General features: G+C 41.8%; 5 protein-coding genes across 20 annotated transcripts; 2 read left to right on the plus strand and 3 right to left on the minus strand.

Moving 5' to 3' along the window:
• Positions 1 to 36,888: 36,888 nt before the first annotated feature.
• On the minus strand, positions 36,889 to 775,321 carry anks1b (ankyrin repeat and sterile alpha motif domain containing 1B). 12 transcript variants are annotated; one of them, XM_068004841.1, is made up of 28 exons: positions 774,917 to 775,320; positions 657,602 to 657,637; positions 557,241 to 557,321; positions 525,287 to 525,443; positions 414,884 to 415,180; positions 413,295 to 413,370; positions 395,789 to 395,890; positions 366,426 to 366,545; positions 341,587 to 341,762; positions 309,687 to 309,830; positions 234,928 to 235,093; positions 217,183 to 217,316; positions 176,384 to 176,552; positions 139,376 to 140,040; positions 136,627 to 136,699; positions 134,622 to 134,728; positions 108,828 to 108,926; positions 101,781 to 101,933; positions 68,537 to 68,644; positions 66,744 to 66,806; positions 62,874 to 63,053; positions 58,831 to 58,959; positions 58,176 to 58,247; positions 55,903 to 55,989; positions 51,992 to 52,129; positions 49,063 to 49,233; positions 39,099 to 39,190; positions 36,889 to 37,764 (listed from the first exon to the last, which is right to left on the minus strand). In XM_068004841.1, the coding sequence occupies exons 1-28, from the start codon at positions 775,045 to 775,047 to the stop codon at positions 37,719 to 37,721; spliced, it is 3,972 nt and encodes a 1,323-aa protein (XP_067860942.1). In that variant the 5' UTR covers positions 775,048 to 775,320; the 3' UTR covers positions 36,889 to 37,718. The 12 variants fall into 12 exon arrangements, with proteins under 12 accessions (XP_067860942.1, XP_067860943.1, XP_067860944.1 ...); XM_068004842.1 differs by having other exon boundaries at positions 55,903 to 55,986; positions 774,917 to 775,319; XM_068004845.1 differs by lacking the exon at positions 36,889 to 37,764 and adding an exon at positions 40,635 to 40,724 and having other exon boundaries at positions 39,098 to 39,190; positions 774,917 to 775,321.
• Positions 775,322 to 802,350: 27,029 nt separating this feature from the next.
• On the minus strand, positions 802,351 to 927,130 carry bltp3b (bridge-like lipid transfer protein family member 3B). 3 transcript variants are annotated; one of them, XM_068004856.1, is made up of 22 exons: positions 926,967 to 927,130; positions 890,996 to 891,158; positions 876,246 to 876,284; positions 874,234 to 874,325; positions 873,709 to 873,898; positions 871,517 to 871,657; positions 870,082 to 870,252; positions 866,792 to 866,972; positions 864,999 to 865,082; positions 862,821 to 862,985; positions 861,767 to 861,924; positions 854,725 to 854,866; positions 852,363 to 852,437; positions 846,524 to 846,714; positions 844,042 to 845,579; positions 840,499 to 840,674; positions 831,808 to 831,974; positions 830,474 to 830,624; positions 818,571 to 818,830; positions 816,211 to 816,319; positions 806,289 to 806,491; positions 802,351 to 803,273 (listed from the first exon to the last, which is right to left on the minus strand). In XM_068004856.1, exons 1-22 carry the CDS (start codon positions 927,008 to 927,010, stop codon positions 803,142 to 803,144), a joined length of 4,572 nt encoding a protein of 1,523 aa, XP_067860957.1. In that variant the 5' UTR covers positions 927,011 to 927,130; the 3' UTR covers positions 802,351 to 803,141. The 3 variants fall into 3 exon arrangements, with proteins under 3 accessions (XP_067860957.1, XP_067860955.1, XP_067860956.1); XM_068004854.1 differs by lacking the exons at positions 870,082 to 870,252; positions 871,517 to 871,657; positions 873,709 to 873,898; ... (2 more) ...; positions 890,996 to 891,158; positions 926,967 to 927,130 and adding an exon at positions 869,609 to 869,774; XM_068004855.1 differs by lacking the exons at positions 852,363 to 852,437; positions 870,082 to 870,252; positions 871,517 to 871,657; ... (3 more) ...; positions 890,996 to 891,158; positions 926,967 to 927,130 and adding an exon at positions 869,609 to 869,774.
• Positions 927,131 to 934,404: 7,274 nt separating this feature from the next.
• On the plus strand, positions 934,405 to 946,263 carry ckap4 (cytoskeleton associated protein 4). The gene is made up of 2 exons (XM_068005344.1): positions 934,405 to 934,959; positions 944,858 to 946,263. Exons 1-2 carry the CDS (start codon positions 934,666 to 934,668, stop codon positions 946,088 to 946,090), a joined length of 1,527 nt encoding a protein of 508 aa, XP_067861445.1. The 5' UTR covers positions 934,405 to 934,665; the 3' UTR covers positions 946,091 to 946,263.
• A 9,000-nt stretch (positions 946,264 to 955,263) lies between these two features.
• Positions 955,264 to 985,370, minus strand: ikbip (IKBKB interacting protein). 3 transcript variants are annotated; one of them, XM_068004857.1, is made up of 4 exons: positions 985,028 to 985,339; positions 981,361 to 981,478; positions 959,020 to 959,154; positions 955,264 to 956,985 (listed from the first exon to the last, which is right to left on the minus strand). In XM_068004857.1, exons 1-4 carry the CDS (start codon positions 985,237 to 985,239, stop codon positions 956,257 to 956,259), a joined length of 1,194 nt encoding a protein of 397 aa, XP_067860958.1. In that variant the 5' UTR covers positions 985,240 to 985,339; the 3' UTR covers positions 955,264 to 956,256. The 3 variants fall into 3 exon arrangements, with proteins under 3 accessions (XP_067860958.1, XP_067860959.1, XP_067860960.1); XM_068004858.1 differs by lacking the exon at positions 959,020 to 959,154 and having other exon boundaries at positions 955,266 to 956,985; XM_068004859.1 differs by lacking the exons at positions 955,264 to 956,985; positions 959,020 to 959,154 and adding an exon at positions 967,065 to 970,326 and having other exon boundaries at positions 985,028 to 985,370.
• A 52,080-nt stretch (positions 985,371 to 1,037,450) lies between these two features.
• Positions 1,037,451 to 1,041,608, plus strand: LOC137341839 (coiled-coil domain-containing protein 71L-like). Its single transcript, XM_068005345.1, has one exon. It carries the CDS (start codon positions 1,037,678 to 1,037,680, stop codon positions 1,038,251 to 1,038,253), a length of 576 nt encoding a protein of 191 aa, XP_067861446.1. The 5' UTR covers positions 1,037,451 to 1,037,677; the 3' UTR covers positions 1,038,254 to 1,041,608.
• Positions 1,041,609 to 1,081,802: the final 40,194 nt, after the last annotated feature.

A 1,081,802-nucleotide genomic window follows, 5' to 3' on the forward strand; every position in this document is an offset into this window, starting at 1 on the left:
CAAGCAGGTCACATGGTGCGTTGTTCAACTGCACAGCCAACTTCATCATTTTTCCTCTGGAAACTTGGCAGCAGAATGAGAGTACCCTGCAATTTTATCACATCACAGGATTCTCCAAGTTCCAGAGCATTATTGATGGCACCTGTGTGTCCATTCGGGCCCCTACATACAATCTCGTGGGTGGCCTGACCCAGAAGGGGTTCCACTCCATCAATGTACAGATGGCTCCTAACATCTTAGAGGCAGACATGAATGAAGCAATGATACAAAATCCACATAGCCAGCAGGATCTTTATCAAATAGTGGTAGAGAGTGGTTGCACTCTCGCTTGAGTCAGAAGGCTGTGTCAGAAGGTCCAGATATCTGAAGCACTGCTTCAAGATGCTTATAATAAGGTAAGAAAGAACATGCTTTTTATATAGTACCTTTCAGGACCTCAGGATTTCCCAAAGCGTTTCACAGGCAATTAATTACTTTTTGAAGTGTAGTTGCCATTGTAATTTAGGAAATGGGCCAGTCACTAAAATTCCAGCCAAAAAGACAACAAACATAAATGTAACAAAACACTTCAGCAATCACAAATCTAGCTCCCAAACTTAAATTCCACAATCAAAAATGCTGCGGTGTAAAATCCAGCAGGTCACTCTTTAAATCATTTGTTGAATGACCACAATGTACCTGACCTTCATCGCCCATTTAATGTAGGCAAAATGAGCACATAGCACATTCTCCACAAGAAAATTGGGCAATTACTCTTGTGCTGATTAACATTGATTTTATTATTTAAATTAAGCTCTCACCAGACGATCACTTACCGCATTAATTGGGCAGAGATAAAGCAAAAGCCTTATTTCTCAGTCCCTGCTTGCACATTCTATACAGGCTGGACCAATCACGTTGACAGGAAAATGTACTCTATAACACATTACTGTCACATTCCTGTTTCTATGTTTTACAAACCCAAGCCACCAACCCTTTGTCTATTAATCACTATGCTAATAATTTGCATTTCTGTACTGTCATCATTTCTCAAAAATTCCATTGCCATGGCGATGGTTTAGGGAGCCATTTCTAATACCAGCAGCCAATTGAATTCCCCTCAAAACTATAGATTTGTTCTCCCTCTATGTCTTTGTTTACCTGTCCTCTGATACTATTACGTGCTGCTGTGTAGTTCACAAGCTTATTCACCGAAAGTAATCTGAACCTCTCAATTCACATGAGCTGGTATCCCTTAACCTGGGCAAATCTACAGAGCCCTCGGAATACATAGACGGGTCCTGCAATCCAAGGGGCAGGATAAATTGGAACGCTCCATACATCTTAACATTATTTGAAATATTACAGGTCTTATCATCTATTATGAATTCAGGTCTGCCGTAGATACCTTCTTGGGTTCAGTGGTGTCAGTTGTTTCTGTAAACTGTCTGTGTGTTTTGTTTTTATGGGTCTTGGCAGTAATGGGTCTCAGGGGTGTAATAATCATAACCTTGTTGTTGTTTTCATATCTTTTCCCATGGAGGGTAGGGTGAAATAGTGGAAGGCTTCACAGTCTGATAAGCTGCGATGTGAACACTCCTTCCATGGCCGTAACCATCTTTATACCAGTCAATAGTATAGTCCTATACAGCAGGAGGGTTTAATTGGCTCCCACAACCCACACCTACCAGACATGTGTATCCCACCTCCACTCGCTGGGACTGTTTGGAGCGGAGTTTGCACCCGGCACCTTCTGACTCAGAGGCAGGAATGCTACCATTAAGCCAAAGCTCACCCCAGACCCAGCTGTGACCCGAACCTTATATCTGTGCTACCGTTCATGTATTTCGTCAATCTGTCCAAAGGTGGATTGAGTTAACATTTGATGAGGCAAGACTTGATGAAAATTGTTAAGCTGTATTGATTTGAACTTAAAGTGAACTTCCTGGGGTGCATTTATAATTTGGACCCATTCAAGAGTATATTTTCTGGTAGCTAAGGCAGGAGCAGAACTGCACTTGGGAACCAGAAAATCTTGGCCAGACCTTCGCCACTTCTGTGCTAAGTATGGTCTTCCAGCAGAACTTTTATCCTGGCCCAAAGTCTTCTTGCCAAGAAGCAGTCTTGGTTTCATTTAAATATTATAATACATTGAAATTAGGCCTAGCTTGATTTCTGTCTATTTAGGAACATATTTTGCTGGACACTCCCTATGCCTATCCAAATGAGATTAAGGGAAGCTTGACAAACAATACAGCTTGCATAAGAATAGTGGTCTGCAAATGGGAAATCAATATCCCTTATGCAAAGCATTACTTTGAGCGCAGCAAAATTCATGACTGAATGTCCAAACTACTAAAGAGATTGATATGCAGGCAAATTAAACCGACCTTCTGTAAAGCACACAAAATGGCCTCCTCAATATGGTATCTATCTCAGGGATACCTTCGTGCAGCTCCCGCCACCATTTATATAGTGGCCATAATTATTTGGGGTGAGTTTGGAGCGGATATTGGAGGAACTGGGTGGGAGGGGTTAGCCACACCCCTTTGATTCCATTTACATGAGGTAGATCAGGCACCTGGCTGGCCGTAAAGGGGACTGGAGCTTTTTTGGGAGCATAATTCAGGTACAGATTTCTTGCGATGTATTTGAGGCAATAGCCGCTAATAACCCATTTGTTTACCGCTCCAAATGCACCCCAAAATAGGTGCTAATTTGAGGAAAGTCCAAGCCTTGTACTGTGCTCCCAGCTTTTGTAAATCTGGGAAAAAGTACAAAACTGAGGGCTCCGATCTGCTGTATGTTCACATTGCTTTATGACAAAATCAAGCACAATCATTTTAAATGTTTATAGAAAGGCCTACATGGCAAAAATAATCTTATCATAATCTTCATAAAATATTCCTTTAGGAGGCTTCACCTTATAAGCAGAACAGGAGAACTGACAATGACAACGCCTTACACTAACTGCAGACAAATTCAAGATGTTCTTTCTGATATTGATCAACCTGTTGTGCATTTCTAGAATTTTTGGTTTCTACTTGAGAAATAATTATTGCAAAGACATTGGTTATTTTCTGCACACGGAGGAAGATGAGTAAAAAAGTTGGCATATTTATGTTGGTAAAATCTTTTACTGTGTCAGAAAAGGGAGAAATCAGTCTAACCAAGATATTGATGTCTTACAAAATGAAGGGGTACAAATTGTACTTACACTGCTTGCAGGAAATGGGAATTGTCCACAAAAGAGACATTTGCAGATCAGCAGAGTTGACTGACCAGAGCAAATATTCTCAGTTGTGGATCTGAATTGCTATTTGAATTCATGCTGTCAGTGTTCAGCTAAATTTTCAGCCCCATACCTCCTTTCTAATTCAGCAAACTCACAGCAGTCATGTACTATCTGCAATTTGTCAATTTCTCACCAATTTAAATTTGCAACTCACTATTTCTGGAAATGGTATTTAAAAAGTGGCTTATACAGCACAAAGTCACAGTAATCAATAAGAGTTTGCCCCAACCCAGAGCCATCATTTTTAGTCATTTAGAAAATGTTACTGGAAGATTAAAATGCTTCACATTGAGAAATCTAGCAAAACAAAGATAAATTAATAATGCAACACCAAATAGCATAAGAGAAAATGAAATATTTCCCAAGGTGTTATTTTCTGGACTTCTATTTTCCATGAGGATCTTTACAAGATAAGAACTTGTGAAATGTATTTTCCTCTGATGCTTTTTGGTGTTTCATTTAAAAGTGGGATGTTCACACTCCAAATTCTTTTTAGACACTGATAACTCAGCTCTGCTATGTACACATGAGCTTGTTAAAGCAGATGAAAAGGTGCAAATTACAATATTGTGGATGTTTCTTAGGGGAAACAAATCTAAAAATAAATCCAACGAAATTAGATTTATTGGCCTTATTACAGTCAAAGAAGTTCCCTCTGTCATCAATGCAAATGACATTAATTGTGAGAACATCAGGGAATTGTGTGTTCATTGTACAGGATCACAATGGGGATGGGGGGGGGGTGAGAAGAATGGGTGAACAGTCCTTCATCAAGTCCTGTACTTGGACTGGAGGCTATCAATGCAAGCGATCAAGTGTCCCATTAAGCCTCCAAAATGATCTATAGGGAGTAGATCTGGGATTTGCCAAGGATTGCCTGGGAAATGTATAGGCATCACTGAAGGCCCACCACAACAGCTGGAGTAGAAGTCCCTTCCTGCCATTTTATTTTTCTATCTTTAAGCTCTGCTGGTTGGGAATACATTTGGGAATAATTGTACTTTTGAATTTTTTCTTTTTTGGGGTTTTGCATTTTGTTTGAACATTCATTTGGTTTTTTTTGTTGGATTTTTTAGTTTACATGTTTTTTCATATTCTAACATTTCAGGGAGCTTAAAATTCATTTTAAACATCCTAATCTGTGATGATAGGTATTCCTCTAGGAATTTTTCATGCCCTCTGGGAACTAGAGGAGGAATTGCAGAGGAATGAGCAAAGGCAGAAGAGCCAACTGCTGCTCCAAAGTTGCAGCCAAGAAGAATTCTTCAACTAAAGTCCACCAGACACTTTCATTAAATGTTGCATGATGTCCATGCACAAACAGTCCTGATCACATGCCCAAGGAACTGGCCCAACTCAGTGTACATGATTGCCCTCTACCCAATGTCCATCCATTCATCTAGTCCTGCTTAAAACTAACCCATTACAGGTGAAATTACTGCCCACAATGAAAATTTTAATTAATCTTTTTATAGACATTAAAATGCTTTATTTATGTGTGTTTACCCTGGTGCTTCCCTTTGGCAATTGCTCAATGAGTGTCTTACACTATCTAATCTAGTTCTCCTCCTAGGGTACCCCTAAGGGAGATGGAAATGAGGTGGCTGGCTGTTGGATGTCACTAAGTGGCTCCTGAGATGGAGGAGCACCTGTATCTCCTTGTGCTAGATCATGAGTTGGTCCTAGAATTGCTGGGACCACATCCGATGCTGTGATGGTTAGCCTGCGCCTGTCTATTTCATAACTCAGCCTTTGTTATTTCAGTGGGGCAGCCGGTGGCACGATGGCACCACAAGGCTGCAATAAATTGTTGAAGTTAGCATCAGGGTACTGTCCAACTGATTCTCCATCATAAGAAGTCCAGACAGAAAAGACTGAAGGACAATGCAGCCGGGCATTCTATAGAATCAGTTAGAGAATTTCCAAGAGAACACACAGCTAAGCTTTGTATCTATGTTAAAGGGAGCTCTACTGCAGATTGGCCTTGGAGTTTCAACATGCTTCAGGGTGGATTAAGGGTATGTGAAATGGTCAAACACCACTACAAAGATGTAGCAATTAGCTGTCATACTTTGCATTCTCAAATGAGGGCACTTTCAGTAAAGTGCTGCAGTACTCCCTCTTCCCTGGGCCCTTGCACTCCCCTCAGCCAACTCTTGCACTCAAGTCAGTGGAGTTCCTGCAGCTGACTTCCAACTGCAAAAAAGTATGGGTGCCCCTCTAAAGCACAGCAGCTGCTTATTAGATCTGCTGCTGGACAAGATTCACTATCCCTGTGACCTACACATTCCCTGTGAGGTCCATTCAGTGACTTTGGGACACAGGATGAACTTGCCTCCTTCTGGTCCCATGCCACTGCTCTAGAAATTGGAAATTGGCCCCATTATTCCTAAGGTAGTCTAGTGGTGCTTCAACTTGTACCACAGGACGGGTGTGCAGTTTGAGTTCCACATGTGGTGAGTTCCTGATCTTGGTTCATGCCATTTGGCATACAGTTACCAGAGGAATGGCATTTGCCTACAAAGGGGGAGAGTGAACCAGAGTCACCCTGTGTAACTTTGACACATCTCCCAGCTGTCTAGACAGCTGTCTCTCACCATCCTGAAATGCCAGAACTGGGGTGAGCCTCTCTGTTAGGGGGAGGCCAAGTGCCCAGCAAAACTTGCCCTTTTCCTGCCACCTGCGATCTTAACCTTCAGGGTTCTGAAGGTGGCTGAGGTGCCCATCTAAAACAGGCACGGGCCTCATAATTTATGCAAATCCGAGTCCTATTACACCAATAAGACCCCAATTGCATTTTAACCCAGGCTTGAGCGGGGGAAACAGCTGCTGCTTTCCAGTCAGTTGAAAGCAGGTCAGCAGCTGTCAGGAAGGGCGAAGAGGCCCAAAAGTTAAGTCAGAAACATTCCTTTGTGAGGTCAGGTGGAGAAGAAGTGGTCCTTCGGGCCCCGCAAGGAAATTTGCAGCCTCTCCTGCCTTGGACTAACCCCCCACCACCCCCAACCAGCCCTCCGATGAGATCCTCACGAGACCCCCTTCCTGCCACCTACCTCCCAGCCAACAGCAGGCCGAGGTCCACTCAATCTTCAGCAGCGGCAGGGCACCCTCTTCCCACCTGGAACGGGCAAGAAGTGGATCAGCAGCATTTAAATGAGGCACGGTGGTTAAAATCATCAAAGGCCTCTTGCTGCCCCTGGTTGGGGGGAACTTAATGTGCCAGAGCAGTTTCCCTCCGGAAACCCGCTCTGAATTAAAATCACCACCTGTGTTTTTGTTAATGAGATTCACAGACCACATCAACACTGCTTACGTTTACAGTGAATGAAACTTTCTAGATTAAGTGTGTTGTGAACTCTTGCTGATCTCATCCTGGTGTAAATATTCAGTTCTTGGGGCATTTAATATCAGTATGAAGACTCAAGAAACTAAGTTTAATATCCTTTGTGAAGTTACAGGTCCTGAATGAACTCCAAATGATTGTACACATTAAGGGGAGTTTCATCAGTTCTCAGTGCAGTGGTGCAGCAGTGAGACACTTCACCGTAGGATATGGAAAATCGTGCAGCTGTCCAATTCAATCATTATTGAAGATTTCACCCTGGCATTGAAAGAAAAGCAAAAAAAAATACTGTTGGCCGAATGTGTCACTTCATGGTGCAAGAATCCAAGGAGAGTAATTTCCTTGCTGAGGCTATTGGGAGCAGTAGGACAAATTAATGGTTCAATATTTGATGCTTCGTGCATGAATCTATTATTAAAAACAGTGTTCAGGATTGAATAAGATTAGGGAATTGGAGAAAGCACCAAGCATGAGCACTAGAGGGAATACAACAAGTGAAGCTTAATGGTCATGAATTGTGATGAACTGTATTCATGGCAAAACAGTGGATTTTACGAATCCCAGGGAGATGTGGAAAAAGGAAAATCTGTAGATCACCAGGCCCCTAATCCTGGGGCTAAGGATTGGACAAAGGTAACAGCATTTTAGTGTCTCTGTGGGAAATCATTCTGTGCACGTTAAAGCTCTTGTGGAGCTAAACAAGCAAACTGCGTATATTTATGGCTAAACTAGAAGAATAATATTCCAGCACTGAGTTACTGCCAGCAGTAATTTAATCCATCCAGTGGTGAATTTACTGTGGTCATGTGATTTAACAGTTTAACAAATGGTAATGAACCCTCCGATCTTTGTTAATAAATATAACTCTGCTGGTTGACAAGTCACAGAATGTAGCATTTAAACCTTGTCATCACAAACAATGTTGCAGAGAACAAGAATTACATCTTTTTGTTTAAAGAATTTATAAAATGCCACGGGTATGTTATTAACACCGTATGTAATCTCTATTTTAGTCTATTTGTACACTGTTAACTCTTTATTTTAAGGGAGTGAGCTAACTTATATAATTTTGCATGACATGAAATCTAAAGACTTTGAGCTGAATCACCTGTAATGACGCAAATTATCACATTGTGTTTGCAAAAATGTTTTGGGGAAGTTACAGTTTGAGGATTGTAGTGTTTGATGCTGTATTTTGAATTATTTAGCAAAAGGAGGCAGATTGAAAGTACTCTGACAGAAAATTCAACAACAACTCAATAAGAAAACATGTTTCCCTTCCTCTTCCCCACTTCCCTCAAATCTACAGGCCAGAAATCGTGCAGAGCAGCAAGGCAACGCTCACCTCAGCTCCTGCGAATTAAATTAACGAAAATACTTACAGCGGGCTCTATGGCGTCGAACTGCTAAATTTGAACTTTATTAAACAAAATGTGCGCTATTAACCCAGCGTCTGAGCATCCTGAGTTGCGGCTTAGCTGGAAAAGTCTGTGAGGAGAAGACACGCCCACAAAATCTATCAGGAAGAGAAGTCACGCCCACAGATTCAGGCTGCATTGCTCAAGCAGGCAAGCAGACTTCATTCATTTAAAGTTAGTATTCTGTGTGTCATTGTAAATAAAAATTTTAATTATTTTTTATTAAAACCAAAGAAATAATTGAATAAAATTAAAGAGACAGAAGGGAAAAGTAAAAAAAATGTGAATCTTTTAATTTTTAAATTTTTTTTTAATGATCAAAAATTTAAAATAAGGAGTAATATGAGACTCCACATTTTTAAAAATTAATTTTTAGTTGTTTGGTAGCCATTAAAACTTAGTTTAGACCTGGTATTTTTAAGCGTACCTGTTTGGTGGCGTAATTAGTTACTTTCCAGCTGGGCAGATAAGCAAGTTGGTGCTTTTTCAATGATTGCTCTGATTGCAGTGTGCGATGGCCCTTTAATTCGAAGCTGTCATATCGCCAGCGAACCACTAGGAATAAGTTCCGGATTTCCGGATTTTACTGCGCATGTGCAAACGCGGGAACTTGCTCCTTCAATTCATCACTAAAAACTGAGAGTGGTGTTGAGCTCCTCCGTTATTTCGACAGCAATTTCTGGCCCCACATCTCCATGAAGGAAAAGCTTCACTGTATAATTAGGCCTGAAAACTGTGGGAGTTGAGGGGCAAATTAAGGAGAGACCCTGTGCCACCGTCAGGGTCTTGAACATAGCAGGCGGCTTATTGGAAAATCTCAGCCAATGCGCCCATAAATTTCTGATAAGTTGCCTGTTGTGCGCAAGTCCAAGACAGTGACGTGGGGCCTCAGAAAATTTTGCTCGAGATCTTTATCACAATCTTTTCTCACTCTGTTGTTTCTGTGTCTTTTCTCTGAGCAATGCAGAAGCAAGAGTGCCGAGGAAACATTAAACGACCTTTCTCTTTCAAGACTAACTGACCTTCAGTGTGTCGCATCATTCTCTCCCTTTATCTCAGATTTCCAGCTTTTCTTTTTATCTTTCAACAAGAAGTTAAAAATGAGGAATTTAGGAGTAAGAAGGGAAGTCAGGTGGAACTGTTTCACTTGAAGGATACTAAGAGTGGTGGAATATTTTAGCAGGGAAAGGCCATTGACGTGGACATAAATAGATTCAAGAGACAATTGGATGCATTTCTGAAATCAGAAGAATATGTTGAGAAGGTGCTTACGTTGGGTTGATCTCTGAAAAGGGATGTGTTTGTTGAGCCTAATGAGCTTTCATTCTGGTGACCTCCTGCCACAAGTTATGCCAGTCTCAGCATCACCTCAGCTTAAATGACCCAAAAAGGTAACGAATTATATAACTTGTAATATTCCTTATGACCCGAGATTCCTTATGTCCCCACATGGACACAGGATTCAACCCCGACCAGAATGCAATGGTTTACCACAAACTGCACTTAATATGAGTAAATGTGGCCATACTAAAGGCTACAGAAAAGGACAGGGATGGTGCTCTAAGACCAAGGAGAAAGAAGAGTGACTTATAGCTTCATAATAATACCTGTATTTCTATTGTGCTTTATACATCAAAACATTGAAATGTTTCCAAGCACTGCACACACAATGAATTAATTTTCAAGTGCAGTTACTGTTATAGTCCATAATAAGTGCCCCCAAAGTGCAGATATTAGGAGTATCGGTTATTCTAGTAGACCTGTCCACTAATTGGCTGAATTGATGGTCAAATTACTTTGGGTTAAATTATATGTGAAAAATGGAAATTAAGGTAAGCATTGCACAAATCTGTGGTAAGTGGGCTGTAAGATCATTACTGCACGGACTGTCTTTTTAATGGAGGTAACCTATAGTTGGAAGGATTTAATGAGGAAGTTAAAACTGAGACAAAGTTTGCAATATGTATTGCTGTGCCTAGCTACTTAATGAGCACTGTATGCATATCTTCACATTTCCAGCAGAGGTAGAAGCATTCTAGAATGAACAATGAACAGTCAGTCATCAGTCAGGTTGCTCATACCTAAAAGGTTAGAGGGATATTACTCATCACAGGGAATGTGACTTGACCAGAGTGCTGGAGCCCAGAGGAAGGAGGAAGATATTGCAGAGTGCCTGGTGTGTGAGTTTTCATGTGGTGCTGTAAGTTTTTGCAAAATACTGAGGAGGGAGAGCCAGGCTCTGTTATGTTCCAGGAGAATTCATCTTTTGCAAGATATGATTGGAATCTGTTACAACTTTCACACTCTCTGTATCAGGGAGCTACAAATCTAAGCCAGCTGTGTTGTGTTGCAATAAGGTCAACAGAAGGTGAGAAGATAATGTTAAATATTGTAACCATAATTAATACAAAGAACGCCAATGATAAATGGGGGAGATTAAGGGTTGATGTTGGGTAAACACTGTAACCACAGTTTGTGACCATTGTATTTTGGTTAGGGGTCACTCCTGTGTTGCCTCCCTCACACACCTACCTTTCCTTTAAATACTTCCCACATATTCTGATCGTGTTAATTGTTTTATTTTTTACTGAGAATTTGAAATAGAGACATGTATGTGGCAATGGTCATAGAGGCAGAGTTTACCAGAGTATGCAGGATCATGGAGGTACCATGTGAGCGGGAAAGTGCAGCACAAAAGGAGAGGAGCTGCAGACAGCCAGCATACTTTCTACAATAACAATACAACAATTTACATTTATATAGTGCCTTTATCAAAGTGAAATGTTCCAAGGCACTTCATAGACGTAGAACGATGCAGGACAACAGTACGAACAGGTAGAGGAGGTGACCAAAGGTATAGTCAAAAAAGCAGGTTTTGAGGAGGTTTTTGAAGGTGAGTAGGCAAGGTGGAAGGGTTTAAGGAGATTGTTCCTCAACATGGGGCCAAAACAGCTGAAGTTGTTGGGCTTTGCAGATAAAAAGCTGATCATTGGAGATAAATTAATTTCAAAATAACACCTTGACTTTAGGTAGAGATTGGAATGTGATTGCTGATTCAGTCCTAGACATTCCTGTTAGGGTATTAGTCTTCAGTGCATTGACTTTGTGGGGATTAATAGGAGAGACAGGCTTGACTGACACTTGGTGCATTCCTTGAAGGCTATGATTTCTCATGATATTTAGCCGACTACACCAAATGATCTCAGATAAATTCACTATTGAGTGCTGTTAAGTTGCATTTTGATGTGCCTTAATTTTTCTAGATGGAATATGACTGTTTTTATTGCAAAATGAGGCAATAGTGAAGCAGATTAGAAGGAAATTGAAGACTAATAATTAGAATTAAGAATTTCAAGATGTGAGACCTTGGCAGGTAGAGAATGTTGTATGGAAAGGGAGTATAATTGTGTGCAATACAGAAAAGGAAAGAAAAATAAATTGAAAACCTAGAGATATTAAAGTTTGAAGAAGAAATACAAGGCCTTTCCTGTCAGAAAAAGTGGATTTTGCGAGAACATAAAATGCAGATTTGCAATGCCTGTTTTTTTTGTGGAAAAAATGTAACCTATTTCAGTGTGTCGCACTGTAAGATAAGCCTGGCTCTCTCAATTTCAATGAGGTTACAATCTTGTGTTTGCTAAAAAAAACCTCATCGTCTTTAATGGCCTACCCGAGGCAATACTGAAAACATACCAGTGAAAAATTGAGGTTTGCTCATAGGACAGGTGCCATTTTATATTTCAGACAGAGGAGTTGCCAATCATTTAATAGATAATTTAGCCGAAGTGTGGGGATTAATACAGAGAGAGAGATACTAATACATCTGATTGTTATTAATTTAAAATTTAAAAGGTATTGTGAAATGTTTAAAAGAAAACAATACGTATGATCAGAATAATCAGTGTAAAGGTCTCCCAAGACTGAGACACTACTATGAAGTCTTGAAGTGTGTAAGTAGGTTGCAAATGCTGATCCTTTCATTCTTGAGTTTTATTACTTTAATGCCTCTGAGCCACAGTTAACTAAAGATTATATAGCTAATGTAAAAGTCATACTTCATGGCTTACATCAACCAGCTCTTTATAGATTTGCAGCCATTACGACTTTGTCATGCCAATTTTCTAACTGGGTGATATAGTGCTGGCTGCTTCAGTTTACTGTCAGTGCAGCAACTGTTGGATTGTAGCAGTGTTGTACATCTCAGTGTTGGGAATGCTGTCACACAATCATTCATTGTAAGAAATAGATGTTACAGTCGGAAGGAAGGATCCACGATAAAATAGTCCAGATGTCAGATAAATACGTAGCAAAATAAAGAAAATAATAAATTGAGAGAAGGAACATATACTAAAATAATAAATAAAAACTATGAGGCAAGATAAGACAAAAGTAAAAAAAAATAAAGGGTCTGCAGCAAGTTGCTGACAAGAAGAAACAACATTCAAGACAATAACTGACAGCTGGAAAGTGTGAAGATATTTAGCATGCATCCAATAAAAATGTTCTTTAATATGAAATTGTTCACAGAAGCAGTAACTTCCTCAAGATCATCAATCATGGTTACAGAAGATTTAATGGTAATGGGATTCACAGAACAGACAACTAAGAAAATATTTTTAACAAGATAGGCATAGACAAATTGTAGAAGCAGCAAAAGGAACCCAAAACAGTTTTACAAACATGTTAATCGAAGTAGAGTCAAGGAACGGGTAGGTCCATTAAAGGATAAAATTGATCAGGATATGGCAGATATATTAAAAGAATTCTCCACATCAGGTTTCAATTAGGAGGATTATAGAGAAAGTCCAGTCACAGTAAGCAGAGCTAATTAAAGAATGTGCTATGCAGAAACTTGAGGGATAAATATCCTTAAGGCTTCTGGGCCAGATGGGATACATAGTACCATTAATAGCAAGTAGAGTATTAAGATGTATTGCCATTATGATCCAATCTAAAACATAAATCATTTTACTGATCTTGCACCAGACCTTGGTTAGGCCCCATCAAGAATACTGTGTCCAGAGATGATGCCCTCACGTGCTGGATGACGTAGAGGCCCTGGAAAAGATTCAAAGGAGGGCCTTTCAAACCTATCAAAGGAGGGCCTTTCAAACCTATCAGAATTCTTTGGAGAAGGTAAGTAAACTAGTGGATGTGGGTAATCAAGTAATCATGTAGTTTACTTGGATTTTCCAAAGTTTCTCATGTGAGATTAGAATCAGAGTTTGGGGAAGGCCCAGATGTCAACTGAAGTAGTGACTAGCTTGAAATAGGATTTGTATACTAAAGTCAGGAACTTCTTTTCATGCCTGAAGCTCAAAGTGAATGATTTACATGATACTTTCAATCAGAGGAGTGGGCAAACTATGAGGGAAGCTGGGAATTCTACCACAATTTTGCAAAGGTTTCTCATTTTGTGATAACTAAAGATGTCAAGTAAATTAAACCTGTAGAAATTCATGCCTGGACCACTCCTTTCACTCCTGATTTAGGACAGTGGACTCTCACGAGACAAGAGTGCAAAGTGAACCACAGCAGATTCTGGTGAGTCAGTAAAGACCATCTGTTTTTGTTTGTAGTGGAGTTGAGTGGATGGTCAGTTTTTGTATGTATTGGAGTTGAGTGGATGGTCTGTTTTTGTATGTATTGGAGTTGAGTGGATGGTCTGTTTTTGTATGTAGTGGAGTTGAGTGGATGGTCTGTTTTTGTATGTATTGGAGTTGAGTGGATGGTCTGTTTTTGTATGTATTGGAGTTGAGTGGATGGTCTGTTTTTGTATGTATTGGAGTTGAGTGGATGGTCTGTTTTTGTATGTATTGGAGTTGAGTGGATGGTCTGTTTTTGTATGTAGTGGAGTTGAGTGGATGGTCTGTTTTTGTATGTAGTGGAGTTGAGTGGATGGTCTGTTTTTGTATGTAGTGGAGTTGAGTGGATGGTCTGTTTTTGTATGTAGTGGAGTTGAGTGGATGGTCTGTTTTTGAAGGTACTGGAGTTGAGTGGAAGCTATATTACTATATTTAACCCAAGGACCAAGAATTGACTGAGTTTGTCAAGTGCAGTCAAGGTAAAGGAAGTAGGACTCATTATGGCACCCATCTTTCCCAGGTGCAGCCAAAATCTGTACATCAAAATGTATGATACATGAAGATTGAAGGGATCAAATGTACTGACCTATAATATGATTTTAGTGGTCAGTCAGTTCTTCTGTGGACAGACAACACTCACATCTTCTAAAGCTTCATTAAGAAAAACATGCAGTGGTCCTAATTTAGACTTTGTCTGCTCTGTATAACAAATAGCCCTGAATACCTAAAAGAAACACATGTTGGCCAGTGTTTAGGATTAAGGTTCTCATTATATCTTGAAGTGATCGTTTTCTGTTTTCAATTTTGCATATACAACAACAATAACAACTTGCATTTATATAGAGTCTTGAACATTGTAAAATGTCCTAAGGCGCTTCACCGGAGCGTTATCAGACAAATTTGACAGCGAGCCACATAAGGAGATATTAGGACAGATGACCAAAAAGGTCAAAGTAGTAGGTTTTAAGGAGCGTCTTAAAGGAGAAGAGAGAGGTAGAGAGGCAGAGAGGTTTAGGAAGGGAATTCTAGACCTTATGGACTAGACAGCTGAAGGCACAGCCACTAATGGAGGAGCGAGAAAATCAGGGATGCACAAGAGGGCAGAATTGGAGGAACTCAGAGTCCTCGGAGGGTTGTACAGCTGGAGGAGGTTACAGAGATAGGGAGGGACAAGGCCATAGAGGGATTTTGAACACAAGGATGAGAATCTTAAACTTGAGATGTTGCAAATGAATTAAGTCAATAAATGGTCTCAAGTCTGCATAAAATTCTTCGCTCTGTCTAGTTATTGCAAACAGGACAAATATCCAATACAAACTTCGGTAGTGTTTTTTTTTACAGATTTTACTAGTGTGTTCTGGAGTCCCAATATACATAATAATGCAGACTCCTGAGTAGTATGGACACTAAATAGAAGGTTTTGAAGTTCCCCAACACTTCCCATTATTGATTGTGCCTTGATCCATCCTGAAAGCTGCTACATAGTGTGAGGTTATACAGACCATCCTGTGGAATTATATGAAGGAGCTTTATAGCTGGGTGAGAGAATTCCATCCCATCAGACTGACCTCGGTGCAAACATGGGTGTCTGAGGTGGAATGGCATTTGCTGATTTTTACAGCATCATCAATTTTCTAGAAGCAACAACGGTAAAAAGGAAAATTGAATGAAACCCTATCAGAGTTCCATTCTATTCAAAATATTTTTCCTGAAGATAAGAGTGTGGGGTTGAGGAAAGGACATTCAGTTTGATGCATCAATTTAAATGTTTTATCAGGGCCCACAATGAACACTTTTTATTTCTCTCCTACCATTGCCACATGGGACTATCATAGAATCATAGAATAGTTATGGCACAGAAGGAGGCCATATGGCCCATCGAGCCTGTGCTGGCTCATTGTAAGAGCAATCCAGTTAGTCCCATTCCCCCACTCTTTCCCCGTAGCCCTGCAAATTTTTTCCCTTCAAGTATTTATCCAATTCCTTTTTGAAAGCCACAATTGAATCTGCTTCAGGCAGCGCATCCCAGATCATAACCACTCACTGCGTAAAAAAGTTTTTCCTCATGTCACCTTTGGTTCTTTTGCCAATCACCTTAAATCTGTGTCCTCTGGTTCTCGACCCTTCCTCCAATGGGAACAATTTTTCTTTATTTACTTTGTCTAAACCCTTCATGATTTTGAACACTTCTATCAAATTTCCTCTTAACTTTGTCTGCTTGTAAGGAGAACAACACCAGCTTCTCCAATCTATCCATGTAACTGAAGTCCCTCATCCCTGGAACCATTCTGGTAAGTTTTTTCTGCACCCTCTCTAAGGCCTTCACATCCTTCCTAGAATGCGGTGCCCAGAATTGGACCCAATACTCCAGTTGTGGCCAAACCAGTGGTTTATAAAGGTTCAACATAACTTCCTTGCTTTTGTACTCTATGCCTCTTTTTATAAAGCCCAGGATCCCGTTTGCTTTTTTAACCGCTTTCTCAACCTGTCATAAGAACATAAGAAATAGGAGCAGGAGTGGGCCATACGTCCCCTCGAGCCTGCTCCGCCATTCAATAAGATCATCGCTGGTCTTCGACTTCAACTCCACTTTCCTGCCTGATCCTCAAATCCCTTGATTCCCTTAGAGTCCAAAAATCTATCGCTCTCAGTCTTGAATATATTCAATGACTTAGCATCCACAGCCATCTGGGGTAGAGAATTCCAAAGATTCACAACCCTCTGAGTGAAAAAATTCCTCCTCATCTTGGTCCTAAATGGCTGACCCCTTATCCTGAGACTATGACCCCTAATTCTGGACTCTCCAGTCAGGGTAAACAGCCTCTCAGCATCCACCCTGTCAAGCCCTCTAAGAATTTTATATGTTTCAATGAGATCACCTCTCGTTCTTCTAAACTCCAGAGAATATAGGCCCATTTTACTCAGCCTCTCCTCATTGGACAACCCTCCTATCCCAGGTCCTGCCATCTTCAAAGATTTATGCACATATACCCCCAGGCCTCTCTGATCCTGCACCCACTTTAGAATTGTACCATTTATTGTCTCTCCTCATTCTTCCTGCCAAATGTATCACTTCGCATTTCTCTGCGTTATTTTTCATCTGCCATGTGTCCGCCCATTCCACCAGCCTGTCTATGTCCTCTTGAAGTCTATCACTATCCTCCTCACTGAATACTACACTTCCAAGTTTTGTGTCATCTGCAAATTTGGAAATTGTGCCCTGTACACCCAAGTCCAAAACATTAATATATCAAAAAAAGCAGTGGTCCTAGTACCGACCCCTAGGGAACATCACTGTACACCTCCCTCCAGTCCGAAAAACAACCGTTCATCACTACTCTCTGTTTCCTGTCACTTAGTCAATTTCATATTCGTGCTGCATAAGCAGTGTTGATGCACAATTTATACATTCAAAGTGCAAAAGAGGCCCACACCATTATACCAAGTGATACCTCCCCTGGGGAAGGGGCAGAGAATTGCCATCCAATCATCTTTCACAATGTCCCAGTTATAGAACAAAAACATTGCTTCTGAACAGAATGAGGTTTGTCAGAATCGAATGAGCTCAAGTGCAAAATTGTGATAACATCGCAACAAACACAATCTGTGCAGTGAAAAAATAGTCAGAGGTCAGAAAATCCTAAATAAATAATAGGAATAGCAGAGTCATTAGGAAGGCTATGAGAGCCCAGAGGCACTTATAGGTAAACAATCTTTTTATTCTGAGGTAATATTTTGCTCCATTAAGAACCTTAGCCAAAGACATAGCTTATATCAGTAGCAAATGGACAAGGATACAATACAGTCATAGCAAAAGGAACTGGGAGATGTCGCAAAATGATTGGGTATGTTGCTAATTCGATGTATGTAAATAATGGCTTGTTACGCAATGTTTACACCATATTCAAACTGTTAATATGGCAGGTAGCATGAAAATTCCAGCATTGAGACATTGATTTGAGATATTGTCTCTAATTTGAGATATTGTCTCTAATTATCACTTCCCACCCAATGATGATGTCTGGCACTGGATTAGATTTGTCATCTCCAGTATAACATGAGCTAATTCACATCATCATGATGTGCTTAATTTCTGTGATTTACAGTTACCAGAGGTGCAAGTCTGACTCTGGGAAATGGGTAAGTATAATATGACTGACCAAGTTATGCCATCCACACACCATGGGTATTCTTGCTTCTTCTGAACCTTTGAGCATCATAGTCCAGGCAAGACATAGTATGTGTGTTCCTGTGCCTGTGCGATGATGTCTTATGTTTTGTAGTAAGCTGAGGTCTCAGTGTGGTAAATAATTGCAGTATGTTGAATAAGGACTTGCACTGACCAGCTGGTATAATGGCACTACTAGCTGTTTAATTAGGAATAATGCAGTATTTAGACTATTAGTCAGCATGTTAAGACATTGAGTGATATTGTCTATTAGTTTTTAACTATAGCTAAGCATAAATACATGTTAATAATTTTCTGAAAATAACACTACCAATTTAACTAAAATCTTAAGTTATTCAAATGTTCAACAGTGGTTCATATCAATAATTTCATTTATGAAATTTCACTTGCAGATTGTGATGGAAAATACATACATTGAGTGATACTAATGGATTATGACACCAGTGCCCCAGCCAATGTATTTGATATTCACACAAAAGAAATACTACTTCTCACCTTTTCCAACATGACAGAAACTGAATATAAGACCCAATCTGATGAAACTAACTTGTAAATAAGGGAATAGAGAAATGGGAAAGCCCTCTTCATATCATGCAGCCTATTTCAGAAAGGAGGACAGTGAGCCTTGGCAGTGAGTTCTTCATATCTGGTGCCAATAGTTCTTTGTGAATGACCAGATGGCAGTGAAGTGAGAGTAATACCTGGAACAGGCAGGGCAGTGGATTCAAAAATTCTGGAGTCATTCAAGAGGCAATTGGATGCTTTATGTGTAAAGGGAGTGTAGGTTTCTATGGAAGGATGAACTAGATGGGCCGAATGGCCTCCACTATCTGTACTTTGTGAAGTAAAGTAGGACCCAAAATAGGACAATCTGCTTTAGCTTGGTGCTGAACCACAGTGGGTAAGAATTGGAAAAATTCATCTTGGCTTTCACAGATGGATTGTAGAAATAGGTGGTTAAGGGGTTTGTGGCCATGATCATATGGCTGTAAAATATTCTAATTTAAATTATCTGATGCACAAAATGCCAATTTTTTTGAATAGCCAATAGGTACAAGTTTATTCAAATAATTGAGAAAAATTACTCCATGATAAACAAGTTAACTCAATTTGGGATCTTGATTGGAGACTACTGGCAGAAAAATTGAATTGCTGTTGGAACTGTGTTCTGTTGCTGTCCGGATGATTTGATTGGACATAAACAGGATAGTAGGTTGGGCAGATAGATGTTGGATGAAATTTAATGTGGAGAAATGCGATGTGTTACATTTTGCAGGAATGAAAAGGAGAGGACATATGCACTAAATGGCAAAACGTTAAATGGAGTAGATGAATAAAGAGACTTAAGGGTTCAGATATGCAAGGGCTAATTTTAACTGAACCCACCCACCAGGAAACCGAAGGGATTGGGTCAGCTGCCTGATGTACACCCCGTCTGATTTTACTCTCCATTGACTTCCATGGAAAGGAAAATCGAACGGGTTGTAAAACAGGAGGCCAACTCGCTATTGCCCTGGGATAAAAGTTCAAACTACCCGCCATGAATTTTTACTCTCTACTTGACTGCATCTAGTGGCCTTGCTGAGAACAGGGCAAACACTCCCGACTGAGAGAAATTGAGTTCAGTGATGACTGAACACCACAAATTGGGAGCTCAATGAAATACGATTTGAGCATCAGGACACCTTGACCATTTAGTTCTGTGACATTGCAGCATTACCTCTGATGGAACTGAAATACTGCATTCTTCCTGCGTCAGATAGTGGCAGGCAAAAAGCTTTACAAGATCACATCTTAGAAATGGCTATGAAATTCAAGATGAAATATTCCAGTCATAACTTTTATGACACTGACCTCTAAATCTGAAATATGGTGAGCTCTTATCTGTTCAGTATATCAAAAACAAAAGACACACACTGAAGGCTTTGATTGTTGCAAACTGGTTCTGTCACCACTTTGACAGTTTCACTATATTCCCATGGATCAAACATTATGACCTTTTGCTACTGAGGCAATGTGTCTGTCAAAATGCTGACACTAAAACAATGGCTTCAAATGTGTACTACCTTTCGCTATATTTTAAGTAATACCATACAGCAGTGCTGGCTTTATCTTCACACAAGTCCTTCTTCGGCACTGATTTGTTTTGTAACTAAAGATTTTTTTAAACGGCAGCTGACTGCAAAAAGTAAGCAAATTGTTAGGTAGTTTGTAGAGAAGTATGATGCCATAAGTTCTCACAGAGCGTGTTTGCAACCTCAACATGATCATCAGTGAGGCAGGAAAAATAGAACGGCAAACTAACCCATGACACTCTCACACACCTACCACTGGTTACACAGCAATGGATGGGGTACAAAACTACAATATGGGAGGGGGAATTCTAATTTAGGATCAGGGGATATAAATGAGATAGAGAATTTTGAACAATCTTACTCAGTGTAGGTAACCTGATAAGCATGTGATAACTGCATCTTGCTGTATTTATTCAAGCACTTGTGCAGAATTCATTGAAAATGTAAAAAATATTTTTTGTTTTCTTTCATTTACATGGGAGTAGAAGTTATCATTCAAAGCATCCTGCTTGAAACAAACTTTCCTGCTCCACTTAAGCATTCTTTGATGTAACAGGGTTGCCATTATTTTTAAATGCTAAACACGCTGTGTTTGTACCGTGGCCTGACCTACTGGAGGTTGATTTGCCTTTAGAAGTGGCAGCACAACATATCAAATATTAATATAGCATATCTGAATAGGTCAGCACAACATTCCACAGTATTCTAGAGTTTCAGTTTCACCAAGTACCTGGTCTTTGCATCTGAATCTTGCAAAGGTATCGGAAGTATCTGCCATTCATCTCTAGTTGACGGGCAATATCGTCAAGATCTAATAGAGCACTGAACTTTCAGCAAGTCCTAGCTTTAATTCCCAGTTCTCCATTGTCTTTCTTGTATTCAATGTCCTTAAATCCTGTCATACCTCATTGTATTTCCTTTATTTTGCTGCTAACTTGGCTTTTGCTTTCATGGTGGCCACTACTGGTTTAGATTAAGTGTTTGTGAGACAGCCAAAGAGACAGAAAGCAGAGAACAGTGATGAACGGTTGTTTTTCAGACTGGAGGGAAGTATACAGAGGTGTTCCCTAGGGGTATTAGGACCATTGCTCTTTTTGATATTTATTAGTGACCTGGATTTGGGAATACAGGGCATAATTTCAAAGATTGCAGATGACACGAAACTCAGAAATGTAGTAAACAATGTGGAGGATAGTAACATAGACGGACTGGTGAAATGGGCAGACATGGCAGATGAAATTTAACGCAGAGAAATGCGAAGTGATTCATTTTGGTAGGAAGAATGAGGAGAGGTAATATAAACTAAATGATACAATTTTAAAGGAGGTGCAGGAACAGTGAGACCTGGGGGTGTACGTACACAAATCTTTGATGGTGGCAGGACAAGTTGAGAATGCTGTTAAAAATTACACGGGATCCTGGGCTTTATAAACAGAGGCATAGAGTACAAAAGCAAAGAAGTTATGCTGAACTTTTATAAAACACTGGTTAGGCCCCAGCTGAAGTACTGGGGGTAATTTTAACTCCCCAGGGCAGGTGGGGGGTTAAAAATAAAAAAACAGGAAACTCGACCCCCAACTAGCCCACTTCCGCTTTTAACGGAGGCAGGTCGGAGGATGGGCAACCAACCCCCTCTCATAAGAACATAAGAAATAGGAGCAGGAGTGGGCCATGCGGCCCCTCGAGCCTGCTCCGCCATTCAATAAGATCATGGCTGATCCCTCAGGGGGCGGGTCAGTTACTAAACTATTTTAAGGAGACCGCGTACCTCTATTTTAACTAATGTTTGATTTTTAACTTCTGTAGGCAACCCGGCAGATGAAAGTAGGTGAGAAGGGCTGGATCCTTGAGGTAAGTGTCTATATGCACTGCTAGTGGGCCAGGAGGAACAGGAGTGCTTCCCCCCGGCACACGGAGCTTACCTTTAAACACCCCGCGATCGGACCCCATGATCAACTGACCCCCCTCCCCCAACCACAATTGCGATCGGCTGAACCCCCCCCGACCCCAAACAATGTTCAATCCCTGCGATGTTCAATCCACACCCCCTCCCGGATTTCTGGGCTTCCCGTCCGCAAATCTCCCCTCCCCTCCCCCACCCCGGCTCTGAGTTATTATCAATTCTGGGCATTACACTTTAGAAAGGATGTCAAGTCCTTAGAGAGGGTGCAGATGAGATTTACTGGAATGGTACCAGGGCTGCAGGACTTTGGTTACATAGAGAGACTAGAGAAACTGGGGTTGATTTCCTTAGAGCAGAGAAGGTTAAGGGGAGATTTGATAGAGGTGTTCAAAATCATGAAGGGGTTTTGATGGAGTAAATAAGGTGAAACTGTTTCTGCGTAAAAAAATGTTTCCTCATGTTGCCTCTGGCTCTTTTGCCGATCACCTTAAATCTGTGTCCTCTGGTTACCAACCCTTCTCCCAATGGAAACAGTTTCTCCTTACTTACTCTGTCAAAACAGTTCATGATTTTGAACACCTCTATCAAATCTCCTCTTAACCTTCTCTGTTCTAAGGAGAACAAGTCCAGCTTCTCCAGTCTCTCCACCTAATTGAAACCCCTCAACCCTGGTACCATCCTAGTAAATCTCTTCTGCACCCTCTCTAAGGCCTTGACATCCTTCCTAAAGAGTGTTGCCCAGAATTGAACTCAATACTCCAGCTGAGGCCTAACCACTGATTTATTAAGGTTCAGCATAATTTCCTTGCTTTTACTCTATGCCTCTAGTTATAAAGCCCAGTCTTCTCAACTTGTCCTGCCACTTCAAAGATTTGTGTACATACACCCCCAGGTCTCTCTGTTCCTGCACCCCCTTCAAAATTGTACTATTTAGTTTATATTGCCTCTCCTCAATCTTCCTACCAAAATGAATCACTTCACACTTCCCAGCATTAAATTTCATCCACCAGGTGTCTGCCCATTTCACCAGTCTGCCTAAGTCCTCCTGAAGTCTATTACTATCCTCCTCACTGTTTACTACATTTCCGAGTTTTGTGTCATCTAGCTCTTTCAAAGAGGCATGACATACCAAATAGCCTCCCTCTGTGCTGTATCATTCTATGATTCTATAACTACCAAGGTATGATTCACAGTGGAAGATGTAGACAAGGGAATGGATTCTTCCGTAACAAGCGGAGTAGGAGGAGGAGAGGAAACATCTGCCTGCCCCTCCAATCCTGCTGTATCCCTGACCCATTTTCTTCACTCAAGGATCATTTGGTATGCAGGGTCGGCTCCTGGCAAGATTTCCAGCACCAAGCGGGAGCCCAGTGCTGCCAAAGAAAAACCCCTGAAGAAGCAGAAGAAGATTTTAAAGGGCAAAAGACCCATGAGAAAGAATTCAGCTATAGCTCTCTTCATAATGCAGCCAAGATCGAGACCTACAAAAGTAAGTCTTTGGGGCTGAATTTGAAGGGTTCTCAAAACTCCCACAGTTTTTTCATATCATCAACAAGGATATAACTTTTGGACTTTTATGACATGCCCGGGCTTGTTGGGTGCAGTGTGGATTGTTGCCTGAAAACCAGACAATGAGAGAAGACAGAATACGCATTCTTCCCTTTAAAACAATCAACCCAGAGAAAGACTTCATCTTACACGAAACTAAAGCCCATCAAAACCTTGCATAAATTCTCGCTACTAACTACTAAAGCAGGAAGGTAGCAATCAATGCAATTATGCAAACCCATCAATACTTCACATATACAATGGCTTTCAGTTCAAGACTAGTTACGGGGACAGGAAGCCAACAATCACCTGAAGAAGCCCACCATAATCGGACAAAGTATTAACCTTGATTTGGATTCAGATAAGAAATTCGAAAAAAAACAATTTAACTGGGCCACCAGTTACGAAGAAAAAAGGTTTTTGTTTTGGAGCAGGTTCTGGGCAGTTTTGTTTTTGGAACAGCAGTTTTGGAGCAGGTTTTAAGTTGGTTTTGGAACAGGTTTTAAACAGCAGTTTTGGAGCAGCAACAAGGCGCAACCGCAGCCCTCCACGAAGATCGCCCACCCACAACTGCGCCTTACCGCACCAACAGACTATATCCAACTGAAGAACCTTCGCAGATTCCACGGACCAGGACCACGTGGGGATGGCAGGGCCCAGAGGACACAAAGAGCGTACCCCAAAACTGCAACCGGCTTACCTGGCTGGATTTCGAACTGTCAAGGAACCCTGGTTGGTGAGCATGATCCCGAACCTCTCCTAGTTCAATTTAGTTAGGTTTTGGGGGTGGGACAAGGGTAAGGGGATTAGTCGGGTGATTTTCCCTCGTTATGCCGTGTGTTCCCCATTCTTAACTAAGTGTACTTTGTATGTCTGTATAATCTCAGTGTTATCCTAATGTTATAAGTTCATTTGTGACTTCAATAAACCCAGTTTTTTTTTCTTGCACCAAAACCAGTTGTCTGCTGCACTTTGTCACAACCCCCAAATAAGTCCAAGGTCTAGAACCCAGGGAGTGGGAGCGATTCGGACCGCTCAGAAGTCAGAGGTGAAGCTGACACACACCAACCACCCCCTACAAATTTGATGGAGGGGAGGCCACTACCAGATCCCTTCCCTCTGTCCTGACACTTGCAGCATTCCCGTCCTAGCCCAGGAACTACCGCCAAGCTTCTACTGGCAGTACCAGAAACAGGTGGCAGGAAAATCTGCCAGAAACCTGGACTCTCTCTCTCCACCAGTATTTGCATGTGGCAAGCAGGGAAGAGGCTGCCAGTGGTGATCCCGGGAGAGGGAAGTTAAGGACAGGATTTTGCCCCCTTTTATATTGCTATCCTCCCCAATTTCAGGTGGTATCCTGGAAGAAAACTCAACCCAAGATGTCAGGCAGTGTGCTTCTTTATGGGGACTGAACTTGGTCTGCCCTCTTTATCTTTATAGAGTCAGTATATATACAACCCTTTATTTACAGCAAGGAGACTATCAGAAATAACTGAAATCATGCATGTGAAGGGAACTGAATCCCAAATTAGTTCCAGGCTAAATAAATGGTATGTCTCTTTGAAAGATGTAAATAGATGAAATTTGGCTTGGAGATTTGATTAGCTGCTCATCCTGACCATATATTTTGCATGACAAATGTTGGAAAAGCTGGGACCGTAGAAAATAGAAATGTGTGACTAAGTCCCATTGTCCTCATTTAATTATGATTTTTGATACAAATGCCAGGTTTGCTATAATTCCAGCCTTTCTAATATTTGCCGTTGGCATCACAGCTTTTGCAAAAGAAACAGATCTTGAACTTTACACTAACCCATCTGGAATATTCACTGCTAAATTCTGTCTCGAATATCCTAAATTATGAAGAGCAGGTTGTTTTATGGATTACACTGAAAAAAATATTCCAGTAACTACTTGTCCATTTTTTTTTCTGTACAAAACTCCTCTATCATGCACAAAACTCCTCTATCGTGCTAATAACTTCCCAAGTATTTGGACTTAATTTTGTGCCATTATTTGCACTTTGGCATTGAAGTGATCTAGTAACGGTCTTGATGCTACCTGTGGCTCATTAATATATGTAATGGTGCAAATTCATTTTCAGCTTCTAATATATCGGGATGAAATTTCCAGCATTGGCAATTTATACCGATAATTACACTGGTCTCTGCGCCGATCCAGCCAACTGCAACTTACAATGAAGTTTCCTGGAAATCTCATTAGCACACGCTGCAATTTAGAAACTTGCGTGAAACCACAATCTTCGAAATGGTGAAAGTAACAACTGGCCTGGGGAACCTCAGCTCCAGTACAAAAGGGTGAAAACAAATGTCATTTCTCAGAGTGAGGTTCAGGTGTGGCAGGTAAGTGCAGCATGGTTTTCTTTCCTCAGTTTTTTCCAGTATCTCAGCAACATCTCCATTTTCACAAAGGTGACGTCCACAGAAGAGGGCCAGCAATTTCCTGGAGGGAGACGTACAGGCCCTTTTGGAAAGAACGACTTGCATTTATATAGTGCCTTGGGGATCAGGCAGGAAAGTGGAGTTGAGGTTGAAGATCAGCATTGATCTGATTGAATAGCATAGCAGGCTCTAAGGGGCCACATGACCTACTCCTGCTCCTATTTCTTATGGGATCTTTTCGGGCCACATGAGAGGTAGACATAGCCTCAGTTTAACATCGTATCTGAAAGATGGCACCATCTGACAGTGCAGCACTCCCTCAGTATTGCACTGAAATATCAGCCATAGAATATGTGTTCAAGTCTCTGGAGTGGGACTATGAACCCACAATCTTCTGACCCAGAGGCAAGAGTGCTACCACTGAGCCACAGCTCAAGCTGAGCAGAAACAGTTTGCTTGGGAACAGGAAGGCCAAGACACCCCATCAAGTTACCCAAGGTACGTGGAGGGAGGTGGCACTGGCCTCAGTGAGACCTCTGTGATCCACAGACCCCAGAGCAGTGTCGCAAGAAATTTATGGACCTGACCAGGGTTGGCAAGGCAAGACACTCACCATTCTCTCCCTTTCTTCAGCTGGGCAGACTAGAACATTTTGGCAAGTTTAAAATTTTCTGTGAGCAACAGCTGTCTAAAAGTTGTGAGCCTTTAAGGACCATCTCGTGCTGAGCTGCAGCTGCAGAGGCAGGTGACGGGTCTTTAAGGAGCAGTATGGGCAGTTGCTCACACAGAATGCAAACCATGGAGAGAATGTGTTAGCTGTGACTGTTTACTCAGGACACCCAGCACTGAGGAGAAGGCATGATCGAGCTCCTGGGCTGCAGTGGAGTCTTGCCCGTGACGCAAGCCTAGGTCAGCGGGGTCCAGTCACAGCAAGTTCCTACTCACCTAGAGTCGCTCCATGGCAGCACTAAGCGGACTGAAACAGTCATTCTTACCCACTTGTAAAATGTTTTTTCTGCCAAGAATCTTTAATCTATGCATTCAGAAGAAATAAAGCTTTTAGCTGTATTAGAAACATAGAAAACAGGAGCATGAGTAGGCCATTCGGCCCTTCGAGCCTGCACCGCCATTCAATATGATCATGGCTGATTCTCTATCTCAATATTCCCGCTCTCTCCCCATGCCCCTTGATGCCTTTTGTGTCTAGAAATCTATTTAGCTCCTTCTTGAATATATTCAGTGACTTGGCTTCCACAGCCTTCTGTGGTAGAGAATTCCACAGGTTCACCACCCTCTGAGTGAAGAAATTTCTCCTCATCTCAGTCCTAACTCTCCTACCCCATATCCTGAGACTGTTACCCCTCGTTCTGGACCCCCCCCCCCCACACACCCAGAGCGCTGACTGCTATCTTGGAATAATACACATCCATGGGGGAGAAACTCCTCCAGTTATACTTATCTCATGAATGATTTGAACATTAACGTGAAAGGATTAGTGGAGTTCACATTAATGCAGCCATTGTTCACTTTCAGCTCCTCCAAAACTCCTTTTTTTGACTTTGTCAAGAATAATAACAGAGAATCCATAAGCAAATGCTGTCAAGACTTGTCAAAGGCCAATTGAGGGGAAAATTCTGGAGTCTTGGCATTACAAATTTTGCGTCTTCCTAGATATTCTCTTGGGTTCAGCATTACTGGTCAGTCCTATAAGCGGACCCTGCTTATGGAATGGAGTATACGATTACTGCCCAAAATCTACATAAAACAATAATGTGATCTGGGGGCCATGACTGTAAGACCCCTCATGTCTGTATTGAATACTATGATCTTGCACATGTTGCAATATTCATGTCTCCTATCTTTTGGAAGTTGGACTGAGAAGCACTTCAGTGAGACAAAGCAAGATTGTAAACCAACAATCTGGCTTTTTTAACACAAAATAAATGAACAGAATGCAGTCCTCTAGTGAAATACATTGATTTCAAATCACTACTTGTAACGTGGAAAGTAATAAAATGCACCACTCTATCCCTGTAATGTGCTAAACTCACTTTGCAGGCCAGCAATCTCTGAACTAGGCGGCACTGAGCTTTCCTATTGTAGGTCATTCCTAATTGCACAGTCTCTCATAGTGTTCCTCTGGCTGGAGAGAAAGCAAGACCCTTCTGCCTCTCTTACTGTTCCAGATCCCAAACATGTAAGGGTATGGTAGCATAGTGGTTATGTTACTGGACTAGTAATCCAGAGTCATGAGTTCAAATCCTACTACAGCAACTGGGGAATTTAAATTCAATTAATTAAATAAAATCTGGAATTAAAATACTAATATCAGTAAAGGTGGCCATGAAACGACCAGATTGTTGTAAAAACCCATCTGGTTCACTAATGCCCTTTAATGGAAGGAAACCTGCTGTCCTTACCCGGTCTGGCCGATATGTAACTCCAGACCCACAGCAATGTGGTTGATTCTGAAATGGCCTAGCAAGCCACTCAGTTGTAAAATCTCGCTTAAAAAAAAAGGCACAATAAGAATAAAACCAGACGAACCACACAGCACCGGACACGACAAAGGCAAACCAAGCCCAGTCAACCCTGCAAAGTCCTCCTCACTAACATCTGGGGACTTGTGCCAAAATTGGGAGAGCTGTCCCACAGACTAGTCAAGCAACAGCCTGACATAGCCATACTCACAGAATCATACCTTTCAGCCAACGTCCCAGACTCTTACATCACCATCCCTGGGTATGTCCTAACCCACCAGAGGTGGCTGTACAGTGATATACAGACAGGAGGGAGTGGCCCTGGAAGCCCTCAACATTGACTATGGACATCAGGTCAAACATGGTCAAGGAAGCCTCCTGCTGATGAATCAGTCCTCCTACGATGTTGAACACCACTTGGAGGAAGCACTGAGGGTAGCAAGGGCACAGAATGTACTCTGGGTGGGGGATGTCAATGTCCATCACCAAGAGTGGCTCGGTAGCACCACTGCTGGCCGAGTCCGAAAGGACATAGACTGCTAGATTGGGTCTGCGGCCTCATCTGTCCATGACAGTATTGGTGGGAGTGACCACCGCACGTTCCTTGTGGAGACCAAGTCTCGTCTTCGCACGGAGGACACCATCCAACGTGTTGTGTGGCACTATCACTATGCTAAATGGGATAGATTCAGAACAGATTCTAGCAGCTCAAAAGTGGGCATCTGTGGGCCATCAGCAGGAGTAGAATTATATTCCAGCACAATCTGTAACCTCATGGCCTGGCATATTCCTCACATCTACCATTACCAACAAGCCAGGGGATCAACCCTGGTTCAAGGAGGAGTGTAGAAGAGCATGCCAGGAGCAACACCAGGCATACCTCAAAATGAGGTTGGCACCCTGGTGAAGCTACAATTCAGGACTACATGCATGCTAAACAGCGGAAGCAACATGCTATAGACAAAGCTAAGCGATTCCACAACCAACGGATCAGATCAAAGCTCTGCAGTCCTGCCACATCCAGTCGTGAATGGTGGTGGACAATTAAACAACTAACGGGAGGAGGAGGCTCTGTAAACATCCCCATCCTCAATGATGGCGGAGACCAGCACGTGAGTGCAAAAGACAAGGCTGAAGTGTTTGCAACCATCTCCAGCCAGAAGTGCCGAGTGGAAGATCTATCTCGGCCTCCTCCCGAAATCCCCACCATCACAGAAGCCAGTCTTCAGCCAATTCGATTCACTCCACGTGATATCAAGAAACGGCTGAGTGCACTGGATACAGCAAAGGCTATGGGCCCCGACAACATCCCAGCTGTAGTGCTGAAGACTTGTGCTCCAGAATTAGCTGCGCCTCAAGCCAAGCTGTTCCAGTACAGCTACAACACTGGCATCTACCAGACAATGTGGAAAATTGCCCAGGTATAGTCCAGTGCACAAAATGCAGGACAAATCTAATCCGGCCAATTACCGCCCCATCAGTCTACTCTCAATCATCAGCAAAGTGATGGAAGGTGTCATCGACAGTGCTATCAAGTGGCACTCACTCACCAATAACCTGCTCACCGATGCTCAGTTTGGGTTCCGCCAGGACCACTCGGCTCATTACAGCCTTGGTTCAAACATGGATAAAAGAGCTGAATTCCAGAGGTGAGGTGAGAGTGACTGCCCTTGACATCAAGGCAGCATTTGACCGAGTGTGGCACCAAGGAGCCCGAGTAAAATTGAAGTCAATGGGAATCAGGGGGAAAACTCTCCAGTGGCTGGAGTCATACCTAGCACAAAGGAAGATGGTAGTGGTTATTGGAGGCCAATCATCTCAGCCCCAGGACATTGCTGCAGGAGTTCCTCAGGGCAGTGTCCTAGGCCTAACCATCTTCAGCTGCTTCATCAATGACCTTCCCTCCATCATAAGGTCAGAAATGGGGCTGTTCGCTGATGATTGCACAGTGTTCAGTTCCATTCGCAACCCCTCAGATAATGAAGCAGTCCGAGCCCGCATGCAGCAAGACCTAGACAACATCCAGGCTTGGGCTCATAAGTGGCAAGTAACATTCGCGCCAGACAAGTGCCAGGCAATTACCATCTCCAACAAGAGAGAGTCTAACCACCTCCCCTTGACATTCAACGGCATTATCATCGCCGAATCCCCCACCATCAACATCCTGAGGGTCACCATTGACCAGAAACTTAACTGGACCAGCGATATAAATACTGTGGCTACAAGAGCAGGTCAGAGGCTGGGTATTCTGCAACGAGTGACTCACCTCCTGACTCCCCAAAGTCTTTCCACCATCTACAAGGCACAAGTCAGGAGTGTGATGGAATACTCTCCACTTGCCTGGATGAGTGCAGTTCCAACAACACTCAAGAAGCTCGACACCATCCAGGACAAAGCAGCCCGCTTGATTGGCACCCCATCCACCACCCTAAACATTCACTCCATTCACCACCGGCGCACAGTGGCTGCAGTGTGTACCATCCACAGGATGCACTGCAGCAACTCCCCAAGGTTTCTTCGACAGCACCTCCCAAACCCGCGCCCTTTACCACCTGGAAGGACAAGGGCAACAGGCACATGGGAACAACACCACCTGCACCTTCCCCTCCAAGTCACACACCATCCCGACTTGGAAATATATCGCCGTTCCTTCATCGTTGCTGGGTCAAAATCCGGGAACTCCCTTCCTAACAGCACTATGGGAGAACCTTCAACACATGGACTGCAGCGGTTCAAGACGGCGGCTCACCACCACATTCTCAAGGGCAATTAGGGATGGGCAATAAATGCCGGCCTTGCCATCGACGCCCACATCCCATGAACGAATAAAAAAACTTGAAGACTGTCTTTCCTGACACAGAGAGGGGAATCCTAAAGCTTAACCTCGATCTCTACCTATTTAGAGGATTGGCTTATCAAGCTGCCAATCAGAATCACCGCTTTGAATAAGGACCTCCCCTCCTTGGTGTGAGAGCCATAGCATCTACATTACCTGTTTAACTCGGACCCCTGCCATGTTCAATAAATGGAAGCTATTCTAACATCACAAGTGCAAGTATCTCTAAGATGTGATGGACATTATCTCAAACTAATCTAATATGCAAGAAACACAATTTTGAGATGGCTGGTATCCCAGCAATTTTGTCCAAAACAACTTCACAGATAGCTTGTGTGTTTCTGGGAGTTAACCAGTTGTAAACTGAATTTAATTTCATGGCAACATCACAATATAAATTAACCCAACAATCTGTTCTAGGCCAAATAGGTAAAATTCTCAAAATGACACTTGGACTTCCCATGGCAAAAGTGATTTTTCTTCAGTACGCACTCTGCACACACCATTGGCGTGAACCAGCACGAGGTCACATTCCTGGGGAGGGAATTACATGAGGGACCATCTCCCATCTGAGATATGTGATGTCACAGCACACAGAGGTGACCCCAGGTGACTGCTCTTGCTTACGCTTCATTTAAGGCAATCCTTTCCCCTAAAGTTTCAGTTTGCTTTTTTTCAGCTTTAAAAGAAAAGATTTGCATTTATATAGCATCTTTCACAACCTCAGGACATCCCAAAGTGCTTTATAGCTAATTGAGTGCTTTAAAAGTGTAGTCACTGTTGCAATGTAATGTTGCAATTAAGTGATATGTTGCATATGCTGTCACCTTTTAGATTACATATCTGCAGAAAAAACAGATATTTTGTCAGATTAGTGTAGTTATGTAGTTTACCAATTCCTTGAAAAAAATTGGTTGTTCTTCTTGACATTGTTAGGTGTATAATCAAAGGGGCAAAAGATAGTCTGGGCCCGCTTTCTATCATTCATGCCACCTGGAGGAAGGTGGCACTAGCTTTGAATGCCAACTCTCTTACCCCCGGGACTGCTGATTAGTGCTGCAAAAAGTTTAATGACCTCACCAGGGCAGGCAAGGTCACGCACAGGTCATTCTCCCTTTCCCTCCTTATCTACCTTAACCACCAGCACATTCTTCACCCTCTTAAAGCAACACTTTCACAACTAATCCTTCACAATGTAAGCTGGTAAGGGAGGCTGCAACTTAGCATCTTGCACTATGGCTACCCATCTTCCCTAACTACAATTATTTACTTGCACAACTCAACAGGCCAGTACCCCCACATCTCTCAATTCAGCCCACCCATGCCACATGGCACACACTCAACTACTAGCCTTCCCCTCATGTACTCAGGAAAAATTAGTGCACAATACCCACAAACGAGGCAAACCACCAAAGGGAGTATCCCTACCTTTAAACTCTTCATGCCTTACAAGGAAAAGGCCATCGTGCTCATGAGGGGCACTCAGCTCTTGCCAAGGCCAGTAGCATATTGCCAACACCAGGTTAGTGACTGAAAAGCTACACTGACGCCCTGCCATCCCTGTGAAGCACCACATAGATGCAAGCTTCTACTCCCTTTTCTGTCTCAATCCCAAGGGGGTGATGCTCATCCATTCTTAGCTTCTACCCTCCTCTTCTGAAGATCCATCACAGCAACGAGTGACAGAGGAGGAGGAGGAAGAACAGAGACTACGATGATGGAGAGGGAGATGATGGCGGACTGCAGCCCATCTGTGAACTTCTGCACAGACCTCTTGGCCCCCAGCTATCTCCAGCTCACCTCCTGCATCACTTGCTTTGTCAATCGCAGCTACTAGCTCAGATATTTTCCCCCGGGGGCAATGAGGTAATGTTAGTAAGGATGTGGCATTTGGCGATTCGCAGAGCACAAGGTCTAAGAAGTGGGTGAAGATGTGCCACCTTCCGTGCAGATGCAAAGGAGAAGGCCTTTGTTCTACATAATGTGTGCACAAAAATCTTAAGTTTTAAGGTTTTAAATAAATATTCTTGACTACTTGTCTTTCGCTGTATGCTAGCTATTCGGTGGTAACGACACACAGATCAGTAAAAGAATAAAGAACCTCAGATTACAATGGCAGTTTATAGAGCAACAAAGGTATTTTATTATTTTTGTGCATATCCTATTATACTTGTTTCATGTGATTGGGTAAGATATTGGGAAAAAGGGAAACCAAAGCTCTAATTATCATTTTGTGCATAATCAATTCAAGTACAGCAATACTTGCATGTTTTGTTTATTTTATTCTGTAAGAATTAAAGTGAGAAATGTTTACAAATATCAGAAGTCTTTTTTGTACAAGATAAAGACTGGCTTGCAGCAGAATCTGAGGAAATGGTTCCAGTCATTGAAACAAAACGCACAGCATTTATCTCCACCACAGAATGAATCCCTTTCCTGAGACACGTGATGAATCTTAGAGTGGCTAAAAGCAAGTTGCAATGAACATCAAGGAAATGTGCTCAATCATATTAGCTAGATCTACACCAGAAGATCAAACGTCCATTGAAAATGGAGACCTAAGAAGTATGATGGAATAAAGAAAGCAAGAAGATTGCATCACTCAAATTCGTCAATGGAAAAATGAACACTGACAGAGATACACAGATATAACACGAGGTAGAATACTATCAGGGTCTTGATTCACATGAAACTACTGTTTCTGAAGCAGCATTAAATGTAATCCACAGACTTCAGACAATCGAAGAGCTTGATATACAGCCATTTATAAATGAGCTTGAAAAGGAAATCATCTCCCTAGCATCAGGAAAGGCTTCAGGAAAAGATGGAATTCCAGCTGCGGTATTGAACCAAGGAGGACAGGTTGTGCTTAAATGTCTTGCTTGCCTACTGGAGGGAGGGAGGGGTACCACAAGACATGAAGGATGCTAACATCATTCTGTTGTACAAAAACAAAGGAGATCGTATTGATTGCAACAACTGCAGGGGAATTTCTCTCCTTAGTGTTGCTGTTGAGGCATTTGCACGGGTCAAGGTTGCAAGTACTTGCTGAACATGTTTATCCAGAGAGTTAGTGCGGCTTCTGTGCCATTGGATCAACTATTGACATGACCTTTGCACTAAGGCAAAAATGTCCGGAGTAGGGAAAGCCTCTTTACATGGAATATAGAGATCCTTCAAAGACTTTTGATCTGGTCAGCAGAAATTACCTTTTTCAGTTGCTGGAGAGAGTTGGTGTCTCTCCAGTCCTCCTTAGTCAGATTTGATCCTTCCATGATATTTTTTAAAAATCAAAGTGGTACATTAGATTGAGTACAGTATATTCAAAATATGTGCCTTTGCAAATTTACAATCCAGTACAATGAAAATCAGTCTGGCAGCTTTGAAATCAGTAGTGGTGTTAAACAGGATGTGTTTGGGCAACAACATTCTTTGGTATATTCGTCTCTCTGCTGCTTAGTTCTGCTTTCTCATCTAGTGCTGAAGGTGCATTACTCAATATAAGATCAGATGGAAAACTCTAATATTGTTCGTCGCACACAGTGAAGTGGAGCTTAAACAACGTTGCAAAAGGTTTTCGCTAGCTTGCGATGAATTTGGATGAACCATCACTCTAAAGAAGACAGTGATCATGGCAGAAGGTTGTGTTGACTGCACCAGAAGTTTCAATAGCTAACACCACGCTGGAAGTTGTACAAAAATTCAGTTACCTGGGATCAACTGTATCGGGTAATTTATCTCGAGATGTCGAACTGAATTCTTGCATTGAAAAGCAGCAACTCCCTTCCTCATATCCACCGACACATTGGCAGGCGGCCATGGAGAGTAAATATCAGACCACTATTTATTCAGCAAGGCTGTGAGAATAAATGGCGAATGAGTATTTTCATCTGTCATCTCATGCCTTCTCAATTCAGTTCCCGGCCCAATGTTACTTAGGCCAGCAGCCACTTCCCACCTAGAATAGGCGAGAAGTGGACTGGCAGTATGGTAATGAGGTCTGGGAGGTTAAAATTGCCGTGGCGCCGTGCTGTTGCTTGGCAGGTGGGAAATTAACTCGCCGGCGGGGTTTCCCACTGGAAACCTGCTGCGAGTTAAAATCCAGCCCCGGGTTTTTATGTGCAACAAACAAAAGGGTTGTAATTATACGGTTCAGTGAATGCAGGGATTCCTGGGTACAATGTGTCTCCCACAAATTCAGGTTGAAGGCCAATAGGCCACAGCAGTATTAGTAAAGGTTAGTCAGATTTCAGCTCCTGCTCTGCCTCATTAGCAGCTTAACAAGGGTCTCAGCAGCGTTATTGCAAGTGCATTCTGACTGGCTGGTTAATTGCTGGCGCATTCCAACAAATCCAATCTTGCAGGAATCTCGTGGTTCAAAATTGAGCATTCCTGCAATGTTATGTCAAGAAAAAGGGTAATGCAACTTTAATGAATTTAGTGCATAGAGAGGAATTTCATCCCCTGGTTATCCATTAAAGGAAATCCCAAGGGAGCAATCATGCATTGAAGTAGCGTTGATAACGTTTAGTGGAACACTAAATTTGGAATATCAGTGGGATATTTTTGCTCCTTCATTCTGATTGTTTCGCAGTTGATCTAACAGAGCCATATTGATTTTATATAACCAAATGAAACATTCAATACTGTTGGTATTATGCTAAATATATCAGTATGCTGATCACTAGGAGAGTAAACATCAAACTATTATATATTCAGCAAAGCTGTGTGAATAAATGGCGAATGAGTATTTTCATCTGACATCTCATGCCTTCTCGATTCAGTTCCCTGTCCATCCTATGTCCTGTACACAACAATGAAAACATTGAGAGAGTTTGTCAAATAATGCAGATAGACCAAAAAGACAGCTTGGATGAAGTGTTACTAGCAGAGGCTGAACATAAGGCCTGTAGGTCTGGGACAATCAGGCTTTCTTACAAGGAATAGAAAAACTCAGGCACCATAGTTTATTATGCTTTATAGATGATGCTTATTTCTTCAGTCAGAGAATAACTGTTTTGAAGAGATCAGAATTAATTATCCTCATACATGTGGTTTAGCAACTTTCTTAAAAGAGATCTAGCACTGCAGATTTACTCATTCATTTTATTGATATCATTTTGACACCACATCAACATGGCCACAGGAAGCACTCGATTGTGTTTATGCCTAGTGATTAACATATCTTCCATTAGAAGTGCAGTTAGCTCGAATTTCCAACCACTTTAGTATATTTCTCCTGTGAATAATAGGATTTTCATCTCTTCAACGGAGGATATTAAAAATGGAGCAAGATATAAGAAACTAAGGCTTTTTAAATTACAAATGTGGTCATAAATTTAACTCAAATTTTGAATTACTGTTTAAACTCAAAATTGCTGTAAAAAAACACGTGGGTCTCAAGACAGAAAAGGAAGGTTTATATTTCACACTTCCTTTGAATAGAACATTTGTTAAAGTTGCCTTCAGGGAATCATTACACAATTATCTAATGAAGAATCGAAATATCAACAAGGCAATATTGGCTGTGATGGAATCTTTGTTGATCTAATATGCTCCCAATCGGGCTGAATAATAGAATCCGGTGGAATTAAAACTAGCGATCAATTGAGTTTTAAATGCCAACACTATGATCTGTAAACTTTGTAACCGTAAATAATTCAAGAGGTACATCTCCCGATGTAAACTAATGGAATTTGATCCGATAAGTTACTGTGAATAGGGAAAGTGATTCAGACCAATCCACAATCAGATTAAAGCACAGGCTTTGGGTTTTAACCGACGTGAGGTGATAATTTTACAATGTAACAAGGCAGTGAAACAAATTTAAAACATTCATATTTTTATACATCCTGTTTATTTAATGTGCTTTTGCAGGATATAAATAATGACAAAATTACAAAATTTGTAACTGGAAGCCCAAGCATATGTACAATTATTAGTTGCAGCGAGGCCACTATTTTATCCCCATACATTTTCATTTTGGTACCATGTTTACAGTGTTTTTTTTAAACTGCCAAATTACTACATACATGTATCAACAGTGAATAGGCAAAATATGTACAAGGAAACCGCATTGTTCAAGTACTGTAATACCGTATTAAAAGATTAACACTGAATTGAACTAAAATTCAGTCCAACCATACAATATACATTTGATTATCAATTACAACCCAAGCTCTAATAGTCATCCCTTAATTTATATTTGGGTGACCTTTATCATTAAGCCCAGCTTAGTTTCTATATCATATAAAAATAATGTAACATTGAAACAACTTAAGACCATTATTACACAAGTTCAATAAGGATTCTAAAATAAACATTAAATTGATTCACAATAAGTTTTTTTTAAACAGATGGTGTCATATAACTGTTATCGTCACCATCCTTTATAATGCTGCCTGTGCACACCACAGTTAAACTCTGGCTCAACGTGGTTTCAATAGGCAATGCAGCATAGGCGTATTATATGCTGCTACATCTTTTATTTTTTTTTTGCAAACAAATGAGAAACATGATGATTCTCGTATTCAATAAACATTAATCGCTCCAGGTAGTAAATCAGTTGATTGTGGTTTCACAGGTTTAGTTCAAAAAACGTCGTGTGCTGCATTGTTTTGAAAGAAATCAGTCACAGATCTTAGTCTTTGCCTCAAGCGGAAGATGCTTCACACTGCCGAGCAAGTCACTATTCGTGAAATTTTGTGTTTTGTACTATAGAACAAAAATATATTCATTGTGCCATGTTTCATTTAAATTCGACAATCACATGTGCAGACAACATATTTTCTGAGATAGCTATTATTTCTCATCTGAATGGCAACCTCTTCTGCACCCAGCACTGTTACTTGGACTGCTAACATATCCGGTTCACGGTATGAATAGGCAGTGTGCCTCCATCTGTAGCACAATGCTGTTGGCTTATAGACATTAACACCTTCTGTAATCCACAAGGGACCTCACCCACACTGCGATCAGCTACATTGGAATGATGGATTTTTTTTTCCAGAGAAAATTATTTTTAGAAACTAAGAATTTAGTTCTTTTGAGCCCCTCAATTGCTGTTGGACAAGCTGTTTTAAAATTAGATCATTAATCTGAACACTGTTTAGAAATAAGACTGAAAACTGGCATCTATGTGCAAAACTCCTGATTTTTTTTTTCTACTTCAAAACATTCTTCATTCTTTCACATTTTAGGAGCAAGATGTCATAAAAATCACTACTGCTTACACAAAAAATAATAAATAACAATATTTTCATACCAGCTTTTGCAGTACCACATTACTAAAGAAAAAAAATGTACAAAATTATTTTCAGTGCAGATCAGTGCTTAAAACAAGGGCTAGAAACTCTGAAGAAATTGCTCTGAGTAAATGTGGATGTGTTGTGAAATTTCCAGTAAAACAACAGTGAAATTCACAACGCTTGCCTAAAGCAGTCAGCAAACCACTAAAACAATGCAGTCATTTCAAAACTGAAGCAGTTGTTGAAAGATATAAGCTTAGCCATTTTTAATATTATCCCAAGGCTGCAATACATAAATCACAGCTTTTTGTTAAAAAGTGTTAGTCCAAAAGGGATAAAAAAAAATGCTTAGACTTGTTATCAGCTTTTAGCAGCATTCAAGTTATCACATGGGCAGAAGAGATCTTCAGAGTTAGAGAGTCCACTGATTCCTTCTAAATCCGTGATGACCCGGAAAAGGTTGAAGAAAAATGTTACATCGAGACCAAGAGAAAAATCTTGAAACTGCATCAGCTTAGGTCCTTCTGATGGACTGGTTTTAAATAAGTCTAAAGACAGTTGTCGTGTGTCAGTGTCATTCCTGTTGCTACAGTGGAAGGAATGTCAATGAAAAAGAGCAGCTTCATGCAGTGATGACAGTAACTGTGTAAAGGTCACTCAGCGAGTGCAGTTTTCCTCTCCACTGGGTCAGAGGTCACCAGAGGAGACAAAATGTGCTGCTTGCAGTGATTGCTCAAAAGAGTGCGAAGGCACAGACAGAGGAGAATGAGACATAGCGTTTAGAATATTGTGGTCTCATACTTAGTGTTCATCGCCCTTTTTGATTCTTGCACAGGTTCCACAATCCAAGGTACATTAGTATGCGTCTTTTGTTCCAGAAGAGGTTGATCGATCTGTAGGCAAACAAAACAAACAGACTTCATTAGCAACTGGGGACTTCATTTATTCATGAATAAAATATGACAAATAAAAATTTATAAATGTACTAGAGTTTTACTGTCTCCACAAACTATCATGTTCAAATTCTCTTTGACATGAAGTAAGGATACATTACATTTCAATTCTACTGAAACAACCAGTAGTTGTGTTTTAATAACAACAAAGCATAGCAGCCCCATAACATGACTTCCTCAGCCATACGAATGTTAAACCTGGCTTCCGTACGTACTGAACATCTCAGGTATACCGGATGCCGGGAGGATGAGGGGAACATTCCACAAGTACAGCCTGCGCACACACACATCAAAATTCAGTCATCTGAAATAAGCTTATTAATTATTGATAATAATTAGCTTTGTGTCCACTAAAAACAATTAACATAAAGGTTAAAACTAAGGTATAATCCCATCCTTTTGGGAGAATATCTAATTGATTTTGGATTGAGGTGCTCCTTCACAGCAATTGAATTCAAAATAGATTTTTTATTGTACTGTGAATAAATATGAAAACTTTTACAGTAATACATTACAATTTGAGAGAGAAGCAGTTGATCAGCATTGTAAATATTACTGGTTATGTTTGCTAAAATGGCAATAACATGACTTTATAGAAATTATGTTTTATGACTATTTTAATGTATTAAATAAACTGCCAAGTCTCTTTCAACTTATGGTTGAAGTTTCACTAGCTAGGTAAATAAATTTACCACACTATAAAGGTTTGAAGTGACAGTTCAAATGAACGCATTGAAATGTCTGTACTGAATACTGAGCAACAAAATAATGCTAATGAAAGGCCCTCAATGGCCTTTATGTAATGTGGACTTTTCACAATTGGGAATCTGCGCTAATTAAGCAGATGACTTACTGTTTTTAAGTTTGAATCATAGAACAAACAGTAACCCTGGAATGTACCTTTAACATGTATAAAATAAAAAGTAAAACCTACTGGCCACGGAGCAGCATAGTGTGCAGCAGGTGCAACAATGCACTGTGCCATGGAGCGGTAGGTTGCAGGTTTGGATCTGCGACTTCCCATGTGGGGACATCCTGATCTCAGTTGGTCCATCAGGAAAGGCACTGAGTGGAGGCCAGGTGTTTCCGCACAGGGAAAAAAAGAGGCAGTTTCACCCTAGGCCACTTTCACACACCACCACCTACAGCCTCATTTCAGAGAGGCATCAGATTACTCTGGGAGTAGGTCAGGTGTCCGTCCACTTGGGTGAAGAGGAAAATACATTTTAATAAAGGGGGCAAAAAGAAATAAAAATAGAACTGGACATTTTTCCCCCACTGCTGCACGATGCTTGGAATTTTAGAAACGTGAATTGTTTTGTGTTCATTTTAAATTACACTATTTAGACGATTACAGCATAGGCCAGCTGCAAAAGACACGTACCTAGTGTTTTACAGAAACTGGTCTTTGATGAAATCATGTAAAAAAAGACCATTCGTTGTTGGTATCCGGCTTATTACCATTCTGCATCTCCTAGAGACGGTGCGATTAAAACTGTTAAAGGGGAAATCTCACCACAGCACAATTCATTGTTATTGTGCGTAAACAATACATCATTAAAAAACACTGATAAACTATAGTGCAACTTGTACGTTAAGGCATTTTATCTATAACCTAAGTAAAACAGAAATATATTGAAGCACCTTCCATGAAGTCTGTGTGGAACCGAAGTACAGTAATCATAGCAACCAACAAAACTCAAAAGTCGCTAAGTTGCTCCATTGTATTTCTTTCAACTATTTATTAACATATATATTACTATAAAACCTATCAGCTGACCCACAGTTTCATGGAGGTTTTTAAGATCTGAAAACCTGGAAGGTGCGACTTAGAGATTTTACTGCCAGGTAGGTTAAAAAAAAACAACCTTTTACACTGGTGTGACCACAGGATTCTGAAATAATACATCAAACAGATTCTTTAAATTTGAAATCTAATGTATATTTGATGTACTAGATATTCTGTTTATAAAGTAAGCCTATATGCCACAAAATCTGAGTTGTCCAGTTACTGGAAACATATACTCAAGCCATCATTTTATTTTTACCAGCAGAACAGCAAGTGGCAGATTTAACATGGTTAACACTAATGGCACTGGTTGTACATTTGCTATGCTAACTGCATGGAGTTGTTTATTATTATATAGGAAAGCATTTTTTAAAATCTCAAGTGGCTACAACTTGGGTCTGCTTGAAAAATGCCCAATTAAAATGCTAATTTTCATTATACTGTTAGTAAGCTTCCTGTCTGGCCCAATGACACGAATGCAATGTCTAGCCCGAATGCATTCAATTTTCAAAATGATAAAGAAAATATAAAGAAAATCATGCTTAAAGTGCTGCACATGGTCAGAAAGGTTACATGTCCAAATGGACTATATTTTAGAATCATTTTAAATGATGAAATTGACTGCCACCGTTTAAGCTCTAATCAATACAGCAGCTCAAAATTCCACAAGAATCCAAATTGGAATGGATATCCCTGATCCATTGTATCAGGAATGGGTATCCCTGATCCATACAGAAACCCTTTATCCGGCGGTATTTTCTAGTGTGTCAAACATCACAGTTTCCCCCCAAGTAGATGGTGCCTCATTACTGATAACTGATTTTAATGCCATCGGCTTCAGACCAACAGATTGTTCCTTTTAGTTTATATATAACATGAGAATGCTGGGCCTTCCAAGATGTCACAGAGGCAATATTGCAATAACAAGTAATAGTTCTACATGCTTTCACACTGCACTCTGTTCAGTAAATTAGCTTTTTTAAAAAAAATATATAGAATAGTTTGAAATGTTTGCAATGAAGTAAAGGTTTGTAGGTGTTAAGATTGAACAATGAATGCAGCACTGTCTAGGCTAAAATTCAAGGTGTACCCAATAGGGCTCCAGCAGTCCAGCTGCCTTTTCAGTTTTCCATTCTTAATTAAGATCTTTGAAAAACAGAATATTGAAGTTGTGGTGTCATTATGGAGATGTTGGAATAATGTTTCACTTATGAATAATTAAAAATGCATCAGAAAACCTATGAAGTATGGTCGCTTTCAATTCTGGCTCATATCTCATTATTATGTATTTATATATGAACTTAAAATACGCTCGTCTGGAGTAGTAGCAACAGAAGTGTACACACTATGCTGTGCTGGTACTCCATAAGGAATGATGGGCATCAGCAGCTGAACAAGTATAGTATTCCATTTTAATTCACAGAATGATTTTATCCTGATCATTTTTCAAATAAAATGCATTTGATTTATTTATTTCTGACATAATCTAGCTTCTGAGGGTCCACTTAAATTAACCAAGTACAGAGTGCTCACTGAAAAGTCAATTGCAAATTTGAGATTAAAATTAAAACTGACAATTTGTTCACTGGAAAGAAAGTGCAAGCAGCTTTTAAATGTGGGAATAGCTGGTCACATTGTTGATTGGCCTGTTCTTCTCCCTAAATCTGAGCCCATTAAAACCTTGCAATTCTTGGATGTTCTAACTGTGAGCTGTAAATAAGATTTATATGAAACCAATCACAAAGCATTTCTTGAAATGTGCTGTATTGAGACATCACACATGAATTTTAGCCTTGTACAGTTAATAACAGACGATACTGGAAGGGGGGAAACTCATAGGGACAGACAAGGCAATGCACACAAAGGAAAAATAAGACCTGAAACTTGTGCGGCAGAGAATGATGAAACTTGGAAGAAAGAGGAGGAGGAGGATGGGGAGGCCTGTGAGGGGTGTAAATATGATCTAAGGACCATCTGTTATTTGGATGTTTCACCTGAAAAAAAAAGTGTAAATAACAACAAAGCTGTACATATGCATCATTTTAAAAAGTGCAGAGGCATTTCCAAGTAAATAAGACACTTTCAAGAGCTGTTTTTTTAAAATAAGAAAATAATCCTACCCTTTTCCGGGGTTCATCATCTCCCCGTCCCATGACCTATCCCATTTTCTGGCCAACAGGGCACAGGTGACTTGTTCTGACCCGCTCCCAGTGTCAGTGTGGAATTGGCTGCTAGGAGGGAGGTGTATGAGAGTAGCCAATGATCACATGCCCGTTGATTTTTCACCTCCCCCCACCCCCCCTCCCATGTTGCATCAGAGCCTGATTTCTATTCCATGGCTCTCCGAGGCCTACTGAAGTTGGAAACATGCCACAAGTAAAAGCACAGGGCATACCTATGGCCCACCACATTGTCTTTAATGCATTGGCATTCTGAGCATATCATATTATTTAGTTTTAAGTCAAATCTTTTAACTATAGTGAAACCCACTTATGACGCCTCGAGTAAGATTTATTCAGATGCTACTTTTTTCTACTGAAGTGGAATTTTCACAGCATTACATTTTGCTTATATGGTACAAATTTAGGTCTAGAGGAAATAAAAATCCATATTTTTTAACTGAAGAAACTAAATTGATGCATACAGGTGCTTATTAGTTTAAAAGGTGCCAATTTTCCACAAGAAGCTGAACTTGAATTTATATTTGGTCCAAGACAAAAGCATTAACATTTTAATTGTTTTAAAAAAACGTTAGGTTTACTTTTGCCTACAAACATGTACTGCTCAAAAAACACCTTAACCTACTGTGCAAATGCTGGTTTCCTTTCAAGTAGCCTTTGTTGAGATTGGAGAAGCTGGGATTATTCTTTTTAGAGCAGTGAAGGTTAAAGGGATACCTAATAGAGGTATTCAAAATTATGAGAGGTTTTGGTAGAGGAGATAGGGAGAAACTGTTTACTCTGGCAAGTGGGTTGGTAACCAGAAGTCATAGATTTAAAATAATTGGCAAAAGAACTAGAGGGGAAATGAGGAGAAATTTCTTCACAGAGGGTTGTTAAGATCTGGAACACACTACCTGTGGTGTAATTGGACATGTACTCAAAGAGGACTAATCTGAAGGGTTATGGGGGAAAAACCTGAGGTGTGGGACTGAATTGGATAGCTCTTTCAAAGAGCCAGCACAGGCACAACGGGCTGAATGGCCTCCTTCTGTGCTGTAAGATTCTATGATTCTATGTCAGCGCTGCAAAGTTGTCCGTCACCGCCATAAGGTATCCCATCACTGCCGTAAAGATCCCTGTCAGCACCGTAAGGTATTTAAAAGCCAGACTGCAATTTACATTGACTTGCAACCGGACAATTTGATTTTCTTTGCATGCTTTTAGGGGTGAATAGTCTGTCTGGGATTCTCCATCTTGTTCACCTTGGCTTTGGCGGAAGAGCCAGGGAAACCCTGGAAAAATGGTGTAAACTGTAGCATCACGTTCAGTTATGGGGCAGATTAGTAATACAATTTTATGCTGTAACCATTGCAGAAATAGAAATATCTTCCCACCTGATAATCAGTTATCAGCTGCACTAAGCGTTCGGGGTCTTGGGTGGGGTAGAATGGGACATTAGATTACCTAGACCATGATTAAGCACAGCCATCAGACTGACTTCACCCAGCGGCACAACACCATTATTTTCTGTAATGAACCATAAAACTGCTAGATGCTAGAGGGTGACTGGGGAACCGCACCCCAGGCTAGAATCAACACCTTCAGGAGAGGAGGGAGAAGAAAACAACAAGGTGAAAAAGAATGATTATGGACTTGATATTAACCCCCCCCCCACCCCCCGACCCCCATGATGGGCGCAAGAGAGTGGGGGGTGAGGTGGCAGTTAAAAAGTGAAACGTGTGTAACCTGACCCCAGTACGTTGCGCACGCCAAATGGTGGCAGATATCGGGGCGTCTGAATGCTTATTAACATATTTAAATCAGGCTCCTACAGTGCAATTGGGAGCCTGAATTGAAATTTACTGCTGCACGGGTTTCCCGGAGGTCGGAAACTCAGCAGTGAAAGGGAGGCGGGAGCTGCCAGCTCCCCAAGGTAAGTGGCTCTTTCAGCCGACATGGGCCAGGAGGAGGAGTGCTCCCTCCAGGCCCCTCAGGAAGCTTTCAGCCTCCCCCAGCCCCGATCTCCACCCTCCCCCTCTCCAGCCGATAACAGACCTCCCCCTCCTCCCGATTGCCGACCGGAGCTTCCTCCCCCCTTTCCTGCTTGCCTCACCTCCGCCACACGCGATTGCCGACCTCCCTCACCCTCCGCTTGCCTGCACCCCCCCCCCCCCCCGATTGCCGACCTCCTCCCCCACCACCTGATTGCCGACCTCTCTTCCCCCACCCCCGATTGCCGGGGACCGTACTCTCCCGCCTGCCAGCCAGGCTGTGCATTTGGCTGGCTGCCAGGCAGGAGGCGGAACTACACAATGCAAATGATGCCACACCATTAAGATCGGCAGGACCTCCGTGTCCCTGGCCTTGTCAGGTTCTTTGGACGTTTTCGGCCTCACTCGCACCCTCCCTGCAAATATCGGGGCCTATGTCTCCAGATGCTTTGGGAATAAGCGTACTATAAATATATGTGAATAAATTGCACACAATGTGCACGGCAGCACATTGTCTCCTAATAGAGCACTGATTTTGCATTGCAGTGCTCTGAATTACGACACTGATGCTATGCTATTACCAATGATAACAGCAAATAGAAATTATGCTCAGTGTCTCCTATTCACATTTCCAAATTCATATTTCAGGTTCACCAGCTGTCCAGGGCTTCTGCTACCTATCAGTAATGTGCACACTGGCAGAATAATAGCACCCCGCTCCTGCTAATATGTCTTCTCTTGCTCCACTAGCCTGTCAAGGAGAGGCAGAGAAACAATTTCTTGGCATCCCTTCCTGGAATACTGAAAGGCACATCCTAGCAACTTCCCAGAGGGTCAAGGTTGACAGCCCAATACCTATCCTGCCTTCCCCACTGACTGGGATATTGCAAATGTTAAGTGCTGATTGGGAGAGAACAGGGTTAAAATTAAAACAAAAAAAAGTAAATCTCAATACAATTCCAAATGTTTTTATTTCACACCTTTCTCCAACATATCCCATTCTGCAACTCAACATACATTATTCTACAGTGTTTGCCAAAACTGAAAATCCCTGCTGAGTTAAGAGATTTTTTCAGATTCCTTTTTTAAAAAAAAATAGCAGACATAACAGCTTTGAAGTTCACCAGGGAAATGCAAACTCAGATTAGCTTCTACACACCTGGAAACCAACATGGCAGCTTTTGCTTTCGAGAACCCCAAGAGGCACATGTACCTCCTCACCCAGCCTAGAACAATGTTCCAAGATCAGTGAACAAGGTACAGATGGATTTCTAGTGGAATCCATCCCAATAGAAGAGAAATTCATTCTACTCTTCACTGTTACTAATCTTTGCCCATTGTACAAAAACCTTTCAGAATGGTTCACAGTCATCAGTTGAATGCGTAATCCTCGGCTGGTAATGTTAGTGGGGCTGTTCAATTTATGATGAGCATTTAGGACATTTTTAACCACCTTTAACATCAGTTACTCACAGGCGGAGTGGTTTACTGAGGCTTTTTAATCAGTGCTAATAAAATATGCTGCTATTTTCAATGGGATAATGCTAAGCTGTCATACTGAGAATTTATGGGAAAGCAGCAACTCTCTGCCTGCAGCATGCGAGCGCTATTAATAGCCAGCAGAGCTGTGAACGAGGCCAGAACAGACAATTCACAAGCAAAATCCAAAAACCATCCTCTCATTAATCATCCATTTCCGGAGCTGCCTGAATATGACGATTGAGCAAGTGATTCAGAAAGGATACATGAACCCATGACTATTAAAAGAAATTATTGCTCGCACAGCAGTGAGAGAAAGCAAAGAGGGTGGGACACGATACAAAGAGATGGAGCAGACAACGACAGAGATACTGACATTAAAAATACAACTGCTGTATTGAGAAATATCGTTGTAAAATGTTTCTATTAGATGATGTCAGTGCATATAGTAGCAGATTTCAAAAATTTTATAATAATTCAGTATCCATTCAGCTAATCTTAAATGCATTTATTCTTCAAATTCAGGGCCATCAAAAATATGTTTGGTGCAGATTTCTGTCAGAAAATACAGATTTTTTTCATATTTCTAAGTATTTAAGAGGTTTTTTTTCAAATCCTATGTGTATCAGAAATTTTGTGGCCAGCATACTAAACTGCAGTTTTTTTCCTTGCTACTGCAGGTCTGGACATTCACAACTTAGACCGTTTTAACCAGGTATTTGGTGCGATTTTAGTTCATTTAATTTTTTTTTGTACAATTAGTTACATTAGTCCACCCTATATGGTGTGAGGTATTCACCAGTCCTTCCACTGAACTGTGGGGTGGTTAAGACATTGTTGCCAAAGTTGATTGCCTGTCACCAGCTGGCTGGGAGCAACTGAATGGATCAGTGGCTGGAGAGGGGCGGCGAGTTTTTGATGAACATGGGCAATAAGAGAGAGACTCGGACTGTGTGTAAAGAGACCAAACTGTTGCCATCCATCAGAGTTTGAGAGGCCATGCTAAGGTTCGTCACACTTTGCTCCTGTGACCCTGTCACAGTGTGAGAGATAAAAGAACTTGAGGCCCTGTTGTTATGATGGGCAGGGGGGAGGGGGAGGAAAGTGGAAGGTTGTGGAAATTATTAATAAATTTATTTACTCCCCCCTCTATTTTTCTTATTTTAACTAGGATGTGGGCAGAGGGAAAATTCCGGATCCTTTCTGATTAATGTTTCAAAATTGAAGTGAACAGGAAACCAAAAGTAACAAACTCAAAAAAAAAATCTGAATTAACGCCCTCACATCTTACGCAAGAGGCCGCTGCAGTAGCTCTGACACTTAATCACTGTGAGTCATATCTTGCTTGAAGTAAAACTACATGCAATTTATGGACTCCCCCACCCCCCCAGCATCTCTGTAGCTGAAGAACTCCTGCAGATTTTGGGACAAAACCCGAAATTTGTGATAGCATCTGCATCTTTGGTCACAAGGATTTTTCTAACCAGTTATTAAATATACGATTAGTTTTTGATGTTCATTTCAAGCACTGTCTTCGGTTAGCTGAAATCATCCAATATGTAAAATATTTTGAGAACCAGAAGACGGATTGCATTCAAGCAGAAATATGTTTGAGCTGGTGTATTTTTTCATGCTGCACATTTTTAAGAATGATCTATTCTATATACACTGCGTGGTTGTTCCGTTCAGTCATGTTTTAATTGTGTCCTGGTTACCATTCCTGGGCTAAGAGGATGGGCCAGTAGTCTGCTGCCAGGCTTCTGTCACTTTCAACCTTACAACTGGGCACCAGGAGGTAAGGAGAGCGTCTCCGCTTAATCACCCTCCCAAAATGGCATCGGATATCTAGCAGCAAAGAGATAAAGTGGGCTCAATTAATTCATATTTAAGTATTTCAATTAGTGATTACCAGACTAGGTTACAAATATGTTTGTCATTTTCACTGCTCGCACATTGCTAAACAGAAGAGGTTAGAAAGCCCAAATGATTAATGATTAACATGGAGAGTCAGAGACTGTATTTCTTGGACTCATTATTGCTCCTTTGCTGGTGACAAAGGCAAGCTTTGGCTTGCCACAGGTCCCTATGGAGAAATTTCTGTCTCGATTTACTGTTTGTAACAACTCACTAGCAGCACATATAACCACGTACATTTCAGATAGCAATTCATTTATATAATTACTATTGAAAGGTCACTGTTAACTGATTTCCTTCTGTTTACTGCATGTTAAACAATCCCGCATCCAATTTATATCAACAGACACCTTGTCTCTAATGTATGAGATCTTCAAGTAGCAATGTTCATGAGAAAAATGAATTTCTTAGTGCCAATAACAAGCAGAAAAGAATCCATCTTGCTGCTATGCATCTATCTGCTTATTGGGCTCTTACCACAGATTTCCGGATACTTGCTCGCGGCTTTGGGATGGGCTTGCCAGCTTTATTTTCAAGGCTATCTTGCATTGTTGGTGGGCCGTGGCCACCTTTCCTGGCTTGTAGGGCCAACTGATAAGCCACTTCGAAAGCTTGTCCCAGCGTTAAAATGATCTCATAGGCTAAATTCTGGTGTAAAAAAAATATTGGATTTGTAAGAGCCATTTGAATATAACTTGAGAAAAATAATATGAAAGATATTGTGTGCATCATCTATAACAGAAACACCTTTTCTAACTTCAGCGGGTAACACCTTTAGAGGTCAGAAATAGTGAGCTCTGAAGTATGTTTATTATTCTAATCCATATCCTTATTTAAGAAAGGACATACTTGCTTTGGAGGCGGTTCAGAGAAGGTTCACTCGACTGATTCCTGGGATGACAGGGTTATGAGGAAAGGTTGGACAATTGGGCCTGTATACACTGGAGTTCAGAAGAATGAGAGGTGATCTTATTGAAACATATAAGATCCTGAGGGGACTAGAAGGGATAGATGCTGAGAGGATGTTTCCCCTTGTGGGAGAGACTAGAAGTAGGGGCCAGAGTTTAAAAATAAGGGGTCTCCCATTTAAGACGGAGATGAGGAGAATTTTTTTCTCTCAGAGGGTCGTGTGTCTGTGGAACTCCATTCCCCAGAGAGCGGTGGAGGCAGGGTCATTCAATATTTTTAAGGCTGAGTTAGACAGATTCCGGATTAACAAGGGAGTCAAAGGTTATAGTAGGTAGATCGGAGAGTAGGGTTGAGGTCACAATCAGATCAGCCATGATCTTATCAAATGGCAGAGCAAGCTCCAGGGGCCGAATAGCCTACTCCCGCTCTTAATTCATATATTCATATATTATTAAAATAAGAATGATCAATGCCATGTCTGATTACATTATCTTTTTTGATATAGCTTATTAAAGCACCAGCATATCACCTTAAAAGTGGCATGTTTCATAATTAAAGCCAAGTCTAACCCATCATATGGAATTTAAGCTCATGTCAAAAGCAGCTTACTAATATTCAACCTTGAAATTATTTTTCTTCTTGATGCATTCCACCAACTGACATGTTTTTGATTTGATATCAGCAGCATCAATATCCAAATAAATAACCCAGAAATGTTTGCTTTTGACAGATTATTCATACTACCTAATTGTACATTGCTCTCTGAGGCTGTGTAGCATAAAGGTTGTATTGTATCAGCATTTTTTTTAAACTGATAGATTTCTAATGTCTAAGGCGCTTACTCCCAACAATTTTAACTGCAACACTGTGGATCTCCATGGAAACAACAGGATCTTTTCCACTGCAGCTGTGTCGCTGATTCTAACTGGAGACTTCTGCAGCACGGGGGTTCATTTTATAGTAATTTATGTTTGAACTAGTTCCAGCATCCATATTTGTTCTAACTCTCGCTGTTTTAGAAAAGGGTGAAAACAATTTGCTGCCCCAATAAAAATGGATGTAACCTTGGCTGAAAAACAGAAATATTTAGGGTTCAGGAATGTAGGACTGTGATGTACTGGACTTATTGCAAATTTTAGGATCACCCCCCAATCAAAATGACTTTGTGTAATCTAATTATGTTGTATTCACTTAAAACAGAACAACATGGCGTGTTTAGGAGGGCATTGAATATTTCTAATTTATATAAGCCATTTGTCAAGATTTTATAATATACTAACATTTTACCAACATTTTATAATATACTAAATAATATTTTATGGAAACATGTTGTACTGTAGAATTTAGTGGATATTAGATAGTGGCAGCTTTATTTTGTAACTGTACAACAACAGCTTCACTTAGCCAACTCTGCAGAGTGTAAAGATTCATGTCTACAATGCGCTCCTCGATTAATCTGGAAGCCAACTGTGGTACACAATGGACTCGAACACTGGGAGAAAATATACTTTGCTCATCTCTAAAAATTTAACATTGTGAGAACTATGAACAACATTATGGGAAATTGTTCAAGTCAGAACACTAGCTGTTCCTAAGAATATTTGCATGAGCATTCTAATGGTAATATAGGAGTAGTGTTTGGCATTATATATTATGTATACACAAATACCCAATAAAAGGAATGGCATCCAATCAAATTCTCCGATCCTGCCAGCTATGAGCAATTGTCAAGGCCCTAAGTTTTTCCATTGGAAAAGCAATGTAAGTAATTATAAATATTGTCATTCATCAAACTGTTTTTAGAAAAATGAAAAGTGTCTGGAAGATCTGTCTTTTAAATATAAAATCTGATTTATGTGCACGTCAGGGCTGATTTTAACGATCATTCATTGAATAATGTGTGACCTATCTTTAAAGCAAAGGTCTGGTTGCTTCCTACAATTCTAAAGCAATCCATGTGGCCACCAATAGCAGAATGTGATGCATATAAACCATCTTTAAAAAAATGTCTGGACATGCAATATAATAAATTTGCTCACTTATATCTTTTTCTTAGTTTCAAATGCAATCTTCAAAAAAGTTCCACACTTTCAAAGGACAATTTATTAACTACATTTTTAATTTTACTCTAATGAAAATAATGAAATTGAACGTCCTTAATGAACAATGTGGAGGGAGCGCACACATCAGCGCTTGTTTTGGTTGTGGGCCAATATCAAGACAGTAGTCTTTAAGTATTAGGGCTTAGAAGATATGCTGTGCATTTATTGTTAACTTTTGCACAGCTCTCAGACAATGGCTCAAAGTAATCCAATTATGCAGCAATCATCCGAAACAGAAAACACTACTAGTTGTTTGTAGTCAGAAGTGAGTGTAACCCAGCTCCTGAAATCGGTCTCCTACCAGTGAATAAGAATCCAACCAGGAAAGGGAAAAAAATACACATCAGAACCTCGTCAGCAGTTCAGAGAAAGATGAAAAATGTCAAGAGACTGACCACATCAAATGCGCTGAATACATGACAGTAGTGGTGACTTGACTTTAAGTCTTTAGTGATGTAGGCAAAGGTGGAAAGATCTTCAGGGTCTTGAGCAGCGCAAGAAATGTTCCTAATTTCATGTTCTGTGATGATATTCTGTAGATGGTAAAAAAGAGAGCTAAAATTAGCAGGTTTACAAATATTAGGAAAAAAAAGCATTTGCAGGGGTGAACACAAAAATATATGAAACTTATTGCATATAATTAGCAAAGCTCATTACTATGTAGGGACACATGGAATTGCTTTTAGGTGCTTTGTTTGAGATATACAAAAGTTGCAGTGGTTTGCCTGATTTAGCAAGTCTAACTTTTGTTAGACTTGCTAAATCAGGCAAACAACTGCAACTCACTCATTGCCTGTTTAAGTTATGTTATAGTGCTTCACAACATAGTTGTTGCACATTACATTGTTAGCTGCATGGATATGTACGTTTGTATAAAACTTTCTGACTGCATCAATTTAGGTGAACAGGTGACAAACGCTCACTCACTCTGACTTCAACACAGGAGAATAAAAAGATAGTAAGAACGCCAAAGCAGCAATCATTACACAATCATACTACGACTAACGGTACCCTTTACAAAACCAACAAAAAATGTTACTCAAAATTATTCCTGCATGGTAATATATTTATACAAGCTGCTGTTTGGTTTCTGTCAATTGTGAACAATCATTGATATTAAGTTTGCAACATAAAAAGTAAAATCACTAATTAATCAGTTGGAGGAAAAGCTCCTGACAATATCAAAAATTTCGCTGGCAACAGTTTTGGATCACACAAACCGAATCTGCTTCTCTATAGTCAGGAGGCAGTTCTATTAAACTGAATGGAATGGGAGATAACTTCTCAAGTCAAATGCTTCAAGCTAAAGTGTAAAAGCATGTTTAAGTAAGACCTCTGGCAGACTTTCAGTTATAAATAGAGGGAGAACAGATTTTCTGAAATGATAACCTATATCTGAATCTCAGCTGCCACAGGTCAATTCTCTGCGGTTTTTGGAATTGTACTGAGGCAACATTTGGCCTTTAAGAGCTAAATAACTTGCAGCCATTTTTAAACAGCATTTCAATGTCAGTGTAACTTGGTTATATATTTTGATGAAACTATACCATCACAAAATTTACAGTGCGGGAGAATCTAATGCTGTTAGTTTGATGGTAGTGTGGTCTTCCATCCTGGAAAAAGCTGATAACTCTACTTGCATGGGTCATGGGAGTTTGTCTATTTGGTGTTGAATTAAATATTTTATGCTTTGTAACTTTTTTTTGAATGCTCAGCTCTAATAAAGAATAAGTTCTGATCAGGTCTCCTCTACATTGTATGTACGACAACGTTTTAAAAAAATTGTGGATCCATGAAATTAGGCCAGTCTAGCTCCCAGGACAACTAGAGCAATTTGCTCTTTTTTCCACTCCAAACCAATGAAACATTAGGATGGTATTATGTAAAATTTAATTTCTTATTATATCTTTTAATGAACTAGTACACTCCCTACATTGATCTCCTACTTATTTAATTTATATTATAGTCTTTCACAATTATTGCACTTTACATTGCTGGTATAATATTGTATAATATTTTAAAATGTTCTGAGTGCATCAATCTCTGTGACCAAATGACAAACACAGCAGAGATTAATGGTATGCAAAGGGATCTGGACCCATTAAGGAAATAGGGTAAGGAATCACACATAGATATGAATGTGATTACGTAATTCAGTGTGTACACGATAAAGCGATCCTATTTTAAAGTAGGCTGGTAGAATTGTGGAATTCACTGAAGCCCAATCCCACCAGGGTACAACAACTTTGTCCATTACCATACATGGAAAAGGAATTGGTGTGAAAATATCCAGTCAATGCGAAGCTATTATTGACAAGGTCATTCACGTAACTACGAATCATCTGAAAGCCATTTGGCTATAACAAAAGGAAATGTTTAACTTCGTATATACAATTGATGAAGCCACATCTGGGTTATTAGGGATTTTTTTTTGACTTTGCACTACTGGCAGGAAGCCAATTGGAAATTCAAGTGCTGGTGTCCAGGATTTTCTGACCATTAAGTTAAATTGGCAAGCCTTATTTCTAAAAAGCTGACAGGAATGGATAATATTGATGAAAGAGGGTTACCTAAATGAACTGTGAATACAGAACTAGCAGACACAAGGACAAAATTAACAACTCTCAAGAAAGACTTGAGATTACAAGGAATTTTCCCTTCCTTATAGTAGATAAGTGCTCTGCTTGGACCAAGGAACGAAACTGGTGACGGATGAACAATGTAGAATTTAAGGTTCGATAGATATTCTCCAGCTGGGCTTAATTTATCTTCTTTCGTAGGTCGCAGTGGGAATCTTTAAAGAACCTGTCCTCAGAAGATTAAATGAGTTGGTTAACACCCATGATATAGCTGATGGTATCTGGTCTCTGGAAAGAACAGTCTTTAAAAGCTGAATTTTTTTTCGTTCTATGCTTTATGTTCTTGGAAGATTCATTTCAAAACTCCCCCCTTTATTCATTGTTGTACATTTGCCTGTAAAAATGTTGCTTTATGGCACCGAATTGTTTTCCCCAATGAGTTTTGAAGAAAGAAAGTGTTTTGAAGGAAGAAAGAGTTTTGAAGAAAGAAATATGTTTAAATGTATTGTAAATAGATTTGTTATATATTGATGAAGACAGAACACTTTCCCATAATGTGCCTCAAATCTATTTGGCCACACCAATGTGACATTGTGTCAGGAGGGCAAACAAGGCAAGGGAGTACATAATAAATGGGAGGATACTGAGAGGTGTAGAGGAACAAGGGACCTTGGAGTGCATGTCCACAGATCCCTGAAGGTAGCTGGACAGGTAGATAAGATGGTTAAAAAGGCATACGAGATACTTTCCTTTATTAGCCGAGGCACAGAATATAAGAGCAGGGAGGTTATGCTAGAACTGTATAAAATATTGGTTAGGCCACAGCTTCAATCGTGCGTACAGTTCTGGTCACATTACAGGAAAGATGTGATTGCACGAGAGAGGGTACAAAGGAGATTTACAAGGATGTTGCCAGGACTGGAGAATTTTAGCTATGAGAAAAGATTGGCTAGGCTGGGGTTGTTTTCTTTGGAACAAAGGAGGCTGAGGGGAGATTTAATTGAGGTATATAAAATTATGATGGGACTAGATAGAGTGGATAGGGAGGACCTATTTCCCTTAGCAGAGGGGTCTGTGACCAGGGGGCATAGATTTAAAGTAATTGGTAGAAGGATTAGAGGGGAGCTGAGGAGAATTTTTTTCACCCAGAGGGTGGTGGGGTTCTGGAACTCACTGCCTGAAAGGGTGGCAGAGGCAGAAACCCTCAACTCATTTAAAAAGTACTTGGATGTGCACTTGAAGTGCCGTAACCTACAGGGCTACGGACCAAGTGCTGGAAAGTGCGATTAAGCTGGATAGCTCTTTTTCGGCCGGCATGGACATGATGGGCTGAATGGCCTCCTTCTGTGCCGTAACTTTCTATGATTCTATGACAATTCCATTACACGCAGCAGTCTTTCTTGTAGCCTCACAGTGCCAATTTAGGACCAAGGTAGCGAGCAGACAGTTTTGTGATGTGGACCTGTGCCCACCAAAAACTGGGCTGAGCCCAAACTCATATGACTTTGAAACATTAGAGCTGGCAGGAAAAGATTTTCATCCCATCAGTCTCAATTAAATCTGAACTTGGCTCCAAATGTACCCACAATCTCTATAACTCCCTTTATTTTCAAGACTAATAGAAATGCAATTTATTGCAATACAAGATCAGAATCTCCAAATTATTGGAATTGGTGCAGTGCCCAGTTGCATTAAGAAAAATCTCACTTCCTATGGGTTTCACTTACCTTGTTTGCAGCATCGATGAACTTTACCCCTTTGTACGAGATTGAAAGTACAATTGTAGGAATCTTCTTCATTTGTTCTGAAGACTTCTGGGAAACAGGACAGTGACTTACTTTTTCAAAAATAATGATTTTAGGAACATAAAACATTCTCAACAAATTGAGTGAGCACTACTGCAGCTCTCCTCTGAATGCATATTTGAAAATCAATCTTTTTGATTCTTTGAACAAACTGACTGTAGTTTTAGTTCTTGCTGACAGCAGATATCTTTTTGTGACAATCTTGTTTACTTATAATATTAATGCTGGTAATTCAATTAACAGAAGAGTCTAACTGCTAATTAGAAAATTTCCAAAAGAATAAAATCACAGACACTAAGTCTACAGTGGAGAACATTATGCATCCACTGACAGGAGGATTATTTTAAAACAGCTTCTAGAAAGGTGTAGAAGAGTAAAACAGGTATGCAAATCAGGTACACTACAGAACACTTGGACAAGTTAAATTGCTAGAACTTTACAGCAGAGGATGCCGCCATTCGGCCTATAATGTCTGTGCTGCCTTTCTGAAAGAGCTATCCACTTAGTCCCATGCCCTTTACCCAAACCCTTCAAAATGTTTCATATTCAAACATCTAACCACTTCCTTTTGAAAAGATAACTGGTATTGTGCTGAGATGGCAATACAACACAGGGCAACATGGCTAGAGCCTCATATTGTTCCGGAGCAGGAGTTAATTAATCTATATTCTGCAGGTTGTAATAAAGCTTCTGCACACTCAGGCACCAAAGCAACCAGAACAGGAATTTCTCCCCAACATACTGGCAAAAAGGGGTGGTTATTTACGCATTACACACATTTTTCAAGTGCTCCAACCACTTCAAAAACGTAATTCTTCATTCTTCACCTCCCACCGCCAAAAAAAATCTTTGAATGTCCTGAAACACATCTGTGTAATGGCACTTTTTTGCAGCGACTAAAAGATTTAAGATTCATAAAACTTGCAGAATGGTTGTATAATTGGCAAATTCATTCATGTGGGGTGGTGCATTTTGGTAGGAAGAATAAGGAGGCCACTTACTCCTTTGGAAAATAAGAGTCTAAATGGGGTAGAGGAGCAAAGGGTATCAAAAGTAGCAACGCAGGTTAATAAGGCCATTAATAAAAGCAAACCGAGCACTAGGGTTCAATTCTAGAGGGATAGAATTGAAAAGCAGAGAAGTTATGTTAAACTTGTATGGAACCTTGGATAGACCACACAGAATACTGTGCACAAATCTGGTCTCCAGATTATAAAAAGGATTACAAGGGTGATACTAGGACTGAGAGGCTATACCTATCAGGAAAGATTGACCAGGCTGGGGCTCTTTTTTCTAGAAGAGGTTGCCTGATGGAGGTCTTTAAGATTATGAATGGGTTTGATAGGCATAGAGACGATGTTTCCACTTGTGGGGGTGACGAAAACTAGGGGCTATTAAGAAAAGATAGTCACTAATAAATCCAACAGAGAATTCAGGAGAAACTTATTTACCCAAAGAGTGGTTATAATGTGGAACTCACTACCACAAGGAGTAGCTGAAGTGAATAGCATTGATGCATTTAAGGGGAAGTTAGATAAACACATGAAGGAGAAAGGAATTGAAAGTTATGTTGATAGGGTTAGATGAAGAGGGATGGGAGGAAGCTCATGTGCAGCATAAACACCAGCATAGATCAGTTGGGCCAAATGGCCTGTTTCTGTGCTGTACATTATATGTAATGGCCTGTTTCCGTGCTGTACATTCTATGTAATTCTATGTAATATAACAGTTATGTTGGTAGCATAGTTGAGTTGTGTACTGGAGCATAGGGAATGGTGTAATGGAATTGAGCAGCATAGGTAGAGATGTTCCTGATCTCAGCCTTATTGAACAGGAAGCATAAAGCAATAACCAGCCATTAATTTTTTGGTTGAGGAGTTTGTGTCACCCAGTTCCTTATTATATATATTAATAAGCACATAATTCAACCCCTGAATGTGTAGATAATTATGGGGGTTAATTTCAACAACACAATGGGTGTAGCAACATTATAAACCCATTGCTTTTTAAGAATGTTTACAATTTCTCTACATCTTGTACACAAAGGAGATTTTCCCTCTATTCTGCCAGGGTTTTAAGTCAATCTCTGCTTAACATCACCACTGATGTGAATTCCCCACGAGTATCTCAGTTCCACTGACACAATTTTGTACTGCCCAGCTATCACACTGAAAATCTTACAATAGACAACGTACCCGCATCTTAGAACATGCATCCTGTGTTGACTCTGTTCCTCGCAATTCCTTAACCAACATAGAACCTAAATACTAAATATAAGAGAAAAGAAAATTACATTTTGTCCTAATTCCTGTATAGCAGAATGCTGAAAATATGTAATAAATACTTTCGAAAGTGTGTTTCGGCAATCAAAATTAACATTTTGAATATTAATATTAAATATGTAAGACAAGCATATATCAGAGAACAAATTAGCTGCTGAACATACAGACCCCAAAATGGATGAATAGGGCAATTAAAGTGGCAGTAAGAAAGAAAAACAACCTATACAAAGCCTACTGGGAACAGGCATGGTATAGGAAAAAGCTAGAGCAGACTAAAATAGGTATTAGTAGCGCAAAGAAAGCATTAGAGGTGACAATAGTAAAAGACATTAACAAATAATGGTGGATAAATGGTGTAACACTTCCATTAAATAGTGGGGGGGAAATTTGGTACAAGCTTGTTAAGTGTTTGTACGATAGTATCACTGACTGTCTCAAATTACTTCTTGTTCCAAGTGTAATACAGAAGCTATAAAACAGTACGAGAAGCGAATGCACATAAATCACTGTACAGCATGCTAACCCCAACTTACCCTCCCCCTGTGCCTATTATCTAACAGGTACTTACATATGCTTCATAGTCACAGGACTGGAAGATCAGTTTCTCAGGATGATGTTGCCAGTACTGTACAGGAGTAGATGACGTGGCTTCATTTGGAGGCCGAAGAGTAATGGAAGGCTCACTCCATTCTGCCTGCTGAATATGTAAGTAAAATTAAACCACAGCAATACTGAACCCGCAGCAGCTTTGATAACAACATTTATTTTAAAAAGTGACCTGACTATTAAGATGTTATTAATGACATTTGTTTTCAATGGAGCCTCTTCGAGTGGAGGGCACTTAAGCCCAACCGTGATTAGACTCCATCCAGCTCAAGATAAGACATGCTGAAAGTGTGCATTGATAATTATAAATAATTAGGGCATATATCAAATCCTGGTAGCCGTGCTGTCCTCTTCTTTGTGTCTATGCCACCTTCAACATAACATTCCAGTGATGCAAAGGAGAATTTTTTTAGAAAACAAATTATGTTGTTTTTTTTCCCACAACAGTAACATCATTGGTTCCAAGTCACAGAAGTATCAATAAAGAAAATCAAGTCCTAAGCCTTAAAGTTGCACAGCGAGTGGCTATTACATTATTGAAGTTAGATCTTCTGGCAACCAGTGCCAGTGAGGACTAGGACGGAAATACGATTTCAGTAAGGCAAACTTCTACGGAATGAAAGATCAACCAAAATAAATTAAATGGGATGCATTCCTCAGAGATAAATCAGATGAGGAAAAATGGAAAACTTTTAAAACTAACATTAAATATGTAAGATAAGTATATATCAAAGAAAATATTAGTATGCTGAAGAAGCAGTCCCCAAAATAGATGAATAGGGCAATTAATGTGGAAGAAAAAAGAAAAATAATCCATACAAAGCTTACTGGGAAAAAGACAGGGGACAGATTTGGGAGAGTATAGGAAAAAGCTAAAACAGACTAAAATATTATCAACGGTGCAAAGAAAGCAATAGAGATGAATATAGTAAAAGACATTAACAAATAATAAAACAAATATTCAGCTAACAAGAGACTAGTTAGGAAGGAAGTTGGGACTCCAAAGATTAAAAGTGACGGGGTAATTCAGAATGAAAGGAAAATAGAATTATTTAATGATTATTTTCTCAGAAATATTCACTAGGCAAAAAAATACTATCCAATTATTATAGTACAACGAATATCTCAGAGGTTTCTGAAATATTGTGGAGAAGGTACTTAACCAGTTAAATGAACTAAAGGACTAACATATCCCTGGAGATGGTTGTCAAATGCCCTGCAATGCTACAGGCAACTAGGGAACTGTGGGATATTGGCTATAATTATGAAAGAGTCACTGGGTGCTGGGGACGTTTCACAGGAAGCAAATGTAGTATCTTAAATGTAGTATTTTAAAAGGGAGGAAAATATCTGACCCAGATAACTACAGGGCCTTGGCCAAACATCAACAGTGGATAACATAATGGAGGCTGGGGTAGTATCTATAAGCAACAGCTTAAAAAGAAACAGCTAGTATGGATTTAGAATGGGTTTTCTTGTCAATTTCTTTAAGGAATAAATAACACAGATAGTGGAAATCCTTTTGATATTGTTTATTTGGATTTTCAGAACACCTTCGGTAAGATTCCTCATAAGAAACTACTAATAAAGGCCATGGGAATCCAGAGTAGATCGTGGACTGGATAAAAAAATTGGAAAAAAGGTACTCATGAGAAGTGCAGAATAAGAAGAAGGGAAGCTGAAGTGGAGTACTGCAAGAATCTATGCTTAAAACACAATTGCTTCTTTCCTACGCAAGATTCAGACCAATTGTAAGTTTAAGTTTAAAGAAAACACTAAAATAAGTAAGGGTAGATGATGCAGGCAACAACCTACAATGGATTCAGATCAATTATGCTATTAGGCAATCCCAAATGACAAATTAAATTTAATATTAACAAAGTTAAAGCATTGCATATTGAGTGGAAAAAAATAAGTGACATAGGTATACAATGAAGGTAATAGAATTAGCAAAGGGAGACTTAGAAAGGGGCCAGAGAGTAACAGTAGACTTGTCACTTTCAACAGCAAGACAATATGGGGAAGCAACTAAAAACCAAATCAAATGTTAGTAAGATGCTGAGATACACAGCCACAACATAGATTATGCTGAGGCTTTATAATGCACTGGTCAGACCACACTTAGCATATTGTGTACACTTTTTGTCATCATCCTTCAAAACACAAAGTAGATGTATTGGAGAGGCTGCAGAGTAGTGCCCAAGTGTAAAGGAAGCATTAGAGAAGCTTAAGCTCAACAGTCCAGAGAGAAACTATTTAAGGAGGGATCTGATTCGATATATAAAGTATTAAATGGTATAGATAAAGTAAATCAGAATATTACTTCAAGATAAGTCAGGCCAGACAGACAATAGGGCTCTTTTGAATTGGTGAAAAGTAAGTTTAAAATAGACATTAGAGAAAAAAATATTTTCTCCAAGGGTGAGAAAACATTTGGAATGATCCACCACGTATGATAATTGAGTCAAAGATATCACAGGATGTTCAATGTGCAGCTGGATATTAGGCTGGATCAATTGGAGTACGAAAGGATGACATTTAATGGACCAAATGTCCATTTCTTATCCATGATATTTTCTTACATTCTTAATTTCCTTGTCCCATGTTAATGGGGGTCTGACTCTAAGTGTGCACGTCTCCATTTATTTTTATACTGATTAGTACTACACCTCTCCCATTAGACGTATGCATGTCTTCACCATCTGCATCCTGAAAGTTAAGCTGTCAACTTCTTATTCACAGGGATTTGAAAAGGTTAGCTCCAAATCTCTTTAACAAGCTTCAAAATGTTATAAATACAACAGGAACTGGCACTATGCAGTTTCAGAAAGGAGATTCCACACCAGCTTTTTTTCCTTATTACAGCAAAAATTTAGGACGATCCATCATGCTCAAATTTGACTTGTGCCAAGGTTTTTTAAACTGCTAAATAAGATTTTATCTAAAGAAGCCTCCACTATACATTTTACATTTATTCATTTTGAATTTTACTCATTCACACAACAATACCTGCATTCATTTGGCACCTTAACCAACTAGAATATCCTCTGGGGAGGGGGAGGGGGGGAAAGAGAGGTAAGCAGAGTCTTTTTGGCTCCACGATCACCTGGTGATGGAAGTTTGGAACCAAATCAAACCTCTGTGGATGACTTGGTAATCGGATACCCGAAATAGGTAGGCCTGCAATACTCCAGAGCACTGTTACCGATTGACCTGCAATCTGGCTGACTAATGGAACCTGGAGGGGAAGATCTGCCATTAGGGGTTGGAATTCCTCGCATTTGACTCCAACCAGCTCTGCAAACCAATACCCTAATGATTAGGGTGGTCCTGGCTGGACAAGCAGCAAGAAGTTTACCATTGCTCTGCATTGTGCAATTTTGATATATTAATAAGAACTGCGCTTAAGGTCTCTCGATTAGGTAAGTGGAGTATGTCCCTACGGGGAGAGACTATACACTCTTATCAGCACAATGGAAATTCTACAAGTAAAAATTTTGCAATAGCTTGGTTCAGAGACTCTTAAACAATGTCAAGGATGTCCATGTGTGTCAGACACCCGGCTGATCAAAACTAATATACACAGCACCTTAATGTCTTAAGTGCTATATATAGAATTACAATGAAATGCAGTGACTGTTTTTATGCAGACAGAGACATATTTCCCATTTCATTTAGGCTCAGAGTCCTAAATTGGCACAAACTCCCACAATTATATAAATACCAGAAGATCTCTCAAACCATGAAGCTGAAAATCTCTACAACTCACTAAAATAAAACATTTTTCTATCCCAGTGAGAATCTGAATGATAAAGGTTTTATTATTGATGATGATTTATTAATATTATTTTACCAAGCTATAACAGAGTCAGAACTGATAGATTATCAGGTAGTGCTGGAATATAGTATGACAAACAAACTTACAATTATGAGGAAAGTAAGCCAAACTAGTGCAAAGGGAACCCAAGGTTAACAACCTATTGCATGTTATTCAATGCAATTTACCTGAGCCATTTGTCTTTCCAGTTTTGACCTAGGCATATCCTCAAAGTAGCTGTCATTGATTCGCCTTCTTGCGTCCCCTTGCATCATTAAATGGGAAGAGGGGATATCAAGAGAGCCACCAGTGTAAGTGCTTTGGCTAAGGGATGGGGAAAGTTGAGGAGGAGTGTTGTTCCCAGGGTCCTGTTCCAGAAGCAAATAGCAACGCATTAATTAATGTTATGATTTATGTTACTGAATCTCTCCCAGTCCTAATGGTTTAGCTCCTCTGTGTTGTTCATCAGTGTGAAATCTAAGCATTTCAAATTGTTGAAACATTCAGAACACATATTTACAGCCCTCACACCTAAATAATCTATCTCAAATGAATGGAACTCTCAGGTAGTTTTAATCTTGGCGTATCACCAGTAACCTAGCAAGAGCTATTTGGTATAGATTATTAAACAACTGCTTTAGGTCATTAATTTCAGCATTAACACAAAAAACGGTATAAAAATGTGACTCTGGAGATAGAAATCAAAAGTATATGAAACAAATTTGTGTAACATGCTCCTTAATGAGACAGACAAACTGGGCTCACTAGGCTCCTTCAGGTTAAATATTTATGAAACTAAGGCTCATGATTCCCATAATGGGCAATAAAGATTCTTTTTCTCTTCCAACCTGCCTGTTTCATGAAAATCCTCTTGCCAACTTGCCCCCCTGGCTATAACCCCCACCATTCAACTAACAAACATGCGACAGTGGCCCAGGATGACTCCCCTCTTTGACTTTTCCTCCCCTTTGCGAGGTAGTGTCTGGTCTCAGCTCTATGCCTCCCCACAACAATGTAGCTGAGGTCAGAAATTTAAGCTGGGTAATGGAGGGGAGGGGAAAGGTGGAGAAAATCAATCCTTCCCCTTGACTCTATTGGCACTCCAACCAACTGATGCCACATTTGACCATCTTTATAAGACATTGGTTGAATAAATTATAAAGGGATACTTTTCCCAAGATTTTGTGTTTGAAAGAGTCACAAAAGTTGAGCTAGGCAAACACCCCATCTATCATTACTTTTGACAAAGTTCTTTCAGGGTTTGTTTTTTAGTTTTATGCTTTGATGAAATGTAGAAAACCCAGGGGAAAGCTGTTGTTACATTACGCTTTGTCCCTCATAGATATTGACTGCAGTTAACTGTTTAATCAGACTGTACACAGGTCCTGGAAAGGATGGACTTTAGATGGTTGTTTTGGTATCTTCTACCCTTGTGTAATCAGCAAAATGTTACATCTATGTTGTGTTCTTTGACTGAAGTACACTCTGAACTGATGTATTGTAACTACTGAATATTCTGTTTTTTCAAATGAAGACTTCTATACCTTGTAAATTCAGATGTGCAAAATGCTGGTTTTTAATTTACCTCTCCACTACCATCAATAACACAGCAGACAAATCAAAGGTCTTTATTTCAGTAAAGAATAAGTAATCCATTTGTTGTCAAGTGCCTTGGGATGTCTTAAGAATACGATAAGGTATTATAGAAATGCAAGTTATTTCCTTGTATAGAATACAACAACTTACAGTTTAATACCACCTTTCATGTAACTCTCGTGTGACCCAAACGAGAAGGAAGTGGGGATGGCAGGGTATTAAGGGATGTAGCTAAGACACAGTCACAAGTGCTAGAATTTGATGAGGCTTTTGAAGGTGGGGGGAAAGAGAGGTAGCAATGCTGGAGAGTTTGGGAAGAGAATTTCAGAGTGTGCAACCTGATGGCTGAAGGTTCTACCACCAAAGATGGAATGGAGGGGTAGAAAAGTGGCGGGCACTTGCTGGGGCATGGAGCTGTAGATTGCAAAGGTGGGACCAGCAAAACCATGGAGGGATTTGAAAAGAAGGCCAAGGATTTTAAAGTCAATGCACTTGGGGAATGGACAAGAATGAAGCTAGGTGAAGATATGGATGATAGGAGTGTAGGATTGGATAAGAGTAGAAGAGTTGTTGATGAGTTGTAGATTACATAAACAGCAAGGACAGTGTTGGAGAAATCCTGCAAGGAAATAACAGGATGATGGATTCAGTGGTAGTGTGAGGGGCTGAGAAGTGAGGGGTGAGGTAGGGGCTTAGGCCAGCTACATTGTGAAGGTAAGAGGAGGAACTCTAGATGACAGACTTGATGTGGAACGTGAAGTCCAATTCAGGATCGCAGAGCCTGTGTAAGCAGCCAGGAGGGGTACTGAATCAGTCCATGAGGCATACACTTTCTGGCAGAAGCCGACCATTCTTGCCCTTGTTGAGCTAGAGAAGGTTCTGGCTCACCCATGGCTTGATATCAGACAGGCAGATGGAAAGCATTGTGACAGACCTGGGGTCATGGGTGGCAATGAAGAGGGAGGACTGGACTAAGCTGTCTCTGTGCTTGCAAATAATGTCATAGAAGGGCAGCATGTAAATGATGAACAAGATTTATTTATCCATTACAATAAACAATATTGTTTTCTGATGTCAATTGTGCTGGCTAATTGTGCAGAAGTCTCCTCCTGAATAATGTAACCATTGTGCATATGAATCACCTACGGTACTGCACACCAATCTTTATCTAATCCTTTCAGAGACCTTGGTACATCTTTTCCAACAGGTTAACAAGACTAAAATGGCAAAACAGGGTACAGCACTGTCCCAAACAGTAGAAGTATCAACAGCATTATATTTCCACAACTAGACCTGCTACTCCAGTCATATCTACTCCAGTCCAACCAATGGGGAGAAAAGAAATACTTGGTATGCTCTTCTCCACTGCTGGCCAGGTAATGTGAATCATGGGAGATCAGAATGATCATCACAGAATGATGATAGCCAAGTAACTGCTTAAATCCTATTTCCTTCTAAATGGAAGGTCTATACACTAAACATAGTGTAAAAGAAATAGTTCATGACAGAAGGTGTGAAACTGCTTGGATTTGAATGAAAGCTCCAATAAAAACCCTGATTTATTAACTGCCTCCCTGACCCAGATATCTAGAAACAATTTGCATCACTTTTTTTTCCATAAAAACTATTTTAGGGTAACACGTCTTCAGTTATTTCTTTCTGGTTTCCCTTTGCACCCTGAGGCCATCTGAGATGAATTCAGTGACAGATAGTATGAAAAAAAACCACCAATGACATTCAACTTATTTCCTGAGTCACATCCATACCTCACCCATCTAAGGACTATAATATTGTGTACATGCTCATTATGGGAATGGGGTGGTGAGGGAGCAGGGTGTCCTAACTGAAGTGACAGCATCTCTCAAATCTCTGTAGTTAGGTTATTTTTATTTGTCAGATTAGCCTTTGCATATTACAAGCTGCAGAAGATCTAGAAATGCAGTAACTATAACACAAACTGTTCCCTTAAAAAGGGCCTGCATTTGGAATTCATAGACATTGCTTCTGCTACTTACAATATGTGCTCACTTTCTGTTGGCAGGTGGTTATTGCACAGCAGAGAAAGGAATAGGCAAAATACATTGCAAAGAAAGACAGATGGCAGCAAAATTGCTTTAAATTACAAATAATGATCTCAGGGATTTAAAAATGATTAAAACAACTGTTTCCATAACTTTTCCTACAATATGTACATGAAATGATTTTTTTCAGGACAACATATAAAAGAGTGACAGAACTTGGACAGTCCGTTTCATTTCAAGCTAGGCAGGAACGAAGGACAGACCATCTGCCCTGCACTAGAGTTTTGAGTTAACTGTTCCTTGGGCAAAGTATGGTGTAGAAGTAATTACAACCTGCAGTGGAGGCAGGTATCAGAAATTAAGTAGTGTACACGCACTCTATTGGGGGTAGAAGGCCTCAAGTCCATGTTGCTCAGCTTATTTCAGAGTGAGGTGACTTACCATCCAAGATACGATATATACATCATCTTGCAAGATGGCATTGCGGGATTCAGGACAACTGACCTATTGATATAAAAAGAGATCCAATCTGAATAGCACCTAATACGAGTGGCTTTTCCTTCCACCACTCTTGTCAGTTGTTCCCTCCTTCCAAGATGGAGGGTCCCATCATAGCATAGTGCTTCATCTAGCGGTCTGCATGAGAATTAACAACATTCGCTCCCAGCAGTGGGAGGCAGGTTCGAATGTACAAACAGTTCAATGTAAATTGCACGGATCTGTGGGCACATTTCTATGAGTCCCCAAACAGTGGCCTGGAAACAGTTATTTTTTCTGCTGATTTTAAGAACAGAAAGCCCTTTAAAACAATGTAAAATGGTGGAAATGTAGAGCAGTATCTGAGAAAAGAAAAGATGGGCTAATGTTTCCTGAAACTGGAAGATGAGCATTTCCAGCACTCCCTGTTTTTCTTTCAGCACTTTTAAATAATTCCAGTTGAAGACTATGCATCTGTGGTAAAACACAGCTTTAGAGAGCTGTAAAGACTTGTTACTTTTGTTTGAGAGCTGAATGTAAATTATGGGAAAAATATATTCTGAAATATGCATTAAAATTATTACTTTTTAAAAAACAGTTAAATTAAAACCTTTTGGCAACTATTAAAGAATACGGAACGGCCCCAGGCTCATTTCTGCCATGCTGTATGTATTTGTGAACATGACAACTGCATGTTTCCTTTCTTAACTGAATAATGAATTATTTGAAAAGCATGCTCCTTGAAAGGATTCCCTTTTCTTTCACGTGAGCAGAACTAAGGAACACCTTTCCATGAATGCTTCAGTGACATTTTAGGTTGAACGTGAAAAAAAACATTTGAACAGCCAAAATGTGAACCTGTCTTCGCAACTCCAAAAATTGAGATTAACGTTTTGCTTTCACACAGCCATCAAAAGCGTGCAGAAGAGCCTGGCTGGAATCTTAATGTGTCAGATTCCACAAACTACAGCAATCCATTACCGTCTGCAAAAATCCTTCCTTTGGATTCAATGGTTCGCTTCCTGCGTAGGAAATGAACCACTCACTAAGGATTTCCTTTAGCAGAGCACAACCGTTTAGCGTACTCCGTCCTGTACAATCAGGCAAAAAAAAGTGGTTGAATAGGATGAAGATAAAGAACAAGATGAACAGCAAATAATTACAAAATTTCTGGTACAAAAATGTTCCGAATGATTTAAGAAGTAAAAAAAAAACAACTCCTTTCCTGAAAAGGCTACAAAAAGCAGCCAGTTAATAAATGTTGAAAAGATTTGAAATGCTGTAAGTTCTGATGAGGAATCATTAATGTGGTGCAGACTAAAGCCAAGATTGACTCAGTGACTACCTGAATCCCAGTACCGTAGCTGAAGGGCTTTGACATTTGTGATAAATAGAGTTTGCTTTTTAATGAGAATAGTTATTGATTTTTTTTTCTTTTAACACCCACTGAAAGATTTGATAGATTTTTTTTTCAGGCTGCATTTGAACAAAAGGTCACAATAATAAAAATCTGAAATGAGTTTTTTCCACATCTTAATTTCACAGTATTGCTTGGAAGATCTTCAGGGAATATTCTCACATACAAAACAAAGAATGTTGGTGGTGGTCATGGAACAGGAAAGATTACTAAGGCAAGCAGCTAATAATGATACATGCCAGTGCTGAAGATTGGCCTAAGATAAGCTAATTAAAATTATACTGTGCTACGTTTCATGCGAATAGCAATATTAATTCAACATTGTATGAACATGGCTTACCCTCAGAGTAATGGTTCGAGGAGGCTTCTGAGGAGGCTCGTCGTGAAGTCTGTCTCCAAGTGATGCTAAGATTCGTTTTCTGTGACCCAGAAGGTTAATTTTCAACACCTGAAAGATTCACCAATGCAAATAAGAGTCCTCACAGAATGCAGAAGACAAAAAAATCTCCCAAAAAAATCTCCAAAACTAGTAAACGACCTTGCAGTGGGAGGTAATCCTACAGGGATGATGTACTGCGACGTGGTTACAGAATTAGCAGGATAATTATGGTCCGTCCTAATGTGTCATCATAAGTAGACAAGGCGCAATTCTAAAAAATCATTTTACTGGATAAAAGACACAAGCCTCTCATCTATTCCTTGTAGATTTAAATGCCAATCACTGCTCACAATGTAGCCCGAGCCTTCTTCTGACAGCTCACTGCAGTGTTTCTAGATGAAATGCCAAGAAGCATCCCTACAACTGAAGATTTAATTCCTTAGCTTTAGACCTTCACTACTTCTGTAGCTGTGCGAGACTGGTGAAGAAGCTATGCATCTTTTATGTACATCACAGGAAGGCCGTGTCAGGAAGGTGCTACAAAATGAATTGCCACGTCTGTAGTCATCCATATTTTTAATTATACAGTTGACAGCATTCTACTCATTACATAATAAGAGGAAAGCAAGCAACGGCTACGCATACCTGCTAAAAGAAAAACCCCAGGACAATGGATCCATGTTCTAACACCATTTAAATAAAGCAGTGTGTGTTTAACTGTACGAACAACAAACGCACACACTATGAGAATATATCACCCAAAGCAAATCAACAGCAACCTGCCTCAAGCTGGCTGTTAAAACACCATAACTGTTACACTGTTAGCTACGTTATATTCTCTAATGTTATTTTAATACATTTTTAGATTGTCATTAGTCTTTTGGCTCAACGTGAACACCCAAACCAAACACAAATGTGCAAAAGTGACCTTGCTTAGCTCATCCAGTAAATCTATGAATACATGGGACTGCTTCACTCACAGTATAGGGCAGTTTCCATGACTTATAACTTACCCAATGCCTTGGAGAATATTTCTCTACATTCCCCGATGGATTTTATTTGTGTTCAGCCAAGCGTTATGCTTTCTTTCACCATGTTTGTGATAGTCAGTAATTAGATGAGGACATTTTCACTCATTAGATTGGCATGAGGATATAATTGTATTGAGGACCAGAGAGTAATCAATGTTCATCTAAATGCTTTATCTGGTCAAAAAAGCACATCCTAATTGACAACTGAATGAAGCAGAGTCAAACCTCAGCTTCTCGTTTCTAAGCTGATTTTCTATTATACCTTAATTTGAATAATAGTTTCAGCGAATATGGAACATGCTTCTTCATTAAATGTTTACATTAGTTCTAGAATCTCATATAGTGTGATGGAAATTGTATTCATATGCTACAAATAGACTGCATAAATGGTAAATTAAGCTGACCCTGTTATTTTGTTCAGACTGAAGCTTTACGGATGTGGCCTTGTGAAATAGTTTTATCTATAATGAGTATCTTAAACTTAAAACACTTGCTAGTCACAGGTATGTGCAGTTGACAATACACTATCAACACATTTAATACAAATTAACTAAACTGAGCACTCAAGATTTTACTTGATCTCAAAAAGAATTAAGAACTGCATTCATGCATCAGTTGAACTCAATTATTTTCTCAACACAATCCTCTCCTGAACTTACACACGCGCGGCTCAGTGCCCAATCACTCGTCACGTTTTGTTGATTCTGCAGAACTTTCCAGATGTTCTAACAGTTGGAGTACTAAATTGGACCGTGTAGCATCCGTTGTTTCGGCACTACATGGCCTCCCGAAGTGCCAAGTTGGCGTCTTGGATGCGCACGCGCGTTTCCAGCATGACGTGCGCCAGACGCCATCTTGGTATAGGAGTTAGTGCAGGTGCAGATAACGAACGCTGAAAGCATGTAAAATAGGGAGAAAATGGCTTCAATCAGTGTGCAATGCTGAATTGAAGTGATAGACATCATTTTGGGACTTAACGCTCGAATCAGCGCACAATCTTAACCCCGACCATCTGAACGTGTCTTAGAGAGCCTGGAGGACACCCCACTGGCGCTATTTGAAGGGACCATGCAGGATTTACAGGTTAGTGGCTGGATTATTACTTCTGGCTGCCCAGACATTTGTAACCGTTTTTGGAGGTCTTCTATACTTGAATACTAGGACAGGGAGGCATAGACTAGCATTTAGAGCCAGGACGTGCAGGAGTGAAGTTAGGAAATGCTTCTACATGCAAAGGTTTGGAGAAGTTTGGGAAGCTCTTCTGCCAACGGCAGTTGATGCTAGCTCAATTGTGAATTCTAAATCCGAGATTGATAGATTTCTGTGAACCAAGGGTATTAAGGGATATGGGGCTAAGGTGGGTATATGGAGTTAGGTCACAGGTCCACCATGATCCCATTGAATGGCGGAACAGGCTCGAGAGGCTGAATGCCATTGCCACTTGATGCTTACTGATATGCGCTACCTTCTCCTGCAAGAAACCGGGACGTGTGTCTGGGCAATGAGCCTGTCATGTATGAATAGCTGCCAGTGTGTGTGGCGTCTGAGTTGTGGGTCGGCAGCTTGCAACAGTGGTAATGTGTGAGGGTGAGAGGAAGCATCTGATTGGAAGAGTTGAGTAGTGATGGAAAGAGTTTGTTGGGGGGTTTAGTGCATGGAGGTGTGGTGTGCAACCTTTATTCAATGTTTTAACATAACTCATCAGTATGTAAAAATAGGGATGGAACCTGCATCTGTGCTATACATGTGCGATGTCTGATCTCTGTTCAGACTCTGTGCAGACAGCAGGCTGTTATATTCAGCAAATAACAAGTACCAGCTACCTTTAAGAGATTTCTAACAGATAGCCTGCCTTTAAGAGATTGGAGATCCCCCTGCTGGTGGAAAGTGCAAACTGTATGGAATCCTTGTTCACGCTGATTTCCAACGCAGATTGCAGGTAAGTCCTCAGGCCTGACGAAAATCTCGTCCTGCCTGCGCAGGGACCATTGGGCGCATAATAATAGCTGAATCTGATACCCCCGCCCAGAAACAGGCCCTATCCAATTTTTCCCCTTTAGTGGCTTACTGAGCACTGAGCATTGAAACTAATGACAGGATAATTCATATAGTTACAGAATTCATAACGGTTCAAGTTTCAAAATTATATTTTAACCATTCTCAGAACATAAAAGCATCAACTGTTACAAGAATTCACTCATAATGAAACCTAATAAAATTAAACATCAACAAATGTCAATGCTGGGCTTATGTGCTTCTTACGCAAAGATTTCAATTGATCACATTTTGCATGTTTTAATACTCTTAGCATGCAAAAGCAAAGCATAAGCCAGTTTTACTATCAATCCTAGGTACACAAAACAGGTATTTATTATCACCACGAAAATTTATAAACTCCTGCCCCATTCAGAAATGGTACAGCTACACGGTACCAAAAAATCAGAAAGATTCACTTGTTCCATTTCTTGTGTAACAGAGGAGTTTGTTTTAATAAACAGGGCCAGGATTGGAAGTATTTCATTGCAATTTTCTTCTGGGCAATTCTGATTTTTGATCTCTGATGGAAAAGTTGTACCTGTCCCAAGTTTCTTCTGGTGCAGGTGTGACTGCACGACCATATTCTCAAATGATGTAGTATGTGTGATGGGGGAATGGTTGTGTCCTTATTCCTTGGTGCTTTAGGGAGCCTTATGCACTAACGTATGGGATTGGCATTTGAATTTTAGTTATGCAAGTACTGCAAAAATGATCAGGTAATTGTGTTGAAATTACAGTATGTAGAGGACACAGTTGGAATTACAGTGGACATGGAATTACATGGATAATTATTTTTGAATTACAATATATTGATGAAACTGTATAGTCATTGTATTCTAAAGTCTTTGTGAAATTAAGTACATAGGAGTTTTAAAGTCCACTTTTCACTTAGGCTGGGTTGTCACATTGGCTGCCATAATATCTCTACATTTGTGCACTGTTACAGGTCCCAAAGCTTCCTAATACTGACACACCAACCAAATGTTGCTTTACCTTGTTGCTGTTTTCTTGATTGTAATGTTGCTGAAGGATATCAGAATGTTTCTTAAAGCAGTTGGCTACAAATGTCCCAGATTTTTCTGTCAATGACTGCCTGTGATATCAACCTACATGGAAAATGACAATCATAGGGGAATAGCCTTCAATGAGGTCCCAGTATTTGAATGCTATGACCACAGGGAGGGACAAGAGAACATGTCATAAGAACAAAAGCTGAAGAGGAATGGGAAGACTGGTCTGGAGGACTGGCTTAAACCCTATAGGTTTACTTGCCTTATGAAGTAAGTAATAACACAAATTCAAATGCTTCCGGTTTTGTTTTAAGGGTATAAATTTTGTAATGTTGACAGGATAATGTAAAAAAGAGAATGAAGCATGATTTAATTTCATGTACACAGTCTTTTTGAGTAAAGGAGTATTATCCTGTATATGCTTCTATAAGCATATATACACTGAGAAAAAAACAAACTAATATGAATCAACTTTCTTTGAAGTGCACTTTTGAAACATTTTGCCAGGTGATTAATATTACACCACTTCCTCTGTTCCCAGGGTGTCTCTGGCAGATCATCGACACGAGAGGACACCACCCACCAGGTGCATGGTTCATACTCCTGTGACTCGGCCAACGTTGTCTACCTCATACGTTGCAGGAAAGGATGCCCCAGAGCATGGTACATTGGCGAGACCATGCAGACGCTGCGACAACGGATGAACGGACACCGCGCAACAATCGCCAAACAGGAGGGTTCCCTCCCAGTCGGGGAACACTTCAGCAGTCATGGACATTCATCCACCGACCTTCGGGTAAGCGTACTCCAAGGCGGCCTTCGAGACACACGACAACGCAAAATCGTCGAGCAGAAATTGATAGCCAAGTTCCGCACCCATGAGGACGGCCTCAACCGGGATCTTGGGTTCATGTCACGCTACACGTTACCCCACCAGCGAACAAATGTTATCTGTTTTTAATATAATGGGTCATTTGCTGGCTTTCTCTGCCTTCCGGATGTTTCTGCCTCTCTCTGTTTTTTTTTGTTTTTTTTTTTTTGTTTTTTTTTTCCTGTTTGTTTTTTTGTTGAATGTGTATTCGGGGGTTCTGCAGGTGACACCTCTCTGTCTGAACACGGTGATTGCCTTGGCAACGGGCAGTTGCAGGGGCAGTCTGTAAACACCATGTATTGTTCTGTGATGTATAAATGCGTAGGCTTCAAGGAGCTCCTGAACATTTACCTGACGAAGGAGGAAGCCTCCGAAAGCTTGTGAATTTAAAATAAAATTGCTGGACTATAACTTGGTGTTGTAAAATTGTTTACAAAAGTTGTATAGAACCTTGGTTAGACCGCACTTGGAGTACTGTGCACTGTTCTGGTTTCCATATTATAAAAAGGATATAGAGGCACTGGAGAAGGTGCAAAAAACATTTACTAGGATGATATCAGAACTGAGAGGTTATACATATCAGGAAAGATTGAGCAGGCTGGGACTCTTGTCTCTAGAAAAAAGACTGAGGGGTGATCTAATAGAGGTCTTTAAGAATATGAAAGGATTTGATAGGGTAGACGTAGAGAAGGTTATTCCACTTGTGGGGGCACCAGAACTAGGGGCCATAAATATAAGATAGTCACTAATAAATCCAATAGAGAATTCAGGAGAAACTTCTTCACCCAGAGAGTGATTGGAATGTGGAACTTGCTACCACAAGGAGAAGTTGAAGTGACTAACATAGATGCATTTAAGGGGAAGCTAGAGAACACATGAGGGAGAAAGAAATAGGAGGATATGCTGATAGGGTTAGATGAAGTAGGGAGGGAGGAAGCTCGCGGTGGAGCATAAACACCGGCATGGAGCTGTTGGGCTGAATGGCCTGTTTCTGTGCTGTACATTCTATGTAATTCGATGTAATTCTATGTACGGTCTCTAGGGTGCGGAGTTATTAGAACCGAATAGGCCTGATGGGTCTAATGTGCATAAAGCTGCTATACAACTAATCAATTCACCTTTGTAAACTGAATTTGTCTGGTTATTCTGTTCCTGTGTAAAGTGCAAAAGTTGATTCTCAATTGTGCTTCACAATTCAGGCTGTTTTTTTGTTATTTTCTCTGAAAATGAATTAAAACTGACACATTATTACCCCCCATGGATATAAAAGGAATAAATGGAGTAAATAATGATGAGCAGCAAGAACTAAAATGTGAGTGTATAGCCAGATTTTTAAACGGGCCCGTGTCTAACTCAGTCTAAAAAAGATCTAGGGGTGGAATTTACTGTTTATTTGCACCCAGAGACAAGTGTAATTGGGGCGTGAAGCAAATACCTGGCTTAAAAGACTAAAGAAACTCGGATGCATATGTGTTATGCATGTAATTACGCTATGCCCACATTTCCTTGCTCTTTTACACCTGTCTATCGATTCCTGCCCCCAAATGCATTTTGACTCATTGTAACAGCTCCGCCGCCAGGCTAACGAGCCGTACATGTGTTCAAAACAAGTGTAAAATTAAGCCCAGAATTTTAGGTGCAGCAGGAAACATTCTTCTGGTGTTTTATTGCGATTTTTTTTTTACTTATCCTCACTAAGACCTGCACTGTATTTTCTGTCTCCTTGAATGCATTTTTATGGCATCAGTATAAGTCACATTAAAAATTGAAAAGTTTCCATGATTGCATGTTCTTAAACATGCTGTGTCTAATATGAATGAATGATAGTTAGGTGGCTTGAAACTTTAATTTTTGTACTTAAAGAAGGAATATATAGTGTGAGTTCGACACTTTCCTTGGGCCCTGATTGTTTATGCTGATTTTCACTTGTTTACGCCCATTTTTATGTTCCTGTGTATGTTAGAGATTGGCAGGAAATTTGGGTGCCATTAGACATCAGTGCATGAATGAGCAAAATCTTAGGTGTAACTTTCTGATTGCACCCCGACAGGAAATTCCAACCCCTATAATTTTATTTTATTTTGGAACAAAAAAATGTAATTCCTACCCAAAGGCCTTTTGACTGATTTTTCAAGTAGATTTTAAAAAGTGCTTTTTAAAAAAAAGTAATCAGTATGGGGATGGACATTCCACTGACTGGACTCATCCAACTCTTTGGTCCTCCAGATCCAAGGACACATCTAACTTAAGAAATAGGATTCGAACATCAGGTGGTGCGAATGCAGAGCTATAACTCTCCATACTTAATTCCAAGATGGCAGGCCTCTAGTAGAGCTAAGAACAGCTCTGTTCATATACATCAATTCTATTTTTTGGCAGGACAACACCTTCATTTTCCGCAAAGGTTGGGCAGTCATTGTATTTCTTATTTCATCCTCATCCTATGTAACTGTGTCTGACACCATGAAATAAAAATTAAGATACACCCTCCACATACTGAAGGGGGGCATTGAGTCGAGGCCAGGTGCTTCTCCACAGAATGAGAAGGAAAATCTTGGGTATTTTGTTCAGCATAAGTAGCTGTTCTTTTTAAGTTGTCGTATGATTTCTCTCACAATTTATTCACTGTGACCACAAGTGGCAGCTCAACAGCAAAGCACAGGTAACATAGAAACTTAAATGTATTACATTACAAACTTAACCCTGGGTGCTGGGATCAGCTGGAGCTTCAGCTCCAGTGTGGAGTGCTGCTCCAACAAATGATCATCCCGATGGGCTGCACCTCATCCTGGTGCTGAAATCCCAAACTGATTACTTCCAAACTGAATCGATCAATGGCTGCTAACCATTGAAAATGGCATTAGTGTTTGCTGTAATCGTTAGATTTACTATTGAACTTTAAGGGTTTGATGTGCGATTCAAGGGTTTGTCGGTTGTAAGTGGCCGTCTGCAATATCTAGGTTTAATATAAGTGGAGTTGATTGTATCTTAAATTTAACAACACAGAATGGGACCCTTAGCAAGAAGCCTCCCTAATTAATTGAACATAGCACAAGCTGTTTCACTTTTTTTTAAAAAAGCACAGGAGCTGAATATTATGTTGCCATCAAGGCGAGGAATGTCAGTGCTGGGAAATTGAACTTGGTCTACTTTTATCGTCCAGTGTCAGTACTAAGCTCACCAAGTTCAGGTACAATGCAAAGCAAGTGCAGAATAAAACTTCAGCTACCTTATGCCAACAATGTACCTTAATTTAAACCTCAGAAGAACGCTTCCTTCTGCACCAGTGTGAATTTATCCATTTCTCACACTATCCATTCTCTGCCTTTTTTGAGTAAGTTGCCAAAATGGTACCAATTAGCGCTGAATTGTGGGCAACTTTGTGCTGTGAGCCCTAGAAACTAGGTTGAGACTGTTAAAAACACATTTCATGCATGGTCCTCAAGTCAGCAGAGAAAGGAGACTCAAAAGCAAAATACTGCGGATGCTGGAAATCTGAAATAAAAACAGAAAATGCTGGAGAAGCTCAGCAATTCAGGCAGCACCTGTGGAGAAAGCAACAGAGTTAACGTTTCAGATCAAAGACCTTTCGTCAGAACTGGAAGATGTTAAAGAGTGAACAGTTTTTAAGCAAGTACGGAGCCAGGGAAAGGGGGGAGGGGAGGAAAGAACAAAAGGGAAGGTCTGTGATAGGGTGAAGGGCAAAAGTGATTAAATGATAAATGGGATGATGGTGCGAGGCAAGGAGGGTGGAATGGGACAAGTTAAGAAACAAAAGATGGGTCTAGAGGAGCTGTAAATGGCAACAGCAGAACCATTACCAGCAGCTGCAGTGCCACAAAAAAAAGGGGAGCAGTGATTATGATCTGAAATTATTGACATCGGTGTTGAGTCAGAAAGGTTGTAAAGTGCCTAAAGGAAAGATGAGGTGCTGTTTCTCGAGCTTCCATTGAGCTTTTTTGGAACAGTGTAAGAGACACCGAGGAATGAGAGGTCAGAGTGAGAGTGGGACGGGGAATTAAAATGGCAAGCGACCGGCAGGTCAGGATCATGCTTCCGGACTCAGCAGAGGTGTTCAGCAAAATGATCACCCAATCTGCGTAATCTCCTACCTCCCCCGGACCATGATCCCACCATCGAACATCAAGCCATAGTTTCCCAGACTGTCAATGACCTCATCTCCTCTGGAGATCTTCCCCCCACAGCTTCCAACCTCATAGTCCCCCATCCCCACACAGCCCACTCTATCTCCTTCCTAAGATCCACAAACAGTACTTCTCCAGGTGACCCATCGTTTCAGCCTGTTCTTGCCCCATGGAACTTATTTCCTCCTATCTTGACTATTTTTTCTCCCCTTGTCCAGTCTCTTCCAACACCCTCCGCCACTTTAACTGTTTCCAGTTCCCCGGCCCTAACCGTCTTCTTTTCACTGTGGATGTCCAGTCCTTCTACACCTGCATCCCCTATCAGGACAACCTGTGGGCCCTCTGCTCCTTCCTTGAACAGAGGCCCAACCAGTCCCCATCCACCACTGCCCTCCTCTGCCTGGCTGAACTTGTTCTTACATTGAACAACTTCTCCTTTGTCTCCACTCACTTCCTCCAAATAAAAGGTGTCGCTATGGGAACCCGTATGGGTCCTAGCTATGCCTGCCTTTTTATGGGATACGTGGAACATTCCTTGTTCCAGTCCTACTCAGGTCCCTTCCCTTGCCTCTTTTTCCAGTACATTGATGACTGTATCGTGGCCATCTCCTGCTCTCAGCTGAACTGGAAAATTTCATCAACTTTGCTTCCAATTTCCATCCTTCCCTCGCCTTCACATGGTCCATCTGCGATTCTCCCCTTCCCTTCCTCGACTTCTCTGTCTCCATTTCTAGGGATAGGCTGTCAACCAATATCTATTATAAGCCCACCGAGTCCCACAGCTACCTTGATTACACTTCTTCCCACCCTGCTTCCTGTAAGGACTTTATTCAATTCTTCCAGTTTCTCCATCTCTATTGCATCTGTTCTGACGATGTCACCTTCCTCACCAGTGCTTCAGAAAATGTCTTTCTTTTTCCTCAGCCAAAGATTCCCCTCCAATGAAGTTGACAGGGCCCTCAACCGTGTCCATCCCATTTCCCATACCTCTTCTCTCACCCCTTCCCCTCCCTCCCAAAACCAAGATAGGGTCTTCGCTTGTCCTCACCTTCCACCGCATCAGCCTCCACGTGCAATGTATCATCCTCCGTCACCTCAAACACAATGCCACCACCAAACAGATCATCCCCTCCCCTTTCAGCATTCTGCAGGGACGATTTCCTCCATGACACCCTGGTCCACTCTTCCATCACCCCCAACACCCGCTCTCCTTCCCATGGCAACTTCCCGTGCAATCGCAGGAGATGCAACACCTGCCCTTTCACCTCCTCCCTTCCCACCATCCAGGTCCCCAAACACTCCTTCCAAGTGGAACAGTGATTTACTTGTACTTCTTTCAATTTAGTATACTGTATTTGCTGCTCACGATGCGGTCTCCTCTAAAATGGGGAGACCAAAAACAGACTGGGTAATCGCTTTGCTAAACATCTCCGCTCAGTCCGCAAGTGTGACCCTGACCTGCCGGTCGTTTGCCATTTTAATTCTCCGTCCCACTTCCACTCTGACCTCTCTGTCCTTGGCTTCCTACACTGTTCCAATGAAGCTCTACGGAAGCTTGAGGAACAGCACCTCATCTTTCGATTAGGCACTTTACAACCTTCCAGACTCAACATTGATTTCAATAACTTCAGATCATAACCCATGCTCCCATTTTTTTTTGTGCGACAGCAAGTGCTGGTAATGGTTCTGCTGTTGCCATTTACAGCTCCTCTAGACCCATCTTTTGTTTCTTAACTTGTCCCATTCCCATTCTCCTTGCCTTGTACCATCATCCCTTTAGTCATTTCATCGCTCCTGCCCTCCACCCTTTTGTTCTTTCCTCCCCTCCCCTCTCTTCCCCCCCACCTCCTTTCCATGGCTCTGTACTTGCTTAAAAACTGTTCACTCTTCAATGTCTTCCACTTCCGATGCATGGTCTTCGACCTGAAACGTTAACTCTGTTTCTTTCCCCACAAATGCTGCCTGGCTTGCTGAGTATTTCTAGCATTTTTTGTTTTTATACCATATCAGTTAGTTAATTCTCACTGGCCCAGAATTTGCTGAAAAAATAACGGCGTGTTAACGACGCACGCCGTTGTTAAAGTACAAATCAGCCAGCAACTTGTGGCGAGGGAGATATATCCCATGAACAGCGAATTGCCACAAGTTGCTGGGCAATTTGCACTGTTCCGTTGTTAGCTTCGCAAAAATGGCATCTTGCCCTTAGCCGCCCCGTGATTTTCATGAAGTTGCTGCATTTGCACATTCATTGCCCATTAGACGCACCACAGAAAGTTAAATCTAGTAATTAACAGCACACGTACCCTTTTAACAATGTGATAATTGCTAACAATTGCTAATCAACCTCTCTTGTCCAGAAAGCAAACAATTAAAAGTATGGCGTCTCATTCCTTCATGTTGTGAATTGTTGGTGGAGATTTTAAAAATGTAAAATATTAAATTTTTACATTCTTTTTCTTACTTTTCCTTTCCGTCCCTTTTTTCTCTCCCTCTTAATTCAATCTTTCTTTCCCACTCTATTTCTCTTTCTGTACCCGATTTGACATTGAATTGACCCTCCTTCTCAGTCCTTCCTCTGTTTATTTCTCAAACCTTTAATCTCACTGGTTAAGGAGATACACTGTTTGTCCCATTGTTCAGCAAGGCCCCTGATGCCCTGTTGGCCTTGCACTTCCAGCAACTCTGTGGGCAAAAAATTTACAAATCTAAGCATGCATGAACAAATCGAACAGGGCACTCCACGAGATGCCCTGCTCCAGCAAAATCTGGGCCATTATCTCCCAATGTAAGTGTACAGCAAAGGTGACCAGAGTTCAGAAGAAAAATGAATTGTCAATCACAGATTTAACTAGTATCAAAATGCTATGCTGGTTCAGTACTTTTGCATACAAATAAAAAAAAATCATTTAGACACATAAATGCATAGCAGAAAAAAATGCAAATAATGGAAATCTGAAATTAAAATTAGAAAATGCTGGAAGTACACATCAAGTATCTCAGTATCTGGAAAGAAAAAAGACAGGTTAGTGTTTTAGGTAGACACCCTTCATTAGAACTGCAAAAAGGAGTACATAAGAGCCCCCTTACGAGATTGATCAAAACAAATACAGATAGGAACAAAAGACAAGAGTCTGATATGCTAACTCCATTTCAAAGCAGCAGCTGATGAATTTAATAGTCTGTCAACTGATACTTTAAAAGAATGGGAGAGACTGGAAGCAAAATGAAGTAATTAGCTGAAGTCTGAGATTGTTTATATCAATTCAAATCTGAGGGCTGCAGCATTTCCAGGATGATGATAGGGTGCTGCACCTGAAGTGCCTGGGGAGCTGTGGTTAGAAGTGGAATTAATGAAGGAATGAACTAGAGTGTAGCAGAAGGAAAAGTCCCTCTATAGAGATGTTGGTGCTTAGATCTTGTAGTAGATAACAGAAATGGTGAAAGAAGATCTTGAGGATGCAGAGGCTGCTGGATTAGAAGACGACTACAGAATTGCTGCAAGAGGGAGGAGAGAGTGAAGACACAGGAAATGGGTCAGATATATCCATGTGCCTAGTCCAACACCAGACCAGTATACTGTATTCACTGCTTACACTGCAGTCTCTCCTCTATATATGGGAGAGATGCGGGGTTCAACCCAGACGTGAAAGGATAATGTTTTATTGCACAGATGAAACCAATCCCTTGGATTTGGTGCTGTGTGTACACTAATAACTTTTGAGGTCTGGGAATGCAACTCAAATAAGCCAACAGTCAACGAAGGAATGAAAGAATGCAGATAAAGATAAAGATAGGATCAGCTGCTTTTCTCTAACTGCAACTAAAGCTATTAGTCACAGCTATCATCTTATTTTGATGACTTGGGATAATGAAGCTAGACTATGTTTTTCAATTATGTTAAAGCAATTATGGCAATGCTCTATTGTATCGTGTCCACTGGTGGAAAGGAACCTCTGATGCAAGTATTTCTTCCTCTTATCCTTGCCAGTTTTCTCTCTTCCTCCTCCTGAGGCATTGATTTCTTGCTAAAGTACTGTTCCATGGGCACTGTTACTCTCTGGTGCAGCTGCCAAGTGGGTATTATTCAAAAGTGAGCCTCAACAGTGATTGTTTGTAGGTTATTGTGTATTGTGTACAGTTTTGGTCTCCTTATCTAAGGAAGGATATACTTACCTTGGAGGCAGTGCAACAAGATTCACTAAATTGATTCCTGGGATGAAAGGGTTGTCCTATGAGGAGAGATTGAGTAGAATGGGCCTATAGTCTCTGGAGTTTAGAAGAATGAGAGGTGATCTCATTGAAACATATAAGATTCTGAGAGGGCTTGACAGGGTAGATGCTGAGAGGTTGTTTCCCATGGCTGGAGTGTCCAGAACTAGGGGCATAGTAGCAGGATAAAGGGTTGGCCATTTAGGACTGAGATGAGGAGGAATTTCTTCACTCAGAGGGTTGTGAATCTTTGGAATTCTCTACCCCAGAGGGCTGTGGATGCTGAGTCGTTGAGTATATTCAAGGCTGAGATAGATAGATTTTTGGATTCTAGGGGAATCAAGAGATATGGGAATCAAGCAGGAAAGTGGAGTTGAGGTCGAAGATTAGCTATGATCTTATTGAATGGTGGAGCAGGCTTACTCCTGCTCCTATTTCTTATGTTCTTATTTAAACACAGGGCATCACAGCCATGTCCGACTGATCTCACTTATGCAGTCACTGAATTGTGACCAAGGGTGAAAACCCAGACAGACTTTCCTCTCCCTATTCCAGGGGCACTGACGCCAATTGTCGCACCCCAATTCCTTCCGTGGCCAAGATGAATTAACTCAACACACAGCAGATTGAACCTGGAACCATCCTAGTGCATATGGCTCACTGAATAAAGTTATAGCCATTGAAGGAACTATTCCACAGCTTTTATTAATAAACGTTATTTACACATATTTAAGTCCTCATTTTTGTTTATTCATTCATGGGAAGTGGGTGTCGCTGGCAAGGCCAGCATTTATTGCCCATCCCCAATTGTCCTTGAGAAGGTGGTTTTGAGCCACCTTTTTGAACTGAGTGGCTTGCTAGGCCATTTCAGAGGGCAGTTAAAAATCAATCACATCATTTCCCCAGTTTTAAGCTTCATGTGCTTCTACAAGGCAAAAATATTGGTGGGAGTAAGGATGGGCAAAAATAAATTGCTGCATCATCATTTCTTAAGAAAAAAATTTATCATATTTGGTGTAATTCTTAAATCTTTAACATTTATTTTGAGGCCTTGCATGCAAATAGGGCTTTTATAAGTTCAGGCTTTCTTTAAATAAACCAAGGCTGATAAAGTTAGTTTTTAGTGAATAATTCACTATATCATCTTTTAGACTATACAAATAAAACAGAAACCATAAAGATGAGCATCTTATATACAGGTTTTCTCCTTTGATTTTTCTCCTCCTTACTCCTCCCTCTTGTGAAGGTGGAGAATGATGCTGAGGTACAGTTTTTGAGGTACTGGCTGCCCTCCGGTACCTCACCCAAGTGGCAGAAGCCTGGACAGTTACATCGAAACTATAGCACCGAAACAGGCCATTCGGCCCAACTGGTCTATGCCGGCATTTATGCTCCACACGAGCCTCCTCCCTCCCTACTTCATCTAACCCGATCAGCATGCCCTTCTATTCCTTTCTCCCTCGTGCTTATCTAGCTTCCCTTTAAATGCATCTATGCTATTTGCTTCAACTACTCCTTGTGGTAGCGCGTTCCACATTTTTACCACTCTTTGGGTAAAGAAGTTTCTCCTGAATCCCCTGAATTTATTATTGACTATTTTATATTTATGACTTCCAGTTTTGGACTCCCCCACAAGTGGAAACATTTTCTCTACGTCTACCCTATCAAATCCGTCCATTATCATAAAGATCTCTATCAGGTCACCCCTCAGCCTTCTTTTTTCTAGAAAGAAGAGTCCGAGCATGTTCAGTCTTTCAAGATAAGTATATCCTATCAGTTCTGGTATCATCCATGTGAACCTTTTTTGCACCCTCTTCACTGCTTCTATATCCTTTCTATAATATGGAGGCCAGAACTGTGCCCAGTACTCCAAGTGTGATCTAACCAAGGTTCTGTACAAGTTTAGCATAACTTCCCTGCTTTTCAATTCTATCCCTCGAGAAATGAACCCCAGTTTAATGGCCTTATTGACCTGAATTAGGTAGACAGTGAATTAGGTAGACAATTTGACCATGCAGGTCAGCACAACCGTGACCACTCCTGTTCTCAAACAATGTTCATAAATCTAACTTTACAGTGGGCGATATTGGATATTGAATAGGAGAAGAAACTGTAACTGATTTTTCCTCTTCACTATCCTAGGGACACTGATGTCAATTATAGTGCCTCATCTCCTGATGTCACCAGGGCCTAGATCAGCTAACTGAGCAGAGAGCTAGAGCTAACCCTGGACTTACTTCATCTATATAGCACAATACCACACCTCAAAGGCCATTTACCCACTGAATGACAGGGTGAGTTCATGAAACTATTTTTAAACAAATCAATTGCAAATCATAGTATTATATGCAAGGGTAACTTATACAGTAGATTTTTTACAAGAATATTACTATCATGTAACCATTACAATAAAATACATGCAAATGTAGAGACTTTTAGCTCCACTCAGTTAAACACAGTCAAAAATAAACTGAAATGACAGGCCTTTGAGGCAAGATTAAAGTTTTATCAATTGTCTACTTAGTACTTCTAAAGCTAGTTTGATTTCAATAATGAGTTAATTTGCTTTTATATCTTGGAAGAATGATACCATGCAACTTCCAATTGAGGACAAAGAATGCACAGGAAACAGGGAGACAATTTTTTCATGACATGATTAATATTGCAGCAATTAGACGATTTGTGCCTGGTTGGCTTCATGCTGCAATAGAGCTTTACATTTCAATACTGATGGTTCTAAAATGATTGATTTATATTTGTATGAAGAGGTATCATTATTTATTTTTGCAATGTAATAGAAAATTCTTAATAAATGATAAATCCAAATTTTAATCAACATATAGAATAATAACTGAGTTGGAGTGTGCTGCCAGGTTGCAACAAGATGAATTTTGATAGGAAAAGTGGCCTTTTCCTGTCCCTGGCTCCATATGTCCTTTCTCATGCAATAGAATCAAAGATACCATTGTAAAACAGAGAAGTGAAGTTCAAGCAGTTTATAAAAAAATCACAAACTCAAGGACCGTGTTACAGTTCGTAAATCCCTATCCAGCTTTGTCATTTGGGTTGGTTTCATTTGTTACCGTCACCCAATACCCCCTACAGCTGCCACAGTAACTGTGGCATAAATACTACCAAAGGACTGACAGACAGGGTGAGATGTAGGTTATATATTTTTTCAGTGTTTAACATGCATATTCAATGTCTTGTAGATATTACAATTACATTCCATTGGAATTAAATAATCATACATCAGTACGTACCAGCGATCAATGGGATTAATCATTGTCCTTTCAGTGTTGGCTGGGATTCTGTTCCTTGGGCTGATTAGTACCTTAAGCCCTCCCTCTCTAAAAGCAAAGCTTAGGAACTTATACCTTATACATTCACTAATCATGGATTTTGCTCTATCTTTCCTCTCAATGTTTTCTTATTTTTCCTTTGGTTTCACTACTGCGATCCTGCATGGCTTTTTCCTTGAGCTGTGAGGATAGAACGTCTCCCTCTAGCAGCTGCGAATGCTGCTTTCCGATCGGCTGACAGTTGGTAATGCTTTCTCCCCTTCAGACACGGTGCTGTGTATGTGTGCAGTGCTCCATGGACCAGCTGAGAACTGGCAAGTCTCACCCAGTGCGTACAGGCGAGCTTAATTGACAGCCACGGCTGGGATTTAAACTCACCATCCCCCACATTGGAGTTTTCCTTTCCTAAATAATTGCTAAGAACCTTTTAGATATGGTCTGCTTTCCTTTACATTTTGAATATTTCCATCAGTAAGCTACTGTGTGTAAACACGAAGGGTCACTAAGTAATTTGGGATGTCCTGAGGATACGAAAGGCACTTTATAAATGCAAGTTCTTTCTTTTCTTTAAAATTGTAGCATTATTGTGAAACAAAATTGCTTTGCATCAACACTATAGTTGTAGTGTGAATGCAGCTAAACTTTCTTTAACTCACTGACTATTTAAGCCTTTGACTTCCAACTGTGACCCAGAAGTGGTCATTTTTCTATTTTACCAATTAGTTTAATTTAGTTTTTCTCTCTCTCTCTCTCTCTCTCTCTCCCTCACAGAAACTGACAGCTTAGGGCCAAAGAGGAATTGCCCAAATAGCATCACCAAAGGAATAGGCAGGGTGCATTTTCAATCTTTAACTGTGGTCTAAAGCATACAAGATGCACAGAATGAATGCTTCTCCAATGGTAGCCATCTGTCCTGAGGAGAGGACGTTTCAGAATTCCTCTGTTAGTACATAAGTGGCACAAGGGAACGCGGTACTAAACATTCCATTAAATTAAGAGATAAATCTTCACATTTCAATACATTTTCTTGTGAGCTAGATACTACTGACTTCAGTAATTTTCTCTTAGAAGACACAGACCTATAAAAATACTATTAGTTTGTTTTTTGTGAATAGAACCAGCTGATGCTCCAGTTCAATCAAATGGCATTTAGAGTTTTCCACTTACTTCGACACAAATTTTGTAAGTAATCTATTTTAACGTACAGTTCACTTCGTGAGAGAATGATGATTTTTACAGGCATTTTGTACAAAATGCAAAAAAAATCTGCTAATATCTGAAACTTTAATTAGGTCATTAAGACCAATGGCTGGGACTAATGTATTTTCATAAGAACATGACTTAATTTTACGTATTAAAAGTCTTAGTATTCATGAATATTCTAAAACCAATATAATAATGATAAAATAACTTATTTAATTAAAGGATTTATTCTAACACATCAGAGATGATCACACTTTTCCTTTTTAATTACCTCAACCAAAAAGTTCTTTTAAATGTCCATTCCTTTAATTGCTGACTATGGTAGAATAATCATCAGTCCCTCTTTACACAGGAATCATCTCTTCATAAAAATCTTTTATGTTATGAAACCACAGACGATGGCAAATGCATGGCTCCTTCACCATCAACTGCACTTGGAAATATAAACTGCCCAACTTACCTTGCACTGGTGATAGCAGAGACCCACTGTGAGCTACCACCTGATTCACTGGCCTCACTTCTGCTTGGCGTCTTACGCAGAGCAGCACTGGTTAGAACATAATGGAAAGCAGCACCTGGATGATTGCATAGTTGTGCTCTCCCTATACTAGCTGCAACATAAAAACCTCTTCTAGATATTCTGCCACATGTCCGAACAATTGGGTTGAGGATTTGTTCCTTAATGCATCATCTACCGGGCACTGGAGGAAGGGCTGAGTGTTACAGCGAGAGCTCAGAACAGCAGGTTTAGAATGGTGCTAGAACAACAATCTGCTCTGATCTCTTCACCAATGCTATTTTGCCATAGTCCAAATGAAGAATGCCTGAATGAAACTTTTTAAAAGCACTGCTTGCAACAGTCTCACAGTCTGTCTTTGTTCCGGATATGGCCAAAAAGGTTTATTTACCCAAAGAGTTTATTCTGGAGTACAGCATCCTTTAAATCCTAGCTTATCCAGATTACTAAATGCATCACATCCAGTGGCTGATGAAAAGCATAACAGTGATACATAGTAAATTGAAAAATTCAAAACAATAACTTGCTTAAAAAGGGACTTATTTCTACCTAATGATTACAACAATTTTGTATGTTATATATACCATACAAGTCCAAAACTTAAAGTTTTAAATCTAAAAGGCTCTCTTAGAATCATAGAACTTTATAGTATAGGTGGTCGTAATTTGGTCCATCGCACCTGTACTGGCTTTCAGAAAGTGCTATCCTATTAGTCCCATTCCCCAGACATTTTAATTTTTTCTTTTTCAAATATTTATCCATCTCCCTTTTAAATGCTATTACATATTCTGCTTCCACCATTATTTCTGATATCATGTTCTATTGTATTGGTTTAGTATTACCTCTTTTCTTTTGTACTATAGGCCCCAATTGATAAAACTAAGGATCTCACATGCTTTGTTTTATAGCTTTATCAACTTGCCACCCCCACCCCACCACCTCTATTATTTAGAATCACTTAATGTACAATTACTTTTCTGGAACTATGGCAAATAAACTGATTCCAAATAAATTTAATCAAATTTACATATTTTCTAATAGACAGAGGATAGCCCCTAGATACTTGTGTGTTCATCCATATGCTTTTATGAGTGGACCCAGGAAACATTACAAGTGATAAAAATCAGAAAAGTGCGTAGCAACACTGGGCTGAAATGTTTATTAATATGTATCACAATGCTATCTGTGAAGTATTATAGTATTTAATGCACGGAAAGTTGTGAAAAATCTCACCTATTTCATTTTAACTAAGGAATCTTTTTTCTTTAACTCTCATATATAATTTCAGTTTTACTAATTTCTACCAAAATGTAGGGTTACCAGTTAGAGTATGACATACACTGGTCCTAAAGTAAATTGCCATCCATCACTGACAATAAGTGTTGCTAAACTATTTGACCATGGGAACCATCGCAATCAAGCCTAATCCTGGCCTTCTAAGACATCCAAATAAATGTAGCAGTGACAATGGATATTTATCAGGACAAGGAACCCTGGCTGATTTTTCCCCTCCCTAGCCCAGGCACCAATTATTGTATCTCTATCGTCACTCAATCATCTTAGCATAGACTAGGAATTGAACCTGGGACCTTCCTAATCTGTTTGGCTCAGTTCTGCAACAGGAAGTCTATTTAACCCTTTCTACTAGAGGCTGGAAGAACTTTTAAATTCTGTACTGAATAAATTGTTACATCGAGTTGCATTGAAACTACAGCACAGAAATAGGCCCAACATTTGGCCCAACTGGTCTATGCCAGAGTTTGTGCTCCACATGAGCCTCCTCCCTCCCTACTTCATCTAGCCCAATCAGCATACCCTTCTGTTCCTTCTCTCTCATGTGCTTATCTAGCTTCCCCTTAAATGCATTTATGCTATTTGCCTCAATTACTCCTTGTTGTAGTGCGTTCCACATTCTAACCATTTTTTGGATAAAGTAGTTTCTCCTGAATTCCCTATTGGATTTATTAGCAACTATTTTATATTTATGACCTCTAGTTTTGGACTCTCACACATTTTCTCTACATCTAACCTATCAAATGCATCTTAAAGATCTCTTTCAGATCATCCCTCAGCCTTCTCTTTTCTAGAGAGAAGAGCCCCAGCCTGTTTAGCCTTTCCTGATAAGTATATCCGCTCAGTTCTGGTATCATCCTTGTGAATCTTCTTTGCACCCTCACCAATGCCTCTATATCCTTTCTATAATATGGAGACCAGAACTGTGCACAGTACTTAAAGTGTGATTTATCCAAGGTTCTATACAAGTTTAACATTACTTCTCTGCTTTTCAATTCTATGCCTTTAGAAATGAACCCTAGTGCTTGATTTGCCTTTATAGCCTTATTAACCTGCGACACTATTTTTAGTGATTTGTGTATCACTAAACCAATATTAAACAGGCCAAACTTTTTTTTTTTAAAGTTGTTCCTTCTTTAACTAACTCTTAAACGATACTGAAGACACCCAGCTCTAACCTCATCACCACCTCTTTGGACCCCTCCACTGCCTATGATTTGTCACGCTGCTTGTTTGATATCCAGTATTGGATGAGCAGCAATTTCTTCCGATTAAATATTCCTTTCCTTGTTCCACTTTCTTCTCACTTTTGATCTCCCCTGGCATTATAGGTCCTGTGGCTGAGAATATGGGCAGGGCTCTCTCGCTTCTATGAATGCTTCAAGGAATGGAGCCTCCAGGAGATACTTGTGGGAAGGTGTCCAACCTTGCACTAAGGCGCCTGACCTCCACTCATCACATCCCCAAAGTGACATGACCAAGATCACCAACTCAGCTGAGCGGAAGATCGAAGGGAAATCAGGATGATGCACATTGCTGATCTAAATACATTATACACCTAATCTATTCCACCATACTACAGCATAGCCAATCAATTATAGTACATTATATTATTTCATATTTTAGCACAGTCTGTGCAATAGTTGACAAGTTACAATATTCATTGATAGCAAATTCAAAACATAAATTTGCCATGTTTTATCATTTGTAGAGAATGAGGCAAATAATAAATGACCAAACTGATTATTCATAACATGATTTAATGCATAAAAAAGTGAATAAGTTACCCTACCATTATCTTTAAAATGTAATATACTTGTGCAAACAATTGATGTGTAGACAATTGGCATATTTATTCGAAAAAGCTAGGATGTAAAAAAAACTTAGCTAAATAAACTTTGGTTAATGAGCTTAAAAATTGCAGCCCTCTTTTAAAAAAGCCTTTATTCCCAATCTGTGTTGATACGAAGCTTAGTTAGAACATTCACACAGCTTCCCAGGCCAACCTATCAAACACCACAATGTTACTTCAACAATTTATGAGCACCAGCTGGTAACCAATAGTTCTAGCTTCATACTTAAACTGATTTATGCTCACTCATTCAATGTTTTATTCAATAACAGATAAAACAAAATGTGTTTACGTTCAATCACCACTTCAATTAAGAATTTAATAAACAGTGTTACAGCCACAACTCAGTGCCTGTCCAGTTCTTAAGACATAACGTTCCACAATTCCTTTTTGCTTTATTGACAGGGAGAGGCATCAACGCAGAGAACTATAGAATGGTTATTCTCTGAACTATGTTCAACATTTGAAGTAAAATCATGCTAAGGTCTAAGCAATAGAAAGTATGACCTTGTACATATGCTTATTATTCGAGAAATTAATATCGTAGTGGCACTGAAGGCAAAACTGCTCATCAAATAGCTGCTTTTTCAGTGTTATTTATCTGCTGTACTATTTATTTGCTCTTGAAATATGCTGAATGATCTTACTACATATGACAGTAGAATGTGAAGTGTTAGCTAGCTCGCTTCCTATGTAAAAGCTTTATACAATGACATTACTAGGGTACTGTTCCTTCTAGCAGAAAACTTAATAGCAATGATGCGTTGTTTACGTACACTCTATGGATAAATACAGCTCTGAGATATTCACATTGCCTTTCTTAAATTGGAAGTGTACAAAGAAGCAAGTAATGTAAAATATTCAAGAAATAAAGAGAGAGAGGAAAAGAGACTACAGGGTCCAAATCTCTCATCTGCTGTCGTTAGCTAAAACATTTTTTCCTGCTCATACTATTATTTCACGGCTGAAAATCTGGCTTCTTTTTCTCCTTCCATTTTATAGACCATTATCTGAAATTAAGCATAAACAGCTTCTAAAGTGAACGGTTAATCTGACTCACCTGGCCCCAAAGCACTAGTGGAATTATGCAGAATTCCCAATCCTCTCACAGACAGCAAAAATCTGCAGTCGAATTCTGGCTTTCTGAGCACCTTGCCCCCTTCTCATGCGTCATACTACACCGAAAAGCATCAGAGGAAAATCAGATTTGCATTGTGTTTTTTTTATTCTGACAAAGGCTTAAGACATAAATACTGCTGTTCTGGCTAAGGTCAACAGTGACCCAGCCCTGCATCAGTTTTACTGCCGTAACAAGTCTATCAATTCTCCATCACCACAGACTTTCTCGACTGCATCGGCATTTTTTTTTAGTCACGATATTATGGATATTCTGTCACATTAGGAGTCAAGTTGCTGCACTCTGATTCACAACCCAAATTACTGGATAACTTTGCTCACACCGATAGTAAGAATGAAATGTATTCATTATAGTTTATTTTGGCTTCCAGCCACAACTATATTTAGTGCTTTAAAAGCTTGATTAGTTAAATGGAACAAGAGATGCTACTTCCCCATCTACCATAAAAGAAAATCCCATATCATCTGAAAGATATACTGTGACTAACCTGAAATAAGGGCCATCAATTGTACAGCTGCCAAAAGCAACTTCCCGCAAACATCCCTCAAACGGTGACCAATTAAAGTGCTTCCAGAGACAACGTGAGGACAAACGAACAGCAGATTGCTGCAAGGCTGAAATAGCTTGCCTCCTACAGCCAATAAGACACCCTAAAGCATTGCATTAGTTTAACAGATGCATGCATGAAAGGCTGACAATAATTCCCAGTGACCTTTTCATAAGATTATACAAAAGAGAGAGAGAAGCAGCAGCATATTGTACAGAGAAGAAATGCGCTATTTTGTTTAAAGAAAGACAGAGGCTGGTTCAAACACTTTCATTTTCGCAAACCTAGCCAAGTCAGGAGATAAACCTTTTTATTTTGTGCAGTGAATAAATGTGAAAGACTAGACTGTTAAATGCTGTAAATTGGGAATAGAATTTGCGAATGAAAGTCTGTTCTTTGCTATGCTACAATTACCATAGCAACTTCCAGCTGTCATAGCAACCATTTAAAGATTCTCCATTTTAAAATAAGCCTACTAACATGACATCTGATAACTGCTGCCATGCTAAGCGCCATTGATTTTAACTCTGGATAATGCTCTTCTTTCAAATACATGAGATACTGACTGAACTGCATTTTTAACTATAAATTTGCTATACCTTGTGATCCATCACATAGCATTGTTGATGCTATTCACACTTTTGTGGATTCAACATCACATATAAACGTATGGAACAAGTTAGCAGGGGAAGATATTGAAGGTAATAGTTTTTAAATAGGATCAAGAGATAACTAGATTTGTTTCTGGAAATGGAGGGATATGGTAGGGTTGATAATAACAAAAAGGGGTGGGAATGTTAAGCTAAAACATTTTTAGCTGCTCCTGAAAGTTCATTTGTTCTTCTCTGCTTATTTGTGTCCAGTTTTCTTTTTAAGATTGGAATTTTTTTGAATAATTTCACAAATTTAAAGAAATGCTCTTGTTTGATTTTGCTGAAGACAGAGAACCCATTTCCTATTGTGGTGTTATCAACCATCTACAGTAATTTAGAAGAATTTTAATCACTTTGTAACCTCTCTGGAACTGAACAAAGAGGCCGGCTATATGTTTTACAAGGAACATGAGCTGTGCAAAATTTTATTAAGTATAATTTTGAGGCCTGCCGAGGGCCTTACTTGAGTCCAGGAGCAGGAAAGCAATCGACACATGTGCTCCTCCTGGATCCACATTCAGTAAAGTTTTTTTTAAAAAAACCATACCTTTTTGGTGGTAGCCTCCAGCAGTCTCTTTAAGGACCGCTGGTTAGGCCGCATGTAGACCAGGTAACCTGCTACGTTCAGGGTAAATCAATTTCCAGTTTAGGTCCCTCAGGTGTTAGGCACCTTATTAGCAAACTCAAGGGCCTTACACCTGTTTTAGGCATCCTCCAGGGGCACCTCTACAGCACCCCAACCAATATGGCGATAGACATGTTTCCGACGATATTCGAGGGTGGGGGCGGGGAGATTGGCCCCCTAAATTGGATCGCGATGCAGCCATTTTCCACCTGGAACATGGGTGCACCAAGGTCCAATCTCACCCCCATAATTTTTTACCCAATGGTGAGACTGTACCAGCTAAGCTAAGCTAACACACGATGCATACATCTTAGGAACTGCAACAATTCACTTGTTCTGTTAGTTTCAATAAGTATTTCATACTTAGTACATTTTGCCTTTTATATCTGGTAGCAAACCATTAATTTTACACATTTTTTTCAAATTCTATCACATATCTGCTAAAGCAAAGATTCAAATTTGCAAGATCCCTTGAGTTATTCACAGATATTTACAATTTAGTGTCCCCATTAAAATGATTTGAAAGATATTTATGAAGAAATGCAATTGTTGCCTGCAATCTGTAATTTCTTTAAGAACAATCTTAATTCACTTTAATTCTGCATCATATTTTTGTGTTGTATGACAGAGACACAATTATGAGCGACCTATTTGCTCACACCAGCATATATAGAGTGCATGAAGGAGTATCACATACATTAAAAAACAAAATGACCAAAGTACAGACCCTCCTCTACCAGCCCCAGGCCAATGTCACTTTTTGCTGTGAGAAAAAGAAACAACCCATGTATTCGGCTAATAATTTGATATGATCTGACACATGAACATGGTTGGGGCAGAGATGTGTGTAAATTCAGTTTAAATCATGTGAATACAAATTGAATGCAATCCCCAGTGAAAAAAGGGCATTGAACTTAAAGAACTAAAAATACACAGGTGATAACTTCAATTTTTTTCTAGCATTGATCACAAATTCCATCCTTTTGTATACAAAATGGCTCCATTATTTCACATCACTGAGCCAATCAGTTGTATTTCCTATTAGCCTTGCAGTTACTTGGGCAACTGCACCACCAAGTGCTCAAATAAGATAATATCATGTTAATTCAAAGACATTGGTCTCACAAAAACTGAATATGCTGCATACCTGACTATACACCTGGTAAACAACATTCATCAATTTGTAGTTAGTATGGATTAACAAATGTCAATGGAGGATGCCGTTTACATTTGATACTTAAACTCGTCTGTGTAGGATCAACACACAAATAAAATTGACTATGTAATGCTGACAACGTGCAGGATGTTCACCTCAGACAAAACTGGTTAGAGAAATAACCAAGATCATTTTGGCAAGATCATAGCTTTGTTGATGAACTATTCCTGGTTGGTATTTGACAAACAATGAAACAAAAGTTCCCTTTGAAGTACAAGTTGATTTACATTGTCTGGTATACTGGCAGTTGTTATAGTCACACGGGGCTTGATTTTAAAAGGGCGGCGGGATGGCAGCAGGGGCAAACCCGAATAATAAAAACTTACCGTTCCCCATGCGATTGTAACTTAATTGGTGCCACTCAACCTTGTTTCTGGGTTTGTCTTCCGAAAGCTGCTCAGTGAGCGGACTGTACATCCGCATGACAGGCTGTCAGCTGGAGCGTCTGGATTTAAAGGGCCATTGCTCCAATGGATTTTGCTGGAGCAAAGAGCAAGACGACCCAATGGAGCAGCACAGGGGTGAGGCTGCTCCAAGATTCAGCGATGCCTCACTTCAGCTACTGGCCAGGGTGAGGAGGAGGAGGGAACTATTTTACCCGGCCGACAGGAGGAAGCAGCCTGCCTCTGCCACCATGAAGGCCTGGCTCGAGGTGGCAGAGGAGGTCACCAGCAGGATCAACATCTGCCCCACTTGGGTCCAGTGCAGGAAGCATTTCAATGATCTAATTAGGTCAGCAAAAGTGAGTACACATCACCACGCACACCCCTGCCCCGACTCATTCTGCACTGCCAAGGCTACTTCATCACATCACTCCTCACACCCACTTAAGGCTCATCTACAACATACCTTCACTTCCTGAGCACTTCCTCACCTCCCCATTTGTCACCCCACCACGACCACTCACCCCAATCCTGATCCAATGTGATCTCTCTGTCTGATACTCACCCTCTGATGCACGTCTTTCACATTCAGCCTCACCCAAAGCAATGCATTCATTGACTGACCACTTCACCATCACTCACTCACACGTCTGTACTTTCTTCCCTTCTAGAAGAGAGCGCAAAATACACTTGAGAGGGCGAGGACCGGAGGGGGGCCACAACAAATAGTGGTCCTCACAGAGGCGGAGGAGGAGGTCCTGCAGATCAGCTGCACCCTCGAGTGCCTGTCTGTCAGGGATGTCGACACTGGCACCCCACAAACGTCTGGTGACACATCCTTAACATTCATCACACACAACATGATTTGATGTTAACAATGCTTGGCATGTTGAACACCTCAGTATGTTCAGCGCAACATGACACATCTGTGATGATGCTTAATATTGCCTTCTGTTCTCTTATAGGCCCTTCAACGACCGCAGTGACAGGAGAGGGTGATTCTTCATAGGAGCTCCAGGCCTCTAAGGGCGCACCGTCACATCATAGCGAGCCATTCACCAGCGCAGGTACTCACACCTCGGTGGGTCCTAGTAGTCAGTTAGTTGGGTTGGCACCTGGTGAGTCACCACACACAAGTGAGCACGAGCAGACACTGGTGGCAGGGGCAGCTATGGAGAGTCCGCATCGGTGGGCGCACTCCTCTCCGTGCTCTGCTCAGCTGGATGCAGATGCTGAACCCCGGGGGCCATCCTTTCGAAGGAGAATGATTGAGGGACAGCAGCACATTTGCGAGGTACTGGAACAGGTGCCACACGCACTCTCCACAATAGCACAGAGGATGGAGGAGTCCAACTCCTGCATTTGTGGAATGGTGGCACAGGTATGTGAGGGAATCTCAGATAGTGTCACAGGGATGTGAGGGAATCTCTGAGATAGTGTCACAGGGATGTGAGCAACTGTTTGAGATAGTGTCACACATAACTGCTGAAATGTCTGAGACAGTGTCGTAGGCAACTGCGGAAATGTCTGAGATAAAGTCGCAGGTAAGTGCGGCAATGTCTGCAATGGAAAGAAGGCTAGCCTCCGTTAAGCTTCAAGCATGGCTTGACAACGGCCATTCGGACTCACGGTGAACAACATTCTGCCGCCTTAAAAAGGCAGACGGAAACTTTACAACTGGGCTTCCAAGGCATCATACATGTCCTCCAAACTGTTCTCCAGCAGGGTGGTAGGAGTGATGTGGGCCTGGTCCAGGAGAGGGATGATGGCAAAAGGGGGCATGGAAGTGGAGATGCCACTGAAAGTGTTCCCACATCTCACCCGTTGCCCCCCTCTCAACCACTACTCGCAATGCTGCCTCCTCTCCAGGTGGCCAAGTCTGCCCCTGCACAGGTGCAGGTGGAGCAGTCTTTGGAGGGGTCCTCACGGGCTCCAAAACCCAGAGGGCAAAGGCTGAAAGCATCTAAGCAGTCTGGCCATGGACATGAGCAACCTGCCACTTCCTCTGCTGCAGCCACAGGGGATGCACCACGTAGGAAGAGAAAGGCTAAGGATTTGTGATCACAAAGGGTATGCACAAGGGTGTCTGATAGACTGTCATGTTTTTCATTTATTTGTTTTTTGTTAAAGTCACATTAAATGTTATCATTCTCACCACTACTGCTACATCTTGCCAATTCTTGACTGGCTTTTGTGATAGTGCCCTTTCATGTGCTTCATCATGAACGGCGACACTTGATGCCACCCAGTGGGTCACTTGACGGTGGGTGTGTGTGTAGTTGCAGGACTGTTTTGTGCGGGGGGGGAGGTGCTGGTGTTGGCGCTGGTCTTTCCAGGTGGTGTGAGGCCGGGACTCTTCTCACTTTCTGATCTTACAAGAACCATTCACGTATGAGTGACTCCCAGGCCTCATGAGCAGCCAGGTGAGCTGCTGCTCTGCCCATAGTTTTGTCCTCCTCAATGTGGATGGTGGATGAGGCCATGGGGCCTCATCTTCCGGTACCCCTCTCTGTTGCACCATCATGTGATCCACTCTCGCTGGTGCGTATTGAAACGCTCCCTCACAACGATTGAGGCACCGAAATCGCATCTTCAGCAGCCCTATCTCATCTTCAATTACAGACCTGGTGGTGATGTGGCTGTCGTTGTGTCGACGCTGTTGCTTGCTGATGGGGTTCCTCAGAAGTATCATGAGCCATGTGTGCATGGGGTATCCCTTGTCCCCGACGAGCCAGCCTTCAAGGGTGTTTGGTGCGTTGAAGAGGCCCGGGATGTTGGATTCCCTCAGAATAAAGGACTCGTGGCAGCTGCCAGGGAATCTGGCGCACACATGAAGAAATCTTTTGCGGTGGTCACAAACGAGCTGGGCGTTGATGGTGTGATATACCCGCTCCTGGAAATTCTGATTTTCTTCGCCCCCACCCCCAACGCACCCGCACTTTCGTTTCAAAATCGAGCCCACAGCGTTTACGGATTCCCTATTAATTTAAAACTATAAGTATCTTCCGTGTCATGCACATTGGGCATGCTACTCCACTGCAAAATGCAGCAAAATAAATCAATGGAAATGAAAATCGTGTGGGTTCTATAACAGGCAGGCAATACACTCTGCCATTGTATTTGCCATGTCCTGAAGGTGAAAATTACCCCCTAGGATGATCAGTTCTACTTTCATTATCACTTATTTGGAATACTTTGTGGCAGGTACATTTTGGTCTCAAGATATTCTGCTCCAATACTCTGAGGTGCAATAAGAATAAGCACTACATGAAATGATATAGCAGTGGAGACATAGGGCTCGATTTTCGCACCCGCGATCGGGTGCGTTCGTGGCGGGGGGCGGGGGGGGCTGCTAAAATCGGGGATTCCCGGGGCGGGTCTGGAGCCCAACTCCAACCCGCCTACTTCCAGGTTCCCCAGTGACGCGCTGACATGCGCGCACAGCCCCCGCATGTGGGACTCCCACCGGCAATTATTTATTTAGTTATTTCAGGTCGTTTAGAGACCTGATTAACATGATATGTTAGGAGGGGTGGGATTTTACAAACAACTGGGTCTGTTTCCCGTACTGGGGGAAACACTCTCAGTTCAAATGGACGTGTTGCAGCCATCAGCCTGTGGCAGCTGCAAAGGTCCATTTGACAGTGGGGGGGGGATGGGGGGAGACCCTCGCTCATTGCAGGAGGCTACTCTGTCTCTTTGTACAAAGTTTGGCCTCCACCACCCTCCTCCTAACAACAAAATTCACCAACCTGCACACTTACCCCGGTGTCCAGACACATGTACCTACCTTGCCGACCCCCTCAAATGTACATCTTACGGATGGGGGCCGCCGTAGCTGCAGTCATGACCTCCTCGGAGGACGAACAGCATCACCAGCCTCGCCGGCCACTTCTGACATGTGGAGCTCCACAACACAGTGCTGTGACACATCCACCTGCACAGCAGGAGGGAGGGCAACGACAGAGAGAGATGCGTCGCAGAAGGCACTACCCTCGCCACAGGGTCCACAGACCTAGGCTCAGCTTTCCTGGACCTCTCTGAGCAGCAGTGCACACGGAGGCTCAGAGTCACTCGACATGTAGTCGTGGACATCTGCAGCCTCCTTCATGCCGAGCTGCTCCCGGCTGGCCCGAGCACCATCTTCTTACCTGTCGCTGTCAAAGTCACCACTGCCCTCAACAACTTCTCCTCCGCATCCTTCCAGGGTGCAACCGGGGACATCGCCGACGTCTCTCTGTCGTCTGCACAAAAGAGCCCTGCAAATACACCTACACCCACTCTGCAGTGACACAATGGGTGGCATCAGTTGTGGGTCTTCATTGTGATCCTCAGGAAAGGGCATTATTGCACAAACCAGACAAGATTCGCAAAGACGTGGCAGTAGTGGTGACAATATAATGTTATGTGAGTTGCTCAGAAATTAAATATAGGTAAAAACCATGACAAACCCTCAAACACCCTTGTGCATCCCCTTCATGCTCACGACACGTTTGCCTTACACTTCCTACTGCACATGTGATGCATGCCATGTGGCTGCAGCACAGTTAGTGGCAGGTTGAGTGAGGCTGACCGAGAAAGAGATGCATGAGAGGGTGAGTATGAGATAGAGCCATGAGATTGTATGAGGATTGGGTTGAGTGGTAGTGGCAGAATGAATACTGGCGAGGTGAGTAAGTGCAGGTAAGATGAGGATGAGCTTTGAGTGGGTGTGAGGAGTGATGTGATAGAGTAGTGTTGGCAGTGCAGAAGGAGATGTGGGGTGGGGGCGGTGATGTGGCAGACGGAGTGTAGGGGAATGAGTAAGTGTACTCACTTCGGCTGACCTACTTAGGTCATTGAAGCGCCTCCTGCACTGTATGCAGGTGCGCGATATGTTGGTGGTGCAGGTGGCCTCCTCTGCCACCTCGAGCCAGGCCTTCTTGGTGGCAGAGGCAGGCCGTTTCCTCCCGCCCGCCAGGAGGAAAATGTCTGTCCTCCCCCTCCTCCTCACCCCATCCAATAAGATCTGGAGTGAGGCATCATTAAACCTGGGAGCAGCCTGCCCCCTGGGCTGCTCCATGCTGTACTTCTGCCTATTTTCTGCAGCATCAGTCAGTGGAGGACTGCCCCTTTAAATAGGGCTCCTCCAGCTGACAGCCTATGCTGCGCACGCGCAGTCCGCCCGCTGCGCAGCTTACCAGCGGGAAACCCGGAAGCACAGGTAAGTGGCTCCAATTAGCCTGCGTTTCCGTGCGGAGCACCCCGATTTCATTGGGCCCGTATAGACAGAATTTGTATAATCACCTAGTTTTGCTTCCTATTAATAACTTTTAGAGAAAGCACAGAGCTACAAATTCCAGATTTTAATTCAAGTAAAGACGTTGTGCATGTGCCTGACAACCTAACTTTGTTTTCATAAAATTCCAGAATAAATATAAATTAGGTGGCTCTTTGGCATATCTAAGCCCTTCCATATAGAAAAGCCTAGACTCAACATCACAGCATTCAACTATCTCTTAATTGACTCCAAGATATGTGCTTTCACTGCCTTACTAGAAGTTCATTCCAAGTGTGTTAATCAGTTTCCGTGAAAGAATTTCCTGGCATCAGTTCTAAACATGTCTTTCACCAATTTAAACCCGTGCCCAACTAGTCCTATTTTCACCGCATATCCTGAAATGGTGCTCTGCACTTACCTTTGCCTGTATCCTAACTCACACCAAGTCCCGTTCACCCATCACCCCTACGCTCGCTGACCTACGGCAATGCCTCGATTTTTAAAATTCTCATTCTTGTTTTCAAATCTCTCCATGGTCTCGCCCTTACCTATCTCCATAACCTCCTCCAGCCCTACAACCCTCCAATTCTGGCCTCTTGCGCATCCCCGATTTTCATCGCTCCACCATTGGTGGCCGTACCATCAGCTGCCTAGGCCCTAAGCTCTGGAATTCCTTCTATAAACCTCCCTGCCTCTCTCTCCTCCTTTAAGATGCTCCTTAAAACCTACCTCTTTGACCAAGCTTTTGGTCACCTAATATCTCATGTTGTGGCTCGGTATCAAATTTTGTTTGATAACACTTCTGTGAAGCGCCTTGGGATGTTTTACTACGTTAAAGGCGCTTTATATAAATGCAAGTTGTTGTTGTTTCTAGATCGCTTAATATCTTATCCACCTCCTGTGTAATTTGCCTCCTTTTCAGTTTCCTCCATCTTTCCGCATAATTCAATCCACTAGGGACACTAATAGCACTAGGGATCAGTCTTGTGGTTCGTTTCTCTTTGTGTCACCTCCAGGGATTGAATGTATCTCTTGTGTCTCAGTGTACATCCCCTTTGGATTCAATATCGCCACTGATTGATGATCACGCCATCGCAAAACATCTGGCAGATTCATTCAGAACGCTAATTTTAGAACTTGAAACATGTCCTCCAACTACCCCTGCATAAACATTCCGCCAATGGGACAGTCTAACTTTTAACCCTAACCACGAAGCTGATTTTGTGAAGCATTTTGATGTTATTCTCATTCAAAAACTAAAGAAAATTATAATAATAAACTAAGATAAACTATAAAATTCAAATTAGAAGTGAGTTTTGTGGAAGCAATGCTGCGTTACAGTTTCTAATAACCCTGATTATTGAAAGGCCTAATCGCAAATCATTTTTGTTAAAAGATACTGTACATCTATCAAAAAAATTATGAATTTTCTTTTCATCCTTGAAAATGAAAAAAAAGAAAGATCCCACTGACTTAAGAGAGATGACGATACAAAAAAGCTGTATGTTTCACATATGTGCTAACAATACTATTACCCAATGCCTAAACATATATCATTCATGACAAGATCTGATTATTTAATAATTGCTCAGCAGAAACTTCTGCATGTTCCAGAAAATACACCATCTTCTAAATAATGTGACAATTTCAGTCACAGGATGAAGGCCGAGGCAAATGTGTAGCAGCAGAGAAATTGATGAGTTCATCTAATTCAAGTGTAATAGCCACCAAGACTGACACTGCATAGAGATAAGGTGCATTCAAGATAAGTGATTTATAGGGGCTTGCTTTTCTATCTCATTTCTATTTCCTCAGTAAGCCACTAGGTTATGTTACAACACAACCCTTCAGAATTTAAATCTCTTCAGCACTAATAGTTTATTTTCAAGGCATCACACGAATCATGAACTTACATTAATGAGTTCAATTTCCCACAGCTTTTTCACAAGGTCCATTGATGTATAACCATTTGCCAGAAAGGTCTTGATGTAATCATTTAGCTCTAAGGAATCTAACCAGTCTGCCACAGACGTTGGACTGTTCCCATCGTATCCAATAACTTTCACCTGAAATAAAGGAGAAAAATACATGTGTAAAAGATGCTGAAAATTATGTACCAAGAGTTTATTCTTTATCATGGGACCCTGCCCTGAGTACCAGTTGTCATCTCTGATACATTCCAAAACTTTAGAAAAAGTACCATGTTAAGATTATAGCTACCAGGTGGATTCCTGCAGAATAGCCACATACTAATACTGTCAGTTATTATAGCTTATGTTTTTCCACTAAATAACATTTGCTAAATCTAGGCATTGGAGGTAATTGTGCAGTTATTATAGTGTCTAAGAACATATTATTATTCCTATTAAGCATTGTGACAGAATTAATCATAATATAGAAATATTTTGTGGGATGTGCAGTTGACAGATTTGGGAATTTGATAGAATTCTGCAGTTCAGTACAGTTGTGTTTAGGACACTTCCATATGCATTCTGATAATACAGTTGGGCACAATTCAGCCAGCATTACTTTTAAGGAAATGTTTGTCATAAAAATTTGAATCTTCAGGGTAGTAAGTAAATGTACTCAAGCCTTAACAAATTGGAATGCACATTATAAAATTAGTTCTATTGTCCAGCCTCAGATGTAGGGGGCCCCATAATGTATCAATTGAAAATGGTAAATAGAATGTTATAAGTGTAGAAGAATGTGTTAATATTGCAAGTTCATAAGAACATAAGAACATAAGAAATTGGAGCAGGAGTAGGCCAATCGGCCCCTCGAGCCTGCTCCGCCATTCAATAAGATCATGGCTGATCTGATCCCAACCACAAATCTAAAGAACACAAGAAGTCGGAGCAGGACCCGGCCACATAGCCCCTGGGCCCTCTCCGCCACCCACAGGGCATTGACCGATCCGAACTCAGCTTCATGTCCAATTTCCTGCCCGCTCCCCATAACCCCTAATTCCCTTTACTTCTAGGAAACTGTCTATTTCTGTTTTAAATTTATCTAATGATGTAGCTTCCACAGCTTCCTGGGGCAGCAAATTCCACAGACCTACCACCCTCTGAGTGAAGAAGTTTCTCCTCATCTCAGTTTTGAAAGAGCAGCCCCTTATTCTAAGATTATGCCCCCTAGTTCTAGTTTCACCCATCTTTGGGAACATCCTTACTGCATCCACCCGATCAAGACCCTTCACAATCTTATATGTTTCAATAAGATCGCCTCTCATTCTTCTGAACTCCAATGAGTAGAGTCCCAATCTACTCAACCTCTCCTCATATGTCCGCCCCCTCATCCCCGGGATTAACCGAGTGAACCTTCTTTGTACTGCCTCGAGAGCAAGTATGTCTTTTCTTAAGTATGGAGACCAAAACTGTATGCAGTATTCCAGGTGCGGTCTCACCAATACCTTATATAACTGCAGCAATACCTCCTTGTTTTTATATTCTATCCCCCTAGCAATAAAAGCCAACATTCCGTTGGCTTTCTTGATCACCTGCTGCACCTGCATACCAACTTTTTGATTTTCTTGCACTAGGACCCCCAGATCCCTTTGTACTGCAGTACTTTCCAGTCTCTCGCCATTAAGAAAATAACTTGCTCTCTGATTTTTCCTGCCAAAGTGCATAACCTCACATTTTCCAATATTATATTGCATCTGCCAAATCTCCGCCCACTCACCCAGCCTGTCTATATCCCCTTGCAGGTTTTTTATGTCCTCCTCACTCTCTACTTTCCCTCCCATCTTTGTATCATCTGCAAATTTTGATATGTTGCACTCGGTCCCCTCCTCCAAATCGTTAATATAGATTGTAAAGAGTTGGGGACCCAGCACCGACCCCTGTGGAACACCACTGGTTACTGGTTGCCAGTCCGAAAATGAACCATTTATCCCAACTCTCTGCTTCCTGTTCGATAACCAATCCTCCACCCATGCCAGAATATTACCCCCAATCCTGTGATTTTTTATCTTAAGTAATAATCTTTTATGTGGCACCTTGTCGAATGCCTTCTGGAAGTCTAAATAGACTACGTCCACTGGTTCCCCTTTATCCACCCTATACGTTATATCCTCGAAGAACTCAAGCAAATTTGTCAGACATGACTTCCCCTTCATAAAGCCATGCTGACTTTGTCCTATTAAATTATGCTTATCTAAATGTTCCGTTACTGTCTCCTTAATAATAGACTCCAAAATTTTACCCACCACAGATGTTAAGCTAACTGGCCTATAATTTCCAGCCTTCTGCCTACTACCCTTTTTAAATAACGGTGTTACATTAGCAGTTTTCCAATCTGCCGGGACCTCTCCTGAGTCCAGGGAATTTTGGAAAACTATCACCAAAGCATCCACAATCCCTACTGCCACTTCCCTCAAGACCCTAGGATGGAAGCCATCAGGTCCAGGGGATTTATCCGCCTTGAGTCCCATTATTTTACTGAGTACCATCTCTTGAGTGATTTTAATCGTATTTAGCTCCTCCCCCCCGAGAGTCCCCTGTTTGTCCAGTGTTGGGATATTCTTAGTGTCCTCTACTGTAAAGACTGAAACAAAATATTTGTTCAGCATTTTTGCCATCTCCATGTTTCCCACCATTAATTTCCCGGTCTCATCCTCTAAGGGACCTATGTTTGCCTTAGCCACCCTTTTTCTTTTTATATAACTATAGAAACTCTTGCTATCTGTTTTTATATTTTTTGCTAATTTCTTTTCATAATCTAACTTCCCTTTCTTAATCAATCCTTTAGTTACTTTTTGCTGTCTTTTGAAGAATTCCCAATCTTCTATCCTCCCACTAAGTTTGGCTACCTTATAGGTCCTTGTTTTTAGTCGGATACTATCCTTGATTTCTTTACTTAGCCACGGATGGCTGTCATTTCTTTTACACCCTTTTTTCCTCAGTGGAATATATTTATTTTGAAAGTTGTAAAATAACTCCCTAAATGAACACCACTGCTCATGTACCGTCTTACCCTTTAATCTATTTTCCCAGTCCACTTTAATCAATTCCGCTCTCATACCATCATAGTCTCCTTTATTCAAGCTCAGTACGCTTGTTTGAGAATCAACCTTCTCACCCTCTAATTGGATATGGAATTCAACCATGTTGTGGTCGCTCGTTCCAAGGGGATCCGTAACTAGGACATTATTAATTAATCCTGACTCATTACACAGGACCAGGTCCAAGGTTGCCTGCCCCCTTGTAGGATCAGTTACATACTGCTCAAGAAATCCATCCCTGATGCACTCAATGAACTCGTCCTCAAGGCTGCTCTGCCCAATTTGATTTGTCCAGTTAATATGATAATTAAAATCCCCCATAATTATGGCTGTTCCCTTATTACATGCCCCGACTATCTCCTGATTAATACTTCTTCCAGCAGAGTTGCAACTATTAGGAGGCCTATATACTACGCCCACTAATGTTTTTTTTTCCTTATTATTCCTTATCTCCACCCAAACTGTTTCATTATCTTGATGCTTTGTCCCAATATAATTTCTCTGTATTACAGTGATTCCTTCCTTTATTAACATAGCCACCCCACCTCCCCTTCCTTCCTGCCTGTCCTTCCTGATTGTTAAATACCCTGGCATATTTAATTCCCAGTCGTTGTCACCCTGCAGCCATGTTTCTGTAATGGCCACAAGATCATACCCATACGTAGTTATTTGTGCCGTTAACTCGTCCATTTTATTACGAATGCTACGTGCATTCAGATAAAGAACTTTCAAATCTGTTTTGTGACGCTTAGTTCCTGCTTTTTCCTTTTTTAACACTTTACCTATTACTCCATACCTTCTGTCCCTTCCTGTTACGCTTTCCTCTCTCTCCCTGCTCAGGTTCCCAACCCCCTGCCACTTTAGTTTAAACCCTCCCCAACAGCACTAGCAAACACTCCTCCTAGGACAGCGGTCCCGGCCCTGCCCAGGTGCAGACCGTCCGGTTTGTACTGGTCCCACCTCCCCCAGAACCGTTTCCAGTGTCCCAGGAATTTGAATCCCTCCCCCTTGCACCATTCCTCTAGCCACGTATTCATTTGAAATATCCTCCTATTTCTACTCTGACTAGCACGTGGCACTGGCAGCAATCCTGAGATTACTACCTTTGAGGTCCTATTTTTTAATTTACCTCCTAACTCCCTATATTCTGCTTTTAGGACCTCATCCCCTTTTTTACCTATATCGTTGGTGCCTATGTGCACCACGACAGCTGGCTGTTCGCCCTCCCCCTCCAAAATGTTCTGTAGCCGCTCCGAGACATCCTTGATCCTTGCACCAGGGAGGCAACACACCATCCTGGAGTCTCGGTTGCGGCCGCAGAAACGCCTGTCTATTCCCCTTACAATTGAGTCCCCTATCACTATAGCTCTGCCACTCTTTTTCCTCCCAGCCTGTGCAGCAGAGCTACCCGTGGTGCCAGGAAGTTGGCTGCTGCTGCCTTCCCCTGATAAGTCATCCCCCCCAACAGCATCCAAAGTGGCATATCTGTTTGAGAGGGGGATGGACACAGGGGACCCCTGCACTACCTGCCTGCATCTCTTACTCTTCCTGGTGGTCACCCATTCACTTCCTGCCTGTATACCCTTTACCTGCGGTGTGACCAACTCGCTAAACGTGCTATCCACGAGTTTCTCTGCATCGCGGATGCTCCACAGTGAGTCCACCCGCAGCTCCAGCTCCGAGATACGATCGGTCAGTAGCTGCAGGTGGACACACTTCCCGCACACATGGTCGGCAGGGACACTGGTAGTGTCCATGACTTCCCACATCTTGCAGGAGGAGCATATCACGGGTGCGAGGTCTGCTGCCATGACTTGCCTAATTCAACTAAGTAATCGTTTCTCTCTAGCCTAAGCTCTTGCACATAACAAGAATCCACTGGGTTTTGCTAACACATTTGGTAGCAAATAAGAACCAGCACCTAACTTGATAAAATGAAGTACTGTTGGTTAAAAGACAAACTGAGTATCTCAATGAAACAGTTCACTGAGTTTCTGGAAAGTAAAAACATGGATGGAAACTATTTTAAAATTATTTGTTTTCTTACAACTTTTAATCACACAATATGATAACTAGAGAGAAAAAATGTTTTGCCAGTTTGAATTTGTAAGTGCTTAAATGTACTTTTGGGTATTTCTCCACACAGATGTATGTGAAAAATAACACTAGCTGATAAATTCAGGTTATATTCAAAATTAAATGTTAGCACTGCTTTATTAGGCAATACTACTAATCTAATGTTACAGCTGAAGAATTATCAGCTAATTATTAGTCTTTTGTACAAATGTTACCATAGCAAGTAAACTAATTGCCCATGTTGAATTTATTTTATGAAATGCTATTAACCTTTAGATTGCCAGAAGATGTTGTAAAATGATAGATTACCTGGGCCAGCAGATTTTAAACTTTTTATTTTACAAACCATGGCAGTGACACAAATACTAACATTATAGTAATAAATTTACTCAAGTGTCAGATTAGTTTATTACTGCATTAATAATCCTATATTACAAAATAAATACTTAAAATAATATTTAAAATAATTAAACACTGCTGCTTCTTTTTCAATTACCTCCAAATTTTGCTATTTCTCTTATTCTCCATTTTCTCTCTTCTATTTTTATATATTTGGCTGTACTCTTACTGTATTTTTCCTACCTGTTCTCTCTATTCTAAACCTTTTCTTGAAAAATTAGCTTTAAAACCATACACTCTTCCTATAGGTTCTCACCATCCATTCTGGAGATGGAACAATCAGAAAAATGTTTTTAATTGGCTAACAGACTTTAAAGGCTCATGTTATATCCAAACAAATGCTAAAAACATAAAAATTGACTGTTTGCATCACCATAGATGTGACAAACCCAATATTTAAGTAGGTGCAATCCAGTATCCAGTAAGAGCTGACAGCACAATTAAAACAATTTGAAAGGTTGGCACTTTCACCTTCATACGGATAACTGGTGGGAGATGTGGAAATGTCACACTGATGAAACAGAATAGACATTATTGTGGCACCAGAAGAGGAGCCAACCCGACATCTCTTTTTGATAGCTCATTTACTTGTCATAATTTAACAAATTTCACCATTAGTCAACAAGTTACAATTTGTCTCAGGTTCCATGAGTCAGCATATTTGATCTAATTTGGTCATTACTGCAATTGTAATTATTTTGGTTTCAGACTACTTTATACAAGCTCATCACCTTAATACAAACAAACTCATCACTGGATCCACATCATTAGCATTTCCAGATTACTGATTTATATACAGAACAAACTCTTCTAGTGCCACAAACACTGCTGTGAGGAACTGGCTTAACATAAGCAAGGAACCTCCCATTAATAAATTAGAAATATATACCTCTTGACAGAGGATATTAAATGACTAGTGTCTCCTAATTATACAGCACAAGTGCATTTCGATACAGATTGGTATATCAAATTGAACCATAATCATTGGGAAATGGATTGGTTCTATTATGTAGTACAAGCAATTTTAAAACAGCACTTTACAGAAAAGAAATGTTATCAATTGTGTCTTTATTAAAACTAAACTAAAAAGGCAAAATAAACTGGTAATGCCAGCAGGACTTGCTTTAATCCTTACAGGTGTTCCATAAATTGTTATTCCATTTCCACCAAAAATGAATTTACACTCGACGTGCTTGTTATGGAGTTAGTATAATGGGAAAAGTTGTTTCCCACTAAGTGAATTGGGGCTTGGGGCAAATTTTCAGTTGTTTGAATTTTGGTGTTAACAAAAAAGTTTTGTTCATACATGTTCCACATGATTAGACCACAGAGATGGGAATTTCACAGAAGCTATATAATAAACACTAAAGCACCGTACTCAACTTTATTGGATATTTCCTAAGTGGATTATTTCTCTACATGATTTAATATAACTGCAGCAGGTATCTTTATTAAAACCAAGCATATTTCAACTTACCCGAGGAAGGCCACGAACTGCCTGCAGGATTCGTTGTCTATGTGATGAGTTAAGGATGCCTATCTCCAACAAATCTTGGTCTTCTACTACATTGCTTCCCTAGAAAGGGAGAGAAAAAAGATGATGTCATTCTCAACAGTCCCATTGTGATTGCAATGATCTGAAAAACACCTTCACTGTATTCACAGCAGTAGAATTCTACAGTAAACAGCAGGTGGACAGTGACTAGCAAATAGCCACGCTGTGCCATGAAATATCTCTGTGCTTGCTGAAAGTTCTTTGAAGTTGATTTGCTGAGATATCAATGGGATGGGATAGAAGAATGAAAACTATTGTAAACAAAATAAAGGAAGTAGAAACAGCAAACCAGCTTTCCACAGACCTTATTGATTCTATGCACAGAAAAGAAGGCACTTTCTTTTACCCTGGAACATCAGTTCCACAAAGTTTACAACTGTGGTCAATAGTACGCAGCATGACATAACCATCTAGTGGCACAGCTGTTGTGCCATTCTGTTAACATATGTTTCTTTTATTAAGATGCAATCTGCCTCAGAAGGGGCCTTGAACCATGTTTTGTTTCCAGGAATGAAATGCTATATAACTGCCAAATAATTCAAAAGAAAAGATAATTCTGCAGGTTCATCTTTTCATTCCATGGTGTCATTACCATGCATTTTCACAGCTTACAACAAGACATGATTTCCAATGTTTTCACCAAGTATCATTGGGAAGATAATCCTGAATATTCCAAGGATGTTATTTTGTGCAACAAAATTAAAATCTTAAAACCTTCAGAAATTTAAGAGAACAAGTAAAATAGTAAGACAAATGTGAATTGTATTTTAAAAGTCAAATAATGAGCCTGATCGCTCACTCACTGCTTTACATGCCATTGGATGAAATGTGTGATTTAAAGCAACACAGTCTATTAATTAGATCAGTAAGATCATACCTTGGGTCTGAACAGGATCGATTTTTATGATCCAATATGGTGGATGGTTCTCATTTTGCTGTGATTTTTTCCATCAGTGTTAAATGTAAACAATATAATCTCCAATTAGTAATATTATTGGGGTGTAAATTCATGTTCGGGGGTAGTGCAAAACGGGTGATAGCAAATTGGCAGCCCACTTTACACACCAGAATGGAAAAGAAAATCGTGCAGAGTATAAAATAGTCTGCTGATTCGCTATCGCCCATTTTACACTATCGCCCAAGGAGAATTTATACTGCGTTGACTGTAATGTTAGATTGATATTTGGAATTTACCTTTGATTACTATCAGAGGTCAGGAAGAAATTTTGGATAATCTTTTATCATGAAATTTTCACCTGTGATGATTTATTTCCCTCAGCACATTATATAAGTTGGGGATAGTTCATGAAAATGCAAAGTGAACATGTTGTATTGAAAGGAACAGATTTAGAGTGCCAAATAGTAATTTCTAGTTTCATACTTCTAAGTTATGTTTTAATATACCTTTAAAAAAACAATAAACTCTCAACACTCCTGACTCTTGTGCCACTGTCCACACATGCAGTAGTTCATGTGAAACTGAAACATTAAAATTCCCATATGTGAAGGAGGTAACACCATTCAGCACTCCAGAATTCAACTAGAAACACACTGAATACTTCACCATAGAGTATCTTGCCAGTGAAATTCACTTCTGTAAAAGATCATCATAACTCATTGTTCTTGAGTTATGGATCTTTCACAATTATGAAGTAACTGTCATAACTCAGATTCAACTGACAACTATTTATTATCTGGAATGTTTGATATCAGGAGACTCTAATGCTTTTTGATGGTAGTTTCAAAGGAAGCACAGGCAGCTCCAATGCATCTATATGAAAATAATTGTTAGTTTGGCTCAGTGGTACTTCTCGTGCTTCTGAGTGAGGCCTGTAGGTTCCAACTCTAAAGACTCCAGCATTTAAACTAGGTTGATATTTCAGTACCGTATTGAGTGAGTGCTGCATTGTCAGAGGTGCCTTTTTTCTAATGAGATGTTAAATTGAGACCCTGTGTGCCTGTTCAGGTGAATATAAAGGATCCCGTGGCACTATTTGAAGAGGAGGAGGGGAGTTCTCCTGGTTTGTGGCCAAAATTTATCCCTCAACCAACACCACCAAAAAACAGGTTGACTGGCCATTTACCTCATTGCAGTTTGTGGGATTTTGCAGTGTACAAATTGACTGCTGTAGATCCCTACAAAACAGTTGTGAATACCTGTCAAAATAATTCATTGGCCATGAAGCGCATTGGTAAAAGGTGCTATATAAATGCAATTTATTTCTTCTCGCAATTGCCATACCTCTACTATTGACCAATTGGAAAGTATACACCTGCGTAGCATAAGATACCATTGCCAGTTGCTGCGGCTTTCACTGTTGTTCTACTTCTGTATATGATTGTGCTATATTTTGATTTCGTCATGAACATCAGGCAGTGAGTCAGACATCATGTGTTAAACCTCAAACAATATTGAAACCTATGGAGCTAAGTAGCAGTGAAAGCCAGATCATTATTTGTTGTGCCTCAAAATATTTCAATTTGTGTATAATTTGTTTTGGAAAGTGCTTTGTTCTGCCTAATACCTTTGCTAATTGTTAGCTTTTAACACAGTCAGTCACTAAATAATCACAAGTTGGATTTTTCCAAATCTGGACATGATTGAATAAACCTATTATACAAATGATCTGATGGAACAATATTTCCTAAAGAGAATAGATGAAATCAGAGCCCACATGGTACAGATGCACTCAACCAAAAAAAAGACCGATTAGAACTACACAGGTTGGATTTAATTAAAACAGACAGTTAATGGGCAGCTGTTCAACAGATAACTAGAATATTGATTTTAGTAGTCAGTCTTACTTCCAAGAAACTAGAACTCATGACTTTGGACATGCCAAGCATACTGTAGATAAACAGGCCTTTTTGGAATTAAGAACATTAATTGACAAGGTGTATCTTTACTTAAACAAAATGGATTTTAAATATTTTCATGACTTCTGATATGGCTATGCCGCCCTCCTTTGCTTTGAAGCAAAATAGAGATAAAGTATTATTAAAAAGGTGTTTTTCACCATTGATTACAGCTGTCATTCACATTAGAGTTCAAAAGCATCAGGCTGGTTTTCCAGAAAGTGGTTTCCAGCCAATTCCACCATCACATTCAGGACCAGGTCAAATTTTAAGAGCCTTGTTTGCAGAACCCCAATGGGACAAACCGCACAACTGAGTTCCCCCTCTCTTCTCACAGCCAGATACATAATATTAAGTGCCTCTGTCATTTATAAGGACTTAGCAATTAATGCTTGTTAAGTAGTTGAACTATATAGAGGCTTTTCTCCACCCTCCTGTCGAAGTGACAGTAACATGTTTGGTAAAAACTTATTCTAGGTATTCTCCCAGCCAGCAGTAAACAAATTAAAGTGATCACAGCTACAAGCTCCCATCAATAAATATTAATATAAAAGTTGTTTTTAGGAAATGAGACATCAAGGGCACAATTTTAATATGCTGGTGGGAACAGTCTTGTAGGGGGGGGGGGGGGGTGATTTGCAGGCACCAAACCCAGAAGGGAAGTAGGCAATTGCGATCGCAACCCTGATGAGGCCGATCAAAGCTTCTTCCGGGATCGCGCCTGGCAGCCAGCCTGATTGACAGGAGCTGCACATCCAGGGGGAGGTGGGAGAGAGAGAGAGAGAGAGAGAGAGAGAGACTTCATCAGCAGTTAGGATAGAGATGGGGTGGAGGGGAACAAAGATTAGATTGGAGACATCGGACATCAGGATCAGAGGGGAGGGGAGGGGAGGGGAGGGGAGGGGTCCAGGCAACATCATTTTTAAGGTATGTTTATTTAATTTGTTTACAATGGGAAATGTACTTTTATTTAATTTATTTAGTTCATTTTTCACTGATCCAGCCATTCCCGCCCGGTTTCACCAGGCATGAATGGGAAGCCATGGGAAAGCCGTCCAGGTAACGTTAAAATCTTTTTAACTATCTAATACATAAAAATAAACTACATTAAGTACCTCAATGAGGTACATTTGCTCCTTTAATTATCAGCCTGCCGGATTTAAGTGGGGGCTGGACTTCCTGGTGACTGCTGTACGCACGCACACAGATTTGCCTGAGTCTCATTCAAAAATGTGCGGATTCCAGCCAGGGTGTCTGCCCGCTCCCAAAAACAGCGATTTTGATTGCCCCTCCACCCCCAAACCACCCGTTTTTCCCTTTTAAGATCGTGCCCCATATGTAGGTTATGTTCGAAAAATCTAAAAGATAATCAAAATATTAAGAAAGCTGAAAAGTAGAAAGTTTGTCTTCTATGTTTTAAAAAGGTTAGACAAAATGTCAAATTGCAGACATGCATGCATTACCTCGATTGTGGCAAAATTACTTGAAACTATGATGAAGGACAGTATAACGGGTCACCTTGAGGGATGGAGCTAATTAGACAAAGCCAGCCCAGTTTTAGGAGGAGTGGGTCGTGCTTAGCCAACCAACTGAATTTCTTTGAGAGATTATGTACCTGGTGGATAGAGGTGAGACAATGGATGTTATATATCTGGATTTCAGAAAGACATTTGACACTGTCCCACATATTAGACTACTGCACAATGTTCAGATCCATGGGAGTGATGTCAGAAAAATGGTAGAGGCAACTTAATATGGTGACGTGTAAAACTATGAGGTTCGACAGAAAAGTCAGTGTGGATAATGTTCTAAATGTAAATGTACTTGTGATGTTGCAGCAGCATAAAGGTGTTGGCGTTTTAGTGGACAGGTCTCTAATACCACTGCTTACATGCAGTTAGAAAAGCAAACGGAATGTTGGGATGTATAACGAGGGGTGTAACTTATATGTCAAGAGACATCTAGCCTCAGTGAGACCACATCTGGGGTACTACTTGCAATTTTGGTCTTCTTATTTTAAAAAGGATATTAAGTTATTGTAGGCAGTGAAAAGGAGGCGTACTAGATAAATTCCAGAACTGATAGGACAGAGCTAACAGAAGAGGTTAGTTACCCTGAGATTTTTCACTCTGGAAACTACAAGACTGAGTGATTTGTTGGATGTAATTAAGATTATGAGGGGTTTAGAGAATGTGGAATCAGGTAAGTTTTTTTGTGTTGTATCTAAAATTCAAGAATTAGGCATCATAGTTTTGAATTAAAGATAGCAAAAGAAAATGGTAAATGCAAGATTTTTTTTCCAGTTAAAGGGTGATATATGGAATAGACTGCCAGCAAGGTGGACTATATATGGTCCTATCACCAAATATGATTTAAGCTTATTAGATTTATAAATGCCTCAAGGTCATTTGTGGGAAGTTAAATAAGTAACCCAGATACACCAATGGTTAGGAACATAGGAACTTAAATAGGCCATTTAGCCCCTCGAGCCTGTTCTGGAATTTAGTGAGATCAGAGCTGATCTGTGACCTAACTCCATATTCCCGCCTTAACCAAAGGTATTAAGGGATATGGGGCTAACAAAAATATATCCATCAATCTCAGATTTACAATTATAATTGAGCTAGCATCAACTGTTGTCTGCAGAAGAGAGTTCCAAACTTCTACCACCCTTGTGTGCAGAAGTGTTTCCTAACTTCACTCCTGAAAGTCCTGGCTCTAATTTTTAGGCTATGTCCCCCAGTCCTAGACTCCCCAACCAGCGGAAATAGTTTCTCTCTATCTACCCTATCATTCCCCTTAATATCTTGAAAATATCAATCAAATCATCCCTTAATCTTCTAAATTCCAGCGAATAAAACCCTAGTTTGTGTAATCTCTCTTTGCAACTTAACCCTTGGAGTCCAGGTTTCATTCTAGTAAACCAACGCTGCACTCCCTCCAAGGCCAATATATCCTTCCAAAGTGCGGTGTCCAGAAATGAACATAATTTCTGTCTGAAAATTGTTATATTAAATTACTAAGACTGAAATGGAAATTGTTTGAGACATGTCCAGGGTTCCAGGGAGTTCAAATGTGAAAGGAATCAAGAATCTGATAACAGTAAGTTCCTCAACAAGTTTGTTGAGAACCCAATCAAATGTCCTTAATACTCATGCTGTGCAGTAAATACAAACTTTAAATAGTTAGCTCACCAAATGCTGTGATAAGCACTTTAATTCAATTGACAGCTTCTTCTACAAGGGGACTACTTCACAGATGCATGGCTGAACGTACAGATGATTCCCTGCATGCTTAGTTTTTTTCCCCTTTTGTCAAGGATCCAAAAGGCTGATGAGCAAATAATCATTTTAAGTCTAATGAAAATCCATTAAGAGTTTTAAAGTTTATAATGTCACATTTTTGGCTCGAAGACACTTAAAAGTACAAATGGATAATTTCCAGCCCGATCATTCCTGAAAATAACGACGTTAGATGAGGGCAAATCCGAATGTCTTGGTATACCATCAAGTTTTATAATGAAAGGCCGGAACTTGCTCCGACTGGTGTGGCAAGGCTGTTCGCACATCCTGCGAACAAACACTATGAGAAAACTTAACTCGTGGTCCCCGACGTCCACTTGCTCCCTTTTCAATTTTTCTTAAGTTTAGCGCTGTGAAGTCAGCGCAGGTTCATTCGGAACCGGTACAGACTGTGGGAATGGAAGCCACACCCACAGAAGAGAACGTCACAAAGAGAAGTCACGTCCACAAGCAGGCAACTAGAAATCAATCCTTCACAGTTAACGTCTGTATGTTAGTTTAAATAAAAATTTAACATACCTTATTCTAAAAAGCCAAGCAAATAATTTAATATAATGAAACTTACAGAAGTTAAAAGTAAAAGATGTTTAATTTTAAATTTTTTTTTAATGATCAAAAAATATTAAAGTTAGAGTAAGATGACAGTCCACATTTTTAATATTTACTTTTTTGTTGTTTCGCAGTCATTAACAGTCATCGCGCTTTTAAAAAGTAGTGTAGCGTTGGTATTTTCCAGCGTACCTTTTGGTGGCGTAAGTATCGTTCCAGTTGGGCAGATGGGTAAGTTTATGAACGTTTAATGATTTTATTGATTGTAGCGTAGGTAGCCCTTTAATTCGGACCTGTCAAACCGCTGGCGAACCAATGGGAGCAAGTTCGCGATTTCCTGGTTTTAATGCACACTCGCAAACTTGCTCCCTGTCTTCGCAGGCAGTTTGAGAGGACGCCATTGATGAACGGCTTCCTCGGGTGAGCAATTTATGCCCCGATATTTCTTACCACACTATGAAGTATTTGCATTGCACTTCAAAGCAGGTTTTCGTTGCCATAGCCACAACTTTAGTGCTGAAAATTTTGTCTTGGGAACAATTCAAAAATAGATCCCTGTCTTTGACAAAATTATAGACTTTTTACAATCAGAGTCTTTTCAGCAAGAACATTGTGGGGGGGGGGGGGAGAGGAATAACCTCTTCACTCACTCAGGACACAGGGGGAAGGGAGACAGAATAACCTCTTTACTCAGGACACAGTGGAAAGGGAAAGGGAAAAATGTCTTTACCCACTAAGGTCACAGGGGAAGGGAGAGGGAATAACTTCATTACTCAGGTTGCAGGAGGAAGGGAGAGGGAATAACCTCTTTACTCAGGACACAGGAGGAAGGGAGAGGGAATAACCTCTTTACCCACTAAGGACACAGGAGGAAGAGAGAGGGAATAACCTCTTTACCCACTAAGGTCACAGGGGGAATGGAGAGGGAATAACCGCTCTACTCAATAAGATCACAGGGGGAATGGAGAGGGAATACCCTCTTTACTCACTAAGTTCACGGGGGGAGGGAGAGGGAAAATCTTATATTAGAGGACAAATTGGCACAGGCAACAAGTAACATTTCACTTAAATAGAAACTTTCAGGCAACTGTGCCACACTGGCATTAGCAGTGAAACAATTTCTCACTGTGCCAGACTTCATGGCAATTCGAAACATAAAACAAAATTGGGACCATCATCTCTTTCAAATGTTCCTCACGATTCAGTTTGCTTCTGAATTTGTTAAACGGATATTGTTCTGGCTGATGCAGGAAATCATTATTATTAGGACCAAGAATGAGCTTCATCCTTCCAAGTTTTGTGGAGTCTATTGACTTGGCATGTTCCATGTGTAATTGTTAATCCTTCATGATATATTCACCAGATGCTGATGTCACATTGTTTCACTCTTGGTCTTCTGTTGTATGGATGCCCACATACCAAATCATAAGCCTTTTTTATGGGAGGGGGTTAAACTAAAATTTAGTATAATCAAGTGATTATGGGAGCCAAAAGCCTGTAATAGTCTTATCCCAAACCAACAGTCTAAAACATAATTATTGGCACTCTCTTTTATAGAATCGCAAATTGCTCAACAGATTTTCTATAATTTCCCCATGATTACAGAACACTTCCACATGTTTGTAATCATGTCAAAATTACAAGTACCACTACAGTTAACAACATCTTAAAAGATGAACAAATACCATTTTTGTGTGCATAATTCCCTGGAGACCACATCTTTGCATTAAAGTTTCAATGTTTCTTCAAGCACAGATGAAAGATTTATATTCTGCCTGGTTTAAAATCACATTACCGTCATTTGTTTACAATGTATTTTTGGGATATGGGTGTTGCTGGCATGGGGAGGTAGTTGGAATCTGTTGTTGGAGTTGGACTTGGCTTGGCACTTGTGTGGCGCAAATGTTACCGCCACCTATCAGCCCAAGCCTGGATGTTGTCCAGGTCTTGCTGCATGCGGGCATGGAATGCTTCATTATCTGAGGAATTGCGAATGGAGCTGAATAATAATCAGTGCAATAATCAGCGAACAGCCCCACTTCTGACCTTATGATGCAGGAAAGGTCACTGATAAAGCAGCTGAAGATAGTTAGGCCTAGGATGCTGCCCTGAGGAATTCCTGCAGCGAGGTCCTGGGGCTGAGATGATTGGCCTCCAACATCTTCCTTTGTGCTAGATATGACTCCAGCCACTGGACAGTTTTCCCCCTGATTCCCATTGACTTCAGTTTTACCCGGGGCTCCTTGGTGCCACACTCGGTCAAATGCTGCCTTGATGTCAAGGGCAGACACACTTACCTCACCTAGGAATTCAGCTCTTGTGTCCATGTTGGGACCAAGACCGTAATGATGTTTGGAGCCGAGTGGTCCTGGTGGAACTCAAACTGAACATCAATGAGTGGGTTATTGGTGAGTAAGTGCCACTTGATAGCACTATTGATGACTCTTTCCATCACTTTACTGATGATTAAGAGTAGGCTGATAGGATGGTAATTGGCAAGGATGGATTTGTCCTGCTTTTTATGGTCAAAACATACCTGGGCAATTTTCCACATTGTCAGGTAGCTGCCAGTGTTTTAGCTGTACTGGAACAGCTTGGCTCGAGGTGCAGCTAGTTCTGGAGCACAGGTCTTCAGCACTACACTGGGATGTTGTCCGGACCCGTAGCCTTTGTTGTGTCCAGTGCAGTCAGCCATTTCTTGGTATCACTTGGAGTGAATTGAATTGGCTAAAGATTGGCATCCGCGACTGGATGTGGCAGGACTACAGAACTTTGACCTGATCCGTTGGTTGTGGGATTGTTTGCTCTGTCTATAGCATGCAGCTTCTGCTGTTTAGCATGCATGTACTCCTGTGGTGTAGCTTCACCGGGTTGGCACCTCACTTTCAGGTACAACTGGTGCTGCTCCTGGCATGCTCTGCTACACTTCTCATTGAACCAGGGTTGGTCATCTGGTTTGATGGTGATGGAGGAGTGAATGATATGCCGGGCCATGAGATTACCGATTGTGGTGGAATACAATTCTGCTGCTGGGGATGGCCCACAGCACCTCATGGATGCCTGGTTTTGATCTGTTCTTAATCTATCCCACTTAGCACGGTGGTAGTGCCACACAATGCAATGGAGGGTGCACTCAGTGTGAAGATGGGATTTGGTCTCCACAAGAACTGTGTGGTGGTCACTCCTATCAATACTGTCATGGATCGATGCATCTGCGACAGGTAAATTGTTGAGGAGGAGGTCAAGTAAGTTATGCCCTGGTATAGGTTGTGAGACTTCAACTGTTGGCTTGCAGGTAAGCAGGCCTGAATGTTTTGTGTGTAGTGAATGGACTCACCATTTCATAAATGATATGCATTCTCAGCAAGCATGTAGGATTAATGATATATTCATCCCCATTTTCTGATAAAAATGACTTGCTGAACATACCTCATCCTGACTACTGAGAAGAACTGTTGCTAAGGTAACAGTAGATAAAGAACTTAAATAAAACAAAAACAAAAGGAGTGACCTTGAAATGAGCTAGCTGCATTTTGCTTCAACAACATGATTCCATTTCTCTCTCAAAAAAAGAAAATAAACCCTTTAAATAAAGGTAATTTTTAATACCTCTCTACCACAATTTCTGATGTGGTACTATTTTGTTTGTGACAAAAATCAGTTTGTAATGTATTTTTTTCATATTTTTCTTTACAGGCAATAAAAATTCTTATTCTTCCTCAAGTGGCAGCAAAGCTAACCTGACTCAGTAGTTAGATTTCAAGTATAAATCCTACAATCTGTTTATTGGGATAGCATTTGGCAATTGAATTTCGTACTTTTTATTTCTTTAAAATTGTGAAGCTTTCAGTATCTAGTTCCAAGCACTGCAGAAAGAAGGAATTGCAGAGTGAAAGACTGGTGCATTAGAATTTAAGAGACGAGAGATGAGAAAAGGCCATTTGGTTCATCAAGAAAACTTTGTACATTCACTGTAAATTTTCCTTATCGTGGACTCTACACAAATCCTTCAATCTCCTGAGGGAGGAGATGATGAACCACTTGAAGAAGCTCCAAGATGGTAAAGCTCAATGAACTGCACCCTTGACCTCCAAAGGTTTATCATGCAAGACTCCAAAATATTATTCAAACCTTATAACTCATACTCCCAATGCTTAATAGTTGCTTGCCACAAATGATACTCAATAGAACCAAATGTTTCCTGCGTCAAATGGTCCATCAGTATCACATCCTGATCTGAAACAGATATTAATCCAGCTCCTTTCTTGAAGAATTAAATCAACATAGCATTACCTACTTTTTTAGTGCATGCATTCAACATTTCCATTAGTGTGTGGGGAAAATTCTTCAAGTTTCTAGGCTGGTTAATTTTGTCCTTGTGTTTTTCTAGTTCTGCAGGTTACAGTTGTGGAGTCTACAGAATGATGCACTTATACAGTAAAAGCAGAAGATGACAGAATTTTTTTCTGTGAGAATAAACTACTGAATTTCGCAATTTCAAATATTAAACACTTATGCTCTTTAAGCACGGGGACATTCATTATATTATTTAAAAGAAAAGCAGCAGCAATTCAAATGCTAGCAGCATTATGGATTATTGTTTTATTATTCAGAAAATTAGTCTTTTTATATCTTATGAATTGCTTTTTGTAGCTAAACATAAGTGATACAAATGCATGGAATACAGGATCATATTCCTGAGAGAGAATAATCAAAAATATTACAAACATAATTCCGATTGAATATAGCAATACAAAGATATAAATCAAAAGGAAGAGAAAAGTAACAAGGGCTGACTTGTGCCAACTGGTTTCATACCTGGAATTGCACACCAATGAGGCATTTTATTTCGTAGTTAAATGGTTGAGTGGAGCAGCAGGCAAGTCTCTGTGTTATTACAGCACAGCTGACTACTATTGTAGGCATTATCTCTCATTCTACATTTTTGTAGCATGTGCATTATCAAATATGGTGCGCTTTCTGAATAGCACAATAATGACATGCGCATTGTTCCTGCAAAGGAACTAAAATCATGTGGAATGATCCTTTTGTAGTGCTTGTACCATAGTTGTCCAAATTCAAGTATTTCTGGGCAGTGAGTCACACAGCAATGATATGTAGCAATGAACAAGGACCATGCAATAAGGTCAGATAAATGGACAATCATAGAAAATGACAGTATAAAATCCTGATTTACAACATCAGGGTAAAGCAAACTTTCTTGATCAACAATGGATAATACTGTCTTGCATAAATAATGTTGATGTAGACAACAAAGTTAGAGTCTGGGAGATAAATGGTCATTACTGTATTAGAACGGTGTTCTTCACAAAACAGTGATTATATGGATGAGATTTGGCTCCATAAAGAGGGGAGGTCCAATTAATTATATCTTCTTGGCTTTTGTTCAAAAGCTTAACCAGAGATCTTAGCAAGTCTCATCTGATAAAATCCTACAAGAGTGAAGGCTTGGAGTTTCCATTCTAACTCACCCAAGGGATTCCAACGACTTACGCAATTGCTTGAATTTTGGCTCTTCATACTTAGAATTCCTTCAGCTGACACACAGAACATAGCAATACTTCCTCTCTGTACAATCATTACAAGATTCACTATCTTTTACCCAAAGGCTTTTACTTACTGGGGTCAAGGGCCAATGAACACTTCTCTCTGCTTACACCCTGTAACTTTCATCAAGTAACAAAAAATAACCTGTATGTTTGATAAAAATACACCAAAAACATCACTAAAGGAATCACATCATCTATTCCCCCTGAAAGTTACTAATCTAATTCAACCTCATCCTTAGTTCCTAGTTTATATATCTATTTGTCCAATAGGTTAAATGACTGAAAACAAAAATTTGTCTAATGCTACTTCCTAGAACTTCTTATTTCTTAAAATGGGACTGAAATGGATATTTGCACTTCCAACTGGAATAAAGTAGCTTAATAAGGTAAGCAGTGTTATCTTGATGCTATTTGTCTGATGTTTTCCTCAGTGTGTTAGATTTCAAAAATATGTAAGCACATTGACAACCAATATGTCTACGGATCATTAAAATAAGTGCACAGAGGAAAACATCTGGATTGATCAGTGCAGTTACCAAACTCAGATAATGCACGTCCTTCAGACCCAAATGTTTACGAGTGGCAGCGATCCATTCAAGTAACAACGGGTGAGGTTTTCTCTCAGCAGCACCCTGACTATTGATATCTTAAGGAGTGAAATATGCAGGTGTGAAATAGAAATTTATGGTCAATAATCATGGAAAGCAAAGAGAGGGCATGAAAAAATATTAGCAGGTAAAATCAAAGAAAACCCAAAGATGTTTTATAAATACATTAAGAGCAAGAGGATAACTAATGAAAGAGTAGGACCTATGGAGACCAAAAGGGTAAACTATGTGTGGAGGCAGAAGATTTGGGTATGGTTCTTAATGAATACTTTGCATCTGTCTTCAAAAAGGAGAGGGATGATACAGGGATTGAAGTTAAGGAGGAGGAGTGTGAAATATTGGATGGGATAAACATAGTGAGAGAGGAAGTATTAAGAGGATTAGCATCTTTGAAAGTGGATAAATCACCAGGGCCGGATGAAATGTATCCCAGGCTGTTAAAAGAAGCCAGGGAGGAAATAGCGGAGGCTTTAAAAATCATTTTCCAAACTTCATTGGATACAGGCATAGTGCCGAAGGATTGGAGGACTGCTAACGTTGCACTGTTGTTTAAAAAGGGAGCGGAGGTTAGACTGAGTCATTACAGGCCAGTCAGCCTAACCTTGGTGGTGGGCAAATTATTGGAATCAATTCTGAGGGACAGGATAAACTGTCACTTAGAACGGCATGGACTAATCAAGGACAGTCAGCACAGATTTGTTAAGGGGAGATCGTGTCTGACTAACTTGATTGAATTTTTCGAGGAGGTGACAAGGAGGATCAATGAGGGTTGCACAATTGATGTAGTCTACAGGGTCCCACATGGCAGATTGGTCAAAAAAGTAAAGGCCCATGGGATCCAAGGGAATGTGGCAAATTGGATCCAAAATTGGCTCAGTGGCAGGAAGCAAAGGGTAATGGTCGACAGGTGTTTTTGCGACAGGAAGGCTGTTTCCAGTGGGGTGCCGCAGGGCTTGGTACTGGGTCCTTTGCCTTTTGTGGTATACATTAACAATTTGGACTTAAACATAGGGGGCATGATTAAGAAATTTGCGGATGATACAAAGATAGGCCATGTGGTTGATAGTGAGGAGGAAAGCTGTAGACTGCAGGAAGATATCAATGGATTGGTCAGATGGGCAGAAAAGTGGCAAATGGAGTTCAATTCAGAGAAGTGTGAGGTAATGCATTTGGGGAGAGCAAACAAGTCAAGGGAATACACAATAAATGGGAGGATACTGAGAGGTGTAGAGGAAGTGAGGGACCTTGGAGTGTATGTCTATAGATCCCTGAAGGTGGCAGGACAGGTTAATAAGGTGGTTAAGAAGCCATATGGAATGCTTTCCTTTATTAGCTGAGGCATAGAATATAAAAGCACGGATGTTATGCTGGAACTGTATAAACATAGAAACATAGAAAACAGGAGCAAGAGTAAGCCATTCGGCCCTTCGGGTCTGCTCCGCCATTCAAAATGATCATGGCTGATCGTCTAACTCAGTACCCTGCTCTCGCTTTTTCCTCATATCCCTTGATCCCTTTAGTTAGGCCACAGCTTGAGTACTGCGCACAGTTCTGGTCACCACATTACAGGAAGGATGTAATTGCACTAGAGAGGGTGCAGAGGAGATTTACGAGGATGTTGCCAGGACTGGAGAATTTTAGCTATGATGACAGATTGGATAGGCTGGGTTTGTTTTCCTTGGAACAGAGGAGGCTGAGGGGTGATTTGATTGAGATGTGCAAAATTATGAGAGGCCTAGATAGAGTGGATAGGAAGGACCTATTTCCCTTAGCAGTGGGGTCAATAACCAGGGGGCATAGGTTTAAAGTGATTGGTAGAAGGATTAGAGTGGAAATGAGGAAACTTTTTTTCACTCAGAGGGTGGTGGGGGTCTGGAACTCACTGCCTCAGAGGGTGGTAGAGGCAGAAACCCTCAATTCATTTAAAAAAATACCTGGATGTGCACCTGAAGAGCCGTGACCTGCAGGGCAACGGACCAAATGCAGGAAAGTGGGATTAGGGTGGGGGCTCGTTTCTTAGCTGGCGTGGACACGGTGGGCTGAATGGCCTCCTTCTGTGCCGTAAATTTTCTATGATTATACTTAGACCTGGCTGTCTTGTGATGCAGACAGGGGCAAGGATGAGGACAGCAGGTTTTTCCAATTCTGGACACAACGGGGTCAATTTTAGGTTGGCTGAGCGGGTGCGTTCGTGGTGGGGGGGTTCCTAAAATTGGGGAATCCCGGAGCGGGTCCGGAGTCCGACTCCAACCCGCCCACTTCTGGGTTCTCCAATGACGCGAATCGGTGCGCGTGCCGCCCCCGCATGTGGGACTCCCACCGGCAATTAAAGTCAGAGGGATGACAGTTCAGATAGTTAGGGAGGTTCTTGAGGTCCTTGACAGAACTCATTGGGAAGAGATTTTAGCAGGGATGTGATTTTGGACTCTCCTCAGTGTGTTTCCCATGCTGTAGGAAACACTCCCTGTTGTTGCAGACGTGTTTCAGTCAGCAGCCATTGGGAGATGCAGAGGATTCCTTGACAGTTGCGGGGAATACCTCATTCATTGCAGCGGAACACTGTCACCTCAGACACAGTTTTGCCTGCCACACCGTTGTCTCCACACTCAAAATTATTACATCATACCCTAAACTCTACTGTCCAAGCACATTTACCTACTTTGCGGACCCCCTCACACTCACACCGTCAGGATTGGGGGGGGGGTGGGGGGATCCATAGCTGCATTCATCACTCCAATGGAGGATGAGCATCCTCTTCATGCTCACGACACGTTTGCCTTACGCTTCCTACTGCACATATGTGATGCATGCCCTGTGGCTGCAGCACAGGTAGCGGCAGGTGGGGTGAGGCTGACCGTGAAAGAGATGCATGAGAGGGTGAGTATGAGACAGAGCCATGAGATTGTATGAGGATTGGGTTGAGTGGTAGTGGTGGGATGAGTACTGGCGAGGTGAGTAAGTGCAGGTAAGATGAGGATGTGGGTTCAGTGGGTGTGAGGAGTGATGTGATAGAGTAGTGTTGGTCGTGCAGAAGGAGATGTGGGGTGGGGACGGTGATGTGGCAGACGGAATGTAGGGGAATGAGTAAGAATACTCACTTCGGCTGACCTGTTTAGGTCATTGAAGCGCCTCCTGCACTATATGCAGGTGCGTGATATGTTAGTGGTGCTGGTGACCTCCTGTGCCACCTCGAGCCAGGCCTTCGTGGAGGCAGAGGCAGGCCACTTCCTCCCGTCCGCCGGGTGGAAGATCTCCCTCCTCCTCCTCCTCACCCCATCGAATAAGACCTGGAGTGAGGCATCATTAAACCTGGGAGCAGCCTTCCCCCTGGGCTCCTCCATGCTGTAATTTTGCCTATCTTCTGCAGCATCAGTCAGCGGAGGACTGCCCCTTTAAATAGGGCTCCTCCAGCTGACAGCCTATGATGCGGGTGCGCAGTCCACCCGCTGTGCAGCTTTTCAGCGCGAAACCCGGAAGTCAAGGTAAGTGGCTTCAATTTACTTACGATCGCATATGGAACCCACCGATTTTACTGGGCGCGTTACCCACCTTAGGTTAGAAAACCTACCGCATTTCTCACTTATCATAGAAAGGTTACAGCAAGGAAGGAGGCCACTTGGCCCATTGAGTCCGTGTCGGCTCGATGCAAGAGCAATCCAGCTAGTCCCACTCCCCCGCCCTATCCCTGTAGCCATGATTGAATCTGCTTCCACCACCCCCTCAGGCAGTGCATTCCAGATCCTAACCACTCGCTGTGTAAAAAGGTTTTTCCTCATGTCACCTTTGGTTCTTTTGCCAATCACCTTAAATCTATGTCTTCTGGTTCTTGAACCTTCTGCCAATGGGAACAGTTTCTTTCTATCTACTCTGTCTAGACCCGTCATGATTCTGAATATCTCCATCAAATCACCTCGCAACCTTCTCTTTCCAAGAACAACAACCCCAGCTTCTCCAGTCTATCCACGTAACTGAAGTCCCTCATCCCTGGAATCATTCTAGTAAATCTCTTCTGCACTCAAGGGCCTTCACATCTTTTCTAAAGTGCGGTGCCCAGAACTGGATACAATACTCCAGCTGTGGCCGAACCAGTGTTTCATAACCAGTGGCTCATCATGACTTCCTTGCTTTTGTACTCTATGCCTCTATTTATAAAGCCCAGGATCCCGTATGCTTTTTTAACCGCTTTCTGAACGTGCCCTACCACCTTCGAAGAATTGTGCACATATACCCCCAGATCTCTCTGTTCCTGTACCCCTTTTGGAATTGTGCCCTTTAGTTTATATTGCCTCTCCTCATTCTTCCTACCAAAATCTATCACCTTTCATTTTTCTGTGTTAAATTTCATCTGCCACGTGTCTGCCCATGCTACCAGCCTATCTTTATCCTCTTGAAGTCTATCACTATCTTCCTCACTGTTCCCTACACTTGCAAGTTTTGTGTCATCTGCAAATTTGGAAATTGTGCCCTGTACACCCAAGTCCAAATCATTAATATATATCAAGAAAAGCAGTGGTCCTAGTACCGACCCCTGGGGAACGCCACTGTACACCTCCCTCCAGTCCGAAAAACAACTGTTCACCACTACTCTCTGTTTTCTGTTACTTAGCCAATTCTATATCCATGTTGCTACTGCCCCTTTTATTCCATGGGCTTCGATCTTGATGACAAGCCTATTATGTGGCACTTTATCAAACACCTTTTTGAAGTCCATATACACATCAACTGCATTGCCCTCATCTACCCTTTCTGTTACCTCATCAAAAAACTATATCAAGTTAGTTATACACGATTTGCTTTTAACAAATTAGGCTTTCCCTCATCAATCCACACTTGTCCAAGTGACTGCTAATTCTGTCCCGGATTATCGTTTCTATGCGTTTCCCCACCACCGAGGTTAAACTGACTGGCCTGTAGTTGCTGGGATTATCCTTACACCCTTTTTTGAACAAGGTTGTAACATTCGCAATTCTCCAGTCCACTGGCACCACCCCCGTATCTAAGGATGTTTGGAAGATTATTGTCAGTACCTCCGCAATTTCCACCCTTACTTCCCTCAGCAACCTAGGATGCATCCCATCCGGACCGGGTGATTTGTCTACTTTGGGTACAGCTAGCCTTTCCAGTACCTCTCCTTTATCAATTTTTAGTTCATCCAGTATCTCAACTACATCTTCCTTTACTGAGACTCTTGCAGCATCTTCTTCCTTGGTAAAGACAGATGCAAAGTACTCATTTAGTACCTCGGCCATGCCCTCTGCCTCCATGAGTAAATCTCTTTTATGGTCCCTAATCGGCCCCACTCCTCCTCTTACTACCCGTTTACTGTTTACATGCCTATAGAAGACTTTTGGATTCCCTTTTATGTTGGTTGCCTGTCTATTCTCATACTCTCTCTTTACCCCTCTTATTTCCTTTATCATTTCCCCTCTGAACTTCCTGTATTCAGCCTGGTTCTCACTTGTGTTATCAATCTGACATCTGTCATACACCCCTTTTTTCTGCTTCATCTTATTCTCTATCTCTTTTGTCATCCAGGGAGCTCTGGTTTTAGTTGCCCTACCTTTCTCCCTCGTGGGAATATACCTCGACTGTTCCCAAACCATCTCCTCCTTAAAGGCCACCCATTGTTTAATTAAAGTTTTGCCTGCCAATCTTTGATCCCAATTTACCCGGGCCTGATCTGTTCTCATCCCACTGAAACTGGCCCTCCTTCAACTGAGTATTTTTATTTTAGAGTGGTCCATGTCCTTTCCCATAGCTATTCTAAACCTTACAATACCATGATCGCTGTTCCCTAAATGTTCCCCCAATGACACTTGCTCCACTTGGCCCGCCTCACTCCACAAAACCAAATCCAGCAATGCCTCCTTCCTTGTTGGGCTAGAAACGTACTGGTCAAGAAAGTTCTCCTGAACACACTTCAGAAATTCCTCCCCCTCTTTGCCCCATATACTATTACTTACCGATCTCTTTAAGATTTTAGAGCACACTTTTCAGAATATATCTTTATCTTTAGTGTGCAGTTTCAAGGAGTAACTTGGTTCAGTGGTAGCATTCCTGCCTCTGAGTTAGAGGCTATGGGTTTGTGCTCCACTTCAGACAGCCCCGGCAAGCGGAGATAAGAGTTGGTATTTAGCGGTTTCGAGGTCACTGAATGCTGAATTGACTTTTGGCCATCCAGCGGGCTACTTGCATCCAATGGGAGCAGAGTTGCCACCCCCGCCCCCACCATTGTTGCTCTGGCGAGGAGACCAGTGATCCAACCTCTGAATACTAGGTTGACATCAGCAGGGTACTCGCGTCCAACGGGAGTGAAGTGATAACCCTCCATCGCATTTAGCCTGTCAGGCTAATGATCTGGCCACATAAAAAATGAGCCTTCATTACAGAAACAACCCAGAGCATGATATACTGCACGTAAAACCAGTGGAAGAAATGGGTTGCCTCATGCGCACATGGCACGAAAGAGCAGAGATGATAATTTAGCCGTTGTAACATATAGTTATCATGACCTTCCATGAATTCTTCTATAGATTAACTTGATTCCTAAACTAATTTGTTTGTGTTAAATAAAAAGAAACTTAAAGCCAAGCTATAAAGAATATTACCAGTTTGCTGGAACTACCATGCCTTTGCTGTCTGGGTGAACATTTTAGGAGTACAAGTGACTAAAATGGTGGCACATTCGTGACACTTTGGGCAAATAGTTTTCACTAACTATGGATGGAAGAAAATAGCAGCTTTTGTTTTTCCACACAGATCAGATGAACAGCTGATATGGTTAAAGATTTTTATAACTGGTATAACTGTACTCATCATGTGTTGCAAATAGATATGGGTGATTGGTAGTGGGTTTCAAGCCAACAGTTCAATCAAGCTGATCTGATGACATTGTGAAACTTAAAAATGTACATTGAACATTTTACGAACATTAGCCAACTCCCCACGACTTATGCAACTTTTTCCATACTGACCTCAACCGTGATTACAGGTGGCAAAGTGCCAAACAGATTACGATAGTCATGGGTACATTTAAAGTAAGTCCCTAGTCCAGGTACTACGTGGTCTTAATGTGTACTCTATTTATAATGTTTTACAATTTATGTTAAAATTATTTGGTTTGCTATCACTGATTTTATATAAGGAGCTCAAGTAACATGAGTTTCCTGTTGAGATTTAAGTGAGAAATAGTCCCATCATAATGCTGATATATACAGTGTGGGAGTTCCACCAGCTGGCACACAGTAAAAATGGAACGACTGTTCTCATACAAGTCGTCACAACTTGATATCCAATTATTGCAGCTTGTGGGAGTCACCTGCTGGATGAATTCCATGTGCCATAAATTCCTTCCATGCATCCTTGCTGTAAGCAGGAAGACTTATGAAACAAGTGGCAACATACTGGTGACTTGGAGGACACCAATCCAAAGAAGGAGATATTAGGAGAGGTGACTAAAAGTTTGGTCGAAGAGGCGGGTTTTAAGGAAGGTTTAAAGAAGGATAGGGCTTGGAGAGGCAGAGAGGTTTGGGGAGGAAAGTCCAGAGTGTAAGGCCTCAATGATTGAAGGCATTGCAACCAATGGTGGGACGAAGGGAATGGGGGATGTACAAGTGGCCGGAATTAGAGGAACGCAGACTTCTCGGAGGATTGTAAGACTGGAAGAAGTTACAGAGATGGGGAGGAGAGAGGCTATGAAGGGATTTAAACATGAGGATGAGAATTAAGTTATAAGATGGGTACTTGATGATCATATTATATGCTGAAACTTTTCCAATCAGTATATATTTAACAGTATAAAACATATAAAGGTTGGGATTTGTTTCTTCCTTAAATTCAGAATATTTTCGTTTGTTCGGAAAGTTAATAGTGCTATTGTCAGTGGCTATATTTTTGTAAATAGCTGCTGCTCATTAAAAATTTTAATGTATTAATTTTGTCCCCTCTGGCACTTTGGAATGATTATTGACTTCAGCATACTGCATCATTGAAATGCCAAGTCTAGAGAAAAGGCTTATTAAAACCTGACCCTAATCATTATAGTGCGCCTGATACAATGCATGCAGAATGAAAAACAAAACTGCAGAGGGCTCTTTCTCTTCTCTGTAATGCCTTGGCAAACATGAATGGTAAAGCACAAGGGCTGGAAGTCATAGCTGAGGAGAACATGTGACCCTGAACAAAGCAATTTAAAACGTACAACAGTTTGGTCATTAGTGGCCCTACCCCAATCTGATGATGGACAGCCACTCATTCTCCTACTTCTATGCATTGCACTAAAACTGTAATGGATTTGGTATTATGCAATGAATCACTAATTCTGCCAATATTTACTGTATCAGTACCATTGACAGTGAGACAAGAACAACTTTGTTTTCACCACATTGACAGGTTCACTCTGTGGTCTGCAGGAATTGCTCACTTGTAACGTGGACATTCAGCCTCTTCAGTGCTGATAATGACTACACTGTTGTATTAGACAGACAACTTAAAGACGGAATTCCACTACACCATTAATCTCTACTAGCACTTAAGATACAATAAAGGAAACTGCTGAACTGATCACCTGTGTCCAAAGTGCGAAGGTCCACTAGCTAGCTGCCAGTAGCTTGTGTTCAGTCGTAATTTATTGAGTCAGTAAGCAGTCTAAAGTGAAGATATACTTCCTAAAATATGCACTTTGAGCTGCCAATATTTATCTCAGTTGTTTTCAATATGTGCTGCACTGCTATCTCTTATAAATGACAGAGACTAGTCTCAACTCCTTTTAACAGCTGAAGGGAAACGGGTATTTATTTTAACAGAAAGGGCTGAAAATATTGAAGTGTGCAAGAGAAGAAGTGAATAAATGCAGGCTAGTGACATCCAAAAAGGGACATGAATTGAGTTTTCATTGACCTTTCAATCATCCAGGCGAGCTTCACTCTTAAAGAGATTATACGAGAAGCTCAGCAATTAGAAGAGGGGGTGATGCTCACAAACAAAAGGAAATGCTTATTAACCAAGAAGGGTGAAAGCATTCAAAATATTTTGAAGAAAGATAAAGACAGGCAAATGTTGCTTAAAATTCTGACCCCTTTATTTGTACAAAATATTCCCATTCCTCTGATTTCCCCAGCAAATGAAAGTTATCAGTCAGGTATTTCGTGAAAAAAACATTTAAAAAAGAAAGAATATTCTGAACTCAACTAGTGCTCTCCCCAAAGATTGCTGGAAGCACTGGAACAACTGATTATTTTTTCTTCAGTTGTTTAAAATGCTTGTAAATTTTTTTCAAAGTTAGCGGTGTTGAGAGAAGCACTGAATGGATTCTCCTGTCCCACACACACACCACTATCTTCCAGAAAACAATCTCAATCAAATATTCCAAACAGCAAAAGTCTTTTTAAACAAGACGTCAAAATCAACTTTTACTTAAAAAAAATCCTAAGCTTTAATTATAACGTGATTAGTCTGTTTTCTTTTAAAGCAGGAAGAACGGAAGAAATTACATGTCAGAATCATTTTGGAAATTTGATTTAAAGCAATGCTCTCGGAGCCAACTTGTTCTTCTCTTAATCTAATTCGTATTGCACAGTGGATGGAGTATGAAATGCTTCTCAGTAGGTCCAAGGACTTTTAAAACCATGGATTAGTAAATGCATGAGGGTATAGTCCCTTATTTAATTTGGCAATTAATAAAAGATAAATAAAAAGTAATTGCTGAAGCATATAATATTTACAGGTACACATGTGAATACAATGATGCAGGTGGAAGGAAGTCCCTCAGTTTACTTTTACAATGTTATGTCTGTTGCATATAACAATTAGATTGCATTAGGATATAAAAAAAGGATAAACTCAGAAGCTGGTCAGAATACTGATTCTTCAGGTAAGGGGTTACTTGAATAGAATTCCAAAGCAAAGATGGAAAGAAAACATTGCAAATGCTGGAAATTTGGAATAAAAACAGAAGTGCTGGAAACATACAGCAGGTCCATCATTACCTGAAAAGAGAAAAGTTAGGTTGTTTCTGATCGAAACCCTTCATTAAACCCTATTTTTTCTTCTTATTTGTGATTTACAAATGCAAAGAGCCTGTCCCCAGTGCTCCAACTTTTGAAAAAAGTATCTGATGATACCTCTGATGGTAAGTCTATTTAAAGTCATTTTTTAAAGAGATACTAAACATGCTGCAAGCTAAACTTCTTCAATGTGATCTCCTTTATTTGTAACTATGGGTGAAGTATCAATGCACATCACCATGAAATTACCCCACCTTCAAGCTATTGAGGTGAGAACCTGATGTACATGGATGGATGGATGGATGGAAGAAAAGCAGCTTAACAGAAATAGTGTTCATCCCTAGCAGCACAAGGGAAGGGGAATTAAAAAAACATTTTTAAAATCAACGGTTAGGAAATACTCTAATGTTGATACAATCCTGATGTAATTTTTAAATTGCTGATATATTAATAAACATTGTATAAACAATAAACTGAGGGATTTATTTCCACCTGTTTCAGGTCAGTAATTTTTTTCCACTTTTTTCTTCCAGAATAAAAAGTGCATCAACACTTCCTCTGGATTAATTAAGCCCTTTGAAATTAGTCTCTGCACTCATTCCCCCAAATCCTAACTTTTTCTGTCAGCTACAAAATGACTCATTTCAAGCAGGTGGAAAGAAATCAAGGGATATGGAACAAAGGCAGAAAAATGGAGTTGAGGAACAGATCAGCCATGTTCTGATTGAAATACGGAACAGACTTGAGAGGCTGAATGGCCTACTCCTGTTCCTATGTTTATTGGATTACACAATGTATGTTCTATCTCAAAATATATTACATTAAGATATATGAACATTACAGTAAGGATTTCTGAAATGTGTTCTTTGTTAAAAATATTTTTAATTACTCCCCTTCCCCTGCTACTTCTGTTTTTGTATTTTGTGTGAAATCGTTTTGACAATAAGAAATTTGAATTATCATATTGTAAAGAAGAACCTCATAGAGTTAGAGTTATACAGCACGGATAGAGGCCCTTCGGCCCATCGTGTCCGCGCCGGCCATCAGCCCTGTCTACTCTAATCCCATATTCCAGCATTTGGTCTGTAGCCTTGTATCCTATGAATGAAGTTCCAGTATTGTCTTTAGGGAATTTTATGTTGTGTTTTTATTGAGTCAAACCTGATAGTTTTAGTCAGCTACCCCTAATTTAAAAAAGATATCTGTCTTCAAGTTAAAAAGTTAAAAGTGCAACATATTTGTGTAACATAATGAACATACCGTTTTCCAAATTGACAAAACTTATCTTGACAGAAACACTGCAAATTATTGTTAAATACACCAGCTATGAGTAACCTGAAAGAAATGGGTGACCTTCCTAGGCTGGAGTACAACTCATTGTCCAAAATCTCAACAGTTTATCGTCAGCATTTATACCAACCCAACAGCAAAATTGGGACAATATTCGTTCATCATTTAAATACAATTAACACATAATTCTCTGCTGAGCTCTGAGCAGAGGTTAGTGTGTAAAGGGGAGATTTTTTTCTGGTCAGACTTAAGGATTTTGAAAGAATTAATAACGGATCAAGAAATTAGACAACTTCCAAAATGACACCAAGTGCATTGTAGACAGGAAAAACAACCACTGTTTGAGAACCAACAATAAATGTCCTTCCACTGTAATCACATAAATAAACTGTAGAATTCTAATTCTAATTTATCAACAAGATAAATACATGAAAACCAACATTCAATTCTGCATTAATCCAATTTATCTACATCCATTTTAAAAATCAATCCTTGTTATAGCTTAGTGTGGGTAGGAAAGGTTATAATGTAGGCATTCTTTCAGTGATTGGCACTCCCTGTAAGAAACAGCTAATTATAGCAGGTCTCCTAGTAACTACAATAATTGCTTTTCTCTCTAACTGAAAGTTGCCACATATTTCTATGAGCTGTATACAGTGAAAATAAATTACAAAATTGACTTTTGCAAAGCAGGAAAGAGAGAAATTAGTGCCCCTCTACACGCACTTAGACAAAGATACCTTCCTGTGTGGCTCAGACATGCTACTTCAACTCTGTTTTAATCACAAATCCTAATGATCAGAATTGGTTTTTCGTCATCAAAGTTCCATTTTGAAATAAACTTTTATTTTGACTGAGAATTTATAACAGTAATTCTAAAATGTTACAACAATCTTTAAAATCTAAGAATTTCTGGCCATTGAAAATCTCTCATGTCTTACTATTTTATCACTGTAGCATTCAAGCACAGCAAAACTTTTAAGTGCACACATTTGCACGGAATTCAACTCTCCCATAGCTAATAAACTACCTTAACTATAGCATTCACATATGTATATTTACAAAAGAATTTCTTTTCAGAAACTAAACTCTAAATATTTTCTAACCCTACGGAGTGCAAGACATGATACATAGTTACAAAATAAACACACACACAAACACACACACACACCACACACACAGAAAAAGCTTCAAGATCCAACCAAAGCTTTCATGTTCTACTGCACAGGCACATCAGTTATGCCGCAAAGGAAACTGATAAATCCATCAGGGTTAATTATAGCCAAACTAATGCTTCCTTCTGTCCTTTTTGAATGGTTATTTAGAGCTTTACAATATTAAATTAATGGGCCACACAGGTCCACAGTTGCTGAGGCAACAGTACAACAGATGCAGGTCACAATATAGTTGGACAGAGAAAAAAAGAAAGGTGGGGGGGGGGGGGGGGGGGGGGGGGGGGGGAGGGTGATAAGAAGTAGCATGGTTTTGAGAAAACATCAACTGTTCATGCGCAAAAATAAAACAGAAGGTAGCTTACCATGAATTGGATGTTGTCAAATCCATTTGCCAGCAGGTGGTTCTCATACTGGGGGAGTCCTATGCTCTCCAGCCACCGTCCCACAGTCTGAAATACAACTCTGGGTCCTGTAAGAGGTTGAAGAGGAAGCCGCTTCAGTAGTGACATGCCATCAATCCGGTAGTAGGGGCATTCCGAGGTTGAGAGGTGGCATTGCCACATCGTATTCCTCGGTATGTGACTGTCGAATGAGCCCGCCAGCTTGATAGCTTTTGTGGTGCACAACTCTATTGTCAATATTATTCTCTGTAGCTTGACTAAATGCTGGAACGCTTCTCACAGCCAGCAGGTATTAGAACAAGATGTGGGTCCAGCATGCCATGGTGTCTATCTATATATATAGATTTACACATATATATAGTACTCTGTCTAAAGAGCACATCAGAGAGAGAATATTAAGAGCAGGCTGGTCCCTGAATGTGTGAATGTCGCAGTTCTCCACAGTAAGCACTGCTCTGCCAGCAGCTAGGATTCTTTTTATCAAGTACTCCCACACTCATCAGTATGCTGTACTATGCTTCATGCTCCCCCCACAACCCCCCCCTTCCTGTTCATTGCCCAGCCCAGGCTACACCTCACAGTCTCTATAAAGGCCATCAGAAAGCCAGATTTCTTTGTCTGCTAGCTGTAAATCTGCTGCTGATGCAGATGCTGATGCTGTTCCCTCCTACACACACACACACACACGCCAACCTTGAATGATGAGTTCACTTAAAACAAATGCAGGAAATACCACTGTTCAAATTTTTTTCATCTGCTTGCTGTAAGTGCTATTGCTTCCTCCTACATGCACACTGAAACACCAGTCCTGAAAATCATGTTCAAACAACATCACAGTTCAATACACGTTCAGGAAAAATACTAAAACTTTTAAAAGCAATAAACATTTTCAAGTGTTTTATGGATGAAGTAGCAGAACAAATAATTTGCATTTACACCAAGAGAGCTTTGAAGCACCTTTTTAATGGTTAATTCAAACTAATATTTATGGCCTCAAATAAATCTTCACAAACCTAAGTTCAGATCTGTTTTAACTGTCACAAAATACATAACATTGCATCAGAACTAACTTTCTACATGTCCATGACTACGTATCAAATTGAACTATGACCTCATTTACTTTTCATAGATTCTCTCACTTTTCTGTACCATTAAAGGGTGGGGACAGGTTGAAGCTATTTTGGGGAGGGCAGGTGAATGCAGCAGCTGTAAAGAATATGATGTGCAAGAATGTTTGCTTGATGCAATGGCAAACAATATTATGGCACAATGAAAAGAGAGCTTCATCATCTAATAACAATTTCTTGTATTTATGTAGCACCTTTAATGTGCAAAAACGTCCCCAAGCAATTCATGAAGGCGTTATCGACAAAAAAAGGACACCTAGTCAAAGAAGGTGATATTAGGAGGAATGGCTATAAGTTTTTAAGGAGGGTTGTTGACAGAGAAGAGGGAGGTGGAAAGGTTGAGGGGTTTAGGGAGGGAATTACTGAGCATCAGGCCTCGGCGCAAAGCATGGCCACTAATAATAGGGCGACAGGAGAGAGGAATGCATAAGAGGCCAGAGTCACGGAACGGAGAGGTTGGGGAGGGGTCTGTAGGACCAGAGGTGGTTACGGAGATAGGCAGGGGTGAGGTCATGATGGGATTTAAACACAAGAAAGACGTTTCAATTTGAAGTATTGGGAACCAGGAGCCAATGCAGGTCAACGAGGACAAGGGTGATGGCAAGTGGGACTTGGTGCAGGTTAGGTTATGGACAGCAGGCTTTTAATACTATTGATGCACACTCTTAATAAAGGCCAAGGAGGAAAACACATTTACTAAACTGAGTTAGCAAGACTATTTAAATAGCAACACACTGACAAGTGTCTTGAAGAATCTTATTATTCATCAGCCACAAATACTTTTTTTCAATGAATTTAATGCAAAGGTGATTGTGTGGACTTAAGATTGTGTTCCTTACCTGAAGCATCATCATGCTTCCCTTTCAGACCAGTATTGATTCCAGCTCCTATGGAGCTCATGATCTTATCAATCTGCAAAGAACATAGTAAGAACCATTAATCACTAAACAGCTGCTTCACAGGCTCATTCTTTCCAGATGTTTGCCTTTGTGGAAACAAAGGCTGTGCTCTGTTCTGATTAAGTTCATCATGGGATCCATTACAACTGTTTGGACTGTTTTAGTCTTAGTTACACTCCTGTTCTCAAAAAATCCAGAAAGCAATTATATCTCGATCCGTAGAAAGGGAAGGTTGCATTAATAAATGGAAAATGATTAATGGCCGAAATCCTCATTACTTGACTATTTCTATAATCCATTTACAATATAAAAATATCATTCTTCCCATAGTGCTACCTATGTGCCAATTTATTCCTGGAAGTCATGAAGACTACTTGTGTTTGAAATGCAGTGATCTATTCAGAAGTAAGTATACCTGCTTCCATTACGGTTGAAAATAACCCTTTGGTCGCAGCACAGTAGTTCAAGTGACTGAGGGCATTACTCAAGCCAGAAGGTTGCAAGAATGGACTCCAAACCAAAGCTAGTTGGCACTAAAGCTCACTTATCTTCTGTTGGGTAACCTTCTTGAGCTTATCGACAAACTACTAGATGTGGCAACTGAGGGACGGGGAGAAAGAGAGAGCGAGGGAAAAACAGGCTCACTAATCTCAAATTCCTGCATCAACAGGCTGCTAATGAAGAAGCTGTGGGCAGACAGGTAGCAGATGCAATTTAATACGAAGAAGTGTGAGGTCATTCATTTTGTGAGGAAAAATAAGGAATGTGAATTTAACCTCAATGGAAAAACATAGAGGGTGTGGATGAACAGAGACACCTAGGGGTTCAATTATATAATTCCCTGAAAGTGCAAATGCATAGAAAAAGCAATTGGCATTTTAGGTTATATAAATAGGGACATAGAGTACAAGAGCAACAAAATAACTATAAATTTATACAAAGCTTTGGCTAGGCAATAGTTGAAGTAACTACATGCAGCTTTGGGCACCCCATTACAGAAAGGACATTCGGGCCAACCTCGATTCACTGGGATGATGCCAGGGATGGGAAACTATAGTGGTGAGGAGAGACTTGGGATTCTGAGACTGTTTACACTGAAGGCTAAGAGGAGATTTAAGGGTTTTTTAGATTATGAAGAGGTTTTATAGGTTGAAGAAGGGAAGATTATTTCCTCTGGTTGGGGTATCAGTGATGAGTGTTCATCAATTTAAATTTGTCACTAAGAGAGGGAGGAGAGAGGTTTGACAACATTTCTTTACTCAATGAATTATTGGAACATGAAAAGCTTTCCCACAGGGAATAGTTAAGATCATTGCATCTTTTAAGGGAGACCTGGATATATATTTGAAGAAAAGGATGATACAAGGCTATGAGAAAACAGGACTGTGGGATTCGTTTTTGAATTCTTCCAAAGAGCCAGCACGGGTACTATGGGCGAAATGGTCTCCTCCTTTGCTGTAAACTTCTATGGTTCAGTTGGGAGAAGTCCACAACATAGATTCTCATGTCTTTTTGGATGGAAGAGAATGCAATATTTTCAGTAACCACCTGAGGTACTCTGGTTAGGGTAATGGGAATTATACTGAAATCACCACTATAGAAAACACAAGAGTCAACAGAGTCTCAAACTCATCATAACAGCAACTATTTTAAAAACGTGTTTGCTCATTGTTCCACATTTCGTTCAAGTTATCAAAACATCTGAAATCTTCTTTTCGACAATGGTTGGAAATAAATTAACATTAAAACTGAATGAGTAATAGGTGCAGTTACTCAAAAACAGTAATTTATTAAATACATTAACTGAACAGCTTGCAGTGAGGCTGCCAAGGTTGGGGGTATTTTTCCATTTTTTGTCATCCAGTGAGGGCACAAAGTGTTAACCAGGTACCGGTTTGGTGTACCACCAAATGCAGAGTAAAGTTCCCTCAACTCTGCCCCACTAATGTGCCCTAACCTCAATTTCAGAATAGTACTTACCACACCAGTGTGATTCCCCCACAATCTGGTGACTTTTCTCAATCAAACTGACATGCCATATGCTGTTGAAATATGAGCAGTTTTGTATCCACAAAGAACTGGATCGATATTACCCAAACCAATGTCTAATAGGAAAACACTTTTCACAGTCAGCAGTTAGGAGACTTTCAGCCCATCAGTCTGAGCTGGAGCAGAATCCAGGTCCCAGGGGTGAAAAGATAAGTGTACTAACCCAGTCCACAACGCAGTCCCTCACAAAATGTTTAAAGTTTCTTTAGGAAAAATTGCTATTCCTAAAAATTATTTAGGAATTATTTTTTTAGTTTCAGGATAAAATTAAATAAATATTTTGTGAGGATCTGGATTATTAAATGAATAACTTCCTAAAATATAGGTGCTTAAGCTGGTATACAATGGACTCTGCATATTATGTCCTGTCAAGCTGGTTTATACAGTACCATTACTAATGAAGGAGCAAGTGTGGTTCATTTGGTGAACAGTGCACTATAGGCTTCAGTTTACTGCATTAGTTGTATGACATGCTACAAGGAACTAGACATCACTCACTTATCTATTTGATGATTTTATTTGTCATTGCTTTAATAATCTCACGGTTTCCCCAATACAAATCACGATTTAAACACCATGCAATCTTGAAACTTCTACAATCGACATTTGGAGCAGATGGCACTTTTATAATAACTCTTACCTCTTCCCATTCAGCTGTGAAAGAAGGTGTTCGTTCCAGACATTTTCCGGTGCATTGTTTGTTTTCTTTAAAGTAGTTTGATACAGACTCACAGCGACTGCTCCTTGATTCTTCCTCAATAGGTGAACAAGTAATAAGGTTGGAATCCGACTTTGAAATGTTTCTGGCTAATTGTAATTCAAGAAGAGTCTTTCCTCCTGATCTTACCCTTCCTAAAGTGCATGCCCTATCCTCAAAGCCAAGCTTCTCTCCTGTGCTGCTTGTCCAGTGATCGTTATTCCGAAAAGTTCTGGTGCTGACAAATGTGTCACTGTCATTCTGGTTCACTTTTGTGTGGAAAATGGTCTTATAGACAACTTGTGGTTTGCTTTCTCTGTTTAATATTGATGCATCACCAATAGTTTGCAGCCTTTGTGCCTCATTTGTTTCATCTGTACATTGTAGTGAATTTGCTTTAATTAAATTTGGCTCCCGGGTTGGCTCTTTGATTCTCAAGGCGTCGTCATTGCTGAACTCCTTATTTGCTTTAGTGTACAAATGATAAGGGTTCTCTGGAGATTCACAGGCTGGGGAAGAGCCATGCAGTAGACCAGCAAACTGCTCAGGGATGTGTCCATCATGGAGTTCTTCTTCCGCAGAGGCTTCACGTTGACAAAGACTCTCCTCTGGCAAAGACAAGACAAGACGTTAGTTATTATAGCTTAAATACAAAGAATGAATAAAGGGCAAGTTGTGTTTAATTAAAATGGAGGTGTTCATGCTGAATGCTTCCTACAGTAATAAAAAAAAAGAACAATTTACCAATCTCTCCCTCACTCTACTGGATGACATGATTTTTTTTTAGCAGCCGTGGAACTGATAATGCTGGTGAACATTTCATTTTCATTGCATCAGTCACAGTGAAGAATTTCTGAAGCAGGCTTTGCAGAGCCACACTGCACTGAAAGATTTCACTTTTTCTTTTGAGCTCCATAACATATTGAATTTATACATTTGAAATGCTCCCACTTTATTTTAACAGACCGCTTATAATGTTTTTGATTAGGATGAGGATATATGAAAGAATCCTATACTTTACGCTTCACCAACATAATCTTCTCATATTAAGAACAGATCAAGAATGTTTATATCAGGTGCTAACATTAAATGAAACAAAGAAAGAATCTGTTGAGTTGGAGTACGATGATTATACTAATAAAAGTCCTGCAGAAACTTCTGAGCTGAACTGGATCAATCAATAATTGCAACAAGTTGCTTGTATGATGCAAGCCCTATCCCAACACTCTATTCATGCTTGTTGCAAATGACAGCTTCCATAGACAAGCTTGTGCACCTGTGAGAAGAAATTTAAACCTTATATGTGTAGTGAATGAAATGTAGTATCTCTCAGGGCTAATGGTTTCCCTTTCACCATTGGGTTATACTGGAGATGGTATGGATTGCCCAGCTTACACTCCTGAACTCTCTGCATTTATATAATGACTGTAACATAAAGAAATGTCCCAAGGTGTTTCACAAATAGACATAAGGAAATAGATAGTAAATCAGAAAGGAAGAGGGATGACTGTAAGCTTGGTTGAAGAGATGGATTTTAAGAAGGCTTTTAAAAGTGAAGGGAGAGGTGGAGAGACAGAGAAGTTTTAGGAGGGAATTCCAGAGAGTAGGACCAAGGTGTCTAAATGCTCTGCCACCAATGATGGGTGAAGGCAAAGAAATAGAGTGTTCAGGAGGAAATATGGGGCTAAAGGAGATTGCAGAAATAGTGGGGTGAGGCAGTGGAGGGATGTAACTCTACCTCTCGACCACTTCTCTCAACCCCTTGACTACTTCCATGCGGTCAGACTATTTGCCCAATATCAAGTTTTGGATGAGTCACAACTTCCTCCAGCTCAACATCAGGAAAATTTTGTTTTGAACAAGTTGGAGTTTCTGGTTGGTGGAGGGAGGCCAGCAAGGAAGGTGAGTCTGGAGGTGACAGAAGCAGGATATGAGCATTATGACAGTGGAGAAACAAAGGCGGTAAATGTTTTAGGGGTGAAAGTAAGCGGTTTTGATGATGGATGGGATATGGGTTGAACAGGATGCCAAGGTTGCAAATTACTGGCCTAGTCTGAGAGTGGTCAAGGAGAAGGGTGAATTCAGTAGCAAGGAGATTATAGCATGGGTAAAGATGATGGCTTCAATTTTCCTGATGTTGAGCTGAAGGAAGTTGTGACTCATCCAAAACTTGATATTGGGCAAATAGTCTGACCGCATGGAAGTAGTCAAGGGGTTGAGAGAAGTGGTCGAGAGGTAGAGTTACATATCAGAAAGCTGACTCTGTGGATGATGTTGCCAAGGGGCAGCATGTAGACAGGGAAGAGGTCAGGGCCAATGATAGATCCATGAGGGATACTGGAGGTGACAGTGCAGAGGAGGGAAGAGAACCCATTGCTAGAGGTGCACTGGCTACGTTTGGGTAGATATGAATGTAATCATGCAAATTCAGTTTAATTGAATTGGATGATGGAGGAGAGGCATTGGAGGAGAATGATATGTCAACCACATAAAATGTTGCAGAAAATTTGTTGAGGAAAAGGTTGGATAATGCATCATGATCATAGTCACACAGGACTGGGCTATTTTGGTGCGGTGAGAAGAGCAGAAGCCGCGCTGGAGGGATTTTAAACAGAGATTTCGGAGAGATGGGCAGAGAGCTGGGAAGCATTGACACATGTGAGGACCTTAAAGAGGAAAAGCAAGTTGGAGATAGGACAGTAATTGGAAAGGACAGATGGGTCAAAGGCGGGTTGTTGAGGAGGGGGTGATGGCAGCACTATTGAAGGTGAGAGAGACAATACATGAGGACTCATGGATGTTGTTAGCTACTAAAGGGGTCAGGAAGAGGAGTTGAGCAGTCAGAAATTGAATGGGGAGAGGTCGAAGGAAGAAGCAGGAAGTTGGTCTGATGGATAAGATGAGCTTGAAGAGGGTAGGTGGGGAGATGGGATAAATTGCAAAAATACAAGGGTTCAGGGCTAGCATGGTTAGGAGATGGGAAAGGTTAGGGGTTGGGGACAGGAAGGGAAGAAAGTGAAGAAGGCTGCTGCATGGATATCTCTAAAGTTGAGTCCAAAAAAACCAAGAGCTCCTTGCATTTGGAATTTCAGAAGGGTAGAGGGTAGGGGAAAAGGGTTTATGGAAGTGGTTGGTTGTGTGGAAAATGGAGCCTAGGGTTGCCCTTGCCTTTGAGGATGATCCTGGGGTAGCAGGTGATTTTGGCTGAGGAGAAGGTAGCATGGTGATGCTTGACGTGGGTAAGCCGGATCTGGTGATTGGTCATTAGGGTCGCTGTGCACCATTTACACTTAAGATGGTGCCCCTCTGACTCGAGGGAGTGAATTTGGATGGAGGAACAAGAGGGGTAGGAGACAATGATTGATTTGTTGAGAACAATGGTGTTGAGGACTGAGGCGAAGGAGCATGTTGAAAGGCGATAACGGTGCTGGGACAATCAGAGTGCCAAAAGCTAGAGTTGGGAATTCGTGGGAGGATGTTTTATTTTCCATAGGAAGATGAATGGAGAATGGTAGGGTGAAGTGGATGGTAAGGAAGATGAGGAAGTGGTCAGAGATAGCCTTGTTGATGAGTGAGACTACAGACCGAAGGGGTGGCCAAGGACATGGTTTGGTGAGTTTATATGAAGGGTGTGGACTGAGAGGAGGAGAGTGACATCAGAAAAGAGGGAGCTGGGGAATTGAGGTGCAGGTTGAAATCACAGAGGATGAGGAATTGCCTGGTGAAGTGGTTAAGTGAGGGATGAAGGGAAGACATCTCAGTTACAAAGTTAGGGTACAGCTTGGGAGGGACGTAAATGACAATGATTTCAAATTAGATGCGTGTGGGATGGTAGATGGTGAAGTGAGAAAAGGAAGAGAAAATGCTAGAGGAGTAGAGTGAAAGGCCAAGGTATGACTTGGTGATGAGGGCCCTGCTGCTGCTATGGCAGTTTGGGCCTGGCAAGTGGTAGAAAGTATAGCCAAGTGGAAAGGCTTCTGTAATGAGGTAGGAGTAGCTGCTGTGAGGCATCTTTCTGTCGGTGTCAGGATATCAGTAGAATCATCCATACTCAATGGCAAGGACCTTGTTAGCGAGTGAGTGAATGTTCTGGAGGGATACATGGATAGGGCACTGAATGTTGATTTTCTGATTGGATCAGCAGTGTAAGAAATAAGTGGGATGGGGAGGAAGTTGGATAGATTAACCCTTGAGCAGAACGCCAGGCGAGATGGTCACTGAGAGCAATTGGTCTGGGGAATCTAGTGATGGTGCCATAATTAGTGCAGTGAAAAGTCCTGAGGCAGGCATACAAGCAAAGCATCTCCAGAGGACCTCACGGATGGAGAGAATGTAGACTGTTGAGTAGTGATGAGTATGAGGAAGGATCAAGGGAAGCAGGGTGCTGGAAAAGGTGGGAGATGAAAGGTAGCATATGGCTGATGAGAGGAAGAAGAGGAGAGGAAAATGAGCTCTGGTATGGGCTGTAGAGGAAAATCAGAGTAGTAGGCTTGGGTATGGATTGATAGCCAATATGTGCATGTGAATGTATATTGTGGGAACCTAAGTTACATAGACGTAAGAGAGATCTAGGTGAGGCAGAGAGGGGTCATAGGTTAAGGACAGAGAGGAGAGAAGATAATCAGTCCAAAATCGAAGAATCAGAACAGAGTGGTGGAATGATGTCCAGTTTTAGACAAATGAAGGTGGGTGAGCAGTGAGCAGCCGCCAGCCAGTTAAGAAGATAGGCCTAGTTCCAACCCAATAACGGAGAAGAGGTATATCCAAGAGCTTGCGGAGGAATTGAGTGCTAACAAAAGTTGATCCAAAAAATCCACTGAATTTAGGGAGACAAAGTAGGAGCAGAAAATCGACCATGTGAAGGTTGACCCACGGGTTCAGTGAAAGTACAGAAGTAAGTTCAGGATAACAGAACCATATAGCTCAGGCTAAAACTACAAATCAAATCTATTGTAAGAAATACAATTAAGCAGAAACAAAAATAAATCAACGGATAAAATAGTAATACACTATTTAACTTTCTCTGATACTTTCAACTTTTTAATGAGACCAAACATACCTTAAAACATTCACCCCTCCACCACCGGCGTGCTGTGGTTGCAGAGTGTACCATCTACAAGATGCACTGCAGCAACTCGCCAAGGCTTTTTCGACAGCACCTCCCAAACACGTGACTTCTACCACCTAGAAGGACAAGGGCTTCAGGCACACCACCATCTGTTCCCCTTCAAGTCACACACCTTCCTGACTTAGAAATATACTGCCATTCCTTCATCGTCGCTGGGTCAAAATTCTGGAACTCCCTACCTAACAGCACTGTGGGAGAACCTTTATTTCAGCGGTTCAAGAAGGCGGCTCACCACCTCCTTCTCAAGGGCAATTAGGGGTGGGCAATAAATGCTGGCCTTGCCAGCGACACCCACACTTCATGAATGAATAAAAAAAAACACTGTTTGGAAAATTTTACAGTCCTGTTTCAGCATCCTTATAACTGTGTCCTGTTAGGGCAATCTCAAAGACATAATGAGGCATCTTGAACATGACACAATTTGGAGTGCAAAGGTTTACATCCTCTCCAAAGCCTCGCAATCCCAGGAACTGCTAAATGATGTAGCCAATGCATCATCTGTCCCTTACAATGACTAATTACCAGAACAAACAATGGGCCATAACTTGCTGTATCAGGTCATCTAACGTTGTCTGCTGTTTGATAGGCTGGCCCTTCCATGTTTAGGCTTGTAAATTTTTTGTGTGGCAAGTTGCTGAAAGTGCGAGCTGGTAACAGCTCAGTGAGGGAAACAGGGCATCTGGGACCTGAGTGAACAGGGCAAGCAACAGGGTGTATCCTTAACCAATCAGATTGAAGGATTGTGAAATTAACAGCGTAAGGACTGGGAAGGAAGTATAAATGAGAGTGAGTGAATTCAATGTCAAATCAGGTACAGGAAACAAAATAAAGTGAGGGAAAGAAAGATTGGATTAATAGGTAGAAAAAGGAGACAGAAAGGAAAAGTAAAAAAAAAATTAAAATTTGACATTTTTAAAATCTCTAATAACAATTAAAACCTGAAGCAATGAGACCCCACACATGTAATAGTTAATTTTCAGTGCCAGAGAGGTTGTTAGGCAGTAATTAACACTTATCACATCATTAAAAGGGTACTTAGACTGAAATGGACAAGACTTAACATTCTGTGGTGAGTTTAGTCCGCGAAAATTGAGCAACTTCACGCCATTCAATGCATTTCAATGGTGAGGCCGACAGCGAGATGCCTTTTCTGCGAAGCTAACGGTGGAGTGGCGCATCTTGGACAACAACTTTTGGATATTCGCGTTTAACCACGCATCTGCCCCTCGCCTGAAGTAGTGCTAACATTTACGCTTAAATAATGGAGAGCGCCACTAGCCTCACTGCAAATTCTAGGCCTATGTGGTCTGCTTTCTCATTAAAAGCTGACCTTATTCTCAGCTTGTGGTCTCGAATGGAAAGACAGTTTACATTTTAGCCCTAGTTAGTTCAAAATCTTTCACATGGTCTTGTACATACACATATAGTTATGAAAGGAAAAAGTACCACGATTTTATAATTTGCTGCAGGATGGAGCTTAGGTTTTTCACATAAGTCGCTTGTACATTTGCAATTTAAGATGAGTAAATCTGTTACATGGTATGTACTTGGGTGTCTCAAATTTCAAGGTGGCTGGCATGGTGGCATCATGCTTAAAGCAGATATCTACTGTGCAGCCAGCACAGAAATCAGACTTGGGAAGACAGTTGCTGGAAGACAGTGTCTGTTGGCTGGGTAAAGAACATGTGCTCATATATCCAGGGTTCAGTGCCTACTAGGATTATGTTGCAGAGAGGCAAGCAGCTGCTACTTAAGTTCTGCATCTCCAACTGGTGGAAGTACTGCTCAATGGGATATGGTGTCTGTCCATGTATGGTGAGGAGGATGGTGGCAATGCATTCACACATTTTGTAGTGAGCTGTACTGCTCATCATGCTGCTGATGAGAAGCTTCTGGTACCTGCTGTCCCAGCAAGACTCAAACCTCACTCGTCAGTTGTCAGACAAACAATTAATGACTATCCTCCTTGGGGGGTTGGGGGGGAAGAGGTAGTTAGGTTGTCTTTGGGATTGACGTCACTCCAAGATAATATATCTGACAATAAAAATTCGGAATCAGGCAGGAACAGAAAGCAAAGGCAGCCAACATTTGCACCTGTTCACACTGCGCAAATGGATGTGTGCTGTATTGAAAGTTTTTAAATTGAAAAGAAAAACTCATTGTAGAGTGGGGAGGAGAGTGAGAGGGTGGGGGAGACAGAGAGGGTGGGGGAGACAGAGAGGGTGGGGGAGACAGAGAGGGTGGGGGAGACAGAGAGGGTGGGGGAGACAGAGAGGGTGGGGGAGACAGAGAGGGTGGGGGAGACAGAGAGGGTGGGGGAGACAGAGAGGGGGGGAGACAGAGAGGGGGGGAGACAGAGAGGGGGGGAGACAGAGAGGGGGGTGAGAGAGAGGGGGGGGAGAGGGAGGGGGGGAGAGGGAGGGGGAAGAGGGAGGGGGGGGAAGAGGGAGGGGGGGAGAGAGGGAGGAGAGTGAGAGGGTGGGGGAGACAGAGGATGGGGAAGAGAGAGTTAGTGGGGGATAGAGAGAGGAGAGGAAGAGAGGAGAGGGGGGAGATAAGAGGATAGAAAAGAGGGAGACAGAGGGGGGGAGAGAGGGGGGGGGAGAGAGAGGGGGGGAGAGAGAGGGGGGGAGAGAGAGGGGGGGGAGAGAGAGGGGGGGAGAGAGAGGGGGGGAGAGAGAGGGGGGGAGAGAGAGGGGGGGAGAGAGAGGGGGGGAGAGAGAGGGGGGGAGAGAGAGGGGGGGAAAGAGAGAGGGGGAGAGAGAGGGGGGGGAGAGAGAGGGGGGGGGAGAGAGAGGGGGGGGGAGAGAGAGGGGGGGAGAGAGAGCGGGGGGAGAGAGAGGGGGGGAGAGAGAGTGGGGGGGAGAGAGAGTGGGGGGGGAGAGAGGGGGAGAGAGAGAGGGAGAGAGGGGGAGACAGAAAGAGAGAAGAAGAAAGAGAGGGGAAAGAGGGGGAGACAGAAAGAGAGAAGAAGAAAGAGAGGGGAAGAGGGAGAGAGGAGACGGGAGAGAGGGGGGAAATGGGGAAGAGAGAGGGGGTAGAGAGAGGGGAGAGGGGGGAGGGAAGGGGAGGGACAAGGGAGAGGAACAGGGAGAGGGGAGAAAGAGAGAGGAGGAGAAAGAGAGAGGGAGAGAGAAATAGAGGCAGAAAAGTGAGTGGGGAAGAGAGGAGAGGGGTGAGAGGGGAGAAAGATAGAGAGAGGGGGAGAGGAACAGAAACACACAGTGGCAGTCCAAAGGAGATACCTGTGGCCTTGGTCGGTGAGTGGAACTGGGAGTAGGTCTGGGAAGACGAGGCATGTGTGGTTACCATTACAGGAAAGAACATATTCCCAAGGGCCAATCAGCTCATTACAAGAATAATGGGGCCACAGGTCATGTCATTCCCCTGAATCCTTGCTGGAAGGTGCTATGGATTGAATAAGCCTATCAGATGTGGCAAAAGCTTAATATTTTTAGTAATACATATATATGTATTACTAAAAGTGCAAAAAATAGCACAGTGCCGGCGACTGGGAGAGATACAAAGAACAGCAAAGGGTGACAAAACAGATAGTAAGAGCTGCAAAAAGGGAGTATGAAATGAAACTTGCAAAGGATATCAAAATCAACACAAAAATAATTTACAATTAATAAAATACAATTTTAGGAGAAAGAAGGTGGTCAACAGCAATGTGGGCCCCTTAAAAACTAACAATGGTGAAATGAAAATAAGGAAATGGCGGACATGTTAAATAATTACTTTGTGTCAGTATTTACAGTAGAGGAAGAGGATAGCATGCCGGACACCCCAAGGAAACTAATTTTGAATCAGGGACGGGGACTCATCGTAATTAATGTAAGCAAATTAACAGTAACGAAGAAAATAATGGTACTAAAGAGTGACAAATCCCCAGGACCAGACAGTTTCCATCCCAGGGTTTAAAGGAAGTAGGTGAAAACATTGAGGAAGCCCTAACTATAATATTCCAAAATGGGGTCTCAACAATTCACTGTATTTATTAACAACTTAGATGACAGGATAAAGAGCCACATATCCAAGTTTGTTAATGACACAAAGATAGGCAGTATTGTAAGCAGTTTCGATGGAAGCATAAAATTACAGAGCGATATTAATAGATTAAGAGAATGGCCAAACCTATGGCAAATGGATTTCAATGTAGACAAGTTTGAGGTCATCCACTTTGGACCTAAAAAAGGTAGATCAGAGTACTTTCTAAATGGTGAAAAGCTTGAAACAGTGGAGGTTCAAAGACACTTAGGGGTCCATGACATAGATCATTAAAATGTCATGGACAGATACAGAAAATAATCAAATAGGCTAATGGGACACTAGCCTTTATATCTATAGGACTAGAATATAAGGGAGTAGAAGTTATGCTACAGCTTTACAAAGGCCTGGTTAGACCACACCTGGAGTACTGTGTTCTGTTCTGGGCACCGCACCTTAGGAAAGATATATCGGCCTTGGAGGGAGTGCAGCGTAGATTTACTAGTATGATACCTGGACTCCAAGGGTTAAATTACGAGGAGAGGTTACACAAACCAGGGTTGTATTCCCTGGAATTTAGAAGATTAAGGGGTGATTTGATCAACGTTTTCAAGATATTAAGGGGAACTGATAGGGGAGATAGAGAGAAACTTTTCTCACTGGTTGGGGAGTCTAGGACTAGCGGACATAGCCTAAAAATTAGAGCAGGACTTTAACGAGTGAAGCTAGGAAACACTTCTACACACAAAGGGTGGTAGAAGTTTGGAACTCTCTTCCGCAAACACGCTAGCTCAATTGTTAATCTTAAATCAGAGACTGATAGATTTTTGTTAACCAAAGGTATCAAGGGATATGAGGCTAAGGCGGGTATATGAAGCTAGGTCACAAATCAGCCATGATCTCAATGAATGGCGGAACGGGCTTGAGGGGCTAAATAGCCTACTCCTGTTCCTATGTTCCGAGGTAGATTGTTCGGTCTTCTCAGGCTAACCTTAATTGGTTTGCATAATAAACTATAAACTTAAAAGCTATATTTCTTTTCATTTCAAATAAATTTTGTCAAATATATTTTGGTAAGATCTTCTAATTTCTCAAGGACAATATTTTCTGAAATATGTAACGAACGGCACTGATGCAGGGAGAAATATCACATTTAGGGTATAATGTATCATGTTCTCATTAAACTATCTATAGATGCTGTCTTCTGTAAAAGGGCTGATGGAAATTTTAGATTGATTACATTCTTGACCTTGTTCTATGTTCCTAAACGACTGAATGGAAGTTTTGCAAGAGGTAGTTTAGTATATTTCCAATGATCTCGGAAATGCAGACACACAAATTATAAAGCCAGCAAACACTGCCAGCAATAACAGAAAACAAACACTTAACATATTCACGTGCTATCGTGCGCTATTCTATGTGCTATTTTAATGGCGGTGTTAACACACAAGTCTAGTCTGTTTTGTTTTAAATTTTAAAAAGGTGAAGGCAAAGCAAGGCAGTGCTTATTGTTTTATTCACTATTGTCACAGATTGCTCATTTGCCATATTTTGTAACAGCAAATGATTGTGCCCTACACACAAACTTAGTGATTAGACTCAAATTCTATGTTACTCTTGTGCAGGTCCTATATTTAAAGATCAATGTACCACTCCCAGGGGTAAATTTTGACAGTCTCAGCACATCTCTGGTTGTTCAGTCAATGAAAAGCACTGAATACGGTCCTGAAAATAACTGTCATCCTTCCAACTGAATAGAACAGTACCATTATATTTATGCGTGTGCGTGTGTGTGTGTGTGTTTGTTTGTTTGTTTTGGGGGGGAGGGATAGTAATTATTGGGGGGAAAAAAATCACTGTAATAAGGATGCTTTTGTTAAATTTTCACCACAAATTACCAATTTGATAACTGGCATTCCTGTATTAGAGCAGTTTCATTAGTCGAATAGTGTTGGTGATATAAAACATGACCGATTTGTTACACTGCTGTAGAGATCTCCATTATGACTAAGTGTACCAATTATAATTGCATTATGAACAGATAGCCAGCAAGTGAGCTTGAATAATGTTAATTTGGGGTTTCTGGTGTCTCATTGCTTCTGCATCTTATATCAGTCTGAACTGACATCTTCATTTTGAAGGTAAAAATTACTGCTTTCTAGTTACTCCAGCTGACTTGGCCTGGTGCCCCATCAGCTACAGATGGCTTCTTGGATACATTTGCATTTATCCATAAAGACAGTCTGATCATGCTTAATTTTACTTTTTAATGTTAACCACTAGTGCACTGGGAAGGAGTTTAGTCATCCAGGCATGCTCTTCATTCCGAGGCCATTGAGCTTACCAGACCATCGGCAACCCTCTCCTGTTTGACGTGGTAAGACAGGCCAAAGATTAACAGGGTTGTTTCAATGGCATGGCATGGTCAATCTTTAGGTCTTTTTGAAGCCAAGCAAGTGGATTAAAAAAATACTGGCAGTGAAAGCATGGAGGCAGAAATGTAACTTAAAAATGTTGGCCTAGAAATTCCATACCATTTTCAACATAATTTCAGTGTATAAGCAGAAAAATAACTTTTTTTGGCAGCAAGGTGAAGCAGAAGTCAATTATGCCATTTGCCAATGGCACTGCAGCTCCAAGTTTCCTGCTTTTACACTCGCAGTGTACTCAGGGTGTTAGACTGGAAATTACAAGGCACATGAAGTAATAGAGAGATATGATGAGGGTAGTGCCGTTGAAGTGTATATTGACTTTCAAAAAGCATTTGATAAAGTACCACATAATAGACTTGTTAGCAAAATTAAAGTCCATGGGATTAAAGGGGCAATGGCAGCATGGATACAAAATTGGCTAGGAGACTGAAAGCAGAGGGTAGTGGTGAACGGTTGTTTTTCAGACTGGAGGGAAGTATACAGTGGTGTTACCTAGGGGTCAGTATTAGGACCACTGCTCTTTTTGATATATATTAATGACCTGGACTTGGGTACAGAGGGTATAATTTCAAAGTTTGCAGATGACACGAAACTCGGAAATGTAGTAAACATCATGGACGATAGTAACAGAATTCAGGAGGACACAGACAGACTGGTGAAATGGGCAGACACATGGCAGATGAAATGTAATGCAGAGAAGTGTGAAGTGATGCATTTTGGTAGGAAGAATGAAGAGAGCCAATATAAACTGAATGGTACAATTTTGAAGGAGGTGCAGGATCAGAGAGACCTGGGGGTGCACATACACAAATCTTTGAAGGTGGCAGGACAAGTTGAGAAGGCTGTTAAAAAAACATATGGGATCCTGGGCTTTATTAATAGAAGCGGGAGTACAAAAGCAAGTAAATTATGCTAAACCTTTATAAAACACTGGTTAGGCCTCAGCCGGAGTATTGTGTTCAATTCTGGGCACCACACTTTAGGAAGGATGTCAAAGCCTTAGAGAGGGTGTAGAAGAGATTTACTAGAATAGTACCAGGAACGAGGGACTTCAGTTATGTGGAGATACTGGAGAAGCTGGGGATGTTCTCCTTAGATCAGAGAAGGTTAAGGGGAGATTTGATAGAGGTGTTCAAAATCGTGAACAGTTTTAACAGAGTAAACTAGGAGAAACTGTTTCCAGTGGCAGACGGGTCAGTGACCAGAGGACACAGATTTAAAGTGATCGGCAAAAGAGCCAGAGACAACATGAGGAAACATTTTTTTTTATGCAGAGTGTTGTAATGGTCTGGAATGCACTGCCTGAAAGGGTGGTAGAAGCAGATTCAATGGTAACTTTCAAAAGGGAATTGAATAAATACTTGAACGGAAAAAATTTACAGGGCTATGGGGAAAGAGCAGGGGAATGAGACCAACTCCATAGTTCTTTCAAAGAGTCGGCACAGGCACAATGGGCCGAATGGCCTCCTCCTGTGCTGTACCTACTATGATCTGTTGTCAAGATCAGCTGAGACTGATGGAAGTGAAGAGTTTGTGAGCCTGATGAGTGTGAAGAGTTTCAATGGTGATTTCTTCAGCTGGAAATGACATTTTGCAGTGATTGTTTTTCAGTATACTGACTACACAGACCTAGACTTGTTTCTCACTGCTTCTGAGAGTGCGAGACCACCGGAAGATTTCAACCCTCCCCCCTTCCCCCTCAACCCACAGTGGGGGCTTCTTGGGAGAGGGTACGGCATCCCTACGGCCATGCCTTGTATGTTGTTATCATGGAGGAGGAGAAGCACAGATTGAAGCACACAGAAAGTCAGGGTGGACCCCATCAGATATTACCCCACTAATAGAATATTCAAGCAACACAGGTCAGATGAGGACCTTAGTGAGGAGATGTGGAGGACATGAGTACGTTTCACCAAAGTGGCAAAAGGGGAGCTCTGCCACCTACTGCTGAAGGACCTGCACCATTGGTTATCTTCTCACATTGCTCTCTCTGAGGCTATGAAGGTGATGACCGCACTCAACATTCATGGTCATTACATGCCGCCATGTTGGGTGACCGTGATATCAGCCAGAGTTGCATTCATCAAGTGACAGATGTGCTTTACAGAAGCGCTGGGGAATTCATCACCTCGTGTATCATAGGAAGGCAGCAGCAAGATAAGGCCATCCTGTTTTACAGGCTGTTGGCTTTCCTAAGGTCCAGCGTGCAATCACCGGCACCCACATTGGTTTCCTACAGAAAACCCATCAACTTCCTCAACAGGAAGTGCTTCTACTCTTGTAAAGTGCTACAAAAGCAGTCACGAGATCTCCAGCCTAGCCAGCTGACAGTTAACTCACTGAGCCGAGCACTGTTTCTTACTTACTTGCTGCTTCAATCTTCAGGCAGAACTGGTGCTAATTTCAGTGTACCCTAGCACATTATTCCTGTTTTACACAGGTTTTACACTACTCCAGTGAAAATACAGATGAGCTGACCCACAAAATTCTGGTGTCAATATCTCCCCAGACCTTCAGCAGACACAATTCATTTCCAATTGGCGTAAAAGCGATGCAACTAACCATGTGGAATTTCTAGCCCTTTAAATTTAGAAAATGTTAAACTTAAAATATGTTTTAAAAACTTTAGAAGGTGTGGAGTATACAAGAAAAGAGTAAAAAATTAAAGTTAAAAACAAGATAATTGCGGCTGTGGAGGTTAATTTTAATGTATCCCGATTATTCTAAGCTGCCATTGATGGCATCCGCTACTTCAGTCGGTCTTCGGTCTGCCTGAGCATAAAACAGTTCACAGAAAACTTGGTTGCCTAGGGAACACTTCCATCACTCTACATCGTTTCTGAAGTGCATGTTTCCTCTTTTACATCTAGTTCATGCTTTCTAGACCTTTATGAAGAAGCCAAAGTTTATCATAGATCAACGACACTCCCCCTCCACGTTATCAAAATAGTAGCTGGGCTCCAACATGTTGAATGTTAGAAGATTGGGGGCTGTCTATTGTTTTTTTAGATGTAAAGATTACCCTCCAATTCCCACAAATACAAATCTACCATGATTTACTTTCCACTAAGCCAGTGACTGGACTAATGGCCTGATAACTCAGGTCACATAATTATTGTCAAGCTGCCAAATTTGATGGGTAGGCAGCCAACCAGACACCAAATAAAAATAACTAAACTTCTATAACTGCCTTCCTGTCTACCCAACAACGCATGTTAACATGATACGGGACACCAGCCATATCAAATTATGCGCTAGGAATAACCTAACTTGAATAACCTAAATTGCACATGAATAGCTTGCCTGGAGACCTTAGCCAAGAGCACAATTAGATGGAATATGACAGAAGCTTTTAAAGGGCTGCGGCTCACCATTAAACAGGAAGTTATAACAGAAAAGTCACTAATTATTCACAATGGCACAGTGTAGACATCGCTCTCTTCGATGTTGAATAATTGGAAGAACACCAGGTAGTGCACCAAAGGTAGGTGGTATTACTTGGAATGAAGACCACCTTCCATTAAAAGTACAAATGCAAGATGCATTGAGAGACATCGTTGACTGGGTCAATGCCGTCATCCAGGTCCCTTGTACCAGGCCACAAATGCTGTTTGTTGATATCAGGAGGAAGGCCAAGGAAAGTGTGTTTTTCACTTTTGCACAAATTTCTTGAAGAGCCCATCAAGCATGGCACAAACCTAAGTGGGTAACTCGTACACCCTATGCAAAGTCTCATTTAAAGCACTTTTTGCACATTTAAATAACACACTTCCATTGTACCAAAGCTGGATGACACACTTTCCTTATGGTGGAGGTGGCAGCTGAAGAACAGCAAACTGATGTTCAGGCTTAGCCTGAAGCACTGCTCTGCTATGGGGGGGGGGGGGGGGGGGGGAGGGGAATCTCAGTGGGATCAACAATCATGGATGCAGAGGTTAGCCCTCGTCTCCCAAGAGCCATTCTCCCAGTGTTTCATCTCCTTCCAAAAATGAGGACACCATGGACCTGATACAGTGATGGCATCATGGCTGCTTCTTGGATAATGATCACTGATGCGCATAATAACGTTTCTGTGGTCAGATATCACTGACCACAGAATAATTGAGTGCAAGCCCTTGTTGTTCACGTTGGTCATCGGGTTGATTTAAGGTGCCATAATGCTCACATGGGCAATTTCTATGATGCCTTGCACTCAAGGGGACCCTGCGACTCAGGGAAATTTCTGCACCCTGTCCAACTAATGCTTTCTTTCAACAAGGAAAGTGACAAAGGTGTTGCCTCTTACAAACAGAGTTTGTCACTTGTTTAATTTATGTGCACACTGCAGACTATCTGATATGACAGATGTCTCCTTCTTGCTGTGGTAACCTTCGCTTCTATGCGAAGAACTGTGTATGTTACAGATGTTGTCTGCAAGTCATCCTGCAGCAGATGGTGCAACTTTGACTGCTTGTCATACGAAGTGGAAACAGTGGAGCGAGATCTCCTCTGACATGTCCTGGTATGTGTGGAGGGATCCACGAACTTGGATCCCAGGATAGTGATGGATGTGAACAAAATACCTGCATTTGCTGGTCCCTCATGAACTCCTTTTCCTTATTTAAATCATGCACTGTGTTCGGAACCTCCAAACCAATGCCCAGCCTCAGCATGTCATACGGTGCCAGCGGCAACCAAGAAGAATAAAGGAAAGTATTGGCAGGAAAATAACCCAAAATGGCAGGTTACCCAACAAAACACACGGTGCAAAATAGAATTGAAAGAAACAAAACATACACTTTTACCAGCAACCACCTTCCTTTAGGAGCCTTGGTCCCAGGACTCCTCATGCACCCATTTTATATGGTCAAGGTGCATGCTGTGCGTGTAGCCTCACCAAATGTCAGGAGATTCAGCGTAAAACCTAATTTTAATGGTTATACTATTTAAATGAGGCCCACGCATGCCTGTATTGTAGCCTAATTTTCTCTCCCCCAAACCTGTGAATCAGGTGAGTGATCTTGTGCACCCGATTTTACGATCCATGCACATGCAATGCAAGACTCCGCCAGTGGCGTGGAACCTCGTAAAATTGGCCCCAAGGTGTTTGTTGGATGAATTGGTGGTGATGCACTTGCGCATTGACACTACAGCTCTAAGATTACAGGCTACAATCTGATCAGAAGCTAACACTCCAAACTAGCAGGCAAGTGAAGTTTTCCCAGTTTGATGGAGAACTATTCATTAAAATGGGAGAGCTGCTTCAATCAGGGAGAACTACAGCAGCATAGGTCACTTCTATTTACCTTTGGGCTGACAGCTCATGTTTAATCAGTCAATTCAGAGTGTAGCGCAAGAATACGAGCTACAGGGAGTCTATAATTCCACTAACTATAATAAAAGATTTTCTCAGTGTGCATTTATAAGTAAGAGGTTTATAATGTTTCTACACCCAATTTACAGAGGCAATCTCCCCCCCACCATTCCCTTCTGGCATGAATGGGGAAATTAAAATCATATTTATTAATTTGCATTTATTCTGGGGGAATTTTGTGCTCATCAAGGTGAAGAATGTCAATGCTGTGGAATGGGAACACTTCCATTTTTAGCATTCAGTACCAGCAACAAGCACTCCTAGGGACAGGTATATTACTAGCTGGCTGCAGAACAGAGCTGCTTCTTTACACCAATTCAGGAAAATAATCTTAAAGGGAGTACAGTGGAGCAGCAGACTCCATTTGTGTAGGGAGAGGGGAGGGCAGCGAGTGCAGGAGACAACCAGTATATTTATAATTTTATAGACGTGTCCATAAGATTAGAAAGGAGACAGGGTAGCAGAATGGTTGATTTCAAAAAACGTAACATACTTGATTATGAAATTTAATAAATAATAATTTGCAGTCTTATTTAACCTAAACAACAGCTATCAAATAAACTGTTAAAACTGTCAAAATATATCTTCAAGTATTAAATTCAGTAAAGAATCAAATGGATACTTAACAGTCAATTAGAGGAAGTTATAAATTAATCAGGTTTCTTTCAGGAGGGGAGTAATAATGTAAAAGGGCCACAACTGAGGAAATCGTAGCACCTTCAAAAATCATGTGGACTTTTTAAACAAGGTAAGGTGTTAGTCACACAATTTCAATGCAGAACTTTTTTTTTGTAAGGTCAATGTAATTATTTCCCAAATACAGAACTGCAAAGTTGCTCTTTCTGACCTGAACACTGCAGCTGAATGTCCACCCACCCAGGCACACCACCCCCTCAACCACCAGGGAGAAAAGAAGGAAAGCACAAGCTACCCGGAGAGCTATGTGCTCACAGAGTGAGGCTCCCTTAATCTGTAGCTTTTGTATCTTAAATGCAATCATAAATACTGGTTAGCAAATTCAACTCTCAGAAGTACAAATTTTGGAAGCAAAACTGAAAGGTGACTGCAAATCAAAATGAAAATGAAATTCTTACTGCACCAAACTTAACTTTTATTCCAAGCTTCTTATTGCTCTGTATTATAAATATGGTTTGCTTATATCTGATTACATTGGCTCCTCTTTACAATAAGAAATTATGACTGATTACAGTTCAGTAGCAGCAGAATATACATTCCAGTATTACATCAGTAAGAAATATTTGCCTGCTGATGTCTTTACAGTGGTGACAGTCAGTATTATACTACTCTACCTTGGATGATTGTACAGCACCAAATGCGATAGCTAGTACATGCAAAATATAAATAATGTATAGCTGTAATCAATAACATTGCTACATTTCAATCTTCATTTGAACTAGCATTCTATCATATCTTAATCAGAAATCAAAAGTAGAAAACACAAATAATCTTGCAGATAAAAATATTTTGAGGGTAAGACTGGAATTTGGTATAATGCAAAAAAGTTATCCATAAATAATTAAGGAAATTGTTTTGGTTTTTGAAATTTTGAAAGGGCTCAAATTTTAAATGGAAAAGTGTTTTGCCAACCTTTATTTTGTGCACAAACTCATGATGTGATGTAAATTGTGCCGTAACGTGTTACTGGCAGGTGACGTTATTATGATAAAATGTCACATGATTCATATGGCTATTTGCAAACACGTTTCATGAAGACACCGTGGGCCCGATTTTACCAGGGGTGCGGGTTCCCGGCGGATGGGCAAGTGGGCGCGTTGGTAACGCGCCCGGTGAAATTAGTGGGTTTCCCGCGCGATCGCTGCAGGCAACGCACTAATTGGATCCACTTACCTGCTCCTCCGGGTTCCCCGCTGCTGATCTGCGCGTCAGGTGGGCTGCGCATGCGCAGTAAGATCTGTCAGCTGGAGGCGCTCTATTTAAAGGGGCAGTCCTCCACTGACAGATGCTGCAACCAATAGCAAAGATGACTGCATGGAGCAGCCCAGGGGGACGGCTGCTCCCAGTTAAATGATGCCTCACCCCAGGTATCAATACATGGGGTGAGGAGGAGGGGGAGGACAGAGATCTTCCACCCGGCGGGCGGGAGGAAGCGGCCTGCCTCTGCCACCAGGAAGGCCTGGCTCGATGTGGCAGAGGGGGTCACCTGCGCCACCAACATATCGCCCACCTGCATACAGTGCAGGAGGCGGTCCAATGACCTCAGTAGGTCAGCCACAGTGAGTACACGTAGTCTTTCCCCTACACTCCGTCTGCCACATCACTGCCCCCACCCCACATCTCCTTCGGCACTGCCAACACTACTCTGTCACGTCACCCCTCATACCCACTCAAAACCCATCCTTATCTTACCTGCACCTACTCACCTCACCAGTACTCACCCCGCCACTACCACGCAACCCAATCCTCATACAATCTCATGGCTCTATCCCATACTCACCCTCTCGTGTATCTCTCTCACGGCCAGCCTCACTCAACCTGCCACCACCTGTGCTGCAGCCACAGGGCATGCATCACATATGTGCAGTAGGCAGCGTAAGGCAAACGTGTCGTGAGCATGAAGGGGATGCACAAGGGTGTTTGAGGGTTTGTCATGGTTCTTACTTCTATGAATTTCAGAACAACTCACATCACACATTCTGTTGGCACCACTACTGCCATGTCTTCGCGAATCCTGTCCGGTTTGTGCAATAATGCCCGCTCCTGGGTATCACTATGAGGACCCACCACTGATGCCACACATTGTGTCACTGCAGAGTGGGTGCAGGTGTATTTGCAGGGCTCTTCTGCGCAGATGACTGAGAGACATCGGCGATGTCCCCGGTTGCACCCTGGAAGGCTGTGGAGGAGAAGTTCGGGAGGGCAGTGGTGACTTTGACAGCGACAGGTAGGAAGATGGTGCACGGGCCAGCCAGGAGCAGCTCAGCATGAAAGAGGCTGCAGATGTCCACGGCTACATGTCGAGTGACTCTGAGCCTCCGTGTGCACTGCTGCTCAGAGAGGTCCAGGAGGCTGAGCCTCGGTCTGTGGAACCTGTGGCAAGGGTAGTGCCCTCTGCGACGTATCTCTCTCTGCGGTAGCCCTCCCTCCTGCTGTACAGGTGGATGTGTCACAGCACTCTGTTGTGGAGCTCCACGTGTCAGAGGTGGACGGCGTGGATGACGAGGCTGGTGATGCTGTTCGCCCTCCGAGGAGGTCATGACTGCAGCTACAGCGGCCCCCATCCGCAAGATGTACATCTGAGGGGGTCCGCAAGGTAGGTACATGTCTCCGGACCCCGGGGTAAGTGTGCAGGTTGGTGACTTTTCTTGTCAGGAGGAGGGTGGTGGAGGCCAAACTTTGTCCCAAGTGACAGAGTGGCCTCCTGCAATGGGTGAGGGTCTCCCCCCACCACCTGTCAAATGGACCTTTGCAGCTGCCACAGGCTGACAGCTGCAATACGTCCATTCGATCTGGGAGTGTTTCCCCCAGTGTGGGAAACAGTCCCATGTCGATCCAAAATCCCACATAGTCCCTTAATCAGGTCAGTTAATGACCTGAAATAGCTAAGTAAATACACTCAAGTTGCATCCCGCTGGCTTTAATTGCCTGCGGGATTCCCACCAGCGGGGGCTGCGCGCGCATGCCAGCGGGTCAGCGGGGAACCCGGAAGTGGACGGGATCGAGGCGGGATCCATGCGGGTTCCTGGATTTCGCTATTTTCGAGGCCCCCCCGCCGAGAACGCACCCGATAGCGGGTGCTAAAATCGGGCCCCGTGTCTTTAATCTTTCTATATTATTCACAGAAAAAAAATGTTGTTGGCACAGTTAATGTCTGTTCAGGTGCAAGCTGGCTGTAATGATGCAGAACTAACCTTATGTTAATTACTGTAATAGACCCAAAGAGTAAATCTGATACAGATATTAATTCAGTTTGCATCATGGAAAATTTTTTGTAACACACAGCATTAAATATGAAGTCAATGGATAGCACAGATAGCAAAGGGGTGCCGCCCAAAAAGATGTATAATTAATTTGAGTCCCTGGTTTAGCTGCTACCTGATCTGACCAGTCACTGTTGGGAGGAGACACCATTAGGTTGTCACAAGACTGCTACGTGGAGTGCCAAGCTGCAGCAGAATGTTTCCAATTTTGGGAACTGACATTAGTGACTTATGCTACCACAAAACATGCCTCTGGTCAGCTGATTATGGAGCTGTTTTTACATAGCACATGTAGAGGTTTGAAGCTAAGTCTGTTTATCTTCTGATCTAGAGCAGTTGGTGTAGCGATGAACAGATCCTTCATGGAGATACTTGGGGCAAGGGCTGGATATGGAGAAGTAAGAATAAAGTAGACAGTTATGGTATATCACTGAGCTATATGACCAAGTAGAAAGACATGCAGCAGCACCCTTGATTCCCCACATACTAAGCTCTTGATCTTGGCTGGACCACTGGTAGAAGTTCCAAAGGATAAGTTCTTGCCCACACATAGGAAAGTAAATTAAGAACACAAACAAATGATCTTGCATTTACATAGTACCTCAGGCCATCCCATATTGCGTTACAACAATGAATTATTTTTTGAAGTGTAGTTGCTGATATGTAGACAAACGCAGCAGTCAACTTGTACGCAACAAGATCTCACAAACAGAAAGTGAATGAATGACCAAATAATGTGTTTTTGGTGGTGTTGGTTTTAGGAAGAATGTTCGCTCGACACTGGGAGAACTCCTCTCACTTCTTTGGACCTGCTCCATCGCATCAATATCTTCCACAGCACAAACTAACCTGAACATCTCAAATAAATATTCAGAAATTTTACTAAGAGAAAGCATCTTGAACTAAGAAGTGTTTATTTAAGGCTCCATATTAAACTACTATTAATGTGGGTAAAGCTCCATCTTGCATCTGAAGTATGCTGTACCTGACCCCAGACTGCTTACTGCTGCCACTGGAAACAACAAACCATTGCATTGCAATGCTAAAAAATAGATTTGCAAATACCCTGATGTGAGGTCATTACTTTGGCTTGTGTGCATGACCAAAAACATGTCTTTCTCTACTAAACTGGGCAGTTTTTGTTTGTTTCCTTGTATGAGTAATACCCATCAGTTACAAAACTATTGGGCCGGAAATTGCTTTCAAAATAACGGCGAGCCCAACAGCGCTCACCGTTATTGGTGGCAAAATCGAAGAGCAAGTTGCGGCGACTGCACACGTGCAGTCAAATGGGGAAATCCGGAACTTACTATTCCTGGTTCGCCAGCAATCTGACAGCTTTGCCTTAAAGGGACCTTACCGGCTGCAATCAATAGAATCAATGAACCAGTGGCAACTTGCTTTCTTGCCCAACTGGAAACTAACTAATCTTGCCACAAAACAGGGTATGCTCAGTTTTTAAAATCTAAACTAAGTTTTAACAACGTGGTAAATCTTAATGACTGCCAAACAACTTCTCTGGCACTAAAAATTAACGTTTAAAAATGTGCAATCTCATTATTCCTGATTTTAATAGTTTTTGGATATTCAAAAAAAAGTAATTTTTAATTAAAAAATGTAAAAAATGTTTTTAAAAACTTTTTCCTTCTGTCTCTTTCATCTCAGTATTTTAATCTTATCCTCTCTTTATTTTGCTTTCTCTATGTCATTTTATAATAACTTATCGGGCACATCCGGGTTTTTAGTCTGCGCTGTCAGTCTATGAACTGCACTTCCTGGTTCTCATAGCCTGGCTTGCTTCAAGCTGATTGGTTGAAGCCCCTCAGCGATCCTTTCACCACTCACACAGCCCGAGACAGAACGCTGATGTTATTTGAACTCACAGTTCAAGGAAGTTGCCGCTAAAAACAACAGGGTAACTTAGTGGGTGAATTTAAATCTAATGAGCGCCAACCACTGTTGGTTCGCTGCTCAGAGCAATTTACGGACCAATTTATTTTTGAAGGGAAATGTAACACAATGAGGCCAAAAATACAATCCCAGCTGCACAGTGCTGGGACCACCATCTCTGTGGTTGTGGCAGTGCCATAACACGGGGGTCAGCTAATTTACATAGCCCATGATGCGTTGGAAGTGCTACATGGACTGAAAGTTGGGGAACCAACAGCACGTGAAGGACTGCTGACTGCTCATGGGGTGCTGTCAGATTTTTTGACATCTTTCCTGCAACCCCTTTCTTTGCGTGGACCTCCTGGAAGCAGAAGCCTACTTGACAGTTCTAAAAAGTTTTTTGCTTTTGGCCTGCCCTTCAGTGTCCACTCTAAACTGGCACAGTACGGGAGTCACATTATGGGGAGACCATTGCACTTCGGGTCTTAACGAGCCTTGTACATAATTTGTGCACCGGCTCCCAGGCACATTGCACATCAGATGCAGTGGACCTCAGCTCCTGATAACATGGGGCACCAGCATCACATATTGGACCCTGTGAGCATCACCTTTCTTTTTAAGTAATTTTTTAAAAAAAATTATCTTCTTTGCAAACATCATTTCAGGGAGTCTGTGTGTTGTAGATCAGCTGGGATGATGTCAACAGGGGAATGCCAGCTACTCTTTGTTGCTGTTGTAGTAAACCTTCCCATTTAAAAAAAAATCTTCATATAATTGTTTAAAACTTTGTTATATATACTAGTCATTCTCCTGTAGTCTTGCACACGAAAAGTTAAGACCAGTTGTAGTTTTTAGGTGAAGTGTAGTTAGAGGGTTGGGCATATTTGAACCAGGATATGTCGACATAATTCAGTTCCCATTTTAATGTAATACATTCTGTCTTTATTTTTGTATTCCACCATAAATTCCTCTGCCCATAGCTGCCGCACCTCCACTAAGGGAGGGAGTAATTACATCATTACAAGTTTAAATAGACAGTTTCTATTATAAATGTAGACATAGGAATTCATAATGGAAAAAGCTGACAGGAAGTGTGCACAGATGTAAGATTTTTTAATATAATAATAGTTCTGAATTAATGTGCTGAACTTTTTTATCCTTTGGAGTCCAAACCATTAATCCACTCCTCATCAAGGAAAGGCTCCGGTTTGAGAAGAGCATTGCTGTTTGCAGTACAAACAACAAAGATGGCTGCTGCCAATGCAGTCACTCATCCTTGTTGGCTTAAGTATAATTTGCACTGAACTACACCAATTTAATCTTTCTCTGTCCCATTGCAGGAAGGAAGGTAGCTACTGACAGGAAATGCTTTTTCTCTCTTTCGTATGCTGGAGTGCCAGCCATCTTTGAGCAACACTGGGCTCGAGTTACTGCTGTGCAATTAATATAAGAGTTATAGGTGCTGTAACATAACAGTTGCAATTGGAAACACGCTGGCCTAGGCCGCAAAATGACATGAGCTTGAGATATATTTGTGATATTGCTGTTCCACATCAAATCGAAACACAACAACACCCATTAGCAGTATTTTAAGGGTACTGGATGTCAATTATTAACATTAACAGTTCTGATAATTAGCACTTTTACATCTAATGGGTTTCAAATACAAGTAGATTACAGGTGAAAGTGATAATGACATTTCACAGCTGCTGGAAGATTAAGACATAATTAATTTTGCTGACATTTTTTGTCAATTCTTTCATCACTACAAAGACTTTCTCTATACATATTTTATAGATGTTATTGTTCCTACATAACTGCTCTTGTGAAATTATCTGTGCTGATAACTGTTCTTGTAAAATGGTTATGTCAGGGCTGGTATGTGAGCTTGCTTTTTTTTTAAAGAATTTCATGTGTTAACAGGCAGCAAAGAATAAAATCATTTCTGTTGACTATTCTTTAAACCCTTCAAATTCTTGATTAAGCCGTGCCAATACTTTGAAATATGTTCTGGGGCATTTGACATTGAAATTCATCTTTGTGTTGAAGTTCTGAAAAAAAATGTAATTTTTCTTTTAATTTCTCGGCATAAATGGATGATTTTTAATATTCACTGTGCTGTTACTTATCTCTACTTGAGTATTTTCTCAGGATTCCCTTCCAAACGCTCGAATGTACATCATGTGCTCTACTGTAGGTAAAAGTCATTCCAGACTGACCAAGAGTGATCCTATGATTTTTCTAACATTCTTTACAGTGTTTGATAGAACCAGTACTTTTACACAACACATGTAGATTGTATACCAACAATATGCCCCAACAACTGGAACTACTTTTAATACAATTACATCAAACTAGGGGCGCTAAATTGGGCCGTGTAGCGCCTGTTGTTTCGGCACTACGCAGCCTTCCGAAGTGCCAAGATGGCATCTTGGCTGCACATGCACCGGACGCCATCTTGGTATAGGAGTTAGCGCAGGCGCAGATAACGAATGCCAGAAGCATGTAAAGTAAGGAGAAAATGGATACAATCAGTGTGCAAAGCTGATTTAAAGTGATAGACACCATTTAGAGACTGAACACTCAGCTCAATGCACAGTCTTAACCCCAACCATCTGAACATGTCTTAGAGAGCCTGGAGGACACCACACACCACCCCCCAACCCCAGCGGGACCATGAGGGATTTACAGGTTAGTGGCTGGATTACCACTTCTGGCTGCCGAGACATTTGCAACTGTTTTTGGTGGTCTCCTATACTTGAATACTAGGATGCGGGGACATAGCCTAACATTTAGAGCCAGGACAAACAGCAGTGAAGTTAGGAAATGCTTCTACACGCAAAGGGTGGGAGAAGTTTGGAATGCTCTTCTGCAAACGTGATGCAAGCTCAATTGTAAATTCTAAATCTGAGACTGATAGATTTCTGTGAACCAAGAGTATGAAGGGATATGGGGCTGAGGCGGGTATATGGAGTTAGGTTGCAGATCAACCATGATCACAATGAATGGTGGGGCAGGCTCGAGGGGCTAAATGCCACTGCCATTTGCTGCCTCCTGATATGCGCCACCTTCTCCTGCAAGAAAGTGGGACGTGTGTCTGGGTGATGTGCCTGTCATGGTTGAATAGCTAATGTGCCAGTGTGTGTGGTTGGTGAGTTGTGGGTGGGCAGCTTGCAACAGTGGTAATGTGTAAGGGTGAGAGGAAGCATCTGATTGGAAGAGTTGAGTACTGATGGAGTTTGTTGGTAGGTGAGTGATGGGGGGGTGTAGTGCATGGAGCAGTGGATGCGGCTAGTGGTGCAGTTGGTAGGAGACGCCACTTGACGGTTGACCTCACTCACCTTGGCCACTCATGTCAAAGCACTGAACTTTTTCCTGCGCTGCATCCACATTCGTGGTGCTGTGCGCCTGGCATTGACTTTGTCCCCCGCTGCCTCCCACTGCCTTTTGAGCATATGTCTGGAGGTCCACTTGTCGCCCCCTCCTACGTGGATACAGGATGTCCCTCCTTCTGTCCACCTCTTGCATCAAGGCCTCTAGTGCAGATTGGTGAGGTCTGGCATGCAGATTGGAGGATGTGGGATTTAGGTGCACAACCTTTATTCAATGTTTTAACATAACTCATCAGTTTGTAAACATAGGGACGGGACCTGCATCTGTGTTTTACGTATGCGATGTCGGATCTCCATTTAGACTCCGTTCAGACAGCAGACTGTTTTTTTTAGCAAATAACAGGTACAAGCTACCTTTAAGAGAGTTCTAAGAGATACCCTGCCTTTAAGGGATTGGAGCTCCCCCTGCTGGTGGAAAGTGCGAATTGCGTGGAATCCTCGTTCAACATTGATTTTCAACACAGATTGCAGGTAAGTCCTCTGGCCTGATGAAAGTCTCGTCCTGCCTGCGCAGGGGCCATTGGGTGCGGGGTAACAGCGGTTCACGCTACCCCTGCCCAAAAACGGGCCCTATCCGATTTTTTCCCCCATTATGTCCCAACTTGTGACATATTCTAAATCTTTAAATATCAAAGTGACTGTGCAACTAGATTCAAGTTTGTGAATAATATATCTCACCCATAACAAGCAAATAATCAGCCACGCACAGTAAAAATAGAGCGCATGTCAACAACTTATTCAGGAATGTCTAACTCAAAACCCAGCTTCATTATAACACCCCAAGCTATACTTCTACTCTGTCAGAAGTGCATGAAATCCTGTCAGCAACAGCAACACTAAACAATTATAGCACCAACTCTCAAACTTGGATAACTCCATCCATAATACGACTTCACAGGAGCAACTGCACCCAGCAAGTTCTCTTAACATTGCTGTGAATACACCACAGAAATGTGATAAAAAGTGTAGTCCATCACATAACTCAAGTCCATAGGTTGCTGCAATCTCCAGCCTCAACCACAGCTGCGATAAGTTTTGTTAGATCTTTGTTAGGCCACAAGGTGAAATGAGAGAGAGAGAAAAAGAAAGAAAGACAGCAGAAAGAAAGACAGCAGAAAGAAAGACAGCAAGACAGCAAGAAAGAAAGACAGACAGACAGACAGACAGACACAGAAAGACAGAAAGACAGAAAGACAGACTTGTACTTATATAACGCCTTTCACGACTGCAGGACGCCCCAAAGTGATTTGCAGCCAATTAAGCATTTTTGAAGTGTCGTCACTGTTGTAATGTAGGAAACGCTGCGGCCAATTGGTTCACAGCAAGCTCCCACAAACAACAATGAAATAATGATCAGATAATATGTTCTAATGACGTTGGTAGAGGGATAAATATTGGCCAAGACACATAAGAACATAAGAAATAGGAGCAGGAGTAGGCCATACGGCCCCTTGAGCCTGCTCCGCCATTCAATTAGATCATGGTTGATCTTCGACCTCAACTCCAATTTTACGCCCAATCCCCATATCCCTTGGTTCCCTAGAGTCCAAAAATCTATCCATCTCAGCCTTGAATATATTCAATGACTGAGCATCCACAGCCCTCGGGTAGAGAATTCCAAAGATTCACAACCCTTTGCATGAAGAGATTCCTCCTCATCTCAGTCTTGAATAGCCAACCCCTTATCCTGCGACTATGCCCCCTAGTTCTACCCTGTCAAGCCCCCTCATAATCCTATATGTTTCAATAAGATTACCTCTCATTCTTCTAAACTCCAGAGAGTATAGGCCCATTCTTCTCAACCTCTCTTCATAGGACAACCCTCTCATCCCAGGAATTAATCTAGTGAACCTTCATTGCACTGCCTCCAAGGCAAATATACCCTTCCTTAGATAAGGAGACCAAAACTGTATGCAGTACTTCGGGTGAGGTCTCACCAAAGCCCTGTACAACTGTAGTAAGACTTCCTTACTCTTGTACTCCAATCCCCTTGCATTAAAGGCCAACATGCCATTTGCTTTCCTAATTGCCTGCTGCACCTGAATACTAACATTTTGTGTTTCTTGTACCAGGACACCCAAGTCTCTCTGGACACCAACATTCAATAGTTTTTCACCATTTAAAAAATATTCTGTTTTTCTATTCTTCCTACCAAAGTGAATGACCTCACATTTCCCCACATTATACTCCATCTGCCACCTTCTTGCCCACTCACTTAACCTGTCTATATCCCTTTGCAGACTCTCTGTGTCCTCCTCACAGCTTACTTTCCCACCTAGCTTTGTATCATCAGCAAACTTGGATACATTACATTCGGTCCTTTCATCTAAATCATTAATATAGATTGTAAATAGCCGAGGCCCAAGCACCGACCCTTGTGGCACCTCATTAGTTACAACCTGCCAACCTGAAAATGACCCATTTATCCCTACTCTCTGTTTTCTGTCCTTTAACCAATCCTCTATCCATGCTAATATATTACCCCCAACCCCATGAGCCCTTACCTTGTGTAATAACCTTTTATGTGGCATCTTATCGAATGCCTTTTGAAAATCCAAATATACTACATCCACTAGTTTATCTACCCTGCTAGTTACATCCTCAAAACGCTCTAATAAATTTGTCAAACATGATTTCCCTTTCATAAAATCATGTTGACTTTGCCTAATCATATTATGATTTTCTAAGTGTCTTGTTACCACTTCCTTAATAATGGATTTCAGCATTTTCCCGACGACCGATGTCAAGCTAACTGGCCTGTAGTTCCTGTTTTCTCTCTCCCTCCCTTCTAGAATAGCGGGGCAACATTTGCTACCTTCCAATTCACTGGGGCCGTTCCAGAATCTAGAGAATTTTGGAAGATCATAACCAATGCATCCACTATCTCTTTCACCTCTTTTAGAACCCCAGGATGTAAGCCATCAGGTCCAGAGGATTTGTCGGCTTTTAGTTCCATTAGTTTGTCCAGTACTTTTTCTCTAGTGATATTAATTGTTTTAAGTTCCTCACTCTCATTTACCCCTTGGTTCCCCACTATTTCTGGTATGCTTTTTGTTTCTTCTAATGTGAAGACAGATATAAAATATTTGTTTAACGCATCTGCCTTTTCTAGTTTCCCCATTATAATTTCTCCTGTCTCAGCCTCTAAGGGACCAACGTTTACTTTTGCTACTCTTCCTTTTTACTTACTTGTAGACGCTCTTACAATCTGTTTTTATATTTCTTGCTAGTTTACTTTCATATTCTATTTTCTCTCTTTTTATCAATTTTTTGGTCATCCTTTGTTGGTTTCTAAAACTCTCCCAATCCCCAAGTTTATTACTCTTCTTGGCAACATTATAGGCCTCTTCTTTCAATCTAATACTTCCTTAACTTCTTTAGTTAGCCACGGGTGGATCACTTTTCCCGTGGAGTTTTTTTTTCTCAATGAAATGTATACCTGTTGAGAATATTGAAATATTTCTTTAAATGTTTGCCATTGTTTTTCAACTGTCAAACCCTTTAATTTAATTTCCCAATCTATCTTTGACAACTCGCCCCTCATACCTATTTAATTGGCTTTATTTAAGTTTAAGACTCTAGTTTCTGACTTAAGTATGTTCCTTTCAAACTCAATGTGAAATTCTATCATATTATTATCACTCTTCCCCATAGGTTCTTTTACCGTGAGATTACCAATTAACCCTAACACGGGGAGAGCTCCCCTGATCTTCTTCAAGAAGTGCCGTGGGATAATTTGTGTCCACCTGAGGGGGCAGACGGAGCCTCATTCGAAAGGTGGCACCTCCAACAGTGCAACACTCCCTCAGTACTGCGCAGAGGTACCAGCCTAGATTCTGTGCTCAATTCTCTGGAGTGAGGCTTGAATCCACAACCCTTTGTCTCAAAGGTGAGAGTGCTACCACTGAGCTGATACCTAAAACCAATAAGTCAGAAGCTAAAAATGATGGTACATTTGAAAACAAATCTTGCTGCATAATGATTGTGGTTTCGAATCCCAATTGGGGAAATTCAATTTGTGTCATATGCACCCCCATGCAACATCAATGAGGGCATCATCCTTCAGCTGAGATATTGTCAATGTACCATCTGTCTGCCTGACTTGTTGGGTGTCATAGAATTGCTAGCACTAATTTCTAGTGAGGGATAACCCAAGATAGATTTATGTACTAGAGGAAAAGCTAAGTGAGATGCATTTGGTTAATTTCCTTCACAACGGCACTCTATTATTATTAATAATGTATATTATTTTGTGCACTTGTGTGTATGTGAAATATATATATATATATATATACACACAGAACAGTTGGTCCTACATCGCAAGACCTAAAGATGAATTAACTATGGAATTATGTTTGTCGCACTTTATAAGTTATCTCACTTTATTACAGACTGTTTAAAGCCTCCTTTTCCACTTTCCTTACAGATAAATGCAAAGTAATACGCACATTGCTTGCACAGTGCCCGTTTCCTTGGAAACAGTACAGCTGGTGTCATAAAATTAATAATACAGAACACAAAAAAAATCCAATCCTGTGGAAAAATAGTACTCTACTTTTGTGCTCACTGCTGACAGATTACCATTCTAGCACTTCCAATAAAGAACACAATATCACTTCATTAGTTCTGTACTAAGCAGGATTTTAAAATAAGCCAGCAGTTGAAGTGGACCTGGCATTCTTAGTAATCAGTACTCTCCATGGAAAGTAAGCCTTTCAGGTGTGGTAGTGCCAGACTGAACAGAGCTGCAAAACGTCTCCCGAGTGCGTCAGCTGCAGAAGCAATCTGACTCACACTGTCATATTATTCGTGCAGCTTCACTGTAACAGCAGAGAGCTCATAATGGAACTCTTCCAGCATCATTCAACGCCTACTAACATCACACTGAGCCTTTCAACAGAACAAGATGGGCTACAACGGCAGGAATAAATGCCACAGTCTGAGCTCACCTCAAACATACATGGCATTTGGATCTCAATATTTTTGGACTGGATGGTACACTCTACAAACAAAAAGGATTATTAAACATAATTAAAATGAGTTTATTGCTTACTGTTCCAATATCATAAACAGCTGCAGACATTTATCTCTATGTTGGTTTTATAAATCATTACTTACATTTTCATTAAAACTGTATCATTCACATTATTACCATATTAGCAAAGTATTTTCCTACTAAGGATAGAAAGGCTTATACTATTGAGAATACAGATTTACTAGAACCATGTGGCCAGTGTGCCACATTCCTCAATTGCAATCTGAAAATTTTTAAATTGCTCATAGCTTTAAAAAATAGATCTATCAAAAACAATTATTTTGCAAACTTTTTTATTTTTAGCCCCAAAACAATCCTAACAAAGAAAAAGTAATTTGCACTAGCATTTGTGCAAATGTGGTTAGAAGAGTTTATGGGCTGTAGATTGTCTGTAATTTTATTGGCAAATAGAAAATGGCACTTTGAGTAGTAAAGTTGAATGTGGTGATTCTAATGACCCGCTATGGATTTTACATCGGGGTAAAATGCTTGGCATTAGTAGACGGAAAATACCAATTTACTAAATTATTGGAGAGGGGAATCCATTTTCTGTTGTTAGAAAAGCCTAATGTTATGTACTTTTTAAGTATTAGGGGAACCAGTGACAGGTTCGGATTTTCACCTGCTTTCCTGAACAGGTGGCAAGTACTTTCGGCCAAAGCTGGCGGGGTCCTCGTTAACATATGGATGTCAGGTCCTGACTGCAATTATTACTAGGAGGCCTGAGCAGGAAGTGGCAGTGAGTTTCCCGCCAGGCCAACCTAGCGGTGAAAAGGATTGGAGCCAGAAGAGCCCAAAAAAGGTAAGTTTTTACGTTTATTTGTTTTACTTTCCTTGTGGGGCCAGGAGGAGCAAGAGCAGCCTGGCAGCTGATCCCACTACTTCTCAGCTGTCGGCCATGCAATTTTCCGCCGCATCCCACAGACTTCCCACTCGGAATGGGATTTAAATGAGGCCCTGGAATTAACATACACCAGGGTTCATTACAGGAGCAGTGGTTCATCTCACGCGCTGAAAACTGGCCTGGATTTAAAATTGGGGCCTCGGTGTCAGCAATTTATTCAACTGTGGAGGGCTTCACAACCAAACCCAATCATGTCCTCACGAGATGGCTACCCATGTGTACTTATCAGAGGAGTCACTGGATAACAATCTGCAGCAGAAACCCTGGCTAATTTTTTTTTAACCTATCTCAGAGGGTGCTAGGGGCAAATGTAGCACCCCTACTGCTTCTCCAGCTGAAATCAGTTAATTCAGCACAGACTGGGAATGAATTCTGGTACCTTCTGGCCTGTATGACTCAATGGCACATTACTTTAACAAGGTTGTATGGGTGTCACTAGCAAGGTCAGCATTTATTGCCTATCCCTAGTTGCCCTGAAGGAGGTGGTGGTGGGTCTTCTTTTTGAATCACTGCAGTCCGTGTGATGAAGGTTCTCACACAGTGCTGTTAGGTAGGGAGTTCCAGGAGTTTGACCCAGCGACGGTGAAGGAATGGCGATATATGTCCACGTTAGGATGGTGTGTGACTTGGAAGGGAACTTGGAGGTGGTGGTGTTCCCATGCACCTGCTGCCCTTGTCCTTCTAGATGGTGGAGGCACAGGTTTGGGAGGTGCTGTCGAAGAAGCCTTGGCAACTTGCTGAAGTGCAACCTATAGGTAGTACACACTGCAGGCATGGTGTGCAGGTGGTGGAAGGAGTGGAGGCTAAGCTGATGGATGAGGTGCCGATCAAACGGATTGCTTTGTCCTGGGTGGTGTCGAGCTTCTTGAGTGTTGCTGCAGCTGCACCCATCCAGACAAGTAGAGAGTATTCCATCCTGAATTGTGGCTCTCGGTGGTGGAGAGGCTTTGGGGTTTCAGAAAGTAAGCCACTTGCTGCAGAATACCCAACCTCTGACCTGCTCTAGTAGCCACAGCATTTATGTGGCTGGTCCAGTTGAGCTTCTAGTCAATGGTGATCCCTGGGATGTTGACAGTGAGGGATTTGTTGATGGTAATGCCGTTGAATGTCAAGAGGCCGTTAGGCTCTCCCTTGTTGCAAATAGTCATTGCCGGGTACTTATGTGGCGCGAGCTGGGAAGCCAGTTTTTGAAACTACTATAGGACTAAAAGCAATGTGCTGAAAGAAACAAAAATTGCTCTGACTTCTGTTAGAAGCAGTTACTGTATCATCCATGAAGGACCAGTTGGGGAGTCTCACTCCTGGGAAAGGATATGCCAGCCACAGATCAATTTCTAGGTATATCAGAAAAGTAGTGCAGTCGTAGATTTGGATTTAGGCTCATTTGGGAAGTCATATTGCAGCTTTACCAAATTGTATCCCTTGAGTCCTCAATAATTCCAGCTGCTTTGCCTGTCTGAATTGCTTTAGTGGCCACAGGATCATTGCAAGCAATCGAAAGTGATTGTTGTGGAATTAGTCAGGGCACCATGTCCACCTCCATTCAGAGGTGACGGGAGGATTGGTCTCGAGGGCTATTTGATTTATTAATTCCTTCCAAAGTATACAAGAAGCAGCTGGACATTCAGCAGAACTTGTGTGTTATTACTGATTTTGCCAGTTGACTATATCCAGATGGAGGTTTAGTTACCATCAGCCAATATAATGGCATATGTAAACCATAAGAGCTTCCACTCCCTCAGAAAGCATGTAGTGTACTAACGTCCAGAAAAAAAGATTTCCCTGAGGTCTGCCAAACTATCGGAGTCAACGTAACATTTATCCTGAACCAGTTATGTTTTCCCAGTTTATTTCAGTTGGACAACCAACTGCCGTGCTGGCTTTTGAGTTATGCCCCATGACCTTACTGAAGCACTCTTAAATGACAGCTGAGTAATGGAATAATCAAGCACATAAGTCCATTCAGTCCATTATAATAATTCAAATATTTAGTCCACCGAAGCAGAAATTTAGGTGCCTTTTTTAATTCTGTGTGTTGTGTTGTGCTGCATTCTGCAAAATCCTTGGCATTGTGTGAACATGACAGAAGATTGCATCCATGCTTGGGCTATTGATAAGGAGGAGCTCGAAAAGCCTGAGCTGTAAGGGATGTTCTCACATTGGCTAGAGAGATTAGAGGCAAAATTATTGAACAACATTTTAATTGAGAAAATATCTCTTGCCAATGATTAATTAATTTTGCATTTTTATTTTACTAAAATCAACACACTTATTTGTCGTAGTATCATGTATGATCATTTCACTATCAGTGTGTAGTCAAATAAGGGTGAATCAGTACATAGATACCTCTTTTCATGCTATGTATTATGAGCCACAACTTCATTTCATAGTAAGAGAGATTCTTGAAGGACACAAATATACAAATCTGTCAAATCATTTGCAATTTTTGCAATTATGTTCCTTATTGTATTTAATGGGGTGTTTTACTCGTGTATACTGGTTGTAATTCTCTCACATAATGTCTACATGACCCAGCTCAAGGCACTTGTGGTTCCAATTGTAATAGCAGAATCAAAGACTGAAGAAGTCATATTCTATGTTTAGTTGTGGTGGGAGGTGGCAATTGATAGAGTCAAATGGAAGGCCTGGATTTCAACTGCCAGTGGGTTTCTGGTGGGAAACTGCGCTGGTGAGTTAATTTCCTGCTGGTGACATTAGGAGCCTGCTGAATAAATGGCAATGGACCTGATCCCGAAAAACTTGCCAGGGTCAGTGCTGACTAGCTCAGGGAGATGAATATTCCACCCTACCACGCTACCTCACTATATTTATTAATGACTTAGATAACACAATAAAGAGCCATATATCCAAGTTTGCCGATGACACAAAGATTGGTGGCACACTAAGTAGCGTAGACGGGAGCATAAAATTACAAAGAGACATAGATAGATTAAGATAGAGGGTGAAACTGCGGCAGATTTCAAAGCAGGTAAGTGTGAGTTCATCCATTTTGGACAAAAAAAGGATAGACCCGAGTGTTTTTTAAATGGTGAACAGCTAGGAACAGTGGAGGTCCAAGGGTATTTAGGAGTCCACGTACACAGATCACCAAAATGTAGCAGTCAGGAACAAAAAATAAACAAAAAGGCTAATAGAATGTTAGCCTTTATAACTAGAGGGCTGGAATATAAAGGGGAGGAAGTTTTGCTGCAGCTATATAAAGCCCTGGTTAGATCACATCAGGAATACTGTGTACAGTTCAGGACACCGCACCCTCAGGATATACTGACCTTGGAAGGGGTGCAGCACAGATTCACCAGAATGTTACCAGGACTCCAAGGGTTAAATTATGAAGAAAAATTACATAAACTAGACTTGTATTCCCTGGAATATAGAAGGTTGTGGGGTGATTTCTTTCAGGTTTTTAGGATTTTGAAAGGAATTGATAGGGTAGATAGAGAGAAACTTTTCCCGCTGGTGGGGGAGTCTAGGACAAGGGGACATAACCTTAAAATCAGAGCCTGGCCATTCAGGAGAAAAGTTAGGAAACACTTCTTAATGCAAAGGGTGATAGAAGTGTGGAACTCTCTCCCACAAAATGCAGTGGATACAAGCTCAATTAATAATTTTAAATCCGAGATCGATAGATTTTTGCTAACCAAGGATATTAAGGGATACGGAGCCAAGGCGGATGAATGGAGTTAGGATACAGATCAGCCATGATTTCACTGAATGCTGGAACAAGCTCGAGGGACTGAGCGGCCTACTCATGTTCCTATGTTCCTCCGGGGATTGGACTGGAAAGAAAAGTCCTGATTTACATGTCTTGCAGATTTTTAAAAATAAAAGTAACGTTTCCAGTTTCTTCCACTTTCTGTGCCATTAGCTCATATTAGACAACAGTGAGTTTCATTGTAGCCCTTACGCTAAATGGAATGAATAAAGACAGAAAGAACTTGGGTTTATATAGCCTCTGTCACAGCCTCAGGATATCGCAAAGCATTTTACAGCCAATGAAGTACTTTTCCAAGTGTAGTTACTGTTGTAATGTTGAAACGCGGCAGCCAATTTGCGCACAGCAAGGTCCCACAAGCAGCAGTGAGATAAATGACCACATAATTTGTTTCAATGACGTTGGTTGAGGGACAGTGCAACCAGGACACCAGGAGAACTCCCCTGCTCTTCTCCAAAAAGTGCCGTGGAAAGGTTTATGTCCACTTGAGATGGCGGACTGGGCCTCGGTTTATCGTCTCATCCGATAGACGGCACCTCTGACATTGCAGCACTCCTCAGTACTGCAATGAAGTGCCAGCTTTCATTATGTGCTGACGTTTCTGGAGCAGGACTTGAACCCACAAACTTTTGACTCAGAGGCGAGAGTGCTACCACTGAGCCACAGCTGACACCTAACAATATAAATAAAAGCTGCTGTGTGACTGCTTTAGTGATGGCTCAGTGATGTTAGGAGTTTTGTTTTACTACAATCTATGAAGAATATACCTTATCCAGTTGGTAGAGGTTGTTTAACTTCTACAAACCAGATGGTATAATTTCCCTTTCAGACTCCACAGTGCATTTTATATTGGCTGGTTGTTTTGAAGTTGCGTAGGTCCTTATTGTGCAGTTATGATTTATCAACCACTTTATCATGCTGTTAAAAGAATGTACCATATATTTTGGAATTTGCTGGGAAAAAAAGTAAAACTGTGGTTAACTATACAACATGTAAGAGATGCAAATGCAATAATCAACAACAATTTGCATTTATATAGTACCCTTAAAGCAGAAAAACATCCCAAGGTACTTTGTAGAGGTGCAAGGAAAAAAAAAATCTATAATCTTTTACTCATTCCTAACCATTGTCTTACCTATTAAGTCACTGCCCTCCATCGATCCAATGGAGTAGTTGGCGGGGCTAATAGGAGGTGTGGTATTAACGCTGGCATAGCCTGCAGATGAACTGACCTCTGACTGATCATGCACATGACTTGGCCTGTATACCTCCTGCGAGGAAATCAGTGAAGTTCGCTGCTTGGGCTGAAATTAAAAAAAAGTTAAAACTGTCAGCACAAGGTCTTCAAACTTTTTACATTGCATTCTCTTTTTTATTAATCTGTGGAGAAATTTGAATTTCAAGCGAGAGGCCCCAAAAAATGCTGTACAGAACCATTACTCTTTGTACATTTTTTTAGGGTGTTTACCGTCCTATGAGAGCACGTAGCCTTTATTCTTTGCCATCTTTATCCCTAGCAGTAAGGAGATGAGGGGAGGCACCCTCTGAATGCTATCCTTGGTTGTTTGCCAGGAAGCTCAACAGTGGCCTGGTGGAGGCTCCTCATTTAGTCCCCTCTCTCTCCCATGGAGAGATGTCTGGCCTGCCTACACTAATGTAGCCGAGATCAGGAACTAAATGGGCAAGGGCGAAATGAACTTGTGTCTCTACTCTCTGTGGTAATGTGTGTTAGTTCTCTTAACATACTGCACCACTAAATGCTGCACTTTTGCCTAAGCTAATTCAGATTTGTGTAATATTTTATGAAGCATCTTGTATTATTTCAACCATTATTTTCGTTACATTATCTAGCTGGTTTGGACATGATTTTTTTGTTGCATAGCTGCCGTGGGGATTTTGTAATTGAAACAACTGGTTCATTCTATGCTGATTAAATGTCAAATTATAATGCAAATGATTATCCATCAATTTCTCAATTAAAATAAAACTTAATCCTCACAAATATGTAAATGTTGCTGCAATATTGAAATATAGAGGCAGCAAACGGCACTAACTGGCATGTTCACCACGAATGTCTGAACTGCAATGCTTGCGATTAACTATCAAAGCAAATAACAAAGAATAAATCAGAGGAGGCAAAAAAAATCCTTGAACCTAGTTCAAGCAGTACTGAAGCATAATTCCTTTTGGTAGGACTATTATACAACATTTTACAATTCACAAAAGATTTGAAGCCTCAGAGGTGTGCTTGCGAAATTGGTTCATTCAAAAGGAAGCATTGAAAAAAATAATTAACGCTATACATTTTCTTTCGGTTTTCATAATGGTTGGAGAGAACACTCCAAGAATTGGGAGAAAAACCATTGTAATTATAGCTCTTGTAATTTCCAACAGGGATTACTAAACAATGTGTAACCTTTACAGTGAGAACATATGGCCATTAAATTTAACTAGCTGGACTAGTGCCAGACCATAGCGAGCAAGGTCTGTCACGAGCTGATAGTGCTCTAACAGGCATTACCTGTTGCTAAGCAAATGGTGCCTTTAAGGATGCCTCTTTAAATTTGCCATTGATATTATATGTGTGGTGAATCAGTGGAAGTAAATGACAATCAGGGTAGACATCGTGGAGTGGTAGTTTATGCCAAATAACATACCAAGCTGCATTAGTGAGTGAGTTATGGTGGCAACAACATGAGTGGGTTATTTTGTGTTAACACTCTTCCTTGCATCTTCTATCGATATAATAGAGTGTCATTTATTTCAGTTAGCATTTTTTACTTAGTTTCCAGGCATTTTCAATGGGACTTACTAGGATTTGAATAGTCCAAAACCACTGCCTACGTAGTTTGTGACATCGCATCATATGGATACTGTACCGTCAGTTTGAGGCTGGAGCCCAATGTCGGACATCATACAGAAAGTTTTATAGAACAGTCAACGATGATTTTAATTTGGTCTTTTTTTAATGGGAAGTTACATGTTTAAAGATAACGTAAATGAACCAAGAAAATGAAAATAAAACATGTTTTCCAAGAAGAAGAATTGACTGTATTTTGTGTGATGGGATTGATGCTTATGTGTACACAAATGAGGACACAAGCTAGAGGAGGTACAAAACACTAAGTTTTAAACACACTTTTATATATTTGTATAAAAACTTGACTATTCCTGAACTCAGAATTTTGTGAAATTTGAAATTCATTTTTATTTATATGTACCATTTCATCTAACTACGACCATGTTCCTACATCTACAGAAAACCAATAATAAATGGGAATCGCGATTCAGATCTAAGGAAACAGGAAAAGGGCAAACCCCACCAATTTATGGGATTTTGCATTAATGCAGTTCTATTCTGACCTTGATGTAGCTGAGCTTCCACAGTGATTGTTAAGGTTCTGTCAGAGTGAAGGGGAATGGGAAGATATTGAAAGCAGGGACATACAGAAGAAAAGCAAATGAAAACACAATGAAAGAGAGGGAGGGGAATGAGGCAAAGAAGTTATAATGCCATACCTACATTTTTTCTGCACAAAGTATTCATTGCTTTTACATTTTACATTGTGAACTGTGCATAAAGGGAAAACTGCAGAAGAACCGGCAACAGGATAGAGGGAGAAGGGCCATACAGAGGGAAAGTGATCATGATTTGAGCACTGTGACAGGACATTCCTGTTAGTATAAGACCTCAACAAAAAGGATTATATTACAGAAATCAAATATTTTCATACAGAATTATGTTATCAACTGATCAAGAATGTTAGTGAAAAGGATCTCTCTCCCCAGTCACACATGCACAGCCCTAAAAACACCCAGGTATTGGCATCAATTTCTAAGTCAGAAATAAAAAGTATATACACGTGTATGTTTTTTCTTTTTTGCCTAGAAATTCTCCTTGACCTCTCTGCTACCTTTGACACCACTGACTACTCCGTCCCCCCCCAACATCTTTCCTCTACAGTCCTTCTTCACAGTATTGCTCACTCCTGGCTCTGCTCTTACATGACTTAACACAGGTATTAGATTGCTGCCAATTGCTTCTCCTTCTCTGCTCGCCTTGTCACCTCATGTATACACCAGCGTGCACCCTTGGACCCCTCCTCTTCACCATCTACATGCTACCCCTTAATGACATTAACCAAAAACTTTGGGCTAGCTTCCACATGTATGCCTATGACAACTAACTGTACTTCACTGCCTCCTTCATTGACCGAAAAGTCGCTATTACCAGTCTCAAATTGCTTGTCTGTTATCAAGACCTCAATGAGCCAAAATCTTCTTCAGCTGAATGTTGGCAAGGCTGAGGCCATCCTGTTTGGCATCCAATACCACCTCTATGCCTCTGGCCTTGATTCCATCAAACTCCCTGGATGTCATATCAAATTGAATAAGAAAGTGCATAATCTTGAAGCTCTATCCAAACCCCAGCTCAGCTTTGTCCTTCACGTCCACGAGATTACTAAAACCACCGTCTTCCAACCCTGCAATATTGCCAGCCTCCACTCTTACCTCTCCCCTACTGCTGCAAAAACCTTTGCTTGACTTCTCTTCAAGATCCAACGGCTCCCCATGCCCCAGTGCGTTGAGTTCAAAGTTCTCTTCCTTGTTTCAAATCTCTCCGTGGCCTTGCCCCACCCTACCAGAGTGATCTTCTCCTGCCTTATGTCCCTGCATGAACCCTCCGTTCCTGTGACACTGGATTCCTACTATTTTCTTACTCTTTCTGCTCCACCATTGGCTGTTCATTCTGCCACTAAGTTCCTGTCTCTATTCAATCCCCTCTGTTTTGCTTCCTCCTTCCCTGCTTTAAAACATCTCCTCTTCAACCATGCCATGGCTTCCATGTCCCAGCCTCTCCATACCTTTTCCTTTCCCCATTTCCAGTGTCCACTGTATCCCTTTCCTACATATGAGAAATGCTATGTAATTTCAAGCTATTATCATTCAGGACGGTAATTGAGCACCTCCTAATGCAAATGGATGACTCAACCAGAATCCTTTTAAATCCCCACCCCAAAGGCAAACCAATCAAATCAATAAAATAGCCAGCTCAAGGAGCATGCCCCATTTCCAGAATAAAAACAAATTAAAAGATCCATACCTAATACAGCTACTTCAAGTGGCACCTGCATTTGTGGGTCTCAGTGCATGCCACGCTACCTATGATGGCACCAGTTCACATCTGCAGAATTCACAATATATTGCCTCCTAGATCATAAGATTCTGTACAATAATGGTACAGATCAAATTATTCAAAATAAAGATAAAATGACAATATAACCAACTAGGTATTTCCATTAGTGAAAAGGCTGCACAAAAGCAAAATCCACACTAAGTTTCCTGCTTGTAAGAATACTGATTAAGTTTAATGCACCATTTATGTGACAGTTTGCAGAATTTGTACATTCAACTCTTCCAGTGCTAAATGTTATCATCTTTGGACTATGAATGCATGTCAAGGAGAAGCTGACAGTTCTGAAAAATGAAACATGTTACCACTTTATACCGAACTATCATTCTAGTATCAAATAGTCTTTACTCAAGAAATAAAAACAGAAAATGCTGGAAATACTCAGGTCAGGCAGCATCTGATGAAAGATCATCGACCTGAAACGTTAACTGTTTCTCTCTCCACAGATGCTGCCTGACCTGCTGAGTATTTCTAACATTTTCTGTTTTTATTTCAGGTTTCTAGCACCCGCAGTATATTGCTTTTGTCTTTACTCAAGAAGGATCAAAAGCTTCTTCTACATTATCCCAGTTTAACCTCCATGTCAACGGAGCACCGTTCTTTATTGATGGCACAGTTCAGTTTATCATTGCTTATATTTTACTGACACTCTCCATCTTTCAGATTACCATATTAATACTAATTAGTGCTAAACCCGAGAATGGTTTTGTTGCGAGAGTCAATGTTCACTGGGACTGCTCAGATTCATTTTGATTAAAAACCACTAAAACTGTTGGAAAGACAACCTGTCAGATAAAATTCAAACCCAGGACACTGAGGCAAACACATTTTCGGTAGAGCAGAGGGGTTTCCTATAACACTGGAGAAAAGACTTTTTTTCACAGATTGAAAGGACTGCAATTTTTGGGAGGGGGAGTTAAGCACTTTATTTACTAATTTTACCATTGTTATTCTCCCTTTTCTAGTTTTACTAGACCATGTAGCTGTTGCATGTGAAAAGGCACACAAGCTGCTTCCCCGCCCAATGCAAGTTGTCATTGCTGCTGTCATCGTAACAATGTTCTGTACCAGCTACAAGGCAACACTTGAGGGTGGTTTAGTGATGATTCCCTATTTAATTCTTCTTCCTCCTATGGAGGCACAACTGGCTTTTACTTCCCAGAGCAGCACAACTGAGATCATGAACTAACGTATGGGATTGAACTTATTGTTTGAGAACTCCATGGCACCATGCCCTGGTGCTTCAATATAATATGACACTCAAATTGCATTTATAAATTACAGTAAAAGAAATGTAAAATCACTGAACAGTCCTTATTTAGTGCCTTCTCTAAATAAGAATGTGCCATCTTGTTAAACTTCTGGAGCAGTACAGCTGCCATAGACCTCAAAGGGTTAAATGATGAAAAGAAACCTATGATCTGCACATCACAGACATGACACTTATATTGTTAAAGCGCAAACAGTTAATTTTGTTAGATCTTACCATAGTAATTGTAGAACAATGGGACACTTGCAGCTAGTCTTACAAATGAATGAAAATGCAGTCTTATTTATATTTTGAAGAAATATAACTGCTGTAAACAAATACAGATGACAAGAGCAATTGTCTAAGCAAAATTTATTCCATAATGCCAAATATCAGTGAATACCACAGAGTGTTGAAACTAACAGATGTGTTTGAAAGTCTTGAATCAGAAGAGAGAGTTACAGCATTCGACCATTGAACCATTGGTCACTTTGTACAATGCCCTAGTTGTGTTTTTAATGTCAAATATTGGGGGCTGACTGTTTCCCAACTTGTGTGGAATCCTCTCTTCAGATTGTACGACAAGAAAAAGATCATCAAAGTATTGCAATGAAAGTACTCAACCACATATCATCAAGACATAGGAAGGACAGTGCTACAAGGACATATTCTCCATGGTTGGAATGCTGTGATTGTCAGAAGAAAGTGATGGGCAAAGTGTGACAGAAAGTAAGTGTTATACTTACACCAAGTGTACACTATATGCAAAATATTTAACATATTATAGGCATTTTATTTATGTTGCTACTAAGCATCATTTATAAAGCACAAATCCCATCAGATTTTTTTCAGGGAAAGAATGACTCCAGAGACAATGAGAATTCAAATTGAACCAACTCTATTAAAAAAAAGCCTTGAGAATTTTCAAAGCTTGCATATGCTACAAAATTTACAAGATATCCTGACTACTGCAGAGAGAAATGAGCACCTCCTGCTCCCTCGACCCTATTCCCACCAAACTGCTGACCACCCAACTTACCTTCCTGGCCCCCATGTTAGCTGATATTGTTAATGGCTCCCTCTCCTCAAGTACTGTCCCCCTCCCCTTCAAATCTGTCATCATCATCCCCCTCCTCAAAAAACCCACCCTTGACCCCTCTATCTTTGCAAACTAATGCCCCATCTCCAACCTCCTTTTCCTCTCCAAAGTCCTTGAATGTGTTGTCCCCTCCTAAATCCATGCCCATCTTCCCTGCAACTCCGTGTTTGAATCCCTCCAAACAGGTTTCCGCCCTGCCACAGTACTGAAACGCCCTTTTCAAAGTCACAAATCATATCCTATGTGACTGTGACCGTGGTGAACTATCCCTCCTCATCCTTCTCGACCTGTCTGCAGCCTTTGATACAGATGACCACACCATCCTCCTCCAACGCCTCTCCCCCGTCATCCAGTTGGGTGGCACTGCGCTCACCTAGTTCCATTCTTATCAATCCAGTCGTAGCCAGAGAATCATCTGCACTGGCTTCTCTTCCTGCTCCATTACCTCTGGAGTTCCTCAAGGATCTATCCTTGGCCCCCCTCCTATTTCTCATCTACACGCTGCCCCTCGACAATATCATCTGAAAACACAACATCAGGTTCCACGTGTACGCTAACGACACCCAGCTCCAGGTGTGCGGACAACACAGTGTGAACTGCTGAGAGTTTGGTAAGTGTGGGAGTTCGGTGAAGTGGGGGAAGGAGGTGCTGCTTTGCCTTGCTTTTCCTAACTTTTTCCCCAGAGCGGCAGTGGTCCTGAGAGTAGAAGACTGAGATTGGGGAATAAAAGCAGCAGCAGACCTGCAACAAGAGACAACTACTGTGCGACATCACAGGTGAGGCAGGAGAGTCCGAGAGGTGAGCACAGAATAAAAGGAGAGACCTGGAGCGGGAGGAGAATCTGAGAGTCTAAGGCAAGTCATGGCAGCACAGCTCGCACCCGTGATATGCTCCTCCTGCACTATGTGGGAAGTCATTGACACTACCAGTGTCCCTGGCGACCATGTGTGCAGGAAGTGTGTCCAGCTGCAGCTACTGGCTAACCGTCTTTCGGAGCTGGAGCTGCGGGTGGATTCACTGTGGAGCATCCACGATGCTGAGACTATCGTGGATAGCACATTCAGTGAGGTGGTCACACCGCAGGTAAAGATTACGCAGGCAGAAAGGAAATGGGTGACCGCCAGGCAGAGTAAAAGGACGAGGCAGGTAAAGCAGGAGTCCCCTGGGGCCATCTCCCTCTCAAACAGATATTCTGCTTTAGATACTGTTGGGGGAGATGGCTTATCAGGGGAAAGCAGCAAGAGCCAGGTTCCGGGCACCACGGGTGGCTCTGCTTCACAGGAGGGGAGGAAGAAGAGTGGCAGGGCTAGAGTGATAGGGGATTCAATTGTAAGGGGAACAGATAGGCGTTTCTGCGGCCGCAAATGTGACTCCAGGATGGTATGTTGCCTCCCTGGTGCTAGGGTCAAGGATGTCACGGAGCGGCTGCAGGGCATTCTGGAGGGGGAGGGTGAACAGCCAGTAGTCGTGGTCCATATTGGTACCAATGACATAGGTTTAAAAAAAGGGATGAGGTCCTGCAAGGTGAATTTAAGGAGTTAGGAGATAAATTAAAAAGCAGGACTTCAAAGGTAGTGATCTCAGGATTACTACCGGTGCCACGTGCTAGTGAGTATAGGAACAGGAGAATAGACCAGATGAATGCATGGCTGCAGGGATGGTGTAGGAGGGAGGGATTTAGATTCCTGGGACATTGGGACCGGTTCTGGGGAAGGTGGGACCTGTACAAGCGGGACGGGTTACACCCGAGCAGGACCGGGACCAATGTCCTCGCGGGGGTGTTTGCTAGTGCTGTTGGGGAAGGTTTAAACTAGAGTGGCAGGGGGATGAGAACCTGAGCGGGGAGTCAGAAGAGAATAAAGTTGAGAGCAGCAAGAGAGGGCAAGACCCAGGGGAAATCTACAATACAAATAGTACAAACAGTTGTTCAAGAACAAATGAAAGGGAAAAGCGTAGAGCAGCGGAAAGAAAGTGTACTTTAGGCACGACAGATAAAATAAAAACTAGAAGGCGTAAGGCGACTAACCCAGCATCAAAGCTGTGGCAGGGGGTTGGGAACCTGAGCAGGGAGACAGAGGAAAGCGTGTCAGGAAGGGACAGAAGGTATGGAGTAAAAGGTAAAGTGTTAAAAAAGGAAAAAGCAGGAACTAAGTGTCACAAAACATATTTGAAAGTTCTTTATCTGAATGCACGTAGCATTCGTAACAAAATGGACGAGTTAACGGCACAAATAACTACATATGGGTATGATCTTGTGGCCATTACAGAAACATGGCTGCAGGGTGACAACGACTGGGAATTAAATATGCCAGGGTATTTAACAATCAGGAAGGACAGGCAGGAAGGAAGGGGAGGTGGGGTGGCTATGTTAATAAAGGAAGGAATCACTGTAATACAGAGAAATTATATTGGGACAAAGCATCAAGATAATGAAACAGTTTGGGTGGAGATAAGGAATAATAAGGGAAAAAAAACATTAGTGGGCGTAGTATATAGGCCTCCTAATAGTTGCAACTCTGCTGGAAGAAGTATTAATCAGGAGATAGTCGGGGCATGTAATAAGGGAACAGCCATAATTATGGGGGATTTTAATTATCATATTAACTGGACAAATCAAATTGGGCAGGGCAGCCTTGAGGAAGAGTTTATTGAGTGTATTAGGGATGGATTTCTTGAGCAGTATGTAACTGATCCGACAAGGGAGCAGGCAACCTTGGACCTGGTCCTGTGTAATGAGCCAGGATTAATTAATAATGTCCTAGTTAAGGATCCCCTTGGAATGAGTGACCATAACATGGTTACATTCCATATCCAATTAGAGGGTGAGAAGGCTGGTTCTCAAACAAGCGTACTGAGCTTGAATATAGGAGACGATGATGGTATGAGAGCGGAATTGATTAAAGTAGACTGGGAAAATAGATTAAAGCGTAAGACGGTACATGAACAGTGGTGTTCATTTAAGAAGTTATTTTACAACTTTCAAAAAAAATAATTCCACTGAGGAAAAAAGGGTGTAAAAGAAATGACAGCCATCCGTGGCTAAGTAAAGAAATTAAGGATAGTATCTGACTAAAAACAAGGACATATAAGGTAGCCAAACTTAGTGGGAGGATAGAAGATTGGGAATTCTTCAAAAGACAGCAAAAAGTACCTAAAGGATTGATTGAGAAAGGGAAGATAGATTATGAAAATAAATTAGCAAAAAATATAAAAACAGATAGCAAGAGTTTCTATAGTTATATAAAAAGAAAAAGGGTGGCTAAGGCAAACGTAGGTCCCTTAGAGGATGAGATCGGGAAATTAATGGTGGGAAACATGGAGATGGCAAAAATGCTGAACAAATATTTTGTTTCAGTCTTTACGGTAGAGGACACTAAGAATATCCCAACACTGGACAAACAGGGGGCTCTGGGGGGGAGGAGCTAAATACGACTAAAATCACTAAGGAATTAGTACTCAATAAATTAATGGGACTCAAGGTGGATAAATCCCCTGGACCTGATGGCTTACATCCTAGGGTCTTGAGGGAAGTGGCAGTAGGGATTGTGGATGCTTTGGTAATAATTTTCCAAAATTCTCTGGACTCGGCAAAGGTCCCGGCAGATTGGAAAACTGCTAATGTAACACCCTTATTTAAAAAGGGTAGTAGGCAGTAGGCTGGAAATTATAGACCAGTTAGCCTAACATCTGTGGTGGGTAAAATTTTGGAGTCTATTATTAAGGAGACAGTAGCGGAACATTTGAATAAACATAATTTAGTAGGACAAAGTCAGCATGGCTTTACGAAGGGGAAGTCATGTCTGACAAATTTGCTTGAGTTCTTTGAGGACATAACGAACTGGGTGGATAAAAGGGAACCAGTGGACGTAGTGTATTTAGACTTCCAGAAGGCATTCGACAAGGTGACACATAAAAGATTATTGCTCAAGATAAAGAATCATTGGATTGGGGGTAATATTCTGGCATGGGTAGAGGATTGGTTATCTAACAAGAAGCAGAGAGTTGGGATAAATGGTTGATTCTCGGACTGGCAACCAGTAGCCAGTGGTGTTCCGCAGGGGTCGGTGCTGGGTCCCCAACTCTTTACAATCTATATTAACGATTTGGAGGAGGGGACCGAGTGTAACATATCAAAGTTTGCAGAAGATACAAAGATGGGAAGGAAAGTAGAGAGTGAGGAGGACATAAAAAACCTACAGGGGGATATAGACAGGCTGGGTGAGTGGGCGGAGATTTGGCAGATGCAATACAATATTGGAAAATGTGAGATTATGCACTTTGGCAGGAAAAATCAGAGAGCAAGTTATTATCTTAATGGCGAGAAACTGGAAAGTACTGCAGTACAAAGGGATCTGGGGGTCCTAGTGCAAGAAAATCAAAAAGTTAGTACGCAGGTGCAGCAGGTGATCAAGAAGGCCAACCGAATGTTGGCTTTTATTGCTGGGGGGATAGAATATAAAAACAGGGAGGTATTGCTGCAGTTATATAAGGTATTGGTGAGACCCCACCTGGAATACTGCATACAGTTTTGGTCTCCATACTTAAGAAAAGACATACTTGCTATCGAGGCAGTACAAAGAAGGTTCACTCGGTTAATCCCACGGATGAGGGGGTGGACATATGAGGAGAGGTTGAGTAGATTGGGACTCTACTCATTGGAGTTCAGAAGAATGAGAGGCGATCTTATTGAAACATATAAGATTGTGAAGGGGCTTGATCGGGTGGATGCGGTAAGGATGTTCCCAAGGATGGGTGAAACTAGAACTAGGGGGCATAATCTTAGAATAAGGGGATGCTCTTTCAAAACTCAGATGAGGAGAAACTTCTTCACTCAGAGGGTGGTAGGTCTGTGGAATTTGCTGCCCCAGGAAGCTGTGGAAGCTACATCATTAAATAAATTTAAAATAGAAATAGACAGTTTCCTAGAAGTAAAGGGAATTAGGGGTTACGGGGAGAGGGCAGGAAATTGGACATGAATTTAGATTTGAGGTTAGGATCAGATCAGCCATGATCTTATTGAATGACGGAGCAGGCTCGAGGGGCCGATTGGCCTACTCCTGCTCCTATTTCTTATGTTCTTATGTTCGATATCACCACCACCTCCCTCGACCCCCACCCACTGTCTCTGATTTGTCACACTGCTTGTCCGACATCCACTACTGGATGAGCAAAAATTTCCTCCAACTAAATATTGGGAAGACCAAAGCTATTGTTGTTGTTGTAATCTCATAGGCCGGAAATTGCACAGAAAATAATGGTGAGCGTAACAGCGCTCACCACTATTAATGGTCAAAATAATGAGCAAGTGCCGGTGACCGCACATGCACAGTCAAACGCGAAAATCCGGATCTTGCTCTTCCTGATTCACTGGTGATCTGAAAGCTTTGCACTAAAGTGACCTCGTCGGCTGCAATCAAAGTACCAGCGCCAACTTGCTCTCCCGCCCAGCTGGAAACTAACCTCGCCACAAAAAAAGGTACATTGAGTTTTTTTTTAGATCTAAACTAACTTTTAACGGCATGGTAAGTATTCATGACTGCCAAACAACCTCCCTGGCACTGAAAATTAACTTTTAAAAATGTGGAGTCTCATTATTCCTGATTTTAATAGTTTTTGCACATTTATAAAAATGTTTTAAATCAAAAAATGTTTAGTTTTTTTAACTTTTTCTTTCTGTCTCTTTTATCTCAGTCTTTTAATCCTACCCTCTCTTTATTTCGATTTCTCTACCTCATTTTATAGTACATTTACTAACCTTATCGGGCACTTCCTGGTTTTTAGTCTGCATGTTTGTCAATGACTTTCACTCCCTGGTTCTCACAATGTGGCTTGCTCCAAGCTGGTTGGTTGAGGGGACATAGAGATTTCTTGCCCGCTCACACAGGAAAGAACACTGCTGTTTTTTGAACTTGCATTTCAAGGAAGTTGCCACCAAAAAGAACGCAGTAACGTACTGGGTGAATTTAAATCTAATGAGCGGCAACCACTGTTGGTTCACTGCTCAGAGCAATTTACAGCCTATTGTGTCTAGTACTACAAATTATGCTTGTGCCTCACATCTGATCCTGCAGTCTTGTACTGCAGTCTTCCATATTGTCACAATAATTAAATTCTTTTTCCAAGTGGCTATAGTAGAGTTTTTTTTTAATGTATTAAAGATAATCACTGTCTCTGGCAAAACTAGAAACAGGAAGCCTGACAGAAAATTCTCCATGGCATTTCCTGCTGAAATTCAATAGATTGGTGCACACAGTGACAAGCATCAGAGTATTTTGTGGTTGAAGTGTTTGTTTTTTTAAGCACAACCAACAATTCTTCACAGTCATCAGTGTCTTATTTTTCTCCTCTACAACAATAACTTACATTCGTATAGCCCCTTTAATGTAAAGTACATACAAAGGCGCTCCACAGATAGGCATAAGGGAAATGGCGCCAAGCCAGGAAGGGAGAGGTTAGGAGGGTGGTCAAAGGCTTGCTCCAAGAGATGGATTTTGAGAAGGTTTTTATAAGAAAGAAAGGGGATGAAGAGGCAGGCAGCTTTAGTGAGCATGGGATCTAGGTGACTGAAGGCTCTTCCATTGATGAAGGGACAAAGGGAGGTTGGATACAAAAAAGGCCAGTCAGATGAACGACTGGAGCAGTTTGCAAATATAGGGTGGGGCAAGGCCATGGAGGGATTTAAAAATGAGCATAATTATTTAAAATCTAATGCATTGCGGGACAGGAAATCAATGTAGATCAGCAAGAACAGGGGTAATGAGCAAGTTGGACTTAGTGCAGGACAGGTTACATACGGCAGATTTTTGCATATGTTGAAGTTTGTGGAGTGTGGAAGATGGAAGGCCAGCAAGAAAAGCATTAGCATAGCTGAGTCTGGAGGTGGCCAAGGCATGTATGAGGGTTTCAGCAGAAGAGTTAGGGCAGAAGTGGGCAATGCTGCAGAATGGAAGTAAGCGGTCTTGTTAGTGGAGAAGGTACGAGGAGTAATTTTCACCTTCACTGTCTGAACGGTAAACTGGTGGAGTGGATCGCCTGCCCATTGTAGAACCTGCCCAATTTCACATGCCGTTGAGTGGAACCCAAGAGGCAGGAGTCGGCAGTATCAGCACAATGAAATGGCACCTTATAATGGTTTGTCTGTCTGTCTGTACACATCACGCATGTGTATGCGGCTACACTGGAGACAAGTAACACCCATAATGCCTCATCTGCAAATAAAGAGCTAAGCCCCAGTTCAGAAGTTTGTGATTTCAGTAATGGTTAATCCAAGAGAGGATTCAGCTGAATATAAACCTCCCACATATACAATCGCCATCCAGTCAGGCAGTCAGTATCTTACTCACACAGTCACTTGTTTATTCAGTAACCCACAGTCTCACATTCATCCCACGCAGACACCCACACAATCACTAACCTACAGCCATCCAATTTTTACTGACACCTAACCATCTATGTTTCTACACTGATATGCAAACCGGTAAAAAAAACTTACGTGCAAATATATTAGTCCATTTACTGGTGTCTTTCTTGTATGTGAAAAAACAGGGTAATTGTGGAAACACTCACTCATAGCTCATTTTATGCATGAAAAAATTATAATTGATTTAAATAAGAGTGGGATTTAGTAAAACAGATTTTTAAAAAAGTGGTCGAGGAGGCGTGTCATGCTATATGATGTACCTAATCAGCATTATGGTGGTGTGACTTGTTGGTGCACTGACAGTGATGTCATGGAGTGGAGACATAGGTTCACTCCATCGTTCTGCTCTGTCAACTATCTCAGCTGCTCCACAGGTGGGAAAGCGCCTCACTGGCAGAGAAGGGGGAAAGAATTGCAGGATAATCATTCTTTGGCCGCTCTCGGACATCGAGTCCAGATCAGGACTCGAAGACAGGCCGGAGGTGATCATACGAAAAAAAATAGCCGATCATCTATATAAGGGTTCTGATCCAGATGCCTACTTAGTACCCCTGCTGGAGAGTGTGAACATTCGGAGGTTAGACGAGGACAGATCAAATTTTCCCACAACTCCCTGACTTCCACTGAGGAGCTCCCTACTGTGCTGCAGCTAAAACAGGAAGCACAGCTGGATAGCACTACGACACTTCAGCCCAACCCGCATTCCCTTCGAGCCAAGCTCAAAGCTGGGAGCATTGTAGCCCTGAATTTACCCTTTACTGTCCTGGCTCATACAAGAATAGTCACTTGGGTAACAAGGACAAGCTGGTTATTGGAACTGATTGAAGTGCACCCCAGATGACATCACCTTACTCAGCAGAGTGGAGGCAAGAATTTTTTTTAGAAAAAACACAGGAAGACTGAACCAATATTGACGCACCAGTTATAATGGGGGTCATTTTCATCTTCACCGTCTGGGCAGTACACTGGCGGAATGGATCATCTGCCTTTTATAGAACCCGCCTGATCTTCGTTCTATTGATTACCCTCCTTAGTTACTTAGCATAACCTGGGTGTACAGGGGAAGATGATCGAGTGGGGAGCATTGCTGGTGTCCAACGTTGCTATGGGCGATGGAAGGAGGGGAGGCGGGCGGGGAGTTCAATTGTAAATGGCTACTTTTACTAAGGCAATTGATCAGAGAGATTGATCACATTAGTTATGGCAGCAAATATAAAATCCAAGGACAAAGAATTATTGTAATGATCTTCAGTCAGCATCATTGGTCACACTACACTGTGGCAAAGCTCCACAGCAATTTTCCTCCCCCAGCTCTGCAGTAATTGGCCCCAGTGCCCTCCCTAAATATTTAAATTACCCTGACCCTGGGGTCAGGTGCACAGGCAGGGAGCAGGTGCAAGTCCAGCCTGCCAAACATCCACCACCATTGCAGCAAAGATGAAAATCTGTCCCCTTGCATTTTATCGAGGAGGAAGACTTCAAGGCCTCACTAATGTTTCAAGCAATGCTTTCTTCCACAATCACCTTCCAGCATTTTGACCATTCGCAATGAGTCCTGCCACATAGTCTAGAGCAGGCTGTACACATCAGACAATTGTATTATGTTGGAGATGATGCAAGTGATGAATGTGGCACTGGAAAGAAACTATGCCAAGATGTTCAATTCTTGAATCTTGGCCATGGCATCGACCAAAGCCAACAACAATCTGGCAGAAGGAGGTTTTCCACAGATGTGACACAATGCAAATCAACTCTTGACCAATGAACTTAATGTGAAAATAAAACGTGTTCAGAAACCTGAAGCCAATATGGCGGATTGCATAAAGGTAAAATTTGGTTGAAATTTTTGGACAAACTTTTGGAAAGACCATGCAAAAGAATTATACACAATATTACATGACCCAACAAAGCAATAATCAAATTAAGAGATATGTATTCCCTGTTGTGTAATGCCAGAATGAACTACTACCAACACAGAACCGAAGTGCAATACCAGACGATGCCTTACACGCAGCAGGGCAAGTGAGGACTATGTGATGCATAGCTCCCATTTGGCTCCGAACTCTTAAATGGAAACTAACCAAAGCTTTTCCTTCTTTTCCATCCGCCCAAAGGCAGCGTGATCAAAGTCGGGTCATGACGACATCATCGGGACCTGATTGCAATTTTTTTAACTGGTGGCCTAACGAGAGAAGCCACTGTGGCTTTTCCCCCAGGTGAAGACAGCGGGAGGAGGAGCCGGGATGAGAAGAGGCCCAAACAGGTTAGTGTTTTTTTTTACTTTCCTTGTGGGCCAAGAGAGGTAGGAGTACATCTTTCAAGAGAAAATTGGATAAATATTTGAAACGGAAGAAGATACAAGGTTATGGGGAGATAGCAGAGCAGTGGGATTAATTTTGATTTGCTCTAGCAAAGTGTTAGCACAGAGAAGTAGGGCCATATGATCTCTTCCTGTGCTGTAACCCTCTATGGTTCTGGGACTGTGAATGATTGTGAATATTTCGTAGTAGAAACATTTCACTGACTTATTTCTGCCATTGGGTTAATTTCTGGAGTAACATTATTGTTGAAGTGTACAGCTCTAAAAGGCCTGCTTGTATGAGGCATAAAATTAGGCACTGTATGGTGTTTAACAAGCTGATCTAGTGCCAGTTATGGCAAGAACTATTGCTAAAAGCTTTATGTAATGAGTAATTTTCACTCAAGTATACACTTTTGGAGTCCATACACAAAATTATACACACAATAGTAGCATGTTAATTGCTTCACTGTAACCTAAACAGATCCCATTCTATTTGCTGTTCAGCTTACATCCTGTACATATGGCCAGCTCCATAAATCATTTTCAGTTTCTCAATCAAATGAGTGAGACTCCTCCAGGTAAATGCTAAGGCTGCCTCGCACCCCACCACTCCTCCCCAGTTGATTTGTATGATGTGCGCACAGATTTCCAAGATTAAGTCTGGTCAGAGATAATGTGAATTTACATTTATTGTAAACAGATCAGTCTAAAGAACATCTTGAGGATCAGGAGTCAATAGTGAATTTTTATTTCACAGTTATCTCTTCCAGTTTATACTTAAGATAACTCTGTTAAAATAAGTCTTTCAAAGTCTGCACACATGCTGGCTCAAAATGCCATTCCCATGGTCCCAACAAAACTTCTGGCAGTAAATGCAGAATTTTTTGACTATTAAATAAAGTAAATTCCTCATCATGTCCTATTGGCACTGAGCTCATTAACATTAGTATTTATGTGGACTTCATAACCATTTGGGATATAGTGCATGGTTGATATAAGTATTTGATGAACTCAAGAGGTTATGTTAATTCCTTTAAGTCCGTATTTTTCTCCTCCAGATATAACTTGATGGCCTCCTGTATTGATGCAGCCTTATTCCTTCTTTTTAAGCAAGTTACTTTGTATTTCATCCTCAATTTTTTTTCAGGTCTCCTTCTGCCATGTATCATTCACCAATCAAGATGCCTGGGCAGATGACTTTTTTTTTTACATTCGTTCATGGGATGTGGGCGTCGCCGGCGAGGCTGGCATTTATTGCCCATCCCTAATTGCCCTCGAGAAGGTGGTGGTGAGCCGCCTTGAACCGCTGCAGTCCGTGTGGTGAAGGTTCTCCCACAGTGCTGTTAGGAAGGGAGTTCCAGGATTTTGACCCAGTGACGATGAAGGAACGGCGATATATTTCCAAGTCGGGATGGTGTGTGACTTGGAGGGGAACGTGCAGGTGGTGTTGTTCCCATGTACCTGCTGCTCTTGTCCTTCTAGGTGGTAGAGGTTGCGGGTTTGGGAGGTGCTGTCGAAGAAGCCTTGGCGAGTTGCTGCAGTGCATCCTGTGGATGGTACACACTGCAGCCACTGTGCACCGGTGGTGGATGGGGTACCAATCAAGCGGGCTGCTTTGTCCTGGATGGTGTCAAGCTTCTTGAGTGTTGTTGGAGCTGCACTCATCCAGGCAAGTGGAGAGTATTCCATCACACTCCTGACTTGTGCCTTGTAAATGGTGGAAAGGCTTTGGGGAGTCAGGAGGTGAGTCACTCGCCGCAGAATACCCAGCCTCTGATCTGCTCTTGTAGCCACAGTATTTATATGGCTGGTCTAGTTAAGTTTCTGGTCAATAGTGACCCCCAGGATGTTGATGGTGGGGGATTCGGCGATGGTAATGCCGTTGAATGTCAAGGGGAGGTGGTTAGACTCTCTCTTGTTGGAGATGGTCATTGCCTGGCACTTGTCTGGCGCGAATGTTATTTGCCAATTATCAGCCCAAGCCTGGATGTTGTCGAGGTCTTGCTGCATGTGGGCTCAGACTGCTTCATTATTTGAGGGGTTGCGAATGGAACTGAACACTGTGCAATCATCAGCGAATGTCCCCATTTCTGACCTTATGATGGAGGGAAGGTCATTGATGAAGCAGCTGAAGATGGTTGGGCCTAGGACACTGCCCTGAGGAATTCCTGCAGCAATGCCCTGGGGCTGAGATGATTGGCCTCCAACAACCACTACCATCTTCCTTTATGCTGGGCATGACTCCAGCCACCGGAGAGTTTTCCCCCTGATTCCCATTGACTTCAATTTTACTTGGGCTCCTAGGTGCCACATTCGGTCAAATGCTGCCTTAATGTCAAGGGCAGTCACTCTCACCGCACCTCTGGAATTCAGCTCTTATGTCCATGTTTGGACCAAGGCTGTAATGAGGTCTGGAGCCGAGTGGTCCTGGCGGAACCCACAAACTGAGCATCAGTGAGCAGGTTATTGAGTAAGTGCCGCTTGATAGCACTGTCGACGACACCTTCCATCACTTTGCTGATGATTGAGAGTAGACTGATGGGGCGGTAATTGGCTGGATTGGATTTGTCCTGCTTTTTGTGGACAGGACATACCTGGGCAATTTTCCAACTTGTTCTCAAGTCTCTAGTAATACTGCTCTGAAGCAGTAAGAAGTCCAGAAGAGCATTTCTCCCTCTCTCCTTGTTGGAAAGTACCTGGATTCACCTGTAATATTTTCCTGACATGTGGTTAAAACTGAGGTTTTATTGGAAAGTTGCAAGCTTGAACCCACATTCTTCTTTGCTTTATTTTTTCCTCATCATGTGCATAGATCAAATTTATGAAGCTTTGCTTTAAAGCAAAGGAAGGTTAAGCTAGATATCTCAACCTCATTATTTCAGAGGCTTCTTTATTGGGGGATTAATGTATCTTAGAAATACACCATAGAAGTCTCTCAATCTATTTGGGACAGTTCCCTCGAATGGTCCTAACTCTTGATGTTGCAGACGGGCCTTCCTACTACATTGCCATCTCTGGAGCAGTCCAGTTGGCAGATTCACTTGCAACATTGGGGGAACAGGTGATCTGAGATATTCTGGGATGATTTCATAGGTTCTAAAGTGAGAAGAGCAATATTTTTTTTTAAATTATTTTATCTTTACCAAATCCACATGTATGAACTTACAAGAGGGGATTATAACTATCGGGTAACTAGCCACTGGAGCAGCCACTCAACCTTTCCGGCAGGAGGCCCGGTCTTTTTCGAGGGCAGGGCCTCACTAATATGCCGCCAGCAAGCTGCACTCCCTGGACAGGTGTCATGCTGCAGCTTGCTGGCTCTGGGCTGGCCCAACATCGGGCAGCCTAGCGGTCGACAGGAAGATACATCCAGAAGGCGGGGGGGGGGGGGGGGGGGGGGTGAGGGCTCAAGTTGGCAGTGGACCACATTATTCTTGTGGAGCGCAGAGGAGCACTCCTCCTCTTCATGGCCTCATAAAAGTAATTTTTGGCTTACATTTTTGGGGCCTCTTCCTCTTGATTGTCAGGTTTTACTCAGCAGAGTCTCTGTGGTCCATGCTAAACCCAGTAAAAACTGCATCAGGGTCCTACACACATGGTAGGACCCCGATTCATTTAGATTAATGAGGCTTCCACTTAATTCAGGGGAGTCAACTTAAGGATCAATTTAAGAAAATGCTTCTGATTGGAGTAGAATATTTTTCAGTTATCATGAACCACAAACACAGGAAAAACATATCAAAACTGTAATACTGCAGTCACAAATCTGATGGATGACATGCCAAAGACTTAATGACGCTCAGTAAATAAATACATTAATCTTGCCACTACATTCCATAGATGGAAAGCAAAACAAAATCTTTACAAATGTACCTACCACAGGTGATTCATCAGGTGTGTTCTAATGTGGTATCAGGGGTAATCTGTAAATCTAAACATCTTCTTGAAATAAGTGTGCCTGACATGAAACAATATTGGCAAGACAAACTGTAGTAAAGAATCAATTCTATATTTCTAAAATAAAACCTTTCTTGCTATGTGTGTTCAAGGCGAAAAAACTTTCAGCAAGAAGAGAGAGAGTGAAAACCATTGAGATATGAAACCCACTTTCCACATGAAGGGAGAGAGACATGAAACTTGACTTCCATTGTGCAGCAACATATACACTTTTCCCCTTGTAGTCAGTTAAGTCAGCTAATTCCAAACTTCCTTGCTCCAGGGAGTCAACCTTTTTTTTTATTCGTTCACGGGATGTGGGCGTCGCTGGCAAGGCCGGCATTTATTGCCCATCCCTAATTGCCCTTGAGAAGGTGGTGGTGAGCCGCCTTCTTGAACCGCTGCAGTCCGTGTGGTGACGGTTCTCCCACAGTGCTGTTAGGAAGGGAGTTCCAGGATTTTGACCCAGCGACAATGAAGGAACGGCGATATATTTCCAAGTCGGGATGGTGTGTGACTTGGAGGGGAACGTGCAGGTGGTGTTGTTCCCATGGGCCTGCTGCCCTTGTCCTTCTAGGTGGTAGAGGTCACGGGTTTGGGAGGTGCTGTCGAAGAAGCCTTGGCGAGTTGCTGCAGTGCATCCTGTGGATGGTGCACACTGCAGCCACAGTGCACCGGTGGTGAAGGGAGTGAATGTTTAGGGTGGTGGATGGGGTGCCAATCAAGCGGGCTGCTTTATCTTGGATGGTGTCGAGCTTCTTGAGTGTTGTTGGAGCTGCACTCATCCAGGCAAGTGGAGAGTATTCCATCACACTCCTGACTTGTGCCTTGTAGATGGTGGAAAGGCTTTGGGGAGTCAGGAGGTGAGTCACTCGCCGCAGAATACCCAGCATCTGACCTACTCTCGTAGCCACAGTATTTATATGGCTGGTCCAGTTAAGTTTCTGGTCAATTGTTGTAGCTCCCTGGAGCATGGGGAATTTGGATTGACTGAATTAGCTGGCAGGCAGCCAGCCAGCAATTTCCCTTCATTGAGCCTACCCTGACCAAAGCAAAGGCAATTGGGGCAGGCTGGTTGCATGAGAGATTTCCACAATTGTGGAGATGGGGAATCCAATGATCACGCATCACAAAGGCAGACACAGCACTGGGAATTAGCGCCAGTTGAAGATTAACAATAGCTTAGGCACAATGAGCCAAATGATCATCTTCTGTGCTGTAATTTCTATGATTCTATGAATTGTAGAGAGGGGTAGGCAGGTCATTGGGTAGGGAGATGCAGGCGTTGCTGCTCAATGTTTTATTCAAATCAGTGTTTATGTTCAGTGTGGCTTCAGTAATCTTTCTAAAATCCTGCACCTCTGGACTTTTCACTCTATATTAAGATTGAAAAGCAACCTCTCACGTTAGTACAATTTAACATATACATTTGCTATAGGTTTCTAAAGTCTAGCAATCGTAAGAATATAAGACAGAGCTCTGTGCAATTTCTCACTGACCACATATGTTCATTCAGAGAAACTACAAGATATTAATCTATTTACATAATCCTAATTAGCTGTATCTTACAAATGACATTTCCACGACCCCAGAAGCATAGGGAATAGTGCTCAATAAAGTATTTAATCATCTATGTCTATGTTTATCATGATGTGGAGATGCCGGTGATGGACTGGGGTGTACAAATGTAAGGAATCTTACAACACCAGGTTATAGTCCAACAGTTTTATTTGAAAACAAATAAAACTGTTGGACTATAACCTGGTGTTGTAAGATTCCTTACATATGTTTATCACTATAACCTTCAATCCTATTCTTAACCAGATCTGTTTAAAGGAGTTAAATAATGCAGCATTTACTACTTTCAATTTATCTACAACTGAATGAGAAAACAATTCTTCTAGTTTCTAATCTTGTTCAAGGCTTACCAATGTTGTACTTGTATCTTCCAGCTTTACAATTACAGTCTGAGTTAAATATCTTGGTTATACCCACATTATCTTTACCTCTCTACATTTTGATGATGGATCATGATGCTTCTGGATTTTCCTTACTCAAATCAAGGTTGTGTGATTCCTTCTTTATAATTCAGAGCTCCAACGACAAGAAGTATTCTTAATGCTGTCCTCTGCACTCTCACCAATACATCAAAGCCATAACATTCCAAATGTGACCTCACCAATTAGTTATACAAGGTTAAAACAATCTGTTTATAATTAAACGTCCTTGAGATGACACAATGCTTTTAGCGAATGATCAATAAACAGACCCAAATCCTTCTCTTTTTACATGTTTGCTGATGGATATCCTTTCTCAGGACACACTTTGTATGTTTCTATATTTTTCATCTTTTCAAAGTGCATAATTTGCATTTATTCACATTAATATATTTTTCTTTCATGCATAGGCCCATTCATGTCATGTGCTCAAATCATTCTGTCACTATCGCTTGCACTAGTCATCTGGGCAAGTCGCTTGATGTCATCAGCAAATTTTAAGTTACTAGAAATGCTCTTTTCCAAATCATTTATGAATAGCATAACTCCCAGGGTACCCAGAACAGTTCCCTACAGAACTCTACCATTCATTGTCCCCCAACCAGAGCTTTTTCCCATTTATCATTGTTGTCAGCTTTTTATTGCTAAGTCAATTTTCAATGCAGCAAGTTGAATTTGTTTTAATTATATATAATTTAATTTTTTTTAAAAGACTTACATATGGAACTATATCAAATGTCTTCTGAAAATCCAAGTAAATTATATCCAAGTAAAGAATTTGCCCGCTAATTTAGTAACCTCCTTGAAGAATTCCAGTGCGCTTATCAGACATGTTACGTATTGTTTCTAAAACAATGCTGATTACTCCTTATTGCTGGCACATTCTTTACATGGACATTGATAGTATCCAGTAAAGTGTTCTCAAGCATTTCACTTAAAACTAGTGTGAGAATAACTGTTCTTTAATTACCCAGTTTATGTCTTATACCTTTCTTGAATGTCAGAATAATAATCACTATCGTCCAGTCTTAGTTGCAGCTGATATAATAGTGGAGCTCCTAAAATATATGGTATTAACAAGGCCATGGATTTTAAAATTCAAGGTAATCACAACAGCTTTTATATTTACACCCCCTTTACAATTTTTCTACTTTTAGAATATGTGATACAATAGTAATAAAGCTGGAAACCCCCAAGTATACTCAGCAAAAAACATTTTTGCACACTAATAAACACCTCAGTTGGTGGTCTTTGCACTTATTCAACAAGCACATGCTGCTTATTGCCTAGTGTACACTGGGACTCCTACATTTATCTTTTATCAGATAACTGCAACATCCTGCAACAGGACCTACTACCCACTGGACCTGGAGCCATGCTTTGCCAGTGGCACTCAAAGTTGCAACAGCCCTTTAACTTCTTTGCCACTGGCTCCTTCCAGTCTACTACAGGGGACATCACCCGCATCTCCCAGTCTGCAGTACACAGCTGTATTAAGCAGGTCACCAATGCTCTGTTCGCCAGGGCTAACCAGTACATCATCTTCCCCATTGACCTCAACAGTCAACACAAGAGAGCTCAGTGTTTGCAATAGTGGCTGGCGTCTCTTGCTTCCAGAGCATCAGTGATTGCACGCATGTTACAATCAGGGCACCGGAACACGAGCTGGCAGCATTTGTGAATAGGAAGCGCTACCACTTCATTCATGTCCAGCTAGTCTCCAATCACGGAAACAGGATCATGCAAGTTTAGTGCAAGGTACCCAGTCAGCTATCAAAACGCATTTATCCTAAAACATTCAACCATCCCCCCCAAGATTCGACACTTCCACCAACGTGACAGGATGGCTGACGGGGTACAAGGGATACCCCCTACACAGGTAGGTCATGATACCCCTCCGCAACCCCACCACACCTGAGCAACATAGGTATAATCACTTGTAAATAGTGCCTCCGCTACCTTCTCCCCAACCTTCTTCAGTATTTTGGATGCATACCATCCAGGCTTGATTCCTGTTTTATTTTTAGTTTCATTAGGTTTTTTAATACAACGCCCTTTTGAATAGTGCCCTTTTGTAGTGGCTCTCGTTTGGACCTCTGTCCCCTTGTTCTACTTTCATGACACAGCTTCAGATTTACCTTTTCCATACTGTTTTAATATCTTACACACCCCTATAAAGGTGCCTCCTTTCAAGATTGAGGACCTCTAAGTTCTCAAGTCTTTCCTCGTAACTCCTTTGAAATTAGGGATCAAGTTTATGGCTCTTCTTAGTACCATCTCCAGGGCTTGAGAGTTTTCCTCGTGTCTTACAAATACTTCAGGAATCAGTATCAGTACTAATTGGCTATCAGACAATTGCTAAACCTCTGGCACATTCACTCAGCATAAACAACTACCCGCTGCCATTCTGATAATCATTCTAATTTTAATTGTCAATTACAGACCTTTTTGTTAAAAAAAAAGTTTCAGATAATTTTAAAACTTAATTGATTTTACTTAAAGATCAGTGAATGGGGGGGTATCGAAAGGTAATAGTGAAGTTGAACACATGTATACATCAAGGTTTAATCCGTGCCATTTATCATTTTAGCCCTGCGCTTTATCTCTTTCTGTGATAGACTACCAATATACAAACACCTTTCTTTCATTATTGTTTAATCAATGCATATTAAACCAAGGTGAAACAATGGGTCTGTATCATTTTGGTAAAATGTCATATGAAAGATATTTATCTTAAGTCAGCACAGACACTACGGCACTTAAGGTTTCAATAATCACATTAATAACAACAGTGCGCCTGAACTCAGCCATGCCAACATACAGAGGTAAGGCATCACATGGGAAAAGTCGCCATTGTTCATCATCTGGCAGCTGGTTTCAGAGTGAAGTTTCATCACTGCTGGTGGCTTAGGGGCAGTTTGCACACCTGTGCTCTAAAACAAAGGGCAAGGGAGAAACAAATAAAAAGGGAAGCAGGCAGTGTTGTGCAACTCATTTTAACATTTTAAAGTAATGCCATATGCCACTGCTTAGTCTGCCTACTTATTAATGCAAATTTGTCAGTAATAAGATCTGTTTATCTTCTCCCCATATAAATTGAAGATGGACTTATCATGATTCCAGCATGCAGAACTGGTGATTGAGTGCTAGTGGGTAAAATGTGGCATAATTATATGCTTTTATATTCCCAAGCATTCAGTGAAATTCAGTTCCAACTCCATAAATTATGTTTGTGCTAAGTTTTTATGTTATCTTCAGTTTATGTGACATGAATATATTATCACACAGTGCACTGCAATTACAATTTTAACAAACCTTCCTCTATGCAGAAAATATAGTTAAGTAAACATTTTTAATAGAAATTACATGGAGGTTACACTACTAAAAATACATCGACGATCATTTTGCCTTAATGCAATAATAAAATATGCAAAATGCATTGTACAGTGTGCAGTGAATTATGTAACAATGGTTCAATTTAATTCATATTACAAATGTCTCCTTCATTGTAGCAATGAGGTTCATTGTTAATCTGAAACAGGGAAGAGAAACAACAGAACTTGCAAAATGAGACATTCTATACATTGTCACCACCTTTTAAGAAACATTGTTAGAACAAAGGCACAATTAGAATGAACTCAATTCTTGCCCCCAACATAGTGGTGATGCTATGGCTCAGTGCTTAGCTCCAACTCACTCCTTGTTCATCTAATGTACTTGTTGACTGTTCTTTTGATACTGTGGCAAATAGAGTACTCAATCTGAACTCAAAATGTAGTGGTCAGCGGCCAAACGTAGAACTATACCAACGTAACCACAGTTGGCAAGTATAATATAGTTAATACTAATGAACACTGGGGTATTATGAACACAGTTGATGTCTTCCAACCTGTTGGTTATAGTGAGGTTAATACAGTAGCTGTAATGTCAGTTAATGTCCATTACTCTTGGTAAACTCATGTAATTAAAAAGTTGAGTGAAAATTATGAACTGCTAAAGAATAATGTCAGTTTATAATAAATCAGCTAAGACCCTAACTTTCTAAAGAGAGCAAGTTCATCCCATCCATTCTGATGGTTATAATTAAAACAAATGCAACTAAAACCTAGGTGTACAGGAGTTAATAATTTATAAATGGCATAAAAGAGGCAACATAATGGGCTCGATATTACCAGGGCGGTGGGGGCGATTGAGTGCGTGGGTAACGCGCCCGGTGAAATCAGTCTGCCCCGTGCGCAATCGCAGGCTGATTGGATCCACTTACCTGGTCTTCCGGGTTCCCCGCTGCTGAGCTGCGCGTCGGGCGGGCTGCGCATGCGCAGTAAGGTCTGTCAGCTGGAGGAGCTCTATTTAAAGGGGCAGTCCTCCACTGACTGATGCTGCAAGAAATAGGAAAAATTACAGCATGGAGCAGCCCAGGGGGAAGGCTGCTCCCAGATTTAATGATGCCTCACTCCAGGTATCATTGGATGGGGTGAGGAGGAGGGGGAGGACAGAGATCTTCCCCCCAGCGGGCGGGAAGAAGCGGCCTGCCTTTGCCACCAAGAAGGCCTGGCTCGAGGTGGCAGAGGAGGTCAACTGCACCACCAACTTATCGCGCACCTGCATACAGTGCAGGAGACGCTGCAATGACCTAAATAGGTCAGCCAAAGTGAGTACACTTACTCATTCCTCTATACTCCGTCTGCCACATCACCGCCCCCACCCCATATCTCCTTCTGCACTGCCAACACTACTCTGTCACATCACCCCTCACACCCACTCAAAGCTCATCCTCATCTTACCTGCACTTACTCACCTCGCCAGTACTCATCCCGCCACTACCACTCAACCCAATCTTCATACAATCTCATGGCTCTATCTCATACTCACCCTCTCATGCATCTCTTTCACAGTCAGCCTCACTCAACCTGCCACTACCTGTGCTGCAGCCACAGGGCATACATCACATATGTGCAGTAGGCAGCGTAAGGCAAACGTGTCGTGAGCATGAAGGGGATGCACAAGGGTGTTTGAGGGTTTGTCATGGTTTTTACTTCTATTTATTTTCTGAGCAACTCACATCACATATTATATTGGCACCACTATTGCCACGTCTTTGCGAATCTTGTCTGGTTTGTGCAATAATGCCCTTTCCTGAGGATCACAATGAAGACCCACACCTGATGCCACCCATTGTGTCACTGCAGAGTGGGTGTAGGTGTATTTGCAGGGCTCTTTTGTGCAGACGACAGAGAGACGTCGGCGATATCCCTGGTGGCACCCTGGAAGGATGCGGAGGAGAAGTTGTTGAGGGCAGTGGTGACTTTGACAACGACAGGTAAGAAGATGGTGCTTGGGCCAGCCGGGAGCAGCTCGGCATGAAGGAGGCTGCAGATGTCCACGACTACATGTCGAGTGACTCTGAGCCTCCGTGTGCACTGCTGCTCAGAGAGGTCCAGGAAGCTGAGCCTCGGTCTATGGAGCCTGTGGCGAGGGTAGTGCCCTCTGCGACGTATCTCTCTCTGCGGTTGCCCTCCCTCCTGCTGTGCAGGCGGATGTGTCACAGCACTGGGTTTTGGAGCTCCACGTGTCAGAGGTGGACTGCGTGGCCGGCAAGGCTGGTGATGCTGCTCGCCCTCCGAGGAGGTTATGACTGCAGCTACGGCGGCCCCCATCCGGAAGATGTACATCTGAGGGGGTCCGCAAGGTAGGTACATGTGTCTGGACACCGGGGCAAGTGTGCAAGTTCGTGTATTTTATTGTTAGGAGGAGGGCGGTGGAGGCCAAACTTTATCCAAAGTGACAGAATGGCCTCCTGCAATGAGCGAGGGCCTCCCCCCACCCCCACCTGTCAAATGGACCTTTGCAGCTGCCACAGGCTGACAGCTGCAACACGTCCATTTGAACAGGGAGTGTTTCCCCCAGTACGGGAAACAGTCCCAGTTGTTTGTAAAATCCCAACCCTCCTAAAATATCTCCTTAATCAGGTCTGTAAACGACCTGAAATACCTAAATAAATACTTTAAGTTGCACCGGCGGGAGTCCCACATGCGGGGGCTGCGCGCGTATGTCAGCGCGTCTGTGGGAAACCCGGAAGTGGGCGGGTTGAAGCCGGGCTCCGGACCCGCCCTGGGAATCCCCGATTTTTGGAGCCCCCCGCCAGGAACGCACCTGATAGCGGGTGCTAATATCGAGCCCAATATTTCTGCAGTGTTCTTTATTAATAATTTTTACACACGAAACCCTTAGCATTCCCTTCCATTGACTGTTTTCTGAGAGAATACTAATCACAGTATTTTTTCCCCTTTAGTAGGTATACAAACTCTTCTTTGCATTATTTCTTATCCCCCTAATTTGGCTGTGATCAATAGAATAACTCTGGATAAGCTGTGTGTAGTAGCTCATTGATTATTCTTCTTTGATTTTCCTTTCCCATGTAGTGTACTTATTGTTTGATTTATTAAGAAATCCACGACCCAAAGTGTAAGACCACCAAAAAAGGTAAAGGAGAAGATGAGGTAAATCTGAAAGTAGTGATTAGATGACATTAAGCTTAGATTTCAAAATCTTGAAGGTTGTAAGAAGGAAAGACTGAGGGTGGTAAGTTTCAAGGTTCCAGGATAGAATGTGGGGAGGAGGAAGAATAAGTTAGACAGTATCTTTGCAGTTTCTGAAGGACGAGAAAAGAAAGTTCAAAGGAGTACTGACCATTATGGTATCAAGAAAATAGATAAGAGATGAGACATGTTGAAATGGAGTGAAAAGGTGGAGGCTAGAAGTGAGAGAGGGATCCCCTATCAGATGATAAGGCTTTTCTGTATCCTGTTGAAGTATGTAAGAGATATTGGAAGAGATTCCCCAGATATGGGAGCAATATTCAAATCTTGGACAGAATTGGGCTTTATAAGCAGAGTGGTTAAGAGAAAAGTGTTTCATGGAGAAATCTTTAGCACAGCTGTGAGATCTGGGAGCAATTATTGATGCAAACACATGTCGCATCACTCAATGACGCAGTACATTGATCCTCCAATGTAAAACGGTATCAAAAAAAAAGCAAGAACCATGGCAAGGTTTTACCTCCATGCATATCAACATTATACTGTCAATCTGTAAATAGTCAAAAAGCCACAGTACACAGCATTCCAATTGTTCTTAGTTTGGTTGACCAACGCTCTTAGTTGTAAAAGCAAATGTGCAGCCATCATAACAGAGTTCAATGTTGCTAAACTAATGCTTTCAGAATTATCTGTGATATGGGCATAAATTTGGATTAAAAAGTAACACAAGCAAAGAAAGCATTACTTGAAAATTAACCTCCTTCACACTGTGGCTTCTTTATTAGCTGAACCAGATGTTTGGTAGACTACATCCCATCCAATTTGCTCTATGATGCTGTGTGATCCGACCTTTGTTCTATCAAATGTCATAACCTCTTCTTACAATTTACTTTTGTTCCTTTGTCCTTTGAGACTCATTAGGTGGTTTATATTCTCAGTTGGAGTAGCTATCAAGGACTGTAATAAAAAGTGATACCTCTGTCTAGTTAAGACCCCGCCACTTGTTGCAATTCATTTAAATAAAATATAGCAACAGGTTCAGATTACATTACTAACAGATTTCTTTGCTTCAATAAAACTAATGCAGGTATAGAGCTATCAACAGTGAGAATCACAGTGCTCTCTTGACATGATGCTGCATTGAGTGAGAACAATTATTTTTTTTTATTTGCAGCAGTTCCTTGATCTCTGAAGCCTGAATGCTTCTCCCCACACATGTTATTATTTTGTCCTAGCTCATGGAGTCCTTAGAACCACATCTCATAGAATGGGTAGGTGACCCAGTTGTCATGCCTCTCCCAATCTCAACCAGCCTCTAGTAAGTGTGGGACAATGGTCAGGATTGGCTCACCTGTGCTTCCCTCAGATGGCTGAGACCAAGAACATGCCATGTGGGTGAATCATGGGGTACAAACTGCATTCCAATATTGTGTGGAACAGTGCACTTGTTGCAGCTCAAGAAAAGACCTATTTTCTTTGAGTTAAGGGTCTGAAAGGGTTTATGTGATACTTTTCATAGAAATTTTTGACATCAAGGGAGTGGGACTAATTGGATAGCTCTTTCAAAGAGCCGGCACAGACACGATGGGCCGAATGGCCTCCTCCTGTGCTGTGTGTTTCTATGATTTCAGATTTTGTACTGAAATTTGTTTTACTGTTCCCTAAGATGTTTAGGCCTGACTTTTTTTTTTGAAGAGCAATATTCAAGGTTTAGTTTAACTTGTATTTATCGGAAATATTAACATTGTTTAATTTTTCTCCACAGCTGTTTTCACCTCCAGCTAGAGGGTTGGTTAGCCTGGATGGAAGTACGTGGTCACCACAAATGCATTTTTGGATGGAGAAAATAATGTTGATTGAGAGCAAAGTGAGTCTTTACTAAAATATAAACAGATTCATAAGTGGTCTCTGGGTAAAACGATTTAGGCAGATTTCATCAAGAACAGTTTAATTTTCTTGGTTGGCACACATACAAAATATTTCAATTTGTTAACCTTGTGGTAGGTTTAGATTATTCTCTGATGTATAATGAATGACCTTTCCAGAAAGTTTCACATGTATTAATTGTGCTGAGAGATGAGTTAAAATAAGTTATTTGTCAAAGTTTAAAAAATATTCTCAGCAAAATCTCAGATAAATTCTGTAAAAGACAAAAGCAACGTCTTGTATTATGGGATGCATATTAACTCTTGCCACCAAAAAATAAAGCTTAACTATCCGCAAGTCCACACTAGGCAGCACTGAAAAACATGATATGCAGGTCAAATCACAAGAGGGTACTGTTGATATGCCTCTGGGTTACACAATCATATGATTAGATATTGAGCAGTGCAGGAGCATTTCTGAACGCAAGTCACGAGGTTCGCCATTAGAAGTAACCAGTGCTGCTGTGGGAATATCTGAGACAGGCCCGAAATTTGTAACATCCAGATTTGGGTATAGAGAATTAAGCCCACATCCCAGATGTGTGCTTAGCTCAACAGGTTAGATGACTAACACTGGAACGCTGTTAAATCCTACAAGCGACTTTGTAGAGAGCAGCCAATAAGCCGTCTAAATGTTGGAATCTTTTCTTTCGTATTTCTAGTGGGATAAACAATAAGCATACGGCCTATTTTTCTATTCCTGTTTTAAAAAATATTCATGTCCAGCTGAATGTATCACCATTGCTGTAACCTCAAGTACTCTTTCCTCCTTTCTAAAGTGATTTCATCAATTTTAAAAAAGTCTTTGAATAAAATTAGTCGAATGGAAATTATTCTTCAAAGGAAAGGAACAAGGAAAAGGGTATTTTCTAGCTATTTATCAAGCGTAGTGGATTGCGAGAGAAGCCTTGAAAGCTTTGAGAGTTGTTGGGTCAGATGTCAGCTTGTTTTTTTTAGAAAAGATGTAAAAAGAACATACTTTGGGTTGGAACAATACATATTTATATAGGCCTTCTGGCACCTCATTAGAACTAACATTAAGCCTGCGACAGAGAAGTTGAGTTTTATGGCTTCAATAAAAGATGCCTCGAGGATTAACCGAACAGGATGGAAAACTTAGATCTAATTGAGCAACTTCTACTCAAATATTATCTGTGCTGTACAGCTAACCTGCGGGGATGGTTTGGAAAAATGTTTACTACTGGCGTGTTTTAAACAGCTCATCTGGCTAAAAATAGAAAATATAGCCACAAAACACTTTCAGTGTTTCTGGTCATCTTTTGGATGAGGAAGACATTCACCAGCATCATATTTAAATTCTCAACAGGAAATAAAATTTAAAAAGTAGCCATTTAAAAGCCATAGCAGTCAAAAAATAGATGTTGCTCTGGTGATATTCTGAAAACGTATTACATAGTCATTAATAGCAACCAAAAATTGCACAGAATTAAATGAACACATTTTGAAAAATGTGGCAGTCATTTGTGTTTCACTTCAAATTTAAAGCAAATTCCCTATTGAATCCCTAATTTGAGTATAATTTCAGTGAAATGAATTAAAAATAAAAAGCAGAGCTTTCATTTTTACCACTGTGTATGTCCTTAGCTTCAGCCCTTCCCCAAAAAGGAGATGTTGAAAAGGCAGTAATTACTCCTAGCAGGAAGCATCCCTGCCGTTAATATTCATGTACTGTGGTGGAGCTGTGAACTCTCAGTGACACAGCTGCAATTGGAGCAGATTTAAGAAAGTTTACAATCAGGTTGCTGCTCAAAGTTTGTGTACCAATGTAATGGAACAAATTCCCAAAGCACAGTACAAACTGGGGATATACACTGGGGACTGGCAGTGAATGGAAAATAAAAGAGAGTGGATGATTCACAAGAGCAACAGCACAGTGGTTAATTTTCCATAAACCAGCAACTCGACGAATTCTATTTATACAACACATGAACTTGGAAAGTGGGATTAGGCTGGGTAGCTCTTTTTCGACTGGCACAGATATGATGGGCCGAATGGCCTCTTTCTGTGCCATAAATTTTTCTATGATTCTATGTATATCGAGAATTTTTTTCTGATGAATGTTTTTGCTCATGAAAGCGAGGTATCTCAGTGCTGGGGAATGGAATGTTTTGCCATTTCAAGCACAAGTAAGTCAGATGCAGCTTGATCAGATAAAGAGTAATGCTCTTTTGACTCTGAACTAAACTACGGGGGCAAAATGTGGTTTTTGGCGAAAGTGCGAAATGATAGCAAAGGGTCAGCCTGTTTTACACCACTGCCTGATTTTCTTTTCTAAAGCAGTCAAAGACCAATTTCATCATCAATATACCGTAACTCCAATTTTAGAAGAGCACCTCCTATTGCACAAGTGAGGACTTTTCCATTTCCTACACCAGTCATCAGTATCGACTCTCTAAAGTGTTCAATTGTCTCTGGTAGTACGCTCATCAACATGTTCAAGTAACCTTTGTGCTATTTTAATGCAATTGTTAACCCATTGTGAGGAAATTAACTTTCTCTTGAGAAGAGCATAATGTACCCTGCTAGGCCGCAGAGTTTCCTGGACTCGAAGTACAACCTCACTGGCTGTACTTCAGACTCTTTGAAACCAGCTGGCTCCCCATATCTGGGGACCTGATGCATTCAGACGATTCACTCTCCAGTGTAAACTAGTGCAATTTGGGACTGCATAAGAGTCAGTACAACATCCTCCGCCAACCTTCTGCCTCAAAGTAACTTTGGAAGAATGTGCAACACGCTGCTTTAGTTTTAACGTCACTGGCAATATTTTACAATGTTGTTCAATATGGGGGAGCTTCAACATTGTAAACTGAGATTGAATTACGAACATTTATACGGTCATTTTTTGTAAATTTATGTTCATCACTGATGGATTTACCCAGTAGAGCTCATAATTACTTAGCTTTAGCACTAAAGTCACTCAGTTATGCTGTCAAGTTATTTTTTCGAGTAAAGAAATATCTGCCCAGCAAAAAAAGATTTCTGTCTTTAATGTGGAAAAAGGTCCTAGGGCGCATCCAGTTTTCCAATTGTTCTGTAAGGAAAGGAATTGCATTTATACAGCACCTTATCATGGCTTCGGGACATCCCAAAGTGCTTTATAGCCAGTGAATTACCCTTGAAATCCGGTCATTGTTATCCAGGCAAAATATCTTTTAACCCCAATAGAAAAAGAAAGACTTGTATTTATATAGCGCCTTTCACAACCTCGTGATGTCCCAAAGCGCTTTACTGCAAATTAAGTACTTTTGAAGTGTAGTCACTGTTGTAACGTAGGAAATGTGACAGCCAATTTGCGCACAGCAAGTTCCAACAAACAGCAATATGATAATGACCAGGTAATCTGTTTTAATGATGTTGGTTGAGGGATAAATATTGGTTAGGACACCGGGACGAATTCCACTGCTTTTCTTTGAATAGTGCCGTGGGATCTTTTACGTCCACCTGAGAAGGCAGATGGGGCCTCGAATTAATGTCTCACCCGAAAGACAGCACCTCCGACAGTGCAGCACTCCCTCAGTATTGCACGAGAGCGTCAGCCTAGATTATGTGCTCAAGTCTCTGGAGTGGGACTTGAACCCACAACCTGACTCAGGGGCGAGAGTGCTACCACTGAGTCACAGCTGACACCTAGCTCAGTTGGTTAAGTACATTCTAGGTTCGATGTCTAGTCTATGCTGTTAGCTGATCTCAGCTGCATTATCAGTAAGGGAATGACAGTCGGCCCCCTGTGTTAGGGAAAGGGAAATTGGCCAGGATTCTTGCTCTAATCACTGTCCAGCAAACCTTTCTGGGATGATGGACAATGACATGGTTGATGCCTCTTGCAGTTAAATAACCTTTCAACACTCACTGTCTAGGCTCACGTGTGACAAATTGCCACTTGGGTGAGGTAATATGGAGCCACCAGCAGTTGTGAAATCATATAAGGAGTCAATTCTTTTAGGAGAGGAGGAGGGTGAAAACTGGCAGAAGAAAAAAAATTACAATACACTCTTGAGGACAGGAATCCCGAGGATAACGATGTGACTGGAGCTATTGTGATCAAGTGCGCTTTCTATTATTGCAAAGCTAACAAATTGGTTTCATTCAGATTTCCCATCTAGATGATACTAAATTTAGACCAATCCCTTGAAATGAAAATGACAGCCAATCCAGATGTTTTTTTTTACGAAAGGTGAATGTTAATATAAGAACTTTGTCCAATTTTTCCCCATATATATGAGTGTATAGACTGTTAGTTGCAGTCTCCTCTACATTGGGGAAACCAAACGCAGATCGGGTGATCACTTTGTTGAATACCTCTGATCAGTTTGCAAGCGTGACCCTGACCTGCCGCGTGCTTGCCATTTTAATTCTCTGTCCCACTCCCACTCTGACCTCTCTGTCCTCATCCTTCTACATTGTTCCAATGAAGCTCAATGGAAGCTCAAGGAATAGCACCTCATCTTTCGAATAGGCACTTTACAACCTTCTGGCCTCAACACTGATTTCAATAACTTCAGATCATAACCACTGCTCCCATTTTTTCAGACAGCAAGTGCTGCAAATGGTTTTGCTGTTGCCATTTACAGCTCCTCTAGGCCAATCTTTTGTTTTTAACTTGTCCCGTTACCACCCTCCTTACCTTGCACCATCATCCCTTTTGTCATTTAATCACTCCTGCCCTCCATCCTATCAGAGACCTTCCCTATTGTTCTTTCCTCCCCTTCCCTTCCTCCTCCCCATTTTCCCTGGCTCTGCACTTGCTTAAAAACTCTTAAATCTTCAACTTCCTCCAATTCTGACCTGAAACGTTAACTCTGTTTCTTTCTCCACAGATGCTGCCTGACTTGCTGAGTATTTCCAGCATTTTCAGTTTTTATTTCAGATTTCCAGCATCCGCAGTATTTTGCTTTTGACTGTTACTTAAAGCTTAGCCTGCAAAATATAATGTCAAGTGTAAAGAGGACTTTCAGGATACTGTCAAATAGATACAGCACCATAATTATTTAGAAGGAAAAAAGCCCGTTCTCCATATGTCAATCATAAGTTCATTTTTTGTAATCTTTTAACAGAATGTTAATTAAGTAAATGATGGTCATCTGTAGTTTTGAAACCACTAAGTTTTCAGTCCTGTTTTAATTAAACAAAGAAAAGTGCAGTAGCAGGGAAAGCCCTCTACATCAAACCACAATTTGATGCATTTAATCCCATCCATATGAAAAAAAGCTCACTCTCACTGATTAGGGGAAAATACTGAGTAGGTAGAATAACGAACTGTGATAACAGAACATGTACTTCAACAAATACAGAGTGCATATCATTTGTGATGAATGCAATGGACATTCAGCAAAGTAGAAACTATTGTTTACCCTGCCCCAGGCTTTCCCTCTTCCTTGATAACTTACCTTACTGCCAGGGACTGTTCCTCGGATTCCTGGCAGCGTGCCTGAAATTGCACTCCCGCCCGCAAGCCTTCTCATCAATGCCACTGGGTTCAGGGCAGGAGTCCATCTTAGAATATGGTGATGAGGCCCAGAGGTCGATTTATCCTCGCTCCATGCTGCCCTCGCACCCCAGGTTAAAATCAGGGCTCCAATACTCAACTCACAATTCTGTTTAATATGGTACTACATTATATTGTAATAAATCTGTGAATGATATTCTCTACAGATTGATGATCGAAGTAGCAACTTAAACTATTCAGAATCTTTTTGTTTGCAAGAATAAATGTCTAGCCCAAATTAGGACAAAATAATTTTCAGTCAAAAATATAAACCTTTGCACACTAGCAACGATGGTACAGGATAAAGCTCAACTATTCAGTGTGGCTCTTGAAATACTGGTTTGATCTTAGATTAGGCAGACTGAAATACTGGTCCTCACTAAAACCAGAAATACAGAGCATTCGATTCATTATGGTAGAGACAATTCTGAGCATTGCTGTGGAGCACTATTGCATTGCTTTACTCTTCCTGACAATGAAAAGCTATAAACTGCACACTTAAATCTTTAGTTGCACTAAATGTATAATTTATATTACAAATTATGCATATGCTGGACTAGTCAAGTGAAACTGTGTTATGCATAATTTAAACATAAATGAATATTAAATTGGAGTTTTGTGCCACAGCAAGATGCAACGTCCAATTACCCTGATATTGCACAACACAATGCAAAAATAACAACTCAGGGTATTGTCCAGTTTGTGTATATCTTCTGCTCCAAAGTGTGTTTCAATTACTTCTTAAGCAAGTTGATGACTTCATTATGGATTGGACAACATAAGCTAATCACAGCAATAATATTAGATCATGAAAATTTAGTCATTACTTTCCCGACATGCTTTAATTAAAGACCAGACTGCATTAATTCATTCAATGACAAATGATGCATTTTTGTCAAGGGGAATAAGAAATTAGGATTCTAAATAAAAAACTGTAACATATGTGAGACCTAATATAATAATTGCTGAATTAATAGATACGTTTATATATTTACAATGAAATGTTGAGACTGTTACATTAACTAAGGAAAGCAGCCAGATACAAAAAAAACTCAACACGGATGCAGAATAATGCTGCCTAGATTATAAAGAAGCTTCATTTCTCAATAAATCACCATTGTTAGATGATTTACACCACAAAATATATGGCTGTCAAATGGAAATATTTCAAAATAATTTTAAATAAAACTCCTTTTGCCAAGGAAGGGAGAAGTGTGAAGTTATGCAGGGCCAATGTCCAGTGCAGCAACTGTACAAAATAGTACTTGAGATCAGACCGTAACTTTGCATTAGCAGCTGAGGACAGATCCAGAGAAAGATGGAAATAGGCAGCTTAATAAAATGGAATTTGTAGAGCCAGAAGGAGAGACTATTGACAGAAAGAAGTCTAGTGAGAATTGGCAGGGACAGGAGATGAAGACAGGCAAGAGATATTGCCACAATACAAACAGGATATGGGGATTTGAACCAGCGTAAAAGGCAGGAACAAACAGCGTGAGATGAATTTGAAGAAAGGGGGCAAAATAGTTTTTTTTTAAAACCTGTGTTAATAGTGGACAGGTTGGGTCATTCAAATGATAAACTGGGCCAAAATACCATTAAAAAAACCAGGAATTAGCAAATGTCTTAAATTAATTCTTCATATTAGTCTTCATAGATGAAGACTGGGGGCAAATTCCAGATCCACTCCATTTTGAATTAGGGACCTAGGACAGAAGTAGTCATCAGTAGAGCATGAGCTATGCAGAAAATCAAAGAATTCAATGTTTACAAGGCACCTGGGCCACGTAGGATACATCCTAAAATCTTCAAGCAAATGAGGTAGGAAATAGACATAAATGGCTCTGGTTAATATTTTCCTGTACCATAAATACTGATGCTGTATCCAATGACTGCAGAACAATGAATGTGGATAAGACATGAACCTGAAAAATATAGAGCCACTGCCCTAATAATATTAATTGAAAAAAAAATTGGGAAAATCATCTAAATTCATTTGACGAGCCCGAGGTTGTAAGAAGTAGTCAGTATGGATTCAGAAGCAACAAGTCATCCCTATTGGAGTCCTTTGAGGAATTAACTGATTTAGTGGATGAGAGTTATCCAGTGGATACCATTTACTTGGATTTATAAGATGTTTATTAATGTTCCACATGTGAGACTTTTAAAGAAGATTAAGGCTTATGAAATGAATGACAAATTAGATAGCAGGATTGAAAAAGGGCCTATAACAGTCTAGGAAGCAGACCGTGATGATGGGAGGGCAGGGCAATAACTAGTAGTGTTCCACGGGGGTGTGCCTGCTGTTCGTGCCAATTATGAACGAAATGAAAGAGAATAATTTTAGATTCAACTTACTGATGATACCAAGTTATGTGTTGTCAGACTGCTTGTCTGATACCCAGTCATGGATAAGTCACAATATCCACTGTCTCAGGCTGAATCAGACTGCACGCACTCTCAGTATCTATTCAACCCCAAGTTGAGGTCCCGATCCCTATCCCCTCCATCACAAGGCAGCCAACTTCCACCTCCGTAACATCACCTGCCTCGGTCCATCTGCCCTTTTGTCACCTCGACTACTCCAATGCTCTCCTGACCGACCTCCCATCCTCCATCCTCTAAATTTCAGCTCATCCAAAACTCTGTTGCCCATATCCTATCCCAAACCAGGTCCTGCTAACCTATCACCGCTCTCCTTGCTCACCTACATTGGCTCCCAGTCCCCTTGTACGTCCATTTAAAAATTCTCACTCTTGTGTTTAAATTGCTTCATAGCCTCACCCCTCCCTATCTTTATAGCCTCCTTCAGTTTTACAACCAACCAATCCCCCCACTCTCTCCATTCCTTTGGGTTTGGTCTTTTGTGCATCCTAACTCTCGCTGCCTCATCATTGGTGGCTAGGCCCCACACTCTGGAATTCCCTCCTTAAACCCCTCTGCCTCTCCAACTCCATCTCCTCCTTTAAGATCCTTCTTAAAGTCTACCTCCTTGGCCACCCTTCCTAATAGCTCCTTCTTTGGCTTAGTGTCCATTTCCATCTGATAATGCCTCTAAAGTGCCTTTGGATGCTTTTCTATGTTAAAGATGCTATATAAATGCAAATTGACGTTGTTGTGTTTGCCTACAAAACAACAGTAACTATATTTCAAAAGTCATTTGTTGAGGTACTTTGAGGTGTCCTGAGGACGTGAAAAGTGCTACATAAATGAAAGTTCATTCTTTCTTTCTGAAAAGCTGATGCTTTCTATAATTCATAAGACATTAATAAATCTGTATGGTCTCCCTCAGTATGCCACTGACCATGCATGACAGTTTTAAAATGGGTTGAGCTGCATATGGAATAAAACATTGTGGCCATCTGCATCTGTGACTCTTCACTTTGGCATTACTGCAGCATGCCAACAGCACATATCAGGAAATTGTATCCCTCCAGCCTGTGATTTTCCATCCAGTTTACAAAATGTGAAATCGTGGGATAAGGGTGTGCTCCTGGCATGTGCTGGAGGTGCCAAAGCAGAAAATTTTATCTATAATCTGTCAACAGTGAGATGTCATATTAGCGTCATATTCATAATCTTAGCTTTGCTCATTTGAAGTTATCACTATCTGGCCTAATATAATATCTTTTCAATTAAGAAACAAATCATTGCAAGACAAATGTTGAAGCAACATGGTCTTATGCAAATATATACACTATTACAAATTAATTCACCACTTATTGCACAAAGTGAAAGAAGAAAGCCTACATTTTTGATTACTAATGAGAATTAGCTGTCACCCAATCTATTCTGGCAAACAGAGGTCAGAACAGACTCAAAATGTGCAACAGTCTGATTCCTGACTAATAGTATGAGTACTACAAATGCTGGATTCCACATTTGAAGCAAGACACTTCTGGTGTAAGAATCATACAAGGACCAATTCGGAGGCCACTCCGTGGCAGTGGTTATCCACTTTATAGACATATATGGCCCTGCCTTTACTCCATCCATTTTGCATGTATCTCTGCCTATGTTGACTAAGGTGCTATTCCTATTTCTTAGTTCCACCCATCCCCATACCATCAGTCCTCCCATTTTCGCCAGCATATGACACAAATGAAAACTAACATTTTATTTTTCTGTATGCTAAGTATGTGACGCACACCACGTGTATGTGTGAAAAGAAAATGAATAGTTACAGCACAGAGATGCTCCACTGAGAGATGGTGCTACAAAGTGAGCCAGCAATACAACTGGGACAGTTCAAGCCAGCCTATCCACGTGGAGTGCATACACTGAACAAGGAATAGTTCTGATGTGGAGATGCCGGTGATGGACTGGGGTTGACAATTGTAAACAATTTTACAACACCAAGTTATAGTCCAGCAATTTAAAATAAAATTGCTGGACTATAACTTGGTGTTGTAAAATTGTTTACAAAAGGAATAGTTCAGCGTTCAATGACCTGAACCCAGTGTAGACACAACACTCGTAACAAACAGCAAGGAATCAATATGCCGCCTGCAGTGTAGTACACATGGACTGAAATAACAAAGTGAAAAAAACCCGCTATATTCCTTTTATTAAAAAAAAATCAAATCTTAGTGATTTCTGCTTCAAATATTTCAGCAAGATTAACACCAACTAAACAAACCCAGGAGTTTCATACGATCAGCACAACATTATCTGGTGATTTGTGTTAGTGACACTTTAGACTACTATTTGCAACATTCAATGGTAACAGTATTCAACACAATAAATCATTCCAATTCCACTCACCTGGGGTCGGATCACCTTCTCAATGTTTTTCAGTGCTGTATCTGGGGATGGAGGTGAGCAGTCCGGGGTAGGGCCTGTACTTTTCCCCTGGTGATTACCCTCTGGTGCAGTAATAGTTACTTGTGGTGCTACTTCTGCAGATAAAATAAATTGTTTGAATATATTTCAATCACATTTTCATCATCTTTGATTACTGTTACATGTCTTTTTATTTTGTTAATAAAAATGCTACAAAAAAGGTTAGAAAGTGATTTATCGCCAAGTGTTAAGTACTCATTGACTTTGCAAAATATGTCTCTACTCCAGAATTGAAAGGCTTGAAAATCATTCATCACTTTGATTTCTCTAATTTATGACTGAACATTTATCTTCCAGTCTATGATCCCATAGTCATCTTAGCTGCTATAATGTTTCTTCCTTTATTAAATAAATAAATTTTTGTTAAGATCCCAAATACTCACTCTGTTCAAAAACAGAACATTAATGGAACATGTGATTTATGTAAGAATAAACTGCACAGCACATCCTGAAGGCAGAACATTCCTGGAAGGACTTGGACTGTAACATTGATCTTCAAATTATTTTTCTAGTGTTAGCATAGCATTAACGTCAATAACACTAATAAAACAATACAAAGAGTACAGGGTATAACAGGGAAAAAGAGTGTTCAGCCCACCCAGCTCACTTGATTGCTAAGCATGTGTACAGGACCTGCTCAGATTATTTTTGGCTGCCTCATGTCAGCACCCTCTACTCTTTGACAAAATAAGAATTTGTCCATTTACCTTTAGAACGCTGAGTTTGTATTCACCATGCTAACAGTCGACACCAATAATGTACTATGCCAGGTGCCAATTCAAATGAATAGGATGAATAACTGATGTTGAACTGCATAACTGGTTATAGCGATTGCTGTAATCTTAGATGACCAAACATTCAATGGGACATAATGTTGTGGCTGGGGTGGGGGGCAGGGGGAGGGGGTGGTGGGAGGGAAATCTGTCTGTGGAGGGCAGCAATCCAAAGTTCCAAAGTTGAATAATGAAAATGTAAGGATGGATGAATGTTCTGGAGTTTTGTTTGATTAAGTTGAGGATCAGAGGATATTTAGGAAGACCTCTCTCAACTAGATTTGATAAAGTCTATGATAGACTAGATGTTTTTGGAAGGAGCACTCTTGGTGGGCTAAATATCCTTTTCTTGTTACATGCTTTCTTACATTCTTCAAATTAATTCTCTAAACCTATCAGTCTACATGCAACAACTTACATGTTATCGTCAGTAATAATTAACAATAACCTCCTTAGAATTAATTTTAATCATTTGACAGATCACTAAATTTTTGTTACATGAACACTTTCCATTAATCTCAAAGCAAAAGTACATCACATTTTTCCATCTCTGGGGCCCCAACAGGATTTGCAACTGTTTGTCTAAACTGAACATGACCCCTGTATAATTAATTAATTAAGAAAGAAAGAAAGATGTGCACTGTCATTCTAACACAGAGGAATAATTCCTGTCACACAATACCTTGGTAATTTCCAACAGGTTGAGAATACGGTTTAGATTTCAACAATGTCTATGCATCACTCATACAGTCTTTGATGTTATTTGGTATCTCCAGAATACACATCCCCTTCTTTACCCACTCTCTTCAGTAAAGTGAAGCATTACTTTAGCTCATTTCACAATGACTACTGAGTAACCAGTGTGACAAAAATTTTGCTATCATCCGTTAAAGTCCAAAACTTGACCACTTTTGTGCTGAATCAACGCAATTAATCACCACTGAGACAAACATTTCTTTTATTGCCTAGTCCTGTCAAGACTCAATGTCCTCTTCTAACGCTCAAGAGAATGTGTTTTATAGCTACATCCAAAAAAAACACAATTGAAATTCCCCCATTCTCAAAGCAATTTTGTCTGTATTCTACTGCATTAAAATGTCAACTTCTCATTTTGGATTTTCAATATATTGTATCTGTCAATAAAGAAAATTCTGGCACAGAATATAAAAATGGAAATGCAAGCAGAAAAAAAAGATGCCTATGAAATCACTTTTCAACAGCAGTTTCAACTTTTACTGGAAATCCATTCTAGATTGTTCTTTGGAATAATGGCTGCATAATTTCATAGTGACACCACAAGTCCCGGCCAGAATGGAGATGATTGGGTAATTCCCCCGTCAATCATGCCTGAAGTGCTATAAGTAACTGGGATTGATTATACCCAGATAATTTGTATTATGTAACGATCCTCCACTCACTGCATTTTGCTGGAGAAATAATCCTGCTGTATTCGGGAGACTCGGTTCGCTGTACTTTCAGTCATGAGTTCAGAGACTGCTTGCTGTACTTCATGAGCTTGCTGTAGAGACTGTTTGCTGTAGTTTGAGAGTAAATTAAAACCACAAGTCCTGCCCCGCCTCCAACTCTTGGGCGACATAGTGGTGTCAAGATTCACTTCATAATCTTTAGTTTGACCTGAAGAATGGAACCGTGGCCGACAGTGGTAACAATGTGGGGATCCATACGCCTGCTAGGAGTCGTTTCCAATATTTCTGTGGGGTTTTCCAATTGCTCTAAGTTCTATGTCTTTCTCTATATAAGATCTATTTCTTGTATAATGTTACTGACTGGACATTATTTAATGCCAAGTATATCGAAACCCATCTATCACTTTTGTCATATTTATTCAGTACTCCCGCTCTATTTTTTTTTGTCACTGATGCCAGTGTCTCCACAAACTGAGTTAGCACTAAAGATCTCCATGCTAAAGCATGGGAATCAGCTGATATTAAACATTTTAATCTGCCACTGTGATACAAAGGATGAGAATTGAACAAAAATATTATTTAAAATATTCAGTAGTACTGAGGTAACTTGTAGATAAACGCAAATCAAGGTTGCTTTCATAAAAAAAACTGCTTCCAAATATTGTAAATAAGTAGGTTCATTTTATCAGAGCTGATCCTGTTCCCAATAGTGTTGTTTCAAATCAGTGATAACACATCTCCATCAGCACATTCAAATCTTGATTTTTCCAAGTAAAAATGGAAATTCCCAAATGAATTTTAAATGATTATTTGAATGATGTAAAACTGATGAATGTGGTTGATTGGTCGGCTACACTGCTTTTCAGATTGACACGGGGCAGCTCTGTGGAAATAAACGCAGGTACAAGGTATACGTTCTGACCAATTTGATTGGTTGAATGAGGTATCCGTTATCCTGTGCTTGGAAACCAGCCTATGACCATGCCTGTACTGTTAAATGTCACCATGTTCAGCATAAACTATGACAATCAAGGCTAACATATCCATTTGTGATTTAAAAATGACCACCTGTGGTAAGAAACAGAGGCACAGTTTAGAATAACAACTGATTTGTAGTTTAGTAGAACACAGCCCACTTAGCAATGGTCTTTTTGTTACTTCTTATTTGTTAAGTTTTTTCAATGTTCTAATGCTTTTCAATAGATGTTCATTAATTGCCAATTCTATAATGTGCCATCCATTGTCAAATCCTACTTAATTTTTTTTTTAAATGCCATGCTAAGGTTATATGACCACTTTACATCAATGGATATTTTTCTGCACAATTGTGTTTGCCTGACAAAAATGCAATTTTTTTAATAAGGTAATGGAGGTAATCATCTTTTTAGTAGAGAGAGGGAGACTGTTCAGATTTTCAGCTATTTTTGAGAAAATAATTATTCTTCACTATTATCCAGCATGATAACATAAGAACATAAGAAATAGGAGCAGGAGTAGGCCATACAGCTCCTCGAGCCTGCTCTTCCATTCAATCAGATCATGGCTGATCTTCAACCTCAACTCCACTTTCCTGCCTGATCGTCATATCCCTTGATTCCCTTAGATTCCAAAAATCTATCTATCTCAGCCTTGAATATACTCCAGGACTTGGCATCCACAGCCCTCTGGGGTAGAGAATTCCAAAGATTCAAACCCTCTGAGTGAAGAAATTCCTCCTCATCTCAGTCATAAATGGCCGACCCCTTATCCTGTGACTATGCCCTTTAGTTCTAGACTTTCCAGCCAGGGGAAACAACCTCTCAGCATCTACCCTGTCAAACCCCCTCATAATCGTATATGTTTCAATGAGATCACCTCTCATTCTCCTAAACTCCAGAGAGTATAGGTCCATTCTACTCAACCTCTCCTCATAGGTCAACCCTCTCATCCCAGGAATTAATCATTGTTGCACCGCCTCGAAGGCAAATATATCCTTCCTTAGATAAGGAGACCAAAGCTGTACGCGACACTCCAGGTGAGGTCTCACCAAAGCCCTATACAATTGTAGTAAGACTTCCTTACCCTTGTACTCCAACCCCCTTGAATAAAGGCCAACATGTCTTTTGCTTTCCTAAATGCCTGCTGTACCTGCATGCTAACTTTTTGTGTTTCTTGTACGAGGACATCCATGTCTCTCTGGACACCATCATTTTATAGTTTCTCACCATTTAAAATTATTCTGTTTCTCTATTCTTCCCACCAAAGCGAACAACCTTGCATTTCCCCACATTATACTCCATCTGCCACTTTCTCGCCCACTCACTTAATCTGTCTACATTCCTTTGAAGACTCTTTGTGTCCTCCTCACAGCTTACTTTGCCACCTAGCTGTGTATTGTCAGCAAACTTGGATACATTACACCATACACTCGGTCCCTTCATCCAAGTCATTAACATAGATTGTAAATAGCTGAAGCCCAAGCACCGATCCTTGAGGTACCCAACGAGTTACAGCCTGCCAACCTGAAAATGACCCGTTTATCCGCACTCTCTGTTTTCTGTCCATTAACCAATCCTCTATCCATGCTAATATGTTACCTCCAACCCCATGAGCCCTTATCTTGCTAACAACCTTTTACATGACACCTTATCGAATGCCTTTTGAAAACCCAGTGGATCATTGTTCCCACTGGTGAAAAAGACATTTGATCAGAGTATTACTTATTCACTTGTGAATACAACTAGATTAACTGGTGAAATAAGAAATAGGAGCAGGAGTAGGCCATACAGAAATAGGAGCTCTCCGCAATCTTTTGGATTCTACTCTTTTTACAAAGCATTAAGTGATGGATTTGGCCTATGCAATAGTACTTTCCCCACTTCACACAGACAGCAAGCAGCAGAAAATTGTATCGCGCATAGGCACACAGTGGAGGTTTTCCAATGTCTTAATGAACTCTTGTAAACAATTTTACAACACCAAGTTATAGTCCAGCAATTTTATTTTAAATTCACAAGCTTTCGGAGATTTTCTCCTTCCTCAGGCAAATGTTTCAAGAGCTCCTTGAAGCCTACGCATTTATACATATTGAACAATACATGGTGTTTACAGACTGCCCCTGCAACTGCCCGTTGCCAAGGCAATCACCGTGTTCAGACAGAGAGGTGTCACCTGCAGAACCCCCGAATACACATTCAACAAAAAAACAAACAGGGAAAAAAAACAGAGAAAAAAAAACAGAGAGAGGCAGAAACATCCGGAAGGCAGAGAGAGCCAGCAAATGACCCATTATATTAAAAACAGATAACATTTGTTCGCTGGTGGGGTAACGTGTAGCGTGACATGAACCCAAGATCCCGGTTGAGGCCGTCCTCATGGGTGCGGAACTTGGCTATCAATTTCTGCTCGACGATTTTGCGTTGTCGTGTGTCTCGAAGGCCGCCTTGGAGTACGCTTACCCGAAGGTCGGTGGATGAATGTCCATGACTGCTGAAGTGTTCCCCGACTGGGAGGGAACCCTCCTGTTTGGCGATTGTTGCGCGGTGTCCGTTCATCCGTTGTCGCAGCGTCTGCATGGTCTCGCCAATGTACCATGCTCTGGGGCATCCTTTCCTGCAACGTATGAGGTAGACAACGTTGGCCGAGTCACAGGAGTATGAACCATGCACCTGGTGGGTGGTGTCATCTCGTGTGATGGTGGTATCTGTGTCGATGATCTGGCATGTCTTGCAGAGGTTACCGTGGCAGGGTTGTGTGGCGTCGTGGACGCTGTTCTCTTGAAAGCTAGGTAGTTTGCTGCGAACGATGGTCTGTTTGAGGTTTTTTACCCCGTTTGTTTTTTTGTTGAATGTGTATTCGGGGGTTCTGCAGGTGACACCTCTCTGTCTGAACACGGTGATTGCCTTGGCAACGGGCAGTTGCAGGGGCAGTCTGTAAACACCATGTATTGTTCAATATGTATAAATGCGTAGGCTTCAAGGAGCTCTTGAAACATTTGCCTGAGGAAGGAGAAAATCTCCGAAAGCTTGTGAATTTAAAATAAAATTGCTGGACTATAACTTGGTGTTGTAAAATTGTTTACAATTGTCAACCCCAGTCCATCACCGGCATCTCCACATCATGACTACCATCGACACCACAAACTGCCGGCTCACAGTGGAAAGGATATCCAAGAAGATCGCGCATTTAGACACAGACATCAAGTTTTTACAGAGCTGCAAGAAAGCAGACAAGATCCCGAAAGGACTCCAGATCACGAACCCACTCAAGTCCACATACAACTCGGATTACGCTGAGAGACTCTGCCGCCGTACCTCTCGCACACTCCGCAACCATCTCATACACCAACTCTACAGCAGACGCCACAACCTCGAAACCAAGATAGAGTCCATACTCTCAACCTGTACTCAGGACACAGCAGACCAGCTACGTTATACCGCCAAACAGACGAGGCAACGGAACTACGCTGCCTACATGAAAACCAAGAGCAGGAAGCTTGAGAAACTCGGCATCACCACCAGCAACGACCGAGCTTCCCCTGGTACCACAGTTGCAACCACAGGGAAGTCTATTGTCAATTTATCCGACCACACCCTTCAACCAGACGAAATCGAAGTTCTCAGCCGAGGGCTCAATTTCTGCCCCACTACCAAAATGGACCCCACTAGTCTCGCGGCGGACACAGAGGAATTCATCAGGAGAATGAGGCTCCGGGAATTCTACCACAAACCCCAAGATTTCAGCAGCGAACCCAATGAGACAATCGACGATCCGGAACAGCAGACAGAGGGATCCGCGGTACAGCAACCGAAGAGGAAAGAGTCAAACTGGACTCCTCCGGAGGGTCGCTGCCCTCAGCTGGACATGTATGCTCAAGCTGTCAGGAAATGCGTCAATGCCAGATTCATCAGCCGCACTCAGAAGACAGTCCAGAATGTCACCCGAGCACAACGCAACGCCATCAACGCTCTCAAGACCAACCGCAACATCGTCATCAAACCAGCGGACAAAGGAGGAGCCATAGTCATACAGAACAGAACAGACTATTGCAAAGAAGCATACCGACAACTGGACAACCAGGAACACTACAGACGGTTACCCGCAGATCCGACCAAAGAACACACCCACCAGCTCAACAAACTGATCAAGACCTTCGATCCAGACCTTCAAAGCATCCTACGCATTCTCATCCCACGTAATCCCCGCGTGGGAGACTTCTACTGCCTCCCAAAGATACACAAAGCCAACACACCCGGACGTCCCATCGTATCAGGCAACGGAACCCTGTGTGAGAACCTCTCTGGATACATCGAGGGCATCCTGAAACCCATCGTACAGGGAACCCCCAGCTTCTGTCGTGACACTACAGACTTCCTACAAAAACTCAGTACCCACGGACCAGTTGAACCAGGAACACTTCTCACCACGATGGACGTCTCGGCACTATACACCAGTATCCCCCACGATGACGGCATCGCTGCGACAGCATCAATACTCAACACCAACAACAGCCAATCTCCGGAAGCCATCCTACAACTCATCCGCTTCATCCTGGATCACAATGTCTTCACCTTCGATAACCAGTTCTTTACCCAAACACACGGAACAGCCATGGGGACCAAATTCGCACCCCAATACGCCAACATTTTCATGCACAAGTTCGAGCAGGACTTCTTCACTGCACAAGACCTCCAACCAACACTATACACCAGATACATCGACGACATTTTCTTTCTATGGACCCACGGCAAGGAATCACTAAAGAGACTACACGATAACATCAACAAGTTCCATCCCACCATCAAGCTCACCATGGACTACTCCTCAGAATCAGTTTCTTTCTAGGACACACGAATCTCCATCAAAGACGGGCACCTCAGCACCTCACTCTACCGCAAGCCCACGGACAACCTCACGATGCTCCACTTTTCCAGCTTCCACCCTAACCACGTCAAAGAGGCCATCCCCTATGGACAGGCCCTGCGAATACACAGGGTCTGCTCAGACGAGGAGGAACGCGATGGACACCTACAGACGCTGAAAGACGCCCTAGTAAGAACGGGATATGACGCTCGACTCATCGATCGACAGTTCCGACGGGCCACAGCAAAAAATCGCATAGACCTCCTCAGGAGACTAACACGGGACGCAACCAACAGAGTACCCTTTGTCGTCCAGTACTTCCCCGGAGCGGAGAAACTACGCCATGTTCTCCGCAGCCTTCAACATGTCATCAATGAGGACAAACACCTCGCTATGGCCATCCCCACACCTCCACTACTCGCCTTTAAACAGCCACCCAACCTCAAACAGACCATCGTTCGCAGCAAACTACCTAGCTTTCAAGAGAACAGCGTCCACGACGCCACACAACCCTGCCACGGTAACCTCTGCAAGACATGCCAGATCATCGACACAGATACCACCATCACACGAGATGACACCACCCACCAGGTGCATGGTTCATACTCCTGTGACTCGGCCAACGTTGTCTACCTCATACGTTGCAGGAAAGGATGCCCCAGAGCATGGTACATTGGCGAGACCATGCAGACGCTGCGACAACGGATGAACGGACACCGCGCAACAATCGCCAAACAGGAGGGTTCCCTCCCAGTCGGGGAACACTTCAGCAGTCATGGACATTCATCCACCGACCTTCGGGTAAGCGTACTCCAAGGCGGCCTTCGAGACACACGACAACGCAAAATTGTCGAGCAGAAATTGATAGCCAAGTTCCGCACCCATGAGGACGGCCTCAACCGGGATCTTGGGTTCATGTCACGCTACACGTTACCCCACCAGCGAACAAATGTTATCTGTTTTTAATATAATGGGTCATTTGCTGGCTCTCTCTGCCTTCCGGATGTTTCTGCCTCTCTCTGTTTTTTTTTCTCTGTTTTTTTTCCCTGTTTGTTTTTTTGTTGAATGTGTATTCGGGGGTTCTGCAGGTGACACCTCTCTGTCTGAACACGGTGATTGCCTTGGCAACGGGCAGTTGCAGGGGCAGTCTGTAAACACCATGTATTGTTCAATATGTATAAATGCGTAGGCTTCAAGGAGCTCTTGAAACATTTGCCTGAGGAAGGAGAAAATCTCCGAAAGCTTGTGAATTTAAAATAAAATTGCTGGACTATAACTTGGTGTTGTAAAATTGTTTACAATTGTCAACCCCAGTCCATCACCGGCATCTCCACATTAATGAACTCTGTTCACAAGTATTTTCAATAAGTGCCAAGATTTATTTCTGGTGACAAAATTCCAACCACCTATATGTGAAACCCATTAATGAGCTTTGTAAAAAGAGTAGAATCCAAAAGATTGCGGAGAGCTCATCAACTGATTGAATGGCCAATGAAATAATGAATTTAACAACAAAAGATTTACTTTGAAAGATCTAAACATGCTCAAAGAGAAAAAAATAACAGGAGAACAGACGGTGGTCCAACTATTTCATTTCGCAGAACAAGGATCAGACCCATCTTCTGACTCTACTGGTTTTGGTAAATTTACTGTTTTTATATCTCTAATTATTCACATATTCAACCTCCCATCTGTCATCTAATGTACAATGTAATTTCTTTAAATGCTCTTAGTCAGTTGCTTTTTAATAAGTTCAATATAATCAACTTTGGTGATTTAAACATCTACCAGGTTAATTTTCATTCTGCTCATAATTGCTTTTCAAATAAAGCCTTCAGTTAATGTCAATCATGAATGAAACAAAACCTTGTTCTGCTTATAATTCCACAGATGAACCATTCACGTCTTTGTTATTAAGGTAAAAACAGCAACAAACCACTATAATCTCAGAGGTTGGTGAACTTGTCCACTTTGGCAGGAGGAATACAAAAGCAGTAAATTATTTAAATGGAGTGAGATTGCAGAACTCTGAGGTATAGAGGGATCTGGGTGTCCGAGTACATTAATCACAAAAAGTTAGTATGCAGGTACAGCAAGTGATTAGGAAGGCAAATGGAATGTTGCCATTTATTGCAAGGGGAATGGAATATAAAAGTAGAGATGTTTTGCTACAGTTGTACAGAGCATTGGTGAGACCACATCTAGAATAGTGTATGCAGTTTTGGTCACATTATTTAAGAAAGGACATAATTGCTTTGGAGGCAGTTCAGAGAAGGTTCACTTGACTGATTCCTGAGATGAGAGGGGGTTATCTTATGAGGAAAGGTTGGACAAGTTGGGCCTGTATACATTGGAGTTTAGGAGAATGAGAGGTGATCTTATTGAAACATATAAGATCCTGAAGTGACTAGAAGGGGTAGATGCTGAGGGGATGTTTCCCCTTGTGGGAGAGACTAGAACAGGGGCCACAGTTTAAAAATACGGGGTCTCCCATTTAAGACGGAGATGAGGAGAAATTTTTTCTCAGAGGGCCGTGAGTCTGTGGAACTCCCTTCCCCAGAGAGCGGTGGAGGCAGGGTCATTGAATATTTTTAAGGTTGAGTTAGATAGATCCCTGATTAACAAGGGAGTCAAAGGTTATAGTAGGTAGACGGGAAAGTAGGGCTGAGGTCATAATCAAATCAGCCATGATCTTATCAAACAGCAGAGCAGGCTTGAGGGGCTGAATGGCCTACTCCTGCTCTTAATTTGTATGTTCGTATGTAAGAGGAATCTCGTGTGGCTGAGAAACGTTTTTAAATAGGTAGACGAAAGTGGTCCTGATAATGGACCAGATGTGGGACAAATATAATGAAAAAGAGTCACAACCATAATAGTATAAAAATCACCATATGATCGATGTACATATACACTACCTCCTTTTCATAACACTTCAAATTAATGACATTTCACGTTGCCTGGACAATTGAAAGGAAGGTTTTTACTATCATTAGTTGAAGTCATTGTTTAAGGATTATTGTGTACTATTGATGGCTCCCAGAATTAATGGCATTACATATGTTACATTATCAAAACAGTACATCTGATCTGCATTTCTTCAAGTCAAATTTTAATTGGTGTACATTCTAATACAATTGTGCATTTCCTTTGATGTTTGGATCCCTGCTGTTTAACAAGCGTTGTGTACAAAAGGAGAAGGTACACTCTCAGAGGAGTAGTGTTCCTTTTAAATTTGCAACATAGTCAAAATGCCTATTATGCTGCAGGATCATGCGATGAAAAATAGAGAAATAATTATTGTACAATCTTTATATGGCAACACAAGTGTTCTGTGAGCATTTCCCTAAGGAAACGTCCATACTTTGGAGTGACAATCATATTAGAGTGCAGTCCATCTGTTTGGCACTTTTTTGGCTGGCAAATAGAAAATAACAATAAATAGAAGACTCGCATTGGGGGCTTGCTGGTTACAATATTTATCCAATAGATTTGCGTGAATAATGTAACAGCGAAGATTTCAGATGAATTAATTGGTAAAATATCACATCCAAAGGGATCCTGGTGCATTTTCTGTTTATAAAATGGATTTAAAGGTTATATTTGTAACCAAGTTTAAAAGTGATGGAGATGATGTTGGGTGACATGACATCATGATGTTATACAGCATGACTTTCTGTAACATGTGCAAGTCTTAAAATATACATTCTGTTTAACTCTTACATGTCCCCTAAAACTTCTCTTCAAAATCATACACATTGGCTGTTCTTACAATCAGTAGTTCTTACAATCAGTACCAAGCAACCCAGGGCATATTATGCCTTTGACACACAGACTATAATCTGACTTCTGTAATTCTCAGAATATTTTAATTCAAATTTGCATCCCCTTTTCTCCCTTCCTCTCCCGAAGCTACTGACTCATACTCGGGTACAGATAGGGGCAACCTCTCTGGTAGCTCATTCAGCTGGCCACTTTGATATGCATGCCTATCCCGTGAGTGTTGGCAAGCTATTTGACTATAGTAGGGGTAATAGTTGAGCCCAATCTTGTATTCACATAATAGCCACATATGTACAGTTCCTAGGAAGGGTCAATGGACATCATTCAGTGACAGGAAAACTGGCTACTTCCTTGACTGAGGTTATGCTATGCCCAACACTGTCACAGATTAAATTCAGCTAAGCACAGATCAAATCTGGTTGATATTGATGGATCAGTACTTCAACTCCGACTGTATTTATCCACTTATTTTTTTTAGGTGAGATCCACACATTTGTCTATATAACATGAATGTCAGGAATCAGCTTCACTCAGATGGTAGAACACTTGCCTCTAAGTCATGTATTTTAAGAATAGCAGTGTGTCCTGGTCAACATAATTCCTTAACCATCACCACTAAAAACAAATGTACTGTTTGTAGGAGCTTGTTTTGCACAAATTAACTGGCGCATTTGCTTACATAAGAACAGTGACTGCACTTCAAAAATAATTTATTGCTTTTGAAGCGCTTTGGTAGATCCTGAGGACATGATAAGGCACTGTATAAATGCAAGTTCATTTTTTGTTTCTTAATATCTTGTGAACAAAAACAAACTATTGTTAGATGGCAAGATGATCCTTTTGCTGTTAGTCCAGGGTGGAATCACATAGAAATTCTGGGAGAGGGAAATATGGGGATTAGTCGAGCAATTGAAAAAAAATTTGGTAGAATAGTTAATATTTTTTGGACCTAACTAAGCACACGTGTTGGTGGCAGAATATCAATGTAGTTGACTTCAGTTTTTGGACACCGATGCCAGTTTGTGTTTCTGCTTCTGATGCTGTGACAGGAAATTGCAGAGATCGAAAATGTCATTGGCAATATTTCTCCCGATTATTTCACTATTAGAGGTCAAAGTTGGTGGTGCATTGGTGCTTGGCATTAGAGCAACAGTATGCATCATCATGGAGGCAAGTTTGATCTCCACGCTCTGTATTCCAATCTCAGCCTCACAGCTTTAGGATTCAAAGGAGCAGCAGTTATGCTTCGCCTCACAAAGTGGAATGGAAAACCAAAGGGATAATTATCCTCACCTACGTGCATGATACTGGGTAATTTGGAAGGGAATTGATAGAGCCCTGAGAATAGGTTGCCTGTCCACATTCTTGGTTTGCAGGAGATATATAAAGTAGACCTCTACCTCTCAGTCAAAATATCACTTAGATTACACATGCTCAGAATCTGGGTAGAAGAGTACAAGTATTACAAAATCATCATTATAATAAATTGAGTTATAAGAACACAAAAAACCTTGAATGGAAATCATTACAGTCATAATGATTTATAAATCCTTCATAAGGATTCTTTCAATAGAACTCTTCCATCCAATATCTCCTTCTGCCACATTATAAATAGTACAGAATATAATCCTTGTAGTAATTAAATCTTTATTAAAATGATTAAAAATGTTAAGAATATAAATTGTCCACAGAAAACCAAAGGCTGGCTGAGAGAAATTCTGAACCTGTTCCAAAAATGCATAAATTAATCAGTATTAATTAATAAAACAACATTAAATAATAATGGATTTGATTGTGTCATGGTAAATTGTAGTTAGAGAGAATGAATGTTACTTTTTCAACTGACATGCAATTTGCAAGATGACTAATTGAATACCATTAATAGCAATCAATCACCCTTTACTGATGAATAGCCACTTATACAAACTACTTTTGGAGGAAAGCAAATTGTTCGACTAGTTGATTGGCAACCTGCCCACCAACCATACTATTGGTAAGAGACTTACTGAAGCACAACTTCAGGAGATAGGCCCTGATTTCAACTCCGGGACAGCCTTCGGTGGATGGGCAGTGGTGTGAGTTAGAAACTCACCCATGGATCCAGAAATACAGCCTGAGCTATTTTAACTCCTGGCCCACGTTTAAATCCCACTTCCCATCTGTTCTTGGCATTGCTTGGCCCACTGACAGAAGGTAAGTGTCGGGAACTGTTGCCAAGCTGTCCCGCGGACATCTCGTGATCGGGAGTGGAGGTGTGGGGGAGTTTGCGGTGTAGGGGAAGCCTAAGCTTTCCTTTTGGGCCCCAGAGGAGCACTCTGCCCCTCCTGGTCCCACAAAGTAAGTAAAAAATAAAATTAAAAATTTACCTTTTTGGGCCTTTTCTGGCCCAGTTCCTCTTCGCGTTGGGATGGCCTGGCGGGAAACACACAGCTGCGTCTCACTCAAGCCACCTACCAAAAATTGGAGTCAGGTCCTGATGACATCATCAGGATCCATATATTAAAAAGGATGCCGCAGACCTTGCTGCCTGCTGAGGAGAGCAGGTGGAAATCAGAACCCGTCACAGCCATATAAATACTGTGGCTACAAGAGCAGGTCAGAGGCTGGGTATTCTGCGGTGAGTGACTCACCTCATGACTCCCCAAAGCCTTTCCACCATCTACAAGGCACAAGTCAGGAGTGTGATGGAGTACTCTCCACTTGCCTGGATGAGTGCAGCTCCAACAACACTCAAGAAGCTCGACACCATCCAGGACAAAGCAGCCCGCTTGATTGGCACTCCATCCACCACCCTAAATGTTCACTCCTTTCACCACCGGCACACAGCGGCTGCAGTGTGTACCATCCACAGGATGCACTGCAGCAACTCGCCAAGGCTTCTTCGACATCACCTCCCAAACCCGCAACCTCTATCACCTAGAAGGACAAGGGCAGCAGGCATATGGGAACAACACCACCTGCAGTTCCCCTCCAAGTCATACACCATCCCGAATTGGAAATATATCGCCGTTCCTTCATTGTCGCTGGGTCAAAATCCTGGAACTCCCTTCCTAACAGCACTGTGGGAGAACCTTCACCACACGGACTGCAGCGGTTCAAGAAGGAGGCTCACCACCACCTTCTCAAGGGCAATTAGGGACGGACAATAAATGCCGGCCTCGCCAGCGACGCCCACATCCCATGAACGAATTTTTAAAAATCCAATCCGGCCAATTACCGCCCCATCAGTCTACTCTCAATCATCAGCAAAGTGATGGAAGGTGTTGTCGACAGTGCCATCAAGCAGCACTTACCCACCAATAACCTGTTCACCGATGCTCAGTTTGGGTTCCGCCAGGATCACTCGGCTCCAGACCTCATTACAACCTTGGTCCAAACATGGACAAAGAGCTGAATTCCAGAGGTGAGGTGAGAGTGACTGCCCTTGACATCAAGGCAGCATTTGACCGAGTGTGGCACCAAGGAGCCCCAGTAAAATTGAAGTCAATGGGAATCAGGGGGAAAACTCTCCAGTGGAGTCATACCTAGCACAAAGGAAGGGGGTAGTGGTTGTTGGAGGCCAATCATCTCAGCCCCAGGGCATTGCTGCAGGTGTTTCTCAGGGCAGTGTCCTACTCCCAACCATCTTCAGCTGCTTCATCAATGACCTTCCCTCCACCATAAGGTCAGAAATGGGGTGTTTGCTGATGATTGCACAGTGTTCAGTTCCATTCGCAACCCCACAAATAATGAAGCAGTCCGAGCCTGCATGCAGCAAGACCTGGACAACATCCAGGCTTGGGCTGATAAGTGGCAAGTAACATTCGTGCCAGACAAATGCCAGGCAAAGACCATCTCCAACAAGAGAGAGTCTAACTACCACCCCATGACATTCAACGGCATTACCATCACCGAATCCCCCACCATCAACATCCTGGGGTCAACATTGACCAGAAACTTAACTGGACCAGCCATATAAATACTGTGGCTACAAGAGCAGGTCAGAGGCTGGGTGTTCTGCGGTGAGTGACGCACCTCCTGACTCCCCAAAGCCTTTCCACCATCTACAAGTCACAAGTCAGGAGTGTGATGGAATACTCTCCACTTGCCTGGATGAGTGCAGCTCCAACAACACTCAAGAAGCTCGACACCATCCAGGACAAAGCAGCCCGCTTGATTGGCACCCCATCCACCACCCTAAACATTCACTCCCTTCACCACCGGTGCACAGTCGCTGCAGTGTGTACCATCCACAGGATGCACTACAGCAACTCGCTAAAGCTTCTTCGACAGCACCTCCTAAATCCGTGACCTCTATCACCTAGAAGGACAAGAGCGGCAGGTACATGGGACCACTACCACCTGCACGTTCCCCTCCAAGTCACACACCATCCCGACTTGGAAATATATCGCCATTCCTTCATCGTCACGGGATCAAAATCCTGGAACTCCCTTCCTAACCGCACTGTGGGAGAACCTTCACCACACGGACTGCAGTGGTTCAAGAAGGCGGCTCACCACCACCTTCTCAAGGACAATTAGGGATGGGCAATAAATGCCGGCCTCACCAGCAACGCCCACATCCCATGAACGAATAAAAAAAAAGAATAATTACAGTCAAGTGGAAAGCTAGATTTAAGTGGATGGTCCATTTGGTACTTATTAATCTTAGTTTTTTAAATACTTTTAATGTTCACAGATAATTTACGATCCTGCTAGCTCTTTGCAAACATTAAAATTTAATCACTGTTGAGTGGAGTTCGATGGATGCACGTTAGTGCACAAGCACACAGTCACCCTGTTGCTGGGCACGGTGTGATGCAGGAGCCAGCAGTATAACTCAGATCTTCTGGGTCTGCATCACAGGTAAAAAAAAAATCTTTCTTTTTATATCTCTCGACATGTAGGCACTGTTGCAATGGAACTGATCTTTCTAGGATTGATTGCCATTTGCCTTCTCAACTTTAGGCCCCAATGTAGGCCCACACTGAACCAACGGCTGCTCTCGGCAAATGTAGGGCCCATAGGGCCCATCACAGCAGCTTCTGGTAGGATTTCTGAGGAAGCCCAGGAACACGCCCATTGTGCAGCATGCTATAAGGGAGATGGTGCAATTTGATGGGCAGCCAAACTTTGACAAAATGAAATAATATAAAACAAAATAAAATTTACCTGTTAATTTCACTTAAAGCTCTATTAAAGCTGATATGATGTCATGTGCTTTTAGCACCTCAATGCTTCACACTAGAAGCCCTGTATTATCCGGTGTGGAGAATCAAGGTCTACTATGCACACAGGCAGTACGTAGCACGCTGGGAGCCTGCGCATAGACTGTGTGCTAGGATTAAGGCCCAATTTTAATCCTAATTAGGGACTCCCCCTTCCCATAATATGGCTAGAGTGGTCAGCAATTGTTTGGAACAGGTGCTTCAGGGGAGACGTTTTCCTCCTGGGTCAATAGAGCCATATTTTGTTCCTCTACCTTGCCTTTTTGGCCTCCAAGGGTCAATCTATCAAAGGGGTCTTCATGCCGCAAATGGATTTTCAATTGGATAAGCAGCGTCGTTCTGAGGTAAGCCAACAATAGCTACTGTCATCTGACATTCTGGCCACAGTGGTGCTCCCAACCCATCATGCACTAAGCGCCAGAAATCTCTCAGAAATATTTGAATGAACTAACCCTGCATTATCGGGTGAGATCAGATTAGTGGGGCACAGATACATGCAGTGCTCGATGAGCAGATATCCCAGTGGCGTTGCACCAGTACCATCTCATTCGCCCTCACGTGTATCTCAGCTACATTTGAACCCAAGCCCTGGAGATGAAAGGACAATGCAAAAGCCCATTGCATTCTAAGTTCTAATACCTGTTATTCCTGAAGACACTCTGGATATTTCTAATGAACGGGGTTTCTTGGTGACTGCTGTAGCCAAGAATTCGTAAGGATTGTCCTCCTCTTCTGGAGGGAAACTGTCCAGTGATGGAGACAGCCTTATGTCCAGGGTTTGGTCATCTTTCTTTGTTTCTGATTCCTGCAAAATATCACAAAGGTGATTTAAATATTTTTGTCTGAATACTTTGTACCGTCACAAATAAACATTCAAAGTAATTTTCTCTGCTCTGCCAAAATAAATATTTTGTCATCTGTGGTAAATTTGTGCAATATTTCAAAAAATACATCATAAATCGGATTTATTTCCAGTTTATTTACTGAATGCAATTCTTTGTGTTGCATTTATCGTTGCTGTACCTTTGAAGACCATTGCCATCATACAGAATAACACAGTACTATTAGGTAATGATAACCAAGTTCACATGTCCACAAAGTTCTAGACAAATTAATAAGTTCCACGATACCTAACAACCACGGTCCCAATCCTACTCTGGGCTGCATCCCTAACTTTACAAATATTTCACGCAAGTCCCACCCATTACCTTTCAACATGAGCTTGATTACTGATTGATACAAATGAATGGAATGATATTACACCTGCTCCAGTCTGTGCTCATCAGTAGTGCTGGAACAATAGGCTTCTGCATGTCACAACTTAAGAAACAAAGTAATGGCAAAAGTTGATATCACAAGCCATGCTTGGACAAGATTGCTTTCCAATATCCCAATGGCTTACAATTGCAGTGTAATATTAGTAATGAACACACTTACTCTAAAATAAAAACAGAAAATTCTGGAAAAGCTCAGCAAGTAAGGCAGCATCTGTGGAGAAAGAATCAGAGTTAACAACATTAACTCTGTTTCTTTGTCCATAGATGCTACTTCACTTGCTCAGCTTTCCAAGCATTTTCTGTTTTTATTTCTGATTTCCAGCATCTGCAGTATTTTGCTTTTGACACTTATTCTAAATATGTTCATGTCTTTGTTAAAATGATGACAGTGGAATTTCACCTGAATTTTTGAATGCATTCATTACCATCACACACTGCATATCAACTCCAAAGTTTCAGTAGCAAGCCTGGTCTAAACAGACATTGGAAGTCCTATGCTTTAGTGTAAATCAATTTCCAGAAAGCCTTCAATAAGTTCCATATGAAGGGTGACTACACAAGGCAATAAGTATCCTAGGTAAACCTTGAACGTGGCTAAGGAATTGTCTGAAAGAGAGAAAGCAGCAGGTCCAAGTTAAAGGATAATATTGGGCTAGGGAGATGTACTGGGTAGAATGCCTCAGGGATCAGTAGTGGGGGGGACTCTTCTGCTTTTGATCTGCACAAATGATCTGGATGCAGAAACACAAAACGAAATTGGCAAAATCACAGATAGTTGGTAATCTATAGCTGTAACCAATTAATAATTTATTCAGTTCTATTTTTAACCTTTCCCCTTCTGTTGTGAAATTTGACTTTTCTATAGCCGTTACATCGTTGATTAATAATAGTACAGCTACTCTACCTCTCTTCATAGGTCTATTCTTGCAAACCATTCTATGTCCTCTCAGCTCCAACTCTTGGCTATTCTCTGCATTAACAGAAATTGACAGACCATTAAACTGAACAAAATGTCACTGTTTTTAAAATGCTTAATTTATGCAGCTGTTACAAAGATATGTTCAGACACGGGAGACAATCTAGCTCATCCTTCCATAACATCCACTGACTCTTGAATTACTTCAGCGATTTTGCCCCCATCATCCTACCTAGAAGGCATTCCAATATTAATCACTTTTGTTTGAAGAAGTGTTGCCTGGCATTAGTCTTGAACTGAGCTTTTACCAGTTTGTACCTCTGTCCCCTTGTTCTGCAGTTCGGCTTTAACTTGAACTTGTGCTCAGGATTAACCTTTCTTATTCCATTTTATTTCATGTACCTTTACAAGGTCCTCTCTTCTTTCACTTCCTTTCAAGGTTGATGAGTTCAGGTCTTTCGAACCTTTCATCATAATGCCGTCCTCTGACACTTGGGTTGAGCCTCGTGGCCCCTCACTGCATTACTTTGAGGATTTAGATGTTTCCATTGTGCCTCAGTAATCAGAACTGAATACAGTATTCAAGGTGCAGTCTGATCAGAGCACTATATAGCTGCGATATGAATATGCCAGACTTAAACTCTACTGACTTAGCAATAAGTCCCGCATTCTTTTTGCTTCATTATTCGCTGCTCTGCAATAACTGGATAATGGCCAGTGTTAAATCTTCTATAACCCCCAAATCTCTTTCAACCTTGCCCTAGCCAGTTCATCACCATTCATTCATTATTGCCCCATTTTTTTCTTCCAATTTTTAAGACCTTAGTGCAGTATATAAACTCAAACAAATTACAGAAACCACAATAGTGGGGGAAAAAAATCAACTGGGCAGTGGAATAGTAATGCTTCAAAATCACACTCAAAGAAATTGTGGATTTTATATATTAGATACTGCCATGCTGCTTAGGGTTTTACTAGTCTCATTTACAGGTTATAACGGGGTAGGAAATAATAAAAGTCACACTTTTGGCCAATACAAGTCAGCAACATAGCATTTTTAATTAAGTGAATTTCAATAAACCAGTGTTAGTGGGTTTAGAAAAGGAGTCTTCTAAGATCCAAAGTAGGCAGTATTGTAGCAGATGGAATTGAAGCTCTAATTCACAGCACTAAGAAGTGTTGGCAATTAGCCAAACAGAGGTCTGGTGCTTTCACAAGTGGTAAGCGATGGGAAGGAAACGCAAGAACAGTCCATCAGCTGCTTTCCTAGCACGCAAGAGGATGATTGGGAGCCAGATCACATGTCCATCATCTCAGTTGCAGTTAGCATGTGGCCTGAGTGGCCAGGAAAAGGGGAGCGAGTCCAAGCAGAAGAAAATAACTAAAAACTCAAGGTCTATAAATCTGAACCAAAAAAAATGAAATATGAGCCCACCTCCAGACCTATTGACAGACTTGCCCTTTCTTATCTACGTGGAAAGATTCCCTTGAACTCTGCTGATATTTTTCTGTAAATAAAATTGAGATGTACATGGAACCTCAGCACTACACAATAAAGAGGCTGATCCAGTCCAAGCCCATTCAGACAACACTGTATGTCCTATTCCTGGATGGTGGTAAAAAGGGCCCTCCAAGTGCAGTTCTTCCAACGCGCATGAAATCTCAGTGCCACCGCGAGCTGCCCTCGAGGCTGTGGCGGGGAGGAAACTATCGTCCACCTCCTGATGGACTACCCCTTCACGCAGAGAGATGCGTTAGTATCCGTCCCAGTTCATCCCCAACAGCTCGGTAATACAGGATGCTGTGCTCTACGGGTTGTTCCCCGGGACGCAGACCGAGATAGATATCAACTGCTGCTGGAAGACCATCAACTCGATGAAGGAGGCCCTTTGGTCTGCCCAAAACCTGTTGGTCTTCCAGCTGAAGGAACTGTCCATGACCAAGTGTTGCCAACTGGCAAACTCCAAGGTCCAGGAGTACATGCTGCGGGACGCACTGAAGCAAGGAGCAGCCTACGCAAAGGCTCTATGGGGGAAGGTCACCGTGTAAGGCCACCCCACTTTGTATTGTACAGAACGTATTAGAAGATATGTACTGCGTTTTGAATTGTAAAAATGAGATCATAGTGTGTACGATTGGTTCGAACTATATTGCTTGAAATCGTGTCTTTTTACATTGAACTGTATATCTTAAAATTTTATGAAATAAAGTATAATTTGAAATATTTAAAAAAATTACAGGAATAGGAGTATCTTCATTCTGCACCTATTATATCAAAAACCAGCAGATAGAAGGGGAATAAAAACAGAAAGTGCTGGAAATATTCAGCAAGTCAGGCAGTATCTGTAGGGAAAGAAACAGAGTTAACATTTCAGGTGGAAGACCTTTCATCAGAACCAGTACTAGAGGGTTCTGACGAATTGTCTTTGACCTGATACGTTAACTCTGTTTCTTTCCCTACTGATGTTGCGTGACATGCTGAATATTTCCAGCATTTTCTGTTTTTATTTCAGATTTCCAGCGTCTGCAGTGTACTGCTTCTGAGATAGAAGGGAGATTTCCCTGGGTCTTTGTCCAGATGCATTGGATCACGTGGGCACAATGAACGTCTGGGTTGGAATATAGGAATCTGCGCAGTTGTCTTATATTCATTGCTCCTGGATGGAGAATCAAAAAATGAGTTTGTGGGGATAATTGGTGAAGCTCCATTGCATGAATGACTCCATGTCATCAGAATCATGAAGCAATGCTACAGCGGGGTGTGGTTTGGTCAAACAAGGCCTCCGCCCAGCAGCAACCAGTTTGTCTTTAGTCATCAAAACTCTGCCCCTTTCAAACCCATGAGGCGTGACACATATTATGCTTCCTCCTCTAATTCATGGAAAGCACCTGATGTGTATATGTGAGCTGGCCCCTGCTTCAAATTGTGACGCACAATGCAATATATTCTCAAATGTTCAGCTTGCTTCTTATGGCATGGTAATATTTCTATGAAAAAAAGTGGTACATGATGTGCACGAGTGTAGTTAGTCATGTTGTTGCTGCACTGATAGTACATGCAATTTTTTGCTGCATAGAATAACCACGTCACATAGCTAATGTATGTAAATAGAATTGGCCAAACCAGGAGTGTTATCATTTGTTCCAGGTTGTGCAGTACTCAAGCCCTCTACAGCCTCCCAAGGCTATGATTTTCAATATGGCCTCCTCAAACCACACAAGAGATTTTTTTTCTCTGCTGTGTGCCACCACCTGTACTCAGACACTCTCACTTATTGCAGGCCACCTTATGCCGAGTACTTTGGATGTTGGTCTTAGCTAGCCTGTTCTAGTACTTCTCAACAATCTTCATTAGTTTCCTTTGAGCTGCACTTCTACTATGTTAAATTCAGGTTAAGTGTCCTATTTGTACAGCTGGTCAAATAAACCTATTTGATACCTGCAATATACATTAATACCCATATGTGGCAGACTCAGATTATTAACATTCGTCCTTATTGTTCACTTCTGTTTTTTTCATGTCAGAAAGGATAGGGAAGAAGGGAGGATGGAACAGCTGTACTAATTAGGGATAACATAATGGCAGTAGAAAAAAAGGACACAACTAATAGAAGGATAGAAACAGAATCCATATGGATTGAAATAAAATATAAGGGATCAATCACACTAATACAGATATACTACAGACCACCTAATAGTGGTAAGGAGACAGAGGAAGAAATATGTAAGCAAATATGTGAAATGAGTAAAGGGCTTAGAATAATAATCATGGGAGATTTTAACTACCCCCAAATAAACTGGCAAGAAGAGGTAGGTAATGGGGTACAAGGAATGGAGTTTTTACAATGTGTGCAGGACTCATTTCTCACCCAGCAAGTAAAAAGCCCAAGGAGAGGAAGGTCTGCTGGATCTAGTATTGGGAAATGAACCAGTACAGATAAGAGAAGTAAACGTAGGGGAACATCTAGGTAATAGCAATCACAACATAATAAGATTTAAGATAAAGATTGAGAAGGACATAGGTAAGACAAAGACCAAAGTAATAAATTGGAAAAAAGCTGATTTGAAGAGGATGAGAAAGGAACTAGGGAAAATAAACTGGAAAAATTTACTGACAAACAAAGAAATAGTACAGCAGTGAGAAACATTTAAAACGATGATCAAGAGAGTCCAGGAGAAATACATCCCATTAAAAAGCAAGAAGAAACTAGCCAGTAATGACACACCATGGATAAATAAAGAAATAAGGGCAAAATTGAAACTGAAGAGAAAGGCATACACTAAGCACATAGACAACAAAGGAGAGGATGACAAAAGGGAATACGAAAAGGATAGGAAAGAAATAAAAAAAACAATTATGAAAGCAAAAAGAAACCACAAAATTAAATTATCAAGGAATATCAAAAAAAGTAGTAAAGTAGTAAAGTTCTAAATAAAATTCTAAATACGCAAATAAGAAAAGAAAAATCAGGAAAGGGATAGGGCCATTAAGGGATATAATGATAAACTCACAGGTAATGACAGTGAAATGGCAGAAATATTAAATAATTACTTTTCTCCAGTATTTACCAGGGAGTCTATCATGGTGGGCATGACATTAGAAGAAAAGATCAAAAAAGATATAAATACATTTAAGATAGAAAGGGAGGAGATAATTGATAAATTAATGAAACTTAGAGAGGATAAAACCCCAGGTACAGATGGATTGCATTTGTGCAGATTAAAAGAAGTTAGGGAAGAGATAGCAGAGGCACTATTTATATATATATATATATCACAGCCAATGTGATTCTTATATTTAAAAAGAGAGATAGAACAAGTCCAGGGGACTATAGACCAATTAGCTTAATGTCGGTGGTAGGGAAGATAGTGGAATCCATACTCAAAGATGTAATAGAGAAACATCTAGAAACCGAAAATATAATAAAGAATAGTCAGCACAGATTTTAAAAGGAAAGGTTATGCTTGACCAACCTTATTGAATTCTTTGAAGGAGTAACAGAAAGTGTACACAAGGGCAATGCAGTAGATGTGACATATTTGGATTTTCAAAAGGCCTTCGATAAGATAACGCATGACTAAGGTCAGAGCATGTGGAGTCAGAGGACAAATGGCAGAATGGATAGCAAGCTGGCTACAAAACAGAAAGCAAAGGGTAGGGGTTAAAGGTAGTTACTCAGACTGGCAAAAGATGGGAAATGGTGTTCCACAAGGTTCGGTGCTGGGACCATTGTTGTCCACTGCATACATAAACAATTTGGACTCGGGAATTGGAAGTACAATTTCAAAATTTGCAGACACCACCAAATTGAAGGGTATAGTTAATACTCTGGAGGACTGAGACAAAATACACGAAGACATTAATAAACTTGTAGAATGGGCACATAATTGGCAAACAAATTTCAATATAGATAAGTGTGAAGTGGTACATTTAGACAGGAATAATAAAGGGGCCACATATTGCTTAGATAATAAGTCTAAATGGGATAGAGGAGCAGAGGGATCTGGGGGTACAGAAACACAAATCATTAAAAGTAGCTATGCAGGTTAATAAGACCATAAAAAAAAAACCAAGCACTGGGGTTCATTTCTAGAATTTAAAAGCAGAGAAGTTATATTAAAGTTGTATAGACCTTAGTTAGACCACACTTGGAGTATGCAAGCAGTTCTGGTCTCCACACTATAAAAAGGGTCTAGAGGCACTGGAGAAGGTGCAAAAAAGATTTACAAGGTTGATACCAGAAATGAGAGGTTATACCTAACAGGAAAGATTGAACAGGCTGGAGCTATTTTCTCTAGAAAAAAAACTGAAGGGCGACTTGATAGAGATCTTGAAGATTATGAAAGGGTTTGATAGGGTAGACGTAGAGAAGATGTTTCCATTTGTGGGGGAGACCAGAACTAGGGGCCATACATATAAGATAGTCACTAATAAATCCATAGGGAATTCAGGAGAAACTTCTTCACCCAGAGAGTGGTAAGAATGTGGAACTCACTACCACAAGGAGTAGTTGAAGCGACTAGCATAGATGCATTTAAAGGGGAAGCTAGAAAAGCACATGAGGGAGAAGGGAATAGAAGGATATGTTGATAGGATTAGATGAAGGGTGGGAGGAGGCTTTTGTGCAGCATAAATACCGGCATGGACCTGTTGGGCCGACTGGCCTGTTTGTGCTATACATTCTTTGTAATTCTTGCTCACACTTTCCCATGTGTGGCAGTTTGGAGAAACCAAGTCCACTGCCTCCTATGTATGGTGAAACTTTGTACTCTTCCATCATTTACTGTGTCCTCACATCATTTACAATGGGCCAGAATTTATTGTCAAAGTAATGGTGAGGCTAATGATGCTCACTGTTATTTATAAGCAAATCGCATAGCAACTTCAAGCGAGGGCAGATGCACGGTTAAATGTGAAAATCTGGAAGTTGCTGTCCGAAATGCGCCACTCCACCAATAGCTTCCCGAAAACGGCAACTTGCTGTCTGACTCACAATTTAAATGCATTGAACGATGTGAAGTTCCTGTATTTGCGCGGTAGATACGAACTAAACTCGCCACCGAAAGTTACGGCTTGTCCATTCCAGTCCAAGTACCCTTTTTAATGGCATGATACGTCTTAATTGCTTCCAAAAAGACCCTTTGGCACTGAAAATTAAATATTACAAGTGTGGCGTCTCATTCCTTCAGCTTTTAATTGTTGTTGGAGATTTAAAAATAATATTAATTAATTTTTTAAAAAACTTTTACTTTGTCCCTTTTTTCCCCCTCTCTTAATCCAATTTTTCTTTCCCTCTCTTTATTTTGCTTTGTGTACCTGATTTGACATTCAATTCAATATTCTAGCTTACATTTCATAATTCAGACTCTGTGTTGCTCATTAACAATGCTTCAATCTGATTGGTTAAAGAGATACACAGTTGCTTGCCCTGTTCACACAGGTTCCAGATGCCCTGTAGAGGGTGCCATTTCACCCTCTCATTTACAACAATTTGCTGTGCAAAAGCTCATGGAAATTAAATGGGCAAGGACAAGTCTAATGAACTTCTGGCCCATTAACATGTAGAGCCTTCTCAGTAAACTGGACTTTGTGTAGTCTGGGTTCTCACTCCATGACCACTCTAAAGCATGATTCACAGCTGAACTATCCCACTTTGCCCTATTTACACTGGTAAAGTGGCTATTTGCTAGTTATAGGTAATTCTGCACCATTATTGCAGTTGCATTCTGGTTGATTACTCAGTTGTGTGTTAGTCTTAATGGACTCAATCTTGCAGAAAGCGTACATAGTAAGGTTGTGATTGCCAGAAATTACATTTAAAAAATGCAAGAAAGATGAATGCACATTTAACACATTCTCAATGCACTAAGGGTAATTTCACCCCTTTAAAGCAATACAATCTAATTTCCTGCATCAAAGTAGCCCTTTATACGGGTATGTAGGAAGAGATCGATGTCACCTCCAGCTTAGCAGAATGAAATGTACAGTGATTTGTAGAATATCAAAGGAGCAAGACTGACTGAAGCTGGTTATTTAATAAGAGGTACGAGGCCGATATTCTCAGGAGCTGGTTGAGGTGAGTACTGGGACGGTTAAAAGTTAAGTTACAAGGTTATGTTGGTAATTCAAAATAAGTAGGTTAATGCCAAATTTAAAAGGTAAAAATAAAATCAGTTTTAGCTATCTTATTGTGAGTTGCTGTGCAGCAGAAAGGATAACTCTCTGGAGGTGGGCAGGTATGAAAGGAGATGTGTTATACCTATGTATACCACACTAGTTTGTGAAATGTATATCCTGGGAGTTTTGAGGCATAGCTCAGGAGCAGATTTTGAAAGCACTGTGCAGAATTAAATACAATTTCCATACATTATTATTTTGTTCTAAATTCTTTTTCCAGGGTTTACAACCTAATGGCTGATTACACAGGTTGTGTTTTCCTTAGTAGTCATAGCAACCAGACTTATTTTGAGTCTGCAAACTATTCTTGATTGTAAGGCATATGGTGGATACTTCGGATCTTTCACCACTGGAAGACTGTTGTCTCAATTTAGTTGAAATTGCAGGACAGTCTGCATATACCTTTGGTATAGTACAATGGCGAGTTCAAATACCACAATGGCAAGTTGTAAAATTTGATCCATAAATCTGGTAGTTTGTGGGATAGCATTAGAAAAAAATGACCATGAAAGCTGATGGATTATTGTAAAAACCCAACTTGTTGAGGGAAGGGTACCTGACTTTTCTACCTGGTCTGGCCTACATGTGACTCTCATCCATACAACGTGGTTAAAACCAGGTATCTGTTCGTGACGGATATTGGGTGACTTTGTGTCAGACTAATAATGCTATGCTTTATAAACAGAAACATTAATTAAATCAAAGCATGGAAAACCTTGCCTATAAACTAAACTATGGTAGATATGTCAAACTATTTATGCACCACAGGGAAGTAATTTTTTTTTAGCTTTACTGATCAAAATCCTGCATTATGCTAAATTATGTTTACAAAGCAGATCAGTTTAAAATGGTTAAATAATATGTTTTTTTCCCCCAATATTTTGTGGATCTGAACCGAGATGCACAAGTTTATCAAGATTCAGGAAAAAAAGATCAGAATATTAATTTATAATTCAATAGAGTCATAAAAATACACCACATAGTAGCTTTTTCCTATGTTTGAAAGCACCAATGGATAAATAAAGGGGGCCAAATCTTCCTGGAAAAATCACGGCGTGTTAACGACGCACGCCGTTATTAATGAGCAAATCAGCCAGCAAGTTCAGGGGATGAAGAGGTATGCCGTGAATTACGAATCTCCAGAACTTGTTGGTCGATTTACACCGTTCCACAGTTTGTCTTCCACAAATCTGTAACCTCATGGCCCGACATATTCCTCACTCTACCATTACCAATGCCAGGGGATCAACCCTGGTTCAATAAGGAGTGTAGAAGAGCATGCCAGGAGCAGCACCAGGCACACCTAAAAATGAGGTGCCAACCTGGTGAAGCTACAAATCAGGACTACATGCATGCTAAACAGTGGAAGCAAAATGCTATAGACAGAGCCAAGCGATTCCACAACCAACGGATCAGATTAAAACTCTGCCGTCCTGCCACATCCAGTCGTGAATGGTGGTGGACAATTAAACAACTAACGGGAGGAGGAGGCTCTGCAAACATCCCCATCCTCAATGATGGCAGAGTCCAGCATGAGTGCAAAAGACAAGGCTGAAGTGTTTGCAACCATCTTCAGCCAGAAGTGCCGAGTGGATGATCCATCTCGGCCTCCTCCTGATATCCCCACCATCACAGAAGCCAGTTTTCAGCCAATTCAATTCACTCCACGTGGTATTAAGAAATTGCTGAGTGCACTGGATACAGCAAAGGCTATGGGCCCCGACAGCATCCCGGCTGCAGTGCTGAAGACTTGTGCTCCAGAACTAGCTGCGCCTCTAGCCAAACTGTTCCAGTACAGCTACGACACTGGCATTTACCCGACAATGTGGAAAATTGCTCAGGTATGTCCTGTCCACAAAAAGCAGGACAAATCCAATCCAGCCAATTACCGCCCCATCAGCCTACTCTCAATCATCAGCAAAGTGATGGAAGGTGTTGTCGACGATGCTATCAAGCAGCACTTATTCACCAATAACCTGCTCACCGATGCTCAGTTTGGGTTCCGCCAGGACCACTCGGCTCCAGACTTCATTACAACCTTGGTCCAAACATGGACAAAAGAGCTGAATTCCAGAGGTGAGGTGAGAGTGACTGCCCTTGACATCAAGGCAGCATTTGACCGAGTGTGGCACCAAGGAGCCCTAGTAAAATTGAAGTCAATGGGAATCAGGGGGAAAACTCTCCAGTGGCTGGAGTCATACCTAGCACAAAGGAAGATGGTAGTGGTTGTTGGAGGCCAATCATCTCAGCCCCAGGACATTGCTGCAGGAGTTCCTCAGGGCAGTGTCCTAGGCCCAGCCATCTTCAGCTGCTTCATCAATGACCTTCCCTCCATCATAAGGTCAGAAATGGTGATGTTCGCTGATGATTGCAGAGTGTTCAGAAACCCCTCAGATAATGAAGCAGTCCGTGCCAGCATGCAGCAAGACCTGGACAACACCCCAGCTTGGGCTGATAAGTGGAAAGTAACATTCGTGCCAGGCAATGACCATCTCCAACAAGAGAGCGCCTAACCACCTCCCCTCGACATTCAATGTCATTACCACTGACAAATCCCCCACCATCAACATCCTGGGGGTCAATATTGACCAGAAACTTAACTGGATCAGCCACATAAATACAGTGGCTACAAGAGCAGGTCAGAGGCTGGGTATTCTGCGGTGAGTGACTCACCTACTGACTTCCCAAAGCCTTTCTACCATCTATAAAACAAAAGTCAGGAGTGTGATGGAATACTCTCCACTTGCCTGGATGAGTCCAACAACACTCAAGAAGCTTGACACCATCCAGGACAAAGCAGCCCGCTTGATTGGCACCCCATTCACCACCCTAAACATTCACTCCCTTCACCACCGGCGCACAGTGGCTGCAGTGTTTACCATCCACAGGATGCACTGCAGCAACTCACCAAGGCTTCTTCGACAGCAGCTCCCAAACCCGCAACCTCTACCACCTAGAAGGACAAGGGCAGCAGGCACATGGGAACAACACGACCTGCACATTCCCCTCCAAGTCACACATCATCCTGACTTGGAAATATATCGCCGTTCCTTCATCGTCGCTGCGTCACAACTCCCTTCCTAACAGCACTGTGGGAGAACCTTCACCACATGGACTGCAGCGGTTCAAAAAGGCAGCTCACCACCACCTTCTCAAGGGCAATTAGGGATGGGCAATAAATGCTGGCCTCGCCAGTGACACCCACATCCCATGAACGAATAAAAAAAATGGCATCGAACTCCTAGCCTCCCATTTTATTTTTAAGAACTCGCTGGATTTGCACATTAATTGCCCATTAAACTCACCGCGGAAAGTTAGACCTCATAATTAATAACGTAAGTACCCTTTTAATGACATGATAATTGTTAATGCAATGCCAATCATCCTCTCCGGCCCATAAAGGCAACCATTTAAATGGTTCAATCTCATTCCAGCGTATAGTAAATTGTTGTTAGTCATTTTAAATTTTAATTTTTTTTCTTACTTTTCCTTTGTCTCTCTTTTTTCTCTGTCTTAATCCAATCTTTCTCTCCCTCTCTTTCCGTACCTGATTTGATGCTAATTCATCCACTCTAATTCACCCTCCTTCTCCGTTGTTCCTGTTTCTTTCTCGATCCTTAAATTCGCATTAGTTAAGGAGATGTACTGTTGGTCCCGCAGTTGACTAAGATCCCAGATGCTTTGTTGCCCTTGCCGTACTGTTATCAGCTCGCACTTCCAGCAAGTTACAGTGCAAAACATTTGAGCTGTAGGATGCAGGAAAAAGTCTAACTAACGGCGCACGTTCCAGCAAGATTTGGCCCAGGATCTTTATGACCAACCTTTAAATCATCCTGTCACATTTCATCTTGACTGCAGCACAGAGAAGGCAGTATTATACCAATTGCTAAAGAAGCTGTTAAGTGACTATGACCCTTATCAAAGCACAGGAGTATGATGCTCAAATGAGATTGTTCCATTAATTGGCTTAAGGGAAAACATTTTTGAGGTAACTTCCAAGTATTCACTTCATTATAAAGTGACATTGATAACAATTAACACATCATAAAATGTATTTGAAACACCAGTCTGGTACAGCTCAGAAGAGTAGAATGATAGATGAAGCAGCTGGGTATTGATTGGGGCTGGTAACTTCAGAAAAATAAAAGGTTTCCGTTAGTCATGAGTTCAGAAATTGAGGTCATGGTCTATAATAAAAGGAATAGTTCCATGACAATCACCCGACCAATTTTGAGCTCCAATCAATTTTCTTTTTTTCCCTTCGTGTAGCTGTACCTTTGTAGCTTTCTATGCTTCCTGAGCTTAGTGACTGGCTTATCCATCTTATTCAACAGATCTTACACAGACCAATCTCCAGACAAACCTTCCTAGTACTAAATTGGTGACCTTATCACTGTGAGATCTATCTTGACATATGCTCAACAGCTTTGAAGTCGCTGAGGTCACTTCATCTATAAAGTAATAATCTTTTTCAGTAAGTACAATGGAGCACAATTTCTGATTGTTGATGTTCATGGCCAAATGTCACATCTCAGAAGATCAAATGTGCCTGATGAATGTAACTTACTGACATTTTTATATTTTTCACACTGAGTTGCCGATCATAATTTTAAACACGCTGCTAATATCACTGATAACTCATGCTTCAAGTCCCAGGCTAATTCTTCTCCTAAAAAGTAATGAATTTTATCAGATAAAGTCAGTAGACTCATAGAGGCTGAAAATTACATAAGTTACTGTATGCAAAATGCTTCAAGCCAAAGCTACTTTGACGTAGTTACTGCACACATTTATTATAGAATGTTGAAGCTTAATTCTACTTAGATATCTTCCCTGTTTTAGATGCAATGTTTGGGAGCCAAACAAAATGTGGATATTGGTAAATTTGCAAAGAAGCACCTCAGCCAACTGGATCCTGCTTAAAAAATCGTACACCTTAAAATTCAACCATCATGACTAGAATTTGACTCACATTAAAAATAAACCTGATCATTTAATAACCACAGAATTTTAGTAATATTATTTTATTTAAATATGAATCCTATACTAGAGATTTGGGAATACTGAATTTGCTATTACTTCTATATCTGGAATAGCCTTCTATATCTCTCAAATTTGGACACCAGATTGTTTTTAAATAGGCTAGAATGTCATTAAAATGAGGGAGGCAAAACAAGGACTTTTTAAAAAAGAAACTTCACTACATAAATTAGACTGTGCTAACATTTGCAGAACTTAGAAAATCGCTGTGAAGCGCTTTGGGATGTCCTGAGATCGTGAAAGATGTTATATAAATGCAAGTCTTTCTTTCTTTTATTCAGTAGTCCCTGATGGAAAGCGCAGATGGACATTGGGTGAAGACAGATCAGGCTCAGCTGTAATGTTTGTCATGGTTAAAAAAAAGCCAACATGATGAATGGTCATTTTGGCAAGATAATCTTTTTCAGCAAGTACAATGGAGCACAGGGGAGGGGCAGTGTCCATAGACTCATAACCCAGTAAATGTTGGTTGCTCTCAGGAGAGGATGGGGTGAAAAGAACATTGGAAATCGGGTTGATGGATCATTGGAATGTTGGTTTATTGATGTACTGACTGAAACCTGTCAATTAGCCCAGAAGCTATGAGTAATAACATTACACTTTACTAGTACTGTACAATAGAGGCTAAATTTTCCCCACTACCACAACAGCATTATGACTGAGGAAAAAGATGAATGGCGACTGACATCATAGTGCTTTGAGTGAGCAAAAAGCTAGCATTGGTAACAACCAAAACTCTAACCCAAAGTGAGGTAATAAAGAGAATGGTCCTGAAATTATTGGCGGAACTCGTGCCCATCAGTCTGCCCTGGCATTGACCCCATCCCACATCCCGGGGATGGGGTCATTTGCATAAAGGGACTGCACACCATTTATGGCACTTCCAGGGGGGGGGATGATAGAATTTTGGAGCGGATCCTTGTATAGGATCAGTCCTACGGTGAGGTTACAGTTGGGCTCCAGTAACAGATAGTCAGAAGGACACTGGGAGAGGGAGGAGAGGAGGCAGGAGAAATAATTTTTTGAAAAAAAATAATACAAAATAGTAGAAAATAACGTTGGTGGCAGAGAAAAAAATCTTTAAAATAACTAGAAACAGATATAAATACAACATTGCTGCATCTGATTGGTCCAGGTGACCAATTAATGTAAGGTTAACGTGGAACATTTATGATTCCTACAATTACATGAATTCTTACAGAAACAAAAGTTTTAATTTTGATATACGTATAATACATTAAAGCCTTGCGTAAAGCACACGATTCCTCTAAGTGTCACATATACTGTTGGTAAAATTTTCCTTAGTCACACATATACTACCTATACACACATGCATAATTATTTTGTGCTGCTGCTATCTGTTTCTGCCAGTGCATCAAATGGGAAATTTAGACCAGAAAGCAAGGTGTCACAAAGTCACAGTGGTGCAGTGGAAACTCAGATTGCAAATGAAGATAATCTGGCGATTAGCTTGACATCGCATCTGATTTGTGTTGCATATCATCTAGTCATGTTTGATGCTGTCACTAGATACAAATTACAATTTTCTGAATTAAATGAAGATTAGCAATGTTGATTTAATCCCATTCACTGGGGACTAAATTAAGAGAGCAGTCAAGTGCTGGGAGATGTGGATTAGAAGTCAGACGAAGTGTCTACCCAGAATGGCGCTCAGGTATACGACTCCAAATTGAGACAAAGAAGTCATTTCGCCATTCTCTGGAAATTCCGTACCTATTACGTTGGGATGGCCTGTGATCGGAGAACAGCAAGGATAGTTATTGGGAACACTTGCCTGGGGTGGGTGAGGTGGGGGGGAAAGAGAGGGGGCAGAGAGGTTTAATTAGTTGCTTAACTGGCCAGTCCCCCAGACATGGAGAGTTGGGAGGGGGGTCAGAAATCAAGCCCTGGGCTTCCTCTCTAGCTAAGATACAAAAGGACAAATGAATGCATGACTTCGGTCAGATTGGAAGAACCGGTAAAGAAGACAGGCACAGGGATTGAGAGTGCCCTCCTTATGAGAGTACCAACCAGGTTCAAAGGAATTACCGGTCAGAAAAGTTATATTTAGCCTGCTAACAGGGATAGTGTGACAGATTTCATGTTTTATTTTCTTTGTTACAAGGAGTGTTACAAAATTAACTATAATTTGTTGTAATGGTTATTCTATTCATTTCATTTATAGAATAAACCAGGTTGTCAATTCACATTTGGCCTCGAATTGCTAAAGTTTTAGTCAGTTCCACCTTTAGCAATATTGGAAAAGTGCATCTGGCAGCACATATGGAATTACAGAATCCAGTTCATATTGCAAATGGTTTAAGTGTTATGGCATCATTATCATATGTCTAGATATTGGGCAGTAAAGGTAAACTCCTGATCATTAGGGATGCAGGGTCTGCTTACAGGGGACTAAATCTGGGGCAGGCTCAACATTTGTAACTTTTTTTTGCTGTTTTTGCATTCTCTCTGATACACATCAATAAAAATATTTTCAACAGCCCTTAACCACTTAGAACATATTACAAAATAAACAAGCAATGCAAAATCTTAAATGCTAAGTTTCAATTGTCGCACGGGTAGGCCACATGCTTTAAGTCCATTCAACTTCAATAATGTTCCAATCCACAATTGGGGCCCTAAACCTTGACTCTGTAAACTTGCACCGAACCTATGTGGATTTAGGTAGGTGTGATGTATCCCTACAGGTGAGAGTGTGCCCTCTGCATCAGGAAAACAAAATAACTACCTGTGTGTATTTCTCAGTAGCTTGGTTTGTAGATGCTTAAAAATGGTGATGGGTTTGCCATATTTTTAAAATCTGGCTGATTAACAAAAAAAGTGTCATATAAAAAAAGTGAATTATGTGCTAGACCATATTCCCATGTTAATAGAGGAAAACATTTATTGCATGCTCTCGATTATTTGACAAAACTTTCATGGGACAAAGCCTTGTGTGAGACATATCACTGCACATTCCACTAACACCAATCGCTTCCAGTCTGACAAAAATCAATCTCACTGCACAACAAAGATTAAACTTAGTTTATGTTGTTTGTATTGTACTTGTCTGCATTCCCATGTCATGAGTACATGTGCGAGTCCAAAATTTGGGGACTCAGAGTTATCCACAAATGGTTCCCTCCAAAATGGCAGAAATTGGAGATTCCACTGTAAACTGATTTTACTTTCCAGATTACATAGCATTTACAGCACAGAAACAGGCCATTCGGCCAACCAGTTTAGGCCGGTGTTTATGCACCATACAAGTTTCTTCCCACTCTATGTATTTCAGCTCACCCTATCACCATATCCTTCTATTCCTTTCTCCCTCATGTATTTATCTAGCTTCCTTGTATATGCATCAATGCTTTTCACCTCAACCACTCCATGTGGTAGGGAGTTGGGCAACTTCAGAAAGATTGCCATGGTAAGAGTAAACAGCATTTGTCTACACAAAGTATATAGCCACAAGATGCATGGCACAAAGAGTTCACTTTCAAACTGGTACTGGCTCACTAGGCAGCATGCAAAGCATGCAAAAAATCTCTTAATTCTATCACATATACATCTGTACGTCCATGTTGCTGCAGGGAAAACTTTGTATTTGGCAATGAAATATGCAACAATTGCCACACACAAATTTTGGAAAGCTGGATTCTGAGAAAAAATAGGTGCACGTTCATTCACTCATACACAAGTGGGGATGTAAGGTAGGCACTTGGATGTAATTGACTCTGTTTTTCAAAATTCCAACATTTCTCCACTCTGTTTCTGCTTGCATCAGATGATGGCAGACCTAAAGCAATGGTGTCAGCAGAGAGGGAGGGGAGCTCACATTTTTTTCCCTGAAGTCATTCAAAGAGAGTGCACTTAAAATTCTGGGGCTGCAATCCAGAGAGCCAGCGGGTAAGGGGAGGTCGAAGATTACCACTAATACCATCCTTTGCTTATTATCCTTTCTTCCTCTTCTCACTCAACAGCTACATGAACATATTGGACTCCGAAGCATATCTAGCTATGTTATCACTGTTTGAAGGTGTATCTTACTAACATATGTTCCTCTTCTGTATCTACAGGAATCTAGGAAGACCCAGAAGAAGATGGCAGTTGCAGCGATGAGCCCAGCACCTCATAACATCCTGCATCACTCACTAACTGCCACAAGCACCAGCACGGGTACACCTTCATAGAATCATAGAAAATTTAAGGCACAGAAGGAGGCCATTTGGCCCATCGTGTCAGCACCAGCTGAGAAACAAGCCACCCAGCCTAATCCCACTTTCACGCATTTGGTTCGTAGCCCTGCAGGTCACGGCTCTTCAGGTGCACATCCAGGTATTTTTAAAATGAGTTGAGGGTTTCTGCCTCTACCACCCTCTCAGGCAGTGAGTTCTAGACCCCCACCACCCTCTGGGTAAAAAATGTTTTCCACATTTCCGCTCTAATCCTTCTACCAATCACTTTAAATCTATGCTCCCTGGTTAATGTCCACACCGCTAAGGGAAATAGATCCTTCCTATCCACTCTATCTAGGCCCCTCATAATTTTGTACACCTCAATCAAATCACCCCTCAGCCTCCTCTGTTCCAAGGAAAACAACCCCAGCCTATCCAATCTGTCGTCATAGCTAAAATTCTCCAGTCCTGGCAACATCCTCGTAAATCTCCTCTGCACCCTCTCTAGTGCAATTACATCATTCCTGTAATGTGGTGACCAGATCTGAGCACAGTACTCAAGCTGTGGCCTAACTGACATTTTATACAGTTCCAGCTTAACATCCCTGCTTTTATATTCTATGATGTGGAGATGCCGGTGATGGACTGGGGTTGACAATTGTAAACAATTTTACAACACCAAGTTATAGTCCAACAAATTTATTTTTAATTCCACAAGCTTTCGGAGGCTTCCTCCTTCGTCAGGTGAACGGTATGGAAATGACATTTTCGAATCCTTCGCATTTTAAAATCACAGAACAATGCCTGGTGATTACTGCCCGTTGCCAAGGCAATCACAGTGAGCAGACAGAAAGGTGTCACCTAAAAAGGCCACCGAATATACAAACCCCCAAAAAAAGAGAGAGAAGGAAGACAATCAATGACCCGTTATATTAAAAACAGATAACATTTGTTCGCTGGTGGGGTTACGTGTAGTGTGACATGAACCCAAGATCCCGGTTGAGGCCGTCCTCATGGGTGTGGAACTTGGCTATCAATTTCGGCTCGACGATTTTGCGTTGTCGTGTGTCTCGAAGGCCGCCTTGGAGTATGCTTACCCGAAGGTCGGTGGCTGAATGTCCATGACTGCTGAAGTGTTCCCCGACAGGGAGAGAACCCTCCTGTTTGGCAATTGTTGCGTGGTGTCCGTTCATCCGTTGTCGCAGCGTCTGCATGGTCTCGCCAATGTACCATGCTCTGGGGCATCCTTTCCTGCAACGTATGAGGTAGACAACGTTGGCCGAGTCACAGGAGTATGAACCGTGCACCTGGTGGGTGGTGTCCTCTCGTGTGATGGTGGTATCTGTGTCGATGATCTGGCATGTCTTGCAGAGGTTACCGTGGCAGGGTTGTGTGGTGTCGTGGACGCTGTTCTCCTGAAGGCTGGGTAATTTGCTGCGAACGATGGTCTGTTTGAGGTTGGGTGGCTGTTTAAAGGCGAGTAGTGGAGGTGTGGGGATGGCCATAGCGAGGTGTTTGTCCTCATTGATGACATGTTGAAGGCTGCGGAGAACATGGCGTAGTTTCTCCGCTCCGGGGAAGTACTGGACGACGAAGGGTACTCTGTTGGTTGCGTCCCGTGTTAGTCTTCTGAGGAGGTCGACGCGATTTTTCGCTGTGGCCCGTCGGAACTGTCGATCGATGAGTCGAGCATCATATCCCGTTCTTACTAGGGCGTCTTTCAGCGTCTGTAGGTGTCCATCGCGTTCCTCCTCGTCTGAGCAGACCCTGTGTATTCGCAGGGCCTGTCCATAGGGGATGGCCTCTTTGACGTGGTTAGGGTGGAAGCTGGAAAAGTGGAGCATCGTGAGGTTGTCCGTGGGCTTGCGGTAGAGTGAGGTGCTGAGGTGCCCGTCTTTGATGGAGATTCATGTGTCCAAGAAAGAAACTGATTCTGAGGAGTAGTCCATGGTGAGCTTGATGGTGGGATGGAACTTGTTGATGTTATCGTGTAGTCTCTTTAGTGATTCCTCACCGTGGGTCCATAGAAAGAAAATGTCGTCGATGTATCTGGTGTATAGTGTTGGTTGGAGGTCCTGTGCAGTGAAGAAGTCCCGCTCGAACTTGTGCATGAAAATGTTGGCGTATTGGGGTGCGAATTTGGTCCCCATGGCTGTTCCATGTGTTTGGGTAAAGAACTGGTTATTGAAGGTGAAGACATTGTGATCCAGGATGAAGCGGATGAGTTGTAGGATGGCGTCTGGAGATTGGCTGTTGTTGGTTTTGAGTATTGATGCTGTCGCAGCGATGCCGTCATCGTGGGGGATACTGGTGTTGAGTGCCGAGACGTCCATCGTGGTGAGAAGTGTTCCTGGTTCAACAGGTCCGTGGGTACTGAGTTTTTGTAGAAAGTCTGTAGTGTCGCGACAGAAGCTGTGGGTTCCCTGCACGATGGGTTTCAGGATGCCCTCGATGTATCCAGAGAGGTTCTCACACAGGGTTCCATTGCCTGATACGATAGGACGTCCGGGCGTGTTGGCTTTGTGTATCTTTGGGAGGCAGTAGAAGTCTCCCACGCGGGGAGTACGTGGGATGAGAGCGCGTAGGATGTTTTGAAGGTCTGGATTGAAGGTCTTGATCAGTTTGTTGAGCTGATGGGTGTGTTCTTTGGTCGAGTCTGTGGGTAACCGTCTGTAGTGTTCCTGGTTGTCCAGTTGTCGGTATGCTTCTTTGCAATAGTCCGTTCTGTTCTGTATGACGATGGCTCCTCCTTTGTCCGCTGGTTTGATGACGATGTTGCGGTTGGTCTTGAGAGCTTTGATGGCGTTGCGTTGTGCTCGGGTGACATTCTGGACTGTCTTCCGAGTGCGGCTGATGAATCTGGCATAGGCGCATTTCCTGACAGCTTGAGCATACATGTCAAGCTGAGGGCAGCGACCCTCTGGAGGAGTCCAATGAGACTCTTTTCTCTTCGGTTGCTGTACCGCGGATCCCTCTGTCTGCTGTTCCGGATCGTTGATTGTCTCATTGGGTTCGCTGCTGAAATTTTGTGGTTTGTGGTAGAATTCCCGGAGCCTCATTCTCCTGATGAATTCCTCTGTGTCTGCCACGAGACTAGTGGGGTCCATTTTGGTAGTGGGGCAGAAATTGAGCCCTCGGCTGAGAACTTCGATTTCGTCTGGTTGAAGGGTGTGGTCCGACAAATTGACGATAGACTTCCCTGTGGTTGCAACCGTGGTACCAGGGATTCGAAATGCGAAGGATTCGAAAATGTCATTTCCATACCGTTCACCTGACGAAGGAGGAAGCCTCCGAAAGCTTGTGGAATTAAAAATAAATTTGTTGGACTATAACTTGGTGTTGTAAAATTGTTTACAATTTATATTCTATGCCTCGGCTAATAAAAGAAAGTATTCCATATACCTTCTTAACCACCTTATCTACCTGTCCTGTTACCTTCAGGGATCTGTGGACATGCACTCCAAGGTCCCTCACTTCCTCTACACCTCTCAGTATCCTCCCATTTATTGTGTACTCCCTTGCCTTGTTTGCTCTCCCCAAATGCATTACCTCACACTTCACCGGATTGAACTATATTTGCCACTTTTCTGCCGATCTGACCAGTCCATTGATCTCTTCCTGCAGTCTATAGCTTTCCTCCTCACTATCAACCACATGGCCTATCTTTGTGTCATCCGCAAATTTCTTAATCATGCCCCCTACGTTTAAGTCCAAATCGTTAATGTATACCACAAAAAGCAAAGGACCTAGTACCGAGCCCTGCGGCACCTCACTGGAAACAGCCTTCCAGTCGCAAAAACACCTGAGGACCATTACCACTGCCACTGAGCCAATTTTGGATCCAATTTGCAACATTTCATTGGATCCCATGGGCTTTTACTTTTTTGACCAATCTGCCATGTGGGACCTCGTCAAAAGCCTTGCTAAAATCCATGTAGACTACATCAATTGTGCGACCCTCATCGATCCTCCTTGTCAACTCCTCGAAAAATTCAATCAAATTGGTCAGACATGACCTCCCCTTAACAAATCCGTGCTGACTGTCCTTGATTAGTCTGTGCCTTTCTCCAATGGATATAGGTCGTGAGTTTCAGGAAGTAACATTAGGTGAAGTTCTGAATGTGAATGACTTTCCATAGGAAAAGTTATGAAATTGCAGCTCTTAGAGATCCAAAGATGGAAAAACTGACAAAAATGGAAAAAAAATACCAAAATAAAGGCAACGAAAATGCAGAAAAGCTAATGCATAAAGCACAATTCCAAGAAGCAAATTCCAGGAAGAAAAACTCCAATCTCTAAAAGGCCAGTTTGTGTATTCCCAGCATAAAAATCTCAGAAATATCACCATCGGGAAATATGAATTCATTTCAATAAATTTCAGCCGCTTAATGGAGCTCTAGCCACATTTCATGCAAGAATACTCCAGTGCACGTTGATCCAGGCAGGAATCAAGCTCAGAGTGAAACAGACAGGGAAGGGACGAAAAGGATTTATACATCACGTCCCAGCCCATGAATGCATGTTCTGTGCTGCCAGACCTCAGACCATGGGAAATGTGGTGTTACTGTAGCAAATAGTTTAGCATCTTTGTTGTTGATTTGACTTCAGCTCAGCGGGTGAGCTCATTTAAATCCAGTCATTGTAATTTCCCTCCAACCCCCACCCCTCCCCCTCCCCAATTGAAAACCGGGGAGTACCTTTTTCTGAAAGCTCATTCACAATGCTTCAACAAGCAATCATAGATTTTTCAACTTGTTTTTTTTAAAAACCAATTTCAATCCTTTTTTCGAGTGCAGAAGTTGGGGAAAAAAATTATGGTTTCAGCTCATCTCCTGGTTTTCGATTAGTATTAATTTTTATCTGTATGGTTGCTGCCATCAAACAACATTAGAAAACAGGCCACACAACAAAGTGAAAGTGATATTTTTGGATTTTCACAAAACCTGACCAATGGCACAAATTTATCAACCTTTGGATTCCTTAAAAATACATGCAAATTTTGTGATCCATAAATTTTCTTCATTTGAATATTAAATTGAAGAAAAGCATGTATTATTTAGATTCTTCGGTTTTCAGTGTTAGGTCAGTTGGAAACTACAACTGCTTCTGTTTAACTATCTGTAAACACTGGCACTGGGTAATGGAGTTTGAACTAGTCTAGTGACAAAGACAAAGTTATGGGGAAGGAAGCAGGTAGTTGTTGGGAGCAAAGACTTAGTTATAAAACAAGAATTTCAAATCCCTACTGCTGGTGACATTAAGCTCCTATATAGTTTTGTGTGCGTGTGCATGTGTTGTAAACAGTATTTTCATGAGTGGGTAGCTGGATGACTCACAAAAGATCTCTTGAGCTACAAACAATACCATAAAGGAAAATATTTTTCAGATACCACTCCTGCCATACAGTATTTGGTTTGCTCCATTAAATTTACTGTTATTTCTAAATCTTTTTTTATTCATTATAATGGAGACAAGTATTGGAGCAAAGGGCTATTATGAGTGCCTCCTTGAAAATCCATTCTCTGGAGTCTAAATTGAAAGTGTACAACCAAACAATATTAAATATTATTTATTTGTCACAGAACTATGTACAAAGTTTCTAACGTGGACTATTACCCAATTTTTAATATGATAAAAGTTAAAGATTGATGGACTGCATTTTTATTGCTGTTGTTTGCCCAAGCTTTGTCTCAGAGTTCATGCAGTCCTCTCATCACATATATATTTCACTGCCCACTGAGCAGAATTCACTGAGCTGTAAAATACAGTGCACGAATTGTGAATGTTATAAGATTGTGAACACTTGATATTCAGTTTTATCATGTTTAATAATAATATTTTGTTGGACTGTTCGTTACCGAGCTAGAAATTTGAATTAGCCTTTTGACTAAATGTAATATTGGGGATGGGATTGCAGTTGGTCACTGAGAGTAGGAAAGAATTAGAACTCCCAGCCCTGAAACTGCTATTGCAACTATGAGTGCCACTTTCACTGTTGCAACAACTTATTTCATAACAAATACAAATTATAATACGAACATGTGTAATCACTCAATCACTGCCCTGCAATATACCATTAAATGTATCCCACAAATAACTGGCCTTAATATGGAGCCTCCCTCCATGCAATTGCATCACAAGACAAAAACTGACATTGACACCAAGTACCCACCCTGCATCCCAGCTTGTGAATGAGTAAATAAACAGGCATCATGAACCTAGATTTGGTTGGAAGCTTAGTTTTTACACACAAGTGGCTCGATTTTCCCGGGAAATTGCAGGTGCTTTGGGGGCGGGGGTCTCCAAAAATCGTGGAAATCCCTTTCGGGTTTGGAAGCCGGCTCCAACCCGCCGATTTCAGAGCTCCCCATGGACACACCTGTGTGCGTATGGGTGTCCCGAATCCGGAAGTCCCGGCAGCAATTAAAGCCGGCGGGATGATAGTTAAAGACCCAAACGTACCTCATTGAGGTGCTTAAGGCACTTTACTTGTGACATATTAGGTAGTTGGAACGATTTTTAACTTTCCTGGGCAGCTTTCCCACGGTTTCTGATTCACACCTGGTGAAACCCGGTGTGAAGGGCCAGATCAGGCAAAAAGAAACTAAATAAATTAAATAAAAAACCATTGCACGGTTAAAACACAAAATCAACCTACCTTTCCAACCTGCTCCGATGTCTCCCTCTCCGATCTCCCCACCCCTGTACCCCCCATCTTCCCCTCTCCCCCACCCCCCTCCTGATCTTCCGTTCCAGAGCCGGATGATGTCTAACTCGCTCTCTTTCTCTCCCCCACCTCGTGTTGTAGCTCCTGATGGCAGCCAGCTGCCAACCCGTCACCATTTCAAAATTGAGCCCAAGGTCACAGCGGACAATGTACACTATTATTAAAGCATGATTGAAGTTTGCTCTTTGGAGGTAATTTTAACCTAACCCACCTGGTGGGAAATGGACAGGATCGGATCAGATGCTTGTTTTACACCCCGGCCGATTTTACTCTCCATTGATTTAGAGATCAATAGTTCTGGAGATCGGCCGAACCGATCCAGTCAGTTTCCCGCCGGACAGGTCAGATTAAAATGAGCGCCTCTGTTTTCCACATCCCTGTCTACGACTTGACCAATTAAGCTACTTGAAAAGTTGCAAAATTGGTATTATTGCAGGTGAGTCCTGATTGGCCACATTTCTGTCAATAATGCTAACAAACTCCTGCTAAACAAACTTCATACTTCTATTCACTACTGCTAACATACAAAAAAAATGCTTAAAGCAGAAAATGTACCTGAGATGCCACATTACTTCTTACAACATTAAACGGAGCATTAGGAAAATTCTAAGCCTGACTGTTTCTAAAAAGCAACCAGAACCGATTAGGAGAGGACTTGTCAAATTATAGTTAAAATGTGACAAACCTGCTCCCCTGATGACCTAATAAGTAATGAGAGGGAAAATTGAAAAGGAGAGCCAATTAAATACTAAAAGCATCGTATGATCAATCCAATTTGCTATATAAGTGAGATTATGCAGGAAACCACCAGAAGCTACACACCGAACAGTAACTAGTGCAATAGAAATCTGGATTCTGGCCAAACACAGTATAGCTGAGTCGATTTTCACTCTTCAAAAGATATCAAAAATATACTTGGAAAAAAACAAAGGGTGTAACTACTGATCTCCAAAAAACATCTAACCATGTCTAGAATGGAGCTGTATGGAGTGTACAAGTTCATTTTGCACTGTTGAAGATTTATACCATAAGCTAGAGGGTAGTATAACCTAGCAAGACATTATCGTGATTGATATGTACCTCCTCTTCTCTAGTGCATTATACTTGTTCTCCTCCACACTAGGAAGACTAGGTGCATTTCAGGAAATCACTTTACCACTCCGTTCCAATGTATGTTCCTGGCTACTTGCCAGTTCAACTCCCCTTCCCATTTTCATTTGACCTCCTACACTGCTGAATTAAACATCACTCAAACTTCAGGAACAGCATCTCATCATCTTCCTGTGGACTTCAACTCACTGACCTAAACACTCACTTCAACAACTTCAAACTTTAACAATCTACCCAGCTTTCCTGCTGGATTCCCCTATCCACATGACATCACTTTTTCTTATAACTGGAGCTGAGATTAGTTAATCCATTGTCTTTCTAAATGCCTTTTCACATGACTGAGTTGATTTATGTACAGCACACAACCTTTTATACCCTCTTTCCTGCATTTTAATATTTATTTGCAAGTTGATAATTTGATTAGCTCCGTCTTTGCAAAAGCATTTACAGTCTATGTACTCAAGAGCTCTCTTCTGGTAAGTTGTATAATGAGGCTTTCCCTTTACCATGTCACTTCTGGTGAAGAATCTCACCCAAAGTATTAACTTGTATTTCTCTTTCGGATGGTGATTCAACTGCTGTCTATTGTGGATTTTTCTGTTTTTGTTTCACATTTTGAGCATTTATATTATTATCTTGGAACATCACAAAAATGATTCTCTACCACATGTAGAGCATGTTGTGAATGCTTCTTATGAGCCCTATTCAGCCTGCATCTGGAACGTGTAATAAGAGATGCTATATAAGAGAAGGTCATTCCAACAGTTGGGCTGAAACCTGCAGGCCAAAGTTTAACAATATCTGCTTTGCTAATAAGGAAGTGAATAACAGGAACTGTTGATTAGGTGCAAATCCTGCTTGACTGCATAGATAATAAACCTGGACAGAGGATCAGTACTGATAATATTAAATTGTTCTAAATGAATATATCAATTGGACTAGCTAATCAGAGCTTGGATATAATGTTAGAGTGTTCAACAAATTGACTACCTTTCAGGCATTTAGGATTGATGTTGAATTACAGTGAGATTTCCAAATACATCACAGTTAAAAAATATATATAGTTCTCAACACACAATTCATGGTGAGGCTGTGAAAGAGTGAGTGATCTACAAATTTTGAACACTGTAGAAGGAAGAATAAAAGCTTCTGGGATACAAAATTATGCAATTAAGAATATTTATTTACTATCATATAGCAAGCTCAAATAATAAACGAGATGGTCTGAGGAAAGTAAATGCAAAGAAACTAGAATAGGGTTCGTCCCTGAGATTCCTCTCAGGGGAGTGAGGGGAAGAGGGGAGGTTTCCTCTGTGTGTCATGTGTAACAAAGTCATAAATCAGTTTGTGAAGAACAGGTTTATGATTTTACTGTACAGAGCACAGAGAAAAGAAAAAGAATGTCCTCAGGGCATCCCAAGATGTTCCAGAGCCAATGAATTACTTATGTAACTGGTATGTAGGCAAAGGCAACAACAGAAGAAAATTAGATAAATGGCCAGCTAATCTGTTTTGATGATGTTGGTTAAAGGATAAATATTTCTCAGGACACAGAGAACTCCCCTCCTGTTTTTCAAATGGTGCTATGGGATCTTTTATGTCCATCTAAACAGACAAATGTTTAATGCCTCAACTAAAAAACATCACCTCGGACAAAGTGGCACTACTTGAGTATACACAGAACATCAGCTGAGATTATCAGCTCATATCCTGGAGTGAGGGTTGAACCCATACCTTGTGACTCAGAGGTGAGAATGCTACCACTGACACTTTACCGCTCTTGAAATATTCCCTTACAGCGAGTTAAAGCCATACCATCTCGGGGAACTGGAAATTGGAGGAGATGTGCTTCCCAGCAGGGTTGCGCTGCTATTGTAGCGCCATCATTTATAGAGCACCATTATGAAAGGACTGGGTGCTGTTTGGTGTGAGGAAAGAAATAATATGTACCAGATGACTAAGGAAAGAAATGTTACTATGGACTGATAGTAAGGCTAGACAATGGGTCAGGTAAAAGAGCAATAGACCAGCCACAAATTGCCAATGAATGATGCGAAAAGACCAATTAAAGGTTGCTGGACAAGGACAATTATATATTGGATAGATGTAGGATTGAATGGAACGGTAATGACTGTAGGTCACAATGAAATCCATAATGGGGTTCCTCCCCCAAGAAGATTTTGAAATGTAGCACCTCAATTTTTACAGAATTTTATGAAATCTTTTCATTAGGTAATTCTACAGATAACTGGACTTTGGCCTCCCCACATTTTTTATAATGAAGCACTCTTGTGGTGGCATCCCGTGGAGTCTCATAGAAATTTATGGCAAAGTAGGCCATTCGGCCCATCGTGTATGTGCCGGCCAAAAAAGAGCCATCCAGCCTAATCTCACTTTCCAGCTCTTGGTCCGTAGCCTTGTAGGTTACAGCACTTCAAGTGCATATCCAAGTACTTTTTCAATGCAATGAGGATTTCTGCCTCTACTACCCTCTCAGGCAGTGAGTTCCAGATCTCCACCACCCGCTGGGTGAAAATATTTTTCCTCAACTCCCCTCTAATCCTTCCACCAATTACGTTAAATCTATCCCGCCGCCCCCCCCCCCCCCCCGCCCCGTTACTGACCCCTCTGCTAAAGGAAATAGGTCACTTCTATGCATTCTATCTAGGCCCCTCATAATTTTATACACCTCAATTAAATCTCCCCTCAGCCTCCTCTGTTCCAAAGAAAACAACCCTAGCCTATCCAATCTTTCCTCATAGCTAAAATTCTCCAGTCCTGGCCACACCCTCGTAAATCTCCTCTGTACCCTCTCTAGTGCAATCACATCTTTCCTGTAACATGGTGACCTGAACTGTACACAGTACTCTAGCTGTGACATAACTAGTGTTTTATACAGTTCAAGCATAACCTCCCTGCTCTTATATTCAATGCCTCAGCTAATAAAGGAAACTAACCCGTATGCCTTCTTAACCATCTTATCTACCTGTCCAGATACCTTCAGGGATCTGTGAACATACACTCCAAGGTCCCTCTGTTCCTCTCCAGTTCACAGTACCTTCGATTTATTGGGCTCGATTTTCGCTCCCGCTATCGGGTGCGTTCTTGGCGGGGGGGGGGGGGGCGGCGAAAATCGGGGATTCCCGGGGCGGGTCCGGAGCCCGGCTCCAACCTGCCCCATTTCCGGGTTCCCCACTGACGCGCTGACATGCGCGCGCAGCCCCCGCATGTGGGACTCCCGCCGGCAATTAAAGCCGGCGGGGTGCCACTTAAAGTAATTGAACAGGTACTTCAGGTTGTTTACAGACCTGATTGACCTGTTATTTTAGCAGGGATGGGATTTTGCAACTGACTGGGGCTGTTTCCCGTACTGGGGGAAACACTCCCAGTTCAAATGGACGTGTTGTAGCCATCAGCCTGTGGCAGCTGCAAAGGTCCATTTGACAGTGGTGGGGTGGAGGGGTGGGGGGGGGGGGGGGGGGAGACCCTCACTCATTGCAGGAGGCCACTCTGTCACTTTGGACAAAGTTTGGCCTCCACCACCCTCCTCCTAACAATAAAATTCACCAACTTGCACACTTACCCCGGTGTCCAGATACATGTACCTACCTTGCCGACCCCCTCAGATGTACATCTTCCGGATGGGGGCCGCCGTAGCTGCAGTCATGACCTCCTCGGAGGGCGAACAGCATCACCAGCCTCACCGGCCACGCCATCCACCTCTGACACGTGGAGCTCCACAACCCAGTGCTGTGACACATCCACCTGCACAGCAGGAGGGAGGGCAATCGCAGAGAGAGATGCATCGCAGAGGGCACTACCCTCGCCACAGGGTCCACAGACCGAGGCTCAGCTTCCTGGACCTCTCTGAGCAGCAGTGCACACGGAGGCTCAGAGTCACTCGACATGTAGTCGTGGACATCTGCAGCTCCCTTCATGCCGAGCTGCTCCCGGCTGGCCCGAGCACCATCCTTATTACCTGTCGCTGTCAAAGTCACCATTGCCCTCAACAACTTCTCCTCCGCATCCTTCCAGGGCGCCACCAGGGACATCGCTGACGTCTCTCAGTCGTCTGCACAAAAGAGCCCTGCAAATACACCTACACCCACTCTGCAGTGACACAATGGGTGGCATCAGTTGTGGGTCTTCATTGCGATCCTCAGGAAAGGGCATTATTGCACAAACCAGACAAGATTCGCAAAGGCGTGGCAGTAGTAGTGCCAATATAATATGTAATGTGAGTTGATCAGAAAATAAATAGAAGTAAAAACCATGACAAACCCTCAAACACCCTTGTGCATCCCCTTCATGCTTACGACATGTTTGCCTTACGCTTCCTACTGCACATATGTGATGCATGCCCTGTGGCTGCAGCACAGGTAGTGGCAGGTTGAGTGAGGCTGACTGTGAAAGAGATGCACGAGAGGGTGAGTATGAGATAGAGCCATGAGATTGTATGAGGATTGGGTTGAGTGGTAGTGGCGGGATGAGTACTGGCAAGGTGAGTAAGTGCAGGTCAAATGAGGATGAGCTTTGAGTGGGTGTGAGGAGTGATGTGACAGAGTAGTGTTGGCTGTGCAGAAGGAGATGTGGGGTGGGGGCGGTGATGTGGCAGATGGAGTGTAGGGGAATGAGTAAGTGTACTCACTTTGGCTGACCTATTTAGGTCATTGCAGCGCCTCCTGCACTGTCTGTTGGTGGTGCAGGTGACCTCCTCTGCCACCTCGAGCCAGGCCTTCTTGGTGGCAGAGGCAGGCCGCTTCCTCCCGCTCGCCAGGGGGGAAGATCTCTGTCCTCCCCCTCCTCCTCACCCCATCCAATAAGAGCTGGAGTGAGGCATCATTAAACCTGGGAGCAGCCTTCCCCCTGGGCTGCTCCATGCTGTAATTTTTCCTATTTCTTGCAGCATCAGTCAGTGGAGGACTGCCCCTTTAAATAGAGCTCCTCCAGCTGACCGACCTTACTGCGCATGCGCAGTCCGCCCGCCGCGCAGCTCAGCAGTGGGGAACCCGGAAGACCAGGTAAGTGGATCCAATCAGCCTGCGATTGCGCGCGGAGCAGACTGATTTCACCGGGCGCGTTATCCATGCACCCAACTGACCCCCCACCACAAACCTGCTGCCATGGTAATATCGGGCCCATTGTGTATTCCCTTGCCTTGTTTGCCCTCCCCAAATGCATTATCTCACACTTCTCCGGATTGAATTTAATTTGCCACTTTTCTGCCCATCTTACCAGTCCATTGACGTCTTCCTACAGTCCACAGCTTTCTTCCTCGCTATCTAGCACACGGTCAATTTTTGTATCATCTGCAAACTTCTTAATCATGCCCCTACATTTAACTCCAAATCACTGATATATACCACAAAAAGCAAGGGACCTAGTACTGAGCCCTGAAGAACCCCACTGGAAACATTCTTCCATTACATTTTGCTTCCTGCCACTGAGCCAATTTTGGACCCAACTTGTCACTTTCCCTTGGATCCCAAGGGCTTTTACCTTCCTGATCAGTCTGCCAGGTGGGACCTTGTCAAAAGCCTTGCTAAAATCCATGTAGACTACATCAAACGCTCTACCCTCATTGACCCTCCTTCTTACCTCCTCAAAAAATTTAATCAGGTTAGTCAGACACGACCTTCCATTAACAAATCCATGCTGACTGTCCTTGATCAATCCGTACCTTTCTAAATGACGATTAATACTGTCCCTCAGAATTTTCTCCAATAATTTGCCCACCACCAAGGTTAGGCTGACTGACCTGTAATTACTCGGTCTATCTCTTTCTCCCTTTTTAAACAACATTACAAGGTTAGCAGTCCTCCGGTCCTCCGGCACCATGTCTGTAGCCAAAAAGGATTGGAAAATGATGGTCAAAGCATCCACTATTTCCTCCCTTGCTTCTCTTAACAGCCTGGGATACATTTTTTAAAAATTCATTCATGAGATGTGGGCGCCACTGGCAAGGCCATCATTTATTGCCCATCCCTAATTACCCTTGAGAAAGTGGTGGTGAGCTGCCTTCTTGAACCGCTGCAGTCCGTGTGGTGAAGGTACTCCCACAGTGCTGTTAGGTAGGGAGTTTCAGGATTTTGACCCAGCGACGATGAAGGAACGGCGATATATTTCCAAGTCAGGATGGTGTGTGACTTGGAGGGGAATGTGCAGGTGGTGGTGTTCCCATGCGCCTGCTGCCCTTGTCCTTCTAGGTGGTAGAGGTCACGGGTTTGGGAGGTGCTGTCGAGGAAGCCTTGGCGAGTGCATTTTTAGATGGTACACAGAGCAGCCATGGTGCACTGGTGGTGCAGGGAGTGAATGTTTACGGTGGTGAATGGCGTGCCAATCAAGTGGGCTGCCTAGTCCTGGATGGTGTCGAGCTTCTTGAGTGTTGTTGGAGTGGCACTCATCCAGGCAAGTGGAGAGTATTCCATCACACTCCTGACTTGTGCCTTGTAAATGGTGGAAAGGCTTTGTGGAGTCAGGTGGTGAGTCACTCGCTGCAGAATACCCAGCCTCTGAGCTGCTCTTGTAGCCACTGTATTTATGTGGCTGATCCAGTTAAGTTTCTGGTCAATGTTGACCCCCAGGATGTTGATGGTGAGGGATTCGTCGGTGGTAATGCTGTTGAATATCAAGGGGAGGTGGTTAGGCTCTCTCTTGTTGGAGATGGTCATTGCCTGGCACGAATGTTACTTGCCACTTATCAGCCCAAGCTGGGGTGTTGTCCAGGTCTTGCTGCATGCGGGCATGGACTGCTTCATTATCTGAGAGGTGGCAAATGGAACTGAACACTCTGCAGTCATCAGCGAACATCCCCACTTCTGACTTATGATGGAGGGAAGGTCATTGATGAAGCAGCTGAAGATGGTTGGGAGTAGGACACTGCCCTGAGGAACTCCTGCAGTGATGTCCTGGGGCTGAGATGATTGGCCTCCAACAACCACTGCTAGCTTCCTTTGTGCTAGGTATGACTTCAGCCACTGGAGAGTTTCCCCCCTGATTCCCATTGACTTCAATTTTACTAGGGCTCCTCGATGCCACACCGGGGTATTTCATCTGGGCCTGGTGATTTATCTACTTTCAAAGATGCTAAACCCCTGGATATTTCCTCTCTCACTATGTTTATCACATCCAATATTTCACACTCCTCCTCACCTACAATGTCTGCATCGTCCCCCTCTTTTGTGAAGACATTCGCAAAGTATTCATTAAGAACCATACCCACATCTTCCGCCTCCACACACAGGTTAACTTTTTGTTCTCTAATAGGCCCTACTCTTTCCTTAGGTATCCTCTTGCTCTTTATGTATTTATTAAACACCTTTGGGTTTTCCTTGATTTTACTTGCCATTATTTTTAATGCCCTCTCTTTGCTTTCCTAATTTCCTTTTTAATTTCACCCCTGCACTTTCTATTCTCCTCTAGGCTTTCTGAAGTATTGCACTCAGTATGTGACATAAGCTTCCTTTCTTGCCTTATCCTGCCCCTGTATGCTCATTGACATCCCGGGAGCACAAGATTTGGGAAACCCACCCTTTTTCTTTGTGAGAACATATTTGCTCTGAACCCTCACTATCGCCTCCTTGAATGCCTCCCACTGCTCTGACACTGATTTACCTTCAAGTAACTGTTTCCAGTCCACTTTTGCTAAATCACATCTCAGCTTGGTAAAATTGGCCTTTCCCCAATTGAGAACTTTTACTCCTGGTCTATCTTTGTCCTTTTCCATAACTACGCTAAATCTAACTGAATTATGATCACTACCACCAAAATGCTCTCCCACATAAAATCCCTTCCACCTGCCCAGCTTTATTCCCTAAAACTAAGTCCAGAACTGCCCCCTCTCTTGTTGGGCTTGCTACGTACTGGCTAAAAAAGTTCTCCTGAATGCATTTTAAGAATTCTGTGCCTTCTTTACCTTTTACACTATTATCTATAGTGATTGTTATACAAGCTATGGCTATTATACTTACCACCTAAAGGGCACACTATTTTAAGATTGTCCTTTTCTGTAGCTTTCATCTTAATTTATATAAATGCCATAACAAATGCCATTTTATTTCACCTTATTTTAAGAGCACAAATTACTAGTCTTACAGTGAACACTCGGTGCCTGTCTAAAAATGTAGCAAATATGAATTCAATTTAATGAGGGACCAGCAACAGGGATCTGTATAATTTTACCATGGTTGATCTTTACAGTGCTCACACAGATTAAATTTGCAGTGATTATGTGGAGAGCATTTCCTAGGCAACGAAATGCAGTTTGTTTTCACAGCCTGTTCTTCTTCTATTTCCAGAATTAAATTTACCCTGAAAATTCAGCCACTGCATGAATTCTTAAAACCGGCTTAGCACCCTATACCTGCCATTCAGAATGTGACAGTTTCTGATAAGACTGAAATTCCTGTTGGTATACCTGCAATGTTCAAACCAAAATCTCAACACGACTCATCCTTTCTATCCCCTCCTGATTAATTCTTTAGTGCTGTAGTAGTCACATGTTACCTCAGCTTGGAAGATGTCACCAAAAAATATAATACACCCAGAGGCAGATTACAATGCACATCTAAAAATAAACAGAATCTGCCTATGACCCCAATCTCTGATTCTCCACACAAAGTGGTCGATTTTAACTTGTTTCGCGTTAATGGGGCGGTAATGGCCTCAAAATGGTGTCGGCAGCCTTACCGCCCCATTAACCTCAACAATGCGGCTGGCAACATTTTGAAAGGGGACTACCTCTAGGCACCCAAAGCACCCATCTGTTTCAGGTGGTAGGCCCTTTTTAATATGCAAATCGAGTTTCCAGGATCACGATTTCCATTTTAAGTTGGAACTGGTAGGAGTGTGAGTTGTGCACAATCCGATCAGTTCCACGGGTGATAAAGGCGACGAGGTCCGTAAAAGTAAGTTTAAAATTATCTTTGTGAGGCCCAGAGGAGTGCTCCTCCAGGCCCCTCAAAAATAATCTGGGGCACTGCTGTCTCAGGACCCCTTCCCATGATTGTGACCACTACCCCCCTCCCCTAAAAGAACTTTTATATCATCATTTTGAAATTTGGACCAATACAATAATGAATATCTTGTGGTGCCCAGCAGTCGCAAAAATGCTCGGGGCTCAGTCAAAACAGACATTTGTCGTGCTTCAGCTCACGGAAAATTTTAAGTCAAATAACTCTTATGTTTGAATTTTACATTTTTTTAAAAAAGAAAACAAACTTTCCATTTCTGTTTTATTTTTTTTACCATTTATGTTACATTGCTTTTACAATTGTTTTCCACTTTCTAATCCCACTTACACAATCACACCTACAGGAGTGATGGACATCGAGCTGTATACTTGATCACATTGGGCCATATTAGTGTTTTCACCAATGCATTTCTCTACTAAATTTATTTTCATTTAAGCTACCATGTTTTATCCTAGGAATACTGAAAAAGAATAATTTTATTTTTTAGATGAGTTGCTGCACCATGGAATAACCACTCATGCTACAGGTAAGTCTGAAAGAGGAGAGTTATCTCTTTGCCTTCTGCCATGCATTCTGATGGTTACAAGTCCATGAACTAGATCTGAAAATAATAGCTGCCTTTAAGGACATTTTCCCTATCAGAAGTTATGATAATGTAGCTCATTAATGCTACCAAGAATACATGTTGTATGATATGTCATCAGCTAAATCTCTTGTAATGGAACTTCAGAAATGTCTGCTGCACCACGATCTGTTAAATATGAATCAATCCTCTTCTCTATGGTGGCTGAGTGCTCATGCCACTGGTCATGATAAAAAAATTGTAAACAATTTTACAACGCCAAGTTATAGTCCAGCAATTTTATTTTAAATTCACAAGCTTTCGGAGGCTTCCTCCTTCGTCAGGTGAACGATGTGAAAATGAAATCCTCGAAATGAAATCGCATTTATAATTCACAGAACAATGCTTGGTGAGTACAGACAGTTTTTTCAACTGCCCGTTGCCAAGGCAATCAGTGTGCAGACAGACAGGTGTTACCTGCCAGGTCTCACAGAATATACAAATCACCAAAAAAAAACAACAAACAAAAAAAAAACAGAGATAGAGAGGTAGAAACATAGAAAAGACAGCAACTGACCAGTTATATTAAAAACAGATAACATTTGATGCGCTGGTGGGGTAACGTGTAGCGTGACATGAACCCAAGATCCCGGTTGAGGCCGTCCTCATGGGTGCACCAGCGAACAAATGTTATCTGTTTTTAATCGTTCACCTGATGAAGGAGGAAGCCTCCGAAAGCTTGTGAATTTAAAATAAAATTGCTGGACTATAACTTGGTGTTGTAAAATTGTTTACAATTGTCAACCCCAGTCCATCACCGGCATCTCCACATCATGATAAAAAAAAGACTTGCATTCATAATGCAACTTTCACAGCCTCAGGACATCCCAAAACACTTTACAGCCAATGAAGTACTTTTGAAGTGTAGCCACTGTTGTAATTCGGAAACACAGCAGTCAATAGATGAGGTATTACATTTTGGTCGGAAGAATAAGGGGGCCGCATACACTTGGATAATAGTCTAAATGGGGTAGAGGAGCAGTGGGATCTGGGGGTACAGATGCATGAAATGACACAGGTTAATAAGGCCATTTTTTAAAAAAGCAAGCTAAACACTGGGGTTTATTTCTGGAGGGATAGAAATGTAAAGCAGAGGAGTTATGTTAAACTTGTATAGAACCTTGGTTAGACATCACTTGGGGTACTGTGAACAGTTCTGGTCTCCATATTAAAAAAAGGATATCGAGGCACTGGAGAAGGTGCAAAAAAGATTTACTAGAATGATACCAGAATTGAGAAGTTATACCTATCATTAAAGATTGAGTAGGCTGGGACTCTTTTCTCTAGAAAAGAGAAGACTCGGGGTGACCTGATGGAGGTCTTTAAGATTATGAAAGGGCTTGATAGGGTGGATGTAGAGAAGATGTTTCCATTTGCGAGGAAGACCAGAACTAGGGGCCTTAGATATGAGATAGTCGCTAATAAATCCAATAGGGAATTCAGGAAAAACTTCTTTACCCAGAGAGTGGTTAGAATGTGGAACTTGCTACCACAAGGAGTAGTTGAGGTGACTAGCATAGATGCATTTAAGGGGAAGCTAGATAAACATATGAGGGAGAAAGGAATAGAGGGGTATGCTGATAGGCTGAGATGAAATAGGGAGGGAGGAGGCTCGTGTGGAGCATAAACACTGGCATGGACCTGTTGGGTCGAATGGCCTGTTTCTGTGCTGTACATTCTATGCAAATCTAAGTATTTCTATGTAATTTGCACACAGCAAGCTCCAACAAACAGCGATGTGATAATGACCAGATTAACTGTTATAGTGATGTTGGTTGAGGGATAAATATTGTCCAGGATGCTAGGGACAACTACCCTGCTCTTCTTCGAATAGTGCCATGGGATCTTTTACATCCACTTTAGAGGGCAGCACTCTGAGGAAATATTGGTTTAGAAGGTATTTAGGGAACCAGGCTCGAAAGGGTTAAATAGTCAGAGCTTTAGCTGAAATTGCTGCGTCACCAAATAGACTGCTTTTGAATTAACTTACTGAAGCTGCAGGATGACTAACAGCCATGAGCATCCTGTTATTGCAAACTAGAAGGGGAGAAGATCACAATGGTATCTTCACTCCTTCCATTAGAACTCGCATTAGCTTCAAGGACTATAGGATAATCCATCACCTGCAAGAACTAAGGAATATTGTGTTAAAAATAAGGAATCATAAGGGGGTTACAAGGTACTGTCCCATCTGTTGTTTTGGGAAATACTTGATTGGATGTATTTTACTGCAGTTCCGTTCTTTTGGGGTATAAGTGGAGGGGTCGGAGACTTTGTTAGTGTAGAAGCAAGAGGAGCGAGAAGCGGACATACCTTCTGCCCAGAACGGAAAATATAATTCTTGTTCTATACTGATAACTACTGTTTAGACACTTGCATGTGTTGATGCTTTTATGAAGTTAATAAAGTATCACTGCATCCAATTGAAGTCAAGTTGAATCTTATTGACAACTCCCTGAGTACTGCACTAGAATGCCAGCCTAGATTTTGTGCTCAGGTCTCTGGAGTGGGACTTGAAACCATAACCTTTTGACTCAGAGGCGAAAGTGCTACCACTGAGCCATGGCTGGCACCACTCAGAGGATACACTGTTTTATAATGACTGGAGCTTTAAACCATATACTATACAGTATAATCGATCTCCTGTGACTTTATTCACAGAGAAAATATCAGTTTGAAGTATTTAGGTCCACAGACCAATCACAGAATTCAAGAGAAATAAAGGGCACAATTTTAAAATGCCGGCGGGATGGCAGCGAGGGGGTCAGTGGGTGCGCGGGTAACCCGAGTACTAAAACCTTACCGTTCCCCACGCAATCACGACTTAATTGGTGCCACTAACCTTATTTCCCAGTTTGCCGTCCGAAAGCTGCGCAGCGGGCAGATTGTGCACCCGCATGACCTGCTGTCAGCTGGAGCGTCTAGATTTAAAGCGCCACTGCACCAATGGATTTTGCTGAAGCAAGGAGCAAGGAGACACAATGGAGCAGCAGAGGGGCAAGGCAGCTCCAAGATTCAGTGACACCTCACTTGAGGTGCTGCTGGCTGGGGTGAGGAGAAGGAGGGAAATATTTTACCCGGCTGACAGGAGGAAGTGCCCTGCCTCTGCCACCGCCACCGAGAAGGCCTGGCTTGAGGTGGCAGAGGAGGTCACCAGCAGGAGCAACATATTCTGCAGTTGGGTCCAGTGCAGGAAGCGTTTTAATGACCTAACCAGGTCAGTAAAAGTGAGTACACTTATTGATTCTCCTACATTCCATGTTGCACATCACCCACCTGCCCCCGACCTCATTCTGCACTGGCAAGACTACTCCATCACATCACTCCTCACACCCACTTAAGGCTCATCCTCAGCTCACCTTTACTTCCTGAGCACTTCGTCACCTCCCCATTTGTGACCTTACCGCTACTACTCACCCCAATCCTGATCCAATGTGATGTCTCTGTCTGATACTCAACCTCTGATGCATCTCTTTCACTGTCAGCCTCTCCCAAAGCAATGCATTCATTGGCTGACCACTTCACCCTCACTCACTCACATGTCTGTACTTTCTCCCCTTATAGAAGAGAGTGCAAAATGCACGCGAGAAGGCAAGGACTGGGTCAAGTGTGGCCTGTTTCTACTGTATGAGGAGTTCAAAGTGAGAGGGGTGTCCTCCAGTTCAGCTCTGCTCCCTTCGGTGTGGTGGAGCTGCAAGTGTCAGAAGTGCCGCCGTGCCTGGCGGGGATGGTGATGTTCCTCGTCCTCGGATGTAGTGGTGAATACAGCCATTGTGCCGCCCATCCTGATGTTGTCAGTTTCAGGGGGTCAAAAATGTAGGTAAATGTGTGTAAACAGAACAATTCTAAGTGTAAACCAAGAATGTCAAGTCTAAACACAAGGATCTCCCAGCCAAAAGTTTATCTGAGAGAGCCGAGTGCCCTGCTGCAATAATTCACCTTTTATCCCCATCTGTCAAACATGGATTTAAATGTCCAAATGGCTGCCAGCTGCAACCTGCCGAGTTTCTCATGCCGTGTTTCAAACAGCACGGGAAACACGTTGAGGCAGCATTGAAATCGCTTGCCTTCATTGTTAATTACATTTATGCACATTTCAAGTACTTGAATTGTTGGTTTAAATATCGTCCTGCCGGCTTTAATCACTGGAGGGACTTCGGGGTTCGGGAACAGTGCACACAATCAGATGGGTCTGGGTTGTGCACGTTTTTCGGCGGGTTGGAGCCGGGATTCCTTCCCGCTCCAGAAAATCCTGATTTTCTTTGCCGCCGCCCCCACCCCCCAATGCACCCGCACTTTGCTTTTAAAATCGTGCCCAAAGACTTTGGTTCAAAGTCACAATAGGTTGAATGGCCTCTTTCTGTGCTCTATTATTCGATGGTGTAGTGTCAAGTCTCCAAGCAGTTCACATACAGTAAATTACCTTGAAGTGTAGTGATTATTGTTATATAGGCAAACAGGACAGTTACTTTGCATGCAGGAAGAACCCACAAACAGCAATGGGATTAATGGCCACTTTACCTGTTTTTGATGGTGTTGGTTGGGGGAGGAATATTGTCCAAGGCAACGTTTGAATAATACCACGTGAACTGTCATTCACTGGAGCATCTGAAGGACAGCTGCCTACACTGGATTCTTAGCTTAAATTCTAAACTGAAACTCACGATAAGAGGCTTAAACCCACAGCCTTTTTATCCGAGGGCAAGAGGGCTACCAACTGAACCAGGCTGACAAATGACAGAAACAATGGCTTTCTATACAACCTAAATCTACACAGGTATTTTAAATGCTGAATAGTCAAGGGCTAAAAGACAGCAGTTACCTTGGAAATAGTCATGTGTTTAGCAGGGATCAAGTGATATAGTTACCATGGAAACAAGCATGTGGTAACTAAGGACCAATGGGTAGTGGTTACCAAGGCCAAGTGATAGATAGGAATTTTCAAACATACTCTTGCCACAAACCAATCAGCTCTTTCAGTTACACTGAATACAGTCAATTTCTTTTATATAGACTACCAACAGACAGAAATGCTTCACCAATCTACTGGAAACATCCACTGAATTAAATACATTTTATTTACACTAATTTTATTTTAATTTTACTTGCAATCATTTTACTTGTGATTCTGCATATTTTATAAACAAAGTTTAGAAAAGAAAATTTCATAAAATTTATCTTAATGTGTTTTCAGATTTCCTCTTGATAAAGGTGGGCTGAGTCCAACATAACATTGGAGAATGGGGGGAAAAGAGAAGAGCAGCATGGCATCAGGGAATGGACTGGAAAGGAATGGCAAACATTAGGGAATGGGTGCAGTAGGAACATAGGAACAGGAGTAGGCCATTCAGCCCCTCGTGCCTGCTCCGCCATTTGATAAGATTATGGCTGATCTGTGATCTAACTCCATATACCCGCCTTTGGCCCATATCCCTTAATACCTTTGATTGCCAAAAAGCTATCTATCTCAGATTTAAATTTAGCAATTGAGCTAGTATCAATTGCCGTTTGCGAAAGAGAGTTCCAAACTTCTACAACCCTTTGTATGTAGAAATGTTTTCTAATCTCGCTCCTGAAAGGTCTGGCTCTAATTTTTAGACTGTGCCCCCTACTCCCAGAATCCCCAACCAGCGGAAATAGTTTCTCTCTATCCACCCTATCCGTTCCCCTTAATATCTTATAAACTTCGATCAGATCACCCCTTAACCTTCAAAACTCCAGAGAATACAACCCCAATTTGTGTAATCTCTCCTCGTAACTTAACCTTTGAAGTCCAGGTATCATTCTAGTCAACCTACGCTGCACTCCCTCCAAGGCCAATATGTCCTTCCGAAGGTGCGGTGCCCAGAACTGCTCACGGTACTACAGGTGCGGTCTAACCAGGGTTTTGTATAGCTGCAGCATAACTTCTGCCCCCATGTACTCTAGTCCTCTAGATATAAAGGCCAGCATTCCATTAGCCTTATTGATTATTTTCTGCACCTGTTCATGACACTTCAATGATCTATGTACCTGAACCCCTAAGTCCCTTTGGACATCCACTGTTTTTAACTTTTTACCATTTAGAAAGTACCCTGTTCTATCCTTTTTTGATCCAAAGTGGATGACCTCACATTTGTCTACATTGAATTCCATTTGCCACAGTTTTGCCCATTCACCCAATCAATATCGCTTTGTAATTTTATGTTTTCATCTACACTGCTTACAATGCCACCAATCTTTGTGTCATCGGCAAACTTTGATATGAGATTTTCTATGCCTTCATCTAAGTCGTTAATAAATATTGTGAATAATTGAGGCCCCAAGACAGATCCCTGCGAGACTCCAATAGTCACATCCTGCCAATGTGAGTACCTACCTATTATCTCTACTCTCTGTCGCCTTTCACTCAGCCAACTTCCTAACCAAGTCCGTACTTTTCCCTCGATTCCATGGGCTTCTATCTTAGCTAACGGTCTCTTATGTGGGACCTTATCAAATGCCTTCTGAAAGTCCATATAAATAGTCACCTCTTCAAAAAATTCAATCAGGTTTGTCAGGCACAACCTACCTTTCACAAATCTATGCTGGCTCTCTCTGATTAACTGAAAATTCTCGAGGTGTTCAGTCACCCTATCCTTAATTATAGACTCCAGCATTTTCCCCACAACAGATGTTAGGCTAACTGGTCTATAATTCCCTGGTTTCCCTCTCTCTCCTTTCTTAAAAAGTGGAGTGACATGTGCAATTTTCCAATCCAGAGTAGCAACTGCACAACATCGAAGTAGGGAACTGAAGAGGAATATCACAACTCAGGGAACAGGGTGACACAGGAGCAGTTTAACATTGAGGAACAGCAGAACTTCAAGGAAAAAGGAAGAGAGGGGAGCAGCATTACATTTGGGCAGAGGGAGCTGGCATTGAATGGCATTGAAGTGCTGTTAGGCTGTGTACACATGATTGAGAAAGCTTTCCCAGTTCAAAAAAAGCAGCCAATCCTATGTCAATGATCGAAGCACCAGGCAAGTGCTCGAAATTGGGCCCCAGCCTCCTGACATTAGCCTGTACATAAAAATGTTTTCCAAGGATTTACAACACTATACAAGTGACTCTATGAATAAGAATAGGTGTTATATCCTCAAATGTCATGGTTTCCTTGTGTTAGAAATATTACCTACATGGGTATAAACACAGCTAGCTGAAAAACCAAGATGATGGCTCAAAACTAATTTACAGTATTAATGGGTGATTTGATTGGTTGGTGTCTGCAACTTGCCAGTTTGGGATTGGTAGCTCTGGAAAAAATAAATGGGCAATTTGATTACTCAGTGTTCTGCTACTTACTCATTCCTCATTGGTAACTGACTGAATCAAAGGGGGGAATTTTAACTCCCGGGTGGGGAGCTGGTGGGACATGTGGGCTGCTCTGCTGGATGTCCGCTAGGTTTTACTGAGCAGAGTGCCCACATGGGGGCGCCGCTCAGTTGGCAGTTAAAATAGCATTGGGTCCTATCTAGGTGATTAATTAATCACATACTGGCATGAGCTCAGAGTATCTATGGATCATTACTGAGATATCTTTGCTGAAGATGACAATGATCTAGAGGGCAGATTACTGGTAGAGAATACAATTCATACAGATAATAAGCCCCCTGTTAAATAGATGCAATATAAGGTCCTGGTAGAACAATGACCAGTTATTAGAAACTTAATGCAACATATGATCGATCAAGATACTGATTAGGTCACCATGTAGTCCATAGCTGGCTCGTTTTCTGTTTATAAATAAAAAAGGGCTCAGCGGGAATTTGTATTGGTTACTAGTAATTAAATGTGAAAACAAAGAAATGTTTTGTGGACCACGTGGTGAGGACAACAGGGCATCTGGGGTCTTAGTTAACAATGGGACCAACAGTCTATCTCCTTACCCAATGAGATTTAAGGATTGAGAAAGAAACACAGAGGAATGATGGAGAAGGAGGGTGAATTAGAGTCAGATAAGGTACAGCAAGAGAAATAAGAAGGGGAAAGAGAGATTGGATTGCAAGAGAAAGAAAAAAAAAGATAGAAAGGAAAAAATTTTTTAAATTAATTTTTAAAAAAATCTCTAAGAAGAATTTATGACTTTCAGGAGTGAGATTGAATAGTTTCAACAGTTCCTTTTCTGGGCTAGAGAGATTGATTGACATTGCATTATCAATTATCACATCGTTAAAAGGGTACTTACGCTATTAATTACCAGCCCTAACTTTCTGCAGTGAGTTTAATGGGCAATTAATGTCCAAATCCAGCAACTGCTTAAAAATAATCGGAAGGCTAAGGGCGAGATGCCGTTCGTGCAAAGCCAACAGCGGAGCGGCGTAAATCAACCAACACGTTCTGGAGATTTGCAACTCACGGCGTATCTCTTAATTCCCTGAACTTGCTGGCCGATTTGCGCATTAATAACGGCGTGCGCCGTTAACACGCCGTGATTTTTACGGCCCAGTATGATGGATGCTTTAGCTGGTGCCTGATATTTTGAAACAATCTTTCCTCAGGCTATTGCAAATTGAAGTCTATGTACAGACATCAGTGAATTCAACAAGATACAGCTTGATCTAAGTCTTCTCCCAAGCACTTTTTAAGAGACTGATGATAGACAGCCTTCTGACAGGTTTACAATAGAAACACAGCTATTTACTAAATTATGTAATTATCCACTCAAATTCTTTTTTGTATAGTTTAGTGAAGTTTATTGATCACTTTTGTGATCTCATTCAACTCAATCAATGTTGTAGCTTGTGAACTGACTTCAAAACCTGTGTCCTCCCTGTGAAATCCCTTCATAGTCTTGCCTCATTCTATCTCAGGAATTTACACAATGCAGAGACCCTCCGGCCCTTTAAAACTGGTTTACTCCTTGTTCCCCACTCTCTTCATTCTACTATCAACAGTTGTTCTTTCATTCACTTCTGCTTCTGCCCTCTGGAACTTCCTTTATTAAATTTCTCCATCTTACCACCCCTCTCCCTGCTTTCAAATGTCTCCTTAAAACTGCTCTCTTCAACCGGACTTTTTCCCTTTCTGCCCCATGCTTTAATGGCTTCCACCACCTTGTAAAATGCTTTTAATCATCTTTCTGTAGATAAGGGTACTATAGAAATGCCAGCTGCTGTTGTCTAGCCAGTTTTAAAGATTAACAGCAAAAAGCACAAACTGGATCAGTTGCTCATGCCATGCTGTGGCAACCACACATTTGGTGATTTAACTGTCTACTGATTATTAAAACAACAAGATATTCTGATAGTAGTACCATATGTTGTCATGGAGTGGAAGAATACAAGTTTGTGCCAGCAATTCCTGCCTGCAAAACTCTCTTAATTGTCAGCTTGGCCCAGTGCTGGCACTGCCACCTCTCAATCAGAAGGTTGTGGGTTCAAGTCCCACCCATGGACTTGAGCACATAATCTATGCTGACACTTGGGCCTAAATTTTAACAATGAAGCGGGACCTCAGCAGTGGGGGGGTTGGGGGTGGGGGTCAATAAGCAGTTGGGAAACCAGGAAAAAAATTTCATGCGTGTTCCTGAGTGATCACGACTCAATTGAAGCCACTTAACTGAACTTCCGGGTTTCGCATCCTCAAGCTGCGCAGCAGGCGCACTGCACACCCGCACGACGCGTTTAAAGCCCACTATTTAAAGGGCCATTCCAACAATGCATTTTGAAGGAGAAAGGAGGAAAAATCATAATGGAACGTCCTAGAGCAAAGCCTGCACCCAGGTTCTATGCCGCCACCCTGGAAACACTACTGGGTGCTGTCAGAAACAGGATGGAAGTCCAATACCCACCTAACAGGAGGAAGAAACCTGGTTCTGTCACCAAGAAGGCATGGCTGGAGGTGGCAGAACAGGTCAGCAGCAGGAGCAAAATGCCCCAGTCATGGCTGCAGTGCAGGAAGCGATTTAATGACCTAACCAGGTCAGGAAAAGTGAGTACAGTTACTGATTGACCTGCATTCTGTGACGAATAGTACCCCCTCACACTGCCCTGCAAAGCCTACTCCATCACATCACTCCTCACACCCACTTAAGTTTGTGTCAAGTTACCCTCACTTTCCGTGCACTACTTCACCCCCCACTTGTGAACCCACCTCTTCCACTCACCTCAATCCTGATGCAATATGATCAATCTGTCTGATAGTCACCCTCTGATGCATCTCATTATGGTCAGCTGACCCAGAGCAATGCATTCATCAGGTGACCCAGTCACCCAAACTCACTCACACATCTGTACTTTCTCCCTTTGTAGGAGAGCACAAAATGCAAGGGAGAGGAGTCCAACTGAATGGGGGTTTCCATAAATGGTGGCCCTTACAGAGGCGGAGGAGGAGGCCTTGGAAATAAGCCAAACGGTGGAGTGCCTGGCCAAGACTGGCACCCTGCAAACTTCTGGTGACAGAATTTTAACATCCCTCACATACAACATGGATTGATGTTATCAATGATTGATCTGTTGCATATCTCAGTATGCTCATCGCAACATTATTTCTGTGATGAATCTGAATATTGTTGTATGTTCTCTTCCAGGAGCGTTACAGACTGAAGACGTGGACGTGCGTGATTCCTCAGAGGAGTTCCCTGCCTCTGAGGGCACAGTGCCACATCTTAGTCAGCCATGCACCAGTGCAGATACTCACACCTTGGTAGGTCCTACAAGAGAGGTAGTTGGGTTGTCACCTAGTGAATCACCACACACAAGTGAGCACAAGCACATACCGGTGGCAGGGCAGCAGTGGAGAGTCCGCGTCAGTGGACACACTTGTCTCTAAGCTCTGCTCAGCTTGGCACAGATGCTGAACCCCAGGGGCCATCCTTGAAAAGAAGAATGATAGAGGTACAGGCGCACCTTTGCAATGTACTGTAGACTTGCCATGCTCAGTCTCCACAGTGACCCGGATGCTGGAGGAGTCCACCTCCAGCATTAGTGCACTGGTGGCGCAGGTAAGTGCGGGAATGTCCGCGATGGAGAGAAGGCTAGCCCCCATTAAGCTTCAAGTACATGTCACAAATTAGTCTATTCAGGCCATGGCAACGGCCACGTGGACTCAGGCTGAACAACATTCTGCCGCCTTAAATAGACAGACAGATACGTTAGCACTGGCCGTACACATGTCCTCCAAACTGTTGTCCAGCAGAGTATTAGGAGTGATATGGCCCTGGCCCAGGAGAGGGACGATGGCGAAAGGGGACATGGAAGTGAGGATGCCACTCAAAGCGCTCCCATGTCGCACCCAATGCCCTCCCCACCACCAAAACTGGTACCCGCAACGGCTGAGTCTGTCCCTGCACAGGTACAGGTGGAGAAGTCTTTGGAGGGGCCCTCACGGACTCCAAAACCTAGAGATCATAGGCCGAAAGCATCTAAGCAGTCCAGCATGAATCTGAGCAACCTGCCAATACCTCTGCTGCATCCACAGGGGATGCACCATGTAGAGGATGTAAGAAGAGGAAGCCAAAGGTTTGTAATCATCAAGGGTGTCTGACAGTCATGTTTTTCATTTATATTTAATTTTTGTTAAATTCACATTAAACGTTATGATTCTCACCACCACTGCCAGGTCTTGCCCATTCTTGAATCCTTTTTGTGAAAGCACCCTTCCATGTGCTTCATCATGAATGGCAAGACTTGATGCCACCCATTGGGTGTGTTTACAATGGGTGTATGTGTAGTTATAGGACTGTTTTGTGCAACCTGGGTGGGGGGGGGGGGGGTGGAGGTGGAGGTGCTGGTGGTCGTTCCAGGTGGTCTGAGTACTTGACTATCGTCACTTTGCAGATCTCCCCATGAGAATCTATTAAATATGAATGACTCCCTGGCATCATGAGCAGCCAGGTGAGACACTGCTCTGCTGATGGTTCACCCATCGTCCTCCTCCTCCTCCTCTTCTTCTTCAATGTCGATGGCAGATGCAGCTGCTTTACGAGCTGATCCACTGGTAACCCTCTCTGTTGAACTATGTTGTGCAGGATACAACACACGATATTATTCTACACACCCTCGCTGGTGAGTACTGCAGGGCTTCCCCAGATCAATCCAGGCACCTGAAGCACATCTTCAGCATTCCTATGGCTTGCTCTGTGACAGACCTGGTAGTCAGGTGACTGTCAATGTATTGCTGCTGTGCCTCGCTGGTGGGGTTCCTCACAGGTGTCATGAGCCATGTCTGCAGGGGGTATCCCTTGTCTCCAAGGAGCCAGCCCTTAAGTTTGTCTCATGCGTGGAAGAGGGCCGGGATGTTGGATTCGCGCAGAATGAAGGAATCATGGCAGCTGCCAGGGAATTTGGCACACACCTGCAAAAACTTCTTCCAGTGGTCGCAAACCAGCTGCGCACTGATGGAGTGATATCCTTTTCGATTGATGAACAGTCCTGGCTCATGTGCAGGTCCTCGGATTGCTGCGTGCGTGCAATCAATTGTGTCCTGTACCCGTGGGAAGCCAGCCAGAAAGTTGAAACCCATTGCCTTCTCAGTGTGGCTGATGTTGTCGATGGGGCAGCTGATGTAGTCGGATACCCTGGCAAACAAGCCATCCATGACCTGTCGTATACACTTATGTGTAGATGACTGAGAGATCCTGGTGATGTCACCGGTGGCACCCTGGAAGGATCCAGAGGCGAAGAAGTTGAGGGCATTGGTGACACTAACTGCGATGGGCAATGTGTGCCCACCAGGCCCATCTGGGAGTAGCTCTGCATGAAGGAGTCTGCAGATGTCTGTGACCACCTGGCGATTCCATCCGAGCCTTGGTAGGCATTGCTCCTCAGAGAGGTCCAGGAAGCTCAGCATCTGCCTGTAGACCTCTCGCGTGGGTAGTGCCTCCTGCGACGTCAGCCCCTCTCTTGTTCCCCTCTCTGCTCTTCTGCAGGTCCTTATGGCGCATCTCTGTCTTGTGGCGCAGCAACTTCCAGAACTGCACACCATGCCTGCCATGGATGCTGATGTGCCTTCTTCTCATATGGACTGCTGAATACATTCATTGCGCCCCCCCCATCCTGATGGTGTCAGTTTGAGGGTGTCCAAAATGTAGGTGAATATGTGTGAACACAAGAATTTTGAGTGTCAACAAAGAAATCTCAGTCTAAACACAAACAACTCCCAGCCAAAGGTTTGCCCTGCTGCAAAAACCAACCTTTTATTCACGTGTCAATTACTGGTTTAAGATCCAAGTGGCTGCCGGCTGCAACTTGCCTCCATTTCCATGGCGTGTTTCAGAGGCCACGGGAGACACGTTCAGGTAGAGTTAAAATCATTCACAAAAATTTAATTCAGTTAACTACTTCAACTATCTTAAATGCCCCTTTAAATGTCATCCTGCCAGCTTTAATTGTCAATGGGACTTCCGGGTTTCAGAAGTGCGCACACACCCAGATGCGTCTGGGTGAAACGCAGAATTTGGCGGAGCTGGGATTCGTTCCCACTCCAAACTTTTAACATTTTTACTGCCCCACCCCCTCCCCCCCAACCCACCTGTTCTTCCGGGTTAAAATGTAGGCCTTGAATGCAGTACTGAGGGAATGCTGCATTGTTGGAGGTGCAGTCTTTCAGATTAGATGTTAAACCAAGCTCTGTCTGCCTAATCAGGTGGACATAAATGATCATATGGCACGATTCCAATTCTCTGGCTAGCATTTATCCCTTAATCAGCGCCTCCAAAAACATATTACCTTGTCATTTATTCAACTGCTGTTTGTTGGACCTTGCTGTGCGCAAATTGGCTGCCACATTAGTCTACAAAACAAGAGATTACAGTTCGAAAGCAATTCATTGGGTGTGAAGCACATTAGGATTTCCCGAGGACATGAAAGGCGCTATATAAATGCAAGTTCATTCCCTTGTTTCTTCTTTTCTTGATTTTAGCCATCCAGCTGAGATACCCACAGAATTCCAACACTTCCTCACGTGGAGAAAGGGGAAGTTTTATCTCAGACCATTTGTGTACACCTCTCAGTGGTCAATTGCACGGCAGCACTGGCAGAAGGCCATCATCTGGTCACCTTCCCACCTTGCTGTGTGGTGCAGGAAAACCAATAGGAAGGGAAGAAATAAATGGGAGCTTCATCTTTGTTTTTAAAAAAATGAAATATTCTGATATATTGAGTACCGGCTTTTAGAGCAGCTCCATTGTTTTAAATTAGATCAGCTCAAATCCTAACTTATTAGGTTTGTTAAAAGTTTTTTCTTCCACTCCCACGTTCAATTTTACAAAGTCAGCTTGTATTTTATCCATCTGAAATCAATGAATTCATGACCATGAAACAAGAAAATGGGCCATTTACGGTAAACTATAGCAGTAATTCTGTGCCTCCTGCTGCAGACAGACAGTGGGGTCAGGAAATGGGGCTAAAATGTTTTAAGCCCTCTCTGTGGCACATACTCCCTGCGAATGCAGCTTCAGCCACTGGGATTCAAGGATCACAGAATCATCCCCCTGTAATTATATATTCCGACATTACTTGACAATGGTCGTTGACAATCAGGCAACTAACAGGAGGAGGAAGCTCCTGAACGTTTCCATCCTCAACCATGGTGGCAGCGTATGATTGCAAGAGAAAAGGATGAAGTGTTTGCAAGCATCTTCAGCCAAAAGTGCCAACAACAACTTGCATTTATAAAGAGCCTTTAACGTGAGAAAATGTCCCAAGGTGCTTCACACAAGCATAATCGGACAAAAATGGACATCGCTGCCCACATCCTGATGAATATTTGCATTGATTATTATTGTTCTGCATAAGTTGTGGGTCAGTTTTTCATCAGAATATCTCAAAGAAATGTTATTTTTAGGCAGGAGGGTGGTGATTAAATCTACTTGCCATCTTCCCATGACTGAGGGAGCCCATCAAAATGAAGGAATCAAACCTATATCCCCCTACCTCACGCTATTAGTGGCACAAATAGAGATTAATGGATTTGATCTAATAGCTATTACAGAGACATGGTTACAAGGTGACCAAGGTTGGGAACTAAATATTCCAGGGTACTTGACATTTCAAAAAGACAGGCAGAATGGAAAAGGAGAGGGGAAGCCCTGATAATAAAGGATGACATAAGGACAGTGGTGAGAAAAGATCTTGGCTCAGAAGATCAGGAAGTAGAATCAGTATGGGTGGAAGTAAGAAATAACAAGAGGCAGAAAACACTGGTGGGAGTAGTTTACAGGCCCCCCAACAGCAGCTATACTATTGGACAGAATATTAATCAAGAAATAATAGGAGCTTATAACAAAGGTAATGCAATAATCATGGGGGACTTTAATTTTCATACAGACTGGACAAATAAAATTGGCAAAGGTAGTTTGGAGGACGAGTTCATGGAATGCATTTGAGACAGCTTCATAGTCATAGAACCAACCAGGGAACAGGCTATTTTAGATCTTGTATTGTGTAATGAAAGAGGGTTAATTAGTAATCTCACAGTAAAGGATCCTCTGGGGAAGAGTGATCATAATATGATAGAACTTCACGTTGAGTTTTAAAGTGACATACTTAAGTCAAAAACTAGAGTCTTAAACTTAAATAAAGCCAATTACATAGGTATGAGGGGTGAGTTGGCTAAGGTAGATTGGGAAATTAGATTAAAAGGTATGACAGTAGATCAGTAGATAGGCAATGGCAAACATTTAAAGAAATATTTCAATATTCTCAACGAATATACATTCCATTGAGAAATAAAAACTTTGTGGGAAAAGTGATCCATCCGTGGCTAACTAAAGAAGTTAAGGATAATATTAAATTAAAAGAGGTTTATAATGTTGTGAAGAAGGTTAGTAAGCCTGAGCATTGGGAGAGTTTTAGAAACCAGCAAAGGATGACCAAAAAATTGATAAAAAGGGAGAAGATAGAATATGAGAGTAAGCTAGTAAGAAATATAAAAACAGATTGTAAGAACTTTTATAAGTATGTAAAAAGGAAGAGAGTAGCAAAAGTAAACATTGATCGCTTAGAGGCTGAGACAGGAGAAATTATAATGGGGAATAAGGAAACGGCAGAGTCATTAAACAAATATTTTATATCTGTCTTCACAGTAGAAGGCACAATAAACATACCAGAAATAGTGGGGAACCAAGGGGCTAGAGTAAGGAACTTAAAGTAATTAATATCAGTAGAGAAAAAATACTTGAGAAACTAATGGGCCTAAAGGCCGATAAATTCCCTGGACCTGATGGCCCACATCCGAGGGTTCTAAAAGAGGTGGCTGCAGAGATAGTGGATACATTGGTTGTGATCTTCCAAAATTCCCTAGATTCTCGAATGGTCCCAGCGGATTGGAAGTTGCAAATGTAACCCTGCTATTCAAGAAAGGAGGGAGAAAGAAAGCAGGGAACTATAGGGCAATTAGCCTGACACAGTCGTCGGGAAAATGCTGAAATCCATTATTAAGGAAGTGGTAACAGGGCACTTAGAAAATCATAACATGATTAGGCAGAGTCAACATGGTCTTATGAAAGGGAAATCATATTTGACAAATTTATTAGAGTTCTTTGAGGATATAACTTGCAGGGTAGATGAAGGGGAATCAGTGGATGTAGTGTATTTGGATTTTCAAAAGGCATTTGATAAGGTGCAAGATAAGGGGTCATGGGGTCGGGGGTAACATATTAGCATGGATAGAGGATTGGCTAATGGACAGAAAACAGGGAGTAGGGATGAACAGGTCATTTTTAGGTTGTCAGGCTGTAACTGGTGGGGTACCGCAAGGATCGGTGCTTGGGCCTCAGCTATTTACAATCTATATTAATGTCTTAGATGAAGGGACCAAGTGTAATGTATCCAAGTTTGCTAATGATACAAAGCTAGTTGGGAAAGTAAGCTGTGATGAGGACACAAAGAGTCTGCAAAGGGATATAGACAGGTTAAGTGAGTGGGCAAGAAGGTGGCAGATGGTGTATAATGTGGGGAAATGTGAGGTTATTCATTTTGGTAGGAAGAATAGAAAAACAGAATATTTTTTAAATGGTGAGAAACTATTAAATGTTGGTGTCCATAGAGACTTGGGTGTCCTGGTACAAGAAACACAAAAAGTTTCCCTTTCATAAAATTATGTTGACTCTGCCTAATCATATTACGATGTTCTAAGTGCCCTGTTACCACTTCCTCAATAATGGATTGCAGCATCTTCCCGACGACTGATGTCAGGCTAACTGGCCTGTAGTTCCCTGTTTTCTCTCTCCCTCCTTTCTTGAATAGCGGCGTTACATTTGCCACTTCCAATCCGCTAGGACCGTTTTAGTCCCCTTAGTTTCTCAAGTACTTTTTCTCTACAGATAATAATTACTTTAAGTTCCTTACTCTCATTAGCCCCTTGGCTCCCCACTATTTCTGGTATGCTTTTTGTCTCTTCTAATGTGAAGACAGATATAAAATATGTGTTTTTCGCATCTGCCATTTCCTGATTCCCCATTATAATTTCTCCTGTCTCAGCCTCTAGGGGACCAATGTTTATTTTTGCTACTCTTCCTTTTTACATACTTGTAGAAGCTCTTACAATCCATTTTTCTTTTTCTTGCTAGTTTACTTTCATATTCTATTTTCTCCCTTTTTATCAATCTTTTGGTCGTCCTTTGCTAGTTTCTAAAACTCTCCCAATCCTCTGGCTCACTACTCTTCTTGGCAACATTATAGGCCTTTTCTTTTAATCTCATACTATCCTTAACTTCTTTAGGTAGCCACGGGTGGATCACTTTTCCCATGGAGTTTTTTTTTCTCAATGGAATGTATATTTGTTGAGAATACTGAAATATTTCTTTACATGTTTGCCATTGTTTTGCAACCGTCACACCCTTTAATTTAATTTCCTAATCTACCTTAGCCAACTTGCCCCTCATACCTATGTAATTGGCCTTATTTAAGCTTAAGACTCTAGTTTCGGACTTAAGTGCGTCACTCTCAAACTCAAAATGAAATCCTATCATATTTTGATCACTCTTCCCTAGAAGATCCTTTACTGTGAGATTACTAATTAATCCTCTTTCATTACACAATACAAGATCTAAAATAGCCTGTTCCCTTATTGGTTCCATGACTTATTGCTCTAGGAAACTGTCTCGAATGCATTCCATGAACTCGTTCTCTAAACTACCATTGCCAATTTGATTTGCCCGGTCGATATCAAGATTAAAGTCCGCCATGATTACTGCATTACCTTTGTTACAAGCTCCTATTATTTAATGATTAATACTCATTAATACTTCAGAATTAGGAAGGCAAATAGCATGTTGGCCTTTATTGCAAGGGAGTTGGAGTACAAGTGTAAGGAAGTCTTACTACAATGTAGAGGGCTTTGGTGAGACCACACCTGGAGTACTGTGTACAGTTTTGGTCTCCTTATCTCAGGAGGGATATACTTGCCTTAGAGATGGTGCAATGAAGGTTCACTGGATTGATTCCTGGAATGAGAGGGTTGTCCTATGATGAGAGATTGAGTAGAACGGGCCTATACTTAAAAGAATGCGAGGTGATCTCAATGAAACATAAGGTTCTGAGGGGGCTTGACAGGGTAGATGCTGAGAGGTTGTTTCCCTTAGCTAGAGAGTCTAGAACTAGGGGGCATAGTCTCAGGATAAGGGGGCAGCCTTTAAGACTCAGATGAGAAGGAATTTTTTCTCTGAGGGATGTGAATCTGTGGAATTCTCTACCCTGTGGATAGAGAATTCATCTGTGGATGCTCAGTCGTTGAGTATATTCAAGGCTGAGATAAATAGATTTTTGGACTCTAGGGGAATCAAGGGATATGGGGATCGGGCAGGAAAGTGGAGTTGAGGGCGAAAATCAGCCATGATCTTATTGAATGGCAGAGCAGGCGCGAGGGGCCATATGGCCTACTCCTGCTCCTATTTCTTATGTTCTTATGCTATCACACGTTGGTGTTTCTTTATTCTAATGTTAATTTTCAAACTCAAAATCCAATCAACTATGCACTTTATATATTGTCTTAGAATCATAGAATCATAGAAGTTTACAACATGGAAACAGGCCCTTCAGCCCAACATGTCCATGTCGCCCAGTTTATACCACTAAGCTAGTCCCAATTGCCTGCACTTGGCCCATATCCCTCTATACCCATCTTACCCATGTAACTGTCCAAATGCTTTTTAAAAGACAAAATTGTACCCGCCTCTACTACTGCCTCTGGCAGCTCGTTCCAGACACTCACCACCCTTTGAGTGAAAAAATTGCCCCTCTGGACCCTTTTGTATCTCTCCCCACTCTCCTTAAATCTATGCCCCCTCGTTATAGACTCCCCTACCTTTGGGAAAAGATTTTGACTATCTACCTTATCTATGCCCCTCATTATTTTATAGACTTCTATAAGATCACCCCTAAACCTCCTACTCTCCAGGGAAAAAAGTCTCAGTCTATCCAACCTCTCCCTATAAGTCAAACCATCAAGTCCCGGTAGCATCCTAGTAAATCTTTTCTGCACTCTTTCTAGTTTAATAATATCCTTTCTATAATAGGGTGACCAGAACTGTACACAGTATTCCAAGTGTGGCCTAACTAATGTCTTGTACAACTTCAACAAGACATCTCAACTCCTGTATTCAATGTTCTGACCAATGAAACCAAGCATGCTGAATGCCTTCTTCACCACCCTATCCACCTGTGACTCCACTTTCAAGGAGCTATGAACCTGTACTCCTAGATCTCTTTGTTCTATAACTCTCCCCAACGCCCTACCATTAACGGAGTAGGTCCTGGCCCGATTCGATCTATCAAAATGCATCACCTCACATTTATCTAAATTAAACTCCATCAGCCATTCATCAGCCCCAATGGCCCAATTTATCAAGATCCCGTTGCAATCCTAGATAACCTTCTTCACTGTCCACAATGCCACCAATCTTGGTGTCATCTGCAAACTTACTAACCATGCCTCCTAAATTCTCATCCAAATCATTAATATAAGTAACAAATAACAGCGGACCCAGCACCGATCCCTGAGGCACACCGCTGGTCACAGGCCTCCAGTTTGAAAAACAACACTCTACAACCACCCTCTGTCTTCTGTCGTCAATCCAATTTTGTATCCAATTGGCTACCTCACCTTGGATCCCGTGAGATTTAACCTTATGTAACAACCTACCATGCGGTACCTTGTCAAAGGCTTTGCTAAAGTCCATGTAGACCACGTCTACTGCACAGCCCTCATCTATCTTCTTGGTTACCCCTTCAAAAAACTCAATCAAATTTGTGAGACATGATTTTCCTCTCACAAAACCATGCTGACTGTTCCTGATCAGTCCCTGCCTCTCCAAATGCCTGTAGATCCTGTCTCTCAGGATACCCTCTAACAACTTACCCACTACAGATGTCAGGCTCACCGGTCTATAGTTCCCAGGCTTTTCCCTGCCGCCCTTCTTAAACAAAGGCACAACATTTGCTACCCTCCAATCTTCAGGCACCTCACCTGTTGCTGTCGATGATTCAAATATCTCTGCTAGGGGACCCGCAATTTCCTCCCTAACCTCCCATAACGTCCTGGGATACATTTCATCAGGTCCCGGAGATTTATCTACCTTGATGCGCGTTAAGACTTCCAGCACCTCCCTCTCTGTAATATGTACACTCCTCAAGACATCACTATTTATTTCCCCAAGTTCCCTAACATCCATGCCTTTCTCAACCGTAAATACCGATGCGAAATATTCATTTAGGATCTCACCCATCTCTTGTGGTTCCGCACATAGATGACCTTGTTGATCCTTAAGAGGCCCTACTCTCTCCCTAGTTACTCTTTTGCCCTTTATGTATTTGTAGAAGCTCTTTGGATTCTCCTTTGCCTTATCTGCCAAAGCAATCTCATGTCCCCTTTTTACCCTCCTGATTTCTCTCTTAACTCTACTCCGGCAATCTCTATACTCTTCAAGGGATCCACTTGATCCCAGCTGTCTATGCATGTCTTATTTCTATATTTCTGCTCACAATCAGGCCAAATGAAAAACACACATTTTACTGGGACTAACTGGATTGCTCTTACAAAGATCCAGCATGGGCTCGATGGGCTGAATGTCCTCCTTCTGTGCTGTAACCATTCTATGATTTTGAAAAGAAATGGAAGCTACATTTTTTCCAGAAATTAAACTGTTCATAAAATAATTTTGCATATTGCCAATTTATAGTTGCAGAGGAAATGTTACTGAATATAATGAACTATAATTTTCTACACTTTGGTTAAATGAGACTAAAAAAGATAAATTAACATTTTCAAAAAAGTTATCAACTTCTCAAATTAGAGACACAACATTAACTCCACATACAAGACCTGTTATATAACTTCGGATCAAAATGGTTTCAAAATACATTCTTCATATACCCTGTAAAACTGAATCCTCAACTATAAACCCATCATACAGATGCTGGAACCTTATGGATAAATGTGCATTCAGTGCACACTAATAGATGAACTTCAGGGTGACTGAACACACGCTCATTGAAATTATAAACCTTCAGCAAGTATGTATATCACTTGTCAAGTTAATAACGTAAAGACCTGAACTTGAGTCATTTTAAAATTTCAGTATTAATTATAAACCGTGTCAGTAGTCTTCTGCAGAAAACAATGTAACCAAATTACGTATGTGTACTGTACAGCACCACACCCATATCAACAGGTTCAATAACAAGTCAATCAGTAAATTGGTTACATTTCTGCCAGCATTTTTCCTTGATTAAAGTTCATAATTGGTGGAGTTCTACCTCCCCCAAGTTTAAAACCTGATTTCTCTGGCCACTTTAGGGTTGCCTCACTAGACTCAACTCCCCAGGTAAGAAGAGAAAGCAAGTTAATTATTGATCCAAACTGCAACTAAAGTCATTCTAGAACTGGCTGCTAGGGAACAGCATGGGATAATTGATCCTCTGATTTCCTGCACTCTCTCGGAGGAAGTGACTTGGTTGTGTTCCCATACCTTCCTTAGATAGCCCAGCTGATACCAGGAATTCACTGTGTTGAGTAACGCAGGGCTCGCCCTCATTCTAACATTCTACAGCACAGAGCGTCACTGCAGCAGTCTGCTGCGTCAGTGAGATGTAAACTATATCTGTCAGTAAAAACTTGAGTCATTTTTAAATCCAATTACTGATGTTGCAGTTAGTACAGTGTGAATTCTTATTTTAATGCATGTCATATAGCCTAAATTTGCCAGCAACAAGGAACATTGTAATGCTCATTAGTGGCTGACGAACATATAGTAGGAACTTTATCAAATTCTTTGCTAACCTCTGATTCAGCTTTATTACATAGCTGCGTGGGAAAACTAGGACAAACAGTGCTTGACGCAGTGAGAGGTTTTTCCCACCCATGCACCTTCCGGATTTGATGCATCTTAGCAACTGACACAAGTCTTTCATCATTATAGAATTCTGTTCATATAAGTACATGTTTTAAATCAGCTCTTCCGGTGACTGGAGGATCCCCACTCTCATTACTGTATCATTTTTATTAGTTGAAAAATAAAATAAAAACCTAATCATGCTCAAGTTAACCAATTAAAAAAATGATAAGGTAATGACATGTTCAAAACATCATCTCCTCCCCCAGGAAAAGCTCTCCATCAGTTTCTCCCACACTCTGCCCACAGGCGGCACAGTGCAAAATCCAACATTATATTAAATTAACTATTTGACGGCCATGAAATACTTGCTTCAAAATATTTCAATTTATTTACAGATGCTGCTCAGAAAGAATATTCTGTGGACCTAGCTTCGTTTCCGACATATTAGCAATAATGGTTCCAACGCCCGCATGGATTGGCTTAACACTCGGAGGCCATCGGTAATTTAGTGAAAGACACATACTGGCCTAAATCACAGTGGCACAGCAATTCAAGCAGACATTTATCTACTTCCCCTTCTTGTCAGTACAATACCCATGGCACAGATGAGTTCAGACAAAAGCTCTTCTTTTTAAAACTGATTCAATGGATTTCAAAAATAGTGAAAATATGGACTTGTGTCTACAGCAAGACAAACTAAAGCATGCTCCTGAAGTTTGAATTTTAGAAACAGAGGAATATATTTGCCTTTCTATGCATATTGTAGTGAAAATGTGGATGTATGAAGTGGGAAACAAAATAGAGATAAACATCGCATTATGCTCATGACTCTTTCACTGAGAGAATGGAGAAAAATATACCCCCATTTTCTTACGTTGTTGTTTTCAATCATTCGTGCCAATTGTAAGAGTTAGCCAACAACATGCAGACATACTCATCTTTCCCAGGCAACAATGAAAAATTACTTGTTTTGAGAATTTTGTGTCAGAGTTTAAACAAAAAACCCCCACAGGAAACAAGAAAAAAAATCCATAAATTTCCAGTCAAGGGTGTTCTTGCCAAACATGTGGCCCAATTAATTCCACTCAACTGAAAGAATCACTCAGATCTTTACCTATAGCACTTGCACAGTAGGATCCATTTTCTTTACTTTGAAACTTTAATAATTTTTGTAAAAAAGAAAATACAGGTAACTGCATTACATTAGATCAACTATTTGAAAACAGTGGTACACTTGTTAGAAATGTAAACCAATATGTTTCAGTTAATTTAGACAATACTATAACAGAATGAAGTGTGTATACAGTAGCTTTTTCAGAGTATAATTCCAGATTTTCCCTAATGCTTCGAGTGTGCTGGTCATTAATTATTCTTACGCTAATTAACAAGGAAATTATCAGTCAAAAATGAAATCATTAAACAGTATCAGTGTGGAGATTAAAAGTTGAAGAACAGCTTTCAGAATATAGATGCAATATGTGATTTATGAGTCATTACACCCTTCCTCAAAAAACCCACCCTTGACCCCTCGCCTGGTTCTATTCTTATCTATCCAGTTGTAGCTAGAGAATCACCTTCTCTTCCCGCTCCTGCACCATTACCTCTGGAGTCCCCCAAGGATCTATCCTTGGCCCCTTCCTATTTCTCTGTCCCTTGGCGACATCATCCGAAAACACGTCAGGTTCCACATGTACGTTGACAACACCCAACTCTAACTCACCACCAAAAAAATCAACCCACTTAAAAGAGAGGACTCTATACATTTACAAAAGCAGACTGCTGCATGCCAATATTACAGCTCCATATATTCCCATTAATGTTAAGAATGCCAAGGCTCAAAATAAGATAGCACTAATTCAATCTATACTGTAGAACGCAGCAACCCTCAAAACTCTAGACCCCTCCACTGTCTCTCATTTGTCACACTGCTTGTATGACATCCAGTACTGGATGAGCAAAAATTTCCTCCAACTAAATATTGGGAAGACCAAAGCCCTTGTCTTCAGTCCCCGCCACAAACTCCGTTCCCTAACCACCGATTACATCCTCACCCTGGCCACTCTCTGAGGCTGAACCAGACCGTTCACAACCTCGGCGTCCTATTTGACCCTGAGATGAGTTTCTGATCACATTTCCACCCAATCACCAAGTCCGCCTACTTCCACCCCCGTAACATCTGCCATCTCCGGCCCTGCCTCAACGCATCTTCTGCTGAAACCCTCATCCATGCCTTTGTTACCCTAGACTTGACTATTCGAATGCTCTCCTGGTCTCTCTTCCATCTTCCACCCTCCATAAACTTGAGCTCATCCAAAACTCTGATGCCTGTATCCTAACTTGCACCAAGTCCCGTTCACCCATCGCCCCTGTGCTTGCTGACCTACATTGGCAACTGGTCCGGGAACGCCTGGATTTTAAAATTCTCATCCTTGTTTTCAAATCCCTCTATGGCCTCGCCCATCCTTATCTCAGTAACCTCCTCCAACCCTACAACATCTCCGAGATTGCTGCGCACCACCAATTCTTGCCTTTTGCGCATCCCTGATTTTAATCGCTCCACCATTGGCAGTCGTGCCTTCAGTTGCCTAGGCCCTAAGCTCTGGAAGTCCCTCCTTAAACCTCTCCGCCTCTCTACCTCTCTCTCCTCCTTTAAGACGCTCCTTCAAATCTACCTCTTTGACCAAGCTTTTGGCCACCTGACCTAATATCTCCTTATGTGGCTCGGTGTCAAATTTTGTTCGAAAATCTCTCCTGTGAAACACCTTGTTTTGCTACGTTAAAGGTGCTATATAAATCCAAGTTGTTGTATAGCTAATGACCAAAACAACCAATGACTAGCAACTTTGGAAACCAGTAATCTATGTTAAGAAAACTTGTAATTAGAAAGGGAGTATATGTGATTGGGCACCATGTCTCTCCATTCTCATCTCTGTGCAAGTGGTATACGTCCTGTCTATCCTTCTGTTTCAGCTCTGCATTTCCCAATCTATTAGTTTGTCTTTAGCTCTCCATTTGCTGTTCTGCACATCTCTCTTAATTTCACTGCTTCTTTTATTCTTTGCTGTTTCTCTCCATGAATCTTTTGCTGTTCTCCTTCCCATTCTTCTATTTTTTTCTACAAGGTTAGTCACTTCGTAAATGAGTAGGAAAATCTGCCGAACAAAACTCCATTGAAGAGCAAGGTCTGCAGTTTCCTGCTTTGATGTCAGTTCAGTGTCATTTTTAAAATTCATTTATGGGATGTGGGCGTCGCTGGCAAGGCCAGCATTTATTGCCCATCCCTAATTGCCCTCGAGATGGTGGTGGTGAGCCGCCTTCTTGAACCGCTGCTGTCAGTGTGGTGAAGGTACTCCCACAGTGCTTTTAGGTAGTGAGTTCCCAGCGATGATGAAGGAACGGCGATATATTTCCAAGTCAGGGTGGCGTGTGACTTGGAGCGGAATGTGCAGGTGGTAGTGTTCCCATGCGTCTGCTGCCCTTGTCCTTCTAGGTGGTAAGGGTCACGGGTTTCTAAGGTGCTGTCGAAGAAGCCTTGGCGAGTTGCTGCAGTGCATCTTGTAGATGGTACACGCTACAGCCATGGTGTGCTGGTGATGAAGGGAGTGAATGTTTAGGGTGGTGGATGAGGTGCCAATCAAGAGGGCTGCTTTGTCCTGGATGGTGTTGAGCTTCTTGAATGTTGTTGGAGCTGCACTCATCCAGGCAAGTGGATCACATTCCTGACTTGTGCCTTGTAGATGGTGAAAAGACTTTGGGGAGTCAGAAGGTGAGTCACTTGCTGCAGAATACCCAACCTCTGACCTGCTCCTATTGCCACAGTATTTATGTGGCTAGCTCAGTTAAGTTTCTGGTCAATGGTGACCCCCAGGATGTTGATTGTGGGGTATTTAGCGATGGTAATGCCACTGAATGTCAAGGGGAGGCGGTTACACTCTCTCTTCTTACCTGGCACTTGTCTGGTGCAAATGTTATTTGCCACTTATCAGCTCAAGCCTGAATGTTGTCCAGGTCTTGCTGCATGCTGGCACGGACTGCTTCGTTATCTGATCAGCTGCAAATGGAACTGAACACTGTGCAATCATCAGCGAACATCCCCATTTCTGACCTTATGATGGGGGGGGGGAAGGTCATTGATGAAGCTGATGAAGACGGTTGGGCCTCGGACACAGCCCTGAGGAACTCCTGCAGCGATGTCCTGGGGCTGAGATGATTGGCTTCCAACAACCACTACCATCTTCCTTTGTGCTTGGTATGACTCCAGCCACTGGAGAGTTTTCCCCCTGATTCCCATTGACTTCAATTTTACTAGGGCTCCTTGATGCCATACTCAGTCAAATGCTGCCTTGATGTCAAGGGCAGTCACTCTCACCTCACCTCTGGAATTCAGCTCTTTTGTCCACATTGAGACCAAGGCTGCAATGCAGTCTGGAGCTGAGTTTTCCTGGTGGAACCCAAACTGAGCATCGGTGAGCAGGTTATTGGTGAGTAAGTGCCGCATGACAGCACTGTTGACGACACCTTCCATCACTTTGCTGATGATTGAGAGTAGGCTGATGCGGCAGTAATTGACCTGATTGGATTTGTCCTGTCCACAAAAAGCAGGACATACCTGGGCAATTTTCCAGCTTGTCGAGTTGATGCCAGTGTTGTAGCTGTACTAGAACAGCTTGACTAAAGGTGTGGCTAGTTCTGGAGCACAAGTCTTCAGCACTACAGCCGGGGTGTTGTCAGGGCCCATAGCCTTTGCTGTATCCAGTGCACTCAGCCGTTTCTTGATATCACGTGGAGTGAATCGAATTAGCTGAAGGCTGGCTTCTGTGATGGTGGGGAGAGCTTTGATCTGATCTGTTGGTTGTGGGATCGTTTGCTCTGTCTATAGCATGCTGCTTCTGCTATTTAGCATGCATGTAGTCCTCTGTTGTAGCTTCACCAGGTTGGCACCGCATTTTTAGGTACGCCTGGTGCTGCTCCTGGCATGCCCTTCTACACTCCTCATTGAACCAGGGTTGATCCGCTGGCTTGATGGTAATGGTGGAGTGAGGGACATACCAGTTCCTGTCTGTAGATCTGGGAATACTGAACTAAAGAACAAGAAGTTACATTATTCCACTCTTCCATAGTGGCAAAAAGTGGAAAGTGATATACAGTATAAGTATCGAAGGAAATGCTACTGCACTGCAGCACAAGATGGTTTATATGTCATTACTGCACTATCAATTATGCTCTAATCTATGTCCTCACCTTGTGTTAGGAGACTACGTAGCTGGGAGATTTCTGTGAAGGCATTTATTCAAATCCTATGCCATATCTTAAAGCCTGAGTTACTTTCATTTCTAAATGTTTACAGATAGATATGAAAGATTTGCTGTGGACTTTTGAGGAAATAAATCTGGCAATACTGATGCAGTCTGAACTGGAGCAGCATGCTTTAGTTCAATTCCAGTCAATTAATCAAATATAAAGACACTGGCCCACAATTTACTGTGAAAATAACGGTACGGCTAACAGCGCTCACCGTTATTTATGTGCAAATCGGACAGCAACCTCCGGCAAACGGACATGTGCAGTTAAACGCAAAAATTCGGAAATTGCTGTCCGAGATGCGCTGCCCCTCCATCAGGTTCCTGAAAACAGCATCTCATTGTCTGACTCGCCATTCAAATATATTGAACAGCGTGAAGTTCCTGTACTTACGTGATAGATACGAACTAAACTTAGCACAGAAAGTTAGGGCATGTCCTTTTCAGTCTAAGTACCCTTTTTAACAATATGGTTAGTCTTACGTACTGCCAAACAACCTCTCTGGCACTGAAAATTAACTTTTACAAGTGTGGAATCTCATTCCTTCAGCTATTAATTGTTGTTGGAGATTTTTTTTAAAATTAAATCTTTTTTTTACTTTTTCTTCCTCTCTCTTTTAATCCAATCTTTCTTTCCTTCTCTTTCTTTCGCTTTCTGTATCTGATTTGACATTGAATTCACTATTTTAACTTACATTTCCTGGTTCAGACTTTGCCTTGTTCATTAACGATTCTTCAATCTGATTGATTAAGGAGATACACAGTTTCTTGCCCTGTTCACACAGGTCTCAGATGCCCATAGAGGGGACACGCTGTTTGGATCTCTAACTTACAGCAACTTCCACACAAAAGGTCATGGATAGTATATGGGCAAGGGCAAGTCTAATGAACATCAGACGCCATTCGTTCACCGCTCACAGTAAATTCTGGCCCATTGATTTATGTTTAGGGTATTTGGCAATATTACATTTATAAATGCACTTTTCTGAGCATAAAAAACTATTAAAGTTAAAAGTAAATCCTCAATCTAATTTAATAACTTAAAATTCTGAAAAGTAGTAGAACCTTTATTAAACCAACACATTCAAGGTTTAAAATCTTGAAAATATGTTTAGGTTTGTTGTTGAATTTTCGCTGTTCTTACTGGACTGTTCGATTGAAAGGGCCATGGGCTAAATTTGAGCTAATTCAGTTGCGGATTCAGGATTTTCTTTCTGAAACGTTTGAACACTTGGTCCTAGTAAGGGACCAACTTGCTGTCAGAATTGAAAACTGCATGAGGTTAGGTTAGGGATTTAATTTAAACAATTAGAATGTCTTCACCTATGCAAATCAACTTTGGTTATTTCACTGATGCATGTGACTTAGTTATATAGAAGATATTACATTAGTGATGATTCATTACTGGGTTTAACAGAAAAAACCATAATTCATGAGCAGGACAGTTGCAAGTAAATTGCAATATCCTTCTCATGAATGATAAATCCAGTGATACACTGTGATTTATTCATAATACATCCATTATTGTTTCAATTTTGATAATGACAGTGGAAAACTATAACACTATAAAATGCAATAATTGAATCAAGTCATTGTGCCTTTTGCAATAACATTACTAATACTTCCCATTGATGTTTCTTTGATGCATAATCAATTTTTAAAATTGAATTCAGCACAGTTTACACACTTTCGTTGGTCATGGTAATTTAAGAACGAACAGAGTCGCATTTATATAGCGCCTTTCATGACCTCAGGACGTCCCAAATGCTTTCCAGCCAATGAAATACTTTTTGAAGTGTAGTCATTGTTGTAATGTAGCACATTTAGATGTTACATGGCAAAGGTAAATATGTAGATTGAGGATTGCATATAGTTCAGGGGGCTCGCTGGACATGGGTGAAGTTTGGATAACATATAGTCAGTGGGGATGGTTATGTCTGTAATGGAGAGCTGATGCTTTTTGTCTTTTGCCCAAGCTCCCAAAATGTTACATCTCTAAAATATCTGGCTTATTTTTGATACAAATTTTCTGGAAGTATAAATTTACTATAAAATATATACATTATACAAAAAGCAAACACCACCATTATGTCTGCAGTATGGAGCAGCAGTGGATAGCACGTGTTAGTACTTAGTCTCCCAATTAAGGAAATGGGAGTACAAGGATGCAAAAAGAAGTGATCTTGCCCTGGGACTGAGTGCCTTTCTTCTGGCCCATCATAAAGCATAGGTTAGGACCCCCTCAGAGCTGCTCTCGCTCTGCTATTGTTACTTCATCAGAAGTACAGCGGAAACCTCGGCAGAGCACGAGCAGTTCCGAGGAATTTCCCAGCCATTATTTTGCAGGGATGTGTGAGAAAATAGTTTAAATCATAAAGCCTCAAATTAACCAAGGGGAGTTATTATGCAGGTTTTTGTTTTCGGTTACCAAGAAGTCTTTCACGTGATGTCACATAATCTTAGGGCACGTGATCCTTAGTGTCACAACAGCCATTAACCGCAGGAATAGGAAAAATCAGAGGACAGATTCTCCCAGGCCATTCTTATGCATCATCTAATGGCTAATGAGAGATGGCAGAAACCATTGTACATTACAATGAGAGTTGCCTTTAGTGCTCTCCTGGCACTTGGCTTAGCAGAGGACGATGAGCAGGAGCAGCGAAGAGCTGCCAAGAGATGACAGAATGCATCTGGTGCCATATGACAACACCCATCACATCTACAGGCTGAGACACAGCTACCTGACAATGACTGAACAGTACTGCCCCCAGAAGCTCAAGTTTAGCATGGTGTCAGCTACAGAGCTATGCCATCTATTTCAGGAAAACCATCAAACAACCTCAGACATAGGGACTGCATTGCCTATAGTTGTCAAGGTGACCATAATCCTCAATTCTTAAGCCTCTGTTTCCTTCCAGGCTAATGCAGGCAGTTAGGCCAATGTGGTGTCGACAGATGTCCATTGATAGATGACTAATGGTCTGTTCTGGAGAAATAACACTCTAATTTCATTCCCCACTGAACAGCAACAACAGCATGACATGGTTGCCCAATTCCACCAGAATGCAAGCTTTCTGAAAATACAGGGAGTGATTGATGGCACCTCAGTGCGCATCTGGACCCTTAGCCATAATGCAGTGGCCTACATGCATAGAAAGGAGCTGTATTCCATCAATGTGCAACTGGCCAGTGACTGCTAACATTGTATCATTTAGAGAACAAACTTTTTAAAAAGCTAAATCTAGATCTCATCTACCTGCTTCAGGATGGACTTAAAGGTCCCTGTGATACTATCAGAAGAAGAACAGGCAATTCTTTTGGTGCCTTGGCCAAAATTCCTTCAGCAGCCAATACCATCAAAAACAGATTCATCACACTGATGTTTGTGGGGTCTTGCTGCACCCAAAATGGCTGCTGTGTTTGCCGACACATCAACTGTTACTGCACTACAGCGTAATTCTAGTTTCAGGCATTTGAGAGAGACATGATAAGCTAATATATAAATGAATGCTTTTAAACCCAAGAGGATCATGATACCACACGCTACCTTAGATGAAGGAATAGTGAGCCGGACTTGCAATTAGCTTTGAGAAGACAAAGATGCTGACAGTCTTCAAAGAACATAAACATGGAGGATGTCAACATATTTATCTACCTCAGCAGCAAGTGGGGACAGCAGTGACTGTGTAGCAGACATGATGCAGCCAATCAACCTTCTGAGATTCCAAACTGCCTGGAAGGCAAGATAGGTCACAGTGAATTCTATTTTATAGTTCATTGGTCATCCCTGTCATTCCTGTCATTCCTGATGATAGGGGGATGTATGCACCAAAGAACTGACCAGCAGTGCTTGAAGACATTTGAATTCCCTCCCTTTGCTATACCTGTGTGGTGACATGAAAGTACAGATTATGCAATGACAGAATAAGTGCAGTCAGTGATTGCCGATTGACATTATAGGAAAAGATGAAGAGAGGACCTCATAGGAAGGAGTGTGGAACTAAAGGCAACACAAGTAAAACTTTGGCACCTCATGGCAATACATACATAGTGGTCCCAATTGTGGCATTACTGCTTATTGCATGTCCTAAACTACAAATACCAGGAGGAATCATTTTAGAAAGATTTGGTTATCTTGGATTTCAGATTGCTAAAGGTAATGGCTTTTGTTCCTTTAAATAAATTAGCATAGTAAAAAAGACCCCGACATTTATCCTTTTTTATTTCAATATCTTATTGTCCAAAGCATGTCATTATTTTGCAAACATGTAATGATCATTGATTCCAGTAGATTCAATAACCAGATTCAAACTGGCTTTAGAACAGAACATTTCAGTATTAACAGCTCTCACATAATTTATTCACCATATATCATGAGAGTTTGATTGCAGTTTAATTGCTGGCCAAGTCTTTCGTGACCTACATAAGTAATTGAACATAGTTGAAAGTGAACTGTTGCTCAACAAGCTGAAGCTGCTTTATGTTAAAACTCAAGAAAAGGTCCTAGTTTAAATAATGTTAGAAAAAGATATCAAATGGTATAGATAAAGAAGGCATTATTGCTAAACATTTACCATTCTAGATAGCACATGCCTATTCAAAGCTTTTGAGTAAGAAAGGAGTTAGGCCCCACACCATATGCAGAGTGGCCAATCTGCATTATTTCTTTTTAGCACCTTCCCTGATATCACTATTACATATTGTGGTTAAATATTTGGGCCCGGGAGTGATTCAATTGCTGGCAGCACACCCACCGAAATCAAGTGAACAGGGAGGGGGCATGCCTAAATGCAAGTACACAGGGGTGCAATTCTGGAACACGGATTTGAACAGGAGTCATGTCTACTATGTTGAAGCTGTACTTTGTAAGGCTACCATCTGTGAAAGCAGTAACCGTAGCCAGTACAGAAGTGACAACAGCTTTTTTACCTCCTCCTAATGCCTGGTTGGCGGCTACATTGATCTCCTGGACTGCAAGTCACCAGGGTCTTCCTCACTTCATGTCCTGCCTCTCTCATTGCATTGCAGATGTCGGTTCTGGACTCCTCCAATTGTTCAGTCATCAGCACCACAAGAGAAGAGACTGTCTCCACTGCCTGCATGTGAGACCAATGCTCCTGAATCATTGATCTTTAACAGCACTGAATGAGGGTCTCTGAGCTGTTGTTTGAGTAAACAAGATGGCATAACAGAATGGGTGGATCAGGTGCAGGATGAGTCCGTCTGGAGGCACCAGGCTGCTCAGTTGCTTCTTTCTTTAAGCATTCAGCACCTTTCAGGGATGCAAAGGACAACCAACTGACTTGTGCATTGTACATTTGTGACGCTCTTCAATATTGCAGTGTTTCCCTGCTCCTCGTTGAGAGCTGATTGCTGCCATTGTAAAGGTTTTACAGCGATTCTCACAGAATTTTGTCCCTTGCCCTGCCAGAGATGGGTAGTAATTGTTGAAGTGTCAGGCACCAAAGAGAACTCAGTGAGGAGACACAAAACTAGTTCTGTGGCCAGGCAGAGGAGCAGCACAGTCGCTACTTCTCTGGTTTAGGGTTGACCAAATGGACAAGCAGGTGAATTAAGTAGCTATCAGTCTGGCAAGTCAGGCCCCACTCTATAGAGGGCTGCCTGGCGTCAATTTGTGCCAGTCGTTGTAAACCTGGAGTCACATATGGCACAGTAATCAATATGATCTGTAAATCTTCCACCAAACTCCCCTGTCTGTTGGAGGAGTGAGGCCTCCACATTGAGCAGCCTTCACACCTTGCTTTGACTCTGAAAACACTCCACATCAGGACAAACCAGCAATTGACGTGTGGGTCCCTTCAAATGTGTAACCCCATAAACGGGCACTGCAAGATCATGCAGGGTGCTGTAGCCATTTCTGAGGCTGAATTTAACAAATCCACAGCGTTGCCTATTTTACATAATTTGAGCTGCAAGGTTTTGTGAGGTGTATTTCATTCAATGAGAATGGGGGAGGGTGATGTAATTGGAAGCGATATCACTAGCGGAGCCGTAGTTTTTTAGTATGCGCTGAGAGTGGCATCGTCAGGTGGCCCAGAGCATGCACAAAAGGAGGATGTCACACGTCGATCGAAAGCCGGAAGCTAATCACTCCATCAAACTAAACACTCTGGGGGAGAGCTGCGGTGACTGATGGGCACCGTGAGTGGGTCATGGATTTTTTTCAGAAGCAGTGGGGGGGGGTCACCTTTTACATTACAAAGTGAATAGTGACACTGTAACTTCCAGATGTTGGGCCGTCCGATCACGTCACTTGCTCCTGCTCCACTCCAATTCCTTATGCATTTTTCTTTAACCAGGATGGTAGATTAATGATTTGGATGAGGGTATAGTTTGCGAAATGGTAAAATTTGCAGATACCATCAAAATAGGAGGTAGGGCAAATAAAGAGGAACGACACAAGCATACTCATAAGGATTTAGATCTCTTGGATAACTGGGTCAATTTGTGGCAGATACAATTTAATGTGGACAAATATGTAATAATTAGTATGGGAGCAAGTAACCAAGAGAGGTAGTATGTGTTAAATGAAACAATAGTATAATATGATCATCAGGAAAGTGATCTAATGTGGATAAATTTATGAAACCACCAACATAATGTTTAGTGGCAATAATGCATTTAAAAAAAAACAAATAAGGTACTGGATTATAAGTAAATGCTGACTTTCATGAAACATATTAAGGGGAACTGCATTCATTCATAATTCATAAACATACAAAAGAATTTTGGATCTATCCCCAATTCTGTCCTACCAGTCCAAGGTCTCTGCCTGGAAAGGGTTGGATATGGCCTGCCTTTGGCTTTCAGGATATTCATCATGAACCAATGACTTGGTGTCATGTTTAGGTAACAAATAATTAAGGCATATTTTAGTGCCAATCAGTAATAGTGAATAAGCCATTGCACTTTGAACTTTGTTTAACACTTTGGCATAAGTTGACGTAAATACTGGATGCAGTGGTTGCTCAGGGCCAATGATTACACCAAACCCAACTTATAGAACCAGTAATTGGAGCTAAAATTCAATTCTGGCGGGGGCACAAAACAGGTGGTAGCGGATCGCCCACCTGTTATACGCTGCCCGAACTGGAAAGGAGAATCGGGGGGGGGGGGGGGGTGCATAACGGGCATCTGATCTACTACTGCCCTTTTGCACCTCCACCGAAGTTGCATTTTACCCCCATTGCGTTCAAACTAATGTTCTTTTTGTTTTTCATCCCTGCTTTTTTTTTAACACTTTCTGTTTACTATTTTTATGGCTACCTTAAATGGCATAGGATCAGAGCTGCGGTGGAGGTGAGTGGCACAGTTTGATGTTGACCCTGTAAATCCCACTCTTTTCCTTCTGCTTTGCCACTTCTCTCCATGTTCAAAAACCTTCTTTTTGACCATGCTTTTAGTTCCCCATCCTAGCCTCTCCATTTCCCTTGTCTTTCCCCAGGCACTGATTTCACTGTATCTCTTTCCTTCTTATTGCAAAGTTCTCTGAGATTTTTACCTGGAACACCATGGACATGCAAGTTAATGTATGTGTGTCCTCACAATGAGACCTTTTTTGAATCACGTTGGCCAGTGCCAATCAATGCTGATGTCTGGTGTGTTAATAAGATTGTTTATTTATTTGTTTGAAGTGTGTCAGCTCAAAGTGACACCCTTGGTCCCAAAATAGAAACCTGAAAAGAAAGTACACAAACTGTGCTAAAGACTATTTCATCTGACCTACAAACAACAATAAGTTAAAGAACTGATCCAATTTGACATTGGATGTGTGACTTTAGGAGCGAAGAACCCAATATTTTAGCGGAGGAAAATAAATGAGTGCCAAAGTGCAGGTGACGGGACTTCACAGGCTGAGGGAGTGGGAGACTACGTGAAGTGCCACCAGTCCCTGACGTCATTTCTTTTTAGTGCATGCTAATTTCAAATAGTTTTCCCAGAAGCCATCAAGATAGGCCTGGCTTTTATTGTGCATGAAGGATGGTAAATAACTTTACTCTTTCCACTCTTAATTTTGTGGCTGCTGGCGTGAAGCAACATGGCCAAGAGCTAGCAAAAAATTAATGATGGTAGCCAAGTTCAAATACTCCTCAGAGGGCTATGGTTCAAACTCCTGCCCTTTGAATGGGAGCCCAGCACAGCCACTGAAGCTATGAAGTCACCTCTGATTTCATAACGTAGAGTGACAAATACATAAGAACATAAGAGATAGGAGCAGGAGTAGGCCATTTGGCCCTTCAAGCCTGCGCCGCCATTCAATGAGATCATGGCTGATCTGATTCTGGCCTCAAATCCACTTTCCCACCTGTTCCCCATATCCTTTGATACCCTAGCTGATCAAAAATTTGTCCAACTCAGCCTTGAATATATTCAATGACTCAGCCTCCACCGTTCTTTGGGGCAAAGAATTCCAAAGGTTCACAATCCTCAGAGAAGAAATTTCTCCTTATCTCCGTCTTAAATGGGCAACCCCTTATTCTGAGACTATGCCCCTGGTTCTAGATTCCCCTATGAGGTAATCCTGGTAAACTAATTTTTCTTTATACCAGACCTGCAATATGTGGTTCACTAGCAAATTAAACTAAAGGGGGAAAAAACATTTACTTCCTAAAACACCTAAGTATTTGCTAGAAAATTAAAATATTATTTTTCCTGATAAGTAACTGGTGTGATTTTATTTTAAATATTTTATCATGAATATTTATGATATATATTGTCATTGAAACATATTATTTATGAGTTAATTACAGATGCTGCTGAACATCAATATAAGTTAGTCTTGTAAGCTATTTTTCTCTTTATCTAAAAATATCCAAAGATGTTCTAGACCGAAATAAAATGTCAGTATTGGGGCTGAGAGAATAATGCAAAGATAATATGGATTGGTTTCAGCAAGCATTTTGAAACTGTACATATGTTGTTTTGAATTTATTTTTATCTTTGCAATGATCTTACACAAGTTTAAAAAAAAATCCAATATCTAAGCTGGTTGTGCTGCTAACAGCAACTCCTCCTGTACAAATAAATATGACACAGAAGCTGGGAAAGAAAATGCTGAAAGGAAATGGGATGTGTACGGCTTCTCCTGCCTCTGTTCGTAAATTAAGGAAGCACAGAAATATGCATTTCAAATATCAATAATCTCTTCTTTCATCATCCAGATACAAGAAACTCTGACAATGACTTTAAAAAAAAACAGTTGCTAAAGCACACTTCCTTTTGTGTTTCTTTTTAATATGTACATTTTACATCAGTGTACAGCAGGGTATCATTAGCTCCTGCTGATTACTCATCTCCTGAATACGTATTAGAGTCTCTTATGTATTCAATGCAGTGTGACTGTGTGGGTGTGATGTTCTTGACATTACTAATGAATCTTTCGCTTGGCAAGTACTCGATGAAAAGGCTAAACGTATTTTAACAACCTAACTGTTATTACGCATCATAAATGAAAGATTAGGTATTTGGCCACCAATTCATTCACCTCAAATTCCGTGCACTGTTTGAACTCATTTGACAGCCCCATGCCTCTTCCAAAATATGTACCTCTGCTGTTTTATAGTCTCCACCAATCTTATGTAAATCTGTAATGGTGATTATAAAGTAAAATTGGAGAAATCTACAAAGGCACAGAATATGTGTTAACAGTAGGATTTGAATAAACTGAAATTATTTAATCAGGTGATTATTTGAACTTTAGTGCATAAATTCTACTACAGTATTCAAAGGGTCAAAAAAAATTGTCCTGTGTTTTTTGCATTTTTATAGACATAATTATTCCTACGTCAGACCTGGAGGTAGTTCAGCTTCACAGTTTTTGTTCATTACCATAAAGCTCCATCACTACAAGACCAGTATCCTTCCATACCCAAATATAGTACTTCCTTCCTCTCTACTCTTAGCTTGGTCGTCTATTTCTAACTTTGAACACTAGGAATTAGAATACAAGGATATCATGATGTCTGCAACTCAGTATTAACACTGTTCAGTTAAAATTTCTTTACTGTCTAATGAAGCACTGCTCGTAGTCAATTATATCTTTATAAAACAACTAAAGATTAAAAGAAACATTCTTAAAAATTATGATTTATAGTGGTTATATTTCTAAAAAAAAGCTAACATGGAGAAAAGGAATCCAAAGCATTTCTTGCCATTTCTAGCTTTTTTTCATAAAAAATTATTAAGACCAGTATTTTCACTGCATCAGCATGAGCTTCCAGAATTTTAGATGTCACACCAGGTTAGAAACAATAAAGTAATAACTTGCACTTATATGGCGGCCGTAACACGGCAACACAACCCAAGCACCTCATGGGGATGGGGGTGTGGGGGTGGGGGGGTGGGGAGGGGCGGGCGGGCGGAGAATGGATACTGCATCAAGAATTAAGGCACAGCTCAGAGGGGTAACTCACGGGTAGTCCAATAGGTACGTTTTCGGGAGGCTTTTGAAAATAGAGAGAGATGTAGCAAGACATGGAGGGGGTTTGGGGGAGGGGTTAGGGAGAAAATAGAGCTTAAGGGTGTGACGGCTGCAAGTTCCTGCCAGCAATGGTGGAGCAGGAGGGGAGGGGGAAAAACACAGTAGACCAGAATCAGAAGAGTGAGGGCATAAGTAGGGCACAGGGCTGAAGAAAGTTGCAACGGTAATGTGGGGCAATACCATGTAAAAATGTATAGACAAAGACTAGGATTTTAAAGTCAACCATGCTGGGGATGGGGAGCTGGTGGAGGTGGTGAATGAGGACAGTTAGGATATGGGGAACTTTGTACAGGATAGAATGCAGGCCGTGAAGTTTGTAGGGAGGTAGTTAGGGAGGCTGGTGAGGAGAGGGGACAAGGGCATTGAGAGTTTCAGTAGCAGCATGGGTGAAGTCGTGTTATGGAGGTGGAGATAGATGAATTTGGTGGTGACTTGGATGTGCCATTTGAAACTTAGCTGAGTGTCAAACAGGACACCTAGATCATGCACTCAGGTTCAGCAACATTTAAACAGAATAAGATCATAGCTGCAAAACCACTCCCAGTTTTCCTACAGGAGCGCTCATGAATATTCATGAATCACAGATACATGAGACTAATCTTTTTGAAACTTTACTGCAACGTGTTGAAAATTCATTCAAAATTAAACTCTGCCTGTTTTGAACTTAGAATATTATCTGGACTGCTACTTTTGAACAGAAAGTTTCTTTAACTAGAACAGCTTTCTAATTGATGGATGTGTTGTTCCGCAGAAAAGTATGATGTAGAAAGTAAAAACATCCACCTGTGTTAAAATTGGGAAGCCAAGCGGTCGGCAGCCATTACAGGGAGTGAATGCTTCCCATAGTCTTGCTGGCCCACAGCTTTTCTCTCCTTCTTCTTCCTCGTCTGTTTGTGGCGGATTTATAGGAGGAGATGGACGGTCTCGCTGTTGGTGAAAAAAAAAGTGACTTAGAACGAATATTTAAAATAAACAGTTGTATTATTCCAAGTGGTAACATGCGTCATATACCAGCACCAGGAGGTGGTGAGAAAGCAGGAATAGCAATCCAACAAAATCATTTAGGAGCAAAGTATATTGATCTTTTTTGTTAAATCATTTATGGAAACAAAAAAATTCTCTCTCTGGGAATTTTAACCAATAGTACAAACGTGTTGCTGGATTTCAATATTAATGCCACCATTTTGGATACCAAATCTATAACTGAATTAAACAGGTGAAAGAATTCAGTTCCCTACCCTTCCATGACATAAAGTATACATTTTAATTAATACCACACCAATTGTATATAAAATTGTTATCTTGATGCTTTACTTTTAACTTGAACTTCACACACTGCATCTCTCCTAAATAAGTTAATAAACTCTTGCTTTACTGGAAAGACCATCAGTAACAAGAAAACAAACAACTGCTGCTTTATGCTAACTTCTTCCATCCATTTTGTAGTATAGAGTGAGTGGTCCGTATGTTATATATCTGTAAAAATCCTCAATAATAATGCAATGGTTCTCAAAACGTGGGCCGTGCCCCAATGGTGCGACATGTGGCATGGGATACATTGAGCAATATGAAAATATCTGCGAACTCCTAATTTGCCACTACCTTCGACCGTCTGCCTCCCACCTAACTCTCCCAACCTGCTTTCGCAGCCACCTCCAGGCCAACTTTCCTGACCTGCTGCCTCCCACCTGACCTCCTGCCCAAGTTGCTCAAGCTGCTACCCCTTGCCTGACTGTACCGCCCTGCTGCCTTCTCCCCCTTGACTCTACCGACCTGTTATCTCCTGCCTGACTCTATCGACCTGCTACCTTCTCCCCACTGAATCTACCGAAGTACTGCCTCCTCCCTGACTCTAGCGACCTGCTGCCTTCTCCCCCTTGACTCTACCACCCTGATACCTCCCACCTGTCTCTACCGACCTGCTACCTTCTCCCACCTGACTCTACCGACCCGCTGTCTTCTCCCACCTGACTCTACTCTTTGTCTTAAGCGTTACTGTTCCCCTCTTTCTTTTTGACTCTCCAACTAAGTTTTTTAATTTCTTAGTGCAAACTTTTAGCCCTCCCAGTACATCTGGGGAAAATGTTAGGATCTGAAGTTATATAGGTAACCAGAACACAATGGTCCCTGAAGCATAATGAATACACTATGACTCAGATAAAATCAAACAAACATGAAAAAATATAAATGGTCCTGGGAATAACCAAGTGCGCAACGCACAGTGGGTGGGAAAGCAAATTAGATGATTTGTACAGAGAGAACATAAGAACATAAGAAATAGGAGCAGGAGTAGGCCATACCACCCCTCGAGCCTGCTCCACCATTCAATAAAATCATGGCTGATCTTTGACCTCAACTCCACTTTCCTGCCCGATCCCCATATCCCATGATTCCCCTAGAGTCCAAAAATCTATCTCAGCCTTGAATATACTCAACATCCACAGCACTCTGGGGTAGAGAATTCCAAAGATTCACAACCCTTTGAATGAAGAAATGCCTTCTCATCTCAGTCTTAAATGGCCGACCCTTTATTCTGAGACTATGCTCCCTAGTTCTAGACTCTCACATCAGAATGGTAAAAAGTAGATTACTTAGTATTACGTACCTTTACCTACCATGCGCAGAGGAAGTCACGTAACAGAGAAAATCAAATTTTATGGACTTAAATCAGAAACAACATGACTATATCCTATAAGAACCACACAGCCATCTTGGATCCCTTTGACCAGAGGAAGCACAAAGTTCCACATAATGTTTAGCAATGGAGCCACAGCATTCCATTTCTTATATAAGTGTTTGCCAAACTAGGCCACATTTTTAAAAAAAAGCACCTTGTCTATAACTCCACATGATAGGGCTCTGGCTTTAAACTTCCTCTCATCATGAGTCCACTGCTATGTGCCCCTGGTAATTTATGTGCATGCTTCAATTCTCAGGGCAGTGTGCGCTCTCACTTTTGGCACTCAGCAGTTTGGCAGGTGTTGTATTTTGTCATTTTTAAGTGTCTTGTTTTAAATCTTTGACAAGTTTTGCACCTATTGAGGGAGTACATACATGGCAAGAAGATGGCTATTTGTTCTTAAACTCATGCATTATCAGCTGCTACATTTTGTTGTCTTCTTCATTTCTTAGATAATCTTCCAAGCAAATTCTGTAATCTCCTGCTTACGGCTTTTCCTCGGAATAGCGGGTGGCATTATATATGGATTATATCCTCCCTCAGGGTTTCCTCCTGACTGATTTCCCATCTGGAAAACGGGGCCAAAAATGTCCAATTTCGCAGGGCTATGCCCTATGCCCTATGCCCCAAGGATGCCTGAGAAACATCTTATGCTCTATTGGCCTTAGATTATTTTCAGGCATCCGAGACGCTGCCTAAAACAGGCATTAGGCTGTTACATATGCTAATGAGGGGCCGAACGTCAGTTTTTGGTCCCCTCCGAGGAATTGGGCTGCCCTGAGCATCCTGCTCCACTTAAATTTTCCAGGGGCGGATGTGGCAGAGGAACCGGCCGCCATGCAAAGTTAAGTTTACTTTTTAAAAATAAATTCTTGTGGAGCCTGGAGGAACAGGAGTGTTCCTCCTGACTCCACAGTACTCTTGGGGCATGATTGGTCCCCCTCCCACTGCTCCCCACCCCCACCACCCCACTGGCGAGGCAAGCGGCCCGAAATTCACGTGCTGAAATGGGCGAATTGCCTATGGCGGCGCAACAAGCGCTAGAAGCTCATCTAAATTATTGAAACGAGGCCCAAGGCCAAATTTCAGGCCATCCTCAGGCCTCCAGTGTTGGGGCACCGATTCTGGTACAATAAATGGGCCCAGATGAATTTCTATCCCCAAGTGTCACTCTCAAAGGGATTTATAAACTGATGTAGGTCATAATGAGTTATAAATGTTATCGTACAAAATTATAACATAGGCTGAAATTACTTGTTCTGCTGTTTTGGAGTTACCACGCCTAGTCAAGATAATGTAATGTTTTTATGAACAGACAAATCTAAAGGAATCAGAACAAAATGGTTTGGTTTCAGAAAAATTGTTGCTAAATTAATTTCAATAAACATTATTGAGTTGTGATTTGAAGCAATGGCTGTCTTTAGAGAGTAAAACTCAGAGTTCAATTAAATAAAGTGAACTTGTAAAGTTAATTTTGTTAATCCTCCCAGTGCTTTAAGGTATGTGTATGATTAACTGTGAATTAATTTGTAAAGCCTTTATCATTTGTGAAAGGTGAAATCACATCCATGCTTCCAAATTGTGCCAAATGTTAGGATGTAGGCTGCATTATGCTACAGCTTAAAACTGTGTGTGTTGTCTAGAAGTAGAATCTTTTGTTAGGAAAAGGTAGCATTTTTGAGCAGTTGGAATCTTTTTAATTTATTGGTGGTGGTCTGTCTCACAAGAATCATATATAATTTATAGCATGTCACAGTTATTGGATTCTAATTTACTTTGTCAGCAGGTATATTGGTCGATGATCCACAAAGCTGGATTGACTTTCATTATTGTTCTTTTTTAAAATTAGATGTTACCTCTGCATCTGCTAAAAGGAACTAATAATATTTAAGGTCAATGATTGAGAAGAGATTGTTGCATAATGTTTTCTAGTTCTCCCCACAGCAGCGTACATACTGTATAATGGTAGGATTTGGTCACACAGTTATACTACTCTTGCTGAAGGCCAATACAAATAACAGTAACATGATACAGAATCAGGCTTCTTACTAGACTGGCTTTTTGATATGTATTGTGAACAGTAGAGGCTGACACAAAGGGGGACGTGATGTAACATGTGAACCAATGCCAGAATATTCTTGCTAGGTCACACCATTGTCACAGTGCAAATAGATTTAGTTAGTTTAGAGAAAATGGTTTCAGGCCAGTTATTTAGGACATAAATGAGCAATTATGTCCTAACTTGCTAGAAGGCTCACTTTGAAAGCCATAAAAAAACATACATGAGAAGTAAATAGTAGAGTTTTCGGTGGCTTCTCATTCAAGAGGAAGCCTTAAACAGTGCTACTATAATTGCAGAAGGGTTTAGTATTTTAAAATCACATAGCAGTAATGTACAGCACAATCTCTAAAATATTTGCTTTTATTGTAATAAATTAAATTGCTGCCAGAAATTAATAATGCCAGTATTCAAAGGATGTATAGCTAATACAAGGGGTATGAGGATTTTTCAAAATTGTATAGGAATCCCAATGAGTTCCACAGTTTTTGCTACTTTGTATACCATGGATCACCTCAGAAATTTCCTCTGAGGAGGTCTATAAAGTGAGTCAATTGAGAAAGGTTAAATGCTTCAAAACTAACTTCAAACCTGTGAGGTGTAAAACAATTAAAAATACGAAAAGGTACAAGTAAAATCTGATTCATGGCATGCCCTCCTGTGGGGCTGACATTCTGAAAGATAAGATCAAATAGGCTGACAGGCCTTCTTCATCTGAACCTATCTTGTGATTTTGTGATCTCCTGCACTTTGAATTGACCAAATAAAATTGCTACTTGATGCTTTCCACTGTTACATTCATTTACTCATAACGGGTTAAACTTTATGACTTAGCACCTTGGCAAGTGCGTCATACAGGAGCCCATATTACCAATTTGGCCAATTTGCAACCCACACAATTTTCCTTCTATTAGGACAGAAAATCATGCAAGCTAAGTTGGGCACACTGACTTCCACGCTCTAGAAGACAATGTGCTCCTGTTATATGACGCTTTATACCAGAAGCACTAAATCATAAAATTTACATTGTTCAACATTCTGTGCAAGAATATTATTTCCCTCTAGATAGTACTTCTCGTCTGGCTGTTTAGGGATTAGATTGCAGATCAAAGACTGCACTCAAATTAATATGGTGTATAAAAGACTATAGAAAACTCTGCAGCTCCCCAAAACGGCCACATTTTGAATGATCTCAACTTAATTTATCATCTATTTAGCAAGAAGTTATGCATGGGTAATAAAGATGTTCATTTTCCAATTTGTTGTCTGGAGGAAGAACTGTTAAAAGTTTACTTTTGGAAATGGGAATGTGATGGATGATAATAAATACATTACAAATATAAATATTTAATGAGATAAAATATCTCAGAGTTTAACAAGTTGGAGAATTGAAGGGGGTGGAGATAATGACCGCACAAAGACAATGGTTTTTGGATGGCTTTTGAAGGGAGGGCTGTAGTGAGGTAAAGTGATCTTAGGGGAGACTTCAGGTGCCAAAGATGTAGTTACTGAAAGAATCATCATCCATGGAGGATAAAGAACAAATAGTATAATAGGAATTGAGGGTGAGTGTTGGACATACAGCTGGAGAACGTCATTCAGAATGCAATGAGGCCATGGAGGGATTTGAAAACAAAAATGAGGATATGTGAGTTGATTCAAAAACCAGGGAGCCTGCTTGGAAGAGCAGGGGTGATGGCTGTGGATGACTTTGTGCAGGACAGGGCACAGGCCAAGGGATTCTGAATAAGTCTGAGCTTATAAATGATAAACACAGAGGGATTGGTGAGAAAAGCTTTTGAGGAGTCAATTGTCAAGGTGATGAAAATGTGGCTGAAAAGTTTAGCAATATAAGGGACAGGTAGAGGCATAGGCAGGTAATGTGATAGGGGTGAAAGAGAACAGTAATGGCAATAGACCAGATCTGGGGTAGGAAACTCAGCTCAGCATTGAATAAGATGTTGGAGGCTGTGCATCTTCAGCTTTAATCTAAGAGTGCAACCAAGAAGGTTGATAGAGGCAAGGCCAGAGGTTAATAGTTGCTGGCAGAAGGCTAAGACAATGGTTTTGGCGTTGCCAACAACGAATGGAGGGAAATTTTGACTCATCCAGGCCTTGATGGTGAACATAGATAGAAAATATAGTAACAGTCTGGCGTTCAATGCGGAAGCAGATAGGTAGAGCTGAATCTTGTCAGCATATAAATGGAAGTTATTTATCCTCTAATCCCACTCTGTCTCTCTCCCTTGTACATCCCACTACCCCTACTTCTCTCTCCCCATACTTTCCTCCCTTCTTTCTCTTCCCCACTTACCTGTCTGCTGCTGCTCTTTTCTCATCTCTTTCCCATTCTCTCTCTCTCCCATCTACTTCTCTTTCTTCCCAGTTTCTCTATCTCTCCCTCTCCCCTGCTTCTCTTCCCTCCCCTCAACGTTTGGTCCACCGCTGCTTTCTTTCTCCCTCAGAATTTCTCTTTTTCTCCACCCTGCTTTTCTTTCTCTTCCACCTTGCTTTTCCTTCTGTCTCCCTCCTGCTTCTCTCTCTCTCTTGCTTCTCCTTCTCTCTTCTCCCCATTTGTTTTTCTTAACTTCCTTTTCTGTTTAGCTCTGGGTCGGGAGAAAATGGCTGTAGAAGCAGTCCAGAGAGCCAAAGAAAGCAGGCAAAGGCCCCTGACCAAGATTGCCAGAGAATTGGTCCAGCCACTAAGCTGATAAGCAGGCAGTGAAAAGAAATATGGAGGTTGTAAAGAAGCAGACAAAGTTGCTACAGCAGCAGGGGAGTGAGAGGAATCAGGTCCAGCAAACACCAAATCCACACATGGACAAAATAACTTTATTACTTTGCAAAGCAGCACACTTGAGAAATAGTGCCTTTTCTGAGCTGCTTGCAATCTGGTCCTTACGCATCATCATTGCTGTTCTTCTTTGCAGTGGTTAAGATCTGGAATGCAGCATTTCAGTGAATGGATTTCAACACCGCAAATGTGCACTTTAAATTTGCAAATTCACAATAAATCGTGAATATATGACAGATGCTCATATCTGGAGGGGGCTGAGTTGGAAGGAGTGGGAAAACGGGAAAGCAAAGAAAGAAGACAGAAGCAGCCATTTGGATGACCTCGATTTTTGATGCAACAAGCTCCTCGCACTTAGTATCCAAGGTGAGAATGGAAGGTGAAGATGGAGGTTGGGGGGGAGGGGGGGGGAAGGAGAGTGGTGGTCAACAATGAGGGCCTTAAAGAATTAGCAGTCTGGGATTAGTGTCTAAACGATGGTGAGATGGAGGGCTGGCTGGGATAAGTGTGGACAAGACTGTCAAATAGAGGCAGGTCAGTGGTGCAGCAGACTGACGGAGTTGGGAACAGGAGGGAGAATTTGTGAGGGAGCTAGGGATAGCTTTTCTATGGGAAAAAGGAGAGCATAGGAGGTATTTGGGGTAGGCAAGCAAGGTGATGGGAGGCTGGTTTTGGGGGGGAGGGGGTAAACAATGAGGGCCTTAAAGAATTAGCAGTATGGGATTAGTGTCTAAACAATGACATATAGTCGGCACCAATTCATGGCCAATGCATTTTTGTTGTGTGACAGAATTTTATTGGCAAAGAAAATCTACCTAAAAGCACTAACTTATTATATCTTTGACTTTGCTTACAGATCAGATCAAGTAGTGTAGTGTAATATAAGGCAGGTATCCAAATTTTATCAGCACTCACAACTGTCCCAATTTTGTTGACTCCATTGTGATGTCCTAATAAATTATTTGCAGAATAGCTTAGTGCTCCAGTTTCAATTCCGCATCATTGATTTGTTTATTTAAAAAAATTGCAACATGTTCATTTCTCCCAAGTGTAAATGGAAACAGGACCCAGAACCACTCGTTACAGTTCCCTCACTCGTTACAGTTCCTTCACTCGTTACAGTTCCCTCAACAAAAAGCAGATTTTCAGCAAAAGTAGAATTTCTCTCTCCACCACCCTAAGTTATTTTACAAATTGACATTACACGAGTGCACTAATTTAAATTTGGGTGTGTAATATACTGGGTGGCACTGTATTGAAGATATGCAATTGACATATTAAGACCCTTTAATGAAAATTATTGACATGATTAAGAGACTTTGGGACTAAATAAAGCACAGGTTTAGATTGAACAGCAGCATTGCAGTTTACTCAATCCCCGTGCAGTTTGGGCAAATGAGTTCGTTACAAAAACACTGTTTTAATCTCTTCTTTTGAATTAACTGTGCTAATTGGGTGTCTTTGTATCTTGAGATAATTGGCTGCCAGAAGATTTGGGTTTGAGACAATATTGTAGTTGTGGAATTAACATTACAGAAACGTCTATTTGCATTACAATTAGACAGGATTTGGTGTGACCTCAGGGTATAACAACACATTAACCTCAGAGTAACATACATCATACAGAACAAATAAAGCAATTAAAACCAAAAAATTCACAACATCTCAAGCCTTGACAAGATATCTTCGCCTAGAAATTGTTGCTAGCATGCTCGCTATTCAAGGGTTAACTGTGGGTTACTGAAGGTTTTTGGAAGTAAAGCCTGCTGGTTTGCACTTGATGTTGCTGTTTGCAATCTGTGGGCTAAAATGTGGGGAGAAGTAGTAATTCTGTTAATTGACCATGAACTGCAATTAAAAGGTAGTTAATCACCTGAAAAAAACTAGAAAGGCAAAAGCAGACATTTACTAAATAAAACTGGGTGTTCCAATGTGAGAGAAGCCAATTTTACAGGGCAGCAAACTGCAAGCCCCAGTGAGAAGGGTCAGGGAAACAATTTATCGGACTGATGGCCACCACCCCTTTCCAATCCCCAATAGCAATGGTGCATCAGATATGGGAAGAGGTGGCTAAAAGCAGGCAACACCAGCCAGCCATTAAATGTGTCTGACTCACGTGCAGGGCCCTCGCAATGCAGAGCCCAAGGAGGTCAAGGACCACCAACACCCCCCCCCCCCCCCCCCAATAGCTTGTCAATGAAGCCATGCAGTCAGCCAGTACAAGGAGTGGCTGGTTAGGCATACATATCAACTTAGAAAGATTGCAAAAGCTGACCCAACAGCCCCCGAAAAGCTGCCAACATAAAAACATCCCTGGTTATAAGCCTGTGACTTGTGAAGACAAGTAGTTACACGGGCTTTGTAACTTAAGCTACAAGTATAATCTACATTCCATTGCATGTTTTGGAAAAAAAACATAAGTACATGGAAATCTGAAGGGCAAATACAAAAGTTGAAGGAGCAAAATTTGTAGTGCATCTCTAGGGATCTCTAGGGTATTCTCCTCTGGAAAACTTTTAAATTAAAATGATGTATTCTGGTTAACTTTAAGCATTTTTATGCATCACAATTGAAAGATTTTTAACCTTAAAAAAGGAAAAACAAAGTGCCATTTGGACTTTCAAAAGACCAACCAGACTGTTACTTCCTCAAAAGTTACCTTCAGAAGGGGTATGGTAGCATAGTGGGAATGTTACCGGACTAGTAATCCAGCGACCTGGATGGATACTCCAGAGAATGTGAGTTCAAATCCCACCATAGCAATTTATGAATTTGCTTTGTCTTCCAGAGAAGGAAAAGGGCAGCTAGAAGGGTACATGGGAACATCATCATCTACAAGTTCCCCTCCAAGTCACACACCATCCTGACTTGGACATATATTGCCACTGGGTCGAAATCCTGGAACTCCTTACCTGATAGCACTGTGGGAGTACCTTCACCACATGGACTTCAGCAGTTCAAAAAGAAGGCTCATCACCACTTTATCAAGGACAACTAGGGATGGGCAATAAATGCTAGCCTCACTTGTGATCCCAATATCCAAAGATTGGACTTTAAAAAAGTCACATCACCATGTTCATTCCCATCCTCAGTTTCCTGAAGCCATCCATTTCACTCTCAACTCCTTCAAATATTGCCTTAAAATTAAGACATTGTCAGAGGTTTTAGGAAAGCAAGCATTACGCTTGCATTTCATGTTTATAGTGACATTTTTTTTTTAAGTCTCTTTCGGGTCATATAGCGCACAGGCGCCCAAATAGCAATATGGATGCAGTTGATAGTGGGTTGGACTCTGGGAAAGGCAGCAGTTTTGTAGAATTGTGTTGTGTTGACTGATGGTGGTCAACAGTGAAAGTGATGAAGTCATTGGTCCTGCAGGAAAATGCATCTCTGATCTCCTTGATAGATCTGTAGACAACAGACTGGTTAAGACCCCAACGCTAGCCTGCAAAGAACCCGAAACATAAAGCTTGGGAGCTACATTGACCACCTGTGACTGTACCATATGGATGTTACATGTTGTGTGGAGGTATCCCCGAAGGAGATGGCACAGTCGTGTCAATGCTTCCTTGCCAACAGTCATTCTCCTTACGCACATCTGTACTGTCATTACCGGGTAGCTGGTGTGGGACTTGACAGCATGCATTTCAAATCATTTGCCATCACAGACAGCCCTTTTGTGCTCTCACTGGTCCTCCTCTGCCAAGTCCAGTGCGAGTGAATTCAATCCTCATTCTGCACACAAGTTGAGAATGTGGAAAGAAAATTTGCAGTTACTCATCCTTAAATGAAGAATCCAGCTTTCCCACTGCAGCCTCTCCCCATCTGAACAAAATGAATGCATCAAACGAGCGATTTCTTAATACTGCAATCTACTATTAAGTATCTAATCTGCTGGGCTAATTCATTTACTGCATGAATTGATACTACAACTCTGCTAACAATTATAAAATGGTGAGAAGCAAGCGCTATATCGTACTCCTGAAATCGTTAGCCGCGATCAGACAGTTGCCATCAGCATTAAGCTTAACCCTGACAGCAATATCTAGTGTCATTTCTCTTCCATTGTTTACTGTTTTTCAAAATCACAAGACAAATATAATACTAAAGCCACCCCATAGCAAAAAGCTATATTCAAGTGAAAAGAAGAACTGCTTTCTATCTAGCACATCATCACTCATTCCTGGAACCCAAGTGACTTCAGGGAAATAGACAAATTGTACCATCATACATTTGTAACTGAGGTCAGCTGTTCACCACACACAGATTAATATCCCCTGGTACCAGGGAGTTTTCTGTTACCTGGTGTGCCAAGGAATACAATCAAAAAATGTGAAGAAAGAGAGCCAGGAAATTTGGTACGTTTTATTATTCGCAAAACTGCTTGCCACATTTTCCACCCCATTCCCATGCTACCTCTTTAATGCCATGTTGAAAATATCTGTAGGGATTTGCAGAAATTCATTAGAGAACTCTAGCTGAAAACAGAAGGGGGTCAAAAATCCGTTGCTATACCCGAGCTTAAGTGCCAAGCTGTGTCTGCCAGGAATTTCCAGCCGCTGAGCTTCGCCGACTTCTGGGGTTGGGGGAAATTCCATCCTTTGCATGACAACAGTGGGCGTAGATATTAGTAGGGGCACATCTGCACTAAGAGAGGCTTCAAACTGTGGCACTGGTTGCCAGATCTTGGTCTCATCCAGCATACTGGCTGCCAATGATCCATCCAACTACTAAGAGGCCAGGAACACAAAAACTTCCGGCATTGGGATTCCCTGCCCACTACTTCCTCTCCTCCTATGCTTCTGGCCCTGTTTGGGGAAGGTGAAGGTACCTCCCCTTAGCAGACCCCGTGGACTCCCTGACATAAAGCTGGATCCAGTGTCACCGGGTCCCGGCCCCTGTGGCGCACTCCTGCTGAAGTTATGGTGGATGTTTGGCCCCAACATATAGGAACACTGAGTCATGAGCAAAAGTTTTAGCTTTCTGACTTAGTATGCACTAAAAAGAAACATCTCTTAAAATCAGTTGGGCTGTGAAAGGAATTGAAGTGATAGTGATACATTTCATTTCTATTGAGTAGACCAATCTTGATTTTAATAACAATTTCATATGATTTGCTACTTGTGAGCAGATGTTCTTAGAATGTGGAATAAACTTTGCATTTCACAAGCCTCCGTTAAATATCCATCAAATTGGTTTCGAAAGGGAAGTGAACATTTTAAGATTATTGAACAAAACGAACAGTGTTTACTGATGCATTGTAACCTGATTTAGAACAGATTGTCAGAGATATAGCTACAGACAATTTCAGAATGTCTTTTGTCACTGGCCCCGTAATGCAGCTGGATGTCACAAACAGGATCAAAATCGTTGATCTGAAATTTATTCAGTTCACCATTTCAATTTATATAGAAACTGGTGAACTGAATACAAATTTGAGCTAGACTCATTTAAATTTAAGCCGTAGAGCATTAAAGTAAAATTGTTAATGGTGGCATGTAATTGGAAATCAGAAATTAATGCAGGAAGCTACACCAGCAAATAAAAAACCTAAAACTAACAAAAATGAGCTTTTAAAGAAGCTTATTATTAAAACAATTCAAATTGGAATCATTGCTGTCGTTGGTTCAACATTTCAATTTTTGTACCTAGAACAAGCTGGAGTATTATTTATCCATGCAGTAGCTCACCTCTATATGGTGTATGGTTTAAAGAGAAAAATATGCCACTACCTCTCTTTCTTCCTTGCTACCTTCCGTCCATGGTCCTGTACCTTTGACTCAATTTTTCTCACTTCCTTTTCATATCCTATTTTCCCATCACTTATTTTTTTTGTTCTTACTCTTTATTTCTTTCACTATTTTGCTTCTCGTGACTTATTTTTAGTTCTCAGTCTTTCTATTCTATTTCTGTTTAATGTTGTTTAATTTTTCCATCTTCATGTAGATTTTTGTTGGTTTTCTCTTGATTTTTCTTTAATTAGCCGTGTGGTCTTTGAGCTTCTATCTTTCTCCGTCTTGTGGATTTCATTTTTATGATCTCTTGGATCTAATTCTTCATTTTGGTCTCTTTCCAAAAGATCTCCTGGTTCTGTCATATACTCCTAACCTAATGGTCAAAACCACACACACATGTATATTCCTCCTACTATTGTAACATCATAACAGCTACTGCTATTGCCACTGTAACTAAATAGTATTGATTTAAATATATCAATGTAAATTTTTGTTTAAATTTGGGTAGAAATGATTGAGAACTGCAAAAAAGTAGTACCAAAATATTTTACACTGAGGGACACTTTCACATTTAAGGGGTAATCTAATTGAGGTCTGCAAAATCAGACATCTGGCTGGGCTAGGGAGACAAATTTGTAGATTTCATCAGCGGGCCCGCAACCCGGCTCCAGCACGCCCACTTCCAGGTTTAACCCAGGCACGTTTGGATGCACGCGCGCAGCTGAAACCCAGAAGTCGGGTCCCCTATTAATGCTGGCGGGCAAATCGTTAACGGGGCAATTTACCCACTTGAAGTACTTAAGGCAGGTCATTTTTTGTGGACTCTGAACCTGAAACTAATTTTACCTTACCTGCACAGGTTTTCCATGGCTTCTCAATCTTGCAGTGAAATGGAGGCAAGGTTCATTCCGAAGTTGATTAGGCCCTTTAAACCTGTGATTGGCACATCTCAAGTAAAGCTCAGGGATTGCAGCTGGTCTCAGTTATCTCAGGCAATCATTTGGCTGAGAGTTGTTTGCGTTGGGTCTCTATTCACTCTTCCAGATATCACTCACTCAATTAAATGAAATATACAGAAAATAATAAATTGTTAACATCCTGATTCAATCTTGCACACAACTTACCTTTTTAAGAATGATGACAAAATCTGAAATATTGGAATATTCTGCAGTCAAGTTACTTGAAAGAATCAAAGTTTTATAACAACTTGGCTCTTTTGCTAATATAAGTTACAGCACCCCAAATATGTTTCCGATTGTCATCCATTCTTCCCTTCCTTTTCTGGCTCTCTCTCTCTCTCTCTTCATCTTTGGCAATAGGCTTTCCATAGATATTTATTACAAGCTCAAACTCCCACAACTATTTGGATTAGGTTTCTTCCCACCCCACTTCCAGTAAATACTTCATCTCTTTCTCTAATTTTGTCCTTCACTTGTCATATCTGCTCTAATAAATCTACTTTCCACACCAAAGTTCCTAAAATACCTTTTTCCTCAGCTGAGTCTTCCCTGAGCAGTGGTTCACAGGCCCATCGACTGAATCCACCACATTTCCCATATGCAGCAGAAAATAGCTGCCAGGGATATCCATTATGCTTTTCATCTTTTAATACCAGAAAGTTCAAAATATGAATGTTACTTATATTGCACTGATCATCAAATCGCTACTCTCCTGGTATATGTTCTTTATTCCTGGCCTGAATCTGGAGCCAGCACTTCATGCCCTCCTCCCCGTGCAGCCTCAATGCAGACCGGCATGGATAATAGAAATCCATGGATAAATGAATCACCACAAATTTTTATCTTGCATAGCAATAACATAGTGATAGGGAGGGATGCAGACAATACAAAGTGAAAAAAATAGTAGTATGTAGTACAAGTAAGTAATGAAATATGATCAGACTTCACAATAACCTAACATTTCACGTTTGTCCATGAGAATTCTGGTCGATAATTGGGCAGGCAGATAACTGGAGTGCAGAAAATGGAAGATCCACCCTGGTGTCTTTTTCAACAATGTTTGCTTATCTGACCAAAGCAGAATTCTGAATCCAATCTAAACTTCATGGATACCTAGTACTTTTTTTTTGGTCAGAAATCTACAAAATTTGCATGGCACTGAATTTTCATTTTCATTTCCCCAACTGAATCTGAGAGATAAGGCAGTTCTTCTTCCTCCAAATCCAGATCAAATGCATAGTTAAAACAGCAGGTTTTTTGATCGAAGTTATGCACAAATTAGTTTCAACCAAATGAGTAACATAGTCTGCTGCCAGACACAGACTGAGAACTCACTAAAAGCAGTGTTACTCAGTAACTGTCCAGCACCTCATTTTATTACATTTCCTGCAAACCTCTGTATTTTTCTATAAGAGTATGGCAGAATAGAGGGTTGTGGTCCTAGACTAGCAATCTGTTGGTTCTGAGTTCAAATACCAAGTTGTGAACATGAATTCTGGAAAAAATAACTATGAGAAATGTTAAAAAAAACAATAACCCAACTTTTGTAACGCGATTATGAACACTGCTTTGAAAATCTCTCCAGTACCGGTGGCAGTTACACTCTAAATGCAATATTGTGTATTGAAGTCTGAAAATGTACTTCAATTTAGCCACTGGATCTCTGATTATACAAAGCTTCTTTAAACTTGATAAATCTTATGTGATAAGCCTAAATGCATTTTAATTTCTCGAGTTGTTGATACCAAGAATGTTCCATTTTTGACAACATACTGCAACTAATTAAAATAAGGAATGGTTGGCAAGTTCTTTGCGCATAATCACCCCTAAACTTGAAAATATAAATATAGGAAGCAATTACTGTCAAACAATCACTTCACAATGTTTTCTGTGATGAATTGGAGTGTTCCATTCACTGATGATCATCTGCCCTGAGCAATAAATTAAGTTCTGTGTAGTCTGCAAGACGGTTTCATATTTTCTACCAATGGTTCCAGTGTTGAGTAGCTGTTCAACTAACATTACCAATTATCACTGAGCTAACTCATTAGTTAGATAACTGTCCTACTGCCCAGATGCTTCCATTCAACCAAAAAACACTTACTGCAGTTCTTCCACTCTTCAAAATTTCCTACGCTAACCAAATAATTTTGTGACATAATGTTTCTTGTGCAAGAGCATAAATATGGTAATTTATTATATTTGCTGCAGGTTGGAAAAAACAATGAAGATTCAGTGCCATTAGCCCCGATTTTAAGCTAATACCGGCCAGTGAGAATAGCGTGGGTGCTGGTCGGACACCTACCAGATTTCATGCCCACGGACCGAGCGTCCGACCCAAACTCACTCCTTCCCACTGGGTGGGTTAGGTTAAAATTGGGGCTATTATTTTTTATGAATTTGTTCGGAAAGACAAAGAAAAATAGTTCTTGTATAACAGGAAAACCTATAAATATATGCGTAGTCATTTTTTTTGAAAAATGAAGTTTCTTCATAAATTCCCAGATTTTTTCAGGTTGCTGGATTGATAAAATACGATTCCCGCTTTAAAAAAGAAACAAATTCTTCCTGTTCTTTTTGCTGAAAATCAGGTCCCCAAGGTGCATGTGCATCTCATTTGTGATGTCATCATGTGCACTGCATGCTGTGCGCACCGTGTGTTGTGCACAGCTAGTACAGCACGCAACACGTGTAATGACTGCACACATCCAACGCACACACATCTCGAGATCCAATTTTCAGCAGGAAACGAATTGGAGATTTTGCAACTTAACGGTTGGGGATATTTTATTGCGCCCGGATGCCTTAAACGGCTCTTCACAAATAACTCACCCACCATTCTTTATCTAAACAACAATCTCCAGGCCTACCTTTGGTGCTGACTATTAGCAGGTCTTTGCAAGGGATTCACCACTACTTGAAAATTTTAAAATATATTAAGTAAGGATGGTGCTGTGGCCCTACACTGTCCTTTCACCTCTACCATGTAAGCTTTGTTTCTAGCTCAACAGCGTCTCACACAACTGGTCCAGAGTCTCAATAATTGTTTTCATCAAAAAAGTAATGGCTCTTTTTTTTAAGTCCTTGACTTGTTTTCTTGAGCTTCAGTGCTTTTCTAAATAAATATTGATTTTCTCTGGATTTACCTGGATTTTTTGGGGGGTACACATTTTTTTCTCTGTTCCCCCCCCCACCCCCGCACACTTTTTGATGCTTAAAATAAAATCTGAAAAACATCCCAAAACAGGTTTTTAAACTGGCAACAAAACCTGACTTTGATGATTCACAGTACAGTATTAATATAAAATGTGGAGGACCAAGGTTGTTGGTTAGCTGAATTTCTTGAAACTTTTGAGTGCCTTGGAGTCCTGAAGACCACTGTTGCTGAATCTTAAAAGGATATTAAAAGACTAATTACGATAATGTGGAAAGTTTCCACAGGTTTAAATATCACCTCAAAGGACAGGCATATCAAAGTGGGAACAAAGCTAACAATATTTTAAATCATTAAGTACAGAGCTCTCTGGTATATGATGCAGAGTTGAACTCTGAAGGTTCGTGATGAGAAAAGGGTCAGGGCTACCAACAGCTCCTTAAAGTACTCTGGACAGCCAGATGTAGCAATGACTTGATTCTTCATGAGTGGGTGTGAAGATGGTGTTAATGGGGATTAATCAGGTAAAGATGTCCTATTTCAACCATGATGTTCGTGGAGAACTTAGCTGCATTGTTTTGGAGGCAGTTGTAGTGCACTGACTGACAGCACAGTGTCACATTGGTTCATTTTGGGAGTCGTGATCTGCAATCTAGTTTTGTTCATTGCCACCTCACACTATTTAGACGTGTCAACTAACAGTCCTAAATCTCTTAACATTCCCGTGGCAAGTTCTATCCCACCCAGTGAGTACACATACCTGCTATTTTACTTTGAAGTGTCAGCTTGCCTTGGTGGTTGCACTTTCATCTCAGCGTCAAAAGGTTATGGGTTCAAGCTCCACTCCAGCACTTTTGTTTTATTCATTCTCGGGGTGTGGGCGTCACTGGTGAGGTCGGCATTTACTGCCCATCTCTGGTTGCCCTGAGAAGGTGGTGGTGGGCCTTCTTCTTGAACCGCAAGCATTTTTTTTACAATCGAGTGGCTTGCTAGGCCACTTCAGAGGGCAGTTAAGAGTCAACCACATTGTTGAGCGCACAATTTAGGCTGACACTTCAGTGCGGTACTAAGAGAGTGCAGTATTAGTGGCAGTGGCAGCACCATCTTTTAGATGAGACATTAAACTGATGCTCAGTCTGCCTGTTTAGTTGGATGTGAAGATCACATGGCGCTATTCAAAGAAGAGCAGGGGAGTTCTCCTGATGTCCTGGTCCACATTTACTGATCATTTATCTCTCTGCCATTTCTGGGACCTTGCTGTGCGCAAATTGGCTGTTGTGTTTACCTACAAAACAACAGTGACTGCAGAGCCGGATTAATAATTCTTAGGACCCTGGGAACCAAGAACAGTCAGGGCCTCCCTGCACAACATCCTCCCTCCCCTCCACCGCAATCCGTTAAAACAGAAATAAGTAGTAAAATGTAAGAAAAAATAGTTCATAGAATTTTGAAACATTGCATTAATAATAAAGCAGTATTTTTAATGTTAATGGTTGTATGCAGTTTTTCTACCTTAAGGTGAGTTCTATCGAGGGCCCCATATTTGGCTTGGTGCCCTGGGCACGCCCCTGAGTGACTGCACTTCAAAAGTAATTATGGGTTAAATTAGGAGGACAGGTTGCATGGATTATGCTTCTTTTCCCTTGAATATAGAAGATTAAGGGATGATCTAATTGAGGTGTTTAAGATGATTAAATAATTTGATAGGGTAGATAGAGAGAATCTATTTCCTCTGGTGGAGGAATCCAGAACAAGGGTCATGACCTTAAAGTTAGAGATAGTGTAAAAATTGGATGGCCATGTGGTGAAGGATAGAAAACTAGAGCCTGGTCTTTAGTTGTTTCCAAGCCTCTATTCACAGAGATTCCCCTTACACACACACACAACACACCCTAGCTCAGCTCTCCTATAAAAAGGATACGAGAGTCCCCAATTGTTACTCACTACCTGAATACAATTAACACTAATTGATATAAATCACACAATTAACAGATAGGGCATTCAGGGGTGATGTCAGGAAGCACTTCTTCACACAAAGGGGAGTGGAAATCTGGAATGCTCTCCCACAAAAAGCTGTTGAGGTTAGGTCAATTGAAAATTTCAAAACTGAGACTGATAGATTTTTGTTAGGCAAGGGTATTAAAGGTTATGGAACCAAGGCGGGTAGATTGACTTAAGATACAAATCAGCCATGATCTCACTGAATGGCGGAACAGACTCGAAGGACTGAATGGTCTACTCCTGTTCCTATTTCATTGGCTGTGAAGCACTTTGGGATAAACTAAGGACTTGAAAAGAACTACGTAAATGCAAGTTATTTCTATCTTTCATTCCAATGTGTAGTACCTCACAGTTGTTCACATTAAACTTCAGCATAAGTCGAAACCCCTCCAGATTCTCTTTGTAAGATCTTGGCTGCCTCTTCCAAGTCCACATTACCCTTAGCTTGATATCATTTGTGAATTCAACTGCCTTGATTCCAGATCTTTTATGTATACCAGGAACAGAAAGGGTTCTTGGAGTGGCCCTTAGGGCAACCCACTCAAACACCACCGCCCCCCCCCCCCCCACACACACACAATTTCAGCCTACCTGCCTTTTTGACTACCTTCTGCTTCCTTCCCTTTAGCCAATTGCTAAGTTGTGTCATTATCTTACCCTTGATAACCACTGATCTTCGTTTGTAAAGCAGTCTGATGTGGTACTTTATCAAAGGTACTTTGGAAGTCAAGGTACACCACGCCCTATGGCTTCTGTTCATCAGTTTGGGATGTCCCTCCTCAAAAAAGTCTACGAGGTTGATTAGGCAAGGCCTAAAGCTGTGTTGTTTGTCATTTATTTAGCTATTTTTACACATGTACTCTTCCATTTTGTTCCTAGGTATCGAGCTCGGGCTAATGGGTCTGTATTATGAAGTCTGTCCATGTCGCTCTTAAATATTTGAACTACATTTGCCCGTTCCCAATCTGTTGGAACCTCCAGTGTTCATTTGACTTTCTTGAAATGATCATTAGTGGTTTCCAAATCTCCTCCTTCTGTCCAAGTATATCCCAATATACTTAATCGACCGCAGATATTATATTGGTTTTCAGCTCTTTCAGCCAGTCTAAAACCTTTACTTCACTAACATCAAAGTTTTGGTGCACACAGAATGTGTGTTTGATGTGGTTAGTGTCCTGCCTGGTAAAGAAAAGCCAAGTTGTTGTCATTTAGCCTGCTAACTATCTCCTGCTCCTCACGTTCAATTCAATATGACTTCTTTAGAGTTTTAATCCCAACTACCCTCTTGCTGTTAGAATATTGGAAATTTTTTTTGGTATTAGGCTTTACCTCTGTAACTCATCATCAGTGAACTTTTCACAATGACCAAGCCCCCTGAGCATATGAATCTTTCTCTACAGTTCCTTTATATTGTCCTTCAGCTCTTTTATTTGTAGTGATCTACTGAGACAATATCATGGTCTGAATTCTTCATTCTGACAAATGTGAACATTTCACAGGACTTTTAGATCATTACCCTTACTCCCTTCTCCATTTCTTGTGACTTTAAAAACAGTTCCTGCACTAAAAGTCTTTTAATAAATCTATTATAAAATCTTCAAAGATTCAAAGCCCTTTTTAAACTTAAAAGTATCTCAATTCACTGTAGTGCACTATAACAACAAAAGAGGCTGTTGACAATAAATAACATTTGTTGTTTGATGTCGCAGGCACATGGCAACAGATGCTTGAAGCACAAAATTACAGGAAATTTATAACATTGGAGATTACATTGTTTGTTTGTTTAAAAACATATAGGCTGACAAAGGAACTTGAATGTAATAATGTGATTTTCAGTGGAAGTGATGTGTAGTCAGTCACCAAAAGCCCTATAACTAACTTGCCCATGGCACAATATGATGAATGTATAGACATTAAATTTATCCTTGTGTATGTTTAGAGATTATTTTAAAAATGTCCAATATCAATAAAATTTTCATTCATTCTGACAATTGAAATATTGGGCCTTACACCATGTTAGTGAATTACTACATTTAACATCACTTATAACAGCAGTATTTAAACATGATCAATTTATATAAAATTCAAATATTTCGATCTGTAGATCAAAGGATGATAACAAAAGGGCAGGCTTTGCATTTCACAAGATGCCATGCATTTATTCCAGATTTTAATTTGCGTTGACATCATTCATAGGGTCTGAGTGTAGATGTGATTACCACATAAAACAGTAAACCAGAATATTAATGGATTGTAGGTAAATCAGTTCTGATTACATTCCAATTTAACAACGGTACTAGAAGAAATAATATCGTTACAGCTGAAAACTCTATAGCATTAGCATTGGCTGTTGTACTTTTCAATTTTGTGCTCATATTTTCACCGAAAAGCTTGCAGCTTATGATGATTCTGTTGGCCATATGGGAAGTCCTTCTACTGATTGCAGCTCCTAGGGCTGCCCATAATTCAGACACATAACTGTTCAGATGTAGCAATTTCTTTTCAACTGTAAAAGATTTCTTGGTAGATTTTATTTCACCAGGAACACTGCATCAATCATTCAATGGCATTTGTAGTGTAGTCTGCATTATAATGCCCTTACTCTGTAATCTCCCTACAGGGTCTACCGATTGCAACCACAAACAGCACTGGCAGCAGTGAATGAAATCCATTTTTCACAATTGTATATCAATACGTATCTTTATGCATTAAAGCACAAGTCACAGAAAGTCTTGCCAGGCATTCTATGAAAGTCCAATGAAGACCCTGAATCGCAACATTTTGCAAGTTATTTAATTGTAGTAAACCAAATGAGAGCATTTCACTACAGTTGTTTATTGTGTCAGTGTTTTGGATTATAAACAAATCTACAGATAGAGTAATTGCAACACCAAAGCTTTAATTGTTTTTTTATTCTGAGCTGATCTTTCTATAGTTAGGCAGCAAGATTAATTTACACATTTTATCATTAAAGATTAAAAGCTAAGATTTAAGACTCCTATTTTCTGAAAACTCCGATCATCCTGTATGACAGTATTCTTGAATTGCTGTAAAGCACTCCTCAAAGGGTTGAATTTTTTAAAATCCCATAATTTGTAATGCAGTTTTGTAGCAAATTAATCACTGTGCTTACCATGTGTATGCAGTCAGATCTATTATGCGTCATGTTCACTCTCTCATGTATTATTAAATGCATTAGTCATACAAGCAGTGCCAGTTATATATCTGCAGGTAATCTATGACTAACATGGAGACATTGTACTACACATCATAAATCATCTCACTCTTTTCCAATTCTTGTTAATTTATTGGTCTTCATTGGGCAGATAGAGAAATAAGGTTACAGTAAGATTTTCTACTGTTTTTAAATTTATAATCTTTGCAGATTTGTTGTACATTTCTGAATCAATCCTTTTTTTAAAAAAAACTTCAAGAACATGCTTTAATCTCTGAAAGAGTTAATGAATTTGATTTACTGTAATTTATTGCATGTTGTGCACCAGCCTGGAATAAATAGTAGTGAACTGAATTAACAACTCATCCACAATGTTTTTTTTTGTGAATGTATAAATGTATTTTTTTGAGCTGCCTTTGTTTCCTATTTTTCCCTCTCATCCATGTAATCTTCCCAAGTCTCTGCCTCTGAACCAGTTGCTAGGGGATATGAGAGTGTGGCCCGGTGATGATTTTCCCTCCACCTTAAAAGGGGGAATGGATGGTTATCTGTTTGGTGCACTTATCATGACGCAGCTCAGGAACTCGCTACTCTGTGGGATGAGGGACAGAAATATGTGGTAAACCTACTGGTAACATACACCTTTTACTATTCTATAAAAATACAAAGAAAACAACTGTGATCGAATATTCAATTCAAATGGCACAAGAAAGGAAAAAATTATTTAAAAATGTGTGTATATAGAGAGATAGACCACCACCTTTTTACCCCATGGCCCGGTGTTCAAACCCTTCTCTAATATTAAAATACCAGGTGAACTACTGAGATTGGGGTTGAAACAAAAGAGGAAAAACATTCTATTCCTCAGCATCAACAGCCTTTGTCTTGATGAGCACATTTTCTATCCACTCCCCAACAAAAAATCAAGATGATTGGGAAGAGTGGAACGATTGTACTCAACTTTGGAGCACAAGTGTTCAATGGCACAGTGGAGTATGCCGTCTCAGTAACCCAGCTGTCCAAAATTGGGGGATTATCAGTTGAGACCAGTGGCTGAGAGTGGGCAGGGGAGAGGGTGTCAGGAGGGGTCATGATTCCCCCCCACCCCCACCCGCCAATCATTTTGAGATCGGCCAACGTGGCTTTAGAGAACTGCCTCCATAATCGCTCCCAGAAACCTCGCTCACCCGTCTTCGATCCCCTGGTTCGCCCTGCAAGTCTGTGCGGTTCCCGGCTTGGCCTCCGGGCTAGGTATGTCGACATTCCCCAGTTCCCAGCCCTGTCTCCTTCCTATCAAATCGGCCAAGTCTCAAGTTTGAACCCCTCCCCAGAGGCCAAGCCTAGCTCCGCCACTGTCTCCCAGCAGAGGAGGTCAAAATTGGACACTGTTAAGGTGCCTGTACAGTATCTCACTCCTGGCAGCTAGCCAAAGGTGCATTCAGGGAGATCTTGGAATAGGCAGCACGGATATAACTCCAGGAGGACTGAATAAGTTGCGATTATGACCTTGTAAAAGACACATACTAAAAAATGTTAATTAAAGGAGCGCACAGAAATATTTTAACATTGGCATGCCTTCTTAGGCCCTACTTATACTTAGGGAATTTAATTATGGACCCATTGAGGGGGCACTGTATCTTCAAGGTTCAGCTGCCATTTTTTTAAGGTTGCTTTTAACATTGTGATAAACCTATCTTAAAATGTTTCACTGAAAGTATTTCTTTTTCTAACATTTTATTTTTATTATTATATTATTGTAATAAGCATATCAATTAGCTTATGCTTTCCACCATGTGTTCACTGTAACATTCACATTTAAAAAGTATATGACATGACTTAATATTGCATCAAATCCACTGTGACCAGCAAACAAATTAATTTTTTTATAACTCCATAATTACTCATTTAACTGCCTTAACTAATCTCCTTATATGTGTTTTATTGGACAGATTCTATTTTACCAATGGTACTTACAAAGGAATAATGGAGTACAATCTTTAATTACATTTCCTTTTAATTTGATTCACTCCAGATTTGAGAGTTTGGGTGCCTTGCTATGTTTTAATCAAATACCTTATAGTTTCCTGACTTGTGGCAGAGATTAATGCAATCGATTTCACTATTTCCCCTCAAAGTGTCAGTTAATACTCAGACAATGATATTAACATGTTAGTTAGAGCAATTCAAAATACTTCATGACTCTTCAGTTATGTAAACACGCTCACTGCTGTGCGATACATACGAGTAGCTGAATGAGACATATTTACTTTAAGATTAGTAAATGATACAATGGTTTGTGGGACCCCTCTGTTGAGTCATCACAAAGATGGTCTTATTGACTGTCAGGCCATCCAAAAATGGAAACAAACTGCCACCATCACATGTCTGCAGGTTTTGTCCTCAGCCTTTCCTTGGCAGTAACAGATTGAAATCCTTTGGTACTGCTAATGGCAAGGAATTGAATTTCTTTTTAAAAAAGAGTTGAAGACTAGATAAAGGCCAAATCACTATGAATAGGACTAACACGTCATTGAGGTGTGCAAAGGAGAGAAGGGAATTAAATCTAAACGGTTGGAAATTAAATTTCAGTTTTGATATTAACCATGATATTTTCTAGTGCGTGGTGCATTGAATGAAAATACTTTTGTAAGATGGGATTCAGTATTTTCAGAGTGAACTCGTGTATGTGTGTGTGTGTGTGTGTGTGTGTGTTATATAAATAAAATAATGCATTTGTATGACAAAATGGAGAACTTATGAAAGCTAAATTCTAAAAGACATCACTTGCATTCACTCTGCGTATCTCCATTGAAATGCCAGGCTACTGTCAATGGTTTGCTGGGTTCCAGGAGAAGGTTGCCATCTGCTGGCAATATAAGATTAGTACAGAATTAATTTGCAGAAATACTGGGGTCCACTATTTTCCACACTTTTGACATTTCCAATCTAAAAGATGTTTGTGTGCAGCGTAATCTAGTGCAACTTCTCCTATAGTAGCAAAATGAAGTCTCCTTGATACGGGGGGAAATAAATTTAAATGTGAGGACGGTGGAATGTGCAAGAATTAGAATCTATTTTGTACCACTGCATTTTACTGCTCTAGGACTGGGTGTCATGCAAGCTCCATTATCTGGTCCTCGAAGCCCCAAGCTGGTTGTTTTCTATTTGCGCACTTGTGCACATAAGTTTCTTCTGATGTCGGCTTCAGCTTTTTGAGCTTTACAGCCAGTCAGGTTCCGATCCTCTGGGCCGAGAAAATGCAAAATGCTGCAACCAACAGCAATGGAAACACCAACCTCAGAGATAAAATTCTTAATAATAAAATCTAATAATAAAAGATAAAAATGTTATAGCAATGAACCTAGGTTAGCTTTCATCTAATATTTGATTTTATTCCCATCATTCTCCTCTCCTTTTAAGTCACACATTATTTTCTGAGGGAGGGAGGAAGGGCAGGCGACCTGCTCTGAGTCTACCATCAGTACCATTGTGGGACTGGCTGATAGGTGCATAAGAATCCTCCTCTGTACATCAAACTACTCAGGTACGGTACTGTAGAGGTCATAGCACTGGGTTAGTAATGCAGAATTCAAATCCCACCATGGCAAGTTGTGAAACTGAATTCAATAAAACTGGTAGTTTGTGAGTTGGCACTGGGAAATTTATTTTACCATGAAAGGGGCTAGATTGTCATAAAAACCCAATGGTTCCAATAATGTCCTTCAGAGAACGGAACATGCTACTCCTGCCTGGTCTGGCTTACATGTAAATCTGGTCCCACACTATGTGGCTGACTCTTAATGTTCTGTGAAATGGCCACACTGTTACAAAAGCAACCACATCCACCTCCTTCTCAGGTGGACTAAATGGCATGGCCAACATCATCTACATCTGGAGGACAATTTTTTTAAAAATTACCTAGCTATCACCTGATGAAAGAAGAGAGACTTCACCAGCACCAAGGAGGAAATGTCATTTTTACATTAGTATTTTCAATATTTTATTCACGCAAATATAACAATTTGTTGTCAATGGAAGTAAAATGGCAGCTCTAGTTATTGGTAATAATTAAGCAATAAACACAATCCTGGATTTACCGGGCGTTAAAGGCTTCTGCACACTGAAAATGTAGATGACAGCAAATAAAGTGCTTTTTACCAAATAAGCATAGATACTAATATTTTGGGATTATGCTGTATATTTGGTGGTGGGGGGGGGGGAAGGTATGTATTAAAAATATCATTTGACACAAACCTGCAATAAAAGATTTCAATAGGAAAATAAATTCACTGCTGCTCCAATTCTGGAGTGATACCAGGTGCTAATTAGTGGATCTGATGTTTAAATAGATGGGTGTCCTCCTCCCGACACTGAGAAACACTGCCTCTACTGTTACGTGGCAATGTTTGATCAGCTACTGTATGTTCATTACTGACGTTATTTTGTGTGGCAGAATCTTATTGGCAAATAGTAAAATCTGCACTGAATTCCTAATTCTAGAAAAATAACCCACAGTAATGACTAACTAACGAATGTCCTCCTTGGGGTCAGGAAAGGAAGTAAGCAGGATCCCTTTGGGGTCGAGGTGGCTCCAAGATTACACAACTGGTTAAGTTTTGGAACTGAGGCACGTTCAATAAATTCAGTACCTGAGCCAGAAATAGTCCATGGCATTGTTGCTGATTGACCTGCCAGGGTAGCTACATAATGGGATCTGGAGAGGTAGGCGTCACTGGGACCTGGGATTCTTCACGTTCTGTTCTATTTGTCCTCGAAACCATAGCCCTAACAGGTAGGGCAGTCTTCTATGGATAAGCATCAGAAAACTTACAGTGGTCTCTGCCAGTAAGCTACATCGTTTTAGCTGATTAGATTCGAGCAGTACCCCTGCACACACTTCGAGGAGGGGGATGGGGCAATCGATGCCTAAACTGTTTAGATTTAGATAAGTGGGCTGTGTCCCTAAGGGGAGAGAGTTTGTACACAGGCGAGGAAGAACACTACCTATGTGAATTTCTCAGTAGCTTGGTTTGTGGACTTAAATATTTGCTGGATTTTCAACTTGCATCAGATGTACAGCTAGCAAAAATTAACAATGGCACGTCGTGTAAAAATAATGAATTACTCGCTAGATCATATTCCTGTGCTAAGATAGGAAAACATTAATTATCCATATTCCAATTATTCACCTCAATTATCAGCCAGAGTTTTAATTGCAGCAACCTTGTGTGAGGCAACAAACCTGGCTGACCAAAAAGAAAAAAAAAACTGATCCTCAACAACCAACACAAACCTTATCGTACAAATGGACATTTTCAGTAAAACTCACCTTTTCTGAAGTTTGATATAGTACAATCAATATGTACCGATTTTCATGGCAGTGATTACAGCACAACAACATTTTGTTTTTGGGGGTAGGAGTATTTTGTTGTTTGCTCTCTTTCTCCACTATCCCCCGCTGAGATAGTGAGCAGCTGACCTACTGCCAGGTCAAGTTCATCACATAACGTGGAAGTCTATGGCTACAGTAGGTATTCTGACATTCTTCGTCAGTTAAAGTCCACATAAAATTAATATTAAACTACAGAATAGACACAGGTAGTGGAACTCTAAAAACTTAATTACTGAAACCAGTTTGGAGCGCTAGCATGACAAAGAACTTATCACCCAAACCTGCCAGATCAATTAGTGGAAGCTGATCAGCTACTCCAGGTAGCTGCCGTGAAGGAGGCATTGAAAGAAACTACATTTTGGCCCAAGACATGGCCACAAGAAGAATAGACCAGCTTCCCCTTCTAGTTCCTGCACTGCCAGCAAATAATGCACTCTATCACCCAATTCACTGTTCTCTGTCCTGTTTACCTTAGGTTTGAGATGTAGACAGAGCAGTCATTGAACTGCATCCATCATTTTTGCTAAAAGCTGCTTACATTTTACTTATCTGTAGAAATCAAAGTTATATCTGCCACGTGACATCTCTATTGAAAGAAAGCAATGCTTTTATTGATGTGCAAAGAGCATTATGTTTTTTGGATAGAATAAGAATATTCAATCAAACTTGGCAATTGTTTGCTTCCTATGAGAACAACGCCTGAGGTAAATTAAACAGAGATCTGCAAATTTGATAGCAGAGTGTACTGCCCTGCATTACTTCCTGACAGTACGGCAACTACTGGAGAAAAGTTTTTCACAGTAATTTCGTAGAAGATCATGTAAGATGGAGCTGGAATCCTGAGAGTGAACTGACATTATTTCCACCAAGTCCAAAATGAAGCCCTTGCTACTGCTTGGGTTCTGTGGGATGTAATATCCCAGCTGTGCAGAAATTAAAGTCACTAAAAGGAATGCTGAGGAGTGGTTAACTCTTCCTACTGACGCTCCTTCAAAGTATACGCCTCACCACATAATCCAATTCAGAGAAGGTGGAATACTAATCATACTGTTATGTATAAAATCCACTGACTTCAGGAGAACTACTTAGGACTGCAGGCCAAACAGCATTAAACAGGGGTAAAATAAAACTGGAGTCTCCTGATGTTAGTGCTATGACAGAAGACCTTGACATTTTTGTGACCATTTCATGCACTCAGTGCGGGTCATTTTCAACTTCACGCCTGGACAGTTACCTGGCGCAATGGATCATCGACTCGTGACAGAATCTGCCCGATGTTTGTTCCATTGATTTCAATGGAACGAAAATCAGGTGTGTTATTAAGAGAATGTCTACTATGGCACATAAGAGATGGGAGATCCCAAAGAAGAAATTTGCTTCTAATTTGCTAGTGATATCATCCAGCTTGGTTTCCTGGACTTGTTTGAGAGTCAGAGAGGAAATTTCCAGAGGTTTTCCTAAATTGGCCTAAGGTTTTTTCTACCTCTGCCTAGTCCTGCCATGCTTTAGTTAGTTTCAGTGTTGGGCAATACCAGAGTGACCAGAGAACCCAAATGTTGACCATTTTTTTTAAAAACTACTAATGAAGGAGGTTGTGATCCCTGGAAGATCCTGATGCTTTTCCCCGAGTATATGCACAGAACATTGCTCGATCGGTATACTTTTATGGATTGCTGATGAGTGCTCAAATTGAATCTTATTTCTGACCTGGAGCTGCAAGAAATGTAACTTGGCTTTGAAAGTATCATGCTTGGATATTGTTAGTAGCACAGTCTGCTAAGGAATGAGGTGCTCTCGACTTTGTGACACTTTACTGCCTCCTGTACTTTAGATATACTTAAAAACATGCAAGTTCGACACACTTCCTCATAATGAGATAGAAACAACATTCATTAGTTTTCCATTGAATTTCATACCTTTATTGAAGTTTAGTTTCCGAATGGTCCATTCCTGTTTGCATGATTTGGATAGTACTTACTGAGAGGGTCATTTTGCTGATTTGCAAATTTAGAAATAAAAGTGGTATAAAAGGGGCACTTATCTATTATGGCTGGTGGTAGGATTGGTTGATGAATCAAACTGAAACACCAAAGTTTGGAACTGGCCATCTCTCTTCCTCTCAACAAAAAAGCTCCAAAGGAACAATGAAGGCAGATTTCCTGTGTACTAAGGTGCAGTGAAATGGAAAACCTGTTCGCTACAAATGAGTTCACTACACTTAACACCCAGAGGAAATCTTCCCCAATATGTCCTTTTGTACACTTGTGTTGCCTTTTTATCCATTTATTACATCTCCCCCTAAGTATTTTTTTCCTGCTGAATTGTTATACAAGTAGTAAAGCTTGACTGTGTGAAAGTGAGAACATATGAGAACACTTTTATAATGGTAAACTCAAATGTCACAAAAGAAAATCTGTAAACATTTATAATGCAAAAGCCCTACCTAAAAGTCAACATTTTGCTGACATAAACTAATCAAATCACTCAAAATGCTTTCTGAAAAAAGCTTTTGTCTGCCATTTTTTCTCAGTAACTATAATTTCTAATGCCCAAAATAAGGTTTTAAACAATTAAGAAAAATAAGAATTACATATTTCATGATAATATTATTTCATATTATTTACCCATTAAACTGTCTTGTGCTTTTAAAACTTTTTTTTTAAAAAAGACCTTCATTAAAGCTTTTAGTTCAAACCTCAGCTTGTCTCAAAAATCTGGGCTTCAACTGGATATTTTTTATCTCACAATTGTTGGACTGAGCATTCAATCACATCTGTACAATCTGAGCACGTGTCGTTTTCAGAATTTCCTAGCATGCAATCTATACATTCGAAGCACATGCAGTTTGCAAAACTTTCCAGCATGGAATTTGCATCAGCATGAGTTGAAATGGAGAGGTCCCCATATCCAGTGGAGATTTGAGAGTTTCTTTGCATTTTCCATAATACTTTATTTAGGCAAGTGATGACATTTATTTAAAAATGCGGTTTTCTACTATGAACGATTCACAGACAGATAACATCGATGATTAGCAGCACCTGTTTTGCCCAATACTACCAGATACTTGCACCCCCCAATATTGCTAGCCCCTGAACCTCCAAATTCTCTAAAACTGCCTTCCTTCCCAATTCTGCTGGACATCAGGATCTCACCAGTCTTCCCCCACTCTCAAATATTAGGATCTTACTCAGTGCTCACAAATCTCTTGACTGCACGCCCAGTGATCCCTGATCCTAAAATCAACCCCAATGCTCCCAGTCCCTAAGACCACCCTCCTTAACGCTCCCAGATCCCATTCCTTAAATGCTACTAAATTCTGAGATTCCATCCCAGTACTATCCAACCCTGGACCCCTTCCAGATGCTCCCAGAACCCGAAGCTGCAGTAAAATTCTTAACAAGACATATTCGTACATTGCCACCACCTTCCTAACCATAGCATGAACATACAATGTAGCCCATTGATCGGTGATTGGAGGTGCTGAACTTGGCTCCCTGCAACCCAATCATGGCAAGCAGTGACCCATGACACATGAATGCTTATATATAATGCCTTCCAGCAGCTGTCATTCCAAGCCTCAGTTTCCTCATCAGCTATCAAAATGCTATTTGATAAAAGTTATGATTATCAAAATATATCAATGGTATTTATTTTTAAATGTGTATTTATTTTAGTGCTAACCAGCTGAACATTTTTAGATAGGTACAAAATCAGTAGCATACTTTGGAAGGGTGGGGAGTTAGTAACTATGCAACAACACAAAATTCTCACCATGCTAATTTAAACAAAAAATTGTCTGATAGGAAGTTGCCTATACACAAGGTTAAAATTCAACAGTTGTCTTATCTAATTGCAGCCATAAGTCTCTGTTTTAGAAACATTTAAAGATACCCAGTTGCAGTTTCCAGCTCATAAAGCACCAAAAGGAACTAAGAATCTATCAGAAAATGTTGTCTGGGACATTTGGGGAGTGATTTTAGGAGGCAATTGCGGGTGCGTTGGGGGCTCTGAAAATCGCGGAAATCTTGTTTGGGTTCGGAAGCCGGCTCCAACCCGCTGACTTTCGAGTTTCCCAGGGACCCACCTGTGTCCTGTGACCCGAAAACGGAAGTCCCGCCGGCATTTAAAGCCAGTGGGATGACAGTTAAAGAGCCAAATTTACCTCACTGAGGTACTTAAGGCGCTTCACCTGTGACAGATTAAGTACTTAAAAAGATTTTTAATTTACCTGGGCTGCTTGCCCACTGCTTCTGATTCACAACTGGTGAAACCAGGCATGAAGGGCTGGATCAGGGAAAAAGAAACTAAATAAATAAAAACCATAGAAGGAAGTGAAAACACAAAATGAACCTACCTTTGCATCATGCTCCGATATCCAATGTCTCCCGCTCCGATTTCCCCCTCTTCACCCCTCCCCGATCTTCCAGTCCAGCGCCGGATGATGTCTTGCTCTCTCTCTCTCTTTCTCGTCCTGCCCCACCTCCCCCTCGCGCTGCAGCTCCTGGCGGCAGCCAGCCTGTCAATCAGGCTGGCTGCCGAGCATGAAACCCGGGGAGGACCTTAATCATCAGCAATCAACATGCGATCGAGTCAGAAATGGTAAGTTTTGTTCATGCAGGTTTGCCACGAGCACCTTCACCACCACCCCCGCTGCCAACCCACCACCATTGTAAAATCGAGCTCTTGTTCTTTACAGCTTTATTAAATGAGTTTCTTACTCTTCTGTACACTAACCTTGGAATGTTTTGGCTGGTTTTCACACTTCCCAACATCTTCATTAGAAATCTTTGCACTGGTAAAACTGTCCATAGAACATGAGGACACTGCTTGGCACAGATCATCAAAATCTTTATCCTGGTTGTCTCTGATTTCCAACAACAGCTTTGATAGCTCCCCGGTTAGTGCTTCACCTGCCAACAAAAGATGCAAAATTATACCTGTGAAATGGAAAATGTTCAACGCTTTAACAGAAATTTAATTGTTAGAATTGTTAGTTCCTTATTAAATTCATTAGGAATTATGTTTACAGATGAATTATAGTGGGAAAGCTTTGCGAAATGTTCCCCATTTTAACATATCCAGAGAATGAATATTTCATTTGACAACTTCGGGTGATACACACCAGTACTGCCCGTGACTTGTGGGTCTTTGTGCAGCTCAACTGCTGTTTGTAAATCTCCAATAAGTAGAGAAATTATAGCCACAAAGTTCTGCTTGATGTGTTGCTGATTTCATTAGTATTACTGTGTTTTGGTCCAGTTATTAATGCGAAAGGAAAGGTCGCATCAGCGAGATTTAGTAAGACACTACTGCCTCATTGCCTGCCCTAATGTGAGCTGTCAAAATATTGGACTAGAACTCAATAGTATGGTGTGTTTTCTTTTTAAATCCCAAGCAATTTTGCCTTCACAACAATTAAAAAAAGCATATGCAAGGGAAGACAAGGACCAAACTATTCTCATCACAAATATAGTCAATGTCCTTAGCAAGGCTGCAGTTTGGAAGTCAGCTGCACTATGTCATATGGTTTGTCCAGTACAAAAAAATCATTAAGGTTGGTCAGGCAAGATCTACCCCTTCCAAAACCCCACTGGCTGTGAAATTCTGCACGCCCATCCTCAATACACTCAACAAGTTCTTAACAAACAAAAAGATGCCCTTTACTCTCACTTCCACTTATTTTCTTTAGGTCTATTTTTGGAGGAATATGAATCCTGATCTCTCAAAACAAGTGTGAAATGAGGAATTCTCTCCCATGATGTGGAATTCCTTAGATCATCAAAGTGGGAGCCAGAAACAGTGGTGAGAGGTGAGCCAGCAGAAGAATCAGGACTTTTGCACAGGAGTGTGATTTTCGCAGGTGGACAACTTTTGCTGACTCAGTGATAAAAAAAAGCCGCAATTTTCCAGTGGCAGTGCTGACGACTCAGTCAGTAAATGTGATACCAGATTGTAACAACCCTAGTCTGTGCTGAGTTGGCCGATCCCATCCAGGCAGAAATGAGGGTATTTCAACTGGCCTCAGTGTCCCTGGGCAGTGGCCAATAAAAGGAGCGGAGAGAGCGGACCTGAGCGGTGAATACAAGGAGCGGAGAGAGCGGACCTGAGCGGTGAATACAAGGAGCGGAGAGAGCGGACCTGAGCGGTGAATACAAGGAGCGGAGAGAGCGGACCTGAGCGGTGAATACAAGGAGCGGAGAGAGCGGACCTGAGCGGTGAATACAAGGAGCGGAGAGAGCGGACCTGAGCGGTGAATACAAGGAGCGGAGAGAGCGGACCTGAGCGGTGAATACAAGGAGCGGAGAGAGCGGACCTGAACGGTGAATACAAGGAGCGGAGAGAGCGGACCTGAGCGGTGAATACAAGGAGCGGAGAGAGCGGACCTGAGCGGTGAATACAAGGAGCAGAGAGAGCGGACCTGAACGGTGAATACAAGGAGCGGAGAGAGCGGACCTGAGCGGTGAATACAAGGAGCGGAGAGAGCGGACCTGAGCGGTGAATACAAGGAGCGGAGAGAGCGGACCTGAGCGGTGAATACAAGGAGCGGAGAGAGCGGACCTGAGCGGTGAATACAAGGAGCGGAGAGAGCGGACCTGAGCGGTGAATACAAGGAGCGGAGAGAGCGGACCTGAGCGGTGAATACAAGGAGCGGAGAGAGCGGACCTGAGCGGTGAATACAAGGAGCGGAGAGAGCGGACCTGAGCGGTGAATACAAGGAGCGGAGAGAGCGGACCTGAGCGGTGAATACAAGGAGCGGAGAGAGCGGACCTGAACGGTGAATACAAGGAGCGGAGAGAGCGGACCTGAACGGTGAATACAAGGAGCGGAGAGAGCGGACCTGAGCGGTGAATACAAGGAGCGGAGAGAGCGGACCTGAGCGGTGAGTACAAGGAGCGGAGAGAGCGGACCTGAGCGGTGAGTACAAGGAGCGGAGAGAGCGGACCTGAGCGGTGAATACAAGGAGCGGAGAGAGCGGACCTGAGCGGTGAATACAGGGAGCGGAGAGAGCGGACCTGAGCGGTGAGTACAGGGAGCGGAGAGAGCGGACCTGAGCGGTGAAATCAAAAAAAATAATTTAAATCAAGAAAAAGACAAAAAAAGTGACGTCACAGAGGAGCACGAAGGTAAGTCGGTGTAAGTATTTAGTTTATTGGTAAGTGTTTTTAGTGGTCATTGTGTTTAGTGGTTAATGTCTTTAGAGGTGGTTAGTGTTTTTACTGGTCAGTCTGTTTGTTTAATTTTAAGGCTTTTTAACTAACACTAACAGTTAAAAAGAGCAGGAAACTAGTTTAAACTAGATAAATTAACTAGTTTTTAAAAAAACTAAATAAACCAAGTCAATTAATTATATAAAAAATTGAATTAAGTAAATAAATAAAACAAGGTTAGACAGAGATGGCAGTACAGGTTGTGTGCCGTAACTGCATCATGTGGGAGTCTGGAGAACAGCGTGATCCCAGGTAACCACATCAGCAGTAAGTGTCTGAAACCCGAGGAACGACAGCTCAGAGTTGCTGAGCTGGAGTCCAAGGTGCAGACATTGCAATGCATCAGGGTGGGGAGAGTTACCTGGATACCTTGACCCAGGAGGCAGTCACAACCCTTAGGTTAGATAGTGGTTTAGATTAGTGGTCAGGGACAGGAGGATGTGACTGCGAGTCAGGCAGGTAAGGGGACCCCAGATGCAGTGGCAGAGGAGCCTCAGCCTTTGCCCTTGTCCAACAGGTACGAGGTACTTGATACCTGAGTGGATGAGAACAAAGACTGCAGGGAGGATGGGTAAATTGACCATGGCACTGTGGTACAAGAGGCCATTCAAGTGGAGGGAGCAAAAAGGAATGTGGTAGTGTTAGGGGATAGTACAGTCAGGGGGATAGATAGTGTTCTCTGCAGCTGCAACCGGGAGTTACGAAGGCTGTGTTGCCTGCCCAGTGCCAGGGTTAAGGACATCTCCTCATGGCTGGAGAAGGAAGAGGAGGCTCCAATTGTCGTGGTCCACCCAGGAACCAACGACATAGGTAGAACTAGGAATGAGGTTCTGCTGAGACAGTTTGAGGAGCTAGGGTCCAAATTAAAAAGCAGAACCTCAAAGGTAATAATCTCTGGATTACTACCTGAACCACACGCAAATTGGCATAGGGAAAAACAGATTAGATGGTTAAATGCGTGGCTGAAAGAGTGGTGTGGGAAGCAGTGGTTTCAATTCATGGGGCACTGGCACCAATACCGTTTGGACAGATTCCATTTAACTGGGCTGGGACCAATGTCCTGGCGAATCGAAAAACTAGGGTGGCAGATAGGGCTTTAAACTACTAAGGGGGGAGAGGGAGGGGGGTGTTCAGGTAAGGGTAAATTTCTAAGTCTAAAGAGAAAAGTCAAAGCTGTAGAGCAGAGTAGCTATTTGAGTAAAAACAAGCAGAGTGTGTCAGGAAGGGACAGAGAGTTCAACAAAGGTAATGGGTCACATCAGGGAAAAATAGTAAGAAGTTAAAATTGAAGGCACTACATCTGAATGCACGAAGCATTCGTAACAAGATAGATTGATTAATGGCACATAGAGATTAATAGGTTTGATTTAGGAGCCATCACTGAGATGTGAATACAGGGTGACCGAGGTTGGGAACTAAATATTCCAGGGTACTAGACTTTTAGAAAAGATAGGCAAAACGGAAAAGGTGGGGGCGGGGGCGGGGGCGAGGTGGGGGGTGGGGGGAGTATAGTCCTGATAATAAAGGAGGAGATAAAGGCAGTCGTGAGAAAGGATCTTAAGCTCAGGAAATCAGGATGTAGAATCAGTATGGGTGTGGATAAGAAATAACAAGGGCAGAAAGCACTGGTGGGAGTAGTTTATAGGCACCCCTAACAGTAGTTATAGTGTTGGACAGAGTATAAATCAGGAAATTAGAGGAGCATGTAACAAGGATAATGCAATAATCGTGGGGGAGCTTAATCTTCATATAGACTGGGCAAACCAAATTAGTAAAAGTAGTTTGGAGGACGAGTTCATGGAATGCATTCGAGACAGTTTTCTAGAATAATATGTCGAGGAACCATCTAGGGAACAGGCTATTGTAGATCCAGTATTGTGTAATGAGACAGGGTTAATTAGTAATCTTATAGTTAAGGATCCTCTAGGGCAGAGTGATCATATGATGACAGAATTTCATATCGAGTTTGAGAGTGATGTAGTTAAGTCCGAAACTAGGGTCTTAAATTTAAACAAAGCCAATTATGTAGGTATGAGGGACGAGTTGGCAAAGGTAGATTGGAAAATCAGATTAAAAGATATCACGGTAGATATGTAATGGCGAACATTTAAAGAAATAATTTATAATTCTCAATGAATATACAGTTCATTCACGAATAAAAACTCCACGGAACAAGTGATCCAACCGTGGCTAACTAGAGAAGTTAAGGATAGTATTAGATTAAAAAAAGAGGCTTACAATATTGTCAAAAAGAATTGTGAGCCTGAGGATTGGGAGGGTTTTAGAAATCAGCAAAGGATGACCAAGAAATTGATAAAGAGGGAGAAAATTAAATATGAGATTAAACTATATTTGGGATTAAACCAAACTTGGAAGGGTAGTAAACAGTGAGGAGGATAGTGATAGACTTCAAGAGGATATAGACAGGCTGGTGGTAGCATGGGCAGACATGTGGCAGATGAAATTTAATGCAGAAAAATGCGAAGTGATACATTTCAGTAGGAAGAACAAGGAGAGGCAATATAAACTAGAGGGCACAACTCTAAAAGGGGTACAGGGACAGAGAGATATGGGGGTATATATGCACAAATCATTGATGGTTGAGAAAGTGTTTAAAAAAGCATATGGGATCCTGGGCTTTATAAACAGAGGCGTAGAGTACAAAAGTATGGAAGTTTTATAAAACACTGCTTCGGCCACAACTGGACTATTGTGTCCAGTTCTGGGCACCGCATTTCAAGAAAGATGTGAAGGCCTTAGAGAGGGTGCAGAAGAGATTTACTAGAATGATTCCAGGGCAGAGGGACTTCAGTTGTGTGGATAGACTGGAGAAGCTGGCGTTGTTCTCCTTGGAACAGAGACGGTTGCGAGGAGATTTGATAGAGGTATTCAAAATCATGAAGGGTCTAGACCGAGTAGATGGAGAGAAATTGTTCCCATTGGCAGAAGGGCAAAGAGCCGGCGCGGACTCGATGGGCCGAATGGCCTCCTTCCATGCTGTAACCTTTCTATGATTCTATTCTAACCAGCAAGAAATATAAAAACAGATTGTAAAAGCTTGTACAAGTATGTAAAAAAAGGAGATTAGCGAAAGTAAACGTGGGACTCAGAGGCAGAGACAGGTGAAATTATAATGGGGAATAAGGAAATAGAAGAGATGTTAATCAAATAATTTGTATCTGTCTTCACAATAGAAGACACAAAAAACATACTGGAAATAATGGGAAACCATGGTTCTAATGAGAGTGAGGAACTTAAAGATGTGATTGCACTAGAGAGGGTGCAGAGGAGATTTACGTGGATGTTGCCAGGACTGGAGAACTTTAGCTATGGGGAAAGATTGGATAGGCTGGGGTTGTTTTCATTGGAACAGAGGAGGCTGAGGGGTGATTTAATTGAGGTGTATAAAATTATGAGGGGCCTAGATAGAGTGGATAGGAAGGACCTATTTCCCTTAGCAGAGGGGTCAGTGACCAGGGGGCATAGATTTAAAGTAATTGATAGAAGGATTAGAGGGGAGCGGAGGAGACTTTTTTTTACCCAGAGAGTGGTAGGGATCTGGAACTCACTACCTGAAAGGGTGGTAGAGGCAGAAACCCTCAACTCATTTAAAAAGTACTTGGATGTGCACTTGAAGTGCCGTAACCTACAGGGCTACAGACCAAGTGCTGGAAAGTGGGATTAGGCTGGCTAGCTCTTTTTCTGCCAGCACAGACGTGATGGGCCGAATGGCCTCCTTCTGTGCCGTGACTTTCTATGATTCTATGAAGATTAGTAAAGAAAAAGTACTGTAGAAATTAATGGGATTAAAAGCTGCCAAATTCCCTGGACCTTATGACCTACATCCTAGGGTTTTAAAAGAGATGGCTGACGAGATAGTGGATGCATTGGTTTTGACCTTCCAGAATTCCATAGATTCTAGAATGGTCTCCATGGATTGGAAGGTAGCAAATGTAACCCCACTATTCAAGAAAGGAGGGAAAGAGAAAACAGGGAACTACAGGCCAATTAGCCTGACATCAGTAGTAGGGAAAATGCTAGAATCTATTATTAAGTACGTAGTAACAGGGCACTTAGAAAATCAGAATATGATTAGGCTGCGTCAACACGGTTTTATGAAGGGGAAATAGTGTTTGACAAATTTATTAGAGTTTTTTGAGGGTGTAACTAGCAGGGTAGATAAGGGTGAACCAGTGGATGTAGTATATTTGGATTTTCAAAAGGCATTTGATAAGGTGCCACATAAAAGGTTGTTACACAAGATTAGGACTCATGGGATTGGGGGTAATATATTAGCAAGGATTAAGGATGATTAACGGACAGAAAACAAAGAGTAGGAATAAACGAGTCATTTTCGGGTTGGCAGATTATAACCAGTGGGGTGCCGCAAGGATCAGTGCTTGGGCCTCAATTGTTTACAAATTATATCAATGACTTAGATGAGGGGACCGAGAGTAATGTTTCCAAGTTTGCTGATGATACAAAGCTAGATAGAAAAGTAAGCTGTGAGGAAAATGCAAAGAGGCTGCAATGGGATATAGGCAGGTTAACTGAGTGGGTGAGAAGATGGCAGATGGAGTATAATGTGGGGAAATGTGAAATTATCCACTTTGGTAGGAAGAACAGAAAAGCAGAATATTTTTTTTTAAAAGGCGAAAGACTAAGAAATGTTGGTAGTCAGAGGGATTTGGGTGTGCTTCTACACGAATCACAGATAGTTAACATGCAGGTACAGCAAACAATTAGGAAGGCAAATGGTATGTTGGCCTTTATTGCAAGGGGGTTGGAGTATAAGAGTAAGGAAGTCTTACTGCAATTATATAGGGCTCTGGTGAGACCACACCTGGAGTACTGTGTACAGTTTTGGTCTCCTTACCTAAGGAAGGATATACTCCCTTAGAGTGGATGCAACGAAACATAGAAAATAGGAGCAAGAGTAGGCCATTCGGCCCATCGGGCCTGCTCCGCCATTCAAAATGATCATGGCTGATCGTCTAACTCAGTATCCTGTTCCCGCTTTTTCCCCATATCCCTTGATCCCTTTAGCATTAAGAAATATATCTATCTCCTTCTTGAATACTTCTAATGACTTGGCCTCCACTGCCTTCTGTGGTAGAGAATTCCACAGGTTCACCACCCTCTGAGTGAAGAAATTTCTCCTCATCTCCGTTCTAAATGGCATACCCTGTATCCTGAGATTGTGACCCCTGGTTCTGGACTCCCCAGCCATCGGGAACATCCTCCCTGCATCTAGTCTGTCTTGTCCTGTTAGAATTTTATATGTTTCGATGAGATCACCTCTCATTCTTCTAAACTCTAGTGAATATAGGCCTAGTCGACTCAATCTCTCCTCATACGTCAGTCCTGCCAACCCAGGAATCAGCCTGGTAAACCTTCGTTGCACTCCCTCCATGGCAAGGACATCCTTCCTCAGATAAGGAGACCAAAACTGCACACAATACTCCAGATGTGGTCTCACCAGGGCCCTGTATAACTACAGTAAGACATCCCTGCTCCTGTACTCAAATCCTCTTGCGATGAAGGCCAACATACCATTTGCCTTCCTAACTGCTTGCTGCACCTGAATGCTCGCTTTCAGCGACTGGTGTACAAGAACACCCAGGTCTCGTTGCAGCTCCCCTTCTCCCAATCTATCACCATTCAGATAATAATCTGCCTTTCTGTTTTTACAACCAAAGTGGATAACCTCACATTTATCCACGTTATACTGCATCTGCCAAGTTCTTGCCCACTCACCCAACTTGTCCAAATCACATTGGAGCCTCTTTGCATCTGCCTCACAGCTCACATTCCACCCCAGCTTTGTGTCGCCTGCAAACTTGGTAATGTTACATTTAGTTCCCTCATCCAAATCATTGATATATATTGTGAATAGCTCGGGCCCAAGCACTGATCCCTGCGGTACCCCACTAATCACTGCCTGCCACCTGGAAAAAGACCAGTTTATTCCTACTCTCTGTTTCCTGTCTGTCAACCAATTCTCAATCCATGCCAGTATATTTCCCCCAATCCCATGTGCTTTAATTTTGCACACCAACCTCTTGTGTGGGACCTCATCAAATGCCTTCTGAAAATCCAGATACACCACATCCACTGGTTCTCCCATATCTAGTCTACTAGTTACATCCTCAAAAAACTCCAGTAGATTTGTTAAGCATGATTTCCCTTTCATAAACCCATGGTGACTTTGTCCAATCCCGTTAATGCCCTCCAAGTGTTCTGTTATCACATCTTTTATAATGGACTCTAGCATTTTCCCCCACTACTGATGTTAGGCTAACGTAAGTTCACTAGATTGATTCTTGGGATGAGAGGGTTGTCCTGTGATGAGAGATTGAGTAGAATGAGCCTATATTCTCAGGAGTTTAGAAGAATGAGCGGTGATCTCATTGAAATGTATAAAATTCTTAGACTGCTGATAGGGTAGATGCTGAGAGGCTGTTTCCCCTGGCTGGAAAGTCTGGAACTAGGAGTTACTGTCTCAAGATAAGGAATCGGCCATTTCGGACCGAGATGAGGAAAGATTTCTTCACTCAGAGGGTTGTGAATCTTTGGAATTCTCTAGCCCACGGGGCTGCAGATGCTCAGTCGTTGAGTATATTCAAGACTGAGATCAATAGATTTTTAGACACTAGGGAATCGAGGTATGTAGGGATAGGGCGTGAAAGTGGAGTTGGGGTAGAAAATCTGCCATGATCTTAATGAATGGCGGAGCAGGCTCGAGGGGCCGTGTGGCCTACTCCTGCTCATATTTCTTATGTTCCTATGTTCTTATGAGTTCCTACTCGTGATCATAATTCAGTTGTCTCAAAAGTACACGTGTGTATCTTGTATAGGGACCCACCCCTCCTCTACATCGTCCAATAGCCCAATGATAGTACTGGAGGTCCATCGATTGACATGGATCCATACCCCAGCATCAATCTCCGGCTTTAGGAGCAAAAGGTAGAAAAGGGAAAACTGGGGATGAAGAATGCTGTGGGGCTGCCTGCCAAGTGAGTTGTCATGGTTACAGCTATCACTCAGTGCACGGCTGACATCATGAGCATTTAGAGCTAATTTTTCTAGTTAAAAGTACAGTAATAGGTATTAAAATTCTTTTTATTTCTAATACAAAAATGGTACAACCATCAGCACATGATTATATATATATATATCCATTTAGGAGAAAAACTATAAGCTATACAATAATTTCAACATTCATGAGTAATCTAGTGATCCTTACTCATGGAGATGGTTAACATAATGTAGTATATTCTAGACTCTTAATTCCTTTATAATTATGTGTTGTGCCTGTAAAGTAATTCTATTCTTCCCTTCTGTAAGATACAAGACTATATGATTCTGCAGTTATGTCATAATTACTGGTCTGATAATTTAATGAATGGAATGTCTCAATTTGTTTTAACATCATAAGATCTCAGTGGAGCTGGAATAAACACCCAAAATATTTGCACTGAAATCTGTAATGCACTGCAATTGTATATTACGTTACATATGCTCAACAGTGAGTTCCAGTATTTAATTTCAGGGCGCAGGTTACGTCCATAAGCTGGTCAAACTGCAATATTGCTGATGATGTTGTCTCCTGGATGCCCCATTAAATTAATAATTGATACTTATAGTCACTATGGAGCCTTCATCACACAGCCATATGTTATTCTATATGCACTGCTGACTTGGATGTATCCTCCAATTTTAACACTAATGTTCACCCTGCATTGCTCCCAGCATTTTTTTTATCTCCGTCATGTTGGGGAGGAGAGGGCTATGTACGTTTTCAGCAGCTCCAAATGAGACCAGTTAACTTCGATACGGCAGTGAGTCAATAGGGAATTGATAAACCTGTTACTTTCAAATTTGTTAATATGGAAACTAAGCATCAGGATCCATTTTCAAACTACCATTTGAAAATGACCTAGCCCATACAATGCATCAAAAGCTGATGTCAACTGACAGTAGCAATAAGAGCTGCTCAGGAATCATGCAGTGTGGAACTTTCGAACACGTGTTACAAATCCCAAAGACCTGTCCAAATAGGCAAAGCTCACAAAACAAAACACCCTCAGCAAAAAAAAAATATGCTGACCGGGAAGGTTTCCAAAATTGTTGACAAACAGGTCAAAATATGATGACATAGAAAGAAACCTGGAGACATCAGTATCATTAGACACTGGAGGATAGAGAAAGGAATAAAATATAGAGAGTGATAATGCTGAGTTAGTGCATACATCTAAGCTGGACAAAAATGCTGCAAAGCACTTCTTGTTGACCATGGTCTATCAGCACTTTTACAATGAAACTTGCACAGAAACATTTTCACAGGAGACACAAAGGCATCACAATTTCTAACAATTTGATTACTAGATGTTTTATTAAAATGAACAACTTGGCACGCAAGACTGGGATCTGGGGGTGGAACCAGCTGACTGATGGGATAAGTACATATGGGCCTCAGTCTTTTCTCATCCTCTGTAGATGAACATATGAGGAACTGAGATTAAACATAATGGGCCTGATGTTAGGAGGGTGGCGGGTTGGCAGCGGGGGGTGGGGGAGACTGGGCGCGTGAGTAACGCGCCCAGTGAAATCGGGGTGCTCCGCACGCAATCGCAGCCTAATTGAAGGTACTTACGCGTGCTTCCGGGTTTCCCATTCCAGACCTGTGCAGCGGGCGGACTGCGCACCCGCATCACAGGCTGTCAGCAGAAGGAGCCCTATTTAAAGGGGCAGTCCTCCAATGCTCCTCCTACAGCAAGAACCAAATTGGCAGCATGGAGCAGCCCAGAAGAAAGGCTGCTCCAAGGTTCTCAGACCCCTCACTCCAGGTGCTGCTCGATGGGGTCAGGAGGAGGAGGGAAACGATTTTCCCAGCGGACGGGAGGAAGTGGCCTGCCTCTTGAACATTACCACGCAACCCAATCCTCATACAATCTCATGGCTATGTCTCACATGCACACTCCCATGCATCTCCCTCACGGTCACCCCCACCCATACCAATGCATGCAGCGGGTCACCATGCAACCATCACTCAATCACGCCTCTCTCAGCCCCAGGACATTGCTGCAGGAGTTCCTCAGAGCAGTGTCCTAGGCCCAACCATCTTCAGCTGCTTCATCAATGAACTTCCCTCCATCATAAGGTCAGAAATGGGGATGTTTGCTGATGATTGCACAGTGTTCAGTTCCATTCGCAACCCCTCAAATAATGAAGCAGTCCGAGCCCGCATGCAGCAAGATCTGGACAACATCCAGGCTTGGGCTCATAAGTGGCAAGTAACATTCGCGCCAGACAAGTGCCAGGCAATGACCATCTCCAACAAGAGAGAGTCTAACCACCTCCCCTTGACATTCAATGGCATTACCATCGCCGAATCCCCCACCATCAACATCCTGGGGGTCACCATTGACCAGAAACTTAACTGGACCAGCCACATAAATACTGTGGCTACAAGAGCAGGTCAGAGGCTGGGTATTCTGTGGCGAGTGACTCACCTCCTGACTCCCCAAAGCCTTTCTACCATCTACAAGGCACAGGTCAGGAGTGTGATGGAATACTGTCCACTTGCCTGGATGAGTGCAGCTCCAACAACACTCAAGAAGCTCGACACCATCCAGGACAAAGCAGCCTACTTGATTGGTACCCCAACCAACACCCTAAACATTCACTCCCTTCACCACCGGCGCACTGTGGCTGCAGTGTGTACCATCCACAGGATGCACTGCAGCAACTAGCCAAGGCTTCTTCAATAGCACCTCCCAAACCCGTGACCTCTACCACATAAAAGGACAAGAGCTGCAGGCACATGGGAACAACACCACCTGCACGTTCCCCTCCAAGTCACACACCATCCAGACTTGGAAATATATCGTCGTTCCTTCATCGTCGCTGGGTCAAAATCCTGGAACTCTCTTCCTAACAGCACTGTGGGAGAACCTTCACCACAAGGACTGCAGCGGTTCAAGAAGGCGGCACACCATCACTTTCTCAAGGGCAATTAGGGATGGGCAAATAAATGCTGGCATCGCCAGCGACGCCCACATCCCATGAACGAATAAAAAAAAGTGACTCTGAGCCTCCGTGTGCACTCCTCCTCAGAGAGGTCCATGAAGCTGAGCCTCGGTCTGTAGACCCTCTGGCGAGGGTTGTGCCTTCTGCGACGCATCTCTCTCTGCGATTGCCCTCCCTTTTGCTGTGCAGGTGGATGTGTCACAGCACTGTGTTGTGGAGCTCCACGTGTCTGAGGTGGACGGTGTGGCCGGCGAGGCTGGTGATGCTGTTCGCCCTCCGAGGAGGTCATGACTGCAGCTATGGCGGACCCCATCCGGAAGATGTACGTTTGAGGGGGTCTGCAAGGTAGGTAAATGTATCTGCACAACGGGGTTGAGGTTGCAAGTTGGTGAATTTTGTTGTTAGGAGGAGGGTGGTGGAGGCCAAACTTTGTCCAAATCGACAGTGTGACCTCCTGCAATGAGTGAGGGTCTCCCCCACCACCTGTCAAATGGACCATTGCAGCTCCCACAGGCTGGTGGCTGCAACACGTCTGTTATAAACTAGGAGTGTTTCCCCCAATACAGGAAACACGCTCAGTTTGGATGAAAATCCCACCCCTCCTAAAATATCCTCCCAATCAGGTCTGCAAACGACCTGAACTATCAAATTAATTGATTTAAGTGGGATCCCGCCGGCTTTAATTGCCGGGGAGTCCCGCATGCGGGGGCTGCACGCGCATCTGAGCACGTCATTGGGGAACCCGGAAGTGGGCGGGTTGGAGCCGGGCTCCCGACCCACCACGGGAATCCGGAATTTTCGGAGCCCCTCCGCCACGAATGCACCCGCTCGGCCATCCTAAAATCGACCCCAATATATCACTGGGAAGTGAAACATTTTGGTAGGAAGAACAAAGAGAGGCAGTATAAACTAAAGGGTACAATTCTAAAGGGGGTACAGGAACAGAGACACCTGGGGCTATATGCACACAGGTCATTGAAGGTGGCAGGACAGGTTGAGAAAGCGGTTAAGAAAGCATATGGGGTCCTGGGCTTTCTGAACAGAGGTGTAGAGTACAAAAAGGAACTTTTATAAAACACTGGAGCGGCCACAATTGGAATATTGTGTCCCATTCTGGGCACCACACTTTAGGAAGCATGTGAAGGCCTTAGAGAGGTTGCAGAAAAGATTTACTAGAATGGTTCCAGGGATGAGGGACTTCAGTTACGTGGATAAACTGGAAAAGCTGGGATTGTTCTCCTTAAAGCAGAGAAGGTTGAGAGGAGATTTGATAGAGGCATTCGAAATCATTAAGGGTCTAGGCAAAGTAAATAAAGAAACACTGTTCCCACTGGTGGAAAGGTCGCGAACCAGAGAACACAAGTTTAAGATGACTGGGAAAAGAACCAAAGGCGACATGAGGAAAAACTTTTTTTACGCAGCGAGTGGTTAGGATCTGGAATGCACAGCCTGAAAGGGTGGTGGAAGCAGGGTCAACAGTGACTTTCAAAAAGGAATTAGATAGGTATCTGTAGGAAAAAAAATTGCAGGGCTATGGGGAAAGAGCGGGGGAGTGGGACTAGCTGGATTGTTCTTGCAGAGAAACGGCACAGGCTCGATGGGCCAAATGGCCTCCTTCTGTGCTGTAACTATTCAATGATTCTATGATTTTTCATGGTGGATGTTGTCATTTGTGCTAAACATGCCTGGGTACGTTAGCATTCTGGTTATGTTACTGGACTAGTAATCCAGAGGCCTGGACTAATAATCTGGAGTCATGAGTTCAAATTCCATCACGGCAGCTGGGGAATTTAAATTCAATTAAATAAATTTAAAAAAAACTAGTATCAGTAATGGTGGCCATGAAACTACCGGGTTGTCGTAAAAACCCATCTGGTTCACTAATGTCCTTTAGGGAAGGAAACCTGCTGTCCTTACCCGGTCTAGCCGATATGTGACTCCAGACCCTCCACAATGTGGTTAATTGAAATGGCCTAGCAAGCCATTTGGTTGTACAATCTCGCTGCAAAAAGTCATAAGAATAAAACTGGACGGACCACCTGGCATCGGACCACTAGGCACCGGACATGACAAAAGCAAACCAAGCCCAGTCAACCCTGCAAAGTCCTCCTCACTAACATCTGGGGACTTGTGCCAAAATTGGGAGAGCTGTCCCACAGACCAGTCAAGCAACAGCCTGACATAGCCATATTCACAGAGTCATACCTTTCAGCCAACGTCCCAGACTCTTCCATTACCATCCCTGGGTGTCCTGTCCCACCAGCAGGACAGACCCACCAGAGTTGGCAGTACAGTGATATACTGTCAGGAGGGAGTGGCCTTGTGAGTCCTCAACATTGACTCTGGACCCCATGAAATCTCATGGCATCAGGTCAAACATGGGCAAGGAAACCTCCTGCTGATTACCACCTTCCGCCCTCCATCAGCTGATGAATCAGTCCTCCTCCACGTTGAGCACCACTTGGAGGAAGCACTGAGGGTAGCAAGGGCACAGAATGTACTTTGAGTGGGGTAGTTCAATGTCCATCACCAAGAGTGGCTCAGTAGCACCACTACTGACAAAACTGGCCAAGTCCTGAAGGACATACTGGCCAGCGGCAGGTGGTGAGCAAACCAACATGAGGGGAAAAAGCTACTTGACCTCGTCCTCACTAATCTACCTGTCGCAAATGCATCTGTCCATGACAGAATTGGTAGGAGTGACCACCACACAGTCCTTGTGGAGACGAAGTCCCGTCTTCACACTGAGGACACCATCCAACATGTTGTGTGGCACTACCACCGTGCTAAATGGGATAGATTCAGAACAGATCTAGCAGCACAAAACTGGGCATCCATGAGGTGCTGTGGGCCATCAGCAGCAGCAGAATTGTATTCCAGCACAATCTGTAACCTCATGACCTGGCATATTGCTCAGTCTACCATTACCAACCCTGATTCAATGAGGAGTGTAGAAAAGCATGCCAGGAGCAGCACCAGGCACACCTAAAAATGAGGTGCCAACCTGGTGAAGCTACAACACAGGACCACATGCATGCTAAAGAGCGGAAGGAATATACTATAGACAGAGCTAAGTGATTCCACAACCAACGGATCAGATCAAAGCTCTGCAGTTGTGAATGGTGGGGGACAATTAAACAACTAACGGGAGGAGGAGGCTCTGTAAACATCCCCATCCTCAATGATGGCGGAATCCAGCACGTGAGTGCAAAAGAGAAGGCTGAAGCGTTTGCAACCATCTTCAGCCAGATGTGCCGAGTGGAAGATCCATCTCGGCCTCCTCCCGATATCCCCACCATCACTGAAGCCAGTCTTCAGCCAATTCGATTCACTCCACGTGATATCAAGAAACGGCTGAGTGCACTGGATACAGCAAAGGCTATGGTTCCCGACAATATCCCAGCTGTAGTGCTGAAGACTTGTGCTCCAGAACTAGCTGCGCCTCTAGCCAAACTGTTCCAGTACAGCTACAACACTGGCATCCACCCGACAATGTGGAAAATTGCCCAGGTATGTCCTGGCCACAAAAAGCAGGACAAATCCAATCCGGCCAATTACCGCTCCATCAGTCTACTCTCAATCATCAGCAAAGTGATGGAAGGTGTCGTCGACAGTGCTGTCAAGCGGCACTTACTCACCAATAACCTGCTCGTCGATGCTCAGTTTGGGTTCTGCCAGGACCACTCGGTTCCAGACCTCATTACAGCCTTGCTCCAAAACATGGACAAAAGAGCTGAATTCCAGAGGTGAGGTGAGAGTGACTGCCCTTGACATCAAGGCAGCATTTGACCGAGTGTGGCACCAAGGAGCCCTAGCAAAATTGAAGTCAATGGGAATCAGGGGGAAAACTCTCCAGTGGCTGCAATCATATGTAGCACAAAGGAAGATGGTAGTGGTTGTTGGAGGCCAATCATCTCAGCCCCTGGACATTGCTGCAGGAGTTCCTCAGGGCAGTGTCCTAGGCCCAACCATCTTCAGCTGCTTCATCAATGACCTTCCCTCCATCATAAGGTCAGAAATGGGGATGTTCGCTGATGATTGCACAGTGTTCAGTTCCATTCACAACCCCTCAGATAATGAAGCAGTCTGTGCCCGCATGCTGCAAGACCTGGACAACATCTAGGCTTGGGCTCATAAGTCGCAAGTAACATTCGCGCCAGATAAATGCTAGGCAATGACCATCTCCAACAAGAGAGTGTCTAACTACCTCTCCTTGACATTCAACGGCATTACCATCGCTGAATCCCCCACCATCAACATCCTAGGGGTCACCATTGACCAGAAAGTTAACTGGACCAGCCACATAAATACTGTGGCTACAAGAGTAGGTCAGAGGCTGGGTATTCTGCGGCGAGTGACTCCCCAAAGCCTTTCCACAGTCTACAAGGAACAAGTCAGGAATGTGATAGAATACTTTCCACTTGCCTGGATGAGTGTAGCTCCAACAGCACTCAAGAAGCTCGACACCATCCAGGATAAAGCAGCCCGCTTGATTGGCACCCCATCCACCACCCTAAACATTCACTTCCTTCACCACCGGCACACTGTGGCTGCAGTGTGTACCATCTACAGGATGCACTACAGCAACTCGCCAAGGCTTCTTCGACAGCGCCTCCCAAACCCGCTACCTCTACCACCTGGAAGGACAAGGCCAGCAGGCACATGGGAACACCACCAGCTGCACGTTCCCCTCCAAGTCACACACCATCCTGACTTGGATATATAGCACTGTACCTTCATAGTCGCTGGGTCAAAATCCTGGAACTCCCTACCTAACAGCACTGTGGGAGAACCTTCAGCACATGGACTGCAGCAATTGAAGGCGGCGGCTCACCACCACCTTCTCAAGGGCAATTAGAGATGGGCAATAAATGTTGGCCTTGCCAGCGACGCCCACACCCCATGAACGAATAAAAAAAATTAAGCTGTACCACAGCAGTGAACTAAAAACAAAAGCAATGTTGCAGAGAAACAAGATTATTCTGTGTGCAGTGTGACATTTACTAAGCCCACAGAGTCATAAAATGCAACAAAGGCATCATCAGAAAACTTTGAATTGTTAATCATTTTCAAACATGTTGTGCATCTGATAGTCTCGATGAGCATCAGCTCTCACACCACAAGGGGCAGTAAAGACCATTAAGATTATCATTTTAAACGTCCTTGACAATGCAGCATCGCAGCGGCCGTACTCCCTCTGTCTGTTGTCTTAAGGTTATGATATTACTGGAATAAGTACTTTGAATCTTATGCCAGATTTTATTCAGTTAGAATTATTTACCAGTTACTTAAAATGTCTTCACAACATCCCCCATACAAACAATTTGAAGAGAGCTACTCGTGATTTGTAAATAAACCACTGAAGGAAGCTATCCACACTGGAATGTCAACAACTGATTAAGTTCGCAGCATTTCTGAAAAGCATCTCGTGAGAAAGTGATGCTGCATCATTAGGATGAATGCTCACTGAATAAGTTCAGCACTGGGATAATCAATTTTATGATAAGAGTTCTCATACTCCTGAAGGGCTAAATTTGAAAACAAGATTCCCAAATTAAAAGTGATGCATAGCTGTATAATACCAGTACTGACTTAATAGTGAAGAAGGTACCATTTTATTTCTTAACATCATTCCCTGTGGAAACAACAAGTTTTAATTGTAAATTTCTCTTCCCCTCCAGTTTCCTCACGTTCTGTATTTAAATAGATGATGACTCCACCTTCTCTTTATATTCCAGCCCACAATTCTCCCATCACATAATACTTAGGAATTGTATATTGATCATTTCTTACCTATTTACAAACATACTGCAATGTGATGGATCACGACAGACATGGGCCTAGAAGTTGGACTGTGGCTGAATTGGGGCGCGATCCCAGTGCTGTGCACGCTGCATGTACCTAATGAGGCTGGTGACAGGACCATGGCAAATTGGTCTACTGGCCTTACTTGTTTATTACTGGCAAGCTCCAGACCCCAGTCGCAGCCCCAGAGGCAACAGCTGGTCCCAGGAGGCATTAACATCAGTCCGGGGAGGGGGAGAGGTGCAGGAAGAGTAAAAGGAAGTATACCCTAAACAGTAAGATTCTTAACAGAGCAGAGAAACAGAGAAATATAAATAGATCTTTAAACATGGAAATGCAGTAGAAAAGGCCATTAAAGAGTCAAATGGAATTCTGGGTTTCATCTTGGGACATTGAGAACAAAAGCAAAGAAGTAATAATGGATTTACCTAAGATATTGGTTAGGCCACAGTTGAAGTACTCCATTACAGAAAGAATTTTAGAGCCATGGAATGGATACAGCCATGTTTCACTAGAATGATACCAGGAATGAGATGTTATATAAAGAAAAGCTCAAAAAAAATATATTTTTTTACTGGCACAAAGAAGGTTGACGGGTTGTCGGTTTATATCTGGCTGCCTGCGCTCAGCTCACTTATTAGTCTGAAGTCAAAGATACAGGTCTAGTCAGAGAATTTTAAGATAGCAATTGGCCACGTAGGAAGTAATTGACCGTATTTTAAGAGTCAGCTTTATGGTACCCTCCCCAGCCACTATCTTAGGCTGAACTAGACTATTTGCAACCTTGGCATCCTGTTTGACCCTGAACTAAATTTTCAACCCCGTATCCGCTCCATCACAAAGAACACCAACTTCTACCTTTGTAACATCACTCGCCAAACCCCTCATCAATGTTTTTGTCACCTCCAGATTTGATTATTCCAATGTTCTCCTGGCTGGCCTCCCATCTTCCACCATCTGTAAACTTCAACTCATCCAAAACTCTGATGCCTGTATCACATCCTGCATATCATTAATCCTGCTCACCCATCACCCCTGTCCTTGCTGACCTCCTTTGCACAAACAACCTGCACTCCCAGTTATGGATTTTGATACCGGCTTTTTATTTTATAGATTGTCTTTGCATTATTGGAATCAATTTAGGTTTGAAGGAATGAGACTTCAAAATCTATCAAGTTGTCGAAGCATCCCATGACTTCATAAATGTCATTGCAGGTTAGTTTGCTTGGCACATTATTTGGACTCTTTTTAAGGTTTTCTTCCAATAACATTTTAACTGTGGGGTACATCAGTACTTAAAAATCTAATCAAATTTAATTCAAAATTGAAAGTCCCCATTATCCTCTCCCCTTCCAAATTAAAAGTGTTATGCATTATAAACAGCATCTATTTTTCAGACTCTGAATGGAGTACGATACATGCACCCAGCTTATTCAGTCAAAGTAACTTGGGTGCCACTTGGAATTAGAAATGTGTGTGTGTGTTACAAGCTGAAATTATTTATGAAATCTGGAATGTGTTCCATTTCAGTATTCCTCTGCAGCTCAGAATAGAACTATCAATTGAGCGAGCAGTCTGCTAACATTACAGTGAGGTAGGATCATTTTAAGGGGGCACTGTCTTTGTGAAAAATTGTTTGATAAACTTTTTTTTGTTCACAAACATGTATCAAAGGCAGGACATGATTTCATTATGTCAAAAATGACTCGTAGTTTCCTGACTCTCCAAACAGAGAGACTTTTGCCAAAAACTTTTTCATGCTCCTTTAACATGAAAGTGCAGTCAACTCTCATTATAACAAGCCCTTTGGCAGCCAGCCAAAAAGTGCTGAGTGTCCCAGAAAATGTTGGTATTTGCAATGTCTGCATTTTGGTAGGAAAACATTACTTGCATACCTATACTCACAGGATCTGTATTTAGTACACATAACATACATGCTAAGATTTTTCAGTTCTGTATTTAGTGCACATATATTATGTACACAACAGTGTTCACAGGATCTGTATTTGGTAAAGAAATATTACTTACATGGAAGCATAGAAACTCACAGCACAGAAGGAGACCAACATTATTGTGCCGTCTCTTTACTGAAATGAATAGGGCAATCCATGACCCTATTTTTTTTCCCCATTTCAAATATTTATCCAATTTTCATTTTAAAAATTCAATGTTCCTGCCTTTACCAATTCCTGTGGTAAAGCACTCAATGCTCCAACAAATCTCTGCATTAAGAATTTTTTCCTAACCACCTCACTCTTTTAGTGAGGATTTTAAGTTGATGACCGTTCGTCACTAACTCCCCAAATAAAGGAAATAGTCTTTCCCTATTCACTCTATGAAAACTACAGATTTTTAAAAAATCTCTATTAAATCTCCTCTGCTCCAGTGGAAATAGTCCCAGTATCTCAAGTCTCTCCTCATATCCACAGTTTCCCATCCCTGGCATCATCCTGGTGAATCTACACTGTATACTCTCTATGGCTTTAATGTCCTTTCTATAATGAAGTGCCAGTATTCCAACTATGGCTAACCAATGCTTTGTACAGATTACTTATACTCTTTGCCCCTATTTATAAAAGGCTGTTGGCCTTTTTTGTGGCTTTAATTACCTACAGTTGCAATTTTAGGGAATTGTGTCTTTGAATCCCTAGATCTCTGTTCATCCGCACCCTTCCATTACAGAAGACACCAAATTGAGGGGTATAGTTAATACCGAAGAAGACTGTGACAAAATACAAGATGACGTTAACAAACTTGTAGAAAGGGCATGAAAATGGCAAATTAATTTCAATATGGATAAGTGTGAGATTTTGGTAGGAAGAATAAAGAGGCCACCTACTTCATGGAAAGTAAGAGTCTAAATGGGTAGAGGCGCGAAGGGGTCCAGGGATACAGATTCACAAATCATTAAAAGTAGCAATACAGGTTAGTAAAGCCATAAAAAATGCAAACTAAGCACTGGGGTTCATTTCTTGAGGAACAGAATTCAAAAGCAGAGGGGTTATGTTAAACTTATATAGAACCTTATTTAGACCACACTAAGAGTAATGTGTGCAGTTCTGGTCTCCATATTACAAAAAGGATATAGAAGATGCAAAAAAGAATTACAAGGATGATACCAGAATTGAGAGGGTACAACTTTCAGGCAAGACTGAACAGGTTGGGGCTATTTTCTTTAGAAAAGAGAAGACTGAGAGGTGACCTGATAGAGGTTTTTAAAATTATCAAGTGTTTCGATGGGGTAGATGTGGAGTAGATGTTTACACTTGTGGGGGAGTCCAAAACTAGGGGCCATAAACATAAGATAGTCACTAAGAAATCCAATAAGGAATTCAGGAGTAACTTCTTTACCCAAAGAATGGTTAGAATGTGGAACTTGCTACCACATGGAGTGGCTGAGGCGAATAGTATAGATGCATTTAAGGGGAGGCTGATAAGTACATGAAGGAGAAAGGAATAGAAGGATATGGTGATAGGGTGAAATTAAGTAAGGTAGAAGGAGGCTAGTGTGGAGCATAAACATCAGCATAGACTTGAAAGACCAATGGCCTGTTTCTGTGCTGTAAATACAAGTTATGTATTTCTACGTATACTCCCATTCCTTGTTTTTTCTCCCAAAGTGTATTACCTCACACTTAACCACAATAGATTGCATCTGCCACCTCTCTGCCCATTCTGCTAACCTTTCTATGTCTTCTGAAATCTTTTACAGTCCTACATGCTGCTTGCTAAATCCCCTTGTGCTATCAGCAAATTTCAAGATTATGCTCCCGAAGCTCAAGTTCAGATCATATATATTAAAAGAGAACAAAATTGGACCTACCACTGACTCTTGAGGTACACCACTTACAAACTTTCTGCAATCTGAGCAACACCTAATTACTCCAACTCTTTTTTTCCCTGGCTATCAACCAACTTTCTGTCTATGCTGCTACATTTCCTCTTATACCATATGGGTGAAATTTTCCAACAAACTTTTTGAGACACACCTTATCGAACACGTTCTGAAAATCCATATACGCTACATCTAATTCATTCCCTTTATCAATGCAACCAAAAAAACTCTATTAAATTTGTCAAACATGACTTCCCTTTAATAAATCCACACCAGCTGTCCTTGATTAACCTCTGCATTTTCTAAATGCTGACTTATTTTATCTCAGTATTTAAACAATTTGCATTTGATAGATACAGATTACAGAGATGCATGTTTTGTTGTCAAAGTAAAGTTGCATTAAAAACACATTACATTATTTCCACAGATAAAAATAACAATCTCTTCTCTCTCACCAGACAAAAACAATTGTCAATTTTTTTTTAACTATAAAGATAGGGCACCTTTAAGTCTGGACACTGAAATATTTTGTATAATAGAATCTAATAGGAATGGTATAAATAACATCTGCAATATCTGCACCTTAGGAGACAAGTAAGTTGCAGATAAGACTGTGGTGAATGGAAGATATAATGGGGAAGTAGGATATAAAAGCAAAGAAATTAACAAACTTCTGTAGTGTAACTGTGGTAAGAACACATTGTCCCATTTCATCCACACTGACTTGGTGCATTTGAGGGACAGAACTGCTGAGATCACATATGTCTATAGATCACGGGGTGGAATTTCCACACTAGCTCTCCCGATCTCCCATCATGACTTTAGTAGAAGCTACAGTGGGAGATCGAGAGAACCCCCATGGAAATTCTATCGCCTCAATTCCATCCTGTTGCAAGAATGCGATCTTGCTGCATTTTCAAAGTACTTTACTACAAAATGATCTCAAATTAAGTCTACAGTAAAACATTACAGTTAATTATTCTTCAAGAAAAGATTAGATTTCAAATATATAATTACCAATCACAGATATTTACATTTCTGTACAAGTAATTCATACCAAATGGTCGAACAGAGCAATCTTTGCAAACCCCAAAAGGAACAAATTTAGAGCATGTGTGTAAATGGCAGTAATCCAAACCTGGAGAGCACTTAATGGTCACAATTTTGTGAGGAAAACAGGGCTCTCTCCTGCTTCCTTTAGTTCAATGCTCATGTCCCTTCTGCTATAATGAGCAATTCACTCAGTATTCACAAAACCCACTCAATAGATTCATCTCCTGACCATATAGGCCAAATGTTCCAGGTATGCATATCAACATATCCATGATATTCATATGTGCATCTGTTTTTTGACCTGTAGTTGATTTGTAGGCAGAGGCAATGCAATTTTCTTATTCAGAATATGTGATTTGGGGCTGGTTTATCAATGTGTTGAAGATTGATGCCCCCTAGGCATTATTCAAAAGCAAAACTTTAACAATTGGACCGCATCAAGACAGGATGTCCAATACCTTCTTTCTTGTGTGGATATTGAGGTAATGTTTGCAGGGTAAAATGTGAAGGATATGCAAATAGAAACCTGAATATTGCTCAAAAGTTGACATTTTGTATCATGGCAGACATTGAGGCCTGTTTATTCTTGCATAATAAAAGCTTGAAACCACAGAATGCAAATCCATTGTTGTATATGTTAGACATTCTTCCATTTGCAATAGGTGAACAGAACTGCTGTCTTTATATTATTACTTGCTCATTCTGGGATTGCAAAGGTTTCTGGATAAAAACAGCTGAATGAACAGAATGGCACAGTTGATTTGCATATGAATGTAAACACCAGAAATTGATTGAATTGAGTTTGACAACAAATATAAGTGTTAAAAATTGACTCATACTCCTTCAAATGGCAATTGTGAAATCCACTCCAAATTGGGTGTTAAACCTCAGAGGCAGTCATCATCAATCAAAAAGCTATTGATTTGGTTGATAATTATTTTCAGGACAGTAAGAAATCCTCAATGTTTATGAAGTGTGTCCATAAGAAACTTCAATTTCAATGACGACCAAATCCTAGATTAGGGTTCATGCCCACAATTCTTTATACACTAAGCTCCCCATTATGACTGGGAAAGACACAAAGCAGAAGGAGTCAATTCAGACAAGGGTGAAAGTGAGAAAATTAGAGGAATCATCTCAGACCAGTTTCGGCCACCTCCTGTTACAGAGAAGTCCTGGCAGAGGTCTGCGAGGAGGTTGCCTTCCTAGCCTCTTGGCAGTAGAGGAAAATCTACTTTTTATATCATCAAGGCATGAGTTACTTTGTTATGAACTATTTTGGAACTGGGACAATTCTTTCAAAGTCACAATTGACTAGTTGCAAAAGCATGCTTCTCAGACAGGCTGATTGAGGGATCACATTATATTCTTATAAAGTCCATGTTTCTAATGTATTTATTCACTGAGGCACTGCCAAACAAATTACTGGAAAAAATCTCTGCAAGAGTTACAATGATAGCCAACATGGGGTGAAGCATCAGTGAAAGTGTTTTACTTGAGTGGAATGTAACTATACACAGGGCGCTGGATTTCCATGGATTAGAATGCAGCACATTTTACACTGACTGATCAATAATACAATTCTTGAAGCTTTTCTAAATAAGACACATGGACAAATCAGAGTGGCTAAGATCCCTTACCTTTGATCTGATGGGAAGGTGAGGCTGCTGGCGATGAAATGGAGGTCCGTGAAGTTGGAACTGGGCATTGCTTGCCTGGTTCTTCTGTCCCCTTTAGATCCATCTTTTGCATGATATAATCTGTAGATTTGAAAACAAATGGCAAACATAGTAAACTGCTTGTATATTTAGCTTTAACTGATATACTTTTATTTTTAAAGAAGTGTAGGATCAGATTATAAGTATCATAAGCAGCAATAATGCAGATAATCCATTCGGTATACTTGAATCATCTGAATGTCTTGACACACATAGGACCCCCTCAGATCATTTTCATCTATCTCCTGCTTTGGCACCAAGCTGTGATCCTTTAACCTCCTGGTTAGTTAGGAATCTATCCACTTCTCTTCTGACTACCTTAAACCAATCCACATTCACTGTGCAGTTTCAACCTATTTTATAAGCTTACTCTAAGTTTGTGCATTTCTCTCATACTTCACTTAGTTTAAATCATGCTTCTTTTCCACGGAGAGAATTTCTCCACATCTAATCCTTTCATGACCGTAAAAAATTTCATTTGGTCTCCCATTAGTCTTGTTTTGCATTTAATTATGAAACGAGAAAGACCAATCAGCCATCAAAGACCATATTATTCTAGTTATGCATAGGTAAATTAAATCTATAGATGACATGCTTTTAGTACACGTAAAGGAAGAAAGAACCTGCATTTACATAGTGCCTTTCAAGTCCTCAGGAGGTCCCATAGTTCTTCACAGCCATTGAAGCACTTTTGAAGTGCAGTTACTATTGCAATGTAGGCAAATGTGGCAGCCAATTAGCGCACAGCAAGGTCCCACAAACAGCAATGAGATAAATTACCAGATAATCTGTTTTAGTGGTGTTGGTTGAGGGATAAATGTTGGCCAGGACACAGGAGAACTCCCCTGCTCTTCATCAAATAACGTCATGAGATCTAGTATGTCAATCTGAGAGGGCAGATGGAGCCTCTGTTTAATGTCTCATCTGAAAGACAGCATCTCCAACAGTAATGCAATGAAGTGTCAGCCTAGATTATGTGCCCAAGTGTCTGTAGTGCTGCTTGAACCCACGACCTTCTGACTCAGAGGCAAGAGTGCTACCGCTAAGGTCACATCAACTTCAATTCTTACTGCGCATTGAATACACTATTTATTTCTACCATTCTTGACTTATTTAATCACCTGAGGAAAGCCAATGGCAACATTTTCAAGATGAAGCTCTGAAATTTCTCTAATCCCCAAAGAGAATTGAGCAACAACTACAATATATCTTTTGACCATTAAAATTTATATTATTCACCTCCCATCAGTTGCACTCGTCAGACACATGGCATTTTCATAGTCCCAACAGAACTAGAATTATACTATTTCGTAAAAGTATTTGATCTGTAATTATCACTATCACTTTTAATCCTAGGCTTGGCAATACGTTCATTCAGCTCCCTCCTAAAGGAGATATTCAGCAAAGTATTAACTGCATTCAATGCTTTATTTTTCTCTCCCTACTCCTCCTGTCTCCTCAGGCTATACACCAACTATAGCCAAAAGGGTAGATCTTCAGCGATACCACTCTGAATTGGTTGCTAAGAGTCAGATGAAGCAATTTGCTCTAATTTTCCCTCCTTTACTGTATCCATTTGGTTGGGTATCTAACCTGTGGCACAGAGATCAGCTATTAAAGGTGGAGAATCGCTGGTTTGAACCTGTATCTGTCACACCACATCTTGGCGTTCCAATGAATTGTGGCATCCCTACATTTCTTTATGCCAACTGTATCAACTTCAATTTAATTTAAGATATTCCTAAGACTTTCAAAAAAAGTAAGTGAGAGGCAATAGTGCTTGTGATCTGTGAGACACTCGAAGCTGAGGTACGGGATGCATCCATTGCCACAGATGTCTCTATCTACAGTTCCAAATGCACAAACTTAGAAGGCTCTCCAATTCTGCAGCATGACGTTTCCATTTTGTCTGCAGTTTATGTCAAGGTTCCTAAGTCAGTATAAATTAGTGATCAACTTTGTAGTTTGAATTGGAATGACTATCAAAGATACAATAACAGGAACTTATAGGAGACATTTCCTGCAAAGAATAAGCATTTTAAAATACAAAATGGATACTCTGCAAAAAGCTCAACATCCTGGGATGAGGAAGGGAGAAAAATCATCTGAAACTTCTCTTCCTGAATGACATCCAGTGATCCCTATACAAGAATGTGTATCTGGTCATCAGGTAACAATAGCATCAGCCTCAACTGCGATGCCCCCTACAGTTAAATAGTCTGCCAACATTCATTGGCTGGGCTTTTTGTGAAAATAGACACTTCAATAAGATATTGGAAGGATACTGGTACCTGTGGAACTATAACCCAGTATAATTCATAACTCTTTGGAGTATGAAAGAAAAGAGGAGAAAATTAGAAATATACAGATGCCTCAGACATGTCCATATGGTGGTGCAGTGTAGCAACAGCCATTAGTGAGACAAAAGGACGGATCCCTCAGGTGGTATTGAGTGATAGGATCAGTGCCAGATAGGTTATTTGGCAGTAATTAAGACTTACCGTGCCGTTAAAAGGGTACTTAGACTTGAAATGTTGTAACTTAACTTTTTTGGCGCTAGTCTGATTCAGAAAAAGAATAAAATAACAGAAAATTCTCGCGCATCAGAAATCAGCAACCACTCATGGAGAAGCAAGGGAGACATCTGATACAAATACAAAAGTGGCACATTAGACATTTTCAAAGTCATCATAACAACACACTCTGTCCAACTCTAGCACAATATGAATATAAAACCATGTCTTTCTCTTATTGATACACACTGACCAGGTTATCAACACAGCAACAGGTGGTCACAGCAAATATGGCTGCTCTTTCGTATTCTGGCCACTCCTTGCTTTGTCACTAATCTGATTCTAACTGTTGCTGCGTAGGGTTAGCATGGAACTAAAGCTACAAAACTGTAATGCTCCACTGATAGAGTGGAGCTTCGTCATGGGCAAGTACAGATCAGGATTTTAGGAATTCACAGATGCTGTGCATCACAATTTGCAGCACGCAAAAAAAGTGGGACAAAGAGAGAATGTGTCAGCCTCGTGAAGAGTTATGTTAATGGAATCCAACACCGAAATTCACGTTGTTTGGATGAGGTCAGCCTCCAGCACTCACCTTGCCGATATAAAATCAGTGCATGAATAACCTACCGGCCTGGCCAGCTAAAATTGGATTCTTAAAGCTAGATTACCATTCCCAAAGCTTAATTGAAACTTTTTTTTTTGAGAAATGTTGCAAGTTAGTGGCATTTAACTTCCATGAATATTTTCTTTTAATTTGAAGGAAATTATTTTTGTATCTTAACATTATTTGTTTACTACACCTTCCTACAGTATTGCTGATTCCTGCAGAAAAGTGCGGAGGATGGTAATGAATTTGGGGATTTCTACTGTGCTCCACGATTTAGAAGAGGATGATGAGTTCATGAGAGGACCACAAACGCAAGTGGAAATAAAAACCGAGCAGTTACTGTAACGGGTGGATGAACTGCAATACCACTTTTACGCCCAGGCAACAAGTTGAAAATATACCCCATTACCCACGATTTAAAGCTACATCAATCGTGACCAATGGGGCTGCAATGTTACAAAGGCACCTTCACAATCTTTTGTGTGAACTGCAAACATCCTGGCTTTCAAAAGCACATATTAGAGGCACAGTGCCAGAGTTGTCATTCCTGCCATTAACACTATATGAAATGTTCCAAGGGCAATATACTGATTAAATATTTAGGTCCGTTTGGATCAGGGAGAACATTTACTTATCCATGCAAGTGGTCTGTTTGTACCATGGTCAGCTTCAGGCAAGGACCAGAAATTTAACTGGACCAGCCACATAAATACTGTGGCTACAAGAGCAGGTCAGAGGCTGGGTATTCTGGGGTGAGTGACTCACCTCCTGACTCCCCAAAGCCTTTCCACCATCTACAAGGCACAGGTCAGGAGTGTGATGGAATACTCTCCACTTGCCTGGATGAGTGCAGCTCCAACAACACTCAAGAAGCTCGACACCATCCAGGACAAAGCAGCCCACTTGATTAGCACCCCATCCACCACCCTAAACATTCACTCCCTTCACCACCGGCGCACAGTGGCTGCAGTGTGTACCATCCACAGGATGCACTGCAGCAACTCGCCAAGGCTTCTTCAGCAGCACCTCCCAAACCCACGGCCTCTACCACCTCTAGGGCAGCAGGTACATGGGAACAACACCACCTGCACGTTCCCCTCCAAGTCACACACCATCCGGACTTGGAAATATATCGCCGTTCCTTCATCGTCGCTGGGTCAAAATCCTGGAACTCCCTACCTAACAGCACTGTTGGAGAACCTCCAGCACACGGACTGCAGCGGTTCAAGAAGGTGGCTCACCACCACCTTCTCAAGGGCAAATAGGGATGGGCAATAAATGCTGGCCTTGCCAGCGACGCCCACATCCCATGAACGAATAAAAAAAAAGTTTACGTTGCAGGGAAATTCAATGACAGTTGGAACTCTTGGAATTGGACTTAAACCCTTGAGCATCGCAGATGAGTTTACTTACACAGATGTTGTCAGGCTGCATAAGCCACCAAAAAGTATACGTGTCAGAAGCAGCTTTACTGTGTTTTCCCAATCTGGACTTTTCCTAGCAATTCACTGTCAGGTGTCACCTTGGTTCAGCTGGTAGCAGTCTCCAATCTGAGCACATAACATAGTACAGTATTGAGGGAATGCTGCATTGCTGGTGCTGACATCTTTTGGATGAACTATTAAACTGAGGACCTGCGTAAATATTTTCATTCTTCAGGGTGGATGTAGACGATGTCATAGCAGCGTTTTATAAAGAGCTGGGAGTTCCCCCAGTGCCCTGACCAATATTCCTCCCTCAATCAACACCACCAAAAAAATAGATTGACCCATCATTCGTCTCATTTGCTGTGTGCGAAGTGCTTTTGGATGGCACAAGGATGTAACAAGGCACTATGTAAATGCAAGTTCTATCTTTCTTTACAAGCCAATTTTCAGCAATGGTAAACCAGTTTTTCTGAACTGTAACTAGATTAAGAAAAGGTTTAAAACTTCAGTTTTGGCACAAAAAGATTTAACAAAGATAATTTAGGGTAGATTAGGCAGGAGGAAAGTGAAATGAAAGTTGAAAAATAAAAATAGGGCAGATGATGAATGGAAATGAGAAGCAAACAGGGCAAAATAGGACTGATGGGTGAGCAGAGTTAGTGTTTACTTGTATTTTTAATTAAAATTGTGTTTTTATTTTAGAACTTCGTGAATAACAGTGGAGTAAAAAGCTACTCCTGATATTTGAGCAGCTTTATTACACAAACAACTTGCATTTTTAAAGCACCTTTAACATAGAAAAATGTCACAAAAAATGTAATCAAACAAATAAAGGACACCGAGCCAAGGAGGAGATATTTTGGAGGGGTGACTAAAAGCTTGGTCAGAGGTGGGTTTTCCGGAATGTTTTGAAGGAGGAGAGGGAGATGAAGAGACAGAGAGGTTTAGGAAGGGAATTACAGAACATAAGACCTAGACAGGTGAAGGCATGGCCAATAATAGTTGGGCAAAAGGGGTGATGCACAAGAGACCAGAGTTGGAGGAATGCAGATTTCTTGGAGGGTTAAATTTTGAAGCAAAAAACCTCTAATTATCTTACCTGATTATCAACTGTTATAAAATATAAATATTTATATTTTATAACAGTTATTAGAGACAGACAGACAGACACACCCACACACACACACACACACACACACACAGTGACTTCCTTCATTTAATTTGTGTTTTCCCCCAAATGATAAACAAGTGAATTTTGAAATTATTTCTGTAATATTAAGATTATTTTCATCATCATGGTGCTAGTTGGAAACTTACAAAACCAGCTTGCCAAGGAGACAAGTATTCCCCTGAACCAGCAGTCCAAGAATAACTCAAATTTCATAGGTGAAAATACACACACTCCCATCCCACTCCTTATATTCACAAAGGAGCTTAACCTAAATATAATATTCAGATAGGTTTAATCAAAAACCACTTGTGTATGTAAAATGATGATTCATTTCTATTTAGTCAGGTGGGCTGCCTTCACTTGACTTGTAATTACTCTGTCGAAAAACATCCATGAACCAGAAATCTGCATTAATAAAACCATATGTCCCGTCACCTGTAAGCACTTCCAATGTTAATTGTGCCCACGTCTATGCTATATCTGGTGACACCTGCCTGTCGCAGTTTTAATGGGATTTTGCAATTAATGTGACAGTCTGTGACTCAAGAATCACTCTATAATTACACAAACTCGCCACCAGGTGGCTTTTCCCCACACATCACTTCAAATCCTTTCTGAAACTTTTTCCATCTAAAAATGTTTACTCCACCATTTTTCTCAAGAACTAAAATTTCTAATGTCCAAAATAAGGAATTAAACATAAAAAATAAAATATTTCACAATAACATGATTAAATGCATCCATTGCGTTGTCTTTTAATGCATTTTAATTTTTTTTTATTCGTTCATGGGATGTGGGCGTCGCTGGCGAGGCCAGCATTTATTGCCCATCCCTAATTGCCCTTGAGAAGGTGGTGGTGAGCCGCCTTCTTGAACCACTGCAGTCCGTGTGGTGAAGGTTCTCCCACAGTGCTGTTAGGAAGGGAGTTCCAGGATTTTGACCCAGCGGCGATGAAGGAACGGCGATATATTTCCAAGTCGGGATAGTGTGTGACTTGGAAGGGAACATGCAGGTGATGTTGTTCCCATGTACCTGCAGCTCTTGTCCTTCTATGTGGTAGAGGTCGCGGGTTTGGGAGGTGCTGTCGAAGAAGCCTTGGCGAGTTGCTGCAGTGCATCCTGTGGATGGTACACACTGCAGCCACAGTGCGCCGGTGGTGAAGGAAGTGAATGTTTAGTGTGGTGGATGGGGTGCCATTCAAGTGGGCTGCTTTGTCCTGGATGGTGTCGAGCTTCTTGAGTGTTGTTGGAGCTGCACTCATCCAGGCAAGTGTTACAGTATTCCATCACAGTCCTGACTTGTGCCTTGTAGATGGTGGAAAGGCTTTGGGGAGTCAGGAGGTGAGTCACTCACCGCAGAATACCCAGCCTCTGACCTGCTCTTGTAGCCACAGTATTTATATGGCTGGTCCAGTTAAGTTTCTGGTCAATGGTGACCCCCCAGGATGTTGATGGTGGGGGATTCAGCGATGGTAATGCCGTTGAATGTCAAGGGGAGGTGGTTAGACTCTCTCTTGTTGGAGATGGTCATTGCCTGGCACTTGTCTGGCGCGAATGTTACTTGCCACTTATCAGCCCAAGCCTGGATGTTGTCCAGGTCTTGCTGCATGCGGGCTCGGACTGGTTCATTATTTGAGGGGTTGCGAATGGAACTGAACACTGTGCAATCATCAGCGATACATCCCCATTTCTGACCTCATGATAGAGGGAAGGTTATTGATGAAGCAGCTGAAGATGGTTGGGCCTAGGACACTGCCCTGAGAAACTCCTGCAGCAATGCCCTGGGGCTGAGATGATTGGCCTCCAACAACCACCACCATCTTCCTTTGTGCTTGGTATGACTCAAAGTTCATCAAAGTTTACCTGAAGGCCTGCTTGGACTTGATATTTTTGCCCAGAATTGTGACACAATGAGCTCAATTTAAATTATGCAATTTCACCATATGCAGTGTACCTAATTTTTCAGGATGCATCAGTGCTGATCAATCAACAATTAACAGAATATTTTTCTTTAGGTTTTAGCATTTCTGTTCAGTAGCTTTTCTTCTATTAATTTTGTAAAACGAGAGGATTCATTTCAAAAGCTTTTCTGAGGTAAAGTTTATATTGACATTTTTTCAAATGAAGAATGTGTGTGCATATGTGCGCACAAGAGAGTGAGAAAAATGACACTTTTCGGATTACACACCTGTTGTAACTTTTCTTGTGTTCTATAAACTTCGGAATGTGTATTAAGCTAAGGGAGAGAGGGAAAATGGAGCCAAAGTGAGTGAGAAAGAGTGTCTTTTTTCATGTTAATGCTCAATAATGCCAATTAATTATCTCACCAGTGCTTTGTTGACAGTTAGAAATGGTAAATGCTAATTGTTTGTGCCTGTAAGACAGCGATTCTAACTGCTGACATCTATGAGCCAGAGATACACAGAGAGGCAGTGTCTTTCCTCAATGTAATTTTATTTTTTTTCTTCAACTTACAAGTTGAATTTTAAACAAAACCTCTCTGAAGGAAACAGATTGCAATGAGGGTAGTGGAGAGAGAAAAGAAGGGAAGTAGGGTGGGATTGAGGGGGCATCTGGACTTTCATCATGTACCTTTGGGGAGAGTAATGGGGTGGTGTATGGAGGGTGAGAAAGTGACAGTAGAGAAAGGAGGAAGGATACAGGGATTGAGCAGGTAAATCAAGACGGAAAAGGTACAGTTAGTAATGGGAATGAGTAGGAAGGAGAAGAGGTAGTGAGAAGGGAAGGGGTAGGAGCCACAATAGGAATGAAAGGATGGGGAAAGCACAAATGATGGGGATGGGATGGGAAGAGAGCCACTGAGGGCCACATATTCCCACGGCCCCACATTAAATGCAGCCTGCTATGTTGGTGGATCCTTTCCCTACCACACCATGCCATGACATCCACGACTTCTCATCTGACAGGAAATAACAAAAGGAAGAGAGAAAAGCAGAAGGTGAGAGAGAAATAGCAACACAATGACAGCAGAGACAGGTAAGACAGGGATCATGTTTTCTGACTTACCATGTGCAACGCCACAGGGGATCAACTCATAAATGCATAAAACTGACAATGAAAACCAAGGGCACAATCAGAACAAGTATCAGTTAAAATAAATTATAGCAGGAACAGAATGGATTCTTGCTAGAAGCTTGAATTCTGTTTTTCTCCCCAAGTGTTTGCACAATGAGTTTCATGTCATTTTTACATTAACAACAAGGAATGAACCTACAGAACATCTGAACATTTAGTTTCCTTTAAGTTCCATTGACAAAAATAGGTATGTCTTAAATGCCAGATTGCAACTAATAAATTTGCACTTGTAATTACATCAGTCTCATACGCCACATTAGAAATGTGATCATTAATCAAGTCTTATGACTTGCAAAAGCAGTAATGTCAGCTGTTACTTATTCATCAACTCCAGGGAATGCACATCTCTATAGCCTACAGGGAGGAATCAAACCTTTTAAATGATCTCATACAATGACCTAAACCTCAAGTGCAGTAATGACACATTGTAACTCCTCTCTACCATCAGTGGTAGCATGCTTCAATTCTAGTTCAGGTAATCAAAGCTTCCTGTAACAGTGCTGGGTTCTAAACTTGCCGTATAAACATATGCACTGCATTGAACACTTCCATCCATTCAGGAATAGTATGTCAGGCAGCCTATTTCACAAATTCAGGTCTTTATTAAAGGTGTTCCAACATCAGTTATTGTTAAAATGAGCTATTAATTCACTTTCCAATTTTCTCCTGTTGCTATCAGGCTCAAATCAGAAGTGCTGTGACTGTTAAAAACTACTCCTTTGTCTACAATGTGTTTTTTTTAAAGTGACAAAAAAATTAAACTGCTGGAAGAATTCTTGTTTTCAAAAAGACAGGAAGCTGTAACATTTTATAACCTATTTAGAGGAGAAAATGGTTTCACATTCCTTGAGCACTTCACGTACACACAGCTGCTATCTTCACAGGTTATTTAAAAAATGTCCAGTTTTGATTACCAGGACACAAGGGAGACCATCAAGCACTGGAGGCAGTGAAGAGCCGTGAGGCTGATCTCTGGTGTCAAAGGTCTGAGTTATGAGGAAAGACTGGAGAAACATAGGCTTTTTAGCCTGCAAAGGAGATCTGTGGAGTGATCTTATAGAGACACACGAGTTAGTTAATGGGATGGAAAAGGTAAGTCCAGAATATCACTTTAAATCAAATTAAGGGTAGGACAAGAGGACACAAGTTCAAAATAGGAAAAGGTAAACTTAGAGCTGATATCAGGAAATTCTTCAGACAGAAAATGATCAACATATGGAATAGACTCCCAGATAGAGTAGTGGAGGCAAAAGTCCTGGAAATGTTTAACAAACAATTGGATATTGCAATGGGTTACTTTGGGATCTTTCTGGATTGGTGAATTTAGATGGCTTGAACGGCCTTCCTCATTCGTAAATGTCTAGTGGTTTTCTGAAATGGAGGCTGGCAAGTCTATATATTAGATGTTACATTTTTAGTGTTCCAGAAGGGAGAAGAATATTTTTGCACCATAGTTGAATTCAGCCATATCATCACTAGGTTTTGACAGACCATATGCGACCATGCACAAGAAGAAATTCACATTGGTGCCGGCATGACTGTACAGTTCCAACAGTAAACAGACTGTAAATAGTATCAAACTGGAGAAGTGAGTAGTACTCACTTTGCTTCTTTGTCCCACTCCCAGAAAATCATCACCCAAGGAAGCATTTGAAATGTGGTGATCACCTTCCCATTAAATTAATGTTCCAGGTTTATGGACTACAAAATGTATTCAGTGTATCGGCTATTGATGAAATTAAAATGAATATACTATAATTTAAAATAAACAAATCTACATGCTATGGTAAAAGAGAAGCCATTTGCATTTGAAAAAAGAAATCTAACTAATATTGTTGATCATATCTATAGATTGATGCACAATTTACTAGTTCTTATGTCCTTTTTAAGATTAAACTCCTTCCAAGTTATTTTTCCCTCTTTCTTTGGATTTCCTGCAGGCATACAGAATCCTTAGCTAAGCTAGGCAGGTACCTCTACCTCTGCGAACACATTCTGAAAATAGCCACCAGCAAATGCAAGGGAAGATCTATAGGGAACGCTTGGTCTCCACTCATAACAACATCGCTTAAATCAGTGAAGAAATCACAGACACAGCCTGTGCCCTACTACAGTGGCAGGATTAAGAAGTTGCTATGCCAGAATTTGCTGTCAAAATAACGGCAAGGCTAATGCTGCTCGCAGTTATTTATGGGCAAATGGTGCAGCAACTTCAAGCGAGGAGCAGGTGTGTGGTTAAAAGTGAATATCCAAAAGTTGCTGTCCGAGTTGTGTCGCTCCGCCGTTAGCTTCGCGAAAACAGCATCTCGCCCTTAGCCTCCCCATTTTCTTTTCAGAAACTTGCTGTATTTGCCCATCAAACTCATCACAGAAAGTTAAGTCTTGTCATGACAAGCATAAGTACCTTTTTAACACATGATAAGTGTTAATGACTGCCAATCAACCTCTCTGACACCGAGAATTAACTATTACAAGTGTGGTGTCTCTCTCATTCAGGTTTTCAATTTTTCGGGGAGATTTTAAAAATGTGAAATTTTTAATTTTTTTTTCTTACTTTTCCTTTATCTCTTTTTTCTCTCTCTTAATCCTATTTTTCTTTCCCTCTCTTTATTTCTCTTTCTGTATCTGAGTTGACATTGAATTTACCTCCTTTAATTCACCCTGCTTCTCAGTCCTTCCTGTGTTTATTTCCCAATCCTTAAATCTCATTGGTTAAGGATATATCCTGTTGGTTACCTTGTTCACTCAGGTCCCAGATGCCCTGTTTCCCTCGCTGCGCTGTTATCAGCTCACACTTTCAGCAACTTTGTGGGCAAACATTTTTTTTTGAGCTGAAGGATGCAAGTCTAACTAATGGCAGGCGCTGTGAGATGCCCTGCTATAGGAAATTCTGGCCCGATGAATTGTGTTCCTGTGCTACAGCAAGATGTTTAGATTGACATGAATATTTGGGAATTTTTGAATGACATCCATTTCTGAAAATGGGTTCCTTCTTCAGTAGTTGTGTGATATTAAAAATATGCCCAACACCATCACAGGAGAGGGATACATTCTATTTATTAATTGCACTAAATTTATCTCAGCTGACTGCTTTCTGAAATTTTATGAGTTTGAGTCAATATTACATTACAATCAGCATCCTCAAATGCAATAAACAGCTGACGTTATTTCGGTGATAAGACAAAATATAATTATTAACCTAATTCTTCTGTTCCTTTTTAGGTTCTCTGCACCATGTATCAGCATAAAGTACCTATAGGTGATATATGCACAGACTCTGCCAATAAGAAAGACCATAGGAACAAGTCAAAAATGAGAAAAGCCCACTGAACCCATCAAAATCCATTCTTCCAGCTCTCCTCCTCCTCCAACCTAGCAAGCAAATGGATCTTAATCTTCTTTAATATGTCTGGGGGTGATTTTAACCCTGCCTGGGTGACTTACCTGGGGATGTCCTACCTGGATCCCACCATCTTCCATTTGAACCTGCTCATCTCAGCAAGTGGCAAAGGCACCCGCCTGAAGCTAGCGGGGTCTTTTTTTTAAAAAATATGCAGCTAGTCATGAGATGAGATCACTGGGCTTAATTGATACTCACATGACCTCCAACTACATGGCAACCAATCAGAAAGTAATACCATTAAACTCATGTTTAATATTGTTAACTAATTAATTTTAATTCTGGCCTGAGCAGCTTTCCCGCTGGATGAAGATAGCGAGAAGAGGATCTGGGACCAGAAGAGGCCATTTAAGGTAAGTTTTTTTTCTTAAACTTTCCCTGTGAGGCACAGAGGAGCAGCGAACTTTAAGCCTGCCCAGGTCTCCCTTTCTGCCCTCCTGTGAGAACCTCGCTAAACCCGCTCCCCACAACTTGCTGGCGAGCCTTCCTTTGGTGCCGGCCAGTGACTTCCTGCTACCCGAACCTCCACTCCCACTTGTTGGACAGCTGCTGCTTTCTACCCTTTTCAGGCGGTCAATTGATTGGAGAAGTCATTGAGGCCCAGGAATTATAATTGCCAGGCATCATGCTGGCCCCCCTGAATTCCCCCTTCTGAGTCTGTTATCTTGTTTGGTGTAAACTTATTTTTTCTTGCTTTTGCTATTTAATCATAATTAATATTCTACTTTTGTGTTTTCCATCTGGCCCAGATCTATCCAGTTCTCCTATTATACCTTGTTCAATTCAGTGACAAGCACATATTAAAATGTGTCTGTTATGATATTGTCAGTCTCTCCTCACAGTTTGATCATACATTTAATTAAAATATGCTGACCATCAAACTTTCTCCTTAGATTTGCAGAATAAATGGGATCATAACTTACATAATGTCAGCATCTTAGAACCGTTTAGAGATAAGATCACCACATCACATTCTAATTAACTGAAACTATTTTCCTTGAAAATTAATTTGAAGTGAGTGTTCAAAGTACAAACATTCTATCATACAATAGCTTAATTAATACTCACATGACCTTCAACTGCATGGTAACCAATCAAAAAGTAATACGATTACACTCATGTTTAATAGGGTTAACCAATTAATTTTGCCTCGCATCTAATGTATGGGTTAGTATAATGTTGCAGAATACAATATAGGTACAGGATACATTATGAAAGGTACATTATTATGACTGACCCCAGTCTCCTGTGCATTGTAGCTCCCATCCCCCATCATTCTAGAGTTTCTATCCCATTTCTCCATCTCCTGGCACCCGTGCTAGCCGATATCATTAATGGCTCCCTCTACCGAAGCACCATTCCTCTGCCTTCATTGCCCCCTCAAAAAAAGCGCTACTGGCCCATCCATCCTCTTCAACTATGACCCCGCCTTTAACCTTCCTTTATTCTCTAAGGTTACCAAATGTCTTGTCACCATCTAGATCTTATTTATATGCTTGTCCTCTGTGCCATCATCTACAAGCATGGGCACAGATTCCATATGTATGCTGATGCCAGCCAGTGTTACCTCCCCACTACCATCTTCGACTAAACAACAATCTCTGTGCAGTCAGACTACCTATCTGACAAGCAGTTACGGATGCGTGAAAATTTCCTGCAACTCAACATCAAGAAAATCAAAGCCACCATTTTCGGTTTAGCATAAACTCCCTTGGCACTGACTCCATGGGAGTGATTTTAAGCCCAAAAACAGGTGGGTTAGGGGCAGGTGGAAGTTGAAAATAGTTGTTTTTTGGATTGCGACTGCAACCCAGCTTTATTTCCAGGTTTAACGTCAGTGCATAAAAGTACAGGCTTCCCACTGGGAATGCAAAGTCCGAAAATTTTGCAGTTGCGACCCAAAAAACCAACAATTTTCAACTCCCACCTGCCCCCAACCCACCCGTTCTTGGGGTTTAAAATCCCCCCCATAACTCACTCAGGCTGACCCAATGCCCAAAACCCTGGGGTACTGTCTGATCCAGAGCGAAGGTATAAACCCTACATCCTAACCATCAACTAAACTGGCTATCTCCACCCCAAAGAGTGGTTTCTCAAAGACCATCCATGCTGGGTATACATGGTTCCTGTCCTTCCCAATTTCAGGGAGTATGAGGTGAACCCATTAATTACTAATTGTCCCTGGTCATTGTGGATAATGCCATCATTGCTTGGCTCATTCACAGCCCAATCCCCTCTCTGTCTCAGTAGCTGCAAGATATGGCTATAGAAAGAAATTTAAACCTATGTAAACTCATTTTAATTTGAAACTCACTTAAATTTAACTTGTTCCTATATACTTGCCGTAGAAAAACCTGAAACGTGACAGGTCTACCATCTTCCTCCCTCTATAACTTCCAACTTCTCTAAAATTCAGCTACCCCGTATCCTGTCCTGCACTATATCCTGCTCGCCCACCACACCCAACCTCACTGACCTACATTGTCTCCCTGTCCTCCAACTCAGTGACTTTAAAATCCTCTTCCTCATCTTCAAATCTCTCTGTAACCTCAGCCTGCCATACCTCTGCTACCTTCTCCTCAAGCATCTTTCATTCTTCTGACGCTGACCTTTCGTGCAATCTGCTCTTACGTCACCCCACCATTGGCCCCACTTAGTTGCACTCCCATTCCAGAACCCCTTCTGCCTCTCCATTTCCTTCTCCCTCTCCATTTCCTACTCCATCTTTAAAAACCTTCTCAAAACTCATCTTTTTGACCAAGCCATCAGTTAACTCTCCATGGCTCAGCATCAATTCCTTTTATCTATTTTACTTGTCTTTTCCTCTGCCCCCCTCCCCACCTGGTAAATCGCAATGGAATATTTTTTACATTAAAGGCACTATATAAATGCAAGCTATTGTTGAAGGTATTGGAGTTATGATTTATGTCCTAGCCCTTGCAATGAGCATAAATCATTCACAATTTTGTCATTCATGAATGGTCAGTACAGTTGCAGAATATAAATCATATCCAACAGGGGCATTTACTTGACAACGTGGAAAATTGCCCAAGTGTTTCTGATCTACAAAAAGCAGGACAAATCTAACCCAACCAATTCACACCCTCTCAGCTACCTACAATCATCAGCAAAGTAATGAAAGGAGTCATCAACAGTGCCATCAAGTGATTATGTACTCAGCAATAACCTGTTCACTGACACTCACTTTGAGTTCCGTCAGAACCATGAAAGCTTCATACTTTATCCAGTCATGAATGCAAGAGCTGAATGCCAAAGGAGAGATGAGAATAGCTGCCCTCAGCATCAAGGCAGGGTATGGCACCAAGAAGCCCAAAACTGAGGTCAGTGGAGATCAAGGAGGAAACCCTCTACAGAATTTGGTCATACTTGTCAGAGAGGAAAATGGTCATGGTTGTTAGAAGCCAATCATTGCAGCCCCAAAACTTTGCTGCAAGAGTTCCTCAAGGCAACATCCTCAGCCCAACCATCATAAGGTCAGGAGTGGGGCTGTTTGCTTATGATTTTAAAGCGTTCAGCTCCATTCACAACTCCTATCATAATGCAGCAGCCCATACCAGCCGACTGCAGGACCTGGATAATATACAGGCTTAGGCTGACAGGTAACATTCATGACATGGAAATGCCAGGTAATGACCATCTTCAAGAAGAAAGGGTCCAATCATCTCTCGGCCCTCAATGGCATCATGATCATTAAGTCACCCATCAACAACTTGGAGGTCACAATTGACCAGAAGCTTAACAGGACCAGTCCTTAAATAGTGTAGCTGCATGGGCAGGACAGAGACTGGGTACTAAGCAGTGAGTGGCTCACTTCCTGATCCCTCAAAGCCTTGCCACCATCTGCAAGGCTTATGTCATAATGCACTAGGTTTCACTCACCTGGAAGGGTGCAGCTACAACAATACAAGAAGCTTGATACCATCCAGAACAGAGCAGTCTACTTGAACAGCACCTCTGCCACTGGACTCAACATCTACCCCATCTACCACAACACATTGTGGCTGCAGAATGTACTATCTATATGATGCGCTGTAGCAACTCAGTAAGCTTACATCAACAGCACCTCTCAGCCCTACGACCTCTATCGCAAAGAAGGACAAGATCAGCAAGATGTCAGTCTAGGTTCAGTGATAGCACTCTTGCCTCTGAGTCAGAAGGTCTGGGTTCAAGCCCTGCTACAGAGGGAGTGCTGCACTGTCAGAAGTGCCATCTTTCGGCTGAGATGTTAAATCAAGTTGACATTTGCCCTCTGAGATGGGCATAAAAGATCCCATGGAACTATTTGAAGAACAAGGAGTTCTCCTGGTGTCTTGGCCAATATTTATCCTTCAACACCACCAAAAACAGATTATTTGGTCACTTATCTCATCACTGTTTGTGGGACCTTCCTCTGTTCAAATTGGCAGCTGTGTTTCGCTACATTGCAACAGCAACTACACTTCAAAATACTTAATTGGCTCTGAATCGCTTTGTGACATCCTGAGGTCATGGAAGGTGCTACATAAATCTAAGTTTGTTCATTACATAGAATGCACAGCACAGAAACAGGCCATTTGGCCCAACTGGTCTGTGCCGGTGTTTATGTTCCACAAGAGCCTCCTCTCACCCTATTTAATTTAAGCCTATCAGCATAACCGTCTACTCCTTTCTCCCTCAACTACTCCTTGTGGTAGCGAGTTCCACATTCTTACCACTTTTTGGGTTTCTCCTGCATTCCCTATTGGATTTATTGAATTCCCTATTGGATTTCCTTCGTTCACCGCCTCCATAGTCCTCTCCATCTGGATGTTCCTTCATCGTTGCTGGTTCAAAATCCTGGAATTCCCTACCTAACATCATCATAGGAACACTATCAGAAAGAAGACTGCAGCGGTTCAAGGAGAAGGCGCACCACTCAAGGCAACTAAGGGGTGGGCAATAAAACGCAGCTTATCCATGGTCGCTCACATCCGGAGAACACTTTTTAAACAAAAAATATATGTTCTGTGACTCTTATTGATTAAACTAGCCACCAATACTAAAATTGGAGAACTTATGTCCTGTACATTATTAAAATGAAAGGGTCTCTTGCAGAATACATTTATATCCACTCTCGGGTAACATAGCAGTTGTTGTATAATTTTCTTGTTACAATTCTGCATTAAAATAATTATTTCTCTGTGTTTTGAACTTGACAATGTATCTACATTCTGAAACATAAGCATACATAATTTGTAATAAATGCAAATTATTGGGACAGTGCTCCCCCTTAAAAAACATCACTATGACTATTAAAATAAAAACCATTAATACTTAACAGTTAATACCTCCCAGGGGTATTGTCTGAAAGATTGCGTTGTTCGATGTGCCATTAAACCCTTCAGCTAATGTTTACTCTTCAGATTCATCATCACTTCTTGACTGTGCAATGATCCACTGCTAAATGCATCATAAATATATCATTATTCCAACTGTTTTTACAGGTGGAAGCCATTACAAGTAATCTACTGAGCAAAAACCAGTACTTGAATAAAAATGTTCTTATTCAGCAATCTGTTCCATTATGTCTTCTCTTGCATGAATTTCTTTACAGACTGCAACATAAAATGTTATTATTTTGGCATACTTTAATTTATCTTGTTCATGTCACTGCATAACAAATTGGTAGAAGATGCATAGCAGACTTAGCCTTAGCTGTCTCACCCTCTTCTTCATAATGGCTCATTCTAGCATTGGAAACTGAATGTGAAAAACAATGGATAACTACAATTTTAGATATACTTTATTCTTGTGCCATTTTCTCCAAAAGATCCACAATAGGCTGTTTGGTGTAGAAGTATGACTCATTTTCCTCACAGTAAATTAAATGAATTGTTGCCTCTACCAAGGATTTTTGGGAGCTGTTTCTGCACATAAATATGTACTATCTACTTCTTCAAACTCTAAAATATTTCAAATGAATTTTATGAATACAATTTACAGATGTTTTGTTTTTGAGTATAACTTCTGCCAAAATTACCATTCCCCACAAACCATGCTATTCGTGACTAAAGAAGGCTCAAGCATTCTGCTGCCTGGTGTCTACTAATGCTGCTCTGTTTCTAGCCACCAGGAGGTGTACAGAGCAGGCTAGGGTGATTCATGACACAGCATCCAGTCCATAGACATGTCCTGAAATGGATGATTATCAGAACTCTTCAGAGGAGCCCTCTAACTGAAATAGTTAATGCAAAAATTATTTCAGACCATGACTGCATTGACTTGTAGATTTATCTTTCCTTTTAAATGGCCCAGAAAACAAACTGCAAAGTATTTTTAAGCTTACTTGGTTTATGAGTTTGAGACAGGGGTACATACTGACATAATATTAATCTCTCTTCAAACTCCTTGCAGTTCAGGAACAGCACAAAACTCTTCTATAAAACTGAGACTGCAGACAATAGTAGGAATCATAGCTTGTGGAGTTTCTACAAACTTATTCCTGAAAGGATTTATTATAATTCACACCATCAAAAAGATCCACTGGCCATTCATCTCATTGTTATATGTGACACTTTGCCATGTGCCTCAGGATTAGGTTTGCCACATTTGCCTACATAAAATCACTTCAAATAATTCATGTGAAGTGCTTGAAATGTTTCTCAGGATGTGATAAGAGGCATTATAAATTTTAACGATGCTTTATAAATTTAAGTCTTCTTTAACCCCTTCCATAATTATTAATACAGCCTCTGTAAATTGAGCAAAAAAAAATCCCTGCTAAAAAATACCCAATAAATCATATTCAAAAGTAACTACATTGAGAATTTAAAACCTGTGTGTAATTCAGTATACCTAATTCCTTCAGGACATATTAGTTCTATTATGTAGTGAGGCCCGATTTTACTGGAATGTGTTTTTTGACTCTTCGCTTAATTAACTAAACTGTTGACAGCATGCTGGGAGCTTCTTCCTGGAGCTGACTACCTGCTCTGACAAATGTTTGCTCACTTCCAGGGCATACAGTGTGGTATACAACATATTTCTACAGCAGTAAGAACTTAAGAGAACACTCGTGCAAATCCCAGCACCATGCCTGGCTCACTGCTGTGAAGATGCTGTAAAACAAATGGTTTAGCTTGCTACAGAGAATAAGATGTACCTGGGAGTGATTACAAATCAGTTATCTAATCAACAGGTTTAAGTGCCAGCACAAACAGTAACAGTGGAGTTTATAACCACCATCTGATCCTTAATTGAAATCAACCCACGGCATCTTTTTCATTTAATAAGGCCGTACTTAAAGGCTGCGTGTGCCGCGTTTTGGATTTATTTTGCTTTTGTCAGGGTCTAGCATTGTAGATGCCCTAAGCATGAGCATCTCATCATCTGCAGTACTGATACCCCTACTGATAGGGGTACATACAGTATGTGAAATCCTTTCGGGTTCAGCTTTTGAAAGACAACAATGCTAATATTTATTGCCTCATGTCACCTACTTCCTGTGTGCTTTGAATCAAGTCATGGCTGTGAAAAATAATTTTGTACTGAAGACTGGCTCAGAGCTACTAGAAAACTGACCTTCTATAAGAGCAAATGTGCATCTTACTGGAGAACAATGGAGCTTGTCGTAATCTCGGAATGTGTCAAAATACTGATGATCTAGTGACAAAGAATGAATCGTATCTCTGGAGTGTGCATTCAATTCTTTGTGGTGCAATTTTGAAGGATGGGAGGAAGAAAAGGAAACGCATGTCTATGTTCTTGGCAGCCTCATGTATGCACACACCAGTCTGGATTATCAGGATCCCTTAAAATACTCAACATTTTCTTTCAGCTACATGAGTTAAAACCAGAACAAACCTGAAAGCTCACAAATACATCCCAAAGCTTTGTGCAATGAACAATGGAAATACTATACTTGCGTGCTGGAAACTGAAATTTGATAAGAAATCTGCAAATGATGCTACATGGTGAAATGGCCGCTGCGAAAGTCTGACAGCTCATTTCTCCCAACCAAATAACTCACACCGTAGTAGATATCTGCATTATAATAAAGTCTCTTCTAGAAACAAAGGAAACTGTTGATGTATCAACACTGTTGAAATATTATACTGGTACAATAGAAGATGCTGAGGTTGGGGTAAAAATACAATTTTACAGTAGGATTGTGTTTAACTGTGATGGCCTCCAAGTTCAGAGAGCTAATGAGTGCTCGCTGTGCAGAGTCACATATAAAGGATGCTCGGTTTGGCAAAATACCAGAGGCCTGCACTACGAACAGAATCATATACCAACCTGAATTGTCACCTTCAGGGGAGGAAAAGGAAGCAAATGGGAGTTGAAGAAAAAAATAACCAAACATGAACAGCATCCTTTTGCCTCTGGGTCCGAGACTTTAAGTGTAACATTGTTTCTAATAATAAGCATCCAAGTTGAAATGGGCAGTCTTATCCAGTTCTTAGCGATGCAGAAGTCTGCAGAATAAAACTGCTCATAAATTTGCACTAAATGACAGGTTTGGTCAGAGAGACAATAAGGTTCATTGATGTGGAGAATGGAAGAATCACACTGGCACAACAGAAGTTCAAGCACAATTTTTCTGAAGAACCCAGCATCGAAACTGTACTGGATGTTGACCTGGAGTCTAAATAGCAAAAAAAAACTCCAACACTCACTTCTTTCATCCGAATGGGGACAAAATTCCTCGATAAAATATAAACTAGTAGATCTGAAATTACAGATACAATAATACTTTAGGCTTTGTTTCTATAGAGAATCTAGAATTTGTCTAAGCACGAAAGGGTAGAATTAAAGTGCGTTAGAGGGACTAAAGTTTCAAACTAATGAAACTGCTGCACTGTCAAAGATGCTGGCCCCGCCATTTACAGGAAGGCAGGAGGGTGCAGGTGAGGCCAAAAATGGCTGTAGAAAACAGCAAGGCCGGGGACGCAGAGGTCCTGCCGATCATAACGGCAGGACCTCATTAACATTTTGTAGCTCCGTCTCTTGCCCAGCTGCCAGCCAAATGGTCAGTCTGGCTAGTGGGCAGGAGGCTGGCGATTGGGACTGGGGAAGGCCAAAGGCTTCCTTGAAGGGTCTGGAGGGAGCACTCCTGCTGGCCCACAAGGAGTGCTGCAAGAGGGGTTCACTTTTAGGAGCTGGCAGCTCCCGCCTTCCTTTCATCGACGAGTTTCCTGACCCCTGGGAAACCTGCGCAGCAACAGTAAATTTTAAATAGAGCTCCCAATTGTACTGTGGCAGCCCAATTTAAATATGCTACTAAGTGTCATGTTTCTCCACGGCGGGACACTCTGACGCCCCGATATCCACCACCGTAAAAAAGGCGGTGGTTGCATGCGCAGCAGGTAGGGGTCGTGTTCTGCGCATTTCACTTTTTAGCTCTCCCCCCCACCAACCGATCGTCGTGGAGGGGTTAATATCGAGGCCATTGCCTTTCGGATGAGCTGTCAAATTAAGGCCATGTCTGCTCTCTCAGGTGGACCTAAAAGATCCCATAGCACTATTCGAAGAGGAGCAGGGAGTTCTCCTAGTGTCCTGGTCAATATTTATCCCTCAACCAACATCACTAAAACCGATTATCTGGCTGTTCATCTCATTGTTGTTTGTGGGACCGTGCTGTGCGCACATTGGGTGCCGTGTTTCCTACATTACAACAGTGACTACACTTCAAAAGTATTTTAATGGGTGTAAAACATTTTGGGATGTCCTGAGGTCATGAAAGGTACTATATAAATGCAAGTGCATTCTTTGTTAGCAAAAGGTAAATTAGGAAGTTCTTGTTCATACAAGAGGTGATTGACACACAGAATGGATTTTGACTTAATGCAGTAAAGACTAATATCCTAGAATTATTTAAGAAACACCTGGATGCTGTGATTGGGATCTGTAGGTCTACTCTGAAAGGGTCACCTGGAATAGGCTAAAATGGCTTTTTCCCATCTGTACTTATCTTGTATTCTTCTGAACAGTCTAAACTGTGGTGCAATAATTGCACCTTTTTACTTCAATTATGCAGAAGATACAAGACTGCCTGCCCTAGGGTGAAATTATAATAAATCTTTTATAATTTGTGCAAGCTTGTAAGTACTGCATTTGCATTTATTCTGATAAGATAACAAGTACATTAGGGAGTCACAAAATACATAATGCAAAGTGATATCTACAGTTTTATACAGACCATATAATGCAGAGCTAGTTCTTGTTGTTCAGCCAGCTGCCTAGCAAGGCTCCTCAGATAATTTTAGCAAATTATCATTCAGCAATGTTTTATTTTTTTCAGTTTTTATCATTGTGCAGTTGCCTTTGGACACTCGGGTAATTTAAACAGAGGACAACCGTCTTGGTCTCTGAATGGCATTTGTTAATGGGGATCAAGTAACACGAAGATCCGATGATTCTGTGACTAGGCTGGAATAGAACTATATCAAATAAAACTGACACACTTCAATGCAGCATGAAGAAAGACATGGGTTAACAGATTTTTAATAAAGAAAACAAAGCATTGATTTAAGGTTCATCATCCCGAGTTTATTTCTGTTTTTAAGTTATTATTTTTCTTTTTTATGATCAAGAATCTTCTGTATTTAATTTTGATGATTGGATTAAAATTGCAAAGGAAAGGCAAGCAGTTTAAGTCAATCTCCATGCACAGTGCTCTAGAATTGAAGGTTGCAGCACATAAACGCACTGCAGTGGATTTGTTTGCACTAAGATCCAATCATCAGTACACAAGCAAAATTATGGATGCAAGGAGGATCCAGCTGACAAAAACAACATAGGTCCAAATTCCAGAGTTCAATACATGATTTTATCTCCTTTCAGTCTAAAGCCATGCCCACATCCTTCTATTCCATTCAATTCATGAGTAACATGCCCATTCTTTTTTTTAAAAGCAACTGCAATTGCAGCCTTTAAGTGAGAAAGGCAGCTGGAAAGTTGAACAAGACAGAGACATATCTTAGTGAACAAGGGGGAGACTGTTGGAAACTGATAGTTATTAGATCTCTACGGTTGCAAGCATGGGCACTGAAAAAGGAGACAGAAATGCTCCAAAGCCTTGAGATTTGGAGGTACAAAAAGCTGCTTAGAGTCCTAAGACTGTAAAGAGAAGAAATAAATGGGTGCTTCAAAAGCTCCGAACTATGGAAATAATGCTCATCGAGATAAAGAAAAGCAAACTCCAATTCTTTGGCCATAGGGGAAATAGACCACCTAGGCAAGATGATCATGCTGAGAAAAATGAACGGCCAAAGCCTCGAAGGAAAATAAAGGAATAGATGGCTGGATGATATAGGGACCGAAAGAGAAATACCTATCAGACTGGCAGTAAGAACAGTATCTGCCAGGTAACATTAGCACAGGATTGTGCACGTGCCTGTCAGACTCAAGACAGGAGAGTGACATTAAAACAGAGAGGACTTATCTCAAAGTTATATTTTCTTGTCTTTGAAGTCATCCATTGCAGAAAAGGTGCCGGGGTCAATCTGACAGAAGTACAAATTATAGTAAATGTAATGTGTTCCACAGAGCTGAGAAATAGGAAAGAAAATATGCATATTGCAAATATTTTCACCAACTTGGCCTTTGGAGGTTTGAAGTCTCCAAATGAATGTTGTCAAGTCATCATCTATAGAGATTATTTTTAGTCCATTCCATGGCACTCATTGTTACTGACAAGAAAAATTAAGCTTGCTGTGTCCTCTTTCTAGCTATTATTTCAGGTCAATTATATTTGTCACTGATTTCAGTTTGACACTCTAGCGCTCAATATATAATAGGGGTCATATGTATTTTGGATAAATTAAAATATCAGATAATCCGACACAGATATATTAACATGATATGGCCTAATGAGCTTTGTTTTAGTTTTAAGCATTGGATTTCCACTAAAATGGAACAGCTTTCCATTTTAATGAAAATGAGACAATTTTATAAAATGAATAATTATGTTCGAAGTCTTATACATTTACCATATAAAACTAAATTTAAACAATCTATGATAACTCTACAAGCTGTGCGATATTATACATTGTACCTAAACTGCAACTTAGTGAAATTCAGAAATAAACAAAAGAACACAGCTTCAGATATAGGCCATTCTGCCCATCAAGCTTCTTTGCCATTTTGTTCATCATGGCAGATTACATCTTTTTGATTCTCATTACATAACCTTTCTCCTAAAGCTAAAAAATACATTTGTAGGAAAAGCTATACTACAGTACAGTTTGAACATGTTAAAATCCATCAGAGCGGGTGTGAAATAGGACATGCTCGTGAGCTTAGAACAATCACTTACTGCTTACACCAACTAATTTAGAAGTCAGAAGCCCAATTGGTGACTTGACGTCTAACCTTATCATATTCCTTAAGTGATATATGGTTAGCTTCACCAATAAAGACACGTTGAAAATGGCAGCTGTTATGGGTTTAAGCTTGACTTTCATACAGTGAGCGCTGATGTTTTGTTGATGTTATTTTTATTTTGTATGCTACTGACGGACACCAGCAGTATAAGAGGACACAGTCACTGACCCAATCATTGTCTCACAGTGGCTGAAGCTTTACAGCGATACGTGCTATTTCTCAAATAGTGTTGTGTCAAACACCATGAACTGTTAAATGTTACTTTTTAATTCTATTTATAATTTTGGGTGGGATTTTTTGCACTCAACAGGATGACTACAATGCAAGGAGAAGGAACATTGCATTTTCTATGTGGCACCCAATATTGGCCTGAAGCACTTCTGCAAATCGGATTCTTAATAACACGTCACTTTGTTCTGTGAGAATCTTTAAGTTTCTAACTTCTTGTGAAACTTAAACAGTTTTAAGATGGGAGGAATCATAAGTAGGGAATTATTTTCCTTAGTTGTCTACCTCCCGTGACATTGCAAATGATAAGTCAGAGAATATAGGCTCTCTCTTCTCTGCCTCTGTTGTCCTGGTGTTGTAGTTTTCCTCTTGTACTTCTGTCTGCTCCCTCTCTCTAATTATTCTTTTGCTGTTCTCTGTCTTTTTCTCTTTCTTTCATTCTGTGTGGGAGGTGATGGGAGCATGAGGTGAAAGGAACTACTAAAAGTATTTGGAGTGGACGTTTTCAGGGAAAATGCAATACAGCAACTCCCTTTCCATCCTCTTCCCCAATCACACATGCTTCATCTCATTGGCCCAACAAACTGTTTCTCTCTTGCACTCTCTCTCCCCCCACCCCCTCCCCAATACTCAATTTCTCTCTCACAAACCGTCAGCTTAATACACTTTCCAGTTTATAGAACACAAGGTGTGAAATTAGTAGTCATTTTTTTCTCACACACTCTTTTAAAAAATTGGTAAATATAAACTTTTACTCAATAAAGCTTTTGAAATTTGTCCTCTTGTTCAAAATTAGAAACATAGAAATGTAGAAAATAGGAGCAGGAGTAGGCCATTTGGCCCTTCAAGCCTGCTCCGCCATTCAATATGATCATGGCTGATCCTCTATCTCAATACCATATTCCCACTCTCTCCCCATACCCCTTGATGCCTTTTGTGTCTAGAAATCTATCCAGCTCCTTCTTAAATATATTCAGTGACTTGGCCTCCACAGCCTTCTGTGGTAGAGAATTCCACAGGTTCACCACCCTCTGAGTGAAGAAATTTCTCCTCATCTCAGTCCTAATTGTCCTACCCCGTATTCTGAGACTGTCACCCCTCGTTCTGGACCCCCCAGCCAGGGGAAACATCCTCCCTGCATCCAGTCTGTCTAGCCCGGTCACATTTTTTTACGTTTCAATGAGATCCCCTCTCATTCTTCTAAACTCGAGTGAATACAAGCCTAGTCGACCCAATCTCTCCTCATACGACAGTCCTGCCATCCCAGGAATCTGTCTGGTGAACCTTCGCTGCATTGCCTCTATGGCAAGTATATCCTTTCTTAGATAAGGAGACCAAAACTGAGCACAATACTCCAGGTGTGGTCTCACCAAGACCCTGCATAACTGCAGTAAGACATCCTTGCTTCTGTATTCAAATCCTCTTGCAATGAAGGCCAACATGCCATTTGCCTTCCTAACTGCTTGCTGCACCTACATGTTTGCTTTCAGTGACTGGTGTACAAGGACACCCAGGTCCCTTTGTACATCAACATTTCCCAATCTAACACCATTTAAATAATACTCTGCCTTTCTGTTTTTCCTTCCGAAGTGGATAACTTCACATTTCTCCACATTATACTGCTTCTGCCTTGTATTTGCCCACTCACTCAACTTGTCTAAATTGCCTTGAAGCCTCTTTGCATCCTCCTCACAACTCACAATCCCACCTAGTTTTGTGTAGTCAGCAAACTGGGAAATATTACATTTGGTTCCCTCATCCAAATCATTAATAGATATTGTGAATAGCTGGGGCCCAAGCCCTGATCCCTGCGGTACCCCACTAGTCACTGCCTGCCACCCCGAAAAAGATCTATTTATTCCTACTCTCTGTTTCCTGTCTGTTAACCAATTTTTAATCCATGTGAGTATATTACCCCCAATCCCATGTGCTTTAATTTTGCACACTTACCTCTTATGTGGGATTTTATCAAAGGCCTTCTGAAAATCCAAATACAGCACATCCACTGGTTCTCCCAGATCTATTCTACCAGTTACATCTCAAAAAACTCCTGTAGGTTTGTCAAACACGATTTACCCTTTTATAAAGAAGGGCCTGTTTCCATGTTGTAAACTTCTATGATTCTATTTACATGGGTAAGATGGGTATAGAGGGATATGGGCCAAGTGCAGGCAATTGGGACTAGCTTGAAATTCCCAATTTCAAGCTGAGTGGTATAAACTGGGGGACATGGACATGTTGGGTCGAAGGGCCTGTTTCCATGTTGTAAACTTCTATGATTCTATAATTCTAATCCATGTTGACTTTGTTTAATCCCATTGATATTTTCTAAGTGTCCTGTTATCACATCCTTTATAATTGACTGTAGCATTTTCCCTATTACTGATGTTAGGCTAACCGGTCTGTAGTTCCCTGTTTTCTCTCTCTCTCCTTTTTTAAATAGTGGGGTTACATTTGCTCTACATTCTAATAACATTTTTAGAAAAAGCACGACTGGGAAGTAATTACTAGAAGCAGAAGAAAAATATTCTATCAGTTCAGCTGACTGAATGGTACAGTTGCATCTTGGGTCATTAGGAACATCACATGCTAGTCTGCACAATCCATATTCGGCTCACGGAGTGACAACTCTGGGCAAAAATATGAAGAAGTTAGGCCAAGGCCTTCATGTAAAAACTTTATTGAAGGTGTTAAAGGACACAAAAGACAATTCAATGGATAAATGTAACAATGTTATTGCAAAATACGTGTTGGCGACTATTTTGCTTAAAACATTATTTTGGACATTAAGAAATTTCAGTTACTGAGAGAAAATGGCACATGAAATGATTTTCAGGAAGTATTTTGAGTGATTTGTGGGTAAAGGATAGATATAGGTTCTCTGCAGGACGCTCACTAAAACAATAAGTATTATGTGACAGGCAAGTGTTTTGTAACAGCTCTGACACAAATAGTTCTACCTACAGGTATAACAGGTACTTCAGGAAAATATGGACAATTTTACAATGGGCCATACTTTACACGTTTGACATAAGAGTTTTCAATGCAGCAAATGCTCCATGTGCCACATTTAATAAATTATAGATAGGGGACTTTTTTTTTAAAAATGTACGTACTGAAATTATGCCATAGATTCTAACATGTGAACACTTAATGCATGCACCTGGCATTCATGTCTTTGCTATTTCAGCAGAGGTGTTACCCTGTTTAAAATTGTCCTTCTCCTACTTTAACTCCTGTTAAAGTAGGAGAAGGAAAATTACACCTGACTGGTTTAAGTGTTTGTATACAGTCCGCACCACTTATACCATCACCGCTTCTCCCGGCCAGCTGCCTATATTGGGCAAATGGGGCTGATCATTTGTCATTGCCGTAGGCATCAATTATAGAGGAGCCGCTTAAACCATATAAGCGTCTGGCTATTTTGGGCAATTCAAGCATATCTTCGGCGTCACCTTCCATCCAACCCTGCTCACCGCCATTCACCCCGCAGCCCTGTTTTAATGTACATTGGTAAAAAAGGAATCTAGTGGAGTATCTTCTTTAGAGAACTCGAGACTTTCAGACCAACTATAATCAGAAGTTATATTTCCTTCTTTGAATCACCCCCCCACACCCCTTATTAAATGCTAAATGTTAATTTCTGAGACATTCACAAACGTAGTGACAGCGGTTCAAGAACTTTGAAATTGGCCAGTGACTTTAGAGTTAAAGTTGCTTACGCGCGTCATAATACTCTCTGCTGGCCATTTGAGCTTGGCAATATTCCCTGCACTTATTAAAAGTGGTAGCACTAGCATTATTTTGGGAGCTCACCTTAAAGTCTGTTAAACATCATATCGACCATCGTGTATATTGGGCAAATCACATTCACACGAACGCGCCCACGATAAGCAATGGGGACTGTACTAGCATCCCATGGAGTAATTTCAAGGATATGGTTACAACTGTACTCTAAGGGTATGGATAATCTTCAGGCCTTTCCCTACTATGTTGTGCTCACAATCTTTAAAAGGAACAAGATCCAGGAAAAAGTTCTACAATTACCTCACCTTCAAAGTAAAAGCATTGGACTGAACTTCATTTTTATAATGTTCAAAAATAATTTTCAGCTCACCATCATCTTTGCACTGTTTCCAAGGCTGGATGATGAGAACAAGCCATGTTGTTCTATTGCTGAGGCTAATCTCCCAGCACCATACTCCTCATCGCTTTAAAAGTATAACAGGGGTGTTGGGAACTGAGTTTCAGCAACAGAATGGCTCATTCCTGCACTTAGTCGGTGGCCGGCCACTTTCTAGTAAAACAAAACTTTTATTTTAAATTATAAATCATTTTTTTAAAAAAAGAAATTGAATGCAGGACTGTATTGTTTAACAAATATTTAAAGATAAAGCCATTCCTTTAACTGCAGAAGTGTGTCTGTCAGATCTCAATGTGGTGTTGTTTCATTTCGTGACATACAATCATGTTACCTTGTATGAGGGCGGTGATTTGTTGTGATTTCTGGGATGGGTGATCCTTCAGAATGTCTAATGCAGTCCAATCTTGAGTGTCCTTAATACTTGCATCAATTCCTGGAAAAACACAGGGTTTTAGTTATCTTGAATTACAAAGAACAAAAACAATAGCATTGGGGATGTTCAAAAACAGTCGGACGCTAATATGGAGGAGTTAGGATATGAGCAATTAACTTTGATGAGCCAAATACCATTTCTTATCCTTGACATTTTCTTACGTCTGTCACAGTGAACTGTTAACCTACATTTATACACTCGCTGTAGGTACCAATTTTACGAAAATCATTTTACAGGTTTTTTGAATGGATTATTTATAACAATTTTGTTCAGGTGTGAAATGCAAACAGAGAATAAATTTCTTGCTGTATATTCAGCATTCATATTACAGTGGAGTAAGACTATGTAAGGGTAATTCCAAGTCCTCGTTCACAAGTAAAACAAAGTATGTATTTTACGGAGCATACACACACACATTCTGCCTATACTACCTCTGAGAATTAACTAAGACAGGAAAAGCTTTATTTTGAAAATAATTTTATTAACATTTCATAACAGAACTTTAAAGATGGCCTATTGCCACTCACAGTGCAGGCTTACACATGAAAAATGGCCAGCTGGGCAAGGAGCAGGAGGGAGCCTGGGCTGCATGGAACTGTATCCCACCAAGGAGTCAAAGCCTTCAGGGGAGGAGGAGGAGGAAGAGGAGAAAGAGGAGGGGAGCAGAGGGGAGAAAGTTGCCAGAAAAAGGAGGGGGGGGGCAGGTGGGGAGAACACATGGTTTTACAAATGGAGGTCATCTCATTCTGTACATTGTAACCTACAGCCCTAAGCAGTGTACAGGTATGAGGTGATTTATTGAGCCCCCAACCTCTGGGCAATTCCTGACAATTGGTTTGCCTCCCTTGTCTTCAAGCATTCTGGTGTCTGCAGCATGAGAATAAGATGCTAAATAGCGATCAGGAGTGGGAGCCCTGGCCAATTTTCTACCTCCAATCCCAGGGGTACTAAGTCTAAATGCAGCACCCCTACTGCAGCTAGTTTAGTAGGCCAGTGATTAAGCCTGTTATCTTCCTGGCTCATATGGCTGAGGTATGCATGAGATAAATTCACTGAGTCATTGAGAAGCTGACTCCTTGTAAAGTAAATTACATATCTCATCATTAAACCAAACCATGTCATTTATTATTCTCTCAAATCTTTATGAAAACATAACAGTAATTTTGTAAAGTTCCATTCCCAGCGCATCACAGAATCGACCCTATAGTGTCATAGCCCTATCTCCAACCCTCATTTCCTTCTAACCAGGCTTCACACCAGAACCTTGCCTCACAAAATTACACCTTACATTGGTCACTTGTTAGGAGCAAGAATAAATATAACAATCCTTTTTGGCTAAATTCTGCTGAATTATGATTTATTTAAGGAGAAGAGTTAATATGTTGGTCTTTTGGTTGAGTATAGGAAATTAAAAGGCACAGATATTGGTGTACGATATATATCCTTTTGAGAAACTGCTATTCCTATTTATTGCAAAGACATAAATTAGTCCTGTTCAGTACATTATTGCACAATAAATATTACACAAAGTTGATTGATTCTTCTGAGCCTTCAGCAATAGCTTGTCATTTAATCAATGAACATTATTAGAAACCTGATAAATTTGCATTCTTAATTGAGGAATAGGAGACAACCCTGAGAGGATAATTGCTCAATTTATGAAATGAAGTTGCATTTGCTTTAAAATAAGTTTATTAAATTAAATCTTGCTATGAATGATCGGAGTGGAAATTCCCTTAGGCCCTTTTCCAGGCCAGAAATGGTCGCCACGCATGGAGACCCGAGATGGGCCCGAAAATGGACCTCGGGCCTCATTAACATTACTTGGGTGAGCTGCCGGCGCCTGTCACATCTCCACAGCAGCGCACCCATTTTGTAAAAGTCAATGTCGGGCCGCTTGACTTGCTGGCAATGACCAGAGGGTAAATCCCATGGAGGGATGGGGTGGGGTAGGAGAATGGGCCAATCACAGGCCAGGAGTGGCCTTCAGGACTGCTGTGGAGCCTGGATGAGCATTCTTGTCTGCTCTGCTTAAGGCAGCCCAATTTCCCGCCCTAAACGCTTAAAAAATGGCCTAAGCCAATATCGGGTCAGATGTTTTCAAAAGTGTGTTAACCTGGGTTCAGGGTAAGCACATTCCTTATAAAGTGAAGGGCAAGGCTGGTAGAAGTAGGGAACCTTGGATGACTCGGGAGATTGAGGCCCTAGTCAGGAAGAAGAAGGAGGCATATGACATGCATAGGCACTTGGGATCAAGTGGATCCCTTGAAGAGTACAGAGATTGCCGGAGTAGAGTTAAGAGAGAAATCAGGAGGGCAAAAAGGGGATATGAGATTGCTTTGGCAGATAAGGCAAAGGTGAATCCAAAGAGCTTCTACAAATACATAAAGGGCAAAAGAGTAACTAGGGAGAGAGTAGGGCCACTTAAGGACCAACAAGGTCATCTATGTGCGGAACCACTAGAGATGGGTGAGATCCTAAATGACTATTTCGCATCGGTATTTACGGTTGAGAAAGGCATGGATGTTAGGGAACTTGGGGAAATAAATAGTGATGTCTTGAGGAGTGTACATATTACAGAGAGGGAGGTGCTGGAAGTCTTAACGCGCATCAAGGTAGATAAATCTCCGGGGCCTGATGAAATGTATCCCAGGAAGTTATGGGAGGTTAGGGAGGAAATTGCGGGTCCCCTAGCAGAGATATTTGAATCATCGACAGCTACAGGTGAGGTGCCTGAAGATTGGAGGGTAGCAAATGTTGTGCCTTTGTTTAAGAAGGGCGGCAGGGAAAAGCCTGGGAACTACAGACCGGTGAGCCTGACATCTGTAGTGGGTAAGTTGTTAGAGGGTATTCTGAGAGACAGGATCTACAGGCATTTGGAGAGGCAGGGACTGATTAGGAACAGTCAGCATGGTTTTGTGAGAGGAAAATCATGTCTCACAAATTTGATTGAGTTTTTTGAAGGGGTAACCAAGAAGATAGATGAGGGCTGTGCAGTAGACGTGCTCTACATGGACTTTAGCAAAGCCTTTGATAAGGTACCGCATGGTAGGTTGTTACATAAGGTTAGATCTCACGGGATCCAAGGTGAGGTAGCCAATTGGATACAAAATTGGATTGACGGCAGAAGACAGAGGGTGGTTGTAGAGGGTTGTTTTTCAAACTGGAGGCCTGTGACCAGCGGTGTGCCTCAGGGATCGGTGCTGGGTCCGCTGTTATTTGTTATTTATATTAATGATTTGGATGAGAATTTAGGAGGCATGGTTAGTAAGTTTGCAGATGACACCAAGATTGGTGGCGTTGTGGACAGTGAAGAAGGTTATCTAGGATTGCAACGGGATCTTGATAAATTGGGCCAGTGGGCCAATGAATGGCAGATGGAGTTTAATTTAGATAAATGTGAGGTGATGCATTTTGGTAGATCAAATCGGGCCAGGACCTACTCCGTTAATGGTAGGGCGTTGAGGAGAGTTATAGAACAAAGAGATCTGGGAGTACAGGTTCATAGCTCCTTGAAAGTGGAGTCACAGGTGGATAGGGTGGTGAAGAAGGCATTCAGCATGCTTGGTTTCATTGGTCAGAACATTGAATACAGGAGTTGGGATGTCTTGTTGAAGTTGTACAAGACATTAGTTAGGCCACACTTGGAATACTGTGTACAGTTCTGGTCACCCTATTATAGAAAGGATATTATTAAACTAGAAAGAGTGCAGAAAAGATTTACTAGGATGCTACCGGGACCTGATGGTTTGACTTAAAGGGAGAGGTTGGGTAGGCTGAGGCATTTTTCCCTGGAGAGTAGGAGGTTTCGGGGGGATCTTATAGAAGTCTATAAAATAATGAGGGGCATAGATAAGGTAGATAGTCAAAATCTTTTCCCAAAGGTAGGGGAGTCTATAACGAGGGGGCATAGATTTAAGGTGAGAGGGGAGAGATACAAAAGGGTCCAGAGGGGCAATTTTTTCACTCAAAAGGCTGGTGAGTGTCTGGAACGAGCTGCCAGAGGCAGTAATAGAGGCGGGTACAATTTTGTCTTTTAAAAAGCATTTGGACAGTTACATGGGTAAGATGGGTATAGAGGGATATGGGCCAAGTGCAGGCAATTGGGACTAGCTTAGTGGTATAAACTGGGCGACATGGACATGTTGGGCCGAAGGGCCTGTTTCCATGTTGTAAACTTCTATGATTCTATGATCTATGTCTTTCAGGCGTCCTTGCGGCACAGGGCATGGGTCCCTGAAGTTGGCTCTTGTTGCGTCCATTTTGCACCTGAAAAACTGGCAGGAGATCCAATTTCTATCTCACCTTAAAAGACTAGAATATTAACTTTTGTTGATTCTACATTTTGTCATTCGTTCATTTGTTCCTGAAACAATGTTACCGCTATGCGGGAATACAATGCTACAGGACATTTCTGATATTGGCTTCCCAAATTAATTTTACATGTGTAGGTGAATTTTTATGGTCACCAAGATTATGGTTGCTTGCACTGGGGAATAGAAGTCTGTCCCATTGAAGGTACACAGTGTTAATGTCATAGAATACCAGGTCACATATAATACTGGTCAGACGCAAGGTAAAGCTCTTTCTACTCTGTCCCAAAAATGTGCCTCTGCCCAGCCTCAGAAGAGCACCCTTAATTGTACCAGCGTAACATTTCTATTATCCACCCTTGTGGCTTCTCTAAGCAAGAGAGAGGGCTTAGTGGGAACTGGATTCAGCCTGCCCAGACTCATTTCAACCCTTAAAGGCAGCAGAAGAAAAGAAAGTTTTATCCCATCAGTTTGGACTACATTCAACCCCCAGTTCCAGTGGTGAAAGAACAATATGCTAACACACGACACCACGCAATTCTTCCTGATACCCAATAGTAAATATATTTTAAGATGTTATGTTTGGGCTTGAAAACGGGATATTTTGTTTTGGAATTTTTCAGTTTCATGGGCCATGGTCTTATCATTTGTATTATGGGGAAGAATTTATTAAAGTAAAATAATTAATATATACATATTCACTATTATAAATTTCTATGTACCTCAAGAAGACAGCTAAGGTATAAAATAGCCTGGACCAGTTATTAAGTTGCAGTGATTTACAAACAACTTGATCTTAGATAAATGTCAAAGAAATAAGCCCCCTCTAACGACAATAAGCTGCTAGCCAACAATCAACTAGTATCACAGCCCATTTATTTTGAGTGCTTTATGTATTTTGTGGCAGGAGCCATTTTAATATAAACTGGTTAACAGATTTCCTGACGATGGTATTAACTTTAGAAAGCTACGCATGACCACCACTGTGATTCAAACTGACATCAACAATGGCTAAAGACATGAGGAACTGGTAAGACAAACATCCCTCAGTAGCAAACGGTATTGCTTTCTTGGCAAGGCATTGCTGGCAAAAAAAATTCCAGTTTGAAAATTTATTATGGATTTATTTTATGATATTATGATATATTGGGTTTACACTTCTTTTCTCTCAGTGTGCGAACTCTCCTTGAACATCTCAACTCACTCCCTCAAGCTTTTCGCAGCTTTGTAAAAAAAATCAGGTTCAAATGGAGAGCCTCTCATTTTCAGTTCCTGCATGATGGATGCTACTTTCTGCTTAAAACCTTCTGTCATCATTACATACACTTGTGGGTTACTAGTATTGGCTTATCCTATGTGAGTGTTATGTACAGATTCTCTTGAATTTCTCCTGTAGATACTGGTTCTAAATCGGGTGCTGAATGTAGTGATGATTTCTTCTTGTTTAGGACTTTTGGCCTAATGTCAGTGAACTATCACCTTGCGTACAATGTCAAGTTAGAAAACTAGCAAAAGTGACCAACAGCATCAGAAAAACTGATACACCCTGAGTGCATCTCGCCCTCTAACCAGTATTCAGTTCTGAATACTGGTGAGGGAGAGGGTTCCTCTACGGAGTGCAGCCAGAGCCAAGACCATAGCACAATGGGTGGCTCAGCTCTACGGGGGTGGAGGGGGGGGGGGGCGGTGGAGGAGAGGAGAAAGATCAGCAGAGCAATAGTGATAAGGGATTCTATAGTTAGGGGAGCAGACAGGCATTTCTGCGGCCACAGACATGAGTCCAGGGATGGTATGTTGCCTTGCTGGTTCCAGGGTCAAGGATGTCACTGAGCGGCTGCAAAACATTCTGGAGGGGGAGGTTGAACAGCCAGAGGTTGTGGTCCATATCGGTACCAACGACATAGGTAGAAAGAGGGATGAGGTCCTGCAGGAAGATTTTAAAGAATTAGGAAAGAGAGTAAAAAGCAGGACCTCAAAGGAAGTCATGTCCGGATTACTCTCGGTGCCACGCGCTAGTGTAGAAATAGGAGGATAGGGCAAATAAATGCCTGGCTGCAGAGATGGTGCAGGAGGGAGGGCTTTAGATTCCTGAGGCATTGGGACCGGTTCTGAGGGAGGTGGGACCTGTACAAGCCGGATGGGTTGCACCTCAACAAGGCCGGGACCAATATCCTTGTGGGGAGGTTTGCTGGTGCTGTTGGGGAGGGTTTAAACCAGCTTGGCAGGAGGATGGAAACCTGAGTGTAGATTCAGATAGGACAGAATCAGAACTGGAGATAGAAGGCAGAAAATTAGTAAGTGAGTTTGGAAGGCAGAGGAAACAAAGATTAGAAAATAAACAGCAAGGGAGTTTAGCAGTGTTTAAAGGTATATACCTCAATTCAAGGAGTATAGTGAATAAGGCAGATGAGCTGAGGGCACAGATAGACACATGGCAGTACGATATCTTAGCTATTGCAGAAACATGGCTTAAAGAGGGACAGGAATGGCAGCTCAATGTTCCTGGTTACAGGGTTTTCAGATGAGATAGAGCAGGGGATAAAAAAAGGGGGGGGGGTGGCAATTTTGGTTAAAGAAACAATTGCAGCTGTGAGGAAGGATGATATGTTAGAAGGGTCATCAAATGAGGCTATATGGGTTGAGCTAAGGGGATAAAAAGGGCAGTCACACTACTGGGAATGTACTATAGGCCCCCAAACCGTCAGAGGGAGATAGAAGAGCAAATATGTCGGCAAATTTCTGATTAGTGCAAAAACAATAGGGCAGTAATAATAGGGGATTTTCAACTACCCTAATATTAACTGGGACACATACAGTGTGAAGGGTATAGAGGGCACAACATTCTTAAAATGCATTCAGGAGAACTTTTTTAGCACGTAGCAAGCCCAACAAGAGAGGGGGCAGTTCTGGATTTAGTTTTAGGAAATGAGGCTGGGCAGGTGGAAGGAGTATCAGTGGAAGAACATTTTGGTGGTAGTGATCATAATTCAGTTAGTTTTAGCATAGTTATGGAAAAGGACAAAGATAGAACAGGAGTTAAAATTCTCAATTGGTGAAAGACCAATTTTACTAAGCTAAGCAGTGATTTAGCAAAAGTGGACTGGAAACAGCTACATGAAGGTAAATCAATGTCAGAGCAATGGGAGGCATTCAAGGGGGAGATTCAAGGGGTTCAGAGTAAACATGTTCCCACAAAGTAAAAGGATGGGGATGCCAAATCTAGAGCCCCCTGGATGTCAAGGAGCATACATGGTAAGATAAGGCAAAAAAGGAAAGCTTATGTCAGACACCGAGAACTCAATACTACAGAAAGCCTAGAGGAGTATAGAAAGTGCAGGGGTGAAATTAAAAAGGAAATTAGGAAAGCAAAGAGAGGGATGAAAAAATATTGGCAAGTAAAATCAAGGAAAACCCAAAAGATGTTTTATAAATACATTAAGAGCAAGAGGATGACTAAGGAAAGAGTAGGGCCTATTAGAGACCAAAAAGGTAACTGTGTGTGGAGGCGGAAGATGTTGGTATGGTTCCTAATGAATACTTGGTATCTGTCTTCACAAAAGAGGGGGACGATGCAGACACTGTAGTTAAGGAGGAGGAGTGTGAAACATTGGATGGGATAAACTTAGTGAGAGAGGAAGTATTAAGGGGATTAGCATCTTGCAAAGTAGATAAATCACCAGGGCCAAATGAAATGTATCCCAGGTTGTTAAAAGAAGCAAGGGAGGAAATAACAGAGGCTCTGACCATCATTTTCCAACCCTCACTGGATACAGGTGTGGTGCCAGAGAATTGGAGGACTGCTAACGTTGTACAATTGTTTAAAAAGGGAGCAAGGGATAGACTGAGTAATTAGCTCGGTGGTGGGCAAATTATTGGAATCAATTCTGAGGGGCGGGATAAACCGTCACTTAGAATGGCATGGAGTAACCAAGGACAGTCAGCATGGATTTGATAAGGGGAGGTCATGTCTGACTAATTTAATTGAATATATATTAATGATTTGGACTTAAATGTAGAGGGCATGATTAAGAAGTTTGCAGATGATACAAACATTTGCCATGTGGTTGATAGTGAGGAGGAAAGCTGTAAACTGCAGGAAGATATCATTGGACTGGTCAGATGGGCAGAAATGTGGCAAATGGAATTCAATCCAGAGAAGTGTGAGGTAATGCATTTGGGGAGGATAAACAAGGCAAGGGAGTACACAATAAATGGGAGAATACTGAAAGATGTAGAGGAAGTGACGATCCGGATTCTTTCCCCTCAGTCTGGTTCAGTAAAAACTGAAGTCGAATACATTTTAAAGTTCATCACAACTTTAATAGCAGGTCTTAGTCTGTAGCTTCAATTCAGATTCCTGAGAGAATCCGAACGATTCTAACAGAATAAGGAGACAAAGACAATGACAAAAACTCATACCTTTATACAGATCGATAGGGGTTGGAACATCATTAACACAAGAGTCAACACCAATCATAAGCCGGGCACAGGTTGCCATGCGAGGTTACATTATTGCCGGCCAATCATAGATCGTCCATGTGCTGACCATGTTGCTGTTAGACATCAAAGGGGATACTTCCTCACCTTCCAACTTGGAATGTTCTTCCCTGTTCCTTCTGTTCCTTATCTCCCAACCTGGAATGTCTTTCAACTTTGGCTAAGCTCGTTACCTATATTGATCTGCCATAAACATGGAGACATTCAGACCAGTCCTTGAATCACATCAAAGACTCTACATTGATAAGACCATGCAAACCTGCTGACTATGCAAACATATGGCCCAGCAGGAGGCCAGGCCACCTGTACCAATCTCAGTTACTAACTAATTAACCCTTTCTAACCATTTTGTATTCTGCTTCTTTGCCACGTAGGCATCTTAATATTTTACCGAAAACTGACCACGTAGGGATTCTCAGAAGTGAGGGACCTTGGAGTGCATGTCCACAGATGCCTGAAGGTAGCAGGACAGGTAGATAAGGTGGTTAAGAAGGCATATAGAATACTTTCCTTTTTAACTGAGGCATAGAATATAAGAGCAGGGAGGTTATACTGGAACAGTATAAAACACTGGTTAGGCCACAGTTTGAGTACTGTGTACAATTCTGGTCACCACATTACAGGAAGGATGTAATTGCACTAGAGAGGGTACAGAGGAGATTTACAAGGATGTTGCCAGGACTGGAGAATTTTAGCTTTGAGGAAAGACTGGATAGGCTAGGGTTGTTCTCTTTGGAACAGTGGAGGCTGAAGGGTGATTTAATTGAAATGCATAAAATTATGAGAGGCCTAGATAGAGTGGATAAGAAGGATCTATTTTCCGTAGCACAGAGGTCAATAACCAGGGTATTGATTTAAAGTGATTGGTAAAAGAATTAGAGGGGAGCTGAGGAAAAGTTTTATCATCCAGAGGGTGGTGGGGGTCCGAAACTCACTGCCGGAAAGGATGGTAGAGGCAGAAAGCCTCAACTCGTTTAAAAAGTACCTCGATATGCACCTGAAGTGCCGTAACCTACAAGGCTACGGACCAAGTGCTGAAAAGTGGGATTAGGCTGGGTGGCTCATTTTCGGCCGACACAGACACGATGAGCTGAATGGCCTCATTCTGTTTCACAGAATCATAGAAAAGATACAGCACAGAAGGAGGCCATTCAGCTCGAAGAACAACCAGGTGCCCATTCTAATCCCACCTTCCAGCACCCGGCCCATAGCCCTGTAGCTTACAGCAATTTAGGTGCAGGTCCAGGTACTTTTTAAAAAGAGTTGAGGGTCCCTTCCTCTACCACCAATTCGGGCAGCGAATTCCATACACCCACCACCCTCTGGGTAAAAAAGTTTTTCCTCATGTCCCCTCTAATCCTTCCGCCAATCAGCTTAAATCTATGTCCTCTAGTTCTTAAACTCTCCACTAGGGGAAACAGGTACTTCCTGTCTACTCTATCTCGGCCCCTCATAATTTGTACACCTCAATCAAGTCTCCCCTCAGCCTCCTCTGCTCCAAGGAGAACAACCCTAGCCTATCCAATCTCTCCTCGTAACTGCAATTTTCAAGCCCTGGCAACATTCTTGTAAATCTTCTCTGTACTCTCTTCATACCAATTACGTCCTTCCTGTAACGTGGTGACCAGAACTGCACACAACTCCTGCTGTGGCCTTACCAGCGTTTTATATAGTTCCATCATTACATCCCTGCTTTTGTATTCTATACCTCGGCTAATAACCTTCTTCACAACCTTATCTATCTGTACTGCCGCCTTCAGGGACCTGTGCACATGCACTCCAAGGTCTCTCACTTCCTCTACCCTTCTCAATATATTCCCGTTTACGGCGTATTCCCTTTTACTGTTTGCCCTCCCTAAAGTGCATTACCTCACACTTCTCCGGGTTGAACTCCATTTGTCACTTTTCCGTCCACTCCACCAACCCATTGATATCTTCTCAGAGTCTACAGCTATCCTCTTCACTATCAACTACATGGCCAATTTTTGTGTCGTCTGCAAATTTGCCAATCATGCCCCCTACATTCAACTCCAAATCATTAATAAACACCACAAACAGCAAGGGACCCAACACTGAGCCCTGTGGCACACCACTGGAAACGGATTTCCATTCGCAAAGACATCCATAGACTTTTACCCTTTGTTTCCTGTTACTAAGCCAATTTTGGATCCAATTTGCCACATTTCCCTGTATCCCATGGGCTTTTACTTTTCTGACCAGTCTGCCACGTGGGACCTTGACAAATGCCTTACTAAAATCCATGTAGACAACATCCACTGCACTACCCTCATCCATCCTCCTTGTCACTTCCTCAAAGAATTCAATCAGATTTGTAAGGCATGACCTTCCCGGAACAAATCCATTCTGACTATCCTTGATTAAACCATGTCTTTCCAAGTGACAGTTTATCCTATCTCTCAGTATTGATTTTAATAGTTTGCCCACCACCGAAGTAAGATTGACCGGCCTATAAGCGTTCAGCCTTTCCCTCATACCCTTTTTAAACAATGGTACTACGTTTGCAATCTTCCAGTCCTCCGGTACCTCCCCTGTATCTAGTGAGGATTGGAAAATGATCCTCAGAGCATCCGCTATTTCCTCCCTGGCTTCCTTCAATAGCCTAGGAAACAATCCATCCGGCCCTGATGACTTATCAACTTTCAAGGAGTCCAGTCCCTCTAGTACTTCCTCTCTCGTTACGTTTACCTTATCCAATATTCCACACATCTCCTCTTTAACTACTGCGTCCAGATCATCCCTTTCCTTTGTGAACATGGAGACAAAATATTCATTTAAAACCCTACCCACATCCTCTGCTTCTACACACAAGTTACCCTTATCATCCCTGATAGGTCCCACCTTTTCCTTAGCTATCCTCTTGTGCTTAATGTATTGATAAAACATCTTTGGCTTCTCTTTAATCTTACTAGCTAATATTTTTTCATGCCCTCTCTTTGCTTTCCTTATTTCCTTTTATACGTCATCCCTGTTCTTTCTATACTCCTCTAGGCTTTCTGCAGTATTTAGTTTTCTGTGACAGTCATAAGCTTTCCTTTTCTACTTTATCTTGCCCCGTATACTTCTAGACAACCAGGGGGCTCTAAATTTAGCAGTGTCACCCTTTTTCTTTGAGGAGACGTGTCTGCATTGTACCCGTAGAACTTCACTTTTTAATGCCTCCCACTGGCTTGCCACTGATTTCTCCTCAAGTAGTTGTGCCCAGTCCACTTCTGCCAAATCACCGCTTAGTTCTGTGAAATTTGCCTTCTCCCAATTTAAAACGTTTACTCCTGATTTAACTCTGTCCTTTTCCATAATAATGCTAAAACTAACTGAATTGTGGTCACTATCCCCAATATGGTCACCCACTTGCCCATCTTCATTTCCCAGGACTAAATCTAGAATTGCATCCCCTCTTGTTGGGCTTGTCACGTACTGCCGTAAATTTTCTATGATTCTATGAAAGCTGTCAGCTCAAAAACATTGCTGAATATAGGCCTCATAATACACGAAGACAAAATGTCAGACTGAAAGCGCAGTGGGACACAGGCTTGTGATAACTCAAGCTGCAGGGACACTCAACATCTGATCACTTTTATTGCAGGGGAAAAAACCTAAAGCAAACAAAAGTGACGTTTGCAGCAGTGGCAATTAATGAAGGCAGATGAGAGTGATGACGGCATAAAATTTATTTCTTAGAACAGGTCTGTGGGTATATTCCCCCTAAGAAATTATGTATTTTTGAAGCTTGGTGCATTTTCTGCCATTGTGGAACAGATTGTAATTAAGCCAAAAATAATTTATCCTGGCAGGATCACAGATATTTTAAATATGAAAATAAGATTAGTTTTATGTGTTTTAATAGAAGTTTACATTGTCCAGCTCTTTCCATTGTAAATTTAAGCCCTGACAAGTTATCTGAATTTGTGAACTACATTTTTTTGTTTACAATATGCACAACCAGCAGTGGACCCTCCAAGACAAAAGTAGATCACTATCACATACGTCCTTGTCCAAGACCTTGTGGCAGCCCAGAGGTAGATGGGCATTACTGTACCTTGATTGAAAGTTTTCTCTTTTAGTGTCAGCTTGGCTCAGCTGGTAGAACTCTCACCTCTGAATCAGAAGGTTGTGGGTTCAAGCCCTACTCCAGGATTTGACCAAATAATGCAGCCGACACTTTAAGGGGGGTGCTGCATTGTTGGAGGTGTCGTCTTTCGAATGAGACGTTAAACTGAGGCACGGTCTGTCCTCTCAGGTGGACATAAAAGAGTCAATGGCACAATTTTAAAAAGAGCAGGGGAGTTTTCCCAGCACCCTGGACAACATTTATTCCTAAACTGACACCATTAAAAACAGAATATCTGTTCATTTATCTCATGGCTGTTTGTGGGACCTTGCTGTGCAAACGTTTGCCTACAAAACATGTAGTGCCTACACTACAAAATTTACTCACTGGCTGTAAAGCAATTTGGGGTGTCCTGAGGATGTAAAAGATACTATATGAATCCAAATTCTTTCTTGTACTTGAAAGGAAAATCATTACACACCTCAATAGTTTAAAAAAAGTCAAAAGTAGATGAAAATATGGTTTGTAGGAACAAGCAATTTTGTGCTCTCACGTGCACCTGATTGATTGCCTCTATTATTGTCACTTCTCATATTTTCCTGTGGATGTTGACTACTCTAATGCAGACAGTGCATGCTCTCTCCCTGGTTACTGAATGGTACTAAAGGGACCTCCATCACAAGTGTACAAACAAATTGAAAATTGCTTTTAAAATTGAAGAACAGAACTCAGTGCTGCATTCACACACAAACAGGCCAATAAGACATATCACAGTAGTTCATAGCAATAGAATCCTAAATATGGGAATCTCGGTGTATTTTTTAAACTTAAGTAAAGTTCATCATCATTCAAAGCCCGCTCTATTTTACTTCCAAACTCAGGGTAGCACAGTGACAGGAAGGCTCAAATATATCCAGTTAATGCATTCACGCTGTTAGTGATTAAGATTGAGAAATAGTTAAGAAATCCATTTGAAAGAAAAAATTACTTGTATTCTTATACTATATTCAATTTTAAGATAATTTCTGTAGTTAAAAAACCTCAAATTGAAAGACTACAAAAAGGCTGGAAATGTGTCTGTCCAGAGGTTGTGTACAGCCTGCTTCTGGGCCAGGTCACACATTGCTTACATTTAGATTAGCTTTATCAACCCAACTGGAGACTCCATTCTCTTTTTATGTCTTGCTAACCCAAACATCGATGTGCTTTATGTGCAACTTCAGGATCATTATATTTAGCAGGCCTAGGGACCTCTTGATAAGGACTGGTACTGAAAGTGGGTCAGGGTTATGGAATGCAGATGCCTATGGAGTAGTGGACTAGTCGGGGGTTGAGCTCAACTGACTGTAATGTGTGCATCTTCCGCGTCCGTATCTTATGTAATCTCGATGCATGGCCATGAGTATGAAGGTTCATCTAATCTTTAATAAACCTGCAAGAGTTTTTGACTACATGTTTTAACTTATTATTAGCACAGGCACAGGCCTGCAAGCCTTTGTCGAAATGCTGAAACAGAAACACCACAGAACATCCTTCTTTGACCCCAAAAAATGGCTGAAACTAGTCTTGAAGAAAATAAACCTTGATGTAACATAAATCTGCTTTGAAGAAAATAATGTTTTCAAAACCTGTACTTTAGCAGCTTATTTGTGGGACTAAACACTAAAGGGGCGATTTTAACCCTATCCACCCAGTTTCTACCAGGCGCGTGGGTGGTTAAAATCCGAAGGGTGACTTACCTGACGATGTCCCGCCTCGATCCCACCGTCTTCAATTTTAACCTGCTCTTCTGAGCAGGCAGCAAAGGCAGCTGCCTGAAGCCAGTAGGGTCATTGTTTAAATATATAGATCAGGGTCCAATGATGTCATCGGGCCCCAACTGCAATTTTAACTGTGGCCTGAGCGGGGAAGCCATTGTGGTTTTCCTGCCAGGTGAAGACAGGGGAAAAAAGGTTCCAAGACCAGAAGAGGCCATTTAAGGCAAGTCATTTAACTTTCCTTGTGGGAATAGGGAGGAGCAGTTGAGATCTCTTCTCTTCCAGGCTTCCCCCTTCCCTCCTGAAACACTTTGTCCACGACTTGTCTTCTTGCTACCACCCGAAACTCCACTCCCACCTGCCTACCAGCTGTCACTTCCCAACCGTTAAGGGCAGGCAAGTGTCTGGCAGCATGCTGATGAGGCCCGGGAGTTAAAATCGCCTCAGCCTTATGCTGCCAATGTCAGGGGTGGGGGGTTGGCGCTCATCCCACTTCAAGTTAAAATTGGGACTTAAATTAACTTAAGTCTGCAGGTCTCAGAAGTCATCAGCTCATTTTAAAACTTTTCTGCCCCAGGACTGTGTGCAACCAATAGTGAGAGAAAGTAATGTCGGATTGGTTCATTCCAACAGGCTCCAGTTCTACTATCAAAATCATCTGACTGGTTTTGACACCTTCCAGTTCTGTCTTCCAACTGATACAGTCAACTTTTAAACTCACTGGACAAAACTGAGTTTTCCTGTGAAACTCAAACTAGCTGGCACATTGATTGAAAGGCTGACTTTCAGCTTAAAATACTGACAGTTGGCATGTATGACCTTGTTAGTCCTTAGGATGCAATTATTGTTTCGGTTTGGATCTACTGCCATGTGTTCCTCAGATTTTTTTTATTTCTATTTTCATTTAGTACAATTTTCCTTATTCTCCATTGTTTGAGGATCTTTTCGGAGATGATTTTGCAGGACTTTCTTCCACTGTGGATGTGCTTTTTTTCCTTTTTGTGTTTGCCTGCACCTGTTTCCATTCATAACATGGACTAGTTTATTCAGGGCGATGTTCTGCATTGTCAAATGCTCCAAATTTCTTTACTGCCATTAACCATCCTGCTGTGTGCTTAGTTTCACTACAGAGATTCTCAATCATGCAAGTGTGGAATGTTTTCTTTACTCATCATTCATACTTTTTTCACTGGTTTTGCTGCACTTGTATATATTCTGTGATCTATTGCAATGGCATGTTTTCCTTACAAGAGAATATCCTTCCCCATTCCATTCAAGTCCAGTGCTGATCTTATCTACTGTGGAGTTTCTCTTGGATTCTTTTGTATAATAGTGACAAAGCTGAGAGAGAGAGAGAGAGAGAGAGAGAACCCTAGCACAAAAGAGAGAGAGCACGAGAGAGAAAAAAAGAGGGAAAAGAGGGAGGGAGGGAGGGTGGGAGACGGGTGGTCCAAGCAGAATTTTCTGAGTCCTCACCACTGGCGAGGGCTTGCATTTAGGACAGCGAAACACTGTTTGCAATCTTCCATCTTTGAATGTGAATGTACTGAAAATCACGAGCACTGCATCTGTGTTGTGGGGACTTGGAAAATTCTGCCCTCTATCTCAAGGTTTCAGTGCATCACGTAGGCTGTTTCTTGTATGTATAGTTTTATATAGACAATAAGTTGGTACCACGTTACAATAGATACCTGTCCCATTTTGTGTTGGGCAGTTTGGTTTTTGAGTGGGCCTACCTTTAAATTTCTAAAATGTAATTCAAGACTTTTTTTTTTGAATAGATGCCACTTTAATCCACTTACTCATGACGTGGAAGCATTAGTTATTAATTTTCATTTGCAGCAAACAAAACTCAAGCCATGAACCTGTCTGATTCTGAACTTGGGAAAAGATGTCAACCCTGTTCTATATGGATTGTTGCTGTGAATTTAGGGCTGTTTTCCAGGACTTAAGGTGTTGCACTGGTGTTTTACAACTGAAGACAGTGAAAACCTTACCAAAACTGATAGAATAACCTATCAGTTCTTATGTTCCATAAGTTTACTAAATATATGGTTTCTCAGTTGATTTAGAAACTTATTTATAAATAAAATTGTACATCACACAAGGTCGCAAAAGATATTATGCTTGATAGATGGTATCTATTTTTGGATTACACATAATATTATGGCTCAGAGACAAAATAAAACAAAGGTCTTTCAATAAAAGACCGAACTGAATCAATCTTTACGTGACTTTTAAAATGCGATCAAATCAAAAGAGCAGTTCCTTTCCATAAATGCTTGGGGGTTAAAACCACACTGTGTGACACCAGTAATGAATGTGTTAATGTGTTAACAAGGGCGTTAACCCATATAAAATAATCTATTTTTCACAGGAAACAAGAAATATTGGCACCCAAACAGTGTGCATCTGCTATTATCATTAGAAAGGGGACATCAAATTAAGTTTAATGCACCATCCAATACACCACCTATAACAAATAAGAAAAGGACCACTGCCATTTGAAGTAGCAACAACAGATATGCTCTTGGAACTGACTCCTTTGTACATGCTGCTAATTACTTACATGTTCAATTCAAGAAAAGATGGAAAGCTGAAAGCCTATATTTAAAATCAATTGGTTTTTCCCCATGAAGAACCACTGAATTTCAATCACTGATAAGCAAGACAAAAAAAATTGACTTTTTCCCTATCTGATTTTAAATTGCCAAAAGGAAATGCTAGTGGAAAATATAAATGTCACAAGAAAGGTAATTAAATCTTACCTGCTTCTAGCAGAATTCGGACAACATCCATCTTTCCGAACAAGGCAGCCTCATGCAGGGCACTTCCTTTCTCAGTCTACAAAGTACAAATGCAGATAATTTGTAACACACAGCAGAATTAATAACGATATATAGAATTTTTAATTAATGGAATAAGTTGTCTACATCATTCTTCCATCCCACTTTTAACACGCTAAACTCTACTACAAAGCACGTTCAAAGGTATTCTAAGATTTAAGTACACATTTTGTTCATATTCTACTATTTCCCCAAACGTTCAGCCTTCATCGCAAAAGCAATACCAGTACTTGAAACATACCAATGCTAGATTTGACCAAAAGCATTACCTCTTGCTCCTTCGGCATCTCAAGGCTGTTTGCACAAATCGGATGAAGTTGATGTCTTAAATTTGTCACAATGAGTAAGTGAGCAGAATTTGAAAATGAGTATGCATAGACTATTTTGTTGCTCAGTACATCCGTTTGTGGTTTGGTTATTCAGTCTTTTCAGAGTTTAATTTATATCAGCAGAACTATCTATACCTTTCTTAAAACAGAAGTGGTTGCAGAGATAACTTTTAAAAGAGGGCCAAACCGCAGATAGCTTTTACCAGCACATTGAAATGGTGCCTTTTGTACAAAATGGATGCACAGGATGCAAAAGCCTAGCTTTATTCAGAAAGGTTCTTCCTGTCTTGTTTCCCTGAATGACTGGGAATTGATGTCAAACAAAGGAAATCTCTCATGCTACACCATTTCCAGGAATTTAACTGGAAAAAAAATGTGTTTGCTGCTACTTGAGACCTTGCAGATAATCAGACCATGCAACATACTGAGGTCATTTTGTCCCTAAGCACAGAAGTCACTTCTTTAATTTACTGAGTTATCACTTTCCCCATCAGATAATATCCAATAAAAGTATTTGTAGTAATATGTCACAGTGAAATGTTTTTAAAAGTTTTTCAATACTGCACAATTTTGAAAGTTTGTAATAGACAGACTGCAGTTGACAGGCATTTAATAGTATTTTGATTTGTTCACAATTTTTACATATAGAGATGGGGAGGGTAGCTTGCCCAATTTTTGGACCGCATTTTTTTTTAATTTGCCAAATTGCCCATCCATTGTTTAAACACTTTACATCACAGAAATTGTAGAGAAATTGAAAAATGTCAAATATTTCATTTGAAAATTTGATACATGCAAATAAAATAAAAATAGGCAATCCTAGAACATCAACACTGTCCAGTTAAGTCATGCAGTGTTTAATTTAGCACTCGAGAGCATTTTTACAAAAAAATACCATTTAAATCACTTCATGTCAGCTACACTAAACATCAGAAACGATAATCCAGAAGTGTAACAGTAACTATTACTGCCAGCATGAAAGTCAAGAACAGGGGGAAAATAATTCAAAGAATTTACTGTCTGTCTGGGATTTGGTAATTTTGTTACAATTTTTTTTATATATATATATATATGTATGTATATATAAAAATGACCACTCCCTATTGCTGATTAGCACAAGAGTGTTTAAAATCTGTCCATTATTTCTACAACGAGTCCACTATAGACGAGACTTTCACCCACCTGGCTATTCACTTCCATGCCGGCCTCCAGCAAGACCTGTACCACAGCCTTGTGTCCATTGCGTGCAGCGAGATGCAGGGGAGTATGTTTTTTGGTATTGCAGCTCATCAAATTTGGATGTGCACTTATCAACATCTTGACCACCTGCAGACGACCATACAGTGCGGCCAGGTCAAGGGGTGATTCAAACTTGTTGTTCCTTATGGTGGGATCTGTCAGTTCATCTAAGAGAACGGCAACCACGTCTGAGTGTCCATACTGTGCTGCACAATGCAGTGCGGTTTCATTCTCGTTGTTCTGTTTGAGTTAAGGGTAGGAGAAGGCAAGACAATTACAAGGCGGTCATTAAAAATGCATTTTTCAAATAAAGAAAGTGGTGAAGCAAAATATTGAAATAAAAGCATGAAGCAGGAAAACCAAAATGTCATTAATTTAACTTACAACCATAATCTTTTGTGAAAGAGTTTGGATTCAAATTCGAGTTACAGGGGAAGTGCAAAAGGTATATGATCCTCTTTGGACATCCAATCAGGCACAGCATATCTGACGTGTATTGCACCTATGCGGATGGAAGTGCACCGAAATTCTGTTCTGGGCTATTTCGCATGGCCTGGGCACACTCCTGCAACAGGCCCAGCCTTTGGTAGGGTGTAGTACTGGGATCGGGGGGAAGGTGGGGGCAGAAATATGAAACCAGCTTCTGGCATTGGGGCTTCTGGATGCTGCTCTCCAAGAAGGCTCTCACAATTTAACATCCTCCTTGGGTGGTTGAAATAGGAACAGTTCAACTTTTTCCACTAAATCACCGAGCTGCTCCAGGACCCTCACAGGCCCCAGTCTGCAGGAGTCCCAGTGCAAGCCCCAACACTTGGTTTCCTCCATTGGGGTGCCCAATGGTTGGACAAGAAGTAAAGTGAGGCAGGAGTGCTGACTCAGGCCTGCGCCTACTCCAAGCACAGACCCAGTACCAGCCGTCAGGTTGCAGGGCAATACCAAGAAAATACTGACATTGCGTAGTGGGAGAAGAAACCTGATGCAATGGGTCTTCACCTCTCTTTACACTTTGCTGCACTTGGAAATGAAGCATTCCCCATCCACTGGGATGAGGAAAATTTTCCCTTAAGTCTAACATTTTTAATTCTCACAGATCTTAGTAACAATGAGTTTCTGTGGTACCTTTTAATTTTCAATTTCCTCTGAATAGATCTTATAGCAAGTAAACTATTCTTTCTGTAATATATATATGTAACAGAATTACTTTTATAGGGCCATCAAGTCCAAAATACAATTTCAACAAGCAGCAGAATACAACAAATATCATTGGCTTTAAAATGTGTCGCAGCTTTCAGCAGACATAACTCTGAAGAATAATTTTATAAATGAGCATCCTGTGTTTTCAGTGTCATGATTCATTATGCTGCAAAACGAATGTCACCCTTGAAACAATTAACAAAGGATCTGTTGTAAAATTGAGTCCGGTCAACTTCAGTGTTCTAGAGAGGCACTAATCTCAAGCAGGATTTCCTGTGTTCTTTCTTGAATAATGGAGAGGAACTGCACCCTTTAAAACTACTGATGGATATAGGATCTAAGATACAATATCCATAGTACTTAGTAAACAGGTCTTCAAGTACTTGACAGCTAACATGGCTGCATCTCCCAGTTTGGCAAACACAATCTAAACAGATGAAGCCAATTTTTTGCCTGGACACAGGCACCAGACACCAAGCTTATATGTCCATTGGCCAATGTTTAATGCCAATGCATTTTTCAAATCTAGTTACTTTCCTAGAGCTTGTTATGAAATTAGTACATGGTTATTAAATTCAGACAAAGAAATACATATAACAACTAATTACTTAACAAAAGTGTTAATAGTTATTGTGTTTCATGTTATATGAAATTGAAGCAAAACTGGAAAAAACAGACAAAGCAGACAAAATGACTTATTAAAGTTGACAGCTCATGTAGAGCTACCACACAGTATGAGCAATAAGCTAAATGTAACAAACTCCTAAGAGACAATATCTAGTACAATGTACATAAGTAATAGAGAATCGGAAATAGGCCATCACTTACATATTAAAGTCCACAATGTACCATAATCCATGAAATAAAGAATTTCTAAGTGCTCTGAAATGTCATTGTCAATTTATATTTCTATAACAAATAAGCATGTGAAAAAATGAGAGAAGTCTTAAATTAACTGCAGCTTAATATAATTATTCTGTGTGCAGGTTATAAAAGTTAATCGTCTAACCTTTCAAGCAGGCACAAAAAGTAACTAATTCAAAACCATATCACTTTTGGTCAGTCACTTTGCAACTGCTGCCAGCATGAGAATAAGGTCATACAAGCGGTGTGAGTGTATTCTCAGTACAATGTACAAGATAATGCATAGGCTGCAGTACAGCTAAAAGCAGCGAAATACTTGAGTTGAGATAACAATATAAACCTCAACTACAGACCACAAGCAGTTTATCAACATCACCTCAACCCTTAGATGTGTGACCGCCTTAGATCACACTCCAGGATCTGTTCATCTTCATAACGGTGAAGGATTTCTTATTGTTTTGTTCCAGCAAGGATATCATGACATACGTGGGGCTGTACCCAATATTTTAAGGGCATGCCAACAAAAAAAAATGACGAACCCCCACTTCCCCCAACTCCACTTCACGGTACCACATTTAAAAAAAAACGACCAAACATGCCTAATATAAAAGGTATTTTTTCATTTACTATAATTTGCTATTTTTTAAATAATTGCTAACAATGGAAGATTTGATGTGTATGCTGTATTTAATGAAAGTGTAAACCCATTCTTTATAAACGGGGTAATACAAGCTTCAGGTCTGCTTTAGATATTCTCTCGCATACTGTGATGTTGGTCACTTCTGCGAGAGGCCCAAGAGTGCTCCCTTGCTGCCCAAAATGTAATTATATGATACTGTAATGCAGGGATGTAAGATAGGACCCCCTCATGATCTGAACTGAATATTGTGTCTTTTGCACCTGCCCTCACATGCGCTTCTCCAGTCTCTGCTTGGAGCAGGTTTAAACACACAGAACCTTCTGAATTAGAGCTGAGAATGCAACCGATTGAAACAACATTTTAAGACGATCATATCAGAATTTGTGAATGCCTTGTTTTTTTTTTACATCACAGCCTATATTCTGTACCGAACTATGGCCCAAGAAAACATGTGCATTTGTGGAAGTAACATTACTTCCTTTTTAAAATGTGATTATCAAGGTGAGATAATTCAGTGCCAAGGAGTGAAAAGCTTTCCCATTTCAGACATCTGGGGCTCGATTTTAGCACCCGCAATCGGGTGCGTTCGTGGCGGGGGGGCTTCAAAAATCGGGGATTCCCGGGGCGGGTCCGGAGCTCGGCTCCAACCCTGATTGACCTGATATTTTAGGAGGGATCGGATTTTGCAATTAACTGAGACCGTTTCCCGTACTGGGGGAAACACTCCCAGTTGAAATGGACGTGTTGCAGCCACCAGCCTGTGGCAGCTGCAAAGGTCCATTTGACAGGTGCGGGGGGCGGGGGGGAGACCCTCACTCATTGCAGGAGGCCACTCTGTCACTTTGGACAAAGTTTGGCCTCCACCACCCTCCTCCTAACAATCAAATTCACCAACCTGCACACTTGCCCCGGTGTCCAGACGCATGTACCTACCTTGCGGACCCCCTCAGATGTACATCTTCCGGATGGGGGCCGCCGTAGCTGCAGTCATGACCTCCTCAGAGGGCGAACAGCATCACCAGCCTCGCTGGCCACGCCGTCTACCTCTGACACGTGGAGCCCCACAACACAGTGCTGTGACACATCCACCTGCACAGCAGGAGGGAGGGCAACCGCAGAGAGAGATGCGTCGCAGAGGGCACTACCCTCGCAAAAGGGTTCACAGACCGAGGCTCAGCTTCCTGGACCTCTCTGAGCAGCAGTGCACATGGAGGCTCAGAGTCACTCGACATGTAGTCGTGGACATCTGCAGCCTCCTTCATGCTGAGCTGCTCCCAGCTGGCCCGAGCACCATCTTCTTACCTGTCGCTGTCAAAGTCACCACTGCCCTCAACAACTTCCCCTCCGCATCCTTCCAGGGTGCCACCGGGGACATCGCTGGCGTCTCTCAGTCATCTGCAGTGACCCAATGGGTGGCATCAAGTGCGTATGTTCATGGTGAACCCCATGAAAGGGACCGATTCCACAAGCCAGTCAAGAATGGGCAAGACGTGGCAGCAGTGGTGATAATAATATTTATTGTGCATGTGAAACAAAACAAAAGAAATGAAAAACATGACAAATCGTCAGACACCCTTGTGCATTCCCTTTGTGCTCACAAAACCTTCGCCGTGCGTTTCCGGGAACCCCTACGTGGTGCTACCCCTGTGACTTCAGCAGAAGTAGTGGCAGGTTGCTTTTGTCCATGCCCTGACCGATGAGATGCTTTGGGCCGACGCCCTCTGGGTTTGGGTGCCCATGAGGGCCCCTCCAAAGACTGTTCCACCTGCACCTGTGCGGGGGCAGACTCGGCCACCTGGAGAGGGGGCAGCATTGCGGGTACTGGTTGAGAGGGGGGCAACGGGTGAGACGTGGGAGCGCTTTGAGTGGCGTCCCCACTTCCATTCCCCTTTCACCATCATCCCTCTTGAGGCCCAGGCCCACATCACTCCTTCCACCCTGCTGGACGGCAGTTTGGAGGACTTGTGTGAGGCCTTGGAAGGCCACCTGTAAAGTTTCTGTCAGCCTGTTCAAGGCGGCAGAATGTTGCTCACCCTGAATCCGAACGGCCGTTGTCAGGGCCTGAATGGACTCAATGTTGAGCCATGCTTGACGCTCGAGGGAGGCTAGCCTTTCCTCCACCGCAGACATTCCCGCACCTACCCGAGACACTATCTCAGAGATGCCTTCACGTCCCTGCGACACTATCTTGGAGATACCCTCCTGTACCTGTGCCACCATTCCCCTCATGCAGGAGTTGGACTCCTCCATCCTCTGCGCGATTGTGAAGAGTGCGCGTGGCACCTGTTCCAGCACCTTGGAAATGTGCTGCTGCCCCTTGATGACTCTCCTATTCATGGCTGGCCCCCAGGATTCAGCATCTGGGTCCAGCTGAGCAGAGCCTGGAGAAGAGTGTTCCCACCGACGTGGACTCTCCATGGCTGCCCCTGCCACCAGGGTCTGCTCATGCTCACATGTGCGTGATGACTCACCATGTGCAAGCCCAACTAAGTGAGGACGGGGACCCACCGAGGTGTATGTATCTGCACTGGTGGATGCATGGCTCAGATGTGACGATGGACCCTCAGAGACCGGCTGGTCCTCTGAGGAATCGCCCTCCAAGCTCACGGCGCTCGCAGATGGCCCTGCAAGAGAACAGAAAGCAATATTAGGCATGTGGACAGATGTTGAGGTGCTGCAGATGCCAAGTGATGCTAAGATCATTTGCTATCATGAGTGCTGAGTGTTAACTTTCTGTCACCGGCTGTTTGTGCAATCCCAGCCTCGGCATCCGCCGCAGACAGGCACTCCAGCGTGCGGCTGATGTCCAACGCCTGATGCTCCACGTCCATTAGGACCACCTGGTGTGGCGGCCCCCTCCGGTCCGTGCCCTCTCTCGGGCGTTCTGGCATCTCTTCTGCTATCAAGGCAAAACACAGAGGCGTGATTGAGTGATGGTTGCATGGTGTGGGTGTGGGTGGGGTTGAGCGTGAGGGAGATGCATGGGAGGGTGCATGTGCAACATAGCCATGATATTGTATGAGGATTGGGTTGCGTGGTAGCGTTCGAATGGGGACAGGGGCGGTGAGTACGTGCAGGCAAGGTGAGGATGATAGCTGGGTGGATGTGAGGAGTAATGCAAGAGCGTTGTGGTGGCAGTGCAGAAGGGGTTGTGTGATGGTGGAGGTGATGTGGAAGACGGAGTGTGGGAGAATGCGTAAGTATACTCACTTTGCCTAACCTGGTTAGATCATTAAATCTCTTCCGGCACTGGACCCAGATTTGTGCCACATTGCTGCAGCTGCTGACCTCCTCGGCCACCTCCAGCCATGCCTTCTTCGTGGTGGAGGGAGGGCACTTCCTCCCATCAGACGGGAAAAATATTTCCCTCCTCCTCCTCACCCCATCCAGCAGTAGCTGGAGTGAGGAGTCTGAAAATCTTGGGGCAGCCTTCCCCCTGGCGTGCTCCATGGTGCAGCATTGGTTGTTTGCTGCAGGAGGAGCATTGGTGGACTGCCGCTTTAAATAGGGCTCCTCCAGCTGACAGACCTTGCTGCGCATGCGCAGTCCGCCCGCCGCGCAGCTTACCAGCGTTACCCACGCGCCCAGTCGACCCCCCGTTGAGAACCCGCCGCCCTGCAAATATCGAGCCCCCAATATCTGCAACAAGCACTCCAGGTCGGGTATAGCACAGTTTGCTGTAGAGTAACCTTACCCACTGCACCAGTATGATATCTCTATTCCCCACACCTGTCGTTTACATGGGCTCTCCAAGAGAAGTTGCCAATTACTGCAAAATTGGGCAGTTCTGTAGTGTGTGTGATTGCCCACTGGGAACTGTATTGAGATGGCACAAACTCTTTCACACAGAACGTTAAAAGCCAGCCAAGGCTTTCATCCCAACCATGTGAGTTGGACTGAACCGAAGCTCAGAAGTGAAAGGATAGTATGATAACTTACTGAACATCAAACAATGTCAAGATGTAATTAATTGAATGATATGCAGCAGAATATCATATATCATATATTTATAGTTGTTATTGCACTGCAACAAGTTCTGAAAACATTTACTGCAATGACACAATATTGTGGTTGGAATTATAATTTATTGCAGTGTTGCAGCTTTGTGCTCAGAATCATAATGGAAAGGAATCCATAAAAATAGATTCTTACAACTTGCGTCACCTCAGATGTTGCACAGCACACAAAACATAGGAACAGGAACATAGGAACAGGAGTAGGCCATTCAGCCCCTCGAGCCTGCTCCGCCATTTGATAAGATCGTGGCTGATCTGTGATCTAACTCCATATACCTGCCTTTGGCCCATATCCCTTAATACCTTTGGTTGACAAAAAGCTATCTATCTCAGATTTAAATTTAGCAATTGAGCTAGCATCAATTGCCGTTTGCGGAAGAGAGTTCCAAACTTCTACCACCCTTTGTACGTAGAAATGTTTTCTAATCTCACTTCTGAAGGGTCTGGCTCTAATTTTTAGACTCTGCCCCCTACTCCTAAAATCCCCAACCAGCGGAAATAGTTTCTCTCTATCCGTCCTATCTGTTCTCCTTAATATCTTATAAACTTCGATCAGATCACCCATTAACCTTCGAAACTCTAGAGAATACAACCCAATTTGTGTAATCTCTCCTCGTAACTTAACCTTTGAAGTCCGGGTATCATTCTAGTAAACCTACGCTGCACTCCTTCCAAGGCCAATATGTCCTTCCGAAGGTGCGGTGCCCAGAATTGCTCACAGTACTCCAGGTGCGGTCCAACCAGGGTTTTGTATAGCTGCAGCATAACTTCTGCCCCCTTGTAGTCTAGTCCTCTAGATATAAAGGCCAACATTCCATTAGCCTTATTGATTATTTTCTGCACCTGTTCATGACACTTCAATGATCTATGTACCTGAACCCCTAAGTCCCTTTGGACATCCACTGTTTTTAACTTTTTACCATTTAGAAAGTACCCTGTTCTATCCTTTTTTGATCCAAAGTGGATGACCTCACATTTGTCTACATTGAATTCCATTTGCCACAGTTTTGCCCATTCACCCAATCTATCAATATCGCTTTGTAATTTTATGTTTTCCTCTACACTGCTTACAATGCCAGCAATCTTTGTGTCATTGGCAAACTTTGATATGAGACTTTCTATGCCTTCATCTAAGTCGTTAATAAATATTGTGAATAATTGAGGCCCCAGGACAGATCCCTGCAGGACTCCACTAGTCACATCCTGCCAACATGAGTTCCTACCTATTATCCCTACTCTCTGTCGCCTTTCGCTCAGCCAACTTCCTAACCAAGTCCGTACTTTTCCCTCGATTCCATGGGCTTCTATCTTAGCTAACAGTCTCTTATGTGGGACCTTATCAAATGCCTTCTGGAAGTCCATATAAATAACATCCATTGACATTCCCCTGTCCACTACTTTAGTCATCGCTTCAAAAAATTCAATCAGGTTTGTCAGGCACGGCCTACCTTTCACAAATCCATGCTAGCTCTCTCTGATTAACTGAAAATTCTCGAGGTGTTCAGTCACCCTATCCTTAATTATAGACTCCAGCATTTTCCCCACAACAGATGTTAGGCTAACTGGTCTATAATTCCCTGATTTCCCTCTCTCTCCTTTCTTAAAAAGCGGAGTGACATGTACAATTTTCCAATCTAGAGGGACAGTTCCTGAGCCCTGGCTCAACACAGTCGTCACTAATAACCACAAAAATAAATAAACTGTGAAATAACACTCAGACTGCTAACCCCTCCCTGCAGTCACTCGCCTGACCTGATGGTGCTGTTACAGCAAATATCGCATTGCACAGACTAATGAAATATTGATGTGAAATAAGCAAACCAAAATTCACTTTTTAAAATAAGAAACACAGTGGTTGATTTTTCTCCAGTGCAGTATCCGGGCAGCTGGCTAGCAGAATGCACCAGAAGGTCCGGTCGAAACCGAGCTTACCAGGGGCAGCCCACTAGCACTGGGCTGCCATAATATCAGGTAGGCCAGGGAAAGGTATGTCCTAGGGGAGGGCCCCCCACCTCTGGGAGAGGGGGAGCTGAAGCAGCAGCGGCCCATGCTGGGTTTGTGGGATCGAGAGGGAGTACTCCTGCTCCTCCCAACCCCATACAAAAAAGGGGCCACAGCGGTGGCAACATGGTGGTAGGTCATTTCCCCCATTTTTGGGCTGCTACAAAGCCTGTTTCCACGAGGCAGGAGGGATGAAAATTCAGCCCACAATATTCACAAACCAGTTGCATAAACAGGCTGCTTAACAGGAACAAATATGAAATCATGTTTGTCAGACACTTGAGGTGGGGCCTACAAAACTCAAGAGAGACAACCTGCATCTCTTGTGTGGCAGACATGCCCATCAAGTATCCTCTGCAGTGTATCAGTCCCTCTACATTTATTACTCAGTAAAACTGACTTTAGTGAAAGTTATCTTCTTGTTGATGGCCAGTAACGAGAGAATTTAATATAATTTGTGAAGTGCAATCCACAAGAACTGCATCAGTATTAGTATAAAAAAAGAAAATGCTGAGAGTCAGTAAGTGAGGCAGCGTGGAGAAAGACCCAGAGTTAACGTTTCAGGTTGAAGACCTTTCGTCAGAACTGGAAGATATTAAAGAGTTAAAGTTTTTAAGCAAGTACAGAGCCAGAGAAAGGTGGGGGGAGGGGAGGGGAGGAAAGGAAAGAACAAAAGGGAAGGTCTGTGATAGGGTAAAGGGCAAGAGTGATTTGATGACAAAAGGGATGATGGTGCAAGGCAAGGAGGGTGGTAGCAGGACAAGTTAAGAAACAAAAGATTGGTCTGTAGGAGCTATAAATGGCAACAGCAGAACCATAACCAGCACTTGCTGTCCGAAAAAATGGAAGCAGTGGTTATGATCTGAAGTTATTGAAATCAATGTTGAATCCAGAAGGTTGTAAAGTGCCTAAACCAAAGATGAGGTGCTGTTCCTCGAGCTTACATTGAGCTTCATTGGAACAGTGTAAGAGGCAGAAGAATGAGAGATCAGAGTGGGAGTGGGTCGGGGAATTAAAGTGGCAAGCGACCGGCAGATCAGAGTCACGCTTGCGGATAAAGCGGAGGTGTTCAACAAAGCGATCATCCAATCTGCATTTGGTCTCCCCAATGTCGAGGAGACCACATTGTGAGCAGCATTGTTAGTCTGTGTGTGTGCCCTTGTAATAAAGATCATTAATAACCTGGTGGGATGAAAACTGGTAAAGTTTTTAATTTGTATTGATTTTAAGTGACTTTGATGCCAGAATGGTTGTGCTGTTGCAAGACGTTAAGTACCATTATGTAGGCAGAGCTTAAAGTGGGAAGTGGATGGGATGCAGATTAGAATGGTTATCTTCTGCCTCGGAGTCTTAGGTTGAAGGAAAATAGGATAAAAGTCTCAATTTTCTGACACATATTAAATATTGGTGAACTCTAAAACAAGAATGAGAACTGAAAGTGATCTAGTTTCACCTTATAAAAAAAATTGAAATGTTATCCCATACAATGAAGGATCATTTTCTTTCAAAAATGTCAGTGCATATGTGCAGTGGGACAGTTTTGAATACTGTTTCTTGGGCAACATGATTCGTTACCACAGTATTTGCACTGTTTTGTGACATCTAGGGTCCGAGTGTAAACGTACATTGGTTTTTCACCTCTAGGGCCTGAGTTCAAATACAGCTCAGACTGATAGGATGAAAATCTCCTGTCTCTGCTGGAAGTAACCATAGAGAAATTAGTTTAAGCAGTGTCAATCCAGCTGTTAGTGGATGAGAATCTACAGCTCAAAACCACTTGTAATTTGGCAATAATTGGCACGCTCACCGAGAGGGGCCCAAGGGTGATTGCAGTGGGAAATAGGATGTTTTCATCTAAAGTTGGGGTTAAGATAGATTGTTGAAAAAGTGTAGAAGAAACTGCAATATTTAACTTGCACGGCTGAACATAATATTGGGATATAAATATTCTATTTCTTAACACTGACAATTGTCATCCAGTTAAATACAAAATCGACATACTCACCTTTCAAAAAAAGCAAAACACAATAAAAATGAAAGTGAAACTAAATGCAGAGTCTGCATGGTCTGCATGTGAAAGTTTGCAGCAGTATTAAAAACCTCTTCTGCTATTTTAGCATGTCTCCAAATACATTGGTAAAGGTATTTGTGAGAATAATTCCTAACCTAGGAAATCAATCAGATGGAAGTCTTTTTCAGCAATATTCAACATGTATAACTTTGCTGTATGTGCTAACACTGTTACTGTTCAGAGAAGGGTTAAGTTACAGTTTAAACAAAACATTTTAACAGTGGAACTTTTAAACCAGAAGGCATGATCAGGGTCATGCAGGGAATGAATAAATCTGTAGGGTAGATGTTCCTGGGTTTAGTGCCCAAATAACACCTGAATACGGGCAATATGCACAGGAAAAACAGATGCTAATCCTTTGTCCCCGTTGTGCACCTGAATAGCATAGCCCCCAAATTTCCTGTATGGCTTTTCTGGTTACTGTGCCCGAAGAGGCCACAGCTATGTAAATTCCATGCAAATGAATGTCAGAATGTTCTTCACACAGATTTCCCCATCAACTGTTGAAGTGATTCGCCTGGCCCTCTCCTGAGCCAATAACAACTGTTTCCCTGCCACAGAGAAAAAATACACCACTCCCCATACCATGTAACTGCTCCATTCCATGTGGAATAAATAGAGAAACCTCACAGTCAAACCAGCACCCCTCTCCTATTTCCACACCATCATTCTTCCTACCCACACTTGTTTTCACTGTTCCTCCCCCTGCTGCTTGTCACCAATGTTTTGTCACCAAAGGAAGATGAGGCGCTAAGGTCATTGTTCTGAAAACTCACTTCTGGCCCATTCTGCCCAAATTCCCTGGGACAGTGCCTGCCTTGGAAAATTCAATCCTATCTTTTCATAGGATGATCTTAACTCCATTAAAGGTTGTTCAGTAGAAATATTGTAGGAAACCGTAGCAGCTTAATCTTTATTCCAAAGGAGACAATCTCTTCATCTGGTCACATGGCCTGCTACCGGGATGATTTTCAGTTCAATGCAAACTGGTTAGAGGACATTGTCCATGATCTGCATGGAGTTGCTAGAATTCATGTTTTGAGCACAACAGAAGTAAGTGGAAAAAGCATAAATTGGTGAGGCAACAGAGTTGCACTTAAAAAGTATGTTCCTTTTTACTGCCTGATCATCCTTTGTAATAAACATACTAATACTGATTCAAAAGCAAAATACTGCGGATGCTGGAAATCTGAAATAAAAACAGAAAATGCTGGAAAAGCTCAGCAAGTGAGGCAGCATCTGTGGAGAAAGAAATAAAGTTAACGTTTCAGGCACTGCAATAATAAACCCCTTCAGGCTTCAATAATATAGAAACAATTAAACTGGATATAAAAAATATTGATACTATAAGGGTACTGCAGTAAAAACTATTAAAGATGCTGAGGGAATTGCATGATTTATAACAAGAATCAATTACTGGCCAGTTCATGTCCACTTCAATTATCGGGCTTTATTTAAATTATGAGAACAGTAACGGGGAAACTCCTACATTTTTTTAAAAATTCGTTCATGGGATGTGGGCATTGCTGGAAAGGCCAGCATTTATTGCCCATCCCTAATTGCCCTTGAGAACGTGGTGGTGAGCTGCCTTCTTGAACTGTTGCAATCTGTGTGGTGAAGGTTCTCCCACAGTGCTGCGAGATGGGGAGTTCCAGGATTTGACCCAGCGACGATGAAGGAACGGCGATATATTTCCAAGTCGGGATGGTGTGTGACTTGGAGGGGAATGTGCAGGTGGTGTTGTTCCCATGTGCCTGCTGCCCTTGTCCTTCTAGGTGGTAGAGGTCGTGGGTTTGGGAGGACATGGGAAGAAGCCTTAGCGAGTTGCTGCAGTGCATCCTGTGGATGGTACACACTGCAGCCACTGTGTGCCGGTGGTGAAGGGAGTGACTGTTTAGGGTGGTGGATGGGGTGCCAATCAAGCGGGCAGCTTTGTCCTGGATGGTGTCAAGCTTCTTGAGTGTTGTTGGAGTTGCACTCATCCAGGCAAGTGGAGAGTATTCTATCACACTCCTGATTTGTGCCTTGTAGATGGTGGAAAGGCTTTGGGGAGTCAGGAGGTGAGTCACTCGCCGTAGAATACCCAGCCTCTGATCTGCTCTTGTAGCCACAGTATTTATGTGGCTGGTCCAGTTAAATTTCTGGTCAATGGTGACCCCCAGGATGTTGATGGTGGGGGATTCGGCGATGGTAATGCCATTGAATGTCAAGGGGAGGAGGTTAGACTCTCTCTTGTTGAAGATGGTCATTGCCTGGCACTTGTCTGCCGTGAATGTTACTTCCCACTTATCAGCCCAATCCTGGATGTTGTCCAGGTCTTGCTGCAAGCGGGCATAGACTGTTTCATTATTTGAGGAGTTGCGAATGGAACTGAACACTGTGCAATCATCAGCGAACATTCCCATTATTAACTTATTATTAACTGTCAACAGCTAATAAAATCTAGTCCTATTTCTACCACTTACAATAAAATAAACAAATGTGTCTGGTGTCTGAATTAGAACGGAATGCACTGTAAATATATAACTATGGAACAACTGTCACCGAATCATACTGTCCTAATTAAAGATCATGAAAATCAGGTTTTATTGCCAATTTTAAAAAGCGGGTTTTTTTCCAGGTTTTACTTTCATCGGAAAAGGGGGAGAAAATCAGTGGAAAATATTGACCAAAAAAGGGTTGGGAAAAAAAAACAGTAAAATAAAAGTTCTTATTTTGAACATGGTGGCTAAAAAAAAACTCAAGAAAACAAGCAAAGGACATAAAAAGTTATGCACCGATGTTTATTTTTGTGACTCCAGCCATTTAGCTGTCACTATCATAATGGGATAATCAATTTTTTTAAAAAGAGATTATGCACAGGGGAACAGTTGCAATCTTGCTTACAGTAAACAATGCCTTGGTGGGTGACCTGAATCAGTCTTTGATCGATGATCTAAGTCGTTATGGGGATGATCAGTGTGGTAACTGTCAGTGCACTGCTGTCCTTGCTCATACCTGACCAAGAATGAAAGACTGACATTTGCTGCAGTATAAAGTATATAGCCCTCACAGCAGGTCATAAAGATCCAGCTCCCTTTCGAAAGAAAATCCAATTTTCACAGCCTTTCATGTCAAAAATCATCCAGAGATGCGTGTGCATCACATTCATGACACTGACCCAGCATGTACAGCACGCAACGTGCTTGCTGACATCACGATGCAATGTATCTGCATCTCCAGGCCTGATTTTTGGTAAGAAAACAATGGGAAATTTCGGGAGGTTTTCCTCCAACTTGGGTGGAAACCGATTCTTACTGATTCACCACCTGAAAAGAAATGGGAATTTATCAGTGGAAATCGGTAAAAACAGATTTTATTGATCACTAGTAACAATCAAAAGCAAGAGGGACAAAATAGCTTGGCATGTCAGCTGATGAAAATAAGTAATTTATTGTTGGGAGTCAAAATATTCACCCATCTTTGGTGTCCAGCCACAATTCTATCATCCAGTTTAGGTACAGTTTCTAATTTAAGAATATGTTGAATACATTTACAAGATGGATGAAATAACCACCTCTACAGAAATTCTCCAAATAGTTTATAATTAATTAATTACTGCAGGACACTTCCTAGGTTTCAGATACTATATGCAACTCCTTGATTGCCTGCATAATACATTAATGTAATTATGTCCAGGTTTCAGAAACATTTTTATTTCAACAACTTTCACATGTAAGCACCAGTCGTACATGCTCACATTTCTAATCATGTGGAACAAAGTGTCAACAACAACGGCAACAACAACAACATGCATTTATATAGCGCCTTTAACATAGTAAAATGTGCCAAAGTGCTTCACAGGAGCGTTATCAAAGAAAATTTGACACCGAGCCACATAAGGAGATATTAGGACAAGTGACCAACAGCTTGGTCAAACATGTAGGTTTTAAGGAGCGCCTTAAAAGGAGGAGAGAGAGGTAGAGAGGCAGAAAGGTTTAGGGAGGGAATTCCAGAGCTTAGGGCCCAGGCAGATGAAGGCACGGCCGCCAACAGTGGACTGATTAAAAATCGGGGATGCACAAAAGGCAAGAATTGGAGGAGCACAGAGAACTTGGAGGGTTCTCGGGCTGGAGGAGGTTACAGAGATAAGGAGGGGCGAGGCCATGGAGGGATTTGAAAACAAGGATGAGAATTTTAAAATTGAGGCATTCCCGGACCAGAAGCCAATATAGATCAGCGAGCACAGGGGTGATGGGTGAACAGGATTTGTTGCAAGTTAGGATAAGGACAGCAGAGTTTTGGATGAGCTCAAGTTTATGGAGGGTGGAAGATGGGAGGCCGGCCAGGAGAGCTTTGGAATAGTCATGTCTAGAGGTAACAAAGGCATAGATGAGGGTTTCAGCAGCAGATGAGCTGAGGCAGGGGCGGAGACAAGCGATGTTATGGAAGTGGAAGTAGGATGTCTTGGTGATGGAGCGGAAATGTGCTCAGAAGCTCATCTCAGGGTCAAAAAGGACACCAAGGTTGCGAATGGTCTGGTTCAGCCTCAGACAGTGATCAGGGAGAGGGATGGAGTCAGTGGCTAGGTAACGGAGTTTATGGTGGGGACCAAAGACAATGGCTTCAGTCTTCCCAATATTTAGTTGGAGGAAGTTTTTGCTCATCTGGATACCAGACAAGCAGTGTGACAAATCAGAGATCATTTTTTTTTATTCGTTCATGGGATGTGGGTGTCGCTGGCAAGGCCAGCATTTATTGCCCATCCTTAATTGCCCTCGAGAAGGTAGTGGTGAGCCGCCTTCTTGAACTGCTGCAGTCCATGTGGTGAAGGTTCTCCCACAGTGCTGTTAGGTAGGGAGTTCCAGGATTTTGACCCAGCAACGATGTATTTCCAAGTCGGGATGGCGTGTGACTTGGAGGGGAACATGCTGGTGGTGTTGTTCCCATGTGCCTGCTGCTCTTGTCCTTCTAAGTGGTAGAGGTCGCGGGTTTGGCAGGTGTTGTTGAAGAAGCCTTGACGAGTTGCTGCAGTGCATCCTGTGGATGGTACACACTGCAGCCACAGTGCGCTGGTGGCGAAGGGAGTGAATGTTTAGGGTGGTGGATGGGGTGCCAATCAAGCGGGCTGCTTTGTCCTGGATGGCGTAGAGCTTCTTGAGTGCTGTTGGAGCTGCACTAATCCAGGCAAGTGGACAGTATTCCATCACACTCCTGACTTGTGCCTTGTAGATGTGGAAAGGCTTTGGGGAGTCAGGAGGTGAGTCACTCGCCACAGAATACCCAGCCTCTGACCTACTCTTGTAGCCACAGTATTTATGTGGTTGGTTCAGTTAAGTTTCTGGTCAATGGTGACCCCCAGGATGTTGATAGTGGGGGATTCGGCAATGGTAATGCCGTTGAACGTCAAGGGGAGGTGGTTAGACTCTCTCTCGTTGGAGATGGTCATTGCCTGGCACTTGTCTGGCGCAAATGTTACTTGCCACTTATCAGCCCAAGCCTGGATGTTGTCCAGGTCTTGCTGCATGCGGGCTCGGGCTGCTTCATTATTTGTGGGGTTGCGAATGGAACTGAACACTGTGCAATCATCAGTGAACATCCCCATTTCTGATCTTATGATGGAGCGAAGGTCATTGATGAAGTAGCTGAAGATGGTTGGGCCTAAGACACTGCCCTGAGGAACGCCTGCAGCAATGTCCTGGGGCTGAGATGATTGGCCTCCAACAACCACTACCATCTTCCTTTGTGCTAGGTATGACTTCAGCCACTGGAGAGTTTTCCCCCTGATTCCCATTGACTTCAATTTTACTAGGGCTCCTTGGTGCCACACTCGGTCAAATGCTGCCTTGATGTCAAGGGCAGTCACTCTCACCTCACCTCTGGAATTCAGCTCTTTTGTCCATGTTTGGATCAAGGCTGTAATGAGGTCTGGAGCCGAGTGGTCCTGGCAAAACCCAAACTGAGCATCAGTGAACAGGTTATTGGTGAGTAAGTGCCGCTTGATAGCACTGTCGACCACACCTTCCATCACTTTGCTGATGATTGAGAGTAGACTGATGGGGCGGTAATTGGCCGGATTGGATTTGTCCTGCTTTTTGTGGACAGGACATACCTGGGCAATTTTCCACATTGTCGGGTAGATGCCAGTGTTGTAGCTGTACTGGAACAGTTTGGCTAGAGGCGCAGCTAGTTCTGGAGCACAAGTCTTCAGCACTACAGCCGGGATGTTGTGGGGCCCATAGCCTTTGCTGTATCCAGTGCACTCAGCCATTTCTTGATATCACGTGGAGTGAATCGAATTGGCTGAAGACTGGCTTCTGTGATGGTGGGGATAGCGGGGGGAGGCCAAGATGGATCATCCACTCAGCACTTCTGGCTGAAGATGGTTGCAAATGCTTCAGCCTTGTTTTTTGCACTCACGTGCTGGACTCCGCCATCATTGAGGATGGGGATGTTTACAGTTGTTTAATTGTCCACCACCATTCACGACTGGATGTGGCAGGGCTGCAGAGCTTTGATCTGATCCGTTGGTTGTGGAATCGCTTAGCTCTGTCTATAGCATGTTGCTTCCACTGTTTAGCATGCATGTAGTCCTGTGTTGTAGCTTCACCAGGTTGGCACCTCATTTTTAGGTATGCCTGGTGCTGCTCCTGGCATGCTCTTCTACACTCCTCATTGAACCAGGGTTGATCCCCTGGCTTGTTGGTAATGGTAGAGTGAGGAATATGCCGGGCCATGAGGTTACAGATTGTGCTGGAATACACAGCACCTCATGGATGCCCAGTTTTGTGCTGCTAGATCTGTTCTGCATCTATCCCATTTAGCATGGTGGTAGTACCACACAACTCGTTGGATGGTATCCTCAGTGCGAAGATGGGACTTCGTCTCCACGAGGACTGTGCGGTGGTCACTCCTACCAATACTGTCATGGACAGATGCATTTGAGACAGGTAGATTGGTGAGGACGAGGTCAAGTAAGATTTTCCCTCGTGTTGGTTCGCCCACCACCTGCCGCAGTCCCAGTCTGGCAACTATGTCCTTCAGGACTTGGCCAGCTCAGTCAGTAACGGAGGGGGTCGAGAGAGGAGGTGGTGAGATAGAGCTGTGTATCGTCAGCATGCATGTGAAACCTAACATCATGTTTTTGGATGATGTCGCCGAGGGACAGCATGTAGATGAGAAATTGGAGGGAGCCAAGGATAGATCCTTGGGAGACTCCAGAGGTAATGGTGTGGGAGCGGGATAAGAAGCCATTGCAGGTGATTCTCTGGCTATGACTAGATAGATAAGAATGAAACCAGGCAAGCGCAATCCCACCCAGCTGGACGACAGAGGAGAGGCATTGGAAGAGAATGGTGTGGTCAACCATGTCAAAGGCTGCAGACAGGTTGAGAAGGGATAGTTTACCACAGTCACAAGTTACATAGGATGTCATTTGTGTCTTTGATAAGGGCCGTTTCAGTACTGTGGCAGAGGCGAAAACCTGATTGGAGTGATTCAAACATGGAGTTTGATGGGCATGGATTTGGGAGGCGACAACACATTCAAGGACCTGAGAGGAAAGGGAGGTTGGAGATGGGGAGGTAGTTTGAAAGGACAGAGGGATCAAGGGTGTTTTTTTTTGTGGAGGGGGATGATGACGACAGAATTAGAAGGGGAGGAGGACAGTACCTGAGGAGAGGGAACCATTAACAATATCAACTAACATGGGGGCCAGGAAGGGAAGCTGGGTGGCCAGCAGTTTGGTGGAAATAGGGTCGAGGGAGCAGGAGGTGGCTCTCGTGGTCAAGTTGAGCTTGCAGTGGGCATGAGGGGTGATAGGAGAGAAACTAGAGAGAGATGAGAGTTCAGGGCTAGGATAGGGGTGAATCTTAGGGGTTTTAGTATAGTATAATTGATGTAAATTTGTTGATGAACTATGTTGGCAGGTAATAAGTAGAAAGGGGATTGTTTACCGTCAAAGGTATCTGAACCAATTATGCAGATAGGAAATAACATATATACATATAGGATGATTCATTGAGGAATAAATAATGGTAAACAAGTGTGCAACATAAAAAGGTCCCATTTTAAGATAAGCTGATGGAATACAAGTGGATTCTCTAAAAGGACCATCACCAGCAACATTTCTCGGAGGCGTTACCTACCCAAAGTAATTCTGAATAAAAACATGCCAAAAGAAAAACATGAAAAGATCTCCACTGGCTTAAGGCGAAAGAGAAAATTATTTCAGAATGATCACTGTTTATACCCTGAAAGCATTTCATCAGTTATCAGTGAGGCAAATCAAGTACTGGGCAGCATCAGAAAGGCAAGTTAGAGCAAGTTATACTGACACTGTATAGATCAATAATGAGTTCAGTTCTGGAATATAATGTGTAGTTTTGGTCACCATAGCTAGAAGGACAAGAGCAGCAGAAGCATGGGAACACCCTCACCTCCAAGTTCCCTTCCAAGTTACTCACCATCCCGATTTCAACTTATATCGCTGGGTCCAAATCCTGGAACTCACTAACAGCACTGTGGGCGTCCCTTCACCACACGGACTGCAGCAGTTCAAGGTAGCGGCTTACCGCGTTCTCAAGGGCAACTAGGAATGGACAATAAATGTTGACCTTGGCAGCAACACCCACATCCCAAGAATGAATTTTTTTTTAATTTAAAGGATATAAATGCATTAGAAGGAGTTTAAAGAATAGTGACCGTGATGGTTCCAGGCCTCGGGGGACAAAATTATGAAGAAAGCTCAAGCAACTAAATTTATTTTCAGTGAAGCAAAGACTGAGGAGAGACATGAGACAGATCTTTAAAATAAGGAAATCTAAAGCTGAAGCAAGCAAATTATTTAGCATAGGACTGGAAGACACAAGTGCAAAATTTATAAACCGCAAATGAGGTTAAAGGTTAGAAACACTTTTTAACCCACAGGACAGTGGACATATGAATCAGAAAGCTAGATCAATATCTGTTTCATTTGATTTGTTTGTTTGGGGGAGAGATAGAAGATGAGGCATGAAGGTTAAAATTCAACCACGGCAGAGGTGCAAAACGGGCAATAGCGGTTCGGCCACCAATTATACTTCCCGCCCGATTTACCTTTCCACCCCTCCGAAATTGAATTTAACCCCCATGGTGTTCCTTAAAGTAATGGATGAACAGTGGTGACAATAGAGATAGGTGGGTGGGGAGAAGTCCATGATGGACTAAAATCCAGAATCATGAGTTCAAATCCTGCCACGGCAGCTGGCGAATTTAAATTCAATTAATTAATTAAATTCAATTAATTAAATAAAAATCTGGAATTAAAATACTAGCATCAGTAATGATGGCCATGAAACTACCAGATTGTCGTAAAAACCCATCTGGTTCACTAATGTCCTTTAGGGAAGGAAGCCTGCCGCCCTTACCCGGTCTGGCCTATATGTGACTCCAGACCCACAGCAATGTGGTTGATTCTTAATTGCCCTCTGAAATGGCCCAGCAAGCCACTCAGTTGTAAAATCTCGCTACGAAAAGTCATAATAAGAATAAAACCGGACGGACCACCCGGCATCGGACCACTAGGCACCGGACATGACAACGGCAAAACACCAAGCCCAGTCGACCCTGCAAGGTCCTCCTTACTAACATCTGGGGACTTGTGCCAAAATTGGGAGAGCTGTCCCACAGACTAGTCAAGCAACAGCCAGACATAGCCATACTTACAGAATCATACCTATCAGCCAAAGTCCCAGACTCTTCCATCACCATCCCTGGGTATGTCCTGTCCCACCGGCAGGACAGACCCACCAGAGGTGGCGGTACAGTGATATACAGTCAGGAGGGAGTGGCCCTGGGAGTCCTCAACATTGACTCTGGACCCCATGAAATCTCATGGCATCAGGTCAAACATGGGCAAGGAAACCTCCTGCTGATTACCACCTACCGTCCTCCCTCAGCTGATGAATCAGTCCTCCTCCATGTTGAACACCACTTGGAGGAAGCACTGAGGGTAGCAAGGGCACAAAATGTACTCTGGGTGGGGGACTTCAATGTCCATCACCAAGAGTGGCTCGGTAGCACCACTACTGACCGAGCTGGCCGAGTCCTGAAGGACATAGCTGCTAGACTGGGCCTGCGGCAGGTGGTGAGCGAACCAACACGAGGGAAAAACGTACTTGACCTCGTCCTCATCAATCTACCTGTCGCAAATGCATCTGTCCATGACAGTATTGGTAGGAGTGACCACCGCACAGTCCTCGTGGAGATGAAATCCCGTCTTCGCACTGAGGACACCATCCAACGTGTTGTGTGGCACTACCACCGTGCTAAATGGAATAGATTCAGAACAGATCCAGCAGCTCAAAACTGGGCATCCATGAGGCGCTGTGGGCCATCAGCAGCAGCAGAATTGTATTCCAGCACAATCTAACCTCATGGCCCGGCATATTCCTCACTCTACCATTACCAACAAGCCAGGGGATCAACCCTGGTTCAATGAGGAGTGTCGAAGAGCCAGGAGCAGCACGAGGCGTACCTAAAAATGAGGTGCCAACCTGGTGAAGCTACAACTCAGGACTACATGCATGCTAAACAGCGGAAGCAACATGCTATAGACAGAGCTAAGCGATTCCACAACCAACGGATCAGATCAAAGCTCTGCAGTCCTGCCACATCCAGTCGTGAATGGTGGTGGACAATTAAACAACTGTAAACATCCCCATCCTCAATGATGGCGGAGTCCAGCACGTGAGTGCAAAAAACAAGGCTGAAGCATTTGCAACCATCTTCAGCCAGAAGTGCTGAGTGGATGATCCATCTTGGCCTCCCCCCGCTATCCCCACCATCACAGAAGCCAGTCTTCAGCCAATTCGATTCACTCCACGTGATATCAAGAAATGGCTGAGTGCACTGGATACAGCAAAGGCTATGGGCCCCACAACATCCCGGCTGTAGTGCTGAAGACTTGTGCTCCAGAACTAGCTGCGCCTCTAGCCAAACTGTTCCAGTACAGCTACAACACTGGCATCTACCCGACAATGTGGAAAATTGCCCAGGTATGTCCTGTCCACAAAAAGCAGGACAAATCCAATCCGGCCAATTACCGCCCCATCAGTCTACTCTCAATCATCAGCAAAGTGATGGAAGGTGTGGTCGACAGTGCTATCAAGCGGCACTTACTCACCAATAACCTGTTCACTGATGCTCAGTTTGGGTTTTGCCAGGACCACTCGGCTCCAGACCTCATTACAGCCTTGGTCCAAACATGGACAAAAGAGCTGAATTCCAGAGGTGAGGTGAGAGTGACTGCCCTTGACATCAAGGCAGCATTTGACCGAGTGTGGCACCAAGGAGCCCTAGTAAAATTGAAGTCAATGGGAATCAGGGGGAAAACTCTCCAGTGGCTGGAGTCATACCTAGCACAAAGGAAGATGGTAGTGGTTGTTGGAGGCCAATCATCTCAGCCCCAGGGCATTGCTGCAGGAGTTCCTCAGGGCAGTGTCCTAGGCCCAACCATCTTCAGCTGCTTCATCAATGACCTTCCCTCCATCATAAGGTCAGAAATGGGGATGTTCGCTGATGACTGCACAGTGTTCAGTTCCATTCGCAACCCCTCAGATAATGAAGCAGTCCGAGCCTGCATGCAGCAAGACCTGGACAACATCCAGGCTTGGGCTGATAAGTGGCAAGTAACATTCGCGCCAGATAAGTGCCAGGCAATGACCATCTCCAACAAGAAATAGTCTAACCACCTCCCCTTGACATTCAACGGCATTACCATCGCCGAATCCCCCACCATCAACATCCTGGGGGTCACCATTGACCAGAAACTTAACTGGACCAGCCATATAAATACTGTGGCTACAAGAGCAGGTCAGAGGCTGGGTATTCTGCGGCGAGTGACTCACCTCCTGACTCCCCAAAGCCTTTCCTCCATCTACAAGGCACAAGTCAGGAGTGTGATGGAATACTCTCCACTTGCCTGGATGAGTGCAGCTCCAACAACACTCAAGAAGCTCGACACCATCCAAGATAAAGCAGCCCGCTTGATTGGCACCCCATCCACCACCCTAAACATTCACTCCCTTCACCACCGGTGCACCAGTGGCTGCATTGCAGCAACTCGCCAAGGCTTCTTCGACAGCACCTCCCAAACCCGCGACCTCTACCACCTAGAAGGACAAGGGCAGCAGGCGCATGGGAACAACACCACATGCACGTTCCCCTCCAAGTCACACACCATCCCGACTTGGAAATATATCGCCGTTCCTTCATCGTCGCTGGGTCAAAATCCTGGAACTCCCTTCCGAACAGCACTGTGGGAGAACCGTCACCACACGGACTGCAGCGGTTCAAGAAGGCGGCTCACCACCACCTTCGAGGGCAATTCGGGATGGGCAATAAATGCCGGCCTTGCCAGCGACGCCCACATCCCGTGAACGAATAAAAAAAAAGATAAGTAGACAGACTCTGGATGGACCAAATGGCCTTTTCTCACTATAGATGTATGTTCTTATGATGTTGCAAATCCAGAATATTCCAGACAGTACTCAGGCATTCTGAGACTGGACTGACACTAGAAAAGTCATTTTAATTTGTACATCAAATTCTGCCAAGCTATAACCTTGTTTTTACAATCTCAGCTGAGATTTAGTTTGGGGCAGTCATGTGGGAGGATATTTGTATAAAACTTCTGAGAAAAACACATTCTCAATGTCATTCTCCTGCTTTTTCCCATGGATAAAATGGATGAGAAAGAATGTTCCATTCCAAAATATTAACATTCTTCATTTTGATGAACACAAGAAAATCCATTCCCTCCCACTAGTTTGGTCCAATACCATGCTTCACAATGGACTGGTCGAGCTTGTGATTCTCCAGGTTATAAGATCCCTGTGCACAAACCATGGAAGGAAAAAAATCTAAGCACTTGAGTCAACCTTTGCTACACTCATGAACTTACAATTGGCTGGTTACAAAATGATGCAGAGAAAGTCTTGGGAATACACAGATCATCCTCATGGTGATGAAAGGATGCACAGAACTCAGAACTAAAAGGTGGGGAGAAAATAACATTCAAAAAAATGCAGCAGAATCTGAACAGGAAATAATTAATCTTCCCATTTACAGAAAGTAAACGGAATGGAGATGACTCGAAAACTGAAGTCTTTAAGTAAATCATCTGTAAACCACAATGACTAAGAGCTCAGTGTGATATTCCAACTGTAAACAAGGATAGCTGCCAAGAATCTCTGCGTCATGAAATGGGATAGTGAGCAGATTATAATGTTCTCATACTTCATGCCAAGAATCAGACACAGCCATTTCAATAGTAAGCATGTTTTTCACAAATGCAGAATCTAATTTTTTTCTCTAGTAAATTAAATTATATTTCTTGATCAAAAGATGATAATTGATGCAAGATTCACTTTCAAAAGTAGATATGGTAGACTTCTATTAATCAGCAGCCAAATTTTTACTTTTGATTATATGCAGCAGATTGAAACAATTTGTCGTTTTTCTCTTAGAAGGCCAGCGTATCTCCTGTGGTGTTGCTCACTGTGGGGCCTAAACTCAACATCTAATTTGCGTGTGCGCCCGGGCCACTGCCAAATTCAGCGGGGCTTTTATTTTCAGCCAGCCATGGTGGCTGCCTGAAATGAGGTTCCTGAGCCCTTTTCCGGACCCCTTTGCAAAATTCATTTGAAGTACTTTTTCAGGCTCTACAGTGGCCTAACCGTGGTGCTTAAAGGGACTGCTGGAGGCCGTGGTAGAAGTCTTCAGGTAAATTTTTTTGATTGCTCCTCCTGCCTCCACATTAAGACAGCGGCTGCTGCTTGCCCCTCTCCCAACTGTCTCCCCTCCCGAGCAGTCCAAAATTGGTCAGGCCTTGACAGCAACCTACTTCAGTGCGCCTGATTTGTACCCAGAGGACCAATTTAGGACGGTCCTCCGGCTTCTCCATTGTGGCTGCGTGACACACTGATCGCGCCCAATTTCAGGCGCTAATAAATTTAGGCCCCAGTGAGTCAAAGGTTGTTTTATGATAGTGATGGCTTAGGGGAAGGAGGAGGAAAGGGGTTGCAGAGAGTCCCATGGTCAGCAGTGAGTTCAAAAGAAATTCGTGGAATGAGGCGGGAATAGGAAGGAGAGTCAGGATAGTAATCAAGGAGAAAATGAGGAGGGAAAAGACATGACGAAAATATATATTAAAAGAAATTCTCTGGACAATGTGGTAATAAATTAAACCCAATTTATTGCACCATAAGTACTGAGTGCATGTGTGCTCAGCATGTTTCAACCTGATGCCTTCCCCTTTGTGGTAATGTATGTTTTGTGCATTCTACTTGCTAATCCAGTGCTTCTTGTAGCTGTTTCGCCAGTGGCAGGAGTAAGTGAGGTGGCTGGCTGCTGGGTATTTGTGGGAGCCTCGAGATTTAACGGTGCCCTACCTCCTTGCCCTGGGTCACGAGATGGCCTTGCACAATGATACAGTGGCTGCCTGGTCCTAGCCCACATAACTGTCAGTTTAGCTCAGTATTAAATCTTTCACCTCATGGGTTCAAGCGCCACAGCAGGGCTTGAGCACGTAATATAGGACAACAGTAATGAGGAGTGCTGCAATGTCAGAAGTGCTGTCTTTTGGATGAGACATTAAACCAAGGCCCCATCTGCTTGTCAAGAAGATATTAAAGATCCTGTGGCACTATTTGAAGAGGAGCAGGGATGTACTCAGTATCCAATTTGTAGGACTTTACTAAGTGCAAATGGGTTGCTGCATTTGTCTACATAAACAGTGTCTCTACTTTAAAATACTTCATTGGCTGTGAAGTACTTTCAGTTGCCCTGAGGACATAAAAGGAACTATACAAATGCAATTTTTTCTTCTTTCTTTCATTGCTTCCTACCACATCTTATATCATTTGGAGGGGGCTGGGGGGGAGGGGCAAAAGAGCACCAAATATGGCTTCACTCAGAGGCAACAGTCCCAATCCTATTCCAGCCATACTGCTCCTGCTGGGCATTTTCTCAAAATGTCCGGTGATCTCCATGGGAACAGACTTACAGGCAACAATGAGCAGTGAAGTGCAGTATTATGGCTCTCGACATCTGATCTCCCAGTACGTTGAAATCAGACAAAACAACCACGTGGCGACTGGAAACGAAGGCAACTATAGTCGCAGTCTGAATGTTCACGAGAGAAATTCTGACTGGGCATTAGACCTCTGTCACTGGGGGTCCACTGCAGGAAGCCCTGGAGTTTCCCTGCACTCCATGGTGGTCTTCAGTACTGTTAAATAGTCAAGTACAACTGCACAGATGGGCCTCCACAGTTACCATCAACTTCGCAGGTGGTTTTGCCAAACCTGTGATGACTGCAGAAAACATTGATTCTGAATAAGCAGAATTCTTTTTGAATGTTGGTCCCGTGAGGACCAAATCCTATGGCTCTGCAGCTGAGGAAAGACAAAGGCTGACATTCAGGTCCACAGTTTTCTACTCCGCCACTGCCACCTTCATCTTCCCATGCATGCATCACCCAATACACCTGCCTCACAACTGATTATCTGAACCCACCAGGGTGGATATACCTGTGCTGGTGCTTGCATCAGGTGGAGTGAGTGATGCAAGGTAGTATCACCTTGGGACCCATTGGGAGTTATGGCTGCTTTTTGTGGGACATCAACAGAAAGAGCAGAGGAACCTATGTTAGAATGCTGGTTGCATGACACCCCTACAAATACTGCTTACATGGCAGTATACAGTGTTGTTTTGTATAATGCTTGACTCTATGCCTGGGCGTAGTGATTGAATAAAGGCTGAAGAAAGAACTTGAGAAAATCATACTAGCTCAGAGCTTGGGAGAAGCCCCTAGTTTCACCCTCCCTCACTCTATCCATTTTCTCTGTGTGCCCATGATTCAAAGAGTGTTCTCTTTGAATGCACTCGGAAGCTTAATGTTATGAGGACTCTACTCCCATGTTGTGTGCTCCCCATTCCTCTGCTGCAATTCTTTTGGCAGCATCTGCAAATCATGGGGGTTCATATGTGCCATCAGTAATAGATTATTTCAAAATGGTAGAAAAATGTTTACATTTAATCCTTGGGCAAATCGTTCCAACAGCACAATAGCAGATGAGGAAATTCCAGAGAAAAAGGTGTGAAATTAGCCCTTTGACTCAGATTCTCAGAAAAAGCAGAAGTCCTGCAGCTAACACCGCTGTCTGATGATGATAATTACAGGTCTACTGTTAGTGCCACAAATATGTTTAAGTTGTTTGCTGTCCGACTGACAACCCCACATTAACATGGAGATGGACTTTAGAAGAAGAGACTATGAGGGAAGGAAAGCATCACTGCAGAGGCTGTGCTGAGAGTTTGACTGGCAACTTGCAAGTCAGTCTGCCTATAATTGCAGGTAAAATGGGGAAAAAAAGCTCTTTTTTTTTCCCTCTGTGAATATTGAACTTACCAATATAATCCCCTCTTCATTTCTTTCCACTTCTTACTAGTTAATAAGCATGCTTGTACTGTTACCAGGTTCAGTGACATGCAGCTTCTGTATTGTGGTCAGATGCCATTAAGTTATTACTGTGCATGAAACAGAAGTGCTTCTTTGATTTAAGGAGCCTGCTGAAATAGGCCCAGATATATGTTTTATCTAGCATGATTCCAGCAGGTTATGAGGCCAGCTATACCAATTAATATTCCAACACATCCAGCACTGTCTTCAGCTGTGTCACCAGAGTAGGTACAGTTGTTTGGTCAACTCTGTATTCTGTATTGTTCCTGCTTAGCACCATTATGGTCACAGATAGGAAAAAAGGCAGACTCATTACCAAAAACCTATGAATTAGCATAAACTTCTGAGCAGTTTCTGATAAGATTGCAGAATAATAATTACACGGGACATTTAGTTCAATATTGGGCCACTCTGCGTTGCTGTTCTTTAAATTTACATAACCCATAGCATAAACTTCCAAACACACAGCATAGGGGATGACAAAGAATTCTAAAAGCATAATCTTATGTGAGAAAATATTTTGAGTATTACAAGTTCTGAGCATTGAAATATATCAGTTTTCAATTTTGATCACATACTTGAATAAAGTACATCATGCAGGAGTACTCTAATCGCGTGTCAGATGCGTGAAGCTTAGAAAAGTCACTAGGGTTAGGTTCATCATAGTACCCTTTGAGTTGTGGCATCAGCTGGGACTCAGGACTGGACCACTGCCGAGTGTAACAACAAGGAGGTTCTGATTTTTGATGTCTGACCTGTGGTGCCAGGTTTATCGATGCATCCGGCTCTGCAAGTAAGGATCTGTGTATTCTCATACATATTTGCAAAGTTTACCGAAGCAAAGGCAGATCACCGTCCCAATTGCATTCAAGGCAGACCCACCCTGCCAAAGGCATTCTGTTTACTGTGAGCAAATGAAATGATTGAAGATTCTACAGACAGTAGTCTCAGGATAGCGTTCCTTACTTCACAACTGATGAAAACAACTTTCAGTAAAAGAACGTTTTTTTTGCTGCGTAAGTGAAAAGTTCTTACATTTTACACATCAAATGCTGTGACACACTATTCAGGACTGAAACAATGTTTGAGTGTTTAAATATGTTTAAATTAAAGCATTGTGTCTTTATTAACATCGCAGAAACATTTTAATAGGCAGTTATTCCCTAACATCAGACCTACCAACATAAAAACGCACTTGGCAGGAGCCTCAAATATAAAACTGCAATCTCCCACCTCCATGCACCATGCTGGCAGTTATGCATTTCTTGGTTTTGCTTGCTTGTCAGCCTGAGAAAGCAACAGAACATGATGGAGGGGGTGCTATTTCAGCACCCATACTATGTATGGAAACCCTCTGTTGAAACTGGAAGATTCAATGGAGGACTATAACAGCTAGCATTACTACTAGCCCCGCCTCCATATCGTTCTCTTGCTTTCTCTCACCAGAGAATGAAAAGAAAACGGAAATGGCATCGACAATTCTCACAGCCAGGAGAGTTATCAAAATAGATGATATGAGAGAGAGAGAAGATAGAGAAAAAGAGAGAAGGCAGGAAAAAATACATTACAACAACAACTTGCATTTATATAGTGCCTTTAACATAGTAAAAACGTCCCAAGGCGCTTCACAGGAGCATTATCAAAGAAAATTTGACAACAAGCCATATAAAGAGATATTAGGTCAGGTGACCAAATGCTTCAAAGAGGTAGGTTTTAAGAAGTGTCTTAAAGGAGCAGAGAGGGACAGAGAGGTTTAGGGAGGGAATTCCAGAGCTTAGGGCCTAGCGATTAAAATTGGGGATACATAAGAGTCCAGAATTGGAGAAGTGCAGACATCTCCAGCCCTACAACCCTCCGAGGAGGTTACAGAAATAGAGAGGGGTGAGGCCTTGGAAGAATTTGAAAACAAGGATGAGAATTTTAAAATCAAGGCGTTGCAGGACCCGGAGCTAATGTAGATCAGGGAGCACAGCAGTGATGGGTGAACGGGACTTGGTGTGAGTTAGGATATGGGCAGCAGAGTTTTGGATGAGCTTAAGTCTACGGAGAATGAGAGATGGGAAGACGGCCAGGAGAGCATTGGAACAGTCACGTCTAGAGGTAACAAAGGCATGGATGAGGGTTTCAGCAGCAGATGAGCTGAGGCAGGGGTGGAGACGGCCGATGTTACACAGGTGGAAGTAGGCAGTCTTGGTGATGGAGTGGATATGGGGTCTGAAGCTCATTTCCAGGTCAAATAGGACACAAAGATTGCGAACGGTCTGATTCAGCCTCAGACAGTGGCCAGTGATAGTGATGGAGTGGGTGGCTAGGGAACGGAGTTTGTGGCAGGGACCGAAGACAATGGCTTTACTCTTCCCAATATTTAGTTGGAGGAAATTTCTGCTCATCCAATACTGGATGTCAGACAAGCAGACTGACAAATCAGAGGCAGTGGAGGGGTTGAGAGAGGTGGTAGTGAGGTAAAGCTGAGTGTCGTTGGCTTACATGTGGAACCTGACATTGTGTTTACAGATGATGTCGCCGAGGGGCAGCATGTAGATGAGAAATAGGAGAGGGCCCAGGATGGATTCTTGGGGGACTCCAGAGGTAACGGTGCAGCAGTGGGAAGAGAAGCCATTGTAGGTGACTCTCGAGTTACAACTGGATAGATGGGAATGGAACCACTCTTATGTTGCATTAAAGGATGCGGAATTCACTATTTCAGAGATACTGGTGGGAACAATCTTTTTACTGCTTGTATTGAGAAGTTGAGGAAGACTAAACTTCATGCACATTATTCAAACACATGTGTGGACTGCTGTTCACTAGCTTCCCACCGCCAATGTGATTGAAAACCATGATGAGATGGTTATTCTATTTGGTAATTACAATGTTAATGATGGTAAAGTGGGTGGCAAGAATTTGGTTCAGCTTTAAAAACATACTTTATTTTGGCAGGGCATTGCCACAGCTGATTTTAAATTACACCAATGCCCACAAATAAAAAGTAAAGCATTTGATAATTTGGGGTGAAGCTTTCTCTGGCAACTTTGAACGACCCCACACTCCCCCAGGTCAAAATGTGTCCTGGCCACGTTGTCTCTCTCTCTCTCTCTCTCTCTCTCTCTCCTGTTTGATGTTCGGAGGGAATTTCACATGAATGTGTAAGATTGAGACAGAGATACGCTCTACACATCACACTCCTGGGCCTGCTCTAGTCCTAATGTTAGACCAGTTCTTCTGCGTGATTGACTGAAAGTGCCCCTTATTGTAAAAACCAATTACATGATTCAGTTGCTCGAATGATGACTGAACAAAATCAGTAATTCAGAGCAGCTGCATTGGTGGTAACAGGACAGCAAACTAGGATTAAAGAACGGACAGGCTGTCCCATACAATCAGTATGATGAACGCAGCTCGCCACTGTTAATTGTATTTGTGTTTATATTGGTGATGTCCCATGGTGATGCTCACAGATAAAAAGTAAAGCATTTGGTGTTTTGGGCTGATGCAGCTTCTCCCATGTTTCGCTCACGACTCTGAACAACTCTACAATTCCCAGGTCACAACGTTTCTGAGCCACGCTGTCAAGCTCTAGCGTCTCACTCACCTGTTTGACGTTCATAAGGAACTTTTGATTAATATGTTGTTTTGAGTCAAAGATATGCTGTACCTCAGTACACTCCTGGGCCTGCCATTAATAAAGAGTGCAGGCCCCAGCTCCAGCTGGGCTGCTATAGCATTGGAGCTGTCATCATGTCCATCAGGCCTGGCTCACTACTGCATTCAGTCACACAGCTTCTCCATTAAGTCTCATACATAAATTGTATTTGGAGTCTTGGGATAGAAAAGTTTCCTGTTTCAGCCATCCAGTCTTAGCATCAAGCATTCTCATCTCCATTTACAGAGGAAAGCTTTCTCCACCCTACCTCAACCTCATAATTCAACGTGAATTTTTTCCATTACCACACCAGCCATTTTTGTAGAGCATGTCAATTTTTGTGCTGTGAGCCATCCCCACTAGGAAGTGGGTTGTGACTGCCCCACGCTGATTTTACAAAAGACACTCACAGTCAGCAGTCTTTCATCCCATCATTCTAGCTCGATTCAAGACCGGGTCCCAGAGGTTAAAGGCCAGTGTGCTAACCAGCTGGAGCAACCAGTCCTTTTAACTTGCATGTTTATTGATAAATACAATGAACAGACTTGGACAAAGGCAGCATTCTTCTCTATAGTGTATTAGAACTTCTGATTTTATGTTATTACAAAATGTGTTTTGAAGAACAGAGTAACTAAAGTCACAATATTTTCAGCTTGCTAAATTGCAACTGAAATGCTGAACTGCCAAACGCATCTGAAACATCCATCTAATTTATTTTGTTTTTTCCAGTAAAGGCATCTGCAAGTCACCTGGAGAATAAGAACAGCCAGTTATGCAACATGGTGTCAAGAATGATTTATCACTACTAGTGCTCAATTCCTGAGAAACAGTTCTATGAATAGATAGATAATGCAGTTAATGCTTAATGTGTTTAATATGTTCCTCCAGAACTGTACGACCATATGGTGTTTGGAGCAATATACCTAATCACAATAAAAAGTCGCTGTTAGAAACTGTCAAATTTAATTACTCCTTTCATTTAATATACTTCCCTTGATATAAATTCCTCTGTTTCCTATGCAAGCCCTGTACATTTTTTCCACTCAGAGGTTCCTCATAACGATGCTTTGAGTTATCTGCTAAAAGGTGGACAAGACTGAGTCTCCCCCCACCCACCCCAACCCAAATCCCAGCAAAGGAATGCGTGGACAGAGATTGGGAATCATGTGGTACTGGGGCCAGGAATTTCCACCATACTTTCGGTGAAGTTATGGCGTCAGAGCAGGAGCAGCTCCAAGTATATTCTAAGCCTATGCATTCTATTAAATACACACAATTTTTTAGTGCGTTTATATCTGGAAATCCAGTAGGTTCCTCAGTAAAGTAATTGTCTGACCATATTTTCCATTACAAGGTGTAAAATGCTGCTTTCCCCTTTTCTATTCTTTCTCTGTAAACAGTGTAAACAAAAGCAAAAAAAAATTCTTAATTTTGTTTTTTTTTAATTATTTATACAACTGGGATGAACTTGAGTGATAAATAACCAATGATAGACTATCACATGGACCAGGATTGTTGTTATATTGCAGTAGAAGCCTATCAATGCAATGTATTCACTGCACCCAGTACCAGGTCTACAACTCATAGAAATACACTGAAGTTACAACATGGAAACAAGCCAATCGGCCCAACCAGCCGATATTGGTGTTTACTCTCCATGCAAACAAATAGTCCTAATCACATTTGCCCACCCTTTTCCCATATCCCTTCAACTACCTATCCCAATCTAATCTTGAATGTTGACAATTTCTGTCTCAGCACTAACCCTAGAAGTGAATTCCACAACCTTACAACTCTCTCTGCAAAGAAGTTTCTCCTGTCCACTGTGTTAAATCTCTTCAATTTAATCTTGTATTTATGGCCCCTCAACTACTGGAAACAGTCTGATTCTGTATGCACTTTCATAATTTTAAACACTTCTTCCATAACTCAAAATAGCAAAATCTCCCCAAGTTCCACAGGATGGCCCCATCTCATGCAATCAGAAAAGAACCTTCTACCTCAGGCCACTCTTAATGAAATAGAAATAAGTGCAAGTGGTAAATGCACTACACAGTGTGGTACTAAATTCTGATACGTGCTGATTTTGGGGTGTTACAGTTAACCTCAGTGTCTCTGGGCTAGATAGGGAGAGAATAAAAATAAATGGCCACGATTCCTGCTTCTGATCACTATCTAGGAACCCCTGCCAGAAGGTTCAGGGTCATAAGGAGACAGTTGGCTCAGGTTCAGCAATGTTACCTCACAGTCAAATAGCCAGCCTATAGTCAAACTACTTGATAAAAATCACTGTCCAAGCTTACGTATATGTGGTGGTGGAGGGACACTGGTGACCACTGTAGTCCCAATGCAAATTGCCAACCACCTTCAAGAGAGGAAAAGGTGAGGGGAGAAAATTGGATATACAAGAGCAAAGGAACACACAGGATCGGAAATAGCCACTGTTGTCCATCTGGCAGGTCTCAGCGTCTAGGAAATATCAAATCCCACAATACTTCTCATACCGCTCCATCAACTTTTTTCTCCAGGGACACATCCAATTCTCTCTTGAATTTGCTGATACAATCAGCCCCACTGATTCCATCCCATATATTCATCACCCTCCATGTAAAGTAATTAAATCTAAGCTGTCTTTTCACCCTCCCTCTTCCGGGTTTAACGATCGAGAAATAGCTATAAAATTCCACCACAAAACTGACTAATAGTATGAACGAAGTGCACATTTTGGAACTGCAGTGTGTTGAAAAGCACATCAGCCTCACCTGTGCCTACCACACTTAGATGTTACTTGATCAATGTCAGTTGGTGATCTATTTGTTCATACACCATTGCTCCCATCATGTAGCTTTTTAATAACTGAATACTGACAACCATAAATTGTGTACAAAATCAATTTTGAATAAATTTTGTTTAACTGATGTGCAGTGAAGGAAGAAGACATCATTTTAATTAATGTTGACATCCTTTGGCCATTAACTATTAACTATATAAAGAGACCTAGGGCAGTAAAGTGACTTCAACAAAACATGGCCCAGAATAAAACAGTACTTCTCCCCATATATGTTAAAAGACAGATTTACACAGCATCCTATTAGGGAGACCACAGAGACAAACAGGTTTCTCTTAATATAGTGAACTGATGGCAATACTACATATGCACACTTGTGTAAATGTGTGTAAATCTTTAACAGCACCACATGGTGCTGGTCAATGAAGCCAACATTCTTATTTTCCACCTATAACCTTTTTCTTTAAAGCACTGATTCTTGACCCCATGGTAACCAGATGTTCTAAATTATTTCTGTGCTATTTCCTGCTTTTTCTTCTGCTTTCACTTCAATTTTTGTTTGGGGGGGGGGTGCGGTGGAGGGGTGGGAATGGCCCCTTTAACTTCTATTTCCATATGTGCTCATTCCACAGCATCACACCATCCGTTACTGCTTTTTGCTCCTGTTCCAAATCTTATATATAAACATATTACAAATCTTACATCTGTGTACATTTCCTGTGTCAATTTTCCCCATTACAAATTCCTATTGTAGATACACCCTCCCATCAGTAGGGGTGCTGTAGTGAATCAAGTTTTCTCTCCCAGCTTCTCAGACTGTACTGCAGAGAAACTGTTATGTTGCAACCAACTCTCCTTCTGTTTCCCAATTTTATGAAAGTAAAGTACAGAATGTATGACTTTAAAATGGGGACTGAATTATGCTGAAACATCCTGGACCAATTATACCCCATCCTCTAACCCCTTTTCATCTGAATACTACATTTGGTCTTCACTCCCTATATGCAATGTCATATATATTCTGTCCAAAATGGAATTTCGAGCATAAGATATCAATTCGGGATAATGAGGTTCATTAAGACAATCCAATGACATTCACACCTAATATGTTGGAATGGCTTCATTCATTTTAAGACCAGCATGTAGAAGGAGAGGGTAACTTTGCTGCGAGGGAAACCCACCCCTAGTAAGGGTGGTGGCCGGCTTCATTGGCAGCTCAACTTTTTTTTAAATTCGTTCATGGGATGTGGGCGTCGCTGGCAAGGCCAGCATTTATTGCCCATTCTTAATTGCCCTTGAGAAGGTGGTGGTGAGCTGCCTTCTTGAACTGCTGCAGTCCGTGTGGTGAAGGTTCTCCCCTGTGCTATTAGGTAGGGAGTTCCAGGATTTTGACCCAGCGACGATGAAGGAACGGCGATATATTTCCAAGTCGGGGTGGTGTGTGACTTGGAGGGGAACGTGCAGGTGGTGTTGTTCCCATGTGCCTGCTGCCCTTGTCCTTCAAGGTGGCAGAGGTCGTGGGTTTGGGAGGTGCTGTCGAATTCCTGCCCATTCCGTAATATGGAGAGCCGCGAGAGGGCCAGACATCAAGGGCTCAAATTTAGCACCCACGATCGGGTGCGTTCCTGGCGGGGGGGCTACGAAAATCAGGGATTCCCGGGGAGGGTCGGGAGCCCTGCTCCAACCCGCCCACTTCCGGGTTCCCCACTGACGCGCTGAAATGCGCGCGCAGCCCCCACATATGGGGCTCCCGCTGGCAATTAAAGCTGGCAGGGTGCCACTTAAGGTATTTATTTTGGTATTTCAGGTCGTTTACAGACCGGATTAACGTGATATTTTAGGAGGGTTGGGATTTTACAAACAACTGGGACTGTTTCCCGTACTGGGGGAAACACTCCCTGTTCAAATGGACGTGTTGCAGCCATCAGCCTGTGGCAGCTGCAAAGGTCCATTTGACAGGTGGGGGTGGGAGACCCTCACTCATTGCAGGAGGCCACTTTGTCACTTTGGACAAATTTTGGCCTCCACCACCCTCCTTCTAACAATAAAATTCACCAACTTGCACACTTGCCCAGGTGTCCAGACACATGTACCTACCTTGCGGACCCCCTCAGATGTATATCTTCCGGATGGAGGCCGTCGTAGCTGCAGTCATGACCTCCTCGGAGGGCGAACAGCATCACCAGCCACACCGGCCACGCCGTCCACCTCTGACATGTGGAGCTCCACAACACTGTGCTGTGACACATCCACCTGCACAGCAGGAGGGAGGGCAACCGCAGAGAGAGATGCGTCGCACAGGGCACTAACCTCACCACAGGGTCCACAGACCGAGGCTTAGCTTCCTGGACCTCTCTGAGCAGCAATGCACACGGAGGCTCAGAGTCACTCGACATGTAGTCGTAGACATCTGCAGCCTCCTTCATGCCAAGCTGGTCCCAGCTGGCCCGAGCACCATCTTCTTACCTGTCGCTGTCAAAGTCACCACTGCCCTCAACAACTTCTCCTCCGCATCCTTCCAGGTTGCCACCGGGGACATCGCCGAAGTCTCTCTGTCGTCTGCACAAAAGAGCCCTGCAAATACACCTACACCCACTCTGCAGTGACACAATGGGTGGCATCAGGTGTGGGTCTTCATTGTGATCCTCAGGAAAGGGCATTATTGCATAAACCAGACAAGATTCGCAAAGGCGTGACAGTCGTGGTGACAATATAATATGTAATGTGAGTTGCTCAGAAATTCAATATAAGTAAAAACCATGACAAACCCTCAAAACACCCTTGTGCATCCCCTTTATGTTCACGACACGTTTGCCTTATGCTGCCTACTGCACATATGTGATCTTACAACACCAGGTTATAGTCCAACAGTTTTATTTGAAAATCACAAGCTTTTGGAGGCTTTCTCCTTCGTCAGGTGAAGTGTGGGATTCCTTGAACGTTACCGCATTTATAGTCAGAGAACAAAGATTATCTGTAATCACCAGGCATTGTTCTCTGACTATAAATACAGTAACGTTCAAGGAATCCCACACTTCACCTGACGAAGGAGAAAGCCTCCGAAAGCTTGTGATTTTCAAATAAAACTGTTGGACTATAACCTGGTGTTGTAAGATTCCTTACATTTGTCAACCCCAGTCCATCACCAGCATCTCCACATCACATATGTGATGCATGCCCTGTGGTTGCAGCACAAGTAGTGGCAGGTTGAGTGAGGCTGACTGTGAAAGAGATGCATGAGAGGGTGAGTATGAGATAGAGCCATGAGATTGTATGAAGATTGGGTTGAGTGGTAGTGGCGGGATGAGTACTGGCGAGGTGAGTAAGTGCAGGTAAGATGAAGATGAAGTTTGAGTGGGTGTGAGGAGTGATGTGATAGAGTAGTGTTGGCAGTGCAGAAGGAGATGTGAGGTGGGGGCGGTGATATGGCAGACGGAGTATAGGGGAATGAGTAAGTGTACTCACTTTGGCTGACCTACTTAGGTCATTTCAGCGCCTCCTGCACTGTATGCAGGTGTGCGATATGTTGGTGGTGCAGGTGACCTCCTCTGCCACCTCGAGCCAGGCCTTCTTGGTGGCAGAGGCAGGCCGCTTCCTCCCGCCCGCCGGGGGGAAGATCTCAGTCCTCCCCCTCCTCCTCACCCCATCCAATAAGAGCTGGAATGAGGCATCATTAAACCTGGGAGCAGCCTTGCCCCTGGGCTGCTCCATGCTGTAATTTTTCCTCTTTCTTGCAGCATCAGTCAGTGGAGGACTGCCCCTTTAAATAGAGCTCCTCCAGCTCACAGCCCTTACTGCGCATGCGCAGTCCGCCCGCCGCGCAGCTCAGCAGCGGGGAATCCGGAACAAGAGGTAAGTGGATCCAATCAGCCTGCGATTGCGCGCGGAGCAGACTGATTTCACCAGGCGCGTTACCCACGTGCCCAATCGCCCCCCCGCCGCCAACCCGCCGCCCAGGTAATATCGGGCCCCAAGTCTTTGGCTTCCTGTCCAGCTGAGATACAGTTTTACTTGGCAGAAATTTGGAATGGAACACAGACAGAGGAAAACAACTGTCCCTAAGGATTGTTTCAGTGATTTTTGCTCAAGTGAATTTAGCCTGCTAACAGGGATATTGTGGTGTGCTTTGTTTTTTTTATATATTACAAGGAGCATTGTGAAATTGATTGAAATTGACTGTAAGCTGTTCGTTAATATATTAAATGTAAAATAAACCAGTTTGCTAGTTTACAATTGGCCTCATCTAAATAGACTGTTCGTAAGTCCACAATCCAGAAAATAGTAGAAATGTACGTGGGGGCACGTTCAATATTACAGCATCCAGTACACATTGTTACGGCCCCTGAATTAGCTGTTGTGTGACTAGATAGTGGGCAATAAAAGCAAACTCCTGATCTTAGGGGAAGCTTACATGAGATATCTGGTGACACTGAACCTGAGAGAATATCTACAGCAGGCCCAAAATTTGTAACACTGAGGTACTGTTATCTCTTGCGTTGGCTGCAAGGTGTATTCCACAAAGCAATACGTATTCTTGTAATCTTTCAAAATGCAAATGTATATTGTTGTAAATTGGCACCATATTTGTCAGTTATAGCAAAGTACAAGCTCCAAATCATAATTACCCCAACTACCAAGAGATGGTAAATGCAATTTAAACATTCCAACCTGACAATGCCCACATCTCAAACCTACTAATGTAATATTTCCCCACCAGCTACGACTTAATAGTGAATTGATTTTCAGATCTTATGAGATTCGGAAGTGAAAAAAAGAACATAAAACAAATGAGTTAACAAATAGCGGTCACAGCACTGGTATCTTTGCCAAGAAAGCATTGCAGTTGCTCGTAAATTTTCTTCAAATGTATTTTGTCCCCCCCCCCCCCAACAATATGCAAGTATGTCGCTACCATCATGCTGACCACAGCATGGATACACAGCGTACTCCATTCAATTGTGGTTCTACCAGTTGGAGCTGCGGAGCTTCAGCACCAACTGCACAGTTACAGCTGGCACCAAGGCATTGCATATCTCAGTGCGTGGCCTCCTGCCCAGTCTTTAGATAATGTCTTCCAGCAGCTGGATGTTGCATTACTGGCCGCGATCCTGGGCCTCCATATGGAAAGTGACCATTTTATCTTTTGTAGCTGTGGGTGGGGGAAATATCAGATCTTATGTGACAAGAATTGAGGCAAAATCAGTATTTACATGATTACAGTTTCAGTTAAAGTGGACAGGCACGTTTGCCTCCTCCAGAAGGGCCAGGATTGTATTTCTCAAAATTGCTGTGCATCACTGAAACAGGTTCACCCAAACACTCATCTGCTCACTGTTTGTTTTTTTAATTGATTAATTACCCCCCTCTCTTCCCCTCCAGGCATGTACTCCTTGTTGAGGAATTGTTCCATGTGATAGCTTACTCAAATCCTATTTTTCTTGAGTGAGCCTTAACAATGAATGTTATCAGGTTATTCACAGCAGGGCATAACAGATAGAATCATAGAAGTTTACAACCTGGAAACAGGTCCTTCGGCCCAACATGTCCATGTTGCCCAGTTTATAACACTACGCTAGTCCCAGTTGCCTGCACTTGGCCCATATCCCTCTATACCCATCTTACCCATGTAACTGTCCAAATGCTTTTTAAAAGACAAAATTGTACCCGCCTCTACTACTGCCTCTGGCAGCTCGTTCCAGACACTCACCACCCTTTGAGTGAAAAAATTGCCCCTCTGGACTCTTTTGTATCTCTCCCCTCTCACCTTAAATCTATGCCCCCTCGTTATAGACTCCCCTACCTTTGGGAAAAGATTTTGACTATCTACCTTATCTATGCCCCTCATTATTTTATAGACTGCTATAAGATCACCCCTAAACCTCCTACTCTCCAGGGAAAAAAGTCTCAGTCTATCCAACCTCTCCCTATTAAGTCAAACCATCAAGTCCCGGTAGCATCCTAGTAAATCTTTTCTGCACTCTTTCTAGTTTAATAATATCCTTTCTATAATAGGGTGACCAGAACTGTACACAGTATTCCAAGTGTGGCCTAACTAATGTCTTGTACAACTTCAACAAGACATCCCAACTCCTGTATTCAATGTTCTGACCAATGAAACCAAGCATGCTGAATGCCTTCTTCACCACCCTGTCCACCTGCGACTCCACTTTCAAGAACCTGTACTCCCAGATCTCTTTGTTCTATAACTCTCCCCAACGCCCTGCCATTAACGGAGTAGGTCCTGGCCCGATTCGATCTACCAAAATGCATCACCTCACATTTATCTAAATTAAACTCCATCTGCCATTCATCGGCCCACTGGCCCAATTTATCAAGATCCCGTTGCAATCCTAGATAACCTTCTTCACTGTCCACAATGCCACCAATCTTGGTGTCATCTGCAAACTTACTAACCATGCCTCCTAAATTCTCATCCAAATCATTAATATAAATAACAAATAACAGCGGACCCAGCACCGATCCCTGAGGCACACCGCTGGTCACAGGCCTCCAGTTTGAAAAACAACACTCTACAACCACCCTCTGTCTTCTGTCGTCAATCCAATTTTGTATCCAATTGGCTACCTCACCTTGGATCCCGTGAGATTTAACCTTATGTAACAACCTACCATGCGGTACCTTGTCAAAGGCTTTGCTAAAGTCCGTGTAGACCACGTCTACTGCACAGCCCTCATCTATCTTCTTGGTTACCCCTTCAAAAACTCAATCAAATTTGTGAGACATGATTTTCCTCTCACAAAACCATGCTGACTGTTCCTAATCAGTCCCTGCCTCTCCAAATGCCTGTTGATCCTGTCTCTCAGAATACCCTCTAACAACTTACCCACTACAGATGTCAGGCTCACTGGTCTGTAGTTCCCAGGCTTTTCCCTGCCGCCCTTCTTAAACAAAGGCACAACATTTGCTACCCTCCAATCTTCAGGCACCTCACCTGTTGCTGTCGATGATTCAAATATCTCTGCTAGGGGACCCGCAATTTCCTCCCTAACCTCCCATAACGTCCTGGGATACATTTCATCAGGTCCCGGAGATTTATCTACCTTGATGCACGTTAAGACTTCCAGCACCTCCCTCTCTGTAATATGTACACTCCTCAAGACATCACTATTTATTTCCCCAAGTTCCCTAACATCCATGCCTTTCTCAACCGTAAATACCGATGTGCCCAATCTTGCTCTCACCCATTTCCCCCTACCTAACACTGCATTATCTGTATGTTGCCATGTACATGTGCCATATAGCAATCAAGAGTGGGAACCTTGGTCAGTTGTCTGTCTTTTTAACCCAGTGATGAGCAGCCATAGGACAGAACTTAAAACTTCGGCAGGGACGTAAAACGGGCGATAGCAGATCCTCCACCTGTTATACACTCCAAGTTGCACAGCTCGCTGAAATTTTTCACCCCTACTGTACCTCTGGTGGAGATCTGAATCGATATCGGTTTAACAATGCAAGGCTACACACGTTCTAAAAATGTTGTTGACCTCTTAAGCTTTTTTGGAATCTCAGCAAAGGCAGAACCTTCGTGTATAATCCACTAGGCCTTTTCCTCACTTAAGTTTCCTACTGCCTCATACTGCATTTAACTAATATGTTACAACCATTCCAATTACCTAAGAAGAAAATTTTGCACTATATAATTTTTTTTATATATAAAGCAACCTCTGAAATTCATTCAACCAAAGGTTCTAACTGCCCAAGGAGTAATGGAAGGGGGTTATGCCTTCAGCCATCTTCAAATCTCCCAACCATTTAACAAAAATTGCTGGCTGTTACAAACTCAATTACAGATTTGGGGCTAAACATAGTTTTGGGATGTTTTTTATATTAAAGGTGCAACAAATGAAAGTTGCTGTTTTTTGTTGTTGTTTAGCCAAAATTACTGGAGTGTGAGTTTCTTTCTGTAATAATTTAAGAAACAACTGTGAAAGCCGAAAAACTGTCTGTGATTTTGATTAAAGCAGACTGCTCTTTCAAATGTGCATTTTACGCTAACACTGATCATGTATTTTTGGAGTGTTTCACATACGGCCTTAACTGTTAGACAGTTTAGTAATCAAACACACAAACTGTTCCCAAAGTGCTAACTATTTTACATGAAGCCAGTATACGATGAGATGAAGTCACTGATAACCTTGGTTAGAACTCAGGGAAATCTTCACTTATTGACTTTACAAGTCAGTGCTCATGGACACCTAAATAAACACATGTCTGGATCACAGCTCACTCAATCTCCATTTAAGCCAAGTTGGTCTGATCAAAGAAAGTTCCCAAATGTTTTTTGGGATTTGAAGAAAATATTTTGTTACATGGCAGCTCAGTGTCCAAGTACAAAATATTAACAGATCCATGACTGGATGGTGTAGCTCCTTTTTGCCCAAATTTCAGTGGGTCGATGCAAATAAAAATTGTCATCTCCATGCTTTCAGACTGACATTAAATCATTGATGAGTCAGAATTTCCTACAATTGAATGTCAGGAAGAGTGAAGCCAGAAAGAGTGCAGAAAAGATTTACTAGGATGCTACCGGGACTTGATGGTTTGACTTATAGGGAGAGGTTGGATAGACTGAGTCTTTTTTCCCTGGAGAGTAGGAGGTTTAGGGGTGATCTTATAGAAGTCTATAAAATAATGAGGGGCATACCTAGCAGAGCAAGAACAAAAACATACAGAAATCCACACGTTTTTATACAGATGAATAGGGGTTGGAACATACTTAACGAGGGTCAACACCAATCATAAGCCGGGCACAGGTTGCCATGCGAGGTTACATTATTTCCGGCCAATCATAAATCGTCCATGTGCTGATCATGCTGCTGTTAGACATCAAAGGGGATAACTTCCTCACTTTCCAACTTGGAATGTTCTTCCCTGTTCCTTCTGTTCCTTATCTCCCAACCTGGAATGTCTTTCAACTTTGGCTAAGCTCGTTACCTATATTGATCTGCCATAAACATGGAGACATTCAGACCAGTCCTTGACTCACATCAAAGACCTATCATTGATAAGACAATGCAGGCCTGCTGACTAAGCAAACATATGGCCCAGCAGGAGGGCCAGGCCACTTGTATCAATCTCAGTTACTAACTAATTAACCCTTTCTAACCATTTTGCATTCTGCTTCTTTGCCACGTAGACATTTTAATATTTTACTAAAAACTGACCACGTAGGGATTCTCAAAGGTAGGGGAGTCTATAACGAGGGGGCATAGATTTAAGGTGAGAGGGGAGAGATACAAAAGGGTCCAGAGGGGCAATTTTTTCACTCAAAGGGTGGTGAGTGTCTGGAACGAGCTGCCAGAGGCAGTAGTAGAGGCGGGTACAATTTTGTCTTTTAAAAAGCATTTGGACAGTTGCATGGGTAAGATGGGTATAGAGGGATATGGGCCAAGTGCAGGCAACTGGGACTAGCTTAGTGGTATAAACTGGGCGACATGGACATGTTGGGCCGAAGGGCCTGTTTCCACGTTGTAAACTTCGATGATTCTATGATTTTAGACCCTGACAAAAATTCTGCACCCTTGCCTTCAACTCCATTATCTCCTTCCTCTCCCCACCCCCACCCCAACTCCTCACTCATGCTGAACCAGACTGCACACAACCTCAGCATTCTGTTTAACCCAAAGCTGAGCTTCAAACCCCATATCCTATCCATCACCACTTTTGTATTACCTGCCTTCGCCCCCACCTTACCCTCAGTGCTGCCATAACCTTTGTCCACGCCTTCAACCAGACTGGATTTGCCCAACAAATCATTAAAAACCCTGCTGCCATCATCTTATCCAGTACAAAGCCCTGCTCACCATCCTTGCTGACCTACGTTGGCTCCCTCTAACCTAACAGATTGAATTTAAAATCCTCAGCATTGCCTACAAATCCCCTCACAATCGTGCCTCTCCCTTCAGTTGCCTCAGTCTACTTTTTGGAACCACCACCCGATAACCCGCCATCTCTCTACCTCCCTTCCCATCTTTACAAGCCTTCTGAAAACACATCTTTTCAACCAAGCTTTCAGTCACTGCTCCTAACCCCAACCTACCCTCCCCCTATAGGGATTTGGCACCTGCTTCTTTTTTTTCCTCTGAAGTGCCTTGGGATGTATTTGTATGTTAAAAGTGTTATCTAAATTTAAGTTGTTGCTCAAGTCTGATTTTCATTTGATTGAACTTTTAACTTATTGCTGATTTTGCAGTTTCATTCTCTTTCTGAAATTTTGGGAGAGAAGATTGTGACAGTGTGCCCCAAAGCCATACAACCACACATTTTCTAATTAGCACAGACAGTTCTTACTTTAAAATAAACCATATTATGCAGAAATCCAAAGAAAAGAAAATCTTGTAGTTCATATTCTCCACTGTTTAGCTGGTACATATTTGACTTGTGTACATTCTTTACCAGATGCACTAACCCCTATTTTTTCCTCATTAAATTAACAAAAAACCACAGAACAAGTAGCACTTATTTAAAACCTGGTAAAGCATTTTATAGTTATGGAGATGTGCCATGAATTTAGAATTTAAATTGGTTTCATTTTGCTAATATGAATTGCTAATGAATGTGCCTATTTCATTAGCAGGTGTTTCTTGTAACTGTACAAGTTAATTGTGTGCCAATTCTTAATCTATGGCTATACCTTAGCTTACAGACCCACTGTGGAACGTGCTTAAAATTCTATCGGAAGCCATTTATGAACAGAATATCCCACCATTGATCGTGAGCTCGAAGCTCACTCATGAAAGCGCTGTCATCACTCAACATAGCTCAGCCATTGTGCATTTATCATTCTGTCCAGCTTGTACAAATCAATGTTCAACTACATACTGTGGAGATGCCGGTGATGGACTGGGGTGGACAAATGTAAGGAATCTTACAACACCAGGTTATAGTCCAACAAATTTATTTTAAAATCACAAGCTTTCGGAGATTATCTCCTTCGTCAGATGATTGAATGAAAAGGTTCTCAAATCGCATATCTTATACGATGTTGGGACAGCATCACACCAATCAAAAGGTGTCGTTGTTATTCAAACAGGCCAGTCACGGAGAACAGAACGTCCCAGTACACTCGATATACATTGTGTCTTTTACACAGGCAAGCAGAAAGAAACTTAAAATGGCAGAGAGAGAGAGAGAATTTTAAAAAACATATAAATTTTTTCCCCCTTTTTGCTGGTGGGGTTACGTGTAGCGTGACATGAACCCAAGATCCCGGTTGAGGCCGTCCTCATGGGTGCGGAACTTGGCTATCAACTTCTGCTCGACGATTTTGCGTTGTCGTGTGTCTCGAAGGCCGCCTTGGAGAACGCTTACCCGAAGATCAGTGGCTGAATGTCCTTGACTGCTAAAGTGTTCCCCGACTGGGAGGGAACCCTCCTGTTTGGCGATTGTTGCGCGGTGTCCGTTCATCCGTTGTCGCAGCGTCTGCATGGTCTCGCCAATGTACCATGCTCCGGGGCATCCTTTCCTGCAACGTATGAGGTAAACAACGTTGGCCGAGTCACAGGAGTATGAACCATGTACCTGGTGGGTGGTGTCCTCTCGTGTGATGGTGGTATCCGTGTCGATGATCTGGCATGTCTTGCAGAGGTTGCCGTTGCCACGGCGAAGAATCACTGAAGAGACTACACGATAACATCAACAAGTTCCATCCCACCATCAAACTCACCATGGACTACTCCTCAGAATCGGTTTCTTTCTTGGACACACAAATCTCCATCAAAGACGGGCACCTCAGCACCTCACTCTACCGCAAGCCCACGGACAACCTCACGATGCTCCACTTTTCCAGCTTCCACCCCAACCACGTCAAAGAGGCCATCCCCTATGGACAGGCCCTACGAATACACAGGATCTGCTCAGACGAGGAGGAACGCGATGGACACCTACAGACGCTGAAAGACGCCCTCGTAAGAACGGGATATGACGCTCGACTTGTCGATCGACAGTTCCGACGGGCCACAGCGAAGAATCGCATAGACCTCCTCAGAAGACAAACACGGGACGCAACCAACAGAGTACCCTTCGTCGTCCAGTACTTCCCTGGAGCGGAGAAACTACACCATGTTCTCCGCAGCCTTCAACATGTCATCGATGACGACGAACACCTCGCTAAGGCCATCCCCACGCCTCCACTGCTCGCCTTTAAACAGCCACCCAACCTCAAACAGACCATCGTTCGCAGCAAGTTACCCAGTTTTCATGAGAACAGCGTCCACGACACCACACAACCCTGCCACGGCAACCTCTGCAAGACATGCCAGATCATCGACACGGATACCACCATCACACGAGAGGACACCACCCACCAGGTACATGGTTCATACTCCTGTGACTCGGCCAACGTTGTTTACCTCATACGTTGCAGGAAAGGATGCCCCGGAGCATGGTACATTGGCGAGACCATGCAGACGCTGCGACAACGGATGAACGGACACCGCGCAACAATCGCCAAACAGGAGGGTTCCCTCCCAGTCGGGGAACACTTTAGCAGTCAAGGACATTCAGCCACCGATCTTCGGGTAAGCGTTCTCCAAGGCGGCCTTCGAGACACACGACAACGCAAAATCGTCGAGCAGAAGTTGATAGCCAAGTTCCGCACCCATGAGGACGGCCTCAACCGGGATCTTGGGTTCATGTCACGCTACACGTAACCCCACCAGCAAAAAGGGGGAAAAAATTTATATGTTTTTTAAAATTCTCTCTCTCTCTCTGCCATTTTAAGTTTCTTTCTGCTTGCCTGTGTAAAAGACACAATGTATATCGAGTGTACTGGGACGTTCTGTTCTCCGTGACTGGCCTGTTTGAATAACAACGACACCTTTTGATTGGTGTGATGCTGTCCCAACATCGTATAAGATATGCGATTTGAGAACCTTTTCATTCAATCATCTGACGAAGGAGATAATCTCCGAAAGCTTGTGATTTTAAAATAAATTTGTTGGACTATAACCTGGTGTTGTAAGATTCCTTACAACTACATACTGTACAAGGGGAAAATGCTTTCTTGCCTATTCGTTAGGCATTTCAGCTAATTAATTGCACAGCCAGTTCAAACTATTGATTTCTGGAGGGTTCCAGCTACTCAAGGCAATTGTTTTCTCTTGCTCATAAACTAAGATTAGGAAAGGAGTCAAGCCAAGTCTGCTTTAGCATGACATTTCTAAACATACTCATACAATCAAATATATAGTCCAGTGGTTCTATGCATCTATTTTATTGTTTATCACCTTTAAGACAACACTTATCACAATATTTCAATGTTTAAGTGCAAATCATGAGCAAGAAACTTTGAACTGAATTTGTCAAAGGAGCAGCTGATGCTAAAGTAAACATATCACAATATAACAGGAGAAGTCTTTGACTGCGGGCGGGTTTCGGGTGGTCAACCAGCACCTGCCTGCCACCTGATAATGCCAACGGTTGTCCATCTTAAGCTTAAGGCCAGACGGCTGGGGGGGGGGGGGGGGCGTGGAGGGAAAAGAGAGGGAAACAAGAGCCCTGGGGTAGCCTGCTGGCTCTGGGTGGAAGGTAGGTAGGTAGGTCGGTAGGTCCAGGGGGAGTCCGTTCTCAGGAGGGGGAAGGAACCCGATGTGACAGCAGCTATGTTGTTTTTGTGAATCCGGAGTATTTGGTAGGACATTGATTTGCACATTAAAAAGGACCTACTGCCTGAAGCAGGTCAATGGCTGGCCATCCAGCTGTAGGCCCTTCCAAAGTTGACATTGGCCGGATCAGGAGCAGGAACGGGGCAGTAAGCTTTTCCCCACCGTCCTAGTGGAGCTTCCACCCAGCGGCTCCAGTAAAAATCTACCCAAATATAAGAAATTGACCCCATCAATGGGGCAGCAGACTGGAAATTGAATCCATCAGGGGCTGAGCAGCAGACTGCAGGCACAGTCCATTACAGTGTGTCTGCACATGGAATACAGCACCCACTGGGGTAGGGAGTACAAAGATAATAGAACCCAGAAGAGGATGGGCAGCACCCTAGAAATGGAATCTGTCAGATGGTGGGCAGCACGCAGGAAGCAGAACTGGGCAAGAATCATAGAATCATAGAAGTTTACAACATAGAAACAGGCCCTTCGGCCCAACATGTCCATGTCGCCCAGTTTATACCACTAAGCTAGTCCCAGTTGCCTGCACTTGGCCCATATCCCTCTATACCCATCTTACCCATGTAACTGTCCAAATGCTTTTTAAAAGACAAAATTGTACCCGCCTCTGCTACTGCCTCTGGCAGCTCGTTCCAGACACTCACCACCCTTTGAGTGAAAAAATTGCCCCTCTGGATCCTTTTGTATCTCTCCCCTCTCACCTTAAATCTATGCCCCCTCGTTATAGACTCCCCTACCTTTGGGAAAAGATTTTGACTATCTACCTTATCTATGCCCCTCATTATTTTATAGGCTTCTATAAGATCACCCCTAAACCTCCTACTCTCCAGGGAAAAAAGTCTCAGTCTATCCAACCTCTCCCTATAAGTCAAACCACCAAGTCCCGGTAGCATCCTAGTAAATCTTTTCTGCACTCTTTCTAGTTTAATAATATCCTTTCTATAATAGGGTGACCAGAACTGTACACAGTACTCGAAGTGTGGCCTCACCAATGCCCTGTACAACTTCAACAAGACATCCCAACTCCTGCATTCAATGTTCTGACCAATGAAACCAAGCATGCCGAATGCCTTCTTCACCACCCTATCCACCTGTGACTCCACTTTCAAGGAGCTATGAACCTGTACTCCCAGATCTCTTTGTTCTATAACTCTCCCCAACGCCCTACCATTAACGGAGTAGGTCCTGGCCCGATTCGATCTACCAAAATGTATCACCTCACATGTATCTAAATTAAACTCCATCTGCCATTCATTGGCCCACTGGCCCAATTTATCAAGATCCCGTTGCAATCCTAGATAACCTTCTTCACTGTCCACAATGCCACCAATCTTGGTGTCATCTGCAAACTTACTAACCATGCCTCCTAAATTCTCATCCAAATCATTAATATAAATAACAAATAACAGCGGACCCAGCACCGATCCCTGAGGCACACCGCTGGTCACAGGCCTCCAGTTTGAAAAACAACACTCTACAACCACCCTCTGTCTTCTGTCGTCAATCCAATTTTGTATCCAATTGGCTACCTCACCTTGGATCCCGTGAGATTTAACCTTATGTAACAACCTACCATGCGGTACCTTGTCAAAGGCTTTGCTAAAGTCCGTGTAGACCACGTCTACTGCACAGCCCTCATCTATCTTCTTGGTTACCCCTTCAAAAACTCAATCAAATTTGTGAGACATGATTTTCCACTCACAAAACCATGCTGACTGTTCCTAATCAGTCCCTGCCTCTCCAAATGCCTGTTGATCCTGTCTCTCAGAATACCCTCTAACAACTTACCCACTACAGATGGCAGGCTCACCGGTCTGTAGTTCCCAGGCTTTTCCCTGCCACCCTTCTTAAACAAAGGCACAACATTTGCTACCTTTCAATCTTCATGCACCTCACCTGTAGCTGTCGATGATTCAAATATCTCTGCTAGGGGACCCGCAATTTCCTCCCTAACCTCCCATAACGTCCTGGGATACATTTCATCAGGTCCCGGAGATTTATCTACCTTGATGCACGTTAAGACTTCCAGCACCTCCCTCTCTGTAATATGCACACTCCTCAAGACATCACTATTTATTTCCCCAAGTTCCCTAACATCCATGCCTTTCTCAACCGTAAATACCGATGCGAAGTATTCATTTAGGATCTCACCCATCTCTTGTGGTTCCGCACATAGATGACCTTGTTGATCCTTAAGAGGCCCTACTCTCTCCCTACTTACTCTTTTGCCCTTTATGTATTTGTAGAAGCTCAAATGGTAGAATCCTTGACACAGAATCTGTCTGAAGATGGCAGTACTCTGGAAACTGAACATGGCAGGGGATGGGCAGCAGACTTGAAACCAAGGTAAACTGACATTTATCAAAGGACTTAACTTCAAGGCCTGCAATCAAACATCAGGTTGAAGACAGGAGGATTCAGTTCCCTAGTCATAATGCACATTGACCATGATTTCCCAGTAATCAACTCTATTGTCACTCAGTAAACTTGCAGCAATTATATCCTAACCATTAATCCTCCTATGTTGAGGTCCTTATGGATCAGTGACATAGAGGGCACTAGTCATTGGCATCTGCCTTCCCAGCCTCAGCCAAGAAAAAAAACCAACATTGTATAAACTTCGTTCCTAATTACATCAGTTGTAAAACATACCCCAGATTGCTGCCATCTGGGAGTAGATAGAAACCACTCAGACTTCACAATCTTTTAATGACATTATCTAAACCCAGAAATAAGATTTGATTGTCTGATTCCAGCAGAACCGGGGCTGTGCTCGCCAGTGGTGCAGGATGCCCTTGCTTGGCAGCCTCACCAAATTTTATGAAGAAAGCACCACTCCGCTGAAATAGGCCCACTCCGTGTGCAAGCTGGCTGACAGCACGTTTGAAAATTTGGTGAGCCAGCAGCTCTTAAAGGGAGGGTTGCTTCCCTTAAAAGGGTAGGTGCCTGCAATTGTTCTACTGGAACAGCTTTAGCATCAAGTCCACATTGGGAGTGATGCCAAAAACCACTGCCCCCAATGAATTAGTCCTGCAAAGTATTGATCAAGGAAGTGCAGTGAAGGAGTGTGGCCCTGTTTAGTACTGAAGAAATTCCACTTGTAAAATTAAAGGTGCAAGCTTCATTCATGCAGTCTCATAGATCCACTATACCTGGGATCGAATGAGGAAGAAGTTCAATGACATCAGTAAAGATGCCAAGGTAAGCATATGCACCTCTGTACACGAGTACCCTCCCTTAATAGAAGGCACGGACCAATGTAAATCTTCAAATGCTGCACCCTCAGGGAGAAAAGGAACAAATCCGGCATACAGCTTTAACCTGTTTTGCAACCATCCTTCATACACCGGAAAATGCAAAGCATATTTGCAGTGAGGGACAACAAAGCCAGGCAGATAATACTTCATTGGACGCCTGCAAGGGAGTCATGCCATGTCATATCATATCAGATACAAACAAATGTGAGACAGCATGTATGCAGGTATGCTGTTTAAAGGTGCCCAAGCACTTACTAACATTTTCACTAATGTCCACTACTTGCGGGCCAAAGCTACTCACAACCATCAGGAGAGAATCAGGACAGATGCTAAGCCAACCAAGTTGAAGTAGCTGTCTGAATTTGAGGAAATATTTGGATGTGAATCCGTAGAAGGCATTGGTAAGTTTGGAGAATTGATCTCATCTTCCAGCAAAATGTCTCCATTTATTGTGATTCTTCGTCGACATTGTCTAAATCCCCATAATGGAGGCAATATTTGCTAAGCAGCTGCATGATGCGCAAGGTTTTATCATCCTCCCTATCTTGGAAGTCATTGTCTGGGTGATACATTGTAAATCTTATTCCTTTTTCTTCCTTTAGATTCTCGCCAAGGTGAGATCAGAGGAAGAGGCACTACGCCCCTCACACTTCACAGCACAGTGTGTCAAGTATTCCATCTGCACGCAGCACTAACAGTTATTGGCACCATGGAGAATGTAATTCGTAAGCTTAAGGGTCACAGGGTGCAGCAGAAGCCACAAGTGAATGAAGTGAAATTTGTCTTGAGTGTGGTTGGAACAGCAAAGAAAGCCAATGACAAAAGGTCAGGATGAGAATGGGAAGGGGAACAGAAGTGGTGACCATCAGAATAGTCAGGATCATGTTTATGGAAAGATGTCCAGCAGTTAATACAATATACTAGATTAGAGGTACATACAAATTGCTGTCTGATATGAATATATGGGGCCCCAGACAACAGTGTGCGAAGAAGCAGATGTTGCATCTGCTGCAGTTGCGGGGAAAAGTATTTGAGTAACAGCAACCAGTAGGGGGAATGATGCAAGTGTGAACAAGGGTGTTGCAGAGGCTTAGCTCAAACTCAAGAGGAGGAGGAGGGAAATAAGCCTGGTGGTGGAATCATGTTATAGATGATGCAAGTAGTAGATGTAGGGCTTCTGCGATAGAGGAAGGAAATTAAGGACCCTGTACACAAGGGGGAAGAAACATTTTTTTCCCCCTGGTATAGATGGAAAACAACATGGCTGCTGCCAATGACAGGAGGAAAATAACTAAGGTTCAGAATGAGGCCTGAAAATCAGCTGACCAAGATGACGACATATAGCACAAAAGTTCTTAAGAGTCCCAAATTGATGACATTTTGCATCCATTTGGGATAACAACAATTTCCTATTTGTATGTGCAAGTTAAACATCAACTTAAACTTAATAACATATAGTTGAAAAAGTTAAAGTGGTTATTGAACTTGATGTCACAAGATTCAGAGCTAAATCTGAAGCTGCAAAAACTACCCTGAATGCTATTTTTAAAGACTTGGTTAATGTACTAATGTAAACTTCCCATGAGATCTATTTTTATGAAAATAGTTAAAATAGTTCACATAGGAATTTTAAAGACAAATTATGTTGCCCATAGGTCACTGGTTTAAAATTACAATTTATAAATAAAATTTAACTTGCATGGGGACTTTGTTGTCATTGAAGAAAGACCATTCCCAAAAAACGTAACAAGTTAGTATCCACAGAACCTCCAGGTATTACTATAAATCAGCAACTGGGACAGATGCCCTTGGTATCATCCAATACTATATTTGAGATTCCTCCCAGTGCTATACAGAACTATAATACAAGATTGGAGGCACAATCACTATATCCCACTGTTTTGCTCTTTCTTCAAGGTGGCAATGGGAGCACACCTAGATTACCCCCAGGCAATTCTGTCAGTGACACAACTGTGAAATAAAGCTCTGCAATTGTTTCCGAAATATCTTATAGCGAGTGTGGACAATGTGAACATATATAATGGTTACATTCAGGATGGTTAATTGAAGAATCTTCTTACAGCAAACAAAACATGAATTATTCAGTTTTTATTAATGAACAATTAGATGCTATTCAGTAAATGATACTTGAAATGTCACTTTGAGAGAAGCAATTAAATGCACCTGTGGATATTCTTATATGCCTTGGGACGTGAGCTCACGTGAGGAACATAGGCTTTACTTCATTTCACAACAGTAGAATACCTAACACAAGCAAAATTAAGCTTCAAAATATGAGGGAATAAAAACGCATAACACAACACGTATACCCAGCATAAAATGAGCTACTGAAATGATCTGTTCGTGAGTCCAGAGAATAGTTTTCTCATTCCCATTCACCAATGCACATTCCACGGTTTAAATGGGTGTTAACGTCTTTGATGCTTTAAAATTTGATAGTGTGCATAGTGCACTATTGTTATGATTTAAAGCATTTTAATTCTGTCGAACAATTAATGTGAAGTGGAAACAAAATGAGGATTTTTTTTTATATACAAGGAGATTATTTAAAAATATTCTTGCTTTATTAAACCTAATTTCTATTCTGATCAACGATGGGACTCCTGTCTCAACAAAACATTAACATGTCACTCGGACCTAATTTTCCTCCGATCTAAACTATGCAACTGAATGGTCATTGGAAGTTGGGAGGAGAGAAATGGACACACGAATAAACCCATCAATTTACATAATCACAAATGACTGTTTACATTATGTGCACCTGTATACTGAGAGTCTAAAAATTAACAATAGATAGCAACTATAGTGCTTGGGAAATAATGAATACATCATAATCAAAAATGTGCTGGAATTTATAAACTGGGATACATGCAGGAGATTCTGTCTGTGATATCTATCAAGTGGTGATTGAGGTTAGAGGGTCAAATTAAGGTAATACAAGTAAAATTAAACCAAGTATAGATTTTACAGAAAAGAAAACTACAACATGAACTCTTTATGAAATGGAATTATAGAGGTCAAGGAAGTCCCATGTTTAATCCTTGGTTTATGCTGAGTTAGCTGATCTCAGCTAGGGCAATAGATGGGCAGCACAATTAGTCTCAGCACCACTAGGCGAAGGAAGGCAGAGCAAAAAATAGCCCTGGTTTCTGCTGCTGATTATGATCAGTGCTAGAAAGTGCGTGTGTGTGGATTTTGGGTAAAGAAAATATCAGGCTCAACTGTGATGATCAAATAACCTGCTGACACTCACTGTCTCAGCTCATACCTGAAAAATAGCCACTCAAGAGCGGGCTGGCTGATAGTGGGTGGGGCACTGGCCTTTTACCTCTAGGACCTACCTTCAAATCCAGCCCAGATTAATGGGATGAAAGTCTACATGTGACTGTCAGAGACCTGTGTGAAATGACTTTGGGCAGTCTTTAACCCAGTGGAAATAAGTTGAGTGCCTTTAATTTAACACAAATTAGCAATCTCACTCAGAGAATGGCTGATGTGTAAAATGAAAAATGGTCACATTGGTGCAGAAGGGAGTACTTTTAAGATTGTAGCTGTCAATATTTGGGGCAGAGTAGAGGGATCTTTACACTTTATCAAACCACGAAACACTCCTGGGAGTGCTCGATTCTGACACCGGATGTCTGAAATGGAAAGTGTTCCATTCCCCACCATTAACATCCCTCACCTTGATGAGGACTAAAGCTCTCAATAAAAGTCAAGAAAGGTACAAGGAGAGGGCAGTGCCTTTGTAGCTATACCCAGAATGAATTGTGGGAAGAGAAAATGGGAGAAAATGTTAAAGAAATACACTGGGAATTACTGTATAATTTTAATGGGAAAAAAAGTGATATTTCTCAGAGATAGATTGTCCAATGGGTTATTGCAGCACTTTGACTATTAACTACAGATTTGGGTCAACAAACAAAAATATTCAATCTGCACTAACTCTGGTATCACGCTATGCTGTGGCTGCTTGCAATTCTACAGTCTGCAGGTAAACTCTTCAGAGAGCAGATCCTGGAAGGTAAAGCATGCAGAGCAGGAGGAACCCAAGTTCTCAAAGTAGCCCCACTGTACATAGAGAGGGGAAGGAGAGTGAAACAGTGTTTTCAAATCATATACTGAATTGTTTATTAATATGTTGTCAAATACATCTCAGCAGCATTATCTGCAGTCAACGCTTGCATTTATATACAAAGTTGTCAATTGTTAAAGATAAATCATTTGATTCTATTTGCTTGGATTACATATTTTAACCCAAATTTTAAAATTCTGTCCATTTGGGGGTAATTTCTTCAGGTTCACACTATGATCTTAGATAATACAAAATGTCTTCTCAAACCAATTATGGAGAACATATTCACTGGAGACCTTACTGCAGCAGTATGGTACATCTACCATTAATGGCACTTATTCTCAAATAGTTAAATAATGAGGAATGGCATTCCACAACTGCATTATCTTTCACATTCCCACAAATTTAAGTCTCAAAGTTTTTGTCCTATCTTTAAAAATGATCTGAGTGGTATTAGAATTTCAGAGGCGGGAGGGATGGGATTCATTTTAGTGTTTAATGTGCATGATGGATATCAGAAACTTGAATCATTCCTCATAAATATTCATAACATACAATCAAAGGTAAGGGCATCTACCTGCCCCAGATACATTATGTAATTTTAGTTCGAGAAATTGATTATAAGGAATGCAACATTTAATAATTTTGCTAATTTCATTGTGATCTACGTTGAGTCTGCCCACCAGCTTTGTTTCGGTACCACCATTTCGAAGAACCAAAAGCAAATTAATAACACTGAATTCAATAGCAAGACAGAGAAAGAAAATTCCACGGGGAAAACAGCACACAGTGCAACTGCCCTGTGACAAAACAGCAAAAACTTACACAATGGTTTCTAATTAAAAACGGATATCCCCCTTTCCTGTGGTCCCTTCACATGAAATATGTCCTGGCCTTGACCTTAAGGTGTTCTCTCACATTATTAACTGAAAATAATTTCACTGTTCAAGAAGGACTCATTAGTTGGCTTACATGAAAATAATGTACAAGTAAAAAATGTTTTTTTACGACTGTGACTACTTTTTTATCATACTTGGAAACTGTGCAGCTAAATACCATCCACATCATGATTGCTTTTACAAAACTGCGGTAGCTTTTTCACAACAGTCCAAATCGGATCTCCATCTGTTCACCACTCACCCATTTCCACGAATAGCATGGCAAGATTTGAAATAATCATCTGAAGTGACAGAGGTGGCATTACACGGCCAATATTTATTGTAAATATAATCCATCAACTAGGAACTGGTTCCTAAAGCCCTCTGTGCCAATTTCAGTGTTTATTTTTTAAAGCTGTTGTGACCAGAGGAATGGCCTCTTCAGACGTTTCCTGCCCCATGCAAAATCACTCCGCCCTGAGAGAATCCAAAATCTCAGTTCCCCAGTGCACAAAATGTATTAGAAATAAACAAGGGCATGAATACTCATTTAAAAAGCAATAACCGCCATATAATACTACTGATTTTTTTTTCAGTGCCACGGTGCTGAGTCAATCTGTGCCAATAGGAGCAAGTAACTAAATATTGCAGAGGTAGGTCGGCAGTTATGGTAATTCATTTTACTGCAGGCTGTGTCTGCCCACGTATATTTACAAAGAATCGTAAATATTTGGCTGCGTCTATTTACACCACCGAGGTGAAAATTCCTCATTTTCTTATTCTCACCAATGGGAAGTGGGAGGACAATACTCACCCAACACTTTGTTTGGAATGTGTAATTTGATCCAGTCTGTAAAGTAATTCAAGTTCTCTGCAATGTGTAATTTGATCCATTCATTGTCAGGCAGGCTGTAGAGTTCAAACAAGGCACAGCGCTAACACTACCGAGTTCAGAGAACACACAGCGCTAACACTACCGAGTTCAGAGAACACACAGCGCTAACACTACCGAGTTCAGAGAACACACAGCGCTAACACTACCGAGTTCAGAGAACACACAGCGCTAACACTACCGAGTTCAGAGAACAGACAGCGCTAACACTACCGAGTTCAGAGAACAGACAGCGCTAACACTACCGAGTTCAGAAAGGAAGGGTGAGGGCTTGGAGGGATTTCAACATGAGTATGAGAATTTTAAAATCAAGGTGTCGATGGGCCGGGAGCCACTGAAGATCAGCGAGCACAGGGGTGATAGGTGAACGGGACTTGCTGCGAGTTAGGATTCGTGCAGCAGAGTTTTAGGTGAGCTCAAGCTTATTGAGGGTGGAAGATGGGAGGCCAGCCAGGATAGAATTATAGAATGGTTGCAGCACAGAAGGAGGCCATTCGGTCCATCAAGCCCGTGCCGGCTCTTTGTAAGAGCAATCCAGTTAGTCCCATTCCCCCACTCTTTCCCTTAGCCCTGCAAATTTTTTCCCTTCAAGCACTTATCCAATTCCTTTTTGAAAGCCATGATCGAATCTGCTTCCACCACCCTTTCAGGCAGCGCATTCCAGATCATAACTACTCGCTGCATAAAAAGATTTTTCCTCATGTCGCCATTGGTTCTTTTGCCAATCACCTTAAATCTGTGTCCTCTGGTTCTCAACCCTTCCGCCAATGGAAACAGTTTCCCTTTATTTACTTTATCTAAACACTTCATAATTTTGAACACTTCTATCAAATCTCCTCTCAACCTTCTCTGCTCTGAGAACAATCCCAGCTTCTCCAGTCTATCCGCATAACTGAAGTCCCTCATCCCTGGAACCATTCTAGTAAATCTTGTCTGCACCCTCTCTAAGGCCTTCACATCCTTCCTAAAGTGCGGTGCCCAGAATTGGACACAATACTCCATTTGTGGCCGAACCAGTGTTTTATAAAGGTTCAACATAACTTCCTTGCTTTTGTACTCTATGCCTCTATTTATAAAACCCAGGATCCCATGTGCATTTTTAACTGCTTTCACAACCTGTCCTGCCACCTTCAAAGATTTGTCCACCTATACCCCCAGGTCTCTCTGTTCCTGCACCCCTTTTAGAATTGTACCCTTTAGTTTATATTGCCTCTCCTCATTCTTCCTACCAAAATGTATCACTTCGCACTTCTCTGCGTTAAATTTCATCTGCCATGCGTCCACCCATTCCACCAGCCTGTCTATGCCCTCTTGAAGTCTATTACTATCCTCCTCACTGTTTACTACACTTCCAAGTTTTGTGTCATCTGCAAATTTTGAAATTGTGCCCTGTACGCCCAAGTCCAAGTCATTAATATATATCATAAAAAGCAGTGGCCCTATTACTGACTGCTGGGGAACACCACTGTATATTTTCCTCCAGTCCAAAAAACAACTGTTCACCACTACTCTCTGTTTCCTATTACTTAGCCAATTTCGTATCCACGCTGCCACTGCACCTTTTATTCCACGGACTTCAATTTTGCTGACAAGTCTTGGAATAGTCGAGTCTGGAAGTAACAAAGGCATGGACGAGGCTTTCAACAGCAGATGGGCTGAGGCAGGGGCTGAGACGGGCAATGTTGTTGAGGTGGAAGTAGGTGGTCTTTGTGATGGAGAGGATATGTGGAACCTGACGTCATGTTTTCGGATGATGTCACCAAGGGGCAGCATATAGATGAGAAATAGGATGGGGCCAAGGATAGATCCATGGGGGACTCTAGGGGACTCCAGACGCAACGGTATGGGGGCGGGAAGCCATTGCAGGAGATTCTCTGGCTACGACTGGATAGGCAATAGTGGAACAAAGCAAGGGCATTCCCACTCAGCTGGACAATGGAGGAGAGGCATTGGAGAAAGATGTTGTGGTTAACCATGTTTAAACACTACTGAAATAAAGATGAGGAGGGATAATACACCACAGCCACAGCAACATAGGATGTCACTTTTGACTTTGATTAGGGCCGAAACCTGATCAGAGAGGTTCAAACATGGAGTTGCGGGAAAGATGGCCGATAGGTATGAGGCCAACGGACAGCAGCACTGCCTTCAATTCAACAACTGCAGGTAACGCACAACGTCTTTTGGAATACAGGCGCTAGCTGTTGGGAATTGCAGGTTATACAAACTGCAGAGTGCCTCCTCTTCATTCCTACAGCTGCTCTGCCAGTTGGGCTATGTGTATCGATGAATTGCTGCTCATTCTCCTTCCATTGCTCCTTCTCTTCTTCATTCAAAAGAAGAGATCACAAGATAACTATGGATGAGCAAGGCCATTTGGCTCGCTTTGAATCAAGTGTTGTTCCCTCTTTGTGTGAAGAATGATTTCTTGATAGCATTCCTACATTTGAATTTGTTATTTTCTCCTATACTAGCGACCCTCCTTGTGGCTTTTCTCTGCATTGCCACAGCACATCAGTAGCTCCCTTGTGCCTCAGTGACCAGCACTGCAAGAGGGAGTCAAGGTGTGGTCTGAACAGCAGACGGTTCACAACTTCCTCTGACGTAAAGGCCCGGACTTTCTTTGTGAAAACCACCCACTTCTGGATGGTGGTCTGGCAAGTGAAGTGGGACAGGGCACCTCAACCAAAACTCAGCCCCAAAGTTGGCCACCTCGATTTCTGCCATGATTTCCCTCCCATGACCCCTCTATGGTCCTGATCATTCTGCTGGCAGCACACCCACCGGAATCAAGTGAACAGGGAGGGGGCATGCCTAAGTGCAAGCACACAGGGCTACAATTCTGGAACATGGATTTGACCAGGAGTCACGTCTACTATGTTAAGCTGTACTTTGTAAGGCTACCATCTGTGGAAGCAGTAACTATTGCCAGTACAGAAGTGACAACAGCTCTTATAACCTCCTCCTAATGTCTGGCTGGCGGCTACATTGATCTCCTGGACTGCAAGTCACCAGGGTCTTCCTCACTTCATGTCCTGCCTCTCTCATTGCATTGCAGATGCAGGTTCTGGACTCCTCCAATTGTCCAGTCATCAGCACCACAAGAGAAGAGACTGTCTCCACTGCCTTCATGTGAGACCAATGCTCTTGAATCATTGATCTTTAACAGCACAGATCCCTGAGGTCTTGATCTTGGAATCCTCAGCTGAGGGCTCTTGCTTGTCCGTTTGGTCAACCCTAAACCAGAGAAGTAGCAACTGTGCTGCTCCTCTGCCTGGCCACAGAACTAGTTTTGTGTCTCCTCACTGAGTTCTCTTAGTATGTTGGTGCCTGACACTTCAACAATTACTACCCATCTCTGGCAGGGCAAGGGACAAAATTCTGTGAGAATCGCTGTAAAACCTTTACAATGGCAGCAATCAGCTCTCGACGAGGAGCAGGGAAACACTGCGATACTGAAAAGCGTCACAAACATACGATGCACATGTCAGTTGGTTGTCCTTTGCATCCCTGAAAGGTGCTGAATGCTTAAAGAAAGAAGCAACTGAGCAGCCTGGTGCCTCCAGACGGACTCATCCTGCGCCTGATCCACCCATTCTGTTATGCCATCTTGTTTACTCGAACAACAGCTCAGAGACACCCATTCTCTGGGAAGAGACCAATGGCTCCTCAAATTTACCTACCAGCTCCTCCTGCTCACTGCTGGTCTGGGACTACCCAGTACTATCTGCTCTTTGTCAGTAATGCCATTTCCCTGAATGGGTGTCTCTGAGCTGTTGTTCGAGTAAACAAGATGGCATAACAGAATGGGTGGATCAGGTGCAGCATGAGTCCGTCTGGAGGCACCAGGCTGCTCTGTTGCTTCTTTCTTTAAGCATTCAGCACCTTTCAGGGATGCAAAGGACAACCAACTGACTTGTGCATCGTACATTTGTGACGCTCTTCAGTATCGCAGTGTTTCCCTGCTCCTCGTCGAGAGCTGATTGCTGCCATTGTAAAGGTTATACAGCGATTCTCACAGAATTTTGTCCCTTGCCCTGCCAGAGATGGGTAGTAATTGTTGAAGTGTCAGGCACCAACATACTAAGAGAACTCAGTGAGGAGGCACAAAACTAGTTCTGTGGCCAGGCAGAGGAGCAGCACAGTCGCTACTTCTCTGGTTTAGGGTTGACCAAACGGACAAGCTGTTGAATTAAGTAGCTCACAGGATTGGCCAGTCTGGCCCCACTCTATAGAGGGCTGCCTGGCACCAATTTGTGCCAGTCGGTGTGAACCTGGAGTCACATATGGCACACTATCAGCATGATCTGTAAAAATTTCCATGAAACCCCCATCTGCTGGAGGAGTGAGGCCTCCACATTGAGCAGCCTCCCACCTCGCTTTGATTCTGAAAACACTCCATGCCAGGCCAACCCAGCAATTGATGTGTGGGCTTCTTCAAATGTGTGACCCCATAAACAGGCACTGCAAGACCATACAGGGTGCTGCAGCCGTTTCTCTGAAGCTAAATTTGACAAATCCACAGCATTGACGATTCTACATAATTTGAGCTGCAAGGCTGGTTTTAGTGAGGCACATTTCATTCAACAAGAAAGGGTGAGGGTGACATCACTAGCGGAGCAGTAGCTTTTTAGCATGCACTGAGAGTGACATCATTGGGTGGCCCAGCGCATGTACAGGAGGACATCAGGGGTCGATCGAAAACCAGACGTATACTGTTACTAATCACTGAGTCAAACTAAACACTCTGGGAAAGAGATCCGGTGACTGATGGGGCAGCGTGTGTGGGTCATAGATTGTTTTCAGGTTCACTGGGTAGAAAGTGGAGAGCATTTTACATTACAAAGTGAATATTTATACAGTGTCCTAACTTCCGGATTTCGGGCTGTCCAATGACGTCCCTTGCCTTGCAAGCGCCTGGCTTTCCTAGAAATCAACCCGCTACCGATCATGGGGGGGGGGGGGGGGAGGAGGAGTACATGATCCATCTCCCTGTCTGGACCACGTTCCACATTCTCCCCCTGTTTCTCCCCCTTACACCTGGATCACGTTCTCCCTTACCTCCCTGCTCTCTCGGGGCTCCTCCTTATCCCCTGCTCTCTCCGGGCTCCTCCTTACCCCCCACATCCCTGTGCTCTGCCCTCCGGGTTGCTGCTTTCCCCTGCAGGCTCCTGCTTCCCCCTTCCTCCAGGCTCCTGCTCCCTTCCCCCCTCACCCACGTGCTCCTCCTTTTCTCTCCCCCTCCCACTCGTGCTCCTGCTTTCCTCTGCACCTCACCTCATCCCACCCCCCCCACCGCCCACTGCCCCGAGCTCCTGCTTCCTCCCCCTCCGCCCCCCAAACCCAGGTTTTTGCTCCCTCCAGGCTCCTGCTATCTTTCCCCACCGCCCCCCACCAAACCCCACACTGGGCTCTGCACTCTTTCTCTCCCCCCCCCCCCCCCCACCCCACTTATCGCAACCTGCATCGGCTGCATTTTTGGTGCTCAACCTTCGGGCTCTGGGCCATGCTGTCAGTGAACGGCAGTAAGGAGGGCCCAGCGCAGTGCACAAGCACAGTTGGTGACTGGCAATGCGCACGCACAGCAAGATCGAAGTCCTATGCATTTGTGTAAGCGAAAGAGGAAGTTCTCATTCCCTGTCACTATTCACAGCATAAATATTTCAGCGCAGGCGCCGCCCATTCGGTCCAGTTGCTTGTGTTGCTGCCAGCTCCAGGTCAAAGCTATCGACGCTAATCCTTACTCTCCTCTTGCACCCTTCAATATTTTTCTTCTTCTATTTTTGATAATTCTGAATCTTTTAACCAGATTGTTTCAGGCCATTTATTTTCATTCAACATATAGATTATAATAATACCGAAGTATTTATGAAATTTAAAAAAAGTAACAGCAAACTATAAATACCTTGGGCTGGATTTTGCTGTGAAAATAATGGTGAGGCGTAACAGCGTTCATCGTTATTTATGCGCAAATCAGACAGCAACTGCCGGCGAGTGCACACGTGCAATTAAACGCGAGATGCATACAGTTTTGGTCTCCATACTTAAGAAAAGACATACTTGCTCTCGAGGCAGTACAAAGAAGGTTCACTCGGTTAATCCCGGGGATGAGGGGGCGGACATATGAGGAGAGGTTGAGTAGATTGGGACTCTACTCATTGGAGTTCAGAAGAATGAGAGGCGATCTTATTGAAACATATAAGATTGTGAAGGGTCTTGATCGGGTGGATGCAGTAAGGATGTTCCCAAAGATGGGTGAAACTAGAACTAGGGGGCATAATCTTAGAATAAGGGGCTGCTCTTTCAAAACTGAGATGAGGAGAAACTTCTTCACTCAGAGGGTGGTAGGTCTGTGGAATTTGCTGCCCCAGGAAGCTGAGGAAGCTACATCATTAGATAAATTTAAAACAGAAATAGACAGTTTCCTAGAAGTAAAGGGAATTAGGGGTTATGGGGAGCGGGCAGGAAATTGGACATGAAGCTGAGTTCGGATCGGTCAATGCCCTGTGGGTGGCGGAGAGGGCCCAGGGGCTATGTGGCCGGGTCCTGCTCCGACTTCTTGTGTTCTTTAGATTTGTGGTTGGGATCAGATCAGCCATGATCTTATTGAATGGCGGAGCAGGCTCGAGGGGCCGATTGGCCTACTCCTGCTCCAATTTCTTATGTTCTTATGTTCTTATGTTCTTATGCGCAGCCCTCCGTAAGCTGCGCAAAAATGGCATCTCACTGTCTGGCTCCCCATTCAAATGTGTTAAACGGCGGAAGTTCCTGTACTGACGTCGTAGATACGGACTAAACTCGCCACAAAAAGTTAGGGCGCGTCCACTGCAGTCTAAGTACCCTTTTAATGGCGTGGTAAGTCTTAATTACTGCCAAACAACCTCTCTGGCACTGAAAATTAACTATTATAAGTGTGGAGTCTCATTCTTTCAGCTTTTAATTATTGTTGGAGATTTTTTTTGAAATTTAAAATGAACTATACAGACATGGAAAAGCACGTTTTGCAAAAAGATCAATTATAGTGTGAGGAATGGTTGGTGAAGATATTCTGGATTTATGGGAAATATATTTTTATACTGTACCATTTCATGTGTTTAGTTAACCATTTTGAAATCTAAACTGGATTTTTAAGAAAGTATATTTATTTAATTTTAACAATACAGAAAATGGCACAACATTTTACTGGGTGTCAGGACATTGCATTAGAGAGCATACAGTTACTAGGATGAACTAGGTGTTTTGAGATAGAGACGTGAGATTATGCCCTCTTGTTCTGGATTCCCCCACCAGAGGAAATAGTTTCTCTGTACCTGCTCTATTGGATCCCTTTATCATTTTAAATACCTCAATTAGATCACCCCTCAACCTTCTAAACTCAAGGGAACACAAGTCAAAAAGTTCATGCTACCTTTCCTCACAATTTAACCCTTTATGCCCTGATACCATTCTGACGAATCTGCAATGTAGCCATTCCAAGGCCAATATATCTTTCCTGAGGTTCTTCAAATATGCAAATAGGGCTCTGATGACATAATAGGTGACTGACTGCTATTTTAACCAGTGGCTTGAGCAGGGAAGCTGTTGTGGATTTTATAAACCCTCCATTGAAGAGCGAATTTCAATATTCCCATTATACCATCACTTCAAACTTCTACATGTCAGGTTGCCATTATTTCATTAGTTATTATTGGATAATCTTTCTTACACATTATCATTCCTTTTTTTCAAATAAACTTAGTGTGTCAATACAAATCATTCTGGTTTTTTTTATTCATTCATGGGATGTGGGCGTCGCTGGTGAGGCCAACATTTATTGCCCAGCCCTAATTGCCCTTGAGAAGGTGGTGGTGAGCCGCCTTCTTGAACTGCTGCAGTCCCTGTGGTGAAGGTTCTCCCACAGTGCTGTTAGGAAGGGAGTTCCATGATTTTGACCCAGCGACGATGAAGGAGCGGCGATATATTTCCAAGTCGGGATGGTGTGTGACTTGGAAATGCGGTCACGGACTGCTTCATTATCTGAGGGGTTGCGAATGGGACTGAACACTGTGCAATCATCAGTGAACATCCCCATTTCTGACCTTATGATGGAGCGAAGGTCATTTATGAAGCAGCTGAAGATGGTTAGGCCTAGGACACTGCCCTGAGGAACTCCTGCAGCAATGTCCTGGGGCTGAGATGAATGGCCTCCAACAACCACTACCATCTTCCTTTGTGCTAGGTATGACTCCAGCCACTGGAGAGTTTTCCCCCTGATTCCCATTGACTTCAATTTTACTAGGGTTCCTTGGTACCACACTCGGTCAAATGCTGCCTTGATGTCAAGGGCAGTCACTCTCACCTCACCTCTGGAATTCAGCTCTTTCGTCCATGTTTGGACCAAGGCTGTAATGAGGTCTGGACCCGAGTGGTCCTGGCGGAACCCAAACTGAGCATCAGTGAGCAGGTTATTGGTGAGTAAGTGCCGCTTGATAGCACTGTCGACGACACCTTCCATCACTTTGCTGATGATTGAGAGTAGACTGATGGGGCGGTAACTGGCCGGATTGGATTTGTCCTGCTTTTCGTGAAGGACATAACCTGGGCAATTTTCCACATCGTCAGGTAGATGCCAGTGTTGTAGCTGTACTGGAACAGCTTGGCTAGAGGCACAGCTAGTTCTGAAGCACAAGTCTTCAGCACCAAAGCCAGGGTGTTGTCGGGGCCCAGAGCCTTTGCTGTATCCAATGCACTCAGCCGTTTCTTGATATCATGTGGAGTGAATCGAATTGGCTGAAGACTGGCTTCTGTGATGGTGGGGATATCGGAAGGAGGCTGAGATGGATCTTCCACTCAGCATTTCTGGCTGGAAATGGTTGCAAACGCTTCAGCCTTGTCTTTTGCATTCACGTGCTGGACTCCGCCATCATTGATGATGGGGATGGGGATGTTTGCAGAGCCTCCTCCTCCAGTTAGTTGTTTAATTGTCCACCACCATTCACGACTGGATGTGGCAGGACTGCAGAGCTTTGATCTGATCCGTTGGTTGTGGAATCGCTTAGCTCTGTCTATAGCATGTTGCTTCTGCTGCTTAGCATGCATGTAGTCCTGAGTTGTAGCTTCACCAGGTTGGCACCTCATTTTTTAGGTATGCCTGGTGCTGTTCCTAGCATGCTCTTCTACACTCCTCATTGAACCAGGGTTGATCCCCTGGCTTGTTGGTAATGGTAGAGTGAGGAATATGCCGGGCCATGAGGTTATAGATTGTGCTGGAATACAATTCTGCTGCTGCTGATGGCCCACAGCGCCTCATGGATGCCCAGTTTTGTGCTGCTAGATCTGTTCTGAATCTATCCCATTTAGTCCAACAAATTTATTTTAAAATCACAAGCTTTCGGAGATTATCTCCTTCGTCAGATGATTGAATGAAAAGGTTCTCAAATTGCATATCTTATACGATGTTGGGACAGCATCACACCAATCAAAAGGTGTCGTTGTTATTCAAACAGGCCAGTCACGGAGAACAGCACGTCCCAGTACACTCGATATACATTGTGTCTTTTACACAGGCAGGCAGAAAGAAACTCAAAATGGCAGAAAGAGAGAGAGAGAGAATTTTAAAAAACATATAAATTTTTTCCCCCTTTTTGCTGGTGGGGTTACGTGTAGCGTGACATGAACGTTGTTTACCTCATACGTTGCAGGAAAGGATGCCCCGGAGCATGGTACATTGGCGAGACCATGCAGACGCTGCGACAACGGATGAACGGACACCGCGCAACAATCGCCAAACAGGAGGGTTCCCTCCCAGTCGGGGAACACTTTAGCAGTCAAGGACATTCAGCCACCGATCTTCGGGTAAGCGTTCTCCAAGGCGGCCTTCGAGACACACGACAACGCAAAATCGTCGAGCAGAAGTTGATAGCCAAGTTCCGCACCCATGAGGACGGCCTCAACCGGGATCTTGGGTTCATGTCACGCTACACGTAACCCCACCAGCAAAAAGGGGGAAAAAATTTATATGTTTTTTAAAATTCTCTCTCTCTCTCTTTCTGCCATTTTGAGTTTCTTTCTGCCTGCCTGTGTAAAAGACACAATGTATATCGAGTGTACTGGGACGTGCTGTTCTCCGTGACTGGCCTGTTTGAATAACAACGACACCTTTTGATTGGTGTGATGCTGTCCCAACATCGTATAAGATATGCAATTTGAGAACCTTTTCATTCAATCATCTGACGAAGGAGATAATCTCCGAAAGCTTGTGATTTTAAAATAAATTTGTTGGACTATAACCTGGTGTTGTAAGATTCCTTACATTTGTCCACCCCAGTCCATCACCGGCATCTCCATATCCCATTTAGCACAGTGATAGTGCCACACAACATGTTGGATGGTGTCCTCAGTGCGAAGATGGGACTTAGTCTCCACAAGGACTGTCATGGACAGATGCATTTGCGACAGGTCGATTGGTGAGGGCGAGGTCAAGTAAGTTTTTCCCTTGTGTTGGTTCGCTCACCACCTGCCACAGGCCCAGTCTGGCAGTTATGTCCTTCAGGACTCGGCCAGCTCGGTCAGTAGTGGTGCGACCGAACCACTCTTGGTGATGGACATTGAAGTCCCCCACCCATTCTGTGCCTTTGCTACCCTCAGTGCTTCCTCCAAGTGGTGCTCAACATGGAGGAGGACTGATTCATCAGCTGAGGAAGGGCAGTAGGTGGTAATCAGCAGGAGGTTTCCTTGCCCATGTTTGACCTGATGCCATGAGATTTCATGGGGTCCAGAGTCAATGTTGAGGACTCCCAGGGCCACTCCCTCCTGACTGTATATCACTGTACCGCCACGTCTGGTGGGTCTGTCCTGCCGGTGGGACAGGACATACCCAGGGATGGTGATGGAAGAGTCTGGGACATTGGCTGAAAGGTATGATTCTGTGAGTATGGCTATGTCAGGCTGTTGCTTGAACTAGTCTGTGGGACAGCTCTCCCAATTTTTCCACAAATCCCCAGATGTTAGTGAGGAGGACTTTGCAGGGTCGACTGGGCTTGGTTTGCCTTGGTCGTGTCCGGTGCCTAGTGGTCCGATGCCGGATGGTCCATCCGGTTTTATTCTTATTATGACTTTTAATTACTTCAGGACGGCAAAATAATGAGAAATTTTGCCATCATTTATACACTATGAAATGGAAAACAGTAAAAGGCGTGTGATATTTATGTCATAAGTTCCATTGATGAAATACATATTTTATAATGGTTTGTCAAATCGGAATCCTATAATGTTATACAATACATGTAAAATAGTGAATAGAATAGTTATAGCAAAATGCTGTCAGAGGCAAATTGTTTCAAAAATCAGGACCAGGTTACATGGCTACATGAGCATTGTGTAAGTGCATTTTTACCACAAATAGCCATTGAAGTTAAATCAATCATGGCATTTAATAGGAAATTAAATATTTGAAGAAAAATATTGAAGTGCATAAGGAACTAACCTCCTTCCACTTAACCTTATCTTCTCTAAGGAATACAGCCCTAGTTTTTCAAGTCTCTCAATCTAACTATCTTCTCATCATTAGTGGCATCCTAGTAAATCTGCATTGTACCTTAGGTGTCAGCCATGGCTCAACAGTTTGAGCCAGAAGGATGTGATTTCAAGACCACACTCGGGACTTGAGCACTAATATAGGCTGACACTTCAGTTCAGTGCTGAGTCAGAGGTGCCGTCTTTCGAATGAAACATTCAACCAGGGCTCTGGCTGCCCTCTCAGGTGAAAGATTCCATAGCACTATTTGAAGAGCAGAAGTGTTCTCTTGGTTTCGTGGCCAACATTTATTCCTCAGTCAACATCGCTAAGAAAGTTTATCTGGTCAGTTCTTTTATTGCTGTTTACAGGACCTTGCTACAAATTGGTTGCCACGTTTCCCTACATTACAACAGTGACTACACTTCAATAGTACCTCACTGGCTGTGATGCACTTTGGGAAACCCCAAGATTATGAAAAGTGCTAAATTAATGCAAGTTCATTCTTTCTCTTTATAATGGGTACTTACCATCTTTCAAAATACCGTGCAAGATTCCCTAAAAACAACCACTGTATTTTTTTTTGTTCCAATCTTTGTTGAGTGTTTTGAATATATATCTGTGGCAGTGATAAGCATTTAGGCTTCAGATAAGACAAAATCCCAGTCTTGATCACAAGATGGATATGGAAGAGGAAATCCATTTGGCTTCTGCTAACTCATCAATTCAGAAAAAAAAATAGAACTTCTCTTCCCCCATCACAGCATCCAACAGTTTGAGATGTTGCCAAGATTTTTGCCTCCACCACCAGGCCAGGATGGCCATTCCATGGGAAGAACAACTATCTGACATTAGTCCTAATTTTCCTTTCACTAGTTCAAACTTGTGCCTCCTTTTCCTAATATCATAGTTTAATTTGAATTGATGTTCCAGATTCAGTTTTCTATACCACTTGTCATATATACCTCTATTAGCTCTTAGTTGCCTCCCTTCAAGGGTGAATAGCCCAAGTTTATCAAATAAATTTCAGTACATACAGAAGCCATTTGTTCCTTTCTGCTCTCCACACCAGAGATACCTTCTTTTTTCTTGTGCCCTTTATATTTTTCTTCTTCAAGTCTTTAATTCCCTCTTAAATGCCATGATTGACTTAACTTTAATAAACATTTGTGATAATGTATTACATACTCTAATTTTCCTGTAATCTTTTTTAATTCAGTCCTCTGACATTGAGGATCTGTCTCATAGGTCTTCTCTACACTGAGTGTCATTCTCCTGTGTGTCCTGGTGAGCAAAACTGGATGCAATACTCATGGTGTGGTCTGATCAGAGCACTGGACGGTTTAAGCATGGCTTCCTTCAAACTGTGCTGTATGATTTTGGTTTTATAATTCAGCATCCTATTAGACTTGGTTACTGTTATGCACTGATTGGACATGTTAATGTGCATAATGTCCTTTTCTCGTGCAGTGCTTTACACTTGTCCATACTAAATGTCACCTATCACTGTTCTTCCCACTTACATATACTTTAACTGATTTTGTAGATCGTTGTCCATATATTCTGCAAATCTGACCTGTTTGCACTGAGCTTCTGAATTCTAGTCACTTATATAAATTAAAACCAGTAGAGTCCAAACAATGAAGCATTTCACTCAGCCATCGCCCCTAAAATCAGTCCCCAAACAACCAGCTGCTGCTTTCCATCCATCAGCTAATTTCTTATCCATTTTAACTTTTCTATATCACTTGCATATATACCTCTATTAGCTCCCCCCTGAGTTGCCTCTCCTCAAAGGTGAATAGCCCAAGTTAATCAAATAAATTTCAGCACACAGAGACGCCATTTGTTCCTTTCTGCTCTCCACATGAGAGCTACCTTCTCTTTTCTTGTGCCCTTTATATTTTTTTCTTCAAGTCTTTGACTCAATTTCAATAAACATTTGTGGTAATGTGTTCCATATTCTAATTTTCCTTTAATCTTCCTTCTTTGCTCAGTCCATGAAACCCTACTACTTTAAGCTTAAATAGCAGCTTTTTGTGTGGAACTTTGTCAAATGCTGATGGCAAATCTAGGTACACTACATCATAGGGTTTTCACAGTCCACTTCCTCAAAAAAGGCAAGGATGTTAGGCAGGAAATTCCCTTACCGAATCAGTGTTGGCTATTTACCAGGTTATCATAAAAGTAATCTTCAAGTTTGGTTGGTATCGATGTGATACTGATGGATCTCTAATTGCATAGGAGTTCTCGTGATGTCCCAGCTGACACTCCCATCAACCAATATCATCAAAAATTGACGATTTGTCCCATTATTGTTCATGGGATCTTGCTGAGCACAACATGACTCATGTCACTGCAGTTCAAGTAATTCACTGTATCTAAATCACTAGGAGACATTTCTGAGAGACATGATAAGACACTATATCAAATTTTTGAAAATAAGTAAATATTTTGTTTCCCGTCCAGCAGTGCCTCCTCAGTGTTCATTGATTGTCCTCAAAATGATTGCCAGAAGCTCACAAATCTCATCCCTCATCTCTCTTAGTACAGTGGGATAAATAGCATCCATCACTGGGAGTTCATTTGTTTTGATCCCTTTTACCTTGTCTAGGATATCCACCTCATTTATATCAAAGTCAATAATCCTACTTGGCTTATTGCTAACAAAGGAAGACAATTTGCTCACGCCCTCCCTAATGAATACTTAGAAGTAGTAAATTAATGCATTAACTATTTAATGATTGTCTTCGGTTTTGGTCCACTAACATTTACTTTTTTTTAATATATAAAGAGTACTCACCTCTTATTACCTTCCCTCTTTCTGTTATAGTACTGAAAGAAATTCTTATTGTTCTGCTTTGCATCTGCAGCTAAGTTTATTTCAAGATTCCTCTTTGCACCTCTGACCACCCTTTTAAAGTGTTTCTCACGTTGATCCCAGTGCCTCCTCTCACCGTTCTCCCTACAAGATTTGTGGAGCTCATTTTAATTCTTTATTTCACCTCTAATTATCTTGTTGATCCATCTAGGATCATGCTTGTCTGGAATATGCTTGCTACCCTGGGTATATATTTCTCCTACTGTTAGGAGATGGGGACATTAGAGATTCCCATGCATTCGGTCTCTCTATTCAAATGCTTGAGTGGTGCCTCACCAAGGAAGTAACACTCGCTGCTTATCATGCTTAAAACTCAGAGAAACCATACATGGTACAGTTAGGCACTAGCCCATTGATAGTTAATTGAAGGCCGGCTGGCAGCCTTGCGGAGAGATAAGGAAGCTAAGAATGTGGAAAGCAGAATAATGGAAAACGTCATTTTTAACATTGATACATATATATATATACACATACACACACATACAGTAGCTACATACATATATAATATATATGTGTAGCCCAGAGAGGTACAGTTGCATGCCTTATAAGGACATTTAGAGTGGTGATTTGTAGTCAATAAAGGCATATAGACCAGCAAGTTGTAACGGGAATTAGGATTTGACATAGGAAGATTGAGCTTAAGAACTGTAAACTTGAGACCTTGTTTCCCCACCTTTTACTTGGTACTTTACCTTATTTGGAGGATTAAACTTGGAATAAGTGAAACTTTGCTTGTGAGCATATTGATTGAACTCACAAATATAACTAGCTAGCTAATACCACATGTTCACACTGAAAAAAAAATCTATTTGACTTATACTGAAGTATTGCTAAGTAATCCTGTCAATTTGCTTATGGTTTTTTCTTTCAAGCCCCAAAGCACTGGTTGTGATGTCACTCACACACACAATTTCTGACCCATGCCCACTGCGTGCAAGACCCTGCACCACCAGCAGGGTTTCACAATATGCACCCTAGGTTTGCATTAGGGCGCCTGCATTCCCAACTTCTGGAGTCAACCAAGTTCATCGAGCCCATGCCGGGATCAAGTTAGTTAGAAAAATACACCTATTTTTATTTTGTTGGTTTAAAGGAAGGAGTTGCAAATAAATTAATATGATATACACACACACACACACAAACAGTTTATAAGGACTTGCGAAAAAATGAGCAATTCTAAGCTGCAAGGCTCAAGTGGCAGTGCCAGTTTTTAACACGATAATTATGTTTAGTAACATTAAATAGTTGAGCTGGTTTTCTCATTTTCAAATGATAATTTACAGTTAAATACAAAAAGCAATTAAGATTGCATCTGAAATTAAAAATGGAATTAAATGCATATATGGAACTTCAGTAAGTCATGAAGTAGTGAGATTTTATGTAGCTTTTATCATGTAAAATCACACCATGCTTTAATACATGAGGAGAAAACAAATTTATTCTGATACATTTCTGCACTTAAGGGTCAAGAATAATTTCATTTCAGATTTTGAAAGCGATCGGGGCTTGGAGAGAGATGCCATCAGGGCTTGGGTGGGGCGGGGGGGGGGGGGGGGGGGGAAAGAGAGGTGGCATTCCTGGCCGGGGGAGAGAGGCTACGATCAGCAGGAGGGAGGCCGAAGGCCCTCATGAAAGGCTGGGGAACGCTCCTGCTCCTCCTGACTCACAAGGAGTACTGCAAAAGGCACGCAGCCCTGTGGAGCCGGCAGCTCCTGCCTCCCTTTTACTGCCGGCTTTTCTGACCCCTGGGAAACCCATTCATCAACTGTAAAATTTAAATTGGGCTCCAATTGCATTGTGGGAGCCTGATTTAAATATGTTAACCGAGTGTCCCACGTCTCCACAGTGGGACACTCGGACGCCTCGAAATCTGCCGCTGTAAAAACGGCAACGAGCACACATGCGGCAGGATGGGAAAGCGTTCCCCAGTTTTGTTAAGCACAAAAATAAAATAAATGCTGCAGTCTAACTCTTGCCCTTTAGAGAATGGAATTCTCGCGAGAAATTTCTATTTTAAATATGTAAGTGATGACTCAACATTGCAAGAATATTGACCCAGAAATTGCTGGAAAAATAATGATGCATTAACGGCACCCACCATTATTAGTTCGCAAAAAATCCGTCAATTTGTGACGAAGAGGAGATACGCCATGAGTTCCGATTCTCCACAAACTGCTGGACGGTTTACGCCACTCTGGCATGAGCCTCGACAAAACCGAAAAAATTGCAACCTCGCAGTGAGCCTCACCATTGAAATTAATTACATGTCATGAAATTGCTGGATTTGCGCTGTAAATGCAAATTAATCTAGTCACTATTTAGGTCTGGTAATTGATGTCGTAAGGAACCTGTTTTGTAAGGACCCTGTTAACAACATGATTTATGGTCCTGACATGAAACTCAACTTTGGAGGCCCAGAAAGGGAACAAATGAAGCTGTGGAGTCTCACTTCTGCAGGTTGTGTTTCTCGAGGTTTTTTAAACTTTTGTTTTATCTGTCTTGGCAGTATTTTTATGCCAAACTTGCCATCCACAGTTCTGTTCGTGTCAGAAGGCAATAATTTTCAGGATGCAAAGCTGTTTTGACACACAGAAATGCAAATTAGATAGATTTCTTTCAGAAAATAATACAACTCAATTCCTAAACACAGCTGGGTTACAATGTGCTCTTCTTCTGCTTGTACTTTAAAAAAAATTTCTTACTTTTGCTTTCTGTCTTTTTTCTCTTTCTTAATTCACTCTTTATTTCCCTTTCTGTATCGAATTCAACTCGAATTCACCCTATTTCTTTCCCAGTCATTCACTGTTTCTTTCTCTATCCTTAAATTTCATTGGTTGAGGAGATAGACTATTGGGCACGACGTTCATGAAGTCCCAGATGTGACGTTGACATCGCTGCACTGTTATCAATTCGCATTTCCAGCAATTTTCAGCGGAAATATAGTAAGATCTGAAGGGTGAGGAAAACGTCCAAATCACGTCGCTCGCCACAAGATGCCAATTTCTGTGTCAAATTATCATATGCCCCATAGTTTATTGAGCTTCTTCTTCCTCGACTTTTTGGAAAAAAGAGGGTTATTTTTACTTATTTCCCTTACTTTCTCCATTGACCAGATGCAAGACTGAGCAAACTACACTCATGAAACTGGCCATGAAATTATTGGATTGTCGTAAAAACCCATCTGGTTCACTAATGTCCTTTAGGGAAGGAAACATGCCGTCCTGACCCGGTCTGGCCTATATGTGACTCCAGACACAAAGCAATGTGGTTGATTCTTAATTGCCGTCTGAAATGGCCTAGCAAGCCACTCAGTTGTAAAATCTCGCTAAAAGAAGTCATAATAAGAATAAAACCCTTCGGACCATCCGGCATCAGACGACTAGGCACTGGACACGACCAAGGCAAACCAAGCCCAGTCGACCCTGCAAAGTCCGTCTCACTAATATCTGGGGACTTGTGCCAAAATTGGGAACGCTGTCCCACAGCCTGACATAGCCGTACTCACAGAATCATACCTTTCAGCCAACGTCCCAGACTCTTCCATCACCATCTCTGGGTATGTCCTGTCCCACCGGCAGGACAGACCAATGAGAAGTGGCGATACAGTGATATACAGTCAAGAGGGAGTGGCCCTGGGAGTCGTCAACATTGACTCTGGACCCCATGAAATCTCATGGCATCAGGTCAAACATGGGCAAGGAAACCTCCTGCTGATTACCACTTACCGCCCTCCCTCAGCTAATGAATCAGTCCTCCTACATATTGCACACCACTTGGAGGAAGCACTGAGGATAGCAAGGGCACAGAATGTACTCTGGGGGGGGCTTCAATGTCCATCACCAAGAGTGGCTCGGTAGCACCACTACTGACCGAGCTGGCCGAGTCCTGAAGGACATAGCTGCCAAGCTGGGCCTGCGGCAGGTGGGGAGTGAACCAACACGAGGGAAAAACTTACTTGACCTCGTCCTCACAAATCTACCTGTCGCAAATGCATCTGTCCATGACAGTATTGGTAGGAGTGACCAGCACAGTCCTCGTGGAGACAAAGTCCCGTCTTCGCACTGAGGACACCATTAAAATTGTTGTGTGGCACTACCACCTTGCTAAATGGGATAGATTCAGAACAGATCTAGGAGCACAAAACTGGGCATCCATGAGGCGCTGTGGGCCATCAGCAGCAGCAGAATTGTATTCCAGCACAATCTGTAACCTCATGGCCCGGCATATTCCTCACTCTACCATTACCAACAAGCCAGGGGATCAACCCTGGTTCAATGAGGAGTGTAGAAGAGCATGCCAGGAGCAGCATCAGGCGTACCTAAAAATCAGGTGCCAACCTGGTGAAGCTACAACTCAGGACTACATGCATGCTAAACAGCGGAAGCAACATGCTATAGACAGAGCTAAGCGATTTCACAAACAACGGATCAGATCAAAGCTCTGCAGCCCTGCCACATCCAGTCGTGAATGGGACGGGAGAAGGAGGCTCTGTAAACATCCCCATCCTCAATGATGGCAGAGTCCAGCACGTGAGTGCAAAAGACAAGGCTGAAGCGTTTGCAACCATCTTCAGCCAGAAGTGCCGAGTAGATGATCCATCTCAGCCTCCTCCCGATATCCCCACCATCACAGAAGCCAGTCTTCAGCCAATTCGATTCACTGCACGTGATATCAAGAAACGGCTGAGTGCACCGGATACAGCAAAGGCTATGGGCTCCGACAACACCCTGGCTGTAGTGCTGAAGACTTGTGCTCCAGAACTAGCTGTGCCTCTAGCCAAGCTGTTCCAGTACAGCTACAACTCTGGCATCTACCAGACAATGTGGAAAATTGCCCAGGTATGTCCTGTCCACAAAAAGCAGGACAAATCCAATCCGGCCAATTACCGCCCCATCAATCTACTCTCAATCATCAGCAAAGTGATGGAAGGTGTTGTCGACAGTGCTATCAAGTGGCACTTACTCACCAATAACCTGCTCACTGATGCTCAGTTTGGGTTCCGCCAGGACCACTTGGCTCCAGACCTCATTACAGCCTTGGTCCAAACATGGACAAAAGAACTGAATTCCAGAGGTGAGGTGAGAGTGACTGCCCTTGACATCAAGGCAGCATTTGACAGAGTGTGGCACCAAGGAGCCCGAGTAAAATTGAAGTCAATGGGAATAAGGGGATAAACTCTCCAGTGGCTGGAGTCACACCTAGCACAAAGGAAGATGGTAGTGGTTGTTGGAGGCCAATCATCTCAGCCCCAGGACATGGCTGCAGGAGTTCCTCAGGGCAGTGTCCTAGGCCCAACCATCTTCAGCTGCTTCATGAATGACCTTCCCTCCATCATAAGGTCAGAAATGGGGATGTTCGCTGATGATTGCACAGTGTTCAGTTCCATTCGCAACCCCTCAAATAATGAAGCAGTCCGTGCCCGCATGCAGCAAAACCTGGACAACATCCAGGCTTGGGCTCATATGTGGCCAGTAACATTCGCGCCACACAAGTGCCAGGCAATGACCATCTCCAACAAGAGAGAGTCGACCCACCTCCCCTTGACATTCAACAGCATTACCATCACTGAATTCCCCACCAACAACATCCTGGGGTCACCATTGACCAGAAACTTAACTGGACCAGCCACATAAATGCTGTGGCTACAAGAGCAGGTCAGAGGCTGGGTATTCTGCGGCGAGTGACTCACCTCCTGACTCCCCAAAGCCTTTCCACCATCTACAAAGCACTAGTCAGGAGTGTGATGGAATACTCTCCACTTGCCTGGATGAGTGCAGCTCCAACAACACTCAAGAAGCTCGACACCATCCAGGACAAAGCAGCCCGCTTGATTGGCACCCCATCCACCACCCTAAACATTCACTCCCTTCACCACCGGCGCACCGTGGCTGCAGTGTGTACCATCCACAGGATGCACTGCAGCAACTCGCCAAGGCTTCTTCGACAGCACCTCCCAAACCCGCGACCTCTTCCACCTAGAAGGACAAGAGCAGCAGGTACATGGGAACAACACCACCTGCACGTTCCCCTCCAAGTCACACACCATCCCGACTTGGAAATATATTGCCGTTCCTTCATCGCCGCTGGGTCAAAATCCTGGAACTCCCTTCCTAACAGCACTGTGGGAGAACCTTCACCACATGAACTGCAGCGGTTCAAGAAGGTGGCTCACCACCACCTTCTCAAGGGTAATTAGGAATGGGCAATAAATGCCGGCCTCACCAGCGACGCCCACATCCCATGAACGAATTAAAAAAAACAAGTCTCATGTTATAGCACTATCAGCAGGCCCAATTTTGAAGATAGTGCTCTCATGTAAATGTGATGGCACTAGTGCCACCAACAGACATAAATCACTTGTTCGTCTGCTCCTACAAAGACTGTTGCGCCACCAACTGTAAAACACTTAGCAACAGCTATGTCAGCCACCATTTTCTCCGGTCACAGGTAGACAGAATATTGGCCCAGATTTTGCTGGAGCGGGTCATCTCGCAGCATGCCCCGTTAGTTAGACTTTTTCCCTCACCCTTCAGCTTGAAAATTTTTTGCCCTGTAAGTTTCTCAAAGTGCGAGCTAATAACGGCACGACGAGGGCAACAAGGTATCTGGGACCTTAGTCAACGACGGGACCAACAGCCTTTCTCCTTAACCAATGAGATTTAAGGATTGAGAACGAAAGACGAACGATGGAGAAGGAAATAGGGTGAATTAGAGTCAAATCAGGTACAGAAAAAGAAATAAAGTGAGGGAAAGAAAGATTGGATTAAGAGAGAGAGAAAAAAAGGGACAGGAAGGAAAAGTAATTAAAACATTTTAAATGTTAAAAATTTAAAAACAACAATTTACTACCTGTAGGAATGAGACTCCAGTTTAAATTGTTCCTTTTCTCGGCTAGAGAAGTTGATTTGCATTGCAGGAACATCAATCTCTTCATTAAAAGGTATTTACACTGTTATGTACTAGCCCTAACTTTCTGCAGCGAGTTTAATTGGCAATTAATGCGCAAATGCAGCAATTTCATGAAACTCACAGGGAGGTTGAGGGCAAGCTGCTGTTTTTGCAAAATCTGGGCCGCTAAGTCCACACAGACCTAGACAAGTTTTCACGTTACTGGCCTGTACAGACTTTCCCCAACCATGAAACAAAAGCAATCAATTTCACCATTTAAACAACTGTGCGTGGTTAAAACCACTTCTACCTGAAATAGAAAGATGGCATTAGATAATGTCTTCAACTTTATCCTTGACAGGATGGAGTCAATACAGAATAACATCTAGTAATTATGTGTTAATAAAATAATAAATTATGTTTGTTAGTTCCGGTTATACCTGAGTGTGATTAATGGTACTGCTACAGTTTATGATTAATCAGAACCAAGATAGTTATTGGAGAGAAAATAATGATTGGTGACTAATTTAAAGTTCAAATCATCATGCCACCTTGCCAGTGACTAGGCCCAGGGTATCTGAATTCAACAACCCCTTTTTCAGAGTATTTTAAGCTTAGTCACAGTTCATTAGAGCTCTATTATTCAAAAATCGAATTAACCTGATGTATTCCTCATTTCTGATGGCAGAGGATCCAATCAGTGGCCCATGGAACTGGAAGGGTAGGAAGTGCTACTACTTCCGAGAGCTGTTTGGTGACATCATGCAAGAGAGCTTGTGCAAAATATATTTCCTACAATTTTGATGGTCATCATTTTGCATTAGATTTTAACTTTTTTACTTTGCTTCACAATGTGTTTTGCCTGATGTACTCAAGCTGTACATAGATGAATGTTTTGCAAAAATGACACTGTACAAAGAACTCACTAAGCAAAACACTTGCTCTGTAGACATCAGACTTTTTAAATCAACCTGAAAATTATGCGACAAAACAGGACAATAGAATTTCCACTTCCATGTATTAGTGACTTATTTTTCTGCACATCAAGGCCAGCTATGGTAGTGATATTTTGATCGTCCCATGTCAGCATACATTTTATCTAGGTCAGGTACAATGCAGACAGATGCAGAATAAAGCTCCCTGTATACTGTCACAATGCCACTCCATAACCACAATTTCAGATGCATAACCCCCTCTCACAAATGCAACTTTTTTCCACTTTGCGCTTCAGTTAGATTCTGTTAATCATGGGTTATTTTATGCTTTGGGCCTATGTCCACTCGGAGCTGGGCTAAAGTTTTTGGAACTCATTTCACTTCAAACTCTTCCAGTCAATAGAGAGTTAATACTTTCATCCCATCAGTCCAGGCAGAATTCAAATCCAAGTGCCAGAGATAAAAGGACAGTGCGCTACCTATTATCTGACTGCTCGCTGTAGATTTCTTACATGTGCACTTCTCTCTCTTTATTACTATTGGTTACCTAATAACTAATACTGGAAATATCACAATTCTCTCTCAAAATGTGAGAGGGGCCAATCGCCCAAATTAAAGTAGTATGCTTGATTTATTTTAAAAAGGAGAAGGATATAAGTTGTATTTCTACAGGAGATGCACTTTATGGGCAGCTGAAGGCCTAAAGTTCGAGCGAGGAATTGGATTCCCACTTCCACCTTTTAATATGAAATCAGGGGTGACTATATTACATAAATTGATCGTTTGACTATACTTAGCTCAAATGCTGATTCCAACGGAGAATGCTGATATCACAGGAAGGTGGCAGGAGAAAGCGGTCTTGTTAACTTCTCTCTAATTTAGAAGACTCTATATTTATATGGATCTGGGAATTACAATTTACATTTAATCATACCAAGTCGGGACTGTTATAATACACTGCACCCTTTCTTGATAATTTACTGGTGGATTGATGGTTAAAAGGATGAAAAATTGTGTACTATTAAAAAGCTGTATGTTTTTGTCAATGACACATGAGTCAAGTCACAGTACTTAACTTTCTTTTAAACCACCTTAAACAGTTGGTTCAGAATAGATTCTTAATAACTAACATCTCTGTCATGGAAGATGGAATGCTGTGCAATTGACAATACCATGATATCAGACCACAATCCAACATCCCTCATTTCAAAGAACCCCTTTCGCTTATTGTGGGACAAGGCACCTTAACATTTCTCTGGCATTCCGGCTGAATACTGGATCAGTGAAACTGTTTGGTGAGTTTAACTGGCAGCCTGAGGTGGATCCATCACTTCTCTGGGAGAATGCCAGGAGCTTTTTGGATAGATAAATTAATATGAAGGGCAGACACGGAAAAACAGCCTGAGTGGAAATATTGCTTTCTTGGAAAAACAAGAAAAAACAGGATTAATTTAGCTCAGTTCTCAGCTCTAAAATAAAATGGAGGACGCAACACAGTATCATCAATATAGTGACAAAAGAAACTAAAAACCACTGCTACAATTTGAGATTAACCCCCTTCTAGGATAATCACAATGATAATTTCATAGCTTGTTCAAGAGACCAATTCAGAAGTTGTGGACAGCCCACATCTTCCCAAAATTGAAGAGATTAAATATGATTCATTAAAGCTTGTGATCAACCTCAACAAGATAACAGAGGCTGCCTGGGGAATTGATACTTGCAAGCTTTCGGAATGGATAATTGGCCAAAGATTTACAAAACATTGGCTTTCTTGAACCTGAGCCAATATAAGTATCATTACGTGCACTGTTAAGGATGCACCAGCAATCATTAACAACTTGCACTGCACCTCAAACCACCAGATTTCTAACTTTAATTGTGCCCTTAGGATCCAAACAACATTAACTTTAAGGATTGAGGAACTTCTTCCCAAACGTATTAATCTAGATGAAACTACATGTAACATTTAATAGAAGCAAACATTCTGTGACAATTTCCAAAAGCTACTTCATATTTAACACCAGACCACCATAGGTAGGGACAAGCTATTTGTACTCTTCCCTCAAAACAGCAATGTATGCTGTGTGGACTGATAATTTTTTCTACTTCTGAATGAGCCTGAATTCAGGAACTCAATTATTATGCTGTATTCAGTCAATTGAACATCAGTACCCATCAACCAAATTGGTTCCAAGCTTTTCACTTCACATAGAAAGATAATGTAGTGATATACATTCTCCCCCCAATGATTTGTGAATTGGTAATAGAACTCTTTGGCAACAGGGAATTGAACTAACTTGAGGTCTTAAGGCTTGCCTTAACATTTCTTCACGTGAACAATTTCCTATATATAAAATCAAGCCAGGGGTCTCCTTCCTAACTGACGTTATTGATTTATAACTATCTTTTTAAAATGAATTATAAAAACAAGCTAAGCTATGCTGATAATGACAGGAAGCAGCACTCACGCTGGATTCTTATTTAAGTGGATGGAAAAGGGGTTCAGATATCTGGGGATCAATACCGCACCTCAATATAAATCCACATATTCTCTCTGACTTTAAGACTCCTCTCTGTCTTGTGCACAGGTAAACCTTCCGATTTTAGGGTTAAAACCGACAACTCAATAATTATCCCTGAATAGATGAATTCTAAAATTAGGATTATAGCCAGTTAAACAAGAAAAGTCATTCTGGAGTTCTGGTATGATGCACAAAGCCCCTTTTCCATGTTTAATGTGGAGGCATTTCACCTTCTCTCTGTACTTATGGACAGCATCAATGTAGAGCACACCTTCAAATGTCTCTGTTGGCTAGCTGAATGAAGTATCATGGGCAGAAGTACTGAAGTGATGCAGCTAATGATGCACATTAGCTCCTTTAACATAATACTCTCTGAAAAGAGTGTTCAATTACTTAAAGTATTTTATTTGTCCCTTCCAAAATAATTTTGCTAATTTACCAAAATTTTCTGATTACAGAATTTATTTTAAAACCAAGAAAGCACTTATCTGCAGGCAGCTGAATTAGTCTCATTTTTCAACCTGGATTCAGGAAAAGTCAAAACTCAAAAAACAGAAGACCTATGAATTAATGTCATTAACATGAATATTCCACCAAACATCAGCTAGCTATTTCAATTGCAGCTGATAAAAGTCTTGCCAACATATTTCAAATGTTAGATGCTTCCTTCAGCAGATTTGTTTTGGGGGGACTATGTGTTAGGCTATTACTTTAACTGTTGAAACAGCAATACAGTTTTTGCTCATCTTAATTGGTAAGCACTAGTTAGTGCATAATCACTAGGCAACACAACAATAAATCGTGCCTCAGTGGTGTCTCCCCTATCAGAGTTGTCAGACTCCAATTTAGATTGAGATACAACTGCCTTTATGTACATGACAACCTAGAAAACTAGCCACAGCTGACGAACAGCTTCAAAAATGGTCCATTTTAATGTATCATGTACATTGGGTGAGTGGCGAGCAGAGCAATCGGGACACCCACCCCCAATGGCACCAGAAAGAGGCCCAAACCACGTTTATGGTCAGCCTCATTTTAATATTCACAGCAAGTTGCCCGCATATTTGGAGTGCTGAAATGTGGCTCGCCATCTTGCGGGGGGGGGAGGAGGGGCGGGGCGGGGCGGGGGGGGCATAATCTGGCAGCTCCCCTGCATAGGTGAACCGGCATTTTCTGATTGGGGGGAAGAGGCAATCTTGGGGGAGGGCTGGGCATCAGGTGGGTTAATTTTTGTGGGGCCAAGGGCAGCAAAAACCTACCTTCCGTCATTTTTGGAGAGCCCTCCAACAGTCCCTTTAAGAACTGCTAGTTAGGCCATAGCCGTATTGCGCCCAGAGTTAGTTGAAAATTACATCCTGTTGTCATCACAGAGTCATGCAATACTTCCTTTGTATAATAAGGATCCCGCTTGTCTCCGGCAGGACCCTGGGCCGGCTATCTGAAGGCCCCAATCAAAATAGTGGCAGGCAGAACAATAGCGGGATCGGGGAGGTAAGTTCTGCACTCAAAATTTGAGCGCACTACCGTCCTGTTTCCACACAAAAATGGAGATGAAAATCTGGACCTAAGGGCCAACCAAGCTCCCAAAAAATCTGACAAATCAAGAGTGGCCCTGCTATGTGAGAACGAGTGGTTAGACAAACTTTGCAGTATGTATAAGCAACATTCCTTCACTTGCTTTAAAAGAAGAAAAGACACAAGTACACGAAAGCCTGAAGGAGAAATCAGAATATTGGACGCAGGAAATTGCTGATGCATCTGTAGGGATGCAGGGGTAAGTACCCCTAGAAAACAATTGCATTTTAAACTTCACGATTAATACATTTATAATTTAAAAAAAGAAAAATAAAGTAACATTTGAATTTTCAACAGACCAACCAGACCATCACTTACCCAAACATTAACTCAACAGTCACTCTCCCATTTCAAATGCCCCCCCACCGCCCCAGCACACAAAGGCATTCTGCCACCTCCGAGAACCATTATACAGACACTGCACCCCTACCTATACCCCACCTTGTCACAGAAACATACCCTTATCCAACCCTCCAGTTCATCCTGGCACTCCTTAACCCTCACTCATTAGTTTAACTGGGCACTCTTCTCCCACTCCAAACCTGTTAAGCTCTTTTCTCACTCCTCCATCCAAGCCAGTGCTCATCCCTCTCTCCCCAATTCATGCTGGCACTCTTCCACCTCAGTACGCATCAGATAATGCTAACAATCTTCTTCCCCCAAAGTCCAGCTCCCAACTTCTGCCCCCATTCCTCTCCTGTTCATTACCATCCATTTTCCTCTGCCCTCCACCATAATCCATTTACCTCCCTTTTCATTTCCATTCATTTGGCCCTCTTCCATCCATTTCTTCTTTGGCCATGCATCTTTCCCATGCCCCTCCCTTGCCATACCTTCAGCCCCATCTCCTCCTTTACATTCTGTCCCTTTCCTTCCCCACCTAAATGTGCAGAGGTGGCAATCTGGGTCATTAGGACCAAGAGTGGCACGAAAAGAAGGAGTACGTCCTTTCGTACACATTAACCACCAGATCAGGGAGGAATGAAAGAGGGGGAAGCAGAGAAATTGATGTTTTTGAGGAAGCCTGCTCTTTCAGAGATGCCGTCTTTTTCAGATGAGACATTAAACCAAGGCCCGTTCTGCCTGTATGGCTGATCCTACATGCTGCTTTGCACATAAATCAGGTATCATGCAAATAAACATTTCAACTGTAGCGACTCTTTTTTCAGCTAATTCAATCCATGATATTATTCAAAGAGAGCAATTAGTTTTACCAGTACCCTGAGCAACATTCCTCCCTCAATCAACAGCAACAAAAACAATTTAACTGGTTGTTCACCTCATTTGGCTATGACATTCGCCTACATAACAACAGTAATTTCACGTCAAAAAAAAGTTCACGAGCTGTGAACCATTTTTGGGATGCTACATAAAGGTTGTTATATAAATGCAAGTTCTTTTTTTAATATAAGCTACTTCACAGGTGTTACTATACTCCAGTCTTAGTTCATCAATGCAACTCCAGCCTCTTAACTTCAATTGAGACACTGTTGTGCACTGAAAAGTGAACAATTTCCTTTTTGTTGGAAATATTCCAACTTTAGAACCTACAAAGAGAAAAGATGGGTTAACGTCCCGGCTTGAAACTTCTGTGACAACTTTTCACCAACGTTAAATGTTGTTTTTTCGGATGCCAATGAACCAGTTTTGCAATTACAGGATTTTCAATTTTTATTTCAGAATCCCAGCATTCACAGTTTTTAAAAAATCTTTTCAAGTAATTTTGGGATGGTGTTGGCAGCAAATCCCACATAAGTGATATCTAGTATCTTATCTTACCAGTGAGAACTATTAATGTACAGCATAGGGCATGTTAACAGCTGTCTGAAGTACATGACACATAGGCAGAAGAACAAACCAACCGCTATTACTGTCCCAATATTGATCATGTGGGACACACTCCTGGTGAGGGAGAACAGATTTCAATAAAAGGGAAATTTGGGCTTCCTTAGAAATTTTCTCCCAAAAAACAAATACTTCCACATGGAAAATTCTCATCAGCTATGTTGATCTCTTCTGATTGAAATATAATAAAGTAACATAAAAAAAGCATTTGGACAGTTACATGGGTAAGATGGGTATAGAGGGATATGGGCCAAGTGCAGGCAATTGGGACTAGCTTAGTGGTATAAACTGGGCGACATGGACATGTTGGGCCGAAGGGCCTGTTTCCATGTTGTAACTTCTATGATTCTAACAAGAAGTGACTGTAATGGCTACAGCTGTTTCAGATGAGGAACCAATGAGCTGTGTGGGGTTGAGTGCTCTCCACCCACCCCCCCCACCCCACCTTTTCCTTTTTTGGGGAGTATACTTCACTCCTGAACTACTGGCTAAGTATTACATTAAAAAAATCTAAAACTCTTCAACAGAATTGAAAGTTTTAAATAAAAAATCAATATTGCCACTCAGAGTGCCAACCTACCATGAAATCCTCCTAGACTTCATTCCATGTGTGACTGTCACAGCCATTGCAGCTGCTTCAAATTCAGTTGCAAAATTAATTTTGCAACCGTATGTATGCATGCAGTCAATACAAATCATAACAAGGTCATTATTTTTGAAAAACACTTTGTTCACTTTCTGGGAAGAAAGAATGCAGCTGTCTCTTGCCTTTTTTTTAAAAAAAAAAGTGTATTTCATAGCAAAAGCATAAATAAGTACAGACTCAGATTTCATCCCTCCCCTAGTATAACAGTCACCAACAAATTTTCAATATGACTGCCACCCCAAATATGATGGGCATTGATGGATCAATTCTGGGCAGCTCATAAGATTAAGAAACATTTTTTAAAAAAAGATTAAATTAGCTAAAAAAAAAAGCCAATACAGTTGAAATGTTAATTTACATGACATCTGATTTACGTTCAAAGCAGTACACACATTATTCATAAAACACTATGGATCCACAAAATGGCATTTAGCAAGAAATCACAGCAACTGAAACTCCAAGGGCCATTACTTCCTGTCAGCAGCATAAATAACACACTGCAGTATAAGTCTGACAGACTTTGATCGACAGACTGTAATGTCAGTTCTGCTTCCCGTAGAGAGGGTGCTGACCCATGTGTACCTTCCTGGACCAAGCAGATGTCGGGCTTATCAAGAGCTACAGATTGAACATGCAGGCAGTGTTGGTTCTCGAGAAACCCTGAACTCAGCACTGCCTGAAGTGATGCTCTGGTTCTAAATGTAAAGGTCACATCAGTATTACCTTTTATTGCCCATAGCTCATTTCAGACAACTATAATGGACATATTTAGCTTTAGCCAGTCATGTTTCTTGTCTTTGGTAACTTATTTTTGTAAGATGAATAGATTGCCAGTAACTATTGCCCTTCAACAATGCAGCAGAAAGTTCAGGCCACAAACAACTTTTACCGAGCAGCAGGCTTTGAAATTATCCTCCGCCAAATGGTTACATACAATCTTTCAACGATGAGGAAATGTTTTAGAATAGGAAACGGCTCTGAGCAGTGCAGTGGCGCACAAACTGTGCCATAGGATGGTGCAACACAGGTGTCTGTTTCTGTTACATGTACAATTCCCAATCTCCCACCAACTTGCATCAGTGGAAGGTGCCTAATGAAGGACAGGCTCAACCTCCCCCCGCCATGAAGATATGGAAAACCAAAATTCATTACTAAAATGATACCAGAACTGAGGAATTATACCTAGCAGGAAAGATTGAACAGGCTGGGGCTCTTTTCTCTCGAAAAAAGACTGAGGGGTGACCTGATAGAGGTCTTTAAGATAATGAAACGGTTTGATAGGGTAGACGTAGAGAAAATGTTTCCACTTGCAAGGGAGACCAGGACGAGGGGCCATAAATATAAGGTAGTCACAATTAAATGCAATAGGGAATTCAGGAGAAACTTCTTTACTCAGAAAGTGGTTAAAATGTGGAACTCACTATCACAAGGAGTAGTTGAGGCGACTAGCATAGATGCATTTAAGGGGAAGCTAGATAAACACATGAGAGAGAAAGGAACAGAAGGATATGTTGATGATGTTAAATGAAGAAGGGTGGGAGGAGGCTCCTGTGGAGCATAAACACCGGCGTGAACCTGTTGGGCTGAATGGCCTGTCTCTCTGCTGTACATTCTATGTAAAGTGAACTTTCAGTAGAATAACAAACCTCCAGAGACAAGTGCTTTTATGAGACAGCCTTTGCTTTTCTGACAAATATGAATTTACAACAAGGCTAAATTTTTCCCATATGTGGCATTTCTAGCTCTTTTCCATATTAATATCAAATGTCACAACATATTTGCATCATCATGTGATGGGAATAGGACATTTACCCTACTTACAGCTTACAATAGATGGCCCCACAATCCACATCTGCTCCTCAATACTGGCGTTGGCTTACCTTTGTACAAGCCATTGAACTTCTTCCTGACCTAATCTGTGGTCCAGAGGATCAGGTTCACTGGATTCATGTAGCAACCTCGCATGAGGCCTGCATACATTTTGTCTTTATGGTCATTTACATCTGCTGGGCCAAAAAGAACCTCTCTTCTCTCCAAGAAGGTATCTAAAGTTTGGACAGAGACTTTTACGTGAAGTAAGTTTTTCTTACATGCCGTTAACACACAGTAACCCCCGAATTTAAGTTTCTTAAATTGCTAAGTGTTGCATATGCCAGTTAAGTAATAGTTAAGCCACTGAAGGTCCAAGAGAAAGATGAAGAAAAAGATAGAGCAGCCTGCAGAATCGAAAGAAACAAGAGTGAAGCAAAAAAGGGTTGAGTTTTTGAAAGACCAAGACAAAGAGAGAGACACACACTTAAGGAAGGAGCATTGGAAAATTTGAAAGAAAGTCAGATAGAAGCAGAGCTGGAAAATTTGCGAGCAAGAAACTAAAATTACATAGAATCTACAGCACAGAAACTGGCCATTTGGCCCAACTGGTCTATGTTGGTGTTTATGCTCCACACAAGCCTCTTGCCACTCTAAATACTTCTTCCCACCCTGCCCTCATAATCCCTCTATTCCTTTCTCCCTCATGTAAGCATCAAGCTTCCCCATACATGTGTCAAGGCTCTCTGCTTCAATCACTCCACGTCAGCAAGTTCTACATTCTCACCACTCTTTGTGTAAAGAATTTCCTCCTAAATTTGAGCATAAACCTGCACTGAGGGCTGGAATTTCTAGCTAATGTGGACAAACTGTATAGAGATATGCATGACAGAAGCTGTTTTCACAAAGACAGTCCAAATCACATGAAAACAGATAGAAATGACTGGAGCCTGTAGGTAAATTGTGTATTTGTGTAAGAGAGAGGTATGCTAGCAGTTGCAGTTTTCACCCTTGTCGAGTACAACAGCAATATCCAGAACGTATTGTGACAGGTGGAATATTTATAAACAACTGTGACTTAACAGGGACAAAATTTTTTTTTTTTTTGATGAGGAAGTCCAAAGGGGAATATTTACAAGGTGCCTTAATGCTGATCTCAGGCATTGCAGCTTTAGTCAGTCAGTCAACCTGGCCCAGACTATGGCAAATCCAATGCTGGTCACTGGAGACTTCACTGTGTGAAAATTTTCCCTTGGCACTGTTTCACCTTCAGTAAAAATCCACCATGGCAAATAATTGAGAAAAAAATTCTTGAATAAAACCATGTAAATAACTTTTAAAAAAAGGAAGTTTTCATGGAGGAAGGAGGGAAAAATAAGTAAATAAAGGTATTTGCACTTTAAGCAAATGCTAAAATTCCAGTGTGGGAGATAGAGCAAAGAAAACACTAATATAGATATCTGGAAAAGGGAGGCTTTGGAAAGGGAGGAAAAAATTTAATTGCATCTTAAGCACATTTTATAAAGTGGTGGAAAAACATATTACCAATAACATATTATAGAGCCAGAGGTCGTGGTCCATATCGGTACCAACGACATCAGTAAAAAAAAAAAGGGATGAGGTCCTGCAAGCAGAATATAGGGAGTTAGGAAATAAATTAAAACGCAGGACCTCTAAGGTAGTAATCTCAGGATTACTCCCAGTATCACGTGCTAGCGAGAGCAGAAATAGGAGAATAGACCAGATGAATGCATGGCTTGAGAGATGGTGTAGGAGGGAGGGTTTTAAATTCCTGAGGCATTGGGACCGATTCTGGGAAAGGCGGGACCTGTACAAGCTGGACGGGTTGCACCCAAGCAGAACTGGGACCGATATCCTCGCGGGGGCATTTGCTAGTTCTGTTGGGGAGGGTTTAAACTAGTATGGCAGGGAGATGGGAAGCAAAGGGCAGGTACAGATAGGACAAATTCAGACCAGGAAATGGGAAGTAGAAAAACAGTTAGTGACGTAGTTAGCGACTCAGAAAGGCAAAAGAAGCAAAGGTTAAATAGTGTTCAGCACAGGAATTTGACGGAATTAAAGGGTATATACTTCAATGCAAAGAGTATTACAAACAAAGCAGATGAGCTAAGGGTACGGGTAGATAGATGGCAGGGTGATATCATTGCTATAACGGAAACCTGGCTTGGCAGCTCAATATCTCTGGAAAAGAGTTTTCAAGCAGGATAGAGTGGGTGATAAAAAAGGAGGGGGGTAGCATTATTGGTTAAAGAATCAATTACAGTTGTGGGAAGGGATGACGTGCTAAATGGATCACCAATCGAGGCCATATGGGTTGAGCTAAGAAATAAAAAAGGGGCAGTCACACTACTAGGTGTGCACTATAGACCCCCGAATAGCAAAAGGGAGATAGAAGAACAAATATGTAGGCAAATTTCTGACTGCAAAAATAAGAGGGCAATAATAGTAGGGGACTTCAACTACCCTAACATCAACTGGGATTCAAACAGTGTGAGGGGCACAGAGGGCACAAAATTCTTGATCGGTATCCAGGAGAACATTTTTAGCCAGTACGTGACAAGCCCAACAAGAGGAGATGCAATTCCAGATTTAGTCCTGGGAAATGAAGATGGGCAAGTGGGAGAAGTGACAGTGGGTGACCATATTGGGGATAGTGGCCACAATTCAGTTAGTTTCAGCATTATCATGGAAAAGGACAGAGTTAAATCAGGAGTAAACGTTTTAAATTGGGGGAAGGCAAATTTTACAGAACCAAGAGGTGATTTGGCAGAAGTGGACTGGACACAACGACTGAAGGAGAAATCAGTGGCAAGTCAGTGGGAGGCACTAAAAAGCGAAATTCTATGGGTACAATGCAGACATGTCCCAATGCAGAAGCAGAGGATGTGGGTAGGGTTTTAAATGAATATTTTGTCTCCGTATTCACAAAGGAAAGGGATGATCCGGACGTAGTAGTTAAAGAGGAGAGGTGTGAAATATTGGATAAGGTAAACGCAACGAGAGAGGAAGTACTAGAGGGACTGGAATCCTTGAAAGTTGATAAGTCACCAGGGCCGGATGGAATCTTTTCTAGGCTATTGAAGGAAGCCAGGGAGGAAATAGCGGATGCTCTGAGGATCATTTTCCAATCCTCACTAGATACAGGGGAGATACCAGAGGACTGGAAGACTGCAAACGTAGTACCATTGTTTAAAAAGGACGCGAAGGAAAGGCTGAACAATTACAGGCTGGGTCAGTCTTACCTCGGTGGTGGGCAAACTATTAGAATCAATACTGAGAGATAGGATAAACTGTCACTTGGAAAGGCATGATCTAATCAGGGATAGTCAGCATGGATTTGTTCAGGGAAGGTCATGCCTTACAAATCTGATTGAATTCTTTGAGGAAGTGACAAGGAGGAATGATGAGGGTAGTGCAGTGGATGTTGTCTACATTGATTTTAGTAAGGCATTTGACAAAGTCCCACATGGCAGACTGGTCAGAAAGGTAAAAGCCCATGGGATACAGGGAATTGTGGCGAATTGGATCCAAAATTGGCTCAGTAACAGGAAACAAAGGGTAAAAGTCTATGGATGTCTTTGCGAATGGAAATCCGTTTCCAGTGGTGTGCCACAGGGCTCAGTGTTGGGTCCCTTGCTGTTTGTGGTATATATTAATGATTTGGACTTGAATGTAGGGGGCATGATTGGCAAATTTGCAACACAAAAATTGGCTGTGTAGTTGATAGTGAAGAGGATAGCTGTAGACTCCAAGAAGATATCAATGGGTTGGTGGAGTGGGCGGAAAAGTGGCAAATGGAGTTCAACCCGGAGAAGTGTGAGGTAATGCACTTAGGGAGGGCAAACAGTAAAAGGGAATACGCAGTGAACGGGAACATATTGACAGGGGCAGAGGAAGTGAGAGACCTTGGAGTGCATGTGCACAGGTCCCTGAAGGTGGCAGTACAGGTAGATAAGGTTGTGAAGAAGGCATACGGAATGCTCTCCATTATTAGCCGAGGTATAGAATACAAAAGCAGGGATGTAATGATGGAATGGTATAAAACGCTGGTAAGGCCACAGCTGGAGTATTGTGCCCAGTTCTGGTCACCACATTACAGGAAGGACATAATTGCTCTGGGGAGAGTGCAGAGAAGATTCACAAGAATGTTGCCAGGGCTTGAAAATTGCAGCTACAAGGAGAGATTGGATAGGCTGGGGTTGTTTTCCTTGGAGCAGAGGAGGCTGAGGGGAGGCTTGACTGAGGTGTATAAAATTATGAAGGGCCCAGATAGAGTCGACAGGGAGTACCTGTTTCCCCCAGCAGAGAGTTCAAGAACTAGAGGACATAGATTTAAGCTGATTGGCAGAAGGATTAGAGGGGACATGAGGAAAAACTTTTTTACCCAGAGGGTGGTGGATGTATGGAATTTGCTGCCCAAATTGGTGGTAGAGGCATGGACCCTCAACTCTTTTAAAAAGTACCTGGACCTGCACCTAAAGTGCTGTAAGCTGCAGGGCTATGGACCGGGTGCTGGAAGGTGGGATTAGAATGGGCACCTGATTGTTCTTCCAGCCGGCACGGACACAATGGGCCGAATGGCCCCCTTCTGTGCTGTATCTTTTCTATGGTTCTGTCAGGCCTTTATCTTTCATTACCAGTAAGGAAGGTAAGATTTTTACCCCATCAGTCATATGATAAATTGTTGCAGTAAACTCGCTCTGTTATAGGGATGGGTTGTAAACAATTTTACAACACCAAGTTATAGTCCAGCAATTTTATTTTCAATTCACAAGCTTTCGGAGGCTACCTCCTTCCTCAGGTGAACGATGTGGAAATGAAGTCCTCGAAATGAAGTCGCATTTATAATTCACAGAACAATGCTTGGTGATAACAGACAGTTTTTTCAACTGCCCGTTGCCAAGGCAATCAGTGTGCAGACAGACAGGTGTTACCTGCCAGGTCTCAGAATATACAAATCACCAAAAAAAACAACAAACAAAAAAAAAAACGAAAAAACAGAGATAGAGAGGTAGAAACATAGAAAAGACAGCAACTGACCCGTTATATTAAAAACAGATACCATTTGTTCGCTGGTGGGGTAACGTGTAGCGTGACATGAACCCAAGATCCCGGTTGAGGCCGTCCTCATGGGTGCGGAACTTGGCTATCAATTTCTGCTCGACGATTTTGCGTTGTCGTGTGTCTCGAAGGCCGCCTTGGAGTACGCTTACCCGAAGGTCATGCCAGATCATCGACACAGATACCACCATCACACGAGAGGACACCACCCACCAGGTGCATGGTTCATACTCCTGTGACTCGGCCAACGTTGTCTACCTCATACGTTGCAGGAAAGGATGCCCCAGAGCATGGTACATTGGCGAGACCATGCAGACACTGCGACAACGGATGAACGGACACCGCGCAACAATCGCAAAAGAGGAGGGTTCCCTCCCAGTCGGGGAGCACTTCAGCAGTCAAGGACATTCAGCCACCGACCTTCGGGTAAGCGTACTCCAAGGCGGCCTTCGAGACACACGACAACGCAAAATCGTCGAGCAGAAATTGATAGCCAAGTTCCGCACCCATGAGGACGGCCTCAACCGGGATCTTGGGTTCATGTCACGCTACACGTTACCCCACCAGTGAACAAATGTTATCTGTTTTTAATATAACGGGTCAGTTGCTGTCTTTTCTATGTTTCTACCTCTCTATCTCTGTTTTTTCGTTTTTTTTTGTGTTTGTTGTTTTTTTTGGTGATTTGTATATTCTGAGACCTGGCAGGTAACACCTGTCTGTCTGCACACTGATTGCCTTGGCAACGGGCAGTTGAAAAAACTGTCTGTTATCACCAAGCATTGTTCTGTGAATTATAAATGCGACTTCATTTCGAGGACTTCATTTCCACATCGTTCACCTGAGGAAGGAGGTAGCCTCCGAAAGCTTGTGAATTTAAAATAAAATTGCTGGACTATAACTTGGTGTTGTAAAATTGTTTACAATTGTCAACCCCAGTCCATCACCGGCATCTCCACATCATAGGGATGGGTGTTAACGAGGTGTTTGGAGGTGACAAGCCAAAGATGCTGAGGGAGAGAGTTCCAGTGCACAAGCGTATAATGGCTGAAGGAGGAGTCATCAATGGAGCATAAGGAGAGGAAACGAGATGTAGGCCAATGTTGAAGGAGTGGAGGATGTGCACAAGGACATTAAGGTTGCAGAAGTAGGGAGGGGTGAGGCTGCAGAGGGACATGAAAGTGAGGACAAGAATCTTCAAGCTGACTCTCAGGAGTATGAGAAGCCAGAGAAATTTGATGATGACAGGGGAAAAAAAATCACATCTGATCCTGGGTTACTCGTCAACATTGTCATGGGAGATCTACAATTAATTAAATATACATATTTTAAAATTTCACATCCAGCAATGTGTGTCATACATAAATTACTGATTGGTTCCTAGGTCAGTCAAAAATCCCTTGCTTCACTGAGTACATCTTTCACAAACCTCCTGCTAAAACCTTTGCGAGGCATTGGCACTGCTCCCTCACTCCAGCCCACCTGCCCTGCCACCACCACACAATAACCTCCGATTCATCGTGAGCAATACTATTTATCCAAATATCATTTAACTGAGTTGACACATATCCACACTGGTCAGCCCTCCAAGCATTCCCACCCACCATGTATAAATATTCCATAATATATCAGCTTCCATTCTACACCATTGGAATTAATGCATGATAGATATCTGAACAGGATGCTTCCCAAATAATTTGGATAAATTGTTTTACAATGTAATTATACTGTAAGCTGTCACACCTTGTGCAGCTGCTGGCTTCAGTTTGCATGTCGGGAATCAATACAATGACTAATTAGGTATCAACTCGTGAAGCCTAATGCACTGTACAGCACTTGGTTAATTAGCTAGGTAGCAAACCTTAAGAGCACCACAGTTAGTACAAATTTTTACAATTATCACAGTTTCTCAGTGCCCTTGAATTCGCGGTCTGCAAAATACAACAGCAACTCATGATTCCTGTTGAGTTAGATGTTGGACCACAACTGCATTTTTAACAGCTAAATGAGTAAATTACCTCAAAATAGAAATGTCAAATGTTTTGAGGACAACAAATGTGAAATGTGAGGAAATGTAGGAATCTGTGAAGTACTGTGGGAATATATAACCTTACCACCACATGATTACTTCGAAAAGATTTTTGACAATGCATTGTGACATCAGAGAAGTTCCCCATGTGACCTCTTCCTGTTCTCACACTCAATACAAGACAAGCACAATAGTCAAAATGAATGCCTCTGAAACAACAGCAAAACATGCTAGGGGAATCATTAATTCTTACTTCCACTCTTTACAAGGTAGCTCACGAGAGAGTGAAGTGCCATCCTCAGAGGAAATTGACATCTCCACTTCTTATCATACACAAAACTAGCATTTACCAATGTCAACCACATAACACATCCTGAGGCACAGAAATACACAGAAGTTACAACACGGAAACAGGCCATTCAGCCAAACCAATCCAGGTCAGCATTTACCCTCCATGCGAGCGAATAGTTCTAATCAATCACATTTACCCACTTTGTTACCATATTCCTTCAACCCCTTTTCCTACATCCACCTATCCAATCTAATCTTGAATTTTGACAGTTTCTGCCTCAAGCACTAACCTTGAAGGTGAATTCCACAACTCTCCATTTTTCTGGAGTTTTTATCCCACTTTCTCAGGTGCTTCCCTCAGCAATGGCAGAAATCACACACGGCTATCTTTTGCATGCAACACAGATTTCTCTATGTATTTCCTTGCTTTCCTTTGATCTCTAATGTTTTTCAAAAAATCTGGGCAGAGGGGGCGAGAATGATTCTGGTAAACTCTTGTTACAAGCTTTGCTTCTCAGACATCATGATGTTGAACACCATCCTGCCCATCTCATTTGCCAGTGGGAAACACCTCGTCTTTTAACTGTTTGGTCAGATTCTCCATCAAGGTGCAACAGCTTTCCATTGATAGCCTGGCTGTTCATCCTGAGAAAGAGGTCTTCATCCTTTGCGATTGCTCTTCTCGAGATCTTGACTTCTGCGGCCAAGTCAATTTATGGATTAACTTACATCACTGAAACTAAACTCAATATAGATGGTGCATGTAGGAGGGATTATCAGCTTTTCTGAATCCACCTGCCTCAGGTTTGTCAGCGGATCACCTATTAATCTCTCATTTTATGCAAGAAATCTGGCATTAATATCTGAACTGCTATCAGTTAATCGCTGATTGGAACCCGTTTGATGTCTCCCCCTTTCAAACTCTCAACATGTGTGAATTAAAAGTTTCTCACCTGGAATGCCACATTACAAATAACTCTGATTTCAGCCACAAGAATACGTGCGATTCAAGCCTGATGACAGATCGACCTTACTTTGGCTGGCATTCGGACTGTGTGATCCTTCAGATCCATCCAAAATTCTTGCCTAAAGTGGTATCACCACTCCATATGAAATCAGGAAATAGTTGTTCCAAAATTTACCCCCCTTCTCATAGTTTGGAGTGTGAAAAGCACATCCATTTCATAGATGCTCATTGCCCTAACAGTTTATGTGGACCACACTAAAATTCTCAGTCAAGTCAGCTGCGCTAAAACATTGAGTACTCCAGTTATCAAATTGCAACTTGTCTGATAGTAAGAAAAATATAGTCTTCATTGATAGCAAGAATTCATCAAAGCCAATGAAGGCACACTAAATGTGTTCCATAGCCACATCTTGGGCCTTTCTGAAACAAACTGTTAATGATATTTGTTTTGTGACCATTTGGAACAATCCACACACTTTCCATACATTATTGTCGAGGACCCAACAAGGATACAGGCTTTCTTTGATGTTCCATCAGTTACATATTTGGTTCTTTTATACCCTTCTTACACTAGATTTTCCGGCTTCTGTGTCTTAAATCACTCTCATAGGTGAATTGCAGTTCTTCATGCTTTTAAGAATTGTAAACAATTTTACAACACCAAGTTATAGTCCAGCAATTTTATTTTCAATTCACAAGCTTTCGGAGATTTTCTCCTTCCTCAGGTAAATGTTTCAAGATCTCCTTGAAGCCTACGCATTTATACATATTGAATAATACATGGTGTTTACAGACTGCCCCTGCAACTGCCCGTTGCCAAGGCAATCACCGTGTTCAGACAGAGAGGTGTCATCTGCAGAACCCCCGAATACACATTCAACAAAAAAACAAACAGGGAAAAAAAACAGAGAAAAAAAAACAGAGAGAGGCAGAAACATCCGGAAGGCAGAGAGAGCCAGCAAATGACCCATTATATTAAAAACAGATAACATTTGTTCGCTGGTGGGGTAACGTGTAGCGTGACATGAACCCAAGATCCCGGTTGAGGCCGTCCTCATGGGTGCGGAACTTGGCTATCAATTTCTGCTCGACGATTTTGCGTTGTCGTGTGTCTCGAAGGCCGCCTTGGAGTACGCTTACCCGAAGGTCGGTGGATGAATGTCCATGACTGCTGAAGTGTTCCCCGACTGGGAGGGAACCCTCCTGTTTGGCGATTGTTGCGCGGTGTCCGTTCATCCGTTGTCGCAGCGTCTGCATGGTCTCGCCAATGTACCATGCTCTGGGGCATCCTTTCCTGCAACGTATGAGGTAGACAACGTTGGCCGAGTCACAGGAGTATGAACCATGCACCTGGTGGGTGGTGTCATCTCGTGTCACACGAGATGACACCACCCACCAGGTGCATGGTTCATACTCCTGTGACTCGGCCAACGTTGTCTACCTCATACGTTGCAGGAAAGGATGCCCCAGAGCATGGTACATTGGCGAGACCATGCAGACGCTGCGACAACGGATGAACGGACACCGCGCAACAATCGCCAAACAGGAGGGTTCCCTCCCAGTCGGGGAACACTTCAGCAGTCATGGACATTCATCCACCGACCTTCGGGTAAGCGTACTCCAAGGCGGCCTTCGAGACACACGACAACGCAAAATCGTCGAGCAGAAATTGATAGCCAAGTTCCGCACCCATGAGGACGGCCTCAACCGGGATCTTGGGTTCATGTCACGCTACACGTTACCCCACCAGCGAACAAATGTTATCTGTTTTTAATATAATGGGTCATTTGCTGGCTCTCTCTGCCTTCCGGATGTTTCTGCCTCTCTCTGTTTTTTTTTCTCTGTTTTTTTTCCCTGTTTGTTTTTTTGTTGAATGTGTATTCGGGGGTTCTGCAGATGACACCTCTCTGTCTGAACACGGTGATTGCCTTGGCAACGGGCAGTTGCAGGGGCAGTCTGTAAACACCATGTATTATTCAATATGTATAAATGCGTAGGCTTCAAGGAGATCTTGAAACATTTACCTGAGGAAGGAGAAAATCTCCGAAAGCTTGTGAATTGAAAATAAAATTGCTGGACTATAACTTGGTGTTGTAAAATTGTTTACAATTGTCAACCCCAGTCCATCACCGGCACTTTTAAGAATGTAATCATTAGGAACATAGGAACAGGAGTAGGCCATTCAGCCCCTCGAGCCTGTTCCGCCATTCAATTAGATCATGGCTGATCTGCATCTTAACTTTATTAATACCCCTTAATACCCTTGCATAACAATAATCTATCAATCTCAGTTTAGAAATTTTCAATTAACCTAGCCTCAACAGCAGCTTGCATTATTGTAGCACGAGTGAAGACACTTCCAATTGTATTACGACAAACATACTGATGGTACATGCTGGCAAATTATCTATACCGCACATGCTCAGACGGCAGAATCCTGGAAATTGCCAGGTGTAGTCGGTAGCTCGCTTCAGTTGACAGTGATAATGATAGAAAGCTCCAAGCTCAAGCTTTTGGATAACAAAATCACAATCCCTATCAAAATATCACAAACCAATCTCTTCTATTTACAAAAAAGGGAAATAAACTGTTAGGCTCAATACCCTATTCTGAACCACTGTGTTCTTGACTTGCACCTTTACTTCAGGGTTTGATTTCAATATTCAGCAAACCTCTTATTACTGTGACACCATGCAATCAGGCCATTTACGCCAAACAAATTAGATGGCAGCAAGGATTTAATGTAATATCCCAATTATTCATGGGAAATCATAATATTTGTTGCAAGTAGCAATAACATTGGTATTTTCTGTACATTGATTTTACTGGGTTTGAGTGTCAGGGTGCAAAATTAAGAGAACTTGAGGGTTAATAGCACTCAGTTCTGCAGCAATAAGTCTTGTAATCCCGCTTTTGAATAGTTCACTGTAGTTTCTGGTCAAATTGAGTCTTAAAAATATTGGAATGCGTAGTCATTCTCTACAAATATTTTTAATGTTATTTTTGCTCCCAGCGCCTCATCATTCCCTTGCAGCAAGGTTTAGCGTGCTATCAAAAATACTTAAATTCAAGATTTGCAAATGCAGCAAAAATTCACAAAATGCACTATATATTAAAAGGGAAGGAAAACTCTGTGGTGAGCATTGTGAATGTTAAGTACCTGTCTTGAGAGGTGTCCCATGTCTTTTTTCTATTCAACAATCTGATCTAAAAATAGCAGTTTGAAAAAGGGCTCTTGGGTGGAGACCTACAAGGAGCCCATTTACTGAGTGTGAAATGGGCTTTTTCCAATGCCATCAGCCAAAGGGATTCCTTGGAGCATTTTTGCTCTTCAGTGTCGGTGGAGTTAATTTTAACTTTTATTGGGCGGTCGAAAAACTGGTGATAGCAAATGCGCACCCATTTCACACCTTGCCCCATTTTCTTTTCCATTGCCGAGTCGCTATCACCCATTATTCGCCTGGCGTTAAAAGTTATAAAGGCTCCCTCTGTGTTTTCATGGCAAGCAATTTTTAAAAAAATTAACAAAAATTCATTCCACAATTAGTTTTGTTTTGTTTTTGTTTTACAGTAAAGTAACTATAGTTTTCATTACAAAGGCCTGCAGCCCAAATGTTTTTAAAAGTGCAATGTCACTTTTGCCCATGTGTACATCGGCACATAGGAATGCCCATGACCAGAAAATACCACTGACCAATCCAAGGAAACATTGGGCCATAATTTGCTGTCAAAATAACGGTGAGGCTAATGGTGCTTGCTGGTATTTAGGGGTAATTGCTACAGCAACTTCAGGCAAGGGCAGATGCATGGTTAAACGCAGAAACCATGGGTTTCAAAAGCGTTGTCCGAAATGCACTGCTCTGTCGTTAGCTTCGCGAAAACGGCATCTCGCTGTCTGCCTCATCATTCAAATGCATTGAACGGTGTAAAGTTACTGTATTTTCGCGGTAGGTACAAACTAAACTCGCCACAGAAAGTTAAGTCTTGTCTATTTCAGTCTAGGTACCCTTTTAGCAACGTGATAAAAGTGTTAATTACTGCCAGTCACCCTCTCTGGCACTGAAAATTAACTATTACAAGTGCAGAGTCTCATTCCTTCAGGTTTTAATTGTTGTTGGAGATTTTAAAAATGTAAAACTTTACATTTATTTTTTTTTAAAAACTTTTCCTTTGTCTCTTCTTTCCCTCTCTCTTAATCCAATCCTTTTTCCTTCTCTTTCTACACCTGATTTGACAATGAATTCACACACTCTAATTTACACTTCCTTCTCAGTCCTTGCGCTGTTAATTTCACAATCCTTCAATCTGATTGGTTAAGGAGATACCATGTTGATTGTTGCCCTGTTCACTCAGGTCCCAGATGCCCTGTTTCCCTCGCTGCGCCATTATCTGCTCTCACTTTCAACAACTTGCCATGCAAAAAAATTAAAAATCTAAAACGTGCAAGGGCAATTCTAACTAACAGCAGTTGCTGTTAGATGTCCTGCTACAGCAATTATGGCTCATCATATCCAATGATACCAGTCATACCCCTCTTTCAAATGTTTCTCCACGTACTTATTCGACTCTAATACAATCAGTGTCCACTGTCTCCCTTGCGAGTCCATTCCATGCATTTACCATTCACTATGTAAAGTAATTAAACCTAAACTGTACTTTCACCTTCCCTCTTCTAAGTTGAAGGCTATGCCTTTTACTTATAGAATCTGTAACCATCCCCATAGCACACTGCAATTGACTGTACCCATACCACTTGATCCTGTGCACTGTAAATTCACAGGCTCAGGTGGTAAAGAGTATTGACTTTCAATTTTCACCCATGGGCAAGCTGTGTAATTAGGATTTAAATCCATCCTGTGCACCAATTTTTTTTAAAGAAACAATATAGTTTTAAACCAGCAATAGCATGGTCCTGCCAGCAAGTTTACAGAACTTGAGTTTCTATTAATAAAAATCAGCATTTCTATTGCTTGTATTTTTTGCAACCTACAAAAGGAGGACTTCCTGGCTCCATCCTGCTCTGCCAATGCAAACCTGCCAACAACACACTATCCTTGCATATAAATGTCATTACGATTAATTTCACCAGCACTAAAATCCAACTTTTGAAAATGACTGCAAGTGAGGCTCATTTATTCACAATTTTTCAATATATAATATTTGTATACACATTCATGTTTAAGTAGCCATGAAAATATGGCCCCACTATTTTCAGAATTAAGGATATGGGGGGCAACTTTCATCTCCCTGTTTTTAGTGGGAATGGGGTGGTAACAAGATGAAAATTAAACTCACTGCCGACTTCCGGCGTCAAGCCCGCCCGATGAGATTTTTAAGCAGGCACGCGATTTAGCCAGCCAATGCTCCTACCGGAAACAGGGAAAAGCCTCATTATTCCATGCAAGTCGGGGCACTATGGTGTCTTTAGGACCCTGATGCCATTTTCATCCACTCAGTGGTTAATGAGCCCACTACTCATGGGCAATACAGAATGGGAAACAACCAGGTTCAGTGTAAGTTCATGGGATTGCTGGAATCTGGTCTAGGAATATTCTTGATTGATTTGAACCTTCAAGATTATTTGAATTGCCTTCTGTGCTCCTTCTTCAAAATTCTTAGCTCCTCAAATTATGCCCCGCCTATCAGTCCAGTTCTCCCCTCTGCCCTTTAAGATGCTGCTGCAGGTCCATGTTCAGTGACTACCCTGCTGGTTTTCCTGCCCTTCCAAAACAGCGAGCTGTCTATCAGCACTCAAGCCACTTGGGCAGCTCACGAACTACATTTAAATGAAACCCAACCATCAAATAGTTCAGGCCCCACACCGACAATATCCAGCGGGTGTTGCAATCACTCCGCTCACTGCTTGAAATGACCCAAATGACAGAGTAAAATAGCAAAGAATGAGTGCATTCAACCTTTTTTTTTTTAAGAACGCTGAATAATTTTCAACTCAATCTTGAGAAAAGCATTACTGCACAGACAAACTGACCAGACAGCTGCAAGAACACATGCTGAAGAAAAGCCATTTTGTTCATCCAGCTTCCCCCATTATAATGCAGATTTTTGAATTAAGTTCATAGAAAAGTTCAGAATGGTGTTATCATAAAATCGTCCTGCTTCTGGCAGATTATAAGTTAGTTCTGAACAACAGAATGGACATTCCTTAACTTCATGTACAATAAGACACGTTTTGAAAAGTACATAACAGTACTTTCATCTTTTAATGCACATCGATTAATTATAATGAATATAAAGAAAGAATAGGTTTAACGGAATACTTTTTAAATAACATTTCCCGAATGATTTGAAAAATGTTACTCGAACAACAAAATTGACTCTCACAGTAGACTGGATTCCTGCGGAAAAGAGAAACATGGGGACCCTGGTCAAAACTAGGCGAGGCAGTCATGCATAAGATTACCTCGGGGAGTCATCCAAAATATTTATCATTTTCACATCTGTCCACTGCCCAGAAACCGGAGCGGTGGATGGGAGTGACACCCATAGGATTTCCATTATTGCTGTTTTTATAAAGAAACGCCTCTTGAACTGAAATATGGGAGCACACTAATTCTCTGTAAAAGCCATCAGTGATGAGAGGGGCTGTTGGTAGATCCTGATTTAACCTTGAAGTTCAGTTCATCCCGCAGTGCTAGTTCTGCTTACTAAAAGTGGCCCACTAGGCCCTCACATTCCACACCCAGCTCCAAGTACTCATTTAAAGTTTGAGAATAGGTTGAGATCATTTCAGCCCCAAGATCTCTGATCATTCGCTTTACCAGATAAAACTGCTTCACGCTACACTGGAAATGCCACCCGTCAAACTTATGTAACATTGGACTGACTTCCTCTAGCACTTTTCAGAGGTTTGAGTATTATCTTTCCTCTGGTGGAGAATTGGACCAGGACACACACGCGTATTTCAGTTCCCATTTTAAAGTTATGCATCCCATGCTCATATTTATATAATACTTGGATTTTATGTTATGTGCAGTTAATTATCAAAACTTACAGCGATTTGGGAAGCAGAGAAGTAGAGTTGGTTGGAGCACAAGAGTGTGTCTGCAGTACAGGCTGAGCGGGGAAATGGAAAACTGAGGCGACAGGGGCAAAAGAGTGTAATTACAGTGTGACAAGTTTACATAGGCATTCAGCGTGCGCCAACGCTTTCGGAACTTTTCTTCCACTCCCCAACATCCTCATGCAGGCACATCTCCACCCTGTATTGTGTTCTTTCCTCCAGGACCAGGGATAGAACAGAAAGACTGAAAGAAAGATGTGAGCAAGACCAAGGCCAATTATTATGGGAGACAGAATGGCAAAGGGTATGGAGCCAGGCCCTAAGCATCACAACCTGCAGCAAAATGCACAAAAGCCAACTCAAAATCATAGATTGCACATACCACACATGCTCTACAAATTCCTAATGTAGCAAACAACAGCTGAAGGGGCCACAGCCTGAAGGACACCTTACTCCACAAATTCTAGTCATGCCCTGATATCCAGCCATTCTGGACAGCAGTCCAGGAGATCAGTACAAACATGACCAGTCTTACAATTGCAGGGACCCAATTCAGTGCTTGCAAAGCCTGCCAACCGGAAAGAGAGAGGGGGCCCCCGAAACAAACAGACTAGCGTGACTTGTGTTAGTAGCTGCAAGAAGATGAAGTTGAAGTACGAGGAACATCCACCAATCAGAACAAGCGATGTTTGACTTTGCCTGGAACAGGGAAAATACCAGGCAATCTGGGACCTGTTCTCAGACACGAAGCACCCGCTCAGCAGAGCAACCCACATGCTGGTCATAAGGGGCATCCCAACCAACATGAACACAAGTATGAAGGGTCCCTCCCACTGTCCCCAAGCCTAAATACCTACCTGGAACTAAGGACAAACAAGCTCCTTTGGCTCCCAACCGGCCTCGCTACCAGTGCGAGCAGCTTGATGTAGCAATACTTTCCTCCCAAAGACACAATAACTCTAAACTATGTATAGGAATGCCAACTCCCATAAGATATGTGTGATTATACACTTAAATATACAATGATCGCACAAAATATATATGTGAATATACCCATAATTGCACAGTTGGTTCATTAAATGTATGCGAATGTACATCTATCTATATGTGCTTTTCCAAATCCTCAATTAAAATATCTTCACATTGGTAACTTCTACTATAAACATAGACATAAGAAAAAAAGTTAATGCAAAAGTGTGACAAAAATCTGACAATGGAAAGTAAAGTTTTCTAGACACAGTTCAAACAGACGCAGGATTTTTAATATATGTTATATAGATATGTAGGCTGCTTCCTCAAAAAGTCAACAATTAACCGAATATCATTTCCTTTAGATTTAAACCTTCTGAATGTATAGAAGAAAACAAAATGTTTACAAAATAAACTAGGCAGTAATATTTTTATACAGATGCTAGGTGACCTCCCAAAAGGCTGCACACGGGAAGTCAAGACCAAGTATAATCTCAGGTAAAGTGGGGTTAGAGGTTGGGGGAATAATTGGACCAGGGTGTGCAGACATAATTCAGTCCCCATCTTAAAATCTTTATTTTTATATATTGCCATTATAAATTCCTACGCCCACATTTACAATGGACACTGCCTATGTAAACTTGTCACCTTGTAATTACACCCTCATGCCAATACAGGCACTGCAGTGCTAACACTGCTGGGAGAGTGTAATTATAGTAACAAGTGTACATAGAAGATTCAAAATTGTGTCTGCGCTGACAGAATCAGATCAGAAACTTCCTCCAGTTATTCACGATGGTGCAATCAGCATGACAAATTTACATAGGCAAAATATGTTAAATGTGGACACAGGGATTTATAATCTAATTTAAAACATCTGCTGACTGGATTGAATCCTGCAACTCCGAATATGTCAATTTTCTTTGATTCGGCAAATTTCAACTACCAAAGGATAAGAAGTCTGACCTGAGATGCTCACATGTGCACCTCAATGATTCAGTATTTCAGGCTGGGGACAAGTTGCTTAACAATTTCTTAGGCTCATTATGCAAAGAGAGTTTGTTGGCTAATTACCTTCAAAATACTAGTTAAAATAGAATACTAATGGGACCAATATTCTATGCAAAGAAATCCACACAGATTTTGACAAAAAACAATTACTATAGATTTGCATTCCCATGTGCTTGCATTGTAGTGTAAACCCCTCAACATGTCTCCACAAATTCCACCATAGCTGGATTTCTACATCGTGAAATTGAGACCTGACAAGGGTAAAGTTATTGCACTGTCATTCCAAAGTCGGCATATTCTGCTTTCTTATATTTGTTTGCAAATTATAAGTCATACCTAGAAAGTAAACTGAGCGATCATTGGGATTTCTCACCCTGGAAACTATTTGTGACCTCAGCTCAGGATATTCCAAGAACAATTATCATGGACATTCTTATTTGCTGAAATTGTGTTCTTTCTGCATATATCAACTCTTCTCTGTTCCTCTATTTATGGCTTTGGCTCATTCTGTTATAAATCTTTTCACTGAGATCCCCACTACACTTTGAAGTTACTAAGGGCTGAAATCCATCAGTAAAGACAAACTGTCTTTGGCTTTACGTCAGTTTTCTCCTTATCCACCTTGACTTGTATCCATTTCTACCTCTGCATTTTTCCTATTTTTCTCCTTCTAATGAATCATATCATTTAATCAACCTCATTATTATGACAGCTTCCCAAGAGCTGTTATTTTCCGTTGAGGATTTCAGTTATGACACTGGAGGAGGAGAGAGGAATTTAGATTCCATCTCTCCCAAGAATCTGGCAAAGTACTGACTTTTTGACACTGTGGTTTGGCTCAGTTAAACAGATTCTTCTTGCATTCTCTGACCTTTGACATTTTGCCTTGCTTTTAGATTCTTTTACATTTCACATCTGTGTGACTTGTAGACTTATATGTACACATAGTTCAAAATATTCCATTCGAGTTTTAATAGAGATAAAAAAAAATGTCTATTATTCTTCAAAATTTTCAGTTTCTTTCTAATACTTGGAGAGAAATGTTGAGAGATATTGATGTCTCAGTGAAGTGGAAACAAAGAAGCAATCTTGCATTTATATAGCATTACTACATCTCAGAAACATCTCAAAGTTTCATATGCAATGAATTATTCTAAAGTGCAGTGACAGCAATGTAGTCCGATGCAGTAGCCATTTACCACACAGCAAGATCCCACAAACAGCAACGAGATGAATAGTTTTTGGTTGTAATGCTTAAGAAAGGAATATTGCCAGGACACCAGAAGATCTTCCTGCTCTTCTGCAAATAGTGCCATGGGATGTGTCGGGGCCATCTGAGCATTCAGATGGGATCTGAACTTAATGTTTTATCCAAAGAACCGCCAGTCTTGTACAGTTCTGTGTTCTGACTTGTGTTACTACAGCTGGGGAGGAATCATGGGTAACCATGGTTTCCTGGAGCTGGCTTGATTATGTCAGGGTGTGGATGTGGAAGATATGGCCCATGGGTTGAATGCAGCCCATAAGATCCCATTAACTGATTTCTGAAGCCCTGAGAGTTTTCTCTTCGTTGTGCACTATTACACACAATCTTTTTTAGCCTCAGTTGTTTAAACTTCTTCGGCCTAGAGAACTGAAAACAGCTGCTCTTCGTTTGTTTGATTTACACCAATCAGGGAGAAGTCTTCTGGTCCTACGTGGTTCAAACAGCATCCCAGCGTTAGAATTCAGGGAGACTGGAGGACGGAAGCAACAGCAGTGGGCATAGAGGTGGCAGTGCAGGCAAAATTTGCAACTGCAGCACTGGCAAAAAATGAAGTGTGAGTTTGGAGCGTAGTGACAGTGGCAGACAGCAGATAGCACTGGAGCAAATCAGGCCAGGAGTTGCATACTTGTCAATGGCCAGTATTCCAAACTGACTGTCAGTGTTCTAGCCCATGTGTCAGCTTGTCAGTGTTGCACAAGAAAAATCATATTTTTTCCACTGGGTTTGGAGGTTATCAATATCAACCAATCTGATCATTTGGAATTCAGGATTGGAGCAGCCAGATCCAATCAAACGACTAAGGGCTATTAAAACCAATCAGGTTGCTAGGATGGGTGGCACTGAAGGCTATGATTGGTTGGAGGGCACTAACAACTATAGTTATAGATAGGCTTATTTAATGTCTGTGCCCAAAGAAGTTTTAAATATAATAATTAAACTGCTAAAATGCAGCATTTAATTTTGTTTTCATTTTCCTCAAAGGAATTTTCTCAAGCATGCACAGATTTACTTTCTGCAAGACTGGTTGTAGCCACATTTTCAGATACAAGGAGTGTTTCCTGATGGGTCTCATGGTCTTTTCTTTCCCTTTTCTTATGTTCATATGACTATATTTGAAGGAAATGTAGGTAAATTAAGCATGATTTGACTGTATCTGGAATCATTTTACTCTGAATGGTGTATAATACTCTTTCTGTAGTCTGAACTCTTAATTGGAGTCCATTATCTGCAATTTAACTGATCACAGTTTATGACAAAAACACTCCATAATAGAAGTTATTCAGTTGACTGATCAAAAAAAGCTGACAAGTTTCTATTTTTAGGTATTCTGAAGGCATTTTCAAGATTCAGAACAGCTGTCATTAAGCAGTCAGACAGTCCCTTTCCTTTATAACACACATTTAAACTGGATGAGTGAGCTCAACATGGATTAATCTGTTACAAGAGGCTTGCATTGTACTAAAGTTGTATCACACCAATAATCTTTAGGAGTATTGGTACAACATGATCACTAACCTGTAGTTCATAAATATTGTTGGTGTGATGCAAACTTGATTCTTTGTTATGAGCTAAGTGTCTGAAACAAAGCCACATGTTGGTTAAATGTTTGGTAGGGTTAAAAATTTAATTAGGTCTCTTAACTAATTGGTGAGCACACGTCAGCACTAAGGGGAAAATAAAACATACAAAAGTACGATTTCCATCTCACTTACATTGAACCAATGAGTGAAAACCCCCTTATCAAGTCTGATGAGAATCTGACAAGATTTTTTTTTAAAGTTATTGAGGTGAGAAGTACAGAATGTTCAACTACAGAGTATTTTTCCAACACATGGGCCAGCATGCTAGCAGTTTCTGGTATGCCTGTTTCTGAAAGGAAGCCAAAGGATGATGAAAGGAAATAACTCATCAAGTTTGAGTGCCTGTTTTGTAAATGAAGCCAGATGAGGCGAGGACACTTAGCAAATCTTGATTAAATCTATGGCTTTTGCATTCAAGCAAAAAAGTTAGCATTCATGGACAAACAATATACAGCAACAAACTTCCCTCACCACTTCTGCATAAACAGGATGGGGGAGGAAATTAAAATGAGTTAGCCAATTTTAAATTAAAAGCCTGTATGTAGTTTACAGGTTCCAAGTGTCATTCTGCAAATCTAACACATGGTTGTAAGTGCACACGAAGGTATCACTAACATAATCGTGCCAGGAAGAGATATCCCAATCGTACAACCATGAAGCACAGGCAGACAAAAAGGTGTCTGTTCTGTTTTCCTTGCACAATCATTGAATTTATCATCAAGTACAATCCTACTTAAGCCACTGCAAATTTTGTTTGTGGAAATAGAATCAATCAATATGACCAGGCTTCTTGTCTAGTTTTAAAAAAAATACAAATTGAGAGCCATGTATATTTTTACTGAAACAAATATTTCCATCATTCCCAACCTTGACATCAAGCTAGAGGTAATGTTGTCATCCAGTGCAAAAACTGTCCTCAAAGTTACAAACACTTGCATTAAAAGGGAAGGAGTTTAGGAGTTTGTCCAAACCTTTGAACAAAAAAAAGAACAATTTGAATTTGTGATTTGAACTTTTGACCGAATATGATCATAGGAACATAGGAACAGTAGTAGACTATTTAGCCCCTCGAGCCTGTTCTGCCATTCAACGACATCATGGCTGATCTGTGACCTAGCTCCATATACCTGCCTTAGCCCCATATCCCTTAATATCTTTGTTTAACAAAAATCTATCAATCTCAGATTTAAAATTAACAATTGAGCGAGCATCAACTGCCATTTGCGGAAGAGTGTTTCAAACTTCTACCACCCTTTGCGTGTAGAAGTGTTTCCTAACTTCACTCCTGAAAGTCCAGCTCTGATTTTTAGGCTATGTCCCCGAGTCCGAGACTCCCCAAACAGCGGAAATAGTTTCTCTACCTATCCTATCAGTTCCCTTTAATATCTTGAAAACTTTGATCAAATCACCCCTTAAACTTCTAAATTCCAGGGAATACAACCCTAGTTTGTGTAATCGCTCCGCGTAATTTAATCCTTGGATCCTTCATCTTTGACCAACTGCTAAAAAGCAGGTTCAACTCACGAGTCATTTATTTTTCTTGGTAATCCACATTTGCTTCTGAGTCAGAGGTTGTGGATTCAAACCCACTCCAGGACTTGAACACATAATTTAAGGTGACACTCTAATGCAGTACAGAGAGAGAGTGTTCTATTTTCAGAAGGGCAGTCCTTTGGATTAGTGTTCCACCAAGACCCCATTTATCAGTTCCGGTGGTTCAGATAGACACTCACGGCCCCATTCAGGGAGAAAGGCGGTGTCCTAGTGTACTGGCCGACACCTCCCCTTCAACTAACACCACTAAAAATGAGCCAAATGGTCATTTATCTCACTGCTTTTTGTGTGAATAAAATGGCTACCATATTGTTCTATATAACAACCTTCAAATTAATTAACTGTACATAAAGCCACCTTGTAGTTTTGCTGAGAGATGTGATAAAGCAATTATATATATATATATATATATATATACACACACACACGTCCTTTCTTCTTTATGTACCATAATGTGAAAAATTTTATGCAAGTAATTATATTTTTGCTGTATAATAGTACGTTTTGTGCAGAAGTGAAACTAACAGAGACCAGGGGACACAGAAGAAAAGAAACTTGGGGTGGGGGGAGGCAGCGAAGAGCAGGAGGTACAATGAAAAATTATGACAGGAAGTGAGATGACAAATGGACAGCATGAAAAGGAACAATGCCAGATAGGGGAGGAATAAACAGGGCTTTGGAGAGAACAATAACTAAGTGAAAATGAGCAGAAACAGGAGAAGAGGAAGAGGACAAGGATAAACAAGAAAAAGTGACAAAATGGAAATAATTTACAGGAAGTAATTCCAATTGTGAATATTGTGGTAGGAGAATTCTAAGCAGCTGACTACATCTGCTTCTTTCTTTCACCAATGTTAACATTTCAACAATTAGAAACCAAGTGAAGGCCCGACTGCTGTACCTGGTGGTGTATGAACCTTGAAAAGCAGACAGGGGTTCATTAATGACCAACAGCAAATAAATCACTGATACAGAGACCACATGTGGTATAAATTGGTATATCCCAAACAGGCAATTAACCAACTGTGTGTTAAATTATGTCTCTGAGCCAAATATAAAATTTAATATGCAAGGTATTAATGCAGTGTGATCACTAGACTAAATTAGACACTCCTGGCACTGAAGCGCAGGATGGACTGAAACCTCTTCAACAGAAAATGAAATTCAGCACATTTGAGGGAGATAAAACAAAAATGCAACCAATATAATAAATGAGGTTTGAACTCCACTAAGACAACACAATACAAGTAACAGAAGAAATTATAAAAAAAAAACTTTCCTTGTACAAGTTTTAAATATTTAGTTAATTCTATTGTGCAGCCTGAAAATTAATCCACCAAATCAATCAGTTTTAGCATCTCAGAGTTGCAAACCAAAGCAATCAAAGAATATGTCTTCATCAAAACATCAAACCAAAGTATTTCATGTCTATCAGATTATAAAATCAGGAAATTACAAAATGATCTGTAGCTAAAATGCCTTTTTTTAAAATTGAAAACCACCAAAAATGCAGAGCCCACCTGTTCATTCACTCGCGAATGGGATGGCCCATGGTGGATTAGAATTTTCACAATATCCATGTCTCCTTTCCAAGCAGCCAAGTGGAGTGGAAAGCATCCCTTGTTATCTGCCACATTGGTGGAGGCTTCATTCTGAAGGAGTTTCAGAACAACATCCCTACAAGATAAGGGTCAAAATATAAACAGGAGAAATTACCTGGAATATGATTGGCAAACTAATAATGAGTAGCAGAGTCAAAGCTACACTAGGATCTTAAATGGAAGGATGTATGGAATTACTGTTTTTAACAGAGATCAGTTTTCACATTTCTTTTCTTGCAGATTTACACTGTGTCTATTGGCATTGCGTTTTGCACCTGCTGTGCAACACAGTTGCAATGGAATTATACAACACAATGGTAGCTATGTGCTATACGGTAGTGACAGTAGCACGTAATGTTCAATATGTATCAGCGACGTACACTATACAACACAGTGGCACAGGCACGTACAATACAACACAGTGGCACAGGCACGTACAATACAACACAGTGGCACAGGCACGTACAATACAACACAGTGGCACAGGCACGTACAATACAACACAGTGGCACAGGGACGTACAATACAACACAGTGGCACAGGCACGTACAATACAACACAGTGGCACAGGCACGTACAATACAACACAGTGGCACAGGGACGTACAATACAACACAGTGGCACAGGGACGTACAATACAACACAGTGGCACAGGGACGTACTATACAACACAGTGGCACAGGGACGTACTATACAACACAGTGGCACAGGGACGTACAATACAACACAGTGGCACAGGGACGTACAATACAACACAGTGGCACAGGCACGTACAATACAACACAGTGGCACAGGCACGTACAATACAACACAGTGGCACAGGGACGTACTATACAACAGTGTCAGCGGTATGTACAATACAGTAGTGACAGAGGCATGTAATGTACAATACATGTCACCAATATACACTATAGAACACAATATCATCAGTACGTACGATACAAGAGTTTCAGTGGTATATACAATAGAACTCAGTGGCAATCCAGAGGTTGGGCTTGTGGAATTAAAAACAAATTCACCACAAATCAGATAACACAAAAGCAATCATTTCACTAACACTGTTGATGCCAAGACCACAAAGAATTGTTTGAGTTAGTTTTAACCATTATAGTAATTAAAAGAAGGCAGTGCAGAACATTGAATAAATCCACCCGCTTTAAAGAAAGTGTGAATGATTAAGAAAACTATTTCTTAAAATGAATACCCCAGGGTCAGGGAATAGAATGACATTATATCTTTGGATACTCGTGTGAAAACATGCCTGCCCCCAATGCAATTTGTTTTTCAAAAAAAATTCCTCTTGTTGGATCTTCTTGCTGCTCCACTGAAAGCAACATGCCGTCCAAGGAGATGCTGGGAACTGTTTCAGTGCCAGGCTCTTAGAATTCCTGCATAGACAATAACCCCCATGTCGCAAGTTTGAAAGAACTGCTTAGAATTTTTTCTTTAAACAAGATATGTTTCCCATCCAAGAAATGGGAACCTTGCCTGATTTGCCCCTCCCTTATGAGAAGATGTTGAGGGTAATTTTAAAGGCCCCACCAATACCCTGGCACCTAACTGTGCACAGACCAGGAACTGAAACTGGAACTTTCCTAGTCTCTATGACTCAGTTTCAAAACATAGGGTGCATTTACCCACCATTTGCTAATCAGAAAAAAAACATATATAGTGCATGATTAGTAAAAAAATATACTTACATCTTCAGTCATATGCTGTATAAATGAATTTCACTTGCACAGTATATTTGAACCCAGATGGCCAAAATACTGAACTCAGTACCTAAAATAAAATTTAAAGGAATATATACTCCGGAATAAGGCCCAATGGTGATTACTGTCCAGTGAACTCTACATGGAAGTGTGTTTATGTGGACAGAAGGTAAAGACAGGTTTTGACTCTTTTGTAATGTCTTGGTTGTGACATAGAAAAGTGGCACTCATTGTCTAGGCTCACAAAGAATAGGGTCATGTTCTGGGAATTTTTGACCATTTGGGAAAAGAAATTGGTTTTAAAAGCAAAATGCAATTGCATAAGTTAAAAAGGCACTGAGGCAATAGGTGGTTAAAATGTTAATGAGCTAAGCTTTGATGTTGTTTTCCCATCAACTGTAAATAATAAGGTGTGTTAGCCTGTCTCAATCAATAAACACCTCAAACCCATTGTGTTGGGATGTTCTGGTCCTGGGTGCTTGCAAGGGTTGGTCTTCCAGGTTTTCTCTTCTGCATGGCAGACAGAGAAGATAAAAATAGAGGCAGAGGCACAGGCAGTCAGGTCCAGCAAAAGCTGCAATGTCAGTTAGGTGTTCAAACAGAAAGACCCTTCTGCAAGGTACCAGGGGGCTGTCAACACCCATGGAGCTGAACGCCAGCATGAGTCACCACTCTCAGGAAAGGAGAAAAAATTGGGGGAAGGAAGCATTGGGTCCAAAATTTTAAGAGTCATATATCTATAATAAAATCATTAGGAACATAGGAAAGTTCAGGACAAGTACTGGCAAAGACTCTGCAGTCCAATTGACCAATCCCAAAAACTAATAACCCTCAATCACCCACTCCCAATCAATCCCAAAAACTAACACCCCTCAATCACCCACTCCCAATCAATCCCAAAAACTAACACCCCTCAATCACCCACTCCCAATCAATCCCAAAAACTAACACCCCTCAATCACCCACTCCCAATCAATCCCGAAAACTAATACCCCTCAATCACCCACTCCCAATCAATCCCAAAAACTAACACCCCTCAATCACCCACTCCCGACCAATCCTGAAAACTAATACCCCTCAATCACCCACCCGTCAAATATCTATCTAATTCTCCTGTAGATTTTTGCACGTGAGCTGCCTCCTTGAGCATGTTCGCCACCCTCTATATTTAATTCTAAACTGTCTGAGAACTTTCCCTCTTCTAAGCTTAAGCCCATATTTCCCATTTGTAGATTTTGTGGCAATCGCAAACATAATAGTTATGTTTAATAGGGTTTAATTCAGGAGATCCACAATAAAGAGATTTTAAAAATTTACACTTATTGTATTACTGTCAAATTCAGAGTGATTTCAATCTCTAAATGAATAGCAACTCTCACTGCTACCCTATATGTCTCCACACATAGTTGCTTATGTCACTAGGCATTATATAATTTGGGTTTGGGGCTTAATAATAGAGTGGTAAGTACAAACGTGAGTGTCACACCAAAAGCTAGATTTAGGAAGTTCCTTGGTAATAAACAGCCACCCTAAAGAAGTCACTCATTATCAGGACATCAAAGATCAGGGATAAAATGAAGTCCTATCAGTTTTTAATATACAGTTGGAAGTATTTTTCTTCTAGCTGAAGTAACCAATCCTAATAATAGACTGTAAGAGACATATACCACCAGGCTGGTAGAAATTATGTACCTTTAATTGCTACAAGGTGGTCCAGAAATGTACTTTAGTTAAATTGACTATTCCAAATATTTCTACTTGCTATTTTGTTCCTGCATGAAATTATCTTAGATATGTGATGTACTGAATATATTTAAAGTCAGATTTGGAACAAAATAAAATCATAAAATTTATTATGGAAACTGTACGCATCCATTAATAACAATTTAATTTAGTATTTCAGACTGACCTCCCATTAAATACCATGGACCAGCTTACTGTATTCAACCTTCTTGAACAGCAAGACTTGAAAAAGCACCATTATGATTCAAAGTGGAGAAAAGCAAGAATTGAGCCCCAACAGTTTTGGATCATGGCCAAGGGACTAATTAGACTTCTGCTTAACCAAACCATGACATTACTATTACTGCTCATCTTCAAATAAATTCAGTAATTAGCTTGATATTTATAACTTTTCTCGTGTGATTAGTTAGCACATTTCTTGTGATGGCAATACATAGTCCCATTCATTTGTGACAGAATGGGTTCATTTTAAAATCAATTTGCAGGTGCGTTGGGGGCAGGGCTGCGAAAATCCTGAGCAGGTTCGGAAGCTGGCTCCAGCCCGCTGACTTCCGGGGTTGCCACAGACACAACTCTGTGCGCGTGCTTCACAAATCCAGAAGTCCCACCGGCAATTAAAGCTGGTGGGAAGTTTCTTAAACCACTTATTCACATCGTTAATCTTGCTGAAGTCATTCATTTTGTGGAGATTGAGGCAGGGATGCGATTTCAATTCAACCTCAGTGTGTTTCCCGTACTGTGGGAAACACTCCATGTTCAAGGAAACGTGTTTCAGGCAGCAGCCAGTTGGTCATTTAAATGCCTGTTTGACAGATGGGGCGAAAAGGTGAGTTATTGCAATAGGGCACTCAGGTGTCTCAGACAAACTTTTGGCTGGGAGATCTTTGTGTTCAGACTGAAAATTCTGTTTACATTCAGAAATCTTCTGTTTACAAATATTTACCAACTTTTCGGACCCCCTCAAACTGACATCACCACGATGGGGGACGCCATGGATGTCGTGCACTTCCACCACTTGCAGCTCCACAACACAGTGCTGGTCCACAGGAACCTGCACAAGAGCACAGAGACCAACAACAGAGAGACCGCCATCGCAGGGGGCACTACCCTCGCCACACAGTCTACAGACCGAGGCTCAGCTTCCTGGACCTCTCTGAGGAGCAGTGCATATGGAGGTTCAGAGTGAGTCGCCAGGTGTTCAAAGGCATCTGCAGCCTCCTTCATGCTGAGCTGCTCCCGGCTGGGCCTGGTGGCATCTCATTACCCGTTGCTGTTAAAGTCATCACTGCCCTCAACGTCACCTCCAGATCATTCCAGAGTGCCACCGGGGACATTGCCGGGGTCTCTCAGTGATCTGCACACAAGTGCATGAGGCAGATCATCGACAGCTTGTTTCGCAGAGCCTCGCAGTACGTCAACTTCCCCATGGACGACCTCAGCCAGATGGAGACGGCAGTGGGATTCCACTCAGTGACTGGCTTCCCACGGGTACAGGGTGCAATCGATTGCACCCATATAGCAATACGAGTACCTCCACACAAGCCAGGACTGTTCATCAACAGAAAGTGGTATCACTCCATCAACACTCAGCTCATTTGTGACCACCGCAAAAGATTCCTTCACATGTGTGCCAGATTCCCTGGCATCTGCCACGATTCCTTCATTCTGAGGGAATCCAACATTCTGGGCCTCTTCCATGTACTGAACACCCTTAAGGGCTGGTTCCTCAGGGACAAGGGATAGCCCCTGCACACGTGGCTCATGACACCTCTGAGGAACCACATTACTGAGCAACAGCATCGATACAACAACAGCCACATCGCCACCAGGTCTACAATTGAGTATGCTATACGGCTGCTCAAGATGCGATTTAGGTGCCTTGATTATTCTGGGGGAGCACTTCATACGCACCAGACAGAGTGGGATGTATTATAACACAACATGGCACAACAGAGAGGGGTGCCGCTTGAGGAAGCCCCATCCACATTCACGAGGAGGACGCAGAGGAAAACAAACCCATGGGCAGAACAGCGGCTCACCTGGCTGCTCGTGAGGCCCGGGAGTCACTCACATGTGAACCGTTCTCCTAACATCAGACAGTGTGAAGAGCCCAGTCCTCACACCATCTGGAAAGACCTGCGCCAGCACCAACACCAGCCCCCTCCCCCCACCCCGCCCCCCTCCCCCGCAGAAAACAGTCCTGCAACTACACATACACCCATTCTTAAGTGACCCAACGGGTGGGATCAAGTGTTGCTGTTCATGGTGAAGCTCATGAAAGGGCCCTATCGCAAAAGCCAGTCAAGAATGGGCAAGACATGGCAGTAGTGGTGACTATAACGAAAAACAAATATAAATGAAAAACATGACAGTCTGTCAGATACCATTGTGCATACCTTTCATGATCACAAAATCTTAGCCTTTCTCTTCCTACTACTTCTACGTGGTGCATCCCCTGTGGCTGCAACAGAGGTAGTGACAGGTTGCTCATGTTCATGTCCTGACTGCCGAAATGCTTTTGGCCTATGCCCTCTGGGTTTTCGACCTCGTCAGGGCCCCTCCAAAAACTGCTCCACTTGCACAGGGGCTGACTCAGCCAACTGGAAAGGAGGCAGCATTGCAGGTACTGGTTGAGAGGGAGGCAACAGGTGAGACGTTGGAGTGCTTTGAGTGGCGTCCCCACTTCCATATCCCCTTTCGCCATCATCCCTCTCCCGGGCCAAGCCCACATCATTCCTACCACCCTGCTGGACAGTTTGGAGGACATGTGTGATGCCTTGTAAGGCCAGTGCTAATGTATCTGTCTGCCTGTCTACAGCAGCAGAATATAGTTCACCCTGAGTCTGCATGGCCGTTGTCAGGGCCTGAATGGACTCATTTGTGAGCCATGCTTGAAGCTCAACAGAGGCTGGCCTTCTCTCCATCGCAGATATTCCCGCACTTAGCTGCGACACTATGTCAGAAAGTTGCTCACGTCCCTGCGACACTATCTCAGAGATTCCCTCCCGTACCTGTGCCAACATTCCATTCATGCAGGGAGTTGGACTCCTCCATCCTCTGCGCTATTGTAGAGCGTGCGCGTGGTACCTGTTCCAATACCTCGCAAATGTGTTGCTATCCCTCAATCATTCTCCTTTTAAAGGACAGCCCCCGGGGTTCAACATCTGTGTCCAGCTGAGCAGAACCTGGATAGGAGTGTGCCCACTGACGCGGACTCTCCACAGCTGCCCCTGCCACCAGTGTCTGCTCATGCTCACTTGTGTGTGGTGACTCACCAGGTGCCAACCCAACTAACTATTAGGACCCAACAAGGTGCGAGTATCTGCGCTGGTGAATGGCTCACTAAGATGTGACGGTGTGTCCTCAGAGGCCTGGAGCTCCTATGAGGAATCACCCTTTGCTGTCACTGCAGTCTTTGAAGGGCCTGTAAGTGCACAGAAGATATTGCTCAAGATAAAGAATCACTGGATTGGGGGTAATATTCTGGCATGGGTGGAGGATTGGTTATCTAACAGGAAGCAGAGAGTTGGGATAAATGGTTGATTCTCGGACTGGCAACCAGTAGCCAGTGGTGTTCCGCAGGGGTCGGTGCTGGGTCCCCAACTCTTTACAATCTATATTAACGATTTGGAGAAGGGGACTGAGTGTAACATATCAAAGTTTGCAGAAGATACAAAGATGGGAGGGAAAGTAGAGAGTGAGGAGGGCATAAAAAACCTACAAGGGGATATAGACAGACTGGGTGAGTGGGCGGAGATTTGGCAGATGCAATACAATATTGGAAAATGTGAGGTTATGCACTTTGGCAGGAATATCAGAGAGCAAGTTATTATCTTAATGGCGAGAAACTGGAAAGTACTGCAGTACAAAGGGATCTGGGGGTCCTAGTGCAAGAAAATCAAAGTTAGTACGCAGGTGCAGCAGGTGATCAAGAAGGCCAATGGAATGTTGGCTTTTATTGCTGGGGGGATAGAATATAAAAACAGGGAGGTATTGCTGCAGTTATATAAGGTATTGGTGAGACCGCACCTGGAATACTGCATACAGTTTTGGTCTCCATACTTAAGAAAAGACATACTTGCTCTCGAGGCAGTACAAAGAAGGTTCACTTGGTTAATCCCGGGGATGAGGGGGCGGACGTATGAGGAGAGGTTGAGTAGATTGGGACTCTACTCATTGGAATTCAGAAGAATGAGAGGCGATCTTATTGAAACATATAAGATTGTGAAGGGGCTTGATCGGGTGGATGCGGTAAGGATGTTCCCAAGGATGGGTGAAACTAGAACTAGGGGGCATAATCTTAGAATAAGGGGCTGCTCTTTCAAAACTGAGATGAGGAGAAACTTCTTCACTCAGAGGGTAGTAGGTCTGTGGAATTTGCTGCCCCAGGAAGCTGTGGAAGCTACATCATTAAATAAATTTAAAACAGAAATAGACAGTTTCCTAGAAGTGAAGGGAATTAGGGGTTACGGGGAGCGAGCAGGAAACTGGGCATGAATTTAGATTTGAGGTTAGGATCAGATCAGCCATGATCTTATTGAATGGCGGAGCAGGCTCGAGGGGCCGATTGGCCTACTCCTGCTCCTATTTCTTATGTTCTTATGTTCTTAATATCAAGCATTATCACAGATGTGTCAAGTTGCGATGAGCATACTGAGGTGTTCAACATGCCAAGCATTGTTAATATCAATTTATGTTGTGTGTGATGAATGTTAAAGTTGTGTCACCAGATGTTTGTGGGGTGCCAGTCTTGGTGTCCCCGATGGACAGGCACTCGAAGGTGCGGCTGATCTGCAGGGCCTCCTGCACCGCATCTATGAGGACCACTATTTGCTGTGGTCCCCCTCCAGACTGCGCCCCCTCACTTGCATTCTGAGCTCTTCTCCTAGAAGGGGAGTAAGTACAGACGTGTGAGTGAGTGATGGTAAAGTGGTCAGCTGAGAAATGCATTACTTTGGGTGAGGCTGACCGTGAAAGAGATGCATCAGAGGTGAATATGAGACAGCCATCACATTGGATGCGGATTGAGATGAGTGGTAGTGGTGGAGTGACTAATGGGGAGGTGAGGAAGTGGTGGGGAAGTGCAGGTAAGTCAAGTTAAGTGGGTGTGAGGAGTGTTGTAATGGAGTAGTCTTGGCGGTGCACAATGAGTTGTGGGGTTGGGGGTGGGGGCAGGGGGATGCGGAACACAGAATGCAGGAGAATCAGTAAGTGTACTCACTTTTGCTAACCTAGTTAGGGTATTGAAGCGCTTCCTGCACTGGACCCAGGTGTGGGAGATGTTGCTGTTGCTAGTGACCTCCTCTGCCACCTCGAGCCAGACCTTCTTGGTGGCAGAGGTTAGACACTTCCTTCCGCCAACGGGGTAAAAGACTTCCTTCCTCCTTTTCACCCCGTCCAGTAGCTGCTGCAGAGGCATCAGTGAACCTTGGAGCTGCCTTGCCCTTGTGCTGCACTATATTATGTGGGATTTTTTAAGCGTTTGCTGCAGCAAAAGCCATTGGAGCAATGGCCGTTTAAATAGAGCCGCTCCAGCTGACGGCCTGTTATGCGGGTGCGCAGTCCGCCCACTGCGCAGCTTTCGGATGGCAAATCCGAAAGCCACGTAAAGGGCCTCCAATTAATTTGCGATCGCGTGGGAAATGGTAGGATTTTATTAGTCGGGTTATCCACGCGCCCATTGACACCTCCCTCACCTGCCATCCTGCCACCCATTCAAAATTGAGCCCAATATTTTTAACGTCAAAGTGGTATTCCCATTGAAGCATAAGAGGGCATCAAAAATTCCTCTTGACCTGAGCAGGTTAAATTTCACATTATTTTCAATGGGAGTGTAAGTATGCAGAGCCCCCAGACAAAATACTTCTATTTCTCATTATAGAGGATTCTAATCTTCCCTCAGCCCCAATACCCAGTTTTCCACAGCAATTATACCACTATGATATTACCCAAATTGCTCGTCAAATCTTACTGCAAACCCAGCTAAGTAGTAGCGCTTATCAGGGATTTACTTAATATGGTGATGTTCTACTGGCTACAGTGTAATCATATCTAAAACCCTTCAAAAAGGCACAATGAGAAATTTTAAAATAAATAATTTACTGCCCTTGATTATATTTTGTAAAATTATTTACCATTTCATCACATACTTAAAAAAAAATCATTAAGCTGAATGTTTAATTTAGTCAAATAGCACGACAGAAAAGTGTTCAGACTTTGATTGCACTTAACTTGGAACCAGTTAAAAGGAAACAGATTTAATGGCATTTCATAATAAAACTGAAAAATGCTTGACCAGCAACAGAGTGGAAACATGTTTTATTACAACTCTGAGGGTAACTGGGCTATTTCCAGTAGATGAGACAGTTCCAGCACTTTCAAAGCACACCCAAGTGCTTTTTTTACTCTTTATTTTAATGCAGATTTTGTCTGTCTGTCTGTCTGTGTCACTCTCTTCTAGCCCACTCCCTGCCACCACGCCATCCCCTCTGTGCGCTTCTGGTTTCTCTCAGTTTCATTTTCTGTTCCTCATTCTTTTTCTCTGTGTGTTCTTACCTGAAGCCTCCCATCTGGCAAGTGGCTACGCACAGCTTGGGGTTGGCCAATGCCTGCAGATCTCCACGTGTAAGAGGAACAATTTTAAAATGGCTGCTGAGATCTGTGGCAACCATTTTAAACAGCAGAAAAAAAACAGTACACAGAGCCTTTTACATTGGTGGAGTTTGCCCTTTTCCTGCCCAAAAGAACACAGGGATTCATTTTTCTAGAATCCACATAAAATGTAGAGTGCTGACATAAAGTTAGTTAACAAAGCATAACCTAGGTACACACAGACGGAATAACAATTGTCAAACTAGTCAATGAAGAAATGAACATCAACTTCATACAATAAGGACCATTATAAAAATTTACGCAAACTCAGCATTTTCATGACCTGGAATCTGTAGGACACCTGCAGAACCACGAATTAAAATCTGATTGAGGCGTCACTAATGAAAGCATTTATAAGCAGGTAATGGCACTGATTCCATTGTAACTGTGTGCAAGGCATTTGTCTGTTAAAACTGAAGTCCAGTGGCACTTACACTACGTCTGCAATCTGGACTTAATGTGTAGTTTTGCTTTTGATTTTAAAAACAGGAGCTGGTAAGCAGCTTGGTTTCCTAATCAACTTCAATGTTTGATACAACTTAAAATCTGAAATTCTGCTGTCAGAGTCAGTGGCATTAGCAAACCATCTCAAATATTGTGTGCAGATTTAAGTGAACATCGAAAAGCTTGTTGCAAAAGCCTCGTACTTTAGTATGTCTGGTTGTATCTCTACTGTTAGCTCAAATTTGTTATTTTCAAACTTTTCCTTAGTTTGTAATATGTTTGTAAAGTGGAGACCCATAAAGTACCATGTACTAAGAATGACACTTATATTTTGGTTAATATCAATCTATATTAAAAATCCCAGGATTGCATACACTTCCTGCCAATTTTACCATTAAAAATTCTTATATCCACATTTATAATGTAAACAGCCAATGCAAACTTCTTGTGCTGTAATTACACTCTCCTGCCAGTTTGGCGAGATAAGGTGTTTCCTCCCAACAAGGGGACCTGGGGGAGTGAGTTAGTCTGCAATGTTCTCCAGCACCTACAAGAAGCTATTCTGAGGTATACTGACAAAGATCCATTAACAGGTCACATCATTCTCTCAGTTGGAGAATGATACGTGGCACAGACATAACCTGAGAAGGTGGAGGGAGCAAGATATTTAAATAGTAGTCCCTGAAAAACATTCAGTTGTTCCAATGACTTAGTGGGCAAAGGAAATCCAATGTGGCACAAAGCATGCAGGCCAAAAGTTAAGAGGTCTGATCCCCAATGTGTTCCAGTACAGCTACAACACTGGCATCTACCTGACAATGTGGAAAATTGCCCAGGTATGTCCTGTCCACAAAAAGCAGGACAAATCCAATCCAGCCAAATACCGCCCGATCAGTCCACTCTCAATCATCAGCAAAGTGATGGAAGGTGTCGTTGACAGTGCTATCAAGCGGCATTTACTCACCAGTAACCTGCTCACCGATGCTCAGTTTGGGTTCCGCCAGGACCACACGGCTCCAGACCTCATTACAGCCTTGGTACAAACATGGACAAAAGGGCTGAATTCCAGAGGTGAGGTGAGAGTGACTGCCCTTGACATCAAGGCAGCATTTGACCGAGTGTGGCACCAAGGAGCCCTAGTAAAATTGAAGTCAATGGGAATCAGGGGGAAAACTCTTCAGTGGCTGGAAGATGGTAGTGGTTGTTGGAGGCCAATCATCTCAGCCCCAGGACATTGCTGCAGGAGTTCCTCAGGGCAGTGTCCTGGGCCCAACCATCTTCAGCTGCTTCATCAATGACCTTCCCTCCATCATAAGGTCAGAAATGGGGATGTTCGCTGAGGATTGCACAGTGTTCAGTTCCATTCGCAACCCCTCAAATAATGAAGCAGTCCGAGCCCGCATGCAGCAAGACCTGGACAACATCCAGGCTTGGGCTCATAAGTGGCAAGTAACATTCGTGCCAGACAAGTGCCAGGCAACGACCATCTCCAACAATAGAGAGTCCAACCACCTCCCCTTGACATTCAACGGCATTACCATCGCCGAATCCCCCACCATCAACATCCTGGAGGTCACCATTGACCAGAAGCTTAACTGGACCAGCCATATAAATACTGTGGCTACAAGAGCAGGTCAGAGGCTGGGTATTCTGCGGCGAGTGACTCACCTCCTGACTCCCCAAAGCCTTTGCACCATCTACAAGACACAAGTCAGGAATGTGATGGAATACTCTCCACTTGCTTGGATGAGTGCAGCTCCAACAACATTCAAGAAGCTCGACACCATCCAGGACAAAGCAGCCCGCTTGATTGGCACCCCATCCACCACCCTAAACATTCACTCCCTTCACCACCGGCGCACCGTGGCTGCAGTGTGTACCATCCACAGGATGCACTGCAGCAACTCGCCAAGGCTTCTTCGACAGCACCTCCCAAACCCGCGACCTCTACCACCTAGAAGGACAAGAGCAGCAGGCACATGGGAACACCACCACCTGCACGATCCCCTCCAAGTCACACACCATCCCGACTTGGAAATATATCGCCGTTCCTTCATCGTTGCTGGGTCAAAATCCTGGAACTCCCTACCTAACAGCACTGTGGGAGAACCTTCACCACATGGACTGCAGCGGTTAACGAAGGCGGCTCACCACCACCTTCTCAAGGGCAATTCGGGATGGGCAATAAATGCCAGCCTCGCCAGCGACACCCACATCCCATGAACGAATATAAAAAAAATAATAATCAGTTGGTGTTAGATTCAAAATGCCAAGTTGGCTGCCAATGGGATTATTGGAGGTCAGTGCATGCTGCCTATAGCACTCACCTCTGTAACTGGGAACCATCATTGGCATAGGCGAAGCATTCTTGGTCTGGTCCACTGGAGCTGTGAAAATTTGAACTGGAGGATCAGCTGATAAATTAGCTGTTCTAGTACCAGCTCATCTTGCCATCAGAGGGGGATGCTGTGGACTCTTGATTGGTGGATAAATATTTGAACAAAGGAACATAGAGGTGTAGGGAAGGAGCAGGGCAGTGGGATTAGTTTTGAATTGCTCTAGGTAAGAGCCAGCAAAGACACAATGGGGACAATTTTAACCCACCCCGCCCGGTGAGGACGGGGGTTGCACAGGTAAAATAGCTGCGTAAAGATGTAATGCTCAATTCCTGCCTGCCGCCATTCTTCGTGTTCATCAAATTAATTCCCTGTGAATAACAAGCAGTGTGAGGTCAGCAAAAAATGTAAAACCTTTTAGAGAGGAATTAAATTATTTAGATCTCGGTTTGTTATCCACAAAGCCACAATTCTTCTCAAAGAGGCTTTTAAATTGTCATCTCCTCATATTTCACAGTGTGTGTCAACACACACAACTATCATAAAATGAGCATTCAAAGATTCTGCTGGATTTCAATTAGTGAATGTTAAATTAAAAGAAGCTGCCAAATGAGAAACAATTAAATATTATCTTCAGGAAGAGTGTTTACAATACTGTTCTTGAACAGAACCCTGTAGGATTGATGCAGTTTCTTTAAATGTTGTAGTAAGTGGCCCTTTAAGCCTGTAGATGTTATTGTATAAATTTCTTTACTGAAAGGCATTTTCTTGAAAATTGTGCATCAATGATGTGAAGAAATTTTACAGAAACAAACATTTCTTAATTCACAATATCGTTGGAATAAACAAAAGAATGTGTTAATTTTAAGTTAGTGCATGAATGCTACTAATTTAGTGATATTGGTTGAGGGATAAATATTAGCCAGGACACCGAGGGAACTCCACTGCTCTTCTTTGAATAACGCTATGGGATCTTTTATGTCCATCTGAGGGCAAATGGGGCCTCAGTTTAACATCTCATCCAGAAGTGCAGCTCATAGTCCATCGGTCAAATTGCTGTTAGCCTTAGGCACGGCTACAATTTTTACATCCCAGCATTACGACATTTTGATGACTATTACTTTTTGTCAGTTCTTTTATTCTAGACATCATTCGGCTCCCTTGCTTTGGGCGTGTGTGACCGAGTATTTCCACTTGCTCTGGTTTGTATGTAAAATAACACAGCGTGCCCTGGGTGATTAACAGAGTACCATTTATTAGATTATTTCAGCTACTGGTTCTATCTCCTGCCTCCACATGATCCTGCTCACCTTTGCAAGCATCAGAATGACACAACACTAGACGTTGTTTTCGGCTTCAACTGCCAAACAAATGTATTAAATAATATTAGAAAAGTGAATAGTAGCAATAACAAAACATTTTTACAGTGGCTGCTGAAAATCACGACATGGAAGCTGTAAGGGTGGAGCTAAAAAATGCCAAGGGGCAGAAAACATTTGTGGGGGTTGCCGATAGGCCCCCAAACAGTAGTGGAGATGTAGGGGAGGGCATTAAACAGGAAATTAGAGACGCATGCAAGAAGGGTATAACTAGAATCATGGGTGACTTTAATCTACATATTGCTAATTTGGTTTGACCAATCTATAATACTGTGGGGGAGGAATTCCTGGAGTGTGTACGTGACAGTTTTGTCGACCAATACGTTGAGGAACCAACTAGAGAACAGGTGGTCCTAGACTGGGTACTGTGCAATGAGAAGGGATTAATTAACAATCTTGTTGTGCGGGGTCCCTTAGGGAAGAGCGACCATAACATGATAGAATTCCTCATTAAGATGGAGTGTGAAGTAGTTAATCCAAAACTAGGGTCCTGAATCTAAACAAAGGAAATTACGAAAGTATGAGGTGCAAGTTGGCTATGATAGATTGGGGAACTTTACTGAAAGGGATGACGGTGGATAGGCAGTGGCTAATATTTAAAGAACATGTGCAGGATTTACAACAATTATTCATTCCCGTCTGGCGCACAAATAAAACAGGAAAGGTGGCTCAACCGTGGCTTACAAAAGAAATTAGGGATAGTATTAGATCCAAAGAGGAGACATATAAAATTGCCAGAAAAAGCGGCAAGCCTGAGGATTGGGAGCAGTTCAGAATTCAGCAAAGGAGGACAAAGAGATTGATTAAGAGGGGAAAAATAGAGTATGAGAGTAAACTAGCAGGGAACATAAAAACTGACTGTAAAAGTTTCTATAAATATGCCAAGAGAAAAAAAGAGAAGACAAATATAGGTCCCTTGCAGTCAGAAATGGGGGAAATTATAATGGGGAACAAAGAAATGGCAGAACAATTAAACACATACTTTGGTTCTGTCTTCACAAAGGAGGACACAAATAACCTCCCAGATTAGGGAACCAAGGGTCTAGTGAGAGGGAGGAACTGAAGGAAACCAATATTAGTAAAAACAAATAGTGCTAGGGAAATTAATGGGGCTAAAGGCTGACAAATCCCCAGGGCCTGATAATCTATATCCCAGTGTACTAAAAGAAGTGGCCCTGGAAATAGTGGATGCATTGGTGATCATCTTCCAAAATTCTATAGACTCTCGAACAGTTCTTACAGATTGGAGGGTGGCAAATGTAACCCCACTATTTAAGAAAGGAAGGAAAGAAAAAACAGGGAATTACAGACCAGTTAGCCTAACATCAGTAGTGGGGAAAATATTAGAGTCTATTATAAAATATGTCATAATAGAACACTTGGAGGGCATTAACGGGATTGGACAAAGTCACCATGGGTTTATGAAAGGGAAATCATGCTTAAGGGAATCTACTGGAGTTTTTTGAGGATGTAACTGGTAGAATAGATAGGGGAGAACCAGTGGATGTGGTGTACTTGGATTTTCAGAAGGCCTTGATAAGGTCCCACACAAGAGGTTAGTGTGCAAAATTAAAGCTCATGGGATTGGGGGGAATATAATGGCATGGTTGACAAGACAGGAAACAGAGAGTAGGAATAAACGGGTCTTTTTCCGGGTGGCAGGCAGTGATTAGTGGGGTACCGCAGGGATCAGTGCTTGGGCCCGAGCTATTCACAATATATATCAATGATTTGGATGAGGGAACTAAATGTAACATTTCCAAGTTTGCAGACGACACAAAGCTGGGGTGGAATGTGAGCTGTGAGGCAGATGCAAAGAGGCTCCAATGTGATTTAGACAAGTTGGGTGAGTGGGCAAGAACATGGCAGATGCAGTATAATGTGGATAAATGTGAGGTTATCCACTTAGGTTGTAAAAACAGAAAGGCAGATTATTATCTGAATGGTGATCGATTGGGAAAAGGGGAGGTGCAACGAGACCTGGGTGTCCTTGTACTCCAGTCGCTGAAAGCAAGCATTCAGGTGCAGCAAGCAGTTAGGAAGGCGAATGGTATGTTGCCCTTCATTGCAAGAAGATTTGAGTACAGGAGTGCAGTTAAACAGGGCCTTGGTGAAACCACATCTAGAGTAGTGTGCGCAGTTTTGGTCTCCTTATCTGAGGAAGGATGTCCTTGCCATGGAGGGAGTGCAACGAAGGTTTACCAGACTGATTCCTGGGATGGCAGAACTGACGTATGAGGAGAGATTGGGCCGACTAGGCCTATATTCACTAGAGTTTAGAAGAATGAGAGGTGATCTCATCGAAACATCTAAAATTCTAACAGGGCTAGGCAGACTAGATGCAGGGAGGATGCTCCCGATGGCTGGGGAATCCAGAACCAGGGGTCACAGTCTCAGGATAGGGGGTATGCCATTTAGAACCGAGATGAGGAGAAATTTCTTCACTCAGAGGGTGGTGAACCTGAGGAATTCTCTACCACAGAAGGCAGTGGAGGCCAAGTCATTAGATGTATTCAAGAAGAAGATAGATATATTTCTTAATGCTAAAGGGATCGAGGGATATGGAGAAAAAGCTGGAACAGGGTACTGAGTTAGACGATCAGCCATGATCATTTTGAATGGCGGAGCAGGCCCGAAAGGCCTCCTCTTGCTCCTATTTTCTATGTTTCTATGTTTGCTAATACCTTACATAGTAGAAAAGAGAATGCAACCAGTGCTAAAACTATGTTGTAATTACTTTTTTGTGGTTCTTCAATTTTTTCTTTGCCAATGACGTAGTTTGTCTTCCATATCTAATTCTTTTGAGAGGTTCCTCTCAGCCAGCCGTTCTTCAAAAGATCTGGATCATACTCAGTGATTTGAAGAATGCAAACTTATAAACACCTCTGAAACAGTAACGGGGGCTTTGCAAATTTAAACAAGTTTAATACAAAAAGCCCCTAATCAGATATATGTGAACAAGTCACACAACACGTTTATATTTGAATTGACTGGCATGGCTCCTCACTCAAGCAAACTGCCCAGCGACCAAACAATTGTTGTAATAATGTATTGAGTTATGGTGGAACATGTTTTTGGTGAGCGAAGCTGATTTTTAACCCCTTATGTACTTTGACACAATTAAAAGATGTCAATACCAATCACTTCCCAAGGTGGATTAGACACCAATTCCAATGTGAAGAATAACATATTCCCTCTTGATTCAGCCGACACACCCAACCACTTCTAATGTTGTGAAATTGAGGATGAACATCCCTTACATCACTAGACCCATCTAAATAATATAGCCAAAACATCTTGAAAAATGATTGGCATAATAGCGTAAATCTACACGCAACTATAAAACAAGTTCCCAAAATTTGGCCCCGTTGGCTGCTAATAGCACAGAAAGACTTTGAAAAACTGCATCCGAGTATCAGATATAAAGTCAGGAGATCACAATCTCATCTCATGTGGAGAATGGACTCAGACAATGAGAATATCATCATCATCTACTCCTTAAATCCACATGGCTTTGGCCAGAACTTAGATGAGGAGTGAGAAATGGGTTTTTGCTGCAGTCTGTCAAACAGGGTTACAATATTCCATCATTGGATGGATATAGTTTTGTGGAACTTTGAAGTTGTTATCTATGAATAGCAGTGTCAAGCTTGCTGGAGGATTGCTAGTCTTCTAATTTTTAGTCATCATTGCTACTTGATCACCGCAGCAGACTTAGGATATAGTTACAAGCAAGTGGTGAGCAGCTGCAGTTTACAGAGTAGAGATCATTCAGCAGTTTTATGGTTAATCTTTCCCAGAATAGTGGATTTGCTTTTTCAATGCTGAAGGTCACAGACTGTTCCTCTACCCGTTGCCTAATTCGATTCACTGAATTAGTTGCTCTATATTTCATGTAGGGCATTTGCCGCTCATTAATGGACAGTATAGTCAACAGACAACAGGATCCATCACTTCCGACGAAATTCACCAGTACATTGTTGAATGTCGGATTATAACCTAGAGAAAAGTGCATTTCTCTGATGGACCTCTGCATCTTGATCAGAAAATTAACATTTGTTCATCATGACCTGATTTTATCTTTTGAGAAGTTGTGTACTTAGTTCAACATTTGAATAAATATGCACAAGAGGTCAGCTTCTGCATTCAATCTCATAAAGACTACAAATATCGACGGCTATGGCGATAACTTCATGCTGGATACTGTGAACACTTGAATGACACAAACTTACTGATTAGCTCGAAAGCCAAATTGTAACTTTTCTTGTGGATTGACAGGATGCTTGTTGCTTTATACATTGACCAACATCCGTTGAGAGGGACAATTAAGATGGGTTGGAGGACATCTAATTCCTCAGATAAACTGAGTACCTATTCAATGTGCACTGTGGCACTATCACCGTGCTAAATGGGATAGATTCAGAACAGATCTAGCAGCTCAAAACTCAATTCATGAGGCGCTGTGGGCCATTAGCAACAGCAGATTTGTATTCCAGCACAATCTGTAACCTCATGGCCCGGCATATTCCTCACTCTACCATTACCAACAAGCCAGAGGATCAATCCTGGTTCAATGAGGAGTGTAGATGAGCATGCCAGGAGCAGTACCAAGCGTACCTAAAAATGAGGTGCCAACCTGGTGAAGCTACAACACAGGACTACATGCATGCTAAACAGCGGAAGCAACATGCTATAGACAGAGCTAAGCGATTCCACAACCAACGGATCAGATCAAAGCTCTGCAGTCCTGCCACATCCAGTCGTGAATGGTGGTGGACAATGAAACAACTAACGGGAGGAGGCGGCTCTGTAAACATCCCCATCCTCAATGATGGCAGAGTCCAGCACGTGAGTGCAAAAGACAAGGCTGAAGCGTTTGCAACCACCTTCAGCCAGAAGTGCCGAGTGGATGATCCATCTCAGCCTCCTCCTGATATCCCCACCATCACAGAAGGCAGTCTTCAGCCAATTCGATTCAGTCCACGTGATATCAAGAAATGGCTGCATGCGCTGGATACAACAAAGACTATAGGCCCGGACAACATCCCGGCTATAATGCTGAAGACTTGTGCTCCAGAACTAGCCGCACCTCCAGCCAAACGCTTCCAGTACAGCTACAACTCTGGCATCCACCCATCAATTGGAAAATTGCCTAGGTATGTCCTGTCCACAAAAAGGACAAATCCAATCCAACCAATTACCACCTCATCAGTCAATCAGCAAAGTGATGGAAAGTGTCGCCGACAGTGCTATCAAGCGGCACTTAATCACCAATAACCTGCTCACCGATGCTCAGTTTGGCTTCCGCCAGGACCATGCAGCTCCAGACGTCATTACAGCCTTGGTCCAAACATGGACAAAAAAGATCTGAATTCCAGAAGTTAGGTGAGAGTGACTGCCCTTGACATCAAGGCAGCATTTAACAGAATGTGGCACCGAGGAGCCCTCGTAAAACTGAAGTCAATGAGAATAAGTGGGAAAACTCTCCAGTGGCTCGAGTGATACCTAGCACAAAGGAAGATGGTAGTGGTTGTTGGAGGCCAATCATCTCAGCCCCAGGACATTGATGCAGGAGTTCCACAGGGCAGTATCATAGGCCCAACCATCTTCAGCTGCTTCATCAATGACCTTCCCTCCATCATAAGATCAGAAATGCGGATGTTCGCTGATGATTTTTTAAAAATTATTTGTTCATGGAATGTGGGCGTCACTGGCGAGGCCGGCATTTATTGCCCATCCCTAATTGCCCTTGAGAAGGTGGTGGTGAGCAGCCTTCTTCAACCGCTGCAATCCGTGTGGTGAAGGTTCTCCCACAGTGCTGTTAGGAAGGGAGTTCCAGGATTTTGACCCAGCGACGATAAAGGAACGGCGATATATTTCCAAGTCAGGATGGTGTGTGACTTGGAGGGGAACGTGCAGGTGGTGTTATTCCCATGTACCTGCTGCTCTTGTCCTTCTAGGTGGAAGAGGTCGCGGGTTTGGGAGGTGCTGTTGAAGAAGCCTTGGCGAGTTGCTGCAGTGCATCCTGTCAATGGTACCCACTGCAGCCACAGTGTGCCGGTGGTGAAGGGAGTGAATGTTTAGGGAGATGGATGGGGTGCCAATCAAGCAGGCTGCTTTGTCCTGGATGGTGTCGAGCTTCTTGAACATTGTTGGAGCTGCACTCACCCAGGCAAGTGGAGAGTATTCCATCACACTCCTGACTTGTGCCTTGTAGATGATGGAAAGGATTTGGGGAGTCAGGAGGTGAGTCACTCGCTGCAGAATACCCAGCCTCTGACCTGCTCTTGTAGCCACAGTATTTATATGGCTGGTCCAGTTAAGCTTCTGGTCAATGGTGACCCCCCGGATGTTGATGGTGGGGCATTCGACGACAGTAATGGACTCGGCGATGGTAATGCTGTATAATGTCAAGGGGAGGTGGTTGGACTCTCTTGTTGGAGATGGTCATTGCCTGGCACTTGTCTGGCGCGAATGTTACTTGCCACTTATCAGCCCAAGAATGGATGTTGTCCAGGTCTTGCTGCATGTGGGCTCGGACTGCTTCATTATTTGAGGGGTTGCGAATGGAACTGAACATTGTGCAATCATCAGCAAACATCCCCAATTCAGCTCTTTTGTCCATGTTTGGACCAAGGCTGTAATGAGGTCTGGAGCCGAGTGGTCCTGGCAGAACCAAAACTGAGCATGTTATTGGTGAGTAAGTGCCACTTGATAGCACTGTCGACGACACCTTTCATCACTTTGCTGATGATTGAGAGTAGACTGATTGGGCGGTAATTGGCTGGATTGGATTTGTCCTGCTTTTTGTGGACAGGACATACCTGGGCAATTTTCCACATTGTTGGGTAGATGCCAGTGTTGTAGCTGTACTGGAACAGTTTGGTTGGAGGCACAGCTAGTTCTGGAGCACAAATCTTCAGCACTAGAGCCAGGATGTTGTTGGGGCCCATAGCCTTTACTGTATCCAGTGCACTCAGCCGTTTCTTGATATCACGTGGAGTGAATCGAATTGGCTGAAGGCTGGCTTCTGTGATGGTGGGGATATCGGGAGAAGGCAGAGATGGATCATCCACTCGACACTTCTGGCTGAAGATGGTTGCAAACTGGACTCTGCCATCATTGAGGATGGGGATGTTTACAGAGCCGCCTCCTCCCGTTAGTTGTTTAATTGTCCACCACTATTCATGACTGGGTGTGGCAGGACTGCAGAGCTTTGATCTGATCCGTTGGTTGTGAAATCGCTTAGCTCTGTCTATAGCATGTTGCTTCCGCTGTTTAGCATGCATGTGGTCCTGAGTTGTAGCTTCACCAGGTTGGCACCTGATTTTGAGGTACGCCTGATGCTGCTCCTGGCATGCTCTTCTACACTCCTCATTGAACCAGGGTCGATCCCCTGGCTTGTTGGTAATGGTAGAGTGAGGAATATGCCGGGCCATGAGGTTACAGATTGTGCTGGAATACAATTCTGCTGCTGCTGATGGCCCACAGCGCCTCATGGATGCCCAGTTTTGAGCTGCTCGATCTGTTCTGAATCTATCCCATTTAGCAAGGTGGTAGTGCCACACAACACGTTGGATGGCGTCCTCAGTGCGAAGACGGGACTTTGTCTCCACGAAGACTGTGCGGTGGTCACTCCTACCAATACTGTCATGGACAGATGCATTTGCGACAGGTAGATTGGTGAGGGCGAGGTCAATTAATTTCTTTCCTCGTGTTGGTTCGCTCACCACCTGCTGCAGGCCCAGTCTGGCAGCTATGTCCTTCAGGACTCGGCCAGCTCGGTCAGTAGTGGTGCTACCAAGCCACTCTTAGTGATGGACATTGAAGTCCCCCACCCAGAGTACATTCTGTGCCCTTGCACAGAGTGTTCAGTTCCATTCGCAACCCCCCAGATAATGAAGCAGTCCATGCCTGCATGCAGCAAGACCTGTACAACATCCAGGCTTGGGCTAATAAGTGGCAAGTAACATTCACGCCAGACAAGTGCCAGGCCAGGAACATCTCCAACAAGAGAGTGTCGAACCACCTCCCCTTCACATTCAATGGCATTGCCATTGGTGAATCCTCCACCATCAACATCCTGGGGGTCACCATTGACCAGCCACATAAATACTGTGGCTACAAGAGCAGTTCAAAGGCTGGGTATTCTGCAGCGAGTGACTCACCTCCTGACTCCCCAAAGCCTTTCCACCATCTACAAGGCACTAGTCAGGAGTGTGATGGAATACTCTCCACTTGCCTGGATGAGTGCAACTCCAACAACATTCAAGAAGCTCGACACCATCCAGGACAAAGCAGCCTGCTTGATTGGCACCCCATCCACCACCCTAAACATTCACTCCCTTCACCACCAGCGCACCGTGGCTGCAGTGTGTACCATCCACAGGATGCACTGCAGCAACTCGTCAAGATTTCTTCAACAGCTTCTTCTAAACCCACAACCTCTAGCACCTAGAAGGACAAGAGCAGCAGGCACATAGGAACAACACCATCTGCACATTCCCCTCCAAGGCACACACCATCCCGACTTGGAAATATATTGCCGTTCCTTCATCGTCGCTGGGTCAAAATCCTGGAACTCCCTTCCTAACAGCACTGTGGGAGAACCTTCACCACACAGACTGCAGCGGTTCAAGGTGATGGCTCACCACCACCTTCTCAAGGGCAATTGGAGATGGGCAATAAATGCTGGCCTTGCCTGCGGCGTCCACATCCCATGAACGAATAAAAAAAATTAGTAGTATTTGATGGAAATATTTAATTATCTTTTGCTTGATCTTGCAAACAATTGGAGTTGCTGCTTTTAAACAAAACTTTTAACAGCTAATTTTAGACTATTTTCACCAAGTAGTAGAATAACTTCACTGATCCTGCACTTTCAGCGAGTACTCAGGCTCAAAGGGGTGCACTGTAGCCCTATCCCGACTTGTGCTCCCTTTGCTGGGTCCACAGAATTGATGAATTTACTCTATGGCATCCAACCATTCTGTCATATCCGTGGAAAACAACAACAACTTGCATTGATACAGCACCTTTAACATTGTAAAACGTCCCAAGGCGTTTCACAATAGTGATTATCAAACAAAATTTGATGCCAAGCCACTTAAGGAAATATTAGGACAGGAAAGAGGTAGGTTTTAAGAAGCATCTTAAAGGAGGAGAGAGGTAGAGAGGCAGAGAGGTAGAGAGGCAGAGAGGTTTGGGGAGGGAATTCTAGAGCATAGGGCCTTGGCAGCTGACGGCTCGGCCGCCAATGGTGGAGCGATTAAAATCGGGGATGCACAAGAGGCAAGAATTGGAGGGTTCTACGGCTGGAGGAGGTTACAGAAATAGGGAGGGGCGAGGCCATCGAGGGATTTGAAGACAAGGATGAGAATTTTAAATTCGAGGCATTCCCAGACCGGGAGCCAATGTAGATCAGCAAGCACAGGGGTGATGGGTGAACGGGACTTGGTGCGAGTTTGGATAGAGGCAGCAGAGTACTGGATGAGTTCAAGCTTATGGAGGGTGGAAGATGGGAGGCCAGCCAGGAGAGCATTGGAATAGTCAAGTTTAGAGGTAACAAAGGCATGGATGAGCGTTTCAGCAGATGAGCTGAGGCAGGGCTGGAGACTGGCGATGTTAAGGAGGTGGAAGTAGGTGGTCTTGGTGATGGAGCGGATATGTGGTTGGTAACTCATCTCAGGGTCAAATAGGATGCCAAAGTTGTGAATGGTCTCGTTCAGCCTCAGGCAGTGGCCAGGGAGAGGATGTAATTCGTGGTTAGGGAACGGAGTTTGTGGCAGGGACTGAAAACAATGGCTTCAGTCTTCCCAATATTTAGTTGGAGGAAATTTTTGCTCATTCATAACTGGATGTTGGACAAGCAATGTGACAGATTAGAGGCAGTGGAGGGGTCGAGGGAGGTGGTGGTGAGATAGAGCTGGGTGCCGTCAGCGTACATGTGGATCCTGAAGTGTTTTCGGATGATGTCACCAAGGGGCAGCATGCAGATGAGAAATAGGAGGGGGCCAAGGATCAATCCTTAGGGGACTCCAGAGGCAACTGTGCGGGAGTGGGAAGAGAAGCCATTGCAGGTGATTCTCTGGCTACGACTTGCTAGATAAGAATGGAACCAGGTGAGCACAGTCCTACCCAGCTGGACAAAGGAGGAGAGACGTTGGAGGAGGACGGTGTGGTCAACTGTGTCAAAGGCTGCAAACAGGTCAAGGATAAGAATTGATAGTTTACCATGGTCACAAGTCACATAGGATGTCATTTGATAAGGGCCGTTTCAGTATTATGGCGGGGCGGAAACCTAATTAGAGGGATTCAAACGTGGAGTTGCAGGAAAGATGGGCACGGATTTGGGAGGCGACAACACGTTCAAGGACTTGATAGGAAAGGGAGGTTGGAGATGGGGCGGTAGCTGGCAAGGACAGAGAGGTCAAGGTGGGTTTTTTGAGGACGGAGGTGATGATGGCAGATTTGAAGGGGAGGGGGACAGTACCTGGGGAGAGGGAGTTGTTAACAATATCAGCTAACATGAGGACCAGGAAGGGAAGCTGGGTCTGCAGTTTGGTGGGAATAGGGCCAAGGGAGCAGGAGGGTCTCATGGTCAAGATGAGCTTCCAAGCTTCCGAGGGTATGAGGGAAGATAGAAGAGAAACTACAGAAAGATGCGAGTTCAGGGCTAGGGCAGGGGGGAACCTTAGGGTAGGTTTGGCTTGGTGGACTCAGGGAAGGGACGGAAGCAGCTGAATGGATGGTCTTAATCTTAGTGACAAAGTAGATATAGATAAGAAAGGACATTGTCCACCTTAATTCAGAGAGACCCTATAGTTTTCTCATGATAGCATGATAATTTCTTAAAGGATTTCAAGGAATTCACCTCCAGAAGTCACTGTCTGCATGATAAAGGAGTTCCTGACAGTTTTCTTCAATTTGCCTTTTATTAGATTCAACTTGTGCACCTTCATTCAATTGTGACAGTTCAGTCTGAAGCAGTGTTCAGGATCTGCTTTTTCTTCACTTCTACTATCTTATATACCTGTATAAAATCATCTCTCACTTGCCTCCTATTAAATCTGAAAAGCTTAAGTTTCTCCAGTCTTCCCTCATTAATCAGTCTTCTGATACGAGGAAACAATCTTGTGGTTCTTCTCTGAGCTACTTTCAGGATTTAAATGTCTCCATTGTGTCTCAGTGACTACAACCAAACATGGTATTCAGGATGTGGTCTCACCACAGCACTTTACACATCCCTTTCAAGAGGAGGAATAGTGGGATTCGGTCCAGTGTTGAGAACAGATTTAGCTGTCTTCCACCTGTCCTTGTAGCCTTTGAGAGTCACGAGGATTACGTCTGATGCTGAATCTATATCTGCAATGAGCTGATAAGAGTCATTAAGTATTTCAACTTAACATGGTGCTTTCCTTTTTTGGTTGCCTCATCTACCAAAGCAAATCTGCTTTTTTTAGCGAGAGGAGTAAATCAATGTTAATGCAGAGCTGCCTGGAACCTGCCAGGCAGCAAAGACTTTGTTCTTTACAGATTGTTCATCGTTGTCAAAAGGACCTTCCTCTTGTGGATTATTTCTCTCAAATGGACTTCAAACAGTATTGGATTCCAAATTTTGCCTGAGGGAGACTGCTAATCTAGGCTTGGAATATGGGGAAATTTTGCCACCATTGTGTCACAGCCCTACCAAAAGAACATAACTAAGTATTGAAACAGTTTTAGTCCACACCTGGTCCATTATGAATAATTCATAGATGACTAGGTATGTTGGCATATTTCAGAAGTAACATGAGGGATAACTACTAGAAGTCAACGGCCACCTCGTTCCCAAGAGGCTGATATAGACACATTATCCAGCTACCTAACGTAAGAACACAAGAATATAGGGGCAGGAGTGGGCCATAAGGCCCCTCAAGCCTGCTCCGCCATTCAATAAGATCATTGCTGATGATCTACCTCAACTCCACTTTCCCGCCCCATCCCCATATCCCTTGATTCCCTTAGTGTCCAACTCAGCCTCGCGGCTATACTCAACTCACTGCTGCTCTAAGGTAGCATATAGATAAAGCATCAGGTTAGGTTTAAGGCAACATACATCACACTCCAAAGTAAAGCAGCAGAGAATAAACAGTAAGCATTCATACATACTGAGTCACAGAGGATAATAAAATAGTTGGTTGCACTTCGGTTGGTCTGTGATTTTGAGTCATGTTTTAGCAGCTGGCAGAAATTTTGGGAGTTGAATAGGACAGTCAAGGCATGCAGATAAAGGTTGATTAGTGGAGAATATGGGGACGATGCATACAGGATTGTTAATACAATAAGCAGACAGTCTTTTCTATGATACCTTGCTGAATAGCTCTCAATGCCAGCATCAGATTCTCTTCTGCAGCCTAGTCAGGCACTTCATACTAATCGCCTTACAGCAGCTGCATGTCTTTCTCCTCCAGGGCCTCCATAATGATGTCTCTCTGCGGGGAAAGTCGTGCAGCATGCAGATTACCACAATCATTGATACCTTACCTAGACCTGTCCAGGCACTTGGAGCTCTGCTGGAGTATCCTATGATGACTCTGGTGGCGCTTCATTATACCGGTTTTCAGCTGGTGTCCTTGGAAACACCAAAGATCAAATGAACCATGCCTGTACAGAATAGCCTTGGTATACTAGGAACCACATTACAATTTGTCTCTGTGCGTCAATATTCCTGGACAATGAAAGCATTGTGACCCCACCTAGGAAGTGAGCACTGAATTACATAATTCTGGGGGTGATGATTGCAAATTAACTGAATGTCTTTTACAATTGTTGTTCAAAATTATGAACGGTTTTGATAGAGTGAATAAGGAAAAACTATCTCCAGTGGCAGAAGGGTTGGTAAACGGAGGACACAGATTTAAGGTGATCGGCAAAAGAGCCAGAGGCAACATGGGGAAACATTTTTTTTTAAAAACACAGCGAGTTGTAATGATCTGGAGGGCACTGCCTGAAAGGGTGTAGAAGCAGGTTCAATAGAAACTTTCAAAAAGGAATTAGATAACTACTTGAAGGAAAAATTTACAGGGCTATGGGGAAAGAGCAGGGGAATGGGACTAATTGGCTAGCTCTTTCAAAGAGCCGGCACAGGCATGATGGACCGAATGGCCTCCTCCTGTGTTGTACCTCCTATGATACTATGAATTCATATAGGTGGCACCATGCAGGGGAACACATAGAGCAATCCGAAATTCTCAGCAACTTCAGAAATCTTGCCTGCGTCAAACTTTACAATTTCCTCAGTGCTGCTGGTTGTCTGGGGTGAATGAGATTGAATTACTTGTTCAAGCAAACATGGGATTCATCATAGAAAGGTTACAGCACGAAAGGAGGCCATTCGACCCAGCGAGTCCGTGCCGGCTCTACGCAAGAGCAATCCAGCTCGTCCCACTCCCCAGCCCTTTCCCCGGGGCCCTGCACGGTTTTTCCTTTCAAGTGCTTATCCAGTTCCCTCTTGAAAGCCACAATTGAATCTGCTTCCACCACCCACCCTGGCAGTGCATTCTAGATCCTAACCACTCGCTGTGCAAAAAAGTTTTGCCTCATGTCACCTTTGACAAAAGAACCAAATCACCTTAAATCTATGTCCTCTGGTTCTTGACCCTTCCGCCAATGGGAACAGTTTCTCTCTATCTATTCTGTCTGGACCCTTCATGATTTTAAATGCCTCTTCCAAATCTCCTCTCAACCTTCTCTGTTCCAAGGAGAACAACCCCAGCCTCTCCAGTCTATCCACGTAACTGAAGTCCATCATCCCTGGAATCATTCTAGTAAGTCTTTTCTGCACCCTCTCTAAGGCCTTCACATCTTTCCTAAAGTGCGGTGCCCAGAACTGGACACAATACTCCAGTTGTGGTCGAACCAGTGTTTTATAAAGGTTCTTAACTTCCTTGCTTTTGTACTCTATGCCTCTACTTATAAAGCCCAATATCCCGTATGCTTCTTTAGCCGCTTTCTCAACCTGCCCTGCTACCTTCAACGATTTGTGCACATATAACCCCAGATCTCTCTGTTCCTGTACCCCTTTTGGAGTTGTGCTGTCTAGTTTATATTGCCTCTCCTCGTTCTTCGTATCGAAATGTATCACTTCGCACTTTTCTGTGTTAAATGTCATCTGCCACCAACCTGTCTATATCCTCTTGAAGTCTATCACTATCCTCCTCACTGTTCACTACACTTTCAAGTTTTGTGTCATCTGCAAATTTGGAAATTGTGCCCTGTACACTCAAGTCCAATTCATTAATGTATATCAAGAAAAGCAATGGTCCCTGTACTGACCCCTGGGGAACGCCACTGTACACCGCCCTCCAATCTGAAAAACAACCGTTCACCACTATTCTCTGCTTCCTGTTACTTAGCCAATTTTGTATCCATGCTGCTACTGCCCCCTTTATTCCATGAGCTTCAATCTTGATGACAAGCCTATTATACAGCAATTTATCAATCGTCTTTTGAAAGTCGATATACACCACATCAGTCGCATTGCCTTCATCGACCCTCACTGTTACCTCATCAAAAATTCTATCAAGTTAGTTAAACACGATTTGCCTTTAACAAATCCGTACTGGTTTTCCCTAATCAATCCACACTTGTCCAAGTGACTGCTAATTCTGTCCCGGATTATTGTTTCTAAAAGTTTCCACACCACCGAGGTTAAACTGACTGGCCTATAAGGATAAACCCAGCTAAACGGCTGGGTTCATCCTCACACCCTTTTTTGAACAAGGGTGTAACATTTGCAATTCTCCAGTCCTCTAATTGACTATTGTGGTTAATGTCATGAGTGGTACCTTGGACTGATCAGAAGTATAGAGTCAAGAGCTGCTGTGTGGATGAGTTTGGCCGTAGGTCACTTTGCAACACGCAACACAATGCTTCCAGCTGTAAATGCAGATGAAAAAGCAATTTGCTCAGTGCTTGGCCAAGGAAGCATGATGGTGATTGCAAAAGGAGGCACCTTATGGAGAAACAAGCTATTTTTCAGTCTTCCAGTCAGTTGCACATATACAGAACCAAGCAATTAGGGTCTATGAATGAAAGGCCTTCCTTTGTGGAAGCAAAAATGGCTGTGGCACGAGTGTCTTTTCAGTGTATTGCCACAAGATCCCAGTATATTTGAAATGCTTAAAAATATCAGTTCCTTCTCGACCTCCGGAGACAAGAATCAATGCCATTTCAACGGGAAAGAATTGTTAATAGAAGGGGGATCAACGGAGAGAATTGTGGATTTGCTTAGGATATTTTGGGCTAAATCTGTTAATTTATCATTTCCTATTTTGAATTATTGCAGAAGAGGAAAGTGCGCTGGCCCTAGAGTTTTCAGTAATCAGAACAATGGCCCAGAAATTACTTACCTTGGACGCCGCTCCGTAATGGCGTCCATCCCAACCGCCGAATCTTTCGAAGCAAGTTCGCGAATGCACACATGCGCAGTAAAACCCCAAAATCGCAAACTTGCTCCGAATGGTTCACCGGCATTTTGACAGTTACGAATTGAAGGGCCACCTACGCTACAATCGATACAATCAGCAAACATCCGTAAACTTACCCCTCTGCCCAGCTGGAACGAAGATACTTACGCCATGAGAAGGTATGCTTGAAAATACCAGCCCTACACTACTTTTAAAAAGCCCGGTGACTTATAATGACTGCAAAACAACAAAAAATTACATTTTAAAAATATGGAATGTCTAATTATTCTTATTTTAATATTTTTTGATCATTAAAACATTTTTTAAACATTTAATTTTTGTATGTTTCAGGACATCATAAATCATTTCCTTGCCTTTTTATGAGGTATGTTATTACGTTAAATTTTTATTTAGATTAACATAGGGAATGTCACTATAAATGAATATTATTTGCATGCTTGTGGGCGGGGCTTGCATTCCTACAGTCTTTGCATGCGCACCTGATCTCAGAGCACACCAGTGGAGAAGATTTCAAAATTCAGCAAATGGACGTGGTGCCCTACGCATTGAGCCTTTAATGCTAAAGGGATCAAGGGATGCGGGGAAAAAGCAGGAACAGGGTACTGAGTTAGATGATCAGCCATGATCATTTTGAATGGCGGAGCAGGCCCAAAGGGCCAAATGGCCTACTCTTGCTCCTATTTTCTATGTTTCTATTTTATAGAGGTCCCAATATTCCTCGTACCCTCTAGCCTGGGTGCTGGATGGGTGCAATGTGCCCAAAACGCACTGGGCCTGTCCACACCCCTCAGAACACCAAAATTTGGTGGGCTAGGTCATTTGCATCGCCTCGTCGTACCCCTAATGCAGGTTCTCCCGCAGTGTGGGTCCTTGTATTTGGAAACCATGGCGGAAACCATGGCGGAAACCAGGCACAGTCCCAGGCAGGACTGGGCACTAGCCTCAGGGCCTTTGGGCAGCTGCTGAAAAACAGACCATCCTTGCCTACAGGCCTGATCCCCTGAGGCTGGATTGTGTCCTTCTGCCTCAGCTGCATGGTTGTCCTTATCCTACACCGATTGTAGGCATAGGCCCAGGCGCATTACTTTGGGGAAGTTCTAGAAATGCTGGAGCAATGTCAAAGGGGTGGAGGAGCAACGTAATGGATTTCTATCCCCTTTTCCTCTCCATAATTAACTGTCCAGCAGATTTTCCAACCAATAAACAAAGTCCTACTTTTATCCCAAGAATGAAGCACAAATATATTAAATGTGTAAAGATATTAGATTGAATAGAAATTAGATTAAATTGACTTCTGCCCTGGGGATTCACAGAAAGCTCTTAGTCAGCTGGAAATCTGTATGCAGCTGATAAAAAGTACAATTATTTACAGTTTCATGTCCATTTTTTTTTCAGTAAGTAGAAGTCAAGGCAAGCCATTCAGAGAGCATGCAAGTTATCTCGGGTACATCAGAGAACATGGAAAAATTTCATAATACATCTTTAAACAAGAATATTAGTGTAAGGATAAGAGCTCACAGGCAAATACTCCCCATTATGCATGTCCCAAAGTGATGGGCTTTAAATAAGATCCATCATTTTAACACTACCCCCAATTTAAAAACCTCTTCTCAAGAGTACAAAGCAGTCATTTTGGGTAAATTTGGATTTGTTCCAATGACACTTGCCAGGGTGAATCCTTACAGAATCCAACTAACTAGTTGTACTGAGTTTGGTGCCACTGTTTACAAACACCAAGCATGTATGGTTATATTAATTTTTAATATGTCCTTGCTTTGACTTATTGTCTTTGGGTCTGAACACAATTTTTCCCTTTAACAAAAAAATTGGACTCAACTTGGAGGTTTCTGATCTGAGTTACTGTCCCAGTTGACGTGTACATTTGAGCACTCCATAGAGGATGGCTTTACAACTCAAATATGCACCCTGGCTGGCTGGCCAAGAATAGGCAAACATTATCTGTAGTGGTAGCTGTTTTTTTTTTGGATAATCTGATAGTCTTCACCAACAATAGCCTGTGAGCAAAGACCCAACTTTTTTTTTATAAAAGATAGGGAAAAATCACAAGAAAGTTCTAACTTGCATTCAGTGATGTATTTTAAACTGTAATTTTAGAAAGTGCATTTCCCAACACTTACTTGTGTCCATTCAAAGCAGCATGATGTAAGGCCGTGTAACCAGAAGTATCTGTACAGTTTACGTTGGGTCCCCGCCAGATGCTGAAAGGAAATACAAAAATAAAAGCTGAACTTTCCAATGAAAATAAGGTCAGAATCATTTATTAACTTCAAAACCATACACAACACAGTACGTACTACCTCATACTTTAGTCTTAAAGGACTTCTAAATCAAACTGAAGTGCTATTAATTGCCAGCACGTCAAATCATATAAGGTTACCAGAAAGTGCAGCAATTACAAATTGCTAAATCTAGATCCAATTATCCTTAACTGAATGTCTTATGTTGAAGATAATTCAAGTATCAGGTCTTTTTCCATATACGTTTTGATCTGCATTCAGTATTTTGAGGGTGGATGGTGTCTCACATTATAAGGTAGATTTGTAATACTGGGTTTGTACAAAGTGGTACTGTACAAGTGGCATCAAGTTTTAGAGTGAACAAACTCAAAACAATTTTATTTTACAGTTGCACTCAACATAATGTGAACATATTCCTAGGACATAATTTCCTACAATGAACTCCAAAATTCAAATGATATTTAGCTGGAGGTTTTCCACTCTGTCAAATGTCCCATTCCAGTGTGAAATGTTTCTTGAAACTCATACTTACTTTTCTTGCGTAATGTTCAAAAATGCAAAAAAGTATTTTTTTTCCCATTAGTACTATCAAAACCCATGTGATTCCAATAATAAAATGTTAATTAGTAACTATATTCATTCACACATCAGTATGTGTTACTGAGGTTGGGTATGATGACAATGGCTCATTTTCTGTATTGTGCCATTATTTTTATCATGAGTTAATATACATTTCTATACAGCGATTTTTACTGGAATGGCAAATCCCATCTATCACTGCATTACCCCACTAATCTCTATTTCACTGTCTGGAAACAGTCACACTGGACCATAGTGTGATCATATTCCAATGACATCACTTTCTACAGTAAAATGAGGGCTGCTAAATTGCAATATTTTAGTTAGCAATCTTAGACAATTTTTTTTATTACCCTCATTCCAAAATGATTACAAATGGCAGGATTACTAAATTATTTTCACAAATCTTGACTAAAATCTGTTCAGTAGTTATCTGAAAAGTATTTTCTAAAAATGAAATGTCATTGATGTTTTACCAAACTGGCTGCTGACAAAGTCAACTAATACACAAGGGTGAAATCTGAGGGTTGCCCTGATGGCTTAATGGGTAAATGCACCACCTAACATGACGTTCAGTCTTACAGATAAAGTATCACATAATAGACTTGTTAGCAAAATTGAAGCCCATGGAATTAAAGGGGCAGTGGCTGTGTGGATACAACATTGGCTAAGGTACAGAAAGCAGAAAGCAGTAGTGATTGGTTGTTTTTTCAGACTGGAGGGGAGTGTCCAGTAGTGTCACCCAGGAGTCAGTGTTGGGATCACTGCTCTTTTTGATATATATTGATGACCTGGACTTGGGAATACTAGGGCATCATTTCAAAGTTTGCAGATGACACGAAACTCGGAAATGTAGTAAACAGGAGGAGGATAGTAACAGACTTCAGGAGGACGTAGAAAGACTGGTGAAATGGGCAGACACATGACAGATGAAATTTAATGCAGAGAAGTGTGAAATGATACATTTTGGTAAGATGAATGAGGAGAGGCAATATAATCTAAGAGGTACAATTTTAAAGGGACTGTAGGAACAGAGAATCCTGGGGGGTGTATGTACACAAGTTTTACAAGGTGGCAGGAGAAGTTGAGAAGGCTGTTAAAAAACATGCGGATCCTTGGCATTATAAATAGAGGCATAGAGTATAAAGCACGGAGGTTATGCTAAACCTTTGTAAATAACTGGTTAGGCCCCAACCGAAGTATTGTGGCCAATTCTGGGCACCACACTTTAGGAAGGGTGCCAAGGCCTTAGAGAGGGTGCAGAGGAGATTTACTAGAATGGTACCAGGGATGAAAGACTTCAGTTACGTGGAGAGACTAGAGAAACTGGGGTTGTTTTCCTCAGAGCAGAGAAGATTAAGGGGAGATTTGACAGGAGTTCAAATCATGAAAGATTTTGAGAGTGAATAAAGAGAATCTGTTTCCAGTGGCAGAAAGGTCAGTAAACAGAGAACACAGATTTAAGATAATTGGCAAAAGAACCAGAGGGGAGATGAGGAGAAATTTTTTACGCAGTAAGTTATGATCTGGAATGCACTGCCTGAAAAGGTGGTGGAAACAGATTCAATAATAACTTTCAAAAGGGAATTGGATAAATACCTAAAAGGGGAAAAATTTGCAGGGCTATGGGGAACAAGCCAGGGAGTGGGAAGAATCGGATAGCTCTAAGAGCCGGCACAGGCACGATGGGCCGAATGGCCTCCTTCTGTGCTGTCTCATTCTATGATTGAACCTGGAAACATTCTGGTCTGTCATCTGTTTATGCTGAGCTAGCTGACCTCAGTTAGGGTGGTAGCAGGGGTCCCACAATTGGCCACTATTCACTACCTGTTGATTCTTGCTGAAAAGAGAGAGTGTGTGTGTGTGTGTGTGTGTGTCTCAGTGTGAGTGAAAAAAAGAGAGAAAAGGAAGGATCAGTCTTGGCTATGATGCCCCTTATAGTGGAACAGCCTGCCAACACTTGGTATCCAGGTTCATGCATGAAGAATTGCCGCTTGCGTGAAAAACTGGAGCTCAGCAGGGACTCCAACATGTGTCAATGGAAGAAAACTGGGGAGAGAGGCGAAATGTTGGTTTGATTTGCCAAACGTGACTTTCAACAAGTATTTATTACTTTTGTGTACATACATAGCGTGTGAGCGTGAGGGGGGGGGGGAAAGAGAGAGAGAGAGAGAGAAAGAACGCGAGAGAAGAGATACTTACAGAACTAAAAATTCAATTCCAGTTCTTTGCTATAATTGCCATTATAAATAGTAAATGAAACTCTATTTGGAACTGGCAACATGCATGAATTTAATGCTTAATCCCCCTCAGGTGATTGTCAAGATCGCATCGAGATACATCATGTGACGAAAGCCATTGAGTCACCCAGAACAGTTCCCCATTAAAATGAATTAAAACAACAAAAAACAGTTCAAAAATACATGAATAGACCAACCATGAAATATGATTCACCTTTCTACTCCTGTTGATGATAGCTCATTTAACACTTGCTCGTGAATTATTAGTCAAACTGGCAGCCAGGACATACATTGCCATCACAGTAAAACACCTCTACACTACTGCAAGCAATAGCCCAGTTTTTTTATCCCCCAAAGTTCACCTCTTATTTAGTTTAGCCATTATGTGGTGTGTCTGAATATCATTCATTGCGGGGAAAGGAAAATCACGTTTCCCCAACATCACAACACCATGGCCCAGAATTTGCTGTAGCCAGTCAATGAATGGCGCCTGCCATTAGTTAGACTTGCCCTTGCCTGTTCAATTTCCATGAGAACTTGCACTGCAAGTTGCTGGAAATGAGAAATGGGAATGTCGCGGCACCCTTTACAGGGCATCTGGGATCTGAGCGAACAGGGCAAGCAACAGTGTATCTCCTTAACCAATCAAATTGAAGGATTGAGAAATGAACAGCGAGTCTGAACAAGGAAGTGTAAGTTAGAATAGTGAATTTAATGTCAAATCAGGTATAGAAAGAGAAATGAGAGGGAAAGAAAAATTGGATTGAGAGAGAGAAACAAGAAAGAAAAAGTAAAAAAAAAATGTAATTACATTTTTTTTAAAATCTCCAACAATTAAAAGCTGAAGGAATGAGACTCCACACTTGCAATAGTTAATTTTCAGTGCCAGAGAGTTGTTTGGCAGTAATTAACACTTATCACGCCTTTAAAAAGGGAACTTAGGCTGAAATGGACCAGTCCTAACTTTCTGTGACGAGTTTAGTTCATAGCTACCACGCAAGTACAGGAACTTCACACCGTTCAATGCATTTGAATGATGAGTCGTATAGTGAAATGCCATTTTCGCGAAGCTAATGGCGCATCTTGGACAACAACTACCGGATTTTCGCATTTAACTGCGCATCTGCCCTACCCTGAAGTTCCTGTGCGATTTGTGCATAAATAATGGTGTGTGCCGTTAGCCTCACCATTATTTTGACAGCAAACTCTGGGCCTATATAGTTAACTACACTCTCTACACATTTCACATTGACAATCAGCAAAATTTTCATGCAATTCCAAAATGCAAGAAAGCTCTGCTCAATAATAGAAAACAGGTAAAAGAATAACAATTTTGGCAACAATGTAAATCAGCAACAGCCTAGCAGTGAATTTATATATCATGGCAACACAGGCAAATTCACAGCACTTTTAAAACTCCCTAAAGAGTTGTAGTTCATGACGTCAAAAAAAGAGGCCAGCAAATGTGCTATAAGGCTCGAACACTTCCAAGGTTCAGGTAATATGTATAACCATTTAAGCTGTGATCTTATACATATGATGTTATCTGAATTCTAGTCATACACTCTCAGGTAAGTGTTGTTCTGTAGTTATCAAACACAATAAGTGTTGTGACAGAGTAACAGAGCTTCAGCCAATGTTGTGTATCTGGAAGTGAAGCATTTTAACAAAATCAGCTATCATTCATTCCAGCACCAGAGTGCAAATCCACTCAATTTCATACTGTCCATTAATCTACAAAAGGTGTGTGCATTCTGTAGCTTTAGATTCAAAAACAAGGGATTCAATGATTCTGCAGTTTAACTAGATCACTCCATTAACTGCATGAAGCATCATTAAACTAAGCTTGTTTTTCACTTCAGAGGAGTCTAATGAACAGTGCAGTAAAATACAACATCCAGACTTCTCCATACCCACAACTCCAATTTACAACATACTGCATTAAGATTAGAGGGTGCGGTACACCCATGTTGCTATATATAGTAACAAGCTTAGGCCAAGCAAATTTTCCATAATATTTCATGTCATATTAAAAGGCTAATAACAGAACTGATCTCAAACCCAAAGGTGCAATATCTGATTGTAATTTCATTATAACTCACAATATAGAAAGTCAAAATTTTTCCACTTGTGCTCCAATGCAATGCACATTGAGTAATTGGACATCTTATCAAATGGCGGAGCAGGCACGAGAGGCTGAATGGCCTACTCCTGTTCCTATGTTCCTATGTAAATTCAGTCACATTCCTTACATGGCAAGTTTCTGGTCTTGGCCGATACATGGGAGGCAGGGGAAGGGGGGAGACAAGACACTCAGGGGAGATCAGCCACTTGCCCACAAAGCAGCAAGGGGAGAAAAAATGCAGGCCACCCTCAGGTCAGTGTGGGATTGCAAGCAGGTCTCCTGCGCAGACTCTCAGCCAAGGATCCAACAAGAGGAAGAAAACAAAATTTTAAATTGTCCAAGTATATCTGCTACCTGAAACACTGTCTCTAGATCTTACAGAAGGATTACTAAAAATCTAAATTACCTGAGGTTCAGAGAAACTTCACAGCCAATATCCATCATATTGGTGCCTACCATAGAGTTATCTTCCCCTTTATGTTACTCCTCGACAGCATCCCCCTGATGCTGATCCCAGTGCATTGGCTGTCATCTTGTTGCGCTTTTAAAAAGACAAGCTAGAAATCGAGTACTTCATTAAAGGTATATAGTTGAGAGCCAGGCAGAGAGGTTCAGAGACATACAGAATATAGAATAGACTTATAGTAGACAATAGGTACAGACACCAGGTAAACATTGTGAGCCATACACAGAGGGGGGAAAAAAGTGGATGATAAAGGCAAATAGAAAGAATGAGTGTGAAAAAAGAGAACCACAGTAAGTGAAAGACTGTTTTCAAAAAGTCCTTGAGCAATGCCATAGGAGGTGTAGTTTATATATTTTAAAAATGCAAAAAAAAACTTCCCACGGATACTGAGACACCAGTCATTTTTTTAAAATCTAGGTTACATTAAGAAAGCATTTGTTACAGAAAGAATATTTTATAAAAAGCATGGTAGCAATTTTATTTAACAGTACACATGTTATTGCATTCATTGCAGTGAGCAGATCCCAAGGTATTTTCATGTATATTCAGCAATGTTAAATTAACATGTTTGCCACAAAATTTACAAATTTATAGCAGAAAGAATGTAATGTACAATAAAATGTTCTTGCAAGGCCAGCTGAAAGCTGCTGACCGATGGCCCTTATTAAAGTGCTCCTTGGGGAACTGTGGCAAGCTTTATTTCTAAACTTGCTATCACTGCAACTCGATAATATGTTACCGAGACTACAACATCAGCAATATTCAGACACTAACTCAACAATGTTATGGATTTTGCACTGCACCTTTTAAGATGTTTGAGATTTAAAGGGGAACTGATGTCAAGATGTTAAATAATTCCTTGTTTTATATTACTTTTATCTTCTATCAAAGAAACAACAAAAAGAACTACCCGTTTGGTCTTTGTTTAAACCAGATGCTCACTGAAAACTAGTAACTGGTAGGTAAAATTATCATATATATCTGGAATTAGATTTTCAGAAACTGTGCAACATGAGCACTAATCAAACTTGCACTTTCTACCGAAATTCGCAATTATGTCCTACTGTAGCGATTCTGGAAATTTTGAACCTTTAACATAAATACTGCAAATTTACAATGTTCCCATACACTGAACTGGTGAGCAACATCAAAAAATGTATACTTTTAATCATTGATTGAGAGACACGTTGGTTTTCCGTGGGCTACTGGGAAACATAAAGTGGAGATACACATTTTTTTATTTCAGGAAACAAAATGAAAAACCTTTATTTAGTTACTTTCTTAAACCATCGCTCAACATATTATTCTGAAAGTGATAAGATAGTGCTCTAATCCTACTGTAAAAAGTCATTGGAGGTGCAGATGAACTGGTTATACTGTTTAAATCTGTCTTTGTTCCGACTCCCCAAAACAGCTTTCCTCCATTCTTCACGCCAGAATGTTTTCTTTAAAAAATATTTCTGCATAGCGCTAGCATTGGTTTCTGGTCTCAGAAATGTCAATCCATCTCCAAATCTACAGACTAATGCAAGTGCTATGCAGACCTACAGCAACAACGGAGAACTGAAAAGTTCTGCAGATATATTTGTTGGGAACAGGGAACACCTTGGGGGGGTGGGGGGGAGGGGAGGGAGACATTTGCTTTAATTATCCATCAGCTATTTTGTCTTGGAAATAAAATTCAGGATATCCCCAACATCCTCTATTTAAATAATAAAACATTAAAATGGGCACAAGAAAGCAGGAAATGTAAAATATCTTTCAACCCATTAATTCTGTTTTTTCCACAATTCATGTACGAGATCCTCTGCAAAGGTTTCCCCTCCCCACTTAGGTAATCAAGCAAAACTCCAGCTTTCTATCTAACCTTATGACCCATGTCTCCATGTCTTTGGCCAGTTGCTTTCTATGATCTGACACTTCCAAGTGTCAACAGCTCAGGAATACACCACATTTCATTGAGTTTGACCAACTCTATCCATATTTATCCTTATAACCTTCAATCTGTCTCTATTCAGTTAACTTAAAAGAGCTAATCAGAACAGCATTAACTGGTTTTGCTGTAGTCTGTTCTGCATATCTAACAATCTGGGAAAAATTATTTCTTTTAATCGCTATTCTCACTTGAGGCTAATTAATTTAGTACTTATGCCCTCAAGTACTGCTCTTACAGGCAAGTTAATTAGTTGGCTTACATTTACATTATCAATGCCTCTTGACATTTTAAAGACCAGGATGATATCCTTTCTCAATCTTCATTTCTTGAATGAAAACTAGTGCACTTTATGAATTTCTTGTCCTAATTTGCAGATCAAAGTCCTAGAATCACCTGTGTCACTTGGCTTTGAAACCTCTGCAACAATTCAATGCCCTTTTCGAGGTAGGATACACAAAACTATACACTATTAACAAATATGACTTGACAAGTCATTTATGCAAGGTTAGAATAATTTATAATCAACTGCCTTCAAAAAGTACCAGTAAAAATGACAAACTGGTTCACTAATGTCCTTTAGGGAAGGAAACATGCCGTCCATACCCGATACGGACTATGTGACTCCAGTCCCACACCAAGGTGGTTGATTCTTAATTGCCCTCTGAAGTGGCCTAGCAAACCACTCAGTTATAACTAGGGATGGGCGATAAATACCAGCCTTGCAAGCGATGCCCACATCCCAAAAATGAATTTTTAAAAAAAAGTATCCCAGTACATGATTATCCATGATGATACCGTGAAGTGCAGCCATTGAGCTCCTAAAGTCAGTTTTCTGGCAGTAAATGCATTCACCACATGGACCACAGCGGTTCAAGAAGGCAGCTCACCACCACCTTCTCAAGGGCAATTAGGGATGGCAATAAATGCTGGCCTTGCCAGCGACGCCCACATCCCATGAACGAATTTAAAAAAATTATCCTGTCAGGATAACTTGAGATGCTGCAAATTCCCATGAACAGCATCTCAAGTTATCCTGACAGTAAGTTAATATATCCAATCAACCCCTCTAACCTGTTCTGCCATTCAATTTGATCATGGTTAATATGTAGCTTTTAACTCCATCTACCCGCATTGGTTCCGTAACCCTTAACACCTTTGCTTAACAAAAATCTATCAATTTCAGTTTTGAAATTTTCAATTGACCTAGCCTAACAGGTTTTTTTTTGGGGGGGGTGGGGGAAAGAGAGGGGAGGGAAGAAGGGGGACGGGGAAGAGTTCCAGATTTCCACGACCCTTTAAATTTACAAAGCGCATTCACATTAAAACATCTCAAAATGCTTTACACAATTAGTTATTTCTGAAGTGCAGCGGCTGCTATGGAGGCAAACATGGAAGTCATTCTGTGCTCACATCCCAGAGTCAGCCAAGTGACCTTAATAGTGCATGTCAGGAGGCTAATCATTTACAATTACTTTAGATCTAGTAAAGGTGACCATCATATATTTAGTTTTATTGCAGAGTTAGCTAATTTACCTATAATATTTTTTCTAGTTCCTGAAAGGAAAGATTTATTTTTCTCACTTATGTCTGTAACGTCATCATTTTCTCCTCCTTGCCAGTCTTTCAATTCTGTTTCATGTGTCATTTTGATCCTTCAGCATGTTGCCTGTTCATCCTCCTGGGGATATAACGACTTCAGGAATGTTCGGTCATGTGTAGCACTGTTTTGTCCTGTGGGTCCCACCATCATTAATATCTTCATGTAGAGGTTGATTTGATTTGTGCCAGTCACAAATGGTAAATTATTTCCTGCAATCTGAAGCTGCACTTGCATCAATTTTCAATGTGTTAATTCAGAATAATGCATTCAAGTAACTCAATGCAAATAGAGCCTGTTACTCATATGCTGTGCACATCAATTTATGCGGATAAAACTCAGTGTTTATTCACTATAAGATGCACAATTCATTTTTTTTTAAAATCAAATTAGTATCGGTTGACTAAATTAAGGCTTCGTCCAAGGACGATTCAACTTGATTTTAAAAGGAATTTGTGGCATGTCTAGTTAAGCAACCCTCCTCTCCCCCATCACCTTCCCCGCCTCTCCACCTGCCCAACTCCCTCCTTAATTAATTAATCTGATGGATTGTTTTAGTCATGCATAAATGGTTTACCTCCCTTGTAAATCAATATCAGATTCTGCAAACTGATGGTAACAATGTGAGAAATGGCCTTATCTCCTTATCTGCCTTTTTCTACATAAGGATAAATTGGTGTACAAATTATCGACCATTAGGATATCATTTCCTAATTCTTTGAATTATCATGTGGCTCAACAACAGTGATTGAACTACATGGCTTTTTCTAGTCCACAGATTGACATTAGGCCAGGCAGTTTTGTGCATTCTTGTCATTTAACCTTCTACCAGCAGTCATTCTATTTGACAGAATGCCTTCTTCATTACATTTTAAGAGTTTCTACCTTGTGGGGCAGCTCTGCAATCAGTGTCAATAGGAAAGAAACTGGCAAAACTGCATTTTCAGCTACAAACACTGATTCATTTTACAGAACTTACAATATAAGCTCATGGCCTGACACACACAACATTCGTTTTTCTAATAGCCACGTGAATACACATTGGATAATAGCGTGTCGTTTTTCCCTTTAACAGTGCCACCACAGCAATGAAGAACCCATACTCCCTTGCATGCTGTGCACCGTGCATCACGTACCGGTTGCCGTGCTATCTTGTACCTCCATCCCATTGCTATGTGAAAAAGACTCAGGAGTAAAAACTATTATTCTGCGTCAATCATCTCATTCAAAAAAAAGAGCTGGATAAACTTCTCATTAGGAACAGGATTGAAGATTATCTGGACAACTATAAACTGAGATGATCAAATAGTTCACAGAACATAATGGTTTCTTGTGCTGCAGGTGTCACCAGTGGCAGGCAAGTGGCTAGGATGGAATTGTGCACATGGACAGGCTGGACTTTTGCTCAATTACCACTGGCAATAAGGGAATACTTGCACAGAACTTTACTTCGGAAGGTTAAACGGCGGTGGGTGGGTGGGGGGGGGGGGTGGTTAAGAGGAGGGATCATTACATCATCTGCAGATATAGCAACCTTTATGTGCTAAATGGCCATGAATCATTCTATTCTGTGTTACATTCTTATATTAAGGAAAATCAGGATAGCAGCCTTAATCCTTGAGCATCAATTTACAAAATACAACTCTGAATCTATGTTTATAAAAATTCTACAAGTTGAAAAAATGAGGTGTCTGGCCTCCTAATCAGGGCCACTATTTTCACCACAATGCCAATGCTAAGCATTGAAATAGGACATTTCATTACCTCTTCTTGACTTGCAGCATCCTCCACTTTTCATTACTTTCTATGCTTTCCTCACAGAAAACTGTGCCTGCAGCAATGGAAAAGGCCATGAACTAAACTTGAAGAAGGTTAATGATTGTGCAATTGATTTTGTTCCACATGTAGCAATGCAATATTATCAAGTCTACGGGTGACATTCACAATGCTGGCTGTGTCTTTATTGTTATGTTTCACTTCATGTCTGGATCCAGAGGCCTCACCACCACCAACTCCCAAACACTGATTTACAAATTGGTCATAATCTTGCATTGCACACGTGAATATTTTTCACAAAGTCAGCAGCTTGCTAATGCAACTGCATTTAGGCAGATTAAAGCTTTTAAAGATTTGCCAATGAATATTTTCAGCAAATCTTGCTTTGGAATTACACGGTGGGATAGCAGCATACAAATGCTTGTCCATCCTGCAATGTTGGTTGGTAAGGAATGTTGTCTATGACACCGAGAGAACTTTCTACTTTTTTTTTTAAAAAGTGTTCTGGGATCTTAAGCTCATCAGCCTGTTCAGATGGATGTTAAACATCACACCCAATGGGCTGCCCCTTTAATAAATGTATGGAATCTTACAACACCAGGTTATAGTCCAACAATTTTATTTTAAAATCACAAGCTTTCGGAGATTATCTCCTTCGTCAGGTGAGTAGTGAATAAGAGGTTCTCAAATCGCATATCTTATATTAGGCTGGGACACCATCACACCAATCAAAGGTGTTGTTGGTGTTCAGACAGGTTAGCCACGGAAAACAGTAGGTCCCAGTATGCTGAATACACATTGTGTCAAATTACACAGACAGAGAGAAAGAAACCCGAAAGGCAGAGAGAGAGAGAGAGAGAGAGAGAAAGAGACCCGAAAGGCAGAGAGAATTTCCAGTTGTATTAAAAATAGATAACTTTTTTTTCCCCTTGCTAGTGGGGTTACGTGTAGCGTGACATGAACCCAAGATCCCGGTTGAGGCCGTCCTCATGGGTGCGGAACTTGGCTATCAATTTCTGCTCGACGATTTTGCGTTGTCGTGTGTCTCGAAGGCCGCCTTGGAGAACGCTTACCCGAAGATCAGTAGCTGAATGTTATAAACATGATACTGTGAAAAGAGTGTAGAATGGTTTCACTGTAGAAAAGTGTTGGTAATATCTTACCATTCTTCAACAACATTTTACCTTTTTCCCATTTAAAAAAAAATCAAGAACAGGTTTTTAACTAATGGGTTGAGCTATGCTTTCTGCCTACTGAATACAATGTAAAGAACTGAGAACTAGCTTCAGGTTATTCATTGTTATCTTACTATTCTAAGTGTCAGATTAGCGTTTAGGACATTCAGCCACCGATCTTCGGGTAAGCGTTCTCCAAGGCGGCCTTCGAGACACACGACAACGCAAAATCGTCGAGCAGAAATTGATAGCCAAGCTCCGCACCCATGAGGACGACCTCAACCGGGATCTTGGGTTCATGTCACGCTACACGTAACCCCACCAGCAGGAAAAAAAAGTTATCTGTTTTTAATACAACTGGAAATTCTCTCTCTCTGCCTTTCGGGTCTCTTTCTCTCTGTCTGTGTAATTTGACACAATGTGTATTCAGCATACTGGGACCTACTATTTTCCGTGGCTAACCTGTCTGAACACCAACGACACCTTTGATTGGCGTGATGGTGTCCCAGCCTAATATAAGATATGCGATTTGAGAACCTCTCATTCACTACTCACCTGACGAAGGAGATAATCTCCGAAAGCTTGTGGTTTTAAAATAAAATTGTTGGACTATAACCTGGTGTTGTAAGATTCCTTACATTTGTCCACCCCAGTCCATCACCGGCATCTCCACATCATGATCTCTTTAATAATGCAGCGTTGCACCATTATGTGTTTGAGTCCTGGAGTGGGGCTTGAACCCAATATCTCATATCACAAAGTTGAGAATGCTACCAACTGAGCTAATCTGACACTTAGAATAGTAAGATAACAATGAATAACCTGAAGCTAGTTCTCAGTTCTTTACATTGTATTCAGTAGGCAGAAAGCACAGCTCAACCCATTAGTTAAAATCCTGTTCTTGATTTTTTTTTTAAATGGGAAAAAGGTAAAATTTTGTTGAAGAATGGTAAGATATTACCAACACTTTTCTACAGTGAAACCATTCTACACTCTTTTCACAGTATCACGTTTATAAAAGGGAGATACAGCATTGCAAAAACAATGGTATTGTAAGATTTACAGGACGTCTGTACGTTTATTACCACAGTTCCTCAAACTTTTGTGAATGGCTGTAAACAAAAAGCACATTGCCCACGACAGAAGTAGGCTTACTCCTTAATTATGTTCACCTAGTAAATGCGATGTGATATTTTAGAGAAGCTGTCGCTTTAGAGCAGATCATGTACATACCAAACCAATATGCCCTCTCCATCTTGTCCTTTTGATGGAGACTAAGATAGCAAGTGATAGTAATCGGCATGTTTTTTTGGACAGATTCTGAATAATATATTAAACATTACATATACATACATACATAGTGTAATACATACACACATTATACACACACACACAATATACACACAACACACAGTTCAACACATCTACAACTGCGCGTGATTTGCATGATACCATGTTTATTCATCTTTTTGTGAAAAATACTAATATCAACATTTCTTTTAATTGTATCTATGTATAATCACACATGTTGTATTGTGGAGAAGGCTAAGCTGAACAAAATGCTATGCAACAGGTCACACTTACTTTTAAACTTTTTTTTTAAACTTTAAAAAAAGTCATTCATTTTTTGTTCAAAGCATTGCCAAATTAGTAAACTAAAACATTCCAGAAAACTTATGAAGTTAGGGTTTATAAAATGTAGTAAGTATAACACGTATTAAAATTTGAAGCTACAACTACAGAAGTTTAGGCAGTACACATTTCAGAAAGTGTATCATTTTTCACTGTCAGTTTTGTTATTCCATTAAAATCAATTGGAACTGCAAGTTGTTTACAAAACTGTAAAAAGTTATTGGAAAAGCAAGTTTAAAAATAAAACTTCATTGAGATTTGAGCTCCTTTGATAATAAAACACAACATCTCATTACTTCTTGAATTAAACCATTTTAGGAAAGCCTTTCTACTTAATTAGCATGTGGCATCAGGAATTTCATCTCAACACAAGAAGAGGAGGGATTGTAACAGTGGTGCAGTGTGCTGATCAAGTAACAAGTTGTGTACATAATGGTCGAATACAAGTTCATAAGCATGGATTCCCCTAAACAAGTCCCTAGTTTCAACTAGAATGAAATGCTAATTTGAAGGTCAGCATTTCCCTTCCTGGAAGATGGGAAACTGACCAGCCAATTCGCATGGGCCTATTCTCACATATCTCCCGAGTGGCTGGTACTGAGCAACACTGGCACAGTCCTGGAACCAGGCTACCTACCTGCCCGATTAAGTGGCAAATGATTAGAGAGATGAGATCCTAATGACGAGAGAGAATAACTTTTATATATGGAATCCAAACACTCTGAAGTTGTGCTGAATATAAAAATTGATTTACTGTCATCGTTCATAGCTGGATGCTTTCTCAACAGTATTGTTATCTCATTACACATCACCCAGACCTGACTATTTACATCTAAGGATCTTGAGGGAAGTGAAGGAAGAAATAGCAGAGACTCTGACTATAGTTTTCCAAAATTCCGTTGAGACGAAAACTGTGCCAGAGTACTGGAGGGTGACAAATGTGAGACCTCTCTTTATAAAAAGGAGACAGGGATAAGTCAGGAAATGATAGGCCAGATAGCTTTACATAGAATTGCATAGAATTTACAGCACAGAAACAGGCCATTCGGCCCAAAAGGTCTTTGCTCCACTCAAGCCTCCTCCCACTTTACTTCATTTCACCCTATCAACATATCCTTCTATTTCTTTCTCGCTCATATTCTTATCTAGCTTCCCCTTAAATGCTGTGCTATTCACTTCAACCACTCCATTTGATAGTGAGTTCCACATTCTCACCACTTTCAGAGTAAAGAAGTTTCTCCTGAATTCCTTATTGGATTTATTAGCGACTATCTTTTATTTTTGGCCCCGAGTTTTGGACTCTCCACAAGTGGAAAAATCTTCTCTATGTTTACCACATCGAACCCCTTCATAATTTTAAAGACCTCTATTGGGTCACCTCTCATTCTTCTCTTTTCTAGAGAAATAAGCCCCAGCCTGTTCAGTCATGTTGGTGAACTACTAGACTCGATACAGTGGAATTAAATTACCAAGCACTTGGAGAAACATGTGGGCCAGTCAGCATGGATTTCTAAAATGCAGGTGGCACTTGACCAACCTTATAGAATTATTTTAAGAATTAAGAAAGCAAGCAAAATTAGTTGGAAAAAAATGGAGTGGATGTGGTTCACATGGATTTTCAAAAAACATTTGATAAGGTACCACACAAGAGGACATAGAATTAAAGGGACTGAGACCCTGTGGCCGAGAGATAGTTATAGGGCAGAAAGCTACAGTAGATGGAAGTTTTTTGGAACGGAAAGGTGTGGTGAGTTGACTTCCGCAAGGGGTCCATTTTGGGGACACGGCTTATTTCCAAAAAAGTAAACTATCTAGACATGGTAGTTGAGGAACGAAATTGAAATTCCCTGACATTACCAAATTTGGGGGTATGGTCAATTGAGGACAGCCTCAACCGGGATCTTGGGTTCATGTCACGCTACACGTTACCCCACCAGCGAACAAATGTTATCTGTTTTTAATATAATGGGTCATTTGCTGGCTCTCTCTGCCTTCCGGATGTTTCTGCCTCTCTCTGTTTTTTTTCTCTGTTTTTTTTCCCTGTTTGTTTTTTTGTTGAATGTGTATTCGGGGGTTCTGCAGGTGACACCTCTCTGTCTGAACACGGTGATTGCCTTGGCAACGGGCAGTTGCAGGGGCAGTCTGTAAACACCATGTATTGTTCTATATGTATAAATGCGTAGGCTTCAAGGAGCTCTTGAAACATTTGCCTGAGGAAGGAGGAAATCTCCGAAAGCTTGTGAATTTAAAATAAAATTGCTGGACTATAACTTGGTGTTGTAAAATTGTTTACAATTGTCAACCCCAGTCCATCACCGGCATCTCCACATCATGACTACCATCGACACCACAAACTGCCGGCTCACAGTGGAAAGGATATCCAAGAAGATCGCGCATTTAGACACAGACATCAAGTTTTTACAGAGCTGCAAGAAAGCAGACAAGATCCCGAAAGGACTCCAGATCACGAACCCACTCAAGTCCACATACAACTCGGATTACGCTGAGAGACTCTGCCGCCGTACCTCTCGCACACTCCGCAACCATCTCATACACCAACTCTACAGCAGACGCCACAACCTCGAAACCAAGATAGAGTCCATACTCTCAACCTGTACTCAGGACACAGCAGACCAGCTACGTTATACCGCCAAACAGACGAGGCAACGGAACTACGCTGCCTACATGAAAACCAAGAGCAGGAAGCTTGAGAAACTCGGCATCACCACCAGCAACGACCAAGCTTCCCCTGGTACCACGGTTGCAACCACAGGGAAGTCTATTGTCAATTTATCCGACCACACCCTTCAACCAGACGAAATCGAAGTTCTCAGCCGAGGGCTCAATTTCTGCCCCACTACCAAAATGGACCCCACTAGTCTCGCGGCGGACACAGAGGAATTCATCAGGAGAATGAGGCTCCGGGAATTCTACCACAAACCCCAAGATTTCAGCAGCGAACCCAATGAGACAATCGACGATCCGGAACAGCAGACAGAGGGATCCGCGGTACAGCAACCGAAGAGGAAAGAGTCAAACTGGACTCCTCCGGAGGGTCGCTGCCCTCAGCTGGACATGTATGCTCAAGCTGTCAGGAAATGCGTCAATGCCAGATTCATCAGCCGCACTCAGAAGACAGTCCAGAATGTCACCCGAGCACAACGCAACGCCATCAACGCTCTCAAGACCAACCGCAACATCGTCATCAAACCAGCGGACAAAGGAGGAGCCATAGTCATACAGAACAGAACAGACTATTGCAAAGAAGCATACCGACAACTGGACAACCAGGAACACTACAGACGGTTACCCGCAGATCCGACCAAAGAACACACCCACCAGCTCAACAAACTGATCAAGACCTTCGATCCAGACCTTCAAAGCATCCTACGCATTCTCATCCCACGTAATCCCCGCGTGGGAGACTTCTACTGCCTCCCAAAGATACACAAAGCCAACACACCCGGACGTCCCATCGTATCAGGCAACGGAACCCTGTGTGAGAACCTCTCTGGATACATCGAGGGCATCCTGAAACCCATCGTACAGGGAACCCCCAGCTTCTGTCGCGACACTACAGACTTCCTACAAAAACTCAGTACCCACGGACCAGTTGAACCAGGAACACTTCTCACCACGATGGACGTCTCGGCACTATACACCAGTATCCCCCACGATGACGGCATCGCTGCGACAGCATCAATACTCAACACCAACAACAGCCAATCTCCGGAAGCCATCCTACAACTCATCCGCTTCATCTTGGATCACAATGTCTTCACCTTCGATAACCAGTTCTTTACCCAAACACACGGAACAGCCATGGGGACCAAATTCGCACCCCAATACGCCAACATTTTCATGCACAAGTTCGAGCAGGACTTCTTCACTGCACAAGACCTCCAACCAACACTATACACCAGATACATCGACGACATTTTCTTTCTATGGACCCACGGCAAGGAATCACTAAAGAGACTACACGATAACATCAACAAGTTCCATCCCACCATCAAGCTCACCATGGACTACTCCTCAGAATCAGTTTCTTTCTTGGACACACGAATCTCCATCAAAGACGGGCACCTCAGCACCTCACTCTACCGCAAGCCCACGGACAACCTCACGATGCTCCACTTTTCCAGCTTCCACCCTAACCACGTCAAAGAGGCCATCCCCTATGGACAGGCCCTGCGAATACACAGGGTCTGCTCAGACGAGGAGGAACGCGATGGACACCTACAGACGCTGAAAGACGCCCTAGTAAGAACGGGATATGACGCTCGACTCATCGATCGACAGTTCCGACGGGCCACAGCAAAAAATCGCATAGACCTCCTCAGGAGACTAACACGGGACGCAACCAACAGAGTACCCTTTGTCGTCCAGTACTTCCCCGGAGCGGAGAAACTACGCCATGTTCTCCGCAGCCTTCAACATGTCATCAATGAGGACAAACACCTCGCTATGGCCATCCCCGCACCTCCACTACTCGCCTTTAAACAGCCACCCAACCTCAAACAGACCATCGTTCGCAGCAAACTACCTAGCTTTCAAGAGAACAGCGTCCACGACGCCACACAACCCTGCCCAAGTGGTTATTCTTCAGTTGTAAACTGATACTGATTGTCAGCAGTGTATTCAACCTTAAGGTACATCGCAGCTGTGCCTGATCTGCTTCTAATCTGGTGATTTTGTATTGGAAAGGCTCTATCTTAGATTGTATAAAACCTAGTGTTAGTCTGGTTTTATGTGAAGGCTAGATAGCAGAGTTAGTGTTTCTAGATAGTACTAAGAATGTACACACTAGATTGGAATTGGTGGACCTTTGCAGACATCATGAATTAAACCTGTAATGTTGCAGTATAATATTCCATTATCCAAATGTTGTGTCATGGATAAAAAAACTCGTGTCATGGAAGAAAAATAAATATTACCTGAAACGAGCTTTACACGGGGGTTCCCAATCTCCCACTGTAAGATCGGTGGAAATCCTAGAGCAACGGCATAAATGGCTGTTTACATCACTTCTCTGGGGTTTCCGCTGATTCTCCACCAAAGTTATGATGGGAGATCGGGGTACCCCCACGGAATTTCTAGGAACCTGTGTCACCTGTCTGCAAAATAGAAATTCCTGTTTTCAAAGAGTTACAGAACAGAGCTAGGCCATTTAGCACATCAAGACAGCACAGGTGTTTTTCTCCACATGAGCTGCTCCCATGTCCTTTTAATAGTCCTTCTTGTTGAGGTGAACTCCTGTTGTTCTGCAGTGCCAGTTCCGTTGCAATGTCTTTTTTAATGTTTTTTGTACTTTGGGGCGTAAGTAAAGTAAGGGAAGTGTCCATCACTCCTGTGATTAAGCCTCTATGATGGACAGTTACTTCGTTCAAAACCAGGTGCAATTAGCACTTTAAAATGTGAAGGTTTCCCGTATCTGTGCTCATTTGGCTTTTCAAGCACTTTGGAATGTGAAGGCCCCGCTTACCTGTGCTCATCTGATTTTATGTCCACGATTCTAACTGTCTCAACAGTTCCTCAATGGTATCAGTTCTGTGGTATGTTGACTTGTTTAAAACTTCTAGAAACTTTCCCATACGAACTGCAGTTTTAAATCAATCAAAAGTCCAGCTGCACAAAGGGACAGCAGTTCGTTCTGTCTTTTTGGCTGATGATGTAGCTTTCAAAGCTGTCCATTGTTTCTAAGTTAACGTCCAATTCCATATTGCAAAAAGGCATTCAATTCTCACACAGGTCACCCATTAACCTTCTAGCAGAAAAAGCTAATTTCTCACCCTTGTCTTCATAATTGTAGCTCATCCCTCTCAACATCCAAATGAATTTATACTGCACCTTTTTCATTGCTTTCATCTCCTTTCTATATTGGGGTGCCTCGGACATATGAACATACGAAATTCACAGGCAGGAAAAGACCAGCTGGTTCATCAAGCCTGCCTCACACCATGATGGCCAGACCCCCCACCCTCACAGCCACCCCCGCAGCCATGTGTATGACCAACATTGCTGTTTCTATTATGTTGATAATACTGAAGTGATTGCTTGTGAGAAATACACTATTGAACACTCTCATAGGTCTACTCTTATGTACCTTCTCAAAGTGATTTGTACAGACTTATAGGGGGTGATTTTAAACCCCAAGAATGGGTGAGTTGGGGGTGGGTGGGAGTTGAAAACAGTTGTTTTTTTGGGGTCGCAACAGCAAAATTTTCAGACTTTGCATTCCCAGTGGGAAGCCTGTACTTTTTTGCGCCGACGTTAAATCCGGAAATAAAGCCGCCCCCAACCCACCCACTCTTGGGGTTTAAAATCACCCCCATAATGTTGCCAAGAAGAGTAGAAAACCTGAAGATCGGGAGAGTTTTAAAAACCAGCAAAGGATGACCAAAAATTGATAGAGGGAGAAAATAGAATATGAGAGTAAATGAGCAAGAAATATAAAAACAGATTATAAGAGCTTCTATAAGTAAACGTGGGTTCTTTAGAGGCTGAGATAGGAGAAATTATAATGGGGAATAAGGAAACGGCAGAGGCGTTAAACAAATATTTTGTATCTGTCTTCAGAGTAGAAGACACAAAAATCATACCAAAATTAGTGGGGAACCAAGGGTCTAATGAGAGTGAGGAACCTAAAGCAATTATTAGTGAAGAAAAAGTACTGGACAAATAAATGGGACTAAAAGCCGACAAATCCCCTGGACCTGATGGCCTACATCCTAGGCTTCTAAAAGAGGTGACTGCAGAGATAGTGGATGCATTGGTTGTGATCTTCCAAAATTCCCTAGATTCTAGAACAGTCCCAGTGGATTGGAAGGTAGCAAATATAACACTGCTATTCAAGAAAGGAGGGAGTGAGAAAACAGGGAACTACAGGCCAGTTAGCCTGACATCAGTAGTTGGGAAAATGCTGGAATCCATTATTAAGGAAGTGGTAACAGGGCACTTAGAAAATCATAATATGATTAGGCAGAGTCAACGTGGTTTATGAAAGAGAAATCATATTTGACAAATGTACTGGAGTTTTTTTGAGGCTGTAACCAGCAGGGGAGATAAAGGGACCACCAGGTGTAGTATATTTGGATTTCTAAAAGGCATTCGATATGGTGCCACACAAAAGGTTGTTACACAAGATAAGGGCACATGAGGTTGGGGGCAATATATTAGCATGGATAGAGAATTGGTTAATGGACAGAAAACAAAGAGTAGGAATAAACGAGTCATTTTCAGGTTGGCAGGCTGTAACTAATAGGGTGCAGCAAGGATCAGTGCTTGGGTCTCAGCTATTTACAATCTATATTAATGACTTAGATGAAGTGACCGAGTGTAATTTGTAATCCAAGTTTGCTGACAATACAAAGCTAGGTGGGAAAGTAAGCTGTGAGGAGGACACAAAGAGTCTGCAAAGGGATACAGACAGGTTAAGTAAATGGGCAAGAAAGTGGCAGATGGAGTATAATGTGGGGAAATGTGAGGTTATTCACTTTGGTAAGAAGAATAGAAAAACAGAATATTTTTTAAATGATGAGAAACTATTAATGTTGGTGTTCAGAGGGATTTGGGTGTCCTTGTACACGAAACACAAAGTTAATATGCAGGTACAATAAGCAATTAGGAAGGCAAATGATATGTTGGCCTTTATTGCAAGTGGGTTGGGGAACAAGAGTAAGGAAGTCTTGCTGCACTTGCACAGGGCTTTGGTGAGACCACACCTGTAGAACTATGCACAGTTTTGGTCTCCTTACCCAAGGAAGGATGTACTTGCTTTAGAGGCAGTGCAACAAAGGTTCACTAGATTGATTCCTGGGATGAGAGGACTGTCCCATGGGGAGAGATTGAATAGAATGGGTTTATACTCTCTGGAATTTAAAAGAATGAGAGGTGATCTCATTAAAACATATAAGATTCTGAGGGGCTTGACACGGAAGATGCTGAGAGGCTGTTTCCCCTGGCTAGAGTGTTTAGAACTAGGGGGCATAGTCCCAGGATAAGGGGTCGGCCATTTTAGGACTGAGATGAGGAGGAATTTCTTTAGAGGGTTGTGAATCTTTTGAATTCTCTACCCCGGAGGGCTGTGGATGCTCAGTCGTTGAGTATATTCAAGACTCAGATCGATAGATTTTTGGACTCTAGGGGAATCAAGGGATCAGGCGGGAAAGTGGAGTTGAGGTCGAAGATCAGCCATGATCTTACTGAATGGCGGAGCATGCTCGAGGGGCCGTTTGGCCTATTCCTGCTCCTAGTTCTTATGTTCTTATGTATAATGCATGGCACATTAGATCACTTAATAAAGTGTACCAAACAATGTGTAAGGAAAGTTATGAAATCCAGAGTTCCTCAATATACCAAAATGTATTTATTAATCAAACACAATCATCAATGTAAGTGAAATACCACAACAAGATGCTAACAACAAGAGTGATAATGTAAACTCAGAATTTCACTGATGTCTTCATCTAATCATTGGTCATTTTTCAGTTCTATAATTGTTATTAAAGGTTGCTAACTGTGATTGGAAATGACATTTCCAGTCATTTATTTTCTGCTTCCAACATTACCTCCAAGGATGTAACAAACTGGACACTTGAAATCCCACTATAAACTACCGTAATTAATAAAGCAGCTTATAAAAGAGTATTCTGATGTACAATTTATACATTTACCCCGCCTCTTCCCTTGGTATACTGAGCACAGTATTGTACAGTATTAGGGTCATCAGCAGCAGCAGAATTCTATTCCAGCACAATCTGTGACCTCATGGCCCGGCATATTCCTCACTCTATCATTACCAACACGCCAGGGGATCAACCCTGGTTCAATGAGGAGTGTAGAAGAGCATGCCAGGAGCAGCACCAGGCATATCTAAAAGTGAGGTGCCGACCTGGTGAAGCTACAACTCAGGACTACATGCATGCTAAACAGCGGAAGCAACATGCTATAGACAGAGCTAAGCGATTCCACAACCAACGGATCAGATCAAAGCTCTGCAGTCCTGCCGCATCCAGTCATGAATGGTGGTGGACAATTAAACAACTAACGGGAGGAGGAGCCTCTGTAAACATCCCCATCCTCAATGATGGTGGAGTCCAGCACGTGAGTGCAAAAGACAAGGCTGAAGCATTTGCAACCATCTTCAGCCAGAAGTGCCGAGTGGATGATCCATCTCGGCCTCCTCCCGATATCCCCACCATCACAGAAGCCAGTCTTCAGCCAATTCGATTCACTCCATGTGATATCAAGAAACGGCTGAGTGCACTGGATACAGCAAAGGCTATGGGCCCCGACAACATCCCGGCTGTAGTGCTGAAGACTTGTGCTCCAGAACTAGCTGCGCCTCTAGCCAAACTGTTACAGTACAGCTACAACACTGGCATCCACCCGACAATGTGGAAAATTGCCCAGGTATGTCCTGTCCACAAAAAGCAGGACAAATCCAATCCAGCCAATTACCACCCCATCAGTCTAATTTCAATCATCACCAAAGTGACAGAAGGTGTCGTCGACAGTGCTATCAAGCGGCACTTACTCACCAATAACCTGCTCACCGATGCTCAGTTTGGGTTCCGCCAGGACCACTCGGCTCGAGACTTCATTACAGCCTTGGTCCAAACATGGACAAAAGAGCTGAATTCCAGAGGTGAGGTGAGAGTGACTGCCCTTGACATCAAGGCAGCATTTGACAGAGTGTGGCACCAAGGAGCCCGAGTAAAATTGAAGTCAATGGGAATCAGAGGGAAAACTCTCCAGTGGCTGGAGTCATACCTAGCACAAAGGAAGATGGTAGTGGTTGTTGGAGGCCAATCATCTCAGCCCCAGGACATTGCTGCAGGAGTTCCTCAGGGCAGTGTCCTTGGCCCAACCATCTTCAGCTGCTTCATCAATGACCTTCCCTCCATCATAAGGTCAGAAATGGAGATGTTCGCTGATGATTGCACAGCGTTCAGTTCCATTCGCAACCCCTCAGATAATGAAGCAATTCGAGTCCACATGCAGCAAGACCTGGACAACATCCAGGATTGAGCTGATAAGTGGCAAGTAACATTCGCGCCGGAGAAGTGCCAGGCAATGACCATCTCCAACAAGAGAGAGTCTAACCAACTCCCCTTGACATTCGATGACATTACCATCGCCGAATCCCCCACCATCAACATCCTGGGGGCCACCATTGACCAGAAACTTAACTGGACCAGCCATATAAATATTGTGGCTACAATAGCAGGTCAGAGGCTGGGTATTCTGCGGCGAGTGACTCACCTCCTGACTCCCCAAACGTTTCCACCATCTACAAGGCATAAGTCAGGAGTGTGATGGAATACTGTCCACTTGCCTGGATGAATGCAGCTCCAACAACACTCAAGAAGCTTGACACCATCCAGGACAAAGCAGCCCGCTTGATTGGCACCCCATCCACCACCCTAAATATTCACTCCCTTCACCACCGGCGCACTGTGGCTGCAGTGTGCACCATCCACAGGATGCACTGCAGCAACTCGCCAAGGCTTCTTCGACAGCACCTCCCAAACCCACGACCTCTACCACCTAGAAGGACAAGGGCAGCAGGCACACGGGAATAACACCACCTGCACGTTCCCCTCCAAGTCACACACCATCCCAACTTAGAAATATATCACCGTTCCTTCATTGTTGCTGGGTCAAAATCCTGGAACTCCCTTCCTAACAGCACGTGAGTGAACCTTCACCACATGGACTGCAGCGGTTCAAGAAGGCGGCTCACCACCACCTTCTCAAGGGCAATTAGGGATGGGCAATAAATGCTGGCCTTGCCAGCGACGACCACATCCCATGAACGAATAAAAAAAATATTTGTTGATTCTGATAATGAGAATATAAATTTTAAATTAGTTACTATGCTATTCTAAAAGTAGCATCTTCCTCCTCATTCAAGTAGCAATATAAGTATTAATGAAAGCATGATGAATAATATAGAATGCCAATTATATCAATGTACTATTTTGCTTAAATAAAAAGGATCTGTAACCACCAATAAAAGGGAATGCTTTTAATTCTAGTCTAAATCCCATAGAAATTTTGAAAATGTTTTCAATTTTGGGGACGGTTAGGGTTTTAAATCTTGTGCTGAACTCCTTATTCACATCTGTACTCATTATTGTCAGTTATTTTCTTTCCTTCTGCTTCTTTAAAGTTTTGCTGAGCACACCCTGATTGAATTAACTTGGCCTCAGAGTTTCCCTCTGAGGACGCTTATTATCTTTCCCAGGTGACCTAGCTGAGATTTGGAATGCCTTGTGTGGAAAATCACAGAGAGATTCCATGTCCCACCACTCCTTGCACAGCAAATCTGTTGCTGCTTGGCCAGATTTAATCGCAAAGTACAATTTATTTTCGGCATTAAGCCTCGGCACTATTTCTACTGGTTTGTAGACACAATAATAATCTACAGTACAACTAAAGGACTGAGCCCTCACTACAGTGACAAATAACTACTTCACATGACCTCAAACAATTTACTGTCAATCTTTTCCATTTGTAAGACTGATGACAGAATTACACAAAGCAGATCCTGTCGTCCACTGTTCTGGCAAGAGGCCAACAAGTAACCTTCCAGACTGATGAGCATCTTTACTGTCACTGTTACTAAATATATTTCCTGAAATACTACTCATATGCTTCCAGCACATACCATTGGAAAGCTGCAATTTAAAACTCGTGGCTAAGCAGTGTGTCAGAAAATGTTACACATTTTACAAATATATTGTACTCTGTGGGCGCTAAATTGGGCCGTGTAGTGCCCGTTGTTTCGGTGCTACGCGGCCTCTCGAACATTCAAGATGGCGTCTTGGCTGCGCACGGACATTTCCAGTATGACGTGCGCCGGACACCGTCTCGGTATAGGAGGTAGTGCATGCACAAATACCGAACGCTAGAATCTTGTGAAGGAGAAAATGCGTGCAGTGTGCAACGCTGATTTAAAGTGATAGACATAATTTTGGACCTTAACACTCAACTCAACGCATTGTCTTAACCACGCACACCTGAACATGTCTTAGAGTGCCTGGAAGACCGTCCCCCACCAACGATATTTAAAGGGGCCATGCAGGATTGACAGGTTCGTTGCTGGATTATTGGTTCTGGCTGCTGATGGAATAGGATGTGCTTTTTGAAGCTCCCTATACTTACTGAGAGTTCCTAGAGTACATTTGAGAGTGGTTTGGCGGGTACTGCCTTACAGTTCGGAAAGTTACAACCCTGGTTGAACAACATTCCTGGCAACCATGGGTGGTCTGCTCGGGCTCCCACTGGCCATTGAGCATGACTGGGAGCGTGCAGGTCAAGCTACGAGGAGGTGCAGGGCACGGAGCAGGAGGCCATGTCCAATGAGGGCCTTCTGGGACCAATTCTCTTACCTCAACATGACCAAGGAGGATTGCATCCGACGCCTGAGGTTCACCAAGAAAGCAGTCACCAAGATCTGTCAACTGATGCGGCCACAAATGCAGCCTCAGAGCAGGGCAAGGACAGCATTGCCTGTGGCTGTGAAGGTCACCGTGGCGCTGAATTTCTACGGCTCAGGATCATTTCAGGCCTCTGCTGGCGACATGTGCAACATCTCGCAGTATGCAGTGCACTGCTGCATTAAGGAGGTCACAGATGCAGTGTACCAGATGAGGAAAAGGTTCATCACCTTCCCTCTTGACAAAGATAACCAGAATGGGCGAGCAAGGGGGCTCGCTTGCATTGCTGGCTTCCCCATGGTGCAGGGTGCCATTGACTGCAAGCACATTGCCCTGCGTGTCCCGCATATCAACTCGGCTGTCTGTCAACCGAAAGGGCTTCCACTCCCTGATGGTGTGCACCCATACGCATCACATCACGGAGGTCGATGCTTGCTACCCTGGGAGCAGTCACGATGCCTTCATCATGCGGCAGTCCAACTTGCCAGCTATCTTTCACCCGGCTCGGCAAGTCAAAGCTGGCTACTGGGCTATCCCCTTGCGCCATGGCTCATGACTCCGGTCAGGAACCCACGCACATGTGCACAGCAGGCCCATAATGAGACCCATGCTGCCACATGCAACATCATGGACCACACCATAGGCCTCCTCAAACAACACTTCTGCTGCCTGGACCGGTCTGGAGGAGCCCTGCAATACTCCGCTGAGTGGGTGGGCAGATTCGTGGTGATATGCTGCATGCTGCAGAACCTCGCTATCATGAGGGACCAGCCTTTGCCACCAATGATCAGAGAAGACCCTGAACCAGAGGTGGAGGGGGGGGAGGAAGCTGAGGAGGAGGAGGAGGCTGAGGAGCCAAAAGAGGAAGTGGAGGAAGACGCAAGGGTGAAACATGAACCACACACCTTGTCTGCAAGGGCTCTGCGTGTTCACCTGATCCGTGCCCGCTATCAATATCATCAACTACATCCCCCAACTCACCAACAGTCCTACAATCCCCACCTTTCTGCTCCCACAAGACAATCAAATCGCCTTCCATCTGATTGTACATTGGTTCCCCCTCAGCTCATCGCACAAATAAAAACCACCACCAAATGCAAATTCAAAATCACATTTATCAATGAATAAATGAAATTATGGAAACAGAACAGAACTATTCACCCTTGTGCATTGCCTCAGTGCTTTTTGTTTGTGTGCCTTTACCTATCCTAGTGCTCAGACAAGGTGTTTCCCCAGTGGTTGGAGCATGGGTGGTGGGAGGCTGCTGGCCTTCAATGGAGGAGCGTGCAGATGGCCTTGGAGGATGACCTTCAGTAGCTCTGGGCCGGGAGGGCCCAGCTTCAGACTGCAACATCTCAGCATGGGCTGCAGCAGTCTGACCTGGCTGGCCGATAGGCAACAAGGGCACTGCAAGAGTGGCAGGGGTGGGAGCAGGAATGCTGTTGTCCTGAGAGAGGACAGCAGGTCCGACTGCCACGGCGCCACTGCCACTCTCCCAGAGCGACACCTCAGCAATCCTGGTGATCAAGCTGGAGAACGGATTGCTGGAGTGCTGAGACACCATGGAAGTCCCGTTCCACAGTGGTCCCCAGAGCCACGATAGCAGCAGTGTGAGCTTCCATTGCAGCAGTCTGAGCGGCAACCATAGTTGCAGCCTTTTGATGAAATCGGTTTATGCTGCAATGGAAGCCGCGACATCAGTCATCAGATGCTGTATCATGGTAGATTCCACAGGTGCGCTGATGGAGGTGACCACCCGTTCCATGTTGGAAAGGATGGGCTCCAAGCTCTGCGCAAAGCACTGTGCCAAGCTGGAGCTGGACTCCTCCATGCCCCTCGTCATTGTGCACAAGCTTTCTGGCAGGCTTTCCAGTGCCCCAAGCATTTGGTGGTGTACGCCCATCAGCCGTCTTCCGTAGCCTGGCCCATCGAAGTCCTCAGTTGACTCCTCTGCAGAACTATTGAGTGACCTCGCCCTCCGGGGAGCTGGCATCTGCAGTATCCATTCCCCCTGCCCCGGCTCCTGTGCACTTGTGCCCGGTGTCTCACCACGTGCGGATCCCTCCTCTAAACTAGCCTCTAAACGACGCACAATGTCAGTCTCTGAGCTGGTGGAAGTGAGTGTCAGATTGAGTGATAGTGTGGCTTCAGTGTCCTCCTCCTCGGACGGTGCCGCCACGTGTTCTTGGGTATCTGCAATGTCAAAGGGAAACAGGTTGAGCTGTGGAGCAGGGAGAGGAGCAAGTAAGACGTGCGTGCCGACAGCATCTGCAGCACCTGAGTCAGAAAAGATTATGGGAGGAGGGAGATGCAGGAAAGGAGAAGGAGCATTAGATATGCAGAGACCCCCCCTTCATCAGGACCTCCAGTGCAACATGTCACGGCTGCAGTGACGGCCCGCCCAATGATCCGAAGCACTTTCTCCTCTAGGGAAGCGAGGACATGTAAGCGTCTCCATCCACCCTGAGGTCTCTCCTGCTGCCGACTGTTATGCACCACCTTCTCCTGCAATAGTGGACAGTGTGTCAACGAGTATCCTGCAAGGTATGTAGGTGATGTGCCTGTCATGGTTGAATAGCTGCCAATGTGTGTGACCTGTGAATGGTGGTTGTGTGGCCTGCAAGTGTGGCATTACGTGTGGGTGAGATGCAGCACACCATGTGCAGCATTGCATATGGATGGGCAATGTTTGTTGGTGGGTGGGTGATGGGGGTGTGATGCGTGGAGCAGTGGTGCAGTTGGTCGGATGTGCCACTTCACGCTTGCATTCACTCACCTTGACCGCTTGTGTCAAATCATTGAAACTTCTTTCGGCACTGCACCCACGTGCATGGTGCCATACTCCTGGCGTTCACTTCCTGGGCCACAGCCTGCCAATGTCTGCGGAGCTGCAGTCTGGAGGGTACATGTTGGCCCTCCTTTCGTCCACCCCTTCCACCAGGGCCACCAGTGCATCATCTGAGAAGCGTGGGGCCTTCTCTCGTGCTGGTCCTGCCATCCTTGCGGCCATCTTTCCCTCCTCCTATTGGACTATGCATGTCCTATTTACAATGTGTACCTGCACCTTTAAGAGGTGCAGGCTGCCGATGACACGAGCTGAGCATGCCCCATTGCTGACTTCTTCATTCTCGGTGCAGCCTCCCAGCAGCGCAGGTAGTGCTGGCTGCACTGAGATATCATGGTAAGTTGCAGGCAGCTCAAAATTCATATGCTGCCTGCGTAGGGGCCATTGGACGCAGGGTAATAGCGGATCACGCTACCCGCACCCGAAAATGGGCCCTATCGAATTTTTTTCCCCCGTGACTTTTTTGGCAGGTGTCACTAATTACAGGGAAAGCAGACATTCTCCAGCTTTTCATTACAAGAGGAATTTGACCCCCAAAATATTTAACTGTTTGGCCCTTGTACCCTTATATGCCAATCTTTCACTTTATAGGTTTCATGCTTTAAATTGAACAGTTAAAAAACAAAATGATCAGACCTTAAAACAAGAGATTTTTAGCAACAATTTCAAGAATCTTATATTAGCAATCTCATATCACAGTTTGGCATGGCAAGCACATTATGGTCAGATGATAAATATCACCAAAAATGAGGCTTGACTGGATAATTCATCAATGATTAAGCCACAAGTGAGTTTGTCATCTGTTTTTTTCATTGCAGTGCAGCACCCATGAATCCAAATGCACCACACCACAAGAGCCAGAAGCAGGTCTGTGCTCAACCCTCATAGCAGTGAGTTGCCAACCTCTGAATAGAGGCCAGAGGATTCCCCACCAGGAGGAAAGAGGTAAAAGTCAGAAGGAGAGTCATTCTGGACCACTCTTATGGACATTTGCATCAGCTTGGCTTAGTTGGTAACACTCACCTCCTGTCAGAAAGTTGTGGGTTCAAATCTCAGTCCAGAACACAAGCACATAACCTAAGCTGACACTCCATGCCACCTTCATATGAAAAGGTTAAACAGAGGCCCACCTACTATTTTCTTGGTTCAGATGATGCTAAAGATCCCGTGGCATTATTCAAAAAAGCAGAAGGAGCTCTGAGTACAGGGCAATATTCCTCCCCCAACCAGCATCACCAAAAAGAACAGATTAACTGGTCATCCATCTGACTGCTGCTTGCGAGACCTCACTGAGTGCAAAATGGCTTCCGTGTTGGCCTATAACACACACATTCATTGCCCTTTGACAAAATAAATCAGAGTATGTGAAGGGCCTTGAAATATCTGCAACACATGATTGGATGTTATATAAATACAAGGTTTTATTCATTCTCGAGGTTCAGCTCATACTGGCAAAGACCTGCAAGCCATGTCCCCAAAAAGGAAAAGGGAAATAGGGCTAATTTTCCCACCATTCCTTTCCTCTCCTGGTGCAAATCAGGCAGAGTGCACCTGAAGTGCACTCATAGAAATACACAGAACTTACAACACGGAACTGGGCCATTCGGTCCAACCAGTCAATGTCAGCATTTTTCCCCACACATGAACAAATAGTCTTCATTACATTTATCCACCTGGGAGGCGTCAGAGAAAAAAAAAGAGAGCACATGTAGTGCGAAGGGAATGGAGACCTAGCCTAGGGTCTCCTCCAGTTCTTCCTCTATCATGCGCCAGGGAAATGAGCATACCTCTAGCGCAAAGCTGAGTCAAATCAGCCCCACTATCTCTGAATAACAAAAGAGTAGTGTACTTGTGTAGGTTTTAGTCTGAAAAGATTGACTAAGGGTGCTTTGTAATGGCACGTCATGGCTCAGTGGTAGCACTCTCGCCTCAGTCAGAAGGTTGTGGGTTCAGGTCACACTCCAGAAACTTGAGCACATAAGTCAAGCTGACACTTCAGTACAGTACTGAGGCAGTACTGCATTGTCAGAGATGCTGTCTTTCGGATGAGACGTTAAATCTCGGCTCCGTCTGCCCTCTCAGGTAGATGTAAGAGATCCCATGGCACGATTCGAAGAAGACCTGGTCAGTTCTCCCGGAGTCCTGGCCAATATTTATCCCTTGACCAACACCTATAAACACATGATCTGGTCATTATCATATTGCTCTACGCAAATTGCTGCCCTGTTTCCTGCATTACAACATGATTACACTTCAAAAGTAATTCATTGGCTGTAAAGCGCTTTGGGACATCTTGAGGGTGTGAAAGTGCTATATAAATGCACGTCTTTCTTTTTTTCCCTTTCATGCCGTGATTATGTTTATACGAATAGGTGATTTTTAATTCTACTGATATTTTCTCATTATTTCAAATGTAAAATTAATGTTTTCTAACAATTCCTTCACTGCAAAAAAAATGGATAATTCCAATAGAATAGATTTTTTGCAATAGAACTTTTTAATTTATGCTATTTTTTTGCACTAAGCTTTTGGAGGACAATAGCATAACAGAACTTGTCAACCTGCCCACTGCATTAAGTAGAATTGACAATCCTACAATGGGAAATCCTATTCTTCCTCTAACCGCCTACACTCCCACGGTGCATGCACTGAATAATGTTTACACCGCATGAAAGCTTGTCAGGAGTTTCAACTACTTCCGGTGTACAGTTGGCTGGTTTCATGCACAGAAAATTAAGTAAACTGCAGTGTATATTTGAGCATGGTTCAAATGCATGATAAAGCTATCTCCTGAACATTACAAGTTAACAAACATTGTTGATAATTTGCACAAAAGTTTACTTATTGCTCCAAATAAATACATGACCAAAGTGGATGCTTAAAAACGAACACCGAGCTGTGCTTGGCAAGTTCTTCAGTGAGGCTTGAAGAAGCACTATCTGTCACTAGAAACAGAGGACAGCTGGGGCAATTGGAACAGCCATAGATCATTTGTGTTGTCATGACATCGTATACACACTTGATGTTCATTTCAGTGCATAATGATCTATTTCAGTGCAAACTGTATCACAATGACTGATGAGCACAGAAAGGTTTGCAAACACTTCTCTTTAAAGACAGTCAGGTATACCCTGATATGAGAACTGCATCTAAGTTCCATCATATTAGCTCTGGAGAGTTTCCTCTTGATGCTGCAGCGGACACTAAGGACCGAATTTTCGACTGGAGCAATGATGGATCTCCGTCATAACTACCACAGAAAGGAGTGGGAAATTGTTCGGAGTCCACTGGCCTCCACTACCTCTGGGATTTTCGGCCAGAACTGATGGGGGCAGGTGTGCTGCAATGGCATACAAATACCACTAGTACATCATACAACAACAAAAACTTGCATTTATATAGCATCTTTAATGTAGTAAAACGTCCCTTCACAGGAGCGTTATCAAACAAAATTTGACACCGAGCTACATAAGGTGATATTAGGATAGGTAACCAAAAGCTTGGCCAAAGAGGTAGATATTAAGAAGTGTCTTAAAAAAAAGAGAGGTAGAGAGGCAGAGATTTAGGGAGGGAATTCCGGAACTTAAGGCCTAGGCAGCTGAAGGCACGTCTGCCATTGGTGCAGCAATGAAAATCGGGGATGCGCAAGAGGCCAGAATTGGAGGAGCACAGAGATCTTGGAGGGTTGTAGGGCTGGAACAGGTTACAGAGATAGGGAGGAGTGAGACCATGGAGGGATTTGAAAACAAGGACCGGGAGCCAATGTAGATGAGCAAGCACAGGGGTAATGAGTGAACAGGACTTTTAAAGAGCAGCAGAATTTTGAATGAGCTCAAGTTTACGGAGGGTGCAAGGTGAGAGGCTGGCCAGTAGAGCATTGGAATAGTCGGGTCTAGAGGTAACAAAGGTATGGATGAGGGTTTCAGCAGATGAGCTGAGGCATCTCCTCATCATATCTCCCATCATTAGCATCCTATCAACATGTTCCTGGCATCCAGGAATGCTATAGCGGCAAGAGAATTTAAAAATTGACGGGCTGCCTTTCCTTAGCCAAAGGCTAAGGTGTCATTTATAAAAAAAAATTTAGAAGTGCTGAAAATCAGTGTTATGCATTTAAAACCACAGAATACCAAATTTGCACAAAATAGCTAGAATCACAGTCAGTATTTTTAAAGTTCTATGTAGTTAATTTTTTAAAAAACATCAAGCTTAAAAAGACCTTTAAGTAATTGCAATAAATCTCAAAATATAATGTTATTACTGTTGTTTTACAGTGCCTATACTTGTTAAAAATAAATGCAAACATTACAGACAATTGAGAAAGACCACGTACTATTTCCTCTATCATGAGCTCTACCCAACCAATTAAATCTCCTCGGGGATACAAGCAACCACACACAAGACCTTCCAGAAAAAGTTTTTATGAAATTACTCCCTGACCCCAAAAATAATCAAGTAAAACTTCAACACATCAAACTAATGTTACAATCTATATTATTCAACACTAATTAGTTAGGATCACAGATAAGATTTCTAAGGTTCCAGCAGCAGAGCAACCATTGTTTTCCATATAATATTTAATCAGTTATAGCTGTTTGTTCTGATATACTCAATCCCAGTCTTAACCAGATATTTATCCAGCTCTATTTTAAAGGAGTTGATTAACACACCATTAGTCGCTTTTGCTGGAAGTCCGTTTCACATTTCTGATGGGAAAAAAACTTCCAATTTCAAGTCTTGCTTAAGGCTTGTCAATTTTGTACTCTGCTCATTCAGGGTCCGAGTTAAATAATGTTTTTATATCTCCATTATCCATGCCTCAGCATTTTAAAGATCAGGTCATGCCACTTTCTCAATCTTCTTTTGCAACAAAGAAAAATTCAGTTTTATGAATTTTTTCTTCATAATTTGGAGTCTTAAGTTTAGAATTAGCCTTCCCAACTCCCTCTGAAATTTCTTCAATGATTGATTGTACTTTTGAAAGTAGGGTGAAAATATATTCAGTTCTGTAAGTCTCTCCTAGGGTTATATTTTCGGAATTTAGACGATGAAGGCATTATTTGATCAAAGTTTAAGATATTAAGGGGAATTGATAGGGTAGATAGAGAGAAACTATTTCTGCTGGTTGGGGAGTCTAGGACTAAGGGACATAGCCTAAAAATTAGAACCAGGACTTTCAGGAGTGAAGTTAGGAAACACTTCTACACGCAAAGGGTGGTAAATGTTTGGAACTCTCTTCCACAAACTGCAGTTGATGCTAGCTCAATTGTTAACTGTAAATCTGAGATTGATAGATTTTTGTTAACCAAAAGGTATTAGGGATATGGGGCTAAGGCGGTATACGGAGTTAGGTCACAGATCAGCCATGATCTCACTGAATGGCGGACGGGCTCGAGGGGCTAAATGGCCTACTCCTGTTCCTACGTTCCTCATAACAAGTTCCAAGATCATTCTTTTTGTTCTTCTCTGAACTCTCAATGTATCAACATACTTTTGAAGGTAGAGTGCTCAATATTACATATAAGGGTAAATTCTGCTATTTGCACTCCTGGTAGGCATATCAGCAGTTGGTTGGGGAGCTCTACAGTCTGCAGGATTTTCCATCCAGGAGCATAAATTTGTAAAACAGTGCATTTGATGTTTCCTGAGCAATTAGTCATACACGGCTAGACTATAGGATTGATTTCCAGTCAAATACGTTTGAGATATACCTCAATAATTGATCACCCTTCCTTGAAAACACTTTGCCATTCACCGATATTTTATATAAGTGGTTAATGATCACATCAGGATCCTTTTTCTCCTTTCATAAAGGAGATTTTGTTGCATCGTTTGAATATTAGTTTCTGTGGCCAACCCCCCGTCCTTTAATTTTCAATTATGTCTTTCCTGTAGCAGAAGCATCTGGTCGTGTACTCCTGTGGGAATGGGCTTCATCAAAGCATTTAAAATGAAAACCTCCCTCAAGTACTATGTTCCAGTGTGCATTACCTCCCATAAAATCTATCATTTTTTAGTCCATCCACTTAGCTTGTCCAGATTGCTCAGTGAGCAATATAGCTAGTTACCATCAGTAAGTTTTAGAATAACTGTAGAAGAATATTCCAGTACATCATATATGAATATGATAAACAGCAAAGGATTCAGAACAGACCGCTGTGAAACTCATCATTTTCTTCTAGATAGGCCCTTTTCAATAAATCACTACATACTGCCTTTTACTCCCAAATCACTTTCCAGTCCAGTTATACAATTATTAATTCCATGAGCCTTAACTCATATGCCAAGTTCCTTCCGAAAAAACAGGAAAACCCACGTTTAAAGCCACTTTTATACTGATCTTTAGCCATTGGTTCATGGAGCCCAGGTCACCTGTTGCAGGCAGCCAGCTGAAGGCAGAACTGCCAGACCATTGAAGACTCATTTTTCACTGGGTTTTAGACACTACCAGCAGGTTAAACCTTGCCACTAAAAGTGCTGCCAACTGGAAGCATTTTCAGAATGACCCTGCATTTTATCACACAACATTAATTTATATTGCGCATGTGGGTAATTTATCGTGGCAACCCTGCTCACGTGCAACCACTCTGGGATGCGTTTTGATACCAGTTCAATAGGAGACTGGTGGTGTAAGTGCAGTGTAAATTCAGGAGAACGATGGTCCTCGGCTGCACACCCAAGAGCCAGCCTGTTGCATAAAAACGCCTTAATAAAAAGGGAACAGTATTTTATGGGCCTCTATCAACAATGAAGAGGTCATATAAAGTAGAAAGCATAATTTCAGAAGCAGTAAATTATGTTTCACGAACCTCTTCAATTGTTTGAGGAGCTAATGAAATTAGTTCAGATGTCACGAATAAAATTTTCTAAAAAGGTAGCAACAGTTTGTACTCTTGTTAAAGAGGAAGACTCATCATTATCACCCTTTCCAAAAATCAAAAAGGTTCACAGAATAATAACAAACACCTTTTTCTTGTTCTCATCCCTGTTGATTTTTGATTCTGGTTTTAAACAGTAAATGAAGACATCAAAAGTACTAGCTTAAACTAGATGCCGAAGCTATAGTGTTGAAGAGCTGAGTTTACATCAGTCAGTAGAGATAATCGTTAATTTAAGGGTGCTTCAGCATTGACCAACATTGAATGTTAATTTAGCTCCCTGCAATATAAAGCTCAGAAACTCTGCCATGCCAGGATCCTCCAATAATGTTATCAGCACTCAATGTGGGAACAAAAATAGTCATCAAATTTACAGAACAAGATAATTTTACAATTAATCACAATTCATTGCAATAGCTTGATTTAATAGGAATCATAGTGGTGAAACCTTTTCTTTGAGCATCATCTGACCTGCTCTTCACTGGTGCGTATAAATACACTCGCACACTTGACCAGATTGCAAGAACATTTGAATTTTTATTTGAGTACACCAAGTTAGTTTAGAAATGGATCCAAGTAATTATCGAGCCATTTTAGTTATGAGCTCAATATTGCATTCAGTTCATATATATGGGTGACATGGTTGACCATCTTTAGTGTCAGTGATTATTTGAAAAGTGTAACTGCAGGATAGATCTATCATTATGCTGGTGTGGATTTGTACATCTTCAGAGGATCAATGAGTGATGCTGGAACAGGTGTACTGCCAACAGTTCCCAATTTCAATGAACCACGGTGTCAGCCTTGGCTCAGTGGTAGCACTGATTAAGAAGGTTGTGGGTTCAAGTCCCACTCCAGAGACTTGACCACATAATCTAGGCTAAGACTCCACTGCAGTACTGAGGGAGCACTTTGGGACATCTTAAGGTCTTTCATCTTTCCTTGTTGCATCTCACACTCAAATAGAACTGCCAATCAAACATTTACTGTCAGAAAATCCACAGGAAGCCTGTGTTTGTATTGAACGTTTTCGCTCCTTCTTGGAAGGAAATAAATCAGTTTCAAAAACTTTGGACAAACAGATATTTTCCTACCTGCAAATGACAGCCACTTATTAGCTACTGAAACAATCAAATTGTTACCCATCAGGAAGAGCACATTGAACAGGTAAACATGGATTGCAATTGAAGTCATTTACCCACGTTTGAAATATTGACTTGTCGCTTCTCTCCACAGATGCGGTGTGACTTACTGAATGTTTCTAGCATTTTCTGTTTTTGTTTCAGATTTCCAGCATCTGCAATATTATGTTTTTTGTTACGCAAGTATGTGTCCTTGAGCAATCATTTGTTCTCAGGTTGTGGTGTATATTAAACAGTTAGGCCCATTTTTCTATAAATGAATCTGGTTTTAATGCTATAAGTACTGTGACAACAAAGAAAGAAACCAATAACATAATAAATCACAGGTAAAAATGCTTCATTTTTGTCACAGCAAACCCTCAACTAATACCTGTCAGCTATAAACTGGTATCTTCCTCCTTTGCTGTCCATGGCTATAAGAAGTCCTACTCACTGAAATCTTACATGGTTTTCCGGATTTTAGTCATATATCCTAAGAGGTTCCAGATGAACATAGAATGATGATTGTTGTGCCCATGAATGGGCTGGGACATGTTTAGTGTGGATGATGTTGAGCTCAGATAGTGTCTGGGATTGTTCTAAATTCTTTGACATTCATAGTTTAATACTTGGTAGAACACCTTCATATTTATTTAAACCCTGTTACAAGTCACTTCCAGTTTACCAGCTTTACAAGGATTTAAATTTCTTTCTACAGTCTATAAGGTTTTTGAAAATCTTAAATAGAAAATTACTAAGGTAAACGTGTGACTGAACTCAATAGAATTCAAATTGAAAATTTGTTCCTTATCCCACCCCTAATCCTGTGATTTTATTAATTCCATAGAGAAAATTCACGTTATGGATTGCAGTAGGAAAAACAGAGAAGTACGCATAACATTTTTCTTGCTGACCTGACCCTAACCTCCCAATACTCAGGTTCTTTTTTGGTTTCATATTCTGCAAGGTTTTAGTTTTCATTGTATAATCCTGCTAACCATCAGTAACTGCAAATGTTAGCACAAATGCCTGGCTTCTCTAAATCCTTTTTAATATGTACACCCTGTGAAACAATTTGCCTTTGCACAAGTTTCTGCATCATTGACAAATTTAGGTGCCTGGCTTTTAGTAACCTCATCAGGGTTTATATAAAAAAAACAGTGGGATGCTTAATATTCCTGGAAATTACCTAGTCTTTGATCCCCAAAGTGAAAATTCCTCATTGATTCTTGTATATTCTTAAATGTATATTTTCTTGGTGAGATCCTATGCTTGACCTAATCTGCTATCATTAAGATTTAGATGCAAAATAACATGCAAGCTCGTGGAGATCCTATATGTGAATTGGCCCACCCATAGACCCTATCTGAGAACTAGTTGTTAGCTCGAGTATTATGAAGGTGAATTTTCCAAAATGGGTACTGTGGAGACGACAGAGCAGAGAGTTTAGTGTTCGCCAATATTACACTGGGCCAACCTCACAGGATCTCCTGTCTAATTACTTATTTATTGTCAACATATTGAGCCTAGCACTGGGAGTTCAACAAAATTCTGGGCCAAATTACAAGAGTGAGCTGAAGGGCTGCAGCCAAAAATAATGCAGCACCCAAACCCCCAGACAGCATGGGTGTGAGAAAGGTTGCCTTGTTTGCTACTCCAGATCATCTTTCCTAAAGGACCGCAGAGCAACATGCCTGGCAGCATGTGATGGCCAAGGTCACTGCTGTGTCAAGTACCCACATGAGCTGGGAATAGATGCACCTTAAGGGAACTGCCATGTCAAGATTACCCAATAGTGCCATTTACCATTGGATGGCTCAAGTATGCATGCCACAAAGTCACCCTGTTTCACATTAATTACTGTCCCAATTTTGCTTATAGCGCTCTCATTGCTCATGATGCATGTTCATACATTAGCAGGTCATACTTTAAAGCTTTAACTGACAAGCTTGGCATATGCACATCTTCAAAGGGTTTCACACATAAAATCACTAACACTTGCATGATCACGCATGGACACAAAGGATGGGCTGCAGGATAATATTTAATCTGCCAGTGACCCCTCTACTTTGGGGACATATAACAAGGCAATGATTTTGGACCGCCATGTCATGCTGCTGTTTCAGTTCAGTGGGAAAGGAGATAAAAATGTTAGCTGCGCTGACCTTTGCATCAGTCACTTTCTCGATATATGTGTGCAGTAGAGTGACTGATCTTGCAGATGATCCTTACGGTAGCGTGGAAGGAGGCAGAGGCAAAAGGTTTGAGTGAGGAGGTGAGCTTGACTGCAGCTTGTAGTGCCGTCCTTATGATGTAAGTTGGCTACAGGTGTCCTTGCAGCTGATGGCACAGATCTTCAAGAAAATAAATCTTCAACTGGTTCCATGCTGACATGGAGCCTGCCAACACAGTTCCCCATGATCATGGTAGCTAAAGTAAACATTGGACCCTTAGAGGATGAGACTGGGGAAATAATAATGGAAAACAAGGAAATGGCAGAGGAATTGAACAGATATTTTGTATCTGTCTGCACAGTAGAAGACACTAATAACATACCTATAATAGTAGAAAATCAAAGGGGAGGGATGGAGGAACTAAAAACCAATCACTATCACTAGAGAAAAAGTACGAGGTAAACTAATGGGTCTAAAGGCTGACAAGTCCCCTGGACCTGATGGCTTGCATCCGAGGGTCTTAAAGGAAGTGGCTACAGAGATAGTGGATGCATTGGTTGTAATCTTCCAGAATTTACTAGATTCTGGAAAGGTCCCAGCGGATTGGAAAACCGCAAACGTAACACCCCTATTCAAGAAGGGAGTGAGACAGAAAGCAGGTAACTATAGACCAATTAGTCTAACATCTGTCATTGGGAAAATGCTAGAATCCATTATTAAGGAAGTCGGAGCAGGACATTTTGAGACTCATAATACAATCAAGGAGAGTCAACATGGTTTTATGAAGTGGAAATCATGTCTGACAGGTTTATTAGAGTTCTTTGAGGAAGTAATGGGCAGGGTGGATAAAGGGGAACCAATGGATGCAGTATATTTGGATTTCCAAAAAGGCATTTGATAAGGTGCCACATGAAAGATTACTGCACAAGATAAGAGCTCATGGTGTTGGGGGTAATATACTGGCATGGATAGAGGATTGGCTAACTAACAGAAAACAAAGAGTCGGGATAAAATGGTCATTTTCAAAATGGCAATCTGTAATTAGTGGGGTGCCGCAAGGATCAGTGCTGGGGCCTCAACTATTTACAATATATATCAATGACTTGGATGAAGGAACAGAGTGTCTTGTGGCCAAATTGCTGATGATACAAAGATAGGTGGAAAAGCAAGTTGCAATGAGGACAAAGTGTCTGCAAAGGAATATTGACAGGTTAAGCTGTTGGGCAAAAAATTGTCAGATGGAATATAATGTGGGAAAACGTGAAGTCATCCACTTTGGGAGGAAAAATAAAAAAGCAACATATTATTTGAATGGAGAAATACTACAAAACGCTGCGGTACAGAGGGATCTGGGTGTCCTCTTACATGAAACACAAAAAGTCAACATACAGGTGCAGCAGGTAACCCGGAACGCAAACGGAATGTTGGCCTTTATTTCCAGGGGATGGAGTATAAAAGCAGGGAAGTCATGCTACAACTGTAAAGGGTGCTGGTGAGACCACACCTGGAGTACTGCGTACAGTTCTGGTGCCCTTATTTAAGGACGGACATACTTGCATTGGAGGCAGTTCAGAGAAGGTTCACTAGGTTGATTCCAGGTATGGAAGGGTTGTCTACTGAGGAAAGATTGAACAGGTTGGGTCTATACTCATTGGAGTTTAGAAGAATGAGAGGAGATCTTATTGAAACATACAAGATTCTGAGGGGACTCAATAGGGTAGATGCTGAGAGGATGTTACCCCTCATGGGGGAATCTAAGACTAGAGGGCATAGTCTCAGAATAAGGGGTCGCCCAGTTAAGACGGAAATGAGGAGGAATTTCTTCTCCCAGAGGGTCGTGAATCTTTGGAATTCTTTACCCCAAAAAGCTGTGGAGGCTGAGTCATTGAATACATTTAAGGCTGAGTTAGACAAATTTTTGATCAGTAAGGGAGTCAAAGGATATGGGGAAAGGGCAGGAAAGTGGAGTTGAGGTAAGTGTCAGATCAGCCATGATCTCATTAAATGGTGGAGCAGGCTCAAGGGGCCGAATGGCCAACTCCTGCTCCTATCTCTTATGATCTGATTATAGTCTTATCATTCCCGGCTAGATTGTCAATATCTGTAGATGCGGGCAGTCTGGTTTCAATGCCTGCTGATCTCCTTGGCATGGCTTCCTTCATCTTGTACCACTTTAACCACAAAATACTGTATTTGGAGAGCATGAAAACCAATCTACATCATTAATTTTAACTTACTCTCTGACTGCCATAGGATTTTTACTTAGATGCCTTGTCGCTCCTCAAATTTTACATAAAAATGTTACTACAGGATTTGAAATATTCCTACAATCCTTTCTTGTTAATACTAACTAAAGGAATGTATTAAATATTGTTAGCCATACCCTAATGTTCTATTACGAGGGGACTTTCTTCATGTATTAGTTATTCTTTAATAGTCACCTTCTTAAATATTACGTACATTAAAACTGAAATTATGCTGCGAGCTACAAATGTACAAACGCTTAATGCACTCATCTGAAGTTCATCTCTGTATGATTCTGGCAGAGGTGTTGACACATTTATTTTAAACAAGCTGGTAGTAGAGAGAAGAATATTAGGTGAATGAGCTGGGCATTCCTACCTATTATCCCACAGCATAATTTCAGAGCCTTAGTGTTTATTTGTTCAAAAGTCCTTACCAACCTGCTTTTTTATTTCATTTTAAACACCGTACTCATCATTTCTTTTTAAAATTTTATTCTGTGTACAAATACATTTACTTTTTTGAAACCAACAGCTTATTGGATCAATAAACTTTCTCCCATTGATCCTTTCAACATGTATGGCGTTTCTGCTCGTTTCAAGTGTTCATTTATATTTTACTGATGGGCATAGATCTTGAAATTATCCTAATACACATTGGTTTTCAATTGAATAAAACACCTTCAAAATTTTTCCTAAAAATTGTAATTTTCCACGACCATTTTCTCTTGTAATTCAAATTTCTAATCAGTTGGCATAAGCAGAAAATAGGAAACCCTGTTTTTACAGACACAGACATTTTCATTATTAAAAGAAGGAATTTCACTCCCGAATACAGTACCTATTTAGGTCTCATCTCTAACCATTATTTAAATCAAATACCATGAGCACTTGTATAGAGATATGCCTACTTATAAACAAATCACTTACTCCTAGGTCAACAGGTTTGAGCTCAAATATATTATGTGATGATGTGATCTGTATAATATGATTGAATTATGTGGTGTTAAGTCTTAAACTTGCTCTAGGAAAGATTTTTTTTCCACATGGAGATAAACTCATTTGTTCCCAATTTACACCAAGGCAGTTAAAAGTAAATTATCTAAGCTTTCTTTGTGACATGCCTTATTAGCTAAAATATATCTGCTTGGTTAATTTGTGTATGTGATCATTTTGGTTTCTTTAAGTAGTTTTCTTAATTTGTCTAAGATTTCAGGTGAAGTAGCTCATAACAAATGCTTGGGCATGTCTTCTTGTAGTGTCGTCATGCTCCGCCTATCTTACCTCAGGGGCGATCAAGCTTTTGTCTTAGTGAGCTGCGTAAGTGTGTATCCTGGTGTCTCAGGGCCATGTATGAAGTTTAAGTCCACGTTCCTGTTCATTTATATACAGTTCAAGTTGCTGATACCACCTGATCTTCGTGTGCTGATTCAGGATTTATCCGCCAATGAGGCAATAGTGCTAAAAACAGTCCTTTGGCAAACCTCCAGACCCACAAAATTCAAACAGGACAAAGTAGGGAAAAAAAATGTGTGCAATTAGGACAGCTCTGCCTAGGCTTTGAGAGCTGGAATGCAGGGACAGCAGACTGTGCATCCCTGCCCTGTCCTAAACTCAAGTTAGTTATATCCCTTCTCAACATTTTGCAGCATGCAGTTTCTATTTCTTTAACATCCTCTGGTTTCAGTTAAATATTTTATTGATTAAATTCATTCTCTTCTATCTGGACAAGCTTCTAATTCTTGTATTTTTTTTCTCCTATGCTCCACCGATCAGCATAAAACATTTATTTTTGTAATGCAAACAAATGATGTGTAAGGAGTAAAACACTAGAATTAGAAGCTTGGGCAGACAGAGGAATGAGCATAATTGGTCGTGTTTGTGCTTCTCCTGTTTTTTAAATAAACTAATTTATGGTTCATTTCAACCACTGTAAGCTAACTAAAGGGCTTTGGTCTCTTCAATCTGACATACACAACACATCTTTCCCACTGTTACAATGAACTTTTACAATGGTAGCAATGGCAACATTAAATTGGCAACATTTACTTCTGATTTATTTCCTTAGTGATGCAAGCAGAGTTGAATGGTTAGCTTCCTATCTGAAAGCAGACCAAGATACTGCAAGGAAATACACACAGAACTAGACAACAAGCAGACAAATAAATAAATGCTATCTTCAGCAGTGAGATTGCCAAATCAACAATCCTGTTAAGATTGGCCCCTTGCTGTTTCCCACCACATCTGTTCTGCAAGAGTACCAAATCCTTCAATTCTAAACATTCATCACCATGGCTTTGTAATCACATCTGAATTGTACTTGGGTAAACAAGTTCCAAGTTACTCCAAGCTAAAACAGTGATGTCCAAGATATGCCCTTGAGCCAAACTGCAATCCGCAAGGTTCTTTGAATCATTGTAAACAATTTTACAACACCAAGTTATCGTCCAGCAATTTTATTTTAAATTCACAAGCTTTCGGAGACTTCCTCCTTCCTCAGGTAAATGTTCAGGAATAAAATAAAATTGCTGGACTATAACTTGGTGTTGTAAAATTGTTTACAATTGTCAACCCCAGTCCATCACCGGCATCTCCACATCATGACTTCTTTGAATCAGCTCAGGAAGCTGGTGCTGGTTCCCTTCTGCTTTGCATTTGTGCATAAAGCTGACAGAAGCACTTTCAAGCTGTTTAAAGTTCCCACGCCTGGTGGAATGGAAAAGGCTGCTCTCTGATTGGTGGGTCTTTGACCAATAAGAAAGCCGCCTTTACCAGTCCTCCAGGACTGCAATTTTGAAGAGTTGAAGCATTCTTTCCTGCTCCTCATGTTACTTTAGTATTTGTCCAGGTGTTCACCATCACCCAGAGAGCAGGATTCAACGGTGTCAAAATTGTCATCAATCAGTGCAATAATCTCAGCAACATTAGTTTTGACAATGGCAAATTCTGCCCAAAAACCTCTGATTTTAACCAACATCAGGCATCGCAGACTACAGATCTGCAGTGTGGGAAGACGGAATTGGCTAATGACAACAAATCAGACAGTGTGAAGCACCTAAGAGTTTTGTTGACCGGAGGTCACCGGTTACGGTTATTGGCTTAGTACAAAGAGGAGAAGAGTCAATTATCTCTTAACTCTCAATTCGCTTTATTCACATCGTTAGATCATATACATATAGCTTATATGTCTGGTTAGATATAGACATGCAGTTTACACCAGGTTATACAGTTTTATACCCAAACTAGGATCTAAACGCACACCCACTCGGTTTCTCTGACACTCCCTGAGCGGTCACAAAATATAAAGGCTAATACCCGAAAAGGAGAGTGGACGCTGGCCAGGCATTCCGTTCTCTCTCTCTTTCGACGTCGTCTCTATGTCCCTGACGTAGGTCCTTCCACTTCCACGATGGTTGGTCTCCGGAGTCTTCGCTCTGGCTCCATGCCCCAGATTCTTCATTCTTATTCCGAATCTTATCTCTTCAAGCTGTGCTGTCTCTCTCTCCCGTTGGTTTAGGCTTGCTCGCCTAGTCTGTGTCTTCTCCTCATTGGCTCTGTCCCAAGGACTTAGGTAGCATTACCTCATTACTCCTTTTCTAAATAAGGACTTGTGTCTTATCACATCTCCTTTGTCTTTCACAAAACTTAGCTAATTCAAACCGGTTCCAGCCAGCTCAGGCCAGCGACTGAACTCAGGTTACTTCAGTTCAAAAGTTGCTTTTGCCTGTGTGTCAGCAGTTCGGAATCTCAGTAGTTTCTGCTTCCCCTGGCCAACAGTTTCACATTTCATTTTTTTCTTATGGTTTGCACTGACCATTGTGCTACGCCCTCCCAAAGTTAATTTACATACCCCCTGGTTTAAAACAACATAAACTGGCACAAAAAGACCTAATACGAGTGAAGCATCACAATTAGGCAACCTCTCCCATTCAGAATATCACAGGAGTTATGGTTTTAATAAATGCTTTCCCTCCAAAATTTCTGACTATTCAAGAGGAACTTCTATACCCAGAAATCTTGATAAACCACTGAACTATCAGTACAGAGTGAAGAGTCAGGGCATTGGGACCTATAGGCGGTAACTTTCAACTTCACCAAAGGGGTAAAAACCGGTGCGATCGGATCGGCTACCCATTATATACCCCACCTGATTTTCCTTGCTGCTGACTTCAATAGAAAGAAAAGAAAAAAAAAATCGAGCAGGGTGTATAACAGGCAGCTGATCTGATTCCGCCAATTTTCCACCCTTGCCGAAGTTGAAAGTTACCCCCATTTTTTTTCATGTTGCCTTCCATATCCTGCTGGTGAAAATGCCCTAGTGATATAAACAGATTTTTTTTCTAAAAATGAAGGGGCAAGCTCTGAATGTACAGTGTTGTAAATTGGATAGCCGGAGAAGGATAGAATACTAGAGCCTGTTCTTCAGTTGCTTCCAAGCCTTTATTCACAGAGCTCCACATTACACTTACTTACACACACACACCACACCCTGGATAAGCTCTCTTATATATGGGTATGAGAGCCCCAATTGATACACACCACCTGAGTACAATTAACACTAATTGATATAAATCATATGGATATAATTAACATACAGAGCTATGCTGAAAAGCAGTTGTGTACTATGAATTGAGTATAATATGTCAGTCATCATCAGATGAAGGACTTTGGGGGCTTGCACTTTTGTCCACGGGGGTTCATGTCATTGTTTAATCGCAGGTGGACGACTCACGGGATTTGACAAATGTCTCTGGACCCCAGCTCCGAAAGGTTGGACATCCCTGGTCTACATCAGAGATTTGGCTGGACTGTCATTTCTTTATAGGATCACAACTGGAGCAGAACCACATAACCTGTTAAGTACTTGTGGCAGACTTCCATGCTTACACCAGAAACATAAATTTGGCTGCAACTGCACACTGACATTCTGTATCAATCCAAACCATCTGTACATAATATCAGCAGCAATGCTTCACGCAATGTCTTTCCTGCCACTGGAACCCTTTCTCGTCCTATTGCCCCTTAAAATGTTCGGCGCTGAGTTAACCATCACTTGCTGAACCATGGTTTCCAGAGCATTCTTCAGGCTACGGAAATATTGCTGACTTGCCCACTCTTACAAAGTACCATTTCCCAAATTATTTTACAACTCCAACAACCGTAAGAGTCAAATCGGAGCGACATCTAACCCTTCTGTTATGCCAGCTAATATTTAAAAGAAGTAGATTCAAGATAAAAATGCATTTCGGCAATAAATAAGTTCATTATAAAGTCCAGCAGTAAACACATGAAAGATTTCTCTGCAAAAATATATAGAAATATTTCCAATATTATTTTATTTATGATGCAAAAGCTTACTATAGTCCTCAAAAGGACAAGTGTTATATACTGTAACAGAACACGATTTCCTTATTAAAGGAATAAGACAATATTATAAACACATGTAATCAGTTGTTTCATTTGGACCCAAAAAAAAAGTTACATCACCACAACACAAGGAAATAACTAAATAGTAGAGCTGGTTATTTCATTTGCTTTTAGTCCAAAATAAAAGTTTTAAGTGAGTTGGAGAATATTCAATGTTTGCTTTTTTAAAAAAAAACATACTCTGATGGCACAGAAAATAGCAACCTTATGCTTTGTATTAGCTACATGACAATGTCTGGAATGCTAGCTACTCACAGACAGGTGCTGGACTAGACTACACACGGCTCTGTCAGCTGTTGAAATGGGAAAATAGGGCACTTCAATGATGCGTTCCTAATACAGGCCAAAAGGTCTGGCTCGCAAAGAAAATAGGCACCAAACATGCTTACATGCAACAACACAAATGACTGGGATCACAGAATATGCACGTGCTGTAACATCTAAGCATTTTAACATTTTCCCTGTACAGCAAGTACCATTTTTTTTTCAGTTTATTGTAACTGCATACTAATAAATTAAGGGCTTTGAATTTCTCCCATATAGCAGTCAGAATTTGTGAATGCCCAAAACCATTTTTTGAAAGAAATGCCTTGATGCATTTCCTTAGTAGTCTGTTTTCATGGGAGTCATGGGTATGAATCCATATTCAGTTCCAATTCCACTGATATAAAACCATTTGCCTGAGGTCATCCAAGAACTTTATATTATGAGACTGAAACCGCATTTCCCCGGACATTTTGTCCCCTATCTTAATGAGAAAAGAATGCAGAACAAACACATGAGAAATGAATTCTATGGGAAGTACCTGCATCAAAGGACAATGAAGCATACATTCCCTCAATTTTATTAAAAAAACGAAAAGGGGTCATGTAAAAAGGAACTCCCCGCCAATCCCTTCAAAGCTCCGTCCAACTGCAGATTCTCCAGGAATGTAGGTACATTACTCTATGTGTACTTCAATTTTTAAAGACAGCAAAGCTGATAATGCAAGAGGGTTACATGGAATTCAACTGAACAGATCAGAGAAGGAAAATAAAGGCAGAAGACATAAAGAAATCCTGATTACATCACTTTCCATTTCTCAGTCGGCTTTGTCCAATGCAAATCTCTCACTTGCCAGCCTGCATTACTCCTGCTCTCTTTTTATTCACTTTGATTCTTTGGGTTCCATTTTAGCACCCACTATCGGGTGCACTCCTGGCGGGGGGGCTCCGAAAATCGGGGAATCCCGGAGCGGGTCGGGATCCCGGCTCCAACCCGCCCACTTCCGGGTTCCCCACAGACGCGCCTACGTGCGCGCGCAGCCCCCGCATGTGGGACTCCCGCAGGCAATTAAAGCCAGCGGGGTGCCACTTGAGAGTATTTACCTTGCTATTTCAGGTCATTAACAGACCTGATTAAGGAAATATATCAGGAGGGGTGGGATTTTAGAAACAACTGGGACTGTTTCCCATACTGGGGGAAACAGTCCCAGTTGAAATAGACGTGTTGCAGCTATCAGCCTGTGGCAGCTGCAAAGGTCCATTTGACAGGTGGGGGGGGGGGGGGGGGGGGGAAGACCCTCACTCATTGCAGGAGGCCACTCTGTCACTTGGGACAAAGTTTGACCTCCACCACCCTCCTCCTGACAATCAAATTCACATGCACCTACCTTGTGGACCCCCTCAGATGTACATCTTCCGGATGGGGGCCGCCGTAGCTGCAGTCATGACCTCCTCGGAGGGCGAACAGCATCGCCAGCCTCGCCGGCCAAGCCGTCCACCTCTGACACGTGGAGTTCCACAACACTGTGCTGTGACACATCCACCTGCACAGCAGGAGGGAGGGCAACCGCAGAGAGAGATGCGTCGCAGAAGACAATACCCTCGCCACAAGGTCCACAGACCGAGGCTCAGCTTCCTGGACCTCTCTGAGCAGCAGTGCACACGGAGGCTCAGAGTCACTCGACATGTAGTCGTAGACATCTGCAGCCTCCTTCATGCCAAACTGCTCCCAGCTGGCCCGAGCACCATCTTCTTACCTGTCGCTGTCAAAGTCACCACTGCCCTCAACAACTTCTCCTCCGCATCATTCCAGGGTGCCACCGGGGACATCGCCGACGTCTCTCAGTCGTCTGCACAAAAGAGCCCTGCAAATACACCTACACCCACTCTGCAGTGACACAATGGGTGGCATCAGGTGTGGGTCTTCATTGTGATCCTCAGGAAAGGGCATTATTGCACAAACCAGACAAGATTCGCAAAGACGTGGCAGTAGTGGTGCCAATATAATATGTGATGTGAGTTGATCAGAAATTAAATAGAAGGAAAAACCATGACAAACCCTCAAACACCCTTGTGCATCCCCTTCATGCTCACAACACGTTTCCCTTACGATTCCTACTGCACATATGTGATGCATGCCCTGTGGCTGCAGCACAGGTAGTGGCAGGTTGAGTGCGGCTGACTGTGAAAGAGATGCACGAGAGGGTGAGTGTGAGATAGAGCCATGAGATTGTATGAGGATTGGGTTGAGTGGTAGTGGCGGGATGAGTACTGGCGAGGTGAGTAAGTGCAGGTAAGATGAGGATGAGGTTTGAGTGGGTGTGAGGGGTGATGTGACAGAGTAGTGTTGGCAGTGCAGAAAGAGATGTGGAGTGGGTGATGTTGCAGACGGAGTGCAGGGGAATGAGTAAGTGTACTCACTTTGGCTGACCTACTTAGGTCATTGCAGTGCCTCCTGCACTGTATGCAGGTGGGCGATATGTTGGTGGTGCAGGTGACCTCCTCTGCCACCTCGAGCCAGGCCTTCCTGGTGGCAGAGGCAGGCTGCTTCCTCCCGTCCGCCGGGGGGGAAGATCTCTGTCCTCCCCCTCCTCCTCACCCCATCTAATGATACCTGGAGTGAGGCATCATTAAACCTGGGAGCAGCCTTCCCTCTGGGCTGCTCCATGCTGTATTTTTTCCTATTTCTTGCAGCATCTGTCATTGGAGGACTGCCCCTTTAAATAGAGCTCCTCCAGCTGACAGATCTTACTGCGCATGCGCAGTCCGCCCGACGCGCAGATCAGCAGTGGGGAACCCGGAAGACCAGGTAAGTGGATCCAATTAGGCTGCGATCGCGCGCGTGGCAGACTGATTTCTCCGGGCGCGTTACCCACGTGCCCAATAGCCCCCCCACCGCGAATCCGCAGCCCTGGCAATATCGAGCCCTTTCTCTTTGCTTCACTCTGTTTTTTGTTGCTTTGACTCCATGTTACTCATTCTGCCCCTCAATCTATTTCTGTCAGCTTGTTTTCCTATGGATACACCTATAACCATCTTCTCTCGATCCCCCTCCCTCCACAAACATAAAATGATCAGCTCCATCTAATCTTCTATTCACAACAAAAGAAAACTAAAAGAAAAATGCAATCTTGTAAACTGCAAACAGTAACTTCCAGATCTTCACTGGAGAGAAGTCTCTAAACCCCAAATACAAGACATTTACATTCTCTTTTTTTCTTAAAGACTTGCATTTTATATTGCACCTTTCACATCCTCAGGATATCCCAAAGCACTTTACAGCCAATGAAGTAGTTTTGAAGTGTAGTCACTGTTGTGATGTAGGAAACACGGCAGTCAATTTGCACAGCAAGCTCCCTCAAGCAACAATTAAATAAATGACCAAGTCATCTGTTTTAGTGACATTGGTTGAGGGTTAAATTTTAGCCAGGACAATGGGGAGAACTCCCCTGCTCTTTTTCAATTAGTGCCGTGGGATCTTTTATGTCTAACTGAGAGAATAGACGGAGCCTCAATTTAACGCCTCATCCAAAAGATGGCACCTCCCTCAGTACTGCACTGAAGCGCTGGCCAAGATTATGTGCTCAGTTTCTGGAGTGGGGCTCCAACACACAACCTTCTGACTCTGAGCGAGACTGCTACCATTAAGCAAAGGATCACACTTTAGTAGGAGGTGGAGGAGAAACAAATCAAATCTCATCAGATTAGAAATTTACCATCCATACTTAGAGAAATTAAAAGGGTGCATTCAGCCAATTATAAAGAAATAAACTTACTTCAAATTAATTGGGCCTCAAGGTCAACAGCACTGCAACAGTCAGTCTTGTCTAAAGACTGCATTAAGAGCACGGCGAATGTGTTTGAAGATCAAAGAAAATATAATTCACTCAGTTTTATTTTGAAAAAAACAATTGAGTTTTAAATTTAAGGAATTTCATGTTCCTTAATGTATTAAAAACTGCCTAGCTTTAACAGGTAAGGTTGCACAATTTATATACAATGTTTAAGAATACAATTTGGCCGAAAGTTGAACCCTGAAGTATTCCTTTAAAAATTGTAATGTGCCTAAATTGACATTGGTAGTAGAATTGCCAATATAGCGATCCACCACCAATCTGCATTTTTTTTAAAAAGTTATATAAGCAGATCATCTTGCTTTCTCATCATGGTACAATGCAGCCTCACTTCATGTGTCCTGATATCATTCTCTGTGATAGATGGGAGAGGCATCAACAAACTATAAAGCATTACGTTTGTAAAAAAACAACTATCTGGAAGTAAATTATAAACTTCTTTTTAAAAAAATGCATTTAATAGAAAAGGAAATACAAAGTAAAATACATTGCTACTTTAAATCAGTTTTAAATTTTTACAACTCTTGCTTTGATACCTCTATTTCTTTCCCATCTCCACTCCCTCCCACATTTCTAATCAGAACTCCTGTATTTCTCATCCTTTTGTGTTACTGAGGCCTTTCCACCTTGTCTGCAGCACTAGCTGCTCTATTGAGACATCACTGGTAAGCCAGAAAACCAGAGCCAAATTCTTGAATTTTACACTTTCTAGTTCCCTTGCTCGCCAACAGTGTCACTGTTGGGCATAATGACATCAGGACAGTGCCCACTGCTGCAAAAGAGGAAAATTCAGCCAGCACGGCAGCACCAGAAGAGGCAGCAGCATTTATAAGGGGTGGAAGAGACCCCAAGGGGACGAGAACATTTACAAATAGGTTAGAAGGGACAGCCTGCGGCTATCCTAATGGAGACGGTGTTTGGGAGGGGGGGGGCGGCGGGAGGTGGGGTGGGGGGGGGGAAGAGAAAGAGGGAAATCAAGATCCGGGCAGGAACCCAATGGTAGGACTTACCCCCCCAATTTTCCACCCCTTCCCATATTATCCGATTGCCAATGGGGTTGAGGAGGAAAATCCACCCAAAACCATTTTGAATGTTGGACTATAACTCAGCATCGCTGGCTCGCATGAATTGAGAAACCTTCTTCCAACTCTATTGTATACTCAAAAGTAAAATGACAGAATTTTCTTTTGCAAACACATTGGGCTCGATTTTAGGGTCGGGTTTCCTGTGGGTTTCCAGCGGGAGGGCCCCAAAAATCCCGATATGAGGTCACGTGACCGGATCGCGCCGCGATCCCGACCACTTCCGGGTTCCCCGATGACGTGCGGGGCTGCGTGCGTGGCCCCCGCTGGTGGGAATCCCGCAGGCACTTAAAGCCAGCGGGGTTCCACTTGAGAGTACTTACCTTGCTTGTTGAGGTCATTTAATGAGCTGAATCAGCTGTCAAAAGAGGAAGTGTGGCATTTTACCTGCATCGCAGACTGTTTCACACACTGGGGGAAACAGTCTCTCTCCAACCAGGCGTGTTGCAGCCAGCAGCCTGTGGCAGCTGCCAAGGTGCACTCCACGGGGGAGAGCCCTCACCCACGCAGGAGGCCACTGCGTCACATAGGGCAACCCCTGCCCCCCACCACCCCCCGCCAAGCCAGAGGACAGACCGACACGAAACCGCAGCCCCAGTCCGAGGAACCACCCACCTACCCTGCACAACCCCTCAGACCAACACCTGCCAGATGGGTGGTGCGTGGACACCCTCGGAGGACGAACAGCATGACCAGCCCCAGCAGCCTCGCAGTCCACGCCGTCCGCCGCAGAGACGTGGAGCCCCCCAACACGGTATTGTTGCACGCCCACCTGCACAGCAGGAGGGAGGGCTACCGCAGAGAGAGACGCATCGCAGAGGGCACTACCCTCGCCACATGGTCCACAGACCGAGGCGAAGCTCCCCGGACCTCTCCAAGCAGCAGTGCACACGGAGGCGCAGATTCGCTCGACATGTAGTCGTGGAGATCTGCAGGCTCTTCCATGCCGAGCTGCTCCTGGCTGGCCCCAGCACCAAGTGCTTACCTGTCGCTGCCAAAGTCACCACTGCCCTCCACAACTTCTCCTCCGCATCCTTCCAGTTTGCAGCCGGCTACACCGCCGATGTCTCTCAGTGGTCTGCGCGGAAGAGCCCTGCAAATACACCTGCACCTACTCTGCAGTAACCCGATGGGTGGCATCAGTGGTGGCTCCTTATAGTGATACCCAGGAGCGGGCATTATTGGACACAACAGACAGGATTCACGGAGACATGGCAGTGGTGGTGCCATTATAATGTGTGCTGTTTGTTGCTCTGAAATTCAATATAGGTAACACCCATGGCAAACCCTCCGACACCCTTGTGCACCCCCTTCATGCTCACGAAACATTTGCCTTACGCTGCCTACTGCACATATGTGATGCATGCCCTGTGGCTGCAGCACAGGTGGTGGCAGGTTGAGTGAGGCTGGCCGTGAGGGAGATGCACGAGAGGGTGAGTATGGGATAGAGCCATGAGATTGTATGAGGATTGGGTCGCGTGTTAGTGGCAGGAGGAGTACTGGCGAGGTGAGTAGGTGGAGGTAAGATGAGGATGGGGTTTGAGTGGGTATGAGGGGTGATGTGACAGAGTAGTGTTGGCGGTGCCGAAGGAGATGTGGGGTTGGGGCAGTGTTGTGGCAGATGGAGTGTAGGGGAAAGACTTCGTGTTCTCACTGTGGCTGACCTACTGAGGTCATTGCAGCGCCTCCTGCACTGTATGCAGGTGGGCGATATGTTGGTTGCACAGGTGACCCCCTCTGCCACCTCGAGCCAAGCCTTCTTGGTGGCAGAGGCAGGCCGCTTCCTCCCGCCCGCCGGGTGGAAGATCTCTGTCTTCGCCCTCCTCCTCACCCCATCTGATGATACCTGGGGTGAGGCATCATTAAACTGGGAGCAGCCTTCCCCCTGGGCTGCTCCATGCTGAAATTTGTTCCATTGGTTGCAGCATCTGTCAGTGGAGGACTGCCCCTTTAACTAGAGAGCCTCCAGCTGACAGATCGTACTGCGCATGCGCAGCCCGCCCGACGCGCAGACCAGCAGCGTGGACCCCGGAGGAGCAGGTAATTGATTCCTATTAGTGTGTTGCCTGCTACGATCGCGCGGGCAACCCACTAATTTCACCGAGCGTGTTGACCACGCTCCCGAAACCCAACCCGCCGGAAACCCGCAGGCCTGGTAACATCGAGCCCATTGATTCTGAAGCACTTTGGGATGCCCTGAGGACATGAAAGGTGCCATATAAATGCTACTTCTTAAATAAAGTACACAATTTCAGTGCTCATTTTTCTCCATCAATTCCCTTATTTTACATAATCCTGACAGGAGTACATATACAAGCAAGTAATTCCAGATCGATGAGACTTCCAGTGCCCAAGTTGCAGACTTTTTGCTGTAGCTTGGGTGTGTTCTGCCTGTCTCTTGCTGCTGAGCAGTAAGGAGTCCTCTCCTAGGGATATCACCATACTGAATGGCTGTGGTTAAACGCTATACCAAAATTACTCCTTCCCAAAGTTCCTCGGCTCCGTTTCACAGAGTATCTCCTGCTTCTACTTGCTGCAGCGAATGATAGAGAAAAGCAGAGATTTTTCTGTGACAAATGGAAGACTGGGCAGGCACCACCACCCAGTGTCCAACGCTGCTTGCTTGGGAGATGGGAGCACGTGAGAAACTTGAGATTAACTGCAACCACACACTCCAAAATGCAGGGATAGGGGAGGAAATTAGGGTGTTTATTAAATTACGACAGAGAGAGAGAGAGAGAGAGAGATGTATGAAGGGATCAAAGGGCTAGAGGAAAAAAAAGCAGATGGTAACCCCTTGTTTCGACATTGCATTTTTTCAATTGAGAAATCAAATTGAAGACCAAGCCCCAAAAACCAGGATATCACCAAGATTGAAAACAGTAAAAATAGAACACAAGATAAATCAGAAAGTGGTAATTAGGTGAAGCAAAGTTTAGGTTTTAAAAACCTTAAGACTGTAAGAAGGATAGGCTTAGGGAGGAAAGGAGTGTGACAGATTGGAGATGTCTCCTTTTATTTCATAAAATACTTTTTTTTTGTTATTTTAGAATATGTTTATGACCACTTCGATTTGGTTACTGCTCTCACTGAGCACAAGCTAGCCAGCTGAAAAAACACATCTGTGGTTCATATTTATGTGACAGTTGTTTTTTTTTCTGTGATGGCTTTAATTACACTTAAGGGAAGTTTGCATGATTCACAGACAAGATATGGGAGATGGAAACTTTCTCATCCTATTGTTCGCAAGTTCCAACCACACTCGGTCAGTCGCAACTGTCTGTTTGACCTGGCAACTAATTAGTTAAGCGGATAAAGGATTAACAGATAGTTTTCATGCTTTCTCTGTCCAGAAAAATGCAATTGTTCAAAAGTTTGATTATCAGTCTGCAAGAAGGAGAACAAGCTATTTGTTTGGGATTGCTGACCCACCAGGGATAGGAGTGCAATGCTGCAGCAATTTAATGCTGGGCTTGTACATCACCAGCATCCAGGTTATTTTTTCTACACGCTGTAAATGGAATTATTGCTTTGATTCAAGAACTGAGTTCAAATTCATCAGGATGGCATTATTGTTTTGGTAATATGAATAAATAAAAAGAAGAAAAATATTTTGAGACTCTGACGGGTGACTCTAAACATGTCTGTTTCAAGTGTAGAATTTCAATATACCAAATGATGGTTCATAAGGTATTCAATGACTTGGATTTTAGTTTATCGTGCACAAAGTAGTCACTTCACTGCCAAATTTCATTTATACCTTGCTTATAGTGGCAAATGAGGGCTTAATATGTCTAGAATGCTGAACAAAATCTGGACAGCAGGAGTCAGGCTATTTATTTTCTTGTATCTGCTTTGTTAATACAACCACACCAGAGTTTAAAATGCAGCAATTTAATTGGCAGCAGGGAGAAACTCTGAATGTAGCTCTGAGCACAGCTGGAGCACAGCAATGGAAGGAGATATTAGAAATCAGATTTTCAGTATAGCATATTTTTGTTTGAACTGAATTGGTGAAAAGTTAAATGGGCTATGGCACAAAGATTTGCAAATTTGTTCATTTTTTAAAAAAAAGTTTGTAATGATGGTCTAAATTTCATGGCAAATTAGTTGCGTGTTCATCACAAATAAGCTGCATCAGCATTTTAATGCTTTCTTCATGTTCTATTTCAGAGGATTTTAAAATGACAGAAGCAAAAAAAAATGCTGTACACATTCTAAGGCATGAAAAATGTTAGTCTCAAATTAAGGCCCATATTTCTAAAACAGTGACACTTTTACCTTGTACCAACAAATCCTCTACTCCATCGTTTTTTTTCTCCACTGTTTACATGGTTCTACTACTCCATATGTGCAGCACTGCTTTAAAAAAATTATTTGAAACCAGTTAATCCGCATTAATCTGTGAAATCCAGCTTGAATCAAGACAGATGCAAGTATGTTTTATTAACCGCTTTATGTAATTTTCCTTTAGAATGATACAATTCCCTTACAGCATGTACCACAATCCTCCCAGCAGAAAAATAATTCAATTTATAACGTGTAGGAAGAAATAGCCAAGAAAATTAAAATCTTTATCCTTCTGTACATGTATGGTAACATGGTGAAGATGTGACATCTCAAAGCAATTTCAGCTGATATTTAAGGCTACAAAAATACAAATAAATTCAAGAAACAAGAACAGAACAAACTGAAACATTGATGTCAGTCAGCATCTACAGGGAGAGTTAACATTTCAGGTAAAATCCTTTAGCAGTTCTAATGAAGAATTAGATCCAAAACATTAACTTGTTTATTCTCTGCGGATGTTGACTGACTTTTCGGTACACGTGTGTCAATTTTTTTCCCACTACAAATTCTTATCTCAAACCTCTTGCCCTGAAATTGCATAATCTGCCCACTGGGTTGTTATACCCATAAATCGTTCAAAATTCTTTCTGAAAAATTTTTCCCCAGAAAATGTTTCATCTGGCATTTTCTCAGAAACTCACTTTTCTGTCCAAAATAAGAATTTAAACAAGATTTTAAAAATTACATATTTCACAATAACGTTTGTCTTTTCAAATGGTCAGCAAAACGCAAGATAATTAACTTCAAAATGCAACTATTATTGCAAATTAAATATTAGCATGATGAAAGACACTCAGCTTAATATGCTTTCTGAAGTTTATAAAACAAAGAGGTACAAGTGTACAATCAGCACACTAATTTCTCTTACACACACACACACACACACACACACACACAATGTTCTTTTTAAAAAACTCATACAAACTTTACCTGAATAAAACTACTGAACTTTTTCCTCTAGCTTTTTTCAAATAACTTTGAGAAAACAATGGAACAGAAAATGCTAGATGATGAAATGAATTCCATTAATACAGCTGACTTAAAGATACTGATGAACCATAGGAAATTAGGTACACTGCACATGCTCAGACTGCACAAAGTCAAAGCTCTGGGCAAAAATATCAATTCCAAGCACAGGCTGTCAGGAGAGGTTGAGGCCGTGAAGTAAGAACTTTAATGAAAGCATTAAAAGGTAATTCAATGGTTAAAATGTAATCATTTTGCAAAATATGTAATTTTTTGACATTTTTATTTTGTTTAAAACTTTATTTTGTACATTCGAAATTTTTAGTTACTGAGAAAAATAGCAGACCAAAACAAATTCTGGAAGTATTTCAGCACTTTGTAGAAACCCAGTGGCCAGATTGTGCAATTGGATTGTGAGGGGTTTACGGAAGTGGTTTCTATTATAAATGTGGAGATATAAATTTATAATGGAACAATGTTGACACAAGTGTGATGAAGAGTGACAACAGGAAGTAAGGTTTTGTGGAGGAAGAGTCGCAAAAGTATGATTTTTTTTTAATAAGATATAGATACAAGTATCATGCAAGTCAAGTCATAAATAGCCATAATATCAAAATAGCCTCAAATGCCTTTGCTATACCTCACCTGCCAAAGGGAACGACGTGCATTGCGTGATGTTAACTCAGGTTAGGCTGGCTACACACATATATATAGAGGAATAGGAAAGTCCATGACAAGCATTTTCCTTTCTAAGGTAATATTTTATTTAGCAGCTATATGAAAGATCAATCTCTCCGAAGTTTCTAATAATCCTAGAAATTATGCAGTCTCAACAGGACAAGTCAACCCCCATTCTTCATCCACTCCCTTCCTCAGAGATTCCCTGCCTCATTGCTCATTTCTTCACACAATGAGTTGTGAGGCTGTGGAAGACACTTCCAAGGTTAGTGGTTGAGGGAAAAACTATATCAACGTCCAAGATTAAATTGGACAGGTGTATGAAGGAAAAGGGGATGAAGGGGTGTAGGGTGTGTAAATGTGATTTGCTCATAGAGGATAAACATTTACACGGACTGGGTGGGCTGAATGACCTATTCCCATGTTGTAACTTCTATGTATTTCCATGCACTTATTGCAATCTTGATTCACATCTGTAATGGAAAGAAATGTCTAGCCGAACATCTGGTTTGAACAGAAGTGCGGGTTAAGGGGATAATTACAGAAGAGATTTACGCTACAGGTTTCGTACCAGTGTGAAATGGTTTAACTTTGCACCACGGCTAAATTTGTGGAATATAATCAATTTGAAGCCCAAAGTGACTTTGAAACAAAGTAGATTAGGAGTTAGAGTCTCATTCTACTTGTGTTAGACCAGGCTCAGTGGTTGTACTCTCACCTGAGTCAGAAGGTCATGGGTTCAAACCCCACCCAGAAGCTGAAGCACATAATCTTGGCTGATAATGCAGTACCGATGAAGTATTGCACTGAAGTGTCATAAGTGCTATCTTGCAGATGTGACATTAAACCAAGGACCCATCTGCCTGTTCACATAGACGTTAAAGATTCCATAGCACTATTTGAGGAAGAGAAAGACATCGGGGGTTTTCCCAACGTTCCAGCCAACATTTATCCATTGACCTAAAAACTGATGATCTGGTCATCAGTCTCCATGCTGTTTGTGGCACCTTGCTGTGTGCAAATTGGCTGCTGAGTTTCCCTACATTATAATTGTGACAATACTCCAAAAAGTACTCCATTGGCTTTGCAGCTCTTTGCGATGTCCTGAGGCTGTGAAAGGTGTTACATAAATGCAAGTTCTTTCTTTACTTTGTTCCAGTATTAATTTGGATCCCACTTCCTCATTCTAACTACTTTACTGCAGTGCTGATGCAGTTAGTGTAAGTGCACCCTAAGATCTACCTCTTCCACATTACCTTGAAGTATTCTTGTTCACCATCTGGCTGACTCCGGTTTCACTCCTGCCCACTTCTCATCTCCGAAATATTCCCAGATTTCCCACACTAGCTGGATTCTTCCTGCCACCTGCTCTTTACCTCAGCAATTTTTCTGCCACCTAGTTAGTAACTTGGAAGCAAAAAGATGAAAAACTTGCATTTATATGGCATCTTTCACGACCTCAGGACGTCCCAAAATGATTCACAGCCAATTAAATACTTTTGAAGCGTTATCACTGTTGTAATGTAGGAAACACAGCAGCCACTTTGCGCACAGCAAGGTGCCACAAACAGCAATAAGATAATGACCAGATAATCTGTTGTAGTGGTATTGGATGATCTTCGAATAGTGCCATGGGATCTTTTACGTCCACCTGAGAGGGCAAATGGGGGGACTCAGTTTAACATCTCATACGAAAGTAGCTAAATACTTAGGATCTAGTTTATGTGAGATTTAACATTGTAATTAAAATCAAGGCCAAAAATAACAATATAGCTGTTCAAGACTTCAGAACAAACTTTGGAGTAGTGACAAAATCTCTTGGGAAGCAGTTAAAAAAAACTAATGGAATATAGAATCTTAAAAGCATTCTGTTTTCTTGCATTTTATTTTCAAGATTATTGGAAGGAATGTAGAAAGAAAGTAAATCTCTATAACAAGAAAAATAAACATAGCAAGACAATACCACTGTGGATGAATAAGGAGATCAAAATAACCTAAAGGCCAAGCCAAAAGAAATACAAGGAAACAGCAGTGAGCACCAGAAGTCACACAATGGCAGCTGAAGTTAATTGAAACTTTTCTTAAAAGAGGTAAGGGATCAATAGAAAAGGATGTCCCATCAAAATATTGATTACTGCATATGTGTAACAGACTTCCAGTTAAAGCTGTAATAATTAACATATTTTAAAAAAGAAAGTTGGATAAGTTTCCCCACTGGTTTAGTGATAAATGCATCACCAAGTGTAGTAGAGAGCCATGCAGACCAGGAAGCTTCTAGGTTTTATCCATGATTTATCGTGACTTAGCTTACCTCAGCTGGATAGCAGTAAGGGTTGTAATTGGCCTCAGTGTCACTGAATAATTGAGAGAGAGATTTTTTTTTTTGGACAGCTGGGTATCCGACACACACAGAAACCCATCAGCATGCTTCAGGAATCTGCAAACCAAGTTACTAAGAAATCTGCATAAGTAGAGTTTCTCTTTACCCAATATGGAGCATGCACTCTCTCCTCGACAGTGTTACCCCCACTTATACGAGTCCAGGGAATTTAGGCACAGGTTGGCTTCAGCAAAAACTTACGGGCACTTCAATTGTGCACAGAAGTACTCTTGTAATTTAACCAGCTAAAACCATGCAGCTGACCACTTGGGCCAGGTAAAATACACCCTAAATTTCTTAAGGTTAATAGTTTTGAGAGTTCCATAAATATTGACGCTGTAGCTCAGGGGTGCGGGTAACGAATGATCAAGGTCCATCTAAAAAGTGCACAGGCCAATAGGAATAATTAGCGCAGCTTTAGAAATAGGTCATACCTTACAATTCTACTGAAATTCTTTGAAGAGATAAACTGGTTGACAAGAGCAATATATTAGATTTGAACTAATAGGAATTCAAAAATTCAACAAATAAGACTTTAGAAGATTAAGGCTTAGAGAATAAATTGTAGATTGGTTAATTGGATTGAAGACTGGATCAGCAAGAAGGTGATAAATGGAAAAAACTCTTCTGAGTGGGGATAAGACAGAAAGTAACCACCAGGGTTCCAGAGATCTATTCTGGATTCACATTGTTCAGCCTTTTCACAAATGATATGGAGCAATATTATTTCAGTATTGCAATATTTGTTGGAGACATGACGATGTATAAAGAGAGACCTGGACCAATTAAGAAGGTAGGTTTAAGAAACAACAGATACATTTTCATGTAACTAAATGTTGAGTAATAAATATTGGAATAGCAAATAAAAAAAGTACATAATGAAGGGATGTCCATTAGCAAAAGTACAAAAAAAGGATTTTGGTTCAATTATCCACAGAAAGCATCTAGTCAATATGAAGTTGGCATCAACAAGGTTAATCATACACTGGGATGCATTTCCAAAGCATTTGAAGATAAGTCAAAACAAATTCTTCTAAATCTGTATGGGCTATATTTGAGGCATCCTACCTCCAGAAGGGTACGGATGCATTGAACAGTGTTCAGAAAATGTGTCATTTTATAATCTGTGACATACAGAGCAGAATTTGCTTTCATTGAAAAAATGAGCAGGGGCATGATCCAGGTAGAAATCAGGCACACTATATAAAGCTGCAGTGTCTGCATGACTCACTATAACATCTTTTGCAATTGACTGGTGTGTTGTCTTTCCTTGTCGTTCTCAATCTCTCTGCGGCATTCAATACATTCAGCCACTCCATCCCCCTCTCTGGCTCACCTCTGGAGCACTGGCCTCACTTGGTTCCACTCCTACTTTTCCCAATGTAGCCAAGACACCTCATCATTCTGCCCCTTTGAAGGTCTGCTCAGGTGTGCCCCAAAGTTTCATCCCTGGCCTTCTCCTATTGCTTGTCTGGGTGGTTCGCCTTAGTGATATCATCTGTAGACAAAGGTTCAGCTCTCATATGTATGCTGAAAACACAGAGCTCTACCTCTCCACCACCACTCTCAACTCCTTGACCATCACTCTGCTGTCTGACATCAAATCATGGATGAGCCACAACTTTCTCCAATTTAACAGCAGCAAGACAGCAGCTATCCACTTTAGCTCCTAAAACCTCAGCGCCCTGGCCACTAAATTAATTACCAAGCTGCTCATATGCTGAATCTGATGGTGCACAACCTCAGTGTCCTATTTTACCCTGAAATGAGCTTCAGTTCTCCTGTATCCATCAGCCGGGCAACATACTTCCAACTTCCACAACCTGCCTCCACTGGTGCCTCTCCCTTACCGTTAACAAAACAATAATCCATGCCTTCATCAAATCCAGGCTCAACTTCTCCAACACACTCCTCACTGGCTTCCCAAGCTCCACCCTAAATAAACTCCAACTCATCCAAAACTCCCCCACCATATCCCGTTCTGCATTAAATCCTGTTCTCCTATCATCACTCTCCTTACAACCTTTATTGTCTTCGTGTCCCCAATGCACCAAATTCACAATCCTGTCTTTGTCAATAAATATCTTCATGCCCTTCTTCTGCACCCTCCTTCATCCCTCTGTTCTTCCAACTTTGGTCTCCTTTTCATCCTTCCTCCTTTGGTGGCAGAACCTTCAGCTGACTTTGCTGGAATTCTCTCCCTAAACCGTCTGTCTTCCTATCTCTCTCCTCTCCTTCGAATGTCTCCTCAAACCTTTCTCTTCAACCATGCTTTAAGCTATTTTCCCTAATTTTCATCTGGCTCCTATTCACTGTCTGTTCTTTACACCTCTGAAAAGCTTTGGGATATTTTACTACATTAAGGGCATTGTTGTTATTGAATGTGGACTGCATAACAGTGCCATAAGGCCACAAGTAATGCTTCTACCACACACAGTGCTTATAAAGCTGACACTAAAATTGAATATAGTGTGCCAATTTCAATTAGAAACATTTTAGCACCTTTTTTTTCAAATATTGATTTGTTTATTTCCTCCCTCCTCTCAATGGCATGACCTCATTAAAATTCAATGTACACACAGATGTGCTCTGCAATGATGGGGCATGTGCAACGCTCATCATCGTTTGCTGGTCAGAGAGCAGTTTCCAAGAATATTTGAGGGGAAAAAAAACCAGAAAAGTCAACTCTGCCAGCAAAGGAATATCACCATTTCATACAGCAGATATTCTGAAGGGGACCGCATGTTGGAGTCACCACAAAATGTTCACTTGTGGCAGAAATGAATATTTGCAAAGTTCCCTTTAAACTACGACTTCTCCAGAACTAAAAATGCTTTAAATGGTACGAAGGAATTCTATGTATAAGTTACCTACCTGTACCGACACTTTTCTCAAATTCCACTGACAGAAAAACACACTACAATACTTGGAAAATTCAATTACAAGATCACAATCTTTCAGTAGTCAAAAGGAGCGATAATGGCATGTTTGCCGCCTATTGTGCTGATGCACATTGGGTGCCAACTCCCCACACATGAAGGGGCCTGATGCCGGCTCAGCAACCCAGTTATCTGGTGCACTGCAATGTATCCCCAAGGCACCTGTGGTGCATACAGTGAGAATATCACCACTGTGCTAGGCTCATTATGGCTTCAATTTTTATGCGAATGAGCAGTCGTCTCCATAATGTAGCTGGAATGCCTGAACAACAGCTTGGACAGCCTTTTGGAACAAGCGCTTCAGAATACCTCACCAAAAAATTACTTTTAGCTTGCAGGATGGCCCTCTTCTTCCAATAGGTGGCATCATACGTGTAACCATCAAGTCTTCCATTGATGCTGGCAGCAACATTCTAACCGCCCACCCCCGAAGTGCTCCCAGTGCATCATGCATCAAAGCGATGAGATTGGCACTAAAATATTTATATGAGCTTGTATTATTGTGCAAGATCACCTTATTTGAGCACAGTCAAGGCTGAACCTAAGGAGCAGCAGTCCCCGCTGCTCTGCACCAGCACCACATTATTTGTCCCATTATCTCATCAGAATTTCACAAACCTAAAGTCGTTTTCAATTTCTGCTCAAGTCCCAAAATGGTGAATAACTACTTTCATCTGATTTAACAAAAGGGATTTTCCTTCACATGTGAAATGTCTAAACTGCAAACAGTGAGGCATAAAAAGCTTATATAAAGCTTCATCAAATCTCTGACAAACTTCTCAAAGTGCTTCATACAATGAATTACTATGAAGTGCTGTGACTCAGCAGCCATTTTGCACAAAGCAAGATCCTGCAAACAATGAGATGAATGATCAGTTAATTTGCTTTTGATGGTTAACCAGTCTCTCTTCAAATGCTGTGGACCAGTATTTACGGTTTTTACAATTTCACATTCCTATTATTCATCATTTTTTTTCTTTTTATCTCTACCAGTTTTGGTGCTATTGGTTGAGGGAGGAATGTTGGTCAGCAAACCAGAAAAACTTCCCGCTCTTCTTAAAATAGCGCAGTGGGATCTTTAAAGTCTAACTTGGAACCAGTGTGACAGGTAGACAGGACCTTGGTTTAACCCCTCTAGCAGCGCAGCACTCAGCACTGGATGGAATGCTTAAGTACAGGCGTGTAGCTCCAGCCCACAACTTCCAGATTCAGAGGGAAGAGTGTTACCAACTGAGCCCGGCTGCCACCTACCACAGTTCAACAAATCTAGCTTGATACTATGAATACTGTCATTAAATAAGAATGCATTTCAAGTGTGAATGATCAAGTAACAGTTTTAAGTAATTAACTGTCATTGAAATGACATTTACTGTAAATGTCAAAAGATCTTCATGGGCCCTACTCTCTTGTTGAACCTTAGTAACCTAATCACCATGAATACTTCGTCTTGAGCCACAGACAAGTAAACCCAACTGCACCAAAACTACTTCTATATGTAAAACTAAATGCAGCAGACTCTCCCACCTTTTGGCAGCCACGAAGTAGTAAAATTAAGGCCATCATTCAAACTCAATTAAATCTGTTCATCTACTGCATCTAAGTTTTCACCCTGCAAAGCACACATTTAGTTTGCTGCCAAAAACCAACTGCCTTGAGTAGCCTTTCCACTTCAGAATCTTAAACTTTTTACTGAAAAACTCTTGCAACACTACATTCTGATTAGCACTGGACTCAAAGTTCAGTTTTATCTAGCATTTGACTAAAGGCAGGGAGTCTGGAACAAATGATTCGGGGACAGGTTATGCACAAGAGATAGAGGTTAGGCCTTCCGCACACCTGCTTTGCCAGGTCACGGGCATTATCCGTGCCACTGTGTAGTCTGATACCAGTCAGATAAACATAGATATGGTCACACTGCAGACCTACTGTGCAGTTGAGCTGGGAACAACTGGCAGTGCAGAATGGCTGTCCAGTCCATCTAGCTTCCATACTTTTGAACCACCAGCAAGCTTCCTCCGCATTGTTTCCGGATATTAGGGTTCACAACTCTCTCAAGCTCTTTGAAGCCATAAAGCACGCTACAAAATCTCAATGATGCAATGTTACTACCTCCCAAATTCAACTTGCTGCCCAGCTTCCTTCTATCACATGGTGGTAATTTGGAATAATAATTATGCTTTTTGACTTCAGTGAGCACAACACTTCTGGAAGGAGAATATCCAAATAATTTTTCTCCTGAATGATTGGGCTTTTCTATGGTATGTGGACAATAAATGAATTGAATATTTTTCTATTTTTGATGGAGTATTCCCAGATCAGGTACAGCATTACTGGATTGGTTCATAACTTTTGTTTTGAGGTAGAAGCTGTCCACAATATGGGTTTCAAATAACCATCTATTACAACATTTTTAATATTCCCTTTAAACTAGCAGTTCATGTAGAACATTGGTGTAATGATCCACCTACGAAATCCAGAAATATTATGGTACTTTGCTTGTTTAATATGCATTTGCCAGAGTTGCGTCTAATTAATCTAACTTATTTATGCTAATTGAATTACATCTCATTAGTATTCTTGAATATGTTTTCTATTTCAGCATAATAAATATACCCTCTGAAGTTTGATGAATGCAGCAGTTCTCCACATGAATCGTATGGCGAAATCTATTTTTTAATTAAACCAATTTTCATATTTCAATTAGATATGACAAACCTGATAGGATTCTATCTGTCATAGATTCTGATAGAATCACGACACCACACAACCCTGCCACGGCAACCTCTGCAAGGCATGCCAGATCATCGACACAGATACCACCATCACACGAGAGGACACCATCCACCAGGTACATGGTTCATACTCCTGTGACTCGGCCAACGTTGTCTACCTCATACGTTGCAGGAAAGGATGCCCCGGAGCATGGTACATTGGCGAGACCATGCAGACACTGCAACAACGGATGAACGGACACCACGCAACAGTCGCCAGACAGGAGGGTTCCCTCCCAGTCGGGGAACACTTTAGCAGTCAAGGACATTCAGCCACCGATCTTCGGGTAAGCGTTCCCCAAGGTGGCCTTCAAGACACACGACAACGCAAAATTGTCGAGCAGAAATTGATAGCCAAGTTCCGCACCCATGAGGACAGCCTCAACCGGGATCTTGGGTTCATGTCGTGCTACACGTAACCCCACCAGGGGGAAAAAAAAGTTATCTGTTTTTAATACAACTGGTCATTCTCTCTCTTTCTCTTCCTTTCGGATGTTTCTCTCTCCCTCTCTTTCTTTGGTTCTGGCCGTTTGTATATTCAGTTGTCTGGGGTATCTAAGGTTTCTCTGTCTGAACACTATTCAATTCATTTGATGGCCTTGATAACGGGCAGTTGGAAAGATTATCTGTAATCACCAGGCATTGTTCTATGACTATATATGCAGTAATTTTCAATGAAGTTCGACACTCACCTGATGAAGGAGAAAGCCTCTGAAAGCTTGTGATTTTCAAATAAAACTGTTGGACTATAACCTGGTGTTGTAAGATTCCTTACATTTGTACACCCCAGTCCATCACCGGCATCTCCACGTCATGACTCTTCCAACATAACAAATGTACTTCCACGTTTCTATTATAATGGTGTTGGAACTCTAGGAGAAGGTGATTGAGGGAAGACCCATGACCCCGGAGTGCCGCTCACCTTTTCTCAAGCCACAGAGCTCAGTTGAGTGCTGGGACTATTTTGAATAGGACCAGTAGATTAGCACTGGGTGAGCCAGTGTCCCCAGGACAAAAACAGCACAAGTGTCCCTCTTCAGAGGAGGACGCCACTAATACAATACTAATACAAATGGCCCCTTCAAACGAAGAGTTTCACAAAAAAAAGGTCAAATAACCTAAATCATAATGATGTTGTACTAGTCGATGATACAAGTAATATTCTGCGGCACCCATCAGTTGCAGAAGGCCTCAAGCATGCTAGTGGATACTGCATGATCCCTCTCCAGGGCCACCCGGATGCACGCCTGACCACGGAAGCAGTTGAAGTGACCTTCCCTGCAGATCCTAATTGACAGCTGGGTTCAGAACCAAAAGGTTTCTAGGTTTGAATCCCAGCAGGATGTTTTCATTTTTTGGAGGTAATAAAATTAATATCATATCTTTGGCTGTGGGGAGAAAGCAGAAGACTGAGTTAAGTGGTTGCCACATTGTTTTTAGACACTCCTGTAAGGAGCATCAGTGCCGCAGCCAAACAGAAGAATTCGGACCTATGCAAATTAACTCCCCTCTGTCTTTCTTTCTCTCACATGCGTGCTTTTCTTCCATTTTTACTGCACCTCTTTGCCTTCAGCTTCCTCTGGATCAGTAGAAAAAAGCTCATGTCTTCAAACTTGAGCCTCAGTACACAGAGTTATATTCCAGGAAAAGTTGGATCCAGAGTTACCTTCATTCATATTCTGGGAAATTTGGGAACTTCATGCATGTACAACCATGGCTGAAAACTGAGATCCTCTCACTTGGTTGTGCTATATGTGCATCAATGAGCTGCACCAAATAGTTAATTGATAATACTGCAATGCACTGCTGTAAATTAATGATATAGAGGCCTTGGAAAAGGTCCGGAGGAGAGCTACAAGAATGATTCCTAGCGTAAAGATCCTCAGCTTCTCAGATAGGCTCAAGGACCTTAGTCTATTTACTTTAGAGCAGCACAGACTTAGTGGTGACTGAAGAGAGGTCTATAAAATAATTGAAGGGATGTATAGCGTCCCTATTGATAAATGATTCCAGTTTAACAGATTGGGGAGGACCAGAGGACATGAGTTTAAACTATGTAAAAGTAGGAATAAACTGGATGTTAGGTGGTTCTTCTTTTCCCAGAGAGTAGTGAGCCTCTGGAATGTATTGCCGGCTGGTGTGGTGGGTGCTGACTCTCTGCCTTCAAGAGGGAGCTGGATCAGTTCCTGACTAGAGCAGAGATCACATCATATAGAAGGCAAGTGACTTTATAGATAACACTTGATCCATGTGATCTCCTGGACTGGTTTTGATCGTCTGAGGGAATAAGAGGAGGAATTTTACAGAGTATTTTTCTCTTATTAGCCCTGGGTTTTGCCTCTCCCAGGAGATTACATGATTGGGGGGTAGGTAAGAAGTATTTAGTCATGATGGTCCAGCCAACATGTTGTGGGATAGGTTTGATGGATCAGTTGGCCTTTTCCTGCCCATCAATTTTGTATGTGCATAAGTGCAAGGAGCTCATGGATTTCTTTATCACCAAGAAGGAGACCAAACGTGCAACTGCCTCTGCTGCATTCTCCCCTTCCTCTTATTCCCATCACGTAGCAAACCCAGTTCACCATCCACTGCATTCGTGAACCTCTGTTTCTTTGCCCCCATCTCCCTCTCTGCCGACTTTGTGCTAATCTAATCCATGAGGCCTTCACACTCAAGCTCTGATGACAAAGTTTCCCTTCCTGGTCATCATGTAAACTGATAAAGTCAATGGTTCCCTCCTCTTCAAAACTACTGTCTTTTTCTGAAACACGTGATGTTGATAAAAAAAGCTTTTGCTACTTCCGTTATACAGAAGCAGGAACATCTCCTTATTGCCCCTCCCCGTTCAAAAAAAACCCCATCATGAATCATTCCATCCTCACCAACTGTCACCCCATCTCCAAACTCCTTTTCTTCTTTAAAGGTCCTTCAATGTGTAATCACCTTGCTGCTCAATGCCCATCTTTCCCATAATTCGATATGAACCCCTCAAGCCCCTAACCAAAAAAAGGTACAAATGGCATTCTCTAGGGCTGTGACCATGTCTATGGTGCATTATTACTTCTCACCCTTTATGCTGCCTTCTACACAGTTGATCACACCACCCTCCTCTACCACTTTTCTTCTGTTGTCCAGCTGCATGATACTGCTCTCACATGGCTCCATTCCCATCTTATTTGAATGTAGCTACAGCATCACCAACAATGGCTTCTCTTCCCACCCCAACACCGTCACCCTCAGAGTCCCTCTTCTTCCTCATCTATATGCGGCCCCTCAGCAACATTATCCACAGACACTGGGTCAGTTTCCACATGTACATCAACGACACCCTACTTCTCCACCTTTACTCTTATTCCTTGAATGCCCCTGTGCGGGGTGGGAAGAGAAACCATTGTTGGCAATGCTGCAGCTACATTCAGAATGCTCATCTGATGTCCAGTCTTGGATGAATTTTCACTTCCTCCAGCGTTGCATTGGAAGACTGAAGCCATCGTTTTCAGCCTCTTCCACCAACTCTGCTTCCTTGACACTGACTTCATCCCTCTCCCCTGCCGCTGCCAGAGGCAAAAACAAACTGTTCGCAACACTGGTGTCTTGTTCGACCCAGTGCCAAGTTTCAGACCCCATTACTAAGATTGTTTACATCCATCTCCGCAATATTACCCACCTCTGCCCTACTTTAGCCTCTCCCCACTGAAACCCTTATCCATGCTTTTGTCATCTCCAGACTAGACGACACCAATACTCCTTGCTAGCCTTCAATCCTACACCATCCATAAATTCCAGTATCTTCCACTCATTTATCAACCTCCCACCCCCGTACTTGATGGCTCTAGTTCTCCAATGCCTCAAATTTAAAATCACCCACCTCTGAAAAAATCTCATTGTTCCTGCCACTGACACAATCTATCCCCTCCCAAACTGAGCTCTTGCAAATCCCTTCTCCCTTTGCCCCACCATTGACAGCAAAACCTTAGGCTACCTGGATCCTATCCTTTGGAATTCCATCCATATACCCTTTTATCCGCACCTCCTTCAAACCGATGTCTTTAACCAAGCTTTTGGTCACCCCTCTTAATCTTTCACTTTTATGGCTCAGAGTCTGTTTTCCAAATGCCTATTTGTGAAATGTCTTGCGATTGGTTTTAAAAGTTAAGCTGTTATTTAAATGGAAATTTCTCTTGTTGCTGTTTTATGTACATAAACCTGTTTGGAGTTTTGTCTGGAAGAAAGAGAAGATCCCGTTAACCAATGTTTACATGGGTCTTCTCAATGTTCAAAAAGCATCCATTTTTGAAAGATACTTAGAATATTCAATACTTAAAAAGGTATACTAAACACCAACTGACCTTTTCTTCACTTAAAGCTCTACATCCAAGACTATACTCCACTTTCAATAGCAGCAAAACAAAACATATAGCGTTATATGTATTAGTATTGCTCATCTACAATTACATTATCCAAGCACACTGAAGGGTCTTGATTTTTGTTTCACATTTGTATTCAAATGTTCTCTTTATGCCTCTATTTCCTGAATTTTACCAAGTAATTTAGAAACATGCTACAGTTAAAAATCTATTTCTCTTTATAGGTTTAGATTCTAAAATAGCAAATATTGTCAAATATGTATCAATAGAATTTGTAATGCACATTTAGAGGGCCATGTATTTCTTTTCTATATTCAGAAAACACCTTGATAATTATCAACATTCTCCATTAAATATTTTAGTCCCCTGCATCCACGGTAACCCAAAAACCTAATTTAGCCTGTGAAAGCTGGTAATGGTATTAAAAGTTAAAAAAGGATTTAATGGGAGCAAATAAAAGTAATTCAAATGACAAATCATTCACACAATTATGATTTGCAGATCACCCAACTATATCTGCATTAGTTTGGGCTTTTTTTTAAAACTCAAGAGTGCAATGTTTAGCACTTTCTGAATTGTCACTGGCCATTTAGGTTTGACTTTTAGTGAAAGTGTTTTTATGGCACAAGAGCTAAACAACTGTTAGGCAGCCTGGCGCCATTACCATTCATGACCTGTAGCCTGTCGGTTCAGCATCAGCTGGAATAAATGGGATATCAAGGTCTGATGTTACAGATGCTGACATGTTTAGATCAAATTTGTTTTAATTCCATTGACTAAGTAATTAGATTAACTTCAAATTGCCCAGCTGTAAAAGAAAGTATTTTCAGGAAATAGTACATATGCATGAAATTGCAATCATTGAGCAGACTCCAAGAAAAAAAAATTACCGGTTCACCTGAGGTACTTCATATATAATTACTTTATATAATTACTCCTTGGTATTTTATATCATGATTTGTATGGTCAATAAGACAAAGAAACTTTGTCCACAAGTGAAAATAGTGCAATCCATTTACAAAGTTGAAATCTACAATCTGCTTACAGTAAAAGCGGCCAAAAATACATGACACTTCTGGTGCTTTCCCACCAAAAGTAAGGGCAGGAATGCAGCAAAAAGGCTGCAATTTAGCAATCCCAGCCTTCGCCATCAGTTTCCGTGGGGCCAAGTTTGGAGTGGAAACTCCGCCTGCCACAAACAAGGTCACCTGCACCAGTGGAGGCCAGGGGTAGGGAGCTCCCAAGCTGGGTGTTTCCTTGGCTCCAACCTGGGAATCTACTGGCAAGTCGAGGTAAGGCGAAGTTGCCTGCTGGCTGTGGAATTGAAACCTACCTAGGGATCCAAGCCTGGCTGTGACCTGGATCTCCAAAGGTTTCTTAAAACAGTTCAAGGTTTATTTGGTTCCCTTATGAAGAGGACTGTTGGAGAACTTCCAGCATGTTCCTGGGGGTGGCCCCTAGAACTGAACCCCCAGAGTAGGCAGCTCCGCTGGAATTGCCAGCCAAGCAACAACCTACCATTTGTTTAGCGTTAAAATCCACAATGCAGTTTGGATAGATAAAGAAAATTCAGTAGATGTAGTATATATGGATTTTCAGACGGTGGCTGATTAAGATATCTCACAAGATGCTTGTAAGAAAATTTCAGGCATGTGATTTCAGAGGAAATGTAGCAGCATGGATAGAAAGTTGGTTAATGGACAGGAAACAAAGTTAGGGTAAACTGGTCTTGCTCAAACTGGAAGAGAGTCAGAAGTAGTCTACCTCAGGGGTCAGTGCTGGGTCAACTTTTGTTCGTGGTATGTATAGATATTCGAATTAGGTACAGGGAATACAATTTCAAAATTTGCTGACAACACAAAAGGTAGGAGGTATGGCAATGAGGAGGACTGTAAAAAACTTCAGGAAGACACAGACAGGTTAGCAGAATGGGTAGACAGGTGGTAGAAGCAACTTAATGTGGTAAATGTGAAATAATACATTTTGGGAGAAAAAACAGGGAATGAGAATATACACTCAATGGAAAGACACTGAGGGTATTGGTGAGAGAGACCCATGAGCTCAAATATATAATTCCTCGAAAGTATGAGTGCAAGGGGAGAAAGCCATAAAAAAGGTGAATAGAAATTTTGATTTTATAAATAGGAATATAAAGTATACAAAACATAAGTTGGATCATGGTTGGAATACTCTGCAGTTTTGGGCACCCGAAAAAATGTTAAAGTCATAGAGTGCATTCAGCATAGATTCACCAGGATGCCTTAGTTTTAAAACACGTGTATTTATTCCTCTTTCCACTATTTCTGAATTTTTTTTTTAAAAGAATTGCTATTTAGGATGGACTATGATTGTCTCCCATAACAGAGCATACTTCAGCAGTTAATGGAAATTGTAGAGTTCCCAAATTATTGTAGAGTGCTGATTGCTCATCCCCACCAGCCCATTTCATTCTTCTGCCATTGTTCAGGTGCTAGAACAGTTGATCAGATCTGCTGGCTCACAGCTCCTGCCCACCCATGATTCCTCAGGTCTACCACAGACCCAAGACAGCCAAGCAGAAATTTTGCTGCAACACAAACCACAGTCCCCACCCCAGCTACAGAGGTGATTGCTAAAGGCAGCAAGTGTTCATTTCCAGTAATCCCGTCGTCAAGCTCCATGCACTGATGGCTGTGGACATGCCGAATTTAAAAATCAACACAGACCCTGTCTATTTAAATACACTCCTGTTTCAGTAATTCACTAAGATGCCACAGAAATTACAAGAAAAATAAGTCAAATGTTTTAAGATGCTTTGTTGGATCAAGTCACCCTTTAAATGATAAATTCCAATGACATCTTTGAAACTCAACTCATATACGCTATTTGCATCCTGTCCAAAAATACAAATGGTTCTTGACAGAGAAAAAAAGTCAAATGGTAAGCGCCAACAAAAAGTTAAGACATAAAATAAAAGATAGAGCCAACAAAGAAAAAAGTAACAGGTTAAGAGAGCTGAGTGAACGTTGTATATAATATACATAGTCACAGATATCGTTACAGCTCCAGACTACCCATGAGCAACACCACAAGAGATCACTGAGTACTGGATATGTACACGCATACGCAGTAGTGGATCTCCTGTGGCGTTCCTCATGGTGAGTCGAAGGATACGCTGATGCAGTGAGGTTTGGAATAACTTAAGAGGCTGAGGCTTTGGTTGGGGAGTATGAGGATGGGAACATTTCAATGGAGCTGGGGCCTGGGAGTATAGTGTAGAGACCAGTCACAGCTAACATGCCTACAGAAGAACGGCCACAACCAATGAACCTGGAAGAGAGTGGCCATTGAGTGTAGAGAGACCAAACATAGCAATTTCAAAAGCACTGCATGAAGGGGAAGGAATCAAGTGGAGCTGATTACTGGAAAAGAGACCATATGCTCCAACTTATCAAGAACAACATCACAGGAGATCCACTGTTATATTGCACTGGAAAACATACCAAATAAGGTGTCAAAAATTTAAATGTTCTTGGCGGGGTGGGGGGGGGGGGGGGGGAGGGGGAGAAGGTGAAATATCCCAGAAGCCCCTTGAGAAAATGTTTTGTGCAAGATGTACAATGCAGCCACTTTGACAGTTTCCAGTACACCAGTGACCTCAAAATATATATTTTGATTCTGGGTCTTCAGTCATGCTTAATGTCATTTTGTGACTTTCAAATGAGACATTAGCAGACACCCCATCTAACAGCTCAGGCGTACGTGAACGATCCTGTGGTACTATTCAAAGAGCAGGGCGTTCTCCCAGCGTCTTGGCCAATACTTTTCCTTCAACCAGTATTCTCAAAAATAGACTACTGGGTCATTTATCTTACTGCTGTTCGTGGGACTTTGCAGTGCACAAATAGGCTGCCACACTTGCCTACATAACAATAGTGCATGTACTTCAGCAACTTGCCATGCAAAAAATTTTAAAAACCTAAACGTGCAAGGGCAAATCTAACTAACAGCAGACGCCGCTGGATGCCCTGATTCATGAATCTCAACACATGGGCATAGTATTTCTTTGAGAACCATTTCATCTGGATATGGTCAAAGGACCTTTGTTGCATGGCTTGCTGGTGCTGTCATCTTTAGGAAAATGGTTGAATCAAAAACCTCTAGCTAACAATGCACCTGTTACCATATAGATACTGTTGAACAGAATGGACTGCCTAATGCCCTGTTCAGTTACCCCCGAATGTGGAAGGAGCCTATGGTATAGAGGTCGAAGGTTACAGTGGCCTTCATATGATCAAATCAGAAGGAGTTTCCAGATCTGTGTGCAACTGATAGCATACATCAATAAATGCATTTCTGCTGAGATGAAAATGACACAAACTGCAATTTTGTCAATAACTAATTGTAGATTTTGGGCCTCTGACTATCCTGAAAAAGGGTGATTCCCATCCTAAGGAGCTCTTCTTTTCTGTTCTCTCATTGCTATATTAAGTGTGCTGCCATCAAACAAGCGACAGCTGCTACTCAATTCTTTGACTATAGAAGTAGTGTAATTTTCATCTACTTGGTCATATTACTATTCTTTGCAGAAAGGGATCTTATTTGTATTGTTTAATTCTATTTCTTCAAGCAGCCACAAAGTGGAATCATTTGTTCTTTTCAAGACAATTATAGGCACTCAATAAGTAATTTCTGGCTCTTCTGCTTGCTTGCCTGCTGAACAACAATTCCCCAATAACTGCCTTTATAGTCCACCCACACTTCAATAAACCATCCTCATCTCATGAGCACTGTATGAAAATTTACTGAACCACACATATTGAGCTATCAGCATAGAGGAAATGTTAGGAGCAATATTTATGATCGATAAGATTTACAAATCTATTTAAATATTTCATACATGCCAATGTAGAAAACAAGAAAAACCTAAGCAAAATCTTCAAAAAATTATAGCTCAAACAGCCCTTGTGTCAATAAGCCTTGTGACATATGAAGACAAGAAGTTAGACTAAAAGTGCATTGGGACACAGCCTTGTAATTCAAGCTGCAGGTATACCCAACCTTCCATCACATATGTTGTAAACAAGATAAAAATCTACAATATACAATAGTGCAGTTTGTAGTAGTAGTAGTAGTGGATTTAAAAAACTGAAGCAGGAAGTGATGAATGTGCAAATTTTATTTCCTGAAGGGTACAGAGGACTTGTGCCTCAGAAAATGTTGATTTTTGGAACTGAGTTAGGTGATTTTACCAGCATTTTAGGATCCACCATATTTTTTTTTATTCATTCATTGGATGTGGGCGTCGCTGGCAAGGCCAGCATTTATTGCCCATCCCTAATTGCTCGAGAAGGTGGTGTTGAGCTGCCTTCTTGAACCACTGCAGTCCATGTGGTGAAGGTTCTCCCACAGTGCTGTTAGGAAGGGAGTTCCAGGATTTTGACACAGCGACGATGAAGGAACGGCGATATATTTCCAAGTCGGGATGGTGTGTGACTTGGAGGGGAACGTGCAGGTGGTGCTGTTCCCAAGTGCCTGCTGCCCTTGTCCTTCTAGGTGGTAGAGGTCGTGGGTTTGGGAGGTGCTGTCGAAGAAACCTTGGCGAATTGCTGCAGTGCATCCTGTGGATGGTACACACTGCAGCCACTGTGCGTTGTTGGTGGAGGGAGTGAATGTTTAGGGTGGTGGATGGGGTGCCATTCAAGCGGGCTGCTTTGTCCTGGATGGTGTCGAGCTTCTTGAGTGTTGTTGGAGTTGCACTCATCCAGGCAAGTGGAGAGTATTCCATCACACTCCTGACTTATGCCTTGTAGATGGTGGAAAGGCTTTGGGGAGTCAGGAGGTGAGTCACTCGCCGCAGAATACCCGGCCTCTGACCTGCTCTTTTAGGCACAGTATTTATATGGCTGGTCCAGTTAAGTTTTTGGTCAATGGTGACCCCCAGGATGTTGATGGTGGGGGATTCGGTGATGGTAATGCCACTGAATGTCAAAGGGAGGTGGTTAGACTCTCTCTCTTGTTGGAGAATTATGCGTTTCAACCCAAAAATAATTTACTCTGGAATGATTACAGATATTTTAAATATAAAAATAAAAAGTTGTAGCAACTCCAACACAACTTTACATTATATTAGTTAACAAACTAAAACCACTTACAACACAACAGCAATAATCTCAACCAGCAGTGCATTCTATATTCACAAGACAAAACGCTCTCTCTATCTCATCTGTCCCTGTGCCAGACCTGGACAGACCCCAAGGCAGGCCAGAAGTAGACAGGGCTTCCTTGGATTGAGGGTATGCTGATTTAATTATTTTAAACAAATCAGTTTTGATAAAGAATTATACTCAAATATTAACGTGTCTGTTCCTCTTCCTCGGTTAGATCCTAATCAACATGCTGTACATTTCAAACATTTTCTGTTTTTACAAACTTAAAACATATGAGGCTAGAAATTATTGTTAATAGCAAACAAATGCTTGATGTGTTCCTATGGCATTCTGTAGTCTGCTATTTTAACAGATTCATTAACCTATACAAAACAGGTTAACGTCGCCCTTAAAATAAAGGACAGAGGAATGTCATATGAATGTGTCAAGCACTCATCCACTCTTACTGATGACAGCAATTACCAGTCTATGCTGCATTTTTGACCTTAGTACCAAAAATAAAAAAATTGAAATTAGTACACACTGCAATCATGAAAAAGCTGAAGTGCCTGAAAGCATGATTTGCCTCAGAAACGAGGAGCTGAATTTTTTGCTCTCAGGTGGACCTGACTGGCTCCAGTCTTGGGTTTGCCATCTATCACCTCTTAATCTTTTGCCACCTCTCAACTGTCCTCGTAGATGCTGACCGCTCCAATGGATACTCTTCTTGGCTACTGCATTGTGAGAAAGGGACCTCCACCAAGTGCATCAAGAAACAAAAACAGCTTTCAAAATTCAAGATAACCAAGCGCTACACTTAAAAAAAGGCCATCAATCCTCAGCACATGTCACAGTAATACATTGTAGTACAATCCTAAATAAGAGAATCCTCATGTAATTTTTAAATTAAGTGAAACTTGTCACTACTCTAACATCACTCCTTATTTAATCTCCAAATCATAGCAATTATGCAAGTGCAGTAACAAAAATGCTTCAATAAAGCCAGTTAATGCGTTCACACCAGAGCTCATCCTATTTACCTCCAAAAAGTGGCTTTCGCTAATCTTGAAGACAGTAAACCTTCAAATAAGGCAACAGCTGAACATGCCCCAGAATGTTTGGTGGAGGAAAATCAAGTTTTTAAAGCTGCATTCTAGCAACTAATTGTTAACACCACAAAAAAAAACAAATCATTTAAAAACTTTTCTGCGTTTCCTTACCGTACAACATTATTGGTTGTGAAGCACTTTGAGATGCCCTGAGCTCGTAAAAGGTGCTATATAAATGCAAACTCCTTCTTTCTTTCAAATCCATGCACAGTCAACTCATCCTAAAACTCAAGTGCGTGCATAACGAGCTGTTTTCAGTTTGCTAATTCATTAGTGGTGAACTGCCTTTGTTGCCATAGTAACTGAGTAGAGTGTCTGTATTAGACCAATCAGCATCCACAGAGAAATGTAAGTAAGTAAAGTCTGAATTATTTGCTCCAACAGGTTTCAGTCCTGCCCTCCAATCAATCTGCCTGGTTCCCACAACCTTCAACTAATTGGATTCGTTCTGACAAACTTCAGCCCCACCTTCTAACTAATCTGATTGGTACTGATGACCTCCAACCCCAGTGAAAAAAGTTAGCAGGTTTAGACTGAGTTGAAATAGGGATGGCCAACTTAAAACACTGATGATTGACATGTGTGATATGTGGAGCAATGTTGAGTATTGCCCCATGGGAGTGACCACTATTTGTATGACAGTCTAGATAATGAGTGAAAAAGGTTATTCAACTACACAAGCCATCACAGGCGAACTCATCAAGAACAAAAGAACAAACAAATTTGCATTTATATAGAGCCTTTCACAACTTCACAGCCCCTGAAGGACTTTTTGAAGTAAACTCTCTATACAATGTATGGAATTGCAGCAGTCAATTTGTGCATCACAAGGTTTCGCAAACAGCAATGAGATAATAACCAGATATTCTGTTTTATTTATGTTAGTTGAAGGATAAATACTGGCCAGGATACCAAGAGAATTCCTGTCCTCTTCTTCGAATAGTTCCATGGGATCGTTTACGTCCACCTGAGAGATCAAATGGTTCCTCGGTTTAACGCCTCATCTGAAAAATGGCACCTCCCTCAGTACTGAAGAGTCAGCCTAGATTATGAGTTCAAGTCTGTGGAGTGGGGCTTTATTCCACGACCTTCTGACTCAGACAAGAGTGCGAACACTGAGCCAAGGTTGTCATTATGACCCAGAAACCGCTCAATGCTTCCTTTAGCCAGCTACTAGGAAGTTCAAGGTACCATCTAATTTGGACATCTTATCCCATTTTCTCTCCTCCTTCGAGACATGCTACACCCTCCAATCAGCATCTCCCCATTTGACAGAACTCAAACAAGGTACTAAACAAGTTGTATCTTCTCACGATGTGGCATGAGGATTCGTGCTCCGTTACACTTTTGTGCTGCCTGCTTAATTGCCCCAACCCTACATATTATAAAGATATTTGTACGTTCATCAGCATCTCTTTTTTCCCTGCCTTTATACTTTAGAACGTTGGTTACAGCCAGCTTGTGAGTGCTGAGCATTACCCAGTGTCCCCATTTTGGGGAGTGATTGAGGCGAACCTTCAGGAGTATCATACAATGGGGAATTCTGCACAAACGTCTGCTTCCAGGGTGCTCCTGATTAGCAGTTTTAACACAAATAGAACAAGACATAAGTGAGGCACACCAATAAGTACATAGGTATTTAGGACTTGGGGCAATGTAATGGAATACAATTCTCCCTTAAAAAAATGTTGCCATTTTATTTTTTTAAAACATCCTAAACTGTGGAGCACTTAGAGACTACTCAGGCTTAGCCACACTATTCAAAACACCTGCTACAAAATGCTGTGCTCTGCACAGAGAAACAGAGGTTGAAGAGCCATACTGATTAAGCTGTTTCCCAGAATTAAACATAAGCACATAATCTATAGTAACCAGTCTAGGCCAAAGCTACAGATCAGAGGTTAGCTCTAATCCTATGATGATCATCTTCATCACAGATGCTATATTTAGAATTACTCTCATTTCTAAATGTTAAGAAACCACAAATGTAGCAGACTCCAATATCGTGATTGACTGCAAGCTCACCAAGTTATTTTCAATAATTATATTTTTGAATATTTAAACACTGTAATCTTCTTAATGTTGAATATTGCTATTGATAACATATGAATAACATCTGAAAATGGACTATGCTGTGGATCAATTGAAAACACAAACTAGATGTTAACATTACTCAGAGGTTTCACAAAGCAAATCCCTAAGCATGACTTAAAGCCCACTAGCATGAGTACTTTTCTTCCCAAATTGGCAACAAAATTGATTTTAAACTTAACAAGATAGGCCCTGAAGATTCTGGGTTCAGGGAAAGCGGTAAAGAAGATTTACAGCTTGAGGGCCAGGAATTTCAGGCAGCACCTGTTCCTCTGGTATTCCACTTCATTTACAGTGCTCCTTTTAATTCGATTAAGGGGCAGTGGGTGGATCTTCTGATGCTGCCTTCATGTCAAGGAGCCATGTCTGTGTGTGTTCCTGGGCTACCTCAAGAAATTCTGCCTGTTCCACCCTAACGACGCTTCAGGGGAACTCACACCTCCTTCTTCTTTGGCAGTCCCTCAGGGTCGAGGATGACTCGCTTCCACTCCGGGAGGGTGGGTTCTGCGGTGGCTGAATAGTCCAATCCTGGAGCCGCAGACTCTGCCACAGGTGGGGCAGGCAGTGTTTAATAAGGCAGGTGGGTGAGACACTCTAGATTCTGAGCGCTCTTTCCGCTGCTTACACTTGGCCTCCACGTGCTCCACACAGTGACGCTCAAGGTGATTGGTGCCTTTGCGGAAGCTTCTTCTCCAGTTTGGGCGTTCTAGGGCAAGCGATTCCCACGTGTCGATGGGGATGTTGCATTTTTTCAGGGAGGCTTTGAGAGTGTCTTTATAGCGTTTCCTCTGCCCTCCAAGTGATTGCCTGCCATTGCGGAGCTCGGAGCAGAGCACTTGTTTAGGGAATCTGGTGTCGGGCATGCAGACAACGTGGCCCGCCCATCGCAGCTGGTTGAGCATGACCAGTGCCTCGATACTGGGGATGTTAGCCTGGGAGAGAACGCACATGTTGGTACGCCTACCCTGCCAGTGGATTTGCAGGATTTTGCGGAGGCAACATTGGTGATATCTTTCCAGGGATTTGAGGTGTCTGCTGTACATTGTCCATGTTTCTGATGCGTACAGGAGGGCGGGGACCACAGCTGCTCTGTAGACCACGAGCTTGGTGCTGGATTTGAGGTCTCAGTCTTCGAACACTCTGTTCCTCAGGCGTCCGAAGGCTACACCGGCGCATTGGAGTCGATGTTGAATTTCATCATTGATGTCTGCTCGCGCCGAGAGGAGGCTCCCGAGGTATGGGAAATGATCCACGCTGTCCAGAGGCTCACCGTGGATCTTGATGGTCGGGGGGCAGTGCTGTGTGGCAGGAGCGGGCTGGTAGAGGACCTTTGTTTTCCGGATGTTTAGCCTGAGGCCCATTCTCTCATATGCCTCGGTGAATGCGTCAATGATGGTTTGTAGCTCGACCTCTGAGCGTGCGCACACGCAGGCGTCGTCTGCGTACTGCAGCTCGATGACAAAAGTTGGGGTGGTCTTGATTCTGGCCTGGAGGCGTCGAAGGTTGAACAGTTTCCCACTTGTCCTGTAGGTTAGCTCCACTCTGGCGGGGAGCTTCGTGGTGATGGGGTGGAGTGTTGCAGCGAGGAAGATGGAGAAGAGCGGTGGTGCGATGACGCAGCCCTGCGTGACCCCAGTTTGCACTCGTATTGGGTCTCTGGTGGATCCGTTGGTGAGGATCACGGCTCGCATGTCACCGTGGAGCAGGTGGAGAATGGTGACCAATTTCTGCGGACAGCCAAATTTGAGGATGCTCCACAATCCCTCACGGTTGACAGATTCGAAGGCCTTTGCGAGATTGAAGAAGGCCATGCACAGAGGTTGATGCTGCTCCCTGCACTTTTCCTGGACTTGTCGCGCGCTAAAGATCATGTCCATTGTGCCTCTTGACGGGCGGAAGCCGCATTGAGACTCAGGGAGGAGCTCTTCAGCCACTGGAAGGAGGTGGTTGAGGAGGATTCTCGTGATGACCTTTCCCGTGGTGGACAGTAGGGAAATCCCTCTAATTTCCTATTTCCTTTCTTGAAGATGGTCACAATTACGGGCGCTGGAACTCACACCTATATTACTGGAGACTAGCCAATGCTGGATTCTCTTCAACAATACACATTTCTTGTAAAAATCAGGCATGAAAATGCTTTTTATAACTTAAAAAACTGCTAGAGATAAATTATTTTACCATTTGTAACTAACCATGAACATTTTCACTTCTGTATAATTATATTTTTGCATAATTTTGCAGGGGAGTCCTCCTGGTGTCCTGACCAACATTTATCCCCCAACCAACACGTAAAACAGATGATCTGGTCATTTATTTCATTACTGTTTTTGTACTGAGAGAAAATTGGCTGCTGCTTTTCCTACATTGTAACAGCGACTACACTTCAAAAGTACTTAATTGGCTGTACATTACTTTAGGACATCCAGAGGTTGTGAAAAACACTACATAAATGTAAGTTCTTTCTTATTTCAGTATGTTTTCCTCTTTGAATTTTGATACACAACACTTTTGCTAACAAGTTTATTTCACAAAACTAGTCATATATTGAAATAAACAGCTCGTTTTCTCCTAGTTATACTACAGATGAGAAGTTGTGTCAGTTTTGAAAAATTAGCCACAAATTGTGTGTACTGGATCAGCGTTGATGTAAAAAAACATTACGAGTTGGTTTCATGCAAGCACTGATTCATGAACTGGACAGTATAACCTTGCAGTGGAGTCACCTTGAAATCACTTGCTTATTCTAACTGCTACATTATCTTCCCCTCTGCCACACCTGCTAATGGAGCGTCCCAAATGGCACTTTAATAAAAAAGAATGCCCACGGCAAAGAGGCAACACATGAGTAACAATAAAGTACCAAGAGTTCAATATGGAGTGAACCTGCTGAGCCACAGATCCACCCTCAGCATTTCCATATATTAAACCTAATTAGGGCACTTATTCAGGCAACAAAGACAGAATCCTCAAAGAAAGGGAAGTCCCAGTAAAATGATTTAAAAACTGGCATTTATGTTAGGGCTGTATTTACTCTGTAGGGCATTCAACTGGAGTCCACATAAAATGGGTGACTTTTAATGTTAATTGCTTCTAAATGACACTGTTCACAGCAACACATTATCCTTTTACACAACCCCAGACGATCATTAAAGCAAATATTTGTACTAAAGACTAAAAGAAGGAGAATTTGGCAAAAGACACTGTGGGTCTGGTAGTGTCATGGGATTATCCCTTATATGTTCACTAATTGGAAGTTAAGACATTCCGGAGGCCGAGCATTACATCAAGTCTGATATCAACTCTGTGGATCTTCCAAGGTCAGCATTGACAAATATCCCTTTCTTCTTGTTGTAGCATTCAGTAACATTTTGTTTTATCATAGTTGGTAAGTGCAAACTATAGGGGTGGATTTTAACTTCCTTCACCCAGTGAAAACTAAGTGGAGCAGGAATTAAATCAATGTGGTCCACCTCCCGTTCTTTTTCTGACCTGCAACTATTTTTAAGCCAGGTAGCCGAGGCATCCGTTTGACTCAGGCGGAAGCCTCATGAAATAATGCAAATCAGGGTCCTATTAGATAGGATAAAACCATTTAAACTGCCATCATGTAACCGTGCAAATCTCACCACTTTCTTTTGTTCTCATGCTGTGTTTGAATTCACTATGTTTCTGTTCAGTTGATAGAAAGTTCCACTGTTGCACATGGTATTATTGGGTTGGAATTACCACAAGTCACTTGTTATCCATTTACAATCCTACATGAAATTTCAGTTTGGATCTCAAGAGATAAGAACGGAAGTACAGTGAAAAACAAATATCATTTACTGGTATAAAAAAAGAGAAAGAATGGTTTGAATTTATTCTAATGTATTTATCATGAGGCAATCGGCTTATGAACTTCTAAAGAAGTGGAAATGAAACTGCATTCTCAAATTGCTACCTTATAACAATTGGAATTTGGAGATAACAACTGATAGAATGCCTAACCTTATTTCCATATGGTAGCTCACCACAAAGTGTAGTGGGGAAACTTTTAGAAACGATAATCCAGGACAGAATTAGCAGTCACTTGGACAAGTGTGGATTGATTAGGGAAAGCCAGCAACAAGATTGAAGCTCTTGGAATAAAAGGGGCAGTATCAGCATGGATACAAAACTGGTTAAGTAACAGAAAACAAAGTAGTGGTGAACAGCTGTTTTTCAGACTGGAGGGAGGAGTACAGTGGTGTTCCCCAGGGTCGGTACTAGGACCACTGCTTTTCTTTATATACACTAATGCCTTGGACTTGGGTGTACAGGGCACAATTTCCAAATTTGCAGATGACATAAAACTTGGAAGTGTAGTGAACAGTGAGGAGGATAGTGATAAACTTCAAGGAGGATATCGACAGGCTGGTGGCATGGGCGGACATGTGGCAGATGAAATTTAACGTAAAAATATGTGAGGTGATACATTCCGGTAGAAAGAATGAGGAGAGGCAATATAAACTAGAGGGCACAATTCTAAAAGGGGTACAGGAACAAGGAGATCTGGGGGTATATGTATACAAATCGTTGAAAGTGGCAGGTCAGGTTGAGAAAGTGGTTAAAAAAGCATACGGGATCCTGGGCTTTATAAATAGAGGCATAGTGTACAAACGCAAAGAAGTTATGATGAACCTTTATAAAACACTGGTTCGGCCACAGCTGGAGTACTGTGTCCAGTTTTGGGCACCGCACTTTAGGAAAGATGTGAAGGTCTTCGCGAGTGCAGAAGAGATTTACTAGAATGATTCCAGGGATGAGGGACTTTAGTTACATGGATAGACTGGAGAGGCTGGGGTTGTTCACCTTGGAACAGAGAAATTTGCAAGGAGATTTGATAAAGATATTCAAAATCATGAAGGGTCTAGACAGAGTAGATAGAGAGAAACTATTCCTCTATTGTTGGAATATTTTGGTGGAAGGGTCAAGAAGCAGAGGACATTGATTTAAGGTGACCGGCAAAAGAACCAAAAAAGGTGACATGAGGAAAAACTTTTTTTTACACAGCGAGTGGTTAGGATCTGGAATGCACTGCCAGAGGGGTTGGTGGAGGCAGATTCAATCATGGCTTTCAAAAGGGAACTGGATAAGTACTTCAAAGAAAAAAAATTACAGGGCTACAGAGATAGGGCGGGGGAGTGGGACTGGCTGGATTGCTCTCGCATAGAGCCGCACAGACTTGATGGGCCGAATGGCCTCCTTCTGTGCTGTAACCTTTCTACGATTCTATGAAAGTGTACAACTATTGCTTATAGATGTGACTGTGTTGCAGCGGCAAATTCATATATTAAAAAATCTACAAATGCCCACTCATTCTGAAATGTAAAAAATGTCAGAGAAAGCATTTAACCAGATATTTCTATATCTGCAGTAGAAAGGTTAATGACAATTTTTAAAATTGGGCCAGATTTTGCTGTAGCAGGCCATGTAATGCGTCTGCCGTTAGCTCGACTTGCCACTGCATCCTTCAGCTCAAAACATTTTTGCCGACTAAGTTGCTGAAAGTGAGAGCTGATAACGGCACAGTGAGGGAAACAGGGCATCTGGGACCTGAATGAACGGGGCAAACAACTGGGTATCTCCTTAACCAATCAGATTGAAGGATTGACAAATAAACAGCAGCAGGACTGAGAAGGAAATATAAATTGGACTTGTCAAATCAGGTACAGGAAGAGAAATAAAAGGAGGGAAAAAAAGATTGGATTGAGAGAGAGAAAAAAAAGACAGAAAAGTAAAAAAAGAATTTAATTTAAAATTTTACATTTTTAAAATCTACAACGATTAAACGCCGAAGGAATGAGACTCCATGCTTTTAATAGTAAATTTTTAGTACCAGAGAGGTGGACTGGCAATAATTAACACTTAACACATCATTAAGAGGGTACTTAGACTGAAATGGACAAGATTTAACTTTCTGTGGCGAGTTTAGTTCGTATCTACCACAGATACAGGAACTGCACACCGTTCAATGCATTTCAATGGTGAGTTTTGACGAAGTTAACAGCGGAGCGGGGCATCTCAGAGTAATTTTTGGATTTCTGCATTTAACCGTGCATCTGCCCCTCACCTGAAGTTGCTGTACAGTTTGCGCAAAAATAACACAATTAGCCTCACTATTATTTGAACAGCAAATTCTGGCCCATTACACTCATGTATAACACAGACAGCCTACTTTGGACCATGATGCTTAGGAAATGGTTGTATTCATGTATACTATGTTCCCACCTTTTGGATTTGTAACTATTAAAGCATTCGATCATTAACCTTTGCAAAACTACAGTGCAACAGAAAAGTTTAAGATAATGGAGTACGCTGAAAAGTGCGGCAATGGAGCTGTTGGGCACAAACGTAAGGTGAATTAAACAAATGTACAACTCTGGCAAAATTCATTAAAAACTGTGGTGCATTCTGTGAAAGGAAAGGAAAGGAAAGAGTTGGGTGAAAGCTTGCCGGTATGGCTCAATGGGAGGCAGCAAGGAGTTTGCATCTGCATGAGTGAACTCAGTTAAAGCTCAGGCTCTGCCTAAAAATATGTTCATTTCCTTTAAGGAGGAAAACATTCTTGTAGCAGCAATGTTTGTTTACTAGGTAGCACACTTCTATTGCACAGAAATTTCCTTCCAGCCAAATTACCCAGTTTCAACAATTTGTATTACAGCAGCATACTAAACACAATTTTGAACACTCCTTCATTGGAAATACTGATCAGAGGTCACTTATATTCAAATTTCTGAGGGACGGCCATGTTAGAATGCATCCTAATGGATGGATAAATGGCCCTGACACCAGACTGACTCAGAGTTGTGTGGCTGGTACATCTGGTATTCGACATAACAACAAGGTTTTCTACTTTTCCGGAATTAATTCAGATGCCACCAAAAATCTTCTGTCGAGAACTACAGGAAAAACCCAAATATCACCTCGCAATGATCCTCAGGGGAGGAATCCACGTGTTCCAGCAGTTGGATGTGTCATGTGAACCAACTTATGAAGGCCACTACATGATTGAAGTGGAATGTAGTTGAATGACTAATGTAGCACACACCTTCAGTGCTACATGAGCTCTGGAGGAAACTGCCCACAGGACAGTGGATGCACAGACAGCTTCAAAAAATGCTGCAAATCTAACAGCGTGCATAGCACGGAAGATGATGCTCTTAAAGAGGGAAACAAGACTTGGCTTGGCCAGGTAGTAGATAAAAATTATTTCAACAATTACTATGTGGACACAGAGCTCAAATCAGATGATGCCAACTTGCATGTTCAGTTCGATGATTTTGAATCTGAATTCTAAATTTTACCACTACTTTTCCGGCTGCTTTTGCATTTATTATTGTAGTTATACTGGTTTAATTTATGCGCTGCACTTCAATCAGTTTAATAAAAGGTTGGCTTCATCATTCCTGAGTCTCTTGTGAATGTTTTTCATTTTAGTATTTGTAAACAATATGCAACTCTCACTTTTGGACAATTTTGGGGGTGGGGGCAAAAATTGTGTGTTGTACTCAAAAGATTTATAACAATTGATTGAGATTTTTTTCTTTTTAAAACATTCAGGTAGTCCTGTTATTCTTGCACATTCAAAGCAATGGCAGATTACCACATAGATGCAATCAAGTTTACAAGTTACAGCTGCAATGGAGGACAGTAGATATAGCAGCAGCAGCAAGTCTCTATCAGGATAGGGTACTGACACTAGGTTTTAAAGCAGTAAGAACAGACCTTTTGAAAATGCCGGGCAAGTGCCAGACCATTGCTCGAAATCTGTTCAGCACCCATAATTTGATTTTAATTGACTACAAAATGAGAGAATGTGCCAGACTTCCCTTTTGATTCAGTGAATGCTGTGATTGGCAAAAACAATTATGCTTTCAGTAGAGTAGAAGCAATTTTAAATTCTGCTTGTGCAGCGTCTGGCAGCTACTATAATGCAGCTGCTATAGCAATCCTGAAACAAGTATATGTTGTGGACATGTACTATTACTTTAGTCGGTATACTACACTGAGAGGAATATGATCAATACCAATTGAGCTGCAATGCCATTTTATTGGCTTTGATTGAAGCTGGAGACTTGGTCACTTTGTGCCGCCATCATATAGTTGTAGGTTGCAATAATCAATCAATAAGAGTCTTTTTCAACAGTTGTGAAATGGAAGGGCCAAACTAAGTTGCTAGCCATTTTATTTACCTTGAAATACAGCTGTTTTTTCACTTCTTGGAGAGATTGTTGACATTGTATAATTTCTTCCTCTAAACTGAAGAGTTCCTTGTTGTCTGTACTGAATATCTGTCCCCTCTCTATTCTCCAGAGAGTTTCTAGTCTCAAATATGATGTCTGCGTAGGTAAACAAAAAGGAAAATCCACTGTCATGGACCTCCTATCTTCCAAACAAAATGAGGAAAATAAATTTTATAAGCACATCTGTATAACTATGATAGAAAATGAGAAGCAGGATGATTATTGGGATGCTCCAGTCCAGCAGCAGCTCAATAGCAGCATTGTGAAAGACTTGAAAATATATTAACTGCCAAGTATCTCTGCTATAGAGAAAGAATAGCAGATACCAGATCCTGATTTTTATTTTAAAGAATCATTCTTTAGACCACTGATTAATTTTCCTACTGTGCTTCCAATAGGTAAAAACAAATGATCAAAGTACTGTAATCAGTGTTATAAAGATGATGATTTAACCAAACTATAGCCAAATTGAATGCATGGTGGGGTCAAAACAAATTCTGTCCTTCAACAGGATGGGATTAAAAAATAGTAGTACGCATCTGTCAAAATTGATTACTGCATCCATTCTTTCTTATAGACCAGAACAGTGCTGAACATGTTTTCGCAGTCATGCAGAGAGATAACATATGGTCAATGACTTGTTAAATACCACTCTTGCATTTGAAAGAAACATGAATTATATTAACTGTTATAAAACGAAAGCAGGGTAAGAGTAAAGAAAGGAAGTTAGAATTCTAAAAAAGATAAAACATGTTGAAACTTAAGTTAAAGTATTAAATATTATCTAGAAGTAATAACCAAAGAGGATAACTCTGACTTGCTATCCCATTTTTGTAGTGCATCGAATATCCTTGAAGTCAGTGCGACAGAAGTATTTTTTCTCCTGCCTGCTCTACGGCAATGCCCATTGTATGGCAAAGTTGTGCAGGACAAAAGTAGGCTACAATAAGCTGAGACTTTGGCCAGGCTATACTGTAGCACTCTGCCCAATTTGTCCAGAAATCAATCTATGCTCGAGGATGCTGACGGTGCGCTCAACCTGGCGGAAGAGTGCACCACAGTGTACCTCTCTTCAGATCTCATTCTTGTATTTTGCATTCGTGTCATCAGCCATGACAAAGGTGCACATTCTCGGTCCTTAAAATAATGCTGGTACCTTGGACTGCTGTAGGATGAAGGAATAATTGGAGCTGCCAAAGTAACGGGCATAATCAGTTTCTACAGTCACAAACCAGCTCCACATTCATGGTGTAGTAGTCCTTCCTGTTCATGAATGGAGTAACATTGAGGCCAGGTGTGTGTATGGCCACTCTGGGGAATTCAAAGGTCCTTTCCTGCAACTGACTGCTTTCCAAAGGGAAACTGACGAATTCACTGCTCCTGGGAAGCAATCCATTATGATGCAAGTGTGCAATAAAGGGTCAGGAGATGTGGCCTGCAGTTGTCTCCTGCAGTTGTATGGAATGAATCTACCACATAAAAGGTGTCTTTGGACGTGTCTGGATATGATAGCCAGCCAGCAGTGCTGCCATAAGGATGAGTCCTAATAAAGTGTCTAAAGTCCAAATTCACTTGTCTGGCATGCCTCCTCTGACCCTCCTCCTCCAAAACTTGCAAATAGAGAGGTATGCCCAGAGCTCCCCTCAAATCAACACAATAGCACCATTAGATGGGCAAATAGGCATAGATGTAGTGGAGTTTTAAGATGGTTGAAGGAAGGTTCCAAAAATTTTCACTACCTTCTTTTATCCAACAAAAGCCAAATAGCAGAGAAACAGTGGCTTGCAAACAGATATACCAAAAGCAACAATGTAACTTTAATAGCAAGATCTCGACTGAAGGTAACAGACCTACCCTGCAACAACAATTTGCATTTATACAGCACATTTAATGTTGAAAAACACCTCAGTACTTTATAGAGGCATAATCAAAAATGAACGTTAAGCCAAAGGGGGAGATATTAGGAGGAGTGACCAATAGCTTTGTCAAAGAGATGGATTTTTAGAAGGTGTTAGGAGGTGGCAAGGTGGAAGAGCTTATATAGGGAATTCAGAGCATAGGGTCCAGGCAGCTCAAGGTACAACTGCCAGTGGTGTGCAAGGGGAGCTGGGGGTGATGCAGAAAAGGCCAGAGTCAGAACAATGGAAAATTCAGGGAGGGTTGTATGGCTGTAGGAGGTTACAGAGATAGTAGGGACAAGGCTCTGGAGGGATTTAAACATGACAATGAGAATTTTAAATTTGACATGTTGGGGGACCAGGAGCCAATGTAAGTCAGCAAGGACAGGGTGACAGGCAAGTAGGAATTGGTGCGAGATAGGAAATGGGCTGTATGTTTTAGATGACCTGAAGTTTACAGAGGGTGGAGGATGGGAGGCTGGCCATTGCAAAAGTTGAGTCTGGAGGTGACAAAAGCATGAACGAGGGTTTCAGCAGGTGAGCCGACTTAGGGGTGGAAGCAGACAATTTGTGGAGGTAGAGATAGGCAGTCTTTGTGATGGATAGGCTAAGAGGTGAGAAACTAATCTTAGGGTCAAATAGGACACCAAGGTTGCAAACAATCTGGTTCAGCCTAAGACAATGGCTGGGGAGGGGTGGAAGGAATAGGAATCTGTGGCAGGGGCCAATGACAATGGGGTGAATCGCTGGGCAGAAAACGGGCAGTAGCAGATCAGCCGACCGTTTTACACCCCGCTCGATTTTCGTTTCCGACCTCACAGTTCTGCTGTACATCCCAGGAGCTTATACGACTGAACTCTCATGGAGTATACTGTGCAAACCTTATCATGGACATATGGTCCAAATTAATGAAGAGAATTGCTGACTTTGAAACTTTTGTTTCAGAACAGATACTGTAAATTAAATTAAATGTTGTAATATAGCTACATCTGCTGCTTGTGCTCTTGCTTCAGTTTATCACTTCTTAATAAAATTGATTTTAGTTTTCATCCCGAGTCATGTATTCTGCAAGTGCGGTGTTTACTATAATTCAGAGTTCAGGAGCTTATGGTGATGTCTCATATTATTTCCAGTATCTGCCTCAATGGTAAAGGGTTCATTGCTCACCCTATGCCCTATGGCCAACTATCCCAGTTACTTTGTAGATCAGATCATGCTTAGGTTCATAAAGGGTAAAGACTTAACTATACAAATAGACTTTTGTATTAGGCACGAGTAAAAAGTGCTCAGAAGTAGCCTGGATTGTGACAAGCACCTGTAACAATGCAGCACTTCCTCAGTACTGCACTGGAGTTTCAGCCTAGATCATGGGCTCAAGTCCTGCTGTGGTGCTCAAACTACAACCTTCTGACCAGAGATGAAATTGCCACCAACTAAACCAATTCACAATGATCATATTACAACTTAGTGGTAATTTGTTTTTTCCCTACTGGTTCTTCGCTCTCATTTTGCGGTGTCTGTGCTTGTTGCGATATGGGGTGTCTAAGCTTAATTTCATCATATATATTTGATAGTAATGTATGTAGTACACTCACATCTTCCTCAGATGGCAATGACTAACTTTGTAGAAACTTCATAGGACCTGGTGCCTGCTTTCTTCAACTGTCTAATGACTCAATGAACACTCATATTTTCTTCCCTCAAAAGGTGAAAGCTCTCTAATAATAGGCCTATCTGTGCTTACTTTTGAACTTTTGTTGCACAATTTTAATCATTTCTACTTGGAGCAAATTGCCTCTTGCAGGTGATTATTTTTTCTGCTCATCAAACTCTGCACTAGACTATTTACCATTCCTTATGCAGGTGTGTTCCTACACTCCACGATTGCTAAAAAAGGCTTTCCTACTTATCTTCACACTTGAAGAGATTTTACTGCTTCAACTTCTCAATCGGCCTTTCAAATGATCTGTGGATATGGTGAAGCAACGTGGTTAAAATTTCACTCCGGTAAACTCTGAATTCCTCTGGAGCTAAAGTGTGGACTATTATCTGAAAAATATCAAGTATTCCATGTCTTGCAAATTGACCTGTGAGTTTTCTCGATAACAATCTTTTTTCCAGTGTTGTTCAAGTAACCTACTTCCCAGTAACTTGAATATAATTGGTGATCAGTAGCCATTACTATCAAACACAAACACATCAATTCCAACTTTTGACCACGGGCAATTAAGTCGTTTATGGAGGTATCAGCGTGTCCGTCTCCTGTTTAGTTTCTTGTGTTCAACAAACATCACTAGGTAGAAATGAATTTACAACTCTTAATGTGTTTGTACTACATTCCACTGCGCTCTATTCTTTTCATACAGGCATTAATGGGTTTATTTTAAATGGCATACACACAGTAATGTGGTACGAGCATGTTAAGCATCAACTTCACCAATCCTAATTCTTACTCAATATAGTTTTTCATCTCTGCATTCATCCTCGGTCAATCAAAATATGCTGTATGATGTCCTTTCAAAATATCTTCAGGATAATTGCTCATTCTTCACTAAACAGGATATAATGCTGGATAATGAGCCCATCTCTTAAAATTCAAGAACAGAACTGCAACCTCTTCCTTGCTCTGTTGCAAACCATTCAAGATGAGCTTCTTTAGAATCTGATGGCTTTCATCTCCTGCAGAATGTGAAACAATGTCTTGCAGTTATAGTTTTGGAAAAGTTAAGTCTCGTCATATCAACTGTCCTAACTACTCTTGTAGCTCGTCCTTGGCACTACAGTGTAACTATATTTTCCTTATGGTATCAGCAAGTACTGGTGCTGGCAGCTGCTACTACACAATGATCTTACAACAGTGTCATCCTGGTGGGCTGCTGTTTCACCTTCTGCTTTATAGTGTGAATTATGTTTTGAGTTTCTAAAGCTTCTATGTGTCATTTAGAGAGCTCTGCAGTCATTATAGAATCATGGAATTTTACAGCGAAGGCCATAATTTGGCCCAAAATGCCTGAGCCAGTGCTCTGAGACAGCTATCCACTCAGTCCCATTTACTTGTCCATTTTCCTTTCATTTTCAAATCTTTATCCACTTTCCTTTTAAAATCTATTATAGATTCTGATTCTACAACTGTTTCTGGTTGGACATTTCCTATCAACCCTCTGCATAGAAAAAATTCTCCTCCCTTCGATCTTTTGATGATAACTTTTAATTTTTGCCTTCTAGTTACTGATTCACTGACCAATGGAAATACAATAGTTATTCCACATTTACTTTATCATGACCTCTAATTTTAAACATCTCTATTAGATCCCCTCTTTTTTGTTCTTATGAAAAGAGCCCCAGTTTCTCTAGTCTCTCATCAAAACTAAAGCCTCTTATTCCTGGGATTATCTCACTCAATCTCTTCTGTACCATCACTTAGTGGCCTTGATATTCTTCCCAAAATAAGACACCCAACATTGCACACAATGGGGGTGATTTTAACCCCCAAGAACAGGTAGGAGTGGAAAATGGCTGTTTTTTTTGGGTTTGCAACCGCAACCCGGCTTTATTTCCGAGTTTAACGTGGGCGCATAAAAGTACAGGCTTCGCACTGGGAATGCAAAGTCTGAAAATTTTGCGGTTGCAACTCCCACCCGCCCCCAACCCACTTGTTCTTGGGGGTTAAAATCACCCCCAATATTCTAACTGCAGCCTAATCAATGGTTGTACAGGTTTACCACTGCCTCTTCGCTTTTGTACTCCATGCCCCTATTTATAAAACCAAGGCTCACATTATTTATTTATTTAAAGAACAGCTTTATTATTTGCTGATAAGATCTGTGTCCTTTCTATTTATTTTAAAGTTTTATTATTGTGTATTTATCCTCTCCTTATTCTTCTCCCAAAATGTATCACCTCAGATTCTCTACATTAAATTTTATCTTATATCTGTCTTACCAATCTGCTAACCTCCCTATGTCCGCTGAAACCTCTTACAATCGTTTTTTTCTGTTGGCTGCAAATTTTGATCCTGTGCATCTCATACCTAAGTCCAGATCATTTATATTTATTGACATAAGCAATGTTCCCAATTTTGATCTCTTGGGGGAAGGGGGGCACCACTATTTACATCCCTCCAATCTAAAAATACATCTATTGATCATTACTCTATTTTATGTCCTTTAACCAACTTCCTATGCATGCTGCCTCATTCCCTTTAAAACCATGGGTGCTAAATTGGGCCGTGTAGCACCCAATTTTTCAGCGCTACACGGCCTCTCTGACATACAGGATGGCGTCTTGGATGCGCATGCAAGTTTCCTGTGTGACGTGCGCTGGACGCCATCTTGGTATCGGAGTTAGCCCAGGCACAGATAACGAACGCTGGAATCATGTAAAGTAGGGAGAAAATGGCTTCAATCAGTGTGCAACGTTGATTTAAAGTGACAGACATAATTTTGGGACTTAACGCTCATCTCAACGCACAGTCTTAACCCCGACCATCTGATAGTGTCTTACAGTGCCTGGAGGACCAGCACTATTTAAAGGGACTATGCAGGATTTACAGCTAAGTGGCTGGATGATTTCTTCTGGCTGCAGAGACATTTGTAACTGTTTTTGGATACTTGAATACTAGGATGCGGAGACACAGCCTAACATTTAGAACCATGACGTGCAGGAGTGAAGTTAGGAAACACTTCTACACACAAAGAGTGAGAGAAGTTTGGAACGTTCTTCTGCAGACGGTAGTTGATGCTAGCACAATTGTGAATTTTAAATCTGAGATTGAAAGATTTCTGTGAACCAAGGGTGTTAAGGGATATGGGGCTAAGGTGGGTATATGGAGTTAGGTCACAGAACAAACATGTTCTCATTGAATGGCGGAACAGGCTCGAGGGGCTAAATGCCATTGCCACTTGCTGCCTGCTGTTATGCGCCACCATCTCCTGCAAGAAAGCAGGACGTGTGTCTGGGTGATGAATAGCTGCCAGTGTATGTGACCTGTGAGTTGTGGGTGTGTGGCTTGCAACAGTGGTAATGTGTGCGGGTGAGAGGAAGCATCTGATTGAAACTGTTTGTTGGTATGTGGGTGATAGGGGTGTAGTGCATGGAGCAGTGGATGCGGCTAGTGATGCAGTTGGTAGGAGACACCACTTGACAGTTGAGCTCACTCACCTTGCCCACTCATGTCAAAGCACTGAACTTCTTCCTGCGCTGCATCCATGTTCATGATGCTGTGCGCCTGGCATTGACTTCGTCCCCCGCTGCCTTTTGTATATATGTTTGGAGGGCCTCTTGGGGGCCCCCCCCCCACCCCGCAGATATAGGATGTCCCTCCTTCTGTCCATCTCTTGCACCAAGGTCTCGTGCATCAGCAGAGAACCTTGGTGCATGCACTCTCGCAGGCCTGGTACCAACTCAGATCGGAAGATTGGTGAGGTCTGGCGTGCAGATTGGAGGATGTGGGATTTAGTAGTGCGCAACCTTTATTCCATGTTTTAACATGACTCAGTGTACAAACATAGGGATGGGATCTGCATCTGTATTTTATGCGTACGATGTATGATCTCCGTTCAGACTCCGTGCAGACAGTAGACTGTTATTTTCAGCAAATAACAGGTACCAGCTACCTTTAAGAGATTTCTAAGAAACATCCTCCCTTTAAGTGATTGAGCTCCCCTGGTGGTGGAAAGTGCAAATTGCATTGATTCCATATGCAAGGCCTGGAATGGAACGGTGACTGCAGGTGAGTCCTCGGGTGGGCCGAAACTTGCGTCCTGCCTGCGCAGGGGCCATTGGGCGCAGGGTAATAGCACATCACGCTACCTACGCCCAAAAACAGCTCCTATCCAATTTTTCCCCCCATGTGCCTTAATCTCATCAACAAACCTCTTAAGCAGCACCTTATCAAACACCTTTTAATAACCACATCCATTGCAATTCCTTTCAGTGCAAACCATTATTTCCTCAAAGAACTCTATTAAATGTGTTAGACACAACTTGCCTTTTTATGACAGCTGTACTAAATTAACATTAGTCTTCTATTCTGTATTATGGCCTCTAGAAGCTTACACACAAGGTGTTCGGCTCTCTGGACTATAGTTTCCTGCTTTATAAATTTTCTCCCTTTTTGATCAGAGGTGTTACATTGGCAACCCTTCAGACCTCAGAGACTAACAATTCCCATCCAAGGATGTCTGAAAGACTAGACACAGTCCAATTTGCCAAGGATTATGTCACTCATTAAATGACTTGTATAGCTGTGTGGGTATGCTCTTGTTGTCTGCACTGTGTACTTCTGTAAATCATTTGAAAAGACTACAAAACCATTCTGTTACAAACTTAAGGTTTGCACTAGATATGCTCTTGTGTTCAGTATCAGTGAACTGGATACTGTAATCTTGCTTGTGCCCCCAAGAGTGTTTCTGCTATCTTCTGGAAGGTGGACCGAAATGCTCGTGAGTGAGGCCAAATGTAAACCAAGAAACTGGATTATCTTACATATGTGAACAAACAGAATATAGATTTCAAAGAAATTCATTCAAATTCCTATTCATTTCATAATATCAAAAATAATAAATTATGTAAACTTAGCCAGATAGAGGCCCATCTTCATTTTCACAAGTCAATATTCAGTGAACTAACTGGCTCTAATGTAAGGAAGAGATCTCTCTCCCTCTGTAACTGTTCATACACCAAGCTTCTACTGACTGTGCTGGTTTTCCCATAGCTTGCATTTCAGAGACTGGCCAGTTGAACTGCCAATCAAACCTGGTACTGCCCTCATGGATGAAAGATTCCTGTCAGCTATGTTCTGCTATGTTCATATGATTAAGGCCATTCCAATATTATACATGTGAACACCACTGGACTGTATTAACAAATTCTATTGTCTCAAACTGGTTATGGTATGCAAAAAATACAATTCTGCCAGCCACTTTGTCTGGTCCTGGCTACTGACTTCAATACAACTTCCCAGAAAGCTTGTTTGCTGTGTGGATTTAACCCCTGTGCATTAAATTGAACTTATTAGCAATATCTTGATATAAATTAACCCAAAATTCCTCCTAGGTCAATTAGGGAAATGTCAAAACTTGATACACACTACAGTATGTTCTAATATGTTTTTTGCATGTATTAAAAATTGCGTACTCATGAATAATTGGAATACAAATACAAAATAAAAACGGCTACTTATAGTCCACATATACATATTTAATTTCACTTATGCACACATTTGCCAAAGTGAATATAACTGGGAAAGAACAATGAAACAACTTCCATGCATTTAAAATTATTTGTCCAAATGAAACAGCAAAAGTGTTGTAAGTGAGAGAATTTTCTTTTCCTGAATCAGCTGTTAGACATTCTAACTTCTAATTCTAACTTTGTTTAACTACTTATTGCGGACAGGTAACTTGACAATTACATCTGTGCGCATGATAACTATTCTGCGACAATGTATGGAATAAGTATGTCCAAAGTTAATCCAATGTTGTTTCTGAGCAGTCCTTTGAAAGCTCCCATGAAGATGTTTTTCTTCTAAAATGACTTATCAGTTAACTGAAAGACACACCAGTCCTGCCTCCAAGATTTTGAGCCAAAACAATGTTGATATGTCCTTCAGATGTAAAGACAGAGCATGGCTTCTCACAGCATGACTCAAGACCTTTTTGAGCTGATCGGAGAAGCCAAGCATTGCATATTCAGCATGGCAACAAATCATCAAGTTGTCTATCTGGTTCACAAAATAAATTTATCGTCAGGAGACAGAGCATTCTCTTCAATTACTTTGGCATCTCCCACTTTGTTATCTCCCATATGTCACATTGGTAGATCCTACTGTCAGAAACTTGAAAGATATCAATAATATGCATTTCCCACTGTCTTGAGCAAGCAAGCTGGATACAGCAGTTCCTACAATATGTGCCACAATTCTTCATTCAGTACATCCACAGAGCTTTGTGAATACCACCTACATTATTTCTGTAAAGTGGTAATCAAGTAAATTCTGAGGCTCAGTATATTTCCATCGAACTTTATTTTGTAATTGCCATTAAAAATTGGAGAATAGATTTCAGCAGATAATGCAGCTATTATGTATTTGTATATGTATATGCTTATTAGGCAAAACAAGCAATTGCCTTGGAACTTATTATTCCAAACATTAAGATCAGCTCCATAACATTTGATGTTGCTTTTATCTCATCCCACACATACAGAAAATCTTGCAACTGTAAGTGTCTATTATAGTGTTCTAAATAAGACTAATATTTCCGACAGCATAACAAACTAACAACTGACCAAAAAAAAACTGTAAAACATGTATCACAGAATTAAGATTCTTGATGCAATCTCCAAGCTTCAGTGACAGGAGTGCGCCAGGTAACAGGTAACATCTTCCAGAAATGCTAAACTCCTATAATTCTCTCGAGTACAATCTTTGTGCCATAATTCTCCCCATGTAATTGAGGCTGAATAGGTACTTTTCCCAATGGATAAACTCATGACTGACATCCAACCCCCCAGCTGTCCACTGTCATTGGAATGAGTTATGAGGACGTTTAAATTGAACTATTCGTGAATGAATATGCCGGAAGAGAAACTGCTCGTATGTTTCAATGTTGTATTTAAAACAGTTTTACAACGCTATTACAATTACTCGTGTACTTTTGTAAAAACTCTCACCAGCACTATTGGTCCCTTTAGAAATGAAAAAGGAATGCCATTAAGTTTCAGAAATAACAGATAAACACCATTATACTGTAACAGAAGCAAGATAATCTTAAGATATAATTGGCTTTAATTGTAACAGAACAAATGAACTTTTAGGGATAATCTATCCAACATACAGACTTTCAACCTTTTATATACATCCATCCATCCTGAATTTAAAATATGTTCAAATTGCTCACAGTACCTTTTATGGTTCACCCCCAAAGGAAATTCCTATTTCCTTATCAGTACAAATTGAGTATTTCTGATTTTGGTGTGAAAAAAAAATAAACAAAGAACATGGGTCCAAATGGAGTCACTGGATGTGACAGACGATAAGATTTATCACACAGTCACTTAGAATTGAGCGGTAGGCGTTTTTAAAAAATGTAACATTTTCTTCCTGCAATGATCTAGTTGATCGTTGTTATGGTACAAATTTCCCATAGTATCTCTGGTATCTAATTCTCCAAATGCCCAGGGAAGCTTCCACAAACTACTAGTTTTGAACCATCATCGGATTTTGATGAAGCTATGGTCTAAAAATATACAGATGCAATGCTACCTCCCAGTAATCTACTGGAGATTAAATTCAGATAAACGTGTAAAGATTGCTCAGTTGTAAATTTTGAGTGATGATCTAATAAATAATATTGATAGAGTGCATATCACACACAGGCACGGATAAAAGAAGCAGATGGGACTGATTGCAGTAAAATAATCTCATTCCTGGGATCATTGGCAACAAACTGTTTGAGCTTTGCTCTTGCGATTTACAAGATGAGATTATTTTTTTGTAACCATACCTAGATATCCATTATATGCTGGATCAACACAGAAAAAATGAAAATTTTTATCTTTTTGTTTCAAACTAAATTTTTCAATTTCAAACCTACATTACAACAGTAACAACACTTCAAAAGTACTTCATTGGTTTTAAAGCGCTTTGGGATGTCCTGAGGTCATGAAAGGAACTGCATAAATGCAAGTCTCTTTCTTTTACATGAATAAAACCCTACAGAGTAAATACAGAATTATTCGGGAAGTCCAAATACTTTACATTTGAAAGATTGAAATAAAATTATTTTATCTACCAAACTTTACCTTGTGGAGACTAGTGTTTAGGAATGTTACAAATTGTCAGAAAAGACTATTTGTTCAACAGTTCATTAAAGATTGCCAAACTATGGTAATTGAAGTATTCTCACGTAATTACATTTTCCCTTTTCTTTAAACAGTAGTGCTAAATAATTTAGATATCTTATGTAAGGACTTTCTGTAACAATTCTGTAACATTTTAAACAATACCAAAATGTTTAACGAGCTTGACATTACAACAGCACCAATTTTAATAGAAGCACTAAATTAACCAATATGAGGTCTCAAAGTCAAAATCAACTACGATAACTTCCTTTTGATTTGTTGATAAATAGTTATACAATTAACTCAAAGCTATTTAAGAGAGAGTTTTCACAACTTAATATGGAACAACTGATCATTTTTGAGTGGGATAGAGTCAAAATGACAAAGTACAATAGATCAGTAAACCAATACTGCATAATAAAAATGACTGCAGAGCCAAGTTATATATGATATTGAAATATATCTCAACATGAGCAGGCACAAGCAAATAACTACACTATTCACTTTAGAGAGAATGAAGTTTGAACTGATAAAATGGGTCAGGAGTTTTACTGCCAAATTGGCATTTTGTTAATGTCCACATTTTAAGGTTTCCTACCTTGTGGGTGACAGTTTGGAGTGCAGAAACCGCTTCCTGGAAGGCAGAAGATGAAATGAATAAATTTAAAGCTATAAACAATGAGTACTTTTGAAGAAAGTCAGTTCTTAAACTTTTAATGAGCTCGTCGAGTGGAAACTTTCCTTATGTGTGTGAATAACCTACAAGACATCGTATTTGCTATTAGCTTTATCTTGGAAAGCTGAGTTCAATTCAAAACTGTAGGAAAAACATTTGAAACTTTATTTTAAGCAGACTAAAATTGCCTCCATTTGTTTTATTCTTTCTCTCTGTATCCGTCATGTCAAACTAAGAATATCTAGTAAATTGCACTCTCCGTACTTGACTTCTGGAACCGAACAAACATCAGTTATTACTGCCTGCCAATAGTGTAAAGTTAAATAGTCACAGCACAATGGGTTAGCACAATGCCCTTTCACCTCTGGAATTTGCACCTCCCTAGGTCTGAATTCATCCCAGACTGACAGGATGATAGTTTCCCAATTATGCCTCTACTTATCTGTCACCGCTACTGAAACCCGAATCCATGCCTTTGTCAGCTTGAGGACCGTCTTCACCAATGCAATCCTTTTTGCACAGCGAGTTATAATCTGGAATGCACTGCCTGAAAGGGTGGTGGAAGCTGATTCAACAGCAACTTTCAAAATGGAATTGGATAAATACTTGAAGGGGGAAAAATTTGCAGGGCTATACGGAAAGAGCAGGAGTGTGGGACGAATGGATAGCTCTTCCAAAGAGCCAGCACAGGCACGATGGGCTGAATGGCCTCCTACTGGGCTGTATCATTCTACAATTCTTACCATCCTCTCCGCTTCTACCCTTCATAAACTCCAGCTAATCCAGAACTCCACTGCTCCCGCACAAAGTCCACACACCTTTCACCCCTTCCTGGCCAGGTTCCAATGGATCCCTGTGCACTAGCGAATTGACTTGAAAACTCTTCTCCTCATCTAAGTTGTTTAATGGTTCAATCCACCCTATCTAAGCATTATCCCCCCGCAATACTTTTCCTGGCTGCACCTCCATCTGACCCCAGATTACTACTTGTTCTCCACTCCACCAATGGAAGCTGCTCATTCAGCAATCATCCCTGTCCTCCCTCCCAAAACCACTTTGTTGGCTCACCTCACTGCTCTCTGCACATTTACAGCGTTTTACTACAAGATGATTCAGATTAGAATCCACTAGACATACATCTGAACTCCATTTGGGCAGAAAACGACAAACAGACTGCGTAACACATTTACAGGAATCTGAATCTAGTTACGCACTCAGAACTGGAAAAAATGATCGTATAACTGTAGATGTGCTATAAAATACAGAAAGCAAGCGGTCATGAATGAGTACTAATTGTAGCTGCAGAACCAACCCCACTTGTTCAGCTTTAAAGGTGGATGCGTTACTTTAATTGTACAAGATATACGCTACTATGCTTGAAATGCAAAATGCCATGCGATGTCATTGAGTGCATCATGTGGTAGAAATCACAATGAAAAGTGTACTAAATATTTAAAACTCACATTGCAAGTGTCCCTACTACAACAGACAAAGCATCTTCTGCAGTGGAAACTTTCCACAGTAGCCAATATAGTGTACTTGAGCAGAGTTTTCAGAGCAGGCTATTCCAGGAATTTGGAGTACAGCAGCTTAAATTCCCCAGCTCCTTTAAAACAGCAGTGGAAAATATGGGATAAACTAAGTACTGGTAGAATCCAAAATATAAACTGAAAATGCTGAAAATACGCAGCTTAGTCAACATCTGTAAAAAGATAAAACAAGTTAACGCATTTTCTCCTTATGGGTGCTGACTAACGTGCTGTGTATTTGCAGTATTTTCTATTTTTAATCCCTATTTCCAACATTTGGAGGGCAATTTTAACTTTTGGCAACAGTGTATAACGGGTACTATCAGCTCAGCCACCCATTATACACCTCTCCCAACTTTCTTTTCTATTGTGGAACAGGAATTTTATGTTGAAACAAACTATATGTGGATCTTTGCACCGAGGCAAACAATACAGCTGTGTGAAAATATCAAAGCCGCAAGTCAGAACTTCTCCAGGTTGCAAAGTAATGGATTTACATAATGATTTGCATGAAACACAGTACTATTTAGCTTGAATTGTATTATGTCATTTATTAATAAATCATCGATGTGGACTTCCACTGTTAAGACAACTCAGCTCAGCTGGAATCAGGCACTAGGCTGAAATGAAAAAGTGCCAAACAGCTCTATTCAAGCGTATATTATAAATGGGTGGCAGCAATTGGATAATTCCACTGCACTTCTCTGCTCACTCATTTGATGATCTATTATAATATACAATTATAAAAACAAAGGTTTTTACAAAATAAAATTGGCCAAATTTCTTTGCCACATTTAAATTCAAATCAAGTGCTTTTAAATCTCACTTAGAGTATTTGACTTATAGTACAGATATTAAATAGTAATAATTGGTTGCCATACATGCAGTGGAAATACTTGAATGGCTTAATAAATTTGAATGCAAACTCAGCATGACATATCTAATGGATAGCACCCAAGGAAAGGGAAATGTTAAACTGCAGTTTCTTCTTTGAGGAAAGTCTAAATTGAAATTCTTCCAATTTATGACTCAATTCATAGGCCAATAACATGTTGCATTCAATATGAGCAAATATACCCATCAAACAGAAGGCAAAAGCAAAAGGAACATTCAAGGAGACAATGGCCAATGCCTACAAGTAGGCCTTCTGATTTTCACTTTTTGGTGAAATCAGCTGCTAGCAAATTGGTGTCTAAAACAGAATGCTCATAATCAGGACACTTCGGATTTAATCAGCAAAACAGTTTTGGAAGAATTTTTTTTAAATACTTTAAATAATAAATGTTTACAAATGTCTTCACAAAGTAGAATACTACAAGAACTGGACACACACCATTTCCTGCATCAACACCTCCTCTCCCATGGAACTTCATTTAGTTACATGTGCATTACACTGGTAACTGAAGGTGGGCTCCACGTTCATGGTATCATTGATGCTCCTTGCACCAAACAGGAACATTGTGCGTCACACTAGAACTGCAGTATACCAATAGTGACATTTCCAGATTTAACTAATTTTGGAATTCATTCTTTGGGGATAATTATCAGGTTTAACCCTAAAATTAGAAGGCTTACCTTTAATGTACATTTTACATTTTGGAGCTAAATAACTAGATGTTGATAATTGTTGCTGATTAAGTCAAGATTCAATCTGAAAACAGCTTTTAGCAACCCTCCAGGGATCTGCATCAAGGGAAAAGCATTCAAGCAGCACCAACTACATGTACTACATCATATGGCAATCTCACCAAATGAAATTCTATGGTGCACAAAAGGCAGAAGTGCTGTTTACCACATACTGAAATGTTACAACTCTAATGTAATACATTCATGTAAATTAATCTCCAACACAGAATATAATGCACGATATAGCCACGGTCATTTATAGTTTCCATGAATAAATGGATGGAATCATGAAATTCAAACAGCAAAACACCAGTTTAAAAAAAACAAAATCCCATGTAATAACATTTGACATATTCAATCGCTATAAACAAATGGCCCTGAACATGGCCTTTTTATTGGTCAAGGTAGCAAAATAAAACAGGTAAAGTTATTCTAAATTTTAGTAGGTCTGTTTGATTTTAGATTGAAAACTCCACAATTTGACCATTGATAATTAAATGGCACATCTTTTCTCTGCAAAACAGTTGCAAATTTTACATGTACACTTATTTTTATTTAAGAAAACAACTGTCCTATATCCCAGGGAATGGGGGAAGATTGCTAAAGAGGGTCTTTTTGAGGTTAAAGTGGCTCCAACATGACATGCCTGGCAATGAAAGTTCAGAACTAAGTCTCTTCTATGGCAGACTCAGTAATCCAATATATAAATTAGATAGCCTGCAGGACACATTTGATGATTGACTAGCCAGTCTGGCTCATTAATGGAACCTGGAGGGGTCGATCTGTCACTAGGACTGGGATTCTTTCAACTCAGCTCTAGATAACATTTGAAGCCAATGCCCCAGGGGTAGGGTGGTCCTAGCTCAAAAAGCAGTGAAGTGCTTAACAGTGCTCTGTACTGTTAAGCTGCAAACTTTTAGTTGTTTAAACTTCAGAAGTATCCCTGCTCAAACTGGAGGGTCCCTAAGCCTAGTCTCTGCCAACCTATACTGAAGCTCCCTGGGCTTGGGTAAATGGGGTGTGTCCCGACATGGAGAGTGCGCACACTCTGTATCCGGCAAGCAGAAATTGTGCATGTATAGATTTCCCAGAATTGGAAGATCAATTTCTACCATCAGGGAAGCTGCTGATGGAAGAAGCCTATTAGCTACTTCAAAACCAACTTCGTTTAGAATATATGTGTAACACTGCCATCAAAACTTCCATTCGCCATGAAAATTCATTAAAATTATATCACATAGTGAGATGAACAAGGCAGAATGCCTTAGCAATGTTGCAATCAATTTATTCATAGGGCATGTTATAATTGAATTGGCATTAACTGAAATCAATAAACAGCTCAGTTTTCATGATCTTTAACAGTTTAAAGAGGTTTCCGTATTAAAGGTCACTTTGCATGGCTGTACAAAATGCGCTTAATTATAACTTCTTCCCCCTAATATTTGTTGCAATGGCAGAATACTAGTTGTCATGTCAAAAATATTCTTATTCATTCTGGCTGATGTATTAAAACACAGTAAATTCAGTGATATTTACATTTTTTTACATTGGAGCACCCAAGCCTCCTGTCCTGGACCATTTGGAGAGTAGCAGCCGCCAAGGTGCAAGGATTGTATTAGGCGGTGGGAAGGGGGAAAAGAGATGGATAGATATGGACAGGATTATCCTGGATTCGTCTTTGATTTTCAGAATGATCCCAGGAACCTTGCAGACCCACCAGTCCATGCAGATCCTGGCATAAGCTGCAACTCCATGTTTCTTAACATGCTCCCCCCACCCAATGAGGCACTCAACAGTCCGCCGAAGAGCAAAATGAAGTGAGGGGCCAAGAATACCTCCTCCTGCCTCATTTCTGTTCCACGGCTGGGCCTGCACCTACTGCAGGTGCAACCACACTGACATCAGACTGGGGATGTCAGGAAATCCTAGCTTGGCACAGTGAGGATGGAAAGTGGGTTTAATGTTGCGGGGGGGGGGGGGTGGGGGGGGTTATCACCTTTTTCCTCTTTGCTGCATCTGTGATCTAAGTATTCGCCACGCACATAAATGAGGAAAGTCCACCCTATTAACCGTACTGCATCAATTAAGGCAAATACAGTGAAACATAGCATATGTCTATATAATCAAATGATTTTGGGAAAGACGGGAGATATGTTTCTGCCCTTTAACCTGCCCTCTGGATTCCCTAATGTAATGTAAAATAGGAACATATGGACAGGCTATTTAGCCCCTCGAGCCTGTTCTGCCATTCATTTAGATCATGGCTGATCTGTATCTCAACTCCATTCACCAGCCTTTGCTCCATTTTCTTTAATACTCTTATCTAACAAAAAAATGTACTTAATCATCCACTTGGCTATCCTCCATTTGGTCACTTATTTACTTTGGGTTTTTACACCACAGGAAACAAACTATCAGAACCTACAAATTGTTTTCTATAAACATAAACACCTGGGTTCTGCAAGCATCTAAGGAATGAAATGGACATTCCAATTTTGACAGGGCAGTGGACAAAACAATGGGACAGTAATCCCATGTAGGAATTCTGGATGAATCTCAAGGACTACTCAGAATGCCAAAAAAAGTCATATTTATCCATAATGAGAGGCTGCAGCTCACTGCCTTTACAGGCCCAAAGTAAGGCTGCCAATAAAGCAGCTTCTCCACGAACGAAACTTGATATTACAAATTTGCATATGGTCAAATTGGAGAAAGCATTAGTTTATGTAATACCAGTTTGGGATCAATGAGAGCCTGTCTGATCATAATTCTCAGATGGCCCTCATCAATGGTGATCCTCTAACAAACTGGAAAACAAAGCATGGAAGACCAAAATGGCTGCAAAATGTACTCGAATAGAACTAGGTTGTAAACCAACTGAAAACAAATGAGAAACATTGTGAGTAATAAGATTAATAGACTCTATGAAACACCACAAAATAAAATTCTGACCTTCTGTATTACATGTCTTGATTGTGGGTGTTCTGCACTAATTGATTAAGAAGGTGTTGGGAGGCCCCATTGCAGGAGCTGATTACTTTCAATATCCAGGCCATTGGGTGGAATGTCTCGAGATTCAAATGAAGACCCATTTGAGAGCTCTCTCTCCTGAAGGGTAACAGAACAGCATCTGCTCGCAGGACGAAAACAAATCAAGACTTCTTCAGCCCACACAGGGTCATCAGGATGACTTGCCGACTGCCTACACAAACCTTTTGAATTGCCAGCAGAATCAGGGGAAACAGAAGAAAAACATACAGAAGCTTGTGTGTTCAGGAGAAGGAGAAACACCCTAGCCTCCAAGTTGGCCAATATCCTGGAACAAAATTTTTCCAGAGAGAGATGAATAAATCTATCTCCATGGACTCTTCAAACTGGGGTATCCAATGGATTATCCCCAGATAAATTTTGCACGTGGAGTTGGGTGATGAGACAACTGAGGGCATCAGCTGTCTAGCTATCTACTCCTTTAAGATGCTAATTTGAGCATCACTCCCTTGCTTGGACACCAGTGAACTAGACAGGCTGCATCTTGTTGAGATTCATTTGGCTTGTACGCTGTCTCCAAGTAGGAGAGCTCTCTCATCCTACTAAAAAAAACCAGTATCAAACTCCCTAACATTAGCAAAGCCTCACCCATATACTGCAGTGAAATTACTGTGCTGCATATTTAATCCAGAATGAATTAGCAGGAGACAGTAATTCTAGCTATGTCCTAAACCTCACCCTTAAGTCATCCTAATATGAAGAATGTTTTATTAACCCACTAAAGTTTGAAGACTCCCTTGCAGTTTCAGGGTTTACTGCAAGTGCTTTTGTTGTCAAGTTCAAATGATTTTCTTTCTGGGAAGTGTCCTATAAGACACCTCAAAACATTCATTATTACTATTTGCTATGGACGCAGTTGACACACAGCAATCCCTTTCAGGACATTTCTCTCGTGACCACCAGGTCAGGTCACAAGCTGAAGTCCAGTCAATGTTTACAGGATGGAACAGGGGAGCCAACTGAGATAACATATGGCTGAGTAAATCCAGCTAGAAAGTTCTTGTAAACAGGCCAGCATTGGCCACTATCAGACCCAGTCTATGTAGTTAAGCATGCCTGGAATAACATGCTGGATGATAGTCCTCTAACTGGTCAGGCTTTCTTCCCAACACTTTTGCTTTACATTCACATCTGAGAAGGTAGTTTCTGTAAGCAAATGAAAGCTGCACCCTTATACGTGAGATGAGAGAGATATCATTCTTAGGATTAACAATTATTACCCGATTACAGTATACAGTGCATCAGAGATCACATGAAAAGCAGTAAATAATAAGCCATCAGATCACTGCTCAGACTAAAACCAATAGTTGGATTTATTTACAGATTGAATAATAAAAAGAAACAGAAAGACACAGCAAGTAAACTGAAACTACGATACAAAAAACACAGAATGACTTCACAAAGGATCAAAATTCCCTTTTTTAGAACATACATCTTGCAATTTGATAAGTGATAGTGATTTCTTAGACCTTCACGATGCAATGTTGCACATGGGCGATGCAATTCCCAGTAAACCCAGAAAGTTCAATTCTCCAGTTAAGATGCGAGAGCATTCTTCAGACTTACCAAAAGCCTCTAAAGTATGATCTTTTAATTAACAGCACAATCGTAAGAAAGAAAGAACTTGCATTGTTATGGTGCCTTTCATATCCTCAAGATGTCCGAAAGTGTTTCACAGCCAATGAATTACTTTTGTAGTGTAGTCACTGTAGCTTTGTAGGCAAATGTGGAAGCCAATTTGCACAGCGGATATTGCTTATCGAACCGAAGAGCAAGTGACGGTAGTCAGCAGTCAAATGATTAAAACTTTACAATGTCTACATTCTATAGCTAATTGCACTTACAACTGACACCAAGCAGAATTTCAATTAACAAAGTGCATTTTTTTGCTAGTTAAATTGGGGTTTGCTCTGGCAAAGAAAAATGTAACTTTTCCCACTGCAATATATAGAGAGGCAGTTATTGCTAAAAGCACCAGAGGCATGTATGGTATTTTATTTTAAAATTGGTAAGCACATATAATTTTATCAACCTAAATAAAATTGTGTTGAGTGGTGTCGCTAGAGTTTTACTTGCTTCTTTCCAGGGTTTTTTTTTCAAAAAACAAGCAGCACTTTGGAATTGTTTCCTGTTGTTCAGGTTATTGGTGACCTGCTGCCATACCAGACTATTAAAAGGAAACACAAAATGAGAAAAGGGGGGAAGAGAAAAAGAATGGCCTATTTAATCACCCATCGCCTGTAATTTTGAGCAGCACAAGTCTCATAGGAATCTCTATGGTTTGCATTAAAAAGTCAATGTAGCACCAGTATATAAATTGAATTCATGCCAGCACCAAGTCTGAATTTAATACACCATTCTATTCTGGCTCTGTCAAAATGCAACACACTTGAGAGCCAAAAAGAAAAAACACCATGAATGCTGGAAATCTGAAATAAAAAAAAAACTGCATTGAGTGGACCCTTCTTCAGAACTGTTCGAGATAAAAGATTCCACCTAATTCGTTCACTTCCATTTCTGTTTCAAATGTCGACTGAACTGAAGTGTAGTTACAGCATTTTCTGTTTTCATTTATGAGCTCTGTACTTAGCCATTTCCCTGAAGAAACCCGGGTTAAGCATTTATTTTACAAAACTGCAAGCAAGGGTTACTTTAGCACAATTCTAAATAATTCATATTCAGAACTTGACTTGAATACCTGTTCCAACATGAACCACTTTTCCGTGCACTCATTATTTTAAAAATGACGCTGTGCACGCACGTGGCCATACAATCATCAATGTTGCTTCCACCAACTGGTAAATAATCAAGAAATACTTGATTATTTTCTTTGATTGGTCAGGGTTCAAATTGAAATGGAAAAGAGCTGGGCTTCTTATTTGTGACTATGGATGTTTGCTCCTGTGGCAAGTTCTAGCTCTTACCCTGACTATCCATAGGAGACACTAAAAACAGGCACTTTTTCACAAGTGCCTGTTCAAAGATGTATCAATACATGAGAATCTTGCTCACCTCTAAGTATCTGGTCGAGAGGTAACTGCACAGATCCAAAATAGTTAGTTTTCTCCACAACAGCTCAAAGGAGTTAAAAGTAGATTTTTTTTTAAAGAAGTATAAAGACTCTCAATGTGATAGCATCTGCAAATTACACCATACTTTTATCTGCATGACATACTGAAAGGGGAAGAAAAGTCTTTTATTCTGCAGACCATTCAGTGACATCACCAATGGGGAGGAGTCCAATGCATCCCTGAGTAAAACTACTGATTGAAATGGAGGCCACAACTTCATACAAGCTCAGAAAAATGCACCACCTGCTGGGTAGACAGTAGGCAAAGCTCCACTGAAATAAAAGTGACTTTAAAAAAAGTTAAGGCATATTTTTATTAAAATATTTTTATATAAATATGCCTTTTCAACAGACAATGGAACAGAAATTACTCACGTCTGTGTCAGAAAAAGAACAAATTTATCTTCAAACGTTTGGCACCAAGTCTCATTCTATGAAATATATACTATGAATTTAACTAGCATTTGTTCAAAATTTGGTGGTAACCCACACGTTTTTTCCACTTTATAAATATTTTACTCCACTATATCAAAAGTTCTTTTAAAAATAGAGCTCATCCTCTCCAAGCACTGTAATAAAAATTTTAATAGGTTTAATTTCCTGACAATTATCAATAATATGTGATTAGCAGAAATGGATCAGCATAAGAGTCCAGGTCAAACTTTAGAAACAGGATAAAACTCAATGGCTGTAAAATGAAATATTTTTCTGTGCTGTCGCTGTTCTTTCTTCCATGAAAATAGAGCATTTTAAAACTCCAAATGATGTGCTAACTAAAACACCTATTCACAAAGCTTTTGCAGATCAGTAAAAATGCACTGTTCAATAACTTTTCCATAATTGTTCCACAAATACTGTTTGCAGATTTTCAATTCACAAGTTGCAGTATTGGAAAAGTGGCCCCTGGATGCACAAATGGCATTGACAATTAATTTAGCATTTATTTGCAACAACAAAGTCATTGTGCTCTCTCAATGATCATACAGATCAGGAAGGTTCAATTCCATTGCTGTGCTGTGCAAGCAATTAGGAAGACAAATGGTATGTTGCCCTTTATTGCAAGGGGGTTGGAGTACAAGAGTAAGGAAGTCTTGCTGCAATTGTACAGGGCTTTGGTGAGACCACACCTGGAGTACTGTGTACAGTTTTGGTCTCCATACCAAAGGAAGGATACTTGCCTTAGAGACAGTGCAACAACGGTTCACTAGATTGTTTCCTGGGATGAGAGAGTTGTCCTGTGAGGAAAGATTGAGTAGAATAGGCCTTTACTTTCTGGAGTTTAGAAGAATAATAAGAGGTGCTCTCATTGAAACATATAAGATTCTGAGAGGGCTTGACAGGGTAGATGCTGAGAAGCTGTTTCCCCTGGCTAGAGAGTCTAGAACTAGGGGGCATAGTCTCAGGATAAGGGGTCGGCCATTTAGGACCGAGATAAAGGAGAAATTTCTTCACTCAGAGGGTTGTGAATCTTTGGAATTCTCTACCCCAGAGGGCTGTGGATGCTAAGTCATTGAATATATTCAAGACTGAGATCGATAGATTTTTGGACTCTAAGGGAATCAAGGGATATGGGAATTGCGCAGGGACGTGGAGTTGAGGTCGAAGATCAGCCATGATCTTATGGAATGGCGGAGTAGACTCAGGGAGCCGTATAGCCTACTCTTGCTCCTATTTCTTATGTTTTTACGAGTTAGTTGATCTGTCAAGCCAGTGTTTTAATTGGTCTGAATCCCTCTACGTTAAGGGTGGGGGGAGGGGAGAGGTTCAAGCAGGATTCTGGTTCCTGATCACTATCCAGCAATCCAGAAGTGCACATGTATGAACATTGGGTGAGAAAAGATTTAGGTTTAACTCTGATGTCACCAGGAGCCAAACAGCTTGCTGGCACTTACTATCTAGCCTCACAACATGCAACAGCAGCATTAGCATGACCAGCATTTGTATAGCAAGGAATCATTCAAGTCAATTTTAGTGTGTTGGTGTAAAGTCAGTTGCAAATGGCCAAGAACTGGCGCAAATCTCACGAGAATGGTAATGTTAATAGCAGTCAATTTTTTGGGGGGTCTGTAATTTGCATAATTATTGATAACTTCAGGTGCAGATTGGACAGATGCAGGAAGCACACAGGTGATGGGAGCTTTCTCTGACTCAGGAATAAGATGACCACATGCAGCACTGCAGAGTAGCAACAACATTTTCATGTACATGCTCAGCTCATGAACTTTGATAGGATACCCCAGAACCTGTCAACCTATGTTATAATACCACAATGTTTGAGGGATACAGATCTGCTGCTGAAATTGGTTTCATTGATCTTTGCCAAGCCTATGTTGTCTGTCAGTTGTATGCCTAGCTTCTCAGAATAAATGTTACTGTAGTACAAATGGAATCAATATGGTGGAATTAAGGACCAAACTGTAGGCAATATGAATATAGGTTATAGCTTCTACTGAAATTAAACTGACTTCTTAATTTTGTTTACCAATCCTCTACAGTTTAATGACTGGTTAAGGAGCTAAATTACAATTTATAACAAATGCTGGAGCTTATCTAAATTTAATGCTATGCAATTACACTTGTACAAAATAACATAGTCCTCTTTCAATCAGATCCCCACAGAGTTCATGTACATCATGCAGCGCAGTAGCGACCATATAGGTACTGAACATTTGATTCAGTAATTAGCCTTGAAAAGTAGGTTAGCTGCATACCTTTTAAATGGCTAGTAGTCTAGTGGTTATATTACTAAGATCCCATCCAGATGATCATAGCATGAGACCATGGACATAATACTACTTCTTCCTGTTTCACCCTCAATTTAAATGACAACATAAATTTATATAGCACCATTAAGGTAACAAATGTCCCAAAGCACTTTGCAGGATATCAGAACACACCAAGCCGGAAGTGGGAAAGAAGTTACAGGAGATGACTGAGTGAAACAAGAGATAGATTTTGAAGAGGCCTTTGAGGATGAGGAAATGGGTAGCAAGCTGAAGGGGTTTAGGAAGAGAGTTCCAGAGTGCACTCTTTGCTAATGATGATGGAGTGGCAGGAGGGAAGAGACAAACACAGTAGACCCGCATTTGAAGACTAGGGCTTGTGTGCTGGGTTGTAGAGCTGGAGAAGATTGCAGAGGTCGCATAGGGAAAGGCTAAGGAGGATTTAAAAATGAGGATAAGGATTTTAAAGATAAGGAGCCAATGGCAATCAATGAGAACAAAAGTGATAAACTGTAGAGGATTGGTAAACAAAATTAAGAAGTCAGTTTAATTTCAGTAGAAGCTATGACCTATATTCATATTGCCTACAGTTTGGTCCTTAATTCCACCATATTGATTCCATTTGTATTACAGTAACATTTATTCTGAGAAGCTAGGCATACAACTGACAGACAACATAGGCTTGGCAAAGATCAATGAAACCAATTTCAGCAGCAGATCTGTATCCTAAATGTGGAATGGGGGTCCAGAAACTTCCATCTAGACCTGATGGATTCCTTGACTCAGAGTTACCTGAAATACTCCATACATAGCTTGTACCATGTTATTAAAATCTAAAAGTTGGAAGAATGTGCAAGTTTCATTCTGAAGAGCTCCATTGTAGCAGCAGTAGATTTGTATTCAAGTATTATGAACTTGGGCTGCCAAACACTTAGAATATTTAAATTAAAACTACATTTTCTCCCATTACCTCAAGGGGCAGGATTTTTGAATTTCAGCACATACTATTGATTATAGCACAGACTGTTTCCAGCAGTCAGTATGATGGATTGGGGGGAAAAAAATGTTTAATTAGGACAATTGAGAGCGAACAATCAGAAAGTGACCTCATAAATCAAACTTGATACAATAGGAAAACATAAGAATTTTGCTTCAATATTATTCCTCATTGTTCCATGAAATTTATTCACTTCTCAAACTCCCCGCAATAACAACACAGTGCCTATGACACCATTCTGTAATGATTAAAAAGGAGAATTCAAATTCACTCCACTCAAGCAAACTAGGTTAATTCTCTTTACTTCAGTTCAGCACGAGCTGATTCACTCTGGGTGCTTTTATATAGACACAGGTGTGTCGCATCAACAGGAATAGTTAATTACAAGTTCAGCATCATTACATCGACACCTGCTCACTCCTACCTCAATAAATCTCATGTCCAGTCTGTGTCTGCAGCATTGCACTTTTCAAAACATATCACACCACAACGGTGTCATGCATCAGTAATGCAAAAATCATGATTCATAAACGGCCAATCAAATATCTGACTGATTAAATGTAATTGAATCAAAATGTCAGTTCCATTCACTCTGCAAGTAATACAAAAGTTATCAATAAGGAACAGAGCCACCATTAATGAACCAGAAAGAACCACAGAACTGATCAATCACTCCAGAAAAAAAATTGGCTCCAATTTTTTTTGCCAATCAATCCTTGTATTTTATCGGAGAAATCCTTCCATTTATTTATAACCTGTGACATTTAGGAGGCTGTCATTTTTGTGTCTGGCAAAATCTCACTCTTGGCTAAACTTCACACTCCTCTACTGCAATAAAGAAAGTTGAAGTTTGTGCAGCCCAACTTCATTTATTTCTGAAATCTCCACTGCCCTAAAAAAAGTCTGCCTGCACTGTAGTAAAGGTGTTGAAAAAAGTTCGAGAGAACATGGCAGAGGCTGTGACCACAGTTTTCAATTCTCCTTAGATATGCAACTTGTGCTGTAAGATTGGAGGGAAGCAATATAACCTCTCTGTTCAAGAATGGAGAGAGGATAAACTGGGTCATTATAGATGAATTAGTCTAACATCATTTTGGGTATGATGTGGAGATGCCGGTGATGGACTGGGGTGGACAAACGTAAGGAATCTTGCAACACCAGGTTAGAGTCCAACAATTTTATTTTAAAATCACAAGCTTTCGGAGATTATCTCCTTCGTCAGGTGAGTGAGTGAATGAGAGGTTCTCAAATCGCATATCTTATATTAGGCTGGGACACCATCACACCAATCAAAGGTGTCGTTGGTGTTCAGACAGGTTAACCACGGAAAACAGTAGGTCCCAGTATACTGAATACACAATGTGTCAAATTACACAGACAGAGAGAAAGAGAGCCAAAAGGCAGAGAGGGAGAGAGAGAATTTCCAGTTGTATTAAAAACAGATAACTTTTTTTTCCTGCTGGTGGGGTTACGTGTAGCGTGACATGAACCCAAGATCCCGGTTGAGGCTGTCCTCATGGGTGCGGAAATCGCATAGACCTCCTCAGAAGACAAACACTGGACGCAACCAACAGAGTACCCTTCGTCGTCCAGTACTTCCCCGGAGCGGAGAAACTACGCCATGTTCTCCGCAGCCTTCAACATGTCATCGATGACGACAAACACCTCGCTAAGGCCATCCCCACGCCTCCACTACTCGCCTTCAAACAGCCACCCAACCTCAAACAGACCATCGTTCGCAGCAAATTACCCATCTTTCAGAACAGCGTCCACGACACCACACAACCCTGCCATGGCAACCTCTGCAAGACATGCCAGATCATCGACACAGATACCACCATCACACGAGAGGACACCACCCACCAGGTACATGGTTCATACTCCTGTGACTCGGCCAATGTTGTCTACCTCATACGTTGCAGGAAAGGATGCCCCAGAGCATGATACATTGGCGAGGCCATGCAGACACTGCGACAACGGATGAACGGACACCGCGCAACAATCGCCAGACAGGAGGGTTCCCTCCCAGTCGGGGAACACTTCAGCAGTCAAGGACATTCAGCCACCAATCTTCGGGTAAGCGTTCTCCGAGACACATGACAACGCAAAATCGTCGAGCAGAAATTGATAGCCAAGTTCCACACCCATGAGGACGGCCTCAACCGGGATCTTGGGTTCATGTCACGCTACACGTAACCCCACTAGCAGGAAAAAAAAGTTATCTGTTTTTAATACAACTGGAAATTCTCTCTCTCTCTGCCTTTCGGGTCTCTTTCTCTCTGTCTGTATAATTTGACACATTGTGTATTCAGTATACTGGGACCTACTGTTTTCCGTGGCTAACCTGTCTGAACACCAACGACACCTTTGATTGGTGTGATGGTGTCCCAGCCTGTAAGATATGCGATTTGAGAACCTCTCATTCACTCACTCACCTGACGAAGGAGATAATCTCCGAAAGCTTGTGATTTTAAAATAAAATTGTTGGACTATAACCTGGTGTTGTAAGATTCCTTACATTAATCATTTTGGGTAGACTAAGAATCCACAATTCATGATCAAATTAACAAAGAATTAGAAAAGCATGGGATAATCAAGCATGAATTTGTTAAAGGCATGCCATATTCCACAAACTTGAGCGTTTTTGAAGTGACTGAATGGATATAATGTATATGGATTTTGAGAATGTGTCACAAGATGTCCCACAGCAGGCTACTTACAAAAAAGTAGTCATACAGCATAAGAGGAAATGGAGTAGCGTGGATAGAAAGTTATTTGACAGACAGGCAACAAACGGGTTAGGATTAACGGATGTTGCTCAAATCGTTCAAGGATTGCACAGTGGTACACCCCAGGGTCAGTACGGACACGGACACACACACGCACACGCACTGAGGAGGTCCGTGAAACACTTCAGGAAGGTAGAGATGTTAGCAGACTAATTGAATGTGTAAAAGTAATGCTTTGTTTTGGAAAATAAGGAATGGGACTATGGATTTAATGGAAAGATGACAAAGGGTGCGAATGAACAGAGACACCTGGAGGTTCAAATACATAATTTCTTGAAAGCGAGAGCGCAGATAAATAAAGCTATAAAGGCCAATAACATTGAGTTTTATAAATACGGGGAGAGAGTACAAGAGTAAAAATGTAATCACATGTAGAGTCATGTATGTAGTTTTAGGCACCCATTACAGAAAGGACATTAAAGCCATAGAGAATGTACAGCATAGATTCACCAGAATGACATCATATTTATGGAACTATAAATATGAGGAAACCCCTGAGATAATGGGACTATTTCAACTACAGCAGAGAGAAGATTTAATGCTTATAAAATTATGATGGGTTTTGCAAAGATAAATCTGGTTGGGGAGTCAATAACAAGGAGTCATCAATTTAATACTGTCACCAAGAAAGTCGTTAGTAGAGATTGCTTTGCCACATGAAATAGCTGAGGCAGAGGCGATTGCATCTTCTAAAACAAATGCAGACAAACAACTGAAGCAGAGGAAGATATACTGCTATGGAGAGAGAGTAGGACAGTGGGATTAGTTTTGGATTGCCCTAGCAATAAGCCAATTATAGATTAAGTTTTTTTTCTCTGTCAAAATGAATACTCTCAATGAAAAAACCCAGAAGTTTGTGCTTAATTTTGTCTTGAATTAAAAATCTGAAAAGAATTGTAAACCATAAAAATATGGAACTTTTATCTGAGGGCTCGGAGGTAAATTGTAGAATTTTTCTAACTTATAGTAAGTCGAACGTGTGTAAGAGATGGGGGCAGTGAGAAATGCATGAGGGACAGAGAGAGAAAGAGAAAGAGGAGTGATCAGAGAGAGATAGAGAGAGGGATCACAAAAGACAACCTTTTGCTAACACCAAGTACTGTTGCAGGGACTTTTGCTAAAAGAAGGAAAGATCCAAATAAATTATTTAAGTTTTGTGTATTTCTTAGCTTTCACTATAAAAAAAGTAAAACCCTAAACAGATGGTCAGTAAAATAGAGTTATGCCCCCATATATAAACAGCTATGTAATAAGTGTGATAAGTGAAAGGCACACATTTACTTAATTGTCTACCAGTAGTGGGCGAGAAAAATACTATATTTATTTTCCAGGAACCAAACAACTAACACTTACTCCTCTATCTTTGGGAAGGTCTCTTACAAACATCTTTCCAAATTCTTACGGTGATAAGTTAACCTCCCTCCCCCACCCCCCAGAAACAATGTGATCTCTAACTGAACGCTACAGGAGATCTGCTAGTATTACATAATAATGCATTGCGCCTTTCATGGTACAATTCTCCTGGCATTATAAAACAACGTATGCTGTGACTTAGTATGAGCAATGCCTGGGAGATCCACCAGTGTAAATTTAAATAAAATAGACTTTTGTAGCATTAAATTAGATCTCTGTTTATAAAATGTGTTTGCTTTTGTGGAATCAATGTAGTTTCACGTCTAAGCTAGTCCATGAAGGAAGTGCACATTAAACCAATGTAATTCAATGGAAATGTTTTTAACAAAATAGGGGTTATTATTATGATGGAGAAAGACATTTGAAAACAACTAACGTCTGGAACACACTACCACACAGAGCTGAACTACATAAGCACAACTGATGGGTAAAAAGGTTAAGAATTTTTTTTAAAACAAATTCCAAAGTTTTCCTTTAGTTTTGATTGAAATGAAATTTTGGCTTACTTTGAGCTTAGTGAGAGGCCGAACGTGTGAGACATGCTGGTTTAAAACAAAACCAATGTTTAAAATAAAAAACAAATGAATGTGTTCAACTGACTTCAGTATTAAATGTGCAGACAATTATGAACAGTACATCAGAGGAATTAAAGATGGATTACAAAGGTGTAGTGGGTAAGTTGAATTCAAAAGTGATACTCTCTGAATTGTTTCCAGTGCTATTAAAAACACAAGGAAAAACAAAATGTTCTTTCTAATGCCCAAATACAATTCACCCTATCTTGGAACCTACCCCAGGAGGTGACTAACCAGAGGTTAAACCTCCCTAATAAAGCTCCATGGAATTTTTTCCTGAGCTCTGAAGTAACCTAATAAATCTCCAGTTAGGAGTCTATTTATTATCTCAATTTTGCATTCCACAGATAGTATTTCCACCATCCCAGTATTGTTTTCCAGGTAATATACTCCGGTTACTCACTTAAACGTGATAACTCTTCTGTATTTATTTGTATAAATCTAAAATGGCTTAAGCAATATCACAGAGCTGGCAGACTGTGGATAGAGGCACTGAGCATCGTGTCTACCAAGGACAACAAATGGTGGAGGTGGAGAACATCATGAATACCACTGATTTGTGTCTACACATACTTACAGACTTCAACACCATTGTTAACCAGTTTTTAAAAAGGCATTTACTGGAAGTCATTTCCACAAATTTACTTTTATTAATGATTAGATAATGCTTTTTTTCTTCATGAGGTTCATTCATTTTACACTGATCTCCATGTTTCTGCAGCCATAGACTAACTTCAGTGATCTGATCACACCAACATTATTCCATCCAAGCATAAGTACGAACAGGATAACGTCAATGAGTGACTAGTGACTGCCGTGCAAATTGGTTTTATATTATTGGGCAGATTTTTAGATTACGAGGACTTGTACAAGAAAGATAGTTTGTGTGTAACCAATAGAGGAAATAAACTCTTGGCTCAAAACAGGAATAGCAACTGTGATTTATTTAACCTTCAGAGTGCCATTGGTGAGTTGGCCTATTTGTGAGGCACCTACTAGGGTGCTGATTTGCACTTGGCTGCTAAAAATGACATCAAAAGTTGTGGCCTGGTCACAACAGAGACATGGCCTGTTGGACCGTTGAAATCTTTACCTTCAATTGATTGAAAACCAGACTATTCAGCACCAACTAGAGGCCAGTTTTGAACAATGTGGGGCCCACCATGTTTGCCAATCCTCAGGGAACAAAAAAAAGTGATTAAACTTTGTTCTTTAAATTACAGTGGAAAATAAGCTTTGTAAAATAATAAAGGCACAAAAATTACAATATTTTCCATCTGAGGTGTGTGCTGGAAGCCTGAGCTGAGAGCCCATGCAGGTTCCCAAGCCTTAGATCAAGAGATTAATCAGCATAGCAGCCTAAGGCCCCCAGCATACAGCTGTGCTGACAACTTCTGGAAATGATCAATAGCAAAACTGGCCAGAGTGCCCAAGGGCTTGCTGTTTGCAAGCCTTGCCCATTTCAATGAAAAATTACAGAGAATGAAACCCTCAGGTAAAGCATCTTTAGGACAGTGAAAGCAATAAGAATTTTAAAAATCATCATATAAGGTAAAGCATGAACTCTTCAATTTTTTCCAGTCATTTTCCTGAAAAAGTTGTTGGTTACTATATTCAAATTATTTACAGATTATACAACAAATGCAACTTTAAGCAATGCCAATATCAAAGTGGAGTCTTTATATTTTGTTATGTATTCTAAATGGTTACAGCAGCTCTCTTTTATATGTTTATATTGAGAATTTAAAAATGATTATTCTGTTCATATAAATAGGCAGCAACTTCTATTAGAATTGTACCACACTCAAAGTTTGGAAGGGTGTTCTGAATATAAATGCTGAATTTAAAATGTTTTACCAAACTGCTTAAATACACAAGTGCAGTTGCAGAGATGTTAGATAATGAAGGAAAGAGGCAAATAAAAAAATATGCAAAAGTTTTATGTATTTTTGATCCTTGATATAAAATGCCACACCCTAGAATCAATGAACAGTAGATACTTGCTCCCCCATATGATATGCAGAAATTTATTCACATAATTATGGTATTTATTTATCTATCAATAGTTAATTAAAAAAAACTATTTATTTTTCAGGTACCAATGAAAAGCCATTTCCTTCACTGTCTGGGGAGATCTAGTTCAAATTCTTTCACTACCAGTGTGCCTTCCTCCCCCACATTCACTCTGACCTTAGCAACAGCATAACCTCGAACTCATGGTGAGAAATCCACTACTATAAAGCTTGCTGATGACAGCCAGTTATGTGACCAGGTGACATGTATCAGAGAGATCAATGGCATGCAAAGGAGTCATTACAAATGGATGAGCTAATCAAAAGCAATTAGAACTTAATGTGCATAATTGTAATGTATCACACAGTCAAAATGGTAACAGGGACTATTGTATACACAATGTATAGATGTCTATTGGCAAAGGAGAAGAACGAGATTAGGCGTGATTATTAAATGTTCACGAGGAGAACCCAGTTCAGGTGAGGCAGTTCTTAAAGCAAATGAAGCACTAGGATGCAGCTCAAGAAAATATGATTACAACTCAAAACAAGTTATTTTAATCCTGTGGGTTGTACTCAAAGATGACAACCTTTGCTGGAAAGAAAATAAGTCTTGATGGTTGCACTGATGAGTTTAAGACCAACATAAGAGGCAAGCAAACCCACATCCAAACATCCAACAGCTTATCTGGGATAAACAGGCTGTTGCTTTTGGCTTTGGTGTTTCTACTGTTACCACTTCTTAAGGAAATCAACATGCTGGTGCTCATATTAGGTGATACCATCAAGTATTGCTATGCACCAGCTAAAGTGATCAGCCATGAGATTTTTCCAGCTGTCAACATTGATATTACATTACTTGTTATTATGCTTGAGCACGTCCTTATCTCACTTTCACTGCCTGCCTGCTTCTGCTGTTCAAGTTCGCGATAGAAGTTTTTTTTTGCATTCTGTAATCATTTATATGGATGAAGTGTCCTGACCAGTGCAGCTGTGCTCTAATCAGCATGGTCTTAATGTTGGTGGGCTTGGCAAACTAAGGATCTTGCATTCGGTAATTTTGTCACCATTTCATGTGCATAATGGACCTCAGGAGCTGTAGGTGGTACTTGTCAAACTACCAAATGTAAAGACAGTAAGATGTGCAGGGCTCAAATCCCTATAGAAAGTTAGTGATGACACCAGACCTATTTACATAGGAACAGGAGTAGGCCATTTCAGTCCCTTGAGCCTGTTCCACCATTCAATTAGATCATGGTTGATCTGTATCTTAACTCCATCTACCTGTCTTGGTTCCATAACCCTCAATACCCTTGCCAAACAAAAATCTATCAATCTCAGTTTTGAAATTTTAAATTGACCTAGCCTCAACAGCTTTGTGGGGGAGAGAGCTCCAGATTTCCACTACCCTTTGTGTGAAGAAGTGCATTCTGACATCACCCCAGAACGGCCTAACTCTAACTTTAAGGTTATGCCCACTTGTTCTGGAGTCTCCCGCCAGAGGAAATAGTTTCTATCCATCCTATCAAATATTTTAATCATCTTAATCACTTCAATTAGATCACCCCTTAATCTTCAATATTCAAGGGAACACAAACCTAGTCTATGCAAACCTGTCCTCATAATTTAACCATTTTAGCCCCATAATATTTTTAACTTTGTTAAGAGTTTGATCTTACATTGGGTTCAGACATTCTTTTTCAGTCTCCTAAATACATAGCTGGCTTTTCTTATACAAGAGTGCACTTTATCATCATTCGACAACATGCTACTGAGTTGAGTGAACCAGGTGACCACATTTACTGATGGATGGTTTGGCACCATCTCTCCAGCTGGTGCTTGAAGAGTCTGTCTTGCCAGTGAGAGGCCAACAGCCATACTCGTAAACTTCTGCAGGGATCCCATCTGGTCATGGACCTCTACTGGACTGGACAGCTTCACTAACTATGAAGTCAAGGGCGATCTGGTCCATGTTGTTATCTGTGGCCATTCGACACCTCTATTAGGGGGATCATCTGGAATAATGGATTGTCTATTCAATAGTCCAACTATGCATGATCTCAGACTTGTCAGTGACAATAGCAGCATCGTGCACATTCTTATAGGCACAGAATTAGAATACTTGGGGTCATATCCCTCTGTTAGTTCATCACAAATCACCTTGAGGGGAATTTTAACCCCAAAGAACGGGTGGGTTGGGGTGGGTGGGTAGTTAAAACAATTGATTTTTCCAGCGTGACCACAACCCGGCTGAAATTTTCGGGTTTAATGGAGGCACGTTTGGATGCATGCGAGTAACCTATTCGCCGCAGTCGGATCCCTAATTAGTGCAGGTGGGCAGGTAGTTATTAGAGCAATTAACATTATGAGATGTTAATTAGGTCTATTTAAATTGATTTTTAACAGACCTTCAAATTTAACGCCTCCAGGATGGGTTTCTCAGGGCTCATGAATCTCGCCAGTGAAACAGACGCAAGAAGGGCCGGATCCATGAGGTAAGTTTTATTGCACTGCTTGTGAGCCAGGAAGAGGAGTGTTTCCTCCAGACCCAACAAGCTTACCTGCCGTGATCAGACAAACCCCCTACCCCCGCAGTGATGTCCGAGCCCCACCTCCCCCCCCCCCCCCCCCCCCACCCGATGTCCGAGACCCACCCTATGTCCGACCACAACCTCTAACTGTATAAATATAATTATAAACAAGCATTTACCCACCTTCCAACATCTCCTTGTAGCGGTCTCCCTCCTGGCATCCACTCCCTGGCTACCTTCCTGCCTGACAGGCAGCCAGCCTGTCAATCAGGCTGGCTATCGGGCAGGAAACCTTTTAAAAATTTTAAAACAGGTCTTACCGTTAAATGCAGCAGGACCTGCGGGAAACCCTTACTTCTGGGTTTCCCATCCGCCAACCACCACACCACCCCCCCCCCCACCCCCCACCCCAAACGCTTCCCAGCTCCAAGGGGCCCTTGTGGCGGTTTGGTCTCCATGTATTAGATTTCATCAGCTTTTTTGCCCCACCAATATTCTTCATTTTGCAGAAACTAAGCTTGAATCAGCACTAACATTTTTGTAATGGGCTTTCTGAAGAGTTGTGATCAGAAAGAAGGCTGTGATGTACATATCAGTGTGAAATAACACCTTAAAGAACTCTTTTACAGTCCTAATATATGCAGGTGTATAGTGCACAGGCACCAGTACAAAATTGTTAATGAGCTCACAGTATCTATTTTTTAGTTCTATAAACCAACCTATAAATGCACAGATAATCATTATCTAACTCTTATGCATTCAGGTCTGCCATAGATATTCTTACGGGTTCAGTGACACAGGTTACTCCCATAAGTGGACCTTAGCCCTTTTATGTTCTGGAGTTACTTTAACAGCCCCATATCTACTTTTTGCATAGCATAGCTCCTCTCATCATACAAATTGAATACAATAAACTTGCATGTGCCCTTCTCCGATCTCTTAATAGGTGGAACTGATGAACACTCCTGTTAGGCAAGGTCGAAATCAGAGTACACATGACTGAATAAAAGTAACAATTCTAAACTTCTCCTAAAATACTTCCCATAACATGAAACAGAAACATACTACTCTATCCTAAATAGCAGATGGAATATTAATTTGTTTTATTTCCTTTCAGGTCAGGTTCGAGCTGGGAAACCCAGCTGCTATATCTTAATTCCCAGCTTAGGCCAAGATCTTTGGTGAATAAACATGACATCGATTTTTAGTTTTAGTTTTAATCCATCAAATTATCTTTCCATCTATTAAATTAGCCAGTAGACAATGACTATGTAGGGTTTTTATCCATTTGTATCTTTAAACAGCACCAGCTGTGGATGTTATTCTCAATATCGTCACAGAACATTTAATAAAGAAACTATTAATAGCACAAAAAAAAACGACAGCTCCCAAAAGGTCTTTGATACCTAACTGGAATTTTCCTTAACACAACCTGATCCAAGCAGCCTTGCCAATTAGTCCTTTTACATATTTAGTTTTTCTTAGTCTTTAAGGATTTGCATCGTATTGAGCTAAGACTGAATTTAAAATTTCAAAAGACATAACAAAGCATAAGTTAATGACACTCAAGGGTAATGTACCTCAGTACTTAATATCAAATTTGAACTTTAATGCCACCTTAAAGTTCTCCTGACCAAGTTCCCAACTGAATGCTTCGAGTTGTTGGACCACAAGGTCCATTTGCTTACTATGACACAAATTAGAAATTTTAAATATTATAAATGAAACTAAATGGTTTCCAGTTTCAAAATGGCTGAATCAGATTTCGCTAGCCTTATGTTTAGTCAACATTAATCCTAATGGTCATGGAATCTTGAAGTAATGATCCCGAGAGGTCAGACAGTGGGAAGATGGGAGTTATGCTTCCTCCCACACCTGGGGAAGAGGCAGAAGTTGGGATACATGGCAAGACTCAGAAGGCTGTAACACAAAAAAGAACGAGAAACACAATGCTATGCACTGCTGTATCATTACTGATCATAACTAAATAAACTCTTCAATTTCTTCCAAACACAGTTCTATACAGAAGACTCTGTAATTAAGTGCTGGATTTTCACACAGAAACCATACTGATGCTTCAACAGTGTAGCAGCAATTTCCACTGTTCACTATATCAAAGCCATGACATATTAACCTAGATAAAAATCTCAATCCAGTCTCAAATATTGCAGATGGAAAGAAATAACTTGGAAAAGTCACAATTATCCTTTCAAAAACAAGCAGAATAAATGTTCCAGATGGTTCAGTCCAGAAAATACTGCATCTGCAGTCAGTAGCAAAATGCATCACCAACAGCCACTTATGCAATAAACTTCACAGTTCACCCCACAGTTAACCACCCACTTAACACCCATGCCATGCGTACAGAAAGGATACACAATAGGGTGTAGTGGTTTGGTTAAAAATAAGCTACTGAGTGAAGAATACATCAAATTCATGAGTCTGAGCAAATTTCTTAGGCCCAACACACTGGCGATCTGTTTTTCCATAAACTAACTCCCATCACATTATGTTGTTTATCACATGATGATCGAATTTACACGATTATTTTAAAACTTGAGAACGCAGTGGTTTCATTCTATTGGAATTTATTGAAGTGGAAAGTTGCTACATGTTCCACAAAAAGTTGCAATACGATAATATCAGCTGACATTGGAGGCTAAAAGTTCAATTTTCTCTATTTTTATTAGAATAGCAATCTTTATGAAATTGAGTGTTAAGTAAATGCAACTGATATGTTAACTTTGATTTGATGGAGAACAGTTTAAAAGCTAGTCATCACTGGATATGCAATTGATTGGCATTCTTACAAGTGCTGGTTTCAAAAGTTATCCACTAAATGAAACCAACAATATTCAATCTACAAGTGCTGTAATAAAGACTATTTGCATCAGGCAAACCTTAATCTGTGACTTTGCATGTCACTGCATATTGATTCATGGCACCAGATATTGCTAACAATGCAGTGTGTCTGTCTGGCTCTGGATGCTGCAGAAGATAGTTTAATCACACAGAATTATATACATTCTCCGTATGTATCCAGTTCAATTCTTCAGCATGGACAAGATCTGATTCTCTCCAATGAAACCCTCAACAAAGTTTGGACTGAGTTCAAAGATCTCAGCTGCCTGTTTAAATCAGCCTTTCCGTGGTGGGTACAGTCAACCCTTGGTCAGTATTCCTTCCCATCCTCCACCCATTGCTGATTCCTCCACTTTGGGTGTGGCTACTGTAACATTCATGTTCCTACTGTATGGAACACAGTGTCTCCAGCATTATTGAACAAACAACAATGATGTGCTAAATCCACTTTGGAAATATCATTTGGTACACAGATATAGATTTGTACATTATTGCTTGCCTGCTGGCTGCTACCACTGCATAAATAAAAAAAGTGCATCTTGTGATATTTTGTGTGAGAAATTAATGGAAAATAATGTTACTGATTCCGGCTGACAAAAAAGATGATTTAGTTTGTGTTGTTACCTGAAGTGAAAAATATCTGCTGATTTTTTTTTAAATTCGTTCATGGGACGTGGGCGTCACTGGCAAGGCATTTATTGCCCATCCCTAATTGCCCTCAAGAAGGTGGTCCTGAGCCGCCTTCTTGAACCGCTGCAGTCCGTGTGGTGAAGGTTCTCCCACAGTGCTGTTAAATAGGGAGTTCCAGGATTTAGCAACGATGAGGAACAGCGATATATTTCCAAGTCGGGATGGTGTATGATATGGTGCAGAATGTGCAGGTGTTGGTGTTGCCATGTGCCTGCTGCCCTTGTCCTTCTAGGTGGTAGAGGTCACGGTTTTGGGAGGTGCTGTCAAAGAAGCCATGGTGAGTTGCTGCAGTGCATCCTGTGGATGGTACACACTGCAGCCAAGGTACGCCAGTGGTGAAGGGAGTGAATGTTTAGGGTGGTGGATGGGGTGCCAATCAAACGGGCTGCTTTGTCCTGGATGGTGTCGAGCTTCTCGAGTGTTGTTGGAGCTGTACTCATCAGGCAAGTGGAGAGTATTCCATCACACTCCTGCCTTGTGCCTTGTAGATGGTGGAAAGGCTTTGGGGAGTCAGGTGGTGAATCACTCGCCGCAGAATACCCAGCCTCTGACCTGCTCTTGTAGCCACAGTATTTATGTGACTGGTCCAGTTCAGTTTCTGGTCAATGGTGACCCCCAGGATGTTGATGGTGGTGGATTCGGCAATGGTAATGCCGTTAAATGTTATGGGGAGGTGGTTAGACTCTCTCTTGTTGGAGATGGTCATTGCCTGGCACTTGTCTGGTGCGATTGTTACTTGCCACTTATCAGCCCAAGCCTGGATGTTGTCCAGGTCTTGCCGCATGCGGGCTCGGACTGCTTCATTATCTGAGGGGTTGCGAATGGAACTGAACACCGTGCAATCATCAGCGAACATCCCCATTTCTGACCTTATGATGGAGGGAAGGTCATTAATGACGCAGCTGAAAATGATGTGTCATAATCCCAAAAATATTCCCAAAAGATATGTTTAAAACCAGTTTCAGGGGCAGCTGGCATTAATTCTGACAAAAAAATGTTTACTGTACTTTCACTCGCTCCCTTTCCTCAAATTCCCTACAGAGTTTTTGTACTTCATACAACAGTCGCTGCCAGCAATTTCACAAAATAACTAAAATGGCTGCTGAGAAAACGACTTGGTATTGAGTGTTGGTCGAGAGGTATTCTGGTTCTCGTGCATTAGTTCAGTGACATGGGTACTTGTTGGACTGGCCAAGTACCGCCAATATAATGTGATAATTCTTGATGTGGAGATGCCGGTGATGGACTGGGGTTGACAATTGTAAACAATTTTACAACTCCTGAACATTTACCTGAGGAAGGAGGAAGCCTCCGAAAGCTTGTGAATTTAAAATAAAATTGCTGGACTATAACTTGGTGTTGTAAAATTGTTTACAAGTGATAATTCTTGTTGCACAAGCAGAACCGTATTAATATGTATGGTGGTGTTGTCTGTTGTCTGATTTATTGAGACCTATTCAGTGGTACATGAACAACCAGCACGGGCCTCATTTCTGATCACCGTGCCTTCATACCATGTTGATGCGCCATTTGTGTGAGCTGAAGCTCATCATCCTCCCAACTCAACATATTACAGGGGTACAGAATGTCACAGCAGACATTTTGACTAGGGATATTATCCAAATGGACACTATCAGGAGACAACTAAGCTCTTCACTGACAGCTGACTTCGCCAGAGAAGGATCTCACAGCAATATTTCAGAACAAATGGTTGCCAAAATTTTAATCCAGAAGTCGGGAAGGTTAAGCAATAACACTGGATAGGGAAATTTTTTTAGCCCTTCATTCAATTTCCTCATTAGCAAGACGTAAGATAGAGAGGAGATTACCATCTCAGCAATTCCTTACTACCAGAGGAAAACGTGGTTTTCAGGCTTCTTGCTTCTTCCATTTCCCACAGAGATGAGATTCGTTATCATACAAAGCTGATCGAAGACTTGGATAGAGATAGCCAGCTTCACCAAACAACGATTTGATGATTGGCAGATTCTTTGAATCTGAAAATACTTCTAATTTAAGATTTATTTTCAATTGCGGCTTACAGTCTACTATCGTACTTGTTGAAAGTAGACGATGCTATCTTAGCCTATCACCTACCTTGGGCAGGAAATTCGGGTCTAGGTCATGAAGACTTGGGAAATTTGGCACAGGAATTAAAGCGTATCTGGAAATGGAGTCTTGTTTTACATAATCTTATTCAGATCCTTTGATATATTGCAACATTAAAATTATATCATAGAATCATAGAAATTTACAGCACAGAAGGAAGCCATTCGGCCCACTGTGTCTGTGCCGGCCAAAAAAAGCTATCCAGCCTAATCCCACTTTCCAGCTCTTGGTCCGTAGCCTTTTAGGTTACAGCACTTCAAGTGCATATCTAACTGCTATTTAAATGCGATGAGGGTTTCTGCCTCTACCACCCTTTCAGGCAGTGAGATCCAGATGCCCACCACCCTCTCAGTGAAAAAAATTCTCCTCAACTCCCCTCTAATCCTTCTACCAATTACTTTAAATCTATGCCCCCTGGATAGGATGGGGTTGTTTTCTTTGGAACGGAGGAGGCTGAGGGTAGATTTAATTGAGGTGTATAAAATTATGAGGGTCCTAGATAGAGTGGATGGGAAGGACCTCTCTTCAAAGAGAAATAGAATGGTTAGAAAGGACCTATTTCCCTTAGCAGAGAGGTCCTTCCTATCCACTCTATCTGGGACCCTCATTATTTTATACACCTCAATTAAATCTCCCCTCAGCCTCCTCTGTTCCAAAAAAAACAACCCCAGCCTATCCAATCTTTCCTCATAGCTAAAATTCTCCAGTCCTGGCAACATCTTTGTAAGTCTCCTCTGTACCCTCCCTAGTGCAATTACATCCTTCCTGAAACATGGTGACCTGAACTGTACACAGTACTCGAGCTGTGGCCTAACTAGTGTTTTATAAAGTTCCAGCATAACCTCCCTGCTCTTATATTCTATGCGTCAGCTAATAAAGGAAATTATCCCGTATGCCTTCTTAACCACCTTATCTGCCTGTCCTGCCACCTTCAGGGATCTGTGGACATGCGCTCCAAGGTTCCTCTGTTCCTCTACATTTCTCAGTATCTTACCATTTATTGTGTATTCCCTTGCCTTGTTTTCCCTCCCCAAATGCATTACCTCATACTTCACTAGACTGAATTCCATTTGCCACTTTTCTGCCCACCTGACCAATCCATTGATAACTTCCTGCAGTCCACAGCTTTCTTCCTCACTATCAACCACACAGCCAACTTTTGTACCATCTGCAAACTTCTTAATCATGCCCCCTACATTTAAGTCTAAATCATTGATATTTATACCACAAAAAGCAAGGGACCTAGTACTGAGCCCTGCGGAACCCCACTGGAAACAGCCTTCCAGTCACAAAAACACCCGTCGACCATTACCCTTTGCTATCCTGCCACTGAGCCAATTCTGGATCCAACTTGCCACTTTCCCTTGGATCCCATGGGCTTTTACTTTTCTGACCAGTCTGCCATGTGGGACCTTGTCAAAATCTTGCTAAAATCCACGTAGACTACATCAAATGTGCTACCCTCATCGACTCTCCTCAAAAAATTCAATCAAGTTAGTCAGACACCGCCTTCCCTGAACAAATCCACGCTGACTGTCCTTGATTAATCTGTGCTTTTCTAAATGATGAATAATACTGTCCCTCAGAAATTTTTCCAGTAACTTGCCCACCACTGAGGTTAGGCTGACTGGCCTGTAATTACTTGGTCTATCCCTTTCTCTCTTTTTAAGCAACAGTACAACTTTAGCAGTCTTCCAGTACCACACCTATAGCCAGACAGTATTGGAAAATGATGGTCAGAGCCTCCATTATTTCCTCCCTTGCTTCTCTTAACAGCCTGGGATACATTTTATCCAGGCTTGGGGATTTATCTACTTTCAAGGATGCTAAACCCCTTAATATTTCCTCTCTCACTATGTTTATCCCATCCAATATTTCACACTCCTCCTCAACTACAATGTCTGCATCGTCCCCTTCTTTTGTGAAGACAGGCACAAAGTATTTATTAAGAACCATATCCACGCCTTCTGCCTCCACACACAGGTTACTTTTTGGTCTCTAATAGGCCCTACTCTTATATTAGTTATCCTCTTGCTCTTGATGTATTTATTAAACAATTTGGGGTTTTCCTTGATTTTACTTGCCAATATTTTTTGATGCCCTCTCTTTGCTTTTCTGATTTCCTTTTTAATTTCACCCCTGCACTTTCTATACTCCTCTAGGCTTTCTGCAGTATTGAACTCTCAGTATCTGACATAAGCTTCCTTTTTGTGCCTTATCCTACCCTATGCTCCTCGACATGCAGGGGGCTCTAGATTTAGGAGTCCTACCCTTTTTCTTTGTGGGAACATATTTGCTCTGAATCCTTATCTCCTCCTGGACTGCCTCCCACTGCTGTGACATCAATTTACCTTCAAGTAGCTGTTTCCAGTCCACTTTTGCTAAATCACATCTCAGCTTAGTAAAATTGGCCTTTCCCCAATTGAGAACTTTTACTCTTGGTCTATCTTTGTCCTTTTCCATAACTACGCAAAATCTAACTGAATTATGATCACTACCACCAAAATGCTGTCCCACTGATACCCTTTCCATCTGCCCAGCTTCATTCCCTGAAACTAAGGCCAGAACTGCCCTCCCTCTTGTTAGGCTTGCTACGTACTGACAAAATGCATTCAGGAGAACTTTTTTAAAAAAAAAGAATTCTGCACCCTCTATACCTTTTACACTGATTCTATCCCAGTTAATATTAGGATAGTTGAAATCCCCTACTATTACTGCCCTATTGTTTTTGCACTTCAGAAATGTGCCTTCATATTTGCTCATCTGTTACCACTGACTGTTTGGGGGATCTATAGTACACTCACAGCAATGTGATTGCCCCCTTTTTGTTCTTCAGTTCAATCCATATCGCCTCATTTGATGATCCTTCTAACATATCATCCCTCCTCACAGCTGTAATTTTTTCTTTAACCAATATTGCAACCCCCCTCTCCTTTTTTAATTCCCCTTTCTATCTCATCTGAAAACCCTGTAACCAGGAATGTTGAGCTGCCATTCCTGCCCTTCTTTAAGCCATGTTTCAGAAATAGCTATGAAATCATACTTCCACATGTCTGTCTGTGCTCTCACCTCATCTGCCTTATTCACAAGACTCCTTGCACTGAAGTTTATACCATTAAGCACTGCCAAACTCCTTTGTTATCTATTTTCTAGCCTTTGTTTCCTCTGCCTTTCAAACTCGCTAACTAATTTTCTGCCTTCCATTTTCAGCTCTGCATTTCTCCCTTCCGAATCTACGTTCGGGTTCTCATCCCCCTGCCAAGCTAGTTTAAACCCTCCCCAACAGCAATAGCAAACTTCCCCGCGACGATATTGGTCCCGACCCTGTTGAAGTGCAACCCATCCAGCTTGTACAGGTCCCACCTCCCCTAGAACCTGTCCCAATGCCCCAGGAATCTAAAGCCCTCCTTCCTGCACCATCTCTCCAGCCACGCATTCATCTGCACTATCCTCCTGTTTCTGTACTCACTACCGTGTGGCACTGGGAGTAATCCGGAGATTACTACCTTTGAGGGCCTGCTTATTAATCTCTTTCCTTGCTCCCTAAAATCTGCCTGCAGGACCTCATCCCTCTTTCCACCTATGTCATTGGTACCGATATGGACCACAACCTCTTGCTGTTCATCCTCCCCCCTCAGAATGTTCTGCAGCTGCTCAGCGACATCCTTGACCTTGGCACCAGGGAGGCAAGATACCATCCTGGAATCATGTCTGCAGCCACAGAAACACCTGTCTATTCCCCTAACTATTGGATCCCCTATCACTATTGCTTTCCTGATCTTCCTCCTCCCCTGCCCTGTACAGCTGAGCCACCCATGGCACCATGGACTTGGCTTTGGCTGTACTCCCCAGAGAAGCCATTGCCCTCACTGGTATTCAGAACTGAATACTGGACTAAGCTTGCAGTTAATTTATGTTGTCACAATGTTTGTGCGTTTAATGATATGGTGGTAGATTTGTCCTAATTTGTCTTACATTATGATAGTGAAGTCATAATAACACATCATTCTTGTCTGAAACTCAATTTGTGTTTGATTTATGTTGAGATATAATGTCAGTGTTCTATCCCACACCCAAAAGTAAATTAAAGGAAAGGGCAAAATCACCAAACAAATTAGCTAATTGAGTCATACAAAATGTCTTGCTATTCATTAGCTGGTCAGCAAACACCAGGGGGAAGTTAAAATCATCCTAACCACTTCTTGAGCCAATATGCAAAGGATTGCTTCCAATAGTATATGCAAGCATACTACTTGGACTAATTTGCATGTTTTTAAATGTTATTGTTTACATTGTACAGCCACTTTAATTTCACCATCCTCCATGCTGGCCTGTATGAGGTCATGGAGAATTTTTTTTAACTCTTGTGTTATGAAGCAATTTGCTATAGTTTATTGTATGTGAAAGTTGAAGTTAAGATCACTCATCTTTACTGTGGTGCTCTTCAATTCTTTGAAGGATAGTTCAACCGTTGTATGCAAATTTTCCTTCCATTTTTTTCTATTTCTTTTTCCGAGCTGGTGCATTTTGTAGTTTATTGTTTCTTTGTACATTTATTGTGTCCTTATTATTTCATCTCTGTTGCCTGCAATCAAGAACTAAAGTGTGATTCACAATGAAGCTTTTAGATAAAGCAAGGCTGGAGAAGGTCACCTGACAAATATAGGCTCCAGTTCTAAATATGAAGTGCCCCAAATGGTTTCCCCCATTGATGGCAGAGTAGTCATTTGAACACAGAGATCGAACTACTATGTTCAAAGAATTAAAAAAAACAAAGTACCTTTTCATTCCTCTTCAATGCTAATTTACAAAACCATGCCTACATGTCAAAGTTCATTTAAACTTAGGGAGAAAAAGTCAGCATCAAAGCCCCCCCCTCCATTAATTTGAGTAACAGGGAAAATAAATGATTTACCCAGGTCACTTCTATTTTCTTGTAGCATATTTAATTAAATTAGTACTTGGGTTTGTTGGTTATAAAAGTCAATTTATAATGTTTGCAATTAATAACCTACACCAATATTTCATTTTTGACAAATGAAGCAAACCCTATTTTACACCTAAAGATAGATTATGAAAAGCCCCAATTCCTGATTAACAACCATTGCAACAAATATGCAATCATTTTGTCTGCAGTGCAAGCTAATCCCATAAATACTAGTAATTTGCATTTAATAAACAAAATGCATCCATAGTACATAATCTGTACCATTAAAAAGATTTTAAAAACATTTATAGTCCAAAAATATTGATGCATTGCATTGACTAACTATTTTTAGTTGGTCTCACTACAACAAAAACTACACAATATTTCCAACTTTTTTATGATGCCTTTAATTTTGAATTATACATTGAACATTGACATTTCACAGTTCCTAAATCAATTTTAAAATGCATAACTAATTTATATGAAGATTAATTTAGATACAAGTAATAGTGATGGATGCTGGCAGCATAAAATGCATCACAAAAGTAACAGCAGTGTGATTGTAAAATTACAACAGCTGAGGGGGATATGCCACCATGTTATAATTTTAGAAAAACTGCAAACAATGGCAAACGTTGCAACTCCAACTTTGTGGTGGGGGAGTGCTGGGGGAGGGGGGGGAAGAAGGGAGGGGGAGGAGAGGGGAGAGGAACAGAACCAGGAAGCTAGCTCTTATGGCTCAACAAAGAGATGCCAGCTCTGGCAAAATGTTGTCATTCTGATGAAGAGCAGCAGTTGTGGGATGTAGGGATAGCACGAATACTAGCTCCTTCAACTCGGTGCAATACAAGAGCAAATCCTGCTCGATGTAGTGGGGGCATTGCTGTGTTTGAACAACCTCTAAAGCAGCAGGGTGAGAAGACCTCCATTTGCCCACTTGCAAGAGAGCTTAGAAGCACCAATAGTCCTGTCAGTGGCTCATCCTGCAATATTTGTCATTTGTAAGTGGTGAGTCATCTTCAGAGGCACAAGGTAATATAATAGCCAGTAAGAAACAATGGAAAACTTGGATTATAGAAAACTTGGTGAATAGAAAAGCTCATCTCCACGGGTCCAATTAAAATATTTCTCTTTGAATTGGTTTCTCAGTATAATGAAAAATATAAATCTACTTTATTGTAAATGGAATCAAAAAAAACTATTTCTTCCTATGTTTCACTCATTCATCCTATTTTATTATTTTTACCATTTGATTCTTAGTTTCTCAGTAACTTTTTCTTGTCTTAAAGAAAAATAAATTATTCCCCTTTCCCCATTTTATTCTTTCTTTTAATTTTTCTGGCCTCACAATTAATTTCCTTTTCATTCTTCCACCAGGCTTTAGTCCCAAGTATCTATGGTACAGAGACCACTAACAGATGTTACACATTTCCCGCAGGAAGGTACACAGAGCTAATTTTTTAATACACGAGTTATTTCAATTGATGATATCACAGTATACTTTTCAGCCTTGGCTCTGTTGTAGCACTCCCAACTCTGAGTCAGAAGGTTGCGAGTTCAAGCCCCACTCCAGAGATTTGAGATTAACACTTCAGTGCAGTATTGAGGGAGTGCTGCACTGTTGGATATGCAATCTTTCAGCTGAGACGTTCAGCTGAGACGTTAAACTGAGGGGCCCGTTTGCGCTCTCAGGTGGATGCAAAAGATCAGCATGGGAATTCTCCCATTGTCCTGGCCAATATTTATCTCTTAACCAACATAACTAAAAACAGATTATCTGGTCATTATCACATTGCTATTTGTGGGACCCCGCTGTGTGCAAAACAGCTGCCACTTTTCCCTACATTACAACAGTGACTACACTCCAAAAGTACTTCTTTGGTTGTGAAGTGCTTTGGGACATCCTAAGGTTGTGAAATGTGCTATATAAATGAGTTTCTTTCTTTATACAAACATTTGAACAAAGGCAAGGTCACTTTTGCAGTGAAGATTGGGGAAAGAGGGGAATATAAACCTAGCAATCTTTTGAAACAAGTTAAATCAAAATTGCATACTGCCAAAGTTTAAATACAGAAAGCACAATAGTTTGTGCACAAGATACAGAGGCAGGGTTTTAAAAATCTGCATAAGACAATTTATGGCTGATTTTCTTTTTTCATCTCAGCTGGGCACCAGATAGGCTCAGCACAACTGAGCTGTCCGAATCCTATGAAGGACAAAGATCACCCACATTTCCTGCCTGGGCTATTAGCATGGCATGGGAAGCTCCCCAGCACACACCGACCCTTTGGCAGGATTTTATGCTGGAAATGAGGAGCGGGGGTAGAAAATCAACGGCACAGCCGGAGATCTGAAAGGGCTGCAGCTGCGTTTCTGGTAGCCAATCTCGGGCCCTGCTGCTAGAGAGCAATAGCCAGAAGGTCCCACGGCCTGATGATTGTGCTGACAAGAAAGAAGCAGTAACGTAGCTTCAGCCAGTTGTCATGTTTAGATTGGTCCAGACCCCCTCAGACCCTCTGGTTGGGCAAGGGTCTGGTACAAGTCCCACCACCAGCTTTTGAGGCAACTATGAATTTGCACATCCCATGGTCATACAGCTGAAAGTAAGGTGGGAAGCCAGAGACTTCTCTGATAATGGAGCAGTCCATGGCAGCTTACAGCAGTACCTGGGTAATGTCCAGGCTTGGGCTGACAAGTAACTTTCGCACCATACAAGTGCCAGGCAATGACCATCTCCAACAAGAAATGGTCCAACCATCTTCTCCCTCCAACTCTTAACAGCACCATCATCATCAAATTGCCCATCATCACCTTCATGACGGTCAACCGGTAGCTTGACTGGACAAGCCATATTAACACCATAACTACAAGGGCAGAACAGGGGAGGGTACTTTGCGACAGGTGGCTCACCTCCTGACTCCCTCAATGGCTCGCCACCATCTACAAGGCTCAAGTCAGGAATATTCACCACTCGCCACTCACCTGGACAGGGGCAGCCGCAGCAACACTCAAGAAGCTCAATACAGGTAGGTCAAAGCAGTCCCCTTGATTGGTGGTGGATGGGGTGGGTATTGAGTTCAATGGCAGTGATGCCAGTGAACTCTATCTACAGGATGCACAGCAGCAACTCACCAAGCTGACTTTGACAGCATCCCCCCTCCCCTGCAGCCTCTGCCAACGAAGGGCAATAGCAACAACTTCATGGAACACCAGCACCTATAAGATCCTCTCCAAGGCACACACCATCCTGACTTCGACATATACTGCCATTCCTTCGTTGTCACTGGGTCAAAACCTTGTAATTCCTTACCTAACACCACTGTAGGAACACCATCACCACAAAAACTGCAGCAGTTCAAGGAGAAGGCCCACCACCACCTTCTCAGGGAAATTAGGGATGCAAAATAATGCAACTTTACCAGCATTGCCAACATCCCAAGAACAAATAAGAGTAAAATAAATTAAAGGCCCAATAATAGTCAGGTGTTATTTGTATCCATGTGATTTATATCAATTAGCATTCGTTGTATTCAGGTGCTGCGTATCAATTGGGAACGTTCTTGTATCCATTTATAAGAGAGCTGATCTGGGGCGTGGTGGGGGTAATGTGGATCTCTATGAATAAAGGCTTGAAGCATTGCTAAAGATAACAACTTCATTTTCTTTGGGTCACCTAAGGGTGGGAACTTAAGTATGCATTTATCTATATTTAATTTTCATAATGTTTTATTTGCCCTTAAACATTCTCTACTATGGGGTGTTTTATTGATGTACTTAACTCCAACTCATCAAAGCTAGCAGCAGGGTTGCACAGGAAATGCCATGGTAGCAAAGTGGGGTGGAGAGCTTATGCAACAATTCTCTGCTTTCCTTTCACTGTGCTTGGGAACTAAGCAGTCCCCAAGCACAACAAAAAGGAAAACTGCCCCTCATGTTACTTTCAATACATAAATAAGTGATGCCCAAAAACCAAAAGCAAATATTAAATGGCACAAGATATCCAAATTCTACAACATTGAGCAAGACATTCACACTTCAATTCTTGAAAATAATGTAGACCAGCAGTTTTAAATTTTTACACTCACTGCAGCATCCAAAATAATGCAACTCAATTTAACTTTTTAACATAATACAAAATGCAGTAATTAGGATTATTTTTAGAAACTGCATTTCCTTAGTTATTCCAATCCTTTGCAGTCAGGATATTTTTCCCAGTATTCAGCATTAAGTAGGAATGCTGTGGTATACAGTTGCTGGTCTTGGAAACCAAATTTCCTTACTCACTGCTCAAGACCCCCATGTTATTTACATTTGTCACTAAACATCACGCTAACAGTGAAATTGATAAATGTAACTAATTTTTTGCTATAACCAAAACCAGTGCTAGAATTGCACATTACTATGTCTAAATTCTGGGTTAATGAGTAAAGCAAGCAGCAAAAATTAATACTTAAAATATGCATCTCCCACAAAAAAATTAGTCAAACAAAACAAAATCCAGATTTCAAAACTCAATTCTTCAGGTTTTCAAATGTAAACCAGAGAACCATTCGCAACATGTTACATATGATTAGCATGACCTGCTGCATCTTATTAACCCATGATAAGTCTGCCTCAATGTGTGAATTATCAGATAAGGAACTTGTGGAATATAAATCATATCCCTAATATATAAATTAGCCTTATGACAAATTGCTAAAATCAGTGGATGTCCTGCGGCATTTCTCATGATGTTGTGTGGGATACACTGTTCTGTAACAATAGAAACTTTATGCCACATATTATCAGAGCCACTGGTGACTGAAGAAGTCAAATTCCATTCTTATCAAATGGTGCTGTGGGATTTTTTTACTAGTGTTTTGGTCTCTGTCCATTTTTGCATACAAATGAGTGACCTTGATTATTACTATATATTCCCTTTACCTAAGTATTTGATTTCTCGCTTACCTTTTCTAAAGCCTGGAATACACAAAGATGGTAGGCAACATGCAGCAGATTGGATGTAGGTATGTGTGGTTTAGCAATAGTGGTGATGGGGTGGTGAGGTTTTGGAGTCGTTATAGGGGGTGCAGCGTTGGGCTTTTGTAGCATTGACGGATGATTTTGGATCTGGCAGCACTGGAAGGGTGGTCTCGGGATATAGCAGCACTGAGGAAAAGGATATCCGGGTCCAGGTGCCTATGGGATTTTGTTGGATGCAGGTCAGCAGTAGGAGTAGGTCAGCAGTGGGGGAGTAAGGGAAAAGGTACAGACATTCATGTCAGGGGATGAGGAGTGGCCAGAGACACCAGGAGCAAGCATTGAGCAGTGAATGGGAAAGGAGTGAAAAGCACAGGCACCTGAGATGGGGCTGCGATACAATGTGGTTGGAAGGGAAGATGTGGTCACTCGAGTCACTGGGAGGAAGTACTCTATTATTTTAAGTGATTATACTGTAATTAATACTAATTTTAAAAACATATGAACTTGAATCTAGTTCTTGGCAATGTCTGGCACGTGGCTTTTAGCATTCTTGAGGGGAATCCTCCAACCTTTGAGGATAAGTTAGGTCAAGGGTGATGTTTGGGGGTGCGGAGGCATCTGGTTGCAGAAGGGAATAAGCAGCAAGCGAGATTGTAAACGTCCAAGATGAGTAGCACTGTGAAGAGCAGTCTCACCTATCTTAGGGAAGCAACTGAGAAGTCTCAGAGGTAAGTAAGCAACAGCACTACATATCTTCGAGTCAAAGCTTGAAGACAAGTAAAATGAATAGTTAAGCTTAATCATGACTGAGATGGACAGGCCAATGCAAATAATATGGTAGAAAAGGTGTGATAGGACAGTGTTACTTGACAGGAAGTACAAGCATTTGCAAAACTCTTAGTACACACCGATGGACACTTTTCAGAGCAATAACTATTTAGCTGGTAAACTGAGGGCACAATGGGAAAGCAGACCTATCTTTGCAACAGAACAAATATTAAAAGGCAATTATTAAAAGTGCATTTATTAGTCTTTGCCACAAACTTATAGAACAACCTCATTTGTGATCCTGTGTTCATTTTTAGACTGCTTTTGAAAAGGGATAAAACAAATGATTAAAATTTATGATCTAAAACTGGACCAATCTCAAACATTGGCGGTTATATCACCAAAACAGAATTGATGCTGATATAAATGATTTGGAAGTCCTAGATAGGCTAAAAGGGCTCAAAACAAATAAATCCCCAGTGAAAGATCGTACTTAGCCCAGAGACAGAGAGACTAGGAAGAAGATTTGCGATACACTGACAATCATTATGAGAGTCAATGGACATTGGGGAGATTAACAGTACTTTGGAAACAGGTTAATGTGGTACCCATATTAAAAAAGGGTGACAAAACAGACAGAGGCAACTACAGATCCATTATTCTTACTTCAGTAATGTGTAAATTAATGTAATCAATTATCAGGAGTAAAGTTGAGAATTAACGGCACCATAGCAACCAAAAACAGCATTCAACATGGATTCAGAAGGGGACAATCCTGCTGGGACAATCCCCTTGCCGTTCCTGAAGAAGTGATAACACAAATGAATTGTGGAAAGCCCTACAACATGTGGTACCCAGACTTCCAAAAGGTATTTGACCAAGTTGGACACAAAAGGAGTTACGTCAAAACAACTCCCCTGTATCACTCTCCCTTCTTTATTTTGCAGTCTGCTGCCAGTCTTTTACAGGCCTGTTGGAGACCAATTTGCACACCAGTTCTTCTGCGCAGAGTGGCGTGCCCCAAAGTCATTACATTTTCCAAATATATTGGGAGTGGACCTGCCACAAACCCCTAACATTTTTTAACCTTCAACTTTTTTTAATGGCTTGCTTCCAATCAACAATTACCAATATTGAGGCTGAACCAGTCCCATCAGTCAACATGCTTGCATCATGATTCTACCTTGCATCACAATGCCGACACGCTGATGCACTGAACTAGCTTAGCAGGACACAATAGGAAGGTGCAGTTCTGGCAGCACATCTGCTTTAGCATGACTTACAAAACATTATATGAATGGTGCATTCATTTTCTCGCCTCAGTTATCCTTATACCGTTCTGCTGAAATTACAGCTTTCCCATAGCTCACGTGGATGCTCTGGAGATGAATAGTCAGCAAGTTAGTTCCACTCACGATTTAATTTCAATATGTTTGCAATTGTCCACAAACTGGGTTACATCCTCCAGAAATAGATAACACAATAGCCTCTTAAGTGACCTTCTTTTGCCCCATTATAAACATTATTGAAGGGCTTTTGTGCCTGCTCTAGGGTTAGTGACATGGATCTCATCACAAATTATCTTTCACTAGGAAGCTATCAGCACAAAATGGCATGAGGGGATAATGACCCAAATCAGAGTATCTCTATTTAGGCTCCCACCAATTCACGTTATCTACAGATTTGGACAAGAAGCTAGGAACGTTCAGACCAATAAAACAAAACAAAAACAGGGCCCTTTTGTGGAAAATATATTTTAAAAACACCAAGTCCCCCTGGCCACTTCCACATGAAGGGACAGTTCATTTTAAAAAAATGCTTGCCATTTTATGGGTGCTCTATATCCATTTATCATAAATGTAAAAATAGATGCTGATGCAATGTATATCATTGGTATATTTTGAATATTGATCACTCCTTCCACTGTGCCAGTCACTAATATTTGGTATCAATGTATGAACCGGTTGGATTAGAGTGCCCCCTGGATTTGTGTCTAGTTACTGCTATATTCAGGAAATGGAAAAGTGTGCAGAGTCTCATCAACCATTGGTGATGAAGGAGGATATCACATAGTTGCTTCTTGTGAAACCAATTATATAATATCCTCCTTCAAAGTACTTCATAACTCACGTGACCTCATACCACCATGAACAAAGTGTTTAGTGATGGACCATGCAGCATGCTCCCACATTTTGTTAAATTACAAATGACCCCACTTGATCTTATTCCAATACCTCAATGGGCCACCTTGATGATCTAAATAAACCTACACATGCAGAGCAAAAGACTTGCCACAAGATAGGCTCAAATGAAGCTGGCGCTTTGTCCCATTTGATTTCATCCTTCCACAACTCGAACCCTACTCAACAATACAGCATGCAGCTACTTCTTAAATGAGTCCAGTGCCCTGAATTCAACTACCCTTCCTGAAAACCAATTCCAGCTGTTGATCACCTTCTATATAAAGAAATGCTTCCCGACATCTGTGCTAAATTTTGCATTTCACAACTATGAACCTGTGGCCTCTTGTTCTGCCTCGGCAGATCTGAAAGTATCATCACCTGTTATTTTCTCTATCCCATTATGTAATTTATATACCTCTAAGATTGCCCTCGATGTCTTTTAGAAGGATGAAAAGCCCCAGCTTATCGAGCTGTTCCTCATTTAGATTCCTCTAACACTGAAGATCAGCTTCATTGCCCTATTCTGCACCATCTCTGGGCCTTGGTTGTTTTTTCATGTATCACAATGAGCAGAACTTTACATAATTCTCCGTGTGCAACAACGTGCATTTATATAGCATATTTAATGGAGAAAAAAAATCTTAAGGACCTTCATAGAAGTGTAATCAAACAAAAATGGATGCCAAGCAAAAGGAGGGTTGACTAAAGGCTTGCTCAAAGAGGTGGGTTTTGAGGAGGTGAGGGAGGTAGAGAGGCAGAGAGGTTTAGGAAGGGAATTCCAGAACAGAGGGCCTAGGCGGCTGAAGGCACAGGCGGCAATGATGGACCCAAGAGAGTGAGGGATGCACAAAAGGTCAAAACTTCTCGGGGGGTTGTAGGGCTGGAGAATGTTACAGAGACAGGATGAGGCAAGGCCATGAAAGGATTTAAACACAAGGATGAGAATTCTGAGGTATTGGTGGACTATCAGCCAATGTAGGTCAGTAAGCAGAACAGAGTTGACAGTGTTCTTTTTCAACTGTCCCTAAGCAAGCTCTATCTCACCCATCGAGTACTCATAGTTCCGACTTTCACTTCCAGTAAGCAGTACCTTGCACATTTGTCCACACTGAGCTTCATTTGTCACTGATAAACTCAGTCAACCTCCCTTTGTAAGGCCCGGGCTGCCTCCTCTGAATCTAGCCCCTACCTCAGCTTGGGGTCATGTACTAATTTAAAAACTTCAGAGATCTCGAATTCTGCAGCACCTGAAGCCAAATGTCTGCAGCATGAGAATGTGGACTTTGTTCAGGATTTGAAGACAATTCAATCTCTATATACTTTTAAAATATATCCCCGCAATAGAAACAGTACTGAACTCTAGGCTTTTGTTTAAACAAAAAAGCAGGCATTTTAAACAGTTCAAAAGTAACTTAATGTACTCAACCTCAGCCTCCCATGTGGTGGCCTGCTGTTTACAGCAGTAGATGCCACTTAATGTCTAACTGTTGCACCTGACTATTCTCCTAGCCAGGTGACACAGCTGAATGTTAAGTGGTAGCTAGCTAAATTGATGGCTTTTTTAAAGTTCTGGGAATTACACAATGTATCTTGAGGAGTTGAGATCAATGGGATGAAATAATTCCCATGCATTTCATAACTTGATACTTCATCTGCCTAGCAGGTAACCAACACCTGGTGTTTTGAATCCCAATAATCAGATTACACCAATCTTCTAATCCCCATTGATCTGCAGATCATTAATCCACATGAATTTCACACCTTGCGCATTTAATCTGCCACCCTCTACCTCAACCGTACTGTCACTGAAATGCTTATCTATGCTTTTATTACCTTTAGGCTCAATTTCTCCAATGTCTTCCTTGCTGGCCTCACATCCTCCTTCTTCTATAAACTCTAACTTGTCCAAAAATCAGCCAGTAATACCTTGTCCCATACCAAGTCCTGCTTGCCCATCTTCCTTGTCCTCGCTGACCAACATTGGCTCCCTGTAATCCAATACAATGAACTTAAAATCCTCACCCTACCCAATCTCTTCCAATCTTATATCCTCTCCCACACCTTTGGTCTTCTGACTGGCCTTTTGTGCATCATCCCCCCTCCCCCCACCCCATCATTGGGGGAAGAGCCTTCAGCTGCCTTGGATCTAATCTCTACAACTCCCACCCACTAAACCACTCTGCCTTTCCACTTCTCTCAAAACCCATCTTTTTCACTAACTTGACATCTATGATTCAGCATCTATTCCTTGAGCTATTTTATTTATTTTTTTTACTCCTGCCTCTGTAAAATGCTTTTTGGGCAATTTCAATGATAAAGGTGCTATATGAATGCAAGTTGCTGCTATTGTATTGGCACACCAGCATTGATTTCAATACATGTAAAACGGAGGAAGGAAAATGAGGGGAAAAAATTATGGAAGCAAAATTCCATGACAATTTCAATGGCTCTGGAATCTCAGAACACACGGGACCCTGACTATGTTGCACTGTGGCCTATAAATCCATGTTGTTAACATTGCCAGGAAAAGGAGGTGTTCTAAGACAAATTCCTGGAGCACGCCATTCAAAACTCCCTCTTAACTTCATTTAGGACTACCCTGTACTTTCGCAGCTACTAATCCACATGCCCATTGACTTTAATCTGTAAATGAGGCTCACATTTCATACTTTACCAAAGACCTTTTGGTAGTCTCGGTGCACTAAGTGGCATATGGCTTTAAAAATGTTTTAGCCGTTGGTTGATAATTGTGACTAAAATAGAAGTATCAGTGAATAATGAACAACCCTATTGTTTTTGAGCTGTTCCTACTTGGCACTTTTTAAGAAATCAGCATTTTTCATGCATTTGGAAGTTTGCAAGGAATACAGGGATTTTTTTATAATAGGCCCCTACAGAGAAACCATAGCAAGCTGATTTAAAAATCAAAATTGCACAGAGGCAGGAACATTGGCTATTTAATGGCTGGAATGGAAATCATGATGACCCGGGAACAACTTTTGGCATCCCATATGCTGCAGGTGTCTATTACATTCAGTATGCATCACATTCTTGAAAAATAAATATGGTTAGTGCAGTAAATTGTTGAGCGGGAGGCTTTCCTTTTTATTTCACAAAGAAAATACTACAATCTCAGGACATGGACGTGAAGCAATTCCCAGCAGAGGAGTTATCCCACAGTAACTCATCCTGAATGTATTTGCTTGTAAATAAAATTACACAAGTGCAGACTTCTAGAGAGGGCAGTGAGACTTCTGAATAAAGAGTGGCAGGAGGAAAATTTTTACCTCTTAACTTTGAAAAATGAAACGTTCTTTTGACCAGTGAACTGTAGCCTGGCAGCATCACTTTTGTAGTTATATAAAACCTAACTAGGTCATTATAGCAGCCTATAAACTGAATGCTAACTTCACAAGTTTGTCAGAATTAATGTTAACATGTTCATTAAACTGCCTGATAAATGACACAGTGGACAATTAGGTAAAACAGCTTTGAGAGTTCAATATGATGGCAGAGAAATGTAACAGTTCAAAAGGTGAAGATTACAGGAATTTGTCATGATTAAGAATAATGAATGCATCCCTTCAATATTGCCAAAACAACGAATGAATGTAAATAATACAAAAAGTCTAAAATACTTATTTAGTATGAGGAGCTACTACATTAAGTCCTACATACCTCTTACAAATAATAGAGGAAAAGACTGCATGTTTATTTCAGAAACACGAGAAAACTACAGGCTAGAAATTACTGTTGCTGATATTAGCAGAGAACACTTAACATGTTCATACGACATCTCCCGTAGCCAATCGTAATTTCAAGCCCCATTTTGTTTATTAACAAGCCTCCTTGTGTAGCATCAGAATCAAGTATTTTTTTTGGAAAATCAAAAGCTTTCTATTATTCAATGCGAAGCCTTGCAACAAAAGCTTGATGGCCATGGTGTCAGCCTTGGCTCAGCAATAGCACTCTCACCTCCAAGTCAGAAGGCTGTGGGTTCAAGCCCACTACAGAAACTTGACCGCACAGGTTGATACTTCAGTGCAGAACTGAGAGAGAGTGCTGCCTGGTTGGAGGCGCCGTCTTTCGGATCAGATGTTAAACTGAGGCCCTGTCTGCCATCTCAAGTGGATGTAAAAGATCCCACGGCACAAATCAAAGATGACCAGGGGAATTCTCCCAGTGCCCTGGCCAATATTTATCCCTCAAACAACATCACTAAAACAAAAACAGATTATCTGGCCATTTATCTTATTGCAGTTTTTGGGACCTTGCTGTGTGCAAATTGGTTGCCGCGTTTCCCTACATTACAACCGTGACCATGCTTCAAAAAGTACTTCATTGACTGTAAAGCAGTTTGGGGCATCCTGAAGTTGTGAAAGGCATTATATAAATGATCTTTCTTTGTATGATCATGATAATTACCCACATTACAGAAAAACTGGCAGCGCTAATGTCACATGACTGCTGTCAACCAAACTCAGACAGAAAATAAAAATACAATAAAAGAATAATAAAATGATTGAGTGTGTCCAGTCTCTGGGCTCAAACATGCCCAGTCATTTGAACTTCAGTTCTGCTGTTTCTGATGTCATCCAAATCCCTCAAATACATTTCAGCTTTGTAGAACTTGTTATTGCTCATCAACAACAACTTGCATTTATAGCAGCTTTAACATAGTAAAACACCCCAAGGCACTTCACAGGAGCGTTACCCAACAAAATTTGGCACTGAGCCACATAAGGAGATATTAGGACAGGTGAACAAAAGATTAGTCAAAGAGGTAGGTATTAAGGAGAGTCTTGAAAAGGAGGAGAGAGAGGTAACATACACCATAACAAATATCCTGGTAAAGTATGATGCATAATTTTCCAGTCAAATTCCCCTTTGTAGTCACAAGAGGTAAAAAAAAATGCTGGCATCTTCACAAGACAATTAATTGCTGTGTTAGATCAAACAAGATTCCTACACATGGGAGGAAAAAGCAATAAAAACATTAAAGAAATAGCTGAAGGATCTGTAACCCTGATGTGCTGTACCAGTAATTGGGCCACTGTGAACCAAACCAGAACCTTAAACCCCAGAAAACCAAAACGTTTTTTTAAAAATTACAGCTGTTTTGTTGTTTTTACAAAGCAATTGTATGCATTGTATTAAACGGCAGGATTGGAGTGTATTGGGATTCTGATGATTGGCATCTCCTCAATGTGTTTCAGCCTTTAAGTCACACTCCTTAGGCCTTCCTGCGCACATTCCATTCCTTCTATTTAGACTATTGTAAACAATTTTACAACACCAAGTTATAGTCCAGCAATTTTATTTTAAATTCACAAGCTTTCGGAGGCTTCCTCCTTCCTCAGGTGAACGATGTGGAAATGAAATCCTCAAAATGAAATCGCATTTATAATTCACAGAACAATGCTTGGTGATTACAGACAGTTTTTTCAACTGCCCGTTGCCAAGGCAATCAGTGTGCAGACAGACAGGTGTTACCTGCAAGGTCTCAGAATATACAAATCACCAAAAAAAATCAACAAACAAAAAAAAACAGAAATAGAGAGGTAGAAACATAGAAAAGACAGCAACTGACCAGTTATATTAAAATCAGATAACATTTGTTCGCTGGTGGGGTAACGTGTAGCGTGACAGGAACCCAAGATCCCAGTTGAGGCCGTCCTCATGGGTGCGGAACTTGGCTATCAATTTCTGCTCGACGATTTTGCGTTGTCGTGTGTCTCGAAGGCCGCCTTGGAGTACGCTTACCCGAAGGTCGGTGGATGAATGTCCATGACTGCTGAAGTGTTCCCCGACTGGGAGGGAACCCTCCTGTTTGGCGATTGTTGCGTGGTGTCCGTTCATCCGTTGTCGCAGCGTCTGCATGGTCTCGCCAATGTACCATGCTCTGGGGCATCCTTTCCTGCAACGTATGAGGTAGACAACGTTGGCCGAGTCACAGGAGTATGAACCATGTACCTGGTGGGTGGTGTCCTCTCGTGTGATGGTGGTATCTGTGTCGATGATCTGGCATGTCTTGCAGAGGTTACCGTGGCAGGGTTGTGTGGTGTCGTGGACGCTGTTCTTTTGAAAGCTAGGTAATTTGCTGCGAACGATGGTCTGTTTGAGGTTGGGTGGCTGTTTAAAGGCGAGTAGTGGAGGTGTGGGGATGGCCATAGCGAGGTGTTAGTCGTCATTGATGACATGTTGAAGGCTGCGGAGAACATGGCGTAGTTTCTCCGCTCCGGGGAAGTACTGGACGACAAAGGGTACTCTGTTGGTTGCGTCCAGTGTTAGTCTCCTGAGGAGGTCTATGCGATTTTTTGCTGTGGCCCGTCGGAACTGTCGATCGATGAGTCGAGCGTCATATCCCGTTCTTACTAGGGCGTCTTTCAGGGTCTGTAGGTGTCCATCGCGTTCCTCCTCGTCTGAGCAGACCCTGTGTATTCGCAGGGCCTGTCCATAGGGGATGGCCTCTTTGACGTGGTTAGGGTGGAAGCTGGAAAAGTGGAGCATCGTGAGGTTGTCCGTGGGCTTGCGGTAGAGTGAGGTGCTGAGGTGCCCGTCTTTGATGGAGATTCGTGTGTCCAAGAAAGAAACTGATTCTGAGGAGTAGTCCATGGTGAGCTTGATGGTGGGATGGAACTTGTTGATGTTGTCGTGTAGTCTCTTTAGTGATTCCTTGCCGTGGGTCCATAGAAAGAAAATGTCGTCGATGTATCTGGTGTATAGTGTTGGTTGGAGGTCTTGTGCAGTGAAGAATTCCTGCTCGAACTTGTGCATGAAAATGTTGGCGTATTGGGGTGCGAATTTGGTCCCCATGGCTGATCCATGTGTTTGGGTGAAGAACTGGTTATCGAAGGTGAAGACATTGTGATCCAGGATGAAGCGGATGAGTTGTAGGATGGCGTCCGGAGATTGGCTGTTGTTGGTGTTGAGTATTGATGCTGTCACAGCGATGCCGTCATCGTGGGGGATACTGGTGTATAGTGCCGAGACGTCCATCGTGGTGAGAAGTGTTCCTGGTTCAACTGGTCTGTGGGTACTGAGTTTTTGTAGGAAGTCTGTAGTGTTGCGACAGAAGCTGGGGGTTCCCTGTACGATGGGTTTCAGGATGCCCTCGATGTATCCAGAGAGGTTCTCACACAGGGTTCCGTTGCCTGATACGATAGGACGTCCGGGTGTGTTGGCTTTGTGTATCTTTGGGAGGCAGTAGAAGTCTCCCACGCGGGGAGTATGTGGGATGAGAGTGCGTCGGATGCTTTGAAGGTCTGGATCGAAGGTCTTGATCAGTTTGTTGAGCTGGTGGGTGTGTTCTTTGGTCGGATCTGCGGGTAACCGTCTGTAGTGTTCCTGGTTGTCCAGTTGTCGGTATGCTTCTTTGCAATAGTCCGTTCTGTTCTGTGTGACTATGGCTCCTCCTTTGTCCGCTGGTTTGATGACGATGTTGCGGTTGGTCTTGAGAGCGTTGATGGCGTTGCGTTGTGCTCGGGTGACATTCCGGACTGTCTTCTGAGTGCGCCTGATGAATCTGGCATTGATGCATTTCCTGACAGCTTGAGCATACATGTCCAGCTGAGGGCAGCGACCCTCCAGAGGAGTCCAGTTTGACTCTTTCTTCTTCGGTTGCTGTACCGCGGATCCCTCTGTCTGCTGTTCCGGATCGTCGATTGTCTCATTGGGTTCGCTGCTGAAATCTTGGGGTTTGTGGTAGAATTCCCGGAGCCAAAGTAATTTAGACTACAAATTTAGACTACAAATTGGTAACTTGCTCCAAAGGAGTGGTGTGGAGTGACTTGTTTTTTTGCCCTTCCCTACCACCCACCTGATTTTCCTCTCTTCGGGGAAATTAGCATCACTAAATTTCAGACTATAGACAATATCTTTTGGGGCATCGCAACAACAAATTCCTGACTCTAAATGAGCATTTATTTAATTGCTTGGGAAAATTGTTTCGTATTTTTTCTATGCTTTTTTCAGGTCTTCCAAAAACTGACAGGATGGCAATATGCTCTCTAACAATGTTGCTGTGCAAGTGACATGGGGTTGCAACAGAAGAGCGCCCAAGCGCCTTCAACTCAGATTTTACTTCCCACACCTCTCCCAACAGTATGTTCTAGCTCAGGAATACATGTTGAAAATTATGAGCATAAGCCATGTCCAAGGATCCTTAAAATCAGAATTTACCAATTTTCACCAATAAATTCCTGTTTTTTTGGGGGGGTATCCAATCAGTAAAAACTGACTTCCTCTTGAGTTTGAGGGGGGAAAACAGTTTCCCAAAAGAGCCTGGACGATGACCACCGCCATGTAAGTAATAAAATGGATACCCTGCATACAATATCTCATCCGGAGCACATACTGTAAAAATTTAATTTTATCAACTATTTCATATTTTCATCAGATTTTAAAAATGGGTGCTTCATGATACTATGGTGATGTGCTACTTTAAACAGTAATTTTAGCAGTCAACATTTTGCAGCATGCAGTCCATACAATGTGTGTTTTACTTCTAAAACAGGTTGGCAGCATTCTGTGACCATGGAAATTTATATTACATTACTTTGGCCATAAATGCATTGTCTGTGAACTGTGTAAATAATTATGGGTAGTCATTTAGCTTAAATGTGCTTTCATCCCTTGCTTGTTTTATTAAGATTTAGTGCTGTACAAAATAACAACAGATTTTTATTCATATTCTACTAATTTACCAATGTTCTTGGGCTCCAGTTTTTCTCCTAGTTTTTGATGCAAAAATAAAAACTGAAACATCCAAAAAACAGGATTTTTAAATCAGCAATAAAAACATACTTTAAAAAGACTTAACAATATCCTGCCACTCCATGACCCAGCAATTTGGAACACCAATGTATCGTGCCACCCACAGTCTGAGCTAGCGTTTAAAATTGGCAATTTTTTTTCCCCATTATACATCTTTCTGATTGCAGAAAAGCAAACACAAAATCGTAGCCACGAATATTCCACTACATGAAGCATCAGGGCCCATAACTGGCCAGCTGTAAAGATCCATGCTCACTGAAAGAAATCAAGAGAGATTGTGGTCTGAAATTTCCAAAAGCAGAGAAAGAAAATACACAAAAAGCACTAATTACATGCCAGCTGCTAATTCAACTATACCACATTGCCATCTGTTAGGAATTAAGACAGTCGCATAAACAATGCACAGTTGCCCGATGATTTTGCTGCAAGAGGCTTGGAGAAATCACCTCAGGGTTGCGCTTTAAATTCCCTTTGTAGCAAAATAACTCAATATGTGGTTATACAAACAGCCCAGTGCCACTGACTTAATCACTCGCCCCAAAATACAGTACTCATTGTTTGTTCCTCCTGGTATTATTTGCAAATTTACAAGTAGGAAACAGCTGTCAAAGTGTGCACACATTTACAAAGCTTTCAAATTATTGTCTGTCTGCCATTTGAAAATATGAAAAATGAAAATGAAAAATACAACTAAGGGAAAAAAATCAGAAACCAGCACTCCACAAAACTGAACAAGAGAGATATTGGAGGAGGATGGAGTAGGTGCCTATATCAAAGGTGGCAGAGATCAAAGAGAACGAAGAGAGATAAGGAGCCACAGTCACAGTTGCAAAGGACGTTATTTGTGACTTTGATCATCACAGTCTCAGTGTTGTGGGTGAAGTGGAAGCTGGTTTGGATAATAAACCACAAGTTTGAATTAAATGTCTATCAATAATATTGACACTGAATGAGCCTGTGGATGAATTCATGAATTGCTCTAAAAGTATAAATTATTCACACAAAGTAGTAGCTAAAAGGATTGAGAAAGTTGAACAAAAATCAAAGAAGGTGCAGACATTATTCGTGAGAGTGAAAAGACATGTGGAGAAAGTGTAGCAGCTACATAAAACTAAACATATAAGCACTGCTTCCTTCTCCCCGTCGACCTCCCACACACACAAAATGGATAAAGCACTGGAGACAAACACCATTATGAACACCATTATTTTTTTTAAATAAATTTGTTTTCTCTGCTGTGCAATTTTTTAACCTGTGTTTTTATGTTTGTCGTAAATTGAATAGGTCAAACCAATTAAAGTTAAACCATAATAAATTTTAACCAACCAGCTTCTTGATGAGAAGTTATAAGTGTAGTTAAATCCATTCGTCTTTAAAAACTTAATGAAGTCACATGGCATGTTTGCAGAGTGTTTTGAGTGCACTACAGAATTGATTGATAAACTGGGTTTCGTCTTCAATGGTGTGCAGACATTCATTCAGAACATTTCAGCTAAATGCCTAAAGTTCTCCTTAATGGATTGTAATCTGCAGAAAATAAGACGAAAATCCAATTTATCACACTGCATCAATATATACTCACACATAGAGAGGGAAAGTTTCAAGGGAGTACCTTTAGTGTAAAGTACTCCCCATTTCTCTAGTTTTATATTTTAAAAACAAAAAAAAACATAATTTTCCTTCCCATGGAATTGTTCCAAAGATGTAGATTAGAGCAGCTCCGTTCACAAATATGAAAGTTTGTGCTCCAGTCTAGCCTGGATGCTGATCGAGAGTCAACTTAGCCAGGAAAAGTTAGTGCCTGAAAGTATCCAGACCAACCCAAAGCATGAACATTGATGTTAGTGAATGAAGTCACAATGGGTATCTCTTCCCACCCCACTGCCGCCCCACCTCCCCCACCACCTCATGAAACGAGAAACAGGCCCACACCATACATCACAATAGTTATTAAGTCAGATTAAACTACCAAAGAATCAGGTGGGTGGGATACCAAACCTTACAGTATTGCACATCCTCAGGCGTTGAAATGGATAGCTTCTTCCATGGAGATCAGTTGCTATATAAGATTGAATCACGGGCTACGTGTATCCAAGACAGGAATAGCAAGTGCATCTTGGAATTCATTCCTGACTTGCGAACAATGGTATTTGAATTTCATGCTTTTTCTCAAGTCTGATTACCTGTTGCATTCCGCAATTCTCCCGATCTCACTGCACTAGTGCTGATGCAGGTCAATGAAAGATTCTGATATAGGAACAAGAGTAGGCCATTCAGCTCCTCGAGCCTGTTCCATCATTCAATTCGAGCATGGCTGATCTGTGCCTCAACTCATTTAGCCGCCTTAGCTCCATATCCCTTGATACCATAACCCAACAAAAATCTATCAATCTCAATCTTGAAAATTTCAATTAACCCAGCATCCATCACCTTTTGCAGGAGAGTGTTCCAGATTTCCACTACCCTTTGCGTGAAAAAGTGCTTCCTGATTTCACTCCTGAATGGCCGAGCTCTAAGATCACGCCCCCTTGTTCTGGATTCACCACCAGTGGAAATGGTTTTGCTGTATTTACCCTATCGAATCCCTTCATCAATTTAAATACCTCAATTAGATCACTCCTCAACCTTCTAAACTCAAGGGAATACAAGCCAAGTTTATGCGACCTGTGCTCTTAATTTAACCTTTTAAGCCCTGGTTTCATTCTAATGAATCTATGCCATACCCCCTCCAAGGAAAATATATCTTTCCCGAAGTATGGTGAACGCAGTACTCTTCTTGGGGTCTGGCCAAAGTGTCCATGCAACTGAAACATCACTTCCTCACTTTTGTATTCCAACCCATTTGACATAAAGGCCAGCATTTCATTAGCCTTTTTAATTATTTTTGTACCTGTGCATTGGTTTTTAGTGATCTTTGTTCCTTCATAATTCCCAATTTCTTGCCATTAAGAAAATATTCCGATTTGTTTTTTTCAAATCAAAGTGGATGACCCCACAGTTCACCACATTGATTTCTATCTGCCATTGTTTTGCCCACTCACTTAGTTTGTCTATTTGCCTTTGTAACTTGCTCCTCCCATCTACACAAGTTACTATGCCTCCTAACTTAGTTTCATATGCAAACTTGGTTATACAAACTCTCTGTTCCTTCATCCAAGTCATTGATATATATGGTGAAAAGCTGAGGATCCCTGCAGAACACATGTCTCATCCCACTGATATCATGTTGTTGGGTAATTACTGTGGAATTTCTAATTATTTTTAGCTAGTCAACCCTTTCTTTCTCTACCCATATCTAAATAGACTTTTTTTTAAACACAAAATGAAAGGACTTGCTAGGATGAAACACAGGAGCAATTAATAACAGAATGCTGTCCCTCGGTAGTCAAATTGCTGCAACTCTAGAGCACTGGATTGGTTGACCATAGTCTTGAATCCCACTTGCAGCTAACATTCAAACTCAGAATTCTATTAAGTGGATGAGTTTTGCCCAACTCAGTGAGGGTCAGCTCCAGATGGAAGGGTTCTTGTGCCAGTTAAATGAACCTCCTTGCAACCTTAAAAGTAACATAAGTAAAGTTCATACAGATTTTAAACAGTCTTTACCAGTCCTGCCGCGGTCGCAAAATCTGTAAGGATTTTGCTTACGTTACTGTTAAGGTTGCAACTGGCACAAATCAGCAGTAAAACCAATTCGTTCAAAACAACTTGGAAAGATTTATTAAACACATGCATCCATATAGTTTTACAAACAAGCCAATAATGTACAGGTATTATACAGGCTTTACGTCCTGTTTTTCCCTTGGATGACTGAGCGCGGTGACTTTTTTTTTATTCGTTCGTGGGATGTGGGCGTCGCTGGCGAGGCTGGCATTTATTGCCCATCCCTAATTGCCCTTGAGAAGGTGGTGGTGAGCCGCCTTCTTGAAACACTGCAGTCCGTGTGGTGAAGGTTCTCCCACAGTGCTGTTAGGAAGGGAGTTCCAGGATTTTGACCCAGCGACGATGAAGGAACAGCGATATATTTCCAAGTCGGGATGGTGTGTGACTTGGAGGGGAATGTGCAGGTGGTGCTGTTCCCATGTGCCTGCTGCTCTTGTCCTTCTAGGTGGTAAAGGTCGCGGGTTTGGGAGGTGCTGTCGAAGAAGCCTTGGCGAGTTGCTGAAGTGCATCCTGTGGATAGTACACACTGCAGCCACAGTGCGCCGGTGGTGAAGGGATTGAATGTTTAGGGTGGTGGATGGGGTGCCAATCAAGTGGGTTGCTTTGTCTTGAATGGTGTCGAGCTTCTTGAGTGTTGTTGGAGCTGCACTCATCCAGGCAAGTGGAGAGTATTCCATCACACTCCTGACTTGTGCCTTGTAGATGGTGGAAAGGCTTTGGGGAGTCAGGAGGTGAGTCACTCGCCGCAGAATACCCAGCCTCTGACCTGCTCTTGTAGCCACAGTATTTATATGGCTGGTCCAGTTAAGTTTCTGGTCAATGGTGACCCCCAGGATGTTGATGGTGGGGGATTTGGCAATGGTAATGCCGTTGAATGTCAAGGGGAGGTGGTTAGACCCTCTCTTGTTGGAGATGGTCATTGCCTGGCACTTGTCTGGCGCGAATGTTACTTGCCACTTATCAGCCCAAGCCTGGATGTTGTCCAGGTCTTGCTGCATGCCGGCTCGGACTGCTTCATTGTCTGAGGGGTTGCGAATGGAACTGAATACTGCAATCATCAGCGAACATCGCCATTTCTGACCTTATGATGGAGGGAAGGTCATTCATGAAGCAGCTGAAGTATTGGGTCGAGGACACTGCCCTGAGGAACTCCTGCAGCAATGCCCTGGGGCTGAGATGATTGGCCTCCAACAACCACTACCATCTTCCTTTGTGCTAGGTATGACTCCAGCCACTGGAGAGTTTTCCCCGATTCCCATTGACTTCAATTTTACTAGGGCTCCTTGGTGCCACACACGGTCAAATGCTGCCTTGATGTTAAGGGCAGTCACTCTCACCTCACCTCTGGAATTCAGCTCTTTTGTCCATGTTTGGATCAAGGCTGTAATGAGGTCTAGCGCCGAGTGGTCCTGGCGGAACCCAAACTGAGCATCAGTGAGCAGGTTATTGGTGAGTAAGTGCCGCTTGATAGCACTGTCGACGACACCTTCCATCACTTTGCTGATGATTGAGAGTAGACTGAATTGGCGGTAATTGGCCGAATTGGATTTGTCCTGCTTTTTGTGGACAGGACATACCTGGGCAATTTTCCACATTGTTGGGTAGATGCCAGTGTTGTAGCTGCACTGGAACAGCTTGGCTCGAGGCGCAGCTAGTTCTGGAGCACAAGTCTTCAGCACTACAGCCGGGATGTTGTCGGGGCCCGTGGCCTTTGCTGTATCCAGTGCACTCAGCCGTTTCTTGATATCACGTGGAGTGAAACGAATTGGCTGAAGACTGGCTTCTGTGATGGTCGGGATATCGGGAGGAGGCCGAGATGGATCATCCACTCGGCACTTCTGGCTGAAGATGGTTGGGATCCTTAACTATTTCTTCTTCTTGTTGTTCCGGTTCTGGACTTTAGGAAACCTCCTCACGTCCTTCCTGGCTCATTGTCCTTCTCCACCACCGTATGGCCTGAACTTGGCATATATTTTTATACCTTTTTGGGTGCATGGCCAGCCCAGCTCATGCACAATCCCTTTGGGCTCGGTGACTGAGCCTCAGCTGCATGGTCATCTTTCAATTGGTTCCTTTGCTCATGTACGGGCCTTGGCCTCTAGTGTCCCTTTTGTTAAGTACCTCGTTTAGCTGGTGCTGGGCCACGATTAGATTAATCTGCAGTCTGGCACCCCTTAAGCACTCAGGTGTGTGCTCGTTGTGTCTCTTCCTTTTTTGTGGGCGTCGCTGGCAAGGCCTGCATTTATTGCCCATCCCCAATTCTCATCCAAACCTTACTTCAATCACCTTGGCTATGTCACTTCCTTGTCGAGTTCAGTCGGGCAGTATCGTCAGACTCCGCCCATTCAGGGAAAAGACAGAAAAGTTCTTGCTGTGGGGTTTTTAAAACAGCAGGGTTTCAACCGGCTTCGGCCGCCCTTACCACCATAGTCTGAGCCAGTACGGCCATCCAATGACTGTGTACCATCCCAAGAGTCCCAGGAGGGGAGAGAGATCATGTACATCTCTATTATTTTAACAACACAGTAATTCTTATTATAGTAACAGGCTTTCCACATTATTTTTCCTGCAGTAACCTGCCTTGGATATATTGACAGTGCTTCACGAGCAAGGAAGGACGTGAGGAGGTTCCCTAAAGTCCAGAACCGAAACAACAAGAAGAATACAGTAGCTAAGAATAATGACATTTCACTTTTGCAGTTTTGGTTAGAATACAGCCCAGATTATTGGAGTGGAATTCTCCCCGATCTTACAACTTTAAGGATCTGAGAGAAGTGGGCTTTGGTAGTCTCATATATTTGGTAGTCTCTTTCCTATAGCTGGAGGCCATAACAAAAAACTGTCCATATTTAGTACTAATTGCTCCTAAAAGGCCACAAGATTATGGAAAATGGAAAATTTGCACTGGTACAGCTGGAGTGCTTCTGATGTTTGGGTCAAAGTATATTGCTAAGCCAGTGTAGACTGAACAAGGAGGAGTTTGATGTTGGAACTAGGTGCAAAGTTTAAAGAAGCACAAAATTCAGTACACTTTTCGGTAAGAGTATTTTTAATTTTCCAGATGCTTGCACTTTTGTGGCCTCTTGTTTGAAGGGTTAGGATAGCCTAGAACACAGTCTTCCTTTACACGGTATGTCAAGTAACATGTATCCAGTGTCATTCCAGAATCGCCTATAATCTCCAGAGCACTGCCTAGCACTGATTCTGTATGGCATATATTACAGGTAGCTTACAAGTTTATTCATATTTCTACATCTTTGCACTTTACCACTGATAACAATGCTTTTTTCTACAATTGCCAGTATTTACTGGACTAGGAGCCAAAGTACAAAGACCATTGCTTCAGGCAATATTGCTGCACTACACTGGGTAATGTTTAGGTCTGATTTAAGCCAACTGCACAGTGACTGCCCCCTGGGATTCCCTCTGGAGTGTGACAGTGATGGAGTCCCACAGTCAAGAGCAAAAATGCTGCTATTTCCATTTAATATCTGTCCTAAAGCTTCTTGATTTACTTTTGTAACATGGTGCCATTTTCTATTTTTGATTTTTGCCTTTATAGCTGAATTGGGAAAGGGATGCTTGCAGTCTGATGGTATTGAAACTCTCTTTCGGATATATACTTCAAACTAACCTTCTAAAGAAAACCCCTGTTGGCCTCGCACTCTGCTGTGGATAATTTGGCAAATCACCTAACAGGACAACGATCACTGTGTACCGTGATATAGGCATCCGAACACTGCCAATGACAGTGAAACAGAGATCATTCAGGGACAGAAGCAGCTGTATTTTCTACACACAAATACACCATGGGTAGTGATTACAGAGACCAATGCGTCTCACATGAGGGCTGTGCATCACTCAGCTGAAAAAAGCTGAAAACGAGAAACCCTTCGACAACTGCAGAATTCAATCTACAGTTTGTGAAAAGTGCTGGAAGATTGAAAATAAAAATCATTCATAACAATGCTAAGTTAGACATTTACAATGCATGCAAAGCCAAAAAATTTAATGGGCTGTGCAGAAAATGTGATGATTTAGCTTTTGTAATAACTGCTGCAGTGTCTAATGCCCACTATTAAGCTACACTGAAATTAATCTAGTGCAGCTGCCTTTCTATCTCAGATCAATTCAAATTCTCTTCCAATCTAGATATCTACAGGATTTTCTGCATATTTCCCAATGTATTACAGTTAAGACTTGAATCAAGCATAACATTCGTTCCCTATATTCTGACGATGGACAGGAGATCTCAGATCAACGAACAACATTTGTTATGTATCTAAGTAAACAGACTTGAGACGTTAATAGCAACGTACAATAACATTTTGCATTTATTAAATTGCTATAAATCAGTTACTTATAAATTGTAGTGTTGAAATTCTGGATAATGCAATAATGTTAACCCAAGTGAAAAGTATTTCTTCCACACAAAAATGCCCCAACTACCAGTGGCTATCATTTATGCCTCCAACAGCAACTGAAGGACTTGCTGATTGTACAGTATTCCTTTTCCTATCCATACCCAAGTGCTGTTTGAATAGACTGTCTTATGGACACTTCTTCCACATCAAAGGCACTGATTTTACAGCTCTTATGCTTTGTACCTTATTCTCTTGTTATTTGCAGTCACCTCTTTCGACAATTTGTCATCATCAGCAAACTGATAATGATTTGGAATTGATGGCCAGAAACAAAGTTATGTACCTTATAAACTATCAACAGCCGGAGCACCAAGACATCCACTAGTAATCTCCTCCCATTCTGATGCAGCTCAACATATTTCTGTCATTTGTTTCCTCTGATTCCGCCAATTTGTAAACCATTTCACTGCTGCCCCTCATTCCATGCCTTCCAATCCTGTGCGACACTGTCAAACTCTTTAGTAAAACCTAAATAAACAACCTCCACTTGAATTCATCTTATCCAACAGGTCCATTGTTTCTTCCAAAAAAGCCAATAGATTTTTCAGACATGAACTCCCTCCAAAATGCCATGCTGGTTCCCTCTTATTATTCCATATTTATGCTACCCCTTGGTGACACTATCCAGAACAAAATAACATTCCATATGTATGATGATGGCACACATCTTACCTTTGCATCATCTTTTGATTGTCTGTTTGGAATGTCACACTTCCATCACTCTAGACCTTGCCAGCTCGATTGGTTCTCTGTGCTTCTATGAGTCAATTTCAAGATTCTTGACATGGCCTTCAAAAGTCTCCATGGCTCTTTCCATCCTACCCTACTGATCTCCTTCAGACCCAAGGCCATCCTCACATCCTTCGCTCTTTGAACACAAGTCTACTGCCTGCATCCGTCCACTTTGTTCACCATTGGCAACTGCTCCTTCAACCACCATGGTCCTGCCTTCCTAAACTTCATCCCATTAAAAGATCCATGGCACTATTTCGAAGAAGAGCAGGGGCGTTCTCCCCGGTGACCTGGTCAATATTTATTCCTCAACTAACATCACTAAAACAGATTGTCTGGTCATTGTCACATTACTGTTTGTGGGATCTTGCTTGCTATACGGCAATTGGCTGCCACATTTCCTAGATTACAACAATGACTACACTTCAAAAGTACTTAATTGGCTGTAAAGTGCTTTGGGGCGTCCTGAGGTTGTGAAAGGCGCTATATAAATGCAAATCTTAATTAATTTCTATGTATAGTTTTTAACCACTGTAGCATGCTTTTTGGAGAGAGGAGGGAAGGTAAACAAAAGAGTGCTTGGTTAAGTACTAAATTAAGAGGTGTGCCATAATCATAAAAACATGTCTATAATTTTTCTGTTTGCAAACACAGCATAAATGATGCAAATTGTGTCAAAATACACCAGGCACTAAATTGGGCCATGTAGCATCCATTGTTTCGGCGCTACACGGCCTCTCCAACATCCAAGATGGCAACTTGGCCATGCACGCACGTTTCCAGCGTGATGTGCACTGGATGCCATCTTGGTATAGACGTTTGCGCAGGCGCAAATACCGAACACCGGAAGCATGTAAAGTAATGGGAAAATGGATACAATCAGTGTGCAACGCTGATTTAAAGTGAGACACAACATTTTGGGACTTAACATTCAACTCAACACACAGTCTTAACACCGACCATCTGAACATGTCTTAGAGTGCCTGGAGGACCCCCACCAGTGCTATTTAAAAGGGACCATGCAGGGTTTACAGGTTAGTGGCTGGATTATTGCTTCTGGTGCAGAGACATTTGTAACTGTTTTTGGAGGTCTCCTATACTTGAATACCAGGACTAGGGGACATAGCCTAACATTTAGAGCCAGAACATGCAGGAGTGAAGTTAGGAAATGCTTCTACAAGCAAAGGGTGGGAGAAGTTTAGAATGCTCTTCTGCAGACGGCATCTGATGCTAGCTCAATTGTGAATTCTAAATCTGAGATTGATAAATTTCTGTGAACCAAGGGTACTAAGGGATATGGGGCTAAAGGCGGGTATATGGAGTTAGGTCACAGACCAACCATGATCTCATTGAATGGCAGAACAGGCTCGAGGGGCTAAATGTCACTGCCATTTGCTGCCTCCTGATATGCGCCAACTTCTCCTGCAAGAAAGCGGGACGTGTGTCTGAGTTATGTGCTTGTCATGATGGAATAGCTGCCACTGTGTGTGGCCTGTGAGTTGTGGGTGGGCGGCTTGCAACAGTGGTAATGTGTGAGGGTGAGAGGAAGCATCTGATTGGAAGAGTTGAGTACTGATGGAAAGAGGTTGTTGGTATGTGGGTGATGAGGTTGTAATGCGTGGAGCAGTGGATGCGGCTGGTGGTGTAGTTAGTAGGAGACGCCACTTGACAGCTGACCTCACTCACCTTGACCACTCGTGTCAAAGCATTGAACTTCTTCCTGATGTTCATGATGTTGTGCACCTGGCATTGACTTCATCCCCCACTGCCTTTTGGATATATGTCTGAAGGACTTGTTGCCCCACCCCCTGCAGATATAGGATGTCCCTACTTCAGTCCACCTCTTGCACCAAGGCCTCTAGCAGAGAACCTTGGTGCACGCAATCTCACAGGCCTGGTACAAACTCAGATGGGCAGATTGGTGAGGTCTGGCATGCAGATTGGAGGATGTGGGATTTAGTGGTGCACAACCTTTAGTCAATGTTTTAACATAACTCATCAGTTTGTAAACATAGGGACGGGAGCTGCATCTGTATTTTGCACATGCGATATCTGATCTTCGTTCAGACTCTGTGCAGACAGCAGACTGTTATTTTCAGCAAATAACAGGTACCAGCTACCTTTAAGAGATTTTTAAGAGACAGCCTGCCTTTAAGAGATTGGGGCTCTCCCTGCTGGTGGAAAGTGTGAATTGCATTGAATCCTCATGTCAACGCTGATTCGGAACATTGCTTGAAGGTAAGTCCTCAGGCCTCACGAAAGTCTCGTCCTGCCTGCGCAGGGGCCATTGGGCACAGGGTAATAGCGGATCGCGCTACTCGCGTCCAAAAACAGGCCCTATCCAATTTTTGTTTTCCCCCCATATTACCTGTGCAAAACAAAAATGGCACTGCTTCTTGCTCTTTGCACTTTTACAGATATAAGGCACCATTTTAAAATGCAGAACATTGCAGGTCTATTGAAAACCAAAACAAATTCCCTAAAAGCCCCAAGTGTAACATTTACCATATCACATATAATGTGTAAAGCACACTAAATTCTTACTAAATACATTCTTTGTTCTATTCCTATGTGGCTCTCTCAAAAACTTGCTCAAAGGCTGCAACAATTGTTCTCTATTTGGATACTACTATACAACTTTCACACATTCTTCGCATATCAAACCAGAATATGGATATCAATAAATCAGGTCAACTCTATTATATGAAATGCAAGGTACAAGATAATGGGGAAAAGGAAATGCAGACAGCAAAAGAATGATTTCCAAATGATTAGTTAATACTTGGCAACAGCAGAGACAGTAATTCCCAGTAAAACACCTAGGGAAACTCCTGAAATTATTTATTTATAAGCATCGATTACTTATTATTTTCTCCCCTTCTCTCCTGCATGCATTGATTAATGCTGCACACACTTCCAACAAGTATGTGCAGCATTAAATGCCAACAACCCTCCAGCAGCCCCCCAAATGACCATTCTTCACCTTAGAGCCAAGACATTGAGTATTTGCAAGCAATGAAAAGGTATCACAACTGAGCCTGATCCAGTTTCATCTGAAGCAGAACCCTTCCTTATTCCCAGCCTGGAGTGCAAAGATCAACTGTAACATCCCTTTTTTGCCCTGCAATCGAAATTAGCTCAGAGTAGACCAGGAATTGAATTTGAAACCTTCCTGGCCTGTATGACTCAGTACTACATTGGATGGTGCTGAGGAGTTAAGTGAGAAAGGACCACTAGTTACTGATCATGAGCGCTATATCTTTCTAAAGCTAAATGCCTGATTTCTCAGTGAAATCCTCCCTTCATGTTAGATGACCCTAATATAACCCTTGATCATTCGTACTCACTGTAAAATGACACAGACTCACATCGAAACTCAGCGACCAGAATAGTGATGATAAATATTTGTCCTTGGTGACAGACATAGAAACTCTGCACATAAACAAAAAACAATGCAGTGTGTAACATTCAGAATTTGCTCTCATTTTATGAACTTATCCAAACCCTTAAAAAGTGTGTTACAACCTTGCAGCAGACTGAATGGGCTAGAATTTGTCAAAATAATGGTAAGGCTGATAGTGCTCACAGTTATTTATGCGCAAATCGCACAGCAACTTCAGGCAAGGGCACGTGAGGTTAAACACGAAAATCCGGAAGTTGCTGTCCAAGATGCGCCATTCCTCCGTTAGCTTTGCGAAATCAGCATTTCACCGTCTGATTCACCATTCAAATGCGCTGAATGCGTGAAGTTCCTGTACTTGCCTGGTAGATATGAACTAAACTCACCAAAGAAAGTTATAGCTTGTCCATTTCAGTCTAAGTACCCTTTTTAATGGCGTGATAAGACTTAATTACTGCCAAACAATCTCTCTTGCACTGAAAATTAACTTTTACAAGAGTGGAGTCTCATTCCTTCAGCTTTTAATTATTGTTGGAGTTTTTTTTTAAATGTAATTACTTTTTTTAAATACTTTTTCTTTGTCTCTTTTTCTCTCTCTCTTAATCCAATCTTTCTTTTCCTCTCTTTATTTCACTTTCTGTATCTAATTTGACATTCAATTCACTATTACACTTCCTACTTCAGACTTTGCACTGTCATGAACTATTCTTTAATCTGATTGGTTAAGGAGATACACAGTTGCTTGCCCTGTTCACAGGTCCCAGATGCCCTATAAGAGGCGTCGCGCCATTTCGATCTCCCACTTCCAGCAACTTGCCGTGCAAATACACATGGAACTTAAACGGGCACGGGCAAGTCTAACGAAGATTGAAAATGTTTGATGTCCTGGATTCCTTAACTGCTTCTGATTAATGCCATACCATTCAATTACCATATTTCATCTCTGCCTTGTGTTGTTACCATGAAGCAGTACCTGCATTAAATCTGTAAGCATCAAACACAAGTTCATAAACCATCTCTCTGGTTATCACTCCACCAAGTGAAGTACATGAAAACTACAAATATAAAATCAATTACCGACCAAACTATAAAATCAGCCATTGAGAAATGTAGCAGAGCATTTTCTGTAAGCTAACACATCATCTGAAGAGAGCTATTAATCACCAACTGTACTTAAAATCAATAGTCACTGCAGTATTTGCGATTAGAGTTACAGCTCAACATCCACCTCCCCACCACCTAGTTTCAAAGATATTTTTGCTCATCACACATACCGTGTCAATGCACCCACTGGAAAAGACACATTTTACAAAAAAATGCTGCTGGTTTTAACCCAATGTTTTGTAGTAACTCGTAGTACTATAAAGTATCATCTTGAGTCTGACACAATATCAAAATAAACAATTTTCAAGCAGTTCTCATCCATTCTGCTGAAAACCCAAGAGACCACACAATGGAAATTAAAGAAACAACCTTCAACAGCCATTATATAAAAAATGGTAGCCAAGATTATCTTCTCTTTCTTCTTGGTAATTTTATATTTGTGTGCCACACCTGCATAATACACCATTTCCTGATCAAGACAACAGACAAATTATCTGCTCCGAGGTCTCTTCTTCCTAGATTCAACTAGCAAGACACACAAAAGAGCATCAGGCTCCATTTGCAACCAGTGCTTTTCTCCAGTGTCCCAGTTAAGATTGTAAACTCGGTATGTGTGGAATTAGGGGGTGGAAATTTCTATCCACTATACGAAAAACAGGAGCTAATCCAACAAGACAGGATAAAAGTTAAAACATCACTTTGTATTGGCATTAGGCAATTCTATGATTTGAAAACTTAACCGAGCCAAAAGACTGGTTTTTTTCCTTTGTTATGACTTCAATGTCATAAAACAAAGATTCTTGAAAGACAAACAGCGTAGTCTCCTCCAGTTTGTGGCCAAAGCCACTCCTTATAAGGCAGAACTTCCTGGGAAAACATTCTAAGCATGGCAGGAGAGCACAGCCTTTGATAAGCTTTGGACCAAAGGCCCTTAAAATTGTCAAATGGAACCAATGTACCCTAGCAATGGAACGGCAACGGCCAGATGCTTTAGCATTGCCAACACAAGTTGGACATATTCTGGGAGGTGTCATCATATGATCTCCTGCCTGACCTGCCCTCATGCTCCCGCCAATCGCACTGCCATGCATACCAATTGGGAAGCAAACAGGCTTTTTGATACCCGATTAGATGATTTTTGACTATCAGTCAAATGGCCTTTTTTCCCCATTTCCAATATTTCTATAATGAATAAACAAAAGTGCTAAAAGAAGAAAAAAAAATATTTTCAATGTTCCTATCATTTTTCTCCTGGATTGCTCGCAGCAATCTCTGGGAGATTAATCTCCAATTCCTGGAAGCTCCAGGAAAATCTGGGAAGGTTGGTAACCCTAGGATGCTCTGGCACTAAATTCGTCAATTACATGTCAAGGCCTATGCTTTTACAAGGGTAAAAGCTAGACCAAATCCTGAAAAGGGCACAGGAGATAAACACTCTCAAACAGCTTTGGTCTTCAGATACAAAAAGACTTTACTCCATTTTGTCATCAGTCAAAGGAACACACAGGAGAAAAAAGCATCATTAGAAAAAGTTAGTGGAGAGTTGGTTAATGAAAAGTTGTTAAGAGAAATAGACTCAAATGAAGTCAAGCAAAAGGAAGTTTCACGCACTGTTTCAGACGAAGGATAAGTTGATAAAGACAAAGAAATTCTGAAGACAGACTGATTCAATAATAAAGCTGAAAAGAAAATAGCTCAGTTCAGTTCACACAGAGGTCTAACAGTTGTGCAACCAGTAATTCAAGAACAGTTGAGAAGAAAGAGAGAAGAACTAGGAACTGAGGAACCAGGAACAGAGGTTGATCTTCAAGGATTCAATCAAGGTATAGTTTAATTGCCATTCAGATGACATGGAATCAGATCCCGACATAAAAGAAAGCTACTATAACCTGATGGTGTGTCCACTTCCATAGCAATTAAGTTGTGAGCATTTTTACCAATAACATTGACTTAAATACAGAGCATACAATAGCTATCAGTTGTTCTAAATTTTACAACTGTAAGAGACAACACATACGGGGCCACTGTCAGACATTATACTTCTGCCGAGGATGCAAATCAAAAATTCAGGCATGTGCTGCTCACAATTATCCGACCATTAAAAATAAAAGGTCAGAAAACTGTGAACAGCACTCAATGGTATTTCTGATACGCGCTCTCTAGAAACAGAGGGTATAGTCGCAGGATAAGGGGTCGGCCATTTAAGACTGAGATGAGGAGGAATTTCTTCACTCAGAGGGTTGTGAATCTTTGGAATTCTCTACCCCATTGGGCTGTGGATGCTGAGTCATTGAGTGTATTCAAGGCTGAGATGGATAGATTTTTGGACTCTAGGGAAATCAAGGGATATGGGGATCAGGCAGGAAAGTGGAGTTGAGGTTGAAGATCAGTCATGATGTGAATGAATGGCGGAGCAGGCTCGAGGGGCCATATGGCCTACTCCTGCTTGTATTTCTTATGTTCTTATGTTAACACAAAATGTAGAGAAATACCCTATAAAGTAATTGTCAAATTCTGCAACTGAACTATATGTTATATCAATCTGAACCCAACTAATGCTGTGAGTCTGTAATGCTAACTGTTGTGTCAAACTAAGTTGAACCCAGCTATTGTTGTAAACCCAAAGCTAATAATTTTACTATTTGTGATTACTCAGATAACCATGTTACCTTTGCCTGCATACAGTTAGGAAAATAAAGTAGTGTTAGAGATATAATTTTGTGTTGTCATTAATTCCTTGATCTCTAGTAAAAAATAAATGGATTTCAACCAATGCAGTATTTAATTCATGCGATTGGCAGAATACTTGATTTTCTAGTAGAAAGATGCTGAGTGGTTGAAATTTTAGATTGCCAAACTCTACATAATATGTGCTCATTTAAGTAAACGTCATTCTCAATTGGTCAGAAGCAGCATAGTGTTAAATGATCTATTACACAAATTTGTAAAAAGTACATACTAGTAAAGAATGACTTTGCAAACACGTGAGGGGATAAATATATATTCAAGAGTCAAACTGTAGCAGCTTTCAAACACAAAGAACTTAAAGCACCTGGCTTTTCTCTCTGATGTCTCTTATTGACGTCTTTCCATTTTGTGTGAAAAATGCCAACTTTTCGACATTTGATTCTCAAAAGTAACCTCTTTCCACCTATTCAGATACTGGCCAATCTGATTGATACCTCTCATGGCAAGATTCCCTTATTTGATGAAAATACCTTAGACAGGCACAAGTCAAGCATTTATAATGAGCAGATTTTTTAATTGTCTGAGAAAAGCCCGATCCAACTATGAGTTACGAAACTTTTAGCTGTGAAAGATCTTTTGTCTTCACAGCATTGTCTCCTTTTCTCTTACATACAATTGATGCACTGAATTTTTTTTTATTCGTTCATGGGATGTGTTCATCGCTGGCGAGGCCTGCATTTATTGCCCATCCCTAATTGCCCTCGAGAAGGTGGTGGTGAGCCGCCTTCTTCAACCGCTGCAGTCCGTGTGGTGAAGGTTCTCCCACAGTGCTGCTAGGAAGGGAGTTCCAGGATTTTGACCCAACGACGATGAAGGAACGGCGATATATTTCCAAGTCAGGATGGTGTGAGACTTGGAGGGGAACATGCAGGTGGTGGTGTTCCCATGTGCCTGCTGCCCTTGTCCTTCTAGGTGGTAGAGGTCACAGGTTTGGGAGGTGCTGTCGAAGAAGCCTTGGCGAGTTGCTGCAGTGCATCCTGTGGATGGTACACACTGCAGCCACAGTGCGCCGGTGGTGAAGGGAGTGAATGTTTAGGGTGGTGGATGGGGTGCCAATCAAGCGGGCTGCTTTGTCCTGGATGGTGTCGTGCTTCTTGAGTGTTGTTGGAGCTGCACTCATCCAGGCAAGTGGAGAGTATTCCATCACACTCCTGACTTGTGCCTTGTAGATGGTGGAAAGGCTTTGGGGAGTCAGGAGGTGAGTCACTTGCAGCAGAATATCCAGCCTCTGACCTGCTCTTGTAGCCACAGTATTTATGTGACTGGTCCAGTTAAGTTTCTGGTCAATGGTGACCACCAGGATGTTGATTGTGGGGGATTCGGCGATGGTAATGCTGTTGAATGTCAAGGGGAGGTGGTTAGACTCTGTCTTGTTGGAGATGGTCATTGCCTGGCACTTGTGTGGTGCGAATGTTAATTGCCACTTATCAGCCCAAGCTGGGGTGTTGTCCAGGTCTTGCTGCATGCGGGCTCAAACTGCTTCATTATCTGAGGGTTTGAGAACGGAACTGAACACTGTGCAATCATCAGCGAACATCCGCATTTCTGACCTTATGATGGAGGGAAGGTCATTGATGAAGCAGCTGAAGATGGTTGGGCCTCGGACACTGCCCTGAGGAACTCCTGCAGCAATGCCCTGGGGCTGAGATGATTGGCCTCCAACAACCACTACCATCTTCCTTTGTGCTAGGTATGACTCCAGCCACTGGAGAGTTTTCCCCCTGATTCCCATTGACTTCAATTTTACTGGGGCTCCTTGGTGCCACGCTCAGTCAAATGCTGCCTTGATGTCAAGGGCAGTCACACTCACCTCACCTCTGGAATTCAGCTCTTTTGTCCATGTTTGGATCAAAGCTGTAATTAGGTCTTGAGCAGAGTGGTCCTGGCGGAACCCAAACTGAGCATCGGTGAGCAGGTTATTGGTGAGTAAGTGCCGCCTGAAAGCACATCCACGACACCTTCCATCACTTTGCTGATGATTGAGAGTAGGCTGATGGGGAGGTAAGTGGCCGGATTAGATTTTTCCTGCTTTTTGTGGACAGGACATACCTGGGCAATTTTCCACATTGTCAGGTAGATGCCAGATGCAAGTGTTGTAGCTGTACTGGAACAGTTTGGCTAGAGGCGCGATTAGTTCTGGAGCACAAGTCTTCAGCACTACAGCCGGGATATTTTCGGGGCCCATAGCCTTTGCTGTATCCAGTGCACTCAGCCGTTTCTTGATATCACGCGGACTGAATCGAATTGGCTGAAGGCTGGCTTCTGTGATGGTGGGGATATCGGGAGGAGGCCAACATGGATCATCCACTCGGCATTTCTGGCTGAAGATGGTTGCAAACACTTCAGCCTTGTCTTTTGCACTCACGTACTGGACTCCGCCATCAATGAGGATGGGAATGTTTGCAGAGCCTCCTCCTCCCGTTAGTTGTTTAATTGTCCATCACCATTCACGACTGGATGTGGCAGGACTGCAGAGCTTTGATCTGATCCGTTGGTTGTGGAATCGCTTAGCTCTGTCTATAGCATGTTGCTTCCGCTGTTTAGCATGTATGTAGTCCTGAGTTGTAGCTTCACCAGGTTCGCACCTCATTTTGAGGTATGCCTGGTGCTGCTCCTGCATGCTCTTCTACACTCCTCATTGAACCAGGGTTGATCCCCTGGCTTGTTGGTAATGGTAGAGTGAGGAATATGCCAGGCCATGAGGTTACAGATTGTGCTGGAATACAATTCTGCTGCTGCTGCTATTTTCTTATTTTCCTATTTAGATAGCTGTAACTACATAACTTTACTACTAACTAGGAAAGAAAGACTGACATGTGCTGCAGTGTGAAGAACATAGACATTTAAAAAAAAATCCAAATCACACAGCCTTAGTTTTTAATCTTGCCGAGAATCAGGCCCGGAGATGCATGTGCATCACATCCGTGTCCAGCACAACATGTAATGTGCATGCTGACATCACGAATGCAATGCGTGCATATCTCCGGACTTGATATTTTTGGTAAGAAAACAATTGGGATGGGGGGTCTCAAATTTGGGAGGGTTTCTTTTTTGAAAAAAAATCAATTCACCGCCTGAAAAAAATCCAAGAATTTATTGGTGAAAATTGGTAAAAACTTATTTTAAAGTTCCCTACACAGAAGCCAAAATAGAATTTAACTAGTAGCAGGCAATGGACAGAATGAAAATCTGCCTAAACCTCTGCAGTCTTCATAGAATCATAGAATGATACAGCACAGAAGGAGGTCATTTGGCCCATCATGCTTGTGCCAGCTCTTTGAAAGAACTATTAGTTCCCACTCCCCTGCTCTTTCTGCATAGCTCTGCAAATTTTTCCCCTTCAAGTATTTATTCAATTCCCTTTTGAAAGTTACTATTGAATCTACTATTGAACCTTTTCAGGCAGAGCATTCCAGACCATTACAACTCACTGCATAAAATCTCTATTCCTCATGTCGCCTCTGGTTCTTTTCCAATTAACTTAAACATGTGTCCTCTGGTTACTAATCCTTCTGCCGTTGGAAACCACTAATTTACTCTATCAAAACCCTTCATGATTTCCCTTCAAATCTCCCCTTATTCTTCTCTGCTCTTAGGAGAACAACCCCAGCTTCTCTAGTCTCTCCATGTAACTGAAGTCTTTCATCCCTGGTACCAATCTAGTAAACCTCCTCTGCACCCTCTCTAAGGCCTTGCCATCCTGCCTAAAGTATGGTGCCCAGAATTGGACACAATATTCCAGCTAGGGCCTAACCAGTTATTATAAAGGTACAGCATAACTTCCTGGAATTCTGTTCTAAGAGCTTATTTTTCAGAAAATAATTCACAACGTCCCTTGCAACCTCCTCAGATGTGTGAAAAATGATTTCTAATATAAAGTTTTGAATGTAGTTCAAAAACCATCATATTCTCCATTTTTAACAGACACTATCCATTGAGTTATTCAGATACATCAACAGATAATAGAACTTTGCAAGAATTGTTAACAATAACACACATTTCATGCAGTAGAATCAATTGAACAAGAAATTACATAAGAACATAAGAACATAAGAAATAGGAGCAGGAGTAGGCCAATCGGCCCCTCGAGCCTGCTCCGCCATTCAATAAGATCATGGTTGATCTGATCCTAACCTCAAATTTAAATTCATGTCCAATTTCCTGCCCGCTCCCCGTAACCCCTAATTCCCTTTACTTCTAGGAAACTGTCTATTTCTGTTTTAAATTTATTTAATGATGTAGCTTCCACAGCTTCCTGGGGCAGCAAATTCCACAGACCTACTACCCTCTGAGTGAAGAAGTTTCTCCTAATCTCAGTTTTGAAAGAGCATCCCCTTATTCTAAGATTATGCCCCCTAGTTCTAGTTTCACCCATCCTTGGGAACACCCTTACCGCATCCACCCGATCAAGCCCCTTCACAATCTTATATGTTTCAATAAGATCGCCTCTCATTCTTCTGAATTCCAATGAGTAGAGTCCCAATCTACTCAACCTCTCCTCATATGTCCACCCCCTCATCCCCGGGATTAACCGAGTGAACCTTCTTTGTACTGCCTCGAGAGCAAGTATGTCTTTTCTTAAGTATGGACACCAAAGCTGTATGCAGTATTCCAGGTGCGGTCTCACCAATACCTTATATAACTGCAGCAATACCTCCCTGTTTTTATGTTCTATCCCCCTAGCAATAAAAGCCAACATTCCGTTGGCCTTCTTGATCACCTGCTGCACCTGCGTACTAACTTTGATTTTCTTGCACTAGGACCCCCAGATCCCTTTGTACTGCAGTACTTTCCAGTTTCTCGCCATTAAGATAATGACTTGCTCTCTGATTTTTCCTGCCAAAGTGCATAACCTCACAAATTCTGAAATAAAAACAGAAAATGCTGGAAATACTCAGCAAGTCAGGCAGCATCTGTGGAGAACAAAACAGAGTTAACGTTTCAGGTCGATGACCCTTCGTCTGAACTTTAAGAAGTTGAAGATTATCAGTTCTTAAGCAAGTACAGAGCCTGGGAAGGTGGGGAGGGGGTGAGGAAGAGAAAGGGAGGAAAGAACAAAAGGGAAGGTCTTTGATGGGTGGAAGGCAGGAGTGATTAAGTGACAAAAGGGATAATGGTGCGAGGCAAGGAGGGCAGTAATGGGACAAGTTAAGAAACAAAAGATGGGTCTAGAGGAGCTGTAAATGGCAACAGCAGAACCATTACCAGCAGCTGCTGTCCAAAAAAATGGGAGCAGTGGTTATGATCTGAAGTTATTGAAATCAATGTTGAGTCCAGAAGGTTGTAAAGTGCCCAATCGAGAGATAAGGAGCTGTTCCTCGAGCTTCTGTTGAGCTTCATTGGAACAGTGTAGAAGGCCAAGGACAGAAAGGTCAGAGTGGGAGGGGGATGGGGAATTAAAATGGCAAGCAACCAGCAGGTCAAGGTCATGTTTACAGACTGGGCGGAGGTGTTCAGCAAAGCGATCACCCAATCTGCATTTGTTCGAGGAGACCGCTTTGTGAACAGCAAATACAGTATACTAAATTGAAAGAAGTACAAGTAAATAGCTGTTTCACCTGGAAGGAGTGTTTGGGGCCCTGGACAGTGGGAAGGTAGCAGGTGAAAGGGCAGGTGTTGCATCTCCTACGCTCGCATGAGATGGTGCCGTGGGGAGGGGAGCGGGTGTTGGGGGTGATGAAAGAGCAGATCAGGATGTTGCGGAGGGAGCGGTCCCTTCAGAATGCTGAAAGGGGAGGGGAGGGGAAGATGTGTTTGGTGGTGGCATTATGCTGGAGGTGGCGGAAATGGTGGAGGATGATACGTTGAATGTGGAGGCTGGTGTGGTGGAAGGTGAGGGCGAGGGGAACTCTATCATGGTTCTGAGAGGGAGTGGGAGGGGTGAGGGTAGAATTGCGGGAAATGGGACGGACACAAAGGGGCCCTGTCAACTACAGTGGAGGGGAATCCTCGGTTGAGGAAAAAGGAAGACATAATGGAAGTGCTGGTGCGGAAGGTGACATCGTAGGAACAGATGCGACGGAGATGGAGAAACTGGGAGAAGGGAATTGCGTCCTTACAGGAAGCGGGGTGGACGGAAGTGTAATCAAGGTATCTGTGGGAGTCGGTGGGCTTACAGTAGATATTAGTTGACACCCTATTCCCAGAAATAGAGACATAGAAGTTGAGGAAAGGAAGGGAAGAATCGGAGATGGACCATGTGAAGGCGAGGGAAGGTTGGAAATTGGATGCAAAGTTGATGAAAGTTTCCAGTTCGGGGCGAGAGCAGGAAACGGCACTAATACAGTCATCAATGTACCAGAAAAAGAGGTGAGGGAAGGGACCTGAGTAGAGAGGGTAAGAGGCCAGAGAGAGGTGGAACGAGAATTCTGAAGGCGGAAGAAAGGGTGCGCTATGCGGGGGGGAAGACTCCTAGCCAAAGAAGTGGGCGCGGAGACAAAGGCAATGGGAGAAGAGCTCAGCATCGTGTCAAGCTCAAAATTCATAAGGTGGGGGCATAAGGGGATGAAGCTGAGGGCTTTGCTGAAGACTGATCGTTCGGGGTTAGTGAGCGGAAAGTCAAACAAGAAATTCTAATAGGTTGTACGTGCTGCATGCCAGAAAGTGTACAGTCAACACCCCTGATGATCTAAAGCTGAGTAAAGGCTCTGCCTGGTGTAGCATAGGTCAGAAGGTCACACGTCTGATTTCTGATCTGTACTGAGTTAGCTGACAAGGCAGCATCAGGGGTGATAAAATGATCTCTGGGCTAGAAAGGGGAAATAAAACACAACTAGGGTCTCACTCCCCATCACTATCCCGTGGTCCCTATTGCTAAGTTTATATGCGTGGGCATTCAGCAAGACATGATCAATTGTGACACACACCATCGAAATGCCTGCTGAAGCCGACTGTCTAGGCTCATCATGAAGAACTGGCCAGTTAAACAGAGGAGGGTTGCCACACCTGTGGAACCATTCCCAGCAAGAATTAACATAACAACATAAGAAATAGGAGCAAGAGTAGGCCATAGGGCCCCTCGAGCCTGCTCCGCCATTGAATAAGATCATGGCTGATCTACCTCAACTCCACTTTCCTGCCCCATCTCCATATCCCTTGATTCCCTTTGTGTCCAAAGATCTATCGATCTCAGACTTGAATATCTATTAATATCTTCAGGAGAGGAACGCAACATAAAGCTTGGACTAAGAATAGATTATTGGCTCATAAGCACGCTCCTTGCACAATCCATGCATGACTACTTCAACCATGGATTTCCTTCCCTCCTCCCCAGCATTCAAGATCTCTGCCTAACACCGATATAAATCAAACAGATCAATTACTATCTCTATTATGGTCAATTCCCTTTTTCAACGAGAAAAACAAATTGAACAAAAAAACAAAATCACTATCCTCAGCTCCGGTTTTCATATAAGCAGGTAGGGGCTTCATTTCACCAGTATCACCAAGCAACCTACATTAATATAATTTATATTTTAAAGGAATGTGGTTCTAGCTTGTTATTAGAACCATTGAAATCTACAGCATTCATGGGGGCCATTCAGCCAATCATACCTATTAGACTCTTTGCTGGAACAATCCAAACCCTCTCTCTGCTGGCTCTCTTGTCATTAGAGCAAAGAGGGTTAGAGGAGAGCCGATAGAAAATTGAGAGGTTTTGATGAGGTAAATAAATAAAAACTACTTCAATTGGTCAGTGAGTCAGTAACTAAAGGGCATAAAATTAGGGTCATCACCAAAGAACGAAAGGAGAGTTTAAGAGATTTTTTTAAAATGTAGAGCTTTATTACGGACCAGAAACTGTGGTGGAAGTCGAATCAATAACAACTTTTAAAAGCTTCCACCTCCATAATATCGCCCGTCTCCACCCCTACCTCAGCCTATCGACTACTGAAACTCTTGTTCATGCCTTTGTCACTTCCATACTTGACTAGTCAACTGCTTTCCCGGCCTGTCTCCCATCCTCCGTGCGCTGTACGCTTCAGCTCATCTAAAACTCAGCTGCCTTTGTCCTATCGTGCGCCAAATCCCGCTTGCCCATCACTCCTGCTCGCTGCGTTGGCTTCTAATGCCCCAGATGTAAAATGATGTTTAAATCCCTTCATAATTTCACTCATTCCTATATCTGTGACCTCCCCCAGACCCACAACCTCAACACCTCCGCCCTCCAGAACCCTCCATTCCTCCAACTCTGACCTCTTGTGCATTACTCTCTGCTTTGCTGATCAATTCAAGCTGAATAAACTGTCTACAACCAGAACCCTATTAAACCCTATTAATTGGTCACAAACTGAAGAGAGTTTTATTCTGAATATTCATATTGTAAGAAAATATGTATCCTACCGCAGCCATCATGTAAAACAAAACAATGCCTAAAAGAGACATGCATTACCAGAAATAACCCAACAGTTCTAATTATCACCTATGTAAGCTTACATTTCTGCCATTTATGGAAATGTGTAAATACTGTACAGAATTGTCAAGTGTAACTTGGTTCAATTGGTAGCTCTCACCCGAGTCAGAAGATGGTGGGTTCAATCCCCACACCAGGACATGAACACATAAGTGCAGTACAGAGAGAATGCTGCATTATCAGGTGTGCTGTCTTTTGGAGGACAGGTTAAACTGAGGCCCTTCTGAGGTTCTTCTGAACTTAATGGAAGAAGTTCTTCTGGTGCCTGGGCCAACATTCCTCTCTCAACCAATACACCAAAAACATTAACTGGTTGATCATCTCATTTGCTCTTTATGGATCTTGCAGTGCGCAAACCAGCTGCCATGTTTAAGAACAAAAGAACATAAGAAATAGAAGCAGGAGTAGGCCATACGCCCCCTTGCGCCTGCTCCACCATTCAATAAGATCACGGCTGATCTTTGACCTCATCTCCACTTTCCCGCCCAATCCCCATATACCTTGATTCCCCTAGGGTCCAAAAATCTATCTATCTCAACCTTAAATATACCCACCGATTGAGCATCCACAGCCCTCTGGGGTAGAAAATTCCAAAGATTCAAAACTCTCATATGAGCAGTGAAGAAATTCCTCTTCATCTCAGTCTTCAATGGCCGACCCCTTATTCTGAGACAATGCCCGTAGTTCTGGGCTCTCCAGCCAGGGGAAACAACCTCTCAGCATCTACCCTGTCAAGCACCCTCCGAGTCTTATATATTTCAATGAGATCACCTCTCATTCTTCTAAACTCCAGTGAGTATAAGCCCATTCTACTCAATCTCTCCTCATTAGGACAACCCTCTGATCCGAGGAATCAATCTAGTAAACCTTTGTTGCACCACCTCTAAGGCAAGTATATCTTTCCTTAAGTAAGGAGACCAAAACTGTATACAATACTCCAGGTGTGGTCTCACCAAAGCTCCATACAATCGTAGCAAGACTTCCTTACTCTTGTACTCCAACCCACTTGCAATAAAGGCCAACATGCAATTAGCTTTCCTAATTGCTTGCTCTACCTGCATGCTACCTTTCTGTGTTTCTTGTACGAGGACACCCAAATTTCTCTGAATGCCAACATTTAACAGATTATCATTTTAAAAATATTGTTTTTCTATTCTTCCTACCAAAATGAATAACCTCACATTTCCCTACATTATACTCCATCTGCCACCTTCTTGCCCACTCACTGTCTGTATCCCTTTGCAGACTCTTTGTGTCCTCCTCACAGCTTACTTTCCCACCTCGCTTTGTATTGTCAGCAAACTTGGATACATTACATTCGGTCCCTTCAACTAAGTCATTAATATAGATTGTAAATAGCTGAGACCTAAGCACTGATCCTTGCGGCACCCCAATAGTTAGTCTGCCAAACTGAAAATTACCAGTTTATCCCTACCCTCTGTTTTCTGTCCGTTAACCAATCCTTTATCCATGCTAATATGTTACCCCCAACCCCATGAGCCCTTATCTTGCGCAACAACCTTTTATGTGGCACCTTATCGAATGCCTTTTGAAAATCCAAATATACTATATCCACTGGTTCCCCTTTATCTACCCTGCTAGTTACATCATCAAAAAAATGAATAAATTTGTCAAACACGATTTCCCTTTCATAAAACCATGTTGACTCTGCCTAATCATATTATGATTTTCTAAGTGCTCTGTTACCACTTCCTTAATAATGGATTCCAGCATTTTCCCAACGGCTGATGTCAAGCTAACTGGCTTGTAGTTCCCTGTTTTCTCTCTCCCTCCTTTCTTGAATAGCAGTGTTACATTTGCTACCTTCCATTCCACTAGGACCGTTCTAGAATCTAGGGAATTTTGGAAGATCACAACCAATGCATCCACTATCTCTGCAGCTACCTGTTTTAGAACCCTAGGATGTAAGCCATCAGGTTCAGGGGATTTGTCGACTTTAAGTCCTATTCGTTTCTCTAGCACTTTTTCTCTACTGATATTAACTACTTCAAGTTCCTCACTCTCTTACCCCCTTGGTTCCCATGATTTCTGGTATGGTTTTGGTGTCTTCTACTGTGAAGACAGATACAAACTATTTGTTTAATGTCTCTGCCATTTCCTTATTTCCCATTATAGCTTCTCCTATCTCAGCCTCTAAGGGACCAACGTTTACTTTTGCTACTCTTCCTTTTTACATACTTGTAGAAGCTCTTACAATCTGTTTTTATATTTCTTGCTCTTTTACTCTCATATTCTATTTTCTCCCTTTTTATCAATTTTTTGGTCATCCTTTGCTGGTTTCTAAAACTCTCCCAATCCTCAGGCTCACTACTATTCCTCGCAACACTATAAGCCTCTTCTTTTAGTCTAATACTATCCTTAATTTCTTTAGTTAGCCACGGATTGATCATTTTTCCCATGGAGTTTTTATTTCTCAATGTTCATTGAGAATTTTGAAATATTTCTTTAAATGTTTGCCATTGCTTATCTACCGTCATACCTTTTAATCTAATTTCCCAATCTACCTTAGCCAACTTGCCCCTCATACCTATGTAATTGGCTTTAGTTGAGTTTAAGACTCTAGTTCCGGACATGTATGTCACTCTCAAACTCAATGTGAAATTCTATCATATGATCACTCTTCCCCAGAGGATCCTTTGCTATGAAATTACTAATTAACCCTCTCTCATTACACAATGCAAGATCCAAAATAGCCTGTTCCCTGGCTATGAACTCATCCTCCAAACTACCTTTGCCAATTTGGCTGCATAATAACTGATTGCACTTCAAAAGTTATTAATTGGTTGTGAAGCACTTTGAGAAATCCGGAGGACATGATCAGGTGCTCTATAAATGCAGGATTTTTTATTCTTGATTTTCTTTTTATAGTTAAAAACAATTGTAAAAGGAACTATTAAAGGCATTTCTGAAAAGGTTTTACAAAATGGTGGGTTAAATGGCTCAAAAAATTAACAATGGCAAATAAATAAGAAAATAGTACAATGTGTTATATTTTGTCATGTCCACCGCATTCTTTACAGAAACTATAACTTTACTGCTCAAAAATAAATTGTTTACCAAGTATTGTATAAACATTTGATACCAAATACATACAAGTTAACTGTTGGAACACAATCTTAATCTGCCTCCATAACAATATCTTTTCTGAAGATTAATTAGATAGGCCCATGCCAGCGCTGCGCATCTGTGCCAGCAGTTTTGTATTTAACTTGCTACATTTCACTTCAGCTACTTTGTGTTTATAATTTTATATATTATACATTACAAAACATACTTCAGCATCACACATGTAAAGACAAATTTCAGAAAATGATTTACAACATCCCTTGCAACCTCCTCAGGTGTGAAAAATGATATCTAAGCTAAAGTATTGAATGTAGTTCAAAAACTATTATATTCTTCATTTTTTACAGACACTATCCACTGAGATATTCAAATACATCAACAGATAAAAGAGCTTTGCAAGAATTTTTAACAATGACACATTTCATGCAGTAGTATCAATTGAACAAGAAATTTTAATAGGTTGTACGTGCTGCATGCCAGAAAGGTACAGTCAGCTCTCCCGATGACCGAAAGGTGAGTAAAGGCTCTGCCTGGTGTAGCAGAGGTCAGAACGTTGCACGTCTGATTTCTGATCTGTACTGAGTTTGCTAACAGAGCAGCAGCAGGAGTGATAAAATGATCCAACTGTCTCTATCTGGAAAGAGGAGAAAATCACAACTAGGGTCTCACTCATCACTATCCAGTGATCCCGGATGCTAAGTGCATTCAGCAAGACATGATCGATTGTGACACACCATCAAAATGCCTGCTGAAGCCCACTGTCTAGGCTCATCATTAAGAATTGGCCAATTAAACATGGTACAGGAGGGTTGCCATGCCTGTGGAACCATTCCCAGCAAGAATTAACATCTTCAGGAGAGGAACACAACATAAAGCTTGGACTGAGAATAGATTATTGGCCCATAAGCCTGCCACTTGCACAATCCATGCATGACTACTTCAACCGTGGATTTCCTTCCCTTCTCCCCACCATTCAAGACCTCTTCCTAACACCGATATAAATCAAACAGATCAATTACTATCTCTATTATGGTCAATTCTTTTTTTCAATGAGGGGAACAAATTGAACAAAGACAAAATCACTGTCCTGAGCTCCGGCTCTCATATGAGCAGGTACGGGCTTCATTTCACCAGATGTGATGACACTATCTTCATGATATGTTCTTTTGTATTTCAGCTACTAAGTTGTAGCAGAAAACAGATGGTACTTGTGAAAAAAGTTCATACCAGTATCACCAGAATCACCACGCAATCTACATTAATATAATTTATATTTCAAAGGAATGTGGTTCTAGCTTGTTATTAGAACCATAGAAACCTACAGCATTCAAGGGGGCCATTCAGCCAATCATACCTATTAGACTCTTTGCTGGAACAATCCAAACCTTCTCTCAGCTGGCTCTCTTTTCATTAGAGCAAAGAGGGTTAGAGAAGAGCCAATAGTAAATTATGAGAGGTTATGATGAGGTAAATAAAGAAAAACTATTTCCATTGGTCGGTGAGTCAGTAACTAGAGGGCATAAAATCAGAGTCATCACCGAAGAATGAAGAGAGTGTTTAGGAGATTTTTTTTAAATGCAGAGGATTATTACGGGCCAGAAACAATGATGGAAGTAGAATCAAGAATAGCTTTTAAAAGCTTTCATCTCCATAATAATCGCCTGCCTCAGCCCATCTGCTACTGAAACTCTTATTCATGCCTTTGTCACTTCCACACTCAACTATTCAACTGCTCTCCTGGCTGGCCTCCCATCCTCCATGCGCTGTATACTTCAGCTCATCTAAAACTCTGCTGCCTATGCCCTATCGTGCACCAAGTCCCTCTCGCCCATCACTCCTTTGCTCACTGTGTTGGCTTCCAATGACTCAATTTTCAAATTATCATGTTTAAATCCCTTCATGGCCTCACCCATTCCTATCTGTGACCTCCTCCAGACCCAGGACCCCACCCCCCTCCCAGAACTTCCCATTCCTCCAACTCTGGCCTCTTGTGCATTACCCTCCCCTTTGCCCCACCATTGGCGACCATGCCTTCAGCTGTCTAAGCCCTATGCTCTGGAATTCCCACCTTACACCATTCTGCCTCTCTACCTCCTTCTCCTCCTTTAAGACCCTTCTTAAAACCCACCTCTTTGACCAAGCTTTTGGCTACTCCTCCTAATATCCTCCTTCTTTGGCTCGGTTTCCATTTTTATCTGATTGTGCCTGTATGAAAAGGCCTTTGGACATTTCTCTACGTTAAATGCAAGTTGTTCTTATTGTTGGAAGTGGATAAATATTTGAAAACAGAAAGAAAAGGGTATGGGGAGAGGGCAGGGGAATGAGATAGCTCTTTCAGACTGCCGGCAGAGGTGCGATGGATTGAATAGCCTACTATATTGTAAAATTTTATGATCCTAGGACACTGGGATAAATTATATCACAACGATGGTACTTATTACAGATCACAAGCAATGAGTTATTAGGTCAGTGCACTCGTAAGATATACACCAGTTTCTACAATACATAGTATCTACATGTACCTATAGATGCTTATGTTTAGGAAGCTACACCAATCCTATTTACTCAAATTAATATAGAAGAAAGTGCCTTCAATAGATAATGGACTGTACGAAAACTCTGACGACATATCCAGTTTACAGTCCAATCCCTTTAGAGATCTGATTGAGTTCATATCAGGATGACCTGCACCAAATGCAAAATACCAGAGTTTATGTAGAGGCTGCCCAGATTCCGTTCCTGCACTGGACATGATTAAATTACTAGTCTGTCACATGGATCAAGATACACTATCCACACAGAAAACGCCAGGAGATTTGCATGAAGTGTTTACACCAACTAACTCTCCAAAAAAAACAAGAGGTTGCGAGCGAGGGCAACGTTTCTCTGTCCTCATTTACGCTTCACCACAATTTGATTCAGTTGTAATCAGTAACTACTACAAACTTGCATCTCAAGCATAAATAGGGTGATGAGCTATCGTAAAACAGAAAAAAAGTGTGACTGGCCTATTTAAAATTGATATTGTATCAATTTTGTTCTCCACACTAAGTCACAAATTTTGAAACTGACGGTTAAGTGACCTTTTATTTTCTGTCTCATTTTTCCATCCTTAGCTCCTTCCACACCACACACCATTCACTGACAGAGAGTAGCAAGCATCGTACCATTTGCTATTGTATTTATGAATCTGACAATTATTAGTTAAATGCACAGAATTTCAGGAAAGAGAAACAAACTTTAATTAAATTGTGGCTTGTCTTTCTAAAAATTCTAAAGGTAAACCTGCGTGCAAAAGCAGCACAAATTTGCAAAGTACGTTGCTGATATTTATGCTAACTTTGGACATCCTGCACAAAAGTAATTTTTCCTTTGTTGCCTAGATTTCTATCCTGGGGCATGACAAGTCATCAATTCAAGCAGAGTAAACTGTTTGCAACCTATTAACCGGTCACAAACTGAAGAGAGTTTTGTTCTGAATATTTATATTGTAAGAAAATATGTATCTTACCACAGCTATCATGTAAAACAAAACAATGCCTAAAAGAGACATGCGTTACCAGAAATAACCCAACAGTGTTAATTATCACTTGTGAAAGATTACTTTTTTTTTATTAGTTCATGGGATGTAGGCGTCGCTGGCAAGGCCAGCATTTATTGCCCATTCCTAATTGCCCTTGAGAAGATGGTGGTGAACCGCCTTTTTGAACTGCTGCAGTCCGTGTGGTGAAGGTTCTGCCACAGAGCTGTTAGGAAGGGAGTTCCAGGATTTTGACCCAGCGATGATGATGGAACAGCGATATAGTTCCAAGTCGGAATGGTGTGTGACTTGGAGGGGAATGTGCAGGTGATGCTGTTCTCATGTGCCTGCTGCCCTTGTCCTTCTAGGTGGCAGAGGTCGCGGGTTTGGGAGGTGCTGTCGAAGAAGCCTTGACGGGTTGCTGCAGTGTATCCTGTAGATGGTACACACTGCAGCCACAGTGCGCTGGTGGTGAAGGGAGTGAATGTTTAGGGTGGTGGCTGGGGTGCCAATCAAGCGGGCTGCTTTGTCCTCGATGGTGTCGAGCTTCTTCAATGTTGTTAGAGCTGCACTCATCCAAGCAAGTGGAGAGTATTCCATCATACTCCTGACTTGTGCCTTGTAGATGGTGGAAAGGCTTTGATGAATCAGGAGGTGAGCCACTCGCCACAGAATACCCAGCCTCTAACCTGCTCTTGTAGCTACAGTATTTATGTGGCTGGTCCAGTTAAGTTTCTGGTCAATGGTGACCCCCAGGATATTGATGGTGGGGGATTTGGCGATGGTAATGTCGTTGAATGTCAAGGGGAGGTGGTTAGATTCTCTCTTGTTGGAGATGGTCATTGCCTGGCACTTGTGTGGTGCGAATGTTAATTGCCACTTATCAGCCCAAGCCTGAATGTTGTCCAGGTCTTGCTGCATGCGGGCACGGACTGCTTCACTGTCTGAGGAATTGCAAATGGAACTTAACACTGTGCAATCATCAGCGAATAACCCCATTTCTGATCTTATGATGGAGGGAAGGTCATTGATGAAGCAGCTGAAGGTTGGGCCTAGGACACTGCCCTGAGGAACTCCTGCAGCAATGCCCTGGGGCTGAGATGATTGGCCTCCAACAACTACTACCATCTTCCTTTGTGCTTGGTATGACTCCAGCCACTGAGAGTTTTCCCCGATTCCCACTGACTTCAATTTTACTAGGGCTCCTTGATGCCACATTCGGTCAAATGCTGCCTTGATGTCAAAGGCAGTCACTCACCTCACCTCTGGAATTCAGCTCTTTTGTCCACGTTTGGATCAAGGCTGTAATGAGGTCTGAAGCAGAATGGTCCTGGCGGAACCCAAACTGAGCATCGGTGAGAAGATTATTGGTGAGTAAGTGCCGCTTGATAGCACTGTCCACGGCACCTTCCATCACTTTGCTGATGATTGAGAGTAGACTGATGGGACGGTAATTGGCCGGATTGAATTTGTTATGCTTTTTGTGGACAGGACATATCTGAGCAATTTTCCACATTGTCGGGTAGATGCCAGTGTTGTAGCTGTACGGGAAGAGCTTTGCTAGAGGCAGGGCTAGTTCTGGAGCACAAGTCTTCAGCACTACAGCTGGGATGTTGTCGGGGCCCATAGCCTTTGCTGCATCCAGTGCCCGTCCATCTTCAGCTGCTTCATCAATGACCTTCCCTCCATCATAAGGTCAGAAATGGGGATGTTTGCTGATGATTGCACAGTGTTCAGTTCCAATCCCAACCCCACAGATAATGAAGCAGTTTGAGCCCACATGCAGCAAGACCTGGACAACATCCACGCTTGGGCTCATAAGTGGCAAGTAACATTCGCACCACACACGTGCCAGGCAATGACCATCTCCAATAAGAGAGTGTCTAGCCACCTCCCCTTGACATTCAATGGCATTACCATCGCCGAATCCCCCACAATCAACATCCTGGCGGTCACCATTGACCAGAAACTTAACTGGACCAGCCATATAAATACTGTGGCTACAAGTGCAGGTCAGAGGCTGGGTATTCTGCGGTGAGTGACTCACCTCCTGACTCCCCAAAGCCTTTCAACCATCCACAAGGCACAAGTCAGGAGTGTGATGGAATACTCTCCACTTGCCTGGATAAGTGCAGCTCCAACAACACTCAAGAAGCTCGACAACATCCAGGACAAAGGAGCCCGCTTGATTGGCACCCCATCCACCATCCTAAACATTGACTCCCTTCACCACCGGTGCACAGGTGGCTGCAGTGTGTACCATCCACAGGATGCACTGCAGCAACTCGCCAAGGCATCTTCAACAGCACCTCCCAAACCCACGACCTCTGCCACCTAGAAGGACAAGAGCAGCAGATACATGGGAACAACACCACCTGCACGTTCCCCTCCAAGTCACACACCATCCCGACTTGGAAATATATCACCGTTCCTTCATCGTCGCTGGGTAAAAATCTTGGAACTCACTACCTAACAGCACTATGGGAGAACCTTCAACACACCGACTGCAGCAGTTCAAGGCGGAGGCTCACTACCACCTTCTCAAGGGCAATTCGGGATGGGCAATAAATGCTGGCCTCGCCAGTGATGTCCACATCCCATGAATGAATAAAAAAAAACTCAGCCGTTTCTTGATATCACGTGCAGTGAATCGAATTGGCTGAAGACTGGCTTTTGTGATGGTGGGGATCTCAGGAGGAGGCCGAGATTGATCATCCACTCAGCACTTCTGGCTGAAGATGGTTCTGCCATTTATGGAAATGTGTAAATAATGTACAGAATTTTCAAGTGTATCTTGGTTCAGTTGGTAGCACTCTCACCCCTGCGTCAGAAGGTTGTGGGTGCAAACCCCATACCAGGGCATGAGCACATAAGTGCAGTACTGAGCAAGTGTTGCATTGTCAGATGTGCTCTCTTTCGGAGGGCACATTAAACTGAGGCCCTGTCTGCCTGCGGAGGTGGACATAAAAATTCTTCTGAACCTACTGGAAGTTGTTCTTCTGATGCCTCGGCCAACATTCCTCTCTCAACCAATGCACCAAAAAAAATTAACTGATTGATGATCTCATTTGCTCTTTATGGATCTTGTGGTGCACAAACTGGCTGCCATGTTTGACTACATAATAACTGACTGCACTTCAAAAGTTATTAATTGATTGTGAAGCACTTTGAGAAGTCCGGAGGACATGATCAGGTGCTATATAAATGCAGGATTTTTTATTCTTGATTTTCTTTTTATAGTTAAAAACAATTGTGAAAGGAACTATTGAAGGCATTTCTGAAAAGGTTTTACAAAATGGTGGGTTAAATGGCTCAAAAAATTAACAATGGCAAATAAATAAGAAAATAGTACAATGTGTTATATTTTGTCATGTCCATCAGATTTTTTACAGAAACTATAACTTTACTGCTCAAAAATAAATTGTTTACCAAGTATTGTATAAACATTTGATACCAAATGCATACAAGTTAACTGTTGGAACACAATCTTAATCTGCTTCCATAACAATATCTTTTCTGAAGATTAATTAGATAGGCCCATGCCAGCGCTGCGCATCTGTGCCAGCAGTTTTGTATTTAGCCTGCTACGTTTCACTTCAGAAACTTTGTTTTTATAATTTTATATATCATAAATTACAAAACATATTTCAGCATCACACATGTAAACACAAATTTCTTGCAGTTGATTGGCTCAAATGTCAGATTCATAAAACAGCAAAATTCACACCTGTATAGTTGGGTACCAATCAGCAAAAATAAAACCAATTTTGAAGTTCATACATAGAAATACATAGTAGTTACAACACAGAAACAGGCCATTCGGCCCAACCAGTCAGTGTTGGCATTTACCCTACATACAAGCAAATAGTCCTAATTTGTATAATAGTATTGGTACATAAAAAGGTACAACATTTGTAAGGTAATGATCAAACTTACATATGCAGCAGTATTTCCTGGGTTTAAAATCTAAAAATATTTTCCACTGCAGACCTATGCCTGCCTGAGAAGCTTAGGATCCTCTCGCAGCTATCACCATCAGCTGAGAGAGAACGACAATTCCCAGCAAACACATATGCCTACAATTCCCAGCATTCCACAGTGCACGTCTGTGCAAACATTGGAGAAATTCCAGCATACATCAGCATCAATAAAGCCTGAGTAAAGACAGATGGCTGTATTTTTCCCCCTATAAAGTCTAGGGAAAGCATGAACTTGGGAATTTTTCTGAGGTAAATTCTAACAAGAAAACTATTTTCAGGGAATTAATTTTACAGAGAGGAAGAATGATTGAGGGAGAGCAAGAGAGGCACAGAAACAGAGGGTGAGGCACAGCTTAATGAAAGAGAACAAGTCAGGCAGAGATGGGTTAAGCAAAAGAGACACACACACAGGCATACAGTGTGTGTGGAATATAAGAACGGCAGTAGGCCATTCAGCCCCTAGAGCCTGTTCTACCATTCAATTAGATCAAGGCTGATCAGTATCCTAACTCCATCTACCTGCCTTGGTTCCGTACCCTAATACCCCTGCCTAACAAAAATCTATCAATCTCAGTTTTGAAATTTTCAATTGACCTAGCCTCAACAGCTTTGGGGGGGGGGGTTCCAGATTTCCACTACCCTAGTGCTTTCTGACATCATCCTTGAATGGCCTAGCTCTAATTGTATGGTTATGCCCTTGTTCTAGACTCTACCACCAGAGTAAATAGTTTCTCTCTATCTAGCCTATCAAATCCTTTAATCATCTTAAACACTTCAGTTAGATCACCCCTCAATCTTCTATATTCAAGGGAATACAAGCCTAGTCTATGCAACCTGGCCTCAAAATGTAACCCTTTTTGCCCCGGTATCATTCTGGTGAATCTGGGCTACACCCCCTCCAAGACTAATATATCCTTACTGAGATGCAGTGTGGTGGGGGTGGAAGAGAGAGAGAGAGAGAGAGAGAGAAAGAAAAAGAAAGAAAGAAACTGAGTGAGTGCGGCAAAGAACATACAGAGAAGAAAGGGCGAGAAAGTATGCAGGAGCAATAGAGTAGCAAAAATAAAGATTATATATATATATATATATATATACACATATATTATATATATATATTCATTCAGAGGGAAAAACAAAGATAGAAACTGTTTGAGATACATACAAAAGGAGGAGACAGAATAAAGGCTTACACAAAGGGGAAGAGAGAATGAGAGAAAGTCGGAAACGAAACTAATTTTAATCAGCAGTATGTTTTAACGTTCCCATATTCTGCTTCTCTCAAGCTACCTGAAATTGAAATAGGTTTCTAGCTGGCTAGCTGCAGAGTTGACAAATACTCAGCTCATCAGCACTGTTTAAAATTAGTATTTGAATTAAATTGCTGGTAAGTGAAGTGCATGCAGACTGTACGAGCGGCAATTTTTAGTAACCAGCTGGAAACTTTCTTCATTCTTAGGCAGGCTGAGAAAAGCAGAATACTGGCACATCAAAACTTGCTTATCATCTGAGGTAAATATGGTCTGAGGTAAGTTCTGGAAATGCTTAATGGTTGACAGTAAGATTAGCCAGTCACTGTTTGCAAGCCCCTCTGTCACTCACTTGAAACCAATGTGATAAAATTGAGTATTATACATGAAAAGGAAAATGTAATAATTAAGGCCACTGATCAATATTTGGAAAAATGGGATAGGATCGCAGAATACAATCCCAAAAATATTGGTAAAAATCTCACAATACCATGTATAAAACTCAATTTGGCTCTGTCATTGTAAACTATTGTGCATTACTTGGCATAACATCCATATTGTTATAAAAAAGTACATCCGGCTTGCCATGAGCAAAACCACAGGAGATACACTCATAATACAATAAAAATACTTCCTGACCATCATACTCCAGACATCTCTCGCAGTTTATACTTTTTCTCAGAACATTTGTATTAAGGAAACAAAAACAGCCATTTGGAACGTGCAAACTCTCCTGCAGTCTCTTTATCGATCTAAGCATGAACCCATCCAGTGTTTGCCTATCAGTTAGACCTCGTAGCCTTAAAGAGACACACACCTACAATTTAGCAGCAGTATAATAGACTGTGTTTTACATAATCTAACATTCCTACCCTAATAAAACAGGGCACGTCTGATCTCCAGCGAGCAGTGCCGAGGGAGATTTTCTGGTAATAAGTTATATAAATATGTCTGCACACTTTCTATTCATTACATTTTATTAATGATTCAAATTTGTAAAATATCAACAAAGGGCAGTGAGAAAATTGCTCTCACTAGTCTATGCACCATCACACTTCTGGGAAATGTATTCTAGACAAATTTCTTGCAGCTGACTGTTGGAAGAGATTTGCACATGAACCAATTTTTTTTTAGATAAAACAGAGCCAGTCATTTGATATATAGAGAAAAACTCTCCCGCTAACAGAAGGTCTGACCTAGTGACTTAAAAAAATCTTTGACTTACAAAGTGAGACAGAAACTATTTCTACCTCGAACATCACCCAGCTCCATCTTTATCTCAGCCCATCTGCCACTAAAACCCTCATCCATGGCTTTGTCACCTCAATACTCTATTTTAATTCTCTGCCATCTTCCACCCTCCGTAAACTTCTGCTCATCCAAAACTCACATCCTGCCTCGCACCGTCCCATTTGCCCATACATTGCTCACCTACATTGGCTCCCAATGCCCTAACACCTCAAATTTAAAATTCTCACCTTTGTGTTTCAGCCCCTCCACGGCCACACCACTCCCTTTCTCTGTAACCTTATTTTGTGCTGCAAACTCTCTTCCCCCTCCCCCAAAATCTCCATTCCTGTCTCCAGACTCTTGTGCATCCCTCCTTTCCTTTTGCCCCATCATTTGCAGCCATGCCTTCAGCCCCCTAGGTCTCATGCTCAGGAATTCCCTCCACCTCTCCTCCTTTAAGACCCCTTTAAAACACATCTTCACCAAGCTTTGGTCAACACTCCTCATATCACCATATTTGGCTGACATCCATTTTTTTTATTACACTGTATCATACTGTGGGATGATTTTCTTCATTAAAAGGTGCTATATAAATGCACGTTGTTGTCCTTGTTGATACAAGGATAGAGAGAGTCAGTGATACAAACAGCACAATGAGAAAAGTTTGCAAGTGAGTAAATAAGTGCCAAAGGAAGAATTAGAGACTGGGAAGGAAGCAGAGAAAGAATGATGAATAGAAAAGCAGAGACATTGGGGCACTCATTTTAACGTGTTGGGAATCGGGCAGACAGAGGCTGAGGCAGACGGCAAACTGTTCTGATCTCAGCAGGCTCTGGAAACTTTAAATCCTGAGCTTCATCTGCATGCCCTGGTCAGTGTCTAAAACCGGAGGGAAGTGGCAGCTGGTCGGTGTGTGGGAACGCAAAGTCAGGCGGAAGGAGACTGCTGCCAGGGTCTCCAGCTCTTTTACAAGTCGTAGGAAGTGAAATTAAGGAGGGCTTCGCGTTCAAGCATTGGGGCGGGGAGGGGTACTGGTTGCCTAAGTTTTCCTTGTGGTATCCAGGGGAGCACTCGTCCTCCGTCTCCTTCTGGCCCCACAAGGAAAGTAAAAAGTACAATGACTTACCTTTTGGACTTTTCCCTACTGATTTTGCTTTTTAATTAACATTATACTATAGCATCTCTTACAAGTCATCTCAAAGAAGGGATATGTTGTACTAACTGTAGTAGAGTCAGAGTGCAAAGGTTCAGTCAACAGTGACATCTCATTGTGTAACCCAGCTAACTCAAAAGTCCAAAATATAATCAAACTACTGTTGGGTACAAAGGTAGAGTTTCCTGGTGATAAGCATACACATTTACTGTGAGCAGTTAATGCTTAATATTCCAATCCACTGTATCTAAGACAGCAGTTTAGTATTCCATAAGAAATAGGAACAGAAGTAGACCTTGTGAGCCTGCTCCGCCATTCTTCGACCTCAACTCCACTTTCCCGCTCTATCCCCATATACCTTGATTCCCTTAGTGTCCAAAAATCTATCGATCTCAATCTTGAATATACTCAACGTCTGAGCATCCACAGCTCTCTGGGGTAGAGAATTCCAAAGATTCACAACCTTCTGAGTGAAGAAATTTTTCCTCATCTCAGTCCTAAATGGCTGACCCCTTATCTTGAGACTATGATCCTGAGTTCGAGAGGCATGTACCCTGTCAAGCTCCCTCAGAATCTTATATATTTCAATGAGATGACCTCTCCATTCTTCTAAACTCCAGAGAGTATAGGCCCATTCTACTCAATCTCTCCTCGTAGGAAAACCCTCTCATCGCAGGAATCAATCTCGTGAACCTTCGTTGCACCCCCCCTAAGGCAAGTATATCCTTCCTTAGGTAAGGAGACCAAAACTGTACACAGTACTCCAGGTATGGTCTCACCAAAGTGCTATATAATTGCAGCACGACCTCCTTATTCTTATACTCCATCCCCTTGCAATAAAGGCTAACATACCATTTGCCTTCCTAATTGCTTGCTGTACCTGCATGTTAACTTTCTGTGATTCGTGTGCAAGGACACCCAAATCCCTCTGACTACCAACATTTCTTAGTCTCCCACCTTGAGAAAAATATTCTGCTTTTCTAGTCTTCCTACCAAAGTGGACACTTTCACATTTCCCCACATTATACTCCATCTGCCACCTTCTTGCCCACTCACTTAATCTGCCTAAATCACTTTGCAGACTCTTTGCGTCCTACTCACGGCTTGTTTGTATAGTCAGCAAACTTGGATACATCACACTTGGTCCCTTCATCTCCTTCATTGATATATATTGTAAATAGCTGAGGCCCAGGCACTGACCCTTGCGGCACCCCACTAGTTACCACCTGCCAACCCGAAAATGACCTGTTCATTCCTACTCTCTGTTTTCTGTCTGTTAACCAATCCTCAATTCATGCTACTATATTACCCCCAATCCCATGAGCCCTAATCATGTGTAACAACCTCTTCTGTGGTACCTTATTGAATATCTTTAGAAAATCCAAATATACTGCCTCTGCTGGTTCCCCCTTACCTACCCTGCTCGTCACACCCTCAAAAAAACTCCAATAGATTTGTCAAACACGATTTCCCTTTCATAAAACCGTGTTGACCCTGCCTAATCATATTATGATTTTCTAAGTGCCATGTTACTCCATCCTTAATAATAGATTCTAGCATTTTCCCTACTACTGATGTCAGGCTAACTGGCCTAGTGTTTCCTGTTTTATCTTTCCCTCCTTTCTTGAATAACAGAGTTACATTTGCTACCTTCCAATCCACAGGAACCGATCTAGAATCTAGGGAATTCTGGAAGATCAAAACCAATGCAACCATTATCTCTGCAGCCACCTCTTTAAAAACCCTTGGATGTAGACCATCAGGTCCAAGGGATTTGTCAGCTTTTAGTCCCATTAATTTCTCCAGTACTTTTTCTTTACCAATCTTAATTACTTTAAGTTCCTCACTCTCATTGGACCCTTGGCTCCCCACTATTTCCAGTATGTTTTTTGTGTCTTCTACTGTGAAGACAGACATAAAATATTTGTTTAACATCTCTTCCATTTCCTTACTCCCCATTATAATTTCTACTATCTCTGCCTCTAAGTGACCCACGTTTATTTTTGCTACTCTCTTCCTTTTTATATACTTGTAGAAGCTCTTACAATCTGTTTTTATATTTCTTGCTAGTTTACTCTCATTCAATTTTCTCCCTCTATCAATTTTTTGGTCATCCTTTGCTGATTTCTAAAACCCTCCCAATCCTTAGGTTTACTACTCCTGTTGGCAATATTTTAAGTCTCTTCTTTTAATCTAATACTATCCTTAACTTTTCTAGTTAGCCACAGTTGGGTCACTTTTCCCGTGGGGTTTTTATTCCTCAAGGGAATGTATATTTGTGGAGAATGATGAATTATTTCTTTAAATGTTCACCATTGCTTATCTAGCATCATATCTTCGAATCTAATTTCCCAATCTACCTTAGCCAACTCGTCCCTCATACCTACTTAATTGGCTTGATGCAACTTGGTCCTGGCTGCACATCAACTTGTAAGTGGTAGTACAACTTGAGAATCATTTGACTCTCGAGTGCACTATAGCAAGACCCCCAAAGCCAAGTGGTGCAAGACCCCTTCCATCTCACACTGGTTGTGCTTTGGACCAGGTGGAATATACTCCCGTGTGGGGTGAAGTAGGATTAAAATTGCTCAGGTAGTCCATTGGATTTCCCAGGCATTTTACACACTTAGGACTGAGCCTTTTTCAATGTTATGAGAAAGCAGGCAATGCACCCCACCATCTCCAAACACTAAAAAATACCCATCAAAAGGGCAAGGCTATGAGCTTCCCTCGCACTCTAACAATAGTGTACTATAATTGAAGCCTCAAAGTACCACCAGCAGCAAATTCATCCAATGGGATTTCATTTAAAACTATTTAGATTTACTTTAGATTTTCTAAATATGTGGAAATCCACCATTTCAGCAATGCAAATGCTGGTGACAAAGGATGAAAACTGATGATGCAAGAGAATTCACACAGTAGATTATGTTTTAATCAAGTACAACTGTTTTATTAATACATAAAATTCAAATATGTTTTTTTGGCCTCAGTTATCACTGTCCACAACAAAAGACGACCAAAATACCCATGTCTAAAGCCCACAACTTTTCCAAATGCTAAGAAATATCAGTGACTTGAAATATATAAAAATGTTAATTAATATAGAACAGAAAATCTTATGCAGGGAACAACACACCCTTGGCATCCAAAAAGATCCTCAGTTGGCCATAGAAAATCATGGCAATACACTAATTGTCTGGGAAAAGAATCTCACATCATCAAGAGTCTTCAGAATCAGCTGTTTGTTTAAATACCATTTTTGCAAGTTACTCATCAAAGAAAATACCATAGCAATGTTCACAAAGTCCTCTACAATTGGTTAGCCAATAATACTTAAGTGCTGTAAATATCGTATATAATGTCCATAATTTCTGCTGTGCTCAAAGTGAATATGTTGAAGTCATTGGTTCTGTTTTCTGGAACAGTCCGACAAGAACATAAAGTTCATGCATTGTACAAAGTCTCAAAAAAAATCTTAGAATTCACATCCACTTCCTCAGAGTAACATCTAGATGCCATCACCATTAGAGGAGAATGAAAATAAGGAGACACCTGACCAAGGGGCAAAATTTTGCCCCAAAATACAAAGTATCAGGAGTCCATAACTGTTGCTGAGATGTTGGGATGGGGAAGTTGGGGGGAGGGGAAAGAGGGGGAGAAGAGAATCTGCAAATCTGTAGCAGGATCCTTAATAGAGCCATCTCTGGTTTATGCTATTCTGGTCAGACAGTCTTCCAACAGAGACAAGGGGACCCATCTACCACAGTTCAACGGTGCTGAGCTTCCAACATCCCCACTGCACACCCCGCGTGTGCAGGAGTAGGGTATTCACCTGCTCCATCAAATTACTCAATCCTATTACACAATGGCTGAAGTAGGTTGACTCTCCAGTTAATCCACTCAACACACTGGTGAGAAACCATAACTCTCCTCCTAGCATCTCTGGGATGTATCCATTCAGAGCTCCCTTGAGTCCTCTGAAGGCCAGTCTGCAGGAGTTGAGGTCAGCATCCAGTTCCACTATGACTAATAAGCCATTTCACTCAGGCTGTGATCCAGTATAGGATCCTTCGAGTGATGGGTCCTCCCAAAGCTTGACAACCAGTCCTTTGTACATTCTGTAAATGAAACAAATGTACATTGTTTTAGAACAAAATATTGTTACAAATTACTACCTTAAACAGCATTCCTTTATTTGTGTGTCAATTTGACTCATTTGGCAATATGCTTGCTACAGGTCAGAAAGATGTAGGTTCAAGCCTACTCCAGAACTTAAGCACATAATCTAGGCTGACAGTCCAATTCTATACTTAGGGACAGCTCCATTATCAAAAGATGCCCTCCTATAGATGAGATTATACAACAGAATTTTGGCAGAACAAAGCCTCGAGTGACACATTGCCTCATTTCATAGTTTTTTGTTATTTTACATTTTATCTCCTTTCACTGGTAGGAAAAAACAGTGGCACAGAATTTGCTGGGAAAATAACGGCAAATTTAATGCACACACCGTTATTAATGTGTAAATAACCCAGCAACTTGTGTCAAGGAAGAGATACCCCGTGAGTTGCTGGACGATTTGCACCGCTCCGTCATTAAACAGGAGTTCACAGTCAACCTCCCCATGACTGTCAAGAAATTGCTGCATTTCCGCTGTTAAAACAAATTAAACTCGCTGCAGAAAGTTAGGGCTGGTAAGGACCATTTTAATGACGAGATTTATGTTCCTGAAATGTTACTCAACCTCTCTGGCCCAGAAATGGAACTATTGAAGCTGTGGAGTCTCATTCATGCAGGTCGTATATTGTTCCTAGAGGTTTTTTAAAATTTTACATTTTTTTTCCTTTCTATCACTTTAGCCAATCTTTCTTTCCCTCTCTTTATTTCTCTTCCTGTATCTAATTGGACTCTAATTCACCCTATTTATTTCTCTGTCATTCCTCTGTTTCTTTCTCTATCCATAAATCTCACTGGTTAAGGAGATAGACTATTGGTCCCGTCATTCACCAAGGAACCAAATGCCCCGTTATCAGCTCGCATTTCCAGCAATTTGTGGCACAAAGAATTTTCGAGCTCAAGGGTGTGGGGGAAAAAAAAAATCTAACAATCAGGGCATGCCACGAGATGCCCCACTCCAGCAGATTCTGGGAATGTTTGTTTTCTTATTTGTACTTTCCCATGCCTAGGGTATTGCAATACTGCACGTGCAAGAACGAAATTTGAGAAGTTTTGATTATCCACTAATTTCCATTATCCACCAGGCAGATTCCCCTCCATTTTGGCAGGTAATGAAGGTTCCACTGTAATACAATTGGCTGGTTAGTTGCACATATTAAACGAAGCAACAATGTTGCATACTTGTGCATCAGAATGTTCAAAACAGGTTCTTATTCCAAGAGTTCTTTCGGGTATTAAATATGCTATAAAATGGGACCTTGTATTAGATTTTAGATCTGCCTATTTGTTGTGAAAAATAGAAATGTTTCACATTAGGACACGGGCAGCAGAGTTTTGAATGAGCTCAAGTCTATGGAGGGTGGAAGATGGGAGGCCAGCCAGGAGAACGTTGGAATAGTCGAGTCTGGAGGTAACAAAGACATGGATGAGGGTTTCAGCAGCAGATGAGCTGAGGCAGGGGTGGAGACGGGTGATATTACGGAGGTGGAAGTAGGCGGTCTTGGTGATGGAGTGGATACATGGTCGGAAGCTCATCTCAGGATCAAATGGGACGCCAAGGTTGCAAACGGTCTGGTTCAGCCTCAGACAGTGGTCAGGGAAAGGAACGGAATCGGTGGGATGGGAACAGAGTTTGCAGTGGGAACCAAAGACAATGGCTTGAGTCTTGCAAATATTCAGCACACAGGCTTCATTTAAAAACAGGTCCTCTGATGTCCAGATCCATGTTCTCATTAGCTGAGGGGGGGACATGATTTGGCCCTGTATACAGCAGCTTTCTGCTCCTTCTGTACACCACCGCCACCTGCTCACCCTCACTATTGCTCTCAGTCACCCAGTTAAGTCTCCTCAAACTCACGCTCCAAATCCTTTGGGGTGCTGCACCTGTGCCAGTGCTAGTCAAGATTAGACTGAAGAACAGTGTGTGTTGTGGGGTGCAACATTCCACAGAGTCCCTGGCTCTGACCCAGTTTCATGTGGTACACCTAGAGAACAAGAGGAGGAATATATTTTACATCAGTGTCTTAATGCTGATTCTTCTACTGTAGACTTAGACTGAATGAGTGACATGGGGTTATTGTTCAATGCATGCTTTGATGACAATGATTAAGTAAGATTGTAGGATTAGAAAAAAATACAGTAGAAGTTTATTACAAATTCAGAGTGGGACCATGCCTTTGACTCCAAAGCATCATTGCCTTCAAACTGTTGCAACCCCCTAAAAGTGGGTCAGAGGATGGAGGCTGGGGGCCCCCTTCCTGTGTGGCTTTGCTCCTTCTGGTTATGCACAGTCTTCTCCTGCAAACTTAGTACAAGAATAGAGAACTTAAAATTTGCCAGAAGCATAGTGCATATCCCATAGTGGGTGTAAATGTTAGAGCATGCATCATGTAGTATCAGTAAATATAAAGATTTGTCAAGGAGAATGCATTTAAGGATGAGGGAAGGAGCACATAAAGGGGAAGGGAGCTGCTGTGAATTGCACCATGTTGCATAATGAGTATTCATGGGTAGCATTCAAAGTACTGTTAAGACTGTGGATGGAAGGTAACTTGACATGCCACGCATGCTTAACGCACATCATTACCTTGACAGATCTGGCGAGGTTATTAAAGGTCTTTCAGCACTGCCCCCATGTCCGCTGAACAATGTGATTGGTCTTGATTTTTTTTCTGCCTCCTGCCATGGTCACATGGTGAGCAGTGGTCAAAAAAAGCATCTCCCTCCTCTGCCACATTTGCTCAACTGTCCCATCTGAAAACTGTGGTACTACTTGTATATATGGTTGAAAGATCGGGTCCTGTGCCTTGAGGAAACAGCAATGGCCCTTTTAAACTGATGCAAGGTGATTTCATGCACACTAATGGATGAACTCCCAAAGACAGGAGCTATTGATGCCTGGAGTTCACCTGCACAGGACAAAGTTAGTCTGAACCTGCAAAGCAGCCGGGTTCAGCACACTAATTGCTGGCTACCTACTAAAATCACAATATCGATAAAGGCCAGAGACAAAAATCAAAGCCAGAGAGCTTTTTCATTTTGAGTCTCCACTCCCCTGCTGAGCTGCTGGAGTGATACAAATTACAGCGACATGCATCGCATCATGTCAACATTGGACCAGGCCAAGGGCCAAGCTATAGCCACCCAACCACAGAAAACCAGTGTCATCTTAGTGTGTAATAGTTGTGATTTTTCCTAGCTGCAACAGCTTCAGATGGGCCCCAGCACAAGGAATGGATATAATTTTTTTTGTCCGGTGCTATAAACAGGTTTTCTTTTCAAGACTGAGGCAATATATACTGTGGCACTGTTTACAGTGTTTCACTACAATCCATAATAGTCAAAACTTCCGTGGACTTTTTTCTCGTATATGGGTGAATCTACAAGTTTTATTGCATTGTGCAAAGCATCATAATATATTGTCAATTTCACCACTGTTCCACGTCAGACAACCATGTTGTGCCCCTCTCTACTCCTTTCCCACAAATCTGGCTTAAAAAAAACTCATGCTTGAAATTTCTTATTGTCTATTTACACCCTAGAAGCATTTGCCTTACTATTTGAAGCTACCATGCTCACAGCAGCCCACTTGGAGTAACCAAGCTACTCTACTTGAACATTAAACGCACGATGAAGGTATGCTGTGCTGTGTATATTTGTAAACAATCTTACAACACCAAGTTATAGTCCAGCAATTTTATTTTAAATTCACAAGCTTTCGGAGGCTTCCTCCTTCCTCAGGTGAACGATGTCGAAATGAAATCTTCGAAATGAAATCGCATTGATAATTCACAGAACAATGCTTGGTGATTACAGACAGTTTTTTCAACTGCCCGTTGCCAAGGCAATCAGTGTGCAGACAGACAGGTGTTACCTGCAAGATCTCAGAATATACAAATCACCAAAAAAAACAAACAAAAAAAAACAGAGATCGAGAGGTAGAAACATAGAAAAGACAGCAACTGACCCGTTATATTAAAAACAGATAACATTTGTTCGCTGGTGGGGTAACGTGTAGCGTGACATGAACCAAAGATCCCGGTTGAGGCCGTCCTCATGGGTGCGGAACTTGGCTATCAATTTCTGCTCGACGATTTTGCGTTGTCGTGTGTCTCGAAGGCCGCCTTGGAGTACGCTTACCCGAAGGTCGGTGGATGAATGTCCATGACTGCTGAAGTGTTCCCCGACTGGGAGGGAACCCTCCTGTTTGGCGATTGTTGCGCGGTGTCCGTTCATCCGTTGTCGCAGCGTCTGCATGGTCTCGCCAATGTACCATGCTCTGGGGCATCCTTTCCTGCAACGTATGAGGTAGACAACGTTGGCCGAGTCACAGGAGTATGAACCATGCACCTGGTGGGTGGTGTCCTCTCGTGTGATGGTGGTATCTGTGTCGATGATCTGGCATGTCTTGCAGAGGTTACCTCTGCAGAGGTTACCAACGAAATCGAAGTTCTCAGCCGAGGGCTCAATTTCTGCCCCACTACCAAAATGGACCCCACTAGTCTCGCGGCGGACACAGAGGAATTCATCAGGAGAATGAGGCTCCGGGAATTCTACCACAAACCCCAAGATTTCAGCAGCGAACCCAATGAGACAATCGACGATCCGGAACAGCAGACAGAGGGATCCGCGGTACAGCAACCGAAGAGGAAAGAGTCTCACTGGACTCCTCCAGAGGGTCGCTGCCCTCAGCTGGACATGTATGCTCAAGCTGTCAGGAAATGCGTCAATGCCAGATTCATCAGCCGCACTCAGAAGACAGTCCAGAATGTCACCCGAGCACAACGCAACGCCATCAACGCTCTCAAGACCAACCGCAACATCGTCATCAAACCAGCGGACAAAGGAGGAGCCAGTCATACAGAACAGAACGGACTATTGCAAAGAAGCATACCGACAACTGGACAACCAGGAACACTAGACGGTTACCCGCAGATCCGACCAAAGAACACACCCACCAGCTCAACAAACTGATCAAGACCTTCGATCCAGACCTTCAAAGCATCCTACGCGCTCTCACCCCGCGTGGGAGACTTCTACTGCCTCCCAAAGATACACAAAGCCAACACACCCGGACGTCCTATCGTATCAGGCAACGGAACCCTGTGTGAGAACCTCTCTGGATACATCGAGGGCATCCTGAAACCCATCGTACAGGGAACCCCCAGCTTCTGTCGCGACACTACAGACTTCCTACAAAAACTCAGTACCCACGGACCAGTTGAACCAGGAACACTTCTCACCACGATGGACGTCTCGGCACTATACACCAGTATCCCCCACGATGACGGCATCGCTGCGACAGCATCAATACTCAACACCAACAACAGCCAATCTCCGGACGCCATCCTACAACTCATCCGCTTCATCCTGGATCACAATGTCTTCACCTTCGATGACCAGTTCTTTACCCAAACACATGGAACAGCCATGGGGACCAAATTCGCACCCCAATACGCCAACATTTTCATGCACAAGTTCGAGCAGGACTTCTTCACTGCACAAGACCTCCAACCAACACTATACACCAGATACATCGACGACATTTTCTTTCTATGGACCCACAGCAAGGAATCACTAAAAAGACTACGCGACAGCATCAACAAGTTCCATCCCACCATCAAGCTCACCATGGACTACTCCTCAGAATCAGTTTCTTTCTTGGACACACGAATCTCCATCAAAGACGGGCACCTCAGCACCTCACTCTACCGCAAGCCCACGGACAACCTCACGATGCTCCACTTTTCCAGCTTCCACCCTAACCACGTCAAAGAGGCCATCCCCTATGGACAGACCCTGCGAATACACAGGGTCTGCTCAGACGAGGAGGAACGCGATGGACACCTACAGACGCTGAAAGACGCCCTAGTAAGAACAGGATATGACGCTCGACTCATCGATCGACAGTTCCGACGGGCCACAGCAAAAAATCGCATAGACCTCCTCAGGAGACTAACACGGGACGCAACCAACAGAGTACCCTTTGTCGTCCAGTACTTCCCCGGAGCGGAGAAACTACGCCATGTTCTCCGCAGCCTTCAACATGTCATCAATGACGACTAACACCTCGCTATGGCCATCCCCACACCTCCACTACTCGCCTTTAAACAGCCACCCACCCTCAAACAGACCATCGTTCGCAGCAAATTACCTAGCTTTCAAGAGAACAGCGTCCACGACACCACACAACCCTGCCACGGTAACCTCTGCAAGACATGCCAGATCATCAACACAGATACCACCATCACACGAGAGGACACCACCCACCAGGTGCATGGTTCATACTCCTGTGACTCGGCCAACGTTGTCTACCTCATACGTTGCAGGAAAGGATGTCCCAGAGCATGGTACATTGGCGAGACCATGCAGACGCTGCGACAACGGATGAGCGGACACCGCGCAACAATCGCCAAACAGGAGGGTTCCCTCCCAGTCGGGGAACACTTCAGCAGTCATGGACATTCATCCACCGACCTTCGGGTAAGCGTACTCCAAGGCGGCCTTCGAGACACACGACAACGCAAAATCGTCGAGCAGAAATTGATAGCCAAGTTCCGCACCCATGAGGACGGCCTCAACCGGGATCTTGGGTTCATGTCACGCTACACGTTACCCCACCAGCGAACAAATGTTATCTGTTTTTAATATAACGGGTCAGTTGCTGTCTTTTCTATGTTTCTACCTCTCGATCTCTGTTTTTTTTTGTTTGTTGTTTTTTTTGGTGATTTGTATATTCTGAGACCTTGCAGGTAACACCTGTCTGTCTGCACACTGATTGCCTTGGCAACGGGCAGTTGAAAAAACTGTCTGTAATCACCAAGCATTGTTCTGTGAATTATAAATGCGATTTCATTTCGAGGATTTCATTTCCACATCGTTCACCTGAGGAAGGAGGAAGCCTCCGAAAGCTTGTGAATTTAAAATAAAATTGCTGGACTATAACTTGGTGTTGTAAAATTGTTTACAATTGTCAACCCCAGTCCATCACCAGCATCTCCACATCATGTGTATATTTGCACAGCATATATACATTTTACTTTCTCATTTGCTTTTTGCTAAAGTTTTATATTCAGGAAGTTGAGGGATGTCGATGTTGTGGAATAGAACAATTTTCCACTTTCATCACAGAGTTACAGCGAACAGTCCGATTGGGTGAAGTACAGGTCAGGTCCCAAGAGAAGCTCTCTTGACTCTGTACAATGTGCTTCAACCTCAAATGAACACCTGCCATTGAATGAGTGCAAGGTTTCCCATTTCACATTCCAGTTACCCTTACTTCTGAGTGATACTCTGAATTTAGTGCTAATTTGTCATGAACAGTGGGATACTTTGTACTTTAGACCTATTAGGAATTGGGTTGAGACTGCACAAACTCAATTTAAATATGATCCTTACAACCAGTAGGGTCAACGATTTGGAATTTCCTGTCAATCTGCAACCAAAATACGGCGTAACCACAATGCAATGCTGATTTCCGGCTCAAAAGATCAAGGAAATTCAGGGGCAAGTGACTTACGCCCATTCTCACACTACGCCAGAATTTTCTTGATCTTTTATGCCGGTTCACCCAGATCCTCTGCAACTCATCAGTATACCTCCGCCCCTACCATCCAAAAGAGTGTATAACTCAAATTTCCTACAGTGACATGTTCAGAACAGCTGTAAATTTGCATCTAAAATATTGGGCACACAGACTTCCTTTAGATTTACACTCTCTTCAAAGAGATTGGCAAACGCAATGGAATTCACACAGTTGTTACCACAGAGAGTCTAGTTTCCTGAAAACTATTTAAAACACATTTCTTTAAGAGTTTTGAAAAATAAAAATTCACAGGGGAGATGTTTAAAAATAATTTGTAAGCGGGTAAATAGGCATTTTCAGGTCTAAGACACCAATATATCCTATTTGAATGTGATCATTGACCATATATAGCAGCCAGGTGTCTGCTTTTGATAATCAATGATCACTTTGAAGCTGAATGGTGTATCAGCCTTTACTGCAAGGGGTTGGAGTTGTTGCTGCTCTGGTCAAGTTTTGAGGAATTTCTGAACTTTTGCCTGTGAGAAACTATTCTCACAAACATAGTTTGGACATAGCAGAGGCTACTCTATGACCCTCCCTTTGTGGATTTAAATCTAAATTTATAAAGATGGGGATGATCGTTTCCTGTGTCACAAGGGCTACGAACACAATTTAAAAGTTGCGGGTTGGAAAATACAGAACAGGCTGAAAAGGGCGACTGCCAGAAAAGTAAGATGTTTTGGTTTGTAGAAGGTGCTCATGTCAAATATTACGGGTCCTGAATTTAAAGTGAAAGTAATTTTCTCCTTTCACCATTAGCAGCAAAAGCTTTTTCATCAAATTTTATTTATTTGCTGTAAATGACAAAGCCTGTTGCATTCGTATCGATGATAGAGATTTGAGAGCATTTCCTCATTACACTTAAATCACGCTTTTTTTTAAACACGCTCTGGCATTCGATTCAGATGCATAGGAAATTTCAGTGTGAATTTACATTGGCAAAATTGGCACAAGAATGGGCGTAAAATCAGGCATAACTTCCAATTACATGCTGCAGGAAATTCTAGGCCAACATTTTCAATCACTAGATTAAAATTTAATGTTCAATGTTGGCAGCAAAAAACAGCAATGTAACGTGGCAGCAAACTTCATGCTTGCCAAGATCTAGCCAACCAAACCTCACAGGATTTGCCAGAGATTGGCCTAATTCTATATGTACAAGAAGTTCCCAGGACAGATTGGGCCTGTGGGCAAGAATTCCATCAGCAGGGGCAGGAACTCACATGCAGCTGCAGCTCTTAAAGACTGCAGCTGCTACTTAATGGGACAGATTAATTGTTGCTGGGCAGAGAAGGAAAGAGCAAATCTGCTCCATTCTCGGATGGTTGTTTGAAGATCCTCTTAGAAAAAGTGCAGTACAGAGTTACTCTCTTTGGCACCCTCCTCTTTACATACTTCCTTGAGTATCTATTTACTTTGCAGATGCAGCATGATTGTTTCAAAGCTATTCCATTTTCCTGAGCTGACATACTGCTTAGCAATACCCTCATTAATTTCTTCTCGCTCTTCCCTCAATAAGCTTAACATATGCCTTTTTAAATCTTTATGCTTTTGTTCTGGTCCTTACGAGTTACGATTATCAAATAATCTTGAATTTAATCGTGTTGTGGTCATTCATCCCTTGAGGTTCCACTACTCCTTGATTACGAATATTATGTTCTAGTGAGGTCCTTCACAGGTTAAGTCAAGTTGCACTTCTACCATAAATGCCTGATGTAACAGACATGAAGAATTTTTTCCTCTGATGGTTGATTTTTAATTTTTTTTTGATGAAGAGTCTGTGTTTCTTGCCACAGCACATACAAACATTGCAGGAGAAGCTGGAGCACAACAGGAGGGAAGAGTCCTCCCTCCATACACATCATGTCACCAATGGAGGAGGCGGCCATCAACATCAATGGCAGAGAGAGGTCACGCAGCATTGGAGATGGCCAGGATGGAGGCCACACAAAATAGGGGGTTTAAGCATTGTTTTTTCCTTTTCTCTTTCTACTTAACTCTTTCACTCATACATTCTGCGTGGCAAACTGGTGATACACTGCACTACGACCCACCTGCTACTGCTTATTCTTACCTATGTGCTAACCTTTATCCCTATCCCATTTTTCTAGGTCCATTAGATGTCTCTGGCCTTACAGGAGCACAGATGAATGGGAACAACCCTCCTGACAGTGCCCAATCACTCGCTTTTACCCTTCCAAGCACCCACACAGAAATCGACACACTCACATGGTGTATCACCAAGGTGGGCAGCAGATGGTGCAGGTGGAAAGAACGGCCCAGAAAACAGCTCACCAAAAGGTAAGCTCACGTTCCATCTCTGCTGAAGAAGGCAGAGATGCAAACTTCAGGGGCTCAGGTCTTTGTCATAAAGATGCTTTTTGTCCACCAGCAATTGTTAATGCATTGGACGACCTGCTAGGGGGCTTCCAAAACCTAAAAGACTATGGAGGAGTCCACGACCAACTCTTAAGGTTCTGGCGCATGGCACGACATTCTGCATGCAACCATGGAGTCTCTGGCACCAGTAATAGTATCTCTCTGGGATGCTCATACTCTGGGCTCAACCAACTTCTCTGCCTTTTTCAGGCTGGGAGACCAAATGGATAGGGGCTTCAGTTGGATCACAGCTCACCAACAGTCTGCTTTCCCACGGATCAGTGGCAATGCTGAGCCAGAGCCAGGTAGCAGGGCCAGTCATGCAATGGAAAGGGAGCATGTTGCCATCTCTCAGGACGTTAGTGCATCATGACCCTCAGCACCCCCAAACCAATGCCTGCACTGGTACCAGAAAGCCAGCTGGGCCAGAATGTCCCAGCAAGTGCTGGGTTGCTCAAGACTGCAGCCGGGTCTTCTCAGGCCAGAGCTCCTATATGTCACAGACTACAAGCATCTCAAGAACCCTTGATTGAGTTATAGCAGGCTTCCACTACTCTTGCTGCAGCCTTTGAGGGAGCAGCTCAGAAGCACTAGATCAAACAGCAGAATCATCCCTCGAGGTCTCCAAAAAGTCTGCTCAATGAGGGCTCTGTGTGAGCTGTGGATTTGATTGTAGCAAAGTTCAGCTGCCAAGAATAGGTTCCTGAAAGGAATCATGAGCTAAAATGAGCTGGGGATAGTCCTTGTCCCTAAGCAGCCAGCCTTGCACTTACTATCCAAGGGTAAAGAGCGAGAGGATGGGGGATTGGTGCAATATAAAATCGTTACAGCAGCTTCCAGGAAACTCGGCACAGATGTGCATGATGAATTGCTGCTGATCATACACCAGTTGCACATTAACGGAGTAGAAGTCTGTACAATTCATGAAGGCATTGGGCTCATCTGTATGAGCCTAAAAGGTAATGTGGGTGCAATCAATGAGGCCCTGGGCTTGGAGGAAGCCTACAATTCGCAAAAACCCCAGAATCACACTCTTCTACTTCCTGGTGTACATGGGGAAAGTGATGAAAGTGTTGCTCTGGCAAACATGACATGAGTTAACTGATTAATGCAAGCACAAACTATAGGCAGACTGATGTTACAGATATCCCCTGTGGCAGCCTGGAAGGAACCCAAAGCAAAGAAGTAAGGGGCTGCATGACGGTGACCACAACAGGCAAAGCTGTGCTAACTGTGATAGTTGGTTGCAAGAGGTAACAAGCTCCTTAGAGAAGCACAGCATCCTTATGCACTGCTCCTCAGAACTGCAGGTATGTTGTCCTGGGCGGGTAAGTTCTCCTGTGAGCACACCTGATTCCATGTGCTCTCCCTGCAGCTGTTGGCTCTTTCCTCTGCTGCTGTTGCTCCTCCTCTTGTCAAAGTGGAATTGCCAGAAGGACCCCTATGAAGAAACAAGTGCACTGCCAGAAGTTCAAGAGTTCAGAACATTCTACACTCACTATAAGCAATTTGAAATAGTCTAAGTAGCTAAAAAGCACAATGTAACACCAAAACTTTCCAACATTTTACATGACAGCCGCTGAGGATCTCTATAAATACTGTTGGAAATGGCAGTCCCTCCCTCAACTTATACTACCCTAGGTTTGTGGGTAACGATGAAAAAGGCATCATCACCTGAGGGGCAGGTAAACTCGGAGACTTTGTTCCAGAAGTGTGATTCTGTATAGCATCCTTTTTTTTTAAAATGACTGCATTTCCAACAGAAACCCAACATATTTTGCACTAGTCAGAATTTTAGAAACCTTTGGTCAGTATTACAATCTACTGTATATTCCTCTTCCAAGACCACTGTAAAGTATTAACAGTCATGTCACAACAGCAGCACTGAGCAGGTTATATATCCAATGATTGCATAGCATAGTTTACCAGAGTTCTAATTTCACAGCTCACAGACGGGAACTCCTCCACTGCCATTTATATCTACCTTACACCTTGCAGTGCCCTCCTGCCAATCTCATATCTGCTTAATCATGTGCTGTGATGAAAACTGAGGTTTTATCAATGCCAAGATGGAAGAGCATCAGTTTGTGTGCCAGAGTACTAAGTATTGCCCCAAAATGAACACTTTAGAAGTCAGACCAACAGTTACAGAGTGATATGCATTCATAAAAAGGTCCACTTTACTTTAACTGAGAAACGTGCCAGCCATTCAAATCTGAGGCTGTCAATAAACAGCTGCAATTTTCTATGGATTTTGAATAACTGAATACTCAAAGCTGGAATTCATTCACCATAAAGGCAATATATAATTCAAACATTTAAAACAGTTAAATAGGAAGTGGTAAAAGTGAGGCCCAGCTTGCTGTTCCATCAATACTGTTCATATATCAGTCAGCTCAAAACAGGAAACCTAACCACTTTTGTTATTACAGTAGAAAGAATATTCTGTATAAACAATCCAAAGAGGATTCAACAGCTATATTTTACTATCTTCACACAGCCTGATAACAAATACTTGGGTTTGTTTTTTGTCAATTACAATATTTTAAATTAATTATTACATTACACAGCCAGCTCAGCAGGTCCATCGGCATAGAAAAAGAGAGAGGACAAGATATTTTTTGGGTAAAGACCTTTTATCTTCTCCTGGAATGTTATCGTGTCTTTTCTCTCTAGATGCACATGTACCTGCTGTATATTTCCAGTTTTCTGTTTTGGTTTCAAATTTCCAACATTTGCTGTTTTTTTTAAAAAAGATTTAATACTCATAAAATGTTATTCAATGCAACATTCAGGTCTCTGTTTTCCATAAAATGTAGAATTTCTTTCCCTTCTTATTTTTATATCGTAGCAGACATATCAGTAAAACAGAGTTATGTTTTTAAATTGGCATGGCATCTCATCACAGCAAAAGCTATCTGTACTATTCTCAAACACTGGATTATATTAAAAAAAAACTGATTTTACCAGTTACACTCATGCTGATTAAGCTGCAGTGGGAGCTGAAATGAGGTAAGTCAGAATTCACAAAATATACATTGATACATTGCTTGCTTGCTTCTTGTTGGGGCAGGGGGCAGGGGGGGCACGGGGGATGGACAGACAACCACAAGTGAAATAGACATTGGTATACCCATCATCCCAATCGACATCCCTCTAGAATACAACAGTCATAAGTCTGTGGCAAATGAGTTACTTCCCAACTTTATCAAGTATGCCGGAGCCATGTACCATTCACTAGTAAATCCCAGGCTCCTGCCCATGTTGCTCAATAACTAGCCATTAGGTGTCCATAGAAATTAGAACAGAGAAGCAGGCAATTCAGCCCAATCAGCCAGTGTCAGCATTTACCCTACATACAAGCAAATAGTTCTAATTGTATTTACCCACCCTGTTCCCAGATGCCTTCGTCCATCCATCCAACCTAATCTTGAATGTTCACATACTTTCTGCCTCAACTAACCATGGAAGTGAATTCCACAGCCTCACAATTCTCTATGTAAAGTAGTTTCTCCTGCCTTCTGTTCTAAATCTCTTACATTTAGTCTTGTATCTATGACCCAACTACTGGAAACAGTCTGCTTCTATCTATCATGTCACATCGTTTCATAATTTTAAACACCTCTATCATATCACTCCATAATCTGTGTTGTTCTAACAAAAAAAATCAATTTTTCAAGTCTTTCTTTGTGTTTCCTCATAAAACGCAGCACCCTACTGAAACTGTATTGTATCCTCTCTAAAGTCTCAATATCTCTTCAATAGTGTGAAGCCCAATAATGCACATTGAATTTTCAATGGCTTTTTACTACTGATGTCCATTTTACTTAATTTTTTTTAACATTCGTTTTACTCCCAATGATTTAGGGTGGTGCTCCAACATGCTTGGTCATGGAGACATGAGACATACAGCACTATTTTGCTCATCCCATTAGCAAAGATCAGCTGCTTCCCACACATGGCCAAATGAAGTACAGTAACTACATGCTGTGCTTGGACATATGCCTACAGGAAATGGTGTTGAAATTTGCATATGATGCCAAAATAGGAAGTATAGAAGACCAAAGGAAGCTGCAAAGGGATAAAATAGGGGAATGGGTTAAAACGTAGCAGATGGAATTCCAGTGTCAGTGTGAGGTGGTGCATTTTGGTTTAAAAAAAATAACAGCAATAATTATACTCTGAATGGAAGTAGGCTTGGTGCTGTGGAAAAGCAGAGGACTCTAACTGAGGTCTTAAGGTTTTATATACACTCATTACATCTCAGCTTTTATATTCTATGGGCTCTATTTTAGCACCCACTATCGGGTGCGTTCCTGGCAGGGGGGCTCCGAAAATCGGAGAATCCCAGCCCGGGAACGGAGCCCGCCCCGAACCCGCGCACTTCCAGGTTCCCCGCTGAAGCGCCGGCGTGCGCACGCAGCCCCCGCTGGTGGGAATCCCGCAGGCAATTAAAGCCAGCGGGATGCCACTTGACAGTATTTATTTAGATATTTCAGGTCATTAACTTACCTAATTAAGGGATTATGTGGGATTTTAGAACAAAGTGGGACTGTTTCCCACACTGGGGGAAACACTCCCAGGTCAAATGGACGTGTTGCAGCTGTCAGCCTGTGGCAGCTGCAAAGGTCCATTTGACAGGTGGGGGGGGGGGGGGGGGGATGAGGGGGAGACCCTCACCCATTGCAGGAGGCCACTCTGTCACTTGGGACAAAGTTTGGCCTCCACCACCCTCCTCCTGACAGTCAAAGTCACCAACCTGCACACTTACCCTGGGGTCCGGAGACATGTACCTACCTTGCGGACTCCCTCAGATGTACATCATGCGGATGGGGGCTGCCGTAGCTGCAGTCATGACCTCCTCGGAGGGCGAACAGCATCACCAGCCTGACCAGCCTCACCATCCACGCCGTCCACCTCTGACACGTGGAGCTCCACATCAGAGTGCTGTGACACATCCACCTGCACAGCAGGAGGGAGGGCTACCGCAGAGAGAGATGCGTCGCAGAGGGCACTACCCTCGCCACAGGGTCCACAGACCGAGGCTCAGCTTCCTGGACCTCTCTGAGCAGCAGTGCACACGGAGGCTCAGAGTCACTCGACATGTAGTTGTGGACATCTGCAGCTCCCTTCATGCCGAGCTGCTCCCGGCTGGCCCGAGCACCATCTTCTTACCTGTCGCTGTCAACGTCACCACTGCCCTCAACAACTTCTCCTCCGCATCCTTCCAGGGTGCAACCGGGGACATCGCCGATGTCTCCCAGTCGTCTGCGCAGAAGAGCCCTGCAAATACACCTACACCCACTCTGCAGTGACACAATGGGTGGCATCAGTTGTGGGTCCTCATAGTGATCCTCAGGAGCGGGCATTATTGCATGAACCAGACAGTATTCGCGAAGACATGGCAGTAGTGGTGCCAATATAATATGTAATGTGAGTTGTTCAGAAATTCAATATAAGTAATACCCATGACAAACCCTCAAACAACCTTGTGCATCCCCTTCATGCTCACGACATGTTTACCTTACGCTGCCTACTGCACATATGTGATGCATGCCCTGTGGGTGCAGCACAGGTAGTGGCAGGTTGAGTGAGGCTGGCCGTGAAAGAGATGCACGAGAGGGTGAGTATGAGATCGAGCCATGAGATTGTATGAGGATTGGGTTGAGTGGTAGTGGCGGGATGAGTACTGGCGAGGTGAGTAGGTGCAGGTAAGATGAGGATGAGGTTTGAGTGGGTATGAGGGGTGATGTGACAGAGTAGTGTTGGCAGTGCCGAAGGAGATGTGGGGTGGGGGCAGTGATGTGGCAGACGGAGTGTAGGGGAAAGACTACGTGTACTCACTGTGGCTGACCTACTGAGGTCACTGGAGCGCCTCCTGCACTGTATGCAGATGGGCGATATGTTGGTGGCGCTGGTGACCTCCTCTGCCACCTCGAGCCAGGCCTTCCTGATGGCAGAGGCAGGCCGCTTCCTCCCGCCCGACGGGAGGAAGATCTCTGTCCTCCCCCTCCTCCTCACCCCATGTATTGATACCTGGAGTGAGGCAACATTAAACTGGGAGCAGCCTTCCCCCTGGGCTGCTCCATGCTGTAATTTTTGCTATTTGTTGCAGCATCTGTCAGTGGAGGACTGCCCCTTTAAATAGAGCTCCTCCAGCTGACAGATCTTACTGTGCATGCGCAGTCCGCCCCACGCGCAGATCAGCAGTGGGGAACCCGGAGGAGCAGGTAAGTGCATCCAATTAGTCAATTGTCTGCTACGATCACGCGGGAAGCTGACTAATTTCACCGGGCGCGTGGGCCCCCCAGCTGAGAACCCGCAGCCCTGCTAACATCGGGCCCTATACCTCTTGTATAGGTGCTGCCTTTAATCTCCTCTGCTCTTCCACAGCACCAAGTCTACAGCCATTTCGAGTATAGTTATTGCTGTAATTTTTTTTAAAACCAAAATGCACCACCTCACACTTACTGACACCGGAATTCCATCTGTTACGTTTTAACCCATTCACCTATTTTATCCTTTTGCAGCTTCCTTTGGTCTTCTGTACTTCCTATTTTGGCATCATATGCAAATTTCAACACCATTTCCTGTAGGCATATGTCCAAGCACAGCATGTAGTTATTGTACTTCATTTGGCCATGTGTGGGAAGCAGCTGATCTTTGCTAATGGGATGAGCAAAAGTGCCCTATGTCTCATGTCTCCATGGCCAAGCATGTTGGAGCACCACCCTAAATCATTGGGAGTAAAACTAATGTTAAAAAAAATTAAGCAAAATGGACACCAGTAGTAAAAAGCCATTGAAGATTCAATGCTAATTTTTCTTTTAAAACAAAAATAAAATGCAATTCAGCAACGTACATAGTTAAATAAATGTCTGGTGCCAAATCTTCCTTTGGAGTAAAAACAGTTAATAATCACCCACTACCACATTTTCTGTTCAAGGATTACATTATTATCTACCAAGAGCATCAATTCAGTCTGCTACAAGAAGCCCGTTCACAGCTGATTAAACAGCCTGTGCAGTTAGCACTGTGAGACAGCCTTTGCTTGCTTGCTCTATTCAATTCAACTAAATGACACTGTCCAATCAAATCTGTCTCAGGAAAACCAGACCTGAAAAGCAACCACCAATATGGCTTCTCCATAATGCTTTCTGCTCTATTTTTTTTTAAAGTTGTTCCTAATTGTGAAAAACTTTATTTTACTACTAGCACAATACCTTTCCTTTTAAACTATTCAAAAGAAAGATCAGCATGTAATAAAATTTTCATTAAATGGTTGATGCACACAACCTCAATTAGGTCTGGAGGGCCTCATTCATGCTGCATCCCTGTCCATCTATTTAGGCACCTCTAACTAAAAATAATGAACATCCACAAGATGAAATTTGGTGAAGATTAATTTTAATGCACTACATTAAGCTTAATTTTTTTTTATAGAATCCTGACTTCAAATAATCAGATCTGCCTCGCTATCCTTATCCTTAATAATTTAACGATACAATCTTTATTACATCATTAATTAATCCATAGGGAACATTTGATAATGACATCATAGCTTAGTATCAAGGAATAATGGATTACTATACTATGTAGCGTTTTGGGACTGAGAGCAGACTGCAAGTACAATGTTGAGGGCAAAATGATTTTTCTATGATCCGCCCGAGGTCTCAAAACATTTGACAGTGCAGTGATAACTTTATCACACCTTCTGTCTATACATTTATTTTACAGCAGGGGTTCTCCAGGAGTGGAGTGAGAAAGCTTGGGCCAAAGCTCTGCAAAACAAACCGAACATTTTTAACAACAAGAATTGGAGCATCCAACTGTAAGGCTGGCACTTAGCTCACACATGCGCAGAGCTTTCAGTCACAGGGAGGAAGCTGGGTGCTTGGCCTTCCACACACGTACTCTGATGTGTTTGACAGGTTTTTCTAAAATGAAAATACACAATACACACATGCATATACACGTAACAGTCAGCTATGTGAGGTTAAAACAATTCTTTTATTCATGCGCGCAGGTGGTTTCACTGAGGCCAGGCCAACATTGCCAGCCAGAATATCACATGGCAGATGTCACTTGCAGAAAATATCGTCATTTTCTTAGACCACGTATTTGCTTTGAGCCCAGATTGTGTGCATCTTGGGCACAAATACGCAGGAAATTCCAGTGCAATTTTTAAAATATATATTATAGATATAGTATCATATTGAGTTGGAGTATATGCTGTTTTATAACAATGGGGTGTTAGCAACAAAGTGAGACAGGAAATATGTTGCACGAAGTGTTACAGGAAGTGGGACCAAAATTGCTCAGTTGGGAGAGCGTTAGACTGAAGATCCAAAAGGTGCCTGGTTCAATCCCAGATTTTGGCAATTGGAGAAGTTGGGGTTGTTCTCCTTGGAGCAGAGAAGATTGAGAGGAGCTTTGATAGAAGTGTTCAAAATCATGAAGGGTTTAGATAGAGTAAATAAAGAGAAACTGTTCCCACTGGCGGAAGGGTTGAGAACCAGAGGACATAGATTTAAGGTGATTGGCAAAAGAACCAAAGGTGACATGAGGAAAAACTTTTTTTATGCAATAAGTAGTTAAGATCTGGAATGCGCTGCCTGAGGGACGGTGGAACTAGATTCAACCGTGACTTTCAAAAAGGAATTGGATAAATACTTGAAGGGAAAAAGTTTGCAGGGCTACAGGGAAAGAGCAGGGGAGTGGGACTAACTGGATTGCTCTTACAAAGAGACGGCACAGGTTCGATGGGTCGAATGGCCTCCTTCTGTGTCGTAACCATTCTACGATTCTAAAGTACACCTTATACACAAGACTATATATTTAAAAAGATAACATCTATACTTATCCGACTTGTATTAAACTTGAGTACACAAAGCCTGTTATGGCTTATAGTTATAACCCTCACTATTGCTTTTAAATTTCAAACAGTACTGAACAGCAATATTTTGCTTTATAGTTTCTTCTCTGTTTTCCTTATGGTTTGAGGTATAAAATGCAATGTTTTTAGCAAAAATCATACAAATATATTTTTAAAAGTTTCCCTAGAGACTAATCAGAGGAGCTCCTTACTTGGGTATTTATGTTGGTAGACTGTCCCATCCATTTAAGGGTCTCTGGTTTTATTGTGAAGATCAAGACAACAACCAGTGCCCCTCAGCAACACAAAATAAAATGTTATCCGAAATGGTACTATTAGCTCTGAATTTTTATTTAATGGCTTAATGATTTACATGCATTTTTTGTATTTTTGATAGCTTTCACATCCCTGAAAATGATTGTGTGGAGTGGGGGGGGGGGGGGGGGAAACGTCAATCAAATTACCAGTGATGTCCAATGAGCCTGCCAAGCTTACGGTTTTTAAGCCACCCTTATTTTGATCTGAATAAATCAACAATTAGCCTGGTGCTACTATTTATGAAAAACTTATTTAAAATATCTCCTTTTTATTTGAAGAAAGTGAATACTTTTGTTGAAATAAAATTAGGCACTGCTTCCTCAATTTGTCATTCATTTCGCTGGTTTCACACTGAATGTCAAAAATCAGATTAGGTGCAGTTATCTTGACAACAAATTTAGGGCCATAAGGGGTTGTAAGCCTCAGGCCACCTATCTTCAACAGACTCCATAATATTTTCTCAGGTAATACTAGTTCACATTGGAAGAAGGAGATTTCTGCTGATTGTGAATCTTTACCTTCTGCTAATCAAATTAAAATGGTAGGCTTGATAAAGACGAGCAATTTTTTTGAGAAGGGCCAAATTTTTGCACTCATCATGTTGATGAATGTCAGTAATGAGAAACATAACACTTTACTGGTATCAGCATTAGCACTCCCAGATGACACTCTGGATCCATACAAAAGCTCCCTAAAATTTCCCAAACCTCAAAGAAGCACCCCTATTGCACCACCGTATTCTCTTCACAACCAACCCCTCCACCACCCACCCCACAAATCATTTATCTCATTTGCTGTTTGTAGGACTTCACTGCCCACATTATTGGCTGCAATGTTGCCCAACATATGAACAATGACTAGACTCCAAAAATAGTGTATTGGCTGTTAAGCACTTTGGGATATCCCGAAGATGTAATTAGGTGCTATTTAAATTAAAGTTCTCTTTCTCAGTATCAAGTGATGCACATTTATACTACATCTATGAATTTATTAGCAATGATTTACAGGTTTTGGAGGCCACTTTGCAGCATTAAAGCACTCTTCAGTACTCTTTTCCTTCCTATTAGTGATGCTATTGCAAACCTTCATCCTTCTAATGCTGCCACTCTCCAATGTTCCACTTCATTTATTCCCTTATGCTCGTCATTGCTTGGTTTATTTTGCCACCTTTTTGTCTCTATTCCTTTATCTTCATTGTATCTCCTTCACTGTCATTACTTGCTTTCTAGTTAGGATTCTCTTCAATATTCATTACTCCCAATATCTATGCAGTCTGAACAAGCTGATATCTAACTTTCAATTCCTCAAACTTTCTTGGGGTGTCTCATGAGGAACTATAAGCTACTACTTTTCTTATTCTTCCTTCATCTGTTGACATTCCTTGCCTACTTTCTCCTCTGATCCCAACTGGAACTCCCACAGCTCCTCCATTGCTTCCAAGAAGCTACAGTGCTTCTTTTGTGGTAAACATTTATTTTCCTTCAACCTCTCAAATCTATACTAAGTCACAGTCTGTCCAAGACTTGAATACTGTTCCCTCTTCTAACACTCCTGGATGGGATGCAACAAAAAGCTTGTCACTTGCTGAGCAACCAGTCCCTCATCTCAACCAACTACTCCTCCTCTCTATTTTATGAATACTTCTATGCTCAGTCCTCTGATAAACTTGTTCCTTATAAGCTGCAAATATATCATTCTATATTTCCTGCATGTCCATTATGTTAAAATTAACAATCATTGCCCTGTTTCTTTCCCAAGATCTCAATACTACAGAACTACTTCCTCAATCTTCCCTTCCTTCTCCAACCAACAGACTTAAAACCCAAGTTTGGCATCACCTAATAACTTGTTCTTGATTTATCTGGTCTTCTTTCCTCATCAACCTTAGCAGTGTTATGTACTATGAATCTTAGTTCATCTTGGCTCTTGTACTTGGTTTCCCAATAATTAAAAACTCCCACCAAACTCCAATTAATCTCTCAGTACATTTTCAGCTTCCAAACCTCAACGTAAGGAAGAACCCAACAACTTAACATAAAAAGGCAAATTTAACACAATAGCTAATATGTTTAGCAACAAGCCATTGAGATGGATGAGTAAATCATTCCAATACCAAAGAATACACAACAACCTACATTTATATAGCGCCTTTCATGCAGTGAAACGTCCCAAGATGCTTCACAAGAGCATTATCAGACAAAATTTGACACTGAGCCACATAAGGAGATATTAGGACAGGTGGCGAAAAGCTTGGTCAAAGAGGTAGGTTTTAAGAAGTGCCTTAAAAAGGTGGAGAGGTAGCGAGGCAGAGCAGTTTAGGAAGGGAATTCCAGAGCTTAGGGCCTGGAAAGCTGAAGGCACAGCCGGTGGTGGAACGATGAAAATCGGGGATGCATAAAAGGCCAGAATTGGAGGAGCACAGCGATCTCGGAGGGTGAGGGGTGGAAAAGGTTACAGAGAGATGGAAGGGGTGAGGCCATGGATGGATTTGAACACAAAGTTGAGAATTTTAAATTTGAGGTGTTGCCAGACCAGGAGCCAATGGAGGTCAGCAAGCACAAGGGTGATGGGTGAATGAGACTTGGTGCTAGTTAGAATATGGGCAGTTTTGGATGAGTTCCAGTTTATGGAGAGTGCATGGTGGGAGGCCAACCAAGACAGCTTTGGAATGGTCGATTCTAGGAGGTAACAAAGGCATGGAAGAGGGTTTCGTTGTCTCTTTTTTTTAAATTACCTGGAACAAATAAGGTTTTTGTAGTTTTAATAGTTTTCATAATATTGGAGCACCAGTTATTTATACTGAGGACTTCTGTCAGTTACCATGTTTTCTGTCTGGATAATTCACAACTTGATGTAGACTTGTATTAAGTGTTAGACATTAATCTTTTCGTATTTGATGGTCAGCCAGACCCTGATTAAGGACCAATGGAGTGACAATAACTTGTGCTGATGCTTTATTTTTCTAAATCCTGAACAAAGTATATTTTAATGCTTGATCATTTAAAACAAACTTCACAAATAGAATAAGTTAAACACATAATGGAATCACCAGGAATTACAAAGTAATGCAGTTGACATAACTTACACATGCCTTCCCACTACCACACAGTTTATTTTCAATACTTTGCCCCCTTCCAGCTTGTATTTAATTTAGAGAGCATTGAATGTTCCTACAGTTTTTGAAATGTCTTCTACGGACCATCAAGTACAATATAAAAATGTGCAGAACATGTCAGAAACTTCTGTGAGCTCAAACCATCCCTGTCATTACACTTCAATGTTGAAATCCCTTTTCTTTACCATTGAAAGCATTGCTCAGGTGTATTAAACAATTAAGTGAAAAAATATTAATAGTTGGCATATTCAAAGAAGATCTAAGCACTCAAATGTGGACTTTAACAAGTTGGGGAGAGGAAACAGTGAAGAATAAAAATTGTAGCATTTGGTCATATATATCAAGAATATTTACACCTATCAACAACAATAGTTTTTAGAACCAAGTGCAAATATAAGGGAGTCCTGTCTTGCTTGGCAATTCTCCAGCTAATCCTGCCACCACTGGAAATTCATTACAGTACATGATGGTAATGATGGCTAACTGAGGCCGATTTCAAGACGGCACTGTCATTCTGGGTTTAGACACTGGTTATGAAGTCCTCAAGCACTGCTCTCATAGCTCATCGTGTCACCTCAACAGTCCTGGATAACGTTACCGATTATTATTACTTCTGAGTATCCATTATTCTCCATGTAATGATTACAAGAGAAGCTAAAATGTGCACACAGTTGATTTTATTTTGCCAGTGATCAACATACTGTGTTACTTAAAAGTTATAGATCAGCAACTATATATTTGTAATCGAGACCTTTTTGAGAGTTAATGCATCCTATTCAAAATTATTCATGTCAATAATGGAATAATTTCTCCTTTTAGAAGCACTAAATATTGAGATATGTCATCCCTTACAACTGAATGCCTGTGCTAACGGGTACTTTTTGGTTCGAGAAATAATCCTTAGCTCACACCGAATGTAAATTTATGAACACACACATTTCGATTTGTAGCACAGTTTGTAATGTCATTGGCTTCTCCAAATTTACAGATGCTTAACAACTATCCGTCAAAATAAATGTCATCAGTCAGCTGTAACCAAGTGCTGTGGGAAATGACAGTCCGATGATGTCGTCTATATGTTATGTGTCTGTGTTCATCCATAAACCACCACCCCCGATTGAACTATCCCAGCTATTCCAAACATCCAACAGTAATGTCGCTGAACCAACGCCATCTTATGCAAATAATATGAAGAGGACTTTCTCTCGTAAAGAAAGGAACCTGTCCTGTTCATCGTCTTGGAAGCATCGCTTTTGATTAGAAAGTTATTGAATATTATAACGTTGTTCAAATAAAACCGCCAACGTCCAACTAAAACGTCAAGTTAAACTTTAGCATGACACACAATTCGGGTTCATCGCCCTCGCGATCAATCAAGAAGCTCGGTTTACGAGATTAAAAAGGGAACAACGTTGTTCGAGAACAGAGATTCAAAATCAGTAGCACGAAACATCTCCAGTGAATCCAGACAGCCAAAGAGGTCTTCAAATGACAACGCTCATTTCATCTGGTTACAGTGTGTCCCATCCCTCTTAATTGTACAACAAATGAAATGCAAAACACCGCCGCCAGGAGGAATTACCTCCTTGTGCCGGCTTTGTCCTGTTCCCTCCCATCCCAAACACAAAGTCGCCTTTCAAAACCAAAATAGAAGCCAAGCTGTACGTTCATTGCGATACCAGAAGTGAATGTGAGCCCATAAAATAAAATATTGTTTTAAAAAAAACAATATTTTATTTTTCGCTGACGTTCGAATGTGTAACCACCAGCCTCTATCCTCCCGTAGCTTACATTTTTTTCTGTGATGTTACTATTCCACAGCCTGGTTCTAGTGCCCATCCCCCAACCAAGTATTGTGGATTCCTTCCCCCGTGTTTTACCCATTATTATATAATTAGATAGCTATATTCTGTACCAGTGACATCAACCGTCCTTGGGAAATCTCATTTAACCCACCAATAGTTTGCAAGTAAACGTTACTTAAATGTACTGATTAAAATAAACAACTCAGTGCACATAGATTCTCCCAACTTTTTTTTTGCCCTTGCTGCAAACATATGTACAGTGGTTTGCATTTCGACATCTTAACATTTGATCACTTTTGCACCTGTATATGCTCTAACCCTGGAGCGTTACTATCTCGTCCGACAGTCACGTCAAATTGCAAAAACTTACTGGGAAAATTCTTTTAGGGAAAAAAGGATGCAACTGTCTTTCAAACAGCCAATCCGTATTTAGATTATTTAAATCGAGCAAAAACACAATACAGCATTTCAAATAAAAGGAGTCTTACGCTGTACATTCCTCTTTAAAAACCAACCCTAATATGAAATGGAAGGGTATGCAATCGTCTCACTTTACCTTTCGCAATTGTGAAGTCTGGGCTGTAAGTGTTTCCATTTGTTCTGTTTATTACACTAGACTGTAATAAAATGCACATTTTTCAGTGGTTAAAAAAATGCAACCGAGAACAGGCTGGAAATCTCTCTAACTTACCTCAGCAGGCTGGAGAGTGGGATGGAGCTCGATCCACTTCCCAATAATCCTTTTTTGCCACTTAGCAATTTTTCCACCACCGCTACATTCCCAATCCGAGCGGCTTCCAGAAGTTCCTGCTCTTTCCCCATAATACAAACAAAAAAAAAAGGATGGGAGTGGGGTGGGGGGGGGGGGGAAGAGAGAATTAAATAGTACAAATTCCTATCGGCAACGCGTGCTCAGCGGCGTAAAGAGCCGAGCATCATCTTTACAGCACGCCTCTGTTTTTAAGGAAGCAAACTCCAAGGAGCGAGGTGGGCGCAGAGCTAACGGAGCGAGTGTACCGGCGCGCGCGAGCCGGAGTCCCGCTGCCTGTAGGAGACGGAACCCTCTCGCGGTCCGCCCTCTACTCCCTGTATCTATTACCCGGGGACAGCGCGAGAGCGAGCGTGCAACTCCAGCCCCGCCTCCCCTCCCTCTCCCCTCCCTCCCTCCTTTCCTCTCCTCGCAGCAAAGCGAGCCCCACCGCCCTGTCAATCAAGTCAGGGCGTGAACTGCGGTTTCGCCAACCCCTGAGCATATCTACAAATAATGTGCAGCGGTGACTGACAACAATGAGCAATTCCTGGGACCCTCTCTGTCACAGGCTGCGAGGGGGGCGAGCTCAACACACCACGCGAGAGGGGAAGTTGTGTGGGTCAGTGGGCTAATGGTCTTGTGTAGGTAGCAAGAGTGTGTTTTGCCCCTCATTGCCGTGGCTGCAAAAAAAAATAATTGCCAATCAACCGCACTGTACAGTATAAGTAGTTTATTTTGTGCAAGCAATAAATTACACGACATGGATTGGGAAGATTTTTTTTTAAATGTGCACTGTTACAGTGAAATCCCGTATAAGGAGAAGGGTGGGACAGACAACACATCGGGACACGGTGGCATTCCAACAATAACTAAATAGCTCGAGTGCCCGCCGGCTGCTGAGTTGTGCTACCCGAATTTACTAGTGATTTAATTTTTCATAAATCACCCAGTCCTACCATACATATTGTTGTTATGACATGCTCTTTGATTTTAGTTGTTTATTAGTTTGAAAATTCGAGTCCACATAATTGTTTTACTGTGTGGGGATTTACAATCGTCCAGTTATAAAAAATGGAAACCTGCCGTCCGTTCCGCAGTGTACAGTTCTGAACTAGTGGGGTATATGACAATTGGTGTACATGTCGTGGAAGGCAGGAAATATTGGGCAGAAGTTTTCCTCATGGTGCGTTCAGTTACAGTAAGGGGGGGGGGTGGACTGAAAGAGGGACAACATGAACCAGAAAAGACTTTACACCAGAAATGTGGGAATGAGAGAGTGAGAATTAAATACAGGAGGTTTTATGTGTAAAACAGTTCAAAATATTACCACCTAGCTAAGCGATCTGGAGGCCAAAAACAATTCGAAGTTTGTCAAATTTGCATGTAGCACTAAATTGGGAGAGGAGGGACAAGGGGTGTCGTTAAAGACTTGCAAAAGGATTTAGTAGCGTGCAAATGGTCAGACAAATGGCAAACTAAACCTGACAAATATTGCAGATTTATGTGAAAATATGTGACATATATATGTAATGAACCGAATAGAAGCACTGAAGGACTAAGACTGGTGAATTTCCGTGGGGCTTCTCCCGATCATCCACTGTAACATTGGCGGAAGAGCCGCGGAAACCTCAGTAAACCGCATAAACACCATTTCCGACATTTTCCTGGGGTGTACGCGGCTGTTCCTTAAAGTTACTGCCGCTGAATGGAAACACCCCCAAGAAAATTCACCCCCTAAATGTGCAGTTATACTCTCATTTTTGTTGCAAGATGGTTTCATCCATGCCTTGATATGAAAGGAGCAACAGACTTCTGGTATGAAGTGCCAACCCCACTCCAGGGTGCTTTGAAGCCAAGTAATGTGAGGAGACAACAACAGAAAATGCTGGAAACATTGAGCAGATCAGACAGCATCTGTGGAGAGAGAAACCGAGTTAACGTTTCAGTTCAATGACCTTTTATCAGAACTGGAAGATGTTAACGATGAACAGCTTTTAAACAAGTACAGAGCCGGGGAAGTGGGGGGGGGGGGGCAAGGAAAGAACAAAAGGGAAAGTGATAGGGTGGAGGGCAGGAGTGATTAAATGGCAAAAGGGATGATGGTGCAAGCCAAAAGGGGGTGATAATGGAACAAGTGTTTTTATTTAAGATTTCCAGCATCTGCAGTATTTTGCATTTGTTTTAGTGTGAGGAGACAGCCTCATGCTGATGGGTTTGACACTATGTAGAGTATAACTCCAATGCAGTGTACGGTTGCATTTAGAGAGTACTCAGTAAGCGCCTTGGGACATGTTACTTTGTTAAAGGCTCTATATAAATGCAAGTTGTTGTTGTTGGTGAACCACTTGTGTATTTTATAAACTTACTGACGATATGAGAAAACAAATGCTCCCATCTGCACTTTAAAAGAATTCAAAATTCACTGGTGGGGGAGCAGAGTTCTATTCTGGTGGGCACTGTGCATCTGCAGCATGACTCAGATCTTGTGGGCTATTCTTTAAATTCTTCAGCTCTGGGCCTCAGACTGGTGACATATGTCCAAGTCAGGATGGTGTGTAACCTGGGAACTTGAAGGTGATGGTGTTCCCATGCACCTGCTGCCTTTGTCCTTCTAGGAGGTTGTGGTCGTGGATGTTTAAGCCAATAGATGGGGTGCCGATCAAGCGGACTGCTTTATTCTGGATGGTGTCAAGCTTCTTCAGTGTTGTTGGAGTAGCACCCATCCAGGCAAGTGGAGAGTATTCCATCACAACCCTGACTTGTGGCTTGTAGGTGGTAGAGAGGCCTTCAGGAGTTAGGAGGTGAGCCACTAGCTGCAGAATACCCAGCCTTTTTTTTTATTCGTTCACGGGATGTGGGCATCGCTGGCGAGGCCAGCATTTATTGCCCATCTCTAATTGCCCTTGAGAAGGTGGTGGTGAGCCGCCTTCTTGAACCGCTGCAGTCCGTGTGGTGACGGTTCTCCCACAGTGCTGTTCGGAAGGGAGTTCCAGGATTTTGACCCAGCGACAATGAAGGAACGGCGATATATTTCCAAGTCGGGATGGCGTGTGACTTGGAGGGGAACGTGCAGGTGGTGTTGTTCCCATGTGCCTGCTGCTCTTGTCCTTCTAGGTGGTAGAGGTCGCGGGTTTGGGAGGTGCTGTCGAAGAAGCCTTGGCGAGTTGCTGCAGTGCATCCTGTGGATGCACTGCAGCAACTGACCTGCTCCATTAACTACAGCATTTATGTGGCTGGTCCAGTTCGTTTTCTGGTCAATGAAGACCCCCAGGATGTTGATGGTGGGGAACTCAGCAATAGTAATGCCATTGAATGTCAAGGGGAGGTGGTTATGCTCTCTCTTGGAGATAGTCATTGCCTGACACGAATGTTACTTGCCACTTATCAGCTGCAGCCTGGATGTTGTCCAGGTTTTGCTGCATGCAGGCATGGACTGCTTCATTATCTGAGGAATTGTGAATGGAACTGAACACTATGTAATCATCAGCAAATAGCCCCACTTCTGACCTTTTGATGGAGGGAAGGTCAATGATGAAGTAGTTGAAGATGGTTGGGCCTAGGATGTTGCCCTGAGGAACTCCTGCAGCGATGTCCTGGGGTTGAGATGATTGGCCTCCAAGGAGCACAACCATCTTCCTTTGTGTCAGGTATGACTTCAGCCACTGGAGAGTTTTTCCCCTAATCCACATTGACTTCAGTTTTATCAGGGTTCTTTGGTGTCACACTCGGTCAAATGCTGCCGTGATGTCAAGGGCTGTCACTCACCTCACCTCTGGAATTCAGCTTGTGTCCATGCTTCAAATACTCGGAAAGAAAAAAATCAGGTGGGGTGTATAACAGATCCACCACCACTAGTTTTCCATCCAGCGGTGAAAGTTAAAGTCTACCCCCCAAGTGTTCATTGAAGAACTTGGTTGCTTAGAATCTTCTCCTTTTGTCTGAATAAAGACAGATGTACACCTTCAAGTTATTGTTTTCTCTTTGTAAAGAACATGATGGACTCAGTGGGCACTTTTTCATCTTATGTCGTTACTGACAGGTAATATTTGTATAAGCTGTTGTTGACATTCTGGTGACAGCAATGTTATAGTCATTTCTGGATACTTCCAGGATTGAAATTTCTGTGTTGCGTATACGGATGCTCTTTATTTTATATTATGTATATATTACTTTATTGAAATAAAAAGTATCAGGACAAATGAAAAGCATTCACCTGCTCTCAAGTCTTCCCATAGTTATGTGCTAACCATCAGAGTTTTAAGCTGACAGCATTCCAAGTTGACAGCCAACATTCCAACCCATATGTCAGCTTGTCAATATTTTGCAAGAGAAATCAGCTTTTTTTGCTGGGTTTGAAGTATATCAACCAATCAGATCGGTTGAAGGGCAGTACTCAAGGCTATTACAGCCAATTAGATTAGCCATTTATTTTAATTAGACTATTGCCTCCATTAAAAAAAGGACAGAGGAACGTCATATGAACATAATAAGGGCTCATCCCCTATTATTACCAGCAATAATCCACAGCCTCATGTTTTAAGGTTTTAAAAACAGAAAATGTTGGAAATGCACAGCATATTGATCAGTGTCTAAAAGAGGACAATGTAGGTTAATGTGTGACAGTGATCCTTCATTGGATCTCAGTTCTGAGGTTTTGTTTTGGAGATGTTGACTCACCATCTCTCTCAAAGTTACTTAACAATAAAATTGTTTATTTAAACTAGTTATTTCAGCACACCCTCAATCCAGGCAATTCTCCCACCTGCCCTCTGTCCTGGCTTGGAGCCCGAAAAAGGGACAGATACGAGCGAACCAATTTCATGTTGTGAATGCAGAAAGCACTGCCAGTTGGATTATTGTAGATGTGTGTTACAAAAGTTTTCAGTTCACAAATAAATATGATGTATCTGGGGTCAAGATTCCAAATGAAGGGGACTGGATCCTGGTCTGAAGTCAGTTCAACTACTTTTTATTTTCATATTTAAAAATCTGTAATCCTTTCAGGAGAAATTACAGTAAGGTCCAAAATGCTAGAAAATGCATCAAATAAAGTGCCCGAAGTCAAAATTTTCTGAGAGAAGAGGGCTTCCAAACTCCACTGGAAAATAAATATCAGGCCTTCAGCATTCACATCTCCTTCAGTAATTTCCATAATCTACCACTGGTGTAAACTGTGTTTTTGTGTACTTTTAAATTTTCCCCTGCAAAAATAGGTGATGGAATGATGGTTATCTCTGCAGCTTAAATTATAACAAATCCATATCCCATTTCACTTTCAGCCTAACTAATTGTCTGATATGTCATAAGTCCCAATTTTAAAGCTGTCAGCTTTTTTGAGGCTGTTTTGAGGCCTACTTCCACCTCCGTAACATCACCCGTCTCTGCCCCTCCTTCAGCTCATCTGCTGCTGAAATCCTTATCCATGCTTTAGTTACCTCCAGCTCTCATGACCGGCCTCCCACTTTGCATCCTCTGTAAACTTGAGCTCATCCAAAACTCTGCTGCTCGTATCCTAACTCGCACCAAGTCCAGTTCACCCATCACCCCTGTGCTTACTGACCTACATTGGCTCCCAGTCCGGCAACGCCTCAATTTTAAAATTCTCATCCTGTTTTCAAATCCTTCCATGGCCTCGCCCCTCCCTATATCTGTAACCCCCTCCAGCTCTACAACCCTCCAAGATCTCTGCGCTCCTCCGATACTGGCCTCTTGTGCGTCTCAGATTTTCTTCGCTCCACCATTGGCAGCCATGCCTTCAGCTGCCTAGGTCCTAAGCTCTAGAATTCCCTCCCCAAACCTCTCCGCCTCTCTACTTCTCTCTCCTTTAAGATGCTCCTTAAAACGTACCTCTTTGGCCAAGCTTTTAGGCACCTGTCCTAATATCTCCTTATGTGGCTCAGTGTCAAATTTTGTTTGATAGTTGCTCCTGTGAAGCACATTGGGATGTTTTACTACATTTAAGGCACTATATCAGTGCAAGTTGTTGTTGTTGTTGCTGCTCAGCTTTTGCTAGATTTCTAAGCCTGAGAGTGTAAGCAACTTCTTCCAAGGCATATTTCAGGTCTTCATCCGGTCACTACAAGAATGCAAGAGCAGATGAGGACAACTCGCCTCTCTTTCACCTCCATCTCAGCATCTCCTGATCATTACTGAAATTGGAAACTAATCACATGGGAAATCGCAAATACAACCCCCTATTCTGATATTCTGGGCACCAAAATACTGCACCACTGCATCATCTCAGCATGGTGCTTCTTATTTGTCTCAGTGCACATTATAACCAGAAACTACAGTTTAACTGGAAAGTAAATTTAATAAATAAAGCCCTGAATGTTCTGAACCAACATCAGTATATTAACTGTATACAGGCAAAGCTTATATTATTTTTCACTCAGACAAATGTATGGCTTTGCCCTAATAGATGTTATCAAGGTTTTCAGTACAACTATAAAGAGAAATGGAAACAGTGACAGCCCTGACTTAATGCCCTCCCTGATTGCAAGGGAGGAACACAACGCCATTCAAAGTAAAATAAACTGATTATAAGGTGTATAGCCTTTGATTAAAGTTAGAGCTAAAACCTGTTAATTGTACAGGACAAGTATTTCCACTAGCTCTATCAAAGGCTTTTCCATTATTTAAGTATGAAGCCAAAATACACTAATCAATAAATGATGAGGCGTCTGGGGAATAGACAGTGACAGTCCACGTTCTGCAGCAGGGTAGCTGTTGCATTGATAGGGTCTATTCTGTGATTGATTCAGAAAACCTACTTCATCTTATTTATGGAAAGAAAATCACCTTGAAGGCGGTAAAAATGAATAGTATTTCATCCATTCAAGGAGTGCAATCCTGTTCAGTTAGGTATTGTAGGATGAGGAGAGAAATTCTGTCAGATTTGGTACGGTGGACAGAAGAATACTGTTGCTTTTCACAAGTGGGTTTTATATAAGGAACGTGCCTACTGTACAGTGAGGTATCACTCTAATGGTACTAAATTTTCAATCTTCAACTCAGCCAGATGTAGATTTAACTTACAATTAGACACATGGAGGACTGAATCTGAAGGAGAATAATGGTTAAAAAATGAGTACACTAATTGCAGAAAATTTTGCTGGAGAAAGAACGGCTAATCACAAACAATAGTTTGGAAATCACAAACTAAATGAATGGCATAATGCTACTGCACGTCACCACTGTACTGTGGGCAGGCATAGAATCATAGAAACGTTACAGCACAGAAGGAGGCCATTCGGCCCATCGAGTCCCACGGGCTCTATGCAAGAGCAATCCAGCTAGTCGCACTCCCCCGCCCTTTTCCCATAACCCTGCAAATTTTTTCCTTTCAAGTACTTATCCAGTTCCCTTTTGAAGGCCATGATTGAATCTGCCTCCACCACCCCCTCGGGCAGTGCATTCCAGATCCTGACCACTCGCTGTGTAAAAAAGTTTTTCCTCATGTCACCTTTGGTTCTTTTGCCAATCATCTTAAATCTATGTCCTCTGGTTCTTGATTGTCATACTGACAGTTGCAAAGTCATTAACAAAGAAAACACATTAGTTTGTTAAGCAGTGTGCGAGACAGCACCATCTGCCAGCACTAACCTGTTAGGAGCAAACATTCATTCCTTTTTATTGTTATTTTCTCCTATTTTAGACAACTGAGAGAGTAGGTTCACCACCTACTTCCAACTTCCTGCCAATGCCACTATATCCAGATGCTACGAGATGGGATGAGCTGGCCGTAATTTACTTTTCCTTTCTCCTAACTCTCTGACACTCTCCACTTGGCACCAACCACTGGAAGAACAGCTGAAATGTGATTTTCTATCAGACTGATACACCAAGCCACCATGGAGAAGATTTCTTCTGTGCGCCTTGCGTAATGATATCTTAACCATGTTCTTTATAAACATGCTTATGATTGTGCTATACATTGTGCAGAGAGGAAATCTTCTCCCATTATCACCAGACCATCATTTGGACCAAACATTCCAAATCATGAAAAGTTCACAATCATTTGTTTATGACTTCACTATATATCACACCGGTTAAATGTTGATAAGAAGTACTAATTGCACTTGACGGCTCCAGCAGTGATAAAGTGCTGCACTGAAGGTAATAGATTGATTTCAGTAAACCCACATTCTGTTCAAGACGGGGAGTCATGTTTCTCTATGCTGATGAACAAATGAATAAGCTTTCGCTCCCAATAATGTTGCTACTGCCTGAATACAGCAGGGACATGTAGCAACACTCTGCAGATTACTTCGTTTTGTGATCACCAGCCTTTCTTTGGTTCCGTTTTTAAAAAATATTTAGGCATCATTGATGTACATTTTTTCTGAAAAGAACGCTAATATTTTATAAGCCTGGAATTCCTAAATATATTTTTCAAATATACAGATTTAGTGTGTTCAGTATAATGAATTGATAAACTTATTTTAGTCCATTTTTAAACACAATAGACTGAAGCACTTTGGGATGTTTTTCTACATTAGAGGTGCTATATAAATGTAAGTTGTTGTTTTATAATAATAAAATGGTAAATTTAAAATGGTAATTAAGGTAAATTTTGATATATGCCAAAAAGAGAAAAATATAGACCTACTATTTTGTTCCAAGAATTTGGTAATTCTGATTGTTGATTTTAATACACAGATTTTGAAAAAGAAATTCAAAAATTAGATCCATGTTTTTAAAATTGAAATCATCGTAGAACACAAGCCTATAATCCAGGGTACACTTGGATTTAATGTTATCCCCTGCCCTTCAAGAAGGTTCCCAACATTCACTCAGTGCTTCTCCCTGACCCTAACAGGTGGAATTGGAAAATCAGAGGCATGAACTAGTGCTTTAATTCTTGACGCTATCTGCTGGAGAAGCAGTGCACGATGCCACATTTCCAGTTAAAACACTAATGGTTCTAACATCTGCAATCAGTTCTGATGGATTCCTTGTCGGTTTCTGCTCAACTCCAACCTCACGCAAAAGTCTTGAATAGAATTTAGGAGCTTCAAGGATGCAATACAATCAAAGGGTTCAGAGGATATTAACAAGCCACTCAAACATCATAATTCTAAGTTATATTAAGTTATATTATTCTTATTTCTCAGATTGTATTTCACCATGGCAACTTACTTCTGAGTATTAACCTTTATATAATCACATTAAACATATACATATATCTATAAATATAAACACAGAAGTATTTTTCAGCCCTTTCCCAACAATTTATTGTGTATTTTTCACTATGAGTTCAAGCCCCACTCCAGGATTTGAGCATATAATCTAGGTCTGCATTTCAGAGCAGTATTGAGGGAGTGCTGCACTGTCCGAGGTGCAGTTTTTCGATTGAGATGTTAAACTAAGGCCCTGTCTACCTGTTCAGGTGGTCATAAAAGATCCTATGGCACTATTTGAAGAAGAGCCGGTGAGTTCTCCGAGTATCCTGGCCCTTAACCAACATCACAAAAACTGATCAACTGACCATTTATTTCATTTTTATTTCTGGAACCTTGCTGTGCAGAAAATTGACGGCTGCATTTACCTACATATCAACAGTGGCAACACTTCAAAAGTAATTAATTGGCTGTGAAGCACTTTGGAACATCCTGAGGACGTGAAAGGTGCTAAATAAATGCAAGGTCTTTCTTCTTTCTGTCCCAACAATTGATTTATGTATAATACATATTTTTCATTATCTAAAGTACAACTGCTAAACTATTTCAATTGAACCTTATAAGCGGTGTCATTAAGATGGTGGATGAAAGATTGCTGTAGGTGGAGTTTTCACTTTGTTTTAAACAGAAAAAAAATTCCCGTGCATAACAAAATCGCAAACCCATTAAAACCCTTATAAAGGATTTTACGATTTTGTTCCTTGCTGTGGAGAGAGGAAATCTTTTCCCAATATGTTTGATGTTGAAATAACACGTTTCTATACCAAGTGCAATAGATATCTGACAAATTGCCAGAGATGGCCTTTGAAATAAACAGTGCAAACGAGTGAAGAGACAATTAGATGTGATTCTGGAGGGAGAAGGATGATGAGAAGGTAGGTAAGTTGGGTAGAGATCAGCCAAAAAGGCCTTTTCCAGTTTTAAAAAATTCTTACGTTCTAAATTGATGGAAGCAGAGATAAGAGTGGCAAAGTACACCCTGGCCCGTCATCTCACTCCACAGATTCCAGCAAATTTTTTATTATTTTATGAAAGCGGATATTACTTCATGTCTATCAATCTCAGTTGCTATTATTTATATTGTATAAAATTAATTGCAATAATGTTTAATGTAACTTCTCCAAGTAACAGCAAATATTTGTGGCTAGTTGCTTTATCATTCATTGAAACAAGCCTGATCTTCAAATTTTCTGCAAGTTTTTATTGTTATATAATCATTAAGTTTATAGAAGTAATATTCCAGTTGGAGAGCGTCACCCGCTGGGAGTGCGTGTCAGGAATTTGGGTGCACTGCGCATGATTTTCTGACCATTAATTTAAATGGTCTATAAATCCCATGTGGTGTTTGCCTGAAATTCCAATATGTGCTGCCAGCAGCCGAAGTTGGAACATTAGCTGTTATATATAATCAAACATGAAAAAGCAAAATCCTCTGCCTACACCTACACAGATGATTCTTCATCTCCATTTCCAAATGACCACCATGAGATACCTGGTGAAGGTAAAGAAGGTGTAAAGCTAGACGACCAAGAACATCATCAATATGGGGCCCAAGTTCCTCGATGTACATATTAGGTGATGGAAGGCAATCTCTCAAATGCAGGTAGCCTCCACAGAGATATCACAAGGTCCAAGTGTGCAAACATGCTGCTCCTTCATCCCTGCCCATCACAATCTCACAGCGCACAGAAGGAAAAAGTTGATCCTCACATGAGTTAACACCCAACGCCTTCAGGAGGAGGAAAGGAAAAAAAATAAAGTTTTGTTTTGTTTTTGGAACAGATTAAATCAGTGGATTAGTAAATGTGAAAAGAAGCTCTGTCGCTATTTAGGCATCTGCAGCTATAGCCCATGTGGAGCCGAACATTGCCTTAAGCAATGTCCATATGTCCTGGGTCTCTATGTTAATGAAGTGATGCATTCTTGCAGCCAACACTGTCAAAACCCTGAATTCTTCAGCAGACTCACAGCTTGGGTGAACAATGACAACATTTGCTGCACTGAACTCCATCTGTACCTTCGTATTACTTCTTACCAAAGGATTTATACAGAATGATGACCTACTAATGTGCTTTATAACTAGTTTCACAGGAACAGAGACAAAATATTTAGGAACCATTAAGCTAGAACAGAAACAGAAAAATAACATTCGACCTAAGTTGCTGCTATGAAAACATCCATTATCTGAATAATGCTAATTGTAAAGCCTGCAGGTGCCATTTTCAGTAATTAACGCAGGCCAATGAATTTAAAGACTAACTGGTCTATGGGCCTTTTGATAGTTGTAAAAACAACTATAAGATTCCCTTATAGTGGTTGTCATGCCTTCTTCATTTATCATCAAAGGAAGCTTGAGTGGATCTGTTCCTACTGCTGACTGTAACTTGCAAAAATCTGATACATTTTCCTACCTCCATTTGCCAGAAAGTTTCATATAGAAATACATTGGATGCAATTTAAACTAAGATTAGATTAGCAAATAGTTTACATATCAGACCTTGGAGTCTTTGGCAGGACTGCAGAGTAGCAGCTTGCCTGTGCATCTAAGCAATGGAACTGTAGCTTGAGTATTTCTTTGTGGCAGTGGGATGAGCCTCGTTGTATCTGCTGCTTTGCTGCTGTGTGAGGATTTCTACTTGGGATCATCAGCCATGACTGCAAATGGTAGCCTTGGTCTCCTAACAGCCATGTCTTCATTCTCTCAAGTCCATCAATTAATACAGGTAATGTGGACTACTGCAGAGTGAACATGTCATGACTGCTCCACGGACAATGGACATTAACAGGCACGTGACATTTCTGTGGTCTGACACGACCTACACTTCCGTGGAGTGGAACCCTTTCCCTTGGATGTATGCAGTGGGATTGGTGTGTGGAACCCTGATGGTCACATGGGTCCCATCCATGGTGCCCTGGGCTCTTCGGAAGTCTTCCAGGCAGTAAGTATTCTGTGCCCTTTCTAGCGAGTGTCTCCTTTCCATTGGGAAGGTGATTATGTTTTCTCTGGCAAATTATGGCAACAGTCACTTTCTTTACACAGAAATGAACTGCAGACTGGCTTGCCTGGCATTATGTGGCATTGAATCTTAATGCAATAGTGAACTTGGCAGCTATGGGACAAGTCATTCCATTCCTTGATGCTACCTGCAACATTTGGCAGAATTCAGTCACTGCCTCTTGAGAAGCAGAGGCATCGAAGACAGGTGTCCCCTGACATCCCTAGGTAGGAGATGTGTGGCCTGTAAATACAGGTCCTTTGGTAGCAACTGGTACAAACAAATCCCCATAGGATTCTGTGGGAGTGATTTTCTTGTCCCCACTGCTCCATTTGCACCTAAAAATTGGGTGGTAGTGGAACCAAAATAGCATGCACACCAAATTTTATGGGGGACCTCAATCGAGATGGCCAGAGCTTTCACCGAAAACAGGCAAGAGTCTCATGAATATACGCTAATAGGGGTCAAATTACATAGTTATGAACCCCCAATGCAATTTTCATTTCTCCCTTCATTGCTACCACCAGTTCTTGTAGCTCACGTGGTACAAGTCAGGAGATGGCCATTTTTAGCGACCATTAAAGGGATCCTCAGCTGCAGTTAGGGAAGCTGGGTGCAGGTTTGACACATCTTTCTTTTGCAGTCACTTATGAGCTTTGAACTTTAAAGCTTCCACATTTAATGTCCTTTTTGCTGTAGGTTCCACAAAAATATTGGCTGCTAAAGTGAAAGAAATAAAGACTTGCATTTATATAGTGCCTTTCATGACCTCAGAATGTCCCTAATGCTTTACAGCCAATGAAGTACTTTTGAAGTTTAGCCACTGTTGTAATGTAGGATATGTGGCAGCCAATTTACACTCAGCAAACTCCCACAAGCAGCAATGAAATAAATGACTGGACAATCTGTTTTAGTGATATTGGTTGAGGGCTAAATGTTGGCCAGGATACCAGAAGAACTCCCCTGCTCTTCTTCAAATAGTGCCGTGGGAACTTTCATGTCCACCTGAGAGTCAGATGGGTTTTAACATGGTTTAACATCTCACCTGAAAGATGGCACCTCCAACAATGCTGCACTCCCTCAGGACTGCACTGTTAGATAGCCTACATTATGTGCTCAAGTCTCTGGAGTGGGTTTTGAAGCCACAACCTTCTGACTCAGAGGCGAGAGACCTATGACTGAGCCAAGACTGATAAAAAAAGTCCCCACACTTCTACCCCTCCTCTTTAAGGTGCTGCTGCAGGTCCTTCAAGTTTGGCCATCCCGCCCGATTTCCTGCATTTAGATTGATGAGCTGCCTACTGGGGAGCATGATTCACCCGCCCGAACTGCGCTCCACATGAAAGTCACCCCTGTGTATCCACGATGATGTGTCTTCATGAAGTCCCGTCTTCGCACTGAGGACACCATCCAAGGTGTTGTGTGGCACTATCACCGTGCAAAATGGGATAGATTCAGAACAGACCTAGCAGCTCAAAACTGGGCATCCATGAGGCGCTGTGGGCCATCAGCAGCAGCAGAATTGTATTCTAGCACAATCTGTAAACTCATGGCCCGGCATATTCCTCACTCTACCATTACCAACAAGCCAGGGGATCAACCCTGGTTCAATGAGGAGTGTAGAAGAGTATGCCAGGAGCAGCACTAGGCGTACTTAAAAATGAGGTGCCAACCTGGTCAAGCTACAACACGGGACTACAGGCATGCTAAACAGTGGAAGCAACATGCTGTAGACAGAGCTAAGTGATTCCACAACCAAAGGATCACATCAAAGCTCTGCAGTCCTGCCACACCCAGTCATGAATGGTGGTGGACAATTAAACAACTAACGGGAGGAGGAGGCTCTGTAAACATCCCCATCCTCAATGATGGTGGAGTCCAGCACGTGAGTGCAAAAGACAAGGCTGAAGCGTTTGAAACCATCTTCAGCCAGAAGTGCCGAGTGGATGATCCATCTCGGCCTCCTCCCGATATCCTCCCCATCGCAGAAGCCAGTCTTCAGCCAATTTGATTCACTCCACGTGATATCAAGAAACGGCTGAGTGCACCGGATACAGCAAAGGCTATGGGGCCCGAAAATATCCCAGCTGTAGTGCTGAAGACTTGTGCTCCAGAACTAGCTGCGCCTCTAGCCAAGCTGTTCCAGTACAGCTACAACACTGGCATCTACCCGACAATGTGGAAAATTGTCCAGATATGTCCTGTCCACAAAAAGCAGAACAAATCCAATCTGGCCAATTACCACCCCATCAGTCTACTCTCGATCATCAGCAAAGTGATGGAAGGTGTCGTCGACAGTGCTATCAAGCGGCACTTACTCACCAATAACCTGCTCACCGACGCTCAGTTTGGGTTCCGCCAAGACCACTCGGCTCCAGACCTCATTACAGCCTTGATCCAAACATGGACAAAAGAGCTGAATTCCAGAGGTGAGGCGAGAGTGACTGCCCTTGACATCAAGGCAACACTTGACCGAGTGTGGCACCAAGGAGCCCTAGTAAAATTGAAGTCAATGGGAATCAGGGGGAAAACTCTCCAGTGGCTGGAGTCATACCTAGCACAAAGGAAGATGGTAGTGGTTGTTGGAGGCCAAGCATCTCAGCCCCAGGACATTGCTGCAGGAGTTCCTCAGGGCAGTGTCCTAGGCCCAACCATCTTCAGCTGATTCATCAATGACCTTCCCTCCATCATAAGGTCAGAAATGGGGATGTTCACTGATGATTGCACAGTGTTCAGTTCCATTCGCAACCCCTCAGATAATGAAACAGTCTGTGCCCACATGCAGCAAGACCTGGACAACATCCAGGCTTGGGCTCATAAGTGGCAAGTAACATTCGCACCACACAAGTGCCAGGCAATGACCATCTCCTACAAGAGAGAGTCTAACCACCACCCCTTGACAATAAACGGCAGTACCATCATCGAATCCCCCACCATCAACATCCTGGGGGTCACCATTGACCAGAAACTTAACTGGACCAGCCACATAAATACTGTGGCTACAAGAGCAGGTCAGAGGCTGGGCATTCTACGGCGAGTGACTCACCTCCTGACTCCCCAAAGCTTTTCCACCATCTACAAGGCAGAGGTCAGGAGTGTGATGGAATACCCTCCACTTGCCTGGATGAGTGCAGCTCCAACAACACTCAAGAAGCTCGACAACATCCAGGACAAAGCAGCCCGTTTGATTGGCACCCCATCCACCACCTTAAACATTCACTCCCTTCACCACCGGCGCACCATGGCTGCAGTGTGCACCATCCACAGGATGCACTGCAGCAACTCGCCAAGGCTTCTTCGACAGCACCTCCCAAACCCACGAAGTCTACCTCCTAGAAGGACAAGGGCAGCAGGCACATGGGAACAACACCACCTGCACGTTCCCCTCCAAGTCACACACCATCCCGACTTGGAAATATATCGTCGTTCCTTCACCGTCACTGGGTCAAAATCCTGGAACTCCCTATCTAACAGCACTGTGGGAGAACCTTCACCACACGGACTGCAGCGGTTCAAGACGGTGGCTCACCACCACCTTCTCAAGGGCAATTAGGGATGGGCAATAAATGCTGGCCTTGCCAGCGATGCCCACGTCCCATGAACGAATTAAAAAAAAACTGGTCCTCCTCATTCAATGCGTGCTGCGCCATGGGAATAGCCAAAGCGATTCCCTTCCTCCTAATTTGTATAGGTTCAACATATACTGCTGCAGTAATTGCCAAGACTCAAAGCAAAATGAAGGCTCGAGCAAAAATGGCAACAATGTAGAGAGACAAAAAAGTTTTTTTAATATATTCGTTCATGGGATGTGGGCGTCGCTGGCGAGGCCGGCATTTATTGCCTATGCCTAGTAAAAAGTACGCAAGATGTTCAGTGCACAAGCAGAGAAATGCTCAGTTCAAAAAAAACTACGCTTCAATTTTCAATTAAAAATCAGCAAAATAGCTTTAAGAAACACTCCAAAGCAGGCCATGTTCATGGGACTATCATGTGCCTATTTAAATTGGTGAGCAGTGCACTGGGGTTAGAGTCTCGCCTGAACTCATGGAATTCATTGTCGGAACTGATTTGCATAACTAACATATGGTAATGGAGGATTTGCTCGTTAGCAGCATTGCCTGTTTTTTTGTATCAAAATTACCTTTTGGAAAATTGGATGTGTGAGGTGAGGGGCTGGATTTCCAGATCCAAGCCTGCTGCCTGCGAAGCCAGACATCATTGGCAGGGCCTCGGAAAATCAGCCATTATAAATCAGAATGTGGGATTTAAATATAATTGAATGAACCTTATTTAGAAAGGTAAGCAAACTCTGGGCTGCTGAATAATACCTTGATACGATTATTTCCAAATTGAAGAAGTGTTTCACTTCGATGCCCTTATGGTTGCAATTTTTTGCTGATGAAACAAATGCCAATTCCACAACCCTGCACTCCCAGTGGGGAGCCACACTTACAGTTGCACAGCCCAAGATTTTCAGTACATTAATTTTAAATGGGCAGAAAACCATGGGCTGTGCAGCCATGATGTGCTCCCTGTGAGCCCTGCTCCCCACTGTGAGCATGGTATCAGCCCTTAAATGTGGTGAAATATTTGTGCTCACCAAGTAAAATCTGCAGATTGTTATCAAGCAGCTAACAATTAAGTTCTCTCCCCTAAAGAATAATTAGATATGGTCTAGTCCTAATAACATGTAGAATCAAGCTCTTTCTATGTCTGGACCAAAACAAATCCTGAGTGTCGAAATTTTGCAAATTTCATGAAATTGTCATAAATGTTGAGAAATTTCAGGTGCCTTTTATGTGTACCTGTCTCTTGGAGAATAAATAGATAGTTTTATATTTGAAGCACTTCATTAACATGGAATTCTGGACATGCATATTTACATGGCAATGCCCTTTTTATTTGTTAATATCTGTTATTTGTAAAATGATTACCGTCTGACCTACCCAGCATTCTCAGTTATTTCTGTTTTGCTTGGTTGTGGAGTTGAAGATATTATAAGCACATTACATTTACCAAAATAAGATTGCGGAGAGAATTGCAGAGATCAGCTGCTACCTTTATTCATAGAGCACTGGGAATAAAAAAAGGTACAGTACAATGTTGAAATAAATTGATTTGTTTCCCATGGGAAATCTTTTAAGAATTATTGAACATTTTTAAAAGGTTTATAGTTTGATTTTATTTCACACTTCAGAATTAAAAACAGGGAAGACAAACAAAAATGTTGCAACTTTTGTTGTTGCAACCTGTCTTCTTTAATTAAGACTTTTTAAAATAACTATGTTCTCTCATTCCTGGTATTATTCTAGTGAATCATCACTATAGCCATTCCATGGCTCAAATATCCTTCCTATAAGGAACTGCACACAATAATGGTAGGCACCCTGTAATATAAATCAGTCCCCTGGACTAGTATTGATCACCTAAAGGGGTCTGAAACTAATTTTCCAGATTCTTTTTCCCCTAATTGGTCGGGTTTTTTTTAAATCTGTTTTTTCACCTCTCCCAGATTACATGGCTCTGGGTGGGTAGGGAGTGTCTATATCGCGATGCATAGGGCATCACAACGATGTGGGACAGGCTGGATTGACCAGTGGGTCTTTTCCTGTCCGTCATTTTCATATGTTCATGTAATCCAACAGTGAGTGGTGCAAGTTCAACATCACTTCCTTGTTTTTTTTCTATTGAATGCCTCCATATATAAAACCCAGATTCCAATTTTCTCTTCTTATGACCCTTTCTCCCTGTATTTCTATTTTTAATGATCTTGCATGGGGTAGATCCTGGCACTAAAGCAGCGAGACTGGAGAGTTCTGAGCAAAAAGTAAGCACATAATAGGAAAGACCAACTCTCCTGGATCTTTCAGGATTGCCTTAACTATCAATTCAAGGAAAATTTCCAGCATGGATTAGGTCGGCTTCTGGGAGCTCACTGAAACAGTGCAAAATCACAGGTCATCAATGCTTAAAGGGCTGGAGGTCAGAATTAAAGGGATGCAGCCACTTCAAGTTTACCAATGGGACCCCCTCCCCTTGCGATCTGAACTGGATATCGTGTCTTTTGCATGTGCCCTTCTCCAAACTTTTTGAAATTGGATTGAAAAATACTTAGTGAAATGAGGCAAGTACGAATCATTGAGCTGCTTTATTTCACAGATAACACATGAACATGCACCTGGAATTTCTGCAGGGATCTCCCGATCAATTGCAGTAACTTTGACGGAAGATCGTGGTGTAAGCAGCTGAAAACATCCATTAATGGTGGAAGATTTGGAAAACCCAATGGAAATTCTCCCCCATACAGTCAAAACAAATTCCACTTACTTCACTCAATCTCACTTCTCTCCTCGAGAGATGAGAAAAGTCAATAAACCACGCTTCATTCTGAGTGCTTGCCTATAGTAGAATGGGACAAACTAATAAAGCTGTTTACCCTGCTGAAGAAAGCATCAGCGATCTGTTTGATACATCTGTGCACAGCTGATTAACTAACAGTTTAGATGTCCTCTGTGGTAGCCTAGAAGGAGTCAGATGTATTGAGGGCGATTATTACTTTCTGCTCGCCTGTGATAGAAGTTGTCTGCAGTTCAGCTTTTAGCAGATGGCACAATTCTGTCACTGCCTCCCAGGCAAACCTTAGCTTCTGTGTGGCTTTTGAAATTCCAAAGACAGTTCTCATCACACGGTGCCAGATAGCTGTTTTGTATCTGTTCATGGGTCAATGGATAAGGGCAGATGCAGACAGAATGCCTCTGGTGCAACTGATCCTCCCTAGCATTCCTTCATTCATCCTCTTCATGTGCCTTCAAAAATCTCAAGAGGTGTGCTGAAGGATATACCTATTGTGATAATTTGGGTGGCAGTAGTCTAAATTGTAACAGTTTACCTTTAAGAGAATACTTTCTCAAAAGCCAGACCTTGACTCTCCATTAACACCCCTTGTATGGGCGTGCTATGCGCACATTACAAATCAAGCAGCGAGAATGAGAAATTGAGGAGACTTCATTTTAAAAAATCTTTGCCTTCCTCCCTCTGTTCCTCGACTCTTCCTTTCCCATCCTTCTTGCTCTTCACTTTTCACCTATTTTTCTTCCCTCTTCCCTCTCCAGCCTGTTTCCCATTCCCTTCATTCTCTCCTTCCCTTTTCCCCTATTTTCTCCACCTGCTCCCTCCTTTCCCTGCTCCCCATTGATATCTGACCTTCCCTTGCCTCCTGCCACTCCCTCTGCTCCTTGATTCAGTTATGCACCTGTTTTCTAATGCTGCTTGACTTGAATACTGCATGGCCTTCACTTGCTGTGTACAATGCTATGGGAAATCAACTAGTTATATTGAAAAGGCGCAATGATTTTAGATTTCTGGCTCTTACAATGTAGAGTTTCGCCCTTAAATAAAGAGGGAAAGTAATTATTTTATGTCTAAGTGCAGATTACAAAGAAGGTTGGATAGCATGAGTCGACTTTATATTCTGCATGGAAAGCAAAGAGATCTATTACAAGATGATTTTGTTCACGTTTTCACATTTAATGCCTAACGGTGTGTATTTGCATAGGTGTCTGTAATTTGACCCAGTTACATACCTGAACGATTTCTCAGCACTTAAAGCATACTTTTTTGGTAAATTTCATGCAGTATATATCAAGGCTACAGCAGTTTTGGTGGCATCCTCAAAATGTATCTCTTCATTCCTAGAGGAATCTATTTAACCATGCAGCTGGTGTCCAACATGATACTGTTTTAGCAAGTCAAAGTTGGCACAATAAGAAAATAAAAAAATCCAACTATAAAATGCTTATTACACTTCATTAGCTGTGAAAAGGATTTTGATTTGTTCCAAACCTCTGAAAGTCTTCACTTTATTTTCAAGATCCTTTTGGGCCTGGGTTCAAAGATCAAACAGCAGAAAAAGTGAAAGAATTTCCAAAATGTATTTTGAAAGGAATAGCCTGCAACATAACAACAGATTTTATGATCGTGTGTGACACTGAATAATAAAATGACCTGGTAAATATCAGTTATATATTATTAACATTTCTATACTCCAGAGAATCCAGTTAAATCTCAGCTGTCCCACCTATTGGTTTTCATTTTAGATTCCACATCAAAAAACTTTTACAGGTTTATGCCATACAGAAAAATGCAGCAGAATTACATTTAAAGTACTTCTTTATTCAATTATCCTGTAATTATTAAAGGAACAGCTCAGCTGTTGACTCAGGAACATTACAAGAGGACTGGACTCTTCAAAATATTTATTAAATCAATACCGTGGTGAGCATCATGATCTCTGTTTCTTGAACCCAATAGAAATCCTTTAGGCTAATTGTTCTTTTCTCTGCTTTGCTGCAGTTGCTTTTCTATAGCAACATCACTAAGATTCCTTTGGCCTTCTTTTCCTGTTCTGGGACCCTGTTCCAGATTTACTTTGTCAGTAAGTTCAATGTTTGTTTTGCTTGTATGCTTCAAATTTACTGTATTATTGATCTGTATACTTTATGTACAAAGTCCTGTTTAGTATTCAGTGGTTGGATGTCACTGAATTTCAAGCTTATCTCTGCCTTCACTCACTTCAAATCCAACAGAATTTGAAGGTGTATCAGTTTTGTCTGAACTTCTCTTTCAGAATGCTGCAAGAAAGGCTTAAATTCTTAAAATCTCTGAGGTGAGCATGTCAAATCTGGAACATGAAGTGCCTTCACATCTTAACCTGGGATATGTGATTGTTGGGATTTCTATTTACCCCACCATCAAGAGACAGCAAGAGAGAGAGAGAATATATAGATTACTTCCACATAAGTCAAGGCATAGAAAGTACCTGACCTTCACTGTTAGCAGAATACCTGATTCTTCCCCTTAATCTGAGTTAGTTTACCAAAATAGTCACAAAATGTACACTGATGGAATCAAATCATCTTAAGCACAGCTTCTTATTGTAGGCGGTTGCATAAACCAGAGACCAGAATTTACTAAGTCCAGAGAGAGTCCAATAAGCTCCTTCACAAAATTTATCTTTCAGTCTGACCTTATGAATCTCACTGCTATGGGATTGCCTACAAGATCATAGAAGAAAATCAAAATTTATGAAACTTATAATGACATTTATATTTCTCATACCACTTGCAAGACTTTTTACACTTGTATCTCCTCATCCAGTGGTCCTGAAGGGTCAGAATCAATAAGTATTTGCAATATCATGAATCAAAACCAAGTCATGCGTTAGAGGTGATAATTCCACCTAAGCCTATCACTCACTAAGTATTCTACTGCAAGGTGGACCCTAACCCAATTAGAGTCTAAAAGGCACAGAAACAGGATGGAACAGAAAGATGTTTGCTTATCTTACAAGTGGTAGCCCAAAATTAATGGTGTGTATTTGGATTGACAGTTTGACTGTGGTATAGTTCATAAATGAAAGTGGAGGAATTTGATTCATAGTCTTCCTGACTACTGATACCACAAGTAAAAGATTACATATGTAGGTTGTTAATTAGCAGGAATGAACAAAGTAGAGGCAGACTACTTGTACAGGACAGAAAATGTCCATATAAGTGGATGCTATAGTGAAGATATGGAGTTATCTGGATAGAAATGACTTGGCAATTTTCAGCAATCCTTGTTTTTTTTTAAGAATTCTTCAATCTGAGAGTGAATTAACTGTCCAGAAAAAAATCCTATCTCAACTGAACAGATAGATTTAGCATCCTTCACCTGTTAAAGGTACTGTCCTATTGAAAGTTACAGGTTGTATTCTGAAGGTTATTTATGCCATTCTGGTTTTTAGAAAGTTTCCTACAAAAAGGAAATATACAATTACGTGTTCCAGTAGAATTTATGTTCTTGCATTATTTGTAAATTATTTTAAAAATCTACTTTACTTACAGACAGTGCCCATTTAAGCGCTTAACACATAGGAGGTAATTTTCACTTTTGGCGTAGGTGGTGAACTAGCAGTTGTGCATCAGCTGTCCGTTACACACCCTGCCCTATGCTCCTTTTCTTGGAAAGAGGTGCATAATACCGACCAATCCGCCCCGCCAAAAGTGAAAATTGACCCCATAGTTCACAAATTGTTCATTAAAATCTAGAGCTTTGCTTTCAGAATGAGGAATTCTGCTTATAATTATTGAAGGTATATAGCTCTATTTCTAAGAACAGAAGGTACAGAATGCATATCATCTTTTAACGGTAGCTTCATAAACAGAATTATTCATGGATATGGTGTATTGAATTTTTCATTACTAATAGCATGGGTATCTACACTTCAATTTGTTCTATGATTATACACATATCCTCTTAACAGTTGTGGATTAGGTTTGACAAATGACCCTTCCTCTCCACAGTGCTAAACAAACTAATGCACTTTTCAGTTAATGACCGTCAGTGTCAGGAAGTATGGATGACACCCTGCTGCACATTAGAGAATTACAGCACTGTGCAGATTACTTAATTTGCAGGTTTCCTTTGCTTTTTAAAATGTCTTTGGAACATAGGAACTTGGGAACATGAGTAGGCCATTCAGCCCCTCATGCCTGCTCCGCCATTTGATAAGATCATGGCTGATCTGTGATCTAACTCCATATACCTGCCTTTGGCCCGTATCCCTTAATGCCTTTGGTTGCCAAAAAGCTATCTATCTCAGATTTAAATTTAGCAATTGAGCTAGTATCAATTGCCGTTTGCGGAAGAGAGTTCCAAACTTCTACAACCCTTTGTGTGTAGAAATGTTTTCTAATCTCGCTCCTAAAAGGTCTGGCTCTAATTTTTAGACTGTGCCCCCTAATCCTAAAATCCCCAACCAGCGGAAATAGTTTCTCTCTATCCACCCTATCTGTTCCCTTTAATATCTTATAAACTTCGATCAAATCACCCCTTAACCTTCGAAACTCTAGAGAATACAACCCCAATTTGTGTAATCTCTCCTCGTAACTTAACCCTTTGGTCATTCAAAATTTGAATAAACTGCATAAGTAATTTACTTTTATTATACTTTCATTTGCATGTTACCTACTTCAAGGTGATGTTTATAGAAAAGTACAAACTAACTTTGACGTAAAATATTCTTGCGTTTTGCAAATTTAGCCACAACTTCTGTTGTGTTGAGAGTACCTGATTGTAAGAAAAGTCAATATTAGATCACCTAACTTAAGTAAGGTATACCTCATACTTTGACAAAAGTTCAACCTCCTCATACAATCATAACTCCTGGGAATTATCTTTTCAAAGAAAGTAAACCTTGAACGGTTATGTAATCTCCTCCTGTACTGCTGCATGAGAGGCTATGCTCTGTGCTACACATTCAGTTTCTTATCTAAAGGAGAAAGCATAAGATTTTAGCACCAGTAAAACACTAAAAAAAAACATATGGTTCTAAATCACACTAGGTCAGAGAAATGAAGGGGTAGGCTGAGAAAGTTTCATATGTGTAAGTGGAACATTGGCCGAAAAATTAGAATGACCATAATGACAGTTCGTAATCTAACATTCTTCCTTATTTGTTCAATGGCATTTGTGGATATCCGGATCCCCCGGATCATGGATGCAGTGCAGTGCATCCATGATCAACTGTTGCTGTTTGGCCAATGTTGTCTACATTAGTTCACACCTGATTCCTGGCAAAGGATTTTGTCTGAGTGGTCACTTCATGGAGCATTTGGAACGGTATGGGACGATGCAGCATCGATTTGTTGAGGACAGGTCATACTTAACTAATTAAATTAATTGAGAACCTCACAGTGTACAAATAATGAGAATTAAATGGGTGTCGTATGTATGGATTTTCAGAGAACATTTGATAAGGTGCCACATGAGACTTATGAAAATTAAGGCAAATGGTACTAAAGGAAATGGCTAGAGGGAAGGCTAATGAACAGAAAGCAAAAATCAGGGGTAAATGGATGTTTCTCAGATTGCTGGGATGTGGTTAATAGTGCGTCCTATCGGAGCTGGGACCTCCTTGTTTACTATTTTGTTTGGGAATTATTTCGCTCTATCTTAATTAGGTATTTGTAAACAGAAAGGCCTCTCCCTGTTCTCCTTTCTGTGAATAAAGTCTTTTTTCTGAAATTTTGAATCTTGACCTTAAGACCAAATCATAGCTTTAAGACAAAGTTTAATTCATCAATGAAGCAGAAAAATACACCTGAATTTAACTTGAGAATTGTAATGTGTGTTAAATGGAAATGGTCTTGTTTAACTGTCCATAATGACCATTCTCTGAAGAAGTTTACTTACTATTTGGTCACATCACCAATAGACATGAGGGGTATGGTCATCCTGGGTACACTATTCAAACTGCAGACCGGGAACAAGCTCTTATAGGCACCAGCTTGAATACACATTTCTGAAAAGATGATATTCTTCAGAGGAAGATCATTAAACAATAGCAAACCAATGCACTTTTCTTGTTTCAGACTGTTGTACAAGAACATTCCTGTTTAGCACAATTGCCTTTTTTAAGCTAAAGGATGGCCTTTTTTTAAAATCAAATCTACATATGTAAATTAGTTAGCAAAAATAAAATATATCCTTTATACTATAGAAAGAACAAACTTGCGTTTATATAGTGCGTATTATGACCTCAGGACATCCCTAAGTGCTTCACAGCCAATGAAGAGCTTTTGAAGTGTATTAACTGTTGTAATGTAGGAAAGCCAATTTACATACAGCATGGTCCCACAAACAGCACTGAGATAAATGACCAAATAATCTGTTTTAGGGAGGGGAAAAATGTTCGCCAGAATGCACCTATGCTTTTTCAAATATTGGGATCGTTTACATCCACCTGAGAAAGCAGACAGGTCCACGGTTTAACATCTCATCCAAAAGACAGCACCGCCGACGGTGCATCACTCCCCCAGTACTGTACTTAAGCGTCAATCTGGATTATGTGCTCAAGTCACTGGAGTAGGGCTTGAATCCATAACTTTCTAACTCAGAGGTGAGACTGTTACCACTGAGCCAAGGCTGATACCATACGATGAACATGCACTTCAACTTTCATGAACACACCAGATGTTTGGTTTTAGGTATATGGAAAAAAAAAGTTCTGATATTCCTACATTCAATCTAAATCAAAATAGCATGAATGATGTATCCTCAAAATTTCAAACAAGATTGACACGTGCAGTATTGGCGATGGTGGACAGGAACCCACTTCCTACCCTTCATTGCATAAGGTGCCATCTTATCAAAACAATAAAATTCTACGGTGCATCATCTGTGACTGACTGCCAGACTTTCAAAGCCAAGGTAAATAAATTAAATTCTGATGGTGCCACGTTATGGTGGCAGACCTACGTGCAGTGTCATTAAGCAGTGGGATACTGGTTCAATTCCCCATCGATCCTGTGAAGCTGCAGATATGTGCCAACGGTCACTTTGCTGCAAGGAAACAAACATAATATAAGGAACACCTACCAGGCAGCTGTTGCATACCACCTAATACCTGGCCAAATCCACAGATGGTAAGCTGGCATCAAGCCTACCAATCCTGTTCTCAATGAAGGATGGATAATTTTAATGAAAACTAAAGTGATACAAAATCAAAAGTACTGCAATAAAAGAAGTGCCTTTTTGTGAGGTTGTGTCAACTTAATGTATCTCATATGTCCGAGTCAAAATATACATCATAAATCAAATGGTGGTTACAATTAGCATCTAATTTTAAGACCTATACAGGCAAATACATTTTTTTCTGAAGACTATATTGTATTCTTAACAATAGTTTTATACAGCAATTCATTTATTTATTAATCTGTTAATCATCAAACCCTTATTAGTACATAATGGGCATAAAGTTCCTTACATTTATTTAGGTTATCTTGAACCACATTATTTGAAACTGCTGTACATTACTATATTTACATGTGTTAGACAGTTACTAAATAAGTTGTTTATCTGGGAAACAGATTGGAATCATAAGCATATGGGAGATTAATCCAAAGTCAGCCTTGTTTTATGATCCATATTCAATATATTACAGTAGCATAGTGGTTATGTTACTGGAATGGTAATCCAGAGGCCTGGACTAATACTCTGGAGTTATGAGTTCAAATCCCGCCATGGCAGCTGGGGAATTTAAATTCAATAAAAAAGAACCAGTAATGGTGGCCATGAAACTACTGGATTGTTGTAAAAACCCATCTGGTTCACTAATGTCCTTTAGGGAAGGAAACCGGTCTACCTGGTCTGGCCTATATGTGACTCCAGACCCACAGCAATGTGGTCAATTCTTAATCGCCCTCTGAAATGGCCTAGCAAGTCACTCAGTTGTTCAAGAAGGTAGCTCACCACACCACCACCTTCTCAAGGGCAATTAGGGATGGGCAATAAATGCTGGCCTTGCCAGCGACGCCCACATCCCATAAACGAATATGAAAAAAATATTAGAATGATAGTAACGCTCTACATTATATATATAATAAAGCAATGAGTAAGTGGGCTCACTGATGTGTGCAGAAATGGCATCATATCACACAGTGGTTTTCTTCCACAGTTAGCCATAAAGTGAATTCTAGGTATCATCTTGGTCATTTGCGGAAAAAAAACTGAGCAGGGCTCCCAAGTTGGATTTGTGGTAAATGTACTGCCTGGTGTGGTGTCAAGCCATATAAACTAGGAAGGTCAAAAGTTCCATCTTCACTCTGTGCTGAGTTAGTAGTGGTAAGAGCACTATACTTCCCTCATCATTCCCAGGCAGGAAAGGGAAAAATTCAAACGAGGTGCCCATTTCTCAACATTCTCCAAAGACCTCTGCTGGCTTCACAAATTTTGACACTGCGAGAGGACAGGATTGATTTTGATTGTGATAAACGTCCCTCCCTGTTTGTACAGACTGCCAATACTTGATGTCTAAGCTCACACATAAAGGCGGCCACTTTGGAGAGATACTGATGCCAGTGGAATCATACACCAGCATGAATCAGTGTCTTGAGAACAGGAGGGCATGTTAGAAAAAAGGATGTAAGCAAAGGTGGGATGCTCTCCCCAAGAGAGAAGGAAAAATCAGAATGAGTGAACATTTCTTAGTGGACAATTCAAGAGCAGTGAAAGAGAATGGTCTGTGGTGTGGCTGATCGGTGGTGAGAGGAAAACAAACAAGAAATTATTCATTTAATCTCCCCACGAAAGAAAAACTAAAATAAAAAAGACAAGAAATCAACTTCACTTAAATGGTAAGAAATACATACTGAAATTGTTTTTCTGTGCTTCGATGTTTATTTAGAATACAATCTTTAATACCATTATTTATGGAAGAATGTTATGATGCTGTACAAAGGTTGATTGCATAAGATGTGCATCATTTTATCTTCAGTCCGTCCTTATTGATAATCAACTATACAGATGGATCTTGCACTCATCATCAAGTCGAGGAACAATGGTATCTGCCATAATTACATAAAGCACATACACACTTAAAATGTTATACTGTACATATTCCATATCACAGATTTTACACAGAAAAACTGTGTTGGATACATGATCAAATTAATTACAGTGCAAATTCAGTCTCTTTAAAAAAAGACTTCCTCTGGAATAGACATTTTTTAAAAAAGCAATTCTTGATGGCATACCAAAACATAGCTCAGTTGTATTAAAGAAAATGCTTTCCCACAATATTTTATGTCAAACCTTATTTCAAGTCCCTTTTTTAACAGAATTAATTCTACATTGAAGTCAAAATCAGCACCATCAATATATGGTGCAAAACCTATTGAGCGCAACATTCATTTCTTAGTTGCATTTACTGCTTGAAGTAGATCAAACACAGATCTGAAGTTCATCTTCACATTCAAAAATATCTGTCTGCAGCAGATAAATTAAGTTTCTCTGCATCAAGTTTGTTCAATGCTCGGCAAGAAGACCATATTGTGATCAAGATAATTAGCATTTTTTTTAAACCAATAAGCAGGTGGTGATACCCATGTCTCAGTTTCAAGAAACTCCTCCTGCTTCACTGCAGTCTTCAAAGCTAAGTGCATTTGGCTATGACTGGAGTTCAAAGTTAACCCTCTTGATCTGATGTATCAAGCTGTCTTTTTCCATCTGGGCCTCAGCAAGAGCAACTTTAGCTTTGGCCAGCTCCTGTTTTAGACATTCATTTTCTTCCAAAAGTAACTACAAAAAAAAGAGAAAATTAATACACCACTATCGTATTTTTCGTTAATGGTAGTCTGCTCTCTAATTGTTCTCCCTTTTCTCAGTTTTTTGTCTGCCCTGTCAATATACTTCCACTGACTTGGGTGAGCCTATGTTGCCCTGGAGTTGAGCATTAGAAAGTGTGTGAAAGTTGCCTAGTGGTGAATTTCATTTAACATACCCCCATAGTGACGCAGCTAAGATTGGGAGTGAACCTGCATCCTATTTATCATCATAAATCATTGGAGTTCCAAAGCAGAGCGTCACTGTGCCCAGTTTGCAAAAATAACTAGAGCCTAAGTTTATAGACATCCAAGTTAACTACCTAATGGGTGAAGAGTAACATGACCAGCTAGTATTTACTTTGGGAACATTAGGAGTTATTCAAGGGGCTACTTCCATATTTTGAGTTAACTGACCAAAAAATGTTTTAAAACTGTGCCATTCAGAAAATGACTGGTTGAATTCAACACAATTATTATTCAGGCTATCCTCTGGTAAAATAAATAAAAGTGGTAAACTACAACTTGTAGAATAAATATGTTCACTACATGCTACACAATGCAGACCATTTATGTCCAAAAGGAAAAAATATCCAATATTGTGGCCTCTCACTGAACATGATGTGATCTTGGAAATACAAAGTTGAAAAAGCTGTATTTAAAAGCTTTATAAAATAAATACAGAAAATATTGCAAATGCACAAATAAATCTATCTCAAAATGGGAAAAGGTAAGTTAATATTTGGATATGGATCCTTTGTCAGAATTGAAACTGAAAGGTAAGTGTGCCACCTTATAGCACTAAAGAAAACGAGTACAAAAGGTCGTCAGGTATGCTAGCCACCATCATAAGGAATCAGTTAATAGGTCTAATAGCCTGTGAACATTTCTTTTTAATATATATCTGAAGACTGAAAGATATGGAAATAGTCTTGGATGCTATACAAATATCATCTTGATCAAGTAGTGGAAAGCCACAAAGAGTAGATACAGTTCCAAATTGGAAAGCATGAAGTCTTCACCATGGACATTCAGTTCCTCTCTACCTTATCTTCTTCTTCAAGCATCAGCCCATCTACTACCATCCTCCTCCACTTAGCTGAATTTCTCATCCTCAACTTCTCTCCACTCATTTCTCCAGATCAAAAAGTGTTGCTATAGGAACCTGCATGGGTCCCAGCCATATCTAGAGTCGAGTCCATGACTGTGTGGACTGTACACAATCTGTTGAAAGAGCAGACTTGGTAGTTTGAAATTTTTAATTACTGGAAAAACATGGGGTTATTTGATTCATTTTATATTATGTGCTGAAAGGGGTCATACTTTAGGTGTTTATTGAAGAAAGAATGTTTGAAGACAGTAAATTGTAATCTTTGAAAAATATGAAGGAGTACTTCTGTAAATTGAGTACTGTACTCATCTAGATACGGTTGGATTGCAAACAGCAGAAAACAATTGCTTTAAGGAAAATAAAAGCTTTCAACAATGTGTTTATTCCTGCTGTTTAACTCACCTTGTTGACTGCACAGAAGCTTGAAGTATTTTCAAAGTTTGAATTTTTTTTTAAAACCTTAGCTGCAGCAAAGCAATGAAAAGTGTAACATAAACTGGATTGACAACTTGAAAGCTTTTTTTCATACCTACCTGCAGGGATGTGCAGCTCCACCAATGTCTGCTTGTTTGATCAACTCACACCCATTTAGCTTAACAAGTCAAATCAAATTTTTAAAAAAAATTCTGTCCTTTTTAAAAAATTCTGTCCTTTTTAAAAAAAATTCTGTCCGTTCGGCCTTTTCCTACTCTCCTATAGTGCTATATAACTAGCCGTTAGGAGTATGTAAGAATAGCCCAGGTGACTGTTCATCAGCCCCTATATATGGAGAGCACTCAGCATCTGCTCAGCTTCTACCCCAATCACTCGACTGAGATTGAAAACCCTGTGTGGAGAATTGGAACTGTTAATCTCCATCCTAACCATTCCATGCCAGTGTGTTAATGAAGTTTTTCTCCGTATTTAAATGGACTTCCCCATCTGATTAACTTCTCCTATCCCTTTGCCAAAGTAGTTCTTTAATGCATAAGAGCAGCCCTAGATGATGCCCAACCCGGCCCTTAATTTTGCCTCCCTCCCTATAGCAAAATGGTATCCACCGGGCACCTTCAGCAGTTTAAATTCTTTGATTAAATTATTAGGGTGACATTTACTTCGTATAGATGTTAAAAGTTCTAAGTATTCAGATTTTCTAAAGAAATTCACTGAAATTGATAGATTTTTGATAAGCAAAGATATGGAGGGCTACAGAACCAAGGTGGGTAGATGGAGTTAAGATACACATCAGCCATGATCTAACTGAATGGCAGAACGGGCTTGGGGGGCCGAATGGCCTACTGCTGTTCCTATAACAGAAGACTGGTGGATACCCCGTTTACTTGTCTATCTGGGATTTCTGCCGAAGTTGTGGCAACCAAGTGGAAGAACCACCCCCCCCCAAGAAAATTCCCGCGACAAAATCTGTTTAAAAGAGAAGTGCTTTTTTTGGTTAAAATTGTTTGTTACTGTGTTGACAGTTGGAGTTCACCGACAGAAAATAGGATGATGCCACAAAAAGTTTCCTTTCATTTCATACCCTTTCCTAAATTCCACCTTGGGGGGAGCTTAAAACCTACATACACATCCATATCTCATATAAAATGAGTTTCCCAAGTTTATAGCTAATTAACTGCATAATTTACATAATTGATTGTTACTAAGCAATCAAAGGTCATAATACCTCTATCTTTAGTCTGCTTGGCTGTTACCCTTATGTATAAAACACAAGTACATACAATGCAGCATGTTTAAATTCTGTTTTGGTGTGCCAGCGAATCCTGTGTTTCCAAACTCAAGTATATATTATACTTTCTTTCACAAAGTTTTGCAAATGAATTAAGTGGAAACATTGTTCTGTAGAGAAGCGTGTTTTTTTATTTTGTACTTCTCATTAGTTCTTACCTGTTCCCTATTAACTGAATATCCAGCAGCTGACTTGATGACTCCAAGATCTGACTGCCCAGGTGGACGTGGCTTCTTTGGAACTGTTTGAGTGGACTGTGACACATATCTGACTTCCTTTGATTCATCACATTTTAAGCATGATAATACAGTTTGTTTTGTGAATTCATTGTTTGCTGGGTTCTGACTAGATAGCTGGGCACCTGGATGAGAGAAACACATGTAAACAAGAAATCATCCAGACCCAATGTAAACAGGAGCTAACAATCTATTAGAAAGCAAGTAGGTCATTAAATCACAATTCCTACAACCCATTAATTTTACAATGTACAAGTTTCTGTCCGGATCAATAATGCAAAATATACACACACAAATTATTAACCCTGAACCATACAACAAAACCCGTGACCTTTCAGTGAAATGAAATATGGATCAGCCATTACAGTCATCAATAGACTAACAGATGAGTAATATCAATTTAGCCAGATTTAAGGATTCAGACTAGTACTACATACACGATAAATGTTCCAACCATAAATAAAACTTGAACTAAATACTTGGAGACAGACTGGGAATTCAAGAGTCCAACTCAAAAATCACAACACAATTTAATAGAGATTCCTGGGGAAATTTGTCATTTGAATTTTGCTGCAAATGGCAAATTATTTTTCAGTCATTGCTTTGTGCCAGATGCTTTCACACTTTGCGTGCAGCGCAGAGTCACGTTTGGAGGTCACCATGATAAAGTGAGAGGAATGTTAAGACTCGGGTTGATGTCAAGTTTACTTGCATTGCAGTGCTAATGTTTATTTTCAGGACAGATCTATTTGTTTAAAGTAAATAGACTAAAGGCTTAGTCAATTAATCATAGATTAATAGTAAAACAAAATCAGTTACAAAATGTTGTTAACCTTGAAAACCGTATACATCAGAAATACAACAAAAAGGATCACAACAAAATGTTTAACTCCCCATTTGAAAAACAAGGAGAGAATGAATCCCTGAAGGGACATACATTGGGGCAGTGGGTTGACAAACATTGCTCACCTTTAGCACTGACGAGACCAAGTCAATAAATTTGCTAAAAACATTCATGCAATGAAGTTGCCCACTCACCTCTCTTCTATAATGATTCCAAGCTCAATTCAATTAAACTGTTTCAATTAAAAACCAATCAGCATCTCAACTTTGTAATCAAGTCTGAATTGAACATTTGAAGATAGCTGGGAATGCTGATTGTCAAATTAGAATTTTAAAAAGCACAAGGCAGTAGACAGCAACATTTGTGCTGTAAATCTATTTCCACTGGCTGGCAGAGGATCGTAGCTTTTTTCCACAGGCGGCTTTGTCGTCCTGGACATAGTACAGTTCCAAGTTATTATGACTATTGATCTGGATGAGGTTGGCTTCCATGCTAGAGCTGATCTTTTGCAAATCTGCAGGGGTGTGGCCACGATGAATCCTTTACAAGATCTTAACTGGGACACCACCACAAGAAGCACTCAATTCTATACAAGTCCATGCCAAATACAGAGACAAATATTTACACCGTTTTTCTTGTCTGTGAAATTTGTACACAGTGTTGTCACAAGAACTCTAACTGTATTTTGAACAGATGCATGCAAAGATTAATCATTTTTCAACCAAATTTTTTGGAACCTGTTTTGCAAGCATAGAAAGAGTCCAACTCTAATCTCTGCCACCCAGCAAAAATTCTTAACCTTTGTGTGGCTTCAAGGTTAGGCATACAATCAGCAGCTGTGAACAATGCTCCATCTATTCTGTCTCAATTAAGTACCTTAACCCTTTATGAGAAGTGTGCTCCTGACTACACTAGTATAAATTTATTTAATTTCCCACACCAATCATTTATATAGCCTTCTTTGGTGAGAAGGCCAAATTCTGCTGATTTATGAGCAGTTTTATACAGCAAAATTGCACTTATTAGGAATTGAATTGAGGCAGATCAAACTAATTTCACATAGAGGCCTTATAGCTTTACAAATAAGACTCTCATTCCATCGCCGTGTGGTAAATTCATCCCACTTCTCCGAGATGAAAGGACAACACCCACCACTATATCTCTTGTTAACTCTACTCTTGAACCAGATGATGCACAAAACCAGCATGAGCTGAATCATACTCCACTCTTTCCACAGACAGCCTGGTTGAGAATACTCCAGGCAATCAATTGGCAGAATCCAGAGTATGCTTGGACTGCATTCAGCTAGTAGCCAGACCATTAAAATTGCGGGTTGACTCCTAATAGGAACATAGGAACAGGAGTAGGCCATTACTTGAGCCTGTTCCGCCATTCAATGAGATCATGGCTGATGTGTGACCTAATTCCATAAGGTCTTAACCAAAGGTATTAAGGGATATGGGGCTAACAAAAATATATCAATCTCAGATTTAAAATTAACAATTGAGCTAGCATCAATTGCCATTTGCAGAAGAGTGTTCCAAACTTCTACGACCCTTTGGGTGTAGAAATGTTTCTGAACTTCACTCCTGGCTCTAATTTTTAGGCCACGTCCCCTCGTCCTGGACTCCCCCACCAGCGGAAATAGTTTCTCTCTATCGACCCTATCAGTTCCCCTTAATATCTTGAAAACTTCGATCAAGTCACCCCGTAATCCTCTAAATTCCACAGAATACAACCCTACTTTGTGTAATCTCTCCTCGTAATTTAACCCTTGGAGACCAGGTATCATTCTAGTAAATCCATGCTGTACTCCCTCCAAGGCCAATATATCCTTCCTACAGTGCCCAGAACTGAACGCAGTACTCCAGGTGTGATCTAACCTGGGTTTTGTAAAGCTGTAGCATAACTTCTACCCCCCTTGTATTCTAGTCCTATAGATATAAAGGCCAGCATTCCATTAGCCTTTTTGATTATTTTCTGTACCTGTCCATGACATTTTAATAATCTGTGTACATGGACCCCTAAGTCTCTTTGGATCTCCACTGTTTCAAGCTTTTCACTATTTAGAAAGTACTCTGATTTATCCTTTTTAGGTCCAAAGTGGATGATCTCACACTTGCCTACACTGAAATCCATTTGCCATAGTTTTGCCCATTCACTTAATCTATTAATATCGCTCTGTAATTTTATGCTTCCATCAACACTGCTTACAATGCTGCCTAACTTTGTGTCATTAGCAAACTTGGATATGTGGCTCTCTATCCCATCATATTTGTCGTTAATAAATACAGTGAATAGTTGAGGCCCCAACACAGATCCCTGTGGGATACCACGAGTCACATCCTGCCAATTTGAGTACCTGCCCATTATCCCTACCCTCTGTCTCCTGCCGTTCAGTCAATTTCCTAACCAGGTCAATAATTTGCCCTCAATTCCATAAGCTTCAACTCTAGCTAACAATCTCTTATGAGAGACGTTATCGAATGCCTTCTGGAAGTCCATATAAACAACATCCGTAGACATTCCCCTGTCCACTACTTTAGTCACTTCTTCAAAAAATGCAATCAGGTTCATCAGGCCTGACCTGCCCTTTACAAATCCATGCTGGCTCTCTCCAATCAGCTGAAAATTTTCAAAGTATTCAGTCACTCAATCCTGAATTATAGACTGTAGTAATTTCCCAACAACAGATGTTAGGCTAACTGGTCTATAATTCCTTGGTTGCCCTCTCTCACCTTTCTTAAATAGTGGAATGATGTGCAATTTTTTAATCTAAAAGGAACGGTTCCTGAATTGAGAGAACTTTGGAAGATTATAGTTAGGGCTTCTGCAATGTTTTCACCTACTTCCTTTAAACCTTGGGATGGAAACCATCTGGTCCTGGGGATTTGTCACTCTTTAGTGCCATTATTTTCTTCATTACTGATATTTTGCTGACGTTAATTATGGTGAGTCCCCGTTCCTGATTCAAAATGAGTTTCCTAGGGGTATCCGGCATGCTATCCTCTTCCTCTACTGTAAATACTGACACAAAGTAATTATTTAACATGTCCGTCATTTCTTTATTATCATTTACAATATCACCATTTTTAAGGGGCCCACATTGCTCTTGACCACCCTCTTTTTCCTAATATAATTGTAAATTTTTTTTTAGTTGATTTTGATATCCCTTGCAAGTTTCTTTTCATACTGTCTTTTTGTAGCTCTTACCCTTTGTCACCCTTTGCTGTTCTTTGTATCTCTCCCAGTCGCCAGGATCTCTGTGCTATTTTTTGCAATTTTGTATCCTTTTCCTTAAGTTTTATGTTGCCCCTTACCTTTTTTGTCATCTATGGCTTTTTTTTTGGCAAGTGGAGCTCTTGCCCCTCAGGGGTATAAACTGGATCTGTATCACGTTAAGTTATTTTTTGAACACCTCCCACTGATCTTCTGTCATTTTACCCATTAACAGATTTACCCAGTTTACTGGGGACAGTCTCTGTCTCATTCTGTTGAAGTCGGCCGTACCTAAATTTAGAATCTTTGTAGCTGATATGTGTTTCTTCCTTTCAAACACAACATTGAACTCGATCATATTATGATCGCTATTAGCTAAATGTTCACACACTGTAAAGCTGTTAACTAAATCTGGTTCATTACTCATTATTAATTCTGATATGACCTGCCCACTTGTTGGTTCTAGGACATATTGTTGCAGAAAGCTGTTCTGAACACACTCAAGAAATTCTCTCTCTCTCTGACATGAGCTCGTCTGCTTATGCTAATCAATATGAAAGTTAAAATCCCCCATTAAAACAATTCTCCGTTGCTACATGCTTGTCTAATCTCTGCATTTATATATTCTGCCACTTCACAGCTGCTACCAGGGGGTCTATACACAACTCCCACTACAGTCTTAAATCCTTTTCTATTTCTTAACTCTACCCATAAAGTCTCCACTGCCTGCTTATCTCTTGTTATATCCTCTCTTATCATAGGGTATGGTAGCATAGTGGTTATGTTACTGGACTAATAGTCCAGAGTCATGAGTTCAAATCCCGCCACGGCAGCTGGGGAATTTAGATTCAATTAATTAAATTTAATTAATTAAATAAAAATCTGGAATTAAAATACTAGTAGTGGCCATGAAACTACCGGATTGTCGTAAAAACCCATCTGGTTCCTTGAGGGAAGGAAACCTGCCATCCTTACCCGGTCTGGCCTATATGTGACTCCAGACCTACAGCAATGTGGTTGATTCTTAATTGCCCTCTGAAATGGCCTAGTAAGCCACTCAGTTGTAAAATCTCGCGAAAAAAAGTCACAAAAAGAATAAAACCGATCGGACCACCCGGCTTTGGACCACTAGGCACCGGACATGACTACGGTAAACCAAGCCCAGTCGACCCTGCAAAGTCCTCCTCACTAATATCTGGGGACTTGTGCCAAAATTGGGAGAGCTATCCCACAGATTAGTCAAGCAACAGCCTGACATAGCCATACTCACAGAATCATACATTTCAGCCAACGTGCCAGACTCATCCATCACCATCCCTGGGTATGTCCTGTCCCACCGGCAGGACAGACCCACCAGAGATGGCGGTACAGTGGTATACAGTCAGGAGGGAGTGGCCCTGGGAGTCCTCAACATTGACTCTGGACCCCATGAAATCTCATGGCATCAGGTCAAACATAGGCAAGGAAACCTCCTGCTGATTACCATCTACCGCCCTCCCTCAGCTGATGAATCAGTCCTCCTCCATGTTGAACACCACTTGGAGGGTGCCCTGAGGGTAGCAAGGGCACAGAATGTACTCTGGGTGGGGAGCTTCGATGTCCATCACCAAGAGTGGCTCGGCAGCACCACGACTGACCGAGCTGGCCGAGTCCTGAAGGACATAGCTGCCAGACTGGGCCTGCGGCAGGTGGTGAGAGAACCAAGACGAAGGAAAAACCTACTTGACCTCGTCCTCACCAATCCACCTGTCGCAAATGCATCTGTCCATGACAGTATTGGTAGGAGTGACCACCGCACAGTCCTCGTGGAGACGAAGTCCCGTCTTCACACTGAGGATACCAAACAACGTGTTGTGTGGCACTACCACCGTGCTAAATGGGATAGATTCAAAACAGATCTAGCAGCTCAAAACTGGGCATCCATGAGGCGCTGTGGGCTATCAGCAGCAGCAGAATTGTATTCCAGCACAATCTGTAACCTCATGGCCTGGCATATTCCTCACTCTACCATTACCAACAAGCCAGGGGATCAACCCTGGTTCAACGAAGAGTGTAGAAGAGCATGTCAGGAGCAGCACCAGGCGTACCAAAAAATGAGGTGCCAACTTGGTGAAGCTGCAACTCAGGACTACATGCATGCTAAACAGCGGAAGCAACATGCTATAGACAGAGCTAAGCGATGCCACTACCAATGGATCAGATCAAAGCTCTGCAATCCTGCCACATCCAGTCGTGAATGGTGGTGGACAATTAAACAACTAACGGGAGGAGGAGGCTCTGCAAACATCCCCATCCTCAATGATGGCAGAGTCCAGCACGTGAGTGCATAAGACAAGGCTGAAGCATTTGCAACCATCTTCAGCCAGAAGTGCCGAGTGGATGATCCATCTCGGCCTCCTCCTGATATCCCCACCATCACTGAAGCCAGTCTTCAGCCTATTTGATTCAGTCCACGTGATATCAAGAAACGGCTGAGTGCACTGGATACAGCAAAGGCTATGGGCCCCGACAACATCCCAGCTGTAGTACTGAGGACTTGTGCTCCAGAAGTAGCTGCGCCTCTAGCCAAGCTGTTCCAGTACAGCTACAACACTGGCATCTACTCAACAATGTGGAAAATTGCCCAGGTATGTCCTGTCCACAAAAAGCAGGACAAATCCAATCCGGCCAATTATCGCCCCATCAGTCTGCTCTCAATCATCAGCAAAGTGATGGAAGGTGTCGTCGACAGTGCTATCAAGCGGCACTTACTCACCAATAACCTGCTCACTGATGCTCAGTTTGGGTTCCGCCAGGACTACTCGGTTCCAGACCTCATTACAGCCTTGGTCCAAAACATGGACAAAAGAGCTGAATTCCAGAGGTGAGGTGAGAGTGACTGCCCTTGACATCAAGGCAGCATTTGACAGAGCGTGGCACCAAGGAGCCCTACTAAAATTGAAGTCAATGGGAATCAGGGGTAAAACTCTCCAGTGGCTGGGGTCATACCTTGCACAAAGGAAGATGGTAACGGTTGTTGGAGGCCAATCATCTCAGCCCCAGGGCATTGCTGCAGGAGTTCCTCAGGGCAGTGTCCTAGGCCCAACCATCTTCAGCTGCTTCATCAATGACCTTCCCTCCATCATAAGGTCAGAAATGGGGATGTTCGCTGATGACTGCACAGCGTTCAGTTCCATTCGCAACCCCTCAAATAATGAAGTAGTTTGAGCCCGCATGCAGCAAGACCTGGATAACATCCAGGCTTGGGCTCATAAGTGGCAAGTAACATTCGCACCAGACAAGTGCCAGGCAATGACCATCTCCAACAAGAGAGAGTCTAACCACCTCCCCTTGACATTCTATGTCATAACCATCACCGAATCCCCCACCATCAACATCCTGGGCATCACCATTGACCAGAAACTTAACTGGACCAGCCATATAAATATTGTGGCTACAAGAGCAGGTCAGAGGCTGGGTATTCTGCGGTGAGTGATTCACCTTCTGACTCCCCAAAGCCTTTCCACCATCTACAAGGCACAAGTCAGGAGTGTGATGGAATACAATCCACTTGCCTGGATGAGTGCAGCTCCAACAACACTCAAGAAGCTCGACAACATCCAGGACAAAGCAGCCCGCTTGATTGGCACCCCATCCACCTCCCTAAACATTCACTCCCTTCACCACTGGCGCACTGTGGCTGCAGTGTGTACCATCCACAGGATGCACTGCAGCAACTCGCCAAGGCTTCTTCAACAGCACCTCCCAAACCCGCGAACTCTACCACCTAGAAGGACATGAGCAGAAGGTACATGGGAACAACACCACCTGCACATTCCTCTCCAAGTCACACACCATCCTGACTTGGAAATATATCGCCGTTCCTTCATCGTCGCTGGGTCAAAATCCTGGAACTCCCTTCCCAACAGCACAGTGGGAGAACCTTCACCACAAGGACTGCAGCAGTTCAAGAAGGCTGCTCACCACCACCTTCTCAAGGGCAATTAGGTATGGGCAATAAATGCCGGCCTCGCCAGCGACGCCCACATCCCATGAACGAATAAAAAAAAACCTTATGACCGCACTATTTATCCTTTCCACTCGGACCTTGATCCCAGCCCTGTTCAGGTGGAGCCCTGTTCAGGTGGAGCCCGTCCCAACGGTACAGCTCCTTCCTGTCCCAGTACTGATGCCAGTGTCCCATGAAATGAAACCCCTCTTTCCCACACCACTCCTTCAGCCACGGGTTCACCTCCATAATATGCTTACCCCTACACCAATTCACACGTGGCTCGGATAATAATCCAGAGATTATAACCCTTGAGGTCCTATTTTTTTATTTAGCTCCTGGTACTCTCCGAACAGGACTCTTGCCTACTCTTTCCTATGTTGTTGGTCCCAACATGCACCACAATGACTGGATCCTCCCTCTCCCTCTCCAATGTCCTCTCAAGTCAGTTCGAGATGACCCTCATCCTGGCACCAGGTAGGCAACATACCATGTGGGACTCTTGATCCTGCTTACAAAGGGTGCTATCTGTCCTCCTAATTATTGAATCCCTTATAACTATCACATCACACTTCTCCTTCCCCCCACTTTGGACAGTCTCCTGCTCAAGGGTGCCATAGTCAGCATTCTGGCTGTCCTTCCTACAGTCTTTATTCTTATCCTCACAGGTAGCAAGTACATTGTACTTGTTGGATCGGATCAGTTTCTACTACTGATGTAACCAGTAGTAGGGTCCAGTCTGTCACAATGTTCACTGTAGTGTTTCGAGACCAAGCTGTTCAATGTCTTCACCCCAACCACTTCAACATAATGAAAATTGAATTCTTTTTCAGACTGATGAGATACTGGGTAAAACAGAAGAGATCTGAATGCGAGACAAATGGAATTTCACGAGACGAATGGATTTGGGTAGGATATTCGGACAAGGGAAAAGGGCAACTCTGTTCTTGTGGCAAGTTAACTTCTAAAACACGACGTTCATTAACCAACCTAACAAAAAAAAATGAAAAGCAGAGTAATCTTTTAGGACAGCAGTTTCAGATTGATGGTAGCAAAGGCTTGAAAGGCCAGAGACTTGAGGGGAGATTTGATGTGTCAGTACCTTTCTATGAATCAGCTGAGGAAATGCTTCCCCTTGGGAATGCCATACATTGAAAAATGGAAAATAAAAATAGGAGCCAAGTTTAAGCTTCTGAGCCTAGAGATATTTCGCATTGCACTAAGATTTTCTTAGAGATTTCTAAGTGATTCTTTCTTGCCTCTAGGTGGGATGAAAAGATTTCCTACTTGCATGGAGGTTTTACAAACGATCAAAACTAATTATTACATGACTCTGCATATTTCTTACAAATAATAAGAGATGCTTTATTGGTTACTGTGGCTCTGAACATTTAGTTATACATTGCTGGAAATAGTTTTTGATGTACTATTAGAAATTTAAATGTTACCCTCAAATTGATAATCCAAGCATGTGCTGCAGGGATGACAGGGGGAGCCTATGTAAATTTGTTACAAAAATTACCAAATATTTTAATCACACTACATCATCAAAAAACAGTCACATCAAATAAAATCCAAAAATAATTATAACATCCTATTGCCTTAAAATACCTATGTTTCATGGGGCTTATAATTGAATTTCACTGACTCCAAGCGGAGGATGTGTATTCTCAACAGGGTTACACCGATAAAAGTTAAAGCATATTTGCATGAATCAAACCACAAAACTATCTTCCCAACCTTTTTTTTTTAATCTCCTTATGTCTGCAACTGTAAACTAAGCAATTCCTCACCTCCAATGCAAAATGTTCCATCATCACTTCTGCGCATGATTAGATTATCAATAAACAGTTCCACTGGCAGTGGATCGCAGGCTGACTGATCACGGCGTGGACTGTCATCCTTTGGATAAAATTATAACCACAGTTATTTTTGTGTGCCTTCACTATAAAAGTTGCAAGCAGTTAGTGCAAAAATTGCTAACCTTGTGCTTTTGCACAAACTTATGTTGATAGCCTCTGTAAATGACTACAGGAATGGTTACACAATATTTCTCTACAAATAGCTGCAAGCTGCTGGTTCTGGTCATTTCTGTTGATCATGAAAGGTCAGAAACATGCCTCCACCATGGTGATTTGCTGTATTTAGAACCATCAAGCCACATTTAGTTCACTATTTGAAAAGCAGATCTATTATGCTAATTTAGCATCACATGGAAAAGTGCTCATCCTTAAAATAGTGGTGTAATACATGAAAATAAATCATGTACACAAAGAATTTCAATCCTGACATTCTTGAAATCCCTTGTCAATTGGAATATTTACATGTGAAACTACATATTCAGGAACAAAATACAACATACAAATCTCTCTGCCATGTTTTTGGTCATGATACAACAAGGTATATTATTTGTCCATGGATCCATTCACACCATAATCAGGTACCTCCCCTATTTACACTCTACTGATCTGCATTAGAGGATGTGGGAAAAGTAAACACTGTCAGCTTTGGCACTAGCAACCCTTTCCACATGTTGCATCACAATCTCCTAAATATTCTTATGAATCATAGGTATTTCTGCTAAACAGAAATTGGGATTGATTCCTGAATCATTTTCTCTACTTTTGTAGAGGTAAGAATGAGGGTGAGCTCTCCAGATAGCTCAGAGGTAGTCACCATCTTTGAGCAATACAGACCAGGTAGGTCCCAGCTTCAATATGCGGTTTGTGCCAAGTTATCTGATCTCAGGTGGGAAAAAAAATATTAGCCAGGATTCTGTTCCTGATCTTCATACAGCAACTTTTGTTGGAAATGTGCATGTAGTGTCACTGGGTGAGGACAGGATTTATCTCTGCAGTGATATCCTGCAGTCAGACAGCCCGCCAACAATCTTTATCCAGACTCTGTCATGAATAGCCGCCACTGGGTGAGATATTAGAGGGCAACCACCAAACTTCAATAATGGAGTCAACATCTTCACAAGAGGAAAGGGAGGGGGTGGGGGGTAGACAAAACTGGAAAGTAAAATAAAGAATACACAGATAAACACATTGGGCCAGATTTTGCTGGAGCGGGGCATCTCGTGACTTACAATTGCACGTTCAGGTTTTAAAAATTTTTGCTCACTAAGTTGCTGGAAGTGCGAGCTGATAACGTGCAGCGAGGGCAATAGGGCATCTGGGACCTTGGTGAACAACAGGACAAACAGTGTGTCTCCTTAATCAATGAGTTTGAAAGATTAAGAAATAAACAGAGGAAGGAATGAGAAGGAGGGTGATTCCAATGTCAAATCAGGTACAGAAAGAGAAATAAAGAAAGGGAAAGAAAGATTGGATTAAGAGGGAGAGAATAAAAGACAAAGGAAAAGAAATAAAAATATTTTAAAAATGTAAAATTTGCCATCTTTAAAATCTCTCAAAACAATTCACTACCTGAAGAAATGAGACTCCACACTTATAATTATTTACTTTCTGGGTAAGAGAGGTTGATTGGCAGTCATTAACAATTATCACATTGTTCAAAGGGTACTTATGCTGTTAATTACTTGACTTAACTCTCTGTGGTGAGTTTAATGGGCAATGTGTAAATGCAGCAACTTCATGAAAATTATGGCGGGGCATTATGATGGCGGGGGAGGGGCTTGGGGCCCAGCAAGGGTTGGGGGGGGGGGGGGGGGGGGGGGGGGAGTAGAGAGGGCTTGGGGCCGCGGGGAAGGGCAGAGGTTGGGGCGGAGGAAGGTGGGGATAGGTGGAGGAGAGAGAAAGGGGAGAGGAAGAGGAAGGAAAGGGGGAAAGGGTGGAGGATCGGGAAAGGAAAAGGAGGAAGTGGGGGGGCAAAAGAGAAGGAGGGAGGATACCTTCATTTCAGCCAGTCTATGCAGGCGACACACTTGGACATCCCTTCTTCATGTGTTAACTTCACAGAACAGGATCACCCTTTGCAGGTCTTGCAGAGACCATCCCAGTAAAGATGTCCCTTTTTACATGATTCTGCCAAAATACTGGTCTGTAATCGACAGATTGACAAGGAGGTAGAGAAGAACACTAATTCTTCACTGGCATTAAAAATTCAGCAGTAGGACCCTTGGTGACAATCACATGTTCCACTACAATATGGGAAAAAAATGTTATCCAGAAAAAAGTAGCTGTCGTACCTTCAGGTTAATCTTTGAATCAGTGACTTCAATCTTCATAGGGATTATGTCAGCAGACACTTCATCTTCCAAAAATATTCCGAGATTTGTGAGGGATGACATCAGGAACTCTGAGTTGAAGTTCTTAATCATGCATTGCAAGAAACCATTCTTGACTGCAAGTGATGAGTGGACAGCAGCACTAGGTCCTATCTCCAGTCGTAGACTCACTTCAGGCGATTCTTTCCTGTGCTCCTGCGCCAATGAGGACTGGTGTCGATCTGACCAAAATAAAAGGAAAATGGACAATAATATTTTTTAAAAGTAATTTCCATTGCTTAACAAAGCACTTCAATAGAACAGTTGTTCCTTGAACTGTCCATTTCTTAAAAGGGCAGATTTAAGGTCACGTGCTCATTTTCTCATGAAACAGTTTCATTTATGGTAATATATTATTTTGGAATTGCATTTTGCAGTAGTATAAACTATTCTTTTTGTACATTTTTCCGTTGCTTAACTGGCAGAGCATGAATAATATGATGAGTATGAAAGAGCATGCAGTTTGCTTGAAATTAGTCTTTAAACAACCTGAAAAGAATTTGTTTAGAGTAACTATGACCACAAATAGTCAGACCTCTAATGCATTTTCTCTTCTCAGAGGTGGCCTCGGGACTTACTGAACAACAAATAATGTAGACAGTGCAATGGGACCGGAGGCTACCAGGAACTTGGCAGTATTCCATTACAACTGCTGGTCTCTAATCAAATCTGATGTCACCGAAGTTTTAAAATATTGAAAAATACAAAAAGTGCTCATTTCATAAGAATTTGACAAATATATCAGTGGTACAGAACTGAGAAATCATTGAAACATTGAATGATTTGTCAGTTCCCTACTAAAAATTCTTCATATCGCCAGTGACAAATCTTGCTGTTTATACAATCAGAGCACAAGCTGAATATTTTTTGCCAAAAATATTCCATTATATTCAAACTGCTGACAAGAAACCAAATTCAAAAATTTAAATATTTTTGCTCGACTTAAAAATGATAATCCAAATACTGTGCAACAAAATGTTTGACGCATAAATACGCTCCCTCAACAATAGTACAAAGCATTCCACAAGACATGGAAAGACAAGTTAACTATATCATTCTATACACATCCAGAATTTACTTTCAATGCGTAGTTAGTGCCCTCTGGTGCATGAATAAGGAAAAAAAGTTGTACATTTCTTTATTTAAAAAAACAAATTGACCATTATGATGGCACGCTGGTAAGGATGTGGTTCTGTGCAGATAATTCTTCAAATAGCTTAATTTCTGATCTCAGATGTGTTGAGAGTGGAAGACAGAAGGTAGGTACCAGGCCCAATTCCACAAGGAGAACAAGCCACCCTGTCTGCCGGCATACAACTCCTGGTAGATGACTGAAGAGCAGCAGTGGCAGAACTTTAGGAACAGGTCACTTATCTGCCCTCTTGACCAACGAATGGCACATGCTATTGTCCAAATACTGGGCAAGATCTTGAGAGCAAATAAAATAAATTGTAAAAAATGAAAAAAAAACCTCCTTACAATGTTTCCAGTTTCCAGCTTTAGTTTATCACATAAACTGATCAGCTTCTGAAAAATTGTTAGATATCTGCAAACCTGAATTATCTTGCCCTTTACTGATTGAATCTGCAAAGCAACATGGCCATAGATGCCACAACTGAGTCTGACTAGAATCAATAGTTGCCTTCCTTTTGTATTCAGCACAAAGCATTTACCCAGAAAGATTAACTACCACCGTCATTATCCTCTTGATAACATTTTCCTCTCCACAACAGGTATTCTTGCACCACAGTTCCATTCACAGGAGAATGTGAATCTGCACTTTTAAAGTTTAGCATACAACGTAAAACACAACCTTGAGAAAAGCACTGAATTTGCACTGTCAATTACTCTCATTCAAGGTGCTTCCAAATCTGAATTGTTCAGAAAACAGATCTTTGCATCCCTCATGGTAAGACTACATTTTCCAGTTGCAATGGCTGGCGGCGCAGGAGTGGAATGACCATCAAGAGTTGGAAAATTAGACGTGACCTATAAAGCCAGATCCTTGCAACTTTTGCACCAAGTGTGATCTTCCATACAGGCCTTTTGGACTGACCTAAAGTGTTCCCACTCCAAATAAATGAGAGCTTAATTTACATTAAACATCACATGATATTCTGTCTGCTTAGGACAGACTCACACTCAGTGCTCTTTCATCCTTCTGGAGTGGGTTTAAAGGAAATTCCATGTGCAATTGTGCTCTTAAAAAGGCAGAGGCTCTCCAGCCTTTTTTTAATTTCTGGTTTTACAGTATGTTTTTAGCATTGGTTTGTGTCTTTTGCACCTTTATGACAAAAAGCCAATGTTTAAAAACACATTTTCAGAGAATTTTCTTGTCATAAGAGTAAGTTATATTATAGGTAAATACGTTTTGTCCACTAATTCATTAGAAAGCCGGCTGTAACTGAAGCACTGACAAGACTGCCACAGAACAGGAAGAGCTGAAAAAAAAAGGGGATATGAAAAGGGCACTCTTACAATACAGACTTTCACGAGAGCTCGGACACACAAGTGAAAATTACAAATCCACAGTAGTCAGCAAGTCAAATTAAATTCATGATGAGTATTGGTTTTGAAGTGCCCTAATGACTGTATTTAATGGCTGAGGTAATACAAGATAAAAGGAGCCACTTCAGGGAGATCAACAGGCACTGGAGCCAAACTGCTTGCACCCACCGTTCTGCCAATCATATCTGCAGGCCCTGTGATACCTATCTGGTAATTAATGAGGGGCACTGACTGCACAGGCTTAGGGTCAGCAGGGAGCCAGTTGCAGAGCTGTGCAGTATTCTGCAAGATTACCAGCAGCCAACCTATATTATTGGGATGGCACGGCTGGCATCAGTTAAGGTCACCACCTCCCTCAAAATTGTTCTACTTCTACCTCCTTCCAGCTTAGCAGACTCCAAACTGCAATATCAGCCAAAATGCTGACCACATATGTACTGAACAAAAATATGATATATTAGTCAGCATGGCCAGCATTTCATTTTTTCTCACACTGAAAAGCAACCACAGCATAGAACAGCAATAGCAGGTCATGGCTGCTTAATTAGGGCCAGCAGATTCAACCTCCTCCCTATTATTACCACTTGCTCCTCCTCACCTGTGCACTGTGATTCACTGGGTGTTACCTCTTGCAGCTCAGTAACTGCGCCTTCAGGGTTATGTATAGATGTGTTGGTGTTTGCATTAGTGAGAAGGTTGCATAGTGCTGCAAGGTGCTGATTTGTTCTGGGCCAATGGGAGTGCTGCCAGTTGGCTCTTCTGGGCCCACAACAACAGAAAAGGGACATAAGTTCAAATGTTAGTCTAAGAGAAAACTTCAAACAGACCTCATATTACAAGATACTGTGTTTGATCTCTGTGAGAATGAGAAAGAAGGGGAACCAGATAAAAGAACTGGATGCTACCAGCTTCTGAGCTTGGGAGGACCTGCAACATCACTCTTCCACACTCCCTCCTTATTCTTATATGCAAGGGTGTACATGGTGGCCTCTTTTAAGGGAATCTATGGCATGGAACTTGTGAGCTGAGGTCCAAGTTTGTTCTCTTGAATGACATGCCATCTTGTTATGCAAGCAAGGAAGTAATCTTAAGACATTGAAGGAGCACAAACACAGCAACAGACATATGCCCAAACCCCAGCTCAACCTGTATTAATAAGCGACCATGCAGTTAGGCTAGATTACAATCATTTTGTACGAGAAAGCCTGTGAAGATGCATGCATGGCAAAGCATTCAAGATGTGACTTGAATATGGCCAGCTGAAGTAAAGGTATGAATGAGAAGCAATTAAAGAGTTGTAAAGTTGTGAGTCAGTAAATTTGAAATAAGCTGAAAAGCAACACTTTGTGGCATGCATACTTGGGACATCTATCTGGTAAACGGTACTGTTGGGTAGTCTAACAATGGCAGTTTCCTGAGCCGAGTCTGGCCGCCACCTCCACTACAAATATATGCATCTCCTTTGTGGAATGAATTGGCAGCATGCCATGGGATCAACAATGACACTTTTCTTAATTTATACACTGGAAAGATGTATGGGATGCAAACCATGCACCCATAATCCCTCCAATAGGTAGGGGGAAAATATATTTCAGGCTAAGCCATAAATTATACTTGTAGGAAGATTTATACAGATAAAAGAAACCAAATCAGCAGACACAGAGAAATACTACATTTAACTTTCACCAATACTTCAAACAGTTTTCTGGAACCAAACTAACAAATCCTTAGAATTGCTTTCCAGAGATTAGAATTGTTTGTGTGAAAGGTACAAAAGGGTTAATTTAGAACTAAATCCTTTATTTCGGTAAGCAAAACCCATAATCATGTTATCTGGGAGACAGACACATCCAGAGATCAAAAAGTTCCAACTAAGAATCACATTTTAGCAAGCATAAATTATGCTGGGACCAGTCTATCTGCTGCTGCCCTGGCAATCATTCTGAGATTTATTCATTTGGGGATTCATCAAACCATTGAAAAATGAAAAATCAATTTGTTCGACAAGTTGAACAAAGTTAAAAATGTAAGGAATCTTACAACACTAGGTTATAGTCCAACAATTTTATTTTAAAATCACAAGCTTTCGGAGATTATCTCCTTCGTCAGGTGAGTGAGTGAATAACAGGTTCTCAAGTTAAAAATATGAGAGGTCATTCAATCTAGGAGCATAAATATTTAGGAATCCCTCTCCTGAATTGGCTGTATTCTACACCATTTATTGGATTTACAGCAGATATGCAATGTTTGTTCTCTCCATTTTTAAATAGCCCAGGAATCATTTTCTATAAAGGGGCTAACTCCCTTGATGTTCCTACCACACTGCTATTTTGAATGGAACGTCTGCCATTACGTGACTGAAATTTGTGTGAAAGTGCAACAGGACGTCTTGAACCCAAAGCCTTCATCTCTAGTACTCAGACACCAGGGGGAGGATTTTCAATTTGCCACTGGGCGTAAAACTGGCATTACGGATCGACTGCCCATGATAGAAACCTCATGATTTTCATTTCAACAATGGAAATGAAAATCAAGCTGTTCTGTAATGGATAGCTGATCCTCAATGCCAGTTTTACACCTGAGCAGCAAGTTAAAAATCTACCCCATACCACTGAGAAAGGCAAATTAACCACCGTCTCTTTCCCCATCTGAATTTGATATTGTTAAGGACCATCATTTGGGTTATTTAATATCCGTGCTGGCCAAAGGACCCAAAATTTCTCTATAACTGAGAAGCAAATGGGTACAATCTTCCTGAAAAAAAATGCTTGACAATTTTTTTGTTCGTATAGAAACATATAACACAATGATGTGTTGAAACTTGAGTTTTATGCTAGTGATGAAAAACATGCACTGCCCTTTTCATCATGCTTCCTTTACAAACAAATAAAAAAGTTGATAAAAGAACTATCTTCTTGGGAAAAAAAGTAATTAAGTATGAAAGAAATGTCTCCCTGACAACACTCCAAGTAGCAATAAGGTCCATAAGCAGTATGCAGTCTGCCCTGAAATCAAGTGGATGATCTATGAAATGTCTATTGAGTGAAACAGAAGCTGGCTTTCATCACACACTACTAACCACAAAAGAATCATAAATCTATGCTGCGAATACTTGGAAATCTGTTGACCCCAAATGTGGTTCGTCAATCTGAAACACCAGTAAAAATTATAACCCCCTTAATGCAGGGCTACACAAAATGTCGAAATCTAGACATCCATCATTCCATCCCTCAACTCAAATTTAAATCAGCTCATATATATTGCGTCTTTCATTAGTATCTTGTTTTCTATCTATTTGGACATTCCATTTAATTTACCTCGCCACCTAATTTAGAAAACATCAATTATTCTATTGCTGGATTATGTTTAATAAATGCCACCATAACAAATGTGGAAGAGTTGTGGAATTCAGAGAAGTCTCAGAGTTTTTCTGCCTTGGGCCCATCATATATTTATCATGCATCAGACTAATCTGGAGCTTCCAGAATCATATTCTTAAATTAAGCAAATCTATGTAATCACAACTGGAACAAAAACATGCAATAGTATCAAGATATATATTGTGCAGGACTTCTAAACATTATGTGATAGAAAAAAAATGGCAGCCATAACTCACCAAGGTATGTCAGTATGGATTAAATAAGGTCCAATTGACTTGGGAGCACAAAACAGTCATCTCCTTACCCATCCAAACAAACACAGGAAAGGCTCACTTTGGAAGGATTAGAGAAAATGTTCATCTTTTGTTCCCATAGTATTTTGTGTACAACAACAAATTGCTTTATTTTATTATTCAAGACTGTTGAGATATCAACATAAAAACCAACTCAGTGCTCTCCAAAGACAACCCACTCTGATTGTCCATAACTGTCAACACTTTTTATTTGTTCAGATATTTAAGTCAGAAAATGAAACTCAACACTGTCGAAAGATCATGACTTATCAGAGAGCAGTGTACTATTTCTAGCTCAGGACGTGGGTTGTGTCTCTCAGGTCCAACACCTTTGGTAATACATCCAAAAAGAAAATCAACCTGTCAAAATGTTTTAGAATTTACTTTAATTTTTCCATCAGGCTGTCGAGTTCATTTTGCCTTAATGTTTATGCTCATTCTGCTTTCTTCTTTCCTCAAACTGTTCTGTGTTCTTATTGCTCCTTTCACCTTTGTCCTAATTGTTCTGCATTTATGTTTCAACTCCTTCTTTTCCATATCTTCATTTTTGTTTATATATGTGGTTTTGTCCCTCTCCTTTGTTGATGATTTCTCTCTCCCATTGCCCCTTCCTTTATCTGATCCCATCTTCTGTCTTAGGAGATATCAATGCAAAAAAAGGAAAAATGAAAGAAAGGGAAAGACGAAAGCAAGAAAGTGAGAAACTTTTAACATCAATGGCAGCCGAGGAAATATCTAAAGGATCAAAAGGTGCTGCAAACAAAAAATATAACATTTCAAGTAATTCAAGAAAAGATATAAAAACCAAAGTAAAACAGAGAATTATCAAATTATGAAAGAAAAATAAAGAATCGAAGAACAAGGCTGTACTGTGACACAGCACAATTATGTATTATTTTGCTTCATCAAGGAGTAGGGTGCAATCCAGTCCACAATTTCCCATGAGGCAAATTCCTGATCTTAGCCATGCTGTCAAGGAAGGATGGTGACCTACCATCAGGGTCTTCTTCACAAAGACGCTAAAACAATTTTTAAAAATCTAGAAGGCTAATTAGTCTAAACTATTTCTGTCTACCTCCTATTATTTGACTCCAGAGAGCTATTGCATGGGAACAGGATGCTTGTCCACCTTTCCGACTTAGAAAATGGTTGGTGGCACACAGACAAAAACAAAGCATATTTTAAAACTAGGGAAATGTTTTAGGGAGAAGTACACAAAAAAATGGTAGAATATATAGAATAGAAATTCAGAAAAAACACATTCAATGCATTACCGTAATAATGAAAAAGAAAACCACAATTGTAAAGTTCAGTTTTTTTGATTTTCATGCACAATGGAAAGAACTGAGAGGGTAGTTACAGATCTTTTAAATCTGACAGTGGCAGTACTTGTTCAATCTATCCAAAGAAGACTGCCAAAAAATTCTGTAGTTCTGTTCTTTTAAGTCTACTACTTCATAATTTAAAAGTAGCAGGATGTCACAAATTATATGTCAGTTCACTTTGTTTCAATCTGGATCTCATCTGCCACAAAATGATGGCTTAAAGAGAGAGATTAGGCCAAAAGACAGATATTTTAATATCTCCTTACGTCGACTGACTTAACTTGCTAAATTCCCCAATGTGATCCTCTGCTCTGATTGTGCTTAAGATAGCTAAATTGCTTTGGAAATTAGGATAACAGGAGAGAATATGTCTAAAGTTGCATTCCAAAAGTGAGAAGAAGAAAATATAGAACTGCATCTGATTTAATGAAATGAGACAGAAAATGGAAAATGCTAAGACAAGCCTTATGATAGTCAAACACTAGTTAAGCTTGAAGGGCCAGGCCACAACCCTACAAAGTCCCCACATGGGCAGGGTTAAGTTATAAAAGATATATCTGCTCCATTCTTCCAGCATGGTGACATTTAAATGACAACTTTTCCTCTTGACGATTGTCCTGGTCCTGTGGCCGATTTTAAATCTCAAACAGACAAGCCCAGTCACATAAGAATCTAAGTGCTACTTTGCAGATGGAGACTGGTGCTGGAGACTCAGGACCACCAGTGACTATCATGGACCTAGTCTGTCCTCTTATTTTCAAAGGCTGCCTCAGTCCAGAGTCTCTGCCTGTCTGAGACCTGAATCTCAAGCCTTTGCCTAATCTCCCTCTCAACTCTGCTTGTGAGTGGAGTCGCAAATTTCTCTTTATTCACCCAACTTGCCCATCAATAGCAGAAGTTGCCGATTTGTAGAGTAACAAGCTGGTGTTACAATCAACACACCCTCACTGGCACTTTTTGAACCCACGTGTGCAAGAGTATTTTTTAAAATATTGAGTAGACCCTGCCAGCATATTCAGTTTATACGAATACAGCAAAAGAAGAATTGTTCTGTGGTTTCATACTTGAATTCTAGCTAGAGCTCCAATGGATGTCAGCTTTCAGTAACAAACTGGAATCGAACCTGTGAAAGAAGTTTTCATTTACAACTTTGGGTGAATTTTGTGCTCAAAGTAAAAGACAGCACTGCTCAGGAATGAACTTTGCTCAGAAAGTGGAACTTGCTACCACATGGAGTAGTTGAGGCGAATATTATAGATGCATTTAAGAGGAAGCCAGATAATTAGATGAGGGGGAAAGGAACAGAAGGATATGTTGATAGGATGAAAGGAAGTAATATGGGAGGAGGCTTGTGTGGAGCATAACCACCGGCATAGACCTGTTGGTCGAATGGCCTGTTTCCGTGCTGTAAATTCTATGTAATTCTATGAATACTTTCCACTTTTGGTACCAAATGTCAAAGTTAATAATTTCCAGGTCAAATATAGTAACACATGATAAATTAAGTTGCTCCCATTTTATCCCAATGTGCCGAACCCCCAACCGCAGTAAAGCATGCTCTAATGCATCAGTATAAATTTTTCCACTTCCTACATCAGGCATTCCTGTGGTTTCGCTGAGTGAAACTGTCACTTTAGTTCCAAATTTTGTGCTGTGGATTCATACTTCAATACTACAAGGAATTGAATTGAGAGTTGCCAATATGTTTCAAGTAATATCTTTGTAGCTGGCAGAAAGACTTCTATCTCTTCAGTCAGTGCTACGTCCCAGAGGACAAATTAGTGTCTCCCTATCTCCCCAGCCCTTGCCAAGAATTTTTCAAATAATCTTAGTTATGAAAATTCTTAGAATATCAATTCTGCAGATTTTATATACTTGAGCAGATGTACAATTGTTATGCCAATAAAGGGAAATACAGAAAATAAGTTAAAATTCTAAATTACAGAGAAAACTGTATTTTAGCAAATAGTAAATGTGAGTATTATAGCAGGTTTCCTCCCTTTACCTGTGTCTACTTTCTCACTAAAATTAACAGTGAAAATACAACCCTGATGCAATTTTCATTTTTCCTGTAAAATCCTCTGTATTTGGAAGAGGCTATAAGATCTTAGTGTGACAGACAGCATTTCAATAGTTGTATGATGACCATTACTGAAGTTGACTGTGCTTGCTCCTATAAACGGCCAAAACACATGAATCTGTTATTCTTCATCTTGCAATACTGTATAAAATTGATTTTTGCATATGTATTCATATAAAGCAACCATGGGGGAATAAATAAAAATTCAAGTTATTTGCAATACTCATTTCCTCAAATGTATCTAAACATTCTTGTGGCAAACCTGTTAAGTCACAAAAAAACTTACATTTTACAATAAGCAAAAAAGCAAACAAAAAAATAATCAGTTTTCCATGTCATCAGTGACAACCATTAGGTTTGTTTCAGGCACGTAGTATCTATAATATTCCTTATACAATTACACAGGTCTATTCAGGAACTGTGGTTAACCACTTTTCAACTAGAACGTCTCAAAAAAAATAAGTCCCAAAGGCTGCACTACACTTATATCTGGATAGACTCCAGGATTTCTCACACTGGATGTAGCTTAGAACTTTGCAGCATTTACAATTCTACAGACCTTAAGCCACATTCACCTAAAGTGCAAATGCATAGAAGAGATGCGCTATCACCCCACTTGCTTGTTATCTGGTTGCAAGCACCAAAAATTAATTCTGGACTTTGGTATTACTTCCAAGCCACATTTACATACTACAACAATATCAATATTATACAAGTGCAAAACTCACTACTAGACAGGCAAGACTTTTTTTTAAAAAACTAGTATGCCCCAGGCATTAACAGCTTTCACAGCAGTGTTTGCTTTGGTGTTAAATTCATGTCAGTTTCACTCCATAAATATTAAAGAAAGAACTTGCATTTTTACAGCGCTTTTCATGAGCTCAGGACAAAGCTCTTCACAGCCAATGAAGTACTTTTGAAGTGTAGTCACTGTAGTAATGTAGGCAACGTGGAAGCCAATTTGAGCACAGCAAGGTTCCACAAACAGCAATGAGATAATGACCAGATAATCTGTTATTAGCATAACAGTGCTGAAAACTACATTACACAAATTAATCCTTAAAGAGTTTTTTTTTAATGTCACCATATTTTATAGAATCCTATTTATATTTTGGTACCCTCAATTATTCATTCCCCAAATACAACTATGCCCCTAAAGCTTCTTCAGTTGATAAGGTGGGGTATGGGCTACTGTACAATTACCATTGAGTTTCCAAGGAATATGCTAATACAGAAATAGACTTAGAATTTTGTATGAAGCTCTACCTGATGATGCAGGCTGAGAGTTGACAAGTCTTAGCAGAACTAGTCTGTCAGACTTGAACATTAGGCAGCCTCAGAAATGAAATCTGTGACTGCAATAACTGCTCTCATTGTTCCAGTGCCCAAATAAAAATGGCATGCCAGTGTACAACATAGTCCTGAATTATCATAGCATTCAGGATGTAAACAAATCAGTGAGAATACTGCAAAATAAAAATATTTGAGCACTTCCTCCAAACTCGCTCACTATGGATTGTATACACTATGCAAGTTATTATTGTACCCAGCTGCTTTGTGCATTTTAAAATATTAATAGATATTTCAATTCAGAAACTTTTCCTGAAATAGGAACACAAATTAAGATTCAGATTTGAATACAGTGTAAAAAGGAGTTTAAAAAAAACCTTCCACAAAGAGGAAATGAGGTGATTTCCTACAGAGAGGGCGAGAATACTGAAGGATGCATCAGCTCTTGCACACCTTAGTTGCCAGTTACAAGAGTGGTTAAGCACAAAGCTGAGAGCAGATCTTTGGGACTCCAGGGTTGGGGGGAGGACTAAAGAAGTAAAATTTGTATATTTCAGTTCTAGGAAGAAAACTTTCAAGTACAAACTGCAGACCTATTCTGACACAAACAATACATATATATACTTGGAAAATAAAATTGCATGGTGCCTTTTTGTAAGTACCATACATGGCCCCTATATGAAAAAATGTCATTGAATGTTGCATCTTGAATCAGATAAGTTTAGCTGAATATTTTACACACAATATATTTTAGGAAATTATGCAGACTGTGTGCAATATCAGGTTTTATAAATGCAGTATGAATTTTCTGAAATAATTTATTAACTCCTGAGATTGCTAGTTTCCTAAGCTAATAACCACCATTTGCAGTTCCATTTTATTGAGCTGTTTAACGTTAAATACCAAATGACTTCCGACCTTATTAAAGCCAAAGGGATCTGGTACATACCCATGCTACGGTTGCTAAGGTACTGCCGAACATTGACATTTCCAAGCTGGTTTGGTATCACTTGGTTTACTTGGAGACACACTGCTGCATCCTCACCCTTCACATCGATCGTACAGTTAATACCGAAGACATTGAAAACCATTACTGACACCTGTCAAAAGGAAATTGTTTTGTTATATATCGTATAATAATGCACAGACCTCATCTCACTGGCATCCAAACACCAGTTATATTTTTGACAAAAAGCACATATGGCTCTTGCAGTGAATGCATGTATGTCTGGGTGGGTGTTATAAGTGCTATGTCAAAGACCCATTTATGGAGTCTTGCAGAAGGAAATTGACATACTCAGTGTATGGGGGATCACTCCGTTTACCTATGAACTATTCCGGTTTAAAAGGTGCATTACCCAATTGGGTTAAAAGACCTTGATTTTCTTGCATCTCCTGTCACTGCAATTGTATGCGATTGTAATTGGATTTGCTTTATTGCAAAATGTAAGAAAAACATTTAATTAGAAGTGGCCAGTTGAAGTTAATCATAGAAAGGATCAGCTAAAATCACCAAGTTAGAAGAAAAAAATTGATGTGGAAGAGCAAATGTATTCCCCTCCCCACCACCTTCATTTGGGTATTTGGAACCTGCTAATGTTATACTCGCAGCAACTCCATTTGCTGCCTTCAGAATTTTTTAATTATTCTGGATGGCTTGAACTCTACATCTTTAGAATTAAAAACAGCATCAATATATAAAGCAAAAACAGAACCACCCAGTGTACTCTTACAAATACACTAGTGGCCAGTTGAAGCACTGCATAGATAGATGACTAGAAACGCTTGCTTTCTTGGCTGGGGAATGGTGTGTAGGGAGGAATTTTGGACAAACTTGCTTAAGCAGAGCTGGACATGACTACAAAAGGAGTACATGGTCAGAGGTTTGATGAAGAGGTTATTCCAAGATTATACTCAATTCATTTGGCATGTGTTTGGGAACAAATGGAATGATGAGGCAAGCAGAAAAAGAAAAAACAAAGGAAAAGGGGGAGGAGAGATGGGTTACAAAATAGAAAGTCAGAGTGAAGATGAGTCCAGGGTTTAGAAAGAAATGCAAGATGACATGACAGACTATTTGAAAATATTTCCAGCTGTGCTTTGTGCCAGATATAAACCTCTACTTGAATGTCCACGAATGACAGAACATAGTTTTCCTTCATTTTACTGAAAGCTTATTTTGGGTCCCTTTTACCTGTAGCGGACATCGTAATAACATTTAACTGCTAACAGAATTTTCTACATTACAAAATGCTGCAAGATCAGAAGGTTGCTTATGTTTACCAAATCTCCAGGGGACTCTTCCACACTTTGAGATGCAGCGCTGCAGACATCTGGTGACACTCTCCCACAATCCTCAGTCCCAAATGCCCCATTAGCACTTTCTGCTGGACTCTGATCAATAGAAGCTTCTTTAAGACTAATGACTGAGGCATCATCAATACAAGCATCTGAGAAGATGAACATAATCTTTGTTTCAGTCAAGCTGAACAAATATCACTAAACAAGCAGGTGTACACTGGCTGCAAACTTTGATATGCAAAAAGAAAATTTTAAATTGGGAAGATTTATGGCAATTCTAAGTGTGTGTAAACATGCATTTACCACCACTTTTTAATATGAAGGGGGGCTATGGCCCACATACAAGATTACATCATACTCATTATTTGCTTTATTAAATCTAATCCCTTTGCTATTTTTTTCATTGTACAATTAAGCAAATTGCACAAGTTAATTTACCTTTTTACCTCAAAATTATTCTGTTATCTAATGAATGCAGCTAAGTATAGTAAGAAGGGATACTTGGGGGTAAGAAGTAAAATCAAGCAACTTAGAGGAATGTGAGAATGAAGCTCCAGAAGCACCACTGGGAGAGACACTCTGGAATCACTGAGGAAGGAGGTCCCAGGATCTGGGTATATTAAGGGCAGTTCTGGAACATGGGGCACTGGGATTGCAGCCTAGGGATTTGTGAGCACAGGGCAAGGGATTTTGGGGAGGTCCTTGGGTTCAACTTGACTGGGGAGCTGGTTTTGAAGTATATGTTGGGGGGTGGGGGGGGGTGCTACAGCCTCACAGAATGAGGAGTAGCTGAGATGTGGTAGCATTGCAGGGAGCAGGATGCAGTTGCATTGTTGGGGAAGAGGGCCTAGGAGGCCCAAGACAGTGGGACCCAAACTATCGTTGGCCCTTTAGAAGCATCAGGCCCTAACTCGTCCCCCCAGGCCCTAACGTGTTTCCATCGTTCAGCATCCTCCTCAATCCATCTGCAGTCCTTTTGCACCTTTAGTTACCCCTCCTTCCCCCACACCAATGACTTCCTCCCAGTCAGCTGTTCCTGTCTTTAAATTTCTGTTTTAAAGCATGTGAGAAAATATTTTCCGTTTCTTAAAATCAATGGATGGAAAATCGCACGTTGGGAGTGTGCAATTTCATGATATTCTCCCTGGCATGGGCCAGGAGTGCAGAAGCAGGAAATCTACACTTTTATCGTACTATTAGCGTGTTTGTTGACTTATAGTGTTCAAGCATAGATTTCCATAAACAAACAAGAATTATCATATTTACATATTAAATAAAATGCTTACAAGTTCATGGTTTTGCAGTTTTCAAGTTTTTATATGAAAGAAAACATCCTTAACAACTTGAATTTATATAGCACCTTTGACGTAGAAAGCCCCAAGGTGCTTCAGAGACATAAGGAAAAAAAAGGAGGCATTAGCAGGGGTGACCAAAAGCTTGGTTGAAGAGATGGGTATTAAGGAGGATCTTAAAGGAGGAAAGGGAGGTGGATTGGGTTTACAGAGGGAATTCCAGAGTGTAGGGCATAAGTGGCATTGCTGGATCTGGTTCTGGGAATGAGGTGGGCCAAGTGGAGCAAATATCAGTGGGGGAACATTTAGGGAACAGTGATCATAGTATCATAAGGTTTAGATTAGCTATGGAAAAGGACAAGGAGCACTCTAGAGTAAAAATACTCAAATGGAGGGCCAATTTCAGTGGAATGAGAATGGATCTGGCCTGGATAAATTGGAATCAAAGATTGGCAGGCAAAACTGTAATCAAACGATGGGCGGCCTTTAAAGAGGAGATGGTTCGGGTACAGTCTAGATACATTCCCACGAGGGGGAAAGGTAGGGCAACTAAAGACAGAGCTCCCCGGATGATGAAACAGATAGAGAGTAAGATGAAGCAGAAAAAGGGGGCATATGACAGATGTCAGGTTGATGATACAAGTGAGATCCAGGCTGAATATGGAAAGTTCAGAGGGGAAGTGAAAAAGAAAATAAGAGGGACAAAGAGAGAGTATGAGACTAGACTGGTGGCTAACATAAAAGGGAATCCAAAAGTCTTCTATAGGCATATAAACAGTAAACGAGTAGTAAGAGGAGGGGTGGGACCGATTAGGGATCAAAAAGGAGATCTATGCATGGAGGCAGAGAGCATGGCTGAGGTACTAAATGAGTACTTTGCATCTGTCTTTAACAAGGAAGAAGATGCTGCCAAAGTCACAATAAAAGAACAGGCAGTTGAGATACTGGAAGGGCTAAAAATGAATAAAGAGGAGGTACTAGAAAGGCTAGCTGTACTTAAAGTAGATAAGTCACCCAGTCTGGATGGGATGCATCCTAGGTTGCTGAGAGAAGTAAGGGTGGAAATTGCGGAGGTACTGGCCGTAATCTTGCAATCATCCTTAGAGGACTGGAGAATTGCAAATGTTACACCCTTGCTCAAAAAAGGGCATAAGGATAAACCCAGCAACTACAGGCCAGTCAGTTTAACCTCTGTGGTGGGGAAGCTTTTAGAAACGATAATCTGGGACAAAATTAACAGTCACTTGGACAAGTGTGGAATAATTAAGGAAAGCCAGCATGGATTTGTGCAGCGCAAATCGTGTTTAACTAACTTGATTGAGTTTTTTGATGAGTAACAGAGAAGGTCGATGAGGGCAATGCAGTTGATGCAGTGTATATGGACTTCCAAAAGGCATTTGATAAAGTGCCACATAATAGGCTTGTCATCAAAGTTGAAGCCAATGGAATAAAAGGGGCATTGGCAGCATGGATACGAAATTGGTTAAGTGACAGGAAACACAGAGTGGTGGTGAACGGTTGTTTTTTGGACTGGAGGATGGTATACAGTGGTGTTCCCCCAGGGGTCGGTACTAGGACCACTGGTTTCCTTGATTAATATATTAATGACTTGGACTTGGGTATACAGGGCACAATTTCAAAATTTGCAGATGACACAAAACTTGGAAGTGCAGTGAAAAGTGAGGAGGATAGTGATAGACTTCAAGAGGACATAGGCAGGCTGGTGGAATGGGTGGACACGTGGCAGATGAAATTTAACGCAGAGAAGTGCGAAGTGATACATTTTGGTAGGAAGAACGAGGAGAGGCAATGTAAACTAAAGGGTACAATTCTAAAAGGGGCGCAGGAACAGAGAGATCTGGGGGTACAAGTGCACACATCATGGCAGGACAGCTTGAGAATGCAGTTTAAAAAAAGCATACTGGATCTTGGGCTTTATAAATAGAGGCATAGAATACAAAAGCAAGGATGTTTTGATGAACCTTTATAAAATAATGGTTCGGCCACAACTGGAGTATTGTGTCCAATTCTGGGCACTGTACTTTAGGAAGGATATAAAGGCATTAGAGAGGTGCAGAAGAGATTTACTAGAATGGTTCCAGGGATGAAGGACTTCAGTTCTGTGGATAGACTGGAGAAGCTGGGCGTGTTGTTCTTAGAGCTGAGAAGGTAGAGAGGAGATTTGATGCAGGTATTCAAAATCAAGAAAATCAGAGTAGATAGAGGGAAACTGTTCCCATTGGCGGAAGGGTCAAGAATCAGAGGACATAGATTTAAAGTGATTGGCAAAGATCCAAAGGTGACATGAGGGAAAACTTTTTTTTTTAAACACAGCGAGTGATTACGATCTGGAATGTACTGCCTGAGGGGGTGGAGGAGGCAGATTTAATCGTGGTTTTCAAAAGGGAATTGGGTAAGTACTTGAAAGGAAAAAATTTGCAGGGCTACGGGGAAAGGGCAGGGGAATGGGACTAGCTGGATTGCTCTTACAAAGAGCCAGCACAGACTCGATGGGCCGAATGACCTCCTTCTGTAACCATTCTATAATTCTATGAAGTGGCTGAATTCACATTAGCCAATGGTGGGGCGAAGGGAGGAAGGATGCACAAAAGGTCAAAGTCAAAGGATGCGTGGGGAGGTTACAGAGATAGGGCGAGACAAGGCCATGAAGGGATTTAAATACAAGGATGAAAATTTTAAATTTGTGGTGGTGGGGTCTGGGAGCCAATGCAGCTCAGCGAGCACAGGGTGATGGGTGAGTGGGACATGGTGTAAGATTGGATACGGGCAGCCGAGTTTTGGATGAATTGAAATTTATGGAGGATATGGGAGGCTGTCTAGGGGAGCATTAGAACAGTTGAGTCTAGAAGTGACAAAGGCATGGATGAGGGTTTCAACAGCAGATGAGTCGGGGACGGAGGTGGGCGATGTTACGCAGTTGAAAGTAGGTGGTCTGTGTGATGGAGGGGATATGGAGTTGGAAATTCATCTCAAGGTTGAATAGGATGGGGAGGTTGCAAACAGTCTGGTTCAGCCTGAGACTGTGGCTGGGGAGGGGGATGGAATTGGTGACGAGGGTACAGATGACGATGGCTTTGTTGGTACCAATATTCAATTTGAGGACATTGCGACTCATCCACGCCTGGATGTCGGACAAGCAGAGGCAGTGGAGGGATTAAGAGGTGGAAGAGAGTTCCAAATTTCTACTACTCTTCGTGTGCAAAAAGTGCTTCCTGATTTCGCTCCTGATTGGCCGAGCTCTAATTTTAAGATTACGCCATCTTGTTCTCGATTCCCCCACCAGAGGAAATAGTTTCTCTGTATCTGCCCAATCAAATCCTTTTAACCCCTTGATCAGACCACTGTTCAATCTCCCATACTCAAGGCAATAAAAGTAACATTTACATAACCTGTCCTTATAATTTAACCCTCTAAGCTCCGGTATTATTCTAGTGAGTCTGCACTTCACTCCCTCCAAGACCAATATATCCTTCCTTAGATGCAATGCTGAAAACTTAACGCAGTATCCCAGATGGGGTCTGAATCACAACTTCCTCCCCTTTGAGATAAAGGCCAACCTTCTATAAGCCTTTTGTACCTATCCACTAGCTTTTAATGATGTGTGTACTTAGACTGCTAAATCTCTTTGCTGTTCTACAGTCCCTAGCTTCTCATCATTTAGAAAATACTCTGATTTGTCTTTCTTAGGTTCAAAGTGGATGACCTCATACTTGCCCACATTGAACTCCATTTGTCTTGCTTTGCCAACTCACTTAATCTGTCTATGTCCCTTTGCAACTTCCTGTCCCTCCTAACAGTGTCATCTGCAAACTTGGGTATACAACTCTCTATTCCTTTATCCAAATCATATATGGTGAAAAGCTGAGGCTCCAGTACAGATCCCTGGGGAACACCACTGGTCACATCTCGCCATTCAGAGTACCTACTCTATATCTCCACTCTCTGTCTCCTACCTCCCAACCTAAAGGCTACCTCCAATTCAGTGCGCTATTGTTCTATAATAAAGGCTTACAGTTCACTAAATGTGTGAGTAAGTCTAACAACAGTACAGTTTTCCATCCAAGAAACTTGAAACACACGTGTTCCAAGAGATTTGAACGATGGGTATATTAACTTACGAAGAACTACATTAACGTCCCAAATGGGAACAAGTGACAGTCTAACTGGGCATAATTTCCAAACAGCTTGCATAAAATGGGACACCAATAGAGAATTCTCTAACGAGCCAAATGCAAAAGACCCATCTAAGCCTGAATTAGCAACATGACCTCAAATAGAACTAGGCTTTAAACAATGTCCAACAGTTGCTGGAGATATTTCAGAATAGGCAGATCATCACTCGAGATAACACTAAGCCACTTAGGACACCGCTGCATAAATGTTTCCTTTTTTGTGTTACAAGCACTATTAATGGATAGCGTGTGGGAACTAATCAATGCTTCAGCCACCTGGGAGATTCTGATCTAATAGTCTTTGTCTTTTAATAAGCAGGACATCAACCAGAACATCGAGGTTTGGATGCCACATGTACCCGCATCCAAGGGTACATGAGAGGAGATCCCTCTTGCAATGCAATGGATCCTACCACTGCTCCTTACCAGAATGTTAGAGAATCATGGTGTGGGGCCAGTAAGGGTGGTACAGCGATTGCTATATAAACTCATATCTTGTCAACTATCCATGGGATCAAGGGAAATAGAGGAATTGCATGCAGGAAAAGGAGACACCATCCAATACACAGCCTCTGTCCTTGAGCAGAAACATGTACGGCAAACAGGTCTATCTGCAGATGCCCCCAAGTCCAGAAAATTTCCTAATCTTCCACTTGAATTGTGAAACAATCCGCCTTTTGTCTACTATGGCTACATGCTGAGTCAAAAGAGTAATTTTGACCCATACACCAGTGCACTAGAATGGCTGCATCCTGAAAAAGGGAGTGGGAACAAGTCACTTATTCACACTTGTTGATGTACCAAACCACTGTAGTGTTGTCAAACATACCAGCTTGCCACATACTAAGATCTGGCAATGTTCCGGAGTTAATTTCACCACCCTTCATAACAAGTGATTGATGTACCAGGGGAACAGCTCTATTATCCACTTGCCCAGATCTCTGTTTCCTTGCAAACGGGTGCCCCATTCTGTGCATCTATAACCTTTATCAACTCTAAGGCGGCTGTTTTAAGGCAAACAGGTATGTATGATAACACTACAGTGGTCCGGTACATCAAGCACGAGATGGGACTTCTTGTAATTGTTTATGAATCTCACCCTTTTTACTGGAATGAATATTTACTGCAAGGCTATGCTGGCAGACCACAGGCATATGGCTCTAATGAACTAATAGTCCATGTATGGGTGGAGATGTGCATCCTGAAATACCCTACAACCATGGATAGGCACTTTATGAAAACCCTGAGATATGTGTACTGGCTGATGGGCAGTACCTTGTACTGATAACTTTACCCCTTGAACCAAAGAAACTTCTGATGGCATTCCAATACTGCAATATGGAAGTATGAATCCCCTGAAAACACTGCCTGGATTAGCTGCAATGGTGTGACCATCCTGAATATTTCCTGTTTTATGCATCAGTTTACAACTCTGAGGGCCAGTATAGGATGAAGTCCCCTGCCTGAAAGCCATGGATCTTTCTTCCAAGTCCACCTACTTCAGCATGACAGCCTGTCAATCAATGATGACAACTCACTTGGGAAAGTAACTGCCTGGAGCTATGTGGTCCTTTGGTGAAGAAATCTTGCCTAATCTACATTGTAGAATTGTATCCTAATTGCTGGTAAATCTCACTACTGAGTGTGTCCATTCTCTTGGCCTCTCACTCAGGAGGCTTTGGATCTGTCTCTTGCTTTTCTTTTCTTGCATGCTTCTCCTGAAAAGGGCAACCTAATATATTTTCCTGATATTCAATGCCCCAGTACAGACAATATAGACCCCTGGGAAACCTAAAAAAAACCCCAGATAGGCTAGATTAACTAACCCAGTTTGATACTCTAATGTCTGTCTAGTGTAGTGTACTCCTGTAGTGAAGCTGGAGACTTTTTTCCATATTTGCAATTGAGAGACGTGGCATGAAAAGCAAAGAACCTTTAGCTGGGAAAAGAAATGAACTGGCACCATGGTGCAGGTCCTCAGACTTTACACGATGCATGCAGGAGTAAGAGACCACGTGCAACCACCTATTTGCAACATCATGATAATGTTTTCATTTCTTTGCTTGACATGTGCCCTGGAGACCATCAAGTTGGGCCATATTCTTATAAGAATGAACTGCTGAAATCAAAGGTCTTCAAGCATCAACACGCTATTTTATTGAAACTTGAATTATCTATTCGTGTTAAAAATGTCAGAAGACCTAATAAATATTGAACAATGAAGCTGTGAGCAATATCACAACTCAATATCATGAATGGAATGCAATTCATATTTTACAAATTTACCCTTGTGCATTACATTAAAAGTTAGATGTAATTATTAATATATAAACTGTATAATGGACCAGTTTCAGGGACATAACTGTGAAACTATTTCTCACAGCACCTTCAACTCTCCATTACAATGTCACCTTGAAATGAGAAAAATATTTCATGTGATATAATGTAAAACTACAAACAGTGGGACATACAACAGTTAAAGTCAACTTTAATATTTTCCCAATATAATAAAGCAAGACACAAAAGTGTTTAGCCAAAAATATAAGCCTTGTACGGATCACAATGAGTTAGGATTAGGATGACTCAAACAGAACAAGATCCCACAGGGTTTAGAAAGCGTACTGTACCAATTCCACTTGTGCAACAGGAGGTATTAAATTGCTTGCTCAAACATTGACTTCGGACTTACAGTTAAAATTTGCAGTACTTTTTTGTCCGTTATTTATACTAGCATGAAAATAATCTCCTGCTATGCATTCCCACAGAAACCGGCAAAAGCAATTTTTTTTTGTGTGGGTCAGAATCAGGTCTTTTTTGTTTTAGTATTAACAATGTAATCCTGATCTGCAGTGGCTGTGCCTCTGATTCTTCTGTGAACAGTGGTGTAAACTATGAACATGTACCCATCAAATTAATTTACAAATTCAAATTTACAGGAGAAAGCTGCTGAGGCAAAATATAAAAATACAGTTTAACTGAATAACTTAACTTAGATTTTCATTGTATACAAAATATTATTGTGTAATACATCAATCTCAAAAGTTTTGTGGCAGTTAAATAAGCTTTGAATCTAAAGATTTTTGTGCTGTAGACGCTAGTTCTATTTTAATATCTGTGTGCAGTGTAAAGCATTAGTCTACAATTTAAAAAACTGAAGCAAAACAGAAAGGTTTGAATTATAAACTTACCCTTTTCCAACAAAAGGAGGCTTTCATTCCCATCACTCTCCAAATACTGTTCCTCAAGCAGATTGCTGTCAATTGATATTGTGTCCAGTGAAATCTGAGATGGGCTTCTCCTCACATTTTTATACACTACAGGACAGTTAGTCAAGGAGGGTTGTGCACGATCCTTCAGTTTCCCACTGATTTGTGTGTAAAAATTCAAAGTAGAGAATTTAGATGCAGGTTTATAGAAGTCACTTTTGTAAAGTGCATGAACATTGCATTCTTTTGAAAAGAATGCACTTTCCTCACAGATTGTTAAAAGGATTGCCGCAACAGAAATAAAAACTGATGAAGATTTAAAGAAAAAAAGTGTTCGTTATTTTATCCCTTTCCTTTTAGGCTCCTATGCCAAGTACTGTTCTCTAGGCAAGAGGCCAGGCAAAGGACTTGCTGCCATTCTTGAATCAGTTACTAAGACATGTGCAAAAGTGGTTAGATTGGGACATGGGAAGTGTCTGACCTCCACTTTGCAGCTACCAGCCAGCAGGATCGGATAAGGGTTGACTTTTGCCAGGTCCAAAACCGGGCAAAGGATGGATCGGGATCATGGCTTGAATTCTGATGTTTGCCTCCAAAGAAACGTTACTGAAAGCTTTCATCACCACATTATATAAAACTTCAATACCTGCCGGGCCCAAACTGGGCGAGTGATAAACTGAACAAAACCAAAAATTAATGTGACAATCTGTATGGCATACTATGCTGCAGCAAACTCCTGTGCCACTGCAGTGCTTGAAGATGAATAGCATTTCGAAATGTGCTCTGCTTGCAAAGACCTCATGATCCAACCTGAGCATCACAAGCTATCAGGAGAAATTAATTTTCTTCACTCTGGGTAGGTGATGGTAGTGACAAGTGCTGATGTGCCCCAGAAATGCACCATCTAACCTTTAGCTTTTTATTTTGTCACAAATAAACCCAACTCGTTTCTGAGTATGTTATTCAGTCATTATAAGTATGAAAGTAGGAATTTATAATGAAAACTGCCGGAATAAACTTGTCAACCTGTGATGGCGTTAGCAACTCCACTGGCTGTAGGATGTATTTATAACATGACAAGTTTACGTGGGCTGGCAGTTGCCATTATAAATGTTGACAGGAATTTATAATAGAAAGTCAATAGAAAGTGTACACAGATATAAGATTAATAAATTATCAATATGTCTGCCATACCATGATCCTCCACTGCTAGATTTACCCCTTAGCAGTCATATCTTCTCAAATTATTCTTTTACTTTTGATATGCTTCTAAATCGCTATTTTCTTTTACGTTATCGGTCAGCTTTTTTTCATATTCCTATTGAGCCCGTCTAATCATTTTTCACCTCAGCAATATATTTTCTATATTCCTCATGGTTTTCTTCAGAATTGCTTGCCCTAGTTTTATTGAACACCTTCCTCTTAAGTTTCAGTTTTATGTTAATCTATTTATCCACACGACTCTTTATCCATGCACCGCCTTCTTGCCCTATATATTTGTTTTGTACTTCATCCATTTCATATTTGAAGATTCCCCACAGTTGATCCATTATCCTCTTCGCTAACTTTTCTGCCAAATTTGGACTAGATCATTTATCGGGTATTGTGTCCAATTCTGGGCACTGCACTTTAGGAAGGATGTGAAGGCCTTAGAGAGGGTGCAGAAAAGATTTACTAGAATGAGGGATTTCAGTTACGTGGATAGGTTGGAAAAGCTGAGGTTGTTCTCCCCCGAGCTGAGAAGGTTAAGAGGAGATTTGATAGAAGTGTTCAAAATCATGAAGGGTTTAGATAAAGTAAATGAAGAGAAACTGTTCCCATTGGCGGAAAGGTCAAGAACCAGAGGACACAGATTTACGGCGATTGGCAAAAGGACCAAAAGCGACATGAGGAAAACCTTCTTTACACAGCGAGTAGTTATGATCTGGAATGCGCTGCCTGAAAGGGTGGTGGAAACAGATTCAATTGTGGCTTTAAAAAAGGAATTGGATAAATACTTGAAGGGAAAACATTTTTCAGGGCTACGGGGAAAGCACGGGGTAATGGGACTAACTGGATTGCTCTTACAAAGAGCCGGAACGAGCTCAATGGGCCAAATGGCCTCCTTCTGCGCTGTAACCATTCTATAATTTTATGATCTCACCAACTCTGCCTATTTCAAGTCCAACACTTATCTTTAATAGATATTACTTCAAGTGGAACTTGTGGTGCATTAGCAAATATAATGTTGGGCCAGATTTTGCTATCAAAATAATAGTGAGGTTAATGGCGCTTGCCATTATTTATGTGTAAATGGTACAGCAATTTCAGGCGAGAGGCAGATGTGCAGTTACATGCGAATATCCAAAAGTTGTTGTCTGAGTTGCGCCGCTCTGCCGTTAGCTTTGCGAAAATGGCATTTCGCTGTCTGCCTGATTATTGATATGCATTGAATGTCAAGAAGTTGCTGTATTTGCGCGGTGGATACGAACAAAACCTGCCGCAGATATTTAGGGGTTGTAATTTTAACGACTTAAATGTTAATGACTGCCGATCAACCTCCCTGGCACCGAAAATTAACTATTATAAGTGTGGAGTCTCATTCCTTCAGGTTGTGAATTGTTTTAGGAGATTTTAAACATGTCAAATTTTAATACTTTTCCTTTCTTTATTACTCATTCTGTACCAGATTTGACAATGAATTTACTCTCTTTAATTCATCCTCCTTCTTAGTCCTTCTGTTGCTTATTTCCCAATCCTTAAATCTCATTGGTAATGGACATATCCTGTTGGCTGCCCTGTTTACTCAGGTCCCAGGGGCCCTGTTTCCCTCACTGCACCATTATCAGCTCACACTTCCAGCAACTTAGTGGGCAAACATTTTTTTTGAACTGAAGGGTGCAGGGACAAGTCTAACTATGGCAGACTGTTAGATGCCCTGCTACAGCAATATCTGGCCATAAAAAGGTAAGTGCTCTGCACAAAGTGACCACTAGGTAGAGCCTGAGTGTTAATGTTTGTTTTAAAAGTATAGTTTCAAAATTTATACAAAGCTAAATTTGCATATAAGCAAGAAAGAAAAAGACCTACAACTGGCATAAAGGTATAGGCCAGAATAGGGATTCAGATATTCATTATAAGAGAATTCACACCCATCACAACAGAGATTATGATTTAGGTTGCATTTTTGCTTGTTTAGATTTTGTGAAATTAAATTAATCAATTAGGTTCCACTACAGAGCAATTGAAAATGTGTGTTTTTTCAAATATTATAAGAAAGCACTTCTGGCAACATAGAACAATAATTTGGCTGAATTATTTTTGTCCATATGCTAAATGATGTCTAATGACATCAAGCAATATTTTTCCTACATAAATAGGGCAACATAACAAGGAGCAGTTAAGAAAAAAAAAGTACCAAGGACAGTTATAGACTGTGCCAAGTACGAAATTAATACTAACCCATAATAGAACTGCTGTGTGGTCATACATTATCCTAAATGGTCTTCAAATAATGATAAATATTGACTACAAATAGCTGCATACCTTGATACTGACTGAGGTAATGCCAACTTTGTTGAAGGTGGCGTTTCTTTACTGTAATCAAAGTTTCGCAAGGGATCCAGTTGATCATGATCTGTTAAATCATTTAATGAATCTATGGTTCCATTTCTTTTGTTTTGCAAAGTACTTGACATTTCCTCTTGGCAATTCTTCTTACACAAAGAAAGACTACTGCATTCATCTTTGTTTATTGTGCAAACATTCAGCGGTTCCATGCTTTGAGAAAAATTGAGAGCTTCAGCATTTGATAACTTTATGGCTTCACTGAGCTGATTTTTATCTTCTGAACTAGTTCCATCAATGTCTCCAGGGGTACCTGATGATACTGGAAATTGACTGACAGCAGCATCAAAAGAGGACTGTGATATCATTCCTTTTATCAAAGCTGAGTCACTATATGATTTAGAAAGCAACGGGTCCATAGGCCCGACAGTACTTTTATCTGTGCTTTCAGTCCAAACATTTCCTGATTCATTAAGTGTTTTTTTGCTGAGATGGTTGGAACTTGAATCATCACTTGGTGCTTCATTCTCAGCTGCTAGAGTTTCTCTACTTTCAGAAGGTGAAAGAACAGATTCTGTAGGACTTGAGTTTTCAGCCGCAGCCTTACTGCTTGCTTCAGTCTGAGGCAGTGGATGAAGCATTAAAGCTACTTCAGCACTTTTAATTAAAAACCCAATGCAAACTTTGGTCTGCTCTGCCGGCTTTCCAGTCACCTTCTCTACATTCTTTTGAAATTGTTCCTGAAGCATTTTTATCGACTGTTGAAGGCGGAGCAAGAAGCAGTATTGATGATGATTAACCTGCATACTCACACGCTTTTGAATATGTACAAGAACATGTATATCTGCATCTGAAGACTGCAAGGATTTCAAGGATCCAACAGTACCATCTAAAGAATTTGATTTTCCCAATCCATTAGTAAATAGCTCGGATTCTGTACTGTAGTAATCCCTCAAGAGCTTTTTACGTTGCAAACGGATGCTAAAGTCGCTGGATTCACTTTTGGGAATTTGATAGCCAGATTGTCTGGAAGACAGGACAGATTCTTGAGATTTTGCAAATCTATTGGGTTGACAAACCCAGACTGAAAGAGGGAAAGAATCCACAAATCCCATAGGTCTTCCTTTCCCACTCTTCATGCCTTCATAGTCGACCCAAAACTGAGAAAAGTGTATGGCCCACAGGTCTGTAGCAGCAGAAGTTTTCAAAGCATTTGTACTCAACTTTGGAGTAACTAGGCCCTTATAAATGTCATGCAACTTGGTGTCCTGCTCATGGGCATGCCTTTGAAATACTGGATGCAATATGTTGAAACTGTTTGTGGTTTTGGGAAAGGTTGTGAATGTTTTGCTAAAAAAGTTATCATCTTTGAACTCCTGCAGCATGGCCTCCAGGTCAGTCCGCGTACATTTTGGTGAGTGCCTTGTATTTGTAGCGAATACCTCTGCTGTCTGAATAGAAATTGATTGTGGACGGTCTTGATGGTCATCAGGTCCCTTATCAGTTGGAACAATAAACTGATACAAAACAAAGATATTTTCAGAGTCTCAATAACTTAGAAAAGCAGCTAAGAACAACCTCAATTTTTCAATATGTTGCATTCAAAAATACTATTTTTGGAACCATTTTATGAAGTAAAGCTGAAATCAATTTGCATGGTCAGAGTTATAGGGTGGGTAAACTAAACACAGGGTGTGATTAGGACTATTTGCTTATGTAGAGGTCAAACGCAGACACAGACTGGTTTGCACTGAATGACCTGCTTGCGTTTCATAATTTCTATAATTGTTAACATTTTGATTTCCTGGGTGCTGCAAAGAAATTGATTGAATATTGAAGGAAAAAGAGCAGGAACTTTCTCGCACTCTTCAGTTTTCTATTTACCACACCTCAGTAGTGAAGAGGGCAATAGGAGCACCGTAATAATCATCTTACATGTATGCAATCATGGTTTTTCTCATTTCTTGAGAGGAGCTGTAACAAGTTGTGTACAACGCCTTTTTAAACAGTCAACCCAGCTGTCATAAAATGCAAGTGTATTGCACTCAGTAATACTTCGCTGATCTTTCTGCTTTTGGATATTATTTGTACACAAGTGTGAACAGTAGTTTTAGCCAGCACACAGTGATCGATGTGACCACAGAACATGGTGGGCATCCCACATGTTCTCCAGCCAACGATTTATGGCGATTTGAAGTTAACCGAGGTTGTCCTTATCTCTGCATGGTCGGTTTCAGACCAGACTCCATTTTTAAAAAATTTGTTTTGCGTTATTTTTGAACTTGAAAAATATGTACTGAAAATAGAATATTGAAAACAGAACACACTGGCCTTGAAATTAGGCCATGGGATATTAGTTTTAAAAGTTTTCACCAAAAAAAAAGAGAAATTTCGGACCAATATTCCATAGCTTAATTTCAAGGCTACAGTGTCCCAGCTGCATAACTGAACCTTTACATACCTTGAGCATCAGTCCATCAACTCGTATATCGACATGTTCATTTTTTTTCCCACTATCAAGTTTGTAGATAGCTGTGAACTGTTCCAGGCTCTGCAGCAGATCTAGTATAAACTGGTTCAACCACAGCATGCTCCTGGTGTCAAGAGTGAACTGTAGTGCATTCATCTGTACATAAAGATTAGGGCAAGGAACTGCAGACAGGAATACATACATATTTTATTAAAAATTGAAGGGTCAAATGATATTCTCATCAATATTTGAGGCAATACCCATTGTACTGAAGATGGGTGGACTCTGACTTTCTACCCAATGAAGCACAACTTTGATGTGATATATATTATCAAGAGAATATTGAGGATTACAAAATTTGATCTGCATTTCTCATGGAATAATCCATGGAGACCACTGACGAGACTGCATACTGGAAGAAATTTCACGTAGAATGGGTTTTGCCGTAACAAAATTGATATATTTATTCCATTTCTGTGCTAGATTTAATAGAAAAATAATTTACCAAGCTGTGAAATCCAATATATTAGAGAGTCAGGGTTTTCACCAGAGTGATTTGCCATGATGATCTAATACAGTGTTCTAATGCACTGCAGTTTGAACAACATTTGTTAAGGTCTATATTTTCAGTATTTGTTACAGTAACTTGTTAATTAAAAACTAGAATTACTGTGACATTCTTGTGCTTCTAAAGTTTGTACAGAGTTAATAGAAAGATTTAACTAGGATGCTAATTGTAAAGAGATAAAAAGATAAATGGAGATAAAATGTTGAGATTATGCAGGAATTTTTTTTTTTAAAAAGCATAACAAATATCCTTAAAGATTTAATGTTTTTTCCATTATTTGAGCAGAATCTAGATGTTAGATTTTTAAATCCGTCTGATACCTATATTTAGTTTTATAGAGTAAGCTGCATTTCCTCTTAATAGAATGAGACTGAAGGTAGTACATTTTCTGCAGTTTACTCCCACTGAAACCAGAGTTTCAAATTCTATTTGATTGGAATATTTCTGATTTAAAGATCCAATAGGCAATCCATAATATCTGAGGTAGAAATTCGGTTTTTTTAAAATCCGAAACCTTTCTATTTTCTTCACTAAGTAAACTTTCAAGTGCATGAAATATCATGGGCTCAATTTTCAAATAGAAGTCCGGGTACGTTGGGGCAACAAAAATCCAGAGCAGGTAAGGAAGCCGGCCCCAACCGACCAACTTCCGTGTTTCATACAGACGCATCTGTGTGTGCCCACACTTCAGGAATCCGGAAGACCCGACGGCAATTAAAGCCGACGGGCTGATATTTAAAGCAGTTATTAAGATATTTAAACTTGTTAAAGTACTTAATTTTATGGTGATTGAGGCAGGGAAAGGATTTTCATTCTGCCTCAGCGTGTTTCCCGTGCTGTGTGAAACAGTCCATGTTGAAGAGACGTGTTTCAGCTAGCAGCCATTTGGACATTAAAATGCCTGTTTGACAGATGGGGATAAAAGGTCAGTTATTGCAGCAGGGCATTCAGTTGTCTCCGATAAACTTTTGGCTGGGAGATCTTGGTGTTTAGACTGAAAATTCTTGGTTTCCTCTCAGAATTGTTCTGTTTACACATATTTACCAACTTTCCGGACACCCTCAAACTGACACCATCAGGATGGGGCGCCATGGTTGCATTCACCAGTGCATCCGAGGACAAGGAACATCATCATCCTCGCCAGGCACGGCGTGCACTTCTGCCAATTGGAGCTCCACAACACTGTGCTGTGCTACAGGGACCTGCACAAGAGCACAGAGGGAGCGACGTCGCAGGAGGCACTACCCATACCAGAGGGTGTACAGACAGAGGCTCAGCTTCCTGGACCTCTCTGAGGAGCAGTGCATACAGAGGCTGAGAGTGAGTCACCAGGTGGTCACAGACATCTGCAGCCTCCTTCATGCCGAGCTGCTCCTGGCTGGGCCTGGCGGCATCTCATTACCCGTCGCTATTTAAACGACCACTGCCCTCAACTTCTTCGCTTCCGGATCATTCCAGGGTGCCACCGGGGACATTGCTGGAGTCTCTCAGTCATCTGCACACAAGTGCATAAGGCAGGTCACCGACGGCTTGTTTCGCAGGGCCTCGTAATATGTCAACTTCCCCATGGACGATCTCAGCCAGGCAGAGAGGGCAGTGGGATTCCACTCTGCGACTGGCTTCCCACGGGTGCAGGGTGCAATCGATTGGACACATATAGCAATCCAAGCACCTCCACGCAAGCCAGGACTGTTCATCAACAGAAAGGGGTGTCACTCCAACGCTCAGCTCGTTTGTGACCTCCGCAAAAGATTCCTTCATATGTGCGCCAGATTCCCTGGCAGCTGCTACAATTCTTTCATTCTGAGGGAATCCAACATCCTAGGCCTCTTCCAAGCACCGAACACCCTTAAGAGCTGGCTCCTCAGGGACAAGGGATAGACACTGCATATGTGGCTCATGATACCTCTGAGGAACCCCATCAGCAAGCAACAGCGTCAATAAAACGACAGCCACATCGCCACCAGATCTATAATTGAACATGCGATAGGGCTGCTCAAGATGCGATTTTGGTGCCTCGATCGTTCTGCGGGAGCGCTTCAATACGCACCAGTGAGAGTGGAATGCATTATAGTTGTGTTTTGTGTTTTGTGTCCTGCACAACATCGCGCAACAGAGAGGGGTACCGGTTGAGGAGGTCCCATCCACCATCCACATTGAGGAGAAGCTGGAGGAGGAGGGCGAACCCATTGGCAGAGCAGTAGCTCGCCTGGCTGCTTGTGGGGTCAGGGAGTCACTCATAAGTGAAAGGTTCTCATAAGATCAGAAAGTGAGAAGAGTCCAGTACTCTCACCACCTGGAAAGACCAATGCCAACACCAGCACCCCCCCCACCCCCGTGTAAAGTGACCCACTGGGTGGCATCAAGTGTCGCCGTTCATGGCTAAGCATATGAAAGGGCGCCATCACAAAAGCCAGTCAAGAATGGGCAAGACATGGCAGTAGCGGTGAGAATGATAACATTTAATGTGACTAAAAAAAAATATAAATGAAAAACATGACAGTCTGTCAGACACCCTTGTGCATACCCTTCGTGCTCACAAAACCTTAGCCTTTCTCTTCCTACCGCTTCTACGTGGTGCATCCCCTGTGACTGCAGCAGAGGTAGTGGCAGGTTGCTCATGTTCATGCCCTGATTGCTGAGATGCTTTCAGCCTACGCCCTCTGGGTTTTGGACCCCGTCAGGGCCCCTTCAAAGGCTGCTCCACCTGCACCTGTGCAGGGGCAGAATCAGCCAACTGGAGAGGAGCAGCATTGTGGGTTCTGGATGAGAGGGGAGCAACGTGTGAGTGCTTTGAGTGGCGTCCCCACTTCCATGTCCCCTTTCGCCATCATCCCTCTCCTGGGCCAGGCCCACATCACTCCTACCACTCTGCTGGACAACAGTGTGAAAGACTTATGTGATGCCTTGTAAGGCCAGTGCTAATATATCTGTCCGCCTGTCCATGGCAGCAGAATGTAGTTCAGAGTCCGCACGGTCATTGTCAGGGCCTGAATGGACTCATTTGTAAAACATGCTTGAAGCTCCACAGAGGCAAGCCTTCTCTCCATCGCAGACATTCCCGCACTTATCTGCAACACTATCTCAGACATTTCAGCAGTTACATGCGATACTATCTCAGACAGTTGCTCACGTCCCTGCGACACTATCTCAGAGATTCCCTCATGAACCTGTGCCACCATTCCACTCATGCAGGAGTTGGACACCTCCATCCTCTGCGCTATTGTGGAGTGTGTGCGTGGCACCTGTTCCAGTACCTCGCAAATGTGCTGCTGTTCCTCGATCATTCTCCTTTTAAAGGATGGCCATCGGGGTGCAACACCTGCATCCAGCTGAGCAGAGCCTGAAGAGGAGTGTGCCCACCGACGTGGACTCTCCACAGCTGCCCCAGCCACCAGTGTCTGCTCGTGCTCACGTGTGTGGTGATTCATCAGGTGCCAACCCAACTGACTGACTGATAACTAGGACCCACTGAGGTGTGAGTATCCGCACTGGTGGATGGCTCGCTAAGATGTGACAGTGCGCCCTCAGAGGCCTGGAGCTCCTCTGAGGAATTGCCCTCTGCTGTCATTGCGGTCGTTGAAGGGCCTGGAAGAGAACAGAAGGCAGTATTAAGCATCGCTACAGATGTGTCATGTTGCGATGAGCAGACTGAGGTGTTCAATATGCCAAGCATTGTTAACATCAATTAATGTTGTGCGTGATGAATGTTAAAGTTGTGTCACCAGACATTTGTGGGGTGCCAGTCACGGCATGCGAGACGGACACGCGGTTGATCTGCAGGGCTCCTCCTCCGCGTCTGCAAGGACCACGATTTGTGGAGGTCCCCTCCAGTCCTCGCCCTCTCGCGTGCATTCTGAGCTCTCTCCTCCTAGAAGGGGAGAAAGTACAGACGAGTGAGTGAGTGATACTGAAGCGGCCAGCCGATGAATGCATTGGTTTGAGTGAGGCTGACCGTGAAAGAGGTGCATCAGAGGGTGAGTATGAGACACAGCCATCACATTGGATGAGGATTCGGGTGAGTGGTAGTGGTGGGATCACAAATGGGGAGGTGAGGAAGTGCTGAGGAGGTGAAGGTAAGTTGAGGATGAGCCTTAAGTGGGTGTGAGGAGTGATGTGATGGATTGTCTTGGCAGTGCAGAATAAGTTGGGGGGGGGGGGGTGATGTGGAACACAGAATGCAGGAGAGTCAGTAAGCATATTCACTTTAGCTGACCTAGTTAGGTCATTGAAAGGCTTCCTGCACCGGACTCAGGTGCAGGAGATGTTGCTGCTGCTGATGACCTCCTCTGCCACCTCGAGCCAGGCCTTCTTGGTGGCAGAGGCAGGGCACTTCCTCCTGTCAACTGGATAAAAAATTTCCCTCCTCCTCCTCACCGCAGCCAGTAGCACCTGGAGTGAGGCATCATTAAATCTTGGAGCAGCCTCGCCCCTGTGCTCCATATTGTGTGTTTTTGGTCTTTGCTCCAGCAAAAGCCATTGGAGCAATGGCCCTTTAAATGTAGACGCTCCAGCTGACAGCCTGTCATGCGGGTGCGCAGTCCGCCCACTGTGTAGCTTTCTGATGGCGCGTTAAGGGTCACCAATTAACTCGTGATTGCATGGGGAACGCTAAGTTTTTATTATCCGGGTTTGCCGCGCGCCCATTGACCCCCCCCCATCCCCCACTGCTGCCATCCTGTTGCCCTTTGAAAATTGAGCCCTATGTATCAATTCGTTGATCTTGATTCAGTCTTTGCTCAAGTGTATGATCTTGATATAATGTCAAAATATTTAACATTAACTAAGGACTTTTTTTTCTATAAATCTGAACAAAGGCAGCATGCCAAATTATTTTGCAGACCATGATTACACGTATCCATTAAAATATGAAACTTGTCATACCTCTTTAGAGACTAGGCTTGTGAAGTTTAGTTGCAGTTCTAAAAACAGATATTATTCATGTTGCATATCATCAAATCAGTATGATGATAAACTATGTTCTACCTTAGCATAAAGCCTTAGTGAGAGGATTCTTCTTAACACAATATGATATTCCAGCCTTGAGCCTTCATGGTTCACTGTAATTCAGCAAACATGCACCCTACAACCTGGTGAAAACCCATGTTCAAAGTTTCAACTAAGCACATTATTTATTCTCCCAGGTATGATTCAGGGAATGTCATGCAGAATCAATGAATGATAAAGCTACATGATTTTGACAATCAGCCCCACCAACCAAAAACAAAACCACTTTACAGGAGAAAATGATAATAGTGTAACCTGTACAGAAAAGGAGATCTAGGACAGAACTCTGATGTACGTTCTTTTCCAACCTGTCCAACACATTCCATATGGCTATAATGCAAGGCCACAAGAATGAATTTCAATAAAAACAATTAGTCTGTACTTGAGAATACTAGTGTTAATATACAAGGCATTTTAGTGAGACAATACGACTCACAGCTGGTACATGTCTCACAATGCCACACACAACACTAAAAAGGTAGCATTAATTTTCTTTTGTAAACAAATGTTATCTATAGTCACACAATTTTCCATAAAGACTTTTTTAAAAAAATCAATGCTACTGATATCTATGAAATCTGATAAGTATAAATGAAATGCTCCTCTTTTAAGGTTGTAAGTTCTTTTCACTCCAATGGGAAATAAAAGTTTTTGGTACCCTGCTGACCACATTTTACTCCAAATTAATTCCATTTTCACTGCCCAGGAGTGAATTCTTTGCAGTATGTTTTCACTCAAATAGTCCAATCTGTGAGATGGAATAAAACCTGCTGAGCACAATGATGGTGCAATACCACTGTTCAATCACTCTGAAGTGAAAAACTTTTAGAACTTATAATAAATGTTTCCCTGCATCGACACTGTCAATATTTTCACAGTTCTTAATATTTACAATGGTGGATCATTCACATTTCACACATATTGATAGCATACAAAGGCTTTCTGTTCTAATAAAATAATACAGCACTGTAGCATACAAACATTGGCAGGATGATGAAATGGTTATAATATTTCTAGGTCCCAACATTTTAATATAAATAAGACATTAGCAAAAGCCAGTTCATTCAATAAAGCATAATTCAGTGGCAATGTAAAAGAACTGCTCCTGCATCTCCTAGTTATATAGGACAAACACCTTATGATGTACAAAAATATATTGTATCATGTAACATGTTGCAACTCAGCTTTATATAAAAATGCAGAGGGAGTTTGAAGTGGTACCCAAAGCCTCTTTGGAGCAATTGATAGGTGCTATAAAAATAGATTATGATGTACAGTGTAGCCAAGAGATGGTGGGATTAATGGGTTACATTAATCTGCAAGGGTGCAAAATTACATAAAATTCTCCTAAGCCATTTTTCTGTTGGTTAAAGTTTATCAATTATGATCAAGAGAGAGGCGAGTGGCAAAGACTGATGCGTTCTCTCAAGCAAATCCATGAAGGTATCCTCAGGGTCTAGAGAGAGCATTATACGCAGCTGGCATTTGACCCAACAGGCAATACCAAGGACACATTCACATGAAGTTTTGAAAAAAAACAATAGTGTGCTGCACAGGTGGAAGGCCTTAATGACAACTTTCTGGGAGAAAATGGACTGCACACTGTCACATAGCTCATAGCAGATGTGTACTGTATTCATGACAAAATCCTAAAAACTGCTCTAAGCAAAAAGGGATATAACAGCAATTGTCTTGGAGATCAGTGCAAGGGACCACCAATTCATCTTGGAGCTGCTCTTCTGAGACTGGGAAACAGGATTATTTATTTAGTGTTGTCTGAGGCATGCTTAGCCTCGATATTCCAGAGCACAGTTGTGAAACTGAAAACAACCAAGGAATCTTGCTAATATCACTGGCTCCTTTACAAGGCTTTTGACCTCGTGCCTCGTGTTCCTCATGAAGAAGCTTGAAGCTATCTGCGTACATGGTTGAATCATAGATTTTATCTGAGTTAGATACTCCAGCTCCAAGATGTATATAAGGGCAGATGGGAGACTCACAAACCTCTCTCTCTTGAAACAAGGTACTTATCATATTTGATGTCTGCATAAATGACAAGTCGGTTGGCACATCTCAGAGCTATCTCAACCTCAAAAACACCTCACTTCTCCTCTCACTCATCCCCCCACCCGCCCCCCACCCCACCCTGCTGCCCACACCCCCATAGGCAGTCAGAAAGGGAAGCATGAAAAACTGATAATTCAGAGCAAGCTCCAGTGGCCCAGGAGTCAAGTGGAAGAAAGAAGCAGTGTGTCCACCATTGATCTTTCTTCTAACTGCAATTGTAAGATAAATTAAGAAGCTGCAGACAAATTGATTCCATATTTCCTGAGCCCTGAGTGTGTCCTTAAGCAAACTTTCAAATGACTGCTTTTGTTTATGCTTACTTTTAAGAGTGGCACAGAAATTTAAGCATGACACTTGAAATATGATGAACAGGAAATATATCTATTTCCATACCCATCAGATCATAAAAGATAAACTACATTTCAAACTTGACATTATCAAGATACATTCCAAAACTAAACCAAGCAATTGCTTTGGAGTGCAAATTCTTTTCATCCAACATATGTAAGAACGTTTACACAATAATAAACAGCTTAATATAAACTCTTACTAGGGAAATCTTTTCCATCTGGGAAATAATATTCAGTGAATTCAATGTGAATAGCTGCCATCTCTGATGGAAGATATAAAGACTTCTTATTGCAGCAGATCATAGCTTTGGGAGAATCTCGACGCTGATCCGCTGTAGAAACCTGCAGGGGGAACAGGTTAAGAATTTTATGACGTTATCTAGACAGTGATATCACTAGTACTATTACACTTTAGAGCACTAGCAAACGGAGTTCAAATCCTAACATGACAATTTGTGAAATTGAAATAAATAAATGTAATTTGTGGGCTAGCACCAGAAAATAACCATGAAAGTTCCATGACTGTCATAAGAACCCGACTGTCATAAGAAACACAACTGGTTCACCAATGTCCTTCAGGGAAGGGAGCTACCACTCCTACCCAGTCTGGCCTACATGTGATTCCAGTTCCATGCTATGTGGTTGACACTTACTGCCCTTAGGGCACCTACTGATGGGCAATAAATACTGCATCTCCAGTGTCGCCCACATCCCAGGAACAACAATTTTTTTTAAATGTCTGACACTTAAGCTGATCAGGGCTTACACTCAGCAAGTCAGCACATTCTGGGAATAGCCAGTCTTCTTTTGAATCACAAAAAAAAATCCAAGATGCAAGTGCATCATGGTAGCTGCAACCTTTTTTTTTATTCATTCATGGAATGTGGGTGTCGCTGGCAAGACCAGCATTTATTGCCCATCCCTAATTACCCTCAAGGTGGTGGTGAGCCACCTTCTTGAACCGCTGCAGTCCATGTGGTGAAGTTTCTCCCATGGTGAGGTTAGGTAAGGAGTTCCGGGATTTTGACCCAGCGACGATGAAGGAACGGCGATATATTTCCAAGTCGGGATGGTGTGTGACTTGGAGCGGAACGTGCAGGTGGCGCCTGCTGCCCTTATCCTTCTAGGTGGTAGAGGTCATGGGTTTGGGAGGTGCTGTCTAAGAAGCCTTGGCAAGTTGCTGCAGTGCATCCTGTAGATGGTACACACTGCAACCACGATGCGCCAGTAGTGGAGGGAGTGAATGTTTCAGGTGGTGAATGGGGTGCCAATCAAGTGGGCTGCTTTGTCCTGGATGGTGTCAAGCTTCTTGAGTATTGTTGGAGCTGCACTCATCCAGGCAAGTGGAGAGTATTCCATCACACTCCTGACTTGTGCCTTGTATATGGTAGAAAGGTTTGGGGATTCAGGGGGATGAGTCAATCGCTGCAGAATTCGGAGCCTTTGACCTGCTCTTGTAGCCACAGTATTTATGTGGCTAGTCCAATTTAGTTTCTGGTCAATGGTGACCCCCAGGATGTTGGTGGTGGGGGATCCGGCAATGGTAATGCCGTTGAATGCCAAGAGGATGTGGTTAGACTCTCTCTTGTTGGAGATGGTCATTGCCTGGCACTTGTGTGGCACGAATGTTACTTGCCACTTATCAGCCCAAGCCTGGATGTTGTCCAGGTCTTGCTGCACGCAGGCACGGGCTGCTTCATTATCTGAGGGGTTGCGAATGGAACTGAACACTGTGCAATCATCAGCAAACATCCCCATTTCTGACTTTATGATGGAGGGAAGGTCATTGATGAAGCAGCTGAAGATGGTTGGGCCTAGGACACTGCCCTCAGGAACCCCTGCAGCGATGATTGCCCTCCAACAACCACTACCATCTTCCTTTGTGTTAGGTATGACTCCAGCCACTGGAGAGTTTTCCCCGATTCCCACTGACTTCAATTTTACTAGGGCTCCTTGATGCCACACTCGGTCAAATGCTGCCTTGATGTCAAAGGCAGTCACTCTCACCCTACCGCTAGAATTCAGCTCTTTTGTCCATGTTAGGACCAAGGCTGTAATGAGGTCTGGAGCCGAGTGCTCTTGGCGGCACCCAAACTGAGCATCGGTGAGCAGGTTATTCGTAAGTGCCGCTTGATAGCGCTGTCGACGACACCTTCTATCACTTTGCTAATGATTGAGAGTAGACTGATGGGGCGGTAATTGGCCGGATTGACCTGCTTTCTGTGGACAGGACATACCTGGGCAATTTTCCACTTTGTCGAGTAGATGCCAGTGTTGTAACTGTACTGGAACAGCTTGGCTAGAGGTGCAGCTAGTTCTGGAGCACAAGTCTTCAGCACTACAGCCAGGATGGTGTCAGGACCTATAGCCTTTGCTATATCCAGTGCACTCAGCCGTTTCTTAATATCACGCAGAGTGAATCGAATTGGCTGAAGAATGGCTTCTCTGATGGTGGGGATATCGGGAGGAGGCAGAGATGGACCGTCCACATGGCACTTCTGGCTGAAGATGGTTGCAAACACTTCAGCCTTGTCTTTTGCACTCAAGTGCTGGGTTCTAACATCATTGAAGATTAGGAGCCTCCTCCTCCCTTTAGCTGTTTAATTGTCCGCCCCCATTCACGACCGGATATGGCAGGACTGCAGAGCTTTGATCTGATCCGTTGGTTGTGGGATTGCTTAGCTCTATCTACAGCCTGCTGCTTCCACTGTTTAGCATGCATGTCATCCTGTGTTGTAGCTTCACCAGATTGGCACCTCATTTTTAGGTACGCCTGATGCTGCTCCTGGCATGCTCTTCTACACTCCTCATTGAACCAGAGTTGATCCCCTGGCTTGTTGGTAACGGTAGAGTGAGGGATATGCCAGGCCATGAGGTTACAGATTGTGGTGGAATACAATTCTGCTGCTGCTGATGGCCCACAGCGCCTCATGGATGCCCAGTTTTGAGCTGCGAGATCTGTTCTGAATCTATCCCATTTAGGTGATAGTGCCACACAACACGTTGGACGGTGTCCTCAGTGTGAAGACAGGACTTCATCTCCACAAGGTGGTCAGTCGTACCAATACTGTCATGGACAGATGCAACTGCGACAGGTAGATTGGTGAGGACGAGATCAAGTAGGTTTCTCCCTCGTGCTGGTTCCCTCACCACCTGCCGCAGGCCCAGTCCCGCAGCTATGTCCTTCAGGACTTAGAAACATAGAAAATAGGAGCAGGAGTAGGCCATTCGGCCCTTCGAGCCTGCTCCGCCATTCAATATGATCATGGCTGATCCTCTATCTCAATACCGTATTCCCGCTTTCTCCCCATACCCCGTGATGCCTTTTGTGTCTAGAAATCTATCAAGCTCCTTCTTAAATATATTCAGTGACTTGGCCTCCACAACCTTCTGTGGTAGAGAATTCCACAGGTTCACCACCCTCTGAGTGAAGAAGTTTCCCCTCATCTCAATCCTAAATGTCCTACCCTGTATCCTGAGACTGTGACCCCTTGTTCTGGACCCCCCAGCCAGGGGAAACATCCTCCCTGCATTCAGTCTGTCTAGCCCTGTCAGAATTTTATATGTTTCAATGAGATCCCCTCTCATTCTTCTAAACTCGAGTGAATACAGGCCTAGTCGACCCAATCTCTCCTCATATGACAGTCCTGCCATCCCAGGAATCAGTCTGGTGAACCTTCGCTACATTCCCTCTATGGCAAGTATATCCTTTCTTAGGTACGGTTTCCAAAACTGCACACAATACTCCAGCTGTGGTCTCACCAAGGCCCTGTATAACTGCAGTAAGACATCCTTGCTCCTGTACTCAAATCCTCTTGCAATGAAGACCAACATACCGTTTGCCTTCCTAACTGCTTGCTGCACCTGCATGTTTGCTTTCAGTGACTGGTGTACAAGGACACCAAGGTCCCTTTGTACTTCAACATTTCCCAATCTATCACTATTTAAATAATACTCTGCCTTTCTGTTTTTCCTTCCGGAGTGGATAACTTCACATTTACCCACGTTATACTGCATCTACCATGTATTTGCCCACTCATTCAACTTGTCTAAATCGCCTTGAAGCCTCTTTGCACCCTCTTCACAACTCACAATCCCACCTAGTTTTGAGTCGTCAGCAAACTTGGAAATATTACATTTGGTTCCCTCATCCAAATCATTAATATATATTGTGAATAGCTGGGGCCCATGCACTGATCCCTGCAGTACCGCACTAGTCACTGCCTGCCACCCTGAAAAAGACCCATTTATTCCTACTCTCTGTTTCCTGTCTGTTAACCAATTTTCAATCCATGCCAGTATATTACCACCAATCCCATGTGCTTTAATTTTGCACACTAACCTCTTATGTGGGACTTTATCAAAGGCCTTCTGAAAATCCAAAAAACCACATCCACTGGTTCTCCCAGATCTATTCTACCAGTTACATCCTCAAAAAACTCCGGAATGTTTGTCAAACGCGATTTCCCTTTCATAAATCCATGTTGACTTTGTCCAATCCCATTGATATTTTCTAAGTGTCCTGTTATCATATCTTTTATAATAGAGTCTAGCATTTTCCCTTTTTTAAAAATTCGTTCATGGGATGTGGGCATCGCTGGCAGGGCCAGCATTTAATGCGCATCCCTAATTGCCCTTGAGAAGGTGGTGGTGAGCTGCCTTCTTGAACAACTGAATGGCTTGCTAGGCCATTTCACAGGGCGATTAAGAATCAACCACATTGCTGTGGGCCTGGAGTCACATATAGGCCAGATCGGGTAAGGACGGCAGGTTTCCTTCCCTAAAGGGCATTAGTGAACCAGATGGGTTTTTAATGACAATCCGGTAGTTTCATGGCCACCATTACTGATACTAGTTTTTTTTATTCCAGATTTTTATTTAATTAATTGAATTTAAATTCCCCAGCTGCCGTGGCAGGATTTAAACTCATAACTCCGGAATATTAGTCCAGGCCTCCGGATTACTAGTCCAGTAACATAACCACTATGTTACGGTACCCTACTACTGATGTTAGGCTAACCGGTCTGTAGTTCCGTTTTTTCTCTCCCTCCTTTTTTTTTAAATAGTGGGGTTACATTTGTCACCCTCCAATCTGCAGGAACTTTTCCATAATCTGTAGAATTTTGGAAGATGACAACCAATGCATCCACTATTTCCATGGCTACCTCTTTTAGTACTCTGGGATGCAGATTATCAGGTCCTGGGGATTTAATGGCTCTCAGTCCCATTAATTTCTCCAGCACTATTTTTTTAGTACTGCTAATTTCCTTTAATTCCTCCTTCTCACTAATCCTTTGGTTCCCTAGCATTTCTGGGAAGTTATTTGTGTCCTCTTCCGTGAAGACAGAACCAAAGTATTTATTTAATTGCTCTTGGCCAACTGGTGCTACTGAGCCACTCTTGGTGATGGACACTGAGGTCCTCCACCCAGAGTATATTCTGTGCCCTTGCTATCGTTAGTGCTTCCTCCAAGTGCTGCTCAACATGGAGGAGTACTGATTCATCAGCTGAGGGAGGGTGTTAGGTGGTAATTAGCAGGAGGTTTCCTTGCCCATGTTTGACCTGATTTCATGGGGTCCAGAGTCAATGTTGAGGACTCCCAGGGCCACTCCCTCCTGACTATATACCACTGTGCCTCCCCTCTATTGGATCTGTCCTGCCGGTGCGATAGATTTTTTGTTAGGTAAGGGTATCAGGGATATGGAGCAAAGGTGGGTAAATGGAGTTGAGGTACAGGTCAGCCATGACCTCACTGAATGGCAGGACAGGCTCGAGAGGCTGAATGACCTACTCCTCTCCCTATGTCCTCTAATGTGGAGATGCTGGTGATGGACTGGGGTGGACATATGTAAGGAATCTTACAACACCAGGTTATAGTCCAACAGTTTTATTTGAAAATCACAAGCTTTCGGAGCTTACCTCCTTCGTCAGGTGAGTGAACCCTTCACTCACCCGATGAAGGAGGTAAGCTCCGAAAGCTTGTGATTTTCAAATAAAACTGTTGGACTATAACCTGGTGTTGTAAGATTCCTTACATATGTCCTCTAATCCTATGCTCATTTCACAAGTTAAATAACTTGTTTACTTCAATCTTATTTTGAAGACTTGTACCATACCTTTCCCTCAGTCTTCTTTTCTCTAGGGAAGAATTTAATTTAGTTGCATGATCCTTTCACCATAACTATATCCCAACACCTGAAGTCATCTGGGTCACTCTTCTCTGAACCTTTTCTAATGCATCTACATCCTATTGTAGGTATGACAACCAAAGCTGCATGCCATATTCCAGTACTAGCCTCACTATTGTTCTGTATAATGTCACTATAACTTGTAATCCAATGCAATTATAGCCCATACCTAATTTGCCTTTTTAATAACTGCTTCACAATGAATAAATGCGTTAAGCACGATCCCAAATCCTTTTCCTGTTTTGACTCTTTCACACTTACTGTTACCTGTAGCTACATGCATTACCCTGCATTTATTCATATTAAAATCCATCAGCCATATCTCAACCCACCCACATAATTGGTTCATGTTTCTTTAAACACTGTAAATTGCCTTTAAGCTCATCATCCGTCCACAAAGCTTGTACCATGGGCAGATTTAATACTACTACCTGTTCAATATCATCATTCACAAATATTACAAATAGCAATAGCTCCAGAACACATTCTTGCAGAAACCACACAGGTTACCCAGGCTGAATACTTAACATTTATCAACGCCCTCTGTCTTTTGTTGCCAGACAATTGTCAAACCATTTAGGTAATTTATAACTATTACATGATAAGTTTCCTTTCTAGCCTCATACGAATCTTGTTAAACGCCTTTTGAAAATCTAAGTAAATTATATTTACTTAATTATCCTCACCCACTAGCTTAGTTACCACCTCAAAGAATTCCAGTAGGTTTGTACGACATGATCTAGCACTCATAAAATCACAATGACTGCTCCCTATGATTAAAACTGCGCTTAATTGAAGCAGCAACATTTGGAGCAAAAAAATCATTCTGCTTAGTAGCTGCACATCATAAGCTTTTGATATTTTGATGGATTAAAATCCACACATTATGGATTTAAAAAAGGGAAGTGACATTTAAACTCATGTTTAAAATTAATAAATATTGTTTCTTGAGCAGAATTACAATAGCACATCAGAATTTAATGCAAGATCTGTGAAACATTTCAGATATTATACAGGTCAAATAAATTCCAGCTCCAAAACATCTGGTTCTTACCTGATAAATATTTAAATCCTCCACTCTGAATACAAAACAACTGGATAATAGTTTTGTCTTTGACTGCTGATTAGTTGCAACTGAAATATTAGCAGGACCGGTTCCTTTTGCCATCTGTTCTCTGCCTGTAGTTACAGGTTTCTGCCTAAATGTGGTGTCTGTATAGATTAAAAACAAGCATATAAAAAGGAAGATATCAACCAAAAATTCAATTCTTGAAATGACAGTGACTGTTCAATGGAGTTATTTTTGTTTCAAATACTTTGCAAACAGTGCAAGCACAAATCATTCACAATCAAGGTTCTTGAAGGGTTCTCTGTCAAGAGAATGGTTTAATTCTGTCAAGCAATGCTTTAAGTAAGAGGAGATATGCAGGTGATGAAGTTTCAATGTGGCTGCAATCAGAAAGCTGCAGTTGCTAAACACACTGGTGTTGATATATGTTTAAGGTAAGTACCCTGTCTTGGTACTTTTTCCCTTGAATGTGGAACCTGAGGGATGTGAAGGATCTCTCAACCCTAAAGCCAGCTTTGGTTGTAATTGTTCCTACTAAGGCCATTTTCTAGCACTCTATGATGCAAAATAAGTTAAAGCAGGACAATCAATTAAAGGAATAAATGGATGTTTCTGGTTTAAAAAAAAAAGAAATAGCTAACTGCTTTACAACTTTTGATTGTTTTTGCTAAAATCATAGCATAGGGTCATGTTTGGGAGAAAGGAAAGTACTAAGTGGCTGCATTGTTAAAAATACATCTAATGGTAGGTTTGAGAGAAAGGCCCTTGATTAATCACTGTTTGGAACTGTGGCCTCAGCAAAAGGTTAGTTAGCATCCCTACTTTAAACAGATAGGCGTATACAAATCTTGCTTCTATTTCATCCTACATCTACCATGACCAGCACTACAAGTTATAACATGACTGCAATTTATCTCTGAGGTGCTGAACCTTTTTCATAGTTAACTGCATCAGCAGTCAAAAGGTTAAGACCCCTACCCCTCACAATATTAGGAGAATTTTGTACTTATTTTAAAGAAAGAACAAAAGGCATACCTACCTATTAATACATGTGGAGGTGAACCAGGTTTTGTTTTACTATAATCCTTCACAGCTTGTTTCAGCATATCGACATTAGACTTGAATTCCTTCAGTAATTCTTTTGTCCAGGTTGATCTAGTTTTTGTGGATTCATTATAGTACATCCAGTGCTGACAGCTGTCTCCTGCAAATTATTTTAAAAAACAAAGCTAGTCATTTCAGGAATTTAACTGCTATAGTTTGCCCCTAATGACACGTTAAAGGTTTAAACATTAAAATACTTGTTTTCTCAAAATGTACAAATCATCTGATTTGTGAAAAAAATCAATTAGAATTACTCTTCACTCCCTGCTGACGGCCATTGCAACCTCTCCCTTCTTCAAGCACTGTTCCCATCCTTTTTAAAACTATTATCGTCAACCACTTTCTTAAAAAGCCTACCCGTGACAAATTGATCCTTGTAAAATACTGCCCAGTCTCCAACCTGCCCTTTCTGTCCAAGGTCTTTAAATATGTTATTGCCATCCAATCAGGCCCTTACCTCTCCCACCACTTCTAGTTTGAATCCCTCCAATCAATTTCTGGCCAATCTGCAGTACAGTTTGCCCCAGTCAAAGTCAATAATGATGTCTTGGGTGACTGTTGGTTGGCTTGCAATCCTTCCTAATCCTTTCTACCACCTACAAATTGTTATCCATTCCATTCTCTTCAAGGTCCACTGCTTTGGCACCAGTCTCTCATGGGTCTACACCTATCTATGCTGTCACTATATGTCCTCAAATGGTTTCTCCGTCCTTCCGGCCTATGGACGAAGAGCTCCAGCCTTGGTTCCTTACTGTTAACAACAGCTTGTATTCATATACTGGCTTTAATACAGAAAATGTCCTACGGTGCTTCATAAGGGATCTGTCCTTGGCTCCCTTCTTTCCCCAACTGGATGCTGCCCCATCCATGCATCACCGCTTGTCTCGATCCCTCTACTGCCTGTGTTGTCAGATTGCTTGTCTTGACATCCAGTCCTGGATGAGCCACAATTTCCTCCAGTTAAACATTGAGAAGACCAAATCCATCGCCTTCGGCCCCCATCACAAACTCCATACACTTGCCACCGATTCCATCCCCCTTCCTGGTCACTGTCTCACGTTGTACCAGACTATTTGCAATCTCGGCATCCTATTCGACCCAGAGCTGAGCTTCCAACCCTATATGCTTTACATCACAAAGACTGCCTACTTCCACCTCTCAAATTGCACCTGCCTCAGCCCATCTGCTGCCAAAACCCTCGTGCATGCCTCTGTCACCTCCAGACTCGACTATTCCAGTGCTCTCCTGGCTAGCCTCCCATCTTCCACCCTCCATAAATATCAGTTCATTCAAAACTCTGCTGCCCAAATCCTGTCCTGTGCGAAGTCCTGCTCACCCATCACCTTTGTACTAGCTGACCTACATTGGCTCCCAGTCCCCATAATGCCTCAAATTTAAAATTGTCATCCTCGTGTTCAAATCACTTAATGGTTTTCCCCTCCTTTTCTCTGTAACCTTCTCCAGCCCTACAACCCTCCGAGAACCCTGCAATCTTCCAACTCTAGCCTCTAGTGCATCCCACATTCCGTTCACCCCACTATTGTGCTTTCAACCGTCTAGGCTCCAAGCTCTGGAATTCCTTCTCTAAGCCTCTCTATCTCCCTTTCCTCCTTTAACACCCTACTTAAAACCTACTGCTTTGACCAAGCCTTTTGTCACTTCTCCTAGTATCAACTTCTTTAGCTCATTGTCGATTTTTGTCTGATTATGCAAAGCATCTTGGCACATTTTTCTATGTTAACAGCACTATATAAATGCAAGCTGTTGATGTTTGAGAATCATATGACGAGCAACAGTAACAGAGTCAGGAAAAATAACAAAGCATGGTTGAAAAGATAACTTATTTGGTTTTGAGTACGCTTTTAAAAATGGCGAGAGAAGTAGTATGGAAAGGGGCTTAGGGAGAGAGTTCTAGAGAGTAGGGCTGAAATATCTGAAGTTCCGCCACCAACAGTGGAGTGGGGGGGGCTGCAAAGGAGGATAGAGTATGAGAATCGAAGAGCAAAGGCTAAGATGTAGGGCTGGAGGAGGCTGAAGAGATGTGGTGCAGTGAGGTCATGGAGGGATTTGTAAATAAGTACTTTAGGGGTTGCATTACATGTTGATGTTATACCTGCTCTGTGATAGGGATAGTAATCCACTGTAATCTGTGTAAAAGACAGCTGCATGGCTCCACCTGTGATCTGTTTTGGAAATCCTGTCAATAAATGTATGAAAACAAGAATTACTCAAACTGTATCAAAAAATTCAAAGCAAAAATATTTTAATCATATTTATTGTTTCCTAAAGTATCATCCTTACCATCAATTAATAACCAAACATACAATTCACCCACTCCCACTAAACTTTATAAACTTAAATTTCAACTTTGGCATATAATGGGTAAGTCTTAACCTGTGTGGTTGTAAAATGTGTCCAGCCAATTCAAAGTAATTGAAAATAGCAGACATTGACTGGGCAAGTGATTCCCAGTGGCAAAGGTAGGGGGGGGGGTTCGTGGGAGGGAGGGAGGGAGTATATACTTCACAGGTAAGAGCTGGTGCCCTTAATGTTTCTAATTTCCATTAATTCTGATTTAGATTCAGGAACTCAACGCAAATTCATTGAATTTGCAGAACTTGCTAAAATGGCAGGAGAATGTCAAGTTTGATGAGGCAGCAGAGGACGTATAAAATGAGCTAGATAAAATCTTAAAGTAGGCAGAACAGGGACAGGTGAAACTCAATACAGATAAGAGTACGGTACTGCAGATATTGGAAAACAAAACAGATGACAAACATAATCCATGAATGGTGTCAAACGAGTTAAGGTTAAATTTGAAAGAGATCTATGGTGTTGGTAGATTCATCATTTAATAGGTCCAGTGACAATGGAGCAGCAAACAAGAAATAGAATGATGAAACACACCTTGAATACCATATCCAGTTTCAGTCACAATGGCACAAGGAAGATATTCAACCTTGGACCATAAGGCTGAATCTCTACTGTCAGTTTTGAGTCATAAAGTAGAACTAGAGAAACCTAGAATCTTGAAAGGAGGTGAACGCGAAGGTATAAAGAAGGTTTATCCACAGCACTATTTCAAGTTAAACCTTGAAAGTAGGACAAAGACAAAGAGTGAAATTTGGAAAGAGGAAAGAGAAATTTGGCATTTTCATGTCAGGAGGTAACTCTTCACACAAAGAAATAATGCAACACAGGTCAATCACTGGACCCAAAACCTTGGAGTCCATTTTTGTACCTTGAAGTCATTTCAGAGGCAGATGGATGCTGGGGAGGGGGCCGAGAGGGAAAGCGGAAAACAGTAGTCTTTCTAGGTGGATGAACTATGATGGCCCAAATGGCCTTCCTCATCTGTATTTATCTTGCAATCTGCAATTTGGAAAGCGCGCTCATATCTACAATCCCAAAACAAAATACATGTTCTCCTACTACAAGAATTGAGTACATCATTCCATATTCTTTATATACATACATACATACACACACTATTTATACATTCAGTAATTACTGAATTACTTTGAGGCTGAATCAGCCATTTTTATACTATTTAGTGTATTCAGCAACAAGGGAATCAGTGCACAAGGTGAACAACTGCACAACCATAGTTGCTCCAAAGTTATGAACTTGACTTCAACCTAACTGCACGTAGGCAAATCTTGCATTTTTAACTTTATCAGACTGGTTGTGTGTTTGAGTTTCATAACATATCATTTGAACTCATCAATAGGTTTATAAGGGAATGTGGCATTACAAAACAAAAGTTTTACAAATTTCATTATAAATCCATATAAATGTGTACAAAAAAGGCTGAGATGCATCTAAAATTTAAACAGAATTCCAGGTTACAGCCTAATCATCTCAGTTCTTTGGGTCATAAAGACAGCAAGGGAGTGCACTCTGTACCTCTCTCCCTCACATGAATGTCATCACAGATGTGCAGATCCAAATGAGAAATGATTAAATGGTGAGAGGTCTCCTTTACATCAAAAGCATTGAAGAGTTTGGCAAGAGCATCATTCTGATCAGCTGCTGCTGTAGCTTGTGGTGTTCTAACCTGTTGGGAAATGGGAACTGGAGTTGCACTCTGCAAAGGAAAATGTATAAATGTTAGGTCAATTTTGTTACTGTAAATTTAGGTGAACAACCATTTAGAATACTTTGCCACCAGACAATAATTTAAAACAGATATGACAAATTATCAATAAAGGATCTATGTTAATTATAGATACTTCAGCGATGCCAATTAATTATACTCGCTGTTGCAATAGTGCTCATGTTTCCAAAGCCATTGTTTTCAGCTCCTGCAATAAACTCTGCTCCCTTGCCACCACCTTCATCCCCGAACCCAGCCACTTATACAGGCTAAATCAAACCCGGGTAAAACCTCAGTATCTTGTTGGATCCAGAGCTGAACTTCAAACCCCATATTTTATCCCATTATTAAGACCACTTATTTCCACCTTCGCAACACTGCCTGCCTCCACCTCACCTCAGTCCCTCTGATGCCAAAACCCTTATCCACGCTTTTGTCACTTCCAAATTCAACTTCTCCAATACTCTGCTTGTTGGTGTCTCACCGTCCACCTTGTCCTAAACTCAGCCACCCGTACCCTGTCCTGCACTAAGTCTCAATCACCCATCGTCCCATCCTTTGTCTACATAGGCTCCCCGTCTCCAATGTATTAAATTTAAAATCCTTGCCCTTGTCTTCAAATCTCTCGTCAGCCTCAACTCACCCTATCTTTGCATTCCCCTCCAGCTTGCACCCTTCAGACCACTAACTATGGTCTTCTGTCCATCGTTGTCTCCCTTCGCCACTTTCTTCAGCAGTTGTCAGCCGCCTCAGCCCTACTCTCTCTCACTGCTTCCCTAAACTGCTCCGCCTCTCTACTTTCAACCCAACTCTTTTAACAAGTCTTTAGTCACCCTTCCTAATCTCTCTACCCAAGATCGGCATCTGTTCCTTGCTTTATTTAATTTATCATTTCTCCATCCTCTGTGAAACACCTTGAGACATTTTCCATGTTAAAGATACTTACTATAATAAATTGTTTCCAGCAACGTAAAAGCATACAAACAATTTGAGCACAATTACAACTGAGAATCAACCTTCATTAACTAAATATATATTAGGCATGCAGTGGGTTATGGAACTAAACTATTAGGTGGTGCAAGTATGATGGGAACAGCATAAAATAATTTCTAGAATTCACCATTATCTCAAAATGTATTCTATTAATTATTTCTTTATTTAAATAGATTAGATTTTCATAGAGTGCCCTATTTCAATAGTATTATGCAATTCCATAAATAATTCAGGTAAACATAATGTAATCTTGGATTAAAGGTCAATTTAATTGCACAATCTTTTAGGTAATGCTTTTTATGTATAAATATATTGCAAAGGTTTAATTCCCATAGCTCCCCTCCCAAAAAAATGAGCAATTCCGATTGTATCAGAATAATCTGAATAAGGGATTCCAACTACAACTCCACTGGTTGAGGCACTGAGTTCATAAGCCATGCAGAGTAGGAAGATCCCAGAGTTGATTCTGTACTGTATTAGATTATCTCAGCCAGGGCTGCAGTTGGGGTGCTACAATTGGCCTAAACACTCCTTGGTAAGGGAGGACAGAATCGGACAAGGTTCCCACTCCTGATCTCTACTCAGCAACCCTTCCTAGAACTGCTTAAGTGTGGATGCCAGGTGAGAACCGAAATGAAGCTAGGTTGTGATGTGCCCAAGTGGTCAAGTAACCAGTCCAGTGCCCATAGAGCCATACCCCAATAAATGTCAACACCATCGGGAAATGGAGAAGATTAGTGGGGAAAAACGAATAAAAAATTATTGGGAGTCATTGTAAATGCACAACAATGCATTGCCAGTAGAGGGCAATATTATAATTTTGTACAACAGAAAACATCCAAAGTACATTCTGGGACACAAACATTTTACTGTTTTCATAAATAACAAATCTCCTAACCGTTCTGTATGAGACGTTGTTCTTTTTTTAATAGCGAGCAAGTTAAACTCTCAACAAGCTTTTTAAAATCACAAACTATAAAAAAAACTCAAGAATCCGGATTGTAGCTGTAATAAGCACCTGGTCTCCATATCTAATTATTAATTATTAAATTATACACCATCACACTCAAGCTGCTTCATTCCAATCCACAAAAATCTCACTCAGACAACGGTCAGTTGCACTGTGCTGACAAACAAACTTAAGGTGACTAAACATTTTCTGGGAGTGAGTTAAAGGCAGTGATTCCATCTCAGGGCTCAGACAGCACTCAAACCGCTTGAGCTTTATTTTATCAGCTGAGGTTATTAGCACTCCTCAAAGGATTCACTGCTTTGGTACACTCCTGGGTATGTGCAATTCTATAAATAATGAGATTTGTTTTCAGTATAGCTCAGCTATTAATATTTACATATAAAATGATTCACCGTGGGCATTTGTCATACTGATATAAAGTTTTCATTCTGTAATGTTTTTAACGTTAACATTTAAAAAAGGAAATGCATAAAATAGGAACAAGTACCCCCTTAAGGCTTAATACCATTATAAACCACATAAGCTTATGCTTTCACTGCTACTTTTGTTAATGCACCAATAACAGGCCTTGACCATAGTACCAAATTATCTGAGTTTATTCCTATTTGCATGTGTTATGCACAAAATAAGATTCTAAAATGGAAGAGCTGTAAATACAGACCTGGATGGGTTCAGAAGCCATACTCTTTCTTTGTTGTGCAGATTTTTCCATGGCTTCACTCAGAGATTTTGCATATTGTGCCATTGCCTTCAGCTGGGAGTCAGTCAAAACCCACAACAAATCATCCAATATAAGCACCAGCTTTGATGCCACCACGTTACAATCCTTTAGCTGCTCAAGAAAGTGAGAAGAAGAATAATTAGATCTTAAATCCTACCCGAGACCCAATACATCCAAGCCCAAGCTCAAATGGGAATTGCACTGAACTCATTCTGCTACAAAATGTCTCTCAAGCATTAACAATGATGTGGAGATGCCGGTGATGGACTGGGGTTGACAATTGTAAACAATTTTACAACACCAAGTTATAGTCCAGCAATTTTATTTTAAATTCACAAGCTTTCGGAGGCTACCTCCTTCCTCAGGTGAACGATGTGGAAAGACTCTAAAATGGAAGAGCTGTAAATACAGACCTGGATGGGTTCAGAAGCCATACTCTTTCTTTGTTGTGCAGATTTTTCCATGGCTTCACTCAGAGATTTTGCATATTGTGCCATTGCCTTCAGCTGGGAGTCAGTCAAAACCCACAACAAATCATCCAATATAAGCACCAGCTTTGATGCCACCACGTTACAATCCTTTAGCTGCAAATATAAGGATGAGGAAGGAGGTAGCCTCCGAAAGCTTGTGAATTTAAAATAAAATTGCTGGACTATAACTTGGTGTTGTAAAATTGTTTACAAGCGTTAACAAGGTATGGTCCAATAGTCATAATGGCGACAAGTGTGTCAATGCATACATCTTCATTATAGGCTTACACATTATACGAGGGGGGGAGGGGGACACAAAAAGGAACGGTAGCAGAACATTACAGTAAAGCACCAGTGATCATGATAGTACTTGGTTGTCCAGTATGACAGTAAAAGGATAATTGTCCCAATGAATTCACTTTTGTAATTTTCCATCAATCAAACCATAGTAATGCTATTCGCTCTGATCGGAATGGCAGGCAGCTCAGTCTATGGATATATTTAGCTACCATGCCAAGATTGATTGTTGGTCTAAATGCCAGGTGGCAAAAACTTCTCTTCAGCCTGTTTACCAACCCTTCCCCCACAAATCATTATGAAGTCTAGCTCACTCATCTTCCAAAGGAATACCACTGCACGTGTACACACATCAGTGCTCCAAAGATACAATGTAGCAGCCTCGTGCTGCTGGTGAATTTTCTGACTGAAAAGAATTGACTGCCCCATCAGCTCTTATCAATCAGTGGAAAATAAATTGGTGGTGCCAAGGACCACTTAAGGATTTTATTTAGAAAGTGTCAGAGCATCTAGTGTACTGCAAATATAAGCAAGACCACCTCTTGAATGTGACTTTGCTTATATAAATACTCTTGATATCATGCTACCTCAGCAGGTATGTTTGGTTCTGGCAAACCAAAATCTTGCTATAACAGTGGCAACAAAAGTGCATGACAGCACAACGATGAAAGTTGAAGGCATGGGCAATCTCCATGTTTTTTCACCTCCACCAATGCCTCTCTGAACAGACAATCAGAATGCCTAGGGACAACACAAACGTGAAATCAACCTAAATTTTGATTAATAATGTCTTATGGCTACAGGTCCAACACTTCAGCATTATGGCCAAACAACTTTTTGTAGTCTTTTTCATTTTGAGATCTTCTTAAAGACATGTTGTGAAGAAAAAAAATCTAAAATGCTCACAAACATATCAAAGAAAAATTTAGCCAGTTCCACTATAATGTGTTTGCTTTGCCTGTCCACCTTAAATCAATAACTTTGCACTTCAACCACACTAGCCTTTTATCCAGTACTTTATTTATGCCATTTTGGTGACATTGCTTTTTTTTCCTCAAAGAAATAATTTACTATTTTGTACCCTTCGCTTCAAGCTGACTTTCATTTTGGACTGGTTTGTGATGAGCCTCACAGGTGCACTCAGGATATCATGTTCCTCATTCTGGATAGCATCTGCCTCAATTCGGATCATCTGCCAGGTAATCTCCTTGAATGTCAGAACCTAAACACAGAAGAAGCGATTTAGCTGCCAACCAGCAATAGCAAACATCAGGATTCTGATAAAGTCCCAGCAAGACACTGGGAATTACTGTGTTAAACTGAAATGCCACAGGATTTTTTATTACAGCACCATCAGACCTTTTCTCTGGTCTAAGAAACTCACAAGTGGTACATTGCTTAAGAGGCACTGTGCCATAAGTGGTTTGCTGACACAATTCACAAGCTGCCGCTGGGAGATGGTGAATAGAGGTTAGTTGTCTCACGGGGAGAGAGCAGAAAAAACTGAAAACAAGTCAGCCCAAGCCTGCCTGGCACATCTACTTGCAGCTGAAACAACAATAATGGAGATCTAGAAATAGTACTTGTACTCTTAGCTGAGTTTTCAATGCAGGAGAACAAGAAGGGTGAGAAGAAGTACATTTGGAAAATAAGCAAGTTTTAAAACAAAAATCTAAAAGCTTTGGTTTGCTTACTTTGATGAGATTTCTGTAACGTCAATCAGCACAAGCATCAGGAGTAAGTATTACAGCTGAGACAATCATAATACTTACCTCCCAACCAGCCTATCAATGTAGGAAAGCCCTGCACCCAAATCTTTCCATATCGTATCAATCAAACCCTCCTGCCTAACTGCCTCATTTGCTACTTGTTGCTCATTCCAAGAAATTATGATTAAAATCTCTGCCTCCCAACTGGGTTTCCATTCTGATTCCTATCTAAATGACCCCTAGAAGAAAGTATCTGTGTGGGCAGTGGGTGAGGCCAGGATCAAGTATGGCTGTAATGTCCAGTGATCAAATAAACTGCAAGAACTCACTATCTGGGCCTGCACATAAAGAATAGTTACTGCTAGCACCCATGTAATGTACTACAGTATGAATCACAACAGCACTTAAACAAGCCTTCTGAGTTGTATGCCAGAGTTTGAAATGTGAAATGTAATGGATTTAGAGGACAGAAAACACTGGAATAAAAAGCAGTATACACCCAGTCACTACAAGGTTCTAAAACCCTTCAGCAGCAACATGAACACTTAAAATTGAATTTATGTTGACCATTTTTTTTGTACAAAAAAGAGAACTTAATATGTATTCTGAGGATTTGGCGTGAAGCAAACGGCAGCTAATTCTTTCTTACTAGTTGTTGCATGCAGTCATTCATAATTAATACTTTTTGGAGGGCGGTCCATCTTTTATTTGTGTTTGCCTTTAGACAGTTACTTTATTGTTTTGTTACCACTTAAGAATTTAGAATTTGTTTTCCAACATGAACAGGAATTAATGAATGGTGATTCATTTAGATCTTACCTTTTTATTTAGCCATATACTCATTTAAAATGATCCTTGCACACTAAAAAAAAATCAGCATGGTTCTGAATATCTGCAGTCCTTCCAGCCCAGTCCCACTGTAACTTGGCATGAGTCTACCGGAAAGGCCAGAAACTAGGCTGGGATGTTGCTTCAATTATTCCAGATGGCCTGTTGGGGGTGGAGTCCTTGCCCACCCCAAACATGGTCATTTATTGAAGAGGAGGCAGAGAATTCCTAAGTCAGGAGTTTCCACTTTCCTGGCATTCAATAAGACCTGACATAAGGTTGTGGGGGGGGGGGGGTGGCGGGGGGTGGTTTTTGGGGACATACACAGGAGGTTTGTCAGGGGAGAGGCCGTCAGCAACCCAAGTGCTGTCTTCAGTCGGACTTCCAGGCCTCTTCGGCAAGCTGCTGCCCTCGTGGTGTGGGTACCTCTTATTGGTAGGCTAATTAGCGAACCTCCCCCTGATCCTGGAAAGTGCTTCAGGGTCAGTTCTGGAGGTTCTCTAAAGACACATCTCGGCAGTTACGCAGGTTTGCGCCCTATCGCACAACTTCGGGCCCATATATTTAAATAATTCTAGCCCTCTTTTGTGCAAATAAAATTTCAACCCGTCATTTTAAAAAAAAAATTATAGTTTTTGTTAATCAGCCAAATAAAAGAAAATTTCAAATACATTATCAATGATATATAGAATGGAGCAGCAAAGAAGAATAATCCCAAAAGAAAACTAGTATTTACCTCCCCACGCTGAGGATCTTGTATTCGGGTAAAGCGCAGATCACTTTGCTGCCAGCTTGTATTTACGCTATGTATTTGCAGCTGGGACAACTCAAAAGATGCATTGAAAGCTTTTGCTTTGATTTTGATAATGATGGAATTCACAGAAAGAGAAATGCCTTCTACAACTTTTTCAGCGAAGCCATACTCACTATAGGAAGAATAAAGTTAAAAAGCAAGTCATTAACTGAAGAAATATACTTTCAGTACACTTAATATTTCAATTGTAAGTAAACAGCCTATTTCCTCACTTTTTGAAAGCAGTAAAACACAGAATCGTCATTGATTTAACACAAATAAAATTACTAGCTGTGCATTTTACCAAATATGTACTTAAGATTATTTTTGAAGTTTACATTCAGAGAAAAGAAAATTGACTTCCAAACAAAACAATAAAGATAAATGACATACTGCATTTGAATCCTGGCTGCATTTCAACTACAGCAATTTTCCTTAACGATTAAGGGCTTTGTATTCATGACTCACCTTTGACCTGAAGCTGTCGCAATAGGAGACGGTCCATTAGGAGGCCGAGGCTCCTCACAAGTTCTCATCTCCATTTCTACCTTATCCAGGTACTAGATGAAGACCAAAAAAAAAAATCACTAAATCCACACTGAAGTAATTTGCTAAACAGATCACTTCAGTTGTTCTGATATCTCACGTGATGTGAAAGTCAATTCAAAAATGGACCTTTTTTTGGACATTTTCTCCTCTTACACCTCTGCTTCTGAAAGCAACAATTCATTCTGGATTACAGCTCCACAATCAACAGCAGCAATCCAGAGTCTCATCCAAGTGGCCATTCTTCCAGGGTGACCTTGGACAACCAGCATCAGTGGGCTTTTCAATCAGGGGTTATCACACCCAAATTTCAACATCCCTTCACCAGCACCTACATACGCGTACTTCAAGCAGTCAATGGGTAGCGATTGCAATCAGGAAATCAAATTTTCTTTCCCCCCCTCTCAAAGCTCAGGGATATCGAGGCCAAATGTATTTCCCATTGCAGCCCCAAATGAGATTGGATAATTTTGCACAGCCCAGGTAACAAACTTCCAATCCATATGGCTCAGTATCCTCTTGGCATATTTAAAAATAATCTCTTCCTCTGCCCAATAATGCTGATGATACCAAAACACCTCAGAACATACCTGGCACAATCACTAGAAGAAATTAATTTTATTACTGAACCACACAATCATGAGGTACAACAGAATGATTGATTTGAGAGCAATGAATACAGAAAATAACCTAAATCATAATATTGTAGTGCACATAATCCAAAAAATTGAAAGGTTATAGAATCATAGAATCTTACAGCACAGAAGGAGGCCTTTCAGCATACTGTGCCTATGCTGGCTCTTTGAAAGAGCTGTCCAATTAGTCCCACTCCCCCGCTCTTTCCCCATAACCCTACAAAGTTTAAAACAATACTTGGATATGCCAGGGCAGCAGTACAAGAAGGCTACGAAGGGGCAAAGTTAAGACAGAGTCAGAAGTAATTTTTTTTTTAAAAAGAGGGTAATCAATAACTGCAAAAGGTTACGAGGATGGGTGATTGAGGCCAGAATACTGGACTCATTTAAGAAACAGCCAAATGTGGGAATAGAAGATAGTAGGTTGGGTATTCTGGAGGGATGGGATCAATGGGGCTGAAGGGCCTTCTTCATTCAAACCTATCAGGTAAACTGAGACAACCTACATCAGTTCACTCCAAGATAACAATCCCAATAACTACAAGTGTATCATGAATGACTGTAAAGTCAGCATTAGTAACAGTGGTAGGAAATGGCTCTGCATAAGACAAGTAAATATAAAAAGGAAATAATCATCAGCAACAGGGCATCTTTGCCGATTACATACTTGTGTTGCTCAGAGATTATATCTGAAAACTTTTTTTCAATTTGCTAAATCATTCACTCAAAAGACTGCTCTGAGAATTTTAATTGTTTCCTTTACATAAATAAACAACCGGATTCATTTCTGGTAAGGATGCCATGAAAAATTTACAAAGATAAAAAGTAAATGCACTGACTTTGAAAATTTACATAAAGATCCATAAATTGGGAATAAGGGAGAGGAACAAATGGCAATAGAGAACTGAAAGGTGAGCTTATAATAGTTTGCATGTCATCATTTTAACATGTGGTTTTCCCTCATCAGAGCAATCAATAGCATGATAAAACCCCAGATATATGTATGTCTGTTCATTCTGCTGCCCAGGGAGCACACTGGAATATGCACTTAAAATGAATGAAGAGTTTTGAAAGAAACTTCAACAAAACCCAGTAAAGAAAACTGCAAGCATGTAGACTGAGAATGGCAACCACACTAATTACTCCCTGCCATAACGCTGGAATTGCTGCCCTGAATAATGAGTAGAATACCCTCCCTCTCCCAAAAAAGGCCTTTATATTAACTACTGGTGTCAAATACTAGAGCGTTGGACACAAATAGCTTCATTCACATTTAATGATTATAAAATGAAAACATACCAGGCAAATTGGGTGAGTCTTCAGTTTAGTCCAGTGTATCTGCAAGAAAGACAGAGAATAGGTTACTCAGGAACGCTTTCAGTTTCTAAAACTGTGCTTCCAAAGGCCAAAGAAATACTCGGGCAATGTTCTATGGTGGCTTTGTTCTCAAACTTTCTTACAAACATCACACCCTATAAATTTAATCATTATAAAACTGAATAATGACAGCTTTATACCATTCCGACTATCCCAGAAAGGTATCAGACACTGTTCAGCAATTGTGATCACAATGTTAGTGCACAAAAGTTATTGAAATAATAGGATCCAGCCACACTAACAAGCAGAGCACTATTGTTTGTGGGGTGCAAAGTAGCTTACGTGTCTTATCAGCCTTTTCCTGTTTCAATGATAATACCAATCATAAAAAATCCCTCGTTGCAAACCAAAAATTCACTGAAGAATGCAATGCATGTCCTATTTTTTTTTAAGAGGAATGGGAATAAGTACACAAAAGGACCAGAAAAACCCAATCATTGTCTCAATATTATTGCACTTACCTATTTTGCTTCCCTAATGGCTCAGCAAGTTTATAAATGAGTAGCTGGGCCAAATAGATCAGGTTCAATCACCGATTGATGCAGAGTTCGCTGATCTTAGTAGGGGTGCTAGAGCTGGCCACAGTGCCCCAAATTGGGGAAAGGGAAATCATCCAAGATTCCTTCTCCTGATTGCTATCTAGCAACCCCTCCTGCTAGTGCATGTGTGGATATTGGTGAGGTCAGGATTGAGCTCCGCACTGTGCCCTGCCCTAAAATTAAATTGCCAATAATCTTCAAGACTCACCACATGACTAACAACTATGTGACCAAGGTTTAGGAGGGAACTTGTGCTGATTGAACCATGCCCCAAGGCGACAGCCAGTGCAACTGTGGGGTGGGGTACTGCATCACATGTAAGTGAAAATAATAGGAAATATATAATTTGCAGACTGACAGAACATGTTCTCCTTGTCTCCCCCCCCAAAGTATGACTTTTTTTAAAAACCAAAATGGACCAACTCACCTAAATGTAAATGTAGGCTTAGACAGCTGCCTCGCCTTCTTCTATATTTAGTGTACAATCCTTCTACAATAATTAGACCACTCCTTGCCTTAACAAAAACTAAGTCATCTAGTTTGCCCCGTATGCAAGTAAAATGCCAACAATGTTTCACGCTGCTTAAAAAAATGCAATGGCTTTTCATAACAAACAAGACTGGAGTTCCAACTGACAACTGTTTTAATTTAGTCATAAATTTTAGAAATGTTGCTATCCTTTCAAACTGTTCATGCCATTTTAGAAATTCAGAGCAGAACATAGCTTGACATGAATTTTTCTAGAAATTATCTAATTCTACAGATCACCTTCCAGTAAATCTTTTTAGCTAACATCATACAGTAATGGTACAAGTTACCATGAAGGGAAGTGGCATCATCATGCCTAACAGAAAGTGATGACACCCCAATCTTATGCTGGTAAAAAATTAGATTACAGTGTTGCACAAGAAAAATCTGCATTAATTCTTGATTCACGGTTCCAGTACTGTAGGAAACACTCGCTGTATCAAAGAAATGTCAGCAGCATTCAAAGATCCTCCTGCAAATAGGTTTAGTAGAGAAGGCTGTAGAATTCATAGAACAGTCGAAACATAATGGGAATTACATGGACATTTTAATCACTGAAAGCTGAAAAAGCATGTTTTAAAAACATCAGCATTTTAAAAATATGGGCAAAATGCTCATTTGTATGCCCATTTTTGAATGCATGTTTTCTGCTAACCTTAAGTACACCATTTTAATCCAACATAAACAAAAAGAAAAACACTTCAGATACTGGAAATCTGAAACAAGAAGAGAAAATGTGGTACCCAGTCAGCATCTGTGGAGATAACAAAGCAGTTTTCAGTGGCTCCAGCATTTTCTCTTTTTGTTTCCATTTTTAACCCACTTTAACTTCCTAACTCACCCTTTATATAGGTCCTGCACACCAAATATCATTCTCCAAACAAAGGAACACACAGCTTTCTCCCAGTCCCCTGCTAAATGTAACACCGCTTTTCAAGAAAGGAGGGAGAGGGGAAACAGGGAACTACAGGCCAGTTAGCCTGACATCAGTAGTCGGGGAAATGCTGGAATCCATTATTAAGGACATGGCAACGGGGCACATAGAAAATCATAATATGATTAGGCAGAGTCAATGTGGTTTTATGAAAGGGAAATCATGTTTGACAAATCTATTAAGAGTTTTTTTGAGGATGTAACTAGCAGGGTAGATGAAGGGGAACCAGCAGATGTAGTATATTTAGATTTTCAAAAGGCACTTGATAAGGTGCCACACAAAAGGTTGTTACACAAGATAAGGGCTCATGGGGTTGTAATAATATATTAGCATGGATAGAGGATTGGTTAACGGACAGAAAAGAGAGAGTAGGAATAAAAGTGTCATTTTCAGGTCGGCAGGCTGTAACTAGTGGGGTGTCGCAAGGATCAGTGCTTGGACCTCAACTATTTACAATTTATGTCAATGACTTAGATGAAAGGACTGAGTGTAGTGTATCCAAGTTTGCTGATGACACAAAGCTAGGTGAGAAAATAAGCTGTGAGGAGGACACAGAGTCTACAAAGGGATATAGACAGGTTAAGTGAGTGGGCAAGAATGTGGCAGATGGAGTATAATGTGGGGAAATGTGAGGTTATTCACTTTGATAGGAAGAATAGAAAAACAGAATATTTTTTAAATGATAAGAATCTATTAAATGTTGGCATTCAGAGAGATTTGGGTGTCCTTGTACACGAATCACAGAAAGTTAACAAACAGGTACAGCAAGCAATTGGAAGGCAAATGGCATGTTGGCCTTTATTGCAAGGGGGTTGGAGTACAAGAGTAAGGAAGTCTTGCTGCAATTATACAAGACTTTGATGCGACCACACCTGGAGCACTGTGCAGAGTTTTGGTCTCCTTACCGAAGAAAGGATATACTTGCCTCAGAGGCGGTACAATGAAGGTTCATTAGATTTATTCCTGGGATGAGAGGGTTATCCCATGAGGAGAGATTGAGTAGAATGGGCTTATACTCTCTGGAGTTTAGAAAAATGAGAGGTGATCCAATTGAAACATAAAAGATTCTGAGAGGGCTTCACAGGGTAGATGCTGAGAGGCTGTTTCCCCTGGCAGGAGGTCTAGAACAAGGGGGCATGGTCTCAGGATAAGGGGTCGGCCATTTAGGACTGAGATGAGAAGCAATTTCTTCACTCAGAGGGTTGTGAATCTTTGGAATTCTCTACCCCAGAGGGCTGTGGCTGCTGAGTCGTTGAATATATTCAAGGCTGAGACTGATAGATTTTTGAACTCGAATGGAATCAAGGGATATGGGGATCAGGCGGGGAAGTGGAGTTGAGGTTAAAGATCAGCCATGATCTTATTGAATGGCAGAGCAGGCTCAAGAGACAGTATGGCCTACTCCTGCTCCTATTTCTTATGTTCTTAATCTCATTTGTGCTGACTGTGAGGTGCTTTGCACGAGAATTTTTGGGTCAATTCTCCCTCCAACTTTTCTTGTGGTCAAGTACCTGCTAAAACCTGGTACCACTCTGATGCCATAGCCCAGATCAGGAAATATTAAAGACATAATCATTTTTGGTTGAATGAGAAGACATCAGACAAGATTACCAAAAACAGATGAGACCATAAGAGATAGGAGCAGGAGGCGGCCGTTTGGCCCCTCGAGCCTCCTCCGCCATTTAATGAGATCATGGCTGATATGATTTTTACCTCAACTCCACTTTCCTGCCCTTTCCCCATGCTGATCAAAAATTTGTCTAACTCAGCCTTGAATGTATTCAATGACTCAGCCTCTACAGCTTTTTGGGGTAAAGAATTCCAAAGATCCACGACCCACTGGGAGAAGAAATTCCTCCTCATCTCCATCTTAAACGGGCGACCCCTTATTCTGCGACTATGCCCCTAGTTTTAGATTCCTTCATGAGGGGTAACATCCTCTCAGCATCTACCCTATCGAGTCCCCTCAGAATCTTGTATGTTTCAATAAGATCTCCTCTCATTCTTCTAAACTCCAATGAGTATAAACCCAACTTGTTCAATCTTTCCTCATAAGACAACCCTTCCATACCCGGAATCAACCTAGTTAACCTTCTCTGAACTGCCTCCAATGCAAGTATGTCCTTCCTAAAATAAGGGCACCAGAACTGTACGCAGGTGTGGTCTCACCAGCACCCTGTACAGTTGTAGCATGACTTCCCTGCTTTTATACTCCATCCCCCTAGAAATAAAGGCCAATATTCCGTTTGCCTTCCGGATTACCTGCTGCACCTGCATGTTGACTTTTTGTGTTTCATATAAGAGGACATCCAGATCCCTCTGTACTGCAGCATTTTGTAGTATTTCTCCATTCAAATAATATTTTGCTTTTTTATTTTTCCTCCCAAAGTGGATGACTTCACATTTTCCCACATTATATTCTATCTGCCAAATTTTTGCCCAGTCGCTTAACCTGTCAATATCCCTTTGCAGACACTTTGTGTCCTCATCGCAACTTGCGTTTCCATCTATCTTTCTACCATCAGCAAATTTGGCCACAGGACACTCTGTTCCTTCATCCAAGTCATTGATATATATTGTAAATAGTTGAGACCCCAGCACTGATCCCTGCGGCACCCCACTAGTTACAGATTGCCATTTTGAAAATGACCCTTTTATCCCGACTCTTTGTTTTCTGTTAGTTAGCCAATCCTCTATCCATGCCAGTATATTACCCCCAACACCATGAGCTCTTATCTTGTGCAGTAATCTTTTATGTGGCACCTTATCAAATGCCTTTTGGAAATCCAAATATACTGCATCCATTGGTTCCCCTTCATCCACCCTGCCCGTTACTTCCTCAAAGAACTCTAATAAACCTGTCAGACATGATTTCCACTTCATAAAACCATATTGACTCTCCTTGATTGTATTATGAGTCTCCAAATGTCCTGCTCCTACTTCCTTAATAATGGATTCTAGCTTTTTCCCAATGACAGATGTTAGGCTAACTGGTCTATAGTTACCTGCTTTCTGTCTCACTCCCTTCTTGAATAGGGGTGTTACGTTTGCGGTTTTCCAATCCACTGGGACCTTTCCGGAATCAAGTGAATTCTGGAAGATTACAACCAATGCATCCACTATCTCTGTAGCCACTTTCTTTAAGACCCTCGGATGCAAGCCATCGGGTCCAGGGGACTTGTCAGCCTTTAGACCCATTAGTTTACCTCGTACTTTTTCTCTAGTGATAGTGATTGGTTTTAGTTCCTCCCTCCCCTTTGATTTTCTACTATTATAGGTATGTTATTAGTGTCTTCTACTGTGCAGACAGATACAAAATATCTGTTCAATTTCTCTGCCATTGCCTTGTTTTCCATTATTATTTCCCCAGTCTCATCCACTACGGGACCAATGTTTACTTTAACTACCCTCTTCCTTTTTATATACCTTGAGAAGCTTTTACTAACAGTTTTTATATTTCTTGCTAGTTTACTCTCATAATTTATTTTCTCCCTCTGTTATTCTTTTAGTCATCCTTTGCTGGTTTTTAAAGTTTTCCCAATCTCTGGGCTTACCAGTAATCTTTGCCATGTTTTATGCTTTTTCTTTTAACCTGATACCATCCTTGACTTCCTTAGTTAGCCATGGTTGGTTCACCCTTTTTGTGGAGTCTTTCCTCCTCACAGGGATATATTTTTGTTGCGAATCATACAATATCTTTTTAAATGTTTGCCACTGCTTATCCACCATCATACCATCTAATCTGTTTACCCGGTCCACTTTAGCCAATTCCTCCCTCATTCCTTTATAATTGCCCTTATTTAAGTTTAATACAGTAGTTTCAGACCCAAGATCCTCGCTCTCAAACTGGATGTGAAATTCTATCATGTTATGATCACTGCTTCCCAAGGGATCCTTTACTTTGAGATCATTAATTAATCCTGTATCGTTACCCATTACCAGATCCAAAATGGCCTGTTCCCTGGTTGGTTCCCCGACGTATTGGTCTAAGAAAGAGTCCCTAATACACTCTATGAACTCCTCCTCAGGGTTATTGTTGCCAATTTGATTTGTCCAATCTATGTGAAAGTTAAAATCGCCCATGATTATTGCATTACCTTTTTTACAAGCCCTCCTTATTTCTTGATTTATATTTTGCCTTACAGTGTAGCTACTGTTAGGGGGCCTATATACTACTCCCACCAGTGATTCCTTTCCCTTGCTATTTCTTACCTCCACCCAAATTGATTTGACATCTTGATCTTCTGAGCCAAGATCATGGGCCCGATATTACCAGGGCGGTGGGTTCGCGGCGCGGGGGGGGTGATAGGGCGTGTGGGTAACAGGCCCGATGAAATCAGTCTGCCCCGAACGCAATCGCAGGCTAATTGGATCCACTTACCTCTTGTTCCGGGGTCCCCGCTGCTGAGCTGCGCAGTGGGCGGACTGCGCATGCGCAGTAAGGGCTGTCAGCTGGAGGAGCTCTATTTAAAGGGGCAGTCCTCCACTGACTGATGCTGCAAGGAAGAGGAAACATTACAGCATGGAGCAGCCCAGGGGCAAGGCTCCTCCCAGGTTTAATGATACCTCACTCCAGGTATCATTGGATGGGGTGAGGAGGAGGGGGAGGACAGAGATCTTCCCCCCGGCGGGCGGGAGGAAGCGGCCTGCCTCTGCCACCAAGAAGGCCTGGCTCAAGGTGGCAGAGGAGGTCACCTGCACCACCAACATATCGCCCACCTGCAGACAGTGCAGGAGGCGCTGCAATGACCTCAGTAGGTCAGCCAAAGTGAGTACACTTACTCATTCCCCTACACTCCGTGTGCCACATCACCGCCCCCACCCCACATCTCTTTCTGCACTGCCAACACTACTCTGTCACATCACCCCTCACACCCACTCAAGCCTCATCCTCATCTTACCTGCACTTACTCACCTCGCCAGTACTCATCCCGCCACTACCACTCAACCCAATCCTCATACAATCTCATACTCACCCTCTCATGCATCTCTTTCAGTCAGCTTCACTCAACCTGCCACTACCTGTGCTGCAGCCACAGGGCATGCATCACATATGTGCAGTAGGCAGCGTAAGGCAAACGTGTTGTGAGCGTGAAGGGGATGCACAAGGGTGTTTGAGGGCTTGTCATGGTTTTTACTTATATTGAATTTCTGACCAACTCACATCACATATTACATTGGCACCACTACTACCACGTCTTTGCGAATCTTGTCTGGTTTGTGCAATAATGCCCTCTCCTGAGGATCACTATGAAGACCCACAACTGATGCCACCCATTGTGTCACTGCAGAGTGGGTGTAGGTGTACTTGCAGGGCTCTTTTGTGCAGACGACTGAGAGACGCCAGCGATGTCCCCGGTGGCACCCTGGAAGGATGCGGAGGAGAAGTTGTTGAGGGCAGTGGTGGCTTTGACAGAGACAGGTAAGAAGATGGTGCTCGGGCCAGCCGGGAGCAGCTCGGCATGAAGGAGGCTGCAGATGTCCACGACTACATGTCGAGTGACTCTGAGCCTCCGTGTGCACTGCTGCTCAGAGAGGTCCAGGAAGCTGAGCCTCGGTCTGTGGACCCTGTGGGGAGGGTAGTGCCCTCTGCGACGTATCTCTCTCTGCGGTTGCCCTCCCTCCTGCTGTGCAGGTGGATGTGTGACAGCACTGTGTTGTGGAGCTCCACGTGTCAGAGGTGGACGGCGGGCCGGCAAGCCGGTGAGGCTGGTGATGTTGTTCGTCCTTCGAGGAGGTCATGACTGCAGCTACGGCGGCCCACATCCGGAAGATGTACATCTGAGGGGGTCCGCAAGGTAGGTACATGTGTCTGGACACCGGGGTAAGTGTGCAAGTTGGTGAATTTTATTGTTAGGAGGAGGGTGGTGGAGGCCAAACTTTGTCCAAAGTGACAGAGTGGCCTCCTGCAATGAGTGAGGGTCTCCCCCCCGCCCCCCGCACCTGTCAAATGGACCTTTGCAGCTGCCACAGGCTGATGGCTGCAACACGTCCATTTGAACTGGGAGTGTTTCCCCCAGTACGGGAAACAGTCCCAGTTGTTTGTAAAATCCCACCCCTCCTGAAATATCTCGTTAATCAGGTCTGTAAACGACCTGAAATACCTAAATAAATACTTTAAGTGGCACCCCACCGGCTTTAATTGCCGGCGGAAGTCCCACATGCGGAGGCTGTGCACGCATGTCAGTGCGTCTGTGGGAAACCCGGAAGTGTACTCTTATGTTTGTACGCTCTGTCCCTTCCTGACACACTCTGTTTTTTATCATTACTCCCATCACTTTCCTGTACTACTTCCTTGTCTTTTCTTTTCATCAATCTAAACTTTGCCCCACCTTAGCCCTCCCCCCCTCTATTTAGTTTAAAGCCTTCTCTACCGCCCAGTTATTTGGTTTGCCAGAACACTAGTCCCAGCATGGTTCAGGTGAAGCCCGTCCCAACGGAACAGCTCCCTCTTTCCCCAGTACGAGTGCCAGTGCCCCATGAATCGAAACCCACTTCTCCCAAACCAATCTTTGAGCCACGCATTCATCTCTCTGATCTGATTTACCTTGTGCCAATTTGCTTGTGGCTCAGGTAATAATTCGGAGATCAACTTTGTAGTTCTGCTTTTTAATTTAGTCCCGAGCTGCTCAAACTCCCTCAGCACAACCTCTTTTAGTCCTACCTATATCGTTGGTACCTACATGGACCATGATAACTGGATCCTCCCCCTCCCACTCCAAGTTTCTCTCCAGCCCTAAGGAGATGTCCTTAGTCCTGACACTGGGTAGGCAACACAGCCTTCGAGACTCTCGCTCTTGGCTGCAGAGAACAGTGTCTAACCCTCTAACTATACCGTCGCCTACTACAACCACATTTCTTTTTACTCCCCCCATTTGAATGGCCCCCTGAACCACGGTGCCATGGCCAGTTTGCTCATCCGCCCTGCAGTCCCTGCACTCGTCCACATGGGCTGCAAGAACCTTGTATATATCTATCTGAGATGGTCTTAATTGCTGAGGTCAAGAGTCAATGTGTATCAACACACAGCCTGGATTAGATTTTCAATAAGGACCAAGAGGGAAGCAACAATGGCTAATGTACCTCAACTCAATTCATACCATATCACTGCTATCAGAGAGGATTTGGAAAGAGAAGGTGAGATAGAAAATAGTTATGGCCCGTTTTCGGGTGCATAACTAATTGTGCAGAGCACACGCCTGAAACGGGAGGCCCAACGACCGCCCTAAATTGGGCCTCGGGCCTCATTTTAATAATTTGGGCAAGCTACCACGCCTGTTGCAACTCCAGACACAACGCATCCATTTCAAGGGGATCATTTTTAGGCTGCTTGCCTCGTCCAGCAGCAGCACCCAGGTAAATTCCTGGTGGTGGGGGGCGGTGGGGAGCAAGTGGACAATGAGAGGGGAGGCCGATTAAGGGCTGGCAGTGACCCACAACAAGGGTGCTGTGGAGCTGGGAAGAACACTTCTGCTCCTCCTGGCTCCACATCAAACTTATAAATGAAAATGTACTTACTTTTTTTATTGGCAGCCACTGCTTAGCCACAGCCAATAATGGGGGCCAATCCCCTCCCACCCCCCGCCGATAACTTTCTCAAGAAATATGTCTTATTGTGTCACTTCCAAGAAGCATACTACTTTACAATGACTTAACTTTAAAAGAACAGCAGTTGTGGGTTTCAATGGTTGCATTTGGATATTATGCTAGTTTTATAAAAACGTCAGAACAATTTACCCCATTGGTTTTGTTAGGAATTTCTAAATTATAAAAAATTGCAGCATTCATCAACTTGCACTGTCATAAACAAAAAACAATTCTTTTAGCAAATAACACAAAACAAGTCAATGACATTTCCTTTCACCCCTCATCACTACCAACTATAGGCGTAATTCCACAATATCAATAGCCCAGCAGGGAAGCCATGCTTGAAGAGAACATGGGCCAACAATAAGGCGAGAACTTTGCAGCTCCAAATCTACAAACAGTGCTCGCCGCGTGCATGGCCCCCCACTGGGAGCCCAGGACCATAGAATTAACCTTTATATACGATGTGGATATATGATGTGTATCTGCTCAGACGAGGAGGAACGCGATGGACACCTACAGACGCTGAAAGACGCCCTCGTAAGAACGGGATATGACGCTCGACTTGTCGATCGACAGTTCCGACGGGCCACAGCGAAGAATCGCATAGACCTCCTCAGAAGACAAACATGGGACGCAACCAACAGAGTACCCTTCGTCGTCTAGTACTTCCCCGGAGCGAAGAAACTACGCCATGTTCTCCGCAGCCTTCAACATGTCATCGATGACGACAAACACCTCGCTATGGCCATCCCCACGCCTCCACTACTCGCCTTCAAACAGCCACCCAACCTCAAACAGACCATCGTTCACAGCAAATTACCCAGCTTTCAGGAGAACAGCGTCCACGACACCACACAACCCTGCCACGGCAACCTCTGCAAGACATGCCAGATCATCGACACAGATACCACCATCACACAAGAGGACACCACCCACCAGGTACATGGTTCATACTCCTGTGACTCGGCCAACGTTGTCTACCTCATACGTTGCAGGAAAGGATGCCCCGGAGCATGGTACATTGGCGAGACCGTGCAGACACTGCGACAATGGATGAACGGACACCGCGCAACAATCGCCAGACAGGAGGGTTCCCTCCCAGTCGGGGAACACTTCAGCAGTCAAGGACATTCAGCCACCGATCTTCGGGTAAGCGTTCTCCAAGGCGGCCTTTGAGACACACGACAACGCAAAATCGTCAAGCAGAAATTGATAGCCAAGTTCGGCACCCATGAGGATGGCCTCAACCGGGATCTTGGGTTCATGTCACGCTACACGTAAGCTGGGGAATAAAAAAGTTATTTGTTTTTAATACAACTGGACATTCTCGCTCTCTCTCTCTCTCTCTCTCTCTGCCTTTCGGGTCTCTTTCTCTCTCTGGCTTTGTAACCTGACCCATTGTGTATTCAGAACTGTTTTCCGTGGCTAACCTGTCTGGACACCAACGACACCTTTGATTGGTGTGAGCGTGTCCCAGCCCAATATAAGATATGCGATTTGAGAACCTTTCACTCACTCACTCACCTGACGAAGGAGATAATCTCCAAAAGCTTGTGATTTTAAAATAAAATTGTTGGACTATAACCGAGTGTTGTAAGATTCCTTACTTTATATATGAAGCCTGAATGATTATCCTATTAATTCCCTTCATGAACATCTTGATGCAAACAATTTTACAACACCAAGTTATAGTCCAGCAATTTTATTTTAAATTCACAAGCTTTCGGAGACTTCCTCCTTCCTCAGGTAAAACATTTACCTGAGGAAGGAGGAAGTCTCCGAAAGCTTGTGAATTTAAAATAAAATTGCTGGACTATAACTTGGTGTTGTAAAATTGTTTACAATTGTCAACCCCAGTCCATCACCGGCATCTCCACATCTTGATGCAAGGTCAACACTGAATGTAAAACAGCACTGACTAAATCAGGTGTCAGGCACCTCCAAAAGCTTTGTTTGATTCTCAGATAATCTCATCAGGCAATTAAATATGCAGCTTGCGATAGTGTTTTCCAGATAACGGTCAATAATGAATAGTTTTTGTGTGATAATGGAAAGCCATTTGAGAATAAAACAGAAAACTGGAACAAATATGGCACTGAGCATGATTGGTAGCACTGAAAAGAATTTTCATTTAGCACTCACTACATTTCCTACTGTGCAAGGATTCTATAAAATAAAACAAGTCAATTGAAAAATACTACTGTAACAAAGCTGTGAGCGTACCTTGGTACTACGCGACCATTAAACTTCAATAAATTGCATTTGGCATTCCATTGTACAATTTAGGGTGAGCATATTGGTAATGATCCAGTTTTTTCAGCTCACTACACTGAACTTTAAATTGAATCATTGAATGTTACAGCACAGAAAGAGGCCATTCAGCCCATCATGCCTGTGCCAGCTCTTTTAGGCAGTGCATTCCAGATCATAACAACTCGCTGTGTAAAAAAATTTCTCATCTCACCTCTGGTTCTTTTGCCAATTATCTTAAATCTGTGTCCTCTGGTTACCGACCTTTCTGCCAGTGGAAACAGTTTCTCCTTATTTACTCTATCAAAACCCTTCATGATTTTGAATACCTCTATTAAATCTCCTCTTAACCTTCTCTGCTCTAAGTCTTTCATCCTTGGTACCATTCTAGTAAATCTCCTCTGCACCCTCTCTAAGGCCTTGACATCCTTCCTAAAATGTGGTGCCCAGAATTGGACACAACACTCCAGCTGGAGCCTAACCCATAAATAGGCTATTTTATATAAAGTTTTACACAAAACATACATAATTTTCTACTTGTGCCACATCTTTCATAACCATTTATTCATTGTGTAATGAATTATATTTTTCATAAAGCTGCAAGGCGGAGTCTAACTTGACTTGTGTAGGTTTTGTCAAGCGTATCAAAGTTTTAGTAAGATCTCAACTCTCTCTGGCAACTAGACCAGAGAAAAAAATATTGCATACATTTTAGAAAGTAGGCACTAAGATACATTATCTCAGAGCAGGTGGTGCGGTACACTCATCTTCCTTCCAATATCAGCTTGTCCCATCATGATTGTGTCAGTGCTGGCTCTGCATCAGAGTTATCGACTGAACTCTCATTTCCCTGCTCTTTCCAGGTACTCTTAAATTAATTCTTTCTTGCGTGTTGTGATTCACTTATTTGAATAGCGTTTCCTACATGACAATAGTAACTACACTTCAAAAAATACTTAATTGGCTGTAAAGCACTTTAGGACGTTCTGAGGTCATGAAAGGTGCTATGTAAATGCAAGTCTTCCTTTCTATGCTGTGTAAACACAGCCCTAGTTTTTTTTTAAGTCTCATCGTAACTGTATCCTCTCACTCCTGGTATTAGCCTAGTGAATCTACATCACAACTTTTCCAGGGCTCCAATATCCTTTCACAGATTCATCATTACCTCCTTGTATTCAGTCAGCTACTTGTATGAAAACAAGCTATTATTCATGCAGCACACTTCATGAATTGAAACGGAAGGATCAACACTGGGAATCACTCGAAGCAAATCGTTCAGCTTGAATTTCTTCTTGTGAAAATGTTCAGCAAGCTTATTTTTGATTTTTTGATGTGGTCCAAAGTTAAATTGCTGCGCAGCGCTGACCATTGCCTCTAAACTCCTTGGACACTTTTACATAAGTCATTTGGCTGGTATATCTATAAAAAATGGTATATTAAGTTGTTCCTCTAATTATATGTTTACTTTTATTTGGTTAGAGTAATAACTTGAAGCTTTAAAAAAAAAATTACTTACTGTTTTGTTGTGGCCACTGCTTAGCTACAGGAAAACACAGGCAGTGGGGTCCAATTCCAACCCCCAACACCCACCCTCCAAACCCTGGTAATTTTTTTTTTAAACAAAGTAGGTTTATTGTGTCACTTCCAAGAAGCACACCACTTTGCAGTGACTTAACTGTAAAAAGGACTTTGGTTTTGGATTTGGATATTTGCATTTGGATATTATGCTAGGTTTTCAAGTCTTTTTTTTAAAGTGTCAAAACAACTTCCCCTGTTTGTTGTGTCAGGAATTACTAAATTGTAAAATACTGCAGCATTCATCAACTTACAATGTCATAAACATCCTCCCTTTCATGACTGATCAACCTTAGGAATCCACCAGTGAGCCAAACCCCACATTTAAGTCCTACTCCTCCCCCACCACCACCCCCCACCCCCCAAATTCCTCCTCCACAGTGCCGCCATATTTCAGGACCATCCTCTCAGTGTTACCAAAGCCCAGGACTGTCTCCAGCACTGCTAAACATCAGGTACCTACCTCGTGGTACATCTTGCCTACTATCTCACTGCTCAGCTTCAAAGAAAGGTAAGCAATAAAAATTAAATTAAAAATAAGTATGGCAATAGATCTATAAAATAAAGGCCACTCATTTATGAAAACAAGAATAATCAAGGCAACAACTTTATAGTTTTCACAGAAAAATGAAGTCACAGCATTCAATCCCCAAAACACTGATAAAAAACACTTACTAGCATGTAATAAAAACTGAATTCAATCACCAGAAACCAGTGGCACTTATAATACATTGTGTGCTGTATGGCACAACACCCCTAATGTTATAAAACATCCTGTCCTCCAAGTCACCGTGAGCATTGGGAAATCTGCTAACATAAATAACAATCTTTACTATTAGACTTGAGATTTAGAACCCTAAATTTATTTTGGATTCTGGAAAATCAGAAGAAGGAACTCTAATTTCTCAAAACATTATAGCTGCCAGATGGTGCACTATCCTTCGTGTTTATTGTCACTTTATGTTCCATTAACAGTGCCTGCAGAGGATATGCTAGTTTATCTCCCAGCTCTGTTCATCTGTATTTTCACTGTTCAGTTGTGTCTTTTTACACCAGCCAAGTTCCCTTGTGTAATTTTCAACTGCAATCGCTTTTCTGGTTCTCTTCTTACTCAAAGGATTTGATTCTGCAGAACTGATATTAACCGTGGTATATTTACAAGGCAGGAAATGGTATTGTGCACAAGGCATTTCAGATCTTAAGAAGAGCAGATGGCATACAGTTGATGTAACTTTTGTACTAAATGAGGTTCTTACCCGAATTGCAGCCTTGTTGCAGAACACTCTGGTGATTGCCAACCAAGTGGGCAAGTCCAGCATGTTCTGCAGTACCTCTTCATCGAGCTCCAAGTTGGTCAGCTGACCTTCACCTTTGAGCGTACTCAAATTAATCTTATCTGGTGACAGATTCTTGGTGAACCTACAAAACAAAAAAAAATAATAGCAGAATGATACTTCAGTTTTCATGATTTGTGCTGTTAGAAAAATTCATGGGGATTTTTAAATTAAAAACTTTTAAAAGGTAAAGAGGAGGAAAGATTGGTAGAAAATATTTGCTGCTTTGTTACTACACTTCATAATAGTGGAAGTTTGACTACTTAAAACTATTTCTCGGTGTTAGAAGCCTTTCAAAAAAAAATTGGTAGCATTCTTAAAAATTTAAAGATCAAATTTGAATCCTCTTTTTATATAAATAATGCACCACAGTCTTCAGTATGTTCCAAAACAGGAAGCGAAGGAGTGAAGCTGAAGGCTCAAACCACAAGAGCAAAACTCAGGAGTTTACCACCTCAACTGTATGATGTATCACTACCTTGGACCATATCTTTAAGAGTCTTACTATATTCATAACAGTTATAAAATTATTTATTTTTTGTGGCTATTTGCATGTGTGCATTGAAATTTCAAATCAAATTGTCGTCTCCCACTCACATTCCATATGAACAGATACAAAGCAGTATTGCATCACGTGAAGAAGAATGTTAGTAGAATTTCCTCACACCAGAATACAGCAGTTTATGATAGATATGGTAATGAATAGCTAGGAGGTGTGTTACAAGGCAGTAATAAATCAAAATGTTTAGCTCATACTTTTCAATATCATTTGAGCCATTATGATTTATTATTCCCCATTGCATCATAAAAAGTACAAAAGTTGATAATAAAAGTTGAGCACGACAATCCCTAGCAGGAGGTACTTGCAACTATATCATCCAACTCAATGCATTACTATAAATTTCTACTTTACTAATACAAAGAAACTAAATGCTTGTATATATTATTTCCTAGATAGAGTACATATTATGGACACAGGTCAGGTACGAAAACACATCCTGGCAACATAATACAGTAATAGCCATGGTTATATAGTAATGCAACTAATAATTACACAAATTCAAGAATTGGATGGAGAGGGAAAAGATACCAACAATAAAACTTTGAGCAAAGCACAGAGGGAACTGACAGAAAAACAAGTACATCTCTCTCTCCTCTTTAGCACTACCAGTGTTACACAATTTAAAATCTGCACAATGATAGAAGTTAAAATTCTATATCTGTAATATTTGTTCATGTACCTATTTTGAGGCCTTTATATAAAGCGCTGGGCAACATATGCACCAGAACAGTTTATACAACATGCTTAAAAAGATGCATAGTCCGGTGTGATTTATAAGGTGAGACTTTAAGGCAATTGCCTGTACTCAAGTGTGCAGAAAATATCTCCAATCTTATTGCTATTAAAACACATTTAATAAATAGCTGATGCAGTGTTGGACCAATGTAAGACTGTTGAGTATTTTTATTTTTAATTGAGAATCCAGAGTAGAAGGCCGAAGGTCATAATATAGGATAAACTGTCACTTGGAAAGGCATGGTTTAATCAGGGATAGTCAGCATGGATTTGTTCAGGGAAGGTCATGCCTTACAAATTTGATTGAATTCTTTGAGGAAGTGACAAGGAGGATTAATGAGGGTAGTGCAGTGGATGTTGTCTACATGGATTTTAGTAAGGCATTTGACAAGGTCCCACATGGCAGACTGGTCAGAAAAGTAAAAGCCCATGGGATACAGGGAAATGTGGCGAATTGGATCCAAAATTGGCTCAGTAATAGGAAACAAAGGGTAAAAGTCGATGGATGTCTTTGCGAATGGAAATCCGTTTCCAGTGGTGTGCCACAGGGCTCAGTGTTGGGTCCCTTGCTGTTTGTGGTAAAAATTAATGATTTGGACTTGAAAGTAGGGGGCATGATTGGCAAATTTGCAGACAACACAAAAATTGGCTGTGTAGTTGATAGTGAAGAGGATAGCTGTAGACTCCAAGAAGATATCAATGGGTTGGTGGAGTGGGCGGAAAAGTGGCAAATGGAGTTCAACCCGGAGAAGTGTGAGGTAATGCACTTAGGGAGGGCAAACAGTAAAAGGGAATACGCAATAAACGGAAATATATTGAGGGGGGTAGAGGAAGTGAGAGACCTTGGAGTGCATGTGCACATGTCCCTGAAGGTGGCAGTGCAGGTAGATAAGGTTGTGAAGAAGGCATACAGAATGCTCTCCGTTATTAGCCGAGGTATAGAATACAAAAGCAGGGATGTAATGATGGAACTGTATAAAACGCTGGTAAGGCCACAGCTGGAGTATTGTGCGCAATTCTGGTCACCACATTACAGGAAGGACGTAATTGCTCTGGAGAGGGTGCAGAGAAGATTTACAAGAATGTTGCCAGGGCTTGAAAATTGCAGCTACGAGGAGAGATTGGATAGGCTGGGGTTGGAGCAGAGAAGGCTGAGGGGAGACTTGATTGAGGTGTACAAAATTATAAGGGGCTTAGATAGAGTAGACAGGAAGTACCTATTTCCCCTAGCGGAGAGTTCAAGAACTAGAGGACATAGATTTAAGCTGATTGCCGGAAGGATCAGAAGGGACATGAGGAAAAACTTTTTTTTAACCCAGAGGGTGGTGGGTGTATGGAATTCGCTGCCCGAATTGATGGTAGAGGCATGGACCCTCAACTCTTTTTTAAAAAGTACCTGGACCTGCACCTAAAGTGCTGAAAGCTGCAGGGCTACGGACCGGGTGCTGGAAGGTGGGATTAGAATGGGCACCTGGTTGTTCTTCCAGCCGGCGCAGACACGATGGGCTGAATGGCCCCCTTCTGTGCTGTATCTTTTCTATTGTTCTATAGCACCAAAAGTTGAAGAGAGCAAAAGAAAAATTAGGTACATCAAGAAATAGTAATTAGTGACACTGAGCTTCATTTTTAAAAACCTCAAAATTTTAGGAAAAAGCAAAGACTGAAGCTTTGAGATTCCAAAACAGAATGAATGGGACACTTTGCAATGAGTTTTAGTTTGCACAGTGAGGTTTTGGAGACCAGAAAGAGCATTTACAACAGCGTATTTGGCACAGAGGAGGTACAAGGGAGGAAAGTTCAGAAGAGCACTGACCATGGTATTATCAATAAAATCGAAGGAAACAAGGTTACAATGGAAAGAAATAAGCTGGAACACCTTAAGCTCAAATAACAGCATAGCGTGAAGTATTAAAGGGCAGCTGGTGCTTCTGGAAATGTACTTCAGCATCAGTCAGCACTTACAGGATAGAGGCGGCCAGGAGGGGGGTGCTATATTAACAGTGAAAGGCGCTAGATAAATGCAAGTCTTTCTCTTTTTATATAGGGAAAAAAGCTTTCAATATGAAGTGTCTGAACCTACATATACAGTGTATATTCAATATTCTTCTGATTTACTAAACATATCCATCAAATTCTGCCCAGGTTCATAATGGTTCTTTTTTCAACAAAAAATATTTAAGGAAATGTTAGTTCTGCAGTCATGAACATTGAAATAACTGCAGCAGAATTGGCCAAGTGAAATCTTTCTAAAGCCAAATAGAGCCTGGGCCAAGTCAGAGTCTATGCTGGATTTCAGAATCAAAACTCAAGCGATGTCATTCCTTTCTCAACACCTCAACTGATCTAAATATTAACAAAACAGAATGTATAACCCACAGCTTTGCAAACATTTTATTAATAACACATATTAGCCATCATTTTGCAAAAATCTAGGTAAGCAATAGTAATTTGATAATGAAAGGATACGACACAAACATTTTAAGTATAATTTTCGAGCTGGAGGAAATATTGTGGACAACGTCAATGTCCATTGCTACTTCACTGCTATTTTAGTGGCATACTACAGTACAATGATGTCTACAAAGCACTTGTGATTAAACCGTAGTTTTAAAGGATAAAAGACCAAAATAGTTCTTACAAAGATCTTGATTCAATGTGTAACCAAAAGGGAAAAATATTTGGTCGCAGAACATAATTCAAACCTACAGTCACACAACATGAATTAGCCTTTTACTAAAAACAGCAGTTTCTATCCCAACCACTCAGATAAGTGAGTCACATTACAACAGTGCTGCTCTATACATACAATGAGCAGCAACTCCAAAAATAATGGAAACCTTTTATGCACACAGGTTTTCTGGAGTTATATTGTTCTACTTTTAATGTGCAAATCGAGTACACATCAATCAAGACTTTGAGAAGGAAGGCATTTTGTATTAGAAACTGGACCACTTTGGATTTGATTCATTAATAGTCCAGGTTTGAAATAGTCTCATTTCCATTTTAGAGAACATGCTTTTCCCATGGGTGCTGTTTTAAAGCAACTTAAATATACCGTTCTTCTTCCTCCAATTTTAATTTTTGAATCCCATTTTAGGTCACAGCATACCATTAGTCAACTGATAAGGCAGTTTAGAAATTCAGGTTTTTAATATAAACATTTTTCTCAACAATTGCACTGCGGTTCCCACAAGAGGACCTTGTCCAATAAGGTATATTTTCATTCTGTAAGAAAAGTACGATACGAACTTCAGCATTATCATAAACCTTAGCTGCATTATTATAAACTTAAGCACTATAAAAGCTTTCAACATTATTGTAAACCTTATGTTGAACTAAAATACACATGCAAGCTAGCTATGAACAAAGGGCTTGCTGTCTTTATCAAAACAAGCTTTTTGTGGCCTTGTGCAAGAGAGGGCCTCTGAGTAATTAAGCACCTGGCACCATCCTTGCTCATTTGTTAGGAAGGGGAGTCTTCCCTAACTAAGTTATGCTTTACACAAGATGAGGGTTAGTGCCATCCTAGAAGCCACTAATTGTTAGGGAGGTGATAACCTCACACCGCGGTGGAAGGCACTAGGAGTCACCCAGAGGTACATCATAATTGGTGTGAAGATAAGGCATCAATAGAGAATTCTTTTTACTGTGCGAATTAGAAAGGAGTGTTACTATGCTGAATGATGGGAGTATGGGAGTACTAATAGCCCCTTTCTATGACAGAGAGGATGATTGATGGGAAGCTTATTACAGACATACAGAGCTTATTGTCTTCAAAATATATATAAGTGAGGTGCTTTTCAGGAACTAATCAGGATGTTCTCGGGACATGGCTGGACTGTTGACAGATCAGACCTTTGATGGTGCACTCTGGGGTCTGGTAGATATATTTTTACTTACACATTCCCAGCCAGTAGCATTTTCTCCCAGGGTTGTCTTTAGATCCACTCTTGGGCTGGGTTGAAATCTTACCTTCCACTATCAAGATTGGAACTGTTCTATGGTGCTCCTTGTAACTGATACCACTAGAACAGCCTAGCAGGAAGGCACACTCTACTCCACAGTCTCTAGGTTGGCAAGAAAATCGATGCTATTTAAAAAATAAGAACTTTAAAGGTAAAACTTTGTTTTTTCTATAAAGGGGGAAGAGATTACTTTGAACAAAAAGAACTCCCCGAGACACGTTTTCGCTCTTCTTCAGCTTGACTCAGTTGGTAGCACTCTTGTCTGACTGAGTCAGAAGGCTGTAGTTTCAAGTCCCACTTAAGACTTGAGCACATAACCTCGGCTGACACTCCAGTCCATTACTGAGGGAGTGCTGCATTTTTTGAAAACCCTTTCTTCAGGTGACATATTAAGAGTAGGAACATAGGAAGCCCGGGTATCATTCTAGTAAACCTACGCTGCACTCCCTCCAAGGCCAATATGTCCTTCCGAAGGTGCGGTGCCCCTCTTGCCTGCTCCACCATTTGATAAGATCATGGCTGATCTGTGATCTAACTCCATATACCTGCCTTTGGCCCATATCCCTTAATACCTTTGGTTGCCAAAAAGTTATCTATCTCAGATTTAAATTTAGCAATTGAGCTAGTATCAATTGCCGTTTGCGGAAGAGAGTTCCAAACTTCGACAACCCTTTGTGTGTAGAAATGTTTTCTAATCTCACTCCTGAAAGGTCTGGCTCTAATTTTTAGACTGTGCCCCCTACTCCTAAAATCCCCAACCAGCGGAAATAGTTTCTCTCTATCCACCCTATCTGTTCCCCTCAATATCTTATAAACTTCGATCAGATCACCCATTAACCTTTGAAACTCGAGAGAATACAACCCCAATTTGTGTAATCTCTCCTCGTAACTTAACCCTTGAAGCCCGGGTATCATTCTAGTAAACCTACGCTGCACTCCCTCCAAGGCCAATATGTCCTTCCGAAGGTGCGGTGCCCAGAACTGCTCACAGTACTCCAGGTGCGGTCCAACCAGGGTTTTGTATAGCTGCAGCATAACTTCTGCCCCCTTGTACTCTAGTCCTCTAGATATAAAGGCCAACATTCCATTTGCCTTCTTGATTATTTTCTGCACCTGTTCATGACACTTCAATGATCTATGTACCTGAACCCCTAAGTCCCTTTGGACATCCACTGTTTTTAACTTTTTACCATTTAGAAAGTACCCTGTTCTATCCTTTTTTGATCCAAAGTGGATGACCTCACATTTGTCTACATTGAATTCCATTTGCCACAGTTTTGCCCATTCACCCAATCTATCAATATCGCTTTGTAATTTTATGTTTTCATCTACACTGCTTACAATGCCACCAATCTTTGTGTCATCAGCAAACTTAGATATGAGACTTTCTATGCCTTCATCTAAGTCGTTAATAAATATTGTGAATAATTGAGGCCCCAGGACAGATCCCTGCGGGACTCCGCTAGTCACATCCTGCCAATGTGAGTACCTTCCCATTATCCCTACTCTCTGTCGCCTTTCGCTCAGCCAACTTCCTAACCAAGTCTGTACTTTTCCCTTGATTCCATGGGCTTCTATCTTAGCTAACAGTCTCTTATGTGGGACCTTATCAAATGCCTTCTGGAAGTCCATATAAATAACATCCATTAACATTCCCCTGTCCACTACTTTAGTCACCTCTTCAAAAAATTCAATCAGGTTTGTCAGGCACGACTTACCTTTCACAAATCCATGCTGGCTCTCTCTGATTAACTGAAAATTCTCGAGGTGTTCAGTCACCCTATCCTTAATTATAGACTCCAGCATTTTCCCCACAACAGATGTGAGGCTAACTGGTCTATAATTCCCTGGTTTCCCTCTCTCTCCTTTCTTAAAAAGCGGAGTGATATGTGCAATTTTCCAATCTAGAGGGCCAGTTCCTGAATCTAGAAAACTTTGAAAGATTATAGTTAGGGCATCCGCAATGTGCTCACCTACTTCCTTTAAAACCCTGGGATGGAAACCATCTGGTCCTGGGGATTTGTCACTCTTTAGTGCTATTATTTTCTTCATTACTGTTGCTTTACTTATGTTAATTTTATCGAGTCCCTGTCCTCAATTCAATATTAGTTTTCTTGGGATTTCCGGCATGCTATCCTCTTTTTCTACTGTAAATACTGACGCAAAGTAATTGTTCAACATGTCCGCCATTTCCCCATTGTCAATGACAATATCCCCACTTTCAGTTTTTAAGGGGCCAACACTGCTCCTGACCACCCTCTTTTTCCTAATATAACTATAAAAGTTCTTCGTATTGGTTTTGATATCCCTTGCGAGTTTCTTTTCATACTCTCTTTTTGTAGCTCTTACTATCTGTTTTGTGACCCTTTGTTGATCTTTGTATCTTTCCCATTCGCCAGGATCTGTGCCATTTTTGGCCTTTTTGTATGCCCTTTCCTTATGTCTTATACTGTCCCTTACCTCTTTAGTTGTCCATGGCTGTTTTTTTTGGCAAGTAGAGTTCTTGCCCCTCAGGGGTATAAACCGATCCTGTATCACGTTAAATGTTTCTTTAAACATTTCCCACTGATCATCAGTCGTTTTACCCATTAACAGATTTGCCCAGTTTACTGTGGACAGTCTCTGTCTCATCCCATTGAAGTCGGCCTTGCCCAAGTCTAGAATCTTAGCAGCTGATTCACTTTTTTCCCTTTCAAACACTACATTGAACTCGATCATGTTATGATCGCTATTGGATAGATGTTCACGCACAGTTAAGCCGTTAACTAAATCTGGTTCATTACTCATTACTAAATCTAGTATGGCTTGCCTCCTTGTTGCCTCTAGGACATACTGCTGTAGAAAACTATCCCGGACACACTCAAGAAATTCATTACCTTTCTGACAGTTGCTAGTCTGCTTTCCCCAATCTATGTGAAGGTTAAAGTCCCCCATTAAGACCACTATGCCTTTCTTACACGCTTGTCTAATCTCTGCATTTATACAATCTAGCACTTCATAGCTGCTGCCAGGGCTCCTATATACAACTCCCACTATAGTCTTAGATCCTTTCCTATTTCTCAATTCAACCCATAAGGTCTCTGTTGGCTGCTTACCTCTCGTTATATCCCCTTTATCATTGAAGTGATTTTATCTCTAATCATTAAGGCTACTCCTCCCCCTCTTCCATTTTCCCTATCTCTCCTGTAGATCTTATAACCTGGTATAATTAGTTCCCAATCCTAACCATCCTGCAGCCAAGTCTCAGTAATAGCTATCATGTCATACCCTCCAATTTGAATTTGAACATGTAGTTCATTTAATTTATTTCTTATACTCCGTGCATTTGTATATAGAACTTTTAGTTGGGCCACACACCCTAGCCTGACCTTCAGCTTTGATGCTGGGTTAATCACCTTACGCCTTCTAGTTTTTATTTTATCTGCCGTGCCTGAAGTACACTCTCTTCCAGCTGCTCTACGCTTTTCCCTTTCACTTGTTCTTGAACAACTGTTTGTACTATTTGTATTGTAAATTTCCCCTGGGTCTTCCCCTCTCTTGCTGCTCTCAACTTTATTCCCTTCTGACTCCCGCTCAGGTTCCCATCCCCCTGCCACTCTAGTTTAAACCTTCCCCAACAGCACTAGCAAACACCTCTGCGAGGACATTGGTCCCGGTCCTGCTCGGGTGTAACCCGTCCCGCTTGTACAGGTCCCACCTTCCCCAGAACTGGTCCCAATGTCCCAGTAGACGCTTTTGGCTGTTGAGATGGACATTCCTATTGTAGGATTCGAAAAACTGCAGGGAGCTATTCTAGTGTCATGGCCAACAGTCCTCCCCCATCCAACACAAACAAGAACAGATTGATTAGTCACTCATCTCACAGCTGTTTTGTAGCTACTTGCTACGTTCACCTACATTTACAAACGTCGTAGCACTTAACAATAATTAATTGTATGCTTTGAGGCATTTCTGAGAGACCTGCTGAAGTGTGTCATAAATGCAAGATGTGGAGATGCCAGCGATGGACTGGGGTGGACAAATGTAAGGAGTCGCATAACACCAGGTTATAGTCCAACAGCTTTATTTGAAATCACAAGCTTTCGGAGCTTTGCTCCTTCGTCAGGTGAAGTGAAGAGATGCATATAGGCACAGCATATATAGTCAGAGAACAATGCCTGGTGATTGCAGATAATCTTTCTAACTGCCCTTGATCACACCTCGGCAGAGAGATAATCACAGCAATCAAAGGAGTGAATGGTGTTCAAACAGGTTAGTCAGGGAAACATTACATCCAAGAATACTGAGGTGGGGTCACAAGGGGTCAAATGTAGCAGATGCTGGGGTTTGTATTGAAAACAGATACCTTTTTTTGGCTGGAAATCGCAGCAGGTCCAGCCGCATCTGTGTATGGAGAACAGGCCAACTACGACTTAAGTCCAGATGACTCTACGTCAGGTGGGGTTACATGTCGTGTGACACGAACCCAAGATCCCGGTTGAGGCTGTCCTCATGGGTGCGGAACTTGGCTGTCAATTTCTGCTCGACGATTTTGCGTTGTCGTGTGTCTCGAAGGCCGCCTTGGAGGACACTTACCTGAAGATCGGAGGCTGAATGTCCTTGACTGCTGAAGTGTTCCCCGACTGGGAGGGAACCCTCCTGCCTGGCGATTGTTGTGCGGTGTCCGTTCATCCGTTGTCGCAGTGTCCGCATGGTCTCGCCGATGTACCATGCTCTGGGGCATCCTTTCCTGCAACGTATGAGGTGGACTACGTTGGCCGAGTCACAGGAGTATGAACCATGTACCTGGTGGGTGGTGTCCTCTCGTGCGATGGTGGTATCTGTCAATGATCTGGCATGTCTTGCAGAGGTTGCCATGGCAGGGTTGTGTGGTGTCGTGGTCGTTGTTCTCATGAAAGCTGGGTAATTTGCTGCGAACGATGGTCTGTTTGAGGTTAGGTGGCTGTTTGAAGGCGAGTAGTGGAGGCGTGGGGATGGCCTTCGCGAGGTGTTCGTCGTCATCGATGACATGTTGAAGGCTGCGAAGAACATGGCGTAGTTTCTCCCCTCCGGGGAAGTACTGGACGATGAAGGGTACTCTGTTGGTTGTGTCCCGTGTTTGTCTTCTGAGGAGGTCTATGCGATTTTTCGCTGTGGCCCCAGCGATAGAGGTGTTGCCAGCAAATTTGAAATTGTACACACTCCTTCAAAATGCTGCCCCCATCCACATTATAGACAAATGCACACATCCATAGAGGGCTCCTTAAAGTGGGTAGAGATGCAACTCATTGCAGGTACAATTAATATTAAACTAAAGACAGAGTTGCCTGAGTGTAAGAATGATGGCATCTTTGCTTGAAATCACAAGCACAATCTTATTAAAATTTATATCTTTTTCTGCTTTATTCTGTAAAGAAATTAGATTCACTTTTTACATTTGATCCCCAAAGGTCATTCTGCAGCGTAAGGGGGAAACAGACTGCCTATGTGTAAAAGCAGTTAAACTGAACAGCAGGGTTCAATGAAAATCAACTTGGTTGTTAACCAACTAGCACTGACAAAATTTCAACCTAACCTTCAGATGAAAGTCCTCTCTTTTTATTTACAGGTACTTTAGCCACAGGAAGCTAAGTTTATCTTTATCTTTATTCAGATCTTAAACATTAAATTAAGATATCACGTTCTATGAAACTGTCAGAGAATAAAAATATATTTCGAGCATTTTCACTGCTTTGGCACTGTGTTCATGTGTAGAATACAACATTTCATACTAACCTAATCTTTTAAATTTCATTACAAATTTAAAACATCTCAATGCTAATTACATTTAGTGACTCAACTCCGTGCACTATTATTTTCAACCAAGTCCTTTCTCCACCCTACAGCATCACTGTCCAATTTGAACAGCAAGTAACAAGACAATTGACTGCAGCCACAAATTAATCATTGTAGAAAATGAAATGACAAGCTGGCATCCTGGGAGGCAAGTAAATATTGGTCAGGGAACCATCCTCCTCGCATACCAACCAGCAAACCCAGAAGAAAGAAATGTACACATTTGCGTATATGCCAATGATCATAGAAATGAATCACTTAGAAGTTTGAATCAAACATCCTTTTGATCTCTTAATTGGAAGCTACCACCTAAACTTTTAATTATAGTATCATAGTATGCTGAAGCCATTTGGACCATCGTGCCTATGTCAGCTCTTTGAAAGAGCTATCCAATTCGTCCCATTCCCCAGCTCTTAGCCCTGTAAATTTTCTCCCCCTTCAAGTATTTACCCAATTCTCTTTTGAAAGTTATTGTTGAATCTGCTTCCACCACCCTTCCAGGCAGTGCATTGCAGGCCATGACAACACTGCATAAAAAAATGTTTCCTCATGTCGCCTCTGGTTCTTTTGCCAATCACCTTAAATCTGTATCCTCTGGTTACCGACCCTTCTGCCACTGGCAACAGTTTCTCCATACTGACTATCAAAACTATTCATGATTTTGAACACCTCTATCAAATCTCCTCTTATTCTTCTCCATTCTAAGGAGAACTTTCCCTAACACCCTCTCTGTGGGAAAAGCACCTCATCTCCATTCAGCTACATTTTCCAACTGCCCAATTGAAACCAGATGTGTTCCACCACTCCACATTACAGTGCATTACAATACGATGTGCCCTCCCAGTGCACCGCTGTCAACGTAACTTACAACAGGAACCCAACCAGCTAGCAAAGTTATGAGTTGGTTAAATTAGCTGGGTTCCATCTATGAATATCAAACCATTAGGAGTTGCATGTGCTTGTAAGTGTGACTTTTAATATGCTAATATTAGATTTTGTTTTGAATAGCAAAATGTTTGAAATATTCAAGAAGAACTTATGTGGAACATTAGGACCTTTTGCGGTCATGTCCTTCAGGGGTTGCAATGGAAACAGACATGGATACCAATGGTCTTGGCTGTGAGGCGCTCTACAGTTGACTTGCACAAAAGAAAGAGCATTTTAATAAGGTACTGTGGTTCTATACCCATGATTCTATATTAGCGTGTCATCAGAGTCAGGATTTAGAAGAGAAAATACTAATAGTACAACTCAAAACTTTAAAAATTAAACTGTTGTCATTTCATAAATAATATAACCAACCACTGAGTAATTCTGGGAAATAGGCCTGTAACATTTTCCACTCAAGATGGTCTGAGCAGAGTGTGCAATGCTAATTGGGACTGGCTACCATTTCAGCAGTAACTGACCTCAGAATCTATTTTGATGGCTTTTTATAAGAACCATTGATATTTACAACAACAGGACAAAAATGAAGGACTTTCCAAATGCAAAAATATTTTAGCAATACTGATCCACTGTCATATTTCAGCATTTTCTTAGAAGCAGCTGCAAACATCATCCTCAAGTATTAAATTAAGACTGCATGAGGAGCAGCCTACTTCAGTACAATACAATCTGGAACATTTAGATGAATATATTACAGGTGGATAAATACTCAACATTAGTATATATTCTTTTTACTTATTCATACTATTCTGCAAATTGAATGTCTTTTTATTCTGCACTCCCACATTAACTGATAAATTTCCATGGGTGCCAGCAGCCCTCTGGTACTTCACCCAAGTGGTATTCTTTTTGTGATGCTTAGACGGAGTGAATCAGCACGATATTTGACAATGTAGGCATCAGATCCAAGTCTGATTATATCGGCAGCAAACATGACATGCAAAACTTCCTGCAGATATCACTGAGTTGCAAGTGGGAGCAGGAAGCTGATTTCCCTCCCTTTATCTTAAGGACACAGATAATTTGTAGAACTCCACCGCTGCCTTAGTTAATATCTAGGACAGACCACGGTCAAACGAGGGACCCTTATAGTGTATGTACCTCAGTAGCACACCATGCAGTGCATTTAACCATACAGCCAGCAGAGAGTAAAAATATTGGCATTATCCTTTTTTAAAATCAATTCTTCAGTGTTTTAGCCAAATTACCTTATTTTTAATCTATATATATTATTGAAAAGAATTACATTCCCCCACAATATGCTAAATGTCTTTTAAAAATGCAAATTTACAAAAAGATTGCTTTAATTATGGAGTACCCGTACTTAATGAACAAAGAATCGGTGAAATGTTAAAATCCACTTCAATTATAGGAACAATTGATGAACCATTCTCCAAAGGAATAACTATATTTTGCTAGATTCAACTATACTTTTTAGTAATTATTTACAATTTTATTTTAAAATGTCAATTTTAAAATGAATTTTCTTTCTTCCATCTACAGTAATTCCCTCCATACCAGGCAGGAAGCAACACATTTGATCCAAGATTCTGCCACTCACAGTTGTCAAGGTAGTACTGGAAACAAGCATAGCATGATTAACCCTGCTTGCAGTTTTCCCATCTTCGCTCCCCACTGGGGCAAGTGGCTGGTTTGCTCCTGTTGAAAATCAGGAACTTACCAGATATGGAATCATGTAGCACCACCCCAGAGAGATAATAGGAGCTTTAGTAGCAGGAACAAAGAGTAAAGAAGCAAAACCGTGTTCTCAGTGATATGGTCACTTAAGACTCGCATGTAACATGACACATTCCTTTACCAAAGATAAAATTTATTGCATCATGGTAGATACTAATTTACTTTCAGTACTTGTAGTACAGGTATAAAACAGCATCTAAAAGTGAAAGGCCAAAAGCAGTTAGCTTTTCCGTAACATCTGTAACTGGAACTTAGATTTTGAAAACTTTTAGAAAAAAATTTAAGATTTAAAATCAGGAAGTCCGTATGTACTGTACAGGTAACAGGAATACAGTACGACTGAAGAATTGCTTACTGCTTAAATTATACAAGAGCTCATACTACAATTAGGCTATGGAAACTCATTTCTTGTTAATGTATTGTATGTGCAGTACAAACGTCATTTTGGAAATGCACACCTGCAGACACTATCAGATGTCCATTTATTCAGAGGACTTCTACCAGCTCAACACCAGCACTGGGCGCAAAGGCACAATGGGTGCTCATCCTCAATAGCCTTTCTTTGACTGGCCTGCAGGGGGTCATATCTTTCTAAAATAGGCCCTCAATGGAATTGTCTCGTTCCACAATTGCTGCTTATGACATCATTTGCATAATACTGAGTAGAAAGCCCAAATAAAGCATACTCTGCTGCACACCATTCACTATAAAGTGTGTTTTCTATGAAGATGACCAGAGAATCCACTGAATTAATGGACAGCTGATAGTATCTGCAGGAGTGCATTTCCAAAATATGCTATTTTTTTTCCGACAACCATCAAATTGAATGCAGAAGAACAAAGTTTTGAGTGGTTATGTGCGATTGAGGTCACTATCTGTAAAATGCAATATTGTCCCATCATCTTATCCAAATACAGTAAAAATGCTGAGAAACATAAGCAGTTCAGTTAATTAGAAATTGAGTGATGTTTAATTTTAATGTGCATATACTGAACTTTCTTTCACAAAAGCAAGTAGTAACAGTCCAGCTATAGCATCAGAAATGCACTTTTACTATGCTTCTAGGTTCAAGTCCTCAGTCTGTGCCAAGGTGATCTCAACAGGAGTTTTAGTCGGAGTGAAACAACTGGATTTAGTATTCCTATGCTTGGATTTCTTCTCTCAATTTTACCTGCAGATGCTCACAAAGTCGCTATGCTTGGGGAGATTCTCCCCTCCGTTTCCTTACTTCCTCCAAACTTTTCCAAAACTGCTCCTTGTAGGGACTAATAAAAACATTTGGCTCTTGTTCTCAAGTTTTCAAAAATCACAAACAACTAAAAATAAACCATTTTTTAAAAAATATTGTGACTTTTTTTTCCCAAATCTGTCACTTTTACATCTCTATTGTTTTTTTTAAAAAGCTTTTTGTCTTTCTCTCTACGATAGATTTTGCTCCTTTTCTCGTTAACCTTCAGCTCTGGGCAATTTCAAACTTTCTTTTAGTTTTCCCCTTGTCAATTCCACACTGGTCAGTTTTATTCCTTCTCTCTGCAATACGAATCTCAAAAGTTTCATGTCTGATTAAAAAAGCATATGGGATCCTTGGCTTTGTTATAGAGGCATAGAATACAAAATCAAGAAAGTTATGCTAAACCTTTATAGGACACTGGTTAGGCCTCAGCTGGAGTATTGTGTTCAATTCTCGGCACCACACTTTAGGAAGGTTGTCAAGGTCTTAGAGAGGGTGCAGAAGAGGTATCCTAGAATGGTGCCAGGGATGAGGGACTTCAGTTATCTGGAAAGACTGGAGAAGCTGGGGTTATTCTCCTTAGAGCAGAGAAGGTTAAGAGGAGATTTGATAGAGGTGTTCAAAATCATGAACAGTTTTGATAGAGTAAATAAGCAGAAACTGTTTCCAGTGGCAGAAGGGTTGGTAACCAAAGGACGCAGATTTAAGGTGATTGGCAAAAGAACCAGAGGTGACATGAGGAAACATTTTTTTTAAACAGAGAGTTGTTATGATCTGGAATGCACTGCCTGAAAGGGAGGTGGAAGCAGATTCAATAATAACTTTCAAAAGAGAATTGGATAAATATTTGAGGGGAAAAGATTTGCAGGGCTATAGGGAAAGAGCAGGGGAGTGGGACTAATTGGATAGCTTTCAAAGAGCCAGCACAGGCACCATGGGCCGAATGGTCATCTTCGGTACTGTAACATACGGTCATATTGTGACATCCCCCCACCCCCACAACCCCCATTCCACAGCACTTCGACAGTCATTTGCCAATGAACTATCAATGCATAGAGGAGTGCTGTGCACTCAAAGCTCCACCCATAGTTGGTGTTATCAACATATAGCCAAAATTAACCTCAGTACCATGTATTGACTCCTGACATCAAGAACAGTCAAATATATTAAAACAAAAAGTTTTAAAACAAGATTACAGTATTTTTGTGGACCGTGCTTATTTCCCACATTTCTCTGGCCTTTTAACAAAGCTGGCTCCTTTCTTCGTAGCAAGTCTTGTTTGGGTATCCAAATCACTCAGCCAGATAGGGTTGTTTTTAAAAAGACATCAATCTAAGAAGTTGGCTAAACTGCAGCTCAATAAATTAACTGATTAACATTTGTCAGATTAACTCTGGTGTTGAAAGAACACATACTACATCATACAATAATAGTGATAAGTTCAAATGATGCACAACTTTTGTTTTGCTGTAATTGGCCAAAGAAAGCAATGCTTATTACTATGCTGTCATGACAATATGCTTTGTTTCAATGTAGAACTGTAGTCGGTTATAAATTTCCTGCACCTATCAGCATCAGTCGCAACAGCAGTGCAATTTTCACAATACTGGGATAAACAGGGCAGTGGCACAGCACAGTGGAGTTCTAGCAAACTATGCTATAAAGCGATATAACACAAGTTCACACCTATAATTTGCTAAGTTCCCAATTTCATCCATAAAGAAAAGCAAAAACTGAACGAGAATTCACCTCGGCCACTTTTATGTGACTACTTGCGATAAGTCGCTCTGAGCTACAAATTATTCCCTGCTCAAAGAAGCTGGCAGGCCCCAATGCTACTTTTACTGCAATATGAAAACTTATTTTCTAAAAGCAAAAGTGTTATCTGTTCATTCATTCTTATAAATACTGTACGAGGATATGTAACTGGAGAGATTTATAAAATCCTTTGGTGAGTTTTTTTGCTCATCAAGTTGAAGTTATCAATTCTGAGGAAGTAAACATTTTTTTTCCACTTCTGTCACTTTGTGTTATCAAGCAGTTCCCGGTTAGGTACTGCATGAATATAATCGAGGAGCGTTCCTTCTAATCTATCCAATGTAGTGTTTTCTAAATTTCTATTAATAACTTATATTAATAACATATATATAGTGCTTATTAATAACTATAAGCAATCCTTATAGTATGTGATTGGCTGGGTTGTTGTCAAGCTAAATGCAGTTTGTGGCTTGGGATTGTGCCGAGCAGGAACTAGGTAGACTGGCTTGACTTAAGTGACAAGATAGCAAGAATTATTTCACCCTGTTCTGGGCTAGATTTTTATCCAACCCCCAGAGGGAAAAATACAGTATTCTAATTATTAAATGTCTTTCATTTAATATATGTAACTATGATAATCCAGTCAGCTAGCAAAGTAATTCATGACATGACTGCCCATCAAATTATGTGTAGTGATAGTGTGAACTTGGTATTCAATGTTCTCACAAACAAAAAAAATGATTAAGAAATCACTAAAAATATACATCTGATTATGCAAGACTATATAAGGCAGCAAGACATCTGGGGCTGAGACAATGCTGATGGCATTTATGATTTTGAACACATTTTAGTTTGTGCATTATCGCATACATATGTAAATGAAAAATGGTCACCATTTATTTATTTACTTGATGCACTGCAGAGAATGCATCAAAACAGAGACAGAAAATGATTAATAAAAGCACACAGCAGGAGCTCAAGAAGAGTCTTCAGATTGATGCAACACAGACCAACCCAATAAAAATCATTTTGCTGCCCCCTCCCCCAAATTTCTTCCCTCCTTTCTTTCTTGAAGGCTGTGGTTTATGCTGGAGTATGATTCCAAATGCAGCAGCAGCACTCGGCTTCTTGCTCAATGTGTCCCAGCCGAGACAGTGAATATCAGCCTTGGCGTTGTCAGCCATCTATTCAACCACGGAGGTGGGGGGGGGGGGGAAGACCACCAAACCAGATTATGCAAACCCATAGTTACACAAAAAGGACATGACCACATGACCACAAATCTTAAAAATTTGTATGAAATATCAAAGCCAAAAGAATGCCAATCTTTTGTTTGGTTAAATGCTTTGAAATATATTCTCTAGCAGCCGGCTACACTTACACTGATCCAGATTTTGTACCCTACTTCTATTAATGAGATTCTGTATCGATTGCAACATTGTTGTAATTGTTACCAACATTACTTATTCACGCTATCTGGGAGTTTAAAAAAAGAGAATTACCATCTGCCTTCATATCAATCACTTTTTTGCACACATGGTCAAAGGTGACATTGCCCATTTAAAGATCAAACACAGAGGATGAGCCCAACTTGGATAAGTAATCTGTTGTGGCAAATGATTCATCACTGAAATCTGCTCAGAAGCCAGCATTTTGAGTGCCTCTGCGACTTTTTATGCAAAATTGGTTTTGGGCAGGAAATCATACATGCGGTGAGTGCAGAAATTTGTGGAATTTGTCACAGGACATCACTGTTCCAAATCACTTGCCATAGCTATAAAGTAACTTTTCCAAATTCATCATATCCCCACTTTGTCAATTCAGAAAATTTCCATTAGGCTACTGTATTGCTGGATACTTTTAAAAACTGATGTGACCATTTGTTAAATTATTCCAATGTCGGAATTATAAAAATCAATTTTTAAAATTGGTCAGCCTAGACTTGGTTTCAGAAACGTCTAGTCAAAAACCAAGTTGAATCATGGTAGCTTTGCAAAATGCTGAACTTGGAGTTGCTTTGAAAAATGCCACATTTTCACTATTATAATAATTTTCTTGAATTCTTTTAATCTTAAATAAATTTCATCATTGAACAACAGAAAACTAGAAGATAACATATTAAACATCATTCAAGTTTGATTGGCATTAATACAATGTTATTTGGCCAATTGCAGGCATTACATAAAGAAGCAACATTGGAAATATTAGAGCTGTATTCAGTACTTCCACATTGTTATTAATTGCACCCAATTAAATGGTAATATTAAAACAGTCTATGATATAACAAGTTATAAACACACACTCATGGAGAAGTACAAATCAGTGAATAATTTATTCAGCTGCGGGAACTGGGGCTTTGTTTCGACTTTGAAATGTCTGTGTTACTTCTCTAAAAGCATTTCCATTTTACATTTCCATTTCAAAGGCATGAGAACATTTTAAAATAGGCAGTTTTGAAATAAAATGAAATTGGATTGTATCCTTTAAGGCTGTATGGCAGCACTGGTAAAAATTTAGATTCTATTAACTGTAGTCCTAAAATGTCAGGGAACTCGAATTTGAAGATCAACTCCATAATAGCTCATCACTGTACTTTCTCATTTAAACTTCTGTTAACTGCAGTTCCAAAACAGCAGGCAAATTTATGTGGAGACCATTTTACCTAATGACCTAATAGGTATTTATAATAATCTAGTTTAAATTAGAAATTATACAATAAAATTATTTTTTTTGTATCAGAGCTCAACATTCGTAAGTGCCCATATGCCTGGACAACCAGATTATACTGCTGAGCATGTGGAATGCTTCAGACACTTGTTCAAAAGGAAAAATATATCCTGGACAATCACCTGAATGTCCATAATATACCACTGTTCCCTTCAATCCTCAAGTACAGAGAGTCAAGGAATGGTATTTGTAGTGAGAACTATTCCACTTTTTTTGGCACCATTAAAACTAGTTTATTCTAATTAAAGGCAACAAAAGACAGCTTCAGAACACAAGGAATGACATATCTTGAGCACATAATCTAAGTACACATTTCAGTGCAGTACAGAGGGAGTACTGTCAAAATCCCATTTTGTTTAGGTGAAATGTCAAACTAAGACCCTATCTGCTTGTTCAGAAAAACGTAAAAGATCAAGGGATATGGGGATCAGGCGGGAAAGTGGAGTTGAGGTCAAAGATCAGCCATGATCTTAATGAATGGCGGAGCAGGCTCAAAGAGCTGTATGGCCTACTCCCGCTCCTATTTCTTATCCCATGACACTAATTGAAGAGGAGCAGGGGAGTTCTCCTCACGTCAATATTAATCTCTCAACTAACAGGTTAATTGGTCATTCATCTCATTGCTGTTTGGAGGGCCTTGTGCATATATTGACTGCCATGTTGGCTACAAAAACAATTTAAACAGCCTTTAAAACAGCCACCCAACCTCAAACAGACCATCGTTCGCAGCAAATTACCTAGCTTTCAAGAGAACAGCGTCCACGACGCCACACAACCCTGCCACGGTAACCTCTGCAAGACATGCCAGATCATCGACACAGATACCACCATCACACGTGAGGACACCACCCACCAGGTGCATGGTTCATACTCCTGTGACTCGGCCAACGTTGTCTACCTCATACGTTGCAGGAAAGGATGCCCCAGAGCATGGTACATTGGCGAGACCATGCAGACGCTGCAACAACGGATGAACGGACACCGCGCAACAATCGCCAAACAGGAGGGTTCCCTCCCAGTCGGGGAACACTTCAGCAGTCATGGACATTCATCCACCGACCTTCGGGTAAGCGTACTCCAAGGCGGCCTTCGAGACACACGACAACTCAAAATCGTCGAGCAGAAATTGATAGCCAAGTTCCGCACCCATGAGGACGGCCTCAACCGGGATCTTGGGTTCATGTCACGCTACACGTTACCCCACCAGCGAACAAATGTTATCTGTTTTTAATATAATGGGTCATTTGCTGGCTCTCTCTGCCTTCCGGATGTTTCTGCCTCTCTCTGTTTTTCTTCTCTGTTTTTTTTCCCTGTTTGTTTTTTTGTTGAATGTGTATTCGGGGGTTCTGCAGGTGACACCTCTCTGTCTGAACACGGTGATTGCCTTGGCAACGGGCAGTTGCAGGGGCAGTCTGTAAACACCATGTATTGTTCTATATGTATAAATGCGTAGGCTTCAAGGAGATCCTGAACATTTACCTGAGGAAGGAGGAAGTCTCCGAAAGCTTGTGAATTTAAAATAAAATTGCTGGACTATAACTTGGTGTTGTAAAATTGTTTACAATTGTCAACCCCAGTCCATCACCGGCATCTCCACATCATGACTACCATCGACACCACAAACTGCCGGCTCACAGTGGAAAGGATATCCAAGAAGATCGCGCATTTAGACACAGACATCAAGTTTTTACAGAGCTGCAAGAAAGCAGACAAAATCCCGAAAGGACTCCAGATCACGAACCCACTCAAGTCCACATACAACTCGGATTACGCTGAGAGACTCTGCCGCCGTACCTCTCGCACACTCCGCAACCATCTCATACACCAACTCTACAGCAGACGCCACAACCTCGAAACCAAGATAGAGTCCATACTCTCAACCTGTACTCAGGACACAGCAGACCAGCTACGTTATACCGCCAAACAGACGAGGCAACGGAACTACGCTGCCTACATGAAAACCAAGAGCAGGAAGCTTGAGAAACTCGGCATCACCACCAGCAACGACCAAGCTTCCCCTGGTACCACGGTTGCAACCACAGGGAAGTCTATTGTCAATTTATCCGACCACACCCTTCAACCAGACGAAATCGAAGTTCTCAGCCGAGGGCTCAATTTCTGCCCCACTACCAAAATGGACCCCACTAGTCTCGCGGCGGACACAGAGGAATTCATCAGGAGAATGAGGCTCCGGGAATTCTACCACAAACCCCAAGATTTCAGCAGCGAACCCAATGAGACAATCGACGATCCGGAACAGCAGACAGAGGGATCCGCGGTACAGCAACCGAAGAGGAAAGAGTCAAACTGGACTCCTCCGGAGGGTCGCTGCCCTCAGCTGGACATGTATGCTCAAGCTGTCAGGAAATGCGTCAATGCCAGATTCATCAGCCGCACTCAGAAGACAGTCCAGAATGTCACCCGAGCACAACGCAACGCCATCAACGCTCTCAAGACCAACCGCAACATCGTCATCAAACCAGCGGACAAAGGAGGAGCCATAGTCATACAGAACAGAACAGACTATTGCAAAGAAGCATACCGACAACTGGACAACCAGGAACACTACAGACGGTTACCCGCAGATCCGACCAAAGAACACACCCACCAGCTCAACAAACTGATCAAGACCTTCGATCCAGACCTTCAAAGCATCCTACGCACTCTCATCCCACGTAATCCCCGCGTGGGAGACTTCTACTGCCTCCCAAAGATACACAAAGCCAACACACCCGGACGTCCCATCGTATCAGGCAACGGAACCCTGTGTGAGAACCTCTCTGGATACATCGAGGGCATCCTGAAACCCATCGTACAGGGAACCCCCAGCTTCTGTCGCGACACTACAGACTTCCTACAAAAACTCAGTACCCACGGACCAGTTGAACCAGGAACACTTCTCACCACGATGGACGTCTCGGCACTATACACCAGTATCCCCCACGATGACGGCATCGCTGCGACAGCATCAATACTCAACACCAACAACAGCCAATCTCCGGAAGCCATCCTACAACTCATCCGCTTCATCCTGGATCACAATGTCTTCACCTTCGATAACCAGTTCTTTACCCAAACACACGGAACAGCCATGGGGACCAAATTCGCACCCCAATACGCCAACATTTTCATGCACAAGTTCGAGCAGGACTTCTTCACTGCACAAGACCTCCAACCAACACTATACACCAGATACATCGACGACATTTTCTTTCTATGGACCCACGGCAAGGAATCACTAAAGAGACTACACGATAACATCAACAAGTTCCATCCCACCATCAAGCTCACCATGGACTACTCCTCAGAATCAGTTTCTTTCTTGGACACACGAATCTCCATCAAAGACGGGCACCTCAGCACCTCACTACCGCAAGCCCACGGACAACCTCACGATGCTCCACTTTTCCAGCTTCCACCCTGACCACGTCAAAGAGGCCATCCCCTATGGACAGGCCCTGCGAATACACAGGGTCTGCTCAGACGAGGAGGAACGCGATGGACACCTACAGACGCTGAAAGACGCCCTAGTAAGAACGGGATATGACGCTCGACTCATCGATCGACAGTTCCGACGGGCCACAGCAAAAAATCGCATAGACCTCCTCAGGAGACTAACACGGGACGCAACCAACAGAGTACCCTTTGTCGTCCAGTACTTCCCCGGAGCAGAGAAACTACGCCATGTTCTCCGCAGCCTTCAACATGTCATCAATGAGGACAAACACCTCGCTATGGCCATCCCCACACCTCCACTACTCGCCTTTAAACAGCCACCCAACCTCAAACAGACCATCGTTCGCAGCAAATTACCTAGCTTTCAAGAGAACAGCGTCCACGACGCCACACAACCCTGCCACGGTAACCTCTGCAAGACATGCCAGATCATCGACACAGATACCACCATCACACGTGAGGACACCACCCACCAGGTGCATGGTTCATACTCCTGTGACTCGGCCAACGTTGTCTACCTCATACGTTGCAGGAAAGGATGCCCCAGAGCATGGTACATTGGCGAGACCATGCAGACGCTGCGACAACGGATGAACGGACACCGCGCAACAATCGCCAAACAGGAGGGTTCCCTCCCAGTCGGGGAACACTTCAGCAGTCATGGACATTCATCCACCGACCTTCGGGTAAGCGTACTCCAAGGCGGCCTTCGAGACACACGACAACGCAAAATCGTTGAGCAGAAATTGATAGCCAAGTTCCGCACCCATGAGGACGGCCTCAACCGGGATCTTGGGTTCATGTCACGCTACACGTTACCCCACCAGCGAACAAATGTTATCTGTTTTTAATATAATGGGTCATTTGCTGGCTCTCTCTGCCTTCCGGATGTTTCTGCCTCTCTCTGTTTTTCTTCTCTGTTTTTTTTCCCTGTTTGTTTATTTTGTTGAATGTGTACTCGGGGGTTCTGCAGGTGACACCTCTCTGTCTGAACACGGTGATTGCCTTGGCAACGGGCAGTTGCAGGGGCAGTCTGTAAACACCATGTATTGTTCTATATGTATAAATGCGTAGGCTTCAAGGAGATCCTGAACATTTACCTGAGGAAGGAGGAAGTCTCCGAAAGCTTGTGAATTTAAAATAAAATTGCTGGACTATAACTTGGTGTTGTAAAATTGTTTACAAAAACAATAGTCACTGCACTTCAAAAAGTAATTCATTGACATTATTTAAGACATCCTGGGGAAATGAAAGGTGCCATATAAATGCAAGTGTTTCTTTAATGCATTAAACAACAAAACTATTGAAGGCTCTTAGGTACACTTGAGTAATGAAAGATCTCAAAAATAATAAATCTTAGATCCCCATTCCCAGTCTTCAGCTGACATCTACATATGCACACCTGCGACAGCAATCACTGAATTGCGATCAAGAGCAAAACTTGGGATGGTTTTCTTCTTAACCAAGGGTGTTGAGGGCATATTACCACCCTGACAGAGATCAGCTAATTCAGCACAAACTGAAAGAATCTATTTTCTAAAACTGAAATGAAAAACTTGAAAATATCCAACATAAAAATTATTTCAAGATTAGCAAATCGCCAGCTAAAAAAGAATAGTGTGGAAATGTAGCAGGGCTATCCCAACAATGATAATGAAGGGCCTGTCAAAATTACAAGTTGTAACATTTTGAAATTTTCACTACAGCAACAAATGTTGGAATAGCCCCAACTATACAGTGCGGTTTTCCTTCATCAGAGAGTGATCTGCAGTTACAGTCTAAGTATTATTACAGACCATGCATGCTTGGAAAATGCAGTGTTTCCTTCTTTTGTTTTGTTACACAGAAATTACAACACGGAAACAGGACGTTCGGCCCGAGCAGTCCATGTTAGTGTTTATCCTCCACATGAACAGTAGTCCTAATCCCATACGTTCGCCCTGCTTCAATATCCCATAATTCCCTTTTCCTTCAACCACTTAGCCTATTCTTCAATTCTGACATGGTCGCTGCTTCAATCACTAAAAAGGGTTCTTCTGTCCTAAATCCCTGACATTTAATCTTATATCTATGTCCTCTCATTCTAGACCCTTCAATTATTAGAAGCAATCTATTTCTATCTACCATGTCCCATCCCTTCTTAATTTTAAACACTTTTATCAAATCACCTCGTAATCACCTCTGGTCAAACGAAAACTGAATTGCAAATCTTTCTTTCTCAGCAGGTGTGGGGGAGTGGGGCATGTTTTGGTTGGTCTTTTATTTCTTTAAAGTCTCTCCCTTTTGCTTTCTATTTCAAAAAAAGTCAGTTCAAATTAACTTTCAGTACAAACTCTACCACCAGTAATACAATACTTTTGGAAAAGAGACAAGCATGTTCATGTGGCTTTCAGAAACACTGACATATGCTTGAGAAATGTATTGTTCAAAGAACCAAGTGGATATCAGATCACTTCCACGCTCATTGCACTAAAGGACTAGCTCACCAACTGAAATACAACTCCTTATTGCATCTGGTGGCATTACATATTGTGCGAAGCAGTAGCTTCCCCATCATACCTTGCAGCTGCAATCTCAAGTTCAGAATAGTACCGACAGTCTACCGACAACGACATTAATATTAACTGGGGCAGAATCATTGTTTAAGGTATAGAGGGCGCAGAATTCTTAAAATGCATTCAGGAGAACTTATTTTTAGCCAGTACGTAGCAAGCCCAACAAGAGAGGGGACAGTTCTGGACTTAGTTTTAGGGAATGAAGCTGGACAGGTGGAAGGATTTTCAGTGGGAGGGCATTTTGGTGGTAGTGATCATAATTCAATTAGATTTAACATAGTTATGGAAAAGCACAAAGATAAACCAGGAGTAAAAGTTCTCAATTTGGGAAAGGCCAATTTTAATAAGCTGAGATGTGATTTAGTAAAAGTGGACTGGAAACAACTACTTCAAGGTAAACTGATGTCACAGCAGTGGGAGGCATTCAAGAAGGCGATAGTGAGGGTTCAGAGCAAATACATTCCCACAAAGAAAAAGGGTGGGACTCCCAAATCTACAGCCCCCTGTATGTCAAGGAGCATACATGGTAGGATAAGGCACAAAAGGGAAGCTTATGTTAGATACCGAGAGCTCAATACTGCAGAAAGCCTAAAGGAGTATAGAAAGTGCAGGGATGAAATTAAAGAGGAAATTAGAAAAGCAAAAAGAGAAGGCATGAAAAAATATTGGCAAGTAAAATCAAGGAAAACCCAAAGATGTTTTATAAATACATGAAGAGCAAGAGGTCAATTAAGGAAAGAGTAGGGCCTATTAGAGACCAAAAAAGTAATCTGTGTATGGAGGCAGAAGATGTGGGTATGGTTCTTAATGAATACTTTGCATCTGTCCTCACAGAAGAGGGGGACAATGCAGACATTGTAGTTAAGCAGGAGGAATGTGAAATATTGGATGGGATAAACATAGTGGGAGAGGAAACGTTAAGGGGTTTAGCATCCTTGAAAGTAGATAAATCGCCAGGCCCAGATGAAATGTATCCCAGGTTGTTAAGAGAAGCAAAGGAAGAAATAGCGGAGGCTCTGACCATCATTTTCCAATCCTCTTTGGCTACAGATTTGGTGCCGGAGGACTGCTAACATTGTACCGTTGTTTAAAAAGAGAGAAAGGGATAGACCGAGTAATTACAGGCCAGTCGCCTAACCTCGGTGCGGGGCAAGTTATTGGAAACAATTCTGAGGGGCAATATTAATCGTCATTTAGAAAGGCACGGAATAATCAAGGACAGTCGGCATGGATTTGTTAAGGGAAGGTGGTGTCTGACTAACTTGATTGAATTTTTTGAGGAGGTAAAAAGGAGGGTCGATGAGGGTAGTGCGTTTGATGTAGTCTACATGGATATTAGCAAGGCTTTTGACAAGGTCCCACAGAGCAGACTGGGCAGAAAAGTAAAAGCCCATGGGATCCAAGGGAAAGTGGCAAGTTGGATCCAGAATTGGCTCAGTGGCGGGAAGCAAAGGGTAATGGTCGACAGGAGTTTTTGTGACTGGAAAGCTATTTCCAATTGGGTCTGCAGGGCTTGGTACTAGGTACCTTGCTTTTTGTGGTATGAATATCAATGATTTAGACTTAAATGTAGGGGGCATGATTAAGAAGTTTGCAGATGATACAAAAGTTGGCCATGTGGTTGAGTGAGGAAGAAAGCTGTAGACTGCAAGATGATATCAATGGACTGGTCGGGGGTGGGGGCAGAAAAGTGGCAAATGGAATTCAATCTGGACAAGTGTGAGGCAATGCATTTGGGGAGGGCAAACAAGGCAAGGGAATACACAATAAATTGGAGGATACTGAGAAACGTAGAGAAACAGAGGGACTTTGGAGTGCATGTCCACAAATCCCTAAAGGTGGTTAAGGCAGCATACGGTATAGTTTCCTTTATTAGCTGAGGCATCAAATGTAAGAGCAGGGAGATTATGCTAGAACTGTATAAAGCACTAATTAGGCCACAGCTAGAATACTGCGTATAGTTCTGGTCACCACATTACAGGAAAGATGTGAATGCACGAGAGAGGATATAGAGGAGATTTACAGGAGCATTGCCAGGACTGGAGAATTTTAGCTATGAGGAAAGACTGGATCGGCTGGGGTTGTTTTCTTTGGAACAGAGGAGACTGAGGGGAGATTTTATTGAGGTGTATAAAAATTACGAGGGGCCGAGATAGAGTGGATAGGAAGGACCTATTTCCTTTAGCAGAGGTCAATAACCAGGGAGCATAGATTTAAAGTGATTGGTAAAAGGATTAGAGGGGGTTGAGAAGAAATGTTTTCATCCAGAGGGTGGTGGGAGTCTGGAACTCATTGCCTGGAAGGGTAGTAGAGGCAGAAACCCTCATCACATTTATAAAGTACTTGGCTGTGCACTTGAAGTGCTGTAACCTACAAGGCTACAGACCAAGAACTGGCAAGTGGGATTAGGCTGGATAGCTATTTTTTGGCTGGCACAGACACAATGAGCTGAATAGCCTCCTTCTGTGCCATAAATTTCCATAATTCAATGAAAGTCCTTTTACTTGTTATATTTATCAAGACAACTATGTGAGACAGTAATTTACAATCTTTCACCTTATCTATGTTATCCTGTATCTGAAAAACCAGATTCATAGCCTTTATTTTGCCAATGGCATAATCTTGATTCTATTAGTGTGTCCTCACAGCAGTGGAGTGTAAAATAAAAAAGGTATATCTATAAAATATCTGCAATTTTTTTTTAAATTTAAAAGAATCAATTAATGCATGAATAGCTTTTTTTAAAAAAAATGGAAAGTTATCACACTGCTCAATTACCAACCAGATTGAAGATTTAACAAACACAAACCACTAACAACCAGCCACAATATGCAAACAGAACCAAGATTAGAATCAGGTGAAGGATGGGAAACTATTTCTATCGCACTCTTAGCTTCTTATCAAAATCATTACGAGTTGCTTAGAGAGATAGAACATTATGCTGACTGAAATTCATTTGACAAGTGGAAATCTGCATTTGACTGAAACAAATCTGCAACAGCCAAGAAAGAAACTGCTCCTTCTCTGCATCACAAGTAAACAAAGATATTTACATGACAAAACCAAAGCATGGTTTTGCAAAAACTGCATTTCAGTCACTTCTATCCAAGAAAGAACAAACTTGTAATTGCATATGGCTTTATCACATCCTCATGATATCCCAAAACTTTTTACAACCAATGGATTATTTTTGAAGCGATTCACTGTTTTACAGGCAAACGCAGCAGCCAATTTGCACATTGCAACCTCCCACAAATAGCAAATGATTGATTGGCCAGATAATCTGTCTTTGGTGGTGTTGGTCAAGGGAGGATGGTTGGCCAGGACACAGAGAACATCAAATAAGCCACAGGATCTTTTACATCCACCTGAGCCGGGAGATAAGGCCTCAGTTTAACATTTCACCTGAAAGGTGGCACCCCTAACAACGTACCACTGCCCAAGAATGGTCAGCCTACATTATGCGGTAATAAAAGAACCACAAGATCATTTTGTGCAACTCACCAAGAGTGGCTCGGTACCACCACTACTGACCAAGCTGGCCGAGTCCTGAAGGATATAGCTGACAGACTGGGCCTGCGGCAGATGGTGAGCGAACCAACACAAGGGAAAAACTTACTTGACTTCGTCCTCACCAATCTACCTGTCGCAGATGCATCTGCCCATGACAGTATTGGTAGGAGTGACCACCGCACAGTCCTTGTGGAGACGAAGTCCCGTCTTCACATTGAGGACACCATCCAACGTGTTTTATGGCACTACCACCGTCTAAATGGGATAGATTTAGAACAGATCGAACAGCTCAAAACTGGGCATCCATGAGGCACTGTGGGCCATCAGCAGCAGCAGAATTGTATTCCAGCACAATCTGTAACCTCATGGCCCGGCATATTCCTCACTCTACCATTACCAACAAGCCAGGGGATCAACCCTGGTTCAATGAGGAGTGTAGAAGAGCACGCCAGGAGCAGCACCAGGCGTACCAAAAAATGAGGTGCCAACCTGGTGAAGCTATAACACAGGACTACATGCATGCTAAGCAGCAGAAGCATCATGCTATAGACAGAGCTAAGCGATTCCACAACCAACGGATCACATCAAAGCTCTGCAGTCCTGCCACATCCAGTCGTGAATGATGGTCGACTATTAAACAACTAACGGGAGGAGGAGGCTCTGTAAACATCCCCATCCTCAATGATGGCGGAATCCAGCACGTGAATGCAAAAGACAAGGCTGAAGTATTTGCAGCCATCTTCAGCCAGAAGTGCCAAGTGGATGATCCATCTCGGCCTCCTCCCGATATCCCCACCATCACAGAAGCCAGTCTTCAGCCAATTCGATTCACTCCACGTGATATCAAGAAACGGCTGAGTGCACTGGATACAGCAAAGGCAATGGGCCCCGACAAAATCCCGGCTCTAGTGCTGAAGACTTGTGCTCCAGAACTAGCTGTGTCTCTAGCCAGTACAGCTACAACACTGGCATGTGCCCATCAGTGTGGAAAATTGCCCAGGTATGTCCTGTCCACAAAAAGCAGGACAAATCCAATCTGGCCAATTACCGCCCCATCAATCTACTCTCAATCATCAGCAAAGTGATGGAAGGTGTCACCGACAGTGCTATCAAGCGGCACTTACTCACCAATAACCTGCTCACTGATGCTCAGTTTGGGTTCCGCCAGGATCACTCAGCTCCAGACTTCATTACAGCCTTGATCCAAACATGGACAAAAGAGCTGAATTCCAGAAGTGAAGTGAGAGTGACTGCCCTTGACATCAAGGCAGCATTTGACCGAGTGTGGCACCAAGAAGCCCGAGCAAAATTGAAGTCAATGGGAATCAGGGAAATCTCTCCAGTGGCTGGAGTCATATCTAGCACAAAGGAAGATGGTGGTGGTTGTTGAAGGCCAATCATCTCAGCCCCAGGACATTGCTGCAGGAGTTCCTCAGAACAGTGACCTGGGCCCAGCCATCTTCAGCTGCTTCATCAATGAACTTCCCTTCACCATAAGGTCAGAAATGGGGATGTTCGCTGATGATTGCACAGTGTTCAGTTCCATTCGCAACCCCTCAGATAATGAAGCAGTCCGTGCCCGCATGCAGCAAGACCTGGACAACATCCAGGCTTGGGCTGATAAGTGGCAAGTAACATTCGCGCCAGTTAAGTGCCAGGCAATGACCATCTCCAACAAGAGTCTAAACACCTCCCCTTTGGCATTACCATCGCCGAATCCCCCACCATCAACATCCTGGGGATCACCATTGACCAGAAACTTAACTGGACCATCCACATAAATACTGTGGCTACGAGAGCAGGTCAGAGGCTGGATATTCTGCCGCGAGTAACTCACCTGACTCCCCAAAGCCTTTCCACCATCTACAAGGCACAAGTCAGGAGTGTGATGGAATACTGTCCACTTGCCTGGATGAGTGCAGCTCCAACATCACTCAAGAAGTTCGACACCATCCAAGACAAAGCAGCCCGCTTGATTGGCACCCCATCCACCACCCTAAACATTCACTCCCTTCACCAACAGCGCACCGTGGCTGCAGTGTGTACCATCCACAGGATGTACTGCAACAACTCGCCAAGGCTTCTTCGACAGCCCCTCCCAAACCCGCGACCTCTACCACCTAGAAGGACAAGGGCAGCAGGTGCATGGGAACAACACCACCTGCACATTCCCCTCCAAGTCACACACCATCCCGACTTCGAAATATATCATCGTTCCTTGGTCTAAATCCTGGAACTCCTTTCCTAACAGCACTGTGGGAGTACCTTCACCACACGGACTGCAGCGGTTCAAGAAGGTGGCTCACCACCACCTTCTCAAGGACAATTAAGGATGGGCAATAAATGCTGGCCTTGCCAGCAACGCCGACATCCCATGAACGAATAAAAAAAACACTGCTATTAAAATTCTCCGCTTAAAAGAAGATAACAGTGCAAAGATTCAAAAATTGAAAATGCACTGACCGCTATGTTGGTATCAGCACAGTGCAAGCAAACATGGGCTACTTCCAGACCCTCAAAAAGGCAGCTATCTTGGCTTTCATATGCAAACTAAAGTTACCACATACTGCAAAATAAAATATTCAAAACAGATGCATTTGGTGTAAAATGCCTGTCTCCAACTTCAAATGAAGTCTTGCAGATTGTCATCAAGCAATCAGTGATAATTAGATCTTGCAAAGTCATTTAAGAACAATGAGGCTTTTTTCATTTTTGTGGGATGGCTTCTCAAAGTGGGACACACACCAGTAAAAAGATTGGCAGCAACAAAAAGGTATAGCAAAAAATAACCATTATGACTTCTGGTATGACAGCAAGGTCATAAAACTAAACCCAGTTCTCTTTGGGGAAATCTGAGATGTCTCACTGCCTTGTAATTGCTTACTTGTGGATAGTAAGTCAATTCTAATAGCTGGGCAATTCAATTTATTATGGCTGGATTTTCTTGAAGAATCAGATGAAAATTTTGTGATGAGGATCACAAATTTCACAGTTTAGATAATTGTGGTGGTTGTTCAGGTACCCTAGTGAAAAATGTTCACCCTCACATGACCATATACAGCCTCTTAACAAGGATACCATGTAATCACTAATGAATTGCCAAAGCAATAATTGATGTGGTGTATGCAAACCTCATTATTTGTTAGGTCTAATGACTAATCAATTACAGTTCAGTACAATAAACAACATGCCATTTCCCAGTACTTTGATGAAGATTGAGCAGGGAATTTCCTATTAATCAATTTCAGATTATTGCCAATAAACCTGTAATAATTACATCACAATCATGATAATCATCATACATCAAGAACATAGAATGTTGCTAAGACAAAACCATAAAAGGGAGCCAATTTTGTGATGCACCACACTGTTGGTGAAGCCTCACACTTCTGTGCGCACTGGTCATAAAATTGGGCATACGATATGGTAGGGAGAAAATGAGGCCTCACTACATAATACTACAATGGTGCAAATCAGGTCCCACTCCAAATCTCACAACTGCAGGTGAGACTCCACCCAAGCATGTGGTTCACCTATATAAAATGGTGCGGGACTTAGCCTGCTAAAGTAGACTTCTTAAAGGGAAGCCACAGTTTGAAGTGAAATCGTTTTTTCAGTTTTTAAATTACATTTACTCATTTTTCTCCATGCATCAGCTGGTTTCCTGGGTAGTCTACCTTTATTGCATTTTACAGGTTTTTTTCCCTGACAGTACAATCCTTCAACTATCCTTGGTTGATGCTGGCATTTAGATTATACCACACAAGATGGTGAGAGTGGGTATTCCTTTGTTGATTCCAAACATGCTGCATTGTTTAGATGAGGAAAAGGAGTTCACGAGAGGCCATCAAATGCAGGTGCAATGACACTGAAGCCTTTTAGCCACACCTAACCAGGGACCCTCATTTGCAGACCCTTCCATGTGCAAAGAAAGAAAGAATTAACTTGCATTTATATAGCGGCTTTTGTAGCCTCAGGATGTCCCAAAGCGGTTCAGTCAATTAATGAATTTTGATGTGTAGTCACTGTTGTTATGTGGGCAATCGTAGCCAACTTGTGCTCAGCAAAGTCCCACAAATAGCAACAAGATAAATGACCAGTTAATCAGTTCTAAGGTGTTAGATGAGGGATAAATATTACCCAGGCCTTCCGGAGAACTCCCTCACCCTTCTTCAAATAGTGCCATAGGATCTTGTATTTCCACCTGAACAGGTGGATGGGGCCTCTGAAAGACAGCACCTCCAACAGTACAGCAATCCCTCCGTACTGCACTGAATTGTCAACCTTGATTATGTGCTCAAGTCCTGAGTGGAGCTTCAACCCACAACCGTCTGACACAGAGGCGAAAGTGCTACCACTGTGTTGTGAAGCAGAGGTGGCAAAGTCAGGTCTCCTCTGGTATGTACTTGGACATGTCAGAAGAGACGTATTTTCATCACCTCTGCTTCACAAGATAAGCTGTCACAGGAGTTGTACCATCTGCTGCAGGGTGACCTGCAGACAACAACTTGCATTTATGTAGCACCTTTAACGTAGTAAAACATCCCAAGGCGCTTCACAGGAGCATAATCAAACATCTGGAAAAGGAACAGCACGTCCCTTGGAACTAAGAGGTGCATGAAGCTTTTATACGATTGGATCTTTCCAAGCCACCAAAGGACACATCTGCTACATCATGCAATCTGCAGTGCACACATGTATCAAGGAAGCAACAAATGCAAGGAAGCATAAGCTGGACAGGGCACAGTTTTGTCAGATGACAGGGTTCCTCTGAGTGCCAAGTATGGCAGGTGGCATCCACGTGGGCATCAGGGCTCCCCGTTTCAATATCATTGCCTGAACATGAATACAAAAAGATATGCACTTAATTAGTGTTCAGTTGGTATCTGACCACAGGAACATCCTTATGCACATCAATGGCCATTATCAAGGATGCAGACTTATTATGCAGAGTCCATAATGCACACATTTGGAAGAAGAACAAATTGTGTGGGGTGGTTGGAACAGGGGTAGCTCTCACGAGACCAGGGCTAATCTCTGCATCCATGGTTGTTGACCCACTGAGAAACCCTGTAACAGCAGAGTAGTACCTCAAGCAAGAAGGATAAATGCATGTTTGCCATTCCTTGGGCACCACCTCTACCTGCAAAGAAAACTATGCCATTCAACTCTAACACAAAGAACATGTGTGTGCAAAAGGGTAATGGTGGCATACAATGCTTTAGATGACACATCTCAAAAGGATGTGGGAGATCCCAATTTATACCTGTGTTGTGGTTGGGTGGGCCCAAGAAATGTAAGCAAACAAGAGCAACACACCTACCTTCAACTTTCTTCTGATACCAGCATGCTTCTTCCTCATTTGCAGCTAGGCACAAGGGACCTGGGTGACTGCAATAACTCAGTTGGTAATCTCCCTCCATGCAGCTCACACCTATGCTTTTACTAGAGGGTGGATTTCAGCCCTAAATAGGGCACCCTCCTCTGGTGCAACACCTGCAGCAGGATCTCCAACTGTTCAGCACCAACAGAATCAGTGCTGTCCACTTCTCCATTGTGCCACTGCATTAGTTGCTTTTCTGCCACCGCAATTTTGTGACCTTTAAAGCAAGTGATGAGTAGACTGGTATGAGCTTTGAATGCATGAGATATTTTGCCCCACAAAGTAGGTGGAGAGAAAGGAGCACCCAGAACTAGTGGTCATTTCAGTTTTGATAAGTGCTGCCCAAGTCACAGTATTTATAGCGCATTAGTAACAAAGAAAGGAGAGGGCATCGTGAACTTATTTCAGCTACACTGCTCTTAACTGTATCCCATGACAACGTGGCGTTAAATCCTGGATTTCCGGTTTATATTTCCTACCGGCATGTTGAAAAGCTAATATAATGTCAAATACCATGACAGCAAATGGAAATATTTACAAATGATATATCATGTTGTTGTAAAATAACAACCCTAACTAAAACTGTGACATAATTTGACCTACAATAGTACAAAATGACGACGGGTATATCTACAAGACATGACAATCCAGTTTCAAATCAGAACCTTCTACAAATATGCGTTTCTCTGCAGCATCTGGGTGTGCAGGATAAAAGGTCAGCCTTTCAATACTTTTCTCCCCATTCATTTCAATATAGAACTCAACTGAAAGCCTCTATATTAATACATGATCCTAAATCTCAATTTGAGATAACTTATTTGCCTGTGTTTACTTATAGGATACTGTGCATGACAAAGCTCGCTTTTTTTTTCCTATGGTACACTGAGATCATCCCGAGCTGGAAAATCTGAACCGATCGTGACAGTCTCCACCCCGTCTCGACGTATCACGAGTACAACACGAAACACTGGATTAATCTGCAACTTGGACTAATGAACTCACCATTTCCAACCTCCATACTCATCACCAAACTGCTGTAAATCGCGGACTAAAAATCTAAACACCGATTTGGGAGAGGGGGGGGGGGGGAGGGAAAAGTTTTCTTTACTTCCATCTCGCTCTCGGTTGTCATTTAAAGAAAAGCCAAAGAAATGCTTTCATTTGCCCTCTGATTCAAATATAACTAACTGATCGCCCGCGGCATTTCTCTAATTTTAAGTACTCCTTGCACTCCCCGTTTCTTCCAGTCCGAGCCACAGATATATCCATTCACCAGAAGCCTTTGTAGATGAACCCGTATTAATATATGATGATTAGACATCACTGTGCGGCTCGGGTTTCCTTCAGTATACAACGTACACCGCCAAATAAAACAATGTAAAGCATTATGTTCAATGCCGTGGTGAGGGAGTACAGGGCAGGGAGAGGGGTGACTACAACCGCAGTCGCAGCCACTCCCACACCCCCGGGCTTGAGAAGCTGAGAGAGGCCCGGTGACATCCTCCCAGTCAAACTCACAGGCATTTCACTCCCGAATAAACCGCTCACCTGGACAAGTGCTTCAGGATCTGCTTCTTGATGAGTCCCGCCATCACTTATACCCCTGGGAAGAAATTAAAGAGCCGCTTTCATATCAGATATTTCAGTGCGGATGGTGGCACCAGACCAGCTCTCCCTCAAACACCTCCACCGCCTCACTCCGTAGCTTCCATTACTGTTACCGAGCAATGCTGAGATCAGAGCGAGGCTAGCGGGGCGACGCGGCACAAACCAGAGCGAGGCTAGCGGGGCAAAACACACCATCTGAACTCAGCGGGACAGAGTGGAGCAATGCAGAGCGGGGCAAAACACACCATCTGAACTCAGCGGGACAGAGTGGAGCAATGCAGAGCGGGGCAAAACACACCATCTGAACTCAGCGGGACAGAGTGGAGCAATGCAGAGCGGGGCAAAGCTAAATCATAACTCAGTGGAGCAATGCAGAGCGGGGCAAAGCTAAATCATGACTCAGTGGAGCAATGCAGAGCGGGGCAAAGCTAAATCATAACTCAGTGGAGCAATGCAGAGCGGGGCAAAGCTAAATCATAACTCAGTGGAACAATGCAGAGCGGGGCAAAACACCATCTGAACTCAGCGCAACAGAGTGGAGCAATGCAGAGCGGGGCAAAGCTAAATCATAACTCAGCGGAACAGAGTGGAGCAATGCAGAGCGGGGCAAAGCTAAATCATAACTCAGCACAACGAGTGCAATAAACCAGAGCGAGATTCGCGGGGTAAAACAAACCAGTGTTAGCATAGCGGAGTGACTGGATGTAGTTACATGAAAGGGAGAGAATAATGGGTTCTAAGTGGAGAATGCATTTTCCAAGGAAATCCTGGGGAGTTGGAGACGGGCAAAGTTCGTGACCGATTCAGAGTGAGGTGTAATTGATACGGTAATCAGATCCAGATCAGCGAGGGAAACAACAGTCGTGGGCGTCTGTACAAATGATCAGCCAGAGAGGAGGGATGTGCCAGGCTCAGATCACAAGAGTGCTTTTTAAAGAAAAATTGTGACATATATTTCAATGAGACAGCTTTTTTGTTGTTGCTCAGAATAGTCCCCCCATCCTCAAAAACACACGACACCACTGGAAATATCGTAATTAACCGGTCTGAAAAATAGATTCCATATGAGCTCATTTATAGACCTAAAGAAAGTTAGGTCCAACAACGTTCACCTGAGGAAGGAGGAAGCCTCCGAAAGCTTGTGAATTTAAAATAAAATTGCTGGACTATAACTTGGTGTTGTAAAATTGTTTACACTTATTGTTTACACCACAGAGAACCTACTGGGTTAGCTCGTACAAAATAACTCTAAAACCTAATAAATTTAAGAAGAACGAGACGCACCGTGTTGGAGCGCACTCGGAAAATCTAATTGAAGAAGATAGTTTGATTCTTTGCATTAAGGCTGAGGCATTCCCAGCACTTAGGGGTCGACTTGAGGGTTTATGGGGCATTGCAAAAACAAATTTTGCTAACAAATAAATAAAAAGCTGTAACGGATGGAAATCTGAAATAACTGTAGGTTAATATACGAAAAAGACGACACAGACTAACGATTCACGCCAAGTTAGTTTTATTACATTTTAAAATTGTAGTTTTTCAAAATGTACAGTCAATAACCATCATCAATCCTGAAAATATTCCACGTTTGTGCCTTTTTCTAATTAAACAAAATGTGGTCACACTTCTCAATCTTCATTGTTACTTCATTGGCTGTGAAGCGCTTTGCAAGATCCTGAGGTCGTGAAAGGTTTTATATAAATGCAAATACTTCCTTATTTCTTCAATCATTCATGAAATGCAACATAATTGTGTCAACATTTATGTCCATCTTGTCTAAGCTATGGAATATCTTATAAGAACATAAGAAATAGGAGCAGGAGTGGACCACACGGCCGCTGGAGCGTGCTCCTTCATTCAATAAGATCCTGGCTGATCTTTTACCTCAACTCCACTTTCCCGCCCTATCCCCATATCTCTTGATTCCCTTAGTGACTAAAATTCTATCGATCTCAATCTTGAATATAGTCAAGGACTGAGCATCCACTGCCCTCTGGGGTAGAGAATTCCAAAGATTCACAACTCTCTGAGTGAAGAAATTTTTCTTCATCTTTGTCCTAAATAGCTGACCTCTTATCTTGAGATTATGACCCCTATTTCTAGATTCTCCAGCCAAGGGAAACAGCCTCTCAGCATCTACCCTGTCAAGCCCTCTAATAATTTTATATGTTTCAATGAGATCACTCGCCTCTCATTCTTCTAAACTTCAAAGAATATAGGCCCATTTTACTCAATCTCTCCTCAAAGGACAACCCTTTCATCCCTGGAATCAATCTAGTGAACCTTTGTTGCATCCCCTCTAAGGCAAGTATATCCTTCTTTAGGTACGGAGACCAAAACTGTACATAGTACTCCAGATGTGGTCTCACCAGAGCAATTGCAGCAAGTCCTCCTTACTCTTATACACCAACCCCTTTGCAATAAAGGCCAACATATCATTTATTAGTGTATTTCCAGTGCTTGTAACAGTTGTATGGTGAACTGTTGTACGGTGTATCACTGATGCGACGAATAGGGAATTTTGGTCAAATTTTTACTATTAAAGTCTATATATTTTAATATCTTTGTATCTGGCAGTCACTTTCAGCATTAGGTACACTAGCTTCTTCCTTGGGCTTCAGTGAGTATACATTACAGTTTGTTAAACAATCAGTCATTTTAAAGGCACTATTGCTAAGAAGCATTTTCTAACACTTATCTGGTCAGGTGTTGGTCGACTCAATTTGGCTGAGTGTCACTTTGACACCCTGGTTGATTAGAGACAGATCATCTGGGAGATGTGAACACATAGCAAAATACTAAAGAAATCTGAAACAAGAACAGAAAATGCTCAAAACATGCAGCCGGTTGGGCAGCATGTGGAGAGAACAGGCAAGTTATCATTACAAGTATTGACCCTTCATCAGAACAGAGCTGTTCATCTCCAACATCTTTCAGTTCTGACAAACAGTCAATACCTGAAACATTAACTTACTTGTTCTTGCCACAGATGATGCCTGATCTGCTGATTGTGTGTTTCTGGCATTTTTTGTTTTTATTTGGCTGGGAGATGTCTTTGAATCCTACTGTGTGTGGGCAAGTACTGTTTTGTATCCCTTTTGTCCTTAGAATCAAGGAAAGACTTGAGTCAGGTCTATGGGTGGTGGTGGGGAGGGTTGATTCTCTATAGTCTTTTGATGAACAGCTCTGTAGCCATGAGTTGCCTCATAGGGGTTTGTATTTGACCAGATGCAGTCCTTTTTAACCCACCAGAGAGAGGAGATAAGCAGGAAACTCTGTTGCAGGTTATTGTTAAGTTTTGACATTTTGACTTTTTCCAAAGAAAGAATATGGAAAAGAGTTATATTTAAATGTTGGATTTTAAAAAGAAACACTGAAACAAAAGGTGGTTAAATGCATTGAAGTTGTTTCCCCAAAGGCTGGAAACAATAACCAATTCATTAGCCTGTTTTGGTAATTGATAAACACACATTGTGTTGGGTGCTTGGCAAGGGTTGTCTGGCATTGGCCCTACCCTCTGCTGTTAAAAGAGTGAGAGAAAATAGGAACAGAAACAGTCACTGACAGGTTTTTAAATGGCTGCATTTGGCGACACCACAAGTCCCAGCCAGAATGGAAATGATTGGGTAATTCCCCCATCAGTCATGCCTAGAGACCGCACTGCTGTACGTGACTGGGATTGGTTTTACACATATAATTTGTATTATGTAACTATCGTCCATTCACTGCATTTTATTGGAGAAATAACCCTGCTTTTATCGGGAGACTTTGCTGTAGTTTCCATCATAAGATCTGTTTGCTGTAGTTCATAGAACTCTGTTTAAATAGGCTCTGTTTGCTGAGTAAATAGACTGCTGTAAAATAGACTATGTTTGCTGCAAGTCTTGCCCTGCCTCCAACTCAATGGCTGACACAGTGGTGTCAATACTCACTGACAGGTTTTTAAACAACAGCTGCCCTGCTGGCCTTCATCAGACTCAGAAGGTTAGAATGCAGAAGGGTAGATAGAAATTATTTTGTTTAAGTCAAGCAAGATGACCCACTGATTTATTTTGTATTATTACACAAAATCAAGTAGTACTGATTGAATTAGAGAGTCCGATCATAACTATTGCTCTGCATGTTCACCTGCTTTCTGACAAGTAAAACAGCTCAACCATTCATATTTGGTCTCATCTTACCGAGTGTTTTCTCAGTCCACCTTCAAAAAGATAGGAAAGGCACAGCTACTATTGTTACAACCCTGCTGTATGCTATTGTATAGTTAACTTGTGAGCTGTACTGGAACACCCTGAATCATAAGATATTCAAACTGTTTATGGGAGTGACTAGGAACCGTTGTGCAGTACTTGAGAGAATATCAAAGGCAAGACTTTAAGCTTATAACAGTTAGCAGTGAACTTACACATAAAGTTATGGTCAATGACCTTGTTTCAGGTCTGGGTTTGTATTCATACCCCAGGCTTGCTACAGGTACCTAGATGTAGGGCAGGTAAAGGCATACTCTGGTTAGCAGGGAACCAGGGGTCACTTAATGGAGTAGTTATTGGTGATGAATCTGTGGAAAATAGCGAAGGTAAAGTCTAAAAACATAAAATCAGGTTGTATCATGGTATTGTAAAAATGTCTGTCATGTGGGATTTTATATTTTAAAAGGTTTCACCTAATGCAAGAATGGAGATATGTAAACATTTGAGGGCAGCTGTATTCATAAATGTGTATATTACTTGATTTCAAACAATATGTGTCAAAATTCCTCATTAACATTCTAAAATTTAGTTTGTCCTATTGTATTCAATTTTGAAGTAATATTGGCAGGGATTGGCCACTATTACCGTTATTCCTTTTACATCCAATTCTGACAACAAAGAAAATTTGATCTTAGAGGCTGGCCCTTTTTGGATGGAGGAGAGAAATCAGAGGTCTGACAGTCAGAGGAAGACATCTAAAGCCAAGTTTGAACAGGAGAGGAAGAGGGGCATTTTGATGAACCATGTTTCCCACCATGGCGACTATTTGATTAGAAGTAATTTTACCATACTCTCCTGGAGAACACTTGCCAGAACAGTTAACCCTTTAGTGAACTAAAAAAAAACAGCAAAATACTGCGGATGCTGGAAATCTGAAATAAAATCAGAATATGCTGGAAAACACTCAGCAGGTCAGGCACCATCTGTGGAGAAAGAAGCAGGGTTAACGTTTCAGGTCAATGACCCTTGGTCAGAGCTGGAAGAAGTTAAACATTTAAACCGAGGGATCTGGCTGTCCTCGTACATGAAACACAAAAAGTCAATATACAGGTGCAAAACAGGTAATCCAGAATACAAACAGAATAGTGGCCTTTATTTCTAGGGGGATGGAGTATAAAAGCAGGGAAGTCATGCTACAACTGTAAAGGGTGCTGGTGAGACTACACCTGGAGTACTGCGTACAGTTCTGGTGCCCTTATTTAAGGAAGGACATACTTGCATTGGAGGCAGTTCAGAGAAGGTTCACTAGGTTGATTCTGGGTATGGAAGGGTTGTCTTATGAGGAAAGATTGAACAGGTTGGGCTTATACTCATTGGAGTTTAAAAGAATGAGAGGAGATCTTATTGAAACATACAAGATTCTGAGGGGACTCGATAGGGTAGATGCTGAGAGGATGTTACCCCTCATGGGAGAATCTAAAACTTGGGGGCATAGTCTCAGAATAAGGGGTCGCCCGTTTAAGACGGAAATGAGGAGGAATTTCTTCTCCCAGAGGGTCATGAATCTTTGGAATTCTTTACCCAAAAAAGCTGTAGAGGCTGAGTCATTGAATACATTCAAGGCTGAATTTTTGATCAGTAAGGGAGTCAAAGGATATGGGGAAAGGGTGGGAAAGTGGAGTTGAGGTAAAAATCAGATCAGCCACGATCTCATTAAATGGCAGAGCAGGCTCGAGGGGCCGAATGGCCTACTCCTGCTCCTATCTCTTATGGTCTTATAAACCGTTTTTAAGCAAGTACAGAGCCGGGGAGGGGAGGAAAGAAAACACCAGAAGGGAACTCCTCCCCCTTCATTCCCCCTTTCCCTGGCTCTGCACTTACTTAAAAACTATTTAATCTTTAACTTCTTCCAGTTCTGACGAAGGATCATCGTCCTGAAACGTTAACTATGTTTCTTTCTCCACAGATGCTGCCTGACTTGCTGTGTATTTCCAGCATTTTCTGTTTTTTTAGATTTCCAGCATCTGCAGTAGTTTATTTTTGATTTTGGAAGAGTTTTTTCTTTTTACGTGGGGCGCAGTCTGTTGGGAATTGTACAGCAGTTGAAAGGAATAATGGTAATTTAGAAGCCTGAAGAGAAAATATATTTTTGTCATAAATCCATCACATTTTACAGACAGAAAAGAAATTCACATAACAAATGTACTTACATCACAAACGTTTGAAAAACAAGCCATAGATGGGCATATCCTAAATGTGTGCCAAAATGGGAGAAACTTCTTTTTTTAAATTTTAGCTAAATGTATAATTAAATAAAGACTAGCAACTCTCAGGTCATAACTGTTAAAACTCTATTGCTCGAGTCGCAAAAATGGCTTCAAATATTAATTTACACGTACCCCTTCTATAATTTTCCTGAAATTCTTGATATACTTCTCGTCTAAAATATTTGTTGTGTATGTAGTTTTATTATCTACGAGGGAGATACCAACTGTATTTAAAAGTGTCGACAGATGTGTTAAATGTCATAGATTCGCTAACATATCGGAAGTGATTTCGCCCAGTTCCCAAGTCCCAGTACGCGTCTATTCGATCGATCGCTTTACTCTGAAGCCAGACTGCCACGTTGTGTGGGTAGGGCAATGGCAGCAACAATAGATAAGACCCGGGTTCGTGGTCCCGGAGAGACTAAGAACGCAAGAAAGTCTCCTTCATTCTTTTTATATTCTGCTCACATTTTGTTCGTCCGTTTCCACCTTACCGAAACTATTTCCATAATTCGACCAACAGTTACAATTGTATCACTTGCATCGCCTCTCAGCAGAATTGTCCAGTACAATGGGTGATAAATATGTGCAAACGCACGGGGAATCCCCGAAATTCACTGCACTGCATGGTTGCGCTTTAATGACCAAACCATATTAAAATATTGCGTCTGAATGACAAACTCGAAATTGTATAAGGGAAGTTGAAACAGGAGTACACACCGTTACAACTCAAACTATAAAAAGGGAAAAGACTGCGGCCCCGCAGATTCAAGGAAAGGATGAAATGGTTCAATTTCCAGGTTAACAATCGTTTCTGAGAAAGATGAAAGTGAAGTTGTGGGGTATGGGAAGATGATGTAACTAAAGTCAGCTGCACATCCAAATGAGCTTGTACCCCTCCCAGAGTACGTGGCAGCAGCGGCCCCGGCTCTATACAAATCACTGCAGTCCTGTCAGCGATTACAGAGAGCCCGCGGCGCTGAAAAATCAGACTTTTAAGCAACTTCTAGGACTGAACATCCAACCCAACTATTCTGCATGTCACTGATGCTCCTCCTCCGGCTGGCAGGAAATCTCAGAAAGTAATCTTTAGTTACAGGAACACACAACTCTAACAGCAGCAAACGGCCTCAGATCGCTTGACTTAGCTCTTTTTTGTATTATTTTGCACATTCTTGCATTATGTCTTCCGTAAAGCAAAGAAATAAAAATCATTCTGATCGGGGTTCTCACACTCTGCAGGATGACGTGGCAAAGAGGAGCTCGAAGGGAAGCAAAGGGGGAACAGGGTCGGGCTCGGCCATTGGGAAGGTGGTGAGTTTCCTTCTCTTTTTAATTCTGGCTGCGGCGGCTGCACTTTTCGGCTGGTATATCCACAACCTCTCGGAGCAGGTCAACCATTTTAACAAAAGGAACGAAGAAACATCCCTTCAAAGCTACGAACTGGCAAAGAAGATGGAAACTATTTTGCAACAGGTACGAGGTTCCCTTCAACAGCATTTCTCTTTTAAGTTTTAACCATGCTTGAAAATTTCTGCTCTATTTTGCAGACTTGTGGTTGAAGTAAATGGAGACGGTTTCTCATTTAAAAAAACGATTTAAGAATAATATGGTTAATTTTCACACTTGTAAGTGTTAAGGCCCTTTACACATAAGTTATACCACGCTGGGTGCAAAGTCAAACCAGAATGATGCGCCTCCTGAAGGAGTTGTCACACCTCATGGCTTTAGTGTGCTCGGTCATCTCCCAGTTGTACTGATACTTTTGCACTGGTGTGCATCAAAACTATTTCTCAACAATGTAAAACTGGCAGTATAATTACGCCCTTGGATAATTATATGGTGGCAAACTCCTACATTTACCACCCAAGTAGAAATAATGCAGTTTCTGAAAATGGGCACCTTAACACAGGGGTAAATTAAGACATCAAGTCAGAGTCAGTTGCCGTTATTGCAATCTACCATCTCAGTGAGACACGTTTTAATATTCTAATATATGGGAAGTAATACAAAATAATTGTCACATCCTACAGGGCTGGTGGTAAAAGTGCAAAATGATGTCCGGAAAGAAACAGAAAATGGTACATTTTTTCTGAGCCAGCATTTTTTTATTTTAATGAAACTGTTTTCAAATTTAAAGATGTATCTTTTGGAACACAAACAATATTTCCTATTCCTCAGGGATAGTCCTGTTATAGAGAGCGATTGCAAAAATAGTTAATTGAGTAGCAATACTGAACAATAAAGGACGGCAAGAAAATGAATGTGAATGCATAGGGGTCAAAAAGATGTCATCAAGAGTTGGCACCACAAGAAGAAACACAAACCTAATTGAGAGGTAGGAATAGAATTGCAAAGTTCTTTGGTTAATGCCTGAGAGAGATACCTTAATACCAGTCATAGGATTATAGAAATTACAGAAGGCGGCCATTCAGCCCATTTCACCCGTGTTGGTGCTAGATTGTTAAGTGGGGTTGTCTACTCTAATCTCCATTTCTCTGCCCTCTCCCTGTATCCTTTTATATTAGATTCCCTTGTAAATGATGTAATAATCTGTGTTTTAATAGCCACTTGAGGTAAAGTATTTATGTTCTAATAAATGGGAAAAGAATTCTTCAAATGTTTCCTTTGTTCCTAATGATAATCCCGAATTTATGCCCCCTTGTTACCAATTTATCAAGTAGTGAAAAAATCTTTTACAATTTACCCTCTCTAAACCTTCCATATTTTGAACATTTCTATTTGATCCCCCTTAATTTTTCTGTTTCAGTAGAAAAAGCCCCAATTTTTTGACTGTTCATAATTCTAACCTTTCATTCCTGGTGGAATTCTAGTGAATCTTCATTGTACTTTTTTTATGGCTCTAATGTCCTCCCTATTTAGGGGGTCCCCAGAACCAAAAGTAATACTCCCAACTGTGGCTTAGCCAATATTTTGTTTTACAAATTAAACATCACATCCTTGCTTTTTTATTCAGTGCTCCATTGTAAAACCCAGAATCTTATTTGCTTTGCTTATCACCTTATTTGCCTGCACTCTCGCCTTTAAGGATGTAAATATCTGCACACCAAGATCTCGATTTTCCTTCGGTCTGTTAAGAATTTTACCATTTAAGGAATGTTTCCCTTCACTGTTATTTTTCCCAAAATGTACTACTTCACATTGCTCTGCATTAAACCACATTTGTCCACTCTGCTGACCTGTCTATGCCTCCAATAATCTTCTGTATTCTTCCTCGCTGTTTGCCATGTCCTCAATTTGACATCATCAGCAAACTCCAGTATCATTCCTCTTATGCCAAATCATTTATAAAAATGGAAAAAAGAGGCTCCTACACCCCACCAATACAAAAAGCATCTATTTACCCCTACATCCCCTAGTCATCTTTCTATTCATTCTCCTCTAATGTCATGTACCTCAGTTTTTTTTAACAAGGCTCGTACATGACACCTTAGCTTCTGAAAATCCATGTTTACAAGATCCACAGCTTCCCCTTTGTCTACACATATTGTGACTTCCTTGAAAAATTCAATTAACTTCACCAGGCATCCATGCTGAGTGCACCTGATTAGCCCATGTCTTTCTAAGGGTTCATGAGCTTAATCCTGTATTATGAACTCTAGTGATTTTAATTTGTAAAGCTCCAAACTTGGTGTGGCTCCTTTCTAGATGGGAGTGTATATTGGAGAATTGGATATGGAGATCAGCGCTTTCAATTCACGGTGATTCATTTTAATCATCAAAAAAAAATCAGTGCTATGAATAACTGCACTGAGCTCCATGCCTAATTCTCCAATACATACTCCTGTTAAGTGAAGCTCCACACCAGAGCAGAGTCTCAAAAAAATTGACATTTAACCACAACTGCGCTAAGATTAACTGGCTTATCATTTACCACCCTCCAGTCCTTTGGCACAATTTCCATTTCCAAAGATTTTTAGAAATTTATGGTTTATGCATTTGCTATCTCTTCCGCAAACTCCTTCAATCTTTGTGTCTGCAGTAATAGCTCTTTTGTATCCTTCTCAGGCTAAGTGTGGCTCAGTTGGTGCCACTCTTATGTCTGAGTTAGAAGTTTGTAGTTTCAAGCTCCACTATGGACTTCAGCACATAATCTAGGCCAAAATTGCAGTGTAGTACTTAAGGAGTGCTGCATTGTTGGAGGTACCATCTCTCAGATGAGATATTAACTGAGTTTATATCTGTCAGTTCAGGTAGACATAAAAGATCTCATGGCAGATCTCATTCAAAGAAGAGCAGGGAGTTCTCCCTGTATCTGAGTCAATATTCATTCTTCAACCAAAAACATGAAAAACAGATTATTTGATCAATTATTAATTTGTTGTTTGTGGGACCTTGCTGTGTGTGAATTGCCTACAAAACAACAGTGATTACAGTTCAAAAAATAAAAGTAATCCATTGACTGTATTGCCCTTTGGGATATCCTGAGAATGTGATGAGGTGCTATGTAAATGTAAGTCCTGTCTTTCTTAGGTGCTTATATAAGCCCTTGCTATTGTCTTTTATGTTGACTGCCAGTCTTTTTTTACACCCTTGTTTAGACTTCTTAATCTCTCTCTTTTCTTCCTTTCTATACTTTTCATATTTTTCTGATATAATTCCACCTATATTTATCATATGCCTCTTTTTTTAAAACTTAATTTCTCTCTATTTATCCATGGCAGCCGTTGATGCACCCTCTTTACTCCTAGTAAACAGTGCTTATGCTGTTTTTCCAGAATTTCTGCAGCTCTTCCACTGAAGTTATGGCAAACAAGCGGAGAACCCCTGTAGAAACTCCTCCCTCCCACCTTGTACTGCAGTTTCTCCCAGTGCTGATCCGCTGTTTGATCTATAATTTTTCCCCAACACATTAATCTGAGCTGGATGCCCTTTTATCCCACAGAAAGTTACTAATTTAGAACCCAATACTTTTATTTTCAACTGTTCTTTTTCTTTATTTTCAGTGTGAACCTAACACCCAAGTATTTTCCTACCTTCAGATTGCTTACTTGTCCTGTTACATTTCCCAGAATCAGGTCTAACACTGCATCGTTCCTTGTTGGACATGCAAAACACTGATTAAGGAAACAGTCCTGGATATCTGGTAAGTTGAACATAAGTTTCTCCTTTCATGAATCTCTCATTATAATCAATGTAGTTTGAAAACACAATGTATAAATTGTAAACTTGTACCATGCAAATATCAGTTTGTAAAGTCTTTAATACACATGCAAAAAGTCCTTCATACAGTTGTCCAGAATTGCAGTTCACCTTGTATATAAGTCTTTTCCAATTTGGTGTCTGTTGCTTTTTTTAAAATTGAAAGACCAGGGTGAAGGGTCAAAGCCCGTAGTGAAGGACACTACAGAGGTTAACAGAATAAAAGAGGTGAGGTAAATCAGGAGATAAAAAATTAGGTGATGCCTAGATTGTAAAAGAAAGGAAAACTGAGGGAGGCACTATAGTTTTCAGGTACAGGGAAAGAGTAAGTTAGACTGTTTTCAATTCCAGTATTTTCTTCAGTAATATTTTGCATTTTGTCCTTTTTTTTCCACAGCTATGTTGTCATCTTCACCCAACTCTACTCCATCCTTCCAAAATGCCAAAACCATCTCTGGCAGGAGTGACGAGGCACAGTGAATAAGGAGAATGTCAGCCACATGAGGCAAATGCTGGTCTTTCATACACACCCACCTACCCCAATATCCCAGAGTTTTGTGGAGCAGAATTCATGCCTATTGACATAGGCCATTGAAAATGTCATTGCCAGAATGCAGGCTGGAAATACTAGCATGGTCCTTCTGCATAAAGTAGCATCATTTGTTTGGGCATAGTTGGTGGAGCAGTTGGGCTGTATAGGCACTGCATGTAACCAGTAACCTGTCTCCACTTTGCTCCACAATGAAGCCATTCAGACCTATTTAGAGGCACCTGAAGGCCTTTCAATTTCTGTGAGGGTGAGACCAGCATCCATTTCATCTGTGGCTGAGGTGCCCTTCCCCCAAGGGTACCACCTTTTGGAGCATCCTTCAACAGCATCTTTCAACGGACAGATCCTCCCAAAGCTGGCAAACAATTTTTCTCAAGTGTGAACATATAAATAATCCAAATTCACTTATACTTTTGTAATACTACAGTTAATTATTTTACTGAAACATGCTTGACCCTAGGACCCTGTTTCTTTAAATAGGTTTATTCCCTGGCAGACTTATTTATGAATGCATAATCTTAAGAAGTCTTTGGTAAAATGTTTCTGAGATAGTAGAGCACATTCACATTTTTGACAAGGAAAACACAATATTAATGTACAACCATGAAATGGCTAACTCCATCCATTTACGGAAAGCCAGAGGAGCTATGAGTATAGAGCTGTCTGTCAACAGCACCTCTCTGATGAAGCATCAGGTGAATAAATTAAAGTACTCAATAACTTGTGGGCACTTAGATCCTTAAATCCAGGGGTAGGGTTGGGTGGTTATCTACAGACCTTTGAATCAAAATAATGGGAAAATAAGGGAAAAATAGTTAGGTAAAATATACATTAAGCACACAAGAATCTAGAGATTTTCTTTGATTCGTACGGTTAGGGAATAGTTAACTTGGGAAGACTCTATTAAGCCATTATTACAATACATGCACCAGTGGAGTACCAACAGTATGTGGTCAGTGACTCAAGAGGCCAGTTATTGTTATATTACCTGCTAGTATTGCTGTATATACCAGAACGGCACTGTACTTTCTGCACTTCTTTCTTAGCCTCTAACTGTGGTCAGTTTTTCTCAAATTGAGAAGAACTGATGGGGCACTGAGCACTTTCTGAATGATGGTAACTCGAGCTTACCTGATATTAAAAGAGTAACTAAAAACTAGGCTTTACAGTGTTTCACTTTGCTGCCGCCACTGCAAATTGAAAACAATACGAGATCACCTCTTAGAGCTGTTAAGTGCTTTGCGATGTTTTTCTACATTAAAGGCACTATATAAATGTTGCCTCACTTCCTCTGATACCAGCAACATTAGGCTGCATTTATGGTGCCAGCATACCATTACCATGACATGGCAGAAGCTCTAAATGTATAGTGGGAAGTCAGCACTGAGAGAAGCATATTTAACTCAAAATAACAAAGCATTTTGTTCTACTTTTCTGTTTGAATGTGGCTATTTATGTATTTGTTATCTGAAGCACAATAAAAAAAAATTTTACCAGCCAGAGGTGTTCAAAGTATTACTAGTTGGAATGATGTTTACCAGCAGAAATTTGAAACATGATGTCAGTTTGGCTCAGTTGGTCACTCTCGCCTCTGAGTTGGGAGGTTGTGGGTTTGAGCTCCACTCCAGGATTTAAGTACATAATTTAGGCTGATATTTGAATGCAATACTGAGAGAGTGCTGCATTGTCAGAGGTGCTTTCAGATGAAATATAAAAAACAAGGTCTTATTTGCCTGTTCAGGTGGACATAAAAGATCTCATGCCACTATTTGAAGAGCAGCGGTGGTCTTCTCGTGTTCTAGCCAATGGGTATCCCTCAACCAACATCGCCAAAACAGATTAACTGGTCATTTATTTAATTTGCTGTTTGTGAAGCCTTCCTATGTGCAATTTGACTATCGCATTTTCCTACATAAAAACAGTGACTTGAAAAAGTAACACATTGGTTGTGAAATGCTTTGGAACATCTTGAGGACGTAAGAGGCACTACATAAATGCAAGTTATTTCTCTTTATATATCAAAGTCAATTAGTAACAGTGTTTATACAAAAAATAGAAAATTTTTCACTTTTTAAGTTTTTGAAGATTATTTTGTAAATCATGTACTTTTAACTGAAGGTTTGTGCAAGGGATTGTCACAAACAGTAACACATTAAGATACTAGCATAGAAGGTCTATGCTGAACTGCTTCTTATATTCATTTGTGGTATTGCAGTATGTAACACACCCAGATGTGGCTTAAACTGATTTTTCCAGACCAGTAAATACATTGGGATTGACAGTTTATATTAATTTACATTGGACAACCATTTTGTTTGGCATTTACACAATATCAATAATCAGAAAATATTAAATAATAATAAGCAAAGCAGTAAGTATCAGTAAGTATGCAGAAAAAATGTAAGTAAAGTATATTTATTTATATGCAGCAATCAGGGGGCACGAGTAAATAAACTGTCGACAAATACTTCACTATTGTTCAAAAATATATTAAATTTGTGTATGAGTTCCGTGAAGAAGTGACTTGATCCAATAATTGTTTTGTCATATGACTGGAATTTATTTCAGTACTAACCATACAACCTGCAGTGTAAATTTCTCGATTGGCCCTCTACTCAGGTGCTATTCTGGTGGTGTGTTAGAGCATTGGTATGCTGGCTATGCCTGATTTTATGGGGTCAGCTTCATCTACATAATGTGGATGAGCCCCCAGCCCATATTGGTCTTGGTGTTGGAAGCTCACTGGGGGAGAGGGAAATTGCATGCAACCAGCCCTAGGTAAATTTGAGGGATTCAGCCACATAAAGGCAAGCAGCTGCATATGGGGCAAAAATGTCGGTAGTTTTTTTAACAAAAGCGGTTAACATTTTTAGTGTATAGTTCAACCATTGCAGAAGTTTGGGTAGCAAAGTGCCTGGCAAAATCTAGTAGCTAGCATAATAAATGTGGAGGCAGGAAACCAAGTCTGTGGTCAAGTGATAGTGACGCTACATTCAAACTCCCTGTTTGCTGGCTGGGGAAGTGGCGTTGGTGCTGAATTATGTGGTAGCATGGAGGGTGGTTATGTTTGGTAATACTGCAGAGTTTCCCCATGGAACATGCCTAGAAAGAGGCAGAGAACTTGAGGGTGGAACTGACCAATAATGCCACTGACAGTGCTAGCCCAATCATGCAGGTTAACTGCAGATGTCTTTGGAGCAGGTGGCACAGCCTCCATTTGTCAGTCTGCTGCACTTGAGCCTGTGGATCCAATGGTCGTTGCCAGGTAGATGTGTCTGTACCTGCAAATGTGAGTGGGAGGGTGCTGTCAGGTGGGCATGGTCTGCCTATGGAGCAGCCCGACTTGCCTGACATCTCTCCATTGTTCCTCTTCTTCCTTCTCCAAGAAACAGATTGACTGGCAAATACCCTATTCATGAGCTCTGTGCCTCCACATAGCCCATGTAGTCCAGTGTGAATTTAAGGTGATCCTTAAAAGTTTCCAATTTATAATATTAGAAATCATGCGACCCACTCGCATTTCAGCCTCATTCATTAAATTATTTTCTTCATCCCACCACGCTGTTGGTAATTTCAAATGCTGCAGGAAGTCAATCGCCACCCAGGTGCGATATATTGCAGGTCTGGTGTTTAATTGTCCATGCACATCAGACATGAAAACTAATCAAGATTTTTAAAACAAATGCAGTAAGGAACTGTAGCATTTTTATGCTTCCCAGATAAAATTATAGCAGGGAAATTATTAGACAAGAAAACAACTATTACCATGGAAATTAAGCTTGGTCTGTTTTGTTGTTTTGTCACTGATTACTGTGTATTTTCTTTTCTCATCCGTTAATTTGACAAACCAAATTTATAGTGCGTACTTCTTTTCTCTATGTGTGTTTCTTTGAACGTGGTGGTACATTGAGGTTTATTGTGATGACATTTTAGCCATTTAGAGAACACTGAATGAATGGTTTCATGACTATATTCCGATTAGTTTTCATGTCTGATGTGCATGGACAATTAAACACCAGACCTGCAATATATCGCACCTGCGTGACGATTGACTTCCTGCAGCATTTGAAATTACCAACAGCGTGGTGGGATGAAGAAAATAATTTAATGAATGAGGCTGAAATGCGAGTGGGGCGCATGATTTCTAATATTATTTCATTATTTTTTTGTGCCCCAGTGGTGACAACCCATGGATTAACTGCCACTTGTTGCTAGAATACAGCTAGTTATGCTTTGGCCATGCTGCATTGCACAATGAACATAAATTGGGATTTATTTGCCACTTATGCAATCAAAAGCTCACTTCAAGAATACAGCTGTGGCCACGTGAGCACAATGTATTATTGGATTAAAATAAAAGTTTTAAACTATAAATCAAATTAGATGACAAATGATATTGCATGTTTTTTATTCATACCCATATGAGTTAACAGGTGGAAGGAAGGTACATATTTTAATTTTAATTGGGTGCAGTGATGGGTGATTCAATATTATGAACTAAATTAAAAGAAAATGCATCATGACAGGTACATAATAACACAAATTGTTCGTTTCACAGTGTCTTACTCTGAGATGGAGAAGTATCGGAGCCTGTCTTTAAGGCTTCCATCATATTGTGCGATTAAACTATTTCAAGTCCTGAGTCCTATAGTTTCTCTGTATTCTAAGTCCCATCAGAAAAAGAAAAAAAACAAATAATAGTAGGACCGTTCATGGAAAAACACTGATCAGAGGGCGGAGAATTTAAATCCTGCTTGAAACTAGTGCTTGAACTCACTAGCCGTCATAGGGCAAGGTTAAAACTGTACAAAAGCAAAGCATTGAACCTTAGAGAAGAGGAAAGATTTTCAGTAGCAGCCATATCCCACAGAATTACACCTCCTATATCAGAACAAAGCTAGTGATAACTTCAGAGAAATCTGTCCTTTGACTATCCAACTCTCCCAACTGAAGAAACATATGTAAGGATGGGAGGCAGCAGTGTACAAAGCAAACCTGGGAAAAGGTAAATACAAAAAGATACAGAGGGAGAATGACATGACCAGACAGACATAAATAAATAAGAATAGTAGAAAGATGTAAGAACAAGAGAGAAATATAGCAAAATTAAAGAATAGTTAAAGTGAAATATAACTATTGTCTCATAGACTTCTTTTGAATAAAAAGTACGTGTGGTTTTGGTGCAAGTATTTTTTATATTTCGTTAAATTATGGCCTCTATGTTTATCCACAGTTTAGGGTTATTCCTCTATACATTCACATGCAACCACTGTAATTACTTAATGTCTCCTTTGAAGTTCTGTTAATCAAGATTGCAAGCAGTGTATAGTGTATCACCAATACTTAAAGAAAAGGGAAGAGTAAGTATGTCAGTTTGATAACAGGAACTTTCATAGACAAGGACCGGACCATTAAAATACAGAAGTAGCTTGAAGAAATTTTCATAAAATTTCTGAATTAAGATTTGGTTATTAGCAGCCCATTTCGCAAATGTAGCAAATGTCAATTCTGTCAATTACACAAGAAAAGGTTAAGCATTCAGATGTATTTATGACATTAGAATGACGTAATTATTCGCTTTGTATTTCATGTTATCTTCCCAGTTACTAGCACACTATGATATTACTGTTTTATATAAAGACTATTTTTCATCTATTGCAGGTAGAATCCACGAAAGTCTTGATTAACAGGCTGGATTCAGTTTTGCACGACACCCAACAGGAGCTGCAGGTAACTAACAAAGCAGTCAACAAGGGTGAAAGCAAGACAAATCAAATTGGTGAAACTCTGCAAAAGCTACAGAATGAAATCCTTCGAGACCTCTCCGATGGTATCCAAGATGTAAAAGATGCGAGAGAGAGAGATTTTACATCTCTTGAAAAAACTGTAGAGGAAAGATTAACAGAATTAACCAAATCAATCCATGATAATATTGCTGTTTTTACAGAGGTACAGGGGAAGAGTCAGAATGACATTGATGAAATTAAGTCAAAGATCGGTTCACTGGAAATAAGTGTTGAGACAAAGGATCAAGAAATTACATCTTTAGTCGGTAAATATGATCAGTTGAAAAGTACCCTATATTCACAGCAGACTGCACAGGAAGCACTGAAGCAATCAGTCTCTAAAAGTGAAATATCTCTCAACGTTGTATCTGAAGAGATTCACGGTGTTAAGCAAAATTTACAGGAAACTAAGAACAATGAGCAAGAAAAAATACTGCTTTCAAAAACAATTCGTGCTTTAGAAAATGTAGAAAAGAAGAATGAAAATGTTGAATCCCGGTTAACCTCGACAGAGGAAAACGTTATGGCTTTGAATACAGCTGCAACACACTTATCTGAAAAAATTGAGTTCTACGATCTAAATTTAATGCAGAGTACAATGAGAAGTATCGCTGAGTCTCAGGTGTCACTCAACAATGATATCGAAACACTGAAAGCAAACCTTAAAGATCTGCAAAGTCTGGCGACAGATGAAGCGCTTAATGCTGTGCAGAATGAAATACAAGCTCTAGAAGCTCGTCAGACGCAACACATGGAGAAAATGCAATCCGAACACAAGGAAAGGTTAAAGCAGTTGGAAAAAAACGTCGATGAAATTGATAAAAAAAGTAAGAATGTTGCAGCTGCGTTAAACTCAATGGAAGAAACTGTACGGTCGGAGTTTGAAGTGAAATTATCATTGATGGAAACATCCATGGATGAAATGAGGTCTTCAATCAGTGAGGCAAAGAGTGACTTGGAAGCATTAGGGTCAACTGTGGACAGCCTACACTCAGAACCAGGAAAGACTGAGACTGCTGAGGATGAACTGGCATCCCTAAAGCTGTCACTGAATGAATTGCAATCTGATGTTGATAAACTATCAGAGTCTTTAAATGGAATACAATAAGGCAATGATTATAACCAGTTAGACAAAGTTTTCAACAGACAATCTCAATATCATAATGAATAAAGCATAGCTCTGAGAAAATAGAAGGTAAAGAGATTGTATTATGAGGGTTTTTATAATGAAATACAAGCATATGTAATGTAATGCAATATTTTGCAGTTAAGAAATAAAGATTTGAAATAACCTTTTTTGTTCAATATAAGTTTAGTTCTATACCAATAATCAGTAAAATCAACCTTTTGATCTGTAATAGAAATTCTTTCAAGCTAACAACCAACAAATTGTCCTTCCTACCCTCTACTGTCCAAGGTCAAGGTTTACAGATTCGGATTCCATGCATATATAGGAAACAGGTTGGTTTAAGTCACTCTGGCCTTGAAATAACACCGAGCAGAAATTCAACTCAAGGCCCCCTGTTTTTCCAGCACAAAATCAGTGTTAGACCGTTGTATTTCATGTCATGTTCTGCTTTGTCCAAAGTGCACCGAAAACCATATTGGTTCAGGCGACTTTTAGTGTGTCAGCAGTGGCACTCTTGTTTCTGAATCACAAGGTCGTGGGTTCAAGTCCCAGACACTTGAGCACATAATCTTAGCTGACACTCCAGTGCAGTGCTGAGGGAGTGCTGCACGCTCGAAGGTGCCGTCTTTCAGATGAGATGTTAAGAATACCCTCTCAGGTGGATGCAAAACATCCCATGACACTATTTCAAAGAAGAGCAGGAGAGCTCTCCCCACTGTCCTGGCCGATATTTATCCCTCAACCAACATCACTAAAAAACAGATTATCTGGTCATTATCACATTGCTGTTTGTGGGACCTTGCTGTGCACAAATTGTCTGCCACATTTCCTACATTATAACAGTGACTACACCTCAAAAGTACTTCATTGGCTATAAAGCCCTTTGGGAAGTCATGAAAGGAGTTATAGAAATGCAAGTTCTTTCTTTCTTAGTTGTCCAGGGCAGCCACCGGAAACAAGTTTTAATCGATAAATATACAAATTGAAGTCCTACACCAGTTGTAGGATCCTGAAAGCGAAATTCAGGCACAAATGGGTGGAGCATGCACCATACAAACTCTGTCTAGTTGTACCAGGAGTGGAGTGGCTTGACCAGCAATCTTTAGAGGCACCACCAGAGACCACTCAAAAAAAGATCCAGAAGATCTTCAGTTTTTATTTTTGTGGGCCAAGAGAAGCTGCCAGCCCATTTGAAGCCCCTCCTGGGATCGCACACCCACACAACCCCCCCAACCTCAGACCTGACCTGCAGATCGGCCCAGCGTAGGAGTTGACTGATTTCCCACCCACCCCGATTAATGAGCTCCAGTGGGGCGCCCGTTTGGTGCCCACAGCTTGCCAGCATCATTTAAAGTTTTGCTTTCATTTTGGGCACAAGTTGAATTTCTCCCCCATTGTGTGATATTAACGTCGAAACACTTAATGGATTCATATGAAATTCATTTGTCTGCTATTTAAACCAAGGAATGAACCTGTTTATGAGTGGTGTTTCTCACCAAATTATAAAACTAAATCTACCACAGGAAAAGGTAGCATTATTATCTGCTTGGAAGTTATTGAAGGAGTATAGGCTGCCCAGCCAATCTCATTCAGTAGGTGGGCTCTGGTAACTACCAAAGCTACATTGATACAATATGGATATTTCTATAGTTTAATCTCCAGTCCATCAGCCAACTGTCATAAGCAAGCATGGATGGCACAAAACTCACCATCACACTCTCCATGCGCCAGTTCCTGCCACTCTTCCATTCAGGGCTTCCCATACACAGTCTTACCATTTTCTGAGGGTGCTTATCTTCAGCCATATTCCACAGTTTCTGTCCAGTACAACCTGCTAGTACTTACAGGCCACTTCTCATTATTTTAGTCATGGCCACTTTGTCATCCCAGCTGCTACCCAAAATCTAATCGTTACGTCACTGGTTTACAGCTAATGTAGATATACTAGTTACATTGTCTAAATTGATATATGGTGAGCAAAGTCATGCAGCTTGCTAAAACTTAAGAGGTCTACTGTATAGTAAAGTATTACATCATTATCAAATAAAGATCTTGCATTAAATGGGCAATTTAAACAGGAAATAAAGTTTGATGTTTGTTGTGACACCCATAGATGGATAATGTAATCTGTTCACTAAGGTGCATGAAAATATTTAAAATGATCAAATATTTTGATTTCAATGCTCTGGGGGAAGGAGAAGAAAAAGTCCAGCATCTCACTCAGCTATGACTGGTAATTTGGACAAATGTGATGATGGAAAATAGGAAGGTGACGAGAAGAATATTGCACAATAAGAAAAACACCAGCATCCCTTAATGAATTCCACAATGATTTTGGCCTCTTCACTCCTGCAGTGCTGCTCCCCCACATAAAACAGGCGCCTCTGCTCTCTGCCCTTGATTCTTAAAGATTTGATTGACAGATTGGAAGGTTGCATTTTTTGGTCTTTATTTTGGTTGCATTATTTTTTGCTGCTGCCTGCTTTCCTTTGACAGCACAAGACTTCTTTTTCCAAAATACTGCTTTTGGCAGCTGCTGCCTCCGCAGGGAGGAAGATGGGTTCAGGCAGAAGGAGGAATTCCCATTCTTTTGTAGTCACCTGTATTCTTTGAGTTACACACTCATTTCCCTCTCCTTTTGTCTTTTAAAAAAAATTTAATTCTCCTTTTCCCCTATGGCAATTTAAAATGTAAGCACTGAGATAGGTACTTTCAATGCTAAACACTTATTTCATTAGGTGTTCCATATTGTTATTATGTAACAGGCTCTTTTTCAGAGAAGTCCTTCAATGAAGGGTCGCTTCAAACTGTCCAGCAGAACTGAAGTGACTTCAAGCAAGTGAATCCTCATGGAGTATATTTGATAAGTGACATTGGTTGTGACATTGTTCCATTACAGTCTAATTGGAAACCATGATGCAGTCGTCCATGAGTTTTGCTATTAAACTTGACAATAGACTGTTTTTTTAAAAAAACTACAGCTGCCCACCAATCTATAAACAAACCAAAGAAGTACAAATTCGTATTCCATAAGGGTCCCACTGATGTCAGCATAGCACCTGCTTCTGTTCCACTTGATTGAAATAGCCACTTCCTGAACTCCAGAGAGCAAATCTGAGACTTTACTGTCTTAATTTGAAATTCCATGCAATTTTCCACTTCAACTGTGACCACTATTGTCAGATGTATTTGAGTCCTCACTTGCTATTAATGATGGTTCAGCTCCATAAAACAGAGAAAATGATGGTCACGGTTATTTTCTCTGCAAAAATTGTAGTGTGCTGCGCTCTGCAGTGTAGAAATTTAGTCAGAGCTCGTGACTGCAGTGGCTGACAAAGAAGACATTGGTCTAATCTTCAACAAAGCAACCCCGAACCTCCAAGGGACAAATCCAAGCACCTAGGCATCATCAGCAAGTACTTATTCACTCATGGTTCTAACCAAGTTTACATTGGCTGTTATCAAGTCCATTTGGCAGACTTTGTAGACTAGAGAGCAGCACTTTCCCAAGCAGGAGTGCTCCCCACAAGGAATCCTTGGGCCTTCCCAACCCCAGTAACCCCACCCCCCGATTATTGGGGAATCCTGAGAGGCAGTATCCCCCCAATCTTCAGGTATGAAAACACATACTTAATATCAGGGCTCATTGCCCATATGTGGCGAGCCAAGTAGCTGCTGCTGAAGCTCTGCACCTCCAACTGGTGGACCACTATTTTGATGGGTTATGCTATGGTCAAGAAGATGGTGGCAATGCACTCAGATATTTTGTAGCGAGTGGCACTCTTGGAATCTGCTGTTCATCTAGTGAGGAATCAAAGCTATGTTTGTCAGTTGTCTGCTGACCAAGTTCTGATTATCCTCTTTGGGTGGGGATAGGTAAGCATGCTTTCTTTGGGGTTAAGGTGGTTCCACGATAACATGCCTGATGATGGAAGTTTGGAAGCAAGTCTCGGTGGAAGACACAATAATCTGATACCTGAACCAGGCACTGTTGATGGTTGACCATCCAGTGTGGCTCAGTAATGGAACCTGGAGCGTTACATGTATCGAGAGAGAGTGTATACCCCAAATTCGGCAAGCAGAAATTCTACAAGTACAGGTTTCTCAGCAGCTTGGTTTGGAGACTCTTAAAAAGAGATGGGTTTACACAAGTGTCAGACACCCAGCTGAAAAATCTTCAATTTGGCTTGAAACCCACTTCCATTATGGCTCCTATCACCTCCATTTTGGCTTTTCACAAACCTCTAGTCTTTTGGGGATTACTTGTTGATATTCCGGTTTATGAAAGCTTTCTGGAAATTACGACCACCTAGATTCAAGCCTCAAAATTGAGAGCTTCATTTGGTTTTGCAAAAATGAATGTGCTCTACATTCAAACCAATAGCTGCATGTAATCTAAAGTTTCTTTCTTGGAGGGGTTAGGCCATGAAGAGATTTAAACATAAGGATAAGAATATTAAAGTTAAGGTGTTGGGGGGACCAGGAGACAATGTCAGTCAGCAAGGAGAGGGGTGATGGATAAGTGGGACTTAGTGCAGGATAGGACATTGATAGCAGAGTTTTGGATGAGTTGAAGTTTGCAGAAGGTGGAGAATGGGAGGCTAGCCAAGAGAACATTGGAATAGTCGAGTCTGGAGATGAGAAAGGAGTGGATGAGGGTTTCAGTGGTAGATGGGTTGAAGAAGAGGTGGAGGTAGGTGATGTTACGAGGTGGAAGTAGGCAATCTTTGTGATTGGAGAGGATATGAGGTTGCAGGCTCAGGCCAGCACTGAATAAGATGCTGAGATTACGAGCAGTCTGGTTCAACCTGAAACAACGGCTGCTGAGGAGGAATTGAGTCAGTGATCAAGATACTGAGTTTGTGGCAGGGGCTGAAGGTGATTGCTTTGGTCTTCTCAATGTTCAGCTGGAGGAAATTGTGTCTCATTGAAGACTGGATGTTAGACAATCAGTCCAACAGAACAAAGGCAGTGGAGGGATCGAGAGAGGTGGTGGAAATAAAGAGCTGGGTGTCATCAGCATACATGTGGAATCTGACCCATGCCAGCAGATGATGTTGCCAAGGGGCAGCATGGAGATGAGGAAGAGAAGGAAGCTAAGAATGGATTCTTGGGGGGGTCTCCTGAGATGTTGGGCTGAGGGTTGGGAAGAGAAGCTCTGGATACGATGGGACAGCTAAGAGTGGAGTGAGAGCAATCCCACAGGTGCCAGACAACGGAAGAAAGCCATTGGAGAATAATGGTATCATGGCAAATGCTTCAAAGAGTCAAGGAGGATGAGAAGGAGTGGCCATAACTATGGGTGAGTTTATATGGAAGGACAGGTTTAAAGAAGAAAGGAGGGCAGTGAATTCAGAGGAGAGGACAAGAGAATATGAGATGTAGATTGAAATCACCAAGTGCAGAGGCTAAGGGAAGAAAGGAGGAAGATGTCTCCAGGAGAAACTCAGGGTGGGGGCTTGGGGAGGGAGTAGATAACAAAGATTTTAAAGGAGAGGGGTGCTTGAAGGAGGAGAATGCAAAGACACTAAAGTGTGACTTGGTGATAAGGGTATCAAGGGAAGGTGGTAGAAAATATAGCTAAATGGGCAAGGTATTGCCACATGTGAGCTAAGTTTCAGTCAAAGACAGGATGTAAATATCACCCACAGTAACATTGGGGATGGCCAGGGCATTGTTCATGAATGAACAGACATTCTGAAGGGAAATGCAGAGAGGGACAATGATTGTTGATATGCGGGTTGTGGTGGGTGGGGCCAGTGCCTTCAGCTGCCTGGGCCCTAAGCTCTGGAATTCCCTCCATAAATTTCACCACCTCTCTCTTCTCCTTTTAAGTCGCTCCTTAAAACCTACCTCTTTGACCAAGCTTTTGGTCACCTGTCATAATATCTCTCTATGTGGCTTCGCTGAACTGCCATGAGATGTTTTACTATATTAAAGGCGCTATATAAACATAAGGTGGTGTTGTTGTTGAATGGGATGGAAAAGGGGTTGGTGAGGTTAGCCCCCAGTGGATGAGCTGGGCGTGAAGGTAGGCAAGAGGAGGATGGAGCAGTTGGGATTGTTGCTTGTAAGGAGGCAGCAATGGGTGTCTTGACGGGCAAATTGAAGAATGCTGAGAGAGGAATAGAGGGTAATAGTGGATTTAATCAAAAGGGATTCAAGTCTGTGAAAGGAGAGAGAGAAGGCAGAGGAGTAGTGATGGTTTGGGGTAGGGATTAGAAGGGCACAGTGCTGGAGAAGGAAGAAATGAAAGATGGCATGGGAGGCTGATAGGAAGGAATGGTGAGAGGAAAGTGCACGAGAGGCTGAGACAAATAAAAAAAAGGATAAAAGTATTGGGCTCAGGTCCAGGGCAGCTGCCAAAATCCATATATTAGTAACAGTGAACACTTCCCCAAGTCATGTAATTTTGTTCTTCTTTTAGTCTAACGCTGGGAAAACCTTTAACCAAAACATTGATAGCTAACTGGATGGTTGAATGCATCGTGCACTGCCACTATCACAAGATAATTACAGACGAGGAAGACAATTCGACCCATCTTAGCTAATCCATTCAAAATAACTTTAAAGTCCTTCCATTGCTGCATCCAATTGTTCTTAAATGATCCAGGGCCTTTGCCCCCAATCTCTATCCATTTTTTATGTGAAGAATTTCATATCAGTCCTAAATTTGTCTTTTACTAATTTAACCTGTGGCCCCTTGTCCTCACAATTTAATTAAAAATATCTTTCAGACAAAGAGCAAAAAGATAGAATTAAAGGCCATTCTACTTGCTCCACAGCCACATCATGGGCCTCTTTCAGTCAAATGCTTATTGAGGCCACCTGTAAAGCTGCGACATGGAGAATTCCCCACATGTTCATGAAGGACTATTCACTGGACTTCACAAGATCTAAACTTCTGTGGATCCTGTTCTCTCAGCTGGCATTGAAACTCCCTGCAGAGGCCTCCCTCCTCTCAAACCAATGTTGTCCAATATAAATTGCTGACTAGCCACAGGTGTGGCTATGGCAACACCGTTTTAGCCACTTGCAGTAATTTTAGTAGAAAACACCTGACATACGCTCGTACAATACAGGTAAATGTACTTATGTGTATATTTACTTTACAAACATCTACTACCATTCAGTAAATCAAGAAAGTAAAGCATTCACCATGATTGAAAAACACTTACCAATCTGCTTTCCGTCTTGCCATTTTACCAACGCACAAAAAGATTAAAGTACACATATGTATGCGTATACGTGCAAATATGAGTATTGAGATCACATGCCCAAAGATAGTGTCTATTACTCATTTTTATTTACTAATCAGAAATGCAATTAACCACATCTGGATTCCCAATTAGCCACATATGGATGCTATGTGCACTCCTGCAGTGTGTGGAGAATGCTGAAATAAAGATGAAAAATAGATTACTTACCTTGGTAGCATCTTCTTCCTTCTTCAAATTGAAGCATTCTCCATACACTGCATTCCTTTTCATCCTCCCCTACATGCTCTGATAGGGGCTTCCATAACCAAGACAAGGTGTACAACCAAATTAGATTCTGTAGCTATAGGTCAAAATGAACTGATAATCAGGCATGCTGCATCCCAGAGGGTAAGAACAGGAAATCATGTCTTGACAAGGGCATGGTATGTAAATCACATGACTCCCCAACTCGACAAGGGGCGAAATCCTGCAGTGTGTGGAGAATGCATCCATTCAAAAAACGAAGGTCAGTGATCAATCTTGATAGATGGCGTAATAAATCTGACCCTGGCACAGTTGGTGGTGAAGAGTTCTTTATTGAAATGATCAAACCAAGCACAAATTTAAACAATTACAATGCTCAAGCCATGGTTATAAGAACAGAACAAAGTTACCCCGTTCTCTTCTGAGTAGAGATGCTCGACCTGCTCGGGGTTTTCCTTCTTCTTTGTGGCTTCTTCCTCTCCTACTTACCTCTTACAAACACTGTACTGAAACTGGTCTTGTAATTGGTACAAGCCCGACCCTTGCACCTGCAGCCTCAAAATGTGACGTTTTTCCAACATAACAAGGTCAAGGAAGATAAGGTTGATTGGTTGTTAGCTGGATGAGTTTACACTGGAAGGAGATGAGGCCGATCAGCCATGAACTAATCATCAACAACCTAATTTCTTTAAGAGACAGGTACTGTCCAGAGCTACAGCGATTAAGTTAGGACTGGTCGGCTATGAGCAGCTTATCTCAACAAAGCATTCTTAGTAAATTCTTTTTAAGACATTACTGAAGGGTTAAAACTCTAAATTCATGGAAAAGTACAGCTAGTGCCTACGTGAAAAATCATTAACTGAGCAAAACAAGTGATAACCACAAATTGAGTAAACTCAGAACAGTGTGGTTGGAAACTGTTGAAGCAGTTGAAAAACAGGACGTGACGAGGAAGACAGTTAGGAGTTGAGTTGCACCCGGTCTGACACAAATCCAGGAAATAGAGCAAAGCATCAAAAGAACTATTGAGGCCTAGCAACAGTGGGTGACTGGCTAAAGTGGGACTTCCCTAACTTTTACTCCCGCCCCAATCAGTAAAAACAATATAAGAAGACGACATCGTGGCAGGACCTGTTACTGCAGTTGATCACGCAGCCAGAAGCTCGTCTAAAGGGAGAGACTCCAAAGCAATGGACCTTATCACTCTGCATGCCTTGAAGTAGATCCTCGGTAAAATGGTGTATGTATTGTTGAGATCCTTAAATGTCTGCGTGAAGTTGTTGAATCATTAAAACGGAATTTTCTGATCAAAACAACTGAGTAGCTTAAGTTTCTTTAATTGTGTACTGTCTGGATCCACAAATCACTGGAATTTCTGGTTTCCTACAAACCATCAGCGTTTTCATTTAATAACAGAAAGAGAAAGGCTTGCAGCTATATTGTGCCTTATCACACCTCAAAACCATCTCAAAGAACTTCACATACAATGAATTGCTTTGAAGTCCAGTGACTGTAATGTAAATAATTTAGGTGATTTTAGTAATGTGAGTCAATTTAAGGTGATTTAAAGGTAATGTTTGTAGCCAGGATTAACTAATTAGAAAACTAAATACTGGATTAAATATAGCTCTTTTAGGTGCTACAGATAAGCAAGTCGACATACTACCAAGTATCTAATCAATGACATTAGTAAATAAAGATTAAATATAATTTTGTAAAAATAATCATTTTGCCACCATTTGGCAAAGACTGAAAACATTATAGTAGAGACACAATGTACTCCAGTATGGTGTGATAGGGCATTTCCATTTACAGTCCTTCACCTGTTGCATTCCTGAGCTGAGTCATATTACTCTGAGGAAATACTTAAGACATATCCAGCACTTCACCACAAAAGTAAATTGGAGACTATATCAGCCTCAACCATGCTTGCACATCTCCAGTCCAGCTGGTTACCTGGTTTGATTGATGAATGATGTGAGAAAATACAAGAAAGAACCTTAAAAAGATAGAGCTTGATCATCAACAAAAACATTGGCACATGGATTGCACGATGAAATATTAGCATACAAACACCGAACACATTTGTCTGAAATTCCTCTCAGTGCAACTTTAGTGGAGATGGTAACGCATTTGTATTAAACAACTTAACACTTCTGCTAGAATAACAGAAAGGAATTTCAGATGAATACGTTAAGTGTTTGTTTTGCTACCTTTTAAACTAACTTCAAATTATACCTGGTAAAATTCTTCAAATAAGTAATCAGATTCAATGATATTGCAGCATAAATGAAATACTTGTGGCAATACAATGTAAATACGTGAAACATTTTATTTAAAAAAAACATAATTTATTCTGATAAATGTATTCCATCATTTGAATTCCAACCCTCTGCTGCATTCCGAGGAAATGTCACTTGTTTGTCTTTCCTGTATCTGAGTTTTTCAGCATTGCATATATATTTATATATATGGGAAAGCAGACTAAATTATTTTGCAACAATGCTAGACGCAGTGCAGCACAACTCCATACTCTTAGTAATAATAGAAAAACAAAGCACTATGACAAGAATACAAATGAATGGTTGACAAGTTCAGATAATTTCACTTAAAATTTCCAATTTGGTATCCTGCTGTAAGAAAAATCTACAATCACTGACCCATTGTAGTGGCCTGACATAGTCAATCCTTTGCACCCTGAATGTCATTTGAATTTCCAGTGCAGTTAGATATTTTTTTCCTTAAGTTAGCAATTTCCTCATTTCTTTTCTGTAGGTCAAAAGAAATTCGACCAATTCTTCCAATGAGATCATTCACTTGTGGTTCTAGGAGAGAGAATTCCTTTTTGAGGTTGTAAACTTTAGGTTTAAGGTCATTGGCAAACATGATTGCCTTAATAAGTTTAGATCGACTATTTTCCAGACTATAAAGTCTGTCTGAAAGTTTGTTATCTTCAGCCTTCAATTCGGTAAACTTCTTCTGTAGAAGCTCAATTTTGTCTGTATTTCCAGACACCAAATTCTTAAGTTGTGTGACTCTTTCGACACTGGTTGCAATTAAGTCCCCTATTTTATGGATGGCAGTTTTCTCTACATTAGTCACCTTGTTTTCAAGTTCATGCAACGAATCTTTCAGTGAACTAATATCTGAATCCAGGCCAGATATCCGCCTAATGTCAGTTCTGACACCAGAAAGTTTTGTGCTGACATCATTTGATATGTCAACTGTACTCTTTTCTATCCTTTCAATGGTATCAGAAAGAGAAACTAATTTTTCATGTAACTCATTTCTTTTCTCCGTGATGCTGGATGACCATGTCTTCATTTTCATGATTTCCGTCTGCAGATCTTCCACTTGTTTCAGCAGTGAATGGTCTTTAAGTTTGTCCACAATTTCTTGTGCACTTTTACACTACACAGACAGAGAAACAAGTTGCTTCAGTGGTGATACATTAAATAAAAAATTGAAAATTCACTAACTTACTTTATGAATATTTGTTTTTTTCTTATATAAACACTAACAATGATATAGCACCATTTCACCTCTCTCAGGAACATCTCAAAATGTGTTAAAATACAATGAATTACTTTGAAATGTAGTGACTGTTATTATGTAGGCAAACTCAGCATCCATTTTACAGGCAATAATGAAATAAACAGTAATGAAATAAATGACCAGTTAATCTGTTTTTGGCTTGCGTTGGTTGATGGAGGAATATTGGCAGGGAGAGCACCTTGCTCTTCTTGAGCTTTCTTGCCTTGAGATCTTTAAAATCCATCTTAATTGCAAGTACAAGCACACTAACTTGATTTGTCATCTCAGCAGAAGGACACCTCTGACGATGTAGCATCCCACTGTACTGGAATGTCAGCCTAGATCATGCACTTAATTCTAGAGTCTGACTCCTTAATGTGAGAGGGCTACCAACTGAGCCAAGCTGACACACATTCAAGTTATATAAATAGTATACTGCTGCCAAAGAATTAGATGTCAAAACACATTTTACTCTACAGCTGCCTTTGTGGATTATACTTACATGATGTGCCATCTTATTAATTATGGAATTACCGACTCAAAGCATTTTTGACTAGCAGTAAAACTGAGATCGTGCTATTATACACAAATTGTTAATTATACATTTGCTCAAATAAAATCTCTGTGTAAAGATATACAATGGAGTCCATAAAATCAGCTATTCACAAATTTCTAAACAAGCCATTTCTTATTCTTATCCATATTTTAGGTAATTTTATGTCACAATGCAGCCCGTTTTAGGTCATAATATCCTAGGTTACAGAATGTCAACAAACCTCATATTAACCAATAATTTTGTCACTCAAAACAGATGTGCATTCTTGACTTGGTCATTTAGTCTTTAAATCCAGGCTACAACCTGCACATCTAAATATTTCACCCATCTCATTCCAACACCTTAGCTTCTCTTTGAATTCTCAATTATGTTGCATTACCGCAGCACTCAGCATCAGGTAGCAGTCGGGAGCAGTGGTAAGGGGCTAAGCCGAGGGAAAAAAGTGCCCCACTGAACATCGTAAGCCAATATTTGAAGCTGTTGGTCCATTTGGCTAGATTTCTAGATTGGCATATTTGCGTTTGGGCTCTCAAGGAGAGAACACTATGAGCAGCAAATACAATAGACTAGAATGGAGGAAGTGTCTGTTAGATAAAGGACTCAAGCGCAGAGCTTGTATTAGCTGTGGTGTGTGAAGCACGGATAAGGGAAACCCATTCAAAAATTCAATTCTAGAGATATTAACGGTGAGGCCTGGGAGAGTGCTACTTTGCATGCACCAAGCATATACACACGCTGCATAGCATGGTACATATATGCCTGTTCATATGCAATACCTTTTCCAGTTTTGGAGGAAATCAGAGTATGTGCGTGTAAAATGCCCAGCATGGGTGAGCCATTGTTATTCAATGTACTTTCAATCATATTGGCTATGTAAGGGTAACAGGGGGATAAGAGCAAGATAATATTGGAAGAATGAACCAAATACAATCAGGACTCTCTACTCAAGCTAAATACTTCATTTCAACATGATATTCTCTTCATTAGCTCAGCTGAAAATTGTTGGAGCTCACCTGTCTAAGGCAAGCCAATCTAAGTGACAGGTAGCCCTGGGATTCAGGCATTCAATCTTCTGGATAAGTTAAAGTTCAAGCACTTGAGGTACTGGGTTACTTATGATGTAATTACATTCACATCAGAACACTTTTAGAAAGTAAACAAATGTCGAATGTGATACACCAGCAAATAGTGGCAAAATGTTCCATGGTGTTTGCAATCAAACAAGGATTTACCACCAACTATTGAATAAATGCGAATACAGAACCAAAACACAATTGCAGAAAACAATTTTTTTTAAAAAGTGACACTTTCTGAGAAAAGGATTAAACAAATAGAAGATAATTCAAGACATCCACCCATTCTGAAGACCATTGTAGTGCTATGCTGCTCCAATGTGCTGCGCATGAAGTGGTAAAATCTGGATTTGATTGTTGATTCCTCGTACATGGAGTTCCCAATGCTGATAGGGGAGATTCAAATGAGGTCCAAAGCTGCCTCAAAAGAAGTGAAATCATAAAAGTGGTTTGATTTTAGTGTTTTCTTTACAATTACTTTAAGCTCATTTCCTGTTAAGGCATCAATGCAAAATATTCAGTGCATATATCATTGCTGTTTTTAAACCAATTAGCAATAAATATTACTTGACTAATAATGGAAAGAACATGAGTTCAAATCCCACCATGCCAGTTTCAGAATTTGAATTCAGTTTAAACAAAATCTGGAAATAAAAAGTTGGTATCAGTTAAAGTGACCATGATGCTGTTGGATTGTTGTAAAAACCCAACTAGTTCACTAATATCCTTTAAGGAAGGAAACCTGCCGTCCTTACCCGGTCTGGACTATATGTGACTCCAATCCCACGCCAATGTGGTTGACTCTTAACTGAAGTGACCTAGCAAGCCACTCAGTCAGGACAACTAAGAATGGGCAATAAATGGAGGCCTTGCCGTTAATGCTCACATCCAGAGAATGAACGAATAAAAAAAAAGCGAATGTGCACTGCAAAATTAATCTTGTATTAAACTTGAAACACCACAAACTGCATGCAAATTATACATTATTTATCACATTTTGTGGAAACTTGTGGTCTCTTATATGATGTAAAAATGTCACCAGTAGCATTCTTCCAAAACAATGTTTAAAAAGGTACAAAAACAGAAACTGCTGGAAACAAAAAGCAGGTCAACAGCATCTGTGGAGAGAACAGACAAGTTAATTTTTTGGGTGTACCTCTACATTAAAACTAAAAAAAATGTAAAACTGAACAGTATTTAGACCAAAACAGAACAAAGGGAAAGAGTAGGAAAACAAAACAAAACCACAATACATGACAGTGGAAGTTTGGGTAGAATGGCCTGTATTTCTTTATTCAAAGAAATTAAGCAGCTGAAAGGAAATTCTGTCTACTCTCCATCTACTGATTCTTGTACCCTTCAGACCTGGCTCGGTAGCACTCTTGCCTGTGACTCAAAAGGAGTTCAAGCCCCACTCCAGAGACTTTAGCACATAATGTTGGCTGACTCTTGCTGGACTCCGAAGTTTTCCATCAAAGGATTCCCTGAAATTCCCAACCAGAAACCATACATTGTTGCCAAAAGGAAGATTGTAATATTCACTGTTCCAGTGCTTAGTATTTTGTCTGTTAATTCCAGAGACTGGTTTAATTCCTGGAGACCATTCTAACTGCTGGACAAGGGCAGGTAAGAACTCTGAAGAAATTGTCTGTTACAAATCTCTGTTTGTTACACTCAGGCATTAGTCGAATTTGTTGTTTTCATAATTCCACCTGATTTTGGCAATAAATTTGATTAATTGTTTCAATTTGTTGAATCTGCGGCATTTGTTGATTATTTTCTGACTGTCGGTGAGTGTGAGAGTGCAAAATGAAATCTTGCTGAATCTAGTAGGGATATCACAGCTATGATAGAGGTTAATACTGGCACGTATGCACTCTGCAGGGGCACAAAGTGAAAAGCCACAGCTTTCAAATCTGAAGGGATCTAGACACTTACAGAAACTATCAGGCCGCTTATTAAATGAGAAAATGGGACAAAAGACCCAGTCGCCACATTTGCTATTTCTGCTATGATAATGTTATAAATAATAGAGCGCATGAATAAGAGCTGCTCTGGGAGCATCACCGACAATAATAAGTGATTTCTGGTACTTTTAATCAACAGAAATGATCCATTATTACTCTACTAATAGCTGATTTACAATTTTAATGGTTATAGTTTTTTCCTTGCTAGAACATATCTGACAGAACAGATTGCACATGGCTTTCAATCTCGTAGAAATACAGCACATTTCGCAGCCAGCAAACTGATATGTAGACTACACAATATTTACTCACAAATGACAAAATCAAAAGCCAGTTCCATAGGTCCTCTTCACTACTGGATAAAACAATAAAACCAAACAAAATCCTCCTTAGGATTCTACTCATTATAAAAAAAAATCCAAATTTACCTTTTAGCAGAAGTTACATTTTTTTCTCTCTCGTGTGAATTATTATGACACTACTTCCCCAGAATGCTTAGCAGTCAGCACTTTGACATAGCATCTCTGGTTGTTGAATGGTTGTGGAAGAATATGTGTGGTTATTACAGGAAGCCGAGATGGTATGTTTTATTTTATTTTGGTTCAGTGAGTTCAAGAGTGAATGGCTGAATGAGTCCATTTATTCAGCAAATAGAGAAGAAACAGGGAGAGTAAGAAAATTACAATCAAATCAGGGGTTTAGTGTGAAGGACAGAAAAGGTCTAGTTATTCAGTTTGTATGGACAGGAAATTGGGACACTGAGAATTGCTACGGTTACTGCAAGTGCTCAGTGGTGCTAACAACAAGTGCACAACTAGTTGGTTTTCTTTTTCAATTGATGGTTTGTGTGGAAGTAGTGCCGGTTCTCAGATAAATTCTATGTCTCACTATGTAATATGTCGGTTAAGAAATATTTCCACAAGTGCCATGCACTGGATACTCACAAGTGTGTCGTGGTTAACCCCATGAGTGAAGGTACTGTTTGTATTGCATGGCTGGCCTTGACAGGAGTACTTTTCTGAATTTCTGCTCCCAGCGGAGAATCTCGCCCACTGGGAGTGCATATCAGAAATTTATACACACATTGCACGTGATTTTCTGACCATATTTGGTTGAAAAATTATGGGCAGCATGCATCTGAATTTCTGATATACACACGCCAACAGTGATTTTAATACAAATATTTTTATAGCCCAAAAAAAAACTGCTAAAAGGTGCTTTGTAATGTCTCACGCCTGTGTATACAGACCTGAATGGATAACATAAGTGATACATGCTTGTGTGTTATATCTGCACATTGAATAAATATCATATCCAATATTTATCCAAAATATTTTCTGTTTAAACAGTGAACACATTTTAATAGAAAATAGTTTTTTGTTATATTAGTGTAAAGCATAGATATCATCGCAACTTTGCTGGCTCTGAAGTGGCCGCATGAATATCTGTGGGATCACGTACAACTTTGCAGTCACTAATTCTTAAATTATTCTTTAATAAATTACTTTATCTTTCTACTATATTTCCTTTCTCATTGTATCTATAGGGACTTTCCTCACCCAAGGGAAAAGGCTGTACAATTCCTCCCCCGTCTCTGCTAATGCCTACCCATTGTTGATGACTAACTCGTTCCCCATGGTACCTTGGTTGACTGCAGAACCTTAAGCGTCTCAGGCTTTGCGCCCATAGGCTGTGGTTTAATTTGGAAGCGCCTGTAGCTGATATTCTGCAGTAGTAACACTGGCATGGTGCAGGGGCTGGGTGTAGTATGCAGTAGGTCCTTAAATGCAGTAACAATCTCGGTGCCATGTAGCATTGGGAATTTGGAGTCGGGGCCCAAAACATTCCGTGATTTTGGCGCCTCAAAATACACCGCAGAATTTCTCCCCTGGTGTTTTTTTTTCCTTGCACTCTACGTTTTGTGACCAGGGCTTGCTCTGATTCAGCTCCTGCTCAGTGCAGGACTGTACCCGTGACCCTGTGTCTACTTGTGATCAGTATCGGGCATAAGCTGATAGTTGATAGCTGATAATTTTCTCAGACTTCTCCCACTTTTTGGAGCAGTGCACCCTCTCCATACCCGGCGACTCGGTGTCCTCTCTGTGTCCTTGGTGATCAGGGATCCCCTTTGTACCCTGGGTAGGCTGCCGCAGAATCTTCTCGCATGCCACAGAATTTCTTTGAGCTTGTTGAAGAAATGAGTCTGAAGGTACTGCAGAATGCTATTAGTCCTAGATTTGGAGAAGTTGTGTTTAATATGTTGTTGCGCAGAGGGAGTGGTTTTCCTTAGCTTTTTAAAAAAAAAATTCTCCAAATATTTTGTAAGTAAAAATGCCTTTTACTTAATAATGCCAATTAAGACACGAAGTGGCTTTGTTCCAAAGTATAATGGCTTTATTAAGAAGTAACAATAAGTTTAAGAGATTAACATACAAGAATACAACACTAGATAGATCAATACAACCTGATGCAATGTGGTCACTCACCAAAGTCTCGGTGTGCACCCCGATGATCTTGATAGTTAGACAGACAGTCCTGCCTCGAGAATTCTGACCAGTCATCAGAAAGCACTTTTTGTATATATGTTTTAAACACAAAGAGCTCTGTATGAATATCCCATCAACCATCCTCCCTGTGGTGTGGGGCTGTCACCTCCTTACCCTCCATTCACATCTCACGCTGATGTGCGCATGCCTCGGGATGGTATAAAACTCTCCATTCAGGAAGGATGCTTCCCTTTCACACTGATAACCAAAGAAGGCACCAGTCAGTGTATGATTGCTTTGAGAAGGGTCTAGCACAACCCTTATCTCCACACTAAGGTGATAACGTCCCGTTTGACTTGTACTGCCGAGAAAACAAGTCTTGAGGACATTGCCAGGTGCCATTATTTATGTAAAGGGCCTTTCTTTTGATCAAGGCTGCACAAAGCCTGTTGGGATAGAAAGCAAGGAATCTTACAACACCAGGTTATAGTCCAACAGTTTTATTTGAAAATCACAAGCTTTCGGAGGCTTCCTCCTTCGTCAGGTAAGGAAGGAGGAAGCCTCCGAAAGCTTGTGATTTTCAAATAAAACTGTTGGACTATAACCTTGATGTGGAGATGCCGGTGATGGACTGGGGTGGACAAATGTACAGAGTCGTACAACACCAGGTTATAGTCCAACAGCTTTATTTTATCTGTAATCACCAGACAGATTTAATCTTTCCAACTGCCCGTTATTACCCCTCGGCAGAGAGATAATTACAGCAATCAAAGGAGTGGATGGTGTTCAGACAGGTTTAGTCTGGGACACCTTACATTTAAGAATACTGAATACACACGGGGTCAGATAACAAAGACAGGGAGAGAGAGAGAGAGAGAGAGAAACTTTTTTTCGCTGGTGGGGTTACATGTAGCGTGACATGAACCCAAGATCCCGGTTGAGGCCGTCTTCATGGGTGCGGAACTTGGCTATCAATTTCTGCTCGACGATTTTGCGTTGTCGTGTGTCTCAAAGGCCGCCTTGGAGAACGCTTACCTGAAGATCGGAGGCTGAATGTCCTTGACTGCTGAAGTGTTCCCCGACTGGGAGGGAACCCTCCTGTTTGGCGATTGTTGCGCGGTGTCCATTCATCCGTTGTCGCAGTGTCTGCATGGTCTCGCCGATGTACCATGCTCCGGGGAATCCTTCCCTGCAACGTATGAGGTAGACAACGTTGGCCGAGTCACAGGAGTATGAACCATGTACCTGGTGGGTGGTGTCCTCTTGTGTGATGGTGGTATCTGTGTCGATGATCTGGCATGTCTTGCAGAGGTTGCCGTGGCAGGGTTGTGTGGTGTCGTGGACGCTGTTCTCCTGAAAACTGGGTAATTTGCTGCGAATGATGGTCTGTTTGAGGTTGGGTGGCTGTTTGAAGGCGAGTAGTGGAGGCGTGGGGATGGCCTTAGCGAGGTGTTCGTCATCATCGATGACATGTTGAAGGCTGCGAAGAACATGGCGTAGTTTCTCCGCTCCACTCTAACGCAAGCCCATGGAAACCTCACAATGCTCCACTTTTCCAGCTTCCACCCTAACCACGTCAAAGAGGCCATCCCCTATGGACTGGCCCTGCGAACACACAGGATCTGCTCAGATGAGGAGGAACGCCATGGACACCCTCGTAAGAACGGGAACTGACGCTCGACTCGTCGATCGACAGTTCCGACAGGCCACAGCGAAAAATCGCATAGACCTCCTCAGAAGACAAACACGGGACACAACCAACAGAGTACCCTTCGTCGTCCAGTACTTCCCCGGAGCGGAGAAACTACGCCATATTCTTCGCAGACTTCAACATGTCATCAATGACGACGAACACCTCGCTAAGGCCATCCCCACACCTCCACCACTCACTTTCAAACTGCCACCCAACCACAAACAGACCATCGTTCGCAGCAAATTACCCAGCTTTCAGGAGAACAGCGTCCACGACACCACACAACCCTGCCACGGCAACCTCTGCAAGACATGCCAGATCACTGACACAGATACCACCATCACACGAGAGGACACCACCCACCAGGTATATGGCTCATACTCCTGTGTCTCGGCCAACGTTGTCTACCTCATACGTTGCAGGAAAGGATGCCCCAGAGCATGGTACATCGGCGAGACCATGCAGACACTGCGACAACGGATGAACGGACACCGCGCAACAATCGCCAGACAGGAGGGTTCCCTCCCAGTCGGGGAACACTTCAGCAGTCATGGACATTCAGCCTCCGATCTTCGGGTAAGCGTTCTCCAAGGCGGCCTTCGAGACACACGACAACGCAAAATTGTCGAGCAGAAATTGATAGCCAAGTTCCGCACCCATGAGGACGGCCTCAACCGGGATCTTGGGTTCATGTTACGCTACATGTAACCCCACCAGCGAAAAAAAGTTATCTGTTTTTAATACAACGGGTCATTCTCTCTCTCTCTCTCTCTCTCTGGCTTTTGGGTTCCTCTCTCTCTCCCTCTCTTGTCTTTGTTATCTGACCCCGTGTGTATTCAGTATTCTTAAATGTAAGGTGTCCCAGACTAAACCTGTCTGAACACCATCCACTCCTTTGATTGCTGTAATTATCTCTCTGCCGTGGGGTGATAACGGGCAGTTGGAAAGATTCTGTAATCGCCAGACATTGTTCTCTGACTATATATGCGATTCTTTTATGGAAACCCTTCTTCACTCACCTGATGAAGGAGCTAAGCTCCGAAAGCTTGTGATTTAAAATAAAGCTGTGGGACTATAACCTGGTGTTGTACGACTCTGTACATTTGGACTATAACCTGGTGTTGTAAGATTCCTTACATTTGTCCACCCCAGTCCATCACCGGCATCTCCACATCATGATAGAAAGCAGATAATCCTTTGTTCACAGCAAAGTGCTGGACTACATACATTTGACTTAAAACCAAGTTTATAATAATAAAGTACGCTGGATTAAAGCTTTTCTTACATATTTAATGAAAGTAAACCATTTATGTAATGAGATGTTTGGGTTACTTTTTGATTTCTCAAAGGAAATTTCAACTTTTTCTTTGGTGTCTAAAGCAGCAAAATTGTTCCAGTGTTGAATGTGGCCAGACAGTAGAGTGACAACTTAATGCAGTCCTGTGAAAACATGATGTGGACATTTACCTGAGGAAGGAGGAAGTCTCCGAAAGCTTGTGAATTTAAAATAAAATTGCTGGACTATAACTTGGTGTTGTAAAATTGTTTACAACTGTGAAAACATGGCATTAAGTGATGACAATCTCTGTATAAACTACTGTAGTCAGTTATACATCATTGTGCATTGAGTAAATAGTTGTGGCAGCTTCAGGCATAATTAACAGGAATAATTTGTGAGTATCTAAAAATTCTTCCAGAAAGCAATCTGGATTGAGTTTGGAAATCCGACAGATACAACTGACTTGTAAAAGCTTTGCTGACGATACAGGTTGTATTACTAAATAGAATGATTGATGTGTACTATTAAAAGTTGCAAAAACTGTGCAATAGTTAGTGTTAATGTAGCCTGTTTTTGCAAAGGTGTTGTGCCAATTCAATGCTTGTGAAGAGTTTGCTGGGTGGCATCATTGTGCAAGTTATTAACATTACAGTGCTTATTTAGAATAGGTCTCACACAAACACTGAGGAAGTCACTGGGTCATTCGCTACACATAGTGAGATGCCATTATTCACTGCAAAGGACAGCACCACAACAGGCAACCATATACTAACTATATAATATCCCCACTCCCTAATGAAGGTTTCACGAATGTTTTCTCCAACTTGTCTTCTTACATTTTTCTTTAATTTAAAAAAAATGTTCACTCTTCATTTTGAACTCCTATGTTCTTTTATTGTAACATATATTCATTTACTTACATCACATCAATAGAAGCAATGGAAGAGAAATGGGTTGGACAGAAATAATAAAACCAGGCTATAAAAATGCAAGAAATAAATCAGCATCAGGTTCAATTCCAAGATATCTGACCCCTGATGTTATTTAGTACATTAAGGTTCCTGAATTGGTTTCTTGATTTAAAGTTCAATAACTAATTTTGATTTAAAAGTGGAAAGTGGAAAATACACAACATTTTTGATTCATTATTTTATTCAAATCTGGAAAGAAGTTGAATATGTTTAATCGTTGCTGTAACTAGTAGGGTGCCGCAAGGCCTCAGCTATTTACAATCTATATTAATGACTTAGATGAAAGGACCAAGTGTAATGTATCTGAGTTTGCTGACGATACAAAGCTAGGTGGGAAAGTAAGCTGTGAGGAGGACACAAAGAGTCTGCAAAGGGATACAGACAGGTTAGGTGAGTGGGCAAGAAGGTGGCAGATGGAGTATAATGTGGGGAAATGTGAGGTTATTCACTTTGGTAGGAAGAATTAAAAAAACAGAATATTTTTAAATGGGGAGAAACCATTAAATGTTGGTATTCAGAGAGACTTGGGTGTCCTCATACAAGAAACACAGAAAGTTAGCATGCACATCATGTACAGCAAACAATTAGGAAGGCAAATGAAATGTTGACCTTTATTGCAAGGGGGTTGGGGTACAAGAGTAAGGAGGTCTTGCTACAATTGTATAGGGCTTTGGGGAGACCACATCTGGAGTACTGTGCACAGTTTTGATCTCCTTATCTAAGGAAGGATATATTTGCCTTCGAAGGTTCACTAGATTGATTCCTGGGCTGAGAGGGTTGTCCTATGAGGAGAGATTGAGTAAAATGGGCCTATATTCTCTGACGTTTAGAAGAATGAGAGGTGATCTCATTGAACCATATAAGATTCTGAGAGGACTTGACAGGGTAGATGCTGAGAGGTTGTTTCCACTGGCTGGGGAGTCTAGAACTAGGGGGCATAGTCTCAGGATAAGGGGTCAGCCATTTAAGTCTCAGATGAGGAGGAATTTTTTCACTCAAAGGGTTGTGAATCTTTGGAATTCTCTACCCCAAAGGGCTGTGAATGCTGAGTCATTGAGTATGTTCAAGGCTGAGTTAGATAGATTTTTGGACTCTAGGGGAATCAATGGATATGGGGATCAGGCAGGAAAGTGGAGTTGAGGTCGAAGATCAGCTATGATCTTATTGACTGGTGGAGCAGGCTCGAGGGGCCGTATGGCCTACTCCTGCTCATATTTCTACATTCTTATTCTTGTCACATTTTAGCACAGCACAAAATCACAATCACTGACCCAAAAGTCAAAGTCTTCTTATTCAATAAAGATAGAAATTGCTGGAAACACTCAGGCAGCAACTCGGGAGAGACGAAGGTAGGGTTAACGTCCAGGATTTTGGACCCAGATGCTGCCTGATCTGCTAAGCATTTCCAGCATTTTCTGTTTTTATTTCAGAGTTCCAGCATCAGCAGTATTTTATTTTTTCTTATTATTCAAAACATAGTATATATTAACGGTGAACCTGTTTAACATCTACTACGTAGAAAAAGGAAATTCAATCCCTGAAGAGTTAAGATAAATTTGTGTTTATATTCTGCCTTTTTCATGGAACGTTTCAAGTTAAATTAGATAAAGAAGCTATTAAATATAAGGACACCCCTCACAGCTCACTGCACTTGAATTTCCCTAAAAGGCATGGTTGCAATTTCACAAACTAGCTGCTAGTCACAACAAACACATATCCTTCAAATTGTTGCTAATGCTTCATTCAGCTGCGGTATTATCACTGATGTAGAATCGTTAATGTACCTATTCTATCATTAACAATGTGTGAAAACAAACATTATGATTTATTTATTTTTTTAAATTACAAAAATACTTGTGCCCATGCCTCTCACCTTGGAACTGAACCAGCACAGCAACTCGCACTTGTCTAATTCCAACCACTTGCATCTATTTTTAGATAGCATGCTGTACTGCAGGTAAATGAAAGGGTTAATCATGTCAGTTCTGAATCACTGTGGATGCTATTCCATAATTACATAAGGCAACCATTTAATATTTTTCTAACTTGATATGTTAAATCAAGTCAGAATATTAATTCCCACATAGGACTTTTAAAAGCTAGTCAAAGACTCTAATTTCTAACATCTGTAATGTCTTCTGCTGCATATTTGCATTAGTCCAATACAATCTTTTGTGTTGCACCAGTACCAAACATGCATCTTAATGCTGCTCATCTTGCAGAAGTTGGAAATGTCCTGTTGTTTCTTTTACCAGCAGTTGAAGTCCAATAATCAGCACTTGGTGCAGATGTTTAAGTTTGCATCAATGGAATTCTGCTTTCCCCACTGAAAAGCAAAGCTGGAAGGCAGCAAAACAGTGACATGCAGTCTAATTGAGCATTGACTTTAATTGTAGAATGCTTCTTCTGAACTCTGCCCTTCTTTCTCAGTTCTATTGTGTCCCATTACAGTAACTTTCATGGCATTCAGATTATTTACTGACTTTTAAATCACATCATCAGACTGTAATACTTCCAGTTCTTTTTTTAGATCTAGTATCTCAGTTATGACTTTTAGCATATTGTCCTCCAAATTAAACATCTGGACTGTCAGGTCATCCATTTTCTTTTCAGCGCTAAGGAGCTCACTGGATACTTTAAGGATAGAGTGAACACCAACATCAATTGAGGGAAGGTGTTCTTCGCATTCTTTAAGTTTAGGTTCATACTCAGTCAGTTTTTCTACTAAATCTGTATGTTTTGAAATCAAACTGTTCTGTTGTTCGGTCAATTTCTCAATGGTTCTTGTATTCCAGTTTGCTTGCTTCTCAAGGCCGCCGATATCCTCTTCTTCTTGTCGCTTGATTGCCTTTGTATTTCTCATAGTACTAACTTCTAAATCTTCCATCTTTTCACTGAGCTCCTTCACACCTTGTTCAACTGTGTTAATTTCTGATGAAATTTTGTTATGCATGTTCTTAGACTCTGACTTCAGGTTTGCAATCTCACTGTTTATTTCATTTAAGCTTTGTTTCCAGGTGTCTGAAATATTTTGAAAGTTCTTATTTATATTCTGCATTTTTCTTGCTATTGTCTGTTCTTTACTCTGTACGCTATTCATATTGCTACGCAGCTCTGACATCTCCTGTTCAAAGAGGGTCATGACCGAACTAGATGATAGCGCTTTCTGCAGGACCTCTTCTGATGATTCCAGCTGCATCCACAACACAAAACAGGTGCAGATCTACTTAATCATCTATAAAAATTTGACCAAATTTATTCTGAAATAATTAGAAAATGTACTTGTTGCTAATCGGCAGACCTCTTTTTTGAAACTTGAATTCAAGACATTGTCCTAGAACTTTGTTTGGGCTCATTTTCGGGCACGGAATTTCACACGCCAGAAGCCAGAGGGCCAAGGCTTGTCTGAAATTGGGCCTAGGGACTCATCTTAATATTTCCGGTGAGCTGAGGGCACCTGTTGGGCCTCCAGAGGCAGCTCACCAGTCTTCTGAGCTCCAATTTGGGTTAGCTGCCACACTGGCAGTGGCCCTTAGGTAAGTCCTGGGAAGGGAACAGAAAGGGGACAAACGTAGGCCAACAGCAGCTGATAGTTGTGCATGGGTACAGGGAGGAGCACAGTGCTCATGTTTTTGGTGCCAGCCGCCAATGGTGCCTTTAAGGACCGCTGGTTAGGCCACAGAAGGAACAAAAAAAAAGCGAAGCAGGAACCTATTCCTCACATCGCTGACCAATTCCTCAGAGGGGTCTAAAACATAGAAGTAAAGTTCTCCGGAACTGTTTTTCAAAGGACTTTAATTTATTAGAAATAATTCAACAATTCAGTATGTGTCAGAGGTAAGTGGCCAATAAATGTGCACACCAAGTATCGTTCATATGAGTATACTGCAGCACAATTTTGAAACGATATTAAAAGGACTGTCACAACAAGATTTTTGGAAGCATTGGACTAAAGTATAAAAGAGACCAATGCTCACAAAATCCCGTGAAAAATAGTTAGAAATGTTCAAAAAGTAATCCAGTGCGATGAGAGGAATATATACTGTTGTTGCATGCAGGAAAATTCCAGGTTCCTTGGCCTGCCATTTTTGAACATCCGAACTCTCACATTATTATGCTTAAACAAACACTAACATTACAGTAATAATATTACTAAGAGGTCAGGGCTAGCTTTATTACTACAACATTAACCCTACACTACAAAAACAAACATAGGTGGTGCAGTGGATTAGATAGTGACCTTTCACTTATGGGACCTGGGATTAAATTCAGCCCAGCCCAGAGATGAAAGCCTATATACATTAATTACTACCTTAATTTTCTTATCTCTGCTAACTGGAGAGGTCCACTGGGAAATTAGTTTGGATAGTCTCAATCTAGTTCCTAGTAGGCAGTGGCCAACAGCACAAATGTGCCCCAAAGTTGACACTTATTGGCACCAAATTGGCTAATTCACTCAGGCAGCCCACAAGCTAGCTGGTGCTGGAAAAGGGAAAATGACTGCTCCTCCTCTGAGTTTGGAGCCGAGGCACATTTTTGGGACAGAGTAGAGGGATCTTTATTCTATGTAAAACTACTTTGCATCTTTTTCTACGTTAACTATTCTTGACAAACGAGTGTCTGATGCTCCTCGGTGCAAGAAAAGGGCTATATTTGTAACAAATAAAGCCTACTATGTTATTTCTACTATTTATTTCCTTTTTTTAAAAAAAGGATATAACTTCAAGTACTTTTTCTATCCTTCAGTTCCAACAACCATTTTGATGATGGGGAAGACATTGAAAGGTTTGCCTTTGATTGGTTGAAAAATAATTCCAAAGGCTAGCTTTTCAGCCAATTGAATGCCAGAACTGTAATAAATGAAATGATTTCATAATATACACAGCCAGACCAAGACAATCTAAGATGTATATTAAAAAATCAAACAGAGATGTGCTTCCACATGACTTGTACTTCCTGCAGGATTAGTAACTTGATTGTATCTTGGCAAATAATTCATTTGTGGTGCAGGAAAGGTAAACTAATTTAAATACCATGCTCAATATAAAAGGACTTGTGCTGCGCTGTGCAAGCTTTAGTCATTGGAAATGTTTCCATATACTGTCTCTGAAATAAATACTTACTCATATACAAGATTCAGAAACTTTGACTATTATCATGCAAATCTAAAAAAAGTTGTGATTCTTATAGCCCTGGCAATTCAATGTTTAAAAATTAAATTTTGGAAAAAGTTGACTAGTCGCCTTTAGATACAGTAGTCATCATTCTTCTAAAAGGTTAAACTTTGCATACAGTTTGTTAAGTGTGATATGAAAATCAGAAAGATATTCTGTCAATGAACAGTTTCTAGGCATGGTTGGAGAATCATCAATTTTTTTTATTCGTTCATGAGATGTGGGCGTCGCTGGCGAGGCCAGCATTTATTGCCCATCCCTAATTGCCCTTGAGAAGGTGGTGATGAGCTGCCATCTTGAACTGCTGCAGTCCGTGTGGTGAAGGTTCTCCAACAGTGCTATTAGGAAGGGAGCTCCAGGATTTTGACCCAGCAACAATGAAAGAACGGCGATATATTTCCAAGTCGGGATGGTGTGTGACTTGGAAGGGAACGTGCAGGTGGTGTTATTCCCATGTGCCTGCAGCCCTTGTCCTTCTAGGTGGTAGAGGTCGTGGGTTTGGGAGGTGCTGTCGAAGAAGCCTTGGCGAGTTGCTGCAGTGCATCCTGTGGATGGTACACACTGCAGCCACAGTGAACCGGTGATGAAGGGAGCGAATGTTTAGGGTGGTGGATGGGGTGACAATCAAGCGGGCTGCTTTGCCCTGGATGGTGTTGAGCTTCTTGAGTGTTGTTGGAGCTGCACTCATCCAGGCAAGTGGAGAGTATTCCATCATACTCCTGACTTGTGCCTTGTAGATGGTGGAAAGGCTTTGGGGAGTCAGGAGGTGAGTCACTCGCTGCAGAATACCCAGCCTCTGACCTGCTCTTGTAGCCACAGTATTTATATGGCTGGTCCAGTCAAGTTTCTGATCAATGGTGACCCCCAGGGTGTTGATAGTGGGGGATTCGGCGATGGTAATGCCATTGAATGTCAAGGGGAGGTGGTTAGACCCTCTCTTGTTGGAGATGGTCATTGCCTGGCATTTGTCTGACGTGAATGTTACTTGCCACTTATGAGCCTAAGCCTGGATGTTGTCCAGGTCTTGCTGCATGTGGGCTCGGACTGCTTCATTATTTGAGCGGTTGTGAATGGAGCTGAACACTGTGCAATCATCAGTGAACATCCCCATTTCTGGCCATCTCTGGATACTATACATCATACTAATCTTTATAAGCCTACGAGCTAAACTGTTTCTAGCTGTAAATAACAAAAACAAAATATTGTTTTGAATTTTGTTGACTTTCACAGTACAAAAATAGTTATTTTGTTACTGCACATATTACTGCAATACTGAAGGGTTATTCTCATGTAACAGGCAAGGATTTACTTCCCAATCATTTGATCAGGAGGGAATGGGCCCAGTGGTCTCTTTGTTGAGATATTCTTTCTGGAACAGACATAAGGTACTGCAAAGAGACCACTGGGCCCATTCCCTCCTGATCAAATGATTGGGAAGTAAATCCTTGCCTGTTACATGAAAATAACCCTTCAGTATTGCAGTAATATGTGCAGTAACAAAATAACTATTTTTGTACTGTGAAAGTCAACAAAATGCAAAACAGTATTTTTTTTTATTTACAGCTAGAAACAGTTTAGCTCATAGGCTTATAAAGATTAGTATGATGTATAGTATCCAGAGATGGCCAAAACCATACTTGAAAAATTAGCATCTGAGAAAATATGCACCACACCATAAGGAATGAAGCAGGATTTAGAATCACAGAAAGGTTACAGCACGGAAGGAGGCCATTCGGCCCATCGAGTCCGTGCCGGCTCTATGCAAGAGCAATCCAGCTAGCCCCACTTCCCCGCCCTATCCTATATGTGGCATAGAGAGTTCATTCTTTCATTAAACAATGACCACTACTAAACCTGAAGGTGAATAATGTATGTATCACAACTGAATGAAGAAGAAAAATACATTATGGGTAATTTCATTGGAATGGCTCAAGTGGAGCGGAGAAGATTTGCCTTCACAGGGCCCAGTGATGAGCACAGGTCTTCAAATCCAGTACTCGGTTCAACCTAAAAATAATTTGATTGGCATTGTAGTAATCAATTAAATAAATCAAATAGTTATGACAGGGCAGGAGATGTGTTGCTGCTGCAATATGTGGGAGCTACTGGACAGTTTTGTCCAGGGCGACTACATCTGCGGTAAGTGTCTGCAACTTGAGGAACTTCGGCTCCGAGTTGAGGAGCTGGAGTCCGAGCTGCAGACATTGCGATGCATCAGGGAGAGAGAAAGTTACCTGGACACTTTGATCCAGGAGGCAGTCACGCCCCTTAGACTAAATGCTGTAGAATTGGCACGTGGTCAGGGACAGGAGGGTGTGACTGCAAGTTAGGCAGGTACGGGGATCCAGGAGGTAGCATTGCAGGAGCCTCAGCCTCTGCACTTCTCCAACAGATACGAGGTTCTTGCAGCCCTTGTGGATGAGTGAACTGGCCAAGGCACCGTGGTTCGGGGGCCATTCAAGTGGGGGGAGTAAAAAGGAATGTGGTTGTAGCAGGTGACAGTATAGTTAGAGGGATAGACACTGTTCTCTGCAGCCAAGAGTGAGAATCCCGAAGGCTGTGTTGCCTACCCGGTGCCAGGATTAAGGACATCTCCTCAGGGCTGGAGAGAAACTTTGAGTGGGAGGGGGAGGATCCAGTTGTCGTGGTCCATGTAGGTACCAACGACATAGGTAGGACTAAGAAAGAGGTTCTGCTGAGGGAGTTTGAGCAGCTAGGGACTAAATTAAAAAGCAGAACCACAAAGGTGATAATTTCTGGATTATTACCTGAGCCACGAGCAAATTGGCACAGGGTAAATCAAATCAGAGAGATGAATGCGTGGCTCAAAGATTGGTTTGGGAGAAGTGGGTTTCGATTCATGGGGCACTGGCACCAGTACTGGGGAAAGAGGGAGCTGTTCCGTTGGGACGGGCTTCACCTGAACCATGCTGGGACCAGTGTTCTGGCAAACCAAATAACTAGGGCGGTAGAGAAGGCTTTAAACTAGATGTGTGAGGCGGGGGGGGGTGCTCAGGTGGGGCGAAGTTTAGATTGATAAAGAGAAAAGACAAGGACGTAGTACAGGAAAGTGATGGGGGTAATGATAAACCAAGTGTGTCAGGAAGGGACAGAGCGTACTAGCAAATGGGGCCGGGGTAGGAAAGAATGGTAAAAAGACAAAATTAAAGGTTCTTTATCTGAATGCGCGCAAGCATTTGTAATAAGATAGATGAATTGATGGCACAAATAGAAACAAATGGGTATGATCTCGTGGCCATTACCCAGACATAGTTGCAAGGTGACCAAGGTTGGGAGCTAAATATTCAGGGTTATTTAACATTTCGGAAGGATAGGAAAAAAGGTAAAGGTGGTGGGGTAGCTCTGTTAATAAAGGATGAAATTGGTATAATAGTGAGAAATGATCTTGGCTCAGAAGATCAAGATGTCGAATCAATTTGGGTGGAGGTAAGAAATAGCAAGGGAAAGGAATCACTGGTGGGAGTAGTATATAGGCCCCCTAACAGTAGCTACACTGTAAGGCAAAATATAAATCAGGAAATAAGGGGGGCTTGTAAAAAAGGTAATGCAATAATCATGGGCGATTTTAACTTTTACAGAGATTGGACAAATCAAATTGGCAAAAATAGCACTGAGAAGGAGTTCATAGAGTGTATTAGGGACTCTTTCTTAGACCAATACGACAGGGAACCAACCAGGGAACAGGCCATTTTGGATCTGGTAATGGGGAACGAAACAGGATTAATTAATGATCTCAAAGTAAAGGATCCCTTGGGAAGCAGTGATCATAACATGATAGAATTTCACATCCAGTTTGAGAGCGAGAATCTTGGGTCTGAAACTAATGTATTAAACTTAAATAAGGGCAATTATAAAGGGATGAGGGCGGAATTGGCTAAAGTGGACCAGGTAGACAGATTAGATGGTATGATGGTGGATAAGCAGTGGCAAACATTTAAAAAGATATTTTATGACTCGCAACAAAAATATATCCCTGTGAGGAGGAAAGACTCCACAAAAAGGGTGAACCAACCATGGCTAACTAAGGAAGTCAAGGATGGTATCAAGTTAAAAGAAAAAGCATACAACATGGCAAAGATTACTGATAAGCCTGAAGACTGGGAAAACTTTAAAAACCAGCAAAGGATGACTAAAAGAATAATAAAGAAGGAGAAAATTAATTATGAGAGTAAACTAGCAACAAATATAAAAACTGACAATTAAAGCTTCTACCAGTATATAAAAAGGAAGAGGGCAGCTAAAGTAAACATTGGTCCCTTAGAGGATGGAGAAATAATAATGGAAAACAAGGAAATGGCAGAGGAATTGAACAGATATTTTGTATCTGTCTGCACAGTAGAAGACACCAATAACATACCTATAATAGTAGAAAATCAAAGGGGAGGGAGGAACTAAAAACAATCACTATCACTAGAGAAAAAGTACGAGGTAAACTAATGGGTCTAACGGCTGACAAGTCCCCTGGACCCGATGGCTTGCATCCGAGGGTCTTAAAGAAAGTGGCTACAGAGATAGTGGATGCATTGGTTGTAATCTTCCAGAATTCACTAGATTCTGGAAAGGTCCCAGCGGATTGGAAAACCGCAAATGTAACACCCCTATTCAAGAAGGGAGTGAGACAGAAAGCAGGTAACTATAGACCAGTTAGCCTAACATCTGTCATTGGGAAAAAGCTAGAATCCATTATTAAGGAAGTAGGAGCAGGACATTTGGAGACTCATAATACAATCAAGGAGAGTCAACATGGTTTTTTGGAGGGGAAATCATGTCTGACAGGTTTATTAGAGTTCTTTGAGGAAGTAATGGGCAGGGTGGATAAAGGGGAACTAATGGATGCAGTATATTTGGATTTCCAAAAGGCATTCGATAAGGTGCCACATAAAAGATTACTGCACAAAATAAGAGCTCATGGTATTGGGGGTAATATACTGGCATGGATAGAGGATTGGCTAACTAACAGAAAACAAAGAGTCGGGATAAAAGGGTCATTTTCAAAATGGCAATCTGTAACTAGTGGGGTGCTGCAGGGATCAGTGCTGGGGCCTCAACTATTTACAGTATATATCAATGACTTGGATGAAGGAACAGAATGTCTTGTGGCCAAATTTGCTGATGATACAAAGATATGTGGAAAAGTAAGTTGTGATGAGGATACAAAGTGTCTGCAAAGGGATATTGACAGGTTAAGCGAATGGGCAAAAATTTGGCAGATGGAATATAATGTGGGAAAATGTGAAGTCATCCACTTTGGGAGGAAAAATAAAAAAGCAAAATATTATTTGAATGGAGAAATACTACAAAAGGCTGCGGTACAGAGGGATCTGGGTGTCCTTGTACATGAAACACATGAAGTCAACATACAGGTGCAGCAGGTAATCCGGAAGGCAAACGGAATATTGGCCTTTATTTCTAGGGGGATGGAGTATAAAAGCAGGGAAGTCATGCTACAACTGTACAGGGTGCTGGTGAGACCACACCTGGAGTACTGCGTACAGTTCTGGTGCCCTTATTTAACGAAGGACATACTTACATTGGAGGCAGTTCAGAGAAGGTTCACTAGGTTGATTCCGGGTATGGAAGGGTTGTCTTATGAGGAAAGATTGAACAGGTTGGGTCTACACTCATTGGCGTTTAGAAGAATGAGAGGAGATCTTATTGAAACATACAAGATTCTGAGGGGACTCGATAGGGTAGATGCTGAGAGGATGTTACCCCTCATGGATGAATCTAAAACTAGGGGGCATAGTCCCAGAATAAGGGGTCGCCCATTTAAGACAGAAATGAGGAGGAATTTCTTCTCCCAGAGGGTCGTGAATCTTTGGAATTCTTTACCCCAAAAAGCTGTGGAGGTTGAGTCATTGAATACATTCAAGGCTGAGTTAGACAAATTTTTGATCAGCAAGGGAGCCAAAGGATATGGGGAAAGGGTGGGAAAGCGGAGTTGAGGTAAAAATCATATCAGCCATGATCTCATTAAATGGCAGAGCAGGCTCGAGGGGCCAAATGGCCTACTCCTGCTCCTATCTCTTGTGGTTTTATGGTCTAATCTTCATCACCGGGAACTTCCTAATGCGTTCTCCCGACTGGCTGCTATAACTTCAGCAGAAAACCCCATTTACGCATCTATCTGGAGTTTCAACTTATCTTCTGCTGAAGTTACTGTGGCAGATTAGGAGAATCCCCGAGGAAATTCCCAAGCATATCAGGGCTTTGGTGAGACCTCACCTGGAGTATTGTGTACAGTTTTGTTCTCCTTATCTAAGGAAGGATATATTTGCTTTAGAGACGGTGCAGCGAAGGTTCACTAGATTAATTCCTGGGATGAGAGGGTTGTCCTATGAGGCAACGCTGAGTAGAATGAGCCTATTCTCTCTGGAGTTTAGGTGATCAAATTGAAACATATAAAAGATTATCAGGGGGTTTGACAGGGTAGATACTGAGAGGTTGTTTCCCATGGCTGGAGAGTCTAGAACTAAGGGGCATAGCGCAGGATAAGGGGTCGGCCATTTAAGACTGAGATGAGGAGGAATTTCTTCACTCAGAGGGTTGTGAATCTTTGGAATTCTCTACTCCAGAGGGCTATGGATGCTAAGTCATTGAATATATTCAAGACTGAGATGGATAGATTTTTGGACTCTAGGGGAATCAAGGGATATGGGGATCGGGCAGGAAAGTGGAGTTGAGGTCGAAGATCAGCAATGATCTGATTGAATGGCAGAGCAGGCTCGAGGGGACATGTGGCCTACTCCTGCTCCTATTTCTTATGTTCTTATACCTTTATCAGCATTTAAGCAGAGACATTGGTCCTTGGTAAAGATGTGTCAATTGCCTGAAATTGCTGCTTTTTTGATAACTTGGGAATGTCAATTATCTGAGATTACTCGAGGAAGCAGTTATTGCACAAATACAATATCTGATGGATCTGATCAAACTGGTGGAAAATCTAACACAAAGCAGTTCATTACACCTGAGACAGTAAAGGAAGATTTCCACTGATTGCTATGTGTAGCCAAACTGCCAACAGATCCTTCAGTTTTGTGTTCACAATTCTGCTGCAAGTGGTGAATGGAAGAAATCTTCCCTTTGTATGTCGAGACCAAAGGGAAGATTTAGCTTGCCTTCACAATGAGTACAAAATTAATAACACTGAAGCAAGACTGGAGATTCAACAGATAATTTTACAACTCTGTGCTGCCGGTGAGGAGACTTGCCTGCATCAGCCCATATCAGAAGTTTCAGTGACCAGCCAGATTTCCAGTATACATTGCCGACAGGCAACAGGCCAGCAACATGAACTGATAAAATTACCTGATAAATGTTTCTTTGTTCACCACATACTAACAGATGTGTAATAGACCTTTATCAAAAGTAATTAATGCTATGTTGATTACCATATTTGTAAAAGAACTGGAGAAAAATCTGGGAGTAGAATTTCCATTGAGTTTTCCTAACCTCTCGCTGAACTTCGCCAAAAACCCTGCAGTAAAAGCATAACTGGCTGTTTATACTGTTTCTCCAGGGTTCCCGCAAAAATTATGGCATGAGATCAGACGAACCCCCACAAAAATTCCAGGCACTAAAGGATTCAAAGATTAATGGGAGAAGTGTATGGACATAAACAATCGAATACCATGGGACACTAGGACTCCAATCTTGCTGGGAAAATGGTGATGAAAATTGAGGAATGTAATTGGTCAGGACTGAACAACATAATTTTAATATTAGACTGATACTGGAGTTTTCATTTGGTTATTTTGAGAACAGGGATATATTTCATCATGCTTTGGAAGATTTACCTATAGTTATTCACCTCTCTCAGGAAGTTAAATAAGCTTGGGTGAGGCCAAGACAGTGAGAGTTGCATAAGGTTCATTGGAAAGAAAGGCTCGATAGGACAAACTCTCCTTTCTTGTACAATACTTGCTCATATTCTGAACAGTGAGATATCATATCTACATCTTTTATAATTCTGAAACTTTTTGAAACTTGAGGTAAGCTGTACACCTTGCATTGTCTAGTACCCAACTTTACAGTAGTTTTATGAATTCATTGATTAATTAATTATAAAACTTAATATGTAGCAAAGGTGCTATTCCAAATCACATTTAAACAGAATTCCATGCTGCCATATTTGCAAAACATCTTTCTTTGGGCAAAATGGCTACCAGGTTTATTAGCCAACAACAATCATTGAATTTCAAAGTAATTCATTGTACGTGAAGTGCTTTGAGATGCTCCTGGGAGGAATAACAAGGTATGATAAAAATGCAAGTATTTTCTTCCTAAAATATTCAAATATTCCAATAATTATACACTAAAAAGAGATATTTATTATAAAAAGATGAAACTATTGGACATCATAATTCCATATAAATATTAGCTTATAATTCTCTAGGATATTATTAGTAAAGAGACAGTGACACTTCTCTTTGAAAAATTTAAATAGTGGTAAGGCACCTAAACTAAAATTGTACAGAAACAATAGTATTCAAGCTTTGTAGGAAGAGAAGTAAAGTCTTAATTTGTATGTTTCCTTATGGGCTTCTTAATTGATTTTATTGGTTTATGTGGATGTGGGCAACACTGGCAAGGCCACATCTACTGCCCAACCTTAGGTGACCCGAGAAGGCGGTAGAGGATTTCTTCTATATTTTTACAACTGAATGGGCTGCTTCAGAGGGTACTAAAAGTCAACCACGTATTGTGGAACTGGAGTCAAGTAGGGTTGGTAAGTTCCTTTCCCCTCAGGACCATTACAACAATCCAGATGATTTTGTGGTGATTTTCTGATTCTAGCCAACAAATGACCAGATTTATTGAGTTCAATTTCACAACTGGTCAAGGTGGGATTTGATGTCACGAGTTCTGGGTTACCAATACAGGACCCCCCAGATCCACCATGCACACGTAGTGAATATGGGGTACTGTCTCTTAACTGAACCGTATGCACATTTTTGACAATTTATGTTTACTCTACCATGCACTTGTTTTTTTGCTAAAATTTATATTTTGGATGGCTTTATCGCATTTACCTTTTTCGAAACTTTGCTAATTTCATTTTCCAGGGCCTGGGCAGCTACAGATTTCATGTACAGCTGTTGGTACTTCAGTTCCACATCAGCAAACTTAGCTGACTGCTGAAACATGATCCTGCAAAAAAAATTGACAAGTTTCACAATGTTGAACTTATTCATGATTCTGTATCTGCAGCTTCCGGACAATAGCAATAAAGGTCAATAGTTAAAATCATGCAGGTGATTACATCTTTGAAATATTCTAGTTTGCTGCACCAATACTCTCCCATTCCCCTTTCTCCGGAAGGCCCTCACTCCTGCTGGGTGTGATTCCACTGGCAGCACTTTGGTACCTAAGACAGGCGGCCGTTGTTCAAGTGCGAGTGTTATCATAGAAGGTACAGCACTGGAGGAGACCATTCGGCCTATCGTGCCTGTGCCAGCTCTTCAAAAGAGTTATCTAATTAGTCCCATTCACCTGCTCTTTCCCCTTAGCCCTGCAAATTTTTTCCCTTCAAGTATTTATCTAATTCCCTTTTGAAAGTTAGTACTAAATCTGCCTCCAGGCAGTGAATTCCAGATTATAACAACTTACTGCGTAAAATAATGTTTCCTCATGTTGCCTCTGGCTCTGTGTCCTCTGGTTACCGACCCTTCTGCCACTGGAAACAGTTTCTCTTTATTTACTCTATTAAAACTGTTCATGATTTTAAACACCTTTATCAAATCTCCCCTGAACCTTCTATATTCTAAGGAGAACAATCTTAGAGTGTTGACAGCGAAGCCAGAATTTTCCGCTTTGATGGAATCCTTCAGCTGAGTGGTCGGTTCTGCCTGTCTCAGGACCCCGCCCCTGACAATTTTCCAGGAACGGGGCCATTTAAATAATGTCGGCAGGCTCCCAGTAGGATTCCCAAGTCCACTATGAGGAAGGGAAGAAAATGGTTGCGACAGGCCGTGGACCTGTTACAGAATATCAAAGCTGGCTGACTCTGGAGGAGCGAAAGAAAACCTGCATTTTGTGGAGCTGGGGGTTGAAGGGATCATCTCGTAATCAATTTAACTCCCTGCAGGGTCTTTCAAATTTAAATTGTCCCCTCTACATGGGCTGGCATTCCTAGCACTCATGTTGTTAGAGCACAAATGGATGGCATATAACTCACATTTATATAGTGCCTTTAATACAGAAACAGTCCCCATGGACTTGGTTTTAAGCAGGGTCTTAAAGGAGGAGAGAAAGTGGACAGGTTGCGAGAGAGTATTTTAGATAAAAATGCAAGCCACCAATAGTGGAGCAAAAGGCAGAATGCATAATAGGTTAGAGTTAGAGGAATAGAGGGTTTGATGAGAGGAATTTTAGGGCTGGAGGATATTATAGAAACAAGGAGGGATGAGGTCATGGAGGGATTTGTTTTAAGTGATAGAAATTTTGTTAGCTTTGGCTCAGTGATAGCACTCCTGCCTGAGTCAGGCAGTCATGGATTCAAGCCATAATCCAAAGATTTGAGCACTTAATCTAGATTGACACTTCAGTACTTAGAAAGTGCTGCACTGTTGGAGGTATTGTCTTTCGGATGAGATGTAAAGTCAAGGTCCTCTCTGCCCTCTGAGCTGAATGTAAAAGATCCCATGGCACTATTTGGAAAAAGAGCAGGGGGGTTCACCTCGTGCCCTGGCCAATATTTATTCTTTAACTAACAGGTTATCCAGTCATTAATCTCATTGCTGTTTGTGGGACCTTGCTATGCACAAAATGGCTATTGCAGCTCCCTATATTACCACGGTGACTACACGTCAAAAGTATTTCATTGGTTGTGCAGAAGTTTCTGACATCCTGTGGTTGTGAAAGGTGCTAAATAAATGCAAGTTCTTCCTTTGACTCACCAGATTGCAAAAATTGAAGTAGCTTTTATTTATTTATAATGTTAGTACAATAAGGTTGATTATTATTAGCTGCTTCTGTATAAAGAATGAAGTGCACAAATTAAGTATTTGGTACTTGTGTGCAATTTTTGCCAAAAATGTTTGATTTAAATTTAAATTCAATAACTAATGATTCAGTTATACTGCAGCTACCAGTTTCACACCAATACGATTCTGAGACATGAAAGTGGGCAGCACTAAGTTATACTGCCAGCTCTGCATCGCCCAAATTTTTGCACTGATTGAATGTGAAAAAAAATTGATTGTGTTGACATGAAAAAAATTGCTGTGCACCCAAGAAGTGATGGGTGGCCCTGGAGAAGGAGCACGCGGTGTCCGCCGGTACATTTGAGGCCTTCCGCGACCGATGGGCATCACAGGGATTGGACTGCGTGGTCGATAGAAACAATAATACTCAATTAATTTGATCAGTTTCCTTTTCCTTTTGTATGATTTGGGTGTTTATTGTTTGTGCTACCTATAAAAGGGAAGGCAACTTTTGTTAGTTTTCTTTTATTTGGATTGATGACACTGGGCAACCCAGTGTCTCCTTATGGGTTTACTTACAAAGGCCCAAGATGTGATGATGCTGACATAACTGCATTGCATTTTGGCTAGTGGTGCAAACCGCCTTGAGAAGGTCGCCTGCCAATACTTCGGCTTTGAATGGACTGCAACATAATTGCAACTTGGACAAAGAAAACGCTAAAACGTTTCCAAGGCATCTGGTAACTTTTAAAATTTCTTAGTGTTCTCAATAAGTAGCCTATCCCATCACCTCTTGATTGGCATTAAAAAAATAATTGGTATCTAGGCACCGGACAGCATAACATAGGCAAAACTCCATTCTCCCTGGCGGGGTTGACGGTATAACTTCGCGCTGGCATTCCGATAAAGGAGGTACCGGTTTCAAATCGCTACGTGCAGTAAATGCACATATGGTATAGAAATACGTGAAACGTGTACCGATATTAAATGAACACTCAAAGCACAGCAAAAAAAAAATCAATTAAAAAGAGAAACAATACTGCGTTTCTGAAATTAATCCATTCTAAAGCAAAGTTCTTTAGGCGGCGGCGAATCAAGTCCAACAGAAGCTGAGTTTCGGGACCCCGGGGTTCACAATCCCACGCGTTCCAACGTCAACCTCGCAAAACTGTTTGAAAAGGAACCGACCACGTCCACAAATCTGCTTCCAGGTCCTTTCTGGGAAAAATACGGGTTATTCTGGTGCGTTTACAAGTATTTTTGCGGGGAGTCCAGTCTTGAGCCCCGCCTAGCTGGATTTTATTTACTTTTTTTCCCAATCTTTCGTTGTGTTGGTTTTTGGGATAGAAATTTTGCCCAAAATTTTTGATTTAGATTTACGTTCAGTGACTCCCAAATCCTTGACTGAAACTAAAATCAACCAAACAGGCCCCGCGTGAGGCCAGCGTTTGGAGCTCAATTTCAATTAATTAGTAGAATATCATAACCATAGTTCTTAGCTACTTTTAGAACACACACACATTGATTTAAAAGTACTCTTGGCTCATCGGAAAGCCACACAGTTGTCAGCCCGGCTAAAATCTAGGTTTCCACCCAGACCATTGAGTTGTTTTTTGTTTATTTTAGCTCTTTTAAAAAAAAACTTTCTTGTTCCTTCAACCTCTAGGATCGAATAATTCTCTCCGCAGTATTAAACCCTACAGTGAGTACTTTGGCATTACTAACTCCTCATTGAAGAGACGCCACTTGCGCTTTTCTTTCTTTCCTTCCTTACCCTGCGAGCGCCGCGCTGGCGAGGAGCGAGAGCAGACACAGCGCACTCCTCACATCCACCTCTCGCCTCCCTGCCGGGCTGCCCTTGCTGCAGCGCTCAGTCTCCGGCTCCGGCTCCTCCGACACCTTCCCTTTCACATTCTGCTCCCTAACTCCGTCGCTTTGCTTACTAGCAGCAACGTTTTTCTTCCTTTGCTTAACTTCACTGGACATTTTGTAAAGTTTTTTTTTGTATTGTTCACCACTAACGCTCGCCCTTCTCCCAACAGGAAAGATGCTCCGTTCAAACTTGTGAAGAAATCTCTGTCAAGTTCCAACACCACTATTGGTAGGGAAGAGGTAAGCTCTGCCGTCACCGTCATCATCAGGTTTAATAAAGGGACATTCATTACTTCTATTTGCCTTTCGAGTTCCCTTTGCATCCCATAACAATACGTTGCGTGTTATTAGTAACAAAACCGCAAGCATATAAAGAATTGACCGGACAACACGATGCTTCAACCTCCCTTGTGTGATTATAAATGGAAAAATCCAATACGCCCGTCGGATGAACCGTCACTCTAAATTGGGCTAGGAGGGGTTAGCAGAAATAATGATGTGGAGATGCCGGTGATGGACTGGGGTTGACAACTGTAAACAATTTGACAACACCAAGTTATAGTCCAACAAATTTATTTTAAATTCCACAAGCTTTCGGAGGCTTCCTCCTTCCTCAGGTGAACGGTGTGGAAATGCCGTTCCCCTGAGGAAGGAGGAAGCCGTTCCACACCGTTCACCTGAGGAAGGAGGAAGCCTCCGAAAGCTTGTGGAATTTAAAATAAATTTGTTGGACTATAACTTGGTGTTGTCAAATTGTTTACAATTAGCAGAAATAAATGGATCTAACTGCATATTTCGAAAACCGACCTCACTTTTTGCAGCAAAATAGAATTTATAAGGAGATCACGTTGTTTAACTTACGCGCTGTACATGTTTTACATGTTATTTTAATAGAGGAAAAAACGAAGCAGTATTTGGCACCAAAACCTAAGTGCTTATATCGTATTTGGGTGAGCACTAACTCAAAAGTGCTATTTGGGTTCTTTGCAAAATTATCAGCAAAGGTCATTCTAAGTGCTGTGAGGCAGCCTCTTGGTATGATGCAATCCCCAGGAAACATAGGAACAGGAGTAGGCCATTCAGCACCTGGACCCTCTTCAGTTAGATTATGGATGATCTGTATCTTAACTCCATTTACCCACCTTGGTTCCATAACCTTCAATACCCTTGCCTAACAAAAATCAATCAGTCTCAGTTTTGAAATTTTCAACTGACCTCAACAGCTTTTATGGGGGAAAGAGTTCCAGATTTCCACTACCCTTTGTGTGAAGAAGTGCTTTCTGACATCACCCCTGGTCCAGCTCTAACTTTAAGGTTATGTCCCCTTGTTCTAGACTCTCCACCAGAGGAAATAGTTTCTCTCTACCCTATCAACTCCTTTGATCATCTTAAACATGTCAATTAGATTATCCCTTAATTATCTATAATCAAGGGAATACAAGCTTAGTTCATGGAACCTGTCCTCATAATTTAATCGTTTTAGCCCCGTTATTATTCTGGTGAATCTGCGCTGCACCCCCTCCAAGGCCAAAATATCCGTCTGGAGTTGCAGTGCCCAGAACTGAATGCAGTACTCCAGCCGTGACATAAATTCCACCCGTTTGTATTCCAGCCTTCTCGAGATAAAGGCCAACATTCCATTAGCCTTTTAAATTATTTTTTTGTACATTTCCAGTAGCTTTTAGTGATTTCTGTACTTGGACCACTAAATCTTTCTGCTCTTCCACAGTTCCTAGCTTCTGATCATTTAGGAAATACTTTGACCTATCTTAGGTCCAAAGTGATGACCTCACACTTTTCTACGTTGAACTCCATCTGCCACAGTTTTACCCACTAACTTAATCTATCAATGTCCCTTTGCATCTTTCTCCTCTCATCTACATTAGTTACTGTGCCACCTAACTTAGTGTCGTCTGGAAATTTAGATGTACGGCTCTCTATTCCTTCAAGTCATTTATAAATATAGTGAAAAGCTGAGGACCCAGCACAGATTCCTGAGGGACACCACTAGTCACATCCTGCCAATTTGAGTATATACCCATTATACTTTCTCTCTGTCTCCATCTCCTAACCAATTCCCTATCCAAGCCAATAGGTTGGCTCCAATTCCATGGCTCTCATTTTTGTTAACCGTCTCTTATGTGGAACCTTGTCGAATGCCAACTGGAAGTCCATATAGATAACATCCATAGACACCTTATCTAACACGTCTATTACTGCCTCAAAAAATTCATTAGGCATGACTTACTCGTTACAAATCCATGCTGCCTCTCTCTGATCAGCTCACATTTGTCCAAATGCTCAGTCACTCTGTCCCTAATGATTTACGAGTTGGTAAGTTAGGGCACGTAAGCCTCTAAAGGAGATGTCTCGGAGAGGATTATATACAGATATATAAGATTCTTCATGACATAGGGAAAGTAAACTTGAGTTAATGGGAGCAATTTTAACCCCCAGCAGGTTTTGGGCAGGCAGGGAGCAGGGCGAGTGAACAAAATACACTCGCAAGCCCAGATTTCAGGCCTGGAATGTTTTAACTCCCGGGACTCATTTGCATGCCACCCAGTCAGCTGCCCATCCCAAACGGGCAGGAAAAAGCGGCAATTGGCTGGCGAGTAGGAGTGGAAGTTCAGGCGGCTGCAGTCTGCTGGCCAGCACCAAAGGAAGCAGGTAAGTCGCGGGGAAGGGGTTTGGTGAGGGTCTCGCAGGAGGTAAAGGTGCGGGGGCGGGGGGGGTGCAACTTTCCTTGTAGGGCCCAGAGGAGCATACCTGCTCCTCCTGGCCACATGAAGGAAAGATTTTGACTTGCCTTGGAGGGTCTTTTCGTTCCCTCGACAGCTGTTGACCTGCCTTCACCTGGCGGGAAAGTTGCGGCAGCTTCTCCACTCAGGCCCAAGTTAAAATCCAGTCAGGATCTCATTGATGTAATGGAACCCTAATTTGCATAAATTTATGCTTCCGACGGCCACTGAACTTCAGTGATGGTTAAAATGGTGGTCAGTGGGATTCTAGCAGGAACGGGATAGTAAGGCTGAACACTTCAATTTAAATTCCCTCCAATACTTTCAGTTTTACTCCGAATAATAGATTCTATCATTTACCCAATATAAATGTGACACTGATGTTTCTGTTGTTGTCTGTGTCTACTTTGTTACCATTTTTGAAAATGGGCACCGTGTTAGCTTGTTTCCAGTCTAACAGGAGCTTCCTAACAGTCATTGACTCTTATAATGACCATCAGCACCTCACAAATCTCATTCCTTGTCTCTCTTAGTGCCCTAAGGTGAATATCACCTAAGGTGATATATCATCTAAAGTGCCCTCAAGTGAATACTCCACTACAAGGGGGAAAGGAAGGGCATCCAAAGCTCGAGTTCCTTTGATGACTAAAGATACGGAGATTAAAATGAAACGGAAAAAGGAGGCTTATGATGAATGTAAGGTTCATAATACAGTAGTGAACCATGCTGAATACAGAAAGTACTGAGGAGATCTAAAAAAGGGAATAAGAGGGGCAAAGAGAGAATAGATTAGTAGCTAACACAAAAGGGAACCCAAAAATATATATTTTATTAATGTATAAATAGTAAAAGGGTAGTCAAAGAAAGGCTGGGACCGATTAGGGACAAAAAAGATCTTGTGGAGGCAAAGGGCATGGGTGAGGTACTAAATGATTACTTCGCATCCGTCTTCATTAGAGAAGAGGATGCTGCCATTGTAGCAGTAAAAGAGGAGGTAGTCGTGATATTGGATATGATAAAAATAGATAAAGAGGAGGTACTTAAAAGATTGACAGTACTCAAAGTAGAAAAGTCACTCAGTCCAGATGGGATGCATCCTACGTTTCTAAGGGAAGTAAGGGTGGAAATTGCGGAGGATCTGGTCGCAATCTTCCAATCCACCTTTAGAATTGGGCATGGTGCCGGAGGCCTGGAGGATTGCAAATGTTACACTCCTGTTCAAAAAAGGGGAGAGGGATAAATCTGGCAATTACAGGCCAGTCAACCTAACATCGGTGGTGGGGAAACTTTGAGACAATAATCTGAGACAAAATTAATTGGCACTTGGAAAAGTATGGGCTAAGAAATAAAAGTCAGCATGAATTTGTTAAAGGAAAGTCATGTTTGACTAACTTGATTAAGTTCTTTAATGAAGTAACTGAGAGGGTTAATGAGGGTAGTGCAGTTGATGTGTATATGGACTTTCAAAAGGCATTTGATAAAGTACCACATAATAGACTTGTTAGCAAAATTAAAGCCCATGGGATTAAAGGGACAGTGGCAGCATGGATACAAAATTGGCTAAGGGACAGAAAGCAGAGAGTAGTGGAGAACGGTTGTTTTTCAGGCTGGAGGGAAGTAGACAGTGGTGTTCCCCAGGAGTCTGTATTAAGACCACAGTTCTTTTTGATATAAATGACCTAGACTTGGGTGTAGAGAGTATAATTTCAAAGTTTGCAGATGACATGAAACTTGAAAATGTAGTAAGCAATGTGAAGGATAGTAACAGACTTCAGGAAGACATAGACAGACTGGTGAAATGGGATGACACATGGCAGATGAAATTTAACACAGAGAAGTATGAAGTGATGCATTTTGGTAGGAAGAATGAGGAAAGGCAATAAAAACTAAATGGTACAATTTTAAAGGGGGTTCAGGAACAGAGAGATCTGGGGGTGCATATACACAAACCTTTGAAGGTGGCAAGACAAGTTGAGAAGACTGTTAAAAATGCATATGAGATCCTGGGCTTTATTAATAGAGGCATAGAGTACAAAAGCAAGTAAGTTATGCTGAACCTTTATAAGGCACTGGTTAGGCCTCAGCTGGAGTATTGTGTTCAATTCTGGGCCCGACACTTTGGGAAGGATGTCAAGACCTTAAAGAGGGTGCAGGAGAGATTTACTTGAACGGTACCAGGGACGAGGGACTTCAGTTATGTGGAGAGACTAGAGAAGCTGGGGTTGTTCTCCTTTAGAACAGAGAAAGTTAAGGGGAAATTTAATAGAGGTGTTGAAGATGATGAACAGTTTTGATAAAGTAAATAGGGAGAAATAGTTTCCAATGGCAGAAGGGTTGGTAATCAGAGGACACAGATTTAAGGTGATCGGCAAAAGAGCCAAGGGCGACATGAGGGAACATTTTTTTACGCAGCAATTTGTAATGATCTGCCTGAAAGGGTGGTGGAAGCAGATTCAATAGTAACTTTCAAAAGGAAATTAGATAAATACTTGAAGGGAAAAAATTTACAGGGCTATGGGGAAAAAATTTTCAGGGCTATGGGACTAATTGGATCACTCTTTCAAAGAGCCGGCACAGGCACAATGGGCTGAATGGCTTCCTCCTGTACTGTACCTACTATATGATATCATTCATCTCTGGGGATTTATTTGTTTCATGCCCTCTTCCTCTGGACTTCCATCAAATTTATGTTGAAGTCATTAACAATTCTGGGATTATCACTGATCATGGAGGGCATCCACTTGGAAGAATACTGTGCGTCTGAGGTCTCCGCTGCAGTTGTCATTGATGTTGGCTGCTGCACCAAGCCAATCTGCATGGTAGGAAACAATTGCTCCATAATGGTGTGCAATTGGGTGGCAAAGTTTGGAACATCACCCAGATCAGCTTTCGTTGTGCTCTGCAAGGAGAAAGGTGACTGGTTCACTCATTCATACTTATGAAGGACTCTGTTTCATTGCTGGCCATAACAGAATCACAAAGCATCTCAGTCGGGCCCTTGCCATGCTAGGCTTCCACTCAGCAGCAGCAGCCAGCTCTTCTTTAGCCACCACCTTTCCCTCTTCCACACACAAAATAAGTGTCTCACTTTATGTTCCCTCTTCTAAATCAATGAAAGCATTCAATGTGTTCACATCTTCCCAGGTGCAGTTTCATGTTGCACTGGTGCTGAGTTGAGGCTTGGGGGGTAATTTTAACCTCATAGAACGGGTGGGTGGGCAGTAAAAATAGTTGATTTTTGGAGCGGGACCGCATCCCAGCTCCAATGCGCCCACTTCCGCATTTAACCCAGGCGCGTTTGGATGTGCGTGCGCAACAGACACCCAGAAGTCCTGTCCCCACTTAAAGCCGGTGGGCCAATACTTAAAGGGGCAATGTACCCCGATAGTTGAGGCACTTTTTTTTATGTGTATTAGAAATGTTAAACAAATTTAACCATCGCTTCTGATTCACATCTGGTGAAAGCAGGTGGGAAGGGCTAGATCCATGAGGATCCTTTATTACACTGCTTATCGGCCAGGAGGAGGAGAAGGAGGAGTGCTTCTTCCATGCCCAACAAGCTCACCTGGCCGATATGATCCCCCCCACCGATGCTGGACCCTCATGATCTTCCCCAAGGCCCACCCGATGTCATCCACCTCCCCCACCACCCCTCTGATTTCTTCCACAGCCCATGATCTCCTGTTCCCTCTCTCCCTCCTCTCCGATTCACAGCTCCTTTCCCTCCTGACAAGCAGCTAGCCTATCAATCTAGTTGCCTGGCACGTGGGAAACCCAGAAGCACAAATACTTACCTTCAATTGAGTTGCGATCGCAGATTGCGACGCACTCATTTGGCTTCCAGGTTCCCCACGCGAATATCTACGGACGCGCTGGGTTCCTGGATCCGAGCTAAAATTATGCCCTTGCTGTCCCAAAGGGGTGACTCTCTGCTCCCTGGGTTCAGGCATAGCTATGGAAAGAGAAGCTGGCAATCATAAGTAGATGTGCATAATTAGGCATTTTGTTGCACATACAGCATATGGTATTTTTCCCAACTCAAGTTAAATCACCGCTTTACACCTGCTGAATATCATATTCATTGGCACAGTTGGATTGTGAGTATAATTGTACAAGCTAACAAAAGCATGCTCCTGCCTTCTGGCTTGTGGGCCACCCAGGCCTTATATGGATCCCTAGCCTATAATCTTCATTATAGCTTCTTCAAAGTGGATAAGAGGTTTTTGTTTCTGAGTACCACCACCTGTCCATAAGGGTTGTTTCTTGTTGAAAACCACATTCTTCTGCAAGGAGACACTAATAAGCTTTGAATGAGTGAATATTATGTAGTGAGTATTTTTGGCTGCAGCTTATTGCCTATGGCCTTATGTGTAGTTTCACTGAATTCAAAGTACCTTGGCAGCTGAACTTTTCACAGCTGACTGAATGCAAGGGCATTGTCAGTTGCATCTGTGCATAAGAATAGGCAGTTATCAATCTTTTTCAGCTGCATCTTTTTATGTTTCCCTTCTTTGGCTGCCAAATAGACTTAACAGTCTTCAATAGTTCCTTTGCTCGTATTGCAATTCCATAAGGTGACTGGATTAATTTGAGTGTTTTTGAAGCTCCTCAGCCAAAAATGGCTGACACCTACCATGTACTTTGATGCCATAAATGGTAGCTTCACGTTATTCAAATTTACTCATCTTGCTCACCTTTGCACTTTCCATCAGATCTGATACCCTCTTCTGAATATACTTCCAGGTGCAGCAGTTGGTGATATTTCATTTACTTGCTTGCTAATGGGTTGGCAGCCCACCCTGAAGAGGGCACTTCACCAGGACATCACTCCATTGACTACAAGTTCTGTGGTTTCTTTTCTGAAGTGTGGTTTACACAGTCTGTGCACTACCTTAATTTTTCACACACTAATACACCATTTAAATCTATAACAAAATGCTGCCAGTGCTGCAAAATCTCAAACAAAAACATTTTGACAAAGGGTCTGCTCCTGAAACACCAACCTTGTCAGTTCTCTTCACAGATGCTGCCTAACCTGCTGAGTGTTTCCATAATTTATACCTGTTTAGCTGGTTGTCAAGTCCTTCCTCATCATTATTGCAAGTGCATTCTGATTGGGGATTTAGATGAGCATTAGTAGTAACTCAATCTCTGAAAGCGTATCTGGGGTAATTTTCCGAGTTTGTGCTATGATTTCCCAATATGCATAGCCAGCGAACAGGGCTCCTTGTCAGAAGCACAACTTGAAAAATTGGTCCCAGAGCAAGTCTGTTCCTAAGAGTACATTTGAAAAAAGGAAGAGAAACTGAACTCTTATTTAAACCTTCCTCTGGTTCTAAGAATAATTTCAGACCCCCTGTATCATCTATGATATTATTTAGCATTTTACCAGCTTATGACCACCATCAAGTATACAAATTGTACAGCTCAATTCAGTGAACTCCACCTAACACTTCCACTGCCAGATCTTTTTGTATAATTTTATTTAGATAGACATTCCAAATTGGACAGCATGTAAGTAACATTCTCAGAGACGTTTAAAAAACATTATTACTTGAAAGATTTGGAACTTTTTAAAATAATGGCAGGCGACAGCCGCTGCATGCTCGCTATGGGGCTCAGTTTTGTCAGTCTACTGGTGATACTTCAAAATCTTGCCCTTCCTTTCAATGACTAACAACTAATGTTCATAGAGCAATTTTTTTTAGTTTTTTTGGTTCCTTTTTCATGAAATTTTCCAGCAATGTAAATTGGGAGGTTTTACCAGCAGGAGAGAGAAATTCTGGACAGAAGCTGTTGTTTGTCTATTGGGCCACCAGGGGTGCTATTCACCCACTTATCCACCAGGGTCGGCTATTTGCACACCTAACTACCACAGGGTCTCCTGGTCGCTCAACAGGAAAATAGCACCTACGACTAGCTCAGTGGGTAAATGTGCGAGAAGTCATATAGCTCACAAGGTCCCAAGTTTGATCCTGGGTGTGTGTTGAGCTGGCTGATCTCAAGCAGGACATTAATAGGGCATTTCACGTGGCTGCAGCAACCTTAGCTGGGTGAAGGTACTGGAGAGATACTGACACCATGGAACTGTACTACAGCCAGACTTGGTGTCTACAGGAGAGGATAAAATTCAGGGGAAAAACAGACGCAAAGTAACAAAAAAGAAAAGATTCTGCTTGAGAGGATTAAACAGGAGGGGCTTCTCCCACTTGATTCCACTAGTTCTGATGAAGGTTTGCAACCAAAATGTTAATTTGTCTTCTCTTTCAGACAAAAAATACTAAAGTAACTTTGCTGTCATCTAGTGGAAATTTGACAAATTGCAATAGTTTGATCTTGCTACCAGCAATTTGACAGAGCTTTTCATTTTTGTTGTCCGTTGAAATGTGTTTGTAAGCTGAATGTGAAAGGTGGTGTGGAACTTACTGCCCATTTTTTGTCATGTCAATAGGCATGGCAGTATATTTTGTTATGAGAAAAATGAAATGGAGCACTACACACCGTGCAGGAGACTAGCAGAAGCTGATTCCACTGCTGTGATTCTGCACACAGTGGGTCTGATTTTAATTTGAGGTACACAAGGGGAGAGAGAGTGACTGCCGCCTGTCCATTGCTACCGTCATGAGGCCTGGGCTTAGTTCCACTGGTTCCAATCTTAATCCTCCATTGCCAGCACTACCCACAGGAAGCACAATTTCCTCCTTCATGCTAAACAATTCTTTCCCCCTCAACAACAACAACAAAAACTTGCATTTATATAGCGCCTTTAATATAGTAAAATGTCCCAAAGCGCTTCACAGGAGCGTAAATCTGACAAAAATTGACATCGAGCCACATGAAATATTAAGATAGGTGGTCAAAGAGGTAAGTTTTAAGGAGTGTCTTAAAAGGAGGAGAAAGGCGAAGAGGTTTAGCGAGGGAATTCCAGAGCTTAGGGACTAGGTAGCTGAAGGCACAGCTGCCAATGGTGGAGTGATTACAATCGGGGATGCGCAAGGGGCAAGAATTGGAGGAGCGCAGAGATCTCGGGGTGGGGGAGGGGGTTATAGGGCTGGAGGAGGTTGCAGAGATTGGGGGGGGCGGGGCAAGGCCATGGAAGGATTTGAAAACAAGGATGAGAATTTTAAAATCGAGGCGTTGCTGGACCGGGAATCGGTGTAGGTCAGCGAGCATAGGGGTGATGGTTGAATGGGATTTGGTGCGAGTTGGGATACGGGCAGCAGAGTTTTGGATGAGCTCAAGTTTATAAAGGGTGGAAGATGGGACGCCAGCCAGGAGAGCATTAGAATAGTCAAGTCTAGAGGTAACAAAGGCATGATTGAGGGCTTCAGATGAGCAGATGAGCTGAGGCAGGGGCGGAGATGGGTGATGTTATGGAGGTGCAAGTAGGCGGTCTTGGTGATGGAGCAGATATGTGGTCAGAAGCTCATGTCAGGGTCAAATAGGATGCCAAGGTTGCCAACGGTCTGGTTCAAGCTCAGACAGTGGCGAGGGAGAGGGATGGACTCGGTGGCTAGGGAACGGAGTTTCTGACGGGGACCGAAGACAATGGCTTCGGTCTTCCCAATATGTAGTTGGAGGAAATTTTTGTTCATCCATTACTGGATGTCAGACAAGCAGTGTGACAAATCAGAGACAGTGCAGGGATCGAGAAAGCTGATGGTGATGTCGAGCTGGGTGTTGTCAGCGTACATGTGGAACCTGACGTGTTTTCGGATGATGACGTCGAGGGGGAGCATGTAGATGAGAAATAGGAAGGAGCCAAGGATAGATCCTTGGGGGACTCCAGAGATAACGATGTAGGAGCGGGAAGAGAAGCCATTGAAAGTGATTTTTTGGATACAACTGGTTAGATAAGAATGGAACCAGGCGAGTGCAGGACCAACCAGCTGGACGACGGAGGAGAGGCATTGGCGGAGGATGGTGTGGTCAACCATGTCAAAGGCTGCAGACAGGAAGAGGAGGATGAGGAGGCATAGTTCACCACTATCACAGTCACATAGGATGTCATTTGTGACTTTGATAAAGGCTATTTCAGTACTGTGGCAGGGTGGAAACTTGATTGGAAGGGTTCAAACATGGAGTTGCAGGAAAGGTGGGCATGGATTTGGGAGGCAACGTAGAAGGGGGAAGGGAGTTTGGAGACGGGACATCAGTTTGCAAGGACAGAGGGGACAAGGGTGGGTTTTTTGAGGATGGGGTGATAACGGCAGATTTGAATGGGAGGGGAACAGTACCCAAGGAGAGGGAACCGTTAACAATATCACCTAACATGGAGCCAGGAAGGGAAGTTTGGTGGTCAGCAGTTTGGTGGGAATAGGGTTGAGGCAGCAGGAGGCGGGTCTCATGGTTAAGATGAGCTTGGAGAGGGCATATGGGGAGATAGGAGAAAAACTAGAGAAAGGTGCGAGTTCAGGGCTAGAGCAGGGGGAGCCTTACGGGAAGTTTGGCTTGGTGGGCTAGAAGGGGAAGGGAGGGAAGCCGCAGAGGCAGCTGAATGGATGGTCTCAATCTTAGTGCCAAAGAAGTCCATGAGCTCCTCGTATAAAGCTCAAATCCATCCATGACTTGAGGACTGTTACCATAGCTGGAGAGGTTCTTTTAACATTACTGTTGCACTCCTGGACAGGATGCAAGTAGAAACTTCTTGTCTCATACCTGATCCCTCTCTCACCCTTTGCCACTTGCCTCTCTCTCCCTGTTGCAGTCTTTTTTTAATCAATGCTACTTTACTATCGCATATGCTCCTCTGAACTTTCCTTTCTTGTTCCTTCTAAACTAAAAATATGCCATTGTACATGTTCTTCTTCCCTACCTTCCACTGTGTTCAAATCAAGACACATCAGTCGTATCTTTTTCAATCTTTTCTCTAATGAAAGTAATTTCAATTCTGTGAGCTTCTTTTCAAAACGATAATTGGATAAGGTAATTCACTGGACAGCTAATACAAAGAATGGGACTGAGATTTAAATCAATGCGTTGGTACGTAAATGGGTAGATTTTACGAGTCCATACCCGTGGCTAGTTATCTGACCTGCTGTAAGCAGGGGTCAGTAAGTCAGGATCAGGCTGTCCACAATTTTCCAATCTATGCTCGCAGTTTCCCAGATACCTTCACCTTGTATGAAAACTCAGAAAATGTACCCTAAAAGGATGAGAAATAAGAAAATTCTACTCATTTAAAAGTGAGGTTGTCATTAAAAAGCGATTAGTACTTTTGTTCATTTCTATCTGCGATCCATGGAAAAACAACATTAATAGTCAGTGCACAAGGAGAGCGTTTGACCTGAAGAATCCCCTTGTGGAAACCCACAAGAACGTTTGTCCTTTGTCATGCACAGGATCACTGAAAAAAAGTCAGAAAGGATATTCAGTTTTAACGCAATAACCATAAAACAAAATAGATTCAGTTTAAAATGTCCTTACGGTATCAATTAACGGTAACCTTATCATCTGCCATGTTTTTTCATTTTAAGATAGATCATTGGTTCTCTGCCTGTACACTCCTGTCCAAACATATCTGTATAGCGATTTCTGCTCTTTCAGTTACTTTGTGCCTGTCCTTATGCTCACATATCATGGTTAAGATGACTTGCTTTTTGCAGTTCCTTCACTTTTATTGATAATCTAGCTTCTCTACACTGTAGAAAAGCTTTTATTTACCTATAATGAAAATTGAAAATACAAGGCAAGTCAATTGGTATCTGTAAAGAGAGAAGAGAAGTTAACGTTTCATGTATAATCTCCATCACAACTGAAAATTAAAAGATAAGCAAACATTTTATAAAGGCTGACAGGAAAACTGAAAATTGCTTAACAGAAAACTATTGGAATGTGTGTCTGTAAGTGTGACCTGACCTCCCTGTGCCTCACCACTCTGATCTCTTTGGCCTCCTGCACTATTCTAAGCAGAATCAATGCAGGCTTCAGGAACAGTATCTCAACTTTCTCCTGGGCACTCTGCAGCCTTCTGGTCTGAATGTTGACATTCGTAACTTAAGACCTTAACAATATCCTCCATCTTCTTTACAGCAGATGATGTTGAGTGGGTCAGTTGGTCTCCAGGGGCAAGATACACAGGTGAAGACCCGTTGTCAGATAACATTGTTGGCTGGGGGAAGTGCTGTTGGGCTGTTTCTTTTCCTTTTTTGGGACTGGCAGACCTGCTGTGTGCTTCCACCATTTTCTGCTTTCATTTCATTTGCAGTTTTCTTCTTCTTTGTCCAATTTTTTTCATTTTCTTATGTTTTTATTGGTGTGGGCTTCTCCCACGTATTTCCACCCTCTTAACTATCTTTTGATTAGGCACATTACAGCTTTCCGGCCTCAACATTGCATTCAACAACTTTAGATCATAATCACTGTTCCCATTTTCTCGGACAGCAGGTGCTGGTTTCTGCTGTTACCATTTACAGCTCCTCGAGACCCATCTTTTGTTTCTTTACTTGTCCCATTATTACTCTCCTTGCCTTGCACCATCATCCGTTTTGTCATTTAATCACTCCTGCCCTCCACCCTATCACAGACTTTCCCTTTTGTTCTTTCCTCCCCTTCCTCTTTTCCCTGGCTCTGTACTTGCTTACAAACTGTTAAATCTTTCATAAAAACTGAAAATGCTGGAAATACGCAGCAAATGAGGCAGCAGCTGTGGAGAAAGAAACAGAATTAACGTTTCAGGTCGATGACCCTTCATCAGAACTGGAAGAAGTTGAAGACAGTTTTTAAGCAAGTACAGAGCCAGGGAAAGGGAGGGAGGAAGGGGTGGGGAGGAAAGAACAAAAGGGAAGGTTTCTGATAGGGTGGAGGGCAGGAGTGATTAAATGACAAAAGGAATGATGGTGTAAGGCAAGGAGAGTGGTAATGGGACAAGTAAAGAAACAAAAGATGGGTCTAGAGGAACTGTCAATGGCAACATCAGAAGCATTAACAGTACCTGCTGAGCGAAAAAATGGGAACAGTGGTTATGATCTGAAGTTATTTAAATCAATGTTGAGTCCAGAAGGTTGTAAAGTGCCTAATCAAAAGATGAGGTGCTGTTCCTCGAGCTTCTATTGAGCTTCGTTGGAACAGTGTAAGAAGCCGAGGACAGAGAGATCAGAGTGGGAGTGGGACGGGGATTTAAAATGGCAAGCAACCGGCAGATCAGGATCACGCTTGCGGACTGAGCGGAGGTGTTCAGCAAAGCAATCACCCAATCTGTGTTTGGTCTCCCCAACGTAGAGGAGACCACATTGTGTAAACCGCTGTTTCACCTGGAAGGAGTGTTTGGGGCCCTGGACAGTGGGAAGGGAGGAGGTGAAAGGGCAGGTGTTACATCGCCTGCGCTCGCATGGGAAGGTGCCGTGGGGAGGAGAGCGGGTGTTGGGGGTGATGGAAGAGTGGATCAGGATGTTGCGGAGGGAGCGGTCCCTTCGGAATGTTGAAAGGGGAGGGGAGGGGAAGATGTGTTTGGTGGTGGTATCGCACTGGAGGTGGCAGAAATGGCGGAGGATGTGGAGGCTGGTGGGATGGAAGGTGAGGATAAGTGGGGGGTGGGGGGGGGTCCTGTCATGGTTCTGGGAGGGAGGGGAAGGGGTGAGGGCAGAAGTGCGGGAAATAGGACGGACACGGTCGAGGGCCCTGTTAGCTACAATGGAGGGGAATCCTTGGGTTGAGGAAAATCGAGGACATATCGGAAGCACTGGTGTGGAAGCTGGCATCATCAGAACAAGTGCGACGGAGACGGACAAACTGGGAGAATAGAATCGAGTCCTTACAGGAAACGGGTGGGAGGAAGTGTAGTCAAGGTAGCTGTGGGAGTCTCCTCTACATTGGGAATAAAACCCAAAACAGACTAAAAACTAATTATAAATAAATAGATAGTTGAGAGAACGAGTGCTGAGCCCCATTCCCCATTCTCTAAGAACAGAGAGTGACATCACAGTGGATAGAGAGGAGGAGCTCCGAGAGACCCAGAATAAAAGGTTAGGTTAATCGGGGTAAACAAACAGTAAGTAAATTAATGATAATCGAGTATCTAAAGGGAGTTTAGAAAAAAAAGGTTTCTAAATATAATGGACAGGCAGCTGAGACCCATTTCCTGCAATTCCTGCGCCATATGAGAACTTCAGGACGCTTAATGTGTCCTGAAGGGCCACATGTGCAGGAAATGCCTCCAGTTGCTCGAGCTCATGCTGAGGTTTTCTGGGCTTGAGGGGCAGCTGGAGTCACTGCAGAGCATAAGGGAGGCTGAAGGTTTCCTGGATCGTACATTCCAGGAGGTGGTCACCCTGCAGCCACAGAGAGTTCAGGATAGCAAGTGGGTTGCCATCCGAAAGGGTTGGAAGAGACAGGCGGTGCAGGAATCTTCTGGGTGTGTGGCACTCTCAAACCGGTCGATTCAGCATTGAATACCGGTGAAGGAGACGACACCACAAAAAGGTGCAGTCCTGAGCATGGCACCATGTGGCAAAGGACTGCACAGGGAGGCACAGTGAAGTGTAGAAATGGAGTAGTCATAAGGGATTCGATAGTTAGGGGGCAGATAGGCGTTTCTGTGACAGCCGACATGAGTCCTGCATGGCGTGTAGCCTCCCTGGTGCCAGGGTAAAGACATCACAGAGAGGGTGCGAACATTCTGCGGGGAGGAAGGGAAACAGCCAGAAGTCGTGGTCCACGTGGGTACCACTTGGGCGAGAGGGAACCTATTCAAGACAGACGGGTTGCACCTCAACGGAGCTGGGACCAATGTCCTCGTTGGGAGGTTCACCAGTGCTGTGGGGGAGCGTTTAAACTAATTTGGCAGGGTGATGGGCACCAGGATGTAGCATTAGAAAGGAGAAACAAGGCACACAAAGGATTGAGAGAGACAGGTAGCACTAGAGTAAGTACAGTATTAGGTAGGATCAGACTAAGAACAAATACGAGAAGGTCTAAGATAGGTTTAGAGCGCATTTGTGTAAACGCACAAAGCGTGGTAAATAAGGTTGGTGAGCTTCAGGTGCAAGTAGCCACATGGGACTAGGATGTGGTGGAGATAGCGGAGATTTGGCTCAAAAAAGGGCAGGATTGGGTACTAAATATTCCTGGATACAAGGTGTTCAGGAAAGATAGGGAAGAAGAAAAAGAAGAGGGGAGTGGCAGTATTGATTAAGGAGAATATTGCAGTGCTGGAGAGAGAGGATGTCCTTGAGGGGTCAAGGACAGAACTGGAGGAATGGGGCGTGTTAGGGACCATAAAGGAAATCTACGCATTGAGGCAGAGGGCATGGCTGAGGTAATAAATGAGTACTTTCCATCTGTCTTTACCAAGGAAGAAGATGCTGCCAAAGTCACCGGAAAAGAGGTGGTAGTTGAGATAATGGATGGGCTAAAAATGTTTAAAGAGGAGCTACTAGAAAGGCTGGCTGTACTTAAAGTAGATAAGTCACCTGGTCAGGATGGGATGCATCCTTGGTTGCTGAGGGAAGTAAGGGTGGAAATTGCAGAGGTGCTGGCCATAATCATCCAATCCTCCTTAGATACGGGGGAGGTGCCAGAGGACTGGAGAATTGCAAATGTTACACCCTTGTTCAAAAAAGAGTGTAAGGATAAAGCTGGCAACCATAGGCCAGTCAGTTTAACTTCGGTGGTGGGGAAGCTTTTAGAAATGATAATCCGGGACAAAATTAATCGTCACTTGGACAAGTGTGGATTAATAAAGGAAAGTCAGCACGGATTTTTTAAAGGCAAATCGTATTTGCCTAGCTTGATTGAATTTTTTGATGAGGTAACAGAGAGGGTTGACGAGAGCAATGCGACTGATGTTGTGTATATGGACTTTCAAAGTGCGTTTGATGAAGTGCCACATAATAGGCTTGTCAGGAAAATTGAAGCCCATGGAATAAAAGGGACCGTGGCAGCATGGATATGAAATTGGCTAAATGAGAAGAAATAGAGCGTAGTGGTGAACGGTTGTTTTTCAGACTGGAGGAAGGTATGCAGGGGTGTTCCTCAGGGGTCGGTACTAGGACCACTGCTTTTTTCACATATATATTAATGACTTGGACTTGGAAGTACAGGGCACAATTTCAAAATTTGCAGATGACACAAAACTTGGAAGTGTAGTAAACAGTGAGGAGGATAGTGATAGACTTCAAGAAGATATAAACAGGGTGGTGGAATGGGTGGACACATGGCAGATGTGGGAAGTGGGAAGTGATACAACTTGGCAGGAAGAATGAGGAGAGGCAATATAAACTACAATTCTGAAGGGGGTGCAGGAACAGGGAGACTTGGAGGTTTATGTGCACAAATCTTTGAAGGTGGTAGGACAGGTTGAGAAAGTGGTTTAAACGCATACAGGATCCTGGGCTTTATAAATGGAGGCATAAAGTACAAAAGCAAGGAAATTACATTGAACCTTTATAAAAGACTGGTTTGGCCACAACTGGAATGCTGTGTCCAATTCTGGGCATTGCACTTTAGGAAGGATGTGAAGGTCTTAGAGAGGGTGCATAAAAGATTTACCAGAATAGTTCCAGGGTGAGGGACTTCAGTTCCGTGGATCAACTGGAAAAGCTAGGGTTGTCCTCCTTAGAGCAGAGAAGGTTAAGAGGAGATTTGATAGAACTATTCAAAATCATGAAGGGTTTAGATAAAGTAAATCAAGAAAAACTGTTCCCATTGGCGGAAGGGTCGAGAACCAGAGGACATAGATTTAAGCTGATTGGCAAAAATACCAAAGGCGACATAAGGAAAAACTTTTTTACGCGCTGCTTGAAAAGGTGGTGGAAGCAGATTCAATTGTGGCTTTCAAAAAGGAATTGGATAAATACTTGAAGGCAAAAAATTTGCAGGACTACGGGGAAGGAGCGGGTGAATGGGACTAACTGGATTGCTCTTACAAGGAGCCGGCATGGGCTCAATGGGCCGAATGGCATCCTTCTGTGCTGTAACCATTCTATGAACAATTTTCTATTAAGTTGCTTGCATTAACTGCTGTTTTGTGATTGGATCTGTTGTTTCTTCCCCTTTCCTGTTTTTGTTCTTTCCAAATTTACTAAAATGTTTGCTTATTTTTTAGTTTTCAGTCCTGACAAATGGTGCACACCTGAAACATTAACTTGTCTTCTCTCTACACAGATGTTGACTGACCTGCTGTGTATTTCCAGCGTTTCCTATCTCTATTTCAGATTTCCGGCATTTGCCGTTTTTATTTCCTATTATTAGCTTTTACTGATCTCTGCTACATGTGCCATTTGTTTTGATTACTAGTTGATTCCCTTTGGCATTGCACATTTGGAGTCAGTACCAAGTGTAGGCTTCAGGTGAAGCAGGTTTAGAGGCCAGGAGATAAATGGACCAGGACACACAGATATAATTGAGTTGCTTTTTTATATTCTTCCATTCTGCCCTTATCTTTATATTTGCATTATGAATCCCTATGTCAACATTTATAATGGAAACTGCCTGTGTAAACTTGTCATCCTTCCACAAGGGTTGTCCTGCAACACCTGACGATCCGGATTCTTTCCCCTCAGTCTGGTTCAGTAATAACTGAAGTCGAATACATTTTAAAGTTCAACACATCTTTAATAGCAGGGTTCTTAGTCTGCAGCATTGATTTGGACTCCTGATTGAGTCCCTCTATGCTGGCAGAGCAAGAACAAAAACATACAGAAATCCACACGTTTTTATACAGATGAATAGGGTTGGAACATACTTAACGAGGGTCAACACCAATCATAAGCCGGGCATAGGTTGCCATGCGAGGTTACATTATTTCCGGCCAATCATAAATCGTCCATGTGCTGATCATGTTGCTGTTAGACATCAAAGGGGATAACTTCCTCACTTTCCAACTTGGAATGTTCTTCCTGTTCCTTCTGTTCCTTATCTCCCAACCTGGAATGTCTTTCAACTTTGGCTAAGCTCGTTCCCTATATTGATCTGCCATAAACATGGAGACATTCAGACCAGTCCTTGACTCACATCAAAGACCTATCATTGATAAGACAATGCAGGCCTGCTGACGAAGCAAACATATGGCCCAGCAGGAGGGCCAGGCCACTTGTATCAATCTCAGTTACTAACTAATTAACCCTTCCTAACCATTTTGCATTCTGCTTCTTTGCCACATAGGCATCTTAATATTTTACCGAAAACTGACCACGTAGGGATTCTCACACCTTCATGGAAGGGAAGATGTAATTACAGTTTGACAAGTTTCCTTTGTGAACATAAGAATTTATAACGGCAAAAGTTGACGGAAAGTGCATGCAGATGTAAGATTTTTAATCCTTACATCCTTTTTTGCACATTTTGGCTTCTTTTAATTTAAATTTATCTCCTTCAGTGACAGGTGAGGGGTGTCAGACTCTTCTTCACTTTGGGGATCCCATGTAAGCACCAAATACTCCCGGGTCAGTAAGTACAGATTAAATGTAGAGTAAAGCTCCTTCTTTTCAGCGCTAACTGAACGTGTCACCCAGTCACCTTGCAAACTTTAAAAAAAAGTAATTTAAAACCACAGGGCGGATCTTTCCTTCGGGGGCATAAAATGGGTATTAGCAGATCAGCCGCCTGTTATACATCCTGCCCGATTTTCCTAATCATGCAGTGCGTATAACGGGCAGTCGATCAAATACCGTCTTTTTTACGGCCCTGTCACAATTGACAGGAAGTTCCGCTCATAGACTTTTGTTCCTTCAAGGCTTACTGGATTTGCCTCAGAACATCATTTATTTACTCTACACAAAGCTCAAGACCACTATTTTGTGAACCACGAGGGAACTTATCTTTGATGTCAATTATTGGCAGGATGTTCATATTTATCTTGCTGCACAGAACTGCTTATCTGATGTTACCATTCTCACTGCTGGCACTGAGAAAATTATAGCCAGCATTTATATAGAGGTTTCTTGGGACATCACGGCCTGGATTTTCACTTCAAGCCATAGAGAGTCGGCGGGGGGAGCATTTCCGGATGGGAAACCCGGAAATATGGGTTTCCCGGACAGCCTTACAATTTTGATGTAAGGACGTCTTTAAAATTTTTCATCAGGTTTCCCACCCGACAGCCAGCCAGATTGACAGACTGGCTGCCGACCGGAAAAGCAGCCGGGGAGCAGATCGGAGATAAGTCTGACATTGGGGACTTGGGGCCATACATCGAGGAAGGGGGTTGGGACATCGGGGGGATGGGGTTGGTCATCGGGGGGCGGTGGGGGGGGCGGTTCTGGGGGGGGTTGCGGGTTGGACAGCAGGGGGGGTTGGAGACATCGGGGGCCGGCGGAACTGGTTGGGGGGGGGGGGGGTGGTCGAAGACATCGGGGCCTACAGACATTGAAGGGGGATCGGAGACAGCGGTGGGGGGGGGGGGGGGTCGGACATCGGTCGATCGCGTGTGTGGGATCATGGCAGGTAAGCTTGTTGGGCCTGGAGAAAACACTTCTGCTCCTCCTGACCCACAGTGGTGCAATAAAGGTACTTACCTGCTGATCCGGCCTTTCTTGCCTCATCTTATGTGGCAAGAATCAGAAGACCCGGGAATCCCGGCCCCAGGAGTTAAAAATAAAAAAGCTATTAAAATGGAGGCCTGCAGCCTCCTTAAAAGATTTTACTGACCCACCTACCTCCTAAGAGTGAGTGGGTTGGTTGCCTGCCCCTCGACCCACCTCCGTTAAAAGCAGAAATGGGTGGGTCGGGGTTGGGTTTTACAATTTTTACCTTCCCACCTGCCCCCATTCACCTGTCCTTGGGGGTTAAAAGTACCCCCCACATCTCTGTAGGCTAAAATATAATGATTGGCTGAAATCAGAACCTAGCTATTATATTAAAATTACCAATCAAATATCTGATTGACTAAATTTGAATGAATCAAAAGCAGTTTGATCCAATCTGTAACTACCAATGGGGAACAAGTAAGCAGAAGAAAACTAAGCAATCAAATCGTAGTTCCGTTCATTAAGAGGCACGTAACACAAAACCAAAGAATTAAATAGCTCAAATAATTTCTTCAGACAATTTTTGTCCAACATTTTACTTTTACACTAAGATATAAATATTGTATATGTAATTCTGAAAATCACTAGATTTACCAGTAAAATTGGTTAGTTATAAAATTGGTTGATTAATGCTAGGCAGACCTACCTTCTGTTTGAAGTCTGGCATTTGAGTTGAAGATTTCACCAGGGTCTGTATGCTGCAATTTCCAACTACTGCTGAGTTCTGTGTGCACCTGTGCATGTGAATGAGCTGCATCAATGACAACCAGATAGAAAGGATCAGGTTTCCATTTGCTTTTCTATGGCCTTTTAACTTGCATTTAATGACCTGTGTAACTGAATACAAAGGTCCTTCTGCTCTTCTACTCCATTTAACAACTTATCCTTTAAGGAGTGTTTCATTTCCCTATTCCTACTTCCAGATATATAACTTCACATTTTTCTACATTGAACTACACCTGCCACCAATTGTCCATCTTGCTAGTCTATACATGTCCTCCTGCGGTCTTTCACAATCCTCATCACAATTTGCCAGATCCGTGTTTGGTGTTATCATCAAATTTCAATATTGTTCTCTCAATTTTTAAGACTGGATCATATATGTAAATAGTAAATAAGAACAGACCCATGTGGAATACCAGTTACCACAGCTTTCCTGTCTGAGGAACTTCCTTTTGCCTTTATCTTTTACCTTCTGTCCTCCAACCATCTTTCTATCCACGTGGTCACTCTCTCCTCAATTCCACGTGACATTATCTTTTATACGGTACTATATCAAATGTTTTTTGAAAATCCTTATAAATCCCACCCACTGCATTTCCTTTATCTATCTTGTTGATTATTTCTTCAAAGAATTCTATAAGCTTGGTCAAGCACGATCTACCTTTTTAAAAAACAAACTCTGCTGACTGTTTCTAATTGAATTAAATCAAAAACAAAATACCGCGGATGCTGGAAATCTGAAATAAAAACAGAAAATACTGGAAAAGCTCAGCAAGTAAGGCAGCATCTGTGGAGAAAGAAACAGAGTTAACGTTTCAGGTCGAAGACCTTTCGTCAGAACTGGACTGAATTGAATTAAGTTTGTTCAAGTGCTAATTTCATCCCATGTCATAGGCTTGAGTACTTTACCAACAACTGAAGTAAGACTAATTAGCCCTTAATTTTCTGGCTCATCTCTGGCTTCTTTTTTAAAGAGGGATGTCACATTTGCCATGATCCAGACCTTTGGCATCATCTTCCTTTCCAAAGAATTTTGGAAAGTATTGTCAGAGCCTCCACTATTTCTTCCCTAACTTCCCTCAAGATCATTGAATATGAACCATCGGGTACTGATGATTTGTCTACCTAAAGTTTGAATTACTTCTTCAGTACCATCTCTTCTTACATAATGACCCCACTTCTAGTGCCTCCAGAATCTCAATATTCAATGCCTTTATAAAAACTGAAGCAAATATTAGCATTTCTGCCATTCCCTCACTTTCCACTGCAAGCTTGCCTCCTTCATCAGTTTGCACCCTGCTCCTGTGGAACTACAATGCCCAGAAAGTACTATGATCTCAGCTAGAAAATTAACAAATAATAACTGTGAAGTATGAGTGGTGGAAAAATAAAGATGATTTTTTTACATCACTGACAATGAACATAAAGGGAAATAGCAAGGGCTTTAAAGGTACCTAAGAAATAAAAGATAGTCAAAGAAGAAGTGGAACCATTGAGAGATAAAGGGGGCCATCTTGTACTTGAGAATGAGGGATGGTGGAGATGTTTAATAAATATTTTGGTCTCAGTTTTTACAGAGAATGGTGAAAGTCCAACTTTGGGGGAACTTGAGGAGGATGTGTAAGACCCAATTTCTGGAGATGAATATTGAAAAGGAAACTATATTTAAAAAAAGTTAATGGAACGGAAAGTAGAAAGTTCACCACACCCAGGTTGGGGAGGAGATAGCGGAAGCACTAAGCATAATTTTCAAGAAATCTTTGGAAACAGGAATTGTACCAAAGAACTGGATGGCAGCAAATGTTGCAGAATTAAATTACTGAGCACTTTGAAAGGTATGAACTCATCAGGGACTGTCAACATGGGCTTGTAAAGGGTATGGTAATGTCGTGCCTATGGGTAATGGATTAACAATCCAGAAGTTATGATTTCAAATCCCACCATGGCAAATTGTGAAATTGAATTCAATATGTCTGGTAAAAATGATAATCAAAGCTGTGGACTGTTGTAAAAGTCCAACCTCTTCAGGGAGGGAACCTGATACTCTTATCAACTCTGGCCTACACGTGACTCAACATGAACCACAATATAACCTTCTGAACTGGCCTAACCAGCTATTCAGTTGTAAAGCAATTGCTATAGAACACAAGAGAAATATTGGATGGACCTATTAGCAGCCACCCAGGAATCAGATCTTGACACAATTCAAGCAATCCTAGCTCAATATACCCTGCACAGTCGTCTTCACGGAAATCTGGGGAATGGTGCCCAATTTGGGAGGGCTGTCCCACAGATTAGTCAAGCAATAGCCGATTTCCTAGATTCCTTCATCGTCATCCCTGGTTTGTCCTGTCCCACCAACAAGATGGGGAGTGTTTGCTAGTGCTGTTGGGGAGGGTTTAAACTAATGTGGCAGGGGGATGGGAACCGATGCAGGAAGTCAGTGGGAAATAAAGTGGTGACAGAAACAAAAGGCAGTAAGGGAGAGTGTACAGAACATGACCGGACAGATGGTCTGAGAAAGCAGGGCAAAGACCAAGGGAAGACTAGATTAAACTGCATTTATTTCAATGCAAGAAGTCTGATGGGCAAGGCAGATGAACTCAGGGCATGGATGGGTACATGGGACTGGGATGTTATAGCTATTACTGAAACATGGCTAAGGGAGGGGCAGGACTGGCAGCTCAATGTTCCAGGGTACAGATGCTATAGGAAAGATAGAGCAGGAGGTAAGAGAGGAGGGGGAGTTGCGTTCTTGATTAGGGAGAGCATCACGGCAGTAGTGAGAGGGGATATATCCGAGGGTTCGCCCACTGAGTCCATATGGGTAGAACTGAAAAATAAGAAGGGAGAGATCACTTTGATAGGATTGTACTACAGACCCCCAAATAGTCAACGGGAAATTGAGGAGCAAATATGTAAGGAGATTACAGACAGCTGCAAGAAAAATAGGGTGGTAATAGTAGGGGACTTTAACTTTCCCAACATTGACTGGGACAGCCATAGCATTAGGGGCTTGGATGGAGAGAAATTTGTTGAGTGTATTCAGGAGGAATTTCTCATTCAGTATGTGGATGGCCCGACTAGAGAGGGGGCAAAACTTGACCTCCTCTTGGGAAATAAGGAAGGGCAGGTGACAGAAGTGTTAGTGAGGGATCACTTTGGGACCAGTGATCATAATTCCATTAGTTTTAAGATAGCTATGGAGAAGGATAGGTCTGGCCCAAAAGTTAAAATTCTAAATTGGGGAAAGGCCAATTTTGATGGTATTAGACAGGAACTTTCAGAAGTTGATTGGGAGAGTCTGTTGGCAGGCAAAGGGACGTCTGGTAAGTGGGAGGCTTTCAAAAGTGTGTTAACCAGGGTTCAGGGTAAGCACATTCCTTATAAAGTGAAGGGCAAGGCTGGTAGAAGGAGGGAACCTTGGATGACTCGGGAGATTGAGGCACTAGTCAAAAATAAGAAGGAGGCATATGACATGCATAGGCAGCTGGGATCAAGTGGATCCCTTGAAAAGTATAGAGATTGCCGGAGTAGAGTTAAGAGAGAAATCAGGAGGGCAAAAAGGGGATATGAGATTGCTTTGGCAGATCAGGCAAAGGTGAATCCAAAGAGCTTCTACAAATACATAAAGGGCAAAAGGGTAACTAGGGAGAGAGTAGGGCCTCTTAAGGATCAACAAGGTCATCTATGTGCGGAACCACAAGAGATGGGTGAGATCCTGAATGAATATTTCACATCGGTATTTACGGTTGAGAAAGGCATGGATGTTAGGGAACTTGGGGAAATAAATAGTGATGTCTTGAGGAGTGTACATATTACAGAGAGGGAGGTGCTGGAAGTCTTAACGCGCATCAAGGTAGATAAATCTCCGGGACCTGATGAAATGTATCCCAGGACGTTATGGGAGGTTAGGGAGGAAATTGCGGGTCCCCTAGCAGAGATATTTGAATCATCCACCGCTACAGGTGAGGTGCCTGAAGATTGGAGGGTAGCAAATGTTGTGCCTTTGTTTAAGAAGGGCGGCAGGGAAAAGCCTGGGAACTACAGACCAGTGAGCCTGACATCTGTAGTGGGTAAGTTGTTAGAGGGTATTCTGAGGGACAGAATCTCCAGGCATTTGGAGAGGCAGGGACTAATTAGGAACAGTCAGCATGGTTTTGTGAGAGGAAAATCATGTCTCACGAATTTGATTGAGTTTTTTGAAGGGGTAACCAAGAAGATAGATGAGGGCTGTGCAGTAGACGTGGTCTACATGGACTTCAGCAAAGCATTTGACAAGGTACCGCATGGTAGGTTGTGACATAAGGTTAAATCTCATGGGATCCAAGGTGAGGTAGCCAATTGGATACAAAATTGGCTTGACGACAGAAGACAGAGGGTGGTTGTCGAGGGTTGTTTTTCAAACTGGATGCCTGTGTCCAGCGGTGTGCCTCAGGGATCGGTGCTGGGTCCGCTGTTATTTGTTATTTATATTAATGATTTGGATGAGAATTTAGGAGGCATGGTTAGTAAGTTTGCAGATGACACCAAGATTGGTGGCATTGTGGACAGTGAAGAAGGTTATCTAGGATTGCAACGGGATCTTGATAAATTGGGCCAGTGGGCCGATGAATGGCAGATGGAGTTTAATTTAGATAAATGTGAGGTGATGCATTTTGGTAGATCGAATCGGGCCAGGACCTACTCCGTTAATGGTAGGGCGTTGGGGAGAGTTATAGAACAAAGAGATCTAGGAGTACAGATTCATAGCTCCTTGAAAGTGGAGTCACAGGTGGATAGGGTGGTGAAGAAGGCATTCAGCATGCTTGGTTTCATTGGTCAGAACATTGAATGCAGGAGTTGGGATGTCTTGTTGAAGTTGTACAGGGCATTGGTGAGGCCACACTTGGAGTACTGTGTACAGTTCTGGTCACCCTATTATAGAAAGGATATTATTAAACTAGAAAGAGTGCAGAAAAGATTTACTAGGATGCTACCGGGACTTGATGGTTTGACTTACAGGGAGAGGTTAGACAGACTGGGACTTTATTCCCTGGAGAGTAGGAGGTTAAGGGGTGATCTTATAGAAGTCTATAAAATAATGAGGGGCATAGATAAGGTCGATAGTCAAAATCTTTTCCCAAAGGTAGGGGAGTCTATAACGAGGGGGCACAGATTTAAGGTGAGAGGGGAGAGATACAAAAGGATCCAGAGGGGCAATTTTTTCACTCAAAGGGTGGTGAGTGTCTGGAACGAGCTGCCAGAGGCAGTAGTAGAGGCGGGTACAATTTTGTCTTTTAAAAAGCATTTGGACAGTTACATGGGGAAGATGGGTATCGAGGGATATGGGCCAAGTGCAGGCAATTGGGACTAGCTTAGTGGTATAAACTGGGCGACATGGACATGTTGGGCCGAAGGGCCTGTTTCCATGTTGTAACTTCTAAGATAGACCCACAAGAAATTGGACACAGTGGTATACAGTCAGGTGGGCTTCACCTTGGGAGTCCTCAATATTAACTTTGGACCTTATGAAGTTTATAGCTTCAAGTCAAGCATGTCCAAGGAAAACTCTGCAGATCATCATTTACAGTGCCCCCTCAATGGATGAATCACTCATCCCCCATGTGGAGAAGCAGTGAGAGAAGCAATGTCCATCACCAAGAGTAGCTTGGTAGTACCACTGACTGAGCTGTCAGACTAGGCGTGAGTGAGAGAACCAACTCAAGGAACTGACCTACATGTCACAGATAGGTCTGTCCATGATGGCACTGGCAGGAGTGACCACCGCACAGCTCTTATGAGGACAAAGTTTTATCTTCACAGTGAGTTGTATTGTGTAGCACTACAGTGGGATAGACTAAGGACAGAACTTGCTGCCCAAAACTGGGCACCCTTGAGGACTGACACATCCTTCACTCTCCATCCCCATCTACCTAGTGAAGCTATAACACAGGTCCATCAAAACTGTAGGCTATAGACAGAGCCAAGTGGTCCCACAACAGATCAGAGCAAAGATCTGTAGTCCTACCACATCCAGTCGAGAATGGTGGTGGTCAATCAAGCAACTTTCGGGAGGAGGAGGCTCCCTGAACATCTCCATCCTCAACTATGTTGGAGTTCAGCTTGTCAATGCAAGAGACATGTCTGAAGTGTTTGCAAATGATTACACTAATAGCTTTTATGGATTAATTACTCACACCAGTACAGTGCTTTCCTCAGGTTGGTGAAGCTGTATGGATACAGACCTGCTCTACATTTGGCTATGTTCTAGCAGGCCTGCAAGAGCCTAATACTGACACGTAAGATGGAATTGCTCCCTAGCATTGATGACCACCTTGGTGACCACAAAAAAAAAATCACCAAACCATTTTAGGAGAAAAGTACTAAAAGAAGTAACAGGACCAAATTACAAAGTCCTAAACAATCCATTTGAATGCAGCATTTACATCTGAAATCGACAGAAACACTCATCTAATAGTAACCAAGGAGGCCGTTACAATCTTGAGCTGAGGCAGAAATACTCAGAGGGGCACAATGTAGAGAACATGCTTGGGAAGTTGGTGTATTCTTAGCTGTAAACATCAGTGGCATTGAATGGTTCCCTTATGCTTTGCACATTAACATGGATTGATCTCTTGACCATACTAAAAAAATAGGTTCTAGAAGATCAATCAATACCCGAGGAAAAGCAATTGCTCTTTTATTTTCTAAAAGTTTACTCAACAAACCTTGGATAATTTCTCAGAACCTAGATGTTACTGAGAACTGGCCTCAGTTACATTACTATCACAGCAGGCTAGCATGCGCAGTATATCTCATACTATCATTTCTGTGTAGCGGCACATATAATGCAAAAGGTACCCATGTCGTTTGAATACAAATTTCATCCAAGACAGCAGCGTTTCCATGGTGATGAAAGTGGATCATGGGATATGGAATCAGTATCAAGTCAACCTGCAGTTTATTTTGCCACAAATACCTATTTTAGAGTAGTCTTTAATCCAGAGAGTGGCAGGTATGAATTGATACCTGTTTTACATTGGCATCGACTGGGGTTACAGTAAATTTTCAAGTGTGCAATCTCACCACCAGTCTTATACCAATAAAATGTCTGCACTGTAAATTGGGCCTAGTGATTCACCAGAAAGAAAAACAGAGCTGGGACTTGATTCTACTCATTACTCAGGTTTTTAAATTAGACTCCCTCAATTAACTTCAATAGGGTATACTAATTAAAGATCCTGCAACATTCATTGGAACTGAGCCTTTGAACCATCTTCTTGTTTCAAAATGCCAGTCCTGGATAAAATTGAAGTAGCAATTTTACAGCAGCTTACTGTCTGACTTGAATACTAATGAGGGCATGATTGCATTGAAAGGCTGGCATCATTTCATGCAATGTGTGCTTGGATCCTCATACTCTTGGGGATACAGTCAATGTGCATTCTATTTCAATACAGAATATACTTTTCTGTGGTGTACCATTTTAAAAATGTACTCTGATGCAATTTTTTGCATCAATGCATATATTTTATTCAAGCATTTGGCACATAAAATGGTTCTATTCAGAAAATATAGGTTATAAAGTCTCTGATTTCAGTGTCAGTCTTTAAGCCACTTTGCACTGAACCTATTCTGCTTCTGGAATTAATAGTTTGTCCCAATCTCCTTTTGATATGTATAAACTTCCTCTTACTCTACTATCCCTGCTTATTCCTCCAGATTTGCATATTTATTGCCCTCTCTACATATTTTGAAGAAAATATCAATTTTTATGAATATCCATCCAAATGCTTAATGTCACACTGGTTTTGAAACTTTACTGATTCAAAATTCTCATTTTGTAGGAAATCAATTACAAAATGGCGAGTTGTTATTTCTCCTTCTTCATTCTTGTTGGTAAGTTCATAAAGACTACTGCTGTTTCTTCAGGCATTTTACTTCTGTATACGTCTGTACCACATTCCATGGGTTTCAGAACTGACTCCAGCCTTCATTTCACAGTATAGTGACTCATTATAGTACGCTTTAAATTCATTTTTACTCTGTATACATCTTACACAATAGCTGACTGTAAATATGCCTGACATGTTTTGAGGCCACCTGGACATTAAAGTACAAAAATACATCATGACATAGATTCAATATGTATCAGCAACTTTGAAATGGATCTATGCTGGTATTGCAGAACTTTAAACCCAATATTTTATTGTGCTTTCCACTCACAGGCTTTGGAAAACATACACTGTGGTATGCTCTTAAATTTGGCTGGAAAATGAGCAAAACTGTAGAGGAAAGGTGCACAATTAAATCCACATGGTAAAACTATTGTTAAGGTACAGAATAACATTGAGAAAGACTGATATCCTCTCTCATAGACAGAGATCTTTGAAATTTCAACTCTCAATATCAAATCCATTTTAGATTTTTTTATTCGTTCATGGGACGTGGGCATCATGGGCAAGGCCAGCATTTACTGCCCATCCCTAATTGCCCTTGAGAAGGTGGTGGTGGTGAGCTGCCTTCTTGAACTGCTGCAGTCCATGTGGTGAAGGTTCTCCCACAGTGCTGTTAGGTCGGGAGTTCCAGGATTTTGACCCAGTGACGATGAAGGAACGACAATATATTTCCAAGTCGGGATGATGTGTGACTTGGAGAGGAACGTGCAGGTGGTGTTGTTCCCATGTGCCTGCTGCCCTTGTCCTTCTAGGTGGTAGAGTTCGTGGGTTTGGGAGGTGCTGTCGAAGCAGCCTTGGCGAGTTGCTGCAGTGCATCCTGTAGACGGTACACACTGCTGCCATGGTGCGCCAGTGGTGAATGGAGTGAACATTTAGGGTGGTGGATGGGGTAGCAATCAAACGGACTGCTTTGTCCTGGATGGTGTCGAGCTTCTTGAGTGTTGTTGGAGCTGCACTCATCCAGGCAAGTGGAGAGTATTCCATCATACTCCTGACTTGTGCCTTGTACATGGTTGTATGTAAGGAATCTTACAACACCAGGTTATAGTCCTACAATTTTATTTTAAAATCACAAGCTTTCAGAGATTATCTCCTTCGTCAGGTGAGTGAGTGAATGAGAGGTTCTCAAATCGCATATCTTATATTAGGCTGGGACAACATCACACCAACCAAAGGTGTCGTTGGTGTTCAGACAGGTTAGCCACGGAAAACAGTAGGTCCCAGTATACTGAATACACAATGGGTCAAATTACACAGACAGAGAGAAAGAGACCCGAAAGGCAGAGAGAGAGAGAGAATTTCCAGTTGTATTAAAAACAGATAACTTTTTTTTCCTGCTGGTGGGGTTACGTGTAGCGTGACATGAACCCAAGATCCTGGTTGAGGCCGTCCTCATGGGTGCGGAACAATTTCTGCTTGACGATTTTGCGTTGTCGTGTGTCTCGAAGGCCGCCTTGGAGAACGCTTACCCGAAGATCGGTGGCTGAATGTCCTTGACTGCTAAAGTGTTCCCCGACTGGGAGGGAACCCTCCTGTCTGGCGATTGTTGCGCGGTGTCCGTTCATCCGTTGTCGCAGTGTCTGCATGGTCTCGCCAATGTACCATGCTCCGGGGCATCCTTTCCTGCAATGTATGAGGTAGACAATGTTGGCCGAGTATGAACCAAGTACCTGGTGGGTGGTGTCCTCTCGTGTGATGGTGGTACCTGTGTCGATGATCTGGCATGTCTTGCAGAGGTTGCCGTGCCAGGGTTGTGTGGTGTCGTGGACACTGTTCTCCTGAAAGCTGGGTAATTTGCTGCGAACGATTGTCTGTTTGAGGTTGGGTGGCTGTTTGAAGGCGAGTTGTGGAGGCGTGGGGATGGCCTTAGCGAGGTGTTCGTCGTCATCGATGACATGTTGAAGGCTGCGGAGAACACAGCGTAGTTTCTCCGCTCCGGGGAAGTACTGGACGACGAAGGGTACTCTGTTGGTTGCGTCCTGTGTTTGTCTTCTGAGGAGGTCTATGCAATTCTTCGCTGTGGCCCGTCGATCGACAAGTCGAGCGTCATATCCCGTTCTTACGAGGGCTTCTTTCAGCGTCTGTAGGTGTCCATCGCGTTCCTCCTCGTCTGAGCAGATCCTGTGTATTCGTAGGGCCTGTCCATTGGGGATGGCCTCTTTGACGTGGTTAGGGTGGAAGCTGGAAAAGTGGAGCATCGTGAGGTTGTCCGTGGGCTTGTGGTAGAGTGAGGTGCTGAGGTGCTGAGGTGCCCGTCTTTGATGGAGATTTGTGTGTCCAAGAAAGAAACCGATTCTGAGGAGTAGTCGATGGTGAGTTTGATGGTGGGATGGAACTTGTTGATGTTATCGTGTAGTCTCTTCAGTGATTCTTCGCCGTGGGTCCATAGGAAGAAAATGTCGTCGATGTATCTGGTGTATAGCGTTGGTTGGAGGTCTTGTGCAGTGAAGAAGTCGTGCTCGAACCTGTGCATGAAAATGTTGGCGTTTTGGGGTGCGAATTTGGTCCCCATGGCTGTTCCGTGTGTTGGGGTAAAGAACTGGTTATCGAAGGTGAAGACATTGTGATCCAGGATGAAGCGGATGAGTTGTAGGTTGGCGTCTGGAGATTGGCTGTTGTTGGTGTTGAGTACTGTGGCTGTTGCAGCGATGCTGTCATCGTGGGGGATACTGGTGTAGAGTGCCGAGACGTCCATCGTGGTGAGAAGTGTTCCTGGTTCAACTGGTCCATGGGTGCTGAGTTTTTGTAGGAAGTCTGTAGTGTCACGACAGAAGCTGGGGGTTCCCTGTACAATGGGTTTCAGGATGCCCTCGACCTGTCCAGAGAGGTTCTCACACAGGGTTCCGTTGCCTGATACGATAGGACGTCCGGGTGTGTTGGCTTTGTGTATCTTTGGGAGGCAGTAGAAATCCCCCACGCGGGGAGTACGTGGGATGAGAGCACGTAGGATGCTTTGAAGGTCTGGATCGAAGGTCTTGATCAGTTTGTTGAGCTGGTGGGTGTGTTCTTTGGTCGGACCTGCGGGTAACCGTCTGTAGTGTTCCTGGTTGTCCAGTTGTCGGTATGCTTCTTTGCAATAGTCCGTTCTATTCTGTATGACGATGGCTCCTCCTTTGTCCGCTGGTTTGATGACGATGTTGCGGTTGGTCTTGAGAGCGTCGATGGCGTTGCGTTGTGCTCAGGTGACATTCTGGACTGTCTTGTGAGTGCGGCTAATGAATCTGGCGTTGACGCATTTCCTGACAGCTTGAGCATACATGTCAAGCTTAGGGCAGCGACCCTCCGGAGGAGTCCAGTTTGACTCTTTCTTCTTCGGTTGCTGTACCGCGGATCCCTCTGTCTGCTGTTCCGGATCATTGATTGTCTCATTGGGTTCGCTGCTGAAACCTTGGGATTTGTGGAAGAATTCCCGGAGTCTCATTCTCCTGATGAATTCCTCTGTGTCCGCCGCGAGACCGATGGGGTCCATTTTGGTGGTGGGGCAGAAATTGAGCCCTCGGCTGAGAACTTCGATTTCGTCTGGTTGAAGGGTGTGGTCGGACAAATTGACGATAGACTTCCCTGTGGTTGCAACCGTGGTACCGGGGGAGGCTTGGTTGATGCTGGTGGTGATGCCGAGTTTCTCAAGCTTCCTGCTCTTGGTTTTCATGTAGGCAGCGTAGTTCCGTTGCCTCGTCTGTTTGGCGGTGTCTCATAGCTGGTCTGCTGTGTCCTGAGTACAGGTTGAGAGTATGGACTCTATCTTGGTTTCAAGGTTGCGGCGTCTGCTGTAGAGTTGGTGTACGAGATGGTTGCGGAGTGTGCGAGAGGTACGACGGCAGAGTCTCTCAGCGTAATCTGAGTTGTATGTCGAGTGAATGGTGTATGTCTTGTCGATGGTGGAAAGGCTTTGGGGAGTCAGGAGGTGAGTCACTCGCCGCAGAATACCCAGCCTCTGACCTGCTCTTGTAGCCACAGTATTTATATGGCTGGTCCAGTTAAGTTTCTGGTCAATGGTGATCCCCAGGATGTTGATGGTGGGGGATTCGGCGATGGTAATGCCGTTGAATGTCAAGGGGAGGTGATCAGACTCTCTCTTTTTGGAGATGGTCATTGCCTGGCATTTGTCTGGCGCGAATGTTAATTGCCACTTATCAGCCCAAGCCTGGATGTTGTCCAGATCTTGCTGCATGCGGGTAGTGACTGCTTCATTATCTGAGGGGTTGTGAATGGAACTGAACACTGTGCAATCATCAGCGAACCATTTCTGACCTTATGATGGAGGGAAGGTCATTGATGAATCAGCTGAAGATGGTTGGGCCTAGGACACTGCCCTGAGGAACTCCTGCAGCAATGTCCTGGGGCTGAGATGATTGGCCTCCAACAACCACTTCAGTTTTACTCGGGATCCTTGGTGCCACACTCAGTCAAATGCTGCCTTGATGTCAAGGGCAGTCACTCTTACCTCACCTCTGAAATTCAGTTCTTTAGTCCATGTTTGGACCAAGGCTGTAATGAGGTCTGGAGCCGAGTGGTCCTGGCAGAACCCAAACTGAGCATCGGTGAGCAGGTTATTGGTGAGTAAGTGCCGCTTGATAGCACTGTCGGCGACACTTTCCATCACTTTGCTGATGATTGAGAGTGGACTGATGGGGCGGTAATCAGCCGGATTGGATTTGTCCTGCTTTTTGTGGACTGGATGTACCTGGGCAATTTTCCACATTGTCGGGTAGATGCCAGTGTTGTAGCTGTACTGGAACAGTTTGGCTAGAGGCGCGGCTAGTTCTGGAGCACAAGTCTTCAGCACTACAGCTGGGTTGTAGTGCTGAAGAGTGATTGAGTGCACTGGATACAGCTTTTGCTGTATCCAGTGCACTCAATCATTTCTTGATATCGCGTGGAGTGAATCGAATTGGCTGAAGACTGGCTTCTGTGATAGTAGGGATATCGGGAGGAGGCTGAGATGGATCATCCACTTGGCACTTCTGGCTGAAGATCGTTGCAAATGCTTCAACCTTGTCTTTTTGCACTCACATGCTGAACTCTGCCATCATTGAGGATGGGGATGTTTACAGAGCCTCCTCCTCCCGTTAGTTGTTTAATTGTCCACCACCAATCATGACTGGATGTGGCAGGACGGCAGAGCTTTGATCTGATCCATTGGTTGTGGAATCACTTAGCTCTATCTATAACATATTGCTTCCGCTGTTTAGCATGCATGTAGTCCTGTGTTGTAGCTTCACAGGTTGGCACCTCATTTTTTGGTACGCCTGGTGCTGCTCCTGGCTTGCTGTTCTACACTCCTCATTGAACCAGAGTTGATCCCCTGGCTTGTTGGTAATGGTAGAGTGAGGAATATGCTGGGCCATGAGGTTACAGATTGTGCTGCAATACAATTCTGCTGCCACTGATGGCCCACAGCGCCTTGTGGATGCCCAGTTTTGAGCTGCTGGATCTGTTCTGAATCTATCCCATTTAGCACAGTGGTAATGCCACACAACACATTGGATGGTGTCCTCAGTGTGAAGACGGGACTTCGTCTCCACAAGGACTGTGTGGTGGTCACTCCTACCAACACTGTCATGGACAGATAGCATCTGCAACAAGTAGACTAGTGGGGATGAAGTCAAATAGGTTTTTCCCTCGTGTTGTTTCGCTCACCACCTGCCGCAGGCCCAGTCTGACAGCTATGTCCTTCAGGACTCGGCCAGCTCAGTCAGTAGTGGTGCTACCAAGCCACTCTTGGTGATTGACATTGAAGTCCCCCACCCAGAGTACATTCTGTGCCCTTGGTACCCTCAGTGCTTCCTCCAAGTGGTGCTCAACATGGAGGAGGATTGATTCATCAGCTGAGGGAGGGCAGTAGGTGGTAATCAGCAGACGGTTTCCTTGCCCATGTTTGACCTGATGCCATGAGATTTCATGGGGTCCAGAGTCAATGTTGAGGACTCCCAGGGCCACTCCCTCCTGACTGTATATCACTGTACCGCCACCTCTGGTGGGTCTCTCCTGCCGGTGGGACAGGACATATCCAGGGATGGTGATGGAAGAGACTGGGACGTTGGCTGAAAGGTATGATTCTGTGAGTCTGGCTATATCAGGCTGTTGCTTGATTAGTCTGTGGGACAGCTCTCCCAATTTTGGCACAAGTCCCCAGATGTTAGTGAGGAGAACTTTGCAGGGTCGACTGGGCTTCATTTGCCTTTGTCGTGTCTGGTGCCTAGTGGTCCGATGCCAGGTGGTCCATCCGGTTTTATTCTTATGACTTTTTGTGGCAAGATTTTACAACTGAGTGGCTTGCTAGGCCATTTCAGAGGGCGATTAAGAATCAACCACATTGCCATGGGTCTGGAGTCACATATAGGCCAGACCGGGTAAGGACGGCAGGTTTCCTTCCCTAAAGGGCATTAGTGAACCAGGTGGGTTTTTACGACAATCCGGTAGTTTCATGGCCACCATTACTGACACTAGTTTTTTTTAAATTTCAGATTTTATTTAATTAATTGAAATTAAATTCCCCAGCTGCCGTGGTGGGATTTGAATTTAGGACTCTGGATTATTCGTCCAGGCCTCTGGATTACTAGTCCAGTAACATAACCACTATGCTACCGTACCCTAGCCATATTCACATTTAACCTGTCCTGATGGCTGATGAAGGTTATACCATAGATATTTTGTTTTGTGTTAAAAATCTCTACTTACCCTGAGTATAACTTGTATCGCATTGATATGATTGTCTATTCAAAAGTCAAATCCTCATATCACAAAACAACAACTCACATTTCAATAATGCTCCTCAAGTACAGAGAGATACAGCAGTGGGCAAAAGTGGACACCAAGCAGGAAGGAAAAGGCAATAAATCTTGACCTTCATTGTACATACAAAAAAATACATGAGCAAAATTTGACAATTGCTCAGTAAGACATCAAGAGCTGTGATGGTGAGCTATGTGAGGAACAGAAAAGTCCCAGGTTTGATCTCTGGTATGCTTTGAGATAGCTAGTCTTAACTATTGTAGCAGTAGGAGTCCTACAATTAGATTTATCTCTGAACTGGGGAGGGGGAAAAAAAAAATCAGCCAGGGTTTTTGTTCCTTATTGCCATCTAGTGAGCCGTGCTGTGTGACATTGCATCGGACAAGATGGGGTTCATGTACAATGATCCCATAGTTGAATAGTCCATCAACATGCCCTGAACAGGCTCATACATAAAGAATAACTGCTCAGACAAGATACTTGTGGAACCATACCCCATCATGAGTCATCACCTTCAGGAGGTGAAGGGCATAGGAAGCAAATTGGAGGGGAAAAAAAACTGAGACAATCTAGTGGAGATAAATAAAAACAATAATTGTAATTTTGCCCCATCTTAAAACAAACTGAAAAGAAACTACCCCCATCACAACTTAGATAATATGTACATCCTTCTGGGTGGGAGTACCATCATCATCTCTGGGTCAATCAAACTCATGAGAGCAAATGTGCTGCATTTCCCTTCATCCCACCAACTATACCTGATGCTATGTGCCAGAGTTTTGGTTACGGTTGGGGTTGAAGTTAATGCTATGTGCCAAAGTTCTGAAACATTGACAAGCACATCATCAAATTCCTACGGTTGGGAAACAAAACAGTGTATATGCTTATAACTCCCTAAACAGAATAAGGTCTTATCCTTCCTAATTTCACACACTATCACTGGGCAAGTCAACCACAGAGCACTGTTGTCTGGATATGGGCAGCATAGTTTTGGATGAGCTCAAGTTTATGGAGGGTGGAAGATGGGACACCAGCCCAGACAGCATTGGAATAGTCAAGTCTAGAAGTAACAAAGGCATGGATTAGGGTTCCAGCAGCAGATGAGCTGAGGCAGGGATGGAGACAGGGGATGTTACAGAGGTGGAAGTAGGCAGTCTTGGTAATGGAGTAGATATGTGGTCAGATGCTCACCTCAGAGTCAAATAGGACATCAAGGTTGCAAACGGGTCTGGTTCAGCCTCAGACAGTGGCCAGGGAGAGGGATGGACGACGGAGGCGAGGCGTTGGATGAGGATGGTGTGGTCAACCATGTCAAAGGCTACAGACAGGTCGAGAAGGATGAGAAGGGATAGTTTACCACGGTCGCAGTGACATAGGCTATCATTTGTGACTTTGCATTATTTTCTGTCTGAAAGACAGAACTGTCAACTTTGCTTAAATCTTAGATGTGACATTGTTAGTCACAGGACATGCACACACACTGAACCTTCTAGCATTAAAATCTTGCCTGCGCATTTTTCAGTTGGTGTGGGGTAGTAGGAAAAAGTGAAAACATATTTTCAGAGGAGAAAAGGAAAGAAAGAGGCTACGGGTTAAAGAGAGATAAAAACACTGCTGTAATAGGGGCAAGGAATATAATAAAATTAAATGAAAAGAATCAGAAAAAAGAATAAGGAGTAACATTGATAGAAAAATTAATTATTGAATCACGGAAAGTTAGGCGCAGAAGGAGACCATTCGGCCCATCGTGTCCGTGCCGGCCAAAAAAGAGCTATCCAGCTTAATCCCACCTTGCAGCACTTGGTCCATAGCCCTGTAGTTACGGCACTTCAAGTGCACATCCAAGTATTTTTAAAATGAGTTGAGGGTTTCTGCCTCTACCACCCTTTCAGGCAGTGAGTTCCAGACCCCCACCATCCTCTGGGTGAAAAAAAATTTTCCTCAGCTCCCCTCTAATCCTTCTACCAATTACTTTAAATCTATGCCCCCAGGTCACTGACCCCTCTGCTAAGGGAAATAGGTCCTTCCTATCCACTCTATCTTGGCCCCTCATAATTTGATACACCTCAATTAAATCACTCCTCAGCCTTCTCTGTTTCAATGAAAACAACCACAGCCTATCCAATCTTTCCTCATACCTAAAATTCTCCTGTGCTGGCAACATCCTTGTAAATTTCCTTTGTACTCTCTCCAGTGCAATCACATCTTTCCTGTAATGTGGTGACCAGAACTGTACGCAGTACTCAAGCCGTGGCCTAACTAGTGTTTTATACAGTTCTGGCATAACCTCCCTGCTCTTATATTCTATGCCTCGGCTAATAAAGGAAAGTATCCCGTATGCCTTTTTAACCACCTGTCTTGCTAACTTCAGGGATCTGTGGACATGCACTCCAAGGTCCCTCTGTTCCTCTACATATCTCAGTATCCTTCCATTTATTGTGTATTCCCTTGTTTTCCCTCCCCAAATGCATTACCTCACACTTCTCCGGATTGAATTCCATTTGCCACTTTTCTGCCCACCTGACCAGTCCATTGATATCTTCCTGCAGTCTACAGCTTTCCTCCTCACTATCAACCACATGGCCAATTTTTGTATCATCTGCAAACTTCTTAATCATGCTCCTTACATTTAGGTCTAAATCATTAATATATACCACAAAAAGCAAGGGACCTAGTACTGAACCTTGTGGAACTCCACTAGAAACAGCCTTCCAGTTACAAAAACACCCATTGACCATTACCCTTTGCTTGCTGCCACTGAGCCAATTTTGGATCCAACTAGCCACTTTCCCTTGGATCCCATGGGCCTTTACTTTTCTGACCAGGATTCAGTGGTGTAGAAAAATACTATATAATATATACATTTAAAATTCTCAAGACATTATGCCTGTGGTATGCCTCTCCTCAGTTGCACTGTGAACCCTTCATTGACCCCCTAGGATCTGAAGACACCAGTTTGAAAATGTACAACTTACCAGAACCTCTGTTGGACCAGTGAGAAGATGATATTAAAAAGCATGGATCTGTAATGCCCGGCATGTCAGCACTATTCCCATTTTGGCACACCCACTTTGAGTGAGCTCAGAACCTGGTATGAAAAGGCTTCAACAACATAGGGACATTCTTCCACAAGGATCAAATAATGGCATTTCCAAACTAATGAACAATTTCCAACTTGCACAGTCCAATCTACTCTGCTCATCCTCTGCACAGGACCTCCAACCAACACTATACACCAGATACATCGACAACATTTTCTTTCTATGGACCCACGGTGAGGAATCACTAAAGAGACTACACGATAACATTAACAAGTTCCATCCCACCATCAAGCTCACCATGGACTACTCCTCAGAATCAGTTTGTTTCTTGGACACACGAATCTCCATCAAAGACGGGCACCTCAGCACCTCACTCTACCGCAAGCCCACGGACAACCTCACGATGCTCCACTTTTCCAGCTTCCACCCTAACCACGTCAAAGAGGCCATCCCCTATGGACAGGCCCTGCGAATACACAGGGTCTGCTCAGACGAGGAGGAACGCGATGGACACCTACAGACGCTGAAAGACGCCCTAGTAAGAACGGGATATGACGCTCGACTCATCGATCGACAGTTCCGACGGGCCACAATGAAAAATCCCGTAGACCTCCTTAGAAGATTAACACGGGATGCAACCAACAGAGTACCCTTCGTCGTCCAGTACTTCCCCGGAGCGGAGAAACTACGCCATGTTCTCCGCAGCCTTCAACATATCATCAATGACAACGAACACCTCGCTATGGCCATCCCCACACCTCCACTACTCGCCTTCAAACAGCCACCCAACCTCAAACAAACCATCGTTCGCAGCAAATTACCCAGCCTTCAGGAGAACAGCGTCCACGACACCACACAACCCTGCCACGGTAACCTCTGCAAGACATGCCAGATCATCGACACAGATACCACCATCACACGAGAGGACACCACCCACCAGGTGCACGGTTCATACTCCTGTGACTCGGCCAACATTGTCTACCTCATACGTTGCAGGAAAGGATGCCCCAGAGCATGGTACATTGGCGAGACCATGCAGACGCTGCGACAACGGATGAACGGACACCACGCAACAATCGCCAGACAGGAGGGTTCCCTCCCAGTCGGGGAACACTTCAGCAGTCAAGGACATTCAGCCACCGACCTTCGGGTAAGCATACTCCAAGGCGGCCTTCGAGACACACGACAACGCAAAATCGTCGAGCAGAAATTGATAGCCAAGTTCCGCACCCATGAGGACGGCCTCAACCGGGATCTTGGGTTCATGTCACACTACACGTAACCCCACCAGTGAACAAATGTTATCTGTTTTTAATATAACGGGTCATTTGCTGTCTTCCTTCCGGATGTTTCTATGTCTCTGCCTCTCTTTTTTTTGGGGGGGTTTGTATATTCGGTGGCCTTGTAGGTGACACCTCTCTGTCTGCTCACTGTGATTGCCTTGGCAACGGGCAGTAATCACCAGGCATTGTTCTGTGATTTATAAATGCGTAGGATTCGAAGATTTCATTTCCACAACATTCACCTGAGGAAGGAGGAAGCCTCCAAAAGCTTGTGAAATTTAAAATAAATTTGTTGGACTATAACTTGGTGTTGTAAAATTGTTTACAATTGTCAACCCCAGTCCATCACCGGCATCTCCACATCATCCAAATCAGGTAATAGCTTCAAGACCCAAAAATACTCCACAATCTAACGCAATCTGGCTTCTCTATGGTATCTGATTCTCTAAGGTATATCCCACAGTCTAGAAAACTCATTCAGACACATTTTACCCAATGCACTTTATTCATCGTTATGTTAGCAGGCAACACAGAAAGACTAACTGGGGCCTGTCCATCCCTTAACTTGCTAGTTAGTGCAATTCTTGTCACTGGTAGCCAGAAGAATTACTAACCTACTATGGAAAAGCACATCCTACCCAAAATAGGTATGTGGGATATACAACTACATATCCAGCTGATGGTTGTGTCTCTAAATAAATGTGCAATGAGGTAATGCTCCAGTAAGGGAGAACAACTACACTAAACAATTTTACTTGTAACAGTTTGTCATTATTGATTTTGTTTGAAAAGAACTTGGATCAACTAAAGGCCGAAATAATCTTGAATAAAGCATCACCTGGGGTGGGAGGGGGGAGTTTATTTCATAAGTGCAAATATCAGCAAGATAGCATTCTGAAAGTTCAACTGCATTTTTACTGTTATGCCCCAAACTCAATGCAGTGTAAATTGTATCCACGATGCAGTGAGTTTTCAGGGCAATGTGAATGTGGAGTGCACAGTGTGTGAGTATTTAGACTGCTTATTATGGTGGTGTCTACGATGCACTCTTGGGTAAAATCTAGCTGTGAGCTCTTTTTATCCAGCCTGCAAAGCCCCTACCAATTAGTTTCATCGTTGCACACATGTGCAAAAAGCCATTTTCAAATACTGCTCAGCTTCAGCTCTTTAAAATTCCTGGTCCTGGAAGACTGCAAAAGGCTACTCTCTGGTGGATTTAGATGAATCAGGGAGCTGCTTTTGTGCACCAATCCGGAATCAGCCTTTACCAGTCTTCCAAAAGTTTAAAAACCTGAGCCTGAAGCTTTCCATTTGCAAACTACAAGGTATGGAGATGATGGGGTGTTGGGGGGGGCGGATGAGGACATAATTTTTTTCTGTATTGGGATCCCATATTTTCATGTATGAGCAATGCACATTTTTTGTGCAAGGAGGTCTTGCATTTTTGTGTATGGAAATGTTTGAATTATCAGTATATGCAGGAGTTTCACTTTTGGGTAGGGGAACTTGCATTTCTGTGTATCATATGAAGCCCACTCAGGTTTGGACATCCAGTCCACAGTTCCAAAATTTTGCACAACATTGGCTTAACACATACATAAATCAAGCAGCCATCTTACTGTCAATGTACATGGTTTATCAACTCTCATAAAACAGGTTTTACCCACATGCTAGAAAGCACCAATGTAACAGTTGTTTCCTTGGCCCTGAAATTATACCATGGAATACTAGCAGATGAGAATTAACACATTCACCTGAGATTCCTCTCTCCACTATTTTAACTGGTATGTCAACCCATTTATTTTAAATGGGTGAATGTTTCCACTGAAATATCGGAGAAAGAAATTTCAGACAAATACATTAACCAGTTGCCTGCAAAGATTGTTTGTTACACTGTTGCATATTGCATAATAATGCAATGCTAGTCTTCAAAAAAATTGGTTAATTTTTGTGCTTATTACTGTTGTGGAATACAATACATATTTCACTTTGGTTATTGTCATGTAATGGATTCTGGGATCTTCCTGTACAGTTGAGTGAAACACTGACTTTACCAAATGAACCGTTCAGTGAGCTCCAAGCTAAACTTTCTGTATTGTATTTTTTCTGTTCACATGGGAATGTGAATGACTGAGGGAATGATGAATGGGTTAAGTGGCCTCTGCTCATTTCCTCTTGAAGCTGACCAAAGCTACAGTGACAGATTTAGAAAAGGTTACTTCCTATTGAAGCAGGCAAAAACGTTTGACCACAATCACCTATATGCTATGGAAACTGATAAAAACATACATGTATTGAACAAATATGTACTCTGAACCAGCTTAGTCAGATTGTAAAAACTGATAACGGATTAACCAAGTTGAAGTGTGATTTCTGAATAACAGTAGAATGAAAATATGAGGCTAGACTAGAGCCTGTGGTTTTTTGAATACCACAGAAGTCAATTTGTAATGGAAAAAACCCGAAGCTAAGATTTCTGATTGGGGAATCGAGCAAATTTAATAAGGAAATGGCAATGTTGGATATGATAGGACATAGCTGCGAAGGAAAATGTGATATAATCCACACATCGAAGGCAGTCTGGGCCGATGAAGCCTCTTGACTGCGTCAGGTGACCCTGAGTCGATCGTGTGGTTGTGGGTAAGCTGGAAGGAGATCACTTTGCAACACATCCATGCAGAGGTACTGGTGAAAATATTTTTGGTCCCTTTAGAGACTAATTATGGGCCAACTGTTGATTCTTTTTTCAATATCCACTGAGTATTATACTTGAAGCAGCAGCAGCAGAGTCTTCCTTCCAGGTGCCTTGGAGCAAACTAAATTCCATACAGCTGGACAAGCCACTGACAGGGAGCAGTTGCTTCTTGTCTTGATTTTCACTCCACAGTGCTACTGCTGAATTGATATGTCTCATGTTGAAATAGCTCTCGAAAGAATGTCCAAAATAACTCACGAAAAGATTAATTGATTATTTGATCATCCTCATTTGTATATTGAAACTCTTTTGAGACAGTAAACTTGAATATTTGAATATTGGATGAAGTATTTTACAGGCGTACATATAGAGTTAAAAAATGGGGAATAGGATGAATGTAGACCTACTATAACATGTATAATTGGACAATTTCTCTGATGTATAAAATTGTTTATACTCCTTATTAATGTCTATTTATCTGCTTCAAATTTTCTAGTTTATCTATGTACCCAATTTGTCCGTCTACTACTGATTTTTCAGTGCCCCTCTGGATACACATAAGGGCCATATTTATTTAATCACACTCATTTGATTCTGTACTGAGATTTCATGTTGGACTGATATTATAATTTTTGCTTCCTTAGCAAGAGAAACAGTAGGGAAACTATACTGTGGGGGTGTTAAGGCGCATACAGAGCTATGAATGTCATTTCTGTTACCACATAATAGATTATCACCATCTGCAAATTAAGCTATTCCAGTAGTAGGCTTGATGAAATTATGTAAATCTACTAGTTTAACAATTGAATGTGAACCACTTGACCTTTTACTAACAAGTGCCACTCAATTTTCAATTAAGCTAGTGCTGCAAAACAGCTTGCAAACCAAAACTCACAAGGAAGATACGCTTCAGAAATATACAGTTAAAAATGTTGGTCAAAAAATGTATCAAATGTATACATAACTGGAGAATACAATAAGATCTCATACAAACATCATGTGGTCCACGTCATTTGGACATCATGATGGCTGGGTAAAAGTTACCATGATACGGAAGAATCCAAAAGCACACATGCCAACCATCAGCATGTTATGCTGGCAGTACTTTAGCAGTCCGCATATCGGCACTGGCTGTCAAAGATCCACATGACCCAGGCTCCTCTCTACCCTCAGTGCCAGTCTTACCAGAATCCTTTTGCTAATGGCACTAATCCTGTTTCCTGGGTACCGTGGCAAGCAATTTTAGCAAGAACAGGAATTCCTAACTCCAGTATGCAACATCTGGAATCACTTCCATCAGCAACAGCATTGTGGCATTGAGGGAAGAGGGAAGTGGATTGGAATGAATGAGTAAAAATGGATAGCAGTAAAAGGGAGTGAGATGGGGAGAGGGAATCGATAGGGAAACGGACAGCATTGAAGGGAAGAGGGATATTAAGGGAGAGGGAAGGGGCAGATGGCAGAAGCAGTGCTTTTGGGGGCAAAAGTGGAGAAGCTGGGAGTGTAATTTGGGATGGGGCTGGAAGGAGTTTGCCAGCATTGTGAAAGGGAGTGAGTATCAGCATTAACAGGGGGGGGGGGGGGAGGGGGGCGGGAGGGGGGCGAGGAGAGTGCTAGAATGAACTAGGGAGAAGAGTGCCTGAATGAACTTGAAGAGAGAAGAGTGGCAGTGGAACGAGGGTGAGACAAGAAGAGTATCAGTTACAACTGGGTTGGAGAGGGAGGAGAGTACTAGGGTGAATTGATGGAAGGGGAGAGAAGAGAGCCAGGTTCAACTGAGGGGGGAGGAGGAAGAAGAGTGCCAGTATAAATTGGGTGGGTTGGAGGAGGTGAGAGTGTTCCGCTGAAAGGGGAGAAGTTGGATAGTGTCGGCATGAACTGTGTCTGGAGGGGACAGGGTGCCTCTGTGTGAACTGGGCTGGACGGGATTGGATGTGGGGCAGTGGCTTTCGGGGAAGTGATGGTTTGGTCAATTAAAAATCCAAATATAACATTGTTTTCCTTTTTTTCAGCTTAATTTATGAAGTATAAAAGTGCTTAAAATTAACCAGATTGCATTATTTTTAATGTAAAAATTCTAATTTTTCCAGGGGAGCATGGATTCCCTAGAAATGCACCATCAATTTTGTACTTTGAACATCTTTTAAAGCCTCTTCAGGCTTTTACCTGCTTGTGTTTTTTTCCTCTAATACAAGTGAAGGGATTAAATTACAAAGCCTGCCTAACTACTTGTTTTCACATATCATAGGTTGATAATCAGAGCATTCTTGAGTTTGAGGCTTTTTTGAAGCTATTTTATAGTTTGGCACGCATGTGAGAGGTTGAATGACCTTAAAAGAGACCTTCAAACCGCCCAAAAATAATGTCAGAAAGGCAAAGGATGAAGCTGTACCAAAAGGAATCTGACGCCACCAGAAAATTGGATGGTCCTTATCTTTGACAAATTCCTCAGATTCTGTGTAAGTTCAATTTAAATATTTATATATCATGTCATTCATAGTATTCAGATATCAGACACAGAGGATCATAGAACGATACAGCACAGAAGGAGGCCATTCGGCCCCCGTGCCTTTGCCAACTCTTTGAAAGAGCTATTCAGTTAGTCCCACTCCCCTGCTCTTTCCCCATAGCCCTGCATATTTTTCCACTTCAAGGATTTATACAATTCCCTTTTGAAAGTTATTATTGAATCTGTTTCCACCAGCCTTTCAGGCAGTGCATTCCAGAACATAACAACTCGCTAATTTTTTTTTTCCTTAAATCTGTGTCCTCTGGTTACCGACCCTTCTGCCACCAGAAACAATTTCTCCTTATTTAGTCAATTAAAACCTTTCATGATTTTGAACACTTCTATTAAATCTCCCCTTAACCTTCTCTGCTCTAAAGAGAACAACCTCAGATTCTCTAGAGTCTCCAGGTAACTGAAGTCTTCCATCTCATTTACCATTCTAGTAAATCTCCTCTGCACTCTCTCTAAGGCCTTGCTAAAGTGTGGTGCCATAATTGGACACAATATTCCAGCTGGAGCCTAACCATTGTTTTATAAAGGTTTAACATAACTTCCTTGCCTCTATTAATAAAGCCAAGGATCCCATATGCCTTTTTAACGGCCTTCTCAACTTGTCCTGCCACCTTCAAAGACTTGTGTATGTACACCCCCAGGTCTCCCTGTTCCTGCACCCCTTTAAAATTGTTCCATTTAGTTTATATTGCCTCTCCTCATTCTTCCTACCAAAATGAATCACTTCACACTTCTGTAATAAATTGGATAGCCAGGTGGTGAAGCATAGCATACTGGAGCCTGGTCTTCAGTTGCTTCCAAGCCGTTATTCATAGAGATCCACATTATCCCCATCCTAGATACAAGAGAGTCCCCAATTGATATGCATGACCTGAATACAATTAACACTAATTGATATAAATCATATAGATACAATTAACAACTTCTCTGCGTTAAATTTCATCTGCCATGTGTCTGCCTATTTCACGAGTCTGTCTACGTCCTCCTGAAATCTGTTACTATCCTCCTCACAGTTTACCACATTTCTGAGTTTCGTGTCATCTGCAAACTTTGAAATTATGCCTTGTGTACCCAATTCCAGGTCATTTATATCAAAAAGAGCAGTGGTCCTAACACTGACCCCTGGGGTACACCATTGCACACATTCCTCCAGTCTGAAAACCAATCGTTCACCACAACTCTCTGCTTTCTGTCCTTAGCCAATTTCATATCCACACAGAAACTGCCCCTTTAATCCCATGGGCTTCAATTTTGCTAACAAGTCTATTATGTGGTACTTTATCAAACTCCTTTTGAAAGTCCATATACACATCAGCCGCACTACCCTCATCGACCCTCAGTTAGGCTGACTGGCCTGTAGTTGCCAGCTTTATTCCTCTCCCCTTTTTTGAACAGGGGTATAACATTTGCAATCCTTCTGTCCTCTGGCACCACTCCCATATCTGAGAAGGTTTATAAGATAGTGGCCAGAGCCTCCGCAATTTCCACCCTTACTCTCCTCAGCATCCTAGGATGCATCCATCTGAACCAGGTGACTTTTTCACTTTGAGCGCTGCCAACTTTTTTAGTACCTCCTAGTTATCTATTTTTATCCTATCCAATTTCTCTACCTGTCATATAGTTTCTTGATCAGACGCCTATATCACATTATGTGGCTTATCACAAGATAGCAGGAGGCCATTGTCTTATCCATTAACTTAACAAAGCTGTAACATTCATTATTGTCTTCATGTGCAGAAAATGTAGGCCTAGATTTAAAAATGACCAAAATTGCACATAACGAGCAAAAATCTGCATTCCATCAAACACTTTATGGTACGCTTACCACAATTTCAACCACTCCTCTTGTGTACAAATCTGTTAAAGGTTCAAAACCAAGTACAATTATTTCTCTCTATTTATCCTGACCATTTTTCATTTCCAAAGAATATTTGCCCAATTAAAAATATATATATTTTTCTCAACAATTTCCTCCCCTGTTCTCCTGAAAGTGTTGGGGTACAGTTCTGTGCATGCTAAGCACTCAAGTGGCTATTATTCACATATGAGCCTTGACAGTGAGTGTTAGTAAGCTATTCAGCTTCACAGAGACATCACAGTCAAGACTAATTCTGTCCTTACTCAATGTACGCACATGTGCAATTCCAACAGGGGTCATTGGATAGTGATTACGCATGAGAACTCTTTCCAAATTTGGGACACTGAGAATAGCTAACTCGACACAGGCTAGGCATCATAATCAGATGTTTCCATTATGTTTGGCTGAACTACTTACTGGATAAAGTTGCTGGACCATCAGAGGAGCTAGAAATAAAATGCTTTAATGGTGATGGTAAGGTAATTCTATTAGAAAGATGGAAAAGGAAAAATATTTGGTTGTGAGTATTGAGCGTTCACTGAAGTATCTAGTCAATGTGAAACTGTTATTAATAAGGTTACAGCATAAGGAAGCAAAGAATGAGAAAAGCCATTTGGCCCATCAAACCCTCCCTTTCAACATACCAAGTATATTTCACCGCGATGTAAAGTTTTACATAAAAACTTCTGCTCCCGAGCAATCAGGCAAAACTCAAGTCTAGCTATCAGTTCTCATTTCTCTACTGTCCAACTCTGGCCAGCAACACTGAAAGTGAAACCCTGTTTCTAAGCCCAGTAGCACCATCATGCCCCGTGCAATATTTGATCATCTCAGTTTTTATATATTTCTCTTAACTTTCAATTCTGTTCCTAATCGGATACTTATCCAACTATTTTTTGAAGAGGCTAATCGCATTGCAGCAACAACTTCTAATGAAAATTTGTTCCACATATTTGCTACTTTGTAGGGAAAAATATTCTAATCCTTAATCTCACTTGACACTTGTTAATTTTGAACCTGTTTCTTTGGTACTCACAGCCCAGGTAAAATAGCCTCCTTACATCGACATCATCCTAGCCTCTCCACATTTTCAAATCCTGGATCATGTTTCCCTCAATCTTCATTTCTCCCTTGAAAAGTCTTGCTCAATAACTTTGAAGCCCTAAGTCACATAATCATCCTTGTCTCTCTTTTTTGAAGGCAAGATTAAATTGTACACAATGTTCAAAATGTGGCCTTACTGGTGACCCATACAAGGTTAGAATATCTATATTTCAAATGGTCTTCCTTGTCTCATGCAGGTTAGATTGCCCGCCACATACATAGTTCCTGATCTTCTTCTTTGTTTTTCTTTCTGTTTGGAGTGCTTGAGCTGGTTAGATAATCTTTTTAGTATGTGGTGGCTGAAAAAATTAGGAATAATTATCACTTTATAACATAAGTGAATGTATCTTATATTAACACACTTTCCTTCTCCTTTGTTTCTGCTTTATACTGCAAAATAATACTCTTATTATACCCTCCTCTCAATTGTCTGACCACACTATTCTGCAGTGATGATATCACAAAAGCATTTCATAATCTTCACTGTATTTTTGACTATCCCTAGCACTGTTTTTGTATATCAACTTATATAATTAAAAGACTTGAGTTTACTGTGCAGCACACTTTAAATGTGTTCATAGCACAAAAAAAAACACTTTTTTAATTGGATCAATTAACCATGCAATTCATTCAAAGAAAATATGTTGGAAAACTACCTATAACCATTTTGCTTCCTCGGCATGCTACTATAATCTCCTACAAATACCTAATAAATACAAACAACATTCAAGAATTCTGAAAAACAAATCTAAAACTTATAAACACGGTTACTCTTGACATCTTACCATATATTCAACTTTCAGCTTCACAGGCTTCACCTTTCTCAGCAGCCTTCTCCTTGTCCTCTGTTCCATTCCCAGAGCTCCTATTCTTATCTTTCCTATTGTCCTTTGCTACTGTGCAAATTCTATGCCTCTATTCCCCTCATTCTTACTCTTATCATCTCCTCTCATGCTTGATTTTTTTTCACCTGCAGCCTTTCAAATTTCTCTGCCCTTACAACCTTTGACCCTTTTGTGCACGGGTGGCCCTTACTATCTCTGACTGAAGCCACTAATTTTGGGGTATCTCACTGACTTCACTCCCCAAACACCACCATGGATGATAAACTAGTATACCATAAAAACGTTGATGATAAGCAGTAAATATAAGTTTGTAATTTTGAGGTTTATATGACATCCAGAAATCATTTCAGCTTCATTTGTGATATCCTGAGCCTATGGAGTAAATAAAAAGCGTATTACTCAATCCCAACCATCCACAATTATGTTTCTACCAGCATATCATCCAAATAACCATATAAGATCTCAAAATTGCATCAACTTGTTTTCTTGGGCTAAAAACAGGCAAAATAAGTACTTACCTTTTTCTCAGTTGTAACCTATTACAAGTGTTATAAATAGAATATATGTTTCAGCCAGTCATGTGTAATGATCAATGCCTCCACTCAGGAAACAGTCATTACACACTAATGACTCCGATCACTTATGAGTTATCCAGTCAGCTTCACTTATGAATATAGTTTTCATATCACGCTGTTGATTTTGGCTAGTCTCTATTTTGCATAGGATATCTGGTCAATAGGACCATGTGACAAACAGTTGCTACTTCATCTCTATGGGGTGTAAAATTTATTCCATGTAAGTGAGACTACAACCCAACTGGAACTACTTTCCCATGAGCCATCAGCAATTGAAAAAAAATCAAACAGCTGTGCATTTGCTCTCAGCACCAGTGAGCACTAGCGGTAACCATAGCAACTGTCATTCTCACTGTCCTGGTTTTCTCTCCATAAATGACTGAATAAATAGATCCCTTCTGTCTTTCGCACCAAATTCACTCATTTGATGAATATATTAATTCTCTCTTCCAATCTCCTCTCTGTAGATTACTGAATAAACAAATCCCTTTTGTCCTTCACACCAAACTCACTGACCCAAAATAAAATTGAACAATACAAGCCTTCCTGCCAATGTTATTATAACCAGCTGGTGCACACACAGTTCTTCACTTTATATTCTACCTCAACCACCCATGAGCTGATGACATCACATACGATAATGTCTGCCGTTAGCATTCTATGGCGCTACTTCATATCACTGTTTTTCACAAAATGAAAGAATGACTATATCGGAACAAAATAACATGATGCTGAAATATTATATGAATAGTAAATCACATAGAAAGTTATTGAGTATCATGTTCTACTCATGAGGAAGACCCGTACAGTTCACTCAGGACTTTGGCATTCATGGAGTAAACAACGTATTTGGCAATTTACAGCACAATAATCCTCTATATATACAATAACAATCTGTGTTGTTTTGTCCAGTAGATAACATCCATGAGATACGAATCATGGAGCACTAATTTTCTTTGATCAAAAACATGCTAGGTCTATGCTACTATTTTGAATTCCAAAAACACATACTACAAAAAATTGTTCACAAAAAGGCAAAATGTTGCCTTCAAATATAGACATAATCTAATAATTGATTCAAAACAGTGGTATCCAGTGAATTCTTATCTAGTGAATTCTTATCTAGTGAGGAATCTTTTTTTTCTTTTTTACAATTAAATTTATAGCAAATACAAAGCATAACAGGCACCCATTGACAAGGATGCAGATTCAACATCAAAGTGTACTTGTGACTGCACTGATGTGCCTAATTAGGTGAGGGCTACACGCTAATGAATATTGCATCTATCAGATGTCTCCACATTTTATGTTTATACTCATGGTATAAACAGATGACATGCAATGTTTATCCAACACACATTGCCAACATAATATACAAGTCACTGTATTGCTTGTGCTTTATTTGGTTGGATATGTCTGCTAAGAAAGAACTGCATTTATATAGCTGGATAAATATTGTTAATATTGATATTAATGTTTCAAATGTAGAAGATATTATATACAATGTGCTTTCTGTTTATTGTTGAACGTATTGCAAAATAGTGTTCACAAATGAAGGTGATGAAGCTATTGGTGACATAATAATATCATACTTACAAGACAAACCAAAACTCTGTCCAAAAAATATACTATCTCATGGCTGAGTTCCTGGCATAAATTCTGTTTCACAATGTTGGCAGAGGTGCCACGTCTCTTTTTTTCAATGACATGCATCAAAACGGGAGATTTTTTTAAAACGAAAGTACGTGACCCTCATTCACAGATCCAAATCAGGGAACCATTAGGATCGAGAATTATGATCAAAAAGAGACAAGGAAAAGCTTGCAGTTAACCACAAATCCATTTAATCTTATGGAGCTATCTTTATTTTTTTTTAATAAGCTACATCAAAATAGATATATCTTTAAACCAAAATGAGTGCGACTCATTGCAAATGGGAAACTTGGCGCATGCTCTTTCCAAATGAGTGATCAGTACTGAGATGGCTAGAGGGTAGACTGTGCTGCAAACTGTTTGCAAGTGTTAAATAGACAGTTAATTAGGCCCACAGTTATAAGTTTAGGTATTCACTGTGGGAGTTTTACATAATTTCTAATGAGTGTTTCCAATGTAACAGAATCCACCGCCTCGTCTCTTTCAGTTGTTGTTATAAACTCCCACGATGCATTGCAAAAACACAAGTGGCAGTTGATCTCGCAGAAATCCTATTGGTTCAAAGGGTTTAAAATACCACATACCCAATCCCAAAGACCTGATAAATATCAATCATTTGGAAGAGGTAAACCTGCCAAATCTCATTCCTCTGGAGTGAGTATATAAAGTATGAAATATGTATTCAAATAAATGTAGTTCCATTTGATTAAATGGCTTGTGATCAGTGTTTGATCACAGGTCTCACTCCTAACAGTTCCCTGATGCTGCCATGAATGAGAATCACTCACTGTGACTTAAAATAGCTCTTGGTTTGATGTATCACACTCTTGAAAAAGAAACCCAGCTCCAGCTTTTGAAACTATGGGAAGGGATTTAGACCTGAAGCGTCGACTGTCTTCTGTCCCACCACAGATGCTACCTGACCTGCTGAGTATTTGCAGCCTTTGCTGGTTTTTTGTTTGAACCTAGCTCCATGTGTTTGGTCTCACTCTTCCCATTCTCCCGCTGTTGACGGCTCCTCAGCCATTGATTGCTAGTGTTGAGGACAGGGTGAGTGAGTGGGTTGCCCTCCTATTAACGCGCTGAGGGCTACTTGTTTTGTTTCTGTTGAGCGGGGCTGGGTGGAGTCACTGGCTGACGTACTGGAAGGGCTCGTGTTTATAAATGGGCGGCGGATTGGGCCGTACCTCATTTGCAGGGACAGCTTGAGGAAATGTGAGTGGGCTTTTGTTACATTCCCCCCCCCCCTCCCTCTTCCTTCTTCTTCATGCTCGGGGTGGAGAAGGCTGATCTTTTTAAAACTGGCGAGGTCCCGTCCCGCAATCGGTCGCCGAATTGGAAAGAGTTAAGTTAGCGGTGGCGTGAAGCTGGCCATGGCGGTGTGCGCTGCCGAGGAGCGGGTGGTCTACTCTAGATCGCAGATGGTGTTCGCGGGAACAAAGGCGCTGGAGGATGCGCTCAAGATCTTTATGCCCAAGTGCAACGACTTTCACAACTCGGAGGTTGAGCTGTGGGACTTCCTGTGCAGCATGAGGGAAGAGGGCTTCTCCCCGGTCATCCTCCGCAGTAAGGACGTGTACGGATATTCTTCATGCAGGTCCATGGTGCCTGAAGCAAAGCCCACGGATGAAATTAAATCTACCGCCGAGAGGGCGCCCAGGAGTCAGAGAAGGAGACAAAGGAAAGCGGGAGCCAATGCGGGGGAGCCCGTAACCAAGAAAACCAAAACCTGCCTCACAAAGACCTCTCCTTCCCAGGTTGTGAGCAGGGTTTTACGAGGCACCTTGTCCAGGAAGACCGCTGCGTTCAGACTAACCACCTTCCCAACCATAAAAGTTGAAGATTCTTCTTCTGATGAAAGTGTTTCCAAAGCACGTCAAAGGGCTCAAAAAATTCTTAAAGTAAACTTGTCCCCCGTGATTCGATTAAGACCTGTCAGGGTGCCGTGATTAATTTTCTAATGGGACATTTTTGAAGGAAGCGCAAACCATTTTTAGCAACATATAAAACACAAATGTGGTGTAAATTGTTTTTTAAAAAACCCATGTTGTCTTCATATCCCATTTACTGTGGATTTCAATAACCGTCAGCTTCAGGGAACTTATTTTTGGTCTGCCTTTGCAATTTTTCGACCCAACAGATCTCCTATCATGCTTCTTGTTTACTTGTTGAACTTGTTTTTTTTCCTCACTTCTGTGGCCTTTTTTTCTTGTCACGTTTTACTACCTCCTTTTCCTATGATTGGTAGACACGTAACCAAATCTGAAATTAGGCATGTTAATAGAATAAATAGTGAATCAAGGATTTAATCAGCAGTTTACAGTATCATGTTAGTTGAGTGTTTGAATGCAGTTAAAGCCAATATGTCACGAATGAGCTTCACTGCTGAGAGGCTACCACAAATATTCTGGCAATAGGGGACCTCAAACTGATTGCAACACTTGGGCTGCACCTCTTCCTTTGTCTCTGTCCTATTGCTCTTTGGAATGTTTATTAATAAACTAGTTCCTTAGCTACTGGAAATTGCAGCTTATTCATCACTGCATTTAAATCTCATGAGAATATTTTGTGGTATCCCACCATTCTCAAGTCTTTGTTTATGATACAAACTTATGGCTTCAAAAAATGAAGTTCTGGATCCAAATGTGAGGTGAGATGAATCTCAGTACTCAGGAGACATGACTGCAGTATCCAGTTGAACTTCAACAGATCAATTGCTAATTAGATGGCTGCTTTTGGATCATGAGGGAAAGCTGAACCCATCACTCACCTTTATCCTACAGTGTGTAAATACTACGGACTAAGAAAATTGCCAGTTGTGGATGGCTGACTAACATACAAGTAGTCACTGTTCATATGGATTTTTTTGGATCTCTAGCTATCATAATACAGCCTTGGAAGCAAGTAATGCAGTGGAATAGAACAATACCTTTTGCCTCTGAGTCTTGGGGTTGAATGTACTAAGTCCTGATGGAATAAATCTTTTGGCTGAAAGCACCCTAGGTAAAAGGAATTTGGTTACTATCAATCCAGTTTGTAGAAGCTATGAATTAACAACACAACTGCTGATAGTTTGCTAAATTGTCAAGTGCACAGAATCAACATAGACCAGCAGAAGTGATACTGGGTTTTCCCCAGTGTCATTGGCCAGAATCAGTACCACAAGTGACCCCTTTAGGAGGGCATGAAAAAAAAACACTGGCTCTTTTGGCCCAGAATCAACATGGATCATGTGTGGAAAAATTGAATGTCAGATTTGTACAATAGGGGGTGCTCCTCTGAGGCTGAGCTGGCATATAGGAAATTGTGCCTATGCCATTATCTGAAATGGGAATCATGGATGCTGACTATTTGGAAGGGGTTAAGAGGAGAGTGGGAAAGAAGTCTAGTTCCCTCATTGCTCATTGTACTGAAACCAAATTTTAAAATATGGGAGAAATGTACATTAGTATGTAGTAACAGCTTTTGTAACCAACTTACATTTAAAAATTGGGTTTTTGTTCTGCAAGGATCTGCTACCTAATACAGAATTTGCATTATAACTGAAAATGGTGTATATACACAAAATTTTGCAGTCCTGTTTACACATTCTTGAATAATAAATGTATTGGTCTTCATTCTCTGATTTGTGTGCTAAATTTTCATTGTAGGATGTAGGCTTCTGTATTTGAGTTTGAATCAAAGGAAAGTGAGGCTTTGTATTGAGGTCCAAAAAAATTATCCTACTGTATGAAACCAAAATGTCTTATCCTGGCTTGGTGAAAGCATTTGCTTTGTTTTCTTTTTAGCTTGAGAAAATATTGATTGCTTAACTTGCACTTTTTGTAAGCATATATTTGAATTAGAATAAAACCAACCATTAGCGAGATACTGGAGCTACAAAAAAACTGAGCTTTTAGAAGTTGTATATTTTTGACTGTACCTTCTCAGCAAATATTTATTGATTGATTGATTGTTTTTGTATAATTTTAAGTCTTGGAGTGCAAAACCATGAATTGGAACTGCATGTTAACACTTCAGTGATAGTAAAGGTGGACACGCATGTGTAGATTTTTCATTGCGTAACATTGCTTGCAAGAGCCAGAAAAGTTTTTTTTGGGGGGGGTGGGGTTGAGTTTTAACGAACAACTGAAATTAAACTTTCCCATTCCTTGTTCCTCACATAGTTGCCTTTTTTAAAGAAAAAATGACATTGAAACCTCAATTTTGATACTTCAAATTATAGTCAATAACATCTTCAAAATTGTAGAAAAAATAGGAGCATATGTATTCAAATCTTGCATGGTCCTATCAACAGGAAACTTGTTTTTGCCAACATTTTATCATCCCTAAGGAATTTTTGGACCTAGAATGTAAAGTTTAAAATTCTAATAAAAGCTGCCCTTTGTTGAACAATGTTAAGTTTGAGAATTTAAGCTACTTTTTATTAAGGGAGTTAAACTCTGGCAGTTCAATAGGTTTTGTACAAAAGCTGTTTTGTTTCTATATACTTGGAATATGTTGTAAATACTGAAATGCATAGTTTTACAAAGTACAGTGATTGTTTTAAAGATGAGTATGTTAGTAGGTTAGATGGGTTGAATGATTGGGATTTCTATTTATTAATACTTGTTAATTTTTAAAAGCAAATTCACATTTTTAACACATTCAACAATGCCTCTCCCCAAAAAAATCAGGGATCTCACTGTCATTATTGAGTTGTATTCAATGTTACCTTGGTAAAGTCATAGCAAGATATGATGTGACAAACTGGTCAATTTAAAGACATGTCGTTTATACTAGTTACCTGTTGACTATGGGGTCCATTTACATTACACCTGTATCATTGGTGTAAAGTGAGCACTTTACTCCAATGTTGTAGTTATAGTGTGAATACAGCCTGAATCTGGTATCGAGGCGAGATCTGACACTGGTACGATGTGGATAGAGAGTCTCTGGAGAAGGGAGTCTTGCTCTGCTTGGGAGTCAGTTTCGGCCATCATATCTGATTACCACTCCAAAGTTAATGTTAAGTGGTTTTGGCCTTCGACTGGCACTAAACTTGTGGAGTGTGGATACAGATGGTCAAAATAGTTCAGATATTGTAATAACTGACATTTCAGCTATGACTACTCACTCTGTCTGTATCAAAACTATTTTATCCAGGATTTTCCTTTTTAATTTATATATTTTCCTGTTCCTTACATGTTCCTATGCCAATACCTCAATAGCCTGAAGAAATGTTTTTCTGTAAATTCTTGTATAATTTTTGTAAATTGTATAATTTTTAATGTTGAATAAAAAGGACAGTTATTTTAACTGGAACTTTGTTGTCATGAGTGAAATGTAACTTCCAGATTCAGCTTTTCCATGAGTTGTTGGATACTCTTGGGTAATGTAGTGAATTTTTTTTGAAGTGGGAATTAAGCAGAGAGGGTTGACTTATTAAATTAATATCCAAGGATTAACATTTTAATACTGACCATTTTAAGCTGAGAATTCAAGCCTCCTCCACTATTTGAATACATATGATTTCATTAATGGTACCCAAGTTGGGTGGAATGGTGACTCCAATGCTTAATGGAAATGATTGAGTTTGTGATCTGCCCTTTAAGGTTTGATACAAGTATTGGTTTACAGCAATGCAAATCTGAGTTATGATGCTAGCTTCATTTCCCTTTCCAAAAAATGTGCAGTTCTGCATACTTCTAGAAGTACAGAGCTTTATTATTGATCATTTGTCAGTCAAAGCTGACTTAGGAAGTCAGTTTTTCACAAAGTTTAAAAATTAAGCTTTTTCCTAAAGTTCACAGGAGATGTAAAGGTAGTCTCATAGTACGTGCTACTGGCCTATAACCTGTTGCGAGCAATAGATTATTTTTGTGGCCACTGTAAATTGGAGTCCCCAAATCCAAAATTACTAACTCATGAAAGAGTTCCAATATAATAAACCCAAAATGCAGCAAACCACCAAAAGCAGATTAATTGGTCACTGATCTCTGCTGTTTGACCTTGCTGTGTCCAAAATGACTGCTGTGTTTGCCCATATAACAATAGTGACTGCACAATTAAATAACTGACGCATTTTAAGATGCTTCTGTAAGATATGATTAGGTGCTGTATAAATGCAAGTTTGTCTCTTGTTTGTAGCCAATTGCATTATGGAACTTGGTGGTTCCTGGGGTGCTAGGGCCATGGAAAGCAACTCTGAGGATGAATATTCTAGGCTCTAAGGTTGGATAGAGTTTTGATCAAAAGATTTTGCAGGCCATTCATGTGAGATTTAATAAGTTGAGTATAGTGCATGTAAAGCAAGTTATATGCAGTCTGTGGAAGGATTGGGTTTGATGGGCAGAATGGCCCTAATTCTATGCTTCTGTTCCCCATGCATGCAACGCTGTTTCACAACGACTTTGTATCCCTCCTTCTGGTACACCCTATCAAGCAGTCATTTTGCTGCTATTTTTAACTGGTTCTCCTTAGATTTTTTTTACACTAGTGCCCTGTAATAACAGGAGATGTACTAATGTGGTTAGTGAATCGAAACCATATATAATCTGATTACAATGACCGTTTGCTCATTTCTGTTGTAAACGATACATTTTCAGATTTGGTACAATGAATAGGTCTGTCACGTCTCACTCATCGTTTTGGTTCAAAAATGTAACCAATTTTAATGTATCTCACTGCGAATTAAATCCCAACTCCATCTTTTTACAAGCTTGCACTTGATTACACTCTTCTCGATGACAGCCTTGAGTGAGTTTGATTGCTTATTTTAAGCGGTGTCCTTTATACAACCGGCGAGCCAACTGAGGCCTCTGCTGTAGCCTTTGGCAGTATGGGGCCCACCAGCTGTTTGACGCAGCCGATTCTAATCCCATAGCTGATCGGATCACGGGTGGAGCGTTGTTGCTATGTGCTAATAGTGAAAACAGCCAGTGATTTGCATGGAATCCAGTCTGGGCTGATCCTAAATAGATTGTTACCGGTGATTTTGTTTTTCTTAAATGACATTCGTAAGCAATTGTCTACAAAAAAAAACTACCTATACAATCGCTGCAGATAAGTATTTTACTACTCTTAGGAATGCAAGTCACGAACTATAAAGTCCAGTATTCCCCTAGGTCCTGGTTCCCGTATCCAACAGCGTCGCCAGCAAAGGACAGCACGGCACGGTATTTCATGAACTGCACAAGTTTACAAGCTTCACGTCCTCATGGAGTCTGAAAATATTTCTATTACAGAAAATAACGAAGATCGATTTGATTTTTATGGTTCCCAAATTCTATTTATTTACACCGTGTTTTCTTTCCCTTGCTATTTCCTTTTAGTTTTTTGTGACTGTTTATTATCTTCTGATTAAACACTTTTAACTCGTCCTCCTTGACCTCTTTGTGGTCTTTGACACGATCGACCAGACGATCCTCCTCCATTGTCTTTCTTCCATTGTCTAGCTCAATGTTACTGCCTTTGTTTAGTTCCACTCTTGCCTATCAAACTGTATCCTGAGCATCTCCAGACCCTGTACAGTCTACTCAATTCAAAATTACTTCATTGAAATTATCCGGTAATTTAAATTTTTTAGCACTAAATTGGTGGTGTTAATATTTCAAATTAGTAGATTTTTTTTAAATGCAAAAACTGACTTCAAATTAGGGGAACACCATAAATATTCATTTGGCATTGATGGTCGAATTAACAAAAAGCTACCGAGCTTGCCAATTTCCATCAGCTGGGTGCGCAGACTGTCATTCCTGACTACCTGAAGTTATTCCCAGACAGTGACCAAAAAGATAGTGTGCCTATTGAGCAGATAGAACTTACAACCCCAAATCCTCTCTGTCACTTAGACTGCCTATCTCTACCTCCATAACATCTAATGTCTCCATCCCTCCGGTTGCCCATTTGTTGTGGAAAACCTTACCTCGACTCAACTATTCCAATGCCCTCTTGACTGGTCTTCTATGCTCCACCCTCTGAATTTAAGCCAATCTGAAACTGCTGCCAATATCCAATCCTACAGCAAGACCCACTCATCCATTACCCCTGTCCTCGACTTATATTGGCTAATTCAAGATCTACATAATAACCCAGGAATACGGGTCTGACTGGGGAGCTACAAGTCTGATAGGTTCTATACTAGATCTGGAGTAAGGCAAGGATGTGCTTTGGCTCCAACTTTTATATGTCGTGCAACGGACCGGATCTCTGTAATTATTGGCATTATCGTCGAATAGGCCTCTTTTTTCGAGCTGGACTACGCGGAGGATGCTAGCGACCTGAGATATATTGGAGAGCTTTCAGCGTGAGGCAGCCACCTTTTGAGCTACTGGTTTCTTGGGCAAAGGCAAAAGTTCAGAGTGCCGTACAAACGTTGAGATACAAGATATTCAAGTTGATGGATCAAACATGGAGGTAGTGGACGACTTTATCTACCTAGGTAGCAAACTTATCAGATGGCCATAACGAGCCAGACATACTGAGGAAAATCGGTTAAGCAGCTTAAGCAATGAAGGACCTGTACAGGGTCAAGAATCAAAAGAAGTTGAAAACCTCTATGAAAGCATAGATCTATCATACCTGCCTTCCAATGGATCTGAAACATGTCTTGCTAAAGCAGCGTCCTGCAAGAAACTGGGAGTATTTCAAATGCGCTGTCAGAGGTGACTGCTGGGAATTGGATGGTTCGACTTTGTCCACAACACAGTCGTAACAATGAGAATCAGACTTCAGAAGATTAAAATCACCATCAATCATCGCCATCGGGCATTGTTTGTTCACATAGTCCGTTTCGGAGACCAAGTTCCCGCAAACCGGGCAATGAAGATTGGAATTGAGGTCAGGAAGGGATACTAACCTGCTACGAATTGGTGATGGCCGTGGGATCGTCCTCTGTTAACCTGGTTATATCAGATCAGTAACGATCCAGTGGAGAACTCTACCATTTGAAATGAAGCTTTACAGCACGACAATGGACGGTTGACGCCACGGACCTCTGCTATCTAAGCATAAATCTTGCTTGCTTGCTTTTGGGTGCACTTTCATGTCAATGCAAATTGTTTCAGGTACAAATAGACACAAAAGTGGCAGTATAACCTGGGAGGTAGGTTGGTGATCTGACTCGTGCTCGCGCTGAAGTATTTCTGCCATAAGGAGGCAGTTTCACAGTGCTTGGAGGTGCAATACAACTACAGCCTAGTGCAAAGCCATATTTTAAGAGTGCCTGGATTACCCGAGAACGTTTTCAATAATTTTTGTGTAATTAGTAAGTGGGCACTGCAGCCAAATTAGTGGTTCAGTGAATAGAACGCTGTACGCTTGTCTAAGCATTCATGCACAGATCATTTTTTTTACTGAAGTCTACGTGAAGCACAGTTGACATAATAACTTGGGCCTTTTGACGAAACATTGTTATCTACAGCTACCAATGGTGTAGATCTGTGGTGTAACTGCACCTTTACATTATATATTTTTAATGGTATTTTCTGTGGAACCTCTGCTTTTCCGGGGTCCTGTTAATAATGTTTAATAGCAAGTAAGTCCACGAAGGCTAAAATATGTAGCATATTTCAGCAGATTCTACACAAAGATGTTAGTGTTAAGTTTAAATAACACTAAACTGCTATTCATAAGACTTTTGCTTGAAATGGTTCTGAAATGGATAATGACAGGGTTCTTAGTAGAAAATTATTTCTTAAATTCACTATGAAGAATTTGAATTTAAACCTTCATTTCACAGGTGTATGTTTCTGTAGTGTTAAAACATTGAGAATTAACTGTTACATTTTGGGGTTTTACTCAGCTTTCCTCTTATGTTTGGTGCCAAAAATATTGTTGTAAGTGAGCCCTTGCTCCCAATGAACCGGAGTGCAACTTTATACACAATATCTGGTAATGCAGTGAGCCCAGAGATCAAACAGAAACCCTTGTTGCTGTATTTCGCTGACTGGATATGTTATGAGCCCTCGTGACCTCCTACACTTTGGAAAGCAGTAGAATAAACATTCTGAGACAGTGGCCTAGTCTATAAACTATGGTTTATTAAAAAAACTTGCATTTATATAGCACCTTTCACAACCTCAGGGTGTCCCAAAGCACTTTACAGCCAATGAAGTACTTTTGACATGTAGTTACTGTTGTAATGTAGGAAGCACGAAGACCCCACAACCAAAAATGTGATAATGACCAGATAATCCTGTTGTAATGATGTTGGATGAGGGATTAAATATGGGTTAGGACACCAGGGCGAATTCCCCTGCTCTTTGGGATGTTTTACATCTACCTGAGAGAGCCTTGGTTTAACATCTGGCCGGAAAAAAGGCACCTCCGACATTACAGCACTCCATCAGCCTAGATTTTGTGCTCTAGTCTGGAGTGGGACTTGAACCCACAACCTTCTAACTCAGAAGCAAGAATGTTACCTCTGAGCCAGCACTGACACGGCAAAGGTCAATACAACAAATTATAATAGTTATAGAATTTTGCCTAAACCCCCTTTATATAAAAATAAGAAACAACGTGGCCCGTTGCTTCTTCTATCAATAATATTAGACGGATTGGTATCTGTAACCTAACATACATGTGCAGTTTTGTTCACTGAGTCTCCAGTCCCTATCTCAATGGCCCCAAAAGAGCTGAAAAATTGCTACAAGAATGTCCAAGATATGGTTTTCCATCACCTTTGAAACTTGGTTAGAAACAAAGCAAATTGAAAATGTACCTTTCATGAAATCAAATAAAGCTGCCAATCGTACATAGTATTAAAAACCCGCAGAATGTCAGGACTTCTGACCGGAGTGTCTACGAATTCCAACTAATTGGTGTTACAGTAAACACAAATCCATTTGTCACCTTGGTGCAAACCTCATTTGAGTTGATTGGCCACGTGCAAAAAGGCAAGCAATTAACTGGAAGTGCTTCTGGTGACATAAATCCAAACGGCTTTGCCATTAACAAGTATTAACGCATCAGACAATTTGACTTGTCCCAGCTGAATTGTCTCTGACAATGCATAATGACCTGTCTCAGTTCTCGAACCGGGTTATTTCTTTGTGAACCAGGTTTTAACCCAGAAAACACCATAAAGACAAGTCAGAACAAAAAATATGGACCAAATATTCTACTTAGTCACATTGGCTTGAAGAGATGGCTGAGCCTGGTATTTTGTGACAACTGAATGAGTTCAATGGAAATGGTAATTTACCCAAGGTGCAAATCAACAGTACCATTTGAACTGGTCCTGCAGCCATCCAAGGAAATTGCCCTGTTCTGTTTTGCGACTCACTCGTACTTATTTCTTCAAAAGCAGAATCAATAGTTTAGCAGAACATTGCAACTGAAAAAAGAGGTTATTGATAGTGGAGTTCCTCTTCAAAAGAGCATGGTAACACGCAGATAGTGGTTCTGTTAGTTCAAGCTGCAGGTCAAGTTGCTACATCTGCCGAACAAATTTTATACGTACGGGCCAAAAGTGTAAATCTCTGTGATTGCCAGCCATTTACTCAGGCATATCTGCTTCCAGCCATTTTTAAGAAAAGAAAACATGCCAACTAAAAAAAAAGATGAGCATCCAAGCAAAAGTGGGATGTCAGAAGTGTCAAACAAACATTACAACAACCACAGTGACTCAGACCAGGTAAAGCAAAATCGCACAATGCCTGCGGAACACTGCTAAGCAAACAACACCAATCAAGGTTACTGGGAATAACATTTTCATTTTTAAAGTAGTTAGTAGTCACCTAGTCACCTCACCACTTGGGCTTGTTTGGCATTGTGACACTCTTAAAACAGTGTTAAATATCACAAGGACTATGCTCACTTGGGACAGCTACAAAATTTAATGTATAACTTTTTGGCGAAAAGTAGTATTAATGGTCCATACAGTATTTGAGAGGAAATGAAGAAACCAAAACAGCAGAGCAAGAGCTGGAGCTGCATGTGCATCCTATAAAAGCACAAAAGTAAAACAAAGAAATATGCTTCCTGCAAACAAATCCAAAGGAATAAAAGTACTGTAAGAAGGATGTACATCAAAGTATGGGTACAGCCGTAAAAGTTATATTAATGATGCAAAACCTAGTTACAGTAAATTAATGTAAATGGACCTTTTTTTAAAAAAAAGTTTCAATTAAGTAAACATTAGGGAAAATGGGTGGGAAAAGACTCAGGGCCATCAAGCGCATCCCATCCAGACATGGTGGAACCATGAACATCATTGGCTCGCCCTCCCCTAACCACATAATCTACTGGGGAAGTCAACAAAAACAGGAAGAAAAGCTGCAGCCATTTCAGGCAACCCCATAACTTCTCGCAATCACAACTAACCAGCAGCTTACTCTCTAGAATTGGAAATGTCCTCTTCAGTTGTTAATCTGTCAAGTTCCCTTTTTAAAGGACTGTAGTAAATCCATACCAAATATATGTTCAGATAGTCTGTTCCACAGGCCACTCGTGCTACGTGAATAGAAATACTTCCTGTCATCTAAGCTAACTCTTTGCTCACATGTTTTATATGCATTCTATCTAGTCATAGCATCCCCATCCATATCTATGTCAAGTTATCCAGCCAGCTGGTCCAGTTCAATCCTTCATCATTTTAAAAACTTCTAAATATATCCCCTGTACACTGTTTTTCTAAAATAAACAGCCATAACTCTTGGGAGCTTATCTTTATAATTTACAGCCCTTATGTTAAGGATCTTGCTGGTTGCCCACTCTGCACCTCCTCCAGAGCCACAATATGCTTCACCATTTGCAGGGTCATAGTAATATTGACACTGTTCTCCAAATGCGGACAATCAAAAGCCTTATATCGCCTACATACATTGCTCTTTGTTTTATACTCTGGTCCCAGCTATACAACCTTTGAGATTATTTAAAGATTGGAACTCTGTACTCGACAGTTCTATTCCATTTCTGACCTAACATTTTGCTGAACAAGCATAGGAAGCCTCCTTCGAATACATGGCTTTAACATATTTCCTCTACTTCCCATTTTGTAGTCTCTATGCACCATCGCAGCCAAAAAAATGTTAATGAAGGTGACCTGCTTTCAGACCTTTCGTTAGTTTTTCACTTAATCAATCTGCTAGGAGATGTGCAAAGCTGCTTCTATTATGGGTTAAGTGCTGAGTTAATGCTGCTGGCTCCTGATACATGAGTCTCACACAACCAATGGTAACCCCAAAGTTAACTTGCTGGATTCACTAAGGTCTTCCCAGCAGCTGACCTTATAAGTCTGGCAAATTTACTTTGGGATTGCTGTCAGCTGTACGAAACCTGAAAGTTGTGCAGGCCTACATCCTAGGGTTTTAAAAGAGGTGGATGCATTGGTTTTGATCTTCCAGAATTCCCTGGATGCTAGAATGGTCCCTGTGGATTGGAAAGTAACAAATGTATCCCCACTATTCAAGAAAGGAGGGAGAGAGAAAACAGGGAACTCTAGGCCAGATAGCCTGACATCAGTAGCAGGGAAAATGCTAGAATCTATTATCAAGGACGTAGTAACAGGGCACTTAGAAAATCATAATATGATAAGGCAGAGTCAACGCAATTTTATGAAGGGGAAATTGAGTTTGACAAATCCATTAATTAGCAGGGTAGATAAGGGCAAACCAGTGGATGTAGTATTTTTGGATTTTCAAAAGGCATTTGACAAGGTGCCACACGAGAGGTTGTTGCACAAGATTATGGCTCATGGGATTGGGGGTGATATATAAGCATGGATTGAGGAATGGTTAATGGATAGAAAACAGAGAGTAGGAATAAACTTGTCATTTTCCGGTTGGCAGGTTGTAACTAGTGGGGTGCCACAAGGATCAGTGTTTGGGCCTCAGATATTTACAATATATATATATCAATGACTTAAATGAGGGGGCTGAGTGTAAAGTATCCAAGTTTGCTGACAATACAAAGCTAGGTGGCAAAGTAAGTGGTGAGGAGGTCACAAAGAGGCTGCAAAGGGATATAGACAGGTTAAGTGAGTGGGCGAGAAGGTGGCAGATGGAGTATAATGCGGGGAAATGTGAAATTATCCATTTTGGTAGGAAAAATAGAAAAGCAGATTATTTTTTAAAAGGTGAGAGTCTAAGAAATGTTGGCATTCAGAGGGATTTGGGTGTCGTTGTATGCAAATCACAGAAAGTTAATATGCAGGTACAGCAAGCAATTAAGAAGGCAAATGGCATGTTAGCCTTTATTGAAAAGGGTTGGAGTATAAGAATAAGGAGATCTTGCTGCAGTTATATACTGTTCTGTCTGGTGAGACCACACCTAGAGTACTGTGTACATTTTTGGTCTCCTTACCTCTGGAAGGATATACTTTCCTTAGAAGGGGTGCAACAAAGGTTCACTAGATTGATTCCTGGGATGAAAGGGTTGTCCTATGAGGAGATTTTGAGTAGAATGGGCCTATATGCTCTGAAGTTTAGAAGAATGAAACGTATAAAATTCTTAGAGGGCTTGACTGGGTAGATGCTGAGAGGTTGTTTCCCCTGGCTGGAGAGTCTAGAATTAGGGAGGATAGATTGGGCCTTGGTTTAACCAAGTCTCAAGATAAGGGATCGGTCATTTAGGACCGAGATGAGGAAAAATTTCACTCAAAGGGTTGTGAATCTTTGGAATACTCTACTCCAGAGGGCTGTGGATGCTCAGTCGTTGAGTATATTCAAGACTGAGATCGATAGATTTTTGGACACAAAGGGAAATGAGGGATATGGGGATTGGGTGGGAAAGTGTAGTTGAGGTCGAAGATCGGCCATGATCTTATTGAATGGCAGAGCTGGCTTGAGGGGCCGTATGGCCTACTCCTGCTCCTATTTCTTATGTTCTTATGTTGTGGCCTGACAGCATTAACATGGCTGTACTGTAATTTAAATGCAGCTTAAGCACACCGCTGTCTGCCAAAAGTGCAAAGGGATGGGGGGAGGGGTGGTGAGGGGGGGGAGGGGAGGGGAGGGGGAGGTGGGAGGAGGTGTGGGGAGGTGGGAGGAAGGAGGAGGAGGTTTATTTCAACTTCATCAGACAAGATTTCCTTTTGAGAGTTGGAGTCAAACATCCTAGAACCTAAACATTTGGGCTGCTAATCATATTATGGAATGTTCTGACCCAGCACTGATATCCCCTACTCCCTGAGCAGCACAAACATTCACCAAAAGAGGACCTATTACAACATTCAACAAGTGATGCTAACTCATTAATACAGACATTCTTTAAGATTAAACGATGAACGGTGTTAGTGTTTATTTTGAGGACAGTTAATGCGTAGAATTATATAGAATTTACAGCATGGAAACAGGCCATTTGGCCCAATTGATCTATGCCAGTGTATATGCTCCATATGAGTCTCCTCACAACCTTATCTGCATATCCCTCTATTCCTTTCTCCTTCATGTACTTATTTAGCTGCCCCTTACTGCATCTACGATATTCGTCTCAACTACTCCACGTGGTAGCAAGTTTCACATTCTTTCTTCTCTCTGGGTAAAGTTTCTCCTGAATTCCATATTGGATTCATTAGTAACTATCTTATATTTGTGTCCTCTAATTTTGGACTCCCTCATGAATAATTTTGCCAATCGTGTAAAATTGGATCATTGAAATTGCTATTTTCTGTGAAAAATTTAAACAAGGAAACTATTTGAACAAATGAACAGTGTAGAACAGTACAGTCCATTAGGTGGAAAATTGTGCTTTGAATCCTGTGTTGACTGAAAAATAGTGATTTTAGCAGGGACTCGGGATCTAAGCCTAAAATGGTGCACAGTGATTAGTTGTGGCACTACAATTGAGAAATCATCCAAACTGATTGTAGCTTGAGGGCGAAGTAACCATTTGTGAATAAAATAAATCCCCTGTGGGAGAAATTACATATTCAATGCAGTTCAGTAGAATTATCAAAGACTGTTGGGAGCAATATTGTGACCTTCCCACAAGCCCTTTCTTCCTGCCATCCCTTTAGATTAAAAAGCTGGGTTTCCCATTACGTGCCAAAAATTACTTTCCCCCACAACATCTCAGCTCTTTTTAAAGTCCAAGTCCATACAAAATTTCAGTGCTATCTGGGGAGACTCTTCTGGAACCTCTCACACTCTGGAAAATTATACAATGAAAAGCTTTTAATTCGGTAGGGAATGCTTCTCTCACCTCCAGTCTCTCTCTCTCTTGCAATTTTGTTTCCCTCTTTGCTGCTGCTATGGTCATTGCTCTGAACTTTCCTCTGTTCTTCCTAAGCTCCAAATAAGCTATTTTGTAGTCCCCCATTCTTCCTCTTTCCTGCGTTCTCACGGTGAACTTGATCTTGGTGATCTTTGCCGTTATAATGAATATATCTGTGTCATTATGTTAAAACTATGGGCCGGATTTTGCTGTGAACGGCGAACGAACGCGGCTGCTGTTCGTTGCACTTGCCCATCAGCTTTCTATGAGTTTTTGCATGGCAACGTCCTGTAAATTCAACAACCAAAAAGCACAGCGCCCTCTAAAGGGCATCTGGGACCTGTGTGAACAGGGCAAGCAACTGTCTAAGCCCTTACCAATCAGATTGAAGCATGTTCATTAGCCGTGCAGGCATTGAACCAGGAAATGTAAGTTAAATTAGTGAATTTAATGTCAAATCAGGTACAGAAAATGAAATAAAGAGAGGGTAAGAAAGATTGAATTAAGAGACAGAAAGAAAAAGTTTTTTAAAAATTAATTTAAAAAAAATGTCCAACTACAATTAAAATCTGAAGGAATGAGACTCCACACTTGTTAAAGTTAATTTTCAGTGCCAGAGAGGTTGTTTGGCAGTCATTAAGACTTACCGTCCTGTTAAAAGGGTACTTACATCAGAATGGACAAGTCCTAACTCTTTCGGGCAAGTTTAGTTCATATCTATGACGTCATTGCAGGAACTTCACACTGTTCCATTCATCTGAACAGACAGTCAGCCAGCAAGATGTCGTTTTCACGGAGTTTTCGGAGGAGCAACGTATCTCGTTCAACAACTTCCAGATTTTCGCATTTAACTGCGCATGTGCGGTTGCCGGAAGTTACTGTCCAATTTGCACAGAAATAACAGTGAATGCTGTTAGCCTCACCATTACTTTTACAGCAAAATCCAGCCCTTTGTTTACTGTGGTGTATGGAGGTAAAATGAGTTGGATATCTGCCTAAATTCACTTCCAACTGGCAATTTGAATGTAATGAATTCTGCAAATTTTTGTTTCCCGTAATTTCACTCCTGGATTTTATTTCTCTTGGATCAACTCAGGGGTAGCATAGCATAAATTTTTGTTGAGTCTGCTGTCAAATTTAATCCTCCCGGCAGCCAACAATTTGTCCTCCATTTCTGGCATAATGTGCTTTGACACAGTTACAGTGAAATCTATCCATATATAATTCAGTCTCGGATATAGCACACATCATAAATGTATATATTGTACTTTAAATGTACCCATAGCTTTTTGGAATGGCTATCTTCCAGTTAACTGTGCTGATTGCTCAAATATAAGGTAAGAAAAGTAACCAATCAAATTACTTTTTTTCAAAGCTATTACTCTGTAACATATTAACTGCCACACTGCAAGCCAATTAAATTGCTAATTTCTTTAAATGGCCGTGTTGCCTCAACAAAGCAATTATATACACCTGGAAATAACATTTATGGTGCAACAAAGATAAGAAATTCTCAAAAAATCTTCAGTTTGCTTTTAAGATTGCCCACGTCATGTTGGAAACTCATTCAATATTTTTTTCCTTCAGAGGCTTTGCTCTTTATGGGGCAGACAGGCTCAGTTCAAGCTGGGAGCTCGTTGTGAATAGCAAATGAGGCTGGCCATAGGACGTCTCATGAGTTTGGTCCAGTGCAATAGAGTTTTGCCCCTTTACTAGGGCTTGTTTTGTTCATCTGGGCTGATCCCCCTGATATTTTTCAGATCTTTGCTTATGTGCAGCCTCATTGCTCAGTGACCATTAGTGCCAGCCTTTCTGCCTGTCATTTAGTCTGTATCTGTGCATCAAAGCAAATGGGATTGGAAAAAAAAAATTATTATAGCCGCAAATGTACAATGAAAGCATTGTGATCTTTTTTCCCTCCATCTTAGCTGACATCTTACAAGATTTTCCTCCTAGATGCAGGGTAAAACAAAAATTCCTGTTATTTTTATTGATAAACGGTCATATTTCAATCTTGCTGCAGAGGATTGGGTGGGAAATAACATGCCATCTTCCCAGGCTTTATTGTTTTTTACCCTTACTTAAAATGTAATGTGAAATATGCTAAAGGAAGTGGTACGTGGAGCTCCAGCACCTGGTGCTGCGTTCAGGCTCCCACGTGCTTTAATCCGTATATAAAGGTACCTGTTAATTTGCTACTAATACAAAATAATGCCACAACTTAGAGAGAAAATTTTCTGATCTCAATGCTAAAGTAGCTGGACCATGGAGCAGCATAAGGAAAGCTCACTGAGATTACACTGGGTCAGTCTCATTAGACATTCAGTGTGAGCTTTCAGCTTGGATAGAGCTGGCCTGGGGACTTCACTGTCAGCTGCTATTTTAAGGGGCTGTTTCATTTTTACTGGGTACCGAAGCAGAAATGCTGAAGAAAGGTGCAAATCACTTCCATTTTGGAGATGCCTGTAGAAGAAGTACAGCCTGCAAAGGTAGTTCAGTGGGGAGTTCTTCTGGATCCCCGTTTTCATCTTGCTCTGCTGCTAGCTACAGCTGGGTGTCCTCCTCCTCATCTGTTTCATTCACATGCCTCTTTCAATGGCAAAGTTGTGGAATAGAATATTGTAAGACACTCCCTGATCTGTCCATGCATCTGAAAGAGTGCTTCAGGAGCCTATGCTGTGTTTGAGAATGATCCTGGTAATTGCACAGGCCTCACTGTATCTGCACTCTGCTGCTGTTCAGGGCTGACTCAGAGGTGCCAAGAACCAGATTGAAAAGGATAGGTTAAGTCTCCAAAGAGCTATCCTCGTCGTCTTCCTTCTCTATCAAATCATTTCTGGTGCCTGGATTGCCTTAAAATGAAGGCATCATGACAGCTTCCTGGGAAGTATGCATTGACTTGCATGATCCTGTTTTGATAGTTACACACACCTGCAATTCGATGTGGAAGCCCTTGCGGCTCATGAAGGCCATGGAATTGTGTGCAGGGTCCTTTAGGGTCACAATGGTGCTGTCAATGATGCCCTGAAATTTGGAGAATCCAGCCATGTGAAAAATGTGCACAGCCATCTCATTTTGCCATCAGGAGGCCATGAAGATAGTAATGAAATTGTTCGCCCTGCCACGCAACATATCAGTCACCAGTTCGATAGAACTATGAACTGCACATTGACTAATATTCTGTCTCCCGTGGCTGCTTAGAATAAGCTAAATGCATAAAAGTTCAGAATTGTGGTGACCTTGTCAGCTACTGGTGGTGCTGTCCTTGTGGTGGAGGTTGTTTGTACTCTTAGATTCATAGAATGGTTACAACACAGAAGGAGGTCATTTGGCCCATCGAGCCTGTGCCAGCTCTTTGTAAGCAATCCAGTTGGTCGCATTCCCCTACTCTTTCCCCCTAGCCCTGTAAATTTTTTCCCTTCACGTATTTATCCAATTCCTTTTTGAAAGCCCTGAATGAATCTGCATCCACCACCCTTTCAGGTCATAACCACTCGCTGCATAAAAAAGTGTTTCCTCATGTCGCCTTTGGTTCTTTTGCCAATCACCTTAAATCTGTGTGCTCTGGTTCTCGACCCTTCCAGCAATGGGAACAGTTTCTATTTATTTACTTTAACTAAACCCTTCATGATTTTGAACATTTCTATCAAATCTCCTCTTAACCTCCTCTGCGCTAAGGAGAACAACTCCAGCTTCTCCAGTCTATCCACATAACTGAAGTCCCTCATCCCTGGAACCATTCTAGTATTCTTTTATGCACCCTTTCTGAAGCCTTCACATCCTTCTTAAAGTGGGGTGGGCAGAATTGGACATAATATTCCAGTTGTAGCTGATCCAGTGTTTTATAAAGGTTCAACATAACTTCCTTGCTTTTGTACTCTATGCCTCTATTTATAAAGCCAGGATCCTGTATGCTTTTTTAATTCCTTTCTCAACCTCTCCTGCCATCTTCAAAGATTTGTGCACGTGTTTCTGCACCCCTTTAGAATTGTACCATTTAGTTTATATTGCCTCTCCTCATTCTTCCTGCCAAAATGTATCACTTCGCACTTCTCTGCATTGAATTTCATCTGCCATGTGTCCGCCCATTCCACCAACTTGTCTATGTCCTCTTGAAGTCTATTACTATCCTCCTCACTGTTTACTACATTTCCAAGTTTTGTCTCATCTGCAAATTTTGAAATTATGCCCTATGCACCGATGTCCAAGTCATTAATATATATATCAAAAAAAGCAGTGGTCCTAGTACCGACCCCTGGGGAACATCACTGAATACGTTCCTCCAGTCCAAAAAACAACCGTTCACCACTACTCTCTTTTTCCTGTCACTTAGCCTCTTACTCTAATTGCCAGCACAACTCTGTAACTGCCTTCCTAGTGAAGTGGAACCTGCAAAGACAGTTTTCTTTTGACGTTCCAAGTTTATGCGAGGCATAGAATGATTGGAAATCTGGTGAGATTGATTTGCACTTAATGTCCCAACCACCCAGTGCTCAGAAGATAAACAGGAAGAATGAGAGAGAAACAATCAATTGAAGAGTTTGAGAGAAATCAAACAGTTACAGGAAGAGAGATATACAATTTCTTTTTTTTTAAATGTCCAGGAGTAACACCAAGGCAACAAATAGTAATTTCAAATTATGTCATTTTCTTAAGGTGAAACACAACATTAATTGTGTGCACCACGAAATGTGCCATGTATTGTCTGTGCAGCAATAACATGCCTATCTGTACACCAGTAGTTATCATATGCCCATTTCTTTTTATAGATTGCTATAAACCCAGGAGGAGCATGCCAGTTCCTCTCAGTAACAAGACTCGCCACAGCTCTAAGCTTATCATTATGACTTAAAACAAGCGATGATCAGGCAGACAGACTCCAGAGGATTTTCGTGAACTGGAATAGGAAATACAGGATGAGTTACTATCGCAGGAGTGAAAGGGGCAGAGGTGGTTGCTGAAGAACTTTTTGCAGCTGAGCAGTGACATAGCATGGCAATGGATGTTGTTGATTTGGTTCATAGAATCATAGAAAGGTTACAGCACGGAAGGAGGCCATTCGGCCCATCAAGTTCTCGAAGCAAGAGCAATCCAGTTAATCCCACTGCCCCGCCCTATCCCCGTAGCCCTGCAAATTTTTCCTTTCAAGTACTTATCCAGTTCCCTTTTGAAGGCCATGATTGAATCTGCCTCCACCACCCCCTCGGGCAGTGCATTCCAGATCCTAACCACTCGCTGTGTAAAAAAGTTTTTCCTCATGTCACCTTTGGTTCTTTTGCCAATAACCTTAAATCTATGTTCTCTGGTTCTTGACCCTTCCACCAATGGGAACAGTTTCTCTCTATCTACTCTGTCTAGACACTTCATGATTTTGAATACCTATGTCAAATCTCCTCACAACCATCTCTGCTCAAAGGAGAATAACCCTAGCTTCTCCAGTCTATCCACGTAACTAAAGCCCCTCATCCCTGGAATTATTCTAATAAATCTCTTTTGCACCCTCTCTAAGGTATTCACATCTTTCCTGAAATGCGGTGCCCAGAACTGGACACAATACTCCAGTTGTGGTCGAACCAATGTTTTATAAAGGTTCATCATGACTTCCTTACTTTTATACTCTATGACTCCATTTATAAAGCCCAGGACCCCGTATGCTTTTTTAACCGCTTTCTCAACCTGCCCTGCCACCTACAAAGATTTGTGCACATATACCTTCTCTGTTCCTGTACCCCTTTTATAGTTGTGCCCTCTAGTTTACATTGCCTCTCCTCGTTCTTCCCACCGAAATGTATCACTTTGCATTTTTCTGCATTAAATTTCATCTGCCACGTGTCCACCATTGCCACCAGCCTGTCTATATCCTCTTGAAGTCTATCACTATTCTCCTCACTGTTCATTACCCTTCCAAGTTTCGTGTTATCTGCAAATTTGGAAATTATGCTCTGTGCATCCAAGTCCAAGTCATTAATATATAACAAGAAAAGCAGTGGTCCCAGCACCGACCCTTAGGGAACACCACTGTACACCTCCCTCTAGTCCGAAAAATGACCGTTCACCACTACTCTGTTTCCTGTCCCTTAGTCAATTCTGTATCCATTTTGCTACTGCCCCCTTTATTCCATGGGCCGCAATCTCGATGATAAGCCTACCACGCGGCACTTTATCAAATGCCTTTTGAAAGTCCATATACACCGCATCAACCACATTGCCCTCATCTACCCTCTCTGTTACCTCATCAAAAAACTCAGGTTAGTTAAACACGATTTGCCTCTAACAAATCCGTGCTGGCTTTCCCTAATCAATCCACACCCGTCCAACTGACTGTTAATTCTGTCCCAGATTATCGTTTCTCAAAGTTTCCCCACCACTGAGGTTAAACTGACTGGCCTATAGTTGCTGAGTTTATCCTTACATCCTTTTTTGAACAAGGGTATAACATTTGCAATTCTCCAGTCCTCTGGCACCACCCCCATATCTATGGATGATTGGAAGATTATGGCCAGTACCTCCACAATTTCCACCCTTCCCTCAGCAACCTAGCATCCCATCTGGACCGGGTGACTTATCTACTTTAAGTCCAACTAGCCTTTCAAGTACCTCTATCAATTTTTAGCGCATTCAGTATCTCAACTATATCTTCCTTTACTGAGATTCCAAAGCTTCTCCTCCATCGTCCAGCTGGGTGGGACTGCCTGGTTCTTTTCTTATCTATCCAGTTGTAGCCAGTGAATCTCCTGCAATGGCTTCTTTTCTCACTCCTGGACCTTCAACTCTGGAGCACCCAAGGATCTATCCTTGGCCCCCATCTTTTTCTCATCTACATGCTGCCCCTTGGCGACATCGTCCAAAAACACAATGTCAGGTTCCACATGTACGCTGACGACACCCAGCTCTACCTCACCACTACCTCCCTCGACCCCTCCACTGTCTCTGATTTGTCACACTGCTTGTCCAACATTCAGTACTGGATGGGCAGAAATTTCCTCCAACCAAATATTGCAAATATCGAAGCCATTGTCCTTGGTCCCCACTACAAACTCCATTCTCTCGCCACCGTCTCCATCCCTCTCCCCGGCCACTGTCTCTGGCTGAACCAGACCGTTCGCAACCTTGGCGTCCTATTTGACCCTGAGATGAGTTTCCGCCCACATATCCGCTCCACCACGATGTCCGCCTACTTCCTCCTCCATAACATCGCCCATCTCCACACCTGCCTCAGCTCATCTGCTGCTGAAACCCTTATCCATGCCTTTGTTATCTCTAGACTTGACTATTCCAATACTCTCCTGGCTGGCCTCCCATCGTCCATCCTCCATAAACTTGAGCTCATCCAAAACTCTGCCGCCCGTATCCCAACTCGCACCAAATCCCTTTCACCCACCATCCCTGTGCTCGCTGACCTACACTGGCTCCTAGTCCGGCAATGCCTCGATTTTAAAATTCTCATCCTTGTTTTCAAATCTCTCCATGGCCTCACCCCTCCATATCTCTGTGACCTTCACCTGCCCTACAACCCTCCGAGATCTCTGCGCTTCTCTAATTCTGGCCTCTTGCACATCCCCGATTTTAATCGTTCCACCATTGGCAGCCGTGCCTTCAGCTGCCTAGATCCTAAGCTCTGGAATTCCTTCCCTAAACTTCTTCACCTCTCTACCTCTCCTCCTTTAAGATACTCCTTAAGCCTAACTCTTTGACCAAGCTTTTGGTCACCTGTCCTAATATCTCCTTATGTTAAATTCTGTTTGATAATACTCCTGTGAAGCACCTTAGGATGTTTTACTACATTAAAGGCACTATATAAATGCAAGTTCTTTTTGTTGTCCTCGCGCCTGACACTCTATCCCCCCCTGCGCCTGACACTCCATCCCCCCCCACCTTGCGCCTGACACTCCATCCCCACCCCTTGGGACTGACACTTCATCCCCCCGCCTTGCGTCTGACACTCCATTCCACCCCCTTGCACCTGACACTCCACCCCCCTGCGCGCCTGACACTTCATCCCCCACCGCGCACCTGACACTCCATCCCCCCCCAACCACGTGCCTGACACTCCATCCTCCCCCTGGCCCTGCGCGCCTGACACTCCTCTTTCCGGTGTTTTTCCTCTTTCCCTATCTCTTTCTGACTGAAACTTGGCTGATTGGTGGTGACACTGTCATACAAGAGGCTTTCTGAATCCTCACTGCCTGTTTGTACAATTCACCTTCTCCCCCTAACCTCTATGGTGTTGTCATGGATCTCTTCCAAACACACATTGGCCTCACCCATTCCTGCTTTGTCACCTTCTCCTCCTTTGAACACATTATCCAGTTATAACCTCTCACCTTTCCTCTCTCAACCTCTGCACCAGGAAACTTCTTATTCTTATCCCTCAAGCAATATCACAAACAGATTATCTGGTCAATTTCCAGCAATTGTGACCAGAGTAAATCTTCCTCCCTCAGCAGACAGAAATAAATATGAACTCCCAAAAATAATTTTTGTACTTTATGTCAGCATAATTCAATCTTAAAAGTGAAACCACACAGCCATACAATCAATTCTAAACAATTGCAAATTGAGCAAGATTTCCGTTCTGTGGGGAAATATATTGGTCTGGATTTTGCTCTAAATCAGCGCTCCCCGTTATTTCAGTGCAGTTGGTGGAGGAACTTCTGGTGACTGTACATGCACAGTTAAATGCGGAAATGCGGAAGCTCCTCTACCAGATGCCCTGCTCCTCCAGAAGCTTCGCGGGAAGGAGATCTCGCCAGCTAACTCACCATTGAAATGACTGCAATGGTGTGAAGTTCCAATCCTGCCCTGATGGAAATGCAGTAATCTCGCTAGAAATAGCTCCGTCAAGTCTTTTTTAATTGCAACCAAAATTTTAACAGCGTGGTAAGTCTTAATGACTGTCAAACAACCTCTCCGGCACTGAAAGTTTACTTTTACAAATGTGAAGTCTCATTCCTTCACAATTTAATTGTTGTTAGACATCTTAAAACCATGTGTGACATTCCTCCCATCCACTGGTCTAATGCAGATTACTGTGTCCTTGTTTAGAGTGAAGTGTGACTTCCCTGTACTTGATTCATCTTTCTCTGCACTGACTGTCTTTGTTGGTTGCTTATCAAGTAACAAGGTCAAAGGCGCCCAAAGTAATTCAACAGTCAACGAGATTATCTTTTTCTTATGTATATTTTTCCCGGGCTTGAGTGATACACAATTTGCATCTACACCAGTTAATTAACATGTTTCGACTTGCTTGTTCTGAGGAACTCCCTATAATTTATACCAGTATCGATCATCTGTCTCGCTTCCCTTTAATTGGGTGGCTGTTCAACTCTATCAGTCTCACACTGTTTCCCTTCCCCTCATCCATGTCTCAGCAGTATATGTATGACATCCCTCTATGAGAACATCAAGAAACACATGGCCAGCTTCTACAAGCAAACGAACAACACTGTTCACCTCCTCCATTGACCCCAGGGTGTCGTTACTCTCTCCAATTGTCTGTCCAACATTGAGATCAAAATGAGACAAAATTTACTCCAGCTAAATTTGGCCAAACTGAAGCCATCCTCTTCGACTCCCACAAACACCAATGTAACACTGACTCCATTGGTCTCTCCACTGCCACCTCAGGCTGAGCCCAGAGGTGTGGAACCTTGGTGTCCTGCTCGACCCTGAGTTCAGCTCCCTCCCCCCCCCCCCCCCCCCCCCGCCTCACACCCAATTCATTACCAGCCTGCTGTCCAGCACCTCCATAACACTACCTGCTCACCCTCTCTGTTGCCTAGACCATAATCCAGTCTTTATCACCTCGAGGCTCAATCTCTCCCAACCAACGTCCCCATTTCCCCCTCCACAAACTACAAGGTATCCCCAATACTCAGTGCATGTCTTCACCCGGACAATGTTCCAATCCCCTGTTCTCTGCCTTCTTGACAAGTTCCACTGGCTCCCTGAGCTCCAGTGAATTGATATTAATATTCTTCTCCTCCACTTCCAATCCCTTCGTGCCTGACTCCCTCCCAATCTCAGCGATCTCCTCCAGACATCATACATTGATGCACACCCTCCGCTCCTCTCTCCACTCCTGTACCACCAGATTACTCCTCATTCACCGCTCCTTCAGCTCCACTATCAGCAGACGCTCCTCAAGCCACTACACCCCGGGCATCTGGAACTCCCGCCCTCCCTCTGGTCCCCTCCCTCTCCACCTCCAAAAACCTCCTCATTAACCTTCTCTCTCACTGGACGCTCACCACTTCACCCATCTTCACCCTTTCTCCCTCCAGCTTGGTGCTCAGTCTGTGCTCCCTGTCCTGTAAAGTGTTCAGAGACGTCTCTCTGTATGTGCGGAGCGCAGGCCTAATGTAAGTTGTTATGGTCAAAGTGGGCGGCCAATTTGGTACAGAGCGCTCATGCGTTGATGCTCCACACCATGGGGTGGCAGGTCCTGGGTCACCCCTCCCCCCTCCTCATCACAGTAGAAGCCATATTGGCCAAAGTGCTTACCCAGAGGAAGGGAGGAACCATCACAGGCCGAGTCTCACTGGGCAGCTGTCCGAAAACTCCGAGCGGCTGATTAGATTCGAGAATCTGTCACTTCACACTGTTGCTCATGATTCAGACCTCACGGATTCAGCTATTAAATGGTCATATTTCTGAGCATGAACAGATAGACAATTATCTCCTTGCAGAACATGCTCAAAACTGGATTCACTATTGTTGTAGATTATATTAAGCACTTTATCAAAACAAGAGTTATCCACTCTGCAGGATCACTGGCAGCAGCAGAGAAAAACTCAAGCATACAGGCACTGAGCACAGTTAGGGCATCTGTCAGGATTGCTCCCACTGATGACGTTGAGGCATTAGAGTCCAGATTCCAAGACATGATCGTATCTGGTTATAATGTACTTGGATGCAGAATCCAGATCAATATAAGTGAGGGTTCAGTGCAACCGTCTGCACTCTTACAAAGCAGTGGTCACATTCGGGACCTGGTTTCTAACTGTGGCATAGGTGCAGAAGTACAGAAACAAGCGAGTTGTTCTCAAGTCGCCACAAGTCCCTTTCTAGCACCTGCCTCCGTACTCGTGACAAAAGCAGGTCCCAAAGCAAGCAGGCCTCCGCAGCTGACATAAGATAAGCTATTCCTGGCACATAGATGTCAATGTAAGTGACCAGTGGAATCAGAAGAAAGTCCTCAGAAGATATCCGAACAAATGAAGAGAGTGAGAAAAAACCATTAGATTCCATCAAGCCATCCCCATTCAATCAATGGTGCAACCATGTAAAGTATTGACCCATCTTCTAAGCGAACTATCTCCTGGGAGAAGCAAAAACGAGAAAAAAGCTTTGTTGTCAATTCAGGACATCTCTTGGAAAATTCTCTCTGATTCCCTAAGGCAATTAGCAGGCACCAGGAGATAGTGATAGCCTACACACCTACTCCATGTAATAATACATTATTACTTATGAGTCGCACACTTCAAAGACCACTTTGCACTAGTACACATTGCACAAGAGAAAAGCACAGTTGTCCATCATGTTAAACACATACGATACACCCATTATTACTGAAATAAAGACACAACATATGTCAGACTGGTCTTATCACGTCTCTGTCAGTGTCTGGAAGCCGCTTTGGCAAAAAAGTTGGGTATCATTGTCATTTTTACTGCTGCTATCCTATTGGCTGCACAGGTGGTTCAGGAGATGGCACACTTCATCCATGGCATCCTTGCTGAGGTGTAGCTTCCTCACACATTACTCCCTGATGAAGTCAAGGTAGCTCTGTCACCTGCAACCGACACACAGCATGAATAGCAGCAAATCCTGGTGGTACTCCTCTTGTGTCCTTTGATGTTCCTGGCTCTTCTCTGTTGCTTTGCCTCCACCTCTCCCTTCTCTTCCTCCAAAATGTCCAGCAAAGTGAAACTATCCGATGCACCCATGCTACAATGTGGACTGATACATTTGACTTGCTCCTTTCAATGCCTTGTAGCTACTTTTCGAATGTGGAACCTGTGCTAGCACCGCTGGTTCCTGATCCACAGGGCTCACACAGCTAGCTGCAATGGTCAAGGTAATCCTGCCAAGATTTGCTTAGGCTTGCGGCTGGGAAGATCCGTTTTTTTTTTTCACTTTAATGAATCTGGCTGGCTTACCTTTGGGTTGCAGCCAGCTGCACAAAAAAGGTGTGTCTGGAACCAGCAGTCTTGCAGTTCTTGCACTGTATAAAAGTAGCTCTATTTTGCTTCACATTGAATCTCTGTCGATCTATCCATTGCCTTGACACCTAACAGGGTGACAACAAGATATGTGACTGAAGGAAAGCAGGAATAAATTTGAACATTTGGCATTAATTGGTTCTTAATGTCTTAATAAGCCAAAAAACACTGGGACTGTGCATTAATATGTGTTAATTTGATAACTCAAAGAATTTGAAGAGCATAGGCATAAATTACCAAATGGTTTGTAAATAGTGTAATCCCCTGATACATATTTAACCTGTTCTTATAGTCAATTATGCTGACCAATACTTTTCTGCAAGAAAAGGTTATCTCTTTGTGTAAATTTGCAACAGAAATGTTACATTGTCAATAGTTTTGGCATAAGCATAAAATAACCAGCCTAAGGACATTGCATTTCAGTATTCAACTGGACAGCCAAAAATAAACTAAGGTGGGCTACAGCATTACCAAGACCTGTTTTAATAAGCACAAAGATTTTGATGGAAGAGCTAGCGTACTAGAATCATGAACTTTGATGGGCTGAATGGGCTTTTCTTGTTTTTAACTTTTCTTATGATCTATGTTAAAACATATACCATTAATTTTTTTTGAAATACAAGAGAGGTGTGTTTCAGATAAAACAGAATCCTCATCCCAAGACATTATCTATAAAATCTATAGTCTCATAAGTGAGAGACACAAATTCATGAGAAAAATGAATGATGGCATTCAAAGGTCAGCCTAAAATAAAAGAATGCCCATTGACAATGGCAGAGGAGAAAATACACCCATTTGTTTTCAATCAAGGGCATGAGATAGGAACAGAAGGGGGCAAGGCAGTGCTGGAAAATTTGTGTTAGTTGCCCACTTGCCATATGGAGGTGGAAGGCACTATTAACGTAGAATATGAATGCTGCAATCATCTGTACTGCTACTAGCAATGCTCTGCTAACTAAAGACTTAGATTAAAAATCCTCCTGAGACTAATTACAGATATCTGTGATGTCCCATTGCACCAGAAACAGCTGATCAACAATCACTCAGAAAGCATGTCAGTTAATTACAGCAATTCCTATAAATTTGGGGCTTTTTCATTTTTATAGTTTGAACTGTTAAAAATGATTTCACAAATTCAATAAATTTGATATAAATTTATGAAATTCAAGGTCTATAAGATCCATATATGCATCTTTGCCTGTTTATCATTGAAAGCTTGAATGTGTACACTGGCACACTCCTCAGATTGGAGGAAGGAGCTGTATTCATTGCTTTGTGCATATTTTGTAATAAAACAGGGAAAATAAACAAATCAGAATATCAGGTACTGAATTTAAAACAGAAGAAAAAACTGGAGTGACTGAAGTTTAAAAGCTGAAATTCTGTATTGATCCTCTTCAGTTTTCCCTCCTTAAGAGTGATTAAAGCATAAATCTAATAATATTGAATTCTGTAACAGCAAGCAAAGGTTGCTTAAAATCGCTAATTTGACCCATGAAACAAAATCAAAAATTAGTAGCTCCACACATCCATTCTTTCAAAGGGTTGTTCCTCCTCCTCCGTCCCATCTGTCCTGCAACAATGAAATGTGCCAGAGTTACAGCTGCTTCTGCCATTGCTGCAAACTGCCTTTGTCTGTGCGCCTGCATCTATTTGCTCTGTTAGCGCAGTAGTAATTAAAGCCAGGTGGAATCAAGTCTTAATTATCCCAGACAGTACTGTTAAAATTAGTGGTGATTGCAGTGTGTGGTATTATTAAAGTATTGAGATTTCCCTTTAACATGTGCAATGTGATATTATTATTTGTTCACTAATACAGACAGCATCAAAGCAATGGAAAAAATTAATTTGTCATTTACCTTGATTTTAGGGGCATGTGTGACTAATGAGAAAATAGTGAAAAGAATGTACTACTGCTTGTGTCACTACTGTACTGGTAACAAAGTATAAACACATCTCTATGATTAAAATTCAGACCTGATTTGTGTTTTTTTACAGTTATTTTGCAAATATGCTTCCCAGTAAAATACTTCTAAACTATATTTATTTATCTTGGATTGTTCCAGCTTCTGATGGTGCAAGCCACACTACTGCGGATGTTTACACACTACAGCCTGAAAATTACTGTGAACAATGTTATCACACAAATGCTTAATGCATTTCTATCAAATTCTTCTGTCCGTTATTTTAATGGAAGTGTTAGCCCAGTTAAGATAAGCTAGCTAATGCTTCTGTGAGAATAGCGGAGAGAGTAATTTGATATGAGGGGGGTAAGCATTGATAAGGTTACATCACTCACTGTAATCTCCAGGCAGACCAGGTTAAAATCCGCCTGATGATGTAGACCTATCATTTGCATGACTGCACCTTAACTAGGGCAGCTTTATCTTACACCTTCCCCCACTTCCAGTGGAATTTCGGGCTGAACTTAAAGGTAGTGTATAAACAGCTTATCCTGTCTAATTCCAAAATTCTGACCCTCAATCCAGTTAGATCTGCTGGGTTTACACTCTACCACACTATAGACTTTAAAACAAAAGCTCACTTCCTACGCTGTGAAATACACTGCAGTTTCAAACTGGCCCAACTTTGCCATACGGTACCATCTTCTCTGTTGACTTAAAAGCTAATTTAAAAAGCAGGCCATCCTGCTATCCAGCAAACTGCCTATCTGGAAACTGATATATAAAATGAAAATAAAATCAGACCTGATATATCGTTCACCCTCACATGAACATATGCCAAAATAAAAGCAAATGGATAACTATATCTCATAATTACATTAGATCAATCACCATTTGTAGGTTATCAATAGTATTTGTTCAGCAGAATACAATTGGTACTTCCAGTATGGAGACATCTAATAGCCTGACTGTCTGTGCCCAAAGTATCAAGCTGAGCAAATTGAATAGAACAACACCAAAGCAGCAAGGTATCAAGAAGTGCTTCTTAGGAACAATGCAGCTGAAGTGACCCCTTTTGCATTTTAGACTGTCATGTAAATTCCCTCCATCTTGCAGAAAGTAACTAGTCGTGACTGATCTTAACCTCGTGTAACCCTGGGTTTTAACTCCTCACCTGCTGTTCTGAGCAATAAAAAAAATCCAAATCAAGTATTTAATCCAGTCAAAAAATATTTTTTTGGCACACTAGTGCTCCTTCTAAGTGTCACCTGCGAGGCTGGAATAGGATGAGGTGGCTGGCTGTTTACTCTTTTTATGAGCCTCTTGGGATTGTGTGGAGCCAATATCTCAAGTGCCTGGGCAATGTGATTCTGCTGTTTATCACTTACATTTTCACGCATCGGATGGTGCTGGCCAGGAGTCATGCTAATCTTATTGTTCTGAGAGACAGCAAGATCCAGTGAGCATCTTCATGCTAGGCCACTGGTACTCAGCACTGGCTCGGAAAGTCCAGTGGTGGGCGGGAAGGCGGAGTGATGGACTCAGTAAGAGCTTTGAAACCCTGAGTTATTGTTCATAATATCATTGTAGGTACAACACAGAAGAAGGCCATTCTGCCCATCTTGCCTGTGCCAACTCTTTGAATTTGTTCCCTTTAAGTATTTGTCCAATTCACTTTTGAAAGTTACTATTGAATCTGCTTCCACCACTCTGTCAGGCACTGCAATCCAGACAATTACAACTCGCTATGTAAAAAAAAATGTTTTCTCATGTCGCCTCTGGCTCTTTTGCCGATCACCTTAAATCTGTACCTTCTGGTTACTGACGCTTCTGCCACTGGAAACAGTTTCTCCTTATTTACTCTGTCAAAACGGTTCATGATTTTGAACCCCTCTATCAAATCTCCCCTTAACCTACTCTGTTCTAAGGAGAACAACCCCAGCTTCTCCAGTCTCTCTATATAACTGAAGTCCCTCATCTCTTGTGCCATTCTAGTAAATCTCTTCTGTACCCTCTCTAAGGCCTTGACATCCTTCCTAAAATGTGGTGCCCAGAATTGAATACAATACTCCAGCTAAGGCCTAACCAGTGTTTTATAAAGGTCTAGCATAACTTACCTGCTTTTGTACTCTGCTTCTATTAATAAAGTCCAGGATCCTATATGCTTTAACAGCCTACTCAACTTTTCCTGCCACCTTCAAAGATTTGTGTATGTGCACCACCAGGTCTCTCTATTCCTGCACCCCCTTTAAAATTGTATGATTTAGTTTATATTGCCTCTCCTGATTCTTCCTACCAAAATGCATCACTTCACACTTCTCTGCATTAAATTTCATCTGCCAGGTGTCTGCTCATTTAACCAGTCTGCCTATGTCCTCCTGAAGTCTGTTACTATCCTTCACATTGTTTACTACATTTCTGAGTTTCATGTCATCTGCAAACTTTGAAATTATACCCGCTATTTCTAAGTCCAGGCCATTAATATATTAAAAAGTGCAGTGGTCTTAACACTGACCCCTGGAGACCACCACTGTGTACTTCCCTCCAGTCTGAAAAACAACCATTCACCACTACTCTCTGCTTTCTGTCCCCCAGCCAATTTTGTATCCATGCTGCCACTGTCCCTTTAATCCCATGGGCTTCAATTTTGCTAACAAGTCTATTATGTGGTACTTTATCAATGCCTCTTGAAAGTCCATATACACAACATCAATCGCACTACCTCATCAACCCTCTCCATTACTTCATCAAGAACTCATCAAACTAGTCAAACACAATTTTCCTATAACAAATCTGTGCTGACTTTCATTTATTAGCCCATACTTTTCCAAGTGCCACTTTACTTTGTCCCATATTATTGTCTCTAAAAGTTTCCCCACCACTAACATTAGGCTGAATGGTCTGTAATTGGCGAGTTTATCCCTCTCCCCTTTTTTGAACAGAGGTGTAACATTTGCAATCCTCCGATCCTCTGGCACCGTCACCATATCTAAGGAGGATTAGAAGATTCTGGCCAGAGCCTCTGCAACTTCCACCCTTACTTCCCTCAATAACCTGGGATGCATCTCATCTGGACAGGGTGACTTTTCGCCTTTGAGTACTGCCAATCTTTTAAGTACCTCCTTTATATATTTTTATCCTATCCAATATCGCTACCACCTCCTCCTTTACTGCTACAATGGCAGCATCCTCTTCTTTAGTGAAGACGGGTGCAAGGTATTAATTTAGTAGCTCAGCTATGCCCTCTGCCTTCACAAGATCTGTTTTGTCCTTAATCGATCCCACGCTTCCTTTGACTACCCTTTTACTATTTATATGTTTATAAAGACTTTTGGGTTCCCTTTTATGTTAGCCACTAATCTATTCTCATACTCTCTCTTTGCCCCTTTTAGCCCCTTTTTTAGATCTCCTCTGTACTTTCTGTATTCGGCTTGTTTCTCTACTGTATTAGGAACCTTACATTTGTCATAAGCCTCTTTTTCTATTTCATTTTAATCTCTATATCTTTAGTCATCCAGGGAGCTCTAGCTTTGGATGCCCTTCCTTTCCCCCTCGTAGGGATGTGCCTACTCTGTACCCAAACCAACTCCTCCTTGAAGGCCTCCCATTGTTCAATTACTGTTTTGCCTACCAATTTTTGATTCCAATCCACCAAGGCAAGATCCCCTTTTAATTCAATTAAATTTGCCCTCCTCCAGTTAAGCATTTTCACATTTGATTGTTCCACATTCCTTTCCATATCTATTCTAAACCTATTGATATTATGATCACTGTTCCCCAAATGCTCCCCCATTGAAACATGCTCCACCTACCCCACTTCATTCCCCAGAACTAGATCCTGCACTGTTTCCTCCCTGGTTGGGCTAGAAATACACTGTTCCAGAAAGTTTGCTTGAACACCTTTCAGGAATTCTTCCCCCTCTTTGCCCTTTACACTATTATTGTTCTAGTTTATATTGGGATAATTGATGTCCCCCATTATTACTACTTTATAGTTCTTGCATCTTTCTGTAATTTTCCTGTAAATTTGCTCCTCTATCTCCTTCCCATTATTTGGTGGCCAATAGTATACAGCCAGCAGCATAATAGCTCCTCTATTGTTCCTTAATTCTAACCAAATAGATTCTATAATAAAAACAGAAAATGCTGGAAATATTCAGCAAGTCAGGCAGCAAATGTGGATAAAGAAACAGAGTTAACGTTTCAGATCGATGACCCTTCGTCAGAACTGGAAGATGTTAAAGGTTAAACAGATTTTAAGCAAGTACAGAGCCAGGGAGAAGGGGTGGGTAGGAAGGGGAGGAAAGGAAAGAAAAGGGAAAAGGGCAGGAGTGATTAAATGACAAAAGGAATGATAGTCCAAGGCAAGGAGGGTAGTAACGGGACGAGAAACAAAAGATGGGAGTGGAGGAACTGTCAATGGCAACGTCAGAACAATTACCAGCACCTGCTGTCCGAAAAAAATGTTATGATCAGAAGTTATTGAAATCATGTTGAGTCCAGAAGGTTGTAAAGTGCCTAATCGAAAGATGAGGTGCTGTTCCTTGAGCTTCATTGGAACCATGTAAGAGGCCGAGGACAGAGAGATCAGAGTGGGAGTGAGACGGGAATTAAAATGGCAAGCAACCGGCTGGGCAGGGTAACGTTTGAGGACTGAGCGGAGGTGTTCAGCAAAGCGATCACCCAGCCTGCATTTGGTCTCCCCATAGTATAGGAGACCGCATTGTGAGCAGCGAATACAGTATACTAAATTGAAAGAAGTACAAGTAAATCGCTGTTTCACTTGGAAGGAGTGTTTGGGGCCCTGGACGGTGGGAAGGGAGGAGGTGAAAGGGCAGGTGTTGCATCTCCTGCACTCACACGGGAAGGGCCATGGGGAGGAGAGTGGGTTTTGGGGGTGTTGGAAGACTGGACCAGGGTCTTCCGACCTACATCTGCGACTCTTCCAACGCCCTCCACCACTTTAACAGCATCCAGTTCCCCGGCCATATCACTCATATTTTCACCATGGACGTCCAGTCCCTCTACACCTCCATCCCCCACCAGGAGGGCCTGCGGGCCCTACGCTTCTTCCTTGAACGGAGGACACTAGTCTCCATCCACCACCACCCTCCTTCGCCTGGCTGAATTTGTTCTTACGTTGAACAACTTCTCCTTTGACTCCACTCTCAGCCTCCAAATTAAAGGTGTCGCTATGGAAACCCATATGGGTCCTAGCTATGCCTGCCTTTTTGTGGGATATGTGGAACATTCATTGTTCCAGTCCTACTCAGGTTCCCTCCTCGACTCTTTTTCTGATACATTGATAACTGTATCGGTGCCGTTTCCTGCTCTTGCCTCAAACTGGAAAATGTTATCAACTTTGCTTCCAATTTCCATCCTTCCCTCTTCTTCACATGGTCCATCTCCGACTCTTCCCTTTCCTTCCTCGACTTCTCTATCTCCATTTCTGGGGATAGGCCGTCAACCAATATCTATTATAAGCCCGTCACCCACAGCTACCTTGATTACACTCCCTCCCACCTCACCTCCTGTAAGGACTCTATTCCCTTCTCTCAGTTTCTCTGTCTCCATCACATCTGTTCCGTCGATGCCACCTTCCACACCAATGCTTCCAATATGTCTTCCTTTTTCCTCAACCGAGGATTCCCCTCCACTGTAGTTGACAGGGCCCTCGATTGTGTCTGTCCCATTTCCTGCACTTCTGCCCCCACTCCTTTCCCTCCTCCCAGAACCACGATAGGGTTCCCCTCGTCCTCACCTTCCACCCCACTAGCCTCCACATTCAACACATCATCCGCCGCCATTTCGGCCACCTCCAGCGCGATGCCACCACCAAACTCATCTTCCCCTCCCCTTTCAGCAATACAAAGGGACCGCTCCCTCCGCGACACCCTGATCCACTCTTTCATCACCCCCAAAACCCACTCTCCTCCCCATGACACCTTCCTGTGTGAGCGCAGGAGATGCAACACCTGCCCTTTCACCTCCTGCCTTCCCACCGTCCAGGGCCCCAAACACTCCTTCCAGGTGAAACCGCGGTTTACTTGTACTTCTTTCAATTTAGTATACTGTATTCGCTGCTCACAATGCGGTCTCCTATACGATGGGGAGATCTAACGCAGACTGGGTAATCGCTTTGCTGAACACCTCCGCTCAGTTCGCAAGCATGACCCTGCCCCGCCAGTCGCATGCCATTTTAATTCCCCGTCCCACTCCCACCTCTCTTTCCTCGGCCTCTTACACTATTCCAATGAAGCTCAATAGGGACTAGAAGCACTATAGGCACTTTACAACCTTCTGGACTCAACATTGATTTCAATAACTTCTGATCATAACCACTGCTCCCATTTTATCGGCAGCAGGTGCTGTTAATGGTTCTGCTGTTGGCATTTACAGCTCCTCTAGACCCATCTTTTGTTTCTTTACTTGTCCCATTACCACCCTCCTTGCCTTGCACCATCATCCCTTTTGTCATTTAATCACTCCTGCCCTCCACCCTATCAGAGACCTTCCCTTTTTTTCCTCCCTCCCTTTCCCTGCTTCTGTACTTGCTTAAAATCTGTTCATCTTTAACTGCTTCCAGTTCTGATGAAGGGTCGTCGACCTGAAACGTTAACTCTGTTTCTTTCTCCATAAATGCTGCCTGACTTGCTGAGTATTTCCAGCATTTTCTTTTTTTATTTCAGATTTCACTTTTTGATTTCAAATAGATTCTGTCTTTGACCCCTCAACCACATCATCCTACATCATCCAGTGCTATAATAGCTTCTTTGATCAATACTGCCACCCACCCACCCTCTCCTTTCTTTCCTTCCCTATCTTTCCTGAATGCATTATAGCCTTGGAATATTAATTACCCAAACCTCTCCTTTGAGCCAGGTCTTTGTTATTGCCACTGTATCATAGTCCCATGTGCCAATTTGAGCCTGCAGCTCACCAACCTTATTTACCACGCTACATGTATTTACGCACTTGCACTCCAATCTCACCTTAGACTGCCTCGCATTTGCTCCCTGTCTGATCCCTCTTATTTCTAAACTATTCTTTACTCTAATGCTACTTGTCCCGCCCAGTCCTCTGTGCACCTTGTTTCTCCTCTCTAATGTTTCCTTCTGGTGCCCACTCCCCAGCCAAATTTTAAGCCCTCCCCTGCAGCACTAGTTAACCTCCCCGCAAGGACATTGGTTCCAGCTCTATTGCGGCGTAACCCATCCACGTAGAACAGATCCCTGCTGTCCCAGAACTGGTCCGAATGCCCCAGAAATCTGTAGCCCTCCCTCCATGTTAAGATTGGATAGCCATGTGGCGAAGGATAAAATACTAGAGCCTGGTCTTCAGTTGCTTCCAAGTCTTTATTCACAGAGATTCCCCTTACACACACCACATCCTAGATAAGCTCTCCTATAAAAAGGATACAAGAGAGTCCCCAATTGATACCCACCACCCGAATAAAATTAACATTAATTGATATAAATCATACAATTAACAGATTTCCTTTTCTCTCCCTCTTCAAATAAAAAAAATTAAAATTTGTACACATAATACAAACAAAAATTTCAAACATCAAAAACTTGCATACTCTTTACAACTTATACTATACACAGCATTACATTGTGAGGCGACCCTTCTCCAGGACCCCTAATAATTTCTTCGTACATGTACTTTTTTTAGTAAAACTATCTGACAGTTGATGGCTTGAATCCACCCATTTAATTTTAGAGATTTCCTTTCTCTCCAGCATTTGTTTCAAGCCAGCAAGGTCAACCCATAATCTTCTCACTCACATTTTTCGTAGAGTGTACATTATCCCACAATGAGCAATTATCTACATAACATTCAGTGGGTATACTATCTTCAGTACTCCCATTGTACAGGATGTCACTCAAAATATTTGCCAAGTAGAATCCCATATCCACTGCATCAACAAGAGCCTGTATTTCAGCAGCCAGAGTACTTTTAACAACCCTTTTTTTTCTTAGCTTCCCAAGTTAAAGGACAACATTTCCCATTCTCACCCATAAGAAACACTCTGAAATCAGCTGCACTGGAATACCCATCTGGAAGATTAGCATGTGAAGCATCGCCAAAGATAACTAGCTTCATTTTCTTTGGGTCACCTAAGGATGGGAACTTAAGTACACATTTATCGATATTTAATTTTCGTAATGTTTTATTTGCCCTCAACATTCTCTACTATGGGGTGTTTCATTGAAATACTTAACTCCAACACATCAAAACTAGCATCTGGTCTCGTCTGAGTGCACAACCAGTTCAACTGACCAATCAAGCTTAGTAATTGCTCTGTCTCTTCTTTTGATATATCACCTTTCTGTGATGACCTCGTACAATTCACCGGGATGGGAGTAACACTCTAAATAGGATTGTTGATTTAAAGTTATACCAGACCCACTCTGCTTAATATCTAAACCAATATATTTAAAAGCCCCACAGGCCTGAGTCCAAATTTTAAATCCTATTCTAATCTTATTAATGCCGAATTTCTCAAATTCAACAGTACTACCCCATAAGAAGTCATCAACATGCATCATGAAGATGCCTGAAAGTTTTGTGTTATGGTACCAATAAAACATTGCGGGATCTGATTTTAGTTGAACACAACCTATTTTCAGCAAAAAAGGTATTTTTTAGTGAGACCATATCCTGGAAGCATCAATCAGGTCATAAGCACATTTGTTTAGTTTCCATAGTTTTCCTTCTGCATCTGCTGCCTCTTTAGGCAGTTTCAGAAACACTTCTCTCTGAAAAGTATCGCCCTGCAGAAATGTGGCTTTTATGTCAATTGACCTTCATTCCCATGAAAATGTTGCAAAAAGAGCTAAAAAGATTTTAAAGATTACCTTTCCAGCGGTGGGAGAATCCATTCGAACATCTGTATCACCCAGTTTCTCTTCAAAACCCCTAGCTACCAATCTCGTTTAGCCTTATAAGTCCCATTTGCAAGGACTTTTTCAGTACAAACCCATCTATGTGACAAAGCTGGTTGACCCTTATCTGTTACCTCAGAATAAACTCCAAATTCTTTCCAACTATCTAACTCCCTTTGTTTTGCCTCTGACTTGTTTATCCTCAAGTTTATTGGCAGCCACCAAAACTTCATGATCATGAGGACTTCTGCTTTTAGTTCTGTTACGTGACTGTTCTGTGGTTTTTGTTTCATTATTTGACCTAGTCAATCTATGTCTTCTACTTCCACTTCTATGTCTGTAGGGACTACTACTGCGAGATCTCCCTCTTCCATCTCTAATTCATGATCGTTTTCTGACGTGAGCTTCACTTCTGGACTTCCTATCACTACTTGTACTCCACTTTCGTACTTTCCACTCTTTTACCCCATTCTGCCAGTCCATGGACCTTGCTTCATGGCCATCATCCTGAACATTCAACCAAAATTTAAAACTACCAGTAGCTTTGCCTGCACGTCCCAAAATTGTTGCAACCCTCTATTCATTAGTCCCTTCTGGAACATATATCACTCGTCTACCTACTTTGGGTAATTGTACTGTGGATGTGATAGCTCTGTCATGTGTTTCTTGATCACTGACATTACCACTGTTCAGCCCTTGATCTACCTCATTCTGTACCTCAGGAACCTCATCAAAAAAAACCATGACCGTCAGAGGCACAAGGTGCCTCATTTACTTCTATCAACTGCTCAGAGTCTGAGATTTTATAATTAATTCCAATTAATCATGAGGAATGAACCCTAACAGTTTGATTGCCATGTTGAACAATTGCCGTCTTATCATCATGACCTATTACCTTACTAGGGCCTTTCCATTCTCTCATTTATAGTATACCAAATCTCCTGAATTGAACTCTGTCTCAGATGGTCTAATACGATGCCTCAGCGCTCTACGAATTTTCTTTGATACCTCTGCCTTGATTAAAGCCTGTAAGCCTGTCTCCCTGCATGCATAGCATTTAAATGCTCAGAAAAAGTGGCACTAATTGTAGTAACTTCTACAGCAGGAAGATTATCACAAACAACAGAAGGTAATTTGGGATTGCGCCCACAGACTAGTTGGTAAGGACTATATCCTCCAGCCATCTGAAGAGAATTCTTTGCATGAACTACCCATGCTAGGGCAATTAACAATTTACAGTCTGAACGATCAGCCAAAATTTTATGCACCATGCTATCAATCCCAGCATGATTCCTTTCACAAAGACCATTGCTAAAAGGGCTCTCAGCTGCTGTATTCATGATAATTCTATTCATATTCTCACACATATCTTTGAACTCCGCATGAGCGAACTCATCTCCATTATCGGTCAAAAGCTTTGCTGGTGTTCCAATCCAGTCCCTATCCATACTTCCATAATTTTATCCAGAATAACCCTCTACTCCTTACTATATATTAGTGTAGAAATACTAAATCTCGTAGCCTGGTCAATAAAATGTAAGATGAAAACATTTCTGTCTTTGCCTCATTTCTTTAGATGTATGGCAACTACCTTGTTAAAGTCAGGTGCTAATAGAACACTTACAATGGGATGTGGGGTCGTCCATCTATACTTCTTGCAGATTTCACAGTTCTCACTAATCTCGTCTATTAGCCTTGTATACTCCTCATTAACTACTCCTGCATCTTTTAGCAGGATTTTTAAACGTTGACAAGTAGTGTGTAAATTGTCTATGTAACTTTAAGACACTTTGTTTTTTTTCCTCTCTTATCCTTATTGCCTGATGCCATTAATACTTGCCTAACACGCTGATGAGAAACATCAGGTTTTATTAAGGGGATACAATAATGCCCTGACTGGGTAACAGCAGATCAACCCATTTCCCAAAAATAATTGCCTCATCGTTTTCCATGTCAAGTTTAATTTTTGCCTTTTTCATGGAAGGTTTACCCAAAAGCATAGGTATCTCACTAGAGGTTACATCCATACTTATAAAATGGCTTACTCCAGCTATCTTACATGGAATTACCACTCTCTTGAGTGACCTCAAGGTGTTGTCATCTCCAAAGCTAAAACACGTAGAACTTTTATATTCCTTAACCTCGATCCTCACTACTTAGTGAACCAAGATAGCATTTCAACCAATCTACCCCACATACAGTTGAAGTACATGCACTATCTAACACCGCACAACTAAAGGAATCCATGACGAACACGTTCATCACAGGATTAAAACTCCTTGTGACCAGTATAATCTGTTCATGTTCATCATTATCTTCATCCTCTTCTTCAGAACGACTTTCTTCATGCGTCATTTCAAAGACCCTGCGTCTTTGCTCTGGACAATATGCCTCATAATGATACTTAGAGTCACATCTAAAGCATCTACTAATTTTTCCTTGGGCATTCATTCACCCGTTATCACTATCCCAATTTTGTCTTCTGTTGATATAACAGAATTTGCTATACCTGCTTTCATCACCAATCTGGCAGTCTTTAATCCTTCCATCATATTGATGCCAGCATCCGGTCTCTTGAAAATTTTGAAACTTGGACTGGTGCCTGCGTTTAGTATCTGCCACATTTCAAAACCTGGTAACCATCAAATCTTCCTTTCTTTGTGCCGCAGCGAAAGACCCCGCTTGTTCCATGGAGGCTGAAGGAATTTCTTTAAGGCAGCAGACATTTGATCCAACAGAGTCTCCTTTTCCAAGAACTGAATGCCAATTAGGACCAGTTGCTTGTCCATATGAGACATCTTAGCACAATCAGGTCATAAACACAGATCCAGGGATTCCTAATTTGAATTTTGTCAACTTTTTGTACAATTTGTTAAGTCCATGATATACTCATTGAATGACCATCCATTTTCCAAAATCTGTCAAATGCTGACCAGGCCTCATAGGCACTTAATAGGTCATCTTTCTTGTAGATTTGATCTAGAAATTCTATTAGAAAGGTAAAACCTTCATCATTATCCAAAAGATCTGCATCCATCCCAGAAAATAACTTACTTCTGATTTTACTTCATTCAGGAAGCGACAACACCAAGGTCATGCCTTGTTTTCACTTTGGTAGAGTAGTAACGCATGTCCACATATAAACCTCATTCTTCCACTGGTCATATGGTTCAAACTCTGAGAAAATCTGAGGAAAATCGTACCTCGATGATTTAAACTTGCTTTCTGACATTTTCCACAATGGCACTAGGTTTTCAAGTTTTGTTTTGTATGTCCAAAAAAAACCTGTAGTTTCCAACCTCCATCTTTAGGCAGCCATTCTCTACTACCATGTTAAAATTGGATCGCCATGTGGTGAGGGATAGAATACCAGAACCTGGTCTTTAGTTGCTTCCAAGCCCTTATTCAGAGATTCCCCTTACACACACACCACACCCTAGCTAAGCTCTCCTATAAAAAGGACACAGGAGCGTCCCCAATTGATACCTACCACCTGAATACAATTAACAATAATTGATATAAATCATACAATTAACATTCCAGCCACACATTAACCTGTCTGATCCTACTATTCCTATACTCACTAGCACAATGCATTGGGAGTAATCTAGAGATTACTATCTTTCAGGTCCTGCTTTTTAACTTCCTCCCTAGCTCCTAAAACTCTGACTGCAGGACCTCAACCCTTTTCCTTCCTATGTCATTGGTTCCCACATGGACCACGATATCTGGCTGTTCCCCTTCCCCCCCCTCAAAATGTTCTGCACCCTCTCAGTGACGTCCTTTACCCCGGCACCAGGGAGGGAACACACCATGTGGGACTCACGTCGGCAGTTGCAGAAATGCCTGTCTATCCCCCTGAGAATCCCTACGTGGTCAGTTTTCGGTAAAATATTAAAATGCCTACGTGGCAAAGAAGCAGAATGCAAAATGGTTAGAAAGGGTTAATTAGTTAGTAACTGAGATTGGTACAGGTGGCCTGGCCTCCTGCTGGGCCATATGTTTGCGTAGTCAGCAGGTTTGCATGGTCTTAGCAATGTAGAGTCTTTGATGTGATTCAAGGACTGGTCTGAATGTCTCCATGTTTATGGCAGATCAATATAGGTAACGAGCTTAGCCAAAGTTGAAAGACATTCCAGGTTGGGAGATAAGGAACAGAAGGAACAGGGAAGAACATTCCAAGTTGGAAGGTGAGGAAGTATCCCCTTTGATGTCAAACAGCAACATGGTCAGCACATGATTATCTATGATTGGCCGGAAATAATGTAACCTCGCATGGCAACCTGTGCCCGGCTTATGATTGGTGTTGACTCTTGTGTTAATGATGTTCCAACCCCTATTGATTTGTATAAAGGTATGAGTTTTTGTCTTTGTCTTTGTCTCCTTATTCTGTTAGAATCGTTCGGATTCTCTCAGGAATCTGAATTGAAGCTACAGACTAAGACCTGCTATTAAAGTTGTGTTGAACTTTAAAATGTATTCAACTTCAGTTTTTACTGAACCAGACTGAGGGGTAAGAATCCGGATCGTCACCCCGACTATCAAATCCCCTATAATAACTGCATTTCTTTTGCCCTCCTCTGCAGCCGAGTCTCCCACAATGCCGTGGATTTGCTCCTGACTGCACTCCACGAGGTGTCAACACCCTCACTGGTATCTGATTTATGAGTGCCACACTCCCAGGGGACTCCTGCACTGCCTGCCTGTTCCTCCTAGTCTGTCTGATCATCACCCACTCCCTCTCTGCCTGAACTCTCTGTAGCTGCTGGGTGACCACCTCCTGAAACGTGCTGTCCACGAAACTCTCAGCTTCCCCTCAAGCTCAGAAACTCTGAGCTGGAGCTCAAGCAGTTGGTGGTACTTCCTGTACATGTGGTTTTCCAGGACACACAAAGTGTTCTGGAGTTCCCACATGGCACAGGATGTGCATGTGACGGGCCACAGCTGTCCTGCCATGTTAGCTAACAGTTATTTAAATTGTTTGTTTAGCTTTAAGGCAATTTACTGTTTATGTGACACTAAAACACTAATCATTAGCAAACACTTACCAACCACAAAAAACACTAATCAATGAACTATATACTTACTGACTTCCCCTCGGCACTCCTCCTTGCCTTGTTTTGATTCCTCGTGCGGCTCCCTTTATGCTCCGCTCAGTCTCAGTCTATAGTTCTTCAGTTTAAAATCACTTAGCACCTCCTTCCCCCTTTGCACCGAATTCCCACACTTACCAAATTCCCAGTTGAATGTCCTCACGCTGTTAGCACTTCACTCTGTTAGAGGTTCATTCTCTGTCTTTCCCAACCTCTGTCCTCAAGCTCTGCAAGTCAGCTGAATGCAGGACAGGAAAGAGAGCCCTCTCCATGCACTTGTGCCAGGTCTCCGTGGCAGCACTGTGACCTGCCACACAGGAACCTTATCCTGCTCCATGGGCCTCTGCCGTAGGTGGTCTCTGCTGTCCTGTTTGGAGTTGCTGCACACTCCAGGGTGCTCAGCAGTGCTTTGAATCCCTTCCTGATGCTGCTTCACATGCTGGCCATGGACTCCTGCAGCTGTCCAAACAGATGCTGTACATGGTAGGAGATTGTCCATGGTGCCTGCACATCAATGTGCTGCTCGACTCACATCATTCTCTTGGGTGCGGGACTCATGAGATTAGGGTCCTCAGGCTCTTCCTCACAAGGAGTGACACTTTATGACCCTCCATCAAGAATGTCAATCTTCTTTTCTTCCACCCTCTTTCTCCAGCCCATTTGTGCTTGTTGCCTCCACTGCATATTTGCTTCCTTATGCTCACTATGTTAAGTTCCCCAGGTACTTGATTGTGGGCTGTTGCTTGCAAGGAAGAGTGGGGATGCATTGCTGATAGGGCAGCAAACAGAGTGGCTTGGCTGTTCTTTTTGCTTCTCCTCTGCTTCTTATTGCTTTATTTCAGCCTGCATATATAGCGAGGTCAATTATGTAGCCCATCACTAATTAATTGGCTAACGCAGCCTGTCAGTAAATCTGCGACCTTCCTGGTCTGTATGGCTGAGTACTACACGTCGGTACATTTATCTAGACCACCCAGACAGCATAACCTAATATTCTATTTGCAGTGGCAATCTCAGCCTCATAATAAGTATACTCTTTATTTATTTTTTTTATTCGTTCACGGGATGTGGGCGTCGCTGGCAAGGCCGGCATTTATTGCCCATCCCTAATTGCCCTTGAGAAGGTGGTGGTGAGCCGCCTTCTTGAGCGAGATTTTACAACTGAGTGGCTTGCTAGGCCATTTCAGAGGGCAATTAAGAATCAACCACATTGCTGTGGGTCTGGAGTCACATATATAGGCCAGACCGGGTA

This window comes from Heptranchias perlo, chromosome 24 (assembly GCF_035084215.1).
Source record: "Heptranchias perlo isolate sHepPer1 chromosome 24, sHepPer1.hap1, whole genome shotgun sequence".
NCBI lineage: Eukaryota > Metazoa > Chordata > Chondrichthyes > Hexanchiformes > Hexanchidae > Heptranchias > Heptranchias perlo.

What these genes read in the sequence shown, in the direction of transcription:
- ikbip (XM_068004857.1), bottom strand. Translation starts at nt 985,239, where the DNA reads ATGTCCAGTGAAGTTAAGCAAAGGAAGAAAAACGTTGCTGCTAGTAAG. An exon ending in GCCAGCGCGGCGCTCGCAGG is followed by an intron (nt 981,479 to 985,027) that starts GTAAGGAAGGAA and finishes TTTTTTTTGCAG; the next exon opens with GATCATGTTTCAGCAGTCAG. An exon ending in TTAGCAAAGTTTCGAAAAAG is followed by an intron (nt 959,155 to 981,360) that starts GTAAATGCGATA and finishes CTTTTGAGGCAG; the next exon opens with CTTTGGACCTCATTTGAATC.
- anks1b (XM_068004841.1), bottom strand. Translation starts at nt 775,047, where the DNA reads ATGGGGAAAGAGCAGGAACTTCTGGAAGCCGCTCGGATTGGGAATGTA. An exon ending in ACCTTCCCATCAGATCAAAG is followed by an intron (nt 341,763 to 366,425) that starts GTAAGGGATCTT and finishes TTTTGTTGGCAG; the next exon opens with GTGAAGCACTAACCGGGGAG. An exon ending in ATGCATGTTCTAAGATGCGG is followed by an intron (nt 55,990 to 58,175) that starts GTACGTTGTCTA and finishes CCTGTTTCCCAG; the next exon opens with AAGTCTTCAGAACAAATGAA.
- bltp3b (XM_068004856.1), bottom strand. Translation starts at nt 927,010, where the DNA reads ATGGCGGGACTCATCAAGAAGCAGATCCTGAAGCACTTGTCCAG. An exon ending in GCAACAAGGCTGCAATTCGG is followed by an intron (nt 876,285 to 890,995) that starts GTAAGAACCTCA and finishes TCTTTCTTGCAG; the next exon opens with ATACACTGGACTAAACTGAA. An exon ending in CCTTAGCAACCGTAGCATGG is followed by an intron (nt 818,831 to 830,473) that starts GTATGTACCAGA and finishes TATTTTGGTCAG; the next exon opens with ATCGACACCAGTCCTCATTG.
- LOC137341839 (XM_068005345.1), top strand. Translation starts at nt 1,037,678, where the DNA reads ATGGCGGTGTGCGCTGCCGAGGAGCGGGTGGTCTACTCTAGATCGCAG.
- ckap4 (XM_068005344.1), top strand. Translation starts at nt 934,666, where the DNA reads ATGTCTTCCGTAAAGCAAAGAAATAAAAATCATTCTGATCGGGGTTCT. An exon ending in TGGAAACTATTTTGCAACAG is followed by an intron (nt 934,960 to 944,857) that starts GTACGAGGTTCC and finishes CATCTATTGCAG; the next exon opens with GTAGAATCCACGAAAGTCTT.